Raw genomic sequence first — 1,024,493 nt, forward strand, 5'->3', positions numbered from 1 at the left:
ACAGTGGTGCGAACTCGGCTCACTGCAACCTCCGCCTCCCGGGTTCAAGCAATTCTCCTGCCTCAGCCTCCCGAATAGCTGAGACTACAGGCACATGCCACCATGCCCAGCTAATTTTTGTATTTTTAGTAGAGACAGGGTTTCACCATTTTGATTAGGATTGTTTTGATCTCTTGACCTTCTGATCTGTCCACTTCGTCCTCCCAAAGTGCTGGGATTACAGGTGTGAGCCATCACGCCTGGCCAATTGTCATCTCTTTTCACTTTTGAGCACATATGGGTACGCTGTAAAGGAAATTTTAAAATCTCAGGATCCCAGCCCCCCATCTTCTTATGCAAAAGAGAAAGTCATTGTGACACCCTTTTCCAAATGAATAGCTGTTCCTAAGATCATGTAACAGCCAGATAGATGTCTATTCAGCAAGAAAAGGCCTCAGGCATCTGGGAAGGGCTGCGCCCGGTAGATCATTCATAAGTAAATTATTTGCTGGCCTCCTATAATCAAGTACATGCCAATGTTAACTTTAGGTCTACAATCTTTTTTTTTCTTTGAGATGGAGTCTCCCTCTGTCACCGAGGCTGGAGTGTACTTGTGCAATCTGGGCTCACTGCAACCTCTGCCTCTCAGGCTCAAGCAATTCTCTTGCCTCAGCCACCCGAGTAGCTGGGATTATGGGCGTGTGCCTCCACACTGGGCTAATTTTTGTATTTTTAGTACAGATGGGGTTTTGCCATGTTGGCCAGGCTGTTTTCAAACTCCTGACCTCAGGTGATCCACCCGCCTTGGTCTCCCGAAGTGCCGGAATTACAGGTGTGAGCCACTGCACCCAGCTGAGTAAATTTCTTGATTGCACAGAATGTATGGTGATATTGGTGGACTTAAGGACATTGAATTGTTTATCAGGAATAAAGTATTATGTGTGTTTTCTGGGGTCCTGGATAATGCTGTAGCATTCAGGGTAGATTGAGTAAAAAAAATGTAGAGATGGTTTCCTAGTTACTTGTTTTTGCTTCTAATTTTCATTCATTTGCTATTTATTCTCTTCTGGCTTTGCTTGTGTATGCATATATATAAAACCATTATTATTATTATTATTTTTAGTTTCTAGTGGAAGGCTTTTATTTGGTTCTGTGAATAGTCATTTTGTTTCCTATGTATTTCTAGCAAGTTGTATTCATTCCATTGATCTAGAATTCCTAGGCTGCCTTCGTTGGGCCTGCAGGAATTAATGGAGCATACCAGCTTTTTATATTTTATATTTATTTTTTGAGACAGAGTCTCACACTGTCGCCCAGGCTGGAGTGCAATGGTACGATATCAGCTCACTGCAACCTCCACCTCAGAGGCTCAAGTGATTCTCCTGCCTCAGCCTCTGGAATAGCTGGGACTACAGGCACCCACTACCACACCTGGCTAACTTTTTGTATTTTTAGTGGAGATGGGGTTTCATCATGTTGGCCAAGCTGGTCTCAAACTCCTGATCTCAGGTGATCCATCTGCCTCGGCCTCCCAAAGTGCTGGGAGTACAGGCATGAGCCACCCCGTCCAGCGAGTATACTTTCATAAATAGAATTTGAGTCATATTTCTGTCTCTGCCTAATTTCTCCAAAATTTGTAAACTATTTGTGAATATTCTTAATTCATGACAATGTGTTTGTTGGCATACAGTCCAACAGGGTCCCCAGGGCCGATCACGGAGAGAGAGCCTACAAACTTGACATGTTGGCACTACTGTAACTGTTCAAGGGGTTCACCTTGCCCACTGCCTAGACAGAGCCGATTCATAAAGACAGGGGAATTGTAATTGACCAACATGGTGTAATCCTGTCTCTACTAAAAAAATACAAAATTAGCTGGGCATGGTGGTGGGCATCTCTAATCCCAGCTACTTGGGAGCCTGAGGCAGGAGAACCGGTTGAACTCGGGAGGCGGAGATTGCAGTGAGCCATGATCGTGCCATTGCACTTCAGCCTGGGTGACAGAAATAAAGAAAGAAAGAAAGAAGGAAGGGAGGGAAGGAGGAAGGAAGGGAAGAAAGAGAGAGAGAAAGAAAGAAAGCTGCTAACCCAAGCAGAACAAAAAATTAATTGAATACCAAAAAAATACTTTGCTAAATTTTCATGTTAAAACAGCCGATACCAAAATTGTTTAGATAAACAGTTTGGTTTTTGTTGTTGTTGTTTGTTTTTGTTTTTCGCTTTTTGCTTTTTTGAGATGGAGTCTCAATCTGTCACCCAGGCTGGAGTGCAATGGCGTGATTTTGGCTCACTGCAACCTCTGCCTCCCAGATTCAAGTGATTCTCGTACCTCAGCCTTCTGAGTAGCTGGGATTACAGGCGCCCACAACTATGCCTGGCTAATTTTTTTGAATTTTTAGTAGAGACGGGGTTTCACCATGTTGGTCAGGCTGGTCTTGAACTCCCAACCTCAGGTGATCCACCTGCCTTGGCATCCCAAAGTGCTGGGATTACAGGCATGAGCCACCACCCCTTTTTTGTTGTTTTTGAAACAGGGTCTCACTCTGTCGCCCAGGCTGGAGTGCAGTGGAGCAATCTCCCCTCACTGAAACCTCCTTCTCCTGGGTTCAAGGGATTCTCCCATCTCCTCCCAAGTAGCTGGGATTACAGGCTTCTGCCACCATGCCCAGCTAATTTTTTGTGGGCTCGCTCAGCCTAGGTATACAATTTGAATGAACTCCAAGGTCTAAGTCAAATTACCTATGATAACCCATTAGGTATCAGTGCTATGCACGTAAACTGGAGAAACAACTGATATTCAGAGCACGCAAGTCCGATGTTAACCATGGACTCATGGAGAATCAAGATGGTCACCTTGTCCTTCCTGACTCCTTAAAGTGTTTGTTATTAAAGGTTCTGCAGTTGGGCGTGGTAGCTCACACCTGTAATCCCAGCACTTTGGGAGGCCAAGGCAGGCAAATCACCTGAGGTCGGGAGTTCAATATCAGCCTCACCAACATGGAGAAACCCCATCTCTACTAAAAATACAAAAAATTATCCGGGCGTGGTGGCTCATGCCTGTAATCCCAGCTACTCGGGAGGCTGAGGCAGAAGAGTCGCTTGAACCCAGGAGGCGGAGGTTGCGGTGAGCCGAGATAGCGCCATTGCACTCCAACCTGGGCAACAAGAATGAAACTCTGTCTAAAAATGAAAAATAAAAGGCTCTGCATTCCATGACTCATCATGGAAAAGATAAAATGATCTAAATTAAATATGTATTGGTGTGCTGACTTATAAATTGCTAAAATAGTTCATAACCAATGTTTTGTTTGTCAAATTCATGTTCCTGGGAAGACAATCAAAGCTTCAGGTGCATTTGGCTACCTCATGGGCCATTTGAACATTTCAGTTGTCAATGATCATTTTCAATGCATGTTTTCTGGTTGCTTTCCCATGCAAGAGGGCTGATATTACAACAGTAGATCATTATGGTACAGTGTATTTTCACCAGGTACTGAAAGCTTTTTATGGCTCACTGACTGGGGACAATCAATTCCTTCACAATCTAGAACCTGAAGATTGGATCTTCTGAGAACATCAGAGAAAGAATGTACTTGCCATCCACAATACAGCAAAACTTCAGGACCTTGAACTTTGGGTTCATAATCTCACAAGAGGGAAGTTTTTTTGCCGGAAAAAGATGGCATCCTTGATGTGAACAGCTTTTCCCAAGATCACAGATCAAGACTTCTAGTTTTTTTTTTTGAGACAGAGTCATTTTTTTTTTTTTTTTTTTTTTGAGACATAGTCTCGGTCTTGTTGCTCAGGTTGGAGTGGAATAGCATGATCTTGGCTCACTGCAACCTCCGCCTCCTGGGTTCAAGTAATTCTCCTGACTCAGCCTCCAGAGTAGCTGGGATTACAGGCGCCCACCACCATGCCTGGCTAATTTTTTTGTATTTTTAGTGGAGACAGGGTTTCACCATGTTAGCCAGGCTGGTCTCGAACTCCTGACCTCAGGTGATCCGCCTACCTCGGCCTCCCAAAGCGCTGGGATTACAGGCATCAGTCACCGTGCCCGGCCTTGTGATAGTGTCTTACTCTGGCACCCAGGCTGGAGTGCAGTGGTGCAATCTTGGTTCACTGCAACCTTCGCCTCCCAGATTCAAGCGATTCTTGTACATCAGCCTCCCGAGCCGCTGAGACTACAGGCATGTGCCACCATGCCTCGTTAATTTTGTGTGTGTGTGTGTGTGTTTGTGTGTGATGGAGTTTTGCTCTTGTTGCCCAGGCTGGAGTGCAGTGGTGCGATCTTCGCTCACTGCAACGTCTGCCTCCCGGGTTCAAGCGATTCTCCTGCCTCGGGCTCCTGAGTAGTTGGGATTATAGGCGCTCAACACCATACCCGGGGAATTTTTTGTATTTTTAGTAGAGACGGGGTTTCATCATGTTGGCCAGGCTGGTCTCCAACTCCTGACCTCAGGTGATCCACCCGCCTCGGTGTCCCAAAGTGCTGGGATTATAGGCGTGAGCCCTGTGCCCAGCCTCAGTGTCTCTCTCTCTCTCGACTAGAGAGACTGACCAGGGACAATCAACTCTCTCCAGACTGACAGAGAGAGAGACAGAGAGAGCGAGAAAGAGACAGAGTCTGGCTCTCACCCAGGCTGGAGTGCAGTGGTGTGATCTTGGCTCACTGTAAACTCCGCCTTCCATGTTCAAGCGATTCCTGTGCCTCAGCCTCCCAAGTAGCTGGGATTATAGGTCCACACCACCACGCCCGGCTAATTTTTGTGTTTTTAGTAGAGACAGCCTCACCATGTTGGCCAGGCTGGTTTTGAACTCCTGACCTCAGGTGATCCGCCAGCCTCGGCCTTCCAAAGTGCTGGGATTACAGGCGTGAGTCACCGCGCCCGGCCAAATAAAATAAAATGTTGAAGCAAATTCAGGACTACCCCTCCTCCAAGTCTTCTGTCCCCTTTGGGCGCCCAGGTGAGCGGGGGAGGGGCTGGGGGAGTAATAACATCAAAAGAGCGCCTTTTCCTCCCTTATTCCGAGGAGACTTCCCTGGGCCTGACTCCCGGTCCTGTCCCCAGCGCCCCGCGGCCTCTCGAGCCCCTTCAGTGACCAAGATACAGAGATCAGAACGCCTTTGCGCCGCCCCAGGTGCCCGCCCCTAGCTGGCTCTGCTTGGGCCGCGAGGGAAGGTGAGGTCGGGGGCGGAGCCGGGGCGTGACAGCCGGGGTGTGTGTCCGCCGGGCTTGGTGCCTCCGGTGGCCCTGCAGCACCGTCCCACCTCTGCCACCCTCCGATGGGGCCGCTACCTGTGTGCCTGCCAATCATGCTGCTCCTGCTACTGCCGTCGCTGCTGCTGCTGCTGCTTCGACCTGGCCCCGGGTCCGGCGAGGGTGAGTGAGGAAGGGGCTTTCCCGGAACTCAGGCGTTCCGGGATTCCTCCAGCCCTTCCTAGGGATCCAGCAGCCCTGCCTCCCATCCCTCTCCAAGTTCCTAGTTGCCCTAGAGCCCCCAGCTCGCTCTTCTAATGCTCACCCACACGATGCGCCCCAGCCTTCTGCAGGGCCCCCCACTCACTCCTCCCAGGGACCCAGAACTAGCCCAGTCCTTCCCCAGGGGCACAGAGTCCTCTCCTGGCTCCCTCCCCTAACCGGCTGTGACCCTCTCCGGCAGCCCGGAAGCCTCCCGGTTGTCCTGATCTGGGGTCCGCGAACTTATCCTTCATTCCACCTGTCCCTGAGATGTGAGACACCAGAGGGTGGGAGGAGCAGGGGCAGAAAGGGCCGTCTTGGCAGTGGGAGAAGAATATATTGTGCCCCTGTACAACAAACCCCTGTGACCAAAAAAACAAACAAAACAAAACAAACAAACAAACAAAAAACAAAAAATAGAACATACTGTCCCTATCTCACTATCCATCCTTTGGGGTCACTGTAGAGAGGTCCTGTGGGTGACTGCCCATTTCTGGGGTGCACAGATACATGTACCCGCAGAGTACTATGCAGACGCCACCAGCACACAGATGCGCAGGCACAGGACCAGCCCCAGACTCACCTGGCCCTCAGGTGTGCGGCTCCCACAGGGAAAAATACTGAGATACCGCTAGGGGGACACACGCACACACAGCTCGAGACAGCACTCAGGACAATTCAGATGCACCGTGTACACAAACACACACACACACACACACACAGAGAGAGCAGCACAGACACACATATGTGCGCATAGACCCTGGGGTCACAGGATGCACAGACAACCCTGGCCCTCCCCCGAGGAGGCTGCAGCGGGCAGACAGGGCAAACAGACCCCAGCGTGACCTGCCACACCTATGTTGGCACAGAGGGAGTGTTTTGCTTGGTTATAAGCACAGTGCTCATGCCTGCCCCATGCCTAGAACCCTCCCTCTATAGGGCTGTTGCTAGGGCACTGAGATACCAGAGAGTGGTCAGGGACGGTGGCAGGGGAACCTTTGGGGACAGCTTCAGGGTACGGTGTTGGGACTGGGACATTGTCAGGGTGCTCAGACAGGGCGTGTTCCCTGGGTCTTGGTGCATTTAGAGGACAAGGGACCATTTCTGGAAGCTCACTGTGTACCAGGGCAGCTTATATCAGAGCTCAGCTCTTTTTTTTTTTTTTTTTTGAGACAGAGTCTCACTGTTGCCCAGGCTGGAGTGCAGTGGTACGATCTCGGCTCACTGCAACCTCCACCTCCCGGGTTCAAGTGATTCTCCTGCCTCAGCCTCCCAAGTAGCTGGGATTACAGGCGTGCACCACCATGCCCGGCTAATTATGTATTTTTCGTAGAAACAGCTTTCTCCATGTTGGTCAGGCTGGTCTGGAACTTCTCACTTCAGGTGATCTGCCTGCCTCGGACTCCCAAAGTGCTGGGATTACAGGCATGAGCCACCGCGCCCAGCCCCAAAAGCGTTTTACATTTTCTTCCTCTTTGATTCATCTTTGTCCTCCAACATAAATATGCTACTTTTTCCACTGATAAAAAGACAAAATGGAATTTCAATCTGGCCTGGACTTCTCAAAAAAGTCAGTGTGATGAAAACTGTTCTAGATAAAACAGAAATGAGACTGGGCATGGTGGCTCATGCCTGGAATCCCAGCGCCTTCGGAGGCCAAGGCAGGAGAATCACTTGAGGCCAGGAGTTTGTGAACAGCCTGGGCAACATAGTGAGACCCCATATCTACTAAAAATTTAAAAATTAGCTGGGCATGGTGGTGCATGCCCGTATGTCTGGAGGCTGAGGCAGGAGGATCGCTTGAGCCCAGGATTTGGAGGCTGCAGTGAACTGATTTTGCCACTGCACTCCAGTGTGGGTGACAAAGTGAGACCCTGTCTCTAAAAAAACAAAAGAGAGACAAGATGATCAGGATGAGCACAGTGGCTCATGCCTATAATCCCAGCACTTTGGGAGGCCAAACCAGGTGGATCATATGAGGTCAGGAGTTCGAGACCAGCCTGGCCAAGATGGTGAAACCCCTTTCTACTAAAAATACAAAAATTAGCTGGGTGTGGTGTCGCACGCCTGTGATCCCAGCTACTCGGGAGGCTAAGGCAGGAGAATTGCTTGAACCTGGGAGGCAGAGGTTGCTGTGAGCAAGATTACACCACTGTGCTCCAGCCTGGGCAACAAGAATGAGTCTGTGTCTCAAAAAAAAAAAAAAAAAAGATGATCAAACACAGTGCGTCAACCTCCCAGAGCTGTATAAACCCTAACCCTAACCCAGGAAGCAGGCAAGCCTGTGTGCGAGTTTCCACTCTATTGCTGGTACCACTCGGCTCTGGCAACCCCGAAGGCCACCTTCCCCTGTTGTCACTGTGTAAGGAGGAAGGAGCACTGGTTTGCAAGTCAGAAGCCTGGGTTGAAGCCTCTGCTCGGGTTCCTGCTGGCTGTGGGAATGTGGGGTTACCTTTCCCGGCTGGCCTCGTTTCCTACATGTCCAATGCAGGGGTTCCAGTCACATGCATTGGGCACCATTACATGTCCAAGCTGTGCCAGGATCTAGAAAAATGGCTGGGCTCAGGCCAAGGGGCCTTCCTGTCTGGCAGTGAAAATAAGAGGAGATACCAAGGGCCCTGAGTCTGATTCTGGAGGGGAAGTCATGAGCACAGGGCAGTGCCAGGGCCCGGGAGCTGCCACAGAGGAGCCCACCTTGGTGACAGACACCTGTAGGCGCATCCGTGATTCCCAGTGCCCAACACAGGGAACTGGACAAACGTTTCATGCACGACACTTTCTCCCCTTCTTGGCGACCTTGAGGACCTTGATTATAATAGTTAGCCTTTTTTTTTTTCTTTTTTTGAGACTCTTGCTCTGTCACCCAGGTTGGAATGCAGTGGCAAAATCTTGGCTCACTGCAACCTTCATCTCACTTCAGGTTCAAGTGACTCTCCTTCCTCAGCCTCCCTAGTAGCTGGGATTACAGGCATGAACCACTATGCTCGGCTAATTTTTGTGTTTTTACTACAGATGGGGTTTCACCATGTTGGCCAGGCTGATCTTGAACTGCTGACCTCAGGTGATCTGCCCGCCTGGGCCTCCCAAAATCTTGGGATTACAGGTGTGAGCCACTGAGCCCAGCCGGATTATAATAGCCTTTTCATGCACCAGGGGCTTTATACTCATTATCTCATTTCATTCATATGAGTTGAAGTCAGTTTATCCCCCATTTCACAGATGAGGAAACCAAGGCCCAGAGAGGTTAGGAATTTGTCCAAGGTCACACAGCTAGGAAGTAGGATTCAAACCCAGACAGCCAGGCTGTAACACCTAGGCTCTTCTCAGGCTCATGCCCTTCCCAGGGGTCTGGGAAGCCCTGACCTGCAGCCTGTCACCTTTGTTTACCCCCCAGCCTCCAGGACATTACGTGTGCACCGGCGTGGGATCCTGGAACTGGCAGGAACTGTGGGTTGTGTTGGTCCCCGAACCTCCATCGCCTATATGAAATATGGTTGCTTTTGTGGCTTGGGAGGCCATGGCCAGCCCCGCGATGCCATTGACTGGTGAGTGCATGCCTGGGACCAAGCCACAAAATCCCTCACACTCTGGGGTAGTCAAGGCTTATGAGGAAGTACCCAAAACTGAAGCTGGGGTTTGGTCCAGGGAGATCCCAGTGTGCAGTACTACTTTGCAGGCAGGCAGAGGCCTCTTGGATAACATGGCCAGTGAAGCCAGATCTTGGTACCAGCTGCCCCTTACCCTGGCCTTGAGCTGATGACGTTGCCTTAAAAACTTGGCTAGGAGTGGTGGCTCACTCCTGTAATCCCAGCACTTTGGAAGGCCGAGGTGGGCAGATCACTTGAGGTCAGGAGTTCAAGACCAGCCTGGCCAATATGGTGAAACCCCATCTGTACTAAAAATGCAAAAATTAGCTGTGTGTGGTGGCAGGCGTCTGTAATCCCAGCTACTCAGGAGACCGAGGCAGGAGAATTGCTTCAACCCAGGAGGTGGAGTTTGCAGTGAGTTGAGGTTGCACCACTGCATTCCAACCTGGGTGACAGTGCGAGACCCTGTCTCAAAAGAAAAAAATAATAAAAATATAAAGTGACCAGGTGTGGTGATTCACACCTGTAATCCCACCACTTTGGGTCGAAGCAGGAAGATCACTGGAGACCAGGAGTTTGAAACCAGCCTAGGCAACATAGTGAGACCCTGTCTCTATATTAAACACACACACACACACAAAGGAAGCCAGACTATGCACTAGGAACTGCCCTGGGAATCCCTTTGCGTTCTCACAACAATCCCATTTCACAGATGAAGAAACCAAGGCACAGAAATATTCAGTAACGTGTCCAGGTGCGGTGGCTCACGCCTGTAATCCCAGTACTTTGGGAGGCCGAGGCAGGTGGATCACGAGGTCAGGAGTTCCAGACCAGCCTGGCCAACACGGCGAAACCCTGTCTCTACTAAAACTACAAAATTAGCCAGGCATGGTGGCGCATGCCTGTAATCCCAGCTACTCGGGAGGCTGAGGCAGGAGAATCACTTGAACCCAGGAGGTGGAGGTTGCAGTGAGCCAAGATTGTGCCATTGCACTCCAGCCTGAGTTGGGATTACAGGCATGAGCCACTGAGCCTGGCCTGGTGAGCTAATTTTTAAATTTGTTATAGAGACAAGAGAGACAAGAGTCTTCTTATGTTGCCCAGGCTGGTCTTGACCCCCTGATCTCAAGTGATCCTCCCACCTTAGCCTCCCAAAGTGCTGGGATTACAGATGGGTGTCACCGCACCTGGCCTCTAAGGAGGGTTTCATTATAAACCTACCCTGAAGGGAGGGAATCCGATTTTATGAGAGGGTGTAGCCTGGTGAGGCCTGGATGACCTCCGGAGGCAGGGGCTTGTGCCTGGGCTGAGGCCTAAGGGTCAATGGGCAGACATGAAGTTGCCCCAGGCAGAGGGTACAGTGTGGGCAAAGTCAGGAAGTGGCAGGGCTTGGATCACTCCAAGAAGAGAGAGGAGTCATGTGTCACAGGAGCTCGAGACCCAGAGAGGGAGGCAGGCAGGCAGGCAGGGACCAAGCTTGGGCACAGCCAGGAAGGCAGGACAGGGCATGGTGGGGCCAATGGAATCATTACCCAAGTCGGGGATTTTCAGGGAAACAGCTTAGATAAGGCCAGGTGTACAGTAGCTCCCACCTGTAATCCCAGCATTTGAAAGGAGTTTGTGTTCCTGTAGTAGCATACTTGGGAGGTTGAGGTGGCAGTATCACTTGAGCCCGGGAGTTCAAGGCTAAAGTGAGCTGATTGAGCCATTGCACTCCAGCCTGAGCAACAGAGAGATACGCTGTCTCAAAGGAAATACAAATTAAAAAACCAGCCGGGCATGCTGGCGTGTGCCTGTAGTCTCAGCTACTTGGGACACTGAAGTGGGAGGATCGCTTGAGCCCAGGAGTTCAAGGCTGCCATGAGCTATGATTGTGCCTCTGCAGTCCAGCCTGGGCGACAGAGAAAGACCCTGTCTCTTAAAAAAAAAAAAAAAAAAAGCTTAGATAAGAGGATGCTGTGCCTCCCTGGGGGTCTTCAGTCACCCATGGTCCTGGCAAGAGGAGGGCCAGGAGAGAGCTTCACCCACCTGCTGTCCTGCCCATGTGACATCCGCAGGTGCTGCCATGGCCACGACTGTTGTTACACTCGAGCTGAGGAGGCCGGCTGCAGCCCCAAGACAGAGCGCTACTCCTGGCAGTGCGTCAATCAGAGCGTCCTGTGCGGTGAGTCCCCAGCAGCACCATGCCACCCACCCCGAGTATCCCCTGGGCATCCTGGCATAGCCAGATGACTTCCGTGCCCCTGTTGCAATAACCACTGCTTCCAAGTCTCTATAGACCACCCCTTGGGTATATCTAATGTAAGTGATATTTATTTTATTTATTTTTTGAGTCAGAGTCTCGCTCTGTCACCCAGGCTAGAGTGTGCTGATGTGATCTTGGCTCACTACAACCTCTGCCTCCTGGGTTCAAGCGATTCTCATGCCTCAGCCTCCCAAGTGGCTAGGACTACAGGCATGCACCATCACGCCCAGCTAATGTTTGTATTTTTTTCAGTAGAGGTGGGGTTTCACCAAGTTGGCCGGGCTGGTCTCAAACTCCCCACCTCGAGTGCTCTGCCCGCCTCGGCCTCCCAAAGTGCTGGGATTACAGGCATGAGCCGTGGTGTCTGGCCCTAATGTGAGTGATCTTTAACACTGAGCACTTGAAAAAGAAAACCCCGAAGAAACCTAATTATTTGATGTCTGGACGACAAGGAAGAAGATAGAAATGGCATCAGATAATAAACAGTGTAAATGTTTATCAGAAAGGGGCTGGTGGTCAGGACAAGTAGGAGGATCGCTTGAGTCCAGGAGTGCATCTCTACAAAAAAGTTAAAGGATTTTTTAACATTGGCCAGGCGTGGTGGCACACATCTGTGATCCCAGCTACTTGGGAGGCTGAGGCAGGAGGATTGCTTGAAGCCCAGGAGGTTGAGGCTGCAGTGAGCTGTGATCAAGCCACTGCACTCCAGCCTGGGTGACACAGCAAAATCCAGTCTCAAAAAATAATAATAATAATATTTTACATAACCAACCACTTCTAAAGATTAAAAAAAACCCCATGATTAAAAACCTCAGGTCCCTCAGGCAATCATACCAGATATCGAAACAAAGCAATAACATAAGGACTGCAGTATATATTTTATTTTTATATTATTTATTTATTCTTTGTTAGTTTGTTTTTGGAGTGTGGGTTTTGTTTTGTTTTTTGATTTTTTTATTTTGTTCTACTCAATTTTATTCTTATTGCTCAGGCTTGAGTGCAATGGCCTGTTCTCAGCTAACTCAACCTCCGCCTCTTGGGTTTGCGTGATGACGGTTCCACGTCATCGGCCCTCCGCCTCTTGGCTTTGGATGATGATGGGTCCACGTCATCGGCCCTCCGCCTCTTGGGTTTGCGTGATGATGGGTCCACGTCATCGGCCCTCCGCCTCTTGGGTGTGGATGATGATGGGTCCACGTCATCGGCCCTCCGCCTCTTGGGTTTGGGCGATGATGGGTCCACGTCATCGGCCCTCCGCCTCTTGGGTGTGGATGATGATGGGTCCACGTCATCGGCCCTCCGCCTCTTGGGTTCGGGCGATGATGGGTCCACGTCATCGGCCCTCGGCCTCCTGGGTTTGGGTGGTTTTTCTGCCTCAGCCTCCTGAGTAGCTAAGGGAGGTGTCTTGAGATGATCATCCGCTGAGGGTGGAGGTGAGGGTGGAGCTGAGGGTGGAGGTGAGGGTGGAGGTGAGGGTGGAGGTGAGGGTGGAGGTGAGGGTGGAGCTGAGGGTGGAGGTGAGGGTGGAGCTGAGGGTGGAGGTGAGGGTGGAGCTGAGGGTGGAGCTGAGGGTGGAGGTGAGGGTGGAGCTGAGGGTGGAGGTGAGGGTGGAGGTGAGGGTGGAGCTGAGGGTGGAGCTGAGGGTGGAGGTGAGGGTGGAAGGGGAGTGATGAGACACTCGGGAGGTGTCTTGAGATTATCATCCGCTGAGGGTGGAGGGGGATAGAGCAGACACTCGGCAGGCCTGTTGAGATTATAATCCGCTGAGGGTGGAGGTGAGGGTGGAGCTGAGGGTGGAGGTGAGGGTGGAGCTGAGGGTGGAGGTGAGGGTGGAGCTGAGGGTGGAGGTGAGGGTGGAGGTGAGGGTGGAGCTGAGGGTGGAGCTGAGGGTGGAGGTGAGGGTGGAAGGGGAGTGATGAGACACTCGGGAGGTGTCTTGAGATTATCATCCGCTGAGGGTGGAGGGGGATAGAGCAGACACTCGGCAGGCCTGTTGAGATGATAATCCGCTGAGGGTGGAGCTGAGGGTGGAGCTGAGGGTGGAAGAAGAGTGATGAGACACTCGGGAGGCGTCTTGAGATTATCATCCGCTGAGGGTGGAAGGGGATGGAGCGGACACTCGGGAGGTGTCTTGAGGCTCAGGGAGTTTTCAGTTATAGAACGTTGTTGAGTTGGAGGAGGTGGCTGGTGGCCCATCCAGTTTTTTAAAGTTTCAGCTGTGAGGTAGGGCCAGTGGGGCAATCCTGAAGAATGACGATGCTCCGCTGCCGCCATTCTGACCTGTAGGGACAAAGGAGGGAATGCTTTCACACATATCCATTTGATGGACAAAATTACCGCCACCAACACAGTCTGCACCTTCTGTTGCTGGTGATAGATTTTTGCACCTTTCCATCCTCCAGGTTTCAAAATAGCAGTATCAGTGTCATAATATCACCCTTCCACTGAGTACTGCCGACAGCTGGGGGGTAAAGAAAAGTCATTGGGACACACTGTTGTCTCCACATGCCACTGTGTCTGTCTGCAAATGTAGGCAGGCTGGGGTCCTGCCCCAGGGAAGACAGAGTCATAACAGAGTAATAAAGAAGCATGTTTGAGACACAGGAGTGTCTATGTCTATCCTCATTCCTCCCTCACAGCCATCACCAGAGCATGTTTCTTGCACCAGGTCAACAGACAGTAAGAGACAGTAAGAGAGGCGTGAAAAGCCCATTGTCCACACATGTTGCAGCTTCTTTTTGGAGAATGTTTTCCAGGCCTTTTATGTTCTGTCTCTGATTCTCAGAACTCTGCAAGGTCAGTGTGACCACCCTGCTCCAAATCTAAGAAAACAGAGGTTTCCAGAGGAAGGAGAAATTGTGCTCAGGGTCACACAGCTTGCAAGAGGCAGAGTGGAAGTTGATTCCAGCTCTGCCTGCAGGCCCCTCTCATTTCCCCTCTGTTTCCCTTCTTGACAAAGGATCTTCTTCACTCTGGAGGTGCCACCCATGAGAACAAAGAGCTCTGGAGAGATGTGCATTCCTGAAGAGCTGCAGGGGAACTGGGAGAGGGTTTTCTGACAGAACAATCTTATCTCAAGAAGTCAGTTAGGCATGGCTATAATATTTCTTTTCACTCCCAGGTAATACCAAATTGTAAGTGCACTAAAACATGAAGAATACTTTTGTCCATGGAAAAATGAGGTGGGAATTCTAAACAAAGCAAGTTTTAAAACTGTGTTTCACTTCAAGTGTACAAGTCCCATCACGTGTAATAGGACTCGGCAGCTTTTGAAGGTACAGAGGCCACACAAGAACCAGCTTAGCTGAGCATCATTTAAGGCCTTCATTTGGAATTGTCCCTGTGGGTAATAAGTTACATTCACTCTTCACTAATTTACAGTCAGGGCCCATTTGCTATTACAAATACGGGACCTCTGACACTTAGAATATTAGATCAGGGGCCCCACTGGGTGGGGATGAAAGTGTTTTTGCACAACACGGTTACCAACAGGGATGGGACTGTGATGCTTGTAGGCAGCCTTTCTCTCTGCCATCTCCCTCTGCAGGGCTTGAGCACAGAGCTGTAGGGAGAAAAATGTATCCAGGTCCGGACCTGGCAGACTATGTCCAAAAGCAAGGAAAACAAGCAAACTTACCCAGTTGCAAAGAGGCTTTCTTGCAGAAGGGGGGATCTGAAAAAGCCAACACATGAGAAATTGAATGTTGAGAGAGTCTAAGGGCCGTGGCATCATCTGCATCAGCACTGAACTATCCTGCAACTGCGGGGAGGAAGCTCCTTACTTTGCATTTGTGGTAGTCCTCTGCCCGCCGCTGCAACTCTTGCGCAGGTTGATACGTTTTCCTATGGATTACAATCACTTTCATCAGATAAAGCACCACTTTCAGGATGATTTTAAATAATCTGCCATATTTCTGTTATCCTCACAACTGTACCCTTACACAATCTATCTATACCTAGAAAACGTATTTCAGATGGCTATAAGAGTACAGTCTGAGCCGGTCACAGTGGCTGACGCCTGTAATCCCAGCACTCTGGGAGGGCGAGGCGGATGGATCACGAGGTCAGGAGATTGAGACCATTGTGGCTAATATGGTGAAACCCCTTCTCTACTAAAAATACAAAAAATTAGCCAGGCATGGTGGCAGGCACCTGTAATCCCAGCTACTCGGGAGGCTGAGGCAGGGGAATCACTTGAACCTGGGAGGCGGAGGTTGCAGTGAGCCAAGATCACATCATTGCACTCCAGCCTGGGTGACACAGCGAGACTCCATCTCAGAAAAACAAAAACAAAAACAAAAAAACTGTACAGTCTGATCCAAACTGTTGCTATATTGATTCCTCCTCTTGCTTACTGCCTGCTGACTTCTGAGATGATAGTTTCCTTCCCCATTCTCAGTATATCCCTAATTCATCCTTCACTGAGCATCTTTTCTCATAAAGCTGTATTCTCTTTGTATTAATATCCTCACCGTGTTTCACAGGGCAGAAACAGCTGGGCTTATAAACAGGCATAGTCCTTTTGAAGGATGTGGTTGATCCTACAACAACACACTTTCCTAAGGATGACAACAACTCACCCCCCCCCAGAATGGCTGGTATGAACCGAGTTTCCACACAGTCTAGCTGGCAATGGGGTCAGGAGACGTTTTGCTACTTCACATCTTTTGGTCACTGGTAAATATTAAGGTACTTTGTTTTCTGTTTTGTGAACTCTCTCTCTCTCTCACGATATGTCTTCTGACCATTTGTTTCTATTTCTGCATTTACTGGGTCTAAACATTGTACAAAGGTTAAAAACAACACTCCAATGGGCGTTTCCCAGGAGGGTGGGGTTCAGTTTCTGAACTCACTTGTAGGTGTGTATTTCTTTCGTATCCAATTTCCCATTTTCCTCTGCCTCTGATACCTACCTCTCCTTTTCTGCATGCTCACATTCTTTCATGCTTAGTTTCCTCAGATTAGAAGGGAGAGAAATGCACACACATGATCCACCAGCCCGTGTGGGATTCCCTCTGCCCTTCTGGCATCTGAAGGCTGTGATTCAAAGATCCCCCCTGCAACCTTTCCACAAATGAACCAACTGATTCTCACAACCGAAGGGAGAATTGATACCTCCCATTGAGGGACAAAAAAAAGTCACACTCTGGCCTGCTGGCAAGTCACCTGTCATTTCCAGCTCATCTTCATAGTTCCATAGTTAGTCCTATTCTTTAGTAAATATAAAGACTATTAAAAGCTTCTATGAGGTGCACTATGTGTGTTTCTGGGGTCAGTCTTGTGCTTGACACAGCGAAAGCTCATTTTAGTTCAGTGTGAAAAACCAGACCTCACCAATTCATCACAACTAACTCCATCGGAAGCAGAGGATTGCTCCTCATCTGACTCCTCCTGTGTGAGACCTGATTCTCAGTCAGAGGCTGATGCCGGAACTGAGACCATCAGCCATAGAGAGATCCTTCCAGAATATGGTGTCATTAACCCCGCAGTTCACTACTGCACTTTGCCATGATTCAGGACTGGAACTCTTGTCATCGACTTTAAAGATCCTGGTTGAGAGAAAAGGCAATCTGAATGCTGGGCGCATCTATTGAATTACAAATGATTGGAATGGCTCCTAAGTCAGGGTGTTATGTCCTGAAAATAGGTGACAATGGCAAACCATCCACCCTGGTGTTGACTGAGTTTAACAAGGTTCAGTTCACAGAGATTGAGGGCAGAAAAAGGAAACGGCCTAAAAAGGGTAAGTTTGCTGTGTTGCCCTCACACCACTTGATTCATGGTCCTGATCCTAAGGATCTCACCTGATACTTGGTTTTATAGGAAGGATGTGTAAAATTCCCAGAACGCTAGGAAACAGGGATGAAAACACTTCAAAGAGAAAGTTAATCAACTTGTTTCTGACCACAGGGCATCCTTCAGCACATGCTGTCTGGAGTGGCCTCCAACAAGGAGTGTGTGGTGAGGTGCTGAGAATGCAATGGGAGCAGGGTCCTGTCCCCACGCTAAAGAAGCTCACAGTTTAATGCAAATGAGAAGCCAGTGAGGACATCACTACTCCTGCTGTGCACTTGGGAACTAGAAACACAAAACCTGACTCTGGAGGGAAGCTAAGGAAGCATTCTACTCTTGAGTTGGCATAAGTGCATCTGAAGCTTCTGATCTCCGATGAGAACAATGGGGGACACCCAACAGAATATAAAACCCATGATTGAATACATCAAATTGCTAACATGGCAGTAAACAGACATGAGGTGAAGATGGAGAAGAAGGAAACCCAGGACGAAAGTCAGCCTCGCATTTGGAACCCATTTCCCTGAGTTTCATTGCTGAATTCCAGAAGGAACTACTGAGATGCAAAGAAGCACAGCAGCTTTTGCACACATGCATGGGATTAGATGGAAAACAAGTGGATTGAGGGTCTGCCAATGAAAGCGACCCATACTGAAGTCCACTGGCTCTGGTTGAGACCCAGAAGAGTCATGCATCAGAATAGAGGTGGACAGGAAATACCCTGGCCTTTGTAGGGACTGAGCCTGCACCGACGACCTCAATTGCAGCCTGTATGGAGGACCCCTGACCATCCCCCAGAAGTAGACTCCCATCTCTTCTGCAGCAAGATAACATGCTACTAGGCCTCAATTCATTGCTAAATATTTTGTAACAAGTATCTCACATTTAACAAAGAAAGATCAGTCATATGGCAGCAAAATACAATGTAATATGACCAAAACATGAAAGACTGTGAAAATGAATCTGGAGGTGACCCAAGCATTGAATTCAACAATCCAGGCTGGGTGTGGTGGCTCACACTGGGAGGCTGAGGTAGGCAGATCACCTGAGGTCAGGAGTTCAAGACTAGCCTGGCCAACAGGGTGAACCCCTGTCTCTACTAAAATTACAAAAATTGGGCTGGGCACGGTGGCTCATGCCTGTAATCCTAGCACATTGGGAGGCCGAGGTGTGCGGATCATGATGTCAGGAGTTCTAGACCAGCTTGGCCAATATGGTGAAACCCCGCCTCTACTAAAAATACAAAAATTATCCGGGCATGGTGGCATATGCTTGTAGTCCCAGCTACTCAAGAGGCTGAGGGATAAGAATCACTTGAACCTGGGAGGTGGAGGTTGCAGCGAGCCAAGATCATGCCACTGCACTCTAGCCTGGGTGACAGAGTGAGGCTCTGTCTCAAAAAAAAAAAAAAAAAAAAAAAAAAAAATTGGCCAAATGTGGTGGCACACACCTGTAATCCAAGCTACTCGGGAAGCTGAGGCAGAATTGCTTCAAACTGGGAGGCAGAGGTTGCAGTGAGCCAAGATTGCACCATAGCACTCCAGCCTGGGCGACAGAGCGAGACTCTATCTCAAAATTAAAAAAAAAAAAAAAAGGCTGGCTGTGGTGGCTCACGCCTCTAATCCCAGCACTTTGGGAGGCTGAGGCAGGTGGATTACCTGAGGTCAGAAGTTCGAGACCAGCGTGGACAACATGGTGAAACCCCATCTCTAGTAAAAATACAAAAATTAGCTGGGCGTGGTGGTGGGCACCTGTAATCCCAGCTACTTGGGAGGCTGAGGCAGGAGAATCGCTTGAACCCAAAAGGCAGTGAGCTGAGATTGTGCCATTGCACTACAGCCTGGGCAACAACAGCAAAGCTCCATCTCAGGAAAAAAAAAAAAAAAAAAGAGAGAGAGAAAGGAAAACCAATGCCAGTACTAGCAACTCCTCTTCCCCCGAAAAAATGACAAACAAGAATGTAGGAAGGGAAAGGAATTATACAGCTTAAACTAATGAAGCAGAAAGGACAAACTCAATTTTGAACCCACTGAATTTGCCACAAATATTGTAGAAAATATTCTCAAGGACTTTACAGTTGTCTACTTTGATTGGCACATGGTTCATACAACAGTATTTGTGTCAAGGCACATCTTACTGTTTTTTGGCGGTCTTCCTCTTTCCATTGATTTTGTCATGATGGTTGATTTTCGGTGTCACCTTCATCTTATGGATTTTATCTCTAACTTTTCTTTTCACATGTCTCCGTAGAGTAATGGCGTCTTTCCGGCCAATTTTATTTCCTGGAAAGGAAGAAACTCTTTTCTTTGTGTGCATACAAATGGACCTCAGCCCTTGGTGAGAGTGAGGAGAGGAGAAGGTGAGAAACCTGAGGGCAAGAAGCTGTTCTTTCCCTTTCCAGGGCAAACTCATTTCCACACTATGGGGACTCCAACAGAGCCATACCTTCCTGTCTACGGCGGTTGGACCTCCTGGCTCTCTGCTGTACATCTGTGGATCCATCATGTCCATTTTCAGACTGGAAGATAGTCTTCAGGAAAGACAACTAGGAAATAATAATATAAGAATGACGGCTGGGCACGGTGGCTCATGCGTATAATCCCAGTACTTTGGGAGGCCGAGGCAGGTGGATCACGGGGTCAGGAGTTCAAGACCAGCCTGGCCAAGATGGTGAAACCCCGTCTCTACTAAAAATACAAAAATTAGCCAGGCATGGCAGCGGGGCCTGTAATCCGAGCTACTCGGGAGGCTGAGGCAGAGAACCGTTTGAAGCTGGGAGGCGGAGGTTGCAGTGAGCCGAGATCACACCACTGCACTCCAGCCTGAGGGACAGAATGAGACTCTGTCACACACACACACACACACACACACACACAGACACACACACACACACACAAGAATGACATGAGGCTGGCACGGTGGCTCACTCCTGTAATCCCAGCACTTTGGGAGGCCGAGGCAGGCAGATCACCTGAGGTCGGGAGTTTGAGACCAGCCTCACCAACATGGAGAAATGCTGTCTCTGCTAAAAATACAAAATTAGCCAGGCATGGTGGTGCATGCCTGTAATCCCAGCTAGTCGGGAGGCTGAGGCAGGAGAATCACTTGAACCCAGCAGGAAAAGGTTGTGGTGAGCTGAGATTGTGCCATTGCACTCCAACCTGGGCAACAAAATTGAAACTCTGTCTCAAAAAAAAAAAAAAAAAAATAGGCCAGGTGCGGTAGCTCACGCCTGTAATCCCAGCACTTTGAGAGGCTGAGGCGGGTGAATCACAAGGTCAAGAGATGGAGACCATCCTGGGCAACATGGTGAAACCCCGTCTCTACTAAAAATACAAAACTTAGCTGAGCATGGTGGCGCACGCCTGTAGTCCCAGCTACTTGGGAGGCTGAGGCAAGAGAACTGCTTGAACTCAGGAGGCAGAGGTTGCAGTGAGCCAAGATCCCACCACTGCACTCCAGCCTGGTGACAGAGTGAGACTCCGTCTCAAAAAAAAAAAAAAATGACATGAATATACTTCACACAACGGAACTGTACACTTCAACACGGTTAGATGGTAATTATCATCTTATAAGTATTTTACCACAGGTTAACATGTTTCACAACTTGAAAAGGAAGTAATTACCTTCAGCTCTCTGAGTTCTAGAATTTGTAACATTTCACCCCCTGCTCCTTCCTGATCTGCACTGGAGCATCTTCCTTCTGTCCCTGCTCTACTCAGAGTTCATTTTGCCTTCCCTCACATCAGCTTCATTGAGGCTGGTTTGAACTTAACGCAAAACATTCTCACTAATGACTGAATTCCCACCAAGATTTCCATATTATCACAGTATGCTTTTAATCTTCGAAGATATTAAATATTTGTTCTCATCATAGCTAAAATGCAATGCAAATCCCATCTCAGATGTGGGTCAGATACCTATGAATCTCCTGAGGTAGTCATTGAAATGACTTTTTTCTTGAGACGGAGTGTCACTCTCAACCATGCTGAAGTGCAGTGGCGCTACCGTGGCTCACGGCAACCTCCACCTCCCAGATTCAAGCGATTCTTGTGCCTCGGCCTCCCAAGTAGCTGGGATTACAGGTGCCCGCTACCATGCCTGGCTAATTTTTGTCTTTTTAGTAGAGATGGGGTTTCACCATGTTGGCCCATCTGGTCTTGAACTCCTGACCTCAAGTGATCCATCTGCCTCAGCCTCCCAAAGTGCTGGGATTACAGGCATGAGCCACCACACCTGGCCTGAAATAATATCTTTCAAATTCTTTGTAGAATTTGTTTTTTCCTGATTTCTGCACATAGGATAAAAAAAAAATCATGTACTAGGATTTCAAGAGAAGCAATGGGTAATCTAAAAAGATGAAAAGAGCAACCACGTCAATCCCACAGCTACTGCTAGATTTCATAGGAAAGGTAGCTGGCCCAGTTTGGAGCTAGGAGAAATGTCAAACACATGAAGAAATGAGAAGCAAAGAAATGCCATCACGCATGAATGCTTCATGGCACCCATGATGTCCCTGCTTAGGAGGTAATGGTATAGATGACTAGATGACAAGGACAAAGATGAGAGGTGCGAAGTTGTCCAAGTCCAACAACTCAACTGAACTTTCCTAAATGGAATTGTTAAAAAGTGGTAAATTTAAAAACTTCCCCTGGCTCACGTGGTGGCTCACGCTTGTAATCCCAGCACTTTGGGAGGCTGAGGCGGGTGGATCATTTGAGGTCGGGTTTTGAGACTAGCCTGGCCAACATGGTAAAACCCCGACTCTACTAAAAATACAAAAATTAGCTGGGCATGGTGGTGGGCACCTGTAATCCCAGCTACTTGAGAGGCTGAGGCAGGGGAATCACTTGAAGCCAGGAGGTGGAGGTTGCAGTGAGCTGAGGTCACACCATTATACTCCAGCCTGGGCAACAGAGGGAGACTCGTCTTGGGGGTGAGAAAAGAGAAAAAAAAAAAAAAGCTTCCTCCAATTTATACCGAAAATTCTCTGTTCAGGACTAAGTGGCACAGAGAATGTTAAATGTGCCTAGATATCTTCATAACTCATATATTTTCTGTTTTCTACATATCTTGAAAGGCAGTGCCAAATGACGTGTAATTATCTAGGCGGTAAAACTGAAACATACTTCCTCTTCCCTTGAATATAAAAAAGCATTGTGGTATTAGTACTTTTATCTTGGATCATTGTTCAGAAGGAGGTTCAGCCCCCAGACAACCACATTTTTACTGTCATGAATGGCAAGACAAAATGTAGAGCTCAACTTCCCCAAAGGAAAAAAGGCTCAAAAGACAAATTATGGCACAACTTAGCAGCCAAATTCTTACCAAGTACAGACTTTTGACATACTGATCTCTCTCCAGTTGCAAGTGGGAACATGCACTTTGAATGATGTCATTCAAAATTACCCTGCCCAGACACACTTTTCATTGCTTCTCTTGGAGGGCAGTTCTAAGAGATTCTCTGGGGCTTTCTCTGCATCATGAGACGCAGTGCAGTTCTGCCCTTCACCTTCCGGCAGTTTGTCACCTCGTCCCTATGACCTCAGAGGAACTTTGTCTCAGGCCAATTGTTTGTTCCTTGGGCCCTTTCATTTCCCCTAAAAATCATCTGCTGCCCCTCTAAATGGCCTACATCTCCATCTATCTCCCTCTCCCCTCAGAAGAGGGTGCTCTTTAAGCATCAACCATCCAGCCCTTCTAGCCGTCTCATTTTTCAGCTGGTTCCCATGTTTATGCCTGTTCTATGTTTTTCTTTTCCTGTTAAGCTGTCTGTTCTCAGCTCATTTCTGCAGTGAATCTTCAGAGAGGAGACTGGAAGCTTTCCTTCCACCCATACGATAGAACTATAAAGCAGAAGAGTTTAGAAAGAATTTCCTATTTAAGTGACGAAACCTCATACTCCATTTGTGACAAATAGCACAAAGGTTAAAAAAACTTATTTTTGACCAAAAGCTCTGTTGACATTCTATTAAAAAAACACTGATCTATTTAATTTTCATAATGTAAATGGCAGATATTTTCATAATTCTTATGCTAATAAATCATTTCCCTGATTTTTTGGGTAAAACCACATATTCATAATGAAGTCCAGAAACGTGAATTGTTTTATATAATTTATTCTTATTTGTGATTACAAGTATACCTCTACAGAAAGTTAGTATACTCACCCAAAGGTAAACTGTCCAGAGGGTAATGACAACTTTATAACTTCTCAGAAATTCAATAATGATACCTAACCAAGGACTTCCACCAAAGTCAGTCCCACGATGATGATGGTCAGCCAGAATATTGATAACCTGGAATAATAATAGTTGAAATAATGAAAAGGTCAATGACACTGACAATATTTCACTCAGAAAGAATCATCCTTAGAAACCGTCAACCTCCTCCAAAAGGTAACCACATCCCTCAGATATCACTGTGGGATTCCACTGCTACAAAAAAGAACAGAAGTTAGAAGTCACATGTTTTTCAGATGGCTGGTAGTGTTTTTAGGCATTGCAAATGTGGGGTGTTGTCTTTCTTGGTATAAAGCAGGGATATCCAATCTTTTGACTTCCCTGCCTATATTAAAAGAAGCAAAGTTGTCTTGAGCCACACATAACATACACTAACACTAACAATAGCTGATGATCTAAAAAAAACCTCTTTTTTTTTTGAGACAGAGTTCCGCTCCACTCAGTCGCCCAGGCTGGAGTGCAGTGGTGCAATCTCGGCTCACTGCAAACTCCAGCTCCTGGGCTCAAGCCATTCTCCTCCCTCAGCCTCCCGAGTAGCTGAGATTACAGGTCTCTGCCACCATGCCCGACTAATTTTTGTATTTTTAGTAGAGATGAGGTTTCACCATGTTGGCCAGTCTGGCCTTGAACTCCTGACAGGCGATCTGCCTGCCTCGGCCTCCCAAAGTGCTGGGATTACAGGTGTGAGCCACCGTGCCCGGCCATTTTTTTGTTTTTGTTTTGGTTTGTTGTTTTTGAGATGGGGTCTCACTCTGTCACCCAGGCTGGAGTGCAGTGGTGTGCTCTCGGCTCACTGCAACCTCTGCCTCTCAGGTTCAAGTGATTCTCCTGCCTCAGCCTCCTGAGTAGCTGGGAGTACAGGTGCCTGACAGTGCACTCAGCAAATTTTTGTATTTTCTGTGGAGATGGGGTTTTGCCATGTTGGCCAGGGTGGTCTCGAACTCCTGACCTCAGGTAATCTGCCCGCCTCAGCCTCCCAAAGCGCTGGGATTACAGGCATGAGCCACTGTACCTGGCCAAAATCTCCTAACGTTTTAAGAAAGTTTACAAATTTGTGTTGAACTGCATTCAAAACTGTCCTGGGCCACATGCAGCCCGTCACTCATGGCTAAGACAAGCTAAGTATAAAGTAATTATCTTATCTTTTCTTTTCTGTTTTGAGACAAAGTTTTGCTCTGTCACCCAGGCTAGATTGCAGTGGCATGATCTCAGCTCACTGCAACCTCCGCCTCCCGGGTTCAAGCGATTCTCCTGCCTCAGCTACTGAGTAACTGGGATTACAGGTGCCTGCCACCACGCTCGGCTAATTTTTGTATTTTTAGTAGAAACAGGGTTTCACCATCTTGGCCAGGCTGGTCTCCAACTCCTGACCTCATGATCCACCTGCCTCGGCCTCCCAAAGTGCTGGGAATACAGGTGTGAGCCACTGCACCTGGCCAGTAGTTATCTTTTCTTTAAAGTTATTTACTTGTTTTTTAAATTGATGTATAGCATTGGATGCATTTATTATATATCACATGGTAAAAGAATCCCTCTAAATAATACTTCTCTCTTGGATTATATGAATCTTTGTCATTTAAATCTCAGCATAAGTAAAAAAAAAACACACAATGAAGAGATTACTTCATTCACAAATAAGTATCAAATTTTAGTGCTTAAAAATTAACAAAGTTCAGACAGCTTGTGATAACATTTCTACATGGATTCCTCAGGATTTAACTATATATTCTTGAAAACATCTCAATTTTAAATGTTTCTTTCAAGATGGTGAATTAAACAGAGATAGCCCTTCAACAGGTTGAACTCAGCATATGCTGAGTCTGAAATGGAAATGATGGAGTTAGAGAACCATACAACAACGGTAATGATTTCAGAAACATGGTGTTGAGCAGAACAAAGCAGACACAAAAGAGTACCTATGGCATGGCATGCGTCTGTATACGCGAAATTCCAGAATAAGCAAGCTAACCTATGATAAGAAAGAGACCGGCTGGGAAGAGTGAGAGTTCACTTTCTGGGGTGACATAATAGTGTAGATCTTGGCTGGGCATGGTGGTTCACGCCTGTAATCCCAACGCTTTGGGAGGCCGAGGCGGGCGGATCACCTGAGGTCGGGAGTTCAAAACCAGCCTGACCAACATGGAGAAACCCTATCTCTACTAAAAATACAAAATTAGCTGGGAGTGGTGGCACATGTCTGTAATCCCAGCCACTCGAGAGGCTGAGGCAGGAGAATCGCTCGAACCTGGGAAGCAGAGGTTGCGGTGAGCTGATATTGCCCCATTGCACTCCAGCCTGGGCAACAAGGGAGAAACTGTCTCAAAAAAATAAATAAATAAATAAAATAATGTGGATCTTGAAAGGGGGTTGGTTTATGCTGGTGTATGTACTTTCCAAAGTTAGTAAACTTACACTTAAGGTTATATATTTTGGCCAGGCGCGGTGGCCCACGCCTGTAATCCCAGCACTGGGAGGCTGAGGCAGGCGGATCACGAGGTCAAGAGATGGAGACTATCCTGGCGAACATGGTGAAACCCCGTCTCTACTAAAAATACAAAAATTAGCCAGGCGTGGTGGTCTACTAAAAATACAAAAATTAGCCAGGCATTGTAATCTGAGCTACTCAGGAGGCTGAGGCAGGACAATTGCTTGAACCCCAGAAGCGGAGGTTACAGTGAGCCGAGATCTTGCCACTGCACTCCAGCCTGGGCGACAGAGTGAGACTCTGTCTTAAAAAAAAAAAAAAAAAAAAGTCATCAAACCAGATGACACAAATCAAATGACATTTCACTTTGTTTTGGTCCATTTTGTTTGTTAGAGACAAGAGTGCAGCGGGGCCATCTCGGCTCACTGCAACGTCCAGCTCCTGGGCCCAAGCGATCCTCTCACCTCAGCCTCTCCAGTAACTGGGATAACAGGTACACACCACCAGACCCAACTAATCTCTTTTGGAATTTTTTGTAGAGATGGGGTTTCGCTATGATGCCCTGGCTAGTCTTCAACTCCTGGACTCAAGTGATCTGCCCACCTCGGCCCCCTAAAGTGCTGGGATTACAGGCCTGAGCTGTGTAATTTCATGCCGCGTGACACAGCCCAGTAAAAAGGAAGAAACCCCACGGGTCCAGCGTCTACTCACAGAGATGCACTGATGGCTGATAAATTCCAGCAGGAGCCAAAAGAGGAGCCAAAAGAGCATCCACCGCACCCGCATGTCCTGGTCCTTTCAGGGCGCCCTGAGGCGGCCAGGACAGAGGTGGAGGTGGCTTAGGGCAGGGGGGAGGGAAGGGGACGGGGACCGGGCCGGGATCTGAGTTGGGGAGGGGGAGGGGAGGGGGAGGGGAAGGGGAGGGGAAGGGGGGAAGTAAGGGAAGGGAAAGGAGGAGAAGGGGGCTGTTGGGCACCTGGAGGAGGAGGAGAAGAAGAAAGGGTCTGGGAAAGGATCCGGTTCAAATTAAGTACTCAAGCGCTGGTGGAAGGCTTAGCTACAGGTCACGGAGAAGATCAGGGAAGCAACAGGACACGCGGGGCAAGGGAGCGTGAGGCTTAGGAGCAATTAGAGGGAGACAAAAAGGTTCTGCTATCCACCAAACCTTCTTCGGTCTGGGCCCTTCCTTAGCAACCCTGGGGCTTTATACTCCCTCTCCACCAATCCCTGATGACCCCGGTGGTGCCTCACAATGGACAATGCCAAGTAGCGCCCGCATCATTCCAATGACCCCTCCCCCATCTCAGTCTCCCACACTCCTCGCAAGGACAGGTCCTCTCTGGAACCTTCACAAACCTGATTTCTGGTCCTCCCCAACCAGCTCCCTGTCCCTGCTTCTGGGCGCTCCTTCCTTCCTGAGCTCCCAGGGTTCCTCAAGGTCACTTTTGGCGACAAAACATAAAAAACAAATGATGGCAGGATGGCAGGAAGAACCTCATACCCAAGCAGAGTGCCAGGTTTTATAGCCTCCGCTCAGCCATTCATATCCTAAGCAACAAAGCATCAGCAGGATACGGAAGGTCCCGATAGTAAACCATCTCCATCACATCCATGTAGCCATCCGCCCATCAACCTGTATCTCAGGAACAAATGTACATACATTCATTTTAAGCATGCATGGTACATTTACAAAAATTAACCTGACTTATTTTGTTCCAGCAAATCTCAATATATTTGAGAGCAATCAAATCACACAGCATGTTTCTGATCATATAACTGTGCTAGAAGTCAATGATTAAAAGCTAATTCAAAATTATTATTTGCTTGGAAATTCAAAGTGCCCTTATAAGACATAAACATAAGAAAGAATCCAAAATGAAACAAGATTGCCTTTCAACTCAATGATAAGATCATAACATGGCAATAAAATGTCTCCCTCTGGCCTGGGAATTCCTCTTTGTGGCACAAGGTTGTGTGATCTCAAATCACCCCTAACCCACCTAGACATTTTAACATCCGAAACCGAGTGATGATGTCCTTATCTATATCATCTTACTGCCCATGTGTGTGGACTTTAAATTCTGAACCCAAATGAGGGGGAGAAAACCAAGTTGACTTTCATGATTGACCTCTCAGGGATGTCCAAGGAATCTGTGCATTTCAAGAAACAAAGCTCATCAGCTTCTCTCCTAAGGTGTTTGCCCACAATACCCAGAGGGCTTGGCAGCATCATGTGTGATGGGTGGGGAGCTCCAAGCAGGTGGGCAGGACCCAGGGGCCTGGTGACCAGGACAGACCCCCACTGTCCATCACCTTTCCTGGCCCTGTCCTCAGCTAAACTTCCCACAGGCCTTCTGCCCGATCACACAGAGTGTGCCCAAACTCTCTCAGGCCTCTGGCAGCTGAAAACCACTGCTTTAAATCCCTTTACCATTTACTATGACATACGGTTATTGTAAACAGGAAATATTCTATTGATGCTACAAATGGAAAGCCAATGCCTTTACCATAAATAGAAAAACAACCCTAAGAAGCAAGCAAAACAAAAGCAAAACAGGGGCTGGGTGTGGTGGCTCACACCTGTAATCCCACCACTTTGGGAGGCCGAGGTGGGCGGATCACAAGGTCAGGAGTTCCAGACCAGCCTGGCCAATATGGTGAAACCCTGTCTCTAATAAAATACAAATATTAGCCGGGTGTGGTGGTGGGCGCCTGTAGTCCCACCTACTTGGGAGGCTGAGGCAGGAGAATAGTTTGAACCCGGGAGGCAGAGTCTGCAGTGAGCCGAGATTGCACCACTGCACTCCAGCCTAGGCGACAGAGCGAGACTCTGTCTCAAAAACAGCAACAACTACAAACAAACAAAAAACAGGGTTAACAAAAGTATGGAATTCAATTCTTTTTATATGCTGCAGCCATGTTCCAGCCCTAGATTTGGCTGGGCATGGTGGCTCACGCCTGTAATCCCAGCACTTTGGGAGGCTGAGGCAGGCGGATCACGAGGTTAGGAGTTGACACGAGCCTGGCCAATATGGTGAAACCCCATCTCTACTAAGAATACAAAAATTAGCTGGGCATGGTGGCGCACACCTGTAGTCCCAGCTACTCAGAGGCTGAGGCAGAGGGATTGCTTGAACCCGGGAGACGGAGGTTACAGTGAGCCAAGATTGTGCCATTGCACTCCAGCCTGGGGGACAGAGTGAAACTCTGTCTCAAAAAAAATAAATAAATAAAATATATATATATATATATATATGTGTGTGTGTGTGTGTGTGTGTCTGTGTGTGTGTGTATCTATATAAATCTCAAAAATAAAAGATCATTTTTGAGATTATCATTTTAAAAGACAAGATAATGTTCAACTTAATGAATAATTTAATTATTACTATTGGACTTTTTGTAGACTGCACAGAGCATTCAAAACAAATGAAGGAGAATAAAAAATATGTATTACATGTTGTAAAATAAATATGATGTGGTTAATTCTTTTATTCAAAATTATAGAACATATATATGTACTATAGAATGTATTTCTTATTATGAGTCATGTTAAAAAGTAGTTTAGAAGCTGTTGATTTGAATTTCCTTTTCAAATTTTGCAGGATTTTTTTTTTTTTTTTTTGACAGAGTCTCGCTCTGTCGCACAGTCTGGAGTGCAATGGAGTGATCTCGGCCCACTAAAACCTCCACCTCCTGGATCTCAGCAATTCTCCTGTCTCAGCCTCCTGAGTAGCTGGGACTACAGGCTCACACCACCATGCCCGGCTAATTTTTGTATTTTTAGTAGGGACGAGGTTTTGCCATATTAGTCAGGCTGGTCTCGAAGTCCTGGCCTCTGGTGATCCACCAGCCTCAGCCTCCCAAAATGCTGGGATTACAGGCATGAGTCACCATGCCCAGCCTAAACTTGGCAAGATAATAAATAACCTTTTTAAGTGTCGTTGGGCACTTGTCTGGTTGTTTTTCTTTAGGTTAGCATGCCAGCAATGATTCCTTTTGAGTTTCTGACAGAAGATAGTGGTTTTCATCCAAATAAGTCAACTACTCTACCCCATCCCTAAGCCACTTGTATGGAAAGAAAAAGAGGAAGAAGCCAGTACTGAGACTGTGTAAGCTTCCCCCAGCATCACCCGCTATGAGATGTGTGGCGGCTGAGACCCGGGAACTGCTCAAGGGCACCAGGCCCCATCTGTCTGCACTCACTCACCTTCCTCAGGTACTCGCATGGGCATGTCACTGACTTTACGTGCTGCTGCAGCTCCTTGGTGAGCTGGCCCTGCTCATGGGACAGGAACTGTGGGGTCAGGACAATAGAGAGCTTCACCATTTGCAGAATGAGAACAGGGGCTCATCATGAGTGCCAACCTATTAGACAATTAAAAAAAAAAGTGTTGAATGAGTGGAAAAACAAGGTGATGTTTGAGTCTATAGTGGTCAAGGGCTTCAGAAAAGGACAGAACCAAGTTCAAATTCCTGTACTTTGAATTTCTACTTCATGCCATGCAAAATTACTTTACCCCTTTTAACCTCAGTTTTCTTCTGTGTGAAACAGGAACAATAGTTTCATTCATCATTCAGTTTCTCTCAAGGTTTCACGAGATCATACCTATAAAACATCCAAGTCATTTAAATGTATCATCATTTCGGTCATAATTAGTGGGATCCATTTCACTATTATTGGATATACAGTTCTGTGCCTGAAACCTACAAAAAAAGAAAATGTTAAGTCTAAAAAGCATTAGTGATTTCTCATTTTTATATTACTAATTATAACCCTATTTAATCACACAAGGCCTTGTCCGTGGCAGGTGCTCAATAAACACTTGTCGAATCAATGCATGTGGGCTCCGGAGCCACACTGTTTAGATTCTATTCTGCCTCCACCACTTATCAGCTGTGTGATCTGGGTAAGATAATTCACCTCTTTATGTCTGCACTTCCTTCTCCATAAACTATATATAACGAGAATCCTTAGCTCATTCGGTTGTTGTGAGGGGTGAATGATTTGGCACACAGGAGGGGCTTGTTAAACATTAGCTGTGATGATCTCCTTCCAAATCTTCATTTTCAGAGCCACAGATGAGGCCATAGTGCAACCAGGTGACCTTACAGTGTAAGTACACATGATCGCCAGCTATGCTCTATCTCCACCATAGGTCCAAGACTGGGTAGTTCCGGCCTGGAGTCTTCTGCTGCATCTGCCTTCTCAGTGTTCACCTAAGGACTTTTGTATTTTCCTCCTCACATCCCCACAGATGGGGTTCAGGCTGCCGAACACAGCTGGGTGATGCCAGGGCAGTGGCCACCTGTGCCAGCCCTGTGAGGTAGCTGGAGGATCATTGTTCCTTCCTTCTCAGGCTCTGGGCAGGTGCCAGGTCTGGGGTGACCCATGCCCTCAAGTTTCTTGCTTTGGAGGGCCACATTTTCCCTTGGCAAAGAGGGTAAAGGTCACAGGATGCCGGAGAGCTGTGACTTCTCTGTGCCCTGGGCCCAAACTATGAAGACCTGACACACTATGCTAAAAGTCCAAGGCTGGGTGCTCCCCAGAGCTTCTTGCCTCACCGCTTCTGCTGAGGGAGGAATGAATACTATGCCCTCCCAGAGCTTTGGGAGCTTGTAGCAAGCAGCCTCCCCAGCGCAAAATCTCTTGGAAACCTCTAACTGTGTCGGAAACATTAGTGCAAATGTTGCATCCTATTTCCCATATGTCCGCATGTTTTAGGAAAAAACCCTCAATTTCCTAAATATGCAAGAAAAATTGGTATTGTAGGACAATGTGACTTTTCTCTTATGTAACTCACATTCTTATATGATAATGATAAGGGTTAACATTAATTAAGCTGTCACTACGTGTTAGTCATGGTGCAGTCATTCCCACACATTATTACACTTAAACCTGCTAGCAAGCTTGCAAGGTAGTTAGTTGTTTTTCCTTTAAAAACTGAGTCTCAGAATGATGAAGCACTTTGTCCAATGTCACACAGCTAGTAAGTGTGGAGACCTTGCATCCAATCAATGCCCGTCTCATTCTAAACACCACGTTATGTGTTCTCCAGCCCATGGAGAATAATTTTAACACAGTCAATGAAATTTCTACACAACAATGTTCTTGTCTCAAGTCCAAGAATGCCTCCTACACCTCCCATAATACTGGCTTTCTGGTGAGTGAAGATGCCATTCTCATGTGTAATCAGGTGGCAAATGGAGATATGACCAAAGTAACCATTTGCCTACACTCATAACCCTGTACACACTCTTCCTGTGTCGATTCAAGTACCCCTTTTGATCACTTAGCAAATCTGACCTTTAAAAGGGTTAAGGTTTTTATATCCATATAAGTTTCTGTATTGCTTTGGAAGTCTCTGGTTAAATGAATACCCTTTTTAATAGTGACCTGTGATTCTGTTTTGATCAAGTGTTTTCAAACTTGATATCTTTGATGGGTTTCTCCAGTGTCAAAATCCTAAATCAGGTCTTTTTGGCTTAAAATTAACTTTGGGATTTTTCAGCTGCGTCCCTTCGGGAGTCTAAAGAATGTATCTCTCATCTTGTAGAGCTATTAAGTGATTCGATTTATTTGGTAGATTATATGGGCGGGCATTGTCAAATGTGGTGATACTGCATGGGAGGGCACTGTCAAGTGAGGTGACATTAGATCTCATCTCAGTTATATTTATGGGTATGTTGTTGATATACATGTTCCAAAAATTACATACATTTATACAAATTTAATGTTATGATTTGTAATTTTGATAGTTATACTAAATATTTGTTAAAGTTATATTTGTATAAACATGTTATGAATGGCTGGGCACCGTCACTCATGCCTGTAATCCCAGCACTTTCGGAGACAAAGGCAGGTGGATCACCTGAGGTTGGGAGTTCGAGACCAGCCTGACTAATAGGGTGAAACCCGTCTCCAATAAAAATACAAAAATTCGCCTTGCCTGGTGGCACATGCCTGTAGTCTCAGCTACTCGGGAGGCTGAGACAGGAAAATTGCTTGAACACAGGAGGTGGAGGATGCAGTGAGTCGAGATCATGCCACTGCACTCCCACCTGGGCAACAGAGGTAGAATCTATCTTAAAAAAAAGTTATTAATTATTTCTGAAGATTATATGAAATTTATAAAAGTCTGGTGGTCCTGATGTGATGCTGTCAGTCATGATTCTGATTACTGACTTAAAATGCTGCACATAAGTAATTAAATTTCCTTGTGAACTGGGAAGTTTCATCAGACTTTTATCATAACTATTGTTTCCATCATCCACAGTTACTGTTTTGAATTCTTCTCTAAAAATATTTGTAATTGGCAATAGTCCAAATTTTCTTTTGTTTTCTTTCCTGTTTTTGAGACACAGTCTGGCTCTGTCGCCTAAGCTGGAGTGCAGTGGTGGGATCTTGGCTCACTGCAAGCTCTGCCTCCTGGGTTCACGCCATTCTCCTGCCTCAGCCTCCCAAGTAGCTGGGACTACAGGTGCCTGCCACCACGCCCAGCTAATTTTTTGTATTTTTAGTAGAGACGGGGTTTCACTGTGTTAGCCAGGATGGTCTCAATCTCCTGACGTTGTGATCTGCCCGCCTCGGCCTCCCAAAGTGCTGGGATTACAGATGTGAGCCACCGCGCCTGGCTTAATTTTTGCATTTTTAGTAGAGAGGAGGTTTCACCATGTTGGCCAGGATGGTCTCGATCTACTGACCTTGTAATCCGCCTGCCTCAGCCTCCCAAAGTGCTGGGATTACAGGCATGAGCCACTGCAACTGCATTTTTTTTTTTTTTTTTTTTTTTTTTTTTTTTTTTTTTTTTTGAGACAGAGACTCACTCTGTCACCCAGGCTGGAGTGCAGTAGCATGATTTTGGCTCACTGCAACCTCCACCTCCTGAGTTCAAACAATTATCCTGCCTCATCCTTCCGAGTACCTGGGATTACAGGTGAGTGCCACCGTGCCCGGCTCATTTTTGTATTTTTACTAGAGACGGCGTTTCATCATGTTGGCCAGGCTGGTCTCAAATCCTGGCCTCAACTGATCCACTCTCATTGGCCTTCCAAGGTGCTGGGATTATAGGCATGAGCCACCACACCTGGCTCAGTAAGTATGTTTTTTATTATCAAAAAAGAGTAGTGTATGATTGGCAAATTCCGTGTAGAATGTATTTTATCAATGGCTTCTATTTTTATAATTTCTGAGTTAAGTACTTTTTAATGAATGCTTTTTAGTTTGGGGCAGATTCAGTTGACTAAAGCACCTCATTTCCCAGATACATGAAATAAAATATTTGGCTTCTTTTCCAATTTCACACTGATGTTATTTTGTGAAAATCAGTGCTTTAAGATAAATCTTTATACTTTAATGTAAACATGAGAAACTTGATCTAATATTTAATATTTATTCAGTTCTACGCTTTATTAACTTCTACACCAGCAGATTTAAAAATTATGTAACTATCTCAAGAAGTTTCACTTGGGTGTAATGGTTCACACTTGTAATCCCAGCACTTTGGGAGGCTGAGGTGGGAGGATTGCTTAAGGCAAGGAGTTTGAGACCAGCCTGGGCAATACGGCAAGATCCCATCTCTATTTTAAAGAAAAGTTTCACTTTGGGAGGCCAAGGTAGGCAGATCACAAGGTCAGGAGATCGAGACCATCCTGGCTAACATGGTAAAACCCCATCTCTACTAAAAATACAAAAAATTAGCCAGGCATGGTCGTGGGCACCTATAGTTCCAGCTACTCGGGAGGCTGAGGAAGAAGAATAGCGTGAACCCAGGAGGCGGAGTTTGCAGTGAGCTGAGATTGTGCCACTGCACTCCAGCCTGGGCGACAGAGCGAGACTCCGTCTCAAAAAAAAAAAAAAAGTTTCAGCAAATTCCACCTAAGAATTCCACCAGAGTTCTGTTGTCTCCAATGTCATCTTCCACAGATTTCAAGTTGTGAAGCCCTGAACTGTTAATTTATCTTGAGAATGTACATTTAAGCTTAATTTAAGACTATATACCTAAAAATTGAGCATATAATTTGTATAATTTGTTTATGTAAGTTTTTGTAAGTCATAAGTATGTAGTTTCCAAGTGTATAATTTATCTGAATGTAATAGGCATTAATATATTTTACATTATTGGGACCATAGTACAGAAATTTCTAAATGGTTTGTAAAATAACTTGTTATTTGCATTGTTGTAAAAGTAGTTAATACAATGGAAAAACTCATAATAAGAAGATACATTTTAACATCAAGAAGTTTACCCAAGGTAATTATGAATACTACCTGGCAAACTTTACAAAAGCTGTGGTATCACTTTTATGATAGAAGAATAGTGTTTGCATTTTGTGTAAAAGTACTTGGGGCTGGGCGTTGTGGCTTATGTCTATAATCCCAGTGCTTTGGAAGGCGAAGGCAGGTGGATCATCTGAGCCCAGGAGTTTGAGACCAGCCTAGGCAACATGGCAAGAGCCTGTCTCTCCAAAACCTATGAAAATTAGCCAAGCATGGTGGTGTGAGCCTGTAGTCCCAGCTACTTGGGAGACTCATGCAGGAGGATCTCTTGAGCCCAAGAGGCAGAAGATGAATAAATAAATGGATGCCACTGAATGAGATGAGGTCTCTCTTGAAGGAGAGAGAAAAAGAGATTTAAATAGTAACAATTATAATAAGGCTGGGCACGGTGGCTCACGCTTGTAATCCCAGAACTTTGGGAGGCCAAGGCAGGAGGATCGGTTGAGTTCAGGAGTTTAAGACTAGCATGGCCAACACGGTGAAACCATGTCTCTATTAAAAATACAAAATTAGCCAGACATGGTAGTGCGTTGCCTGTGGTCTCAGCTACTCAGGTGGCTGAGACAGGAGAATTGCTTGAACCTGGGAGGAATAGGTTGTAGTGAGCCAATAAATATAATAAGTATTAGAGTCCTAACAGAGGAAAGTTTCCACTGATCACCTTTTAGCTTTGAATAATGCAGAAGCATTTGCACAGTTTACTTGTAATTAAAAATCATGCATCATTCACAATTTATCAGTCTTTTTTGTTTGTACAAAAACTAATATAAGTTATTCTCTTTTGTCTGTATTGTGACTGGTTTGGTGAGAGGGAATTAGGCCACTCGAGAGTTTGTGTGTGTTTAAAGTTTTCTGGCCAGGCACGGTGGCTCATGCCTGTAATCCCAGCACATTCGGAGGCTGAGGCAGGGGTATCACCTGAGGTCAGGAGTTCTAGACCAGCCTGACCAACATGGAGAAACCCCCATCTCTACTAAAAATACAAAATTAGCTGGGCGTGGTGGTACGTGCCTGTAATCCCAGCTACTCGGGAGGCTGAGGCAGGAGAATTGCTTGAACCTGGGAGGCGGTGGTTGTGGTGAGCTGAGATTGTGCCATTGCACTCCAGCCTGGGCAATAAGAGTGAAACTCTGTCTCAAATAAATAAATAAATAAATACATAAATTATCACAGCATAAAGTAGGAGGGATATTTCATTACTGTCTAGTTAAACTGGTTAATACGGAAAGGAAGTCTGGAAATTCCAGTTTTAAAGTAAAATTTTGGACATTGTAGGATTGATTATTTGGCATACTTGTGATGTTTGTTGCTGCATTATGGTTTTGTTGGCAGGGCAGCCTTTAAGGATCTGTATATTTTCTTCTAGACTCTATATATTCCCCGTCAGTATTAGTTGCATGGTCAAACTGGCAAATTTTACCATAGGTATAAATAATAGAGAATGTGGAAGAATAGTGAATAGTGTCAGAGATAGTTAAAGGTCCATACAGAAGTAGAGAAGGTAATAAGTAATAGTGGCTTGGACTAAATATTTGTTGAATAAATTTTTTAAAAAACAGGCTACCTAAAATTTGTGTTGAAGATATAAATGAATGAAGTTTCTGCATGCTTATGTGGAGCCCTGATAAGTAAGCAACAATAAGGAAGGGTCCCCAGGTTGGGGAGAGCCCCAAGTTGAGGAGAATAATGAACAATTATTGTATGAACAATTGTTAGAGACAGCTAATCACAAACAACCTGTGGGTACAATGACCTCATTCCACATGTAGCACCCTTAAACATGACCCTATAAAACTTTCCTCCAGCCCTTGCCTCTTTGCAGGTAGCTCCTTCTCTGCTGAGCTGCCCATTGCAACATATTTTCATAATTTATCTAATAAATCTGCCTTTCTTTACCTACAACTATCTTGGTAAATAGCTTTACCACCTGCAAAACTGACCCTAGGTAGTTGCTACCCGATATGGTTTGGCTGCGCCCCCACCCAAATTTCATCTTGAATTGTAGCTCCCATCATCCCCATGTGTCGTGGGAGGGACCTGGTAGGAGGTAATCGAATCATGGGGGCAGGTTTTTCCCATACTGTTCTCGTGATAGTGAATACATCTCACTAAATCTGGTGGTTTTATAAACGGCAGTTTCCCTGCACATGCTCTCTTACCTGCTGCCATGTAAGACGTACCTTTGCTCCTTCCTTGCCTTCCACCATGATTCTGAGGCCTCCCCAGCCTTGTGGAACTGTGAGTACATTAAACCTCTTTTTCCTTATAAATTACCCAGTCTCAAGTATTTCTTCATAGCAGTATGAAAAGTAACTAATACACTACCTGAGACACCTTAGGAGATTTGTAACAGCTGTAATGCCAGGTCCACCATATTTTTAGCATAAAGCAAATGTTTACCCATGATATGACTGCACAGGCTTTCAGCTGGAGCCATAGCAACTCAAGTAGTAACCCTATCTTAGTCTGATTAAAAGTAAATATTAGTCTGGGCATGGTGGGACATGCCTGTAATCCCAGTACTTTGGGAGGCTGAGACAGAAGGATTGCTTGAGCCTAGGAGTTTGAGACCAGCCTGGGCAACATGGAAAAACACCGTCTCTACAAAAAGTACAAAAATTAGCTGAGCGTGGTGGCACACACCTGTAGTCCCAGCACCTTGGGAGGCTGAGGCAGGAGTATCTCTTGAACCCAGGAGGTGGAGGCCGCAGTGAGCAGTGATCATGTCAGAGGCATGTGAACCAGAGCAACTCCATCTTAAATAGGAGCTGGGAAAAATGAGGCTGAAACTACTGGGCTGCATTCCCTGATGGTTAAGGCATTCTAAGTCACAGGATGACATAGAAGGTCAGCACAAAATACCAGTCATAAAGACCTTGCTGATAAAACAGGTTGCAGTGAAGGAGCTGGCCAAAACCCACCAACACCAAAATAGTGACAAGAGTGACCTCCCGTCATCCTCACTGCTACACTCCTACCAGCACCATGACAGTTTACAAATGTCATGGCAACATCAAGAAGTTACCCTATACGGTCTAAAAAGAGGAGGCATGAAAAATCCACCCCTTGTTTAGCATATCATCAAGAAATAACCATAAAAATGGGTAACCAGCAGCCCTCCTGGCTGCTCTGTCTGCGGAGTAGCCATTCTTTTATTCCTTTACTTTCTTTTTCTTTTTTTTTTGAGATGGAGTCTCCCTCTGTCACCCAGGCTGGAATGCAGTGGCGTGATCTCGGCTTACTGCAAGCTTCACCTCCCGGGTTCACACCATTCTCCTGCCTCAGCCTCCAGAGTAGCTGGGACTACAGGCACCCGCCACCACACCTGGCTAATCTTTTTGTATTTTTAGTAGAGACGGGGTTTCACCGTGTTAACAAGGATGGTCTTGATCTCCTGACCTCGTGATCCACCTGTCTCAGCCTCCCAAAGTGCTGGGGTTACAGGCGTGAGCCACCGTGCCCCTCCTCCTTAACTTTTTTAATAAACTTGCTTTCACTTCACACTGCGGGATCACCCTGAATTCTTTCTTGCACAAGATCCAAGAACCCTCTCTTGGGGTCTGGATTGGGACCCCTTTCCTGTAACTATCAAGCCACTGCACTCCAGCCTGGGCAACAGAGCAAGGCCCTGTCTCAAAACAAAAAAAACTAATATGACTTAATACATTCATTTTGGAGGGCAAGACTCTCAAAATAGGCCTTTCACTGGGGGAAAATGGTAAAAATACTCCCTGGTAATTCAAGAATTGCAGACTCCTGAGATGCTGCTCATATTAGCTGAACACTTACCATTACTTCACTTTTTTCCATATATACTCAAGGAACAAGTGCTATTTAAAGTGTTTCACTCTGCTGTGCTAGGTGCAAGACTATAAAGAGGTGTGAGGATCAACACTTTTATGAAAACCAACGTCATTCTGAATGTAGTTTCAGATGCTAGTGCAAAGGAAGTTCTTGGTATACGGAAAAAGTATTCAACAATAAATTAGGCATGGTTGCTTCCATTTTCTGCCTCACATACTTTTTTTTCGTAGTTAAAGTGATACAATGTCTATGATATTTTAGATTGGCAGTTGCAAACTAGTGGTCCTCAGCGTGCTTTTTATGACACCTACAAGGTTTGAAGACTTTGATTTCATATTAAAAATCTGGGTTTCAGGCTGGGTGTGGTGTTGCACTTCTGTAATCCCAGCACTTTGGGAGGCTAAGGTGGGTGGATCACCTGAGGTCAGGAGTTCGAGACCAGCCTGGCCAACATGATGAAACTCTGTCTCTACTAAAAATACAAAAATTAGCCACGCATGGTGGCATGTGCCTGTAATCCCAGCTACTCAGGAGGCTGAGGCAGGAGAATTGCTTGAACCAGGGAGGTGGAGGTTGCAGTGAGCCAAGATCGCACCACTGCACTCAAGCTTAGGCAATAGAGCAAGACTCCATCTCAAAAAATGAATAAATAAATAAATAAAATCTGGGTTTCAGGCCAGCTGTGGTGGTGCACTCCTGCAATCCCAGCACTTTGGGAGGCTGAGATGGGCAGACAGCTTGAGCTCAGGAATTCCAGACTAGCCTGGGCAACATGGCGAAACCCCATGTCTACAAATAATACAAAAAAATTAGCTGGGTGTAGTGGAGTGTGCCTGTAATCTCAGCAACTTGGGAGGCTGAAGTGAGAGGATTGCTTGAGCCTGGGAGGTTGAGGTTACAGTGAGCCAAGATCGCACTCCTACACTCCAACCTGGGCAACAGAGTCAGAACTAGTCTTAAAAAAAAAAAAAAAAAAAAAAAAATTCTGGGTTTCTGGCATCTCAAAAAAAAAAAAAAAAAGGGAAAGGTCAGGGCAGCTACAGTCCTCTATTAAGCAATGTGCTACAGCAGGGGTCCCTAATCCCTGGGCCATGGACCTGTACTGGTCTGTGGCCTGTTAGGAACTGGGCCACAGAGCAGGAGGTGAATGGTGGGTAACAACCGAAGCTTCGTCTGTATTTCTGGCCGCTCCCCATTGTTTGCATTGCTGCCTGAGCTCTGCCTCCTGTCAGATCAGCAGCATCATTAGATTCTTACAGGAGCATGAACCCTGTTGTGAATTGCACACACGAGGGATCCAGGTTGCATATTCCTTATGAGAATCTAATTCCTGATGATTTGTGGTGGAACAGTTTCATCCCAAGACCATTAGCATCCTGTGCCCCATCCCTTGCCGCCTGTGGAAAAATTGTCTTCCACAAAGCCAGTCCCTGGTGCCAAAAATGTTGGGGACTGCTGTGCTTTAGAATGTGCCTTGAATCTGCAGCCTCTATTATATAGTTCCCTATAGACTTTGCTTCCTACCGTCTTACATTCTGCCTTATAGGCATTTGAGTTTGCAACCCTTGCTTTTGTCAGTATGCTACGCTGGTGACATTGACCAAATTGACCACACATTAATTATAAGCTTAGTTGGTGATGACCTCAATGGAATAACATGACATAAGTATTGTGACAATACTTCTTGCATGTATCTGCAGGTGGAATTGTAAACCTGGTGGTCTGAGATGGTCTAACTCGATCTTCCTATGTATCTCCTTATATTAATAGTGGTAACATTTGTGGTGGTGATTCAGCGTTTCAATGCCTCTTCTCATGGCAACAACAAACGTTTTCCGTCTGAATCAACATTAACCTAGATGTTACTGCGGATCAGAATTAGACTCTACATTTTCAACCACAGAAATATTGGGCAGTAAACATTTTTCTTAATATTGATTGCCTACATAGGTTGTGTAATTAGCATATGTTTATAGTTCTATGATTTGTGCATGGCTGCTACAGAGCTGGAGGGGGTAAAGCAACAGTGTTTTCTCAGTTGTGCGAGCAGCATTACATTATAATGAATAGGTAATATTAAACTGGGCTGATAAGAGTTGCAAAAGACTACTTTAATGTTCATATGGAACCAAAAAAGAGCCCGCATTGCCACGACAATCCTAAGCCCAAAGAACAAAGCTGGAGGCATCAAGCTACCTGACTTCAAACTATACTACAAGGCTACAGTAACCAAAACAGCATGGTACTGGTACCAAAACAGACATATAGACCAATGGAACAGAACAGAGCCCTCAGAAATAATACCACACATCTACAACTATCTGATCTTTGACAAACCTGACAAAAACAAGAAATGGGGAAAGGATTCCCTATTTAATAGATGGTGCTGGGAAAACTGGCTAGCCATATGTAGAAAGCTGAAACTGGATCCCTTCCTTACATCTTATACAAAAATTAATTCAAGATGGATTAAAGACTTAAATGTTAGACCTAAAACCATAAAAACCCTAGAAGAAAACCTAGGCAATACCATTCAGGACATAGGCATGGGCAAGGACTTCATGTCTAAAACACCAAAAGCAATGGCAACAAAAGCCAAAACTGACAAATGGGATCTAATTAAACTAAAGAGCTTCTGCACAGCAAAAGAAACTACCATCAGAGTGAACAGGCAACATACAGAATGGGAGAAAACTTTCATAATCTACCCATCTGACAAAGGGCTAATATCCAGAATCTACAAAGAACTTAAACAAATTTACAAGAAAAAATCAAACAACCCCATCAAAAAGTGGGCAAAGGATATGAACAGACACTTCCCAAAAGAAGACATTTATGCAGCCAACAGACACGTGAAAAAAATGCTCATCATCACTGGCCATCAGAGAAATGCAAATTAAAACCACAATGAGATACCATCTCATGCCAGTTAGAATGGCAATCATTAAAAAGTCAGGAAACAACAGGTGCTGGAGAGGATGTGGAGAAATAGGAACACTTTTACACTGTTGGTGGGACTGTAAACTAGTTCAACCATTGTGGAAGACAGTGTGGCGATTCCTCAAGGATCTAGAACTAGAAATACCATTTGACCCAGCCATCCTATTGCTGGGTATATACCCAAAGGATTATAAATCATGCTGCTATAAAGACACATGCACACATATGTTTATTGCGGCACTATTCACAATAGCAAAGACTTGGAACCAACCCAAATGTCCATCAATGATAGACTGGATTAAGAAAACATGGCAATTATACACCATGGAATACTATGCAGCCATAAAAACGGATGAGTTCATGTCCTTTGTAGGAACATGGATGAAGCTGGAAACCATCATTCTGAGCAAACTATCGTCAGGACAGAAAATCAAACACCGCATGTTCTCACTCATAGGTGGGAACTGAACAATGAGAACACCTGGACACAGGGCGGGGAACATCACACCCTGGGGCCTGTCATGGGGTGGGGGAAGTGGGGAGGGGTAGCATTAGGAGATATACCTGATGTCAATGACGAGTTAATGGGTGTAGCACACCAACGTGGCACATGTATACATATGTAACAAACCTGCACATTGTGCACATGTACCCTAGAACTTAAAGTGTAATAAAAATAAATAAATAAATTGGGCTGATGAATCATATTACAGTAATCCAATATTTCCCTTGTAAAGTCCCTGAGGTTTACAGAAGGAAATCTTTTCTAATAACAAAAAGAGTGAGGCATGTGCTTTGGTCTTTATTTCCTAGTTATACAATCCTGGGTAAGGAGCTCAACTTTTCTCTGCCAAAATTAAATGAGGATTAAATGAGATCATATATGTGAAGTTGTGAAAGACAGTACCTGGCACATAGCAGGATCAATCAATGTTAGTATCTCTAAAATAGAGATTGAGTCTGAAGATCCACAAAGTGGTAGAACCGATCTTAAGATTCCCAAATAATAGAATTGTGCTTTATTTGCCTAAGTAGTATGGTATTACTTATTGTATGCCCAGGGGATCTTTTTTTAAAAATAATATTTATTTATTTATTTTGAGACAGAGTCTCGCTCTGTCCCCCAAGCTGGAGTGCAGTGGCACCATTTTGGCTCACTGCAACCTCTACCTACCCGGTTCAAGCAATTCTCCTGCCTCAGCCTCCGGAGTAGCTGGGATTACAGGTGCACACCACCATGCCCGGCTGATTTTTGTATGTTTAGTAGAGACAGGGTTTTGCCATGTTGGCCAGATTGGTCTTAAACTCCTGACCTCAGGTGATCCAGCTCCCTTAGCCTGCCACAGTGCTGGGATTACAGGTGTAAGCCACCGCACCCAGACCTAATGTTTTATTTTTTGGTAGAGATGAGGTCTTACTATGTGGCCCAGGCTGGTCTTGAATTCCTGGACCTAAGTGATCCTCCCACCTTGACCTCCCAAATTGTTGGGATTACAGGCATGAGCCACCGCGCCCAGTTCCCTTCTTAAATAGTTTTAAGGGAGAGAAGAAAGAAAAAGACTGATTTTCTTCCCTTCCACTACCAAGACAGGCGAAACACACCGGAACACTTTGCTTAGCATTTCTTTTCTTTTCTTTTCTTTTCTTTTTTTGAGAAAGAGTCTCCCTGTCAGCCAGGGTGGAGTGCAGTGGGGCGATCTTGGCTCACTTCAAGCTCCACCTCCTGGGTTCAGGCCATTCTCCTGCCTCAGCCTCCCGAGTAGCTGGGACTACAGGCGCCCGCCACCACGCCCGGCTAATTTTTTGTATTTTTAGTAGAGACGGGATTTCACCGTGTTAGCCAGGATGGTCTGGATCTCCTGACCTCGTGATCCGCCCGCCTTGGCCTCCCAAAGTGCTGGTATTACAGGCATGAGCCACCGTGCCTGGCCGTCCCATCATTTTTTAAGATAAATTCACATACCATAAAACTTAGCATTTTATTTTCTCTCTCTTTTCTCTTTCTTCCTTTCTTTTTTTTTTTTTTTTTTTTTTTTTTTTTTTGCAGGCTGGAGTGCAGTGGCCCTATCGTGGCTCACTGCAACCTTGAATTCCTGGGCTCAAGAGATCCTCCCACCTCAGCCTCCCGAGTAGCAGTAGCTGAGACTATCAGTGCGCACCACCAAGCCTGAGTAATTACAATACTTTTTTCTTTTTCCTTTTCTTGATTTTCCGTAGAGATGGGGTCTTCCTATTTTGTCCAGGCTGATCTGGAACTCCTGCCCTCAAAGGATCCTCCTGTCTAATTCTCCCAAAGTGCTGGGATTACAGGCATGTGCCACCGCGCCTGGCCAAATGCACCCCCTTTTTTTAAGTGTACAATTCAATGGTTTTTAATAGATTCACAAAGTCATGGAACCATCACACCTATCTAATTTCAAAATGTTTTCTTCACTCCAAAAAATAACCCCATATGGGAGGCTGAGGCAGGCAGATCACTCGAGACCAGCCTGGCCAACATATTGAAACCCCGTCTCCACTAAAAATACAAAAATTAGTCGGGCGTGATGGCGCACGCGTGTAGTCCCAGCTGCTCGGGAGGCTGAGGCAGGAGAATCGCTTGAACCCGGGAGGCGGAGGTTGCAGTGAGCCCAGATCGCCCCACTGCACTCCAGCCTGGGCGACAGAGCGAGACTCCGTCTCAAAAATATCTAATTAATTAATAAAAATAAAATAAATAAATAAATAACCCCATGCCTTCTGCCTCTGTGGCTTTGCCTGTTCTCGGTATTTTGTGTCAATGGACCCATGCATGGGGGTGGGCCGGGCACCTTTCAAACGTTCAGCCCCCAGGACGGCCCGTGGCCTCCGGATTGGACGGCGCGAGCTGGGTGTGTGTGGGTCGCTCAATCGCTCCGGAGCTTCTGGAGGGGGCAGATGCAGGTGCGGGCTGCTGCAGTGCAGTAGCTGCTGGAGGCTGGGGAGGCCCGGACGCGGTGCAGGAAGACGCCGACCACGCGGGCTCCTCATCGCGGGCGCCCACAGCGCGGACATGGCGGGCTGGTGGCCGGCGTTGTCGCGCGCGGCCCGGCGCCACCCGTGGCCCACCAACGTGCTGCTTTACGGCTCGCTCGTCTCGGCCGGGGACGCGCTGCAACAGCGGCTGCAGGGCCGCGAGGCCAACTGGCGCCAGACGCGGCGCGTGGCCACGTTGGTGGTGACCTTCCACGCCAACTTCAACTACGTGTGGCTGGGCCTGCTGGAGCGCGCGCTCCCGGGCCGAGCGCCGCACGCCGTGCTGGCCAAGTTGCTGTGCGACCAGGTGGTCGGTGCGCCCATCGCGGTCTCGGCCTTCTATGTCGGTGAGGGGCCGGGAGGGGACCTGGGGGGTGGGACCCAGTATTGGGGGACTGGAGGCCGGGACTCGGGGATCAAGCGGCTGGAGGGAGGGCGCTGCAGGAGCCTGGGGACCCGGGCAGGAGCCGGGGCTCTGAGACCGGAGCTGCTTCAGAGGCCTGAAGGGCCAGGGCAAAGGCTAGAGGCTGGGGTGTTTGATTGCGAAAAGTTGCAGGAGGCACTGGCTGGGGAGCCGAGAAATTGGGGAGCCAGAGGTCCACCAGGTCAGGAATTTAGAGGACTAGGGTCGGGGCTCAGACTCTGGGGTTGGGTGTAGGCCAAGGCTGGAGGTAGGCAGGGCTGCGGAGGTCTTTGCCCCCTGAAAAAGGCCCACGGGAAAATAAAGGAGATCCCAGTTCAAGGCCGTAGCAGCTGCAATGACCGTGAACCAGTCGTGGGACAAGGAAGGAACCGACCTGCTGTTCAGAAAATCCACGCCTGGGGCCCCGGGGCCAACACAGGAACCAAATGCAAGGGGATCCGTGACCCTGAGGGGCAGAGCAGGTGGAATCTGAGGTTGGGCCTGGATCTTCAGCAAATTCATGCCCAGGGGCCTAGTCCTGGTTTGGTAACAAGATTTTCCCCTGGGGTCTCACGGAAAACATCAAGGGACCTTGGATCCTTGCCATGGAGGACTATATACCTGTGAGGGTTCAGGGAACCCTCTCCTTAGAAAATCCGACCCGGGCCTGGGGTGTGGGGGACAGGGGCTTGACTGTGGAAACCTTCTCTATTGCATACAATAAGAACAATGGAAATGGTACCTGAAAAATACCGGGGTTCATTCCCTTAATGAGTCACAAAGGACTCCACCAAGAGGCGGGTTTCGATCACTGGGAGTTTTACTTGGCACAAGAAAGGAAGACACTGGGCGTATTCTCCCAAGTAGTGTGTCCCCCAGAGAAAGAGACAGGAGGGTTTTATAGGGTGATGGAGAAAGGAGAGGGTGCATGATTGCATGTAGAGTAGGGGTCCCAGTGAGTCATGATGCTAGCACATAGGCTGCATAGGTTGCATAGGTGATAGTCATGAAGCTATAGCTTCTCCCGGGGTGAAGACTTTAGCATGGTAATGAGGAGAGTTAACTTGGGTTCATCTACAAGTAACCTGGGGTCACTTAGGAGCTGATTTAAACAAACAGGGTGACCTCATTCCACCCAGGGTTGGGGAAGAACAGGTTGAGGTCAGGAGGCTGTAAAACAGGCTGATCGCTCAAGTTGGTTAAATTCTTGTAATCTTTGGAGATCCCCCGTCTGCTCACAGGAGGGGCCCTGTGGCCTCTAGCATCATTGCGATTTCTATAGCCTTGAAGGGGATGGGGTAGGTAACTGGGGAGAAAATCTCTATGGGTCTTAAGCCTGACCTTGGGATTGGGGATCACAGATTTCCCCCCAAATGGGAGGGAACTTCTCCTAAGGGCTGTTGGTGCTTTCTAAACCAGGTTGAAGTCAGACAAGCCACCATCTTGAAGAAACCTACCCTGCCCCCTGTGCCTTAAGAGTTGGATTCACTTCCTTTCCCTACAGACCCCACCAGAAACACAAACCACCTGGTTGCCTGTTGTCATTGCGGCCAACTACATGGCTGATGGGGTCAGTGGGTCAGGAGAACAGACAGCCTGAGAGCTAGGGCCTCCTGTTTTATCAGAAGGTCTGTGCCTGTTCCCGGTGTGTGATTTGCAGACTAGATTTGCAAACAGCTTCCTAGCACCTGTTACAGGAACCTGGTACACTGGTGAAGGGGTAGGGGACCAGAATGCTATTTAATCCTCAAACAACTAGTGAGATTGTTCTCTTTTTCTTCTTTTTTTTTTTGAGACAGAGTCTCGCTTTATTGCCCAGTCTGGAGTGTGCAGTGGCCTAGTCTCAGCTCACTGAAACCTGCATCTCCAGGTTCAAGCAATTCTCCTGCCTCAGCCTACCAAGTAGCTGGGATTACAGATGCACACCACCATGCCCACCTAATTTTTGCATTTTTAATGGAGATGGGGTTTCACCATGTTGGCCAGGCTGGTCCCCAACTCCTGACCTCAAGTGATCTGCCCATTTGGCCTCCCAAATTGCTGGGATTACAGGTGTGAGCCCTCACACTTGAGATTGTTCTTAATACTCTCATATTACAAATGAGGAAACTGAGTCTCAAAGGGGTTCTGTGACTCACCCAAAGACAACACAATCCAGGCACTTGATGCTCTCATGGTGGGAAGTTTGACAGTTTGCCTGAAACTGAAAGATGCTGAGTTACTAACAAGACTTGAACCTATGTCCAGGCCAAGCTCTCTGATACAGATTCCTGGCCAGATTGCAGCTTTGCTTTGGTCTTCAGTTTTTCTTTTCTTTCTTTCTTTCTTTTTTTTTTTTTTTTTTTTGAAACGGAGTCTTGCTCTTGTTGCCCAGGCTGGAGTGCAATGACACAATCTCAGCTCACTGCAACCTCAGCCTCCCAGGTTCAAGCGATTCTCCTGCCTCTCCTGCCCCTCCTGAGTAGCTGGGATTACAGGTGCCCGCCACCACGCCTGGCTAATTTTTGTGTTTTTAGTAGAGACGGGGTTTCGCCAAGTTGGCCAGGCTGGTCTCGAACTCCTGACCTCAAGTGATTTGCCCACCTCGGTCTCCCAAAGTGCTGGGATTACAGGTGTGAGCCACCTCACCTGGCCGGTTTTCAGTTTTTCTGGTTCAGTTTCCCTTACCTCACATTTCAATGAAAGGGGAAGTGGAAGGGGATAGAGTGGAGGTTTGCGTAAGGCTTTACATGGAAATTGCAGGAATCAATTGATCTTTGTGCTAGGGCTACCTTGGGGAACCAGAGTCGTAACAGATTAACAACTCTGGCTTGGGAATCAGACACCTGGGTTGAACTCTGTCTGCTATTAACCTCTCTAAGCTCTTTTCCTCCTTTGTAACTCTACCCACCTTAGCGAATTGTAAGGAGGGGCACATGAAATGAGGCACATAAAGTACATAGCATTTAATTAATGCTGGGTAAGTGGAACACAGTATTACCAATATTTTGCTGGGTCATATAAGAATCGTCTGTAATTAACTAATAAAGCTCTTATATTCCCTCCCTCCTAATCGGGGATTGGAAAGAATTTTTAAAGTACTCTCAGTTTTACAACCTTCCTAAAATAGGAGAGCTTTGCCTTGCTACCTGAATTTATTGTTACTTTTTTCCTTTTCTTTTTCTGAGACAGGGTCTCACTCTATTCCCCAGGCTGAAGTGCAGTGATGTGATCACAGCTCATTGCAGCCTCGACCTCCTGGGCTCAACGATCCTCCCACCTCTGTCTCTGGAGTAGCTGGGACTACAGGCACGCACCCCTATACCTGGCTGGTTTTTAAATAGTTTTGTAGAGACAAGGTCTTGATATATTGCCCAGGCTGTGAATTTCTCTTCAGGGATATTGAAGATCAAAGTGTTTTTAGGAAGGGTGAATTGGTGTTCCACTTTCAAATTTTGAATAGGGTAATACTGATGGAAAATTTGTAGTTGCCAGAGTATTTGGGTCCACTGGCCTTTTTTTTTTTTTTTTTTTTTTTTTTTTGAGATAGAGTCTTGCTCTGTCACCCAGTCAGGAGCACAGTGGTGCAATCTCGGCTCACCTCAACCTCCAAATCCTGGGTTGTGTAGTGGTACAATCTTGGCTCACCGCAACCTCCACTTCCTGGGTTCAAGCGATCCTTCTGCCTCAGCCTCTCAAGAACCTGGAATTACAGGCATATGCCACCATGCCTGGCTAATTTTGTATTTTTAGTAGAGACAGGGTTTCTCCATGTTGGTCAGGCTGGTCTTGAACTCCCAACCTCAGGTGATCCACCAGATCAGCCTCCCAAAGTGCTGGGCATGAGCCACGCGCCCAGCCCACTAGCTTTTTTAAAAAGACAGAAATTAAAATTTCAAAATGTTCAAATGTTCAACATTTCACAAAATGTTTGGAAGGTAGAGAAAGTAACCAATAGACCCACTATTGTAACCTGATTTTGTGAATTGTTAGTTTTTGAAAAAATAATCGTTCTGCTATAATTTTTATACTCTGCTATTCTCACTTCGTATTTATCATTCCTTTAAAATTTATCTAGTTTTAGAGTGGAGATTATGTTTTCTTTTTTTTGTTTGTTTGTTTGAGACAGGGTCTTGCTGTGTTGCCCAGGCTGGAGTGCAGTGGCATGATCACAGCTCACTGCAGCCTCCACCTCCCAGGCTCAAGCGATCCTCCCATCTCAGCCTCCTGAGTAGCTATGACTACAGGCACGCTACTACACCTGGCTAATTTTTGTATTTTTTGTAGAGATGAGGTTTTGCCCTGTTGCGCAGGCTGGTCTCTTAACTCCTGGACTCAAGCAATCTGCCTGCCTCGGCCTGCCGTTACAGGCTTGAGCCACGGCGCCTGTCTATGTTCTCTTTTCACTGTTGGGTCAGAGGGTCATATTGTTGGATGATAGTGATGGTTACTTTGCATTTTGGAACGGGAAACTTAAACATGAACTGTTATACGGTACTCTACTGAATCTTTTACAATTTTTTTTGGGTTTTGCAAATAGGTATGAGCATTCTCCAAGGAAAGGATGACATATTTTTGGACCTGAAACAGAAATTCTGGAATACCTATCTGGTAAGACAGGTGTTTGAAAATGTAATCACTATATTTTTGTGTATATATGTATATATATGTGTATAAAAATATATGTTTTGTGCTTATATTTATAAAGATTAAAAAATCTTTTAATTGACACATATAAGTACATATTTTCATATACATGTGATAATTTGACACGTGTTTAATCACATCAGGATTTTTTTGTATGTGTGTGTGTGTGTATATATATATATATATTTTTTTTTTTTTTTTTTTAATTAAAAAAAACTTTTTCGAGACAGGGTCTCATTCTGGCACCCAGGCTGGAATGCAGTGGCATGGTCATGGCTCACTGCAGCCTGGACCTCCTGAGCTCAAGCGATCCTCCCACCTCAGCCTCCTGAGTAGCTGAGACTACAGGCATGTGCCACCACACCCAGCTAATTATTTTTAAATTTTTTGGTAGAGACAGAGTCTCACTATGTAGCACAGGCTGGCCTCGAACTCCTGTGCTCCAGTGATTCTCCCACCTCAACATTAAGTACATTTTTATTAAACTATTCCTAAATTAGAGCTCCAGTTTGGTTGACAGAAGGGTCCAATATTTTGACATAGAAATCTTAAAGTTATTTTGATAGATGTATGAGGAGAGGTTTTAAGAGTATCTGTACTTCTCATGAACTGGAAAGAAATAATGTCTCTGGGCCCGGTGCAGTGGCTCATGCCTGTAATCCCAACACTTGGGAGGCTGAGGCAGGCGGATCACTTGACATTAGGAGTTTGAAACCAGCCTGGCCAATATGGTGAAACCCTGTTTCTACTAAAAATACAAAAAAATAGGCACGGTGGTGCATGTCTGTAATCCCAGCTACTCAGTAGGCCGAGGCAGGAGAATCACTTGAACCTGGAGACAGGTTGCAGTGAGCCGAGATCGCACCACTGCACTCCAGCCTGGGCAACACAGCAAGACTCCATCTCAAAAAAGAGAAAAAAGAAGAAAAGAAAAGAAATAATATCTCTGAATTTTAGTCCATGTTCTCAGTGATTTCTGACTTTATTATATTAACTCTTATTAATGATCACAATTTACTTTGTAAATTTTGCAGCCAAAGGGACAACAATTTATTCTGTAAATTTGGGATTCTATTTGCAAAATAGAGATTATAGATTGTGAGTGGCTTAATGGAATCATTCCCACATTCAGAGCCAATGTTTTCAGGTGAGCATCCTGCGGAGTCCTGGTGAAAAGAACTTTAACATCACCAAGGTATTGATAGAGAAGGAGAAGGCTTCCAAGGGTTATTCCAAGGTTTGAAGCAAATCACCATTTTTACTGTTTGCTCGGCACAAATATATACAGTCCAGTCCAATACATATTTATTCATTGATTCAGTTAATATTTATTGAACAGTGTCCTTAAGGCCTGGCAAAATCAGGGATGGTTTTCATCTCTGCCCTAGAGCATGTTTGATTGCATTCATCACAAGGAGGTAAATCTTTGGGATTACAGAATGTTCACAGACTGGCCTAGGGCTTCACATGTTCTTCCTTCCCTATCAAAAGCAGTGTTGAGCCACACCCAGCTATTACCTCCACAGCTTCTAGCATCATCTGTTGGATGGTACCAGGCCCCTGAGCCAGCATTACTTGATGGCTAGAGGCAGAGGATGGAGAGGTTTGAAGTCAGAGGCTTCCCCTGAGCCTCTATACTCAGGAACAGTAACTATAAGAAGTGTGTTCAGAACTCTTGTGATTTCTCTTAGGGCAGAAATTGAGGACCCCATGGTGACAACCAAATGTGATTTTCTTCTGGTTTTGTTTTTTGTTTGTGTGTTTTGGTTTTTTTGTTTGTTTGTTTGTTTTTTGAGACGGAGTCTTGCTCCGTAGCCTAGGCTGGAGTGCAGTGGCACTCTGCAACCTTTGCCTCCCAGGTTCAAGCAATTCTCAATTCTCCTGCCTCAGCCTCCTGAGTAGCTGGAATTACAGACTTGCACCACCACATCCAGCTAATTTTTTGTATTTTTCAGTAGAGATAGGGTTTCACCATGTTGGCCAGGTTGGTCTTGAACTCCTGACCTCAGGTGATCCGCCTGCCTCAGCCTCCCAAAGTTCTGGGATTACAGGCATGAATCACCATACCCAGCCACTTCTTCTGTTTTACTTTAGAAAAAGGAACAAGTTTTTCCATTATGTTGTAAAGTCTATGGAGATATGTACATCTAACTTTTTTTTTTTTTTTTAAAGAGCAAGGACCGGAGGCAGTAGCTCATGCCTGTGATCCCAACACTTTGGGAGGTGGAGGCGGGTGGATCACAAGGTCAGGAGATTGAGACCATCCTGGCTAACATGGTGAAACCGTGTCTCCACTAAAAATACAGCAAATTAGCAGGGCATGGTGGCACAAGCCTGTAGTCCCAGCTACTTGGGAGGCTGAGGCAGGAGAATCACTTGAACCCGGGAGGCAGAGACTGTAGTGAGCTGAGATTGCACCACTGCACTCCAGCCTGGGCGACAGAGCGAGACTCCGTCTCAAAACAAAAAAACAAAACAAAAAAGCAAGAAGTAGGCAGCTCACACCTGTAATCCCAGCACTTTGGGAGGCTAAGGCAGGAGGATCACTAGGGCCCAGGAGTTTGAGACCAGCCTGCGCAACATAGTGAGACCCCATCGCTACAAAAATAAAATAAATTAGCTGGGCATAGTTGCAAGTGTCTGTGGTCCCAGCTGCTCAGGAGGCTGAGATGGGAGGATTGCAAGCCTGGGAGGTCGAGGCTGCAGTAAGCTGTGATTGCACCGCTGCACACCAGCCTGAGTGACAGAGTGAGACCATGGTTCAAAAAAAAAAAAAAAAAAAAAAAAAAAAAAAAAAGAGAGCAGGAAGTAGAATTGGGAAAGAAGCTTCAGGCAGGGATTTGTAAATGAACAAAACCACAGGAACATTTGCATACTGTTTAAAAAAAAAAAAAAACTGGTTACAATGAGTGAGTCTCATCTACCCTCAGGAGAAGAAAGAGGGCAAACCAGTAGTCTGAAGCCCAGCCCATCTGGAGATTTTTTGGGAAGATTTCCTTTAAAGAGGCAGGATGGCTCACGCCTGTAATCACAGCACTTTGGTAGGCCAAGGCAGGCGGATCACGAGGTCAACGGATCGAGCCCATCCTCGCCAACTTGATGAAATCCCCTCTCTACTAAAAATACAAAAATTAGCATGAGCCCAGGAGGTCGAGACTGCAGTAAGCTACGATTGTGCCACTGCACTCCAGCCTGGGTAACACAGTGAGACCCTGTCTCAAAATAAAAAAATAAAATAAAATAAAGATCTGAAGTTATGCACATACTGGGGGACAGGTCATTCCAGGGGCAGAAGAGCTGAGTAGAGTTGACAATGCGTAAAGCACCATGGTATGCCTAGAGGGGAGAAACCACAGGCAGTTTGGTGTTCACAGAGTATTTGTTGAGCAACTTGGAATGAGTTTGGATCCTGGAGACTGTTGAACACCCAGAGCTGAGGATCTTGAACTTCACAGTTAGGTAATGGCAGCAAAGGAAACCAAAGTGGGCGGTTATCGTGACCAAGTTCACATAAGAAATAAGGAAGCATATTGGGTGTGGTGGCTCACACCTGTAATCCTAACACTTTGGGAGGCTGAAGCAGGAGGATCTCTTGAAGTTAGGAGTTCAAGACCAGCTTGGGCAACATAGCAAGACCCTGTCTGTATTTAAAAAAATAAAACTGGCCTGGCATGGTGGCTCACGCCTGTAATCTCACCACTTTGGGAGGCCAAGGCGAGCAGATCATATGAGGTCAGGAGTTCGAGACCAGCCTGACCAACATGGTGAAACCCTGTCTCTACTAAAAATACAAAAAATTAGCCGGGTATGGTGGGGAGTGCCTGTAATCCCAGCTACTCGGGAGGCTGAGGCAGGAGAATCACTTGAACCCGGGAGACGGAGATTGTAGTGAGCTGAGATTGCACCACTGCACTCCAGCCTGGGTGACAGAGCAAGACTCCATCTCAAAAAAAACAAACAAACAAAAAAGAAATGAGGTGAGTTCAGCTTGGGAAATGTTGAATGTCAGATGCCTTTGGCCTATTCAGAGGGAGATTGCCGAAGCACAGAGGAGAGTTCATGGCAGGGTTTAATTATTTTTAGTGCTCACATGTCCCAGATTCGGCCAGTGGGAGTCCCTCCAAGCTGGTTCCTGTGTCCTGTGCATCACCCATCTTCTTTCTCCTTTACTTCTTTCTTAAGCCACTTCCTTTCTGGCATGACAGCGTGTTCCAGGATCATCTTGTACTTGCACCTGCCCTGCCCTGGCCCTAGAATCAGCCAATTCTTTGAGGCATCCTGCTTCCTTTTAGTGGGGGAATGGTTTGAGAACAAAATATACTACTACATGATACTACATTCTGACAAGAAAAAAAACACAGCCATAAGAAATAAAGCCATGGCCGGGCACAGTGGCTCCTGTAATCCTAACCCTTTGGGAGGCGGAGGTGGGAGGATTGTTTGGGGTCAGGAATTCAAGACCAACCTGGCCCACATAGTGAGGCCTCATCTGTATTAAGAAAAAAAAAAAAAAAAGAAGGAAAGCCATGTTTGGATAAGTTTAGTCTTCTGATTATTTTTGCTAAAGTTTTAATTTTTATTTATTTATTTATTTTTTTTTTTTGAGACAGAGTCTCGTTCTGTTGCCCAGGCTGGAGTGCAATGGTGCAGTCTCGGCTCACTGCAACCTCCGCCTCCCGAATTCAAGCGATTCTCCTGCCTCAGCCTCTTGAGTAGCTGAGATTACAGGTTCCTGCAATCACGTCCTGCTAATTTTTATTTTTAGTAGACAGAGGGTTTCTACATGTTGGTCAGGCTGGTCTCAAACTCACGACTTCAGGTGATCTGCCTGCCTTGGCCTCCCAAAGTGCAGGGATTACAGGGGTATATTTTATATTTAAAGCATATTTAACAATTAAGGGCCAGGCTCGGTGTCTCACGCCTGTAATCCCAGCACTTTGGGAGGCTGAGGTGGGCGGATCACCTGAGCTCGGGAATTTGAGATGCACAACAAGAGCGAAACTCCGTCTCAAAAAAAATAAATAAATATAAAATATACATTATGGCCGGGCATGGTGGCTCACGCCTGTAATCCCAGCACGTTGGGAGGCCAAGGCGGGCAGATCACCTGAGGTCAGGAGTTCGAGACCAGCCTGGCCAATATCATGAAACCTTGTCTCTACTAAAAATACAAAATTTAGCTAGGCGTGGTCGTGTGCACCTGTAATCCCAGCTACTCGGAGGCTGAGGCAGGAGAATCACTTGAACCCAGGAGGTGGAGGTTGCAGTGAGCCAAGATCGCACCATTGCACTCCAGCCTGGGCAACAAGAGCAAAACTCCGTCTCAAAAAATATATATATATACATACACATATACGTATATATGTGTATATATATGTATATATGTATATGTATACACACATGTAATATCTACTTTTAAATATAAACATAAATATTATAAAGCTTTTATTGCAATTGTTCATTTTAGAAACTTCAGAAAATATAAATTAGTAAAAAGAAGAAAATAAGTCTGTAATACCACTTTTAAGGACTATTTTGAAAACCTCTAGCTTTTTTTTGAGATAAATTTACATACCAAGACTTTTTTTAAAAAAATCTTAATGATGACTATTTCATAGGACTGTGTAGGATAAAGCTTGTGAAATGTCTATCTAACATATTTTGTAATATATGAAAATTTCAGCTAAACTTGTTCTATAGCATCACATGGTTTCAATATATTATTAGAAAATCATTCCATAAACAATGGTTTGGTATATAGTTTCAACAATTCAAGGCTGGGCACATTGGCTCACGCCTGTAATCCTACCACTTTGGGAGGCCGAGGCAGGCAAATCACCTGAGGTCAGGAGTTCAAGACCAGCCTGGCCAACATGGTAAAACCCTGTCTCTACTAAAAATACAAAAATTAGCCGAGCATGGTGTCAGGCACCTGTGATCCCAGCTACTCAGGAGGCTGAGGCAGGAGAACCGCTTGAACCTAGGAGGCAGATGTTGCAGTGAGCCAAGATCTTGCCACTGCACTCCAGACTAAGCGACAGAATGAGATTCCATCTCAAACAAAATAAATAAATAAAATAATTCAGCAGGATGAGGTGGCTCATGCCTATAACCCCAGCACTTTGGGAGGCTGCAGTGGGACTACTGCTTTTCCCTGGGAGTTCAAGACCAGCCTGGGCAACATAGAGATACCATGTCTCAGAAAAAAAAAATTAATTTAAAAAAAAAGAATTCATTGATGATTCTGTATTTACAAATATATTCCTGCATCATTTGTTCATGGTAACCAGGAAATTGCAATGCATATATACATGCTGTCATTTCCAAAGCCGCTGTCTTCCAGAATTGGTACTGATTCTAGTAGACTTTTCATTCTGGTGTTAAAAATATAATTAATAGGAATGTCTTCTACCTAATAGCTTTTTTCCCCACAACTCCCCAACCCCCTCACTCTAGAGGCCTTAAGTAGTCTAATTTAATCAGCTTAGTCTGAAATATAATACTACCTAGGCATCTTGTTGGCCTAGTATTTCTTACTCTTTTGTGGAATGAACTGTGCAATTGTTTTGTGTCGTTAAAAGGTATTCTAGGTCAGGTATAGTGGCTCACACCTGTAATCCCAGCACTTTGGGATGCGGAGGTGGGTGGATCACCTGAGGTCGGGAGTTCGAGACCAGCCTGGCTAACATGGTGAAAACCCGTTTCTACTAAAAATACAAAAATTAGCCAGGTGAGGTGGTGTGTGCCTGTAATCGCAGATACTCAGGAGGCAGAGACACGACAATTGCTTGAACCCAGGAGGCAGAGGTTGCGGTGAGCTAAGATTGCACCACTGCACTCCAGTCTGGGCAACAGAGTGAGACCCTGTCTCAAAAAATAAAAAACAAAATAAATAAATAAAAAATAAAAGGCAATCTAATAAAGTTGTTGCTTTTTTTTTTTTTTTTTCCAATTCCAGAGTGGACTGATGTACTGGCCCTTTGTACAGGTAAGTTCCGCCTACTCAGTAATATGAACTCAGGGCTTTGGTTTCCATGTGGCCCTAACGGACTCTCTCTCTGTTCCAGCTGACCAACTTCAGCCTTGTTCCTGTTCAATGGAGAACAGCTTACGCTGGAGTCTGTGGTTTTCTCTGGGCCACCTTCATCTGTTTTTCCCAGCAGAGTGGTGACGGCACATTCAAGTCAGCTTTCACCATTTTATATACAAAGGGGACCAGTGCCACAGAAGGGTCCCCGAAGAAATGAGAAGTCAAGGACTCTCTTAAAGGGACCACATTTTTTACCTAAAATGCACAGAATTGCCTGCAGACAAAATATTTGATGTGCCAATTATGCACTTCATTTTGAGGAATTACTACTATTTATAGACCCACTTTTTAAAAAATTATCAATGATTATTTTTGAATTGTATTCAGACTTTTTTCCTGTTCTAGTCTGAAATATTACTTCTCTAATATTTTGGTTAATATGAATAATAGTGGCAAAATGGCATTTTAGAATTATTAATATTTCTAATATTTTAACACAAGTTTCAGGAAACTTGGTTTTGATTGTTCACATTTCTATTCTAAAATCTCAGGTTATCTCCTGAACACTTTTGGGCAGATGAAGTTTTATACCAAAAAATAGTTCTTAGAGTGAATTTTAATTTACATAGAACTCAATCGAAATGAAGATTTAATAACCAGATTTCTTTCTCCAAAACATACACAATTTGTTGTTTTAGTAAATACCTTTTTTTTTTTTTTTTTTTTGGGGTGGAGTCTTGCTGTCTCCCCGGCTGGAGCGCAGTGGCACGATCTCGGCTCACTGCAGCCTCCATCCTCTGGGTTCAAGCAATTCTCCTGCCTCAGGCTCCTGAGTAGCTGGGATTACAGGCACGTGATACCAGGCCCAGCTGATTTTTGTATTTTTGTTCGTTTGCTTTTGTTTTTGACACAGAGTCTCGCTCTGTCGCCCAAGCTGGAGTGCAGTTGTGAGATCTCGGCTCACTGCAAGCTCCGCCTCCCGGGTTCACGCCATTCTGCGTCAGCCTCCCAAGTAGCTGGGACTACAGGCACCTGCCACGATGCCTAGCTAATTTTTTGTATTTTTAGTAGAGATGAAGTTTCACCGTGTTGGCCAGGATGGTCTTGATCTCCTGACCGCATAATCCACCCACCTCGGCCTCCCAAAGTGCTGGGATTACAGGCATGAGCCACCACAACCGACTTTTTTTTTTTTTTTTTTTTTTTGAGACAGAGACTCGCTGTGTCACCCAGGCTGGAGTGCAGTGGCATGATTTCGGCTTACTGCAACCTCTGCCTCCTGGGTTCAAACGATCCTACTGCCTCATCCTTCGGAGTAGCTGAGATTACAGGCGTGTGCCACCATGCCTGGCTCATTTTTGTATTTTTAGTAGAGAGGGCGTTTTGCCATGTTGGCTAGGCTGGTCTCTGTCCGGCCTCTGAGCTCAAGCTAAGCCATCATATCCCAGTGACCTGCACATATACATCCAGATGGCCTGAAGTTACTGAAGATCCACAGAAGTGAAAATAGCCTTAACTGATGACATTGCACCATTGTGATTTGTTACTGCCCCACCCTAACTGATCAATGTACTTTGTAATCTCTCCCACCCTTAAGAAGGTTCTTTTTAATTCTCCCCACCCTTGAGAATGTACTTTGTGAGATCCACCCCCTGCCCGCAAAACATTGCTCCAAACTCCACCACCTATCCCCAAACCTGTAAGAACTAATGATAATCCACCACTCTTTGCTGACTCCTTTTTTGGACTTAGCCCGCCTGCACCCAGGTGAAATAAACAGCCATGTTGCTCATACAAAGCCTGTTTGGTGGCCTCTTCACACGGACACGTGAGACAGTCTCCAACTCCTGGCCTCAACTGATCCACTCTCATTGGCCTCCCAAGGTGCTGGGATTATAGGCATGAGCCACCGCACCTGGCTCAGTAAGTACATTTTTTTATTATCAAAAACAGAGTAGTGTATGATTGGCGTATTCTGTGTAGAATGTATTTTATTGATGTCTTCTATTTTTATAATTTCTGAGTTAAGTACTTTTTAATGAATGCTTTTTAGTTTTGGGCAGATTCAGTTGACTAAAGCACCTCATTTCCCAGATACATGAAATAAAATACTTGGTTTCTTTTCCAATTTCACACTGATGTTATTTTGTGAAAATCAGTGCTTTAAGATAAATCTTTATACTTTAAGGTAAACATGAGAAACTTGATCTAATATTTAATATTTATTCAGTTCTACACTTTATTAACTTCTACACCAGCAGATTTAAAAATTATGTAACTATCTCAAGAAGTTTCACTTGGACGTAGTGGTTCACGCTTGTAATCCCAGCACTTTGGGAGGCTGAGGTGGGAGGATTGCTTAAGGCAAGGAGTTTGAGACCAGCCTGGGCAATACAGCAAGATCCCATCTCTATTTTAAAGAAAAGTTTCACTTTGGGAGGCCAAGGCGGTTCGATCACAAGGACAGGAGATCGAGACCATCCTGGCTAACATGGTAAAACCCCATCTCTACTAAAAATACAAAAAATTAGCCAGGCGTGGTGGTGGGCGCCTGTAGTCCCAGCTACTCGGGAGGCTGAGGCAGACGAATGGCATGAACCCGGGAGGCAGAGCTTGCAGTGAGCTGAGATTGGGCCACTGCACTCCAGCCTGGGTGACAGAGTGAGACTCCGTCTCAAAAAAAAAAAAAGTTTCAGTAAATTCCACCTAAGAATTCCACAAGAGTTCTGTCATCTCCAATGTCATGTTCCACAGATTTCAAGTTGTGAAGCCCTGAACTGTTAATTTATCCTGAGAATGTATATTTAAGCTTAATTTAAGACTATATACCTAAAAATTGAGCATATAATTTGTATAATTTGTTTATGTAAGTTTCTGTAAGTCATAAATATGTAGTTTCCAAGTGTATAATTTACCTGAATGTAAAAGGCATTAATATATTTTACATTATTGGGACCATAGTACAGAAATTTCTAAATGGTTTGTAAAATAACTTGTTATTTGCTTTGTTGTAAAAGTAGTTAATACAATGGAAAAACGGTTTCGTAATAATAAGATACATTTTAACATCAAAACGTAGGCCGGGCACAGTGGCTCACGCCTGTAATCCCAGCACTTTGGGAGGCCGAGGCGGGCAGATCACGAGGTCAGGAGATCGAGACCATCCTGGCTAACATGGTGAAACCCCATCTCTACTAAAAATACAAAAAATTAGCTGGGCATGGTGGCGGGCACCTGTAGTCCCAAGCTGCTCTGGAGGCTGAGGCAGGAGAATTGCATGAACCCGGGAGGCGGAGCTTGCAGTGAGCCGAGATCAGGCCACTGCACTCCAGCCTGGGCGACAGAGCGAGAATCTGTCTCCAAACAAACAAACAAAAAACTGTACCCAAGTTAATTATAAGTACTACCTGGTGCAAAACTTTACAGAAGCTGTGGTATCACTTTTATGATAGAAGAATAGTGTTTGCATTTTGTATAAAAGTACTTGGGGCTGGGCATGATTGCTTATGTCTATAATCCAAGTGCTTTGGGAGGCGAAGGCAGGTGGATCATCTGAGCCCAGGAGTTTGAGACCAGCCTAGGCAACATGGCAAGAGCCTGTCTCTCCAAAACCTACAAAAATTAGCCAAGCATGGTGGTGTGAGCCTGTAGTCCCAGCTACTTGGAAGACTCATGCAGGAGGATCTCTCGAGCTCAGGAGGCAGAAGATGAATAAATAAATGGATGCAACTGAATGAGATGAGGTCTCTCTTGAAGGAGAGAGCAAAAGAGATTTAAATAATAACAATTATAAGTAGGCTGGGCGCGGTGGCTCATGCTTGTAATCCCAGCACTTTGGGAGGCCAAGGCAGGTGGATCGGTTGAGGTCAGGAGTTCAAGACCGGCATGGCCAACACAGTGAAACCCCGTCTCTATTAAAAATACAAAATTAACCGGACATGGTAGTGCGTCCTGTGGTCTCAGCTACTCAGGTGGCTGAGACAGGAGAATCGTTTGAACCTGGGAGGAATAGGTTGTAGTGAGCCAATAAATATAAAAAGTATTAAAGTACTAACAGAAGAAAATTTCCACTGATCACCCTTTAGCTTTAAATAATGCAGAAGCATATGCCCAGTTTACTTGTAATTAAAAATCATGCATCATTCACAATTTATCAGTCTTTTTTGTTTGTACAAAAACTAATATAAGTTATTCTCTTTTATTTGTATTGTGATTGGTTTGGTGAGAGGGAATTAGGCCACTTGAGAGTTTGTGCGTGTTTATAATTTTCTGGCCGGGCCCAGTGGCTCATGCCTGTAATCCCAGCACTTTGGGAGGCCAAGGCGGGCGGATCACTTGAGCTCAGGAGTTTGAGACCAACTTGGGCAATGTGGTGAAACCCTATCTCTACCAAAAATACAAAAATTAGCCGGGTGTGGTGGCTTGCACCTGTCCTCCCAGCTACTTGGGGGTGCTGAAGCAGGAGGATCACTCAAGCCCAGGAGGTGGAGGTTGCAGTGAGCCGAGATCACGCCACTGCACTCCAGGAAGGGCAACAGAGCAAGACTGTGTCTATTAAAAAAAAAAGAAAGAAAAGTAAATTAACTTTGGTATTTCAGGTTGTATTTATATGGGGACTTCACATCAACTATGTTCACTACAATTGACCAAGTTAAGTGTAGACAGTCTCTTTAATAGAGAGATTATCTGGAACTGCAATTTTTTTTTTTTTTTTGAGACAGAGTTTCGCTTTGTAGCCCAGGTTGGAGTGCAGTGTCGCGATCTCGCCTCACTGCAACCTCTGTCTCCCGGATTCACGCCATTCTCCTGCCTCAGCCCGAGTAGCAGGGACTAAAGGCGCCCGCCACCATGCCCCACTAATTTTTTTTTTTTTTTGTATTTTTAGTAGAGTCAGGGTTTCACTGTGTTAGCCAGGATGATCTCAACCTCCTGACCTCGTGATCTGCCTGCCTCTGCCTCCCAGAGTGCTGGGATTACAGGTGTGAGCCACCGCGCCCAGCCTGGAACTGCAATTTCTAACTCATACACCATTGCTATAAACCTTATTTGTTTACTGTTTCTCTTCCAAGGACGGTCAGTCATCCTTTAAAATTCATTTGAAGTTATGAAAAGATAGTTTTTGTTACATGGGCAATTTACTTTTAGTACAGTAAAATGTTATGTGAATTTCTACAGAATGTTTGCTAGAATGAATTATATCTAGGATATGCTTAACAATATATTCTGGAGGCAGCTTTCATTTGAAATTAGGTTCATCTTCTGAGAGTATTAAAAAGTTAATGGGTTTTTGTGCCTGAAGATTTTGATGTTGCATTTGGCTACATTTAATCCACTTTCACCCATAAGGTTTAGCATCTAAAAAAATTAAATCACTGCTAATGCAATTAAAATGACTGAAAAAGTTTCTTTTAATACTTTCAACAGCTGATACATAAAAAGGGAAATCTGGAATTTGAAGATAAAGTATGTGCTGGAGTTGAAAGGTTAGGAACACATGAAGATCTGTGAACTGTAGCTAACCTTGTGAATAGAAGGCAGTAATTACTGAGTAACATTTTTGGTATATATCAAGTAAAAGCTTGTCTTTTCCTAGTTCTCTTCTTCTTTGTTAAGTGTATCCTTCTCTAACTACATCTTTATTCATCCTTTTCTTCCTTCCTCTTTCTTTGTCCACAACCCAACCAAACCCACTGCTCTCTCCTCTCACCCCCTGCCCGCGCCATGACCACTTGAACATTCCAGGAGGGCAGAATAATTGTAATAAGGCTAAGGGCTTATTACATTTATTACACTTAAGGACTCAACAGCCTTGCTTTAGAGAGGATGGTAGCGGAGGATCCTCTCTGGTCTCTGTGAGAAGAAAAGAGAAAGGACCATCCTACGGAGAATTTATTTTTATTTTTATCTTTTTTGAGATGGAGTCTCACTCTGTTGCTCAAGCTGCAGTGCAATGGCATGATCTTGGCTCACTGCAACCTCCACCTCCCAGGTTCAAGCGATTCTCCTGCCTCAGCCTCCCGAGTAGCTGGGACTACAGGCATGTGCCACCATACCCAGCGAATTTTTGTATTTTTAGTAGAGATGGGATTTCACCATGTTGCCCAGACTGGTCTTGAACTCCTGACCTCAAGTGATCTGCCTATCTGTCTATGATATTTTAGGTTGGCAGTTGCAAACTAATGGTCCACAGCGTGCTTTTTATGACACCTAGAAGGTTTGAAGACTTTGATTTCATAGTAAAAATCTGGGTTTCAGGCTGGGTGCGGTGGTGCATGCCTGTAATCCTAGCACTTTGGGAGGCTGAGGCAGGCGGATCACCTGAGGTCAGGAGTTCGAGACCAGCCTGGCCAATATGGTGAAACTGTCTCTACTAAAAATACAAAAATTAGCCAGGCGTGGTGGCATGTGCCTGTAATCCCAGCTACTCGGGAGGCTGAGGTGGGAGAATCGCTTGAACCAGGGAGGTGGAGGTTGCAGTGAGCCAAGATTGCGCCACTGCACTCAAGCCTTGGCAACAGAGCGAGACTCCATCTCAAAAATAAATAAATAAATAAACAAATAAATATATAAAATCTGGGTTTCAGGCCAGGTGTGGTGGTGCACTCCTGCAATCCCAGCACTTTGGGAGGCAGAGATGGGCAGACAGCTTGAGCTTAGGAATTCCAGACCAGCCTGGGCAACATGGCAAAACGCCATCTCTACAAATAACACAAAAACATTAGCTGGGTGTGGTAGAGTGCGCCTGTAATCCCAGCTACTTGGGAGGCTGAGGCGAGAGGATTGCTTGAGGCTGGGAGGTTGAGCCGCGATCACACTCACACACTTCAACCTGGGCAACAGAGCCAGACTGTCTCAAAAAAGAAAAAGAAAAAAAAAAAAAGAAAAGAAAAAAAGGAAACATCTGGGCACATGCCTGCTACAGTCCTCTATTAAGCAATGTGCCGCAGCAGTGGTCCCTAATCCCTGGGCCATGGACCTGTACTGGTCTGTGGCCTGTTAGGAACTGGGCCACAGAGCAGGAGGTGAATAGTGGGTGGACAATTGAAGCTTCATCTGTATTTCTGGCCGCTCCCCATTGCTTGCATTGCTGCCTGAGTTCTGCCTCCTCTTAGATCAGCAGCATCATTAGATTCTCATAGGAGCATAAACCCTGTTGTGAATTGCACACACAAGAGATCCAGGTTGCATATTCCTTATGAGAATCTAATTCCTGATGATTTGTGGTGGAACAGTTTCATCCCAAGACCATTACCATCCTGCGCTCCATCCCTTGCTGCCTGTGGAAAAATTGTCTTCCACAAAGCCAGTCCCTGGTGCCAAAAATGTTGGGGACTGCTGTGCTTTAGAATGTTCCTTGAATCTGCAGCCTCTATTATATAGTTCCCTATAGACTTTGCTTCCTACCATCTTACATTCTGCCTTATAGGCATTTGTGTTTGCAACCCTTGTTTTTGTTAGTATGCTACGCTGGTGACATTGACCAAATTGACCACACATTAATTATAAGCTTAGTTGGTGATGACCTCAATGGAATAACGTGACATAAGTACTGTGACAATACTTCTTGCATGTATCTGCTGGTAGAATTGTAAACCTGGTGGTCCGAGATGGTCTAATTCAATCTTCCTATGTATCTACTTATATTAATAGTGGTAGCATTTGAGGTGGTGATTCAGAGTTTCAATGCCTCTTCTCATGGCAACAACAAATGTTTTCCTTCTGAATCAGCATTAACCTAGATGTTACTGCAGATCAAAATTAGACTGTACATTTTCAACTACAGAAATATTGGGCAGTAAACATTTTTCTTAATATTGATTGCCTACATAGGTTATGTAATTAGCATATGTTTATAGTTTTGTGATTTATGTGTGGCTGCTACTGAGCCAGAGGGGGTAAAGCAACAGCGTTTTCTCAGTTGTGTGAGCAGCATTACGTTATAATGAATAGGTAATATTAAATTGGGCTGATGAATCATATTACAGTAATCCAATATTTCACTTGTAAAGTCCCTGAGGTTTACAGAAGGAAATTTTTTCTAATAACAAGAAGAGTGAGGCATGTGCTTTGGTCTTTATTTCCTAGTTATACGATCCTGGGTAAGGAGCTCAACCTTTCTCTGCCAAAATTAAATGAGGATTAAATGAGATCATATATGTGAAGGTGTGAAGGACAGTGCCTGGCACATAGTGGGATGAATCAATGTTAGTATCTCTAAAATAGAGATTGAGTCTGAAGGTTCATAAAGTGGTAGAACCGATCTTAAGATTCCCAAATGATAGAATTGTTATTTATTTGCCTAAGGAGTAGTAGATTACTTATTGTATGTCCAGGGGATCCTTTTTTTTTTTTTTTAATAATTTTTATTTCTTTAAGACAGAGTCTCACTCTGTCCCCCAAGCTGAATGCAGTGGCACCATTTTGGCTCACTGCAACCTCTATCTCCCTGGTTCAAGCAATTCTCCTGCCTCAGCCTCCTGAGTAGCTGGGATTATAGGCGCATGCTATCTTGCCTGGCTAATTTTTTTGTATTTTTAAACTAGAGACAGGGCTTCACCATGTTAGCCAGGATGGTCTCGATCTCCTGACCTTGTGATCTGCCCACCTCGGCCTCCCAAAGTGCTGGGATTACAGGTGTGAGCCACCGTGCCCAGCCCTGGTATTTTATTATTTTTTTTTGTAGAGATGAGGTCTTACTATGTGGCCCAGGCTGGTCTTACATTCCTGAACTCAAGTGATCCTCCGACCTTGACCTCCCGAAGTGTTGGGATTACAGGCATGAGCCACCGCGCCCAGTTCCCTTCTTAAATAGTTTTAAGGGAGAGAAGAAAGAAAAAGACTGATTTTCTTCCCTTCCACTACCAAGACAGGCGAAACACACCGGAACACTTTGCTTAGCATTTCTTTTCTAAAGTGACCAAAATTTGTAATAGCCACTTAAAATGTGTACTGGAATATATCCCAATTATATCCCCAGTCTATAACTCAGCTATATGCAGCTCCTTTGTCTTATTAATGCTATGAATCAGCCATAGTTTATGTTTTCATATCACCTGAGGCCATGCAATCCTCTTTTTTGGTTGTTGAAATAATTTCTATAACTATTTCACAATTTCAATTGCCAACATTAATTCAACAGTATTTAAGCTGTCTGTCCCAGACACTATGCTAGCCTTTGGAGATTTCCAAGGTGAATAAGATGAGGACCCGGCTATTTGCCTACGGTCTAGCAGACAGACCTTTTTTTTTTAATTTTTTGAGACTGAGTCTCGCTCTGTCACCCAGGCTGGAGTGCAGTGGTGCGATCTCAGCTTACTGCAAGCTCCGCCTCCCCAGTTGACGCCATTCTCCTGCCTCAGCCTACCGAGTAGCTGGGACTACAGGCGCCCACCACCACACCTGGCTAATTTTTTGTATTTTTAGTAGAGACACGGTTTCACTGTGTGGGCCAGGATGGTCTAGATCTCCTGACCTCGTGATCCGCCCGCCTTGGCCTCTCAAAGTGCTGGGATTACAGGCATGAGCCACTGTGCTTGGCCACCTTTTTTTTTTTTTTTTTTTTGATAGGAGTCTCCCTCTGTCTCCCAGCCTGGAGTGCAGTGGCGCGATCGTGGCTCACTGCAACCTCTGCCTCCAGGGTTCAAGTGATTCTCCTGCTTCAGCCTCCTGAGTAGCTGCAACTTACAGGTGCGTGTCACCACACCCAGATAATTTTTGTATTTTTAGTAGAGACAGGGTTTCGCCACGTTGTCAGGCTGGTCTTGAAATCCTGACCTCAGGTGATCTACCCGCCTCAGCCTCCCAAAGTGCTGGGATTACAGGCATGAGCCACCGCACCTGGCCAGCAGACAGACTTCTAAGCAAATTAGAGCTACCACTTTTTGTATGCTCACTAACTGTAGATAAGGGTCTATGCCAAGCCCTTTACATCATGTGGTAATTGATATGGTGTAGTTGAATGGTTTCTACCATCGATTTCCTTACCTCCCCCACTTCCCAACAGCTCCCAGTTCCTTTTTGGGGATCTTCCCAGAAGATGACTTTACTTGGCTCAAGAGGTGGAGCACATGACAGATTAAGCCAATCAGGGCGTTTCATGCCCCTTGCTACAGGGTTCAGAGACAATCATGTTATCTGCAGCTGCCCAATTAGAGTGAATCTCATAACCTTTGATGGAAAACCAAGACAAAGGCATATTCTCTCATTGTGTCATAGAGATGTTAATATAGATGTAAGGCCTAGGACTACCATAGCCATTTTTTGTTACCGTGAAAGACATGGAGACAAGAGGGTATCACTGAAAGAATCTCAGAGAAACCCTGATGATTTCATAACCTCTGATATAGCCTATGCCCAAAGCCTGCTCTGGGCTTTTCTGTTATAGGAGCTAGGAGATTCCCTTTATTTTTCAAACCACTGGGAATTAGGTTTTCTGTTACTTGAAGGAAAGCATCATAAAGGATACACAGGACCTTTTTTATAACACAGTAGATATTATTCTCATTTTATTTTTGTGTGTTTTGTTTTGTTTTTTAAGACAGAGTCTCGCCATCTCAGCTCACTGCAACCTCCACCTCCTGGGTTCAAGCGATTCTCGTGCCTCAGCCTCTTGAGTAGCTGGGACTATAGGAGCGCACCGCCATGCTGAGCTAATTTTTGTATTTTTTGTAGAGACAGGGTTTTGCCACGTTGGCCAGGCTGGTCTCGAACCCCTGGCCTCAATGGATCCACCCACCTTGGCCTCCCAAAGTGCTGGGATTATAGGTGTAAGCCACCACACTCAGCTGATTCATTTATTTTCTTTTTTTTTGCCATACAAACCAACAACTTGCAAACTCCCATTATAAACATTTCCAGAAATTTATGGGGTACAGGTGCAATTTTGTTGCATGCATAGATTTCATACTGGAGAAGTCAGAGCTTTTAGGCTGTCCATCACCTAAATGACGTGTATTGTACTGAATAAGTAACTTCTCATCATCCACCCACCTCCCACACCCTAATCCTTCTCAATCTCCATCATCTATCATTCCACACTCTACATTTCTGTGTACACATTCTTTAGCTTCCACTTATGAGTGAGAACATGCAATATTTGTCTTTCTGTGTCTGGCTGGTTTAAGATAATGGCTTCCAGTTCTGTCCATATTGCTGCAAAGGACATGGTTTCATTCTTTTAATGGTTGAATAGTATTCTATTGCGTATATGTATCACATTTTCTTTATCCACTCATCTGAAGATGGACACTTAGATTGAGTCCACATCTTTGCTATAGTGCATTCACTCTCATTGTTATAGCTGAGAAAACAAAGGTCCTTGCCCTTTGCCACTAAGCCAATACATGGCAGAGTCAGGTTGATTTCCAAACCCACACTCTTATGATCATGCTTCTAGTAACTCCAGTGCAGTTTAAGAGGTATATCAAAGATACAGTAGTGACAGCCAGGCATAGTGGCAGGCACCTGTAATCCCAGCTACTTGGAAGACAGGAGAATCACTTGCACCGGGGAGGTGGAGGTTGCAGTGAACCAAGATCGTGCCACTGCACTCCAGCCTGGTCAACGTAGCGAGACTCCATCTCAAAATAAATAAACAACTAAATAAATAAAAGGGATACAATAGTGACATAAAGGAATGATCAGCTCATTGTGTGTGTGTGTGTGTGTGTGTGTGTCTGGTGGCCATGGAGATATTCCAGGGCACCAGACATGGACAAAAGTATGAAGTGAAGGGCTCATGGTATATGCTAAATAAATGTTTCTATTTTATTTTCCTTTGCGCTTCTGAGAAATTTGCTGTGCTAGGGAATCTTAGTGAGAGGTTCCAAATATCTCTAATGGGTCCTTAAAAGTAACACAGGGGACTGAGAGTTACTTTCAAAAAGCTAGTATTTTAAAACAGGTTGTGCAGATGAATTCAGACTTTTGTTTGTTTGTTTGTTTGTTTGAGACAGTGTCTCATTCTGTTGCTCAGGCTGGAGTGAGGCAGTACAATTATAGTTCACTGTAGTCTTGACCTGCTAGGCTCAAGCAATCCTCCTACCTCAGTCTCTGGAGTAGCTGGGACTACAGGCCTCCACACCTGGATAATTTTTTTTTTTTTTTTTTTTTTTTTGTAGAGACAGAGTTTCACCATATAGCCCAGGCTGGTCTTGAACTCCTGGCCTCAGGCAGTCCTCCTGCCTCGGCCTCTGAAAGCATTGGGATTACAGGCATGAGCCACTGTGCCTGGCCCAGACAGGCCCAGACTTCTTTACCATGGATGAGATCTTTGTCAACTCAGTGTGGCTATCTCACGCTGCTTTGTCAACAAGTTCTTTTTTTTTTTTTTTTTTTTTTTTAATGAGACAGGGTCTTACTCTGTTACCAAGGCTGCAGTGCAGTGGTTCAATCTCGGCTCACTGCAACCCCTGCCTCCTGGGTTCAGGCAATTCTCCTGCCTCAGCCTCCTGAGTAGCTGGGATTATGGGTGCCCACTACCACACCCGGTGGTACATAATAATAATTTTTCTATTTTTAGTAGAGACAGGGTTTTGCCATGTTGGCCAGGATGGTCTCGAACTCCTGGCCTCAAGTGATCCGCCCTACGTGGCCATCCAAAGTGCTGGAATTACAAGTGTGAGCCACCGCGCCTGGCCACATTCTATCATTTTTATATTTGTTTAGTCCATCCTGTCTTTGATTCCACTGCCATTGCTTATTTCAGATCATTGCTGTTTCTCATGGAGACCCTTGATACTCAGAGTGTGGTCCATGGATCAGAGTCTCAACATCACCTGGGAACATGTAAGAATCTTAGATACCCACCTCAGACTCTCTGGATTAGAATGTGCATTTTAACACACTGAAATTTGACAAGCACTAATAAATTTTTTCACTAGAGTCTTCCAATGATCTCCCAACTCTAGTTTGGTTTTGTTTTTTCAGAGATAGGGTCTCTCTCTCTCTCTCTCTCACCCAGTTGAGAGTGCAGTGGTGCACTCCATAGCTCACTACAGCCTTCAGCTCCTGAGCTCAAGTGATCCTCTTGCCTCAGCCTTCTGAATAGCTAGGATTACACATGCATGCCATTACATGCAGCTACGTTTCTACTTTTTGTAGAGACAGGGTCTCACTATGTTTTCCAGGCTGGTCTCGAACTCCTGGCCTCAAGGGATCATTCCACCTTGGCCTCCCAAAGTGCTGAGATTAGAGGCATGAACCACTGCGCTGGGCCCCTGCCTCTAGTTTTTTTGTTTGTTTGTTTGTTTTGAGACAGAGTCTCACTTTATCACAAAGTCTAGAGTGCAGTGGCGCAATCTTGGCTCACTGCAAACTCTGCCTCCGGGGTTCAAGCAATTCTCCTGCCTCAGCCTCCTAAGTAGCTGTTCCAAGCATTTTGAGAGGTGGAGGTGGGCAGATCGCTTCAGCCCAGGAGTTCAAGACCAGCCTGGACAACGTGGCGAAACCCATCTCCACCAAAAATACAAAAAATTAGCTGGGTGTGGTGGTGCACCTCAGTGGTCCCAGCTATACAAGAGGCTGAGGTGGAAGGATCACTTGAACCCAGGGGCGGAGGTTGCAGTGAGCCGAGATCCTGCAACTGTGCTCCAGCCTGGGTAACAGAGCGAGACCGTGAACATTAAATAAAAATGGATTGTCTAGGGGAGAGAGAAGTTGAGACCAAAATAGTTCAATGCTAGTAGAGAGTAAGGGACAGAGTATAGGTTAATAAATTTAGATTTACCTAGGTAGTATCAGCCAGATTTGTAGGTCAAAGTACAAATTTACGGCCGGGCACCGTCCCAGCACTTTGGGAAGGTGAGGCAGGTGGATCACTTGCGGTCAGGACTTCAAGACCAGCCTGGCCAACATGGTGAAACCCTGTCTCTAGTAAAAATACAAAACGAAATTAGCCAGGTGTGGTGGCGCTGCCTGTAGTCCCGGCTACTAGGGATGCTGAGGAAGGAGAATTGCTTGAACCAAGGAGGTGGAGGTTGCAGTGAGCTGAGATCGTGCCACTGCACTCCAGCCTGGGCCACAGAGTGAGACTGTCTCAAAAACAACAACAACAAAAACAAAGTACAAATTTACTGGTTTCAATGACTAGCTCAAACAAAGGTGTCATCAGCTGTCATAGGAAATACACAAGATAGGATCTGGAGGAAGATATTAAATTTGAAGTGCTTCTGGGATATCTAGTCTAGTGGTGCTGCCCAACAGAGAGTTGTATAGACACATCTGGAAATATAAGTTCGTAAACTTTTAGCATGTCTTTACTCACTTTACTGTTTAGTTTAGGTGAACCTTTTTCCAGAGGGTAACTCCCCTGCATAGATGATGGTAAAAAACTGTAGAGACTAAGGTTGGGGTTATAAATACACAGTAAATATAGGTAGAATGCAAGGAATTTTTTTTTTTTTTTTTTTGGAGAGACACGATCTCACCAAGTTGCCCAGCCTGGCCTTGAACTCCTGGGCTCAAGCAATCTTCGTGCCTTGACCTTCCACAGTGCTGGGATTACAGGCATGGGGTACCACCTCCGGCTAGATGCAAGGATTTTATTTCCTGGATGGAGCAGCATTTTGGAGCATCCAGAAATATCAGCCCTGTATGCAAGGGGATGCTGTTGAATCAATTCCACATGAAATAGACAAGGCATACTAGCAGTTATGTTAGGATGTTATCATTTGAGCCATACACAGATCAGGGGGCACTTTAGAATTTTTCTTCTGCTTACTCAGTTCATTCATACGTTCAACAAGCATTGGCTGGGTATCTACCACGTGCCTTTCAATATTTCAGCTCTGATGATTTGAAAGTAAATAGAACACATTTCTACTTCATGGGTATCCTCATGTAAATATGTGATTTATAAATGAGTTGTATTACTCACGCACATTTCTTTTCTTTTCTTTTCTTTTTTTTTTTTTTTTTTTGAGACAGAGTCTCACTCTGTTGCCCAGGCTGCAGTGGTGTGATCTCGGCTCACTGCAACCTCTGCCTCCCAGGCTCAAGCGATTCTCATGCCTCAGCCTCCCAAGTAGCTGAGTAGCTGGGATTACAGGCACACGCCACTACGCCTTGCTAATTTTTGTATTTTTAGTAGAGATGGGATTTCACCATGTTGGCCAGGCTGATCTCAAACTCCTGGCCTCAAGTGATTTACCTGCCTCGGCCTCTCAAAGTGCTAGGATTACAAGCATAAGCCACCATACCCAGCCCTCACACACACTTCTGGTGAGTATAACTTGGCATGACACTTTTGAAGGATGGCTTGATAATATAAAATGCCTTCAAAAATGTGCATATCCTTTGATTCAGCAATTTCACATCAAGGAATTTTTCCCAAAAGAATAAGATATCTACAAAGCTTTAACTGCAAGACTGCTCCTCATATTTTGCTGATAATCTCGAGAATTTAGGAATAACCTGTTTGTCCCCAGAACCGAGGAGATTGGTTATATAAATTATTCTATAGATAGCAGGAAACCAGTGGATGATTTTCTTTTTATTTTTTTTATTTTTTTTATTTTTTCAGAGACATGTTCTTGTTCTGTAGCCCAGGCTGGAGTGCAGTGGTGTGGTGATCACAGCTCATTGTAACCTTGAACTCCTAAGATCAAGCGATCCTCCCACCTCAGCCTCCCAATGGAGGTTTTTAAGCAGGAGAGTGGCATTGGATGTGTGTGTATGTGTATCTAATTTTAGAAGTCGTGTGGAGAATGGTTTTCAGTAGGGAGAAAAAAAACCCAGAAAAGATGTTTTTTTGCCACAGTGTAGGTCAGAGATGATGCAAAATTGAGCTAACTTAGGCAGTAGGAATGAGGAGGAGAATCAGATTTGGGAGCTATTTCCAAAATAGAGTCAATAGGATTTGTTGACTGACTGTGGCAGAGAGTGTTGGGATGTTGCAGAATAAGGTACCAAGGATATACTGAGATTTCCAACTCGGATGGAGCAGGTATGGGGGCTGATATAGTGAATCTGACTTTGAATATGATCAGGTTGAGGTTATAAATCCCTCTTCATGGGCACTGCCATGGTGGTTTCTTGAAACACCTTTGAGAGGTGATGTGGGATGTGGCGAAGTGTTTAGGCTTTGAGACTGGCTGGCTGAGTTTGAATGCTGGTTCTGCCATGTGTTAGCAAGTAATTTACTTACCCAAACTCTCTGAGCTACAGCCCCTGTCTCACAGGATACTACAGCACAGAATGAAGAAGGATAAATCTGGTACAGTGCCCAGCACATAGTAACCACGCAATAAACATCAGCTTTTAAAAAACAGACAATGCGGGCTGGGCGCAGTGGCTCACGCCTGTTATCCCAGCACTTTGGGAGGCCGAGGCAGGCGGATCACAAAGTCAAGAGATCGAGACTATCCTGGCTAACTTAGTGAAACCCCGTCTCTACTAAAAATACAAAAATTAGCTGGGCATGGTGGTGCATGCCTGTAATCCCAACTACTGGGGAGGCTGAGGCAGGACAATCGCTTGAATCTGGGAGGCGGAGATTCCAGTGAGCCGAGATAACGCCACTACACTCTGATCTGGCGACAAAGCGAGAAAGCGAGACTCCCTCTCAAACAAAAAACAGTCAATGCTGCCTGTAATCCCAGTATTTTAGGAGGCTGAGGTGAGCAGACTGGGCTGAGGTTGGGAATTCAAGACCAGCCTGGCCAAAAGGTGAAACCCTATCTCTACCAATAATACGAAAAATTAGCCAGGCGTGGTGGTTCATGCCTGTAATCCCAGCTACTTGGGAGGCTGAGGCAGGAGAATCGTTTGAACCTGGGAGGCGGAGGTTGCCCTGAGCCGAGATCGTGCCATTGCACTCCAGCCTGGGGAACAGATTGAGACTCCATCAAAAAGAGAAAAGAAAACCACAAAAAAACTCAGACAATTCTATAATAGAGGGAGAATACGCATGCAACCCAGGGATTTTTCTCAGATACCCTCCCCACTCTCAAATAGCATGTGCTCTAAGCTCCTATGGTAAAACTTCATGCCCCTGCAAAACTCACACACCTGATCCCACTCCTCAAGCACTTCATGGAGAAGCAGCAGCTCCCAGCTCTATAACAGATAGGGGATTTCAGGTCCTAAGTCTTGAGAGCAAATATTTCCTCAACTTCTTTTCTCTCTCTCAAGCCTCCCTTAAGAGCAATACATACTATGCTTTCTGGAACTCTATTCTACCTTCCAAACCCATTTATATCTTTTACGATTTTTTTTTCCCCAAGATTGCTGGATATTTTCTATTTTTTTTTCTGGAGACAGTCTCGCTCTGTTGCCCAGGCTGGAGTTCAGCGGTGCGATCTCAGCTCACTGCAACCTCCACCTCCCGGGAGGAACTGCCAGACCATCTTCCAAAGAGGTTGCAACATTGTATATTCATGGTATGAGAGATCTAATTTTTCTACTCAATGTCATTTTAATGGTGTGGTTTTTTGTTTTGTTTTGTTTTGTTTTGTTTGAGACAGGATTTCACTGTCACTCAGGCTGGAGGGCAGTGATCCAGTCATAGCTCACTGCAGCCTCAACCTCCTGGGTTCAGGTAAGCCTCCCACCCCAGCCCCCTGAGTTGCTGGGACCACAGGCACATGCCACCACTCCCGGCTAATTTTTTAATTATCACTTGTATAGACGGGATCTCCCTATGTTGCCCAAGCTGGTCTTGAACTCCTGGGCTCAAGCAATCCTTTTGCCTCAATCTCCCAAAGTGTTAGTGAGAGGTGAAGCCCGCTGCATTTCCTGTATGGAGTGGGGACTTGGAGAACTTTTCTGTCTAGCTAAAGGTTTGTAAACGCACCAATCTGCACTCTGTAAAAACTCACCAGTCAGCACTCTGTGTCTAGCTAAAGGTTTGTAAACGCACCAATCTGCACTCTGTAAAAACGCACCAATCAGCAGGACATGGTCAGGGACAAATAAGGGAATAAAAGCTGGCCACCCCCAACCAGCAGCGGCAACCTGCTTGGGTCCCCTTCAACGCTGCGGACGCTTTGTTCTTTCGCTCTTCACATTAAATCTTGCTGCTGCTCAGTCTTTGTGTCTGCACCACCTTTGTGAGCAATAACACTCACTGCGAGGGTCTGTGGCTTCACTCCTGAAGTCAGCGAGACCGTGAACCCACCGGAAGGAAAAAACTCCAGACACATCTGAACATCTGAAGAAACAAACTCCGGACACACCATCTTTAAGAACTGTAACACTCACTGCGAGGGTCCACAGCTTCATTCTTTAAGTCAGAGAGACCAAGAACCCACCAGAAGGAATACATTCCAGATACATTAGGATTACAGGTCAATGTCATTTTAATAGGTTTTTGGTTTTGATTTGGAGACTTTATTTGGTAAATTCTCAAAGAGTCAGCACTCAAAATATCAGCTAACATGTTGCTTCAACCCAAGAAGGATGATGATCATGATGATACTAACTTGTACTGAGGACCTCCTATGGGCTGCCATACTTTATCTCATTTAATCATAATAGTCCTCTGGGGCTGGGTGTGGTGGTTCACGCCTATAATCCCAACGCTTTGGGAGGCCTAGTCAGGCGGATCACCTGAGGTCAGGAGTTCCAGACCAGCCTGGCCAAAATGGTGAAACCTCGTCTCTACTAAAAATACAAAAATTAGCCGGGCCTGGTGATGTGCGCCTATAATCCCAGCTACTTAGGAGGCTGAGACAGGAGAATCACTTGAACCTGGGAGGTGGAGGTTGCAGTGAGCCAAGATCACACTACTATGCTCCAGCCTGGGCAACAGAGTGAGACTCCATGTCAAAAGAAGAATAGTCCTCACCACTACACTCCAGCCTGGGCAACAGAGTGAGACTCCATGTCAAAAGAATAATAATAATAATAATAATAATAATAATAGTCCTCACCACTACACTCCAGCCTGGGCAACAGAGTGAGACTCCATGTCAAAAGAATAATAATAATAATAATAATAATAATAATAGTCCTCACCACTACACTCCAGCCTGGGCAACAGAGTGAGACTCCACATCAAAATAATAATAATAATAATAGTCCTCAGAATAGATAATAATGTCATTAGCATTTGAAAGAAAGTGAAGATTACAGAAATTAAGGGACAAACACACAGAGTCACACAGCCAGCAGGTGGCAGAGTCAGGGCTCAAACTCAGATCCTCTGGATTTCACGGCCCGCAATTTTGAAAACCATGCGATTCTCATAAGCTCAGTGTCATGGACGTTTGAAATTCTCAACATGCTGGATGAAGTATCAAATTACCAGGATGAGATTGCATTATTTTTCCTTTCAATCAACCAAAATGACAGTTATAAAAGTGTCTTGCACTGGCCCCTGCTGCCTTGGCTCTTTATAATCACCCAGGATCCCTCCAAGTCCTTGGCATTCCCAGCAAAGCCGAGGCACTGAGCCAGGACAAGCAGCCAGGGCTCGGGGGCGGGGGGGGGGGGCGGGGGTGAGGGGGTGGAGGGGAGGGTGTGGGGGGGTGTCGCTGCTTAATACTTCCATGCAGATGGTGACTTCAGCCAGTTACTGAACTTGAAGCATTATCACCCTATGCTAATGCAAACAGACAGGGTTCTGGGGACTGTGGTGGCAGGGATAGTTTGTCCTCTAGGATTGTGGAATTGTATTACACACTTTTAGAAGTGAAATTTATTCGTTTTTGAATTCTAAAACAATATGGGCTCAATATAGATGGTTGGAAAATTCATAAAATTAAAAAAAAAATATTTCCCAAATTTCAACTCTAGAAACAGCCATTGTTAATGTTCTCTTGTATTTACTGCTAGTCATTTTATTTTTCATACATTAAAACCATTATTTATTGCTGGGCGTGGTGGCTCACGCCTGTAATCCCAGCACTTTGGGAGGCTGAGGTGGGCGGATCACGAGGTCAGGAGATCAAGACCATCCTGGCTAACACGGTGAAACCCTGTCTCTACTAAAAATGCAAAAAATTACCTGGGCGTGGTGGCGGGTGCCTGTAGACCCAGCTACTCGGGAGGCTAAGGCAGGAGAATGGTGTGAACCCGAGAGGCGGAGCTTGCAGTGAGCCAATATAGCACCACTGCACTCCAGCCTAGGCGACAGAGCAAGACTCCGTCTCAAAAAAAAAAACACCACCATTATTTATTTATATTTTAGAGACAGAGACTCACTCTGTAGCCCAGGCAGGAGTGCAGTGGCATGATCATAGCTCACTCACTGCAGTCTCAACCTCCTGGGCTCAAGCAATCCTCTCACCTCAACCTCCCGAGTAGCTGGGACTATAGGTGTATGCCACAACAGCTGGCTAATTTTTTTTTTTTTTTTTTTTTTTGGTAGAGACAGGGTCTTGCTGTATTCCTCAGGCTGGTCTTGAACTCCTGGCCTCAGGCAATCCTCCTGCCTCGGCCTCCCAAAGTGCTGGGATTACAGGTGTGAGCCACTGCACCCAGCCTGATTTCTTTTCTGATTATAAAAGTAATACAGGCCGGGCTTGGTGGCTCATGCCTGTAATCCCAGCACTTTGGGAGGCCAAGGTGGGCAGATCACTTGAGGTCAAGAGTTTGAGACGAGCCTGGCCAACATGGTGAAACCTCATCTCTACTAAAAATGCAAACATTAGCTGGGTGTGGTGGTGGGCACCTACACTCCCACCTACTTAGGAGGCTGAAGTGGGAGGATTGCTTGAACCTGGCAGGTGGAGGTTACAATAAGCCGAGATCAAGATCGTGCCACTGTACTCTAGGGTGGGCAACAGAGTAAGACTCTATCTCAAATAAATAAAAGTAATACGTATACTTTGTAGAAACATTGGAGAATACAAACAAAACATTTATTATCATGACATACATAGGTAGTCACTATCAATATTTTGGTGTATGACATTTTAGTGTTTTTTCACCCTGGATGTGTATACATGTTTGTATATACGTAAACAGGTAAAATTGGAATCACAGTAGCCGGGTGTGGTAGCCCATGCCTGTAATCCCAGCTCTTTGGGAGGCAGAGGCAAGAGAATCACCTGAGGCCAGGAGGTCAAGACCCACCTGGGCAACATGGCAAAAACTACATCTCCGCTAAAAATACAAAAATTAGTTGGGCAAGGTGGTGCATACCCGTAGTCCCAGCTACTAAGGAGGCCTGGGTGGGAGGATTGCTTGAGCCCGGGAGGTGAGCAGTGAGCCGACATCACACCACAGCACGCTAGCCTGGGTGACAGAGCGAGACTCTCAAAAAAAAAAAAAAAAAAAAAGGAATCACAGTATTTTTAAATTTCTACCATTATCATTCTATAAAATATGATTGAGATTACAGTGTGCACTTGATCTTAGCCAAAAGATCCAGAACAACAGCTCACACTTTATATTACAATTTGTATTCTACTTTTCCTGATATTTTGATTAAATTGTGCTATGTTTTCCCTATGACATTTCCCTATTACATTTCTTTGTAAACATCATTTTAAATAAGTGTCCAGTGTTACATTGCAGGCATACCGTAAGTTTAGCCATTTCCCTTTTGTAAGATACTGACCCTTTTCTAATTTTTTCTACAGTTTACATAAATTGTAAAAAAAATATATTGTGTGAATGTATTTTTAGTAATTCAGATATTCCTTCGGGTAGATTTCCATGAGTTGAATTTTTAGATCCAATAGATGTATTTTTTCTTTTTTAAATTATAAAATATTTTAATGTAGAGATAATTACATGACAAAGATCCCTAAATGCACCAACCGTCTTTTAAGGGATACACACCCTTTTATTTATATATTATGTCTGTAAGATTCATCCATTTTGTTGGTAGTAATTTGTTTTTTTGTTTGTTTGTTTTTTTTTTTTTGTGAGACAGGGTTTCACTCTGTGGCCCAGGCTGGAGTGCAGTGGCATGATCACGGTTCACTGCAGCCTGAACCTCCCACGCTCAAGTGATCCTCCTGCCTCAGCCTCCTGAGTAGCTAAGACTACAGGCACACACCACCCATGCCTGGCTAATTTTTGTATTTTTTGTAGAGAAGGGATTTTGCCATGTTGCCCAGGCTGGTCTCGAACTCCTGGGTTCAAGCGATTTGCCCACCTCAGCCTCCTCAAGTGCTAGGATTACAGGTGTGAGCCATTGTGCCTGGCCAGTAGTTTGGTCTTTTTCGTTGCTGTGCAGATTCAGTTGTATGAATATAGCGTAATTTTTGTCCATTCTATTGTTGATAGACATTTGAGTTGTTTTCATTTCTTGTCATTATGAGTAAAGCTCTTAACATTGGTGGACACAAGTATGTATTTCTCTTAGGGATATATCCAGGAATAGAATTGCTGCCAGACAGAAAAAAATATATATATTTGTAGCTTTAGAGGGTATTGCCAGTCTTTTTTTATTTCTTTCTTTTTTATTTTGAGACAGTCTCACTCTGTCGCCCACGCTGGAATGCAGTGGCGCAATCTCAGTTCACTGCAATCTCCGCCTCCCCGGTTCAAGCGATTCTCCTGCCTCAGTCTCCTGAGTAGCTGGGATTACGGGCATGTGCCATCATGCCTGGCTAATTTTTGAATTTTTTTAGCACAGACGAGGTTTTGCCATGTTGGGCTGGTCTTGAACCCCTGACCTCAGGTGATCCGCCCACCTCAGCCTCCTAAAGTGCTAGGATTACAGGCGTGAGTCACCACGCCCAGCCATTATCTCTCATTTTCTAAAGTGGTAGTACCATTTTATACTCCGAACAGCAATAAATTGTAGTTACATTCTTACTAACTGCTAACTCATTTATTTACTAGCATCTGGACTAACATTTGGTATTGTCAGTCTTTTTAATTTTAGTCATTCTGGTAAGGGTGTAGTGCCCACCAGCCATCTCCAACAGATTTTAACATATATGCTTCAGATCTCTTTTAAGAAATATAAATTTAAATATTCATTAGTGAATCTAGTAAGGGATGTGTGTGCGTGTGTATATATATATATAGTATATATACACACACATATACATATACAAGAAAATAACATACATATTATATAAAATAACGTATATATACACATACTGTATATATACACACACAAATTATATATATATGTGTGTGTGTGTGTGTGTATTTTGGAGACAGGGTCTCACTCTGTCATCTAGGTTGGAGTAGAGTGGTGTGGTCTTGCCTCACTGTAGCCTTGACCTCCCAGGCCCAAGCAGTCCTCCTACCTCAGCCTCCTGAGTATCTGGAATTATAGGTGTGTGCCACCACACCTGGTTAATGTTTTAATTTTTGTAGAGATGGAAAACTGCTTTGTTGCCCAGGCTGGTCTCGAACTCCTGAGCTCAAGGATTCCTCCCACCTTAGCCTCCCAAAGTGCTGGGATTATAGGCATGAGCCACCGCACCTGGCCAAGGTCTATATTTTTCTTATTGTACTAATCTTGCAACTTTTCTGTAGATTTAAAAATTTTCAAAATACTGTAAATAGTTTAAAAATATATAAATTTTAGATATAGCTGAAACTAACTACTTACCCTTTCCCAGCCTCCCAAAGTAATTACTATCCTGAATGTAATGTTTATTGTTTTTTGTTTTTTTTTTTGAGACAGCGTCTCACTGTCACTGAGGCTGGAGTGCAGTGTCATGATCTCAGTTAACTGCAACCTCCGTCCCACGGGTTCAAGTGATTCTCCTGCCTCAACCTCCTGAGTAACTGGAATTACAGGTGTGCGCCACCAGGCCCGGCTAATTTTTTTTGTATTTTTAGTAGAGACGGGGTTTCACCATGTTGGCCAGGCTGGTCTCGAACTCCTGACCTCAGACTAACCGCCCGCCTCAGCCTCCCAAAGTGCTGGGATTACAGGCGTGAGCCACTGTGCCTGGCCTGGTACAACTAATTTTAAAAGCAGGTTGACCCTCTAGTCCAACTGGCAGATGTGCATACCCCATGCCATTGTAATTTTTTCCCCTAGAAAAACTCCTATTCAGTCGTACAGGGAAATGAGTATAAAAACATTTGCTGCTGCCATGTTTGTAATTGTGGACAATTGGGAATAATCTTTATACCTCATCAATGAAAAAATAGACCAATTATGGTTCATTCATGTAGAATACTATACAGTAGACTATGAACCAGAGTTACATGAATCAGAATTCATATTTCTCAAAAGCATAATGTGGGCCGGGCACGGTGGCTCACGCCTGTAATCCTAGCACTTTGGCAGGCTGAGGCAGGTGGATCACTTGAGCCCAGGAATTCAAGACCAGCCTGAGCAACACAGTGAAAACCTGTCTCTATCTTTTTAAAAGGAAGAAAAGCATATTGTGGAACAACAGAAAAAAGCAACTTGCAGAATTATAAAGTATGATGTCATTTGTATAAATTATAAGAAAATGTTAAATAGCGCTATTATATATAATTTGTAGAGTTATACATATATACCTGAGAACAATAAACATTACATTCATGCAGCCAGGCACAGTGGCTCATTCCTGTAGTCTCAGCACTTTGGGAGACCAAGGCGGGCAGATCACTTGAGGTCAGGAGTTCGAGACCAGCCTGGCCAACATGGTGAAACCACATCTCCATTAAAAATACAAAAAATTAGCTGGGCATGGTGGCACGCCTGTAGTCACAGCTACTCAGGAGCTTGAACCCAGGAGGTGGAGGTTTCAGTGAGCCGAGACTATGCCACTGCACTCCAGCCTGGGTGACAGAGAGAAAAAAAGTTGTACCAATTTATACTCCCACTAGCATTAGATAAAAGTTCAAATTATGCCAGGCATGGTGTCTCACATCTGTAACCCCAGCATTTTTGGACTCTGTCTCAAAAAAAAATCCACATCTTTTACAACACATGATTGTTAGATTTTTTAGTTTTTGCCTATTGGATGATATATTCTTATTTACATTTTCATTTTCCTTATTACTAAGGGGGTTGAGCAGCTTCTCACATTGGGCCTTCCTCCTCTGCCCACATGACATGACTATTCATATTCTTTCCCTGTTTCCTACTGGGAAATCATTTTCTTTTTTTCGTTTCTTTTCTTTTTTTGAGACGGAGTTTTCCTCTTGTTGCCCAGGCTGGAGTGCAATGGCATGATCTCGGATCACTGCAACCTCTGCCTCCCAGGTTCAAGCGATTCTCCTGCCTCAGCCTCCCGAGTAGCTGGAATTACAGGCCTGCGCCATCACAGCTGGCTAATTTTTGTATTTTCAGTAAAGATGGGGTTTCACCATGTTGGCCAGGCTAGTCTCGAACTCCTGGCCTCAAGTGATCCACCCACCTCGGCCTCCCAAAGTGCTGGGATTACAGGCATGAGCCATCGTGCCCAGGCACTGCCATGGTGTTTTTTGTTTGTTTGTTTGTTTGTTTTTAAAGATAAACCTCTGGGGTTTCTGGAAAGTAAAGCCCCATGCTCCAAACAGCTCTGCTATACCTGTGTGCAAAATATTTTCATCTCTCTCTCTCTCTCCCCCCAAAGTGCATGCAAACACATATGGAAATGACGTAGGCATCCACTGTCCCACTTCAAATTAAACAGACGCACACGACAGATATTCTCACAGAAAAGCAGTCAGCCAAGCCCAGAACCCATAGATCTAGGTCCACACTCACGCCTCTGCATGCTCCCCAGAAAGACGGATGCATCGCCCGCAGATAGAGACGGGCTCACCAATCCCACTCAAAACCCGCAGCCCGCTTACAGCTCGCAAGCCGCCCACAGTGCCAGCCCCATGCCAAGCATCACTAGGGGCTCTAGAATAGGCAGGGGCCTTGTTCTCACTTCCTTTGTGTTGGTTTTATTTTAGTTGTTTTGTTTGTTGTTTTTCTTAGAGTTATCACCTGCCCCTCTGTCTCCCTACCCAGCCCCCAAGCCCCCCCACCAAGCCTCCACTGCGCATGTGCCGTGCATCCCTGCCCCTTCTGGGTACCCGTAGGCGCTCCCGGGCGCTGGCGGCGGCGGAGGAGATGGAGCAGCGTCACGGGCGCCCGGCCCGTTAAAACGCTGCTGGCTGGAGCCACCTCCCTCCCTGCAGCCCGCAGCGGGAATGGAGTAAAGGGAGACCCGTCGACCTGGCCACGGGGATCAGCGATGGAATTAAAGCAATCTTTGTCCGCCCATCTGGAAGCCGAGAAGCCTCTGAGGCGCTATGGGGCGGTGGAGGAGACGGCTTGGAAAACGGAGAGACTGGGGAGAAGTGAGTACTGCGGCGGTGGGGCGGGGGGCCGGGGACAGCTGGGGATCCGTGCGCCTGAGCGGGTGGTCGCGGGAGCGCGAGGAACGCCAGCAGTGGACCCAGGGAAGCGCCCCCGCAGCGGGGCTGGCAGCGCAGGGGGATACGCAGCTCTGCGCAGCGACGCGCTCTCCCCGCGAACAAAAGGGGGGTACCCTCCGGGCTGAGCCTCACTGGGAGGGTTGGGAGATGGCCAGGCAGCTAAGGCAGGAGCCTGGGCTCGACTTAGGAGTCCCAGATCCGTCAGCTCGCAGCTGGTCCTGTGAAGTCGGGTCTCTCCCACAGCCCAGGGAGGAGGATCCTCTCTCCGCCTGGGATGCGCCAGGGCGCTGGAGACGCAGGACCGTCCTGGAAAGCGCCCACGTCCCTGGAGAGGGGGGAGTGTCTGCTGGTTTTCCGCTTGCTTTCCTACCCCCTGCGTGAGGTTTCGGAGCGCACCTGAAATTCCCAGCTTGTCCTCCCTCGCCTTCCTTGGGTCGGGGTGGGAGGCTTGGGGCGGCAAAAGGGTCAAAAGGCACACACCATTCTCTTTTCTCTCTTGACTCAGTTAAAGTCTGCTTGGGTACAACTCTAGAAGGCAGTTTCGAAATAGACCGGCTGTATTTATTTACTGGTTCTCTCTGCGGTGTTTGGATGTCAACATTTCTAAGTAAACGAAGGATTTTGTTTTTCATTAATAGGATACAATAGTTGAAACTCCTGCCCTCAAAGTGTAGAGGCAGCGTCAGGGGCTCCAGGGTCACTGGAGGTCCCTGCAAACCCAGGGGCTCCCCAAAGCCGCTGCTCTCACATGGCTTGCCCACCAGGCTGGGAAGGAGAGGTCCTTCTCAGGGACCCGGCAGCTTCCTGCCTCGGCTCTGGGTCACTGCTCCGCGCTCTGCCCCAGCACGGATCTCTGAGCGATGTAGGGCTAAAGTATTGTGAATGTGATCTTATTCTGTCCTCACCTGGTGGAAAATTGTGTGTGCGCGCTTTCTTTCTCTATACCTGTGATTATGGATTTAGAAAATCTTCCTAGAAGGGCTCAACTGTGTTCTGATTCTGACGGGTTGAAGTTGAAATCACAATCCAATGTCTTAGTGGTTCATCTGCTAGGATGGATGTCATAGCACTGCCAACCTTTTTCCTTTTCTTTTTTTTTTTCTCCCTTTTTAACCTTGATCTTTCTTTCTAGTTCATCCTTTCAAGACCCAATGACTTGGTGCTTTGGCATAACATCAGGGCGTCAGGGCTGAGGGTCTCTGTTTCTTTCTTTAATTTTTAAGTGCACATAGTGGGTGTCCATGTTTATGGAATACATGAGATATTTTGATACAGGCATACAATGTGTAATAATCACATCAGGGTAAACGGGGTATCCGAAACCTCAAGCATTTATCCTTTTTTTTTTGTTACAAACAATCCAATTACACTCCTTTTTTTAAAAAGCCCATATGTGTGACTAATTATACTCTTTTAGTTTAGCTTTTTTTTTTTTTTTTTTTTTGAGACGGAGTTTCGCTCTTGTTGCCCAGACTGGAGTGCAATGACACAATCTCGGCTCACTGCGACCTCCACTTCCTGAGTTCAAGCGATTCTCCTGCCTCAGCCTCCAGAGTAGCTGAGATTACAGGTGCTCGCCACCATGCCTGGCTAACTTTTGTATTTTTAGTAGAGATGGGGTTTCACTATGTTGGCCAGGCTGGTCCCGAACTCCTGACCTCAGGTGATCGGCCTGCCCTGGCCTCCCAAAGTGCCGGGATTACAGGTGTGAGGCACCCCACCTGCCCTCTTTTAGTTATTTTTAAATGTACAATAAATTGTTGACCGTAGTCATCGTGTTGTGCTATCAGATACTAGATCTTATTCATTCTATCTACCTATATTTTTGTACCCATTAACCATCTCTATGTCCCCCCTCCCAATACCCTCCCCAGCCTCTGGTAACCATCATTCTACTCTGTATCTCCATGAGGGTCTCTGTTTCTTACAAGCTCAAAATAATCTCAACAATGGCTGCCTTTTATTGCTAGATGACCATGTGCTGAGAACTCTAAATGCATCATTTCATTTAGTCCCCACAACAACCTCCTGCAGTACTAAGATTTATAAATTTAAATCTTGCCTAGATTTAAAAAAACATTTTAAAATAAAAATTTTAAAACAAAACATTTTAAAATAAAAAATTTAAATATAAATTTAAAATCTTGCATAGATTTAAAAAAACAAAACAAAACTGGGACTTGTTAGGTGATCTGACAGTTAAGTGGCAGAACCAGGATTTGAACCCCGGTCTGTTGGACCCCAGAGCCTGCTTTTAACATGAAGGTTTATTGCTTTCATGGTTTCAGAAAACTTCCTAAGTCTATTGAGATAGTCACAGAACATGCTCAGTGATTTTATAATTATGTGGCAGCCCTGTTGCTCTCTGAAGCTCACAGAGGCCTTAAAAAAATGCTGGGTCCACACAGAATGGAAGCTGTTCACACGAGTGCTGCTTTGAATCCTCACTCTGTGCCTTGCTGGCTATGTGACTTTAGGAGTATTGCTAAGCCTCACTCTGCCTTCATTTTCTGAAAATAGAGATTATGTCTTTATTGTGTATACTAAATACATATAGTACTCAAGGTTAAGTGCTCAATACATATTGTTCACTTCCATTCGGTTACTGCACAACATTTATAGACAGAACCTGCTTTTACTCTTTGCAAGGAATTATGTAAATATTGGTCAATTCTTCAATAATGCCCTTGTAGCTTTTTATATCTTAACATTTTATGAGAAAAAATTTGAAACATGCAGGAAAATTGCAGCAAGCACCCAATTTACAGCAGTTTCAATCCTGAAATTTTTGTACTTCTGGGTCCTATGTAGCACACTGTTAAAAGTCAGGTATAAGGCCAGGCGCAGTGGCTCACGCCTGTAATCCCAGCACTTTGGGAGGCCGAGGCGGGCGGATCACAAGGTCAGGAGATCAAGACCATCCTGGCTAACACGGTGAAACCCCATCTATACTAAAAATACAAAAAATTAGCTGGGTGTGGCAGTGGGCGCCTATTGTCCCAGCTGCCGGGGAGGCTGACGCAGGAGAATGGCGTGAACCCGGGAGGCGGAGCTTGCAGTGAGCTGAGATTGCACCACTGCACTCCAGCCTGGGTGACAGAGTGAGACTCCCTCTCAAAAAAAAAAAGTCTGGTATAAAGTCCTTCTTACCCTCTGTTTCAAACCATCAAAGACTCAGTCTTGCTTCCTAGTCAAAGGCAAGAGGAACAGCTCCTGATCTGTACTTGCGTGGATCCTCAAATCTGGTTTTCCTTTTCTTTTTTGAGATGGAGTCTCACTCTGTCCCCCAGGCTGGAGTGCAGTGGCATGATCTCAGCTCACTGCAACCTCCGCCTCCCAGGTTCAAGCCATTCTCCTGCCTCAACCTCCCAAGTAGCTGGGACTACAGGCGCCTGCCACCACGCTCAACTAATTTTTGTAGTTTTAGTAGAGAGGGGTTTTCACTATGTTGGCCAGGCTGGTCTTGAACTCCTGACCTTAGGTGATCCACCCACCTCAGCCTTCCAAAGTGCTGGGATTACAGGCATGAGCCACCACACCTGGCGAAAGCTGAAATTCTTAAAACGTGGATCCAGAGTCTAACTTTTGAAACTTGAATCTGGCAAGTTTTATTTTCTAGACTCTTTTTTTTTTTTTTTTTTTTTGAGACAGGGTCTTGCTCTGTCGCCCAGGCTGGAGTGCAGTGGCACAATCAGCTCACTGCAGCATCCGCTTCCCAGGTTCAAGCAATTCTCCCGCCTCAGCCTCCCGAGTAGCTGGGATTACAGGCATGCACCACCACGTCCGGCTAATTTTTGTATTTTTAGTAGAGATGGGGTTTCACCATGTTGGCCAGGCTGGTCTCGACCTCCTGGCCTCAAGTGATCTGCCCTCCTTGGCCTCCCAAAGTGCCGTGATTACAGGTGTGAGCTACCATGCCTGGGCCTGTTTTCTAGATGCGTGTTTGCACGCAGCGGGTGTTTGATTAAACCTTTTTTGGAACACTCTTTCAACTCTCAGGGTATCTATGGATCCATTCCATAAAGCCTGGGGCCTCCATTTATTTATTAATGAAGTGTGAAAATTAGTACTTTTGTTTCTATGGCATGACAATTGCCAAGCCAATGTTGTAACACATGAAATGCTGGAGAAAAGAAGAGGCCCCTTAAAAAGAAGGCATGCTCTGTTTAACTTCCACACATTTTTAAATATTTTATGTTAAACACTGAGTAGGTGTAAATTAAACAGAATTGAAGAGGGGAGGGAGACTGCAGAACTGGTCTTTTTTAGTTAAGATTGTGTTGACTGCTATTTTAAATTTCAACTATAGTTTTTAGATAAAAGATATGTAATGTGCTATATCAGAGTAGCAAAGAAGGAACGTTTTGAAGTTAGGCTGAATGAGTTCAAACCAGCCTTATTCAGCTGTCACTTGGTAGATTTGTGACCCTGGGAAAATTGCTCAAGGTCTCTGTGTGTCAGTTGCCTCATCTGTGAAATGGGGATAATTGTAGTAATGCGCACTTCGGACTCTTGGAAGATTAGATGAGATATGTATATAATGCATTTAGCACAGGGCCTCACATGCTGAAAGCGCTCAGTCAAGGCTGAATGGTTGTCATAGGAGGACAGAAGGGGATGGCCCCAGCAATATTTGCAGAGGTTATCCCAAGCTCACCAGTTACAGCTTTTCATTGCTTCCATTTCTTAGTAAATTCTGGTTAATGATTCTGTACATACTGCCTTCCTCATGGGAACATGTGGAGAAAGGCTTCTGCACCCTTACAAACCATCTAGTATTTTCTCCTTTGAGAAAGGTTCAAAGTAATTGCTCCCAGCCACCTTCAACAGCGTTTTTCCACTAGCAGGGAGGTTTTTTCCCCGCTCAGCTGGAAAATGTATAGTGACATTTCAGCGTGGTTAGGTATATAAAAATACTGCTTTCAACCAAGTGTAATTAATTGAGGGAGACATGCAGACAAGGCGCCTTTTGAAAAAGCGCAGAGCTTTTCAGAAACACAGTTGTCTCTGTTGTGGCCATTTCTTGATAGATTTGTATGTGTCTTAAAGGATGATCAAGATTTTGGACAGGGGAAGTGGAGGAGTTGGGGGCGGGAGAGGGGAATGCCAGGAGAGGTAATAGCATCAACTGGCTGGGTGTGGTGGCTCATGCCTGTAATCCCAGCACTTTGGGAGGCTGAGGTGGGCGGATCGCTTGAGGTCAGCAGTTCGAGGCCAGCTGTCCCAACATGGCGAAACCCTGTCTGTATTAAAAATACAAAAATTAGCCAGGCGTGGTGATGGGCGCCTATAATCCCAGCTACTAGGGAGGCTGAGGTGAGAGAATTGCTTGTACTCAGGAGGCAGAGGTTGCAGTGAGCCGAGATTGGACCGCTGCATTCCAGCCTGGGTGACAGAGCAAGACTTCATCTCAAAAAAAAAAAAAAAAAAAAAAAAAAAAAAAAAAAATCAACACAGACATAGTGCTGGAAATAAATGCTCTATGAGTAGGAGATTGGAATGAAGTAGAAAGCTCAAACTGCAATCTTTCCATAAGCCCAGGGGAGATGACTATTATTTAAAAGTTCAAAGTTGTGTACTGACTAACAAGCAGATCGTTAAACTGGCCAGCGTTTCAGGTTTCATAAACAGTGTGGAGACTGAAATAATGCAAATTGCTGGCAATCTATATAATAGATTCTTGGCGAAAGGTTTGAACTATCTTCTGTTTGGTTACATATGCTCATTTTATTATTTTATTTTGGTTTTGCATCATTTTTTTCTGATTCTAGAAGTAATACATGTACTTTATAAAAAATTTGAATTCATCTGAAATATGAAAATAAAATGTAAAAAACGACCATCATTTGCTCCCCAGATCCCATTTATTCACTCCATAAATAGGTACTGAGTGCCTTACAAGTGCCAGGCAGTGTTCTAGGGGCTGCAGGTACAGTCTTGAGATTTCTCGACAAAGTCCCTGCCCACATAAAGCTTCTATTTAGGGGAAGTTAAGACCTGGGTTGAGAGTGAAGGCGTCAAATATTACATAAAGCAAACAAGTAAGATGGTTTAGGTCATAGTAAATGTTTCATGGGCATTAATAGGGAAGGGGTACTTTTCATTTGGTGTTCAGGAAGCGCTTCTCTAAGGAGGTGACATTTTACTGTATAAATAGCAGGAATCCAGGCAGTAAACGTAAAGGCCTTGTGCTAGAGGAAGAGACAGAAGGCCAGGGTGGCTGGAACCCAGTGAGTCAGGGTGAAGGGCAGATGAATCAGAGGGAAGCCAGACTAGGTAGGGCCTTTTAGGTTGTGATTAAAACAAACCAACAAAAAGTCTGAAATTTATTCTCATTGCAGGAGAAACTGCTGAAACATTTTAATCAAGGGACTAACATGAACTGTTATGTTTTTTGAGGTTTTTTGTTTTTGAGACAGGGTCTCGCTTGTCACCCAGGATAGAGTGCTGTGGTGAGATCTCGGATCACTGCAGCTTCAACCTCCTGGGCTCAATGGATTCTCCCGCCTCAGCCTCCTGAGTAGCTGGAACTACAAGTTCACATGCCTCTAGAGCCCATTAAAAAAAAAAAATTAAGACAGAGTCTCGTTCTCTTGCCCAGGCTGGAGTGCAGTGGTGTGATCTTGGCTTGCCGCAACCTCTGCCTCCTGGGTCCGAGCGATTCTTCTGCCTCCCAAGTAGCTGGGATTACAGGTGCCCACCACCATGCCTGGTTAATTTTTGTATTTTTAGTAGAGATGGGGTTTTTCCATGTTGGTCAGGCTGGTCTCGAACTCTTGACCTCAAGTGATCCCCCTGCCTCAGCCTCCCAAAATGCTGGGATTACAGCCGTGAGCCACGATGCCCAGCAGCCCTGTTAGTTTTTGAATTTTTGGTAGAGATGGGGTTTTGCTGTGTTTCCAGGCTAGTCTTGAACTCCTGGGCTCAAAAGCAATCTGCCTGTCTCAGCCTCCCAAAGGGCTGGGACTACAGGCAAGAGCCACTGCGCTCAGCCTGGTTTTTGTTTTTAAAGGGTCATGTTGGGTACTAGATGGGGAATAAGTCCATAGCGGGGCAAGTGATGATCAATGCAAGCAGCATTTGTTATAGTCCGTGATTCCTTCCTAATCAATTTTATTTTGGAGAAGTGGTGGCAGTTTCCTTGAGTGTGAAAGGTGTGACAAGGGCCCCATGGGTTGTCCTCTGGAAGATCAAGCACCTGGTTAAGACTTAGGAGAGGGAGGCCGGGCACAGTGGCTGAAGCCTGTAATCTCAGCACTTTGGGAGACCGAGGCAGGTGGATCACCTGAGGTGAGGAGTTTGAGACCAGCCTGGGCAACATGGTGAAACCCACATCTACCAAAAATACAAAAATTAGCTGGGCGTGGTGGCGCATGCCTGTAATCCTAGCTACTCGGGAGGCTGAGGCAGGAGACTCACTTGAACCAGGGGGCAGAGCTTGCAGTGAGCTGAGGTCACACCATTGCACTCCAGCCTGGGCGACAGAGTGAGACACTGTCTCAAGAAAAAAAAAAAAAAAAAAAAAGAATTAGGAGAGGGATAGATTCTGCACTGTCTCTTGAGAGGCAACTATGTAAATTATTGCAAAACTATTATAGCAGTGATATAAATATTACAAATATGACAGTATCTAGAATGTACTTTGAACAAGCCCAATTATTCACACAGTTGAGTAATGTCTGCTCATAACTTTGCTCATAACGTTATGTTTTATTTTTGCAAGAGTTTCCTCCTGTGTTAATTGAAGAAAAAATTAATCATGCCTATTCTTGGACTGATTAGTTATTAAACACATATTAATAATAATATCCATTCAATGAGTTTTAGCTATGAACTTGAGCTTATTAAATTCTCATAACAGCCCTATGACATAAGGAGAATTATTATTCCCATTTAAACATGGGGAAACCGAGGTTTCAGGGGGTTAAGAAACTTGCTGAAAGGCATAAAGCTAGAAGGTGGTAGGGCTGGAGCCTGATTCTAAGCCCTCTCTGCCTCTGGATGTTCCTATCCACTGTCTGTTATTCTTGGTTCAGTGCTGGGTGCTGTAGAGATTAGAGATGGAATAAGACAGAATCCCAGCCTTCACTCTTAAAAGGTTTACAGATTTGGAGTGAGAGACACAGCCATAAAGAACACCACAGGGCCAGGCGTGGTTGCTCACACTTGTAATCCCAGCACTTTGGGAGGCCGAGGCTGGTGGATCACTTAACATCAGGAGTTCAAGACCAGCCTGAGCAACATGGTGAAACCCCATCTCTACCAAAAATACAAAAATTAGCCAGGCATAGTGGCATGCATCTGTAATCCCAGCTACTCTGGAGGCTGAGGCAGGAGGATCACTTGAACCGCGGAGGCGGAGGTTACAGTGAGCTGAGATTGCACCACTGGACTCCAGCCTGAGCGACAGAGCAAGACCTGAGACCCTGTCTCAAAAAAAAAACACCACAGGCTGGGCGCGGTGGCTCTCATGTGTAATCCCAGCACTTTGGTAGGCCCAGGCAGGGAGGATTACTTGAGCCCCAGAGTTTGAGACCAGCCTGGGCAATGTGGCAAAACCCTGTCTCTACCAAAAATACAAAAAATTAGCCGGACGTGGTGCTAGCTACTTGGGAGGCTGAGGTGAGAGAATCGCTTGAGCCTGGGGGGCCCGGAAGCTGTGGTGAGCCAAGATGGCACCACTGTACTCCAGCCTGGGCGACAGTGAGGCCCTATCTCAAAAAACAAACAAACAAACAAAAACAAAAACAAAAAATCCACCGCAACTTATAAAGCAGTATAATGAAACACATGCTAAATGAAAAGTACAAGTGTGGGCCAGGCGTGGCAGCTCGAGCCTGTAATCCCAGCACTTTGGGAGGCCAAGGTGGGAGGATCACCTGAGGTCAGGAGTTCGAGACCAGCCTGGCCAACATGGTGAAACCCTGTCTTTACTAAAAATACAAAAAATTAGCCAGATGTGGTGGTGCACACCTGTGATTCCAGCTACTCGGGAGCCTGAGACACGAGAATCGCTTGCACCCTGGAGGTAGAGGTTGCAGAGATTGCACCACTGCACTCTAGCCTGAACAACAGCGCGAGACTCTGTCTCCAAAAACAAAAAAAAAGAAGTGTGAAATTAGGAAAGAAATTGGCTGTGACTGGGGAGCTGCAGGCCAACAGCAAAGAGGGGTGTTTGCATTGGGCCTGAAGGCTAAACAGGGTTTCAAAAGAGGAAGAGTGTAGAGAAGGGGATTTCAGGTAAGCTGTCTGCCCCAGGCACAGAGGTGAATATTCCAAAGGCCAAGGTCCAGGCACCAGCTTTGTTTTGTTTTGTTTTGTTTTGCCTGTTTCTTTCCCCCTGGCTTAATGGATCCTGGGACTGCCTGGTTCACTTATAGGAATGAGCTTGGGGGTTGGTTGGAAGCCAGCACAGGTAAAGGCCCTCTTTTAGTACTTCACTCACAAGTTCCCCCAAAAGATAGAATCAATTCATTTCTTCACTATTCACTTGTTGTGGGCGTCTCCTGTGCACTTGTTTTAGAGGAACAGAGCTAGATGGGTCCTGACCCCACCCTTAAGAATTCCGTCCTACTGTGGTCCATTTCTTCCTCTGCTGCTTCCTAGCACTGTGATCTTGGACAATTGGCCTAACTTCCCTAAGCCTCAGTTTCTTCATCTGTAAAATGGGTATAGTGATTTCTTTAATCCCCTGAGAATTAAACAGAATAATGCCAGGAAAGCATGGTGACAAATACATGTCACTAAATGTTATTGATGGTAGCAGTGTGAAGGCTCAGCTCTGTTTTGCAGACGATATTTATTGAGAAATGCCTGCCAGGCTGGGTGGGAGGAGCTGGCCTCATAGTATGAGTACATGGTGGTCCTGCATGGAAGAGCAGATGGTTTCTAGTTTATTGGTTATAAGTGTGGGCTTTCGAGAGAGCTTTTATTTTGAGGCCTGGCTCTGCCATGTCCTGGCTCTGGACTTTGAATGAGTTATTTCACCTTTTTTTCCCCCACCTCAATCTTTTGCTATCTGTATCTGTTCTCAATGATAACCATGAGGAATTATATAAATCTGAAGAAGTTTCTCAAAGTCAGTTTTTGAGACAGGGTCTTGCTCCATTGCCCATATGGGAGTGCTGTGGCACAATCACAGCTCTTGCAAGCCTCGACCTCCTGCCTAGGCCTCCCGCCTAGGCCTCCCAAGTAGCTGGAACTACAGGTGCACACCACCACGTGCGGCTAATTTTTACAATTTTTTTGTAGAGGTGGGGTCTTGGTATGTTGCCCAGGCTGGTCTTGAACTCCTGGCCTCAAGCAGTCCTCCTGTCTTGGCCTCCCAAAGTGCTGAGATTATAGGCATGAGCCACCACGCCTGGTTATTTCACCTCTTAAGCTTTGGTTTCTGCAACTGTACAACAGTGACAGTAATAGTATCTACTTAGGATAGCTGAGAATTCCTTGAGACACAGATTGGAAATCATTCAATACAGAGGTCAGTACATGATACATGTTTAGTAAATGTTAATTATTATATTATTGGCTTTACAGCTATGGCAACAGGTACATAAAAAGGTAAACTTGATTTAATAAGGGTGTGTGAGTAAGTGGGGGCTGGGAGCAGGGTAGCTAATGGAGCAAAGAGGAGGGGCTTAGCCAACCCTGGAGCTTCTGAAAACTTTCTGGAAGAGCTGAGCCTTAATAAGAAAGAATAGAAGGAAATACATATGTGGAATCACCATTAATTGTTAGGAAAAACCAAATTGGAACCCCACTGAGATATGCAGCCACTGGAAAGGCTAAAATTAAAAGGACTGATCATACTAAGTGCTGGAGAGGATGTAGATCAACTGGCACCCTCATGCGTTGCTGGTAGGAATGTCACATGGGGGGAAATGGCTTGGTCATTTCTTAAAAATTTAAACATACACCAATCATAGGACCCAGACAGTGCACTTCTGGGTATTTACCCAACAGAAATGAGAGCAAGGGTCTCTACAAATATTTGTACACAAATGTTCATAGCAGCTTTTTTAGGAATAGCCCCAAACTGGAAACAACCCAAATATGGTATAATCATACAACAGAATGCTTCTCAACAGTAAAAAGGAATGGACTAAAGACACACTATGTAAATGGATCACAAAATCATCATGCTGAGTGAAAGAAGCAAGCAAGAAAGAAAAGAGTACATACTGTATGAGTCCGCTGACATGAAATTATTTTAAAAACGCAAACTATTGTATACAGACAGAAAGTAAGCGAGACTCTAACTCTACAAAAATAAAAATAAAAAAGTTAGCTGGGCATAGTGGCCCACGCTTGTGATCCCAGCTACTTGGGAGGCTGAGGCAGAATGGCTTGAGCCCAGGAGTTCAAGACCAGCCTGGGCAACATAGCAAGTCCTCATCTCTACAAAAAAATAAAAAAATAAACTGGCTGAGTGTGATGATGTGCACCTGTAGTCCTAGCTACCCAGGGGCTGAGGTGGGAGAATCTCTTGAGCCCAGGAGTTTGAGGCTGCAGTGAGCTATGACTGCACCACTGCACTCCAGCATGGGCAACAAAGTGAGACCTTGTCTCTAAAAAAATAAAAATAAAGAAAATGATTATAAGAAATAACATGCATGAAGTTCTTCCTATGAGCCACTGTGTGCATGTTTTACGTGCATCCTCCGCTCCTTTCAAAACGTTCTGTGAGATGAGACACAATATAGCCATCTATTGCATTTATTGTTCTATTTACAGAGGAGAAAACTGAGGCTTACAGAGGTTAAGCAATTGGCCCAATGTTAAGCAACTGGCCCTTCCACTGATAAGTGGTAGGGCTGAGATTTGAACCTAGCACAGGTTGACTTAATTCTGCTACCTTCCTAATTTCCCAGGATTAGTTGAAGCTGCCATTGATATAGATGCTTAATGTCAACTAGACATGTCTCTGTGTTTCTTAGAACTGATTCTGTTCTCTGGCTCATTAATTTCCTTTTCCATTACAAACATGCCTCTTGTAAGCTTGAGGACTACATCTCACCACTTCAAAGTGCCTTCAGTGTCAAACTGGAGTGGAAGTTGAAGACGTTCACAAAAATGGAGGAGGAAGAGCCTTTCTGTTTTGAAGACTTGTAGCTTCACAAAGAAAGGCTTTCTTTGAATGATCAAGAAGGATTTCTAGGTCAATATAGGGGCATATTACTGTAACGTTTGGCAGCAGGAGCTCTGCCTGCATTTGAATCCTGGCTTTACCACTTCATAATAGTTGCGTGATCTTGGGCTGGTTACTTAACCTCTCTGAATTTCAGTTTTCTCATCTGTAAAATGGGGATAATAACAGGATCTGCCTCAAAGGATGTATTGGTTCGTTTTCACACTGCTATAAAGATACTACCTGAGACTGAGACTGGGTGATTTGAAAAGAAAAGAGATTTGATTGACTCACAGTTCCACCTGGCCAGGGAGTCCTCAGGAAACTTACAATCATGGCGGAAGGCTCAGGAGAAGCAAGCACCTTCTTCACGAGGTGGCAGGAGAGAGTGACAGAGGGAAGCACCAGACACTTATCAAACAACCAGATCTCGTGAGAACTCACTCAGTATCATGAGAACAGTATGGGGGAAACCGCCCCCATGATCCAATTACCTCCCACCAGGTCCCTCCCTTCACACATGGGGATTACAATTCAGATTACAATTCAAGATGAGATTTGGGTGGGGACACAGCCAAACCGTATCAAAGGCTAATTAAGAAGATTCAATGAAATAATATATGAAAGCCCTTCACAGAGTCTGGTGCTCTCAGTAAATGGTGGCAATCATGTTAATAGAAGAGGATGTGAAGTGGGAATTGACCTGATAGTATCTGAATAGTTGGAGAGAAGGAAGAGAGAGAAGTTAAATTTAAGTGGGTGAACCTCAAGGAAGAATGGAGGTGATGATGAGCGTGGAGATTTCTGGAGGCGTGCATGAGCTTCGCTGCATTGGAGGAGTTGTGAGATAAAAAGGATGGTTAAGCAGGACCACTAGACTTTGGTGGATTAGAAAAGGACTGGCAATATGGGACCATTGCAGGACAAGGGATGGAGGGAAAGAAGTAGCATTTATTTATTTATTTATTTTTGAGACAGAGTCTTGCTGTTGTTGCCCAGGCTAGAGTGCAGTGGCGTGATCACAGCTCACTTCAACCTCCACCTCCTGGGTTCAAGCGATTGTCCTGCCTCAGCCTCCTGAGTAGCCGGAATTACAGGTACCCGCCACCATGCCCAGCTAATTTTTGTACTTTTAGTAGAGATGGGGTTTCACCCTGTTGGCCAAGCTGGTCTCAAACTCCTGACCTCAGGTGATCTGCCTGCCTTGGCCTGCCAACGCGCTGGGATTACAGACATGAGCCACTGCGCCTGGCCGGAAGTAGCATTTTAGGAAGGCTTGTCTGGCAATGGTGACCAACTGGATGCAAAGTCAGGGGCCCTGGGGATAAGAAGGTCAGCTAGGAGGGTTTGGAATTATCCCATGATGAGGGCTGGATGTCCAAATATCCATGGCAGGGCTGGAGTCTACAGGAGCAGTGGGTTTGAAAGAAGGGGCTGATCAGAAATCTTGAAGGGAGAAACCCATAGTAGTTATTATGTCTCAGAAGGAAGGAAGGTCTTCTAAGTGCTCTCAATGTGATAGGCAAGGAAAAACCCTGTCATTAGCCTGAGGTCTTAACCATTTGAAAATATCAGCATCCAGGCGCAGTGGCTTACGCCTGTATTTGCAGCACTTTGGGAGGCCCACGGGGGTGGGTCACTTGAGTTCAGGGATTCAAGACCAGCCTGGGCAACGTGGCGAAATCCCATCTACCAAAAATATAAAAATTAGCTGGGCATGGTGGTGCAAGCCTGTAATTCCAGCTACTCAGGAGGCTGAGGCATGAGAATCGCTTGAACCTGGGAGGCAGAGGTTGCAGTGAGCTGACATCGCACTACTGCATTCAAGCCTAGGCGACAGAGCAAGATTCTGTCTCAAAAAAAACTAAAAAAACAAAGATTTGTTCCTGATGCTGCCGTGAGATTAGCATCCTTGCCTTCTGCTTTGAGGGAAAGATGTGAGATTTTCAGATCAGATACAAAGTAACAGGAATAGGTACCATGAATGGGAACCAGCAGCCAAGTGACAGTGTTGTGATGGGTACAGGCTGGGCTAGGTACTTTACACACCTTAAATTTTTGATTCTTAGATGCCAGCATAGGTGAGGTATAACATTTCAGAGTAAGTCACGTCTTTCTGAAACAACAGAAACAAAAAAACGATAAGGCCCCATTAAATAACTGGTCCGTTTAGCACTACCTGCAATAGCAAAGATGTGGAATCAACCTAGGTGCCTATTGACAGTGGATTGGATAAAGAAAATATGGTACATATATACCGTGGAATACCACCAGCTATCAAAAAAAGTAAAACTATGGTCTTTGCAGCAACATGGATGCAGCTGGAGGCCATTATCCTAAGTGAATTAATGCGTGTTCTCACTTATAAGTAGAAGCTAAACATTGGGTACAGATGGACACAAAGATGGGAACAGCAGACACTGGGGACTACAAGAGGGAGGAAGGAGGGAGGGAAGAGTTGAAACACTACCTATTAGGTACTTTGCTCATTATCTGGCTGCTGGTTTCGCCCAGACCCCAGATCTCAGCATCATGAAATACACCCTTGTAACAAACCTGCACGTGTACCTCCTTAGTCTAAAATAAAAGTTGAATTTTTTTTCTTTTTCTTTAATTTTTTTTTTTTTTTAAGAGAGGGAGTCTCGCTCTGTCGCCCATGCTGGAGTGCAATGGTGTGATCTCAGCTCAATGCAACCTCTGCCTCCCAGGTTCAAGCGATTCTCCTGCCTCAGCCTCCTGAGTAGCTGGGACTACAGGTGCACACCAACACACCTGGCTAATTTTTGTATTTTTACTAGAGACAAGCTTTCACCATATTGGTCAGACTGGTCTCGAACTCCTGACCTCAGGTGATCCACCCATCTCGGCCTCCCAAAGTGCTGGGATTACAGGCATGAACCACTGCACCCAGCCTACTTTATTTTTAATCTCCATCTAGTATTTAGACTAGAGATGGGCAAATTTTTCTTTTTTGTTGTTTTCTTTAAAAATTTTTTTTTTTTTGGTAGAGATGGTGTCTCACTATGTTGCCCAGGCTGGTCTTGAACTCCTGGCCTCAAGTGATCTTCCTGCCTTGACCTCCCAAAGTGCTGGGATTACAGGTGTGTGTCATCACACCCAGCCCTGATATACTTTTTCTGTACAAGGCTAGATACTATTTTAGGGTGTGCAGGTCATATGGCCCCTGTTGCGACCACTCAGCTCTACCACCGTACTCCAAAGCTGTAGCCTAAAGCTGCCATAGACAGGCACCTAAATGAATGGATGTGGCTATGTTTTGTTTCAACTTGATTGGTGAGCACTGAAATTTGAATTTTATATAACTTTCCCGTGTCATAAAATATTATTATTCTTTTGATGTTTTCCCACAGCCATTTGAAAATGTAGAGGTCATCTCAAAAAAGAAAAAAAAAGGAAAAGAAAATGTAGAAGTCATCCTTAGCTCAAGGGCCATACAGAAACTGGCATTGGTCTGGGTTTGGTCTGAAGGCTCATGGATCCCTAGCCTAGACAAATAATAGGCATGTAAAAGGTATTCACATCACAGCTGGCTTTTTTTTTTTTGAAACAGAGTCTTGCTCTATTGTTCAGGCTGGAGTGCAGTGGCATGATCTTGGCTCACTGCAGCCTCCACCTCCTGGGCTCAAGCAATCCTCCTGCCTCAGCCTCCCGAGTAGCTGGGATTACAGGCACAAGCCACCATGCCTGGCTAATTGTTGTATTTTTGTAGAGATGGGGTTTTACCATGTTGTTGAGGCTGATCTCGAACTCCTGGGTTCACGGGATTCATCTGCCTCAGCCTCCCAAAGTGCTGGGATTCCAGGCATGACCCACCATGCCCGGCCATAGCTGGCTTTTGCTTGCTGTGGGAGGAGAAAGTTCTGGCTGCTTGGCTTCGATGCTATGCTTGGCTCTTCCAACCACCATTTGTGGCTTTTTGCTGCCAGAGCTTGTCATGCTGCTGCATTGCCCAAGAGAAAAAGTTTGTGAGGTTCCACGTTCCATTATATCGATGATCATTTTAGGGTTTTCACACACAAGAGACAGGATTATTGCAAGCAACAGCAATGAACTTTGGAAAACTCAGAGGTTTTCCAAGTGTGAGATTTAAAGCCTCATGCATGAAACTTTAAATTAGTTTAAGGGGGCGTAACCAGCATAAAAAAAAAATGAAATAGAAGGAAATAGGAAATAGAAAGCTGCATCTATGCTGCTAAAGTTAAGTCTTATTTCCGTGCAACCTTCGTTTGTTTGTTTTGTTTGTTCGTTTTCTGAGACAGAGTCTCCCTCTCTGGAGTGAGTCTCACCCAGGCTGGAGTACAGTGGTGTGATCTCTGCTACTGCAGTCCCTACCTTCCGTGTTCAAACGATTCTCCTGCCTCAGCCTCTTGAGTAGCTGGGACCACAGGTGCATGCCACTATGCCCAGCTAATTTTTAGTAGAGATGGGGTTTCACTGTATTGACCAAGCTGGTCTCAAACTCCTCACCTCAAGTGATCCACCCATCTCAGCCTCCCAAAGTACTGAGATTACAGGCATGAGCCACCATGCCCGGCCTATTTTGTCCAACGTTTGTTTTACTTATGCCTATGTGTGTATGTACATACTGGGTCACTCTTAGTATTTCTTTTTTTTTTTTTTTTTTGAGACAGGAGCTCACTCTGTTACCGAGGCCAGAGTGCAGTGGTGCAATCATGGCTCACTGAAGCCTTGAATTCCTGGGCTTAAGTGATTCTCCCACCTCAGTCTCCTGAGAAGCTGGGACTACAGGTGGGTGTCACCACACCCAGCTAGCTAACTAATTTTTTTTTTTTTTTTTGTAGAGACAGGGTCTTGCTTTATTGCCCAGACTGGTCTTGGACTCCTGGGCTCAAGTGAGCCTCCTGCCTCAGCCTCCCAAAGTGCTGGGATTAGAGGCATGAGCCACTGCATCTGGCTCTCTGAGTATTTCTTACTGTGATCCACAGTAAGTAAACTTATTTAAATAAGTTTGCAAAGTACAGGAACTTAAGGAAAAGGAATGTATCTGGAAATCCTTCCAGAATTTAAAACAAAAAATAGCTCTAGGCACAGTGGCTTATGCCTGAAATCCTAGCACTTTGGGAGGCTGAGGCGGGAGGATTGCTAGAGGCAAGAGTTTGAGACCAGCCTGGGCAACACAGGGAGATCCCATCTCTACAAAACAGTTCTAAAAATTATCCAGTCATGGGGCGTGCACCTGTAGTCCTAGCTACTTGAGAGGCTGAGGCAGGAGGATTGCTTGAACCTAGGAGTTTGAGGTTACAGTGAGCCATGATTGGGCCACTGCGCTCCAGCCTGGGAGACAGAGTGAGACCCTGTCTCTTAAAAAAAAAAAAGAAAGAAAGGAAGGAAGAAAGAAAGAAAGAAAAAGCTAAACAGCCAGACTTTAGAGAGAAGAGGAACCTTGCTGACTAGGAATTTCCAGATGGCAGAAAATTCCGGGTACTGTCATCTGGCTGAATCAGTCCCACTCTTTTGCATCTCTGAGCCACTGTGCCCAAGATTCAAGTACCTGGGGGAGAACACAGAGAAGATCTCTGCGTTAACCAGAGTCCATTTCTGTTGCTTGCAAATCATCCCATCTCCTGTGTGTGCAAACTCCTAAAATAAGCACTTTTAGAAGAAACACTGACTCGTACAAACTTTCCCTGTGTCCTAAGGCCTCCTGCCAGCTTTGCAACTGCTGCTCGCAGGCAAGGGAACCTCTCCAGTCTCAGGACAATGGTGGTTGGGAGAAGCTAAGCTAAGGTCAAAGCCAAACACAGCAAGAACTTAGCCTAAGTGTATCGGACCAGCTAGGATCAAGACCCAACCCTTGACTAGGAAGGAGGGCATCTTGAATGCCAGTTCCCTAAGACAGCATTTCACGGGTGAGGTGTATTCTCCCATGGCAAGACATTGGAGGTGCTATCATGAGAGAAAGAACAATGGATGCTTGCAGAGCAGAACCCGCAGATGACCACTAAGGAATGACACTGGTTTTCCTTCTCTAATAAAAATAACAACAACAACAACAACAAAAATAGCTGGGCGTGGTGGCAGGTGCCTGTAATCCCAGCTACTCGGGAGGCTGGGGCAGGAGAATCACTTGAATCCGGGAGACGGAGGTTGCAGTGAGCTGAGATCGCACCACTGCACAACTACCTGGGCAACAGCACGAGACTCTGTCTCAAAAACAACAACAACAAAGAAAAAACCAAAACACCGTTGCTTTTATTCTGATAATAAAACAGGGTTAATGCTCGAAATTTTAAAACTAAAAAAATACCAAAAGTTATAAAAGAGGGCAAATGTCATTTAAAGGAATGCTGCAGTGAGGTAGAGTCTCACACCTGTAATCTAAGGCAGAAGGCAGGAGCTTGAGCCCAGGAGTTCAAGGCCAGCTTGGCCAACACAGCAAGACCCTGTCTCTACAAAAATAAAAATAATTACCTGGGTGTGGTGGTGTGCCTCTAATTCTATTATTAGCTACTTGGGAGGCCGAGGCAGGAGGATCACTTGACTCCAGGAGTATGAGGCTGCAGTGAGCCAAGACTGTGCCACTGCACTCCAGCCTAGGCAATAGAGTGAGACCCTGTTCTAAAACTAACCGGCTGGGCGAGGTGGCTCACCTGTAATCCCAGCATTTTGGGAGGCTGAGGCGGGCAGATCACTTGAGGTCAGGAGTTCGAGACCAGCCTGGCCAACGTGGTGAAACCCTGTCTCTACTAAAAATACAAAAAATATTAGCTAGGTGTGGTGGCACGTGTCTGTACACCCAGCTACACGAGAGGCTGAGGCTGAAGAATCACTTGAACCTGGGAGGTGGAGGTTGCAATGAGTCGAGATTTCGCCACTGCACTCCAGCTTGGGTGACAGAGCTAACTCTGTCTCAAAAATAAAATAAAATAAAATAAAGCAAACTAACAGAACGCCACCAACCTCCAATAACCACGGAGAGCATCCCTTCAGATGTCCCTTCCTCCCTTCCCCTTTCCTTCCTCTCCTCCTCTTCTTCCTGTTCTGAATCATGCTTCTCAAGGAGAGACAAGTTGTACTTTGGGATCTGGTCTCTTTTCTCACACATCTCTGCTCTCTAGGGGGGCACCTCCCTCCCTATGGATATCAGAGGGAGGTTTTTTCCTTTTAGAGTTTGAATGGAGGAAGACTTCAGACAGAACTGTACACAGCACAGAGCTGCAGAGAAGTGGAAGATTAAGAGAAAATAATGTTGGACAAATTAGATGTAGCTTGTATAATCTGGAGCTACAGTCACGAGAATAGGATGTAACATAAAGTCTAATGTGATTCAGCAAACACACGTTTTCATTCCTTTTGTGCAGATGGCTCTGCTAGGTGACTTGGAAGGGAAGGAAACCGAGGCAGTGTTGCTTCCTTCGAGGAAGACAGAGTTGCTTCCTTTCCCCCCATCCACTGGGGACAGAATTTCAAAGAGATTACAGCACAGACCAGCCTGTGGCAAATGCATGAGCCAAGTGCGATGGGGACGCAGAGGCGATTAAAATGCAATCATTAGGGCTGGTCATGGTGGCTCACGCCTGTAATCCCAGCACTTTGGGAGGCCAAGGCGGGTGGATCACTTGAGGTCAGCAGTTCGAGACCAGCCTGGCCAACATGGTGAAACCCCATCTCTACTAAAATACAAAAATTAGCCGGTGTGATGGCACATGCTTTTAGTCACAGCTACTCAGGAGGCTGAGGCAGGAGAATCGCTTGAACCCAGAAGGCGGAGGTTGCAGTGAGCCAAGATTGTGCCACTGCACTCCAGCCTGGATGACAGAGTGAGACTCAGTCTAAAAAAAAAAAAAAAAAGATTGCTGTTCTATTTATGCTGTGAACATTGCTGAAAGATTGAGCAGGAAAAATGGAGATCAATGCTCAGTAAGTTCCACCTGAAAGACCTCCTTTGAACATAGCAACTGTTCACTTGGTGAAATTTGGCTATACAGGTAATGAATACTTTGTAAGAAATCACACTCTGTGGTCTCCGAGTAGCATTAACAATCTCTTGCAACAGAGAAAGCTGAAATGAAGAGGGGAAGTGTAGAAAATGTCATCTGAGGGCGCACGTGGTGGCTCATGCCTGTAATCCCAGCACTTTAGAAGGCAGAGGCAGGTGACCTGAGGTCAGGAGTTCAGCCTGGCTAACATGGCAAAACCGTCTCTACTAAAGATACAGACATTAGCCGGGCGTGGTGGCGTGCACCTATAATCCCAGCTACTCAGGAGGCTGAGGCAGGAGAATCACTTGAACCCGGGAGATGGAGGTTGCAGTGAGCCGAGATGGCGCAACTGCACTCCAGCCTGGGCAACAAATGGAGACTCTGTCTCAAAAAAAAAAAAAGAAAAGAAAAGAAAAGAAAATGTCATACCCAACAGTGTGTTGGGTATGACAACTACTAGTGTGTCCAGCCATCTTGGTTTGCCTGGGACTATCCTATTTTTAGCTCTGAAAAGTCTTTTTAAAATTTTATTTATTTATTTATTTTTGAGATGGAGTCTCGCTCTGTTGCCCAGGCTGGAGTGCAGTGGCATGATCTTGGCTCACTGCAAGCTCCGCCTCCCGGGTTCACGCCATTCTCCTGCCTCAGCCTCCCAAGCAGATGGGATTACAGGCATGTGCCGCCACACCTGGATAATTTTGTATTTTTTTAGTAGAGACAGGGTTTCTCCATGTTGGTCAGGCTGGTCTCAAACTCCCAACCTCAGGTGATCCACCAGCCTCAGCCTCCCAAAGTGCTGGGATTACAGGCATGAGCCACCGCGCCTGGCCATGTTAACTATATATTAAGATACGAAACAGCTTTCTTTCAAGGAGTGCAGCTTTAAAACAGTCTACAGTAGCAAGGCATTTAACCTGTACTCTGAAGCCAGGAAACCTTGGCCTGACTTGCCACTGTGTTCTTTGAAAGGTCCGTCGTTAATGTTTGACTATTCTTAATGACAATTTGTGGCTTATCAAGTTGACGTTTTCCTTTCTTTTCAGGCAGCTGAGACTTAAGGGAGTGAAGTAATTTGGTGGTATTCATTGCAGGGGCCACATAGATACCGTCAGTACGCTTTTAAAAATCTTTTTAAAGTAATAGATGCTCATTATAAAAATTCAAACAATACAAAAGTGTAGAAAGTAGAAAGTACTTTCTACTTTAGGAAGAAAATTTCCCACCCTCAAATTGTCATTCCGTCACAAGTTTGATGTGTATCTTCTCAGTGTTTTGTTGGACATATGTTAACACATGGATTTTAAAAAATGAATTGGATGATATGTGTACTAATCATAGTCTTCTTTTTTTATTCAAACTATATATCATGACCATCTTTCTAAGTCAGTAATACAGCATTATCTTTTCCTTGTTTTTTGTTTTTGTTTTTTGAGAGAAAGTCTAGTTCTGTCACCCAGGCTGGAGTGCAGCGGTATAATCATAGCTCACTGCAACCTCTGCCTCCCAGGTTCAAGTGATTCTCATGCCTCAGTCACAGGAGTAGCTGGGACTACAGGCACATGCCACCACACCCAGCTACTTTTTGTATTTTTTAGTAGAGACTGGGTTTTGCCATGTTATCCAGGCTGGTTTCGAACTACTGGCCTCAAGTGATCTGCTTGCCTCAGCCTCCCAAAATGCTGGGAAGACACTGCATTGGCCAAAAAAAAGTGTTTTTTTGTGTTTAATTTGGCCTATCTCTTCCTTTTCTGATCACTGCATAATTTTTCAGTGTCTGGTTATACCTTATTTTTTCTTAATTAATTTTTTATTGATGGACAGCTAGGTGATTTAACAATTTTATAAAGAATGCTGCAATAAATATCTTTTGTCATTTTTGCACATTGTCCAATTATTTCCTCTATATAAATTCACTTTTTTTTGATGCAGAATCTCACTCTTTCGCCCAGGTTGGAGTGCAATGGTGCAATCTCAGCTCACTACAACCTCCACCTCCTGGGTTCAAGCAATTCTCGTGTCTCAGCCTCCCGAGTACCTGGGATTACAGGCACGCGCCACTATGCCTGGCTAATTTTTGTATTTTTAGTAGAGACAGGGTTTCACCATGTTGGCCAGGCTGGTTTCGAACTCCTGACCTCAAGTTATCCACCCACCTTGGCCTCCCAAAATGCTGGGATTGTAGGCGTGAGGCACTGTGCCCAGCCTCCTCTATACAAATAATTAAAAGTAGAATTGCTGAGTTAAAAGCTTTCAACTAGGTTTAGAATGTGGAAGATACACAAATCTGAATTCACTTTATGGGGTGCATATTTGAGGCTAAATTAAAACTAATTAACTTGAGGAAGAAAGAAAATATCGTAATTCAAATGATACTGTGGAAGAAGTAGCAGAGTAGGAGTTAGAATACTTTGGTTCTAGAGCTTGTTCACCTCCCAGCTAACTGGTTGACCTTTGACAAGCTTCTTAACCTTTTTGCACGTCTGACTCTTGCCTCCAGTTGTATCTGGTCTCATGGATCTTCCAAATAATTGACAGAGTCATTTTCTACAATGCGAATATGACCTCTGCTTAAGTCCAGCAGGAGCTCACCATTGCCTTCGGGATGAAGCTAAAACTCGTAGCTAACCATGCAGCAGTCTGTGTTTGTAGCTTCCTCTCCCTCCACGTGCCCAGCCAGGACCTTTGATCCACCTGTTCTCACCTCCTTTCATTGCCGTCAATGCTCACAGTTTGCTAAGCCTCCAGATGTTGGTTCAGGTTGTTCCCTCCTTCTGGAATATCTGGTCCCTTCTCTGACCAGCTGACTTCTACTCATTCTTCAAGAAATAGCTTGGACTTTGTATTAGTCCATTCTCACGCTGCTATAAAGAAATACCCAAGATTGGGTAATTTATAAAGGAAAGAGGTTTAATTGACTCACAGTTCCACATGGCTGGGGAGGCCTCAGGAAACTAATAATCATGGTGGAAGAGAAAGCAAACATATCCTTCTTCACAGGGCAGTAGAAGAGAAAGAATGAGCAAGAACAGGGAAAACTGCCTTAATTAACCATCAGATCTCTTGAGAATTCACTCACTATCACGAGAACAGCATAGGGAAAACCACCTCCATGATCCAATCACTTCCCACTAGGTCTCTCCCTCAACACTTGGGGATTACAATTCAAGATGAGATTTGGGTGGGGACACAAAGCCTAACCATATCAGACTTCTTACCTTCTCAGAAGACTTTCCTGACACCTGCAGGTTGAACTGATGCCTCTTCTCTTGGCTTTTGTGAATGCAGCATATTACTTCACACATCCTCTGTAAATAGCACACACTGTATTACAACAGCTGACTTTCTTATCTGGGTCACTTCATTCTTTTGAGGGCAGAAACCATGACCTGTTCATCTTTGAATTTATAGTATCTACCACAGTGTCTGACACATACAGATGTTTGCTGAATCTTTGTGGAATAAAACAATTGATCTATAAAGTAAGTGATTGGATTCAGTAATACAAAATTGTAGCCAAGTATGGTGGCTCCCACCTGTAACCCCAGCACTTTGGGATGCTGAGATGGGTGGATTACCTGAGCTCAGGAGTTTGAGACCAGCCTGGGCAACATGGTGAAACCCCATCTCTATAAACAATACGAAAAAATTAGCTGAGTATGGTGGTGCACACCTGTAGTTCCAGCTACTTGGGGGGCTGATGCAGGAGGATTGTTTGGGCCCAGAAGGTCAAGACTGCAGTGAGCTGTGTTGGCACCACTGCACTCCAGCCTGGGCAACAAAGTGAGACTGTGTGTCCAAAAAAAAAAAAAAAAAGTAGAAGTTTATGAGAATTAAAAGTTCAAGGAAACCTCAGAACTACTAAGGAAACATCTCAAAATAATACAGTAAAAAAACCACAAACAAAGCCAGGTGCGGTGGCTCACGCCTGTAATCCCAGCACTTTGGGAGGCTGAGGCGCGTGGATCACGAGGTCAGGAGTTTGAGACCAGCCTGGCCAGCATAGTGAAACCCCATCCCTACTAAAAATACAAAAAAATTATCCGGGCGTGGTGGCGGGCGCCTATAATCCCAGCTACTCGGGAGGGTGAGGCAAGGAGAATCGCTTGAACCTGGGAGGTGGAGGTTGCAGTGAGCCAAGATCGCACCACTGCACTCCAGCCCAGGTAACAGTGTGAGACTCTGTCTCAAGAAACAAACAAACAAACAAAACACACACACACAAACAAAGGAATTAAAATGGCACACTGGAAAATAACATGAAAGAAAGCTATTAAAAAGGAACAGACTAACAAAAAAGACATGAGGGATATAAAAAACAAATAGCAAAATGTCAGGTGTAAATCCAACCACATCAATAATTACATAAATGCATATGGGTTAAATACTCCAATCAACAGGCAAAGATCGTCAGACTGGATTAAAAAAAAAAAAAAACACCAGGATCCAACTATGTGTTGTCTGTAAGAGACACACTTCAGATTCAAAGACACAAATAGGTTGAAAAGAAAAGGATGGAAAAATGTATAGCCTGCAAGCATAAGAGAGCAGGAGTGGCTATATTAATATCAGACAGAAGAAAATTTAAGACAAAAAATGTTACTAGAGACAAAGAGGGACATTTTATAGTGATAAAAACAGCAATACAACAATTATATATGTGTCCAGTAACAAGAGTAGAAGGGAATTGTAGAGTGAATTATAGAACCTTTACAGTGTGAATATTGTAACTTACAGTGTGTAAATTACAGTGTGTTTTCAGAACCATACCTTGGAACCTCTCCAGATTCTTTACCTTGTGGCCTCCTGTCCACTCCATTCTAAGGTGTTATCATACTGAAGTGCACCATAGTGATGGGGAAAAGAAATCACAGTAGCACTAACAGGAAACGTCCTGAGGGAAGAGGCACTGTCATTTTTAGGTGTAGGGAAGATGTTTAAGAGCCCGTTTTAAACATCTGAGCTTCTGGTCTTCGGAATTTTGTCAGCCCAGAGACAGTTTCTTCTCTTCTCAATTCTCTTTTCCTTTAATTGGTCTTCTTCTTGCCATACCTCATTCCTCAGTCATCCTGGTCTTGATCTCAGAAATCTCACATTCTCATTGATTTAGCATGGTTTTCTACTCTAGTGCCAGTTCTACTGTTGGATGGAAAGAACCATCTTCTGATGTGACAGGAAGCCTTAATTATTAATTTAAAATTCCCCTACCCTTCTCCAACTTCTATGGAAGTTAACTCAGGAATTATTGGAGTAGGTTGAAGATTCTCTGAGTGGGAGGATGGGTGAGATTCAAATTAGAGAAGTACTATGAGGACTAAATGACCCTACCTAAGAAAGACAGTTTCCAAACTAAAGTTATGGGAGTTGGGTACATAGGTAGGGACTCGGGAACCATCTTGGCTAGAGAAGGGTCAGAGGAAAAATACAGAGGAAATTCATGGGAGAGAGTATCAGGGTGGATATATACGGAACAGATGCACACTTCAAGGGGACATTTAGACATTTTGCTCTGGGATGAGCAAAATCACCCTCTTTTTCATCTCCCAACAAACCATTTAATAAAAAGTAAGACATTACTCATTATTGGAGCAGGATCTGTTGATTTCGTTTTTTAATTTTTTAAATTCATTTGTGTTTGATGTGATGATGTGCCAAGACCAGCCTGAAGGTGGCCAAGGGCAAAAGCAGAGGTTGTTATTTGCAGGCTATGTTGACACTAGGTAGTCAACTTCACAGCTCAACACATCCACACATATTGGCTGAACGTTAATTAGTTCTGCCTAGTTACAGGGTTTCCAAAATGGATGAGACATCCTGCCTCCCCTCAAGGAATTTGTGGGCTGGTAAAGGAGACAGACACAGTAACAGATCATTATGTAATATGCTAAGTGCTTTATTAGAGGAAAAAAGCTGGGTGCAGGCTGGGCGCAGTGGCTCACACCTGTAGTCCCAGCATTTTGGGAGGCCAAGGCGAGCACCTGAGGTCAGGAGTTTGAGACCAGCCTGGCCAATATGGTGAAGCCCCTTTTCTACTAAAAATACAAAAAATTAGCCAGGAGTGGTGGCACATGCCGGTAGTCCCAGCTACTCGGGAGGCTGAGGCAGGAGGATCGCTTGAACCCGGGAGGCAGAGGTTGCAGTGAGCCAAGATTGCGCCAGTGCACTCCAGCCTGGGTGATAGAGCAAGACTCTGTCTCAAAAAAAAAAAAAAATGCTAGGCGCATCAGGGGCTTTGAGCCTTGTGACCCAGCCTGGGAACAGGGAGAAGCACAATTCTAGGGGACATTTAGACATTTTGCTCTGGGAGGAGCAAAATCACTCCTGGCAGGAGCGACCCCTGGGCTCATTTCACCAGGTGAAAGGAACAGGCAAAGTCACATAAGTACAAAGCAGTGTGGTGCTTCCTGGGACCAAAAAGCAATTCGTTATCAATAAAACATACCTTGCGTTGGTTCCCATCTTACCGAACCTTCTTTCCTTTCTTCTTTCTTCCCTGCTTCCTTCTCACACGCCCTCCACTCACCTCTCAGAACTCATTCTATGTGATCTCTACCCAAAGCACAGTGCTAAGAGCCCGGAATAAAACGGGCAAAACCAACCTAGCCATTGTCCTCATAGAATTAATCATACAAATAAAAATATAATTTTAACCTGTGGCAAGTGCTCAGACAGAAAAAATCCAGTTAGGGCTGCCAGTAAAAATACTAGATGTGGCCGGATGTGGTAGCTCATGCCTGTAATCCCAGCAGTTTGGGAGGACAAGGCAGGTGGATTGCTTGAACCCAGGAGTTTGAGACCAGCCTGGGCAACACAGCAAACCCCATCTCTACAAAAATACAAAAACAAAACACAAAAATTAGCCAGGTGTGGTTGTGTGCACCTGTAGTACCAGCTACTTGGGAGGTTGAGGCAGGAGGATCACCTGAGCCCAGGAGGTTGAGGCTATAGTGAGCTGTGATTGGGCCACTGCACTCCAGCCTGGGTAACAGGAAGACCCTGTTTCACCAAAACAACAACAACAACAACAGCAGCAGCAACAACAAACAAAAAACTCCCCCAAACAGGTGCCCAGTTAACTTTGAGTGTCAGATAAACAACATATACTATTTTGCAGTATAAGCATGTCCCATGCAATATTTGGGACATACTTATCCTACACAAAAATTGTTTTTTCTGTGAAATTCAAAGTTAACTGGGTGTCCTGCCTTTTTTTTTTTTTTTTTTTTTTTTTTTGAGGTGGAGTGTCGCACTGTTGCTCGGGCTGGAGTGCAATGGCGCCATCTTGGCTCACTGCAACCTCCACCTCCCGGGTTTACTAGGTTCTCCAGCCTCAGCCCCCTGAGAAGATGGGATTACAGGTGCCCACCACCACGCCTGGCTAATTTTTTTGTATTTTTAGTAGGGACAGGGTTTCACTATGTTGGCCAGGCTGGTCTTGAAGTCCTGACCTCGTGATCCGCCCGCCTTGGCCTCCCAAAGTGCTGGGATTACAGGTGTGAGCCACCACACCCGGCCTGCATTTTTATTTGTAAACCTGGCAGCCTTAAGTCCAAGATCCCATGAGCTCACATGACTAGGGGACCTGAGTTAACCTGGGCTGCAATGGGAGAAGGTGATTGGAGAAAGCCTGACATCTGCAGAACAGGGAGCTGCACCTGGGAGAGGAGGCCGGCGAGGGGAGTGACCTGGAGAAGGGAACAGCCTGAGTGCAAACAGAAATTGGCCCCAACAGAGCGTAGAGCGTTCAAGAGTCTGAGAGAAGGCTCCTGAGGCTTGAGCACAGACATTTAGTTTACTGGGATATGGAGAGAGGAGAAGCAATTGGAAAATGAATAAATATATCATGCTTTTAAGGAGGCATGCTGTACAAGTAAATGTCAGGTACAGTGACTCAGGTTATTGATTTGAAAGATTAGTCAGTGGAGACGTGTGCTGGACTTAGTCCCTCTGTTGTCAAGGAAGTCCAACGCGACCAGCACTAGATCCTTCAACAATGCAGAGTCCTCCCGCAAATGAATCTGACTTTGCCTGTAAACCGCAGAGAGTTTCAAAAACTGGAAAGCATTACAGGTGGCCAGTTTGTTTCCATTTATATAAAGTGCAGCAAAAATGATCTGTCAGAGAGAGAACATAGGGATAAATTTCTTTTTTTTTTTCTTCTGGAGACAAGGTCTTGCTCTGTTGCCCAGGCTGGAGTGCAGTGGTGCGACCATGGCTCCCTGCAGCCTTGAACTCTTCATCTTACGGGATCCTCTCACCTCAGCCTCCTGAGTAGCTGGGGCCACAGGTGTGCACTAGTATGCCTGGCCAATTAAATCAATTAAATATATATATTTAATTGATTTTTTTTTTTTTTGGTAGAGGCGGGGATCTCACTATGTTACTCAGGTTGGTCTTGAACTCTTGGTCCCAAGCAATCCTCCTGCTTTGGCCTCCCAAAGCCCTGGGATTGCAGGCATAAGCTACATCACCTGGCCTGAAATACCCTCGAAGGCATCCTTTGAACCACTGTTATCACAGAAGTGTGGCCAGGTTCAGTGTGGAGAGTGAATGAGAAGCTGGGCAGGAGCCTGTGCGAGTTGGGCTTTGTGGAGACACACAGAAAGATGCCCCCCACTTTAACCACCTTCCCTTGCCTCGTCGTTTGACTGCTGAGGTCTTACTCACGCTCTGAGACTGTAGCTTTCACATGGCCTTCTCTAATATATTTTCAGTGTAGCCTTAACAATGAATCATAGTAACTTCTCACCTTACATGCTCCCCAAAAGATGTCACTTTGGGAGAACATATTCAAGGAACCCTCCCCAATCCTGACCCCCATCCCTACCCCGGCTCCTGCTGCTGTTGACACAACTGCCTTAGCTATGAGGCTGTGCCATCCATTGGAACCTGGGACTTTCCAATGTTGGGATGCCTCAGCATCATCAAGCAAAATTGGGGTTCTTTTTGTGTGTGCTTTAAAAAAAAAAAAAAAAAACCTTGAAGCATAAAACTATTACTGGAAAGGGGTCCTGATCCAGACCGCAAGAGAGGGCTCTCGGATCTTGTGCAAGAAAAAATTTGGGGCGACTCCATAGAGTAAAGTGAAAGTAGTTTATTAGAGAAGTAAAGAATCAAGGTCGGGCACGGTGGCTCATGCCTGTAATCTCAGCAGTTTGGGAGGCCGAGGCGGGCAGATCACCTGAGGTCAGGAGTTCGAGACCAGCCTGGCCAACATGGCAAAACCCCATCTCTACAAAAAATACAAAAATTAGCCAGGTGTGGTGGTGGGCGACTGTAATCTCAGCTACTCAGGAGACTGAGGCAGGAGAATCGCCTGAACCTAGGAGGCTGAGGTTGCAGTGAGCTGAGATTGGGCCACTGCACTTCAGTCTGGGCGACAGAGTGAGACTTCATCTTAAAAAAAAAAAAAAAAAAAGGATTCCAAAGAATGTCAGGTATGGTGGCTCATACCTCCCAGCACTTTGGGAGGCCAAGGCGGGAGGATTGGTTGAGGCCAGGAGTTCAAGACTACACCAACATAGAGAGACCCTGTCTCTAATTTTTTAAAAAAGAGGAAACTAAAAAAATGGCTTCTCCATAGGCAGAGCAGTCTCAAGTGCTGCTGGTTGACAATTCTTGTGGTTATGTCTTGATCGTATGGTGAACAAGAGGTGGATTATTCATGAGTTTTCCGGAAATGGCACAGGGAATTCCTGAAACTGAGAATTCCTCTTCCTTTTAGACTATATTGGGTAACTTCCAGAAGTTGCCATGGCACTTGTAAACTGTCATAGTGCTGGTGGGAGTGTCTTTTAGCATGCTAATGCATTATAATTAGTGTATAATGAGCAGTGAGGATGACCAGTGGTCACTTCTGACACCATCTTGGATTGGGCAGGTTTTGGCCAGCTTCTTTATTGCACCCTGTTTTATCAGCGGGGTCTTTGTGACCTGTATCTTGTGACCTCCTGTCTCATCCTGGGAGTAAGAATGCCTGACTTCCTGGGGATGCAGCCAAGTAGGTCTCAGCCTTATTTTACCCTTATTCAAGATGGAGTCACTCTGGTTCAAATGCCTCTGACAAAGCCAGCATAGATGAAGACCTAACACCCTTGAGCAAATGAGAGATCTGTGTGATGGAACAGTTGCGTGTCTTGATTGGGGTGGTTGGTTACCTGAATTTGTACATGTGATAAAATTGCACAGAACCACACACACACATACACACACACACCAATGAATTGGATGTAAAACTGGTGAAATCTGAATAAGGTCAGTTATGCAAAATGTCATCACTGGGGAACATTGGGTGAAGGTTTTTTAGGACCTCTCTGACATACAAACGGATATAAATCAGCAATTCTCTCCAAATAAAAAGCTAAACAACAAAACCAACCCCAAACACTGACACCTTGTATCCATCATCCAAATTTGGTCAATGCTAAGATCTTTTTTTTTTTTTTTTTTTTTGAGACTGGGTCTCAATCTGTCACCCAGGCTGGAGTGCAGTGGTATGATCTCGGCTTACTGCAAACTCTGCCTCCTGGGTTCAAGCGATTCTCATGCCTCAGCCTCCCGAGTAGCTGGGATTACAGGCACCCACCACCATTCCAGGCCAATTTTTGTATTTTTAGTAGAGACAGGGTTTCACCACGTTGGCCAGGCTGGTCTCAAACTCCTGACCTCAGGTGATCCGCCTGCCTTGGCCTCCCAAAGTGCTGGTATTACAGCTGTGACCCACCGCACCCAGCCCTAAGATCTTTGTATTAGTCCTTTTTAGAAAGATAAAACAAAACCTTAAAGATTCAGCTGGATTGGGAGGCCGAGGAGGGCGGATCACGAGGTCAGGAGATCGAGACCATCCTGGCTAACACGGTGAAACCCCGTCTCTACTAAAAAAAATACAAAAAATTAGCCGGGCGTGGTAGCGGGCGCCTGTAGTCCCAGCTACTCGGGAGGCTGAGGCAGGAGAATGGCGTGAACCCGGGAGGCGGAGCTTGCAGTGAGCCGAGATCGCGCCACTGCACTCCAGCCTGGGCGACAGAGCGAGACTCCGTCTCAAAAAAAAAAAAAAAAAAAAGATTCAGCTGGAGACTCCTACTCAGTCCTTTTTCTTTCCAGAAGTGACCCTTGTCATGGAATTAATATGTATTTATCTTTTCCACGTTTGCTTTTACTGTATTATGTGCATAGTCATAAACAGTCTGTGATATCCTGTTATACATTTCCTTTGGTAGCTTATTTTGCCACTAAACATCTTTTCAGGATTTATGCATGTTGAAACATGTAGATCAATTCTTTTAATTTTTTAACTGCTCAAAGTATTTCTAATAGGTGAATATACCACAGATTCTTCAACCAATCTTCCACTGATAATAGGTTGTTTTCCATTTTTCAGTATTACCAGACATTGCTATCATGGCCATCCAGGTATAAATGCCTTTTTGGGTCAAGAGTTTCTGCAGGGTTTTTATCTAGAATTGAAAGTGCTAAGCAGACAGTATGCACATACTAAACTTCAGTAAACATTGAGAAATGGCTATCCAACTGTGACTCTATAAATTTATGGCTGTCCCAGCAGGTGGTAATAATCACCATTTCCTTATATTTTCACCAACCAACCTGATCTTTCCAGACTGTTAAAAGTTTGCCAATCTGATGGATGTAAAATAGTATTTCATTGTTATTTTATTATTGTGTTTTCCTCATTTCCAATGAGGTTAGACATCTCTTCATAGGTTTATTAGCTGGAGTTTCGTCTTCTGTGAATCCTGAGGTCGTACCCTTTTGCCCTTTTTTTTCTATTGTGTTGTCATTGTCATAGGTCTTTTTTGTATTTTGTTCCCGATTGTTTTGTATGTTTGTGTATTATAAATTTCAGCTTGTGGCCTCTCTTTTAAAAAAAGACTTTTTATTTTGAGATTATTGTAGTTTGCACGCAGTTGTAAGAAATAATACAGAGATCTATGTATGCCTTTCACCCATTTTACCCCAATGGTGACATTTTGGACAACTAAATACAGTATCAAAGACAGGAAATTGACATTGATACAATCCATTCATTCTATTCAGATTTCACCAGATTTATGTGTGTGTGTGTGTGTGTGTGTGTGTATTTAGTTCTATACAATTTTATCATATATTTAGATTTGTGCGACTATCAACGAAGTCAAGATACAGAACAATTCCATCACAAAGGTTCCTCCTGCTACTTTTTTATAGTTACGGTTACCTTGCCCCATTCAACCCCTAGCAACAGCAATTAGTTTTCTATTTCCATAATTTTGTCATTTCAAGAATATTAAAGAAATGGAATCATGCAGTATATAACCTTTTTGAGATTGGCTTTTTCACTCACCGTAATTCTCTCAAGATCCATCCAAGTTGCTGTGTGTATCAGCCATTCATTCCTTTTCATTGCCAAGTAATATTCCATTGTATGGATGTCCCATGGTTTGTTTTACCCATTGAAGGAGTTCTGGATTATTTCCAGTTACAGGCTATTATGCTTAATGCTGCTATGAATACTCTTATGCAAATTTTTGTGTGAACATAAGTTTTCATTTCTCGGAGATAAATGCTCAGGAGTGCAGTTACTGAGTTGCTTCAAATGCATATTTAGCCTTATAAGAAATTGCCAAACTATTTTCTAGAGTGGTTGTACCATGTTACATTCCCATTGGCAATGCACAAGGGATTCAGTTTCTTCCCATCCTCACCTGCATTTGATGTTATCATTTTTTATTTTAGCTAGTCTGATAGGTGTGCAGTGACATCTTGTGGTTTTAATTTGCATTTTCTTTATATCTAATGCTGTTGCACATCTTTTTATGGGCTTATTTGTATGTCCATCTGTATAATCTCTTCAGTGAAATGCCTGTTCATGTCTTTTGTCCACTTACTAATTGGTTTATTTGGGGTTTTTCTGCTGTTGACTTTTAAGAGTTCTTTATGTATTCTAAATACAGGTCCTTGTTGGATATGTGATTTGCAAATATTTCCTCCTAGTCTGTAGCTTGTTTTTTCACTCTCTCGTCAATGAAGAGTCAAACTCTGTAAAATATTTGAAGACACTTATTCTGAGCCAAATGGGAGTGAATAATGACCTATGACACAGCCCTCAGGAGATCCTGAGAACATATGCTCAAGGTGGTTGGGCCACAGCTTGGTTTTAAACATTTTAGGGAGATACAAGGCATCAACCAATATATGTAAGATGTACATTGATTTGGTCCAGAAAGGCAGGACAACTGGAAGCAGGAACTTTCAAGTCATAGGTGGATTCAAAGATTTTCTGACTGGCAATTGATTGAAAGAGTTAAGTTATTGTCTAAAGACTGAGAATCAATAGAAAGGAATGTCTGGGTTAAGATAAGGGGTTGTGGAGACCAAGGTTTCATTCTGCAGTCAAAGCCTCTGTGTAGCAGGATTCAGAGAGAACAGATTGTAAATGTTTCCTTTCTTTTTTTTTTACTTGTTCTTTTCTTTCTTTTTTTTTTTTTTTTTTTTTTTTTTTTTTTTTTTTTTGAGGCAGGGTCTCAGTCTGTCACCAAGTCTGGAGTGCAGTGGCACGATCACAGCTCACTACAGACTTTGTCTCCTGGGCTCAAGTGATCCTCCCACCTCAACCTTCCAAGTAACTGGGACTATAGGTGTGCACCTCCCCACCTGGCTAATTTTTGTATTTTTTGTAGAGATGGGGTTTGGCTGTGTTGGCCAGACTGGTCTCAAACTCCTGGCCTCAAGTGATCCACCCACTTTTCTTCCCAAAATGCTGGGATTACAGGCATGAGCCACTACACCTGACCTGATTGTAAATGTTTCAATCAGACTTAAAGAGTCTGTTCTATTAATAATTCCAAAAGGAAGGCAGGTATAATGAGGCATGTCTGGCTCTCCCTTCCAATCATGGTCTGAATGACTTTTTCAGGTTAACTTTGACATGCCCTTGGCTGAGAGGAGGGCTCCATTCAGATGGTTGGGGGGCCTTAGAATTTTATTTTTGGTTTATACTCTTCACAGACTCTTTTGCAGAGCAAAGGTTTTTAATTTTGATGAGGTCTAATTTATCAATTTTCCCTTTTATAGATTATGCTTTGGTGTCAAATCTGGGAACTCTTTGCCCCCCTTTAGGATCTAAAGATTTTCCCTTGTTTCGTTCTGAAAGTATTATAGTTTTACATTTTACACTAAGTCTGTGAATCATTTTATTTTTTGTGTAAAGCATGATAATTAGGTAGAGATTTATTTTTTTGGCCTGTGGATATCCAATTTGTCCAGTATTGTTTGTTGAAAAGGCTTGACTTCCTCCAATAAATCATCTTCACCCTTTTTTTTTTTTTTTTTTTTTTTTTGGAGACAAATCCTTGCTCTGTTGCCCAGGCTGGAATCCGGTGGTGCAATCACAGCTCACTGCAACCTCCACCTCCTGGGTTCAAGTGATTCTTGTGTCTCAGCTAAGTAGCTGGGACTACAAGTGCGTGCCACCACACCTGGCTAACTTTTGTATTTTTTTAATAGAGACAGGGTTTCACCATGCTGGCCGGGCTGGTCTTGAACTCCTGGACTCAAGCAATCCTCCCACCTCAGCATCCCAAAGTGCTGGGATTACAGGCATGAGCCACCGCACCCACTCTTCACACCTTTGTGAAAAATAATGTGGGCACGTTTGTTTGGGGCTATTTCTGGATTCTCTGTTCTGTTCCCTCAATCTATATGTGTATTCTTCCACCAGTAACACAGTAACACAGTGTTGTTATAGTAAGCTGTAGGTATATGTAATCATTTGTGATTCCTTCCAGCTTATTCGTATTTTTCAAATTATTTTAGCTCTTACAGGTCCTATGCCTTTATATATAAAATTTAGAGTAATATCGTTTATGTCTTCAAAAATTACCTTGCAGGGGTATTGATAGGAATAGCATTAAACCTACAGGTCATTTTGAGTGTAACTGATGACTTTACTATGTGGAGTTTGCTAATGCGTGAACACAATATGTCTCCCGATTTATTGAGATATTCTTAATTCTTTCTTCAGAATTTTGTAAATTTCAGCATACGTATCCTCTACATATTTTGATAAATTTATATTTAGGTATTTCATTTTCTTTGGAGTAATTATAAATGGTAATGTGTCTTTAATTTTGGTTTCCACATGTTAATTATTAGTATATATAGATGCAGTTCATATTTGTCTCTTGACATTGGATCTTGCAAACTTCCTAAACTCTTGTATTAGCTCTAATAGTTTTTTGGTAAGTTATTGGAGGTCTACGTAGACACTTATGTCATCTGCAAATAGGGACAGTTTTATTTCTTCCTTCCTAATTTGTATGCCTTTTATTTCTTGTTTTATTGCACTGGCTAGAACTTCAGTACTATATTGAATGACAGTAGTGAGAGCAGACATTCTTGGCTTTTCCCCAATTTTAGGGAGAAAAAATTCAGGTTCTCACCATTAGGATGTTAGCTGTAGTTTTGTGTAGATACACTTTATTAAGTTGGGGATGTTCTCCCTTATTCCTACTTTCTGAGACTTTTTGTACTACATGAGTGTTGGATTTTGTCAAATGCTTTTTCTGCATCAATTGATACAATTGTGTGATTTTTTATTTTTACCTTGTTAATATAGTGGATCACACATTGATTGATTTTCGAACTAGCTTTGCATACCTGGATTGTCCCACTTAGTTGTGGTGTATAATTCTTTTCGTCCATCATTGGGTTTGATTTGCTAGTATTTTTAGTATTTTGTTGAAAATTTTTGCTCTAAGTTCATGAGGAATATATTGGTCTGTAGTTTTCCTTTTTTGTACTGTCTCTCTTTGGTTGTGGTATGACGGTAATACAAGATTCATAAAATGAGTGATGGAGTGTTCCTTTTTCTTTCTTTTTTTTTTTTTTAGACAGAGTCTTTCTCTGTCGCAAGGCTGGAGTGCAGTGGCATGATCTCAGCTCACTGCAACCTCCAACTCTCAGGTTCAAGCGATTCCCCTGCCTCAGACTCCCAGGTAGCTGGGATTACAGGCACATGCCACCACGCCCGGCTAATTTTTTGTATTTTAGTAGAGACGGGGTTTCACCATGTTGGCCAAGATGATCTCAATCTCCTGACCTCATGATCTGCCCACTTTGGCCTCCCAAAGTGCTGGGATTATAGGCATGAGCCTCCGCACCTGGCCTCTTTTTTTTTTTTTTTTTGGAGAGGGAGTCTTGCTTTGTCACTCAGGCTGCAGTGCAGTGGTGCAATCTCGGCTCACTGCAACCTCTCCCTCCCAGGTTCAAGTGATTCTCCTGCCTCAGACTCCCGAGAAACTGGAACTACAGGCGCCTGCTGCCACGCCCAGCTAATTTTTTGTATTTTAGTAGAGATGGGGTTTCACGATGTTGCCCAAGCTAGTCTTGAACTCCTGACCTCAAGTCATCCTCCTGCCTCGGCCTCCCGAAGTGCTAGGATTACAGGCGTCAGCCACTGTGCCTGGCCAAGTGTTCTCTTTTCTATTTTCCACAAAAGATTGTGTAAAATATGTATTAATTCTTTAAAGATTTGATAGAATTCTTCAATGAAGAATTGATAGAGATTCATTTTTTTTGGCCTATGGATGTCCAATTTGTCCAGCGTTGTTTGTTAAAAAGGAATAATTTGAAAGCTCACAAAAGAGAAATATCCAGGCAATTTCTGGAGATTTCTCCTGGAGATTTCTCTTTTGGGAGTTTTTAAATTATGCAGTCATTTTCCTTAATGGTTTTAGAACTATGCAGATTTTCTAATTCGTCTTGGATGAGTTTGGTAGCGTGTTGTTTTTGAGGAATTGGTCCATTTCATTAAGTTGTCAAGTTTCTGAGTAAAAAGTTGTTTGCAGTATTCCCTTGTTATCTACTCAGTGGCTATAGAATCTGTAGAGATTATCACCTGTTTCATTTCTGATATTAGTGCTTTGTGTCCTCTCTCTCACTCTCTCTCTCTGTCTGTCTCTTTTTAGAGATAGGGGTCTTGCTGCATTACCTAGGTGAGACTTGACCTCCTGGGCTCAAGAGATCCTCCTGTCTCAGCCTCCAAAGTAGCTGGAACTACAAGCATGCACTACCACGCCTGGCTAATTTTTTGTAGAGATGGGGTCTTGCTATGTTCCCCTGGCTGGTCTCGAACTTCTGGACTCAAGCAATTCTCCCACCTCAGCCTCCCAAAGTGCTAGGATTAAAGGCATGAGCCACTGCACCCAGCCCTCTTTCTTCATATAAGCATTTAGTGCTATTAATTTTACACTGAGTACAGTCTCTGTATCACATATGTTTTGATATGTTGTATTTTCATTTTCATTTGGTTCTATTCTTTAAGTTTCCTTTTAGAATTCTTCTTTGACCTAGAGATTATTTAGAAGTATGTTGTTTAATTTCCAAGTGTCAGGAGATTTTCTGTTATATTTCTGTTATTGATTTCTGGTTTTGTTCCATTATGGTCAGGGAATATAACACATAATTTTAATTCTTTTGAATTTGTTGGGGATTGTTTTTTGGCCGGGGTATGGTCTATCTTGGTAAATGCTCTGTGAACACTTGGAAAAAAATATGTATTCCACTGCTGTTGGGTGAAGTGTTCCCAACTTAAATATCAATTAAGTTGAATGTTATGCAGTTATTCTATATCCTTGCTGATTTTCTGTCTAGTAAGTCTACCAGTTGCTCACAGTGGAATGTTGAAGTGATCAATTGTAACTGTAGATTTGTGTACTTCTCCTTTCGGCTTTATGAATCTTTGTTTCATGCATCTTCAGACTCTCTGTTGTTTGGTGCATACACGGGATTGCTATGTCTTCTTGATAGGTTGACTCTTTTATCATGATGTAATGTCTCTCTGGTAATTTTCTTTGCTTTAAAGTCTACTTTATCTGGTATTAGTAGAGCCATCCTGGCTTTCTTTTGATTAACATTTGTATATCTTTTTCTATCATTTTACTTTGAATCTGCCTATATCACTATATTTGAAGTGAGTTTCTTCTAGATAACATATTGCTGGATAATGTTTTCATGTTCATTTTGCCAATCTGTCTTTAAACTGATATATTTAGACCATTTACATTTAAGGCAATTATTGATGTGTTAGGATTTAAGTCTGCCATTTTATTGTTTGTTTCTCCTGTTTTTCCTTCTCTGCTTCTCTTTTCCTACTTTCCTACAGGTTACTTGACATTTTTTAAGGATTCCATCTTTTTTTTTTTTTTTTTTTTTTTTTTTTTGACATGGTCTCGCTCTGTTGCCCAGGCTGGAGTGCAGTGGCATGATGACTTGGCTCACTGCAACCTTTACTTTCCAGGTTCAAGCAGTTCTCATGCCTCAGTCTCCCAAGTAGCTGAGATCACAGGCATGCGTCACTATGCCTAGCTAATTTTTGTATTTTCAGTAGAGATGAGGTTTCGCCATGTTGGCCAGGCTGGTCTCAAACTCCTGACCTCAGGTGATCCACCTGCCTCAGCCTCCCGAAGTGTTGGGATTACAGGCGTGAGCCACTGAGGCCAGCCAGATTCCATCTTTACAAAAAATTATTATTGATTTTTGTGGGTACATAAGTACCCAAATAAGATAAAACTAAAGTTCCAAGCCTTCTTCTGTTATCATTACCTTTCTGTTTGGAGAGTTTCCTTTAGCCTTTTTTTTTTTTTTTTTTGAGTTGGAGCTTTGCTCTTGTTGCCCAGGCTGGAGTGGAGTGCAGTGGCGCCACCTCAGCTCACTGCAACCTCAACCTCCCAGGTTCAAGTGCTTCTCATGCCTCAGCCTCCTGAGTAGCTGGGATTATAGGCTCCTGCCACCATGCCCAGCTAATTTTTGTGTTTTTAGTAGCGATGGGATTTCATTATGTTGGCCAGGCTGGTCTCGAATGCCTGACCTCAGGTGATCCACCCGCCTCAGCCTCCCAAAGTGCTGGGATTACAGGTGTGAGCCACCGTGCCTGGCCCCTTTAGCCATTCTTTAAGGGCAGGTTTACTAACAACAAATTCTCTTAGTGTTTTCTCGCCTGAGAATGTCTTTGTTTCCTCTTCATTCCTGACATCTATTTTTGCCAGATATAGAATTCACAATTCATAATTCTTTTCTTTTACTTCTTGAAAAATATTGAGTCACTTCCTTCTAGTTGCCATGGTTTCAAAGGAGAACTTGACTGTCATTTAAATTGATGTTCCCTTTCAAATAATGTTTTATGGCTGGGTGCGGTGGCTCACGCCTGTAATCCCAGCACTTTGGGAGGCCGAGGCAGACGGATCATGAGGTCAGGAGATTGAGACCATCCTGGCTAACATGGTGAAACCCCATCTCTACTGAAAATACAAAAAAATTAGCTGGGCATGGTTGGCAGATGCCTGTAGTCCCAGCTCCTCGGGAGGCTGAGGCAGGAGAATGGCGTGAACCCAGAAGGTGGAGCTTGCAGTGAGCAGAGATCATGCCACTGCACTCCAGCCTGGGCGACAGAGTGAGACTCTGTCTCAAAAAAAAAAAAAGTTTTATTTCTTTCTGAATCCATTCAAGATTTTTCTTTTTTTTTTTTTTTTGTCAGAGTTTAAGGACATGTCTTGGTATGGATTTCTTTAGTTTTATCTTATTTGGGATTTTCTCAGCTTCTTGAATCCATAGGTTATCTTTCTTCAAATTTGGGAAGTTTTCAGCTATTGATTCTTCAAATAATTTTTCAGTACCATATTCTTTCTCTTCTCCTTCTAGGAATACAAATTAATTTTTATTTATTTATTTTGAGACAGGGTCTCACTCTGTTGCCCAGGGTGGAGCTCAGTGGCACAATCATAGCCCACTGCAGCCTCAACCTCCTGGGCTCAAGTGATCTGCCTGCCTCAGCCTCCTGAATTGAGTTGCTAGAACTACAGGCATGTGCCACCACACTCTGCTAAATTTGTGTGTGTGTGTGTGCTTTTTGTAGAGACAGGGTCTCACTGTGTTGCTCTGCTGATCTTGAACTCCTGGCCTCAAACGTTCCTCCTGCCTCAGCCTCCTAAAGCACTGGGATTTCAGGCATGAGCCACTGTGCCTGGCCTTTCTCTTTTTTATTCTTATTTTTTTTGAGATGGAGTCTTGCTCTATTGCCCAGGCTGGAGTGCAATGGTATGATCTCAGCTCACTGCAACCTCTGCCTCCGGGATTCAAGCGATTCTCCTGCCTCAGCCTCCCTAGTAGCTGGGATACAGGCATGCACCACCACGTCCAGCTAATTTTTGGGTTTTAAGTAGAGATGGGGTTTCAACATGTTGGCCAGGCTGGTCTTGAACTCCTGACCTCAAGTGATCTACCCGCTTGGCCTCCCAAAGCACTGGGATTTCAGGTGTGAGCCACCGCACCCAGCCTTTCTCTTTTCTTTTTAAGCAGGTAGCCTTCCTGTTGAGCTATAGTATGAGGGGTGGTTGGGATGTATATTCACTTGGTGAAATATACCCTTGGTGCTGGGGCCACTTTCCTAGAAAATATGAGGAACAAACCTAACAGTGCTGCATTGCTTCCTGGTAGGGGGTGTATGTTTAGTTCCTTACTGGGCTCTACTGCTGCTGGGGAGTGAGAAATGATGAGTTGACTCGTACCACTTTGTTGATGCAGGGTGAGGGCAGAAACGTAGCTCCCCAATGGGTCCCACTGACACCAGCAGGTGGGGGAGTGAGGCAGGAGTACAGACTAGCCTTGCACAAAGTCAGAGGACAGTCCAAAAGACCACTCTCACTTCTGACACCAGCTGCGAGTTTGGGGGTCCCCAAAACTGTCCTCAACTTTCATGCTTTGCTAGAGGGACTCACAGAACTCCCTGAAAGCTGTTGTACTCACAGTTACAGTTTATTACAGGGAAAGAGTTCAGATTAAAATCAGGCAAGGGAAGAAGCTTGGAGGGCAGAGTACAGGTAAGTTCTGAACACAGAGATGACAGTGGAGTAATGGGCAGCTTTAATTGTCCTGGCAATAACATGTGACAAAATGAATGGAGTATGTCAACCAGGGAAGCTCACTCAAGCTTTGGTGTCACTGCTAGACCTTCCTGATACTTCTTTGGTAAAGAAATCAGAGTGCCACCTCCTTCCACTGGGTGGGGGATGGAGAATCAGCTCTCAATTTGTTCCCACCCACGCTACCCCAGCAGGGGAATCAGACTGTTACCACCTGCTTCTGCCACGTGGGAGTTGGAAAATCAACTTTAATCTCCTGTCAATGATGTGTGAAAATACACACAAAGTATTGCCAAGCAGGGAAGCTCTCCCAAGCCTTGGTGTCCAGAGTTTTTATTGGGGCTCAGTCATGTAGACCTGGTTGGCTGCCCACATTGCTGACCTCATTCTCCAGCCCCTCTGAAGGTGGAGCTGATGCCATGTGACCCAAAGCTCCCATCCTGAATCACATCACTTGACTTTCTGATGTGGCCTAAAGCCCCCCTGTGAACAAACACACTTTTATTAAGCAGGACATTCCAAAGGCTGAGAGATGACCTCCCAGGAGCTGAAGTTTAAATTCATTACTGCATATCCTACTTCGTACATCTCATTCACTTTTTTTTTTTTTTTTTTTTTTTGAGATGGAGTCTCGCTCTGTTGCCCAAGCTGGAGTGCAGTGGCGTGATCTTGGCTTATTGCAGCCTCTGCCTCCCGGGTTCAAGTGATTCTCCTGCCTCAGCCTTCTGAGTAGCTGGTGTTACTGGCGCCCACCACCATACCCGGCTAATTTTTGTAGTTTCAGTAGAGACAGGTTTTCACCATGTTGGCCAGGCTGGTCTCGAACCCCTGACCTCAGACAATTCACCCACCTCAGCCTCCCAAAGTGCTGGGATTACAGGCGTGAGCCCCCGTGCCCAGCCCACATCTCATTCACTTTTATTGCTGCCAGGTGGGTGTGGAGGTTCAGCTTCACAGTGAGCTTTGTCGACACCAGTGTAGGTGGAAAATGCAGGCCTGGCTGGCCATGACTTGTGCCACTTGTCCAATCTTGGTGATGCTGATTGGGATGGAGACTCCGGCTCTGCCGGGCTCTGCCAACACCAGGGTGAGAAGGAAAGAAGAGTCATGGTGAGTAGCCTCACCTTGCACCAGCTCATTAAGTCTGCTGAAGGGGAGGGGAGAGAGACGGGAGACCCATCACCAGACCCTGATGACATGGCTGTGGCAGGAAAATCAGGGTACCACCTTCTTCCACTGGGTGGGGGATACAGGATCAGCTTCCCACTCATTCCCATCTGTGTACCCCAGCAGGGGAATCAGAGCATCACCACCTGCTTCTGCCATGTGGAAGCTACAAGACCAGATCCCCAGTTGGCCCTGCTGAAATGACAGGGAAGGGGTTGCGGTTTTTCCATCAGTCTTTGGCTGGCAGGGCAGATATGGTTAAAAAAAATTTCTCTATAATCTCAGCATTTTGAGAGTCCAACGTGGGAGGATTGCTTGAGGCTAGTAGTTCAAGACCAGCCTAGGCAACTGTATTAGTCTGTTCTCATGCTGCTATGAAGAAATACCTGAGACTGGGTAATTATAAAGAAAAGAGGTTCAGTTGACTCTCCCTTCCACATGTCTGGGGAGGCCTCAGGAAACTTAGAATTGTGTGTGGAAGGCACCTCTTCATAGGGCGGCAGGAGAGAGAATGAGTGCAAGCAGGGGAAATGCCAGACACTTATAAAACCATCAGATCTCATGAGACTCACTCATTATCACGAGAACAGCATGGGGGAAACCACCTCCATGATTCAGTTACCTCCACCTGGTCCCGCCCTTGACACGTGGGGATTATGGGAATTACAATTCAAGGTGAGATTTGGGTGGGGACACAGAGCCAAACCATATCAGCAACATAGTGAGACCTCCTGCTCTACAAAAAATACAATAATTAGCCAGTTGTGTTGATGCACACCTGTAGTCCCAGCTGCTCAGGAGGTTGAGGCAAGAGGATTACTTGAGCCTGGGAGGTTGAGGCTGCAGTGAGCCATGATCGTGTCACTCCACTCCAGCCTAGGCAACAAAGTGAGACCATGGCTTAAAAACAAAAATGAATAAAAAATCCTGTTGCTGGTTTTCTTTCTTTTCTTTTGATTCAGGGGAACTGGCTTTTCTTAGAGCGTTTTTTTTTTTTTTTTTTCTGTGCTTGGTAGTGGTTCCAGGTCAGAGGCTTTTCCTTTACTGTGTCTGGGATGTTGGGGTATATGGAAGACAATAAGAAAACTCAGGCTGCTCACTGCCACGAGTGCCCAAAGTCCCAGGATCCAGAGGTAGTATGTCTTCTCCTTTTCACCTTTCGGAATCTCCTTATGCTTGTCTGCTGTGTTATGTCTGTGAGTTATCAGTTGTAAGAGAGAGGACCTGGGAAGAATGACACTACTGCATCTTGGCCAGAACCAGAAGTCCTGTAGCTTGACTTTCACTTTGCTTATGATACTGTATTTAGTTTTGACTTTTAATGAGTCAAATGCATTGACCTTTTCCTCTAAGGTTTGTGTGTGTTTGTCTGTGTGTGTGTCTGTTTAAGAAATCCTTCTCTACATTCAAGTCATAAAGATAGCTCAGACTTTTTCTCTAGTTTGTAATTTTTTTTAGATGGAGTCTCACTCCGTTGCCCAGGCTGGAGTGCAGTGGCACAATCTCGGCTCACTGCAACCTCTGCCTCTCCAGGGTTCAAGCGATTCTCCTGCCTCAGCCTCCCAAGTAGCTGTGATTTACAGGCACACACCACCATGCCCAGCTAATTTTTGTATTTTTAGTAGAGACAGGGTTTCACCATGTTGGCCAAGCTGGTCTCGAACTCCTGACCTCAAGTGATCCTCCCACCTCAGCCTCCCAAAGTGTTGGGATTACAGATGTGAGCCACCACGCCTGGCCTTTTTCTCTAGTTTTAAAGTGCTTTCCCCACTCCCATATTTAGGTATTTAGTCTAATTGGAATTTATTTTTGGGTGTGACAGTGATTTTCAAAGCATGATCCAAGGACCCTGGGTGACTGAGACTCTGTCAGGAGGACGATGAGGTCAAACTATTTTCCTAATGATGCCAAGATGTAATTTTTCTTTATTGTGTTGACATTCCCAATGACAGTGCCAAAGCATTGGTGGGTAACACTTTTTGCACCTTAGCACAAGAAGGCAGGGCACCCCACTCTTCTCATCTTCATATTCTTCATGGCCATGTACTCACAGTTAAACAAACATGCACCAGTTTCATTTAAGAATGTTCTTGATGAAGCAGTGAGAGTTATTATTGTTACTGACTCCTGATCCCAAGTATGTCTTTGAGCTCTTCTGGATGATGGAATGGGAAATACACGAAAATCACTTCTGCTGGATTCTGAAGCACAATGGTTGTCTCAAGGAAAAGCACTTATGCAGTGGCTGGAACTGAACTAGCTGCCTTTTGTCTTTTGTTTTTTGTTTGCGTAGAACATCATTGAAAGAAATACTGAGAAACTCTGATTTTTCAGCCTTGGGTATTTGTCAGACATTCTCTCAAAAATGAGTAAATAAGCCTGTCACTTCAAGGAAAACAACTGACAGTGTTTGTTGCTGGTGATCAAACTTGAGTTTTCGAATAAACAATTAGAATTCTGGAACACTTGTATCTGTTACCATGGGCTTGATGGTTTCCAATAGAAGACTTTTTGATGTGATTGGTGGTAATGTTAATGAATGTGATTTTGGGGATGAAATGTGTCAAATGTGGAAGATCAGTGTAAATCAGTGGACTAATGTTTTGTAAATGACCAATACATGATATTCCAAAATCATACTTGAGCAAAAGATCTTTCAAAGAGTAAGATAGACCAATGAATTCTCATGTAACAGAGTATGAATTGATACAGTTTCAGATTCCACATTGCAAGTAAACCTTAAAAATGACTACTTCTTGAGTTTGGGTGTCATAGAAAATAAGAATATTCACAATAATCTGAAAAGGCTATTAAACTACTCCTGCTTTTGCTAACCACACATTTCTGTGAGGTTAGATTTTCCTTATATACTCCAACCAAAACAATATATATTAAAACAGACCGAACATAGAAGCAGATATAAGAATCTAGCCAGACATTGAAACAATTTGCAAAAATTTAAAACAATGTCACTAAAAATTTTTTGTTTTGAAAAATAGAAGATTTTAAAATTAAATAACATGTTACCTATGTTACCATGTAATGAATTTATAGTGAATTTAAAAAATAAATTATTAAGGCCAGGTGTGGTGGCTGACACTTGTAATCCCAGCATTTTGGGAGGCTGAGGTGGGAGGATCACTTGGACCTGGGAGATTGAGAATGAAGTGAGCCATTATCATGCCACGCCACTGCACTCGAGCTTGAGCAACAGAATGAGAGCCTGTCTCAAAAATTTTTTTCTAAAATTTCTCAGTTTCAATTTATCATATAGTTTTCATATATATATATAATATATATATTTAAAAAGCTCTTTGGGTCCTCCATATTTTTTAAATGGCCAGGAAATGTTGATCTATGGCATGAAATAGAGATCTGATTTTATTAATTTTTTTTTTTGGAGATGGAGTCTCACTCAGTCACCCAGGCTGGAGTGCAGTGGCACGATCTTGGCTCACTGCAAGCTCCACCTCCTGGGTTCATGCCATTCTCCTGCCTCAGCCTCCCAAGTAGCTGGGACTACAGGCACCCGCCACTATGCCCGGCTAATTTGTTTTGTATTTTTTAGTAGAGACGGGGTTTCACCGTGTTAGCCAGGATGGTCTCAATCTCCTGACCTCGTGATCCGCCCGTCTAGGCCTCCCAAAGTGCTGGGATTACAGGCGTGCGCCACTGCACCTGGCCGATCTGATTTTATTTTCTTTTTCTCATGTGAATAACCAGTATCTCCAGTAGCTGAAGTAGTCTATCCTATCCCTACTAATTTGTAATATAACCTCTTGCCATTAGTATGTTTCCATATTCATTTGGTTGTGTGCCTAGACTCTTTTTCTATTACATATATTTATTTGTCCATCCATATGCCAATTCCACACTGTCTTTTTTTTTTTTTTTTTAGACAGAGTCTCACTCTGTCACCCCGGCTGGAGTGCAGTGGCATGATCTTGGCTCACTGTAACCTCCGTCTCTCGGGTTCAAGTGATTCTCCAGCCTCAGCCTCCCAAGTAGCTGGGACTACAGGCATGCGCCACCACACCGAGCTAATTTTTCTATTTTTAGTAGAGATGGGGTTTCACCATGTTGGCCAGGATGGTTTTGATCTCTTGACCTCAAGATCCACTGACATCGGCCTCCCAAAGTGCTGGGATTACAAGCATGAGCCACCGTGCCCGGCCAGGAATTACACTTTTAGAAATTTGTATTATACAGATATTTGCAGGAATGCATGAAGATCTATATAAAAGAATTTCATTAGAGCATTGTGTCTAATAATAAAAAATTAGAATCAGTCTAAGAGTCCATCCATAGAGAAGTGGCTAAACTATGGTAGAACCTTAGAGCAAAATATTATGTAGCTATTTGGAAAAGAATGCAGAAGATCTAATTGTATCATCATGGAATGGTCTTCAAGATATTAAGTAGAAAGTCACCAAGTGGAAAAACAAGTCACAGAATATGTAGAGCATGTTCCCATTTCTGCTAAAAAAAAAATAAATAAATAAAATACAAAAACTCGGCCGGGCACGGTGGCTTATGCCTGTAATCCCAGCACTTTGGGAGGCCGAGGCGGGTGGATCACGAGGTCAGGAGATCGAGACCATCCTGGCTAACATGGTGAAACCCCGTCTCTACTAAAAATACAAAAAAATTAGCTGGGTGTGGTGGCGGGCACCTGTAGTCCCAGCTACTCCGGAGGCTGAGGCAGGAGAATGGCGTGAACCCGGGAGGCGGAGCTTGCAGTGAGCCAAGATTGTGCCACTGCATGCCAGCCTGGGCGACAGAGTAAGACTCCATCTCAAAAAAAAAACCCACCCAGGTGCATGCCCAACTACTACCAGCGATTTGTCACCTCTGAGAAGAGGAGTGGGATTGGAAGAGAGATGTCAAGGGAACTCTTTTCTTTCCTTTTTAAAACGTACTTCTAGATTGTCTGCATTTTCTATAACAAGAATTAATTAACATATTGCTTGTGTACTTATTTTCTTTTTCTTTTCTTTTCTTTTTTTTTTTTTTTTTTTGAGATGGAGTCTCTCTCTGTCCCTCAGGCTGGAGTGCAATAATAGCATGATCTCGGGTCACTGCAACCTCCACCTCCCAGGTTCAAGCAACTCTCCTACCTTGGCCTCCCAAGTAGCTGGGATTACAGGTGCCTGCCACCATGCCCGGCAAATTTTTGTATTTTTTTTTTTTTAGTAGAGACGGGGTTTCACTACGTTGGCTAGCCTGGTCTTGAACTCCTGACCTCAAGTGATCTGCCCACCTCAGCCTCCCAAAGTGCTGGGATTACAGGCATGAGCCACCACACCTGGCCTGCTGTGTAATTCTAAATAATCATCAGGACCATGAACCTGACCATCTGTGAAAGACAGAGATGTTTCCTGGCAGGATAGGGTCCATTGCTATTGATATTGGCAAGGTGCCCGCTGCTCCTTAGCCTGCTGTAGGTACCAGATTGACCTTGAGTAGAACCAGCCTTGAGAGAAGAGGAAAGGAGAGCCAGGCCCTAATCATAGGGATCCCCAGGGGTGTAGATGATGCTAAGGCAACATCTTCTCTGTGTCTAAGAGAAAAAGAGTCTGCCCTGAGTATGAACTGACTTGTGTGCTTTGAGGTCAGTGCCCTAAACAGGAAGCCATGAGGTGAGCAGAGACACTTCCCTGCTGCCTGGGGCTGGGAGTTGGGAAGTGAGAAAACATCCTAGTGGCCACCAGAACCATCCAGTGGGTGGCTCTGAATCCTGCATTGATTTGTTGGGAGACTTTGGAGGAGGAGCCTGGTGTGGAAGGTTGAGCCTGGTGAGTTGGAGGCAGCAGCTGGTTACTTTCCATGCAGAGCAGCTTGGAGTTGAGTCACTCGACAATCCAAGGGCACCTGTAGAAGCAGCCATGACTCATGCTACCTTCAGTTTCACATCTGGAGGAGGAAATCACTGACAAAGCAAAACAAGGCGACTTCTGGGGGCTGCCGTGTAGGATTCTCCCATGTTTAAAAAAGAAAAAAAGATTGTACAGGATTTAAACATAGCATTTATTGCCTGTGTTCCTGGTTATAAAATTAACACATGTACATAATAATTGTTGTAGTTAGTTATTTTATTCAGCATTTATCCTATGTCAGGTACTGATGCTTCAAGCTTTACATGCTTTGTCTCACTTAGTGTTTCTGACCATTCAGTGGGGGAGATCTGTTATTATACCCATTTTACAGATATGGAAACTGAGTCTATACACACACACACACACGCGTAAAACACATAGAAAAAAATCACCCACAATTCTACCCGCCAAAGTCAACCAACATCCTGATGCGTGTTTTTCTAGTAACCTTTTCATATTTTTCCTATGTAGCTAATATCCAACTATTTTACTTTCCCATATCCTGCCTTTTTCACTCAGCTCTAAATTATGATCCTAGTCCCAAATCATCACATATTCTTCAATAACTTAACTAGTCCATATGGCCAAACATTGTATGTTTCCAATTTTTCCACTGTTATAAAGGTTGCTCTTGTGAGTATATATCTTAGTGGGCTAAACTCCGATTATTCCTCTAGGAAGAACATGGAATGATACATTCTTCTAAAGAAATGTTCTGTGTTTCTATGCTCTTCCCTCTACTAGGAGGCACTTGAACGGAGTGGTTGAGAGTTGTAAAAACCTATTTTTATTTATTTGTTTATTTTTGAGACAGAGTTTCTCTCTGAAGCCCAGGCTGGAGTGCAATGGCATGATCTCAGCTCACTGCAACCTCTGCCTCCTGGGTTCAAGTGATTCTCCTGCCTCAGCCTCTCAAGTAGCTGCGGTTATAGATGTCCACCACCATACCTGGCCAATTTTTGTAGTTTTATTAGAGATGAGGTTTCCCCATGTTGGCCAGGCTGGTCTCGAACTCTTGACCTCAGGTGATCCACTCGCCTCGGCCTCCCAAAGTGCTAGGATTACAGGCATGAGCCACCGTGCCTGGCCAGAAAAATCTATGTTTGAGTCCCAGCTCTCTGCTAATCTACAACTATGTAAACTTGGGCAAGTTATGTCCCCTTTCTGGCCCTTGCATACTTACCTATAAAACAAGGCTAAAGTAATATTTACTACCTCAAGGGTTGCTCTGAGGATTAACGATGTGTAATTACTGTAGGTAGAGGTATCTTAGTCCATTTCATGTTGCTGTAAAGGAATACCAGAGGTTGGGTAATTTATAAATAAAAGAGGTTTATTTGGCTCATAGTTCTGCAGGTTATACAAGAAACATGGTGCCAGCATCTGATTCTGGTGAGGGGCCCAAGAATCTTACAATCACTGTGGAAGGTGAAGGGGAACAGACATCACATGTCAAGAGAGAGGAAGAGAAAAGAGGAAGATGCCAGCTTCTTTAACAGCCAGATCTCTTGGGAATTAAGGGTGAGAACTCACTCAATCCTGCAAACATGGCATGAAGCCATTCACAAGGGATCTGCTCCCATCATCCAAACACCTCTCAACAGGCCCCACTTCCAACACTGGGGATCAAATTTTAACATGAGATTTGGAGGGAACAGATGTTCAGACCACATCAAAAGGGCTTAGCACCTTGTTATTAGGCTTAGAAAGCATCTCCCCCTTCTCCTGCCTCTTGACCACCATATCTAGCTTCAGTGACACTCCTTTTGTGAAATCTCTGATATCTGCATGGTTAAAATTATGCTTTTCCCCCAACCTCTTTTTTTTTTTTTTTTTTTTTTTTTTTTTGAGACAGAGTCTCGCTCTGCTGCCCAGGCAGGAGTGCAGTGGTACAATCTCAACTCACTGCAAACTTCGCCTCCTGGGTTCAAGCGATTCTCCTGCCTTAGCCTCCCAAATAGCTGGGACTACAGGCACACACCGCCACACCCAGCTAATTTTTGTATTTTTAGTAGAGACAGGGTTTCACCATATTGGCCAGGCTGGTCTCGAGCTCCTGCCCTCAGGTAATCTGCCCACCTTGGCCTCCCAAAGTGCTGAGATTACAGGCGTGAGCCACCGCACCTGGCCTCTTTCCCCCTTTTTAAAAAAAGAAGGCAAAATTCACATAACATAGCATTCATCATTTTAAAGTGTACCCTTCAGTGGCTTTATGTACATTCACAGTCTTGTGCAACCATCACCTCTAGATGCCAAACATTTTCATCATCTCACAGGGAAACCACTTACCCATTGACCCCTTATCCACAGTAGTCACTGTACTTCCAGGTTTCCCATATCCCATATCCAGCGTGGCTGGATCCAAAGGATCAAATGCCACCAGTAGGACTCAGTTTTTCTGCATCTACTTGTGTTGGCTTCACTCTCAGGCAGATGCTTTCCACATGGCAATCCCAGTGGCTCTAAGCTTACATTAGCCATCAGGTAGCAATCCCAACAGAGAGAGATCGTTTCATTAGAAGTTTCAATGGAAGTCATGGGACTGAGTATTATTGCCTCAACTTGGATAATTTGCCCATGGCTGAACTGATTACTATGGTGGGGGAGAGGGGAAGAGGTGGCGGTAGAATATTCTGATTGGCCAGGTTCTGGGTCGTATGTTCATTCCTCCAAATTGCAATCAGAAAATGGGTGCTGCATGGGGCAAAAAATCAGGTGTCATTCAAAGTTCACTAGGCTTAGGGAGCTGGGCTCAGAGGCCAGAGGCCTGATCTTGACCTTGTCATCACTTAGCAAATCTCCTGGCCATTCAGGCCTTCACGCTTCCTGTCTGTAAATGGGTTTATCACCACTCATTCAAGTCCTAATTATTACCAGCGCTGAGAAACCAATACTTTCTTTTTCCATCTCGCTTGTGTAATTTCTTCGGAGAAGCATTTGGATGGTCTCTGAACCATTTTTACCCTGAGAAATGGGACTTAGGAAATTATGCAGCCACATTTTATATCCATTCTGGTCATTTCAGTTATTGGTTCTGAGACACTATTTATTTCCCCGAGCACCGTCCCAAGTATAAACTGCTATTTCCATCTGTGTTACTGGAGGAAACTGGGGAAAGACATTTGTGGGTTTTTTCCCCCCAGGCCAAAAAAAAAAAAGCAAACAGACAACAACAAGAAAAACTAAAGTAGAGCCCAAAACCAATTTGTTGGTTCCCAGCTTGGCTTAGGCGCCATTCTAAGCATATTCCACTAGTCCCTCCACCTCCAAACTAGTCATTCTTGGGAGCTGACCTACTTAGTGCACAGCGAAGGAAATAAACAGAAATCCAGCAAGTCCATCATTTGAGAGGCCCATGCTGATGACTCAGAGAATATATAAAATGGCAGGTTGGCCAGGTGTAGTGGCTCATGCCTGTAATCCTAGCACTTTGGGAGACTGAGGTGGGTGGATCACCTGAGGTCAGGAGTTCAAGACCAGGCTGGCCAACATGGTGAAACCTTGTCTCTACTAAAAATACAAAAATTAGCCAGGTGTGGTGGCACAATCGCTGGAACTTGGGAGGCAGAGGCTGCAGTGAGCCGAGATCGTGCCATTATACTCCAGCCTGGGCAACACAGCAAGACTCCATCTCAAAAAAAAAAAAAAAAAAAAAGGCATGTTGTTTTGCTCTTAATCGGGTTACGTTTGAGGATTCTTTTGGTTCTAGGTGACCAAAACCCACTCGGTTCAGCCAAAAGTGGATATTGTTGAAGGATTCTAGGGTGTCTCACAGAACACAGGGCCATGGTTCCACTGGAATTCAGGAAGGGGATAGAGTCCATCGTGAATCAAGGAGGTCCCTCCCACCACCTCTACCTCTTGACTGTGTTTCTCCATGTCTCCTCTATTCTTCTATCTCATGGGAGAGTGACAGAAGTCAGGTTGAGACTGGAATCTTAATCTCAGCGCCAAAAGCTCAGGGAAGGAGCCTATTGGTCCAGCTTGGGCCAGATGTCCACACCTGATCCAATCAAATACGGAGAGGGGATGTGAGTTCCATTGTATCAACATGATCGTGTTAGTGGTCCAGAGAAAAGATACTTCTGAGGGAAAAAAAGGTATATGTTACACAGTGATATCAATTAAATTCTAAACTACAGTGAAATATTATTGTCATTTCCACTTCTTTTAAATAAATCTGAGATGGTCTAACCCCTAGCATAGTTCAGTTTCTGGGTCTAGATTACTGGGGTTTGAATCCTGGCCCCAATATTTGCTGTGTGATCTTAGGCAAATTACTTAACCTGTCTCTGTGCCTTCGTTTTGTCATCTACAAAATGGGTATAATAATATTACTTACCTGACAGTGTGGTTGGGGCCATTAAATGTGTTAATGTAAGTAAAATGCTCAGAACTCTGCCTGGTAAATAGTAAAGGTTTAACAAGTAGCTATTATTATTACTGTAAAGTTCATTTCATTATGACAGATTGTTTTTCAGATTATTCAAAATATAGAAGATGTTTAAAAGGGAATTTCTATGATAATGGGAAAATAGGGCTAAATAACCATTACTAAGATTGAATATATCATTGCTATTGCTCTTGAATTCTATAATTTGAATTCATATTATTTGAATTCCAGACGGTACTTTTGGTTTATAACCTTAAAAGCTTTAGTAAGGGTTTCTTCTAAACAGCCTTATATAAAATAATAGCAATTCTTGCCATCTTACCTAGCAAGAAAAACCAATTGTTTTATCAAGTTTGCCAGCATAAGATTGAAATTTAAAGCCTTTAATATCTTAGTTTATAAAAGACAAGTTACAGAATGTCTCTTTCCTGGATGTCTTAGAATTACAGTATCCTTTAGGGCAGGAGTCTGTGAACCTTTGCTTAAAGGACTGATGGTAAATATTTTTGTCTTTGAGGGCCATATTGTTAAAGGAAAGGAGTCCCGATCCAGACCCCAAGAGAGGATTCTTGGATATTGTGCAAGAAAGAACTCAAAGCGAATCCATAGAGTAAAATGAAAGCAAGTTTATTTATTAAGTTTCTTAAGTTATTAAGAAAGTAAAGAAATAAAAGAATGGCTACTCCACAGCCAGAACAGCAGCTTGGACTGCTCAACTCATAATGCTTAATAGTTTTCTCTAAATTATATGCTAAACAAGGGGCGAATTATTCATGAGTTTTCTGGGAAAGAGGTGGGCAATTCCCACAGCTGAGGGTTCCTCCACTTTTAAGACTATATAGGGTAACTGACATTGCCATGGCATTTATAAACAGTCCTGGTGCTGGTGGGCGGGTCTTTTAGCATGGTAATGCATTATAATTAGTGTGGAATGAGCAGTGAGGATGACCAGAGGTCCTGTGCGTTGCCCTCTTGGTTTTGGTGGCTTTTGGCCAGCTTCTTTACCGCATGCAACCTGTTTTATCGGTCAGGTCTTTGTGACCTGTATCTTGTGCCGTCCTCCTAGCTCATCCTGTGACTTAGAATGCCTAACCTCCTGGGAATGCAGCCCAGTAGGTCTCCGCCTCATTTTACCCAGCCCCTATTCAAGATGGTGTTGTTGTGCTTCAAACGCCTCTGACAGTATGGTCTCTGTCCCAGCTACTCAGCCCTGCTGTAACACAAAAGCAGTCATCAACAGGACCTAAACAAATGGGCATGGATGTGTTCTAATAAAGCTTTATTTATAGATGCTGAAATCTGAATTTTTTGCAGTTTTCATTTGATTCCACGCTGACCCCTTGCCCCCCGTCCAAATATTCACAAATGTAAAAGCCATTCTTGGCTCACAGGCTGCACAAAAAGAAGTGATGGGCTGGAGATGGCCTTGGGGCCATATTTTTCATACCCTGCTTTAGGAGACAGTGCATTAGCATTCTGACAGCAGGCAGGGGAGGTACAAGATGACTGTCTACTGCCTTTTGGGTTCTAACACGCCAGATGCATGTTGACCCCCTGCTGCTTCTCATCATGCATTTCTCTTAAAAGATATATAGTATTTGTGGGGCCGGGCGCGGTGGCTCACATCTGTAATCCCAGCACTTTGGGAGGCCGAGGCGGGCGGATCACGAGGTCAGGAGATCAAGACCGTCCTGGCTAACACAGTGAAACCCCATCTCTACTTAAAAAAAAAAAAAAAAATACAAAAATTAGCTGGGCGTGGTGGCGGGTGTCTGTGGTCCCAGGTACCCCGGAGGCTGAGGCAGGAGAATGGCGTGAACCGAGATCGCGCCACTGCACTCCAGCCTGGGCAACAGAGCGAGACTCCGTCTCAAAAAAAAAAAAACAAAGATATATAGTATTTGTGTGACTTTCTTGGTTTTGTGCAACAGAAAACTCAACCCAAACTGCATATGCAAAAAAAAAAAAAAAAAAAAAAAATGGAATGTACTAACCGGGGTTTCTACACTCTAGGGGTGGTTGAGGCAGGAGTCCAAAGTCTATCTGTTTATCCCTCAGCTTTTATCCCCTCCATGAGGGCTTTGTTCTTAGGATTCAGGGTTTCTTTTCCCCCCAGGGGGGTTCACAGCAAAGTTCTGGGTCTGACTACTTCTGGTGTGTATCTGATCCTATATCTATCTGAATCTGAACGGGAAGGGAACACAGTGAGCACCTTAGGCCACACCTGGGTAGGGTAAGCCCCATTAAATTTGCAAGTCCTGGGAGCGGTGGTGCCAGTTGGTTCCCCAAAGGAAACAGGGGTCCTATTACCTAAGAAAGGTGAATGGATACTGGGAGGCAAATCAACAAATGTCCATTGCACATGAGGACATCACACTGTGACATTTAGAATCTAAATGCCCTGAAAAAATGTATAGGGGACCTTCCAGGAACGGGAAATTGCTGTTCCTACCCCCTCTTCTTGGAGAAATTGCTGTCCTCCCATTGGCAAAATTCCCCTCGCAGGTTCCAGCTTCTTTCTCTTAGAACAGACCTTCTGGTTTGGCAAGCCCAGTCCCACATCGAGGTTTAGTTCTGGACTTCTGTGCAGGGTCATGGCACTTGCTTGATTGAAATTTTGTTTGGGGAAGCAATGACCTGAAGAGCTTACAGCCTGGGTCAACCACTCACCACTCTCAGGAAAAGCAGACAGAGCCAAACTTTCTAGCTGGGCTCAAAATAGCTATTTTCTGACGTGGGTCCTCCATGACTCATGGTGGAGTTTTCCAGGCTCGAGGGGACTGTTGACATTTACTCTGCTCCTCCCACGCCACAGAGTCTAACTTTTTCTATCTTCCCCCAAACATAACTCATTACCTCCAGTTTATCCCATGTACACTTCTTTTTCACCCCAGTTTTCTTTTATTTTCAGCGATCCATTCCAGATCCAATATCTTTTTTTTTGAGATGGAGTCTCGCTCTGTCGCTCAGGCTGCAGTGCAGTGGCTCGATCTCGGCTGGCTGCAAGCTATGCCTCCCAGGTTCACGCCATTCTCCTGCCTCAGCCTTCCGAGTAGCTGGGACTACAGGCGCCCGCCCTCATCCGGCTAATTTTTTGTATTTTTTGTAGAGACGGAGTTTCACCATATGAGCCAGGATCCTCTCGATCTCCTGACCACACGATCCGCCCACCTCGGCCTCCCCAAGTGCTGGGATTACAGGTGTAAGCCACCTGCACCGAGCCCTCCAGATCCAATATCTTTTTCCTCCATCCTTTGCCAAACCAGGACTTCAGCTTCTGGTTACTGGTGCCCACTTCAAGAGATGCCAGGCAGGGAACTCTCAGGACACATAACAGGCCTGCACTGGCATATGTATTTTTTGGAGACAGGATCTCTGTCACTCAAAATAGAGTGCAGTGGCGTGATCATGGCCCACTCCTAGGCTCAAGTGATCCTCCTACCTCAACCTTCTGAGTAGCTGGGACCACTGGCATATGCCACCACACCTAGCTAATTTTTCAAAATTTTGTAGAGATGGAGTCTTGCTATGTTGCCCAGGCTGATCTTCAACTCTTGGTCTCAAGCAACCCTCCTGCCTCAACCTCCCATAGTTTTGGGATTACAGGCATGAGCCACTGCACCCAGCCTCGGACTGCTAGTTTAGACCCCACTTTCTCGTTCAGGTGTGATCCTGGGTGCGTGTGCCCAGAGACGCCCTGGCTACCTGGGCTTCATCCACCAAACACCTGGTCATTCACCCAATTCTGTGCGAACAGCACCTTCCCAGCTGTCCCACCCTCTGCAAAGATCTGTGATGCTGGAAAGTTGTGTGTGGCCAAGTCGGAAGAAGTGAAGTTCATCTGCATAAGTGCAGTAGTGTATTTATTGATTTTTATTCTTATTTTTTATTTTTATTTATTTATTTGAGACAGGGTCTTGCTCTGTCACCCAGGCTGTGGTGCAGTGGCATGATCTCAGCTCACTGTAACCTCCACCGCCTTCTGGGCTTGAGCAATCCTCCCACCTCAGCCTCCCGAGTAGCTGGGACCACAGCCACACCCACCATGCCCGGCTATTTTGGTTTTTGTATTTTTTGTAGAGATGAGGTCTTGATATATTGCCCAGGCTGGTTTTGAACTCCTGAGCTCAAGTAATCTTCCTGCCTCGGCCTCCCAAAGTGTTGGGATTACAGGCGTGAGCCACCACGCCCAGTCCAGTAGTGCATTTACTGATAGCACTTACTGCAGCTATTTTCTTTTATTGCATTTACTGCACTCCTGCTATGTCCCAGGCTTTGCACACATTAGTAGGCGTTCGATCCTTTAACAATTCTTTGAGGCAGTAGCAGGTCTTCCTATTTCTATACTTGCTCCCTTAGTAGATCACACTCTCATGGGAAACACAGTGACTTCTTTTTTCTTTCTTTCTTTCTTTTTTTCAGACAGAGTTTCCCTCTTGTTGCCCAGTCTGGAGTGCAATGGTGAGATCTTGGCTCACTGCCTCAGCCTCCCAAGTAGCTGGGATTACCTGCCACCACGCCCAGCCTGATTGTATTTTTTTAAATTAAAATTTAAATACCATCAATAGGTTGACCACTAGGACTAAAATCCAAACTTTTCAGTGTGGCCTATAGGCCGGGCATCATGGGGCCACTTCCTGTCTCTCCATCTTGGAACACCCCTTCCCTTCCTCATTTTGCTCCACCCACATCTGCCTTTTCTCTTTCTTTTAGAGACAGGATCTCACTGTGTTGTCACCTCTCACAGCTTCTGCACTCGTGGATCCTCTTATCTGAAGCATTCTTCCCCCTCCATCTTCCCAGGCCAGCTTCTGCTGGTCATTCAGTGTCAGCTCAAATGCCACTTTCTCATAGAGGTCTTCTGTGACCCCGCTATCTGGAGGAGTCCCCAGGATCAATCACTGTCTACCCCCGTAATGGCATTTTACTCTCTTCCTAGCCCTGTCCACCTAAATGATGTTGTTTGTTTATCTTTTGGCTTGCTGTCTGTCTTCATCAGGAGGATGGATGTTTCATTTCTGCATGCCTAGCTCCTAGAATATTGCCTGGTGTGTGGCGGGCATGTTGAATAAACAAAGAGCCCCCAAATGACATAGGAGGCCATGCCATGTGCCCCAGTCCCTGCAGAGGAGCGACCATCCACCAGCAGACCCTGTGTCTTTGAAAGGAATGCCAGAGAGAGTAAAAATCAGTGCCTATGAAAAGTATCCCAACTGGCTGCACCATTGCCTAGCTTTTGTGCTCAGTGTTTTTGGTTTTGTTTTTTTGACATCATTGGCTTTTAAAGCCAGGTCAACCTTTGGACTTGAACCCTCAGGTTTTGCATCTCCCGCTGCACTGCTGGGCAGTCGACCATTCCCAAACCACCAGTTCTAGCTGAGACACACACGAGGTTCTGGATTTTTGCTCCACCAGCAGGTGATCCTCTTCATCTTCCATTGCAGGCATCTTTTTCTTTAATTATAAAAATAACACCATACTCCACTCTCAAGGAAGCACTCATAACTCCCTACCCTGTAAGTGTGGGCTGTGTATAGTGAGTTCCTTCCAAAGAGGAAGTGAAAGGAGAAACTTTACAATGGAGAAACCAGGCAGACACTCCCTCAGCCAGGGGCTCAAGGTCAGCATCAACAGTGCCAACTCATCTTGATGGGATGTACCACGGATGTGAAGTGATGAGAATGGTGGCCGGGCACCATGGCTCACACCTGTATTCCCAGCACTTTGGGAGGCTGAGGCGGGTGGATTACCTGAGGTCAGGGGTTTGAGACCAGCTTCACCAACATGGCGAAAACTTGTCTCTACTAAAAATACAAAAACTAGCCAGGCATGGTGGCACACACCTGTAGTCCCAGGTACTCGGGAGGCTAAGGCAGGAGAATCGCTTGAACCCAGGAGGCGGAGGTTGCAGTGAGCCGAGATCATGCCACTGCACTCCAGCCTGAGTGACAATATGAGATTCCATCTCAAAAGAAAAAAAAGAAAAAAAAGAAGAAAGAAAGTGATGAGAATGGTGACTTACCTCTGCAGTCTTCTCTCCAAACTCACAACTTGTCTCACCATCAGAAAAACTCAAAATTAAAGGGTATTCCACTACAAAATACCTGTGCAGTACCCCTTAAAACTGTCAAGGGCAGGCTGGGCTCATGCCTGTAATCCCAGCACTTTGGGAGGCTGAGGTGGGCAGATCACCTGAGTTCAGGAGTTCAAGACCAGCCTGACCAACATGGAGAAACCCCGTCTCCACTAAAAATACAAAATTAGCCAGGCGTGGTGGTGCATGCCTGTAATGCCACCTACTCGGGAGGCTGAGGCAGGAGAATCGCTTGAACCCAGGAGGCGGAGGTTGCAGTGAGCTGAGATCACGCCACTGCACCTGAGAAACTGTCACAGTGTAGAAGAGTCTAAGAAGACACAAGGACTGAATGTCATGCACTGTCCTCGATGGGATCCTGGAGTGGAAAAAGAACATTGGGGGAAAAACAAGGAAATCTGAACAGAGTATGCATTTTAATCTTTTTTTAAATCCCCTAAGGATTTCCAGTACTGATGCTTTGCCTTTGTGCTTGAGATCCCTGTTTAGAGCCACATCTCCCTTCTGGTGTGGATTTTCAGTCCGACATGAATGCTTCCAGATTTGCTTCCTTCCTTCTTCTGCCATGATCTGACTCTCCCTCTGACTTCACATTGAGCTGGACCCGTTCACGCCTGCACACATCCTGTTTTTCCCCTGGCTGCTCTTCCCTGCGTCCCCCACCCGCAGACCACCCCCATTCAGATGAGGATATATCCCACCCTATTTCTTGGGCTTACCTTTCTGAATGAAAATAATGTTCCTGGTGCAATTTATCTCTCCTGTCAAATTTCCAGCCTGCAGGGAATTAAATGAGGCACATGATTTTCAGGCTAAGCAGTTTTTAAAAACTGAAATATTACTTTAGACAGGCCCAATTTATTTTCCTCTGGATTCTCATCATTTTAACCCCACCAAGCACATGGTTTTAAGCAGCTCCATCTGCTCCTCTAACCATCCTTGCGTGACCTGGGCCCTTGACTGACTTCTGAATTGGTTTGTAAATTGGAAGAATTAGGGAGTCGGTTAAGATGCATGAATCATAGCTCAGGATAGATTTATAATTGTCTGTTTTCATGAACTCATTCTGAGATTGCAGGGCTGGGGGATATTTCAGAACAAATGGACCTTGAGTAACAGAATGAACCTACAGAAGTGCCGAAAAAGATTTGTTGTTTATGCAATTTTAACCGGGCAATTGTTGTTATTATAGGTTTATCAATTTCCACAATTTTAATTCCACAGCCCTAATGATTTGCTTTGAATTAGGAAGTATACTTTATTCTCTCATATGGTCCCAAAGGGCCTTAGAAAGCAATCGGAGCCCTTATGCTTGTCATTGGAAGAAATATGACAGCATGGTTTGGTGATTCATTGAAGGTCACTTTGAAGTGTTGGGGAGAGGACACTGAGTAATGTAAAATGACATTACAATTTGTTAAATAATTTGCCGGAACTCTTGTGTCATCTCTTTCAAAGTCTCACCCTGGAAATAACACACACGTAATTCAAATGCAATCTTTCTGGAAGTCCCACCTGGGAACTGCAGTCCCAATCTGTGGCAGAGTCTTGTGAATATCCTTAATGGTGATAAAACTTTGCCTTAGAGGGAGTTTGCTTTTTGGAATAACCAAAGTCATTCTGGGCCAAGGTGTTCGAATAAAGTGGTTGATCAAATGAAATTTAATGTAAAGTTATTTTAACTGCTTTTCTTGAGTAACGCATAAACTGATTTGAAAGCGACAAAGAATTTATTACTACCTCTCCTTATTCCAGAAAGGACTTAATAATCTTATTGGAGCCTTAAAAAAGATTTAAAAGGCTCAAGAAATGTTGGTAAGTTTCCTTTTTTTTCTCTTTCTTTTTTTTTTTTTTTTTTTTGAGAAGGAGTCTTGCTCTGTTGCCCAGGCTGGAGTGCAGTGGCTCGATCTCAGCTCACTGCAATTTCTGCCTCCCGGGTTTAAGTGATTCTTGTGCCTCAGCCTCCAGAGTAGCTGGGATTACAGGCATGCGCCACCACCCCTGGCTAATTTTTGTATTTTTAGTAAAGGTGGGGTTTCACCACGTTGGCCAAGCTGGTCTTGAACTCCTGACCTCAAGTGATCTGCCTACCTCAGCCTTCCAAAGTGCTGGGATTACAGGTGTGAGCCATCACGCCCGGCCTAATTTACTTTTATTATTATTATTATTATTGTTGTTGTTTGAGACGGAGTTTCGCTCTGTTGCCTGTTGCCAGGCTGGAGTGCAGTGGCGTGATCTCCACCTCCTGGGTTCAAGCGATTCTCCTGCCTCAGCCTCCCAAGTAGCTGGGACTATAGGCGTGCACCACCATGCCCAGCTAAGTTTTTTGTTTTTTATTTTTTGAGACTGAGTCTCGCTCTGTCACCCAGGCTGGAGTGCAGTGGCACGATCTTGGCTCACTACAAGCTCCGCCTCCCGGGTTCACACCATTCTCCTGCCTCAGCCTCCCAAGTAGCTGGAACTACAGGCATCTGCCACCACACCTGGCTAATTTTTTGTATTTTTTAGTAGAGGTGGGGTTTTCACCATGTTAGCCAGGATGGTTTCAATCTCCTGACCTCGTGATCTGCCCACCTCGGCCTCCCGAAGTGCTGGGATTACAGGCGTGAGCCACCGCGCCTGGCCTACTTTTATTATCTTAATATCACTCTTCTCATTTCTCTTCTCTAAGCCTAATATTAGTATTTGTGGACATTGCAGGTGGGACACAAGACCTTTGGTGCTTCTCATCTTCCAAGAGGGCACAGAATGGGATGGTGTATGAGGTGGGATATTCCCAGCCAAGGGAGTTCTGGGAGGGAGGTGAAGTTGGGGCAAAGAATTCCCATGGGCTAATGTCCTCTGTGCTTCCCCAACCCTAGTTCCAGCTGATGTGGAATTCTGAGGTTGGCTGCTTTTTCTTTTGTTGATGGTGGTGATGGTGGTGGTGGCAATGATGATGATAGTGATGTTGATGGTGGTGGTGGTGGTGGTGGTGATGGTGATGATGAAAGGGGTGGTAATGATGGTGGTGAAGGTGATGACAGTGATCGTGATGATGGTGATGGTGGGGATAGTAATGATGGTGATAATGGTGATAGTGATAATGGTGACGATGACAGTGATGTGCTAGTGATGGTGATAATGACAGTGATGGTGGTGATAGTGATAGTGGTGATGGTGATGGTAAAGATAATGGTGATAGTGGTGATGATTATGATAGTGATAGTGATTTTATGGTGAGGATAGTGACAGTGATTGTGATAACTGACATTCACCAAGTCCTCACTGTCCTTATGATGTACCAGGCACCACATTAAGAGCCTTATATGCGATCTGTCATTCAATCCTCACTGCATCCAAGGGTACCCTCTATTATTATCCCCAGTTAACAGGTAATGAAGACTGAGGATTGGGAAGTTGCATAACTCACTTACCAGCCACACAACTAGCTATTATGAAATGAACAAATATTACAAACTAAGGATTAATAGACCCACTTTACAAGGGAAATTTTTTTTTTTTTTTGAGACAGAGTCTTGCTCTGTCACCCAGCCTGGAGTGCAGTGGTGCGATCTCGGCTCACTACAAGCTCCGCCTCCCGGGTTCACGCCATTCTCCTGCCTCAGCCTCCCGAGTAGCTGGGACTACAGGCGCCCGACACCACGCCCGGCTAAGTTTTTTTATTTTTAGTAGAGACGGGGTTTCACCATGTTAGCCAGGATGGTCTTGATCTCCTGACCTCGTGATCTGCCCACCTTGGCCTCCCAAAGTGCTGGGATTACAGGCATGAGCCACTGTGCCAGGCCCACAAGGGAAATTTTTTAAAGTGGGAACTCAGAGAATTTAAATAACTTGTCCAGGGGCACAAAGCCAGGCAGGGGCAGAGCCAGGCAGGGGCAGAGCCAGCCTTTCACCATTCACCATTGCTGGCTTTGAACATGAAGCAAGGGGCCATAAGCCAAGGAATGTAGGTGGCCAAGGAATGTAGAAGCTAGAAAAGGCAAGGAAACTCATTCTTCCTTAGAGCCCCAAGAAGGACAGGCAATCCTGCTGACACTGTTACCAAAACACCAGGGGATTGGTCTAGGTCCTGCTGCTCACTGCACAGAAGGCCGATCACTGAGACAACAATTATTGCTAAGGAAGGAGGCTTTACTCAGGTGTTGCAGCCAAGGAGCCGGTAACTCAGTCTCACATCCATCTCCCTGACCAACTAAAATCAAGGGTTTATACAGCAGGGAAGAGATGTAACAATGCGTAACAAAGCAGGAACTTGGGAGGGGCAAGGAAGCAATCCCGATGAATGAGGGGTCTGGCATCTCATTGTCTGGATGCTGTAATCTGGTGAGTTTCAGTTCTTTGATACTTATTTGAGAGGCAAGGAATTCCCTTCTGAGGAAAGAACTCAGATAAAACAAACTTTAAGTTTCAAGAGTTAAGACCAGAAAGGTCAATTTCTATGTTTATCAAGAAAGAAAGAAACTGTCTATGGGACTACTGTGTTGGTTTCAACACCCTGATTTTCACGCCCATTGGGCCTCTGTCCTCCAGAACTATAATAAATGTGTGTTGTTTTAAGCCACTAAGTTTGTGTTTATTTGTAACTGAGACACAGATTGGCATTTTTTTTTCCACTGTCACCCCTCTTGCCTTGTATCATCAGTTGTTAGTATTTGTTTTAGCTGGGGAGGCAGCTGGAGCATGAAGTCAACAGGAACAATGATGATCTGCAGGGAGGAAAGCCCTAGGATGGCGGGATGATCCCCATTGTGCCCCCTCATCAGCCACAGTACTTGGCTGGCATTTGAGCAGAGTGGTTATCACAGCAGTGTTCACTCTCCTGCCCCCGGGTTCCTGTTCTTCCCTCTCTTCAAGAGCACTCAATGCATCTCTCTCCAAACCAGTGCTTCTCCACCTTTAATGTGAGTGATAATAGCTAACATTCAGCACACTGTGCTCAATGTGTGAATCCCCTCACTTAACCTCCATACCAACCCTTGAGATAGATATTATCATTATCCTTCCCATTTCAGGAAACTGAGGCATAGAGTGTTTAATGAAGAATCACCTTCTTGAAGGGCAGCTTGCTGGGTCTCCTCCAGGGAGATTTTGATTCAGTAGGTCCAGGAGAAGCCCAGGTAGATGGATTTTTTTTTTTTTAATCACACCTAGGTGAGTCTCATACCTGTGCCCTGGGAGCAAAATAAAAAAACTCTGGGTTTAGGCTGTGTGCAGTGGCTCATGCTTGTAATCCCATCAGCTTGGGGGTCTGAGATGGGAGGATCGCTTGAGGCCAGTTTAAGATCAGCCTGGGTGACATGGTGAGACTCCGTCTCTACAAAATTAAAAGGACGTGGTGGCGCACACCTGTAGTCCCACCTATTCAGGAGGCTGAAGTGGGAGGATTGCTTGAGCCCAGAAGCTTGAGGATGCAGTGAGGTATGATCACACCACTGAACTCCAGACTTGGTAATAGAGTGAGACCTTGTTTCAGATAAAAAGAGGAAAGGAAAGAAAGGAAAAAAGAAAGGAAAGGGGCAAAAGGAAAGGGGCAAAAGGAAATGGGAAGGGAAGGGAGAAAGGAAGGAAGGAAAAAAGAGGGAGAAAGGAAGGAAGGAAAAAAGAGAAAGGAAGAAAGAGGAAGGAAGGAAGGGAAGACGGAACTAAGGAAGGAAGAAAGGAGGAAAGAAAGAAAAAGGAAGGCAAAGAGAAAGGAAAGAAGGAGAAAGACTGAGTCTAAACGCGTGGTTTTCAACAAAGGGTGATTTTGTCCCCCAGGGGATACTTGCCAGTGTCTGAGGACATTTTGGGTTGGGGAGAGGATGCTGCTGGCAGCCAGTGGGCAAAGGCCAGGGATGCTGCTGCACACCCTACAGTGTTTAGCACAGCCCCCAGCACAAAGAAGCGTCCAACTCCAAATGTCAAAGCACTCACAGGCTATGGAGCAGCAGTGAGACGAAGCTCTTGCTGTAGCCTTGGCTCCTGCACTCAGAATGAGTCTTCAGATGTTCTCAGATTACACTTCCACAGGATTAGCCTGGAATTTGTCTTTCTTGTGAAAGAAAATCTTTGTCTCAAGTGTTGGGTCCTCCCAGGATTCCTCCCCAAATGGGCTATCTTAGTTTCTCCTCTACTCCTCAACAATCTCACCTCTTCACCTCCATCCTTATTTCCTATTTCACTGCAAAAGTCAAGGGCCCAGCCTGGCCAACATGGTGAAACTCTGTCTCTACCAAAAATACAAAAATTAGTCAGGCGAAGTGGCAGGCACCTGTCATCCCAGCTACTTGGGAGGCTGAGGCAGGAGAATCACTTGAACCCGGGAGGTGGAGGTTGCAGTGAGCCGAGATCGCACCACTGCACTCCAGCCTGGGAGACAGAATGAGACTCCATCTAAAAAAATTAAAAACAAACAACAAAAAAAAGTCAACGGCATCAAATGCTCTCCTCTGCTCCCTTTGTCATTTCTTTGTACTTGGACCTCTTAGATCTTGGACTTCTGTGAGGTCGCAGAGGAAGAGCATGTTTCCAGAAAGAAATTCCTACAATCAGCCAGTTCTGCATAATCTTGTGGTTCATGAGAGGGGAAGGACCACAGCTTCTCCTTGAGTCCACCTGGGAAGGGCATCTGTGGACACCTTCTCTTTGCCTCCCTTTCCTTCCTCCCAGTTCCTTCCTAGAGGGATGGTGTTTGATTTCTGAGGCCCTGGACATTTCTTCCAGCTCATCATTCAGGTTGTTCAGAGCATTTGGAAGACGAGCGTTTCTCTTGCCAACACTGACCGCCTCTTGCGGGAAGATGTCGCAGCATTATTATTTAATAACCCGTGTCTTTCTTCAGCTCATCAAAGACCTTCCAGCTCCAGATAAGGAGTCGGGGTAGGGAGTGAGGAAACAAAGGGATGAGGGTACAGGAAAATCCCAGCTGCCCCTTATCACACAATCAATATATTCAATCAATATAGTTAATAGCAATGTGCCAATGTCAGTTTCTTGGTAAAGTTAACAAATAGTGGAAATTGAGTGAGGGGGGTAGAGGGGAATTCTGTTGGCTCTTTGCAACTTATCACTGCCCATCTCCAGTTTTCTGGTGCCTTTGCTCAGATGCTGCTGTGGAGTCCCCTCCACAGAGATACCTGTGTCCTTCTCCCCACCTTCCTGGCTCCCGACAGACTACACTACCTGAGAGAGCTGATGTCAGGCATTCATTCTGCAGGGGATTCTGGGTCACAGCTGAGCCAGTCCTATTAGGATTTAGGGGGCAGCCGACCTGTGGGGCCTGCACCGCACACACTCCTTCTAAGGGTTTCCTCACAGTCCCTGCTGAAGGGGAGGGTCTCATGTGACCTGTGGCTCCACCCAGGCTGAACGTGCTGAGGCCCTGACCAAAGGCAGGGCCACCCATAGGCTGCCAGGGGCTGGAGGTGGGACGAGAGGGTCCATCAGAAGTCCTTTCATGAGAGCAGTTAAGAGGGAAGCAGAAGAGTCCTGAAATGGAGAAACACCTCAGGGAGACAGAATCTTTGAGGTAGGGGAAGGTATCAGGGAGAAAAGAAAGAAGGAGATGAATGGAGGGTCCCAGGATGGTGAACAATGACTTGGGACTTGGGAGCACTTGAAATGTGGCCATTCCAAATTGAGATCTGTTCTTCCTTTATTTAGTTTTGAGACGGAGTCTCACTCTGTCACCCAAACTGGAGTGCAGTGGCGCAATCTCGGCTCACTGCAACCTCCATCCCCCAGGTTCACGTGATCCTTGTGCCTCAGCCTCCCAAGTAGCTGGGATGACAGGCACGTGCCACCAGATGTGGCTAATTTCTGTATTTTTAGTAGAGATGGGGTTTCACTATGTTGTCCAGGCTGGTGTCGAACTCCTGACCTCAAGTGATCCACCTGCCTCGGCCTCCCAAAGTGCTGGGATTACAGGTGTGAGCCACCGTGCCTGGCCTGAATTGAGATCTATTTAAAGGGTAAAATATACATACTGGACTTAAGACTTCCATACTCCCTCCAAAAAGGATATAAAACATCTCATTCATATCTTTAACATATTGATTACATTTTGAACTGATAATCCTTTAGATCTATTGGATTAAATAAAATATGTTAGTGAAATTAATCTCGCCCATTTCTTTTTATCTTTTTTTTTATTTTTAAGAGACAGGGTCTCGTTGCTATGTTGCCTAGGTTGGACTTAAACTCCTGGGCTCAAGTGATCCCCCTGCCTCAGCCTCCAGAGTAGCTGAGACTACAGGCATGTGCCTCCGCACCCAGCTCTTTTTACTTTTTTTTTTTTTTTTTTATTGAGATGGAGTCCGTTCTGTCACCCAGGCTGGAGTGCAGTGACTCGATCTTGGCTCACTGCAACCTCCGCCTCCCAGGTTCAAGCAATTCTCAACCTTCTGAGTAGCTACGATTATAGTCACCTGCCACCATGCCCAGTTAAATTTTTTTGTTTGTTGTTCTTGTTGTTCTTGTTGAGACAGAGTCTCCCTCTGTCGCCCAGGCTGGAGTGCAGTGGCACGATCTCGGCTCACTGCAACCTCCGCCTCCCCGGTTCAAGCAATTCTCCTGCCTCAGCGTCCTGAATAGCTGGGATTACAGGCACACACCACCACACCTGGCTAATTTTTGTATTTTTAGGAAGACGGGCTTTCGCCATGTTGGCCAGGCTGGTCTTGAACTCCTGACCTCAGGTGATCCACCGCCTCGGACTCCCAAAATGCTAGGATTACAGGCGTGAGTGAGCCACCGTGCTCTGCCACGGCTAATTTTTATATTTTTAGTAGAGATGGGGTTTCACCATGTTGGCCAGGCTGGTCTTGAGCTCCTGACCTTAAGTGATATGCCCACCACCCTTGGCCTCTCAAAGTGCTGGGATTACAGGCATGTGCCTCCACACCCAGCCCTTTTTATTTTTTAGAATGTGGTTCCTGGAATGTTCAAAATTACATATGTGGCTAGTGTTCTATTTCAATTGGACCGCACTGATCTATACATTCTCTCTTTTATGACCCCCGATTTACAGATAAGGAAACTGAGGCTCAAAGAGGTTAGGGCATTTGCCGAGGCCGGCCGTTAGAAAGATGCCGGACCATCAACTCATGTCCGCTTGACGCCAGTGCCTGCGTCTTCACGTGCTGTTGGTGCGTCCTCCTGAATTACTTTTGTGTCCTTTGACACGTCAGATGTGGCTGGGAAAACAGAAACTCGCAGAAGTTAAAAAAATGTGCTTGAGGTGCCACTGGAGAATAACAATCATAGCCAGGATCTGAAGCCTGTCAGTTTCCTCAGCCGCAAATTCTTCCATGTGGGGCGACCTCACAGAGACGGGATGTATGGGACGGCAGAGTGCAAGGAAAGGTATGATCGCTCTTGGGGGCCCAGTGGCATCCTCTCCACGAGGCAGGCTGGGAGAAATCGAGCAGCCAGGAGCTTCTGGGTTAAAAGCAGTGACTTCATCTCTTTGGGAAACGGTGACTCATTAAAAGCAACGGGCGGCTTCCCATTACATTCACGTTATAGCAAGAAGGCGAGGCACTTGGTGCATCCCGTAATAGGATGCTTGGGGGTTGGAATGAGCTTCTTTCCTACATGAATGATTGATGACAACGAAGTCTAGAGTGCCACCAGGAGCCTTTGAAATGCATTCAGATATTGGCTCCCTGGTCATGGGGCGCAGATCTATTCCCTTGGGATTCAAGACTCTCTTTTGGGTCAATAGCAGCAACTGGCTTCTTGACAAAAGGCTGGAGGGGGCCCCCTCTAGATTCTCTTCTCAGGGCAGGCATGGGTCTGTTGGAGCTGCGGGGCTGTGGTCTCACCTAGAGGGGCCAAGAGATGGTCCCCATGACCATGAGTCTGTGTTCTTCAAATTTGATGGTGGCTCCAATTTTATTTTCTCCCCAGTGTTAGTCTGGCTTCTTTCAGGGAAAGGCACTGTGATGGCAGGAATAATGCTACTGACCACTCTTTGTGATGTCTAGGCACTACACCAAGCACATGATGTACACAGTTGGTCCTCTGTATCTGTGGGTTCCGCATCCTTAGATTCAACCAATTATGGATGGAAAATATTCAGGAAAAAAATCCACAAATTACCAAGAAGCAAAACTTTGAGTACTATGCTGAATCTATGTAAATGAAGTGGTGTGTAGGCATCCTATTAGGGATTATAAGTAATCTAGAGGTGATTTAAAGTCTACAGGAGGATGTGTGGGGCTTCTGTGCAAATATTCCACCCTGTTATATCCGGGTCTTGAACATCCAAGGATTTTTTTTTTTTTTTGAGACGGATTCTCGCTCTGTCGCCCAGGCTGGAGTGCAGTGGCGCGATCTCGGCTCACTGCAAACTCTGCCTCCCGGGTTCACGCCATTCTTCTGCCTCAGCCTCCCGAGTAGCTGGGACTACAGGCGCCCGACACCACGCCCGGCTAATTTTTTTTTTTTTTTTTTTTGTATTTGTAGTAGAGACGGGGTTTCACCGTGTTATCCAGGATGGTCTCGATCTCCTGACCTCGTAATCCATCCACCTCGGCCTCCCAAAGTGCTGGGATTACAGGCATGAGCCACCGCGCCCGGCCAACATCCAAGGATTTTGGTGTCCAAAGGGAGGCCTGGAACCAATCCCACACGGATATTGAGGGACAAGTATATCATCCCATTTCATCCCTACAGCAGCAACTTCATGAGGCAGGAGTTATTAGTCCCATTTTACAGAAGAGGAAACTGAGACTTAGGGAGATCAAGTAATTTGCCCAGGTCGCACAATTAGTGGTAGAGCCAGGGCTTGAAGCGACGTCTGTCTTAAGCCAATGACTCCTGCAGATTATTAGAGCAACTGTTCTCCACAACAGTGTAAGCCTCTTGCTAGAAGCTCAGGTCCACAAGGGCAGAGATTTGTGTCTGTTTTGCTCATTGCTCCTTCCCCATTGCTTAGAGCAGGGTCTGCCACGAAGCAGGTTCTCAATGCATAGTTATTAAATGTATATAAGAGCAAATATATGTTACAGAGAACTTTCTGTATGCTTGTCACTTACATGAATCATCTGTGAGATGGGTATGCTTGTTCCCCAATGTTGCAGATGAAGAAACTGAGGCGCCCAGAGTCACTGATGCATGGCTCAAGCGTGAGAGCTGGACTCTGAAACCCAAAAGCCCATGCCCAGAACCACTCCCCTCTCTTGCCCTCTTCAAGGGCTGGCCTGGCTCCCCATGGTGCCTGCACATGCCAACCCCTTTTCTTTTCTCTCTTCTTAATTTTAAATCTGTTTTGCAAATGTAACATCTGACCATTGGTAAATTGCTAAAATTTCAGTGAATATAGTTAATAACAATGCACCAATGTCAACTTCTTGGTAATGTTAACAATAGTGGAAATTTAATGAGGAGTAGAGGGGAATTCTTTATGCTCTTTGCAACTCTTCTTAAAATTTTTTTTTTTTTTTTTTTTTTTTTTAAAGATAGTGTCTCACTCTGTCACCTAGGCTGGAGTGCAGTGGCACCATCATAGCTCACTGAAGCCCTCAAACTCCTGGACCGAAGCGATCCTCCCACCTCAGCCTCCTAAGTAGCTGGGACCACAGCTGCGTGCCACCACATCTGGCTAATGTTTACATTTTATTTTTGTAGAGATGGGGTCTTGCTCTGTTGCCCAGGCTGGTCTTAAACTCATGGCTTCAAGTGATCCTCTTCCCTCCACATTTTTTAGAAATATAAAAGTATTTAAAAAAAAAGTATATTTAAGAACCCAAACAAGAGAAAAGGACATATTAGGTGAAAGTTGATTCTCCCCCAACACTGACTCCCCCTACCTGAGTCCCTCATGTCCTTCCCTAAATGCAACGGCTGTGACCCAAGTATATTCCAATGACTGAAATGAATAGCACCCCCACCCCCAGCCCTTCATTTAATTGCCTTTGTTATATGAGCTGGGTTGAAATAATCGCTCAAAATGGCTGATTCCTCTTTGGGTAGGACTTAACCCATGGCTGAGAATTGTCCTTCTAGCTTGAGTTCTCACTGAAGTTTGAATGAGAACCGTTTGTTGAGGGACCCTGAGAACCATATCTTGCCAAGTCATTTACATCCTATCCAACACGGGTATGAGGCTGACCAAAACGTCGTTTAAGACCTTTCCAACGCAAAGGACTGGAATTCTATTCTACAACAGGGGATGGGATAGGTACCCCCAGTGGTACTTTCATGCTTGTAGCATCAAACAGCAATGAATTTCCCTTCAGGAAAGCTACGTATTTTCTCCCCAATTATCAACCTTTTTGATTACCTAAAGGAGAAAGCCACAATTTGGTGCTAGCTTTGTCTTTAATGCCCCTAGTACTTGCTGATTCACCTTGTTAAGAAAGAAAATTCAAGCTTCATTCTGAACCTTAAGCAGGCTATAGTATTTAGCAAGAATTTAACAGTATTGCTTTGTTTCCTCAGGTTTATTTTCATGGCTATTTTCTAATTATGCCAAGTAAGAGTCACTTATTGTCTGTGGATGTCATGGGACATTTCCTTTAGGGAGTTTGAGTAAAAAAAGTCAATGTCGGCCAAGCGCAGTGGCTCACGCCTGTAATCCCAGCACTTTGGGAGGCCGAGGTGGGTGGATCATGAGGTCAGGAGATCGAGACCATCCTGGCTAACATGGTGAAACCCGTCTCTACTAAAAGTACAAAAAATTAGGCTGGTGTGGTGGTGGGCGCCTGTAGTCCCAGCTACTCAGGAGGCTGAGGCAGGAGAATGGCGTGAACTCAGGAGGCAGAGCTTGCAGTGAGCCAAGATCGCGCCACTGCACTCCAGCCTGGGTAACAGAGCGAGACGCCGTCTCAAAAAAAAAAAAAAAAAAAAAAAAAAAAGTGAATGTCATGACATACTGAGTGGTATATGACAGAGTACAGAATATGTAGCTGGGGTAAATTCTATGCAGTGTTGAGAGTTTTGGAAACACTGTTCTGTAGCTCTTTTGACCTTAGAGCATGGGCATTGGGATCAGATAGATCTGGGTTTGAGTTTCATTTCTACCACTCATTATAGCACTGCCCCAATTGCCCCTTAGAACTGATGTTTATGGTGTTTTTTTGTTTTGTTTTGTTTGAATAAACACAAAAATTTACCTTCCTAATCTTTTGTTTTTCTTTTTTCTTTTTTTTTTGAGACGGAGTCTTGCTCTGTCACCCAGGCTGAAGTGCCGCGGTGCGATCTCTGCTCACTACAAGCTCCGCCTCCCGGGTTCACACCATTCTCCTGCCTCAGCCTCCCAAGTAGCTGGGACTACAGGTGCCCGCCACCACGCCCGGCTAATTTTTTGTATTTTTAGTAGAGACAGGGTTTCACCGTGTTAGCCAAGATGGTCTCTATCTGACCTTGTGATCCACCTGCCTCAGCCTCCCAAAGTGCTGGGATTACAGGCATGAGCCACTGTGCCCAGCCCCCTCCTAATCTTAAAATTTTAGAAAGTTACATTCATTTTACCTGAGTTCCTTTCTCAAGAAACTGACCTCTCGGCCTTCCAGATAGTATTAAGGAATTGAAATTTAGCAGATCACTATATGTGGACAATGAGATGCCAGACTCCTCAACCATCACGATTGCCTAACCAACCACCTGCATCCTGTTGACCAGATTCTCTTCCTTACCCCTTCCTAATAATTTCCCCCAAAAAAAAAAAGAATAGGGATGTATCACAATGTAACACACGGTTGCGTTTCTTCCTTGCTACCTCTAATTTTAGTGGGTTGAGGAGATGGATTTGAGTCTCTTTCCATCTCCTCAGCTGCAGCACCCAATTAAAGCCTTCTCTGGCAATACTCATTGCCTCAGTGATTGGCTTTCTGTGCAGCGAGTAGCAGGATCTAGACAGAACCCTTGATGTTGCTGCAACAATTGAGTGAGTGAGTTTGACCAATCACTTATGACCTCTCTAAGCCTCATTTTATTAATCTAGAAAGAGAGGTTGATATGAGCTAGATCATGGCGCTCCGGTAAACACCCAAAATGAGCAAGCTCTGGGGCCAGTACTAGGCACATAAAGTTATAAAGCAGAAGTAAAGGCAGAGGTTGTGCAGGGCACCCTGAGCTTAAATTCTTACCATGACCCCTGATTGGAAAAGATGGGCTAGGAAAGGTATCTCTCTGGTCCCCAGCAGTTTAACCCTCCAAGCTTGTATTTAAACTAGAAGTTTTTGGATCACCAGCCCTCATCCTCCATCACCTCCACCACTCCTGTCCCTGGGTAGCCTTACTTTTTGTTTTGTTTTGAGATCAGTGATTAAACCTGCTGGTGCATACCAGGGCTGCCCGGGTGCTCAGCTCTTGTTTGCTGGTGCCACCGCTCAGGAAGCATGCATCTCCCTGGGGTGGCATTTGGGGATGGGAAGATGGATTTAGCTGCCTCTTCCCCCAGAAGTGACTCAGCTCCTGGAAGCTCAATGACAGCAGTGGCAGTTGGAGCCCTGGGGACGTCTGTGCCTTCATGCTTTGCTGTCTCCACACAGCAAGCAAGCTCTTGCTTGGAAGTGTGCGTGAGAGACTTGTTGTCTCTAGCCAGCTTGAAACGCTCCTCCCGTTTCTTCCCGTGATTTGTCCTCCTCGTGGAGACATTCCTTGGCAGCTGTCGGATGCCTGCCTTCTAGTTGGAAAATGTGATCAAGAAAGGAACAGTCTAGCAGGCTAATTTCTATCACACAAGTTCAGACTGGAAAGAAACTGACTGTGTGTGATATTCATTTATTCAGGTCCTGTATCAGCATTTTCCACTCTGATCTGAAGACCTCCTTCATTAAGGTCCCTGGACACAACACCCCAACCCAGGTTTATCCTAATCCTTGGAGGTGGAGGCAGGGAATTGTTTCTTAAACAACCTCCCTAGATATTCACCTTGCCCACTGATGTCTGGGAATAACTACTCCCTCTGTGTCTAAAGCAATACAGTCTACTCAGTTTTGTTATGATGATGATGGTACTTACGTAGGGAGGTAGTTCTTATAAGAATATGGTTGATTACAACAAGAGCTTTGGAGTAGGACAGATCTTGTTTTAAATCTCACCTCCATCACTTACTCCCTTTCCTGAGCCTCGACTTCCCCATCTATGAAATGGGATAACAGCACTGACCACCCAGGGCTGTTTTGAGAATCAGATAAGGTAATGCACAGGTGCTGGCATGTGATAAATGCTCGATAAATGTTAGTTATTATCGTTACTGGGTAAACCTGGCTTTCCTAACTTTTAAACTGGAGAGATTACAGTATACCACCCAGGGAAGGGGTTGGCCAACTTTTTCTATAAAGAGCCAGGTAGTGAATATTTGAGGCTTCGTGGGCCAGGGAGTCTCTGTGGCAACTACTCAGTTTTTGCAATGCAAAAGCAGCCATAAATGACATGTAAATGAATGAGCATGATCAGTGTTCCAGAACAACTCTACTTACAACGTCAAGCATGGGGCTGCGCTTGGTCCCCTGGCCATAGGGTATCAACCCCTGGCCTAAGGTATTGTGCAGACTAAATGAGATGAGACTCATTCCTGTAATCCCAGCGCTTTGGGAGGCTGAGATGGGCAGATCACTTGAGCTCAGGAGTTGGGAGACCAGCCTGGGCAACATGGCAAAACCCCATCTCTACAAATAGTACAAAAAAAGTCGCTGGGTGTGGTGGAGTGAACCTGTAATTTCAGCTACTCGGGAGGCTGAAGTGAGAGGATTGCTTGAGCCCGGGAGGTTGAGGCTGCAGTGAGCCAAGATCATGCCACTGCAATCCAGCCTGGAAGACAGAGCGAGACCCTGCCCCACCAAAAAAAAAAAAAAAAAAAAGATGAGGTTTACAATGAGCCCAACACAGTGCCTGATGCAGAGACAGCTCATGGCAAGAAAGGATTCTAACGATTTGTATCTGATTCAAGCTTTAGGCTTCGTTCCTTTCTCTTGGGGAAGAAAAACATCCTTGAGCAAGACTTTTCAACATAGGTCTTTGTTCCATTCTTTGCCCCAAATCCAAGCTAAGCACCTGGAGCCTGGCACCACCGCCTCCATCCTCCCCCGGGGATGGAGGTAAAATGCCAGTTCTTGGGATGTGATTAATTCTCTTCGTCCCACGCCTCGCCCCAGGGTATGTTGCCGTTTTCAGCATCTGTCCCATGGAAATCAGGTTGCCCATCTGAACTGTGATGAGAAAAACAAGGATACTCATATCGTGGGGTGGTTAACTACGCACTTTCGCAGGCACAAATGCATTCAGCCCTCACCAGGAGGCTGGATTACGTGGTTAAGGTCACGTGGTTGTGGAGTGGAGCGGGGATTGAGAGAGAGAGAGCACAAGCTGGGTTTGAATACTATCTCTGCAATGATCTGGCTGTGTGATGTTGAACAAGTCACTTTTCTTCTCTAAGCCTCAGAGTCATCTCAGTAAAATAGAGATTAAATGAGATAATACACAGAAAGCCTCCAGCACAGGTAACTATTGAATTCCTGTACAGAGGAGGAAAGTGACGCAAAGACATAAAGGGACTCATTCGAGGTCTTGCGGCTGATGACTAGTGTCAAATGAGGATTTCTGACACTGCCCCCGCCTAGCTGTTTTTTGCCAGACCCCACTTCCCCCATGCACTTCCCTCACCCCCTGGTGACTCCTGCTGGGACCCCTGCTGCTTCCAGCCAAGGCTGTGCTCTGTGTGCAGGATCTAAAGCCCCTGGAGAGAGTGACATTGTTGTCAGGAAGCTTGCAAGGCTGTGGCCATTCATTCTTGTGGGTTTGTGGCCTCCTGAAGTTCATGTGCATCTTAAAACATCAGAATGTGACCTTATTTGGAAATAAGGTCTTTGCAGGGGTAATTCAGATCAGGATCCAGATGAGCTCACATTAGATTAGGGTGGGCCCTAAATCTAATGAGACAGAAAAGAAGACACACAGAGCCACCCGGAGGAAGAACCTGTGAAAACAGAGGCAGAGGTTGAAGTGATGCTATTACATCCAGTGGCAAAAACCATAATTACTTTTGCACCAGCCTAATACTACAAACCAAGGAGCCACCAGGGGCTGCAAGGGCCAAGAAAAGATCCATCCCTAGAGCCTCTGGAGAGCGCGTGACCCTGCCAACACCTTGGTTTCCGACTTCTGGCTTCCCGAACTCCAAGAGATTAAATTCCTTTTGTTTTAAGCCTCCCCACTGGCCATGAATTGTTAGGGCACCACGCTTGACTCTGAGATAGGAATGAATGGGGGGTGTCGGACTTAGAACAGCTGCCTGGACCAGAGGCAGCTGTGAGGGTCAAAGAGCATGAATTTGAAGCTAGACCTGGACTCAGCTCTTTCCCTTGCCAGCGCTGAGCCTTTGTTTCTTTGCGAAAATGAGAACCTACTGAACTTGCTGGCTTATGGCGAGGATTAAAAGAGGTGATGGGCAGAGCAGGTGCGGCGGTCATAACGAGGGCAATTGCAAGCATATATTAAACGTGACGTGCCGGGGTAATTCATCCCTCACGTCTGTTTTGGGTGGTGGGCTCCCTTACAGAGGAGAAACAGAGCTGCTGAGAGGTTAACCAACTCCCCAAGGCCACACAGCCAGGGAGGGGCAGAACTGGAACTCAAACCCAGGCCATCTGATTTGGTAAGGCTGGTCTTCTAGCTTGGTAGCATCACAGCACACAGTAGCACTCAATATTAATTATCTTTTTTTTTTTTTTTAGACAGAGTCTCACTCTGTCCCTCAGGCTGTAGTGTAGTGGTATGATCTCGGCTCACTGCAGCCTCTGCCTCCCAGGTTCACGTGGTTCTCGTGCCTCAGTCTCTCAAGCAGCTGGGATTACAGGCATCTGCCAGCATGCCAGGCTAATTTTTGTATTTTTAGTAGACTGGATTTCACCGTGTTGGTCACACCGGTCTCGAACTCCTGACATCAGGTGATCCGCTCTCTTCGGCCTCTCAAAGTGCTGGAATTACAGGCGTGAGCCACCGTGCCCAGCCAATATTAATATTTCGATCCTATTCCTCCCTCCTTCCCTCCTTTCTCAAGCCTGTCCTCACTGCTTCAATCCCAGGAGTCACCACAGCATGGTGTCAGGGACAGTAGTAGGACCCGAAATTGGATTCCTGGGGCCTTGAAGCATAACCAGATGGCCCCAGGAGATCTTTAGGCAGCACATCACATGAGACATTTCCTACAAATCCTCTGCAAACAGACATCGCTCCCTCTCCCCAAGCCACAGCCTGAGGCGGCTGCTCTGACCTCTCTCCTTCCTGCTTCTCTTTGACACTCCCTCCTCTCCCTCCACTGTGTCTCCCTTTTCACCCTTCCCTGGCAGAGGCTCAGCCAGGTGGCCAGATAATCTTCGGGACCCGCCATCTTTAGAAGGCAGGGAGGAGGTGATTGTGAATCTCTCTAATTTCATGTTTTTCCCATTCACCCACCTCCACTCTCTTCCTCCCACTTATACAGTTGTTCGGTGACCCCCTCTCCAACCCAATAGCAGATTCTGCACTATTTATGTTCTGCACTTATCTATTTCATGAAATATTGGTGCTCCCTGAAAATATAAAAGAAGCACACATTGTTCTGAGATGCTGAACTCAAAGAGGAGAAAATCTTCAATAGGCTGATGACCGACAGGTCAAATTTTTTCCTCTCCCCATATAATTGCTTGGCCTTTTCCATTGCCTTTGTTACTGTTTCTCTTGAAAACTGGGAGTTGTCAGGCCAGGCACAGTGGCTCGCGCCTGTAATCCCAGCACTTTGGGAAGCCAAGGCTGGCAGATTACCTGAGGTCAGGAGTTCAAAACCAGCCTGGCCAAAATGGTGAAACCCTGTCTCTACTAAAAATACAAAAAATTAGCCAGGCGTGGTGACATGCACCTGTAGATCCACATACTTGGGAGGCTGAGGCAGGAGAATTGCTGGAGCCTGGGAGGCAGAGGTTGCAATGAGCGGAGACTGCATCACCACGCTCCAGCCTGGGCAACAGAGCAAGACTTGCTCTCAAAAAAAAAAAAAAAAAAAAAAAAAAAAAAAGGGGAATTGTCTCAGAGAGAATGAAGAGAGGCCATTCATTTCAATGTGAGAATCAACTCCGGAGAATTACCTTCTTTCTGTCTCTTTAGCAAAATAAGGTGTTTTGATTGGTGGAGGGGAAGCAGATAATTTTGGCACATGGAACGGACACATCAGGGGGTAGGTAATAGAAAGGAACTCCAATTTACTGAGAATCCAACGTCTGCTGAACAACTCAGGGCCGGGAGAGTCCCACAGGTGGACAAATGCATCAGGTGGGCTCCTAGAAGAAGGCGCTGTTCTATCTAGAGATCCAAGCAGGTAGGGACTGACTTCAGGGAAGCCTGCAAATCACAGCGCCCTAAACCCTGTGCACGTGTGCAAGGGCCAGGGCCCCAGGACATAGAAGGCAGTTGGACAGGTAGAAACAGGACAACTTTCTCTGGGCACAGTGACTCACACCTGTAAGTAATCCCAGCATTTTGGGAGGCTGAGGCAGGAGGATTACTTGAGGCCAGAAGTTCCAGACCAGTCTGGGCCACATAGCGAGACCTCATCTCTACAAAAAGAAAAAAGAAGACCTGGTGTGGTGGCTCACACCTGTAATCCCAGCATTATGGGAGGCCAAGGCAGGCTGATCACTTGAGGTCAGGAGTTCCAGACAAGCCTGGCCCACATGGTGAAACCCCAACTCTACTAAAAATACAAAAATTAGCTGGGCATGGTGGCACGAGCCTGTAGTCCAAGCTACTCAGGAGGCTGAGGCAGGAGAACTGCTTGAATCCGGGAGGCGGAGGTTGCAGTGAGCCGATATTGTGCCACTGCACTCCAGCCTGGGCAACAGAGGGATACTCCGTCTCAAAAAAAAAAAGAAAAAGGAAAAAGAGAACAACTTTCCAAATCATGGGTATAAGGTATACCAACTTTCATTATTCCTTGAGTATAAGGAAAAAGACAGACGCCCTTGTAGAACTGAGGTGTGGGGTGGGCTCCATCTGGGGGGCGGGTGTGGAAGGAATTAGCAGATACAGATGATGTGATGGTGTCTCAGGGTACACCAAAAACATCTCCTGCCCCGAGTCTCCCCCACTACCGATCAAAGGCCTTGAATAGCACATCCCTTATATCTCAGCCATTCACCCTAGAAACATAGCCCGAAGGAACCCTGTAGATGTGTGCGAAGTTTTCACTTTGAGAACGTTCTTCACTGGAACATTCTTACGGTGAAAATAATTCTTACATTTTTTTCCCCATGATTACAGTGGGGAAAAAATAGGAAACAACCTACATGTCTGTGGATTGCTTAAGTGCTTCGTGATACAGCCACAAATAGAAAACCGCCCCGCCTTCCATGCTGCTGCCGAGGAAGACCATCCAAGGACAGGCAGGAGCGCTCAAGGCATGTTGCTAGGTGAAAAGAACACATAATGAAATAGTGAGGTCCTCACTTTATATTAGAAAAATAAGAGCTACATCACAGTGGATATATGTATATGCATATAATAGTATAAATATATATTCACACGCATATATATTAACATTTTAACTGCTAACATTTTAGTGGACTTTTTCAGTCTTTATAAAGTGTGTCTGGCCAGGCGCGGTGGCTCATGCCTATAATCCTAGCACTTTGGGAGGCTGAGGCGGGTGGGTCACGAGGTCAGGAGTTCGAGATCAGCCTGGCCAACATGGTGAAACCCCATCTCAACGAAAAATACAAAAATTAGCCGGGTGTGGTGGCATAAACTTGTTATCCCAGCTACTCGGGAGACTGACGCAGGAGAATCACTCGAACCCGGGAGGTGAAGGTTGCATTGAGCCAAGATCGTGCCACTGCACTCCAGCCTGGGCAACAGGGCGAGACTCCGTCTCAAAAAAGAAAAAAAAGTGTGTCTGTGTATATTACACATATTATATATATATAAAACCACATATATTCATATATGTATATACACACACATATATATATGTATCTGTATGTATGCTCACGCTTGTAATCCCAGCACTTCAGGAGGCCAAGTTGGGAGGATCGCCTGAGGCCAGGAGTTTGAGACCAACCTTGGCAACATAGTGACACCCCCATCTCTACAAAAAATAAAAATTAAAAAATTACTAGGTGGGCCTGTAGTCCCAGCTACTTGGGAGACTGAGGCGGAAGGGTCCCTTGAGCCCGGGGTTCGAGGTGGCAGTGAGCTATGATTGCACCACTGCACCCCAGCTTGGATGACAGAGTGAGGCCTAGTCTCAAAAACAAATGAAAAAATACTTAACACTACTTGGTAGTAGTATTACTATAAGATAATTATGATAAAACTTTCTTCTGCCTAGAGTCGGCTGGTCTTAGAGGCTTACACCACAGGGCAAAGTGGTCGTGGTCAGGGGGAGCAGAGGCTCAGAATCTGGGACCAGGCAGGGGCTGACAAGGCCTTAATCAGGCTTTTGTGAGCCCACTTGTGAGCCTCCACTAGCCATCATAACAAAGTTCCCAGCCAGGCGTGGTGGCCTCACGACTGTAATCCCAGCACTTTGGGAGGTTGAGGCGGGCGGATCACTTGATGTCAGCCTGGTCAACATGGTGAAACCCCATCACTCCTAAAAATACAAAAATTAGCCGGGCCTGGTTGTGTGCACTTGTAATCCCAGCTACTTATAAGGCTGAGGTGGGAGAATCGCCTGAACCTCAGAGGCAGAGGTTGCAGTGAGCCGAGATTGAGATCACACCACTGCATTGCAGCCTGGGCAACAGAGCAGGACTGTGTCTCAAAAAACAAAAACAAGGCCGGGTGCGGTGGCTCACGCCTGTAATCCCAGCACTTTGGGAGGCCGAGGCGGGTAGATCACAAGGTCAGGAGATCGAGACCATCCTGGCTAACACGGTAAACCCCGTCTCTACTAAAAAATATACAACAAATTAGCCAGGCGAGGTGTCGGGCGCCTGTAGTCCCAGCTACTCGGGAGGCTGAGGCAGGAGAATGGCGTGAACCCGGGAATGGAGCTTGCAGTGAGCCGAGATCGCTTCACCGCACTCCAGCCTGGGCGACAGAGCCAGACTCCGTCTAAAAACAAAACAAAACAAAGCAAACGATGTAAATTCCTTTGGAAAACACATTTTCTCGTTCCCAAAGGGTGTGCTCATGAATACACATTTGCGGCACAGGCTGAAGTCTGTCCTCAAGGCGTATGATGGTCGCAGAGCAAGGCTGTGCCCTGGAACCATGTCAGGGTCTGTCCCACGGTGCAGCCTTGGGGTCCTGATGGTTGTATTTCCTGTCTCCTGCACAGATCAGCTGGACATCATCTCCATGGCGGAGACAACCATGATGCCAGAGGAGATTGAGCTGGAGATGGCAAAAATTCAGCGTCTCCGGGAAGTCTTGGTCCGCCGGGAGTCTGAGCTCAGGTTCATGTGAGTGTTTTGGGGATGTGGCCAAGGAAAGAAGTGTGTGGAGGAGAGAGGAAAACCTAATATTTGTTGATCGTCTACTGTGTGCCAGGCACTGAGATAAAGGCATTATGCACGTTTTTAAAAGCCTCATTTGATTCTCACCACCACCCAGGGAAGTGGATATTGTCATCTCCTGTTTTAAGCAAGACCCTGAAGTTGGAATTGAATTCAGGCCAATCTGACTCCAAAACCTTTGTTCTTTCTGTATCACCCACGGGGAAGAAAGAGGGAGGGGAATGCAGAGGCTGTACCCTGTGCTGGTGTCTTTCACGAGCGCACACTCTGCTCTCAGATAGGCCTGAGTTTTTTTTAAGCCTGTCAGCTTGGGCAGGTTACTTGGACTCTCTGAATTTCAGTTCCCTCATTTCTAAAATGGGGGAAAATAACAAGATGGGGTCTCTAGCAACATCAGAGTCACATGGGCTGAACGTTCGTTATCTACAGAGCACAGCATTCCTGAAGAGTTGCAGGTAGTCTTTCAAGACAAACTCTCATTTAAAAAGTTGGGCTCTGAGTGTGTGGTGGTGCACACCTGTGGTCCCAGCTACTCAGGAGGCTGAGGTGGGAGGACTGCTTGAGTCCTGGAGTTCAAGGCTGCAGTGAACTATGATCGCATCACCACACTCCATCTTGGGTGACAGAGAGAGGCCCTGTCTCTAAAAAGCACAAATTAAGGCCAGGTGCAGTGGCTCACACCTGTAATCACAGCACTTTGGGAGGCTGAGGCGGGATGATCGCTTGAACCCAGGAGTTCAAGACCAGACAGGGCAATGTAGCCAGACCCTGTCTCTACAAAAAATAAAATTAGCTGTGTGTGGCTGTGTGTGCCTTTGTCCCAGCTACTCAGGAGGATGAGGTGGGGGGATCGGTTTAGCCCAGGGGTTCAAGACTGCAGTGAACTATGATCATACCATTGCACTCCAACCTGGGAGACACAGCGAGAGCCTGTCGCTAAAAGAAAAAAATTAAAAATACAAAAAATATAAAAACATCAAATTAAAATGGAAAAGTTTTTTTAAAAATTGGGCTTTTGCCGACAAACAGTGAAAGGTTACAAGCAAAACCAAACCAAACCAGAGGTTAAGAGGCAACCTGGCTGGAAAATTCCCTGCGCTGCCTGTCAGCTCACTCACCCACCCACCCACCCTCCACTGGAAGCAGCAGGAACGTCAAATCTTTTAGGCAGGCGCTAGGCCCCTCCCCTATTCTTTCACTGATTTTTCATAACACCAAGAGGCCGAGTCTGTGATCATCCCATTTTGCAGATGAGGAGACTGAGGCTTGAAGAAATGAAACAGCCTGCCCAAGGCCTCCCAGCTAGTAAATGGGGAGTTAGGGTTCAGACTCAGCTCTTTCTGCTTTTAAAACACCTCTTCTTTATAAATTTTTAGTTACTTATTTAGTTAAAGGGTCTTGCTCTGTTGTCCAGGGTGGAATGCAGTGAGGCCGTCATAGCTCACTGCAGCCTCGAACTCCTGAAAGCCCATACTCTCACTAGGACGTTATATGACCTTCCCTCTCGCCACATAAAATGAACTGCAGTATTCACAGCTGTCATTTATCCAGCCCTTTGCATGTGCAAGACCGTGAGCTAAATGCTTCCCATGCATAATTCCTTTTCACAGACATCTCTGAGGAAGGTTCTAGAAAACACTTCCACTTCATGGCTAAGAAATATCTTCCCTTTTGTCTGGAAATAAGCTAAAATGATACGTGAGCATTCAGAAGCAATCCTTTCCTCCCTGTGTTTTAAAAGGAAGACAGAGAGGCCAGGTGTGGTGGCTCACATCTATAATCCTAGCAGTTTGAGAGGCCGAGGTGGGTAGATCACTTGAGGCCAGGAGTTTGAGACCAGCCTGGCCAACAGGGCAAAAACCCGTCTCTAGTAAAAATACAAAAAATTTAGTCACGTGTGGTGGCGTGCGCCTATAATCCCAGCTACTTGGGAGGCTGAGGCACAAGAATCATTTGAACCTGGGAGGCGGAGGCTACAGCGAGCTGAGATTATACCATTTCACTCCAGTCTGGGCAACAGAGAGAAACTATCCCAAAATAATAATAAAATAAAGGGAAGACAGAGAATATGAGTCTTGGCTTTTAAGTAATCAAGATCAAGATCCCTTTGTTTAAAAAAAAACTACAAAAATACAAAAAATTTAAAAATACAAATACAAATTAAAAATTTTAAAAATATATATTTATTTTTATTTACCTAATGGTGCTGCTGCAGGAACAATGGTTACCACTGTGCATTTACTGACCTTTACTGTGTGCGCGCGTGTGTGGATGTGGGTGTATGGATGTGTGTGTGGACATTTGTGTGGATGTGTGTGGATGTGGATGTGTGGATGTGTGTGGGGGTGTTCGTATGTGGGTGTCTGGATGTGTGTGTATATGTGTATTGTGGATGTGTGTGTGTGGATGTGTGTGTGGGTGTGTGGATGTGTGTGGATCTGTGTGTGTGGATGTGTGTGTGAGGATATGTGTGTGCATGTGTGGGTGTGTGTGTGGATGTGGGTGTGTATGTGTGCGTGTGGATGTGTGTGCATGTGTGGATGTGGGTGTGGGTGTGTGTGGATGTGGGTGTGGATGTGTGGATATGTGTGTGTGTATGGGTGTGCACATGCCTGTCACTTAGCCCAGGCTTAAGGACAAGAATAACTAGCATTTCTTAAGAGGCAGCTCTGCAGTAAGCTCTTGACTTGTGATCTCATTGAATGTCCTCATCTAGCCCATGAATCTGACCACTTAGGGACAAATGTCAACAGTAGACCCTAGGATAAATAAAATTATCTAAAGGATACAGAAGGACCTGAGTGTTGTTAGGACATAGATCAGGGATTCTGTGACATTTTCCAGGGGAGGGACCCCCTTCCAGGCCCCCAGATGTCTTGCTGGAATGGAGTCCTACAGACAGTATTGGATGGTGATGACGCTCCCCAACCAGGCTCAGCCTTGTATGGTGTGTAGCTTGCCCAGTGATGCACCTGCCTCATCAATCTCAGAGATAGACGGTGGACACTAAGGCAGCCAGGACAAAGAACACAGTATGCTCAGATCTGCACAAAGTCCTCATCCATCATCCTCAGCCCTCCAGGCCAACAGGCTTTGAGCCAAGGCCCTGCTTGAATTCACTTTCTTGGCTGTTTCTCAGAGATGGTTTTTCCCGAAGCTGTGGGGCTTATCCTGTGAGTGTGTCCTGTTCTTATCTCCATTTTGGATGGGAAGGAATGGGAGGTTACAAAATTTGCCTGATGCTGCATTAGCTAATAAGTAGCCAAGCTAGGATGCAGTCTGACTCCAGAATGTTTATTAAGTGAATCAGTGAAGGAAGGAAGGAGGGAAGGGAGTGGGAGAGAAGGGAGGGGGAGAGGGAGGGGAGAGGCGGACAGGGGAAGGGAGGGAAGGGAGGAAAGGAAAGGAGGAAGGAAGGAAGCTTTGAGTATAAACTACCAACATAATTCCTTCAAGTTTATAAACTCCATGAGGGCAGAGACCTTATCCAATTTCCTCACGTCTTCCCAGCATTTGGAACAGTGCCTGGCACTGAGTGTCATGAATATTTGTCAAATGTGCAATAAATTATTCTTTCTCACTCCATCCTTACCCCAACAATCCTTACACACACACACACACACACACACGAGACACTCTTGGCACAGAGTAGGAGAGAAAAAAATTTCAGACCCTACTGATCATTTTCAGGCTCAGGCGAGGAAGCTTTAAGTGACAGGAATGTGACAGCCCTGGGCTGAAAGACTCCCAGTGACCGTAGTGTAATAGCCGCGGTGAGATTTGTTTTGTCACACCTGCTGCGAAGTAATCACCTTAATGCCCATCAGCTGCTGCAGAGACCGTGTGAGTCAGCCCCTATTTCATGGTTGAGAATGTGTCTCACTTCCAATGCTTCTCGCAGCATTAACTCTTTTATTTTTATTTCTTGTGACAGAGTCTCGCTCTGTCGCCCAGGCTGGAGTGCAGTGGTGCGATCTTGGCTCACTGCAACCTCCGTCTCCTGGGTTCAAGCGATTCTTGTGCCTCGGCCTTCCAAGTAGCTGAGACTACAGGTGCCCACCACCATGCCCAGCTAATTTTTGTATTTTTAGTAGAGACAAGGTTTCACCATGTTGGCCAGGCTGGTCTTGAACTCCTGGCCTCAAGTGATCTGCCCTCCTTGGCCTCCTTGGGATTACAGGTGTGAGCCACTGCACCCAGCCTGCATTGACTCTTTTAAGCATGAGTCCGGGGGGGACTGCCTGCCCCAGCCCCAAAGCCCTGGCACCCTGACATTTAGATTATTTCATGGGCTTCCTTTTTCTCAGCTGATTTAACTTGTCCTTTCCCCCAAGATCCACAGCCCCTGCCTGTTCTCCCTCTTTTCCTGCCACGACAGTGAGGAAGAAGAGGAGGGAGATTTCCCTACTCCCAGGGAATGGTGAGAACTCGGGAGATGTGGGATCAGAGGTCATCATCCTGGCTCTCTGACGTCCTTGGTCTGTGACCTTGGACACATGAGGGAGCACACAGAGTTGCTGTTTTCCCGCGGGCACTGATATGCCACCCTGAGTGCTACGTCCCCTGCATGCATTCACCCCTTAATTTTAGCTTCTTGAGTCCTCGCAAGAACCCTAATAGAGTAAGTTCTATCTCTTTTATTTTATGAATGAGGAAATTGAGGTCGGAGAGGCAAAGTGACTTGTTCGAGGTCACCAGCTAGGATAAAGTAGTACCAGGATTTGAACCCAAGGTGTCTGTCTCGTGGGGGCAGAGCCCTTAACTTTAAGCTGTTCTGTTATCTTTATTCTCAATGCCAGGACCCCTTTTCTCTTTGCCTTACTCTTCTACAACGCAAGGACAAACCCCCGATTGGATGCCCCCAGTCCCACACTTGGTCTTGTCTTGTTCTGCAATCTTGAATTGTGTGTGGTGGAACTTGGACAGATTTTACTAAGTCAGGCTTTGGACTTTTCTGTACCATTGAAACTGACCCAATAGTCCCATCATAGATGTTCTTTTTTTTTTTTTTTTTTTTTGAGACAAGAGTCTCGATCTGCCGCCCAGGCTGGAGTGCAGTGGGGCACGATCTGGACTCACTACAAGCTCCACCTCCCGGGTTCACGCCATTCTCCTGCCTCAGCCTCCCGAGTAGCTGGGACTACAGGCGCCCGCCACCACGCCCGGCTAACTTTTTTTTGTATTTTTTAGTAGAGACGGGGTTTCACCGTGTTAGCCAGGATGGTCTCGATCTCCTGACCTCGTGATCCTCCCGCCTCGGCCTCCCAAAGTGCTGGGATTACAGGCATGAGCCACTGCGCCCGGCCCATAGATATTCTTTTGGATAAATACAGAAGTTGACCTTTCTGATCTTAAAGCTTGAAGCCCTCATTTGTCTTATCTGAGTTATTTCCTCAGGAAGGGACCCCCAGGCCTCTCAAAAAATATCAAAGAACTGAAACTCACCAGATTACCACATCCAGAGATGAGATACCAGACCCCTCATTCATCATGATTGCTTCCTTGCTCCTCCCGAGTTCCTGTTTTCTTCATGATTGCTTCCTTGCTCCTCCCGAGTTCCTGTTTTCTTATACATTGTTACATTTCTTCCCTGCTATGTAAACTCCTAGTTTTAGTTGGTCAGGGAGATGGATTTGAGACTGAGCTCCCATCTCCTTGGCTGCAGCACGCGATTAAAATCTTCCTTGGCAATACTCATCTTCTCAGTGATGGGCTTTCCATGCGGCGAGCAGCAGGACCTAGACCAAACCCCTGGTGTTTCAGTATCACCATTTCTCTGCACATTAACTGTTTATTTCAGAGACCAAAATGATGAGCTCCAATGCAGACAGTCAAAGTTTGTGAAGTCAATCTGCTGGGAATGTGCTGTAGAAAAAGAACCCGGTTCCCGTAAGAACTCTTAAGGCCCACAACAGTTGGCATTTATACACCCGTTATTGTGGACCTAGGCTTGTGCTAAGCCCTTCACACACATGCTCACATAACCCACATCAAATGCTTACTAACAGAAAGATGCATCAGGAACCACCCCAACCCAGGACACCCACTTGCCCTGAATCAGGCCCAGGAGGTCAAGTTCACAGACCAGCCATGAGTGAGCTCCCAGCAGGCAGGTGTGAACTCTGAGTGTGCTCCTCACTCTGAATTTCCAGTGTGTGTTCTCTTGCTGACTTCCCTTTGCTTGATCCCTGGTTTCCAATGTGCAAAATGGCATTTAGAGATCTCTTTCTTGAGGCTTGGCGATTTTATCAACTTTACTGGAACAGGGCAGTAACAAAAAACCGCCTCCGGAAAACAGGCAGCAAACATCTGGCAGATAATGCTTGAAACGCCTGTGTTTTCTCCCTTCTTGACCCTATGTTCCACCCACCTCCTAGTACCTCCCACTGCTACCCCATCTCCCTACCCATCCTGCCCCCATCTTATTGCAGGCAAGAACTCTCAGAGGCTGTCAACAACCTCAGACTCATTTTCTCACCTTCCTTCCAGCACTGAATCACATCATTAGTTTTTAATAATTCTTCTTGCAGCCCCTCTGGCTCGCTTCAGCTTTTCCACATCTAGTCTACCAACCCGCTCCTGCTGTTTATCTGGGTTTCAGATAATTGAGTATCTTTGGCCTCCACATGGGGCAGGGGTGTGGTTATCTTCCTTTTACACCCGCTTGCTGGATTTTCATAAAAAGGGATAGCGTGCCCTGCCGCTCAGCTTGCTCTGGGCAAAAGCAGGTTTTAATCAGCCAGAGACAGAACTGCAGCAGGCAGGGAAGGTAGGCGTGCGAAGGACATATTTCAAGAGCACAGCTTTTGAGTTCCCATATTTCCAGAGCCTGGGCTTGAAATCCAGTAACTTCGTTTTATTAAGAGGTACCAAGTGTGGTAAAGAGGACAGGCCCTGGGAACCTGGCAGAGATTCAAAATGGGGTAGTAGTGCATGCATTGTGTTGAAAACCACACACACACACACACACGGAAAGTGTGTGCATTGTAGATAGCAGTTCTTTTAAAACATTTTCTATGCTGGCTCGTTTTCTAGTGTTTTATTGTTTTGATTCATATATAATCCTCACTATCACCATCCAGGCAGAAAATATCACATAGCCTTTATTTTATAGATGAGGAAACGGAGGCACTGAGAGGTCAAGTCTCTTGCCCAGGGTTGTACAGTTTCCCTGAAATAGCATTCTAGGTCCAGATGAAATGGGAAAAGTTCCCTTGTCCCACACCTCGCAGGGTGTGTGGTGTCGGAGTGGCTCGCTTCTTCAGTGCCCCGCTGCTCAAACCTCTAGGGGAGCATAGAGATGGGCCAGTTGTCGGGATCTGATCCCACGGCAGTGTCTAGGGGTGGATGTTTACAACTCCTGAAGCTTCAGTGTATGTGTGTTACAGGGTGCTCTTTTAGTTTTGCTATCTATAGGCGGCTTGTGTTAACTAGCTCAATTAGACCCTCTATGTTGTCCCAAGGACAGAGGGCTTTCTGTATCCTGGGTTCTTGCCTTGGTGCACCAGAAGAATCGGATCACACCTGGACTTGGAGAATGAGAGCAAGGTTTTATTGAGTGGAGGTAGCTCTCAGCAGATGGGGGAAGCCAGAAGGGGATGGAGTGGGAAGGTTTCCCCCGGAGTCAGGCCGCCCAGCAGCCTGGGCACTCCTCCGACTGCCCAGGCCAAACTCCACTTTGTTCCGCCAGTAGATGGCCTACCAGCATCTGTCATGTGCTCTTCTGCCAGCGTGTTCCTCTTGACGTCTTCTTGACGTCCAGACGCTTGTGTCTTCTTCGCCGATCTGCAGCTCTTGATGTCCAGCAGCTTGTGTGTCACCTGCTAGGGTCTTGGGGTTTTTATAGGTACAGGATGGGGGCATGGCAGGCCAGGGTGGTCTTGGGAAATGCAACATTTGGGCAGGAAAACAAAAATGCCTGTCCTTACCTAGGACTGTGGGCACAGGCGTGGGGGTGGAGCCCTTACCAGGGACCACACCCTCCTCTACCCAGCACTTCCCTTCCTTCCTTCTGTAGCATTTAAAGCGACCACGCCCTTCCCTTCTTATCACCTCTCTTCCATATCACAGAGTCCATGGTCTCAGTCATCAAGCTGTGGGGTCTCTCAACTAGCTTTGAATTCTACTTCTTACCAACTATGTGGCCTGGAGCAAATATTTTGTCCTGTTTCAGCCTCGGCTTCCCCATCAGTACAAGGGGGACAGTGATATCTCCCTGCAGCATCATAGCAAGGGATGAAAACAGACACAGGTATGAAATTGGGTGGCCCTTCCTAGGTAGTAAGCAATTCAAAATTCCCTTCCTTCCTTTCATTGTTAACATTGTGCTTCATGGGAGAGTAGGGCATCAGGGCTGCTTATGGTTGTCTCCAGAGAATTCCCAGAAAATATTCCTCTCCCCAAGAGAAGATGGGATTCACTGTGGTTTCCTTGAGACCCTCTTGGGAGGTGCCAACTCTCTTGAGAGTGGCTCTCAACCATTAAGTGCAACTCTACCCTGGGGCCTTGATTTTATTATGATTATTATTTAAGATTTTTGTATAAACCTGCATTTTTTCCCCTTTAATGAGCTGATAATTCTGAAGTCTGTTAGGAAGAGCTTCAAGCCAAGGGCAAAATGAAGCATGTGTGTTTATGTAACTTGACACATTTCAGCCACATTCAGGAGCGCTGCGTCACTTTAGTTGCACACAGGGTTTTAAATAGCATCTTCCAGGAACAGGTCACCATTGCCGGGGCCACTGTACATATCGGATGGGAAGACATGCCCTTAATTGCAGAAGATCTAAGAAGCAATTTGTCTTGGACAAAATATACAAGAAGTTGGGGTGTAGGGGAGGGAAAGGAAGGAAGAAGAAACGGAGAGACTAAAGGGAGGAGAGAGGAGGGAGAATTTCTAAGCTAGACTTCTGAATGGAAGGACCTTCCTCCTGAATTTCCAAATGTACTGGGAGGTGGGGAGGAAGGTGGGATCTGTGTTGATTGAATGGAGAAATAAATGTTAGTCTGGGCACAGTGGCTCATACCTGTAATCCCAGCACTTTGGGAGGCTGAGGCAGGTGGATCACCTGAAATCAGGAGTTCCAGACCAGCCTGGCCAACATGGCAAAACCCCATCTCTACTAAAAATACAAAAAAATTAGCTAGGCATGGTGGTGTGCACCTGAAATCCCAGCTACTTGAGAGGCTTGAGGCACAAGAGTTGCTTTAACCTGGGAGGCAGAGGTTTCCATGAGCCAAGATTTTGCCACTGCATTCCAGCCTGGGTGACAGAATGAGACTCTGTGTCAAAGAAAATAAATAAATCAAATAAATGTTCTGTACTTGACAAGCTCTTGCTGCTACGAGTTGCCTTTCATGGTCAGAACAAGTTTCCAGAAAGAAAATACTCTCTAGAAGTTCAGTCTTCCTAGAACTGTATTACATTCTGCTCAGAGGACCACCTCTGAACCACCTAGACTCCATTGGGTTGGGAGGGAGATTACCATGTAAGACCCTGGTGATTATCAATTTTATGCATCAACTTGAGTGGGCCACAGGGTTCCCAGATGTTTGGCCAAAGATTCTTCGATGTATGTGTCTGCAAGAGCATTGGTGGATGAAATTAACATTTGAATTGGTAAACTGAGTAAAGCAGACTGCCCTCCCTAATGTAGAGGTGGGTGGGCCCCGTCCAGTCAGTTGAAGGCCTGACTACAACAGAAAGAGTGAGCAGGAGGGAACTCCTGCTGCCTGATTGCTTGGGCTGGGACATGGGTCTTTTCCGACCTTTGAACGCAAACTGAAACATCAGCTCTTCTTGGGTCTTGAGCCTGCCAGCCTTTGGACTGGAACTTAACACCGTCAGCTCTCCTGGGTCTCCAGCTGCCACCTGTAGATCTTGGGACTTCTTGGCCTCCAAAATCCCATGAGCCAATTCCTTATCATAAATCTTTTTCCAGGCCAGGTGCAGTGGTTCACGCCTGTAATTCCAGCACTTTGGGAGGCCAAGGTGGGCAGATCATTTGAGGTCAGGAGTTTTGAGACCAGCCTGGCCAATGTGGTGAATCCCTGCCTCTACTAAAAATAAAAAAATTAGCTGGCTGTGGTGGCGTGTGCTTTCAGTCCCAGCTACTCGGAAAGTCGAGGCAGGAGAATCGCTTGAACTTGGGAGGTGGAGGTTGCAGTGAGCCAAGATTATGCCAGTGCACTCCAGCCTGGGCAACAGAGTGAGATCCCATCTCAGAAAAAGAAAAAAGAAAAAAGAAAAGAATAAAGAAAAAACAAAATAAATCTCTTCAGTAGTATTGGTTCTGTTTCTCTGGAGAACCCTGACTGATAGAGCCCTTTTTATTCTCAGAAATTTTCATTTGGATAGTTTATCAGGTTAGCAAAGACCTAGCAAGTTGGATAAAATGAAAATATAGGGAAATTGGCCTTATCTCTTTGGAAAACAGTTCATTGTTACCTAGTAAAGATGAACAGGTGATTATAACCTGCAGTTTTGCTCCTGGGTCTACCCCTGGTTAGCCAGTAGCTTCATGTGGCTATTTCAGTTTAAATTAATTAAAAATTAAATAGCATGTAAAATTCAGTCTCTCGGTAGCCTGAGCCATATTTCAAGCACTCATTAGTAAATAATGGCTAGTGGCTACCCTATTGGAAAGCATACATTTGTATAGGACATTTCTGTTGTTGTAGAACATGCTATTTACCAGCACTGCCCTAGAGAAACTACACATGAGCATCAGGAGGCATGTTCCAGAATGTTCATAACTGCCTCGTTTGTGGTCTAGCTATACCACAGAATACTATACAGCAGTGAAAAATGAATGAGCAACAGGTATGAACATGAAAGCATCTCAAAAACAAGATGTTGAGCAACAGGTTTATATAAAGTGTATAAAAGTAAAAAATATAGGCCGGGCGTGGTGGCTCACGCCTGTAATCCCAGCACTTTGGGAGGCTGAGGCGGGTGGATCACAAGGTCAGGAGATTGAGACCATCCTGGCTAACACGGCGAAACCCCGTCTCTACTAAAAATACAAAAATTAGCTGGGTGTGGTGGTGTATGCCTGTAGTCCCAGCTAGTTGGGAGGCTGAGGCAGGAGAATCACTTGAACCCAGGAGGTGGAGGTTGCAGTGAGCTGAGATCCCGCCACTGCACTCCAGCCTGGGCAACAGAGCGAGACTGCATCTCAAAAAAAAAAAAAAAACTAAAAAATATAATTGTTCAGGGCTTCATATATGGGTGGTAAATGATAAAAATAAAAAGCATTACCACAAGTTTGTGATAGTGCCTACCTCTGAGGGAATGAGAAAAATATGAGGGAATGGGGCAAACGGGGCCGTCTAAAAGTCACACACAGATTTTTACTTAAGTAGGATGTTGGGAAAATAACTGCTTTATTATTCCATAAAAATAATATAATAATAATTCTATAAAGTATGAAATAATAGTAAATAATAAAAATAAAATATAATAAATCATATTATATTATATTATTGTTTATTATTATAGTATATTTTATTATATAAATTTTACTATAAAAATAAAACATTTTATGCACACTTATATGTAGTTCGCACACACACTTCTATTTTTTAAATTGTGGCAAAATATATATAATATTTACTATCTGAAACTATTTCTAAGAGTACAGTTCTGTGTCATTAAGAACATTCATACTGTGTGTAACCATCACCATCCCTCCCCAGAATTTTTTTCATCTTTTCAAACTGAAACTCTGTACCATTCAACACTCACTCCCCATTTTCCCTTTCCCCTAGCTCCTGGTAACCAGCATTCTGCTTTCTGTCTCTGATTTTGATGACTCTACATACTTCATAAAACTGGAATCAGGCCAGGCGCTGTGGCTCACGCCTGTAATCCCAGCACTTTGGGAGGCCAAGGTGGGCGGATCGCCTGAGCTCAGGAGTTCGAGACCACCCTGGGCAACATGGTGAAACTCTGTCTCTACTAAAATACCAAAAATTAGCCAGGCGTGGTGGCGCGCACCTGTAGTCCCAGCTACTCAGGAGGCTGAGGGACGAGAATCACTTGATACCTGGAGGCAGAGGTTGCAGTGAGCTGCGATTGTGCCACTGCACTCTAGCTCAGGCTACAGAGTGAGAATCCATCTCAAAAAATAAAATTAAAAAAAAAGAAGTGGAATCACACGGTATTTGTCTTTTTGGACACACATTTCTAAGGGGAAAATGCTGAGAAAGACAGGCAGGGGAAGGTACAGTATCTGATATCTCCACTTAAATGTCTCAAAGATACCTGTAACTCAATCTGTCCAAGTCAAACTCATGATCCCCCCATCTAGTCCCAATACCCACCAGCCCTAGCTCAGCAAATGGCCAAGCATCACCATCTATCCATGGAAATCTCAAATTCCAAAATTAGACATCATTCTTGACCCCTCCCAACCCTCCACCTCATATATTCAGTTCATCATCAACTGGTGTTTGTTTTACCTCCTAAAATAATGCTCAGCTGTCCATCTTTCTCCATCTCCGTGGCCACCACCCAGGTTCACATGCCCATCTCTGTCCTGCAGCCAGAGGGATTTTCTCACCATGTGAATCTGATTATAACTCTCAGATTTAAACACTGTCTTAGTCCATTCCTGTTGCTGTAACAAAATTCCTCAGACTGGGTAATTTATAAATAGAAATTTAATTCTCACAGTTCTGGAGTCTGGCTGGAAAGTCCAAGATCAAGATGCCAGCAGATTCCATACTTAGAAGGGCTCATTCTCTGCTTCCAAGATGGCGCCTTGCTTCTGTGATCTCCAGAGAGGAAGGGCACTGTCTTCTCACAAGCAGAATGGACAGAAGGGCAAAAAGGACTGAACTTGCTCTCTCGAGCACTTTTGTTAGTGCACTGATCCCACCTCCTAATGGCCCTCACCCCTTAATACTACTGCATTGGAAATTAAGTTTCAACATGAATTTTGAAGAGTCATAAACATTTACACCATAGCAAACACCTTCCAGAATTTGTTAGCATGATAAAGCCTATGAGATCTTGCTGGATCTGCTCACACCTCTTCTCCAACTTCTTTTCTTCATCCATTCCTCACCCCCAGCTCCCTCCCTTACACACACACACCACTCTCTTGGGCCTCCTTTTAGTCTCCACCTCCCCACCCCCCGATACACACACCAGGTCCCCTCCTGCTGTGGGGGCCTTTTTGTTTGTGGTGTTCCCTCTGCCTGGATCCCTCTCCTCCCACCCCCATCTCCTTCCCTGGTGCTATGATCTGAATGTTTGTATCACCCCTAAATACATGTGTCGACATCTAATTCCCAATGTAATAGTATTAAGAGGTGGGGCTTTCAGGAGGTCATTAGGTCATGAGGGCAGATCCTCATGGATGGGATTCATGCCCTTGTAAAAGAGGCCCAGGGTAGCTTGTTTCTCCCTTTCACTGTGTGAGGACACAGTGAGAACTCACTATCTATGAGGAAGAGGTCCTCACCAGACACTGAATCTGCTGACACCTTGATCTTGGACTTCCCAGCCTCTATTACCATGAAAAATAAGCGTTGTGTTTGTTTGTTTGTTTGTTTGTTCGTTTGTTTGTTTGACGGAATCTAGCTCTGTCGCCCAGGCTGGAGTGCAGTGGTGCGATCTTGGCTCACTGCAAGCTCTGCCTCCCAGGTTCACGCCATTCTCCTGCCTCAGCCTCCCGAGTAGCTGGGACTACAGGCGCCCACCACCACGCCCGGCTAACTTTTTTGTATTTATTGGTAGAGACAGGGTTTCACCGTCTTAGCCAGGATGGTCTTGATCTCCTGACCTCGTGATCCACCTGCCTCGGCCTCCCAACGTGCTGGGATTACAGGCGTGAGCCACCGCGCCCAGCCGTGTTTGTTGTTTATAAGCCACCTAGGCTAAGAAAGGGAGAATGGCAGCCCAAATGGACTAAGGCACCTGATAAACTCTGTCCCCTCCAGGACTGAGATCTAGGGCATTTCTGGAGGGACACCTTCCCAGCACTTCCCCAGTCCCTGTCCCATTACCATCCCTGCGATCCTTTCCTTAGAAGCCTTTTGTAAATTTGTGTTCATTGGTGTGAGTGTATGTTCAATATCTGACTCTCCTCCTAGATGCTGACCTCCATGAGGACAGAGGCTGAGCTATTTTCACTCCCAAAAATGTTGACGGTACCCAGCACACAGCCAAACTCAGAGTAGGCACTCTGAGTGAAGATTGATTGAATGAATTAATGAGGGCTCATCTTCCTGCTTCTCCCACGGTCACATAATCTCAAGGGTTCCCTTCCATGTGGCAGGTCTGGGTGATGAGAACTGCCTGGCTCTCTGATGGTTAGGGTGAACAGTGGGTCCATTCATAGGAAGGAACAGAGTGATAATGCAGCTAAGTGCATTATTTTCCTGTGGCTACTGTAACAAACAGCTGTAAATGTGGTCTTAAAACAACACACATTTCTTTTATCTTACAGTTCTGGAGGCTGGAAGTCTGAAATCGATTTCACTGAGCTGAAATCAGGTGTTGGCAGAGCCGTGCTCTTTCTGGAGGCTCTAGAGGAGAAGCCTCTTCCTCATTCATTCCAGCTTCTAGAACCGTATTCTTTGCATTTCTTGGCTTGTGTTTCCCTCCTCCATCTCCGAAGCCAGCAGCATGGCATAGTCCAGTCCCTCTCGATTGAGGTCATCCTGTCACCTTTGCTCTTCTGTGTCAAATCCCTCTGTTTTTCTCTTAAATGTATGCCTAGCATTCCATTATTGGAACACTAAGCATGTGGGAGTTATTTATATGCTACTTCTCAAGGTTATCACCAGGTCTGATTTTTCAAATTCAAAAAATTGCAACCTCAGGCATAAATGGGTAGGGACACTTGTGATGACATTGAGGGCCCACCTGGATAACCCAGGATGATCTCCCCATCTCAGGACCCCTTAATTTAATCACATCTGCAAATTTCCTTTTTAAACATATTTATTTTTCAGAGACGAGGTCTTGCTCTGTTGTCCAGGCTGGAGCGCAGTGACACGGTCATAGCTCATTGCTTCCTTTAATTCCTGGGCTCAAACAATCTTACTGCCTCAGCCTCCCAAGAAGCTGGGACCACAGGCACGTGCCACCACACATAGCTACTTTTTGAATTTTGTAGAGATGGTGACATAGTTCGGCTGTGTCCCCACCCAAATCTTATCCTGGATTATCCTTAATCCCATAATCCCCATATGTCATGAGAGGGACCTGGTGGAAGGTAATTCAATCGTGTGGGTGGTTACGCCATGCTGTTATCATGATAGTGAGTTCTCATGAGATCTGATGGTTTTATAAGCATCTGGCATTTCCCCTGCTGGCATTCATCCTCTCTCCTGCCGCCTGGTGAAGAGGAACCTTCTGCCATGATTGTAAGTTTCCTGAGGCTTTCCAAGCTATGTGGAACTGTGAGTCAAGTAAACCTCTTTTCTTCTTTCTTTCTTTTTTTTTTTGAGACGGAGTCTCGCACTGTCACTGGGCTGGATTGCAGTGGCTCAATCTTGGCTCACTACAACCACCACCTCCCGGGTTCAAGCAATTATCCGCCTCAGCCTCCCAAGTAACTGGGATTACAGGCACCTGCTGCCATGCCCAGCTAATTTTTTTTTTGTATTTTTAGTAGAGACGGGGTTTCACTCTATTGGCCAGGCTGGTCTCAAACTCCTGACCTCGTGATCCGCCTGCCTCCGCCTCCCAAAGTGTTGGGATTACAGGCGTGAGCCATCACGTCCAGCCTTAAACCTCTTTTCTTTACAAGTTACTCCTTCTCGGGTATTTCTTCATAGCAGCATGAGAATGGACTAATACAGTTGGGATCTCATCATCTTGCCCAGGCTGGTCTTGAACTCCTAGGTTCAAGTGATCCTCCCGCCTAGGCCTCCTAAAGTCCTAGGATTAGAAGCATGAGCCACCATGCCTGGCCCAAAATCCCTTTTGCCGTGTAAGGTAACAGATTCATAGTTTCATTAGGACATGGATATCTTCAGGGACCATTCTTCAGTCTACCACATTAAGTGACCACAGCAATTCATATAAGGGCCAAGCCCAGAGCAGGAGCCACAGCGTGGCAGCAACAATGACAGAGACGGCCCTGGTGAGGCTGGGGAAAGGGGAAGACGACACACTACATGGGGCACCCTCATAGCTTCATCCTGTGCCGGGTTCTCATCATTTTTTTGAAATCTCCCAAAAAAGAAGCTTCTTAGAAAGACAGGGCAATAGATACCAGTAAATTGCATGTACCGTGGCCTGGCGATTAAGGGTTTTTCCATTCCCTTTGCTTATTTCTGGAAAGCTGCTGATGTAAGTGGCAGCAGAGATTGAGAAGGGCTTATCCCTATCACATGATGGTCTGAATTGAATAGGATAATGCTTGGCTGAGCCTCCTTCCCACATTTTCCTTCAAATAAAATACCAACCCTTTCTTGACAGTTCTAGGACAGGATGCCCAAAGAGAAATGGGAGGGAATAAAACTGCAAGTGACTTAGCAGAGCTGCCTTGGTGTTTTGGGTCTACACAACCAGATCCCCGAGCACCCCCTTAAGGCAATATCCTGACTTACATCTTTCATGTTATGTAATTGGCTGCTATTCATTGAGCCATCAGTTACTTAGCTCTTGTTGTCTCCTGGAATTCCAGTCTATTGTGTCTGTCCTCAGTCCCCTAAACTCCTAGGGGATCTCAAGTTATATTAGATCAATCCAAGACATTCCTGGTTGGATTCTGCCAAACGTGGTAGGATCCTTGTTTTTTTTTTTTTTTTTTTTGACACAAAGTCTCACTCTGTCACCTGGGCTGGAATGCAGTGGCTTGATCTTGGCTCACTGCAACCTCTGCCTCCCGGGTTCAAGCGATTCTCCTGCCTCAGCCTCCCTAGTAGCTGGGATTACAGGCACCCGCCACTACGCCCAGCTAATTTGTATTTTTAGTAGAGACCGGGTTTCACCATATTGGCCAGGCTGGTCTTGAACTCCTGACCTCGTGATTCACCTGCCTCGGCCTCCCAAAGTGCTGGGATTACAGGCTTGAGCCACTATGCCCGGCGTTTTTTTTTTTTCCTTTCTTTCTTTTTTTTTTTTGAGACGGAGTCTCGCTCTGTCGCCCAGGCTGGAGTGCAGTGGCACGATCTCGGCTCACTGCAAGCTCTGCCTCCCAGGTTCACGCCATTCGCCTGCCTCAGCCTCCCAAGTAGCTGGGACTATAGGCACCTGCCACCATGCCCGGCTAATTTTTTGTATTTTCAGTAGAGACAGGGTTTCACTGTGTTAGCCAGGATGGTCTCAATCTCCTGACCTCGTGATCCGCCCGCCTCTGCCTCCCAAAGTGTTGGGATTACAGGCGTGAGCCACCGCGCCAGGCCAGATCCCTGTTTTTTCATTACTAGATATCCTGGTCTTGGATGGGGTTGCTTTCTGATAAATAGAGAGACCTCCTGCCTGGTAAGTGTGTTTACTTGCTCCGGATTAAATTACACCTAGATTTACATTCTACCTCTGCCATTTATAGGCTGTGCAATCTTGCACAAATATCTTACCTTCTCTGAGCCTCAGTGGCCTCATCTGTTAAATAGCCATGCATCCAATGTCTCGCAGGGTGGTCATGAGGAGTAAAAGAGATCAAGCGTATTAAGTGCTCAGTCCAGTGCCTGCTACCACGTAAGTGCTCATTAAATGTTACTTTCCTTTACCACTGGGAAGAAATTGAGTTTGGAAATGGATAGATACAGGCATAAGTGTAGACACTGGTTTCTTTGTTTGGAAGAGGAGACACAAGAGAAGGGGGACATTGGAGGGTGGAATGATGATCTTTTCCATGTCAAGGTTGTTGAAATGAGGAGAGAAGTCTCAAGGGGCACCTAAGATTTGTCTCAAAATATCTGAAGGATATCACGTGGAAGAAGAAGTTTGTTTCTTTCTTTTTTTTTTTTTTTCCTGAGACAGAGTCTCATTGTGTTGCCCAGGCTGGAGTGCAGTGGTTCAATCTTGGTTCACTGCAACCTCTGCCTCCCAGGTTCAAACAATCCTCCTGCCTCAGCCTTCTGAGTAGTTGGGACCAAGTAGCAGCCTCAGGTATGGGGGGGCTTGAGCATCTCCTCACTCCTCTCTGATTGGTCCAAATTGGCTCAGTCTGGGCCAATCAGAGTCTTTCTCCTGGGATGCGGAGAGATTAGCCCAGGTGGATGATGAGGGAGTGGCAAACCGAAGTCTATGCATAAGCAGAGAAAGCCAGTCTTTGAAGGGAAAGAGGACAGAGCGTCTGCCTCAAGAATAACAAGAGAGACAGTGTCCTTTGAAAGCAGAGAAGGAACTCAGCCATGACATTCCCTTTGCAGTCCAGATGAACTGGGTAGTCCATAAGATGTTGCACCTTGTTCAACCCTGAGCATCCCTTCTCCAGACCCTTGGAGAAATACCTCCCACCCCGTGTTGCCACCGCCTGGGGAAATCCAAAATCCAACTGTACAATGTCTGTACATTTCCAGGGGCTTCCATCCTCAAGTCTTCTCTGCTCCTAGGCTTGGTTCCTTGAGTCCTGTACCTCCAACCAACTGAATATGAAACTCAGATGCTTCACTGGTTTCCATAACAACAGAATAAAACAATGCCCTATCCTACTCCCACAGGTCATTTGAGGAGCAATACAATGAGGATCACAAAAAGGTTGTCATTGATCTCTTCACAGCAGACAGCTTAAAAACTATAACCAGTGACAATCGTCTCCTGGCTCACCATGTAACTGTCCCTGCAGCCCCAGAGGACTAGCCCCAGCCACAGCCCTGCAAAGACCTTGATTTTTTTTTTTTAATTGCAAAAAAAAAAAGAAAGAAAAAAAAAGAAAGAAAAGGCCAGGCGCGGTGGCTCACGTCTGTAATCCTAGCACTTTGGGAGGCCAAGGCGAAACCCTGTCTCTACTAAGAAATACAGAAATTAGCTGGGTGTGGAGGTACATGCCTGTAATCCCAGCTATTAGGGAGGCTGAGGCTGGAGAATCACTTGAACCCGGGAGGAAGACGTTGCAGTGAGCCGAGATTGTGCCACTACACTCCAGCCTGGGCGAGAGAGTGAGACTCTGTCTTAAAAAAAAAAGTCAATGTTCCAGTAAAGGGCATCGTGGTATCCATATGGCCATAACTAGGAGAACTAGAAATCCACATTTGACATTCCTGGTTAACAAGATCTTTTTCACCACCCTGTGCCATAAGGCAGTGGGGTGGTTTCCTTTTTCTTGGCCTTTTCCACACACAGGATCCAGTTTCATCACCTCTTTTTCTCTTCTCCTTTATCTCAGCTACCTCCATTCCAAGGAAGACACTTACTTCTCCTGTCTTATCCACAGCAGCTTTGCCCTCTTCTAAGAAGCCATGGCACCAATTTATGCTGAGCTCTTGCAAGTACCACCCCAGGTGTTTGTCAAGCCATAATTCCAAGAAAAAACCATTATCTCCCCAAGATACATATGGGTACCATCTGTCAAGATGCTAGCATTTCCCTTCATTTTCTTACACCTTTACTAAACTATATTTTTCTCAAGTGAGCTTGAATGGATTTCTGTTCCTTCTAGTCTGTGCTGCAATATTCTATTAAAAATTTAGGCTGAATGCAGTGGCTCACACCTGTAATCCCTGCACTTTGAGAGGCTGAGGTGGGAGGATCGCTTGAGCCTAGAAGTTCAAGACCAGCTTGGGCAACATAGCAAGACCCCATCTCTACAAAAAAACTAAATAATTAGCTGGGCATAGTGGTGCATGCCTGTAGCTTCAGCTATTCTAGAGGCTGAGGTGGGAGGATTGCTTGAGCCCAGGAGTCTAAGGCTGGAGTGAGCTATGCTTGTGCCACTGCACTCCAGTCTGGGCAACAGAGTGAGACTCTGTTTCAAAAAGAAGAAAGAGGGCCAGGTGCGGTGGCTCACGCCTGTAATCCCAGCACTTCGAGAGGCCAAGGTGGGCGGATCATGAGGTCAAGAGATGGAGACCATCCTGGCCAACATGGTGAAACCCCGTCTCTACTAAAAATACAAAAAAATTAGGTGGCTGCAGTGGTGTGTCCCTGTAGACCCAGCTGCTCAGGAGGCTGAGGCAGGAGAATCACTTGAACCCAGAAGGCGGAGGTTGCAGTGAGCTGAGATCGTGCCACAGTACTCCAGCCTGGCGACAGAGCAAGACTCCATCTCAAAAAGAAAAAAAAAAGGAAAGAAAAGAAAAAAGAAAGCTTAGCTACACCGAGAACTTTATTTCCCATATCCCATTTTGTATTAGTCCATTTTCACACTGGTATAAAAAAATACCAAAGACTGAGTAATTTATAAAATAGGTTTAATTGACTCACAGTTTCACACGGCTGGGGAGGCCTCAGGAAACTTACAATCATGGCAGAAGGGGAAGCAGGCACCTTCTTCACAAGGCAGCAGGAGGGAATAAGAGCCAGCAGGGGAAATGCCAGACACTTATAAAGCCCTCAGATCTCATGAGAACTCACCCTTTATCACGAGAACAGCATGGGGGAAACTGCCGCCATGATCCAATCACTTCCCTCCCTCGACACGTGGGGATTACAATTTGCAATGAGATTTTGGTGGGGACACAGAGCCAAACCATATCCTTTTCCCTGTAGGGTTGTGGGTTAAAAGTAGGCAGAAGAGGATGGTGCGGGAGATTTGGGAAGTGGAAGGAAGGTGACATCAGTGTTTACTCTTCGAAGGCTGTCCAGATGAGACAAGGAGGTGATCTGACAGAGGGGCCACAGAGGTTCCAGCTTGTCCTCACCCTCCCCTGTGTCCCTTGCAGCTTGTCTTCCTGACCGCTGGCCCTGCTGACCAACAGCAGCCCCCCCGCCTCTGGATGCTTGGCAGACGAGGCAGCAGCCCCCTAGGGACCCCTCTACCTGTTTCCCCTCTGCCACTCCATCTTAACAGCTGGACGCATCTGACTCTCATATCAGCTGTCGGTGACTTCTCTCATCCTCTCCACCCCTCCCAGACTGCCATCTCCCCAGCTCCCTGGACAATTGTAGAAGGTCTAATTCCTATAACGCATCCCTTGCCCCAGAGCACATAGTGACCCTGCTTCCCCGATTGAGCACTGACTGATATCCCTCAACAGCCTATACAGAAGCAGCCAGAAGTTGGAGGCAATGTGTCCATCTTGCACCAGGCCAACATCCCCCCATGCTTCCAGTTCTCAGCCTTGACTGCCTATTGCAATCACATGGAGAACTTGAAAGAAAATGCTGGGGCCTGGTCTTACAGCCAGAGTCTTGTCTAATTGTTCCAAGGCATAGCCTGGTCATTGAGAGTTTTAGAAGCAGGTAGGCTGATGCCCCCCTCACCTCCCACGGCACAGACATCCCCTCACTTCTTCGCTGGCTGAAATAGAAGAACCCTAGTGTCCATCAGCTGCTTATAGATGACTCATCTTCTTAATCCTTTCTTGACGAAAACTTGCTTCAGATGTTAATAAAAAGTACAAAATCTGCCCTATGTTAGTTTGACTCCTTGGCACAGCAGTGGGAGCCTCTCTCTCTCCCCTGTAGCCTAGGATCGTGATCAGAATCATAATGAAATGTGTGTTTGTGGTCTCCCGTGGCGTCAGATAATTCCGATGCCATCTGTCGTCTTCATCATCACATCCGTTATTGAAGTCCATTGATTATGCCTTTGATTGAACCTGGTGCTATATTTATCAAGAAAATTATAAGCACAGGCTTTCTGACAGTGTCCAACCAAACAGAATTTGTCATCATTCAATGACTATTGCTTTCCATTTGTTCCTGTTTTGGACTTCTAAAAACCAACACAGGGTCTCCTTTTATTTTTATTTTTTTTAAAGAAATCAAGTGAGCTGGCCAAGAGCAGAGCAGAAGATAGATTTTTCTTATTCTTAATTTTTTTTTTTTTTTGAGACAGCATCTCGCTCTGTTGCCCAGGCTGGAGTGCAGTGGCACAATCTTGGCTCACTGCAACCTTGTCTCCCAGGTTCAAGCGATTCTCCTGCCTCAGCCTCCCCAGTAGCAGGGATTACAGGTGCCCGCCACCATGCCTGGCTAATTTTTGTATTTTTAGTAGAGGCAGGGTTTCACCATGTTGGCCAGGCTGGTCTCGAACTCCTGTCCTCAAATGATCCACCCACCTCGGCCTCCCAAAGTGCTGGGATTACAGGCATGAGCCACCATGCCCGGCCGAGAAATATATATGTATTTTTAAGAGACGGGCTTTCACTCTGTTGCCCAGGCTGGAGTGCAGTGATGAATCATGGCTTACTGCAGCCTTGAACTCCTGGGCTCCAGTGATCTTCCTGCCTCAGCCAGCCCCTTGAGTAGTGGGGACTACAGGCACATGCCACCATGCCTGGCCAATTTTTTAATTTTTTTGTAGAGATGGGGTCTTGCTATGTTGCCCAGGCTGTTGTCAAACTCCTGGCCTCAAGTGATTCTCCTGCCTCAGTCTCCCAAAATGATGGGATTACAGGCATGAGCCACCGTGCCTGGCTGAAAATTCTGAAATGTCTGCCACCTATGAAAGCATTTTGGAGCTATAGTTTGACCGAAGACGAAAACTGCTCATTTAGATAATGAAGTTTAATTTAACTTTGAAAGCAACACTTTGGGAAATGCCTGAATAAACTGACATCTTGAGTTGATAGGAGGCTTCCCCACGTGGAGTTTGGTGAGCTATATCAGGTCATTAAAAAGCCCTTAGATGGGCTGGGTGCGGTGGCTCATGCCTGTAATCCCAGCACTTTGGGAGCCCAAGGTGGGTGGATCACTTAGGTCAGGAGTTCCAGACCAGCCTGGCCAACATGGCGAAACACCATCTCTTACTAAAAATACAAAAATTAACTGGGCATGGTGGTGTGCACCTGTAATCCCAGCTACTTGGGAGGCTGAGGCACCAGGATCACTTGAATCTGAGAGGCGGAGATTGCAGTGAGCCGAGATGTGCCAGTGCACTCCAGCCTGGGCGACAGAGCAAGACTCTGTCTCAAAGAAAAAAAAAAAGGCTCTTAGATTGGAAGTCAGTGCTCTCATTCCCCCTTGAAGATGGTGACTGTTTGCTACTGTTCCATGTCTTCAATGCTCATGCTGCTGCTTAGACCTGTTAGAACTGACCTTGAGTTATTCCAGAGGAAAATTCCAGCGGATCCTAGAACAATCAGAGTATGCTTCAGTCCAGAATCGCTCTGGTGATTAAATTTGGAAAGCTTGCCCAGGGCATCATTAACCGCCTGGAGGAGTGAGCCCTCTCACCATCTGTTGTCTGCCATCACTATTTGGTTTTTCTCTTTGGTCTCATTTAGAGCCAAGTTGAGAAATTTCCAGTTCCTCTCCACTTGCTGCCCGACACAGTTAACCAGAAACACAATGTGGTGAAGGGGCCCATGTTGTAGCTAAAAGAGCCCTAGACTTGGAGGCAGGAGCCTGGGTTGATATCTTGGCTGTTTGACTTTATAGCAGCGATCCCCAACCTCTTTGGCACCAAGGACTGGTTTCATGGAAGACAGTTTTTCCATGGACCAGGGATGGGGTGGGGGCATGGTTTTGAGATGATTCAAGTGCATTACATTTACTGTGCACTTTATTTCTATCATTATTACTTTGTAATCGATAATGAAATAATTATACAACTCACCATAATGTGGAATCAGTGGGAGCCCTGAGCTTGTTTTCCTGCAACAAGATGGTCCCGTCTGTGGGCGATGGGAGAGAGTGGCAGATCATCAGGCATTAGATTCCTATAAGGAGCGTGCAACCTAGATCCCTCACATGCACAGTTCACAATAGGGTTTGCACTCCTATGAGAATCTCATGCAGCCGCTGATCTGACAGGAGGGGGAGCTCAGCCGGTACTGTGAGCATGGGGAGTGGCCGTAAATGCAGATGAAGCTTCACTCACTCACCCGCCACTCACCTCCTGCTGTGCGGCCTGGCTCCTAACAGGCCAAGGACCTCTACTGGTGGTGGCTCAGGGGTTGGGAACCCCTGCTTTATCAGACTCAGTTGGTCCAGTTTTTCCCAAAGTTGGGTACGCTCTGGGATGATTTTAGGCAGCATTTAGGAAAACATTAATTAAGAATTTTTTTTTGGCCAGGCATGGTAGCTCATGCCTATAATCTCAGCGCTTTGGGAGGCCTAGGTGGGAGGATCATGAGGTCAAGAGATCAAGACCAGCCTAGCCAACATGGTGAAACCCAGCCTTTACTAAAAATACAAAAATTAGCTGGGCGTGGTGGTGCACACCTGTAGTCCCAGCTACTTGGAAGGCTGAGGCAGGAGAATCTCTTGAACCCGGGAGGTGGAGGTTGCAGTGAGCCGAGATCGTACCACTGCACTCCAGCCTGGTGACAGAGCAAGATTCCGTCTCAAAAAAAAAAAGAAAAAAGAAAAAGAATTTATTTTCAGGCAAGGCCTAGTGGCTCATGCTTGTAATCCTAGCATTTTGGAAGGCCAAAGTGGAGGATCACTTGAGCCTAGGAGTTTGAGTCCAGCCTGGGCAACATGACGAAACTCCGTCTTTACAAAAATTAGCCCAGTGTGCTGGAGTGCACCTGTAGTACCCCCAGCTACCCAGGAGGCTGAGGCGGGAGGATTGCTGGAACCCAGGCTGCAGTGAGCTGATATCACGCCACTGCACTCCAACTTGGACGACAGAGTGAGACCCTGCTGAAAAAAATATATATATGTATTATTTTCATGTCTTTTAGGAACAACATTAGGTTTGCATTTATGGTGATGTAAAAAAGAGAATCAACATAAAGAAAAGTATTAAATAGACAATAAAAGAGAACACGCCTGTAATCCCAGCACTTTGGAAGGCTGAGGTGGGGAGATCACTTGAGGCCAGGAGTTCAAGACCAGCCTGGCCAACATGGCAAAACCCCGTCTCTACTAAAAATACAAAAATTCGCGGCTCTCGGTGGCATGCACCTATAATCCAAGCTACTCAGGAGGCTGAAGCATGAGAATCACTTGAACCTGAGAGGTGGAGGTTGCAGTGAGCTGAGATTGTGCCACTGCACTCCAGCCTGGGTGACAGAGTGAGACCCTGTCTCAAATAATAATAATAATAGAGACGGCTTGAGGCATAGCAACTGTTGCCATGGTAACGTGCAAGTGACTGATGTTCAGGAAACACTGGCTTTGCTACCCTGAGCCACACTTTTCCTTCTTGCCTGCAAGGCGATAAGGATGTTGCACCTGGTGGCTGGTGTGAGGAGGTCAGGCGCAGCAAGAGGCAGCACACGTAGCAGTTACAGTCACAGACTTTGCCTGCGCCAGGGTCTGTGTCCCAGCGGAGATGCTTACCGGCTGTGTGGTCTTGAGCAAATTGCTCGACTTCTCTGTTACTCTGTGTGGTGTTTTCTGACGCCACTTCTGACACCAAATGTGTTTTTTCTGATACCAAATACGTGCCATTTTTCTACACTAAGTCTCTGATTCTTGGATGCCAACTGGGTGCCCAAGCAATTCAATTCAACTCTCACACTATGTCCTGGAGTTAGCATCAGATCCTGCAAGTTAAAAGACCCCATCCCACCAGACTGCCCCTATCTCAGATGCCAGTCGCAAGTCCGGAGCCACCCACCCTTCTGCCTGGCCAACTACAAACTTGGGGGTTCCCACGACCACCTCCTCGGGTTTGATAGTTTGCTGGAATGACTCACAGAGCTCAGGAAAGCCCTTCACTTATGTTTACTGGTTTATTACAAAGGACAGAACTCAGGAATAGCCAAATGGAAGAGAGATGCATTGGGCAAGGTGTGGAGAGGGAGCCGTGCAGAGCTTCCATGATGCCCTCTCTGGGTGCACTGCCCTCCCAGCACACCAGTGTGTCCACCAACCTAGAGGCTCCCTGGATCTCACTGTTCAAGAGCTTTTATAATTCAGTCGCCAGCCTCCTCCTCTTCCTGGCAGGTCAGCGAGTGGGACTGGAAGTTGCCCACCGAATTCTTTTTTTTTTTTTTTTTTGAGACAGGGTCTCACTCTGTCACCCAGGCTGGAGTGCAGTGGTGAGATCATAGCTCACTACAGCCTTGACCTCCTAGGAGTGAGCCTCCTGCTTCAGCCTCACAAGTAGCTGAGACTACACAGGTGGGTGCCAACATGCCTGGCTAATTTTTAATTTTTTTTTTTTTTTTTTTTTTTTTTTTGAGACGGAGTCTTGCTCTGTCACCCAGGCTGGAGTGCAGTGGCGCGATCTTGGCTCACTGCAAGCTCCACCTCCCAGGTTCATGCCATTCTCCTGCCTCAGCCTCCCGAGTAGCTGGGCCTACAGGTGCCTGCCACCATGCCCGGCTAATTTTTTTGTATTTTTAGTAGAGGTGGGGTTTCACCGTGTTAGCCAGGATGGTCTCGATCTCCTGACCTCATGATCCGCCCGCCTCGGCCTCCCAAAGTGCTGGGATTACAGGCTTGAGCCACCATACCCGGCCTAAATTTTTTTTTTTTTTTTTGGTAGAGATGGAGTCTTGCTATGTTGTGCAGGCTGGTCTCAAACTCCTGAGCTCAAGTGATCCTCCTGGCTCGGCCACCTGAGTAGCTGGGATTACAGGCATGAGCCTCTGCATCCGGCAGTGCCCCCGACCGCCCGTCTTTTTTTTTTTTTTTTTTTGAGACGGAGTCTCACTCTATAGCCTAGGCTGGAGTGCAGTGGCATGATTGCGGCTCACTGCAACCTCCGCCTCCCAGGTTCAAGCAATTATCCTGCCTCAGCCTCCCAAGTAGCTTGGACTACAGGCACGCGCCATCACACCCAGCTAATTTTTGTATTTTTAGTAGAGACGGGGGTTTCACCATATTGGCCAGGCTGGTCTTGAACTCCTGACCTCGTGATCTGCTGGCCTGGACCTCCCAAAGTGCTGTGATTACAGGCATGAGCCACCGTGCCCTGCCCACCCCTCTCCCCTGTCTTTATCACACATTTGCTCTTCTGGTGACGAGGCCCCAACCTGAAGCCATCTCTCTAGGGAACTCAGCCTGAGTGCCCTCATTAGCATACACTCAGATGTAGTACAATGGGGATTGCTATGGATAACAAAAGACAGTCCTATCGCTCAGGAAACTCCAGGGGCTTTAGGAGCTCTGTGCTGGGAACCAGGGATGAAGACCAAATAGATACTTTATTAACCACACTAGTGGCTTAATGAATTACCTCCTAGGGATTTTTTTTTTTTTTTTTTTTTTTTTTTGGTCAGGAGCAGATGAGATAAGATACATAAAAAAGATATTACAATACCTAACCACATAATAACTGTTCAGTAAATGTTAGCAGTGAAATGGGGGAGCTCCCCTGTCCCCTTTGCAGGACTTGTGACAGGGGTGTGGCTCGCTTACTTGGCTGCCACTGCATCAAACCCCTTGCAGGAGGGGGAGCATGCAGGTGAGCAGATTGGGGCTGGGGTGAGTGCTTTTGGGCTCTGGTCCCATGGCAGCGTCTAGGGATGTGTTACAATTAATACTCTTTTAGCAGTTGCTGTCCACAGATGACTAAGTGTTAACCAGTTCAGTGGAGATTCAGGGTGATAGCCTTTTACACCCTGCCCTCTTGGTACCTGGGTTCTTGTCTGGTGTCCAGGAAGAATCAGGTCACGTGGACTTGAAGGATGGTGAATACAAATTTTTTATTAAGTAGTGGAAGTGGCTCTCAGTGGAAGGGGAGCTGGAAAGGGGGTGGAGTGGGAAGGTAATCTTCCCCTGGAGTTCGGCCATCCTCAGATGATCTCCTCTCTGACTGTCCCCAGCCAAACTCCTCTCGATGTTCAGACACTTCTTCTCTTCTCTCCTTCTCTGCCACGCCACTCTGGTGCTATTCTGGTTGTGGAGCCTGGGGTTTGGGGTTCTTAAGGGCATAGGATGGGGACAGGGTGGTCCAGAGCGGTTTTGGAAAAGGCAACATTTGGGTGTGAAAACAGGAATGCCTGTTCTCATTTAGGGCTGCAGGTCCAGGCTTGAGGGTGGAGCCCTCACCTGGGACCCTGTCCTTCTGCTGCCTGTCCATATCAGCAGGATGCTACTGCTGCTGCGGATACCTGGGGAATTGCCAGGTGTGAGGTGGGCATTAGAAAAATTTCAGGCTGGGCACAGTGGCTCAATCCTATAATCCCAGCACTTTGGGAGGTCAAAGCAAGAGGACTCCTTGAGCCTAGGGGTTTGAGACCAGCCTGGGCAACATCACAAGAACTCCTCTCTACAAAAAATTTTGAAATGAGCTGGGCATGGTAGTGTGTACCCATAATCCCGGCTACTCAGGAGGCTGAGGTGGGAAGATTGCTTAAACCTGAGAGGTCAAGGCTGCAGTGAGCTATGATTGTACCACTGCATGCCAGCCTGGACCACAGAGCAAGACCCTGTCTCTAAAACACAATTAAAACAAAAATTTCAGTTGAATATGTTCCTAAGAAGCCACAAAAGAGTCTTTTGTTATGATTCTTAAATGAAAATTAACTAAAAATTTGAAATAAGGAAGAATGTCTTTTCCATGTCATACTGAGGCACTGCTTAATGACCTGCCCATGGATGATTAATTATCTTGGAGAGAGTACATGTATCTGACTTTGTTATTTATTATTTGATTAGAGCACTGACATAGTGAAATTACACGTTAACTTGTAGATTTCTGTCCAGTAGAAAAAAGACGACATTAAAGGTTATGGTTTTATTGCCCTTATAGCATGTTAACCAGATTTCTCTCGAATTTAGCAATCTTATGCTAAGGTTCTTATTAAAGATGCTGATGAGTCCACTTTTTAAATGCCCTTGGAGCGAGCTTTACCATTTTACTGGTTCCCTCATTAATGGGTTAAATAAATTTTTTGACAGGTGTTCATTCCACATTTGTATGAGTAACATTTTAAATTTTGAAAATATACTTCAGCATGATCATAATAATGCCAAGTCCCAGAGAGTTCTCTGTGCCCATAATTTAGTTCACTGGGCACATTCCCAGAGCACATTCAGTATGCAAAGCATCATGGTGGGCCCCGCAGGGAAGACTAAAATGGGTAGGACTGGTCCCTATAGTTGCAGATTTAGTAATTACTTATGGGCATAAAAGAAGTATATAAATTACTTCCTACACTGTGAGAAAGAGAAAAGCTGCCCCTGGCAGCCGGGAGCTGGCTTGACACTCACAGCTTGGCCAAAGTGTTCTCCTGTTGAATGTAAACAATTTTGCAGATTGCCGGCATCAGACAAGGCCATCCTGAGACCGTGATAGATCAAGACAAAATAACACTACTCCTGAAGGCAGATAAAGACATGAACATTGTCCCAGCCACAAAAATCACCCAATAGCCCCATTTCCTAGCTCATATGAGTGACTGCTAGTTCTCCATCAATCACAGTTTCAGTCTTACTCTGTTCTTCTCCCTTTAAAGGAAAGAATTAGGAAGACACTCTATCAGAGAATTACCTCCACTTCCTGACAACATCCAATCCAGAGTAAATGCTCACTTCCTTTAAACTGTCCCCCAAAGCACCTAACACAAGCCCAAATTTTCTTTTCTTTTCTTTTTCTTTTTTTTGAGACGGAGTCTTGCTCTATCACCCAGGCTGGAGTGCAGTGGTGCAGTCTCGGCTCACTGCAACCTCTGCCCCCCGGGTTCAAGCAATTCTCCCGCCTCAGCCTCCCGAGTAGCTGGGATTATAGGCACCCGCCACCACGCCTGACTAACTTTTGTATTTTTAGTAGAGACAGGGTTTCACCATGTTGGCCAGGCTGGTCTCGAACTCCTGACCTCAGGTGATCCACCTGCCTCGGCCTCCCAAAGTGCTAGGATTACAGGTGTGAGCCACCACACCTGGCCCCAAATTTTCTAATAAGTGCTTTCTAACACCCTCTTACTGATATCTGCCCACAGCTGATTAGGTGCAAGCTAGCCCAGTACCAATCGATAGAAGACGGTACAGACTCACTAAAGTGATATATGATGGAGAAAATTGTCCCCATCCAGACTTCCCTTAGAGAGAAGACCCAGTGTGGTTGGTGGGAACACTCTGACGCTTCTTTTGGTTAGGGTTGTTGGCCACAAGCAACAGAAATCAACTCTGCCTGACTCAACCAAAAAATGGGATTGTAGAAGGCTATGAGTGGGGATGGGGGCTCAGGAGTCGGAAGGACAGGCTTGGAAATGAGTATGGATCAAGAAAGCCCCAGAGACTGGCCACAGGACCAATCTGGCCAGGAAGCCGCCATTGCTGGACAGCACAAGTCTAATCCCTCCATCCTTTTATCTCTGTCATTTGCTCTGTGGTCAAAGTCTTGGACATGAGCTTCTGATTGGCTGAGTCTGAGGAAGTGGGGGTGCTCCCTTGTTGAACTTCTCTAATAATGACTGACACAGTGAATGCTTTCCCTAAAACTAGGGTTTGGAGGTTGAGCAGCCAAAAATTCCAACTTTTTTCCATTACAGGAGGGAGACACAACCCCACCCAAGACCATGTGTAAATAACAATAGGTAGTCTCTAAACAGCCTTCCATGGCCAGGAACGGTGGCCAAAGAAGGTCTTCTTTGACAGAGGTCAAAGAAGAGGGTGAGGGCCAGGCACAGGGGCTCACGCCTGTAATCCCAACAATTTGGAAAGCCGAGATGGGAGGATTGCTTTGAGGCCAGAAGTTTGAGACCAGACTGGGCAACATGGTGGAACCCCCTCTCTATAAAAAATATAAAAATTAGCCAAGCATGCTAGGGCACGCCTGTATTTCCAGCCACTCAGGAGGCTGAGGCAGGAGGATGTCTTGAGCCTGGGAGATTGAGGCTGTGGTGAGCCATGATCAAGCAACTGCACTCCAGCCTACATGACAGAGCAAGACCCTGTTTCCCTGTCACAAACAAACAAACAACAAACAAAAACACATACACATAAACCCCGTCGTTCTAAGCAAAGTGAGTCCTGCTATCTGCAGGATTTTGATTTTTTTCAAGAGCATTATGCTGAACTGGTATCAGAATTAAATTGCTTGGAACAATTGTTCCTGGATCAAACTGAGGGTTGGGCTGCTTATTCTAGTGACCCAATAACGAGATGCAAATAAACTGGGAAAGGAGGGAGTTTCTATTTCTGTTACCAGTTACAGGGAAGAAGCCTGGAAAATACCACCAGACCAACTCAAAATTACAAAGTTTCCCAGAGCTTACATACCTTCTAAACTATATGTCCACGTGTAAGTGTGCGTTCACCTAAAGACCTAAATAATCAGCTTCTTCTAGTCTAACTAAGGTCTGAGTCCTGAAGACCTTCCTCTGGAGCCTCAGTAAATTTACTTAATCTAAATGGGTCCAGTTGCTGGGGTGATTACCCTTATCTTATCTCCTGCTAAATCATGGAGGTTTGGGGACTTCCTTCACACTCCCAATAAACTTGTTTGTGGAGGCCTGGGGAGTTTCCTCACACCCCCAGTAAAACTTGTTTAATCCTAAACGTGTCCTGTTAAGAATTCCCTCGTTACCTCGTCATGTTTCAAGGCCCAGGAAAGGCCTGAGCAGAACTCTTGGAGGATTTCTGTTACATTCCAGCCTTTGTATAAGGGCACTGGCTCTTTTAGCTTTTTTTTTTTTTTTTGAGACAGAGTCTTGCTCTGTCACCCAGGCTGGAGTGCAGTGGTGCGATCTCTGCTCACTACAACCTCTGCCTCCTAGGTTCAAGCGATTCTCCTGCCTCAGCTTCCGAGTAGCTGGGATTACAGGCATGCGCCACCGTGCCCAGCTAATTTTTGTATTTTTTGTAGAGACATGATTTCACTATGTTGGCCAGGCTGGTCTTAAACTCCTGACATCAGGTGATTCACCCGCCTCTGCCTTCTAAAGTGCTGGGATTGTACAGGCGTGAGCCACCATGCCCAGTAGGCTCCTTCAGCTTTGTTTTTTTCTTCTTCTTCTTTTTTTTTTTTTAGTGACAGAGTTTTGCTCTTGTCGCCCAGGCTGGAGTGCAATGGCAGTATCTCGGCTCACTGCAACCTCCGCCTCCCAGGTTCAAGCGATTCTCCTGCTGCAGCCTCCCAAAGTAGCTAGGATTACAGGTGCCTGCCACCACGCCCAGCTAATTTTTTTTGTATTTTTAGGTGAGACGGGGTTTCACCATGTTGGCCAGGCTGGTCTTGAACTCCTGAACAAGGTGATGCATCCGCCTTGGGCTCCCAAAGTGCTGGGATTACAGGCATGAATCACCGCCTGCCCAGCCACTTTCAGCTTTTAATGTTTAACTTAACCACACAGTCCCTGCTGAAATAGCTGTCATGGAGGCCTATGTTAGTGAGACCTGACCTGCCACACAATGAAGGAGATGTTCTTCATTGAGATAATGTGGGTGTCCGAATCAGGATCCACAGGTCAGTGTCCCAGCTCCACCATCGACTAGCTGTGTGATTCCGATGGAGCCACTTAACCTCTCTGAGCTGTGGGATCTTCCTGTATAAAAGAGACGACCACGCAGTGCCCACCTCAAACAGTGGTTATCAGGATTGAGATGATCTGTGTAAAGCATTTAGTGCCTATGAAGCACTTCTTAGTGTATAAAGCACTTAGGGTGTAAAAGGTGCATGGTAAATTCTGTTTGTCGCCCGGGCTGGAGCGCAGTGGCATGATCTTGGTTCACTGCAACTTCTGCCTCCCAAGTTCAAGTGATTCTCCTGCCTCAGCCTCCCGAGTAGCTGGGATTACAGCTGTGCACCACCATGCCTGGCTAATTTTTGTATTTTTAGTAGAGACGGGATTTCACCAGGTTGGCCAGGCTGGTCTTGAACCCCTGATCTCAAGTGATCTGCTGGTCTTGGCCTTTCAAAGTGCTGGGATTACAGGTGTAAGCCACTGCACCTGCCCTGTGCGTGGTGAATTCCGAGCAAATGGTAGCCAAAATCATTGTCATCATCATCGCCACAGGTAACCTTTTCCCCAAATAATACTCAGCTTCTCTTCTAAGTAAACGTTGAATAAATACTTTAGAGTGTTGAAGAAGCACCCCTAAATCTGCCCACTTGTTGATTCTAGCCAGTGATGTTAAATTTTTAGGAATCTGGAGAACCAGTTGTTCAACTGTGGGTAGCTCAAAATCTGCAGCAGTGGGAGTATTTACACCGTAGAAATTGGCAAATGATTCACAGCAAGGCTTCTACCTCCCTCCCCTGCTTCCAGCCAGTTAAACATTCCCCAGCACATCACTCATTCTAGTCCTAGCCTGCCCTACTTTGGGGCATCCAACAGAGATTACTTGCATTTTCTTGGTGGTTTATCAAGCCCCAGGGTCTCGCTTGCCTACAAAGGAGACCACTAATCACTAGCATGCTGAATAAACATGAAGTTGACTTAAACATTAATTTACTTATTATCAAAAGCTTATCTGCTTCTGCTGGTGCAGTGACTCTGATGGGAATTGCCAGTGGTGATGGTAGATAGGTGATGGCTTCAGAGAAGTGTGCTCTGTGCTTTGGCAGGAGCAGGGCTAAGCTGAGACTGTGGTCCTAGTGGCCCAGTCCATGGGCTAAGCAGGAATGGGTGGGAAGAGGGCAGGGGAGGCTTCCCCGGGGCCTGCAGATTGTGTTCTTAAGATTTTTTTCCTTCAGTCCTTAGAAGCTCAGCTGAAAGGAATGACTGCGGCCGGATGTGGTGGTTCATGCCTGTAATCCCAGCACTTAGGGAGGCCAAGGTGGGCAGATCACCTGAGGTTAGGAGTTCGAGACCAGCCTGGCCAAACTGGTAAAACCCCGACTCTACTAAAAATACAAAAATTAGCTGAGCATGGTAGCTGGTGCCTGTAATCCCAGCTACTTGGGAGGCTGAGCCAGAGGAATTGCTTGAACCCAGGAGGTGGAGGTTGCAGTAAGCCAAGATCAAGATCACACCACTGCATTCCAGCCTGGGCAACAGAGCAAGCAAGATTCTATCTCAAAAAAAAAAAAAATGGAGTGATTGCTTTAAAATTCTTAAACAGGGCCGGGTGCGGTGGCTCACGCCTGTAATCCCAGCACTTTGGGAGGCAGAGGCAGGCGGATCACTAGGTCAAGAGATGGAGTCCATCCTGGCCAACGTGGTGAAACCCTGTCTCTACTAAAAATACAAATATTAGCTGGGCGTGGTGGTGGGCATCTGTAGTCCCAGCTACTCAGGAGGCTGAGGCAGGAGAATTCCTTGAACCCAGGAGGCGGAGGTTGCAGTGAGCTGAGATCACGCCACCGCACTCCATCCTGGCGACAGAGTGAGACATTGTCTAAAAAAAAAAAAAAAAAAATCCTAAACAGGAGGGGCTTAGGGCCAGCCAGTTGGTCACATGAAACAATCAGGGGACTTACCTTAGAGCTGCCTTCGCAGTAGGAAGTCCATGGTTTTTAGTGAGATTTGTGTCGTACAAATTAATTAAAATTGCATAGTTTCTATCAAGTTTTTTTCTTACACTTTCCACAAAATTGGGAAAAATGTCTATTTCCCATTTCTTTATTTCATTTTCTCTTATTGCTTCTATCCTACCTGATATTTCCCATTTCAAAAGCACCTTTTTTTTTTTTTTTTTTGAGATGCAGTCTTGCTCTGTCGCCCAGGCTGGAGTGCAGTGGTGCCATCTCGGCTCACTGCAAGCTCCACCTCCCGGGTTCACGCCATGCTCCTGCCTCAGCTTCCCGAGTAGCTGGGACTACAAGCACCTACCACCATTTTTTGTGTTTTTTAGTAGAGACGGGGTTTCACTGTGTTAGCCAGGATGGTCTCGATCTCCTGACCTCGGGATCCACGCCCCCCCTCAGCCTCCCGAAGTGCTGGGATTACAGGTGTGAGCCACCGCGCCCGGCCCAAAAGCACTTTTTAAATGTTGAGGTGGTTTGAAGGCTAATGGAAATTACGAGGTGGGACTAAAACCATTCCCTGCCATCCCCAAGAAAGCCCACTCCTTGGAACTGCCACTGGTTGAAAGCTTTTTTTTTTTTTGAGACAGAGTCTCACTCTGTCACCCAGGCCAGAGTGCAGTGGCACAATCTCAGCTCACTGCAACCTCTGCCTCCCAGGTTCAAGCGATCCTCCTACCTCAGCCCCGCAAGTTGCTGGGACTACAGGTGTCCGCCACCATGCCTGGCTAATTTTTTTTTTTTTTTTTTAAGTAGAGACAGGGTTTCACCGTATTGCCCAGGCTGATCTCAAACTCCTGAGCTCAAGTGATCTGACTGCCTCAGCCTCCCAAAGTGCTGGGATTACAGGCATGAGCCACCGCGCCCGGCCTGAAAGCATTTTAGAAGGCTCCTGACTGAAAGAACGGGATAAAGTAAGGGGGTATGGGAACAGAAGATGACAGCCTGGTATATCTGGGTGACATACGTAGGCAGTCTGTTGTAGTGGCAATTGTCAGGGCTCTGGAGTTAGACTGTCTTCTTTCAAATCTTGCAAGCTGTCTGATCTCGGGCGATTTACTTAACCTCTCTGAGACTTCTGTAAAGTGGAGAATAAGAATACCACCCTACAGATGATGAGGATTCAATGAGATTGGGCTGGATACAAATCAGCTTTTGTTGGCATCAGCTTGAGAGGAGGGATGGACTTGGGAGTGGAGAGGGTGGATTTGGGGGAGAGGACGCCGCACAGTGGCAGGAACTCGCAGCAGGTGACTGAGAGTGGAAGGCACAAGAGAGCTCAGATGCTGAGCCAGCTCAGAATAGAAACGGTATTGATAGCAGAATGCAAAGCAGTATCACTCGAATGAGGGATGTTTAATTGGATTTCTCCAGGGCTGACTCACCGCCTTTGATAGATGCGATTGCCCTCGTGGTGTCTATCATGAGACTTGAAATTTTTCCACCTGCACCTGCAGTCTTTAGGCCTTGTTTCAACAAAATGCAGTACTGTGTGTACCCTCCATGCCTGCCAGCCTTCCTTCCTTCCTTGTGTATTTACTGCAATGTGTCAGGGAGGGGGTGATGTGCTAGAACCATGAAGGAAAAAGGCAAAGTCCCTTAAAGGAGGTGCAGTCTATTGAGGCAGAAACACAAATGCCTAGATGGTTCTGGAATGCCTAGATGTCAGTGGGATAACAAGGGGGCTATGGCTGCAGGAAGGAAGAGGACCTGATGTACCTGAGGGCATCAGGAAGATTCCAGAAGGAGAAGGGATTAGTGAAGCTGCAGAGCAATTAGTTTGAGACAAAGATTTCTGAGCTGAGGGAGGAGTTGGGCAAAGGCTTGAGTGCAGGAGTTCAAGAGAACTCCTTGGGGCCAGGCTTTACACAGGGATGCACATAGGCTGTGTACCAGTCTGTTCTAACACTGCTGTAAAGATACTACCCGAGACTGGGTCATTTATAAAGGAAAGAAGTTTAATTGACTCACAGTTCTGCATGGCTGGGGAGGCCTCAGGAAACTTGCAGTCATGGCAGACGGCGAAGGGAAAGCAAGTACGTCTTACGTGGCGGCAGGAGAGAGACAGCACAAGAGAAAATGAGTGTAGGAAGTGCCACATTTAAAACCAGCAGCTCTCTTGAACTCCTGCACTCAAGCGATCCTCCTGCCTCGGCCTCCCTTAGTTCTGGGATAACAGGCAGGAGCTGCTGTGCCCACCTGGAGCTTAATCTCTGTTCACATCTTTAATTATTCTGGGCCAGCTTAGCCAAAGGCCTTAGGGGTAGGGTTAGGGACACCAAGGGCCAGTCTTCTATCCACTTCACAGCTCGCTGGGCCCTCCAAGGGAAGGACTATGTGTCTCATTCTAGGCACTGGTAAGAGTCTGGGGGAAAAAAATCAAAAATAACAAATGGACGCGGTGGCTCACACCTGTAATCCCAGCACTTTGGGAGGCCGAGGTGGGTGGATCACTTGAGGTCAGGAGTTCAAGACCAGCCTGGTCAACATGGTGAAACCCTGTCTCTACTGAAAATACAAAAATTAGCAGGGTATGGTGGTGTGCCTCTGTAATCCCAGCTACTCAGGAGGCTGAGGCACGAGGATTGCTTGAACCTGGGAGGCAGAGGTTGCAGTGAGCTGAGATTGCACCACTGCACTCCGGCCTGGGCGACAGAACGAGACTCCATCTCAAAAAAAAAAAAAAAAAAAAAAAAGAAGAAGAAGAAGAAATGAACTCACAACACTTACTGTCTCCTTCAAAGGAGCGAAGGATGTGCAGAGGGCTAAGTGCGGTCCCAGAAACTGCCAGGTAGCATCAGTGAGCACGTGCAGGAAATCTGTTGGCCAACCTTGCATGCACTGGGCACAGCCCAGTTCCCTGCCAGAGCCCAGAGAAGAAAACAAGCTCTGGTCTCAGTCGAAGCAGTGGGGTGGGAAGAGCCCTGCTGTCTCGCCACATGGCCTTGGTAGCTGGCCTATGTCTCAATGTCTCTTGAAAGTGAAAATAGATCAGGAGGGCTGACACGTAGTAGGCGCTCAAGAACTGTTTTCTGGATGAGTCAGTGAATTGGTGAACAGCATTCACCTCTCTGGGCATTGATTTCTTCATTCATGTAAGGTGAGAGCTCTTCTAGCTGCAGAAATTTCTTTAGAGCCAGGCACAGTGGCTCACCCCTGTTATCTCAGTACTTTGGGAGGCCAAGGCAGGAGAATGGCTTCAGCCCAGGAGTTTGAGACCAGCCTGAGCAACATAGTGAGACCCCCATCTCTACCAGACATTTTTTTTTGAGATGGAGTCTCACTCTGTTGCCCAGGCTGGAGTTCAGTGGTACGATCTCAGCTCACTGAAACCTCCATCTCCCAGGTTCAAGCAATTCTCCTGCCTCGGCTTCCCGAGTAACTGGGATCACAGGCATGCACCACCATGCCCGGCTAGTTTTTGTATTTTTAGTAGAGATGGAGTTTCGCCATGTTGGCTAGGCTGGTCTTGAACTCGTGACCTGAATTGATCCACCTGCCTCGGCCTCCCAAAGCGCTGTGACTACAGGCATGAGCCACCGTGCCTGGCCCAAAACATTTTTTAAAAATTACCGAGGCGTGGTGGCATGCGCCTGTAGTCCCAACTACTTGGGAGGCTGAGGCAGGAGGATTGCTCTAGCCCAGGAGGTCAAGGCTGCAGCGAGCTATGATTACACTCCTGTACTCCATCCAGCTTAGGCAAGAGAGAGGGAGACCTTGTCTCAAAAGAAGAAAAAGAAAAGAAAAGAAACTTCTTTAGTCTCTGAATACTTGCTAAGTTTCTTTCTGAAGACCAAAGTTCAGCAAAATATTTCTGTAAAGGGCCAAGTACTAAATACCTTAGGCTCTACAGAGTGTACAGTCTCTGTCGTGATTACTCACCTCTGCCACTGTCGGGAAAAACAGCCACAGACAATGCCGAAATGAATGGACATGAGTTCGTTCCAATAGCATGTTATTCACAGATGCTGAACTTTGAATTTCATATAATTTTCATTTATCATAAAATGTTATGATTTTGATTTTCCCCAAGTATTTAAAAATGAAAATTAAACTATTCTTAGTTCGTGAGTTGTACCAAAACAGGCAGTGGGCCAGATTTTGACTGTGGGCTGTAGTTTGCCAACCCCAGCTAAAGATTGAGGAGCAAACGCATCTTCCAGGAATTCCTTGGAGCGTCTTAGACAGAAGGTCAAAGGGAGAGTGCACTCTCTCCTTGGTGTGGAAATACTGATCACCATGTCTTCCAAGCTGGGTTTCATAGACACGTCTCCATGCCATGCTCTCACTCTAGAACCTAAGATGGCTCCCATGTTAAGGTTCTTTACAACGCAGACACATATGTCCCTGATATGTCCTAATTGGGCAGACTCTTCATTGTCACCTACCCTGGCACACCACACCCATTCCTAATATTTGTCTCAGCTCCCCCTTCTCTCTGAGTGCCTGGAATCTTTTCCTGACCCCTCCAAGTTGTGCCCTCCCCTGTAAGTTGCATCTCGATTTAAGCAGCCTTCTCCCAGACTATCCTGATCTCTGTCTTCCTTGAACTCCAGTCACTGGCTGGAGCTTTCACAGTCCCAGTCGAGAGCATGGGCTCAGATCAGACTGCCCGAGTTCAAGTTCCTACCACTTACTCTGTGACGCTGAACAAGTTCTTTATCCTGTCTAAGAGATAGTAATAATAGTCCTTACCTCATAGAGTTGCTGCAAGAGTTCACTGAGATGATTTGTGTAAAATGCTTAATCCAGAGCCTGACACCAATCATATGAAAGCATTCAGTAAGTACTAGCAATTATACTTCTGTATTGTTTGATGTTTTTATAGTGAGACCATATTTATGTAATATTTGTATAATTTTTTAAATAGACCAAGCTGGGTGTGGTGGTATATGCCTGTGTTCCCAGCCACTTGGGAGGCTGAAGCAGGAGGATCCCTTAAGCCCAGGAGTTCAAGTCCAGCCTGGGCAATATAGTAAGACCCTGCCTCTAAAAAAGAAAAAAAAAAAAAGGACCAAGTATTCTTTTTTTTTTAGATGGTGTCTCGCTCTGTCACCCATGCTGCAGTGCAGTGGCGTGATCTCAGCGCACTGCAAGCTCCACCTCCTAGGTTCACGCCATTCTCCTGCCTCAGCCTCCCAAGTAGCTGGGACTACAGGTGCCCGCCACCACTCCCAGCTGATTTTTTGTATTTTCAGTAGAGACAGGGTTTCACCATGTTAGCCAGGATGGTCTCGATCTCCTGACCTTGTGATCCGCCCGCCTCGGCCTCCCAAAGTGCTGGGATTACAGACTTGAGCCACCGCGCCCGGCCAGGAGCAAGTATTCTTTTAGGTCTAAAACAAAGGTAACTAAGCAATACTGGTGTTTGTTTGTTTTCAGACAGGGTCTCACTCTGTCAAGGCAGACAGCTGGAAACCCACGTCAAGAAAATTGACTATTTTCAAAAATCAATCCTTGCCTCCCAGGTTGGAGTACAGTGGTGTGATCATGGCTCACCCAGGAGCTCAACCTCCTGGGCTCAAGTGATCCTCCTACCTCAGCCTCTCTGGTAGCTGGAACCACAGGTACACACCACCAGGCACAGCTAATTTTTTAATTGTGTAGAGACAGAGTCTCGCTATGTTGCCTAGGCTAATCTCGAACTCCTGGACTCTATCGATCCTCCCATCTCAGCCTCAAAGTACTGGGATTACAGGCATGAGCCACTGTGCCTGGCCATAATTTTTTTATATCATACTTACAGAAAAGAGCAGTATTAGTAGTTGTTATTGTAAGAAAAATGAAAACTAAGGCAGTCTAGAAAGCCCTTGGAAGAGAGAAGAATAAACTGCGCTTGAGGAAGTTGACATTTGTTTGGGAACAGAGTGGGAACAAGGGTCTTGAAGAAGGTGACATTTGTTTGGGAACGAGTGTCTGACTGCAATCAAAGGAAAGGCCAGTGTGACAGGTGGATGTAAATCCATAGACCATTAAAATGGCCACAGAGAGAAAACAGACATATTGGCCTTCCAGGGTTCAACATGAGGGCATTCCCTTCCTATGTACACTGGCAGGCACCTCTCCGGTCCCTTGGTCCCCAGCAAGATGCTGAGAAATTGCTGAGGCCAGGGGCTCCCTGGACACTTATCAACACTTATCCTTACCCAGGGATAGTGTTTAAGCTCATGAATCCTACAAAAGCTGAACCAATGCACATGTTTATCATCTTGGAACCTTTTGATTTGAGGAAATTGTAATAGCACATGCTGGCCAGGCACGGTGGCTCATGCCTGTAATCCTAGCACTTTGGGAAGCTGAGGCGGGTGGATCACCTGAGGTCAGGAGTTCGAGACCAGCCTGGCCAACATAGTGAAATCCCCTCTCTACCAAAATACAAAAATTTGCTGGGCATGGTGGCAAGCGCCTGTTATCTCAGCTACTTGGGTGGCTGAGGCAGGAGAATCGCTTGAACCTGGGAGGTGAGGTTGCAGTGAGCCGAGATCCCGCCATTGCCCTCCAGCCTGGACGACAAGAGCGAAACTCCATCTCAAAAAAAAAAAAAATAGCATGTGATGGTGAGATACACATTTTGCACAGAAATGTTGGCTGAGATAGTCCAGGAGAGTCTCTGTGGGCTGACTTTTTACCTAGGGTGGAGGAGTGGATGGAAATGGCTGTTCCTACACACCCACGCTGCCTGTGCAAAACCGTGGGCTGCCTGCACCACACACACAAGCCTGTTTGATTCTCATACAACCCCAAGACAAAGGTGTAATCCCTTTTCAACAGTGACAGCACTGAGGCTGAGAGCAGCAAAGTAGGTCATAGCTAGTCAATGGGGGTACTGAGATCTGCATTGAGATCTGGCTGTGTCTAAAGTGGGTTGTATCCTCTCTGTGCTTGCAGAATGGGACTCGAGGGCTCATCTAAACCCCTCATTTTATTTATTTATTTTTATTTATTTATTTATTTATTTATTGAGACGGAGTCTCGCTCTGTTGCCAGGCTGGAGTGCAGTGGTGCAATCTCGGCTCGCTGCAACCTCCACCTCCCAGGTTCAAGTGATTCTCCTGCCTCAGCCTCCTGAGTAGCTAGGACTACAAGCACGTGCCACCACACCCAACTAATTTTTGTATTTTTAGTAGAGACAGGGTTTCACCATGTTGGCCAGGCTGGTCTCGATTTCTTGACCTCGTGATCCGCCCTCCTCGGCCTCCCAAAGTGCAGGGATTATAGGCGTGAGCCACCGTGCCTGGCCCAGACATGACATCTTTTTCTCACCTGTCTTAAGATGCCTGCAGCCTCTGTAACTTATTTTTAAAAGGAGACAATAAAGACTCTTCTTAAAAGTCAATCCTTGCCTCTGAAAACCTGCCTCTGCCTTTGTCGTGGTCTCTGCTGGGTTTCCGTTAGGCTGCAACTCAAGCTGCTGATGCCTCCGTTTCATGTCGTTTTCACAAACATTTTGTAAAGCAGCAGCTCTATTATTCCAGCAGGGCCTGATCACGTCTCCGCACCCAACGCTGATAAAAATGACCCACTTTCCCCTATCGTCCCAGCGTGAAAGGCCAAGATGCTGAATGACATGGGTTGGCTTTCTTTTCCTTCCGAACATTAATCAGGTTCTTGAAGATAACATCTCTCTCTGGAACGAGCCGGCAGCAGCAGAGTTTGATTTCCAGGTTCAGCCCTAATGGTACAGAGACCTGGACTAATGTGGCTTATTCAAAGTTCCAGCCATGCTTCTAAAGCCTGGCTTATTCGAACTTCCAGCTATGCTTTTAAAGCACTTTGCATGAACTATTCACATGTCTTCTGAACAATATGATTTAATGGCATTGGAAAATCATCATGATGTCATGCTTGCAATCAGCAGGACAGCTGTTAAGTATGTCTTGATCCAATACACATTAAAAATGCACCTATCCACACACATGTATCTGTTAAAATGTCTTCAGCTGCAAGTAACACAGCATCCGACGACTAGTGTCTTAAATCTTCGGTGACCAGCTGTCTCTGTTTGCCTGGGACTGAGAGGTTTCCAAGGATCTGGAAATTGCAGTGCAGAAACTGGGACAGCCCCAGGCAAACCAAGTCAGTTGTTCACACTACTTAAGTCATAAGGACATTTAATATTTACTTGAGGCTGGACACGGTGGCTCACACCTGTAATCCCAACACTTTCGGAGGCTGAGGCGGGTGGATCACGAGGTAAGGAGTTCAAGACCAGCCTGGCCAAGATGGTGAAACTCCATCTCTCCTAAAAATACAAAAATTAGCCAGGCGTGGTGGTGGATGCCTATAATCCCAGCTACTCGGGAAGCTGAGGCAGAGAATGGCTTGAACCTGTGAGGCGGAGGTTGCAGTGAGCCGAGATCATGCCACTGCACTCCAGCCTGGGCAACAGAGCTAGACTCCGTCTCAAAAAAAAAAAAAAATTGACTTGATAAGCAGTCCAGATGCAGGTGGCCCGAGGGTCAGTGGGGTGGCCCCAGGATGCTATCAAGGGTCTGGCTGTTTCCTCTCCTCCCCTCTGCCCTAGATAGCGAACCTGTCCCCTTCTGCCCATGTGTAGTAAGCCAATCGCTGTTATGATGGATTTGGCAAAAGAAAAGAATTTATTCACACCAACGCAGCCAAGCAAGGAGGCAGGAGAAAAGGTCTCATACTTGCCTCCCTGAAGATGGAATTTAGGGATCTTTATGGAATAAAGGAGCAGGGTGGTCTAAAGTGTGGGAAGAGGTGATTGGAGGCAAGGAAAAGTGAGGTCATTGGCAATCCGCACATACATAGCCAAGCTTCCTGGATCTTCATAGGGTGCATGTTTAGAAAATGGCAGCATTAGCATGATCTCAGGGAGTTTTGGGCCCTCTGACGTCAAAAGGTCACTTCTCCAGCATTTGCACAGGTTCAGTTGAAGGGTCATTGATCTCAACAGGTTCGAACTGGACAAGAGCTGCCCCCATAGTCCTGAAAAACAACTTTAAGCAACCATTACTGTAGTCACGTGTCGTAGCGACATATATGTAACATATGACATATATGTACCATAATGACATATAGTGACATATGTAAGGAAGCCAGTGGGGGGGGGTTAGGTATATATCATTTGGCTGCTTGACTTTTAGCTATATAAGTTTTAAGACCAGCTAGAAGTAAGTGGTTAAAAGCAAGCAAGGCAAGTTAAGTTTGGTGGGCTTCATCAGGTTCGGTTTCGCCATTCTCACATGAGTGGCTGTAGGAGCTTAGGACCAGGACAGGGGAGAACCGAAGGCCCTAATTATCCTTCCCAGAAGCCTGCCCAAGCGGAGTTTCTCTTAAGGGCTTTCTCTAAGCCCACCAAACTTAACTTGCCTTGCTTGCTTTTAACCACTTACTTCTAGCTGATCTTAAAACTTATATAGCTAAAAGTCAAGCAGCCAAATGATATTTAACTAAACCTTCCACTGGCTTCCTTATATATGTCACTATATGTCATTATGTTACATATATGTCATATGTCACCTATATGGCACTATGACACATATGTGACTATGGTAATGGTTGCTTAAAGTTGTTCTCTTACATTTCATTGGCCCAGAGTAGATGTCATAGCTACCTCCACTTGCAAGAGAGCCTGGAAAAGTGAGTGTCTAGCCAAAGCAAATGGGATTCTGTGACTGGCTTCCATCAAGGCAGGGCAGGTTGCCTCCTGGACAAATTAGAGCTCTGGGGGAAAGGGGGAGGGGAAGGTCTACAACCAATCATGCCCGCTGCAACTCATGGAGCCACATGGAGAGGAGACAACACGGTGAAATTGTCAAGAGCAGGAGCTAGGGCTGAATCTGGAAGGCCACTTACCAGTACAGAGCTTTGGGTGTGTTGCTTAACCTCCATGTACTCATCTGTAAAATGGAGCTAAAAACAATGTTTCTCTTCCTGGACTGCTGTGAGTGTCTAGAAGAGTTTATGCACAGAAAGTGCATTTACATGTAAATGCTCCGTAAATGCTGACTTCTTGTTTGCCTTAATGGCAGAACCCATCCTTCCATATTCCAGAAAAAGACTTGATTTTTAGTTACGTGAATGGACACCTAACCCTGATGGACAGCTTGGGGTCGGGGGACAAGCTTCTTTCTTGGAAGGATGTTCAAAGGACCATGAAGCTTTTGGTTTTGCCAACTGGAGTTTGTAAGTTGAAGAACAGAGCTGAGTAATTCAGGACAGGGGTGTCCAATCTTTTGTCTTCCCTGGGCCACATTGGAAGAATTGTCTTGGACCACACATAAAATACACTTATAGTGACAATAGCTGATGAGCTTAAAAAAAAAAATCACACACACAAAAAAATCTCATGTTTTAAAAAGGTTTACAAATTTGTGTTGGGCTGCCTTCAAAAGCCATCCTGGGCCTAATTTGGACAAGCTTGATTTAGGACCTGATGGTCCTCCTTTGGCGGAAGGTGTGTGGAGGAGGTAGAGAGAGAGAGAGAAGAGATGAGGCATGAGGAAAACAGAGCCATCTCATAGGGACATTGATGAAGTCCTGCAGCGTGAATCCCGTCAGCAATTCTGTAGAGCTCCACCTCGCTTGTCAATGGGTTGTGGGCTTGGATCTTTTGGGAGGATTCAATGACATGCTAAGGGCAGCCTTGGAGGTGGACAAAGGGCCAGGGCAAAGGCCCCCAGGGCAAGCCCGCCACCCTTAGGTTACATGGAGGAAAAAGATTGCTGTGAAATACACCAGAACCCTCGGAGTAGAAGTGGCCTCTGCTACACGTAGGTCAAGGTTTTGCATACTTTCATCTTCCTTCTTTGTACTTGTTTGTATTTTCCAAAATTTCTACAATGATTAGGGATCCATTCTACAATCAGATAAAAATGCCATTTACAAACTTTTATTGGCCAGGCATAGTGGCTCATGCCTGTAATCCCAGCACTTTGGGAGGCTGAGGTGGGTGGATTGCTTGAGTCCAGGAGTTTGAGACCAGCCTGGGCAACATGGCAAAACCCCTTCTCTACCAAAAATACAAAAAATTCTCCAGGTGTGGTGGTGCCTCCCTGTAGTCCCAGCTACTCTGGAGGCAGAGGAGGGAGGATGGCTTGAGCCCAGGAGGCAGAGATTGCAGTGAGCTGAGATTGTGCCACGGCATTCCAGCCTGGGTGACAGAGCCAGACTCCATCTCAAAATGAAATAAAATAAAATAAAATAAAATAAATAAATAAAAATAAAAACTTTTACAAAGAAGAGTATAAGCACTGAAAGCTATTTTTAAAAAGGTTTTACTTGTTAGCTCCATTCCTCAGAAATAGTGCTTCTTCCACATCATTTTCTCTTTCCTTTTTTCTCTGCTGCTTTTTTTTTTTTTTTTTTTTTTTTTTTTTGAGACGGAGTCTCGCTCTGTTGCCAGGCTGGAGTGCAGTGGCACGATCTCAGCTCACTGCAATCTCTGCCTCCTGGGTTCAAGTATTCTCCTGCCTCAGCTTCCTGAGTAGCTGGGATTACAGGCGCCCACTACCAACCATGCCCGGCTAATTTTTGTATTTTTAGTAGAGACAGGATTTCACCAAGTTGGCCAGGATGGTCTTGATCTCTTGACCTTGTGACCTGCCCACCTCAGCCTCCCAAACTGCTAGGATTACAAGTGTGAGCCACCACACCGGCCATTTTTTTTTTTTTTTTTTTTTTTTTTTGGAGAAGGAGTCTCACTCTGTTGCCCAGGCTGGAGTGCAGTGGCATGATCTTGACTCACTGCAACCTCTGCCTCCTGGGTTCAAGCGATTCTCCTGCTTCAGCCTCCTGAGAACTGGGGATTACAGGCATGTGCCACCACACCTGGCTAATTTTTATATTTTTAGTAGAGAAAGGGTCTCACCATGTTGGCCAGGCTGGTCTTGAACTCCTGACTTCAAGTGATCCTTCCACCTCGGCCTCCCAAAGTGCTGGGATTACAGGTGTGAGCCACCGCGCCCAGCCATTCTCTGCTTCTTTCTCACAGCTAATGATAATAATAGTAAAGGCCAAGGGTGGTGGCTCATGCCTGTAATCCCAGTGCTTTGGGAGGCTGAGATGGGAGGATCACTTGAGGCTAGGAGTTCTAGACCATCTTGGCCAACATGGCAAGATTCTGTCTCTACAAAAAATTTAAAAATTAGCTGAGTGTAGGGGCATATGCCTAAAGTCCTAGCTACTTGGAAGGCTGAGGCAGGCAAATCCTTTTACCCCTGGCGTTCGAAGCTGCAGTGAGCTATTGATTGCACTGCTGAACTCCAGCCTGGGTGATAGAGCCAGACCCTGTCTCTAAAAAATATAATAATAGTAGATAGCATTTACTGGGCATTTGACTGTGTAGGTCCCAGGCACTGTGCTTAATGCTTGACGTGCATAATAATCCCAGCAAATAGTACTGCCATTATTCCTATTTAAAACATGACGGCTAGGTGCGGTGGCTCACGCCTATCATCCCAGCACTTTGGGAAGCTGAGACAGGTGGATCACCTGAGATCAGGTGTTCGAGACCAGCCTGATCAACATGGTGAAATCTCGTCCAAAAAAAAAAAAAATTAGCTGGGCCTGGTGGTGCATGCCTGTAATCTCAGCTACTTGGAAGGCTTAGGTAGGAGAATCACTTGAACCTGGGAGGCAAAGGTTGCAATGAGCCAAGATTGCGCCATTGCACTCCAGCCTAGGCAACGAGAGCAAAACTTTTTCAAAAAAAAAAAAAAAAGATAAATAAATAATTAAAAATGAGTTAGATGAGACAGAAAAGGAAGTCACTGTACCATGGCCCTTTGAGCCAGAGTTGTTTGGTGCCAAAACTCTGCCTCCTAATCACTACCTGTCTCTCCTTTTGTCCTTTCTCCATCTTCTCCTCTCTTACCTCTCAAAAATTATCAATAATTTGATAATTCTGTGGTTAGAATCCAAGATTCCTCAACTTCAGTGTGATTGACATGGTGGCTGGCTCACTCTCTGTTGTGGGAGCTGTTCTGTGCACAGTAGGATGTTTAGCAGTGTCCCTGGTCTCTACCCACTAGATGCCAGTAGCAACCACACCCCTCCCCAACACACACTCAATTATAATAACCAAATATGTCTCCAGGCATTGCCAAATGTTCCTGGGGACCAAGATTGCCTTGATGTAGCCTGATCTCTGCAAAAGCACCTGGAGTCTCTCCAGTTGAACAATCGCTGATAGAAACTCACGGGAACAGTCTGTGCCCTCCCGGCAAGTCCACGCTCATTCGAGGCAGCTGTCACCTGCTAGGACATTCCAGGGCACGGCTTGAAAAATGCTTGGCGTGCCTCTGACAACAAGAGATGCAGGCTGAAGCAAGGCATTCCTGCCTCTTGTCCTGAAACTGGGATGCTGGCATTAGAATGGACAGCATGAGTTGTTCTTGAGTGGCAAAAGGCAAGGGGTCCTGCTGTGGTTTGTATGTCTGTCTCCTCCAAATCTCATGTTGAAATTAGTCTGTTCTCGCATTTCTATAAAGAACTACCTGAGGCCGGGCGCAGTGGCTCACACCTGTAATCCCAGCACTTGGGAAGGCTGAAGTGGGTGGATTGCTTGAGCCAAGGAGTTGGCAACCAGCTTGGGCAACATGGTGTAACTCTATTATAAAGAAACAAAAAATTTTTTTTTTGGGACGGAGACTCGCTCTGTTTCCCAGTGCAGTGGCGCAATCTTGGCTCGCTGCAACCTCCACCTCCTGGGTTCACACCATTCTCCTGCCTCAGCCTCCCGAGTAGCTGGGACTACAGGTGCCTACCACCACACACGGCTAATTTTTCGTATTTTTAGTAGAGACGGGGTTTCACCATGTGAGACAGGATGGTCTCGATCTCCTGACCTCATGATCTGCCCACCTCGGCCTCCCAAAGTGCTGGGATTACAGGTGTGAGCCACCGTGCCCAGCCAGAAAAAAAAATTTTTAAGCAGGCTACCTCAGATTGGGTAATTTATACAGAAAAGAAGTTTAATTGACTTGCAGTTCCACTGGCTGTACAGGAAGCATGGCTGGGGAGGCCTCAGGAAACTTACGATCATGATGGAAGGCGAAGGGGAAGTCTTACGTGGCTGGAGAAGGAACAAGAGAGCAAAGAGGGAGGTGCTACACACACTTAAACAACCAGATCTCGTGAGAACTCACTATCATGAGAACAGCAAGGGAGACGTCCACCCCCATGATCCAATCGCCTCCCCCCAGGCCCCTCCTCCAACACTGGGGATTATGATTTGACATGAGATGTGGGCAGGGACACAGATCCAAACTACATCATAGGCCAGTGGGAGGTGTTTGGGTCACGGGGGTGGATCCCCCATGAATAGATTAAGCTCTTCCTGGGAGATGGGGGTGAGTCTGTTCTCACTCTTTTAGTTCCTGGACAGCTGGTTGTTAAAAAAAGCCTGGCACCTCCCCCTCTCCCTTGCTTCCCCTCTTGCCCTGTGACTTCTGCACACATGAGCTCCCTTTCACCTTCTATGAATGTAGCCAGCCTGAGGCCCATGCCAAATGTCCCATCTTCCAGCCAGCAGAATCATGAGCCAAATAAACCTCTTGTCTTTATAAAGATATTATTTCCTCTTCATTAAAGAACAGCTTTTCTAAATGTTGGGGGAAATGTCCATAGTCATTACTCAATCAAAACTTGTGTTCCCATAAGCCTAAGGACCATTCTAGATTTTTTACATGTTTTTGTGTGTGTGTGTATCCATAAAATGCATACATAAATTTTTTTTTTGTTTTTAAGCATTCACCCAAACAAAAAATCACAGGTAAAGCCATATTTCTGAGATGCCATTATTCCGAGCAAAATAAGAGATAATCACTTCAAGGTAAATTGAAAATTTTCCTGAAGCCATACATTTCAAGTGAAATAAGTAATTCTAAATAGGACAATTTAAATTGGATAATTTTAAAGCGTTTATAATTGGTTTATTTGCAAAATTCCTGAAAGGAAAAATTTTATCACTGCCATCACAGCAGGTTTCCACATCCAGATGAGGAAACAAGACAAATGCTAGTGTGTTTTAACTAGCTAAACAAAACTAAGTTAAATGAACATTTAAAAATTTCCCTAGTGGGCCATTCCTTAACAAAATGTTGAAATCCCTGTTGCTACGTTGACTAAAAGATCATGTTGAATGGAATATGTAAGACTTGGCTCATAGAAACCTAATCAGATGGTTAGAGATGCTGGCAGTTTAGGACCTGCTGCCATAAATGTGTGAACAACCTTTTGTAATCTAACCTATTGACCTGCATGTTTTTTCTTTACCCCAGCTCATTCCTTACATGTAGCCTCAATCTTCAGTTTGCTTTACTGGTTCAGCAAAAGCCAGGAAGAACAACTTTGTAGTAATCAGAATGTTATCCAACTGTATATTGTTTACTTTATCGTAAATACTGGTGAACAGTGGTTAATAAATAGTTTTATATTCCTTTATGAAAAAAAAAAAAAAAGCAGTCAGCCACAGGCATTCCTTGATAGCAACACTCAACGGACTAAGACAGGGCCCCATGCTGGTATACAGATGGCACTGCTGAAAGGAGTCAGCAGCCCCGGCCCTTGATGGAGACGCTGAGGAACGAGGCAGAAAGATCAGTGGACTCAGACTTCGAAGGGTCGATTTCTAGTTCTGGTCCTGCCCCCATGAGCTGTGTGTACTCAGTTGAGCCTCTTTATCTGTTTGCGCATGAGTAAGATGAAAATATGATTTCTGTCCTCTGGTTTTTCCTAGGATAGTTGTCAGGAACAAAGTAAGATACTGGCTCCAAGCTGACCCACTACATCCCTTACCTGCTTCAGTCTTCTTTGTACCATCTGAAATACTGTATTTGGGTTTACCTTCTGTCTCTGCTAGCAAAATGTCATCTTCCTGAGGGCTTGGTCTTCTTTGCTGTTGCAAGCCTCAGAGATGACAACAATGCCCAACATAGTAGATGTTCAATAAAGACGTGCAGGCCAGGTACAGTGGCTCACACCTGTAATCCCAGCACTTTGGAAGGCCAAGGCGGGAGGATCACTTGAGGCCAGGAGTTCAAGACCAACCTGGTAAACAGCAAGACCCCATCTCTATGAAAATTTTAAAAATTAAAAAAAGTATGAGCTTGGCATGATGGCTGCACAGCTGTAGTGCCAGCTACTTCGGAGGCTGAGGTGGGAAGATCACTTGAGCCCAGGAGTTCAGGGCTGCAATGAGCTATGATTGTGCCTTGGGTGATACAGCAGGACCCTGTCTCAAAAAACAAAACAAGAACAACAAAGACAAAGACATGCAGAGTGAATGTGAACCTATGTATCACGGGGAAGCTATTTGAAGATACATCTCAACAGCTATGGAAATATCAAGCCCTTTGTACACAGTGATTCCACTTCTGAGAATCTAAACCCCAAATAATCCAGCATGGAGAAGAAGCCTTAGAGGAACTGATGTTCATCCTGCAGTGGCCAAAATTGCTCAAACCTGAAAAGCCAGCCTTAGTAATCAAGATGAGGGTGTAATTAGCACAATCCTGATGAATCTCATTTGTGAAATTGCAGACAGCCATTACAAGTATTGTTTACAGCAAGATGAGTTAATTTTTGTAGCACACACACAAAACCATAATGTGTAATGCAAAATTATAATGTGTAATGCAAAACTAGGTTGCAAAAGCAACCCAATTCCTGAGATGACAGGAGCCAGCACCCACTGTCCCCCATGGCCACACTGTTGGTAACGTCACGCATGATCTCTCTGGAGGGCAATTTGGAAATTCCTACTACAATGTAAGTGTTCATGTCACTAGACCCAGCAGTTGCATTTCTAGGAATCTATCCTAGAAATGTATTAGGAAACAACCCAGATGTCTATGAATAGGGGAATAGTTAAATAAATTATAGTTAAATAGATCACTGTATTATCAGCTGAGTGCAGTGGCTCACGCCTGTAATCCCAGCTACTAGCTACTCTGGAGGCTGAAGCCAGAGAATCACTTGAACCTGGGAGGCAGAGGTTGCGGTGAGCCAAGATCACACCACTGCACTCCAGCCTGGGTGATACAGTGAGACTGTCTAAAAAAAATAAAAATAATAATAAATTTAAAAAATAAAAATAAAATAGATGACTGTATATCAATATAATGGTATACTATGCAGCCACTAAATATGTGGAGATTTGCATATACCTATATGGAAAGATGATCAAGACTATTAAAGATTATTAAATTGAAAAAAGCAAATTGCAAAAAATTTTTGTGCAATAACAATGGTGTCATATATGATATTATAAGCATATGCATTTTTTTTTAAATCTGGAGGAGGCTGGGTGCAGTGGCTCATACCTATATCCCAGCACTTTGAGAGGCTGAGGTGGGAGGATTGCTTGAAGCCAGGAATCCAAGACCAGCCGGGCAACATAACGAGGTCCCTCTCTCTACAAAAAAACTGTTTAAAAATTAGCCTGTAGTCCCAGCTACTCCGTAGGGGCCGGGGTTGGGAGGGGTTGTGCAGAGGTGGGAGGATCCCTTGAGCCCAGGAGTTCAAGTCTGCAGTAAGCTATGATCACGCCACTGCACTCCATCCTGGGCAACAGAGCGACACTCTATCTCCAAAAATAAAAAAAAAAAAATTAAACATTTTCAAAATAAAAATAATGTTTTTAAAAAATCCAGAGGAATACATACTAAACCGTTGACAATGATTCTCTCCAAAGGACAGAGGGAGACTTTCCTCTATGTTGTGAATTTCTGCGGTGTTTAAAAAATGTAAACTTTAGCTGAAAAACAAAACTGAATATGCCATATGAACCCACTCATATAAGCAAACCAAAGTCAGGCACATGAAGACTGGAAGGAGCTCTATCGAGGTGTTATTAACAGTGACTGATGGCCAGGCACCGCGGCTTATGCCTGTAATCCCAGCACTTTGGGAGGCTGAGGTGTGCAGATCACTTGAGGCCAGGAGTTTAAGACCAGCCTGGCCAACATGGTGAAACCCTGTCTCTACTAAAAATACTACTAAAAATACAAAAAAAGTTAGCTGGGCATGGTGGCAGGCACCTATAATCCCAGTTACTTGGGAGGCTGAGGCAGGAGAATCGCTTGAACCCGGAAGGTGGAGGTTGCGGTGAGCCGAGATCATGCCACTGCACTCCAGCCTGGGCAACAGAGTGAGACTCTGTCACAAACAAACAAACAAACAAAAAACAGTGATCATTTCTAGGTGGTGGGATAATTGAGCAGTGTTTGGCTTTTTCCTTTTGAGGGAAAACCTCTACAATGAGCACGTATGGCCTCTTCAAAAGATAACCCGCCTTTAATAGCTTCTTTGTGTTAACCGGGTGATGCTCAGGGTGTAATGCTCTGCTGATGTAACCTGCTGTTGGTGGTGTCCTGTTTCCCCAGGATGGATGACATCCAGCTCTGCAAGGACATCATGGACTTGAAGCAGGAGCTGCAGAACTTGGTCGCCATCCCAGGTAACCATTTACAACTTCACCTTGTGCTAAACAGGTGCTTGGGGGCCCCCAGCCTGGCCCATCTGTACGCCTGGGTCTGGAAGACAGAGCCTCATTCTTGCAATGCAGTGCTCCCTGACTGCATGTGTCAAACACAACTTCGAGTCAGGCAGACCTGGGTTCAAGTCCTAGTGAATTCTGGTCACCTTCTTGTCCTTGGACAAGTCACTGTACTTCTCTGAGACTCAATTTCTCCTCCTCTGAAAATTGGGTAGTAATAGTAAGAGGGCCTAATTCATTGAGTATAAATATCCTAAAGAGGCTGGGCATGGTGGCTAATGCCTGTAATCCCAGCACTTTGGGAGGCTGAGGTGGGTGGCTTACTTGAGGTCAGGAGTTTGAGGCCAGCCTGGCCAACATGGCAAAACCCCATCTCTACTAAAAATACAAAAATTAGCCGGGTGTGGTGGCACACACCTGTAATCCCAGGTAACCGGCAGGCTGAGGCAGGAGAATCACTTGAGCTCGGGAGGTGGAGGTTGCAGTGAGCTGAGATTGTGCCATTGCACTCCAGCCTGGGCAACACAGCGAGACACTGTCTCAAAAAATATATAATTAAATTAAATTAAATATCATAAAAATCAGTGAGATGATGCAAACTAAGTGCTTAGCTTGATATTTGGCCTCAAGAGTCCAGTAAATATTAGCAATTATGACCATTATTATCCTACTTGGGAACAGATGAAGTGTGTACAAACTCTAACTTTGAAGTCACCCCAGATTTGGTAGTTAATAATGCCTGACTTATTTGGCATCTTCTCCAAAAAATTTTCCCCTGCCCATCAGGCTGGGTTAGTTGCCCTCTGTGGGGCTTACCCTTATCAAAATGCTAGTCCCAGGCCAGGCATGGTGGCTCACGCCTGTAATCCCAGCAGTTTAGGAGGCTGAGAGGGCAGATCACTTGAGGTCAGGAGTTTGAGAACAGCCTGGCAAACATGGTGAAACCCCATCTCTAGTAAAAATATGAAAATTAGCCAGGGGTGGTGGCGGGTGCCTGTAATTCCAGCTACTCAGGAGGCTGAGGTGGGAGAATTGCTTGAACCCAGGAGGTGGAGGTTGCAGTGAGGTGAGATCTCACCACTGCACTTCAGCCTGGGTGACAGAGCGAGACTCCGACTCAAAAAAAAGAAAGAAAGAACTGAGTAATTTATAAAGAAAATAAGTTTAATTGGCTCACAGTTCTGCAGGCTGTACCAGAAGCATGATGCTGGTGTCTGCTCAGCTGCTGGAAGGCCTCAGGAAACTTATAATCATGGCGGAAGACAAGGGAGCAGACATGTCACGTGCCCAGAGCAGGAGCAAGAGAGTGAGGTGGGAGGTGCCACGCACTTTTAAAAGACCAAATCTCATGAGAACTCACCATCACAAGGACAGTACCAAGGAGGATGGTGCTAAACCATCATGAGAAACCTCCATCATGATCCAATCACCTCTCATCAGGCCATGCCTCCAACACTGGGGATTACATTTCAATATGAGATTTGGGCGGGGACACACATCCAAACTATATCAGAATGGATGCTGCTGATTGGTTGGGGATGCAATCATAGGTGTGTGAAAAATGGTTCTCAGGGGTGCTAAGTCCACTTCTGGGTGGCAGGTCCACGTGGATCATCATTCATCAGAAATGCAAAACCTGAAAAGATATCTCAAAAGGCTGATCTTAGGTTCTGCAATAGTGATGTTATCTGCAGGAGTAATTGGGGAAGTTGCGAATCTTGCAACCTCTGGAATAATGGCTGTAGTCATTTATGTCTACACCTTAGCAGAATTCAGCCTCCTCCCATCCTTCTAACATGGGGGCCTTTTATTAGCTTTACAAAGGCAGTTTAGTTGGTGGGAAAGGTTATAATCATTTAAACTATAAACTAAATGTCTCCCAAAGCTAGCATGGCCTAAACCTGGGAATGATTAAGGGCAGTTTGGAGGTTAAAGGCAAGATGGGGGTTGGTTAGATCAGATCCCTTTCACTGTCCTAATTTTCTCACTGTTACCATTTTTGCAAAGGTGTTTTCAAATAGGCCAGATAAGCACCCACCATTACCCTTGACTTGAATGTTTTTGCCATGCTGTCAGTTCAATAACTATGTCCCAAGAGGCTGTTCTGCAGCAAGCCCTGAACCTAGGAGCCGGGCTTGCAGTGATGAACAGAGAACGGTTCTCCACTCTCAAGGAGCCCCCAAGTTAGCAGAAAGAGACTGGGCCCAGCACACAGTGGGTGCCCATAAGTGGCAGTTATTACTGAGCTGCAAGTGCAGCATGATGAGCCTTAGAGCAGCGTTTCCCAACCTTCAACTATTGACATTTGGGGTTGACAAATGTCAGTATCTTCCTTTGGCGTTGATCATTTTTTGTTGGGGGTACGGGGCTCTGTGTTGTGTCTTGTGGGATGTTGAGTTTCATCCCTGGCCTCTACCCACTACAGGCTATTAGCACAACGTACCTCTCTGCTACCCCTCAATGGTGATGTTACCTGAAAGGGATCCTGATCCAGACCCCAAAGTTCTTGGACCAAGAGCAAGAAAGAATTTAGGGCGAGTCCGTAAAGTGAAAGCAAGTTTATTAAGAAAGCAAAGGAATAAAAGAATGGCTACTCTGTAGGCAGGGTAGCAGCTTGGGCTCCTCGATTGATTGTACTTATAGCTATTTCTTGATTATATGCTAAACAAGGGGTAGATTATTCATGAGTTTTCTGGGAAAGGGGTGGGCAATTCCCACAACTGAGGGTTCCTCCCCTTTTTAGACCATGTAGGGTAACTTCCTGATGTTGCCATGACATTTGTAAACTGTCATGGCGCTGATGGGAGTACCTCTTAGCATGCTAGTACCTTATAATTAGCATATAATGAGTAGTGAGGACGACCCGATGTCACTTTCATTGCCATCTTGGCTTTGGTGGGTTTTGGCAGCCTTCTTTACTAATGCTGTTTTATCAGGAAGGTCTTTGTGACCTGTATCTTGTGCCGACCTCCTCTCTCATCTTGTGACTTAGAATGCCTAACCTCCTGGGCATGCAGCCCAGTAGGTCTCAGCCTTATTTTACCCAGCTCCTATTCAAGATGGAGTCACTGTAGTTCAAACCCTTCTGACAGTGACAACCAAAAATGTCTATAGATGTACAGATGTTGCTGAATGTACCCCAAGTGAGGTCAGGGGGGTGTGCAACATTGCCCTATGAAAGGAAAATAAAGTCCCAGGACCCCAATTCACTATACCAAAAGGAAAAGTTAAGCTTGGGAACTATGAGTCATACAAAAACCTACTTTTTTTTTTTTTTTTTTTTGAGACGGAGTCTCACTCTGTCCCCCAGGCTGGAGTGCAGTGGCGCGATCTCTGCTCACAGCAAGTTCCGCCTCCCGGGTTCATGCCTCAGCCTCAGTCTCCTGAGTAGCTGGGAGCCTGTAGGCACCTGCCACCACGCCCGGCTAATTTTTTGTATTTTTAGTAAAGGTGGGGTTTCACCGTGTTAGCCAGGATGGTCTCGATCTCCTGACCTCATGATCCACCCACCTCAGCCTCCCAAAGTGCTAGGATTACAGGTGTGAGCCACCGCACCCAGCCAAAACTGCCTTTCTTTTTTTCCTAAACAGATAGCTGCAAGATAGAAAGGCCACCTATCTTCCCAGGGGCCTCCCTCACCCTGTCAATGTAAATTAACAGCTTATCCTAACAGGTAGGGGACTAAGACAAGACTATAAATCATCGTCCCTCCGCCCACCCGGGGACAAATGCACATTTGACTTCCTCCTCTACTCCGCGTTTCCTTTATCCTATGTAAAATGCAAATTCACTGAGGGCCGGAGAATGCAATCCTCCCCTTCCTGCCCTCTCTTTCCCCTTTAAATATTGAAGTCCTTAAGATCCTCTGCAGAAAAAAGCACAGGCCAGGGATCCTATTGCTGCCTGTGTCTTTTTCCCAGGTGCCTCCTCGACTTTGGCAAAATAAACCTCCAGATTGAGACCTTCTCAGACACTTTGCAGCTTACAGCCCCCACATAAGAACGACTACTTTAGTAATTAGAGTGCAGCAATCTGGGTTTGAATTCAGCCTTAGCAGGCAGGTGAACTTCGTGAAAGTTTGCGACTTAATTTCTCTGAGCCTTGAATTCCTTGTTGGGAAAATGAGGCCAATAATACTACCCCCGCATGGTTGTTGTGAATATCCCATAAATAACAAAGGCAAGGTGTAGGAGTCTTCCACACAGTCTTGTTGTAAGGGTAGTGTGCGCAATGACAGTAGAACTGAATCCTCTAGCTTTCGTGAGCATTTACTAGGTGCTCAGCACTGTGCAGGCCCTAAGGATAAACGAGTGAATAGACTTTCCTAGTTGAAAGAGAGTGACAGCTAGTGGGTATGGGGTTTCTTTTGGGGGTGATTAAAATGTTCTAAAATGGATTGTGGTGATGGTTGCACAACTCTGCAAATACACTTGGAACAGATGAACTGCATGGTACGTGAATCATATTGCAATAAAGCTGTTACCAAAAAAAGTTAAATGTCAAACATAAAACAACGAAGGAATGAGGGAAAAGTACCAAAGTCTATTCTCCACCCACTAGAAACCCCAAAGCAATTGATCTGGCATTGTTGGCTTTGGACTCTGGCATTGTAATAGAACTCAACTTGTGATATGGTTTGGCTGTGTTCCCACCCAAATCTCATCTTGAATTGTAGCTCCTATAATCCCCATGTGTTGTGGGAGGGACCCAGTAGGAGATGATTGAATCATGGGGGACAGTTTCCCCCATACTATTCTCATGGTAGTGAAGAAGTCTCATGAGAGCTGATGGTTTTATAAGGGGTTTCCCCTTTCGCTTGATTCTCATTTTCTGTGCTGCCTGCTGCCAAGTAAGATGTGCCTTTTGCCTTCTGCCATGATTGTGAGGCCTCCCCAGCCACGTGGAACTGAGAGTCCATTAAACCTCTTTTTCTTTATAAATTACCCAGTTTCGGGTATGTTTGTATCAGCAGCGTGAAAATGGACTAATACATCTAGGGTCTACTCACCTGGCACAGTAAGACCAGCTGTCTCCCCAGAGGTTTTGCAGTGGTAAAAAGGAAGCAGTTTATTTGCAAGGCTCCAAGCCAGGAGGACTGGGCAGCTAATGCTTCAAGCCTGACCTCCTCAATGGCTTATAGGTAATGTTCTGTCCAACAGGTTCACCTTGCCCTCTGCCTAGACAAAGCTGACTTATCAAGACTGGGGAATTACAATAGAGAAAGAGTAATTCATGCAGAGCCGGATGAGGGAGACTGGAGTTTTATTATTACTCAAATCAGTGCCCCTGAGCATTCCAGGATCAGAGTTTTTAAAGATGATTTGGTGGATGGGGGTGGGGGTGCAGTGAGAATGGAGTGCTGATTGGTTGGGTCGGAGATGAAATCACAGGGAGCCGAAGCTGTCCTCTTGCACTGAGTCAGTTCCTGGGTTGGGGCCACAAGATCAGATGAGCCACTTTATCTGGGTGGTGCCCAGTGACCCATCAAGTGCAGGGTCTGCAAAATATCTCAAGCATTGATCTTGGTTTTTACAATAGTGGTGTTATCTTCAGGAGTAATCTGGGGAGGGTCAGCATCTTGTAGCCTCCAGCTGCATGATTCCTAAACCATAATTCCTAATCTTGTGGTTAATTTGTTAAGTCCACTTTCACACTGCTGTCAAGAACTGCCCAAGACTGGGTATAAAGGAAAGAGGTTTCATTGACTCACAGTTCGGCATAGCTGGGGAAGCCTCAGGAAACTTACAATCATGGTGGAAGGTGAAGGAGAAGCAAGGCACTCTCTTCACAAGGTGACAGGAAGGAGAATGAACGCAGGAGGAACTGCCCAACCCTTATAAAACCATCAGATCTCATGGGAACTCACTCACTATCACGAGAACAGCATGGGGAAACTGCCCGCGTGATTCAATCACCTCCACCTGGTCTCTCCTTTGACACGTGGGGATGATGGGGATTATAATTCAAGATGAGTTTTGGGTGGCGACACAAAGCCTAACCGTATCACCTACAAATGCAGTCTAGTTCCCAGGCAAGAAGGGAGTTTGTTTTGGGAAAAGGCTGTTATCGTCTTTGTTTTAAATGATAAAGTAAGTTCCTCCCAAAGTTAGTTCAGCCTATGCCCAGTAATGAACAAGGACAGCTTGGAGGTTAGAAGCAAGGTGGAGTTGATTAGGTCGGATCTCTTTCACTGTCTCTTATAATTTTGCAATGGCGATTTCAGTGCAGGTTTTTAAAGGCAGGGGTAAATTTCAGTCAAGCAGAAGTTACAGGCAAAATTGTAAATCAATACATTGAGATTACATATCGATTTTGGCCTAAAAGGGCTGCATACGTTGAAGCTGGGGCTCACAGGTCATAGGTAGATTGAAAGATTTTCTAATTTGCAATTGGTTAAGGAAGAGAAGCTTTGTTTAAAAATCGGGGGTCAAGGCCAGGTGCAGTGGCTCACGCGTATAATCCCAGCACCCTGGGAGGCCGGAGTGAGCAGATTGCTTGAGGCCAAGAGTTGGAGACCAGCCTGGCCAACATGGCGAGACCCCCGTCTCTACTAAAATTACAAAAATTAGCCGGGTGTGGTGGCGCCTGCCTGTACTTCCAGCTACTCGGGAGACTGAGGCAGGAGAATTGCTTGAACTCGGGAGAGGGGGGGTTGCAGTGAGCCAAGATTGTGCCACTGCATTCCAGCCTGGGCGACAAAGCAAGACTCTGCCTCAAATAAATAAATAAATAAAAATAATAAAAATCGGGGGTCAGCAGAAAAGAATGGCATCCCTGGCCCATGGGTGTGACTCCCTCCAGGCCTCTCTGGAAGACACTTAGAACAAGGAAAGATGGTCAGAATTCAGTCCTTAGTCTTCCCTTATCTGACGTCTATATGCCAGTGGATCCATTTGGTAGGGTCCTGGTTTCTGAAAAACAACTCAGACATATATGCTAAGATGTTTATCTTCAGTTTCTATAGAAAACAAAACATCTCCAGATTCTAACTTCCTTGGCTATTGTTTTAGGCTACTATTACCTTCTTACTGATAAGTTGCTTATTGACTTTTCAAGGCTAGCTAGGTGCCTAGAATTTCCTTTGAGGGAACTCAAGATTTTCCTTTATTTCCATGCTTGGGGTGGGGGTCTCCCACAGACCCCAAAAGGGAGTCCCTGTGTTACTGGTGGAAGGTGTCCAGGTTCTTGGTGTTTTGAACAAAGAATTGGACAAAATGCACACACACACAAAATAAGCGAGGAAAGAATGAAGCAACAAAAGCAGAAATTTATTGAAAATGAAAGTACACTCCATAGGGTGGGAGTGTGCCTGAGCATAGGGGCTCAGGAGCCCCAGTACAGAATTTTCTGAGGTTTAAATACCCTCTAGAGGTTTCCCGTTGGCTACTTGGTGTACACCCTATGTAAATGAAGTAGTGGCCCACAATTAGTCTGATTGGTCGCAGAAAGCTTTTGCAGTTGCTTTCTGCGACGAATCAGATATACTTTCAATTTCTCATGTGACACAAAGAAAACGAGGAGGGTTTGCAAAGGGAGTAGCCTCCAGTCCTTTTGTTACTTATGTGTGGAAAGTTAGGGTTTTTCTTTTGATTTAGTTCTAGGAAGTTGGCCCTAGGTTCCCTGCCTCCAGACCATATTCTCCTGCCTCACCTGATCCATCTCAGCATTAGTAATTTTTTTTTTTTTTTTTTTTTTTGAGACAGAGTCTTGCTCTGTCACCCAGGCTGGAGTGCAGTGGCGAGATCTGGGTTCACTGCAATCTCCGCCTCCGGGGTTCAAGTGAAGAGATTCTCCTGCCTCAGCCTCCTGAGTAGCTGGGATTACAAGTGTGCGCCACCACCAAGCCCAGCTAATTTTTGCATTTTTAGTAGAGACAGTGTTTCACCATGTTGACCAGGCTGGTCTTGAACTCCTGATCTCAGGTGATCCAGCCGCCTCAGCCTCCCAAAGTGCTGGGATTACAGGCGTGAGCCACCATGCCCAGCTGAGCATTGGTAATTTTTTTTTTTTTTTGAGACAGAGTCTCGCTCTGCTGCCCAGGCTGGAGTGCAGTGGTGCAATCTTAGCTCACTGCAACCTCCGCCTCCCAGGTTCATGCCATTCTCCTGCCTCAGCCTCCTGAGTAGCTGGGACTACAGGCGCCCGCCACCATGCCCGGCAAATTTTGTTTTTGTATTTTTAGTAGAGACTGGGTTTCACTGTGTTAGCCAGGATGGTCTCAACCTCCTGATCTCGTGATCTGCCCGCCTCGGCCTACCAAAGTGCTGGAATTACAGGTGTGAGCCACTGCGCCTAGCCGAGCATTGGCAATTTTTAAAGCTTTGCACCTGATTGTGATAAGCAGGGACGGTTAGGAACCGCCAGGCCTGTTCCCCTCTCTCATTTCACAGTTCTCCAAGGATTAGTCTGGCTGAAAGGTACAGAAACCCATCCAAGCTTATGTAAGCACAAAACAAACAATTACTGGAAGGACAGTGGAGTCTCCTGAAGCCCTAGGGCATTACATTCATTTCCCAGAGCTGCCTAACAAATTGGTGCAAACTGGATGGCTTAAGCAACAGAAATGTATTCTCTCTCGGTTGTGGATGTATTCTCTTTCGGTTCTGGAGGCCAGACATCCAAAATCGAGGTGTCAACAGGGCCTTGTTCCCTGCTAAGGCTCTAGAGGAGACTCCTTTGCCTATTCTTAGCTTCTGGTAGTGTTAGTGAAGTAGTGTTGTTGACTGGGGTAAATACCCAAGGTTCGTTGTCTCTCTCCAAGCAGATTAAGGACACAGACACTGACATACAGAGGAGTGAGTTTAGGAGTGGAGGTTTAATAGGCAAAAGAAAGAGAAAAGGGAACAGCTCTCTCTGTCTCTCTCGAGAAGTCCCCGAATGGGAATTCCGGCCTGTGGCAGAGTGCACCAAATTTTATAGACAAGCTTGAGGAGGTGGTGTCTGATTTACATAGGGCCCACAGATTGGTTGGAGCAGGTGTGACGTTTGCATAGCGCATGGGGGGGCGGGGAAGGCTGGCCACCCCACCCTAATCTTATTATGCAAATGAACTTTCCACTTGGGTGGCGTCATGTTGTCTCCTCCTTACTGTACACATGGCTGGCAAAGAGAAGGGAACGTGGAGCCGCCATTTTGAACATACCTAGACCAGGTCGTCTTTTCCTATGGGCACAGCTGCCAGCATTCACCCGTGTAAGCTTCCAGCTCCCTTGACTATGTCTACAGCTCGATTTTACTGGCTGCTCCTTGTTAGAAAAGAAAATGATTTGGGGGTTGCTTTTCATTAAAAGGAAAACCTTACCGAGGACTTCCTTACCCTATCTGCCTAAATAATTTCTTCTTCACTCCTGTATCATTAGCAGTAGCAAATCCATACGAGTCTAAGCAACTTGATACTTGCCTCCTCAGAGGAAATAATTCCACCAGCGGGCATAAGGCAGAGTGAGAGACCGAGGCAAGTTTTAGAGAAGGAGCAAAAGTTTATTAACAAGTTTTAGAGCAGGAATGAAAGGCAGTAAAGGACACTTGGAAGACGGCCAAGTGGGTGATTTGAGAGATCCAAGTGCACCGCTTGACCTTTGATTTGGGGTTTTATATGTTGGCATGTTCCAGGGTTTTATGTCTCTCCTCCCTTCATTTTTCCTTAGGGCAGGTTGTGCGCATGTGCAGTGGCCTGCCAGCGCTTGGGAGAGGCTGCAAACACAGTGTATTTACAGAAGTCATGGGCCTGATTATTTGAGATGTTTTTCCCTCACCAGTTGAGTGTTCCTAGAGGAAGGTCATATACCAGTTAGACTCCGCCATTTTGCCTCTTAATGTGCATGCTTGAGCCCAGTTGCCCAACTCCTGAGATCTCATCGGGAAGCCGCTGATAACTTCAGGTGTTTTCTATCTGTTGGGAGATGGCCTTTCCCTGGCACCAGCTGTGACCAATTATTATTTTAGAGAGACAATTTTAACAACTGCCTGACATCACCTGATGGTTGCCTGGCATTCCTTGGGGGGGAAATCCCCTCTCCTTTCTTGCTCATGGCTGCCTGGCTACCTACTCTAACAGTAACACACACAATTCTTGGCATTGCTTGCCTTCTGGTTGCACCACTTCAATCTCTGCCTCCATCTTCACGTGACCCTGTGTGTGTCTGTGTGTCTTCTCCTCTTCTCCTCTTTTTTTTTTTTTTTTTTCTAAAAGACAGGGTCTGGCTGTGTTGCCCAGGCTGGTCTAGAACTCCCAGGCTTAAGTGATCCTCCTGCTTCAGCCTCCCAAGTAGCTGGGATTACAGGCTCAGGCCACCATGCTTGGGTCTCTTTCCTCTTCTCATAAGGACACAAGTCATTGGGTTTAGGGTCCATGCTAATAAGTATGACCTCATTTTAGCTTAACTATTGTAATTACACGTGCAAAGCAACTTACAAATTACTTTGGAAATAGAGTATTTCCAAATAGAAGAGTTATAAACTGGGGAAAACTATTTCCAAATAGGGCACACATGAACTTTGGGGGTGCCTTAGTCTCTGTGGCTTGCTCTAGACCGGGGGCTTGTAAACAACATTTATTACAGTTCTGGAGGCTGGGAGGTGCAAGATCAAGGTGTTGGCAGATGCAGTGCCTGGTGACGGCCTGTTCCTTATAGATGGTACCTTCTCACTGTGCCTTTGTGTGGTGGAAGGGGCAAACAAGCTCCCTTGGGTCTCTTTTATAAGGGCACTAATTCCATTCATGAGGGTTCTACCTTCATAATCTACTCACTTCCCAAAGGCCTCATTTCTTAATACTATGACCATGGAGGTTAGGATTTCAGTGGGTGGCACCTGTAGGCAAGTGGAAGATGATGGGAAAGGTATGTGGCACACACGCACGTGAGCAGCATTGGCCAATGACTTGGAGACTTGGGCTAGTCATAGGTCTGTGAGCTGATGCAGGCCACTTGTGTGAGTAGGTGGTTTCTCCTGGGAGTTGCTGCAGCTGAGGCTGGGGAATGCCTCTATTGGCGAGTGACAGAACACGTGGATGAATGGCTTGGAGACAGAGGTTTGCAGATGCTGGGGGCCCAGCCAGTTGTTGGGTGATTCTGGCTAAGATCTAGAGAGCAGTAGAGGGCACTTGGGAATGTCAGAGTGCTGTCAATGGTTATTTGGAGAGTAAAGTCACACCACGAGCTCCTGAGTGAGCAGGGGTCCTGGTGAGTCGATGGGTGTTGGTGCGTGCTTGGAGAGGGCAGGGAGCGGCTCTGCGGTGCTGACGAGTAATTTGGGGAATCAGACCCAACCCACAAGATTTACCATGGCAGGAGCAGTGACACCATCATCCAATGCACCAATGGCTGGGAATGGGGAGCGGCTGGCAAGCCTATTGCCCTTCATGCAGTGGTGGACTCCTGGTTAATGAGAGAAACCAACTTTCTGTCCTATCCAAATATTATGTTCTCCTTACCCCTGGTTCTGCTTCCAGATCCAGAAAAAATGATCAACGTCAGTCGTGGGCAGGCAGACAAGCTGTCCCACATTTTTTATTCTGAAGGGATTTGAGCAGAAAGAGCCCAAGTGGGTTTAAGTTTTTGCCTCTTAATTTTCTCAAACCTCATCTTCAGCCCTCTCTCTTTTTTTTATTTTTTCTCTTTGGCATCCTAGCACTTGGTGTTTGGGACAGGGTTAGTGTCACTGGCATGGATGATTTTCTTCTGATAAATTGGTTTACCTTCACCAAAGGGAAAAAAACGAGTTCCCTCCCAGCACCCCTATCTGAGCCTCTCCTCACCCCCTGCCTTTGCAGAAGACCCTGGCTTTGTCATGACCATTTACTGAAGGCTCTCAGCCAAGGCCAAGCACTCCACTAAGCCATTTACTAACAATACTGCATTTCAAAATTGTATGCAATTTAGTATGCAGGATGTGCAGGTTTATTTCATAGGTAAATGTGGGCCATGGTGGCTTGCTGCACCTATCAGCCCAACACATAGGTATTAAGCCCAGCATGCATTAGCTATTTTTCCTGATGCTCTCCCTCCCCACACTCACCCTGCCCTCTCAATTTTTTTTTTTTTTTAAGAGACAGGGTCTTTCTCTGTTACCCAGGCTGGAGTGCAATGGTGCAATCATAACTCACTGCAGCCTAGAACTCCTGGGCTCAAGAGATCCTCCCACCTCAGCCTCCCAAGTAGCTGAGACTACAGGAACACTCCATCACACGTGGCTAATTTACAAAGAAAATTTTTGTAGACATAGGAGGGTCTCACTATGTTGCCCAGGCTGGTCTTGAACTCCTGGCCTCAAGTGATCCTCCTGCCTTGGTCTCCCAAAGTGCTGGGATTACAGGTGGCAGGCACTATGCCCAGCCCATTACTCCCATTTTAAGCCTCACTGTGTATTTTACAGATGAGAAAACTGAAGCTTGAAGAGGTCAAGTTGCTTCTCCAAGTTCATCCAGAGGGTGGAAGGGCAGAGTCAGGACTCCAATCAATCCTGGCCGCTCAGCTCAAGTGCTTTTTTTTTTTTTTTTTTGAGACGGCGTCTCGCTCTATCACCCAGGCTAGAGTGCAGTGGTGCGATCTGAGCTCACTGCAAGCTCCGCCTCCCGGGTTCATGCCATTCTCCTGCCTCAGCCTCCCGAGTAGCTGGGACTACAGGCACCTGCCACCACACCCGGCGAAGTTTTTGTATTTAGTAGAGACGGGGTTTCACCATGTTAGACAGGATGGTCTCGATCTCCTGACCTCGTGATCCGCCCACCTTGGCCTCCCAAAGTGCTGGGATTACAGGTGTGAGCCACCACACCCGGCCAGCTCAAGTGCTTTTAGTGGTCACCCTCTCATCTGTCTCTCTGTAGTTTTTTTTTTTTTTTTTTTCTTTTTTGAAATGAAGTCTCATTCTGTTGCCCAGGCTGGAGTGCAGTGGCGCACTCTCAGCTCACTGCAACCTCCGCCTCCCAGGTTCAAGCAATTCTCCCGCCTCCTGAGGTGGTGGCTGACAGCCTCCCGAGTAGCTGGAATTCCAGGTGTGTGCCACCACGCCTGGCTAATTTTTGTATTTTTGGTAGAGATGGGGTTGTTTCACCATGTTGACCAGGCTGGTCTGAAACTCCTGACCTCAAGTGATCCGCCCACCTCAGCCTCCCAAAATGCTCATCTGTCTCCTTGTTGATGTCTTCTTTCCAGAAAAAGAAAAAACCAAACTGCAGAAGCAGAGAGAGGATGAGCTAATCCAGAAGATCCACAAACTGGTGCAGAAGAGAGACTTCCTGGTGGACGATGCGGAGGTCGAGCGGTTAAGGTGAGTGCACTGCGGGTACCCGAGCACTGGGCTGCAGGACAGCAACCTTCTGCTTCCTTCCAGAACCCATCTTCTGCTCCTGGGACTCACAGCCTTGCCTAACAGGCATGGCCTTGACCCACAGTCTCTGGACACTGAATCCCAAGGAACCCCAGCCTTCTGGCTTGAGAATTCATTTTGTATATAAGAGAATTTCAAATCTGTGCCTCTTGAGGGAATGTTGTTCCAGGAAGTGACCAGGGAGGAGTCACATCCCATAATACATGGCAGAGCTTCCTTCACATCCTGCCACTCCTGAAGGCAATGTCTTGAAACTTCTGCTATCAGTTTCTACCGAAACTCTGCCACCTGAACTGACTTGCTCCCAACCTCTGTCCTCCCAACCTCCCAGCTTTGTTCTCCCCTTTCCCTTCCCTTTAGTGGCGCCAATGCCCTTTTCTGAGTATCAGGGTCTTCTCTTTGCATCTGCTGCCTTGACCTCGACAACCACAGCCCTGGAGCTGCAGTGTAAAAACATGTTGTAAATGTTGAAAATGTGGAAAGCTGTACATGTTGGTTCTTGATTTTTGTTTTCTTACACCAGAGCAAAGCTTTTAGGGCCTTTCACAAGGAAAAAGGCCCTTCCAACCCAGAGGGCAACTTGCTCTTTATTGTCTGTGCCCTCAGAGACCTTTCTTCAAGGGTCCTGGGACTAGCAGTTCCACTGCCCTTCTTCATGCTGCAATGGACTTCTGGTTAATGAGAGAAACCAACTTTTCCCTCCTATCCAAATATTATATTCTGTGGTCAGGTACAGTGGCTGACGCCTGTAATCCCAGCGCTTCTGGGAGGCCAAGGTGGGTGGATCACCTGAGGTCAGGAGTTCAAGACCAGCCTGGGCAACATGGTGAAACCCCGTCTCTACTAAAAATACAGAAATTAGCCGGGCGTGGTGGTGCATGCCTGTAATCCCAGCTACTTGGGAGGCTGAGGCAGGAAACAATCATTTGAACCCAGGAGGCAGAGGTTGCAGTGAGCCAAGATTGCACCAATGCACTCTAGCCTGGGTGACAGAGTGAGATTCCATCTCAAAAACAAAACAAAACAAAAAATACAGAAAACTACAACAAATATTATATTCTCCTTACCTCCGGTTCTGCTTCCAGATCTAGAAGAAATGATCAATGCCACTCTTGGGCAGGCAGACAAGCTGCCCCAACATAGTGAGACCCCCCCTATCTCTACAATTTTTTTTTTTAATTAACTAGGAGTGGTGGAGTGCTCCTGTAGTCTCAGCTACTTGGGAGGCTGAGGTGGGAGGATCTCTTGAGCCCAGGAGTTCAAGGCTTCTTGAGTTATGATTGCACCATTGCACTCCAGCCTGGGTGGCAAAGAAAGACCGTGTCTCTTCAAGGCAGTTCAGCAAGTCTGCACCCACCTACTTTATCTTGGTGATCCTTGGAAGAGCTGGGGTGACTCGCTGTCTGAGACCTGCCTCATACTTTGTGGGAGCACAGGTGAATAGGGTGGCTTCAAAATACAAGGTCAGGAGAGGTGCTGCCTCACTCACTGACCCCCCAGCAGGGTCCTGTAATGTCCCTGCCTCTGCCCTGGGGTCACATACCTACCTCTGGGTAAGCATTTACCCCATCATTGATATGTGTCTCTGGTTCAGAGCAGGTTCACCAGATACAACATATACATACTGTACACGCATAACACATGACAACATACATGCCCCATCCACAAAGCCTGTTGCTTAACCTATTGGTTTATTTCATTGGTTCCTTGATGCTTTCCTTGCTTGCTGTGTATCTTCTTTTCTTTTACCCATCTACTTTCACAGGGAGCAAGAAGAAGACAAGGAAATGGCTGATTTCCTGAGAATCAAGTTAAAACCTCTAGACAAAGTAACCAAATCTCCAGCCAGTGAGTATATACATTATTCATTCCCCTCCCCCACAAAAGAGAAAAGTATATTTCAGGCCAGGCCCACAGTGGATCACGCCTGTAATCCCAGCACTATGAGAGGCCAAGGTGGGTGGATCACTTGAGGTCAGGAGTTCGAGACCAGCCTGGTCAACATGGTGAAACCCCATATCTACCAAAAATATAAAAATTAGCTGGGCACGGTGGCACACACCTGGAATCCCAGCTACTCGAGAGGCTGAGGCAGGAGAATTGCTTGAACCCGGGAGGGTGGGGGTTGCAGTGAGCTGAGATTGGGCCACTGCACTCTAGCCTGGGTGACAGGGTAAGACTTTGTCTCAAAAAAAAAAAAAAAAAAGGCCATTTCAGAGAAGTCTGGGAGCCATAAGGGGTGCAACAAAATGCTTTCTAGAGATCAGATCTAGAGATCAGATTTCAGCATGGGATGACAGCAGGCAGGACCAGCCTCACGGGCCTGCAGGCGGTTGCCTGGGGCCTCATGCCTGACCAGCCTCACGGGCCTGCAGGCAGTTGCCTGGGGCCTCATGCCTGACCAGCCTCACGGGCCTGCAGGCAGTTGCCTGGGGCCTCATGCCTGACCAGCCTCATGGGCCTGTAGGCAGTTGCCTGGGGCCTCATGCCTAGAAGGGTGCCATGCTTGGTTTAATGTTCTCATGTTGCTGTCTAGAAATTGTTAATATGTTTGGAACATGGGGCCCTACATTTTCATATTGGATTGAACTCTGCAAACTACGTACCTGGTCCTGGTAGTTGTTCCTCCCTAATTGCAAAGTTTGGTGCATTTCATAGAAAGAATTGGGTAGCTCCTGAGGCTCAGGGAGCTCTGGCCTCTCTTAGGTCTGGAATCTCTGGAGAAGCCAGAAGCATATGTCTCAGAATATTAACCTCATCAGATCCTCAGAGCAAAGAGGGTTTTATATGAAATAAGTTTGAGAAATGCTGTTTACTTGACCCTGTATTTGGAGAGTCCCAGTGTCCATTAGGATATTAAAGTGATGATGGATCCTGCTGTCAAGAAACTGTCTTTTCTTTGTTGACCCAGCGTTTCTCAAATGTGTTTAACTGCTGTATTAGTGAGGCCTCTTTCAGTTAGAAGAAATGGATGCCTGGCTGGGCGCGGTGGCTCACGCCTGTAATGCCAGCACTTTGGGAGGCCGAGGCGGGCGGATCAGAGGTCAGGAGATCGACACCATCCTGGCTAACACGGTGAAGCCCCGTCTCTACTAAAAATACAAAAAATTAGCCGGGCGTGGTGGTGGGCGCCTGTATTCCCAGCTACTCGGGAAGCTGAGGCAGGAGAATGGCGTGAACTGGGGAGGCGGAGCTTGCAGTGAGCCGAGATCACACCACTACACTCCAGCCTGGGTGACACAGCGAGACTCCATCTCAAAAAAAAAAAAAAAAAAGAAAGAAAAGAAATGGATGCCCAATTGAAACTGGTCTAAGCAAAAAAAGGAATTTGTTGGAGAAAGAGCAACAAGAACTAGAGCCTCAAGGACTGAACACTATTACCTCCCCTCCTTTTCTTCTTTTTCTCATCTCTGCCTCTCTTTGCATGTAAGCATCATTTTTTCCTACAACACAGGCCTTCTCCATGGGACCAGAACCCTAGAACCATAGCTTAGCAACTCTGAAGCAATACCACAGGTTCTTTCCCTGGTATCGAAATACAGAAGTCTCAGGGAAATATTCTCACCCGCCTTTCTTGGATTATGTTCCCACCTCTTAGATCCATTACCATCACCAAGAGGCTGGGGGTACTGGGATTGGCCAGGAATGTATAACATGCCCACTCCTGCCGCCACAGGGACATGAGCTGTTAGAGGAAGAGGGACTTGAAATCTTGCTGGGAAGACAAAAACCAAAAGCTGCCACTGTCTATAAAACTACAAACCCAGTTTTCATTAACATCCTGTGAAAGATGGTTGGAGGGAGTAAGGAAAGAGAAGGGCAATGATCTCTTCTGCTGGCTCCTATAACCACAAGGCACGTGATCACTGCCGAAGGCCAGCATCCTCCTCAGTGGACCCTTTCATGAAAGGCAAGGTAGAAAAACTCCACTTAGCAGCATGGAGGAGGAGCAAGGAAACTTGCCTTCTCTATTGGATTATGGGTGGAAAAAAGAAATGATTCTGGCGAGAAATCAAAACACCAAGCATGCACCACATGCAAGGGGCCAACTTTACACTACTTATCTGGTACTGGAATTCCAAGTTGAAAAATAAAAACTATTGTAAAACCAGTGAAATCTCTGGGATCCTAGCAGATTTAGCAAATGCAAAACTGCTCAGTAGGGATTCTTCTGGATCCCATGGTATACAGTATTCTCACAGAAAAAAGCAACCCCCTTGAAGATGAGCCCTCAATAAAAATGAAAAACCCGGCCGGGCACAGTGGCTTATGTCTGTAATCCCAGCACTTTGGGAGGCCAAGGTGGGCAGATCATGATGTCAGGAGCTCGAGACCAGCCTGACCAATATGGTGAAACCTTGTCTCTGCTAAAAGTACAAAAATTAGCCAGGCATGGTGGCGCACACCTGTAATCCCAGCTACTCAGGAGGCTGAGGCAGGAGAATCGCTTGAACCCAGGAGGCAGAGGTTGCAGTGAGCCAAGATGACACCACTGCACTCCAGCCTGGGTGACAGAGCGAGACTCCATCTCAAGAAAAGAAAAGAAAAACCCATGAAGAACTGAATCACCATGAGGAGAATCAGTAGATGCACCAAAGAGAGTGTCCTCCCAAGAACCAAAAATAATAGAACTATTTAAAAAGGAAAATAAACTAAGTACTTTTAAATTATCAAAGAGCTAAGAGAAGGAATAAAACCCAAAATGAAATAGTAAGATGCTATGAAAAAAGAATAAGTGGACATGCAAAAAACTGGCCTTCTGAAATTTTTTTTTTAATCAATAAAGTAAAAACTCAATGGATTAAATACAGAGACACAGCTGAAGGGAGAATTTATACATTGGAAGACAGCCCTGAGAAAGTTACACAGAATGCAGCACAAAGAGAAAAAGAGATGAGAAATATGAAAGAGAAGTTATAAAACCGAGAGGATAGAGTGAGAAGGTCCAACTTACATGTGATAGGCATTCTAGGAGATAAAACAGAGAATGGGAGGTGGAGGTATCTGAAAAGACAATGTATGAGCATTTTCAAAAATTGAAAAATATGAGCCCTCAGATTGAAGTGACTTGAACAAAATTTCCCATTTATCTATTTACCAAATACTTCTTGGATGTCAGGCCCTGTGCTAGGCTTGGCAGGTACAATGATGATAACAGCTGACTAGGAGAAGGGCTGAAAGTTAGGGTTGGAAGCTGAGCATTGAGGACCATATAAAATGAGGACTATAAAATGAGGACCAGCTGAGGATCATATGAAATGTGCATCAGCTCTCCATACCACCTGAACAAGGCCTGGAACAAGACCTGGCCAGGGGTTGCAGTGGGGCTGGGCTGCAGATGGTCAGGGCTCTGCTCACCTCACCTCTCTCTCTGTGTTCCTTTCTCCCCCTCTCCCTGTGCCCACATCTTGCTGCAGGCTCCCGGGCAGAGAAGAAAGCAGAGCCCCCACCTAGCAAGCCCACGGTGGCCAAGACGGGGCTGGCACTGATCAAGGATTGTTGCGGGGCCACCCAGTGCAACATCATGTAGCCCCCACGTGGGGTGCCCTGGGCCATGGGGACCCCCCCCACCCTCTTGTCTTTATAGCCCCCATTTCACCGGGGCCCAAGAGCTCTCCAAGGCAGAAGGGGTTGAAGGCAAGCCCGTGACTGTCACCAGAGGCCATGGGCACGGCAGGCGGGCCTGGCCACCCTGTACAGAGTGTAGCAGTAGGGAGTCCCTCACCGTCGCATGGTCCTCCCCAGAGCATGCCGAACCCAGGAGTCTGTCTCACTGTTTATCCAACCACCAGGAAAAGTCCTCCCTCAAAAAAGCATATCTCCACTTCTCTCTAGCTGTATCTAACCCACCGTGTGAATGAACTGGGAGAGGGGCATGCTCTCCAGCTGTGTGTAGTCGTGACTTCTCAACAATCTAGCACCATGTCGGACACGTTCCCCATCCACCCTCCTAGCTCTGCTCTCAGAGCTAGGCACATGGGCACAGGTCCCCTCCCGTCTGTCCTCTCCCAGCAACTGTGCCCTGGAGGGCTCCACGTGGCCCCCGTGTCTCTCGGGCACCACCCATATAGCAGTCCCAGAGACCCAGAGGGCCCATTTGTAAAGATCGAGCTTGTGTGTGGTGTCGTGGTCACATCTCCCGCTTCCCCCCATCCTGTGTCTGGGCACAGTTCACATCAGGACAGCGTGCACTGTGCTCTCAGTCTGCCTCAGGTGTGTGCCTGGAGGGGGCCTGGACTGGCATGGATCCAGTGTGCAGAAGAGCCAGCAGGGAACCGGAAGCTCTGATGTCAAGGCCAGAGCAGTTGAGAATGGGACCCAGAGTAGATGCTGACCTGGGCACTCCACCATTCCGGGGCCACCAGAGAGATGCCAGCAGGATGCCACTTTGCCAGCCCGACACACGGACCTTTGTAAAGAACAGCAACAGGCGGGAGAGGCAGCGTGTGACCAGATTGTGTCCCGTCATTGGGTGGCATATGTTAACTAGCTGCCAAACAACTTCAACCCGTGTAATTCCATGTACATTTGCAACAGCCAGCCCGGTACAGCCTGTGTGACTTCTCTGTATGTGTGTGTGTGTCGTGACCGGCCTAAGTAGTTAGCATAACTCAAGATGCTGATGTGCAGTCACCCATCAGAGAAAATAAAAATGGAAACCACGTTCACGGCATTTTAAAAGTTTTTACTTTTTTTCTTGATTATGGAAGTAATCCATGTACATAGTAAATCATTTTAAAAGTACAAAAAGTATGAAGAAGTTTGTTTTTAAAAAAAAAAATTCCTCCAACTAGAGACCACTCTGATGTTTCGACGTTTTAAAAGTCTTTTTTTGTGCATTTTTTTCATCGTTGACATCATATTGTGATATCATTTATAACCAGTTTTTTCCTACTTATTATACCACCATCTTCCACATCATTAAAAGCTCTTTGTAAACATTAAACACTCTTTATAAATCATGCCAATGTCTGTTTAGTAATCCATCTTGTGGATGTACTGTAATTCATCTAATCATTTCCTCACTATTGGATGTGTAGACTGGTTCTAGGTTTTCTTATAAATAGTGTCTTGGATTAGCCAGGCATGGTAATGGGTGCCTGTAATCCCAGCTACTTGGGAGGCTAAGGCAGGAGAATCACTTGAACCCAGGAGGCAGACGTTGCAGTGAGCCGAGATTGTGCCATTGCACTCCAGCCTGGGTGACAGAGCAAGACTCCATCTCAAAAAAAAAAAAAAAAAAGCAAGACTCCATCTCAAAAAAAAAAAAAAAAAAAAGTGTCTTGGGCCAGGCGCTGAGGTGGGAGGATTGGTTGAGTCCAGGAGTTCGAGACCAGCCTGGGCAAAATGGCAAAACCCTGTCTCTACTAAAAATACAAATAGCTGGGCATATGCGGTGGCGCGGGCCTGTGATCCCAGCTACTTGGGAGGTGGGAGGATTGCTGGAGCCTGGGAGGTTCCAGCTGCAGTGAGTCATGATCACACCACTGTATTCCAGTCTGGGCAACAGAGCAAGATCGCACCCCCTGGAAAAAAAAAATAGTGTCTTGATAAACATCTAGGGGGATAAGGTTTCATCTGAATTTTTTATTTTTTCCTTAAGATAAACTCCTAGAAGTAAAATTATTGGGCCATTCATAAGTAGCATTTTCAAAATATTTGTAAATTGGCTGGGTGCGGTGGCTCGCATCTGTAATCCCAGCACTTCGGGAGGCAGAGGCAGGCTGATCACTTGAGGCCAGGAGTTTGCGACCAGCCTGGCCAATACAGAGAAACCCCATCTCTACCAAAAAATACAAAAATTAGCTGGGTGTGGTGACGTGTGCCTGTAATCCCAGCTACTCAAGAAGCTGAGGCAGGAGAAACTCTTGAACATGGGAAGCAGAGGTTACAGTGAACTGAGATTGCGCCACTGCGCTCCAGCCTGGGTGACACAGCGAGACTTCGTCTCGAAAAAAAAAAAAAAAAAATTTGTAGATCAAAAGGTCTTTGGTTGGACAGGCCCTCCCAGCAGGCTGCTAGACCCCAGTCCTCCCACTCTGCGTGTTCGCGGCTTTGGTCTGCACACCACTTCCCACCATTCTGATGCTGAAAAGGGTCCCTCGGGCTACTCAGTGCCACCACAATGGCCTCAGAGGACCCCGTGTCCTCCTTCACCAACCTAGACCAATCATGAAGCCAGACTCTTCATGTACTGGGGATGCCACAATGAATGACCTTCTACTGGGTGACGTAAAACAGTGGAACTGTCTCCTTTCACAGTCCTAAAGGCCAGAAGCCTGAAATCAACCTGTCTGCGGTGCTCTGCTCCCTCTGTGGGGAAGAATCTTCTTTTGCCTCTTGCAGCTCCTGGTGGCTCCTGGCACCTTGGCAGTTCCCTGGCTGCACCACTCCAGTCTTCACCTCTGTCTCCACGTGGCCTTCTCCGCTGTATATGTGCCTCTGTGCACCCTCTCATCTTAAAAAGACACCAGTCATTGGAGTGAGGGCCACCCGAATGCAGTATGATCTCATTTGGACCCTTTCCTTAATTACTTCTGCAAAAACCCTCTTTCCAACCAAGGTCACATTCTGAGGCTCCAGGTAGACATGCATTTGGGGAGGACCCAATTCCACCCACCACAGACCCCTCCCACTCCAATGTGCAGTGAAAACTCAAGCTGCAAAGGGCCCACCGCCCTCTTTTCCCCATAAAAAATGTGGGTCAAGGCTGGGCACTGTGGATCATGCCTGTAATCCCAGCACTTTGGGAGGCCGAGGTGGGAGGCTCACTTGAGGTCAGGAGCTCATGACCAAGTTGGCTAACATGGTGAAACCCCATGTCTACTAAAAATACAAAAATTAGCAAGTGTGGTGGCACATGCTTGTAATCCCAGCTACTCGGGAGGCTAAGGCAGGAGAATTGGTTGAAACCAGGAGGCGGAGGTTGCAAAGAGCCGAGATCGCACCATTGCACTCCAGCCTGGGCAACAGAGTGAGACTCCATCTCGGAAAAAAAAAAGGGGGGCTTGGGGGGTCTGGGGGTGGTGGCTCAAGCCTGTAATCCCAGCACTTTGGGAGGCCGAGGTGGGCAGATCACGAGTTCAGGAGATCGAGACCATCCTGGCTAACACGGTGAAACCCCATCTCTACTACAAATACAAAAAATTAGCCGGGCTTGGTGGTGGACGCCTGTAGTCCCAGCTACTCAGAAGGCTGAGGCAGGAGAATGGCGTGAACCCGGGAGGCGGAGCTTGCGGTGAGCAGAGCTTGCGGTGAGCAGAGATTGTGCCACTGCACTCCAGCCTGGGCGACAGAGCGAGACTCCACCTCAAAAAAAAAAGGGGAGAGGGGAGTGGGGGGGTCAGCGAGGTCTGACCTCAGGCCAGTTATACAGCAGTCACTCACAGATCCAGCGAATCAGAGGAGATCAAACCCTCATCAAAATCCTGCCTCTGGTACTTCCGCTAAGCTCTGGGTACACCTACTGTATGTTCCTGTAATTCCTACTGATTTTTTTAAAAAAAGAAAACATTAAAAAATCCAATTTATTTAAGCTGTCACAGAAGAGCAGAAGAAAGTATTAATAATTCCAGACGCTTCCAGATTACCAGGGCCACCTTCCAAGCTGGGAAACCTTGCAGACAGAGGGGTCCTGCACACCTAGACTTGCTCCTTTTAGAAGCCATGGAGGAGGTTGATAATGGGAATAACATTTATTGTAGCTTATCTCTATGCCTTGAGCAATGTGCTCACACTGGCTGGTTCCCTCCTCACATCAGCCTGATGAGTCAGATCCTGTTATTACTTCTCACTTTACAGATGAGGAAGTAGCAGTAAATCCATTACCCTTTTCAAGCGGAGGTTGCAAGAGGTTGCAAGCGGAGGCAGGAGAAACACTTGAAACAATGAGTCAGATCCTGTTATCACTTCTCACTTTACAGATGAGGAAGTGGCAGTAAATCCACTGCCCACGGTCCCAGGGGTTGTTAGTGACAGAGTCATCATTCATCTCCCTCCCTCCCCACCACTGTAGCCCCAGTTGTTCTTTCTCTTCCCATCGGAGGGATTTAAACACGTCTCTCCCATTTAAAAGCAAACAGGGCCGGGCATGGTGGCTCACGCCTGTAATCCCAGCACTTTGGGAGGCCGAGGCGGGCAAATCACGAGATCAGGAGATTGAGACCATCCTGGCTAACATGGTGAAACCCCATCTGTATTAAAAATACAAAAAAATTACCTGGGCATGGTGGCGGGCGCCTGTGGTCCCAGCTACTCGGGAGGCTGAGGCGGCAGAATTGCTTGAACCTGGGAGGCAGAGGTTGCAGTGAGCCAAGATTGCGCCACTGCACTCCAGTCTGGAGACAGAGCAAGACTTTGTCTCAAAACACACACACACACACACACACACACACACACACACAATACAACACAACACAACACCAAAAACAAAAACAAACAAAAAAAAAGTGTCGTCTTCCTTTTAGAGAATTTAAAAAACAGGGTGAAACCCCATGTCTACTAAAAATACAAAAATTAGCAAGTGTGGTGGCACATGCTTGTAATCCCAGCTACTCGGGAGGCTAAGGCAGGAGAATCGGTTGAAACCAGGAGGTGGAGGTTGCAAAGAGCCGAGATCGCACCATTGCACTCCAGCCTGGGCAACAGAGTGAGACTCCATCTCGGAAAAAAAAAAGGGGGGCTTGGGGGGTCCGGGCGTGGTTGACTGTGTGACTATATTATATCTATATATAATATATAGAGATATATCTCTATTATATATAATAGATATATCTATTATATATAGATATTATAGATATCTATCTATCTATCTATATATATAATATCTATATTATATTACGCCTGTAATCCCCACACTTTGGGAGGCCGAGGCAAGTGAACCACTTGAGGTCAGGAGTTTGAGACGAGCCAGAGCAACATGGCAAAACCCCGTCTCAAAAAAAATTAGCCAGGTGTGGTGGCAGCATCTGTAATCCCAGCTGTTCGGAGGCTGAGGCATGAGAATCGCTTGAACCCGGTAGAAGGAGGTTGCAGTGAGCCGAGATCGTGCCACTGCACCCCAGTCTGGGCGATAGAGCGAGACTCTGTCTCAAAAAAAAAAAAAGAAGGTATTTCCTGATTCTTGCCACACCTGCCCTTGATGCATCAGACTCTGGCTGCTGAAATACCAAGGGCGGCGACCCTGCAGCCCCAGTGTGGATTTGTCTGCACTTGCTGATACCAGAAACTGCAGGGGGCGCAGGTGGGTGGTAGGAGCGGGGGTTCCCTCAGGCCCAGGCCCTGCACCTGGGAAGCCTTTGGAGGCCATCACATGAGCTGCCTGAGGCGGATGGAAGAGACGGTGCCAAGCAGGCCCAATATGTTCCCTGCTGGCCCTGGTACTGCTCCCCTGCGGATGCTCGTGGTTGGTTCACCACCTCGTGCGGAGTGAGGAGCTGAGCAGCCCAGCCACTGAGCAGGATTTCCCTCCAAGAACGGCCCCTTCCACCCTGCAATGCCTTCTTCCTCTGCACACCAGCTCCCCCACTTCCAAGTCATTCCTTCCCGGAACGTGTGTATTCTTCTCTTCATCTTGCTAAGGAAAGTTCTGGCTCTTGGTGCTCTGGCTTGGCACCTTCTAAGCTCTCTAGCCCTTTTCCCCCCGCCCCCCCGCCCCCCCCCCAAAAAAAGGGTTCTCAGCCAGGCGTGGTGGCTCATGCCTGTAATTCCAGCACTTTGGGAGGCTGAGCCCAGAGGATCACTTGAGCTCAGGAGTTCAAAACCAGCCTGGCCAACATGGTGAAACCTCATCTCTACTAAAAATACAAAAATTTGCCAGTGTGATGGTGCACACATGTAATCCCAGCTACTCGGGAGGCTGAGACAGGACAATCGCTTGAACCTGGGAGGTGGAGGTTGCAGTGAGCTGAGATTATGCCACTGCACTCCAGCCTGGGTGACAGAGTGAGACTGTCTCAAAAAACCAAAAAACAAAACAAAACAAAAAACCACTCAGGCTTAGCCATTTTTCTGGGGTCTTCATTTCCTTATGAAGACTCTCGCAAAACTGTTATGAAGTAAAATTTGTTTGCTTTTTTCCTATTAATGTCTTTGTCAGTTTAAGGCCCAGCCAGGGACACTAGGAGAATTGAGGAACAGTTTTGCCGCCCACCCCCCCCCCACCCAAGCAATGGGGACAGCAGGTGGGTGGAGGCCGCTGAGGGCTTCTGCGCCATGACTCACCCTCTGCCCATGGAAGCAGCTAGAAAGTGAAGGTGAATCCCAAAGCGCAACGCTCCTTCTGGCAAAGGGAACAGAGAGGGAACAGATCTTCTTCAATCAGCGCAGCCCCCTCTGCTACGGACAGGTCTGCTCTCCCCCAGATAGCTGTCTTCTAGGCCCCCACCTCTGAATCACCTTCCTAGGTGGGAAAGAAACAAAGATAAATGCAAAGCCACCGTTCCAGCCCCAGTCCACACCTAACAAGACCTCCTGACGCCGCTCAAAAGGGGCACGATGGCTACTCAACTTTTTCTGCACAAATTTGCCATCGTGAAATATGTTTGGAAAGGTCTTTAGCAGCTTTTAACATTGCTGAACTTGAAAAAAATGTCATCAAGAAGCAATTTACTCAAGTCTCTTCTGGGTCCTTTTAAATTCTTGCCAGAGGGTGCTGGTGGCAGGGGTGACAGGGGGTAATGGCGGTCTCAGGGTATGGGAGGGCTTCACAACTGTATCTGTGGAATAACTCTTTTCCAAATTGGCTTATTCAAAAAGCATGCTTAGCAGTGACCAAAAACGAGACAGCAGGCACGCTGGATTTCTTTCACAAGAAGAGAGAGCCTAGGATTTAATGGAGTTTTCTAACTGGAAGGTTTTTGTGGTTACTGTATTTTCCCACATGTAATTATAAGCTGGAACAAAGGCTGGAAAACTTGGGAGGATCCTGACGACGAAGGGCCCACCATCCAGCCACCTGCTTTGGCGTGTGCTGAGTTTAAAAGGCCTCTAAGATGTAGACGGATTTACTCTCCACCTCACAATTCTATTTCCAGAAGGGGCGAGAAGTTGAGGAGACCCAAAATGAATGATGGCAGAACTGTATTGGTTTGTAATTCCTCCCCAAAGACAGACAGACAGACAAAACCACTCACTTGGGAAACTCAAAATAGATGCTCGCTTGTAAAGTTTATTGACAACTGTTTGGTCCCAACACACAAAACAGCACTTGAACCACAACAAAAGTGTTCAAACAAAGTAGACAACTAAGAAAAACATCTCTTTCCCCCAAACCCAATCCAAAACAAACAGTGCAAGATGGGAAAGGGGGTTTTGGTGATAACTTTTGTCATTTTTTTAAACAGATAAATTTAATCCGGTATATCTTTCCACCCAGAAATAAAGAATTACATTGTCTTAATGCTCAAACATCATTTTACCACATCATTTAATTAAGCCTCTGGATAAAAAAATAGATAGCAATTGGACTGGCCATTGTGGAGTACATTATGAACACAATGTGCTTCCGAAGTCTTCTCTCTCATTTTCAGACAGCAATTGTTAAGAGTCACACACACGTCCCAGACCTAAGCAGCAACTCCAGTGAATGGTACTCAGACACACTCACGGGACAGCACAGAACTTGATTCTTCTTTGTCTGTTGCCCAAAGAACCTGTTCTTTGAGTCTGTTCCAGGTGACTTGTAATGATACCTCTTACGGTTTTAAAGTCCACCACTCTTTACATGCTAGCAGAACTGAAGTCCAAGCGTGCAAACTCAGCCTTATGAAATCTTAGAATAAGGCAACTGATGTTCTCAACACCAATTATTATTACTTTGTTTAAAAGCTCCTTTAAAAAAATTGCACATTTGCATTTCACTTCCTGTAACACTATGTCTGTAGAGGAAATGCCTTCAGGAGGATTCGGAGAGTGCCATAATACTTAGAGGGTTTTTTCCATGGTGTTCTGTCTTGACTGGGGCCATGTGTTGAGAACTGGGAGTCACTGGCTTCATTTAAAAGATTTGGGGAACAAAAAATCTGACTTGTAAAAATCTCTCTATAGCCCTTATTTTGTGGCATTTTATCAAAATGCTATGAAATCAAGAGTCCATTTTCTGGCTTTCTAGAAGTTACCAAATATAAACATTTCCCCAAAAGAAACCATCTAACTAGTGGAAGACCTTACGCCAACAGGTTCTTTCTGCTCTATGAATGAATCCGCCTTTTTTGCCGGACAAATACAATCCATTGTAAATGTCAGGTTTCTCTAGAGGGGGGTGAGAGGCCACCCGTCAGCGGACACCTCAGGCACCTAGAGAGGAAGGCCATTCCACACCAGACGCCACAAAAAACCCAGAGATGCTTCCAACAGCGAGAAGTAACGAGTAAAATCAGACACGATTAAAAGATGCTGAGCTGACATACACACACATAAAGCTTCCCAGCTACCGATACCAGCTTTAAAATTACAATAACAAGGTTAAGTGGATCAACCTTGGCCTTCCTATGTGTAGGTAGAATTCCTGTCTCTTCCCAGTGGAAATCGTATTGATCCCGCTGCTGCTGAAGCACCTCCCCACTCAGCTCTGATTTGTAATTTATGCACTTGATGCATATTTTAGAAAATCAGGCTCTTTCCAATGCTGCCTCTCGACACACAATAATGTGTGTTGTAATCCAAATGCTGACTTTAAATCCATGACATCGAGACCATCTCCTTTTCCTTAACCTAACCCATATCAAACTGGAACACAGAAGGGAAGCTTCAAACATCCTCAACTTTCTAGAAAGCTCCTAAATGGAACCCCAAAGTAGAAACGTTTAAAAAAATTTGTGATGAAGCCACTTTTGTCAACTACAGACATAGTTTAAATAAAAAACAAGGCACACTTACAAGTCACATGGAAGCCAGGAACCTTCACATTCCAACCTGAAAATACACTCCCAACCCCTCGCCTACCCTTCTCCTTCAGTGTGTGAACACACAGGCTAGCGGGACAGGCTTTGCTTCAAAGACATGCCACGCACTGGGTTAATACTGTCGGAAACACCAGTAAGCAAAGGCTGAGAGACTCTATTATGCTACATGTAGGATGACACCACCGACGTGGCTCAATGGAAGCAAAACCGCTTCCTGCTAGTTGAGTTCTTAGTGCTTTCTTCTTTTGGAACACCATTGTATTTCATAATAGTTACGAAAAATTTGGTAAAATATATTAAGGATTCTTTAACAAATGCCACAAGTTCTTCAAATAATTGAAAAAAGAAAAAGGAAGAAGAAAAGAAAGACTTCAGCTCAAAGCTGTGTTCAATGGAAAAGAAAAACATGATGGAACACAGGTAAGATGAAGTCAATGGCTTCGGGGGGTTTTCATGACACAGAAAAGGATGTATTTTTGAAGCCCACTTTTGTGTGCAGAATCAGACAGTGTTTTCCCATCCTAATTCTATATTCCAAATGGGAGTTAAAGCTTGGTTATAGGTGCTAAGGAAAAGTTGGCTGCCAATTTGACTCTGTTTTTGGGTTGCTTTTTGGCCGGGCTTTCCACGGGGTCCTTGCTGAGCAGTGACTCGGAGGTTTCCGAGGAGGGGCAGGGAGGCACGGGGACAGCTGCTGAGATGCAGGACGAGCTGGAGTCAGAGGTCAGAGTTTTGCTCTTTCCTGGTATTGGAATCTCCATTTTTTCTTCTTGGTTTAAAATCATAATTTCTGTAAACACAGAAAAGCAAACAGATTCAGATCCAGGATCTGTAAGAAGTGTGGGTTTTCTCTTCCTTGCTCATATTTTCTCAAAAGATAATAATAGTAATGAAAAGCTTCTAAATGCTACATCTATGCCACAGTTTACATATGAGTTGTGTGGCCAGTGTACTTGGCACAGAAATCAAGTATCTATAAACTGCATCCCACCTCTCCCACTGGATTACAAAGTTGGAAAGATCTCTATTTTGAGCTATAAATGAATGAGCAAAGGTTAAAACTTTTTGTTTTTCCATTTTGGATTCTCTGCCCATTCATTCTGCCTGCCAGATATTAAGGACCCATAAAGCTATCCATGACTTAGAGACTTCCTGAGGCGGGAGGCCGTGGGTGGTAGGGGGTGGGGTCGGAGCATCTAGGTGTCAGGGAGCTCCTGGCCTGCTCCATTTAGAGAGGACCTATGCTCCCCATGGGTCTATTACCAGGGATAAGGAAGGACTGCGCAGAGTGAGAATTACCCTCAGAACCCAGGAAGTTGAGCACAGCCAGCTTTCCCACAGTGCTTCTGGACTGCCATTTCTGTGGCTGAGCCACATGTAATTCACCTGCTCTACACACAGGGCCATGCTGCTTGAAAGAGATGCATCATTATGCCTTAGACTCCCACTGCATAGGGCATAGGGCTCCTGCTCCCAAAGGCCCATGGAAGGTGAGAGTGGCAGAGGGGACAGCAGAGCCAGCTCCCTGCCTAGACTGACCCTCAAGAGAAGAGCGGCTGACAGAACTGCCCACAGTGTTTTAATTATTTTCCTCTCTTGTCCTGTGCATGCAGTTGAACTTGCCCAGACTGAAGGCACAAAGGCCACAACCCCACAAATGAGCTAACATCAATGTGCCACCAACCCCAGAGGGGCACTGCACAGGAGCAGGGCATGGTCTAGGTCTGACTGCACAGGCTGGTTCTATCCGCAGGCAGTTACTTCCCCATCTCCTATTTTCCAAGTCAACAGCCTCAGTTCTTTTCCTGGGCAACAGTGCTGAACGCTGCCAAGAACAACCAAGATGGTAAAAGCCAAGCCAGGAGTCCACGGGTTGTTCCTGGTGACCTGGAAAGCAGCACCAGCAGTGGGGAGGAGCTGGGTTCCAACAGATGAAGAGCATGGAGGGATCTGTACAGGGCAGATGGGCCATCCTCTCCAGAGGCCAGGAGACACCGCAGGACAAGAGGGCTTGGGTTCCAACCCCGGCTCTGCCCTTGCTAGCCCAGCAGCCCGGGGCCACTGCCTCTCTAGTGACGGCACCAGCTGTGCCTTAGTCACGCAGCCTGTGGAATAAAGCAGCTGCCTTTATTCCACGGCTCTCACCTGGAGCCGTGGTGAGAGTTAAATGTGATGGTGTCTGTCAGCCCTGAGCACAGGGTCAGTGCCAATGCCTACACTAGGCTGGGACTCAGCGTGCTCGGCTTCCTGTCTGTTATATCACTGGGCAGAGTCCGGGGCTCCAGCCACAGACACCTCCCTCCATTCACCCCTTTATAAAGCCCTTGGGCCCTCTGGACCCCCACCATGGGTGACGTGTACATCTGGTGACAGGTGTGCCTGAGAGCAGCTGAACCTTCACAAAGTCTGGGAGAGCAGAAGCCCAGGAGGCCCCACCCACCCCTGTGGACTCGCCCACAGCCCCGAGCCACCAGCCCTCCAGAGCTGCCAAATCGCCCTTGCCTGATGCTCGCCAGGCAACCTCAGGCTGTGCATCCAATTCTGCAGGAACCCAGGTGGGGAAAGAAGGTCGAATAATCAGCACAGTGTTTTCCACCTGAAAAGGGGTAGTCCCTTCCCACCTCTGTCATTTACTGTATCAGTATCTCATCGTGGTTTTGTTTTAAACCCCGAAGAAAACCCCCATGACAACATGGAGTCACCCACCAGAAGGCTCTTGAGGGCGCTCCTCAAACTGAATGAGATCAGCAGATTGGAGGATAACGGGGTCTGGTCTCAGCTGAGGGGACGGCAGGCACGAGGGGACAGGCGCACACAGGAGGTCGACGGGGGAGTCGTCGGTCAGGCGGAGAAGCTCCTGCTCTGTGTGACTGGGCCCTGGGCAAACAAGGAGGGCCGTGACACTACAGGACCTCCATGCCCACCCCCAGCACACACCCTGGGCTCACACCTGAAGTTTTCCTTCTAAGCCTTAAAGATAAGAGAGTCAAGAAGTATTTAAGGTATTAAAAAAAACAAAACAAAAACAAAAACCCAAAACCCACTAACAGGAAGATCCTGGTAATGGAACGCCTTAATAAGCTAGTTCTTCTGAAGATCCGTGTTCTTAGGAACACTGGCCCCTCAAAAGACCCAACCAGAGAAAAGGGTCCTGCAGTCAGCTTCCAAAGAGAAGGGACAGCCTGAGACGGGGTGTACGTAGTTATCAGCAAGTGGAAGCTCAGAATCCGAAGCCCTGGGCCTGGTTCCGTGGCTTCCTAGCTGCGGACTCTGGGTGAGCTGTAATACGTGACTGCCTGAGATTTCCGAGCCTCCGCTGCAGAACGGAGGTCAGCACTGCTGAAGGCTGTGGGGCAGCTTCGGCAGATGATTCCCAGGAGGGCGCTTCATAAAACGTCAAATGCTGTGTAACTCAGTTATCCTAAGGGCACGGGGGACGGTAACGTGCTATCTCGCAGCATGTTAAGACGACAAAATTCTCACCTATAACGATGAATTCAAAAGTCCTTCAGAAAAGTTAGAACTGCTATAACATTCCAAGAATTGGCCTCTATCTACTACAGAGGTGGATCTATCTGAAATCTATGTGACTCGGTGTAATTTTGGGTAATATTAATGCATTAGTATATCAAATCCTGCCTAGGGCTGTCCTGTGACAAAGACGCCTTGACCAGCCTTGAGTCAGGCACCCTGAGCCCTCTTCCGGATCAGGCCTGACCTTGGCCTTCCATGTCTGTTGCTGAACTTGCCGGCTCGCTCCAGTCTTAGCTTGAGTCAGTTTAGTGAGAATCCCCTCACCCTTCACAGCTGATCGAATTCCTTATTCCCAACCACTGATGTCTAGATCCTTGGCTGGCCTGCATGCCTACAGCAAGAATCCTCTTAGTAATTTTCCACCCACTGAGCCCTCACTCTGCTCCTAGGCTATGTATTGGGAGTTGGCTCTCTCTCCCCTGTTGCAAGTGTCATGAATATCCATTATAATAAGTGTCGGAATAATTTTTTTCTTCAACATCTGAACTGGGGTAAGATGATCATTATGGGGGTGCCAACATCCTTCAGGGACTTTAACCAGTCAACCATGCAATGCTAACAAATAAAGGTCAATTTTATCCTCTGTTACTAACTAAATACCAAAACTGCTTTGAAAAATGTGTGGCTATGTAACTTCAGCAGATTGGATGACTTGCTGGAGTCCTTTCCCTCGCTCTCCCCGACCCCAAAGCCGTTTCTCCTAGAATTTCACAAGCTCCTATGTCTCTGCTTTTCCTCTCTTACCACTGCCGTCAGCTCCAAGCTTGAGTTCCGAGGCTGTGTGCGATTCGGGCACCTCCAGGATGCGCTCGCCCTCCGAGGGCTGGTTTTCATGATTGGCAGGGGAGAGACTGAGTGAACTCAAACGACCTACAGGACAAACAGCACCCGTCAGAGAGAAATGTCAGTGAGAGAACCGTGATTTTTTAAGGGGGGAGGGGATGGGTGCTTACTTACTTTTCATGTCATTTTTTAACACTACAATTCTCTTATGACCATGTCCTTTTATCCAGACCACCTGCACACAAGACATACTACTGGTTAAGCAGCGGAAAAGGAGGGGACAGAAGCCCTAACATTCAGGAAGAGTGTGACCTACGGAGCCTGCCTTAGGCTAGAATTTAGGAGCTGAGTTACTGCCAAGAAGCATGTTTCTCTACTCTCTCCTTAGCTTTTAAAGCAACAGAAGCTGACAGAAACATACCCCTATAAAAAGCAGAGTAGTTCAAAAATCATGAGACACAGTTTCAGAAATATCCTTTATAATTCTTAAAAAGACTGTCTTCCAAACACCAGCTTTGGCATATAAATTAAGGTAGTTCTCACATGAGAGCTCTTTGCCATTTTTTTTGCAGAAACTGAACAACCACCTAAAAGAATTAAGAGCAATCTCTCAGACCCTTTAAACTAAGTTCATTATCAGCATCTTCAAGTCCTCTCCCTGATTGTGCCGCTCTCCATCTCAGCCAAGCAGAGTGGTAGTAGTGGAGCTAGGCTCCCAGGCCCCCTACATGTGCACGTCGTCGCCAGGTCACTGATCTCAGCTCCCAGGCAAGCTTTGCCTGGGTCCTTCCTACTTCCTCTATTCTACTATTTTTACTCTGGCTCAATCCCTCCATCTAACACTGACCCAGACCTCTGCAGTGGCCAGGATCCTAGCCCAGTTCCCTCCTCCATGCCTGCTTCTCTCGGCTCTACCATGGACAGCACCACTGGGGTGCTTTTCAAATGCAAACCTGGGCTCCAGCTCTCTCCAACACAGTCCTCCCTCCTTACCTGGAGGAGCCACGCCCTCCCTAACCGAGCTCTCAGCTCCCTGTTAGCCTCTCGACACTCCATGCCACTTGTCACAACCCTGCATCTGCTCATGCCATCATCCCCTTTGCCCAGAATGCTCTCTCCCCTCCTTGTCACGTGCTTCCCTCAGGCACATCCTTGAAGGTTTTGCACCAGGCTCCCCAGGCTTGGGAAGTGGGCGCTGACACGGCCCTCCTCAGCGCGCCCACTGCCCTGACCGCCCTGACTAGTTGCCTGCTTGGGGGTCTTGACTCTCCCATTAACCAACACCTTTCTAGAGTTACAGCCTGAAACTTACTCACCTGGCATATAGGGATTTAATAAAGGTTTACAGAAAGAATCAAGGAGAAATGCTAAAATCATTTACTTTAGACCAACAGTATGTTTTGAAAGGATCAATTCAAAATGCCTGCCGTTCCATTATTCTGGCAGCATTTTATTTTTCTGTTCAGGACAGTTAGCCTGTGGCTGTTCAGAAGATGCTCTCCCGGAAGCTGAGAAAAATGCCCACCTGTGGAATTGCTCCCAAGAGCTCCTCCACGCTGCTGTGGCCGTAGGTCTTGGGCTGCAGAGTTTCTCCGACATACTTGGTATAGGCCATGGAAAACTCATGAAGGAAAATCTGCTGGTAGTGGTAAGTATGAAGTAAAGACCGCACGTTCTTTGCAAACAAATACAGACTTGTGAGCTTCACACATTCTTCCATCTTATCATTAGTGAAAACCTGGTTAAAAAGAAAACGCAGCATTAGAAATATTAGTGACTGGCCTTGCCCCGTGGAAAGTGAAGGCCTCCCACTGAGGGAAAAGGCCCAGAGTTGAAGACGAAGACAAAGAAGAAAAAGAAGGCAACGAAGATGAGAAGATGAAGATGAAGAAGGAGACAAAGATGACGAAGAAGGAGACGACAAAGACAAAGAAGACAACAACAAAGAAGATGAAGACAAAGACGACGAGACAAAAATGAAGATGAAAATAAAGACGACAAAGATGAAGACAAAGAACAAGAAGACGAAGACAAGACGAAGACGACGATAAAGAAGACGAAGACGATGAATTGGACAAAGACAAAGATGAAGAAGATGAAGATGACAAGACAAAGAAGAAAGGAGGAGGAGGAAGGAAAGAAGGAGGGAGGCAGAGAGGAAAGAAGGAAGAGGAGAAAGAAAAGGAGGAGGGATTTATTCAAGGATTTCCTCCAAGAGAAGGCTATAGCCTCCAGCAAACTTCAGTTCTATTTGCAAGTCGAAGGCTGCAGCGGTCTGAAGAGACAGTGTGTGAGTAGGGAAGAAATCGGGGGAGGCAAACCGTGTTGGCAAATCACGGTACACACAGTGAACACTGGGGCCATTAAACTGCACCTCCAAACCAGTTTTCTAAGAAACACTGTGATAGAGGATGACACTAGCATTCTTTAAAAACACATCAAAAGCAACAAGAAACAAACACAAAACCCTTGTGTATGCAGGGTAAGGAAGCAGATTTCTTTACCACAAACCTTTTCAAAGTGTTTAACATGCTCTGGAATCGCCAAGAGAAAGGATATTCCCAATCTTAGCTGGACAGGGAAAGTCCCTTGTCCTGAAATATGCATTAACACCTGTCCAGAACTGGTGTTCTTAGGATAGATATTAACAGAGTTTAGAAAATGTTGGATGTATATCCTTTCATTATTTAATGATGTGTCCCACAGTTAGATGATAATGGCATATCATTCTTTTAAATTGCTGGAGCTCATTTGTTATTATTTAGGATCATTTTAAGGGACTATCTTATGTTTTTGGTATTAAATTTATTTTGGCTTCGTAAAAATAAATGGTAAGCTTTCCTTTTTTCTTTTTCAGCAGCCTAGAACAGTATTTTTTTTCTTGGGGATGGGTTCTTGCTATGTTGCCCAGGCTGGCCTCAAACTCCTGGGCTCAAGTGATTCTCTAGCCTCAGCCTTCTTAGTAGCTGGGATTATAGACGTGTACCACCTTGCCGGGCCCCAGAATGGTTTTTTAAAAGGTAGATTTATCTGTTCTTTTAGGGTTGGTTGAAATTCAATTGTTATCTCACTTGGTCCTGATGCCTTTTTCACTGGTATATTTCAGTGATCTTTTGTAGTCTCTTTTATGGTAATTGGTCTAATTTTTAACTTCTTGAGTGAATTTTGGTAACTTATTTTTTCCAGGATTTCATTTATTTACTCTAGGTTTTTATATCTGTCGCCCGAGAACTGCATGCAGTATTCTCTTAAGACTCTCTCAATCTTGGAGCGCCATTCTTGAAAGGCTGCCTGGGGGACTGGCTGGCCAACCTTCCTTTCTGCCCTCACCTTACTCATCTCTCTCTTCAAGCCACCACATAAACCATCTCATTCAGAAAGATAAAACAGTAGCGAAATCCATCCTGGAATGGGACAAACACACCCCAGAGCCGGGATCAGGAGACCAGGCTTTCATCCTAGAACGGGACAAACACACCCCAGTGCCAGGATGAGGAGACCAGGCTTTCACTGGCTTCTGCCACCCATTTAGGCAGGGCTGCTTCACTGCCTGAGGTCTCGGCGTGTTCATCCATGAAATGGTCTCTCGGGTCCCTTCCAGCTCTACACACTCTAATCTAGACCATCAGGTAATCCGGAAATGCCCAATCGGTAGTTTTCAATGATAGTTCTAAAGAGCCATTAACGTGCCTACCTCAACCAAGTATGGCAGGCTCTTCAGCAGTTCGGTCAAGGTCATGAATCCATATTCACAGGGGTTAAGGGGAGTGTTGTGGGTACTTTCGTAATGTCTCTTGAGCTCCTCAACAGAAAGATGGGTGGTTCCTTCCCAAGACATCAACAATACCAGCAACTGGGCAGTGAGAGATCGCAGAGACTTTCGGTTGATCAGCTGAATCTGTCTGCCAGATTCTATATCGGCAACCTGGGGAAAACGAGAATTCACACTTTTCAGAGCTCAAGAGAGACACCCTAGGTTATACCCAACTCAGCTCACTTCATTTTGGTTAATGAGACCAACAGATGAAAAATCTCTAATTTTTTTCTCTTACACTGAAATAAAGCAAGTGGGTTTGTTTTTAGCGTCTTTGGGACACCAGACCAACATGGAAGCAGAAACTGTCCTCCCTCTGCTGGTCCATAACTGAAAACTCTCAACAAGATAATAATGGGGGAGGAAATTGCATCATTCTCTTTATTTTTCATTCATTCTTTCCAAACCCCACTATAAGAAGGACACAGACTGGCCAGCTGATGGCCAGTGGTCCAAGCTTGTGAAGTGTGGGTTGCTGTGCTCGAAGGGGGGTAGGGATGGGGAGGCTAGACTCTAAGCAACACTCACATGGCTTCTGTGCAGACCCGACTTGCCCATATGCGTCCCCAGGGCGGGCTGGGGAGGTGAGAGAGGGCCTACTCTGATTACAAGGCAAGCTGCATTTTTCTAGTCTGCTATTACTCACCACAAAGCTGGTATTTTCATCTGACTAGTAACTGTCCACTCCTCAATTATTTCAGATTCTCAAGGAGATAAAGGGTTTAAGCGGTTAAATGCACTGAGAGGGAAACCTTACAAAAAAGACAGAGATTGTCACTTGGGGACCAAACACCATGTGAAGAAACACGCATCTGGTGACTGAGCCAGCAGGCTGTGGGTGGCGAGGGTGAGGCTGTGGCCTGAGCCTTTCCTGGCACAAAAACAGGCAGAGCTTTGGCACACGCACGGCTCCGGCACTGCTCTCACAAACCAATGCTCATCCTGACAGCTTGTTTGCCCCCTTTATCTGGTTTTCCTGCCAGGGCCAAAGGTCTCGGCAGGGCTAAGTCACCACAAGTTGGCACTCTTTGGACCATGGATTCTGAGAGGCAGAGAGAGGTGGGTGGCACTTGAGGAGCCATCCCAAGACCAGGGCATCTTTATCTGGTTCTGACATGTGCCCAGAACCAAGGCAGGAGGGAGGCTGGCAGGGTCCCACCCTACTTATCATGATTATGGGACTGTATAGATTTCCTCCTCAGAAGCGGGTTTAATCAACCAACCGATACGAGTCCAGGGGATCCCAGTCATCTTAGCCACCCAGACCCCCACCATCACTACAGCTGCTTAGGAAAGAAACCAAACCAGAGCCTGCTCCTCTGGTGCGACTTGGATCCATCCCTTGATTCTCAATCCCGGCTATGCATTAGAATTGCCTGGGGAGCTTTTAAAAACACCAATGCTCAGAGTGTGCTGGGACTAATTCTATAAGAATCTGAGAGGTAGGGTTGGAGAAGCTCCCAGGAGACCCAGTGGGCAGCCAGGGAGGCACCACGGAGCCTCTCTCAGCTCTCCCCATTCTTGCTGCTCACACTCCAGCTGCCCACCCATCACACTCACCCAGCAAAGCCCTAGGTCATGGCGTGGGGTCTTCCTAACCACCTGAGTCCACCCCTTTCATCATCCTGGGCAACTGAACACCCAGGGACCTGTCCCACACCACAGCCGTATAGCCTTTCAATGCCTTGCCTCTGTCATCTCCGACGACATCCTCCTGTGTTCAATTTCACTGCAGACACCCATCTCCAGGGTCACAGTGCAAACCCGTCATTACCCCATCCAACATAAATCATTCAAACCTCCTGAGCATCCCACTTGTAAAAGCAAGTCTGGAGCTGCTGTTGGGGTGGGAGTGCAGAAAGAGACTCTACCCGCTCAACTCCACCCCTTCTCAAACCTCAGCAGCATCACTGCCTCCTATCTGCTCCCAATTTGCCAGCCCCCTCCCTTGCTTCACTCTCCTCTTTTGTCATGCTGGCACTGACATTCTTGTCAATATTTAAATTCGCTCATCCCATGCCTTTTCCTGACGCCCATCGGTAAACTCCCACCTTGAATCCAACCACCTGCTTTCCCTGAACCGACACCTGCATAGCCACACCCCAACTGCTGCTCTCCCAGAGTCTACAGTGCCAACCTGGTGCCAACCTGCAGTAAGCTCTCGATACCCCTGCACTCCACGTGACATCCTGATCAAGCCACTCTCCACTCACCATGACAACTGTGGACCTTCTCCCCACTCCTAAGTCCTGAGCCCTGCCTCTCCTCTCTCTCTCTAAGCAGAGATCAGTCCCTCTCTCTAGTGGAAAACCACTCTTGGAAGAGGACTCCCTTCTATTCCTGATGATAAACATCAGACCTGCCCAGGCCTGCCCCCAGCCTATTGCCCTGTATACTTCCTCCTTCCTCTGTGTGCTGTTTCCTAGTCTCCCACACCTCAAGGCCCTCCTGTCTTACCCCTTCTCGCCCTTGTATGTTCATCTTCTCTCTCTAGACAGATCCACATCAATGGCTTTCAGACATGCTCAAGTTTTTCCAGGTAGGAAAACCAACAGCCCAAATCCTCCCTTGCTCCCTCAGCCCCACAGCCTCTAGCTGCTGCCACAGCCCTCCATCTTCACAAGCAGACAAACCAGGATGCTGTCCAGATGACCTGGGCCATTTTCTCACCTCTCCTCACTCCTCACCACACTCCAAGGTGGCTTCTGTCTACACAACCAACACTGCCACTGACCTGGCCAGCAGCACCGACTCTTCCCACTGAGCTAAACCTGGAAGTCAGGCAGTCCCTCTCTGACCTGCCCTCCTGCGATGCTGCTGGCCATTCCTCTGCCTTGGCTCAAGGATGTTCGGCTCTCCTGGTTGTGCTTCCTGCTCTCTCACCTCCTCCTCCAACCAATCAGTACCTAAGGAGAGCTCTGAGCCTTCCTACCTCTGCCAAGGTAAGAACTTCTTCTTAGCTGCAGTCCAATACATTAAAAAACATAGTGGGGGCTGGGTGCAGTGGCTCATGCCTGTAATCCCAGCACTCTGGGAGGCTGAGGTGGGCGGATTACCTGAGGCCAGGAGTTCGAGATCAGCCTGGCCAACACGGTGAAGCCCTGTCTCTACTAAAAATACAAAAACTAGCTGGGCGTAGTGGCGGGCGCCTGTAATCCCAGCTACCCAGGAGGCTGAGGAAGAAGAATCTCTTGAACCTGGGAGGCGGAGGTTGCAGTGAGCCAAGATCGCACCACTGCACTCTAGCCTGGGCCACAGAGCAAGACTCCAACTCCAAAAAAACCCCACAGTGGGAAGGAAAGGGAGAGTGAACCCGTTCTGGCTGTTTACGGAATTAAATGACACAGAAATGTGTGCAGCTAGTAATGGGCCTGTAACTGAGGGTGCCGTCCTTCATGCTTCCCTTTCCATTCCTTCCTCCTGGCAGTGACTTCTTCTGGTCCTGTGGGGGAGGAGGCTGAAAACTGGCAGCTGCTCTGCCTAGGACAGGAAGGGTCAAGTGCAGTCCAGGACAGCAAACAGCACGAGCTGCCCTCTCTACTACAGCTCTGCCAGTGACAAAGGCCACTCTGCACCCTCGCTTGCTCCTAAGCCTACTCCTAAGTGGGTGAGAATGTGGAGGGAGAGGACACTGTGTGATTACGGGCTCCCAAGAACGTCACAGGCAAAACTCACACTGGAAGGAGTCAAGCTCAGGCCAGCAGTGCTGAGGCAGCTGCACCTCATGACCGAACCCTGGGGTGAAGAGTGACCTCATCAGTTCACAAAGGCGTTGCTTTGGCAAGGCCATTCAGAAACACACAAGAGGAAGACCAAAACTCTCAACTTCCAAACCAAGGCTTCTATTACCTAATAAGCACTAATGACACAAAACGAGTCATAATGCTGTGACAGTTAAGTAATTCAAGGTGTAAATAAAGAAACGCTACAGCACACGCAAACGTCCTAATGAGAATTAGGTCACTGTGAGTTTTATCCCATGAGGGAAAAAAAAAAAAAAAAAAAAACCATTTACCTTCACGACATGGCAGAGTTTCTGAGTTAAAGCCGAAATGGAACTGACATCATAGTCTTGGAGACGAAATGTATAACCAAAAGTTTTAGCATATTCTGTAAGGAGATCTGTCATCATAAGGCAGTTATCTTTTTGGGACCGAAGGAGTTTAACAAACTGGGCAGCTAGAGCTTTGAACCGCTCCACCTCTGTCAGAGTAAGGATCTTTTCTTCTCCACATTCCAATACCTTTGAAAACACACGGGGGGAGGAAAGGGAAAATAAACAAATCATGGTTGTTTACAGAATAGCAAAAAAAGTATGCAACTAGTAATGAAAAAACAAGTCAGCGTTACTGAATGGGTATAAAGTTTCAGTTGTGTGAGATGAAAAAGTTCAGAAGATCGGTTGCATAACAATGTGAACGTGCTGACCACTACTGGACAGGAGATATAAAGATAGTTACGAAGGTAAGTTCTATGTTATGTGTATTGTGCCACAATAAAACAATTTTTAAAAAGCACTTCAGTAGTAAAAAAAGAAAATAAAATCGACAACAGAAATTTGGTTTAACTTAGCAACAGCGAACAGCTTAGCACTGATGTTACCTCATGTACTCAGACCTACCTTCAACATGAAGGATTTTAAAAGTATAAAAGTAATGAACAAATATTCAGTGTAAGAAATCAGCAGGTGTGGTGGCTCACGCCTGTAATCCCAGCACTCTGGGAGGCTGAGATGGGCGGATCAACTGAGGTCAGGAGCTCAAGACCAGCCTGGCCAACGTGGTGAAACACCATCTCTACTAAAAATACAAAAATTAGCTGGGCATGGTGGCGGGCACCTGTAATCCCCAGCTACTCAGGAGGTTGAGGCAAGTGAATTGCTTGAACCCGCAGGCAGAGGTTGCAGTGAGCCAAGATTGCGCCATTGCACTCCAGCCTGGGCGACAAGAAAGAAACTCCATCTCAAAAAACAAAAACAAACAAACAAAAAAAAGAAAACCTACTTAATCTTTTTTTCAATAATTACCCCCAAAACAAGTTTGAATAATCCTTTATTGAAGGAAAAAGCCATATTTATCTAAAAATACTAATGAGTCAGGAATATGGCTTCTCTGACTGGAATAGCTTAGATTTTCATCCTCTTTCGTAACTCCCTACTTCCCAGAAAAACAGGTCTGGAACGTGAAAAAGTATTTCCTATATGTTGTTCAGAAAAATACTTTATAAAATTAGAATTTCTTCACTCACTTGTAAAGTATCAGGTATGGCTTCAAAAAGTTCAAGTAGTTTGGTAAACCCATAGTACGCAAGTTTGCACTGCCGGCCAAAGTGGTGATGGTAAGAAGGGATAAATTTATTAAAGGGCATCCGGAAATGGGGTTGGTGACGCAGCAAATCAACGACATCCTTGGAGAACTGTTTTGTCCTTTCTATTTCATCCTGAGTGCGTTCTTTTAAAAAAACCAAAAAACATAAAATCACAGTTTTTTTCTACCCATTTGTGTTCAACATCCACACTAGAGTAAATCCTTTTGGGAATTTATAAACGATATCATCCTTGCCTTCCAAACACACACAACCTAAAAAAAACACATACACTCTTCCCTCTGTGCAAGTGGTTCTCAAACATGTTCCAGGGCAGAACACCAGGAAGTTATATTATTATATTATGAAATTCATATATATTCATCTTATAAGCTAGAAACAATGTCATCTTACAAGCTAGAAACAATTTTCTAGCCCCTGCCCCATATCTATTAACATGACACACACCCAGGTCCCTGTACTTAAGCAAGTACTCTAGAAATTATTCCCATGAAATCACACTTCTGAATATCCCCACTTTTTTTGTTTATTCATCTGATCTTCAGTTAAAACTTGCTAGCAGAAGAGAGAATCAGGCTTCAAAAGTTGAACAAAAATAAACAGGAGGGAAAGCTTAAGCTGAGATTGTTTCTATTAATTTTTAAGTGAGAATGGGCCCTGGAATTCTATGATTTCATGGACATCAATGTTCTGCAGGAGCACCGTTTAAGAACCAGATAATAGAAGGAGGATACGACCATACAGTCACCCCAGTCACCCCTTGGTGTTCTCAAGGGATCGGGTCCAGGACCCTGCCTGGATACCAAAATCCGCACCTACTCAAGTCTTGCGGTCTGCCCCGCGGAAACTGCAGACACGAAAAATTGGCCCCCAGTATCCATGAGTTTCGCATCCCTCAAATACTGTACTTTCTACCCGTAACTGGACCTGTGCAGTTCTGACTTCAACTATTAAAATTTGAAAGGCAAAAGAAAAAAAACATTCGAGTTGTCTTCCCTTCTCAAGTGTGCACAGTAAATAAAGTAGCTCAGAGTTCAACAGAAGAGCAAAGCCAACAGGCACGGTGACAGATTCTCAACTGGATGACTAAGGCTCACGTAGCCACAGCCAGGCTGCAGAAGGCATTTGAGCAAAGTGCTGATGATGCCCCTTTTCCCCCTTAGAGTCAATTCTAAAAAGCCAGCCTGCTTTTGTTCTTGAGAACAGCTTCACCTACTTTGAAGAACACAGAATCCAAAGAGCAGCAGTTTTCACACTGTGCTTTCTGTGGAATCTTCAGGAAGCACGGACAGGGAGGGAAAACCACATCTTCCATGCCACACTATGTTAAAATAACAGGAGATAGACAATATCCTTCCAGCAAATGTAAGTCACATACCTCTTTTGGGGATACAAATCACCATTTCATTATCTTGTTGGGACAAGCAGATGGTTGTGTCTGGAATCTCTGATACGATGTCAATCAACTCACAAACACCATATTCAGTGACATCCCAGTCCTTTGAGAAACACCTAGGTTTTAACAACGGAAGTGGATACAGAATGAGTAGTATCATCGGTAAAAGAACTACAAGTTTTCCGGCCAGGCACTGGGGCTCACGCCTGTAATCCCAGCGCTTTGGGAGGCCGAGGTGGACGGATCACGAGGTCAAGAGATCGCGACCATCCTGGCTAACATGGTGAAACCCCGTCTCTACTAAAAAATAGAAAAAATAAGCCGGATGTGGTGGCGGGCGCCTGTAGTCCCAGCTACTCTGGAGGCTGAGGCAGGACAATGGCATAAACCCGGGAGGCAGAGCTTGCAGTGAGCCAAGATCGTGCCACTGGGCGACAGAGCGAGACTCCGTCTCAAACCAAAAAAAAAAAAAAAAAAAAAAAAAAAAAACTACTACAAGTTTTCCAAAAGAATGCTTAATAGAAATACTAGATAACTATTTAGAGTTTGGCAGAAGATAAAATGTCTTAAAATATTTGCTTTCATTTCTGTTCTTTTCATCAACTCACCAGTGATAAGCCTGTGAGAATTCTCTCACAATGACCTGTTTGCTGGCCTGGGATTTGAGAAGTTTTAGTAAATCCTGAGTAAAGCGCTTCACCTGGGCCCTGTGGGTAAGGGTCAGCAGACGTTTGGAGCCCATTCCAAGAATCTGCAAAGCAAATGGTTTATTTATACACATAAGACCTCAGCAGACAGCGACTTCCTTGCTGCTGGCTCACCCTCTCGTTACTAGCCTCAGAGAATGACTCCCTTTATGTAGAATGTGTGCAATTTGAAACACATGTCGATCAACAAAATGTAGTTGGTCAAAAGGAACAAATGTCCAACCTTCTGAAACTCTTATCGTTTTTGGCCTGGCACACCTTCTCCCAAACAGTCGTTGAGTATAAAAATGAAAAGTGTAATCTTTTGGAAAGCAAAGTCGTGAGTACAGAAATGAAAACTGTATTGGTTGTCCAGACAAATTGGTCTGCAAGTTTTTCAAGCCGTTTTTAGTGAGTGGGAAGCTGTTATAACACTGTGAGTTAACTGGTAAAAGTCTTCATAGGATCCAGTGCACTCTAGCCCAGTAACTTGTCTCCAACTAGTTAAATTTAGAAGAAAGGTTAAGCCCTTGACTCTCACATAGGCACCAACATACAAATATGTGGCTATTCATGGGAGCTTCCTTGTAATCATGAACAGTTCTGGAGAAAGCTGTGCTGGGATGAAGAAGGTCTATAGAGCTTAGAGGGAAAATACTCCTCAGTCCTCCAAGGAGTTCCTCTAAAACTGGAAACTAGCAGCGTTCTGAAAAATTGAGAAGCCGCCTTTGTGTGTTATTCCTGCCCTCTGAAGGAAGTTTTTAGTGGATGTTCTGCCCAGAACTGACTTCTTAGGAATTAAACTGTTTCTTTGATGGAGGCAGCCAAAGCCATGGAGGAACATTCCTGCCTGTAAACAAGTAATCTCATGACACGCCTTACCTGCAATACATGAGGCACTGCTTCTAATAACTCAATCAGCTTGGAGTATCCGTAGTCTGACACTCGGCACTGCTTTGCAAAATGATGGTGATAGGATGGGATGAAATGACTGATGGGTATGACACAAGATGGCTGGCTTTTCAGCAAGTCAATCACTTCTCTACTGAACTGGATCAGCTGGGGGTTACCTACAGGACTCTTCGAACGCAGAAGCCAAGGGTCTAGAAGAAAAAGAACATGTATAAGACAGAAAGCACAGATTTCACCAGCTGAAAGGAGGGAAAATGGCCCTGCAGTCCCTGGCTTGAGTTCGATCATGGGGAAGCAGACAAAACCAAATACAGTAGCTGCTTTACGTCTCAGTTTCTATATTCAGGTCTCATAGTCCAAATAACTAGCTAACTAACTTATTCACGGGCTGTCAAATGCTGTCCCACTAATCCTCAAAGTTAAGCGGCCAAGGTAAAGCAGAGTCTACTATAGTGTTATTTATAGCAGAAGTCAAAGTACACAAGAAGCTCCCAGTTTAGAAACTAGTTATATTTCCAAGATCCTTCTGAAACTTGGTCATGTGGAACGTACCTTTCCACAAAGTTATAAATGGTCATCAGGTAGGTGGCCCAGAAGAGCAAAATTAATCCATAGTGGAGCTGAAAACATTACCCAGAAAACCACAGAAAGTGATAATGTTGTAAAATTAGCATGACATAAAAGGGTGTAAGGAACAGGTTTTTGCACCATCTTGACTGCTTATACCTATTAAAAAGGTATAAGTAATCAGACGGAAATCTTTATAGAAAGGTGGAGAGGCTTGCTGGTCGCGGCGGCTCATGCCTGTAATCCCAGCACTTTGGGAGGCCGAGGCGGGCGGATCACGAGGTCAGGAGATCGAGACCATCCTGGCTAACAAGGTGAAACCCCGTCTCTACTAAAAATACAAAAATAAATACAAAAAAATTAGCCGGGCGTGGTGGCAGGCACCTGTAGTCCCAGCTACTCAGGAGGCTGAGGAAGGAGAATGGCATGAACCCAGGAGGTGGAGCTTGCAGTGAGCCTAGATTGCACCACTGCACTCCAGCCTGGGCCACAGAGCGAGATTCCGTCTCAATAAATAAATAAATAAATAAATAAATAAATAAATAAAATAAAATAAAATAAAAAGTGGAGGCTTGTGGGCTCATGGCTTAGGAGAAAGGAGGAGTGGCATAATCTATGGCCCCTGAGAAGTCTAAGACAGAGGGAAAAGAAAGGAGGTGTCCCGTAAGAAACCTGAGTACACACATTCCTAAGAGCAGGCTGACTCAGAGAGAATTCCTTGGTTATCCTCACTTTTTTTCCTGTAGGGTAAGGGAGGTGGGAGAAGCAAAAGAAGTGTTGGGGACAAAGAGGAGGAAGTATGTGTGTATACACAGGAAGGCAACAAGTAAAGTGTCGTTCACGGGCAGCAGCCTTGGACATCTGCAACTCAGGACATGCCCGTAACTCAGACACTCACCCAAGTCTAGGTCCAAATACCTTGGTCTTTTAAATTTATTTTCACATTTATCAAAGTCCAAAACGTGGACCAAAATGACTTTCGAAGGTAAATCTGCATTAAGTGGTATTTCCTTCAAATACCTGAAAGTACTTTTTTTTTAAAGACAGTTTCGGCCAGGTGCGGTGGCTCACGTCTGTAATCCCAGCACTTTGGGAGGCCAAGGCAGGCGGATCACGAGGTCAGGAGATCGAGACCATCCTTGCTAACACGGTGAAACCCTGTCTCTACTAAAAATACAAAAAAAATAGCCAGGCGTGGTGGCAGGCGTCTGTAGTCCCAGCTACTCGGGAGGCTGAGGCAGGAGAATGGTATGAACCGAGGAGGCGGAGCTTGCAGTGAGCTGAGATCCCGCCACTGCACTCCAGCCTGGTGACAGAGGGTGACTCCGTCTCAAAAAAAAAAATCCTGGGCGCGGTGGCTCACACCTGTAATCCCAGCACTTTGGGAGGCTGAGGCGGGCGGTTCATGAGGTCAGGAGATCAAGACCATCCTGGCTAACAAGGTGAAACCCGTCTCTACTAAAAATACAGAAAAAAAAAAAAATTGGCCGGGCGTGGTGGCGGGTGCCTGTAGTCCCAGCTCCTCAGGAGACTGAGGCAGGGGAATGGCATGAACCCGGGAGGCGGAGCTTGCAGTGAGCCAAGATTGTGCCACTACACTCCAGCCTGGGCAACAGAGCAAGACTCCGTCTCAAAAAAAAAAGACAGAGCTTCACTCTTGTCACCCAGGCTGGAGTGCAATGGCTTGATCTTAGCTCACCACAACCTCCACCTCCTGGGTTCAAGTGATTCTCTTGCCTCAGCCTCCCGAGTAGCTGGGATTACAGGTGCCCACCATCATGCCTGATTAATTTTTCTATTTTTAGTAGAGATGGGGTTTCACCATGTTGGCCAGGCTGGTCTTGAACTCCTGACCTCAGGTGATTTACCCACCTCAGCTTCCCAGAGTGCTGGGATTACAGGTGTGAGCCAACAGGCCCAGCCCCTGAAACTATTTTTAAAAGGTCAGTCAACTGGCAAGCCAAAAGCTTCACAAAATTAGGTTGCTAAAAGGATCTGTAAATGTGAAATTTGAGTTTCAAATTTTTTACATAGCTTATGTTGGTACTTTCAAACTGGCCAGGTGTGGTGGCTCATGCCTGTAATCCCAGCATTTTGGGAGGCCATAGTGGGATGACATCTTCAGCTCAGGAGTTCAAGAGCAGCCTGGACAACACAGCAAGGCCCTATCTAAAAAACAAAGTCTAGGCCGGTTGCGGTGGCTCATGCCTGTAATCCCAGCACTTTGGGAGGCAGAGGCAAGTGGATAATGAGGTCAAGAGATCAAGACCATCCTGGCCAATATGGTGAAACCCTGTCTCTACTAAAAATACAAAAAATTAGCTGGGCGTGGTGGCTGGTGCCTGTAGTCCCAGCTACTCGGGAGGCTGAGGCAGGAGAATCACTTGAACCTGGGAGGCAGAGGTTGCAGTGAGCCAAGATCACACCACTGCACTCCAGCTAGGCGACAGAGCAAGACTCCGTCTCAAAAAAAATAAATAAATAAAAAATAAAACAAAGTCCAGTTACGCCAACCCCTCAAGCATTTTAGGAATTTTCAAAAGATCAAAGGACACATCCATGGTGTTTTCACACTTGGCAAATTGTGCTGCTGTTTAAAATAAAAGCCAATAGCCTCCTCTGGTCTCATAGTGGACAGGTGGTAGCTCCAGGACAAAATACCTGACACCTACCAGTGTTGGGAGGCGGGGGCTTGTTGTGAATCCATTTAACCACTTTGATGCCATTCTGAGCAGTGGCAATGTTTACACCTGGAACACAGGTAATGAAGTGTTCTAAGGGAACACCTCCTTGGTTTTCTTGCACTACCTCTAGATCGCCAAACTCTGCAATGTAACAATCTGGAAAGCTGAAATAGGAAAAAACAACAAAAAAAGGAAAGGTTAAATTAAAATAACAGAAAAGGAGGCGCTTGCTAAACAGAAGGCTTTGGTTTAATGTATGTGTTAATCATTTGTCTGAATGCCCACCACCAGGTTTGAAGGTTAAAATTAAGGACCCAGGGAGGCAAGCACTGAGGCACTGGCCTCTCTGATGCATTCTGATGGTATTTTCTGGGTAGTTTTCCAGGAGGGGGATTAAAAATAGGGCAACTGGGCTCCAAGTCAGTTACGCGTCTGCTTCCACATCAGCAGGGACGTGCAGGCCACTGAGTCCTGTGTTGGCCTTTGTGTTAAGTCTACTGTTGTGGCTCATGGAGTGATTAAATGAACTTCTGAAGAATACTTTTCTCTCACAAGTCTTGAAATATATGCATATTTGAAGCTGTGTACTCTCAACACTTGTGGAGATTTCGACTGCAGCACTTATGATACATCTCCCCTCTGTGGAAGAATCTGCCCTCCTCACGTTTACGTTTCTAAAATGTAGCGCAAACACACATTTTCTTGTTGAAGTACTGAGTGAATGGATCCCATTTCAGATAAACAGTCACATGCTGCTTCATGATGGGGATATGTACTAAATAATGTGTTGCTGGGTGATTCTGTCACCTGAGATCATCATCAGGTGCACTTATGCAAACCTAGATGCTGCGGCCCACTGCACACCTAGGCTGGTGCAGCCCATGGTTCCCGAGCTACACATCTGGACAGCCTGTTACTGTACTGCACACTGTGAGCAACTATAACACAATGGTATTTGTGTATCTAATCATCAAAAGGTCTAGTGAAAACATGTGATTATAATCTTATGGGACCACTGTCCTACATACAGTCCATGGTTGGCCAAAATTTCGTTCTGTGGTGCATGACTGTACTTTGACTGAAGGCTAAACACATGAGGATGAAGCATTGTAGAGTACTTATTTGTAAAAAGGTGTGGGCAGAAAGGGCAGGCTTCCTATAAAAAGCAGAACTAGGGCATTATATCGACAAAGGCTTTGAGATGGTTCACCTCAATAAAGGCACGGTGCCCTCGTGGGTCTGGAGAAGACTGTGAACCTGGGGCGCAAATGTCTTCAAAGAAAGAATCACAAAAGGAATCTTGTAAGAGTCTGGATCAAATTCATGTTCGCTGAAGAAAAGAGAACACAATTGGAAGCTGACATTCCGCAGGGGTCTAAGATGTTCACAAGGTCATCCTAACATGTTCCACAATCTTATAGAAAAGAATTACTTCTAAAGGAAAACGAACGGCACACCTGAAATCCTTATTGGAACAATGCTGTCTGCAGACAGGCTCGTGATATTCTAACTCTTCAAATATAATTGGGCTGCAATTCGTGGAGGAGCCGTCGTGTGACTGGGAAGACCCCAAGGGGCTCTGGCGGGCCTGACTGCTGGGTAGGAGACACACCAGCCGTCCGTTTCCTTGTTCACGGATTGCGACCGTGTCTGTTAATTTATATAGATCTGACACATTCAACTTGTGTCCAAACCTAAAAGCAAGAGAAGAGAGACGCTGACTTAGAAGGTTTTTCTTTGATTATACAGAAACACGCATCCTGTTTAAATAAAGAACAATAACCAAGAATGGTTCCTCCATCTCCTCAAAGGTAAAACTGGAATAATTCTACTACAAATTCATTCACTAGCAAACCAGTGATGCTTGGTACTCCTGAGTCGTCTCTGGCTCCGACCACGACAATGCTCACTTCATTTGGAAGCCACCCCCAGCCCCTGCCCAGTTTCTTTAAGTGACCTCACCGAATTCTCTTGAGTTGGAAACCTCTCTCGATGCAGCTCCCCTCACTTCCAATTCTCCGTTACTTCTCACCATCCCCATTCTCCCCTCTCAGAAGTATATGTGCTTTCCGTGACCCTCTCAACTCTCCTATGCCTCAACTGCATGATCCACACACCCTCTGACACTGGACTCCCCAGTTCTCCTCCTGACCTGTATCTTTCTTACTTGGAACTTAAAGGCACTGGCCCTGGAGGCTGGCAGATTTGAGTTCACATCCTGACTCCACTTCAACCTGTGTGACCTTAGTCAAGTTCCACGACCAATCGGGGCCTCACTTTTTCCATCTGTAAAATGGGGTGATGATAGCGCCTATGTCACAGGGTCAATGTGAGGATTAAGTGTGGTTAGGCCTGGACAGAACTTGGCTCATAGTAAGTGCTCAGTAAGTGTTCCCTGGTCTTCTCACTGTCTGACCAGTGTTTTCTTCCCAGTGTCCTACATATGCTCAGATTCCCATCTACCAAACCAGCCCCTGGTCCTCTTCCACCTCCCGGAGAGACACACTCTCCCTTGTACTCTCATTCTCAGTCTCGTACTCTCCCCTGTCCCTGTAATGGAAACATCCAGCTGCTCAGGAGCTGCTTCTGCTGTGTTTCCCCCAAGTCTCTCAGCCCCTTCCCTCCTGGATTTTAGCCACAGGACTCTGTAGTGATGACTCAAAAGTTATCAGCGGCCTCTGCCTCATCCCCACACTTCATGCATTTCCTCATGGCCTTGGATGCCCCCATTCCTGATGTGCTCTCTTGGCACACATCCTGGGTGCTCGCCCACATCCCTGGCCCTGGTGGCATTCCATCCATTCCTGCCCTCTATTTCTCCTTCCCCCTCCCAACCTTATCTGCTCTCTAGTCTGTCCCAATCGTCTTAAAGGCAAATGACTGCCCTATCTCCAGAGCCTACTTCTCTCCCAAAGAAGCCCCTCAATGTGCAGAAGACTATGTGACCTCTCCACCCAGCTACTCCAACAGCCCCTAAAACCTGAATGTCCAAAACCAAGACCAAAAACTTGCTGTACCTCCTTGCCATGCTTTATTTCCCTATTTCCAGTTTAACTGTGCAACCATCATCCCAGTCATGCAAGGCAAAACACTCAGAATCAAAATGACCTCTCCCTTTTACCTTGCTTGCTACATAAAACTAGTTACTCTGGCTGGACGTGGTGGCCCGTGCCTGTAATTCCAGCACTTTGGGAGGCCTAGGAGGGAGAATCACTTGAGGCCAGGAGTTCAAGACCACCCTGGGCAACATAGCAAAACCCCCTCATTACAAAAATTAAAAAATATTAACTGGGCAGGATGGCGGATGCCTGTGGTCCCAGCTACTGAAAAGGCTGAGATGGGAGGATCATCTGAGTCCAGGAGTCTGAGGCTGCAGTGAGCTAGGGTCGTGCCCCTGCACTACAGCCTGGGTGACAGAGGGAGACCCTGGCTCAATAAAAATTGTTTTTCATAAAAAAAATTAGTTACCCACTCTAGTTTCAATGACATTTGACATTTTGACATTTCTGTAACATCGAGTTCTGTCCCAACAGTATCTGCTCTGAATTTGAACTGATGTAGCTACTTTCCCTCTCTGCCTCCTTCTCTCCCCTGTTCCTGCCCTCTCAGACACCACTGCTACGAGAAGAGTCTTCCTGCAGCATGATTCCCATCACCACACCTTTCCCCTCCCCTCCTTCCTCCAGCACTTCAGTGGCTCCCTATTACCTGTGGGATAATGGCCAAGTTCCTTGTTCTTCCCTTCCTCTGTGTTCTCAAAGCTTTTTCTCCTCCTTTCCAATCAGTTTTCTTCACTGTCCATAAGGATTCATGAGCATTTTCTCTTCCCGCTAGACATAAGCTCCTCAAGGACAAGACCTAAGTCTTGCCCAGTTCTGCCTTCTCTGCAGTGCCTTGGTCTTGTACTCACTAGTCCCTGCTAAGCATCTACTATGGGCTGGGTGCTTAGGATACAGTATTATGGCAGAGCTAGTCCCTGCTGTCCTGGAGCTTATAGTCTAGTGCTTAAAAATGTTCATCCAATAAATACTAAAACTTGGCCAGGCGCAGTGGCTCACACCTGTAATCCTAGCACTTTGGGAGGCTAAAGTGGGCAGATCACTTGAGGTCAGGAGTTTAAGACCAGCCTGGCTAATATGGCGAAACCCTGTCTCTACTAAAAATACGAAAACTTAGCAAGGCTTGGTGGCACATGCCTGTAGTCCCAGCTACTCGGGAGGCTGAGGCATGAGAATCACCTGAACTTGTGAGGCAGAGGTTGCAGTGAGTTGAGATTGTGCCACTGCACTCTAGCCTCGGCAACAGAGCGAGACTCTGTCTCCAAAAAAATTAAAAAACAAACAAACAAACAAAAAAAACAAACTAAAGCTAGTCAATTAGGGGAAAAATAAGCACAACACTGAGGACCAAAGGTCTAACTTTGTTAAAAATAAAAGACGTTTTAAAACTGTCTGCTAAACATTCATTGACATGTAAACCTGAATGCCAGTGTCTCTGTCTCCTCTCCTCTACCAGGCTGAAGTTCCTCAAGAGTCATTACCATGGTTTTGTGCACGTAAGCCACCAATCAGTACTGACTGGATAAAGAAAAAATATACCTAACTTACTTTTTTTCATAGATATCTGTAAATTTAAACAGAGGCAGGCAACAGGCAGGGGCATCCTGAAGAACAGACATTGTTTCTGCACTGTAAAACAGAAGTTTGATTAGGGAACAGACCATTTCCTCCATATTACAAGTTATATAAACAGAGTTCATAAAATTAACCCAGTGCATATGCAAAATAAATTTACTGATTTCTGGTATGTCAGAATGTATTTTCCAGAAAAATTTAAAGAAAGGATTTTAGGGACAAGGCAATGAAAGAAGATTACGTTACACAGTAGAATTAGTATCAATCATAGGGTTTTCCACACCAGTGGAGCAGAAAAGCATGATTAATTCAGAGCAAAAGGGAGAAGAGCTTAAATATCTCCTGCCACACTGCAGTTTGTTAGATATATGTGATTGGCGTTCCCATAGATAAGGATACACAACTGAATACAACACAATCTCAACTACGGTTTTAAAAAACCAGAGGCACCAAAAAACGCTCAAAGGGAAAAAACCCAAACAAAACTAAAAGAAAATGCCAAATGCAATTGGCTTTGGGCCATAGGCCTGTGGATGGTTTTTTTTCCCCTGCTTCTTTTATGTTTCTAAACTTTCCAAATTTTCTTCAATAAGCATCATTTTTATTCTGAGAACAACAACAACAAAAAAACACGTAACTCGTAATTTAAGTAATAGTGAAGTACAAGTTAGAAAAAAGATCTCTGATCATCCAAGGAAACACTCAGGAGTGGGTCCTGTTTTGCCAGTCTCCCCGAAACAGGGAGACCCAAAGAAGTATCACATTTTACTATGAATAAAACCATCATCAGATGCTTGAGACTGAGATAGTCTTAAGGTAGACTTATGGGGCTGAGTATCTATTTGACACTAAGGATATATCTGCAAATGGAGAGCTTGAAGATTTGTAGATCTAGTCTTTACACACAAATCTACCTTCTACCTAAGATCTCAAGGTAATATTTTAGACTTTTCAGGCTTATAAACTTTTATTGTAGGGGTCTACTATTTTTAGAACCTGTTTGAACATGTTGCGTATTATTTTACTCCCAAGTGCCTGTCAAGTTTAAGCTGTATTCCACCTTTGATTAATGACTCAGACAAGAGTCAAATGGCTTGTTTCTAACTGTATCAATCTAGAATAAGCATTATTCCACATGCAATCATCACAAGGGGGGTGGGAATGTGATTGAATCTATTTTTATTATTTCTAAAATTGTTTCTGGGTCAAATGTTATTTCCTGAAATAAACAGCTTGCTTGTTTCTTACCTCAGTAAAGAGAGTGATTTGCTGGCAGCCCCGGTGGCAAGTGAGACCAGGATCTTTTTGCTGCCAATTTTGTATCTGTGGAGGCTATTCACTGCACCGATCGCATCTTGTAAGTTTTCCATTTGCACAACAGCCTTGAGTTGATAATCTGTATGGGGGCTGAGCTCAACACTCTTCACCTACAACAGAAAAAGGGAAAACTAAACGCTATGTCCGCCCAGAACCCTGTCGTCTTAAAACTGAAGGTGAACCATGAAGGAACACATTTGTCGACTGCAGCGCTTCCATGAAGGAGTATGTCTGAACTCTGCTCTTCTGCTGACCAGGACGTAAGAAAGTGAGGATAGGGTGACCTTCAGAGATGTGACACTGGCCCGGCCTGCCTGTGTGCTCTGGCACACACAGGTTTCCAAGGCAGGCTCAGAGGCCAACACATGGGAAGAGTCTTTGGGGTCTTTTCTAGACTCTACAAAACCCAGGACATGGCCATTTTTAAGAATCTACTAAAAAAGTGCATTTTTAGCAAAATTGCACCTAAAAACTGAGTCAAATATAATAAGGCATAAACAAGACCAGCCAACATTATTTTAGAATCCTACCTGTATTTCAGCAGGAAGAGCTAACTGAAATCCATCAATGTTTTACTTATCAAATTGCCTTTTTTTTTTTTCTTTCTGAGATGGAGTCTCACTCTGTCTCCCAGGCCAGAGAGCAGTGGCGTGATCTCAGCTTACTGCAACCTCTGCCTCCCGTGTTTAAGCAATTCTTCTCCTGCCTTAGCCTCCTAAGTAGCTGGGACTACAGGCGTGCACCACCACGCCCGGCTAATTTTTTTTTAGTAGAGACGGGGTTTCACTCGCCAGGCTGGTCTCAAACTCCTGACCTCGGGTGATCTGGCTGCCTTGGCCTCCCAAAGTGCTGGAATTACAGGCATGAGCCGCCATGCCTGGCCACAAATTGCCATTTCAATTTCTGCCTAAGACAAGAGCTTTTCACTGCTAGGTGTCTTGCTCTCTGGGGCTAATATTGTAAAAACTGGATTTATAGCACCACCCTGAGCAGACCAAAGGGAAAAGGAAGGAGTTCAAACTTGTGCAGTCACACTTCTATCCCGGCTGTGGTTATGTATATCAAATTAGGTCCTCTTGACTAGAGACTCCATCAGAGAGTACAACAAAGCAAGCACAAGAGGGAAAAAGTTACCTTGCCATGCCTGGCAAATGCTTCCTGCAGGAGCTGCTGCAGCTCCTTCCGGGATAATCTGTAGTCTATGTTGCTGACTTGGACATCAGCACCATTTGCAAATGGGTCTGGGCAGTCAGCTTCGCTGCTCGAATTTGCAATGTTGAAAGCAAGCGGGGATGCTCTGTTTAAAAGGTTTGGAGACATACTCCTGCTTAAAACACACATATTGACATTATTTTAAAAAACTGTTCTGTATATTTAGATTTTATCATTTAGGCTTTGTTTGAAACTATATACAGAAGCAGCTTTTCCACAACACAACCAAACCAAACATTTGGTTTTCAAATGTCTTTTTAATCTTTTTTTTTTTTTTTTTGAGACAGAGTCTCGCTCCGTCACCCAGGCTGGAGTGCAATGGCACGATCTCGGCTTACTGCAACCTCCACCTCCTGGATTCAAGCAATTCTCCTGTCTCAGCCTCCCCAGTAGCTGGGACTACAGGCATGCACCACTACACCCAGCTAATTTTTTGTATTTTTGGTAGAGATGGGGTTTTACCATGTTGGCCAGGCTGGTCTTAAACTCCTGACCTCAAGTGATCCACCTGCCTCAGCCTCCCAAAGGGCTGGGATTACAGGCGTAAGCCACTGTGCCCAGCTGTGTTTTTAATCTTAAATACACATTGATTTCAGACATTGTCAAAAGTACTATCTACTGACCCCTAATTACCGCCAACCAATTAATATATATTCTTCCTTTGGGTTAAAGCTAAAGGCAGGAATTAGAGGCAGTCCTGATGAATTAACCTTCTGCTTTGTAATTAGAGGCAGTCCTGATGAATTAACCTTCTGCTTTGTGCATTATCCTTAGGAAATCAGCCTGTGATACCAATTTAAGGCGTCTAACCTCCTCTGTGTCTCTGAAAGAGTTAAACGTTCTTGCTTACATGTTACAGTTCTTTCTGCACACAAGGAAAACTTTTATGTGGCTTTTTAGATGTGATTTTATAGATCCATAGTCACTTTCTCTTTTTTTTTTTTTTTTTTTGAGACGGAGTCTCGCTCTGTCACCCAGGCTGGAGTGCAGTCATGTGATCTGAGCTCACTGCAACCTCCACCTCCCAGGTTCATGCCATTCTCCTGCCTCAGCCTCCCAAGTAACTGGGACTGCAGGCACTCACTACCACGCCCGGCTAATTTTTTGTATTTTTAGTAGAGATGGGGTTTCACCGTGTTAGCCGGTTAGCCAGGATGGTCTTGATCTCCTAACCTCATGATCCTCCCGCCTCGGCCTCCCAAAGTGCTGGGATTACAGGCGTGAGCCACCACGCCCGGCTGATTCATAGTCACTTTCTACAGTGATCTGCCACCAACTCAGCAGAACAAACACAATGCTAAAAGGAGCTCATGGGAATGCAACACGGCCTTACGGCTTCTCTGTCTCCCAAGCATCAAGAATTCCTTGGTGTGAGAGACAGTGATAAATAATTACCATGGTTTACAGAAAACTTTACTTCCAAATAGCTTCCTATACAGAACCATATGAATCAGAACCACCAATGCACGGCTCGTTTGGGCTTTTTCCTCAACACAGCGAACATAGGGACATCTTAACATGCCCCCCAGCACTGGCCAGGGACTCTCCAACAGGCTTCTCTTTCTGACCTCTGCTTACCACAATTTCCAGATGGAGGAAGAAGAAATGGTGAAAGCATTGCCCCTAAATGTTAATGATGATTACCTGAGGAGAGGGGGACTGGCAGAAGAGTGATGGGAGACTTACTTTGTGCATTTCAGTACTATCTGAATTCTTTTCAACAAACATACTATTTCATAATCCTTCCTATTACACGTAACCACCCCCATGGGTCAAGAAGCTGGACTCACCTAGAAGACCAAGACTGAGATGCCAGCAGAGGACTGACTTGCCTGGATGCAACTAACTTGCTAAAAGCAGACGGGTAACTCACTTGGAATACAGTCTCCTCTTTATCTTTTTTCTCTACAGGAGAACTGGTAACACTTCGGGCACTGAGGTTCTCCTTTCTAACAGAAGGGGAAAATTGAAGGCAAAAGGTCATATGTCTTCCTTCACATTCAAGAAGCAGCTATGAGAAAGAGTAGTTTCACATACTTCTGACTGGTTTTGTAAACGGGTTCTGCCACCCCCGAGTTTTTCGGCGTCGACACTGCAGCACTTGAGTTACCGTGAGTGGGTACGACCAGCCTCAGGTGACCTTGCTGGTGCTCACTGTTTCTATGACCAGTTTTTGACTCCATGCGGCACAGCTCCTTCAAAGACACAAGCACAGTGGGGTTTAAATTTTAAGTACCCAAGATGTGTTAGATCCTTTACAGAAAACGATTGACTTTGAGTATCATCAAACACTGAAATCAAAAAGGGACACGCCAAAAGCAAGCGGGCACGTAAAACACAGAAACAAAGAAACCAAACCTACCATAAACTTCAGAAAGCAAGAGGTATCAAAATTACCTGTAAACTTTTAACATTTGTATTTTTTGTAGCAGATCCAGAATTTGCCTGTGACCCTTTTCCAGGCGTGGCTTTGGCACTGGAAGATTGTTCACTTGCATCTTTGATGAGGCACAATTTTGGATTCTTAAGTTTTTTGGGAGACTTCACTTTATCAGCAATTGCATTTGAACTCTTTGTTTCACAGAGTTCTCTATTTTTTGGAGTAAATGACACAATGATCCTATTACCAAAGACATCTTCGTTTTCCATTCGCTTCTGAGCGCGCTCTGCACTATCTTGGTTTATGAAGCGGAGAATTGCACTGCAGCCTGTGATACTCAGCACTTTCCCACCACAATTATCGGACAGGCGTCTGAGCCTGTTGCTGACGCTCTTGCCATCTTTATTTGCTGGTAGGTTATAAACATAGAGCAGAGTGTGGCACTGCTAATACAGAGGAAAGAAGTGTTACGTCAGGTTAATTCAAGGGCACACATTCAATTTCAAAATAAGAACAATGGGTGACCTCCAAACTTCAGTTAACAACTTTGAAGAGAAGATGACAGTGATTTAGACGGGAGAGGGTAAATTATTTAGTGTTGACAAAGTAACTGAATATTGTTTTAAAGAATATGCTTTAGCTGGGCATGGTGGTGCATGCCTACAGTCTCAGCTACTCAGGTGGGAGGATTACCTGAGCCCAGGAAGATTGAGGCTGGAGTGACTGTGCCACTGCACTCCACTCTGAGTGACAGAGTGAGACACTGTCTCAAAAAATAAAAATAAAAAAAAATATGCTAGGCAGAGATGTCTGTATACTATATGATTCCATTTCTATAAAGCATCCAGAAAATACAAATCTACAGAGACAGAAAGATTAGTAGTGCCCGGGAGTGGGGAAGGGGATTAATTATAAATTAGCATAACAGATTTACTGAGGTGACAAAAATATTCTAAAATTGTACAACTCAATTTACTAAAAATTATTGTACACTTAAAAGAGCTGAATTTTGTAATATGTAAATCATATCTCAACGAAGTTGTTTTTTAAAAGTCTATTTATTCTGCAGGTCTGCTGAATAATAACTTATAAAGTTAGAGCCAGAAGGTGAGCAGGGTCAGTCCTGGTTGGTTTTTGCATAGGAGAATGCCTGGGAATACTAGGCGCTATAGGCTTAAGTAAACAAAAATTTTTTTAAAACCCAACAATTTAGAGCCTGTTCAGCTTCAACAGCAAATTGCCAGTAGTCAGGCTGGAAGTTTTATTTGGCAGTGGGTAGTCATAATTCTTCCAGATAAGTTGAAATTTATGTATTAAGAAGTAGAACTTGGCCTGGCACAGTGGCTCACGCCTGTAATCCCAACACTCTGGGAGGCCAAGGCAGGTGGATCACCTGAGGTCAAGAGTTGGAGACCAGCCTGACCAACATGGTGAAACCCCATCTCTACTAAAAATACAAAAAAAGTTAGCTGAGCAAAGTGGCAGATGCCTGTAATCCCAGCTACTCCAGAGGCTGAGGCAGAATAATTTGCCTGAACCCAGGAGGCGGAGGTTGCAGTGAGCTGAGATGGTACCACTGTACTCCAGCCTGGGCGACAGAGCGAGATTCTGTGAAGAAAAAAAAAGAAAGAAAGAAAGAAGGAAGTAGAACTGGAGAAAAAGAAAGAAAAGAGAGAGAGAGAGAGAAAGAACGAACAAACGAACGAACGAACGAACGAACTGGCCAGGCGCGGTGGCTCATGCCTGTAATCCCAGCACTTTGGGAGGCCGAGGCGGGGGGATCACTTGAGCCCAGGAGTTCAAAACCAGCCTGAGCAACACAGTGAGACCCCATCTCTATGAAAAATTTTAAAAAATCGCCAGGCATTGTGGCTCACTCTCTAATCCCAGTACTTAGGGATGCTGGGGCAGGTGGATCACTTGAGGTCAGGAGTTCAAGACCAGCCTGGCCAACATGGTGAAACCTCGTCTACAAAAAACTAGCCAGAGGCCGGGCATGGTGGCTCACGCCTGTAATCCCAGCACTTTGCGAGGCCAAAGCGGGTGATCACCTGAGGTCAGAAGTTCAAGGCAAGCCTGGTCAACACAGTGAAACCCCCTCTCTACTAAAAATACAAAATTAGCCAGGCGTGGTGGCGGGCGCCTGTAATCCCAGCTACTTGGGAGGCTGAGGAAGGAGAATCAATTGAACCCGGCAGGTGGAGTCTGCAGTAAGCGGAGATCACGCCACTGCACTCTAGCCTGGGTGACAGAGTCTCAAAAAAAATTTTTTTTAAATAAGAATAATATTTTAAAAAGCAGATCCATTAAAGCACCAGGAGAAAACTTAAGATAATTATATAAAGGGTTAAATCCAGAAACCATAAGAGAAATCACTAACAACAGGCAAAGGATGTGAACAATTTACAGAAGAAATAAAGAGCAAACAACGATAATCATAAAAGGATATTTTGCACTGTGTTAAAGATTAAAAGTCAATTATAAGATGATGCTGTTTTTCACTTACTGGCCTGACAAACATTTAAAACAGACACTCTTATGAGTGTAAATTAGTACCACCTTCCTGGAGGAAGACATGGATCTTGCTAGTAAAGTTCTAACCCAGAACTCTTATGCCTTGGAAATTACCCTATGGTATGTCAGCCCAGGAGCCTAAAGATATAAATTACCTTGCTGAAAATGGTAAAAAACAAAACAAAACAAAACAAAACACAAAACTGGGTATAAACAAAATGTCCACTAACAGGTAGCCTGGTTAAATAAAGACCAGCCATACAAGTACTTTTCAAACCAAAGTTCTGGTTTTTAAAATGTGGCAGATTTATATTAATATATATTAACATGAAAAGACATCCAAGCTCTGACATAGTTTTTTTCCAAAAGCCACAGAACACTGTATATGTGACACATTTTTTTTTAAACATACATTTTTTAAATCTGGAGGGCAATACCAAAATATTAACAGTGGTTACTTCTGGAGGGTAGAATTGTGGGGTTTTCACTTTCCACATTTCTAAATATTGTGTTTTCTTTGTTTTTACAATGATCATACCACACTATTCTTTTCTTTCTTTTTTTTTTAGATTTTTTGAGACACAGTCTACTCTGTCACCCAGGCTGGAGTGCAGTGGTGTGATCTCGGCTTACTGCAACCTCCACTTTCAGGTTCAAGTGATTCTCCTGTCTCAGCCTCCCAAGTAGCTGGGACTACCAGTGCCCGCCACCACACCTGGCTAATTTTTGTATTTTTAGTAGAGATGGGGTTTCGCCACATCGGCCAGGCTGGTCTCGAACTCCTGACCTTAGGTGATTGGTGATCTGTCCACCTCAGCTTCCCAAAGTACTGGGATTGCAGGCATGAGCCACCTCACTCGGCCCACACCATACTTTTCTAATCAGAGGCTTTTCTTTTTATTTGAGGGGTACTGACCAATTATCAACAAAATCTACACTTTTCCTATTACACCTGGGACTCAAAACCCAGGCAGTACCAATGTATGTTTAATTTATTAAAATTAAAGGAACAGACTAAAGAACATAAAAAGAAATGTATCTTAAATTATCACTCTAGTGGATGGGAAAAAACATCCAGCAAAACTAAATGGTTTGAATTATCAAAACATTGTTTTGGTTTTTTTAACCATAAGGAATAAGAATCTCCAAAGTGGGCAAGTTCTTACCTAAAACACTACATTTACTTTTTTTTTTTTTTTTTGAAACAGAGTCTCGCTCTGTCGACCAGGCTGGAGTGCAGTGGCGCGATCTCAGCTCACTGCAACCTTCACCTCCCAGGAAAAAACACCGTATTTACATAAGGCCTTCAAAGTTAGAAAAGTGACCGTCAAACAGAAGCAGAAGGGAAGAAATGTAACTACAGCCAAGTGACTAAAAACAAATAATGACAAAGGTGAGTTAGGAAAGAGCCTCAAAAGATTAAGGTAAGGCCTGTATATGCTTACTCCCTGGGTAAGCCTCTGGTATCCACAACTCTCAACTGTCCATAGTATGAGTTTCAACTTAAGCCAGACCACAGGGGGCTTGTTGGGTATCGGGGACACAGGTGACTAGCAGGCAAGTGCCGGAATCAGGATACCCGGGGCCCACTCTCTTAACTGCTGCAATCACCAATGACACGTCTACTTTTTCTAAGAGCTGATTTCTTTCTCCCTTAAATGAAGACTTTGCATGAGATCATGTCTAACGTACTTCTGTAACTCTCAGTTATTAAATTATATGTGAAGACTTTCATTTAATGTATGGGATTGCCCGCTCTCCTGGATCACCCACACCATGGCTCCTTCTCCATTATCATTAATTCTTTCAGAGTTACACACATATTCGCCAACGGCTTAAACACAGCCCAGCACTGCAATAAACATTCTTATCCCAAGTCAAGTCTATCAGAAATGCTAGTCCTGGAAATGTGCTCACACCCTCCTCCCAGTATATGGCATAAACAGGCTACACACAGGTGGAGCAATAACCACTCCTGCTAATTGTGTCCATGCACCACAGGGAATGCACAATAGAAAGCACAGACTCAGAGGCCCGCTGAAGCTTAAGGATTAAATATCGAAAAAAATGCACAATGACTCCACTTATTTGGCGCCAACCACACAAGTATGTGAGAACCCTCGCCATATTCTCTACCCATAATACTTGGAAGCAAGAAGAATCATGACTTTTAATCTGTTATTTCTATCCACCTGACACAAAACACTGCTAGCTTTGAAGACACTGGCAAGTTGGGAAGGTAAATCTACAAGTCAATTTCATATTTTGAAATAAATAAAAGCAAACTTCATACATACCAATTATCTGTATATTTGTGAGAAGAACCGAAGGTTTCTAAGCCTTACTTCAAAATCTAACCCACCTCTTACAAAGAACAGCCCCATCTGGGCCTGGCAACCCCCTTATTATGGGCTGTCTTTCAGCCTCCACAATGTAATATTGGAAAATGGCAAAAATAACGCAAACCCACTTACTGGCATTTTTAGTGGTAACCTGGGGGGCAAGTCGGAAATGAACTCTTCAAATCTGATCAGCTCGTTAGCATGATGCAGCAGTGCTTCTGAGGCCTGGTTTTTATGGACCAAAATAATGTGGAAACCATGCCTGTGTCTCAGGTCACTAAGTTCCAATGCAAAATTGACATCAGCTGAAAGAAAAGGTACAGACCAACCCCATCCCCAAACATTAGAAACACGTGACAAAGACAGACAACTCTATTGACACCCACTGAGAAGAAAGGAAAGGCTGGACTATATTCAAAATTGCTTCCCCCGTTTCTTAGGAAAGAAACACGTTTCACAGGAAAGAAACACGTTTCACATCAGAAGAATGTAAGACAATCTTACCAAAAGAATTCCAAGACACATATGTTACTTTCAGTATTAAAAAGGAACAAATATGTTGGGGAGACTCAAATTTGAAAATTAACTTAAACTTTAAAAATTATTAATACTGAGCACAAGGTAAAAAAAAAAAAAAAAAAAAATCACATTTTTCTTTAATAAACCTGGTCCCGGCCGGGCGTGGTGGTTCACGCCTGTAATCCCAGCACTTTGGGAGGCCGAGGAGGGTGGATCACCTGAGGTCAGGAGTTTGAGACCAGCCTGACCAACTGGAGAAACCCCCATCTCTACTAAAAATACAAAATTAGCTGGGCGTGGTGGAACATGCCTGTAATCCTAGCTACTTGGGAGGCTGAGGCAGAAGAATCGCTTCAACTTGGGAGGCGGAGGTTGCAGTGAGCCGAGATTGCGCCATTGCACTCCAGCCTGGGCAACAAAAGCAAAACTCCATCTCAAAATAAATAAACAAAAAATAAAATAAAATAAAAAATAAACCTGGTCCCACAATAACTCAAGTTCCAAGGAGGAAATACAGAAATCCACCTAGACCCAATTTTTTTTCTAAACAGTTCTCAACAATAACCATAAACATGTCTCATGTACTTCAGCCTCTTTGGGGATACATTTTACTTTCACATGTTGCTGGCTTCTATGATAATTTCCCACACAGTGAGTTTAGCTGAAATTAGCAGATGTTTCTGTACTTACTTGACACAAGAACCACTGTGGCTGGAGCAGTGTGTGTATTTGCAAATCTGCGGAGACTCTGCCGCAGTTTATCATCAGCGGCATTCTTTGCAGTAGCATTGATGTGGGCAACGGTTACCTGCATTAATTTATAATAAGGGTGAATAAGCAGGAGCTGAGGCTAGAAAATTGCTACACATTCTGCCCATATTTTTTATTTTTTAAATTTTATTATACTTTAAGTTCTGGGGTACATGTGCAGAACGTGGTTTGTTACATAGGTATACATGTGCCATGGTGGTTTGCTGCACCTATCAACCCATCATCTAGGTTTTATGCCCCCACATGTATTAGGTATTTGTTCTAATGCTCTTCCTCCCCTTCCCCCAACCCCGACAGACAGACCCCAGTGTGTGTTTTTCCCCTCCCTGTGTCCATGTGTTCTCATTGTTCAACTCCCACTTATAAGGCAAGAACATGCACTGTTTGGTTTTCTGTTCCTACATTAGTTTGCTGAGAATAATGACTTCCAGCTTCATCCATGTCCCTGCAAAGGACATTATCTCATTCTTTTTTATGGCTGCATAGTGTTCCATCGTGTATATGTGCCACATTTTCTTTATCCAGTCTATCACTGATGTCTGCCCATATTTTAATAAGTAATTCTTGAGAAAAAAATTCTTATTACTATTAGGAATGGTAAAAAATTACAACAGATCTCAGTAATCTCAACATTGGTTCTTGATATGAACTGGGTCTGTGACTAACCCTGCTCTCATCTCCAATCTTCTGTTTTTGCATTTCTTTCATCCTCCTTTCAGAAAATAAGTAGAATATAGGAAGTGAAATTTGAACTCAGTTAAATTTGCTCTAATAGCTTCTGCCAACAATTTGGAGGTGGTAAAGATCAGACAAATGACTAAAATAAGATTTAAGGCTGTGTTTTATGTCAACTGTCCATGCTACCCATGCAAGCTTGTGCAATCCGCCTTTTGTTGTTGTTTTCTGTTTTGTTTTGTTTTGGGCTTTTAGCAGCTGGAAGCCATAGTTTTTAGTTTCTGTCCCTACTAATAAGCAGAAAAGAGAGATAAGGAAGGTGCTTTACTAGCCCAACCAGAAACAGAAACTGAGAATCCATGATTGTATTCTCGCCCTTGGACACCCCTGGATGGCTTTCAGGATCTGGGGCGAGGTGGTGGAGAGAGGAGGGAGGATATCCCCTAAGGGAGCTAAAATGCATTTATTTCTGTTAAAACGATCAGGCTCGCATATACGTCCCCAAAGGAAGGAAAGGTTAATTTTGAGAAAGTTGCCTCAGGCACCTGCAATACACAATAATAACTTGCTGGTTTTTGTAAAGAACATGGGTATATCATTTTAGACAAGCAATATGGACTATCAATATAATTAATTATCTAAGAGTCAAAAGACCCAAATTCTAGTTTCAGCTTAAAAGCAGACTCTGGGGGTCAGACAAATCTAGATTTAGATCCTTGCTCTTCCTGGCTGAGTAATCTTAAACAAGTTTCTTCACCTCTCAGGGCCTTAGTTTAATTTGTAAATTGTGAATTATATATTCTACGTGCCTGGTTCAAAGAGCAGTAATGAAAATCAAAGGAAATAATACATATATAACCATTATACCAGTATAGAACTAAAGTATAAATTAGGGAGCATAACTGAAAGAATGATTCAATTATTTCTAGTACTTTGGAGGTGATCTTTTGCTAATTTATTTTATTTGAAAACTTGGCACAAATGCAATATCATTAAACAAATTTTCAATCAGAATTCTAAAAAAAAAAAAAAACAAAAAAAAAACCACACACACACACACACACACACGTACAGCACTTTTAGAGGCCAAGGCACACACACGTACAGCACTTTTAGAGGCCAAGGCACACACACGTACAGCACTTTTAGAGGCCAAGGCAAGAGGACTGCTTGATCCCAGGAGTTTGAGACAAGCCTCCACCACCTAACCCTGGATCCTGAAAGCCATCCAGGGGTGTCCAAGGGACAGAATACAGTCATGGGTTCTTAGTTTCTGTTTCTGGTTGGAACATAGGGAGACCTCGTCTCTACAAAAAATAAAAAATGAGCCGAGCATGACGGCGTGCATCTGTGATCCTGGCTAGTGGGGAGGCTGAGGTGGGAGGATCACTGGGGTCCCAGGGTTTGAGGCTGCAGGGAGCCATGAATGCGTCACTGCACTCCAGCCTGGGTGACATTTAGACTCTGTCTCAAAACAAACAAACAAACAAATATCTGCTTATTCCTCTACTATAGATTAAAATTATTAAAATTTTTTTTACCTGGCAATTATTCAGCTCTTGAATAACTTCCTTGTTTTCTTTACTGATGTCACATACACAGATGAATTCTGCTTCTCTGTGGCCTTTAAAAAACTTCTCACGGATTCTTTGCACAACAGCAGTTGCTGACCGGCCAGAGGGAACGGAGCAGTTTTCAATATCCCAAAAAACTCCAATGGGGGGTAAGTTTTCTAGCACCTGTCCAGCTACTGCAACTTCTGGTGACCCTTAAGAAATGTTAACATTTTCAATTACTTGTAGTGGAAAATAAATTGCAAGTTAAAATAAGATAATAACTACCTATCATTCTCAGTGGTAGAAAAACTAAATTATGAATGAATGCCAAGTTTTAAGGCTACCAACCTCACTGGTTGACCTAATAAGCAATCAAGCTGTCAAAGTATCACTCTAAGAGATTATTTCTGTTTTTCAGGAGAAGACAAATCTAAAAGTCAAGTAACTTTAAGCCCACAATAAATCCACCTCCAAGCATGAGCCATTCTGACATTAAGCAGTGATGCTTCTCTGAACACAAGCACACTAACTGACCGGATACTGCAGCTCCAGGACCCGACTTTCAAGCTTAGCCCACACTTATCTACCTACTTGGTAGTAACCAACACTGAGGAGCTGACAAAGGGTGAAGCTGTTACTGTTGTTGATTTTGAGTTAACGCTCCATTAACATCTGATTTAATATTTTAAAAATGTTTTCAAAACGTCGCATTAACTACTTTTTAGGGAAATTATTTTAACTGAGAACTCTTTGGTTTTCAAATACTGTTTTTAATCAGCCATTAGTAAATTATTCTAAGCACTTCTAGGGAGTATACCGTCAACAAGTGCGATTTCCAACCTAAGGTGACACCAAGTCTTTTCCAGCACTTTTATTTCTCCTGATATACTACCAATTTTTCTATACACAGCTTCTGTGTATAGCCTCGGCCCAACATAAAGGGCAAATGACTTCCTGGTCCATAATAATAAAAAGATTTCTACCAAGATATGGAATTGGAGACTCACATACACAGTAGCTTTAGAACCATAAGGAATCCTTCAAAGGTGATTAAATGCAATGTTAGTATGAGATATTGAAAGCTATTTAAATATGCACATTTTATGCCATACTGTCATTTACCAAATTTTGAAGCAGCTTTGCCTAGACTGGTCGCCAATAACAACGTGGTCTCCTTCCCTGTTCCTTTGGTTCCACAGCCATTACACAGAGGGACAGCAAGAGGTGCAGGTTGAGTATTTGGAGGTGGTATATTTGGCCAGACTTTAGCCGCATCGATTATGCTATTTCTTGCTGGCTGTTTTAAATTTTTTTTAAAAAGGAGGAGGTGTCAGATACATCATTTCAGAAGCTGGAGTTATATACAACAACTGAAAATACACTCTAAGTGTTTTACCTTTCCACTTGCTAGCCTCTAATAAAAAGGACTTTCAAATAATCTTTCCAAGAACCATTAGCTATCAGTTCATAAATTCATTTCCAGAAGTGACTTGACATGATCAAGAAAGATATTCACGTGGTCAGATCTTTACATTCTGGGGCATGAGTCTGCTGCAACGAAGACCTCACACATATTTTACATAAAGGGTAGCAAAGTCTCACTTGAACACCAATGTGACTGAGGCCAAGCTTCAGGTTTCCCACATTATTGCAAAAAGACAACATGCAGTTATCTACCTTACATGAATGGACCCATGTATAAGTTGAATGTAAGTTATAAGAAATCCATCGTGCTTTAGCCTTTAAACATAGAACACGAAGGCTTTGCCAACCTCTTGTTTGCAACAAGAGGCTCTAAAAGTATAAACTACAAAAATAATGACTCTCTACTTTTTTGAATGATCTCCCATCTTACCCTTTGTTTCTTTCAGAACCAGCAAAAATTATGCTGATGGGGAGATTCCCCTATACCATGGGAGAATCTTCAACCCCATGTATAATACTTTTCAAGATAAATCCACTTCAAAAAAGTCATTCCTCAATCCTCAGCTGCACCCAACTTAAGAAATAAAAAGATACGAACCTTGTTTAGACAGTCTTCGCAGTAAAGTGAGCCCTTTAAACAAACCGGAGGTACCACATTAAGGTGCAAAGAGTTGGTGCACAAGTGAGGCGTTAGCTCCGACTGTGAAATGTGCTCTTCCAAATGCCCTGGAGCCCCGCTTGTGAAATCAGAACAGGGGAAATAGCCAGCGGAGGTGCAGCCCTGCAGACTCGGAAACTGATGCAGCTTGTGCACATTACCATGACATGACTGGAAGTGGAGTTTTCCACAACAGGGCAGGTGTTTGCAGGAAGACAGGTTACTCTCTAGACACATGCTGGGAAAGTCACTTGCAATGCCTGCCAAATTGTTCCTAGCTGAGGCATTCTGGAGTGAAGATGCAGACTGGAAAGCAAACCCTGACCCTACCTGACACGTGATTGTCCTGGTGCTTTGCGAGTCTAACAGTGCGCCCGGGTGAATCAAGCTACTGGTACCTCCGCTACCGCCACCACCACCACCAAAACGCATTGGCGAAGTGGAGGGTTCATTAGGGCAATGAGCACAGCAGCTTACTTTGGGGACAGTAGAAAGCTGTATTTTAGGCTGCTGAAGAGAACGAATATCAGGAAGTGGGACTGCTGGAAAAAGCTTAGAGCCAGCATGAAGGGGTGATGGTACATCCTTTAGTTCCACAGCAACTTTCTTGTTCTCCATGTACTCTTTCTGAGAAAAGAAAATCAGAACATAAATTAATTTTATGAGGCCCGTGGTTTTTTGGTTACTCATATCTTACTGCATGCACAAACAGAAATAGTGTTCAATTCTGTTACATCACTAAATCATAACTGAACAAAATGGAATCACAGCTAGTTAAAACCAGAAACATTCTTCAGAGAGGTCTGTAGGACGTGAACACTGGAACACACAACTAAAATTAAGACTACATTCTTCCTGAATTGAAACAGACTGGGGTGGGAGGGCCTGTTTACATCTTTAGCAGCCACCACGCCTCAGTAACTTCCTTTTGGTAATTTCCCCTTGCCTCACAGAATCTTCTGAAGACAAAATAGGTGGTATGAAAACAACCCCTCACAAACAGCATTCAATAAAGATGGCTAACACACACAGTGGTTTGAGGACAATACTTAATAGTTCTGTGGTCAGGCCATAAGGGGTTTTAGTAAGATACCCCAAAGGAAAAGAGTAAAGTTTCAAACACAGATGAGATCAGCCATCTACCCAGATGGCCCACCCATGTTGCTGATGACATTTCATAAACCCTAAGATATCATGACCTAAAGCCATAATGACAATTATATTGCAGCCAGTGAAAAGATTTAGAGAAATTAGAAAACTATCCAAGAAAAAGATCCAAGACAAATAGTTTGCCACATGACTCCAACACAGACACAGGAAGCCAATATATTACAAAGGTTCTGAGCAGAGCATCAGTGGCAGAGACCTAGGTTAGAATCTGATACTCAATAGTTGTATGACCTTGGGTAAGTTACTCAACCTACACTTTGGTTTCCTCATCCATAAACTGGGAATACAATATACCTCCTAGAGTTGCTAGGAGGATAAAATAAGATAGAGCACATAGACCACCTGGCACAGTACCTAGCCACTGAAAGGGGACTGAATTCATCAGCCTTCACAGGCTGACTGCAAGAGACATTAAGATGAAGAGGGGGCCCTGCTACAGTGACTGAGACGTGCTCACCCTTCATAGCATATGAGGGTCCATCTGACGCCTAAAATTCCACTCCTTTTGCTGTGATTCTACACTCACCTGGGAGCATAGGCTCATCTGGAAGAAATGTGAATTTTCAGCTAAACTTTCCCTAAAAGGGAGATAACAGCAACGGGCTGACCAGCCAATGAACTGCCCTCTTGGTAATTATAGTTCAGACTGAAATTAACACACTGGTATTCTGATTTATACAGATCAGGCTCATACAGGCAGGCTTATTATGAGTTGATCCCCTGAACCTACTCCATTCTGCATGCCACTGACAAAATTGAGTTTCAAGATCTGTAAAGCTGACCATGTAATTCTGAATTGTGTGACTCCATGAGGACCAGATCTACCACCCCATCCCAGGAAGCCTTGCTTTTGATGCCAACCCTCACTGTCAACTGTCTCTAAAATAAAACACTCCTAAAATGACCCAAATTACTTGATGTCTTGCAACAAAGACAACTATATAGTGAAAACCTAGAGAAAATAGAGAATTAAACTGGTTTTTAAAAAGTTATTAACACCCGGCCAGGCGCGGTGGCTCACGCCTGTAATCCTAGCACTTGGGAGGCCGAGGCGGGTGGATCACCTAAGGTCAGAAGTTCAAGACCAGCCTGGCCAACACGGTGAAACCCCATCTCTACTAAAATACAAAAATTAGCCAGGCATAATGGCGACTGCCTGTAAACCCAGCTACTAGGGAGGCTGAGACGGGAGAATCCCTTGAACTAGGGACAGTGGTTGCAGTGAACCCGGATCGTGCCACTGCACTCCAGCCTAGGCGGCTGAGCCGAAACTCCATCTCAAAAAATAAAATCAAATAAAAGTTATTAATACCCTTATATAAAATTATATTATAGTCTCACTTGAATCCCACGTACAATAGAAAATAAGAAATAGAAAGGTGGTAACATGAGTGCATGAAATGAAGTCAGGAAATGTCAAAATTGGCTGGACGCGGTGGCTCACGCCTGTAATCCCAGCACTTTGGGAGGCTGAGGCAGGAGGATCACTTGAGGTCAGGAGGTCAAGACCAGCCTGGCCAACATGGCGAAACCTCGTCTCCACTAAAAATACAAAAATTAGCCAGCCATGGCAGCACAGGCCTGTAATCCCAGCTACTGAGGAGGCTGAGGCAGGAGACCTGCTTAAACCTGGGAGGCAGAGGTTGCAATGAGCCGAGATCACACCACTGCACTCCAGCATGGGCCACAGAGCAAGACTGCACCTCAAAAAAAAAAAGAAAATGTCAAAATCACAATGAGTAAGCAAGAAGTTAGAGACATAAATGTATACTGAGAATTAAATATTCAAGAGAAATCTCGAAATAAAAAACAGGCAGTGGATAAGCTCTTCCCAACCCTTCCTAGATTATAGACTCAAAACTCAAGAGGGCTACAGTAAAATACAACATATTTTGTATTTTCCTCTGATTTTACTCCACAATGTGGATTTTTAATCTTTGTTACCTGTGACTTTAATGAGGAAGAAATCTTTCCCAAATTTTAACATTAAATATTCAAGGCATCTACTGTTACTCAAAGTGAAATAGAAGAGTTAAAAAATTGTGCTGTGCTCTCACATTATAATGTGGTATAAGAGGCAATACAGGCAAGATCTACAGAAAAATGTGGCACAGACTCTAGGATGAGAGACTGTATCCCAGACCAAATGGACCTCTCTCATCTATTTGGATGAGGAATCTGCTACATCCTTAGTCTTGCATATAGTTACCGTTTGGGGACTATGTGGCAGCGTCTGCTCAGGACGAGAAAAGCAATTAGAGAATTTCCAAAGCCATGGCTTAGCATCATTATCTTGTTGAAGCCATCCACGTGTTCTACTGCAGGAGTTCTCAGTTCCGTTTCCTTCCATCATACAGCCATGCAAAGTGATTCAACATCCTTTCATCTTTCTTTTCTTTCATTCTTCCACCCTGTTAAGAACGAGTAAGATTTCAGTGTTATTTCCTTGCATAAGTACAAACTTTACAGCATACTAAAATGTGAAACCACAGCTATATTTACAGTCCTATGGCTCTCAACAATTCAAATCTTTGTTTCAAGAGGAAGTCTCGCTCTGTCGCCCAGGCTGGCATGCAGTGGTACGATCTCAGCTCACTGCAACCTCCGTCTCCCGGGTTCAAGCGATTTTCCTGCCTCAGCCTCCAGAGTAGCTGGGACTACAGGAGCCCGTCACTATGCCTGGCTAATTTTTATATTTTTAGTAGAGATGGGGTTTCACCAAGTTGGCCAGGCTGGTCTTGAACTCCTGACCTCAAGTGATCCACCCTCCTCGGCCTCCCAAAGTGCTGGGATTACAGGTGTTAGCCACTGCGCCCGGCCAACAATTCAAATCTTAACAAACAAAATAATAATAATAAATTAAAGAAAGAAAAAAACACAAAATATCAGAACATATTACGGGTTAATAAAATTTGGTAAACTTGGTTGACTGTTTATGCTTAAAATCTAACTGCAACAACCTGATTTCTTAAAAAATCTATAATCTGCCATTCTTCATGTTTCATAGCTCTTCAAATAAAAAATGAACTCTCCATGAGTCTTGTTTCCTTTCCACACGTAACCATGCTTGAGAGAAGTAGCCATATCTTGGAAACTTGCATATTCCAGAGTGAGACTTCTCCTCACTTGGCTGGAATCAATTTTTTCTACTACAGTTTTTCTGAATTCTTTTCGGCTCTCTCTCCCTAAAGATTCTGCTCAGGAAAGTCAAAAGTTAACAGAAGAGAGCATCTAATCTGAGTAAAAGAGCCACCACCACATCCTCATTGACAATTATATGTAAGATTTTAAAATTGATTTAAGAGCAACTTCTTGCACTGGTTCCTTGATCTGAGCATGAAAAGTCCAAACTAAGTGGCCTCTGTGGACTTTGAATTTGATTTGCTACAGAACAAATCGAACCAATTTCTTAGTTTACTAATGATGAAAGTGCAATCTGATATACCACCAAAAATCTAACTGATAGAAAAATCTCAAGTCGCAGATGTGTTATATCTACGCCAGAGCAACAACACTCTTACAGGTCTTAACAATAAATGCAAGCGAGGCACCGTGGCTCAGGCCTGTAATCCCAGCACTTTGGGAGGCCAAGGTGGGTGGATTGCTTGAACCCAGGAGTTCCCAACCAGCCTGGGCAACATGGCAAAACCCCATGGCTACAAAAAATTAGCTGAGCGTGGTGGTGCATGCCTGTAGCCCCAGCTACTCAGGAGGCTATGGTGGAAGAATCACCTAAGACTGCGTAGTCAAGGCTGCAGTGAGCTGTGATTGCACCACTGCACTGCAGCCTGGGCGACGGAGTGAGACCCTGTCTCAAAAACCAACAAACAAAATTACATGAAATTAAAATGTCAGTGTCCATAAATAAAGTTTAATTGGGACACAGACACACTCATTCACTTAAATACTGCCTATGACTGCTTTTGCATTCCAATTGCAGAGTTGCAAAGAGAGTCTCTGCAAAGAGACTGTATGGCCCACAAAGCCTATATTTACTACGTGGCTCTTTTGTCAGCCTGGGCAACATAGCAAGATCACAGCTCTAAAATAAAATAAAGTTCAAAAAATTAGCATAGTGTGGCAGCATGCGCCTAGTCCCAGCTACTAGAGAGACTGAGGTAGGAGGATCTCTTGAGCCCAAGAATTTGAGGCTACAGTGAACTATATTGTGCCACTGGCCCTTCAGCGTGGGCAACAGAGTGAGATTCCATCTCTAAAAAAATTTTTGTTTTAAAGTTTCTGTTTCCTCCTATGCAAAATGTGGCTAATTTCTCCCCGCCACTGCATTACAGAGAAAAAAAAATTAGATAAATGAACCCCACTGTCTATTTTCACCACTGTATCTCTTGTGCCAACCAAAATGCTCCCTACTCTGTAAATACAAAGTAAACATTACCTACTACACACTATTGGGAGTGGTTAATTTGGAGATGGATTTAACTGCTACCACTGATAGTAAATTACGATTCTTGTCTTTCCTATTAGATACAGGTTTTATGTCCCCAAAAAGCTCCTCTCAAAATCTTAAGAATCTGTGATATTCACGGTGTTCATAACTTAAACATTCTCTCAAACTTCTTCAAAGCCAAATCCTGAAAGTGAGCTAACATTCACAGTATTATCTAGTTTATAAAGTATTTTCACTTAACATTACTTATGTCTTCATTCAGCAAATATTTACTTAGTATCTACTATGCAGCAGGCCTGTGCTTGGCACAAGGAATATAATGATGAAAAAAAACCCAGACGGTGGGATCCTCTTATATAATTTTTGCAATAATCCTGTGAAATAGACAGGGGAGAAATTAGCTACATTTTTGCAGAGAGAGAAAAAGAAACTTAATGAAGTTTTGTAGCGAGCCTGACACAAAATTAGGCTTGTTCACCCCTTTCCACTACATCAAGGTGCCTTCAATACTGCTCAATACAAGCGATTAAAAGTAAAAACTTTCAGGTGCCTGCACCCTGAAAACTTCCCAAATATCATCCACGAAGCAACTTAGGTAGCCAAAAGCAGGTTCTGTTTGACTTGAGCGACAGTCTCCTTTCTGTCACTCTCTTCAAGTCTTTTGACCAATTCAATGAGGAGAGCATAGGCTCTGTAGACTGTCTGCGTTTTGGTCTCCAATTAGACTGCGGTGCAGCTTTGGACAACTCACAACCTCTCTGAACCTCAGATCCCATCTCTAAAATGGGTGTGATAATAATAGAAACCACCTTACAAGGCCGTTGTTTGGATTACATGAGGTAATCCACGGGGAACATTTAGCAAATGTTGTTTCCTTAGCACCCAATCTAGTCTTTGACCCCACACCACCCCATCCCATTACCGTTTTCTCCCCCATAGCTCTTCTGTCCAAAACGGCCTTTTTAGCTTATTTTATTATCTTTCTCCCCCATTAGGCTATAAACTCCATGACAGCAGAGACTATGTTTTCTTATTTACTATTCCAACTCCTGTCCTTAGTACAATGCCTGGCATATTTTAATAAACTGTTGAACGAATAAAGCTTAATAAATAGGAAAACAGTTTAGGTTTCAATACACCGATATGCAAAACAGAAGAATATTTACCGCTCAGAGAAGTCCAAAAGACACAAATGCAATTGGACAGCTCTTGGTAATACCGGAAAGGTGCTTGAGAAACTCTAAAAGGTGTATCACGAGGTCGCGTTACAACTACTAGTGAGAGTGGCTGAAGCCCTAGACACTGTCAACCCTGAGACTACACCCTATGTGTTGCTAAAAGGCCGAGGGGAATGCAAAACGGCCGGGGACGGGGCAGTGTGTTGCAAAAACACCCGCCCCTTTCCTTCTCTCTTAACCTTCCAGCTGTGCACTTCACTCCTGGAGGGCCCCACCAGGGGTCAGACAGGGGCGGGCGGGGAGCCAAATGCCCTCGAAGGGGAACAGCGGCGCCAACAGTGACAGTAGTGAATGGACCCGAAAGGGAGACAAGCCAACTCTTTCGTGGGGGGCCCAACTGGCGCGTCCCAGTTAGCCAACCTCCCCTCTCCACCACCATCCCACCAGCAATAAGCGGGGAAAGAGGGGACACTGTCCTCCGTCCCGCCCCGCTGGCCTCGGAGCAGAGCCTGCCGGGGTCTGGTCGCAGGACTGTCTGCAAACTCACCTCTGCCGCCGGCTCCACCTCCGCTCACATTCCGGCCCCGCCGCCTTCCCCCCGCCCCCCCCAGGCCCTTTGTTTTGATTCCCGACTCCGCAGCTCCCGCCGCCGCCGCCAAGCGCACCCTCCACTTCCGCTTCCGCACCACACCGCCCCTGTCGCAAAACCGACGCCCTTCTCTCCTCTTCGCCCCGCCCCTTCCTCGCCCCGCCTCCGCCGCCGCGTCCTGTCCGCGCGGGGCATGCTGGGAACCCCGGGGGGGGCGGGGCCTCGCGGCCCTGCAGCCTCGTCAGGCTCAGTCCCCTCCCGATAAACCCCTAAATAGGGACTTTCCCGGGGGGTGACCCTGGCTTTTTTGGCGAAAACCCCCAGTTTAAGGAGGCCTTCCCCCTGGCTTCACGTTGTGGAGTCGAAAGGAACCTTGAAGCGGAGAATGAGCTCGTGACGTGGACCCGAGGAAAAAACCTGCCAACCAGGATTTAATAGAATTCAGCTCTTTCAGGCTTTGGAGGGAAGGCGATTTGAACGGGATTTCAATGAAAAACCCTATCCCTTCGGCTTTTTTTTTTTCCTCTCTCGGGTCTCGTCACGTGATGGTCCTACTTTATTTTTAAAAACTAAATGGCGCATATTCCCCAGCATCCTAAATCTAGTGCAACCTAGTGGCAAATGGAGAAAAAAATAACTGCCAACCCGGCTTCCTACGAGGTCCCCCGGAGTTCTCGCAAAGTTGCGACCCAGCTGGCAAAAATACAGTGTGTGCAAAGACTCAACTGGACATTGCCACCAAGAATCAAGAGATTTTGGGGGACTTTAGCAAGAAAACGTTATTTTTAAAAGCCCTGCTCCAAAGCTGGTTACAAATGAATACTGCGTTTCCAGTGACAGATTGGGCGAGCAGAAAGGAGATCTTACGGTTAGTTTCAAACACTTTGTGTTTTAGGTGGCCAGATATGCTGTGTGGTTTGCTTTAAAAAAAAAAAATAGCGCCCCACAATCTTCACGTTTCCCTGGAATAAAAAAAATTTAAGACTCAGCAAAAGGGTGATTTCTGAAACTACCAGCTGATTACTATTTTCTGTTGCAAATTAGGAAAAAAGCAAAGCACATATTGTGTAAGTTAAATCTAGACACGATTTAGGATGTGCTAGCTGCTAGCTGAATGCTACCTTAGGAGTTTATTTTTAAAGTTTGCCCAGAAACAAGTTGACTTTGCAAAAGAATCAGTAAGTCGAAATTGCCAAACGAGAATATTTTGCCCAAAAAAATCCTTACTGGGAGGTTATTTCAATAGGCAATCCCCATTACGTGGGGATTATTAACACATCCCTGTAAACATCCCTGTAGACGGGTATTGTGGAGGGCAGGATCAGACATGTAGCTGAAGAATCCTTTGTGCCTGTATTTAATTTTCCAGAAGGCAGATGGCAAGCACACATCCTCTCCCTGCGTAGGTATTTATTACTGCTGACTAAATCTTGACTGTGGGCCGGGCGCAGTGGCTCAGGCCTGTATTCCCAATACTTTGAGAGGCTACGGAGGGAGGATCTCTTGAGCCTACAAATTTGAGACTAGACTGGGAAACGGTGAAACCCTATCACTATTTAGAAAAGAAAGAAAAAGAAAAAAATCTTCATTATATCTGTGTATAGGTAGTATTTTCCAAGTGGAGATTAGAATAGATGAAAAACCCGTTTCTAGCGTTTTGGCTTTTTTCAAAGTACCAAACAAATAAGCTACTCTTCAGAGGTGTTTTTTCCCCATTTTATTTCAGTTGAGTATGTTTCAACACAAGCCATATTAACTAAAAATCTTAAGAAACAAGGTAATTGTAGGTTTCTAATTGCTTTTTTTAAAAAATAGTTTTTAGCCAGAAAACATTAAAGAATGCAGACACATTTCCTTTTTACTTTTTTTTTTTTTTTTTTTGAGACAAAGTCTTGCTTCATTGCCCAGGCTGGAGTGCAGTGGCAGGATCTTGGCTCACTGCAGCCTCCGCCTCCCGGGTTCAACCGATTCTCATGCCTCAGCCTCCTGAGTAGCTAGGATTACAGGCGCCCACCACCATGCCTGGCTAATTTTTGTGTTTTTAGTAGAGACGGGATATTGCCATGTTGGCCAGGCTGGTCTCGAACTCCTAGCCTCAAGTGATCCTCCCGCCTCGGCCTCTTTAGGATTACAGGGCTGAGCCAACGAGCCTGACCACATTTTCTTTATATGTATATTTTTCTTTTAGATTCCTTTTTACCAAGCAGACACATTTTGTTTGACTTAGCTTGGCATTCTTTCAAGTCCAAAGCTGTAACTAGTCACAACAAGTAAATGTAGTGATTGAAAATGGGCGGGGCATGGTGACTCATGTCGTAATCCCAGCACTTTGGGAGGCTGAGACAGGAGGACCCCTTGAGGCATGGTGTTTAAAACCAGCCTGAGCAACGTGGTGTGACACTTGTCTCTATTAAAAAAATTTTTTAAAACAAAATAGTCGTATTAAGTTGAAGGCTAATAAAAGTCTGAATTACAAATACTTTTAAAAGAAATGTAATTTTATTGCTGTTTTCTAAAGACTAGGAGCCTAAGCAAAGTATACCAGCCCTTAGGAGACAATTATGAGTCAAAATACATAAATTTTCTCTTAAGATATATTTTAAGTATGCATCCTCTATTAATTGTATTCCTGTTTCTTTGCTGGGAAAACTTTAGAGAGTACAAGTAACTTTCAGTTTTTCCCTTGTCCAAATTATAGTCTTCACATTTATGAAAACCGAAAGACTTTTTTGTGTGCTATTTAAGTAGCTACTTTACATGCAATTCAGCTTTTCAACTAACCAAGCTGTTACTAAAGGAGTTTCTCCCCAGAAACCAATCTTCTACGTGTATTAGGTTCAGTGGTTTGAATTAATAAATGATCATGGAAGGACCTAAGGAAGTTAAATTGAGTTATCTGCTCAGCCATATTCCAAAGCTACAAGGAAAACAAATTGAATTTAAAAAGAACAAGAAAAACATTTTAAATGTTTTTAAGGTTTTACCCAATGACAAACCTATTTCCCTAAATGTTGTTCCCAAATAGGACTTTAAGGATTATTATTTCAATGCCCTCTCTTTTTTCTTTATGGAAAATTTGGGAAATTGAGAACCAACTAGTTTAAATACCTTGATCAAAGCCATTTAGGCAACACCAGTACCTCATCAGTTTGTGCTTCGGTTTCTCTGTAAGCTGAGGTGATTAGTTCCTGTCCAGAAACCTCACAGAGTGGTTAGGGCCAAATAAAATTCCGAGGGGGACCAGGCGCAGTGGCTCACGCCTGTAATCCCAGCACTTTGGGAGGCCGAGGCAGGTGGATCACTTGAGGTCAGGAGTTCGAGACCAGCCTGGCCAAACCAACATGGTGAAACCCTGTGTCTACTAAAACTACAAAATTAGCTGGACGTGGTGGTGCACACCTGAAATCCCAGCTACTCAGGAATCTGAGGCAGGAGAATCGCTTGAATCCAGGAGGAAGAGGTTGCGGTGAGCCGAGATCGTGCCACTGCACTCCAGCCTGGGCAACAGAACGAGACTCCGTCAAAAAAAAAGGAAAAAAAAATCCAAGGGGGGTTAATACCAGCTACTTGGGAGGCTGAGGCAGGAGAATCGCTTGAACTGGAAGGTGGGGGTTACAATGAGCCGAGATCGCACCACTGCACTCTAGCCTGGGCGACAGGGTGAGATTCCATCTTAATGAATAAGTAAATAAGTAATAAAATTCCTAAGGGGAGGCTTGGTGTGGTGGCTCATGCCTGTAATCCCAGCACTTTTGGAGGCTGAGGCGGGTGGAGCACTTGAGGTCAGGAGTTCAAAACCAGCCTGGCCAACATGGTGAAACCCTGCCTCTACTAAAATAGAAAAATTAGGTGGGCATGGTGGTGAACACCTGTAATCCCAGCTAGTCGAAAGGCTGAGGCAGGAGAATCGCTTGAACCCGGGAGGCGGAGGTTGCAGTGAGCCGAGATTGCAGCACTGCACTCTAGCCTGGGCAACAGAGTGAAACTCTGTCTCAAAATAAAATAAAATTCCAAGGGGGAAGGCATCAGACATAGTAAAGTGTGAAGCAGCATGTAAATGATTCATTAATGTTTGGGAAGTTTCCTGAAAGACATTTGGTACTTTCCTTAAACCTGTTGATAGGTGGTGGGGTTCCCCTTTGTGCCTCTAAGCAGTTTTTAGGAATTAGCAAGGAGTCCAAAGTAGAATTTGAGAAAGGCTGTTGTAGGATAGCAGGAAGGCAAGATGGGGTGGGAGATCCTGTAATAGCTAAGATCTCTTTGCCTCTAGCATAGTGCTGAAGAAGGAGGGTTTAGGAGTCAGAGCCAGCTCTGAAGCCTGATTTGTTAATTACTAGTTGTAAGACCTCGGACAACTCAATTAACTTCCTGCACCTTTATTTTCTTATCTTTAACATAGATACAATTTAATGCTTTCCTGTGGTTCATCACCTGTGGTTCAGTTGCATGGTCTCCTCTCTACAGTGGCCTTCCCTGACTATAGCATCTGAAGTGACCCCTCCCAGCCCGTTGTATCAAATGGGCTTGCCTTAGTCATAGCATTTATCAGTATCTGAAATGACGTTACTTTTTCTGCTTATAGATTTAGTATGTTTCTCTCTTAACAATATAAGCCCTTTGAGGACAGGTACTTTGTCTGACTGTATTCACTGTGCTGTAAGGGTGCATTGTACAGAAGAATGCTCATAATGCCGGGTGCTGTGGTTCATGCCTATAATCCCAGCACTTTGGGAGGGAGGCTGAGGCAGGAGGATCACTTGAGCCCAGGAGTTCAAGACCAGCCTGGGCAACATAGTGAGATCCACGTCTCTACAAAAAAATGTAAAAATTAGCTGGGCGTGGTGGTACACACCTGTGGTCCTAGCTACTCCGGAGGATAAGGTGGGAGGATCACTTGAGCCTGGGAGGTCCAGGATGCAGTGAGCTTTGATTATGCCACTGCACTCCAGCCTATGTCACAGGGTGAGACTCTGTCTCAAAAAAAAAAAAAAAAGCTGGATAATAATATATATATTTTTAGTTTTTATGGGTACACTGTAGGTGTTTATATTTATGGGGTACATGAGATATTTTGATAACAGGCATGTAATGCATCATAATCACATCAGGGTAAATGGGTGTCCATGACCTCAAGCATTTATCCTTTCTTTGTGTTACAAGCACTCCAATTATACTCCTTTAGTTATTTTAAAATGTACAATACATTGTTGTGGACTGTAGTCACCCTGCTGTGCTCCCAAATACTAGATCTTATTCATTCTAACTCTATTTTTGTACCCACTAACCAGAATGTTCGGTATTTGTTAATGAACATGTTATGACAGGATGTTTTAGAAGAAAATAAAGAAAAAAAGAAATTCCAGCCAAGCATGGTGGCTTGATTTTATTTATTTATTCATTTTGAGATGAAGTCTCCCGCTGTCTCCCAGGCTGGAATGCAGTGGCGTGATCTCCACTCACCGCAACCTCTGCCTTCTGAGTTACATGGCTCACGCCTGTAATCCCAGCACTTTGGGAGACTGAGGTGTATTGCTTGAGGTCAGGAGTTCGAGACCAGCCTGGCCAACACAGTGAAACCGTGTCTCTACTAAAAATACAAAAAATTAGCTGGGCGTAATGGTGGGCGCCTGTAATCCCAGCTACTAGGGAGACTAAGACAAGAAAATCGCTTGAATCTGGGAGGCAGAGGTTGCAGTGAGCCGAGATCGCACCATTGCACTCCAGCCTGGGCAACAAGAGGGAAACTCTGTCTCGAAAAGAAAAAAATTATTTTTTAATTTTAATTTGTTAGTGAACAATTAGGGTTGCTGTGAGAATTGTGCCTGGCACACACAGCCATTTAAAAATCACGATCTTCAGGCAGTGTGTGGTGGCTCACGCCTGTAATCCCAGCACTTTGGGAGGCCGAGGTGGGTGGATCACCTGAGGACAGGGATTCGAGAGCAGCCTGGCCAACATGGTGAAACCCCGTCTCTACTAAAAATATAAAAATTAGCCGGGTGTGGTGATGCGGACCTGTAATCCCAGCTACTCAGGAGGCTGAAGCAGGAGAATTGCTTGAACTCAGAAGGCAGAGGTTGCAGTGAGTGGATATCACGTCACTGCATTCCAGCCTGGGAGACAGAGGGAGATTTCATCTCAAAATAAATAAATAAACAAAATCAAGATCATTTAACAAATACATATATTGTACTTACTAAGTTCAAATTTCTGTTCTAAACGTTTTTACAAATGCTGTTAAGTCATTTAGTCCTCTGCATAATGTCGTTTGTTTGTTTGTCTGTTCTTTAAGACGGAGTCTTGCCCTGTCGCCTAGGCTAGAGTGCAGTGATGTGATCTCGGCTCACTGCAACCGCCACCTCCCGGTTTCCCGTGATTCTCCTGCCTCAGCCTCCTGAGTAGCTGGGATTACAGGTGCGTGCCACCACATCCGGCTAATTTTTTGTATCTTTAGTAGAGACGGGGTTTCACCATGTGCCAGGCTGGTCTTGAACTCCTGACCTCGTGATCCACCCGCCTTGGCCTCCCAAAGTGCTGGGATTACAGGCGTGACCACCGCGCCAGACCCATAATGGCGTTTTATAGATGGGGAAACGGAGTCATAGAGGCTAAACAACTTTCCCAAGACCACACAGTTAGTAAGGGGCAGGACTAGGACTCAAAGCCAAGTTTATGACCAAATTCTGGTGCACTACGTTCTCCTGCTTCTGGAGAAGATAATGATGCTGAAGATTCTACTTTTGGTGTAAAGGAGTAGGAAGGGCACGGGTCACTGCTAGCTTCAGTGGGCCTGAATCTTTGTCTTTCCTTCTGATTTGGAGAAAGTGCAAGAATGGGAAAATGCAATCGAAGTGAAGGAGAGGCCGGCGTATTTTCCTGAAATGCGCGGCCCGCAAGCCCAAACCCGTTTCCCGGGTGTCCAGGCAGCGTTCTGCAGCATCTCCAATGCCCGCCAGCCCGCCGCAGCCCAGCGCCCGGCAGCCGGCGCCTCTCAAGCCCCTTCCGGCCAGGAGCCTTCGCCGCGTGGCCGCGCCGCGCCCGGCCTGGGAAAAAAGTTTCCAAACGACGCTGCTCTGCGCTGATTGGCCGAGGCGGACGCGGTACCGTAGAGCAGCAGCCAATGGGAGGCGCCGACCGCAGGCTCCGGGGCGGGGGCGGGGGCGGGGGCGGGGGCGGGGTCCGGAGGGCCGGGGCCGCACCGCCCTTGGCAGCCGCCTCTGCCGCCGCCGCCGCGTTGTCCTCGCTGCCCCTGCTCGGGTAAGTGCGGCGCTGCGCGGGGCTGGGGTCGGGGTGGCTGTCCGGGGACCTCCACCGCGGCTGAAAAGCTCCTCTGCCCCGCCCCAGGATCCCGGGACCCCGGGCCACCGCCTGACAGGGATCCCTACGCCCCTCGCTTGCGCGTCGCTTCCCGGCCGCCTGGACTCCCCCGGTCCCCGGGCTCCAAAATCCCGCCTCCCTGGAGCCTCCCGTCCTAAAAAGTTAGGCACTGAGTGCCTTGCCACTGGTGCGTTCCTCGCGCTGGCCCCTCGCCCTTGGCAACTTTGTTTCTCTTTCTGCGTTGGTCTCTCTCCCACCCCGTTGCCCTCTTCTCCTTCCGGGACTTCCTGGGTGGTTAAGCCTTGCCGGTCCCCAAACCCCGCTGCCAGGCTCCATCCTCTTTCTTCTCTTCCTTCCTCCCCATACTCCTCTCCTAGATGACCCTCGTTTCTTTTCTCTCTCCTATTCCTCCATCCTGCCACCCCCTTCTCTGCGACCCCAGACCCCTTGATTGCAGCGTTGCCCCTGCCCTCACACCCACTGTCCCGCCCCTGCAGGCCTCTTTCCAAAAACCCACCCCGCTCCCTCCCTCCGGGAACACGTTTGGGGCAGTCTGCTCTCCGCTTTGCTCCCGTCTCTGCCGCAGGACGGTTCAGGTTTCTTCTGACAGCACTTTGGGGAGGGATTGGGTAAAGGACGAAAATGCTTATTCCGCAGCTTGAGTGATGGCTGGGCTCACTGAGGACCTGAGTCTCTGAGGTCCTGGGAAACCCCGCTGTCACCTTGACACCGCTTTTGGGGAGGCGACTTTATCTTCTCCGAGCCATCTCAGGCTTTCTGCCTCCTGAGGGCCTGAGCTTCCTTGATTGCTTTGTCCGTGGTTACTACCAGGTTGTGCCTCTTAATTTCTACTTTGAGCCTCAGGCCCCTTTTAACTTTCTAAAGAAAAGGCCTTTGCAGCACGACCTAGGCAGGTTCATCATTTTTAGTTTTGTTATAGTGTATTCTAGCATAGGATGGCATTTTAGGACATGGGTCGGGTGTTTTGAAGATTAATTAGATCCCAGCTACTCCTAAAGCCTCTTGTTACCCGACCACCCCAGCCTCCATCACCTCGTTGGTATACAACCCGTTTTTTTTTGTTGTTGTTGTTGTTTTGTTTTGTTTTTGAGACAGAGTCTCACTCTCGCCCAGGTTGGAGTGCAGTGGTGCGATTTTGGCTCACTGCAACCTCCGCTTCCCGGGTTCAAGCGATTCTCCTGCCTCAGCCTTCGGAGTAGCTGGGACTACAGGCGCGTGCCACCACGCCTGGCTAATTTTTTGTATTTTTAGTAGAGATGGGGTTTCACCGTGTTAGCCAGGATGGTCTCGATTTCCTGACCTCGTGATCTGCCCCCTCGGCCTCCCACAGTGCTGGGATTACAGGCGTGAGCCACCGTGCCGGCCTACAACCCATTTTGAGCCTTTCCTCTTAGTGAGTGTTTTGTGTAGGATTAAATGCAGATGATCTGTGCCGCTGAAGTCTCAGGGGCCTTTGATTCATATATTTTATCCCATGTTGGATAACAGTTTATTAACTTGACTTATTTTTGTTTCCAAAGTGTGTTATTTATTATTTATTTATTTATTTATTTATTTATTTTGAGACGGAGTCTTGCTCTTGTCCAGGCTGGAGTGCAGTGGCATGATCTCGACTCACTGCAACCTCAGTCCTCCGGGTTCAAGTGATTCTTCTGCCTCACCCTCCTGAGTAGCTGGGATTACAGGTGCGTGCCACCATGCCCGGCTAATTCTTAGTAGAGATGGGGTTTCACCATATTGGCCAGGCTGGTCTCAAACTTCTGACCTCGTGATCTGCCCGCCTCAGCCTCCCAAAGTGTTGGGATTACAGGCATGAGCCACTGCACCTGACTCTATCATTATTATTATTTTTTATGTAGAGGCAGAATCTTGCTTTGTTGCCCAGGCTGGTCTCAAATTCCTGGGCTCAAGCAGTCCTCCTGCCTTGGCCTCCCACAGTGCTGAGATTACTTGCAGGCATGGGCCACTGCATGCAGCCCAAAGTGTGTTCTTTTGCCTTAGAATGTGTGAGCCGAGAATTGACACTCCTTTTCCTCACAAGGTAATTTCCTAACATGAGCATTCCTGTGTACAGAAAGTTTGTGCCTGCAGTTAGTACTACACGTGCACCTCGTGCAATGGATGTAGGTGCTTTTTGTCTGCCTCCTTCAGCAGTGCCCAGCACTTAGTAGGTATTCAAGAAATGTTTGAAAAGGGATGGAGGAGGCAAAACCGCAGTAGGAAAAATTCTTTCCCTGTCACTTGGTTCAGTAGAATAAAATTATCCTGGAACAATAGCTATTTTATTTTTTGTCCAAGTTTTTGTTTGTTTGTTTTTTGAGACGGGATCTCACTCTGTCGCCCAAGCTGGAACACAGTGATGCAATCACAGCTCACTGCAGTCTCGACCTCTCAGGCTCAAGCAATCCTCTTGCCTGAGCCTCCCAAGTAGCTGGGACTAAAAGCACATGCCACCATGCTTGGCTAATTTTTAAAATTTTTTGTAGAGATCGGGGTCTCACTATGTTGCCCAGGCTGGTCTCGAACTCCTGGGTTCAAGCGATCCTTCCGCCTCAGCCTCCCAACGTGCCGGGGTGGGAGAGAGCCACCGCGCCTGGCCTAAGCTTTTTAAAATCTCTAAAGCGATCTATGCTTACTGTATATATGTGTATGTAGTTTACCTTAAAGCAAGGTGTCAGGTACAAATCCACAGGGCTTGCTTTACCCCCATTCTGATGCATCCTCCAGACCCTTTTGTATTCTGTGTACAGAGAGAGGGAAATAAACAAAAATGGGCACCCATTTTTAACATATCCTGAGCTTTCTTCCATATTAGTACATACAGTTCTTAACACCTGCATCGTTTTCCATTCAGTCCTCTGTTGACATTGAGGTTTCCAGTTTTCCACATTAGTGAATGATGGTGTGCATCTTTGAACATGGGTCCTTGCCTGCCTAAGTATTTTTGTAGGTTGATCATTGTAAACTTGGAAAGCACAAAGACAGAAGCCAGGCTTGCTGACTCTTGACTGATGTTGCCCCAGTGATGTCACTCCTGCAAAATGCAAAGCCTGCGTCCTGGCTGTCGGAGCATGTGTGGACATTTGGCAGCTTCTTTCTCTTCCCTCCTGCTCTTCTGTTTGTTTTGGTTGGGAAGGATATGGAGTGGGGATGGAGAAGGGTGTTGAGTAATTATCGATGGTTTCTGTATGTTTATTGCTCCTGACTAGCAGTGCTGGGTTTCTTCTCTCAGAGGAAAGCTGAAAGAGATTGCTTTGCTTTTTTCCAGAGTTTTAAAATCAGAGGTGTGTGTCTCGAGTGTATTTTCAGACTTTTTTGTTAGCTTTAATCATGTAAAACATGCAGAAAAAAAAAAAAGCATGTGGAAACAATTTTTTTTTTTTTTTGAGACGGGGTCTCGCTCTGTCACACAGGCTGGAGTGCTGTGGGGCGATCTCGGCTCACTGCAACCACCGCCTCCCATGCTCAAGTGATCCTCCCACCTCAGCCTCCTGAGTAGCTGGGACCACAGGTGTGCATCACCACACCTGGCTAATTTTTTTGTGTTTTTGGTAGAGATGGGGTTTCACCATGTTGCCCAGGCTGGTCTCTTAACTCCTGACCTCAGGTGATCTGCCTGCCTCACCCTCCCAAAGTGCTGGGATTACAGGCGTGAGCCACCACACCCGGCCGGAAACAAATTTTTGAAGGAGGCATAGATCTCTGTTGTGCAAAATAGATACTTTTTGTACCACTGGGTCCTAGTTTGTCATTGTTCCTTGCATGATCCCATCAGATTTGTCTACAGAGCTGCTGGGGCATGATGGTGTGGTGGCGTATTAAGAACGCAGGTTAGTGGCACACAGATGAAATAAATGCATGTGGGGTGCATTTTTAAGATAGCAGGTGCAAAGTTGTATATACTGAGACCAGGCATTAACACTTGCCTATTACAGTGCCTTTTAAAACACTATGTGAGGGCCGGGTGCAATGGCTCACACCTGTAATCCCAGCACTTTGGGAGGCCTAGGTGGGCAGATCACCTGAGGTCAGGAGTTCGAGACCAGCCTGGCCAACGTGGCGAAACCCCGTCTCTCCTAAAAATACAAAAAATTAGCCAGTCGTGGTGGCATGCACCTGTAATCTGAGGTACTAGGGAGGCTGAGGTAGGAGAATCGCTTGAACCTGCGAGGCATAGGTTGCAGTGAGCTGAGATCACACCACTGCACTCCAGCCTGGGCAACAGAGAAAGAGATTCCGACTCAAAAAAAAAAAAAAAAAAAACTGGACCAAATGAAACAAGTGAATCTGATCTGCAGTCAGTCAGTTTGCAACCCCTGGGGAGCCTTGGACTTGAATGCAAAGATCCCTTGAACTTGGATCTAGTTTGCCTCTGCTGCTCACATGCACATTTAGAGATGGCCGAGGCATACGGTGTTTCTGCTTCCAAGAAACAGAGTGGTTGTCCTGTTTAGCCATCTCTTACAGTCACACAGCTTAGAGAGGATAATGTTTGCAAACAATTTTTGAAATGTCTAGCACACAGCAAACAGAAGGTCAAATTCAGTACTTAATGCTGATAAAATAAGAGAACCCTTGCAAGTCATGTCGCCTGCTTTCTGCCACAGAGAGTACTGCAATAGAACTTTCTGACGTTTTCATGTTGTTTATTTATTTATTTTTTGAGACAGAGTCTTGCTCTTGTGCCCAGGCTGGAGTGCAGTGGTACAATCTCTGCTCACTGCAACCTCTGCCTCTGGGTTCAAGCAATTCTTGGGCCTCAGCCACCCAAGTAGCTGGAATTATAGGTGCGCTCTACCACACCTGGCTAATTTTTGTGTTTCTAGTAGAGACAGGGTTTCACCATGTTGCCCAGGCTGGTCTCGAACCCCTGGGCTCAAGCAATCCACCCACCTCAGCCTCCCAAAGTGCTGGGACTACAGGCGTGCATCGTGACGCCCTGCTGATTTGTGTATTTTTAGTAGAGACGGGGTTCACCTTGTGCTGGTCTCAAACTCCTGGGCTCAAGCAATCTGCCCACCTCAGTCTGCCAAAGTGCTGGGATTACAGGCGTGAGCCATCGTGCCCGGCCTCTCTCTGACATTTTTGAATGGCAAAGGCAAAAATCTTATACTTTTAAGGATGTGGAGAAATAGGAACCCTTTTACACTGTTGGTGGGACTGTAAACTAGTTCAACCATTGTAGAAGTCAGTGTGGCGATTCCTCAGGGATCTAGAACTAGAAATAACATTTGACCCAGCCATCGCATTACTGGGTATATACCCAAAGGACTATAAATCATGCTTCTATAAAGACACATGCACACGTATGTTTATTGCGGCATTATTCACAATAGCAAAGACTTGGAACCAACCCAAATGTCCAACAATGATAGACTGGATTAAGAAAACGTGGCACATATACACCATGGAATACCATGCAGCCATAAAAAATGATGAGTTCATGTCCTTTGTAGGGACATGGATGAAATTGGAAATCATCATTCTCAGTAAACTATCGCAAGAACAAAAAACCAAACACCGCATATTCTCACTCATAGGTGGGAATTGAACAACGAGAACACATGGACACAGGAAGGGGAACATCACACTCTGGGGACTGTTGTGGGGTGGGGGGAGGGGGGAGGGATAGCATTGGGAGATATACCTAATGCTAGATGACAAGTTAGTGGGTGCAGCACACCAGCATGACGCATGTATACATATGTAACTAACCTGCATATTGTGCACATGTACCCTAAAACTTAAAGTATAATAATAATAAAGAAAAAGAAAAAAAAGATTGCTGTTTTATGATAAAGTGAAGTGCAGCTGTTACTTCTTCCTTCTTTGCTTCCAGCATCTCTCTTCCCTAAGGATTGCTTTTAAAATGTAAGAGTTTTTGGTTGAAATGCTGTTCCTGTGGTTTTTGTCTCTTGGTTGGAGTGAAAGATTTTGCAGGCTGTGATACAAATCCAGTTCTCTGCTTAATTTCTCCTCAGTCCTTGAAATCCAAAACCAGATCCCTCCCATTGGCCCGTTGTAATTAGAACCTGCCCCACAATAGACGCACCTCCTAAAGCATCTCAGATTCATTTCTTTCCTGAGGATTAAGTTTTTAAACCTTCCTGGCCAAGATAACAGTGTTTTAAGAGGCTCTTTTCTTTTATTATTATTATTATTATTACTCTTTTCTTTTTTTGAGACGGAGTCTTGCTCTGTCACCCAGGCTGGAGTGCAGTGGCAGGATCTCTGCTCACTGGAACCTCCACCTCCCGGGTTCAAGAGATTCTTCTGTTTCATCCTCCTGAGTAGATGGGATTACAGGCATGTGCCACCATGCCCAGCTAATTTTTGTATTTTTAGCAGAGATGGGGTTTTACCATGTTGGCCAGGCTGGTCTCGAACTCCTGGCTTCAAGTGATCTACCCACTGTGGCCTCCCAAAGTATCAGGATTACAGGCATGAGCCACCGCACCCTGCCAGGCTTGGGTGTTGAAGGAAGAGAAAGAAGGCAGTGTGGCTGGGACATAAGTGAATGAGAGGTGGTAGGGTAAGAAATGTGTAGAAAACTATGCAGGGGCCTGATCACATTGGATCTTGCACATCTTTTTCCAAACCTCAGGAGGAGTCATTCTGCTTTGTTGTTACTGGTTCCTCACTTCTGCACTTTATTGTATGCTGACAACCTTCCATACCATGGGACTGAGACTGCCCTCAATAGTATCACCAATGTCTTTTTTTGTTTTTTTTTTTTGAGGCAGAGTTTCACTCTTGTCGTCCAGGTTGGAGTGCAATGGCGTGATCTTGGCTCACTGCAACCTCCGCCTCCTGGGTTCAAGCGATTTTCCTGCCTCAGTCTCCCGAGTAGCTGGGGTTACAGGAGCCTGCCACCACACCTGGCTAATTTCTTGTATTTTTAGTAGAAATGGAGTTTCACCATGTTGGCCAGGCTGGTCTTGAACTCCTGACCTCAGGTGAACCACCCGCCTTCGCTTCCCAAAGTGTTGGGATTACAGGCATGAGCCAACGCACCCAGCCACCAATATCTTAATGGCCACGCAGTGCTCATTGATAGATGCCTTGGCCCTGGGCTATTGTTGCTATAGAATTGGTTTGATGAGTACATATTACATGAGATCTGGGCTCATTAGAGCTTATGGCTTGAGCAGGGACTCCTTGGCCTAGGTTTATGCTGCTCCTGGCCTTGTTAATGACTGCTGTTAACACTCTACCCCCTTTTTATTTTTTTGAGTTGGGGTCTTGTTCTGTCGCCCAGGCTGGGAGGCTGGAATGCAGTGATCTTGGCTCACTGCAGCCTCCGCTTCTCAGGCTTAAGTGATTTTTCCTGCTTCATCTTTCTGAGTAGCTGGGACTACAGGTGCGCACCGCCGTACCCGTTTGATTTTTGTTTTTGTTTTTTTAGTAGACACGGGGTTTCACCATGTTGCCCAGGCTGGTCTCAAACTCCTGACCTCAAGTGATCTGTCTGCCTCGGCCTCACAAAGGGCTGGGATTACAGGCATGAGCCATTGCGCCAGGCACCACTCTACCCTTTTGACTTTGAGCAAGTAAGGTCATTGATTCCATACATTCATTAAGATTCCTGCGTGGCAGAAATCTAACCCCAACTGGTATAACCAAGACAAGGAATTGATTATCTCATAACCTTAAATCAGGTGTGGCTGCATCTAGGTGTTCAAATGATATTGTCAGGACCCAGGCTCTCCATCCCTTGGCCCAGCTTTCCTCTGTTTTGGCTTCACTCTGAGGCAGGCTCTCCCTTGTGATAGCAAGATGACCACCGGCAGTTTCAGGCTTACCTCCGGCTTCAGGCTTACCTTACCAACCCTAGTGGAAAGAGAGTTTCATTTTTGACAGCTATGCAAAAGGTCTGGACCTGGGCCCTCACTGGCTCAGTATGGGTTAGGCCCATCCTTAAGCCAATCATTGGCTCAGCATGGGTTAGATCCGTGACTGTCACTGGCTGAGCATGGGGGTTAGGCTCACCCTATCATTGGCTCTGCGTGAATTAGGCCCACCTCTGTCACTGGCTCATCGTGGGTTAGGCCCACCCGTGAGCTGATCACTAAGGACGTGAATAGGCATATGCCTCTTCCCAGGTGTGGAGGATGATGTCAGATCCCTCTGAACTCATGAAATGAGTGGGGTATTCTCCCAAGGGAATATTGTGCTGTCACAGAAGATGGAAAAATGAATGCATGTCTGGAAAAAACAAGCAAAACTACAAATCATTAGCTTTATATGACATTTATTTATTTTTTGTTTATATGTTTTTGAAATGGAGTCTTGCTCTGTTGCCCAGGCTGGAGTGCAGTGGTGTGATCGTGGTTCACTGCAACCTCTGGCTCCCGGGTTCAAGCGATTCTCGTGCCTTAGCCTCCCGAGTAGTTGGGATGATAGGTGCCTGCCACCACACCCAGCTAATTTTTGTGTTTTTAGTGTAGACAGGATTTTACCATGTTGGCCAGGCTTGTCTTGAACTCTTGACCTCAAGTCATCTGCCTGCCTCAGCTTCCCGAAGTGTTGGGATTACAGGCATGAGCCACCACGTCTGGCCAGCTTTGTGTGACATTTCACCTTTCTGCCTTGATCAAACTTTCAGAGAATCTGCTTTCCAGAGGGATAAGTGGGTCGGGAAATAGCATGTTTTCTCTGAATGAGGGAAAGGATTGAAAAAGTAGGAGGGAGAAAGGATGTGAATATGAGTCCCAACAAATGCAGAGTTATCGGTAAGTTTTGTGCTCGAATCTAGGTACAATTGTGCATTTCCTGGTTCTGCGTGAATTAGGCCCACCTCTGTCATTGGCTCAACATGGGTGAGGCTCACTAACTTCCACCAGAAGTTAGTGGTGGTGTCTGTGTTGACACTTACATGTTTAGCCTAATGATTTCATGTTTTAACCAAAACTATAGCTTGTTGGTTATATCTTAGAAAGTGATGGTTTTTGCTCATTCTTTTGTCCCCAGGGATACACACCAGCCTCTAAGTTCTCTTGAGGGAAGGAAGGGACCTTGGACACAATCTTTTTTTTTTTTTTTTTTTTGAGAGGAAGTCTCACTCTGTCGCCCAGGCTGGAGTGCAGTGGTGCGATCTCGGCTCACTACAACCTCTGCCTTCTGGGTTCAAGTGATTCTCCTGCCTCAGCCTCCCGAGTAGTGGGGATTACAGGCGCACACCACCACGCCCGGCTAATTTTTATATTTTTAGTAGAGATGGGGTTTCACTATGTTGGCCAGGCTGGTTTCAAACTCCTGAGCTCAGGTGATTCACCTGCCTTGGCCTCCCAAAGTACTGGGATTACAGGTGTGAGCCACTGCGCCCGGCCTTGGACACAATCTTTTTTTTTTTTTTTGAGACGGAGTCTCACTCTGTCACTCAGGCTGGAGTGCAGTGGCACGATCTCAGCTCATTGCAACCTCCAACTCCTGGGTTCAAGCGATTCTCCTGCCTTAGCCGCCCGAGTAGCTGGGACTACAGGTACCTGCCACTGCGCCCGCCTAATTTTTGTATTTTTAGTAGAGATGGGGTTTCACCATATTGGCCAGGCTGGTCTCAAACTCCTGACCTTGTGATCTGCCTGCCTCGGCCTCCCAAAGTGCTGGGATTACAGATGCGAGCCACTGAGTCTGGCCTGGACACAATCTTACTTGGATTCCTCATGCCCTTTTGACAAGCTCAGAGCCTCAAATAAATTCAGAAAATAGGTGATTACATCAAACAGGCTCTATCAACAGGGAATATACAAACCATTAGCCCAACTGTTAATAGAAGTCTGCTGTCTTGCTGGGTGTGGTGGCTCACACCTAGAATCCTAGTGCTTTGGGAGTACAAGGCAGGAGGATCGCTTGAGCCCAGGAATTTGAGACCAGCCTAGGCAACATAGTAAGACCCCATCTCTTAAAAACAAAATTAGCTTGGCATAGTGGTGTATACCTGAAGTCCCAGCTAGTCAGGAGGCTGAGGCAGGAGGATCAGTGCCGCCTAGGAGTTCAAAGGTGCAGCGAGCTATGATTGTGTCACTGCACTCCAGCTGGGTTGACAGATTGAGACCCTGTCTCTTAAAAAAAAAAAAAATTGCTTCCCTCACCTCTGCTGTGAAACAGCTCAAAGTCCTGAGAGCCAAGGCCCCTACCGCCCACATCCTCTAGCTGTTGGCTAATTTATTTCATCATCTTTTAGGTAATTCTCCAGAATTCCATCTCCTTCCTCTTTTTCACCCCCTAGTTACTCCTGCACTCAGTTCTTTGTCTTTCCTCCTCCACTGTGTAGAAACTGTTCTTACTCACACCGCCAGTGACCGACTTTCGCTCAGCCTTGTGGATATTTTTCAGCCCTTATCTTCCCTGCTTCTCTGTTGCATCCTTGTGACACTGGAATGTTTCCCTTTTTTCCCTTGAAACCGCCCACTCCCAGGACAGCACAGTCTTCCTGATTCTCATCTCTCTCACTCTGTTTCTTCTCTGCCTCCTTCGGTTACCATTTCTTAAACTGCCCACCTTTCCAATATTGGCATTCTTCACTGTTCCATACACAGTCCCTAGGAGATTCTCTCATTGTCACGAGGAAAAGAGAAAAACCAGCTATAGACGCATGACTTTCAAATGGATATTGTTGACCCAATTTCAACCCTGAGTTTCAGCTGCGATATTGCATCTTGGTGTGTCATGGACATGTCAAGCTGTGAATGTCTGAGACTGGGTTTGTTATCTCTCCTTAACCCACCCACCTACCCAAGAGTTTTACTTGTTTTTTTTTTTTTTTTTTTTTTTTTTGAGTCTCGTTCTGTCCCCCAGGCTGGAGTGCAGTGGCGCCATCTCGGCTCACTGCAAGCTCCGCCTCCCGGGTTCAAGCCATTCTCCTGCCTCAGCCTCCTGACTAGCTGGGACTACAGGCACCCGCTGCCACGCCTGGATAATTTTTTGTATTTTTAATAGAGACAGTGTTTCACCATGTTAGCCAGAATGGTCTTGATCTCCTAACCTCGTGATCCGCCTGCCTTGGCCTCCCAAAGTGCTGGGATTACAGGTGTGAGCCACCGCGCCCGGCCGAGTTTTCCTTTTGATAGTCCTTTTTTTTTTTGAGACGGGATCTTGCTCTGTTGCCCAGGCTGGAGTACAGTGGCATGGTCATGGGTCACTGCAGCCTCGACCTCTCCTTGCCCCTCATCCTCTCGAGTAGCTGGAACTACAGACACACCACCATGACCAGCTAGTTTTTGTATTTTTTGTAGAGATAGGGTCTCACCAGGTTGCCCAGGCTGGTCTGGAACTCCTGGGCTCAAGCATTCCACCTGCTTTGGCCTACCAATGTGCTGGGATTACAGGTGTGAGGCACTGCACCCAGCCACCTTCTGGAAGTCTTTATCTCTGGTGATGGGGATGGTGGCGGCACCCAATTGCCTAAGGTAGAGTCCCAGAAGATGTCCTCACCTCCTTTTTCTCTCTCCCCTGCCCCGAAAAGTCATAATTCATCAAGTTCTGGTAAGTTTGCCTTCTAGATATATTTGGAGTCCGTTTCTGTTCCCTCCATCTTCATTCCTACTTTCTTTTTTTTTAGACAAGGTCTCACTCTCTTGCCCAGGCTGAAGTGCAGTACCGTAATCATAGCTTACTGCAGCCTCAAATTCCTGGACTCATGTGATCCTTCTTCCTCAGCCTCCAGAGTAGCTAGGACTATAGATGTGTTGCACCACACCAGTCTAATTTTTTAAAAAGTTTTTTTGTCAAGGTAGGGTCTTGCTGTGTTGCCCAGGCTGCTCTTGAACTCCTGGTCCCAAGTGGTCCTCTTGCCTTGGCCTCCGGTGGTGCTGGGATTATACGTGTGAGCCACTGTACCTGGCCTATTCTCACTTTCTAATTCAGGCCACGTTCCTTTCTCTTTTCTTTTTTTTTTTTTTTTGAGATGGAGTCTTGAGCTGTGACCCAGGCTTGAGTGCAGTGGCGTGATCTCGGCTCACTGCAAGCTCTGCCTCCCAGGTTCACGCTATTCTCCTGCCTCAGCCTCCCGAGTAGCTGGGACTACAGGCACCTGCCACCACGCCCAGCTAATTTTTTTGTATTTTTAGTAGAGACAGGGTTTCACCGTGTTAGACAGGATGGTCTCGATCTCCTGACCTCATGATCCGCCTGCCTCAGCCTCCCAAAGTGCTGGGATTACAGGCATGAGCCACCGTGCCTGGCTCTCTTTTCTTTTTTAAATAGGATCTCACGTCATCACCCAGGCTGTAGTGCAGTGGCACTATCTTGGCTCACTGCAACCTCTGCCTCCTGTGCTCAGGTGATCCTCCCATCTCAGCCTCCTGAGTAGCTGGGCACACAGGCATGTGCCACCACAGCTGGCTGATATTTTTCTATTTTTAGTAGAGACGGAGTTTCTCCATGTTACCCAGGCTGGTCTCAAACTCCTGGGCTCAAGCGATCTGCCTACCTTGGCCTGTCAAAGTGCTGGGATTATAGGCGTGAGCCACTGCACCTGGACTCCACCTTCCTTTCTTGCATTGCTGCAGGAGCTCCCCATCTTAGGCCTTGTCCTTCCTCTGCCTGTCCATGGCCACCAGGACCAGCTTTTTAAGCAGGAGAGCCCATCATATCACATCACTCTCTTCCTTAACTTTCTCCAATGGTTTCCCATTGCCACTAAATTTCTTAACATCTTGCAAAAGCCGTCTGTGACTTAGTCCCTTTATTTCAGTCTGTCCAGGTAGGTTCCCTTCCACTCGTCACCTTTGAACCCAGGCTTACCAGACTCCCTCTAGCTCCCCTACAAGTGCCTGGCTGTTTCTCCTCATTCCTTCTTCCCCTGCTCAATTACCATTGCCTTCCAGTTCTTTCATATTCTTTTTTTTTTTTTTTTTGAGACGGAGTCTCATTCTGTCGCCCAGTCTGGAGTGCAGCGGCACGATCTCAGCTCACTGCAACTTCCACCTCCCAGGTTCAAGCGATTCTCCCGCCTCAGTCTCCTGAGTAGCTGGGAGTATGGGTGCCTGCCACCACGCCCAGCTAATTTTTGTGTTTTTTTTTAGTAGAGACGGAGTTTCACCATATTGGCCAGGCTGGTCTCGAACTCCTGCCCTCATGATCTGCCTGCCTCAGCCTCCCAGTGTGCTGGGATTACAGGCGTGAGCCACTGCACCTGGCTCTTTCATATTCTTTCACATGCTCCTCGTGTGTCGCCTCTTCTAGGAAGCCTTCCTTGACTTTCGGGTTGAGTTTTGAACTTCTTAAATATCCTGGGCACTGATAGAAATGTATTTTCAGGTGCATACATATTTCAGAACACACCAATGTGTATACTCAAATATATGCAATTTATTGCATGTCAAAATCCTGTGCACATTTCTGTGGCTATACTAGGCACATAGTTTTATCATAATTTACATGGGGTTGGGTGCGGTGGTTCACGCCTGTAATGCCAGCACTTTGGGAGGCTGAGGTGGGTGGTTCACTTGAGGTCAGGAGTTTGAGACCAGCCTGGCCAACATGGTGAAACCCTGTCTCTACTAAAAATAAAAAAATTAGCCAGGCGTGGTGGCGCATGCCTGTAAAATCGCAGTTGCTCGGGAGGCTGAGGCACAAGAATCATTTGAACCCAGGAGGCAGAGGTTGCAGTGAGCTGAGATCACGCCACTGCACTCCAGCCTGGGTGACAGAGCAAGAGTCTGTCTCAAATAATAATTATAATTATTATTTTATGCGTAATTTCCATTCCAGCCCCCACTCCCCCACTCCCTCCACCAGACTGTGAGGCCCCTTTAGGGAAGGCAGGCATCTTGGAGACGTTTTATGTGGCTCCCTAGGTCCTTTAGTAGGTGCTCAATAAATATTTGCATAGGGATATCCATGAGCCTTGATGTTAACCCAGGGAATATAACAGGTGAGTGGATTGTGTTTTGTTTGGGTTTAGCTTCAGATTTTTGGCAGTATTTAATCATTTAACCCAGCATAAAGTTTATTTATCTATTTGTTTATTTTGACACAGCGTCTCGGTCTGTCGCCCAGGCTGGAGTGCAGTGGCGCCATCTCGGCTCACTGCAAGCTCCACCTCCTGAGTTCACACCATTCTCCTGCCTCAGCCTCCTGAGTAGCTGGGACTACAGGCGCCCGCCACCACGCCCAGCTAATTTTTCGTATTTTAGTAGAGACGGGGTTTCACCATGTTAGCTAGGGTGGTCTCGATCTCCTGACCTCGTGATCCGCCCGCCTCAGCCTCCCAAAGTGCTGGGATTATAGGCGTGAGCCACCGCGCCTGGCCAAGTTTTTTTTTTTTTTTTTTCTGTTAATGGGGATCAGCTCTTTAACCAGATGTGGGTAATCATTTTAAAACCTTCTCTCCTAGACACCATGCCACGAGGAGAGTGACCTCTTCCCCTGTTTTCACAATGGAGGACTCCGGAAAGACTTTCAGCTCCGAGGAGGAAGAAGCTAACTATTGGAAAGATCTGGCGATGACCTACAAACAGAGGTCAGTCCGAGTTCACCTGCTTTTCCTTTTTTTTTTTTTTTTTTTGAGATGGGGTCCTGCTGTGTTACCTAGGCTGAGTGCGGTGGCTGTTCCTAGGCGTGATCATACTGCACAGCCGCCTTAAACTCCTGGGCTTAAGCGATCCTCCTGGCTCAGCCTCCCAAGTAGATGGAACTATAGGTGTGCTTCACCAGGCCAGGCTTTTTTTTTTTTTTGGCAGAAACAGGGGTCTCGCTATGTTGCCCAGGCTGGTCTTGAACTCCTGGACTCAAGTGATGCACCTCTGCCTCCCAGTGTTGGGACTACAGGTGTGAGCTCTCTTTTTTCTATAAAAAGAACAGCAACCATTTATTGCAGGCCTATATGTGCCAGGCAGTGTGAAAGGCTTAACTTACACTATCTCAAAACTGCCTGTGAAAAAACTATTAGCACCCCGTTATATAGATGAAGACACTGAGCCTCAGTGAAGGCAGATAACTTGCTCACAGTCACACAGCCAATAAGTAGCAGAGCTGGAATTTGAACTCCAGACCTATGGTCCTGATTATCCTACTATGCTACTTTACATTTTGTTTTCTTATTTTCTTTTTCTTCTTTTTTTTTTTTGAGACAGAGTCTCACTCTGTTGCCCAGGCTGGAGTGCAGTGGTGCCATCTTGGCTCACTGCAGCCTCCACCTCTGGGTTGAAGCAATTCTCATGCCTCAGCTTCTCGAGTAGCTGGAATTACAGGCACCCACCACCACGCCTGGCTAATTTTTTGTGTTTTTAGCAGAGACGGGGTTTTGCCATGCTGGTCAGGCTGGTCTTGAACTCCTGGCTTCACGTGATCTGCCCGTCTCACCCTCCCAAAGTTCTGGAATTACAGGCATGAGCCACCATGCCTGGCCTTCCATCTTCTTTTCTTTTTTTTTTTTTTGAGACAGAGTTTCGCTCTTCTTGCCCAGGCTGTAGTGCAATGGCATGATCTCGGCTCACCACAAGCTCCACCTCCTGGGTTCAATCGATTCTCCTGCCTCAGCCTCCCGAGTAGCTAGGATTACAGGCACGTGCCACCATGCCCAGCTAATTTTGTATTTTTAGTAGAGACGGGGTTTCTTCATGTTGGTCAGGCAGCTCTCGAACTCCCAACCTCAGGTGATCCACTTGCCTCGGCTTCCCAAAGTGCTGGGATTACAGGCGTGAGCCACCACGCCCGGTGTCCATCTTATTTTCTAGAAGGGTTTTTATCAGTTCCTAGATGCCATATCTGGTAAGTTCTTTGGGCACAGGGAAAGAGCTTTTCCCTATGCCTAGCAAAATATATTGCTAAAGATTTTAAGATTTGAAACTCGTGTTTTGGTCAGTGCTCATATCTGGGAGGTGTGTGTGTGTGCGTTTGGTTTGGCACTGTTTTTATTTATAGTGGGTCTTTATAATTTGTACATAGAGGCCTTATTCCAGTCCCCTTAGTTTCTTTCATTTATTGAAAAATTATTTTAGGTCCAGGCACAGTGGCTCACATCTGTAATCCCAGCACTTTGGGTAGGCAGATCGCTTGAGCTCAGGAGTTTGAGACCAGCTCTAGCAACATGGCAAAACCCTGTCTGTACAAAAAATACAGAAATTAGCAGGCATGGTGGCATGTTCTTATAGTCTCAGCTACTTAGGAGCCTGAGGTGGGAGAATTGCTTGAGCCTGGGAGGTCGAGGCTGCAGTGATGCATGATCACACCTCTGCATTCCAGTCTGGGTGACAGAGCAAGACTATCTCAAATAAATAAATAAAAATTATTTTAGAGTCAGGGTCTCACTCTGTCACCCAGGCTGAATTGCACTGGCTCTTCACAAGTGTGACCTATCTCACTGCAACCCCTGGGCCCCCAGGTGATCCTTCTGCCTCAGCCTCCCAAGTAGGTGGGACTACAGGCGTGTGCCACCATGTCTGGCTGATTTTTAAACACATTTCTGTAGAGATGAGGTCTTACTATGTTGCCCTGGCTGGTCTGGAACTCCTGGCCTCAAGTAATTCTTAATGAGCCACTGTACCCAGCCCTTCCTACTTTCTTTATTCTAGTTTGACTTAAAGGTAATTCAGGCTTGATATTTTTAAAATATTCCTTGAATTTGGCCAGGTACAATGGCTAACGCCTGTAATCCCAGCACTTTGAGAGGCCGAGGCGGGCAGATCACCTCCAGTCAGGAGATCGAGACCAGCCTGGCCAACGTGGTGAAACCCCGTCACTACTAAACAAAAATTAGCTGGGTGTGGTGCTGCATGCCTGTAGTCCCAGCTACTCGGGAGACTGAGGCAGGAGAATCGCTTGAACCTGGAAAGCAGAGGTTGCAGTGAGACGAGATTGCAGCACTGCATTGCAGCCTGGGTGATAGAGCGAGACTCTGTCTTCAAAAATATTACTACGTGACGATTAACAATTTTGCTGTAGGGCAGAAAATACGCAAGAGGAACTCCGAGAATTCCAGGAGGGAAGCCGAGAATATGAAGCTGAATTGGAGACGCAGCTGCAACAAATTGAAACCAGGAACAGAGACCTCCTGTCCGAAAATAACCGCCTTCGCATGGAGCTGGAAACCATCAAGGTGAGGGGCTGAGAGGAAGTGTGCTCAGGTGTAGACAGGCGTCCAACACAGGCATGGCATGCTTAGCTGGAAGAAGGAACCCTGCAATGAGGGACTCCAGACCCCAGGCCCATGCTCATCTCTGGAAGGGCCTGTGGGGCAGACGTGATCTTTGAACTCTTTGTGCCTCTAGTGGGTGGTGCTTTTTGTTTTTTTTGGTTTTTTTTTGAGATGGAGTTTCACTCTTGTTGCCCAGGCTGGAGGGCAGTGGCGCGATCTTGGCTCACTGCAACCTCCACCTCCCAGGTTCAAGTAATTCTCCTGCCTCAGCCTCCTGAGTAGCTGGGATTATAGGCGCCTGCTACCACGCCCGGCTAATTTTTTTTTGTATTTGTAGTAGAGATGGGGTTTTATGTTGGCCAGGCTGGTCTCGAACTCCTGACCTCAGGGGATCCATGATGGGTGGAGGTTTGAGAAGCAAGTCACACACATGTTCCCATGGACTTTCTTGGTTGTGTACACCGATTTTATAGGGCACATGGCAGGGAGACTTTTTTTTTTTTTTTGAAACAGGGTCTTGCTCTGTTGCCCAGACTGGAGTACAGTGGCTGGATTACAGCTCACTGCACCCTGGACGTCTCAGGTTTAAACAGTCCTCTCACCTGGGCCGGGCGTGGTGGTGCATACCTGTAATCCCAGCACTTTGGGAAGCTGAGGTGGGCGGATCACAAGGTCAAGAGATTGAGACCATCCTGGCCAACATGATGAAACCCTGTCTCTACTAAAATTACAAATGTTAGCTGGGCGTGGTGGTGCACACCTGTAGTCCCAGCTACTTGGGAGGTTGAGGCAGGAGAATCACTTGATGGTTGGAGGTTGTAGTGAGCTGAGATTGTGCCACTGCACTCCAGCCTGGCAACAGAGCGAGACTCCGTCTCAAAAAAAAACCAAAGTCCTTCCACCTGAACCTCGGGAGTAGCTGAGACTACAGGCATGCGGCACCATGCCTGGTTAGTTTTTGTATTTTTTATAGAGACAGGGTTTCGCTGTGTTGCCCAGGCTGGTCTTGAACTCCTGGATGCGAGCAGTCCTCCTGCCTTGGCCTCCCAAATTGCTGGGATTATAGGCATGAGCCACCACCTGGCCAGGGAGACATTTTTAGGGTATGGAGGTGTTGCTAGAGTAATATCATCAGTTCCAATACTGTAGCCCTTAGCTACATGGCTGTTGAAATTTAATGAATTAAAATAAAAACTTAATTCCTCAGTCACAGTAGCCACATTTCAAGTGCTTAGGAGCCACGTGTGGCCAGTGAGTTTCCTTAGTGGACAGAGGGGCTGTAGAACATTTCCTTCATTACCAAAAGGTGTGTTGGACTGTGCCAGTTCAGAGCAGGTTTCTCGACCTGGCTGCTGTTGACATTGGAGCCTGGGTCATCCTCCGTTGGGAGGGACCGAGGTTTGCTTTGTGGGTTTTTTGTTTGTTTGTTTTGTATTTTTGAGATGGAGTCTTGCTCTGTTGCCCAGGCTGGAGTGCAGTAGCGCAATCTCGGCTCACTGCAAGCTCCGCCTCCCAGGTTCACACCATTCTCCTGCCTCAGCCTCCCGAGTAGCTAGGACTACAGGCGCCCGCCACCATGCCTGGCTAAATTTTTTGTATTTTTAGTAGAAATGGGGTTTCACCGTGTTAGCTAGGATGGTCTTGATCTCCTGACCTCAGGATCTGCCCGCCTCAGCCTCCCAAAGTGCTGGGAATACAGGTGTGAGCCACTGTGCCCGGCCTGTTTTTTTTTTGAGATGGAGTCTTGCTCTGTTGCCCAGGCTGGAGTGCAGTGGCACAATCTCACCTCACTGCAACTTCCGCCTCCCAGGTTCAAGTGATTGTCCTGTCTCAGCCTCTTGAGTAGTTGGGATTACAGGAACCCTCCACCACACCTGGCTAATTTTTTTTTTTTTTTTTTTTTTTTTTTTTGAGACAGAGTCTCACTCTGTTGCCAGGCTAGAGTGCAGTGGCGTAATCCCGGCTCACTGCAACCTCCACCTCCTGGGTTCAAGCGATTCTCCTGCCTCAGCCTCCTGAGTAGCTGAGATTACAGGCACACACCGCCATACCTGGCTAATTTTTGTATTTTTAGTAGAGATGGGGTTTCACCATGTTTTCCAGGATGGTCTTGATCTCTTGACCGTGTGATCTACCCGCCTTAGCCTCCCAAAGTGCTGGGATTACAGGTGTGAGCCACCACACCCGGCTAATTTTTTTATTTTTAGCAGGGACGAGGTTTCACCATGTTGGCCAGGCTGGTCTCGAACTCCTGACCTCAGGTGATCCGCCCGCCTCAGCCTCCCAAAGTGCTGGGATTACAAGCGTGAGTCACCCCGCCTGATCACACTGTGGGATGTTTGACAGCATCCCTGGCCTCCACCCTCTAGATGCCAGTAGCATTCCCCCCACCTCCAAGGTGGTGAAAACCAAAGCACCTCTAGACATAGCCAGGTATCTGGAGACCCAGTGCTCTGCAAGGTAAAAACCGTGCCTTCTGTACATGCTGTAGGGCTCAGCAAGGGATCACTAAGTCAACACCGTGCCCCAGAGACTGGCTCTCAGCCTTGCTGCCAGCCAGCATCACTGGGCCAGCTTCATAAACATCCGACAGGCCTGAACCCTCTCTCCCCATCCCAATCTCACCGCCTTGCTCTGAGATTCCATTTCTCAGTAAGCCTGGGTGGGGCCCTGGCATGTCTGCATAGTTTTCTTTTTCTCATTAAACTCCCAATGTACATTTTGATGAGCTGCTTCATGGAAGAGTCAAAACTGTGTGTGCCCAGGGCTAGGTATGATGGACGGTGAAAGGGGACGTGCTGGTTGCCTTCTTTGGGAAGACAAACCTAATGCCATGAAGCAGTTGGGAACGTGGACCTCAGTCACAGAACTCTGATGTGGGGGCCTTTCAAGAGAAAAAGGACTGGCTGGGTGCGGTGGCTCATGCCTGTGATCCCAGCACTTCAGGAGGCCGAGGTGGGCAGATCACCTGAGGTTGGGAGTTTGAGATCAGCCTCACCAACATGACAAAACCCTGTCTCTACTAAAAATAGAAAATTAGCTGGGTGTTGTTGTATGTGCCTGTAATCCCAGCTACTTGGGAGGCTGAGGTAGGAGAATCACTTGAACCCGGAAGGCGGAGGTTGCAGTGAGCCGAGATTGCGCCATTGCGCTCTAGCTTGGGCAACTAGAGCGAAACTCTGTCTCAAAAAAAAAAAAAAAAGGAAAAGAAAGGACTGTATGGGTTAAGGGAGGCTTTGTGGAGGGTGTTTGTAGGTGTATGTGTCGCTGACACTTGGTGCTTGGGGAGATGGGGCTGAAGGAGAGTTGATCTGTACCCATCACAGACGTGGACAAGAATGGGTGTCTGGTGGACCTTGGCAAGCCCAGCTTTACTAATGTATAGGAAAGGGTGTGGGACCAACAAATGGATTGGGGGTTTGGGGCAGGGCAGAGGAGAGGTCCCAGACACATTGAAGGTGGGCAGTGAAGCTGAAGCTTTCTGTTGGAGACCACAGAGTGCAGCTGGCCGTCTGCAGATCCATCTGCCCCATCGGTGGTGTTTGATCGCCTTCAGGGGTTTTTGTTCAGCATTTCCCCATGAACGTTTTCCAGCATATAAGGCTGAAAGAATTTCCAGTGAATACCTGTGTATCCACCACCACCTAGGCTCTACCAATAATATTTCCCCTACTTACTTGCCTTTTATTGTATATATTCCCCCATCCATCAAAATTTGTAAAGCTTCCTGTAAAAAGATGGATTTCTGGCCAGGCATGGTGGTTCATACCTGTAATCCCACCCCTTTGAGAGGCTGAGAAGGGAGAATTGCTTGAGACCAGGAGTTCAAGGCCAGCCTGGGCAACATAGCGAGACTGTGTCTCTATAAAAAATAAAAATAAAAAATTCACTGGACATGGTAGTGCATACCTGTAGTCTAAGCTACTCAAGAGGCTGAGGCAGGAGCATTGCTTGAGCCCAGGAGGTTGAGGCTGCGGTGAGCTATGATTGTACCATTGCACTCCGGCCTGGGTGACAGAGCAAAATTTAAAAAATAAAAAACCTGAGTAGTGGTTGCTTAGAACACACATTGTTGAGTTTCCCCCAATCCCCATATCCGTGACACAGAGACCTTAGTGTCATCTGCCTCTCCCTGTACTTGGCCCACTTCACCCATTTGTTAACAGCTGAACACCTGCTACACGCAATGAGCAATGATTATCGTTCTTTTTGTTGTTGTTGTTTTTGCTGTTGGAGACAGAGTCTCCACCTGTCACCCAGGCTGGAGTGCAGTGGTGCGATCTCAGCTCACTGCTACCTCTGACTTCCAGGCTTAAGTGATCCTCCCACCTCAGCCTCCCAAGTAGCTGAGATTACAGGCACCTGCCACACCATGCCTGGCTAATTTTTGTTACTTTTTGTAGAGACGGGTTCATGTGCCCAAGCTGGTCTGGGACTCCTGAGATCAAGTGATCCGCCTTCCTCGGCCTCTGAAAGCGCTGGGATTACAGGTGTGAGCCACTGCGCCTGGCTGATTATAGTTCCTAAATTGAAGGGGACTCTGGGTTGAAAACCTGGGTAGGAGGAAGATTAGTGGTATGAAATGCAGTTTGGAGAGGATAACAGGCCCTCCATGGATCCTGAGTAAAATATCAAGAGAATTACTCAGTAATTCACTGCTTCAAGACTGAGCTCTTGGGCCTGGCGTGGTGGCTGATGCCTGTAATGCCAGCACTTTGGGAGACCGAGGCGGGCGGATCATGAGGTCAAGAGATCGAGACTGTCCTCACTAACATGGTGAAACCCCGTCTCTACTAAAAATAAAAAAATTAGCTGGGCATGGTGGCGCACGCCTGTAGTCCCAGCTACTCGGGGGCTGAGGCAGGAGAATTGCTTGAACCTAGGAGGTGGAGGTTGCAGTGAGCTGAGATTGCGCCACTGTACTGCAGCCTGGCGACAGAGCAAGACTCCATCTCAAAAAAAAAAAAAAAGACTGAACCCTTGAACCTACAAGAGACTCCTTCGTTTACAACCACATGTCAGATGCAGGAGACTCAGAGCACACAGCACAGCGAAGAAACGGTACCTTGGAATAACGAGGACCCTGCCACCAGCAAGTATTTGTCAGTCACCTAAGAGACATATATTCAGCTGGGCCGGACTTCTTAACAACTGGCTTATTCATCACGGGTTGAATGAAAAAGCCTTTAAGGGACCAAACAGAGCGTCTATTGATGCCCCCATCAGCTGACAGCTTATTCGAATTAGCCCCAAATGGCAGCACAACATTTCAGCAACAGGTTTTCATGTCCGCAGGTTCCGAGGAGATCTCTCAATCGCCAGTGCAGGCGGTGGAGCCCACTCGCTGCGTCCTCCTGGAGCCTGCGTTTGAATTTAGGTTAATGACTTAAGATCCTGTTTTATTTGGAGATGTTCCCAAATAAAGGGTGTGAGGCGATGAGAGCCACGCCTGGGAACAGGGCCTGGTCTGCCTCTACTTGCTGGGTGCAGATACTTCTCTGCTTACAGCCAGGAAATGGGGAGGGTGCTGCGGGCGGCAGCGGGGATGTGGTCCGCCCTCCCCATCCTTCCAACGCTGTAAATCATCTGTTTGTTCTTTCTTTGGAGTCTTCTTGCACAATGGCTCTCGCCACGCCTCTCTGGCCTAGGCACCATTACATCACCCTGGGTGCATCCGGACTTTCTAGCAACGGCTTTGTTTACTTGATTGAGTAAAGAGAAGTTGGCCTTTTTTATTTTTAACTTTTAAATTAGACCTTGCGCCTTTCTTGTGGGAAGTGTTTTCTCTTATGTTTGTAGAATCTAGGATGGGTGTTTTGTGTTTTCGGTTTTGATTTTTTTTGAGATGGGGTCTCTGTCACCCAAGCTGGAGTGCAGGGGCACGATCTTGGCTCACTGCAACCTCCGCCTCCCGGGCTCAAGCGATTCCCCTGCCTCCCGGGTAGCTGGGACCATAGGCACTTGCCACCACACCCAGCTATTTTTTGTATTTTTGGTAGAGACGGGGGTTTCACCGTGTTGGCCAGGCTGTTCTCAAACTCCTGACCTCAAGTGATCTGCCCGCCTTGGCCTCCCAAGTAGCTGGAACTACAGCCGTGCACCACTATGCCGGGCTAATTTTTGTATTTTGGTTTCGCCATGTTGCCCCAGGCTGGTGATTTTTTTTTTTTTTTTTTAAGCGTTGGCCTGGGCTAGAGTGCAGTGGCATGATCATAGTTTACTGGAGCCTCAACCTCCTGGCCTCAAGCAGTCCTCCCACCTCAGCCTCCCCCATAGCTAGGACTGCAGGTGCATGCCACCACGCCTGGATGTTCTTAAATTTTCTGTAGAGACGGAGTCTTCCTATGTTGCCTAGGCTAATATGCCTCTGCCACCTGAAGTGCTTGGATTGCGGCATGAGGCACTGCACCTGGCTCTGGGTGTTTGGTGAAGGAAAGTAATTTGGAAGCAGAGCAGGAATAGAATCGAGAGAGCACGGGAATGGGCAGGTGATCTGGATTGAAATGGTTTAGGGCTGGTTAGCATAATTGCTTAAGGACACCTGCTCAGGAGGCTGGGGTTTGGTCTTGGCCCAGTCATTTGCTACCGGTTGACTCTGGGCTAGTTAAGTAATTGAGTCTCAGTGTTCATGTCTCTGAAGTGGAATTAAACGAGACAACATAGGAAGTGTACTTAGCCTGGAGGCCAGCACAGAATAAGCATGTAATGGATGTTATTGCTGCAGCTGGCAACAGGGAATCATTGAGAAGTGCGCTGGACTGTTCCTTTGGTAATTAACAAGATCTCTCTCTCTCTCTCTCTCCTTTTCTCTCCCTTTCCCTTCCTCCGTCTTCCCCCTCCCTTCTGTCTTAGTTTTTGTTTGTTTGTTTGTTTTGAGATGGAGTCTTGTTCGTCGCCCAGACTAGAGAACAGTGGCACAATCTCTGCTCAGTGCAACCTCCGCCTCCTGGGTTCAAGCGATTCTCCTGCCTCAGCCTCCCGAGTAGCTGGGATTATAGACAACGCACCACCACACTCGGCTAATTTTTTTTGCATTTTTGGTAGAGACGGGGTTTCACCATGTTGTCCAGGCTGGTCTCGAACTCCTGACCTCAGGTGATCCACCTGCCTCAGCCTCCCAAATTGCTGGGATTACAGGTGTGGGCCACCACTCCCGGCCTGTCTTTGTTGTTAAATAACCCAGAGATTGGAATGTTCTTTCTGTCTCCATGCTACAACGGAGAGTCCTGCATCAAAAATTCAGAATAGTTGACTGTTGTGTAAACCAGGTACATGCTGCTCTCCCATTGTTGTGGGCACAAACAACAGAAGTCATTGAGATTCCTTTTTTTTTTGTTTTTTGAGACAGCTGGGTCTCACTCTGTTGCCCAGGTTGGAGTGCAGTGATGCAATCACGGCTCACTGCAGCTTCAACCTCCCAGGCTCAAATGGTGTTCCCATCTCAGCCTCCTGAGTAACTGGGACTACAGGCAACGCCACCATGCCCTGCTAATTTTTATTTTTTGTAGAGACTGAGTGGCTCTGTGGGCCAGGCTGGTGACTCTTTGTAATACGGTGATAATGTGTGAAAGGAGGCTTGCGTTGCCCCTGTGGATGAGGCTTGGAGAGGTCCATGTGGCTTTCTTTGGCTGTGGACACCTTGGGCAGAATGATTTGTCTGAAGATTGCTGGGGGCTTCAGACAATGATTTGTCTGAAGATTGTAGGAACCAGGTTTGGGAGTGGGCAGGATTCAAGGTGCTCAAGGGGCGGGAGGTGGGAGGCACTTAGGACATAATTGAAACAGTTGTTCAGGGTGTTCGCCTGCCCGCCCCCTCCCAGTCGCCCACCAACGCCAGAGAGTTTTGCTCTTGTTGCCCAGGCTGGAGTGCAATGGCACGATCTGGGCTCACTGCAACCTCCGCCTCCCGGGTTCAAGAGATTTGCCTGCCTCAGCTTACCAAGTAGCTGGGATTATAGACGCCCGCCACCAGGCCCAGCTAATTTTTTGTATTTTTAGTAGATACGGGGTTTCGCCATGTTGCCAGGCTGGTGATTTTGGGGTTTTTTTTTTTTTTTTGCTTGTTTTTTTTAAGTGTCGTGGTCTCACTCTGTGGCCTGGGCGGGAGTGCAGCGTCGTGATCATAGCTCACTGCAGCCTCAACCTCCTGGTCTCAGGCAGTCTTCTTGCCTCACCCTCCCAAGTAGCTAGGACTACAGGTGCATGCCACCACGCCTGGCTGTTTTCACATTTTTTGTAGAGGCAGAGTCTTGCCCAGGCTGGTCGAGAACTCCTGGGCTCAAGCAATCCTGCCTCTGCCACCTGAAAGTGCTGGGATTACAGGCATGAGGCACCACACCTGGCTCTGGGTGTTTGGTGAAGGAAAGTAATTTGGAAGCAGAGCCGGAATAGAATCAAGAGAGCTCGGGAGTGGGCAGGTGATCTGGATTGAAATGGTTTGGGGCTGGTTAGCATAATTGCTTAAGGACACTTGCTCAGGAGGCTGGGATTTGATCTTGGCTCAGTCATTTGCTACCAATTGATTCTGGGCTAGTCAGGTCACTGAGCTTCAGTGTTCATGTCTCCAAAGTGGGATTAATGAGACAACCTAGGTGGTGTACTTAGCCTGGAGGTGGCACAGAATAAGTGTGTAATGGATGTTATTGCTGCAGCTGGCAACAGGGAATCATTGAGAAGTCAGCTGGACTGTTCCTTTGGTAATTAACATAGATCTCTCTCCCTTTCCTTCCCTCTCCCTCCCTTCCTCTCTCCTCTCTCTCCCTCCCCCATTTTATCCCCTCCTTTTCTCCCTCCTCCTTTTTCTTTCTTTCTTTGTTTTTCTGTTTTTTTTTTTTTTTTTTGAGACAGAGTCTCGCTGTTATTGCCCAGGCTGGAGTGCATTGGTGCAACCTCCACCTCCCGTGTTCAAGCGATTCTCCAGCGTCAGCCTTCTGAGTAGCTGGGATTATAGGCATGCACTACCACGCCTGGCTAATTTTTTTGTATTTTTAGTAGAGTCCGGATTTCACCATGTTTTCCAGGCAGGTCTCAAACTTCTGACCTCGGGCGATCCGCCCACCTCAGCCCTCCAAAGTGCTGGGATTACAGGTGTGAGCCACTGCGCCTGGCCTGTCTTTATATTTTTAAATAACCTAGAGATCAAACTGTTCCTTTTTTCTCCATGTCACAACGGGGAGTCCTGGATCAAAAATTCAGAATGGCGGACTGTTTTGAAACCAAGTTCATGCTGCCCTCCCATTGTTGTGGGCACAAACAATGGACGTCATTATGATTTCTTTCTTTTTGAGGCAGTAGGGAGTTGCCCAGGCCGGAGTGCAGTGGTGCCTTCACAGCCCACTGCAGCTTGGACCTCTCAGGCTCAAATGGTCCTCCCACCTCAGCCTCCCGAGTAGCTAGGACTACAGGCAAGAGCCACCATGCCCTGCTAGTTTTTATTTTTTGTAGAGGCCAGGTCTCACTCTGTGAGCTGGGCTGGTGACTCTCTTTGTAATACACTGATGATGTGTGTGAAGGAGGCCCATGTTGCCGTGTGGATGAGGCTTGGAGAGGTTTACGTGGCTTGCTTTGGCTGTGGACACCTTGGGTAGAATGATTTGTCTGAAGAATGATGGAGGCTATAGAAATCTCAACCCTGTTGAGAGTAGGCAAGATTCAAGGTGCTCAGGGGGCAGAGGCACTCAGTACATAATTAAAACAGTTGGTCCGTTGTGCCTCCTTTGAATGACACCTGCCTGTTCCCACCACGTTACATCACTTGCCTAAGAGTCAGCTCTGGGGAGAAGGTTCTGTTGACTGAGCCTGGCTTGTCTCCCGATTGTGGTGGGAGGGTGGGACAGAAAGCCTGGAGCCCCACCCAGGGAGTGTGGTGGGAGGAGTAGTTTCATAAAGAGAGAGGGTCAGGCCAGGTGCAGTGGCTCACACCTGTAATCCCAGCACTTTGGGAGGCCGAGGCGTGCAGATCACTTGAGGTGTCAGGAGTTCAAGACCAGCCTGGCCAACATGGTAAAACCCGGTCTCTACTAAAAATACAAAAATTAGCCAGTATTGTTGGTGGGTGGCTGTATTCCCAGCCACTTGGGAGGCTGAGGCAGGAGCATTGCTTGAACCTGGGAGGCAGAGGTTGCAGTGAGCCAGGATCTTGCCGCTGCACTCAAGCCTGGGCAACAGAGTGAGACTCGGCCTCAAAAGAAAAAAAAAAAAAAAAAAAGACATGGAGTCTTGCTGTGTTGCCCAGGCTGGAGTGGAGTGTTACAGTCATAGCTCACTGCAGCCTCTAACTCCTGGGCTCAGGCAGTCCTCCCAGTTTAGCCTCCCGAGTAGCTGTAACTCCAGGTGGATGTGTGCTACTGCGTCTAGCCTTCTCAGAAGTCTTAAGTCATTCACTCAGTGTCTGTGTTGTCCTTCAGGAGAAGTTTGAAGTGCAGCACTCTGAAGGCTACCGGCAGATCTCAGCCTTGGAGGATGACCTCGCGCAGACCAAAGCCATTAAAGACCAATTGCAGAAATACATCAGAGAGCTGGAGCAAGCAAACGACGACCTGGAAAGAGCCAAGCGGTATGGGTGGAAGGGAAAAGCATGAGTGGGAGACTCTCCTCTCTGCTTTTTGCCCACAGCAGCTGAGTACTGGGCCCTGTGCTGAGTATAGGGAACTGAGCAGTGAGCAGAACAAAGCTGGTGCCCTTCTGGATTTTAGTGCCCGGGGGGAAATGGACAATAGTCGAAGAAGTGCAATTTCATTACAGCAGCAAGGCTGGCAGCCCAGGGTGCTGTGGGGGTGTGTAATAGGATGTATTAATTTGGCTGTTGGCCTGGGAGTGTCAGGCGAGCCTTACCAGGGGAAATGCTATTTAGGCTAAGACCAGAGGAATGAGTAGCCATGATCCCAGGAGGGGTGTGAGACAAGAACATTCCAGACAGAACACCAAGCCTGTGCTAAGCCCCTAAGGTGGGAAGGAAGCTTTTTCAAAGAACAGTTTTTTGGTTTTTTTTGGAGACGGAGAGTCTCTGTCACCAGGCTGGTGTACAGTGGCGTGATTTCGGCTCACTACAACCCCTGCCTCCTGGGTTCAAGCAATTCTCATGCCTCAGGCTCCTGAGTAGCTGGAATTACAGGCACGTGCCACCACACCTGCCTGATTTTTGTATCTTTAGTAGGGATGGGGTCTTGCCATGTTGGCCAGGCTGGTCTCAAACTCCTCAGCCTCCAAAGTGCTGTGATTACAGGTGTGAGCCACTGCGCCCAGCCCAGTGATTCCTAAACTGATGTTCTGTGGTTTAGCAGAATGATAATGACTAACATTTACAGAAGAATTACTCTGAGCCAAGCAGTTTTTTTGGATAAGAACACTTGCTTTTAAAAAATTTATATATGAATTATATACAGTGAAATGCGCAGATGTGGCCGGGCACGGTGGCTCACGCCTGTAATCCCAGCACTTTTGGAGGCCGAGGCGGGCAGATCACAAGGTCAGGAGATCGAGACCATCCTGGCTAACATGGTGAAAACCCGTCTCTACTAAAAATACAAAAAATTAGCCGGGCGTGGTGGCGGGTGCCTGTAGTCCCAGCTAGTCGGGAGGCTGAGGCAGGAGAATGATGTGAACTGGGAAGGGCGGAGCGTGTAGTGAGCCGAGATTGCGCCACTGCACTCCAGCCTGGGCGACAGAGCTAGACTCTGTCTCAAAAACAAAACAAAACAAAAAAACAGAACAAAAAACAAAAAAAGCACAGATGTTTTTTCTTTTTTATTTATTTTTGGAAACAGGGTCTTGCTGCTCTGTTACCCAGGCTGGAGGGCAGTGGTGCCATCATAGTGCATTGCAGCCTCAAACTTCTGGGAGCAAGTGATCCTCCTGCCTCAGCCTCCCAAAGTTCTGGAATTACTGGCATGAGCCACTGCACCCGGCCTCCTCAAAGAGTTTTTTTTCTGCCCCATTCTTTTTCTCCTGTCCGTCTCGGACGCCATCTATACACATAACCTTTTTATATTGTCAGGCAGGTTCCTAAGGCTCTCTTCATTTTTCTTTTCCCTAATTATTTTTTTGTCTTTGTTCTTCAAATTGAATAATTTCTGTTTATCCAGTTTCAAGTTGATAGACGCCCTCTTCTCTCTCCAGTCTGCCATTAAAGCAGATGAAATATTGAATTTTCAATATATTGTATTTTTAGATGTAGGATTTGTGTTTGTTCTTTTATAATTTCTGTTCTATTGAGGTTTCTTGACATCCTTGAGCATAGTTGTAAGAGCTGCTTTGAGGTCCTTTTGTGCAGTTTTCAACATCTGGGTCACATTTTCTTTATACTCCACACGTTCAATAACTTTGGGGTTGTATTGTAGGCAGTGTGAGTGGTGTTTCCCACAGACTATTAGTTGTTTTTTGTTTTTGTTTTTGTTTTAAGACAGTCTTGCTCTGTCGCCCAGGCTGGAGTGCAGTGGTGCGATCTCTGCTCACTGCAACTTCCACCTCCCAGATTCAAGTGATTCTCCTGCCTCAACCTCCGGAGTAGCTGGGATTACAGGTGTGTGTTACCACACCCGGCTAATTTTTGTATTTTTAGTAGAGATGGGATTTCACCATGTTGGCCAATCTGGTCTCAAACTCCTGACCTGAGGTGATCTGCCTGCCTCGGTCTCCCAAAGTGCTGGGATTACGGGCTTGAGCCACCATACCCAGCCAGAGATGATGAATTCTTTTATGTTCTTGATTTATTTGGTTTTCTTAGGTGGTTTACTTGGCTGAGCTTACAGCCCAAATTCTGTCTCCCCTTTGATGGGCAGTAGCTGAAATCTCTTCGCTTTTTTTAGCCGTAACTGGGCTGCTTTGTGTCTGCTCTGTGCACGTGTGGTTTGGGGGAGGCCAGAGATGTGGGAAGATACTATATTCAGAATGTGGGGGGGCCCATGGTGATAGATTTCTATCCCTGGAGCTTTAGGCAAAAATCTTGTAAAGATGCAGACTTCACCCAGTCTTGTTCTATTTTTCTAAGCGTTGTTTTCCAGTTCCTGCCAGTGCACTCAGATCATTGTTGTAAACATTTTACTTAGGATTTATACGAGGTTTGATCTGATACAGGTTTCCTGGTCATTACCAGAAGTGGAAATTCCTTTCTTGTCAATCTGTAGGAGTTCTTTGCATATATATTTTTTGAGATGGAGTCTCGCTCTGTCTCCCGGGCTGGAGCTGGAGTTCAGTGGTGTGATCTCAGGTCACTGCAACCACTGCCTTCCTGCTTCAAGTGATTCTCCTGCCTCAGCCTCCCAAGTAGCTGGGATTACAGGCGCCCCCCACCATGCCTGGCTAATTTTTGTATTTTTAGTAGAGACGGAGTTTTGCGATGTTGGAGAGGCTGGTCTCGAACTCCTGACCTCAAGTGATCCACCTGCCTCAGATTCCCAAAGCTGGAATTACAGGCATGAACCACTGTGCCTGGCCTTTTGTATATTTTTACTACTAATCTTTTCTCCTGCATTGAAAATAATTTTTTCCATAGTAATCTTTTGGTTGTTGACTTTGTCTGTTGTATCATTTTCCATACAAATATTTCCTTTTTTCTCTTTTGAAAAAAAAATTTTTATACATATATTTTTCATTTTTAGGTCATCAGTTACATCTTTTTTTAAATACCTTCTAGGTTTGCAGATTTCACTAGGGAAGTCTCCTTGGTTCTTGATTGTTCATGTGTTTTGTTTTTTTTTTTTTTGCAATATTTTTTAATTGTTTAATTTTTTTGTATCCTTATTCCTTAGTCTGCAATGAATTTATTTTTGTATCTAGTATAAGATACAAGTTCAATTTTATTTTCTTTAGGTGGATAGCCCAGTTGTGCCAGCACTGTTAAACACTGCCTTTTTTTTTTTTTTTTTTTGAGACTGGGCCTCGCTCCATTGCCCAGAGTAGAGTGCCATGGTGCAATTACAGCTCACTGGAGCCTTGACCTCCTGGGGCAAGTGATTCTCCCACCTCAGCCTCCTGAGTAGCTGGGACTATAGGTATGTGCCACTATACCTGGCTAATTTTTGTATTTTTTGTAGATAAAGGGTTTTTCCATGTTGCCTAGGCTGGTCTCAAAGTCCTGGACTCGGTCTGTCCACCTTGGCCTCCCAAAGTGCTGGGATTATAGGCATGAGCCACCATACCCGGGCTTTGGCATATTTTAAAATTGGGTTGTTCGTTGTTTTTTTTCCCATGATTTCTAGGAGATTTTTATATATTTGTCTGTGACATGAATGGACAGTATTGGGAGTTTGACATTTGTTTCCAGCTTTGTCTGATGTATATTTTATTGTACAGAGTTACTGATTTGTTTTGTTTTGAGTCCGAGTCTTGCCCTATGGCCCAGGCTGGAGTGCAGGTGCACGATCTCGGCTAACTGCAACCTCCACCCTCCCGGGTTCAAGCTATTCTCCTGCCTCAGCCTCCCAAGTAGCTGGGATTACAGGCGCCCACTGCCACGCCTGGCTAATTTTTGTATTTTTAGCGTAGATGGGGTTTCACCATGTTGGCCAGGCTGGTATTTGATTTTTTTGTAGTCAGATTTCTTAGTCATAGTTAGAAGGGCCTTGTGCACTCCAAGGTTTATAAAGCAATTAGCCAAGTGTTTTCTTGTAGTAGTTTTGTTTTTTCTTTCTTTTCTATTTTTATTTTTGTACTAAACGTGCATTGTTTTTGTTAATACAATTTGGCCAAATGCTGAATAGTTTAATGTTAAAAATCGGATGAGGTAGAAGCCCAGTTCACCATTATAGAATCAATAAAGTTCTAGGTCACCAAAGTTTTATGTATTTATGTTTTGAGACAAGGTCTCTCTCTGTCGCCCCTGCTGGAGTGCAGTGGCACGATCACTTTAGCCTCCCCAGTAGCTGGGACTACAGTCATGTGCCACCATGACTCACTAATTTGTGTATTCTTTGTAAAGACCGGGTTTCTCCATGTTGCCTAGGCTGCAAAGCTTTATTTTAAAGACTTGAAAATGTTACAATTTTGTGCAAGTTTAATAGTTATATTTAGAACGTTTGACAGTCTTCTCCAAGAACAAGAGTTTCTCAGCACCATCAGCTGTTTGATTGCTCTCATGGTCCTTCTTCTATACTTCCCTCAAATGAAACTACTCACTTTTAACTGAGGACAGGCACTTTGTATAAGAATAACCTTGAAAAGTGTGCAGGACCTAATTGGAAGTAACTAAAAATTAAATACATGTCCTAAAGGTTACTTTGTTTCATATGAGTACTAAGATGCCAAAAAGTTTTACAAAAATTCAAATAGATTTAATCTAGTTTTACTCTTTTCATAAGTTTTTCATTTTATTTATTTTATTTATTTTTGAGACAGAGTCTTGCTCTGTAGCCCAGGCTGGAGTGCAGTGGTGCGATCTCAGCTCACTGCAGCCTCTGCCTCCCAGGTTCAAATGATTTTCCTGCCTCAGCCTCTCGAGTAGCTGGGACTACATGCATGTGCCATTATGCCCGGCTAATTTTTCTATTTTTAGTAGAAATGGGGTCTCACCATGGTCCTGACCTCAAGCAATCCACCACCTCGGCCTCCCAAAGTGCTGGGATTATAGCCGTTAGCTCTCACACCCAATCCAACTTACAAATTTTTTTTTTTAAAGAGATGGGGTCACACGGTGTTTCCCAGGCTGGTCTCAAACTCCTGGATTCAAACAATCTTCCCATCTCGGCTTGCCAAAGTGTTGGGATTACAAGCATGAGCCACTGTGCCCAGCCAATTCCATGGACTTTTAAAGCATTTTTTGGCTCAAAAAGGATATGTTCTTAGTTATCTAACCAGTATATCTCTTTATATTTACTGAAAATCTGTTTTCCTATTTACGTATTTTCAGGTTCTCAATAACTGCACATGAAATTAACAGCTTTCATGTCACAAATTATTGCAATATTGTGCTGTTATACTAAATATGGGTTTTTTTTTGTTTGTTTTTAAGACAGAGTCTAGCTCTGTTGCCCAGGCTGGAGTGCATTGGCACAATCTTGGCTCACTGCAAGCTCCACCTCCCAGGTTCACGCCATTCTCCTGCCTCAGCCTCCCGAGTACCTGGGACAACAGGCACCCGCTACCACGCCCGGCTAATTTTTTTGTATTTTTAGTAGAGATGGGGTTTCGCCATGTTAGCCAAGATGGTCTCGATCTCCTGACTTTGTGATCCACCCGCCTCAGCCTCCCAAAGTGCTGGGATTACAGGCACTAAATATGCTTTTATACATTGGTTGACAGAATTTCAACATATAAAATACATAAAGCAATTTTCACTCCAGTTACAACTAGCATGCTGACCTTTATTTCAAAGTAAATACTCACGCTAGGTGAGATAGCTCATGCCTGTAATCTGTCATCTTAGTACTTGGGGAGGCTGAGGCTTGAGTATTGCTTGAGCCCAGGAGTTTGAGGACATCCTGGGCAACATAGTGAGACTCCCGTCTCTAGAAACAAATATAAAAACTAGCCAGGTATGGTAGCTTGTGCCTGTGGTCACAACTACTCGGGAGGTTGAGGTAAGAAGGTGAAAGAATCGCTGGGCGTATTGGCTCACGCCTGTAATCCCAGCACTTTGGGAGGCCGAGGTGGGCGGATCACCTGAGGTTAGGAGTTGGAGACCAGCCTGACAAAGATGGTGAAACCCTGTCTCTACTAAAAATGCAAAAATTAGCCAGGCATGGTGGCAGGCGCCTGTAATCCCAGCTACTTGACAGACTGAGGCAGGAGAATCGCTTGTACCCGAGAGGTGGAGGTTGCAGTGAGCTGAGATTGTGCCGTTGCGCTCCAGCCTGGGCAACAGAGTGAGACTTCATCTCAAAAAAAAAAAAAAAAAAAAGGTAAAAGGATGACTTAAACCCAGGGTGTCGAGGTTGCAGGGAAATTCAGAAATGCCACTGAAGGGCCAGGCATGGTGGCCAACACCTACAATCCCAGCACTTTGGGAGGCAGAAGCAGGTGCATCACCTGAGGTCGGGAGTTCGAGACCAGTGTGGCCAACATGGTGGAATGCTGTCTCTACTAAAAATAAATTAGCAGGATGTGGTGGTGCGTGCCTGTAATCCCAGCTACTTGGGAGGCTGAGACAGAAGAATCATTTGAACCCGGGAGGCGGAGGTTGCACTCCGCCTGGGTGAGCACCATTGCACTCCAGCCTGGGTGACAAGAGTGAAACTCCATCTCAAAAAAAAAAAAAAAAAAAAAAAGTCACTGAAGCTGGTCCCCAGTTCCCTAGCATTCCAGAAGCAAAATAGATTTTGACCAAATAAGGAGTTTGTTAAAATTTCCGATTCAGTCGGAGTTTGTGTTAGGGTACAGTATGAGGTACGAATCTAATAATTTTTTCCTGGTGGGTACCCAGTGGTCCCTAAAACTAGAACTGAACCTGCCATTTTTTTACCAATGATCTGTGATGCCACCTTTATTATAAATTAAACTCTTGTCTATTTCTGGACCTTTGGTTCCTTTGTTCTTACAACCAGTAGCATACTATTCTTCATTGTTGAGGCTTTATAGTAGTGCGTTCTGACTCTCTGGTAGAGCTAGTTCCCTGATCTCTTTTACAGAGTTCCTCTGATCATTCTTGTTTCATTGTCACAGGATCTTTCAAATCAGTCCAGTTTATTCCCCCAGTAGAAACGTATTAAGACAGTGTTAAATTTATCAGTTTAACTTGTGGAGAATTAATTTCTGCGTGATAATGGGTCTTCCTCTTTATATACTCAGTATGTCTGCATTTCTGCAAGCATTCTGTACTACTCTACATATTATTATGTGAATATTTTATCTTTGATAGGTCAACCTTAGGGCTGTTTTAACTGTTTCTGGTATTGTACTCCGAAGTATTATCCCTTTGTTGTTGGTAGTAGTGTGTTTTTTGTTTTTGTTTTTCGGGACAGGGTCTGGCATTGTTACCCAGGCTGGAGTGCAGTGGCATAATCATGGCTTACTGTACCCTTGAATTCCTGGGCTCAAGCAGTCCTCCTACCTCAGCCTCCGAGTAGCTGGGACTACAGGCACGCATCATGCACGGCTAATTTTTTTACTTTTTGTAGAGACAGGGTCTCTGTATTACCCAGGCTGGTCTTGAACCCTGGGCCTCAAGCGGTCCTCGCACCTTGGCCTCCCAAAGTGCTGGGATTATAGGCATGAACCACTGTGCTTGTCCCTTTGTTGTTTTTAATCGGTACTGTGGTAACTTTATCCTATCCACTACTTCTAAAGACCCTGTGAGAGTAGGTACTTGTATGACTCCATCTAGACATAGTAGGATATATTGAATAAATGAACTGATGCAGCCATTAATCAGTGCAGTTATTAATTTGGTGATTGAAGGAACTGAGGATGAAGGAGATCAAGTTCCCCAATGATACTCAGTGAGTTCTAGGTGGAGGAGGAGCTGGGTGTTAACTCCTGGGTTCCTCTCCAAACACGTGCTTCTGACCACTGTGGGATACAGTTAGCAGGTTGTGTAAGGTCTGGGGACAGACACAGGGTCAATAATAAAAATTGCTGACATTTATAGATGTGTGCTTATGTGTAAAACATCTGTTGTGTGCTTCCTGTAGGATTTTTTTTTTTTTTTTTTTGGGGAAACATTCTTACTCTGTTGCCCAAGCTGGAGTGCAGTGGCATGATCTCGGCTCACTGCAACATTCACCTTCTGGGTTCAAGCGATTCTCCTGCCTCACCCTCCCGAGCAGCTGGGACTACATGTGTGCACCATCATGCCCGGCTAATTTTTGTATTTTTAATAGAGATGAGGTTTCACCATGTCGGCCAGGCTGGTCTTGAACTCCTGACCTCAAGTGATCCGCCCGCCTCGGCCTCCCAAAGTGCTGGGATTACAGGCGTGAGCCACCGTGTCCGGGCCTGTATGACTTCTTGCCACCCCTTCCCCACCACAATCCTGCATGAAGGTTACTATTACTATTCTTGCTTTGCATGAGAGAAAACTGAGGTGCAGAGAAGGTGGTTTTCCCAGAATTAAAACAGATTGTTTTCTTACAGCACTTGGCAGTGCCTTTACCACAGTGTCTATGCCCTTCACAAGAAGGGGTTGTGAGCAGGGCAGCTGGGCTGGTACTGGGCATTTTGAACTTCCACTGAGAGGTTAAATAAGATCTCTTCTACCTGCTTAAGTGCATCTTATGCCTGGCACAGTGCCTCATGCCTGTAATCTCAGTAACTCAGGAGGCTGAGGCGGGAGGATCGCTTGAGCCCAAGAGTTTGAGATTGCAGTGAGCTGTGATTGTACCACTGCACTTCGGCCTGAGAGACACAGCAAAACCCTGTGTCTTAAAAAATCATGTTGTTATATGTGTTTATTAGGTTATTATTATTTTGAGATGGAGTCTCACTTTGTTGTCTAGGCTGGAGTGCAGTGGTATAATCTGGGCTCACTACAACCTCTGCTTCCTGGCACTTCTCCCACCTCAGCCTCCCAAGTAGCTGGGATTACACTACAACTGGCTAATTTTTGTATTTCTAGTAGAGACAGGATTTTGCCATTTGCCCAAGCTGGCCAGGCTGGTCTTGAACTCCTGATCTCAGGTCTTCCACCTGCCTCGGCCTCCCAAAGTGCTGGGATTACAGGCATGAGCCACCTTGCCCAGTCATATTAGGTTATTTTTAATGCTGGTTGGCATTGTGAGCTTGCAAGAGAAGATGGAGCATAGTGGTCTTCTCAAACCACCAAATGCCACATGCAGTCCTGATAGGGCTTTGGCTTATTGCTGAGTGCTGTGTGGGCAGCATCTTATTTAATCCTTATGACAGCCTCGTGCACCCCATGAGCTATGATGAGTCCCATTCTGCGGGTAAAGAGCCCATGCCCCAGAAGGTTAAGGGACTCGGCCCACTCTGTGGCATCTAGGAAGTTTGGGGCTGGGACTTGTGCCCAGGTGTGTCTGACCCTTCACACCTCCTGGATCCGCGGTGCTGGAGGGATGCTGCGGTTTGTCCTCTTGGATAACTCTGCTTTTCTCTTCGCCAGCGCCACGATCATGTCTCTCGAAGACTTTGAGCAGCGCTTGAATCAGGCCATCGAAAGAAATGCCTTCCTGGAAAGTGAACTTGATGAAAAAGAGAATCTCCTGGAATCTGTTCAGAGACTGAAGGATGAAGCCAGAGGTCAGGAGGCCTTGGTGTCTTCACCAGCATGGTCCCCTCTCCCTACCTGAGCAACATCTTGTCCCACAAGCTCTCCCAGCATTATCTTTACAGGGACCCCACACCCTGCTCTGCACCCAGGTTGTCTAATCAGAGGGTGTCGGACTGCACCGGGCAGACTCTTGCCTTGGGCCCTGGCTGGAGCTGAGAACAGTCAGACATCCAGCCCTGTAAGGGCCCCTTATGGGTATTTAGAGAAATAGCTTTGGGGTTCACAGATGAAGTCCTTGTATTGGGGTTCTGCCTCTGGGCAGCAGAATTTATTTCCAGAAAGATGCTTCCTGGTCTGTAATTCACAAACACAGCAAACTACCCTGATGCTCAGTAGGAACAGAAGAGTTTTGTGGGGAGATCTGGCACAGTGGCTCACACCTGTAATCCCAGCACTTTGGGAGGCCAAGGATCTCTTGAGCCCAGGAGTTCGAGACCAGCCTGGGCAGCATAGTGGGACTCCATCTTTACAAAAACATTTAAAGATTAGCTGGGTGTGATGGCATGTGCCTGTAGTCCCAGCTACTCAGGAAGCCAAGGTGGGATGATTGCTTCAGCCCAGGAGGTGGAGTCTGCAGTGAGCTATGATGGCACCAGTGCACTTCAGCCTGGGTGACAGAGTGAGACCCTGTCTCTTAAGAAGCAAAGATGTTGTGGGGAGAAATTTCTGGTGGAATTGCCAGCTAGCCTATTATTTTTGTGACTTGATGGCAACCAATATATTTGGCTAAAACTTTGAAACCTCATCAGCATTTGCTCTTTTTCAGTTGGCACTTCCAGAGGTAGAATGTTGAAACTGTAATGAGGCATTTGGCCAGGCACAGTGGTTCACACCTGTAATCCCAGCACTTTGGGAGGCTGAGGCAGGTGGATCACCTGAGCTCAGGAGTTTGAGACCAGCCTGGACAACATAGAGAAACCCCATCTCTACTAAAAATAGAAAACATGAGGGCATGGTGGTGGTTGCCTGCAATCCCAGCTGCTCAGGAGGCTGAGGCACGAGAATTGCTTGAACCTGGGAGGTGGAGGTTGTAGTGAGCCAAAATTACACCATTGCACTCCAGCCTGGGTGACAGAGTGAGACTCTTGTCTCAAAAAAAAAAAAAAAAAAAAAAAAAAAGACATTCATTAGTGGATTGTCCAAGTTGTTTTTACCTTTTTTTTTTTTTTTTTTTTTGAGATGGCGTCTTGCTCTGTTGTCCAGGCTGGAGTGCAGTGGTGCTGTCTCTGCTCACTGCAACCTCTGCCTCCCAGGTTCAGCGATTCCCCTGCCTCAGCCTCCTGAGTAGCTGGGACTGCAGGTGTGCACCACCATGCCTGGCTAATTTTTATATTTTTAATAGAGATGGGGTTTCACCATGTTGGCCAGGCTGGTCTTGAACTCCTGACCCCAGGTGATCTGCCCGCCTCGGCCTCCCAAAGTGCTGGGATTATAGGGGTGGGTCACTGTTGCTGGCCCAATTAATTATTTATAATGTCGATTTGCTTTCTAATGTGTAACCAGTAGGTGGGGGATAAAAAGTAAAAATTCTTAAGTTTAATAAAGTAGTTGTTCCTAGATGTCCATCAGTAATGAAGTGGTTAAATGAAGTACATAGATGTATTTTGTGAAATGTTAATGGTTAAAGTGAACAGTAGATAGAAATGTTGTGGTAGAAAGATTGCCAAGGCTAGGCACAGTGGCTGATGCCTGTAATCTCAGTGCTTTGAGAGACGGATGCAAGAGGATTGCTTGAGCCTAGGAGTTCAAGATGAGCCTGGACAACATAGTGATACCCCATCTCTACAAAAATGAAAATTGTAAAAATTAGGCCTGGTGGCATATGTCTGTAGTTCCAGCTACTTAGGAGGCTGAAGTGGGAGGATGACTTGAGCCCAGGAGTTCAAGGTTACATTGAGCTATGATTGTGCCACCGCACCCCAGCCTGGGTGACTGAGTCAGACCCTGTCTCTAAAACAAAAATCATTGCCAAGACATACCACTGAAGTGGGGAGAGTAAGTCATACACAGGACAACATATTGTATGTTTCCAGTAATGCTTAATAAAAAATTTTCTTGTTTTATGCTCAGTAGATACATACATATGTATAAAGTTTATGTTTGAAAATGGAGAGAACAGCTGGGCGCAGTGGCTCACGCCTGTATTCCCAGCATTTTGGGAGGCCAAGGTGGGTGGATCACCTGAGGTCAGGAGTTAGAGTCCAGCCTGGACAACATGGTGAAACCCTGTGTCTACTAAAAATACAAAAATTAGCCAGGTGTGGTGGTGCGTGCCTGTAATCCCAGCTACTTGGGAGGCTGAGGCAGGAGAATCACTTGAACCCGGGAGGCAGATGTTGCAGTGAGCCGAGACTGTGCCACTGCGCTTAAGCCTGGGCAAGAGAGTGAAACTCCATCTCAAAAAAAAAAAAAAAATTCAGAGAACAATGGTTGAAAAGCTCTCCCACATGTTATGGTGATTATGAGTGAGGAGGAGCGTTTGGGGATAGTCTGGAAAGCATACTTTATTTATTTTTGAGACAGTCTTGCTCTGTCACACAGGCTGGAGTGCAGTGGCGTGATCTCAGCTCACTGCACTCACTGCTTGTCCCCCAGGCTCAAGCGATTGTCTTGCCTCAGCCTCCCAAGCAGCTGGGACTACAGGCGCTCACCACCACGCATGGCTAATTTTTTGTATTTTTAATAGAGACGGGGTTTTGCCATGTTGGCCTGAAAATTCCTGACCTCAAGCAATCCTCCCACCTCGACCTCTCAGAGTGCTGGGATTATAGGCTTGAGCCAGTGCAACTGGCCTTTTTTTTTTTTTTTTTTTTTTTTGAGCCAGAGGTCTCACTCTCGCCCAGGCTGAAGTGGTATGATCATGGCTTACTGCAGCCTCGACCTCCTGGATTAATGTGATTCTTACACCTCAGCCTTCCAAAGTGCTGGGATTATAGGCATGAGTCACTGCTCCCGGGCATATTTTCATTTAGTGTTCTAAATACACTGCTATGTTGGAATTGTTTTTTCAATAATAAAAGCATTAGTGTGTCACTGTCATAGCTTTTTAAAAATCTGAAACCATTTTGTTAGTCAAGAGAAACATCCTGTAGAGTTCCAAGTCTGCTAGGCAAGGTCCTGTGGGTTTCCCTTTATTTGGGGTTTCTACCTGGAGTGTTTCACCCCAGTAGGTCTTTTTTCTGACTGGTATCTACTGTTGAACCTCTCTCCCTGCACCCCACCAACCCTAAGCAAGGACTTAAATTCCCTTTTTGTTTTTTGAGACGTAGTCTTGCTCTTGTCACCCAGACTGGAGTGCGCTGGAGCAATCTCAGCTCACTGCCACCCTGGCCTCCCAGGTTCAAATGATTCTCATGTCTCATCCTCCTGAGTAGCTGAGATTACAGGTGCCTACCACCATGCTGGGCTAATTTTTGTATTTTCAATAGAGATGAGGTTTCACCATGTTGGTCAGGCTGGTCTCGAACTCCTGACCTCAGGCGATCCACCTGCCTTGGCCTCCCAAAGTGCTGGCATTATAAACATGAGCCACTGCGCCTGGCTGAGGACTTGAATTCCTGAATCCTTTTTCTGGCACAGATTTGCGGCAGGAACTGGCCGTGCAGCAGAAGCAGGAGAAACCCAGGACCCCCATGCCCAGCTCAGTGGAAGCTGAGAGGACAGACACAGCTGTGCAGGCCACGGGCTCCGTGCCGTCCACGCCCATTGCTCACCGAGGACCCAGCTCAAGTTTAAACACACCTGGTAGCTTCAGACGTGGTAAGGGGAGTGGGAATTGGAGGATTTTCTCGGTTCACAAAGCGTTTCTGGGTAAGAATCTGGGGTGGGTCCTGGGGGTGTGATGATTTGCATCAGGCTCAGAGCCTGATTTGCTCTCAGGCTTTGAGCAGAGAGTAGACTGGGATGTTCTTGGGGATGGGCATTGAGATCAGTGAGTAGTGGAGTCTGATGAAATGGAAACCCCACCCAGAGGGGGTGGCTGCCACTCTGCAGCTACGAGGATTGGCCCTTCATCTGCAGCTTTTTCCATTCTTCAAAGCCAGAAATCCTTTTTTTTGTTGGGTTTTTTTTTTTTTTTGAGACAGGATCTCACTCTGTTGCCCAGGCTGGAGTGTAGTGACGTGATCTTGGCTCACTGCAACCTCTGCATCGTGGGCTCAAGTGATTCTCCCACCTCATCCTCCGGAGTAGCTGGGACTAAAGGCACCTGGCTAACTTTTGTATTTTAGGTGGAGACACAGTCTTGCCATGTCGCCCAGGCTGGTATCAAATTCCTGGACTCAAGTGATCCGCCCACCTCGGCTGATCCCAAAGTGCTGGGATTACAGGTGTGAGCCACCGCGCCTGGTCAAAAATCCTCTTTTTGAATATAAAACCTCCCAAATTTGAAATGTCACTGACCAAATACAAAAAAGTAAAAAGCATTCTGTGGGTTTAGTAATACATCCACCGAGAGCTAGATTCAGCATAACGTGTGCTGCATGGGCAGAAAAAAAGAATCTCAGTTCTCACCCCAGCCCCTCTGCCGACAGCTTCCGATCAGGCCTTTTACAGCAGATATTAATAACAGACAGTTAAGGAGTGCTCAGTGTGTGCTGGCCAGCCTGCAGCCTTCGCCGCAGGCCCAGGATGCAGGTGCTGTCCCCGTTTGATGAAAGTGAGGCCCTGAGTTAAGCAGAGTCATGAAGCAATTGAATGGCAGATGGTTTGGGATTCAGACCCAGGCAGGCAGGCTCCAGGGCTTACCCTACCATCTACTGCCTTATCCCTTAGCTTGTCCCCTGGGCATGAAGAGACCAGTGAGACTTCTAGAATTCCGGTGCAGAGCCCTTCTGTTTAGTTTTGTTGAGATGGAGTTTCGCTCTGTTGCCCAGGCTGGAGTGCAATGGTGCGATATTGGCTCGCTGCAACCCCCTCCTCCCAGGTTCAAGTGATTCTCCTGCCTCAGCCTCCTGAGTAAGCTTGAATTACAGGTGCCCACCACCATGCCTGGCTAATCTTGTATTTTTAGTAGAGATGGGGTCTCACCATGTTGGCCGGGCTGGTCTCAAACTACTGACCTCAGGTGATCTGCCTGCCTCAGCCTCTGAAAGTGGTGGTATTACATGTATGAGTCACTGTGCCTAGCCCCAGTCTAGAGCCATTTTGCATACTTTATTTCATTGTTTTTTTTTTAGAGACACAGTCTTGGTCTGTGGCCCAGGCTGGAGTGCGGTGGTACAATCATAGCTCACTGCAGCCTCCAACTCCTGGGCTCCAGTGATCCTCCTGCCTCAGCCTCCTGAGTAGCTGGGACTAGAGGCATGCAACTCCATGCCTGGCTATGTTTCCACACTTTAATATGCATGTAGCTTACCTGGGGATCTTGATAGAATGTACCTCAGATCAAGTGGGTCTTGGGTGGGGCCTGAAATTTCTTTCTCTCTCTTTTTTTTTTTGAGACAAAGTCTTGCTCTGTCGGCCAGGCTGGAGTGCAGCGGCATTGATCTTGGCTCACTGCAGCCTCTGCCTCCTGGATTCAAGCGATTCTCATGCCTCAGCCTCCCGAGTAGCTGGGATTACAGGCAGGCACCTGTTACCATGCCCAGCTAATTTTGTATTTTTAGTAGAGACAAGATTTTGCCATGTTGGCCAGGCTGGTCTTGAACTCCTGACCTCAACTGATCGAACTGCCTCGGCCTCTGAAAGCACTGGGATTACAGGTGTGAGCTACTGTGCCTGGCCGAGAGATTCTGCATTTCTAACAGTTCTCATGTGCTGCTGGTGCATGGACCCCACTTGGAGAAGAGAGGCTCTGCAGAGCCGGACCCTTGTAAAGCTGGCTCATCCTGTCTATAGTTCTTGTATCTATCACAGATGCCATTATGTTAATTAACTATATGGATTTTCTACAATTTCAAAAGGATTTGTTTTGGGTTTGTTTAAAAAGACTAATGTGGCTGGGCACGGTGGCTCATGCCTGTAAATACCAGCCCTTTGGGCGGCCAAGGTGGGAGGATCGCTTGAAACTAGGAGTTCATGATCAGCCTGGGCAACATAGTGAGACCCTGTCTCTATTAAAAAAAAAATTTGTTAAAGGCCAGGCATGGTGGCTCACACCCGTAATCCCAGCACTTTTGGAGGCCAAGGCGGGCAGATCATTTGAGGTCAAGAGTTCGAGACCAGCCTGGACAACGTGATGAAACTCTGTCTCTACTAAAAATACAAAAATTAGCCGGGTGTGGTGGCACATGGCTGTAATCCCAGCTACTCAAGAGGCCAAGGCAGGAGAATCGCTTGAACCTGGGAGGCGGAGGTTGCAGTGAGCTGAGATCACATCACCGCATTCCAGTCCGGGTGACAGAGCAAGACTAACATGTAAAAATAAGTATTTGTTGCGGTCATCACAAGGACTTGAAAAATTGGTTGTCATACGGGCCTTGGGTGTGTGATGCGGTTAACTACGGAAAGAAATAGGGTAGCTTTTGGGATCCGAGGAAAGGCGTCAGCGTCCCTCCTGTCCCGTGGTTATGGATCTAGAGATGTTAACGCACAGACATGACTATAGGTTGGTGAGTTACATGCTCTTCCCTTTGCACACCCAGGCCTGGACGACTCCACCGGGGGGACCCCCCTCACACCTGCGGCCCGGATATCAGCCCTCAACATTGTGGGAGACCTACTGCGGAAAGTCGGGGTAAGACCACACTTTCCTGGCGTTTGGTGCCTTCCTGCCTGTCTTTCAGGATGTGTGAAGGGGGGTTGATCTAGTTCCTTCCCTCTCTTCTTTTTTTCTTTTTTTTTTAGAGACAGGGTCTTGCTCTGTTGCTCAGGCTGGAGTGTAGTGGTACGATCACAACTCACTGCAGCCTTGAAATCCTGGGTTCAAGCGATCCTCTCACCTTAGCTTCCCGAGCAGCTTGGACCACAGGTGTGCGCCACTATGCCTGGCTGATACTTTCATTTTTTTGTAGTAATGTGGGTATCGCTGTGTTGCCCAGGCTGGTCTTAAACTCCTGGCCTCAAGTGATCCTCCCAGGTTGGCCTCCCAAAGTTCTGGGATTACAGGCATGAGCCAATGCGTCCAGCCCCTTTCATAGCAGTGTGGTGAGTTTTAGGTGTGGCTGCTCCTTTAGCATCCCTGGGAATCATTAGAGCTTCCTGTGGGAGTTACTGCCAGACACTCAGAGCTCTGACTCGAAGCCCTGCTCTGAACCCTATGTATGTCTCTTTCCTTTTACCGTTTTTCCTCTAGGAAATTTGGGAAATTAGGGTGATATCTGTGTTTTTTCCTTAACTCGAAAAAACTAAGGAGCACTTGGAAACTGCCTTCTCTTTTGGCCGGGTGCTCATACCTGTAATCCCAGTGCTTTGGGAGGCCAAGGTGGGAGATTACTTGAGCTCAGGAGTCTGACACCAGCCCGGGCAACATGGTGAAACCCCCTGCCCCGACTTGGCCTCTACAAGAATGCAAAAATTAGCCAGGCCTGATGGTGTACACTGGTGGTCCCAGCTACTCAGGAGGCTGAGAGGTGGGAGGATTGCTTCAGCCTGGGAGGTTGAGGCTGAGTGAGCTGAGATTCCAACACTGCACTCCATCCTGGGTGACAGCACGACGTTGTCTCAGAAGAGAAAAAAACTGCCACCTTTTTTTTTTTTTTTTTTTTGGTTTGTTTCTTGGGGTTTAAGTGAATTTTGACACTTTGGGAGACCGAGATGGGTGGATCACCTGAAGTCAGGAATTCAAGACCAGCCTGGCCAACATGGTGAAACCCCATCTCTACTAAAAATACAAAAATTAGCCAGGAATGGTGGTGGGCACCTGTGATCCCAGCTACTTGAGAGGCTTATGCAGGAAAATTGTTTGAATCCGGGAGGCGGAGGTTGCAGTGAGCTGAGATCGCACCGCTGGGTGACAGAGTGAGACTTGGTCTCAAAAAAAAAAAAAAAAAAAAAAAATCTTGAAAGCCTAGGGCAAAGAATTTGGCCTTTCAGCTTTTATGTTAATTACAGGGAGGGATCCTTTTGTGCCTAAGTAAAAACATAGGTATTCTTTGTAGTTTATTTTTTTAAATGATGCCTAGAAGGCCACATAATTTAACTCCTACCAAGTTGTCACTGTACACAGTGTATTCATAGCTACAACTTAGTAGAAGCTTGCAACTCATTTCTTTTGTTTTTACTTCTGGTTTTTGGCTGTCTGGTTTGCTATTCTAGAAGCAGGTCTGCATTTCAGTATTTAGCCTAGTTGGAGTATAGAGAAGCCTGGGGTGCTGTCAGTGTCCTTTTGGTTTCCTCAGGGTCTGTTGTAGCCAGACTAAGTCCTTATCAAACTTCCTGCCATTCTGCAGAGGTTTAACAAGGTAAACCAAAGGGTGAAGGATTCCAGAAGTGGATTTCCTACTTCCTACAAGCGGAGTTGGATAATTGGTAGGTTACTGGTTTTGCCAGAAAGCTCCCACTTAAAAAAAATTTTTTGTAATTAAAAAAGAATTTTTTTTTTTTTTTTAAGCCAAGCATGATTGTGCATAGTCCTAGCTATTCAGGAGGCTGAGGTGGAAGGATTGCTTGAGCCTGGGAGGTCGAGGCTGCAGTGAGCCGTGATCTTTTTCCAGGCAGCTCCCAAACATTTTTAAAAATTTTTCGTAATTAAAAAAAATTTTTTGCATTAAAAATTTTTTTTATTAACTGGGCATGATTGCGGACGCCTATAATCCCAGCTGCTCAGGAGGCTGAGGTGGGAGGGATTGGTTGAGCCTGGGAGGTTGAGGCTGCAGTGAGCTGTGATCTCACCAGTGCACTCCAGCCTGGGTGACACAGCGTCTAAAAAAGTAAAAAAAAAATAAAAAATAAAAATAACTGAGATGGGATCTTACTTTGTGGCCCAGGCTGGTCTCAAACTCCTGACGTCAAGCCATCCTCCTGCCTTGGCCTTCCAGAGTGCTGGGATTATAGGTGTGAGCCATTGTGCCCAGCCAGCTCCCAAATACTTAAGGTGCTTGGTGCTGAGACTGGCATATACGTTGGATTCCTCTTGGGGTTCCACCTTGGAATTCCAGTGCACAACAGTTTGAGAACCACTGTCTGGGGTTCGTTCTTCTGTACAGGCTCTGTTAAGACAGAATAGTCCTTGCCTATAACTTGAGAGATAAAAGTGTATTTCTGTCCAGGCACTGGAGTCCAAACTCGCTTCCTGCCGGAACCTCGTGTACGATCAGTCCCCAAACCGAATAGGTGGCCCAGCCTCTGGGCGGAGCAGCAAGAACAGAGATGGCGGTGAGAGACGGCCAAGCAGCACCAGCGTGTCTTTGGGTGATAAGGGGTCAGTACCTTCTAATAAACCTCTCGCTGGCGGGGAGAACCCGCCTGCCCCAGGCAAGAGACACTCGCCCCCAGCCCACAGCCATGTGTCTTTTTAAATTATAGGATTATTTCAGCAAACCTTATCCTCTCCTCTGCTCCCTGCAGGCAGCATTAGGTGGTGTCTTGTGGCTTGAACAAAGGGCTAGAGAGAGGGTCTTGTTTTGTGAGACAGGGTCTCACTCTGTCACCTAGGCTAGAATACGATGGCAGGATCATGGCTCACCCTCTGCCTCCCAGCTCAAACGATCCTCCCACCTCAGTCCCCCGAGTAGCTGGGAGTACAGGTGCGTGTCACCGTGCTCGGCTAATTTTTTGTGTTTTTTCTAGAGACAGGGTTTTGCCATGTTGCCGAGTTTGGTCTCAAACTCTGAGCTTCAAGCGATCCTCACCCTTCATCCTCCCAAAGTGCTGCGACGACAGGTGTGGGCTACCATGCCTGGCCAAGAAGGTCATTTTTATCATTTGATTCTACAGCTGCTACTCACGGTTACACTGTGAGAATGTCCTGTATAAAGCCCTTATTTGGGCCAGGTGTGGTGACGCTCGCCTGTAATCCCAGCAGTCTGGGAGGCCAAGGCAGGTGGATCACTTGCGGTCAGGAGTTCAAAACCAGTCTGGGCAACATTGGTAAAACCCCATCTCCACCAAAAAAAATAGAAAAATGAGCCAGGCATGGTAGCATGTGCCTATAGTCCCAGCTACTCAGGAGGCTGAGGAAGGAGACTCACTTGAACCCTGGAGGCAGAGATTGCAGTGAGCCAAAATTGTGCCTCTGCACAGCAGCCTGGGTGACAGAGCAAGACTCCATATCAAAAAGTTAATTAATTAGTTAAATAAAAATAAAGCCCTTATTTGGGGAATTGAGCATCAATCATGGCTCTGCTTCCCCTGAAGTTTTTTTTTTGTTTGTTTGTTTTTTTTTTTTTTTTGAGACGTCTTGCTCTGTCGCCTAGGCTGGAGTGTAGTGGCACGATCTCAGCTCACTGCAACCTCTGCCTCCCAGGTCCAAGCAATTCTCCTGCCTCAGCCTCCTGAGTAGCTGGGATTACAGGCGTGTGCCACCATGCCCAGCTAATTTTTTGTATTTTTAGTCGAGACGGGGTTTCACTGTGTTAGGATGGTCTTGATCTCGTGACATTGTGATCCACCCACCTCGGCCTCTCAAAGTGCTGGGATTACAGGCGTGAGCCACTGCAACCAGCCCTTTTTTTTCTTTTTAAATCTGTAGAACCTTTGAGAAACTGGCACTAACTTCTAGCCCAGACTATGTTCCTGAAACCAGCCACCCGATGGGACAGTGCAGATCTGATCTCTAACAGTGTCATTAATTTTTTTGCCTAAAGAAAATCAGGGCCAGGCGCAGTGGTTCACACTTGTAATCCCAGCACTTTGGGAGGCTGAGGGCAGCGGATCAATTGAGCTCTGGAGGTTGAGGCCGCAGTGAGCCGTGTTCCCAGCCACTGCACTCCAGCCTGGGCGATGAAGCAAGACCTTGTCTCAGAAAAAAAAGGGGCAGCTTTCAGATTCAGGAATTCTGCAAGGTGTGTGACTACCATCTCTCTGGGCCCCAAGCCGTAGGAATTTGATGGGTTTGTAGCAGACACGTGACAGGAAATTAAGAATATTTTCCATGGCATGCACATAACTTTGAGACCTTTACACGTGGATTTTTAGGCCAGGTGCAGTGACGTGGCTCACACCTATAATCCCAGCACTTTGGGAGGCAGAAGTGGGTGGATCACTTGAGGCCAGGAGTTCACAAGACCAAACTGGGCAACATGGTGAAACCCTATCTATACTAAAAATACGAAAATTAGCCGGGCATGGTGGCGGATGCCTGTAGTCCCAGCTGCTTGGGTGGCTGAGGCACAAGAATCACTTGAACCCAGGAGGTGGAGGTTGCAGTGAGCCAAGATTGTACCACTGCACTCCACTCTGGGCAACAGAGTGAGACTCTTTCTCAAGAAAAAAAAAAAAATTAATTTTTGTTTTTTTTCTTTCTGCGAGACAGGGTTTTGCTGTGTCACCCAGGCTGGAGTGCAGTGGTGCGACCATAGCTCACTGCAGCCTCGTCTTCCTGGGCTCAAGCCATCTTCCTGCCTCAGCCTCCCAAGTAGCCGGGGCTACAGGTGCACACCACCACCCCTGGCTAATTTTTTTTATATTTTATAGAAACAGTCTTGCTATGTTGCCCAGACTGGTCTCAAACCTCCTGGCTTTGAGTTTGAGAATACACCTCTGAGACTGTAGTCTGCTTCTCATTGAGATTTCTAGAGGTGAGTTTTCAGATTAATTTTCCAGGCGATCTTCCCACCTTGGCCTCCCAAGTGCTGGGGGTTACAAGCGTGAGCAATCATGCCTGGCCTTTTTTTTTTTTTTTTTTTGGAGACAGGGTCTCACTCTGTCACCCAGGCTATACTGCGGTGGTGTGATCTCGGCTCACTGCAACCTCCGCCTCCTGGGCTCCAGCGATCCTCCCACCTCAGCCTACCAAGTAGCTGGGACTACACACGCAGGCCACCACACCCAGCTAATTTTTGTTTGCATTTTTCGTAGAGACAGGGTCTCACTATGTTGCGTAGGCTGTAAAACAAACAAACAATAGGTAAGAGATGGATTTTTCTAGTGGGTCTGAGACTGGGCGTTTTGTGTGAGCTTGGAATCTGAGAGCCAGGTAGCCAGTGTCCTCTTCTTCATTTCACAGGAGAGAAAATTGAGACCCTGTGAGACCCTGCTCCTGACTCTTGATGTTCACCCTTATAACTCTGTGGGCCCCGGTGCTAGCCAGTTTGTCACAGCTGTTATGTCAGCTTAATTTGGTTTGCTCTGTCTGAAGGTTGGGGAAGCGCCTGGAATTTGGGAAGTCGCCTTCACACATGTCTTCATCGCCGCTGCCGTCAGCCCAGGGGGTAGTCAAGATGTTGCTTTAGGAAAACCACGGAAGCTGAAGGTCTTGGTGTTGGTGCAGAAGTCGTTACCTTTTGTCGTCTTTTTACACTTGGTTTTTTTTTTAAGTTAGTTTGAGAAATAAGAGCAGTCACCATAGTTAGTTAGCTTTGCGGCCCAAGCCAATGACCGAGGCCATCACCTGTGCTCTGGGGTTTGTCCCTGGGAAATGTCTTTTCATCCTTGCCTGCCACCGTGTGCATTGCAAAGAGGGACAAAAGGGGCTCTCTGGGAAGGGCCCTAAGTTGTCGGTGATGAGGCTACCGTGTTGTTTTTGAGATAGAGTCTCGCTCTGTCACCCAGGCTGGAGTGTGGTGGTGTGATCTCAGCTCACTGCAACCTCCGCCTCCTGGGTTCAAATGGTTCTTGTTCCTGAGTCTTCCAGGTAGCTGGGATTACAGGCACCCACCACCACACCTGGCTGAATTTTTTGTATTTTTAATAGAGACGGGGTTTTGCCATGTTGCCCAGTGTGGTCTTGAACTCCTGGCCTCAAGTGATCCTCCCATCTCGGCCTCCCAGAATGCTGGGATTTCAAGCATGAGCCATCGTTCCCATGCCCCATTGTGTTGCACTAACCCAAGCGGAGTCCTGATTGGTCTTTTTTTTTTTTTTTTTCTTTTCTTTTTTGAGACAGAGTCATGCTCTTGCCCTGTCTTGTCTAGGCTGGAGTGTAGTGGTGCAATTTCGGCTCACTGCAGCCTCCGCCTCCTAGGTTCAAGCGATTCTCTTATCTCAGCTTCCCAAGTAGCTGGGACTACAGGAGTGTGCCACTACACCCACTAATTTTGTATTTTTAGTGAGAAACGGGGTTTCACCATGTTGGCCATGCTGGTCTTGAACTCCTGGCCTCAAGTGATCCTCCCGCCTCAGCCTCCCCGAGTGCTGGAATTACAGGCCTGAGCCACCGTGCCTGGCCCCTGATTGGTCTTGACAGGTGTTTTTAATGTCCCAAGTCTCCGTAAATGTGGGATGGAGCTTCTCTCAGAGGCTCTTCCCCCCAATTCCCAACCAGGTGGAATCGTCTTCCAGAACAAAATCTCCCAGTGCTTCGTGGTGTACTGAAATCATGTCTAAGAACAGAGAACTTAACGGTCACATGCCTTTTTAAAAACTGTGGAATAGGCCGGGCACGGTGGCTCAGGCCGGTAATCCTAAGACTTTGGGAGGCCGAGGCGGGTGGATTACCTGAGGTCAGGAGTTCAAGACCAGCCTGGCCAACATGGTGAAACCCCATCTCTACTAAAAATACAAAAAATTAGCTGGGTGCAGTGGTGCGTGCCTGTAATTCCAGCTACTCCAGATGTTGAGGCAGGAGAGTTGCTTGGACCCGGGAGGCGGAGGGTGCAGTGAGCCAAGATCGCGCTACTGTACTCCAGCCTGGGCAACAGAGTGAGACTCCGTCTCCAAAAAAAAAAAAAGGTGTCATAAACCTCTGAGACTGTAGCCTGCTTCTTAGCTTCTCATTGAGATTCCTAGAGGTGCGTTCGAGTTTTCAGAGTAATTTTCCAGACCAACCAGCGTCAGTGGGAAATCTGACCTCTTTTGGCAAACTGTGATCATTCATTTTCCTGAGTCCCCTGGTGGGGTGGGGGGAATTCTGCCTCAGGACCCTGAGGGGTCTTTGGGGCAAGATGGCCTTGGTAATGCAGCCACTAAGAACAGGACTTCATTCAAAGGCATAATGAAGTAACCAGGGTGACCATCAAGTAAAATTAAAGCACAAGATCATTGTAGGAGGCTTCCTTGTCAAAGACGTGAACGTGGGATTTCCAACGCACCACGGTGTGTCCACTCATCACTGCATGTTAGGAACCTGCTGTCTCTTTGGGACATAAGTTAAAAGAACACACTAATTTCTGGAGTGTGCCTGCAGCTTCACGGCCTTCATTTTGTTACTAAGTTATTTTCTGGAAGAACAGCAAAAATTTCAGGTTGAAAACAACTTTCCAAGTGCTACTGAAATTCCGCAGAGAATTACGCTGCGATGGTGGGTTTCTTACCCTAGAAACATCCTAACCTGTATCCACAGAAGATGTCCTTTTATTTTTTTAAAAGATCAATAAAATCAAGAGAAATGAATGTTGAACTTGTTGGGCTTCTGGTCAAAGAGGCTTTGTATGTTTATACTTTAATGTTTTCCCACAGAGTGGTGAAAAACTTTTTTTAACCAAGTTAAAAAATATGAAAAAATCTTTTTAAAAATTTCTATTCAAGCCAGGTTTTTAGAAATGTATCCGGGATGTGTTTGTGCGTCATTCAAGGCATATTAGCATCTGGTCACAAGATGGAGTCCTTTGTTTCCATGTTTCCTGTCTCCCAAATCTGTCTGATCCCATGGAGTTGGTGGTATACGGCATCGTTTGTGTTGAACAGGGCCTTTGCAGGCATGTCTGTCTAAAACACTCAAGCTGAAAGAAGGACAGGGCCTACAGCTTGTTTTTATGGCCCTTACTCTAAGAATGATTTATTATGTTTTTAAGGGTTGTTTTAAAGAAGATGAATATTCGGCAAGACCATATGTAGCCTGTAAAGGCTAAAATACTATCTGGCTGGGTGGGTGGTGGTGGTGGTGTGAGAGACAAGGTGTTACTGTTACCTAGGCTGCAGTGCAGTGGCGTGATCATAGCTCACTGCAGCCTGGAACTCCTGGCTCACATGATCCTCCTGCCTTAGCCTTCCAAGAGGTTGGGAGTACAGGTGTGCACTATCCTGCCTGGCTTACTAACAACAACAACAAAAACACCTTTTTTTATAGAGACGGGGGTCTCTCTCGGCTAGGCTGGCCTCCAACTCCTGGCCTCAAGTGATTTTCCCATCTCAGCCTCCCAAAGAGCTGGGATTCCAGGTGTGAGCCACTGTACCCAGCCACCATCTGACGTTTTGTGGAAAGTGTTTGCTGACTCATTGGACAAGACCTTGTGTTTTAACTCAAAAAATCAAGGAAATCCTGTATTTTTCTTAAGATACTGGTTTTGATGAGTCAAGATGTTCTTCCCAGTCATGTTCGAGGGCAGGGGGCAGTGGCCCTTAGACCACACATCACCCTATTTCTCTCCCCTGCCCTCCCTGCTGAGCGGCCCAGTAACTCCCTTAGACAGTCTCACTTTGCATCTCTGCTCTGCTCTCTGGCTGGCTGTGGGGTTGTAGGCAATTGATTTCACCTCTCTAGGCCTCAGTTTCTGCATTCGTGACGTTAACCCTGACTTCAGAGAATCTTTGGGACGATGAAGCAAAACCCAGCCTTCCCCAACTCCTTTTCCTCTATAGAAAACAGCTCAACAGAAAAGCCAACGACATTGTGATTTATAACCGTTTATTAGTGAAAGTGTTTTTAAGCACAGTCAGGGTGTAAACAGTGCAGCATTCCTGCTCCCCTCCGTGGGAGCAGCGTCTCCTTTTCAATTCATGTGACTACAGAAGGCACTTGGTGAACTGTGCGTGTCTGAGGTGTGGAAACCAGGAGAGGGGGAAAGAATTCTCAAAGGCCTGACGTGAGAAGTTGGAAAGGTTTGCAGGTTAGGGAATGAATTGGGAGTGGGGGCCGGCGGCACCCATTTCGGTGACTTTCTCCCCATTTCATGTAAACAGAATTGCCAGGGACCGGTTACCGTGGATATGTTTTTCTAAAAACTCAGTGTCTGCACAATCCATTGATAGAACTGGAGGATGTGTCTGTGTTTCCTGTTGGGTTTTTCTCATCTCTTACATCATACAAACTTCAATTTTTACCTTGAATACAGGGGTAGTGGGGGTGGTGGTGGTGGTGGTTGAGACAGGGTCTCTGTTGCCCAGGCTGGAGTGCAATGATGCAATTATAGCTCATTGCAGCCTCGAAGTCCTGGGCTGGAGCGTTCTTCCTGGCTCAGCCTCCCTAGTAGCTGGGACCACAGGTGTGTACCACCACGCCCAGCTTATTTTTAAATTCTTGTATAGATGAGGTTTTACTAACGTTGCCCAGGCTGGAGGGTGGTGGTTTTTATATTCCTTGTGTGAGGGGTGTCTGTGATATTTGGAATTTGAGAATGGATTTAGACAATGCTAAGTACAGTCTGCTGGGTTTTGCTTTGTTCTGGGTTGTTTTTGTTTGTTTGTTTGTTTGTTTTGGTTTTTGGTTTTCTTGCCGTGGTGCAAAACTGTAGAAAGTTGCTTATTCACTGGCCTTGGTTCCATTGAAGTCTGCGTCTCGAGTATCCGTTTCCTCCTCAGAACCATCTGCATTTTCAATAACTCTACGTCCTCCAGACCTTCTAGAAGGAACGAAAGAGGTCTCGTTTCCTCGCCTGTGGGTTGTAAGAAAACGCATTATTTAGCAAAGAAATCTTCATGGTTGGGATAGATTTTTTATAAATCTATTTTAAACTTGTAGCTATAGTCCTATTGTAATATAAATTTTTTTTATGGCAGAAAACACACACGGCACAAATAAGATGCAGATATTCAAGTTGAAGTCAACAAATCATTGCCAGTCTTAAGGCATGAGTGATTGAATTTAATCAGCTGAAATTGGTTGCAGGGGTGGGTGGAGAAGGTTTTTCAAAGCAAGACGATCTGCTTTTCAATATGTCAGGCTTGGTCATTTCAGAAGCCACAGGATTCTGGTCTGCTGTGGTCTTTGATTTAGAATAGGAAAAAAACGCCAAAAACCAAGTAGGGGATTTTGTCTTCTGACTTTATTCATAGCCCATGGGGCAGAGTTGAAGAGAGAACATACTGTTTTTCTTTTGTATCTCCTCACCCCCATTCGCCTTAGAGGTGAGTTTTCAAGATTTGAATTGGAAGAAGGTGAAATGGACAAGGGCAGCCTTGAGAGGGACACAGAGGGGCTCCCTGGTTAAAAGGCGAGACAGCACCCCCTGCTGGTGTGAATGTTCATGGACTGAGTTTTCCCCACTGCAGGGACTGCTGCATCTGTTTTGCTGATCGTGGAACATACCGCACATGGCATAAAACAGGTGCCCAATGAATACTAGAAAAGGAAATTATACGTGTTAATCCAAGGTGGATTATTTTATTAAATTGAGATGAGGTCTTGATATTGTTGCCCAGGCTGGTCTGGAACTCCTGAGCTCAAGCAATTCTCCTACCTTGGCCTCCCAAAGCGCTGGCATTACAGGCGTGGGCCACCACACCTGGCCTTCAAGGTGGATTTAAAAAAAAAATTTAAGAGTCTCTGTCACCCAGGCTGGAGTGCAGTGGCATGATCTTGGCTCACTGCCACCTCTGCCTCCTGAGTTCCAGCAGTCCTTGAGCCTCAGTATTGAGTAGCTGGGACTACATGCACGTGCACACCGCCACGCCTGGCTAATTTTTGTATTTTTAGCAGAGATGGGACCATGTGACCCAGGCTGGTCTTGAACTCCTGGCCTCAAACGATCCACCTGTCTTAGCCTCTCAAAGTGTTGGGATTACAGGTGTGTGCCAGTGCACCTGGCCTCTGAGGTGGATTTTAGCTCCAGCCAGTAGGACACCCCTGTCTCTCCTTAATGCTGCCATCTCCTCTCTGCGCTGGTTCTCTCTTGAGTTTATCACCTCGACTTCACAGGAAGGGCTGGTCACGTGAGGGGAGACTTTGGGTAGGAGGAAGAGAGTGGGCAGAAGAAGGAAAAATCAGATCTGCCTGCTGCCAGCCTTCACCGTTCAGAAGAAACACTTAACTCTTTTCAGCAACCGCAACAAATAATCATGTTGGGCTCTGGCCATCTGGCCCTGTTTGACCTGAATCGGAAGACAGGTCTTATTTTAGGACATCAAAGAAGAGAGCAGACTTTTGCTCGCCACGCAAGGGTTGGACAAGAAGCCATAAGGATGAACACAACTCAGTGACCAATTCTTTAGTCAAAAGGAACAACTCAGCTGGGCATGGTGGCTTACATCTGTAATCCCAGCACTTTGGGAGGCTGAGGCGGGCGGATCATGAGGTCAGGAGATCGAGACCATCCTGGCTAACATGGTGAAACCGTGTCTCTACTAAAAATACAAAAAATTAGCCGGGCGTGCTGGCGGGTGCCTGTAGTCCCAGCTACTCGGGAGGGAGGCTGAGGCAGGAGAATGACATGAACCCAGGAGGCGGAGCTTGCAGTGAGCCGAGATGTGGCCACTGCACTCCAGCCTAGGCGACAGGGCGAGACTCCGTCTCAAAAAAAAAAAAAAAAAAAAAAATCAAGGCCCAGAGATTCATGATCACTGAGAAGAGGAATTCCCAAATGACCCTTTTATTGACAGAGGATGGGAGAGAGCCCGGCTGGGAAAGCCCACCTGGCTATAAAGGATGGGACTTCCCACAGTGCAGCGATCAGGAATAAATACTTAAGGCTGCAGCCACTCCAAAGTAAACACTCCTAGCCCAGCTTGACAGAGAAGCTTCTGGACTTGCAGCCCTACTAGAGAACTCTCCATCCTTCTCTCTCTAGACGTGAGCCTTAAGTCTTTTTCTTTTTTAGCACTGTTTTCCAAGCGCTTGACTCAGAAGGATGCTCAAATTCAGCGCAGAGGAGCAGCAGTTTGACTGTTCCCTGTACACTCCCCACACAGCTCTCTTCGTCACAGTTTTAACTCCAGGTTCAAACCCTGATGGGTTGGCCGGTTGCTGCGACTCATGCCTGTAATCCCAGCAACTGGGGAGGCCGAGGTGGGCAGATCACTCGTGAGGTCAGTTGTTCGAGGCCATCCTGGCCAACATGGTGAAACCCCGTCTCTACTAAAAATACAAAATTAGCCGTGCGTGGTGGCGGGCGCCTGGAATCCCAGTCACTCAGGAGGCTGAGGCAGGAGAATTGCTTGAACCCAGGAGGTGAAGGCTGCAGTGAGCCAACGTTGCGCCACTGCACTCCGCCAACGTTGCGCCACTGCACTCCAGCCTGGGAAACAGCAAGACTGTCTCCAAAAAAAAAAAACAAAAAAAAAATCTGATGAGCTGGGAAGTAGTCCCTAACCTCCACATCAGTGCTCTAGGCACTCTTTTTGGCTCTTGGAAGAGTCTATTTGCTAACTGGAAAAGCTTAATGGATAAATTTGCTCCCTTGACCTAAGAAATACATTGTGCCCTGGGCCGTTGAAGCTCCTTGCTTGGCTGTCAGCCTGCAAGATACTCTGTTTTGGCTGAAGTGCTTTTCTTGGAACTGGTTTCAAATCCTAGACCAAGGTTGACACCAACTATACCTGTTACAGGAACTAAGGGACCCCCCCTAAAGGTTTTCTTAAAGGGTCTGATCCTGGAGAATCTGGAATTTTTTTTTGAAATAGAGTCTCGCTGTGTTGCCCAGGCTGGAGTGCAGTGGCGTGATCTTGGCTCACTGCAGCCTCTGCCTCCCAGGTTCAAGCGATTCTCCTGCCTCAGCCTTCCAAGTAACTGGGACTACAGACATGCCACCACTCCTGGCTAATTTTTGTATTTTTAGGAGAGACGGGGTTTTACCATGTTGGCCAGGCTGGTCCTGACCTCAAGTTATCTGCCCGCCTCGGCCTCCCAAAGTGCTGGGATTATAGGCATGACCCACTGTGCCTGGCCTAGCATTTGGATTCTTTTCGTGGACTCAGCTTATCCAAGGCCTCGGGAATCATCTTGAGTGTAAGCACCTGCTAGTTTGCAAGGACTCAGTTTCCCACTGACCAGTGGGTTCTGCACTTCAGCCCACACTGGAATTTGGCTTATCCTATGATCCCAATCAGCTGGTAGGAGAGCTGCTTGAAGTGTCCTAGAAACTCATCTGCTCCCCCACAAAACTGGCTCTTAACAAGACCTCACCTTGCGCTTTAAGTATTTTGGTAGTGACAGCAAAGCTGAGATTCTCCAAAAACGAAGATGGACACAAATGAGGGTTGGTTTGGCCTCTCCATGAGGTGAAGTCAGATCCACATGGCCTAACTTCACCTCTGAAAAGTTGGTCATGCTTGTAATCCCAGCATTTGGGGAGGCCAAGGCGCGTGGATCACCTGAAGTCAGGAGTTTGAGACCAGCCTGGCCAACATGGTGATATCCTGTCTCTAATAAAAATACAAAAATTAGCTGGGCGAGGTGGCGGGAGCCTGTAATCCCAGCTACTCAGAAGGCTGAGGTAGGAGAATCGCTTGAACCCAGGAGGTGAAGGTTGCGGTGAGCCAAGATTGCGCCATTGCACTCCAGAGCGAGACTCCGTCTCAAAAAAAAAAAAAAAAAGCAAAATCCCAGAGCAGCAGAGACCTCTTCATGCTTTCTTGGGAAGGGCCCTGTGTGCATCCCTGAGTCTTGGGTATCCATTCCCCAGTCCGTGAACATGTACATGCCCGTGAAGCCTCCAGAAAAGGCTCTGCCAGGACTGTGCTTGGCTTTGCGGTGGTCAGCTTCCACCCCGTGTGCTGAAAATGCAGTTTGTAGCTAGACATCACTCAAGCCACGTGCAGCCCCCGGCATTTGTCAGACATCGCAGTGAGCTCATTTCCTTCGCAGACAAGCCTGTGAAAGCTGAATCATGGGAGGACTGGTTGCCGCGCCGCAGTTACCGTGAACTTTGTGATCTCTGACTTGTGACCCAGACCAGCCAACTAGAAGCCAAGTACGTTCTCCAGGAATGTGCCCAGATAGTGGAACTGTCATATTCATTCAGTGCAGTGTCTTCACTGGACAAGGGAGGACAGCACTGCTGAGTACCCTAACCGCGTAAGAGTGGCTTTTGGCATGAAAGGAAGAAAAATCCAAGCCACACACACAGCCTCTGCCATCTTGTCAAGATGCAGTGATAAGGGCGCACACTGTTGGGTGTCACGTCACATGTGCTGCCCAGAGGCAGGAAGGACAGTGGGTCAAGAGATGAGGTCTATTTCTCATCCTGATCTTGGTTTCAATGAAAGCTTTGCACAAAGATATCCAAGCCTTCAGATTTTGCAAGAATCTCGTGGAAATGTGCAAGGGTTTAAAAATTGGGGGGGGCAGAGGGGCGCATTGGGCAGAAAAGAAATGGATACTGAGACAACACACAGCTGCGAAGCTGAAGGCATGATACCTGGTGCATCACTGCGAAGTTTCCTGTGGGGGGGGCCCTCTGAAACAGAGAGAGAATCCCCGGAGGTTACCATCAGCAAACAAGGAGGAGCCCGGTTAAGTATATTCTTAATTGTTAAAGACATTTGCTTCGATTTAATAATTAAAGGCACTCTTTTTTATTTTGAGATGGAGTCTCACTCTGTCACCCAGGCTGGAGTGCAGGGGTGCAATCTTGGCTCACTGCAACCTCTACGTCCTGGATTCAAGTGATCCCCTTGTCTCAGCCTCCCGAGTAGCTGGGATTACAGGCATGCCCCACGTGCTTGGCTAATTTTTGTATTTTTAGTACAGATGGGGTTGCACTATGTTGGTCAGGCTTGTCTCCAACTCCTGATGTCAATGATCTTCCTGCCTTGGCCTCCCAAGGTGCTGGGATTTGGGATTACAGGCATGAACCACCGCACCTGGCATTAAAAGCACCCTTAAGTCAACGTTGCAGTGAATCACCTGACGCCAAGAGCATTTGGTGAGGCTGGTAGATGAAAGGATAAGCAGTTTTTTGATACTCTGTCACCCAGGATGGAGTGCACTGGCATGATCTATCTCTGCTCACTGCAACATCCACCTCCCGGGTTCAAGCGATTCTCCTGCCTCAGCCTCCCGAGTAGCTGGGATTACAGGCATGCACCACCATGGCTGGCTAATTTTCATATTTTTAGTAGAGACAGAGTTTCACCATGTTGGCCATGCTGGTCTCGAACTCCTGACCTCAAGTGATCCACCCACCTCGGCCTCCCAAAGAGCTGGGATTACAGGTGTGAGCCACTGCACCCGGCTCAGTTTTTTAAATGGAAAGGAAAATGTCTGTCCTTTAGAGCTACTTTTAAGAACCTCCTATAAATCCCATGATTGCATACTGGTTCAGGGAAAAGCATTTGAGCAAGCTAGTTTGAAAAATCAGTGTTGGAACAGAAGCCAAGAAGTCCCAGGCAAGGAACCTGCAGCCGCCTGTCCCTTGGTTTATGATTACTTGCTCTTCATTAGCTTTCGGGCCTCTAGCAAGAGAGGAGAAGTGGAGGCCTTGTACAGCTCTTGCCGGAGGTAACTGGCAGTGTAGCCAGTGGTAGGTAAGTGGGTCTGGCTTTAGAGAGGGCTTGTGTCGAGATGCTTCTGGCTGATAGAACTTGGTGAAACTCGCACTGCAGTTCCTTCTTGGCTGAGGAGCCAGGCATGCTTACCAACCTCCCTCAGGGCTCTAGTGCCTGATTTTATGTTTTTGTGCACCCAAAAGATGCAGAAGGCAGGACAGACCTTCCACCTGCATTATGTGTGTATTCGTGTCGGAACTGGCAGAAATGGTCTTTTTGTTCCACTCTGCCCTTGGCTGCCCAAGAAGGCTCAAGTGTCTGGGGCAGAACCCACAGGAGGTGTCCAGTGTGTGCTAAAGAATCACTGGGCCGACTGGGCATGGTGGCTCACGCCTGTAACCCCAGCACTTTGGGAGACCGAGGCAGGTGGATCACGAGGTCAGGAGATCGAGACCATCCCAGCCAGTATGGTGAAACCTTGCCACTACTAAAAATACAAAAATTAGCCAGGTGTGGTGGCACCCACCTGTAATCTCAGCTACTTGGGAGGCTGAGGCAGGAGAATCCCTTGAACCTGGGAGGCAAAGGTTGCAGTGAGCCGAGATTGCGCCACTGCACTCCAGCCTGGCAACAGAGCTAGACTCCGTCTAAAAATAAATAATAAAAAGAAAAATCACTGGGCCTGATAAAGGGAAGCAGAGACAGCAGTGGGGTAGGGAGTCAGAGTGGCTGTATCCCCATCACTCAGCCCAGCCACTCAGGAGAGGCAGGGGGACTGGTTGCCAGCAGAGCACATCTGAGGGGTTTTTTTGTTTTTTGTTTTGTTTTGGGTTTTTTTGAGACAGAGTCTTGCTCTGAAGGCTGGAGTATAGAGGCTTGATCTTGGCTCACTGCAGCCTCCTCCTCCTGGGTTGCAAAGGAGTGTCCTGTCTCAGCCTCACGAGTAGCTGGGATTACAGGCATCTGCCACCACGCCTAGCTGATTTTTGTGTTTTTAGTAGAGATGAGGTTTCACCATGTTGGCCAGGCTGGTCTCGAACTCCTGACCTCAGGTGATCAGCCCACCTCAGCCTCCCAAAGTGCTGGGATTACAGGCGTGAGCCACCGCGCTTTGCCCCAGGAGTCTTCACAGTGAGAACAGCTCTCCTCCACTGACCCCTCAACCCTGGGAGATGCTTCCAGGCCCCTGCTGTACTTTGGGAGCCTAGGCCTGGTTTCTCTCCTATCCATGGGGGACCAACAAACGCTCACCATGCAGCGAGTGGGGCTTTTCCCTGAAGGCTTGGTGCCCTGCGCCAGCTGCTCTCTTCCCCTTCTCAGAGGGGTTTGGACTTTTCCCTGTCTCACGCAGTGGTCCCCAAACTCTAGAGGTGATTTCAGATGGCTTCCGGGCATGCCATCCGCTAACTGAACTGGGCCCTGAGAAAGTCATTTCCTTTCCAACTCTTTTTAAACAAGTCTAATTATGATGTCAGAGAGAGTCTATTTGATGCTAATGGCTGTTGTCACTCCCTTTTTAGTGGAGAAGTAGGCTTCAGGTCTTGGTGATCAAGTTGTGGCCACAATAGCTAGATATTGAACTTGATACTATTTTTATCATATTACTTTCATTGTAACCAGTTGATAGAGGTGATGCTGGTTTAAAAATATAGAGGAGGTATGTTTATTTGCCGTTATATTAATGTATGATTGATTAAAACTGTTAAAAGATCAAGTCATTGGTATTAAAGGTAGTAAGAGGCTCAGCACATGGCTGTGGTGGTATGAGAATGAAGCGGGGAAAATACCTAGGACCCGAGGGATAAAGGTTCACTCTGCCTGGTGCTGTCCTAGACACTGGAGATTTTTTTTTTGAGACCGAGTTTTGGTCTGTCACCCAGGCTGAAGTGCAGTGGTGCGATCTCGGCTCACTGTAACCTGTGTCTCCCAGGTTCAAGCGATTCTCCTGCCTCAGCCTCCCTAGTAGCTGGGATTACAGGCACGCCCCACCATACCCGGCTAATTTTTGTGTTTTTAGTAGAGATGGGGTTTCACCATGTTGGTCAGGCTGGCCTTGAACTCCTGACCTCAGGTGATCAGCCTGCGTTGGCCTCCCAAAGTGCTGGGATTAAGGGGTGAGCCACTGCACCCAGCCTGGGCAGGATTCTTTAGGGAAAGTTGACCAGATTCTCCCATAGATGGGATGTGGGGTATAAAGGAGACCAAAACGTTAAGAAGGGCCACGAGGTTTGTGATCTGAATTGTTGGCAACTTCATCATTTTAGCTGCTGAGCTGGAGAGAGGAGCCAGTTTGGGGGTGAAGAGTTTCAGTCAGGACTTGGGGTGCAGCATGTTTGGTGTGAGCTGCCTATTAGACATCCATGTGGGAACGGGAGGGTGGTCTGAGGTTCTAGGAAGAAGCTAGGGCTTCTCAGAGATGAACTGAGGAGTCATTAGATATAGATGGAATTCTAAAGCGCCAAGATTAGTTGAGACCTCTCACCTAGAGCTGGGGAGAGATGAAAAGAACTAAGGCCGTGCAGTGGCCCATGCCTGTAATCCCAGCACGTGGGGAGGCTGAGGCGGGTGGATCACAAGGTCAGGAGTTCAAGACCAGCCTGGGCAACATGGTGCAACCCCGTCTCTACTAAAAATATAAAAATAGGCCAAAAATAGCTTGAACTGGGAGGCAGAGGTTGCAGTGAGCTGAGATAGTGCTACTGCACTCCAGCCTGGGCAACAGAGCAAGACTCTGCTCAAAAGAGAACTAAGTTGATACCCTGGGGCGGTCTGGTGGCAAGCAGGTTTTGAGGTGAGGGATCAGCAGAGGAGAGGAAGAGGGACAACCCCACAGGTTGGGGGACAAGCAGGTGTGGACGGTGTCGGGGAAGTCCAGGGAAGCAAGTGAATTAGGCCAGAGGCATGATGGGCTGCGTCACGTGCTGCTGCCCTGTCAGGGGACCTCTGGCCATTAGTGTCACCCATGGGAGGCTTCTGGGAGAGTGATGGGTGGGAGCGAGGGGAACCAGCAACTCTTCACATAGTTTTTTGTTTGTTTTTTTTTTTTTTTTGAGACCAAGTCTCACTCTGTCACCCAGGCTGGACTGCAACCTCTGTCTCCCGGTTTTAAGCCATTCTTGTGCCTCAGCCTCCTGAGTAGCTGGGACTATAGGCATGCACCACCACACCTGGCTAATTTTTATATTTTTTGGTAGAGACAGGGTTTCGGCATTCACATCCAGTTTTGTAGTAAGGGTAGCAAGGTAGACATGGGGCTAAGAGGTTATTCCATTTGCTGATGGAGCAAATGAAAGAGAAAACCTTGCAAAGTAAGGATTTTTGGAGCTATGTGCTTGAGTGAACAAGAGGGTCGGGTCCAATGGAGGTGTTGGCCTCCGTTGGTGCCAGAGGGTTCAGCATAGAAATGGAAAAAAAAATAGAGGTGTACAGAGGTGCACGGAGGTAGGGTGATGAGGCAGTGGGAGCTTGTGCACGTTTCATGATCATTTCTGCTTTTGAGTTAAGCAGGAAGTAAGGTCCCCAGCTGAGAGAGAATGGGGAGGAGCGATCATAAGTTCAAAGAAAAAGTGAAAAGCAGCAGAGAGTGAGAAGAAGAGGGAGGGGTGTGAGAGGACCCCTGAGCAAGGCCTGCTCTGTGGGAAAAGGTGGAGAGTGGGTTTTGGGTTTTTTGAGACAGGGTCTCACTCTGTCCATCCAGGGTAAGTGCATTGGCTAGATCATGGCTCACTGCAGCCTTGACCTCTGGGGCTCCACTGATCCTCCCACCTCAGCCTCCTGAGTAGCTGGGATTTTAGGTTTGCGCCATCCCACCTGGCTGATTTTTGTTTGTTTGTTGTAGAGATGTGGGGTCTTGCTGCTCTTGAACTCCTGAGCTCAAAGCGATTCACCTGCCTTGGCCTCCCAAAGTGCTGGGATTATAGGTGTGAGTCCCGTGCCCAGCCAAGCTTGAGTTTCATTTGGGTTGTGCTTTCACCAAATGATTGCAGCAATGCAAGAGGGGGAACCGGATGTTGAGGATGCGCGATGGGGGTTACTAGACAGCTGGTTTGGAGCTGGGTCAGAGGCTGATGGCATTAATGGAGTGAAGACCCCGTTGGGGACAGAGCCAAAGAAAGGTGGCACCAGGCAGACAATGAGATGCCTGAGGGTCAAATTGTGAGGGCTCCTAGGAGCACTGGTTGGCCTGGTAGAAGCAGCAGGATCACCCAGAGGGTCAAGGAACCGAGAGGCTGTGTCGCCCACCTGGATGTTGAAATCATGGAGAACTGTGAGGAGTGGTGTGGGAGACAGGAAGCCCGGAGCTAAAACCTCCTGGGAGCCAATCGGGATGGATGGACAGGGTGGTGGAAGCAGCCCTTGGGAGCAGGGGGGACCCCCAAGGTACCAGAGGCATGGGAGAGAAAACAGCCCCCACTCCAGTGACAGCAGGAATTCTCAGCGGGGTGGCAGTCGTACCCTCCCATCTCTAGAGGACTTCAGGCAACATCTAGAGACATTTTTGGTTGTCACATTGCAGGGTGGTGGGGGACTACTGCAGCCGGTGGGTAGAGGCCAGAAACGTAAGCACCTGCTACTTTTCAGGGATCTTTTTCCTTCTGATGGGGAATGTCGGACAGTCCCCATACCCGAGAATAATGCAGCCCAGATGGCAGCAGTGCTGAGGGGGAGAAAGGAGGAGCAGAGCATGTCAGGAAGGAGGTGAAGTGGCGGGGGGTGGTGTTGCAGCTTCAATGGATGTCGTGAAGACTCAGTGATGCAATGAAGGAGGGGCTGGAGGAGACAGTGGGGATAGCCTCTTCCTCCTCCTCAGCCGGAGGACCGGATGGGAGACGGTCGATCGTTAAAGGATCTAGAAGGTAAGCTGCTACCAGGCAAGGCAGGGCCCGGGTCTGATCTGGGCCATCCTCAGTGCCTGGCCCACACTAAGCTTAGTGATTAAGGAGAAGCAGGAATAAACCACAGAAGGGAGTGGCGGCTGTGGGCACAAGGGGCATTTGCAGGCCGAAGGGAGCCCGAGCCCCCAGTGCTTTTCTCTGGCCTGAGAGACGGGGTCCTTCCGGGCCACGGGCTCCTCACCTGAGCTTGCTCTTGAGTGCGTTCACCTCGCGGCCCATGGCCTCGTTGCTCTCCGTGGCCTCATCCAGCTCCCGCTGCAGCTTCCTGCGGTTGGCGTTGATGCGCTGGGACTCCTCCTCTGCCTCCTCCAGCTGCCTCTTGAGCTGCTTGACCCTGGCATTGCCTTTCTCTGCCTGTCGCGGAGAGTTGGAGGGGTGGTTAGGGGAGGCCGACTGGGGGCTGGGGGCTCGGGGGAGGCTGGGTGGCGGGGGCTACCTGCTCCTTGTACTGCTCAGCCATCTTGCGCTCGTCCTCCACCTGCAGCAAGATTTCCTTCAGCTTCTTGTCTTTCTGCTTCAGCGACTTGGTGGCCGCCTGTTTCTCTCTGCAAACAGCAAGGAAAACAGGTGGTTTCAGCGGAGGGTGGCACCCCTTGCAGCTGGTGTGTCACCTGGAGGTGGCATCTTGAGTGCTTTCCTGAGCCCCATATCTGGACTCCTCTCAAGAATCAGTCAGATGGTGGAATAGTATTCAGCCATGAAAAGGAATAAAGTATCAATGCATGCCACAGCATGGATGAGCCTGGAATTCTTGCCAAGTGAAAGAAGACACATAGCAGACAACATAGTGTGTGATTCCGTTGATATCAAGTGTCCAGAATAGATAAATTCATAGAGACAGAAAGTAGATTATGGTTGCCAGGGACTGAAGGGAGTGGTTACAGGGCATGGGGTTTCTGTTTTTTTTGTGGGGAGGAGACAAGGTCTTGCTCTGTGACCCAGGTTGGAGTGCAGTGGTGCTCCAATGCCTGCTCTTCACCCTAGTTCATAGTTCACTGCAGCCTTGAACTCCTGGCTCAAGCAATCCTCCCACCTCATCCTCCCAAGTAGCTGGGACTACAGGCATACACCAGCATGCTCAGACTTTTAAAAGTTTTTCATAGAAACGGAGTCTCTGGCCAGGCATGGTGGCTCACGCCTGTAATCCCAGTACTCTGGGAGGCCGAGGCGGGCAGATCACCTGTGGTCAGGAGTTCGAGACCAGCCTGGCCAACATGGTGAAACCCCATCCCTACTAAAAAATACAATTACAAGCTGGGTACGGTGGTGTGCACCTGTAGTCCCAGCTACTTGGGAGGGTGAGGCAGGAGAATTGCTTGAAGCCAGGAGGCGGAGGTTGCAGTGAGCTGAGATCGCACCACTGCACACCAGCCTGGGAAACAGAGTGAGACTATGTCTCAAAAAATAAAAATAAAAAAGTCTTGCTATGCTGCCCAGACTGGTCTCGAACTCCTGGACTCAAGTGCTGCTCCCACCTACCTCAGCCTCCCAAAGTACCGGGATTATGGGCATGAACTACCACATATGGCCTGGGGTTTCTGTTTGAGCTGATGAAAATGTTCTCAAAATGACTGTGGTGATCGTTTTTACATGTTTGTGAATATGTGAATAGCCCTTGAATTATACACTTTAAATGGGTGCATTGCAGGGCGTGCGAATTACTGAAAAAGCTGCTAGAAGAGAATGGGTGAGAATCCTTAGAATCCAGTGGTAAGAAATGTGCTGTGATCATATGCCTCTTTCGACCCATAATTAAGAAGGCTTCCAGTGTGTGTACCGAATGGGCTGCCAGTTGGACTTTTGTTTTTTGGGGTTTTTTTTGTGTGTGTGTATGTGTGTGGAAGGGTCCCACTCTGTCACCCAGGCTGCAGTGCAGTGGCACAATCTCGGCTCACTGCAACCTCCACGTGTCACGTTGGAGTGATTCTCCTGCCTCAGTCTCCTGAGTAGCTGAGATTATAGGCATGTGCCACCACACCCGGCTAATTTTTGGTACAGACAGGGTTTCACCATGTTGGCCAGGCCGGTCTCAAACTCCTGACCTCAAGTGATCCACCTGCCTCAGCCTCCCAAATTGCTGGGATTACAGGCGTGAGCCACCACGTCCAGCCTGGTTGGATTTTTGATCTGTCAGCATGCTATCCCTGCAGAGGCTGGGAAAAGTCATATGTACTGCTGGGAAGGCAGGTTAATGTCAGGAGGACCATGGAGATGCTAAGAGCAGCTCACACTTTAGGTGCTTGCCCTAAGCCAGGCACCAGCAGGGCACTTTGCTGTGTTTACGTTCAGTTCTCACAACATACCTGCACTGTAGGCATCACAGAGCTTGCTTCTTACGAGCAAGAATTGATGCTGGAAGAGGCTGCCTGACTTCACTATGACTCCTGCTGTCCATCACCCCCCTGCAAACTGGGTTCGGAACTCCAGACCCGCATACCTGGCCTCCTGCTCGACCTGCTCCTCCAGCTGTGCAATCTTGGCCTCCAGCGCCGCAATGGTGGACTTGAACTTGGACTTGACGGCCCCCTCCATCTCGTGGAGCTTGCTCCGGAGCTCCTTGTTCTGCCGCTCGAGCTGCTGCCGGGCACTCTCATTCTTCTGGGCCGTGCTGCGCTCTGTGGCCAGCTCGTTGCTGAGCTGCTCGGCCTGGGGAGGAGAGTGAAGGCCATGAGGTGGACTCAGGGAAGCCCAAGACAGCGCACTGAGACCATGCCTCTTCCTGCCTTGTTTGGCCTCTGCACGAGTCCCTTGATCCCGGGCACCCTGTCCTCTCCTTCATCCTGTAAAACTCCACTCAAGAGCTTCTTCCAGGCCGGGCGTGGTGGCGCACGCCTGTAATCCCAGCACTTTTGGAAGCAGAGGCAGGCAGATCACTTGAGCTCAGGAGTTCGAGACCTGCCTGGCCAACATGGTGAAACCCCGTCTCTATTAAAAATACAAAAATTAGCTGGGCAGTGGTGGCACGTGCCTGTAGTCCCAGCTACTTGGGAGGTTGAAGCAGGAGAATCCCTTGAACTTGGGAGGCAGAGGTTGCAGTGAGCCAAGATTGCGCCACTGCACTCCAGCCTGGGCCACAGAGAGACCCTGTCTCCAAAAAAAAGAGGTGCTTCCACAAGTTTCATTGCCACCCAGGCTGAGCGAGTGACTTGTCCCTTGCTTTCTCTGTCCTGGAGTCGCCTGGAGAATGATGCCTGTTCACCCTACACCACAAGGGGCTGCAGGTTACTGGCTGGTCCCTAGTGCCCACCATGGAACTAGTGCTCAGTGACATCACCAAGGGCTCACTGGATAAGGTCAGAGCTTCAGCTAGGGGAAAACGCAACGAAAGAGCATCCCAAGGCCCGGACTCCAGGGATGGCCGTGAGGTACGGGGAGCCAGCCACGCCGTGGCTGGAAAATGAGACACTGCAGCGTGGAGAGGAGTATTCTGAAGACAGCAGCCTGGGCACTGGCGTAAGGGCCCTGGATCTCTACTCTCAGGCCCCACCACCCTCTTGTCCCTCAATCCAGGGCCTGCACACAGGAAGCCGCCACGCATGTGTTGACTGGTGCAGGATCCTGCTGCAGGAGAGACAGTAGGCAGCGTGACTGTGGTGTCCAGGCGGCCCTCACCTGCTGTGTGGCTTTGCGGACCCGGTCGCTCATGGCCTCCATGTTGCCCTGCTCCTCCTCCAGCTCCTCCTCCAGCTGGGCGATCCGGGCCTCCAGGCGGCGCTTCTCGTCCTGGAGTGCGTTCCTGGGGGAAGGGCGGCCATGGTGGGGGCCTCTACCCTCCCCCGCCTTAAAAGATGCCCCCTCCTTGGAGTCATGCCTCAGGGGGATTGCACTCATCATCTAATGGGTGAAACTGAGGCTTGGAGAGGATTAGAAGACTCATCTGTAGTTACACAGCCAGGAAGTGGACAGCCGGGACTCAGGCCGGGTCCGTGTCAGCAAAGCTGGGATTGGGATGGGGACCAGCACACTCCTCCCTGACTCTTCCTGGCCTCCCCTTCTCCCCCACACAGCTACTTATTGGGAATGAATGAAAGCAGCCACACCCCCAAACAGGCATGAAAGCGCTGACGGAAAACCTAACCACCATGGGTCTGTCCCCAATCTCAGAGGACGCTTCGTCAGCAGCAGCATTGAAATAGGGGTCCAGGGCCAGGCACGGTGGCTCACACCTGTAATCACAGCACTTTGGGAGGCCAAGGTAGGAGGATCACCTAAGGTCAGGAGTTCAAGACTAGCCTGGCCAACATGGTGAAACCCCACCTCTACTAAAAATATAAAAATTAGCCAGGCCTGGTGGTACACACCTGTAGTCTCAGCTACTTGGAAGGCTGAGGCAGGAGAATTGCTTGAACCTGGGAGGTGGAGGTTGCAGTGAGCCAAGATTGTGCCACTGCCCTCCAGCCTGGGTGACAGAATGAAACTCTGTCTCGAAAAAATTTAAAAAATAAAATGGGGGTCAGGGATGCGGCCTGTCCCCCCATCCTCTGCTTCAGAGCCCTCTTCCTCCATTCAGTTTCCTACCTTCCCGACAGGCTACTGGCCAGCTCCTCTGCCAGTTCCTCCTTCTCGAGGTCCGCTTGTTTGCGAGCCCTCTCAGCGGCGGCGAGGTCCTAGGTGGGAGGGAGGAAGCCTGTTATCTGCCAGGGAAAGGCCAAGCCCCACCAAGAGTCCACCCTGACTCCTCAGCCACCCTTGAAAGTACATGTTCTTCCTCTGAGCTCAGGGGAGGCCCCGTGAATACATAGAGGAGGGAAGCGTGTGTCTTTCTAGACAGGTGGACCCCAGAGGAGGACGAAATGAAATCTGGGAATGCACAGACTGGAGCTGCCAAGGGGTGCTACCGTGACACCCGCATCTGAGGCTCTCCTAGCAAGGCGAGGCTTTACCTCTTGTAGCTGCATGAGGTCTGCTTCCAAGCTCTTGGCTTTCTTCTCATTCTCTTTGGCTGTGGCAAAGATCTCATCTCTGGAGGCACGGGCGTCTTCCAGCTCTCTTTGAAAGTCCTTCATCTGAGCCTGCATGAGTCAACAGGAAGGACAAGCTCAGATGTCCTTACTCCCCCAAGTTCTGCTGCCCAATTCAGCTTTGCACACCCACCCCTTGGATTTTCTGCAGTTGACCACAAAGAAGTTCCCATTGCACGAGCATGGCTCTCAGTTCCAGGTGGCTGGTGGTGGGCTGGGAGCACCATTCTGGGTGGGCTCCACAGACCTGCCTGAGAAGCCGAGCCCCTGATGTGATCTGAGGGCAGTGGCCAAATACCTAATAATGCTGCCCTACCCAGGGCAGGAGACAGCCACCAAATCCTGAATGGTGCCAGAAAAACCCCAGCTGAACCCACACCAATGGCAGGTGCAGGCTTGCTTCCTGGAGCCTGCTCTGCTGACTTTGGTGGCCTGAGGGGAACTGTGCCCTCCCTCCACCCATGCCCCAAGCTCCTAGTGTCACCCACCTGCAGTTTGCGTAGCTGCTTGATGGCTTCCTCCCTCCCCTTGATGGCAGAGTCGGCCTGAAGCTCCAGGTCTTTCAGGTCCCCTTCCAGCTTCTTCTTCGCTGCAGCTGCCAGGGCACGTTGCTTTCGCTCGTCTTCCAGTTCCGTCTCATACTCGTGAAGCTGGGCGAGGAATAGAGATGTGTGCTGCCCCACTTGCCCCTGGGAGGTCCTTTAGCTCACCTAGGCAGCACATCACTGCACCCCTTCCCCAGCACAGCCCCCTTGTGAGGTGGGCATCTCATCCCCAGTTGCAGATGAGAAAACGGAATCACGCCGGGCGTGGGTGGCTCATGTCTGTAATCCCAGCACTTTGGGAGGCCAACAGGAGAATGGATCACTTGAGGCCAGGAGTTCAAGACCAGCCTGGCCAACATGGTGAAACCTTGTCTCCACTGGAAAAAAAAAAAAAAATTAGCTAGGTATGGTGGCATGCGCCTGTAATCCAAGCTACTCGGGAGGCTGAAGCAGGAGGTGGAGGTTGCAGTGAGCTGAGATTACGCCACTGCACTCCAGCCTGGGCGACAGAGCAAGACTCTGTTTCAAAAAAAAAAAAAAAAAAAGAAAGAAAACGAAGTTTCCACACCAACCATGAGAGTGGTGATAGGAATGAAAAAGGCCACCCGACCTCCCTCTGCTGGCCTCCCCGGCAGCACACACCTGTCTCTGCAGTTGCCTTCTCTTCTCCTCATTCTGCTCGTCCCGGGCTTGGAGATCCCTCTCGAACTGGCCCTTGAGCGCCTGCATGTTGACTTCCAGCCGCAGTTTGGCGTCCTCCGTGGCTTGCAGCTCGTCCTCCAGCTCTTCCAGTTGCGTCTTCATCTCCTCCATCTGGGTCTCCAGGGCCCGCTTGGACTTCTCCAGCTCATGGACCTGCCGGCAGAGCGGGCAGCCCCATTCTATGAGGCTCAACTTCATGAAGACGATTGAGAAACCCACCGTGAGCGGCACCTCAGGAGGTCAGGGAGGTGGCTTTGGCCTCCCACAGGATGCATGGCCGGGACTCAAGATGGCCCCTGAGAGCTCAGACCCCAGCCTTATCCTCGGACCCCCCAACTCAGACCCATCCTCGACTGCCATTCTCAGCCCCTCCCAACCCCTGCACCAGTCCAAAAACCTCCTTCCATTTCCGATGATAGTTCGCTATGAAAAAGGCCAGGAGCTAGCCTCACATGGACTGGTGAATGGCACAGAGGGTGGGCGGGCGAAACATGGACGAGAAAAACCACCCAGAGCCACTTACGTTCTTGCCCACGTCATCCTTGGAGCTGACCAGGTCTTCCATTTCGGCTTTGAGCATTTTGTTGGTCCGCTCGAGTTCCTCTTTGGCTTCCAAGGCCTCTTCAAGGGCCCGAGCCAGGGACAGGGCCTTGGTTTCCTTCTCCCTGGCTTCTGCCTCAGCTCTGTCCCTCTCATCCGCGTATTTGGAAGAGATGTTTTTCTCCTCGGCTAACAACTACAACACAAGACCCAGAGGTGACTTCTAGGCATATCCGGGGTCAGCGTCACTGAATTGTAAATACCGGGGGAAAGCCCTGTGTCCTGCTGAATGTATTGAGGTGCAGGTGTAAGCAGTGTAGGTTAGCTATGGGAGTAATTTATATAATCATCTGGCGTTCTGACTTCTACATCAACCTTATGCAGAGCCAGAAATCAGCTGACTTGTTTTTTTTGTTGGTTTGTGTGTTTGTTTGTTTTAGATGGAGTCTCACTTTGTCACCCAGGCTGGAGTGCAATGGTGCAGTCTTCATTCACTGCAACCTCCGCCTCGTGGGTTCAAGCGATTCTCCTGCCTCAGCCTCCAGAGTAGTTGGGATTACAGGTGCCCACCACCACACCTGGCTAATTTTTGTATTTTAAGTAGAGACGTGGTTTTGCCGTGTTGACCAGGCTGGTCTCAAACTCCTGACCTCAAGTGAGCCTCCTGCCTCGGCCTCCCAAAGCACGGAGATTACAGGTGTGAGCCACCACACCTGGCCAAATCCTTGTGCTTCAAAACCACTAGACCTGCCCACGTTGCTTAGAGCACACTGAGGTCAAAGTGACATTTAAAGCTGCCAGAAGCTAGTTATTAGTTTGTTTCATGGCCACAAGTAGCTATTAATATCTCACAAAAGTATCCTAAGAGCCTCAGTAGGGAAATGGTAAGCATGGGTGGCCCTGCACACATCTCTCTGCTTGGAGAAGCAACTCAGAGAACATTCCATGCTCACGTTAATCTCATCTTCAGAGAGAACAGAGCAGATTATACATTGTAACATCCAAAAGCCAAACTTCCAGTATTCAGCAAAGACAGGGACCTCTAAATGGCACAGTCAACACAAAAATCCCACACTATGTGTGCCACTGCACTACACTCTATGTGACAGGAAAATAAAAGCAACCTCAGGCCTTCAGCCAGATAACGAAGCATCGAAGATGAGCTGACAGCCCAGAGGAGAGGTAGCTGATGGGAAGAGGAGAAACTGGGATGTTATCTAGAATCCTGACACTAGGAGGCCAGTCAGGGAGGGGTAGGGAACCTGCAGGCATCTGGCATTTAGCCTCACTGTACAATCCTCATTTTATTTATTTTTGAGACAGGGTTTTCACTCTATCACTCAGGCTGGGGTGTAGTGGCGCAATCTTGGCTCACTGCAACCTCCACCCCACCCTGGGTTCAAGCGATTCTCCTGCCTCAGCTTCCAGAGTAGCAGGGATTACAGGCGTGCACCACCACGCCTGGCTAATTTTGCTATTTTTAGTAGAGACAAAGTTGCACCATGTTGGCCAGGCTGGTCTCAAACCCCTGACCTCAAGTGATCCACCTGCCTCAGCCTCCCAAAGTGTTAGGATTACAGGCGTGAGCCACCGTGCCTGGCCTCTCAAACTGATTTTTAGAATAACCCTGAGTCATTTGTAAACTAAATCATATTTACTAAATAATAATGTATCTTAAAAGTTGGTATTTAGGGGTTTGGGTCATACAGGGGTCTGCATTTATCGTACAATTAAGATTTGTGAATTTCATCACATGTAAGTTTTACCCCAACAGAAGCAAAATTGTGTTTAAAAATAAACTCTAATTAATATGCAATGTTGAGGTGTGGAAGGGGAAATGTACTGACATCTGTAATTTGCTCTGAAATGTACCCAAGAGATAAGGCATGATAGATAGAATTAGTCTTTATAAATAAATATGTGGGCCGGGCATAGTGGCTCATACCTATAATCCCAGCACTTTGGGAGGCCAAGGCAGGCAGATCATGTGAGGCCAGGAGTTGGAGACCAGCCTGGACAACATGGCAAAACCCCAACTCTACTAAAAATACAAAAATTAGCCAGACATAGTGGTGTGCTCCTATAATCCCGGCTACATGAAAGGCTGAAGCAGGAGAATCGCTTGAACCCAGAGATGGAGGTTGCAGTGAGCTGAGATCACACCACTGCACTCCAGCCTGGGTGACAGAGCTAGATCCTGTCTCAAAATAAGTATCTGATAAAGTTCATATAATACAGTGTCAATGACTGAATCCAGGTGGTGGCCTTAAAGGTGTTCACCGTACAATTCTGTCAACTTTGCTGTGTACTTGGAATTTTACAGAATGAAATCTTAGGGAAGAGTGGTATTAAAAGTAAAGAAACTGAATTACTTGGAATGCTACTCAATAGATATTCAATAAATATATTTAGTGAATAAATATGCACCTCATTCCTTCTTGAGGCTAGAAACTAAGGCATCACCATGTGTGCAGGTGACCCTCATGGTGCTGGTACCCAGAAAAGTCACAGTCATCAATGCTTCTGTGCCATCCTTGCTGTGACCTGGTAGCCTTAATGCTCCATGGTCGCCCAAGACAAGATAAGACAGCCTCCCATGGCTCCCCACAGAGTGGAGAGGGGATGCAGGCACAGGTGGGAGCCATGCGTCATACTCTGCAGAGCTGATTCCCCGACCCAGCGTCCATGGCCAGAGTGGAGGACACCCCACGCCCTCTACCTGATCAAATTTCCTCTGCTTCTTTTCCAGGTTGGACACAAGTTGCCGCTGGTTGTCCAAATCGACGACCAGGTCGTCCAGCTCCTGCTGAAGCCTGTTCTTGGTCTTTTCCAGTTTATCGTAAGCGGCCGCCTTCTCCTCGTACTGCTGGGTGAGGTTCTCGATCTCCTTCTGGAACCTCTTCTTCCCCTCTTCCAGAGCTTCCACGGTGCTGGCAAAGTCCTGCAGCTTCTTCTTCGAGTCGGAGAGCTACAAGGACAGCGTCCAGGGTAGGGTGAGAGGGGGACCATGAGTGACCCCTGTCCCTGGCCCCACAGACTCTGAGAAGCGAAGACCATGTCTCCTCGTTGGAGAAACCCAATAGCAGGGGAAGCTGGGGGGTCAAGCACCATCGCACCAACACTCCACCGCGATCTGCCTGCGGGGGATCTCAGCGCAGAGAAGTTGAGAGGACCCATGAAGGAAGCAAGGACACGGGGCAGGCACCTGGATGTTGAGAGTGGAGATGTGGCGCTCCAGGTTCTGCTTGGCCTCCATCTCCTCGTCCAGCTGGTCTTGCAGGCTGTTCCGCTCCTCCTCCAGCTGGCGCAGCTTCGTAGACACGTTGAGCTTCTGCCGGGTTTCTTCTTGAAGCAGCTCCTGCAAAAGGGATGCAAAGAGGTCCCAGGGACCTGCCCCGAGGAAGGCCACCCCCCAGGTCCCCTGGATGATGTGGCAGGACACTCACCTGGGTGTCCTGGAGCTGGGAACTGAGGGACGCCACGTCCTTGGCCAGCTTAATGGCCTTCCCCTCGGCCTCGTTAAGCATCCCTGTGACGCTCTCAACTTCATTCTAAGGGTGCCAAGAGACTGGTTAGTCAAAGCCTCTAGAAGGGGATCCTCGTTGAAAGGAGCCCTTTTTACTCAAAACACATGGGCTAGGACTTGGGGTGTTCACTGATTGAGAAAATACCCATGAGGTATGGGACTCTGATAAAAAAAAAAAAAAACCACAAAAAAACAAAACTCTGTGGCTTGAAGGGAACTCCATCACCTATGAGTTGGGACCCTGGCCCTAGACTCTGTGGTTCTAAGAACTTATTTGAGCCCCAATGGTATTGACTGGGACCTGATCCCACTAAACGGATCCTAGATCCCTGCCAAGGTTGGTAGAGACAAAGCAGCAGGTCTGAGAGTCCAGACGAGGTGCTCTGGCTGGTCCACTCTCTAAGGCTGGAGAAGGGAGACCAGGATGGTACTTGAACGTCCCAGGGATGCTGTCCCATCCCTTCCTTCCTCACTCCTATTCTTTGTCCCTTCACTGACCCTGATGGCCAAAGCCAGAGACGCAGGCCCTAAAGGTAAAAACGTCCTCTCTATTCTCTGGCTTTTACTCCCTAGTGTCTCTGCATAAGTCCCTTTGAGGGTGTTAGCCTACCCCTCCATCTCTTCCATTGACAAGGAGGATATGAATGATCTTGACACTGCTTATATGAGGGCGGCAAAAGCCCTGCTCTCAACTGCATGTGAGAAAAAAACATCTCACTTAATTCTTCCCTTGCCCCTTGGTCCCTGGCTGTGAACATGTTAAACATTTATGAAAACTTTGGCCACGTCCGCATGAGTGGAAAGGCAGGGTAAATGGCTATTCCAAGTGAAAGAAGACCAAAGACAAAAAGACCATGTCATTCATCAGCTTAAAACCCCTCAACAGCTTCACATTGCCCAGAGTAAGGATCAACATACGTGTAATAGGTTCTCAAAAGCCCTACATCATCTGGGTACAAGCTCCCCCTCCAACCCCACTCTGTACTATCTCCCCCTACCCCCAACCCCAGCTGGGCACTCCAGCTCTACTGGCTGTATGTCTCTCTCCTAATTTTTCTACTTACCACAGGGCCTTTGCACATGCTGTTCCCTCTGCCTGGTAGACTTATCCATGCTCCTTAGGGAAGCCTTTCGTGGCTCCTCCTCCCCCAGGTTAGGCCCCCTGGTTATTTACACTTAGGCATCATGTGCCTTCCCTTTGCTGCATCATTTGACATTCATTTGTGTGATTATTCATGTCTTTCTCTTCCCTTCCCTTCCCCTTACTCGGCTGGAGTCCTACTGGGGCAGCGACAGTGTCTCTTCTTCCTTGCTGTTGTATCTCAGGATTAAGCACAGTGCCTGGCATACAGCAGGTGCTCAATAAATACTTATCAAATTGGAAAAGGAAGGTTTTTTTTTCTTTTCTTTTTTTTTTTCCTGAGACAGAGTTTTGCCCTTTTAGCCCAGGCTGGAGTACAATGGTGCGGTCTCCGCACACTGCAACCTCTGCCTCCTGGGTTCAAGCTATTCTCCTGCCTCAGCCTCCCGAGTAAATGGGACTACAGATGCCCACGACCACGCCTGGCTAATTTTTGTATTTTTAGTAGAGACTTTTCACCATGTTGGCCAGACTGGTCTCAAACCCCTGACCTCAGATGATCCACCCACCTCTGTCTCCCAAAGTGCTGGGATTACAGGCATGAGCCACCGCGCCTGGCCAGAAGGTTTTTTAAATATTTAATTGAACAGGGAGATCATCGCCTCCCCTCCAGGAACGCAACTAGAGGAAAGGACTTGCCTTGCAGCAAGAGAGACCTCAGCGAGCCGGGAAGAGGCTCCTCCCCACAGAACTGCGCACCACCCAGCACTGCCCACCACACCACCGCGCCACCGCCTCACCTGCAGCTTGTGGACTTTGTCATTGAGCTCCGCCCGGGCCCGCTCCCCATCGCTGCACTTGGACTGCAGCTCCTGCACCTGAGCCTCCAGCTTCTTCTTCTTATGTTCCACCTCCTGCTTGGCCTGGCCCAGGACCCGCAGCTCCCCGGCCAGGTCTGCGTTCTCTTTCTCCAGCGTCTGCTTATTCTTGTCTAGGTTCGCCTTGGCCTGGCGAAGGAAGCAGAGGGGAGGGATAACAGGGAGGCTGTGGCCGGGAGAACGTTTCAGGCCCTGCCCTTTCCTCCCTCAGAGAGGTCCAGGAAGGCACACGACAGGGGGCACACAATCACCAGTAAGAGATTTGGGGGTTTTTTTTGGTTATTTTTTTTTTTTTGAGATGGAGTCTTAACTCCGTTACCCAGGCTGGAGTGCCGTGGCACAATCTTGGCTCACTGCAACCTCCGCCTCTCAGGTTCAAACTATTCTTCTGCCTCAGCTGCCCAAGTAGCTGGGATTACAGGCGCCCGCCACCATGCCCGACTAATTTTTGTATTTTTAGTAGAGACGAGGTTTCACCATGTTAGCCAGGCTGCTCTCGAACTCCTGACCTCAAGTGATCCACCCATCTTGGCCTCCCTAAGTGCTGGGATTACAGGCGTGAGCTGCCACACCCAGCTGATATTTTGGATTCTATTTTCCTAAAGCTCATGGGTTGCAATCTGGAATCCCACGAGCAGTATCCAACCTGCTGACATGTCCCCTTTGACCCTCTCACTACTTTTAAGAAAATGAGTTGCCAACATTTTAATAAATGTCACATAAAAATCTGGATTCCCAGCTTCTTTTTCAAAAAACTTTAATGTTTGAAGGCCTGCCATGGCAGCTCATACTTGTCATCCCCAGCACTTTGGGAAGCAGGCAGGAGGATCGCTTAAGGCCAGGAGTACAGGACCAGCCTGGGCAATGTAGTGAGACCCCCATCTCTACTAAAATAAAACATGAGCTGGGTGTGGGGGGCACACACCAGCAATCCCAGCTACTCAGGAGGCTGATGGCAGGCTTGCTTGAGCCCAGGAATTGGAGGCTGCAGTGAGCTATGATCACACCACTGCACTCCAGCCTGGGCAACAAAGTGAGACCCTGTTTCAGAAATAAGTAGCTTTGGGAGGCCAAGGCAGGTGGATCACTTGAGGTCAGGAGTTTGAGACCAGCCTGGCCAACATGGCGAAACTGCATCTCTACTAAAAATGGAAAAATTAGCCGGGCATGGTGGCGCACGCCTGTAGTCCCAGCTACTGGGGTGGCTAAGGCACAAGTATTGCTTGAACCTGGGAGGTGGAGGTTGCAGTGAACCAAGATCATGCCACTGCATTCCAGCCTGGGTAACAGAGTGAGACTCCATCTCAATCAATCAATCAATAACTAACATTCTATATGGTGACTGTGGTGGTGGTAGTTACACAATACACATTTGTTAAAATTAATGGAGCAGTAAAATGGATAAATTTTACTACATATGCCTCAGTAATCCTAAACTTAAAAACAAAAACAAAAAACCAACAACAACGAAAGATCTGGAAACAGAGGGTCTTGCTTTCCTTCAAGGCAACAATCTGCCACATCTAAGTAGCGGCTGGCTCTGCAGGTGGGGCAGTCACATTTCAGCGCCCCCGTCCTTCACAGGTGTCGTGTGATTGATTGACACTGCTACTTCTGTCCTAGTTAAGGGAAACTTATTTTATGGAACCAGCTCCTGTAGGCATGTGAGTTGCCCTACAGGAAAAAAAAAAGTGTGTTGGGGCCAGGCGCGGTGGCTCAGGCCTATAATCCCAGCACTTTGGGAGGCCTATGCAGGCAGGTCACTTGAGGTCAGGAGTTTGAGACCAGCCTGGCCAACATGGTGAAACCCCGTCTCTACTAAAAATATAAAAATTAGCCGGGCATGGTGACAGTCACCTGTAATCCCAGCTGCTGAGGAGGCTGAAGCAGGAGAATTGCCTGAACCCAGGAGGCGGGGGTTGCAGTGAGCCGAGATCCCGCCAGTGCACTCCAGCCTGGGCGACAGAGTGAGACTTTGTCTCAAAAAAAAAAGTGTGTTGGGCAAAAGTAGGACGCGGTGAGGGGCTTCTTTCCAGGTTGTAGAGAAGGGGAAAGAGAAGCGCAAGTATCCCGAGAGGACAAGACCCACCACTCAGTCTTCCCATAGTCCCTGGGAGGTGCTGGACATTGACCGGTCAGCCCTGGATGCCCGTCCTCCCTCCAAGACATGACTAAGAGCTGCCAGACCTCAGATGGGGACAGGGAGTCTCTTGGTGGTAACAAAGCAGTGAAGCGGGGACCCTAGGGGACATGGGCTCCCAGAAACCTTAGCCCAGCCTAAGACCCCAGAACTGGGGCCAAACCGCACGAGGGCCTGGGGAGCCCAGGTAGGAGCTGATGTTAAACGTTTCCCCCACAAGCACTTGGAACCAGGTCTCTACATCAGAATTCAAGTTGTTAGAGGCAAAGGCCTCTGTTTCCCCGCACCTGAGATGGGCAGAGGTTTGCACCTCTACCTGCTTTGTGTGGGTCAGTAATGGACATGCCGTCTGCTGGTGGTCTTAATAACTGCGTCTTCCCAAAGAGGCCTGGCTGGGAATGGGCTTGGCTTCTAGCTCCTGTTCACGTCTAATGAACCCCAAGCATGGGGAGGGTCAGTGATTCTGTCTGGGGCCTCACTCTTCCAACCATAATTTTTTTTTTTTTTTTTTTTGGAAACGGAGTCTCACTCTGTTGCCCAGGCTGGGGTGCAGTGGCACAATCTTGGCTCACTGCAACCTTTACCTCCTGGGTTCAAGTGATTTTCATGTCTCAGCCTCCCAAGTAGCTGGGATTACAGGCGACCACCACCACGTCCAGCTAATTTTTGTATTTTTAGTAGAGACGGGGTTTTGCCATGTTGGCCAGACTGGTCTCAAACTCCTGACCTCAGGTGATCTGCCTGCCTCGGGCTCCCAAAGTGCTGGGATTACAGGCGTGAGCCACTGCACCCAGCCTAATTTTATGTATTTTTAGTAGAGATGGGGTTTCACTATGTTGGTCAGGCTAGTCTTGAACTCCTGACTTGGTGATCCGCCCATCTCGGCCTCCCAAAGTGCTGGGATTACAAGCATGAGCCACCTCGCCCGGCCTTTGGGGGCAGTTTCTAATGGTTTAGCACCATCCCTTTGATGCTGCCCTCATGAGATCTGGTTGTTTAAAAGTGTCTGGCAGCTCCCCATTCTCTCTCTTCTGCCTGCTCTGGTCATGTAAAACATGCCTGCTTCCCCGTTGCCTTCCACCATGATGGTAAGTTTCCTGAGGCCTCCCCAGAAGCAGAAGCTGGTATGCTTTCTGTACAGCCTGCAGAACCGTGAGCCAATTAAACCTCTCTTCTTTAGAAATTACCCAATCTCAGGGTGGGTGCAGTGGCTCACACCTGTCATCTCAGCACTTTGGAAGGCCAAGGCAGGTGGATCACCTGAGGTCAGGAGTTCAAGATCAGCCTGGCCAACATGGCAAAACCCCATCTCTACTAAAAAAAAAAAAAAAAATTAGCCGGGCATGGTGGTGTGTGCCTGTAGTCCCAGCTACTTGGGAGGCTGAGGCAGGAGAATCATTTGAACCCAGGAGGTGGAGTTTGCAGTGAGTCAAGATCACGCCACTGAACTCCAGCCTGAGTGACAGAGTAAGACTCCACTGCTCAAAAAATAAACAAACAATCCAATCTTGGGTATTTCTGTAGAGCAGTGCAACAACGGACCAATACACTAGTGATAGAACCAAATGCAAATTCCCCAAAATTTTTAGGCAATGCTGCACCCACTTAATCTAGCAGAGCCAAAAGCTTCCACTGAAGGGGATGTGGAGGAGCTGCAACGCTGAGGGTAATGTAACTCAGGCTTTCAGGAAAACAATCTGGCCGAAGGTCGCAAGCTAAAAAACTTACCCTGGGGAATGAAGCACAGGCACTACCCCAAAGGAGAGAAGAGCACCCAAGATTCAGCATTCGGTACTGCTATTTACCAGCTCCCACTCCCATACACCGCAAAGAGTTCCAACAACGGGAGAGTGATTTGACCTAGTCATTCTCAAATTATGCCGGAGAGAGCTGTTCTGCCATTGAAATAAAATAATGACAAGTTTCCTCCAGTCTTTTTTTTTTACAAAAGAAAAATCGCTATGTTGCCCAGGCTGATCTGAAAGTCCTGGGCTCAAGCAATCCTCCCTCCTTGGCCTCCCAAAGTGTTAGGATTACGGGAGGCATGAGCCGCCATGCCTGGCCTTCCTCCAGTCTGCAGAGAAATTAAAGTGGATAGAATGATCCCAGTTTTAAGTTTCATTTAAATCTCCCTGAAAGTGTTGTTACACCTTTGCTTATCCCTGAAGGGCAGTATATTGATAGGCCCCACCCATCCTATAGGCCTTCAGTCCTGTAGAGGCCAGAAAGTGGGGTCTAGGACCAGACTGTTTGGGTGCAAATCATGGCTCTGTCACTTACCAGCAGTGTGACCTTGGGTAAGTCTCTTCACCTCTAGGCACCTTGGACCTCAGTTTCTTTGCTTGTAAAATGAGTTTAACAGTACACGTCTCACAGGGTGGTTGTGAAGATTAATTGACATACTGTATGAGAAGCATTTCTATTCATTCATTTTTTTTTTTCTTTTTTTGAGATGGCGGCTCACTCTGTCACCCAGACTGGAGTGCAGTGGCACGATCTGAGCTCACTGCAACCTCTTCCTCCTGGGTCCAAGTGATTGTCCTGCCTCAGCCTCCCGAGTAGCTAAGATTACAGGCACATGCCACCACACCCAGCTAATTCTCTATATTTTTGGTAGAGATGGGGTTTCACCATGCTGACCAGGCTGGTCTCGAACTCCTGAGCTCAAGTGATCTGCCCGCCTTGCCTCCCAAATTGCTGGGATTACAGACATGGTGAGCCACCGTGCCCAGCCTATTTTTATTGTTTGATTAAGGTCTCACTGTGTCGTCCAGGCTAGAGTGCAGTGGCACGACAGGGCTCACTGCAGCCTCAACCTCCTAGGCTCAAACGATCCTCCCACCTCAGCCTCCCAAATAGCTGGGACCACAGGAATGCACTACCAGGCCTGGCCAATATTTTATTTATTTTTATGTTTTGAGATGGAATCCTGCTCTGTTGCTCAGGCTGGAGTGCAATGGCATGATCTCTGCTCACTGCAACCTCTGCCTCCTGGGTTCAAGTGATTCTCCTGCCTCAGCCTCCCAAGTAGCTGGGATTACAGGCATGCACCACCGCGCCCGGCTAATTTTTTGTATTTGTAGTAGAGATAGGGTTTCGCCACGTTGGCCAGGCTGGTCTCGAACTCCTGACCTCAGGTGATCCACCCGGTTTGGCCTCCCACAGTGCTGGGATTACAGGCTTGAGCCACCACGCCTGGCCTACTTTTTTAAAATTTTAGTAGAAACAAGGTCTCACTATGTTGCCCAGGCTGGTCTCCAACTCCTGAGCTCAAGCGATCCTCCCTCCTCAGCCTCCCCAAGTACTGGGATTACAGGTGTGAGCCACCTCACCCAGCCTGTATGGGAAGCATTTTGTAAATAAATATAAGCTGCTATCATCATCATTAGAATCTTATGTAACTTGTTTTTTGTCTTTATGCAGACCCTGACCTGTAGTAATTTGAGGCTGCTGATGTCACTCTTATGTGTCATCACCAAAAAGCATCACCACTTACCCTCTTGAACTGCTCAAGCTGCTCTGTGAGCTCCTCCACCGCCTGTGCGTGTTTCTGCCTCATCTCCTGGACCTGAGCCTCATGGGACCGCGTCTCTTCATCCAGGGCCTTCTTCAGCACCGTCACCTCCTGCTCCCTCTTGGCCCTTGGTGGGAGGAACACAGTGAATGGCAGTTGGGTGGAGACAGAGGGTCATCTCAGTGCCGTGCAAAAGAATGAGAGCTCTTCCAGGACCCAGAGCTGCAATCCTCATCACCACCCCTCTCTAGCTGTGTGACCTTGGGTCATTCACCTAACATCTCTGGACCTAAAATTTCCTCAGCTGCAAAATGTGGAGCATATCACCTGCCTAGGACATCTGTAATGACTGGCAAACAAATACACAAAGTAATAGAATTGAAAGGATGTCTGTGAACTGCAAAATTTTGCTTAAATATTAATGTTGGCTCTTATTTAATGAGCAGTTACTATACGCCAGGCCCTGAGCTAAGTTTTTTATATACATCATCTAATCCTCAGAGCGACCCAAAGAGGCAGGTGTGTTATTATTTCCATTTTACAAATGAGGAAACTAAGGCTAAGAGAGGGTAAGCAGTTTTACCCATGGTGTCACAACCATTGTGTGATGGAGCCAGAATTAGAAGCTAAACCTTGACCTTGAGTCCATGGTTTTGTTTGTTTGTTTTTGAGATGGAGTTTCACTCCTGTTGCCCAGGCTGGAGTGCAACAGCGCAATCTTGGCTCCCTGCAACCTCCACCTCCCGGGTTCAAGCGATTCTCCTGCCTCGGCCTCCTAAGTAGCTGGGATTACAGGTGCCCACCACCACGCCCGGCTAATTTTATATTTTTAGTAGAGACGGGTTTCACCATGTTGGTCAGGCTGGTTTCAAACTCCTGACCTCAGGTGATCCACCCGCCTCAGCCTCCCAAAGTGCTGGGATTACAGGCATGAGCCACCATACCTGGCCCATGCACTGGGCTCTTCTGTATCAAAGGCCAGGCGGCAAGGGAGCAGAACGCTGTGCTCTATGTGCATGTGACACTGCACAAAACCCAAAGTGGGGGAAGTAAACCCCAGGGTATATGGTGTTGGCACAGCTAGCATAGCTATATGCTGTGATATATGCTATGCCAACACCACAGATTGCATCAAAATACATTTATGTGTTTACTGAATGAATCAATGACCTAGTTTCACTAGAGTCAGGATTCGTGATCTGGCAGGCAGTTTGTTATTGTTTGTTCATTTGAAGTGAATCTTCAATTGAAAACCAATCTGATCAATTTTATTTTTAAAATTTAACACAAAAGTGATACACACACATACTTGGGAATTGGAGCTTGGGGACTGACTGATACACACACAAACAGACAGGAAGGAATTTCTCAAGAATGTTAACTGGTGTGACTAAGGGTGATTTTTTTGTTTTTTGTTTTTTTTTGAGATGGAGTCTCACTCACTCTGTCACCCAGGCTGGAGTGCGATGGTGCGATCTCAGCTCACTGCAACCTCTGCCTCCCAGATTCAAGTGACTCTACTGCCTCAGCCTCCTGAGTAGCTGGGATTTACAGGCATGCGCCACCACGCCCAGGTAATTTTTGGATTTATAGTAGAGACAGGGTTTCACCATGTTGGCCAGGCTGGTCTTGAACTCCTGACCTCAAGTGATCCACCTGTCTTTGGCCTCCCAAAGTGCTGAGATTATAGGCGTGAGCCCGACCCTAAAGGTGATTTTTTTTTTATGTCTGCTTTTCTATAGTTTTCAAATTGTTCTCTGAGTATATCCAAGCTTACCAATGAGGATGGTTTTGAATGCAGCCTGACACAGAGTCATAAACTTTCTTAAAACAGTATGAGATGTTTTTTCCAATTTGTAAAATTTTTTTAGTTGATCAGCTATTATTAGTGTTAGTGTATTTTATGTGTGGCCCAAGACAAATCTTTTTCTTCCAATGTGGCCAAGGGAAGCCAAAAGATTGTACATCCCTGGTATATACTACTCTTCTGATGAGAAATAAGATGATGAGGGTCGGGTGCAGTGGCTCACACAAGTAATACCAGCAGTTTGGGAGGCGGAAGTGGGTGGATCACTTGAGGCCAGGAGTTCAAGTCCAGCCTGGGCAACATGGCAAAACTCCATCTCTACTAAAAACAAAAAATTAGCCGGGTGTGGTGGCGCATACCTGTAATCCCAGCTACTCGGGAGGCTGAGGCATGAGAATCGCTTAAATCTCAGAGGTGGAGGTTGCAGTGAGCCAAGATGGCACAACTGCACTCCAGCCTAGGCAACAAAGCCAGACTGCCTCAAAAAAAAAAAAAAAAAGAAAAAGAAAAAAGAAACAACCAACCATGCTTCTATAAGTTAAAGCAAACCGCGGCCAGGAAGGTAAATGCACAGGGGCTGATGCATGATTTGCTTTGGGTTTGTCCCCTCTTCTGCCCCCATCCCATTGGTGCAGTGGGATAGCAGGATGGTGGGATTGATGGGCCCCTCACCTGAGCTCCTGCTGAGTGGCTGTGCTGTCCAGCGTGTCTTCCAGCTCTGTCTTTAGGGCCTCCAGCTCCTCGCCGAGGTCTCGCTTCTGCTTTTCAGCCTTGTTCCTGGCGGCCCGCTCTGAGTCCAGGTCCTCCTGGAGGTCTGAGATGTGGCCCTCCAGCTCCCGGATCTTCTTCAGGGCATTGTTCTTCTGAGCAATTTCATCGTCAAGCCTTCCAGGGAGAGACCCACCAGAATGAACCCCCAGGTCCCTTGGTTTCCTCTCTTACAATGTGGCCAAAAACTTTTCTGGGACCAGACAGTTATGTTGCAGAGACATCAAACACCTTCTATCCATGTGCCCAGGTCTGCTTCTTGACATGCCAGACTATATGAGATTAACATAGGATGTGAGTGCCAAGGTCTGACATCAAAACAGGTTGTACATGTGCATGGGTGTGTGTACGTGTGTATGCACGTGTGTGCATGTGTGTGCAAGAATGCAAAGCATTGACCCCAGACTGGCAAGGTACCTGGTCACAGTAGGGACTGTGTAGATGCTTTCTCAATGTTGGACAGTTCTTCTTCCCTGGCAACTGTCTGTTCTTTCTGCATTTGCTCAGTGACTGAGTACCCGCCCCATGCACAGCATTTGGCCAGCCACTGCTTGCGGGGGATATTCAGACTGGGGCTCTGCATCTGGTGGAGGTGGTGACCAGAGATCAAGGTGGGCTGCAAGAAGCCCTGTTAAATGGCAGAATGCTGCAGGAGAGGCAAGCACTTTGATTTTACTGTACTTGTGAAAGGGCAGCAACAAGAGAGAAAGTGAAATAGTTGGGTTGGGGTGAGACTGCAGAGGGTGGATGGGCTCTGAGGGTGAGGCTAAGGAAACTGGATTTTCCCTAGTAAGCCAGTGAAGTTAGGTTTTTGTTTTGTTGTTATTATTGTTTTGAGACAGGGTCTTGCTCTGTTGCCCAGGCTGGAGTGCAGTGGCATGATCATAGCTCACTTTAGCCTCAACCTCCTGGGCTCAAGTGATCCTCCCATCTCAGCCTCCTGAGTAGCTGGGACTACAGGCACACACCACCATGCCTGGCTCATTTTTTAACTTTTTGTAGGGACAGGGTCTTGCTATGTTGCCCATGTTGGTCTCAAACTGCTGGCCTCAAGCAATCCCCCCACCTCGGCTTCCCAAAGTGCTGAGATTACAGGCGTGAGCCACTGCATCCAGCCAGCAAAGTTTTGTGAGCAGGTTCCTGCCCCAGAGAGATGCTTTCCGTTCATCACCGTAGCACTGTCAACATAGCACAAATTGGCCGACAAAAGAGCCAGGCCAGGGGATCAATCAGAAAGCTTTGAGGCTTAAATCCCAGCTCTGCCTCTTAGAAGCAATAACATTGCTCCTGTTGCGTTACCCCTAGGAGGCTCAGCTTCCTCCTCAAAGACACCGGCAGTACACCTGGCCAGGTGTCTGCAAAGGTATTGCTTGAAAAGAACTTAGCACCGAGTGAGCAGGTAAATAATCATTCATAGTGGCTGCTGCAGTATTAGCATTAGTGTAAATCCAGCTAAGAGCCAGGAAGAGGGAAAAACCAGAGGAAATGGGTGGGGGACATTTAGAAGGACTGGCAGAATCTGAAGGTTGCTGCTTGCTGTGGGTCAGCAGAAACAAAGGAGGAGACTGGTGTTCACAAAAAAGAGGGCCCTTAGAGGGAGGGGCTGGGGAAAGGAAGGTCATTCCCGCCTTAGACAGGGGTGTTTGAGATGACAGTGGAAATTGACTCATTGGGCAATCGGAAATTCAGAAGGGGGTCTAGATGAGAAAAGCCTGGATGTCAAAGAGGCAGCAGCAACACCATGGGAGTAGGTGAGATCAACTGCAAAGACATGATGTGTTTGTAGGGAAGAGAAGAAAGTCGAAGGTGAGGATCTGGGGGAGTGAACAGGGTCGGGAAGGCTTGTGGGAGGCCTGGCCTGGGAAACGAAGTTCATGCCAAGGGCCTGGGGCCACCTTGACCAAGACAGCCACTTGGAATGAGCGGATGAGCAGGGGCCCAGGGGATACATGGACACACAGCAAATGCCCCTTGCCAGCCCCGCTACCTGGCCAGGGCCGCCTGCAGCTCCTCCTCCTTCTTGGCCAGCTGCATCTTGAGCTCTGCGATCTGCGCCTGGAGGTCAGCGATCTGCTCGTGGAAGTCGCTGGCATCACCCTCCAGCTTCCGTTTCAGCTTCTCCAGCTCCTGCCGGCTCTTCTCTTCCTTCTTTAGCCGCACTGCAAAAACCAAGGTGCTCTTCAGGAAGGGGAGGCCCCAGAGAGATGCCCGGAAATGAGCCTTCCTGCCCAGGCATTTTACCCGGAGGAGATGAACACATCCCCCAATCAGTAACCTTCATAGTCACGGTCTGGACCATCATCTCCCGATGAACAGCACCTTATATTGTCATATTATTCTTATTAGTTGAGATGGAGTTTTGCTCTTGTTGCCCAGGCTGGAGTGCGATGGCGCAATCTCAGCTCACTGCAACCTCCGCCTCCCGGGTTCAAGCAATTCTTCTGCCTCAGCCTCCCGAGTAGCTGGGATTACAGGCGCCCGCCACCACGCCTGGCTAATTTTTGTATTTTGAGACAGGGTTTCACCATGTTGGCCAGGCTGGTCTCCAACTCCTGACCTCGTGATCCGCCCACCTCGGCCTCCCAAAGTGCTGGGATTACAGGCGAGAGCCACCGCACCCAGCCCTTTTATCATATTATTAGTGCGTGTGATGACTAAGGGTGATTTCGAGAGGTGGCATAGAGTTAGTTGTCACTCATGGGATGATCTGCCATCCTCAAATTTCCTTTCTGATTTTCCTGCTTTTAAAAATACCCATTCAAGCCCAGGAATAGTGGCTCATGCCTATAATCCCAGCACTTTGGGAGGCCAAGGTGGGAGGACTGCTTGGGCCCAGGAGTTTGAGACTAGACTGAGCATCATAGTGAAACCCCATCTCTACAAAATAAAAAATAAAAAAAAATTAGCTGGGTGTGGTGATGCACGCCTGTAGTCTCAGCTACTCAGGAGGCTGAGGCAGGAGGATCACTGGAGCTTAGGAGTTTCGGGCTGCAGTGAGCCATGATCGCACCATTGCACTGCAGCCTGGGCAACAGAGCAAGACCTCATCTCTAAAAAAAATAATAAAATAAAATAAAAATAAATCTCTTGGTAGCTGGTTTACCTTCCAGTTCTGAAATCATAGATTCATGCTTGTTTTTCAGCTTGGTAAGATTCTTGGCCTTTTCTTCCTCTTCTGCAAGATTTGTCGTTAAGTCACTAATCCTCTCCTCAAGGAGTTTTCGTTCCTTTTTGGGGAAAGAGAAAGAGATAGCTTTAGGATTTTTCTTTTCTCTAGAATCTATGTTTCACTTTTAGTGATTTCCATGTAAACAGTTGAAAGAAAAACCCACATTATAACAAAATACAACTAGAGTTTTAAATGGTAAAGAGAAGTCCCATAACAATTTCCAAGAACTGGCCATTTCTCATCTCGTGCCAGTTTGTCCCTCACATTGTATGGTCAGCTAAAGGTACCCTCCTTCCATTCCTGCCACTGGCCAGCTCTTCCCTGCCCCAGGGCCTTTGCACAGTGGGCCAACCAGCTGAGATGCTCTTCTACTCCCCTCTAACTGCTCCTTCATCTTTAAGTGTCTGCTTAAATGTCACCTCCTCCAGGAAGTCTTCCATGAATACCCTTCCTCTATCCCCCACTGCCGTATTCTTTTTTTTTTTTTTTTTTGAGACAGAGTCTCACTCTGTCGCCCAGGGTGGAGTGCAGTGGCGCTATCTCAGCTCACTGCAACCTCTGCCTCCCACGTTCAAGTGATTCTCCTGCCTCAGCCTCCCGAGTAGCTGGGACTACAGGCGACCACCAACACACCCAACTAATTTTTTGTATTTTTAGTAGAGATGGGGTTTTACTGTGTTGGCCAGGCTGGTCTCCAACTCCTGACCTCAGGTAATCCACTTGCCTCAGCCTCCCAAAGTGCTGGGATTGCAGGCATGAGCCACCGCACCAGGCCTGCTGCACTCTTAAAATATGGTGAACGTTTCCTTCAGAGCCCTGATCACCATGGTAAATGACGATTATTTGCCATCTCACTACTATAAACCCCACAAGGGAAGGGTCCTCCTTCACCATGCATACCTGCATCTAACACAGAGCCTGGCTCACAGTAGGGGCCAAGCTGACATCCAGCTCAAAGAACTAAAAGCAGGTCACCCTTGTGGGGCTGGTTAGTGACTACTGACTATGGTGACCAGCTTGTCCTGGTTTTCTAAGGGCTTTTCTGCTTTGAGAACTGAAAGTCCCAAATCCCCAAAATCTCCCTGATCCTGGTAAGCCTGTTGTTTTTAATGCAGAAACTTGATTCCACTTTTTTTTTTTTTTGAGACAGAGTCACTGTGTCACCCAGGCTGCAGTGCAGTGGCACGATCTCAGCTCACTGCAACCTCTACCTCCCAGGTTCAAGTGATTCTCCTGCCTCAGCCTCCCAAGTAGCTGGGATTACAGACACCGGCCACCACACCTGGCTAATCTTTGTATTTTTAGTAGAGATGGAGTTTCACCCTGTTGGCCAGGCTAGTCTCAAACTCCTGGCCTCAAGTGATCCACATACCTTGGCCTCCCAAAGTGCTCGGATTATAGGCGTGAGCCACTGCACCCGGCCCCTACTCACTTTTGACAGTTTATTGTTCTGATCATCCATGACCAGGATCTCATCCTCCAGTTTCTTGATCTTGGCCTCAGCCGTGACCTTCTCAAGTTGCAGCTTCTGCCTGGCAGCTTCCTCCTCCTCCAGCTGTTCTTCAAGGTCCTTTGTTGTGGAGGGAAAAGAGTAACAGCTTTGGTTATAACAGATTTACTCTCGTGGTGATCTGGGGACTAATGAATACAGGGGCTAGGCCTGAAGATGCCCAGAACTCTGTAGCCTCCTAAAGGGAAGAAATAAAGGCCTGGGCGCGGTGGCTCACACCTGTAATCCCAGCACTTTTGGAGGCCGAGGTGGGTGGATCACTTGAGGTCAGGAATTCAAGACCAGCCTGGCCAACATGGTGAAACCCCGTCTCTACTAAAAATACAAAAAAAAATTAGCCAGGCATGGTGGCGGGCTCCTGTAATCCCAGCTACTCGGGAGGCTGAGGCAGGAGAATCGCTTGAACCCGAGAGACAGAGGTTGCAGTGAGCTGAGATCGCACCATCGCACCCCAGCCTAGGCAAGAGAGTGAGACTCTGTCTCAAAAAAAAAAAAAAAAAAAAAGACCTGGGTAAGCTGCTCTGCTTCATGGAACCTCAACCTCCTCATCTATAAAATGAGCACAGTAGGTACCATGGTGGTTTTAAAATCTATCCACAAGTTCTTTGCTACTCCAAAAAGGTGGAGCCTAATTCTCCTCCCCTTGAGTGGGGGTTAGATTTGCTTCTAACAACAACAACAAAAATCAGGAAGAAGCGATGGAATGTAACTTCAGAGATTAGGCTATAAAAGGCATTGCAGCTTCCTTTCTCCTCTCTCAGATCACTCCTTCTGGGGGAACTCTGCTGCCATATTGGAAGGACACTCAAGCAGCCCTGAGGGGAGAGGCCTTCATGATAAGGAACTGAGGCCTCCTCCAACAGCTGTGTGAATAAGCCAAGTAGAAGTGGGTCCTCCAGCCCCAGATGAGCCTTCAGATGACTGCAGCCTCAGCCAACACCTTGACTGCAACCTCAGGCCGGACCCTCAGCCAGAACCACTCACCTAAGCCACTCTCAGATTCCTGACTATGCAATACTGTTTATTTTTAGCTGCTGAGTTTGGCATGTTTTGTTATGTAGCAATAGCTAACAAATACAATTATCCTCCATTCAGGCTTGCTGTTAGGAGAAAAGGGGTTAGCACATGCAAGGCAGGGCAATAGAACAGAGTGGGCTCACTGTGTTCAAGTCCCAATCCCAGCTGTGTGGCCTTGATCAGATGACCAACCCTCTCCAAGCCCCCGTCTCATCATCTGTCCCAGCAGGGACACATATCCCTGGATGCACCTCCACAGGCCTGTGGTGAGGGTCAAGTGATTTGCTACCCACCACGGGCTGCCCCTGTGACACCTTACCAGCATCTGTTGGGCCATCTTCTTCCTTTCAGCCTGTAGCTGCTGGCCCCTGTCTTCCTCCTCCTCCAGGCGGGCCTCCATCTCATGCAGTATCTCCTCCAGCTCCTGCTTCTTGGCCGCCAGCCGCACCCGCATCTCCTCAGCCTCTGCATACAGCTCTGTCTCTGCCTGCAGCTGTTCCTGTAGCAGGTTCTTCTCCTCGGTCAGCTGCACGCAGGTGGTGGGGAGGAGGCGGGTGAGCCCCACGGGGCCAAGTCCTGTTCCCCAGCAACCCCAGCCATGCATCCATACAGGTACCTGCGAGTGCTTCTGCTCCAGCTCCTTAAGCTCATTCTCTGCCTTCTGCTGCCGCTCTTTGGTCTTCTGCAGTTCATCCTCCTTGGCCTGCATCTCCTCCTCCTGCCGTGTCACCTGCAGCAGTGGCTTCACCTGCACACACACGGTTAGCCCATCATTTGTTTTTGTGGCAAAGGGATATGTTGTCATAATAAATTCGATCGGTGGTTCTGAGCCAGGGACAATGTTGCCCGCACCGATCCCCACTAGGGGATATTGTCTGGAGACACTGCTGATTGTCACAGCTGGGATGGGGGGTGCCTCTGGCATCCAGTGGGTAGAGGCCAGGGATGCTGCTGAACACCCTACAGTGCACAGGACAGCCCCCACAACAGAATTAGTCACCCCAAAATATCAACAGTGGCAAGATTGAGGAACTCTAAATTAGAGCACCAGAAAAGGTACAAAGTGAAAGGAAAAAGTCTCATCTTCCCCACTTTAGAACCATCCCAACAGAGAACTACTGCTGAAAAGTGATACTTCCTTCCAAGGACAAAAGGGAGAAAAAAAATCTTTCATATCCCACCCACCTCCCTATCAAAGTCATTATTAACATTGTTTACATTTCCTTCCTGGCTCTTTTTCTATGTTTAAAAAATAGACTTAAGACCATGCTGCCTAGTTGTAGAGGCTGCTTTTATTATTTAAAATTATATGATACAGACAGGAACAGTGATGCACGCCTGTAATCCCAGCATTTTCGGAGGCCGAGGCAAGTGCTTGAGCCCAGGAGTTTGGGACCAGCCTGGGCAACATCATGAGACCCCATCTCTACAAAAAAAAGTAACCAGGCATGGTGGTGTGTGCCTGTAGTCCCAGCTAGTGAGGGGGCTGAGGCAGGAAGATCGCTTGAACCCTGCAGGCTGAGGCTGCAGTGAGCCACGATTGTGCCACTGCACTCCAGCCTGGGTGACACAGTGAGACCCTGTCTCCACAAATAAAATTTTTAAAAAAATTATAAGATATTTATTACCCCATGCTGTTACATCATTCTTTCAACTTTACATAGCCATCTTTTAAGTTAATTTATTTATTTAGAGATGGTCTTGTTTTGTCACCCAGGCTGGAGTGCAGTGACACAATCATAGCTCACTGCAGCCTTGAACTCCTGGCCTCAAGCGATCCTCCCGCCCCAGCTCCAGAGTAGCTGGGACTACAGGCACATGCCACAGTGTCCAGCTAGACAGCTAGGTAGAAGTCATTTTTTTTTTTTTTTTTAGCAGACCTATTCAGTAGCCAAAGCCATCATTTTAATAGCTGAAAACATTCCATTGATAGATGAACCATTACTGAACTCATCATTCAGCTAGGACCGGACACGGAAATTCTGCTATTGTAAATAAGGCCATAATGAATGCCCTTAACTCTTGATTTTCTTTTCTCTTTTTCAGGTGGAGTCTCGCCCTGTCACCCAGGCTGGAGTGCAGTGGCACGATCTCAGCTCACTGCAACCTCTGCCTCCTCGGTTCAAGTGATTCTCCTGCCTCAATCTCCTGAGTAGCTGGGATTACAGGTGCCCACCACCACACCTGGCTAATTTTTGTATTTTCAGTAGAGATAGGGTTTCGCCATGTTGGCCAGGCTGGTTTCGAACTCGTGAACCCAGGTGATCCTCCTGCCTTGGCCACCCAAAGTGCTGGGATTACAGGCATGAGCCACCACACCCGGCTAAGACGATTTTCTTAGGATAGTTTTTCAGAAGTTGGTTCAGTGGGGATGAACATTTCCAAAAAGCAGCATCTGCTGTCCTTCCCTGGGCTGCCTCCTAACTCTTTGTTTTCAAGCCCCTGCCTGGCACAAGGAAGCCCCTGCTATGTACTCCGGCAGCTTGCTTCATGCACTTATCACAGTTTGCCATTATGTATCTGTCTCTGTGATTATCTGTTTATTGTTTACTCCCCACCAATTCGGCTAGAATATTCATGGAGGTCAGGGACCATGGTGTGTGTTCACAGCTGCACCCCCAGCACCTAGCATGTGCCTGGGATACAGCAGGCACTCAATGTCTGTTTGCTTGGTGAAAAAGCCTTGCACCAGTGGATACACTCAAGGGCATATAAGGAGAAGCCTAGTCTATTGCAACAGAGCATGTCTTTGTGCCATGGGGACAATGCAACCAGTGCCACTACAGGAACCAGTTGAGTCCTCTGGAGGCCTTGACTCTGCCAGAAATAAAAAATAATATGCTATGGCCAGATGAGGTGGCTCATGCCTGTAATCCCAGCACTTTGGGAGCCTGAAGCAGGAGGGTTGCTTGAGGTCAGGAGTTCAAGACCAGCCTGGGTAACAGAGTGAGACTCCATTTCAAAAAATACAAAAAGTAAAAAAAAAAAACCCTGCAGTATTGATACATGCAACAGTCTGGATGCTCTCTAATTCCATGTATAGAATATTTGTTTTATTTTTTTTTGAGACGGAGTCTCGCTCTGTCACCAGGCTGGAGTGCAGTACAGTGGCACGAACTCAGCTCTCTGCAACCTCTGCCTCCCAGGTTCAAGTGATTCTCTTGCCTCAGCCTCCTGAGTAGCTGTGACTACAAGCGTTTGCCACCACGCCCAGCTAATTTTTGTACGTTTAGTAGAGACAGGGTTTCACCATCTTGGCCAGGATGGTCTTGATCTCTTGACTTTGTGATCCACCCGCCTCGGCCTCCCAAAGTGCTGGGATTACAGGCGTGAGCCACCGTGCCTGGCCTTTTTTTTAAATAAAAAAAAAAAAGAAAGAAGAGACAGAGTCTCAATCTTTCACCCAGGCTGGAGTGCAGGCATGATCTTGGCTCACTGCAACCTCTGTCTCCTGAGTTCAAGAGATTCTCGTGCCTTAGCCTCCTGAGTATCTGGGATTACAGGTGCCTGCCACCAAACCCAGCTAATTTTTGTATTTTAAGTAGAGACGGGGTTTTGCCATGTTGGCCAGGCTGGTTTTGAACTCCTGACCGCAAGTGATCCACCTGCCTCGGCCTCCCAAAGTGCTGGGATTACAGGCGTGAGCCGCCGCCCCCGGCAGCATTCTTGAACCATCAAAATTACAGAACTGGAGAACAGAGTGGTTTCCATGGCTACGGAGGAAGTGGGTGTGGCTATAAATGGGCCACACGAGGGATTCCAGTGCTGATGGAAATATTAATACTTTGTGTTAACGTCCTGGCTATAGCCTATGTGCCAAAGGACAGGGCCTCCTCGGGCCAGAGAACCGCCAATGCGCAAGGTCTGAGTTCGAGCCCTCCATTCCACACCCACTTGCGACCACCTCCTGTCCCAAATGTGAAGGCTCCAGAGTGAAGAACCAGGGCTGGGGGCCCCTGGGAAGGGGGCTGGGGCAGAGCACTCACTTTGGTGAAAAGCCTCCACCACTGCCAGTTCCGCAGCTTGAGGTAGGCGGCGCAGTTCCTCTGAATCACCTTCATGGCGGTCAGCTGCTGCTGCCTCTTGGCAAAAGCCCTAGGGAGGGGGGAAGAGAAGGTGCGGGGGTCATGAAGCCTCACCCTGCTGTCAACAGAGCCCTGCCCTGCAGCATCCTGAACCTGCACAGGGACATGCCCCATTCTCCCCAGCTCAGGTTCTTCCAGAAACCCTGTGTGACACATGTGTTGTCTGGCTGCAAACAACTTAAATCATCTACAGGACAGAGCCTTTCTCAGTGGACAAGGAAGACCCAGGGCTCACAACATGCCCTGGACTTAGCTGAGATCCAAACACCACTCAGAAAACACAACTATGTGCATCATTCCTAAGGGGGCTCCCGTACTCCCCAGCTGCACTACTAGCTGTTTCTTTTTTTTCTTTTCTTTTTTTTTTTTTTGAGATAGAGTTTCGCTCTTGTTGCCCAGGCTGGAGTGCGGTGGCACGATCTCAGCTCACTGCAAACTCCACCTCCGGGGTTCAAGTGATTCTCCTGCTTCAGCCTCCTGAGTATCTTGGATTACAGGTGCCCACAACCATGCCTGGCTAATTTTTGTATTTTTAGTAGAGATGGGGTTTCCCATGTTGGCCAGGTGGGTCTCAAACTCCTGACCTCAGGTGATCCACCCACCTTGGCCTCCCAAAGTGCTGGGATTACAGGTAGGAGCCACCATGCCCAGCCTGCACCAGCTGTTTCTGACTAACTTATTTATTTATTTATTTATTTTCAGAGACAGGGTCTGGCTCTGCGGCCCAGGCTGGAGTGCAGTGGTGTGATGATGGCTCACTGCAGCCTCAAATTCCTGGGCTTAAATGATCCTCCTGCCTCAGCCTCCCAAGTAGTTGGGACTACGGGCACATGCTACCATGCCCAGCTAATTTTTAAAGTTTTTTTTGATAGAGATAGGGGTCTCGCCATGTTGCCCAGGCTGGTCTCAAACTCCTGGGCTCAAGCAATCCTCCTGCCTCAGCCTCCCAAAGTGCCTGGGATTACAGGTATCAGCTACCACACCCAGCCCTGTCAAACCTATTCTCTCCTGGGTTGTTTTAGGAATTTCACACTGTGACCCTGAACCAGCACTCTTCCCGTTTAAGGGCTATCGATAGATTGAGAAACGATAGAACAGTGAACGTAATTCTGTCTTCCCTGCTTGGCTGCCATCTTGGACATAGGAAAACTTTAAGAATAAAATTGCCCCAGTTATCCAGGAAGGACAGCAACAGGGAATTTAGTAACGAAACTTGACAAGTTAGGTCTGTTGCGGGAGGGCCAAGAGCTCCCAAAGCTGGCCTTGACCATCTTGGGTCCATGTGTCAATGAATGAACCTGACACATCAGGGTCCTACTGGTGAGGGTGTGGTCTCTGCCCAATGACAACACACACCCCAGACAGAGAGCGACTCCACCTGTCCCTGCAGTCCCTGGGGTGTGACTTTCATTAAGGAACCCGAGCCCTTCCCTGGCTCCCAGTCTTCACAGAACAGCTGGGACATCACACCCTCCAAAACCCTGTCTTATAAATCCCATTGGGACATGGGGATCTAGACACCGTCAAGTCCTCTTTCCTCAATGGTTTATCCAATTCTAACATTTCTAGGCTGGGCGCAGTGGGTCATGCCTATAATCCCAGCACTTTGGGAGGCCAAGGCAGGTGGATCACTTGAGACCAGGAATTTGAGACCAGCCTGGCCAACATGGTGAAACTTTGTCTCTAATAAAAATACAAAAATTAGGCCAGTGTGGTGGTGGGCGCCTCTAATTCCAGCCACTTGGGAGGCTCAGACACGAGAATTGCTTGAGTCCAAGAGGCAGAGGTTGCAGTGAGTTGAGACTGCGCCACTGCGCCACTGCACTCCAGCCTGGGCGACAGAGAGAGAGAGAGAGACCCTGTCTCAAAAAGAAAGAAGAAAGGAAGGAAAGAAGGGAGGGAGGGAAGGAAGGAGTGAGGGAGGGAGGTAAAAACAACAACAACAATCATTTCTGACCTGAGAACCACGCACTGTTCTAAGCTCTCGTCATGCATTATCTTAGTGACACCTCATGAACAGCTCTCTGAGGTCAAAATGATTATGCTCAGTTTCCAGCTAAAAAACTCGAAGCTCAGAGAGGTAGAGTAACTTGCCCAAGGTTCATCAGCAAAAACTGGGGCATCCAGGATGAGAACCCAGGTCTAAAACTCGTTCCCTTCCTGCACTCGTAACTGGTACATTTATTTAAAGTAGAAGCATTTCTTCCCCTTCAAGAAAAGGCTGTCACTCAGTCAATGATGCATCTTAAACAGGTGGCCTCTTAGAATCGGGGAATCAGAACAGAAAGTCCCCTGTTTGTGATTCGCGTTTGAGGTATTAGGATGCAGGAAAGCATCTTTACTTTCTGGCCAAGTAGCCACGACACATCGCCTGGAAGGCCATGATGACATCAGTGATCTTCAAATCTCGCTCCTCCTCTAGGTGGGCCAGGACCCCAGTTCGGAAGAAGATTTTGCTCTGCCCTATCCTGTATAAGTTGGGGTCAAGTTCCAGGGCTTTGATCTGCAAAAGGAAGGAAAGGAAGAGCTCCTGATTTCCACTGTGCCATTTGGCCAGTGATGACCTGGGTAAGAACGGTCCCACCAAGAGCAGCAGGTGGCTTGCGGCCAGAGGTTGGGAGGTCTCTGGTGGACTTCTGGGCTCACCATGAGAATGCAGGCCTGCTTCCCGTCCATGAAGCCTTTGGGGATGGCATTCGCCGCCAGGATCTCGTAGCTTGAAACACAGAGCAGAAGTCACCCCGCGTACCTCCAGCATCCATTCCTCTGCCCAGTCCCGCTCACCCCCTGCCCTACCTGGGCCAGACCTGGGGACTTACCGTTGGCGGAACTCCTGGAAGACGATCCGGTTGGGGAAGCCCTGCCGGCAGATGCGAATGCCTTCCAGCACCCCATTGCACCGCAGCTGCTCCAGCACCAGGAACGCATCCAGCTTGCCAGACTGCAAAGGTCAAAGAGGGAAGTGGATCCCTGGGGCCAGAAACCACGGCGCAGCAAAGCCCCAAACCTCCTACCTGGATGACCCACCTGGCCAGGCCACGAGGGTACCAACAGAAGCACCCAAGGAGGGCTTAGCTGCGGGCCGAGGGGCAAAGCAGTGCCCCCCTCTGGGTTTTCATCTCTTTGCTTTGGCAATGGCTGCCTCATGATCTCTCTGGTTCTTGGTGACACTAGCATCGCCTGGCTGGAACCTGGGGCTTCCTCCTCATCACCTCCTCTCCCTCACTTCCTGTCCATCAGCAGTTTGGTTGCTTCTACCTCCCAAATATCTCCCAACCCACCCACTTCTCTTCACCACCATTGTCTCCACTATCTTCTCCTGCCTGGACAACCACAGAAACCACCCACCTGGTCTCTCTCTCTGGTCTTGCCTCTCCCCTCAATCCCTTTGTCCTTTTTATTTTTTGAGATAGGGTCCCATTCTGTCACCCAGGCTGGAGTCCAGTGGCGCAATCATGGCTCACTGCAGCCTCAAACTCCTGGGCTCAAGTGATCCTCCCAAATCAGCCTCCCAAGTATTTGGGACCACAGGCATGTGCTACCATGCCTGGATAATTTTTAAAAATGTTTTTGTAGACATAGGGTCTTGCTATGTTGCCCAGGCTAGCCTTGAACACCTGGTCTCAAGTGATCCTCCCACCTCAACCTCCCAAAGTGTTGGGATTATAGGCATGAGCTAGCATATGCCCAGCCCCCTCATTCACTTCCTAAAATGTAAATCTGACCATGATATAGCCCTGCTTTAACACCCCCAATGGCATGCCTAGAGAGAGAAGGCCAAGCTCCAGAAAGAACACAAGGAGCACCACGATCTAGCCCCTGCCTACCCATTCAGCCTCAATCCTACCTCACACCATCTGATTCCTACCTCACGCCATCACACATTTGCAACATGAAATCACCTATTTAGCATTTTCTTTCCTTTTTTTTTTTTTTTTTTTTTTTTTTTTAGGATGGAGTCTCGCTCTGCTGCCCAGGCTGGAATGCTGTGGTGCAATCTCAGCTCACTGCAACCTCCGCCTCCGGGTTCAACAGATTTTTGTTTCTCAGCCTCCTGAGAAGCTGGGATTACAGGCGTGAGCCACACGCCTGACACTATCTAGCATTTTCTTACCTAGTTCCTTCACTTCTCACCTCCACACTCTTGCTTATCCTGGGCCCTCTGCTTATCCTAGGCCCCCTGCTTATCCTAGGCGCCACCCTGCCTTCCACGTCACCAAGTTGATGGCCAGACATTCTTAACGTTCAAGTTCACCAGAAGCTTTCTCTGAGTCCTAAGGCTGTGGGAGGAGCCCTGGCTCTTTGGTGTTCTCCTAACTGACCACATTCCATCACCATCATCAGCTGTATGTTTACCTCTCCCCATGTCTCCCATAACCTCAGCACTACTGGCATCTTGTAGGGATTCTGTGCTGGGGGTTGAGGGACCATCCTGTGCATTGTACAATGCTTAGGGCATCCCTGGCCCCTACCCACTAGATGCTGACTAACAGCCCCCTCCCTGGTTGTGACAACCAAAAATGTCTGTAGCATGTCCATATAGAGGACACAATCACCCCAAGCTGAAGATGCCTGCACCAGATTATGAGAAACCCACAGGAAAGGGCTACAGTTTTTCTAACACTGCTCCCCAGCACCCAGGACAGGGCGGAGCCCAGTGAATACTTCCTGGGATAATGAATGAATGAGTGGCTGGATGATCTGCACAGCAACTCCACGGCTGAAAAGTCTCTGGATGCATCCTCCCTTCCTCCTTTTCCTCCAGGGATGGGGAATGGGTCTGAGATTCAGATAGCCTTCCCCACATGGCAAATGGAGTCCTCAGGGTAGGTGGGGGCAGAGGGCGCCCGGGGGATGCTGTGACTGCTTGGGACAGCCCTGGCTTCTGGGAGCCCCAGGGTCTGGGCGGCGGGCCTCACCCTCTTCTCGTGGTTGGGGATGATGCAGCGCACGAAGTTGGGCGTGGTGTTGCGCAGCGTGGTCATCAGCTTGCCCAGCTGCTCCTTGTACAGCTGCCCCACTGTGCGGAACATGCCCTTCTTGGTCTTGGAGGCGCTGGGCAGCGAGCTCTCCGTCATCTTGGCCATCTGGTCCAGGCCCACGATGCGGTCCACTATGGGGCACAGCCAGGGTGGCATCAGCCTCTGGCCCACCCACCCCTAAATAGGCCAGAGGCTCAGCCCCAGCCCCACCCACCAACCTGCCCACTCCAATCTTTCCTTCCATCACCAACGCCTCTTTCGGCAGTCAGGGTTTCCAAGTATTGTCTATTGGGGAAATCCTGAGAGCACCTGAGTGGCAGAAAGAACAAATTCCCTGTGATGGAGTCATGCTGACCTAGGAGTCAAGCCTGCTCTCTCTGTCCACTCACTGACTAGCTTTGGCTTGGCACTATCCTGTGCCTCAGTCTCCCTTTCTACAAAAGGGAGGTAATAATACCGTCTACCTTCTAGGGCAGGGGTAAAAAAAAATAAGGCACAGAAGGCACTTATTCCCTGCCAGCCTCCAATCTTTCACCCACCAACAAATAGTTATTGAGGACCTTCTGTGCTCCAGGCCCTGGGGACACTGCTGTGAACAAAAAAAGACCCGGCCCCCTCACCCCGCTTATATCACAGGGAAGGAGACAGACAGAGATCACAGATGTTAAGTATGGAATATCTTGAGTAGTGAGGTGTGCGTAGAAAAATAAAAATAGGGTAAAGCGGAGAGAGAGTGAAGAGGGTGCTCTCTTAGGTAAGGAGGTGGTGGGCTCTGCTAGGTTGATATTTGAGCAGAAACCAGCAAGAAATGAGTGGGTAACCATGTAGGTATCCACGGAAGAAATATTCTGAGGCAGAAGATACAGCACACACTCCAAGACAGAAGCCTGGCACATCAGTAAGTGCTCAACAAAAAGTAGGTATTATTATTATTATTATTATTATTATTATTATTATTATCATTATTTTATTTTATTGAGACGGAGTTTCACTCTTGTTGGCTAGGCTGGAGTGCAATGGCGTGATCTCGGCTCACCACAACCTCCGCCTCCCAGGTTCCAGCAATTCTCCCGCCTCAGCCTCCCAGTAGCTGGGATTACAGGCATGCGCCACCACGCCCGGCTAATTTTTTTATATTTTTAGTAGAGACAGAGTTTCTCCATGTTGGTCAGGCTGGTCTCGAACTCCTGACCTCAGGTGATTCCCCTGCCTTGGCCTCCCAAAGTGCTGGGATTACAGGCGTGAGCCACCGCACTCGGCCATCATCATCATCATCATCATCATCATCATCATCATCACCTCCAAGGTTCTTTTTCTACCAGCCCAGCAGGTCCTGCACATGCCAAGCCCAACCCACAGGCCATGGATGGCACCATTTCTTCACCTTCTATTCAGATTCTGTGTAACAATCTTTTTTTTTTTTTTTTTTTGAGACAAGCTCTCACTCTGTCGCCCAGCTGGAGAGCAGTGGCACAATCTTGGCTCACTGCAACCTTCACCACCCAGGTTCAGGTGATTCTCCTGCCTTAGCCTCCTGAGTAGCTGGGATTACAGGCACCCACCAGCACACCCGGCTAATTTTGTTTTTATTTTTTATTTTTAGTTTTATTTTTTCAAGACAGAGTCTTGCTCTTTTGCCCAGGCTGGAGTCCAATGGCACAATCTCAGCTCACTGCAACCTGCGCCTCCCGGGTTCAAGCAATTCTCCTGCCTCAGCCTCCCGAGTAGCTGGGATTACCGGTGCGCCCACCACCACGCCCAGTTAGTTTTTGTATTTTTAGTAGAGATGGGGTTTCACCACGTTGGCCAGACTGGTCTCGAACTCTTGACCTCAACTGATCCTCCTGCCTCAGCCTCCCAAAGTGCTGAGATTACAGGTGTGAGCCACCATGCGCAGCCTCATGCTTGTCTCTCTGCTTGTCTTTGAGAGTCTCATCTCTCCCACAAGACTGTGGGTCCCACAGAGGAGGGACTACAGGCTTCATCATGTGTCCTGGGATGACACAGACCCAGGGTGCGATGCTGTTCCCTAGGCCCAGAGCCTGGCATATGGTTAGGGCACAGCTGGCCCCTCCTGGAGCCTTTTTTTGGCATGCTTAAAACAAGGGGAGACCAGTCCTGTAAGCCCCAGGCCCATGGGCCCTGTGCCAAGAATAAAACCTGCTGTGGACACTGATGGCCAGGGACAAACAGCAAACCCCCTCCCCTCATCGTCACTCCAGCAGCTCTTCACAGGGATCATCTATTCACTGGTTCTCAAAGGGAGCCGGAGTGTGGTCCCTAGACCAGCAGCATCACCTGGGATGAATGTTTTCAGGCCCGCCCCATCCCTGGCCCCAGACCTGCAGAATTAGATCTTAGGGTAGGCCCAGCCATCTGGGTTTTAAAAAGCCCTCCAAAGAGGGCCAGGTGCAGTGGCTCACACCTGTAATCCCAGCACTTTTCGAGGCTGAGGTGGGCGGATCACCTGAGGTCAGGAGTTTGAGACCAGCCTGGCCAACATGGGGGAACCCCGTCTCTACTAAAAATACAAAAATTAGCCAGGTATGGTGGTGTGTGCCTGTAATCCCAGCTACTTGGGAGGCTGAGGCAGGAAAATCACTGGAACCCAGGAGGTGGAGGCTGCAGTGAGCCAAGATTGCACCACTGCCCTCCAGCCTGGGTGACAAAGCAAGACTCTGTCCCTAAATAAATAAACAAAGCCTTCCAGGGGGTCATGATGCCTGCTTGAGTTTGAGCATCACTGGTCTAATTTAACCCTCACAATACCCCTAGTAGAGACGGCAACTATTATTGCATCTCCTGTTTTACTAATGAGGACAATGAAGCTTAATGACATCAAGTGACTCATCCAAGACCACAGAGCTAGGAGGTGGCAGAGACAAGATACAGTGAAGTCCTTCTGACTCTGGACAGGGCAGTCTAACTCCCCGTGCCTGGCATGCTGTTTCTCCTCTATTGCCTGAGCCCTGACCTCAGGACATCAATCCCCTCGGGACACGTAGGATTGAGGGGCTCAGGGACCCCCACTCAGGAAGAAATTGTTTCAACGAGACATCACCAGCCCATGCCATTGCTCTTCCTTCCCCTGCCCCCATGTAAAGGCCTCCCCTCCTGGGGCAGGTGTGAGAGTCGGGGGACTTGGGTGTTCAATTCTCCAGCTCAAAGCAGAACATGGACCCGAGCAGAGAAGGCCTTACCGTCCTTCCACAGGTCGGCCACAAACTTGTCGGAGGAGGCATTGAGCAGGGAAGTCACGTTGTCATTCAGCGGGTCCATATTCTTGGTCAGCCAGGCACTTGCATTGTAGTCCACCTGCCAAGGACACCCTGCTGGTCAGAACCCCTGGGAAACTAGAAACTTAGAAACCAAGGCCAGGACCCCAGCCCTCCCATTGTCCTTCCAGATCTTCTGAGGTCAGAGAGGAAATGACGTTTATGACCACCATGATGGGACTCCACAAACACCAATGAAGAGACCAACAGCCCAGGGACCTGTGCCCACGTAGTAGGACATCAGCCAGTGATAGCCATTGCTGGGAAAGCCTAATTTCCATTCCATATTCTCCTACTAACGCTGCTGTGGTAGCCTCCCTCCTCCTAAGCTAGCACAGTACCTGTGAGTTATACATGATTAAGAGATTTCATGACGGCAGATGCCCTCCTGCCGACATGCAAAACTCCCCCCTCATCATCTTCCCAATCATCCTGGTTTAGAAATTAAGCATGGCGGCCAAGCGTGGTGGCTCACACTGGTAATCCCAGCACTGTGGAAGGCCAAGGTGGGTGGATCATTTGAGGTCAGGCATTTGAGACCAACCTGACCAACATGGTGAAACCCCATGTCTACTAAAAATACAAAAAAAAAAAAAAAATTAGCCAGGCATGGTGGTGCACATCTGTAATCCCAGCTACTCAGGAGGCTGAGGCAGGAGAATCACTTCAGCCTGGGAGGCGGAGATTGCAGTGAGCTGAGATTGCACCACTGAACTCCAGCCTGGGTGACAGAGTGAGACTCTGTCTCAAAATAATTAAATAAATAAATTAATTAAGCATGGCATCCTCTTTTCCACTCTCTAATGAGCATAATTTGTAACTCAGAGATCCTGATATATGGATATACAGAAAAAGGACATATAGGCTTTTTACATTCCTGACTCAAACACTGACCATGCCCAAAGCCGTAATTTTTACTATGGTGAATATTAAATGAAAGGAACTGATAATACAGCCTTGCTGGGTTATCATGGGATGTGGGTTATCAGGATAATAGGTAGGCTTGATCTGAGAGAAGACTGAAAATAATAATAAAAAAAAATCCACTGATGAAGTAGGGAAAAGAAAAGTGTTGTCTCTATATGCTTAAAGGAACATATACCCCCTTGAATATAGGCTAGGAGTTGGGAAACTTTTGGTGAAGGCCCAGATAGTAGATATTTTTGGCTTGGCAAGTCATACAATGTTTTGTTTTGTTTTGTTTTGTTTTTTGGTTTTTGAGACACAGTGGTTCTCTGTTGCCCAGTCTGGAGTGCAGTGGTGCGGTCTCAGCTCACTGCAACCTCCAACTTCCTGGGTCAAGCAGTTCTCTTGCCTCAGCCTCCTGAGTAGCTGAGATTACAGGTGTGTGCCACCACGGCTGACTAATTGTTTAATTTTTTTTATTTTTAGCAGAGACGGGCTTTCGCCATGTTGGCCAGGCTGGTCTCAAACTGCTGACCTCAAGTAATCCACCTGCCTTGGTGCTGGGATTACAGGCGTGAGCCACCACACCCAGCCAAGTCATACAGTCTTTGTCGCAGCTACTCAACTCTAGCACTGCAGTATACAAAAGCAGCCAGCAATAGACATTATGTATACAAATGGGCATGGCTGTGTTCCAATAAAACTTTATTTACAATAACAAGCTGTGGGCCAGATTGGACTCTATTGCCAGCCCCTGGTAGAGAGCACTGTTTGTGCCCATGATGCAGTGGAGGTACTGAGGAGTCAATAGAATACTACAATTCTGCAAGCCAGACTAAGCTATGTCCTTCGTACATTATCCAGGACTCTTGAGAGCCACAGGGCAAGGGCCTATACAATAACAGCCAAGGCATGTTGATGATGATGATGATGATGATGATGAATACAACTATCATAGATTTCCCTGGCCAGAGCAGGCTGGCAATAGCAAACTCAAGACCGTGACATGGGAGATTTTGGTTGAAGCCAGGTGTGGATGTATTAGTCACCCCATTCCAGTTGGCCCCGCCTGTTGGGTGTAACTTGTAGCAGGAAGGATTTAGAGTTTATACAAGAAAAGCAGGCTGAGGTCAGGTACAGTGGCTCGTGCTCATAATCCCAGCACTTCAGGAAGCCGAGGCAGGGAGATCGCTTGAGCCCAGGAATTCAAGACCAGCCTGGGCAACACAGCAAGACCCCATATCTATACATAATTTAAAAATTTAGCTGGGCATCCAGGCACGGTGGCTCATGCCTGTAATCCTAGCACCTTGGGAGGCCGAGGCGGGTGGATCACCTGAGGTCAGGAGTTTGAGACCAGCCTGGCCAACATGGCGAAACCCTTCTCTACTAAAAATACAAAAATCAGCTGGGTGTGGTGGCAGGTGCCTGTAATCCCAGCTATTTGGGAGGCTGAGGCAGGAGAATCTCTTGAACCCGGAGGGAGAGAGTGCAGTTAGCAGAGATCACGCCATTGCACTCCAGCCTGGATGACAAGAGCAAAATTCCTTCTCAAAAAGGAAAAAAGATTTTAGCTGGGCATGGTGGTGTACACCTGTAGTCCCAGCTACTTGGGAGGCTGAGGCAGGAGGATCGTGTGAGCCCAGGAGGTTGAGGCTGTAGTGAGCTATGATCGCACCACTGCACTCCAGCCTGGGCGACAAAGCGAGACCCTGTCTCCAACAAAAAAAGAAAGAAAGAACTGTCTGGACATCACGGTTGGAAAACGTGAGAGTGGCTACAGCTGATGCCTTACAGATGCGTAGACAAATTACGAATAGGACTTGGTTGGGATTCGCTTAGTAGCAGATGGCTTTGCAGTTTCCAGGCAGCCCAAGGTTCTGCCACTCTCAGACTGTCTCTGCGCTGAGCAGCCACTGGGGCTCCCCTGAGACAGAGTCCCCTGGGCCCTGTGGCTGGTACCTTCCCGGCATAATGGATGATGGAGAACTCAGTCTTGTCCTTGAGCTGCTTGGGCTTCTGGAACTTGGGGTGGCTGCCCTGCTCCGTGCACAGCTTCTCCACGAAAGACTTGTCCGTGGCTTTGGGGAACCAGCATTCCTCGTCCAGCAGGGCCAGCACACCTGGAGGGTTGTTCTGTGGGAGACAAGTAGGGCTTGAATCAGAGAGAACACCCAACCTCAGGCATTCCATGAAGAGCTGGCCAACTATACACAACGCATGGGCATCCGCCGAGATCTGATACTGTATTTGCCCACATATAAAGATGAGTTTATGACCCCCATGCTTCCAAATCTACCTTCAAATTACCCTGTGCCCAATGGACCAGTAACAGGGATGGAAGGCAGAACATAATGTTTGCTGCCGCCCCCTAGTGGGCAACACGCAGGCAACATCATGAAGAGTTCATAACTCTTTTTTTTTTTTTTTTTTTGAGACAGAGTTTTGCCTTGTCGCCCAGGCAGACAGTGCAGTGGCGCGATCTCGACTCACTGCAAGCTCCGCTTCCTGGGTTCACGCCATTCTCCTGCCTCAGCCTCCCGAGTAGCTGGGACTACAGGCGCCTGCCACGGCGCCCGGCTGATTTTTTCTATTTTTAGTAGAGGCGGGGTTTCACCGTGTTAGCCAGGATAGTCTCCATCTCCTGACCTCGTGATCCGCCCGCCTCGGCCTCCCAAAGTGCTGGGATTACAGGCATGAGCCACTGCGCCCGGCCGAGTTCATAATTCTTGCAAATGAATTTGTTGCTTGACTTGAATTCACCTAGGGTTCCTGTTAGAAAAGTTTTTTTTGGAGACAGGGTCTCACTCTGTTATTCAGGCTGGAATGCAGTGGCGCAATCTCGGCTCACAGCAACCTCTGCCTCCCGGGCTCAAGCAATCCTCCCACCTCAGCCTCCCAAATATCTGGGACCACAGGCGTGCACCACCAGGCCCGGTTAATTAGTAGAAACCCTGTCTCTACTGAAAATACAAAAGTTAGGTGGGCGTGGTGGTGCACACCTGTAGTCTCAGCCACTTGGGAGGCTGAGGCGGGAGGATCACTTGAGGCAGGGAGGTGGAGGTTGCAGTGAGGCAAGATTGTGCCACTGCACTCCAGCCTGGGCAACAGAGTCAGACCATGTCATTAAAAAAAAAAAAAAAAAAAAGCAATGGCAGAGAAGGAAAGGGAAGGGAAAGAGGGTAGGGAAGAAAAAAAAGGAAGAAAAAAGAGGATGGAAGGAAGGCAGAAATTAAAGAAAATACCTTTGATATGAAAATGTGGGTTAATGGAAATTGTAAGAGTTCACAAGGATTCAGCTTACAGCCTTTCAGGACTGGGTGATGGATTGGGTGGGGGAATGCTATGTGCATGGGGAGAGTGTGGGGTCCACGTCAGCTCCACAGAGGCCACACACGTGTACAAGGTGTGACGGAGCCCCGCACGCCCACGTGCCCCTCACCGGTCGCTCGATGAGCTCGATGCAGGGCTGTAGGTCCAGCCCAAAGTCGATGAAGTTCCACTCGATGCCCTCGCGCTGGTACTCCTCCTGCTCCAGGATGAACATGGTGTGGTTGAAGAGCTGCTGCAGCTTCTCGTTGGTGTAGTTGATGCACAGCTGCTCGAAGGAGTTCACCTGAGCACATGGCGTGGGGGGGGGGCGTGAGCATCTTGGTATGAAGTCAGAAGACAAGGAGCCCCACAGAAGCTCCACCCGACAGCGCCCCCATGGTTCGCCCACATCCTGTTCTGCCATCCCAGCACCCAGACAGGGCTGAGGCCCCAAAACATGCTGCCTAGAGTCCACCAGGGCTGGTGAAGTTGCCATTCATGGCCCTCACACACCTTAAAGATGCTTATCTCCTCCATCTGCACAACCATCTATGGATGGACAAACCTCGTAAGGCACGCTACTGCATGTACAGATGTGGAAACATTTTACAGATGTGAAAACAGAGGCGCAGAGAGAAAGTGACTCGGTAGTACACTTCTTTTGGGACATCTATCAATCTTAAAACCTCCTGGCTGGGTGTGGTGCTCATGATTGTAATCCCAGCACTTAGGGAGGCCAAGGCAGGAGGATCACTTGAGGTCAGGAGTTTGCGACCAGCCTGGCAAGCATAGCGAAACCTCTCTCCACTAAAAATACAAAAATTGGCCAAGCACAGTGGCTCATACCTGTAATTCCAGCACTTTGGGAGGCTGAGGCCGGTGGATCATTTGAGATCAGGAGTTTGAGACTAGCCTGGCCAACAGGGTGAAACTCTGTCTCTACCAAAAAAAAAAAAAAAAAAAAAGTAGCCAGGCATGGTGGCACTAATCCTAGCTACTCGAGAGGCTAAGGCAGGAGAATCACTTGACCCTGGGAGGCGGAGGTTGCGGTGAGCCAAGATTGCACTACTGCACTCCGGCCTGGGCAACAGAGCGAGACTCTGTCTAAAAAAAAAAAAAAATTAGCTGGGCATAGTGGTACACTCCTGTAGTCCCAGCTACTCAGGAGGCTGAGACAAGAGAATTGCTTGAACCCAGGAGGTGGAGGCAGCAGTGAGACGAAATTGTGACACTGCATTCCAGTCTGGGCGACAGAGCAAGACTCCGTCTCGAAAAACAAAAACAAAACAAGACAAAAAAAAAAAACCTTCCCTTTCTCTGAGAACTTTCTTCAAACCCATGGGTAAGGGATCCAATATCCATGTTTCTACTACATGAGGTATTGCAAGCTCCTGCAAACAGTTCTTGGCTTGGAGGTGACCATGTAGCCCAATTCAGGTGAGTAAGTCAGTGAGACTTAATTCCAAGATTTTGGTTGGAACTGTTAGAAAAGAGATACGTGCTTTTTTTTTTTTTTTTTTTTTTTTTTACCAGGATTACTGAGAGGCAGTCTGGAGCTGTGGCAGCCATCTTGCCCCCGTGAGGGGAGAGCCTGCTTGAGAATGGAGCCAATATGGAGGAAGGCAGAGAGAGAGAGAGAACGATGGCGGGAGATCAGACCCTGCCTACGGGATCCAGCTACATGTCTGGCCTTCTCAGTTCCAGAAACCAATGCATTTCCTGTTGGATTTCTGTCTCTTATACCCTCAATGATCCACCCTTAACTAGACAGCCTCCTACCCTACAGTAGCCATCTACATGCCTTTCTCCAAAATCATGACTCCTCCAAGAAAAAGCCCATCTCAGACAACCAAGACCATGGCTCTTACGATCCCACCGAGCTGTACCTCAAAGATCTCAAATCCAGCTATATCCAGGATCCCCAGGAAGGAAGCCCCTTGCCGATGGGTCTTGTCCAGGGCTTTGTTCACGCGGGTGAGTATCCAGCGGAAAAGGCGCTCATATGTTGCCTTGGCCAAAGCCTCTACAGCAAAGTCAGCCTGCAGAGGGGAACCAGGGGAACCCGGTTATTCTCAATGGGCTCCATTTTCACATAAGCCAGGCTGGTGGCGAAGATTTTTATTCTTGGCCGGGTGCAGTGGCTCACACTGTAATCCCAGCACTTTGGGAGGCCGAGGCAGGTGGGTCACTTGAGGTCGGGAGTTCAAGACCAGCCTGGCCAACAAGGCAAAAACCCTTCTCTACTAAAAATACAAAAATTAGCCAGGCGTTGTGGTGCATGCCTGTAGTCCCAGCTGCTTGGGAGACTGAGGCAGGAGAATCGTTTGAATCTGGGAGGCAGAGGCTACAGTGAGCTGCGATGGCACCACTGCACCCCACCCTGGGCAACAGAGCAAGGCTCTGGCTCAAAAACAAAAAACAAACAAACAAACAAAACCTGACATGGGACTTTGAATATTCTAGTATTGAATAAATGAGGGATAAAGAGATGGATGGGTGGATGGATGGACAGATGAATGAATGAATGAATGAATGAATGGAATGACAGCTGGATAGGTGATGGATGGACGGACAGATGGACAGATGGCTGGGTCATGGATGGATGGACAGATGGATGAGTGAGGGATGGAGAGATGATGGGTGAGCAGATAGATGGGCAGATGAATGGATGGATGGATGGATGAACAGACAGATGAATGAGTGGGTAGAAAGATGGATGGATGGACAGATGCAGAGGCAGACCATGGGTGAATGGATTAATGAATACATGAATGAGTGAACAGGTGGATAGATGGATGAATGGATGGATGGGTGAGTGCATGGATGGATAAGTGATAAGTACATCATTACCTGTTCTTTTGTCTGAGCTTTCTGTACCACATCTCGCCCAACCTTGATACGAGGAGTGAGGATGGATCTGGTGAAATCTGTCACATTAATTCCCATGAGGTGGCAAACTTTCTGAGCAGCTGGATGGAGAAAAGAAACATCGTGAGTGCATCACAAAAGAAATAGCTTGGCAAGAAGACACATCGCATGGGATATTTGTGATCTGTGAATACACCGGGTTCTCTTGGGGAAATGGGACCTGCTGACCATGAATATAGCTTGAAGTGTCCTAAAGGCTGCTGTCATTAGTGGTCACACTCCCCAGTATTTTGCTGAGAGGCAATGATTGGGGTGGGCTGAAGCAGGCCCCAGTTGGGGGTTTAGGGTCAGGTAGTTCTAGTTTCAAGTCCCTGTCCCTTCACACTTCCAAGTCATGTGACTTTGGAAAAGCTCTTTACCCTCCCAGCGTCTTGCTTTTCTCAGCTTTAAAAAGGGTCAGCTCTTCGGTACCTTGTTGGTACCCAGGACTAAATAAGGTAAAGTATGTAAAGTCCCTGAGATAGATAGATTTATTTATTTGTTTATTTATTTATTTATTTTTGAAGACAGAGTCTCGCTCTGTCGCCCAGGCTGGAGTGCAGTGGCGCGATCTCAGCTCACTGCAACCTCCGCCTTCCGGGTTCAAGCAATTCTCCTGCCTCAGCCTCCCGAGTAGCTGGCATTATAGGTGCCTGCCACCACACCCAGCTAATTTCTTTTGTATTTTAGTTGAGATGGAGTTACACCGTGTTGCCCAGGCTGGTCTCGAAGTCCTGAACTCAGGCAATCTGCCCACCTCGGCCTCCCTAAGTGCTGGGATTACAGGCGTGAGCCACTGGCCCTTGAGATTTATTTAATAGTTACTTAGTAAGTATTAAATAGTTATTAATAGTAACATTTATTGAATAGTTACTATTCAATAAATATTTCTTTCACCCTTCTAGGATATGTGTTGCAGCATTGTTTGCAATAGCAAAATGCTAGAATCAACCTAAATGCTCTTCTTTTATTTTGAGATGCAGTCTTCCTGTCGCCCAGGCTGAAGTGCAGTGGTGTGACCACGAGCTGGTCCCTTAACATGAAAATAGCATTACATGCTGCTTTGCATGTGCAAGGCAGAGTAAATAGAGTGATTTTAGGAGTTTTTTTCCCCATCTCTTGGCAAGAGCACTTTTTCATTTCTCTTTCCCCGAGGTCTTTCCTTGGCATCCGGATTCCATTAATTTGCCAGATTTAGGGACTCTAATACATAACAAACACCTGAGAATGAAACTGCCACTGCAAAATTATAACTGAGACACTGAACAAGATCTGACCTAACCGACTCCACCTTGCTTCTAACCTCCAAGCTCCACTGAACCATTTGTGGGTGTAAGCCGAATTAACTTGGGAGGAACTTAGTTTATAGTTTATTTTTTATGTTTTTGACACAGAGTCTCACTCTGTTACCCAGGCTGGAGTGCAGTGGCACAATCTCGGCTCACTGCAATCTCCGCCTCCTGCGTTCAAGCAATTCTCCTGCCTCAGCCTCCTGAGTAGCTGGGATTACAGGCGCCTGCCACTACGCCTGGCTAATTTTTGTATTTTTAGTAGAGACGGGGTTTCACCATGTTGGCGAGGCTGGTCTTGAACTCCTGACTTCAAGTGATCCATCTGCCTGGGCCTCCCAAAATCCTAGGATTACAGGCATGAGCCACCATGCCTAGCCTCTTAGTTTATAGTTTAAAACACAAGAACCCTTTCCAAAACAAACCCCCTTCTTGCCTGGGGACTAGACTGCCTTTGTAGGAATAACAAATTAGCCTAAAGGTTAGAAATTATGGTTTAGGAGTCCTGTAACTGGAGGCTACAAGAGTCTGACCCTCCGTAAATTGCTCCTGGGGATAACATCACTATTGTAAAACCTAAGACCAGTACTTGAGATATTTTTGCGGACCCTGGCACCAGGTGGATCAGCTGACACCACCCAGATCGAGAAACTGGCTCATCTGATCTTACGGCCTCTGTCCAGGAACTGACTCAGGGCAAGAGGACAGCTTCGACTCCCTGTAATTTCATCTCTGACCCAACCAATCAGCACCCCCAACTCACTGGCCTCCCCCTAACCACATTATGCTTAAAAACTCTGACCCACGAATGCTCAAGGAGATTGATTTGAGTAATAATAAAACTCTGTTCTCCCATGCAGCCGGCTCTGCGTGAATTACTCTTACTCTATCGCAATTCCCCTGTCTTGATTAATTGGCTCTGTCTAGGCTGTGGGCAAGGTAAACCCAGTAAGCGGTTGCAACAGGTTTGATCAAGGTGGGCTCTAGGGAGCGGGAAAAAGCGACACAATATACAGCCTGGGCTGGGAAATAAGAAACCTAAGTTTTGCTCTCAGCTCAGCCACCAACAAACATAGTGGTAGCCAGGCCAGCTTCTCAAAACACAAAATACTGTTTATTTGTGGGTGGGTTTATCAGATTTAGGGGGAAAATTACAGGATGCTCAGTTAAACCTGAATTTCAGATAAACAAGAATACTCTTTTGGTATAATCACGGTCCAAATGTTACAAGGGACATAATTAAAATTTAAAAAAAGGTTTGTTGTTTACCTAAAATTGAAATTTATCTGGACATCCTGTATTTTATCTGGCACCCCTAATTCTCAGGGCAATTGAGGTCTGTCTCCCCAAGACGACCACAGATACCGTAAGAAGAGCTATTCTTGTGTCATTTCCTGCTGTATCCCAGTGGCATATTGCAGGGGCTTGAGAAATATTTCTTTAACAAAACAATTAAGTGGGGTATTTTAGAAGAGATGGTCCCTCGGGATCTTGTCTGGTCACTATTAGGGGTAGGACGTGATGACTCTTGCCTGTAATCCCAGCATTTTGGGAGGCCAAGGTGGGAGGATCACTTGAGCTCAGGAGTTCAAGATCAGCTTGGGCAACACAGCGAGACCTCGTCTCTATTAAAACTTGTAAAATTTTGTATTTAAAAAAAAAAGAGGCCGGGCGCGGTGGCTCACGCCTGTAATCCCAGCACTTTGGGAGGCCGAGGCGGGTGGATCACGAGGTCAGGAGATCGAGACCATCCTGGCTAACACGGTGAAACCCCGTCTCTACTAAAAATACAAAAAATTAGCCGGGCGTGGTAGCGGGCGCCTGTAGTCCCAGCTACTCGGGAGGCTGAGGCAGGAGAATGGCGTGAACCCGGGAGGCGGAGCTTGCAGTGAGCCGAGATCGCGCCACTGCACTCCAGCCTGGGCGACAGAGCGAGACTCCGTCTCAAAAAAAAAAAAAAAAAAAAAAAAAAAAAAAAAAAAAAAAGAACAAATAAATAAAACTATTAGGTTTGTTTTTTTTTAATCCCTGCGCTCTGATTCAATAACTTTCCACATAGGGTCTTGAGCACTGAAAAGTTTGAAAAAAGAAAAGTGAGTGATAAGAACCTAGTCCAACTGTTGTTAAAATCCCAGATACCTTCACCTTGAAAAATAACCAGTGGTTAAATGTCACCTTCCCCACCCCCCCAACCCCAAAGTCATTGGTCATCGGGAAAAAGTGGCAAGTACCTGTGTTATCTGGCATGGACGCCTGGTCTGTGTTTCTTTCCTTCTTGAAGACGATATTTCCAAGCTGCAGGACCGATGATACCACCTTCAATATGGCTGAGGTGGGGAGAGAAGGGCAGAGCAGACACAAAGGTCAATGCCAAGGTACCCTGGAGTTTTGGAGCCTAAAGCCACTGGGGACCCAGAGCCAGCTTACATCTTTCCTCTGAAGAAACTAGATTCTGAGCTCAATATTTTCATATGGTTGCTTAAAACCTTGCATTACAATGGAATACCACGCAGCAGGGATTGGCAAATTACAGCCCATGGACCAAATCTGGCCCACTGCTTGCTATTATACATAAAGTTTTAGTGGAAAACAGCTATACTCATTCATTTACATATTGTCTGTAACTATTTGCATGCTACACTGGCAGAGTTAATGAGTTGCAACAAAGATCGTCTGGCCTACAAAGGCTAAAGAATTTACTATCTGACCCTTTACAGAAAAATGTGTTAGCAACCCCTGCCACAGAACAGTGAGAATGAATGAGCTACAACTACCACAAATCAAAACTGATGTATTGGGGCCAGCATAGTGACTCATGCCTGCGACCCCAGCACTTTGGGAGGCTGAGGTGAGAGGACTGCTTGAAGCCAGGAGCTTGATACAGCCTGGGCAATGTAGGGAGATCCTGTCTCTAAAACAAAACAAAAAAAACCCTGACATATCTTCCAGACACAAATACTGAACAAAAGAGGACAGATGGAAACAAGAACATACTGTCTAAGTCCATATATAGACCGTCCATTCAAGAAGAGGCAAAACTAATCGATGCTGTTAGAAGTCAGGATAATGATTATCCTTAATTGAGGGAAGTTCTTAGAAGGTGCATGTGGGAGCTTCCATGGGGCTGGTGGCATTGTCTTATTTAAAATGGATTCTAGTTACACAGACGTGTTCAGTTTATAATAATTCTTTGCACTGCACGCTATGGCATACACAATTTTCTCCATGTAAATCATATGTCAATAAAAGGATTTTTGAAATAAAAACCCTGTGCTTCTTACATACTCTTCTGGGTGTACCAGATGCCCATGTTGGGATGAAGAAGATATACATTTGTTTCCACTTGTTGTCCAGGTGTCTCCAAACAAAAACGCTGTGTTCCCAGAATACTTGGAACCTTTCTGACTCCATACTCAGGCCATGTTACTGTTAAAATAGTTTCTATGTCTGAAATCCCCATAAGACCATGAGTTTCTGGAGAGTGGAGGGCCTGCCCTAATCATCTTTGAATTTCCAAAGCCTATTCCAAGGTCCTGATACACATGGGAGGGAGGGAGAGAGATGGATGGATGGTAGGTGGAAGGTGGATGGATGGATGAATGAATAAATGGATAGAGGATGGGTTCATGGATGAATGGATGGATGGGTGGGTAGATGAATGGGTGAATGATGGACAGATGAGTAGAGGATAGATGGATGAATAGAGGATGGATTGATGGATGAATAATTCATGGATAGAGGATAGATAGATGATGGATGGATGGATGGATAGATGGATGGATAGAGGATAGATGGATAGATGGAATGGACAGAGGATTGATGGATGGACGATGGATAGATGGATGGAGAATTAATGGATGATGGATGGAGGAATGGATAGAGCATTGATGGATGGATGATGGATGGATGAATGGATGGATGGACAGATGATGGATGGATGGATGGTAGATGCATGGATGGTAGACGGATGAATGGATGGATGATGATTAATGCAAATTCTTGGCTTAGCTTAACTCAGGTACAAATCACCCAGAGTTCTGGCTTCAAATCAGTCACTATGTTCCAGGAACAAAGCCTAGAGATCCCAGACTTCTCTGGTTCCTCAGGCCAAACCAGACATTACAAGGCCCTTCACAACAGCTATTCTCACACCATGGGGTCCCTGGCCCAGCTCAGCAAAAGGACCCAGCTGCTGACCACCCATCCATTTGCTCCCACTCACTATGGTAGAAAGCCTTCTCCCCAAAATGAATGAAGCTGCTGTTGACGGGGCTTGGAAACACACTTCCTTTTAACCATAACATCTATGAAAGAGTCTTTGTAAACTATGAAGAGTTGCACTCACAGTTTTAAAAGTGTCAATTTAAACTAAAGATTCCTGAAATGCCTGCACAGCCCAGGCAAGCCGGCCAACTCAGGGTTTCTCAATCTTGTCACTGCAGAAATTGGGGGCCAGATAATTCTCTATTGTGGGGAGCTGTCCTGGGCATCATGGGAAGTTTAGTAGCATCCCTGGCCTCTAACCACTAGATGTCAGTGGTGGTTACCCTGACAGAGTTGTGACAACCACAAATGTCACCAGATACTACTCAATGTCCCCTGGGAGGCAAACTCACCTCTGGCAGAGAACCACTGGTCTAAATGAACAAAGCCAACTAATGAGGACTGTGGGGACCCAAGGAGGCCACAAACCCATCTGAAGGGGCCAGCAGCTACTCCGTCATTGCCACAGGGGATATAAGCCAAGTGTTGCTGGAACTTCTGATTTTTCTAGATAATGGAAACCCAGAGTTTTTATGTGAAGTGTACCCATGTTTTGTGTGTGTGTGTGTGTGTGTGTGTGTGTGTGTGTGAGACTGAGTCTTGCTGTCACCCAGGTTGGAGTGCATTGGTGCAATCTCGGCTCACTGCAACCTCTGCGCTTCCCAGGTTCAGGGGAATTCTCCTGCCTCAGCCTCCAGAGTAGCTGGGATTACAGGCGTGTGCCACCACACCCGGCTAATTTTTCTATTTTTAGTAGAGATGGAGTTTCACCATGTTGGCCAGGCTGGTCTCAAACTCCTGACTTCAAGTGATCCATGTGCCTTGGCCTCCCATAGGGCTGGGATTATAGGCCACAGTGCCCGGCCTACCCATATTTAAACTTTAGGAACCAATTTCTAAAAATTTTGAAGGTTGTAGTGGCCGATCTCTCCTGTGGGCTCAGGAACCATTGGTTTGCACTTTCTGGTATAGTTAAATGTAATTCCAGAAATGATAAAAGAATGCCACCACTCCCAGGCCATAAGAGATGAAACTTGGGGCAGAATTAGCAGACAGCCAAGAAGTAAACCAGTGAGGAGACACAATACAGCAAGGGTGGTGATGGCTGGCAGCATCCTGGTGTGCTGGTGCAAAGCACGCGCTCTGCAGTTAGAGAGTCCTGAGTTCAAATCCCAGCTTTGCTTCTTATAAATCTCATTATCTCTGAATTTCCAAATCCTAGTTCCGGGTCCAGATACACATGGGGAGGGAGGGAGATGGATGGATGGCAGATGGAGGGTGAATGGATGGATGAATGTATAAATGTATAGAGGATGGGTTCATGGATGGATGGGTGGGTAGATGGATGGACAGATGGGTGATGATGGATGGATGGGTGATGGATGGATGGGTGATGGATGGATGGGTGATGGAAGGATGAGTAGAGGATAGATGGATGAATAGAGGATGGATTGATGGATGAATCATGGATGAATAGAGGATAGAGACTCTACATGAGTCTCAATAAGTCCCATGAGCCTCAGTTTCCCTATCTGCAAAACGGAGATGGAAACAGTAGTACCTACTTCGTGAAGTTTAGGTCTTGTAAGATGCTGAGCAAGGGCCTGGCCTAGTAGGTGGTAAAGAGTGGAAGCCACCTATATTAGGTTGAATGTTGGTCTTTCTAAAATATGTCCACCTGGAACCTGTGAATGTGGCCTAATTTGGGGGGTTACATTTATTTTTTTTCCTTTTTGTGGATACCGGGGTCTCACTATATTGCCCAGGCAGGTCTTGAACTCCTGGGCTCAAGCTATCCTCCCGCCTCTGCCTCCCTGAGAGCTGGGACTACAGGCGTGAACCACCGCGCCCAGCCTGAACGTGGCCTATTTTGGAAAAAATCGGTCTTTGCAGATGGAATCAAGTACAAGATCTCAAGATGAGATCATCTCGTATTAACCTGGTGGGCCTACATTTAATGTCAAGTGTCTTTATGATGGACAGAAGAGAAGACCCACAGAGTAGAATGCCACATGAAGGATGAGGCAGAGACTGGAGACAAGCCAAGGAAAAGCCAGGAACAGCCAGAGCCACCAGAAGCCAGGACAGAGGCAAGGAACAGATCTCCCTCAGTGCCTCCAGGAGGAACAACCCCTGCCAATATCTTGTCTTTTAAAAAAAAAAAAAATTTTTTTTTTTTAATTTTTAGTAGAGAAGGGGTCTTGCTATGTTGCTCAGGCTGGTCTTGAACTCCTGGCCTCAAACGATCCTCTTGCCTTGGCCTCCCAAAGTGCTGGGATTACAGGCATGAGCCATTATGCCCGGCTCCTGCCGACACCCTGATTTCAGAACCCTGGCCTCCAGAACTGGGAGAGAATAAATTCCTGTTGTTTTAAGGCATCAAGTTTGTGCTAATTTTTTACAGTGGCCTTACACCTCTCTTCTTACTGAGCAATAAGAAACAGGACTTTCCAACATCAGACATGTGTACCACCAGGGATACACAGGATGGACAATTTAGGTGATTTTATTTTTTATCTTCAAAATACATTAGAAGCAGTATAACCAGGCCAGGCATGGTGGCTCATGGCTGTAATCCCAAAGATTTGGGAGACTGAGGCAGGGGGATTGCTTGAGGCTAGGAGTTCAAGACCAACCTGGACAACATAGCAAGACCCTGTCTCTACAAAACATTAAAAAATTAGCCAGGCATGGGCCAGGTGCAGTGGCTCACACCTGTAATCCCAGCACTTTGGGAGGCTGAGGTGGGTGGATCACAAGGTCAGAAGATTGATACCAACCTGGCTAACACAGTGAAACCCTGTCTCTACTAAAAATACAAAAACAAAATTAGCCAGGCGTGGAGGTGGGCACATGTAGTCCCGGCTACTCGGAGGCTGAGGTGGAAGAATGGCATGAACCTGGGAGGTGGAGCTTGCAGTGAGCTGAGATGGTGCCACTGCACTCCAGCCTGGGTGACAGAGTGAGACTCCAACTCAAAGAAAAAAAAAAATTAGCCAGGCATGGTGGCGCATGAGGATATCTTGAGGCCAGGAGTTCAAGGCTGCCGAACCCAATGTAGTGGGGAAAATCCTGGTGTCCCCTGGTCACTTGGAGCCTCATGAAGCTCCAGCCTGAAGCCTGACCCACCCCCTTCCCCATAGGCCCCTTGATGGAGGGTTTGGAAGTAGCTCTTGGTTTATAAATGGGGTTGGTGTACATTTAGGACTAAGTTGATTCCTATGAGAGTTCGTCATTTGCACGCCATCGTCTGAATGCTTGCTCTGTGTACCATCTGCTCCATTATTTGCTTAATCATTTTCTTTAAATTTACTTCCTTCTCTTTCCTTACATTTGTTTTAATAGAAAACTTTATCTTCAGTGAAAAATCATCTTCACTTTCCATAAATAGATGGCAATTATAAATATAAATACAAGGAAAACAGTATTACCAAATTCTAGCTAGATGCTTGGGGCTGCCGAAGGTGCTGGGCCTGGAGTCTGGTCTCTGTGGTTAAAGGGGAAATTGGCAAGTGCCAATGTACATTGAGAACACTGGGGGCTGGGCATGGTGGCTCACGCCTGTAATCCCAGCACTTTGGGAGGCCAAGGTGGGCTGATTGTTTGAGCCCAGGAGTTCAAGACCAGAGAATACTGGATAACATGGTGAAGCCTTGTCTCTACCCACCCCTCCAAAAATCAAACCAAAACAAAACAAAAAACCCCAGGCCAGGTGCGGTGGCTCATGCCTGCAATCCCAGCACTTTGGGAGGCCAAGATGGGTGGATCATCTGAGGTCAGGAGTTTAAGACCAGCCTGGCCAACATGGCGAGACCCAGTATCTACTAAAAATACAAAAAAAATTAGTGGGGCATGGTGGTGGGCGCCTATAATCCCAGCTACCCGGGAGGCTGAGCCAAGAGAATTGCTTGAACCCAGGAGGCAGAGGTTGCAGTGAGCCGAGGTCGTGCCACTGCACTCCAGCCTGGGTGACAATAGCAAGCCTCCATCTCAAACAAAACAAAACAAAACCCCTAAAATCAAAAATCAGCCAGGCGTGGTAGCACATGTCTGTAGTCTCAACGACTTGAGAGGCTGAGCTGGGAGGACTGCTTGAGCCTGCAAGGCAGAGATTGCAGTGAGCTGAGACTGCGCCACCGTACTCCAGCCTAGGTGACAGAGTGGTGTGATCTCGGCTCACTGCAGCTTCGACCTCCTGGGCTCAAGCAATATTCCTGCCTCAGTCTCCCAAGTAGCTGGGACTACAGTGTGCACCACCACACCCAGTTAATTTTTTGTATTATTTGTAGAGAAGGGATCTTGCCATGTTGCCCAGGTTAGTCTCAAACTCAAGCTCAAGTGATCTGCCTGCCTTGGCCTCTCAAAGTGCTGGAATTACAGGCGTGAGCCACCATGCCCAGCAAAACAATTTAAATGGTCTCATTGTTTTCTTTCACAAGGACAGACAATGATTTAATAAACCCTCTATTAATCAAGCTATTTTAGTTTGTTCCAGTTTTTTTCTATTTTCTTTATTTTTTTGTGGAGACAGAGTCTCACTGTGTTATCCAGGCTGGTCTCGAACTCCTGGGCTCAAGCAATCCTCTTGCCTCAGTGTCTCCAAATGCTGTGATTACAGGCATGAGCCACTGTACCCAGCCTGTTCCAGTTTTTTATTATTTAAATAAAACTATACTGAACAGTGTAGTACATCAAGAAAAAAGGATTTGGTAAATTCCTGGCACACAGCAAATACTTAACCATTGTTCATTGTTATTTAAAAGCAAGATTAGAAGCAAAACTGACCCCTGTCCCAAATGAAATGAATTATTCTTGGAGGGCCTATGTCATTCAGACAAGGAGACTATCAGCACTAGATTCTGATGTGGGACCCTGGCCAAGACCCACATACACCATCCATTTGTCAACTGGCCCATACAGCCTTATTTTTCTAGACCCCAAGTTATCTTCGGAGGAGCTGCCCCTCCCCTTATGCAGCATTTCAGCAACCTCAGTGCTATTCTGGGGCTCCAAACGGGCGTAGGCGTGGGAAGGAAGGGAAACTTTCCACAGTTCTGTCCTGGTGTTCCTGAAAGAGATTAACCTTCAACACTGAGGCACATCTAACGCAGAAGGAAAATCGTTTCTGGAAACACAGTGTCCCGACCAAGAATTTCTTTCTGAGCTGTCCTGTTCTCAAGACCCAGTGTGTTTCTTGGCCATTGGTTGGATGATTTTGATCAATATCAATTGATCACCAGAGCAACCCCTCCAGGAAAAGCCTGAGTAAATCCACTGCCTCGATCACTCCCCCTCCCCTAAACCCTGCCCACATGTTCCTGATGAGGCCAACATCTCTACCTTCAGCTCCAAGAATCCATTCTTAGGGACCATAATGAAACCACCCTGCGCTTTCCACAACCCTGCCTATGCTGCATAGCTCAGGAATGTGCATATCAACCTAAGCCAACCAATCAGAGTCAATGACACTCCGTTCAGGAACTTAAGCCGGGAATCTACTCTGTTCTTTGGACATAAACCCAAAGAATATAAGGGCTGGAACCCAGCTATGTTGCTGTCAACAAACTGCATCCTATAGAGAAACAATGTAGTCGGGAGAGATAGAAGACAAGAAATTAGGTTCTAGAAAAATCTTTTGAACACCTAGATCTCACTGTACCTGAAGCTTGAATTCCTGAACTTTTTTTTTTTTTTTGAGATGGAGTCTAGCTCCATCTCCCAAGCTGGAGTGGAGTGGTGTAATTTTGGCTCACTGTAACCTCTGCCTTCTGGGTTCAAGCAATCCTCCCACCTCAGCCTCCTGAGTAGCTAGGACTACAAGTGTGCACCACCAGCCCTGGCTAATTTTTTTTTTGTATTTTTAGTAGAGACAGGGTTTCACCAAATTGACCAGGTTGGTCTCGAACTCCTGACCTAAAGTGATCCGCCCACCTTGGCCTCCCAAAGCGCTGAGATTACAGACCTGAACCACTGTGCCTAACCTCCCTGAACTTCTCAACATTCTGAGTTAGTCACTTTCCCTTTGGTTTAAGCCAGCTCGGGTTACTTGCAACTAAAAGAGTCCTAGTTATACAGCCACTTTTCTACAACACAAACAAACCACCTAGAATAAAATTCATTTTCCTCCTTTTTTTTTTTTTTTTTTAATGGAAGGTGGGGAATTCAGAGAGCAGAAATCTGTCCTGACCAGAGAAGAGTTCTTAACAGGTTCCACTGGTATCCAGGCAAGCTACCCTCCAGACTCAAGGTGTGAGGCTTACATAGCTGCTCCTCCTCGCTGAAACCCATGATCGCCATGGCCTCCACGGTTTCCTGGAACATCTCATCATCCTGCGCTGCTGGGATGGGCACAAAGCCATTGGAGAGGAAGGTGTAGTTGTTGAAGCCCTCCAAAAGCAAGTCACCTAGAAGGAGAGGAAGACAGGTCAGGGTCAATAAGACACACTTCTAATTTCAACATGAGACCGAGATCTGGTCAAGGGTCTGGGCCATCATAATTCCTTTCCCTTCATCAAGGCTTGAACCGTTTAAAGCCCTCATGCATCGTCATGTAGACAGCCTCACCAACCACTGCCAGCCTTACACAGCGGTGCAGGTTGTGCACTGCTCCAGTGACTGCAGCTGATATCCAGCCTTGGTTCTGCTTGCTAAACCACAATCCCTGGCATGAAGTTACATTTACCTGGAGGAAGGGATGCCTTTACCTCAATTGTCCAGAGGCACCCTGCCTTCAGAGACAAAGCTGTCAGAAGAGTTAGATCAACCTTTACTCTTTTTTTTTTTTTTTTTTTTTTTTTTGAGACGGAGTCTCACTCTGTCGTCCAGGCAGGAGTGCAGTGGCACGATCTCGGCTCACTGCAACCTCCGCCTCCCAGGTTCAAGCGATTCTCCTGCCTCAACCTCCTGAGTAGCTGGGATTACAGGCGCCCGCCACCATGCCCGGCTAAATTTTGTATTTTTAGTAGAGATGGGGTTTCACCATGTTGACCACACTAGACTTGAACTCCTGACCTCAGGTGATCCACCCACCTTGGCCTCTCAAAGTTCTGGGATTACAGACGTGAGCCACCGCACCTGGCCTTATTCATGTATTTATAAAATTTTTATCAAATTCAAACAGGCACATGAGTTTTAAAAATCAATTACTACCAAAGGTTTATAGTGAAAAATAGCATTCTCCTGTCACATCCCTTCTCCAACTCTACCTTACTCCATAATACCTGCTTGTATCTCTTTTAGCTGCTTTTTATCTGGCAGTTACCACTATCTCTCTGTACAATAGGCTTGCTATATATACTAGCCTATTATAATGCATATACCATTATGTATTACATATCATAGGCCAAGGGTTCCCCAACCCATAGGCCATAGACCAGTACCGGTCCATGTTAGGAACTGGGCCACACAGCAGGAGGTGAGCAGCAGGTGAGCAAGTGAAGCTTTATCCGCTATTTGCAGCTGCTGCCCATCGCTTGCATCACTGTCTGAGCTCCGCTACCCATAAGATCAGCAGCAGCATTAGATTCTCATAGGAGTGCAAACCCTATCGTGAGCTGCGCATGTGCCCTCCTTATAAGACTCTAATGCCTGATAATCTGTCACTGTCCCCCATCACCCCCCGATGGGACTGCAGGAAAACAAGCTCCCAATGATTCTACATTATGGTGACTAGTATAATTATTTCATTGTATATTACAATGTAATAATAAAGTGCACAGTAAATGTAATACACGTGAATCATCCCCACACCATCCCCCCAACCCTGCCCGCCCAGTCTGTGGAAAAATTTTCTTCCTGGAAACCAGTCCTCAGTGCCAAAAGTAACAGGTGCTTTTGGCCTATTGGAAGACCAGAGGCAAAGCACAATCGCTGTAATAGGCGATTTCTGGATATGTCAAGTTTAGATAGTATCTAGTGACTTCCTGCTATGGTAGGCAAAAATGCAGCTTTCTTATACTACCTTTCCTTTCCTCCAGCTATTTTTTTTTTTTTTTTTTTTTTTTGAGAGGGAGTTTCACCTTTGTCCAGGTTGGAGTGCAGTGGTGCGATATTGGCTGCTCACTGCAACCTCTGCCTCCCGGATTCAAGCAATTCTCCTGCCTCTCGAGTAGCTGGGATTACAGGCACCCACCACCATGCCCAGGTAATTTGTTGTATTTTTAGTAGAGATGGGGTTTCATCATGTTGGCTAGTCTAGTCTTGAACCCCTGACATCAGGTGATCCACCCGCCTTAGCATCCCAAAGTGCTGGGATTACAGGTGTGAGCCACCGTGCCCAGCCACCCCCAGCTATTTTTAGTTGAATCAATATATAAGGCTTATATCACAGGTTGGCAAATCTGGTCCCCTGTTGTTTTTGTAAATAAAGTTTTATTGAAACACAGCTGCTCTGATGTCCTTGTTTATTTCTCATGGCTGCTTTCTCACTAGGCAACAGAGTTGAGTAGTTGCAACAGAGGCCATCTGGTCCTTAAAGTCTAAAACGTTTACTACTGACCCTTTAGCAAAAACAGTTTGCCAACTCCCTTTTTATGACATTAATTAGATATTCTGTGTCAAACTGTATCCTATGATTACATTTCCTTTGTTGTTGTTCAGCTTCTCCCCCACCCCCAACTTTATAATTGCCTTTCTTTCTCCTGTACCATTTGCTTTTATTATACCCTCCAATACATCAAGGATCCTCTTCCAGATCAATCTTTAATTAGGATGGATTCGGTTATACTTTTGGAGAGACGTCAGCAAGATATTTTTCTTTCAAAATCAAGGTCTTTTATGGGTCAAGTCACTTGGAAGCTGCTTGATAAACTCGAGGTTAAATTGACCGAAGACACCAGTTAACTCAAACTTTTGGATTAACTTGAAATGCCTGATTCAAGTCACGAGGATTGAGGTCTTTGCCAAGACTTCATTATCCCGAGTTTGGATGCATTTAGCAATATTTGGTTCTTTCTAAAAGCCTAACATCTTTCCAGTTCTATCATCTAGAATACAAAGGGCCCCTGGGAATTTAGTTCTGAGCCCTATACTTGCCCATTTCTGGAAGACCAGAGGCAAAGCACAAAACTGGAACCCAAGGTACCAAACAACCAAACTGTTTTCTTGGGTGCTAAATAAAAGGAAAAGGAATGTCAACATTTTTCCCTGGCCCATTCCACAGGGTCCTGCACTATAACTGCTAATATACCATGTTTGCTGGTACATAAAAAATCCATTCAGCATTCCCCCTTTACCAAAAATTGCTCCACCTCATAGCCTATGTTCCTGAAAGCCAGCCATTAAGGAAACTTATTTTTATTGTTTGAGACAGAGTCTCACTCTATCGCCTAGGCTGGAGTGCAGTGGTGCAATCTTAGCTCACTGCAAACTCCACCTTCTAGGTTCAAGTGATTCTCCTGCCTCAGCCTCCCAAGTAGCTGGGATTACAGGCGCCAGCCACCACACCTGGCTAATTTTTGTATTTTTGGGGAGACAGGGTTTCACTATCTTGGCCAAGCTGGTCTCAAACTCCTGACCTCAGGTAATCCGCCCGCCTCTGCCTCCCAAAGTGTGGGATTACAGGCATGAGCCACTTTGCCCCACCCTGGAAATTTAAATAATGGATAATGCCACCCCCTAGTAGCTGAGGTCTACAATACACTCCGACACAGCGAAGTTCTGAGCTCACACAGATCCTTTTGGTAACTGTCTTAACCAAAATAACTAACCTGGGGCCACAAAAGAGATGGGAAGCAAAGTCTGTATTGTTCCCATAGAATTTCAGACTCAAAACTTATTACTAACATGTAGACTCTACTATGTACAGATAGTCACTGATCTATTCCTTTTTTAAGCTATGCGATTTGTATATATTTTTAAGAGTTAGTAAACAGCTGCAGGTCCAGAACTCATAACTTCCTACTGGAGTTTGGTATACAGTGTATTATATTTACATAAAAAAACTCTTCCCTACAACAGAGGTCAGCAAACTTCTGCACACTGCCTGTTTTTGTAAATAAAGTTTTATTGTAACACAGTGATGCATCTGCACTCACTGATTTATGTGTTGCCTATGTTCATTGGTTTATGTGCTGCCTGTGCTCATTGGTTTATGTACTGCCTGTGCTCATTGGTTTATATGTTGTCTGTGTTCATTGGTTTATGTGTTGCCTGAGCTCACTGGTTTATGTGTTGCCTGCACTCATTGGTTTATATATTGCCTGTGGCTGCTCTTGTATTACAATGGCAGAGTTGAATAGCTGTGACAGAAGCCACCTGGCCTGCAAAGCCTGAAGATTTACTATCTGGCCTTTTACAGAAAAAGTTTTGACCCCTGTTCTACAAAGTCACTGGCAAAACATGTATAATGAAAAATGCTTAGTCCCGCTGCCCCTGCAAATTCCTTATAAAACCAGAATGCATCTTTTATATTTGCAAGTTTTATAAATTGGCAAGTAAGGCAAATGTCTTTCTCCCTTTCCTTGAAGGCGTAGATTGTGTCTAGTTGGACTTGATGCTCTCTGGTCTAATGAGACATGAATCATTAATGATCTAATGTCTAATTGGAGTTGATGGCTACTATGTCACATAGTAGGTGCTCAGTAAATGAGAATGACTGAACACAAGCCACACTCACTCATTGGGAGGAGATGAAGAACTGCTCATATGTCACTCACAGACATGGTCCTTTCTGGCAGGATCTGAGACTGTTTTAATAGCCAATCCCTTAACCCCGGATTCTGACAAAAGGGAAGGCTCAAGCCATCCAATCACATGTCATTGCTAGTCACTTACTTCTCATCTTCTCCTTGGCTCCAGCAATCATGTAGTAAAAGATGTGGAATGTCCTCTCGTCTCTGGCTTGGCGAATTGCCCGTGATTTTTCTAGCAGATCTGGTTTGGAGGGAGTTAGGGATTCTGGGGATACTGAGGGTGTTCCTCTGGTCTTCCACCTCCATCCCTGTCACACCCAGTTCACACGGGATGACTTTCCAGTTCTGCCCCTGGGATCGGTAATGTCTAACTTTGACCATCACCCCTGTGGACAAATGGAACCGCTGGGTGCTGCCAGCAGACTTCAGATGCAAAAAGAAGGGAGGGGAATAGAGTGAAAAGAAAAAGCATAAAAAGACTCCAGGAAGATGGTAATGGTAACGAGATGTTCCCCTAACAGCCATCACCAGCAAATCTTTAAAATGAGCTGTCTTCAGACATTACAGAATACAAATAATGACACCCTCTATGATCCTATGATTTATGATTCATTCCTATGTGAAACGATTGATATAAATTGTCTCACTGAAGCCTCACAAAGTATGCTAGGAAATAAGTGCAACTATTATCGGTGTTTTCAATAAGAGGAAACTGAGGATCAGAGAAGAGAAGTCCTTTCTCAAGATCATACAGCTAGCAAGTGGCAAAGCTGTCTTCCATGCCCTCTGTTCCAAGAGTGGGGTCTGACGGGATGGAGGGGAGAGAGACTGTAAACACGCCACACTAATTAATTTCAGGAGAGCTTCTCTGTGATGCGGGGTGGCAGGAGGGAGAGCAGAGGGGAGGGCAGGTGAGGGTGGCATGGAGATCACAGGGTCCGGGGTGGTGGGAGAGGGCAGCTGGGAGGCTGGGCTACTGTACTGGGTGGATTTCCACAGCACTAAGCATGATAATCAGCAGACCTTGTCTTCTTCAAGTCCTAAGGCCAGCTAGCAGTGCCCGGGCTAACACAGCCCATGTCCGATCTGGAAAGCAGTGATTCTCAGACTTTCTCATGGTGTACATGGGTATACACATGCACACACACACACACACACACACACGCACGCACGTATGTTTGAGCCAGAGTCTCGCTCTGTCACCCAGGCTGGAGGGCAGTGTGTGATCTTGGCTCACTGCAACCTCTGCCTCCCGGGTTCAAGCGATTCTCCTGCCTCAGCCTCCTGAGTAGCTGGGACTACAGGTACATGCCACCACGCCTGGATAATTTTTGTATTTTTAGTAGAGACAGGGTTTCACTATATTGGCCAGGTGGTCTCGAACTCCTGACCTCAAGTGGTCTGCCCGCCTCGGCCTCCCAAAGTGCTGGGATTACAGGCGTGAACCACCGTGCCTGGCTGAGATGTGTGTTTCTAAAGAGCTCCCAAGTGATGCTGATGCTGCTGGTTTGGAAACATACTTTGAGAACCACTGATCTAAAAGGAAGGCTGAGGCCAGAAGGACGGGGCTATGCCTGGGGCTCGCTCTAAACATAGGAAATGAATTGCTGAGAGGTGTGTGCAGGGCTGCAGGACAAGAGGGCCCTGGCTCTGGACTTGACCGAAGCCTGACAGCCCTCCTAGCTGCAGGATGGGAATCCTGGCTGGTTTGGGCAGATTAAAGTAGAAACGTAGAAAACATTGAGTTAACGCAATAGCCACCACCTATGAGATGCTCACTTTGGGCCCAGCACTGTACCAAGGGCTGTGCATATTATTATGCATATTATTTCATTTAACCCCTGCACCAGCTCCAGAAACTAGGTACAATCACCCCCATTTTACTGAGGCAAAACTGAGGCCCAGAGAGCTTCAGTGATTTTCCCAAATCCCCACAGCTTAGACAAGTACAGTGGAGAGGAAGCTACTCCACAACCCACCCTCTTATCCAGGGCACATAACGTGGAAAAATGGGACCACTAGGTGCTGCTAGAGGACCTCAGGTGCAGAAAGAAGCTAAGTCAGCCCCCCAGGTCCTATTCATTGCCAAGCACGTGTTCCAAAGGAAGCCTGAGCCCTAGGGCCGCCTGCAAAGCTCCTGAGGCTGATCAGTCACTGAACTCTAGACCTGGTTGTTCCCCACGTCCAGAAATTTCTAACTTGGCTCCACTTCACTGCTCAGGTTCACGAAAGAGATGCTCTACTTGTTCCTTGCGATACCAGCATTCTTCTGGGTAAACTCTGTTTTCATCAATTTCCTACCTAAGAAGTGGAGCCGATCACAGACCAACTCTCTAAGAGGATGACAGGTCCAGAATTTGGCCTCGGACAATGGCTGAATAAGGGTGAAGTGAAGATCATACAATAGACACTATGTAGCCAGCCCTTACTCTGCACCTTGCATGGTGCCTAGAGCTTTATATGAGTTCATTCACTCTATTCTCACATTTCTATGAGGCAGGTACCATTCATTATCATCCCCATTTTGCTGATGAGGCACAGAGAGGTGGAGTAACCAGCCCAAGGTCACTCAACTAAGGGACAGGTCATTTGACATCACATGCAGCCTAGGCTGCTTGTTTAGGGTTCAAACCAGGGGTCCGGTCCACACATGTATAACCACTGCACCACAATGCCTGCTGTTAAGGGGAGATTTGTTCTGGAAGAAACCTAAGAGGCTGGAAAGATAGGGGTGGCTCTTGGGCTCTCCCAGCCTCTGGGCAGGAGATTGGTAGGGGGCAGGGGTACCCGTTTGGCCCAGGCTCAGGGAAAGGATACAGGTCTCAATGTTGGCTCCCACGATGTAACCCGTGACATCGAAGTTGATGCGGATGAATTTGCCCTGCCAACAGGAAAACACAGTTCAGGCTTTGCTGCCCAACTTCAGCCTTTAACCCCATGCTGTGGGCAAGCAGGAGGCAGATGGTACAGAGGATGGGAAGTGGGGCGGGGAGATTCTTGCGAACACTCAGAACCCCACAGGTCAACTTGTCAGGCGGAACCAACATCTGCTGAGCTGAAACCACCCCAGGCCTGACAGCAACAGAACGTGTAAAACATGTTCACCGATCAATTTCATTCGGCTTTTGCAATGACCGTAGTCCATCATGGCTATCCCCATTTAAAAAAACTTATTTATTTATTAGAGACAAGGCCTTGCTCTGTCACCGAGGCTGGAGTGCAGTGGTGCAATCACAGCTCACTGTAACCTTGAACTCCTGGGCTCAAGCAATCCCCTTTTCCCCATGACCTCACCCTCCCAAGCAGCTAGGACTACAGGCATGCACCACCATACCTGGCTAATTTTTAAAATTTTTTTGTAGAGATAGGATCTCACTGTGTTGTCCAGGTTGGCCTCAGACTCCTGCACTCAAGCAATCCTCCCACCTCAGCCTCCCAAAGTGCTGGGATTACAGAAGTAAACTACCACACCCAGCCCACTATCCCCATTTTAAAGCTGGGAATACTAAGGCTAAAAGAGATCAAGTGACTTGTCCAACGTGACATTGCTCCTGAGAGGTAGGGCCCTAAGCAGAAAGAAGGTTTTTCCATATTCAGGGGCTAGAGGGCTCCCTCCCCAGACCCCACCCTGCTCCAAAATATGCTGCACCCACATCATCCAACTATGGATTAAACCTTTTCTGTGGGACAGGTGAGTATGCATTGGCCACACTGCCCAAGCAGGCCCTGTGTAGGATGTCCTTTAGGCAGGAATGGCTCATGTCCCTGGCCCTAGAGGCTCAACAAGTATCTCCAAAGATGGCCCTATCTACCTGCCTCAGCTAAGCCAGGAAACCAAGGATGGAACCCAATCCTCCATCTGTTGGCATCAACCCTTTTCCTGTTTCCTCAATAGGTGAGACAGGATTTCATCCTTTTCCCCCATCATGACATAACATGGTGGGAAGTGTTGGCGTGTGTGAACACAATCCCCTAGGCTTGCTCAGTCCTTGACAAAACCTTCAAACTTTCCCCATTGGGAAACATGCAGTAGAGTGATTTGGGATGACCATATCCCAGATGGAGCCAGGGAGAGCCGGCTGGTCACAGGCAAGGCCCAGGCACCTTCTTCACTCTCCTTCCCAAGATGGCAGGGACGCCAGTGAGTGGAGGATGTTTTTAGGGATTTGTCTTGCACGTGCTTCCATTTATGACAGGCTAGAAACATTGCACAGAATTGGAACATGCAAACGCAGTGCTTCTCAGTGGAGGCAGCACATCTGCTATGGAGATTTTGGAAATCGGTGGAAGCCATTATTTGGCTTGTCACATGATGGTGGGGGCCGCTGTTAGTGAACAGTGGGGCCAAGGATATTTTGGGAGTCCTGCAATGACCTGGAGAGTCTCGGATGCCAATCCTTGTCTATATCCCTTATGACTCTTCCAATGTCTCACCTGCCACTCATGGAGGTAAAAATCTGTTTGTAATTAGCCAGGCTTAGAACCTAACCTTTATGACTTTAGATTTTTACGCTTTTTTTTTTTTTTTTTTTTTTTTTTTTTTTTTTTTTTTTTGAGACAAGAGCCTCACTCTGTCGCCCAGGCTGGAGTGCAGTGGTGTGACTTTGGCTCACTGCAACCTCCATCTCCCTGGGTTCAAGGAATTCTCCCACCTCAGCCTCCCGAGTAGCTGGGAATACAGGCGTGTGTCACCGCGCCCAGCTAATTTTTGTATTTTTAGTAGAGACAGGGTTTCACCATGTTAGCCAGGCTGGTCTCAAACTCCTGACCTCAGGTGATCTTCCCAACTCAGCCTCCCAAGGTGCTGGGTTTACAGGTGTGAGCCACTCTGTGCCTGGCCTAGATTTTTATGCTTTTAAATAAAAGCATTAACAAGTATTTAAAATGTTGTTCTAATACAAGAATATCCCATCTGTGTGACTCTAGAGAAGATTGGTCTTTGGTTCAGCGCTTCACTGAGAGTCAGTTGCCATTCTGGAAAATCCCATGCCAACATCATCAGTGCCTGAACTTGACCCTTTTCCTTGTATTTGTAGCTGTCGCCGTGGATAGACCTAAGTGTCTGTCTCTTACTGTGTCTTCTGTTGGTGTGGCCTGGCCCGAGCATTGATATGCTGAAATGCACTTTATTTATTTATTTTTGTAGAGATGGGGTTTCCCCATGTTGTCCAGGCTGGTCTCAAACTCTTGAGCTCAAGTGATCTGCCCGCCTCAGTCTCCGAAAGTACTGGGACTACAGGCATGAGCCACCTCGCCTGGCCTGAAATGCACACTTTCATTATGAATTGTCTTATGTTATTTCTTCTTCATATTCCAGTTAGGGCATTATGCTGATGTGTATTCATCTAATACGTGTAGGAGGTGATACTATCTATGATTCTAATTTCGGGCGAGGAAAGGAGACATTATGTAATTGTTTGTTACTAAAATGGGCCTTGGCGATCACAGGGTCAGGGACCACCATGTGAATTTGCTCAGCAGAGCAGAGCTTTCTGCAAAGAGTCTTTCACAGGGCCCCATCTCAGCGAGCAACAGTTCAGAGACCCCCTTCTCCTGGAATGCAGAGGCAATTTTTCCTTCATCTTTTCTCACTAAAATATCTTTCTGACCCTCCTACAGAGACAACCGCTTCTTTTGCACAATAAAACCACTGTTGTCTACCTATCATCAACCACCCACTTTCAGAGTTCCCCTGCCCTGTTGGGCTCAGGCAAAAACCTTTTGCTTTGGAGCCTGGGGGAGTGTGCATGGGAAGGTAGTACCCCCTGTCTCACTTACTCTCTGTTATTCAATTGGAAGAACCAGCTTCATGAAGGCTGGAACCATATCTGGGTACATAGTTGGCACTCAATTCATGTTTTGTTACATAAAATGGTATTGGATATAAGGGTCTAGCCCATACCAGGTGCTCAATACATAATTTTTTAAATTTTATTTTAATAATAGAGATGGGATCTCGCTTTGTTGCCCAGGCTGGTCTAGAACCCCTGGGCTCAAGTGATCCTCCCACCTCAGCCTCCCAAAGTGCTGGGATTACAGGTGTGAGCCACCGCACCAGGCCAATCAATATTTGTTGAGTGAATAGTGAATAAATTAATGAATGAATGAGAGAGTGAGAGGCAGGAGCCCTTGCAAGATTGTGAGATACAGCCCATCTCTCCAGGGTCAGATGCCCCTCCCACCTCTGCATGCAAACACTCTGCAGCCCCAGGCAGGAGATGACACCAAAGCTTTTCTGGAAAACCCATGTGGCTTTGCTACTTACGAATCGTGAGGAGTTGTCGTTCTTCACTGTTTTGGCGTTGCCGAAAGCCTCCAGAATCGGGTTTGCTTGTAGAAGCTGCTTTTCCAGCTCTCCCTAAAATTCATTCACATCTAGTTATTGGAGAAAGCAACCTGGGTCCTGGCAGTTCTACCTTGGATGGATGTTGTCACAAAACTCTGCCCTTAACCCACAGGTTCTCTCCTATCTCCTACCTCCTCTTAGACCCTGATGCTAATGTTCAGATTTACAGGAGGATTTCAGAAGAGAAGCAACAGTCTGAGCTCTCTAATAGCTAGGACATCTGCTCCCTAGGAAGGTCACTTTTTTCAAGACTAGGGCCTGCTCATCTGTGCAACATCACTGCCACTCAAAGCCACTGCCTTGCACAATGTCGGTGATGTCATTTACATCATGATGAATGGTGCCTCCCGGAGTTGTGCAGTGCACCACCTGTCCCACTGTACATGGCAGTCGTGCTGCTGTTCATGTTTAACAAGCAGCCTTCTTCAAGCTAAACCACTACAATCCTCCTTCTAATTATTTTAGTGCAATTTTTTTTAAGTTGCAATTTTTCCTTTCTCAGGACTGGTTTTCTGAAGTCTTCTACAGCAGACAAGTAAGGAATGCACAAAACCCACCAGGAATCCTCTTAGCGGACTGCGGAATAAAGCTTCAAAGCAGGTTGCCTGAGCTCCATTCATTGGGTTAAAGGAAGCTGAGACTGTACACAGCCCACCGGCCCCCTCTGCCGGGATGCCTTTGCACAAACGCGGTCACGTGATTAATCATGGCAGGAAAGGGCCAATGTGGTAAGTTAAGCTGGGAAAGCAAATGAGCTGCTCTTGGCCTAGCCTAAAACATGGCGGCTGCAGTTGGGCCCCGAGGCCTCCAGGCCCTGGATTCTGGGAGTTTTTCTCCTTGTCCTCCCTCCTGCTTTCCCTTCCTTATTTTTCCAGGCAGCAGGGCTGGGCTGGACAGGAGCCGGGAAAGTGTCTAGAGGGGACAAGGATGGGCATGGCTTCCTCCTCATTCCTCCGCATGCTAGGAAGGCATCAGGGTACCTGGTCTACAGGACACAGCAGGAAGCTGCTATTTGTTTCTGTTTTGATTTGTCCACACATCCTCCTTTTTGTAGCTCCCAGAGAAAGATGAAGCAAAAGCCTCATCCGCATACAAATCTCAGCTACAAGTGGAATCACCACAGCTGAGACTGGTGGAAATTTACAAGGAGCACCACGGGCATTTCTTTGTTGGTGGGAAGACGACTAAAGCAATCACTTTTGTTCACATAAACTTGGGGTCTCCATGCTCTCTGAAAAAGGCTCCCTTTCTAGAATGGGGATTCTGGCAGGTAAGGTTGAAAAGTCTTGGCAAGAGAGCTTTAAATGGGGGGACCTGGTTCAAACCCTCAATTTCATAGATGATGAAACCGTAGCCCCGAGAAGTTAACTGACTCGGCCAAGGTCACACAAAAGCAGATCCCAGATAAGAACTGTAATTCTCCTTCTGATCTGCAACACAGTCACCCAGGGTCTAACTAAGATGGATTGAATGATCTTTTCGGGAGCCAAGGAAGACACCTGTGGGTTTCTTCTAGGCCGGGACCCATACATCAGCCCCCCAAGCTCTGTGTTAGAGATGAGTTTACATATGCACAGGTCCAAGCAGGACCAGGTTATGCGTTGCGTAGCTGGGGCCTTACCGCGCCACCAAAGCTAGTGCATCGCGACCTCCAAGACTGTTTCTGGAGGCTTGAGTCAAGCAACCAGCATGCAAGAGACAGACACGCACTGCACACGCATGCACAGGGACACACTGGTGCACCAGGGACAGGGCTGAGGGAAGACACTTAGGGATGATGGCAGGGAGAGAAGAGGGAGGCATGCCACAGCTGTGCCATCGACTGTCCATCGAGCCAGGGAAGCTTTGGGGCCTGACAGTCCTAAAACACTCAGCCAGATGGGACAGACGTCTCTGTCTAGGTTGTTCCAGTCAAGGGTACCAGGAGTGGATGCTTTGAAGGGTGCAGGGGTTCATTCTGAACTGGAGAAATCCATTTCAGGCTGGAGCGCAACCCTGGGGACTCCAATAGGCGTCCCGTGGGTGGTAAATGCACCCCCACACCCTTCCCTGGCATCAGACACCCACAGGATGGTATTTTGGTGCATTTACTGATTTAAGTTGTGAAACTCTAGGGCCTACCCCATTTCTACCACCAGCTACGGGACTCGGTGGGTGCAACAGGATCATGCAGATCTAAGTTCACTCCGTGCCTCCCCTACACACCAGGAAAACACTCTCAGTTACTCACGTAGGCAAAAGATGGGCCTTGCTGTGGTTGAACAACACAGTATAAAACAAATGTCAGTGTTATTTCCATCACATGGACATCAGGGGCTGGAGAACATATGACTTTGATCCCCCCAAACAGCCTGGAGTCTCCCAGACAGACTGGTCAGCTCCTTTTCCTTGATACTGTTTCTTTTCTCTCTGTTTAGCTGCAGGAATACGATCACAGCTCACTGCAGTCTCAACCTACTGGGCTCAGGCAATCCTCCTGCCTCAGCCTCCCAAGTAGCTAAGACTACAGGCATGCACACCAGGCCCAGCTAATTCTCTTGATTTTTTTTTTTTTTTTTTTTTTTTGGTACAGACAGGGTCTCACTATGTCACCCAGGCTGGTCCTGAACTCCTGGGCTCAGACCATCCTCCCACCTTGGCCTCCCGAAACACAGATTACAGGCATGAGCCCCCATGCTCAGCCATTCCCTCCTTTTTCTAATTTCTTAGAGATCCAGACATTTCAAAGGTTTTCATAATTACTGGGGCCACATTAGGCTCCTTAAAACAGTATCCAGTGAGACAATTTCTGAGATGTGTTTACGCATGCAGCCAAAACTAGCAGCACATAGTAGGCCCTTGATAATGATGAGTTGTTAGAAAGTATTATCTCCTGTGTTTACTCTTTAGGGAAAGGGAAGGCAGTGGAAACTGTGTTTAAACTGCCACACAGCCTCTGGGGCCATTGTTCCCACTCACTATGGCTGGAAACCAACTTGCCAGAGACAATTCTAGGATGCTGAATCTTGAGTTTCCTGCATTTGTTTGGAGAAGGAAAGTTCTCCAAAGCCACGACCAGCGCCCATCCTAGATCTCCAAGGGCCTCCAGACAAGCCGGCCATGGTGGCTGCCCCAGAGTCCCCTCTGAGGACGCAAAGTGACATCTGGAATGGCGAACACTGGAGACACCCCATGCCGTGGTCAGATCTCCATCCTACCATCTTCCCACCCACGAACCTGCAGACGGAGGCACCGGCCAGTCCTAGCGGCCCTACCACGTGCCCCCTCCTGTGGGATAGATGGGGCAAGGCTGACACACGAGGAGGAAGAGAAGGATGGGCCCTAGAGGTGATGACTCTAGAAACCTGCTCTTCTTTTCCTCCCAAGCTCTTAGTCATACCGTGTCATCATCTGTTTATGTGAGGGATTCTTTGACAACTACATGCTCTTCCACAGGTCCGGAAGCTCAGAGAAGAGAATAACAGCATCTCTCAGACTTATCCCCAAGTCCCCACCCCAAGTGGTTCCTGGCATACAGTAGGTGCTCAATCCACAGTTACTGAATGGCATTGCACTGAAGCCCACGGGCCGAGTGATACCAGCATCTCCATCCCAGGGACAGGGGGACACGTGGAGGAATCCGGGAACCCAAAAGGTACCTTAACCCCTGGGACGTTACAGAGATTCATGAAAGGAGTGCTTCTCAATCGAGGGCAACTGTCCCACCCCAGGGAACATCTGACAATGTCTAGAGATATTTTTGGTTGTCACAACTGGAGGGAAGGGGGCTGTCGGCATCTGGCGGCTCGAGGCCAGGGATGTTGTGAAACATTCTACGAGCCACAGGGAAGCCCCTCCAAGGAAGAGTTATCTGGTCCAAAATGACATCAGTGCCACCACTGAGAAGCCCCGACGTGGAGGAAGATCTCGCTATGGAAGGAAAGGGCTTATTCTCATTTCACAAAACGGGCCCCCTTCTGGAGGGATGCTTCTAGCTGAGCCAAGAAATCACCCACACTCAACAGGCCTGCTCGCCAAAAAGACGGTCCCTCTTTGAGTCTTCAGGGGAGGGGTAGTCAGATGGGGCCTGAGTTCTTGCAACGATGTTCTGTTTGTATCTCGGTTGGGCTGCAAGCTGGAGACCGGTTGGCTAAATCATGGCCTCTCATTGGGAACTGCCACTCACCGTGATACTTGTGTCTTTCTTGCCCTTGTGGGAGGAGGCCACCACGGCCAGGTACTGAATGACCTTCTTGGTGTTTTCGGTTTTCCCGGCTCCAGACTCGCCTCTGAAAGACACGGGAACATCATCTATGCACACGTTCCACGGTGACCTTTCCGCAGTTCCATGAGCCAGGCAGGACAATAATGATCATCACCACCATTTCCCAGAGGGTGAAACAGAGGCTCCCAGAGGGGAAGTAACTTGCCCAAGGCCACATCTCTGGTAGTGAGCGGAACTGGGTCCCCAGCCTAGGTCCAATGCCCAATCTATTCCTTCCAAGAGGACATAGAAAAGAATTCAGATACAAAGAGTGAAAAGGTGGGCCGGACGTGGTGGCTCATGCCTGTGATCCCAGCACTTGGGGAGGCTGAGGTGGGAGGATCATTTGAGCTCAGGAGTGTGAGACCAGCTCAGCAACACAGAGAGACACTGCCTCTAGAAAAAGATTTAAAAATTAGCCAGGCATGATGGCACATGCCTGTAGTCCCAGCTATTTGGGAAGTTGAGGCAGGAGGATCACTCGAGTCCAGGAGTTCAAGACCAGCCTGAGCAACACAGCACAACCCTGACTCTATAAAAAATAAGAAAAATTAACCAGGCTTGGTGGTGCATGCCTGTAGTCCCAGCTACTCAGGAGGCTGAGGTGGGAGGATGGCTTGAGCCCAGGAGTTTGAGGCCACAGTGAGCCATGATCACACCACTGCACTCCAGCCTGGGTGACAGAGCAAGACCTCATCTCTAAAAAAATAGAGTGAACAAGAAAACCTTAGTTTTCTTACATAGGTCCAAACAGGTTTATTTGGAATTATCTACTTTTTTTTTTTTTTTTTTGAGATGGAGTCTCACTCTGTCCCCAGGCTGGAGTGCAGTGGCACAATTTCAGCTCACTGCAAGCTCCACCTCCCTGGTTCTCCTGCCTCAGCCTCCCAAGTAGCTGGGACTACAGGCACCCACCAGCACACCTGGCTAATTTTTTGTATTTTTAGTAGAGACGGGGTTTCACCATGTTAGCCAGGATGGTCTCGATCTCCTGACCTCGTGATCTGCCTGCAGACATCATTAGCATTGCTAGAAATGGAAAGACCAGGCACAAGGCAGCCTTCAAGAAAGGATATAAGTGCCTCTGGAGTACCAGGACCTAAAGTTTAAGAAGCTCCCTTATGGAAAGAAAAATTTACCAAAAAACCGGTTATCCCATTGGTCACTGGGCAGATGCAAGCCCCTTTATCCTCTGAGGAATCCCACTCCATGTATCAGGAAGCTAGCTGATGATCTCAGCCAAGTATCTAAGAATAAACCCAGTTGAAGTAATTCACACTAAAGTGTAAATGACTGATATGTTTAGATCAGCACGACTTGGTTTGTTGTATCAAAAAAGTATGTCCTCCTGGAATATGAAGGTAGATTTTTTTTTTTTTTTTTTTTTTTACCAAGATGGCTTTCGTGAACTAGCTGCCTGTTTTGGCCACCAGAAATCATCACAATGGAACAGCTCCATCCAGATACTGCCTCTATGTCCCACCACTCCTAGTGAAAGATAAGGACAGTGCCTTGACCAAAACTTCACTTGTTTATCATCTTCTTCTATTTTTCAGTTTACTTTTTTTTGTGTTTCTTTTCTTTGCCTTATCTCTCTTATTTTCTGAGCTCACTTAATACTCTAAAATATAAGAGAGGTTTTTTTTTTAAGTTGGAAAAAGAATTTGTTCACCCCGAGGTCAGCCCAAGTTTCTCTGTGCTGAACCAGTGCCACCAAAGCTAGTACAGTCTCTGCTCTTCTTCCTAATTAGGAAATAAAGAAATTAATTTTCTCTGCCAAGGGCCCATTAATAACTTGGCTCATGGCTTAAAAAAGAAATAGAAGAAAAGAAAAAAGAAAGAGAAAGAAAAAAAAAGTGCCCCAAATTGCTGTGCCTAATCCTACAGGTCCCACTGTCCAGAAATCAAGTGTCTGATGGCCAAGAATGATGAAACATCTTGCGGTGACTTTGTGTGGTCCCTTCCCTTCCTAGAGGCCTTCCTTCCCAATGGCCACATTATTTCACATGGCCTCAGAGGCAGTTTATGAAATGGGGACCATGAAGGCATTACCCCATTTCCCCAGAAGGGGAAACTAAGACCAGAATGTGTGTGTGTGTGTGTGTAAAAGAGGAGAACTGGCCAGGTGCAGCAGAGAACTGGCCACGTTTATAATCGCAGCTACTCAGGAGGCTGAGTTGGGAGGATGCCTTGAGGCCAGGAGTTTGAGAGAAGCCTGGGCAACATAGCAAGATCCCATCTCTTAAGACAGAGAAGAATTGGCATTTGTCATTGGGGGGATATAGGGGGAAGGGTCCCTTTGCTAATTGCTCTACATGAATTATTTCCTTTATCCTCTTCCTGCTTCCATGTTATTATAGAAGGAAGAGTCTTGCCCAGTGGGTAAGCAATTTTCCCTAGGTCACACAGCAAAGAAGGGATACAGTCAGAATGGAAAGTCAGGTCTCTGATTCTAATGCAGTCAGAATTCCTTTTACTACATTTCACCAAGTTGTTCCATGACACAGACCCAACCCTCTAGGGTCTTGCTTTCTAAGGCCAGAAGAAGGGCAGGGAAAGGGGAATTGATATTTGTTGAAGGCCTGCACAGTACTAGGCTTTGGGCTCACAGATCTTTTCATTTACTCTACCCAGCAATCTAATGAGAGAGTTATTAATTATCCCCATCACCCACCTGGGGAAACTGAGGCAAAGAGAGGTTGAAGTAAATTGCTCCAGCCCACAATTGCTCCTGCTTTCACACAGATAGGAAATGGAGGAGAAGCAGGATTTGAACGTAGGTCCACTTGACACCAGGGCCCATGTTCTGCCTCCTACCCTTTTATTTTAACAAATCAGCAAAGAGAAAAGACAGAGTGAAGTCCCAGCCCCACTCCACTGGAATTCTGCCATATATTCCAGGAGGCTTTACTTGCCCCAATCAATGAACCAAGCCACTCAGTCATTCACACCTAAGTATGAATTACTTCAATCAGGCTAACGTCAGAACTTTGCTTGACTTCATTCTAAAGTGAAGGGGTTGGATTCTGATTAAAGCAAGAGAAAGGAGAGAAATTTTTGGATGTAGGAAACCACTTGCGTAGGTGGTCATGAACCTATTCAGATCCAAGACAAGAATCAGGACAGCGGTGTGCACAAACAACACGTGTGGATCACACTCTTCATGCTGACAAACCAGTGCTCCTAGACTGCTGCTGCTCACTTCTCCTTTCCCACAACAGTTCCTTCCTTTCCACCCTGGCCTTGAACCTCTCTCACCTCCTCCCTTTTACAACAAAGACATCACCGGGTGTGGTGGCTCACGCCTGTCATCCCGGTACTTTGGGAGGCTGAGGCGGGTGGATCACTTGAGGTCAGGAGTTCAAGACCAGCCTGGCCAACATGGTGAAACCCTGTCTCTACTAAAAATACAAAAAGTAGCTGGGCATGGTGGTGGGTGCCTGTAGTCCCAGCTACTTGGGGAGCTGAGGCAGGAGAATCCCTTGAACCCAGGAGGCGGAGATTACAGTGAGCTGAGCTCATGCCACTGCACTCCAGCCTGGGCAATAGAATGAGACTCCATCTCAAAAAACAAAAACAAACAAACAAACAGACAAAAAAAACCCAAAGACATCAATGTGCCCTATCCGTGGCTATGGTCTCCCACTTTGCCTGGGATGGGGAGTGGGACATAAACTCTGGGCATCTACCCCTTCCCATGTAGCTGCTGGGCTCCACTGTATCCAAGTTCTGTTGAGAAAAATAAATTGCCCTGGGAGGTTCTGCCAAAGAAAACATCCCAAGCTCCAGGCTCGTGGGCGTCTGAAGGTTGATGTGCTTAGAGCTGGTCTAGAAACATTCATAGCTTGGCTTTTCTGACCCCTGACCTCTAGGGGTGAAGATGCCTTCCTGGTCTGAGCACCCTAAACTCCTTTCTTATTTCTTGGGGAATTTGGTACTGAGCTCCCTCTTCCTGGAGAAGGACCAGACTCATGACCACGTTATGGCCTCCTGGCCTTGTAACTACCCCAATGCCAAGTCCTTTTAATCAGTCCAGCCCCAGCAGCTGGGAAGAACCACCCAATGGCCACTTAATCCCCCAGCCAGGCTGGCTTCATGAGTGTGACCTGTACAGTCTCACAGGGACCACCCTGTGCTTAATACTCTAATACTGCCATCTGGAAATTCTTCCTAATTCTTTATAAATGCTCTGCATTTTCTTTTTTCTTTTCTTTTCTTTTTTTTTTTTTTTTTGAGACTGACTCTTGCTCTATTCCCCAGGCTGGAGTGCAGTGTGTGATGGTGGCTCACTGCAACCTCTACCTCCCAGGTTCAAGTGATTCTCCTGCCTCAACCTCCCAAGTAGCTAGAACTACAGGTGCCCGCCACTATGCCTGGGTAATTTTTATATTTTTAGTAGAGATGGGATTTCACCATGTTGGCGAGGCTGGCCTCGAACTCCTGACCTCATGTGATCTGCCCGCCTCAGCCTCCCAAAGTGCTGGGATTCCAGGTGTGAGTCACTGCACTCAGCCAGCATTTTCATTTTGCAAAATTCTACAAATTCTGCAGCTGGTCCTGGCTCCCAGGGTCGAATATTGCCAAGTCCATTGCAGCCTGTGGTTTGCCACTGGTAGGAAAGCCAAATTGTCTCTGATGAACCTCACAGCTATTCAGTCCCTGGTCTTTATGTGAATGGCAAAGCATCCTGGCATTTTGTACTGTACAACTCCTACACGTCCTGCAAAACCCCAGGCAGAAGCAACGCCTCTCTTCCCCTATAGCATCAATTGGCAGAATAGCATAATGGGCTCCAGGGCCAGGTTGCTCAAGTTCAAATCCCTACTCTGCCAGTTACCTGTGTGACCTTAGGCAAGTCATTTAGCCTGTCCATACCTCAGTTTCTTTACCCCATTATAAAATGGGTATAATAAAAACACTTACCTTGTATGATTTTTTTTTTTTTTTTGAGACAAGATCTCACTCTGTGGCCCAGGCTGGAGTGCATTGATGCAATCATAGCTCACTGCAGCTGAGAATTCCTAGGCTCAAGTGATATTCCTGCCCCAATCTCCCAGGTAGCTGGGACTGCAGGTGCACACCACCACAGCTGGCTGATTTTTAAATTTTCTGTAGAGACAGGGGTCTCGCTATGTTGCCCAAGTTGGTCTCGAACTCCTGGTCTCAAGTGATCTCTAGCCTCAGCCTCCCAAAGTGCTGGGACAACAGGCATGAGCCACCATGCCTGACCTTTTATATGATTCTTATGAGGATTAAATGAGTGAATATTTATATAAAATGCTTAGAACAATGCCTGGTATGCCAAAATGTTAGTTATTATTACTTTTGTTTTTTGAGACAGAGTTTTGCTTCTTGCTCAGGCCGGAGTGCAGTGGCACAATCTTGACTCACTGCAATCTCGAACTCCTGGGTTCAAGTGACCCTCCCACCTCAGCCTCCTGAGTAGCTGGGATGACAGGCATGTGCCACTACACCTAGCTAATTTTTTGATTTTGTGGGGTCTCGCTAAGTTGCCCAGGATAGTCTTGAACTCCAGGCCTCAGGCAATCCTCCTGCCTCGGCCTCCTAAAGTGTTGGGATTACAGGTGTGAGCCACTGTGCCCACCTATTATTACTTTTATAACCACTGCTTCCACAGAAGTTATATATTGTTTGTGTAATGATTTTCAGCATTCATCCTATCATTACAGTATAAATAATATTCACATTTTCCCACTGTTTAAGCTAGGAGTTAGCAAACTCTTTTTGTAAAAGGTCAGACAGTAAATATTTTAGACTTTGAGGGTCACGCATTCTTTGTCACATCTGCTCAGCTCTCCACTGCAGCACAAAAGCAAATACGTAAACAAGTGGGTGGGGCTGTGTTTCAATAAAACTTTATCTGGAACAGACAGACAAGGGCCTGATTTGACCCACTGGTCAAACTTTGTCCTTCCTTGGCTTGAGTCCCTTAGCACGTTCTCATCCATTTCATTTATTTATTTTATTGTTATATATATTTTTTGAGATGGGGTCTCACTGTGTCACCCAGGCTGAAGTGCAGTGGTGCAGTCTTGGCTCAGTGCCAACTTTCTGCCTCCCACGCTCAGTGAACTGAGACCCTCCTGCCTCACCCTCCTAAGTAGCTGGGACTACAGGCACATGCCATCACGCTCAGCTAATTTTTGTGTTTTTTGTAGAGATGGGGTTTGGCCATGTTGGCCAGGCTGGTCTTGAACTCCTGAGCTCAAGCGATCAGCCTGCCTTGGCCTCCCGAAGTGCTAGGATTACAGGCATGAGCCACCGTGCTCAGCCTGTCATCCATTTTAGACGAAAGTTTAAACTCCTCCCCAAGGCCTGGAAGCACCCCCCTACCTCTCTCTAATTTTATGTGAAACCACCCTCCTCTTCTTACTTTAGCCCCCTGATCACACAGCTCTATCTCCAGCCAGGCCCATGGCCTCTAACTAAACTGATTATACTGGATGGATTACATGCTAGACAAAATACAACTCAGGCCTAAAAATTACATTTATTCAGCTTTCAGTTTCCTTCCTTTCTTGTCTTCCTTCCCTTCCTTTCCTTTCTTCCTGTCTCTGGGTCTTGCTCTGTTGCCCAGGCTGAGGTGCAGTGGTGCCATCATAGCTCACTTAGCCTCTAACTCCCAAGCTCAAGTGATCCTCCCTCCCCAACCTCCTGAGTAGCTGGGACTACAGGCGTGCACCATCCCACCTAGCTAATTTTTAAATTTTTTTGTAGTAATGGGGTCTTACTGTGTTCCTCAGTTTGGTCTCAAACTTCTGGCTTCCAGCCACCCTCCCGCCTCGGCCTCTCAAGGCCCTGAGTTTCCAGGCATAAGCCACCACACCCAGCAAATTTTCAGTTTCTTTTCTTTTTTTTTTTTTTTTTGAGACAGAGTCTCGCTCTGTCACCCAGGCTGGAGTGCACTGGCACGATCTCAGCTGACTGCAAGCTCCGCCCCCCAGGTTCACGCCATTCTCCTGCCTCAGCCTCCTGAATAGCTGGGACTACAGGCACCCGCCACCATGTCCGGCTACTTTTTTTGTATTTTTTTAGTAGAGACGGGGTTTCACCGTGCTAGCCAGGATGGTCTCGAACTCCTGACCTCGTGATCCACCCGCCTCGGCCTCCTAAAGTGCTGCGATTACAGGCGTGAGCCACCGCGCCCGGCCAATTTTCAGTTTCTTTTCTTTTTTTTTTTTTTGAGACAGAGTCTCGCTCTCTCACCCAGGCTGGGGTGCACTGGCGCGATCTCAGTTCACTGCAAGCTCCGCCCCCCAGGTTCACGCCATTCTCCTGCCTCAGCCTCCTGAATAGCTGGGACTACAGGCACCCGCCACCATGTCCGGCTAATTTTTTTGTATTTTTTTTAGTGGAGACGGGGTTTCACCGTGTCAGCCAGGATGGTCTCGAACTCCTGACCTTGTGATCCACCCGCCTCGGCCTCCCAAAGTGCTGGGATTACAGGCGTGAGTCACGGTGCGCGGCCAATTTTCAGTTTCTTTTCTTTTCTTTTTTTTTTTTTTTTGAGACAGAGTCTCGCTCTCTCACCCAGGCTGGAGTGCAGTGGTGCGATCTCAGCTCCCTGCAAGCTCCGCCCCCCAGGGTCACACCATTCTCCTGCCTCAGCCTCCTGAATAGCTGGGACTACAGGCACCCGCCACCATGTCCGGCTAATTTTTTTGTATTTTTTTAGTAGAGATGGGGTTTCACCGTGTTAGCCAGGATGGTCTCGAACTCCTGACCTTGTGATCCACCCGCCTCGGCGTCCCGAAGTGCTGGGATTACAGGCGTGAGCCACCGCGCCCGGCCAATTTTCAGTTTCTTTTCTTTTCTTTTTTTTTTTTTTTTGAGACAGAATCTCGCTCTGTCACCCAGGCTGGAGTGCAGTGGTGCGATCTCAGCTCACTGCAAGCTCCGCCCCCCAGGTTCACACCATTCTCCTGCCTCAGCCTCCTCAATAGCTGGGACTACAGGCACCCGCCATCATGCCCGGCTAACTTTTTTGTATTTTTTTTAGTAGAGACGGTGTTTCACCGTGTTAGCCAGGATCGTCTCGAACTCTTGACCTCGTGATCCACCCGCCTCGGCCTCCCGAAGTGCTGGGATTACAGGCGTGAGCCACCGCGCCCGGCCAATTTTCAGTTTCTTTTCTTTTCCTTTTTTTTTTTTTTTTGAGACAGAGTCTCGCTCTGTCACCCAGGCTGTAGTGCAGTGGTGCGACCTCAGCTCACTGCAAGCTCCGACCCCCAGGTTCACGCCATTCTCCTGCCTCAGCCTCCTGAATAGCTGGGACTACAGGCACCCGCCACCATGCCCGGCTAATTTTTTTGTATTTTTTTAGTAGAGATGGGGTTTCACCGTGTTAGCCAGGATGGTCTCGAACTCCTGACCTCGTGATCCACCCGCCTCGGCCTCCCAAAGTGCTGGGATTACAGGCGTGAGTCACGGTGCGCGGCCAATTTTCAGTTTCTTTTCTTTTTTTTTTTTTTTGAGACAGAGTCTCGCTCTGTCACCCAGGCTGGAGTGCAGTGGTGCGATCTCAGCTCACTGCAAGCTCCGCCCCCCAGGTTCACGCCATTCTCCTGCCTCAGCCTCCTGAATAGCTGGGACTACAGGCCCCCGCCACCATGCCCGGCTAATTTTTTTGTATTTTTTTAGTAGAGACGGGGTTTCACCGTGTTAGCCAGGATGGTCTCGAACTCCTGACCTCGTGATCCACCCGCCTCGGCCTCCCAAAGTGCTGGGATTACAGGCGTGAGCCCCGGTGCGCGGCCAATTTTCAGTTTCTTAACTGCATAACCAAACAGTTGGCTCCAGCCTGGCTTCTCTTAAGCACCAACTACGCCTAAAAGCTCAGCCCTGCTGTCATCTTGTAGGTCCTCCAAGTCACTTTGGCTGAATTTCACAACAAGCAAAATAAAATTGAATACAGAGACTGAAGACGTTGGTGGTTCTGGGCTGACTGGATGCATTTGCAAATAAAAGTCATCGTTTTGGGATTTCCTCCCTAACAATGGCTAAGGCCTCCTTCTCCAGCACTGGCTGTGTGTGGGCAGTGTGCCAAGTCCTTGCTAACGCTGCATTCCAGGAGATGGAGATACACAATAGCCAAGTAAACAAATAATCAAGATAGTTTGTGGTGGAGATATCATTGCTACATCGGGGTGATGTGACTGAGAAGATCGAGGGGAAGGGAGGAGAGGGGAGGCTGTGGATGGGGAAGCCAGGGAGTTGCTGAGCCTTGAAAGTTATAAGAGAGCCCTGTGGGAAGGATGGAGGGAAGGGTGGGCCAGGCAGGGCAAACAGTATGGACAGAGGTCCAAGGGAGGGAAATGCTGGGCCCAGGTATGAGACAGAATGGCTCCCAGCATGGCTGGAGGGCCACAACAGAGGGGGACAGCAGGAAGTGACGAGGGAAGAGCAGATCACACTCAGTCTTCCAAGTCACAGTAAGGAATCTTGAGTTTTATTCTCATGGGTGCAGGAAACCATTTCAGGAGGGGAACGGGACTTTAGAACCAGTGTGGGGAGAATCAGAACTGCAGGATGGGCTGGGCGCAGTGGCTCATGCCTGTAATCCCAGCACTTTGGGAGGCTGACTGAGGTGGGTGGATCACCTGAGATCAGGAGTTTGAGACCAGGCTGGCCAACATGGAGAAAACCCATCTCTATTAACAATACAAAAATTAGCTGGGCATGATGGCATAATACTCAGGAAGCTGAGGCAGGAGAATTGCTTGAACCCAGGAGGCGGGGGTTGCAGTGAGCCAAGATCGCACCACTGCACTCCAGCCTGGGCAACAGAGTGAGACTCTGTCTCAACAAAAAAATCAACAACAACAACAACCAACTGCAGGATGGGCCAGGCTCAGCGGCTCATGCCTGTAATCCCAGCACTTGGGAGACCGAGGCTCCCCAGGTCACCTGAGGTCAGGAGTTCGAGACCAGCCTGACCAACATGGCAAAACCCTGTCTCTACTAAAAATACAAAGTTAGCCAGGCATGGTGGTACATGCCTGTTATCCCAGCTACTCGGGAGGCTGAGGCAGGAGAATCACTTGAACCTGGGAGGTGGAGGTTGCTGTGAGCCAAGACCACGCCATTGCACTCTAGCCTGGGCAATGAGAGCAAAACTCCATCTCAAAAACAAACAAACAAACAAACAAACTGCAAGATGGATACTGGATTGCAGGAAGGATTTTTAAAAAATAGTGAGCACTTTCACTACAATAGCAGTTGATCCTTACAAAGTGCTCACCATGGGGCAGTGGCCTGTTTCTCAGTTCTTCACATGTAGTGACTCATTTCATCCTTCCAACAACCCAATGGGGTGCTTATTGTTCCCATTTTACAGATGGGGAAACTGAGGCTCAGAGAAGTGAACTGACTTATTTCCTGGAGCATACAACTAACTAGACGATGATGGGGCCAGAATTCAAACCCAAGGGGTTAGGTTCTGGAATCCACACTTTATGACAGCATGCTAATGAATATTTATTCAATGAATAATGAGTGAATATTCTTATAATGTGTATTTATGGAAGGAAGGAAGCAAGCAAGCAACGGGAGCAGGGAGCTTAAGAGACTGCTACAGAGGCCCTGGTGAGAAGTGACGGGACCCTGAACTAGGAAGAGGCGGTGGAGTCAGAGGAATGGACAGAGATAAGAAATATTCAGCATCATACTGTCCAAGGCAGGAACCGCTATCTAAATTAACTAAAATCTTAAAAATTCAGTTCTGCAATATACTTGCCACTTTTTAAGAGCTCAATTAAGTGAACTTTTAAGTGAACTTTGTGCTCATCACAAAGTTCTTTTGGATAGCACCGTTTTAGATGAAACAGCACCTGCTGATGGCATGGGTGCTGGAAATGAGAGCAGGGTGGCCTCTTCTTCATCTTCACAGCCTCTCCATAAGCTCAGCTCAGAGAGGTCAAGTGACCCGTGCATAGCTACATAGCTACGAAGCCATCTGAAAGTCCTACTCTTTCCTGCACCTCTCTGTTACCACACTTAATTCATTCACTCAACAGAGGGCAGTTGAGCTACACTATTTTGGTTCCTGGGGAGATGACATGTGGCTCACACATGGGTTCGGCTCCTAGGGGATCAAATGCCTCTGTGGTCAGCTGAGAAACAGCCCCCACAAGAATGTCCATGGCCTATCCTCAGAATCTGTGAATATGTTTGCTTGAGATGAGGAGACTGTCTTGGATCATCTAGGTGGGGCTAATATAACCACAAAGGTACTGGGCCTTATAAGAGAGAGGTAGGGGGACCAGAGAAAGAGATTTGAAGATACCATGCTGCAGGATTTAAAGATGGAGGAAGAGACCATGAGCCAAGGAATGCAGGTGACCCCTAGAAGCCAGAAAACTAGGAAACCAAGTCGGCAGGTTGTTTTAGCATTTATATCCTCATAGCTAGGTAGCATTATATCTCTAGATCCACACTATTCATTGTCAAACATCAAATATGTACATCCTACCATGGAATATGAGAATTCAGTTCCCATCTAATCCTCTTCCCTTTCCCCACAGAGCCAAGTCCATCACAGGTAGTTATTCTGGTTAGATAAATACTCCAAACTTGCACAGCTGGGCTCCTTAGTCCAACGTGATTACTTCTCCTTCCATCCCAACTTTTGTTTTTTCCTGGAGTTTATAATTGCCTTTGTTTTATTGTTTCCAGGTTTTCTATCTATATCAACCCCAAACTTATTAATTGTTTCAATCTTCTCTCAATACAGTTCATTGCCATCCTACCATCCATCACCATCTGAAATTCTAATTACTAGTTTTTAATTGTCCTTCCAGATAATTTCATGCAAATAGGAAACATATGCACGTCCATGCAATCCTGCTCTTTTTAAAGACACACACGGTTACATTATGCATATGCTAGTTTGCCCTTGTGTTTTCCACTCAATGGTATTATCTATAAAGAGCATTCTCTCTGAGCATAAATAGATCAGCCTCACTCTTTGTAGTGGCTACCTGGAAATGCTATATTTTATTTAAATAACCTCTGTTGATTATAGCTTTAGTTGCTTCCAGACCTTCAAATATATATATATATATATAAATATATTAAATATAATACATATTATATATTATGTAAATATATATATGCACAGTCTATCCTCATTATTTATATATTCTATATTTTCAAATTCACCGACCTGCTGAAAGTTATTGGTAACCCAAAAATCAACATTCATGGCACTTTTGTAGTCATTTGTGAACATGTGCAGAGTAAGGAAAATTCGATTCCCCCAATGCACTCGTTCCCAACTCAGGTTGAACAGGGGAATGCTCTACCTTCTAGTTTCAACTCTCATACTGTAAACAAGTGTCCTTCCTGTAGTGTATTTAGTGCCACCTTTTTTTGTATTTTTGTGGCTTTTTGTTAGTTATTTTGCAGTTTAAAATGTCCCCTCAGATGTGCTCCCTTCGGCAGCACACATACAAAAATGTCCCCAGCATAGTGCTCAAGTGTTGGCTCATGTTTCCAAGCACAGTAAAGTTGTGATACCCATTATGTAATAAATACACATCAGATAAACTTCATCCAGGCATCAGCCACAGAGCTGCTGGCTGTGAGTTCAGTGTCAATGAATCAACAATATATATTAATATATGTTACTTGCATATAAATACAATAGTGAAAACTCTCTCAATGATTCTAAAATTGAGTTACTATCTTCTGCCTATGTACCTAGGTCTTCAAAGAAACAGTGATACCAATCACCAAATATGGCACTGATGTGTTTGTGGCTTGATAAATGTGAAATACCAAAGTGACAGTTTAACATCTTCCCTATCAACACAGATGGCTGTTATGCAATTAGATAAGATTCTGCATATAAAATCTTTAGTTCAAGTCCCGGCACAGAGTACATGTTCAATAAATGCTAGTTTTTTAGAAGGAGAAGAGGTATGGAACCAAATGATAGCAGGTGTCATGAAGAGTTTAAGTTTGCCTGCCTCCACAGAAGACCATATATCACAAATGTTTAGTGAGCATCTACATGGTGCCAGGTATAAAGAGAGGCACTTGGAACCATGAACAAATCAAAGATCTCTGCACTCATGGATCTTTTCTTTCATAGGGTGGATCTCGACTACAGATTAAAAAAAAAAAAAAACAGAATAAAAAGCAGTTCCACTTACGTGCATAGAATGGACTGGTCCTCCCGATCTGCAAACAGAAAGAAAAAAGAGCCGTGAATTAAAATGAGCTCTGAGCTAAGGGTCTGGACTTGGCTCCTCCCAGGGCCCTCCCATTCTAAAGCTTCTCCATGCTGGCCTCATTGGAAGTGACAACAGGTCAGCTGGGCTCATTGCCCAGGCCACAGGGCCCAAGACCAAAGCCAAAAGGGCAGCCCCAAAGTCCCAGAGGCAGTCCCAGAAAGATGCTGGAGCCTGACTGATCCAGGAGTCATTAGCATCCAGCCACATCAGCTCTAGAGGTGTCCTGGGAGGCCCACCCCACCCAGATTAGGTTAGGGACCAAATGTAGATGTTGGATCTATACAGATCGGGGTCCCACTTAGCCACTTCTCCTCTCTGTGGCCTTGGGTAAATATTCTTAAACTCCATGCCTCAGTTCCTTCATCTGTAATATAGTATTGTGCACATTTGTGTTTTTTTGTAAATCCAGCATCCATTTTCTCTTCTTCCAGAAGCATCCTGTGGTCCTTGAGGTTTTCCCCATCACCCCTGCCGTCATGTACAGTCTTAGTGGGACTGCCTCATAGGTACCTTCAACAAAGAGGTAAGAATGTGTTCCAGGCTGCATTGGTCAGACTCTCTGGCCTAAAACTCCAAGCTCAGTCAAGGACAGGGAAGCACAGCAGGTGGACAGAGCCCTGAGGCAGACTTCCTTTCTGCCCCTGGGCCCAAGCAGCCCAGTTTCTGTCATTTACCTAGCCTGATTCCTAGTGTTCCCACTGCATCTGTGAGCTCCTCCATACTCCCCTACAAATCCCTTTCCTCTACTAGATGACAGAGTCAGTCTCTCTTGTTTACCACCAGAGAAACCCAAAAGATACAGAGGTCATCAAAGAACTAGATGTGATTAAGCAGACATTACCCATCACCTTCTACTCTTAAAGAGGCCTCTGAGGTGGAGCCAGGCTCTGAAGACCCATTTCCTTCCCAAAGAGAGATCTGAGAACAGTTACCAATACGTTCAATGGTCACCTAACAATGTAGAAATCCCAGCATCATATCTGCTGGTAGACAATGCCACAGTGGCAAGCATTTCTTAAATCCACTCCCTGGCTTCAGTCCTACTAGTTCAGTGCTCAGCTCTCACAAGCTTCATTTCATCAAAAATCTCCTAGGCTTGGTTTTACATTGTATCTCTAGTACTGGCACATAGATGGTAGGTGCTGAATTATGCTTGTTAGATGGATGGATTGAGGGATGGATGAGTAGATGGATGGGAAGATGAGTGGACGGAAGGAAGGAAGGAAGGAAGGAAGGGTAGATGGGTGAATGGAAGAGTGGGTAGATGGGTAGGTAGATGGATGGGTGGGTGGATGGATGAATAGACAGATGGACGGGAGGGTGGATGGGTGGGTGGATAGGCAGATGAGTAGGTGAGTAGGTGGGTGGGTGGATGGGCAGATGGGTGGGAAAATGGATGGATAGATGAGTAGATGGATGGGAGGATGGAAGAAGAGGTGGATGGGCAAGTGAGTGGAAGGAAGGAAGAAAGGAAAGAAGGAAGGAAGAAAGGATGGGTGGATGGAAGAATGGATGGATAGGTAAATGGACGGAAGCATAAATGGATGGGAGGCTGGGTGAATAGGCAGATAGATGGCTGGATGGAAGGATGGATAGATGGATAGATAGAGAGACAGGAAGACAAATGGATGAGTGGGTGGGTGGGTAGGTGGACGAATAGATGGATGGAAAGAATGAAGGAAGGATGGATGGATAGATAAGAAAGAAAGAAGAAAGGAGGGAAGGGTGTGTAGATGGGTAGGTGGGTGGGTATATGGCTGGTTGGACGGATGGTTGGACGGAGGAGGGAAGGATGAGTGAGTGGATGAGAGAGTGGATGGATGGGTGAATGGGAGGGAGGACAGAGTGTATAGGTGGGTAAATGAGTTGGTTGGATGGATGGATGGATGGATGGATGGATGGATGGATGGATGGGAATATGAATGGGAGGATGGATGGGACTGAAGAAGGCAAGGTGAAAGAGATGACTCTTTCTTCCGTCTGTAATCTTAAGAGAGAACTGATTGGAAAGTGGGCACGTTCCTCAGATTCTATGCCCAACTCCAATCAGTTCTCTCTCTCTTCCCTCGGATTATAGATGGATGTTTGGGTGGCCTGGTTGAACAAAATCCTCAAGACAAAAGGCCTAAAGACTAGTCAGCTCTGGGGTTTCAATTCTGGTGTGTTTATATAATGGCACATTTAAAAATAGGCAGGCCAGGCGCAGTGGCTCATGCCTGTAATCTCACCACTTTGGGAGGCCAAGGAGGGTGGATCACTTGAGTTCAGGAGTTCCAGACCAGCCTGGCTAACATGGTGAAACCCCATCTCCGCTAAAAATACAAAAATTAGTTGGGTGTCATGGCACACGCTTGTAATCCCAGCTACTCAGAAGGCTGAGGCAGGAAAATTGCTTGAACTCAGGAGGCGGACGTTGCAGTGAGCCGAGATCGCGCCACTGCATGCCAGGCTGGGCAACAGAGCAAGACTCTGTTTCAAAAACAAATAAAAAATAAATACATAAATAAAATAGGCAGCCATTGAAAAGAACCAGGCAGAGCTTTATGGATGGACACAGAAAAATATCCAAAATATATTAAGCTAAAAATAAAAGATGAGGTAGCATAGTGTTATACCTTTTGTGTTTTAAAAAGACAGATATATAGGTAGGATGCAGTGGTTCACGCCTGTAATCTCAACACTTTGGGAGGCTGAGATGGGAGGATCACTTGAGGCCAGGAGTTCCAGACCAGCCTGGACAACATAGCAAGACCCAGTCTCTACAAAAAAAATTTTTTTTTAATTAGCTATGTGTGATGGACATACCCCTTGTCCCAGCTACTTGGGAGGCTGAGACAGTAGGATCCCTTGAGCCAAGGAGTTCAAGGTTGCAGTGAGCTGTGATTACACCACTGCACTCCAGCCTGGGCAATGGAGTGAGACCGTATCTCTAAAAACAGACCTGGGATGGGTGCGGTGGCTCACACTTGTAATCCCAGCACTTTGGAAGGCTGAGGCGGGCAGATCACTTGAGGTCAGGAGTTCAAGACCAGCCTGGCCAACATGGTGAAACGCTGTCTCTACTAAAAATACAAAAATTAGCCGGGCATGGTGGCATGCACCTGTAATCCAAGGTACTCCGGAGGCTGAGGCAGGAGAATCACTTCAACCCAGGAGGTGGAGGTTGCAGTGAGGTGAGATCATGCCACTACACTCCAGCCTGGGCAACAGAGCGAGACTCCAAAAACAAAACAAAACAAACAAACAAAACCAACAAACAGGCCTGAGCCTGAAGTACTGAGAAAAGGGACAGGAGGAAGACCTGCTTTCACCCATTCTACTTCTCTCCCGGTTATGTTTGTGCTATGAACACATACAATCTTTTCCTCATCCCACCAAAAATGGTCAATAGAAAAAGAGTCGGTATTGTTCTTTATGAAACCATCATGACCACACAGCTAAAAAAAGACAGAAAAGAAAGAGCCACCGCATTACGATCCCACTAACAGCTCCGATCTCCCGAGCGCTCACTGCACTGCAGGCGTATGCTGAACTTCTGTGTTGAAGTGACCCACTGAATTCTCTCAGCAGCCCCTGGGGTGGGCACTGGCATTGCCTCCATTTTACAAATAAGGAGAGTGAGGTTCAGAAGTGAGGCAACTTGCCCGAGGTCACTGGGGTGGGTTGAACTGTGACTCCCAAAAGCTATGTTCACTCAGAACCTCAGACTGCGATGTTATTGACTAATCAATTGATTGAGATGGGGTCTCACTTTGTCGCCCAGGTGGGTGTACAGTGGCGTGATCTCAGCTCACTGCAACCTCAACCTCCCAGGCTCAAGCAATCCTCCCTCTTTGGCCTCCCCTGTAGCTGGGACTATAGGCACATGCCAGCATGCCCGGCTAATTTTTGTATTTTTTGTAGAGATTGGGTCTTGCTATGTTGCCCAGGCTGGATTCACACTCTTGGGCTCAAGTGACCCACCTGCCTCAGCCTCCCAAAGTGCTGGGATTACAGGCATGAGCCACTGTATCCCACCTGTGATTTTATTTAGAATAAGGGTCTTGCAGATGTAATTAAGGGAAGGATGTTGAGATGAGGTCATCCTGGCTTGGAGTGAGACCTAAATCAATGGTGTCCCTATTTATAAGAGAAAGGAGGCCGGACGTGGTGGCTCACACCTGTAATCCCAGCACTTTGGGAGTCTGAGGTGGGTGGATCACCTGAGGTCAGGAGTTCGAGACCAGCCTGGGCAACATGGTGAAACCCATCTCTACTAAAAATACAAAAAATTAGCCAGGCATGGCGGCAGGCACCTGTAATCCCAGCTACTCGGGAGGCTAAGGCAGGAGAATCGCTTGAACCCAGGAGGTGGAGGTTGCAGTGAGTTGAGATTTTGCCACTGCACTCCAGCCTGGGCAACAGAGCAAGACCCCATCTCAAAGAAAAAAAAACAGGAAAAAAGCAATCAAACTTTAATCTCTCCATTATACTCTGGAGACAGACAGATACCCATGCCTTTAGCTTCCACCCAGGGGGAGAAATTCACTCGAGGACAGAGCAAAATGGGAAACCAGTTTAATTTTTTTTTTTTTCCTGAAATGGAGTCTCGCTCTGTCACCCAGGCTGGAGTGCAGTGGCTCGATCTTGGCTCACTGCAACCTCTGCCTCCTGGTTTCAAGCAATTCTTCCACCTTGGCCCCCCGAGTAGCTGGGACTACAGGTGCGTGCCACCACGCCTGGCTAATTTTTCTATTTTTTGTAGAGACGGGGGTTTCACCATGTTGGCCAGGCTGGTCTTGAACTCCTGACCTCAGGTGATCCGCCCGCCTCAGCCTCCCAAAGTACTAAAAAGTGATTTTTTAAAACAGGGTGAAGGATAGAAGAACCAGGTACCCTGTGATTAGAACCCAGGCAGAGAGAACCTCCTGGGACCGGCCCAGACAACCTCCACTATCTTAAGGAAAGATTTTGAGATGGACAGACAGATGGGCTGTGTTGATCCACGACTTCAGGGAGAGAGGCAGGCTTTCCTGGCAGCCTTGTGAATCCTAGGCCCAGAGCAGGAGAGATTTATAGGCTCAGATGCTCACAGGGCCCCCAGGAGAGGGAGCGGGCTCCAGGAGAAGGCCTGGGAGCTGCCAGCGCGGCTCTGAGCTGGGGGCTGCTGGGAGACCTCTGGCCTGACGTTCCCATCAGAAACACACCACTTCCAGGCGTGGGAAGCTTGCAGGGTGCTGGTTACGAGCAGAAGGACTCCATGTGGGTGCTGTCTGCCAAACCGTGTGGAGCACAGGGAACTCTGAGATCCTGGAACTTTTTATCTGATTCCTTCCCCAAGCCTGAGCTTGTGTTGGACTCAAAAGCAGTATTCTCCGCCGTAGAAAGCAGTTTCACTCCCTCCTTGCTTTGCACGAGTGATTTCTTCTGCCCAGTGCACCCACCACCACTTCTCCTCTGGCCTAATCCATTCTCTCTCTCTCTCTCTTTTTCTTCCATTGAGGTAAAATTTACACTACATAAAAAGAACCATTTTAAAGTGAATAATTCAAGCCAGGTGCGGTGGCTTATGCCTGTAATCCCAGCACTTTGGGAGGCCGACACAGCTGGATCTCCTAAAGTCGGGCATTTGAGATCAACACGGCAAAACCCCATCTCTACCAAAAATACAAAAATTAGCTGGGCGCGATGGTGCACACCTGTAATCCCAGCTACTCAGGAGGCTGAGGCAGGAGAATCGCGTGAACCAGGGAGGTGGAGTTTGCAGTGAGCTGAGATCGCGCCACTGCACTCCAGCCTGGGTGACAGAGGGAGACTCCATCTCAAAAAATAGTAATAAAAATAAAAAAATAACTAAAGTGCATAATTCAGGAGCATTTAGTACATTCACAATGTTACATAACTACCACCTTTATCTAGTTCTAAAATATTCTGTCACCCCCACAATGAAACCCTCTACCCGTTAAGCAGTCACTCCCCCATAAGCCCTTGCAACCACCAATTTGCTTTCTGTCTCTATGGTCTTACCTATTCTAGATATTTTTGCATAAATGGAATTATAACATGTGTGGCCTTTCATGTCTGACTTCTTTCACTCAGCATGTGGCTGAAGTTCATCCATGTTGTAGCAGGTCCCAGACTTTATGCCTATTTGTGGCTGAGTCATATCACATTGTATGGATAGATCATATTTTGTTTATCCATTCAACAGTTGATGGACATTTGGGTTATTTCCACCTTTTGGCTATTCTGCATAGTGCTGCTATGAACATTCCTGTACAAGTTTTAGTTTGAGTACCTTTTCAATTCTTCGGGTACATACCCTAATCTGTATTTGAAACATCGTCTTGGGAGTCAACTCTTCTATGATACCTTCTCTAACTCTGCACTTTTCTAGAGCTGAGTTGGAGACCTTTCCACTTGACCTCCTACCTGCAGGATGGCCATGGACCGTGGTGCATGTTGTACACTGCATAACTCTACGGAGAAACTATTTGCATTGGTCATTTATTGTATTGCATTGTGTATTTATTGTAATAATCTTTCAGCAGATGGAGGAAAAGTGCTTTGAGAAAACGGTGCCTTTCTCTGATATAAACGTGAGTGTCACATGGCCTAGTGGTTCCCATGGTCCACAGGTTCTCTCCATTTTAGTAATTATCATCGTGATCCTTACTTAATAAATGTCTCAAAACATTCTGGCGGAAAAAGGTACAGATGATATGGAATGATAATAGGCCATCTATCCATGATATGGCATTCAGAGTTTTTCTTGTTTTTCTTTTCCATATTGGTAAAAATTATGGACTTTATTCATAATATCCAAAAAATAGAAACAACCAAATGTTCATCAATGGGTAAATGGATAAACAAAATGTGGTCTACCCAAACAGTGGGATAGTATTCAGCCATGAAAAGAAAGGATGTTATGGCCGGGGGCCATGGCTCATGCCTGAAATTCCAGCACTTTGGGAAGCTGAGGCAGGTGGATTGCTTGAGCCCGGGAGTCTGAAACCAGCCTGGGCAACATGGTGAAACCCTATCTCTACAAAAAAAATGCAAACATTAGCTGGGCATAGTGACACAATCCCTGTGGTCTCAGCTACTCAAGAGGCTGAGGTGGGACAATGGCTTGAGCCCAGGAGGTGGAGGTTGTAGTAAGCCACGACTGCACCACGGTACTCCAGCTGGGGTGACAGAGACAGACCCTGTCTTAAAAAATATATAAATAGTATGAATCCATGATACAACGTGGATGAAACTTGACAACATTATACTAAGTCAAAGAAGCTAGCCGGCTGGGCGCGGTGGCTCACACCTGTAATCCCAGCACTTTGGGAGGCTGAGGTGGGCAGATCACAAGGTCAGGAGTTCAAGACCAGCCTGGCCAATACAGTGAAACCCCGTCTCTACTAAAAATACAAAAATTAGCCAGGTGTGGTGGCACGTGCCTATAGTCCCAGCTACTCGGGAGGCTGAGGCAGGAGAATCACTTGAACCCAGGAGGCAGAGGTTGTGGTGAGCCGAGACCACATCACTGCACTCCAGCCTGGGCGAGTACAATGAGACACTCTGTCTCAAAAAAAAAAAAAAAAAAAAAAGAAGCCAGCCACAAAAGGTCACATATGATTCCATTTATATGAAATGTCCAGAATAGGCAAATCCATAGAGACAGAAAGTAGATTTGTGAATTCGTGGCTGCCAGGAGCTGCGGGTAGGAATATGGAGTGACAAAAAAATGTGCACAAGATTTCTTTGGGGGATGATAGAAATATAAAATTATATTGCAGCAATGGCTGCATAACCATGTAAATTACGAGTGAATTTAGACAGTTATGCAGACATAGCTGCAATTTTAGGTGTGAACTGTATCCTTAAAATGAATTTATTTAAATTATACCGCATAAACCTTTTTTAAAAATGATGTTCATTTTATACCACCTCTGAATGATTATAAATCTGACTTCTTCCACTTCATGCAGCTCTATTAGGTTTCCAACAATTACAAAATTGTTCGTTTTCAATGCTTTTCCCCTGAACCAATGAGCTCCTGAAGGTCAAGGGCTGTGCCTGATCCCGGGTACAAGGAACAATGCCTGACACACAGTAGGTGCTCAGGAAATGCTTGTTATTTTGAATTGCTCTCTGGCTCAGAGAGGCAACCAAGGTAGAAGCAATGGAAAATGCATATTCACGTGTTCACATATTCATTCAACAAACGAGTCCTGAGCCAGGTACTGAAAGCACAAAAGTCAATAAGATCTGCTTTTTTTTTTTCTTTTCTTTTTTAAGAGATGAGGTGTCACTCTGATGCCCAGGCTGGAGTGCAGTAGCACGATCATAGCTAACTGCAGTCTGGAACTCCTGGGCTAACAGATCCTTCCGTCTCAGCCTCCTGAGCAGCTGGGACTACAGGTGCATGCCACTGTGCCTGGCTAATGGTTTTTTTGTTTGTTTGTTTGTTTTTTGTTTTTTGTTTTTGTTTTTCATTTTTTTTGTAGAGACAGGGCCTAGTAAGGTAATATAGTAATATTACCCAGGCTAGTCCCAAACTCCTGGCCTCAAGTGATCCTCCCGCCTTGGCCTCCCAAGTAACTGAAATCACAAGCTCAAGCCAATGCAACGGCCTTCATGACTTGCTTATCCTTGCTTTTGAGAAGTTCATGACCCAGGGTGGGAGTCAGATGGACAAAGAAATGACTGTAAGAGACGAGCAATGCTACGATGGATGTGAACCCAAGTGCTATAGACGTCAAGTTTTTTGTTTGTTTGTTTTTTCACACCACCTGAGCAAGACAGGAAGCCTTCACGGCAGAGGTGACCACTGAACAGCATTAAGAAAAATGTGAAAGAATCTCCTGGGGAGAGGTCGAGGCAGAGCATCCCAAGCAGAAGGCCTGGGACAGAAGCTCCAGAGTGGGCAGGGACACAGTACCGGGCCTTCGTGGAGTCTGGGAAGGCTGGAGCTGGGGGCGGCCGGCCATCATCAGGACCCGCCTGGGGCTGAGCTTCCCAGCCCAGATCCCTGGGGCTCATGTCACCTCACACCCCATCCTTAAACTTGCCTCTCTCCCTTCCTCCTCCCCAGACTCCCCACCCAGCCTCGGATGTGTAAGGCCCCAGGCACGTTTCCTGAGAAGATAAAGGGCTTCAGCGGTTCCTCCCCCGCTGTGGGCCTGAGGACTCCCAGGAGGTACCCAGCTCCCCACAGACCAGCTATTTCGGCCCAAGCCCAAACACAAGCTGGTGGATTCTGGCTGGGAAGCCGGAGCACTGCAGGCTGACCATAAAAGGAGAAAACCCAGCTGGGACTGAGCACACACCCAGGCTCCCTGCATCTGCCCTTCGTTCTGGTAACAGGCTGCTGGGGGATCCAGTGAGAGGTAATCAAAACCTGGGCTAGTAAAGAAGAAAGGTCTCAGTCTCCATTGCCTGTAGAAAAGTGGCTCTCTAACTAATGCCCCGCACGGAGGCAGACGCCAGAGGTTCTGGATCTTCCATGGTGTGACTGTGAACGTGGCCACTGCATGGCCCTTGACAGTGGGTCCTTGGCAGCTGACTGCTAATGCCTGTTGAACTTGTCCTGTCCATGCACCGTGTCCCTACACACTGACCGAATTACCCTTGTAACAACTGGAGTAGGTACAGTCATCATCCTCACGGGACAAGTGAGGAAACTGAGGCACAAAGTAATAGCCGGGGCAGAGCTGGGAGGTGAACCCAGCTCCAGAGCCCATGACCTAAGCCATTCTGTAAGTGAGGGCCCTTCTCTTTCTCCAGCCTTCATCTCCCCACTCTACTCTCCCGGCAGAGTTGGTTAGGATGAGATGCTGAGTAAGAAGAGATACTTTGAGAGCCTTTGCTGCAACCCAACAGGTGTTTTCCAAACCTACAGGAAGCCCTGGTATTGTAAAAGCAGAACTGGGCTGCGCATAGGAGCTCATGCCTGTAATCCCAGTGCTTTGGGAGGCTGAGGCAGAAGGATTGCTTGAGGCGAGGGGTTTGAGACTCAAAGCGAGACCCCTATCTCTATGAAAAAAATTTTTTTTTTAATTACCTGTGGACGGAGGTGTGTGCCTGTAGCCCCAGCTATTTGGAAGGCTGAGGCAGGAAAATTGCTTGAGCCTAGGAGTTTGAGGTTACAGGGAGCTATTATTGTGCCACTGCACTCTAGCTTGGGTGAAAGAGTGAAACTCTGTCTCAAAAAATATATAATAAATAAAAACATGAAAGCAGAACTGGCCAGTGAAGGGGTGTAGGAGACAGGAAAACCAACGCTCTCCCTCTTGGGCCTCCACTCCTACCTCCTACATTCTCCCCCTTCTCTCTGCTCCAGCCCCAGCAGCCTCATAGAACCTATATCAAGTTCCCTAGCCAAGCCTACACTTCACCTTCCAAAGAAGCCTCCCCTGTCCTCCCAAGGTCCCCAGGGCTACACTTCCCCACTCCCTGGACCTCCTCTACTTAGCAGCTACTTGTGGGATGATTCAATTCGTATTTACACATACGCACAGTAGGCTGTGTCTAGGGCAACACCTAATAATCAATATTGTTAGAATGACCGGGCGTGGTGGATCACATCTGTAATTCCAGCACGTTGGGAGACCGAGGCGGGAGGATTGCTTGAGGCCAGGAGTTCGAGACCAGCCTGGACAATATAATGAGACCTCATCTCTACAAAAAATCAAAAAATTAGCCAGGCGTGATGATCTGCGCCTGTGGTCCCAGCTACTTGGGAGGCTGAGAGGGGAGGATCACTTGAGCCCAGGAGTTGGAGGCTGGAGTGAGCTATGAGTGTGCCACTCCACTCCAGCCTGGGCAACAGGGCAAGGCCTTGTCTCACAAAAAAAATGCTGTTGGATAAAGAAAGGAATGGGGAGCCAGACTGCCCAGAGGCTGGGAGGACACCGAGGGAGGTGGCTGACACATGCAATTTAACAAGGAAGGTGCTGGCCAGGCACTGTGGCTCACGCCTGTAATCCCAGCACTTTGGGAGGCTGAGGTAGGTGGATTGCTTGAGCTCAGGAGTTCAAGGCCAGCCTGAACAACATAGCAAAACCTCATCTCTACAAAAAATACAAAAATTAGCCAGTTGTACTGGTGCATGCCTGTATGCAGCTACTCTGGAGGCTGAGGTGGGAGGATCACCTGAGCCTGGAGAGGCTGAGGCTCAGGTGAGCCGAGATCACACCACTACACTCCAGCCTGGGCAACAGAGTGAGACTCTGTCTCAAAAAAGCCCAAAACAAACAAGGAAGGTGTTGCCAAGTGTCAGCTGGGGCTTTTCAAGTTCACTCCCTTAAGTATGTCTCTTTTTCAATTTAATATTTACGGTTTTTGTTTTTGTTTTTGTTTTTGTTTTGAAACGGAGTTTTGCTCTTGTTGCCCAGGCTGGAGTGCAGTGGGGCAATCTCGGCTCACTGCAACCTCTACCTCCCGGGTTCAAGTGATTCTCCTGCCTCAGCCTCCCGAGTAGCTGGGATTATAGTCGCCCACCACCATGCCTGGCTAATTTTTTGTATTTTTAGTAGAGATGGGGTTTCACTACATTGGCCAGGCTGGTCTCGAACTCCTGACCTCAGATGATCTGCCTGCCTCTGCCTCCCAAAGTGCTGAGATTACAGGTGTGAATCACTGTGCCTGGCCAATATTTACTATTTTATAACAAATAATTCTCCTTTGCTGTCTCCCTTCCCTGTAATGCACCATGGGTACCAAAAATAAAAATAAAAACGTGAACTTTTCATGATTAGTCAGAGCACCAAACAGATACTCCTAGCACCTCTGTAAAGACTGAGCCAGCCAGACAGAGCCACTCATTCCCACACACAGTCCCCCATCATTCCCAACCAGGCCAGACACATAGCTGACAGCCACTGCAAAACCCACAAGAGACAGAGAAGCATTTGGCTGTACCCCTTCCTGGAGATGTGTTTGTAGCAGCACTGCCTCTGCAGAGAAACAGCTGGGAATTACTTCTTGGCTCCACCCTATCACCTCGGCCCCCAGGGCCCGTTTCCTCACCAGGGAAATCGACAAAAATCCAGACCTTTCAAGGGCATGAAGATGACTGAAAGAGACTGGATTCAGAAAGAGCTTAAAATTGTTTTACCCACAGCACATTTAAGAGCTTGGTAATTGCCGTTAATATCATCTTTATCATCATCATCATCATCATCCAAAATAGTGATCTAGGGAAGAGGTTATAGACAGCAGTGATTCTGAATCGGCAGGACAGGATATTCAACCAAGGATATTTAACCCCTTTCTGATTACAAGGTGTCATGGTCTGAATGCTCATGTCTCCCTCAAATTCATATGCTGGAATCCTTACCCCTAAAGTGATGATATTAGGAGGTGGGGCCTTTGGGAGGTGATGAGATCATGGGGGTTCAATCCTCATTGGGGGAGAGACCCAGAGAGCTAGCAGGTCCCTTCCCCCACGTGAGACACAGCGAGAAGGCAGCACTGGGCCCTCACCAGACACCAAGCTTGATCTTGGACTTCCCAGCCTCCAGAACCACAAGAAACAAATATCTGTTTAAAAGCCACCCAGTCTATGGTATTTTGATATAGCAGCCTTAACAGGCTAAGACACAAGGCCTATGCTAGTCCCTTAGCCTTCTGGGGGCCTCAGTTTCCTCTTCCGTTATATGGGGACAAGAATACTACACTATCTATACCATGCTACCTAGGAGGGAAGAGTAACATTCTGAGGGCAGCGAAGCTGGGTCCCCAGGTTTGACTCTCAGTTCTGGGGCCAAGTAGGTGTGCTGAGTTTTCCCCATCGATCAAACAGGGAGGCTGCCACCCACCCTGTGTGGTGCTAGTGAGGGCTGAGCAATGTGGGATTGATGGAGCAGTGAACCCAGGTCCTGACCTATTGCAGGGGCCCTGAGGACATCAGTGCCCTTCCTCTCTCTGCCTCTACTGGGGAGCAGCCTCAGGGGAGTTGGGTGAGCAGGAACCATCCCCCAGGGGGCTGCCAATCTCAAGCAGAAGGATACAGCCGAGTGTGGGAACTTGCAAAGTGGAGAAAGTCGTTTGGATCACTCCACCCGCAGAGTTGTCTTAAGCTTAGAGAGGACTTAGCCAAGAGCCCCAAGCTGATAAAGGCTGGCTGTTATTTCTTTTTTTAATCCCCTGAGCGTGGCCATTTGTTGCTAATGAGGTGTGGACAAAACATTACTTGTGGCTATCTTGCATAGGGCAAGTGCAGAGGCTCAGAATGGAATCTTATCTGCTTTCCTGCCCCTCCTACACCCCAGGGACCCATGGAGGGGCTCCAAAGTGGTTCTTGTCTGGAGGGCTTTAATGGCGCTTTTCTCCTATTCATCACGTTCTTTTATTGAACTCAGCTCCAGCCTCCTAAGCTTTGAGCTGTCAACACTCTGAGATGAAGACAGTAGACAGCCTTCCGTGGGATTGAGGGGGATCCCTGTGGTTGCCCGGTGTCACCGACTGACCAGCAGGGCTCCGGCTTTGGAGTCAGGATAATCCAAGTGTATATTTGGCTCTGACACTTAACAAATCTGCAGCAAGTTCTCCACTCCTCTGAGTCTGTTTTCCCAGTTGTAAAAGGGGGCTAATAATAGCTCTTGAGGCTAGCATTGGATCACCCAATAAACCTTGTAAGCATATGCTGAGGGCACAACCACACAGGCATGCACGAGAAGGAAGAACGCCATAGTTGCCATTTCATAAGCACCATGAAGATAAACATCATGGGAAAAATAGCAACTTTAGGCTGGGCACGGTGGCTCACACCCATAATCCCAGCACTTTGGGAGGTCAAGGCAGGAGGATCACTTGAGGCCAGGAATGAGAGACCAGCCTGGGCAACACAGTAAGATCTTATCTCTAAAATAAAATAAAATAAAATAAAATAAAATAAAATAAAATAAAAAAGTTTTTTCACTACGCAGAGTGGGCTCACACCTGTAATCTCAGCACTTTGAGAAGCCTAGGCAGGTGGATCACTTGAGCTCAGGAGTTCAAGACCAGCCTGGGCAACATGGTGAAATCCCGTCTCGACAAAAAATACAAAAATCAGCCGGGTGTAGTGGTGCGTGGCTGCAGTCCCAGCTACTTGGGGAGCTGAGGTGAGAAGATCACTGGAGCCTAGGAGGTCAAGCCTGCAGTGAGCCGTGTCTGTGCCACTGCACTCTAGCCTGGGTGACAAAGTGAGAACCTGTCTCAAAAATAAAAAAGACTGGGCACGGTGGCTCATGCCTGTAATCCCAGCACTTTGGAAGGCCAAGGTGGGTGGATCACCTGAGGTCAGGAGTTCAAGACCAGTCTGGTCAACACGGTGAAACACCATCTCTACTAAAAGTACAAAAATTAGCTGGGCATGGTGGCGCGCGCCTGTAATCCCAGCTACTCAGGAGGCTGAGGCAGGAGAATCACTTGAACCTGGGAGGTGGAGGTTGCAGTGAGCTGAGATCGTGCCATTGCACTCCAGCCTGGGTGACAGGGGCGAAACTCTGTCTCAAAACAAACAAACAAAAAACACTTTTTTTTTTTTTTTAATTAGCTGAGCATGGTGGTGCATCTCTGTAGTCTCAGCTACTTGGGAAGCTGAGGCAGGATTGCTGAAACCAGGAGTTTGAGGCTGCAGTGAGTTATAATCACACCATTACACTCCAGCCTGGGCAACAGAGCAAGACCCTGTCTCTAAAAAAAGCAAAAACAAAAACAATTTTGTCAGCCTTCTTTACTTTATAATTTAATTTTTTTTTGATGACATATGCCTGCACCTTAATAGTTTCAAGGGCTTAATTTTAAAATTCCTAATCTGGTCCTGTCCACCTTGTAGGTTTGTGGTAAAGATTAACTGAGAATATTTCTGTAAAGCCCTGAGCTTTATAGGAAGCATATAATAAAAATCCATGATTATTATTATCGCTTCTTTGTAAAAGAAGGCATGAGAGAATTCCCATGAGAAGATGGTAGGCTGAGTGCATGCATTTAGCTCTCTTCCTTCCTAAACCTTACTAAAATAACTGTAAAAGACTTTCCAAAAATACATGAACCAGTTTAGCCGGGCATGGTGGCTCATGCCTGGAATCCCAGCTCTTAGGAAGGCACAGGCATGAGGAAAGCTTGAGCCCAGGAGTTCAAGACCTGCCTGGAAAATATAACAAGACCCCATTCTCCACACAAAAGGAGGGGAAAAAGGCAAAAAAAAAAAAAAAAAAAAAAAAAGGGGGAAAAAGGCCGGGTGTGGTGGTTCACGCCTGTAATCCCAGCACTTTGGGAGGCTGAGGTGAGTGGATCACCTGAGGTCAGGAGTTCGAGACGAGCCTGGCCAACCCGTCTCTACTAAAAATACAGAAATTAGCTGGGCATGGTGGCATGCACCTGTAATCCCAGCTACTCAGGAGGCTGAGGCTGGAGAATCGCTTGATCCTGGGAGGTGGAGGCTGCAGTGAGCAGAGATCGTGCACTCCAGCTTGCGTGACAAGAGGGAAACTCCATCCCCCCAAAACAAACAAACAAACCAAAAACTGTAAAAATACATGAGGCAGTTTAAAAAGAACTAGAGAGGGGAGAACAGCAAAGCCATCTTGGAAGACAGAAAATGGGATAAGCGTTGAAAAGTACCAAGAAAAAGGCCAGACACCGTGGCTCACGCCTGTAATCCCAGCACTTTGGGAGGCCGAGTTGGGTGGATCACCTAAGGTCGGGAGTTCAAGACCAGCCTGACCAACATGGTTGAACCCCATCTCTATTTAAAATACAAAAATTAGCCGGGTGTGGTGGCGGATGCCTGTAATCCCAGCTACTTGGGAGGCTGAGGCAGGAGAATCACTTGAACCCGGAAGGTGGAGGTTGCAGTGAGCCGAGATCATGCCATTGCACTCCAGCCTGGACAATGAGAGTGAAACTCCATCTCAAAAAAAAAAAAAAAAAAAAGGTACCAAGAAAAAAGTCTAGGTGAGCAGTGAGGAAAGGTGAGAAACGACCTAATTTCAACACCGAATTCCCCATTTCTGCCCCAAACCTCAGAAACTGGCAATGCCAGGGGCCTCTGGAAGAAAAGATCAAGGAGGAGACAAAAACATAAGGACTGGGTCAAATATAAGGCACTGTTAGACCCCTCCCATATCTTCTGCACTCCCTGAAGCCAAGTGACTGCTCTTCTCAAACCCCACAGAAGGTGGTGAGTTTAGTCTCTGGTGAGGGTTAAACAGAGGGTCTCCGTCCTGGGGGGACACCAGGAACCATACTGAAAGAAGGAAGGTAATGTACAAATTTCACTGCACATTTTGAAACCCTCAGCTTCTTTTCAACTAGACCCTCAAAATGATCCTAGACAAATCTTTAACCTCCAGGCAGAAGATTTTTCTACAAACCTTCTCTGAAGAATCAGAGTAGCCCATGAACAAAAGACTGAAAGACGAAACAGAAGTGTCCTAATGGGGTAGCCCAGCGCTTTCATATTATAGCCAAGCACATCAGCAAGCCCATCCTATAAGCTCTGAGCTTCCATCAACAATTTGGTATCCTGTGCACTAAAGCATCCAAGATGAATGGATAGCCAAGAATCCCAAGACATCTGAAGAAATCCACTAATATGACAGACAGAAGTTAAAACAATTAGGAAAATATGTATCTTGGAGGAAATAGACTCTGCATTAAATATCCTCTGAGAAACAGGATATTGCATCCACAGAAAAAGAATATCATATGAAAGAAACATTTAAAAATAAAATAGAATTTTTGGAATTTAATAAAATATATACCAGAAATTTAAAACACAATGGAAGGGTTAGGGAAAAAAGTTGAGGTAAGTGCCCAGAAAATACCATTAAAAACATTAAAGTGATGAAAATGACAAGAGAAAGAGATTTAAATTATAGGATTGGTCTAGGAATTCCATTATGGAAATAAAAAGACTTCTAAGAAAAAGAAACAGAGAACACAGGGAGAAAGACAGCATCAAGGAAATAATTTGCAAAATTTCCCAGAATTTGTGGACACAAGTTTATAGATTAATTGGGCCACTAAGTGTCCAGGATAACAAATAAAAATGGACTCATAGCAAGTCCCATCATCCTGAATAGGGGTACAAAGACAGTCTAAAAGCTTCCAGAGAAGGAGGAAAAACAAAAACTGGTCATGTACAAAGGATCAAGAATATTCCCAGCCAGGAAGGTGAATATAATCACACACACACACACTCACAAACATACACACACACGAATCAGATTGGGTTTCATCTTCTCAAAACTGAAACTAGAAGGCAACAACACAAATGCCTTAAAAGCTCAGGCAAGAAAGTTATTTATAACTTTCTGAAAACAACTTTCTTGCCTGGAATTTTAAACCCAGCTAAACTATCCTTTAAGTGTTAGAGAAGCATCAAGCCTCTCAGATATGGAAGTTCTCAATGCCTCAAGATCACGTACATTCTTTCTTGAGAAGCTACTGGACAAAGTGCTTGATTTAAGCAGGAGAGTAAAGCAAGAAAGAGGAAGACATGAAAACTGGGAAACAAGGAATCCACTATGAAAGCATTAAGGGGAATTTCAAGGATGGTGAAAAAGATCCTATATGACAGTTACTAGCTATAGAGAAAGCCAGGGCAGATCAGAAGGCTATAGTAGAGATCACATTCAAGGAGATGATATCAATATGATAACCAATACATGTCTGGACATATTAAAAGAAGATTAACACATTTAGAAAGAGATTTGGGGGCAGAATTGGTGGTTAAGTACATGGAAAACAAGATTGGGGGAAAAAAAGGCAATTGCTAACTCCAGGAAAAAGAAAAGTCATACAGAAAGAAGAAAAATAGTCACAAAGCAGTGCAAAGCTCAGCTTCGAATAACATCTACATAATCATAATAATGTAAACTCTAGATAGCATTACATAGTCATAATAATGGAAACTCTGAACACTGAGTTTGTCAAAACTAAGATAAAATTATACTGGGACTCTTGATATAAGGCATGTGTGTTGGAATGAGGAAATAGGGGCAAATCCAGGGGGTGAATGAGCTAAATTTCATCTTTCATGGAGGAAAGTCAATAGATGATACCTAAAATTGAAAACAAAATTAAGATAGCAGCACAATGATCAAGTGTTGTTTTCAGAGATATGGTGGTAAATACCAAAAAAAAAAAAAAATCAATTAAAGGAGTTGAGAAGTAGCAGAGGATGGCTATTTTTCTTAACAAGCCTTCAAAAATTACTTGACTCTAAGCCATCTGCATGAATACTTTTAACAAAAATAAAAACCAATTTTTTAAAAAAGGAACAAGGAATTCCTACATGCGCTGATATGTAACACCCTCTGGCAAAATATAGAACTGTATATATATGGAATGCTAGTATTTGTAGGGAAATCTTAGGGAAGAAAATAGATACCTATTTGCTTATACTTGCAAAAATATCTCTAGGAGAAAACCTCATACACTAGAAACCATAATTGTCTCTTGGGAGGGAAGATAAGGGTCTAATGCACAAAGGTTGAAGGGAGAAGTTCACCTTTTGAATTTGTATGTATCATCTTTCCAAAAACAAACCACGGCCAGGCGCAGTGGCTCATGCCTGTAATCTCAGCACTTTGGGAGGTTGAGGCGGGCAGATCACCTGAGGTCAGGAGTTTGAAACCAGCCTGGCCAACATGGCAAAACCCCATCTCTACTAAAAATACAAAAATTAGCCAGGCATGGTGGTGTGTGCCTGTAGTCCCAGCTACTCGGGAGGCTGAGGCACAAGAATTGCTTGAACCCAGGAGACAGAGGTTGCAGTGAGCCGAAATCATACCACTGAGCTGAGATCGTGCTGCTGCACTCCAGCCTGGGTGGCAGGGCGAGACTCTGCCTCAAAAAAAAAAAAGGGAGGGGAGAATTTAAAAAATAAACATGACATAATTTATGCATATGCAGATATAAGATACATATTTTAAATATCAGCTTCTCTTCCCGTACCCTCAAGGGGCTTGGCTTCCATTTGGGAGGGTGCCATGTTGTGAAGTATCTCTTAGAAAGTCCCTCCCATTTTCCCAACTCCTGTGAGGCAGCAAAGGGCTGAGCTCTGGCTCTGAGCTCCCTGCCACAGTATACTAGTCAACCCCTCTAAACCAGCTCCTCCCACACTCATCATACCCATTCTCACCCCTACATTTATGCTTTTATTATTCTTGGCTAGAAAGCCATCCCTGCCCCCTTCTCTCACCTTAGCAAACCATTCTTCGAGGCTTATAAAGCCCCACCTCTCTCAAATAACCCACCCCATCCATCCTGACCCTGGTAGGTTCTTTTCTATAAATAACTCTAATAATTCATTGATTCAACAAATACTGAGCAGCTACTATGTGCCAGGCACCAGAAAATGTGCTGGAGATACAATGATGAACATGCAAGAAGGATGGAGTTTATAGGTCCTCAGGAACTTACTGTCTATGTGACACAACTGCAATGCTTCATCTTATATTCAGTGCATGTGTGTTACCCATCCCTCCTCAATCCCGCCTTTTCACACCCCATCTTTTCCATGAAGAACTCAAGGAAGAAGCCACATGTGCTAGCTTTCTCTCTCCACCTTCATGGTAAGCTTAGTGTGGATCGCAGCCCAGTGACTTAACAGAATGAGATCGTGCCATTTATCAATGGAGTCAACACACTGGGCCTACATGTTTCTTCACAAAAACCAATTTCCTACTTGGGAATGGAGAAAAAATTAAGCAGATGAACAGAATTCTTCCCAAGCTTAAATTTTTCTCCATTATTTTTGACATTCTTTTTATTTTTTATTTATTTATTTATTTTGAGATGGAGTCTCGCTTTGTTGCCCAGGCTAGAGTGCAGTGGCGTGATCTCGGCTCACTGCAAGCTCCGCCTCTTGGGTTCACACCATTCTCCTGCCTCAGCACCCCCTGAGTAGCTGGGACTACAGGCGCCTGCCACCGTGCCTGGCTAGTTTTTTTTGTATTTTTAGTAGAGACGGAGATTCACCACGTTAGCCAGGATGGTCTCGATCTCCTGATCTCATGATCCCCCCACCTCGGCCTCCCAAAGTGCTGGGATTACAGGCGTTAGCCACCGTGCCCGATTCTTTTTATTTTTGGAGTCCACCATCAATGATTTGCCAGAAAGCACCAGGTCATGCCAAAATAGACGAGGGCATAGCAGGTGTTGGTTAACATTTAAATTAAGAGTTTATCTTTTATGGATGTGCATATTCACGGTTTTCATTTTCTTTCTTTCTTTCGTGACAGGGTCTTACTCTGTTGCCAAGGCTGGAGTACCATAGCACAATCATAGCACACTGCATTCTTGAAGTCCTGGGCTCAAGCCATCCTCCTGCCTCAGCCTCCAGAGTAGCTAGGACTACAGACTCATGCACTGTGGCCAGCTAATTATTTTTTTGTAGAGGCAAGAGCTCACTATGTTGGCCAGGCTGGTCTCTAACTCCTGGCCTCAAGTGATCCTCCTGCCTCGGCCTCCCAAAGTGCTAGGACTGGAGACATGCTGCTGTGCTCAATCATGATAGTCATTTCCTATTGGAGCTTACTACATGTCAAGTGAGCATTTCTAAGTAGTTTCAAGAGAGTTGACTATGCAATTTTGTGTTAAAACCTAGAGACCATGAGGAATCAAATATATGAACACAGGGTGTCCTTGTCAATTACAACATTGCCTCACAGTTAAGAGGTGGTCTAGCGCAGGCATCTTAAACCACCGACTGGTACTGCACAGCAGGAGGTGAGTAGTGGGCTTCATCTGTATTTACAGCCACTCCCTATCACTCCAATTACTGCCTGAGCTCTGCTTCCTCTCAGATCAGAGGCGGCATTAGATTCTTATAGAACCATCAACCCTACTGTGAACTGTACATAAGAGGGATCCAGGCTGTGTGCTCCTTATGAGAATCTAATGCCTGATGATCTGTCACTGTCTCCCATCACCCCCAGATGGGACCGTCTAGTTGCAGGAAAACAAGCTCAGGGCTCCCACTGATTCTACATGATGGTGAGTTGTATAATGATTTCATTATATATGACAATGTAATCATAGAAATAAAGTGCACAATAAATGTAATGAGCTCGAATCATCCCAAACCATCTCTCCCCTGCGGTCCATGGAGAAACTGACTTCTACGAAACTGGTCCCTGGTGTCAAAAAGGTTGGGGACTGCTGGTCTAGGAAAGCAAAAGTCCCCACAACACAAAAATATTCTTCAATGACTACATGAGCGATCAAACTCCACCGAAACCTCCTTCTCTGACGATTCAGTGGCTTCACCTTGCCAATTATCGGGTATCAATATCCACCATCATGATATGAACACAAAACAAAGTGGCAGCTCTGCAAAATAAGGTGCAGTGACTGGCAAAGTCAGTGGCCTTGGAAAGGCCAAAAAAAAAGATTCAGGGGCCAAGTGTGGTGGTGCACACCTGTAATCCCACCACTTTGGGAGGCCGAGGCGGGAGGATCACCTGAGGCCAGGAGTTCAAGACTAGTCTGACCAACATGGTAAAGCCCCATCTCTACTAAAAATACAAAATTAGCCTGGTGTGATGGTGCATGCCTGTAATCCCAGCACTATGGGAGGCCGAGGCGGGCAGATCACAATGTCAGGAGATCGAGACCATCCTGGGTAACATGGTGAAACCCCATCTCTACTAAAAATACAAAATTAGCCAGGTGTGGTGGCACATGCCTATAATCCCAGTTACTTGGGAGGCTGAGGCAGTAGAATCGCTTGAACCCAGGAGGCGGAGGTTGCAGTGAGCTGAGATCACACCATTGCACTCCAACCTGGGCACCAAGAGGGAAACTCCATCCAAAAAAAAAAAAAAAAGAAAGAAAGATAAAAGAAAGAAAAAGATTCAGGGCAATTCACAGCTGAATGAACGCTAAGACCACAGGGGCTTTGAGAGACTTAAACACTAAAGAAGTAAAAGAAGCTCTTAGGAAAACTGGTGACCCATCAAATAAATCTGTAAGAATGATCCTTTTTAGCTCGGGCTGCAGAAGTCAAGCATGACATGAAGATGTCGTTTTATGCTCACATGATTTCATCCCTCACCCCAAAAAAACTTACAGAAAAAAACCCCACACCCACTCTAATTCATTTTATACTGAATCTACAAATTAGCACTTACTTGTAATTAAAATAAAATTCTTATTACATGTAAGCTGAAATTAACCTATTTTTATAATTTGCAATGTTGGTTTTCTTTTCTTTTCTTTTGAGACAAGGTCTGGCTCTCTCACCCAGGCTGGAATGCAGTGGCGTGATCTCGGCTCACTGCAACCTCCACTTCCTGGTCTCAAGCGATCCTCCCACCTCAGCCTCCCAAGAAGTGGGACTACAGGTATGTGCTACCACACCAAAGTAATTTTTGTATTTTTTGTAGAGACATGGTTTCGCCATATTGCCCAGGCTGGTCTCGAACTCATGACCTCGAGCAATCCACCCATCTGGGCTTCCCAAAGTGCCAGGATTACAGGCGTGAGCCACTGTGCCTGGCCTGCAATGTCATTTTTCAAGCTCAGTCAAATATTTTGCCCACTCTCTTTCCCTCCTCCACACACATACTATCTACAGTGAAACTTTGGTCTTTAAGTGATCTTTTTCTGGAACGAATTATCTTCAGATAGTAAACATTTCCTTCATTTCATGCCATTTAGCTCAGTTAGTGTAATGAAAGGTCACGTAACAAAATGTTAATGGTGATGAGTTTTGGATGATAGAATCATAGGTGCCAGCAAGTTCTCTTTTACTTAAATATATGTTTAAGTTTTTCTAGAATGAATATACAATATTAAAGACTTTTTCAAGTTACAAATAAATTTTTTCAGAGCACTGTAGAAATGCTTACCCATCTGTCGCTCCCCCTCCTTCTCCTTTGCTAACAGAATTTTCTTTCTTTTTGGTATTTAGATTAAAATGTGCTTAGTGGGACCTCAGCTCCAGAAAAGAACCAGGAATTGCTGGGTATGGTGGCTTATGCCTGTAATCCCAACATGTTGGGAGGCCAAGGCGGGTGGATAACTTGAAGTCAGGAGTTCAAGACCAGCCTGGCCAATATGGTGAAACCCGGTCTCGACTAAAATACAAAAATTTAGCCAGGCATGGTGGCACACACCTGTAATCCCAGCTACTCTGGAGGCTGAGGTGGGAGAATCACTTGAACTCGGGAGGCAGAGGTTGCAGTGAGCTCAGATCATGCCACTGTATTCCAGCCTGGGCAGAGTGAGACCCTGTCTCAAAAAAAAAAAAAAAAAAAAAAAAAAAAAGAACCAAGAATGGTTCAAACAAATCATAAACACTCCAATCCCCTCTGCCAGTGATTGCTGTAGGGGTTAGCATATGACCAAGTTTCTACCTGACTTAAAAAAAAAAAAGAGAGACACAGGGAAAGAACCTTACCCTCCACTTTCTTCATGCTTTTGGATATTATCACATGAAAACGTGATATCTGGAACTATGGCTACCACTTTGTGACCATGAGGAAGAAGCTGAGAAAAATCCCAAGGAAGTCAACCCTGAAATCAGCCACTAGACTTCCCGTTATGTGAGGCAATGAACTCCTACTGGTTAAGCCACTTTAGTTAGTTGTTATCTTACTTGCAACCAAAAGCACCCCAAATGATAGGAACACTGAGGTCTGTGATGCTCAGCTTCCCAAAGGTGTACACGAACCACTTTGTAAATACTCTTCCATCAAGGGACACCATAAAGAATGTGTGTGTTTGTGTGTTTAATACAAAGACAGATACCTGACTCCAGGAGCCGTCACTTTACAACCTGAGATTACAGCTCCAAGATTGCCCTTGCAAGGCTCCACCTGCTGGTCTTTGGAGGTAATGGCAGGCCCTGCCTAGAAGGGCCAAGGTTCTGGTCCTACCTGTGGAGTCTGGCTAACTGTCAGAAAGTTGGGGCACTTATACCTGAGTCCCTCTACCTTGGGGGCGGGGTCGTGGCATCTCTCAGGCACACCTGGATTCCTGCCTCAAGAACTTCCAGAATTGGGCTCCTCTCAACTCCCAACTCAGATCCCTGGGTTCCCACCTGTTGGTGCCCTTTCAGAGGGGGTGTGAGTTTTCGAGTTTCTTGTACTCTTCGCCTGACCTGGTACACTTGTTTGCATTAACTGCCTAGTCCCTCTGTTTGACTTGGGGGTGGCTATTTCAGGGGCTCCAAAGTGTTCTAAATAGAAGGTGAGAAGGCCTGGGTGCAGTGGCTCATGCCTATAATCCCAGAACTTTGGGAGGCCAAAGTGGGAGGATCACCTGAGGCCAAGAGTTTGAGACCAACCAGTATAGCAAGATCCTGTCACTTCCAAAAACAAAACAAAACAAAACAAAAACAAAACAAAAAAAACCACCTTTTTAAAATTAGCTTGACATGACAGTCCACACCTATAGTCCCAGCTACCTGGGAGGCTGAGGCAGGAGAATTGCTTGAGCCCAGGAGGCGGAGGTTGCAGGGAGCCGAGATGGCACCACTGCACTTCAGCCTGGGCGAGAAAGTGAGACCCTGTCTCAAAAATAATAAAACAATAGTAAAAATAATAACGTATAAACATGAAAGTAATAGGCACAAGTCTTAAGTTTGGAAAAACCAGCATTAACAATCTTCACAAGAAGCTACAAGATAGAGACTAACACCCCTTTTGACAAATGAGGAAACTGAGGCTGAAGAGGAAAAGATATTTACCCACAGTCCCACAGGGGTTGAGGGACAGGTAGGTGTCAACACAGACCACAATGGCTCAGCCCCAGGGCTGTTCCCCACCCTCTTTCCATCCTTTGCAGACAGCTGGCCCGACAGGGCCCTTGGGCAGCGAGCCCCGGAGCTGGAGCTGGAGCGGGCCCATGCCCGTATTTGCCCAAGCTCTTGGCTCTCCCTCACCCTCCCAGGCTGCAAACACAGATGTTCCTTTTGCTTTTTCCCTTTTTCAGCCACAGTAACTCCTGGTCCCTCGCAGTGCCTGCCAAACTCCACATTCCTGGCAAGAACTGCAGACAAGCAGGACAGGAGGGGCTCCCTGGAGCTGGCCCCGTGCAGCCCTGAGTTCACTCACCTTGAAGCATGCTCCGGTAGGCCGTGTCTGCGATGGCGTAGATGTGAGGCGGCATCTCGTGCCTCTTCTTGCCCTTGTACATGTCGACGATCTTCTCCGAGTAGATGGGCAGGTGTTTATAGGGGTTGACCACCACGCAGAAGAGGCCAGAGTACGTCTGCAGACAGAGAACCCAGCTTACTTCCAGACCACCTCCAGGGTAGACAGATCGCACAGAAGCACTCAATATTCTCATGTTAGAGATGGGGAAACTGGAGCTTGGAGTCTTAGTGGAAACCCTGGGCCTCACTGATATTCCAGGTACGTGGGAAGAGGAGAAAGGGCGAGAGTGGGTTTCCAAGCTGCCTATGTTTTATTTTGCAACTGTGGGGGGTTTTGTGTTTGTTTTGAGATGGGGTCTCACTCTGTCACCTAGGCTGGAGTGCAGTGGTGTGAACATGACTCACTGCAACCTTGACCTTTCTGGACTCAGGTGATCCTCCTACCTCAGCCTCCTGAGTAGCCAGGACTACAGGCGGGCGCCACCAGGCCTGGCTGATGTTTATATTTTCTGTAGAGACGTGGGTTTCACTGTGTTGCCCAGGCTGGTCTCAAATTCCTGGGCTCAAGCAATTCTCCCATTTCAGCCTCCCAAAGCACTGGGATTATAGGTGTGAGCCATTGCACCTGACCAAACTGTGGAGTTTTGAAGAGCTCTGGGTTCAAATCTCAGCTCCACTCCTCCGAGCTGCCACTGTACCTCCCTGGACCTCACTGGCTTAAATAACAGCCACCGTTCATTGAGCACTTACTATGTGTTGGGCACCAAACTAAGCAGTACGCAGGATCTTTTTTGGATGCTGACAATCGTATTAAATGCTCATCATTTAACAGGTGGCACAGAAAATGAACAGTGTGCTTAAGATATTAACTCAGAACATTTAATAAAGAAAGTGTTTACAGATATGTGTGCAGAATTAAAGAAACCCAACCAGTGACCGGAGCAGTTAAGTCTGAAGAGCAAGAACAGAAGAGAATGTTGTTTACTTTTTTTTTTTTTTTTTTTTGAGACAGGGTCTTGCTCTGTCGCCCAGGCTGCAGTGTAGTGGGGTGATCTTGGCTCACTACAACCTTGAGTTTCTGGGCTTAAGTGATCCTCTCGCCTCAGCCTCCCAAGTAGGTGGTACCACAGGTGTGCACAACCATGCCCAGGTAATTTTTATTTTGTTTTTTGTAGAGACAGGGTTTCACCATATTGCCCGGGCTGGTCTCGAACTCCTGAGCTGAGGTGATGCGCCAGTCTCAGCCTCCCAAAGTGCTGGGATTACAGGTGGGAGCCACCGCACCCAGCCAGTGAGGGAATGTCGTTAACTGAACATTGGAGGCATAGAAAGCCACACACCCCTAAAAAGGGGCTGTCCAGAGGGATCCGCAGTCATATAGAAACACAGCTGCCGAAACTGTGGTCCAGGAGGGAGGGAGGAAAAGGTAATAATCCTCCAAGCTCTCTCTCCTCCCACCACCCTCTGATCTCTTTCTGGGACCTCCCAATGTCCATATCTAAGAAGAAACCCCAGTGACTCAGTCTCTAGAAGATGGCAGAGGCATCTCCTCATGGCATCTTCACAACTACTCGGTAACAGTGATTTCCCCACCGCCTGTTTGACAGGAGGGCAAAGCGAGGCGTGGTGAGGTTGTCACCAGGTTACACAGCTGGAGGGAAGTTGGGAACTAGAACTCCTGTTTACCCCACAGCGCCTGCTCCTGATCATTAATACCTTCCCCATCTGCAAAACAGAGACAAACACTGACATGAGCTCTCCAAAGTGGATGAAGCTTGAAAATATGCCTAGTGAAAGAAGCCAGGCACGAAAGGTCACGTACTCTATCCTCTCATTTATGTGAAGTGTCTAGAGTAGGCAAAGCCATGGAGACAGAAAACAGACTCGTGGTTCCCAGGGGCTGGAAAGAGGCGGGAAATGAGGAGGAACTGCTCATGGGTATAAGGTTTCCTTTTGAGGCTATAAAAATGCTCTGGGGCCAAGTGTAGTGGCTCATGCCTGTAATCCCAGCACTTTGGGAGGCCAAGGTGGGAGGATTGCTTCAGGCTAAGTGTTTGAGACCAGCTCAGGCAACAACAGCCAGACCCCCTCTCTACAAAAAAAAAAAAAAAAAAAAAAAAAATAGCTGGCCATGGTGGTGATCACCTGTAGTCCCAGCTACTTGGGAGGCTGAGTCAGGAGGATTGCTTGATCCCAGGAGCTCAAGGTTATAGTGAGCTATGATTGTACCATTGCACTCTAGCCCCTGGGTGACAGAGCAAGACCCTGTCTTGAAATTGATAGCTGTACAACATTGTGAATGCACTTAATGGCACTGTTTTCTTTAAAATGTTTAAAATGGTAAATTTTATGTTATATGCACTTTACCATTTAAAAAATAGCAGTCCTCTCCTACTGGGTGAATAGGAGCATCTGAAAATAATCAGATCAGGGACGGAGGAGTCAAGGCACAAGGCGAGTCCCGCCATGCTGTACATGGTAAGGCACTATTGTCATGATTTTTCCTTACTGGATACTAGATTTTCCCATGGTTGAGGTCACAGTTCAGGAGACAGGCTCCAACCCGTCTCACAGGAACTGCTTTCCCCAAACGATAAACATCAGTACTGCCTAAGACTCTGATGGCCATAAAGCGTATCCTCTTCCCTGCAAGTGACTTAGGGAGAACCACAGATCCATCTCTCAGTTACAGCTAGGGTGAACCAAGCAACAGAGGGTTAAGTGACTTGACCGAGGTCACCAAAGAAGATCCTGGCAGCACCAAGCCCAGCCTGGCCCACCCCCAGGTATGAGCATGGTCCATTATGCTATCCAGCCTAAGCCCATCCAACAGAAACAGAAACTACTGTTCGTTCGTTCGTTCATTCATTCATTCATTCATTCATTCTGTATGTCCCAGATGCCATGCAAAAGGTGCTGGGACTACATTAGAACATTAAAAAAACACAGGATCCCAGCCCTCAAGGGGCTTTTAGTCAAGGGCTGGAGCCAATTAGAGAGTGGGAAAGTCTGGCTGGGTGTGGTGGCTCACAACTGTAATCCCAGCACTTTGGGAGGTCAAGGCAGGAAGACTGCTTGAGCCCAGAAGTCTGAGACCAGCTTGGGCAGCACAGTGAGACCCCCATCTCTATAAGAAATTTAAAAATTAGCTGGGCATGGTGGCATTTACCTGTAGTCCCAGCCACTTGGGAGGCTGAGGTGGGAGGTTTGCTTAAGCCTGGGAGGTTGAGGTTGCAGTAAGCTGTGATTGTGCCATGCACTCCAGCCTGTGTGATACGGTGAGACCTTGTCTCAAAAAAAAAAAAAAGAAAGAAAAAGAGAGAGTGGGAAGGTCCTCCCAGGGCTCAGTCCGTTCAGGGACAATGGTATGTAATGTCTGGGTGTGCTGCAGAGGAATATTCTTTGAAGGTACAGGATTGTTGGGCGCAGTGGTTCACACCTATGATCCCAGCACTTTGGGAGACCAAGGAGGGCAGTTTGCTCACACTCAGGAGTTCAAGACCAACCTAGGCAACACAGTGAGACCCTGTTTCTACCAAAAATACAAAAAGTTAGCAGGGCATGGTGGCACATGCCTGTAGTCCCAGCTACTCGGCAGGCTGAGGCAGGAGAATCACTTGAACCTAGGAGGTGGAGGGAGGTTGTAGTGAGCCAAGGTGGTGCCATTGCACTCCAGCCTGGGTGACAGAGGGAGACCCCATCTCAAAAAAAAAAAAGAAAAAAAAAAAAAGGAAAGAAACAGGATTGATGGAGACAGAGGTTCTCACCATCCCCTAAAAGGAGCATGAATGAGTCAACATATGCCTGTCTAAATAGCCATCAACCATTTACTGAGCACCTACTATATACCACATCTGTGTCAGAGGCTGGAGATAAAGAAATCAATGATAGCTCCTGCTCTTAAAGAACTTAAATCAGAGGGGGAGACAAGTACATTAAAACACGTCGTAAAAACAGAGAATGATAGCAACAAGGAAGGGAAGGCCCTAACCCACACTGGGGGTGGTCAGGGAAACCTCCAGGTGGGGAGGTATTCCCTGCACTGAGTCTTAAAGGACAACAAGGTGTTAACCAGCTCAAGACAAAGCAGGGACATGGGCAGAAAAACAGCACACGGGGTCCGTGGGGGTGAACTATAAGCAGCTTGGTATAAGCAGCTCCATTGGACCGAAATGGAGAAGCGAAGCAAGGGTGAGAGGTAAGCGGGGCCCAGGAGCAACATCCAGCCTGGTGGGGCTGGGAGTGGGGGGCTGCCTGCCTGGACACCCCTCTTCCCCATTCCATCACCCAGGACCCTCCCACCCATCCTGCAAACACCAGCTGCAAGTGCCTTGAGTCCGGGGAACCCCCTTTCTCCTCTTCAGTCCCAGCACAGGCCTTGGTATAGAATAGGTGCTAACTAAATGCTTGCTAAATGCATGCCAGGGGAATAAATTAATGATACAGCTTCCTGGGAGCAGGGACAGCCTGACTTCACCTCCATGACCTGGGGGCCTTGCACGGCGGCAGTAGGTACTCAGTGGACTGCATTGAGCCAGGCCAGGGGCCATGTCCGGTTCAATAGGTGTCCCCTGTCCCCAGGACAAGCCTCCCAAAGAGAAGCGCCCAGTCTGTGGTCACCTGAACAAAGGTCAATCAAGCCCCACCCTCCTTCAGGCCTCGACTCCGTCTCCAGCTCCTCTGGGGCCATGTCCATTGCCACGCCCCTTTTGAATGTAGGTATCATTTACAGCCCAACCTGTCCTCACTCAAGCCCTTGACCTGGAGGCAGTAAAGGGCAGCGGCTAAGGGCTCAGAACTGGGTATGGGGGTACTTTAATTTGAACCTTCACTTTGCTACTTCTGCGCTGTGTGACCCTGGGCAAGTCCCTTAACCTCTCTGAGTCTCACTTATCCTCATCTACAAAACAGGGAGGCATACGAACAAGCCCTTCATAGATGTGCTGCGAGATAATGCTCGAAAAGCATTTAGCATGGCGGCTGGTACGTAGTAGGTGCTCAATCAATGTTATTTAGTGACTCTTACTATACTCCCTTCATTTCACGAGAGGGAAAGTCTTGCCACCTTAGAGCCTTCAATATGCTGTTCTCTCCACTTGGAACACTTTTCCCCTCATCTTCCCAGCTGGTTCCCTCTCCTCTTTTAGAGCTCTGCCTAAATGTTACCTCCTGGACTGTGACCCACACACTACTGTATCTCCTGCACCCCGCACAGTGCCAGGGACAGGGTAGACGCAGTCAGCTGTAATCCCAGCACTTCGGGTGGCCAAGGAGGTCAGATCACTTGAGGTCAGGAGTTCGAGACCAGCCTGGCCAACATGGCAAAACCCCGTCTCTACTAAAAATACAAAAATTAGCCAGGCATGATGGCAGGCGCCTGTAATCCCAGCTAGTCGGGAGGCCGAGGTAGGAGAATCACTTGAACCCGGGAGGTGGAGGTTATAGTGAGCTGAGATCATGGTGCTGCACTCCAGCCTGGGCAACAGAGTGAGACTCTAAAAAAAAAAAAAGAAGGAAGGAAGGAAGGAAAGTAAGAAAGAAAGGAAGAAAGAGAGATAGAGAAAAGAAAAGAATAAAAGGAATTTTTAAAAAGAAGGAAGAGGCCGGGCATGGTGGCTCACACCTTTAATGCCAGCACTTTGGGAAATCGAGGAGGTCAGATCACTTGTGGTCAGGAGTTTGTGACCAGCCTGGCTAACATGGCAAAACCCCGTCTTTACTAAAAATACAAAAATTAGCTGGCTGTGGTGGCGCATGCCTGTAATCCCAGCTACTCAGGAGGCTGAGGCAGGAGAGTCACCTGAACCAAGGAGGCAGAGGTTATGTGAGCCGAGATCATGCCACCACACTCCAGCCTGGGTGACAAAGTGAGACTGTCTCAAAGAAAAAAAAAAAAGAAGAATAAAATGAATTTTTAAAAAGAAGGACCACACTGCCTTTTCAACTCCATCGCCAGTTTCTGAAAGAGGAATATGACTTTCATCCTCTTTGTTTGGGACATCTCTCCCAGTGCCATGCACACAACAAGCATTTAATCCATACTTCCAGGTAGATCTGAATCTCTGCTGAGTTCTGTAAAAGCTTTCTAAGCAAGCCAGGGTATGACGATGGAGTGAAGGTAAGACTGGTGCAGGCAGCCGCACATCTCACGGCAGGGCCGTGGGGCTTCAGCATCTGGCTCTTCCTCCCACATCATTCAGCTACTTCTCCTTCACCTCGACCCAGCTCAACCATAGTTGGCTGTGTTTCTGCCTCTCTGGCCCCACGAGCCCCTCTCCAGCTGGTTAAATTCAGAGGTTTCAACATCCCAGCCTCCTGTGTCCCAGCCGGCATCTCATGGGCCCTGTGCCACCAGCAAGTCCCAGCTGCAGGCCCAGGATTTCCCTCTTGTGACCGTATTAGGAAGCAGCTCCAGTTTTTCTCTGACGCTTTATATGGTCAGCCACAGAGCCCTGAGCAGGGGGTGCTCCCAGGGCCTGCAGCAGAAATGAGGAACAGGGAGGGAAGGGAGGGAAGTGGAAGGAACACTGGCTTTCAGACACACAGGGATGGCCAGGTGCAGTGGCTCACACCTGTAATCCCCGCACTTTGGGAGGCCAAGGTGGGTGGATCACCTGAGGTCAAGAGTTCGAGACCAGCCCGGCCAACACAGTGAAACCTCATCTCTACTAAAAATACAAAAATTAGCAAGGTGTGGTGGCGCGTGCCTGTAGTCCCAGCTACTCGGGAAGCTGAGGCAGGAGAACTGCTTGAACTCAGGTGGCAGAGGTTGCAGTGAGCTGAGATTGTGCCACTCCACTCCAGCCTGGGTGATACAGCGAGACTTGGTCTCAAAAAAAAAAAAAAAAAAAGACACACAGGCCTGGGCAGAGTGTTGGCTTTGCCTTATCACCTGCCTGACTTGTGCATACAGACCTACCCCTGAGCTTCCTCAGTAAAGTGATGGATAATCACGGCTTCTTTATGAAGCTGCAGTGCAATATCACAGCTTTCTAAATACCCAACCTAGAGACAGACGTGGTCCACCAAGCACGTGCTTTTGCTGCAGCCTTGCTTTTAAGAGCAAAAAGACTAGAAAAAACCTAAATACCTGTCAATAGCAGACAGGCTTAATCATTATGGTTCATCCCTATAGCAGAAGACTGTGCAGTGGCCCTCTCTCTACTACCATGGATGAATGGCCAAAATACACAGTTAGATGCAGAGATTGAGACGCACAACAGCCGGGGCCTGTGCTGCCATTTTGGAGGGGTGCAGGAGGGGCTCTCTATGTGGCTGCATGTGTATAAAACATCACTGGAGGCTGGATGGAGCAGCTCACACCTGTAATTGTAGCACTTTGGGAGGCTGAGGTGGGTGGATCACTTGAGGTCAGGAGTTCAAGACCAGTCTGGCTAACATGGCAAAAACCCATCTTTACAAAAAATACAAAAATTATCTGGGTGTGGTGATGCACACCTGTAATCCCAGCTACTCAGGAGGCTGGGGCGGGATGATCGCTTGAATCCAGAAGGCATAGGTTGCAGGAGCCGAGATCGCACCATTGCACTCCAGCCTGGGTGACAGAGTGAGACTTTATCACAAAAAAAGCAATAGGCTGGGCACAGTGGCTTAAGCCTGTAATCCCAGCACCTTGGCAGGCCGAGGCAGGTGGATCACCTGAGGTCAGGAGATCGAGACCAGCCTGGCCAACATGGCAAAACCCCCTCTCTACTAAAAATACAAAAATCAGCTGGGTGTGGTGGTGCACGCCTGTAGTCTCAGCTACTTGGGAGGCTGAGGGAGGAGAATTGCTTGAACCTGGGAGGGGGCTGTTGCAGTGAGCCAAGATCATGCCACTGCACTCCAGTCTGGGTGACAGAGTGAGACTCTATCTCGAAAAATAATATAAATAAATAAATAACATGACTGGAGGGCTACATATGTAACCAGCAACCACAGTGTCTCTAAGAAGGGGAACTGGAAGGGTGAGAAATAGGAACGAAGGGGGAAGTTCTATATTCCCTTATACACTATTTTATTTCATATTTGCATGTCTTACCTATTCAAAAACATATTTTAAGTCTGACTAGATAGTTATGAACAGACAGAAAAAACTAGAAGGTAGGGTTAAGTGGAAAAAAATCATACTGCAAAACATACAAGGAGTGACTTTTTCTTATGTTTGGTGTGTGTGTGTGTGTGTGTGTGTGTACATACATGAACCTGTGAATCATGTTTGCCTCCAGGGAAGAGGGCTGCTTTTTGTGATACATACTTTTTTTTTTTTGAGACGGAGTCCCGCTCTTTAGCCCAGGCCGGATTGCAGTGGCACAATCTCGGCTCACTGCAAGCTCCGCCTCCCAGGTTCACGCCATTCTCCTGCCTCAGCCTCCTGAGTAGCTGGGACTACAGGCGCCCGCCACCGCGCCCGGCTAATTTTTTGTATTTTTAGTAGAGACGGGGTTTCACCGTGTTAGCCAAGATGGTCTCGATCTCCTGACATTGTGATCCGCCCGCCTCGGCCTCCCAAAGTGCTGGGATTACAGGCGTGAGCCACCGCGCCCAGCCGATACATACTTATTTTTAAATATTCTCTTGAGGTCTTTGCATAGATTATCCTTGTATTACTGGAGGAGGTTCTTTGAAGCAATAATGACTTGAAAGATCAGAAGGCTGGGTGCAGTGGCTCATGCCTGTAATCCCAGCACATTGGGAGGCGGAGGTGGGAGGATCATCTGAGTTCAGGAGTTCAAGACCAACCTGGCCAACATGGTGAAACCACTTCTCTACTAAAAATACAAAAATTAGCTGGGCGTGGTGGCATGTGCCTGTAATCCCAGCTACTGGGAGGCTGAGGCAGGAGAATCGCTTGAACTCAGGAAATGGAGGTTGCAGTGAGCAAAGATCACACCACTGCTCTCCAGCCTGCGTGACAGAGCGAGACTCCACCTAAAAAAAAAAAAAAAAGATCAGAAGGGCTAATTCCTGGGGCTTGACAAAGGGCAGCTTCCAGTTACAGTGTCTTTCTACCCTCTAGGGACCAGTGCAGTGGCTGGCACCCAGGAGGCCTCTGTTCACAATCTGCTTGTTCCTTGTGTCCCCAGGTGGACACTGCTTCCAGAGTAGGCTAAGATTGCTGGGCCAGGTCTCTACGGCAGAAAAATTGTCACCTGCTAAAGTTTGGAAGGAGGGCTTCTCCTGACCCCCTGGGCATTCCAGAAGCAGAACCAGAACTGGAAAAATGTCCTTTGGGGTTCATGGGTCGGGGACTTCGGCTTGGAGTTCCAATGAGCAGGGCGGCCCATCCACCTTGGCTCTGGATCATGATTTTCCCAACCCCAGAGGTTTGGTATAGGGTGGAGGGTCCCACTGTCTACAGAGACAAAGCAGGTAAGGCATGAGTGAAGCAGGGCGTGTGTGAGTGAACAAAAGAGGTGCCACGGTCAATGGCTACCAGGGCCTGGGAGACGACAGGGAGTGGTGGGGTCTGTGGAAAAGCAGAGCATAAAACCCATCTCACAGGGACTGCTACTCGCACTCTGCATTCTGCAGTGTCAGGTCCTCTGCTTTTTCGAGCAATGCCAGAAACAGATTTCTTTTTTTGATATATTAAGTTAACTCAATTTAAAAACAAAAATCACTCCTCTGTGTTAGCAGATTGTAATCATTAGTCTAGCACCTAGTTAGGTGCTCAAGGAATCATAATAAGAGGTTCAATTCCTTCTTGCTCTGCACTTAAAGCTTGTCTACCTCAAAGCTAACAAGGCCTCTGGCACTGTCCCCTCCTGCTCCAGCCCACGACCATCACCTCCTGCTCTAAGCCTATTACCCCAAGAGTCATTTGCTACTAATCATAGGTAGTCACCCTGGCCCTGGACTCACACAGACCTTGTCTGAATCCCAGCTCTGCCCACTTTCCAGTGGTGGGACTGAGCACATCTGAGCTTCAGCATCCTCATCTTTTTTTTTTTTTTTTTTTTTTGAGATGTAGTCTCACTCTGTCACCCAGGCTGGAGTGCAGTGGCACAATATCATGCCTGTAATCCTAACACTTTGGGAGGCCGAAGGGGTGAAGATTGCTTGAGCTCAGGAGTTCCAGATCTGTTTGGGCAATACGGTGTGACCCCACCTCTACCAAAAACACAAAAAAATTAGCCGTGCATGCTGCTATGTGCCTGTAGTCCCAGCTACTAAGGAGACTGAGAGAGGATCCCTTGAGTTCCAGGAGGCAGAGGTTGCAGTGAGCTGAGATCATGCCACTATACTCCAGCATGGGCAACAGAGTAAGACCCCATCTCAAAAGAAAGAAAAAGAAAAAAGAAGAAAGAAAAAAGAAGACAAAAAGACAGACAGAGAAAGAGAGAGAGAGAGAGGGAGGGAGGGAGGGAGGGAGGGAGGCAGGAAGGCAGGAAGGCAGGAAGGAAGGAAGGAAGGAAGGAACTAACTCGAGGCAGACGAACTCAGCCAAAAGACAGTATTCAGAAGACCAAGGGACCCTTAGGACCAGGCATCAAAGCCATGCTCCCCGCCAGGTATGCCCCAAACGGTCTTCAGCAGTTTAGGTAGACTGCTGGACATTGCTGAGCCCAGAACCTGCATCTCTAAGATAAGGAGAAAAGCTCCTCTGGCTTCTATAGACTCTTCTAGATCCAAGAGCACAAGAGGTCTGCCAGAACCTTCTCAAGGGCGCATCGTTTGAGGCGAGCCTTGCAGAACGGAGGAGAAAGTTTATCTTCATCACAGAGGGCAAAGTCATGCATGCCAGACCACGGACCTGGCATCACCTCACTACCCGCCTATTAACAAGAGTCATGCATGCTGCTATTATGGGCTGGGAGAGTAAGTTACTGTGCTCCCCCACCCCAACCCCTTTCCTTCTTTATCTTCTCCGTCATGGACGACGGTTTCTATTAAGCAATTAAACTGACCAGAAAGGAACAAGAGAAGAGCGGGGCCATCATCACAAGGCTGAAAGGATTTTAATCTAATCTGTCCAGAGAAGCATAGCAGGAATTTGAAGCTTTGATTCATTTATTTTTAATCTGCTGTCAGAAGATATTTTGGGTCTCAGGACCTTCATACGCCCTTTTTTTTCTGATTTCTATTTGAGGACAGCAGGTGAGGTGAACACACAGGCCTGTCCTGAAACTCCCTAGATGGTGATGATACGTCTTAGATGGAAGATCTGGGCCCCAAAGAGTCCAATTTTCCCTCTAGCTCCCTACAGACGGGCCTCTTTAGAAATATCCAACATACTGGCTGGGCGTGGTGGTTCAGGCCTGTGATCCCAGCACTTTGGGAGGCCGAGGCAAGTGGATCACCTGAGGTCAGGAGTTGGAGACCAGCCTAGCCAACATGGTGAAACCCGTCTCTACTAAAAATACAAAAATCAGCCAGGCATGGTGGCACATCCCTGCAATCCCAGCTACTCGGGAGGCTGAAGCAGGAGAATCACTTCAACCCGGGAGCTGGAGGTTGCAATGAGCCAAGATCGCTCCACTTCACTCCAGCCTGAGCAACAAAAGTGAAATTCCATCTCAAAAAAAAAAAAAAAAGAAAGAAAGAAAGAAAAAGAAAATGTCCACCATACAAACAGCCCCAGATCAATAATTTTTCCATACAAACAGTGCCACAGACAAGAGACTTCCCCTACTTAAGAAAGTAAAGATACATTTTCAACACTGCACCTCAGCTTCCTTCCCTAAAAGGGGAAAACATTTTTAACTCAGGGGATGCTGTGTTAAATAAAATACAATGTGTCAAGGTACAGCACTTGGATTGGAGGACATATTTAATAGTTACGGCCAGGCACAGCGGCTCACACCTGTAATCCCAGCGCCGTGAAAAGTCAAGGCAGGAGATGGCTTGAGGCCAGGAGTTTGAGACCAGCCTGGGCAATATAGTGAGATCCCAGTCTCTACAGAAGTTTTTTTTTTTTTTTTTTTTTAATTAGCCAGGTGTGGTGGTGCACGCCTGTGGTCCACAGCTACTCAGGAGGCTGAGGTGAGAGGATCGCTTGAATCCAGGACTTGGAAGCTATATTGAGCTACGATGGAACCACTGCACTCCAGCCTCAAAGACAGAGTAAGCCCCCATCTCAAAAAAAAAAAAAAAAAGTTATGAGTTGCTCAGTTGCTCACTCTTACCATTTGGCTCTTTAAAAAGCCACTCTAACTCCTTCTGAAATATCTATAAGAACAGTGGAAAAATGGCCTATCCCCATGACAGATTCTATACTACCCCTTATAAGGGGTATCTTTGGGGCTTCCTAAGATATATTACACAAGTCAACACTGAGCATTTCCAAATGGAAAAAAGAGCTAGTCACTAAACTGTGTGCCCAATAGGCTTTTAAATATGTAAACAGATACCATGCTCACAAAGAGACAAAGAATGCACCGCATCTGTGGTTAAGGACTAATTTTTCTGTTTTGTGTTCACTATGCTTTCTGAACTCTCCAAGTGTTCCATAGTGAACGTGTCTTAGTTTCCTAATTAGGAAAAAAATGTGCAGGACATTTTTAGAGATGACAAGGGGCTTTTTGTAATTTTCATTTGGCAAAATGTACAGACAAGGACCAAAGGGACAGAAGGATGCCAAGTGATGGAAGAAGAACATCTTACTAGTAAAATCAAAAGTGATCATGACCACAGCAAAACCAATCTAGTAACACTTAACATTTTCAGTGCCTGCACTTAAGATGTAGCAGGAAGTGTATTAAGTGCTTTCTATTTAGAGTAACCCACTCCATGAAGCTGCTACTATTTTTTTTTTTTTTTTTTTGAAACAGACAAGGTCTTGCTCTGTCACCCAGGCTAGAGAGCAGTGGCACAATCATAGCTCACTGCAGCCTTGAACTCCTGGGCTCAAGTGATCCTCCTGCCTCAGCCTCCCTGAGTAGCTGGGATAATGAGTACGCACCACTGCACCTGGTTAATTTATTTTTGCAGAGATGGGGTCTCGTTGTGTTGCCCAGGCTGGTCTCAAACTCCTGGGCTCAAGTGAGCCACCTGCCTCAGTTTCTCAAAGTGCTGGGATTACAGGCATGAGCCACTATGCCCAGCTCCCAAGAGGCTGGCACTATTCTTGCATCCATTTTACAGAAAAGGAAACAAAGCTTCAGAGGCATGAGGTAACCTGCTCAAGGGTGAGCAGGGCCTTTCAGAGAGAAGAGATAGACATAGGCCGGGTTGGGTGACCTCTGCTCATCAGTCTGGCGACCTGTGCCCCACAACATCACACTCCAAGCCCCAATCATCTAGTCCAAGCAGTCCAACAGAACTTTCTATGATAAGGGGAACATTCTGCACTTATGCTACCCAGTACACCAGCCACTAGCCACAGGTGGCTATTGACTACTTGACCTAGAGCCAATATAACAAAAGCAATAAATTTGTTATTTTTTATTTTCTTTTACTTATGTATTTATTTAGAGATGAAGTTTTGCTCTTATTGCCCAGGCTGGAGTACAATAACGCGATCTTGGCTCACTGCAACCTCCATCTCCCGGGTTCAAGCGATTCTCCTGCCTCGGCCTCCCAAGTAGCTGGGATTACAGGCACACACCACCACGCCCAGCTAATTTTTGTATTTTTAGTAGAGACGGGGTTTTACCATGTTGGCCAGGCTGGTCTAGAACTCCTGACCTCAGCTGATCCACCCACCTTGGCCTCCCAAAGTGCTGGGATTACAGGTGTGAGCCCACGCACCCAGCTAATAAATTTTTTAATGTTTCTTTTTTTTTTTTTTTTTTTTTTTGAGATGGAGTTTCGCTCTTATTGCCCAGGCTGGAGTGCAACGGCACCATCTCGGCTCACTGCAACCTCTGCCTCCCAGGTTCAAGCAATTCTCCTACCTCAGCCTCTCAAGTAGCTGGGATTACAGATGTGCACTACCATGCCCGGCTAATTTTGGCATTTTTAGTAGAGACGGGGTTTCATCATGTTGGCCAGGCTGGTCTCGAACTCCTGACCTCAAGTGATCTACCTGCCTTGGCCTCCCAGCATGCTGGGATTACACGCATGAGTCGCCAAACCTGGTCTAATGTTTCTTTTAATTCATTTAAATCTAAATTTAGTTAGCCACGAGTGGCCAGTGGCTACCATATTGTGCCATCTCTAGTCCACTCTGTTCTGCAAGTCTACCTAAAATAGTCCTACGACCAACCTGAACATTCCCCTCTGTGACAAGGAAGGCCTCCCTAAAACCTAGCCACATCCTCGTGTCTCCTACCCACCTGGCTGCCAAGACAAGCCAGCCTTTCCAAAGTGGTTATGAGCTCTTCTTTACTTTCAAGAGGAAGGAAGGACAGAGAACGATGCCAATGAAATCTGCTGAGAGTTTATCATACGTCTTGGCACTTGGCACATGTGATGACATGGGATTGTCACACCTCCTGTCTGTAATGAGGGTGATTATTCCCATTTTACGGATAGGAAAACCGAGGCTTCGAGAGGGGAAATAACCTCTTCAAGGGCTGAGATGTGAACCCACCTTGGAATGATTCCACCTCATCTTGCAATCTCCCTCGATCAAACCTTCAGCCTCCCATTTCCTTTTTTTTTCTTGAGACAGAGTCTTCTTCTGTCACCCAGGCTGGACTGCAGTGGTACAGTCTTGGCTCACTGCACCTCCACCTCCTGGATTCAAGCAATCCCAGCCTCCCCAGTAGCTGGGATTACAGATGTGCATCACCACCCTTGGCTACTTTTTGTATTTTTAGTAGAGACGGCATTTCACCATGTTGGCCAGCGTGGTCTCGAACTTCTGACCTCAGGTGATCCGCCCACCTCGGCCTCCCAAAGTGCTGGGAGTACAGGCATGAGCCACTGTGCCCAGCCCTCCCAACACATTTCTAATGCCTACTTTCCTTATGAGGCCAGGAGTAGGTACCTGGCTGCCTGCAATACTCACATATATTAGCCCTGAGAAGTACCGCTCCCTCAGGTTGTGTAGCACGGAGGCTTCGTTGAGGCACGTCAGCTCCGCCATGTCCTCCACCTTGGAGAACTTGGGTGGGTTCATCTTCTGGATGTCATCTTTCCCAACCGTGACCTTCTTGCCGTTCTCCACCAGCTCCACAACCACCTCATCCCCCTTCTCCTCCTTAATGCTGGCTGCCTCGAAGCCCTGCTTCTCCGAGGGGACCCAGACGAGCCTCTTGGCGGCCCAGTCAGCCTGGGCCACTGGGCTGTTGATGAAGTTTTTGTCCACAAAGAGGAACTTCTCATCGTCACTGAGTTGGCCCTTCTGCGCCATGGTGCCTTGTTGGTCCCCTGTGGAATAAGGTAACAGGGTCAGAATCAGACCACAACCAAGCCCGGAAGACAGACCAACCACCCACCTTGCCCTGTCTAGGAACTCGGTCTGCAGAGACATCCCACCAAGTACAAAGACCTGCAGTATTGTGTATGTGGTCAAAGAACCGAGACCACCCAAAGGCCCTTCAGAAAGGGATGTGTGTCATCGCCTAAAATACCAAAAGTCAAACAACCCAAATGTCCACCAACATAGAGCTGGATACATAAGCCATGCTATTTCCACACTGTGAAATTCTACCCAGTGCTCAGGAGGCAGGAAGTAGGGCTGGACAAGGTGGCTCACACCTGTAAACCCAACACTGTGGGAGGCCGAGGTGGGCGAATCACTTGAGGCCAGGAGTTCAAGACCAGCCTGGCCAACATGGTGAAACCCCGTCTCTACTGAAAATACAAAAATTAGCCAGGTGTGGTGGTGTGCACCTGTAATCCCAGCCACTTGGGAGGCTCAGGCAGAATTGCTCAAACCCGGGAGGCAGAGGTTGCAGTGAGCCAAGATAGTGCCACTGCACTCCAGCCTGGGTGACAGAGCCAGACTCCATCTCAAAAAAAAAAAAAAAAAAAAAAGAAGCCGGAAGTAAGTCTACACGTGCTAATATGGGAAGATGGTCAAGTCTAACTGTGCGCTCCAAAATAAGAGTCCTCATACGATTAAACATAGAATTACCCAGATTCCTTGAGCCCAGGAGTTGGAGACCAGCCTAAGCAACATGGCAAAACCTTGTCTCTACAAAAAATACAAAAAACTAGCCAGGCATGGTAGCGCACACCTGTAGTCTCAGCTACTTGGGAGGCTGAGGTGGGAGAATCACCTGAGCCTGGGAGGTCAAGATTGCAGTGAGCCAAGATCAAGCCACCACACTCCAGCCTGGGTGACAGAGTGAGACTCTGCCTTAAAAACAAACAAACAAACAAACAAACAAACAAACAACCCAATGAATATAACTGGAAACTCAGGAAAAGGAAAGAAATTATGCAATAAAATAAATGAGTCTCAAAAGCATCATGCTCAGTGAAACAAACCAGAAAGGCCACATGCTCTATTATTCCTTCAATACGAAAAACTATTAGGCTGGTGCAAAAGTAAGTGTGGTTATTGAGATTGAAAGTAATGGCTGCCGGGCGCGGTGGCTCACACCTGTAATCTCAGCACCTTGGGAGGCTGAGGTGACTGGATCACCTGAGGTCAGGAGTTCAAGACCAGCCTGGGCAACATGGTGAGACCCCCCTCTCTACTAAAAATACAATATTAATGGAGTGTGGTGGCACACACCTGTAGTCCCAGCTACTCAGGAGGCTGAGGCAAGAGGATTGATTGCTTGAACCCAGGAGGCAGAGGTTGCAGTGAGCTGAGATCGCGCCACTGCACTCCAGCCTTGGCGACAGAGCGAGACTCTGTCTCGAAAAAAAAAAAAAAGTAATGGCAAAATAGAAAAGGCATATCTATGGTGACAGGCAATCAAGAGTTGCCAGAGGAGGCCATGCACGGTGGCTCACACCTGTAATCCCAGCACTTTGGGAGGCCAAGGCAGGGGGATCACTTGAGGTCAGGAGTTTGAAACCAGCCTGCCCAATGTGGTAAAACCCCATCTCTACTAAAAATACAAAAATTAGCCGGGCATGGTGATGCACACCTGTAATCCCAGTTACTCAAAAAGCTGAGGCAGGAGAATCACTTGAACCCGGGAGGCAGAGGCTGCAGTGAGCCCAGACTGCACCATTGCACTCCAGCCTGAGTGACAGAGTGAGACTCTGTCTCAAAAAAATTAAAAAAAAGAGTTGCCAGTGGCAAGGAAAGGAATGGATTAGTAAGAGGCACAGAAGAGGTACATAAGAGGTAAGAGGCACAACCTTTCGGGGTGATAAAAGTATTCCCTGTGGTCATGGTGGTGCTTACAAGACTGTATACATTTCTCAAAACTCATTAAGAATGTTCTATCCACTATAGGATGAGTAAAGCGAACAATAAAATATTACATCGTTTCCAAGAGCTAGAAGAAGGACATTGAATGTTCCCAACACAAAGAGATGATAAATGTCATTATATAGGAAGTAGCAAAATAAAAGTAAAGGTAAATGCTTGAGATGATGGATATGCTAATTATCCTGATCTTATCTCTCCACACATTATATGTATTAATATCAAAACATTACTAAGAGCTGGACTCAGTGGCTCACACCTGTAATCCCAGCACTGTGGGAAGCTGAGACAGGAGGATCCCTTGAGGCCAGGAGTTCAAGACCAACCTGGGCAACATAAGAAGCCCCTGTCTCTGTAAAAAAATTAAAAATTAGCCTGGCACGGTGGTGCATGCCTATGGTTCCAGCTACTCAGGAGGCTAAGGCGGGAAGACAGCTAGAGCCCAGGAGGTCAAGGCTGCAGTGAGTTGTAGTCATGCCACTGCACTCCAGCCTGGGCCACAGAGCGAGACCCTGTCTCAAAACCAACCAACCAAACAACTAAAAAAATCATTATGGACCCCATGAACATGTATGATTATTTGTCAATTAAGAAATAAATTTTTTAAGTTGAAAAAACTCACTCAAGCTGTACACTTAAAAAAACTTGAATTTGTTTTAAATCGGTGAGTTTTACTTTATATAGATTATACCTCAATAAAGCTGATTAAAATATTTGTCATAAAGTATTTGTCTTCATTTTATATGTTTGTGTGTACATTTCTAAAAGTCTAGAAAACTGCATACCAAAATATTATACTAGGGTTCTATCTGGTCAAATACGAGACAGTGTGAATATCAATAAGAAAAATAATTAAATGTCCATCACCCTAACACCCCAAAAAGGGTTGAAAGACAAATATATTTAAATGCATTTGTTCAAAATGATTTTTGTTGTTGTTGTTTGAGATGGAGTCTTGCTCTGTTGTCTATGCTGGAGTGCAGTGGTGCAATCTTGGCTCACTGCAACCTCTGCCTCTGGGTTCAAGCGATTCTCCTGCCTTAGCTTCCTGAGTAACCAGGATTACAGGCGTGCACCATCACACCCAGCTAATTTTTGTATTTTTAGTAGAGATGGGGCTTCGCCAAGTTGGCCAGGCTGGTCTCAAACTCCTGACCTCAAGTGATCCACCAGCCTCGGGCTCTCAAAGTGATGGGATTACAGGCATGAGCCACTGTGCCCAGCCCCAAATGCATTATTTTTTAAATGGGTACAGAAAGTGGGGTGGAAATGTGAAAATCTTGATTCTGCCTTTTCTATACAAATTGTTCCTTAGGGTAACTAAATTAAGAAGGGGAAGTCTCTCTTGATGGAAGATTAGGTCATTAAATGTCCTGTCTACATGGGAAGCCCATGGATGGTAGATTCACGTTATCTGTCGTTACCCAGATGTGTTTATGAGGAGAGGGACAGAGACAACACACTCTATAGGCCTGTCCGGCCCCCTGTTCCTGACTCTCTGACCATAGCTGCAGGGGCTGTCCTGGAAACACTGGCTTACAGCCCCTTCTACCTCTTGCTGCTGGGCTCCAAAGAACTGAGTTGCTGGCTAAGTGAGGACATATGGCCACCAGGATCTATGCGTGGTTGACATCCCTCCTTCAGCAGGGAATTCACAACTCTTTGAATTCACTGATAATCCCCACGCTTGGGCCCCAGATCCCACAGCGACAGAATAAAGACCCATGTCCCACTCCTGGATCCCTAGAGCTGAGCAGCCAACTCCTGAAACCCAACCTTTTGGGTGATGCAGATTTTGCAAGACAGAATGGGAGTGGCAGATATTCCAATACCTATTTTTTTCCTTTCAGGGCTGAAAATAATAATTAAAAAACTAATTTTAAGAACCTGCTGCTGGGTGCAGTGGCTCATGCCTGTAATCCCAGCACTTTGGGAGGCCAAGGCCGGTGGAACACCTGAGGTCAGGAGTTCGAGACCAGCCTGGCCAACATGTGAAACCCCATCTCTACTAAAAATACAAAAAGTTGCTGGGCGTGGTAGCATGCGCCTATAATCCCAGCTACTCGGGAGGCTGGGGCAGGAGAATCACTTGAACCCGGGAGGTGGAGGTTGCAGTGAGCCAAGATTGTGCCTCTCACCGCACTCCAGCCTGGGCAGTAAGAGCGAAACTCGGTCTCAAAAAAACAAAAAACAAACCTGGAAGTTGATTTGCTCAGAGATTTTCTGCTGGGAGACCTGATATCGTAGCTGATGAAAAAAAAGTGGCGGCTAGGTGCGGTGGCTCACACCTGTAATCCTAGCACTTTGTTGGGGCCGAGGTAGGAGGATTGCTTGAGGTCCGGAGTTCAAGACCAGCTGGCCAACATGGCGAAACCTGATCTCTACTAAAAACACAAAAATATTAGCTGGGCTTGGTGGCAGGCACCTGTAATCCTAGCTACTTGGGAGGCTGAGGCACGAGAATCGCTTGAACCCAGGAAGCAGAGGTTGCAGTGAGCTGAGATGGTGCCACTGCACTGCGGCCCAGGCAACAGAGCAAGACTTCATCCAAAAAAAAAAAAAAAAAAAGGCAGAGAAATGAGGAAATCCCATCTAAATCTGAATAATCACTTCAGATATCCAGAAAGAGAAATAAAGATCTGGTGGACAACATGTATTGTCCTAAGTTTAACAATCCTCCTTTCTGCATTTTAAAATTGTTATTGAATTTGGCTTAGCTCATAGTAAGACCAACAGTGTCCTGCCCCTGACTCCAGTTACCCTGTCTTAAAAAAGACTCCCTTCTACATGGAAGAATTCCAGCGAATACATGCAGAACAATAAAACTAGGATGTAACTGTTTATAAAGCTAATAAAATAGTGGGTCTCAAGCTGGGCACGGTGGTTCACACCTGTAATCCCAGCACTTTGAGAGGCCCAGGCGGGCGGACCACCGGAGGTCAGGAGTTTGAGGCCAGCCTGGTCAACATGGGAAAACCCTGTCTCTACTAAAAAATACAAAAATTAGCTGGGCATAGTGGCATGTGCCTGTAATTCCAGCTACTCAGGAGGCTGAGGCAGGAGAATTACTTGAACTCCAAAGGTGGAGGTTGCAATGAGCCGAGATCATGCCACTGTACTCCAGCCTGGACAACAGAGCAAGACTTTGCCAAGGAAGGAAGGAAGGAAAGAAAGAAGAAAGGAAGGAAGAGGCCGGGCACGGTGGCTCACGCCTGTAATCCCAGCACTTTGGGAGGCTGAGGCGGGCAGATCACGAAGTCAAGAGATCGAGACCATCCTGGCTAACACGGCAAAACCCTGTCTCTACTAAAAAAAAAAAAAAAAAAGAAAAAAAAAGAAAAAAAAAATTAGCCGGGCGTGGTGGCGGGCGCGTGTAGTCCCAGCTACTCGGGAGGCTGAGGCAGGAGAATGGTGTGAACCTGGGAGGCGGAGCTTGCAGTGAGTGGGTGAGTGGAGATGCGCCGCTGCACTCCAGCCTGGGCGACAGAGTGAGACTCCGTCTCAAAAAAAAAAAAAAAAAAAAAGAAAGGAAGAAAGAAAGGGTCTTGGCAAGTTGGCAAGTTCTACCAGTAATTGCTAAAACCATTAGGCCAATGGGGCTCACATTTCCTGGTGCATTAGCTTCTGAGTCAGTAGGACTGGGATGGGGCCCAAGAATATGCATTCCTAACCAGCTTCCGGGTGGTGATGATGATGCCGGTCTAGGGTCCCCACCACAAGACTGACTATATCAGATGAAGAGCTCTTGTGGAATTTTTAAGGGATGGGTCCGCCTGCCATCACCTAAATCTACTAATTAACCCTAACATCACAAAAAGAGAGAGCTGACTAGACATTATAAACATTACATGCCTGCAGATGGGCCACTACAGGAAGTGCCGTTACCACTAATGACATATTCTTGCTCAAAAGAAAAGGGGATGGAGATGGGGGATGAAGGTGATGAAGCCTCCAGATCTGACGCCTGTCTATGGAAAATGCAAGGCACAGGAGAGCATGCTAAACAATGCAGTAAACTCCCAAAGGTGAGAGACTATGCTCTGTCGCCCAGCTAGAGTGCAATGGCGGGATCTTGGCTCACTGCAACCTCCACCTCCTAGGTTCAAGTGATTCTCCTGCCTCAGCCTCCCGAGGAGCTAGGATTACAGGTGCATGCCACCACGCCTGGCTGATTTTTGTATTTTTAGTAGAGACAGGGTTTCACCATATTGTCCAGGCTGGTCTCAAACTCCTGACCTCAGGTGATCTACCCGCCTTGGCCTCTCAAAGTGCTGAGATTACAGGTGTGAGCCACCACGCTCGGCCAGTACTCTCTTTCTTTAACAAATAAAATACAAACAAAAAGGAGGGGAACCCATAGATTAAAAAATAATTGAAAGAAAAGAGGCTGGCAGTAGCCCACATGTATAATCCCATATTTTGGGAGGCCAAGGCAGGAGGATTGCTTGAGCCCAGGAGTTCGAGACCAGACTGGGCATTATAGCAAGACCCCATCCCTTAAAAAAATATCAGCCAGGCATGATGATGCGTGCTTGTAGTCCCAGCTACTAGGAGGCTGAGGCAGGAGGGTTGCTTGAGCCCAGGAGTTTGAGGCTGCAGTGAGCTATGATTACATCACTGCACTCCAGCCTGGGTGTCAGGGTGAGACCCTGTCTCGAAAAAGAGAAAGCCACAGAGAACAAGAACATTTCATAAATATAGGGCATTTTCATTAGCCTAAAAGATCTTTCTGAGCCTAAATAAAGTACAAGTTCATTGGTGCTGGCAACATTTGATTGGTTGCCTCCTCTTGAGAGGTAAGATAACCTGCAGTCATGTAAAGACACCCAGACTTTGCAATCAGATGCTAATTCAAACGTGACTCTGCCACTGCAGAATGCGTGCTTCTGGGTGACTTACGTAGATCTGAGACTCAGATTTACTGTATATTAATACTGGGGACCTAATGGGTGCCCTACAGAGCTGCCATGAGGTTTAGATGAAACTCTCTACACCAAGCTTGTCTATCCTGCAGCCCACAGGCTGCATGGGGCCCAGGATGGCTTTGAATGTGGCCCGATACAAATTCATAAACTTTCTTAAAACAGTATGATATTTTTTCGCGATTTTTTTTTTTTTTTTTTTTAGCTCATCAGCTATCATTAGTGCTAGTGTATTTTACGTGTGGCCCAAGACAATTCTTTTTCTGGGGTGGACCAGGGAAGCCAAAAGATAGGACACTCCTGATCTACACCAAGTACCTTCTGTTTCTGTACCCTTTCTCACTTCCGGTGACTCTAAGCCACTTCGCTCATTCCTAACCAATAGCATTTACTACTGTTGGTTGTTTTAATTACATTTATTTCTGGACAGCCATAGTCACAGAAGTGGCTTGATACGATGTGTCTTCTTTTAATAGTATAACCGAGGTTAGTTTAAACAGGCAGCAAAATAGGAAATGCGGCAAAATATTCAATCATTCCTTGATAATCTCTTGTTTCTTAAGGTGTCGCAGCAGATCGTGTGTGTGTGTGTGTGAGAGAGAGAGAGAGAGAGAAAGAGAGAGAGAGAGAGAAACTGGAGGATGCGTAAGAGAAATGGGAGGGTGTGAAGATGAAGTAAAAGATTGATCACAAGTAGGCCGAGTGTGATGGCTCAGGCCTATAATCCCAGAACTTTGGGAGGCTGAGGTGGGAGGATAACTTGAGGTCAGGAGTTTGAGACCAGCTTGGCCAACACTGTGAAACCCTGTCTCTACTAAAAATACAAAAATTAAAAATTAGCCAGGATTGGTGGTACGTGCCTGTAGCCCCAGCTACTTGGGAGGCTAAGTCAGGAGAATCACTTGAACCTGGGAGGTGGAGGTTGCCGTGAGCCGACATCATACCACTACACTCCAGCCTTGGCGACAGAGTCAGCCTCCATCTCAAAAAAAAAGAAGTGTCAGAGCCGGGACCCAAACCTGGGTCTCATTCTGGAGTCTATTTGGTTCTGCCTTTCACATAAGGTGGGTGGGCTTGTCAGATGCCCATAAAGGAATCAATCCTGTAAGGCACCTGGCACAGTACCTGACACATTACAAACACCCAAAATAGGACTCGAATCAGGTGAAGTAAACTACAGCTCCACACCACAAAAAAGGACATCTCACAACACATCCTTGAGCAAAAGAAGGTGGTCACAAAAAGCACAGGTTCTGTGACTATTGAACTGAGGTCCAAAACCAGGCAGAATTAATCTACGGTGATAGAACTCAGATAAGGAATGAATGAGCCTCGGGTGTGCAATGATTGCAAGGACAGAACGTGAGGGGGGCTTGTGAGGGTTGACCTCTAGATCTTCATCTGAATGCCAGCCCTATGAGTGTTCACTTTCTGAAAATTCATCAAACTGTTGGGCCAGGTGACATGGCTCACGCCTGTAATCCCAGCACTTTGAGAAGCCAAGATGGGAGGACCACTTGAGCCCAGGAGTTCGAGACCAGCCTGGCCAACACAGCAAGACCCATCTCTAAGAAAAAATGTTTTTTAATTACCTGTGTGGAAGACTGAGGTAGGAGGATAACCTGAGCCCAGGAGGCTGAGACCGGCCTGGTCAACATGGTGAAACCTTGTCTCTAGCAAAAATACAAAAATTAACCGGTTGTGATAGTGTGCACCTGCAGTCCCAGCTACTCAGGAGGCTGAGGTGGGAGGATCACTTAAGCTCAGGAGGTCAGGGATGCAGTGAGCCGTGATCATGCCACTGCACTGCAGCCTGGGTGACAGAGTGAGACCCCCATCTATAAAAAATATATCCTCTCGAAAATTCATCAAGCTGCACACTCATGGTGTGCGTCCTTTTTTGGTTGTAAAGTACACTTCATTTTCCTTCCCTCTTATCTTTCACTGTGGTAAAATACAGCTAACATTCACCACCTCGGCCACTTAAACACAGTTCGGTAGCATTAAGTATATTGATATTATTGTGCAATAATGAAGAGTTTGTGCAGATGGTAGCCAATTACATCCCAAGAGGACTAGGAGAGTGTTTCATTTGTTCTAAGCACTATGACAAGTAAAGTGGACTTCTTTTTTTTTTTTTTTTTTTTTTTCTGAGACAGGGTCTTGCTCTGTCGCCCAGGCTGGAGTGCAGTGGCATGACCTCAGCTCACGGCAACCTCCGCCTCCCAGGCTCAAGTGATCCTCCCACCCCAGCCTCCCAAATAGTTGGGACCACAGGCACCTGCCACCATGCCCAGCTATTTTCCTGTATTCTTTGTAGAGATGGGGTTTCACCATGTTGCCCAGGCTGAGGTCTTGAACTCCTGACCTCAAGTGGTCTGCCTGCCTCGGTCTCCCAAAGTGCTGGGATTGCAGGCATGAGCCGCTGCGCCCAGCCCTAAGTGGGTTCTTTCTAATTGCCATGTGGATAAGTTGCCTTAAAAGTCAGAAAAAATAGCAAAAGCTACAACAGAAAAATAAAAGGACACGCACGCCTCCATTGCCTGGGACCCTGTCTAACCTCAGACTTAAAAACACAAACAAGATCAAGTGCAAAGATTCAGTCTCTGTCCAAAAAAGGAGAGCTTGGAGCAGGCTGGATTCCCTCTGGCTTTGATGTCTCTGACAGTTACGACGTGCAAAATCTGCTTTGGTCAAAAGACAGCAAGATGGGGGATGAGAAGCTTTGACTCATGCTAGAATGGTGTTTTCCATAGCATGCCCCTTGGAACCCTAATTCCCTGAAATATCTGGGCTGGGGTGGAGCTGCGGAGGTTGAGAAGCTCTTCAAACAGTGGGGCAGTCAAGGTCAAATCCATTTGGAAGGTGCTACATATTCCCTTTCCCTCACTGAGACACAAAACACACAACAGGACACTTGAGTCTCTGGCAGATCCAGAAACCTGAAAGCTGTTTTGCTCCTATGAGCTTTGGGTCCCCAAAACAACATTTGGCCACAGATTTGCCAAATGTTTTGAGAATGTTTTCTCAAAAATTTGCAAAATTTTTGAGAAAATTCAGTGAGCCTGACAAATTAATAATACTAATACTAGTAATAATAGTTGCTAAGTCTTTTTTTTTTTTTTTTTTTTTTTGACACAGAGTCTCGCTCTGTTACCCAGGCTGGAGTGCAGCGACGCAATCTCAGCTCACTGCAACCTCCACCTTCTGGGTTCAAGTGATTCTTGTGCCTCAGCCTCCCAAGTAGCTGGGACTACAGGCATGCGCTACCATGCCTGGCTAATTTTTGTATTTTTAGTAGAGATGAGGTTTCACCATATTGGCCAGGCTGGTCTTGGACTCCAGGCCTCAAGCGATCCTCCCACCTTGGCCTCCCAAAGTGCTGGGATTACAGGCGTGAGCCACCGCAGCTGGCCACAAACTCTGCACTGTGACTCTTGGGCTGCGTCATTCTGTGTCGTGAGGGGAGCTCTTCCGTGCATTGTGGGATGTTCCACAGCATCCCTGGTCTCCGCCCACCTGATGCCAGTAGCACCCCTTCCTCCACTCATGACAATCAAAAATGTCTCCAGACACTGCTAGATGTCCCCTGGGGTGGCAAAACTGCTTCCAGTTGAGAACCACAGCTTTAGAATAAAAACAAGGGCTGTCTTGGGAAAGGCAGTTAAAGCTGAGAGCAGCTCTCACTTAGTCAAACTCAACTCGGAATACCAACTGCAGAAGGTCAGACGGGGGCAAGGTGAACACACTGGACCAGAGACGGACCGCCAGTTGGCCCAACCCCAGGGACACTCTTCATCTACCTTGATGCACCTTCCCAACCCTCCCTCCTCCACCAGCGCTCATGTTTAAGGTCCTGCATCAGCTCCAAGGGCTGAAAGGACAGCTCTGAAATTACTACCCAGAAATGCTGACCACGAAGTACAGTTCACTCATCAAGAGCTGCTCTCAATGTTTTTGGTTGGGGGAAGGGTCTCACTATATGCCCAGGGTGGAGTGCAGTGGTGCAATCACAGCTTACTGCAGGCTCAAACTCATGGGCTCAAGGGATCCTCCCACCTCAGGTGTGGGCCACTATGCCCGGCTTATTTTTTGTAGAGATGGGGGGTCTTGCTATTTTGCCTAGGCTGGTCTCAAACTCCTGATCTCAAATGATCCTCCTGCCTTGGCTTCCCAAAGCTCTAGGATGACAGGCGTGAGTCACCTCGTCCAACTTTCTCGAATGTTTGGATGAAAACAAATGACTCTGTCACCTTTGGCATTAGCGATGTTTGACACATCTGAGTGTGTCAGCCCTGTTTACAGTCCTGTCCTGACCAACAACTGCTTCATTCTTTTTTTTTTTGAGACAGGGTCTGGCTCTGTTGCCCAGGCTAGAGTGAAGTGGCGCGATCTCCGCTTTCTGCAAACTCTGCCTCCCAGGCTCAAGCCATTCTCCCACCTCAGCCTCCCAAGTAGCTGGGATCACAGGCACGCACCAGAACACCCAGCTAATTTTTTAATTCTTGCATTTTTTTTGTAGAGACAGGGGTCTCACTTTGTGGCCCAGGCTGGTCTCGAACTCCTGAGCTCAAGCGATCTGCCTGCCTCAGCCTCCCAAAGTGCTAGGATTACAAGCATGAGCCACCACGCCCAGGCTGCTTCATTTTTTGAGCACAAACAAGCTAATCATTAGCCTCTGCAAGACCTTAGGATGTCAAGTAACAAGTCTCAGCTTTGCCCCAAACCTGCTGGGTGACTCTGGACAAGTCACTTGCCCTCTCTGGGCCTTGTATTTTTCATTTAGGGAAAATAAATCAATGGTAGGCTGGCCCAGCTCTACCATTTTATGGGACCCGTCTGTGACTCCCGGTCAAAGGGCTGAAACTGGACCAACTGAGAATGTCAGGTTGCTTTAGTTTGTTTTGCTATCAGTTTCATTTTTCCCAGAAGAACTCAGGGGCAAAAGATCTTGCCCTCTCTGCTTCAGCATTAATAAAAAGTAAATTAGGCCGGGCATGGTGGCTGATGCCTGTAATCCCAGTACTTCAGGAGGCCGAGGCAGGCGGATAACCTGAGGTCAGTAGTTCAAGACCAGCCTGGCCAACATGGTGAAACCCCGTCTCTACTAAAAATACAAAAATTAGCCAGGTGTGGTGGTGGGCGCCTGTAATACCAGCTACTCAGGAGGCTGAGGAAGGAGAATCGCTTGAACCCAGGAGGTGGAGGGTGCAGTGAGCTGAGATCCCATCACTGCACTCCAGCCTGGGCGACAAGAGCAAAACTCTGTCTTGAAAATAAATAAATACATAGTAAATTAAATATCCCAGAGCCCAGAGAGTATAGGATTTGCACATCACCTCACCTGGTCAACAGCTTCCCTCAGGATTTTACTGCCAAGCCATTGGCTAAAGATTTTGGACCAGAGACACAAACCCAAATGTTTTTGGAGATCAGGTAAGTAATACAGAGTGACCCAGACCAGATGTTAGAGGATTGCTTATATTCTAAATACCATGCAGGGTTCAGCACTGTGGCTCACGCCTGTAATCTCAACACTGGGAGGCCAAGGCAGGCAGTTCGCTTGAGCTTAGGAGTTTGAGACCAGCCTGCGCAACATGGTGAAACCCCATCTCTACAGAAAATACAAAAATTAGCCAGGCATGGCAGCACATGCCGGTAGTCCCAGCTACTCGGGAGGCTGAGGTGGGAAGATCGCTTGAGCCTGGGAGGTAGAGGTTGCAGTGAGCCAAGATCATGCCACTGCACTCTAGCCTGGGTGACAGAGTGAGACTCCATCTCAAAAAGAAAACAAAGAAAAAAGGAAAATTGCTCATATTCTAAATGTCATAAAGGGCTGGATACAGTGGTTCACACCTGTAATCCAAGCACTATGGGAGGCCAAGCCAAGAGGATTGCTTGAATTAGGAGCTCTAGACTAGCCTGGGCAACACAGTGAGATCCCATCTCTATTTCAAATAAATGAATGAATGAATGCCACACAGGCAAAACAGAAGTTCTCTCAACCTGATCTGCAACACAATTCGCCAGCTGGAAGGACCTCTGTGGTGGAAATCCTCGCTCAAGGCCTGGTCCAGGTGTCGGGAGGCGTCAAATGTGTCGCAGGGAGAGGGAATGGGCACTCTAAATGCACCTGCTTGGCAGGTCCCCAGTAGTACCAAAAAGGCAGTTTAGATCTATTATTCATAACAGCCACTGTATTTATTGGGCCCCTTGTATTCATCAGGTATCAGGCCAGACAGCTTCCTATATAGACCATCTCACTGTCTCCTAAGCGCTCTGTAAGGTGGCATCACCTGCTATTGCTATTTTCCTGCTAAGATGACCGAGGTCCTGGAAGGTAAATGCAAGACCCCCACTTGTAAAATTTGGAGTCAGGAGTACAATCCAGAATCTAATCCTAGTTTTCTGCTAAGAGTAAATGGACACCCAATTAATCGTTAGTAGAAAGTCCCTTTCTTGCCCCTGACCCTACTCCACCACTTCTACCCTCCCCTCACCATTCACATCCCCCCACCTCCCAAGGGCTTGTTCCCAAGAAAGCCCAACTTCACTTTCACAGGAAGAAAAGTGAATGGTGAACCTGTCGCATTCTTATTGCCTTGTGACATCTGCCTAATCATCTGAATACCAATGGTTTCAAGTAACTCCAGAAAGAAGTTCTCTGAATGCATAACACTATTTTTTCCTCCCAACCAAGAGAACTTGGTTGGTAAGAGTTACGGTAGCCCCTGTGAAGGATGCTTCTGGAAGCGAGCAAGAACTGAGTATTTCTGGCCCTGAAAGCCCCACTGTGTTTTATATTTTACAATTCTGGCATACCACAGCTTAAAATAAATGTATAGTCTCCTATGTCAGGGGTCCCCAACCCTTGTGCTGCAGTATCAGTCAATGGCCTGTTAGGAACCAGGCCACACAGCAGGAGGGGATGGTGGGTGAGTGACCATCACTGCCTAAGCTCCGCCTCCTGTCAGATAAGCAGCATTAGATTTTCACAGAAGCACAAACCCTATTGTCAACTCCACCTGCAAGGGATCTAGGTTGTACGTTCCTTATGAGAATCTCACCAATGCCTGATGATCTGAGGTGGGACAGTTTCATCCCAAAACCATCCTCCTCACTCCACCCTGGAAAAAACTGTCTTCCACGAAACCAGCCTCTGGTGCCAAGAGGATGGGGACTGCTGTCATATGTGACTGCAACAAGTTGCAATTTGCAATGCCTTTTTTTTTTTTTTTTTTTGAGACCGAGTCTCACTCTGTTGCCCAGGCTGGAGTGCAGTGGTGTGATCTCGGCTCACTGCAACCTCTGCCTCTGAGGCTCAAGCGATTCTCGTGCCTCAGCCTCCCGAGTAGCTGGGATTACAGGTGCCCACCACCATGCCCAGATAATTTTTGTATTTTTAGTAGAGATAGGGTTTAGCAGAGACCATGTTGGCCAGGCTGGTCTTGAACTCCTGACCTCAGGTGACCCACCTGCTGCGGCCTCCCAAAGTGCTGGGATTACAGGCGTGAGCCACTGTGCCTGGTCTGCAATGTCTTTAGCTGGTCATTTGCAATATCTATTAATTTTAGACACGCATGCCCTTTAACTCAGCAAGCGCATTTCTGGGAATTTATCCTACAGATAAATTCATATAATTAGACAAAAAGTCCAAGGATGAAAGAGTGGCATTATCTATTATTCCCATTTTCCTGCTAAGCCTATCGGGGTCTTGAAAGGTAAATGCAAGGCCCTCCCTTGCAAAAGTTGGGGAACCAGGATTAGAATCCCGATCTGTTTGAAGCCTAATTTACTCAGAGATGGCATTAGCGATGTTTGACACATCTGAATATGTCAGCCCTATTCACAGTCCTGTCCTAACAACTCACTGCTTCATCCTTTGAGCACAAACAAGCTATTCATTAGCCTGTGGAAGACCCTTAGGTCTTCGAGTTACAAGTCTCAGCTCTGCCCAAAACTCGCTGGGTGATGCTAGGCAAGTCACTTGCCCTCTCTGGGCCTTGTATTTTTCAGCCTGGTACAGTAAAGTTCTATGCCCCTCACCTTTTTTTTGAGACAGAGTCTCACTCTGTTGCCCAGGCTAGAGAACAGTGATGAAATCAGGGCCCACAGCAGCCTTGAACTCCTGGGCTCATGCAATCCTCCTGCCTCAGCCTTCTGAATAACTAGGACTACAGATGCATGCCACCATGCCCAGCTCATTTTAAAAATTTTTTTGTAGAGATGGTGCCTTGCTATGTTGCCCACTCTGGTCTCAAACTCCTGACTTCAAGCCATCCCCCGACCTCAGCCTCCCAAATTGCTGGGATTACAGGTATGACCTGCCATACCTGGCCTCTATGGCCCTTTCCTAGCAACTTTGATGAGGTTGTTCCTCCTTAGCCCCTGAAACCCTGATACAAGTCACAGATGTCCGACCTCCCCTTTCAGCCACTGTGACACTGTGAGCAGCTTCTTCCTCTGTCCTTGGATCACATACAAGGTTTCTTTCAAATTCTTGCCTGTCTTTCTGTAAACTCAATCTTTCCTCCATTGTGTGGCCAGGGTTAAAAGTTGAAAGGTCAGGGGTGGAAGGAGAAGACCTAGAGAGCAAAAAGGCCATCCCTTAAAGTATGCCATCAAGACCCTAAATAAGCCAGGCGCGGTGGCTCACGCCTGTAATCTGAGAACTTTGGGAGACCAAGCCAGGCGAATCACTTGAGGTCAGCAGTTCGAGACCAGCCTGGCCAATATGGTGAAACCCCATCTCTACTAAAAATACAAAAAATTAGCCAGGCATGGTGGTGGGCGCCTATAATCCCAGCTACTCTCTACTCAGGAGGCTGAGGCTGGAGAAGTGCTTGAACCTAGGAGGCGGAGGTTGCAGTGAGCCAAGATCGCACCACTGCACTCCAGCCTGGGCGACAGAGCAAGACTCTGTCTCAAAAACAAACAAACAAAACCCTAAACAAATGTAATTGGAATTTGTAACATTCCCAATCCAGGTAAGGAATGGTAGCTTCATATATTAAAGATTCTAATCACCACTTTCAGCCCAAATAGAAACGAGGTTTATGAGATCAAAGGGAAGAAAATTAAGAGAAGCTTCTCCTTTAACGGCCACATAGTTTAGGCTTCCCGGTTCTGCCAAAGATGAGCCATGCCATACTGAGCAAACATCTTGAACTCTCTGGTTGTGTTTGCTATAAATAACCATCACTAAAGCTTACCAGGGACCAGGCACGGTGCTAAACCCTTCATACACATTAGCTCATCAAATCCTCCCATGAGGGTAATCTGTGAAACTCTGGAGTTAGAAAGACCTAGATTTGTAGAATCTTGTTTTCCTTACTGGTTAGCTGAGCTATCTTAAGCAAGTTATTCAGACTCCATATGTGTAAAATAAAGCCAGTTATAATAACAGTATCTACTCTAAAGGGTTGTTATGAAGACTTAAGATAATGTCCACAAAGGGTTTAGCATCTTGCCAGGCAAAAGTGCCCAAAACACATGAGTTATTCTCATTAGCCCCATTTCCCGGATGAGAAAGTGAGGTTTGGGGAGGTGCTGGAGATGATTTTTAAATTTGCTTATGACCTTCTATGATTCTACTGGATTGAAAATTGAACTTGGTTTTCAAGAAAAATCTACTATATATCTGCTCTTGGAATTACATGCTTGTGCCTAACGTGGAAGACCCACCTGTTTGGATTCAAGCCCTGTGGAAAGGAGACAATTCCCTCCCACCCCCCACCCAAAAAAATCAAACCTCTGAATAAGAGGGGTTAGGAAAAAAGAATCCCACTTTCCTCCCAAATCTCTTCTCTTTAGGGTTTCTCCACTAGTTCTTCAATGGGTGAGGGACATGATAGACAAATCCCCAGGGCCAGGACCAACCGGGCTGCAGTGCAAGGCTGGGTAACTGACGAGGGGGCCGGGGATGGCCTCATGGAAAACGCTTCCATAAATGGGCATGTTTGCCTCAATCTCTGCCCTCCCACGGAAAAGTAATGATAACAAATCCATAACAGATACCTTGTACGGAATAACACATCTATTTCGGACATGATAATAAAAAAAAACATGGTGTTTACAAGGCAAGCCTGGCGGCTTCTCGGAAAAGACCCAGCTAGTTCACGTTCTGGACTCTCGGCATGGCAGCCCACCTAGGGTCACTGGTTTCAGCTAGGTCACCCCCTCAATCAGGGGACAAACGGTGCCTTTTATTTTAAATGTGCAAAAAGTCAGTTTATGTTTTCTTCAAAGGACACGGTGATAAACATTTACTTTGTTGGAAGCATTTAGTCCCACCAGAAACCTGACCCCAGCAAGTTTGTGTCCATGGTAAAGAAGAAAGATAGTGGGGTCAAGGGTATGAACTTGGACTCAAACTGACCCGGGAATGGGTTCTACCACTTGCTGGCTGTGTGACACTTTACCTCTCTGAGCCTCAGCTGCCTTGTATACTAAACAGGCATCATAACGCCTGTCTTATGAAGTTGTTGCAAAGATTAAATGAGATAAATTAAGTTAAATGTTGCAACAGCATGTGGCACTGAAGTGTTCCATCAACGGTAGCTATCTCAAAGGGAAAACATCAATTTCCTTCAAACAAAATTCCCTATCTTATTTCACACCCTGCCACCTAATGACTTTCAGTTCAGCGTCAAGTTCCCTCTCTGAACAATTCTAAAATAGTATCGTTAAGTAAATCAAAGAAACAAAAAACTATGCAAAGCAGTTTATTAATAGCCTGCCTTCTTTTTGCCAAACCCCGGACAGTTCACCATTTAATCTCTCAGTTCTTCATACTGCAACTAAACACTCCCGCCTTGGGTTTCTAAATATTTTCTTTTACTTCTTGACAAGCATGGCTTTGGATGGTACCTTTTCTCAAGTGGCAAAATCCCTACCAGACCCTGTGCTGGAAGAAAACTTACAACAGGCAGTAGCCACACTTTCTCTCGTTTTACCCATTTGGTTGGGCACGAGAGTGGCGTTGACACAGGTGGCTCTGAGGGAAATTCTAGTGTAATCTTACCTAATGCACCTGCAGATCATGGAAGCAAATGGAGACTTTGGAGCCCACCTGGGTATCTGGGGGCCCTTTGGGGTCAACCTGGGTGAGTTTTTTTTTTTTTTTTTAATTTGGAGAAGAGGAAAAAGTGGGCTGTAACAAACTAGATCACAACCAGCCTTATCTCCCAGGGGTTCTCAACATAGAAGAACCTCCCCTAAACTGATTAAAAAAAAAAAAAAAAAAAAAACACTCCTTTCTGCTAAGCCTATGCCCATGTGTTTTTAACTGATTTAATGCATTATCAACACAACTGTGCAATACGGTCAAATCCCCAAGGAGCCTCACTTTGCCTGTCTGTGTGATAGCAAGTGACTTTTCAGTGAAGTTCAGCTGTACATTTTTTGGTGCCTAGAATAAAAGTGAGATGCCTTGATTGTCTGCACCGGACCTCCGAGATTTCCAAGGGAGCATATCTCCTGGATTAGCCTCTTAACAAGAATCACTCGGGACTAATTTTTTTTTTTTAAGGCAGTTTTTCTGGGGATTCTAGAGTTGGGAAATGGAGTTGGGTCCAGGCATTGATATCGTTAATAAGCACCCCCAAAATGGTACTTCTCACTGGCAATCTTGAGAAATGCTGTTTGGGGAAAGTCTAGGATAATCTAAGACGATAAGGCAGAGAGAAATCCAAATCACAACTCTGCCCCCACCATGGCCCTTACGAGGTTGACAACAGGGACCCCTAAGTGCACCCCAGCCCCTATAGAATACCCTATAGGACTTTTAACACCCCCCTCCCCTGCAATCTGCCCCCAGAAGGACAACTACTACTTACAGATCTCCAACTGGGGGGACTAGTGGAGAGGAAACTGGATGGCGAGCTCGGATCTGACGCACCTCCCAGGCCGGAGCGTCCAAATCTCCCTGCGCGTCTCGGACGCCTCTCTTTATAGACCCGGAGCTGCCCGCGGCTGGGAAAGGGGAGGAGGCCGAAGGGGTGGAGTTGGGGAGGGTCCCTCGCGGCCCCCTCGCCGCGCCCCCTGCAGGGCGCACCCCCGGCGGGAGCGCAAGGAGCTGGGGCGCTCGGGACAAGGGCGCACCGAACAGGTGCGCACCGCACAAGGGCGCACGGAACAGGTGCGCACAGGGACGGGAGTGTCACCTCCGGCCAGAGGCGGTCGCAGACGCTCCGGATCCCTAGAGAAAGGGGGTCGAGCAGGCAGTGTCTGTGCGGGATGCTTGAGAACGCCTTCCCTGAGTCGGTTCCAGCCGCACAGGCTTTAACCTCTTCCTCCCCGTGTTGGGGCTGTGGTGGATCTGACTTGACATCTCCCACCCCACTTCCCATTTTATTGGCATCGCACTGTCTGGAAAGAGGGCCGGCTGTGCAGCGTGAAGGGTAGGGAAAGGGGATTTCTTGAACTTTGCAAAGTGCAAGACAGGAGGCCCCCACCCTTGCTGGGAACCGTGCAGGAAGGGGAAGTTTTTACTTTTCCCAACTTGCCATCTCCACCTCCACCCACATCACCACGACCAAAATACAAATCAAAATTAAAAATAAGCCCACTGTGATTATTTCAGCTGTCCCCCTCCCCTGTGCGCCACTCGCCAGCTGCGTGACCTTGGGCAAGTCACTTCACTTCTCTGAGACTTGGTGTCCATAGCTACAAAATGGGGGAAGGCGGTGGCGGTAATAATTACGTAATTTACAAGATGCAAGTGTCAAGATCCAAGGAGAAAGTGGGTGTGCCCCCAGAGGCTGCGAGTTCCCTTCAACAACTTCCCTTCCCCAAGGATTCCTCGACTAAAATTGCATTCCCTGTCTCTCTCCATCACAGGCTCTCTCGCTCTGTCTCTGCCACTGTCTCTGCATGTCTGTCACTCTGATCATTGCTGTCTCTCGCTCTATCTTTTGTCTCTGTCCCTCTCGCTTCTCTAGATCTGTCGATGTATCTGTCTCTCCCTCCTGTCTCACTCTGTCTCTGGTCTCTATGTCTCTTGCTCTCCATCTCTCCCGCGTGTCTCACTCCTATCTCTGCGCTTTCTCTCTCTGTGTTCCCCAGGCTCTCCGTCTTCTCCCCGTCGCTCCCTCCCCGCTCCTGTCCACGCACGCACACACAGGCCATAAAAGGAAGTCGAGGCGGTGGGCTGGCCCCGCGCCAGGCCGGGGACCCGCGGGCAGCCCGGGCGCTCCGCTCCCCGCGCGGCACCAGCTCCTCCGAGGTTCCCGGGCCGGGCCGGGCTGGGCCGGTCCCCCTCCCCGGGCGCGGCGGGAGCGGCGGGCGGGAGACAACCCAAAAAGGGCAGGCGCGGACTCCTTCCTGCAGGAATTCCCAGCGCCGCATACCAGCTCTGGGCTGCCGGCTCCCCCTGACTAAATATGGTGCCGAGTGGCCTCCCTGCTCCCCGGCGTCGGGGGAGGGGGCCCTTCACGCAGCCACCGGCCGCCGTCGCCCCGCGGGGCTAGATGGGGACCCCTCTGCTTGGGGCAGGCCCGGAAGGGGGCAGCCCCCAGTCCCACGTGGGTTTCTGCTGCTTCAGGCCAGAGGATTTGGAGAGAGGGTTAAAGTTGGGCAGACCCCTCCTGGGTTCTGTACTTGACGCAGGCCCTTAGTCTACAATCACTCCTCTTGCAACCAGGTGGAGGGACTGGGGGCCGGGGGTACGGGGGGTGGCTTTATTAATACCCCCATGTTGCAGGTGAGAAAATTGAGTCCCTGCAGGGGTAAAGGGATTTGCCCAAGCTCTCACTGGGACAGTCATTGATTGGTGCTGGCACTGGAACCTTTCTGATGACACCATTCACTTCCAGAGAGGAGACATTAAAGGGAAATGCCCAGGCAAACTGGCCTTGAGGCCCAGGGCGTGTATCTGAGAGTAGAAGTCTGGCTTTGAATCTGCCAGTGCTGCTTTCTACCTGTTTGACCATGGGCAAGTAACTTTGCCTCTCCATGCCTCAATTTCCCTACCTGTAAGATGGGAAGAACATCAGCTACTTCCTGGCCTTTTTGTAAGCAGTCCTTGAGATGATCCATGTAAAATGAACATGGTGCACCGCTTCATGTGAGCTGCTGTTACTGGCAACAAACATGAAACCAACTAGAGTCGCACCAGGCCTCCAGGATATAAAGAGAGGCCTCTTTCCCTGCAGGCTCCCAGGCCCCTCTGGAGAGCTCTGCATCTCAGACCCTCTTGGGTCCTTCTTCATCCTTCCAACATCAAGCTTACCTGGTTTTCACCCTGGAAACTCCTGAGCCTGGCCCTCGCCCTGCAATGGGCCTAGGTCAGAGAGTCAAGAACAGCCTGCATTTAGCTGGCTGGGGAAGTGAGGGGTAAAGCTCTGCGGAAAATGATGAATGAGCTGCTCCGCACAGGCTTTTAACATCTACGCTGTAAAAGGAGTGGAAATCGTCCCTGCATCAGCACAGAAATGATGTGGAGCAGAGAAGTAACGGAAGGGGGAAAATTGAAGTCAATCATCCCCTTCCCATCCTGGAAAGGGAAGGCCATCGGAATCTAGCTTGCTGGCCTCGAAGTAAAAACTGGCATTAATACTAGAGGCATGAACACTGTATTTCCAAAGGGTTCCATTCGATTCTTTAAATAACTTGTTGGTAACTTTTAAAAGAGAATAATTATAATGTGATTAACAACTGGAGACTGTAACACTCAATTTTACTTCATTCTCTCACCTACCCCTTATATAACAACCCTTTATTAAAAATTAAAGTAGGCAGCCGGGCACGGTGGCTCTTGCCTGTAATCCCAGCACTTTGGGAGGCCAAAGTAGGCGGATCACTTGAAGTCAGAAGTTCAAGACCAGCCTAGCCAGCATGGTGAAACCCCCATTTCTACTAAAAATACAAAAATTAGCTGGGCATGGTGGTGCACACCTGTGGTCCCAGCTACTTGGGAGGCTGAGGCAGGATAATTGCTTGAACCCAGGAGGCAGAGGTTGCAGTGAGCTGAGATTGTGTCACTGCACTCCAGCCTGGGAGCCTGGATGACAGAGCAAGACTCCAACTCAAAAAAAAAAAAAAAAAAAAAAAAAAAAGCAAAACTAAAGTGGCCAAGGCCAGGCATGGTGGCTCACAACTGTAATCCTAGCACTTTGGGAGGCCAAAGCAGGAGGATTGCTTGAGCTCAGGAGTTTGAGACCAGCCTGGGCAACATAGCAAGACCCTGTCTCTACAAAAAATAAAAAGTTAGCCATGTGTGGTGGTGGGTACCTGTAATCCCAGCTCCTTGGGAGGCTGAGGTGGGAAGATCACTTGAGCCTGGGAGGCAGAGGTTGCAGTGAGCTGAGACTGTGTCACTGTACTCCAGCCTGGGTGGCAGAGTGAGACCCTGTCTTGAAAAAAAAAATTTTTTTTAAGTAGCCAGCCTGGGCAACATGGTGGGATGCAATCTCAATAAATAAATAAATAAATAGCAGCTGGGCGTAGTGTAGCCTGAAGTTCCAGCTACTAGGGAGGCTGAGGTAGGAGGATCTCTTGAGCTTGGAAGGTTGAGACTACAGTGAACTATGATTGCACCAGTGCACTCTAGCCCGGGCGACAGAGCAAGATGTTGTCTCTAAAAAATAAGGTACGTACTTTAATTCCCTCCCTACCCCCATTTTATTGTTGAGAATCTAGGTTTGGAGGGGTTAAATAACACAGCAGTGGTGGAACAGGAATTCCAACCCCAGTCTTTCTGACACAGGCCATAGTAGACAGCAGTCTGAGGTTTTAAACCCAGATCTCTTAAGCACCAACCAAGCACCTTTGGGATTGTCAGTAAACCTCTCTGAGCGCATTTTCTCAAGGAAAAACAAAGATGATCAGATTCTTTGCCTCAAGTACCTTTCTGATTGTTAAATATGACAGCACATGTGAAGGCCTTTATGAACCCTCTCAGACCTCTCTGGTACCCTCTGGAAGCAGGCAGGGGCAGTATGTTCACTTAAGAGTCATTCAATAGATATGTGTCCAATGCATGAAGTTCCGATGTTTGAATCTTCAGAAGTGCATTGTTATTATTCGATCAGATGCCTCTGTTTCATTTCTCATGGCTCAAAAGGTCAGTTCTTTTAAGATGGAGGAGGCAATAGTCTCTTTTTAAAATGTCACTTTGACTGAGTGCTGTCAAGTAATTTTCCTTGGCATATCTCTTTTTGTGACAGGCTGTTTAATGGGAGTTTCCATGAATCCATGAAACAAGATGGCCAAGGGGAAATTTCTCTCTTATAGTCTTTTTTTGCTGTTGGCTTAAAAAAGCCCCAAAGTGGCTGGGCATCCTAGCACTTTGAGAGGCTGCAGCGGAAGGATCGCTTGAGCCCAGGAGTTCAAGAACAGCCTAGGTAACATAGCAAGATCCCTGTCTCTACAAAATAATAATAATAATAATAATAATAATAATAATAATAATAATAATTAGTCGAGCACAGCAGTGTGTGCCTGTAGTCCCAACTAGAGAGTGAAGTAGGAGGATTGTTTGAGCCCCAGAGTTTGAGGCTGCAGTGAACTGTGATCGTACCAGTGCACTCCAGCCTGGGCAACAGAGCAAGACCCTGTCTCAAAAAAACAAAACAAAACAAAACCATGAAGTGTGATCCCCTCCAATTTTTAGTAACATCGAAGATTGGGTCTGAGCATGATTTACTCCTGCATGTGCCTCAAGATTTAATATTTTTTGGCCGGGCACAGTGGCTCACACCTGTAATCCCAGCACTTTGGGAGGCCAAGGTGGAGGGAACACTTGAGGTCAGGAGTTTGAGACCAGCCTGGCCAACATGGTAAAACCCTGTCACTACTAAAAATACAAAAACTAATCGGGTGTGGTTGTGCACGCCTGTAGTCCCAGCTACTTGGGAGGCTGAGACAGGAGAATCCCTTGAACCTGGGAGGTGGAGGTTGCAGTGAGCCAAGATCACACCATTGCACTCTAGCCTAGGCTAGAGAGAGAGGCTCCATCTCAAAAAAAAAAAAAGATTTAATAATTTTAAAGTGTTATCAGCCTTGATCTACTTGACTCATATAGAGTCAGGTAGATCTGGCCCAAGATCTGTGAATAAAGGAACATCGTTCCTGACCACAAGCAGGGCCATGCTCCAACTCTTGCACAAAAGCACTTTTGTTTCACTCATGGTGGCCCCCATGATGGACCTCACACTTCTCCCAATACTAGACTGCATTGCATAGTAACCTGCAATGCTCTTTCCTTCATCATCAGTTTCCAATTCTGATGCCACAATTTGGTTCATGACATTCCTAATAGATTCTCTATGTCTATCAGGAAGGGTCCTAAAACTCTCAATAAAAGTAGTTCTACAGTTTTTTAAAAATGAAACACACAGGGCACGGTTGCTCACGCCTGTAATCCCAGCACTTTGGGAGGCTGAGGCAGGTGGATCTCCTGAGGTCAGGAGTTCGAGACCAGCCTGGCCAACATGGTGAAACCCCATCTGTACTAAAAGTACAAAAATTAGCCAGGCATGGTGGCGGGCGCCTGTAATCCCAGCTACTCAGGAGGCTGAGGTGGGAGAATCGCTTGAACCTGAGAGGCAGAGGTTGCAGTGAGCCAAGATCATGCCATTGCACTCTAGCCTGGGTGACAAAAGTGAAACTCCGTCTCAATAAAAAAACAAAAACAAACAAACAAACAGAAACAAAAACAAACACGCTCTTACCATATAATCCAGAAAATTCTTCTTAGGATTTGCCCAAAAGAGTTGAAAACTTCTGTCCATACAAAACCCTGCACGCACATGAAGTTTATAACAGCTTTACTCACTATCGCCAAAACTTGGAAGCAGCCAAGATGTCCCTCAGTAGGTGAATGGATACATAACAATGGAATATTATTCAGTGCTAAAAACAAATGAGCTATCAAGGCATGAAAAGACGAAGGAAAATTACAGCTGGGCATTGTGGCTCACGCCTGTAATCCCAGCACTTTGGGAGGTCAAGGCAGATGGATCAGCTGAGGTCAGGAGTTCGAGTTCAGCCTGGCCAACATGGTGAAACCCTGTCTCTGCTAAAAACACAAAAATTAACCAGGTGTGATGGTGGACACCTGTAATCTGAGCTACTCAGGAGGCTGAAGCAGGAGAATCGCTTGAATCAGGGAGATGGAGTTTGCTGTGAGCCGAGATCGTACCACTGCACTCCAGCCTGGGTGACAGAGCGAGACTCTGTCTAAAAAAAAAAAAAAAAAAGACAGGAAGAAAACTTAAATGCTTGTTACTAAATGAAAGATGCTAATCTGAAAAGGCCACGTACTGTACGATTCCAACTATACAACATTCTGGAAGAGACAGGAATAGGTGGAGTAGAGAAGATTTTCTAGGGCAGTGACACTCCTCTGCATGAGACTAAAATGGTGAATACATGTCACTAGACACCTGTCCAAAACCATGGAATGTGCAGGCAGTCCCCAACTTATAATGGTTAAACTTAACGATTTTTCAACTTTATGAAGGTGGGAAAATGGTGCATTCAGTGAAACCGTACTTTGAATACCTACAAAACCATGTTTTTTCACTTTCAATACAGTATTCAATAAATTACATGAGATGGTCAACACTTTATTATAAAATAGGATTTGTGTTTGATAATTTTGCCCAACGGTAGGCTAATCTAAGTGACCTGAACATGTTAAGTAGGCTAGGCTAAGCTATGATGCTCGGTAGGTGAGGTGTATTAAATACATTTTGGGCTGGGCATGGTGGCTCACATCTGTAATCCCAGTACTTTGTGAGGCTAAGATGGGCAGATCACTTGGATTCAGGAGTTCGAGACCAGCCTGGGCAACATAGTGAGATCCTGTCTCTACAAAAAATACAAAAATTCACCAGGTGTGGTGGCATGTGCCTATAGTCCCAGCTATTCAGGAGACTGAGGCGAAGGATCACTTGAGCCTTGGAGGCGGAGGTTGCAGTGAGCCCAGATCGCACAACTGCACTGCAGCCTGGGTGCTAGAGTGAGACCCTATCCAATAAATAAATAAATGCATTTTGACTTATTTTCAACTTGTGATAGTTTTGAGATGTAATCCCATGAGTCAAAGAGCATCTGTACAATACCAAGAGTGAACCCTAATGTAACTATGGACTTTTTGTGATAATAATATGTCAAAATAGATCCACCCATGGGAATACATGTGCCACTCGATGCCGGATCTTGACAGTGGGAGAAGCTAGACATGCATGGGTGCAGGGGGCAGTCAGGAGCTCTGTGCTTCCAGTCCATTTAGCCATGAACCTAAAACTGCTCTAAAAAACGAGAGTCTACTTTTATAAAAGTAGTTTTGTTTTGTTTTTTTTTTCCAGAGAATAGTCTCACTCTGTTGCCCAGGCTGGAGTGCAATGGCGTGATCTCAGCTCACTGCAACCTCCGCCTCCTGGGTTCAAGCGATTCTCCTGCCTCAGCCTCCCCAGTAGCTGGGATTACAGGCACATGCCACCACGCCTGGCTAATTTTTGTATTTTTTGTAGAAATAGGGTTTTGCGATGTTTGCCAGGCTGCTCTCGAACTCCTGACCTCAGGTGATACGCCCGCCTTGGCCTCCCAAAGTGCCGGGATTACAGGCGTGAGCCACCATGCCCAGCCTAAAGGTAGCTTTTTTTTTTTATTTTTTATTTTTTGAGACGGAATTTCGCTCGTTGCCCAGGCTGGAGTGCGATGGCTCGATCTTGGCTCACTGCAACCCCCGCCTCCATGGTTCAAGTGATTCTCCTGTCTCAGCCTCCTGAGTAACCGGGATTACAGGCGCATGCCACCGCGCCTGGCTAATTTTTTAATTTTTAGTAGAGATGGGGTTTCATCATATTGGTCAGGCTGGTCTCAAACTCCTGACCTCAGGTGATCCGCCCGCTTCGGCCTCCCAAAGTGCTGGGATTACAGGCCTGAGTCACTAAGCCCGGCCAGCAGTTTTATTTCACTTTTATTTTAGTAAGATTCCTGAACACCACACAATCCTCGAATCGTGGTTGTTACCAAAAAATCAAGTACCAAGTGGCTGGGAAGCATTGTCCCAAATGCCTTTAAAGGCATATTCTCACAAATGTTCATCTTTCATGTACACTTGGCTTTAAAAGAACACATCAAATTTTACATCATCATAAAGGTATGTGAGTGATACACAAATGTGTTCTTGCACATCGTTATAAGGCTATTAGTTTGTTCTGTGCGAGCATATACGCTAAGCTTCCATTTATCTTCTTCAAAAGCCACCTCTGCTCCTGCTATGAGGTTTTAGATCACCCAAGCTGTACATTTCCTAAATCCCTCTTCAGTTCCCATTCCCATCCTGTTTTTGTGTAAATCCAAGTTTTCTCCTAAAACTTCTGCAGCATCTCTAGAAGATAAGTTCTCCCGACAATTCCAAGAAACCCACGAGTAAGGTACTTAACATAACACATTTATGAGAAGGGTTGGCTTGTCCTCTGTGCTTTTCCTTCCTTCCTATAAACATGTGCAGACGGCAGGAAAGTACCCCCGCCTCCACCCCTCGACAGCGAAGCTTCTGAAGATCCCGACGGAAGGCCTGGCAGCCATCTCCAATCATTCTTCTGTTTTTGATGTGTGGCTTTTGATGAGAGAACAGTGATATGAACACCCTTTGCACCAAAGTGACTTGCTTATTTTTTTTATTAAATGATACATTGAAAGTATAAAAAGTTGCCGCAGTACAAACAAATTACAGAATAATGCATATAAAAGCGCTATGGACTACACGTGACAATTCTGTTTAACTTCCATCTTGATGATTTTATATCAGTATCCAAAATTATATACTCCAGCATTTTTTCCGAATATAGTCTTACATGATTGCAATTCCTGAGGTAAACTAAGTGTCCACGGCCAACATCCTTGGACGAAAACCAAGTCCCCCGGGAGAATTCAGATATTTATATTCACACATACAATACAATGGAATTCATCAATGTAATCAGATGTTGCAGATTTAAAAATGGAAAATGGACTCTTGCAATACTTCTGCATCCATATATAATTTTACCAGCAGGGCCTCCCGAAATGTTGTGTAAGTATAGTTTAAATGGATTTCATTAATAAGTTTCTGCATTTAGATAAAAATTCTTGGCTAATCTGTAAGAAGTGAACACTGACTAGCATTGCCAAATAGAAAATCAAAAATTTCAACAATTTGCAAAGCAGCACAGAATTGACACCCTAAAGAGGATGCCAATTTTGCTAACTACAGCTCTTACCACTCTTCTCCATGGAAAACCTTTAAGCTAAATGTTGTCAGTGTTTAGGTGCGCAGGCAAAATTTAATTCTGAATATACCATCGAACTTTTGCCAATCAGGAGCTGTCTATCATCATAGTCAGTTGTTTTCAATGAAATGAGCCTGTGGACACTACATTAAAAATACTTCTTTAATAAATATCGAAGTAGCGTATTAGAGATAGCACATACTATTTTTCTATCCCAAGAATAAAAATTGATGTTTGATAAGAGTTTCGGAGCCCAAACAAGTAGGGGGCTGGCCCTCTTCTGGCTCATCTGTGATTGCACAACCGAGGGCCACACGGAGATTAAACAATGCCATCTTTGAAAAATCCCTTTCTGGTATTTCTCCCAAAGCCTGTCTCTTCATGCTTACTTCACATTCTTTATCTAATAAAATAAACTCTTTGTTTTATTTACAGCAAAATTATTACAGCAAATTTACTTCTCCTCTACCTTTTAATTAAATCTTCCAGTAAGCCAAAGTCTAAGGAAAGAAAAAGTACATTGTTGCCTATTGAAAAGGTAATACAAAGCCCTTTCATTTCCTTACAAACTTTAAGGGCCTTTATAATACTTCCTAAATGGCTGGGCTCAGTGGCTCACACCTGTAATCCCAGCGCTTTGGGAGGCTGGGGCACACAGATCACCTGAGGTCAGGAGTTCAAGACCAGCCTGGCCAGCATGGTGAAACCCCATCTCTACTAAAAATACAAAAACTACTCCGGTGTGGTGGCACAGGCCTGTTTTCCCAGCTACTTGGGAGGCTGAGGCAGGAGAATCACTTGAATCCGGGAGGCGGAGATTGCAGTGAGCCGAGATCGTGCCACTGCACTCCAGTCTGGGTGACAGAGCGAGACTCCATCTCAAAAAAACAAAAAATACTTCGTAAAAACAATACTTTTTTTTTCAAGTCAAATCCAATAAGCTAGATGACAAGAGTTAGCTTTTATTCACAAATGTAGTTAAACATGAGGGGTGTTTTGTAGAAACTCAAATTTCTACAAACATTAGTGGTGCATTTTGGTAACATTGGGACAATAAATAAGTTATTTAATTAATAATACAATTTTAAGACAAAAGATACCCCAAACAAAGCATTATCTGTTGACTGCCTGAGAAACATGAAGATCTTCAATGTTAGTACTTTTCTGCTCCTCCTTTCTTAGGTGGTCATCTGAAATGCACAGAAACCAATGTTAATACTTATCCCAAGTCAAAACACACAGATAGGTAGACATAGCTACAAATATCTTAGGATGTTACATATTTAATATTCTATGAGTACTTTAGATGGTTTAGGACAATGAAAAAAACCCATTATTTTTTAAACACTATTGAAGAAATCAGAGGCCAAGCATGGTGGCTCACGCCTGTAATCCCAGTACTTTGGGAGGCCGAGGTGGGTGGATCACCTGAGGTCAAGAGTTATAGACTAGTCTGGCCAACATGGTGAAACCCCGTGTCTCCTCAAAATACAAAAATTAGCCGGGTGTGGTGGCAGGCGCCTGTAATCCCAGCTACTCGGGAGGCTGAGGCAGGAGAATTGCTTGAACCCGGGAGGCAGAAGTTGCAGTGAGCCAAGATCGTGCCATTTCACTCCAGCCTGGGCAACAAGAGTGAAACTCGGTCTCAAAAAAAAAAAAAAAAAGAAAGAAATCAGAAATGTCTGGCATTAGGGACTCTAATTATTCAAAAGAGTTTCTTGACTTTTTTTTTTGAGTAGAGTACAACCTGCAGTAAACCCATGCATAAGTAGTTACAAACCTCTCTCTTACATGTAAGGAATGAAATTTGCAAGAAAGGACAAGGTGTTCAATCAGCATTTTGAGGGTTGCCAAAGCTCTTCAATTACAACACAATGAAAACCACTTCAAATAGGATCACCTGAGGTCAGGAGATAGAGACCCTGTCTCTACCAAAAATATACAAATTAGCCAGGCATGGTGGCGGGCACCTACAATCCCAGCTACTTGGGAGGCTGAGGGCAGGAGAATCGCTTGAACCCAGAAGTGGAGGTTGCAGTGAGCCGAGATCATGCCACTGCACTCCAGCCTGGGCGACAGAGCAAGACTCTGTCTCGAGAAGAAAAAAAAAGAACCTAGAGACTTAATATCCTAATGCAACAAAAATGTAATGCAAAAACTAGATTCTTGAGAATATATGAACCCCAAACACTTTCTACAACTGACAAAACATCTTTCTTGCAACAATTTTGATAATAGGAAAAAATATATACATAAATTTAGATAAGCTGCTAGAAAATGCAATTTTATCACTGGGTTTTCTAATTCTACAATGTGATTATACACACGCTTTATTAGTTCTCAGCTGCTTATTCTCAGTGCCAATACTACTTTAAGGGTCTGGAAAACAGATGGAAATCTCTCTCCCTTTATTTTAGGTAACTTTGCTGGACAGAAAAAAATTAACAATTTCCTCAGAAGGCAACAATTTTAGGTCTTCTAGAAAAGTGTTATAAAAAATGAAGTCTAGTATGCTTGATAGATGTGCAATAAAGTTAAGCTGATGACTGTCCCTATTATAAAAATCTGGTCTTTCATTTACAATAAAAATCTTCGCCAGGAATGTAGTCCCAGCTGTAGTCCCAGCTACTTGGGAGGCTGAGGTGGGAGGATCACCTGGGCCTGTGAGGTCAAGGCTGCAGAGAGCCATGATTGTGTCACTGCACTCCAGCCTGGGAGACAGAGTGAGACCCTATCTCTTAAAAACAAAAAAAAAAAAGAAAAAAAATGTGTGTGTGTGTATATATATATAAAGTTGAATAGCAAAAACTACTTTGCCTTCAAGATTACAAGCACTAACAGCAGCAGTACAAATGCACTGGCTGTCATTTCAAAGGTGGGTGTGCCTACATAAACCCTCTTCATTTTTTTTCAGCACTGAAAACTTGGATGAGAGAAGCACTTTTTCATCTTGGCATGCTTTGGACTTACTTCTTTCTTTCCTTTTTTTTTTTTTTTGAGACAGAGTCTCGCTCTGTCGCCCAGGCTGGAGTGTAGTGGTGCAATCTCGGCTCACTGCAACCTCCACCTCCTGGGTTCAAGCGATTTTCCTGCCTCGGCCTCCCGAGTAGCTGGGACTACAGGCGTACACCACCACGCCCAGCTAATTTTTGTATTTTCAGTAGAGACAGGGTTTCACCATGTTGGCTAGGCTGGTCTCGAACTCCTGACCTCAGGTGATCTGCCCACCTAGGCCTCCCAAGGTGCGGGGATTACAGGGGTGAGCTGCCGTGGCCTGGCCTGAACTTATTTTCAAGTAAAAGCCAATTTAGTTTCAGGGTTTGATATTTCTGTTGAATGAGCTTCTGTGGAGACAAGGTGCTGTGATGTAGAGAATAAGGATTTTAGTATCTTCATAACCTTTTCAATGCTGTCAAATAAGAGTTACGGAGACAGTGAGCTAGAGTTGAGGAAGTAAATGGAAAGCTTAAGTGTGTTACTGAAACATGATGCAATTCTGGCTGACAACTTTCAAGGCACTACACAAAGAGGTTGTGTCAATAAAATTTTTGATGACCAAGAAAATAATTTGCAAAATCACTGTTCTTCCCCGATTCATTCAGCAGTCATCCTCATTTCTGAGCTGTCTGCAGAGCTTTCCACAGAACAGGCACCCAAGGTGGCTTTACTGACTTGAACTCGATTCTGATGTTCCTGGCACTTTAGTGGTGTACAGGTCGTGTGTCTAGGTGTCTCTTTCGCTCCCTCCCTCCATAAATACCTTTCTCTCTTTGGTGTATGCATAATCTACCGCTTTCATCTCAGAAGAACAGAAATTGGTTAGGAAATAGTGTTCCTTATAACTTTCTTACTAGTCATGAGCCGTGAGTATTAACAAGGCTGATTATGAAACTTACAAACCAGAAAGTTATTTCTCAAGCGGTTATTTTTCTTCATGGGACTGATAGTATCAATGACTTGGGGTTGCTGTGTTAAGAAGTGTTAAGGTGTACAATATCCACTGGTGACAACTGAACTCAGAAACCCATATTGTCATATATTCTTGGTAAGTATATAGACTGATAAAGCCTTTTTGGAGGGGAATTAGACAATATCTACTACATTTTTAAATATGCATATCCTTTGAACCAACAACTCTACTTTAGGCATCCACACAAGAGAAACGTGTAGACAAAGATACAATGTTACATCACAATACTGTAATGTGTGGACAAAGATACAATGTTACATCACAATACCGTAAAAGCAAAATATTTAAAACTAAATAAGAGTGATTATAAGGTGGGAGACTAGCCTGGGCAACAGGACAAGACCCTGACTGCAAAAAATTAAAAAATAAGCGAGGTGCAGTGGTGCACCCCTATAGTCCCGGCTACTTGGGATGCTGATGTGGAAAGACTGACCCCAGGAGTTTGAGGCTACAGCGAGCTATGATTGTGCCACTGCACTCCAACCTGGATGACAGAGTAAGACCTCATCTCTAAAATTAAAAAAAGGATGATTGTAATAATACTCTGGAATATGAAACAAAGTTAAAAACGAGATCTACACGTATCAACAAGTGAAAAAAAGCAAATTGCAGGATAACGTGCACCATAACAATGTATATATATTTAAATACACAGAAATGAGTCCCGAAGGGGCTGGGCATGGCCAGATGCAGTGGCTCACGCCTGTAATCCCAGCACTTTGGGAGGCCAAGGGGGGTGGATTGCCTGAGGTCATGAGTTGGAGACCAGCCTGGCCAACACAGTGAAACATCTCTACTAAAAATACAAAAATTAGGCGGGTGTGGTAGCACATGCCTGCAGCCCCAGCTACTTGGGAGGCAGGAGAATCACTTGAACCTGGGAGGCGGAGGTTGCAGTGAGGTGAGATTGTGCCATTGCACTCCAGCCTGGGTGACGGAGTGACAGTCCATCTAAAATTTAAATAACAAAAATAAAATAAAATAAAATAAATAAAATAAAAGAAATGAGTCCCAAAGAATACCCTGCAAACTGCTAACAGGGACACCTTCTATAAAAAGGGAGAAGAATTGAGGAGTTAGGGAGAGGCAAGAAGGAAGAAAGGAAAGTTAAAGGGAACTTTTTACTATTTAAAAAATTTAGAGATTTACTCATGTACTTGCACTATTAATGTTTTATTTTGCTCGTTAAGTACTTGCCAATTAGTAGGCAGTAATGTCAGTTCCTTACCAATCCCTAAAAAGAGAATTTGGAAAACTTCTCCATAATCTATATGTGGAAAGGTATACAGGAACAGCAATCAAATGTGCTGATTCTGCTACTAATTATCTGCTACAGGCCTTAGATGAGTTACTTAACCTCTTAGTATTGGAACCTTCTTAAAGTTTTCTCAACTATGAAATAAGTAGGTGGGAATGACTTATTTTCCAACGTTCCATCCAGTTCAGCATTCTAACATATATAGAAAGATATCTCCTAGTGCAGTCAGAAACCACCTCCAAAATAGGTTATCCTGATTCACTGTTTACTTTCAGACCTCAAGAGACACCAAGCATCTAACACGGTCACTACTGGTCACAGCAGTTTAGGAAACTACAAAGGCAATCCACATTTTAGGCGTTTCCTAAAAGTTCATGTCAACATTCAAGATTTACATTTGTTCTGATAATTGGCAGCCTAAACCCCACCTTTAACTGTCCTTAAAAATTGACCAGCTCTTGGCTGGGCACGGTGGCTCAAGCCTGTAATCCCAGCACTTTGGGAGGCCAAGGTGGGCGGATCATGAGGTCAGGAGATCAAGACCATCCTGGCTAACACAGGGAAACCCTGTCTCCACTAAAGATACAAAAAATTAGCCGAGTGTGGTGATGGGTGCCTGTAGTCCCAGCTACTTGGGAGGCTGAGGCAGGGGAATGGCATGAACCCAGGAGGCAGAGCTTACAGTGAGACGAGATCACACCACTACACTCTAGCCTGGGCGACAGAGCGAGACTGTGTCTCAAAAAAAAAAAAATTGATCAGCTCTCTACCACAACTGCAAACACTGAGCTATAACCCACTCAATTCAAATGGTGAAAATGGGATCCCATTGCTGGGATAATCAAAATAAGTCAGGGCCAGGTACAGGCTCGTGCCTGTAACCCCCACACTCTGAGAGGCCGAGGTGGGAAATCACTTAAGACTGAGTTCAAGACCAGCCTAGTGAACACGGTTGAGACTTCCATGTCCACAAAAATTTAAAAATTAGCTGGGTGTGGTGCCTGAAGTCCTAGCTACTTGGGAAGCTGAGGCAAGAAGGTGAGAGGATTGCTTGAGCCTGGCAGTTCAAGGTTACGGTGAGCTATAATAGCACCACTGCACTCTAGTCAGGTGACAGAGTGACTACAAAAAATACATAAAAATTTATGTATTTTTATGTCTCAAAAAAATACATAAAAATTTAAAAGCTACCAAAAGCTCATTTAAAAAACAGGCAATCTGAAAGAAATGTGGGCGATTCTCCTAACAATCTGTAACTTGTAGGTAACTTCCACTGTAACATAAACAGTATCCTAAAAATGCAAATGACTTCTCTATCTGTATTTAGCAATCTTACCTTTTATTTTGCAGTCATGGAGAGGAAAAAAAATAATCACTTGATAAAAAGCTATTTATTCAGTATACCAAGGATCTAAGCTGCTCCAAATACTTACAATTTACATGAAAATTGGAGTTTTCAGTATTTTTTTATTTTTTTAAATTTAATTAATATAATTTTTTAATTAAAAAAATAGAGATGGGGTTTCACCATGTCACTTAGGCTAGTCTCAAACTCCTGGCCTCAAGCGATCCACCTGCCTCGGCCTCCCAAACTGCTGGGATTACAGGCATGAGCCACTGTGCCTGGCCCAGAGTTTTAAATACTTCTATAAAGAAATTACATCTAAGAATTCTGCCCAGTTATGCCTCCCACGCTTCCCTGTCCAAGATTCTTTACAAAAAGCATTCTGTTTCTTGGAGTAACATAGGCTAGCCATATTAGATATAAGCAGAATTAAACTATGACTCAAAAGCTCAGTAAAGACTCCAAAAGAAAAATATATAGGAAGAAAACATATTTGCTTACAGCTAAATAATGAATCTTGGAAAACTCACACCCATTGGCTTTCTTCTACTAGGTTGTCTGCCAAGACTTGGGTCTGAAGGCTGAAGTGAAGGCCCTTTCAGAAATGCATTCTGGATGCCATCCTTAGTTCCACGCAAGAAATGGGCTAAAATCCCATATAAAAGAGGTCTATAGCAGGAAGAAAACAAAACAAAACCAAAAGCTAATAAATCTGCATAAACGGGAAAAGCTTAAAACATTTATTCTTTAAAAGGTAACCTCTGACATCAAAAAGACCAAGTGATTCACTAGACTTTAAAAAGCTGCATGATTATCCAAAATGCAAATTGTTCATACTTTTAAATTTAAGAGTACCACTTAATTTCACGACAATTTTAAAACCCAGAGAAAACATGTTAACAACTTAAACCTCATCTACACTGAAATATCATTTCTATCAATCCACAGGAATCTATCTTTTAAACTCCAAAGTCCAGTAGAGTATTTCCCAATACCTAACCCCATCTAATACACAACAGGTATTCAATAAACACCTCTTGATTAATAAGTCCTTGCCCTGAAAAAGTCTTAGGTCCTGAGAGCCAGGTGACCTGAGTTCAAATCCTGGCTTCGCCATTTGCTAGCTGTGGGACTCTGTGTAAGATTCTTAACCTCTCCAGCCTCATAAATGTTTCTTCCTTTATAAATTAGGATAAGCACCATCCCTCCCTTATAGGGCTGTTATGCACTAAATGAGTTAATAAATGTCAAGTGTTTTTTTACTGTGCCTGGCACATATGAAATGGTATATAAATGTTAGCTCCTGTGTAGCTAACATTTATTTAGATTAATATTTATATTACCTAATATTTTAAAATCTTTATAGTTTACAGAACGTATACCTCTTCTCATCTAATCCTCATCGTGTAATGTCAAGATCATCAACCGCAATTTATAAAGGAGAAAACCACAGCCAGGAGATTTGCTAGAGATTCCCCCAGATAGTAAACAAAGTTTACACTTGAACCCCAAATCCCATATTGTTTTCCTTAGTGTGCTGCCTGGGAATTTATATTAGTACTCTTGCATCAAGGAAAGCTGTTCTGCTGACAATCAAGAGTGGTACAATGGAAATGTTTTCCTTTGTTTCCAATCTCAAGTTTGAAAACACAATTAAAAGGATTTAATCTTTATTTTTAATTTTTGTGGGTACATAGTAGGTGTATATATTTGTGGGGAGGATTTATTTTTTGAGATATGTATCTATTTACTAGCTGGTATAATGGTTTACAGTACGACACTCCCTTCCAAAGATGGAATCTCATTGCCCTCTGAGTGTGAGCTGAACTCACTTCTAACTGGCACAAAGCTGACTTCAGAGGCCACGTGGTAATGGCCCTGCAGCTTCCTCCTTGCTTTCTCTCTTGGATTGCTGCCTTTGGGAGAAGTCAGATGCCTCAGGACACTTCAGCAGCCCTGGAAAGTTACATGCAGTAAGGAATTAGAGGCCGCCTGTCAATATCATTATGAGTTTGGAAGCAGATAGTTCAGCCACATTCAAGGCTTCCGACTACAACCCTGGCTGGCATCTTGACTCCAACCTCAAGGGGGAGCCTGAGCTAGACTTACGTGACTAAGCCAATCCCAAATCCCCGAATATTCCACAAATAATCTATGTTGTTGTTTTAAGCTACCAAATTCTGGAATAATATCACACTAATTTTTCCATGCCACAGGGAAACCAGGAAAGTAAGTTTCTTTATTTAATAAGATGCCGCAACTCTTATGAAAGCGTCACCTAGTAATATAAAACAGGTCTCTTTGTTTACTTTAATCTTCCCCAAAGTGTTAACTGGTTCAAGATGATTTTTAAATGTTAAAAGTTTTATTTTTTAAATAAATATTCAAAAAAATGTACTTGTGATTAAAATTTTGGGTTGGACATGGGGGCTCAGGCCTGTAATCCCAGGACTTTGGGGGGCCAGCCTGGCCTCAAACAGGAGTTTGAGACAGCCTGAACAACATAGCGAGTCCCCTAGCTCTACAGCAATTTTATTTTAAATTAGCCACAGAAGGTAATATGCACCTGTGGTCCCAGCTACTTGGGAGGCTGAGGTGAGAGGATCGCTTGAGTGCAGAAGGGAGAGGCAACTTGCAAATTCATGGATTAAGGTTTATCTTTTAAAATAAGTTTAAAAAGATAAAGAAAAGTGCGGCCTCACAATAACTTGCCTGTAATTCTGAAATGCAAAATTCTGAAAACTGGATTCTCTTCATATATCTGGCAAAAAATCATCAGATGGCAAGGGTTGACCTAACAAGGCTATTACAGACTTTATCTTACTTTGTGTGAAAACATTAATGTGCTGGGTGTGGTGGCTCAAGCCTGTAATCCCAGCACTTTGGGAGGCCAAGGCAGGAGGATCACCTGAGGTCGGGAGTTCAAGACCAGCCTGACCAACATGGAGAAACCCCGTATCTACTAAAAATACAAAATTAGCCGGGTGTGGTGGCATGCTCCTGTAATCCCAGCTACTCAGGAGGCTGAGGCAGAAGAGTCACTTGAACCCAAGAGGCAGAGGTTGCAGTGAGCTGAGATCATGTCATTGCACTCAAAAAAAAAAAAGAGAAAGAAAATATTAATGTGATTGTGGAATACTACTTTAGGACTCCCTGGCACATACATGTAGTATTTGGTAGATGTACCATATTACTTTTTTTTTTTTTTAAAGAATTGAAGTCTCGGGCCGATGGCTCACACCTGTAATCCTAGCATTTTGGCAGGCCGAGGCAGGAGGATCATGAGGTCAGGAGATCGAGACCATCCTGGCTAACACGGTGAAACCCTGTCTCTACTAAAAATACAAAAAATTAGCCAGGCGTGGTGGCATGCGCCTATAGTCCCAGCTACTTGGGAGGCTGAGGCAGGGGAATCGCTTGAACCTGGGAGGCGGCAGTTGCCGTGAGCCGAGATCACGCCACTGCACTCCAGCCTGGACGACAGAGCGAGACTCTGTCTCGAAAAAAAAAAAAAAAAGAACTCTCGCTGTGTGGCCCACACTGGAGTGCAGCACCAAGATCATGGCTCACTGCAGCCTCAATCTCCTGGATTTAAGTAATCTTCTTGCCTCACCCTCCTAAGTAGCCAGGACTACAGGCATGTCATTTTAAAACCCGAAAGCATTTGGATTTTCAAACATGTATCTGGCCTCAGTGGTTTCAGATGCAGCACTGCAGATCTGTAAGTAAATAATATGAGTAATATGTGACTATGGCAAACTCTGTGAATGCCAATCACTGAAGCGTGAAAGACAAGGGCTTAAAGAAGTTACCTAACTTTTAAAAAATAAAGCCGTTTTAGCAACTTTTTTTTTTTTTGCTTCCTCATCCTCTCTCAAACTTACTTTTTTTTTTTTTTTTTTGAAACGGAGTCTCGCTTCTGTCGCCCAGGCTGAGTGCAGTGGCACAATCTCGGCTCACTGCAAGCTCCACCTCCCCGTTTGATGCCCATTCTCCTGCCTCGGCCTCCCAAGTAGCTGGGACTACAGGCATCCGCCACCTTGCCCGGCTAATTTTTTGTATGTTTAGCAGAGACGGGGTTTCACCGTGTTAGCCAGGATGGTCTCCATTTCCTGACCTCGTGATCCGCCTGCCTCGGCCTCCCAAAGTGCTGAGATTACAGGCGTGAGCCAATGCGCCCGGCCTTCTTTTTTAAAAAAAATATGAAACATTTCACGAATTTGCGTGTCATCCCTTTGCCGGGGCCATGCTAATCTCTGTACCGCTCCAATTTTAGTTTATGTGCTGTTAAAGTGAGCACAAACTTCTTAATACTTTCATCTGAAGTAGGTATCTCAAAAGCTACCAAGAAGCCAGTAGGAGTATAGTCATTGCTTATTTCCATCAACTGCTAAATGTAAAATGATGTCTTGTATTAAATGATGTAATAACTCACTGCTCATCCTAAGTCACGCTTAGATTCCCCCAATTATTTTTCCCACTGTTCTCAATTATACAATTTTTATACTTTTCAAAACACTTGTTACCAGGTGCAGTGGCTCATGCCTGTAATCCCAACACTTTGGAAGGCCAAGGTAGGTGGATAACTTGAGCTGAGGAATTGGAGACCAGCCTGGCTAACATGGTAAAACACCATTTCTAAAAAAAATACAAAAATTGGCCAGGCATGATGGTGCATGCCAGAGTATGCCTGTAATTCCAGCTACATGGGAGGCTGAGGTGGGAGAATCGCTTGAGCCCAGGAGTTCGAGGCTGCAGTGAGCCATGATCAAGCCGCTGCACTCTAGAGACCTGGGCAACAGAGTGAAACCCTGCCTTGAAAAAACAAACAAAAAAACCTCACAGCACTTTGGGAGGTGGAGGTGGGCAGATCACTTGAGGCCAGGAGTTCGAGACCGGCCTGGCCAACATGGTGAAACCCCATCTCTACAAACAAATATGAAAAAAAATTAGCTGGGCATGGTGGTGCACACCTGTAATCCCAGCTACTCAGGAGGCTGAGGCAGAATCAGTTGAACCCAGGAGGAGATTGCGGTGAGCTGAGATGGGGCCACTGCACTCCAGCATGGGCGACAGAGCGAGACCCTATCTCACAAAAAGGAAAAAAGAAAAAAAAAAGAAACACGGGAAGATGAGAGGAAGAGAAAGAGGAAAATGCCATAAAGGAGTTACTATCTGAACAGGGCCAACAGAAAGGAAAGATGCTCCAATAGAAGTTAAGATGCTCCAATAGAAGTTAAGAGGGAGAAAGGTGATGTAGGGCTTCTAGGATAAGGGAATGGTTTACAAGGCAAAGCAGCATAAAGTTGCAAAGTGTCTTCCAGGCACAATCAGAAATCAGGTGTGAGCAGATGCAACAACAGACGGGTAGAAAGAGGTGTAAAGTGCTACGCTAAGCAATAGGGACTTCACTATACACACAATGACAAAGGTAGTATATGATCCTGGAACATTAATTTTACACAAGGATTTGTGGGAGAGTTAGATTTAACTGGAATGTCATTTAAAACATTTATATAGTAAAGCAAACAACTTTCAGAACTTTTTTTTTTTTTTTTGAGACAGGGTCTGATTCTGTCACCTAGGCTAGAATGCAGTGGTGTGATCTTGGCTCACTGCAACCTCCGCTGCCCAGGTTAAAGCGATTCTCATGCCTGAGCCTCCCTAGCAGCTGGGACTACAGGCACACGCCACCATGCCTTGCTAATCTTTTTGTTATTTTTAGTAGAGATGGGGTTTCGCCATGTTGACCAGGCTGGTCTCAAACTCCTGACCTCAGGTGATCCGCTTGCCTCAGCCTCTGAAGTGCTGGGACTACAGGCATGAGCCACCGCGTCTGGCTAGAGATGGGGTTTCCCCATGTTGTCCAGGCTGGTCTTGAACTCCTGAGCTCAAGTGATCCATCCACTTCAGCCTTCCAAAGTGCTGGCATTACAGGCACGAGATACCTCACTTGGCCTTAAGAACTTTTAGGATGAGAAAACGTAAGGCTTCAAAGAAAGTTCTAGATTTAAAAAAAGGCTGCTTTAAGCTATGTTCTCAGGTCTCCTATGTACTTTTTTTTTTTTGGCTATACAGGGACTCCCCAGAAAAAGTTTAAGAAACACTCAAATAGAAAAAAACTAAGAAAACTAGAAAGTGGTCATCCTCCTTTTCAAGAGCATAGTTGGTGAGAGGAGGTACACAGAGGGCAAAGGACAGAGTAATAGCAACGAAAGCAGTGGGCTGATTCAGTAATCTTGGTAGAAAAAGGTATTCAAGCAGAAGCTTGGGGTTGGAAGTTCATAGTTTTTGTTTTTGTTTTTGTTTTTTTTTTTAGGAGAGGAGAGATCTGAGTACATTCCTAAGTTGGAGTGAAGGAAGAGTTAAATATGAAGAAAACAACTGACAAGGCAAAGTCTCAGAGGCCAGGCATGGGGGGCTCACACCTGCAACCCTAGCACTTTGGGAGGCCAAGGCAGGAAGATCACTTGAGGTCAGGAGTTCGAGACCAGCCTGGGCAACAAAGCGAGGCCTTGCCTCTACAAAAATAATTTGAAAATACAAATAAAAGTTGAAATTATAAATTTAAAAAAAAAAAAAAACAAAGCCTTAGAAGGACAAAGGATCAAGAAGTCAAAAGGAGCTAACTCCAGAAAGAAGATGCTTAGTCACTCTGAAGCCATGTAATTTTAGCTTCAGCAAACACAGATCTCATCTGACTTATTCACTGCTGCACACCCTGGATTTAGGACAATGCTTGACACACACTAGATCTGAATAAATACTTGAATTAAAATGAAGTAAAACCACCATGGTGCAATTATGACTCAATACAATATGTGGAAACTTCTTTAAAAAAAATTCTTACATTGTATTATCCTTTGATTCTTCAAATGCATTTAGTTCATGGATGAGAAACTGTCTGTCCAATGGAACTACAGGTTGACCAGATTCTGGGAGAAATAAATTCATGAGAACACTGAGTCTATTAAACTAAAAAGCAAATAAGATTTTGAAAAGAATCACATTTACCAGACATACACTTTTTAGATTTTGGAAGAATGATGACAACACACACCAAGACAGATCAAATTGCCTGTGATTTTATGACTTTCAAAATATCTCTTTTGTTAAATGCATGTCTTAATACAGTTTAACATAAATTCACTTTTTAAATTCCCCAGTGTTTGGTTGGAAAAATACCATTTCTATATCCAAATTATAATACTAAATTTTGGAAGTCTGTTTATCAATAACTTATTTTTGAAAAGAATATCCACTTGGTGACAATACTTATAAATAAAAATTAAAATTAACCTGAAGTGTGGGGCAGCTGGAACTTTCACACTTTGCTGGTGGGAAAGCACAATGGTACAGGCACTTTGGAAAACAGTTGAGCAGTTTTCTTATAAAGGTGAGCGTGCACTTAACCACACAACCCAGCAATCTCACTCTTAAGCTTTCTACCCAAGATTAATGAAAACTTATGTTCTCACAAAAACCTGTATGTAAATGTTTATGGCAGCTCGATTCCTAACTGCTAAAACTAGAAACAACTCAATGCCCATCAACTGGTCATAGATGAGCAAACTACCACAGCCACACAATAGAACAGTGTTCAAAGGAAAAACAAACATGGCTGAATCCTGAATGTATTACACTAAGTGAAAAAAGGCAGATTCAAAAGGCTACATCATGTACGGTTCCATCTACAGCAGGGGTCCCCAACCCCTGGGCCACAGATTAGAAACTGGGCCACACAGCAGGAGGTGAGGAGTGGGCAAGCAAGTGAGGGAAGCTTGATCTGTGTTTACAGCTGCTGCCCATCACTAGCATCACTGCCTGAGCTCTGCCTCCTGTTGGCAGAATTAGATTCTCATAGAAGCGTGAACCCTATTGTGAACTGCGCATGCGAGGGATCTGGGCTGTGCACTCCTTATGAGAATCTAAGGCCTGATGATCTCTCACTGCCTCCCATCACCCCCAGATGGGACCATCTAGTTGCAGGAAAACAGGCTTAGGGCTCCCACTGATTCTACATTATGGTGAGTTATAATTATTTCATTATATATTACAACATAATCATAGAAATAAAGTGCACAATAAATGGAGTATGCTTGAATCATCCCGAACCATCCTCCCGGGTCCATGGAAAAATTGTCTTCCACGAAACCGGTCCCTGGTGCCAAAAAGGCTGGTGATATCTTGATTGTGATCTGGTAGTAATTACACAACTGCAGGCATTTGACTAAAGTATAGAACTGTACAGTTTAAAAGGTAAATTTTATTGTATGTAAATTATATCCCAGTTTTTTAAAAAAAGCCAAACCATTTAATATGAAAACTTGACTACTGTCACTATATTTCATTCTAGTGAAGCCCAAGTCCCCGCTATTTTCATAATTTCTTCTTTTCTGGGTGTAACTGGTATCATACAGCCATCTATAACAAACAAAGGAAAGCAGAGATGCTGATATCAAAGATCCTTAAACCATAAAAATCATGAGTCTTTATGTAGTTCAGACGTATGTTTAATATTAAATAAAGGATCTGTAATGAAAAATTCTAACTTCACAAAGAATTCATTCTCTCTTGCAAAATCTACTTCCTGGCCTCGCTTCTTTGCTGAGGCATGAAGTAGTCAAAGCAGAGATGGAACCTGAAACGAGGGAATCCGATGACACACATTCAGGGTGCCTCAGACCAACCCCCAGCTGCATCCCCCACCCCACCAAGTCCAGGGGTAACCAGGATTCTGACTTATTTATATCCATCCAGTCTCTCCTCACTTTTTTGAAAGAAGACATTTAAAAAGTCAGCAGAAGATATTAAAAATATTCTCACCACTCAATAACTGTTACACTTGAAGAGCAAATTTATTTCTCAAGAAATAAAATTCAACAGATAAAGGGAATTTATCTTTATCTCCCCACCCCCAACCCCCAATATCATCCTCTGCCTCCTATCACTAGGATGAGTTTGGAGTTTCCCGCTGCTAGAGTCTGGATATTTGTCTCCGCCCAAATCTCATGTTGCAATGCACTCCCCAGTGTTGGAAGTGGGACCTGGCGGGAGTTGTTTGGGTCATGGGGGTGGATCCCTCCTGGTCTGGTGCTGTCCTTACCACAGTGAGTGGGTTCTCATGAGAACTGGTCATTTATAAGTGTGTGGCACTAACCTTTCCCACCCTTGGCCCCTGCTTTCACCATGTAACGTGCTTGCCGCAGTGAGCAAAAGCTCCCTGAGGCCTCCCAGAAGCTAAGCAGATGCCAGTGCCATGCTTGTACAGTCTGCAGAACCGTGAGCCAAGTAAACCTCTTTTCTTCAACCGGGTGCGGTGGCTCACACCTGTAATCCCAACATTTTGGGAGGCCGAGGCGGGCGGATCACGAGGTCAGGAGACTGAGACCATCCTGGCTAACGGTGAAACCCCGTCTCTACTAAAAATACAAAAAATTAGCCGGGCATGGCCTGTAGTCCCAGCTACTTGGGAGGCTGAGGCAGGAGAATCACTTGAACCCAGGAGGTAGACGTTGCAGTGAGCCGAGATCAATCCACACTCCAGCCTGGGTGACAGAGCAAGACTCTGTCTCAAAACAAACAAACAAACAAACAAACAAACAAAAAAACCTCTTTTCTTCATAAATTACCCAGTCTCAGGTGTTTATTTATAGCAATCCAAAAACAACCTAATATACCAGCCTAGTCCTTTATAAATACCATGCTTTTAGATACATACATTTGTAAATGTACCTAAGCACTACATAGTAGTAATATTTCAAAGTTTTATCTCCATTATATCTATCTATCTATCTATCTATCTACACGCACACACACACACACACAAATAGACATATATCTACATATCTATATATAGACAGGGACAGTTTTTTTTTTAAGAGACAGGAGTTGGACCAGCCTGTCCAATATGGTGAAACCCCGTCTCCACTAAAAAATACAAAAATTCGCCGGGCCTGGTAGCACACACCTGTAGTTCCAGGTACTCGGGAGGCTGAGGCAGGAGAACTGCTTGAACCCGGGAGGCGGAGGATGCAGTGAGCTGAGATCACAATAGAGTGAGACTCCGTCTCAAAAAAAAAGAAAGAAAAAAAAAGAGAGACAGGGGTTGGGTGCAGTGGCTCATGCCTGTAATCCCAGCATTTGGGGAGTGTGAGATAGGTGGATCACCTGAGCCCAGGAGTTCAATACCAGGCTGGGCAACATAGTGAGAGCTCATCTCTATAAATAATAAAAAAATTTAGCTGGGCATGGAGGCATGCACCTGTGGTCCCAGCTACTCGGGAGACTGATGCAGGAAGACTGCTTGAGCCCAGGAGGTGAAAGTTGCAATAAGCCATGATCGCACCACTGCAGTCCAGCCTTTGCAACAGAGCGAGATTCTGTCTCTGAAAAAAGAAAAAAGAGACAGGGTCTCTCTCTGTTGCCCAGACTGGAGTGCAGTGATGCGATCATGGCTCACTAAAGCCCAGAGCACATGGGCTCACATGATCACCCCCTCCCCGACCCCTGCTCAGCCTCAGCTAGGACAACAGACACGTGCCACCATGCATGGCTAATTTTAAAAACTCTTTTCCAGAGATGGGGTCTCCCTGTGTTGCCCAGGCTGGTCGCGAACTCCTGGGCTCAAGTAATCTTGCCTCGGCCTCCCAAAGCACTGAGATTACAGGTGTGAGCCACCTACCCAGCCTATTTTTTAACAAATAATATACTTAATCAGCGTATATTTTTAAAGCTTAATACACAGGAAAAAACTGGTGGCAAACAGGACAAAACGTCAACGATTGTTTATTCTCGGTTACAGGAATTATAGATGATTTTTCCAAGTATATGCCTAGTTTAAGTCATTATTTAGTTATGTATTTTCTCTTGTAAGAATCTGTTTAAGCTACAGAAAGAACCCATGTGATTTTTGTGTCCCAGTCACCCAGATGGCACTATCTGGTAAGGGAATTAGATTTCTAGGATAAACAGTTTCTGAGAATTGGGGAAAGGGGAGAAACAGATTTTATGTGATAAATAATAACCACTTACCTGCTATGAGGACAGATGCTGTATACTTATATTTGTTGAATTCTAAATACTCTCGAATTAATTCATTAATTAGAAGGTTTTCATGAGACAATGATGGTCGGGGTTCACGGTCATCATCTAGGGCATTGAAAACTTCAGCTCGGATCCTTGCTTTTAAATGCCCTAATACCCCCTTTTTTTCCAAGGTGTCCTTTAAAACTGTTCGATATAAAATATTAAGGCTTCAGTTACAGAGTAAATTTGTCATTCTTAGGCATACTTTGAAAAGAAATGTTGAAAAGGTAAATGGTACAAAAACAGCTCTCAAGCAGCTCTTAATCTAAACATTGTGACAAATTATTAAACAATTACACTACCACCAGCCATGTTTATACTAAAACATATAGTTCTCATGTTGCAGTGATTTAGTCTTAATATATTTGAGCAAATTCAAGTTTATTCCTACATCATCAGCACTGTCAGGGGCTGTAGTCTAATACATATTCTTTTTTATTTTATTTATTATTTTTTTTGAGACACAGTCTCGCTCTTTCACCCAGGCTGGAGTGCAGTGGCACGATCTCAGCTCACTGCAACCTCTGCCTCCCAGGTTCAAGCAATTCTCCTGCCTCAGCCTCCAGGGTAGTTGGGACTACAGGCACATGCCACCACGCCCAACTAATTCTTTTTTGTATTTTTGGTAGAGACGGGGTTTCACTGTGTTGGCCAGGATGGTCTCAATCTCCTGACCTCGTGATCCACTCACCTCAGCCTCCCAAAGTGTTGGGATTACAGGTGTCAGCCACCGTGCCCGGCCAATACATAATTCTTTAGTGAGGGGAAAAGGCGGGGGATAGGATTATAGTTGCTTACTGCGACCTGAACTTAAGCCCCAGTCTCTCATATATTTTCAAGAGTGTCTGCCACTGCACACAGGTTCTGCTTGTCACTAACAACCTCTGGTCTAGAAAGATGATTAAAGAAAACAACTACATTCCATAAAAGAAGTCTGTAAAAACCTTGATGGCAGGGCATGGTGGCTCATGCCTGTAACCCAGCACTTTGGGAGGCTGAGGCGGGCAGATCATGAGATCAGCAGATCGAGACCGTCCTGGCTAACAAGGTGAAATCCCCCTCTCTACTAAAAAAATACAAAAAATTAGCCGGGTGTGGTGGAACGCACCTGTAGTCCCAGCAACTTGGGAGGCTGAGGCACAAGAATTACTTGAACCTGGGAGGTGGAGGGTGCAGTGAGCTGAGATGGTGCCACTGCACTCTAGCCTGGGCGAAAGAGTGAGACTCTGTTTAAAACAACCAACCAACCAACCAAAAACAAAACACAAACCTTTGATAATCCACAACCCTTTAGGGAGTGAAAAGGTGTTGGGTTTTTCATTGTTGTTATTTTGAAACAATCTCGCTCTGTCGCCAGGTTGGAGTGCAATGGCACGATCTCGGCTCACTGCAATCTCCAGGCTCCCTGGTTCAAGCAATTCTCCTGCTTCAGCCTCCCGAATAGCTGGGATTACAGGTGTGCGACACCACGACTGGCTAATTTTTGTATTTTTAGTAGAGACAGGGTTTCACTATGTTGGCCAGGATGGTCTCCATCTCCTGACCTCGTGATCCACCCGCCTCAGCCTCCCAAAGTACTGGGATTACAGGCATGAGCCACTGCGCCCACTGGCCTCGTTGTTTTAAAGACAACTATGAGTTAATTCCTTAGAACGGTAGGATTCTGAAATTTTAAGCCTAGTTAGAAATCTAGCACGTGACTGTATCAATGCCATCTTAAGGAGTCAGGGATGTGTATGCAGAATGGAAATCTAACTTACTGATTAGCCAGGGTCACCATGACAAAGCAGTTATGATCATGGGATTTGGCTGTACATACTTAGTATAGATAATGGGGATCTTAGGACTGAATTGGCACCATCCCTTGTAGTGATCTGCAACTTTTATTTTCAAACAGTTCCTACTGGCTAAATGACAACTTCAGAGAATGAACACATCTCATCCACAGAGTCAAGAACAGAGCAAGAGCTCAGTAGGTGTCACCTAGAAGGATTATAATACATTGCTGTACACTACTGGGAAATCAGTGTAGTTTAACACTGTTCTGCACCCTGCCAAAGGCACCAAGTAAGTACACCACAATAACAAAAATCCATAAAGAGAGCCCAGGAGCTTATCCAAGTCAGTATGGACATAAGATCTTTCTAAGCTTCAATAAATAACGTCAACAATAACCCTGGATCATATGACTAAAGAGATAGAATCTTCACTGACTTTTGACCTTTCTTTCCCCTCATTTTTAAAGCATCCCTTCAACCTTCTTGCAGATAGGTTAAGTACAGTTATCACCCGATCAGAGTTTGTAACAGGCCCATAAAAGGAAGGTACAGCCTTATTGTACTCTTAGAATCATAACTGAACCCCTATTCTCTAATTCCATCTTTGGAAATTGGATGGAGAGATTTTGTCACTGGCAAGGATCCTGTCCCAATTACTCTGTATTGCACACAGGACAGCCTCAAACTGGACAGAGAAACGAGAATTAGTGACAGTGGAATGAGGAAAGCTAGCATGTCTCATCAGCACCTCAGTGGTGGATTACCAACCCATGCCTCAGTTGCCTTCTCTAAAATAATGAGCTCTACCTCTCAAAGATAGAACCAAGTAAGAAGGAAAAACGTGATCGTGCTTTAAAAAGGTAAAAGCCCATAAAATGTAAGGTAACTGGCTGGCAAACAAGTTTTCACCGGGTTTCTTTTGGAGGTCCGTAGCATTTTACCTTTCCCTCTATTATGCTTAGAACACTGGGCCATCAAAACTTCTTCGGAAAGGTCTTAACCTCGCTTATATTTCAAGAGTACCTTTTTTATTTTATTTTTTAATTTGTATTTTTTTTGAGACAAGGTCTCATTTTGTTGCCCAGGCTGGAGTGCAGTGGCAGCACTGTAGCTCATTGTCACCTCTATCTCCTGGGCTCAAGCGATCTTCCTGTTTCAGCCTGTGGGGTAGCTGGAACTACAGGCACAAGCCACTATGCCCGGCTCTCTTTTTTAATTTTTATTTTTTAAATAAAGATGGGGTCTCACTACGTTGGCCAGGCTGGTCTTAAACTTCTGGGCTCAAGCGATCCTCCCAAAGTGTTAGGATTACAGGCATGAGCCACTGTGCTTGGCCCATTCCAAGTGTACCTTTAAATCCTCTGAAAATGTATGCAATATTACATGTGATGTGTATTTCCCTGGGAACAGGATCTGTAGACTCATGTGAAGTCTGTTCTTGTGGACAGATGCATGCCTGTTCTGTTTTATGATTGTTCACCAGCCCTGTCCCCAAATACACACTTTTATACACGTCTCCTCCCTAAAATCTCTAAGAATTACTAGTTTAAACCCTGGGTTCCCTGCAAAGTGGAACTGGTTTTATTTATTGGACAGCAATCTTGCTCAGTGATTAAGACCTGGCGCTCCAGTGCGTCACAACTAGGTTCCCATGCTGTGTCTCTTTCCAGTGAAATCACTTTGAGCTATTTCACTTCTCAGTACCTCGTTTCCCAGTCTATGAAATGGGCATAGGGTTGTTACAATCAGATAACACACAGGCTGAGTTGAGTAGTGCCTGACACATGAGGCTCAATGATAACTATTATTACTATTACTTGTCTGGACATTTGCTTCAAAGTAAACAGTGTACAAATGTCATTAATGACTCACACATAACTAGCTTAGAGTATCTTTTCCTGAAAAGACAGGAGAATGGCCAGGCCAGCAAACTTTTTGCCTCTAGTTTCTTCCGATGAAAAAGGGGCCAGGCGCTCACACCTGTAATCCCAGCACTTTGAGGGGACCAAGGCAGGAGGATAGCTTGAGACCAGGAGTTCGACAGTAAGACCCCGTGTCTACGAAAAATAGAAAAATTAGCCGGGCGTGGTGAAGAGCCCCTGTATTCCCACCTGCTCTGGAAGCTGAGGTGGGAGGATAGCTGGAGTCCCGGAGTTCGAAGCTGCAGTGAGCTGTGATCGCGCTACTGCACTCCAGCCTGGGCGACAGAGAGACCCTCTCATTAAAAAAAAAAAAAAAAAAAAAAAAAAAAAAGCAGGGAGGGGAGGGCTACTTAACAGGTTGTTGTAAGGACCCAACGAGACAACCAAGCAAATTGTTTACGGCAGTGCCTAACCCAATAGGGGTTGTGGGAATTGTAGTCATCAGCCCTGAGTGCCAAGCCTGGTCCAAGTCCTCCAGCCCCCGGCAGGGTCCAAGAAGATGCGCCAGGGGCCCAAAATGCAGGCCTGTAGGCCTCTTAGATGCCTGAAGATTACGCAACTCCTCCTTTAGCTCCAAACTGGCTTAAAACTCGCCAGTGGGCAACCTCTTCCCCATAAGAGCTCCCCGCGCACGGGCCGAGACAGCAGCCAGACGCTCCCCGCAGGCCCTCACACCGAAGAATGACGCCTGTAAAAGCCAACCCATGTGTTCCGCGCGCTCTCCTCCCATCCCATCCTTTCCACAAGATGAAGGCCCGACGCTTCCCATGTGGAGGCCTCCCTGCTCGCACTCACCACCCTTCAACTCCGCCACAGTCGCCATTTTTCAACGGCCGCCAGGGCCGCGCCGCGGCCCTGCGCACGCGCAGCTCCGCCCCACTCACCCTGCGGCGTGGTCTGTAGCCAATAGGCGCACAGCTTTCGCCCCGCCTACTTCCGCCCCTCTCAGTTTATCAGCTCTGCGGTTGAGTGGGTGGTGAATGTCGACCAGAGACTCCACCAATCAGCGAGCGCTCTCGGAAGGCCCAGTTGAGTGAGACGGCAGGGAGGGCGGGGACTGAGGCAGTTGAGAGCCCTGTGGGGTGCTGCTGGCACCTTAGTGCTTAACTTTAGCCAGCTGAGTTTTTCATTGTCTCTGCAGCCTCAAGTACCAACTGCTAGTAGTTACCACCTATTAACCCTGCGGTTCTCAAACTTGAGCATGAATCCTCATCACCTCCAAGACTTGTTTAAACGGATTGTTTGCTAGTCCTCCCCATAGAGTTTCTGATTCTGTAAATCTGGGGTGAGGCCCTAGGATTTGCATTTCTATCGAGTTCCCAGGTGGTACTGGTACTGCTGGTCGGTCTGGAGATCACACCTCGAGAACCACTGTATTAAGCACTTACTGTGACGCCTTAGCGCATTATTTCCTTATGATCACGCCGTTTTTACAATGAAGGAAACAGAGTCCTCCATCGCTGAAGAGACTTAACCAAGGTCACCAGCCTGTCCTCTTCCACTCGCACTTACACAGTGCATGTAGGGAGTCCAGGAGCTTTTTATGGAACTAACTAATGAAGGAATAAGCTCCAACATCCCATGGAAGTAAAGGAAAAGGAACAGGGGAATAATGTACCCTAAACTGAGTGTGAGGTTGCATGATTCCAGTTGTAATGCCGGTGAGCTCCAAACACTTGGCTAAATAATAAACATCGATTAGACGTACACCTAAGAGTGGCCGGGCGCGGTGGCTCATGCCTGTAATCCCAGCACTTTGGGAGGCCGAGGCGGGCGGATCTCGAGGTCAGGAGATCGAGACCATCCTGGCTAACACGGTGAAACCCTGTCTCTACTAAAAATACAAAAAATTAGCCGGGCGTGGTGGCGGGCGCCTGTACTCCCAGCTACTCGGGAGGCTGAGGCAGGAGAAGGGCGTGAACCCGGGAGGTGGAGCTTGCAGTGAGCCGAGGTGGCACCACTGCACTCCAGCCTGGGCGACAGAGTGAGACTCCCGTCTCAAAAAAAAAAAAAAAAAAAAAAAAAAAAAGTACGCCTAAGAGCTGCCAGGGCACGGTGGTTTACGCCTGGAATCCCAGCACTTTGGGAGACTGAGGTAAGGAGTTCGAGAACAGCCTGGCCAGCCTGGTGAAACCCCGTCTGTACTAAAAAAAAAGTACAAAAATTAGCCGGGCGTGGTAGCAGGAGCCTGTTATCCCGGCTACTTGGGAGGCTGAGGCACAAGAATCGCTTGAACCTGGGAGGCAGAGGTTGCAGTGAGATGAGATCGCGCTACTGCACTCCAACCTGGACGACAGAGCGAGACACCGCCTCAAAAAAAAAAAAACAAAAAACAAAAAACAAAAAAAACCCACCTAAGAGCAAGGAAACCTCTTTCCGAGGAACTTCCAGCATACTTTTGGTTCCATGCCTATTGTTTTTAAAACTGATACATTGGCCAGGTGCGGTGGCTCATCCCTGTAATCCCAGCACTTTGGGAGGCTGAGGAGGGAGGATTGCTTAAGCTCGGGAGTTTGAGATCAGCCTGGGCAATGCAAGACCCCATCTCTCCAAAATAAATACAAAAAATTAGCTGGGCGCGGTGGTGCATGCCTGTAGTCCCAGTTACTCCAGAGGCTGAGGATAGAGGATTGCTTGAGCTCAGGAGTTCTAGACCAAGCTGGGCAACATGAGACGCATTTCTACAAAAAAAAAAAAAAAAATTAGTCAGATATGATGGTGCATGCCAGCTACTCGAGAGGCTGAGGAGAGAGGATCACTTGAGCCTGGACGGCTGATTGTACCACTGCACTCCACTCTGGGTGACAGAGTGAGTCCCTTTCTCAAAAAAAAAAAAAAAAAAAAAAAAAAAGAAAAAGAAAAGAAAAAGAGAGAAAGAAAAATTGATATATCACAATTATGGGGAGGGACGTGATATTTTGATACACATATACAATGTGTAATTATCAAGTCAAGGCAATTGGGATAAACATCACCTCAAACATTCTTTGTGTTGGAAGCATTACAAGTATTCTAGTTATTTTGAAATATACAATCAATAATTGTTAACTATTTTTTTAAAGGGAGGGGGAACAGCCTGGGCAGCATAGGGAGAACCTGTCTTTAAAAACGAGCAAACAAGGCCGGGTGCGGTGGTTCACGCTTGTAATCCCAGCACTTTGGGAGGCCTGAGGCGGGCAGATCACAAGGTCAGGAATTCAAGACCAGCCTGGCCAATACAGTGAAACCCCATCTCTACTAAAAATACAAAAATTAGCCGGCCGTGGTGGTAGGGGCCTGTAATCCCAGCTATTCGCGAGGCTGAGGCAGGAAAATTGCTTGAACCCAGGAGGCAGAGGTTGCAGTGAGCCAGGGGTGCAGAGGTTGCACTCCAGCCTGGGGAACAGAGTAAGACTCCGACTCAAAACAAAACAAAACAAAACAAAAGAGCAAACAGCCAGGCACGGTGGCTCACGCTTGTAATCCCAGCACTTTGGGAGGCCGAGGAGGGCAGATCACCTGAGGTCAGGAGTTTGAGACCAGCCTGGCCGACATGGTGAAACCCCATTTCTACCAAAAATACAAAAATTAGCTGGGCATGGTGGCAGGCATCTGTAATCCCAGCTACTCGGGAGGCTGAGGCAGGAGAATCATTTGAACCTGGGAGGTGGAGGTTGCAGTGAGCCAAGATCACGCCGCTGTGCTCCAGCCTGGGCGACAAGAGTGAAACTCCGTGTCAAAAAAAACCAAAACGAACAAACAAACAAAAAAAACGAGCAAACAAAACAAAAAATTAGCCTGGCATGTGTCCCTGTAGTCCGAGCTACTCAGGAGGCTGAGGCAGGAGGATTGCTTGAGCCTAGGAGGTGGAGGCTACAGTGAGCCACGACCATACCACTGCATTTCTAGCCTGGTGACAAGGGAAGATGCCTTTTCTTTCCCTTCCTTCCTTCCTTCCTTCCTTCCTTCTTTCCTTCCTTCCTTCCCTCCCTCCCTCCCTCTTTCTCTCTTTCTCTTTCTTTCTTTCTTTCTTTCTTTCTTTCTTTCTTTCTTTCTTTCTTTCTGTCTCTCTCTCTTTCCTTTTTCTCTTTTTCTTGAGACTTAAAAAAAAAGGGGGGGCCAGGCAGAGTATCTTGACCTAGAGTCTAGGATAATGCTCTTTAAACTGCTGTTTAACCAAATAGTAGGTTTTGAAATCTATTTTTTAGTAGATCCCCATGAGTACGTTTTCAGTGAAATGGAATGTAACAAATAGAAAACATAGAAGTATGGTTTTCTAGAACTTTCCTTTCAGGTACACATGTGTGCTCTGGTACCTGTTGTATTTCTTAAAGTGATCAGCCATCAGAAAAGTGTGAAAGTGATTGTAACCTAGAGGAATCTCTTCCTATTCCAAACTAGATTAATTTTTGACTGGATTAATTTTTGATTATGGGACACATATCTGTTCTGTAACCTTGAAAAGGTCCTATCTTGTTTCTCTACTCTGTAAAACCACAGTGACTGAATACCTGGCCAGCATTTCAAGAGATTTTTGGGGATTAACTAAATTCCATAGGTGGTATTTTTAAGTCCCTCAGAAAAAGCACTCCTGTGGTGTTATGATATAGGTATTGATTTTCATCTCCACGATTCCTGGCATCTAACTCCCTTTCACCTCATTATAATGTTGAGCCATTTAGCCCTCAGGAAACAGAATCTCCCTCTCTGATCTTCTCCTGTCCACCTCTGACCTGCCCCAAGCAGGACTCTAATCTGACTGTGGGTCAAAAGACCCTCATTCCAGAAAGGGTTCTGCCCGCTACCCTCAAGGAAGAAATGCTGCACAGAGAGGCCAAGAAAAGTCTGAGCAGACAGGCTTTGCTGGGTTTAGATCATGCACTTTCTGTCCAATCAGATTTCTTTATTTTATTTTTTTTTTTTTTTGAGACGGAGTCTTGCTCTGTCGCCCAGGCTGGAGTGCAGTGGTACAGTCTCCGTTCACTGCAACCTCTCCCTCCTGGGTTCAAGCGATTCTCCTGTCTCAACCACCCAAGTAGCCGGGATTACAGGTGTGCACCACCATGCCTGGCTAATTTTTTTCAGAGTTCCACTCTTGTTGCCCAGGTTGGAGTGCAATGGCACGATCTCGGTTCACCGCAACCTCTGCCTCCCGGGCTCAAGCAATTCTCCTGCCTCAGCCTCCCAAGTAGCTGGGATTACAGGCATGTACAACCACACCCAGCTAATTTTGTATTTTTAGTAGGGATGGGGTTTCTCCATGTTAGTCAGGCTGGTGTTGAACTCCCGACCTCAGGTGATCCGCCCGCCTCGGCCTCCCAAAGTGCTGGGAATACAGGCGTGAGCCACCACGCCTGGCCTGTCCAATCACATTTCTATACAGTGTTCAATCACACCTATGTAATAAAGTGTCCCATAAAAACCCAAGAGAACTGGGTTGGGAGAACTTCTGGATAGCAGAACACATGGAAGTTCTTGAAGGGTGTTGCATTCAGGGAAAGCATGGAAGCTCCACACCCCTTCCCCTATACTTTGCCCTATGTGTCACTTCATCTGTATAGACAAAATTAAGTTTCCCTGAATTCTTCGAGCCACTCCAGCAAATTAATGGAACCCAAAATGGGGGTTGTGGAAGCTCCAACTTGAAGGCGGTCCATCAGAAGTTTCAGAGGCCCAGACAGACTTGCGACTGGTGTCTGAAGGAGGGCAGTCTTGGGGACTGAGCTCTCACCCTGTGGGAAATGACAGTATTTTCAGGTCGAAGATGTCAGACTTAAATTGAAGGACACCCAGCTGGCATCAGCTGCAGAAATGATTGTTTGCTGACCAGCCGCAATGGCTCAAGTCTGTAATCCCAGCATTTTGGGAGGCAAAGGTGGGTGGATCACTTGAGGTCAAGAGTTCCACACTAGCCTGGTGACATGGTGAAACCTTGTCTCCACTAAAAATACAAAAAATAGCTGGGTGTGGTGGCATGCACCTATAATCCCAGCTACTCAAGAGGCTGAGCCAGGAGAATCGCTTGAACCTGGGAAGCAGAGGTTGCAGTGAGCAGAGATCATGCTATGGGTGACAGAGTGAGGCTAAACCTAAAAAAAAAAAATTGTATACTTGCTGGTGGGGGGATTTCCCCACACATTTCTGGGGTCCACAGAAGTATTCTGTGTTGATTATTGGTGTGTCGATGTGCGAGCAGAGCAAAAACACGGTTTGAGAAAGTTTATATCCAAAAAACTCCTGAATATGTTGATGAGGAACTCGGAGAGAGAGGCAAATAATAATGTGATTGACTGATTGGCAGTGGTAATCATACAGTAGCTAACATTCATTATACTCTCTGTATGGCAACGACTGCTCTAAAAGCTTTACATTAAGTATTCACCAACAACCCTATGAGATGGATACTTACATGCAATTGTCTCAAGTAAAATTGTATTTAAAAACATACTGGCCAGGTGTGGTGGCTCATGGCTGTCATCCCAGCACTTTGGGAGGCTGAGACAGGCGGATTGCTTGAGGCCAGGAGGAGTTCAAGACCAGCTTGGTCAACATAGTGAAACCCTGTCTCTACTAAAAATACAAAAAATTATTTGGGTGTGGCGGCACACACCTGTAATCCCAGCTACTTGGGAGGCTGTGGCATGAGAATCACTTGAACCCGGGAGGCAGAGGTTTCAGTGAGCTGAGAATGCGCCACTGCACTCCAACCTGGGCGACAGAGAAAGACTCTGTCTCACAAACAAACAAAAAACATGTACTAATGACCAGGCACAGCACTTCATGCCTGTAATCCCAGCACTTTGAGAGGCTGAAGCGACAGGATCAGTTGAAGCCAGGAGTTTGAGACCAGCCAAGCCAACAAATCAAGAACCCATGTCTTTAAAAAAAAAAAAAAAGTAGCTGGGCATGGTGGCACACACCTGTATTCCTAGCTGCTCAGGAGGCTGAGGCAGGTGGATTGCTTGAGTCCAGGAGTTCAAGGCTGTAGTGAGCTATGACTGCACCAGTGGACTCCAGCCTGGGCAGCAGAGCAAGACCCCATCTCTGAAAAAACAAATACCTTTATACATACATTAAAAACATGCACTGACATTGAGTAACACACTGAATTGCTGGGGATATGTCGAAACAGGCACTGCCATACATAATTGGTAGGTAGGCAATCAACACCACCATCCAGAAGGCAGTTTGTCAATATCTAATCAGATTTTCACACCCTTTGACTCATCAAATCTACTTCTAAGAATGTATCTTACAGATATAATCACACCTACTTACAAAGGATATAAGTATAAGAATATTCATTCACTGTTGATAGTAGAAAAAACTGTGCACACCTTTCAAAAAGGCTAAAATAAAGACTACTGACAATACTGTTGGCAAACACACATGTACTGCTGGTGGGAAGACAAAGTGGTATAGTCACTTTGGAAAGCAGTTTGGCAATTGCTTATTAAGTCATAGGTACACTTGGCCCAGTAATCCCAAAACTAGGTGTTTGCCCAAGTGAAGTAAAAACTTGTAGGCCGGGCGCGGTGGCTCACGTCGGTAATCCCAGCACTTTGGGGGGCCGAGGAGCGTGGATCATTTGAGGTCAGGAGTTTGAGATCAGCCTGAGCAACATGGTGAAACCCCGTCTCTACTAAAAATATAAAAATTAGCCAGGCATGATGGAGCATGCCTATAATCCCAGCTACCCAGGAAAATTAGCCAGGTGTGGTGGCACCTGCCTGTAATCCCAGCTACCCAGGAGGCTGAGGCAGGAGAATCACTTGAACCCGGGCAGCAGAGGTTGCAGTGAGCCGAGACCGTTTCACTGCACTCCAGCCTGGGCAACAAGGCTAAAGTCCATCTCACAAAAAAAAAAAAAAAGAACTTGTAGCCAGGCACAGTGGCTTATGCCTATAATCCCCACAGTTTATGAGGCCAAAGCGGGATGAACGCTTGAACCCAGAAGTTTGAGACCGGCCTGGGCAACATGGTGAAACCCCATCTCTACAAAAAAAAAATTACAAAAATTAGACAGGCGTGTAGGAGTGAACATGTAGTCCCAGCTACTCCAGAGGCTAAGGTGAGAAGACCTGCAGAGCCTGGGAGGTCCAGGTTGCAGTGAGTAGTGATCACACCACTGCACTCCAGTCTGGGCAACATAGTGAAACTGTGTTTCAAAAAAATAAAAAATGTCCTCTGGTGAGGACTTGGTGATTGAGGGTCAGTGTTCAATGGAGACTTACTTTTTTTTTTCTTTTTGAGACAGTCTCTGTTGCCCAGGCTGGAATGCAATAGCACCATCATAGCTCACTACAGCCTCGACCTCCAGGCTCAACTGATCCTTCAGCCTCCCGAGTAGCTGGGACCACAGGCACGTGCCGCCACGCCCAGCTATTTTTATTTTTTGTAGAGATGGGGTCTCACCATGTTGCTCAAGCTGATCTCAAATTCTTGGGCTCAAGCAATCCTCCTGCCTCGAACTCCCAAAGGGCTGGGGTTGCAGGCATAAAACACCACACCCAGCCTTACTTTTGTCCATAGACTTATTTTAATTTATTAATTAATTTATTTATTTGAGACTGAGTCTTGCTCTATTGCCCAGGCTGGAGTGCAGTGCCACAATCTGGGCTCATTGCAACCTCTGCCTCCCAGGTTCAAGCAATCCTAGTGCCTCAGCCTCCTGAGCAGCTGGGATTACAGGTGCACACCATCATGCCTGGCTAATTTTTGTATTTTTAGTAGAGACAGGGTTTCACCATGTTGGCCAGGCTGGTTTCGAACTCCTGACCTCAAGTGATCCTCCTGTCTCGGCCTCCCAAAGTGCTGGGATTACAGGTGTGAGCCACCGTGCCCAGCCTAATTTTAAATTTTAACTATGTACATGCATTACTGTGCACAACCAGCTGTGGGCAAGTACAGCCCAATAGCCCCTCCTCTTCACTGTCTTGAGTATCTCTTGCTCGTTGTTGAGGGCCCGTCTAGCGCCATGCCCCATAGGCTGCCTATAGGAGTCCTTTTGACCCTTCAGGCACCCACACAATTCTGGAAATGTGGCTGGACCAACAAATAGTGGGAGCCAGTGGTAATCCATGTGTGACATGCGAGAGGTGCACATTTTTTTCTCTCTCTCTTTTTTTTTTCCGTAGAAATATAAAATGTTTGTAGAAATGTAAAATCTTTTGTTTTTCTTTTTTTTTTTATTTTTCCAGACAGGGGTTAACTCTGTTGCCCAAGTTGGGCTGCAGTGGTGCAGTCACAGCTCACTGCAGCCTCAACATCCCAGTCTAAGGGATCCTCCCACCTCAGCCTCCTGAGTAGCTGGGACTACAGGTGTGTATCATCACACCTGGCTACTTCTTTTATTTTCTGTAGAAGCAGAGTCTCGCTATGTTGCCCAGGCTAGTCTTGAACTCCTGGTCTCAAACAAATTCTCCCACCTCAGCCTCCCAAAGTGCTGGGATTACAGGCATGAGGCACTATGCCCAGCCTGTAATCTTATTAGAACACAGCCATGCCCCCCACTTTTTTTTTTTTTTTTTTTTTTTTTTTTTTTGAGACAGGTTCTCACTCTCACCCAGGCTGGAGTGCAGTGGCATGATAAGGGGTCACTGCAGCTTCAACCTCCCCTGGCTCAGGCAATCCTCCCATCTCATCCTCCCAAGTAGCTGGGACTACTTGTGCATGCCACCATGCCCAGCTAATTTTTTGTATTTTTTGTAGAGATAGGGTTTCGCCATGTTGCTCAGACTGGTCTTGAACTCCTAGATCCAAGCATTCTGCCCACCTCAGCCTCCCAAAGTGCTGGGATTAATTACAGGCGTGAGCCACCGCATCTGGCCGCCTGCCTGTTTCTTAATGCATTGTCTATGGGCGCTTTTACACGGCAACAGAGGAATTGAGAAGCTGCAACAGAACTCACTTAAAATATTTTACCCGGCACTTGAAGAAAACATTTGTCCACTCTTGAATTCTTTTTCATACTTTTTCTGGGCCACAGGTATATTATTAACAGATTAACCATTATTTTTTTTTCAGCTATAGCCAATAATAATAAAAAAGAGCAACTCACATTGATGGTGCCCTTATTGTGTGTGTGTCGTTTCATGGCATCCTGAAGACAGCTGAGAGACAGATGTGATCATGCCTGTTTTACAGATGGAAACTGAGGTTTGGAGGGTTGAAGGTGCTTCTGAGTAAATGGCTGAGTCAGTGCAACTTGACCCCAGTTCTGCTCCACTCACCCAACGTTGCTCAGCCGTTTTTGGTTGTTTCAGTTTCACTGCAGACACTTCTCTGTTCTCCCCCTGCCCTCCTTCTCTCCCCCAAACTCTCTCTCTTCCTTCTCCTCCTTTCTCTTCTTCTGCTCCCCAATCCCCCTCCTCCTCTTTCATCTTCTTCCTCCTCCTCCCTCCTCCACCCAGCCCTCCTCCTCCTCCTCCTCAACCTCCTCCCCTTCTATCTCCTTCCCCTCCTCCTCTTTCTTCTCCCTCGCCCTCCTCTCTTCTTTTCTCTCCCCCAACCCCCTCTCTACTGGGCCTTTGCATGTGCCCATCCCCCAGCCTGGAAACTTCCTCCTGTTCTGGTTAATTTCTGCTCATTCTCCAGGTCTCAGTCTACCTTTTTGTTGTCGTTGTTGTTGTTGTTGAGACGGAGTCTCGCTCTGTTGCCCAGGCTGGAGTGCAGTGGTGCGATCTCGGCTCACCGCAAGCCCCGCCTCCCAGGTTCACGCCATTCTCCTGCCTCAGCCTCCCGAGTAGCTGGGACTACAGGTGTGCGCCACTGCACCTGGCTAATTTTTCGTATTTTTAGTAGAGATGCGGTTTCACCATGTTGGCCAGGCTGGTCTCAAACTCCTGGGCTCAAGCGATCCACTTGCCTCAGCCTCCCAAAGTGCTGGGATTACAGGCATGAGCCACCGTGCCTGGTCTCCAGGTCTGTTTAAATGTCATTTCTTCCTAAAGCTTTCCTGGCTAATTCGATTCTTCTTCTCAAATGTATCTTGGGGGGTGGAAGGTCTGAGAAGAGGGAGGGGCATAGAGATAAAGGAAGCTTCCAACAGAGGTGCATCATCAATGCCCTTCTCCCAGGTCCGAGGTCATACCCCTGGCTCGAGGGGAGGCCGCTTCCGATGCCTGGTCCATGCTGGGGTATCAAGTTCCAGCCCTCTCACCCCAGTTTGGGACAATTCTGTAGGATCGCCTCAATGGCAGAGCTTGCTGAGGGAGTAAGCTGAGGCCTTTGTAGGCCGCAAGTTTGAGACCAGCCTGAGCATCATAGTAGGACCTTGTTTCTATGAAAACATTTTTTTAAAAAATGAAACTTCCCACATGACAATTTTTTTTTTTTGAGACGGAGTCTCACTCTGTCACCCAGGCTGGAGTGCAATGGTGCGATCTCAGCTCACTGCCACTTCTGCCTCCCAGGTTCAAGTGATTCTCATCTCAGCCTCTCGAGTAGCTGAGATTACAGGTGCCCACCACCACGCCTGGCTAATTTTTATATATTTTAGTAGAGATGGGGTCTCGCCATGTTGGCCAGGCTGGTCTTGAACTCCTGACTTCAAGTGATCCGCTCATCTCTGCCTCCCAAAGTGCTGGGATTACAGCCATGAGCCACAGCGCCCGGCTTCCCCATGACAATTTTAAACATGAGAACTATGTACATGCCACAGTCTGGAACTTGGGATCTCAAATAATCTTGGATTCCTTGTTCTCAGTCCCCATACAGAAGGGAGGAGGGCTGGCCTTTGGACTCCCCCAAATCTGGGTTCGAATCCCAGCTCCACCACTGCAAGTCTGGTTGCTCTGGACCAGTTACTTAACGTTCTCTAAATGTCAGTTACATCCGTGAGATAAGCTACCTCGCGGGACTTCATTCAGTCCTTCTTCAAATATCTGTAGAATATTTGTAGGCTGAGGCCTTTGCTGGGACCGTGGAGAAGCCCAACTTCCTCCTCCCTTTCCCCCACTTCCTAGGCTTTGATCCAGCCCAGGAGCCTTGATCGAATTGATCTCTCTTTCAAGTCTTCCAGGGAGGCTGTGACTCAATCCTAGAAACCAGGGGCAGGTCCGGGCTGCCTGTGGTCTACTTGCTCCACTTCCTCAGGTGCTCAAGGGTGACTCATCACTCAGTAAGTTCAGAGCAGAGGGCATTCTCCTCAATGTGTGCCAGGAGCACAGCAGGAATGTAGGCACCCTCAGAGCTCCCCAGAATTCCCTGACCCTGGACCACACTGTGGCATTGCAGCCTATGTGGGGCTGAGGCTCTGTTTCACATTGGGTGCCCAATGGACTGCTTTACAGGACAGATGCCTTGTTATCCCGCTCTGCTCCGGTAGAACAAATATTTGTAGAAGGACCAAATGAAGTCCTGCAAGGTAGCTCATCTCACAGACGAAACTGATGTTTAGAGAACATTAAATAACTGGCCCAGAGCAACCAGACTTAAAGTGGTGGAGCTGGGATTCAAACCCAGATTTGGGGGAGTCCAAAGGCCAGCCCTCCTCCCTTCTGTATGGGGACTGAGAACACGGAATCCATGACCATTTGAGATCCCAAGTTCCAGACTGTGGCATGTACATAGTTCTCATGATTAAAATTGTCACGTGAGAAGTTTCATTAAAATTTTTTTTTTTTTGTAGAGACAAGGTCTCACTATGTTGTCCAGGCTGGTCTCAAGCTCCTGACCTCAAGCGATCCTCCTGCCTCAGCCTACCAAATTGTTGGGATTGTAGGTGTGAACCACTGCACTCTGCCCAGAGGTTTCAAAGTGGACTTTTTTTCTTTAATCGAGATGGGGTCTCGCTATGTTGCCCAGACTGGTCTCAAACTCCTGAGCTCAAGCGATCCTCCCGCCTTGGCATCCCAAACTGCTGGGCTTACAGGCATGAGCCACTGCACCTGGCCTCAAAGTGGAATGTTTTTAGTGGGGGGAAGGTGCTGGATATTACTGTCAGTCCTTTAGAGGAAGTAAAATAAATCCTCCAGGTACATTGACATTCTCAGGTCACTTTCAGAGGGATGAGCAATAAATTCATTCAATGCCTTCTTTACTAAAAGCATTAGAGATAAAGAAATTCTGGAAGTAAATCTTGCTGAAATGCATTTCGTCAGGGGAACTCAGTTGAACAAAAACTAAAGGTTGAGTTCAGAAAAGGTAAATGTCTTTTACCAAGATTTAGTTCTTTTCTTCCAGGTAGATATGCCTTTTCTTAGGATCTGGAGTGAGAGGCTGTTGGAAAATAAGGGTTGGGGAAAGCCACAGATGGAATTTTACAAATTGGAGACAGCTACTTAATAGAAACGGCATCTCATCAGACAAGTCAAGGCAACTGTTGAAAATATGACACGTCTCTCTATCAGCCATTCATGGCCCAGGACACTATGGCAACCAAATCCAAACTGCTGGTTCAAAGAGATTAGTCTGAATCCCAAAAGAATCCTAATTCTCTCCTGATTTATTAAGGAAGAAAACAACAACCGCCTTTATTTGCAATATTATTGCATTGCATGCAATCCTAGGAAAAGGTGTGGCTGTTATTTTTGAAGAAGTACTCACCCTATACTAGATACAGTATGAAACATTATTCATGCATCATTGCATTTATTCCTCACGCGATCTCAAGAGGTAGATGCTACTGTCATCCTGATTTTAAGATGAAGAAAGCAAGCCTTAGGGAGTTAAAGGGAACTGCCCAAGGTCAAACAGCTGGAAAGAGACTTGGCCAGATGCAAAAACAGTCTGATGCCCGGTTCAAGGTCCTTTAGTTTCATCTGTCCAGCAAGTAGACAGAGTATTTGATACTTGGGCTGGACTAGACAAATCTATGATGTGTAGTTGTTCTATGAACTCACAGATCCTAGCGTGAAGAGTTTTTTGTTTTGTTTTGTTTTGTTTAGATGCAGTTTCGCTCTTCTTGCCTAGGCTGGAGTGCAATGGCGTGATCTTGGCTCACTGCAACCTCCACCTTCCGGGTACAAGTGATTCTCCTGCCTCAGCCTCCTGAGTAGCTGGGACTACAGGCACCCACCACCACGCCCGGCTAATTTTTTGTATTTTTAGTAGAGATGGGGTTTCACTATGTTGGCCAGGCTGGTCTCAAACTCCTGACCTCAAGTGATCCACCCGCCTCAGCCTCTCAAAGTGGCTGGGATTACAGGCGTGAGCCACTGTGCCCGGCCTTTTTTTTTTTTTTTTTTTTTAGACAGGGTCTTGCTCTGTCGCCCAGGCTAGAGTGCAGTGGTACAATCATAGCTCACTGTAGCCTTGAATTCCTGGGCTCAAGCGATTCTCCCACCTCAACCTCCCTGAGTGGCTGGGACTACAGGTGCATACCATTACAACACCTGGCTAATTTTTTTTTATTTTTTAATGTTTTGTAGAGACAAATTCTTGTTATGTTACCCAAGGTGGTATTGAACTCCTGGCCTCAAGTGATCCTCCCACCTTGTCCTCCCAAAGTTCTGAGATTACAGGTGTGAGCCACTGTGCTTAACCAAGTGAAGACTTTTTTGGCTAGCTCAACCCTGTAATTCCAGCACTTTGGGAGGCCGAGGTGGGTGGATCACCTGAGGTCAGGAGTTCAACACCAGCACGGCCAACATGGCAAAACCCTGTCTCTACTAAAAATACAAAAATTAGCTGGGCATGGTGGTGGGCGCCTGTAGTCCGAGCTACTCAGGAGGCTGAGGCAGGAGAATTGCTGGAACCTGGGAGGCGGAGGCTGCAGTGAGCCGAGATCACACCACTGCACTCCAGCCTGGACGACAGAGCAAGACTCTGTCTCAAAAAAACCCCAAAAACAAAAAACAAAAATCAAAACAAATAAAAAGCCCAAAGGAGGACTTTTTCATGCTGATAAAGAATGTAGGATAAACCTGATACCCTCTCCAAAATCTCTTCCAATTTTCCTAACCTCTGTACCAATGAGGACTTCCTTTCCTTTCTGACTTTCGATCAATGTAACAAAAATAAAATTGAAGCAGAGAAGGGTTAAGTATGTTGCTCAAGGTCTTGCAGGTGATTTGGGTTAGAGCCAATCTTGAACTCAGCCAGGTGAGGTGGCACCTGATTCCATGACTGGACCCTCCCTGCTGCACTGTTTTGTGAGAAGATTCTTACACACATGTCCCTGATCTCCTTGAAGCTTTGATTTTCCACCTAGAGCCCCACTGCAGCATCCTGGTTATCTGTGCAAGCTCTGTTGTTACACTGAACTGGATGGTGAATCCTGGGTACCTGTGTGGCCTTGGGCAAAAAAAAAAAAAAAAAAAAAAAAAAAAAGCACCTCTCTGAGCTTCCATTTCTTTCATTCTTTCTTTCCCTTTCCCCTCTCCTCCCCTCCCCTCCCCTCCCCTTCTCTCTCTCTCTCTCTTTCTTTGTTGGAGTCTCCGTCTGTTGTGCAGGCTGGAGTGCAGTGGCGCAATCTTGGCTTGCTACAACCTCTGCCTCCTGGCTTCAAGCAATTCTCCTGCCTTGGCCCCCCTGACGAGCTGGGATTACAGGCATGCATCACCATGCCAGATAATGTTTGTATTTTTGTAGAGATGGGGTTTTGCCATGTTGGCCAGGCTGGTCTCAAACTTCTGACCTCAAGTATTACACCCATTTTGGCCTCCCAAAGTGCTGGGATTACAGGTGTGAGCCACCACACACGTTCTTGAGCCTCCATTTCTACAGCTATTAAAAGGAGGCCATAATAGTACCTAACTCCTGGGATATTATCGTGGCTAAAATGAACTAATGGGCCAGGTGCGGTGGCTCACATCTGTAATCCCAGTACTTTCGGAGGCCGAGGCGGGTGGATTACCTGAGGTCAGGAGTTTGAGATCAGCCTGGCCAACATGGCGAAAGCCCGTCTCTACTAAAAATACAAAAATTAGCCAGGTGTGGTGGCTTGCACCTGTAGTCCCAGCTACTCGGGAGTCTGGGGCAAGAGAATCGCTTGAACCCAGGAGGTGGAGGTTGCAGTGAGCTGAGATTGTGCCACTGCACTCCAGCCTGAGTGACAGAGCTAGACTCCATCTCAAAAACTAATAATAATAATAATAATAATAATAATGAGAATAATAATAATAATATAATAATAATAAGATGGGCCTGGCGCGGTGGCTCACGCCTGTAATCCCAGCACTTTACTCTACTAAATCTCTACTAAAAATACAAAAATTAGCCAAGTGTGGTGGCGGGTGCCTGTAATCCCAGCTACTTGGGAGGCTGAGGCAGGAGAATCACTTGAACCTGGGAGGCGGAGGTTGAAGTGAGCCAAGATGGCACCATTGCACTCCAGCCTGGGAAACAGGAGTGAAACTCTGTCTCAAAAAAATTAAATAAATAAATAAATAAATAAATAAAATGAACTAATGCATGAAGAGCACTTAGTTAAATTAAATAAATAAATAAAATTAAAAAAATAAAATTAATTAAATAATAAATTAATAAATAAATAAAATGAACTAATGCATGCAACAACTTAGCACAGTGCCTAGGACATAATAGGCACTCGATAAGTGGGCTGGGCATAGTGGCTCATGCCTGTAATCTGAGCACTCTGGGAGGCTGAGGTGGGCAGATCACCTGAGCTCAGGAGTTCAAGACCACCCTGGGCAACATGGCGAAACCCCATCTGTACAAAAATTACAAAAATTAGCTGACCATGGTGATACCCACCTGCAGTTCCAGCTACTTGGGAGGCTGAGGTGGGAGGATCACTTGAGCCCGGGAGACTAAGGTTGCTGTGAGCCGAGATCATGCCACTACACTCCAGCCTGGGGGACAAAGCTAGACCCTGTCACACACACACACACACAAAAGTGGCTATTTCCTCACCATTCCCCCCTTGGCAGGTCACAGCCCAGTCCACTCCACTCCTCCATGGTCTCCATTCTTGTCGCCTCGACACCAGACGGCCTGGATTAGGTGTGTAAGAACATATTTATGCTCCAGTTTTCTCTTGTCAAATTCCTCATCCTTCCTCTCCCCTTCCCAGATGTTCTCCATTCTCCGCAAATCCTCTACCTCACCTCCATCTTCCACCTGCTCTTTGGTCACTCTGTCTCCTACTCAACTAGGAAGACCCTAGGAACCCTCCACTTGGACCCTAAATCTCTTTGCATTTTAACCTTTCATTCATGAATTCATTCATTCGAAAGATATTATTGAGCATCTACTATGTACCAGGCACTAAGGATACTAGAGTAAATATAATAAACAGGATCCTGGCTGGGTGAGGTGGCTCATGCCTGTAATCTCAGCACTTTCGGAGGTAAAGGTGGGTGGATCGCTTGAGGTCAGGAGTTCGAGACCAGCCTGGCCAACATGACAAAACCCGTCTCTAGTAACAATACAAAAATTATCTGGGCATGGTGGTGGCACATGCCTGTAATCCTAGCAACTTGGGAGGCTGAGGCAGGAGAATCGCTTGAACCCAGGAAGTGGAGGTTGCAGTGAGCTGAGATCACACCACTGCACTCTAGCCTGTGCAACAGAGCAAGACTTTGTCTCAAAAAAGTAAACACGGTCTCTACTCACATAGAGCTCACTGGCCAAGAGAAAGGGCAGCAATTCATCAAATATTTAATTACAAACTCAGATAAATACTATAATGAAAAATGCAGAGATTCTGAGACAGTCAGGGGCCATAACCTAGCCTAGGTTGGTGGTTATGGAAGGCTTCCATATCAGCATGTGTTTCTTTCTTTCTTTTTCTTTTTTTTTTTGAGATGGCGTCTTGCTCTGTTGCCCAGGTTGGAGTGCAGTGGCACCGTCTCATCTCACTGCAACTTCCACCTCCCAGGTTCAAGCAATTCTCATGCCTCAGCCTCCCAAGTAGCTGAGGTTACAGGCTTGTGCCAACACACCTGGCTAATTTTTGTATTTTTAGTGGAGTGCAGTGGAACCATCTCGGCTCACTGCAACTTCTGCCTCCCAGGTTCAAGCGATTCTCATGCCTCAGCCTCCCAAGCAGCTGGGATTACAGGCATGTGCCACCACACCTGGCTAATTTTTGTGTTTTTAGTAGAGATGAGGTTTCACAAAGTTAGCCAGGTTGGACAGCACGAGTTTCTATGCAACACACTGTCCTAAAACTTAGTGGCTTAAAATAACAACAATCATTGATTTCACCCCCAAATCTGCAATTTGGGCAGGATGTGGCCTGGACAGCAAGTCTGTGTTCCACATGCCATGCTCAACATGGGGCAGCTTGACAGGGGCTGGAGGACCCACTTTTTTTTGGTTGTCTCTGAGATATAATTTACATGCCATAAATTTCACCATGTGAAACCATACAATTCAATGCTTTTTAGTATATTCACAGGATTGTACAACTATTGCTATCTAATTCCACGATATTTCCTTTTCCCTAAAAAGAAATCCTATACTTATCTGGATGTGGTGGTGCACACCTGTGGTCCCAGCTACTCGGGAGGCTGAGACAGGGGGATCAATTGAGCCCAAGAGTTCCAGGCTGCAGTGAGCTATGATCGCACCATTGCACTCCAGCCTGGGTGACAGAATGAGACCCTGTTTCTAAACAACAACGACAAGAACAACAACAACAGAACATATACCATTAGCAGTCTCTTCTATTCCCTCTTCCCCTAGTCCCTGGAAACACTCATCTATTTTCTGTCTTTATAGATCTGTCTGTTCTAGACACTTCAAATGGAATATACACTACATGGCCTATTGTGTCTGGCTTCTGTCACTGAGTACAATGTTATCAAGATTCTGGAAGACCCACTTTGTGGATGGCTCAGTCACGTGGCTGGCAATTTGGTATTTGCTGTCAGGTGGGAACTCAGCCAGGGCTGTGGGCAGGGATCCCAGTTCTTCTCTATGGGGGCCCCCTCCACGGGCTGCTTGAGCTTCCTTATGGCATGGTGGTTGGGTTCCAAGATGGAGCATCCTAAGAGAGCCAAGTGGGAGCTTTTCATATCTTTTTTTTTTTTTTTTTCAATTGAGACAAAGTCTCACTGTCACCCAGGCTGGTGTGCAGTGGCATGATCTTGGCTCACTGCCACCTCCACCTCCTGGGTTCAAGTGATTCTTGTGCCTCAGCCTCCTGAGTAGCTGGGACTACAAGTGAGCGCCACCACGCCTGGCTAATTATTGTATTTTCAGTAGAGGCTAGGTTTGCCATGTTGGCCAGGCTGGCATCTTTATTAAAAAAAAAAAGAGAGAGAGACAGGGTCTTGCTTGTTGCCCTTGGCAGGTCACAGCCCAGTCCACTCCACTCCTCCATGGTCTTGAACTCCTGGTCTCAAGTGATCCTCCTGCCTCATCTTTCCAAAATGCTGAGATTACAGGTGTGAGCCACGATGTCCGGCCAGCTTTTCACCTTTTATGACCAGTTTCAGAAGTCACACCATGTCACTTCCACAGTAGCCTCAAGCTCGTCTGGATTCAAGGGAAGGGAACACAGACCACCCTTCACAATAGGAGTGTCAAAGTCACCTTGTTTGCATTTTAACCTTTCATTAATGCATTCATTCATTCAAAAGATATTATTGGCCAGGTGCAGTGGCTCAAACCTATAATCACAGCACCTTGGGAGGCTGAGGCGGATGGATCACCTGACGTCTGGAGTTAGAGACCAGCCTGGCCAACATGGTGAAACCCCGTCTCTACTAAAAATACAAAAATTAGCTGGGTGTAGTGGCATGCGCCTGTAATCCCAGCTACTTGGGAGGCTGAGCCAGGAAAATCGCTTGAACCCGGGAAGTGGAGGTTGCAGTGAGCCGAGATTGCGTCATTGCATTCCAGCCTGGGTGACAAGAGTGAAACTCCATCTCAAAAAAAAAAAAAAAAAAAAAGTCACACCATGTCAGTTCCACAGTAGACTCAAGCTCATCTGGATTCAACGGAAGGGAACACAGGCCACCCTTCTCAATAAGAGTGTAAGATCACTTTGTTTACATTTTAACCTTTTATTCATGCATGCGTTCATTCAAAAGATATTATTGAGCATCTACTCATGAATGAATAATTGTGGCCACTTTTGGAAAATACAAGTGCTACAGCTTCCCTGAGAAGATGATGTTGGGGCTGACAGCTGAAGGATAAGCAGGTGTTACTTAGGCACAGGTATGGAAGAGCATTCAAAAAACACAGAACAACATGTTCAAAAGACCCGGGGGAACAATTAGCACACTGGAGGAACTTAAGGCGGCCTTGAGTGGCAGAGGCAGAGAGAAAGGCACTTGTCTGTTGTGTGCTTTCCGTGACTGCTGTTTCCACTCAGCCTTCATTGTCCATTTTTTCAGAAACAGTACCCTAAATTCCCTTTGGGGAACCATTGACTCACCCGCCCTCAGCCCTCTCAGTGGGGCTGGCTGCAGGGGTGGGTGTTAAGACCCACGTCTAGCCATTCAAGACAGTTCACCCAGCCTCGCCAGTCTCACTGATTGGTTCGGGTGTGGTCATGTGACACTCAGAAGGGCCAATGAAGCTCAAACCCAAGACATCTGCTGCAGCTATTGGACAAGACAGAGTGTATTGCCTTGGGGTTGCTAGGTAGGATAGAGGCAGGAGTGTTGGGTGTCACCTTTGCCTCTGCCAGAGAATAACCTGTTGAAATGACACCAACAAAGAGAAAGTAGAACGAAGTGACACAGACCATTGAGCTCCTGGACTATGACCAAAGCCAGCTCTGCCACTGGACATTTTAGATTCATGGGCCAATACATGATGGTTTAGGCTAATTTGAATTTCTGTCACCTGGAATCAAAAGTACTGTTTAAAGGCACCATCGGTGGGCGCAGTGGCTCATGCCTGTAATCCCAGCACTTTGGGAGGCCGAGGCGGGTGGATCACCCGAGGTCAGGAGTTTGAGACCACCTTGACCAAAATGGCGAAACTCCATCTGTACTAAAAATACAGAAAATAGCCGGGCATGGTGGCACGTGCCTGTAATCCCAGCTACTAGAGGGTCTGAGGCAGGAGGATGGCTTGAACCTGGGAGGCAGAGGTTGCAGTGAGCCATGATTGTGCCACTGCACTCCAGCCTGGGCAACAGAGTGAGACTCCATCTCAAAAAACAAACAAACAAATAAATAAAGACACTATGGTTAGGATTTTTCTCTTCCTGTCCCTAACTACACATTCTCCATTCCTGGTTCTTACGTACCACTTCAGAAGCCTCCAGCACTTCATCTGGCCTCTCTTCCTTCTCTCTCTCTTTCATTTCTTATTTTTTTGAGACAGAGTCTCGATCTGTCACCCAGGCTGGAGCGCAGTGGCGCAATCTTGGCTCACTGCAACCTCCACCTCCAAGGCTCAAGTGATCCTCCAGCCTCAGCCTCCTGAGTAGCTGGGATTACAGGCACACACCACCACTCCAAGCTAACTTTTTGTATTTTTAGTAGAGACTGGTTTTTGCCATGTTGCCCAGGCTGGTCCCAAACTTCTGGCCCCAAACTTGTGGCAGATCAAGTGATCCACCTACCTCGGCCTCCCAAAGTGCTGGGATTACAGGTGTGAGCCACTGCACTTAGCCTTCTCTCTTTTTTTTGTGATCAATAGATGTTTGTTTATTGAATCTTGGTCTGAATGTCATATTAAATTTGGGGTTCCAAAAAACTCTAGAAAACATTTATGAGAACTTGGGAGGTGGAGGTTGCAGTGAGCCGAGATCGCGCCACTGCACTCCAGCCTGGGTGACAGATTGACACTTCGTCTCACCAAAAAAAAAAAGAAAAAAAGAACTAAATGTCCCTGAATATAAAATGGTAGGTAAGAACAGTAATTGGCTTGTCGATCAATGATGAATCAAACAGAAAATGCATGACAGATTATGGGGAAGTTTAAAATGTCCAAATATTATGTCCCAGAAGAATTTGTCTAGATAATAGATCTTCCTCAGTCCTTTTCAGGGGATGGATGGATAGTGGACATACTTGGGCAGGTTTATTCAGGGTAAGCTGGAGGAATGTGTCAAATAGGTAGCTACCTATCTGATTTATTTTCATCCTATTTTTTCTGTTCTTAAAACAAAATAACCTCCTATTGGTTAAACTTTTTTTTTTTTTTTGGTTGCAAATCAAACTCTCTTACTGGTTTTAAAATATCAATTTCTTTTCTTTTTCTGTTTCTTTTTTTTTTGAGGCGGAGTCTCACTCTGTGACCCAGGCTGGAGTGCAATGGCATGGTCTTGGCTCACTGCCACCTCCGCCTCCCGGGTTCAAGCGATTCTCCTGCTTCAGGCTCCTGAGTAGCTGGGACTAGAGGCATGTGCCACCACACCTAGCTAATTTTTGTATTTTTAGTAGAGACAGGGTTTCACCATGTTGGCCAGGCTGGTCTCGAACTTCTGATCTTGTGATCTGCCCGCCTTGGCCTCCCAAAGTGCTGGGATTACAGGCGTGAGCCACCGTGCCTAGCCTATTTTTTTTCTTTTTCTTTTTCTTTTTTTAAGATGAAGTCACTCTCTGTTGCACAGGCTGGAGTGCAGTAGCACGATCTTGGCTCACTGCATTTTTGCCTCCTGGGTTCAAGCGATTCTCAGCCTCCTGAGTAGCTAGGACTATAGGCGCGCGCCACCATGCCTGGCTAATTTTTGTATTTTTTTACAGAGGGGGTTTCACTATGTTGGCCAGGCTGGTCTCGAACTCCTGACCTGAAGTGATCCACCCACCTTGGCCTCCCAAAGCGCTGGGACTACAGGCATGAGTCACCACGCCTGGCCAAAAAAAAGATTAATCTTAAACATAACCAGAAGTCTAGATGTTTGACAGGTTTATTTATTTATTGAGACAAGGTCTAGCTCTGTTGCCCAGGCTGGAGTGCAGTGGCGTGATCTCTTGGGTCACTGCAACCTCCACCTGTGGGTTCAAGACACCCTCCCATCTCAGCCTCCTGAGTAGCTGGGACTACCTGCCTGGCTAAGTTTTGTATTTTTAGTAGAGACCAGGTTTCACCATGTTGCCCAGGCTGGTCTTGAACTCCTGGCCTCAAGTGATCCAGCCTTGAGGAGGCCTTAGGAGGCCAGGTCTTGAACTCCTGGCCTCCTAAAGTTCTGGGATTACAGGCGTTGGCCACCATGCCTGGTCAGTTTGGCAGGTTTAAGGGTTGACTTATGCCTGTGACTGTGGCTATCTTTCTTTATATTCTCATGGCTTACCCCAGGCTGGCCACTTGTAATATATGGTCATCTTAACCAAATTAGAAAAAGGTATTCCAGTTGATGTGGTGGCTCACGCCTGTAGTCCCAGCACTTTGGGAGACCAAGGTGGGTAGGTCTCTTGAGCCCAGGAGTTTGAGATCAGCCTGGGCAACATAACAAGACCTCGTCTCTACAAAAAATACAAAAATTAGCTGGGCATGATTGTGCATGCCTGTAGTCACAGCTACTTGAGAGGCTGAGGTGGAGCCCAGAAGGCAGAGGTTGTAGTGAGCCAAGATGGGACCACTGCACCCCAGCCTGGGCAACAGAGCCAACCTGTCTTAAAAAACAAAAAACAAAAAACAAAAAACCTGACGTGGGACTTTGAATATTCTAGTATTGAATGAATGAGGAATAAAGAGATGGATGGGTGGATGGATGGACAGACAGATGAAAATACCGCGGTATTAGGAGGGGGGCTTTTTTGGAAGACTATTAGTTTAGATGAGATCATGAGGATGAGGTCTTCGTGATGGAATTAGCATCCTTACAAGAAAAGACACCAGACGGCTTGCTCTCTTGCTCTGTCTCTCCTCTTCCCTCCCTCCCTCTCTCTCTCCCTCTCTACCTCCGCTCCCCCCACCCCCCACTTCCTCCGTCATGTGAGAATGCAGAGAGAAAGCAGCTTTCTGCAAGCCAGGAGGAGGGTCCGCTGGGAGCTACATCAGCCAGATTGTGGCACTTCTCAGCCTCCAAAACTGTGAGAAATTGATTTCTGTTGCTTAAGCCATCCAGTTTATACTATTTTGTTATTGCAGCCTGATATGGTTCGGATTTGTGTCCTGACCCAAATCTTGTGTCGAATCGTAATCCCCAGTGTTGGAGGAGGGGCCTGGGGGAGGGGGATTGGATCATGGGGACAGACTTCCCCCTTGCTGTTCTCATGACAGTGAGTGAGTTCTCACAAGATCTGGTTGTTTAAAAGTGTGTAGCACTTTCCCCTTTGCTCTCTTCCTCCTACTCCAGCCATGTAGGACATGCCAGCTTCCCTTTCACCTTCTGCCATGATTGTAAGTTTCCTGAGGCTTCCTCAGCTATGCTTCCTGTACAGCCTGCAAAACTGTGAGCCAATTAAACCTCTTTTCTTTATAAATTACCCAGTCTCAGGTATTTCTTTATAACAATGCAAGAAGAGACTAATACATAGCCCAAACTAACTAAGACAAACCCACTCTGACCCATTCTGACACCCAAACTAACTAAGTCCTGGTTTGAACCCTTCACTATTGTGTCACCTTGGGGCAAGTCACCCAACTTCTCCAAATGTTTGTTTCCCACCAGGAAGATGGAAATGACAGTACCTCGCCTTCCTACCCCGCAAGCCTATCAGGAGGATCAAAAGGGACATGGCAAGCAAATACTTTCTAAACTGTAAAGTGCTGTGCAAACGCAAGACAGCATTACTCTCTTTTTATGGAGTTATTTATACTCTACCTGGTTACAGCAGAGGATTTATAAAGAGTCAGTAAGGCTCTTTATTTTGAATTTTAAGAGAGAAATAAGAATCTTTGTTATCTGTAGAGAAACAAATATAATTTCCATGGGGCACTAATATAATATAATATAATATAATATAATATAATATAATATAATATAAATATACCTTACCGAATAAACCCTTTGCTCAGACGTAGTGAAAAGGTAAATTCCCCTTCAACCTAAGGAAGTTTCAGTCGCTCACATATTCTGAATTTGCCGAACAGAAATGCGATCAGGTGCCTATTAAGTGCAGTACCCAGCACGATGTCTAGCATTGAAACATACAGTGTATACACCAGCACCTCCACCAAACCCATATCCAGCATGCAAAACATACCCTTTTCAAGTCGGAAGCACATAGATAGATTTTTTGGAGTTCAAAAGGTCTTAATGCAAACTGGCTCCAATTCCTTTTTTTTTTTTTTTAATCTTTGAAACATTGGTTAAGTCTTCTCAGAGCTATCATTTTGCACACATGGAAACTGTAGACCACCCATCCTTCAAGTGTCTTGGGGTAATGAGAGATACTGAAGGTTAAGGACCTAGCATACTACTAATAGATTTTCAACAAATGGTAGCTACTGTTATTTCTCATCATTGCAGATTTTAGAGTGCCAATGCTCAGAGCACTTCAGGTAAAACCCCTACCTTTCTTAAGGCAAAAAACAACGGCATTAACTTTTTTTAAAATTAACCTAAGTTCCCATTATGTTTAGAGAAGAGATCACAATGATAAATGCTTGCCCTGTCTCTCTTTTTTAAAAATTTACTGTTCTTACATGTGACATATACTGTGGTACTTAGTGTCACCCTACAAAGAATAAATTGAAGAAACAGAAACACGGGAGAGTCCTTGTTTGGGTTTAATTTGTATTTGACTACAATAAAATTCTATCCTGGAAGCTAGAGTCATAAAACTAAAAGTCAGGAAGGAAAAGAATGGCTAATTAAGCTCCGAAACTAAAAGCTCTTTCTTTATTGCTATTTCTTTAAGTCCTAACAATTGGTCAGGCACAGGGGCTTAGCTGTGCCATTCTAGTTAATGGTCGGTTACAAATTTCCACCATAAACTCATCTTCCTTCTAGCAACTTAAATCTCAGGCACTGGGATGTAATAAGGAGAGAAAGCTCTTAGGCCCAGGGCAATCTCTCTCTCAATCCCAATCTCCCTTCCCCCCATCCCTATCCCACCACAATAAATGCTAATAAGAGCTTTTGGTTGCATGCCCAGAAATCTAACTCTAGCTAAATTAATCAAGAAACGAATATACTGGTTTATCCAGCTGAGGTCATTTACGGAAAGGGAATGCTAAGGTTTGAATGTGTCTCCTCCAAAATTCATGTTGAAACTTAATCCTCATTGCAGTGGTATTAAGAGGTGGGGCTTTTTAGGAAGTGATTCAGTCAGGAGGGCTTGGCCCTTAAGGAATGAATTCATGCCTTATAAAGGGGTAGAGGGAACTAACTTAGGCCCTTTTGCCCTTCCACCTTCCACATATGAGGATACAGCATTCATGCCCTCCAGAGGACACAAGGCACCACCTTAGAAGCAAGGAACAGAGCCCCTTACCGACACAAAATGTGCCTGTGCCTTGATCCTGGACTCCTCAGCCTCCAGAACGGTGAGAAATAAGTTTCTGTCCTTTATAAGTTATCTAGTCTTGGCTATTTTGTTACAGCAGCAAAAACAGACTAAGACAGGAAGAGAAAAGAACCAGAGCCCCAGGGACTAGAAACAGGACTCACTGCCTCAAAGTACATGTATACTCTCTCTCTCTCTCTCTCTCTCCATTTCTCTTCACTGTTTGTCTTTGCTCAGCCTTATTCTCCATCTCTCTCCATGTGGGAGGGCAAGTAGAGGCTGGCACCTCCAGATGTATATCCTCTCTGTTCAAGAACCACAATAAATTAATCCCCAGGGAAGATTCTGATGCCTGTGCCACTCCAAGGTCCAACACTGCTGGGTGGATAGAGCCTGATGTTTGACCAGATATGTGCCACTTACCAACCATAGCAGACACTGGCAATGGCCACCCATGTCCCTTGGACCCTCCCCATCCCATACAAGCTGAAGGTATCCCTCTGCAAGCATCTGCAACTCCCCACCTGAAGGCCTTTTCTCGGCCTCGGTGAGACAGGCGAGAAGTTCAAGGATGTCAAAGTCCCTGAGAGCATCCCTTGGTCAATGTCAGATGAGTGATGAAAGATAAATATCTCAGTTTTCTCAACACTCAGGTGGGACACTTTGAGGTGTGTTCCATGCCATCAACCAAAGCCCACCAAAAGGACCAAGCCCCGGCTGCCCATAGAAGTAACTTACTCATTACCTTGCTCTATTCTGGTTTAGATTTCCTTGTCTCATTTTGCCCTGTGATGGTTAATCTTATGTGTCGACCTGACTGGGACGCTGAGTGCCCAGATAATTGGTAAAACATTATTCTGGGTGTTCCTGTGAAGGTGTTTTCAGATGAGATTAACATTTAAATGGGTAGACCGAGGAAAGCAGGTTGCACTCCAGCTGTGGGTGGTCCCCATCCAATCACCTGAAGGTCTAAATGGAACAAAAGGCCAACCCTTGCCTGAGTCAGAGAGATCTCCTCCTGCCTGAGGGCTTTCAAACTGAAACGTCAAAATTTTCCTGCCTTTAGACTCAAACTGAAACACGGCTCTTTCTGGATCTCAAGCCTGCTGGTTTTCAGACTGGAACTACACCATTGGGTCTCCTGGGTCTCCAGCTTACTGACTCATCCTGCAGATCTTAGCACTTGTCAGCCTCCATAATTGCATACACACACACACACACACACACACACACATATAAAAGTGCATATAGATACATATATGTATGTGTATGTATGTATATAAAAGTGCATATAGATACATATATGTGTATGTATACACACATACACATATATGTGTGTGTATATATGTATATGTGTGTCTGTATATATACATATACACATATATATACACACACACACATATTTTTATATATATATATATATAAAGACCATAGGGAAGTCTCTAAGCCAAAGCTGGGGACAGGGGAATCCTGTGTCTCCTGGGGAGGGGTCTGCTTTAGTGTCCCTGCCATGCTCAGTCATTAGCCAGGAGCACCTCATGGAAGGAAGCATATGGATTCCCCATATGCTTATATATGTGTGTGTGTGTGTGTGTGTATATATGTATATGCATGTGTGTGTGTGTGTGTGCTATTCTATTGGTTCTACTTCTCTAAAGAACCCTGACTAATACACTCCCATTCTCCTACTGGTGCTTCCCAGAGTCACCCTACAAATAAACCATTACATGGAAATCCTCATCACAGGATCTGCCTCCGGGAAAACCCAGCCTAAGACATCCATGACTTTCATAGGAGAAGAAAGAGCTCTAGAATTGGCAGCCTTACTGAACCATGTGGAAGAGGAAAGGAGAGCACCTAAACAAAAGGGTATTAACCAATTAAAATAACCTAAATCCACACTTGTCCAAATTGCTGAGCAAGTGGGATGGGATGAAACAACTTTCAACCAGTGTCCAAATATTGCTGTGACTCCTAGACTGGCTGGACACAAAGGCAGTGTCCACCAGCTCTAAACATCCATCTCAACTAAGATTTCTCCAGGAAGGCTAGAACTGACACCCTCTGCTTAGGTTCTCAGTGACTTCACCCAGCCAGCAAAGGAGCTCTTAGGAAGGCAGACAAGCCCTGAAGTCTGTCTGCTCAGACTCCAGCTACCTGCTCTATTCCTGCTTTATCAACCTCTAGCTTAGTCGCTCAATCTCCAGCTTTGCTCCTTCCCATTAGATTCTATGGCTGAACCTGACTTCCACAGTTCGTTTCTCAGATGAATTTAAGGCAAGGGTTGCAAACTTAAATGCACACATGGGCGGACAAGTAACACAAATGAGTGAACAGTACAAATTAGGGCAACTGGGTCTGGTGGAGACTGTGGCAAACTAGAGAGCACACACACACACTAGAGAGTGCATTTGTGGAATGGACTCCCAATGTTGCCAAACTGCCACTATTTTTTAAAGAGAAGCAGGAAATCCAGGGGTTTTTAAAGATGTAAAATACACAGTTTGTTGAATGCTGGCAACTGTTTTTTTTTTTTTTTTGAGACAAGAGTCTCACTCTGTTGCCCAGGCTGGAGTGCAGTGGCATGATCTCAGCTCACTGCAGCCTCCTCCTCCCACGTTCAAGAAATTCTCCTGCCTCAGCCTCCTAAGTAGCTGGGATTACAGGGGTGCACCACCATACCCAGCTAATTTTTGTATTTTTAGTAGAGACGAGGTTTCCCCTTGTTGGCCAGGCTGGTCTCCAGCTCCTAATCGCAAGTGATCTGCCTGCCTTGGCCTCCCAGAATGCTGGGGTTACAGGTGTGAGCCACAGCACCCAGCTCTGATTTTTTTTTAATGTAAATACTGTATGAACCCAGACAAATGTTCTGCCAGGCCAGTGCTGCATGGCTCACCACGTGCTGGCCCTGAGAATGGGCCTCATCGACCTCCCTCTACAGGGAGTGTAATTAACCAGGGCCCCAGCTGCTGCGCTGGGGAATCCATATGCTTCCTTCCATGAGGTGCTCCTGGCTAATGACTGAGCATGGCAGGGACACTAAAGCAGACCCCTCCCCGGGAGACACAGGATTCCCCTGTCCCCGGCTTTGGCTTAGGGACTTCCCTATGGCGTTCGCACCCTAACTTTTTTCTCCTCTCTCTTTTACTCAGAGTCAGACTTGCATTACTGTCTCAGGTTCTCCCAGCTTTATGTGGCACCTTCTTTGCTTTCTCTCAAGGGCATTTCCCTTAATAAAAATCACATATGTGTAATCCTGTATGGGAGTTTGTTTCTCAGAACTGGGCTGACACACCATCTTGCAAACTCTGCTTTCGGCATTCAGCTCACACTTACTTACACCCTCCAAACTCCAACTATTTAGGGCTAATTCCATTCCAGCTCCCACCCCTTGAATCCCTTCCCCCCTCCCCCCGCTTCCTCCTCCCATTCTGCTTTCCTGGAAACAGCATTTCCACTTACTTTTGAACAACGGTCCTTCCTTCACTGTTCATTCATGGAGTTTGGATAGCACCATCTTCTAAAGCTAGGGCTGAGCACATGATCAGGACTGACTAATCACCCTCTTCTACTTCCTTAGCCACAATAATTCGTTCAGAGATGGGCACCTGACTCTTACAATGCAGTGAGAGTCAGCTTCTTATGCCAGTGCTTTTGGCAAAGGTAAGTTCATTTTCCCCTGGGATTACTAAGCTGGTAGGAGGTAAGTCAGCAGCTGCTGATGGCATAAGAAAAGGGCCTGATAATGAAGCCAACATGGATGAAAAGAGAGCTGAGAAGTAGAGATCAGACAGATTTCAAAGCATATCATTTAAGCATCTGGATCCAGCCATACTTGAAGTCCAGTCTATCTGTGGGCTTTGAAGTTGCATGGAAAAATAGCAAGATGTAGCTGAGAGAGTTTTGGCTAATATACCACCTCACCTCTCATTCAGTTTCATGCAATATAACAGACATTGCCAACTAAAATTTACAAACAGCATTGATATAAAAGCTCCGCCATTTAAAAAAGGAAACTTTCTTATTCTTTCACTATGTGGCCTTGGGAAATTTCTAATCCGTTCTGAACTTCAGCTTTTTTCCCTCTCAAATGTAGCAAATACAACATAACTTGCTTGCCATGGAGGGAAATCAGATGCCCTTATCTAGGAAAGTAAAGATAGAGGTATAAAACATTGTTATTTCAAAAAAAAAAAAAAAAAAATCCAGCACATAAGTCTAGGAGCATTGAACAAGGGTCAGATTGCATGGATTCAGATTCCAGCTCCATTACTAACTGGCTGTGTGACCTTGGACAACTCAATTGACCTCTCTGGCCCTCAGTTTCCTCATCAGTAAGATGGAAACTCCAATCATATCTATTGCACGGGATAGTTGTAGAAATTAATAGATACATAAGTGCTTGGTGCAACATGTGGCACTCAAAATATGTGTGGTATGATTGTTATTGACACAATGGTTGACCCATGAATGATTGTGATGCCAACCCCCTCACAGTTGGAAATCCACCTATAACTTTTGACTGCCCCAAAACGTAGCTACTAATAGCCTATTGTTGACCAGAAGTCTTACCAATAACACAAACAATATACACATATGTTGTATTTTATATGATTATACACTGTATTCTTACAATAAAATAAGCTAGAGAAAACAATATATGATTAAGAAAATCATAAGGAAGACAAAATGTATTTATTATTCATTAAGTGGAAGTGGATCATCATAAACGTCTTCATCCTCATTGTCTTCACATTGAGGAGACTGAGGAAGAGGAGGAAGAGGAGGAATTGGTTTCGCCGTCTCAGAGGTGGCAAAAACAGAAAAAAATCCAGGTATAAGTGGACCCATGCGGTTCAAATCCATGTTGTTCAAGGGCCAACTGTATTTATATTACAATAAATGCTGTTAATGTTGTCACTGTTGACCCTTCTATTCCATTCCCAACATCACTTCCTACGCCCAGTGGAAAATTCCATCTTAAAATCCCCCAGCCCAAGCCCTCTTCAGTAGACTCAGATAGATGGCTTGTCAAGGGCATGACTTAACTTCTCCAAACACAACCAGCCCAGTTTCAACTGCCATTTGGGGAACTTTCCCAATTACCACATTTCCGCACATCAAGTATGAATTACTTTAATTGCCCCAGAAGAACGCACTGTTGAAACATTTGACTTGCCCAGAACTAATTGTCTGTCAAAAAGATATTTTGCAGCCAAGCTGATCTCTTAATTGGACATCTAATTTAACTGAAAACCTTTTTCCCTGCTTATTTTATGCTTTCTTCTCCTGTTTTTGCCAAATTCTGGATGCTGGGCACTGCTTTCAGAAATAATTTATCTTGTTATTTTCTATTATAAAAGTAATACATGTTCATTATAGAAAAACTGAAAAAAAAAATTCCAAATGAAGAAAAACAGTTGATCCTAGACTCATTGCCCAGAGAAAGACTATGAACATTTTAGCAAGTCTCCCTTCCAAGTTTTCCTAGAATAGATGTCTCTACATAGTTAATAAAAACATATATTCAATTTTTGCAGCTTTTTGTTCCACTTTACATTTTAAGTTGAACGTTTACACTTCCCATTCCAAGATCTTCAGAAACATGTTTAGAAACAGAAGAATATCCCAACAACGGTCTGTTTAACCTCTTCCCCTAATGCTGAACTATTGTTGCTTTAAAAATACATTTTCTGTGTGTGTTTCAGATGTAGTTTCCTTAGGAAAGATTCTCTATGCTGTGCAACAATTCCCCATGTGTCTCTTACATTTCTGCACATCTTGTGTCAGCTTTTGTTCTAGACCGTCTTTATAAGGATGTTTGTATAGCTAATAGCATTAGAAGATAGGGCTAATATAGTAGAAGACAGATTTATTTGCTGATTAGGATTATAATAATAATATCTCCGGACCAGGCGCAGTGGCTCATGCCTGTAATCCCACCAATTTGTGAGGCTGAGGCAGGCAGATGATCTGAGGTTGGGAGTTCGAGACCAGCCTGGCCAATATGGTGAAACCCCCGTCTCTACTACAAACACTTAAAAAATTAGCTGGGTGTGGTCGTGGGCACCTGTAATCCCAGCTACTTGGGAGACAGGTGGGAGAATTGCTTGAACCCAAGAGGCAGGGGTTGCAATGAGCTAAGATCATTCCACTGCACTCCAACATGGGTGTGACAGAGCAAGACTCTACCTCAAAAAAACAAAAAAAGAAGAAGAAGAAAAAGAAAAAGAAAGGATTATAATGACAATGTCTCCCTCCATCCAGGGTAAAGGTTGAAAAGACCAAGATTCCTAAACTTGGGGTTCCTCAGGTGTGATGCAAATCCACTGCAGGCACAGATTCTACCTGGATCCATCCGTGTATTACTCATTTCTCACACTGCTAATAAAACCATACCCAAGGCTGGGTGTGGTGTCTCACACCTGTAATCCTAACACCTTGGGAGGCCGAGGTGGGCAGATTGCCTGAGCTCAGGAGTTTGAGACCAGCCTGGGCAACATGGTGAAATCTCATCTCTACTAAAATACAAAAAATTAGCCAGGCATTGTGGTGCACACCTATAATCCTAGCTACTCAGGAGGCTGAGGTGGGAGAATCGCTTGAACCCGGGAGGTGGAGGTTGCAGTGAGCCAAGAATGTGCCACTGCACTCCAGCCTGGGTGACAGAGTGAGACTCTGTCTCAAAAAAAGAAAAAAAAAAAGGCTAGGCCTGGCTGTAATCTCAGCACTTTGGGATGCTGAGGTGGGCAGATCACCTGAGGTCAGGAGTTCAAGACCAGCCTGACCAACATGGAGAAACCCCATCTCTACTAAATATACAAAATTAGCTGGGTGTGGTGGTGCATGCCTGTAATCCCAGCTACTCAGGAGGCTGAGGCAGGACAATTGCTTGAACCTGGGAGGCAGAGGTTGGGGTGAGCTGAGATCCTGCCATTGCACTCCAGCCTGGGCGACAAGAGTGAAACTCTGTCTCAAAAAAAAACAAAAAAACAAACAAACAAAAAACATACCCTAGACTGAGTAATTTATAAAGGAAAGAGATTTAATTGACTCAGGGAGGCCTCGGGAAACTTACAATCATGGCAGAAGGGAAATCAAACATGTCCTTCTTCACATGGTGGCAGCAAGGGGAAGAATGAGCAAAAGAAGAAAAAGCCCCTTATAAAACCATCAGATTTTGTGAGAACTCATTCACTGTCATAAGAACAGCATGAAGACAACTGCCCCCATGATTAAATTACCTCCCACTGGGTCCCTTCCATGACACATGGGGATTGTGGGAACTACAATTCAAGATGAGATTTGGATGGGGACACAGCCAAACCATGTCAACCTGTGTCACCCTTGAGGGACTTGGGGGTCAAAGGGAACTGGTGCAGACATGAAGCTCAAGCTTCCTGTTGTGCCATGAAAAATAAAGTCCTTTATCTCTCAATCCAGAGTCTCATGTCTTCTGCCCACATCCATAAAACTCGCTAGCCTCCATGTAGGATAATATCTTAGACCAGCACAGTTCTTGACACTCTAGAAGTGAATTTGTTGGATCAAAAAGCATGAACAATTGCTAAAACTCTTAATATGTCTTGTCAATTAGCTCTCCAAATATGAGTCATTGCCTGAAATCTCTTTTGTCCTCAGGAAGGGATAGAGCTGCTTGACTCAGATCTCCCAGGTGGCCTTAGACCGTAATGTCTTCCTTTCGTGCAGAGCTCTTACCATCCTAAGCCACTACTCCTACCTAATATTCTATAAAAAGCTTTTTCTCCCTACCCAGTGTCTCCAATGAGCTGACTTTCTTTTCTGGATTAGTCTTTTATGTAATAAAAAGTAGACATGAGGGTCAAACAGAAAGGGAAAAAGGGGAATTTGTTTAATTTCTACCAAGTGCCAGGCATAGTACAAAGAACATTTAGATAAGGCAGAAGGCATTAATTATTTTTATCTACCCAGAACCCCCTGCCCCACCTAAGCACCCCAGCCCCTGACCTGGCCATGTGGGTGGCTATGTGACCTGAGCTGAACCAATCAGAGTCCTTCCCTGGGATTTTTTTCACATCATAACCACATGAGAAGGTCTCCCATTATGAAACAGAGAAGCTTGTTGGCAGCCATGGTTCTAGCCAAGGATGGAAAAAACAACCAAAAAAAGAAAAGAGACAAAAAAAACCCACCATGATAAAAATATATATATATAAAAATAAAAAAGATATGACAGACAGACAGACATGGGGAATGGTCTCTTTCCAGTTGCCCCTGCCACTCAACTGCTCTCCTACCTTCCTGGATTTGGTTATGAGAGTCAATAAATTATCCCCTTTTATTGCCTAAATGACTTCCAATGAGTTTCTGCTCCTTGCAACCAACATAATCTTGACAATTAATAGTAGCTAGCATTTTGCGAGTGTTTACTGTGCCATGCCCATTAATACACCTAATCCTCTCTACAATTGGGCAGGTAAGGTGCTTTCAGTAACCTCCAATGTACAAAAAGGAAAACAAGTTTGGTGAAGCGAAATGACTTGCTCACAGTCGCTGGGCTAACAAGGGGGCAGAGTCAAAGTTTAAACCCAGAGCCCATACTCTTCCCTATTGTATAACACAGACATGCTGTCTCTGTTCCCAGTGCTGGGGAATGCAGAGAACTGGGGACTGAAGGAAGAGCAGGCGTTCAGGTAAGCATTAATCAGGGGACCTTCCACAAGGGAAAAGGGAGTACTGGCCCAGTTGAAGTCCAGCCAGCACTCAGCATGGTCAAGGATGGGGTGGTGCTCTCTCCAGCCATTCAAGGTGCTGAGAAAAGAACAGAACTTTCATCTGAGGAATACAAGCCTTTTAAATTATTAGGCCCAGAGAGGCAATAGAATGAGATAGCAATCATGTCCTACATACCCCCTTTGAGCTCGGTATTCATTTCTTAAAACTGCTTGCCATTGCCACAAGTAGCTATAAATTAATCTAATAATGCCCCACTGGATGCTATAACCCACACCTTATAGCTTAACAATGTATAGCCAATCACTCGTCAATGTTATTTCTGAAAACCAGTGAGAATTCCTGACAACCAACTGTGCACCAGCCCACTCCATGTCCCCCTTTTTTGCCTTTATAAATCCACTTGTAACTGCTGCTAATTGGAGTGTATATTCAGGGAAACTTGAATCTACGCTCCCTGGCTACAGTCCTCAAGCTTGGCCCAAACAGAGTCTTTACTCATATTAATTTTGCCTCAGCTTCTTCCTTTTAGGTTGACAGTGCTACAGGCTGAATTATGTCCCCCTAAAATTCAAATTTGAATAAATGTTCAAATATGAATTTGAGGCCAGGCACAGTGGCTCATGCCTGTAATCCCAGTACTCTGGGAGGCCGAGGTGGGCAGATCATCTTAGGTCAGCAGTTTGAGACCAGCCTGGCCAACATGGCAAAACCCCATCTCTACTAAAAATACAAAAATTAGCCAGGTGTGGTGACGCATGCCTATCATCCCAGCTACTTGGGAGGCCAGGATAGGAGAATCACTTGAACCTGGGAGGTGGAAGTGGCAGTGAGCCAAGATCGCACCACTGCACTCCAGCCTAGGCGACAGAACGAGACTCTCTCTCTCTCTCTCTCTCTCTCTCTCTCTCTATATATATATATATATGAATTTGAAGCCCTTCAACCATATGGATCATATGTTGAAGCCCTAACCCCCTAGTACCTCAGACTGTCACTGTATTTGGAGATAGGGGCTTTAAATAGGTGATTAAGTTTAAACCTATTTAGCTCATTTAGCGTGAGCTCTAATCCAATCAGACTCATGTTCTTATAGGAAGAGGAGATTAGGACACACAGAGAGACACCAGGGATGGACAGGCACAGAGGAAAGACCATCTGAGGACACACCAGAATCGACCATCTGCAAGCCAAGAGGAGGTCTTTGGAGGAACCAACCCTGCTGACACCCTGATCTCAGACTTCCAGCCTCCAGAATGGTGAGAAAATTAATCTCTGTCATTTAAGCCACCCAGTCTGTAGTACTTTGTTATGGCAGCTCCAGCAAACTATGTCTACAGTAATCCATCACCACTTATGACAGGCTCTGCCACATAGTAGGTGTGTGTGCACACACCACACACAAACATGTTTAGAATATGAAATCCGTGAACCCTACTCCCACACTGATAACAGTTCAGGTACAGTTGATTTTCCCTCAGGGAATCTGGTTTGTTTTCCTAGTTTCCATCCCATCAAGACCCCTTCCCACCTGCTGGGAAATACTTGCCTGAACCCCTCGTTCCTTTCACAACACACACCTGATGGTAGGAAGAAGCTTCCAACTCTGATATTGACAGGGTGCTTGTAACCTAGCACCCTTTCTCCTACCTTGTTATGGAAAAATAAATCCTTTATCCTATTTCAACTACAGTCTTGGCAAGGGAAAAAAAAAACAACAAAGGAAACCAGCCTAGAAATGGAAACCAAAGATCATGAACAGTGCTATGCTGAGTTACAGCTAAGGGTTGGCCTTTCTGGAGCTGGCTGCCTTCAGATGGCAGGGTTCTGAGTGTGTGTGTGTGTGTGTGTGTGTGTGCCAGAAGCACAAGATGACACACCCTGTGGTGGGGTCAGGCAAGCTGATTGTGGGAAAGGTGGGAACAGAATACTTTACAACAATGTTGGAAAAATGGGTTTACATTCTCTGAGAGGAAGATACCCAAAGCTTCAAGCTCACCTCAAGGGAAAATTGAGCTAGGCTCCCATGCACTCCACTTGGATCTCACGCACATGAACACACATACAACCTTCTCCTCAATATTCACAAGAGGCCTCTTGTCTGCTTCTCCAGAGAGCGGAGGTGAATTTACCTGAAGCTAATGAGGCTTGGGCTTCAGGGTCTTTTCCTTGTACCTGTCTCTTTAAATGCTGGACTTGGGGAAGGCTTTAGGTGAGAAGGGAAAGCTGGGTTTCAATAATGAAGCACCTCTATGTTCACATTTCTGATTAATTGACTACACAGATCCCAGAAGAATGGAATGGAAATAGCTAAAGGCTCCAGAATTTTCTCTTTTTATTTTTTTGAGACAACATCTCACTCTGTTACCCCCAGGCTGGAGGCTGGAGTGTGGTGGCAAGATCATCACTCACTGCAGCCTCCAACTCCCTGGCTCAAGCGATCCTCCCACCTCGGCCTCCTGAGTAGCTGGGACTACAGGCACACACCACCACACCTGGCTAATTTTTTGAAAATTTTTTTTTTGTAGAGATGGGGGTCTTGCCATGTTGCTTAGGCTGGTCTTGAACTCCTGGACTCAAGAAATCCTCCTACCTTGGCGTCTCAAAAAGCTGGGATTACAGGCATGAGCTACCATGTCCAGGCAGCTACAGGAATATTATACTTAATTTCTCATTCCAAAATAACATTCTCTTTTGTGCCTAATTTTAAATTCATAATTTTGTATTCTTTTTCTTAAACAGAGATCCCCATATTATATAAGCTTCAGTCCCCACAAAAACTGGATCTGGTTCTGCCAAAATGATATATCCTTTATGATATTTATAGAGACGTTCTGATTATTTCTGAACATCTCAGACTTTCTGGAACCAAGACAGGTTCGATTATGAACATCTGTTGTCTAATTTTAAAGACCAAGGGGGAAGCCGGGTCCTTATGAGGGCCATAAAGGCTCCAAGCTAGATGGATATTGGGGGAGTGGGTTAGCAGAGATGTCCTAAAACAATGAATTACACTAATGGGAAGAACAAAAGGTAAGTCTAATCACAGATGTCTTGGTTTTCAAGCTAGTCAGACTTCAGATAACTGTCAAATCTTCAGCCATAAATCGAAAGTGGAGGAGAATTAAAGACCCATCCTTGTTTGCTTACAGAATTTACTTAATTTAGCCACTCTATCCTTAATTGATAGCAACAGGTTTTTTCAAAATAGCCAAAGTAATCTATGCTTTGCTACATAATAGCAAAAGTAATAGCCAACATTCATCAACACCTACTATGTTATACCCTTGACAGGGTTTCCTATTTTAGTAGTCAAAGCAATTTCATGGAGTAGCAATTACAGTTGTAATTTCACTAGTGAGAATGCAGAGTGAGGCTCAGAGAGGTTAAGGAACTTACCCAAGGTCACACAGCTAGTGAGTGGAGAGTTGGAATTTCATCTCTCTGATTTTAAAGTCTGGGCCCTTTCCTCTACTGCCTCTCTCTGAACTCAATGACACATCCTAAGTAAGTAAGGGCTTCTACACAGGATGGGTTAGACTATGCTGCAGTAACAAACAACCCCTGGATCTCAGGAACTTAAAACAAAATTTCAGGCTGGGTGTGGTGTCTCACACCTGTAATCCCAGCACATTGGGAGGCCAAGGCCAGTGGATCACTTGAGGTCAGGAGTTCGACACCAGCCTGGTCAACATGGAGAAACCCCATCTCTACTAAAAATACAAAAATTAGCCAAGCATGGTGGTGGGTACCTGTAATCCCAGCTATTTGGGAGGCTGAGGCATGAGAATCACTTGAACCTGGGAGGCAGAGGTTGCAGTGAGCCGAGATCACACCATTGCACTCCAGCCTGGGCGACAGAGCGAGACTCGGTCTCAAAAAAAAAAAAAAAAAAAAAAAAAAAATCTAGAAATAACTCCAACCTTATTTTCTTGAACACGACTCATCCTGACCCTCCAGCACTCCATTGATCTGGGCTAAATATATGGAATCCTGCAGATGAAGACACCAGCACCCAAAGCTAATGGGACACAGAAAACAGAGGCCACTCAAATAAATGTCAGCACTCCTAGTTACTGAATACTCTGTGTCTGGCAAGTTTCATCATTAGTCAGTTATTCATTCACTCAATCAACAACTACTTACTGAGTTAATATAGCAGCATGGTTATGAGCACAGACTCTGGAGCAAGAGGTCCTAGGTTCAAATCCCAGTTACCCTGCTTATCAGCTAAATGACTTCTCAGTGCCTTGGTTTCTCCATCCAGAAAAATGGGGATTATAATTAATAATTGCCTACCTCACTGGGTTAAGTGGATAAACTAAGAACAGTGGCATGCCCATATGACATGCTCTATAATTTTTATTATCACTGTGTGCCAGGCATTATTCTATATGATGGAGGATGCAGCTATGAATAGGGCAGACAAGGTGCCTGTCTTTACAGAGCTTCTATTCTAGTGAAGGAGAGAGGCTTTATTAGCGAGTAATCCTTGATCGAGCCATACCTGAAGCTAACGCCACATCCTTCAACCTTCCCATTTCCCCAGGCATTAACTTCTTTTTTCTTTTCTGCCTAGGCTAGCTTGCACTGAGTTTCTCTCCCTTGTGAACCAAAGTGTCCTGACCAGTACAGAGGTCTAAAGCCTAAGCTCTTTCCAGTCTGCCCCTTGCCCCTTTCCAGCTGAAGCACTATTCATTTGCACCCAACATCATCATTGCGTCCAGTGCCTCACCACTTGGTGAGACCCTTGAATATTCAAACCAGCGTGGAAGCAGAGAGTTAGGAACTATAAACAGTAAATTATAACAAGCATGAAATGGAAGCCTGCTGCTGATCATTCGCAAGAGAGCAGTCAAATCTGTCTTGGTGCCTACCTGTTTTATGGAAAACATGTCTATGTTTTAAAAGTGTTTTTGAAATAAAAAATAATTTACTAACTAAATTAGATTTCCACATGTTTTATCTAGTTAACCCATCCCTTATCATAAGAAACGTAACTTCTTTTTTTTTTTTTTTTTTGCGATGGAGTCTCACTCTATCACCCAGGCTGGAGTACAGTGGTGTGATCCCGGCTCACTGCCACCTCTGACTCCTGAATTCAAGTGATGCTCCTGCCTCAGCCTCTCAAGTAGCTGGGATTACAGGTGTGCGTCACCATGCCCAGCTAATTTTTATAATTTTAGTAGAGATGGGATTTCACCATGTTGACCAGGCTGTTCTTGAACTCCTGACCTCAAGTGATCCTCCTGCCCCGGCCTCCCATTCATGGTGGGATTATAGGCTTGAGCCACTGTGCCTGGCCTAGAAAGCTAACTTCTTAATTGCAAGCTACTTTCATCAATATAATGCATTTGTCTCACTCCTTAAAGGACTCCTGTCACAGTGGATTGGCAAAGAACAGGTCAGACACAAGAGGCAGTGGAGTATTAGTAAAATACACGTGGATTTGGAGTCAGACCTTCCTAGGTTTAAATGCTGGTTTTATTGCATACTAGTTGTATGCCTTCATTGGGGTTTCCCAAGAATCAGACCCTGAGACAAGACTCCAAGAGTAAGTCATCTATGTGGGAGGTAAATGAAACATGACACAGGAAATGAAACAGGTCAGGGAGGCAGCCAGTAAAGGGCATATTATAAAACAAGTTACCACTTGGGACAATAACTGGAGCTTAAACTTGCTGGAAAACTCTAGGATACAGTGTAGAACATCTCTAGCAATGTGCTGGTAGATGTTTAACAACCAACACTGCAGAAAAATATTAAAAGCCCAGATTTGTAGTGTCTGCCCATATCCATGGTGTAAATCCTCCCACCATGGCTGATTTCACACTACCTTGTCCCTGAACAAGGACTTGGGGAAAGATGCACATACCAGCTCTTGCTTCATAGTTATCTGACCTAAGGGGTGAGGGAGATGGGGTAGTTATCCACATACACCAACTCTCATCAGTTCCTGGTGGAGGGATGCTCCCAGGGCAGGTGTTGATTCCTCCAAGACTTCCAAGCCATCATACGGGTGGGCAAAGACAGTACAACCAGAAAAAGACCTCAGAAAGAGGGCCAGGCATGGTGGCTCATGCCTGTAATCCCAGCACTTTGGGAGGCCAAGACAGGTGGATCACCTGAGGTCAGGAGTTCGAGACTTAGCCTGGCCAACATCGCAAAGCCCCACATCTACTTTAAAAAAAAAAAAAAATAGCTGGGCATGGTGGTGCATGCCTGTAATTCCAGCTACTCAGGAGGCTGAGGCAGGAGAATTGCTTGAACCTGGGAGGCGGAGATTGCTGTGAGCTGAGATCACGCCACTGCACTTCAGCCTGGGCGACAGAGTGAGACTCCATCTCAAAAAAAAAAAAAAAAAGAAAAGAAAAAGAAAAAGTCCTCAGAAAGAGAATGCAACTACATTTGGATGGGTCAGTGGATGCTTAAGAGGTAAAGGGTTAGAAGATACAAGGGAAGCACTGAAAGCGTCTGTTACTCTGTGCAATTGTGAAAACGTTATTTCATTTCTCTAGGCTTCCAATATTGCATTGGTAAGATATGATTCATTGAATCTTCCAACAAATATTCATGGAGCACTTAGTATATACCCGGCAATCTTCAGGCCACAGGAAACAGAATGTTGAGTTACCATGACAAAGTCACTGTCACAGAGCCAGTGGGGAAAGCAGCCTCTAAACATGCCACCCAGTAAGTAACAAAGATCATTTCAGGAATGGTGAGGACTACGATGTTAGAGAGGGTGATGGGAGGGAGAATAATGTAGTGGAGAGGACATGAATGGGAAAATCTTTCTGAAAGGGTAACGTGTAAGGTGAGGCTCAACAGATGAGAGGAAATGTGTTGTAAAAAGATCTGGGAGCAGCATTCCAGGTGGAGGAAACCGCATGTGCAAAGGCCCAGAGGTGGGAAGGAGCTTGGCTTGTTCATGGAAAAGAATGGAAGCCAGTGTGTCTAGATCAAAATGAATCAGGCAGAAGGTAACCAGGTAACCAGGAAACAGAGTGGAGGGGCAGGCAGGAATCAGTGTCTGCAGTGTGTGCTCAGCATCATAAAGGGTTTGGGTAGTAACACAACCCTGAAGAGTTGTTAAATGAGCTCCCATGCATGTATCTGGCATTACTCATGTTATTAACCTGGGAAACTGTCATGTCTCTTACTTTTCCATTTGATCTCATGCCCATCCTCTTTGCTCACAGGAGCCAAGAAGTCCGGTATCTCACTCCACATCTGCCTTCTCGTGGTCCAACACTCTGCCAACTCAGTTAATCCAAAGATCACTTCCAAACTTCAGGCTGATGGAAACCTGAGGAGTCGGATCCATTCATAGGCAGCCCCATTTTCACCTTCCCTTGTCCCCGAGGCTGCCATTAGGTTGAAAACCAGTCTGGTACTGTCAGCATGTCTTTGTCTACAGCTATGAAAAAGTCCACATAGTTCAGTCTCTACATAGGGCACAATGATTCTCCTCTACATCTCAGCTACCAGGTACCAGCTTGTCGAACACACATGCAAACATTCAAACCCTTCTCAGGTTCTCCTCTAGGGCCTTCAGGGACTTATCCTGCATACCTGAGGTTGGGGCCATTGCAATCTATTCTTAGTCTAGTGTTAAGCCGGGTCAACAGCGGAGATGCTCGTTCTCCTTGAACTAATTTTATTTCCAGAGTTTCATTTTCCTTCCCTGCAACATTAGGCACCATTTGGGGATATTTTTATCCATCCATATGGATTTCAAAATCTCATAAAGAAGGAGCTGGGAGAAGAATGAGGAATCACTGATTTTAATGACTGTATTTGTTGATCTCTTACTCCATTCCTGGACCCATGTTGAATAACATAAATATATATGCATGTACACATGCTATACATGGTATCTAGATGCTATATGTGTTATATATAACATACATGTTATAATATATGTTAGATATGTATGTCATGCATATCATAATATATAATTATACATTGTATATTATATATTATACTATTACATATAATATAAAATTATACAATGTATAATTATATATTATACTATTACATAGTATAATATATACTTATGTTTATATAATAAAATATAATGACATGAAATATACATAATACATATATGATATATTATATAATTATATCTTATAATATATAATTATGTATATTTCATATACCGTATATTTTATCATACATAAATATATAAGTTATATATAATATATAATGTCATATATTATATAAATTATAATTATTATATATTATATAAAACATGTATTATATTATATATAATACATGGTTTATATGTTATATAACATATATAACAAATTATATATTATATAACGTGTTATATAATATAACACGTTAACGTGTTATATAATATAACACGTTAACGTGTTATATAATATAACACGTTATGTAATATACAATATGTTATTAAAATAGATATTACATAATATATTAAATAATATATGTTTTATATATTATATTATATATGTTTTTAATATATTATATAATATATGTTTTATATATATTATTTTTGTTTTTTTTGTTTTTTGGGGGTTTTCTTGAGACAGACTCTTGCTCTATTGTCCAGGCTGCAGTGCAGTGGTATGATCTTGGCTCACTGCAACCTCCGTCTCCCGGGTTCAAGCAATTCTCCTGTCTCAGCCTCCCAAGTAGCTGGGACTACAGGTGCCCACAACCAGGCCTGGCTCATTTTTGTATTTTCTTTAGAGGCAAGGTTTCACCATGTTGGCCGGACTGGTTCTCAACTCCTGACCCCAAGTGCCCCGCCCACCCCATCCTCCTAAAATGCCGGGATTACAGGCATGAGCCACTGCATCCAGCCTATATATGTTCTTTCATCATCACCACATCATCTAATTTTACAGATGAGAACACTGAGGCTTGGGGAGATATTAAATGTCTTATCCAGATTGCATGCATGTAAGTGACATAAGCACGATTTGAAACTAAGCAATCCAACATGAGAGTCCTAGGTCTAGAGCCTCTCTGACCTGCTTTCTACCTAGAAATTATGAGTTCTTTATGCAAATTGATGCACTTTTTCATCTCAGAAATCCCTTTGGTCTCTTGAAGTGGCAGCTTTTGCTGCACCCAGTTCTCACAACAACTTGCAAAGAGGATCAACACACACGACTGATCACGAGATAAAGGAAGTCTGAAGCAGTCCCCACCAAACATGCAAATTCAATGAATGAAGATCCATTTCTTGCAGCTTTCTGCTTTGTATAATAACATTTGGCTGTGATGATCTATTATGACACTAATCCTTGCACAGCCCAGAGAAGATGGGCAATAGTTTTCTGGATGTCAGTGGGACTCTGGCACAAGGGCCAGCCAATTTTGGTGAGCGCAACAGGAAATTCTTTGCAATGTCCTTGTGAATCTGAGGTTACAAAGACTGGCTCAATCTGTCACAGGAAGCATGCTGGAATGCCTTTGTCCTTCTTTCTAGTTTTTCTTTCTTTCTTTCTAATAATTCTCAGTGTGGGAGAATATTATTCTTTCTAATAATTCTCGGTGTGGGCTTACATCCTTTGCTCTGGGAAAGGTTTCTATCATTAGACCTCTCTTTTCCCCCAACCAGCCAGCTGTGAAGCGGTTCACTGCGGACCCCACCTCTGGCATGACTGTGGATCAGCAGCACCAATGCCATGAAGACTGCAGACACACTGGAGAACCAAGGCTAATTCCCTTAGCCATTGAGCCTCCGCTTTCCATCCATGAAATGACTCTCAAAATGCCAGTTTGGGCTATTGCTTGCTTCAGAGCACCTAAGAGCATCTGAACAAAAGGAATATCTTTTTCACAGATGTAAATGAGGAAAGTGAGGATTATACAGTAGAAGAAGTGCTCTATAAGGCTGCTGAAGATCACAATTTTTTTTTTTTTTTTTTGAGACAGTCTTGCTCTGTGTCCCAGGCTGGAGTGCAGTGGTGCGATCTCGGCTTACTGCAACCTCTGCCTCCCAGGTTCAAATGATTCTCCTACCTCAGCCTCCCAAGAAGCTGGGATAACAGGTGTGCGCCACCACACCTGGCTAATTTTTGTATTTTTTAGTAGAAACAGAATTTCACCATGTTGGCCAGACTTGAGGTCAGGTCTTGAACTCCTGACATCAAGTGATCCACCCGCCTTGGCCTCCCAAAGTGCTGGGATTATAGGTGTGAGCCACCGTGCCCGGCCTGAAGATCACAATTCTTATCTAACTCTGCTATTCATTGGCTGGGCCACCTTGGGCATGTCCATTAGCTTTCTGGTTCTTAGGACCCTCATGTCTAATAACAAGGTCTTTCCTAACTGCCCCACAGGGCTGTTGTGAGGACCAAATGAGATCAAGAATGCAAAAGCTCTCTGTCAACTGTGAAACACTACCAGGAGTAAAGATTCACAAGGCATGAGTTGCCACAAGGCAGTATAGCATGGTGGTTAGGAGGTTAAGCTCTTAAACCAGATTACTTGGATTCCAGTATAACCCCAGGATACTTAACTTTGTTTTGTGGTGGTGTTGTTTTGTTGGTGTTGTTGCTTGGTATTTTGTCTAACTTTTAGAAACAGGGTCTTGCTCTGTTGCCCAGGCTGGAGTGCAGTGGGCATGATCATAGTTCACTGCAGCCTTGAACTCCTGGGCTTAAGCTATCCTCCTGCCTCAGCCTGTGGAGTAGCTGGGACTACAGGTGTGCACCACCGCACCTGGCTAATTTATTTAATTTTTGTGGAGACAGGGTCTTGCTTTCTTGCCTCGGCTTGTCTCCAAATCCTGACCTCAAGCAATCCTCCCGTCTTGGCCTCCAAAAGAGCTGGGATTATAGGTGTGAGTCACTGCGCCCAGCCAATTTAAATTCTTTAAGTCTCAGTTTTTCCATTTGTAAAATGGGCATAGTAATAGTACATTTGTCACAGAGTTGGTTTGTGATAGGATAAGGTGATGCATGTTCACTAGAAATGAAGAGAGAAGGGTTATGATTCATTGAAAAGAAAGAAAAACCTAGGCTGGGTGTAGTGGCTCACACCTGTAATCCCAGCACTTTGGGAGGCTGAGGCAGGAGGATGAATTGAGGACAGAAGTTCTAGACCAGACTAGGCAACATAGTGAGACCCTGTTTCTACTAAATAAATAAATAAGCCAGGCATGGTGGCATGAACCCTGCAGTCCAAGCTACTCAGAAGGCTAAGGCAGGAGGATCACCTGAGCTCAGGAATTTGAGGCTGCAGTGAGTTATAATTGTGCCACTACACTCCAGTATGGGTGACAGACTGAGATCTTGTCTCTATAAAGAAAAAAAGAAGAAGAGGAGGTAGAAGAAGAAAGTCTGAACTACTCCCTGCAGGAAGAGTAGACAAGGTAAAGAGCCCTAGAAAAGATTCGTCCCCGTGCTTTCCTCTAGAATGAGGACTCCAGTAATTTATACCAGTGCTGGAGCACAGGCTTGACAATGGCTGGAGCTCAGCCTCCACAGTATCTGTTGTGATTGGTGCTCAAAAGCATAAAGCATAACTGGAACTAAGAAGAAACAAGACGCTCAAGGTCTCCCCTTCAGCCTTCCTTCCAAGTAACAGAATCATGATTTGATGATTTGACCCCTTCTTCTACCACCTAAATATTGAAATCTGTTTCCAATTCCCGTTACCTTAGAGAACACCATCAGATGTCCATTGTAAATCTCAGATTCATTTCTTTCCAAAAACGAATTTAACTTGCCTTCCAAATAATTTTACTCCTAATTTTTAGCTCACTTTCTCCATGAATATCATCGCCATTCACCCAGTTACCCAAACCAAGAGCCTGAACATCTTTGAGTCCTTCTCCATTACACCCTACATTCAACCAATTGCCACCTTCTCTTTTATATACCTCCTTAAGTCACGGCCTTAATTTGGGAATGATCGTTTCTCATTTGGACTTGAATTCATGGTCAAATATGGCATCCAGAGATCTAGCCATTGCATCCTAATTCAAGACCAACAACAGGAAAAATGGGCAAAGAAATATATGGTCCTCATTCTGAGAAAATGTCCATATTACTCTTCTCTTTGCATTCCTTGGCCAAAGCTAAATCACATGGCTTGGGTAGCTTCATGAGAGATTGGGAAATTAGAGGGTTTTGGTTTTGTTGTTGTTGTTTAAAGCAGAGTCTACGTCACCCTAATTAAAATCAGTGTTTCATCTTTTATCCTTCCTCAAATATTCAGTGTTAAAGTCACTAAAGGGCACCAACCAAATTAAGCATCAATGAGAGGGGATAGGACAGAGATCTGGCATGGGGTGTTGAAGCCTAGAATTGGTGCACGACCTAGTTCTAGTCACGAAAAAGCATCAGACAATCCCCAATTGAGAGCTCTTATACAACATAAATGGCCTGTATCTTCAAAAGTATCAAGGTCAAGAAAGTAACAAAGAGACTGATGAATCTGCCGGAATAAGACGTGACAATTAAATGCTATGATAATCTTGCCTTGCAAGATTATAAAGGACATTATTGGGATGGTCAGTGAAACCTGAATGGGGCCTTTGGATTAGATGGTGGTAATGTATCAATGTTATAATAATTTCCTGACTTTAATGGTCGTATTATGGGCATATAGGAGAAGGTCCTTATTGCAAGAAACACACAGTAAAGTATTGGGAAATGATTCGAGGAGAGGGAAAACTTAATTGTACTGTTCTTCCAACTATTGTCTCAGTTTGAAATTTTTCCCCCGAAAATAAGGTGTTATTTCAGAGAAGAAAAGGGAATGTAGATGTTTCAGTATGTAAATAGTAGGCTCCACCACAGATGGTATTTAAATAATCTATCAGAAGAGGTCATCCCAAGGGAGTAATATTTAAATCCAGAGCCAAAGATAGAAAGCCATCCACGTGAAGAGCAAGGAGACAAAGTTTTCAGGCAGAAGGAACATGTGAGAAGTAGCTGAACTTGTTTTCAGAGTTATAACCTTAGCAATATGGTGGAAAATAACAACTAACTAGCAATGTGGTTGAAATAAACAAACTGCTATTCCTTCAGAAACATGAGTAAGCACCACTGTGTGCAGGAACTTGCAGCAGTCAGCTAGATGCTGTAAGACGAACAACCCCAAATCCCAGAAAGAGCTTATTTCTCTGCCATGCCCGTATAGCTTGGCTGGAGCAGCTCTGCTGGAGGTTGCAGGTCTGAAGACATGCTGGGGCGGCTCTGCTCTAGATGCACCTCATTTTTCTAGGACCAGCGACCAACTAAGTCATGTTTTTCTCATAGAGAAGGCAAAAGCACAAGAAGGCAAACTCATCACACGAGAGCATTTCAAGCCTTTCATAAGGGTTATGTCCTCTCACATCCCATTAGCCAAAGAAAGTTAAGCTCAAGTCAACAGTCGAAGGGTAGGGAAGTACACTATGCCATCTCTCAGGGAAAAGGAAGTTACATAGCCTAGCTGAACATCAATGATGTAATAGGAGAGGGAACAAATATTTACTAAACAATAGTCTCATCTACCGTAAAGCTCAAATACTTCACAAAAGAGCCACCCTTAGTAATAGCTTTTATCTCATCTATTTTATGGGTGAGTGGGGAAGAAGGATGACAAAGCCCCTTTAAGAATTTTATATACCCTAGACACATTCACTTTCGGAGGTCTCACCAGAAAGCATTTGAAACAGGTTACAAATTTGCCTGTATCCTACATTAAATGGATTTTTGGCTCTAAACATTTTTTGAGAAAATTTTAAAATTCTGCTCCTGAAATTATCTGGCAATAGGTGATTTATTTAAATTTAGATTGGATGTGATTTCTTGGTAATTGTGCATATTCAGGAGGTCTAGAAAGTGAGAAATTCTAACTATCCACATTTTTCAGATGTAATGAAATCCCTAGGAATGTTAAATTTAACAATTAGTGATATTGACAAAGCAGCACAATTTGTAGGTAATTTTTTTTTTTTTAGAAGGAGTTTCACTCTTGTTGCCCAGGCTGGAGTGCAACTCCATGCCTTGTTGTCCATGCCTGGAGTGCCCAGGCATGATCTCGGCTCACTGCCACCTCCACCTCCCATGTTCAAGCAATTCTCCTGTCTCAGCCTCCTGAGTAGCTGGGATTACAGGCATGCACCACCATACCAAGCTCATTTTCATATTTTTAGTAGAGACAGGGTTTCACCATGTTGGTCAGCCTGGTCTCGAACTCCTGACCTCAGGTGATCTGCCTGCCTCAGCCTCCCAAAGTGCTGGGATTACAGTCGTGAGCCACCATGCCCAGCGTAGGTAATTTTTAAGACATTCATTAATTTCAATTTTGTCATTTTCTCTTTTGCATTTTTAAGCCAATGTGTGTGTGTGTATGTGTGTTTGTGTGGTGTTTTTTGTTTGTTTGTTTGTTTGTTTGTTTTTGGTCTCAAACATTTCTGTAGATCTTGAAAAACGTATAGGTCCCGGGAAGACCCTATGCCTAACGGATTTAAAATGCACATGTTGCCTGTAATCAAAGCTAATTATTATTGGTTGGGAAATGGATACCCTCCCACCCCAGACTCCTCAGCACAGGAAAATAAGAGCAGCTAACTCCAACAGAACCCAATTCATTTAGGAGGCTCTCTGCCTCTGCGTAAGGGTGAATGGTTTGGGATTGCTGCTCAGCAGAGCCCTTCATCTCATTCACGAAGCCATTCACACTGTATCCACTCCATTTGTAAGGCAAATAAAAATGTCATCTTCCAATCTTGGCTCATTTCATCTTATAAGAAAAGTCTCCCGTCCGATGCCTAGCCAACATTTCCCTGTTGTGATTAAAAAAACAGCAGGTAATAAAAGCTGGACTAACGATTGGTCCTCTAAGGACCAAAATATGATTGAAGAAGCAATAACTTACCCCAGTGCCCCCAAGGAAAGTTGTCTCAATAATGTAACAAAGCTATACTTAATGGCAACAGAGCACGTTTCACTGATACTACACCATAAACTGCCCGCTTTCAATTAGTTGCATATGTATTAAAGGGAGTCAACACATATTTACAGCAATCATTTCTATGTATACAAGATGCCACAAAAATGTAGCTTTCTGCTCCTTCTGGTCATTTGGCCACATAGGAATAATCACCAAGCATAGATGCAATTCTGGAAAAGTCATTAATGCTCATCTCTATGGTTGGAAGAGATTATTGGGCATCTATTTCATGCCAAGGCACTTTACATATGTAAATAATGGTGCATGCTTTGAATGAAGTCATGTTTTTGTGACCTACAATCCCCACTGGCTGCTGCAGCACCTGGCACATATTAGCCACTCAAGAAATTCTCGTTGAGTGAATAAATGAAAGATTCAATGGCTCTGAGACCCTACCTTTCAGGTTATCAGCACCATGACCCTGCTTTTGAGACCCCTACTCTCTCTCCCTTCCCTATTATCTCTTGGTGAATATTGGGGAATGGCTCACCTGAACTGCCCCACGATTTCATGCCTCTGTTTTCACCATTACCTGTCACCTTACCTGGCCACAGTCATTCCTTCCAAAGCCGCTATTCACATCTCTATCAGATGCTCTGCAGTTCTGGGGCTCCTGCCTCTTGGGACAAGGCTAGTACTGTCATACCAGGTGTGATGGTTAATATTGAGTGTCAACTTGATTGGATTGAAGGAGGCAAAGTATTGATCCTGGGTGCGTCTGTGAGGATGTTGCTAAAGGAGATTTACACTTGAGTCAGTGGACTGGGAGAGGCAGACCCACCCTCAATCTGGGTGGGTACCATCTAATCAGCTGCCAGCATGGCTAGAATAAAGCAGGCGGAAGTTGGAAAGAACAGACTTACTGAGTCTTCCGGCCTTCATCTTTCTCCTGTGCTGGATGCTTCCTGCCCCGGAACATTGGACTCCAAGTTCTTCAGCTTTTGGACTCTTTGACTTACACCAGTGGTTTGCCAGGGGCTCCCAAGCCTTTGGCCACAGAATGAAGGCTGCACTGCTGGCTTCCCTACTTTTGAGGTTTTGGGACTCAGACTGGTTTCCTTGCTCCTTAGCTTGCAGATGGCCTATTGTGGGACTTCACCTTGTGACCGTGTGAGTTAGTACCCCTTAATAAACTCCCCTTCGTATATACATCTATCCTATTAGTTCTGTCCCTCCACAGAACCCTGTGTAATACACCAGGCCAGCAGAAGGGAGACATTTGCTTTCCTGGACATTTTCTGTTCATTTTACATTTGCTCAATGAAAAAAATCAGGTTGCAATACATATATAAATAGAAAACACAGAGAGACATAAATATTTTTTAAAAAGAATCAGAAACATATGCCCCAAAATGCTAATATTATTACATCTGGGTGGTTAATATTTATTTTCTGTTTCTATTCTCTTTGTGTTTCCCCAAATTTGCTTGTTGACAGCACATGTGCATTGCTTTTGGCCAATAAATGTTTGGCTTATTTAAAGAGTTATCTTGATGATAGCCAGGTGTGGTGGCTCACACTTGTAATCCCAGAACTTTGGGATGCCAAGGTGAGCAGATCACCTGAGGTCAGGAGTTCGAGACCAGCCTGGCCAACGCGGTGAAACCCCATCTCTATTAAAAATACAAAAATCAGTCTATCTTAAAAAAAAAAAAATTAGCTGGGTGTGGTGGCACGTGCCTGTAATCCCAGCTACTCAGGAGGCTGAGACATGAGAATTGCTTGAAACTGAGTGGCGGAGGTTGCAGTGAGCCAAGATCATGCCACTGCACTCCAGCCTGAGCAACAGAGCGAGACTCTGTCTCGATTAAACACACAAACACACACACACACACAGTTATCTTGATGGCAGTTCAGGAAATTGGGAGATGAGGGCTGTTCTCCTGAAACCCTATAAGAACCCTCAGGTGGGTTATGCCACCCATTCACTAATATCCCATTTATGGGTGAAGGGAAAGGTGGAGGAGACCAACCAACCCACCAGCAGTGGCCTCAGTCTCAAATAAAACTTAGTCCCTGAGTTAGAAGCCAACTTAACCATGGAGAGGAAAGAGTTCATCAGATGGGACTAAACCTGCTCACTTCCTTCCAAGAACCACCCCAAGGGTTCATTTCCCAGGCACCAGGAGCCACCCAGCTCCAACATGCTGTTTTCTGTCTTCTGGTGACTTATCACTTGTTGTTTCTTCAAGGATAAGCCTTCGTTGTTCCAAGTAAACATCTCAAATGCACACATTCTTAAAGTAGTAAGTCATGTATCCACCTGTGCATCCAACAAATTATTATGTAGTGAACACCCATGAGGGACATGCTGCTGTGTTCAATGCTGGGGACACCACAGGGGGCCACCCACGGACTTGGTTCCTGCCATCATGGAGCTCTCGGTCCAGTGGAGGAATTAGACATGAACCAAATAAAACACAGTCATGAATGTAAAACCAGAAACTAGAGTAAGTGCTCTTGAAACTGCCTTAGCAAAATTATGACTGAGACAGTGAAAGAGATTTAACTTGATCAATTCCATCTTGCTTCTAACCTCCAAGCTGTCCTTATTCATTCTTGGGTGTAGGCTGACCTAACTTTGGGAGAAACTGAGTTCATGGTTCATAGTTTGTAGTTTAAAGCAAAGATGATAACAGCCCTTTCCCAAAGCAGACCTCCTTCTTGCCTGGGGACTAGATTGCCTTTGTTAGGACTAAAATTAGCCACAAGATTAGAAACTATGGTTTAGGAGTCAGGCGGCTGGAGGTTACAAGATTCTGACCCTCCCTAAACTGTTCCTAAGATCAGTGCTTGAGATATTTTGCAGACCCTGAGCTTGACGGGTCAGGTGGCACCACCCAGATCGATAAACTGGCTCATCTGATCTTGCGGCCCCAACCCAGGAACTGACTCAGCGCAAGAGGACAGCTTCGACTCCCTATGATTTCTTCCCTGACCAATCTGCACTCCTGGCTCACTGGCTTCAACTAACCACCCCTACCAAGCTGTTCTTAAAAACTCTGCTCCCCAAATGCTTGTGGAGACTGATTTGAGTGATAATAAAACTCCAGTCTCCCACAATGCCCCTCTGCATGAATTACTCTCTCTGTATTCCAATCCCCCTGTCTTGATAAATCAGCTCTGTCTAGGCAGCGGGCAAGGTGGACCCAATGGGCGGTTACCCTCTGTCGAGAAGGAACACAGGGAGTTGCGGAAGGCTTCCAGAGGAAGTGCCTGGGCTTTGAAGAATGAGCAGGCATTAAGTGGGCAAAAGAGCATGTGCAAGGGTACTGTGCAATGTGTCACCACCCAGGGAGAGAGGAGAAGTGGACTATGAGGCTGGGGACATAAACACGGTCCTGGCCATGGAGGGCCTTGTAAACCCCATGAAGGATGTTTGCTCTTTATCCTAATATCAACATGAAGTGATTAGAAGGTAGCAAGCCCTTGATTAACCAACAATTCTAGATCCTTCTCCAAACTTCTCTTTTAGGGAAAGGAAACCTAGAAGTCAAAACATAAGGTGGTGGGATTTCAGTTGAAAAGGTGTCCAGGGTCTGCCTCGGGTCAGTCTATCTTTGGGTCCATCACAAACACTATATTAATTGCCCCTATTAATCTTTCATTATGTGCCAGGCATTGTGATGATGTATACTTTATATCCATTGGCACATGTAAGCCTCACCACAAGATTTAGGGCCTATCATTATGCCCATTTCACAAATGAGGAAACTGAGGTTCAGAGGGGCTTGTAACATGTCCCAAATGGTGTAGCTAGTAAGTGGCAATGCCGAGGCTCAAATCCCTCCAAAGATTCTCTCTCCAAAGGTCATTTTCCCTTCCCTAAGCCATGCTGGTGCATCTGGGGTCCTGGAAACTAGGAGATGATTTTCAGAATTATAAGACTTAGGTCGTGCAAGCTTCTTAATCATCAAAGAAAGTCTGGAAAGAGAAGAAGATGTTTGCAGGAAGCTGCCAAAGAAGAGAACATTTTAGACAGAGGAACAGCATGAAGAACCGAACACACGTGGCATCCCCTAGGGGCCATGAATATAGCAGGGAGGCAACCACAGAGTTGGGAAGATCCAGAGAGAGGCGGGACAGATACAGTGGGTCCTGAAAGTATGTGAAATAAAGTCACAGTGACACGGCAATCAGGAGTGGCAAGGGAGCCACAGACACACATGATTAGACACAACAATCATGTTTTCAAGGCACAGCCCACTTAGAGATCACAGCAAGATGCTTTATCCAACCTCCGCCTGCAATCAGAGCTTGAAAAAGGTGCATTGTCGTCAATCAACTTCCCTTTGGGCAAAAGACACAGGCAAAGGAGAAGATACTTCACCCACCTTTTAATAAATGTGTCTTGAGGAGAGAGTTGGCCCACATAGTACGGTCTCCAAGATCTAAGACTCCACATGGGTAGTGGCAGGGGAGACGATGGGACCAACAGGACATTGGCTGGAATCACAAGTCACACCTTCAGTAAACCAGAGGAGTCATTTCTCTCTCCCTTATTGACTCTGGGCCCTGGAGAAATGCCACAGAAATTCACGAGAAGAGGAGCTGAAGGTAGACGGCACCTGGACATTATTTCTGCCAGCCCATTTGAGTTCATCTGGTAAAAATTTTGCATTTGGAAGTTGGCATCGTTTAATAATAACTGTCAATGTCAATGATCAATGCCATCATAATGGCACAAATACCCTTGTGGGCTTGGGGTCGGGAGGGGTACGGTGGGGACTGACTTCTTTGTCTCCTGTCCTTTCAATGGTTATAAATAATGATGATAATAATTTCTATTTTTGTAGCTTTGTGATTGCAGAGAGCTTTAGGCTTCCTGAGAGCTTTCACCTATATTACCTCAGCTGATCCCTCTACAATGTGCAGTATCTATTTTGGTCCCCTCTGGGAACCTGAGGCTTGACAAGGTCAGGAAAGGCCACACCATGGCCTGTTCCTGAAACAGGAACCACAAATGAAAATCCTTGCAGAGAGTCCAGGCAGATAACATAAGTGAAGAAAGGGAGGAATGAGAAGCAGTAGGGAATGGTGGGGTCTGTGGTGAATTGGAGTGCACGCCCCATTGAAAGACGGGGGTAGCTGCCTATCTTGTATCCACCAACTGTCTCCACATGGGAACATGGGCCCAATGCTGTCAGAGCTTCTAATAAATTAAGAGAAGCTAAAAGCCAGATGCTATGTCAGTCTCCCAATTTTTAAATGATCGCAACTGGGAGTCTTGCAACTCTGTCTCCCAGGCTGTAAGGCAGTGGCACAATCCTAGCTCACTGCAGCCTCGAACCCCTAGGCTCCAAAAATCCTCCTGCCTCAGACTACCGATTAGCTCGAACTACAGGCATGTGTCACCATGCGTGGCTAGTTTTCACAATGTTTGTAGAAATGGGGCCATCTCACTATGTTGCCCAGGCTGGTCTCAAACTCCTAGGCTCAAGCAATCCTCCCTGCTCAGCTTCCCAATTAGCTAGAACTACAGGTGTGCACCACCACACCTGGCTACAAACTCTCCTTGTCACCCCCTGTTGATAGGTCTCTTTCCTTCACAGGCTGAGACAACTCCAATTCAACTCTGAATCCCCAATACAGGACCTGCCCAGGGAACGGGGCTCAGACATTTATGCTGGGAAATACTCAGCTTTTGGGGCTCAGCCTCCTTTTCTGCAAAAAGAGTTCCCCTCCCAAGAGGAAATCCCCTAAGCCTAAGGACAGGAGGTGATGGAAAGATGGATGGACGGGCAGATAGATGGATGGAAAAAAAATGGACAGTTGGAAACAGACAAACTTGGTGGATGAGCAGAAATAAGCCTCATTCTCGCCTGACAACGGGACAGCCTGGGGGAGGGGCGGGACACACCAAGGCTCCCAGTTGACCCCCAGCAATTGGACAAGAGAGTTTATAAACCAGCATCGGGGTTTTAGGAGCACTGTAAGCTGCAGAGTGCATGGGGTCTTCAGTGGGAAGCATCTCCTTCCCCATCCCTGTTCTCTGTCCTGGGGTTGCCCATCAAGCTAATCACATGTCCACCCCTGGGGTCCCTCTGGCCTCTGCCACTCTTCACCAAAGTACAGTTAAACTCCAGGGGCAAATGATGTGTTGGGGGTGTGGCAGACAGGGATTGTGTCTCAGCAGAGAGGGCACAGCACTCACAAAATAGCTTCAATAGTTCCAGGGTCAGTAGATGCGCCCGAAGAGGAACTCCACATCGCAAGTGGCCTAAGCCTGGGGTAGGGTGAGCACTGCTCACTCCTGCCCAGAGGAGTAGCTGAGGGGGCCTAAGCTCTAGCTCTGAGCCCACCAGCCATTCCATCCACCACCCACCTGAAACTGTTCTGTTGACCCACAGCAATTGGTCCTGGTGCCAGGCACAGAACAGATGCTCAAAAGATATGGTTGATTCTGTCTGGGTGCAGTGGCTCACGCCTGTAAACTCAGCACTTTGCGAGGCTGGGATGGGAGGATGGCTGGAGGCCAGGAGTTCAAGACCAGCCTGGGCAACATAGTGAGATCCCCATCTCTATAAAAATAAAAATTAGCTGAGCATGATGGTGTGTGCCTATAGTTCCAGCTACTCGGGAGACTGAGGTGGAAGGATAGTTTGAGCCAGGAGTTCGAGGCTGCAGTGAGCTACGATCATGACACTACACTCCAGCCTGGGAGACACAGCAAGACCCTATTTAAAAAAAAAAAAAAAAGGTATGGTTAATCTGCCTTTACTGATTACAAATCAATAAATTTGTATTATCATAATAAATCTGTCTTTATTGATTACAAGGCACTTTCTCATCCCCCATCATCTAAGACAACTGCATAAAGACCGCATGAGGTATAAAGACCATTTCCTTGCCCCAGGTCACACGGAGGAAAAGAGACAGAGCCAGGATTTAAACCCCTGCCCCTGGCTTTCATTCCTTTGCTGTGTCCCTGCAGACCCGAGGCCCACCTGGGTGAAGAACAGGTGGGTGGACATTGGCAGTGTTCACCAGGGGAAGCATGCCAGGTGCAAGGAAACATGTGAGCACCTGTCCGTGCCCAGTGGGTCTCTGTTTGTCTCCCTGCATCTTCATCCAAACCAGCTTCTCACACCCCCACGGCCACCACCACTCCAGGCCTCTACCTGGGCCCTTTGATGCCCCTTCCTCATTCCTCAAGAGCCCACTGGGGTCCCTTCCCTGATGGCCTGCTGGCCTCCTGCCTCCCTCCCTGACCTCAGCCTCCTCTGATTTTCAACAGCCTGGGGTTGCAGGCTGAGCTCAGCATCTGGCAGGGGCCTGGAAGAAATGACCTCTAGAGGGCCCACACTCTCTGGGTGTCATATTTTGGGGCTATTATCACAAAATACCTTAGACTGGGTAATTTATAAATGGCAGAAATGTGTTGCTCACAGTTCTGGAGGCTGGGACGTCCCAGATCAAGGCACCTGCAGATTCAGTGCCTGGTGAGGAGGGCTCACTCTGCATCATAGGTGGTACCTTGTTGCCGTGTCCTTATATGGCAAAAGAGGCAAAGGCGCTTGCTCAAGCCCTTTTTATAAAAGGGGGCACTAATCCCATTCATGAAGGTGGATTCCTCATGAATTAGTCACTTCCTAAGGGGCCCCTCTTACTACTATCACATTGGGTATTAAGTTCCAACATATGAATTCATGGGGAACAATGACATTCAGACCATAGCACCAGATGTCTATCTGGGGAAGCCCCCAGATATTTGTCTTTTTTTTTTTTTTTTTTTCTTTTTTGGAGGCAGGGTCTGCCTCTGTCATTCAGGCTGGAGTGCAATGGCACAATCACAGCTCACTGCAGCTTTGAACTCCTGGGCTCAAGTGATCCTCCTATCTCAGCCTCCCCAGTAGCTAGGACCACAGATGTGCACTACCACATCCGACTATTTTTTTATTTTAGTTTTTTTGTAGAGACAGAGTCTCATCATGTTGCCCAGGCTGATCTCGAACTCCTGACCCCAAGCAATCCTCCCACCACCTCAGCCTCCCAAAGTGCTGGGATCACGAGTGTGAGCCATCATGCCCAGCCAGCCCCCTCATATTTGATCCAGGCATTAAGCCTCCTGGCAAGACCAGCAGCTCCCTGCACCTGAGGCAGGGCTGAGTTTCAGAAGCTGCTTTTCATTCTCAGACTATGCTGAGCCTGGTACTGTGCACACAGCACATCTGAACTTTGTTCAACATATCCCTGCACCAACCTGGCAGGACGGCCTCAGGCCAGGGAGGAACCGGGGAGATGATGTGGGATGAGAAGAGAGATCAGACAGAGGCTGTCTAGACACAGTTTCCTGGCAAAGTCACCAAGAGCCCTGCGAGCAGCTGTCCACACCTCCCTGGCACTCTCTGTATCTGTCCCGTCCCTGCCAGCTCCCCACCCAACCAGTGCTTCACCAGCTTACCCCTCAGACACTGTCCAGGTGGGAACCATTCCCCTCAACTCCCTCCAGAACAACCAGATGGCGCCTGCCAGCAGCTCTGGGAGCCAGAATCCCACCCACCTGACCCAAGGGCTCTATCTGATCTCAGCCTAACCCATGAATCAGGCCCTTTGGAGAGCCAAAGGAAAATTGGGCTTCCCTGCCAGCTGACTATGTGACAGTTCAGATGTCCCAGAGCACAGGAAAGAGGCAGAGACAGGGTCGTGAGGAGCCCTTGCTTCTCCTTCAACATCTCCCATAAACAGCTGGAGAGGGGCTCTCACAGGGTCCATGGGAAGAGACCAAGGAGGGGCATGGAGGAGAGGGGAGGGCTGAGAAGACCAAGGTGAAAAGGATGAGGAGAAGGAAGCAGATGGCAGGGACCCTCCCATCTCCCACATGGGCCCCCTTAGGTGCTACTGGCCTTGTGCAAATTTGCACACTCACATTCACACATTTCTGTCTGCTTCTCTCCAATCTTTCAGATACCTAGCACACACCCCAGCCTCTAGAATCAGGTAGTCAGTCTAGCAGAGTCTTTAGCATTTGACTTCTGGGTTTAAATCCTGGCTTTAGCACTTCCTAGCTTCACGGCCCTGTTTAGGCAGCTTATATGCCTCCCTGAGCTTCCCAGGTTTTGGGGAGGAATAAATGGCATAGCAGATGGGAAACATCTAGCACTGTCCTGCTATATCATAGACTGTGAAAGATCACTGTTTTTGTACTATTGGCCTTGCTTTGTAGTAATTATCATTAACTTTTTTTTGAGATAAGGTCTCACTCTGTCTCCCAGCCTAGTGTGATCATAGTTCACTGCCACCTCGATCTCCTGGGCTTAAGTGATCCTCCCACCTCAGCCTCCCAAGTAGCTGGGACTACAGGCACACACCACCGCACTTGGCTAATCTCTCTCCTTTTTTTTTTTTTTTTTTTTTTTTAGAGACCGGGTCTCATTATGTTGCCCAGGCTGGCCTCCCAAAGTGCTAGGATTACAGGTGTGAGCCACTGCACACGGCCTACTTTGTAATAATAACAAACAATACAGCCGCTACTTTTTGGTAGTTTCAAACCATGATCCCAGAATTTTTTGATACATCAAAAGGTAGAACTTCTGTCATCTACCGTTGAATCCAGACTGTGCGATTGCTTGACCAATAGAATATAGAAGAAACGTTATGCAACATCCAAGGCTACATCATAAAATGTGACAGAGCTTCCACTGGGTTCTCCTTGTCTTAGAGCCCAGCCACCATACGATGAGGAAGCCCAAGTAGCTGAAGAGAGGAGAGGCCCAAACAAAGGAACCAAGTCCCCTGGACCACAGCCTAGCTGAGCTCCCAGCCAACCAGAAAGCACCAGCTTAGCAACCGCTAGAGGAGCCATCTCAGAAATGAATTCTGCAGTCCCCTGGTGAGCTCCAGCTGATGCCACGTGGAGCAGGAACGAACTGTCCCCTCAACATCCTGCCCAAATTGTGGATGTGTGAGCAAAATAAATGACTGTCATGTTTTAAGCTACTACATGTTGGGTGGTTTGTTGCACAGCCATAGACAACTGGATGACAAACACATATCTGATGCTTTATCCGTCATTGCCGTGCTAAGCTGCAGGTATTTTTGTAATCTACACGTTTAGACCTTTTCCAGCTTTTAGAGCTCACACTTCCCTTCAGTACACCTGCAAGCTCCCTGAATTCATTTTCATGTAATCCTCCACTTTTTTCCTTCAGCCGGTTCATGTTAGGTTTCTCTCATAGCCCCTAAACACAGTGCTCAAATACCAATAACCTGGATCCCATCTTGCGGCTCTGCAGGAAGCTGTTTTTGCACAAGGTTCTTCCACATTTCTGGGAACCCAGGAGATGTCTACTTCAGCTACAATCTCTCCTGCTCATCCCCTGTCCCCTCGGGAGGGTCTGGCTCAGAACAGATTTCACTGTGGGACCCAAGCCAACCTGTTAGCCACTCCTACCCCAGGACGGGTGAAACACAGTCTTGCAGTAACAATACTTACTTTTGAAGGATGGAATTACAATATGGAAAAAATACAACTTCACAAGGTACACGTTCAGTTCATAGCAGCAGCCAAGACTTTGAAGGAAGAGTTCAAGTCGCCACAAAAACATAGCAGAGGGAATAGTACGGATTTTAGAGCCAGATAGTACTGGAGACTTGGAGACTGCAGGGCTGGGAGGGTCACAGACAGTCCTGAGTTCAAATCTCCACTCCACCACTCATTGCCCACGTGACCTTGAGCAAGTTATTTAACCTCTCTGAGCCTCCATTTCCTCAAAGGCAAATTGGGGATAATAAACCCAGTGTTTGTGAGGATAGATAGGATGCATATTCTGCTCGTGGTTGTGCCAACCAAGGACACATTCAGAGTAAATTCAAGACTCTTCTTGAAGAGTCACGAGCACAGTGGCCCATGGCAGTAATCCCAGCACTTTGGGAGGGTGAGGCAGGTGGATCACTTGAGGTCAGGAGCTCAAGACCAGCCTGGACAACATGTTGAAACCTTGTCTCTACTAAAAATACAATAAATTAGCAGGGCGTAGGCATGCCTGTAGTCCCAGCTACTCAGAAGTTTGAGGCAGGAGAATCCCTTGAACCTGAGAGATGGAGGTTGCAGCCACTGCAGTCCAGCCAGCCTGGATGACAGAGAGAGACTGTCTCAAAATACAAATAAAATAAAATAAAAAAAGAAGGAGACTCTTCTTACTGCAAAAACTGACCTCTGGGGGGTGGAAACAAACAAACAAATGAGCAAAAACCATTGTTCTTGCCTAGCTGTTAAAGAATATTGCGTTTTCTCATCACTTGACACAATACAGAAACATACAATGAAGAATCTGGTGGGTATTGAACTGTCAATTGCAAAATAATTATTCATCACTGCAGGTCCAGCCTGTTCTCCGGGAAGGACTGTTTGAATGTCCTGGGCCTCCAAGCCAAGCTCGCAGAGCCCAGACCGTCTCTTTGGCTAATGCTGGCTCTATCTCCTGAAGAAAATACTTTGATGCAAGGAAGAACTTTCATTATCTTTTGCCCTGGAGCACCAGTAACTGTCTACAAAGAGCAGAGCAAGGGAAGAAGGGCAGTGAGAAATTAATCTTTGAGTTTCCTCCTTGGTGATTCATCCATTTAGAAATGGGTAGATTCAGAGAAGTGTTTCTTCACCCGGTCCCTCTGTTCCCATGATCTCAAAAATGAAAAGGCAGCCAACCCTGATCACCACCCATCAGTCAGCCTCTTTTCACAAGTGGGAGGCATGGGCTGTGCTGGACCAAGTGCAAATGCAAGACATGTCTCTAACAGGCCTTCTGTAACCAGGGAAAGCTGGTGGCTTGGATGCACCCACTGCAAGGTAGAGTGTTATACTGCAGCCCCCATAACCCCGCACTTCTCCAAGTCTATGATTATTTGACTCTGGAATCTGGTGTAGCACATCTGTTCAGTTGCTCAGTCATTACTTACTGAGCACTTACAATGTGCCAGGACAGGCAGGGTATAAAGGATTCAGAATTGAACAAGGTAGTCAAGGTCGTAGGATCCCTGCCCTCAAAGAGCTTGTTTTAGTATATAGGGTTTCTCAACTTTGGCACAATTGTGGGCTGAATAATTCTTTGTTGTGGGGCTGTCCTATGTACTATAATTTTTTTTTTTTTTTTGAGACAGAGTCTCGCTCTGTCGCCCAGGCTGGAGTGCAGTGGCGCTATCTCAGCTCACTGCAACCTCTGTCTCCCGGGTTCAAGTGATTCTCCTGCCTCAGCCTCCCGAGTAGCTGGGATTACAGGCACCAACCACCACGCCTGGCTAATTTTTGTATTTTTAGTAGAAACGCGGTTTCACCGTGTTGGCCAGGGTGGTCTCGAACTCCTGACCTCAGGTGATCCACCCACCTTGGCCTCCCAAAATATTGGGATTATGGGCATGAGCCACCACGCCCGGCCCACTATAAAAATTTTAGCAGCATCCATGGCCTCTATCCACTAGATTCCAATATCACACCCTTTCTCCCAATTATGACAACCAAAAATGTCTCCAAGCATTTTCAAATTTCACCCGAGGGTCAAAATTCACCCCACCCCACTCCTACCATTCACGATTGAGAACCTCTATTCCAATGAAAGAAGCAGGCAGCTTAGTGGAAAGAGTGTGAGCTTCGGAGCCAGGTGGCCTGGGTTCTCCCTTCCACTTTATTAGCTGCGTGATCTTTGGGGAATCACTTCTCTCTCTTACGCATACGTAGATTATTTGAAAATTATGGGTAGCAATCATATTTTTACAAGGTTGTTGGGTGAGCTAAAGATCAAATGTGTAAAGAACTGTGGCAGGCTGGGCACGGTGGCTCACACGTGTAATCCCAGCACTTTAGGAGGCCAAGGCGGGTGGATCACCTGAGGTCAGGAGTTCGAGACCAGCCTGGCCAACATGGTGAAATCCCGTCTCTACTAAAAATACAAAAATCAGCCAGGTGTGGTGCCACACGCCTGTAATCCCAGCTACCCGGGAGGCTGAGGCAAGAGAATCGCTTGAACTCAGGAGGCAGAGGTTGCAGTGAGCTGAGATCACGCCACTGCACTCCAGCCTGGGTGACAGAGCGAGACACCATCTCAAAAAAACAAACAAACAAACAAAAAACAGGGGCAGACACTGTCAACACCAAAAGTCATCCTCTTGTCTTAATTCTTCTTGCTAACAGAACCCCAGTTCTTTCAAGGGTCCCTATCTCAGAAGTTGGGCTCAGTCCCTAGAGGGGGTGGGCATGCAAACCAGGTCTAGTTAATGAGCTATTTGAGGGAGGGGGCCCTCTGGGGGTAGAAGGTTAATAAAAAGTTTGGTTATTTTATTTTTATGCTTTTATTTTTTTAGAGACAGGACCTTGCTCTGTTGCCCAGGCTAGAGTACAGTGCCACAATCATAGCTCACTGCAGCCTCGAACTCCTGGGCTAAAGGAAGGTGGGGACTAGAAGATGGATAAGCACTCCACACTTGTTAGCTATCTATTATTGCTGTTAGCACTGTCATTATCAGTATTTTTTTTTTTTTTTTTGATGGAGTCTCGCTCTGTCACCCAGGCTGGAGTACAGTGGTGCACTCTCGGCTCACTGCAACCTCCGCCTCCCAGGTTCAAGCAATTCTCCTGCCTCAGCCTCCCAAGTAGCTGGGAGTACAGGCGCCTGCCACCACGCCCGACTAATTTTTGTATTTTTAGTAGAGACAGGGTTTCACCATATTGGCCAGGCTGGTCTCAAACTCCTGACCTTGTGATCCGCCCACCTCGGCCTCCCAAAGTGCTGGGATTACAGGCGTGAGCCACCACGCCCAGCCCTTTTTGTTTTTTTTCTTTTTGAAACAGGGTCTCGCTCTGTCACCCAGGCTGGAGTGCAGTGGTGCAATCTTGGCTCACTGCAACCTCCACCTCCCAGGTTCAAGCAATTCTCCTGCCTCAGCCTCTCGAGTAGCTGGGAGTACAGGCACGTGCCGCCACGCCCAGCTAATTTTTGCATTTTTAGTAGAGATGGGGTTTCTCCATGTTGGCCAGGCTGGTCTCGAACTCCTGACCTCAGGTGATCTTACCGCCTCGGCCTCCAAAAGTGCTGGAATTACAGGCGTAAGCCACCACGCACGGCCCTTTATCGGTATTATTATTATTAACTTTTACTAAGGAAAGAGGGAGGCCCTTGGCCAGGCCCTAGGATTGCTGGCCTTCCAGGGAGCGTGTTACCCAGGGAAGTGGCATAAAATTACAGAATTGGGAAGCTAAGAGGTAGCTCTAGACATCACACCTCTAACCTTTTTGATATTCTGTTGCTCCATCTACAAATGGCATTTAGAATTTTTGTTCTTAAAGAGTCACAAATCACATGCAGGAAGCTTGAAACCAGTCCTGTTACCTTCCTATGCTCTGATGCCACCTGGGAATTTGAGCTGGTGTTTCGGGTAAGAGAACAGCTTATAATCAGGCTTTTCAGGACAATGAAGACTGCCTTTCAGTGGGAAGATGAACAATCTGCCTAAGTCATAAGAATGATACAATGGACTTTGGGGACTTGGGGGGAAGAGTGGAAGGGGGTCGAGGGATAAAAGGCTACAAATATGGGGCAGCGTATAGTGCTCAGATCATGGGTGCACCAATATCTCACAAATCACCACTAAAGAACTTAGTCATGTAACCAAATACCACTTGTACCCCAATAACTTATGGGGAAAAAAATCTACCCAAAGAATAAAACTAAATCGAGACTTTAAAAGCGAGACATTAAGGAAGTTGACTCTTAGCTGACCTGGACACAGGCCTATCATGGTAAGTGCTGCAGGTGAACAAACAGCAGCAATTTGACCCTTCTTCCTTATACATCAAATTCCTTTTTTAAAAAAATTATTTTTGAGACAGAGTCTCGCTCTGTTGCCCAGGCTGGAGTGCAGTGGCACGATCTCGGCTCACTGCAACCTCTGCCTCCCGGGTTCAAGCCATTCTCCTGCCTCAGCCTCCCGAGCAGCTGGGATTATAGGCACCCACCAGCACGTCCGGCTAATTTTTGTATTTTTAGTAGAGATGGAGTTTCGCCATGTTGGCCAGGCTGGTCTTGAACTCCTGACTTCAGGTGATCCACCCACTTTGGCCTCCCAAAGTGCTGGGATTAGAGACATGAGCCACCGCGCCTGGCCCAAATTTCATTTTTTTTTTTTTAGACAGAGACAGTGTCTTGCTCTGTCACCCAGGCTGCAATCAGTGGCGTGATCATAGCTCACTGCAGCCTCAAACTCCTGGGCTCAAGAGATCCTCCTGCCTCAGCCTCCTGAGTAGCTGGGACTACAGGTACATGCCACCACGTCCGACTACCATTTTTATTTTTTGTAAAGATGGGGTCTCATTATGTTGCCCAGGCTGGCCTCAAATTCCTGGGCTCAAGCCATCCTCCCACCTCAGCCTCCCAAAGTGCTGGGATTACAGATGTGAGCCACCACACCCAGCCCAAATTCCAATTTCCTAAAGAATCTGGGGCTCTCTGTGTTTTAAGACTATTAGGCTCTCCCCAGTTTCAGGGGATGAATCTTGAGCAGTCTGATGGAGGGCTGGCAAACCATTGCCTAAACCCGGCCCACCACCTGCTTTTGTACGGCTCAGGAGCTGGAAATGGCTTTTACTTTTTTAAGTAGTTAGAAAAGATCAAAAGTGTAATAATATCTCCTAACACATAAAAATTAGATGAAATTCAAATCTCAGTCTCCATAAATAAACCCATTCACTTATTTATTATCATCTATAGCTGCTTTCACACTGCAACAGCAGAACAGAGTGGTTGCTACAGAAACTGTGTGGCCACAAGCCTGAAATATTTATTCTCTGGCTCTTCAGAGGAAAAGATCTTAGGAAGCCAGAGGTTCTCAAACTCAGTGTCCATCAGAAACCCCCGGAGGGCACGTTTAAACATAGACTATGGGCCGGGCGCAGTGGCTCACGCCTGTAATTCTAACACTTTGGGAGGCCGAGAGTTTGAGACCAGAGCATTGTTTAAGCCAAGAGTTTGAGACCAGACTGGACAACATAGCAAGACCCTGTCTCTACAAAAAATAAAAAAAATAGCTGGGTGTGGGGGTGCACACCTGTAGTCCTGGCTACATGGGAGGCTGAGGCAGGAGGATCGCTCGAGCCCAGGAGTTGGAGGCTGCAATGCGCTATGATAGTGTCACTGTACTCCTGCCTGGGCAACAGAGACCCCGATTCTAGTAAATAAATAAATAAAAACATAGATCCCACCCCAGAGTTTCTGATTTAGTAGGTCTGAGCTGGGGTCTGAGAATTTGCAGTTCTTAAAATTGCCTAGACATGGCAGATGCTGCTGGCCTGGGGATCTCACTTTAAGAACCACTGGTCTAAGGCAACCTTGGTAATTCCATTCCCCTTGCCAGCAACTGGCTTAGAAAAGGGCACGTGATACATTTCTGACCAATGAGATGAAGGAGAAGTCAGCTGGCAGCTTCTGAGAAAATGAGAAAATGATCATAAAAAGGGACAGATGGGCTGGGCGTGGTGGCTCACATCTGTAACCCTACTGCTTTGGGAGGTTGAGGCAAGAGGATCACTTGAGGCCCAGAGTTCGAGACCAGCCTGGGCAACAGAGGGGGACCTCATCTCTAGAAAAAACTCTAAAGTTAGCTGGGTATGGTAGCATGCACCTATAGTCCCAGCTACTCAGGAAACTGAAGGAGGATCACTTGAGCCTAGAAGTTCAAGGCTGCAGCGAGCTATGATTGCACCACTACACTCCAGTCTGGGTGACAGAGTGAGACCCTGTCTCAAAAACAAGCGGGGAACAAGTGGAAGAAGGCTCTCTTCTCTCTTGTCCATATTATCTGGAGACCATGATGGGGTGTGGCTGAGGGCAAGAGCCAGCTGTTAAGAATGGAATAGTGGAAAAGTGGAAGGAAACAAGGCCCACCATTCCACAATGGAGCCACTGAATCAATTAACCACATGGCCCCCTGCAGAGAAACAATAACTTCCATTAGCATCTACACCACTTCCAGTTGGGTTCTCAGTGATTTGAAGCCAAACACAACCTACCTGGCAACCCTACAACTTCACCCCTCACCACTGTTTGGACACTACCAAACTTAGGCCATGATGATTAAGGCCAGGCATGAGCTCCACCCTCCCTGCCACCCTATGAGGAATAAAGCAGATATGGGGAAGGTGAAAGGGCATGATTTAGGGATCCATAAAGCCCCAGATTGGAGCCTTAGTTCTACAACTCAATAATGGTGGGCTAGAGCTCTATGCACCCCATACTCTAGGATGGGGACTCATACCTGCATGGTTGACTAGTGCAGTCATGTCTGTGCATCTGAGCAGTTATTTTCTTCTCTGGACCATTATTAACCATCAGAGCTAGCATTTGTCCCCAGGTCCCGGGCACTGTGCAAGTCTTCACCTACATTATCCTACTACCTCATAAGATAGTTTGGATGTATGTCCCCTCCAAACCTCATGTTGAAATGTGATCCCCAATGTTGGAGGCGGGGCTTGGCGAGAGGTATTTGGGTGGTGGGAGCAGATCCCTCATGAATAGCTTGGTGCCCTCCCTGAGTAATGAGTGAGTTCTCACTCTTTTAGTTCACGGCTAGGTCTGATTGTTAAAAAAGTGTTTGGCACCCTTCCTGTCTCTCTCTCACCCCTCTTCTCACCATGTGACACACCTGCTCCCCTTTCACCCTCCACAGTGAAGAAAAGCTTCCTGAGGTCTCAACAGAAGCAGATGCTGGCATCATGCTTCTTGTACAGTCTGCAGAACCGTGAGCTAAACAAACCTCTTTTCTTATAAATTACCCACCCTCAAGTATTCCTTTATGGCAACGCAAAACGGGCTAAGACACCTCAATGGACTAATACATAACAGCCCCATAAGGTGAGTGCCACCATCTCCCCCACCTTACAGATCAGGAAACAGGGGCTCTGAAAAACTGTGGCTCACTCAAGGTCATACCGCTTGTTAAGTGCAGAGATAGGATTCCAACTCAGAGGCATCTGGCTCAAGAACCCACGTGTCTGTGTTTCAGGTTGCAATGCTGAGGTTAAACAAGAGGATGTGTGCTAGGAGCCCCAGCACACCACAGGGGCTGGGAAACATTATTGCATCGAGTTTGAGTCCAACACACGGTCTCGTTCCTCCCCCCACCACTCAGCCTAGAAAAAGGGTCGGAAGGTTGACTCCACTTTCAGAAGCTTGCCAGCTCCAGCCAGTCAGCCAGAGTGAAGCTGACAAGAGCAATGAGGGAAATACGGAAAGAGAAATCCAGATGTGGACAATGAGGCCGTGTCCCCTGAGAACTGTGGTGGCAGCGGGACTCAAAGGTCCAGGCCTGCTCAGCGTGGCTGCGGCTCGGGTTCCTGGGCCACAGGGCTGCCTTACCTGCCAGTTTCCGTGCCTGGCTGACTCCCCCCACCGCCCCTCTGGCTTCCACACCAGCCCACTGATGCCACCCCAGAGAACTCGGCTGTTGGCCTTGCTCCTCTAGAGGGCAGGTGGATGCGGTGAAACGGGCAGCGATTCCAGAGCCATCACAACTCCTGGCTGAAACCAAACATGACAGATTTACCACTGGGCAGGCTGCTCCATTTATTATTTAACGCTCGCAATAAATATTTGCATGACCCAGTGCTGGAGGGAACGCTCTGTGATAACTCACTGCATTTTCCTGCCAAACACCAGCACAGTCGGATTCCGAAGCTGCAGCAGAGAATATTTTATGCTATTCTAAAAATCCAGGTGATGGCCCCTTGTTAGAAAACCTTTTCTCATCCATTTCCATAGAGGAAAAAAGGAGCAGGGAGACCTTAGCTCCGAGAAGCAACTAGAGGAGGAAGAGGAGGAGGAGGAAGATGCTGACAGGTGACATTTACTTAGCACCTACTGAGCGCCAGGCCCTAAGCTAAGGACTTCACACTCATTCATTCAACACCTCTCTCTAGAGGGTAGGGTTGCCAGACTTAACAAGTAAAAATATACGACACCCAATTCAATTTTAAATCCAGTGAAATAAGGAATGATTTTTAAAATACAAGTTATGTATCTGATGTAATACTGGAAAATTATTCAATGTTTATCTAAGGTTCAAATTTGGGTGCAGTGGCACGCGCTTATATTCCCAGCTACTTGGAAGGCTGAGGCAGGGAAATCACTTGAACCCGGGAGGCGGAAGTTGCAGTGAGCCAAGATCATGCCACTGCACTCCAGCCTGGGCGACAGAGCGAGACTCTGTCTCAAAAAAAAAAAAAAAATAGAACAAACTGGGCTACAAAGTTTTGCCAGGCATGGTGGCTCACGCCTGTCACCCCAGCACTTTGGGAGGCCAAGGTGGGTAGATCACCTGAGATCAGGAGTTCGAGACCAACCTGGCCAACAGGGCAAAAACCCATCTCTACTAAAAATACAAACATTAGCCAGGCCTGGTGGTGCACGTCTGTAATTCCAGCTACACGGGAGGCTGAGGCATCAGAATCACTTGAACCTGGGAGGCAGAGGTTGCAGTGAGCCAAGATCATGCCACGGCACTCCAGCCTGGGGGATAGAGTGAGACTCTGTCTCAAAAAAAAAAAAAAAAAAGTAACTGGGCATCCTGTTTGTATCTGGTAACACTCCTTAAGGTTGGACTAACTATGCGAAGACACTGAATTTAAAAGGCTTTTCTTTTCATTTATTTTTTAAGAGACGTATCTGTGTAACTCAGGCTGCAGTGCAATGGCTATTCACAGGGATGATCAGGGCTCACTGCAGCCTCAAACTCCCAGGCTTAAGAGATGGTCCCACCTCAGCCTCCCAAGCAGCCGGGACTACAAGTACATGACACTGCGTCTGGTGTTCAGTGGTGCAATCATGGCTCACTGCAGCCTCGAACTCCTGGGCTCAAGCAATCCTCTTGCCTCAGCCACCAGAGTAGCTAGAACTATGGGTATACAGCACCACGCCTCGCTATTTTTTTTTTTTTTTTTTTGTAGAGATGGGGTCTCAATGTGTTGCCCAGGCTGATCTCAAACTCCTGGTCTCAAGTGATCCTCCTACATCAGTCTCCCAAAGCACTGGAATTACAGGCATGAGCCACCACGTCCAGCCTCTTTTTTTTCTTTAAGGAGGCTTATTTTTTAGTGTGGGTTAGGGAAGAGCCATGTGCGAAGTTGACTCTGGAGCAGAGATATCAAAGATGAGAAAGAGCTACCCATAACAAAAAAATGGGGAACAGGATTCCTGGCAAAGACCCCCACAAGGACCCTGGGGCTGGAAACCATGCGGGGCATTGGAGGAGTCAAGGGAGGTGACACTTTTGGAGCTGAGTAATGGAGAGGAAAGTGACAGGAGCAGACTGCACAGGGCCTTGGTCACAATGAAGGATTTGGATGCTATTCTAAGTTAAAGGGAAGGCATGGGAAAGCTTTTCAGCTGGAAGTGGCCAAACTGGGGACCGACTCTGGCTGTACGGATTTCTGAGCCTGGAGATGGCACAGAGGACCTGACATTGGCAGGAAAAGAAAAGAGGAGGAACAAGAACACGAGAAATTGCCTTAAAAGGGAGCTGGTCAGGTCTCGCCAGAAAAGTTCACGCAATAACAAACCTGCCGCCCACAACAGACATCTCCACATTTTCCCAGAGCTGTCCCCCAGCCAGGCGGCCGGAGTGAGGGGATGCCGATGGTGACAATGCTATCAATTTCCATTTTGCTTTTGCCAAATACAGAAAAGGACACTTCAAAACTTTTAAAAATAACTTCCAAACAACTCAAGGGTGAAAAAAAAGAAAGAGGTAAAAAATTACAGTCTGCCTGCTTGAGAATAGCGATAATGAAAATAAGTAATAGAAATAAGAACAGCTGCTTTTGCACACATTATGTCATCTGCTCCTTAGCACTCTATGAAGCAGGCAGAACAGGTCATGGTATCCCCATTTCATAGATAAGGAAACTGAGACCCAGAAACATAGGATACAACAGAGAGGAAATGATCAGGCGGGTGAGAAGCTATGTTTGTCTGGCCCCAAAGCCTGGGTTCCCCAAAGCCCTCTGCAGGCTGATATGAGCCTAACCCCAGCCCAGCTCCTGGCTCTCAGCCATCTCATCCTCCCAGCCCAGCTATGGGGAGCAAGATACCTCCTACCATGTCCCTTGCAGCCTTCCTCCCTCGCCTGCAGGGGCTTCCTGCCTGGAAAGCCTGTTCCTTTGCCCTTCTTCTCCAGAGGATTCACGTACCTCAGCACATGTTCGACGACAAAGTCACAGCACTGCAGGGACACCTCCCCTGGAGAGGAACACGATGGTAGAGTGGAAGGGGCACAGCTTTGCCATTAGAATGCCTGAGTTCAAATCCCAGCTCAATCACCAACTGGTTGGGTATCCTTAAGCTCTTCCAAGGAGTAGGGGATAATCCAATCCATCCCCACAGGATCCTGGTGGGGATTAAATGAGATGCTGTATGTAAAACATCAACACAGGGCCAGGTGCCATGACTCACACCTGTAACACCAGCACATTGGGAGGTGGAGGCAGGAGAATCGCTTGAAGCCAGGAGTTTGAGACTAACCTGGGCAACATAGCCAGACCCCTATCTATACAATAAAATGTCTTTTTAATTAGCTGGGTGTGATAGCCCATGCCTGTAATCCCAGCTACTTGGGAAGCTGAGACAGGAAGATTGCTTAAGCCCAGGAGTTCAAAGCTGTAGTGAGCTATGATCATGCCACTGAACTCCAGCCATGGTGACAGAACTAGACCCCAACTCTAAAAAAATAAAAAACATTTAAAAAAAAACAGCACAGTGCCTGGCATACAGTCAGCACCTAATAAGTAGTAGCTGTTTTTTGTTTTTTGTTTTTTTTTCCATCTCTGAAAAAAAAAATCAGCCATTTTTTAAAATTAGCTGAGTGTAATGGTATATCTCCGTAATCCCAGCTACTTGGGAAGCTGAAGCAGGAGGACTGCTTAACCCCAGGAGTTTGAAGCTTCAGCGAGCTATGATTGTGCCACTGAACTCCAGCCATGGTGACAGAACAAGACCCAATCCCTGAAAACAAATAAATCAATTGGCACAGTGCCTGGCATACAGTCAGCACCTAATAAGTAGTAGCTGTTAGAATAATTACAAAAGGCCAGGCGTGGTGGCTCACACCTGTAATCCCAACACTTTCAGAGGCCAAGGAGGGTGGATGGCCTGAGGTCAGGAGTTAAGACCAGCATGGCCAACACAGTGAAACCCCATCTCTGCTAAAAATACACACACACGCAAAACAAATCACTGGGCATGGTGGCACATGCCTGTAGTTAGTCTCAGCTTCTTGAGAGGCTGAGGCAAGAAAATCGCTTGAACCCAGGATGCAGAGATTGCAGTGAGCCAAGATAGTACCACTGCACTCCAGCCTGGGTGATAGAGCAAGACTTTGTCTCAAAACAAACAAACAAACAAAAACAAAAAAAACACTCAAATCATGGGATTGAGTGTTCAATCATTCAATCAATTTTTATTGAATGCCTACTACATGCTAGGTACTTAGGGATATAACAGGAAATAAGACATACGTGATTCTACCTTAATGAAACTTAGAAGAAGGAATATACTTATGGTATAGTGAAAGAAACATATTTATTAGAAATCAAACATAAAAAGCATAAAAAGTGTTGAAGAGTGCTCTAAAAGAACAGAGGTTTCTGTGAATCATCTGCTTTATTTATTTATTTATTTATTTATTTATTTTGAGACAGAGTTTTGCTCTGTCACCCAGGCTGGAGTGCAGTGGCGTGATCTCAGCTCACTGCAACCTCCGCCTCCCAGGTTCAAGCGATTCTCCTGCCTCAGCCTCCCAAGTAGCTGGGATTACGGGCACCCGCCACCATGCCTGGCTTATTTTTGTATTTTTAGTAGACACGGGATTTTACTATGTTGGCCAGGCTGGTCTTGAACTCCTGATGTCAGGTGATCTGCCTGCCTCAGCCTCCCAAAGTGCTGGGATTACAGGCGTGAGCCACTGCACCCAGCCTGGAATCATCCACTTTAGATTGAGGCATCTGAGACGTGCTCAAAGGACATTTCAGTGGAGAACCATGGGTGTGAAGGAGGGAGTCACACGGAGACTGGGAAGGGACGGACCTTTGTAGGACAGACGGCAACACGTGCAAAGCTTGTGCTGGGAGGTGAAGGGAGAACAACTCGCTGGAGGAAGCAAGGAAGGGGAGATTTAGTTAGAGCAGACAGCCAGGATCAGAGCATGCAGGGTCTGATAATTTATTTCCAAGTTATTCTGAAATCAAAGAGAAGCAGGCTTTTAAGCTAAGAATGTGGTACATCGGCTGGCATAGAATAAGAGTTCAAAAAAAGTGTAAGCTCCCTTCCCTATCCTGAAACAACCAAAGTAAATAAAAATGGCCCCTCTGTTTTGAATTATTTATTTATTTTTGCTTTCAAACTGTTTTCTTAAAAACAAAAAAAAACAAAAAAAAACTATAGAGTAGTGAGTGGGGGCGGGGGGGTAAGGGGTGGAATACTCAAAACATGTTCAAAATCAAACGAGCCAGAAACTCCTAGCTGGAAATTTTCTCTCTAGATCTCTGCAGGAATCAGTGGAACCATGAGAGACAGAGTCGAAAGCAGCAGAGCCTGGAATTATTTCTCTAAGCAACACCCAGACGCCAGGCAGGTAGTGAAATTGCTCCTGCCCCACCTCCATCCTTGCTGCCTATCTGAGAACAGAGTCTGCCAACCCCTCCTGACGAGAGACTGACCCCTCATGGCCACTGCAGGCTGGAAGCCATAAGCTTAAACCACTTCGATACCATGAAAGCAAAATGTATGGTTGGCAAAAAGCAAAAAAAAAAAACAAAAAAAAACTGGTTACTGGCGAGTGCAGAACCACAGTCTGGGTGGATGACAAATTATCCAGCATGAATCTTGGTGTGACTTAGGCCCTTCTTAGTCCTCTAAAATTCATCACATTTTGTTTATTCGTTCACTACCCACTTACAGTAGATGCCAAGAAATATATATAACAAGATTATAGATATAAATTTAAAATTAGGACTAAAGAAAGATAATCTAGAATAAGAGGTAAAAGCAGAACAGAGCAGGATGGAAGGTAGAATAAAGATATACAGGCCAGAAGGCCAGTTACTAAACTGGATTTGAGAACATGGCGCTGAGTTCCCTGGTGGCCAAGTCAAAAAGGGCAGTTGGAGATGTTCTCATGGTCCACAAAAAGAAACACATTTAACTTTGCAGAACAAGCACTGTCCTGACGTGTGACCTCAGATAAGTGATTTAACCTACTTAGACTCAGCTGCCTCATTGCCAAAAAGTTAGTGAAAACTATTGAATGTTTAGGTAAAAAGTTGTAATAAAAAACAAGAATGGGAAAGGATTCCCTATTTAAAATGGTGTTGGGAAAACTGGCTAGCCATATGCAGAAAACTGAAACTGGGCCCCTTCCTTACACCTGATACAAAAATTAACTCAAGATTGATTAAAGTCTTAAATGTTAGACCTAAAACCATAAAAACCCAAGAAGAAAACCTAGGCAATACCATTCAGGACATAGGCATGGGCAAAGGCTTCATGACTGAAACACCAAAAGCAATGGCAACAAAAGCCAAAATTGACAAATGGGATCTAATTAAACTAAAGAGCTTCTGCACAGCAAAACAAACTATCATCAGAGTGAACAGGCAACTTACAGAATGGGAGAAAAGTTTTGCAATCTATCCATCGGGCTAATATCCAGAATCCACAAGGAACTTAAACATATTTACAAGAAAAAAACAACCCCATCCAAAAGTGGCCGGAGGATATGAACAGACACTTCTCAAAAGAAGGCATTTATGTGGCCAACAAACATGTGAAGAAAAGCTCATCATCACTGGTCATTAGAGAAATGCAAATCATTGTCAGAGTGCTCAGAGAGGGCATGTTCCCTGGGTCTTGGTGGATTTAGAGGTCAAGGGACCATTTCTGGAAGCTCACAGTGTGCCAGGGCAGCTTATATCAGAGCTCCACTCTTTTTCTTTTCTTTTTTTTTTAAGACAGAGTCTCACTGTTGCCCAGGCTGGAGTGCAGTGGCACCATTTCGGCTCACTGCAACCTCCACCTCCCGGGGCCAAGAGATTCTCCTGCCTCAGCCTCCTGAGTAGCTGGGACTACAGGCATGCACCACCACCACACCTGGCTAATTTTTGTATTTTTAGTAGAGACGGGGTTTCACCATGTTAGCAAGGCTGGTCTCGAACTCCTGACCTCAGGTGATCCACCTGCCTTGGCCTCTGAAAGTGCTGAGATTACAGGCATGAGCCACTGCACTTGGCCAGATATCTGCTCTGGAAGACTCCCCAGGCTGGAGGGCACTGCCACAAGCAGACAGTATGGCGAGGGTCCCTATGGCCACCTGGCAGACAAGGTGGATTCTGGAGGGAGGTGGCCTGGGAGCAGGCTGAGGATGGGGTGAGGGTATTTGAGCAGCAGAGATGGATAGATTGCACCAGTCTGCGTGACCGGGCATAACTGGAGGGACAGTAAATGACTGTTGTGTGAGAGGATGAGGGAGGGGTGAGAGGGGCTGACTACCCCCAGGACTTGAGGTGCAGTGAGACTCCTTAGTTTTATCCAGACTCATGGGAGCCATGGAGGTTTGAGGCAGAGGCGTGGGCTGCTAGGAGAGTGAGGACTCACCATCCAGAGAGGAAGGTGAGGCTTTCAACTCTAAATGCCATTTTATTTTCGTGTGTGTTTTTTTTTTTTTTTGAGACGGAGTTTCACTCTTATTGCCCAGGCTGGAGTGTGATAGCACGAGCTCGGCTCACTGCAACCTCTGCCTCCCGGGTTCAAGCGATTCTCCTGCCTCACCCTCCCAAGTAGCTGGGATTACAGGCATGCGCCACCATGCGTGGCTAATTTTATATTTTTAGTAGAAACAGGGTTTCTCCGTGTTGGTCAGGCTGGTCTGGAACTCCTGACTTCAGGTGATCCACCCGCCTTGGCCTCCCAAAGTGCTGGGATTACAGGCATGAGCCACTGTGCCCGGCCCCAGATGTGTTTTACATTTTCTTCCTATTTGATTCATCTTTGTCGTGCAACATAAATATGCTACTTTTCCACTGATAAAAAGACAAAATGGAATTTAAAATTGGCCTGGACTTCTCAAAAAAGTCAGTGTGATGAAAACATGTTCTAGATAAAACAGAAATGAGACTGGGCATGGTGGCTCATGCCTGGAATCCCAGCGCCTTGGGAGGCCAAGGAAGGAGAATCACTTGAGGCCAGGAGTTTGTGACCAGCCTGGGCAACATAGTGAGACCGCAGATCTACTAAAAATTTAAAAATTAGCTGGGCATGGTGGTGCATGCCCATATGTCGGGAGGCTGAGGCAGGAGGATCGCTTGAGCCCAGGATCTGGAGGCTGAGGCAGGAGGATCGCTTGAGCCCAGGATTTGGAGTCTGCAGTGAGCTATGATTGTGCCACTGCACTCCAGTGTGGGTGACAGAGTGAGACCCTGTCTCTATTTAAAAAAAGAGAGATAAGATGATCAGGATGAGCGCAGTGGCTCACGCCTATAATCCCAGCACTTTGGGAGGCCAAAGCAGGTGGATCACATGAGGTCAGGAGTTTGAGACCGGCCCAGCCTAGATGGTGAAACCCCGTTTCTACTAGAAATACAAAAATCAGCTGGGTGTGGTGGGGCACGCCTGTGATCCCAGCTACTCGGGAGACTGAGGCTGGACAATTGCTTGAACCTGGGAGGCAGAAGTTGCTGTGAGCAAGATTACACCACTGTGCTCCAGCCTGGGCAACAGGAATGAGACTCTGTCTCAAAAAAAAAAAAAAAAAAAAAAAAGGGATGATCAAACACAATGCATCAACCTCCCAGAGCCGTATAAACCCTAAACCTAAACCAGGAAGCAGGCAAACCTGTGTGTGAGTTTCCACTCTATTGCTGGTACCACTCAGTTCTGGCAACCCGGAAGGCCACCTTCCCCTGTTGTTACTGTGTAAGGAGGAAGGAGCACTGGTTTGCAAGTCAGAAGCCTGGGTTGAAGCCTCTGCTTGAGTTCCTGCTGGCTGTGGGAATGTGGGGTTACCTTTCCCGGCTGGCCTCGTTTCCTACATGTCCAATGCAGGGGTTCCAGTCACATGCATTGGGCACCATTACATGTCCAAGCTGTGCCAGGATCTAGAAAAATGGCTGGGCTCAGGCCAAGGGGCCTTCCTATCTGGCAGTGAAAATAAGAGGAGATACCAAGGGCCCTGAGCCTGAGTCTGGAGGAAAAGTCATGAGCACAGGGCAGTGCCAGGGCCTGGGAGCTGCCACAGAGGAGCCCACCTTGGTGACAGACACCTGTAGGCTCATATGATGCCGAGTGCCCAATACAGGGAACTGGACAAAGGTTTCATGCACGACTCTTTTCCCTCCTTGGCTACCTTGAGGACCTTGATTATAATAGTTAGCCTTTTTTTTTCTTTCTTTTTTTGAGACTCTTGCTCTGTCGCCCAGGTTGGAATGCAGTGGCAAAATCTTGGCTCACTGCAATCTTCGCCTCTCAGGTTCAAGTGACTCTCCTTCCTCAGCCTCCCTAGTAGCTGGGATTACAGGCGTGCACCACTATGCTCGGCTAATTTTTGTATTTTTACTACAGATGGGGTTTCACCATGTTGGCCAGGCTGATCTTGAACTGCTGACCTCAGGTGATCTGCCCGCCTGGGCCTCCCAAAATCTTGGGATTACAGGTGTGAGCCACTGAGCCCAGCCGGATTATAATAGCCTTTTCATGCACCAGGGGCTTTATACTCATTATCTCATTTCATTCATATGAGTTGAAGTCAGCTTATCCCCCATTTCACAGATGAGGAAACCAAGGCCCAGAGAGGTTAGGAATTTGTCCAAGGTCACACAGCCAGGAAGTAGGACTCAAACCCAGACAGCCAGGCTGTAACACCTAGGCTCTTCTCAGGCTCATGCCCTTCCCAGGGGTCTGGGAAGCCCTGACCTGCAGCCTGTCACCTTTGTTTACCCCCCAGCCTCCAGGATATTATGTGTGCACCGGCGTGGGATCCTGGAACTGGCAGGAATTGTGGGTTGTGTTGGTCCCTGAACTCCCATCGCCTATGTGAAATATGGTTGCTTTTGTGGCTTGGGAGGCCATGGCCAGCCCCGCGATGCCATTGACTGGTGAGTGCATGCCTGGGACCAGGCTACAAAATCCCTCACACTCTGGGGTAGTCAAGGCTTATGAGGAAGTACCCAAAACTGAAGCTGGGGTTTGGTCCAGGGAGATCCCAGTGTGCAGTACTACTTTGCAGGCAGGCAGAGGCCTCTTGGATAACATGGCCAGTGAAGCCAGATCTTGGTACTAGCTGCGCCTTACCCTGGCCATGGGCTGAAAACGTTGCCTTAAAAAATTGGCCAGGAGCGGTGGCTCACTCCTGTAATCCCAGCACTTTGGGAGGCCGAGGCGGGCAAATCACTTGAGGTTAGGAGTTCAAGACCAGCCTGGCCAATATGGTGAAACCCCATCTCTACTAAAAATGCAAAAATTAGCTGTGTGTGGTGGCAGGCGTCTGTAATCTCAGCTACTCGGGAGACTGAGGCAGGAGAATTGCTTGAACCCGGGAGGCAGAGTTTGCAGTGAGTTGAGATTGCACCGCTGTATTCCAACCTGGACAACAGTGCCAAACCCTGTCTCAAAAGAAAAAAATAATAATAATATAAAGTGACCAGGTGTGTTGACTCATGCCTGTAATCTCACCACTTTGGGTCGAGGCAGGAGGATCACTGGAGCCCAGGAGTTTGAAACAAGCCTAGGCAACAGAGTGAGACCCTGTCTCTATATTAAACACACACACGCGCGCACGCACACACACATACAAAGGCAGCCAGACTATGCACTAGGAACTGCCCTGGGAATCCCTTTGTGTTCTCACAACAATCCCATCTCACATGAAGAAACCTAGGCACAGAAATATTCAGTAACGTGTCCAGGTGCGGTGGCTCACGCCTGTAATCCCAGTACTTTGGGAGGCTGAGGCAGGCAGATCACGAGGTCAGGAGTTCGAGACCATCCTGGCCAACATGGTGAAACCCCGTCTCTACTAAAAATACAAAAATTAGCTGTGTGTGGTGGCAGGTGCCTGTAATTCCAGCTACTCAGGAAGCTGAGGCAGGAGAATTGCTTGAACCCGGGAGGCAGAGGTTGCAATGAGCCGAGATCACACCACTGCACTCCAACCTGGGTGACAGAGCAAAACTCCGTCTGAAAAAAAAAAAAAAGAAATATTAAGTAACTTGTCTGAGGCCACATAGTTACCAAGACGTGGGAGCTGGGACTTGAACCCAGGCAGTCTGGCTGGATTCATGCCTGCAGCCTCTGCACTCCTGCTACTTACTGTGTGAGAAGCGTCTGTTCTGTGGAAGGTTGTGGGCTGAGATCTTTCCATGATTTCCACTCATTTACCCCCAAGGCTGTTCTTCAAGACAGGCATGACAGTTATGCCCATTTTACAGATGGGGCCCTGAGGCTCACAAGGGCACGCCACTCACCCATTTCCACAAAGCTATAGTCAGTTAGCAGAGGGCAGAATTCGGCCGCCTCTCCCCTAGCTTGAAGGCTGTGATTGACACAGAGGTTTTTTTGTTGTCGTTGCTGTTGTTTGTTCCTTTTTCTGTTTTTTGAGACAGGGTCTTGCTCTGTCATCCCGGCTGGAGTGCAGTGGTGCGATGTCAGCTCACTGCAAACTCTGCCTCCAAGATGCAAATGATTCTCGTGCCTCAGCCTCCCAAGTAGCTGGAATTACAGGTGTGCACTACCACGCCCAGCTGTTTTTTGTAGAGATGGGGTTAGTAGAGATTTGTTTAATAGAGACGGGGTTTCACCATGGTCTCTACTAAACCCTGTCTCTACTAAAAATACAAAAATTACCCAGGCGTGGTGGCACATGCCTGTAGTCCCAGCTACTCAAGAGGCTGAGGCAGGAGAATCACTTGAACCTGGGAGGTGGAGGTTGCAGTGACCCAAAATCATGCACTCTAGCCTGGGGTCTCGCTTTTGCCCAGGTTAGAGTGCAGTGGCACAATCACAGTGGCTCACTGCAGCCTCAAACTCCTGGGCTGAAGGGAATCCTCCCACCTCAGCCTCCCAAGTAGCTAGGACTATAGGCATGTGCCATCATGGCGAGTTAATTTTTTGTGTGTTTTTATTGTCTCGAGACAGAGTCTTGCTCTGTTGCTCAGGCTGGACTGCAATGGCGTGATCTTGGCTCACCGCAACCTCCACCTCCTGGGTTCAAGCAATTCTCCTACTTCAGCCTCCCGAGTAGCTGGGATTACAGGTGCGTGCCACCATGCCTGGCTAATCTTGTATTTTTAGTAGAGACAGGGTTTCGCCACGTTGGTCAGGCTGCTCTCGAACTCCTGACCTCGTGATCCACCTGCCTCGGCCTCTCAAAGTGTTGGGATTACAGGCATGAGCCACTGAGCCTGGCCTGGTGAGCTAATTTTTAAATTTGTTATAGAGACAAGAGTCTCTCTTATGTTGCCCAGGCTGGTCTCGACCCCCTGGCCTCAAGTGATCCTCCCACCTCAGCCTCCCAAAGTGCTGGGATTACAGATGGGTGTCACCGCACCTGGCCTCTGAGGAGGATTTCATTATAAACCTGCCCTGAAGGGAGGGAATCCAATTTTACGAGCGGGTGTAGCCTGGTGAGGCCTGGATGACCTCCGGAGGCAGGGGCTTGTGCCTGGGCTGAGGCCTAAGGGACAATGGGCAGACATGAAGTTGCCCCAGGCAGAGGGTACAGTGTGGGCAAAGTCAGGAAGTGGCAGGGCTTGGATCACTCCAGGAAGAGAGAGGAGTCATGTGTCGCAGGAGCTCGAGACCCAGAGAGGGAGGCAGGCAGGCAGGCAGGGACCAAGCTTGGGCACAGCCAGGAAGGCAGGACAGGGCATGGTGGGGCCAATGGAATCATTACCCAAGACGGGGATTTTCAGGGAAACAGCTTAGATAAGGCCAGGTGTACAGTAGCTCCCACCTGTAATCCCAGCATTTGGGGAGGCTGAGGTAGGAGGACTGCTTGAGCCTGGGAGTTCGAGACCAGCCTAGGCAATATAGTGAGACCCCATATCCACAAAAAATTTAAAAAAGGAGTTTGTGTTCCTGTAGTAGCAGACTTGGGAGGTTGAGGTGGCAGTATCACTTGAGCCCGGGAGTTCAAGGCTAAAGTGAGCTGATTGAGCCATTGCACTCCAGCCTGAGCAACAGAGAGATACGCTGTCTCAAAGGAAATACAAATTAAAAAACCAGCCGGGCATGCTGGCGTGTGCCTGAAGTCTCAGCTACTTGGGACACTGAAGTGGGAGGATCGCTTGAGCCCAGGAGTTCAAGGCTGCCGTGAGCTATGATTGTGCCTCTGCAGTCCAGCCTGGGCGACAGAGAAAGACCCTGTCTCTTAAAAAAAAAAAAAAAAAAAAAAAATCTTAGATAAGAGGATGCTGTGCCTCCCTGGGAGTCTTCAGTCACCCATGGTCCTGGCAAGAGAGGAGGGCCAGGAGAGAGCTTCACCCACCTGCTGTCCTGCCCATGTGACATCCGCAGGTGCTGCCATGGCCACGACTGTTGTTACACTCGAGCTGAGGAGGCCAGCTGCAGCCCCAAGACAGAGCGCTACTCCTGGCAGTGCATCAATCAGAGCGTCCTGTGCGGTGAGTCCCCAGCACCCCCATGCCACCCACCCCGAGTATCCCCTGGGCATCCTGGCATAGCCAGATGACTTCCATGCCCCTGTTGCAATAACCACTGCTTCCAACTCTCTATAGACCACCCCTTGGGCATATCTAATGTAAGTGATATTTATTTTATTTATTTTTTGAGTCAGTCTCGCTCTGTCACCCAGGCTAGAGTGTGCTGATGTGATCTCGGCTCACTACAACCTCTGCCTCCTGGGTTCAAGCGATTCTCATGCCTCAGCCTCCCAAGTGGCTGGGACTACAGGCATGCACCATCACGCCCAGCTAATTTTTGTATTTTTTTCAGTAGAGGTGGGGTTTCACCAAGTTGGCTGGGCTGGTCTCAAACTCCCCACCTCAAGTGCTCTGCCCGCCTCGGGCTCCCAAAGTGCTGGGATTACAGGCATGAGCCGTGGTGTGTGGCCCTAATGTGAGTGATCTTTAACACTGAGCACTTGGAAAAGAAAACCCTGAAGAAACCTAATTCTTTGATGTCTGGACGACAAGGAAGAAGATAGAAATGGCATCAGATAATAAACAGTGTAAATGTTTATCAGAAAGAGGCTGGTGGTCATGACAAGTAGGAGGATCGCTTGAGTCCACGAGTGCATCTCTACAAAAAAGTTAAAGGATTTTTTAACATTGGCCAGGCGTGGTGGCACACATCTGTGATCCCAGCTACTTGGGAGGCTGGGGCAGGAGGATTGCTTGAAGCCCAGGAGGTTGAGGCTGCAGTGAGCTGTGATCGAGCCACTGCACTCCAGCCTGGGAGACAGAGCAAAATCCAGCCTCAAAAAAAAAAAAACCAAATAATAATATTTTACATAACCAACCACTTCTAAAGATTAAAAAAAAACCCTACGATTAAAAACCTCAGGTCCCTCAGGCAATCATACCAGATATTGAAACAAAGCAATAACATAAGGACTGCAGTATTCATTTTATTTTTATATTATTTATTTATTCTTTGTTAGTTTCTTATCATCCGCTCAGGGTGGAAGCGGAGTTATGAGACACTCGGGAGGTGTCTTGAGATTATCATACGCTGAGGGTGGAGGGGGATAGAGCGCCCACGCGGGAGGTGTCTTGAGATTATCATCCTCTGAGGGTGGAGGTGAGGGTGGAGCTGAGGGTGGAGCTGAGGGTGGAAGAGGAGTGAGGAGACACTCGGGAGGTATCTTGAGATTATCATCCGCTGAGGGTGGAAGGGGATGCAGCGGACACTCGGGAGGTGTCTTGAGGCTCAGGGAGTTATCCGTTATACGACGTTGTTGAGTTGGAGGAGGTGGCTGGTGGCCCATCCTGTTTTTTAAAGTTTCAGCTGTGAGGTAGGGCCGGTAGGGCAATCCTGAAGAATGACGATGCTCCGCTGCCGCCATTCTGATCTGTAGGGCCAAAGGAGGGAATGTTTTCACACATATTCATTTGATGGACAAAATTACCGCCACCAACACAGTCTGCACCTTCTGTTGCTGGTGATAGATTTTTGCACCTTTCCATCCTCCAGGTTTCAGAATAGCAGTATCAGTGTCATAATATCACCCTTCCACTGAGTACTGCTGACAGCTGGGGGGTAAAGAAAAGTCATTGGGACACACTGTTGTCTCCACATGCCACTGTGTCTGTCTGCAAATGTAGGCAGGCTGCGGTCCTGCCCCAGGGAAGACAGAGTCATAACGGAGTAATACAGAAGCATGTTTGAGACACAGGAGTGTCTATGTCTATCCTCATTCCTCCCTCACAGCCGTCACCAGAGCATGTTTCTTGCACCAGGTCAACAGACAGTAAGAGACAGTAAGAGAGGCATGAAAAGCCCATTGTCCACACATGTTGTAGCTTCTTTTTGGAGAATGTTTTCCAGGCCTTTTATGTTCTGTCTCTGATTCTCAGAACTCTGCAAGGTCAGTGTGACCACCCTGCTCCAAATCTAAGAAAACAGAGGTTTCCAGAGGAAGGAGAAATTGTGCCCAGGGTCACACAGCTTGCAAGAGGCAGAGTGGAAGTTGATTCCAGCTCTGCCTGCAGGCCCCTCTCATTTCCCCTCTGTTTCCCTTCTTGACAAAGGATCTTCTTCACTCCGGAGGTGCCACCCATGAGAACAAAGAGCTCTGGAGAGATGTGGATTCCTGAAGAGCTGCAGGGGAACTGGGAGAGGGTTTTCTGACAGAACAATCTTATCTCAAGAAGTCAGTTAGGCATGGCTATAATATTTCTTTTCACTCCCAGGTAATACCAAATTGTAAGTGCACTAAAACATGAAGAATACTTTTGTCCATGGAAAAATGAGGTGGGAATTCTAAACAAAGCAAGTTTTAAAACTGTGTTTCACTTCAAGTGTACAAGTCCCATCACGTGTAATCATAGGACTCGGCAGCTTTTGAAGGTACAGAGGCCACACAAGAACCAGCTTAGCTGAGCATCATTTAAGGCCTTCATTTGGAATTGTCCCTGTGGGTAATAAGTTACATTCACTCTTCACTAATTTACAGTCAGGGCCCATTTGCTATTACAAATACGGAACCTCTGACACTTAGAATATTAGATCGGGGCCCCACTGGGTGGGGATGAAGGTGTTTTTGCACAACACGGTTACCAACAGGGATGGGACTGTGATGCTTGTAGGCAGCCTTCCTCTCTGCCATCTCCCTCTGCAGGGCTTGAGCACAGAGCCGTAGGGAGAAAAATGTATCCATGTCCTGACCTGGCAGACTATGTCCAAAAGCAAGGAAAACAAGCAAACTTACCCAGTTGCAAAGAGGCTTTCTTGCAGAAGGGGGGATCTGAAAAAGCCAACACATGAGAAATTGAATGTTGAGAGAGTCTAAGGGCCGTGGCATCATCTGCATCAGCACTGAACTATCCTGCAGCTGCGGGGAGGAAGCTCCTTACTTTGCATTTGTAGTAGTCCTCTGCCCGCCGCCGCAACACTTGCGCACGCTGAAACAGTTCCCTATGGATTACAATCACTTTCATCAGATAAAGTACCACTTTCAGGATGATTTTAAATAATCTGCCACGTTTCTGTTATCCTCAAAACTGTACCCTCACACAATCTATCTCTACCTAGAAAACTTATTTCAGATGGCTGTAAGAGTACAGTCTGAGCCGGTCACGGTGGCTGATGCCTGTAATCCCAGCACTCTGGGAGGGCGGGGCGGATGGATCACGAGGTCAGGAGATTGAGACCATCCTGGCTAATACGGTGAAACCCCGTCTCTACTAAAAATACAAAACATTAGCCGGGCGTGGTGGCAGGCACCTGTAATCCCAGCTACTCGGGAGGCTGAGGCAGGGGAATCACTTGAACCTGGGAGGCGGAGGTTGCAGTGAGCCAAGATCACGTCATTGCACTCCAGCCTGGGTGACACAGCGAGACTCCATCTCAGAAAAACAAAAACAAAAACAAAAAAACTGTACAGTCTGATCCAAACTGTTGCTATATTGATTCCTCCTCTTGCTTACTGCCTGCTGACTTCTGAGATGATAGTTTCCTTCCCCATTCTCAGTAGATCCCTAATTCATCCTTCATTGAGCATCTTTTATCGTAAAGCTGTATTCTCTTTGTATTAATATCCTTACTGTGTTTCACAGGGCAGAAACAGCTGGGCTTATAAACAGGCATAGTCCTTTTGAAGGATGTGGTTGATCCTACAACAACACACTTTCCTAAGGATGACAACAACTCACCCCACCCCTAGAATGGCTGGTATGAACCGAGTTTCCACACAGTCTAGCTGGCAATGGGGTCAGGAGATGTTTTGCTGCTTCACATCTTTTGGTCACTGCTAAATATTAAGGTACTTTGTTTTCTGTTTTGTGAACTCTCTCTCTCTCTCTCACGATATGTCTTCTGACCATTTGTTTCTATTTATGCATTTACTGGGTCTAAACATTGTACAAAGGTTAAAAACAACACTCCAATGGGCGTTTCCCAAGAGGGTGGGGTTCAGTTTCTGAACTCACTTGTAGGTGTGTATTTCTTTCATATCCAATTTCCCATTTTCCTCTGCCTCTGATAGCAGCCTCTCCTTTGCTGCATGCTCATGTTCTTTCATACTTAGCTTCCTCAGACTAGAAGGGAGAGAAATGCACACACATGATCCACCAGCCCGTGTGGGATTCCCTCTGCCCTTCTGGCATCTGAAGTCTGTGATTCAAAGATCCCCCCCTGCAACCTTCCCATAAATGAACCAACTGATTCTCACAACTGAAGGAAGAATGGACACCTCCCATTGAGGGACAAAAAAAAAATCACACTCTGGCCTGCTGGCAAGTCACCTGTCATTTCCAGCTCATCTTCATAGTTCCATAGTTAGTCCTATTCTTTAGTAAATATAAAGACTATTAAAAGCTTCTATGAGGTGCACTATGTGTGTCTCTGGGGTCAGTCTTGTGCTTGACACAGCGAAAGCTCATTTTAGTTCAGTGTGAAAAACCAGACCTCACCAATTCATCACAACTAACTCCATCGGAAGCAGAGGATTGCTCCTCATCTGACTCCTCCTGTGTGAGACCCAGAGGCTGATGCCGGAACTGAGACCATCAGCCATAGAGAGATCCTTCCAGAATATGGTGTCATTAACCCCGCAGTTCACTACTGCACTTTGCCATCATTCAGGACTGGAACTCTTGTCATCGACTTTAAAGATTCTGAAAAGGCAATCTGAATGCTGGGCGCATCTATTGAATTAGAAATGATCGGAATGGCTCCTAAGTCAGGGTGTTATGTCCTGAAAATAGGTGACAACTGCAAACCATCCACCCTGGTGTTGACTGACTTTAACAAGGTTCAGTTCACAGAGATTGAGGGCAGAAAAAGGAAACGGCCTAAAAAGGGTAAGTTAGCTGTGTTGCCCTCACACCACTTGATTCATGGTCCTGATCCTAAGGATCTCACCTGATACTTAGTTTTATAGGAAGGATGTGTAAAATTCCCAGAACGCTAGGAAACAGGGACGAAAACACTTCAAAGAGAAAGTTAATCAACTTGTTTCTGACCACAGGGCATCCTTCAGCACATGCTGTCTGGAGTGGCCTCCAACAAGGAGTGTGTGGTGAGGTGCTGAGAATACAATGGGAGCAGGGTCCTGTCCCCACGCTAAAGAAGCTCACAGTTTAATGCAAATGAGAAGCCAGTGAGGACATCACTACTCCTGCTGTGCACTTGGGAACTAGAAACACAAAACCTGACTCTGGAGGGAAGCTAAGGAAGCATTCGACTCTTGAGTTGACATAAGTGCATCTGAAGCTTCTGATCTCTGATGAGAACAATGGGGGACACCAAACAGAATATAAAACCCATGATTGAATACATCAAATTGCTAACATGGCAGTAAACAGACACGAGGTGAAGACGCAGAAGAAGGAAACCCAGGACGAAAGTCAGCCTCGCATTTGGAACCCATTTCCCTGAGTTTCATTGCTGAATTCCAGAAGGAACTACTGAGATGCAAAGAAGCAGAGCAGCTTTTGCACACATGCGTGGGGTTAGATGGAAAACAAGTGGATTGAGGGTCTGCCAATGAAAGCGACCCATACTGAAGTCCACTGGCTCTGGTTGAGACCCAGAAGAGTCATGCAACAGAATAGAGGTGGACAGGAAATACCCTGGCCTTTGTAGGGACTGAGCCTGCACCGACGACCTCAATTGCAGCCTGTATGGAGGACCCCTGACCATCCCCCAGAAGTAGACTCCCATCTCTTCTGCAGCAAGATAACATGCTACTAGGCCTCAATTCATTGCTAAATATTTTGTAACAAGTATCTCACATTTAACAAAAAAAGATCAGTCATATGGCAGCAAAATACAATGTAATATGACCAAAACATGAAAGACTGTGAAAATGAATCTGGAGGTGACCCAAGCATTGAATTCAACAATCCAGGCTGGGTGCGGTGGCTCACACTGGGAGGCTGAGGTAGGCAGATCACCTGAGGTCAGGAGTTCAAGACTAGCCTGGCCAACATGGTGAACCCCTGTCTCTACTAAAAATACAAAAATTGGGCTGGGCACGGTGGCTCACGCCTGTAATCCCAGCACATTGGGAGGCCAAGGTGTGCGGATCATGACGTCAGGAGTTCTAGACCAGCTTGGCCAATATGGTGAAACCCCGCCTCTACTAAAAATACAAAAATTATCCGGGCATGGTGGCATATGCCTGTAGTCCCAGCTACTCAAGAGGCTGAGGGATAAGAATCGTTTGAACCTGGGAGGCAGAGGTTGCAGTGAGCCAAGATCATGCCACTGCACTCTAGCCTGGGTGACAGAGTGAGACTCTGTCTCAAAAAAAAAAAAAAAAAAAAAAATTGGCCGAATGTGGTGGCACACACCTGTAATCCAAGCTACTCGGGAAGCTGAGGCAGAGTTGCTTCAAACTGGAAGGCAGAGGTTGCAGTGAGCCAAGATTGCACCATAGCACTCCAGCCTGGGCGAAAGAGCGAGACTCTATCTCAAAATTAAAAAAAAAAAAAAAGGCTGGGTGTGGTGGCTCACGCCTCTAATGCCAGCACTTTGGGAGGCTGAGGCAGGTGGATTACCTGAGGTCAGAAGTTCGAGACCAGCCTGGACAACATGGTGAAACCCCATCTCTAGGAAAAATACAAAAATTAGCTGGGCGTGGTGGTGGGCACCTGTAATCCCAGCTACTTGGGAGGCTGAGGCAGGAGAATTCCTTGAACCCAAAAGGCAGTGAGCTGAAATTGTGCCATTGCACTACAGCCTGGGCAACAAGAGCAAAGCTCCATCTCACGAAAAAAAAAAAAAGAGAGACAGAGAAAGGAAAACCAATGCCAGTACTAGCAACTCCTCTTCCCCCAAAAAAATTACAAACAAGAATGTAGGAAGGGAAAGGAATTATATATCTTAAACTAATGAAGCAGAAAGGACAAACTCAATTTTGAACCCACTGAATTTGCCACAAATATTGTAGAAAATATTCTCAAGGACTTTACAGTTGTCTACTTTGATTGGCACATGGTTCATACAACAGTATTTGTGTCAAGGCACATCTTACTGTTCTTTGGCGGTCTTCCTCTTTCCATTGATTTTGTCATGACGGTTGACTTTTGTTGTCACCTTCGTCTTATGGATTTTAGCTTGAACTTTGGTTTTCACCTGTCTCCATAAAGTAAAGATGGCTTCCAGGACAATTTTAATTCCTAGAAAGGAGAAAACTCTTTTCCTTGTGTGCATACAAATGGACCTCAGCCCTTGGTCAGAGTGAGGAGAGGAGAAGGTGAGAAACCTGAGGGCAAGAAGCTGTTCTTTCCCTTTCCAGGGCAAACTCATTTCCACACTATGGGGACTCCAACAGAGCCATACCTTCCTGTCTACGGTGGTTGGACCTCCTGGCTCTCTGCTTTACATCCGTGGATCCATCATGTCCATTTTGAGACGGCAAGATAGTCTTCAGGAAAGACACCTAGGAAATAATAATATAAGAATGACGGCTGGGCACGGTGGCTCATGCGTATAATCCCAGTACTTTGGGAGGCCGAGGCAGGTGGATCACGGGGTCAGGAGTTCAAGACCAGCCTGGCCAAGATGGTGAAACCCCGTCGCTACTAAAAATACAAAAATTAGCCGGGCATGGCAGCGGGCGCCTGTAATCCGAGCTACTCGGGAGGCTGAGGCAGAGAACCGTTTGAAGCTGGGAGGCGGAGGTTGCAGTGAGCCGAGATCACACCACTGCACTCCAGCCTGAGCGACAGAATGAGACTCTGTCACACACACACACACACAAGAATCACATTAGGCTGGCACAGTGGCTCACTCCTGTAATCCCAGCACTTTGGGAGGCCGAGGCAGGCGGATCACCTGAGGTCGGGAGTTTGAGACCAGCCTCACCAACATGGAGAAATGCTGTCTCAGCTAAAAATACAAAATTAGCCAGGCATGGTGGTGCATGCCTGTAATCCCAGCTAGTCGGGAGGCTGAGGCAGGAGAATCACTTGAACCCAGCAGGAAAAGGTTGTGGTGAGCTGAGATTGTGCCATTGCACTCCAACCTGGATAACAAAATTCAAACTCAGTCTCAAAAAAAAAAAATATATGCCAGGTGCGGTAGCTCACGCCTGTAATCCCAGCACTTTGGGAGGCCGAGGCGGGTGAATAACGAGGTCAAGAGATGGAGACCATCCTGGGCAACATGGTGAAACCCCGTCTCTACTAAAAATACAAAAATTAGCTGAGCATGGCGATGCACGCCTGTAGTCCCAGCTACTCGGGAGGCTGAGGCAGGAGAACTGCTTGAACTCAGGAGGCAGAGGTTGCAGTGAGCCAAGATCCCACCACTGCACTCCAGCCTGGTGACAGAGTGAGACTCCGTCTCAAAAAAAAAAAAAAAAAAATGACATGAATATACTTCACACAACTGAACTGCACACTTCAACACGGTTAGATAGAAATTATCATCTTGTAAGTATTTTACCACAGGTTAACATGTTTCACAACCTGAAAAGGAAGTAATTACCTTCAGCTCTCTGAGTTCTAGAATTTGTAACATTTCACCCCCTGCTCCTTCCTGATCCGCACTGGAGCATCTTTCTTCTGTCCCTGCTCTACTCAGAGTTCACTTTCCCTTCCCTCACATCAGCTTCGTTGAGGCCGGTTTGAACTTAACGCAAAACATTCTCACTAATGACTGAATTCCCACCAAGATTTCCATATTATCACAGTATGCTTTTAATCTTCGAAGATATTAAATATTTGTTCTCATCATAGCTAAAATGCAATGCAAATCCCATCTCAGATGTGGGTCAGATACCTATGAATCTCCTGAGGTAGTCATTGAAATGACTTTTTTCTTGAGACGGAGTGTCACTCAACCATGCTGAAGTGCAGTGGCGCTACCGTGGCTCATGGCAACCTCCACCTCCCAGATTCAAGCGATTCTTGTGCCACGGCCTCCCAAGTAGCTGGGATTACAGGTGCCTGCTACCATGCCTGGCTAATTTTTGTCTTTTTAGTAGAGATGGGATTTCACTATGTTGGCCCATCTGGTCTTGAACTCCTGAACTCAAGTGATCCACCTGCCTCAGCCTCCCAAAGTGCTGGGATTACAGGCATGAGCCACCACACCTGGCCTGAAATAATATCTTTCAAATTCTTTGTAGAATTTGTTTTTTCCTGATTTCTGCACATAGGATCAAAAAAAAATCATGTACTAGAATTTCGAGAGAAGCAATGGGTAATCTAAAAAGATGAAAACAGCAACCACGTCTATCCCACAGCTACTGCTAGATTTCATAGGAAAGGTAGCTGGCCCAGTTTGGAGCTAGGAGAAATGTCAAACACACGAAGAAATGAGAGGCAAAGAAATGCCATCACGCATGAATGCTTCATGGCACCCATGATGTCCCTGCTTAGGAGGTAATGGTATAGATGACTAGATGACAAGGACAAAGATGAGAGGTGCAAAGTTGTCCAAGTCCAACAGCTCAACTGAACTTTCCTAAATGGAATTGTTAAAAAGTGGTAAATTTAAAAACTTCCCCTGGCTCACGTGGTGGCTCACGCTTGTAATCCCAGCACTTTGGGAGGCTGAGGCGGGTGGATCATTTGAGGTCGGGTTTTGAGACTAGCCTGGCCAACATGGTAAAACCCCGACTCTACTAAAAATACAAAAATTAGCTGGGCATGGTGGTGGGCACCTGTAATCCCAGCTACTTGAGAGGCTGAGGCAGGGGAATCACTTGAAGCCAGGAGGTGGAGGTTGCAGTGAGCCGAGCTCACACCATTATACTCCAGCCTGGGCAACAGAGGGAGACACGTCTTGGGGGTGAGAAAAGAAAAAAAAAAAAAAAAAAAAAAGCTTCCTCCAATTTATACCAAAAATTCTCTGTTCAGGACTAAGTGGCACAGAGAATGTTAAATGTGCCTAGATATCTTCATAACTCATATATTTTCTGTTTTCTACATATCTTGAAAGGCAGTGCCAAATGACGTGTAATTATCTAGGTGGTAAAACTGAAACATACTTCCTCTTCCCTTGAATATAAAAAAGCATTGTGGTATTAGTACTTTTATCTTGGATCATTGTTCAGAAGGAGGTTCAGCCCCCAGACGACCACATTTTTACTGTCATGAATGGCAAGACAAAATGTAGAGCTCAACTTCCCCAAAGGAAAAAAGGCTCAAAAGACAAATTATGGCACAACTTAGCAGCCAAATTCTTACCAAGTACAGACTTTTGACATACTGATCTCTCTCCAGTTGCAAGTGGGAACATGCACTTTGAATGATGTCATTCAAAATTACCCTGCCCAGACACACTTTTCATTGATTCTCTTGGAGGGCAGTTCTAAGAGATTCTCTGGGGCTTTCTCTGCATCATGAGACCCAGTGCAGTTCTGCTCTTCACCTTCCGGCAGTTTGTCACCTCGTCCCTATGACCTCAGAGGAACTTTGTCTCAGGCCAACTGTTTGTTCCTTGGGCTCTTTCATTTCCCCTAAAAATCATTTGCTGCCCCTCTAAATGGCCTACATCTCCATCTATATCCCTCTCCCCTCAGAAGAGGGTGCTCTTTAAGCATCAACCATCCAGCCCTTCTAGCAGTCTCATTTTTCAGCTGGTTCCCATGTTTATGCCTGTTCTATGTTTTTCTTTTCCTGTTAAGCTGTCTGTTGTCAGCTCATTTCTGCAGTGAATCTTCAGAGAGGAGATTGGAAGCTTTCCTTCCACCCATACGATAGAACTATAAAGCAGAAGAGTTTAGAAAGACTTTCCTATTTAAGTGACGAAACCTCATACTCCATTTGTGACAAATAGCACAAAGGTTAAAAAAACTTATTTTTGACCAAAAGCTCTGTTGACATTCTATTAAACACCGACCTATTTAATTTTCATAATGTAAATGGCAGATATTTTCATATTTCTTATGCTAATAAATCATTTCCCTGATTTTTGGGGTAAAACCACATATTCATAATGAAGTCCAGAAACGTGAATTGTTTCATGTAACTTATTCTTATTTGTGATTACAAGTATACCTCTACAGAAAGTTAGTATACTCACAGAAAGGTAACTTGTGCGGAGGGAGATGGCAAATTTATAACTTCTCAGAAACACAGTAATGATAAGTAACCAAAGACTTCCACCAAAGTCAGTCCCACGATGACGAAGGTCAGCCAGAGTATTGATAACCTGGAATAATAATAGTTGAAATAATGAAAAGGTCAATGACACTGTCAATATTTCACTCAGAAAGAATCATCCTTAGAAACCGTCAACCTCCTCCAAAAGGTAACCACATCCCTCAGATATCACCGTGGGATTCCACTGCTACAAAAAAGAACAGAAGTTAGAGAAGTCTCATGTTTTTCAGATGGCTCGTAGTGTTTTTAGGCATTGCAAATGTGGGGTGTTGTCTTTCTTGGTATAAAGCAGGGATATCCAATCTTTTGACTTCCCTGCCTATATTAAAAGAAGCAAAGTTGTCTTGAGCCACACATAACATACACTGACACTAACAACAGCTGATGATCTAAAAAAAAAACCACTTTTTTTTTTTTTGAGACAGAGTTCCGCTCCACTCAGTCGCCCAGGCTGGAGTGCAGTGGTGCAATCTCAGCTCACTGCAACCTCCAGCTCCTGGGCTCAAGCCATTCTCCTCCCTCAGCCTCCCGAGCAGCTGAGATTACAGGTCTCTGCCACCACGCCCGACTAATTTTTGTATTTTTAGTAGAGATGAGGTTTCACCATGTTGGCCAGTCTGGCCTTGAACTCCCGACAGGCGATCTGCCTGCCTCGGCCTCCCAAAGTGCTGGGATTACAGGTGTGAACCACCGTGCCCGGCCATTGTTTTTGTTTTTGTTTGTTGTTTGTTTTTGAGATGGGGTCTCACTCTGTCACCCAGGCTGGAGTGCAGTGGTGTGCTCTCGGCTCACTGCAACCTCTGCCTCTCAGGTTCAAGTGATTCTCCTGCCTCAGCCTCCTGAGTAGCTGGGAGTACAGGTGCCTGACAGTGCACTCAGCAAATTTTTTAATTTTTTGTGGAGATGGGGTTTTGCCATGTTGGCCAGGGTGGTCTCGAACTCCTGACCTCAGGTAATCTGCTCGCCTCAGCCTCCCAAAGTGCTGGGATTACAGGCATGAGCCACTGTACCTGGCCAAAATCTCCTAATGTTTTAAGAAAGTTTACAAATTTGTGTTGAACTGCATTCAAAACTGTCCTGGGCCACATGCAGCCCGTCACTCATGGCTAAGACAAGCTAAGTATAAAGTAATTATCTTATCTTTTCTTTTCTTTTTGTTTTGAGACAAAGTCTTGCTCTGTCACCCAGGCTAGATTGCAGTGGCATGATCTCAGCTCACTGCAACCTCCGCCTCCCGGGTTCAAGCGATTCTCCTGCCTCAGCTACTGAGTAACTGGGATTACAGGCGCCTGCCACCACGCTCGGCTAATTTTTGTATTTTTAGTAGAAACAGGGTTTCACCATCTTGGCCAGGCTGGTCTCCAACTCCTGACCTCATGATCCACCTGCCTCGGCCTCCCAAAGTGCTGGGAATACAAGTGTGAGCCACTGCACCTGGCCAGTAGTTATCTTTTCTTTAGTTATTTACTTGTTTTTTAAATTGATGTATAACATTGGATGCATTTATTATATATCACATGGTAAAAGAATCCCTCTAAATAATACTTCTCTCTTGGATTATATGAATCTTTGTCATTTAAAGCTCAGCATAAGTTAAAAAAAAAAAAAATACAATGAAGAGATTACTTCATTCACAAATAAGTATCGAATTTTAGTGCTTAAAAATTAACAAGGTGGGCCGGGCGTGGTGGCTCAAGCCTGCAATCCCAGCACTTTGGGAAGCCGAGGTGGGTGGACCGCGAGATCAGGAGATTGAGACCATCCTAGCTAACACGGTGAAACCAATCTCTACTAAAAATACAAAAAATTAGCAGGGCATGGTGGCACCCGCCTATAGTTCCAGTTACTTGGGAGGCTGAGGCAGAAGAATCACTTGAACCTGGGAGGCAGAGGTTGCAGTAAGCCGAGATCGCACCACTGCACTTCAGCCTGGGTGACAGAGCGAGACTCTGTCTCAAAAAAAAAAAAAAAAAAAAAAAAAAAATTACCAAGGTGGAGATCATGAAAATGACATGAATAGTGTGGGATTTCTCTAAGATTGTTGACATTAATTCCATTAGACTCTTATGTGAGTGAAGACGATAACATTTCTACATCGATTCCTCAGGATTTAACTATATATTCTTGAAAACATCTCAATTTTCAATGTTTCTTTCAAGATGGTGAATTAAACAGAGATAGCCCTTCAACAGGTTGAACTCAGCATATGCTGAGTCTGAAATGGAAATGATGGAGTTAGAGAACCATACAACAATGGTCATGATTTCAGAAACATGGTGTTGAGCAGAATAAAGCAGACACAAAAGAGTACCTATGGCATGGCATGCATCTGTATACGCGAAATTCCAGAATAAGCAAGCTAACCTATGATAAGAAAGAGACTGGCTGGGAAGAGTGAGAGTTCACTTTCTGGGGTGACATAATAGTGTAGATCTTGGCTGGGCACGGTGGTTCATGCCTGTAATCCCAATGCTTTGGGAGGCCGAGGCGGGCGGATCACCTGAGGTCGGGAGTTCAAAACCAGCCTGACCAACATGGAGAAACCCTATCTCTACTAAAAATACAAAATTAGCTGGGAGTGGTGGCACATGTCTGTAATCCCAGCCACTCGGGAGGCTGAGGCAGGAGAATCGCTCGAATCTGGGAAGCAGAGGTTGCGGTGAGCTGATATTGCCCCATTGCACTCCAGCCTCGGCAACAAGGGAGAAACTGTCTCAAAAAAATAAATAAATAAATAAAATAATGTAGATCTTGAAAGGGGGTTGGTTTATGCTGGTGTATGCACTTTCCAAAGTTAGTAAACTTACACTTAAGGTTATATAGTTTGGCCAGGCACGGTGGCTCACGCCTGTAATCCCAGCACTGGGAGGCCGAGGCAGGCGGATCACGAGGTGAAGAGATGGAGACTATCCTGGCGAACATGGTGAAACCCCGTCTCTACTAAAAATACAGAAATTAGCCAGGCGTTGTAATCAGAGCTACTCAGGAGGCTGAGGCAGGACAATTGCTTGAACCCCGGAAGCGGAGGTTGCAGTGAGCCGAGATCTTGCCACTGCACTCCAGCTCTGTCTAAAAAAAAAAAAAGTCATCAAACCAGATGACACAAATCAAATGACATTTCACTTTGTTTTGGTCCGTTTTGTTTGTTAGAGACAAGAGTGCAGCGGGGCCATCTCGGCTCACTGCAACGGCCAGCTCCTGGGCCCAAGCGATCCTCCCACCTCAGCCTCTCCAGTAACTGGGATAACAGGTACGCACCACCAGGCCCAACTAATCTTTTTTGGAATTTTTTGTAGAGATGGGGTTTTGCTATGATGCCCTGGCTAGTCTTCAACTCCTGGACTCAAGTGATCTGCCCACCTCGGCCCCCTAAAGTGCTGGGATTACAGGCCTGAGCTGTGTCATTTCATGCCGCGTGACACAGCCCAGTAAAAAGGAAGAAACCCCGCGGGTCCAGCGTCTACTCACACAGGTGGACTGATGGCTGATAAATCCCAGCAGGAGCCAAAAGAGGAGCCGAAAGAGCAGCCACAGCACCCGTCCACTCACACAGGTGGACTGATGGCTGATAAATGCCAGCAGGAGCCAAAAGAGGAGCCAAAAGAGCAGCCACCGCACCCGCATGTCCTGGTCCTTTCAGGCGCCCTGAGGCGGCCAGGACAGAGGTGGAGGTGGCTTAGGGCAGGGGGGAGGGAAGGGGACGGACCGGGGGCCGGATCTGAGTTGGGGAGGGGGAGGGGAGGGGAAGGGGAGGGGAAGGGGGGAAGTAAGGGAAGGGAAAGGAGGAGAAGGGGGCTGTTGGGCACCTGGAGGAGGTGGAGGAGGAGAAGAAGAAAGGGTCTGGGAAAGGATCCGGTTCAAATTAAGTACTCAAGCGCTGGTGGAAGGCTTAGCTACAGGTCACGGAGAAGATCACGGAAGCAACAGGACACGCGGGGCAAGGGAGCGTGAGGCTTAGGAGCAATTAGAGGAAGACTAAGGTTCTGCTTTCCACCAAACCTTCTTCGGTCTGGGCCCTCCCTTAGCAACCCTGGGGCTTCATACTCCCTCTCCACCAATCCCTGATGACCCCGGTGGTGCCTCACAATGGACATTCCAAGTAGCGCCCGCATCATTCCAATGACCCCTCCCCCATCTCAGTCCCCCACGCTCCTCCCAAGGCCAGGTCCTCTCTGGAACCTTCACAAACCTGATTTCTGGTCCTCCCCAACCAGCTCCCTGTCCCTGCTTCTGGGCGCTCCTTCCTTCCTGAGCTCCCAGGGTTCCTCAAGGTCACTTTTGGCGACAAAACATAAAAAACAAATGATGGCAGGATGGCAGGAAGAACCTCATACCCAAGCAGAGTGCCAGGGTTTACAGCCTCCGCTCAGCCATTCATATCTTAAGCAACAAAACATCAGCAGGATGCGGAAGGTCCCGATAGTAAACCATCTCCATCACATCCATGTAGCCATCCGCCCATCAACCTGTATCTCAGGAACAAATGTACATACATTCATTTTAAGCAGGCATGGTACATTTACAAAAATTAACCTGACTTATTTTGTTCCAGCAAATCTCAATATGTTTGAGAGCAATCCAATCACACAGCATGTTTCTCATCATATAACTGTGCTAGAAGTCAATGATTAAAAGCTAATTCAAAATTATTATTTGCTTGGAAATTCAAAGTGCCCTTATAAGACATAAACATAAGAAAGAATCCAAAATGAAACAAGATTGCCTTTCAACTCAATGATAAGATCATAACATGGCAATAAAATGTCTCCCTCTGGCCTGGGAATTCCTCTTTGTGGCACAAGGTTGTGTGATCTCAAATCACCCCTAACCCACCTAGACATTTTAACATCCGAAACCCAGTGATGATGTCCTTATCTATATCATCTTACTGCCTGTGTGTGTGGACTTTAAATTCTGAACCCAAATGAGGGGGAGAAAACCAAGTTGACTTTCATGATTGATCTCTCAGGGATGTCCAAGGAATCTGTGCATTTCAAGAAACAAAGTTCATCAGCTTCTCTCCTAAGGTATTTGCCCACAATACCCAGAGGGCTTGGCAGCATCATGTGTGATGGGTGGGGAGCTCCAAGCAGGTGGGCAGGACCCAGGGGCCTGGTGACCAGGACAGACCCCCACTGTCCATCACCTTTCCTGGCCCTGTCCTCGGCTAAACTTCCCACAGGCCTTCTGCCCGATCACACAGAGTGTGCCCAAACTCACTCAGGCCTCTGGCAGCTGAAAACCACTGCTTTAAATCCCTTTACCATTTACTATGACATAAGGTTATTGTTAACAGAAAATATTCTATTGATGCTACAAATGGAAAGCCAATGCCTTTACCATAAATAGAAAAACAACCCTAAGAAACAAGCAAAACAAAAACAAAACAGGGGCTGGGTGTGGTGGCTCACGCCTGTAATCCCAGCACTTTGGGAGGCCGAGGTGGGCGGATCACAAGGTCAGGAGTTCCAGACCAGCCTGGCCAATATGGTGAAACCCTGTCTCTAATAAAATACAAAAATTAGCCGGGTGTGGTGGTAGGCGCCTGTAGTCCCACCTACTTGGGAGGCTGAGGCAGGAGAATAGTTTGAACCCGGGAGGCAGAGTCTGCCGTGAGCCGAGATTGCACCACTGCACTCCAGCCTAGGCGACAGAGCGAGACTCTGTCTCAAAAACAGCAACAACTGCAAACAAACAAAAAACAGGGTTAACAAAACGATGGAATTCAATTCTATTTATATGCTGCAGCCATGTTCCAGCCCTAGATTTCGCTGGGCATGGTGGCTCACGCCTGTAATCCCAGCACTTTGGGAGGCTGAGGCAGGCAGATCACGAGGTTAGGAGTTCGAGACCAGCCTGACCAACATGGTGAAACCCCGTCTCTACTAAAAATACAAAAATTAGCTGAGCATGGTGGCGCACGCCTGTAGTCCCAGCTACTCGGGAGGCTGAGGCAGGAGAACTGCTTGAACCCAGGAGGCAGAGGTTGCAGTGAGCCAAGATCCCACCACTGCACTCCAGCCTGGTGACAGAGTGAGACTCCGTCTCAAAAAAAAAGAAAAAATGACATGAATATACTTCACACAACTGAACTGCACACTTCAACACGGTTAGATGGTAATTATCATCTTGTAAGTATTTTACCACAGGTTAACATGTTTCACAACCTGAAAAGGAAGTAATTACCTTCAGCTCTCTGAGTTCTAGAATTTGTAACATTTCACCCCCTGCTCCTTCCTGATCCGCACTGGAGCATCTTTCTTCTGTCCCTGCTCTACTCAGAGTTCACTTTCCCTTCCCTCACATCAGCTTCGTTGAGGCCGGTTTGAACTTAACGCAAAACATTCTCACTAATGACTGAATTCCCACCAAGATTTCCATATTATCACAGTATGCTTTTAATCTTCGAAGACATTAAATATTTGTTCTCATCATAGCTAAAATGCAATGCAAATCCCATCTCAGATGTGGGTCAGATACCTATGAATCTCCTGAGGTAGTCATTGAAATGACTTTTTTCTTGAGACGGAGTGTCACTCAACCATGCTGAAGTGCAGTGGCGCTACCGTGGCTCATGGCAACCTCCACCTCCCAGATTCAAGCGATTCTTGTGCCTCGGCCTCCCAAGTAGCTGGGATTACAGGTGCCTGCTACCATGCCTGGCTAATTTTTGTCTTTTTAGTAGAGATGGGATTTCACTATGTTGGCCCATCTGGTCTTGAACTCCTGACCTCAAGTGATCCACCTGCCTCAGCCTCCCAAAGTGCTGGGATTACAGGCATGAGCCACCACACCTGGCCTGAAATAATATCTTTCAAATTCTTTGTAGAATTTGTTTTTTCCTGATTTCTGCACATAGGATCAAAAAAAAATCATGTACTAGGATTTCGAGAGAAGCAATGGGTAATCTAAAAAGATGAAAACAGCAACCACGTCTATCCCACAGCTACTGCTAGATTTCATAGGAAAGGTAGCTGGCCCAGTTTGGAGCTAGGAGAAATGTCAAACACACGAAGAAATGAGAGGCAAAGAAATGCCATCACGCATGAATGCTTCATGGCACCCATGATGTCCCTGCTTAGGAGGTAATGGTATAGATGACTAGATGACAAGGACAAAGATGAGAGGTGCAAAGTTGTCCAAGTCCAACAGCTCAACTGAACTTTCCTAAATGGAATTGTTAAAAAGTGGTAAATTTAAAAACTTCCCCTGGCTCACGTGGTGGCTCACGCTTGTAATCCCAGCACTTTGGGAGGCTGAGGCGGGTGGATCATTTGAGGTCGGGTTTTGAGACTAGCCTGGCCAACATGGTAAAACCCCGACTCTACTAAAAATACAAAAATTAGCTGGGCATGGTGGTGGGCACCTGTAATCCCAGCTACTTGAGAGGCTGAGGCAGGGGAATCACTTGAAGCCAGGAGGTGGAGGTTGCAGTGAGCCGAGCTCACACCATTATACTCCAGCCTGGGCAACAGAGGGAGACACGTCTTGCGACTGAGAAAAGAGAAAAAAAAAAAAAAAAAAAAAAAGCTTCCTCCAATTTATACCGAAAATTCTCTGTTCAGGACTAAGTGGCACAGAGAATGTTAAATGTGCCTAGATATCTTCGTAACTCATATATTTTCTGTTTTCTACATATCTTGAAAGGCAGTGCCAAATGACGTGTAATTACCTAGGCGGTAAAACTGAAACATACTTCCTCTTCCCTTGAATATAAAAAAGCATTGTGGTATTAGTACTTTTATCTTGGATCATTGTTCAGAAGGAGGTTCAGCCCCCAGACGACCACATTTTTACTGTCATGAATGGCAAGACAAAATGTAGAGCTCAACTTCCCCAAAGGAAAAAAGGCTCAAAAGACAAATTATGGCACAACTTAGCAGCCAAATTCTTACCAAGTACAGACTTTTGACATACTGATCTCTCTCCAGTTGCAAGTGGGAACATGCACTTTGAATGATGTCATTCAAAATTACCCTGCCCAGACACACTTTTCATTGATTCTCTTGGAGGGCAGTTCTAAGAGATTCTCTGGGGCTTTCTCTGCATCATGAGACGCAGTGCAGTTCTGCCCTTCACCTTCCGGCAGTTTGTCACCTCGTCCCTATGACCTCAGAGGAACTTTGTCTCAGGCCAACTGTTTGTTCCTTGGGCTCTTTCATTTCCCCTAAAAATCATTTGCTGCCCCTCTAAATGGCCTACATCTCCATCTATCTCCCTCTCCCCTCAGAAGAGGGTGCTCTTTAAGCATCAACCATCCAGCCCTTCTAGCAGTCTCATTTTTCAGCTGGTTCCCATGTTTATGCCTGTTCTATGTTTTTCTTTTCCTGTTAAGCTGTCTGTTGTCAGCTCATTTCTGCAGTGAATCTTCAGAGAGGAGATTGGAAGCTTTCCTTCCACCCATACGATAGAACTATAAAGCAGAAGAGTTTAGAAAGACTTTCCTATTTAAGTGACGAAACCTCATACTCCATTTGTGACAAATAGCACAAAGGTTAAAAAAACTTATTTTTGACCAAAAGCTCTGTTGACATTCTATTAAACACCGACCTATTTAATTTTCATAATGTAAATGGCAGATATTTTCATATTTCTTATGCTAATAAATCATTTCCCTGATTTTTGGGGTAAAACCACATATTCATAATGAAGTCCAGAAACGTGAATTGTTTCATATAACTTATTCTTATTTGCGATTACAAGTATACCTCTACAGAAAGTTAGTATACTCACAGAAAGGTAACTTGTGCGGAGGGAGATGGCAAATTTATAACTTCTCAGAAACACAGTAATGATAAGTAACCAAAGACTTCCACCAAAGTCAGTCCCACGATGACGAAGGTCAGCCAGAGTATTGATAACCTGGAATAATAATAGTTGAAATAATGAAAAGGTCAATGACACTGTCAATATTTCACTCAGAAAGAATCATCCTTAGAAACCGTCAACCTCCTCCAAAAGGTAACCACATCCCTCAGATATCACCGTGGGATTCCACTGCTACAAAAAAGAACAGAAGTTAGAGAAGTCTCATGTTTTTCAGATGGCTCGTAGTGTTTTTAGGCATTGCAAATGTGGGGTGTTGTCTTTCTTGGTATAAAGCAGGGATATCCAATCTTTTGACTTCCCTGCCTATATTAAAAGAAGCAAAGTTGTCTTGAGCCACACATAACATACACTGACACTAACAACAGCTGATGATCTAAAAAAAAAACCTCTTTTTTTTTTTTTGAGACAGAGTTCCGCTCCACTCAGTCGCCCAGGCTGGAGTGCAGTGGTGCAATCTCAGCTCACTGCAACCTCCAGCTCCTGGGCTCAAGCCATTCTCCTCCCTCAGCCTCCCGAGCAGCTGAGATTACAGGTCTCTGCCACCACGCCCGACTAATTTTTGTATTTTTAGTAGAGATGAGGTTTCACCATGTTGGCCAGTCTGGCCTTGAACTCCCGACAGGCGATCTGCCTGCCTCGGCCTCCCAAAGTGCTGGGATTACAGGTGTGAACCACCGTGCCCGGCCATTGTTTTTGTTTTTGTTGTTTGTTTTTGAGATGGGGTCTCACTCTGTCACCCAGGCTGGAGTGCAGTGGTGTGCTCTCGGCTCACTGCAACCTCTGCCTCTCAGGTTCAAGTGATTCTCCTGCCTCAGCCTCCTGAGTAGCTGGGAGTACAGGTGCCTGACAGTGCACTCAGCAAATTTTTTAATTTTTTGTGGAGATGGGGTTTTGCCATGTTGGCCAGGGTGGTCTCGAACTCCTGACCTCAAGTAATCTGCCCGCCTCAGCCTCCCAAAGTGCTGGGATTACAGGCATGAGCCACTGTACCTGGCCAAAATCTCCTAATGTTTTAAGAAAGTTTATAAATTTGTGCTGAACTGCATTCAAAACTGTCCTGGGCCACATGCAGCCCGTCACTCATGGCTAACACAAGCTAAGTATAAAGTAAGTATCTTATCTTTCCTTTTCTTTTTGTTTTGAGACAAAGTCTTGCTCTGTCACCCAGGCTAGATTGCAGTGGCATGATCTCAGCTCACTGCAACCTCCGCCTCCCGGGTTCAAGCGATTCTCCTGCCTCAGCTACTGAGTAACTGGGATTACAGGCGCCTGCCACCACGCTCGGCTAATTTTTGTATTTTTAGTAGAAACAGGGTTTCACCATCTTGGCCAGGCTGGTCTCCAACTCCTGACCTCATGATCCACCTGCCTCGGCCTCCCAAAGTGCTGGGAATACAAGTGTGAGCCACTGCACCTGGCCAGTAGTTATCTTTTCTTTAGTTATTTACTTGTTTTTTAAATTGATGTATAACATTGGATGCATTTATTATATATCACATGGTAAAAGAATCCCTCTAAATAATACTTCTCTCTTGGATTATATGAATCTTTGTCATTTAAAGCTCAGCATAAGTAAAAAAAAAAAAAAAAAAAAATACAATGAAGAGATTACTTCATTCACAAATAAGTATCGAATTTTAGTGCTTAAAAATTAACAAGGTGGGCCGGGCGTGGTGGCTCACGCCTGCAATCCCAGCACTTTGGGAAGCCGAGGTGGGTGGACCGCGAGATCAGGAGATTGAGACCATCCTAGCTAACACGGTGAAACCAATCTCTACTAAAAATACAAAAAATTAGCAGGGCATGGTGGCACCCGCCTATAGTTCCAGCTACTTGGGAGGCTGAGGCAGAAGAATCACTTGAACCCGGGAGGCAGAGGTTGCAGTGAGCCGAGATCGCACCACTGCACTTCAGCCTGGGTGACAGAGGGAGACTCTGTCTCAAAAAAAAAAAAAAAAATTACCAAGGTGGAGATCATGAAAATGGCATGAATAGTGTGGGATTTCTCTAAGATTGTTGACATTAATTCCATTAGACTCTTATGTGAGTGAAGACGATAACATTTCTACATCGATTCCTCAGGATTTAACTATATATTCTCGAAAACATCTCAATTTTCAATGTTTCTTTCAAGATGGTGAATTAAACAGAGATAGCCCTTCAACAGGTTGAACTCAGCATATGCTGAGTCTGAAATGGAAATGATGGAGTTAGAGAACCATACAACAATGGTCATGATTTCAGAAACATGGTGTTGAGCAGAATAAAGCAGACACAAAAGAGTACCTATGGCATGGCATGCATCTGTATACGCGAAATTCCAGAATAAGCAAGCTAACCTATGATAAGAAAGAGACTGGCTGGGAAGAGTGAGAGTTCACTTTCTGGGGTGACATAATAGTGTAGATCTTGGCTGGGCACGGTGGTTCACGCCTGTAATCCCAACGCTTTGGGAGGCCGAGGCGGGCGGATCACCTGAGGTCGGGAGTTCAAAACCAGCCTGACCAACATGGAGAAACCCTATCTCTACTAAAAATACAAAATTAGCTGGGAGTGGTGGCACATGTCTGTAATCCCAGCCACTCGGGAGGCTGAGGCAGGAGAATCGCTCGAATCTGGGAAGCAGAGGTTGCGGTGAGCTGATATTGCCCCATTGCACTCCAGCCTCGGCAACAAGGGAGAAACTGTCTCAAAAAAATAAATAAATAAATAAAATAATGTAGATCTTGAAAGGGGGTTAGTTTATGCTGGTGTATGTACTTTCCAAAGTTAGTAAACTTACACTTAAGGTTATATATTTTGGCCAGGCGCGGTGGCTCACGCCTGTAATCCCAGCACTGGAAGGCCGAGGCAGGCGGATCACGAGGTCAAGAGATGGAGACTATCCTGGCGAACATGGTGAAACCCCGTCTCTACTAAAAATACAGAAATTAGCCAGGCATTGTAATCAGAGCTACTCAGGAGGCTGAGGCAGGACAATTGCTTGAACCCCGGAAGCGGAGGTTGCAGTGAGCCAAGATCTTGCCACTGCACTCCAGCTCTGTCTAAAAAAAAAAAAAAAAAAAAAGTCATCAAACCAGATGACACAAATCAAATGACATTTCACTTTGTTTTGGTCCGTTTTGTTTGTTAGAGACAAGAGTGCAGCGGGGCCATCTCGGCTCACTGTAACGGCCAGCTCCTGGGCCCAAGCGATCCTCCCACCTCAGCCTCTCCAGTAACTGGGATAACAGGTACGCACCACCAGGCCCGACTAATCTTTTTTGGAATTTTTTGTAGAGATGGGGTTTTGCTATGATGCCCTGGCTAGCCTTCAACTCCTGGACTCAAGTGATCTGCCCACCTCGGCCCCCTAAAGTGCTGGGATTACAGGCCTGAGCTGTGTCATTTCATGCCGCGTGACACAGCCCAATAAAAAGGAAGAAACCCTGCAGGTCCAGGGTCTACTCACACAGGTGGACTGATGGCTGATAAATCCCAGCAGGAGCCAAAAGAGGAGCCGAAAGAGCAGCCACAGCACCCGTCCACTCACACAGGTGGACTGATGGCTGATAAATGCCAGCAGGAGCCAAAAGAGGAGCCAAAAGAGCAGCCACCGCACCCGCATGTCCTGGTCCTTTCAGGCGCCCTGAGGCGGCCAGGACAGAGGTGGAGGTGGCTTAGGGCAGGGGGGAGGGAAGGGGATGGGGACCGGGGCCGGATCTGAGTTGGGGAGGGGGAGGCGAGGGGGAGGGGAAAGGGAGGGGAAGGGGAGGGGAAGGGGGGAAGTAAGGGAAGGAAAGGAGGAGAAGGGGGCTGTTGGGCACCTGGAGGAGGTGGAGGAGGAGGAGGAGAAGAAGAAAGGGTCTGGGAAAGGATCCGGTTCAAATTAAGTACTCAAGCGCTGTGGAAGGCTTAGCTACAGGTCACGGAGAAGATCACGGAAGCAACAGGACACGCGGGGCAAGGGAGCGTGAGGCTTAGGAGCAATTAGAGGGAGACTAAGGTTCTGCTTTCCACCAAACCTTCTTCGGTCTGGGCCCTCCCTTAGCAACCCTGGGGCTTCATACTCCCTCTCCACCAATCCCTGATGACCCCGGTGGTGCCTCACAATGGACATTCCAAGTAGCGCCCGCATCATTCCAATGACCCCTCCCCCATCTCAGTCCCCCACGCTCCTCCCAAGGCCAGGTCCTCTCTGGAACCTTCACAAACCTGATTTCTGGTCCTCCCCAACCAGCTCCCTGTCCCTGCTTCTGGGCGCTCCTTCCTTCCTGAGCTCCCAGGGTTCCTCAAGGTCACTTTTGGGGACAAAACATAAAAAACAAATGATGGCAGGATGGCAGGAAGAATCTCATACCCAAGCAGAGTGCCAGGTTTTACAGCCTCCGCTCAGCCATTCATATCCTAAGCAACAAAGCATCAGCAGGATGCGGAAGGTCCCGATAGTAAACCATCTCCATCACATCCATGTAGCCATCCGCCCATCAACCTGTATCTCAGGAACAAATGTACATACATTCATTTTAAGCAGGCATGGTACATTTACAAAAATTAACCTGACTTATTTTGTTCCAGCAAATCTCAATATATTTGAGAGCAATCAAATCACACAGCATGTTTCTGATCATATAACTGTGCTAGAAGTCAATGATTAAAAGCTTATTCAAAATTATTATTTGCTAGGAAATTCAAAGTGCCCTTATAAGACATAAACATAAGAAAGAATCCAAAATGAAACAAGATTGCCTTTCAACTCAATGATAAGATCATAACATGGCAATAAAATGTCTCCCTCTGGCCTGGGAATTCCTCTTTGTGGCACAAGGTTGTGTGATCTCAAATCACCCCTAACCCACCTAGACATTTTAACATCCGAAACCCAGTGATGATGTCCTTATCTATATCATCTTACTGCCTGTGTGTGTGGACTTTAAATTCTGAACCCAAATGAGGGGGAGAAAACCAAGTTGACTTTCATGATTGATCTCTCAGGGATGTCCAAGGAATCTGTGCATTTCAAGAAACAAAGTTCATCAGCTTCTCTCCTAAGGTATTTGCCCACAATACCCAGAGGGCTTGGCAGCATCATGTGTGATGGGTGGGGAGCTCCAAGCAGGTGGGCAGGACCCAGGGGCCTGGTGACCAGGACAGACCCCCACTGTCCATCACCTTTCCTGGCCCTGTCCTCGGCTAAACTTCCCACAGGCCTTCTGCCCGATCACACAGAGTGTGCCCAAACTCACTCAGGCCTCTGGCAGCTGAAAACCACTGCTTTAAATCCCTTTACCATTTACTATGACATAAGGTTATTGTTAACAGGAAATATTCTATTGATGCTACAAATGGAAAGCCAATGCCTTTACCATAAATAGAAAAACAACCCTAAGAAACAAGCAAAACAAAAACAAAACAGGGGCTGGGTGTGGTGGCTCACGCCTGTAATCCCAGCACTTTGGGAGGCCGAGGTGGGCGGATCACAAGGTCAGGAGTTCCAGACCAGCCTGGCCAATATGGTGAAACCCTGTCTCTAATAAAATACAAAAATTAGCCGGGTGTGGTGGTAGGCACCTGTAGTCCCACCTACTTGGGAGGCTGAGGCAGGAGAATAGTTTGAACCCGGGAGGCAGAGTCTGCCGTGAGTCGAGAGTGCACCACTGCACTCCAGCCTAGGCGACAGAGCGAGACTCTGTCTCAAAAACAGCAACAACTACAAACAAACAAAAAACAGGGTTAACAAAACTATGGAATTCAATTCTATTTATATGCTGCAGCCATGTTCCAGCCCTAGATTTGACTGGGCATGGTGGCTCACGCCTGTAATCCCAGCACTTTGGGAGGCTGAGGCAGGCGGATCACGAGGTTAGGAGTTCGAGACCAGCCTGACCAACATGGTGAAACCCCGTCTCTACTAAAAATACAAAAATTAGCTGAGCATGGTGGCGCACGCCTGTAGTCCCAGCTACTCGGGAGGCTGAGGCAGGAGAACTGCTTGAACCCAGGAGGCAGAGGTTGCAGTGAGCCAAGATCCCACCACTGCACTCCAGCCTGGTGACAGAGTGAGACTCCGTCTCAAAAAAAAAAAAAAAAAATGACATGAATATACTTCACACAACTGAACTGCACACTTCAACACGGTTAGATGGTAATTATCATCTCGTAAGTATTTTACCACAGGTTAACATGTTTCACAACCTGAAAAGGAAGTAATTACCTTCAGCTCTCTGAGTTCTAGAATTTGTAACATTTCACCCCCTGCTCCTTCCTGATCTGCACTGGAACATCTTTCTTCTGTCCCTGCTCTACTCAGAGTTCACTTTCCCTTCCCTCACATCAGCTTTGTTGAGGCTGGTTTAAACTTAACGCAAAACATTCTCACTAATGACTGAATTCCCACCAAGATTTCCATATTATCACAGTATGCTTTTAATCTTCGAAGATATTAAATATTTGTTCTCATCATAGCTAAAATGCAATGCAAATCCCATCTCAGATGTGGGTCAGATACCTATGAATCTCCTGAGGTAGTCATTGAAATGACTTTTTTCTTGAGACGGAGTGTCACTCAACCATGCTGAAGTGCAGTGGCGCTACCTTGGCTCACGGCAACCTCCACCTCCCAGATTCAAGCGATTCTTGTGCCTCGGCCTCCCAAGTAGCTGGGATTACAGGTGCCTGCTACCATGCCTGGCTAATTTTTGTCTTTTTAGTAGAGATGGGATTTCACTATGTTGGCCCATCTGGTCTTGAACTCCTGACCTCAAGTGATCCACCTGCCTCAGCCTCCCAAAGTGCTGGGATTACAGGCATGAGCCACCACACCTGGCCTGAAATAATATCTTTCAAATTCTTTGTAGAATTTGTTTTTTCCTGATTTCTGCACATAGGATCAAAAAAAAATCATGTACTAGGATTTCGAGAGAAGCAATGGGTAATCTAAAAAGATGAAAACAGCAACCACGTCTATCCCACAGCTACTGCTAGATTTCATAGGAAAGGTAGCTGGCCCAGTTTGGAGCTAGGAGAAATGTCAAACACATGAATAAATGAGAGGCAAAGAAATGCCATCACACATGAATGCTTCATGGCACCCATGATGTCCCTGCTTAGGAGGTAATGGTATAGATGACTAGATGACAAGGACAAAGATGAGAGGTGCAAAGTTGTCCAAGTCCAACAGCTCAACTGAACTTTCCTAAATGGAATTGTTAAAAAGTGGTAAATTTAAAAACTTCCCCTGGCTCACGTGGTGACTCACGCTTGTAATCCCAGCACTTTGGGAGGCTGAGGCGGGTGGATCATTTGAGGTCGGGTTTTGAGACTAGCCTGGCCAACATGGTAAAACCCCGACTCTACTACAAATACAAAAATTAGCTGGGCATGGTGGTGGGCACCTGTAATCCCAGCTACTTGAGAGGCTGAGGCAGGGGAATCACTTGAAGCCAGGAGGTGGAGGTTGCAGTGAGCCGAGCTCACACCATTATACTCCAGCCTGGGCAACAGAGGGAGACACGTCTTGGGGGTGAGAAAAGAAAAAAAAAAAAAAAAGCTTCCTCCAATTTATACCAAAAATTCTCTGCTCAGGACTAAGTGGCATAGAGAACGTTATATGTGCCTAGACATCTTCATAACTCATATATTTTCTGTTTTCTACATATCTTGAAAGGCAGTGCCAAATGACGTGTAATTATCTAGGCGGTAAAACTGAAACATACTTCCTCTTCCCTTGAATATAAAAAAGCATTGTGGTATTAGTACTTTTATCTTGGATCATTGTTCAGAAGGAGGTTCAGCCCCCAGACGACCACATTTTTACTGTCATGAATGGCAAGACAAAATGTAGAGCTCAACTTCCCCAAAGGAAAAAAGGCTCAAAAGACAAATTATGGCACAACTTAGCAGCCAAATTCTTACCAAGTACAGACTTTCGACATACTGATCTCTCTCCAGTTGCAAGTGGGAACATGCACTTTGAATGATGTCATTCAAAATTACCCTGCCCAGACACACTTTTCATTGATTCTCTTGGAGGGCAGTTCTAAGAGATTCTCTGGGGCTTTCTCTGCATCATGAGACGCAGTGCAGTTCTGCCCTTCACCTTCCGGCAGTTTGTCACCTCGTCCCTATGACCTCAGAGGAACTTTGTCTCAGGCCAACTGTTTGTTCCTTGGGCTCTTTCATTTCCCCTAAAAATCATTTGCTGCCCCTCTAAATGGCCTACATCTCCATCTATCTCCCTCTCCCCTCAGAAGAGGGTGCTCTTTAAGCATCAACCATCCAGCCCTTCTAGCAGTCTCATTTTTCAGCTGGTTCCCATGTTTATGCCTGTTCTATGTTTTTCTTTTCCTGTTAAGCTGTCTGTTCTCAGCTCATTTCTGCAGTGAATCTTCAGAGAGGAGATTGGAAGCTTTCCTTCCACCCATACGATAGAACTATAAAGCAGAAGAGTTTAGAAAGACTTTCCTATTTAAGTGACGAAACCTCATACTCCATCTGTGACAAATAGCACAAAGGTTAAAAAAACTTATTTTTGACCAAAAGCTCTGTTGACATTCTATTAAACAAACACCGACCTATTTAATTTTCATAATGTAAATGGCAGGTATTTTCATAATTCTTATGCTAATAAATCATTTCCCTGATTTTTGGGGTAAAACCACATATTCATAATGAAGTCCAGAAACGTGAATTGTTTCATATAATTTATTCTTATTTGTGATTACAAGTATACCTCTACAGAAAGTTAGTATACTCACAGAAAGGTAACTTGTGCAGAGGGAGATGGCAAATTTATAACTTCTCAGAAACACAGTAATGATAAGTAACCAAAGACTTCCACCAAAGTCAGTCCCACGATGACGAAGGTCAGCCAGAGTATTGATAACCTGGAATAATAATAGTTGAAATAATGAAAAGGTCAATGACACTGACAATATTTCACTCAGAAAGAATCATCCTTAGAAACCGTCAACCTCCTCCAAAAGGTAACCACATCCCTCAGATATCACCGTGGGATTCCACTGCTACAAAAAAGAACAGAAGTTAGAAGTCACATGTTTTTCAGATGGCTGGTAGTGTTTTTAGGCATTGCAAATGTGGGGTGTTGTCTTTCTTGGTATAAAGCAGGGATATCCAATCTTTTGACTTCCCTGCCTATATTAAAAGAAGCAAAGTTGTCTTGAGCCACACATAACATACACTAACACTAACAATAGCTGATGATCTAAAAAAAAACCTCTTTTTTTTTTTTTTGAGACAGAGTTCCGCTCCACTCAGTCGCCCAGGCTGGAGTGCAGTGGTGCAATCTCGGCTCACTGCAACCTCCAGCTCCTGGGCTCAAGCCATTCTCCTCCCTCAGCCTCCCGAGCAGCTGAGATTACAGGTCTCTGCCACCATGCCCGACTAATTTTTGTATTTTTAGTAGAGATGAGGTTTCCATGTTGGCCAGTCTGGCCTTGAACTCCCGACAGGCGATCTGCCTGCCTCGGCCTCCCAAAGTGCTGGGATTACAGGTGTGAGCCACCGTGCCCGGCCATTTTTTTTTTGTTTTTGTTTTTGTTTGTTGTTTGTTTCTGAGATGGGGTCTCACTCTGTCACCCAGGCTGGAGTGCAGTGGTGTGCTCTCGGCTCACTGCAACCTCTGCCTCTCAGGTTCAAGTGATTCTCCTGCCTCAGCCTCCTGAGTAGCTGGGAGTACAGGTGCCTGACAGTGCACTCAGCAAATTTTTTTATTTTTTGTGGAGATGGGGTTTTGCCATGTTGGCCAGGGTGGTCTCGAACTCCTGACCTCAGGTAATCTGCTCGCCTCAGCCTCCCAAAGTGCTGGGATTACAGGCATGAGCCACTGTACCTGGCCAAAATCTCCTAATGTTTTAAGAAAGTTTACAAATTTGTGTTGAACTGCATTCAAAACTGTCCTGGGCCACATGCAGCCCGTCACTCATGGCTAACACAAGCTAAGTATAAAGTAATTATCTTTTCTTTTCTTTTCTTTTTGTTTTGAGACAAAGTCTTGCTCTGTCACCCAGGCTAGATTGCAGTGGCATGATCTCAGCTCACTGCAACCTCCGCCTCCCGGGTTCAAGCGATTCTCCTGCCTCAGCTACTGAGTAACTGGGATTACAGGCGCCTGCCACCACGCTCGGCTAATTTTTGTATTTTTAGTAGAAACAGGGTTTCACCATCTTGGCCAGGCTGGTCTCCAACTCCTGACCTCATGATCCACCTGCCTTGGCCTCCCAAAGTGCTGGGAATACAGGTGTGAGCCACTACACCTGGCCAGTAGTTATCTTTTCTTTAGTTATTTACTTGTTTTTTAAATTGATGTATAACATTGGATGCATTTATTATATATCACATGGTAAAAGAATCCCTCTAAATAATACTTCTCTCTTGGATTATATGAATCTTTGTCATTTAAAGCTCAGCATAAGTAAAAAAAAAAAAAAATACAATGAAGAGATTACTTCATTCACAAATAAGTATCGAATTTTAGTGCTTAAAAATTAACAAGGTGGGCCGGGCGTGGTGGCTCAAGCCTGCAATCCCAGCACTTTGGGAAGCTGAGGTGGGTGGACCGCGAGATCAGGAGATTGAGACCATCCTAGCTAACACGGTGAAACCAATCTCTACTAAAAATACAAAAAATTAGCAGGGCATGGTGGCACGCGCCTATAGTTCCAGCTACTTGGGAGGCTGAGGCAGAAGAATCACTTGAACCCGGGAGGCAGAGGTTGCAGTGAGCCAAGATCGCACCACTGCACTTCAGCCTGGGTGACAGAACGAGACTCCATCTCAAAAAAAAAAAAAAAATTACCAAGGTGGAGATCATGAAAATGGCATGAATAGTGTGGGATTTCTCTAAGATTGTTGATATTAATTCCATTAGACTCTTATGTGAGTGAAGACGAAGACTTCCCCTGAGTAAGTTCAGACAGCTTGTGATAACATTTCTACATCGATTCCTCAGGATTTAACTATATATTCTCGAAAACATCTCAATTTTCAATGTTTCTTTCAAGATGGTGAATTAAACAGAGATAGCCCTTCAACAGGTTGAACTCAGCATATGCTGAGTCTGAAATGGAAATGATGGAGTTAGAGAACCATACAACAATGGTCATGATTTCAGAAACATGGTGTTGAGCAGAATAAAGCAGACACAAAAGAGTACCTATGGCATGGCATGCATCTGTATACGCGAAATTCCAGAATAAGCAAGCTAACCTATGATAAGAAAGAGACTGGCTGGGAAGAGTGAGAGTTCACTTTCTGGGGTGACATAATAGTGTAGATCTTGGCTGGGCACGGTGGTTCACGCCTGTAATCCCAACGCTTTGGGAGGCCGAGGCGGGCGGATCACCTGAGGTCGGGAGTTCAAAACCAGCCTGACCAACATGGAGAAACCCTATCTCTACTAAAAATACAAAATTAGCTGGGAGTGGTGGCACATGTCTGTAATCCCAGCCACTCGGGAGGCTGAGGCAGGAGAATCGCTCGAATCTGGGAAGCAGAGGTTGCGGTGAGCTGATATTGCCCCATTGCACTCCAGCCTCGGCAACAAGGGAGAAACTGTCTCAAAAAAATAAATAAATAAATAAAATAATGTAGATCTTGAAAGGGGGTTAGTTTATGCTGGTGTATGTACTTTCCAAAGTTAGTAAACTTACACTTAAGGTTATATATTTTGGCCAGGCGCGGTGGCTCACGCCTGTAATCCCAGCACTGGGAGGCCGAGGCAGGCGGATCACGAGGTCAAGAGATGGAGACTATCCTGGCGAACATGGTGAAAGCCCGTCTCTACTAAAAATACAGAAATTAGCCAGGCGTTGTAATCAGAGCTACTCAGGAGGCTGGGGCAGGACAATTGCTTGAACCCCGGAAGCGGAGGTTGCAGTGAGCCAAGATCTTGCCACTGCACTCCAGCTCTGTCTAAAAAAAAAAAAAAAAAAAAAGTCATCAAACCAGATGACACAAATCAAATGACATTTCACTTTGTTTTGGTCCATTTTGTTTGTTAGAGACAAGAGTGCAGCGGGGCCATCTCGGCTCACTGCAACGGCCAGCTCCTGGGCCCAAGCGATCCTCTCACCTCAGCCTCTCCAGTAACTGGGATAACAGGTACGCACCACCAGGCCCAACTAATCTTTTTTGGAATTTTTTGTAGAGATGGGGTTTTGCTATGATGCCCTGGCTAGTCTTCAACTCCTGGACTCAAGTGATCTGCCCATCTCGGCCCCCTGAGGTGCTGGGATTACAGGCCTGAGCTGTGTCATTTCATGCCGCATGACACAGCCCAGTAGAAAGGAAGAAACCCCGAGGGTCCAGCGTCTACTCACACAGGTGGACTGATGGCTGATAAATCCCAGCAGGAGCCAAAAGAGGAGCCGAAAGAGCAGCCACAGCACCCGTCCACTCACACAGGTGGACTGATGGCTGATAAATGCCAGCAGGAGCCAAAAGAGGAGCCAAAAGAGCAGCCACCGCACCCGCATGTCCTGGTCCTTTCAGGCGCCCTGAGGCGGCCAGGACAGAGGTGGAGGTGGCTTAGGGCAGGGGGGAGGGAAGGGGATGGGGACCGGGGGAGGGAAGGGGATGGGGACCGGGGCCGGATCTGAGTTGGGGAGGCGGAGGGGAGGGGGAGGGGGAGGGGACAGGAGGGGGAGGGGGAGGGGAAGGGGAGGGGAAGTGGGGAAGGAAGGGAAGGGAAAGGAGGAGAAGGGGGCTGTTGGGCACCTGGAGGAGGTGGAGGAGGAGGAGGAGGAGAAGAAAGGGTCTGGGAAAGGATCCGGTTCAAATTAAGTTCTCAAGCGCTGGTGGAAGGCTTAGCTACAGGTCACGGAGAAGATCACGGAAGCAACAGGACACGCGGGGCAAGGGAGCGTGAGGCTTAGGAGCAATTAGAGGGAGACTAAGGTTCTGCTTTCCACCAAACCTTCTTCGGTCTGGGCCCTCCCTTAGCAACCCTGGGGCTTCATACTCCCTCTCCACCAATCCCTGATGACCCCGGTGGTGCCTCACAATGGACATTCCAAGTAGCGCCCGCATCATTCCAATGACCCCTCCCCCATCTCAGTCCCCCACGCTCCTCCCAAGGCCAGGTCCTCTCTGGAACCTTCACAAACCTGATTTCTGGTCCTCCCCAACCAGCTCCCTGTCCCTGCTTCTGGGCGCTCCTTCCTTCCTGAGCTCCCAGGGTTCCTCAAGGTCACTTTTGGCGACAAAACATAAAAAACAAATGATGGCAGGATGGCAGGAAGAACCTCATACCCAAGCAGAGTGCCAGGTTTTACAGCCTCCGCTCAGCCATTCATATCCTAAGCAACAAAACATCAGCAGGATGCGGAAGGTCCCGATAGTAAACCATCTCCATCACATCCGTGTAGCCATCCGCCCATCAACCTGTATCTCAGGAACAAATGTACATACATTCATTTTAAGCATGCATGGTACATTTACAAAAATTAACCTGACTTATTTTGTTCCAGCAAATCTCAATATATTTGAGAGCAATCAAATCACACAGCATGTTTCTGATCATATAACTGTGCTAGAAGTCAATGATTAAAAGCTTATTCAAAATTATTATTTGCTTGGAAATTCAAAGTGCCCTTATAAGACATAAACATAAGAAAGAATCCAAAATGAAACAAGATTGCCTTTCAACTCAATGATAAGATCATAACATGGCAATAAAATGTCTCCCTCTGGCCTGGGAATTCCTCTTTGTGGCACAAGGTTGTGTGATCTCAAATCACCCCTAACCCACCTAGACATTTTAACATCCGAAACCCAGTGATGATGTCCTTATCTATATCATCTTACTGCCTGTGTGTGTGGACTTTAAATTCTGAACCCAAATGAGGGGGAGAAAACCAAGTTGACTTTCATGATTGATCTCTCAGGGATGTCCAAGGAATCTGTGCATTTCAAGAAACAAAGTTCATCAGCTTCTCTCCTAAGGTATTTGCCCACAATACCCAGAGGGCTTGGCAGCATCATGTGTGATGGGTGGGGAGCTCCAAGCAGGTGGGCAGGACCCAGGGGCCTGGTGACCAGGACAGACCCCCACTGTCCATCACCTTTCCTGGCCCTGTCCTCGGCTAAACTTCCCACAGGCCTTCTGCCCGATCACACAGAGTGTGCCCAAACTCACTCAGGCCTCTGGCAGCTGAAAACCACTGCTTTAAATCCCTTTACCATTTACTATGACATAAGGTTATTGTTAACAGGAAATATTCTATTGATGCTACAAATGGAAAGCCAATGCCTTTACCATAAATAGAAAAACAACCCTAAGAAACAAGCAAAACAAAAACAAAACAGGGGCTGGGTGTGGTGGCTCACGCCTGTAATCCCAGCACTTTGGGAGGCCGAGGTGGGCGGATCACAAGGTCAGGAGTTCCAGATCAGCCTGGCCAATATGGTGAAACCCTGTCTCTAATAAAATACAAAAATTAGCCGGGTGTGGTGGTGGGCGCCTGTAGTCCTACCTACTTGGGAGGCTGAGGCAGGAGAATAGTTTGAACCCGGGAGGCAGAGTCTGCCGTGAGCCGAGATTGCACCACTGCACTCCAGCCTAGGCGACAGAGCGAGACTCTGTCTCAAAAACAGCAACAACTACAAACAAACAAAAAACAGGGTTAACAAAACTATGGAATTCAATTCTATTTATATGCTGCAGCCATGTTCCAGCCCTAGATTTGGCTGGGCATGGTGGCTCACGCCTGTAATCCCAGCACTTTGGGAGGCTGAGGCAGGCGGATCACGAGGTTAGGAGTTCGAGACCAGCCTGACCAACATGGTGAAACCCCGTCTCTACTAAAAATACAAAAATTAGCCAGGCATGGTGGCACACGCCTGTAATCCCAGCTACTCAGGAGGCTGAGGCGGGACAATCCCTTGAACCCGGGAGGCGGAGGTTGTAGTGAGCCGAGATCGTACCATTGCACTCAAGCCTGGGTGACAGAATGGAATGAGACTCTCTCAAAAAAAAAAAAAAAAAAAAAGCCCTAGATTTCGGTTGTGTTGGTTGTAAAAGGAGAGACCCAGTAAGTGGGGGTTGTGCCGCAGATTGCTACCCACAATGGACGAGTCACTGAGCAGGTCCGGCCAACTGGGCGTTCCCTCGCTAGAGGGCCAGCACACCAGACTGCAGGTGGCGCGGGTCAGCAAGGTACCAGGGGATGTGTCACACACACACCCCACCCCCGTCTAGTCACGCACGGACACCCTGGGCTTCTGAGCAAACCTGCTCCCAGGTGGTGTGACCACATGGAGCCACAGACACCCAGCAAGGACACGCAGCCCTCACACCCCCGGCATCCCAGACACAGTGACCTGCACCAGGGCTCGAGGTTTCTCTAGGGAACCCACCTCTTAGAATCATCCAGAAACAAGTCACTCTTCATCTGTCCAGCAAAGGCCTGCTAAGAGGTGCACAGTGTCTTGAGTCCAAGCTGCGCCAAGGTGGCAAGACCCCCAGCCCAGCCCAGGACCCCCAGTAGAGACCTCACCTCAGCGTGGAGGCCTGAGAACGTGAGGAAGGAGCTGTCCAGCATGGACGAGTCCAGGCAGCTGTCAATGTCCAGCACCTGCTGCCCGGCAGGTGTGGGGCTCGGGCTCCCAGCCACCTGCAGGACGAGGGCAGTGGTCAGCGGGCGGCAGCTCAGACCTGCTCAGGACAGGGATGAGAAGCCACCTCCTCAGCAGACAGGGCAGAGCCCGGTGCCATCTGACAGAATGTTCTAGAATGCTGGATATATGGGACATCTGCACCATCCGTGATGGCAGCCGCTCGCGACGTGTGCCACTGAACACTTGACAGCAGACTGGTACAGCTAAGGAACAGAGTTTTGCATTTCTTTTTTTTTTCTTTTAGATGGAGTCTCGCTCTGTCACCCAGGCTGGAGTGCACTGGCACAATCTCAGCTCACTGCAACCTCCACCTCCCGCGTTCAGGCGATTGTCCTGGCTCAGCCTCCTGAGTAGCTGGGATTACAGGTGCCTGCCACGATGCCCAGCTAATTTTTTGTATTTTTAGTAGAGACGGGATTTCACTGTGTTGGCCAGGCTGGTCTTGGAACTCCTGACCTCAAGTGATCTGCCCGCCTCGGCCTCCCAAAGTGCTGGGATTACAGGTGTGAGCCACCACGCCCGGCCATCGTTCCATTTTAATTAACTTAAATACGAGCAGCCACGGTTCCTGCCACGGACTAGGGAGCAACCCCTCCTGGTCGTGGCTTATGCGCCTTCTCTGTGTGCTGCTGGGGTTAGTTTGCATGTAACCTCTTGAGGACCCCACATGTGTATTCCTAAGGGGTGCGGCCTACCGTTTCCGTATGAATGGGAAGAATTCCCACCTGCTGTATTCTTGGAAAGAGGCTGTGAAGGATTGATGTTAATTCTTCCTTAACTGCTTAGAAAAATTCTATCGTGAATGCTCTGAGCCTGGGCTTTTCTTTGTGGGATTTTTTTTTTTTTTTTTTTTGGAGACAGAGTCTTGCTCCGTTGCCCAGGATGGAGTGCAGTGGCGCAATCTCGGCTCACTGCAAGCTCTGCCTCCTGGGTTCATGCCATTCTCCTGCCTCAGCCTCTCGAGTAGCTGGGACTACAGGCGCCCGCCACCATGCCCAGCTAAGTTTTTGTATTTGTAGTAGAGACGGGGTTTCATTGTGTTGGCCAGGCTGGTCTCGAACTCCTGACCTCAAGTGATCTGCCCGCCTCGGCCTCCCAAAGTGTTGGGATTACAGGCGTGAGCCACTGTGCCTGGCCCTTTTCAATGTTTTACATAGATGGGGTCTTGCTATGTTGCCCAGGCTGGTCTCAAACTCCTGGACTCAGATCCGCCCACCTCGGCCTCCTGAAGTGTTGGGATTACAGGCGTGAGCCACCACACCCGGCCCGGCCACTGGGAGGTTTCTAAGGGACTAACTCGGCCTCTTCACTTGCTATAGACGTACTGAAGATTTTCTTCTGGAGTGCATTTCGGAAGCGCGCACAGCTGCGTGCTTGCTTCTTCAGAGTTATCTGGCGTGCTGCTGTGCAGTTGTCCGTGGCGTCTGCTTAGCAAAGTGCCCTCGTTCTTTCACGATTCTGGCTTCTGAGTCTTCTCTCTTTCTCCCTGGTCAGTCTAGCTAAAGCTGCTCAAGTGTGTTGACCCTTCCCGAGCAGCCTTTGGTGGACGCCTTTCCCTCTGGCTGCAGCACTGGAAAGTGGCGGCCCTGGGCATGGTGCCGAGGCCCAGGCTCCATTCCCACTACTCCCGGGTCCCCAGCCCCAGCCCACCTTGCTCCGGGACATCCAGAAGAGAAAGAGGATGGCCAGGTAGACGGGATAGACAACCACGCTGGACACCAGGCCAGCAGCGACTGTGTCGACGCTCAGCGGGCTCAGCCTGGACACACGCCCCGTCCTGTGTGGAGGAGAGGAGGCCACACAGGTGAGGCTGAGGGGCAGGAAGGGCTGGGCAGGAAGAGGCTGTCCCGACCCCTACGGCACCCACCTGTAGGCAGAGTCACCAACAGCCCCGTACCACACGGCGTTGGCACCCAGGAAGAGGCAGATGAGGAGAACGCAGCAGGTGGCCCTCTGGATGCGAGTCAAACAGCTACGAGGCAGCCGGTCCCATATGGAGAGCCAGATGTGCTTGTCAAAGAAGCTGCGCTGCAGCTCAGCCACCAGCAGGCGCCGGAAGCGCAACAGGGCTGCGTCGCCTAGAAGGCAGGGAGGGCCGCACTGCAGGAGGCCACGGGGCAGGACCACCCTGCCCAACCTCCCACGGAGTGGGAACATGGAACGAGGCCTTACTCGCGGCCAGCATCTCCTTCTCCACCAGGCCCCCGTTGGCCTCCGTCTCCACCGAAAGCCAGTCATTGACCAGGAAGAAGGTGCTGCGTGCCGTCTGCAGGTCCCTGACGATGATGTGCTGCAGGAACCAGGCAGGGCTGAGCCCTGCAGAGGCGCGGGAGGGAGGTCAGGCTCGCAGGGCACCCCAATGCGGGGGCAGAGGGGCAGAGCTTGGCAGGGTCCGCACAGACCTTTGTTGTCATGCCACACTCGGATCTTCCACACGCTACCCAGGCTGTGCGGGGTGGCCATCCGGAAGATGTCCAGGCTGTTGCGGTGGAAGGCTCTGTCGCCGTCCAGGTGCCAGTGGCTGCTCCGGCTGTCCACCCCATACAGCATGATGCCCACGTGGGCCGTGGTACCTGGAGGGCAAGAGGGAGGGGCGGGAGGCTCGGTCTGCTGCCCAACACGTGTGGCATCCCAGGCAAGTCATCTCAGCTTTGGCCTCCGCGCACTCAAGGAGCCACACAGGCAGTCCCGGCTTTGCACGGCTCTGCCATACACGAGGAGCTGCGGTTACTGCAATTTGTCCAATAAACAGCAGGACCTCAAGGACATGATTAAGTTACATGGAAAGAACTGTAACTTGTGACATGCAAACATGGCTGCACATGCCTCAGTCCACACCACAACCAGTGACCCGCACTGCACACCTGTCCACGCCTCAGTCACGCCACAACTGGTGACCCGCACCACACACCCGTCCCTCAGTTCATGCACAGACTGCAAAGCGTGAAGCTGTGTCACCTCCTCTCCCAGTGACAGACCCAGATGACAGTATTTTTTCTTTTTTTTTTTTTTTGAGATGGAGTCTTGCTGTGTCACCCAGGCTGGAGTGCAGTGGCACAATCTCAGCTCACTGCAAGCTCCGACTCCCGGGTTCACGCCATTCTCCTACCTCAGTCTCCCGAGGAGCTGGGACTACAGGCGCCTACCACCACGCCAGGCTAATTTTTTTGTATTTTTTAGTAGAGACAGGGTTTCACCATTAGCCAGGATGGTCTCGATCTCCTGACCCCGTGATTTGCCTGCCTCGGCCTCCCAAAGTGCTCGGATTACAGGTGTGAGCCACCGCGCCCAGCCGACAGTTTTTAAAAGTAGGTAATCAAAAGAAAGAACTGGGAAATGAAGATGAAAGCAGCGCGGAAATAAAAAATGGGAACACGGCCAGGTGTGGTGGCTCACACCTGTCATCCCAGCACTCTGGCAGGCCGAGGCAGGCGGATCACCTGAGGTCAGGAGTTCGCCTGGCCGACATGGTGAAAAATTAACTGGGTGTGGTGGCGTGCACCTGTACTCCCAGCTACTCAGGAGAATCGCTTAAGGGGAATGGCTTAAACCCAGGAGCTGGAAGTTGCTGTGAGCCAAGATCACGCCATTGCACTCCAGCCTGGGCAACAGAGCGAGACTCCGTCTCCAAAAAAAGAAAAACGAAAACAAAAAGGGAATGCCAGAAGGGCAATTCCAATGAAAGGAAAATGGAGGTATTGAAGAAACAGCCACGGGGAGGGTGCTGGCGCCTCCGTCTGAGAGACGAGCTATGCAGTCAGGATCACGGGTGGATGCACGGTCTCCCACAGTGGTAGCGATGCTCACGTCACTTGTGGGGCCACGCTACTGTGCAGAACGTGGGCTGCCCACCCTGACTGACTGGCACCTACTTCCAGCTGGGAGCTGTCCTAGTCCTCAGGGACAGTGAGTGCTCACAAGGTCGTTCCCAGGATGAACACACGAGCCCTTCACACAGCACTGCAAAAACTGCCTTGTTCTGACGCCTGCGACGAGACTCACTCCCAGAGGGTGCAACCAGCACAGCCAGTGAGAGCAGGGGAGGCCCTGCCACCCCGCTGCGCCCCTCACCTGAGCCCCGGCCCCAGCCTGTCTTGACGAGGATCTCGTACTTGAAGCGGCCCCGCTGCCCACAGAAGGGGATGGCGCGGCCCCGGCTGGCATCCAACTGGTCCAGCTTGTGCAGGATGGCGGCCATGACCATGTAGGTCACCAGGCACACAGCACATGTCAGCATGACGATGTAGTTTACATCCGCTGTCGGCTCCTGTGAGGACACAGCCGCCAGGCCCAGGAGGTCACGTGCAAACTGTGCCTTCTCAGGATAGAGCCGAGCCCACCCAGGCCCTCCTCAACTCTGCAGAGGCTCCCAGGAGCACAGGGTCACTCACAGGAAAGACAAAGCGGACATGGCTTGGGGGCACGAAGAGGCTGGCGCCGAAGGCGGTGAGGTGGCGGGTGAGGCAGACGGCCTGGCGGGGCGAGGTCTCCTCCAGGGGCAGCAGCCCCTCTGTCCTCCACACCATGTCCTCCTCGCTGAAGTACTGGCACAGGGACGTGTATAGGCCCACGGACACCTCCAGCGCCGACCAGCGGAAGTGGCTGGAGAGGTTCAGATGGTAACTCCCCGCTGGGTCTCTGCTCCTGGGCAGGGAAGGGGCAGTGGACGTGAGCCCAGGCTCCGCCAGGTTGGATGTCAGAGTCCCCCCATACCCGGTCCAGTCCCCTCGCTGCCTGCCGTCCCCATAGGGCCAGTAACCCGGGCAATGCTGACCCATGATGCCCTGCCCTGCCCTGCCAGGCCGGCCCGCAGAGCTCACCCCGGGGAAATGAAGAAGGTGTAGGGCCGGTGGTCGGCACCCTGGAGTGACTCTGGGCGGATCCTCCTGCTAGCCGACCAGTTGTGCTCATTGGGCCGGGGCTCCGAGTGCAGACAGACTGCCAGGTAGGGCTCGGATTCCTCAGACAGGTAGCGGCCTGGGGCAGAACGCGCAGGTCACACACCTGCCGGGAAGCTCAACCACCCGGGGGACACCCACGATGGCCCTCCTGAGCCCACCCTCTGCCACAGGCCTGAAAGGCCATAGGAGCCTCTGCACCAGAGCTGGCACCTGCTTCTCCGTGGCCCCCAGCTCCTCTCCGGCCAGGCCCCCAGCAGCCCATGAAACAGAAAGCAAATTTCACCAGAGACACCCATGGAAGCCCTACGAGAAAGGCCTTCCCCCCAAGAACAAGGCCAGGGAGCCGCGTGTGCCCCACCCACTGCACGCACCGTCCAGCAGCGTATAGTTGAGCTGCAGATGCAGCACGGCCGCAGGGTTGTTGCTGTCCAGGGTGACCACAGCACCGACGGAGGCCTGGGGCTGGACCACAAAGGAGTTGGCGGAGCTGCGGTGGCCCCAGGCAGCCCAGTCCGAGTTGTTGGGCACCTTCATGGTGATGGCGCGCTCTGAGGCCAGCCGCTCGATGGGGATCTGGGCGCCGGCCCGTGTCTGGAACGCCATCGAGGCCATCTTGGTGGAGACGGTGTAGTTGCTGATATAGCCAAAGGGAAAGGGATTGGAGTCCACCAGAAAGATGAGCTGCACCACGTCACTGAGGTTGGCCAGGGCCCTGCTGAAAGCCTAGGGGATGGAGAAGTGGCAGCCAGACCCTGGGGCGCCGCCATAGCACAGCAGGCTCCGTGGGTCCGAGCGCTTGCCCTGGGCCACGATCTCCTCGCCCGCCAGCGTCAGGTGCTCCTCGTTGAGCACGCGGGAGCGCGTGAGGATGCGCATGAGGGCAGAGGTCAGGTTGTAGGCCTGGGACGCCACCATCCGCGATGGTGACTCGGCTCCCAGCTCTGAGGGCTGTGGTGCCCGCACGTCTGAGCTGGCCAGGTGGATGAGGTCTCCTGCAGACAGGCGTGAGGTCAGTGCAGAGACAGGGAGGCAGAGGGAGGGTGGGGGCAGGCAAAAAGGGGGAGCCGGAGGGTGGGGGCTGAGAGAAAGGGGGAACCTGAGGGGGCAGAGAGCGAGGCGCAGGCAGAAGGAAGGGGGAAGCTGGAGAGAGAGTGGTGGAGGGGGAAGGGGATGGGGATGAGGATGAAGATGAGGGGGATGATGGGGAGAGGGAGGAAAAAGGAAGGAAAAGGGTAGAGAAAAGAGAAAGGGGAGAAGAAGAGGAGCAGGGGGAAAGGGAGGGGAAGGGGGATAAGGGAGGGGAAGGAGAATAAGGGGGATAAGAAAGATGAGGGGAATGGACAAAAGGACGGGGAGGATGGGGGGGAAATGGAGAAAAGGGGAGAGAGATGGAGAAAGGGATGGTAATAGGGAAGGGGGAGGGGGAGGAGAATGGGAATTGGGGGAGGGGGATAAGGATGGGAATTGGGGGAGGGAAGGGGGACAAAGATGGGATGGGGCAAAGGTGAGGCGGTTGTGGGGAGGAGGGAGGCAGAGGAAAGGGCGGCATGGGGTGGACGGGCCACGTGGGGCAGACGGGTGGCATGGGGCACAGGCCGCGGCACCTGTGATGCTGAGGATGCTGTCTCCGATGGCGGTGGGCGTCACGGTGCCCGCGGTGGTCTCTGCCTGCAGGATGCGCATCATGGCCTCCAGCTTGTGCAGCGTCTGCTTCAGGCACGAGCGGCATACGAGCTCCCTGCTGGGCCCCTGTGTGGAGCCAGCAGTGTCCAGTCCCGCTCCTGGCCCCACTCCTTGCACACGCCCTCCTCTCTACACAGGTCCTCACCTGGCTCACACCCCCAGCCCTGCAGCTGGAGAGCCCACTTGACTGGACCCCCACAGCCTCCTCACTAAGCATTTTCTGTGGCTCTGCATGACCCAGGGCCTCCACCTGGGGACCACGTGATGCAGCGCACGGACCACACAAGGCACCTCTTCACAAGAGAGGAGGAGGAGGGGAGAGGGGAGAGAGGAGAGGGGAGTGGAGAAAAGGGGGGAGAGGAGAGGGAAGGGGAGAGAAGGGGGAGAGGAGAGGGAAGGGGAGAGAAGGGGGAGAGGAGAGGGAAGGGGGAGAGGAGAGGGGAGGGGAGAGAAGGGGGGAGAGGAGAGGGGAGGAGAGAGAAGGGGGAGAGGAGAGGGGAGGGGAGAGAACGGGGAGAGGAGAGGGGAGGGGAGAGAAGGGGGAGAGGAGAGGGGAGGGGAGAGAAGGGGTGAGGGGAGAGAAGGGGAGGGGGAGGGGAGAGAAGGGAGGGGAGAGAAGGGGGAGGGGGAGGGGAGAGAAGGGGAGAGGGGGGAAGGGAGAGAAGGGGGGAGGGGGGAGGGGAGGGGAGAAAAGGGGGGAGAGGGGAGGGGAGAGAAGGGGGAGGGGAGAGAAGGGGGAGAGAAGGGGAGAGGGGAGGGGAGGGGAGAGAAGGGGGAGAGAGGGGAGGGGAGAGAAGGGGGAGAGAGGGGAGGGGAGAGAAGGGGGGAGAGGGGAAGGGAGAGAAGGGGGAGAAAGGAGAGGGAAGAGGAGGGGAGGGGAAGAGGGGAAAGAGGGGACGGATGAGGAGGGGAGGGGAAGAGGAAAGGGGAAGAGGGGAGGGAAGAGGAGGAGAGGGGAAGAGGGGAGGGAAGAGGAGGGGAGGGGAAGAGAAGGGGAGGGGAAGAGGAGAGGGAGAAGTATTTCTGGAGAAGACACAGCACTCCAGGCAGAGGGGAGAATATGTGCAAAGGCCCCGAAGAGGGAGTGAGCTTGGTGTGGGACTGCAGAGGACCACTGTGGCTGGGGCCCGGCGAGTGAGGGGACAGTGGGAGGAGATAAAAAAGGGGTTAAGAAGTGTCAAAAAAAAAAAAAAAAAAAGGATCTTATTACGAGAGAGCTGGAAATCCACTCCACTGCTGGAAGGGAAAGGTTTCCTAAATATCTATCACTTATTATGAACCGGATATTAATCGATCTCCTATAACAAACCGACCTGTCGAGTTTTTGTAATTAAGCAGTTAGGGGAGTAAGCTGGCACATGAAACACCAGTTCCAATTCTTCCAGTTTCTCTACAGAGAAACTAAGACCTGACGATGACATCTGCCGCTGCTCGACATCAAAACATTATAGAAATTCACGAAGGGATCTACAGAGGTGCTCCCGAAACCCATTTTACACTGCCTTTCAGGCCACAGAGACCACAGTCAACAAGAAGCTAAGATCCTGTTTACAGCTTCTTCCCCTGTGCTGGAACAAATACACCAGAGAAGGTGGGGCACAATGGCTCACGCCTGTAATCCTAGCACTCTGCGAGGCCAACGCGGGTGGATCCCCTGAGGTCAGGAGTTTTAAGACCAGTCTGGCCAACATGGTGGAACTCTGTCTCTAACAAAAATAAAAAAAAAAAAAAAAAAAAAAAAATTAGCTGGGCATGGTGGCACGCACCTCTAGTCCCAGCTACTCGGGAGGCTGAGGCAGGAGAATCTCTTGAACCCGGGAGGCGGAGGTTTCAGTGAGCCGAGATTGCGCCACTGCACTCCAGCCTGGGCAACAGAGCAAGACTCCATCTCAAAAAAAAAAAAAAAAAAAAAAAATTTATATATATATATCAGAGAAACTCACTTGGCAGTACAGAGCGGTGTACACCAAGGACACTTTGATACCTAAGAGGGTTCACTTAAGCCCTGCCATAACCCTGAGAAGTAGGTATTAAGATCTCAATTTTCGGTGAAAACTGAGGCTGAGAAGCAGCAAATGAATTTACCCAAAGCTATTATTCCTAATAATATAAAGCCAGTGTGCTCTGCACTGTACCAAAGGCCACCCCGAATCACCAGTCAGATTTAACGTACGGCCAGGACAAGGAAACCTCCTAAATACAGGGGTCCTTCCACTGAGAGAGTATAAATGCTTCCTGATTATGCGTTGCGTAACAGGTGGGCGAGTGGAGAGGCAGAAAAGGAAATCTGACTTGCCTACGTTTACAATATGCCTGGGATGTTAGTCTTTCTTGACATCCACAAGGCGAGCGTTTTTCCAAATAAGAGACTCCATAAGCCGTACATACCAGAGTGATGGCGTGAGACAGGGAACATCTCAGCATGTAGCCCGTCTGCCTGAACTCAACTGCAGACACGTCATCCTCCAGCACTTCCACCTCCAGGCTCTTGTTCTTCCAGCACCAATCCTCATGCATGATGCTTACTGCAAAAGCAAACACCAAAAACGGACACGTGGGCGTGGAGCACACCACCTCCCTGCACGCCACCAGAAACAATGATCATGAATTAACTAATTTTAAAAAGCAGGTGTGTATGTAGACATAAAGATAGAAATATACACATACATATATTTATAACTAGCAGTATTTGGAATAAATTACTGCAAAAGAAAACCTGGAGTCGAGCGTGGTGGCTCACGCCTATAATCCCAGCACTCTGGGAGGCCGAGGCAGTTGGATGGCTTGAAGCCAGGAGTTCAAGACCAGTCTGACCAACATAGCAAAACCCCATCTCTACTAAAAATACAAAAGTTATCCAGGCATGGTGGTGCATGCCTGTAATCCCAGCTACTCGGGAAGCTGAGGCAAGAGAATCTCCTGCACCCAGAAGGCGGAGAGGTTGCAGTGAGCCAAGGTCGCGCCACCACACTCCGGCCTGGGCGACAGAGCGAGGCTAAATTTCAAAAAAAAAGAAAGAAAAACTCGAACCAATGTCCATTACATCAAGAAAGAAATCTAATGGGGCCTGTAAGATCAGGCTGCAAGTAAGGTATTCAGGGATCCACAAACTTTTTCTGCAACTCTTTTCAGTTTTGCAGGCCACATGCTTTGTCAGCCTCAACCACTCGACTTGGCCACTGTTACACACGAGCAGCCATAGAGAATCCATAAACAAATGGGCAAGGCTGTATTCTAAGGAAACTATGCTTATAAAAAAGGCAGTTTTTGTAGTCTGCCAAGCCCTGCCATAACAGAAAATATTAATATAATTCCAGAAAAGCAGTCTGTTTTATAAGCTATCCACTGCCAGCAGCCCCAAGCTGATTTCTGAAAAAGCAGAAATACAGGCAAGAAGTGGCTTCTTAAGAAGGGCAAGGAAAAGGGAAGTAACCTTTGTGGGCACCAGCTACTTAGCTGGCTCTCTGCACAACGGGCTTTATAAACTTTACTTCTTTTAGTCTTATATTCTGCAGAAAGGTTCTATTACGTCTATTTTACAGATGGGAAAACTGAGTTTCGGGGAGGTCAAGTACCTTGCCATGGCCAGTACTCAGCACCAGTACTGCTAAGTTAGTAGAACACATCAGTGGAACTATTTCACACTCCTTTTTCTGGCCTTTAGAAATAAAATGCCATACGTCGGGGCACCCTCCCTTAACAGAAGCAGCCAGTGGGCTGTGCAGACAAGGTGGCGGTCAGCTCAGGGCCTGGACTCCTCCATGCTTGTCCAACGCTAAATAATGCCGTCAAGGTCACGAGGCAAAGATGACTTAAAGCAAGGAAAGGTACATGGTCGTGATACAATTTGAGACCTGAGTTTTAGAAAGTTTACAAAGACAAGAAGTGTGTGAGGGCCACAGGATGTTGCATTCCAATTCTTACTTTTGTATTTTCCAGGGAGCACGTTGTCAAAGGTGAAAGTCATGGCGTTGACCTTGCCGGAGAGCTGGAGGCTCCGCTTCTCACCCTGGCGGCTCAGGGACTGTAGAGTCACCAGCAAGTCACCGCAGGTGTCTGCAGGGAAAAGAAGGGAGGGCCCCATGTGACCCCTTATAAGGCTTCAGCACAGGTTCGAATCCTAACCCTATGTAATAGCTTCTTGCTACTGCTGAGCTCCTAAGAGGCAGTGGCCGGAGGCGGACGGGGTGCTTCGTTCAAGCTAACATGCACCCACTTGACTCCAAGAAGCCTCCCTCGCACGCAGGTGATCAGTAGCAAACAACAAAGGCAAAAGGAAAAGTTTCCCAAATCCCACTCCTACCGGCTGACTTCTTTGAAACTATGTGTTCTTACTTTCCAGTGATATCTTACCCAAACAAGAGACTTTCCCAGAAACTGATGCCAAGAACTGTACAAAGGCCACATCCATCACGGGCCTGTCGGTCAGAGTAAGAGGAAATGTCTGGGGTTTCAACGTCAGCCCTGCTCTGGTTTCTGCCTCAGGAACCATCACCTGTGGAAACGTGGATGGAACGTTAGAGGCTGCATTCGGGGAGATCTTCCCCCTGACCTACAGGGGGACCAAGGCTAAAGAGATTTTGAAGGCCAAAGGTTCGTTTCCAGGCCGATTTTACAATCACAACAAATCCACGAATAACTTGTGTGAAGTAAGCACAGTTCTACCCAGATGAAAAATTAGCCTCAACAGACCCATGTGTATGAACAAAAGTCTATCTGGCCTAATTCCCCACAGGCACGCAACGCAGACACGCCTCACTTACATACTAGAAACCATACTACATCCCAGTCACTTTTCCCGGCTTCGGATCACTTGTAGCATAAGCTCTGAACCTGTCAACACTATGTGGATGACACTTTGGTGGAATTAAGTCATTTTCTTCCTCCTATTGTTCTGTGTGCCTTTCATGGGCTAAGAGGAGGAACAGGTGAAGGTAGCAGCGGTCAACTCTTTCATCCCTAGTAAAGATGACACTGCCCTTCCTTGGAGAAGTCCATCATGCTTCCGAAAGGGCTTCCAAAGACTTGTCAATGTGGACGTCTTCGCAAGAAGCCAGCTACCATCTAATAAAGGCAGCTGTCAACCCACACACCACACTGTTCTGTGGAAGCAGGGAGAACGCAATCTCCTACCCTGTTTCCCACAGAGGGAGGGACCCCACTTTGCCCTAGAGGAGAGCAGAGTCTAACAGGGAACCTTCTCGGCCCTCTCCCTTTGTGTTATTTGCTCTTCCACAGGGAGGAAGGGCAGTTGCTGATTTGATGGGTGAGAGCCCACGGAAACAGTCTCTCCCCAAGGGCAGGGCCACTGCACTGAAAGGCATGGTGGGCTGACCTCTGCTCTGTCCTGTCTCTTGCTTGCTTGGGCCAGCTGTGGCTTGGGCCTTCACCATGGTGATGAGACCACAGGCCAGACCGTCTCCCCGTTCTCGGCCTGCTTGAATGGATAAGTCGCGTGGTCCCTGCCTAGCCATCTTGAAGTCAAGGCAAAGCAGGAAATGGGAAGCTCCATTTTGGCCTGGGGTCCCAGAAGCCACGCACTATGGCCATTTTTGAGCTGCCATTAGTAGAGTTCATTTTTGGTGTCCTCTTGGACTCATCGACATTCTACAGCAGCCAGAAGCCTGAAGGTAGAGGAGTGACTGGCAGCCTGATACTAATAAACATCAAGACTGGAAAAAAGAGAGGCAGATGGCATCATTTTTTAGCTGGATGCCTATCTGACTCTCCTCTACTGGTGCAGGATTGTAAAGACTTAGAAACAAGAAGTTGGAAACTGGAATGCTCCTTCTCTAACCCCATTCAACCTAATAACCCTTCTAAAAATCACTGCTTTTTCTCAAAACATTTTAAATTTAAAACAATGCAACACACCTGCACTTTGTAAGTCCCTGGTTTTGCTTTAAAACAAAATGATCCATGAGCATCTGTCTCCACGGTGACCAAAGACTTGTCCTTGTCTTGAGATGACAGGACAACTTTGTATTTATTCATCTGCTTGATGGTGTCGGGGAAGCGAATGATTGATATCTGACCACAGACACTGAACCTGCAAAGAGAAGACCATTCATTCCAGCACGAGGACTCAATTATAACAGGAAAGGCTCTTATCGACCAAAAAAGATGCTGCCCTCTCCCAGCCCTTGTTCCTGAGAATAGTCTAATCTTAATGAAGAGACAGAATGCAGTCCAGATGATTCTGGTTTTAAAAAGCAACCTTCATTCTGGTTTTAAAAAGCAACCTTCAGAAGCAAGACTGGGCATCTTTCTACAGAACAGGGGCCCGTAGTGGGGCTGTTTGTGTGTTCTGGGTGACATCTGGCAATCCCCCACCGCAGAGGCAATTTTAAGAAAACCTGCAGATAATAAAAACGTTTCCGGTAATTGGATCGTTGACAGCGGAGCGGCCTTGGACTGAGAATGTGGGCTAGCCCTTAAAAGCAAGAGCTCTAAGCTGCCTAAGAAACTGTGGCATTACCAGGCCATCAAATAAGTCAGGATTATCAAAGACGTCTTCCTTGCTTGTGATTATATATAATACATGGATGAAAGCAAACTGGGAGATTGGAACAGAAAAGGTAATTAAGTTAAAAAATGCAAAGCTAAAATTGAACTCCTTGGGAGGTAGGAGCCACAAATGTAACTTATAACTGAAAAGCCCTATTAAGGTAATGATTCAGATTTGAGATTCTAAATAAGGAGTAAGGTGTTGCAAGGCATCCCTCGAATAACACATGAGAGGCCCCCCTACAACGACCATCATCCTTGGAGTGCTGGTCTTCATTTCTGAAGCAGCTGGTGTGTTAAAGTGTAATAGTACATCCCAGCTGGGGGTCACAGTTGTCTTTTCAACTGTTCCTTTTAAAGAATCTTCAAGAATCATTTTAGATAAAAATTAGTCACTTTTGACATAAAGATAATCAAGAATGTTGGATTCTGACAATTAGGGGTACATTAAATGTTGGAACCACCACTCCGCCTCAAATAAAAAAACAGTGGAAAACACAAGGAAATGGTGGAAGATTGTGTATGTGAAATCTAGGAATCATGAAAAACACAGCCATTTCTTCAGAGTGAAGGGACTGCCCAGCCATATGAGCTCACTATCTCCAGCATGGGTCAGCAAACTACCACCCAAGGACCAAGTCAGAGCCCCCCTCCCGTTTGTGATGAACTGCAAGCCGAGAAAAAGAATTGTACACTCTTAAGTGGTTAAAGTTAAAAAAAAAAAAAAAAAAAAGAAAGATAATGTTTCACATGTAAAAATTACATGAAATGCAAACTGTGGTGTCCAAAAATGTAGTTGTGTTGCGCTCTGCCCATTCATTTACAAATTGTCTATCTCAGCTGTGGTCCTAGAGACCGTATGGCTCACGCAGCCTAAAATAGTTATTCTCTGGCTCTCCACAGAGAAAGTGTCCCAATCCCTGACCTAGCATATGCATTTTGGTTCTCACATTCCCCTACTGTGAACTTTCAGAATAAAAGGATGGGAAGCGAACACTGACACAATCATTCCCAAGGACCTGTCATATTCTCTTGATTTGTGTACCTGTCAGGGGACACATCACCTTGTCTATTTCCTATCAAATCTCTTTGCCTCCTTAAGTTGTAAATATTTGAACCATAAGATCTGTTTTAGCCCATATTCTTATTAAAAAGAAGTGCCTATTCTCCCTAAACCTCAAATCTATACTGGCTTAGTTTGGAAAAATAAACCAAAAGGGTGGTAGAAAAAGGTTCCGTTATACTGAAGCCCTTAAAAATTGATTTGTATCAATAAATTCTTTCAACAGGGTTTAAATACATATATGGACAGAAACAGGTAATATTGGTGGATATTGAGAGAAATCTATTTTCACAGTCATTTGGACAGAAGCCAAAGAGTTTGTTTTTACAATAAATTGAGTAATTTTTTTATTTTACTTTAAAGGAAGACTAGGCACCATGGCTCAGCCTGTAATCCCAGCACTTTGGGAAGCCGAGGCAGGTGGGTCACTTGAGGTCAGGAGTTCGAGACCAGCCTAGCCAACACGGCAAAACCACATCTCTACTAAAAAATATAAAAATTAGCCTGTAATCCCAGCTACTCAGGAGGCTGGGGCAGGAGAATCACTTGAACCCGAGAGGCGGAGGCTGCAGTGAGCCGAGATGGCGCCACTGTACTCCAGCCTGGGCAACGGAGTAAGACCCTGTCTCAAAAAAAATAAAAAGGAAAAGAAATAGTAAGAAGTATCAGTGTGCTAAAAAGGCAAATGTACTACGTCGGCCAATTAAAAAAAGAGATTTTCCAAAAATGTTCAACAAATGCTATTTTTCTTTCTTTGACTCAAATACTCTACTTTAAAGGAGAAAATAAATATATTTCCTCCATCTCTGTGAACAGCGCCTCCTCCATCTACCCAGTGGCTCAAATAAGAAACCTGTAACCTCAACAGCACAGGCCTGTGGGTGTGTTCTCCATGTGACCTACCAAATCAATCTACTCCTCGCTCCCTCGCCTGCCAGCCGCCTGGGCCCGGCCACTACCATATCTCCTCCAGACAACCACCACTGCCTCATATCTGGCCCCTCCATTCACACCATGGCTTTCCTCCAATCCATTCTCCACACAGCAGCCAGGAAGAAAAACAAACTTTTTAAAGTACCATGATCCCTATCACTCCCTTGCCAACTGATAACTCTTTTTTTTTTTTTTGAGACGGAATCTCACCCTGTTGGCCAGGCTGGAGTGCAATGGTGCAATCTCAGCTCACTGCAACCCCTGCCTCCCGGGTTCAAGCGATTCTCCTGCCTCAGCCTCCTGAGTTGCTGGGATTATAGGCGCGCATCACCATGCCCTGCCAACCTTTTGTATCTTTAGTACAGACCGGGTTTCACCATGCTGGCCAGGCTGGGCTTGAACTCCTGACCTCATGATCCGCCCACCTCAGCCTCCCAAAGTGCTGAGACCATAGGCGTGAGCCACCGTGCCCGGCCAACCAACAGACAACTCCTAACGGGTTTCCACTGCATTAGGGAGCAAAGCCCAATCCCAAAGCAAGGCTACAAGGCCCCAGAGCTCCCTGACCTCACCCACCTCCTCCAGCTGCGCAGACTGCCTTTCAGGTCCTTCCTATCCTATGCAGGCCTCTGAGCATGCTGCTTCTCTACTAGGGAAGATTTTCTTTAGCTAACTTTTAGTCTCTACTAAGGTCTCTGCAACCCAGAGAGCCTTGCAGAGCTCCCACTCTAAATTAGCTCTTCTTGCAGCACCCTGATCTCTTCCCTGCACGACACTTGCCATAATTTAGCAGCATAAATGTATTTGTCTTTTTTGTCTTTTTTTAAAATCTTGTTATCTTTTAATTTTTATCTCTTTATTTATTTATTTTTAGACCAGGTTATGAAACTAGCTACTTTTTGCATTTTTGGTAGAGATGGTGTTTTGCCAAGTTGCCCAGGCTGGTCTCAAACTCCTGGGCTCAAGCGATCCGCCCACCTCCGCCTCCCAAGGTGCTGGGATGGATTACAGGTGTGAGGCATTAAGCCTGGCCACAGATGTATTTGTCTTCAGTCTGTCTCCCTGGTAGGGTGAAAGCCCCATCTCTGGAACACTAGTTTGATTAATTATTAGGTACGAAGCATTTTTCAGTGCCTCATCTAGAGTAATTGCACAAAGTGTTTATGGAAGGTGGGAAAGACTTCAATCCAAGAATTACTTTCTGAGGGTAATTTGCTTCCCTGTCTTCCATTCACCACTGGACTCCTTGACCTCGACCTCCATCTGTCTACAGAAAAGAGTCACTGTGGCCTCCTCAGTGATCAAGCCAGGGGACTGTGTTCACCAGGGCTCAGCTCCCTGCACCTCCCTGTTGGGCACTACCTCCTACCCCAAACTTACTTTCTTAGCTCCTATGACCTCATGCTCCCTAGGTCCCCCCTGGGCCACCTGGCACTCTGTTTTTGGCCTACTGTTCTTCTAATTCTACCTGCACATACATATTTGAGGTCCTGGCTGCCACCTGCAGCCGAATCTTCAGGATTGACCATCCATCCAAGCGCCTATTGAAGAGCTCCACCTAGTGGTCCTACAGACCAATGTGGCCAAATCTGAACCCTCATCACCTAACTGGCTTCTCTTTCTGTCCCCAGCCATCACACCTCTCAAGCTGGGCACCCTAAATATCTCACCAGTCTGTCCCTGACTTCCCTACGAGGCAAGCCCTTGTCGTCTCTGCTTTCAGACCTCCTGTGCCCAAGTCCTGTCCCCTTCAAAGCCACTCTACTCCATGCCATTGTTTTCAGAATGCCCTATTGAAAACAATGATCAAAGCTTGTTAAATTAATGCTCAAAACCACTCACGGCCCGTTGGCCCCAGTGGGAGAAAGCCCCTACGCCCCGGTGGGGTGTGAGGAGGTGCTATGGGGTTGGCCTCATCATCACCTTCACCTGCCAGTATATTCTGCTCCAGTAGCACCCAGCTTTACACCCGCAGCCACCTCATGCTGCTGTGAGACTGCCTGACTTTGCTCATGCCGCGCTTCTCCCAAGCAGACCCTGCACTCTCCTTCTAAGCTACTGTTTTGTGAGCACCTGTTATGTCTAAAGCTGTTCTGCAGGTTACATGCAGGTGGATCTGGGATCTGACTCCAAAGCCCAAGTTCTTGGCACTACACAATCTTGCTTCAGATGATGGTAAAACCACATGAATTCAACCACAAGATGTCCCTGCCTGTACTTATTGTATAATGAGTAACTACAAGCAGGAAGAACTACACCAATGACCTGAAGCATCTTCCAATAAGCTTTCTCAACCAACAATATCATCTTCCAAAAATCCTCAAAGATTAAGCAAAGAGGGGTCCTGTGAAAGATCGTGAAAGTCAGACATGAAAGATTTTTTAATTTCACAAGCCCATTTTAATTTGAAGCAAGGGACTTTTCATTAAGCATCCGACATGTCAGTACCTTCAGTTTGTAAGATTTAGAACTAATCTTTCTTGGCCGGGTGCAGTGTCTCACACCTATAATCCCAGCACTTTGGGAGGCCAAAGCAGGCAGACAGCCTGAGGTTAGGAGTTTTGAGACTAGCCTGGCCAACATAGAGTGAAACCCTGTCTCTACTAAAAAATACAAAAATTAGCTGGGTGTGGTGGGGCACGCCTGTAGTCCCAGCTACTTGGGAAGCTGAGGCAGGAGAATCACTTGAACCTGGGAGGCAGAGGTTGCAGTGAGTCGAGATGGCACCACTGCACTACAGCCTGGGCAACAGGGCAAGACTCTGTCTCTCAAAAAAAAAAAAAAAAGTACTAGTCTTTCTTAAGTTCTTAAGCTCGGCAAGACACACAGATCACAGGTCATTTTGTTCTACACTGGCTGCCAGCATATTTACTGGCGCTTCCAAATCCACACGATAAGCTTACCCCGTTGCAATAATGTCAGCCAGCTGAGGTGTGTTCGGTGCAATTTTGATGGTGACCGTTTCAAAGTAGAGGTGCTCTTTCTGAGCATGGATGGTGTATGTCCCTGTGGTTATGTTCTCAAGGCGGAATGAGCCATCAGCTTTTGTTTTAACTGTAAAACAAAAACACACAAACAGAAGATAAGCCAAAAACAACAGTGTATCCTTACATGTACACCAGAATACTTGAGACCAAAAGCTGCCATGTTCTCATATAGTCATCAGTTCCTCTCCATTTCTCTCTGTGATCCAAAAACAGCGCTGGCCATCAGCCTGGGGCTGCTGTGTCAGCCCACCTTTGATTTGGTTATTCAGGGTGACTACTGCTTCTGGAACACCATCTCCTTCGGGTCCGTTCAAGACCCTCCCGGTGACGGAGAATCCCATGACGTGGAACACGGGCTAGAAAACAAAGAACAAGAAGAAGGTGCTCGAAGGTGCTCCTGTGCCAGAGCCACAAAGCCTCCTTCTGCTGCGCCGGCCACCACCTACCATGTCTACTCCTGCCGCCCACCTCCCAACACTCAGTGCCCCGGTCCTGTGTGCCAGCCGGGCTCCCTCTCACTTTACCCACATCTGTCTTCTCTGTTGTGTTCCCAACACACTGCTGAGTGTCAAACAACAGAAAAGTCTAGAGACTTAATTCCCTCGTTAAAAGGTCACTGACTCAAGCTTCTAGAAGCCCCCCACCCTTACCCCTGTGCCATCTCCTCCCCTCCAGATGCCCCCATTTTGGTGACCCACGTCTTCCTCCAGTCTCCCATGCACACCCCGGCATCACTTCGGATGCCCCGCCCCGCTCCTCCAGCATCGATCAGTCCTGTGGATTCCACCTCTGCAAGGTCTCACGTGCCCCCTCCTGTCTTTCCACCACGACCTGAACACAGGTCCTTATGAAATCCACCTAGGCCAGGCGCAGTGGTTCACGCCTGTAATCCCAGCACTTTGGGAGGCCGAGGCAGGCAGATCACTTGAGGTCAGGAGTCCAAGACCAGCCTGGCCAACATGGTGAAGCCCTGTCTCCACTAAAAATACAAAAATTAGCCAGATGTGGTGGCAGGCGCCTGTAATCCCAGCTACTCGGGAGGCTGAGGCAGGAGAATCGCTTCAACTCGGGATGCGGAGGTTGCAGTGAGCCAAGATAGTGCCAGCCTGTGTGAAGCAGCAAGACTCTGTCTCAAAGAAAAAAAAAGAAAAAAAAAAAAAAAGAAATCCACCTAGACCACCCTCCTCCACCACCATCACTGGCTCACACGTGGTCCCATGCTCCATGTGTCTGTGTCTGTGCCCCACTCGCCTGTGAGCAGCACACCTGTGCTTTCTCTGCAGTTACTGAGTTCCAGCCCTGATCTGTGTATCCCCAAGGTCACCACTGCTAACCTATTTTAATATCTTCATCAAACTTACCAGTATCTGAAATGTCCTCGTTCGATTTCTTAGTTGTCTCCCTCCCACTAGCATGTTACCTCATGGAGACAGGGACTTTTTCTGTCTTAGTCACCTGGTACACAGCAGGCACTCAATAACTGACTCCTGAATGAATGAATGTGTGCACACACGTGTGCAACAGCATTTGAGATGAAGCTTTAAATAATTAAATGACTTCCTTTTTATGCAGGTAGCCCTTCTTTTTTATTTTTTTTTTCAGCAAATGGTTTCTTAGTGATGGTCTCACATGACAGGTAGTCCTTCTTGATCTTTCCAAAAAGACATGTTTCATTCCATGCATTACCTACTTATTAATTCACATATGTACTCAACAAATATTTTTGCTGGGCACCTACTATGTGCCAGGCACTAAATCACATGTTAGGAAAACAGTAAAGAATAAGACACGGTACCTGACCTCAGGGAACTTACAGGGCCCCATTCCCTGAAATTCCATTCATCATTTTCAAAATATGTATTTGGCTGTAATCTGGGAATAGCTGTCTCTGCTCACCTGCCCCCATCCTTCTCTGCAAGCTACGAGAAGCAAAGTAAAGGCTTCATCTTCTTACCCTTCTCTTTCCCCTCCAGTGTACAGCAGAACGGTCAAACACTCCACTGAATCTTAAAATGCAGAGTCTGCACCCCACTGTGCATATGACCTAAAAGTCCGCTTCTGCCAGTTTAAGCGATTTTAACACAGTACTTTCAAATGTAATATTAAAAGAAAATGATTAAAATATAATTGCTTCGATAACTCTAACATTGGGTGGTCCACTTAGGAGAGGCTGTTATTTTCTTTTGGGATTTGTTCTAGCTAGCCAATTTTCTACAGTAACCATTTTCTACTTCTGTAATTAAAGGAGACGTAAGTGAGATGAAAAATACATTTGCCATTTATGTGAGGGTCTAGGCAGTTTATCAAGCCATGTATCACACTGCCCATTCCTACCATCACGGTCCAAGCTCTGTCAGTTCTCACCTGGTTTATGGCCATGGCATCCCAACTGGTCTCCCACTTCCACCCTGACACCCTGCAAACTCTCCTCAACGCAGCTGCCAGAAGGATCACGCCACTCCTCTGCTAGGAACCTTCCAGTGGCACCAATTCTCACCCAGAGTTATAGGCAAAGTGGCCCACCAAGCCCTGCACAATCTGCCCTGTCACCTCCCTGACCCTCTTTCCGCCTCCTCCTTCCTTGCTCATTCCCTCCACTCCAGCCACCCTAGCCTCCTTGGGATGCCCCAAACCCTTCAGCACACTCCTGCCTCAGGACCTTTGCACGTGCTGTTCCCTCAGTCTTACACACTCTTCCTGCAGGAGTGAAGTATGGTTCTCTTGTTCTTTCCCTTCAGGTTGTTGCTCAAATGTCACCTTCACAGGGAGGACTTCCCAAAAACACCCTATGTACAACTGCAACCCCTGTCTCCACCCTGATACTGTACGACCTCCTTTCTTCCTTTATTTTTCTAGAGAACACTTATCACCTTCTACTGTACTTTCTAACTTATACATCTATACATGTATTGACCCTTCCTGTCATTAGAACATGAGGTCTAGCCAGGTGCGATGGCTCACACCTGTAATCCCAACACTTTGGGAAGCTGAGGCAGGCAGATCACTTGAACCCAGGAGTTAGAGAACAGCCTGGGCAACATGGTGAAACCCCATCTCTAACAAAAATACAAAAATTAGCTGGGCATGGTGGCACGCGCCTGTGGTCCCAGCTACTCAACAGGCTGAGGTGGGAGAATCACTTGAGCCCTGGAGGCAATGGCTGCAGTGAGACGAGATCGTACCACTGCACTCCAGCTTGAGCCACACAGTGAGACCCTATCTTAAAAAAAAAAAAAAAAAAAAAGAGGTCCACAGGGACAAGCATTTTTGCCTCTTTTGGTCACTGCTGTATCCCCAGTCCTAGATGGTGCCTGAAACGTATGTCACTGGCAATCAATAAATATATTTCACTGAATGAGTAGATTTAACTAGGAATCCAGCTCTTTACGATAAGGACACCATGTATAAGAATATAATACCAGATGGCATTTTTTCCAACAGCCCTTCCAGATAAAATAATTGATTTTTTTTTAAAACATGTTTGCAATACCTGTGCCTAGGGATGGGAACTCAAACACCTGTCCCTCCAGAAGACAGAAAAGCCTTACCTCGATTTTCAAGCTGTCATGCTCCACTGTGAAGTCAAGTCTGGAAGGCGCCACATCAAAGGTAATCCTCTCCCCTCGATAGAACGGAATCTGGAAGGAAGAGTCAATTAATCACTAAGAACCACTAACATGATCAATCAGCAATATTAATAATCGATCTAGCAGCCCACAAATGACAAGGGGTTCAGACAGACCAAGAGAAACATTCATCATAACTGTTGCAGATTCGAAAAGAGGAAGCCTTGCCCTTTTTGCAGCTATTACAAAGGGGTGAGTGTCTCATCTTAAGTAAGTTATTGCTTAACAGCGTGTTCAGAGAACTGCAGGCCAACCATCTTTTCCTTTAACACCCGAACAGCATTGGCTTTTACTGTGTCATGAGAGTCCCAGACATAAACAGAACGGAAATCTGCTTCACTCACCACAGTGTAGCCCCCACTTGGCAAGGAATAGAAAGAGAACGAGCCATCTTCTCTGGAGACCGTGTAGCACAAATACACCAGACTCTCGTCTTGGGGCTGGAACCCAGGCACTGGTGAGACATTGCAGCCCAGGACATCCTATGCCAGGGGGTAAAAAAGACAAAACTTCCTTTTCCATTTACATCTTCTGAATACCATCAATTAGCCACATTATAGGAAAATTTTTTTAAGTTTCATGTCAATATATGTATTTCTGAAATCTAAGACACATTAATACAGAAAAAAGGAACAAAAATCTTGACATTCAAGTTGCAAAGTTAAAAACTGGCACAGTCTTCCCGGGAAAGATGACATGACTGTCCTTCCTTATGATGGGTCACCATTCTCCAAATAAGGAAACGGAGGCTCAGGAAGGTAATGTGACCGGCCCAGGGTCGCACAGCTAGGAAGAGGAATTTGTTTAAACCTGAGATTTGTTTAAACCCAGGTCTGATTTCAAAGCCTGTGTACTTTCCATCACATACCACTGCCTCCCAGTGTAGATGTGCAATGTCTTGTGAGTCAACAGAGACACATGATATTCTTGAATTTTTTTTTTTTTTTTTTTGAGACAGTCTCACTCTGTCACCCAGGCTGGAGTGCAGTGGCGTGATCTCGGCTCACTGCAACCTCCACCTCCTGGGTTCAAGCGATTCTACTGCCTCAGCCTCCCACGCAGCCGGGACTACAGGCACGTGCCAACATGCCCGGCTAATGTTTTTGTATTTTTAGTAGAGACGGGGTTTCATAATGTTGGCCAGGCTGGTCTAAAACTCCTGAGCTCAAGTGATCCACCCACCTTGGCCTCCCTAAGTACTGGGATTGCAGGCATGAGCTACCACACCTGGCCTGAGACAGACGATATTCTTAAGTGTTAAAATTATAAATCAACTCAGACCTGCATTTCTTACAACAGTACGTTCTGGGCTATACTCCCCCACCCTCCTACCCCTCACACCATCTCTTTTGTTCTTTTCTTTGCTTACCTCTTTAGTTACTAAAGAAGAAAAGAGAAGAAACTTCACCCCTTTCATGGGCTCCCCATCACTTCGGACAGAGCCAGACACATTGTAGCCAGCAACTATGAGGGGACTGGCCGCATTGGCATTGGAGTTGGTTACACGCACTGTGGTGCTTGTCTGTAACAGAAAAAGATTTTAACCTGTAAAAAAATAAACACTTGCAAAGTGCCTAACAACAGGAGGACACGCTGAAGCTAAAATATTAACTGGGAAACGTAATCTATAAAATTGCTTATTCAGTATGATCACTTCTTTTTTTGAGACGGAGTCTCAGTATGTCGCACAGGCTTGAGTGCAATGGCGCAACCTCGGCTCACTGCAACCTCTGCCTCCTGGGTTCAAGAGATTCTCCTGCCTCAGCCTCCCAAGTAGCGGGGATTACAAGCGCTCGCCACCACACCCGGCTAATTTTTGTATTTTTAGTAGAGACAGGGTTTCACCATGTTCGCCAGGCTGGTCTCGAACTCCTGACCTCAGGTGATCCACCCGCCTCAGCCTCCCAAAGTGCTGGGATTACAGGTGTGAGCCACCGTGTCTGGCTTATCATTATTTTTTAATGCCCAAAATGAAGTGAAAGGAAATGTGGCAAAATGTAAACAATAATGATTTTGTCTATATGGTGCTATTTTACTTGTATACTTTTCCAGCTTCCAAAATTTGTTTCCACTGCTTTATATTCCTCTTTATGTTCCAATTTTTTTAATGAGCATATTTTGCCTTTTTTTCTATTTTTAATGATATATAGTGTTAACTGAAGATCAGCCTAAAGCTGCCTCCTTACATATTTTAAGTTTGGCCTAAAGGTTTCTCTGTACGTGTTGCCAAGTCTCAGCCAATTCAAGCAGCCACCCTTCAACTACTCACAGGCAGCCAACTGTTCAAACCATGTGCAAATAAGACAAACGTCCAGCTGTAACCAATCCAACTGTTTCTGTACCTCACTTCCACTTTCTGTCCGTCACTTTCTTTTTCTGTCCATAAACCCTTTCCAATCATGCAACAGTGCCACAGTCGCTGTAAACCTATTCTGGCTCAGGGGGCTGCCCAATTGACAAATTGTTCTATGCTCAATTAAACTCTGTTTAATTTGCCTTAAGTTGTTCTTTTCACAATATGTGTATATTTTTAAACATTTTTGTTAAGGTACAATAAACACAGAGAAAAGTGTACAGATTCTAAGCACACAGCACAGGGCTTGTCACAAATTGGGCACTGGTTACCCAACAGAATAGCACCAGCAAGCCAGAAGTGCCCTCACACTTGCTTCCGGTCACTAACACCCCAGGAGGATAAACATTATCCTGACTTCTAACAACATGCTTTACTTGAAAATCCCAATCTCATATTAATAAACTCAGATTCTTCTATGCAGACAATTAACATACAATGTAAACCTTAAAATCTCTTCTATTTATAAATGTGTAAGCTCTTTCATTTCGAATAAATTTTTTTTTTTTTTTTTTTGAGATGGAGTCTCACTCTGTCACCCAAGCTGAAGTGCAGTGGTGCAATCTTGGCTCACTGCTACCTCCACCTCCCAGGTTCAAGCGATTCTCCTGCCTCAGCCTCCCGAGTAGCTGGGATTACAGGTGTATGCCACCATTCCTGGCTAATTTTTTTCTATTTTTAGTAGAGATGCGGTTTCACCATGTTGGCCAGGTTGGTCTCGAGCTCCTGACCTCATGTGATCCACCCACCTCAGCCTCCCAAAATGCTGGAATTACAGCATGAGCAACTGCACCCAGCCTCAAATAAAATATTTTTAAATGTTGCTGCAGAAGAGAAAAACCCCCAAAACCAAAAGTCATAAACAGTAAGAAGAGACATCTAGGTGTGAAACTATCATCAATTATAAGTGCGTAAAACCTACAGAGTAAAAATAATAATAAAACATATAGAGTAGAAGCTGAAATACTGATTCCAATGCTTCTTTAGCAAAAATGAGATACAGCTTCAATACTAACACACAAGCTAACATGTCAAGATGTCCCTTAAGTCTTATTTTAATTTGGTCTTTCACGGCTATTACAGAACCTCACCTACTAGGTGGAGTTCCTTTTTTGATCTTTGACTATAAACTATTTCAGTCAAACAAAAAAAGATATGCTAAAGAACACTTACATACCTTCTAACCAGCTAAACAAATTTTAAAAAATACAATTCAAGATGCTGGCATACCCCAAAGTCCCCCTCCTCCCTCTTTCTCTAGAAGTCAGTATCATTTTGAACAGTGTCTGCTATTCCCATACATGTCTTCATAATTTTTCTACATAAGACCGTATCCTCCCTGTCCCTACTAAAAATACAAAAATTAACTGGGCATGGTGGCAGGTGCCTGTAACCCCAGCTACTCAGGAGGCTGAGGCAGGAGAATCACTTGAACCCAAGAGGCGGAGGTTGCAATGAGCTGAGATCGCGCCATTGCACTCCAGCCTGGGCAACAAGAGCAAGACTTCATCTCAAAAAAAAAGACTGTATCCTTAGCTAGGGGCAGTGGCACATGCCTGCAGTTCCAGATCCCTGGGAGGCCAAGGTGGAAGGATCGCTTAAGGCCAGGAACCAGAGGCCGCAATGAGCCATGAATATGTCACTGTACTCTAGCCTGGGCAACAGAGCAAGACCCTCTTGCAAAAAAAAAAAAAAGACTGTATCTGGCTGAGTGCACTGGTTTCTACCTGTAATCCCACCACTTTGAGAGCCCGGGGCTGGTGGATCATTTGAGGCTAGGAGTTCGAGACCAGCCTCGCCAACATGGCAAAATCCCATATATACTAAAAATACAAAAATTAGCTGGGCGTGGTGGCACATCCCTGTAATTCAGCTGCTCAGGAGACTGAAGCCGGAGACTCGCTTGGACACAGAAGGCCAAGGTTGCAATAAGCCAAGATCACGCCACTGCACTCCAGTCTTGACAACAGAGCGAGACTCCGTCTTTAAAAAAAAAAAAAAAAAAAAAGACTGTATCCATAAATGATTATCACAAGTATTTAAAATCATATTTCCTTCAACTCTGTTTTTAAATGTAGTTACATTAATATATGTAGCTCTGGTTCATTCATTACTGCTGACATACAGCAGCCTATTGTATGATGGAACCTCAATCCATTCTTCTCTTAAAAGGCATTTATGTTGTTTACAATATTTTGCTATTACAAACAAAGCTGCAATAAACATTCTCATACATTCTCCTTGGTCACGCGTACCACAGTTTCTAGAATGTTTAGTATATTTACAGATTTCTGTTTCAGGCTGAAAAAAGAACAACAAATCAATCTCGTCAGGGCCTTCTGTTGTTGATTTAGTTTAAAATAGCTATAGTTAATAAAACAGATCTATTTCACAGCAGGAAGACAACACTGTCACCTAAAACTGAAACTAACACAAGCAACATCTGCTACAGTGAGGAGTTACACCTTATAAATAACTACCAAACTAAACAACAGCACCATTGGTTCTTCATCTGGTCCTGGAGAAACCATAAATTCTTTTCATATCCTAAATTGAAAAGCCCTACATCTGTCCCAAGACCAGCATATTATTGGCATGGCTATAGACGTAGCTGTCACACTCACCTCTTTCAACGCCCAGGTTGGATGAGTTGCGAGGATTTCATAATCTCCAGGCAGAACTTTAAAAAATGCAAACCTAAGACATAAAAAATAACCATTTAACTTTCTCCAAACAACCCAAGTATTTCTAATTCTATGACGAATGTTGGCAGCACAAGAAAACAATGTTGGAATTATCGCAAACTTCCATTAGCTTGTTAAATGAGCATGAATGAAATTCAATCCTTCACTGTACAAATCTGCATAAAAGAGCGCTTATTGAGCACTTACTGTGTGCCAAGAGGGGTGCTCCATGTGCTGATCGGAAAGAGGAGTGCTTACGTCTCCCTTAATCTCAAGGATTTCTGGCATAAAACCAATCCTTGTAGCACAGCAGGGACCAGTCGCAGAACATTCGACTGGGTTTGACAGAGGTGACAGGCATGACAAGGAGAAGGGGACAGAAGTGTCCAAGGAAACACATGGGAAGGGAGAAGTGGGGTGAAAAAGAACAGAACAGATGCACAGGCTGAGGGGGACGCTGACCCAAGATGATGCAAATGACACAGGGCAGGGTAAACTATCACAAGCTTTGAATCCCAGAAAAAAGGCTTTAGAGAAACACAGGTAAGTCATTCTGGGTTTTTGCACAAAGCAACTGAGATAAGAAACCAGCAGCTGATGAAAATTACTCTACTAGCCATAGACAGACTAACACCAGAGTGAGCCGAGCTAAAGCTGGAAATGCTGCTGCCAGTATACTAACATGTTTATCCCTTCAAATTTGTAAGGCAACTGACAAATGAGGAGGCTAAGCCCAGTGAAATGAACTAGAAAATGCTTTTGATTTCTTCTGTGGTATTTTATTGTATCAAATCTTGTCTGCAATAACTGGATAGGGCTTGGAAATCACATTACTACAAGTATTGGTAAGATGGAGCTTCTATTTCATTTTCATAATAGCCCAGTGCTACATGTTTCATTGTTTCAGTTAGTGCAGATGAAAGGTATTCAGAAGGCTCAAGACACTATTTTTTTCTAGTAAGGTCAACACCAAATTACTAGCCCAGAAAAAAAATTACAGCTCCATATTCCTGCTACACACCAGGGCTGGAGAGGCACCAGTCAAGCAGAAGTAAATGTTATTTCAAAAATGAAAACTAGTTTCAACAATAATAACTTTAAAATTGAATAACTTACTGACAGACTCATTATAAACTTCTATTTTGCAATTTACTCAGTTTGTATGTTAACGGAGTTAGTAATGATTTGAACGCTTTTGGAATTATCAGTTTGAACTATTCTGGTATTAATCTTGGCATATCTGTTAACATTTACAACTCAACTATATACATCCATTAAATAAATGCTTTAAATCTGACTCAGCAAGGTCAGCTAGGCATCTGTTCCAACTACAAAGCAGTTTTGCTATAATAATGATAATGATTTTTTCTAATCATAACTGAGCTAACCTATTTGAGCTAATATGCCAGGCAGCTTGAAGTAATAATATTAATTTCATCTTTCCAGTACCTTAGGAGATAGGTTCCACAATTATCTTCATTTACAAAAGAGGAAACTGAGGCACAGAGGGGTTAAGGAACTTGCCCTAGGTCAACCAGCCAGCAAATGGGGGAGCTGGGATTCAAGCCCAGGCTGGCAGGCTCCACAGCCAGGCTGAGCTGCTAAATGAAGACCCACTAAGCCCCAGGCCTTGAAGCAGGTGCTTTATGGGTATTAACTCTTTTTTTGTTTGTTTCAGACAGGGTCTTGCTCTGCTGCCGAGGCTGGAGCACAGTGGCACATGATCACGGCTCCCTGCAGCCTCAACCTTCCAGGCTCAAGCAATCCTCCCGCCTCAGCCTCCCGAGTAGCTGCGACCACAGGAGCATGCCACCACACCCAGCTAATTGTTTTCCCCCGTGGGACTCTACTTGATATAATTTTTAAAATTATTTGTGGAGATTGAGTCTCCCTATGTTGTCCAGGCTGGTCTCGAACTCCTGAACTCAAGTGATCCTCCCATCCTGGCCTCCCGAAGTGCTGGCATTATAGGCGCAAGCCAATATGCCTGGCCAGTATGAACTCATATTTAATCATCCCATCAGTGCTAGGCAAGATGGGTCAAATGGATTCCATTTCACATGTGGGGAACTCAGCACTCTGAGGGGCATGAACTCACCCAAAGTTAAGAGGCTGAATCAGGATCTGAACCCAGAACTCCCTGAATCCTAACTCCCAAACCCAGCTCCATGACCCCTGTCAGAGCCCGGCTCTAAGGCAACACTAAGAGACAGGACGCTACTCACTTTCCGCCAGGCCGTGTAACTGTGGACTGGATCTTTGCTTCGGTCCCAGTGTTTCTCAGAGACACCTGAACTCCCGCAGGACCCAGGGGCTGCCCTTTGCTGAGGACCTGCATGGAGAAGAAAGTTAGGGCCCACCCAGCAAAGCACCCTCCTCTCAAAGCACTGGCAGCCCTGCTTACAACTCCCAGGTGGAGCCAGGAACCCTCTTTGGGTCAAGAATCCCATTGAAAAGATGATATAAATCATGGATATGTTTCCTGGGGATGAGGTAGGAGAGGGAACAGTAACAGTAAAATAAGACTCTATTTCAATGAATCTAAGACATCATCAGTTATAGATTCACCATTATTGGTCTGGGTGGGTGTGGTGGCTCACGCCTGTAATCCCAGCACTTTGGGAGGCTGAGGCAGGCAGACCACTTGAGGTCAGGAGTTTGAGACCAGCCTGGCCAACATGGTGAAACCCTCTCTCTACTAAAAATACAAAAATTAGCTGAACGTCACGGCACATGCTTGTAATCCCAGCTACTCCTGAGGCTGAGGCAGGAGAATCACTTGAACCCAGGAGGCAGAGGTTGCAGTAAGCTGCAATCGTGCCACTGCACTCCAGCCTGGGTGACAGAGGGAGACTCCATCTCAAAAAAAAAAAAAAAAAAAAAGTAAATATACATAAAAATAAAAATATAAAAATTAGCTGGGTCAGGTGGCACACACCTGTAATCCCAGCTACTGGGGAGGCTGAGGCAGGAGAATTGCTCAAACCCAGGAGGTGGAGGTTGTGGTGAGAGAGACTGTGCTACTGCACTCCACCTTAGGCCACAGAGCGAGACTCTGTCTCAAAAAAATAAATAAATAAAAATAAAAATAAAAAAAGATTCACCATTATTTTGCAAACCATCGATAAAGAAAAAACTACCCAAGATCCCCATCTCTAACAAGAAGCCCACACATACAGCTGGGATGGCAGGGCCTCCCCCTCACCGCAAAGGTAGAGGAGAAAGAAGCCCATCATGAAGAGAAGGACAGGAAGGAAGGAAGCACATCTCAACCTCAGGCACAGGGCGGGTGGAGGAAAAATGACTCTCCCCTGAGAATCTGAATCGCGGGAGCTGGAGCACACACCCGTTAGGACTCTAAATTCACACCACCATGGCGGTCCAAAAAAATCTCAGAACTTAAATGATGGGAATCCTCCTAGGTAAGTGTCAGAAGCAGATGCACGCTCTCTCTGGGAGAAGCTGACTTCAATTCACCCACAGGGACAGCAAGATGCCACAAGGCTTAGAGAGTGCGTCCTTCCAATTCGGCATCCCTGTAAAAGGCCATCCCTGACATAAACACTAACAGCGGCTGGGTGCACAGCGTACACCTCTAATCCCAGCACTATGGGAGGTGGAGGCAGGCAGATCACCTGAGGTCAGGAGTTTGAGACCAGCCTGGCCAACACAGCAAAAGCCCATCTCTACTGAAAATACAAAAATTAGCCAGGCATGGTGGCACACACTTGTAATCCTAGCTACTCGGGAGGGTGAAGGAGCGGGAGGGTGAGGCAGGAGAATCACTTGAACCTGGGAGGTGGAGGCTGCAGTGAGTCAAGATTGCACCACTGCACTCCAGCCTGGGCAATAGAGCAAGACCCTGTCTCAAAATAAAAAATAAAAAAATAAAAACACCAACAGCCTATGCTCTGGGAGCAGAGGGGATGACCAGCAACCTCAATCTCACTCCTAAATACACCTGCTGCGTTCTACACAGGATGAAGTACAGAGTTCACAGGCTCCCTTGCCACTTATCCATGGGTCCCCTGTGGGATCAAAGTCCCCAGGTTAAAGTATCCTGCATTTTTTTAAAAAAGGATTTAGTATACATTATAGAGTGAACAGGAAAAATAATCAAGTTCCAAAGACAAACCTTGCCATTCACAGAGAACCCAGTGAAGACAAAGTTGATGTCTCCGCCCTTTGTGCAGATGTCACTGACTCCATCCACATGGAGTTCCACGGTCGTCGGCTCTGAGGAACGAAGCAGGGGAGGAAACGGGGGCACAAGACACAAAGGCAAGCTTAGTTTTGGGGTACAGTGAACCTAAGTAGAACGTATTTTTATTATTCAGATTTCATTTTACTTTTGAACACTTAATACACTCGTGTGTTTCCAAATCCAAAGGTACAAAAAAGTATTCTGGGAAAAGTCTCCCTCTCACCCCTATCCCCCTAGCCTCCTGGTTTCCTGCCCCAGAGGGAATTCGTGTTTAGAGTATAAAATAATTTTACAATGCCTTTCAGCTAAGTTATATCTCAGAGTTCCAGTGAAAATTCAGTGAGCACCAAATAATTTTATTTCCTGAATGCTCATCACCGACCAGGCACTGAGCTGAGTGCCTTTAATCCTCACAATTATCTTAAGAGACAGGCAGTAATAGCTGCAATTTACTGAGGGGTAAATTAAGGCACAGAAAGGTTAAAGGAGCTCCCAAGATCACAGAGCTTCTGAGTGACAGAGCCCCAATTCGACCCTAAAAGTCTGGCTCTGGATCTGTTCTCTGACCAAGGACATGAGCTCAGCCATGTTAAACCAGGAACACAAACTCCAGGGCCACAGGGGCCTCATGGGTTCGAAGTAAGCGGAGCATCCTCAGGGGGACTGTGGCAAATTGAAAGGAGACAACTGCCACTCAAGTCTGCCAACCACTACCATGCTTTGCCAGAGCTTCCAACTTCTCCGAAAAACTGGAAATCTGGATTTTATATACCATCTCTTGATTTTTCAATATCAGCAATTAACTCCATTTTTTAACTGAAGAGTTCATCATAATAGGGGTTAAGGTTGAGTTTTTGAAAGGTTAGGAAGAATATGGAGTAATGAGTAGAGGAAAAAATGGAAAACCATGAGATGAGATTTTCAGTTAAGATGAATTACACACGTGCTTGCACGCGTACATGCATGCGCGCCCACACACACACACACAAAGACTCCAATAAAAAATGGGCAAAAGACTTGAACAGGAATCTTACAAAAATAGCTAGCCCATGGCAAATAAACATAAACATATGAAAAAGTGTGCAACCTCATTGGCCATCAGTGGAATGTAAATCAAGGCCACAGTGAGATAATACCACACCCCTACCAGAAGGGCTAAAATTAAAAAAAACTGACGATACCAAGTGTAGGTTAGGATGTGGAGCAATGGAAACCCTTGTACACTGCTGGGAGAACACAAACTGGTGCATCCACTTTGGATGTTTGCAAACACCTAAAGCTGAGCATGTATCAGCTCTATGGCTCAGCAACTTTACTCCTGTGATATACTCAGCAAAAATGCAGACACACATGTATCAAAATATACATACAAGAATGTTCACAGGAGCACTACTCTTAGTGGCCAAAATCGGTAAGCAACTCAAATGGCCATCAACAGTAGAAGAGATCACTGATACAAAATATGAATATAAAATATAAATATAGGCCAGGCGTGGTGGCTCTTGCCTATAATCCCAACACTTTGGGAGGCCAAAGCGGGCAGATCACTTCAGGTCAGGAGTTCGAGACCAGCCTGGGTCAACATGATGAAACCCCATCTCTACTAAAAATACAAAAATTAGCTGGGTGTGGTGGTGCACACCTGTAATCTCATCTACTGAGGAGGCTGAGGCACAAGAATTGCTTGAACCCGGGCAGAAGTTGCAGTGAACCGAGATCACACTCCAGCCTGGGCAGCAGAGCGAGACTCAGTCTCAAAAAAAAGAAAAAAAGAAAATAAAATATTAATATTTTATAAAATATAAATAATTTTATATTTATGCATCAGAATTCTGAACAGCAAAGAGAATGAACTAAAGCTACAAATGATACAGATAAAGTTCATAATGTTGAGTGAAAGAAACCAGATATTAAAAAGTTCCCTGCATGATAGCATTTGTATAAAGTTCAAAACGACCAAATGGATCTCTCATTTGTAGAAGGTCAGGGTGGTGGTCACCTGGAGGGTGGGGTGGGATGGCTAATGAGCACCCAGGATGGGGACTTCTGGGGTGCTGGTGAAGTGCTATCTTGTCATCTGGACGGTGGATACATGGGTGTGTTCACTTAGTGAAAATTCATCCAAGGCACTTTTCTGAAAGCATAATTCAATTAAAAAGCTTATCAACAGCACCAGTTGGGGGTAGGGTGGGGGGTGGCAAACACAACACTCCTCCAGGCCACCAATCTGGACTTCTGCTTTGGCCATGAGCAGGGCTACATTCCTCTCCAGCTTTCTGGAACGTACCAGCCAGGCACCCCCCGCCCTATCCCTGACTACAAACTGATAAAAGAGCTGCTCTCACAGAGCCAAATTAGCTGTCAGCTGCCTGGGCCTCATTTTAGCCTTGGTGATGGCAGGTGCTAAATTCTTCCTTGTCTAATGCACGAGCAAGCCTGATATCAACAACGGTGATCCCTACTCCTCTCCCCAAGCCATGGACTGGGGTCACCCACACCTGCTCTACTGAAACATCAAGAGTCTCTCCTCTTCAAAAATGTAAACTACATCAAAACAGACCCTCTCTTCTGATCTCAACCCCATCCCCAACTCCCCAGCTATGCCTGAAGCCAGTTATATGAGGAAAGTTTGGAGCTTTTATTGGGATGTGTGCAGAAGGGCTGTTTTCGAATACTGAGTACTTGCTAATTACGTGCCAGCCACTATGAACACTCAGTATTGGTTTATTAATCCTCCAAGTACCCAGTGGGGCAGGGACTATAACTACCCTTGCTCGACAGTGAGGAGCCAGGCTGACACGGGGGAAGTAACTTGCCCAAAGGTATTTAACTGGTAAGGTTTAAGGCTGACAGTCTTCTCATCTCATGGGACATAAATCTGGATTTTTATGACAAATCTCACAATCTTTAAATGTTTCAATTAATTCCATAAAAAATTAAAAAACTGAGGGGGCTAAAAAAGAAGCCATCCTGGGACGGGAACCAAGTCCCCACTCTTGATTTCTATACTGTTCTACGGCCACGTAATGAGTGAAACTGCAAGGGAGGAGTTTCCAGAAAGGTAGAAGAAAAGATGTCTATTTTTCAAAGGTGACAGAAAGTCTTAAGGTAGATTAAGGTAAATCCGAACGAAACCAGAATGATGGGGGCAAGGAGGGGAGGAATACAAACCCTCTTCCATACTGGAAATGATCCTTAATATTTTAATAGTTTATGCACTCTGCTAGCCTAAATTAATATTCAGCATATCATCTAATCTTTTACAAAGAATGTCTAGTGATTCAGTTAACTTACCAAAACTCCACCCCAGAGGAGGCTCAATCTTCAGAATGAAATCCCCCTAAAAGGAAAAAAAGAAAATGTAATTTCAAGAAATGAGAATTGTGACTCTGGCTTAATTTAGTTTAGTGTTATCATTTAATCTGAAATTTTTTTACACCGGAAATGAAATTCTAAGAGTAAGCCTTGTTCTTCTACATGGTACTGAGCACTGATTCTCTTCAGAAGCTACAAGCTGAAGCTGAACACCAGAAGTTTTCATCTAAACAATCAGAAGACAGTGCTGAAGCCCATTCATGAGTTCTAAAGACACTAGGTTCAGCCACTCACTGTCTTTTAATACTAAACATACTATAATTCTATTAATTGAGTCTCCCATTAAGCCCTCACGTGCCTACAGTTGCACAAGTTAGCATGTATCTTCAGGAACTAAAGTCACCTCTTAAAACTAGATTTGGCCAGGCACAGTACCTCACACCTATAATCCCAACACTGTGGGAGGCCAAGGCAGGAGGGTCACTTGAGGCCAGGAGTTCAAGACCAGCCTAAGCAACATAGCAAGACCCCATCTGTACAAAAAATGTTCTTAAAAAATTAGCTGGGTGTGGTGGCAGGTGCCTACAGTCTTAGCTACTTAGGTGGAAGAGGCAGGAGGATCACTTGAGCCCAGGAGGTCAGTGCTGCAGTGAACCATAATTGTGCCACTGCACTCCAGCATGGGCAGCGGAGGGAGATCCTGTCTCTAAACAATACATTAACTCATTAATTCAATAAATAAAACTACATTTTACTTATCAACCCTGGTTTCTTTGTTTTTGTTTTTGTTTTTTTTGAGATGGAGCTTTGCTCTGTTGCCCAGGCTGGAGTGAAGTGGTGCGATCTTGGCTCACTGCAACCTCCCTCTCCTAGGTTCAAGCGATTCTCCTGCCTCAGCCTCCCAAGTAGCTGGGACTACAGGCATCCACATGACGCTCGGCTAATTTTTTTGTATTTTAGTAGAGATGGGGTTGCACCATGTTGCCCAGGCTGGTCTCACACTCCTGAGCTCAGGCGATCCACCTGCCTCAACCTCCCAAAGAGCTAGGATTACAGGCATGAGCTACCACATCCAGCCTCCTGGTTTCTTGAGACTGATACTGATACTATTTAAAAATTAATTAAATAGATTTCAGGACAGACCCAGCTAGTCCATCTCTAGAAATCAATCCTATGCATTCTGGATGAAGAGTTAAGTTCAAGAATATTTCCTGGTGTGTTATGTTAAAATTACTACTATTTTAAAATTGGGGAAAGTCTATATGTCCAAGTAGTTAAATAAATTACAGTTTGGGTTTGACTCTGACACACTATGCAGCGATTAAAAAGAAGTCAGTAGGCCGAGCATGGTGGCTCATGCCTGTAATCCCAGCACTCTGGGAGGCTGAGGTGGGCGGATCACCTGAGGTCAGGAGTTCAAAACCAGCCTGGCCAACATGGTGAAACACCATCTCTACTAAAAATACAAAAAAAATTAGCTGGGCATGGTGGTGGGTGCCTGTAATCCCAGCTACCTGGGAGGCTGAAGCAGAAGAATCACTGGAACCCAGGAGGCAGAGGTTGCAGTGAGCCGAGATCGCGCCACTGCACTCCAGCCTGGCTGACAGAGTGAGACTCTGTCTCAAAAAAAAAAAAAAAAGTCAGTAGATCTATCTATGCTAATGTTGAAAGCACGCAAGAGGAAAAAACCAAATGTCCCTCTGGTATTGAAAGCATTAACACAGGGGAAAAAATGAAACTGCAGAATAAATCCTATTGTTTGATTTCATTTGTATTAAAAAATGCATCAAAATCAAAACTATGTATATTGACTATTTTTGCAACTTCCTATGAATCTGTATTTCCAAATAAAAGGTTTATATGTGGGAGGATGGGATTGTATAGAGGTGTTTGTGGATACATATCTATGTGCATGTGTGCTTGTGTGTATTTGCATATATACATATGCATGTGTACCCGTGGATATCTGAATAACTATAAATAGAAAGCAATCTGTTAGGATGCACATCAAAATTTTATAAGAGGGCCAGAAACACTGGCTCACACCTGTAATCCCAGCACTTTGGGAGGCTGAGGCACGTGGTTCACTTGAGGTCAGGAGTTCGAGACCAGCCTGGCCAACATGGCAAAACCCCGTCACTACTAAAAACACAAAACATTAGCTGGGTGTAGTGGCAGGTGCCTGTAATCCCAGCTATTCGGGAGGCCGAGGAAGGAAAATGGCTTGAACCTAGCGGGTGGAGGTTGGAGTGAGCCAAGATCACGCCACTGCACTCCAGCCTGGGCGACCCAGCGAGACTCCATCTCAAAAGAAGGAAAAAAAAAAAAAAAAAAAAAAAAAAAAAAAAACCTTTATCAGATTATCAGAGGTTATCACTACAGAGGGAGGTAAAATTGGAGGGAAAAGGGTACAAATTTATTTCACATACTTCTAAAGACCTTGACTTTTTTTTTCACAAAGTTCATGCATTCATGTATTACTTATACAATTGTTTTAACAATACTTTAAGCTGCCTGCAAGTAACAGGTTCCATGAAATCAGAGTTTCTCAGCCCTGGCACTACTGACATCTGGGCTGTCGTAGGCAGCACTGTAGCGCATTTAGCTCCACGTCTGGCCACTACTCACTGGGTGACTGTAGCGCACAGCCACAGATGTCACAACAAAAACGTCTCTAGACATTGCCAAATGGCCCTAAACACAGAGAGAGCCACTGTATTCATCAAGGCAGTTTGTAAGTTGTCTCCCTCCAAATGTGGCTAGGATTACCATATTCCACTAATAATTTACAAAACAGATGAGCATTTGCTAGTGTAGGAAAGGGCATGGTTAGTGCAGCCTGGTGAGGCACACTAGTGACTTCCCATCATAAGTGACAAGCAGTCCCTCTTACCTTATCATACAAAGGGATCATAAAGTAACCATTATTAGGGGCACAGTCTGTCTGGTATTTCAAAGTCCCATGCTTGGTGTACAGCTTTATCTGGAAAGGAAGGAAGGAAAACAGAAATCATAACATTGCCTTTGGGAATTAACTACACATGTTACACTTGAATGCACTCAGTCAGTATACATTCACTGAGGACCTATTATATACCAGCTTTTAACACGGGGCATTACTGGGGACAGAGGGAAATCAACAAACTCTCTCCCAAATCATGTGACTCAATGTTTTTCAGATTAGAAACCACCTACAGCCTATTACAATGCCTTATTTTTCAATGCTTTTCTGTGTATTTTAGTGGCTGTCTCTAGGTAGCTCGTGTAAGTTTCTGGGTCTAAAACAAATTTGCAAACTTTGCCATTAGTAAGGTGCTTATTAACATGCAAATTCCTGGCTGGGCACGGTGGCTCATGCCAGTACTCCCAGCACTTCAGGAGGCTGAGGTGGGCAGATCACTTAAGGTCAGGAATTTGAGACCAGCCTGGCCAACAAGGTGAAACCCTGTCCCTACTAAAAATACAAAAAAAGTTACCCAGGCATGGTGGCAGGCACCGGTAGTCCCAGGTACTTGGGAGGCTGAGGCAGGAAAATTGTTTGAACTCAGGAGGTGGAGGTTGCAGTGAGCCAAGATCATGCCACAGCACTCCAGCCTGGGAGACAGAGCAAGACTCCGTCTCAATAATAATAATAATAAAATAAAATAAAGTAAAATAAATTGCAAATTCCTGGGGCCCACCTCTATTTCTCAACTAAAGGTCTGGAATGAGGGCCAGAAATCTTCCTTACTAACTCTGAATAATTTCAAATACTTGGAGCAACATTCATCTAGAAACTTAATTTTCTCATTACTTTCATTCTCCGAAGAAAAAGAGACTAAAAAGACATTTAATATCTGTCCTCTCTTCAAGGACTCTCTAAAACTCTTACATTCTGAGCATTACCAGACACGAAGTGTTAACCCAGTAAGATGCCCAAATGCCATCTGAGTCTTCCACGTGTTGCGTGGCCTTGGGCAAGCTCGTGTTCCGTTTCTTCAGGTGTAGACACAGAGCCACTCCTTTTCATGTGGTTGTACAGATTCACATCAACGCATATTAAGCACCTACTATAGAATATGGATTCAAAGAAAAATCAGTTTGCGGCCAGGCATGGTGGCTCATGCCTGCAATCCCAGCACTTTGGGAGGCCAAAGAAGGAGGATCACTTGAGCCCAGGAGACCAGCCTGGACAACACAGCCACACCTCATCCCTACTAGAAAAAAAATTAGCTAGGCATGATGGCACGTGCCTGTAGCCTCAGCTACTCAGGAGGCCGAGGCAGGAGGATTGCTTGAGGCCAGGAGTCAGAGGCTTTGGTGAGCTATGATGGTGCCACTGTACTCCAGCCTGAGCAACAGTGTGAGACCCTGCCTCAAAATAAAACAAAATAAAATAAGTAAAATGGAAAAAGCAGTTTGTATTACTATTTAATATCTCTCTCTGAAGAAAAAGGCAACACAGTGTAATACGTAGGGAACATACCGGGCTCAAGGAAAATTTCCTAAATGTACCTGCACAGCTCAACCACTCTGAGGCTCAGTTTCCATGTCGGTAAAAGGAAGCAGTTGGGTCTCATGCACCTAAAAGCCTCACCTCCAAAATGTTAATGCTCTATGACCATGAAACAAACCATGACTCGAGCTGCAATGAAACAGTCGAATCTTACCAGCTAAGAAGATGTACAAAGTGACTAACTCATAAAATGAACATTTGAACATTTGGGAAAGGACTCGTGTGAAATAAGGTTAAGCCTGTATGTAAAGTTCTCAGAGGTCAGTGACCACAGCTTCATTCCCCAGTGCCTGAGACAGTGTCTTGCTTACTCTAGGTACTCAGTGAATTTGCTACAGGTGACAAAGAGATTCAGATGCATGCATTTAAGGCAGGGACTGGAAATTCACCAGCCTAGACCGGTTAGGGAGGCAACATCAAGGGGCATTCATCCAAAAGGATTCAGATCACTACAAAACCCAAGCCAAGTGTGGCAGCCTAAAGATCGGCTGGTTTTCCAGAGAAATAAAGAACCCAGTTTTTAATGTGAAACCTGCTGATTGTTAAAGTATTAGCAACCAGTATAATTTTTTTTTTTAACAGTAAGGTCCCTGTTAGAAAACAAAATGTCAGTCTCATGAGAGTATGGAGTTTTGTCTGTTCTGTTCACTGTACTGCTATATCCACACTGGGGACAAGGCTTCAGTATGTGCCGGGGCTCAGTAAATAGTTGTTGACTCAATGAACACGATGTAAAAACACTCAGGATGGGACAAAGCTAGAGAAGAATGGCGGCAGTTGCATAGGAACACAAAAAAACACAATCAAGAAATAACCGTGAAATATCATGATTATTTCTACATCTTTCATAAAGTACAATCAGGACACAGGATGGCAATGTAATCTACGTCAAGATGGCCAGTATGAAATGTCTGATTTCAGAACCTGAATTACTTACGAAAGAACGAGTGTCCCACACCATCTGGACAGGCAGCTCTTGGGCTTAAGGAACACACTTCGAAATGGGTCACAAAACCTGTCCTCTGCTCTTAAGGTCACTATTAGTATGAGGGTGAGGGTGGAGGGGGGTGCCTGTCTTTTCCTTCCTTCCAGAACCCCTGGAAACTACAAGTTGCAAGAGGCCTTACCGGCCTCTTGCATTTCAGCTTCTGAAATGCCCTGTGCCGTCTACAGCCATACCACCCTGAACGTGTCCTGTCCCCAGTGCAGACCTAGGAGGTGGCATAGGCACCCAGAAACATGTACCCAGGAAATCCTAGGAGCCTTGCCGCTGCCAGTGGGTAGATTCATTCAATGCCTGACCTCTGACCTCTTCAGACTGAAAAAGCAGCAAACAAGGGGGCCTTGAAGAAGATCACGGATCCGCTTGTTTAAGAAATGTATCTGCTGGGTTCCACTCTTTCTCTCCCAACACCATCCTATAGGTACAAAAACTGAAACCTAGAGCAAGGGCAGGTCGCAGAGCTGGTGGGGTGTGGAACTGACTCCCTCCCCCTCCCCCAATCCTCAGCAGCCCGCTTTGCAGAACACAGAGCTTCACCCTTCACTGCCAGCCCTGGAACAGCTCAAAGGTGCTTTCAGACGATCTTTGGGGTCTTATTCCCCAATCCCTCTCTTTGGCATTTCCCAGCCTCTTCCTTCGTTTTCTCCTAAATTACCTCCGAGGCACCCGCTCTTTTCCTCTTCCTTGTCCTACCCCACCATAAATCCCCTCCCAAAAATGAGGCCCAGGCCTTGCTCTGGTCCCCTCCATCTACCGGGACAAATGACATTCTGCCCCTACCTCCATCCATCCCTTTCCTCTTTACGGGAACCTTTCTGGGTCATAATCCCACCGGGCTGATAAACATTTAACAGGACTTTACAACTTAATTAAAAAAAAAACACAGACACACACACAAAAAAACCTTCAGCACAAATCTCTAGGGTAATTCCATTAACTACTCATTAAGGCAATCAGGGCAGCTGGCAACTCTCCATTTTCAGAAGTGGAGGGGAGCCGGAGAAATAAAAAATAGCTTTCCGGCCCCAGGGTTGCCAATACTGATCTACTCTTTAAAATCATGCCGCGGGGTTTGGAGGAGCAGTGGATTAGAACTTCGGGGGGTTCTGGGATGTGGAGTTTGGGGGATAAGACATGTGGTCTCTAGGTTCTGGAATGTGGGTTTGGGGAAATCTGAGTTTCAGGGGGTCTGATTCGAGGAGATCTCAGGTCTAAGTTTTAAAGAAATGGAGTCTGGGCTCCAGGGAATTTAGGGTCTGGGTTTTGAGGATCTGGGGTCTGTGTTCCGGGGATCTGGAGTCCGGGTTTTGAAGAACCTGAGGTCTGGCACCCCCTCAGTCCTTAGACGACCCCATGATAAGAACCTCCGCTCCAGCGCGACCGGGGAGGGGCTGCAGGGAGCCCGCGGACAGCATAGCCTCGGAAGAGGTAAGGGCTCCAAGGACTCCACACCGCCCGGTGTCAGAGACGAGGCCAGCGCGGCCCAGAGAGGCTGAACCACCGGCCCGGCGCTCACCTCGATGAGCGAGTAGTTGACCTCCACGTCCGACCTGACGAAGCGACCGCAGCCCACCACGATGTCCTCCGAGCCGTGCGCCGGCCCCACGCCGCTCAGCAGCAGCACCACCGCGGCGGTGACCACCGCGGGCCCCAGCGGCCCCGCGCCCTGGCCCACCGGCATGGCCCGACCTCCCCCAGCTAGACCAACCGCCGGCAGCCGGGTCCCGCCCCTCACACTGCACGCTGCAGGCTCCTTCCTCCTCCTAGGCCGGCTGACAGCCCAGGCCCCGCCCCGCCCCGCCCCGCCCCGCCCCGCCCCGCCGCCGCCGCCGCCGCCGCCGCCAGCCGCCGCCGCGCACGCGCGCTTCGACCCCACGTTCACAGCCCCAAAGGAGAGAACTAAGGCGCATGCTCGGCAAGGAAACGAGACCATCTCTGCCCTCTAGAGGCCTGGAGGACTCCGCGCAACATCTTGCTGGTGCAACTCAAGGTGCATGCCTACAGGGAGAAGCTCCAAAGATGAATTCTACTTTAGAATTCACCATCACAGCTGGAAAGGACGGGAGATTTTGTTGGTGGAATTATCTAACAACTTTCTCAAACCTTTCTGACCCATATATTTCGCAGGTAAAATATATAATCTCACAAAAAGCTTTGGGGCCGGGTGTGTGGCTCACGCCTGTAATCCCAGCACTTTGGGAGGCTGAGGTGGGTGGATCGCTTGAGCCCAGGAGTTCGAGACCAGCCTGGGCAATATGGCGAAACCCCATCTCTACACACACACACACACACACACACACGCACACACACACACACACGAAAAACGCTTTAGGAATTTGTGTAAGCTGGTGTATTTTTCCATGATAAATGATCGATACTTTTTTAAGCGAAACGTGTTAATGTTAGCATATTAAAGAAAGTATGTAGGATTTATTTTAATCCTAGCTCTAATAACATATGCCTAGAAACAAATTATGATGAGTTTTCTTCCCCTAAGGAAGAAGTGCATGCAGTCAGTATACTTTGAATTAGCTCTGCAAGATGAAACATGATTTGCCTGAAAACAAGCTCAAATCCAGCATATTTTGTCCCGAGTGAATTCATATGTACACTGAATTTAACTACCAGTCACCACATCAAAATACACACCAAAGAGGCCGGGCACAGTGGCTCACGCCTGTAATCCCAGCACTTTGGGAGGCCGAGGCTGGCAGATCATGAGGTCACGAGATCGAGACCATCCTGGCTAATACGGTGAAACCCCGTCTCTACTAAAAATATAAAAAATTAGCCGGGCGTGGTGGCGGGCGCCTGTCGTACCAGGTACTCGGGAGGCTGAGGCAGGAGAATGGCGTGAACCTGGGAGGCGGAGCTTGCAGTGAGCCGAGATCGCACCCCTGCACTCCAGCCTGGGTGACAGAACAAGACTGTGTCTCAAAATAAAATAAAATAAAATAAAAACACCAAAAAATTGCTTTTCTAACCTAATATTAGGATTTCCTCCATTTTGTCCCAAAAAAAAAAAGCTAGTGCTTTATTTTGATAGGTTTATTTTGTTTCTAAATGACAAAGTAAGACTGAATTTCCCGCTGCAATTTGCCATTGTGGCTAAAACTTAAGCAATAAACAACTAAGAAGCACAGGTTCAAACTATACAGTAGTCAAACCTTCATGGGGGCAAGGAGGGAATGAAGGAAATGACACATTGACCTCAGGGTCATAATCATGAGTGCATCTGATTTCAGTTTCTCGTGCTGCCTTTTCACTCAAATACAGTAGACTCTCAACTATTCAGTGATAATGAGAAACCATTTAAATAATTCGTCTATTTATTGGGGTTTGTTATTTATAAGCACAATTGAAATAGATGCCTTTTATGCAAATCACCAGAGGATTGAAAACCACCAATTAGAAAGTGTTGGCCTATGGAAACCTCTCATCTTACAGAATGGGAAACTGAGGCCCAGAGAAGAAAAGGAAGTTGTCTAAGACTCGGCATGCAGCCATAGGTTTTCCCGGAGCTAGAGAGCAGGAATTGGGCCCAGAAGCTGTGGCATACTACTGAAATACGAAGATGTTGGGAGTCCGAGGTGGGCAGATCATTTGAGGTCAGGAGTTCGAGACCAACTTGGCCAACATGGCGAAACCCTGTCTCTACTAAAAATACAAAAATTAGCTAGGTGTGGTGGTGCATGCCTCTAATCCCAGCTACTCAGGAGGCTGAGGCAGGAGAATCACTTGAACCAGGGAGCCACAGGTTGCAGTGAGCTGAGGTCTTGCCACTGCACTCCAGCCTGGGTGACAGAGTGAGACTCCATCTCAAAAAAAAAAAAAAAAAAGCAGGAAGTGCGATCCCCAAGTTTTGTTCTGGACTCACCCCAATTGATTTCTGCTGTGTTCTTCTTGACTTTCTGACTATGTCCCTCAAATTCATCTTCAAATATAGAAAGAAATGAAGCACCAGGACTGTGACAATGCCAATTCATGGGGGTGGGACTGGGGAGTGGCTTGCAGAGAGAGGGATTTAGCTTCCCCATAATTTCCATCAGTTTCCACCAAAACCAACTCAGATAAGCAGACATGATTTACATGGAAACAGTAGACCTGCCACACTGAGCTTCATGACAAATCCTTGGGTTCTTTCTGTCCCGAAGCTTCCAGAAGACTCAGGCAGGGGGACAGCTGAAGGGGGCAGGGGAGGTGGTGCTCCCTGGGCCCAAGACTGGATTTAGAGTGGTACAAAAAGATCGGGGAAAACACGCTGTGTGGTCCCTGCAGAAGGCAAGAGTAGAAGATGAGGACAGGACCCCGAGAATTAGCAAGGCAGCATGGAGAGTGCAGAGGATTTTAATTCTTCTCCCAAACTGAGCACCTGTGCTTGTCTGTCTAAAAGAGCTGAATATTTCATTCCTATCTTGAAATGAGTACTTGCTCACTGCAACAACAAAGAAATTGGAAAAGAAAACTAGGATTCCCCAAAATCACTGTGTTACCACATTTCCATCTTTTTATCGATGCATTTATGCTAGTATGACATTGAGTCATTTCTAAGAAGTGGTGGCTGGGTCTTTGACACTTTGCTTTAAGACCCAAGAGAGAGCTGGGCATGGTGGCTCACACCTGTAATGGCAGCACTTTGGGAGGCCTAGGCAAGAGGATGGCTTGAGGCCAGGAGTTCCAAAGCAGCTTGGGCAACAAAGTGAGACCAGTCTTCACAAAAAATTTAAAAATTAGCCAGGTTTGGTGGTGTGTGCGTGTAGTCCCAGATACTCCGGAGAGGCTGAGGTGGAAGGTTGCTTGAGCTCAGGAGGTCAAGGCTGCAGTGAGCCATGATGGCACTACTGCACTCCAGCCTGGGTGACAGAGCAAGACCCTGACTCAAAAAAAAAAAAAAAAAAAAAGAGACGGAGAGAGAAAAAGACTCAAGAGAGGAAGGTAAATGCCTTGGCCTTCTTCTCCATGTTCCCTAATTTAGGCATATCCTTTTCTTTTTTGCTTTAAAAAAACCAAAGCCTATTTTATATTATAATCTCTTTTATTCAATCATCATTTAGCAACCACCTTTTCATATTCATATATGTCTTCAATGGCATTTTGTTTGTTTGTTTTGAGACAGAGTCTCACTCTGTCACCCAGGCTGGAGTGCAGTGGCACAATCTTGGCTCACTGCAACCTTCGCCTCCCAGGTTCAAGCGATTCTCCTGCCTCAACCTCCTGAGAAGCTGAAACTACAGGCACGCACCAAAACACCCAGCTAATTTTTGTATTTTTAGTAGAAACGGGGTTTCACTATGTTTGCCAGGCTGGTCACAAACTCCTGACCTCAAGTGATCCGCCCTCATCAGCCTCCCAAAGTGCTGGGATTACAGGCGTGAGCCACCGTGCCCGGCTGCAATGGCATTTTAAACCACTGGTTAGTAACCCATGGCCTCACTTATAACAGTAATAATAAAAGCTAAGTCTTCTGAGCATTTAATGTATATCTGGCAGTGTGCTAAACGCTTGCATAATCTCACTAAATTCTCCCCACCACTCCACGGGTAGACAGTGTCCATTCCAGCAGTGAGGGGACTGTGACGTGGTCTCCATCCTATCTCCCTCGGATATTATGAAAAATATCACAGAGTGTACACCCACTGTGATATTAGGAGAAAGCTCTCCCTTGGGTATTAGAATAATATCACAGGGTGCACACTCACTGTGATATCAGGAGTAAAATCACCCTCAAATATAATGAATAATATCACAGGGTGTACACTCACTGTGATATTAGGAGTAAGATCTCCCTTGGATACTATGAATAATATCACACAGTGCACACCCACTGTGACGCGGTACACCCACTGAGATATTAGGAATAATATCTCCCATGGATATTAGGAATAATATCTCCCTCAGATATTATCACACCCACTTCCATATTGGAAGTAATATCTCCCTCGGATGTTATGAATAATATAGAAGGGTGTACACTCACTGTGATATGGAGAGTAATACTTGCCTCAGATATTACAAATAACATCATAGGGTATAAAACCACTGTGATATTGGGAGTAATATCTCCCTTGGATATTATAAATAATATCCTAGGGTTTACAAACATGGTGTACACCCACTATGATATTAGGAGTAATATCTCCCTAAAATATTACAGCGTGTACACACAGGGTGTACACCCACTGTGACATTAAAAGTAATATATCTGTAAAATATGAGTACACCCACTATGATATTAGGAGTAGTATCTCCCTAAAATATTACAAATAATATCCCCCCAGTATATAACAGATAATATCATAAGGTGTACACCCACTGTGATATTAGTTATAATAATATCTTCTTGGGATATAAGGAATAACATCACAGGGTGTACACCCACTGTGATATTAGGGGTAATAATATCTACTTAGCACATAATGAATAATATGAGAGGGTGTACACCCACTGTGATATCAGAGGAAGTAATATCTCCTCAAGGTGTACACCCACTGTGAAATTAGTAGTAATATCTCCATAAAATATTATGAATAATATTACAGTGTACACACAAGGTGTACACCCACTGTGATATTAAGGGTAATAATATCTCCAGAAAATTTGACACACCCTGTGATATTAGCAGTAATAACATCTCACCAGGATATAATAAATAATATCACAGGGTGTACACCCACAGTGATATTAGATGTAATAATATCTTCCCATGATGTAATGAATAATATGACAGGGCGTACACCCACTGTGATACTAGGGGTAATAATATCTCCCCAGGATATAACGAATAATATCACAGGGTGTACACCAACTGTGATATTAGGGGTAATAACATCTTCCATGAATATAACGAAGAATATCACAGGGTGTACAACCACTGTGATAATACGAACAATATGTCTCCAGGATAAAACAAATAATATCACAGGGTGTACTCCCACTGTGATATTAGCAGTAATGTTTCCCTCGGATATTGCAAATAATATCACAGGGTGTACATCCACTGTGATATCGAGAGTAATATCTCCCTCGAATATTATGAATAATACCACAGGGTGTAAACCCACTGTGATACTGGGAGTAATATCTCCCTCGGATATTATGAATCATATCACAGTGGGTGTACGGGGTGTACAGGGTGTACACCCACTGTGATATTGGCAGTAATATCTCTCTCAGATATTATGAATAATATCACAGTGTTTACAAACATGCTGTACACCCACAACGATATTAGGAGTAATATCTCCCTAAATTATTACAAATAATATCATAGGGTGTACAAACATGGTGTACACTGACTGTGATATTAGGAGTAATATCTCCCTAAAATATTATGAATAATATCACAGGGTGTACACACATGCTGTACAACCTCTGTGATATTAGAAGTAATATCTCCCTAAAATATTATGAATAACATCACAGGGTGTAAACACAGGGATACAGCCACTGTGAAATTAGGAGTAATATCACCCCAAGATGTAATCAATACTGTCCCAGTGGGTACACACGCTGTGATATTATGGGTAATAATATCTCCAGAAAATTTGACGAATAATATCACAGGGTGTACACCCACTGTGATATTAGGGGTAGTAACATCTCTCAAGGATATAACGAATAATATGACAGGGTGTACATCCACTGTGATATTATGGGTAACAATATCTCCCTAGGATGTAACGAATAATATCACAGGGTGTACACCCACTGTGATAATAGGAATAATAATATTTCTCAAGGATATAACAAATAATATGACAGGGTGTACATCCACTGTGATATTGTGGGTAACAATATCTCCCTAGGATGTAACGAATAATATCACAGGGTGTACACCCACTGTGATAATAGGAATAATAATATTTCTCAAGGATATAACAAATAATATGACAGGGTGTACATCCACTGTGATATTATGGGTAACAATATCTCCCTAGGATGTAACGATTAATATCACAGGGTGTACACCCACTGTGATAATAGGAATAATAATATTTCTCAAGGATATAACAAATAATATGACAGGGTGTACATCCACTGTGATATTATGGGTAATACTATCTCCCCACTACATAATGAATAATATCACAGAGTGTACACCACTGTGATATTAGGGGTAATAACACCTTCCCCAAATATAATGAATACTGTCACAGGGTGTTCACCCATTGTGATATGAGACATAATAATATCTCCCCAGGATATAACAAATAATATCACAGGGTGTACACCCACTGTGATATTAGAGGAAATAATATCTTCCCAGGATATAATGAATAATATCACAGGGTGTACACCCACTGTGATATTAGAGGAAATAATATCTCCCCAAAATATAATGAATAATATTACAGAATGTTCACCCACTGTGATATTAGGAACAATAATACTTCCCCAGGATATAACCAATAATATCACAGGGTGTACACCCACTGTGCTATTAGGACTAATAATATCTCCCCAGGATATTACAAATAATATTACAGGATGTACACCCACTGTGACAATACGGGTAATATCTCCCAGGATATTATGAATAATATCACAGGGTATACACTTACTGTGATATTAGGAGTAATAATATCTCCCCAGGATATAATGAATAGTATCACAAGGTGTACAGCCACTGCGATACTAGGAGTAATATAGTAGTATCTCCCCAGGATATAACAAATAATATCACAAGGTTTACATGCACTGTGATATTAAAGGAAATAATATCTCTTCAGGATATAATGAATAATATCACAAAGTATACACCCACTGTGATATTAGGGGTAATATTATATCTCCAAGATATAGTGAATAATATCACAGGGGGTACACCCACAGTATATTAGGGGTAATAGTATATCCCCAGAATATAACGAATAATATCACAGGGTGTACGCCCACGGTGACAATATGGATAATATCTTCCAGGATGTTACGAATAGTATCAAAGAGTATACACCCACTGTGATATTAGGGGCAATATCTCCACAGAATATTACAAATAATATCAAAAGATGTACACGCACTGTGACATTAGGGGTAATATCACCCAAAAATATTACAAATAATATCACAGCATGTACACAATGGTGTACGTTCATTGTGATATTATGATATCCATAGGGTATTACAAATAATATCACAGGGTGTACCCCCACTGTGATATTAGGAGTCATATCTTTCTGGGAGGTCACAGTGTGTACACGCATGGTGTAAATTCACTGGGATATTAGGAGTAATATCGCCCTAGAATATTTCGAATCATATCACAGGGTGTACACCCACTGTGATATTAAAAGGAATATCTTTCTAGAACATTACAAATAGCATCACAAGGTGTACACCCACTATGAGATTAGGAGTAACATCTCCCTAGAATATTATGAATAATATCACAGTGTGTACAGGCACTGTGATTTTAGGAGTACTGCCTTCTTAAGATATTATGAATAATATCATAGGGTATACACCCACTGTGAAATTAAAAGCAATAGCTCCCTACGATATTATGAATAATATCACGCAGTGTACACTCAAGGTGATATTAGGAGTAGTATCTCCCTAGGAAATTACGAATATTATCACAGAGTGTACACCCACTGTGATATTAAAAGTATTATCTTTGTAGGATATTATGAATAATATTACAGGGTGTACTCCCTCCGTGATATTAGGAGTTATATCTCCCTAGGATATTACAAATCATATCACAGGGTGTACACCCGCTGTGGTATTAGGTGTAGTATCTCCCTAGGATATAACAAATAATATCACAGGGTATACACCTACGGTTATATCAGGAGTTATATCTTCATAGAATATTATGAATAATATCACAGGGTGTACACCCTCTGTGATATTAAAAGTAATATCTTTCTAGGATAGTATGAATAATATCACAGGGTGTACTCTCACTGTGATATTAGCGGTAATAACTCCCTAGGATATCACGAATTCTATGACAGAGTGTACACCCACCATGAGATACGGAGTAATATATCTCTAGCATATTCTGAATAATATCACAGGTTGTACACCTACTGTGATATTAGGAGTAAAATCTCCCTCGGATATTACAAATAATATCACAGTGTGTACTCCCACTGTGATATTAGGAGTACAATCTCCTTCGGATATTACAAATAATATCACAGGATGTACACCCACTGTGATATTAGGAGTAATATCTCCCTTGGGTATTTCTAATAACACCACAGCGTTTACACACATGGTGTTCACCCACTGGGATGTTAGGATAATATCTCCCTTGGATAGTACCAATCGTATCAGAGGCTGTACACACGTGGTGTTCACCCAGCGTGATATTAGGAATGATATCTCCCTCGGATATTAGGAACAGTCTCTCCCTGGGACTTAGCAGAATGTAGCCCCCCAGTGTTAAATAAGCGACCACAGCAAGAGGTAGAGACGCAGGGACTGAAATGAAGACAAACATCTGACAAGTTTAAAACACGTATTTAAAATAGAATTTGTAAAATGCTTAATCTGCCGACTCAGGAGCCCGCGGTGCAGGGTGGGGTGGGAGTTGGCAGGTGACCGCTACACCTGCAGAGTGAGACTGCAGGGCTGCCGCCCTCCCTCCTATGCCCTTCTGTTCAGACACCCGAGGGGCCCATGTGCACTCCTGGGATCATACGACCAGAAAACAGGACCCTAGAGGTTTCTTGAGTTTCTGCTTACCAGGGCGGCTGGGTATAGCCCTGCCAGCCCATTGCATAATCTTCTAAGTTCTCCCCACCACCCTCCATTCCAGCAGCGAGGTGCCTGTGACGCGGTCTCCATCCTCTCGGCCTCGACCCGGTGGTCCCCGCGATTGGACGCTTAGGCGGTCACCAGGCCTCCTTGTTACTAACGTGTGCACACCTTTCAGTTCTCTCATCAGGATGAACTCCTGGAAATTGCTGGGTCCAAAGTGTTTGGGAAGTTTGGAGTGATTCTTGTTGCAGGGGGAAGAGGGAACTATGGAGGTGTCACTGAACTTTCAGGGGTTCCGGGACCCCCCAACCCGGTGCCCGTCCCAGCTCCCCGAGCGCCTCTCTTCCCCCCTCCCCCACCTCGCCTGTTTTCACCTCCCGTGGCCTCACTCCCGCCGCGCAGCTGGACCTTGCCCGGGGCCTCCCGATCCCGGAGCTCGAATCCCAGCCGGACCAGCCCAGCCCGACCAGCCCAGCCCCGCCTCTTCCCTGGCAGGATCGCGGCCGAGCAGTCTGCCCAGAGACTTAGCGACAGACAGACGCTGGGACCCACGACGACAGAAGGCGCCGATGGCCGCGCCTGCTGAGCCCTGCGCGGGGCAGGGGGTGAGTGCCCCCCATCGCGCCCCACTCTCCTTTTCCAGGCTTGGTTTGGCTGCAGAGCTCTCGGGCTGCGATACTGGGGAGAGGAGAGACCCCCAAATTCCTGGACCCGGGAAGCGAGGAGACTTACTCCGGCCCCCTCACTGCAGCGGGTTGGATTTCTTTCACCAAGCCAGCAGCCGAGAGCCCAGCTCTATTTAAGGGGCCACCAGACCTCCCAGCTACTAGGGGCTTTGACCCTTCTTTGCAGAAAGCTAGTGGGTCCCCCAAGCCCTCCTACCCCCGGAGAGCCCTTACCTCTCTGGTTTCTTTTTCCATTGCTCTTAGCAAAGGACTCCAGGGAGTGGAGTTCATGGAGTGGGGGTGGGGGTTGCAAACTGCCAGCATTTCGAGGGCCAGGGAGTTCAAGCAATAAACTGGCAATGAACTGAGGGCTTTCTCTGTGCCTAGCCTTGTGCCCAACCTTGTGCCATGCTGCTATGAACTTTGCTGCTATTAATCCATTTAATACAACTCATAGAGGTAGAGTCTCGTTATCCCCCTTTTGCAGGGAAGGAAACTGAGATACAGAGAGGTTAAAGTTTGCACAGCCGGTGAGTTGTGAAACCAGGAGGAGTAAAAAGACAGCGGAGAGAGAATTGAAGAGGCCACGTCCACTCAACTTCAAATTTCTTCTAGGGTTAGATAGGACCAGCAGACCTGCTGAGATGAAAATAACAGATCAAGCTGGGCCGGTGGCTCTTGCCTGTAATCCCAGTACCTAGGAGGCTGAGGCAGGAGGATTGCTTGAGGCCAGGAGTTCGAGACCAGCATAGAGAGACCCCCATCTCTACAAAACATAAAAAAAAAATTAGCCAGGCCTGGTGAGGCAGCTTATGCCTGTAATCCCAGCACTCTGGGAGGCCGAGGTGGGAGGATTGCTTGAGCCCAGGAAATTTGAAGCTTTGTTGAGCTTTGATTGTGCCACTTCAGCCTGGGCAACAGAGTGAGACCCTGTCTCTAAAACATAAATTAATTAATAATAAAAAATAAAAATAAATCATACATCAAGACCACCAGTCGAACGAGGTTTGGGGTCAGATAAGCCTGGGTCAGAGTCAGCTTTGCCACTTCCCATTTGTGTGTCCCTGGGGGAGGCAGTTCTCCGATTGGTGCCTCAGTCTGCTGGTTTCTGAAATGGAGACAGTACTGTCTGCGTCCTGGAGTTGTTATAAGGATTAACTGACAGTCCATGCCTAGCAATGATTATGGAGCCCAGGTCTCCTAGACCACATGGCCCAGTTCCCTGGTTTCAAATCCCAGCCCTTCCACTCCTCAGCTGGGTAAAGTCAGCAAAGTTACTCAACCTCTCTGGTCCTCAGCTTCTTCATCTGCAAATCAATATAATTGCAACTACCTAGGGTTAATGTCAGGATGAAAGGAATTGAGAATTAGTAGGTATTCCAAAGAGTACTTGGCACATTTTTGTGTAAATGTTAAAGATCCAAAAAGTTGCCTGGCCCCCCGGGCAGGTGAGCTGGGGACCCCTGCCTTGTACCATCCTAAGGGTCCTCTTTGTGTTCCCTCAGGTCTGGAACCAGACAGAGCCTGAACCTGCCGCCACCAGCCTGCTGAGCCTGTGCTTCCTGAGAACAGCAGGGGTCTGGGTGCCCCCCATGTACCTCTGGGTCCTTGGTCCCATCTACCTCCTCTTCATCCACCACCATGGCCGGGGCTACCTCCGGATGTCCCCACTCTTCAAAGCCAAGATGGTAGCTGCCATCCCTGGGAGCCTGGAACCAGGCAATGGTGGGGGGAGGCAGGGGACAGGCTGGAACCTGGTGAAGTCTTAAAGTAGACTCCTCCTATCGGGGTGTAGAAGGGAATCTGTTAATCAAACAGAGCAATATTAGAAAGGCTACAGAGGTCAATTCAGTGGAACACGGTTCTCCCAAACAGATTTTGTAATTCCGAAAATCCACGCACGCGCAAACATACGCATACACTCCCATGTTCCTGGACAGTTTATAGCTACCATAACCTGGCATTTTCCAAAACATACCATGTAGACTCTTGGATACACAAGGTAATTTTAGGGCCACATTAGGATGAACCTTTTAAAAAGTTATGCATTTATTTTTATGTTCCCCCACTGGCTGTATTATAGGACAATTTTTATACGTGATATGTATTTACCTTAGTGTGTTAAATAAACACTGGCATTCCAAGTGTGAGCCTTTCTGCTCACCCATCCTCTTCTACTCCATTCTTGTAGGCTTCCAAAGAATGTTCTTCAGAGTTCATTCATTCTTCTGCCATTGTATTAATTTTTACATTATCACCCACCACCAACCCAGGGGTTGGCAAACTTAAAGAGCCAAGCGGTACACAGTATTTGAGACTTTGTGAGCCAGGTAATCTTCCTTCTGAACACTGAACTCTGCCATTCCAGAATGAACGCAATAGTCATAACCATAGACAATAGTCATGACTGTGTTATTTTTTGTTTTTGTTTTTTTTTTTGAGATGCAGTTTTGCTCTTGTTACCCAGGCTGGAGTGCAATGGTGCCATCTCGGCTCACTGCAACCTCCGCCTCCTGGGTTCAAGTGATTCTCCTGCCTCAGCTTCCCGAGTAGCTGGGATTACAGGTGCCCACCCCCACACCTCACTATTTTTTTGTATTTTTAGTAGAAACAGGGTTTCGCCATGTTGGCCAGGCTGGTCTCCAACTCCTGACCTCAGGTGATCTGCCTGCCTCGGCCTGCCAAAGTGCTGGGATTACAGGTGTGAGCCACCGCCCCCGGTCAACTGTGTTTCACTAAAACTTTATTTGTAGTCACTGAAATTTGGATTTCATGTAATTTTCACCTGTCATGACATATGCTTTTTATTTTTCTTTGGTGATTGATAGTTTGCCAACTTCTGCTTTAAACTGAGGTTCTTTGAGCAGTTCCTCCAACGTAACCTAGCTCTGGCCTTCCCTCTGGTGTGTCCACGTTCTCTCATTTTCTTCCTTTATTTTATTCAATAGAGAAACCAAAATATATTAGAGAGACCCTAGAGACTTACTGGCCCAACAGAGAGTTGCTCCTTGATTTCATAGCAGGGATTGAAAAATGACTTGGAGAAAGGATAGTTTTTTACCTGGTGAGTACATTTCATTTCCTGCTGTTTCTTCACACCCAAAGTCATCTCATATGTGCACAATTGGAGCACTTCCTGCATTTTGGAAAACACTCGGTTGGCTCAAGCCCTTGCTGTGCATTATTTATATGACAGTTACAGGTCAGGAGTGATCTGCAATGCCCTTTACACATTGTTCACATTGGCACGTTGCTAGCTGGTGACCCTGGTATACTCAGTATCAGCCAGGATGTTGCAGAACCAGCTCCCAGTTGGACATGGGGCCGCCTACCAGTTTGCTGTGACCTCTCTTATTGCCCCCCAAGCTTATCTAAGCCTGTATCCTCAGGTGCTTGGATTCGCCCTCATAGTCCTGTGTACCTCCAGCGTGGCTGTCACTCTTTGGAAAATCCAACAGGGAACGCCTGAGGCCCCAGAATTCCTCATTCATCCTACCGTGTGGCTCACCACGATGGTAATGATGCCTTCAGTCTGGAGCCCGGCTTCCTCCCAGCTGCTGCTTTGCCTGCGACAGTGGAGAACAAGGGGAAGAGAAGAGGCTCCCCTCGGCCTCCCACCCTCCCCTAAGGGGCCTCCCTGACTTTCCCGTCCAGAGCTTCACAGTGTTCCTGATTGGTCTCAATCTCCTGACCTAGTGATTCGCCTGCCTCGGCCTCCCAAAGTGCTGGGATTACAGGTGTGAGCCACTGTGCCAGGCCCCTTTCATTCTTAAATTGGCCTCATGGTCCAGGGTGGCTGCTGGAGCTCCAGCCATTATATCTATATTTCAGTCAGCGAGATCAAGGAAGGGAAGTAGGGCAAGGGAGCATATGGGTGCTGAATCAGCACTACTCCCTTATCTGCAGGCACACATTCTAAGACCCCCCCAATGGATGCCTTAAACTGCAGATAGTATTGAATCCTACATATCCTGTTTTTTTCTGTACATACATACCTATGATAAAGTTTAATTTATAAATTTGGCATAATAGATTAATAGCAGTAATTTATAATAATAAAATAGAACAATTATAACAATATGCCAGTATCACTGCTTCTCCACATTAGAGGTGTTATTTTTATTACTTTTTTTTTTTGAGACAGAGTTAGCTGTGTCCTTCAGGCTGGAGTGCAGTGATGGAATCTCGGCTCACTGCAACATCTGCCTCCCGGGTTCAAGTGATTCTCTTGCCTCAGCCTCCCAAGTAGCTGGGATTACAGGCATGCGCCACACCCAGCTAGTTTTTGTGTTTTTAGTAGAGACGAGGTTTCACCATGTTGGCCAGGCTAGTCTCAAACTCTTGACGTCAAGTGATCCGCCCGCCTCAGCCTGCCAAAGTGCTGGGATTACAGGCATTGACCCACTGAGCCCAGCCAGGGGCATTATTGAGTAAATTCGGATTACTTACCCATAAGCACTGCAGTACAGTGGCAGTCAGTCTGATAACCAATATGGCTATTAAGTGACTAAACTGACAGGGAGGGTCTGCAGCATGGACCTGCTGGACAAAGGGATGATTCACACCGTGGATGGGATTGGGGGGGATTTCATCACACTACTCAGAAGGGTGCACAATTTAAAACTTACACATTATTTTTGGACCACAGTTGACCATGGATAACCGAAACCATGTGTGTTAGTTTGTCCTCATACTGCTATGAAGAAATACCCAATACTGGGTAATTTATTAAGGAAAGAGGTTTAATTGACTCACAGTTCCGCATGGCTGAGGAGGCCCTGGCAGAAGGAGAAGCAAACATGTCCTTCTTCACATGGCAGTAGGAAGAAGAATGAGAGCACCACGAAGTTGGGGAGCCCCCTTATAAAACCATCAGATCTTGTGAGAACTAACTCACTATCATGAGGGTTGAGGGAAACTGCCCCCATGATTCAGTTATCTCCACCTGGTCCCTCCCATGACACATGGGGATTAAGGGAACTACAATTCAAGATGAGATTTGGGTGGGGACACAGCCAAACCATATAACCATGGAAAGTGCAACCTTGGATTAGAGGGACACCTGTACATCTAATTGTCCAGAACTTAGTCATGGGACCACCTCTATTCACAAGGGACCCTGGAAAGTGCCGTGTTTCAGCTGGGCACATTGCACTTCCCAGCAAAAACTTTTAGTTGGGCCTAGGCACGGTGGCTCACGCCTGTAATCCTAGCCCTTTGGGAGGCCGAGGCGGGTGGATCACCTGAAGTCAGGAGTTCGAGAGCAGCCTGACCAATATAGTGAAACCCCGCCTCTACTAAAAATACAAAAATTAGCCAGGTGTGGTGGCATGTGCCTATAGTCCCAGCTACTCTGAAGGCTGAGACAGGAGAATTGCTTGAACCTGGGAGGTGGAGGTTGCAGTGAGCCAAGATTGCATCATTGCAATCCAGCCTGGGCAACAGAGTGATACTCTGTCTAAAAAAAAATAGAGAAGTTTCTGTTGGGAACAGAGAAGTTGTGTAGGCAGTCAGTCGTCTCTGCTGCATCCCTTCTGCAGAAACAGTTATATGTTCTTTGTTCTTTGAACACATGTGGTTTCTTAGGATATCGCAGGATAGATCATGTTTTCAATTGACAGGTGGAGCATCTTGCTAAGTAGGAGAGCTGAGAGTGCAACCTCAAGTCTGTCCAATTCCAAAACTGCCGTTACCCCTAAAGGATTAACCGCAGCACAATTGCCAGTAGGGATGGGTTGTTTAGATGGGAGCATTCCAGCTGCAAAGCAAAACAAGGGTAAGAAACCATGAGGCTCACCATATCTCAAACCACGCTGCACAGCTGTTCAGGTGGCATCCAGGGGTCCTTGGTTCAATCATGCGGCCCCTGCGCCCCACCACACTGTGGCCCAATGATTGATGAGAATGAACAGTGATGGAATCAGAGAGAGTAGGTCCAGTTCCTGGAGTCTTGTTATATCCTCTTGAAATTGGTGCCAGCTCTTTTTTTTTTTTTTTTTTTTTTTTTTTTTTTTGCATTTACCAAATATGTTATCTGTGTTCATATGCCAGCTGGAAAATTTCCTGAAAGACCCAAAAAGAACAAAATAGGCCAAATGCAGTGTTGAAGGCAACTTAAATGTCTGGCAACTTAAATTTTGGTCAAGTGCCCATTTCGTGAGGACGAAAGACAGGCACCATTTTTTTAAGGGTTGGTGGGATGATCACCACTGTTTGAGGCCTTATATTCAAGGATTACAATGTTCAGAGGAGAAAATAGAACGAATTCCAGGATCTCTGCCAGAGCGCCAGGAAGAACTTCCTCGGAAAGATTTAACAAAACTTTCCTCGTATCTCATTAGCCTGATTTGAGTTACATTTCCTTTCTTTTCTTTCTTTTTTCTTTTTTTCTTTTCCTTTCTTTCTTTCTTTCTCTCTTTCTTTCTTTCTCTCTCTCTTTCTTTTTTCTTTCCTTCCTTCTTTTTTTTTTCTTTTTTCTGAGACAGGGTCTAGCTTTGTCGTTCAGGCTGGAGTGCAGTGGCACGATCTTGGCTCACTGCAACCTCTGCCTCTGGGTTCAAGCAATTCTCCCTGCCTCAGCCTCCTAAGTAGCTGGGATTACAGGCACCCATCACCACGCCTGGCTGATTTTTGTATTTTTTAGTAGAGATGGGGTTTTACCATTTTGGCCAGGCTGGTCTTGAACCCCTGACGTTAGGTGATCCGCCTACCTCGGCCTCCGAAAGTGTTGGGATTACAGGCGTGAGCCACCACGCCCGGCCTTCTTTCTTTTTTTGAGGTAAGATTCACAAAACATTTTTTAAAATCACCCTTTGGGGCCAGGCATGGTGGTGTGTGCCTGTAGTTCCAGCCACTAGGGAGGCTGAGGCAGGAGGATCACTTGGGCCCAGGAGGCTGAAGTGCGCTATGATCACTGTACTTCAGCGTGGGTGACAGAGTGATACCCTGTCTCAAAAAAAAAAAAAAAAAATTCACCATTTAAAGTGAATAGTTCACTGTTTTTTGTCACATTCACAATGTTCCACAGCTATCATCACTATCTAGAACATTTTTACCACAGCAAAACAAAAGACAAAAAACAAAAAGCAAAAACAAAAAACAAAAAAACATAACCATTAAGCAAACATTCTCCATTCCGCCCCTCCTCCTAGGCCCTGAGAACCACAATCTACTTCCTGTCTCTCCGGCTTTGCTTATTCCGTGTGTTTCATCCCATATAAATATATTCATACAATATGTGGTCTTTTGTGTCTGTGTCTGTTTCCTTCCTCTCCCTTTCTTTCTTGCTTTCTTTTTTCTTTCTTTCCTTCCTTCTTTCTTTCTTTTCTTTCTTTCTTTCTTTCTTTCTTCTTTCTTTTCTTTCTTCCTTTCTTTTTCTTTTTCTTTCTTCTTTTCTTTCATATCATGGCTCACTACAGCCTTGACCTCCCAGGTTGAAGAGATCCTGCCACCTCAGCCTCCCAAGTAGCTGGGACTACAGGTGTGCACCAGCACCCCTGGCTAATTTTTGTATTTTTTTGTGGAAACGTGCTGTTGCCATGGTGCCTGGGCTGGTCTGGAACTCCTGAGCTCAAGCAATCTGCCCAACTCGGCCTCCCAAAGTGCTAGGATTACCGGTATGAGCCACTGCGCCTGACTGGGGTTCTTTTTTGTAGCATGATGTTTTCAAGGTTCATCCCAGTTGTAGCATGCATCAGTATTTTCTTCCTTTTCATGTCTGAATGATATTCCATTGCATAGATAAACTAAATATTATTTATGCAGTCGTTAATTGATGGGCATTTTATTTGTTTCCACTTTATGGACCGTTACGAATAGTGCTGCTATGAGCATTTGTGTGCCAGTTAATGTTTGAACACCTGTATACTAGTATACACCCAGGCATTAAATTGCTGGGTCATATTGTAATTCTATGTTCAACTTTTTGAGGAACTGCCAAACTGTTTTCCATAGAGGCTGTACCATTTTACATTCCTAGCAGCAATGTACAAGGCTTCCAGTTTCTCCATATCCCCATCAGGCTTGTAATTTTCCTTTTTTTTTTTTTTTTTTTTTTTGACACAGAGTCTCACTCTGTCGCCCAGGCTGGAGTGCAGTGGCATGATCTCGGCTCATTGCAACCTCTGCCCCCCGGGTTCAAGCGATTCTCCTGCCTCAGCCTCCTGAGTAGCTGGGATTACAGGGGCCTGCCACTGTGCCTGGATGATTTTTTTGTATTTGTAGTAGAGATGGGGTTTCACCATCTTGGCCAGGCTTGTCTTGAACTCCTGACCTCGTGAGCCATGGCGCCTGGCTGTAATTTTCCATTTTTAAAAATTATAACCATTCTATTGTATGTGAAGTGGCATCTCTTTGTGGTTTTTATTTGCATTTCCCTAATAACGAATGATGTTGAGCATCTGTTCACGTGCTTGTTGGCCATTTGTATATCTTCTTTGGAGAAATGTCTTCAAATCCGGGGCCCATTTTTAAAAACTGGGTGCTTTGCTTTTTTTGTTGTTGAGTTGTAAAGTTCTTTACATATTCCGGATAGTAGAGCCTTATCAAATATGTGATTGACAAATATTTTCTCTCATTCTGTGAACTGCCTTTTCTCTCCTTCGATACTGTTCTTTGATGCATAAAAGGTTTTAATTTTGATGAAGTCTAGTTTCTCAACCTTGCTGTTGTTACTTGTGTTTTTGGTGTCATATTTAAGAAACCATTGCCAAGCCAAAGATAATGAAGATTTCCCTCTAGGCTCTCTTTTAAGTATTTTATAGTTTTAACTTTTATAATTTAGATGTTAATATTATGGCATGAGTTCAAAGTCCAATTTCATTCTTTTGCATGTGGATATCTCATGGTCCCAGGGTCATTTGTTGAAGAGACTGTTCTATGAAATTATGTCTTTTAGGCTGGGCACGGTGGCTCATGCCTATAATCCTAGCACTTTGGGAGGCCAAGGTGGGTGGATCACCAGAAGTCAGGAGTTCAAGGCCAGCCTGGCCAACATGGCGAGACCCTGTCTCTACTAAAAGTGTAAAAATTAGCCAGGCATGGTGGTGTGCACCTGTAGTCCCAGCTACTTGGGAGGCCGAGACAGGAGAATTGCTTGAACCCGGGAGGTGGAGGTTGCGTGAGCCGAGATTATGCCACTGCACTCCAGCCTGGATGACAGAACAAGACTCCATCTCAAATAAAAGAAAAAAAATATGTCTTTTTCAGCAACTTGGATGGAGCTGGAGGCCATTAATCTAAGTGAAGTAACTCAGGAATGGAAAACCAAATATTGTATGTTCTCACTTATAAGTAGGAGGTAAGCTTTGAGTACCCAAAGGCATACAGAGTGATATAAAGGACTTCGGAGTCTCAGAAGGGGGAGGATGAGAGGAGGGTATGGATGAAAACTACATGTTGGGTACATGTGTAACTACTTGGGTGATGATGGGTACATTAAAATCTCAAAATTTACCGCTATATAATTCATCTATGTAACCCAAACCCACTTGTACCCCAAAATCTATTGAAATTTAAAAAAAAAAGAGAGAGGGAAACTGTTCTTTCGCCTATTGAATGGCCTTGGCACGCTTGTCAAAAGCCAATTCACTGGCTGGGCATGGTGGCTCACACCTGTAATCCCAGCACTTTGAGAGGCCGAGGTGGGTGGATCACCTGAGGTCAGGAGTTCAAGATCAGACTGGCCAACATGGTGAAAGCCCATCTGTACTAACAATACAAAACTTAGCCAGGCGTGGTGGTGGGTGCCTGTAGTCCCAGCTACTCAAGAGGCTGAGGCAGGAGAATTGCTTGAATCCAGGAGGTGGAGGTTGCAGTGAGCCAAGAATTCGACACTGCACTCCAGCCTGGGTGACAGAGCAAGACTCCATCTTGAAAACAAACAAACGAACAAACAACAACAAAAAGCTAACTGACCACACTGGGTACAGTGGGTCACGCCTGTAATCCCAGCACTTTGGGAGGTCAAGGTGAGAGGAATGCTTGAGCCCAGGAGTTTGAGACCAGCTTCAGCAACATGGCGAGACTTCATCTCTACTAAAAACAAAAAACATTAGCCAGGTGTTGTGGCACGTGCCTATACTCCCAGCTACTAGCTATGTGGGAGGCTGAGGTGGGAGGATTGCTTGAGCCCAGGAGGTAGTGGTTACAATGAACTGTGATTGCGCCACTGCACTCCAGCCAGGGCAACAGAGCAAAATCCTGTCTCAAAATAAAAAATCAATTGACTATAGATGTATGGGTCATTTCCAGACTTTCAATTCTATTCCACTAATCTATATGCCTATCCTCATACCAGTATCACACCTTTTGAGTATTGTGGCTTTGTAGTAAATTCTGAAATCACCAAGTGTGAGTCTTCCAACTCTGCTCATTTTTCAAGATTGGCCCTTGGGTGCAATACCATGTGAATATTAGGTTTGAATTTTCCAGGTCTGCAAACAAGGACATTGGGATTTTCATAGGGATTATATCAAGTCCATAGATCACTTTGGGATAGTATTATCATCTTAACAATATTAAGTCTTCTAATTCATAAACACGTGTATTAGTCTGTTTTCGTGCTACTGATAAAGACATACCCAAGACTGGGGAGTTTACAAAAGAAAGCGGTTTAATGGTCTTACAGTTCCACGTGGCTAGGGAGGCCTCACAATCATGGTGGAAGGCGAAAGGCATTTTTTACATGGCGGTGGCAAGAGAGAGAATGAGAGCCAAGTGAAACAGGTTTCTCCTTATAAAACCATCAGATCTTGTCAGACTTATTCACTACCACAAGAACAGTACGGGAAAAACTGCTCCTATGATTCAATTATCTCCCACCGGGTCTCTTCCACAACACGTGGGAATCACGGCAGTACAATTCAAGATGAGATTTGGGTGGGGACAAAGAGCCAAACCATATCAACATGTGACGTCGTCTTTCTGTTTATTTAGGTCTTCGTAATTGCTTTCAGCCACGTTTTGTAGTTTTCAGGGCACTAGTGTTACTCCTACTTGGTTAAATTTATTTATTTTTATTCTATTGGAAGGGAAATTGTTTTCTTAATTTTACTTTCTGATTGTTTATTGCTAGTTTATGGAAATGTGGCTGATGTTTATGCGTTGATCTTCTTCTTTTTTTTTTTTTTGAGATGGAGTCTTGCTCTGTCGCCCAGGCTGGAGTGCAGTGGCATGCTCTTGGCTCACAGCAAACTCTGCCTCCCGGGTTCAAGTGATTCTCCTGCCTCAGCCTCCCAAGTAGCTGGGACTACAGGTGCCCCCACCACGCCCAGCTAATTTTTGTATTTTTTACTAGAGACGGGCTTTCACCATGTTGGCCAGGCTGGTCTAGAACTCATGACCTCAAGTGATCCACCCACCTCGGCCTCCCAAGGTGCTGGGATTACAGGCGTGAGCAACCACACCCAGCTGCAAACTACCTTTTCAATGACAGTTGTCTCCTAATTTGTTGGCCTCAGCATAGGTAGATAATAATAAAACCTACATTTTAAAACATTAAAGGGCAATGTTCAGCCAGGCACAGTGGCTCACACTTGTAATTTCAGCACTTTGGGAAGCTGAGGTGGACAGATCACCTGAGGTGAGGAGTTCGAGACCAGCCTGGCCAAAATGGTGAAACCCTGTGTCTACTAAAAATACAAAAATTACCTGGGCATGGTGGCCCACACCTGTAGTCCCAGCTACTTGGGAGGCTGAGGCAGGAGAATTGCTTGAACCCAGGAGGCAGAGGCCACAGTGAGCTGAGATCGTGCCACTGCATTCTAGCTTGGGTGACAGAGAGAGAAGCGGTCTCCAAAAATAAATAAATAAAAATAGATGTGTCATTTCCAAGATGGCCAAATAGGAACAGCTCCGGTCTGTACCTCCCAGTGAGATCAACACAGAAGACAGGTGATTTCTGCATTTCCAACTGAGGTAACTGGTTCATCTCATTGGGACTGGTTGGACAGTGGGTGCAGCCCACAGAAGGTGAGCTGAAGCAGGGCGGGGTGTCACCTCTCCCAGGAAGTGCAAGCGTTCAGGGGATTTCCCTTTCCTAGGCAAGGGAAGCCGTGACAGACTGCACCTGGAGGAACGGTACACTTCCATCCAAATACTGTGCTTTTCCCACGGTTTTAGCAACTGGCAGACCAGGAGATTCCCTCCCATTCCTGGCTCAGCAGGTTGCACGCCCACAGAGCCTTGGTCACTGCTAGCGAAGCAGTCCAAGATCAACCTGTGATGCTGCAGCCTGGTCAGCAACTATCATCAGACTGAACAGGCAACCTACAGATTGGGAGAAAACTTTTGCAATCTGCCTATCTGACAAAGGGCTAGTATTCAGAATCTACAAAGAACTTAAACAAATTTACAAGAAAAAACAAACAACCCCATCAAAAAGTGGGCAAAGGATATGAACAGACACTTCTCAAAAGAAGACATTTATGCAGCCAACAGACACATGAAAAAATACTCATCACTGGTCATCAGAGAAATGCAAATCAAAACCACAATGAGATACCATCTCACGCCAGTTCGAACGGCGATCATTAAAAAGTGAGGAAATGACAGATGCTGGAGAGGGTGTGGAGAAATAGGAATGCTTTTACACTGTTGGTGGGAGTGTAAATTAGTTCAAACAATCTGCTCAATAGCCACACACTGTGTGGCTATTCCTCAAGGATCTAGAACCAGAAATACCATTTGACCCAGCAATCCCTTCACTGGGTATATACCCAAAGGATTATAAATCATGCTACTATGAAGACACATGCACACATATGTTTATTGTGGCACTCTTCACAATAGCAAAGACTTGGAGCCACCCAAATCTCCATTAATGATAGACTGGATTAAGAGAATGTGGCACATCTACACCACGGAATACTATGCAGCCATAAAAAAGGATGAGTTCATGTCCTTTGCAAGGACATGGATGCAGCTGGAAACCATCATTCTTAGCAAACTATGACAAGGTCAGAAAACCAACCACCACATGTTTCACTCATAGGTGGGAACTGAACAATGAAAACACATGGACACAGGGCAGGGAACTTCACACACTGGGGCCTGTTGGGGGTAGTGGGGGCGGGAGGGAGAGCATTAGGACAAATACCTAATGTAAATGTCGAGGTGATGGGTGCAGCAAACCAACATAGCACATGTATACCTATGTTACAAACCTGCACGTCGTGCACATGTGTCGTAGAACTTAAAGTATAATAAAAAAAGAAAAAAAATCCATTCATATATCAGTAAAAATAGATCAGTCAATCAATAAAACATTAAAGTGCAATGTCGACAAGAGGTGGTAAAAGCAGGCATTCTTGTGTTGTTCCTCGTCTTTGTGGGGAAATCTTTAAATTTGTAAGCCTTTCACTGTTGCATATGGTGTGAGTCTCTTCCTTTCTTTCTTTCTCCTTCCTTCCTTCCTTCCTTCCTTCCTTCTTTCCTTCCTTCCTTCCTTCTTTCTCTCTTTCTTTCTCTCTTCCTTCTTTTTCTTTCTTTCTATACATAGAAACAGCGGGCCGGGCACGCTGGCTCAGCCTGTAATCCCAGCACTTTGGGAGGCCGAGGCAGGCGGATCACGAGGTCAAGGAGATAGAGACCATCCTGGTTAACACAGTGAAGCCCCATCTCTACTAAAATACAAAAAAAAAATTAGCCGGGCGTGGTGGCGGGCGCCTGTAGTCCCAGATACTCGGGAGGCTGAGGCAGGAGAATGGCCTGAACCCAGGAGGCGGAGCTTGCAGTGAGAGGAGATCATGCCACTGCACTCCAGCCTGAGTGACAGAGCGAGACTCCGTCTCAAAAAATAAATATAAATAAATAAATAAATAAATAGAGCCAGCGTCTCACTATGTTGCCCAGGCTGGTCTCAAACTTCTAGGCTCAAGCAATCTTCCCAAAGTACTGGGGTTACAGGAGTGAGTCACCATACCTGGCCTGGTGTAAGTTTTTTATATATGCCCTTTATCCTGTTGAAGAAGTTCTCTTCTGGTCTTTATTATTTCAGTATTCTTTGTTGTTGTTGTTGTTGTTGTTGTTGTTTTGTTTTGTTTTTAAATCCTGAAAAGGTGTTGGGTTTTGTCAAAGGCTGTTTTCTACATTATCCCTTAATTCTATTAATGTCGTGAATAACATTTATTTATTTATTTATTTATTTATTTATTTTGAGATGGAGTCTCACTCAGTCTCCCAGGCTGGAGTGCAGTGGCATGATCTCGGCTCACTGCAACCTCCATCTCCTGGGTTCAAGCAATTTTCCTACTTCAGCCTCCCTAACACCTGGCATTAAAGGCGTGTGTCACCACGCCCAGCTAATTTATTTTTATTTTTTGTATTTTTACTAGAGATGGGGTTTCACCGTGTTGGCCAGGCTGATCTTGAACTCTTTACCTCAAATGTTCCACCTGCCTCGGCCTGCCAAAAGTGCTGGAAATACAGGCGTGAACCACTGTGCCTGGCTGAGTTTTTTCTTTTTTGAGACAGGGTCTCACTTTGTCACCCAGGGTGGGGTGCAGTGGCGCAAACATGGTTCACCGCAGCCTCAACCTCCCCAGCTCAAGCGATTCTCTCACCTCAGCATGCCAAGTAGCTGGGACTACAGCTGTGAGCCACCGCGCCCTGCCCTGATTTTCTTATAATGAATCACCCTTACATTCTTGGGATAAGTCTCATCTGTTAACACATATGTATAATATGTTTCTATGCTGCTGGATTTGATTTGCTAGTATTTTCTTTAGGATTTCTGCATCTATATTTATAAGGGACATTGGTCTATAGTTTTCTTTTCCTGTAATGTCATTGTGTGGCTTTGGTATCAGGGTAATGCTGGCCTCATAGAATGGGTCAGAAATGCTGCCTCCTCTTCTAGTTTTGGGAAGATTTTAATAAGAATTGGCCTTAATTATTCAAATACCTGGTAGAATTCACCAATGGAGCCATCGGGTCCTGAGCTTTTCCTTACAGAACTTTAAAAAATTGTTACCAATTCCATCTCTTTCCTTGTTATAGATCTATTCTGACTTCCTAGTTTTTCTTGGGTTAGTCTTGGTAATTTGTGTGTTTCTAGAAATTTGTACATTTCATCCAGGTGTATTCAATTAATTGACATGTCATTGTTTATAGCATTCTCTTATAATCTTTTATTTTTGTAAGGGTTGTAGTAATCTTTGGTTCCTGATTTTAGTGGTTTGGGTCATCTCCATTCTTCTTTTGGGGGGATCAGTATTTCCAAAAGTTTAGCAATTTTGCTGATTTGTAAAAGAACCAGTTTTTGGTTTTGTTGACTCTATTGCTTTTATAGAATACTATATTTTATTTATCTTCACGGTAATTTTTATTGTTTTTTTGCTGCTGCTTGCTTTCGGCATAGTTTGATCTTTTTCTAATCCTATAAGGTGGAAGAATGTATTATTTATTTGAGATCTGTCTTTATTTTTTTGCTTGAGACAAGGTCTTGCTCTGTTGTCCAAGCTGGAGTGTAGTGGTGCAATCATGGCTCACTGTAGCCTCAAACTCCTGGGCTCAAGTGATCCTCCTGCCTCAGCCTCCCAAGTAGCTGAGATCACAGGCATGTGCCACGATGCCTGGCTAGATTTTTTATTTGTATTTTTCATACAGATAGGATCTCGCTATATTACTGAGGCTGGTCTCAAACTCCTGGCCTCAAGTGTTCATTTTTTTTTTTTTTTTGAGATGGAGTTTCACTCTTGTTGCCTAGGCTGGAGTGCAATGGCACGATCTCAGCTCACCACAACCTTTGCCTCACGGGTTCGAGTGATCCACCTGCCTCAGCCTCCTAAGTAGCAAGGACTACAGGCATGTGCCACCATGCCCAGCTAATTTTGTCTTTTTAGTGGAGATGGGGTTTCTCCATGTTGGCCAGGCTGGTCTTGAACTCCTGACCTCAGGTGATCCACCCGCCTCAGCCTCCCAAAGTGCTGGGATTACAAGCGTGAGCCACCGTGCCCGCCCTCTTTCATTTTTGATGTAGGTGTTTACAGCTATAAATTTCCCTCTGAGCATTGTCTTTGCTGCATCTCATAAGTTTTGGTAAGTTGTACTGCTTTTTCATTCATCTCAAAATATTTAAAATTTTTTTTATGATGTCTTATTTTACTCATTGTTTATGTTAATTTCTACATAATCGTATATTTGTGAATCTAAAAATTTTCTTTCTCTTGTTGATTTCTAGTTTTATTCCATTGTGGTTGAAGAAATTACCTTTTTATTTTTTTTTTGCAGGGTCTCACTCTGTCGCCCAGGCTGGAGTGCAATGGCGTGATCTCAGCTCACTGCAACCTTCGCCTCCCAGGTTCAACCAATTCTCCTGCCTCAGTCTCCCAAGTAGCTGGGATTATAGACAGCCGCCACCACACCCAGCTACTTTTTGTATTTTTAGTAGAGATGGGGTTTCACCATGTTGGCCAAGCTGGTCTCAAACCCCTGACCTCAGGTGATCCGCCTGCCTCGGCCTCCCAAAGTGCTGGGATTACAGGCGTGAGCCACCGCACCCGGCCAAAAGTACTTTGTATGATTTCAACTTTTTTTTTTTTTTGAGACAGGGTCTCTCTCTGTCGCTCAGTCTGGAGTACAGTGGCGTGATAGTGGCTCGCTGCAACCTCCACCTCCTGGGTTCAAGCAATCCTCCTGCCTCAGCCTCCTGAGTAGCTGGAATTACAGGTGCCCACAACCATGCCCAGCAAATTATTGTACTTCTAGTAGAGATGGGGTTTCACTATGTTGGCCAGGGTGGTCTCGAACTCCCGACCTCAAGGGACCCACCTGCCTTGGCCTCCCAAAGTGTTGGGATTACAGGTGTGAGCCACCGCGCCCAGCCGATAACTCAAAAATTTTCAAGAGGCAAAGACTTATTTTTTAACAGATGGGAGATTCAGTGTTTTAAACAAGACCCAATAAAGACAGTATGAGGCTAACTGAATCTGTCTCTCCTGCAAAGAAAAATTTTTTTACTATTTTTTTTTAATATTACATGAAAATTTTGTTTAAAAAACTAAATTTTACCTTTGTATGTAAAATTGTTCCTTTAGTAGTTTTAATGACATATATTATAATGTTAACTCTTAGGCAGTCTCTGCCTCTCGGGTTCAAGCAATTCTCTTGCCTCAGCCTCCCGAGTACCTCAGACTACAGGTGTGCACCACCATGCATGCCCAGCTAATTTTTGTATTTTTTGTAGAGACAGGGTTTTGCCATGTTGGCCAGGCTGGTCTCAAACTGCTGACCTCAGGTGATCTGTCCGCCTTGGCCTCCCAAAATGCTGGGATTACAGGTGTGACCCACTGCACCCAGCCATTACTAACTTTTATTTTTAATGAAAAACTAAGGAGGTAGGCAATTTTAATTATGTACCAGGTACAGAGTCTAGGACAGTAATAATATATGTCAATAATATATGATGCTTTTTAGGATAGGCAGGGGACATGGTTAATTCTACACATCCCCAGGCCTTATCTACAATCTAAGGGCTTTAAAATAGACAAGTCCAACAATTATTTAAAATATTATAGAAGGGCCAGGCATGGTGGCTCATGCTTGTAGTTCTAGCACTTTGGGAGCAGAGGCTGGTGGATGCCTTGAGCCTAGGAGTTAAAGACCAGCCTGGCCAACATGGTAAAACCCGATCTCCACTAAAAATACAAAAATGAGCCAGACATGGTGGTACGTGCTTATAGTCCCAACTACTTGGAAGGCTGAGGTGGAAGGATCACCTGAGCCCAGGGAGGTTGAGGCTGCAGTGAGCATGCCACTGTACTCCAGCCTGGGCAACAGAGTGAGTCCCAGTCTAAGAAAAAAATTTATAAAAGTAGTTTAGGACCTGAAAGTTCTTAGTAAAGACAATACCAGACTTGTCTAATTTACACCAAATGTTCACATTCTGAAGATGTTTTTATTTTACTAATAATTGAAAAACTGTCTTTATTTACTAAAGATTATTAAAGTCATGTGAACTAAAAGATATTTAAAGTTTTTATTTTTTGATAAAATATTCAATTTAAGTGGTTAAGTCAACTGATTAGAGCTTTCGAAAATATATTTCAGTAGCGAAATATTATGTATTCATGGCACATATAAACATAGACATAACAGAAGTAGATCTTATAGACTTGTAAGACTTTCTGTCAATTTTAAAATTTTTATTAATTTTAATTTATTAGAGACAAGGTCTCACTCTGTCACCCAGACTGGAATGCAATAGTATAATCATAGCTCACTGTAGCCTCAAATTCCTGGGCTTAACTGATCCTCTCGCTTCAGCCTCCTGAGTTGCTGGGACTACAGGCATGCACCACCATGCCCAGCTAATTTAAAAAATTTTTTATAGAGATGGTGTCTCACTTTGTTGCCCAGGCAGGACTCGAACTCCTGGCCTCAAGTGATCCTCATACCTCAGCCTCCCAAAGTGTTGGAATTACAGGCTTAAGCCACCACATCTGGCTGGTTTTAATTATTAAACAATAACAAAAAAATTCATTTTCTAAAAAAAAAAGAGTACTGTGGCCTCTATACAAAAATAAAGAAAAACAATTTAGCATAGTGAAAACAAGATAGAGTCAATCATATTAAATTTGTATTTTTGAGACAGAGTCTCACTCTGTTGCCCAGGCTTGAGTGCAGTGGCTTGATCTCAGCTCACTGCAGCCCCTGCCCCCCGGTTCAAGCAATTCTAGTGCCTCAGCCTCCAGAGTAGCAGGGACTACAGGCGTGCACGACCATGCTTGGCTTATTTTTCTATCTTTAGTAGAGACAAGGTTTCACCATGTTGGCCAGGTTGGTCTTGAACCCCTGACCTCAAGTGATCCGCCCGCCTCAGCCTCCCAAAGTGTTGAGATTACAGGCGTGAGCCACCGCGCCCAGCCAATTATGTTAAATTACCCTTATTACTGTGATTTTTATAAAAGTGGTTTCAAGCATATAAAGAATGTTCGTTATTACTATTATGTATTATTTTCTTTATCATGATATTTCAGACAAAAGGAACTGCTTAGGACAGCTTGAATATGTCCCATAGTTACAGCCTGCAAGCCTTTTTCTTTGCTGTGCCATGTGCCTAAGACACCATCCTTTGTTTGTGTGTGTCAAAACCCCGCTAGTCTGTCCTCTAATCTCAACACCAATGTCCTGGGTGCCAATAAAGGCTTTCCTCACCTCCAAATTGAGACTTTATTGACCTCTCTTGGGGTGCTTATACTGGCTTTGGGATGAAATCTATTTTTTCTCCTCTCCCCTTGAAGAAGCACGTCTCTTTGCTTAAGGGAACGTAGAAGCCACAGCAGATCCTAGCCGATATCTGTTACCCTGAAGAAGAGGTCAGGGCCCAGGCACGGTGGCTCATGCCTGTAGTCCCAGCATTTGGGGTGGTCGAGGTGGGCGGATCGCTTGAGCCCAGGAGTTCGAGCCCAGCTTGGGCAATATGGCAAGACACCACCCCCCGACTCTACAAAAAATACAAAAATTAGCCAGGCGTGGTGGTGAGTGCCTGTAGTACCAGCTACTTGAAAGGCTGAGTTGGGAGAATCAGCTGAGCCCAGGAAGTTGAGGCTGCAGTGAGCCGTGATCGCACCACTGCACTCCAGCCTGTGCAACGTGGCAAAACCAGAGTGGGGCCTTGTCTCATTTTAAAAAGTAATAAGAGACCGAGCACAGGAACTCAGGCCTGTAATCCCAGCACTTTGGGAGGCTGAGGCGGCCAGATCACTTGAGGCCAGAGAGTTGGAGACCAGCCTGGCCAACATGGGAAAACCCTGTCTCTACTAAAAATACAGAAATTAGCCGGGTGTGGTGGCAGGCACCTGTAATTGCAGCTACTGGGAGGCTGAGGCAGGAGAATCGCTTGAATCTGGGAGGCGGAGGTTGCAATGAGCAGAGATCGAGTCACTTGCACTCCAGCCTGGGCCGCAGAGCAAGACCCTGTCTCAAAATAAATAAATAAATAAATAAATAAATAAATAAATAAATAAATAATTTAATAAATAAGAAGAAAGGGTCAGGGCCATTTTTAAAAGGCACTAGATAAGGCCTGGTTGCAATCAGGGAGCGCGGGCAACTGATTTCTTTGAAGCCTCCTCTTGTTCTGTTTCTGTGACATTGACAGGGACCAGCTCCCATGGTTCAGGAGCTGCTGAGGGTTAACATCCTGTCCCAGGAGGGATCTGACCACACCAATGGCTTTATCGTTGCCTAATTGGGGAGGCCCTGTGGGGGATGTTTCAAGGACTGAGAGTGCAGAGGAGCCTCCCACATGCAGTTACACTGATGGAAACACAATGGGTGGATTGCCACAGGGGCCGGCAGGCTCGCTGGTAAACAGGATGCACAGGTGGAAACCTTCCCCGCTGACCAGATACTTTGTTTCCTTTCTGGGGAGGCACATAAAACAGTTACCATAACCCAAACCCTGCAAACTGCAATGGTCTTAGACATCTTCCTTAGGTAAGCGCTTTGAGAGCTCCTGTTCATTTCAGGACTAAAATGAACAATAATAGCGACCGTCCTTCAGAGCCTGCTGGATGCCAGGCACCTCACCAGTGTCTTCCAGTGCTGGGTGCAGTGATTCACACCTGTAATCCCAGCACTTTGGGAGGCTGAGGTGGGTGGATCGCTTGAGCTCAGGAGATCAAGACCAGCCTGGGCAACATAGTGAGAACTCTGCCTCTAGAACAAAGAAAAAGGAAAAAGTAACTCCTGGTGAATTTCCAACTTAGAACAAGAGTGGGAGGTGTCCTATGCATGATCTTTAATGCTTTGCTCAAATATCACCTTCTCCGTGAGGCCTACCCTGACCACTCTGCTTAAAATTGCAACCCTCCTTCACCTCCACCCCACATCGCAAGTTCTCGTCACTGCCTTTCTCACCTGCTACACACTCCATGATTTACTTATTAAGTATGTTTGTTAGGCCGTGTGCAGTGGCTCATGCCTATAATCCCAGCACTTTGGGAGGCTGAAGCAGGTGGATCACCTGAGGTCAGGAGTTCAAGACCAGCCTGGCCAACGTGGCGAAACCCCATCTTTACAAAAATACAAAAAAGTTAGCCAGGTGTGGTGGTGCGTGCCTGTAGTCCCAGCTACTCGGGAGGCTGAGGCAGGGGAATTGCTTGAACCTGGGAGGGAAGGTTGTAGTGAGCTGAGATTGCACCATCGTACTCCAGCCTGGGCGGTAGAGCAAGACTCCGTTTCAAAAAAAAAAAAAAAGTATTGCTAAGTCAAAAAGTATAAACAGTTTAAATTTTTTTTTTTTTGAGACAAAGTCTTGCTCTGTTCCCCACGCTAGAGTGCAATGGCACGGTTTCGGCTCACTGCAACCTCTGCCTCCTGGGTTCAAGCGATTCTCCTGCCTCAGCCTCCCGAGTAGCTGGGATTACAGGCATATACCACCATGCCCAGCTAACTTTTTGTATTTTTAGTATAGATAGGGTTTCACCATATTGGCCAGGCTGGTCTCGAACTTCTGACCTCATGATCCGCCCGCCTTGGCCTCCCAAAGTGCTGGGACTACAGGCAAGAACCACCGTGCCCTGCCTGAAGAGTTGAAATTTTTTTTTTTTTTAAACAGTTTCACTCTGTCGCCCAGGCTGGAATGCAATGGCACATTCTCAGCCCAGTACAACCTCCGCCTCCCAGGTTGTAGCCATTCTCCTGCCTCAGCCTCCCAAGTAGCTGGGATTATAGGCACCCACCACCATGCCTGGCTACATTTTGTAGTTGTTTTTTTTTTTTTCTTTTTGAGACGGAGTTTTGCTCTTGCTTCCCAGGCTGTAGTACAATGGCGCCATCTCTGCTCACCACAACCTCTGCTTCCCAGATTCAGGTAATCCTCCTGCCTCAGCCTCCCGAATAGCTGGGATTACAGGTATGTGCCACCACGCCCAGCTAATTTTGTATTTTTAGTAGAGACGGGGTTTCTCCATGTTGGTCAGGTTGGTCTCGAACAACCGACCTCAGGTGATCTGCCCGCCTCAGCCTCCCAAAGTGCTGGAATTACAGGTGTGAGCCACCACGCCTGGCTCTACTTTTTGTAGTTTTTAGTAGAGACAGAGTTTCACCATGTTGGTCAGGCTGGTCTCGAACTCCTGACCTTAGTTGATCTGCCCGCCTCAGCCTCCCAAAGTACCGGGATCACAGGTGTGAGCCACTGCGCCCGGCCCAAACAGTCTAAATTTTAATAAATACTGCCAAATAACACTTTCAAAGGAGTATCCATTCATACTCCCACCAATGGTACATAAAAAGGCTCAATAACAATTGGTAAAATTGGTTTGGTGGGGAATTCAACTCTACACTGCTGAGCTGCTGCTATTTGCAACCATAGTTTTTTTGTTTGTTTGTTTTGTTTTCTGAGACAGAGTCTTGCTTTGTCACCCAGACTGGAGTGCAATGGCACTATCCAGGCTCACTGCAACCCTTGCCTCCCGGCTTTAAGTGATCCTCCTGCCTCAGCTTCCCGACTAGCTGGGATTACAGGAGTACGCCACCATGCTCAGCTAATTTTGTATTTTTAGTAGAGACGGGGTTTCACCATGTTGGCCAGGATGGTCTCGAATTCCCGACCTCAGGTGATCTGCCCGCCTTGGCTTCCCAAAGTGCTGGGATTACAGGCGTGAGCCACCGTGCTGGGCCCTGCAAACATAGAATCTTAGAGTTGAAAGGGACATAAAAATTCATCAAATTCTTGTCCAACTCCCCTCCCAAGGCAGCAATCCCCTGCAATACAGCCTTGTTTACAATGCTCTTGTCTGTGACTGGGGTCAAACTCCACATCTTTGATCTTAAGAATAAACCACCACTGACAGTGGGCTTATCACATCCAGTAAGTTTGTTATATCACTGGGCCAAAATCTACTTTCCTGGTGGGGCCCGGTGGCTCACGCCTGTGATCCCAGGACTTTGGGAGGCTGAGTAGGGTGGATCACCTAAGGTCAGGAGCCAGAGACCAGCCTGGCCAACATTGCGAAACCCCATCTCTACTATAAATAAAAAAACTAGCTGGGTGTCGTAGTGCCTGCCTGTAGTCCCAGCTACTCGGGAGGCTGAGGCAGGAGAATCACTTGAACCCAGGAGGTGGAGGTTGCAGTGAGTGGCGATCACTGCACTGCACTCCAGTCTGGGTAACAGAGCGAGACACACACACACGCACACGCGTGCACACACACACACACACCCCCTACCTTTCCTGCAACACACCCCACCTATCCTAGCTCAGCCCTGGGAAGTAACACAAAAGAGCTAATCCTTTTCCACATGACAGCCCTTAAAATATGTGAAGACTGTATCACATTTCCCCAGAGCCTTCTTTTTTGTGGGGTACAACTTCCCAGTTGTGACCAAACACGTCCCTTCCATAGGAAAGTGCTGACTGGAGTCTCTTCAGCTGAGTGGCCCAGCATAAGAGCTTTAGAGTCACTAGGCTTGGGTTCAAGTCCGTGTTCCCACCCCTTCCAGCCACCTGACCTGGGCTAAATCACTTCTCAGACTTTAGTTTCCTCCCTTGGATAAACTGCATAGCAATAGTACCCATGTCATAGGGTTGCTGGTTTGGCCACATTATGATTTTTTTCTTTTTTTTTTTTCTTTTTGAGACAGAGTTTTGCTCTTACTGCCCAGGCTGGAGTACAGTGGCACAGTCTTGGTTCACTACAACCTCCGCCTCCTGGGTTCAACTGATTTTTCCTGCTTCAGCCTCCCGATTAGCTGGGATTACAGGCACCCGCCACCATGCCCAGCTAATTTTTTGTATTTTTAGTAGAGTCGGGGTTTCACCATGTTGGCCAGGCTGGTCTCGAACTCCTGACCTCAGGTGGTCCACCTGTCTTGGTCTCCCAAAGTGCTGGGATTACAAGTGTGAGCCACTGCTGGCCTTTTTTTTTTTTTTTTTTTTTTTGAGACAGAGTCTTACTCTGTCACCCAGGCTGAAGTGCAGTGGCATGATCTTGGCTCACTGCAACCTCCGCTTCCCAGGTTAAAGTGATTCTCCTGCCTCAGCCTCCTGGTAGCTGGGACTACAGGCACCCGGCACCACACTCAGTCACATGGATTTTTTTGGTGGGTTCCTTCCTCCATAAGAAAAAAGTGTTTTAAATCATATTTTATGACCGTGTTAGTATAAGGATGAATATAACAAGGCCTGGTGCAGTGGCTCATGCCTGAAATCCCAGCACTTTGGGAGGCCAAGGTGGGTGAATTACTTCATCCCAAGAGTTCAAGAACAGCCTGGGCAACATGGCAAGATCCTTTCTCTACAAAAAATAAAAAAAATAAAAATTAGCCAGAAGTGGTGGCATGTACCTGTGGTCCCAGCTCCTCGGGAGGCTGAGGTGGGAAGACTGCCTGAGCCCAGGGGGTCAAGGCTGCAGTGAACCATGATTGTGCCACTGCACTCCAGCCTGGGCACCAGAGCTCCTGCTCAAAAATACCAAAAACTGAAAACTAAAGATAATATATATATGTAATAAAGGCAGGGTTATGTTTATTTTTTCTTCTGATTTTAAAAGAAGTAAAACATTTTCATGGGGCCCTAAAAGTATTGTGGGCCTTGGGCACCATGCCTTCTGTAAGTTCATAGGCCCTGGCTGCTGGAAGGAGTAAAAAAGAGAAAACATGCCAAATATGTAAAGTGCTTAGCACAGCCCTGGGCCTGGCTCTTTGTAACTTAATAAATGGTGATCAAAAATTAAAAAGGGCAATGCAGGCCGGGTGCAGTGGCTCACGCTTGTAATCCCAGCACTTTGGGAGGCCAGGCGTGCGGATCACGAGGTCAGGAGTTTGAGACCAGCCTGGCCAACATGGTGAAACCCTGTCTGTACTAAAAAACACAAAATTAACCAGGCATGGTGGCACACACCTGTAATCCCAGCTCCTCGGGAGGCTGAGGCAGGAGAATTGCTTGAACCTGGGAGGTGGAGGTTGCAGTGAGCCGAGATCACACCATTGCATTCCAGCCTGGGCAACAAGAGTGAAACTCCGTCTCAAAAAAAAAAAAAAAAAAAAAAAAAAGTTGGGGGTGTAGTGCAGAGAACAGAGTGTAACCCTGGAGAACTCTGCAGAGCTTTCCTTTTTTTTTTTTTTTTTTGAGACGGAGTCTCGCTCTGTCGCCTAGGCTAGCACAATCTTGACTCACTGAAACCTCTGCCTCCCAGGTTCAAGTGATTCTCCTGCCTCAGCCTCCTGAGTAGCTGGCATTACAGGTGCATGCCACCACGCCTAGCTAATTTTTTGTATTTTTAGTAGAGACATGGTTTCACCATATTGGCCAGGCTGGTCTTGAACTCCTGACCTCAGTTGATCTGCCCACCTTGACCTCCCAAAGTGGTGGGATTACAGGCATGGGCCACCACACCTGGCCTGCAGAACTTTCTTTATTGGCATGCATTGGGACTTGCAGACTCAGCTTCAGCTGCATGTAAGGAACACAGTTCCTGGGTCCATGTTTTCTCACTGTGTTCACAGAGTCTTGCAAGAGATTCTGCAAAAAGACACGCAGTCTATGGCATTTATCTTGAGACGAGAGAAAGTATACATGTAAGGACATGTGCGTGAAGAATTCTGGAAGGATAAAGAAGATATTAATTTATAGCCATTACCTATTGAGAAGGAGGGATTGGGAATATTGTGAATAGGTCCAGAAGTGGGAGAGAGACTTTCCACTGCATGCCTACTTATAGTTTTGATGTATAAACAATGATAATAGAGTGCTGATTCAAAAATGTTAATAATTTCTTTTTTTTTCTTTTTTTTTTTTTTTTTGTGATGGAGTCTGACTCTATCACCCAGGCTGGAGTGCAGTGGCGCAATCTCAGCTCACTTCAACATCTGCCTCCCGGGTTCAAGCGGTTCTCCTGCCTCCACCTCCTGAGTAGCTGGAATAACACTTGTGCACCACCACACCCAGCTAATATTTGTATTTTCAGTAGAGACAGGGTTTCGCCATGTTGGCCAGGCTGGTCTCGAACTCCTGACCTTCAGTGATCTGCCAACCTCGGCCTCCCAAAGTGCTGGGATTACAGGCTTGAGCCACTGCACCTGGCTCAAAAATCTTAGTAATTTTTTTGACTGTCCTAATTGTTTATTAGGTATGAGTTTTACAAACTTTACTTATATTAGTGGTAACAGTGGAGATTGAGAGTATTGCGCCTTCTCCAAGCTGCCCGGCAAGAACCACCAATAGTGTGGTGGAACTTACGGCCCTTTCCAAGGCCATGGCTCTTTTGGCCTGCACATGCCAGCCCACGCATCTCCTTGTGCTTGTGGACTGGTTTGGTGATCCACTGGGTGTCAGGATTTCTTCCGATAGCTTTATGGAATGGATCAATGAGGATAACCTCAAAAAATTTGTGTGTGGAATCTTCACCCATCCAGTAAGAATTCAGGACTCTTAGAGCCCCACAGTGGCATCCAACTCACTCCTCTGCAATCAACTGTAGGCTTCAGTTAATACCATGATGGACAGGCTTGCCGTAAGTTGCACCCTTAGGAACTGAGCATTTTCGGCCGTCACGGAGAATACGAATCCCGTATATAACATAACCTTGCTTGATCTTGTAGCCCAGTTGGTGCACTTTATCGGGCCGGGTGGGGCGGGGAGCCCTGTGGAGAGCAGAGAGCTGGCGGTACTGCCAGCAGCGGACCCTCAGAAGAAAGCTCATGACATCAGACTGCTTCTTCCTCCACAGCTCGTGGATGTACTTGTATGCACCCGTCTTGGCTTACCTGATTGCTGCCGCCAGACAGAAGGGCCAAAAATCTTAATAATTTTTATTTTGAAAAATATATGCATGTGGTTAGAGAAAACTTCAAACAGTCCAAAAGGGTGAAAAGCAACTCTCCCTCTTGTACCCAGGGAGGACCTGGTAAGATATAACATCTCATACAGGACTTACAGAACCTCTATAAAAACTATTAAAAAATTTTGTTGAGAGACAGTAAAGAAGACCTAAATAAATGGAGAGATATACCTGTTCGTTGATTGGAAGAGCCTAGATTTGAAGGCGCCAACTCTTGTATTGATTCATAGATCAGATTTAATCCCAATGAAAAGCTCAGCCTTTTTTTTTTTTTTTTTTTTTTTTGTAGAACTTGACAATCTGATTCCAAAACTGATAGGGGAATAAAAGGGAGTCAAAGTACCCAAGACACTCTTGGGAGGAAAAAACAAAACCAAAAATGAACTGTGGGCTGGGCGCAGTGGCTCATGCCTGTAATCCCAACACTTTGGGAGGCCGAGGCAGGTGGATCATCTGAGATCAGGAGTTTGAGACCAGCCTGGCCAACATGGTGAAACCCCGTCTCTAATAAAAATACAAAAATTAGCTGGGCATGGTGGTGGGTGCCTGTAGTCCCAGCTACTTGGGAGACTGAGGGAAGAGAATCGCTTGAACCCAGGAGGCAATGGTTGCAGTGAGTCGAGATTGTGCCACTGCACTCCAGCCTGGCAACAGAGCGAGACTCCATCTCAAAGAAAAAAAAAAAGCTAGACATGAAGTTAGGGAGAGGAAGACAAACCAGAACCCACATTCCTTTTTGACGCTGTTGTTTACTTTTCCATTATAGCCATTCTAGCACAATTAGAGTAATATCTTATTGTGGTCTGTTGAAATACTTTAGAGGAAGTTACACAGATCATGATAGATTACTTTAAATGCCATGCCATATATCTCTAAAAATACACGTTTATGTATTAGAAGACTCAATATTGTTAAGATGGCGATACTACTCCAAAGTGATCTATAGACTTGATGTAATCTCTATGAAAATCCCAATGTCCTTGTTTGCAGACCTGGAAAATTCAAACCTAAAATTCACATGGTATTGCACCCAACAGCCAATCTTGAAAAATGAGCAGAGTTGGAAGACTCACACTTGGTGACTTCAGAATTTACTACAAAGCAACAATAATCGAAAAGTTTGGTATTGGTAGGAAGATAGGCATATAGATTAGTGAAACAGAATTGAGAGTCTGGAAATAACCCATACATCTATGGTCAATTGTTTTGTTTTGTTTTGTTTTTTTGACAGAGTGTCACTCTGTCACCCAGGCTGGAGTGCAAAATTGTCACACCTGTAAGTTCCGAAATTTTTTCTCTTATTATTTCATCTACAGTTTTTTTTCCCTGTGTTTTGTCAGTTTTATTTTTCTGAAATGCTTATTATTTAGATGTGGGATCTTTTTGTGTGACCTTCTAATGTTCTCCATTTTCTCTGATCTCTGCAAGATTTCAGCAATTTTTTCTTCTTTCCTTTTCTTTTTTTACTTCTTACTTTCTTAATTTCTGAGAACTCCTTTTTGTTCCCTGAATGTTTCTTTTAAAAGATATACTCGTTGGGTGCAGTGGCTTACACCCGTAATACCAGCACTTTGGGAAGCCAATAGGAGGATCGTTTGAAGCCAGGAATTTCAGAGAAGAATTCTGCAATCTCATTGAAGGTTGTGGTAGTCATACCTGACCCTGTGAATAATTCTAACCAAGACTGGGCATGGTAGCTTATGCCTGTAACCCCAGCACTTTGGGATGCTGAGGCAGGTGGATCACCTGAAGTCAGGAGTTTGAGACCAGCCTGGTCAACATGGCGAAACCCCATTTCTACTAAAAATACAAAAATTAGCTGGGCATGGCAGTGCATGCCTGTAATCCCAGCTACTTGGGAGGCTGAGGGAGGAGAATCGCTTGAACCCGGAGCCGAGATCATGCCATTGCACTCCAGTCTGGGCAACAAAAGGGAAATTCCATCTCAAAAATAAAATAAAATAAAAATAAAAAAATTCTAACCAATGAGGTATGATTGAAAATGACACACGTCTTTGCCAATCATACTTCATTGGTTAGAATTATTATTATTATTTGAGACAGAGTCTCACTCTGTTGCCCAGGCTGGAGTGCAGTGTTATGATCTCGGCTCACTGCAGCCTCTGCCTCCCTGGATCAAGAGATTCTTCTGTCTCAGCCTCCCAAGTAGCTGGGATTACAGGCATGCACCATCATGCCCAGTTAATTTTTTATACTTTTAGTAGAAATGGGGCTTCACTATGTTGGCCAGGCTTGTCTTGGACTCCTCATCTCAGTTATCCACCTGCCTTGGCCTCCCAAAGTGCTGGGATTACAGGCGTGAGCCAACATGCCTGGCCTGGTTAGAATTATTCAGAGAATAATTGAACAATTATTCTGTGAACAACCTGTAAACGAACAACCTGAAAATTAAACTAAGGAAAGAAAATTAAGACAATCCACTTGCAATAGCACCAAAAACAATAAAAATGCTTGGTAATAAATTTAACAAAAGATGTTCAAAATTTGTACACTGAAAGCCATGAAACATTGCTGAAAGACATTAAGGAAGACCTAAACAAATAGAAAAACGTCCCATGTTCATGGATTAGAAGACTCAATATTGTTAAGATGTCAATACTACCCAAAGCAATCAACAGATTTAATGCAATTTCAATGGTCTTTTCTGCAGAAGTGGAAAGGCTGATTCTCCAATTCATATGGAATTGTAAAAGACTCCAAATAGCCACAACATTCTTGAAAAAGAAGGACAAAGTTGGAGGACTCATATTTGTTGATTTTAAAGCTTACTACAAAGCTACAGTAATCAAAACAGTGTGGTATTAGCTTAAGAACAGACATATAAACCAATGAAATAGAATTGAGAGTTCACAAATAAACCTATACAATTATGGTCAATTGATTTTTGACAGGTGTGCTAAGACAATTCAATGGGAGAAAGAATAGCCTTTTAAAAAAATTGTCCTAGGACCACTGGATAAACATGTACAAAAGGATGAAGTTGGACCCTAACCTTGCAATTACCTTAAAAATTATTATAAATATAAGAACTAAAACTATAAAACTCTTAGAAGAAAACACAAGGATGAATTTTCATGATCTTGGACTTGGCAATGAATTCTTAGATATGACACCAAAAGTACAAGCCAAAAAAGAAAAATAGACAAATTAGACTTCATCAAATTAAAAACTTTTGTGCATTGAAGGATATTATTAAGAAAGTAAAAAGACAATGTACAGAATGGGAGAAAATATGTGCACACCATGTATCTGATAAAAGTCTATGTTTTAATGTAATTAAAACATGAACAAAGTTAATTTGTGCAGCAGCAGTAAAAAAGGGAAACAAATATGAACAAAGGACTTGAATAGACATTCCTAGAAGATTCGTAAATCACCAACAGGCACATAAAAAGATGTTCAACATCATTAGTCTTTAGAGAAACACAGACAAAAACCACAGTGAGGTCTCAATTCACACACACTAGGACAGCTACAGTTTTTTTTTTAAGTGTGTGTACTGGGGGGTGCAGCTGGGAACAGTGACTCATGCCAGCACTCTGGGATGCCAAGGCAGGAGGATCACTTAAGTCCGGGAGTTTGAGACCAGCCTGGGCGACATAGCAAGACTGCCATCTCTCCAAAACATTAAAAAATTAGCTGGGAGTGGTGGCACACCCCTGTGGTTCTAGCTACTTGGGAAACTGAGTCGGGAGGATTGAACCCAGGAGTTGAGGTTGTAGTGAGCTATGATCATGCCACTGCATTCTAGCCAGAGCAATAGGGTGAGATCCTATCTCTAAATTACATAAATAAATAAATATGCAGAAAATAACAAATGCTGGCAGGAATGTGGAGATATTGGAACCCTCATGCATTGCTGGTGGAAATGCAAAATGGTTCAGCTGCTGAGAAAAACTGTTTAATGATTTTTCAAAAAGTTAAACACAGAATTACCATATATCTCAGCAATTCTACTCCTAGAATATTCACAAAATAAATGAAAACATGCACTCACATAGATGCACATACACACATGTCGACAGAGGCACTATTCACCGCGCCGGACCCAAAACATGTATTTTCTTAGGAACACCAGATAGCACTTCAGTGCTATGCTTGGGGGCCATTTCAAACAGCAAAATCAATAATAAATACCATAGAAATGTGAAACCTATGGCACACAAATGCTGCAAAAAGGACATTTGTGGCCTGGCGCAGTGGCTCACGCCTGTAATCTCAGCACATTGGGAGGCCGAGGTGGGTGGATCACCTGAGGTCAAGAGTTCAAGACCAGCCTGACCAATATGATGAAACCCCGTCACTACAAAAAATACAAAAAATAGCTGGGCGTGGTGGTGGGCACGTGTAATCCTAGCCACTCGGGAGGCTGAGATGGGAGGATTGCTCAAACCCAGGAGGCAGAGGCTGCAGTGAGCTGAGATCAAGCCACTGCACTCCAACCTGGAAGACAGAGTGAGACTCCATCTCAAAAAAAGAAAAAAAAAAAAGGACATTTACAATAGGACAGCTGAAACAAGAAGTCAGGGTGTGGCCTCATTCAACCTCAGATAGGAACATGTGTGTTGAGCAACTCAAATTTTCTTCTTTTTTATTTGAGACGCAGCCTTGCTTTGTCACCCAGGCCCAGGCTGTCCCAGGCCCAGGCAGTGATGTGAGCTCGGCTCACTGCAACCTCTCTGCCTCCTGGGTTCAAGTGATTCTCCTGCTTCAGCCTCCTGAGTAGCTGGGATTACAGGCGCCCACCACTATGCCTAACTAATTTTTGTATTTTTAGTAGAGACTGGGTTTTGCCATTTTGGCCAGGCTGGTCTCGAACTCCTGATCTCAAGTGATCCGCCAGCCTCAGCCTCCCAAAGTGCTGGGGTTACAGGCGTGAGCCACCGCACCCAACCCTTTTTTATTTTTATTTTCATTTTTTTGAGACAGGGTTTTGCTCTGTCACCCAGACTGGAGTGCAGTGACGCCACTGTGGCTCACTGCAGCGTCAACTTCCCGGGCTCAAGTGATCCTCCCAGCTTCCAAAGTAGCTGGGACCAAAGGTGTGCACCACCACAGCCGGCTAATTTTTTTGGTCTATTTTTGGTAGAGACGGGGTTTTGCCATGTTGCTCAGGCTGGTCTCCAACTGCTGAGCTCAAGTAATCCACCCACCTCAGCCTCTCAAAGTGCTGGCATTCCAGGTGTGAGCCATCACGACCAGCCAGGGATCTCACCATTCTTAAGGGCCTCTCATTGAATTCTCCTGTTGATAGTTGCATTGATTTCTCACTCCTTCTTCTACTCTGTCTCTTGCTACATCTGGACTCTCTCTGATTCATTTTCTCAAAGACATTCATCTAGAATGTCTAATTTTTGTGGTTGGGATCAATACAGTTCACTTGCTTTATGGGGTGGGAGGAGTGTAACTTGTCTTTAAACTGAATTCTAAGCAGTTTTCACTTTTAACTCACTACAGTCTCCATGCTATATTCTGAATGTTTATATGCCCCAAAATTCATATGTTGAAATCCTAACCCCCAAGGTGATGGTATTAGGAGGTGAGCCTTTGAGAGATGATTAGGTCTTGACAGTGGAGTTCTCATGACTGGGATTAGTGCCCTTATAAAAGGGACCCCAGGCTGGATGTGGTGGCTCACGCTTGTAATGGTTCAGCTACCAAGGCCCCCGAAGTGATGAGATCGCTTGAGCCCAGCGGTTTGAGACCAGCCTGGGCAACATAGTGAGACGCCATCTCCATTTAAAATTAAAATAATAATAAATAAAAAGGACCCCAGAGAGATCCCCTGCCACTTATCATAGGAAGGCACAGTGAAAAGACAGCTATCTAGAAGAGCAGGTCCTCTCCAGACACTTGAATCTACCAGCACTTTGATCTTGGACTTCGGTACCATGTTACAACAGCTATACATTGTGCTACTGATATTCCATATATAATTGACATTTTCAGGGTTTTTTTTTTTGTTTTGTCTTGTTTTCTTGGTTTTTTTTTTTTGAGACAAAGTCTCGCTCTGTTGCCCAGGCTGGAGTGCAGTGGCACGATCTTGGCTCACTGCAACCTCCGCCTCCCGGGTTCAAGTGATTATCCTGCCTCGGCCTGTTGAGTAGCTGGGACTACAGGCATGCAGCACCACGCACAGCTAATTTTTGTATTTTTAGTAGAGATGGGGTTTTGCCATTTTGGCCAGGCTGGTCTCGAACGCCTGACCTCAAGTGATCTGCCCACCTTGGCCTCCCAAAGTGTTGGGATTACAGGAGTGAGCCACCACTGCACCTGGTCTCTTTTCTATTCGTTTTGTTTTTTTGTTTTTTGTTTAAATAAAGACAGGGGTCTCCTTATGTTGCCCAGGCTGGTCTGGAACTCCTGACCTCAAGTGATCTGCCTCCCTCACCCTCCCAACGTGCTGGGATTACAGGCACGAGGCACTGAAACTGGCAGAATTTGAAGGTGAGGATTTGGGCTGGGCAGGGAAAGTCCACGCAGAGCAGAGCTATGAGGAAGACTGAAGCCCAAGCCCAAGGTCTCCCATGACAGTTAGGCCTTTTTTGGTAAAAGATCTGAAAGTCTGAATTTGGGGATCCTGTAAATAAAACGTTCATGGGTAGGGCTGAATCCAGGATGCAAATGAAGCCATCATGAGTCTGTTTTTCTCCCTTTCTTGACTTCTGCTTGCCCTTTTTTGGCCCCAGCCTCAGGCTTCATGTAGCAGGGACACGATGGATGTCATTCAGGTACCTGGGTCCCCTCAGACTTCCAGTGAGAGGAGTCAGAAGCAAGACTCTCCTTCCCCATATTCTTTTTTTTTTTTTTTAAAGACGAAGTCTCACTCTGTTGCCCTAGGCTGGAGTGCATTGACACCATCTGGGCTTGCTGCAACCTCTGCCTCCTGGGTTCAAGCGATTCTCATGCTTCAGCCTCCCGAGTAGCTGGGATTACAGGCATGCACTAGCACGTCCCGCTAATTTTTGTATTTTTAATAGAGACGGGGTTTCATCATGTTGGCCAGGCTGGTCTGGAGCTCCTGACCTCAGGTGATCTGCTCGCCTTGGCCTCCCAAAGTGCTGGGATTACAGGCATGAGCCACCGCACCTGGCTTCTTTCCCCAGATTCTTAGCCCAAATTACATTGTGACTCTTGGGCTGTGACTAGGTCACATGCTCTCTTTGAACCAATCACTGTGTCCAGATGAATGCAATGCACTCATTGTCTAAGGCTGGGAACACATTTTGGGCACAGGGAATGGCCTTTCAAAACTGTACATCAAATCATGTCCCTTTCCAGTCTGACGTCCTCTCCAGCAATGATTCTCAACCAGGTCGAGTTTGCCCTCCCAGGGGACATTTGGCAACGTAGGGAGGCATTTTTGGTTGTCACAACGTCAGGGTGTGTGTGCAGGTACATTCCTGGCATTTGGTGGGTAGGGGCCAGGAATGAGGCTAAAACATCCTGCAATGGGTCAGGTATGTTGGCTCAAACCTGTAATTCCGGAGCTTTGGGAAGCCGTGGCAGGAGGATTGCTTGAGCCCAGGAGTTTGACACCAGCCTGGGCAAAATGACAAAACACCATATCTACAAAGAAAAATACAAAAATTAGCTAGGCATGGTGGCACGTGCCTGTGGTCCCAGCTACTAGGAAGGTTGAGGCAAGAAGATCCCTTGATCCCAGGAGTATGAGGCTGTCGTGAGCTCTGATCATGCCATGCCACTCCAGCCTGGGTGACAGAGGGAAACCCTGTCTCAGAGAAACAAACAAACAAACAGGCCAAGCATGGTGGCTCACACCTGTAATCGCAGCACTTTGGGAGCCTGAGGCAGGCAGATCGCTTGAGCCAGGAGGATTGCTTGAGCCCTGGAGTTCGAGGCTGCAGTGAGCTATGATCACACCACTGCACTCTGCACTCCAGCATGAACAACAGAGCAAGACCTTCTCCAGAAAAAAATAAAACCCCTCAAAACCAGATAAAGATATCTGCAAAGATAACAGGAAATAATATTTCTCCCAAGGACACTGCAGCTGTAAAGTGCCATGGTGACTTCCTACTGTGAACCACTGCTTTCTGACTTGCTGAGAAACTTTGTTCCAGGAAATCATAGATAATTTGCAGTTTGAAAATATATCAGTGCAGGCCGGGTGCAGTGGCTCACGCCTGTAATCCCAGCACTTTGGGAGGCCAAGGCAGGTGGATCACCTGAGGTCAGGAGTTCGAGACCAGCCTGACCAACATGGTGAAACCCCATCTCTACTAAAAACACTAAATTAGCCAGGCATGGTGGCGGATGCCTGTAATTGCAGCTACTTGGGAGGCTGAGGCAGAACTGCTTGACCCTGGGAGGTAGAGGTTGCAGTGAACTGAGATCGTGCCGTTGTACTTCAGTCTGGGCGACAAGACCAAAACTCTGTCTCAAAAAAAAGAAAAAGAAAAAAGAAAAGGAAAGAAAATATGTCAGTACAAATGAAATTTTTTCTTCTTGCTTGGAGGATCTGGGCAGTTGGATACCCAGGCACAGCAATTCAGATAAGGGTTCCCTGAACAAAGTGGTCCACATTTACTAAACTTTAGAAGTTAATTTTTGCCTTTGTTTGATGAAGCAACCCATAGCTGCTCAGTTGCTCTGGTGTCCCTCTCCCTCCATTTTTTTTTTTTTTTTTGAGACAGGGTCTCACTCTGTTGCCCAGGCTGCAGTGCAGTGGTGCAATCACAGCTCAGTAGAACCTCTACCTCCTGGGCTCAAGCAATCCTCCCACCTCAGCCTCCCGAGCAGCTGGGAATACAGGCATGTACCACCATGCTTGGCTAATTTTTGTATTGTTTGTGGAGATGGGGTTTTGCCATGTTGCCCCAGCTGGTCTTGAACTCCTAGCTTCAAGTGATCCCCCAGCCTCGGCCTCCCAAAGTGCTGGGATTATAGGCGTGAGCCACCATCCAGCCTTTCCTTGTTTTCAGTAAATGAATAAACCTGACTTTCTCACTAAAGGTTAGTCCCTGGTGGCCAGGCTGGTCTCGAACTCCTGGGCTCAAGCAATCCTCCCACCTCGGCCTCTCAAAGTGCTGGGATTATATGTGTGAGCCATCACGCTCAGCCTCATTTATGTATTATGGCTGCCTTTGCACTCCCATGATAGATGTGAGAAATGGTGGCAGAGACTGCAGGGCCTGCAAAGCCTAAAAAATGTACAATCTGGCTCTTTACAGAAAAACTTTGCTGACCCCTGGTCTAAATGTTCTGAGTCCATAAGTGAGCAAAACATAGCTAAATCCCTCCATCATGGAGCTGAAATTCTAGTGGGAAAAAGAAAAAGATTTACATACTTACAAGACACCATAAATACATCTAGTATATGACTAGTATATGACTTGTATATAACTTAGGGTAATTAAATGGTAAGAAAAGAAGTGGCCGGGCATGGTGGCTCACACCTGTAATCCCAGCACTTTGGGGGGCCGAGGTGGGCGGGTCACCTGAGGCCAGGAGTTCAAGACCAGCCTGGCCAACATGGCAAAACCCTATCTCTACTAAAAATACAAAAATTAGCTGGGCGTGGTGGTGCCAACCTGTAATCCCAGCTGCTTGGGAAGCTAAGGCGGGAGGAAGCACCATGCCCGGCCTGCTTCCACTTTTTGGCTACTGTGAATAATGCTGTTGTGAACATGGGTGTACAAATATCTGTTCGAACCCCTGCTTTCATTACTTCTTTTTTTTTTTTTTTTGAGATGGAGTTTCACTCTTGATGCCCAGGCTGGAGTGCAATGGTGCAATCTCGGCTCACCACACCCTCTGCCTCCTGGGTTCAAGCAATTCTCCTGCCTCAGCCTCCTGAGTATCTGGGATTACAGGCACGCGCCACTGTGCCCGGCTAATTTTATATTTTTAGTAGAGAGAGGATTTCTCCTTGTTGGTCAGGTTGGTCTCGAACTCATGACTTCAGGTAATGCACCTGCTTCGGGATCCCAAAGTGCTGGGATTACAGACGTGAGCCACTGCGCCCGGCCTCACTTATTTTGGTTATATACCTAGAAGTAGAATTGTTGTATTTTTTTCCAGCAGGATTTTATACCAAGGACAAAGGGAGGCCATGGGAAGCTGCATGCAGGGTGCTTTACTAGGTCCCCTGGGGCTGCTGTGAGGCGTTCTGATTGTAGTGGGGAAAGAAAGGAAGTGGGGAGACCAAGGAGGAGGTAGGTACAGAAGTTCAGGTCACAGGTAGCAGCAGCTTCAAGGTCCCAATCTGGGCCAGGCGCTCACGCCTGTAATCCTAGCACTTTGGGAGGCCAAGGCGGGCCGATCACTTGAGGTCAGGAGTTCAAGACCAGCCTGGCCAACATGGTGAAACCTCGTCTCTACCAAAAATACAAAAATTGGCTGGGCGTGGTGGTGTGTGCCTGTAGTCCCAGCTACTTAAGAGACTGAGGCAGGAGAATCGCTTGAACCTGGGAGATGCAGGTTGCGGCGAGCCAAGATCCTGCCACTGCACTCCAGCCTGGGCGACAGAGCGAGACTCTATCTTAAAAAAAAATAAAAATAAAATTAAAAAAATGCTCTCAGTCTGGCTGGGGAGGCCATATGGAGCAAATAAATAAATGAATGATTACAAATAGTGAAAAGTACTCCTAAATAAACGAACAAGAACAGAGCGCTGTGATTACAGGAAATAAAAAGAGGAACTCTGGCATTCTCTGTGCTACCTATCAGTTTAGTGATGCTTGAAATCCAAAATTCAAATCTTGCATTTTAATCATGAATCACTTTGCTGCCAGTTGAGTGGGTTTGATGCAGGGCCGAGTCTGTCGGTCTAAGGGTTTGTTACATTGTGAGAGCCCCTAATGGGGAGGAAGGGGTTTAGAAAGAAGGCAAAGGGGGTGGTGTGAGCCTGTGGCTGAAAGAGTTGCACAGAGAGGCTTGGTGGTTAGGAGCAGAGCTGAGCCTTATCTCTGCCACATCCCAGCTGCTGGATCTGCAACAAATTACTTCTTCCCTCTAAACCCAGTTTCCGCTTTTGGAAAATGGTAGACTAATTTGTTTGGTCTATAATTACTTCCTTCTTTGTTTTGGTCACTCCTGTGTCTACAGCACCTAAAACAGTATCCAGCACACAGGAGACTCGCAATAAATTTCTTTCTTGCTTTTCTTTCTTTCCTTTTCTTTCCCTCCTTCCCACCCTCCCTTCTTTCTTTCTCGCTGTCTTTCTCGCTCTTTCTCTTTCTTTCTTTCTCTCTCTTTTCTTTCTTTCTCTCTCTCTCTCTCTCTTTCTTTCCTTTCTTGATGGAGTCTCACTCTGTCTCTGAGACTGGAGTGCAGTGGCGCCATCTCGGCTCACCTCAACCTCTGCCTCCTGGGTTCAAGTGATTCTCCTGCCTCCACCTCCTGAGTAGCTTGGATTACAGGCATGCGCCACCATGCCTGGCTAATTTTTGTATTTTTAGTAGAGACGGTGTTTCACCATATTGGTCAGGCTGGTCTTGAACTCCTGACCTCAGGTGATCCACCCGCTTCGGCCTCCCAGAGTGTTGGGATTACAGGCGTGAGCCACCGTGCCCGACTCACGTTTATTTATTTTCTATTTTAAAAATTTTAATTGAGGCTGCGCACAGTGGCTCACGCCTGTAATCCCAGCGCTTTGGGAGGCTAAGGCAGGAGGGTCGCCTGTGGCCAGGAGTTCAAGACCAACTTGGGTAACGTAGTGAGATCCCATTTTACATAAATATTATAAAAAATGTTAGTCAGGCGTGGTGGTGTCCCCCATAGTCACAGCTACTTGGGGGGCTAAGGCAGGAAGATTGCTTGAGTCCAAGAGTTTGAGGCTACAGTGAGCACCACTGCTCTCTAGCCTGAGCAACAGAGCAAGAGCAAGATCATAGCTCAAAAAATTTTTTTTAATTGAGTTTAACTTTCATAGAGCAAAGTACAGCAACTTTAAATGTCCTCTTGATGAAGTTTTTTTTTTTTTTTGAGACGGAGTCTCACTCTGTTGCCCAGGCTGGAGTGCCGTGGCACGATCTCGGCTCACTGCAATCTCTGCCTCCTGGGTTCAAGTGATTCTCCTGCTGCAGCCTCCAGAGTAGCTGGCATTACAGGCGTGCACCAGGACACCTAATTTATGTATTTTTAGTAGAGATGTGGGTCTGCCATGTTGGCCAGGCTGGTCTTGAACTCCTGACCTCAAGTGATCCACCCACCTTGGCTTCCCAAAGTGATGGGTGGGATTACAGGCATGAGCCACTGCACCTAGCCAAGCTCAATGAATTTTAAAATATAAATGTGTGTGTACGTGTGTGTGTGTGTGTGTATATATATATTTAAAACCACATAACTACCACCAAATCAAGTTATAGAACATTTCCATCTCCCTAGGACATTTCTTCCTATCTTGACTTTGATCAACATATGTTATTATTATTATTATTATTCAGAGACAGGGTGTACCTCTGTTGCCCAGGCTGGAGTGCAGTGTTGCAATCGTACACAATTCACCGCAGTCTGGAACTCTGGGGCTCAAGCAATTCTCCTATCTCAGTTTCCTGAGTAGCTAGGACCACAGGTGTGTGCCAATATGCCCAGCTAATCTTTAAAATTGTTTTGTTGAGGCAGGCATGGTGGCTCACGCCTGTAACCCCAGCACTTTGGGAGGCCGAGGCAGGTGGATAACAAGGTCAGGAGTTTGAGACCAGCCTGGCCAACATGGTGAAACGCCGTCTCTACTAAAGATACAAAAAAATTAGCCAGGTGCGGTGGCACGCACCTGTAATCCCAGCTACTTGGGAAACTGGGGCAGGAGAATCACTTGAACCCAGAAGGCAGAGGTTGCAGTGAGCTGAGATCATGCCTCCGCACTCCAACCTGGGCAAAAGGGAGAGAGTCTGTCTCAAAAAATAAAAAAAAAAAAGAAATTTGTTTTGTAGAAATGAGGTCTCACTATGTTGCCCAGGCTGGTCTCAAACTTCTGGCCTGAAGCAATCCTCCTGCCTGGGCCTCCCAGATTGCTGGTATTACAGACATGAGCCACAGTGCCTGGCTCTTGAATAATGTATATTAGTTTTGCCTATTGTTGAACATCGTGTAAATGAGATCATGGCAAATATGCTCTTTTGTGTCTGGCTTGTTTTGCTCCTTGTTGTGTTTTGTGGGATTCATACATATTGTTGCTATTATGAACATTTTTTGTAGATGTGTTTTGGTGGATGTAAGCTCACCTTTCTTTTGGAGGCGAGTGGAATTTCTGTGTCACTATGTAATTGTATGTTTCACTTTAGCACGAATTGTTAGTTTTCTTTCTTTTTTGGAGATGGAGTCTCACTCTGTCACCTAGGCTGGAGTGAAGTGGTGCCATCTTGGCTCAGAGCAACCTGTGCCTCCTGGGTTCAAGTGAGTGTTGTGCCTCAGCTCCCCAAGTAGCTGGGACTATAGGCATGTGCCACAACGCCCAGCTAATTTTATTTTATTTTATTTTACTTTTGAGACAGAGTCTCACTCTGTCGCCCAGGCTGGAGCGCGGTGGCGCGATCTTAGCTCACTGCAACCTGCGCCTCCCAGGTTCAAGTAATTCTCCTGCCTTAGCCTCCCGAGTAGCTCGGATTACAGGCATGTGCCACCATGCCTGGCTAATTTTTTTGTATTTTTAACAGAGATGGGGTTTCCTCATGTCAGCCAGGCTGGTCTTGAACTCCTGAGCTCAGGCAATCCACCCACCTTGGCCCACCTTTTTGTATTTTTTGTAGAGATGGGGTTTCACCATGTTGCTCAGGCTGGTCTCAATCTCCTGAGCTCAAGAGATCCACCTGCCTCGGCCACCCAAAGTGCTGGGATTACAGGCATGAGCCACTGCACCCAGCCAAATTGTTAGTTTTCCAAAGTAGTTAAGCCAGTTTATATACCTCCCAACAGAGCATGCCTTTTCCAGTTAATCCACGTCTTTGCACTCGGAATTTTCAGTCTTTGTTTCCAGTCACTCTGGTGGGTGTATGATGGTATTTCACTGGGGTTTTATTTGCATTTCCCTGATGACTAATGAAGTTGAGCACGTTTTCATGTGCTTGCTCAATAAATATTTGTTGAAAGGATGAATAAAGAGTGAATGAATAAAACATGGAAAGAAATCCAACTCTGTCTTGTGCCCTGCCTAAAACCCACCAGTGGTTCCCACTGACCCTCCTTTGGCCGACAGGTACCTGCCTGCCCTGGCTCCTTCTGGCTCCTTCTGACCCCACCTGCTCCGGATGGATTTCTTTTGCTTCTTCTCTGGGTTCCTGCCATCCAGGCTGTCTTCAGTTTCCTCCAAGGACCCTCCCTGCTTCATAACTTTGCTATAAACTGTTTTCTTCTGCCCAGAACACAACCCAGGCCCAAGGAACCCAGACGCGTTCCTTGTATCTCAGTTTGAAAGCCTCTTCCTCCAGGAAGCCTTCTCTGACTTCCACCCCCCAGCAAGGGTGGTATAAATTGCTAACTTAGGCCCACTTTTGCCCACTTTTTTTGTTTGTGTTTTTGAGATGGAGTCACACTTTGTCGTCCAGGCTGGAGTGCAGTGGGGCCATCTCAGCTCACTGCAACCTCCATCTCCTGGGTTCAAGTGATTCTCCTGCCTTAGCTTCCTGAATAGCTGGGATTACAGGCACCCACCACCATGTCCAGCTAATTTTTGTATTTTTATATTTATTTATTTATTTATTTGAGATAGAGTATTGCTGTGTCGCCCAGGCTGGAGTGCAGTGGCATGATCTTGGCTTACTGCAACCTCCGCCTCCCAGGTTCAAGTGATTCTCCTGCCTCAGCCTCCCGAGTAGCTGAGCCTGCAGGTGCCTGCCACCACACCCAGCTAATTTTTGTATTTTTAGTAGAGATGGGGTTTTACCATTGGTCAGACTGGTCTTGAACTCCTGACCTTAAGTGATCTGCCTGCCTTGGCCTCCCAAAGTGCTGGGATTACAGGCGTGAGCCACCATGCCCGGCCACCACTTTTTTTTTCTAGCTGTGACCATAGTTGTACATATCTCCCCTTCCCTGGCTTTTTTTTTTGTTTTTTTTCCTGAGACAGGATCTCGCTGTGTTACCCAGGCTGCAGTGCAGCGGTGCAATCATAGCTCACTGTAGCCTTGAACTCCTGGGCCAAATGAGCCTCCCACCTCGGCCTCCCAAAGCACTGAGATTACATGCGTGAGTCACTACTTCTGGCCTGTAAATACCCTTTCAAAAATGTAATATTTGATTAACATCTGCCATCTTACCATAAGAAACACTTTAAAAAATCCCAATCCAAAAAAATTCCAATCCTTTAAGCTATATAAGAGTAGCAATTTTATCTTGTTCCTAGCAAGACATCTGGCATATAGTAAATGCTCAATAAATATTTGTTGACAGTATAAAGGTCAAGCAACAGCATAACTGGCATTATTACATGAAAGTAATTATCCCTTAGAAACTCATTCACCCTTGGGGGGCCCGGGCCAATAAAAAAATCACAGAAAACAATCCTATCTACCTTCCTCCTTCCTCCTTCCCTCGCTAGGTCCTTTGATTGGGGGGAGGTCTCAAATGCACACACTGTTTCTGTTTTATTTGGTGCAGCTGTTGTGCGCATGTGTTATGGAAACCCACATCAGGCAGGAGATTAAGGAGGAGAGGAGAAAAGAAAGGCATCGCTGGTATCACAGTGAAATTTACACTCTGCGGCCTCGCCCTAGCTCCTCTGTCTCTACCTGTCTGCCTATGAAACAGTTCAAAAGTAATATGGCGCAATGGATGCTATTATAGACTTCCCACCTCCCTGGCTAGACTTCTTGGGTTCAAAGTTTGGCTTAATCACTTACCATCTAAATAATCCCTGACAATTTACTGTCTTTCTGGGCCTTAGTGGCCTCATCTGCAAAATGGGGATAATACTACTTCTTACCTCATGGGGTTGTGAGGATTGCACAAGTTAATTTGTGTAAATTGCTAAGAACACAGCCTTAGGAAGCCTTGTCACTGTGAATGCATATTAATTTTTTTATTATTATTTTTTGAGACAGAGTCTTGCTCTGTTGCCCAGGCTGGAGTGCAGTGGTGTGATCTAAGCTCATTTCAACCTCCGCCTCCCAGGTTCAAGTGATTCTCCTGTTTCAGCTTCTCAAGTAGCTGGGACTACAGGTGCCCGCCACCATGCCCGGCTAATTTTTGTGTTTTTAGTAGAGACAGGGTTTTGCTATGTTGGCTAGGCTGGTCTTGAACTCCTGACCTTATGTGATCGGCCCGCCTGGGCTTCCCAAAGTGCTTGATTACAAGCATGAGCCACCATGCCTGGCCTATGATTATCATGTCTCCAGGCTTCAGTTTCCTTACCTCTGAGGTGAGGATCAATAACCTGGTTATTTCTAAGTGATGCTTAAAGAGGTTGGGAAGAAGCAAAGGCGCTCTGCACACAGGTGAGGTCAACAGCTGTTAGTGATGGAGACTGGCGCCGTCTGGGTCATCAGTGCTCTGGAATCAGGCTGCTCACGGGTTTGAATCTCACTTCCACTTTCACTCCTTATTAACTGTGTGACCTCGGGCAAGTCACTTCGCCTCTCTGAACCTCAGTTTCCCCATCTGTAAAAGGTAGGTGAATAACAGTATTCACCTCCTTCTGTGTGACTCAGCTTTGGAGTCAGCGGACCGGGTTCAAATCCCAGCCCTGCAAGTGATTAGCCAGGTGACGCTGGGCAGAGGGAATCACTCAACCTCTCTGCACCTGGGTTTCTTCCTTCATGAAAGTGGAGACTTTACAGGATGAAATGAGGGCACAGTTAAGGCGCCCGGTACACTCCAGGCAGGTAGGGGGCTCCGTTCACGTTATTTTCCCCTGGTGACGGATACTGTCCTTAAACAGGATTTGAAAAGTGGTCGCAGGGTGTGTGGCCCCAAAGATCCCAGGCGCTTCCGGAAGGCGAGCCAACGCTCCCCAGGCCCGTCCGCGAGCGGGTGGGCCTAGGCCTTGGAGGATCTGGGGTGGGGGTGGCGCGGGGTCCAGGCCCGGGGCGCCGAGAGGTGGCTGGTCCGGCTGCCCACGCCAAGACGCGCGAGGTGAGCGGGCGCCGGGGCGGGGCGGGGTGGGGCGGGGCCGCCGCATCCCCGTGACGCGCGGGCCAACCAGGCGGCGTTGCGGCCCCGGCTCCCTGCGCCGCCGCCGCCGCCGCCAGAGCTAGCGCCAGCAGCCGGGCCCGATCACCCGCCGCCCGGTGCCCGCCGCCGCCCGCGCCAGCAACCGGGCCCGATCACCCGCCGCCCGGTGCCCGCCGCCGCCCGCGCCACCGGCATGGCGCTCCGGGGCTTCTGCAGCGCCGATGGCTCCGACCCGCTCTGGGTACGTGCCGGGGGCCGCGTGAGGCCGGCGGGACGGAGGGAGGCCGGCGGGGAGGGAAAGCACCGGGCCCGCAGCCGCCCGGGGCACCCCGCTCCCCGCTCTGCTGCCGGCCTGGGGGGCCCGGGACCCTCACATCGCCCGCGGCCCAGCCCCTTTCGGGGGTGCAAGGCATGGGGGAAACTTGGGTGACTCAGTGTCTGCGGAGCAGAGCGTGGGGGGCCGCGTGCCCAGCCCTGGGGTTTTGGAGGGTCGGGTCGGGTCAGAGCCGCCGTGAGGAGGCGTTCCTGTTTTGGGGTTCCCGTCTGTAAAAACAACCTTCCAGGGAAGGGGACGCTAGAGATGGGGGGCGGGAAGAGGGGTGTCTCCCTGCTTCTGTTTTCCCATCTTTTTTGTGGTTAGGGTCCCCCCTTTTCACGAAAAATACTCCGTGACCAACGGGGTGAGCTGGGGAGGGGCTTAGATTGTAGAAAGGGACTTTCATTGTCTCCCCAAAGTTGTCGTACAAGCCACATTACTCTTCTGTGGTTACCTAGCTTTGTTTTTTTTTGTTCTTTCTACTTAAATACTGCGGGGGAAGTTTGGGGGAACCAGGGAAGAAGGGGGATGTTCACCCTTGATGTGCCCTACCTGACCCTCGGCTCGGGGTAGACTTGGGGTGCAGCTGAGGACGCCCAGGACCCTGGTAGCTGTGGTCCTGCCCTCCCTTCCCTGCAACACGTGGAGCTCCTCTCTGGGGATGCCCCTTAGATTTAACCCCGGCAAGTTTTCTTCTGTAACGTGGCCTGCGGAGCCTGACTGGGTGTCTGGAGTCCACTTGCTGTGGTTTAAGCCCCAGTCTTTTGGGCTTCAGCTTCTCCGTAATGCGATTTGCCTCTTTGTTCCAGGAAGGAAGGCACTTCTGTCTCGTGCTGTCTTGATTGTTGGTGAACGCAGTAGGCAAATCTGGACACGACTGTTTCTCTCTCCTCTTTTGTTTAGGAATCAGGAGAAACAGCCTTGGTTCTTAGGAGCTGGTGATCAGCTTCCAAAAATACTTTCTTGTCCTGTTTTGCCGGCCTTTCCTCGAGGGTTGCATTTGGAGTGTTGAAAAGTCATCCTCCAGGGCCCCATTGGAGGGTTTGGTTTTGTTTGTTTGTTTTTTTAGTAGGGTATCATTGTGTTTAATAACCTACCACACTTTGATATGTCTCCCATTTTAAGCCAGTGGGGTTGGAGAGTGACCCCAGGGGTGGAAATAGAACACAGACTTTGCCTTGAGGGTCTGGGGGTGATTGGAGCCTCTTTGCAGATGGACTTTCTTTAGCAGGGGAAAACCTGTGGCTTCCTTGTTGCCAGGTGTAGTAACAGCAAGATTATTTTTTGCAAAGATTCACATGGTGATCTGGGTTCGTGTTGCTGTGAATTCCAGAATATTCTCTTGTTTATTTTCTTCTCCTGAATTGAGGAGGGGGCAAAACAGGGTGAACATCCATGAGGTTTTGTATCAGGACGTATTTTATTGATGGCAATTGGTAGTTGATGGCTAATGAGTATGTTTGGGGGGCGCTTTGTTTATCTTAAGAAACTCATTCACGAAGTCCAGTTGTAATATTTTTTTAAATTTTAATTTTCTTTTTTATTTTTATTTTTTCTTTCGTTAAGGACTTTCTGCCACAGAAATTGCCAGGTGGTTGGGTTTTGCTTGGGGGTAATTGTAGGTGATCTCTGCCTCTGGTAGGTACCCCATCCCCGTGTTTGACCTTGCGTATTTCTGCTGTCTGGATTCCAAGACTTGTGGGAGGTGCCCTGGAACCAGAATTTGAGAGGAGGCAACTGGGGCCTGAGTGGGAAAATTGAAATATAATTAACTGAAAGCTAGAAAGTAGGTAGTTGTTGCTTTTTTCTTTTCTTTTTTTTTTCTTTTTCTTTTTTGAGACAGAGTCTTGCTCTGTCACCCAGGCTGGAGTGCAGTGGCACGATCTCAGCTTACCGCAATCTCTGCCTCCCCGGCTCAAGTGGTCCTCCTAACTCAGCCTCCCAAGTACCTGGGACTATAGGCGTGTGCCACCACGCCCAGCTAATTTTTGTATTTTTTATAGAGACAGATTCGCACTATATTGCCCAGGCTGGTCTCATACTCCTGGACTCAAGCGATCCTCCTGCCTTGGCCTCCAAAAGTGTTGAGATTACAGGCATGGGCCTCTGTGCCCAGCTGTTTTTGTGTTTTTCAAGGTAGTGTGTCCGAGGCCAGGAGCGACTGGCCTCCCAGGCAGTCAGATAACTGTGTGACCTTGAGCAAGCCACTTTCCCTCTGTGTGCCTCACTTTCCTCGTCTCTAAAATTGGACAGGAGCCAAAAATGTGGCAGCCTTCTTGGGTTGTTGCGAAGGGTCAGTGAGTTAATCTTGTAAGTGGCTCAGCTTGTGCCCTGCACGGAGATAAACAGTGGTTAGTATTAAATATTATTTTTTCCAAAGATGAAGTTGTGTGTTTTAAGCTCCTTGTTCTTCCTTTGGATTCCCCTTTTCTTCAGCTGGTGGAGATGGGATTGGGCTGTGAAAATGCAGTGAGGCACTCGTGCCTGGCTCCTGTTGTGACCAAGGTCATGTGCTTAGAAGTCAAGGTTAGTGGGCCTCGCGTGACTCTGTCAGAGCTTTGTTTCTGGGCTACTGTCTGCCTCTGAGCCGCAGGAAATGTCCAGAAAACCCAGAAGATGGAAATGGCCCATGATAAGTGTTCTGTTGACCTTTACTCAGACAGATGCTCTGGGAAGAGAAAAGGAGAACTTTGCTATCAAAACGGAAAATAGGGCCTGAGGACAGGTCACAGCAGCCCTTGGCTTTCTTTTCTCATGGGGGTGGGACTGGTAGGAGGCGCTGCTTTGTGGTTGATATTGGAATGATGGTTGGAAAAATGGGCCTGGGACTTTTTGTGAGTTCATCAAAAAAAAAAAAAAAAAAAAAAAAAAAAAAAAGAAGCAGGCCTGGTGCAGTGGCTCACGCCTGTAATCGCAGCACTTTGGGAGGCTGAGGCAGGCGGATTGCTTGAGGTCAGGAGTTCGAGACCAGCCTAGGCAACATGGATTGACCCCGTCTCTACTAATAATACCAAAAAAAAAAACAAAAAAAACAAACAGCCGGGCATGGTGGTGTGGCACCTGTGGTCCCAGCTACTAGGGAGGCTGAGGCACTAGAATCACTTGAAGGCTGTGGGGGTGGAGGTTGCAATGAGCTGAGATCATGGTCACTGCACTCCAGTCTGGGCCACAGACTGAGACCCTGTCTCAAAAAAAAGAGGGCCAGGTGTAGTAGCTCATGCCTGTAATCCCAGCACTTTGGGAGGCCAAGGCAGGCGGATCACCTGAGGTCAGGGGTTCAAGACCAGCCTGACAAACATGGCAAAACCCCATCTCTACTAAAAATACAAAAATTAGCTGGGCCTGGTGATTCACGCCTGTAATTCCAGCTACTTGGGAGGCTGAGGCAGGAGAATTGCTTGAACCTGGGAAGAGGTTGCAGTGAGCTGAGATCACATCACTGCACTCCAACCTGGGTGACAGAGAGACTGTCTCAAAAGAAAAAAAAAAAATTGTGTTTCAGGCCCTGTGTGGAAAAATTGGAAATTATGGAAAAGCAGAGAAAACTTGGTATTAAGCAGTATAGTGTGGTGGCTCAGAGCAAATTCGCCTCTGCTGCTGAGGCAGGTTACTTCATCTCTCCGTGCCTCAGTTTCCCTATGTGGGATAACGTAGTACCTAGTGAATAGTGGTGACTTGAGGAATAAGTGAGTTAATCCTTAGCAAGGACTTAAAATGTTGCTGCTTGGCACACAGCGCTCAGTAAAGATGAGTGGTCGTTGCCACCTGGAATTCTCCAGTTAATTTTTGCTGTTGCACCAACTGCCACTGGAGAAGACCAGAAGGAAGCTGCAGCTGTGTGTCACCGTCGATGGAGTGAGCTGGTCCCAGGGTTGATGTGCACCTCTGAGATGCTCTGTGGCATCCACCAACTCAGTAACCCCCTGAATATCTGACTTAGCCGCCAAGGAAGAATATCTTAGAAGCTATTAGGAATTCCTCTTGGGGCTAGGTCTGGGCCTTGGAGTCAGTCTGATCCCTGGTTTAATTCTTCCCCTTGGCTCAACAGCAGTCTACGACGAGCCAATTTTTTCCCCTCCTCCAAGTGTGGCTTTGGTTTTCAAATCCATCCCTTAGCCTTCTCCTACTTCCTCTGTTTTCCCCTCCCCACCCTTTTTTTTTTTTTTTTTGAGATGGTGTCTTGCTGTGTCGCCCAGGCTAGGGTTCAGTGGTGTGATCTCGGTTCACTACAACCTCTGCCTGCTGCGTTCACATGATTCCCCTCCTGAGTAGCTGGGATTACAGGCGCACAGCCACCGTGCCTGGCTAAGTTTTGTATTTTTACAAAACTTTACAAAACCCCCGTAGAGACGGGGTTTCATCATGTTGGCCAGGCTGGTCTTGAACTCCTGACCTCAAGTGGTCAACCTGCCTCAGCCTCCCAAAGTGTTGGGGATTACAAGCGTGAGCCACCGCGCTCAGCCTGTTTTCCCCCTTTTTGGCTGTCCCTCCTTCCAGACCCTTCCTCTCTCCCTTCCTTACGGAGTGTTAGAGTGGAAAGGGATGTCAGATCTTGGGGGGCCATCCTCTCCACCCACCCCATTTCGTGGATGTGGACACTGAGGTCCAGGATGGTGACATGACAGGGTGCAAGGTGGCAAGGTGAATGGCTTTGGGAGGAGATGAGGGTGACCCGGGAGAGGCCTGGGCAGGAGTGGACTCAGGGTTCCTGGTCCAAATGGGTTCGTGATTCAGGCCAATCAGGAGCGGATTCAGGGTTCCTTGGCCAAATGGAGCCACTGCAGCCACCAGGGGCCTTGCAGAAGGCAGCTGCAGCCGGTCCCTTTGGCCAAGACTCTCCTGAAGGGTCGTGTTCTCTTTCTCTGAGGACAAGCTCCGTTTGTGATAGCCTGGAGGGGGTGCCTCGCCTTTGGGACCTGGTGGTAGATGGGGGGGAAAAAAACCTTTTCTGTTTGTGGACACAACTTTTAGGAACTGATGTCTCTATGTGGGTGTCTCCCACTGACCATGTTCCTAAAGAACGTGAGCTTCCTCTTCCCATGTCAGTCTCCAGCTTTGACTTCTCTTTTTCTCCTCCCATTCCTATCACATCTGTCAGCAAATCGTGTTGCCCGTTGCCTCAAACGGGCTGCTTTTCATGGCTTCCCCGACTTCCACTCTGGCTCGAGTCATCGTTGGCCAATTTCTGGATGTGAACAGTCACCTCAGTCCAGGCGCCGTGGCTCATGCCTGTAATCCTGTCACCCAGGCTGGAGTGCAGTAGTGGAATCTCGGCTCACTGCAACCTCTGCCTCCCGGGTTCCAGTGATTCTGCTGCCTCAGCTTCCCGAGTAGCTGGGATTGCAGGCCCGCACTGCCACACACGGCTTATTTTTGTATTTTTAGTAGAGATGGGGTTTCTCCATATTGGCCAGGCTGGTCTTGAATTCCTGAACTCAAGTGGATCACTTGAGTTCCTCAGCCTCCCAAAGTACTGGGATTATAGGCATGAGCCACCATGCCTGGCCTGTTGCCTTTTTAAAATTGTGCTTCCTCACACCTGGTCTGCTTCTCGCATGGATGGAACCCACTTTGGCATCTGTTGGTATCTGAGTTGGCATCTCCTGCTTTGCAGGCCAACCTTGAAGTTAGCATCTGATTGGTATGTTGGCTTCAGATTTTCATGGTGAAGTAAGGCCTAGCTTTGATGATCAGCTCTTAGTGTGGTCAGTACAACTCCAGCTCGTGAAAACTCGCCCAAACATTTTGCCAAAATTAATTAATGGCCAGACATCCTGAGGCAAGCTTCCCCCAGCTTAGCAAGAAAACTGGGATAGGGCAGCATCCCTGTGGGTGGAGTGGTGCTGCGGACCTGCACTTACCTCTTAGAGGCTGAATGGTTGAACGGGGCCCTTTGAGGAAGCTGTATTTTGCGGGTGGGGACATGGAGCACAGTTGCTCAGTGTAGGCCCTGTTGACATGTAGGCCACATCATTCTTTGTGGCCTGGTTGCTGTTCTGTGCAGCGTAGTCTTAGCCCCAAACCTGGCCTCTACCCCCTAGTAGATGCTGGTAGCACCTCCTCTTGTTGTGACAACCGAAAATGCCTCTAGATGTTTCCCTATGTTCCCTGGGGTGTGAAATCACACAGCCACTGGTGTGGAGGAATATGGGGGAGAAACATGGAGCAAGACCTTCCTCCTCATCCTGCGTTTCCCTAGGAGGTTGTGGGTTGTTGAAATTCTAGTGTAATTGGCTTACTGGGGTTGCCTTGGAGAAGCTTAATGAGACGTTAAGGAGGTTAAACTCCAATTAGCTAGAGAAGAAACTTGCCGCAGTTTCTTTTTTACTGAGGGCTGTGTCTTTTTACCTTTTTCCATTTTCCCAGTTGGAGTTGTGATAGTTCATTCTCCCCTGGGAAAACAAAAATGGCTTTCTTTTTCTTTTTCTTTCTTTTTTCTTTTGAGACAGGGTCTCCCTCTGTCACCCAGGCTGGAGTGCAGTGGCACAATCATAGCTCACTGCAGCCTCGACCTCCTGGGCTGAAGCTATCTTCCCACCTTAGCCTCCCAGGTAGCTGGGACCAGAGGTGCACACCACCATACCCGGCTAATTTTTGTATTTTTTGTAGAGTCAGGGTCTCACCATATTGCCCAGGCTTGTCTCAAACTCCTGGGCTCAAGCGATCCTCCTGCCTCGGCCTCCCAAAGTGCTGGGATTACAGGCGTGAGCCACCATGCCTAGCCGAAAATGGCTTTCTTGAGAGATCAGCTTTGAAGCGCTACTCCTTCATTTTAAAGTGCCCCAGGAGAAGTGGACGATTACAAAGTTGAGATTCCACTTAAGTGTCCCCTTAGTTTAACTGTGGGATTCATCTCCTGGGGAGGTTGCCAGGTTCTGGAAAGTGGGTGTTAATGACCAGGGAGGGTGCCCCTAGGCTAGCATCCTGTAACCCTCAGGAATTGAGATTTTTATGGAGGTTTTCTCTTCCTCTCTGTGAGTTTTCTCTCTGAGAAACCTGTCTAGGGAGGGAGGCTCTAGGCTAGCATCCTGTAACCCTCAAGTAGTAATTGAGATTTTTATGGAGCTTTTATCTTCCTCTCTGTGAGTTTTCTCTCTGAGGAACCTCAGTCTACCTTTTACTGGCCTCCTAGGTAATACTTGTTTGGAGAATATGTGTGATGTCTAAGTCTTCCCAGTACAAGAAATTTGTGTGGTGTTTGATTGATTGATGGATGGAGTCTTGTTCTGTCGCCCTAGCTGATTGTACCACTGCACTGCAGTCTCGACCTCCCAGGCCAAGTGACCCTCCCAACTCACCCTCCCAAGTAGCTGGGACTACAGGCATGCACCAGCACACCCGGCTAATTTTTGTATTTTTTTTTTGTAGAGATGGGGTTTCACTATGTTGCCCAGTTTGGTCTTGAACTCTTGAGCTCAAGCAGTCTCCCAGAGTGCTGGGATTACAGGTGTGAGCCACCACACCCAGCCTTATGTGGTCTTTGATACCCCTGGGTTCATTGTGTTGTTCTTCCCACACTGGTTTTCATTCATTCATTTATTCAGTCATTATTAATTGAGCAGCTACTATGTGCTGCTGCTGCTCTAGGCACTGAGGATACAACAGTGAACAGGACAGACCAGGCCCATGTTCTCATGGGGTTTACACTGAGGGTGACGGAAATGATTTCAGATGCTGGCAAATGCTGCAAAGACTTGAACCGGGAAAAACTGGGTGAGGTGCAAACTACTACGGAGGGATGTCCACAGAAGGCCTTTCGGAGGCGGTGAGGTTTGACCTCAGAGCTCAGTGGCAAAGCTGGCCATGCAAGGATGTGTGGGGGAAGGGAGTCCCAGAGTGGGAAGAGAATGTGCATAGGCCTTGAGGAAGATCATGGTGTGGTTAAAGTATTGAGGAGTTTAACTCAAAGGAACTGCAGAGCCCATCTAATAAAAATCTCGCCTGGAGCATTCAGCAAAATGCATAAAGCACTAACACAATGGCTTGTGGTCCTGGAATTTCCAGGGAAGGCACTTACAAGCTTGAGAAGGCACTTACCAGCTCAGCAAGGAAGTAGAGCAATGCATGGTCCCTGGCAGAAGCAAGAACCTTCTGATCTGTTTATGTTTGAATGAATCTCAGGTTTTGTTTGTTTGTTTGTTTGTTTTTTTAAATAGATGGGGGTCTTGCCATGCTGCTTAGGCTGGTCTCGAACTCCTGGGCTCAAGCAATCCACCCACCTTGGCCCTTCCATGTGCTGGGATTACAGGCATGAGGCACTACGCCCTGCTGAATCTCAGGTCTTAAAAATTCAGTTTCTATTGTTTTATGAGTCTCTTCTCTTTCTCAGAACCTTCACTGAAACGTTTGTGATCAAGACTAACTTGGGTTTCCCCACTCCCCACTTGCCTTTGATTCTCCGCCAAAGGCTTGTTCGTAAGATGATGAGGTACTTTTTTCCTGTGGTTAAGAGGACTTTCTATAGGTTGCTAGAAAACTCTTCTTTTAAAACAAGATGTTGTTGAATTGATCTGGCTGATTGCAGGAGGAAGATCTTGTACTGCAACTTTGTTGATGATGCTAATACTTTAAGGTGAATATTCTAGAAGAATATAAAGGGAAAAGTAAAAGTTTTAGTATGTTCCCACCCTGCCCTTTGTTCCCAGAAGTAGCCGTTATTGATGATGGTTGTTGATGATAGTTTCTTGGGTGTTTTTCGAGAAAAGTTTCAAGTATGTGCAAATGTATATGCAAGAACGTGTTCGTTTGTGTGTATATGTTTACATATTCATTTTTTCCCTCCCTAGTTGGGTATTTTAAATATTGTTTTGTCTCTTGTTCTCTTCACTTAACCAGTGTTGATTTTCTTGCCATTTTAAGCCCATGCAAATTGAAAGTAAAAGCCAATCAAATCCACTTTTTTTTGTTTTTTAACAAGCCACGCATTTGCCTGTTAAATGGCTGAGCCATGTATTCACCCAGTCCCCTCTTGGTGTCTATCAAGGTCATTCCCAGTTCCTGGTTTCTTGCTGTGATAAGCAGTGCTGCATTGAAGGCACATGTATGCAAATATATGTAAATGATTCAGCAGAATAAATTTTCCCACAGGAAATTGCTAGGTTGACAGTACGTGCATTTTGAAATTTGATAGTTAATTGTCAGGTTACTGCAGCAGTTTATACTCCCACTAATGGGCCCACCAGCACTTATTAAGCACCTGTTGTTTTCCTGCCATATCAGAAAAATTGAGCAAGCTGGGAAGTGATCAGGCCCATGTTGCTTGGCTGTGTGTGAGAGGGCTTTGCCCAGTTAAGTTAAACCTTACATTCCAGAGGTCAGGAGATCAAAGCAGAAGTGTGCTTTGGTTTTGTTCAGTTTTTTAAAAGATGTGTTTAAATTTTAAACATTTTTGGACTTACTTTAAAAATTGCTTTTAAATCAATAATTTAACAATGTGTGAAAACATTACTGATAATCTCACCATGCTAATGTCACTCTGATTTTTACACCTAAACTAATTTAATTGCAGAGTTTTCTGATCACAAGTGACATGTGTTCCATATGACAGAACAAACAATACAAAGATATTTAAGTAAAGCCTGAACATGGTACTGATATTAGTTTGTTCATGCTGCTATGAAAAAATACCTGAGACTGGGTAGTTTATAAAGGAAAGAGGTTTAATTGACTCACAGTTCTGCATGGCTGGGGAGGCCTCAGGAAACTTAAAATGATGGTGGAAAGGAAAGCAAACATGTCCTTCTTCACATGGTGGCAGGAGACAGAAGTGCAGAGTAAAGAGGAGAAAAGCCCGTATAAAACCATCAGATCTTCTGAGGACTCACTATCAGGAGAACAGCATGGGGGAACCGCTCCCATGATCTAATCACCTCCCGTGAGGTCCCTCCACCAACACGTGGGGATTACAATTAAGATGACAATTCAAGATGAGATTTGTGCGGGGACACAGAGCCGTGCCATATCATTCTGCCCCTGGCCCCTCCCAAATCTCATCTTTCTCATATTTCAAAACACAATTATGCCTTCCCAACAGTTCCCCAAAGTCTTAACTCATTTCAGCATTAACTCAAAAGTCTATGTCCAAAATCTCATCTGAGACAAAATCTAGTCTCTTCCACCTATGAGCCTGTAAAATCAAAAGAAGTTAGTTACTTCCTAGATACAATGGGGGTACAGGCATTGGGTAAATACACCCGTTTGAAATGGGAGAAATTGGCCAAAACAAAGGGGCTGCAGGCCCCATGCAAGTCTGAAATCCAATAGGCCAGTCATAAAACTTTCAAGTTCCTTAATTATCTCCTTTGACTCCATGTCTCACATCCAGGTCACACTGTTGCAAGAGGTGGGCTTCCACGGCCTTGGGCAGCTCTGCCCCTGTGGCTTTGCAGGGTATAGTCCCGCTCCTGGCTGCTTTCACAGGTTGGCGTTGAGTGTCTCCGTCTTTTCCAGGCACACGATGTAGCTGCAGGTGGATCTACCATTCTGGGTTCTGGATGGTGGCCCTTTTCTCACAGCTCCATTAGGCAGTACCCCAGTGGGGACTCTGTGTGGGGGCTCTGACCCCATATTTCCCTTCTTTACTGCATTAGTAGAGGTTCTCCATAAAAGCTCCACCCCTGCAGCAAACTTCTGGCTGGACATCCAGGCATTTGCATACATCCTCTGAAATCTAGGTGGAGGTTTCCAAACCTCAATACTTTAGTTCTATGTACCCACAGGCTCAATACCACATGGAAGCTGCCGAGGCTTGGGGCTTGCACCCTCTGAAGGCACAGCCTGAGCTGTGTACCTTGGCCCCTCTTAGCCATGGCTGGAGTGGCTGGGCACCAAGTCCTAAGGCTGCACACATCAGGGGTGCCCTGGACCCAGCCCAGGAAACCGTTTTTCCCTCCTAGGCCTGTGATGGGAGGGGCTGCTGTGAAGGTTTGTGATATGCCCTGGAGACATTTTCCCCATTGTCTTGGAATTGGGCTCCTTGTTACTTTTGCAAGTTTCTGCAGCCGGCTTGAATTTCTCTTCAGAAAATGGGTTTTTCTTTTCACATTGTCAGACTGCAAATTTCCACACTTTTTTTTTTTTGAGATGGAGTCTCGCTCTGTTGCCCAGGCTAGAGTGCAATGGCATGATCTCGGCTCATTGCAACCTCTGCCTCCTGGGTTCAAGCAATTCTCCTGCCTCAGCCTCCCGAGTAGCTGGGATTACAGGCACCCACCATCATGCCTGGCTAATGTTTGTATTTTTGTAGAGACAGGATTTCACCATGTTGGCTAGACTGGTCTCGAATTCCTGACCTCAAGTGATCTGCCCACCTTGGCCTCCCAAAGTGCTGGGATTACAGACGTGAGCCACTGCGCCTGGCCAATTTCCACACTTTTATGCTCTGCTTCCTCTTGAATGCTTTGCTGCTTAGTAATTTCTTCCCCTAGATGCCCAAAATCTTCTCTCTCAAGTTCAAAGTTCACAGATCTCTAGGGCAGGGTCAAAATGCTGCCAGTCTCTTTGCTAAAGCATAGCAAGGATCAGGAGAACAGCATGGGGGAACCGTCCCCATGATCTAATCACTTCCCATGATGTTCCTTCCCTAATATGTGGGAATTCCAATTCAGATTACAATTCAAGATGGGATTTAGGTGGGGACACAGAGCCAGACCATATCAGTAATCTCTTGGGCTAACCAATAACCAATGTATTCTTGTATTTTTTCTTTGAAATTTTATAAATATTTATAAATTTAAATAACATTTAAATCAAAATGGATTATGTTGTAATCATTACTCTGCCAGGTTTTTTTTCTTTTTTTTAATTTTTAAATTTATTTTTTGTAGAGACAGGATCTCCCTATGTTACCCAGGCTGGTTTTGAACCCCTGGACTGAATCGATCCTCTGGCTTTGGCCTCCCAAAGTGCTGGGATCAAAGTTTGTTAATTTGATAGCTAAAATATATTTTCATCTGCATTTCAATTACAATTAGAAGCTATGCATCCTGCAACATATTTTCCAGCAATTTGTGTATTTTCAGTGTGTCTTTCTGAGTCCTTTTTGGGTATGCCTGGACTAGTTTGTCTTTTTCCTGTTAGTTTGTAAGGGCTCTTGTTATCATGGGACCTTTCCTCTTTGTCCATCACGTGTATTGTATAAATATTTTGTTACAGGCTATTGTTTTCCTATTGGCATATTGACATTTGAGTCTTGTTCTTACTAGTATGTAGTTTTGCAAGGTTGCATTTGTAGCTTGCATACTATTTTGTCTCCTATGTTTTTATTTACTGTAATAAGTATTTTCCCATGTACCCACGTAACCTTTTTAATTAAACCTATAAATGTCCAATCGATAGTTCCCTGTGTTGGTGGGCTATAATCACATAATTATTATCTGTGGTTTGACATTTGGGTTTTCTTTCTCCTTTTTTTTTTTATTATTATTTTTGAGACGGAGTCTTGTTCTGTCGCCCAGGCTGAAGTGCAGTGGTGCGACCTTGGCTCACTGCAAGCTCCGCCTCCCAGGTTCACGCCATTCTCCTGCCTCAGCCTCCCGAGTAGCTGGGACTACAGGCGCCTGCCACCACGCCTGGCTAATTTTTCTGTGTTTTTAGTAGAGACAGAGTTTCACCATGTTAGCCAGGATGGTCTTGATCTCCTGACCTTGTGATCTGCCCACTTCGGCCTCCCAAAGTGCTGGGATTACAGGCATGACCCACTGCGCCCAGCCTCTTTCTCCCTTTTTAATTTTTTTGAGACAGCATCTTATACCATCACCCAGGCTGGAGTGCATTGCGCAATCTTGGCTCCCTGTGACCTCTGCCTCCTGGATTCAGGTGATTCTCCTGCCTCAGCCGCTGGAGTAGCTGGGATTATACACGTGTACCATGATGCCTGATTAATTTTTGTATTTTCGGTAGAGATGGGGTTTCACCATGTTGGCCAGGCTGGTCTCGAACTCCTGACCTCAGGTGATCTGCCTCCCAACGTGCTGGGATTACAGGCGAGAGCCACCATACCCGGTCATTTTTATTTTTCTTTTAAAGAAAACACTGTCCTGAATACCACATGGGTAGAGTGCGTATTGGCTTATTTCCTTAGATGATGTTCTCAGGAGTGGAATGAATAACATGTGAAAAGGCTTCACTCTAGCCATTGTCTTATTTTCTAAAAGTGGGCTGGCCCAGCTCACCATTCTAGCAGGGTCTAAGGTTACTTACTGCTGTGGTTATTATTCAGAGTGGACAATGGTGCATATTAATGTCAGGCACAGCAGGGCACGGTGGCTCACGACTGTAATCCTAGCACTTTGGGAGGCCGAGGTGGGCGGATCACGAGGTCAGGAGTTGGAGACCAGCATGACCAACATGGTGAAACCCCGTCTCTACTAAAAATACAAAAATTAGCTGGGTGTGGTGGCAGGCACCTGTAATCTCAGCTACTCGGGAGGCTGAGGCGGGAGAATTGCTTGAACCCAGGAGGTGGAGGTGGCAGTGAACTGAGATTGTGCCACTGCACTCCAGCCTGGGTGACAGAGAGAGACTTTATCTTAAAAAAAAAAAAAAAAAAAAGTCAGGCTTTTCTAGGGTTCCTCCATCAGCCTTGTAAGGCTGGAGACCCGTGGCCAGGAAGAAAATTGGAGCTGTCTGGCACTGGGAAGGGTAACCCAGTAGTTATGATTAAGTTGGCTTATCTGCGAGCCCTTTGATAAGGCTTCACTAATTTACTAACCCAGGATCGCATGTTAGATCAGGATCTCTCTGAGTGCTGCAATTGTAGTTTGCTTTTCTCTCTCTCTCTCTTTTTTTTTTTTTTAAGAGACGGAGACTCACTCTGTTGCCCAGGCTGGAGTGCAGTGGTATGATCATGGCTCACTGCAGCCTTGAACTCCTGGCCTCAAGCGATCTTCCTGCCTTAGCCTCCTGAGTGTCTTGGATTATAGATGCTTGTCAACATGCCCAGCTAATTTTTAATTTTTTTAGAGATGAGGTCTTGCCCTGTCACCCAGGCTGGAGTGCAGTGGCATGAACATAGCCCACTGCAGCCTTAAACTTCTGGCCTCAAGCAGTTCTCCTGCCTCAGCCTTCCAAAGTGCTGGGATTACAGGTGGGCACCACTGTGCCTGGCCTGCAGTGGTTTAATAGGGCTCTTTCATCTTTAACTTTGGTCCCCTGCCCCCTGAGATCCGTGGAGTGAGCCGTTTGACGCTTGGTACTTGGGACAAAGCTGGCCTATGTCCAGTTCTCTGCATACTTGGTAGGGGAGTGTTTGGAGAAAAGGCTCACCTCTGAGTCACACCCTCTATATTCTCCAAAGGGCCATGGGGATGGGGTGGAGGAGGCTGGGGTGAAGAGATGTTGTAGCTCCAGAGAAAGCCAGGGAGGTGTATGCTGGGTGAAGAGGCCAAGTTCAGGAGCCTAGGTTTGAAAATCAGTATAGACGATTCAGGTTAATTCACCCTGTTGTTATAGAGCATCTGTCTGTAGGGTGGCCAGGTCTGGGTGAGTCTCTTGGACAAGATGGGTATCAGGTTTCAGCTCTGAAATTGGACTGATATGTGGGGAGATTCATTCTGCAGTTTTATTTGTAGTTTAGGTTTAAGAAAACTTGGACTGGGCACTGTTGCTGTCGTCTGATCCCAGCACTTTGTGATGCTGAAGTGGGAGGATCACTTGAGCCCAGGAGTTTGAGACCAGCCTGGGCAACAGAAAGACCCCATCTCTACAAAATAATAATAATAATAATAATTATTATTATTATTAGCTGGGCATGATGGCACATGCCTGTAGTCCCAGCTACTCAGGAGGCTGAGGCGGGAGGATTGCTTGATCCTGGGAGGTTGAGCTGCGGTGAGCTATGATTGCACCACTGAACTCCAGCCTGGACAACAGCATGACACTGTCTCCAAAAAAATAAAAAAAAAGAAAACTTGTTTAACTACCTAAATCATAGCATTTGTGTGAAGCCAGACGATCACAACTCTGAGAACTGCTGACATATACATATTTTGGAAGTTCCAGGTTTTCTGTTACTATAAACATGGTAGAGATTGAATTTCTTAAAGGGACTTCTTTTCTCCTACTCTTTCTCTTGTCTGATGTTATAAGGGGTACAGTACAGAATGAAAACAGTGCAGAAATGAGTGAAACATGAAAATCCCTTCTAGAGGTAATTTTTTATTATTATTTTTTTGAGGCAGAGTCTTGCTCCGTCGCCCAGTCTGGAGTACAGTGATCTCGGCTCACGGCAACCTCCACCTCCCAAGTTCAAGTGATTCTCCTGCCTCAGCCTCCCGAGTAGCTGGGGTTATAGGTGTGTACCATGCACCACCATGCCCGGCTAATTTTTGTATTTTTAGTAGAGACAGGGTTTGCTGTGTTAGCCTGGCTGGTCTCGAATTCCTGACCTCAGGTGATCCGCCCACCTCGGCCTCCCAAAGTCCTGGGATTACCGGGGTGAGCCACCATGGCCGGCCTCTTCTAGAGACAATCTTATTGGCAAGTTGATGTTTTTAATTTTCAACCTCTCTTCTCCACAGATCCTAAAGATACAGTAATTTTTTTTTTGAGACACATTCTTGCTGTATTACCGAGGCTGGAGTGCAGGTGGCGTGATCTCTGCTCACTGCAGCCTCCACCTGCCGAGTAGCTAGGACTGCAGGCATGCACCACTATCTAGCTAATTTTTGTATTTTTAGTAGGGATGGGGTTTTACCATTTTGGCCAGGCTGGTCTCAAACTCATGACCTCAAGTGATCCACCTGCCGCAGCCTCCAAAAGTGCCGGGATTACAGGTCTAAGCCACCGTGCCCAGCCATAAATACATGGTATTTTTTAAGAACAAAAACGGGATTCTAGAAAAACATATATATGTGTATTTTGAGACAGGATCTCCTCTGTTGCTCAGGGTGGAGTGCAGGGGCAGGATCATGGCCCACTGCAGCCATGACCTCTCAAGCTCAAGCAATCCTCCCACCTTAGCCTCTGGAGTAGCTGGGACCACAGGTGCCCACCACCATGCCCAGCTAATATTTTTTCTTTTTGTTTTGTATTGAAAACAGTCAGCCAGGTGTGGTGGCTCACACCTGTAATCTCAGTACGTTGAGAGGCTGAGGTGGGCAGATCACTTGAGGTCAGTAGTTCAAGGCCAGGCTGTCCAACATGGTGAAACTCCATCTCTACTAAAAATACAAAAATTAACTGTGGTGGCGCTTGCCTATAATCCCAGCTACTGGGAAGGGGGAGGCATAAGGATCACTTGAACCTGGGAGGAGGAGGTTGTAGAGAGCCAAGATGATGGCACTGCACTCCAGCCTGGGCAACAGAGCAAGACTCTGTCTCAGAAAAACAAAACAAAACATATAGTCTTTATTTTTTTGTTTGCGTGGGCTGGTGCATCTTGATTATGATGCATTTTTGTTAACTGATATTTAATTGCAGATGAAATGTAACATGGATCTGAGTAATTGCTGATAATTGTTTCCTCTTTAGGCAGCTGGTCATAGTCTTTTTTTTTTTTTCTTTTTTTTTCTTTTTAAGAGAGTTTCTGTCTTGTTGCCCAGACTGGAGCGCAGTAGCGTGATCTCGGCTCACTGCAACCTCCTTCGCCAGGGTTCGAGTGATTCTCCTGCCTCAGCCCCCCGAGTAGCTGGGATTACAGGCATGTGCCACCATGCCTGGCTACTTTTTGTATTTTTAGTAGAGACGGGTTTTGCCATGTTGGCCAGGCTGGTCTCAAACTCCTGACCTCAGGTGATCCCCCTGCCTCTGCCTCCCAAAGTGCTGAGATTACAGGCTTGAGCCACTGCTCCCAGCCCATAGTCTTTTTTTTTTTTTTAAAACCTCTGTGTACAGGTGGGTCCTGGGGAAATTCGAGGCAAGACTTGGGTGAGTGGGTATCTTAGACCCTCTTAGGAGCTCTTTGCAGGAGGTAGAATCTCCGAGGGTCAGTGCCCATGAATGGGTCCCATGGCCTGACTGGTCCCATTCAGGTGACAGTCTCTGAGGGTCCTGCATAGCCCTTGCCTGGGCTCCATGCTGGGAATCGAGCGGTGTACAGAGCATGGTTCCCTGCCTTCCTTGAGCCCCAGTCTTGTTGGGGAAATGGCCAAATAAATGAATAATCATCAGGAAGTGCTATGAAGGGGAGCTGCGTGGTGCCCGGTGAGTGCAATAGCGGGGTTTCATCTGGTTGGAGAGAAAAAAGGAGACTCCTTAAGTGGGGAACCCGTTTGATGATACAGGTTTGGCTATGTGTGTCGAAGACTCCAAATATAGTGGGTTAAGATACAAGCTCATTTCTCTCTCATGTAAAAATCCCAGCTGGTGTGGCAGCTCTGTCCCCAAAATAATCAGGGTCCCAGGCCCCTCCCATCTTGTTGCTCTGCTGTCCTCATCTGCATAGATCAAGATGATGCATCTCCATGTCCACATGGCAGCCAGTAGGAAAGCATAGTAAGGGCACAACCTGGAGGTTGCCCACGTCTCTTCTCGTCACATCCCATTGGCTTGTACCTAGTCATGTGGTGCCTCTAGCTGCAAAGGAGGCTGGGAAATGTAGTTTCCTTTCTAAGCAGGATGTACCCAGCTGAAGATGTTACTCAGGGATGAGGGAGAGTTGATACTGGAGCACAGCTAGCAGTTTCTGCTGTATAGGCAAAAGCAGAAGGTAAGAATGTTCTGGGCAGTGGGAAATGCATGTGCAGAAGCACTGGCTTAATGAGGAAGGCCACTGTGGCTGGAGCTCAAAGAGTAGGGAAGAGAAAAAGAACCAGAAGGAGGCTGAGAATTGGGCCTGTAGGACTTGGATCCTGTGGGAAGCCTTGGCGGCTTTCTTTCCCCCCTCCTTGCTTAGGCATTAGCTCTAAGACAGGGATATTTACAACACAAATATTTCTTTAAAATTATATATATATTTTAATTTGTACAGATGAGGTTTCCCTGTGTTGTCCAGGTTGGTTTCACACCCCTGGGCTCAAGCCATCTTCTTGCCTCCACCTCCCAAAGTGTTGGGATTACAGGTGTGAGCCATTATACCTGGCCTTCAACTCAGTCCCTAAAGACAACTCCTTCTCAAGTGTTGGAAAGAACCAATGACTAATCACTTCTAGTCTGCCTTATCCCCATCTTGCTTGTGTGACTTTGGTAAGAGTTTGTTTGTTTATTTAAAGGAGCAGAGAGTTTAATAGGCAAGAAGGGGCAAGAAAGAAGGGAGAAGAAGATCCCCTGTATAGAGACAGAGGGAGGAGGGCTCCAAAGCTGAGAGAGGGAACCCCAGCTGCCACAGATAGCAGCTAGGTACATGTACAGAGGCTGGAAGAGGCAGTGTCTGATTTGCATAGGCCTCAGGGGATTGGTTTGACTAGGCATGTCTTTCACGTAGCGCATGAAAAAGCTGGCCCTCCCACCTAGCCTTTTAATATGCAAATGCAGGGTACCATGATGTTCTGCACACTTGGGGATGCGTGGTGGTGGCCATGTTGCTAGGAACATGTGGGGAGGGGGCAAGAAGGCTGTGGGAATCGCCATGTTTGGGTGGACCCAGTTTCTAATGGCTTGTATTTGCATATCAAAGGTTGCTGGCCTGGCTCTGAGACCGGGGCTTTACAAGAAACTTTTCCGGAGTTGCTTTAAAAACCAAACATTTCCCAAGGACCCCTTTTCCTCTCTATTTGCCTAAAATAATTGCTTAACTCCTACATTACCCCCTGTGGAGATGCCACATTAACTGCTGTTAGGGGGTTTTGGGCGACGACTTCTGGCTACTTCCTGGTGAAAAGGGGCGTCGAATGGGGAACAGCAGCTAGGGCTCCTCCTGGGGTGGATCTAAGGGTCCTCGGAAGAATGGCATGTCCATGTGTGCTTCAGGTTACAGCACCATTTTGAGTTTGATTGCTTCAGTCTGATGAAATAGTTTCCTTTCCTGGCCAACACACCAAAATGATACGGCTCCGATGAGTGGAGGAACACCAGGGTTCTTGGTCCTCATGCCGGTTTAGATAAAATGACACAGACACACGTGGAGTGGTTTTAAGGAGTGGAGAGTTTAATAGGCAAGAAGGAAGGGAGAAGGAAGAAGGTCCCCTGTACAGAGACAGAGGGTGGGGGGCTCCAAAGCTGAGAGACGGAACCTCCAAGAGTTGATTTTATAAATAAAATAACATGCGTTGAGGTCACTCTGTGTTGTGTGGTATGCCCAGCCCTCTCTGCACATAACTTGTTTCAGGCCCACAGTCATGCTGGGTGGTTGCTGTAATGACTTTTTATTTTAAATGAGGAATCTGTGACACAGTTAAACATGCCCAGGATCATGTCACTAGCAAGGAGTGGACACAGTATTCAAACCCAGCAGGTTGACTCAAAGCCTGCCCTTTCCCCAGCTGTTTTGCCCCTCAGTCATTTGAGTCTAGTCTTCAGGATTTTGACATCTATCTCTTACCTTGTATCTGTTAGGATTGCATCTGGCTTCAAGAAACAGCCCTACTTCAGCAGCCTAAGCAGAAAGGTATTTATTTGTTTATTTTTTACATGTCAGGAATTCCAGTACCTCTTGGGGTTGCTGGCATTGGATTAGTGATGCAGGGTTGTTAGGACTGACATCTCTGCTGTTTTCATTGTCTTTTCCTCAAGGCCCCTAAATGGCTGCTACAGCCCTAGCCAATGTATCTGAGTTCAAGGTAGGAAGAGGGAAGGATTGCACCAGCCTCATGGGTTCCTTTCTATTCAGGAAAGTCCAAGCCTTCTTCAAAGGCTCTTCTGTCCACATTGCAGACTTCTGGTCATGTCTCCTTGGCTGAAACTGGATTACATGACCACCTCTAGCTGCAAGGGAGGCAGGAAAAATGAGCATTTGGTTTTATGCTTCTCTAGGAGGAAACAGCAAGGGAGAAACTTTTGAGTAAGCCAGCCAATATTGTCCAACATGTACTTATTTTTTAACTTTTTTTTTTTTTTTGAGACAAGGTCTGGCTGGCTCTGTTGCCCAGGCTAGAGTGTGGTGGCACAATCTCAGCTCGCTGCAACCTCTACCTCCTATGCTGAAGCTATCCTCCCACCTTAGCCTCCAGAGTAGCTGGGACTACCACATGCACCACCATACCTGGCTAATTTTTATATCTGTAGAGATGGGGTCTCACCATGTTGTCCAGGCTGCTCTTGAACTTGTGAGTTCAAGCCATCTGCCCACCTCAGCCTCCCAAAGTGCTGGGATGACAGGCATGAGCCATTGTACTCAGCTAATGTTTTTCTTTCAATCAATTCACTTTTTAATCCTTAACAAAGTTATCGCAAAAGGAAGTTTCTTATCACTTTAGAATGTCTTTGAAGTCACAGGTTGGTTATATTTATGTGCTTACTTTAATAGCTATTAAAGTAAATATAGCACTACTAAGAAAAAAAGATATTCTTTAAATCGCCTATTATCAGTGGTTCTTAACTCTGGATGATTTTGTCTCCAGGGGACATTTGGCAATGTCTGGAAACATTTTTGGCTGTCGCGATGGGGCAGGGAGTGCACGCCTAGAGTCTAGTGGGTAGAGGCCAGGGGGTGTGCTAAATATCCTGCAATACAGGATGGGCTCCATAATGAAAAATCCTCTGGTCCCAAATGTCAATAGTACTGCAGTTGAGAAACCCTGGCATGGACGCAATCCACCTGCTGCCAGGAGTTATATACAAGCCATGTTAGGGTAATGCTGCAATATGTCCATCGTGATTGTGTTTTCTCCTAGGCGACTGTCAGCAACACCGTAGCCTGCTTGTTGGTTTTCAAGGTCCATTCTCAGGATACTATCAGATCTCCAGCAATCGTGTGATACAGTTTAAAATGTTCGTGTGAGCTGGACGTGGTGACTCATGCCTGTAATCCCAGCACTTTGGGAGGCCAAGGCTGGAGAATGGCTTGAGCCCAGGAGTTTGAAACCAGCCTGGGCAACATAGCGAGACCCAGTCTCTACACAAAATTAAAAAAAAAAAAATTAGCCAGGTATGATGGTGCATGGCCATGGTCACAGCTACTCAGGAGGCAGAGGTGGGATGATCACCTGGGCCTGGGAGGTTGAGGCTGTGGTGAGCCACGATTGCACCACCGTATTCCAGCTTGGGCGACAGAGCGAGACCCTGTCTCAAAAAAAAGAATGTGCATATGAATTCAAGATATGTCCCTTATGGAGACTGGTGAGGACACAGCTTATTGACCCTGAAGCTGAAGTGGTTGAAATGATAGCCCTCTTGCCGGGCAAATCCTATGTGAGTGCTTCTAAAAGAACACTGTGCCTTGCAGAGAGTATTCCTGGGACCTGGCAGGAATCAGGGCCTCTTGGTGACCACATGCTTTGGAAAGGGCTGTGCTTTGGCAAGTGGGAGATTTTATTATTTATTTTCTCCTGTCTGCCTCTGTTTGGCAAAAACAAACCTGGCCTGGGCATGGGCCTTGTGGAGACAAGAAGGCAGCTTGAGATTATCAGAGATCAGGCTGCTGGTGGGTTTGCCTGAGCTGGCCTGGTCAGGTAGCTTGACAATGATGCTCACCCCCCATTAAAGTTAATTGAGCTGTTACAGAGTGGGAGTGGGGAGTGGGGGGTGTGATGACTGCCTGTCTCCTTGAGTTGGCGTGGCTAAGAAGTAAGGGAATTTTTTAACTTTTCCTTCTTAATTCTGGAAACTTAGAAAAAAGCCTCTCACCATCCCTTAATCATTCAGTTAGAGAGACCAGGCTGTTGATATGGACATGCTGCGTTTCATGGAATCTTTAGAGGCCAGCATTTGTGACATACATCCCAGTTTCAGAGATGTTAGATATAAAAACATAGCCAGCAGTGTTTATAGGATGGGCTAATCGAGAGACACAGACAAATATCAAAGATAGCAAAATAGGAAGAAAGAGTCTTAGAATCAATGCAGTATAATAATAGCTTCTAGTTTCTTTCTGTTTTTCTTTTTTTTGATACAGAGTCTCACTCTGTCGCCCAGGTTGGACTGCGGTGGCATGATCTCAGCTCACTGTAGCCTCCGTCTCCTGGGTTCAAGTGATCCTCCCATCTCAGCCTCCAAGTCACTGGGATTACAAGTTGTTTGCCACCATGCCCAGCTAATTTTTGTATTTTTAATAGAGACAGGGTTTCACCATGTTGGCCAGGTTGGTCTCGAATGCCTGACCTCAAGTGATCCCCCCCCCCCCGCCTTGGCTTCCCAATGTACTGGGATGACAGGTGTGAGCCACCATGCCCAGCCTCCCCCTCACTCTTAAGCACAGCTCTTCGGCAGTCAGAGATGTTGCCTGCTGTATTTCTTGTTCTGCTTTTACACATGGTTTAAAAATCCTCGCCCAAGAATGTAAGCCCCATGGCCAGTGCTACCTGCCACCTTTAGGGGTGGCCTCTCCTGGGGTGCAGGAGGTTGCACAGTTCGTTTTGTGACAGCAGGGTCATTTTTTAATCGGATCATCTGCCCCAGTTTGCTTGGCTGTTAGGTGCTTGGGAGTTCTCCTGGTTTTTTGCTGTTGTGAAATGGCCCAGCTTGTACACATTGTTCCTTTTCTTGCTGGAGTTATTTCCTTTAGACTCCTGTCCATAAAGTAGGATTGTTGGGTGAAAGTGGGGTATGCGTGGTTAGGCTTTTCTCTGCCTGCTTTCTGGGTTGCTCTTCAGATAGATTTAATCACCTTTTATTTGTGTTTTGTGGTGGTTTTTTTTTTTGTTTTTTTGTTTTGTTTTGTTTTGAGACTGAGTTTTGGTCTTGTTGCGCAGGCTGGAGTGCAATGGTGGGATCTCGGCTCACAGCAACCTCTGCCTCCTGGGTTCAAACGATTCTCCTTCCTCAGCTTCCTTAGTAGCTGGGAATACAGGCATGCGCCACCATCTCCGGCTAATTTTGAATTTTTATTACAGACGGGGTTTCTCCATGTTGGTCAAGCTGGTCTGGAACTCCCAACCTCAGGTGATCTGCCCGCCTCAGCCTCCCAAGGTGCTGGGATTACAGGCGTGAGCCACCACACCTGGCCACCTTTTATTTGTTGAATGAGTATTTAATAAGCGTGTCCTATATGCATCAGGAGAATTAAATGGACATGGTCTTGCTTTGGGGGAAATGACAGGTAGGAGAGAAAGAGACACTTAGAACTCAACAGAGGCCAGGCGCGGTGGCTTACGCCTGTTATCCCAGCACTTTGGGAGGCTGAGGTGGGCGGATCACCTGAGATCAGGAGTTCGAGACCAGCCTGGCCAAAATGGTGAAATCCCATCTCTACTAAAATATAAAATCAATCAGGCGTGGTGATGGCACATGCCTGTGATCCCAGCTACTCGGGAGGCTGAGGCAGGAGAATTGCTTGAACCCGGGAGGCAGACATTGCAGTGAGCCGAGATTGCACTACTGCACTCCAGCCTGGGCAGCAAGAGCAAAACTCTGTCTCAAAAAAAAGAAAAGAAAAAACTCAACAGAGAAAAGGCGAATCATTAAGGCTTCTTTGGCACTTCCTAAGTGCCAGGGACTGTTGTTAATGCCTTTGAAGTGCTAATAATGACTTAATGGTGACAAGTTCCCTGTGAAGCAGGGACTGTGATTGTTTCTACCTTATGGGTGGGGAAAGGAGGCAGAGAGAGGTGAAGTCACCCAGCTAGTAAATGACAGGACTAGACTGAAACCCAGGCTGTCTGTCTCCAGGGCCTGGCCGGTACCTCATGCTCCATCTTGCCCCATAAACACCCTGGGGTGGGCCAGAGAGGAGTCTTTTCCAACAGGCTGTGCCAGATGACTTTGGCTAATCTTGGAGGCTGGATGATTAGTCAGTCTACTAAGGGGGCTTCAGCATTTTGGCACGTGGCTTTATGAGCTGTTTACTCCAACAGTGATGATGACAATAGTCATAGTAGTGATAATACTATGGTAGAAGTAACTGCAGCAAACTCAACCCCTAACGAGTATTCTGTCTTCCCAACATTGTGTGCAATAGCCGTGAGAGATGGGTGTTATTCTTTTAATCTGACACACGGGAACTGAAAGCCAGAGAGATTGGGTGGCTTCCCCCAGGCCACACAGCCTGGAAGTAGTAGGACAGGGACTCGAGCCCAGATCTGCTGCCCCAAAGCCTGTGCCCTTGACCACCAAGTCATGGTCACTCCTTTCAACCCTGCCTGCCCCTGGGCCATCTGTGTTGTGATGCTGGCTGGCCAGGATGGGGAGTGAGGATTTCGGTTTGGCATAGGGCAGGGAGATGGGTGAGGCAGGACACTCCTTGAGATGGAAGGCTCTGGGGTGGGGGGAGAGGGAGTGGTGGAGACTGGGGTGTCTCCGAAGGAGTGTTTGAAGATGACGGTGGTTTTTCCAGTTTCCTGTTCTTAGCTATATTCAAGAAAAGGGTAAGCCAGAAAATTTCCCTCTGAGTTTCACAACTTCTGGGAGCTTTTGCAAAGTCTGGGTGATGCAGCATTTTCCTGGTTTGAATCCTAAGTGAAGTTTCATTTTCCTTCACTTAACTCATTCTGGCTCTGGCCTGTCTTCCCAGCTGTATTGGCCATCTGGTCCTCTTCTGGCTCTTTGTCCCATTTATTATTATTTATTTTTATTTTTAATAGAGATGGGGTCTCACTGTGTTGCCGTCTGTTCTGGAACTCCTGGACCCAAGTGATCCTCCTACCTCGGTCTCCCAAAATACTGGGATTATAGGCATGAGCCTCTGTGGCCAGCTTATACCCCCTAAGCTTGTGACTATCTTCTATGTGTGTCCCTCTTGGAGTGAGGTTCCCTCCTGTCTCCATGTTGGCAAATCTTAGCACCTTGGCCCTTCGAGATGGAGGTCTGTGTTGCCTAGGCTGGTCCTGAACTCCTGGTCTCAAGTGATCCTCCCATCTTGGCCTTCCAGAGTGCTGGGATTACAGGTGTGAGCCACTGTGTCCAGCCAACCCTTCTTAGATTTTACTTACTTCAAGAAGCCTGCTTTGACCTCTCAAGTGGAAATAACAACTTCCAGGAATAGAGTGATCACTGGGCATCCATCTGTTGTCACATGAATGATTTTATCCATATTAAGGAGGCAGTACATGCAGCAGTGAGCTAACCTGCCTGTGTTGAAGTTTTCTTCTTTTTACAGGCTGTACAACCTTGGGCAAGTTGCTTTACTTCTCTGTGCCTTAGTCTCTTCCTCAGCAAAATGGAAAAAATACTACCCATTTCAAATGGGGTGAAAATGAAATAATATATAAGTCTCGTCTTCACAATGTCTCTGATGAAAAGCAGGTACTGGTTGCACATGGTGCTCATGCCTGTAATCCCAGCACTTTGGGAGGCCAAGCAGGGAGGATTGCTTGAGGCCAGGAGCTTGAGACCAGCCTGGGGAACATGGCCAGATCACGTCTCTTAAAAAAAATTTAGCTAGGTTTGGTGGCATGCACTTGTGGTTCTAAGTAGTTTGGAGCAGGTGAGGTGGGAGGATCTCCTGAGCTCAGGAGGTTGAGGCTGCAGTGAGCTGTGATTGCACACGACTGCTTTCCAGCCTGGGCAACAGAGTGAAACCCCATCTCAAACAAACAAACAAACAAATAAACAAAAAACAGGTATTGTCCTTGCTGTATGAATGAGGAAAGTGAGTTTTCCTTTTTGCTTTGTGAAACTCTTTTCTGGATATTTCTTGCCTTTTATGTGTATCTCTTTGGTGGTACTCTGTGCTTTTAAAATCTTTTGTAATGGCCATTTATGGACAAATCGTATCTTATATTCAAGATTCTAAGCTTTCTGAGGGCAGGATATAAATGTGGTTGTTTCTGGTTCAAGTCCTGATACAAGCAAAGCTCAGTAATTTTTTTAAATGAATGGGTGGGCCGGTGGTTGGGTCTTCAGAGTCACTAAATACTGGTGGCAGGAGTGGGACCACATAGAAAAAAATATTAAGGCAGTGGATCTCAATGGGGAGTGATCTGCCTCTCAGAGGACGTTCAGTGATGTCTAGAGACATTTTTGTTGTCACAGTTTGGGATGGGGGTGCAGTTGGTGTCTATTGGGTTGGGATCAGGAATGCTATAAACATCCTGTGATACATGGGACAGACGTATCCAGCCTAAAATGTCAGTAGTGTTGAGGGTGAGAAACCCTGGGCTTATTAAGGCAACAAGCAACATATTAATAGCAACAGGAAAAAACATGCATTTAAATTTTTTTTGGCCAGGCGTGGTGGCTCACATCCGTAGTCCCAGCACTTCGGGAGGCCGAGGTGGGCGGATCATGAGGTCAAGACATCGAGACCATCCTGGTGAACATGGTGAAACCCCATCTCTACTAAAAATACAAAAATTAGTTGGGTGTGGTGGTGTGTGCCTGTAGTCCCAGCTACTTGGGAGGCTGAGGCAGGAAAATCACTTTAACCTGGGAGGTGGAGGTTGCAGTGAGCTGAGATTGCACTACTGCACTCCAGCCTGGAGACAGAGCAAGACTCTGTCTCAAACAAACAAACAAACAAACAAAAAAATTTTTTTTTTCACAAATGCGAAGTAGTCTAGATGAGATACGCTCTTCCTGAGATGATAAAGTGAGGTCTAAGTGTATTTATTAATTCTTTTGAGGAGGGTGTTAGGTGCTAAAGGCAGCATGTGTAAGGTGAAAATTGCGTATAGCCAAAATGACCCTGGGGCTTATTCTCTCTCTCTCTCTCTCTCTCTTTTTAAATAAACAGCTTTGTTGAGATATAATTCACATACCATATGATGCACCTATAAAGTGTGCAACTCAGTTTAGTACATTCAGAATTGTGCATGTCTCCTGTCTCCAGGTAGGCAAATCTTAGCACCTCGGCCCTTCTTAGATTTTATTTTTTAGAGATGGGGGTCTCACTATGTTGCCCAGGCTGGTCTTGAACTTCTTGGCCTTCCTCCCATCTTGGCCTTCCAGAGTGACTATATTCAATATTCAAAGTGACTGTAGTCAACATTAGATATTTTTATCACCCTACTTACTTGTTTTTATTTAAGACCTGGTGTGGTGTGTGCCTGGCTTTGTGATCACAAATGCTAGTTACACTGAATTGACATTTTGCTGAGACTCGTTCTGAGGTCCATTCATAGATGCCCTAGGTACTTCCTGATTACTTGCCACACCCCAGGAATTCTGCACAGTGAGTGGGGAGTGACATTTTGAGGGACAGCATCAGTACATTCACTGCGCTAAAGAAACAGTCTGGGGAGAGTGAGACATCGAAAAAATAACATATAAAATAAACATCTGATGGAGACATAGGAAGATGCCAACCTTCAACAATGTTTGACTTGGAGCAGGGGTTGGCATGCTTTTTCTGTGAAGGGTTAGGTCGTACATATTTTAGGTCTCTCAGGCCCAGGGGCAAATAGTCTTTCTTATAATATGTATTTAAAAATTGGCCAGGCATGGTGGCTTCTGCCTGTAATCTCAGCACTTTGAGAGGCCAAGGTGGGAAGATTGCTTGAGCCCAGGAGTTCGAGACCAGCCTCAGCAACAAAGTGAGACTCTTGTTTGTATTAGTGTGTTCTCATGCTGCTATAAAGAACTGCCCAACACTAGGTAGTTTATAAGGGAAAGAGGTTTAATTGACTCACAATTCCACAGGGCTGGGGAGACCTCAGGAAACTTACACTCACAGCAGAAAGGGAAGCAAACATGTCCTCCTTCACATGGTGGCAGGAAGGAGAAGTGCTGAGCAAAAGGGGAAAAGCCGTTTATCAAACCATCAGATCTTGTGAGAACTCACTGTAATGAGAACAGCATGGAGGTAACTGCCCCCATGATTGAATTGTCTCTCACCGGGTTCCTCCCACAACACATGGGGATTATGAGAACTACAATTCAAGATAAGATTTGGGTGGGGATACAGCTGAACCATATAATTCCATGGCCAAATGATATCGTTCTGCCCCTCCCAAATCTCATGTCCTCACATTTCAAAACACAATCATGCCTTTCCAAGTGTCACCCAGAGTCTTAGCTCATTCCAGCATTAACCCAAAAGTCCAATTCCAAAGTCTCATCTGAGACAAGGCAAGTCCCTTCTGCCTATTAGCCTGTAAAACTGAAAGCAAGTTAGTTACTTCCTAGATACAATAGGAGTACAAGCATTGGGTAAATACACCCATTCCAAATGGGAAAATTTGGCCAAAATGAAGGGGCTACAGGCCCCATGCAAGTCTGAAATCCAGTGGGGCAGTCATTTCTTAAAGCTCTGAAATGATCTCCTTTGACTCCATGTCTCACATCCAGGTCATGCTTATGTGAGAGGTGGGCTCTAGCTATGGCCTTGGGCAGCTCTGCCCCTGTGGCTTTGCAGGGTACAGCCCCCATCAAGGGGCTTTCACGGGTTTGTGTTGTGAGTCTGCGGCTTTTCCAGGTGCACGGTGCAAGCTGTCCATGGATCTACCATTCTGGAGTCTGGAGGATGGTGGCCCTCTTCTCACAGCTCCACTAGGCAGTGTCCTAGTGGGGACTGTATGGGGGCTCTGGCCCCACATTTGCCTTCTGCACTGCCCTAGCAGAGGTTCTCCATGAGGGCTCCACTGCTGCAGCAAACTTCTGCCTGGTCACCCAGGCATTTCCATGCATCCTCTGAAATCTAGGTGGAGGTTCCCAAACCTTGATTCTTGACTTTTGTCCACAGGCTCAATACCACATGGAATCTCCTTAAGGCTTTTGGGGCTTGCACCCTCTGATGGCACAGCCCGAGCAGCATTTTGGCCCCTTTTAGCCACGGTTGAAGCAACTGGAACAAAGTGTACCAACTCCCTAGGCAGCACACAGCAGGGGGGCCCTGGGCCCGGCCTATGGAATCATTTTTTCCTCCTAGACCTCTAGGCCTGTGATGGGAGGGGCTACTGCAAAGGTCTCTGACATGCCCTGGAGACATTTTCCCCATTGTCTTGGTGATTAACATTTGGTTCCATTTTACTTATGCAAATTTCTGCAGCAGGCTTGAATTTTTCCCCAGAAAATGGGTTTTTCTTTTCTGTCACATCATCACCCTTCCAGTGTTTCAAACTTTTATGCTCTGCTTCCTCTTAAACACTTTGTTGCTTAGAAATTTCTTCTGACAATCATCTAAATCATCTCTCTCAACTTCTAAGTTCCACAGATCTTTAGGGCAAAGGCAAAATGCTGCCACTCTTTTTGCTTAAGCATAGCAAGAGTCACCTTTGCTCCATTTCCCAAGAAGTTCCTCATCTCCATCTGAGACCACCTCAGCCTGGACTTCATTGTCCATATCACTATCAGCATTTTGGTTAAAGTCATTCAATAAGTCCCTAGGAAGTTCCAAACTTTCTTACATCTTCCTATACTCTTCTGAGCCCTCCAAACTGTTCCAGCCTCTGCCTGATACTCAGTTCCAAAGTTGCTTCCACATTTTTGGGTATCTTTACAGTAGCACCCCACTCCCAGTACCAATTTACTGTATTAGTTTGTTCTCACGCTGCTATAAAGAACTGCCCAAGACTGGGTAGTTTATAAAGGGAAGAGATTTAATTGGCCCACAGTTCTTCAGGGCTGGGGAGGCCTCAGGAAGCTTGTAATCATGGTAGAAGGGGAAGCAAACACGTCCTTCTTCACATGGTGGCAGGAAGGAGAAGTGCTGAGCAAAAGTGCTGCTTTTGCTGAGAAGTGTTGAGCAAAATCAGATCTTGTGAGAATTCACTGTCACAAGAACAGCATGGAGGTAACCACCCCCATGATTCAGTTACCTCCCACTGGGCTTCTTCCATGACATGTGAGGATTATGGGAACTACAGTTCAACATGAGATTTGGGTGGGGACACAGCCAAGCCATATCACTGTCTCTACCAAAAAAAAAAAAAAAAAAGCCGGGTGTGGTGGCTCATGCCTGTATCCCAGCTACTCATGAGGCTGAGATGGGAGGATTGCTTAAGTCCAGGAGGTTGAGACTGCAGTCAGCTATGACCACACCACTGCACTCCAGTCTGGGCAACAGAGTGAGATGCTGTCAAAAAAAAAAAAAAAAAAAAAAGGAAATCCATTCTTAGCCTGTGTGCTGTACAAAAGCAGGCAGCAGGCTGAATTTGGCCCACAGGCTGTGGTTCGCCAACTCATGACCTATACAAATGGCAATTCATATGGTTCATCCTCGCAATAACTGTACGTGGTGTATTAGATACTATATAGCATGTTCATATCAAATGTCATATAATGTATAAGGTAACATATACAGTATAAAATAGTGTCTGAGAAATATTTGATGAAAAAATCTTGTAAGTACTTAGCAGGCACAGTACAAAGTACCATGAAGTTGTTAAATGGGGGATCAGGGTGTTTGAGAAAGGGGTGGGGAGATAGGTGGGCCTCCCTCAAGAAGGAATGTTTCAACTGAGAGCTGAAGGATGCCCCTGCATTGCATGTCAGGGCAGTGATGGGGAGAAAGACTCCAGGTAGAGGGAACCCACTCTGCAAAGGCCCTGAGTCATGAAGGGATCCCTGGAACAGTGAGTTGCGGCTGAACCCACAGCTGCAGTTGTGGGGATTGTGATCCATCCTGAGAGCTCTGAGAACCTGGAATAGTTTTCAGCACAGTGTGACGGGACTGGGGCTGTGTTTTGAAGATATCCCCTGTCTGCAGTTGGGAGGGGAGTCAGGAAACCTATTTGGAGGCTGGGGTTTTCACCCAGGTCATGCAGATAAGATTTATTAGGTGTGGAATGAACTGAGCAAATCACATGTCTTCTAATGGTACACCACACTTTTTTTTTTTTTTTTTTTGGTTTTGCGACAGTCTTGCTCTGTCTCCCAGGCTGGAGAGCAGTGGCATGGTCATGGCTCACTGCAGCCTTGACTTCCCAGGTTCAAGCAATCCTCCTATCTCAGCTTCCGGAGTAGCTGGGACTACAGGTGCCCACTACCATGCCTGGCTAATTTTGGTATTTTTATTGGAGACGGGGTTTCATCATGTTGGCCAGGCTCCTCTCTAACTTCTGACCTCAAGTGATTCGCCTGCCTCAGCCTCCCAAAGTACTGGGATTACAGGTACAAGCCACCGCGCCTGGCCTTTAGTGATATTTTAAAGACTAAATTCCCTTAGAGATGCCTGGGTCTGCATTTATTGCTACTGTTCTGTTTCTCACTGTGTGTCTTGAGGTCATCAAAAGTAACCTGGGCTTTTTCCCTTGTTTTCTGCCTCCTCTAGGCTTATGAGCCATTAAGCAAAGCCGGATTGGTGTGTGGGTCAGGCTCTTCATGTTTTCTTTAGCTTAATAAGCAGTTTCTAAGGGAACTCATTGTGTCATTGTTTAGAATAGCAAAAGATGGGCAGCCTCCCAAGTGGCAATCAGTAGGGGCTGGGTGAATATAGTGGGTTCCACCCCTTCCGTGGTAGGGTGGGATGCTTGCAGAAGGACATAAGACGAGGAAGCCCTTTGTGCACAGATGTGCGGCAGCCTCCAAGGTCCAGTTTTTAAGTGAAAACGTGGAGATCCACTTGGTATATTTGGTATGTTACCTCTGTGTAAAAAAGCAGACAAGTAAGAATTACGTAGTTGTATTTGCTGTATTTGTAAGAAATTGCAGAGGGATAAATGAGAAACTAAAAGAGGCAATTGCATTTGGGCAGAGTAACTTTTTATTGTTTACCTTGATATATACTTTTTTTTTTTTTTTTGAGATAGAGTCTCGCCCTGTCAACAGGCTGGAGTGCAGTGGCGTGATCGTGGCTCACTGCATCCTCCGCTTGCCAGGTTCAAGCGATTCTCCTGCCTCAGCCTTCTGAGTAGCTGAGATTACAGGTGTGTGTGCCACCAAGCTCAGCTAATTTTTGGTATCTTTAGTAGAGATTGGGTTTCACCACGTTGGCTGGGCTGGTCTCGAACCCCTGACCTCGTGATCTGCCCACCTTGGCCTCCCAAAGTGCTGAGATTACAGGCTTGAGCCACCGCGCCCGGCCTATATGTGTATTATATAAACATGTACACGCATGCATACATACACATATATATTTTTTAAAAATTGAGTCATGGCCAGGTGCAGTGTGGGTCACACCTGTAATCCCAGCACTTTGGCAGGCGAAGGTGGGAGGATTGCCTGAGCTCAGGAGTTTAAGACCAGCCTGGGCAACATGGAGAAACCCCTTCTCTACAAAAATCACAAAAATTGGCCGGGCGTGGTGGCATACACCTGTGGTCCCAGCTGCCTGGAAGGCTGAGGTGGGAAGATTGCTTGAGCCTGGTAGGTAGAGGCCGCAGTGAGCCATGATCATGCCACTGCACTCCAGCCCGGGTGACAGAGTGAGACTCTGTCTTAAAGCAAAAACAAAGAGTCGTATATTTCCTATTAAGGTGAAATTTAAAAAATAAATTCCTATATTCCATCATCCCCAGCTTCTGCCATTCTAAAGCATTTTCCTAAGCAGCTCCACTGTGGATGTAGCGGGTATTTCAGAAAGGCATTAGAAATGCCCTGGGAGGGCAGAACCCGGGGCTTCACTGGAGGTGCTGTTGGGCTCGGTCTGATGTCAAGGCAGGGGCATGGCAAGGGTATTGAGACGTGAACAAGCATCACTCAGCAAGGTGACATGTGTTCATGCCTTGATACCCTTGTTTCCCCACCAGCTCTATTTTTGTTGCCTGCTCTATTGGTTTCTTTTTCTTTTTTTTTTCTTTTGAGACTGAGTTTTGCTTTTGTTGCCCAGGCTGGAGTGCAATGGCACCATCTCGGCTCACTGCAACTTCCGCCTCCTGGGTTCAAGTGATTCTCCTGCCCCAGCCTCCCGAGTAGCTGGGACTACAGGTGTGCACCACTATGCCCAGCTAATTTTTATATTTTTAGTAGAGATGGGGTTTCTGCATGTTGGTCAGGCTGGTCTCGAACTCCTGACCTCAGGTGATCCTCCTGCTTTGGGCTCCCAAAGTGCTGGGATTACAGGTGTGAGCCACTGTGCACAGTCTCTATTGGTTTCTTATTGCTGGTATTGCCATCAACTTGGTGACTGAGAACAACACACATCACTCTAGTTCTCGGGAGTCAGAAGTCCAAAATGCACGGCTGGTGTTCTTTCCGGAAGCTCGCAGGGAGAATCCATGGCCTGGCCCTGTCCAGCATCAAGAGGCCACCTGTATTCCTCAATTCGTGGTTTCATGTCCCTCCACCCCTGCTTGTGTTGTCAAATCTCCTTTACTTTTTTATTTATTTTTGAGACGGAATCTCAGCTCACTGTAGTCTCTGCCTCCCAGATTCAAGTGATTCTCCTGCCTCAGCTTCCCGAGTAGCTGGGATTACAGGTGCATGTCACCACGCCTGGCTAATTTTTGTATTTTTAGTAGAGACGGGGTTTCACTATGTTGGACAGGCTGGTCTTGAACTCCTGACCCCGGGTAATCTACCCGCCTCAGCCTCCCAAAGTGGTGGGATTATAGGCATGAGCCACCACGCCCTGCCTCAAATCTCCTTTTCTGACTCAGATATTCCCACCGTCCTCTTGTCCCTTATAATTCCCTGTGATTACATTGGGCCCACCTGGATCATCTAGGACAGGGGTCCCCAACTCCTGGGCCATGAACCAGTAGCGAGCGGTCTGTGGCCTGTTAGGAACTGAGTCATGCAACAGGAGCTGAGTGGTGGGCAAGCCAGCATTACCACCTGAATTCCACCTCCTGTCAGATCAGTGGCTGCATTGGATTCTCACAGGAGCGTGAACCCTAACGTGAACCGTGCAGGCGAGGGACCTAGGCTGTGTGCTCCTTATGAGAATCTAATGCCTGATGATCCGAGGGGGAACAGTTTCATCCTGAAAGCCACCCCCTCCATCCCTGGCAAAACTGTTTTCCATGAAATCCATCCCTGGTGCCAAAAAGCGTGGGGACCTCTGATCTGGGACATTCTCCCCATTCCAAAGTCCTTAATGATACCTGCAGAGTCCCTTTTGCCATGAAAGGTAAGAGACTCAGGTTCTGGGGATGGGGATGTAGGCATCTTTACGGGCTGTTCTGTGTACTGCACCTGTTCATCTTAGTTCCAGGCACTTAGTAGGGGCTCAGTACATCTTTGTTGAATAACACAATCAATCATTTGGTTAGGCTAGAGAATGTGGAAGGAGGCCGGGTGCAGTGGCTCATGCCTGTAATCCTAAGGCTGAGGCAGGTGGATCACTTGAGCTCAGGAGTTTGAGACCAGCCTGGACAACGTGGCGAAACCCCATCTCTCCTAAAAATACAAAAATTACCTGGGTGTGATAGTGTGTGTCTGTAGTCACAGCTACTCAGGAGGCTGAGGCGGGAGGATCACTTGAGCCCAGAAGGTGGAGGTTTCAGTGAGCTGAGATCATGGCACTGCAGTCCAGTCTGGGCAACAAAACGAGACCCTGTGTCAGAAAAAGAGAGAATGTGGAGGGATATTATAGCAAGAAGTGGATCTGGAAGTTTTACTAGTAGTGGTATTTATTGAGCACCTACTGTGTGCTCTGGCTCATGTTTAACAAAGTGCTTGTTTGCATAATGTTAGTATTCCCATTTTACAGATGCGGAAACTGAGGTTTGGTTGCTGGCCTAGTATTACAGGGTGAGGAGCTGAAGCCCCATCTGCCTGACGAGGGGTGTGTTGGGGATGTGGACTAGAAGCTTGCTCAGGGAGGGATTCTGTTCAAACAGGGCTGCTTAGCTTTGGCACTGTTGACATTTGGGGCCAGATATTTCCCGTCATGGGGGCTGTCCTGTGCATTGTGGCCATTAAGCAGTATCCCTGGCCTCTGTCCACAAAGTGCCAGTAGCACTACCCTCTTCCTAAGTTGTGAAAACCCAGGATGTTTCCAAATGTTGTCACATGTCCCCTGAGTGACAAACTTGCCCCCACTTGAGAACCATGGTGTTGAAACATAGATCACGGCACATCAACTCCATGCTCCTCAGGTCACCCTGCGTGAAAGTCAAAATCCCTGCGGTGGCCTGTGCGTCCCGCACTGTCTGTCTCCTCCCTGCCTTCTGCCTTCCTCGATGTCTTCACTGCTTGTTATTCTTCAGACCTGTTGGCCTCTCTGTAGTTTCTCAGAAATGCCAGGCCTGGTCTGACCTCAGGACCTTTGCACTGGCTGGTTTCTCTGCTTGGTGTGCCCTTCCTCCAGATGGCCATTTGGTTTACTCCCCTGTTTCCTTCCATCCTGTATTTGTTTATTTATTTTTAATTGAGATGGAGTCTCGCTCTGTCACCCAGGCTGGGGTGCAGTGGTGTGATCGCGGCTCACTGCAACCTCCACCACCCAGGTTCAAGGGATTCTCGTGCCTCAGCCTCCTGAGTAGCTGGGATTACAGGCATGCACTACCGTGCTATGTTGGCCAGGCTGGTCTTGAACTCCTGGCCTCAGCTGATCCACTTGTCTTGGCCTCCCAAAGTGCTGGGATTATAGGCGTGAGCCACTGTGCCTGGCTCAATCCTGTATTTAAATACCCGTCCTCAGCAAGGCTTGGCCTCTTCTCTGAGTCCTTTTCATCACACATGTCTTCATATCCTCTCCTTTCTAAACCATCTGTCTCTTCTCTTTAGGCTGTCAGCTCCAGGAGGGCCGGCCCTTGGTCCCCATTGTTCACTGCTGGGCCCTCAGCCCTAGGAACCGTGCTCTGTAAATGGATGAATGCTGTCTGTCCTGTTACTGCAATGTCCCCAGACGTATCCCTATGCCCAGCACATGCTTGACCCCTCACAAGACCCTGGAACATGACTAAGGGATTTATTTGGTGAAGCATGAGAGTCTGATAAGAGGAGAGGAAGTGGCTGGGGAGCAACCTTGCAAAGATAGCCAGGGTTGGATGGAGAAAACGAGGGTGAGTGTCAGCTTCATAGGACGGGCCTTCCACGAGAGGCCTCGTGGTGCTTTGGAGAGTTGGCGTGAAAGCAGGTTGGAACAAGATGCTTGCTGCTGACATTTGGGCACTGATGGGCAGCCTGACCTCTCCTTTCTTTTCAGTGCTTAACAGCACCGAAGCACTGTTAAGACAGGATTCTTAGGACTGGGCACAGTGGCTCATCCAGCACTTTGGGAGCCCTAGGTGGGAGGATCATTTGAGCCCCAGGAATTTGAGGCCAGACTGGCCAACATAGCAAGACCCCATCTCTGGAAAGAAATACAAAAATTAACCAGGCTTGGTGGTGTGTACCTCTAGTCCCAGCTACTTGAGAGGCTGAGGCGGGAGGATCACTTGAGCCTGGGAGTTCAAAGCTGTAATGAGCTATAATCACGCCATTACACTCCAGCCGAGGAGACAGAGCAAGACTCTGTCTCAAAAAGAAAAAAAAAAAAAGAATTAGTTTTGCATGTAACTGTGTTCAGTTCTGTGTCTTGGACGTGAGGATTTGTGGTACCCGCCTGGATACAGCAAGGATGGCCGTGCCCCTGCCTTCCTGGGTGATGGGGATAAGTCTGGAAATTGCCCCTGTGATGTTACTGGGCTTTATTCTTAGCTCTGCTGAGTTAGGGGGCAGGGTGGGGTGCAGCCCAGCCAGCAGCATGCCAGGGCGCATCACCGCCCACGCGATGCTGGCTCCAGCCACCTTCCTCTCACCCCATGCCCCTGCCAGCCATGCTTGCCTCCTGCTGTGTCGGGGCTGGGAGACTTTAGCCTTTCTCCAGATCTTTTCAGGACTGCGGTGGGGAAATGAAGGCCACATGCTGTCTCTCTAAACAGGATTAATGTTCAGAAGCCCAGCGGGTGCCCTGACCTAACCACGGGCCTCTTGCACTCCTTTTCTCAGCTTCCCTTGGCTTCTGAGCTACCCCTCTGCAGCCTAGTTGTTGTGAGTGATGCTCCAGTGAACACGGGAGTGCAGATAACTCTTCAGGGCCCAAGTGTGGCTGAGATTAGGAGATCACTGCTGTCGTCTCTAGTTCAGCAGTGCTAGTGCCTCCTGGCATTTAGCGTCCAGCTCAAGGGAGTGGAATTTGCGTGTCTCAGGGTCTAGGGCCACCTGTGCCTCTAAATCGCAGGGAAGCTTTGTGTGTGTGTGTGGGGGGGGGGGGGGTGCGCGGGGCTATGGGTATGTGGTGGGGTGAATCTTGCTTCTCTTCTTTCCCTTTTCTTAATTTTCCATTGGCAAAACAGAGCGCCACTCCAGACCCCTTTCATTCTTGCAATATACATGAAAAGTACAGGGCTTGTTCTGCAAGAGAAGAGTAGCCCCAGCGAGCTCAGGGTTGAGTGAAGTTCCGCAAGGACAGCACCTCTCGGCTCTTCTGGGGGCTTCAGGACAGAGCTCGGTGTCGCCAAGCAGGACCCCCACTGCGGGCAGAGCTGCAGGGCCATCAACATTCATTAGGTGGATCAGTGAATGTAGACTCTGCGGTGTCACAAAGCAGCACCTGGTACTCACTGTGCCCATCTCGGGATGGAATCTAAGTCAGACATCCTTGCATCCCCACTTATGGGCTGTTCCTTCACCTTGCTGGTCCTCACCTTTCTCCTAGGGTTACAGGGAGAAGTAAATGTGCTAAGGCCATACACGCCGACTCAGCAGTGGCCTTGAACCATGCTTCTCTGTCACCCCTTTCGTTGCCTTGACAATGGCTGCAGCCTCCTTGCCCATCTCCCCTAGGATCTTCTCCTAGGGTCTCTTAATACAGGGGTCCCCAATCCCCAGAGCACGGACTGGCACCAGTTCATACATGCCCTGTTAGGAACCAGGCCACAGGCCACACAGGAGGTGAGCGGCAGGCGAGCGTGCGAGACTTCATCTGTATTTATAGCCGCTCCCCATCTTTTGCATCACCGCCTGAGCTCTGCCTCCTGTCAGATCACCTGTGGCATTAGATTCTCATAGGAGCGCGAACCCTGCTGTGAACCGTGTGTGCGAGGGATCCAGGCTGTGTGCTTCTTTTGAGAATCCAATGCCTGATGATCTGTCACTGTCTCCCATCACCCCTGAGATGGGACCATCTAGTTGCAGGAAAACAAACTCAGGGCTCCCACTGATTCTACATAATGGTGAGTTGTATAATTATTTCATTATATATTACAATGTAATCATAGAAATAAAGTACACAATAAATGTAATGCACTCGAATCATCCCCTACCGTGTCTGTGAAAAATCGTCTTCCACAAAACCCATCCTTGCTGCCAAAAAGGGGATGGCTGTCTTTTTTTCTTTTGAGATGGATTCTTGCTCTGTTGCCCAGGCTGGAGTGCAGTGGCACAATCTCGGCTCACTGCAGCCTCCGCCTCCCAGGTTCCAGCGATTCTCCTGCCTCAGCCTCCTGGTTAGCTGGGATTATAGGCACATGGCACCATGCCCGGCTAATTTTTGTATTTTTAGTAGAGACGGGGTTTTACCATGTTGGCCAGGCTGCTCTCAAACTCCTAACCTCGGGTGATCCTCCTGCCTTGGCCTCCCAAAGTGCTGGGATTACAGGCGTGAGCCACTATGCCTGGCCAGGGACGACCGTCTTAATATGTGAATTAGGCGATGCCATGCCCCTGCTTAATGCACTCCCAGGGCCTCCTGTGAGAATTAGAACAAAAAATCCATGCTCTGTACCATGGCTCCAAGATTACCTATGTGGTGGCCTTTGGTGACTTCTCCCGCCCAATCTTGGGTCCTGGCTCATTGCTGCAGTCATATCCTCCCCCCATCCCACCCCACTGTGGCCTTTGCCTGTGCCATCTTTCTGCCTGGTATGTGCTTCCCAAGATCTTTGCACAGCCAGCTCTTCCTGACCCTTCCAGTCTGCTGGGATGTCATCTGCCCAGACCACCACTCTGGTGCTTCCTGTCCTGACACCCCTGCTCTTTCCTTCACAGCAGGTACTGCTCTTTGTCATTATGTTCTTATCTGTGAGCTTTCATCTTTGATGGACTATGAGTCTTAAGAGGACAGAGATATCGTTTCTGATTTTCCCCCATGCCTGTGACTAGCCCAGGTCTAGGCATATAGTAGGTGCTCAATAAACAGTCATCGAATGATAGATTGAATGAATGAATGCATGACAGGAACCCTGCACTTGTGTGTGTTAATCAGTCTCTTGGCTGCCGGGAACACCAGCTCCTGCAACCTGGCACTTGGGTCACCTGATTGAACCCTCCTGATAACTCTCTAAACTTTGTAATAGGTGGGTTCTAGAATTAGTTCCATTTCACAGATGAAGAAATCAAGGCCTGGTGAGGTGAACTGACTTGCTTTAGGGCAGCGGGGATGATTTTCGCCTCTCTGGAGATACTTGGCAATGTCTAGAGACAGTTTTGATTGTCATAACTTGAGGAGGTGGGGAGTGCTACTATCATCTAGTGGCAGAGGCCAGCGACGCCACTCAGTATCTTACAATGCACAGGATGGCCCCCCACAACCAAGAATTATTTGGGCTCAAATACCAGCGGTTCTGAGGTTGAAGAAGGCCCTGCTTGAGGGCACACATCTGTAAGTGGTGGAGACGGGAACCTAGACCCCGAACCTTGTTTTGTTAACCACTACCCTGCACTGCTCACATGCGGGGGTGGGTGGGTGGGAGGAGTTGTAGAATGTTTCCATGTCTGAGTCAAAATCTTGCTTCTCTGCTCTGGGGAGATGAATTTGGAATCTGTGAGGCCTGAGGCCATTCACTTGATCTCCGGCCCTGGAGATCTTGCCTCCAAGCGATCTCAGGCTCCAACTGTCTGCCATGTACCTTGCAAACACCTTAGAATTCTGGCCGGGCATGGTGGCTCACATCTCTAATCCTGGCACTCTGGGAGGCCGAGGTGGGCAGACTGTTTGAGTTCAAGACCAGCCTGGGCAACATGGTAAAACCCTGAATCTACAAAAGATACAAAAATTAGCCAGGCATGGTGATGCGTGCCAGGTAGTCCCAGCTACTTGGGAGGCTGAGGCAGGAGGATTGCTGGAGCCCAGGAGATCGAGGCTGCAGTGAGCTTTGATGGTGCCGGTGTACTCAAGCCTGGGCAACAGAGTGAGACCCTGTCTCAAAAAACAAAAGCAGCCTACCAAACAAACCAAAAGGCCTTAGAGTTCAAGCACGTGGTTTAGAGGTGGTGGATCTCAGTGTCAGACTCTCAGTGGGTTCAAATCCTGGCCCTGTTTCTTCTAGGTTGACGAGCCCAAGCAATTTACATAAACTCTCTGGACCTCAGAGCCCTTGCCAGGAAAGGGGAGAGTTTTAATAGTCCTGACTTTGTAGGGCTGTTGGAAAGCTTAAATGGACTGTGCTTGGGAAGCACTTAATCACTGTGCCTGGCGTGGTCACTCTGGCTATTATTATTGGCACCCAATAAATACATGCTTTCTCTTTGTTTCCAACTCAGCATTTAGAAATGTCCTACCCTTCAATTCCTGCTGCTATTTATTTATTTGAAGTGCGAACTAGCTTTCTTATTATTTTAGAAATCATGCAGAGGAGAAAATTCAAACAGTACGAAAGATAATAAAACAAAAAATAGTAGTTGCCTTCCTCTCCCTGGTTTCAGGCCTACCCCCTGCAGATTAATTAGCTTTTTTTCTTTCTTTTTTTCTTTTCTTTTTTTTGCGATATGAAGTCTTGCTCTGTTGCCCAGGCTGGAGTGCAGTGGTGTGATGTTGACTCACTGCAACCTCCGCCTCCTGGGTTCAAGCAATTCTCCTGCCTCAGCCTCCCTAGTAGCTGGGATTAGGGCAGATCATGAGGTCAGAAATGTGACAACAGCCTGGCCAACATGGTGAAACCCCGTCTGTACTAAAAATGCAAAAATTAGCCAGGCGTGGTAGCGGGCGCCTGTAATCCCAGCTGCTTGCGAGGCTGAGGCAGGAGAATTGCTTGAACTCAGGAGGTGGAAGTTGCAGTGAGCCGAGACCATACCATTGCACTCCAGCCTGGGCAACAAGAGCGAAACTCCGTCTCAAAAAACAAACAAAACATCAAATTCCTGACTGTGTATGCTGCTTGCAGGTTATATATGACCAGGCTTGGTTCTGTATCTGTAAAATGGGTTACGTTATAGTACCTGAGTCCTAGAGTTGTGTGTGAGGATGAAATGTAATGTGAAACACTTAGAGTGGTGCTTGGCTGATGGAACTAATGAATCTTCCCTCTTACTCTTTCTATAGACAGAAGAAGGCGGCACAGGTTTCTTCATTGCTTTTCGCCCTTTGCTGAAATGTCATCTTGGCCCAGAGGCCCTTTCTGTCTACCTGATAAAGAACTAGCACCTGCCCACCCACCATTATGCTTCACCCACTTTCTTCTTCTTCAAGCCATTCGCTCCCGTTGGGCATACATAGAGTTGTTTTTTTAGCTGTTGGTAGTTTTGGCCTCTTTCCATACAGTGAAACTGTGTGAGATTGGAGACTTTATTTTACTTCCACATGACCTTGGCCCATGATAGTAGTCCCTGGTAAATGTCCACTGAGCAATAGGAACCTGACTGTTGCAAGTTACTTATTTATTTATTTTTGAGACAGGGTCTCAATCTTTCACCTAGGCTGGAGTTCGGTGGTGCAGTCATAGCTCACTGCAGCCTCGAACTCCTGGGCTCAAGGGATCCTCCTTCGTCAGCCTCTTGAGTAGCTGGGACTAAAGGCAAACGTCATCACATCTGGCTACTTTTAAATTTTTTAATTTGTAGAAGGTGGGGAGTCTCACTCCATTGCCACCTCTGGTCTCGAACTCCTGGGCTCAAGCGATCCTCCTGCCTCGGTCCCCCAAAGTGTTGGGATTACAGGTGTGCACCATCACGCCCAGCTAAGTTTTTTTTTTTTTTTTTTTTTTGAGATGCAGTCTCACTCTTTTGTCCAGGCTGGAGTGCAGTGGCATGATCTCGGCTCACCACAACCTCCACCTCCTGGGTTCAAGCGATTCTCCTGTCTCAGCCTCCTGAGTAGCTGGGACTACAGGCGCACGCCACCATGCCCGGCTAATTTTTGTACATTTAGTAGAGAGAGGGTTTCACTATGTTGGCCAGGCTGGTCTCGAACTCCTGACCTCATGATCCGCCCGCCTCAGCCTCCCAAAGTGCTGGGATTACAGGCGTGAACCCCTCCACCCGGCCAGCTAAGTTTTTAAATTTTTTTGTAGAGATACAGTCTCACTGTGTTGCCCAAGCTGATCTGAAATTCCTGGCCTCAAACTATTCTCCTGCCTCTGCCTCCTCAAATGCTGGGAAATATAGTTATGAGCCACTGCACCCAGCTGGTTGTGAGTTATTGAGATGGTTGAATTGGGAGTGGATGCTCAGGCCTCAGTGGAACTTGTGGTACACAGTAGGTCCTCATTACCTCCCATCAGTGGCAGTTGAGATTCATAATCACTTTTTCTGCCTGTTGTCTGCCCCATCCTCTCTGTGGCCTTCCCTCCTGTCTTGGACTTGGCTGGCTGGGTCCCTGGCAGGGCTGCATGCGTTATCCCTGCAGGCCTGCTTGCCTTATCCCTGCAGGCCCTGGTGGAGCATCCGTCCAGAACCTGTGCCATCCAGATGGGAGTAGTAAGGGTGTAAGGCAAAGTTAGTGAGCTGCCTGGTGCACGAGGACTTCCATGATAATCAGGGCTGAACCAGGAAGGCAGGTCAAGGCCAGGGTCATGTACAGAAAGGAGGTCAGCATCAGGATCTTGTATGGGAAGACTTAGATCAATGCCTAGTGCCTTAGTCATCATCATTCAGCCCAGAAAACATGACGCTATGCAACAGGAATTTTATGAACACACAAAGGTCAGGGGCCACTCGGACTTGGACGGGGTCCCCAACTCCTTGAGTGTCAGGGCTGAGGGCATGGAGACACAACTTGATCAAGCTGGTGAAGTGTCCAGCAAGAAGAAGCCTCTGTTGGAGGGAGCCAGGAGCTGGGGAGGACATGCGCTTTCTCTTTTTTTTTTTTTTTTGAGACGGAGTCTCGCTCTATCGCCCAGGCTGGAGTGCAGTGGTGCAATCTCGGCTCACTGCAACCTCTGCCTCCTGGGTTCAAGCGATTCTCCTGCCTCAGCCTCTCACGTAGCTGGGACTCAGGCCTGTGCCACCACGCCTGGTGAATTTTTTTTGTATTTTTAGTAGAGACGGGGTTTCACCATGTTAGCCAGGATGGTCTTGATCTCCTGACCTCGTGATCCACCTGCCTTGGCCTCCGAAAGTGCTAGGATTATAGGCGTGAGCCACCGTGCCCAGCCGACTTGCACTTTCTCTGTAAAGATTTCTGTGGGCCAGGTTCCCCAAAGGGCAGGGCCTGGGCCAGTACAGTGACGGTGACCGTGTTCAGGACTCATCTCTTGTGGGTGAATTGTGTGTCTGGAGAGTTGGGTCCTTCTGATTCTGCTCAGAGCGTGGTGGGCCTGGCTGGATTTCCCTAGATTAGGAAGCAGCCTTGGGTAGCTGTGATTCTTTGAGTTGGGAACAGCAAGTGGCCTGCAGACTGCCAGGGAATCGTCCCTTCCTTGAGCCTTTAGGTATTGCCCATTATTCACCGTTTTCCCCAGAAGCCTCCAGTAGTGAGAGTTGCACTTCTTACCTCTTGGAGTTGTTAAAGTAAAGAAGGACACATTAGGGTCCCTGCCAGTAAGGAACACCCAGGAGGCCTCGATACTACTTCTTTTTTTTTTTTTTTTTCTGAGACAGAGTCTCGCTCTGTCATCCAGGCTGGAGGACAATGACCTGATCTCTGCTCACTGCAACCTCCACCTCCTGGGTTCAAGTGATTCTTGTACCTCAGCTGCCCGACTAGCTGGGATTACAGGCATTTGCCACCTGGCCGGCTAATGTTTTTGTATTTTTTTTTTAGTAGAGATGGGGTTTCACTATGTTGGCCAGGCTGGTCTTGAACTCCTGGCCTCAAGTGATCTGCCCTCCTCAGCCTCCCAAAGTGCTGGGATTTCAGGTGTTACCCACTGCGCCCAGCCCCGATACTTTGTTTCTTTGAGACAGTCTCTTACTCTGTCACCCAGGCTGGAGTGCAGTGGGACGATCAAAGCTCACTGCAGCCTCAAGCCCCTAGGCTCCAAAGATCCTCCCACTTCAGCCTTCTGAGTAGGTGGGACTACAGGTCTGCACTACCACACCTGGATAATTTTTAAATTTTTTTTGTGAAGACAGGGTCTTTGTTGCCCAGGCTTTTCTTGAACTCCTGAGCTCAAGCAATCCTCCCGCCTCAGCCTCCCAAAGTGCTGGGTTTACAGGCGTGAGCCACTGTGCCCGGTCCTCAGATGATCTTAGCTTTGTGACCTATGCTGTTGGCCGCTGTAGGGGCTGTGATGGAGGTGATGTGGGGGTGGATGGCAGGGGTGACCCGTGTTGGCTGCTTTCTGTAACAGTCATAGTTCATGGTCAGAGTCAGATTTCCTCTCGTCATGCCTTCCTTCCCTTCCTTCCGCTCCCTCCCACAGCCGCCCTTTGGGTCTGGGCTGGCCATCTGGCTCTGAGCAGGAAGCTAGCGTGTGCTCTTCAATTTGCTTTCTGCAGGGGAAACACCTTCCTTTGCTCAGCGTTTCCTGACCTCTCCTTCCCTGGAGTTCCGGTGTCCTTAAATGCTCTCTAGTTTCTTCTGTAGCTTACTTTCTTGCTTGAAAGGACAACTTTTCTTTGTCCTTTAAACTTCTTATCTCTGGGCAATACAGTAGTGGTGGCAGTGGTGATTATTATCAACTATTAGTATCTGCTACTACGGTTTATTGTCTCTAGACTGTATCAGCACCTGTCACACATTGTCCCATTGAATCCTCTCCAGAACTCTTCCAAATGATGTGTTTTCCTGACTTCTAAAAAAATTAAATTTTTATTTTTTTTGAGATGGAGTCTCGCTCTGTCTCCCAGACTGGAGTGCAGTGCTGCGATCTCGGCTCACTGCAAGCTCTGCCTTCCGGGTTCATGCCATTCTCCTGCCTCAACCTCCCAAGTAGCTGGGACTACAGGTGCCCGCCACCACACCCGGCTAATTTGTTTTTTAATATTTTTAGTAGAGACAGGGTTTCACCGTGTTAGCCAGGATGGTCTCCATCTCCTAACCTCATGATTCTCCCACCTTGGCCTCCCGAAGTGCTGGGATTACAGGCGTGAGCCACTGTGCCCAGCCAAAAAATTTTTTTTAAAGAAATGGGGTCTCGCTGGGTGCGATGGCTCACGCCTGTAGTCCTAGCACTTTGGGAGGCTGAGGTGGGTGGATCACCTGAGGTTGGGAGTTCCAGGACAGCCTGACCAACATGGAGAAACCCCATCTCTACTAAGAATACAAGATTAGCCAGGCGTGGTGGCAGGCGCCTATAGCCCCAGCTACTCGGGAAGCTGAGGCAGGAGAATCGTTTGAACCCGGGAGGCAGAGGTTGCGGTGAGCTGAAATCTCTCCATTGCACTCCAGCCTGGGTAACAAGAGTGAAACTCCGTCTCAAAAGAAAAAAAAAAATAGAAAAAGAAAAAAAAAGAAATGGGGTCTCACTGTGTTGCCCAGGCTGGTCTAGAATTCCTGGGCTCCAGCTGTCCTCCCATTTCGGTCTCCCAAGTTGCTGGGATTAAATGTGTGAGCCTCTGTGCCCGGCCTCTTTCTTTCTTTCTTTCTCTCTCTCTTTCTTTCTTTCTTTCTTTCTTTCAGCCTGAGTCTCACTTTGTCGCCAGGCTGGAGTGCAGTGGCACGATCTGGGCTCACTGCAACCTCCGCTTCCCAGGTTCAAGTGATTCTTCTGCCTCAGCCTCCCGAGTAGCTGGGACTACAGGTGCATGCCACCATGCCTGGCTAATTTTTGTATTTTTACTACAGACGGAGTTTTACCATATTAGCCAGGATGGTCTTGAACTCCTGATCTCATGATCTGCCCGCCTCGGTCTCCCAAAGTATTGGGATTACAGGTGTGAGCCACCGCTCCTGGCCTTCCTTTTTTTTGAAGCAGGTTCTCACTCTGTTGCCCAGGTTGGAGTGCAATGGTGTGATTATGTCTCACTGCAGTGTCTACCTTCCAAGGCTCAGGTGATCTCCTGCTTCAGCCCACTGAGTAGCTGGGATTATAGGCGAGTTCACCATGCCTGGCTAATTTTTGTGTTTTTAGTAGAGACGGGTTTCGCCATGTTGTACAGGCTGGTTTTGAACTCTTGGGCTCAAGCGATCCACCCGTGTTGGCCTCCCAAAGTGCCGGGATTACAGGCGTGAGCCACCGTGTCCAGCTTTTCTGACTCTTTTTACTTATCGGGAGACTGAAGCTTGGAGAAATTAAGTGACTTGCCCAAGTTCACATGGGGTTAAGGCCTGAATTTGAATCTACATCTGCTCAATTAGGAAGTGAGTGGTCATAGCTAGTCTCTACCTGGATGGATTGTTGTTTAATTGTTAAATTTTTTCAAAATAATTTTAAATTATTTTATTAAAAAAGAGGGTATCGCCGGGCGCGGTGGCTCACGCCTGTAATCCCAGCACTTTGGGAGGCCGAGGCGGGCGGATCACGAGGTCAGGAGATCGAGACCATCCTGGCTAACACGGTGAAACCCTGTCTCTACTAAAAATACAAAAAATTAGCCGGGCGTGGTAGCGGGCGCCTGTAGTCCCAGCTACTCGGGAGGCTGAGGCAGGAGAATGGTATGAACCCGGGAGGCGGAGCTTGCAGTGAGCCGAGATCGCGCCACTGCACTCCAGCCTGGGCGACAGAGCGAGACTCCGTCTCAAAAAAAAAAAAAAAAAAGAGGGTATCATTATGTTTCCCAGGCTGGTCTTGAACTCCTGGGCTCAAGTGATCCTCCTGCCTTGGCCTCCCAAAATGCTGAGGTTACAAGTGCAAACTACTGTGCCTAGCCAGATTATTACTTAACAACCAAAACAACAGTAACAAAACCAAAACAAAGGAGGAAATTGACGGTGGACAAGTAAGAAGATCATTGCAAAGGTTGAGGGCAGGTGGTTTGGGGAGTGTGGAGGAAGCTTTTTAAATGAGGTACCTGAGTTGGATTTTGAAGGATGAATAGGAGTTTGTTAGGACAGAAAGACATTAGAGAGAGAGGATCTAGCAAGAGGTGACTGAAGAAACCATTTATTTGACCAGCAGTTGGGGAATGCCTTGAAGGCAGGAACCACAGCCTTTCAGAATCTCCAGTGCCTGCAACAGTGTCTAGAACATTATCTGACAACAAGCTTGGTAAATACTTCTTTAAGTAAATGCCTGAGTAAGGCACATTTGGGGAACAGGGCGGAAGAAATTGTAGGAGAAGTAGATGGAACTTGAATGTAGAAGGAAGGCCTCATGGATCACTGCAAGGGTTGGTTATTTTTTTTATTTTTTATGTTTTGAGATGGAGTCTCGCTTTGTCGCCCAGGCTGGAGTGCAGTGGCGCGATCTCGGCTCACTGGTAAGCTCTGCCTCCCGGGTGCACGCCATTCTCCTGCCTCAGCCTCTCCAAGTAGCTGGGACTACAGGCGCCCACCACCACGCCCGGCTAATTTTTTGTATTTTTAGTAGAGACGGGGTTTCACTGTGGTCTCGATCTGCTGACCTCGTGATCCACCCGCCTCGGCCTCCCAAAGTGCTGGGATTACAAGCGTGAGCCACCGCGCCCAGCCAGGGTTGGTTCTTAAAAGCCAATAGGGAGCCATGGGAAGTTGTTTCCCAGCAGAAGAGAGAAGGCCGTTAGATCTGCCCTATTTATTAATGCAAATATCTAAGTCTATGAATCTTCCTCTGAGCAGGAAAACGTGATTGCTTTTAAATCCATATGGAAAGACCCTCAGTTTTACTCATGATAAAGAGAAAAGGAACTTAAACTACAGAGAGATATTTTTCACTTCAGATTGGCAGAGGTCGGAAACTTGTTATCTGCTGTGCTTTGTGAAGTAATTGTCTTTGTACCTTATCAGCTGGAGTATGAATTGATGTTCCCTATTTGGAGGGCAGTGTCTGTCTAAATGTTACTGTAGGCACCCTTTGACCTGGCAGGTTCCTTTTTTGAAAGTTTATATATATGTGAGACAGAGTCTCATTATGTTGCCCAGGGTGGTTTCAAACTCCTGGGCTCATGGGATCCTCCCACCTGGGCCTCCCAAAATGCTGGAGTTACAGATGGGAGCCACCACACCTGGCAGAGAAAGTGATCTTATCAACACTCTTGCTAGAGTGTGAAATAAGGCTCCTACCAAGCTGTTTATTCAATGCTGCATTGTTTGTAAGAGCAACACCAATGCCAAGTCCCCAGGAGACCGATGGAAGTCAAGTTCATCCCTACAATAGAATACAAAGCAGCCGTAACAAAGAGTGAGGAAACTGTTTATGTATACGGCGGGATGATCTTTAAAATCTGTGATTAAGAGAAAAAAGCAAAGTACAGAACATTATGTAATGTATTCTTCCTTCCATTTGATAACAGAAGATATATATTTACTTTATTTTTGTATAAAATATTTTCTGAAAGAAGACATAAGCAACCCATGATCATTGCCTCTAGAGAGAGGAACTGAGGGGAGGGCCACAGGGAATGGAATGAGAAGACTTGTCCCTTTTACCTCTTTGTTCAAAAGAAATATCAAGAATAAAACACATCTATGTTACTGATAAAGATAGTTTCCAAAGGCTGTGTGCAGTGGTTCACACCTGTGATCCCAGCACTTTGCGTGGCCAAGGCGAGTGGATCACTTGAGCTCAGGACTTTGAGACCAGCCTGAGCAACATGGCAAAACCCCATTTCTACTAAAAATACAAAATTAGCTGGGCATGGTGGTGTGTGCCTGTGGTCCTAGCTGCTCAGGAGGCTGAGGTGGGAGGATTGCTGGAGCCTGAGAGGTTGAGGCTGCAGTGAGCTATGATTGCACCACTGCATTCCAGCCTGGGCAACAGAGTGAGACCTTGTCTCAAAAAAAAAAAAAAAAAAAAGTTCAGTTTTTAATATTAGCTAAGTAAAAAAAGCAAGGTATAGAATGGAGTATCGTAGTGCCTTTTGCGGCAACAAAATAGGTCGTATTTGGAATATATCTGGAAGAATGTAAGATGTTAGCAATGGTAGCTTGCCTGTAGGGTAGGAATGGGGGGCTGTTAATTTGGGGAGAAAGACATATTTTTCACCGTATACCTTTTTGAGTAATTTGAAAGAGTTTTAGCACACAAATATATTACCTATTAAAAATAATTACAAAGAGAGGGAGACATGGGTGGATGCATGGATGGATAGTTGGTTGGGTAGATGGATACATAGACAGGTGGATGGATTGGTTGGTGGATGGATGGATGAACTGTTGGGTGGGTAGATGGATTGATGGGTGAATGAATTGGTAGGTGGGTAGGGTGGATGGATGAATTGGTAGGTGGGTAGGGTGGATGGATGAATTGGTGGATGGGTAGGTGGATGGATGAATGAACTGGTGGGTTGGTGGATGGGTGGATGAATTGGTAGGTGGGTGGATGGATGGATTGATGGGTGAATGAATTGGTAGGTGGGTAGGGCAGATGGGTGAATTGGTAGATGGGTAGGTGGATGTATAAATGAATTGGTGGGTGGGTGGATGGATGGATGAACTGGTGGGTGGGTGGATGGATGGATGGGTGAATGAATTGGTAGGTGGGTAGGGTGGATGGGTGAATTGGTGAATGGGTAGGTGGATGGATGAATGAATTGGTGGGTGGGTGGATGGGTGGATGAATTGGTAGGTGGGTAGCTGAATGGATGAATTGGTGTTGGGGGGTGGATGGATGAATTGGTGAGTGGGTAGGTGGGTGGATGGATGCATTGGTGGGTGGGTGGATGGATGAATTGGTGGATGGGTGGATGGATGGATGGATGGATGGGTTCATGGTTGGGTGATAAATATATCCATGGGTATACATATGGATGTGTACATAGATAATTCTGTGGCTATGATGGGGAGGACTGGCTGTGGTGGGGAACACTGACTGTGGTGGGGAGCACTGGCTGTAGCGGGGACGACTCAGTAGGACAAGGAGAGGCTGGAGGCAGTGAAGACTTAGGAAGCAATTGCAATAGTCCTGGCAAGGAATAATTTGGGGCTAGGATCAGGTCAATTAAATGTTTAACATTGGAACTATGTCTCTTGTATACATAACTGCATATGTCAAGTCTTGGTATCGTTTTCTTTCTAGCAGGGCGCACATTCCTTTGGAATGAGCTTTTACTGGCAATGCTCAGAAGCTGTTCTGTATATAATGACCACCAACAGTTTAATCCTTTTTTCAGCCATCACCTCAGGAATTAACAGTAGTATGAAATCAATTAAAATAATCAGTCTTTGAGATGTCATGCCTTCTCCACGATCAACTTCTTCTTTACAAGGCTGTGTTCCAAATACGCCAGGCCAAAAAGACGTGAACTTTGTCCTTTTTAGGGTTTGTGTCTTGGTGTTTCCTAGCTAAATCTCTTTGTATGTGTTGGCCTTGTAAGGTTTACTTTTTTTTTTTTTTTTGACATGGAGACTGTGTTGCCCAGGCTGGAGTACAGTGGTGCAGTCTCAGCTCACTGCAACCTTTGCCTCCCGGTTTCAGGTGATTCTCCTGCCTGAGCCTCCCTACTAGCTGGGATTACAGATGTGCACTACCCTGCCCGGCTAATTTTTATGTTTTTAGTAAAATATAAAAATTATGTTTTTATGGGGGGGGTCTTGCCATGTTGGCCGGGCTTGTCTCAGACTCCTGACTGCCTGCCTAGGCCTCCCAAAGTGCTGGGATTACAGGCATGAGCCACCGCGCCCAACCTAATAACTAGATCTCTTTAATTATTGGAACATGTATATTTTGATCAGACTGACACTTTTTTTTAAAGTGAAGTGATCTTATTTCCCTCATTTCTCATTTTTAACTTTTTTTTTTTTTTTTGATATGGCTTTAAAGCTGTGTGGAGCTGTAAGGGTCTGGGTTCCTTGACATTCCATGGGGGTCTCAGGTGATCGTGGGAGGGCTGTTGGAATCAGAGCTATTTGGAGGGTGCATAGGCCGGTAGGATAGGAAGGCTGTGGGAGAAGTGGGCTTTTTGGGGACCGCAGCCAAATGGACAGCTGGGCCTAATCTAAAGACTGGCCCCTCCCAGCTCCTACCGATGGTCATGTAACAGGAATGGGGCCCAGCACCACCAGATTTTCTGATTTTTTTTTTTTGAGACACAGTCTTGTTCTGTTGCCAGGCTGGAGTGCAGTGGCATGATATTGGCTCACTGCAACCTCTGCCTCCCAGGTTCAAGTGATTCCCCTGCCTCAGCCTCCCAAGTAGCTGAGACTACAGGCATGCGCCACCATGCCTGGCTAGTTTTTTGTACTTTAGTAGAGATGAGGTTTTACCATGTTGGCCAGGATGGTCTTGATCTCCTGACCTCGTGATCCTCCTGCCTCGGCCTCCCAAAGTGCTGGGATGACAGGCGTGAACCACTGCGCCCAGAAGATTTTCTGATTTTTAATGTTATGCCAGAGACCGGGCGTGGTGGCTCACGCCTGTAATTCCAACACTTTGGGAGACTGAGGTTGGCAGATCACCTGAGGTTTAGGACTTCGAGACTAGACTGGCCAATATGGCAAAACCTTGTCTCTACTAAAAATTCAAAAAAATTAGCCAAGCGGGGTGACCGCAGTCCCAGCTACTTAGGAGGTTGAGGCAGGAGAATCACTTGAACCCGGGAAGCAGAGATTGCAGTGAGCCGAGATCGCTTGAACCCGAGAAGCAGAGATTGCAGTGAGCTGAGATCATGCCACTGCATTCCAGTCTGGGTGACAAAGAAAGACTCTGTCAAGAAAAATAAATAAATAAAAATAAAAAGCCGGAAATCAAATTTTAAATGTTGGGATCTAATCTAATTTTTTTAAAAACAAAAAGTATGCCTAAAACAACGGCAATAACAACAAGCCATCTATGGGCCAAACTGTGGGTGGGGAAACCTATTTTGTACTTCTTATTTTATCCGATTGAATTGTGGTGGAGATAGGAAATTGAGACCCCAAAAAGGGTAGTAAGTTTTCCCAAAGTTGTTTAGTCAGTTGCCAGATTATGGCTTGAATTAAATTTAAATTCTTCAGCTGGGCATGGTGGTGCACACCTGTAGTATAGCTGCTTGGGAGGCAGAGGTGGGAGAACTGCTTGAGCCCAAAAGTTCAAGGCACAGGAAGCTGTGATCTTACCACCACACTTCAGCCTGGGCAACAGAGCAAGACCTCATTTCAAAAAAAGAAAAAAAAAAAAAGAAAAATTTAAATTCTTCATTTACAGAACAGCTGATGGTGGAGGTTTATTCTTGGGCAGGTACCTCTGATCTATTTATGTATGTATCTGTGAATTTGTCTATTTGGCATGGCTCTTTAACAAAATACAGGCTTTTTTTTTAAGTAAAAGTAGTTGAAACAAAATTTGTTTCCAAGGCTGGACAGCTCAGTGGCAAAATGCAGACTTGAACAACATTGCCTGAGTTTGAATTCAGCTCCAGAGCTTACCAGCTGTGTGATACTGGACACAGTATTTAATCCTTCTGTGCCTGAGTTTCACATCTGAAAAAGGAGATGATAAAAATAATTACAGAATGAAAGGAGATAATACACATGAGGTACTTAGAATAAAGCCTGGCACACAGAACTGCAGTTTGGTTATCCGTGGTGGTGGTGGTGATGGTGATGGCGGCGGCGGCGGTGGTGGTGGTGGTGGTGATGGTGGTGGTGGTGGTGGTGGTGGTGGTGGTGGCGGCGGCGGCGGTAGCGGCGGTGATGGTGGCGATGGTGATGATGATGGTGGTGATGGTGATGGCGGTGATGGTGTCGGCAGTGATATTGGTGGTGGTGATGGTCATAGCGGGGAAGGTGATGATGATGAATGAAGATGGTTAGAAAGTCCTCAGTTCACAAGGTCAGAGTGATCCAGATGACACAGGGCTCTTCGGTTATAAGAGAATATCCTTCAAGGTTCCTTTAAATGGCTCTCTCCATCTTTCATACTACAGTGGGACTTGCCACAGGTTCTGGGGACTGTTAATGTGAGATGAGATGCTACATACCTTTTTGTTGTTGGTGGGTTTTTTTGTGTGTATGCACTGTTGTGTGTGTGTGTGTGTGTGTGTGTGTGTGTGTGTGTGTGTGAGAGAGATAGGGTCTTGCTCTGTTGCCCAGGGTGTAGTACAGTGGCATGATCTCAGCTCGTTGCAACTTCCGCCTTCCAGGCTCAGGCAGTCCTCCCACTTCAGCCTCCTGAGTGGCTGGGAATACAGGCACGCTCCATGCTCAGCCACTTTTTGTGTTTTTCATAGAGGCAGCATCTCACTATCTTGCCTAGGCTGGTCTCGAACTCCCGGCCTAAAGTGGTCTGCCCACTTGGCCTCCCAAAGTGCTGGGATTACAGGCATGAACCACTGCACCTGACCTGTATGCTCCTGTTAAGAGAGCTTTATTTTTATTTATTTATTTCGAGACAGGGTCTCTGTTGTTCAGGTGGGAGTGCAGAAGACACCACGTACCTTTATCCCTTGTTCCTCATTTCTTAGTCTTTCTGGCTACTGATCTTTTGAGTTTGCGTGTTCATCCTGAGAGGTCCTTGGATATATAGGAGCCTTGTCTGTTTCTTCAAACCCCGTGGCAGCTGGTTTCATGCTCCAGGCGAGCTCCTGTCCTCTGGGGTGTGTCCTGCTGACCCCTCGCCTGTGTTTGTGTTCGCAGGACTGGAATGTCACGTGGAATACCAGCAACCCCGACTTCACCAAGTGCTTTCAGAACACGGTCCTCGTGTGGGTGCCTTGTTTTTACCTCTGGGCCTGTTTCCCCTTCTACTTCCTCTATCTCTCCCGACATGACCGAGGCTACATTCAGATGACACCTCTCAACAAAACCAAAACTGTAAGTCACTGGGGGGTTTCGCTGTGGGGGGTGGGAAGGTGCACCTGGACGGGGAGTGGTGGTTGGTGATAACTGACATTTCTCTTCTACTTAGTTGACCCTAAGTTCCTTCTTCTAGAAGGCAGAAGAATAATGTGGGAGGTGAAAACTGGAGCTCTGGAGACAAACATGGGTACAAATCTTTGCTCTGCTGCTTAGTATTTGGCCTCGAGCAAATTTAACCTCCCCAAGCCTCAGTTTCCCTGTTTATGCAATAGGAATGATAGGCTTGTTCTCAAGGCATTCCTGGGAGATTATCAGCTCTTCCCCTCTTACTGAGGCGATCTCCTTTTTATTTAATTAAATATATTTATATAGATTTTTTCTGGCCAATTTTTAATTTATTTTTTGTAGAGAGGGGGGACTTGCTGTGTTGCCCAGGCTGGTCTTGAACACCTGGCCTCAAGCAGTCCTCCTGCCTTGGTCTCCCAAAGTACTGGGATGCTCAGTGTGAACCACCACGCCTGGCCCCTAATTTTTTTTTTAAGTTGGCTTTTATTTTGAAATAATTTAAAGCTACAGGAAAATTGCAATAATGGGCCAGGCGTGGTGGCTCACGCCTGTAATCCCAGCACTTTGGGAGGCCAAGGTGGGCAGGTCAGGAGTTTGAGACCAGCCTGACCAACATGGTGAACCCTGTCTCTACTAAAAATACAAAAATGAGCTGGGTGTGGTGGCATGTGCCTGTAATCTTAGCAACTTGGGAGGCTGAGGTGGGAGGATCCCTTGAACCCAGGAGGCAGAGGTTGCAGCGAACTGAGATAGTGCCACTGCACTCTAGCCTGTGCAACAGAGCGAGACTCCTTCTCAAAAAAAAAAAAAAAAAAAAAAAAGTTGCGATAATGATACCAGGAACTGCTGCCTGATTTTCTCTATCCATCACTCATAGTCACTGTTTCCTGTTTTTTTTTTTTTTTTTTTTTTTGTTTTGACACAAGGTCTTGCTCTTTTGCCCAGGCTGGAGTGCAATGGTATGATCACAGTATACTGCAACCTTGAACTCCTGGCTCAAGCCATCCTCCTGCCTCAGCTTTTTGAGTAGCTGGTGGCTGGGACTGCAGGCATACACCACCATGCCTGGCTAATTTAAAACAATTTTTTGTAGAGACAGGGTCTCGCCTTGTTGCCCAGGCTGTTGTCAAACTCCTGGCTTCCAGTGATCCTCCTGCCTCGGCCTCCCAAAGTGCTGGTATTACAGGCATGAATCTGGCCTGTATTCACTGATTTTTTAATCTTTTGCTACATTTGTTTTATCATGAGCTTTTGTTCTCTCTCTCTGTATGCATGCTATAATTTATTTTTTCTGAATCATTTGAGAATGGATGCACCTTGAAACGTATCCCACCGGTAGAGGACCCTCAGTAAATACTGGTTGAATGAATGGTTGTCGTGGAGGGCTTTCTTGTGCAGTGCGCCGGAGTTGCAGCTAGAGATGAGCTGTGAGCTGAGCTCTTGAGTGTTCAGGCACCGGGGAGCATGGTGACCAGACAAAGAGTCCTGTTGGAGGTAGTGGGGCGTAGCAGGCTGATTACAGACCATCACGTGCCGGCCTGGATGCCAGCTCACCCTACCGAGGACTTGTCCTTATTCCAGTGGATATGTGCCATGTCCTAGGACTGTGGCTGATCATTTGAAGGCTGGCTGGTTCCCCTATCCCTGGGGCTGAGCTGTTTGTGCAGGCTCTGGGGGAGGTTCCAGGGCTGTCTGTTGTAGGATATGTATGTGCTTCTCTTCCAGGCCTTGGGATTTTTGCTGTGGATCGTCTGCTGGGCAGACCTCTTCTACTCTTTCTGGGAAAGAAGTCGGGGCATATTCCTGGCCCCAGTGTTTCTGGTCAGCCCAACTCTCTTGGGCATCACCATGGTAAGTAGGAGCTGGCTGTGACCCCTGGGCCATCTGCTGGGCTCAGTGGAGACCAAAAGTAATAACTCATAAGACTAGAATCATACTTTTTTAAGGCAATGATCAGCTGGAGCTGGGATATAAATTAAATGTAGCCTTTTTTTTTTTTTTTTTTTTTTTTTTTAAGAGATGAGATCTCGCTTTCATCCAGGCTGGAGTGCTGTGGTACCATCATAGTTCACTGCAGCCTCAAACTTCTGGCCTCAAGCAATCCTCCTACCTCAGACTTCTGAGTAGTTGGGACTACAGGTGTGTGTCACCACGCCCAGCTTATTTTTGGCTAATTTTAAAATTTTCTGTAGAAATGGGATCTCACTGTGTTGTCTAGGCTGGTCTTAGACTCCTGGCCTCAAGTGATCCTTCCAGAGCACTGGCATTATAAGCATGAGCCACTGTTCCCAGCCCCAGCTGCAGTCTTTGGATGGGGCATGTGTTGTCCAGTTTGCCACAGTCCCCACCATGCCCTATTGTCTTCCCTGCCACTGATTCTGAGTGGCAGATGCCCCCTTTTGTTGCGTTTGCCACACTTTGCTCTTGCATTGGCTACTTTGGTCACTTACATACTAACTGCCTGGGGTCTAATTGCCTTGAGTTTTCACTATCTGGCATAGGGGGTGGGTTGCTAAGCTAAATAGGCAACTGCTCTGTCCCGGGGGATACACAACTTAGTGAGTGACAGAGACAAGGAAACAACTTTATTAATTACAGCTGATGTGTATTGAGCACTTACTATGTATGTACCTGGCAGTATTCTTGGTGTTTCACATGTCTTGAAATTCATTGAATTTTCACAACAACCCTGTGAGATGGGTCCTGCTTTGTTCCCATCTTACAGGTGAGGAAACAAGGCACAGAGAGGTTAAGTGTCCTGCTCAAGATCACACCACTAATGTGCAGCTGAGTCGGGTGGGACCCCAGATGCCATGTTTTTAGCCCCTGCAACCTGCAGCTTCTGAGCCCTGATCAGAGAGTTCTCGGAGAGTGTAGCCCTTGAGTATTGTAAAAAGAGGAGGGAGGCTGGGCATCGTGGCTCATGCCTGTAATCCCAGCACTTTGGGAGGCTGAGGCGGGAGAATCACTTGAGGTCAGGAATTTGAGACCAGTATAGCCAACATGGCAAAACCCTGTCTCTACTAAAAATAAAAAAATTAGCCGGCGTGGTGGCACACGCTTGTAGTCCTAGCTACTCAAGAGGCTGAAGCAGGAGAATTGCTTGAACCCGGGAAGTGGAGGCTGCAGTAAGCCGAGATCACACCACTGTGCTCCAGTCTGGGGGACAGAGCGAGACCTCATCTCAAAAAAGAAAAAAAAAAAAAAAAAAAAAAAAAGGAGAGAACAAGTTTAAGGTAGGACATTCTGAGCAGGGTGAGCAGTGTGTCCAGGGAGGGGTGGAAGGTTAAGGGGAGTATGCAGGCAGGGAGGACAAGGTGTTCGGTGAAGGAACACGGTGTGAAGGTTGGGGGGATAGAGTGGATGTGACAGAGGGGTCAGGAAAGACAATGCGGAGCCAGGTTGCCAAGGACCATGAATCTTTATTTTTCTAAATTAATTTTTCATTTTTTAAATTTTAGAGTCAGAGTCATACTCTGTTTCCCAGGCTGGACTTCACTGGCGTGAGATCACAGCTTACTGCAGGCTTGAACTCCTGGGCTCAAATGATCCTTCTGCCTTAGCCTCCCAAGTAGCTGGGAGTGTAGACATGCACCAACATGCCCATCTAAATTTATTTTTTATTTATTTATTTTTTTATTTCTCCCCCCGAGATGGAGTTTCGCTTTGTTGCCCAGGCTGAAATGTAATGGCGTGATCTTGAGTTGCCGCAACCTCCACCTCCTGGATTCAAGCGATTCTCCTGCCTCAGCCTCCCGAGAAGCTGGGATTACAGGCATGCGCCACCACGCCCAGCTGATTTTGTATTTTTAGTAGATATGGGATTTCACCATGTTGGCCAGGCTGGTCTCGAACTCCGGACCTCAGGTGATCCACCCACCTAGGCCCCCCAAAGTGCTGGGATTACAGGCATGAGCCACCACCCCCGGCCAGTTTGTTACTTTTGTAGAGACAGGGTCTCCCTATGTTGCCCAAGCTGGCCTCAAACTCCTTGTCTCAAGTGATCCTCCTGCCTGGGCCTCCTAAAGTGCTAGGATTATAGGTGTGAGCTACCATGCCCTGCCCAGACCATGATTCTATATAGCACACATATGTGCTGTCCACTCTCTGCCAAGACCTGTCCTAATCCCTTTATTTATTAACCCTTTTACGTTGTAAATAAGATAAGCAAACTGTGGTACAGAGAGGAGAAGGACTGGCCCAAGGTCACCTGGTCAGTAAGTGGTAGGGCCAGCTTCCAGTCTAGGCCCCAGCGTGTAGCCTGGCACCTGCTTTACGCCTGGCTCTCCTGCTGGGTTTGATTCCCCTTTGTGTCCTCAGAGCCTGGCCCTGTGCCTGGCATGCAGTAAGCGTTCCATAAATGCATGGAGGGAATGAGAGAGTAAAGGGCTTTGCTTTGTCCTGAATTCGGGTCTTGGGCTCTGCGTTCTGGCAGTGGGGTATTAGAGTGGATTTTTTTTTTTTTTTTTTTTTCAGTTTCACTATAATAGAGACAGGGTCTTTCCATGTTGCCCAGGCTAGTCTTAAACTCCCGAGCCCAAGTGATCCCCCTGCCTTGGCCTCCTGAAGTGGTGGGATTGCAGGCATGAGCCACCATACGTGGTCAGCTGTTTCTGACTTGAGTAGGTCATCCTCCCTTAACACTCCTTGTTCCTGGTCTTTTTTTTTTTCCTTTGAGGCAGAGTTTCGCTCTTTTTTCCCAGGCGCGATGGCGTGATCTTGGCTCACTGCAACCTCTGCCTCCCGGGTTCAAGTGATTCTCCTGCCTCAGCTTCCCCAATAACTGGGATTACAGGCACGCGCCACCACACCTGGCTAATTTTTGTATTTTTAGTAGAGACGGGGTTTCACCATGTTGGCCAGGCTGGTCTCAAACTCCTGGCCTCAGGTGATCCACGTGCCTCGGCCTCCCAAAGTGCTGGTATTACAGGCATGAGCCACTGTGCCTGGCCGTTCCTGGTCTTTTGATCATTCATTTATGCCTCTGTCACCGTGGGGGAAACGGGGGTGATAGTCTGAGGGTTGGGGCTTTTGACTCCTCAGGGGACTCTGAGCTGGGCTGGCCAAGAGGTGAACTGGCCTATGAGATCCTCAGCCTCTCTTTATCCACCTGAGATCTCTGGGATGGAATGGAGGACCAGCTCAGCTGTGAATGGCGTCAGAAACATTCTGACTATATCCCAGGGAACCAGGATATGCAGGCACTGGGAATATGGGACAGGATGCAGCCAGCACGTTTTTTTTTTTTTTTTCTTTGAGATAGCGTCTCACTCTGTCGCCCAGGCTGGAATGCAGTGGCGTGATCTCAGCTCAGTGTAGCCTCCGCCTCCCAGGTTCAAGTGATTCTCCTGCCTCAGCTTCCCAGCTAGCTGTGACTAAAGGCGCACGCCACCACGCCTGGCTAATTTTTGTATTTTTAGAAGAGATAGGGTTTCACCATGTTGGCCAGGCTGGTCTCAAACTCCTGACCTGCCCGCCTTGGCCTCCCAAAGTGCTGGGATTACAGGCATGAGCCACTGCGCCCGGCTGATTTTTTTTTTTTTTTATCCCTACTCTGTATCAAGCGTTGGAGACACAACCATATAGTCTAGCTGTGCAGACAGACATTAAACAAATGATTCCTCAAAAGGCACAAAGTGTTTAAATGTCTGCAGAGTGCTGTGTGAGGGTGAAGATAGGGGAGCTTGGTTTGGTCTGGGGCATAGCCAGGCTTCTCCGAGGGAGGGATGGTGGAGCTGAAGCCTGAGAATGAGCAAGTTGTTAAAAAGCTTAAGGGGCTGAGGGCAGAGGACCAGCTGGGGAGAAAAGCACATGTAAAGTCCTGGGGGTCACAGGGAAAACTTGAGAGTTGTGTGTGGCTGGAGCAGAGATGGCCGAGGCGGAGAGCAGGGGCGATGGGGCAGAGGCTGACCCCGGGAACACTGAGCATCAGGGCAAGTGGGTTTTGTTTTCTGTACTGGGTACTCTGCCTGTTCTTTAAAATAAAGTTTTATTGGCATGAAGTCATGTCCATTCATTTACATCTTGTCTATGGCCACTTTCACACTGTCGTGGCAAAGCTGAGTAGTTTTGATATAGTCTATGGCCCATGAAGTCCAAAATATTTATTACGTGGTCCATTAAGAAATAGTGTGGCTGGGAGCAGTGGCTCACACCTGTAATCCCAGCACCTTGGGAGGCCAAGGCAAGTGGATCACCTGAGGTCAGGAGTTTGAGACCAGCCTGGCCAACGTGGTGAAACCCTGTCTTTACTAAAAATACAAAAATTAGCTGGGCATGGTGGCGGGCACCTGTAGTCCCAGCTACTTGGGAAGCTGAGGCAGGAGAATCACTTGAACCTGGGAGGCGGAGGTTGCAAGTGAGCTGAGATTGTGCCACTGTGCTCCAGCCTGGGCGACAAGAGTGAAACTCTGTCTCAAAAAAAAACCCAACAACTCCTGTCTTGTGCTTCTCTCCTCAGCTGCTTGCTACCTTTTTAATTCAGCTGGAGAGGAGGAAGGGAGTTCAGTCTTCAGGGATCATGCTCACTTTCTGGCTGGTAGCCCTAGTGTGTGCCCTCGCCATCCTGAGATCCAAAATTATGACAGCCTTAAAAGAGGTAAGTGGCAGTCTCCTTCCTCATCTTCCTTCAGTGGACCCGGGGGGAGAGATGCTGGGTCCCTCTGGCTTGTGTAGAAGTCATGCGTTGCCATGGGAACCAGGGGATGGGTACCACATGCAGCTAGCTTCTCCCTCGGTGACTTCCCTACCCCACCAAATCCTCACTAAGTCAGCCCCAGCCTTTTTTCTAGCACCTCCTTTCCCCAGGGCCTGATTTGTCTGTGTTGCTCCAAGGGGCTCCCATGGGACCTCCAAGGGCAGGAGCTGTGGGCCGATGCCAGGCTGGCCCCATCAGCAGGAAACAGCAAGACAGGCGGCTCCAAATTTTGCCAGGCTGGGATGGAGCCGAGCCGGGAAAGGTGTTTGCAGAGTGACTGTTCCCCTGGGGGACCCTAGGCTTGTCCTCACGTTACCTTTGTCCCATCAGTTGCTGCTCTGGCTGGGGAAGTTGTTTACATTGGCTGCCGTGTGCTGCTGCTAGGAATTTTGAGGAGTGTGCACTTTTTTTTTTTGCTGTTGTTGTTGAGGCGGAGTCTCGCTCTGTCGCCAGGCTGGAGTGCAGTGGCACGATCCATGCTCACTGTAACTTCTACCTCCTATGTTCAAGCGATTCTCCTGCCTCAGCCTCCCGAGTAGCTGGGACCACAGGCACGCGCCACCATGCCCAGCTAATTTTTGTATTTTTAGTAGAGACGGGGTTTCACCATGTTGGCCAGGATGGTCTCGATCACTTGACCTCGTGATCCACCTGCCTCGGCCTCCCAAAGTGTTGGGATTGCAGGTGTGAGCCACCACGCCTGACCTGGAGTGTGTGCTTTTGGAATAACCTGCTGTTCCTGCCATCTTGGAGCTAATCAGAGACTGGCATGAGGCAAAGGAAGGAAAAGAAGCTGAACATTTGACTATTGGTTGCCTACATATTATTATGAGTGATAGCAGCTGATGCTGATTGAGTTCATGTTTTCAAAGTGCCTTGCAGGGGACTGTGTATGTGTCACGAATAATGTGCCTGACCTCTTGCAGTGACTTGGACAGAATTTCTCAGCCTCAGCACTAATCGATATTTTGGACTGGAGACTCTTTGGTTGTAGGGGCTGTCCTGTGCTTTGTAGACATTTAGGGGCGTCCCTGGCTTCCCCTGACTGGGTGCCATAACACTCCCAAGTTACGACAAAGATGATGTCCCCAGACACTGCCAGATGTTTCCTGGGAGGCAGAATCACCCCTGGTTAAGAACCACTGGTGGTTTATAGGTGGGGAATCTGAGGCACAGAAAGGTTAAATAAGTTGACAAGATCCCACAGCCAGTGTGAGAGAGCCAGGCCTTGATACAGCTCTGTTTCACTCCCAAGCCCTGTCTTCCTCCCATCAGGCAGCGGTGAGCAGTGAGACTACCCGTGATGGAGCCGGCTTTCTGCCATTACGTCCCGGGGGGAGCTGGGAGCCCCTGGGGAGCCTGCGATGTCCCTGTGGCTGAGTGGGTTTCTGCCACCTGCTCTCAGAATGTGATCTTCTTTGTTTTTTTTTTTTTTGGTTTTTTTTTTTTTTGAGATGGAGTTTTGCTCTGTCACACAGGCTGGAATGCAGTGGCGTGATCTCGGCTCACTGCAGCCTCCGCCTCCTGGGTTCAAGTGATTCTCCTGTCTCAGCCTCCCGAGTAGCTGGGATTACAGTTGCCCGCCACCACGTCTGGCCAATTTTTGTATTTTTAGTAGAGACGGGGTTTCACCATGTTGACCAGGATGGTCTCCAACTCTTGACCTCAGGTGTTCCGCCTGTCTCGGCCTCCAGAAGTGCTAGGATTACAGGTGTGAGCCACCACACCCAGCCCCAGAATGTGATCTTTTTCTTCCTTCCTTCCCCACCATGCAGGATGCCCAGGTGGACCTGTTTCGTGACATCACTTTCTACGTCTACTTTTCCCTCTTACTCATTCAGCTCGTCTTGTCCTGTTTCTCAGATCGCTCACCCCTGTTCTCGGAAACCATCCACGACCCTGTAAGTGTGATCACAGACAAGTGTGTGTGCGTGTGTGTGTGTGAGAGAGATGCGTGACACAGTACCAGCTAACATTTCTTAGATCCATCCAGGATCTCGTTCCAGCCTCCCTCAACCCCTGATACAGGGAATATCATCCCACCTACTTTACAGATGGAAAAACTGAGGCTTAGATGTGGCTGGGGGAGCTGAAGGAGAGAATCTGCTTTGTCGTTGATGAACTGCTGTCTTGCAGGCCTGTAGGTTTCTCACTTGGCATGGTGATTTTGGAAAATGTGGGCAGATAATTACAAATCAGGTATTTTTTATGAATTCTAGCTGTCCAGATGTTCTGGAAAAGTAAAGTTCTGACAGATTAGGCCTATAATCCTACAGGGCAGAGCTGAGGAGTTGCTGGAGTCCCCGGCACTCCCTATTGTATTATACTGGCATGCTTTCCTCACTTGTGGCAAATGCCTGGCCCCTGAGTGATTTGAGTTTGAGACCCTTGGTCTATTTTGTCAGTTTCAGAGAAATTCTGTAAATATGGAAACTTATCAGTGAGGAGTGTAGAGATGGTCACCGTTTCTGCTAGTAGAACAAAAGGGAACACTTTATTAATTTCCCTGAATTCTTTTCTTCTTTTTTTTGAGACAGGGTTTTGCTCTGTTGCCTAGGCTGGAGTGCAGTGGTGTGATCTCGGCTCACTGTAGTCTTGACCTCCTGGGCTCAAGCAATCTTCCTACCTCAGCTTTCTGAGTAGCTGGAATTACAGGCACACACCACCATGCCTGGCTAATTTTTTTTTCTTTCTTCAACTTTTATTTTAAGTTCCAGGGTATAGGTACAGGATGTGCAAGTTCGTTACATGGGTAGATGTGTGCCATGGTGATTTGCTGCACAGATCAACCCATCATCTAGGAATCAAGCCCAGGATCCATTAGCTGTTCCTCCTGATGTTCTCCCTACACCTGCTCCCCAACTTGGCTTACTTTTAATTAATTAATAATTAAAGATGGGGAGATGGTCTCAAACCCCTGGGTTCAAGCGATCCTCTTGCCTTGGCCTCTCAAAGTGCTGGGATTACAGGTGTGAGTCACCACGCCTGGCCTATTCTTTATTTTTTTAAATAGAGATGGGATCTTGCTGTGTTGCCCAGGCTCATGTGCAGCTTTTGATAAGAGAGATCTGGGAAGGCCTGCCCAGAAAACTGCATGTGAGCGGAGACCTAGAGGGGTGAGGTAGTGGGTGGAGCAAACACCTAGAGGAAGAGTGTTCCAGGCAGAGGGGAACAAGTACAAGGGCCCTGGGGTGGGGAGGTGTGGAGAGAACAGCAAGAAAAGCCAGCACAGCAGGAGAAGGCTAAGAGACAGTGGGTGCCTGAGAGGTGGGACAGCCCCCTTGTGAGCCAGATGAGCTGTTTGGGTTTTATTGTGAGTATGGCAGGGAAGCCTTGGAGCACCTATTTGATGCTGATTCATGGCTAGTCAGCTGGTAATGGGCAAATTGCAGTGGGAGAACTTTTCACCTCTGTGGTTCTGTTGGGTTTGGCCTAAACCTCTGTGAGGGGCAGAGGCTCACCTTGTGGGTGACGAAAGGGCTTGGTGGGCATCAGTATGGAGGAGGAGGTTGATGATAACTAAGAGATTTTAGAAACCTATGTCCCAGGCCGGGCGTGGTGGCTCACACCTGTAATCCCAGCACTTTGGGAAGCTGAGGCAGGCAGATCAGTTGAGTTCAGGAGTTCGAGACCAGCCCAGCCAACATGGTGAAATGCCATCTCTGCTAAAAATACAAAAATTAGCCAGGCATGGTGGTGCATGCTTGTAATCCCAGCTAGTCGGGAGGCTGAGGCAGGAGAATCTCTTGACCCTGGGAGGCGGAGGTTGCAGTGAGCAGAGATCACACCACTGCACTCCAACCTGGGTGACAGAATGAGACTCTGTCTCAAAAAAAGAAAAAAATGCATGTCCCAGTGTATGTTCTGAGGAGTCCCGTGTTGGTATTTCCTTGCCCAAAGAGGAGCTGGGTTGGAGAAATGAGCAAGTGCACACGTCTGTGTATGTATTCCTGTGCATCTGTGTGTACGTGTGCATATGCATGCATGTGCATGCTTGTGTGTCTCGGTAGTCATAGGCATGTATATGCGTGTATGTGCTTATATGTGAATGTGTGCTTGTGAGTGTGTTTATGTTCATGTATGTGTGTGTTTGAATATGTGTGTGTGTGTCTTTGTGTTGTGCGTGCTTGCATATGTATAAAGTTCACAAAGGCAATGGTGACTCATGCCTGTAATCCCAGCACTTTGAAAGGCCAAGGCTAGAGAATCGCTTGAGCCCAGGGGTCACCCCATTTTGGATCCCTGGCTGGCGCCTGACACAGAAGAGAGGGGCTCATGAGTCAGTGGCTGTTGTATGTATTGCGTATCAGTGTGTGTAAGTGTGTGGCAGCCGAGTGTCCCTGTTTGTCAAATGTTGGGCTATTCTTTTTTGTCTTTTGTTTGTTTGTTTTTTTTTTTTAGACAGATTCTTGCTCTTGTTGCCCAGGCTAGAGTGCAGTGGCATGATCTCGGCCCACTGCAACCCCGCCTCCTGGGTTCAAGCGATTCTTCTGCTTCAGCCTCCTGAGTAGCTGGGATTACAGGCACCCATCACCATGCTCGACTAATTTTTGCATTTTTAGTAGAGACGGGGCTTCACCATCTTGGCCCGGCTGGTCTTGAACTCCTGACCTCAAGTGATCCACCCGCCTTGGCCTCCCAAAGTGTTGGGATTACAGGTGTGAGCCACCGTGTCTGGCCGAGCCATTCTTTAGAACTGGGATTTATACAAAACAAGTCACACCTCAACTGGGTGGCTGCAGACCTTGGATTGCTCAGGGTAAACAGAGTCTGGTTAGGGCTGTCTGGCTGGCGTGGGGATCACCCGACCCATCAAGCTTCCTCTGGGAGCCTGGGAAGAGCTCTCTTGCCATGGATGGTTCTGGAAGCTTTTTGAAGGAGGGACTTTCTTGATTTCTGATCTCCCTTGGGAATCTGGATAAATTACCTTTCACTTCTCCCCTGGGCGTGTGTGTACCAGGGTGACTCACAGAGCTGACTTGGACCTTTTTTTGTGCTTTCTGCATTCCTGGCAACCTGGGCCTGGGATTTGCTCTGCCACCCTGGGTGACATGAAGCTTTCAGCTCTGGCGGCTAAAAGGCTGCACTGTTGTGGGGCTGGGACACCCTGACTCTTCTCGCCAGTCATTGTTTTCTGTTTCTGTCTCATCTCCCCCAGCTCGGCTCCTCCTGTGTCACTGCTGGTCTTCCAAGATGGTGGAAGACACTGTGGTTTGTCTCTTTGGAGTCTCACTCTGTTGCCAAGGCTGTAGTGCAGTGGCATGATCTTGGCTCTGCAGCCTCCGCCTCCCAGGTTCAAGCAATTCTCCTGCCTCAGCCTCCTGAGTAACTGGGACTACAGGCGCACACCACCATGCCTGGCTAGTTTTTGTATTTTTAGTAGAGATGGAGTTTCACCGTGTTGGCCAGGATGGTCTCGATCTCCTGACTTCAAGTGATCCGCCCACTTTGGCCTCCCAAAGTGCTGGGATTACAGGCTTGAGCCACCGTGCCCGGCTGTGGTCTGCCTCTTGTGCAGTGAGATCCAGCAGGGTGTCAAATGTGGGTGTGCAGGCTGCTGCATTTCTGACATTTGTGCACCTGTCCAGGAGAGAACACTTTGATTGGCTGACACTCTCTGTCCAGGAAGCCTGAACTTCCCTTTGGGTTCCTGTTCAGGAACCCCATGGGGTTGCCATTTACCTTTTTGCAGATTAGAGTTTAGACCAGGAGTTAGCCAGTAGCCCATGGGCCGAATCTGGCCTGCTGCCTGTTTTTGTAAATAAAGTTTTATTGGAACACAGCCACTCGCATTCATCACATAGTGTCTACAGGTGTCTGGAGCTGCAGCAGTGGAGTTGTGTAGTTGCTACAGAGACTGTAGCACCCACAAAGTCTAAGATACCTACCATCTGACCCTTTACAGAAGAAGTTTGTCCACCCCTGGTCTAAGCATTTCTTTAGCTCCGATGACTTTTTAGCTTCCTTTTTTGTCCCCTTTCCATTTTCAGGCATTCTTTCTTCCTATGCAAGGCAAGGACGGGAATCGACATTTATTAGATGCTTGCTGTGTACTGGCTAGCACTATGCTAAGTTCTTTATATGCATGTCTCACTTGACTCTCACAGCAGTCCTGGTGAACTTAGTACTATTTTTCTCATTTTACAGACAAACAATCGCAGACATAAGTGCCTTGCTTGACCTGAGTAGTAGAGCAGAGATTCGAACTCACGACTGGCTGTTGTGCACAATCATGTCACTTCTCTTGGTTGTAACTGCTGAATGGGAGGGTCTTGGCTAAATAATGGCTTTGTGTTAGGCTAGAGGCTTCACGTGGCGGTATCCACCTTGTAACCTCAGTGCCTAAGACACAGCCAGGCACACGGTGGGCCTGTAGTGGTAATTTATTGTTGTGTTATATGGGGAGGTGCTCAGTACATGTGGCACATACATTATGTCTTGCATAAGGGTGAAGTGTGCATGAGGCCTCACAGGACATCAGATTAAGCTGCTTCTCTGCCTTCATCCTGTTCAAGTATTACCAGCAAGAAAGAGGAAGGGGACTGATGTATGCACAGATGTTCTGAAGGCTGGGCATGGTGTCAAGAGCCTTATTTTTTTTTTTAAATGTTGCATTTTGGGGGGTTAAATATATGTAACCTAAGATTTGCCATTTTAACCATTTTAAGTGTGCAATTCAGTGATGCTAAGTGCTTTTAAAAATCTTGTTCAAGGCCAGGTGTGGTGGCTTACACCTATAAACCCAGCACTTTGGGAGGCCGAGGCAGGTAGATCACCCGAGATCAGGAGTTTGAGACCAGCCTGACCAACATGGTGAAATCCCATCTCTACTAAAAATACAAAAATTAGCTGGGCATGGTGTTGAGCACCTGTGATCCCTGCTATTTAGGAGGCAGAGGCGGGAGAATTGCTTGTACCCAGGAGGTGGAGGTTGCAGTGAGCTGAGATGGCTCCAGTCTGGGCAACAGACTGAGACCCTGTCTCAAACAAACAACGAACAAACAAACAAACAAACAAACAAAATAACCACATAACTACCTAGCAACATAGCCTAGCAATTGAGATGGGGGCAAGGAAGGGTAGGAACCAGGTCCTGTGAGAATCAGCTAGACTTGTGGCTTTGGGCTCGGTGCTCTTCCTTTGGGGACCTCAGCAGCCCTTTCTTGAAAATGGGTTGCAACTCGATTTGTTGTTGGCTTCACCTCCTCTCTCTGTCCCAGACCTGAGCCCTGTGATCTGGGGAGGAGGACAACGGGACAACCTGTTTGCTTGTCTTCCCATCACTCTCAGGGATTGAATCACAGTGGAGCCAGGAAGATGGGGAGAGTCCAGGCTTGCTGCTCTCCCATCCTCAGAGCAGCAGCAGGCCATCCATCACCTGTCGCCTGTCCTCAGAGTGATCAGCCAAGGCCTGGGGCGGCTGGGGTCAGGTCAGGCGGGGCCTGGGTGGGAGCTGGCAGGGCTGGCTCCTCCAGGCCACTTCGTGCTGAGTCACTGAGTCGGCCAATCCTCCCCAGCTGGCCCTGCTCCCACTCCATGACTCAGATGTCTATTCCAGCCCCGGCTGCTTGGTGGGGCTCCTCCCATCTGTCCTTCTGGCTCTGGGGCTGCCGAGGCTTTTGGGAGCCTGGGCAGGGCTGACCAAGACTGCCAGAGCTCCGGCCGGTCCCCAGTCTCCTGCCTTTTTTCTCATTGGCACTGAGTCTGTGGTTTAGGTTTGGGGGAGGAGGGTCTTGTAGATAAAGGGATCAAGGCCAAAGGAGATCATTTATTAGGTCCCAGCTGAAAGCAGAGGTCCTTGGACCAGTTGGAACGCTCGACATCCCCCGGAAGCTTGCTAGAAATGCTGGGTCTCAGGCCTCATCCCAGACCTACCAAGTCAAACTCATTTTAACAAGATCTCCAGGTGGTTCAGGGTTGCAAATCACTGGTTTGGAACATTCAGTGAAAGCTACTCAGCTCATTTGCAGTAAGAGGTATTTTTAGTCCTGTCTGTATAATATGTAATATTTTTCCCCCAGCATTTTACTATGAACATTTTTAAACCTACAGAAAAGTTGAAAGAATTCTACAGTGAGCAGTCATATAGTTGGTACCTAGAGCCACAGTTAACATTTTGCTAAACTTGCTTTGTCACATATCTGTCTGTCTAACCAGATAGCTAATCAGCCAGCCAACTGGCTACTTTTGTTTTGTTTTTTGTTTTTGAGATAGGGTCTCACTCTGTCTCGCAGACTAGAGTGCAGTGGTGCGATCATGGCTCACTGCAGCCTCCAACTCCTGGGCTCCAATGATCTTCCCACTTCTGCCTCCCAAGTAGCTTGGGCCCTACAGGTGCACACTACTGTGTTTGGCTAATTTTTTAATTTTTTGTAGGCATGAGGGCTCCTTATGTTGCCCAGTCTGGTCTTGAACTCCTGGCCTCAAGCCATCCTCCCACCTCAGCCTCCTAAAGTACTGGGATTACAGGCCTGAGCCACTGAACCTAGTTTTTTTGATATCTGAAACTTCCTTCAAAATATATTAGTATTCTTTCATGCACCCACTTCCAAGTAAATCATTAGCTAGAGTTTAAGATCTGTTTACAGTTCTGAGTTTTTTGCTTAAAATTTACATACAGTGAAATTGCTGATCTCAAGTTAGCATTTGATGAATCTTGGTAAAGGAATACTTTAAACCCCTGTCAAGATACAGAACACTGCAAGGACGCCAGGAAGTTCCCTTGTGCCCCTTCATGATCAGTCTCTGTCCCCACCCACCAAGGCCTGATCTTGGACCGTTGATTAAAGCGTTGAAACTCCATTTTCTTTCCACTTCTCCATCATGCTTTCAGTCATTTAATAATCAGGTGTTGTGCCAGGGGCTGAGCTAGAAAGAAACAGACCTTGACCACTGCCCTGGAGGAGAGATGGAAGGTGGGTGGCAGGCAGTTGAACCAACAACTGCAGGATGGACAGTGGCGGCTCTGAGGGAGGGAAGTGCTGGGAGTTGTGGGGGCTGGGAGAGTGGTCCCTGACTCAGCCTGGGGCTCCAGGGCTAGCATCCAGGGAGGAGAGGGGATGCTCAAGTCTAAGGAATGCGAGGCTCTGGCCAGGTGAATATGGTTGGAGGTGGTGGGGTGGGAGGGTGCTCCTGGTAGAGCAACTGGCATGTGCAAAGGTCCAGTTGAGGGAGCTTGTGGGTGGTGTTGGGAATCACTTGGAATTCGGCTTGGCTAGGCTGGGTGCAGTGGCTCCTGCCTGTAATCCCAGCGCTTTGGGAGGCCGAGGCAGGCAGATCACCTGAGACTAGGAGCTCAAGACCAGCCTGGCCAACGTGGTAAAACCCCATCTCTACTGAACATAAAAAAATTAGCTGGGTGTGGTGGTGCATGCCTGTAATCCCAGCTACTCGGGAGGCTCGGGCAGGAGAATTGCTTGAACCCGGGAGGCGGAGGTTGCAGTGCGCCAAGATCGCGCCACTGTACTCCAGTCTGGGCGACAGAGCAAGACTCCGTCTCAAAAGAAAGAAAGAAAAAAAGAATTCTGCTTGGCTAGATTGGAAGGGCTAGGATGTAAGTGAAAAGAGAGGCAAGAGTCAGGGAGCATCAGAGATCAAGGGTGCAATTATGTGTCACAATAAGGACTTGGAATTTTTTTTTGTTTGTTTTGAGTTGGAGTTTCACTCTGTCACCAAGGTTGGAGTGCGGTGGTGCCATCTCAGCTCACCGTGCCCTCCACCTCCGGGGCTCAAGCGATCCTCCCACCTCAGCCTCACAAGTAGCTGGGACCATAGTTGCGTGCCACCACGCCCAAGTAACTTTTTCTGTTTTTGGTGGAGATGAGGTTTCTGTATGTTACTCAGGCTGGTCTTGAACTCCTGAGCTCAAGTGATGCCCTGCCTTGGCCTCCCAAAATGCTAGGATTACAGGGATGGGTGAACCACCACATCCAGCCAGGACTTGGAATTTTAACCCTACTGTGGTGGGAGCTGAGGAAAGGTTTTTCACCAGTGGAATGACACACTCAGGTTGGACAGGTTGTGGAAGATCCTCAGGCTCAAAGGAAGAGGATACATTGGACATGGGGGTGAGGTCGGTGGCACTTAAAAAGCCTTTGCAGGCACCCAGGCAGGTAGAGAGGGAGGCTGAGCCAGGATATTCCCCTGTGCCCACTACAGCATCAAAAACCAGAAAAAGGGCCAGGTGCGTGGCTCACACCTGTAGTCCTGGCATTTTGGGAGGCTTAGGGGGGAAGATTTCTTGAGACCAATCTGGTCAACATAGTGAGACCCCATCTCTTGAAACAAAAAAACAAAGAAAACAGACAAGTTGATGGGCAGAGGGCATGGGAAAAGATTCCGGGGTGTGCTCCAGTAGAGGAAACGGAGGTCCTGGGCAGGGAGGCATTTTGCACAGTTGGTAAGCAACAGGGCAAACAAATCACCAGTGTTTACATTATACTGACAGATCTCTTACTGCTGGACATTTAGGCTCTGTCTAATAATAAGGATAACAACTGGGTGCACTGTATTATTTATTTAGTCCTCACAGTAGGGCAGGATGATCAGTCTCCCCACTTGACAGATGAAGACACTGAGGGTCAGAGTGGTGATGTGTCAGGAACCCTCCCACTGGGTTCTCACGCTTGAAACACAGATTGCTGGTCCCCACCCACACAGTTTCTGATGCAGTAGATCTGGGTGGGGCCCGAGCATCTGCGGTTCCCAACAAGTTCCCAGGTGCCACCGATGCTGGTGACGGAGCTGCGTTTGAGGATCACTGCTCTAAACATTATTGCCGCTGCACGCATTGCCTCCTGCTGGGTGCAGGGGTTGTGGGGGGCACTTTGGCAGTGCAGAGCGGAGGTAACCAGCAGAAAACCCATTAGAACTAAAAGCCGAGAGTGTTTCTGACAAACAGGTCAACATACTGAAAGACCCAGACAAGGTCCTTAAACTACCCTGCGCTCCAAGAATCAGTGCCTGGGGCTGCCGTACCTAATTGGTTCAAACCACAGGGTTTCTGGCCAGCTCATCTGGTACCAAACGTAGATGTCAATATGGTGGATGCCAAAGAACACATCACTCTGTTTGGATGAATCAGGCTTTTCCTCCCTCTGCCTTCAGCCAGGACTTCTCTGAATTGTTTTCATTTCAAATGAAGGAGGGACCAGTTCACAAGCTGCTTTCATGCTATCTGGGACAGGAGTTGCTGTATTTCAGTGTCTGAGGCTGGGAAACCCCCTGGAGGTGGCTCTGTCTTTTGTACCTAGTGTGTGATGTCAAAAGATTCTCCTTGGTTTGGGTTAAATGAGATGCTCCCTGGATTACAATCCAGTGCACCATGATTTTTTTTCCTCCTTTTTTATTGTCAATCCTTGACCTACTTCAGAAGTTAGTTGTCTTTGTTGTCAAGTAAGGCCTTCCACATCAGATAGAGGCTATTTCCAGGCCGGGCGCAGTGGCTCATGCCTGTAATCCCAGCACTTTGGGAGGCCGAGGTGGGTGGATCACTTGAGGTCAGGAGTTCGAGACCAGCCTGGCCAACATGATAAAACCCCCGTCTGTACTACAAATGCAAAAATTAGCCAGGCATGGTGGCGTGCACCATGTAATCCCCGCTATGTGGCAGGATGAGGCAGGAGAACCGTTTCAATTTGGGAAGCGGAGGCTGCAGTGAGCTGAGAACACACCATTGCGCTCCAGCCTGGGCGATGAGAGTGAAACCGTCTCAAAAAAAAAAAAAAAAGGCTATTTCCCTTTTTTTTTTTTTCTTTGCCAGTGTAGGGGGGACCCTGTGTTGGCCTCCCTATCGGTAACTTGAGATAATCTGAAAATCTGTGTTTAGATCCATAGAAGAGAGGCGGCCTGAGGAGAAGAATTTGACAAAGCTCTTTGAGTGTGCAAATTAGAAACGGCAATGGCTGGGCGCGGTGGGTCATGCCTGTAATCCCAGCGCTTTGTGAGGCCGAGGTAGGCGGATCAGTTGAGGTCAGGAGTTCGAGACCAGCCTAGCCAACATGGTGAAACCCCATCTCTATCAAAAAATCCAAAAATTAGCCGGGTGTGGTGGCAGGTGCCTATAATCCCAGCTACTCAGGAGGCTGAGGCAGGAGAATTGCTTGAACCTGGGAGGTGGAGGTTGCAGTGAGCCGAGATCGGGCCACTGCACTCCAGCCTGGGCGACAGAGTGAGACTCAGTCTCAAAACACAAAAAACAAAAAACTGTGCAGTGTTGTGTCTGTCAGTGTCCTTGTTGCATTTGCAGGGCAGGTTTTCTACCAGTGACTGGGGACTTAGTTTTACTGGGCTGAGGGAAGGTTAGGATTTGAGGGTCTTGTTAAGCTGGATATGGGCTGCATTTCAGGCCTCCCCTGGCTGTCTCTATCCTGCATGTTGATGCCAAGGCTGAAGAAGACTGGATTTGCAGGCAAAAGACTGTCATTTGAGGCCTGATTTCACCCCTTAATCACTGTGTCTTAGTATGTTGTGGGGGTTGAGGAAGGCAGAGGTTAGCCAACCTTTTCTGGAAAGGGCTGGCTGATAAATACTTTAGGCTTTGCATCCCATACACTGTCTGTGGCAACCCCTAACTCTGCTGTGTAGCTCAAAAGCTGCCATATTCATTTGTAATACATAAATGAATGGGTGTGACTGTTCCAATGAAACTTTATTTATAAATAGCTGGTCTGTGGGCCATAGATGCTTCTGATATATAAAGCATCTGGTATAGTCGTGTATTGTGAACCCACTGGGTTTTTTCCCCAGTGGGAAAACACTTGAGCTTTATTGATGTATATTGACAAATAAAAATGGTATATAGGTTGGGCACGGTGGTTCATACCTATAATCCCAGGACTTTGGGAGGCCGAGGCAGGTGGATCACTTGAGCTCAGGAGTTCGAGACTAGCTCAAGCAATAGAGTGAAATCCTGTCTCTACAAAAAATACAAAAATTAGCCGGGTGTTGTGGTGTGCGTCTGTAGTCCCAGCTACCTGGGGGGCTGAGGTGGGAGGATTACTTGAACCTGGGAGGTCGAGGCTGCAAACAGCTATGATTACACTACCGTGCTCCAGCCGGGATGACAGAGCTCAAAAATATATTTAAGGTGTACAGTTTTATGTTTCCATATACCAGAGGCTACTGTCACTGCTTCTATTATTATTATTACTACTACTACTACTCATATTACCCTTTCTTTGGCTGTTACTCTGTGCCAGGTACTATTCTAAGTACTTACCATGTTTGATCTCATTTAATCTTCACCACCAAGGAACTGACCCAAGGTCCCACAGCTAGGAAATGGCAAGCTGGGATTGAGCCATGCCAGCTAGCCCCGTGCTATGCACTGCTTCACACAGAAGCTGCCCCTCCACCCCTGCCGCCTTCTTTTTCCTTTGTTCCTTTGTTATCAGCTGGCCGTTTCCAGAAAAGGTTGGTTAACCTCTGCCTACCTCAACCCTCAGTGATTAAGGGGTGATATCAGGCCTCAAATGACTGACCTTTTTCCTTTGTTGCAGCTCTCACTGATTGTAATTCTGATTGTAATTATATATTTGTTTGCACCGTGGTTTACTTACTGTCCATCTTCCCCAGGGCGGGAGGCTGAATGGGGCAGGGGTCTCGCTGTCTCGTTTGCAGCTCCGTCCGCGGCACTTCACCCACATCCTGGCCTATAAGCAAGTCCTGCCCATATATTTGACCAATAAATAAATGAATCATTGGCAGCCATGCCCCACCCCTTCCTCCTCTCTCTGCCAGCCAGCACCTCGGTCTTTCACAGTGGGTAGGGCTTGGGCTGCAGATGAAATGGATTTGCAATTCCCTGATAACCCACCCACCGACTGTGGGAGTGGGCAGGAAGGTGTCAGCTCTTCCGGATGAAAAACCAGCCTGCAATGCAGTGTTTTTACCCAGCCTACAAAGCAAACACCACTACCTCCACGCCTTAGGTTGGAGAAATTCCTCTTTACGACACAGTCCCATGGGCCTCATATCATTTGTCCCTCCTGGCAGTCCCGGGGGATAGGTCGAGCAAGCAGTAGGACAAACGACTCCCATTTTCCAGGTGTAAAAACTGAGGCTTGGAGGTGAAGGGACTTGCCCAAGGTCATTAGCTAGACTATAGCAGGGCTGGGATTAGAACCCGGGTCTGTCCGGGTCCACGGTCTGATCTGAACTCGGCTTCAGTTGGTCTGGAATGCACCGGCTGCATCTGATGATCTTATTAAAGATCTGTGGCTGTCAGGGTCCTCCCCCTCGAGGTGCTGATTTAGTTGGTCTGGGGTGGGGCCCTAGGCACTTGGCAATTAACAAACTCCTTAGGTGATTCCAGTGGACAGGCAGGGCTGGGAACTTCATTACCCCTCCCAGCCCCAGAGCGGAGCCTGATCCTTAGCCCTGGCTGTGTATTTGAATCACTGGAGGAGCTTTTTATTTAGCCTTTTATGATGGAAACATAAAGTAGACAGCATAGGATAATGAACTACCATGAGCTCTTTTTCTTTTCTTTTTATTTATTTTTGAGACAGGGTCTCACTATTACCCAGGCTAGAGTGCGATGGCACAATCTCAGCTTGCTGCAACCTCTGCCTCCCGGGTTCAAGCCATTCTCGTGCCTCAGCCTCTTGAGTAGCTGGGACTACAGGCACGTGCCACCATGTCCGGCCAATTTTTATATTTTTTGTAGAGACAGGGTCTTGCCATGTTGCCCAGACTGGTCTCGAACTCCTGAACTCAAAGCAGTTCTCCCGCCTCAGCCTCCCAAAGTGTTGGGGTTACAAGTGTAAGCCACTGCGCCCAGCTGCCATGAGCTCTTTACCATGCATTGCATAGGTGAACGTTTTAATATGTATCTCCGAAGGACATGGATTTGTTTATTTTTAATGACTTTTTATTTCGCAATAGTTTGGCTCACAAAAAGTTGCAAAAATAACAGAGTTCCTGATGTTCATTGCTCAACTTTCTCTAATGATAACATCTGAAAGATAAGAATTTTAAAACTAACTGTTGGGCTGCATGTGATGGCTCATGCCTGCAATTCCAGCACTTTGGGAAGCTGAGGCAGGAGGATCACTTAAGCCCAGGAGTTTGAGACCAGCCTGATCAATATAGCTAGACCTTGTCTTGACAAAAAACATGTATATGTGACTGTAATACTAACTTTAATAATAATTAATTATTATCAAATATTCCAGTAATCCATTGTGTTTGCACAATGGCTCATTCTTCTATGATATCATTCTTTATGTTTTAGCTGGGATTTTTTTATGGAAAAGAGTTTCCCCTTCATTTCTTTGATCACTGATCACTCTGTAGTGATCGAATAAATGACTGTTTACCTCAGGGAAGCCTTGTCCAACCCTGGTGAACCAAATGAGTACATTTGGGAAAGGTGGAGAAAATACTTGTTTCTTTCCGCTTTTTCTGTGTTCAAACAATGACCTGGTTCACTGACAACATCAGATGTTTCTCTTTATTTCCAGCATCAATATGAAACTTGTGTATATAAACGTAAGGCCAGGCGCAGTGGCTCAAGCCTGTAATCCCACCACTTTGGGAAGCCACGGTGGGCAGATCACTTGAGTCAGGAGTTCGAGACCAGCCTGTTCACCAACATGGTGAAACCCCATCTCTACTAAAGATACAAACATTAGCCCAGTGTGGTGGCTGACGCTTGTAATCCCAGCTACTTGGGAGGCCGAGGCAGGAGGATCACTTGAACCCAGGAGGCGGAGTTTGCAGTGAACCAAGATCACGCCACTGGACTCCAGCCTGGGCGACAGAGCGAGACTCCATCTCAAAAAACAAAACAAAACAAAACAAAAACCTTGCTTGGTATGTTTCAGCCTGTTGTACTTATTCTCCTTGTCAAAGCTCAAATTGTCCCTCTTTTAGCCTGCAGCGGCCACTTCTGCTTGGCTCTTGAGCCTTTTAACAATCCTGTTCATGCTTAGTTTCCTTGTTGTCCCGTGTGACAAGATGTTCTTGGCCTACCTTGCATATTTCCTGCCCAGCCACTTTTCCAAGAAAAATCTGGAAGTTTAAAATAAAAACAAAGCTTCAATGCCCCAGTCACACCCAGAACCAGCTTAATCAGATTCCCTGGTGCGGTTAGGGCCCGGATACAGTATTTTTTTTTAATTTTATTTTTATTTTGTTTGAGACAGGGTCCCTAGGCTGGAGTGCAGTGGCACGATCTCAGCTTACTGCAACCTCCGCCTCATGGATTCAAGCAATTCTGCCTCAGCCTCCCGAGTAGCTGAGCTTGCAGGCACCCACCACCACATCCAGCTAATTTTTTGTATTTTTGGTAGAGACAAGGTTTCATCATGTTGCCTAGGCTGGTCTCGAACTTCTGACCACAAGTGATCTGCCCGCCGTGGCCTCCCAAAGTACTGGGATTACAGGCATGAGCCACCACACCCAGCCAGGATAGAGTATTTTTTAAAAAGCACGCCCAGCCTTGAATGGAAAACCACTGGACGAGAGTATGCCACCTTATCGGGCTCTATAAATGCCTTATATCTGCACAAGGCTGGAACTTTGAGTGGAGTCCTTGGCTAAAGCTTTCATTACTGCATGGTGACCTCTCTTCCCTCTGCTGCTAAAGCTTGTGTTTCAGAATTTAGACCCGGATGCATCCATGTTGAAAGCCAGGCTTTGTCTGTCATCCCAGGAGCTGTGTGTCGGTCCCTTTCCTTGCCTGCATGTTGTTGACTTGGGGCTCATCTTCATTTCTCTGGGAAATAAGTTCTTTGATAGCTTGCTTAGAATCTCTCAGTACTTCCCATTGCCCTTAGAATGAAGACCAAAATGTGTGGCCTGCAGTGTAGACTGTGCACAGCCTCCAGTGGAGACTGCTCAGGCCCCTTCTTGGTTCCTGGAGTCTACCATGCTTTCTTCTACCACCGGGCCTTTGCACACACTGCTGTCTGTTGGGAATGCGTTGCCTTTCCTTGTTACTTAGTTCTGCTCTACTCACCCTTCAGGTGCCAGCTTGACTGTCTTCCTCGGGGGAGCCTTCTCTGACCTTCGTACGCCAGATCAGCCCCCATGCACTTACTTTGTCTCATTGGTAATATTTCTCTCCCTTCAGGACACACATCAAGGCCCAGAAGTTGTAGTTTTGCATTTGTTCATGTGATCATTTGATGCATGTCTCTCTCTGGAGCCTGACTCTTTGGGGCTCACATCCTGACTCCATCGCTTTTAGCTGTGGGACCTTGAACAAATCTTTTCATCTCTGGTCCCCAGTTTTTAAATTAAATTAAATTTTATTTTATTTTTATTTTGAGACACTCTTGCTCTGTTGCCAGGCTGTAGTGCAGTCGTTCGATCATGGCTCACTGCAACCTCCGCCTCCCGGGTTCAAGCGATTCTTTTGCCTCAGCCTCCCAAGTAGCTGGAACTACAGGCGCCCGCCACCACATCCAGCTAATTTTTGTATTTTTAGGAGAGACAGGGTTTCATCATGTTGGCTAGGATTGTCTCGATCTCTTGACCTCATGATCTGCCTGCCTCGGCCTCCGAAAGTGCTGGGATTACAGGCCCAGTTTCTTTTAACTGCAAAACAAGGATGATATAATACTTTTATTTATCTCGTGAGGTGAGGATGAAGATTAAATAAGGTAGTTTGTGTAAAGCACTTAGAAAAGAGCTAGCTACTAATAGTAGAGAATCTTGGCAGGTATTACTGACGATTACTGCAGTAGACCACAAGCTCCATACAGGCAGGGGTCATTTCTGTTTGGTTAGATTTGTATGCAGGGTGCTTGGCACAAGGGTTGTGCTCAGGAAATACTTGTTGGATGAACGAATGAATGAAGTGGAGATAATAGTAATACCATGTTTATAGAATTCCATGAGGATATAAAATAATGCAAGTATATAAGCTCTTGGTAGAGTGTCTAGCACATAGTAGGTGGTCAATAAATATTCAGTGACTGAATGAGTAAAGTGGGGACAATAGTAATACTCGCTCATGAGGTTGTCGTGGGGATATAAGGCAACCCTGTAGTACCTTGTAGAATGCCTAGCACATAGTAGGTGCTCAGAAAATATTTATTGAATGAATGAGTGAAGTAGGGATGACGTTAACACCAGCTCCTAGGGTTGTTGCGGGGATAGAAGACAAGGCAGGTCTATAGCATGTTGTATTGTGGTTGCACATGGTAGACACTCCGTTGATTGAAACTGGAAGAGCTGCCATGAGTTTCTTTCTCCTGGGGATTAGGAGAGGGTCCTTTTGGGGTGCAGAATCATGTGGAGCTGACGCTAGTCCTCTGGAAGGAAGAGTGAGCAGCTGACTACTTGCTAAGCTCTGACCTGGATGAAAAGTCAAATCGTTCCTTTCCCTCTTCCTCCCAAACCTGTGCTTTCTTTCCACTAGAATCCCTGCCCAGAGTCCAGCGCTTCCTTCCTGTCGAGGATCACCTTCTGGTGGATCACAGGGTAAGGCCAGGCCCCCCAGACCTCAGGGAGGTGGTGGGGAGTGAATGAATGAATGAATGAATGAACATGCTCAGCTCCCCCTCCCCAACTTCTCCCTCCTTTGCTCTTCTGCAGAGTTGTCTTGAATCTGCCTGTGCTGGCCATGTGGTCTCAGAGACACCAACTCTGTCCGGCAGTTCCGTGAACTTGAATGTGATAAACACATGAGCCGTGAGCAGCTGACACCTCTGCAGAAGGCTTTGCCTGGGACAGCCATATGCTGGACTGCTCTTGCTTTAGCTTCAGATTTGGGTTTTTTTTAACATATTAGGTATAGTTATTATCGACATTGTCCCCCTCCTGTTCCCCACGCCTTAGAAAAATAATACTGTCTCACCACAGGAAGTGTGGGTTAAAAAACCACATGTGCAGATCAGCAGTGTAGGAGACATCTAGAGGTAACCAGTGTCACCATTTTAGTATGCCTTCTTCTGGTCGTCTTTCTTTTTTTTGAGACGGAGTCTTACTCTGTCAGTCTCAGCTCACTACAAGTCTCCGCCTCCCAGGTTCAAGCGATTCTCCTGCCTCAGCCTCCCAGGTAGCTGGGATTACAGGCTTGCGCCACCATGCCCGGCTACTTTTTGTATTTTTAGTAGAGACAGAGTTTTGCCATGTTGGCCAGGCTTGTCTTGAAACTCCTGACCTCAGGTGATCCACCTACATTGACTTCCCAAAGGGCTGGGATTACAGGTGTGAGCCACCATGCCCAGCTACCTTCTGGTCCTCTTTTTGTATATCTTTTTCTGCCCATTGTTAACATCTTAGTGGGGATTGTTTGAAGAATCTTTTTTTGCCCCTAATAAGGATCATCTTTTTTTTTTTTTTTTTTGAGACAGGCTTTCACTCTGTCGCTGAGGCTGGAGTGCAGCGGCACACTTGTAGCTCACTGCAGTCCCAATCTACTGGGCTTAGGTGATGCTCCTGCCTCAGCCTCCTGAGTAGCTGGGGCTACAGGCACACTCCCCCATGCCCAGCAGATTTTTGTACTTTCTGTAGAGATGGGGTTTCATCATGTTGCCCAGGCTGGTCTCCAGCTTCTGAGCTCAAGTGATTCTCCCGCCTCAGCCTCCAGAGTGCTGGGATTACAGGCGTGAACCACCATGCCCGGTCTCATCCTTGTCTTAATGACAAACATCGTTTTAAAAAATTAGATGTTTTAAATAGTTTCTTGAAGTTACTATTAAAAAGCATCACTGGGACAGTTGATGTAATTTGTTCATGACTACAGGACCCCGGATGCATGCTAATAACATTCATTCTTGTTTTGGAAAATTGTGCTCTAGTTACATAAGAGCATGTCCTGGATTGGAAGGGAATACCTCCAGTTTTTCTGGGGTAAAGGCATGTAGAGGCTGTATGTTAACTTTTTTTTTGAGATGGAGTCTTGCTCTGTCGTCCAGGATGGAGTGCAGTGGCAGGATCTCAGCTCTCTGCAACCTCTGCCTCCTGGGTTCAAGAGATTCTCCTGTCTCAGCCTCCTGAGTAGCTGGGATTACAGGGACCTGCCACCACATCCAGCTAATTTTTGTATTTTTAGTAGAGATGGAGTTTCACTGTGTTGTCCAGGCTGGTCTCAAACTCCTGACTTCAGGTGATCCACCCACGTCAGCCTCCCAAGGTGCTGAGATTACATGTGTGAGCCACCATGCCAGGCCTTTAACTGTTTAAGTGGTTCAGAAAAAGATGATGTGTTTGCGTGTGTGTGTGTGTGTGTGTGTGTGTGTGCATGTCAATGGATAGAGACAGAGAATGATACTGCAAACGTGGCAACGTGTTAACAATGGTGAGTTGAGTGAATTCTTAGTATGATTTGAGTAATTTTTCTATAAGTTTGAAATTATTTTAGAACAAAACATGAAAGTATTTTACCTTTTATTATAAAAGTGTTTAGTCTGCTGGGCACGGTGGCTCATGCCTGTAATGTTAGCACTTTCAGAGGCCAAGGTGGGTGGATCACCTGAGGTCAGGAGTTCGAGACCAGCCTGGCCTACATGGTGAAACCCTGTCTCCACTAACAATACAAAAATTAGCCGGGCAGCACACGCCTGCAATCCCAGCTACTTGGGAGGGTGAGGCAGGAGAATTGCTAGAATACAGGAGGCAGAGGTTGCAGTGCGCTGAGATGGCGCCATTACACTCCAGACTGGATGGAGTGACATAGAAAGATTAATATAATAAAACTCAATAATCTCATCACCCAGATTTCATGCTTACTAATGCTTTGTCATGTCAGCCTTTTTATTTTTTAATTTTTTCCTTCAGCCTATTTTTTTTTTTCTTTTTATAGGGTCTGACTCTGTTGCCCAGGCTGGAGTGCAGTGACACAATGACGGCTCTTTGCAACCTCCACCTCCTGGCCTTGAGCAATCCTGCCACCTCAGCCTCCCGAGTAGCTGGGACTACAGGTGCGAGCCATCATGACTGGCTAATTTTTTTATTTTTACTTTTCGTAGAGATAGTCTCCCTATGTTGCCCAGGCTGGTCTTGAACTCCAGGGCTCACAAAATCCTCCCACCTCGGCCTCCCAGAGTGCTAGGATTATAGACATGAGCTACTGTGCCTGGCCCATATCAGCCTTTTTAATTTAAAATTTTAAAAAGTTGGCAGGGCACGGTGGCTTATGCCTATAATTCCAAGATTTCGGGAGGCCAAGGTGGGAGGGTTGCTTGAGCCTGGAGGTTCAAGACCACCTTGGGCAACATAGGGAGACTCTTGTCTCTACAAAAATAAGAAATAAAAAAAAATTAGCCAGTCATAATGGCTTACACCCAAAGTCCCAGCTACTCGGGAGGCTGAGATGGGAGAACCACTCTAGACCGGGAGCTGGAGGCTGCAGGGAGCTGCGATCGCACCACTGTACTCCATCCTGGGTGACACAGCGAGACCCTCTCTCCAAATAAATAAATGAATGAATGAATAATAAAAAATAAAAAAGAGCTATCCTGATACTTCGCTCCTAAATCATCTTTTTTCCCTAAGTCTTTTGTATGTACCACTAAAAAAAAAAAAAAAAAAAAAAAAAGCCATTTTTCCTGCGTGACCCAACAGAATGAGCTGTAATTAGCTTGTAATATGTGCAAATGTCCATCCGCATTCTGACTTCCCAAGCTGCATGGCTGCCTTCATTTGCAGCGGGCAGCTGTGCTGCAGAGGGGAGCGGCATCAGCAGGCGTGTGGAGTGAGTGAGCCCCGTCCTCCTCTCATTGACTCTCATTGCCTAACCCCCTTGTGTCTTGGCCCCAGGTTGATTGTCCGGGGCTACCGCCAGCCCCTGGAGGGCAGTGACCTCTGGTCCTTAAACAAGGAGGACACGTCGGAACAAGTCGTGCCTGTTTTGGTAAAGAACTGGAAGAAGGAATGCGCCAAGACTAGGAAGTAAGTGTGAGTTTCCTTGTCCTCCAGGATGCCCCGGTCACCTCCTTTCCACTACTGTGGCCTGAATCCAGGATGGGGCCCTGGCAGTGCTGCCTGTTACTAGCTTTGTGGTTCTGGGCAAGATGCCTCACTTCTCCTCCTGGCCTCAGTTTGCTTTTCTGCCAAATGGGGTAGGATCTCACATGTCATTAAAGCAACTGGGCAGAGAAAAGAAGAAAGAAGCTGGGTGCGGTGGCTCTCATGTCTAATCCCAGCACTTTGGGAGGCCAAGGCAGGCGGATCACTTAGTCGGGAGTTTGAGACCAGCCTGGCCAACATGGTGAAACCCTGTCTCTACTAAAAATACAAAAATTAGCTAAGCATGGTGGCAGGCGCCTGTACTCCTAGCTACTCAGGAGGCTGAGGCAGGAGAATCACTTGAACCCAGGAGGCAGAGGTTGCAGTGAGCTGAGATTGCGCCACTGCATACTAGCCTGGGAGACAGAGTGAGACTCCGTCTCAAAAAAAAAAAGAAGAGAAATGTTGTCCAAACAGGCAGTTGATGCTGTTTGCCATGGCGCGTGACTATCCCTCCTTGAGTCAGTCTCACTTTTTTCTGTCTCTTTCTGAGCATCTGGCATCCTGCATGTTCTTGCTGTTTGAATGTTCTGTCCAACATGCCCAGCTGACCATGTAAGTCTGTTTAGCCAAAGAAGCCCCATTTGAGGGTGATTTTGGCTGTACTGGATTTTAGGCTCTACCCGCTATGTAAGGCGTGCCCCACTACACCATCTGTGTCATTCTTTCGGGAATCAGGCCAGGGCCTCCCCTGCACATACCTTAACTCATCAAATCTGAGACGCCATTAGTTGCACGATGCGTTATTATTCTATGTAACAGTAAGAAAGAAAAGCAGCTGCCAGTTAAACAAGGACATAAGACTTGTCTCGAGCCCGGACGAGCTGGAACATGAAATTGCGGGTGACATGGGGGCAGTGGATTGCGGCCATGGGGGTAGTAGAATGGCTGTTTTTGTTCCTGTTGCCTCTTCCGGGGTAAGTTTACTACGATAAACTGTGATGGGGCCAGTGTGGTGCATTGGATTCCCCACAGAGCCATTGGCCTTACAGGGAAAAACCCCAGACCAGGGTTCTGTCCCTCATTCTGTTCCGGGGATGCCCAGGATACAGGCCTTCAGTCAGACCCAGATGGTGGGTGGGAATCTGGACATCCATGTGCCAGCCACTAGGACATCGGCAGAGGACCTCGTGACTCCGGTCGGAGGCTGTTTGGGTGGTCCAGGTGATGGGAGAAATTGTCTCGTGGGAGGCAGATAGAGCTTGGGCCTCTGTGACTGAGCATTGTAAGGAAATGGCCCATGTCCATGACCCAGTTGAAGGTTTTTGGCAGGCAAAGGTGGGGTCCGTGTTTATTACAGTTCTTCATGGAGACAGAACTAGTAGGATGGATGGATGATATATAGATAGATAGATGGATGGATGATTGATAGATGATAGATGATAGGTAGATGACAGACGGATAGATAGTTGGTGAATGTATACATGGTAGGTAGATGGATAGATGATAGATAGATGAATGACTGATAGATGATGGATGGATGGATGGATGGAGGATAAGAGGGGATCTACTAGGGAAACTGGATCATGTGATTATGGAGGCTGAAAAGTCCCACCCTAGGTCATCTGCAACCTGGAGAACCCAGGAAGCTGGTAGCATGGCTCAGGCCAAGTCAAAAAGTCTCAGACCCAGGGAAACTGATGATGGAATTCTCAGTCCATAGTCAAAGGCCTGAGAACCTGGAGTCATTGGGTAAGTCCCAGAGTCCAGAGGCCAGAAATCCTGGAGTTCTGATGTTCAAGGGTGGGAGAGGATGACATCCCGGCTGCAGAAGAGAGAGCGCCTGCATTTGCCATTACTCTGACTTTTTGTTGTGTCCGGACCCTCTGCTGATTGGGCGGTGCCACCCACATGGGGTGAGGATGGATCTTCCTTAGTCAGTCCACTCATTCAAATGCCAGTCTCATCTGGAAACACCCTCACAGACACACCCAGAAATAACACTTTAACAGCAATCTGGGTATCCCTTAACCCAGTCAACTTGACCCCTAACATCGCCCATCTCATCTGGATTCCTTCAGCCTCACCTGCAGCATCCCCCCTGCTAAGCAGGCCACATTTGTAGTGTGGGCTTCAGCATTCCTCATCATCCACGCCTCTGCTGATCACCTGGCTCGGCTTCCTCTCATGGAAGATGGATGCCCACCGTTGTGTCCCCTGGAGCTTGTCAGGGGAGCAGGTTGCTGGAGACACCATGGGAGAGGCCAATATCACAGCCGTGCGAGGAGGACAGAGTTTGAATCCAGAAGCTCCTCCACTGGCCTGGCTCTTAATCCACTGAGCAGATGAAACTGACTGCTGCTTCTGTGCTTAGCGATGTTTAGTCCCTGAGGGTTCAGAGAGTGGAACAAAAGAGACACAGTCTAGTTGGGTGCCATCGACATTCTATACGGGAGACAGGACGTTGGTTGTGAAACATGCATTGACAAGAAGCTTTGGAGAATGATAGTGTTGGGGTGAGATAAAAATGAGGAAATGAGGGTGAGAGTAACTGAGGAAGCTTGTGTGTGTGTGTGTGTGTGTGTGTGTGTGTGTGTGTGTGTGTGCTTTTTCTTTTTTTTTTTTGAGATGGAGTCTCACTCTGTTACCCAGGGTGGAATACAGTAGTGTGATCTCGGCTCACTGCAGCCGAGTAGCTGGGATTACAGGAATGTACCACCACGCCCGGCTAATTGTGTATTTTTAGTAGAGATGGGGTTTCTCCATGTTGGTCAGGCTAGTCTCAAAGTCCTGACCTCAGGTGATCTACCTGCCTCGGCCTCCCAAAGTGCTGGGATTACAGGTGTGAGCTGCTGCGCCTGGCCTTTTAAATTTATTTTATTTTATTTTATTTTATTTTATTATTATTTAAGTTTTAGGGTACATGTGCACAATGTGCAGGTTAGTTACATATGTATAGGACAGGTCTCACTGTGTTGCCCAGGCTGGTCTCCAACTCTTGGCTTCAAGCAGTCCTCCTGCCTCAGCCTCCCAAATAGCTGGGATTACAGGTGTGAGCCACCACACCCAGCTGAGTTCTGGTTCATAACAACCCAGGCTGCCCTGGGGAAGGTGGATATTTAGGGACAAGCGTGAAGGCAGGGCGACCAGGGTGGGAACCTCAAGGGCTGTCCATGAAGTCCCTTCATGCCTCACTGGGAGCCTCCATTTTATTTATTTATTTATTTTTTGAGACAGGGTGTCACTCTTTTGTCCAGGCTGGAGTGCAGTGGCACGATCTCGGCTCACTGCAACCTCCATCTCCTAGGCTGGAGTGATCCTCCCACCTCAGCCTCCCTAGCAGCTGGGACTAACAGGCACGTGCCACCACACCTGACTAACATATATTTTTTTTTTGTAAAGATGATATCTCGCCATGTTGCCCAGGCTGTTCTCAAGCTCCTGAGCTCAAGCAGTCCACCTACCTTGGCCTCCCAAAGTGCTGGGATTACAGGCGTGAGCCACTGTGGCTGACTGGAGCCTCCATTTTTCACCCAGAGCATTTTCTGAGAATTCAGTGAGATATATGTCATGATAAGCTGTGCCCTAGCCCTGAGTACATGCTGGGCAGGTTTTAATTGTACAAGTTTTATTTATTCATCTGTACACTTTGATCTTGCCAGGGAGGATGTGGTGAGAACTGGGTCTTGGGGCTTGAAAGCGGGCCACCTGAGAAGGGTCTGGCTCTGTGAGTACCTTGGTGTTTAGAGATCCTCAGCGTGGAGCCAGGGGATCATTTACTTGGGACATTGGTAGACGGATCGCTTGCTTTATTCCCAGAGGCATAAGCCAGATCTGGCACCTGTAACCCCTGTGAACCTGGAGAGAGTGAGAAGGAAAACCCTGTCCTAGGCTGGAATTTCCTGGTGTGGCCCCTTACACTCAGATCCCTTTTGTTAACCAGAGAAAGGAATGCAGCCCATGCAGCTCTGGGCTGCTGGGTGTCCTAGGCTCGGGGATCAGGTGATGGACGCCAGGGCTGGGGGCTCTGCATGGCTTCCTGGATCCTTTTACCACCTCTCTTCACCCCTGAGTGACTCCTTCTCAAAAGTCAGGTGTGGCTGGGCATGGTGGCTCATGCCTGTCATTGCAGTACTTTGGGAGGCTGAGGCGGGAGGCTCACCTGAGTTCATGAGTTCGAGACCAGCCTGGCCAACATGGTGAATCCCTGTCTCTGCTAAAAATACAAAAATTAGCCGGGTGTGGTGGCGCTCACCTGTAAGCCAGCTACAGGGGGGCTGAAGCATGAGAATTGCTTGAATTGTTTGGATTGAAAAACCCAGTGCTTCATTGGTTTGTGTGTAGTGGTTTTATGTTCTCTTTTGTGTATGGCCACTCAGAGCTTAGGGCCATTTTGGACTGTGGTTTCTGCTGGCATGAATGTGAAATGCTTCTGTGACTCTGGAAGAGTTTGGCAGTTTTTTTTTTTTTTTAAGTTAGAGTGAACATACCACCAGTCACCCCCTTCCCAGGCATCCAGCCAACAGAGCTGAGAACATATGTTCATAAAAGGCTGGTACAGGAATGTTCTTAGCTACTTTGTGATAACCCAAACTGGAGGTAAGCCAGACATCTATTAGCAAGTGAACAGACAGATGCACCAGTTATGTACATCTGCACAACTGAATACTAAGTGATGTACAAGAACGAACTATTGGCCGGGCACAGTGGCTCATGCCCATAATCTCAGCACTTTGGGGGCCCAAGGCAGACAGATCACTTGAGGTCAGGAGTTCAAGACCAGCTTGGCTAACATGGTGAAACCCTGTCTCTACTAAAAACATAAAAATTAGCTGGGTGTGGTAGCGCACACCTGTAATCCCAGCTACTCGGGAGGCTGAGGCAGGAGAATTGCTTGAACGCAGGAGGCGGAGGTTGCAGGGAGTCGGGATCGCACCATTGCACTCCAGCCTGTGTGATGGAGCAAGACTCCATCTCAAAAAAAAAAAAAAAAAATCCCTATAAGATAAAGACTACTTTTTTGGTGACCGCTTTATTGAGATATTCATACACCGCACAATTCATGTATGCAGAACATACAATTCACTGATTTTTAGTGTGTTCACAGAGTTGTGCAGTCATCGTCACAGTCAATTTTATTTATTTGCTTTTTAAGACAGAGTCTTGCTGTGGCGCTGAGGCTGGAGTGCAGTGGCACAACCTCGGCTCATTGCAACCCCCTCCTCCTCCTGAGTTCAAGCGATTCTCCTTTCTCACCCTCCCAAGTAGCTGGGATTACAGGCAACCGCCACCATGCCTGGCTAATTTTTTATATTTTTAGTAGAGACAAGGTTTTGCCATGTTGGTCAGGCTGTTCTCAAACTCCTGACCTCAAGTGATCCACCCGCCTCGACCTCCCGAAGTGCTGGCATTACAGGCATGAACCACTGCACCCAGTCAAAAAAAATTTTTTTTTTTAGAAATAGGGTCTTGCTATGTTGCTCTGGCTGGCTGGACTGTTTTTTTTTTTTTTTTTGCATTGATGTATATATGCCTATCCCTTTACCTGTCTTGATGATTGTTGTTCTTTTTTTTGTTTTTTTTTTTTCTTTTTGAGACCGAGTCTTTTTGCCCAGGCTGGAGTGCAACGGTGTGGTCTCAGCTCACCACAACCTCCGCCTCCCGGGTTTAAGCGATTCTCCTGCCTCAGCCTCCCAAGTAGCTGGGATTATAGGTATGTGCCACCATGCCGGGCTGATTTTGTATTTTTAGTAGAGATGAGGTTTCTCCATGTTTGGTCAGGCTGGTCTTGAACCTGCCGACCTCAGTGATCTGCCCACCTCGGCCTCCCATAGTGCTGGGATTACAGGCGTGAGCCACTGTGCCCAGCCTATTGTTGTTCTTTCTTTTTGAGATGGAGTTTTGCTCTGTCACCCAGGCTGGAGTGCAATGGCCTGATCTCCACTCACAGCAACCTCCACCTCCCAGGTTCAAGTAATTCTCCTGCCTCAGCCTCCCAAGTAGCTGGGATTACAGGCACCTGCCATCATGCCCGGCTAATTTTTGTATTTTTAGTAGAGATGGGGTTTCACTATGTTGGTCAGGCTGGTCTCAAACTCCTGACCCCAAGTGATCCAGCCACCTTGGCCTCCCAAAGTGCTGGGATTACAGGTGTGAACCACCACTCCTGGCCATGATTGTTATTTTGTATTGTTTTGAAATCAGGAAGTGTGAATCCTCCAACTTGATTCTTATTTTTCATGATTGTTTTGACTGTTCTGGATCCTTGAGTTTCCATGTGAATTTTAGAGTTAGCTCATAATTTCTACCTGGCAGCCAGCTGGGCTTTTGATGGGGATTGCCTTGACTATAGATCAGTTTGGAGCCATCACTTTTCTAAGTCTTTAACTTATTCAACTCGTTTAATCTTACCTACCTTGGAGGTAGGTCCTACTTTTATCCTCATTTCACAGAGGAGGAAACTGAGGCCCAGAGAGCTTAAGGACCTTGCCTGAAGTCACGCAGCTGGCCAGTGGCCAAGCCAGACCTTGAGCCGGTGGCTGTGGAGCCCGTGGCTCTGGAGCCCGTGTTTGTAACCACTGTGCTGAGCTGCCTCTCTCCCTGGGCTTGTTGTCTTTGACTCTGCCTTCCCTGAAGGGTGACATTCCCTGGCCATGTCCCTGTGGTAGGGGGCTGCATCTCTGGCAGACCCCACAACGGCTTCACCTCCTTGTGTTCCAGGCAGCCGGTGAAGGTCGTGTACTCCTCCAAGGATCCTGCCCAGCCGAAAGAGAGTTCCAAGGTGGATGCGAATGAGGAGGTGGAGGCTTTGATTGTCAAGTCCCCACAGAAGGAGTGGAACCCCTCTCTGTTTAAGGTGTTATACAAGACCTTTGGGCCCTACTTCCTCATGAGCTTCTTCTTTAAGGCCATCCACGACCTGATGATGTTTTCCGGGCCGCAGATCTTAAAGTAAGACCCCTTCCCTCCCAGGTGGGCTCCATTTTCCCTCCTTGGATTTGATCTTTCAGTTGCATCAGTCATAACCCTGGGGTCATGCTGTGTCCTGAAGTGGGCTCATAGCCAGATGTCTCCATTTTTACTTTAGCTTTTTTGAAAAAAATAGAGACAGGGTCTTGCTTTGTTGGTCAGGCTGGTCTCGAGCTCCTGACTTCAAGCGATCCTCCTGCCTCGGCCTCCCAAAGTGCTGGGATTGCAGATGTGAGCCATGGTCACTGCCTAGCTTTACTTTATGCTTTACTTAATTACCATATTAGTGAAGACCACATCGTTTGCAAGTAACAGAAACCCACTAGGCTCCCCTGAAACCCAAATGGGGAGAATATGGCATTGTCTTGGGAAATCAAGAGCAAGGAAATGCCAGCAGATCTCATGAAAAAACTGCAACCAGGGTTGGGCGCAGTGGCTCATGCCTATAATCCCAGCACTTTGAGAGGCTGAGGTGGGAAGATCACCTGAGGTCAGGAGGTCAAGACCAGCCTGGCCAGCATGGTAAAACCATCTGCTAAAAATACAAAAATTAGCCAGGCGTGGTGGTGCACGCCTGTAATCCCAGCTACTCAGGAGGCTGAGGCATAAAAATTGCTTGAACCCAGGAGGCAGAGGTTACAGCAAGCTGATTGCATCACTGAACTCAAGCCTTGGCAACAGAGCAAGACTTTGTCTCAAAAAAAAAAAAAAAAAAAAAAGAATAAAAAAAACAACAACAAAAACTGCAACCAGGAACTGGGGAGTCAGAAAGGAAGTTGCCTCTCTCCTACCTGGCTCTCTGCTGCTCTGTGACTCAGGGGCTACACATCCCTTCTCTTTTCCTCCCTACCTCTTTACCTCGTGTTCCCTATGCAATTCCTTTGGGTGACTTGCTGGTGATGAGATATAGCTAGAGCAATTAGTGCACAACCCCAAGGCAGAGGCCTCTTTTATGAGCAGTTTGGGCCACCTGCACAGCCAGATCACCACTGTGGACTTGTTTTTCCATCTATGAAATTGAAGTGATAGTGTCTAGCTCATCTGGCTCAGGAGAAAGTTGCAGTGCCAACACTGAAGCTCTTTTCCCTGCCCCCACGTGTCACAAGTCATTCCAGGCCCTCTCTTTGCTCCTTTGCAGGTTGCTCATCAAGTTCGTGAACGACACGAAGGCCCCAGACTGGCAGGGCTACTTCTACACCGTGCTGCTGTTTGTCACTGCCTGCCTGCAGACCCTCGTGCTGCACCAGTACTTCCACATCTGCTTCGTCAGTGGCATGAGAATCAAGACCGCTGTCATTGGGGCTGTCTATCGGAAGGTAGGGGGCGCTGTGCCATTGGCATGTGGCCTGACTTCCACATCCCCTCCTGCAGCCCTGGGTTACTCTGGGGCCAGCGTGGGGATTTCCAGCCCAGCTTCTGGAGCAGTAGGATGAGGGTAGCTTCCGTGACCTTAGGTGGCAGGGACAGTACGCATCAGGCATTGTACGTTAGGAAAGCTGACTTCAAGGGTGGGCGTGTAGATGTCTTTGTGTATCAGCTGTGAGTAATTGAGTTTCTTAGATGGATCAGTGGCCCTTGTTGTGGGGAAATCCAAGTTTGGATCCTCATTCTGCTGTTAACATTCTGTGTTTCAGCTTGTTGTCACTCTTTTTTTTTTCATTTTTTTGAGACCAGGTCTCACTCTCTCCCCCAGACTGGAGTGCAGTGGCATGATCTTGGCTCACTGCAACTTCCGCCTCCTGAGTTCAAGCGATTCTTCTGCCTCAGCCTCCTGAGTAGCGGGGACTACAGGCGCCTGCCACCACGACCGGCTAATTTTTGTATTATTAGTAGAGACAGGGTTTCGCCATGTTGGCCAGGCTGATCTTGAACTGCTGACCTCAGGTGATCCGCCTGCCTCAGCCTCCCAAAGTGCTGGGATTACAGGCATGAGCCACCGCGCCCAGCCTGTTGTCACTCTTAATTTGAACTGAGCAGGTGGCACATTCCTTGCATGATAAGAGTATGTAGCAGGCATTTGTGTACATCCAATTTCAAAGGACCTAAATTACCTTCTTGATCCCTATAATTTTTTTTTTTTTTTTTTTGTCTCGAGGTCAAGGAAACTGCTTGGCTCCTAGGTTAGGAAGAGACAGTCTTGCAGGTACTTGATGAACTAGAGGAGTGATTCTCAGGCCCGTCTGTGAATTAGACTCACCTGGGGAGCTTAAACTGATGCAGGCCAGGCACTGTAGCTTATGCCTGGAATCCCAGCAGTTTGGGAAACCAAGGTGGGGGAATCACTGGAGGCTGGAAGTTCAATACCAGCCTGGTCAATATAGCAAGACCCTGGCTCTGCAGAAAATTTAAAAAAATTAGCCAGGTATGGTGGTGCGTACCTGTAGTCCCGTCTACTCAGGAGATTGAGTTAAAAGAATCACTTCAGCCCCGGAGTTGGAGGCTGCAGTGAGTCCTGATAGCATCCCTGCATTCCGGCCTGTGTGACAGAATGAGACCCTGTCTGAAAAAACAAAAAAACTTCCTGACTCCTAGGTTGCACCAGACCAGTGAAATTGCGATTGCTGTGGTTGCACCCAGGTGTCATTGTTTTTATTTTTTATTTATTTTTATTTTTTGAGATAGGGTCTCGCTCTGTCACCCAGGCTAGAGTGCAGTGGCATGATCTTGGCTCACTGCAGCCTCCACCTCCTGGGCTCAAACCATCCTGCCACCTCAGCCCACCACGTAGCTGGGCCCAGAGGCATGCATCACCACGCCTGCTAATGTCTTAGTGTTTTTAAAACTCACCAGGTGATAGTGTGCAATCATGTTTGAGGGCTAGGGAGATTTTCCCCCACCAGGGCATGTTTGGCAATATCTGGGGGCATTTTTGGTTGTCCCAACTGGGGGCGAGGGCATGTAGTGGGTCGAAGCCAGGGATTGCTGCTAAAACTCCTACAGTGCGCAGGACAGCCCCCCAAAGAATTATCTGGCTCCAGATGTCAAGAATGCCAAGGATTAGAGACCCTGGCCCAGACCCTCAGTCCTTCAGTGGGATCTGGGACCAGTAGCATTGGCACAGCCTGGAAGTGTAGAAATGCAGAATCCCAGGCCACACCCCAGACTTGCAGAATCCGAAACAACTCCCCCCACCCCCCACCACTCCCCCCAAAAAAACCCGGCCGCATGTGTGCACATTAAAGCATGCGAAGCCCTGGTTTCGAGGACACCTAGGGTCCCTTGCCAACTGATGAGTTCAAGGTCGGGAGGCACTGAGCACCGTGGATAAGAATGTGGGCTTTGAGATGACACAGGCGTCCTGGGCAGACAGATAGGTCGGGAGGGGAGGAGGAGAGATCTGCGGCATTTCTGCCCCTGAGAGTCTCCTTCCTCTCCGTGGGTCTGGAGGGAGAGTCAGGCCTCTTCACCTGCCACACTCACCCACCTTCCCTCTCCTTTGTCCCCCAGGCCCTGGTGATCACCAATTCAGCCAGAAAATCCTCCACGGTCGGGGAAATTGTCAACCTCATGTCTGTGGACGCTCAGAGGTTCATGGACTTGGCCACGTACATTAACATGATCTGGTCAGCCCCCCTGCAAGTCATCCTTGCTCTCTACCTCCTGTGGCTGGTGTGTGTTTGACGCCATTTCCCTTTGCATGCAGGGAGGGACTTCTACGTGTGGGCAGTGGGCTGAGGGAGTGGGTGTTGATGATAATGGCATGTAGAGCTCCCTGGCAGTTCCGGCTGTCGTTCATATTTTATTTTCCAGCCTGTTAACCAATTCCTCAGTATTTTGTTCCTTTCCTGAATTGTCAGGTTGATGTTCTCCTTGGTGGCATGGCGTTTTCATTTTCTCTTTTCCTACCCTACAATGGACACATCATATTTCTCCCCTTGAATCCTCCCAAACGCTAACCAGACTCACTTATTCATTAGTCCCTAATTATGGTGGTCAAAATTCTCTCAATTGCAAGGGATATAAATCTGTCTTAAAGTAGCCTAAGTGGCCGGTTGCAGAGGCTCACGCCTGTAATCCCAGCACTTTGGGAGGCCGAGGCGGGCAGATCACCTGAGATCAGGAGTTCGAGACCAGCCTCAACGTGGAGAAACCCCGTCTCTACTAAAAATACAAAATGAGCTGGGCGTGGTGGTGCATGCCTGTAATGCCAGCTACCTGGGAGGCTGAGACAGGAGAATTGCTTGAACCTGGAAGGCAGAGGTTGCGGTGAGCCGAGATTGGGCCATTGCACTCCAGCCTGGGCAACAAGAGTGAAACTCCAATTCAAAAAAAAAAAAAAAAAGTAGCCTAAGTAAATAAAGGGAACTTTGGGGGGCTTGCATGTATCTCAGAAATCTGGGGACTAGCTTCAGGTGTGGATTGATCCAGGAGATCAAGCAATGTTGTCAGTACTCAGTTTCACCCACTGCCCTGTTGTCCTCTGAGTTAACATCATTCTCAGTGGTACTTCCCTACATGGCTCCGTAGCTTTGGGCTGATAACATCCTGACAGATAAAGGTGCCAGAGAAAAGACAAGCAGCATTTCTCTGCACAGCCAGAGTCAGTCTCAGAGAGCACTCTGATTGGCCTGGCTTGGTCCTATTCACACATGTGAACCAATCACTGTGGCCCAGGAAGCAGAGTTCTCTCATTGGCCAGCCTGGGTCACATGTCCTCTCCCATGGCAGAAGTGATGTGATTGACAGCCCTTCCATGTGGAGAGGGAGAGTTCCCAAAATAAAATGATAAGCAAAGAGGCTCATAGCACAACACATGCCTTGTGCTTTGCTACCTTTGGATCTTTGCCATGTACCTTTCCTTCCTTCTTCCTAATTGATGAAAGCCTGCTCATCCCCCAAGGCTGTAACAAACACTACTTCCATTGATTTACCCTCCCCTCTCAATTAGATGGACTTCTTCTTTTGAATTTTGAGTCCCAATAACTTTAGTATAGGAACTCATCTAATAATACTTTCTGAAATAGTTTTTTTTGTTTTGTTTTTGTTTTGACATGGAGCCGGGCTCTGTTGCCCAGGCTGGAGTGCGGTGTGCCATCTTGGCTCGCTGCAACCTCTGCCGCCCAGTTTCAAGCAATTGTCCTACCTCAGTCTCCCGAGTAGCTGGGACTACAGGCTTACGCCACCACGCCCACTAAATGTTTTTTTGTGTGTTTTTAGTAGAGACAGTGTTTGACCATGTTGGCTAGGCTGATCTTGAGCTCCTGGCCTCAGGTGATCTACCCTCTGTGGTCTCCCAAAGTGTTGGAATTACAGGCGTGAGCCACCGTGCCCAGCCCACTCCCTGAAATAGTTTTTTTTTTTTTTTTGCATGCTCAGTGTACTGCCTCCTCTTTGAAGGGTAACATGTTAGCTACTTGCAGACGTATAGCAGCTGACTTTTGTGTCTTCCGTGGGTACAACCCCAGCAGGGCCTGATGCATAATGGGCACAGCTCAAATTATTATCTGTTATTGAAAGAGAAGGGCTGGACGAAATGGCTCATGCCTGTGATCTGAACACTTTGGGAGGCCAAGGTGGGTGGATCATCTGAGGCCAGGAGAGCAGCCTGGCCAACATGGCAAAACCCCGTCTCTACTAAAAATATAAACATTAGTCGGGCATGGTGGTGTATGCCTATAATCTCAACTGCTTGGGTGGCCGAGGCAGGAGAATGGCCTGAATCCGGGAGGGGGAGGTTGTATTGAGCTGAGTTTGCACCACTGCATACCAGCTTGGGCAACAGAGCGAGACTCTGTCTCAAAAAAAAGAAAAAGGAAGAAGAAAAAATTACTGGTTTATTTGGCTGTAGTTTTTTTTTTTTTTTTTTTTTTTTGTACATTTGTAGAGCAGAAGGTGAGTAAAGTGTTTCTAATAATAAAACTCAGAAAAAACACCAGAATTTAGTTATCTAATAGGCTGGGTACAGATATAGGTGGCATGCGCCTGTAATCCCTGCACTTTGGGAGGCTGAGGTGGAAGGATTGCTTGAAGCCAGGAGTTTGAGACCAGCCTGGGCAACATAGTGAGACCCTGTCTCTACAAAAAAAAAAAAAAAAAAAATTAGCTGGGCGTGGTGGTGCCTACCTGTGGTCCCAGCTACCGTGGAGGCTGAGGCAGGAGGATTGCTTGAGCCTAGGAGTGCAGAGGCTGCAGTGAGCTAGGATCACACCACTGCACTCCTACCTGGGTGACAAGGCAAGACCCTGTCTCTAGAAGAAAAAAAAAATCTAAATAAAGTGTCTTTTCAAGCAGGTGTCTTGGGGAGTCCACTTTTGTAAAAGTGCTACTATGGGAAAAATATTTTTGGAACATTTGTTCTAGAACTGCCTTCAGGATTGGTTTATGAACCGTTAAGAAAATTGTCTAACATCACGTTTTGTTTTAGATGGTAGTTGCTTGAGCTCAGCACTGTTGACACTTGGGGCCAGACAGTTCTTTGTTGTGGGGGCTGTCTTTTTTTTTGTTCTTGTTATTGTTTTTTTTGTTTTTTTAAGGGACAGAGTCTTGCTCTGTTGCCCAGGCTGGAGTGCAGTGGTGTGATCATAGCTCACTGCAGCCTTAAATTCTTGGCCTCAAGCAATCTTCCCACTTTGTCATCTCATCTAGCTGGGGACTACAGGTGCACGCCACCATGCCTGGCTAAGTTATTTATTTTTTTGTAGAAATGGGGGTCTTGCTGTGTTGCCCAGGCTGGTCTCGAACTTCCACCCTCAAGGTATCTTACCACTTTGGCCTCCCAAAGTGATGGGATTACAGGTGTCAGTCACTGCACCTGGCCACAAGGCTATAAGTTAATACAGCAAAATTAGCAAGGAATGAAGGCACACATGGGGCGGTGTTCAAGAGCAGCCAGGTGCAGGCTTCCGGGAGTCCCCAGCAGAGTCACAGGTTCACTAATTCTCTGGCAACCATGATGATTATGTGTGTGAAATGTTGCCAACCAGGGAAGCTTGGTAGGAGCTCAGTTCCTGGGTTTGTATTAGGGGCAGGTCACATAAGCAGCCTTTGCTTGGCACATACCAAAAGTCTAGACTCCCAGAGGGAAAGCGGTGTTCAGCATAAACCATATTGTTTGTACAAACAGTTGAGGCACATTGAGCTACTCTACCCAATTCTGTTACTGGTGGAAACTCTGTAAGTATGCAGACACTAGCCAAGGGCTAAACTTGTAAGCAGCCTTCAAGCAGGAAAAGCAGTCAGGTGGTCGTGTTCACACTTTTCTGCTTACTACCTTATTACCTTTCTAAAAATCTAAGCTGGGTGTGATGGCTCGCGCCTGTAATCCCAGCTACTTGGGAGGCAGAGGTGGGAAGGTCGCTTGAGCCCATGAGTTTGAGACCAGCTTAGGCAACATAGTGAGACCTTGTCTCTACAAAAAATCAAAAAAATAGCTGGGTATGGTGGTGTGACTGTAGTCACAGCTACTTGGGAGGCTGAGTTGGGAGGGTCACTTGAGCCCAGGAGATCGAGAGCAGTTTGAGTAACATAGTGAGACCTTGTCCTTACAAAAAACCAAAAAAATTAGCTGGGCATGGTGATGTGACTAGTCACAGCTACTTGGGAGGCTGAATTGGGAGGATCGCTGGAGCCCAGGAGTTGGAGACCAGCCTGGGCAATGTAGCAAGACCTAATGCTTACCTGTAGTCCCAGCTACTTTGGAGGCTGAAGTAGGAGGATCACTGATGCAAATAGCCACTGTACTGCAGCCTGGGCAACATAGTGAGACCTCATCTCCTAAAAAAAAAAAAATTAGAAGCCTGAAGTTGCAATTTGCAAAACTCATGTGGCCCCAAGGGCTTGGGAGAAAGGAGCATGGACCTGCTTATTCTTCAAGGGATTGGGAGGACCTGGAGAGATGGTCAGGAATGAAACCACAGGCTCTTAACACCCTATTGTGGGGTAAAAGTAACACACCTTGCCCTGAACTTGGTCAGCAGCGTCCACGTGGGATGAATCAGCTGGGGAAGCTGTTACGGGCCCTGTTTTCTTCTGTCTGGTGAGTGATGAAGAGTCTCCTTTCCTTCCTTAGAACCTGGGCCCTTCCGTCCTGGCTGGAGTGGCGGTGATGGTCCTCATGGTGCCCATCAATGCTGTGATGGCGATGAAGACCAAGACTTACCAGGTAAGGCATGTGTCTCTGCGGGCCCCCAAGCCGGGCCCTAGGCAGGGGCCTCTCCATGAGAATTTTAGTCCAGTTCCTTCTGCTCTGTCCCTGGGGTTCTCAGCCTTGCCTGCCAGTTGGAGTCACTTGGGGAGCCTTAACAAATGCTGATGCCCCGGCCGCATATCTGGGATTCTGATTCACTTATTGTGGGTGGGGTCTGGACATCAAGACGTTTTAAAGCTTCCCAGGTCATTATATTGGGCAGCCAAGATTGAGAGCTCCTGACACATGGTTAGACCTTGTAGGCCGGTGACTGGAATCAGAAGGTCTGTGAGCCTCCGAGAAAGTCCTTGTTTCCCATGGTCTTGTTTATTATGTGTATGTGTGACTCAGCTTTCAAGAGTTGAGTACAAATTACCCCCTACTTTTTTCCCCCTTATTAGCTCTTACCTTATAGGATACATGCTGTTAATCTCTTTATTTAAATTAAAGTAATTAATTTCTAAAATGGGGCCTTGCTGTGTTGCCCAGGCTGGTCTCAAACTCCTGCGCTTAAGTGATCCTGTTGCCTCAGCCTCTCAAAGTGTTGGGATTACAGGTGTGAGCCACCATGCCCGGCTTTCAGCTTTTTATTTTTGGAGATATTTTGTATTTTAAAAAGTTTGAATACCCAAGTAATACAGTGAGGTTTCTTATTATAAAAAAGTTCAAATCAAGCCGGGCTCACCCCTGTAATTTCAGCATTTTAGGAGGCCAAGGTGGGTGGATCGCCTGAGCTTAGGAGTTCAAGACCAGCCTGGGAAACATGATGAAACCTGTCTCTACCAAAAATGGAAAAGTTAGCTGCGTGTGGTGATGCGTGCCTGTAGTCCCAGCTACTTGGGAGGCTGAAGCATGAGGATCACCTGAACCCAGGAGGTCGAAGGTGTAGTGAGCCATGATTGTGCCACTGCACAACAGAGTGAGACCCTGCCTCAAAAAAAAAAAAAAAAGTTTAAATCGTACAAAAGTACGTAAATTAAAAGGGGATACCCCCTTCCCTACTCTCTCAACCACTGCAAATATATAGAAGCAAATCCTTCTACAACTTTCTACGTATGTATATACAGACCTGATTAATGGTATAGTTTGGTTTGTTTTTATATATGTGGGTTTTTTTGTTTGTTTGTTGAGATGGAGTCTCACTTTGTTGCCCAGGCTAGAGTGCAGTGGTACGATCTTGGCTCACTGCAACCTCTGCCTCCCGGGTTCAAGCAGTTCTCCTGCCTCAGCCTCCCGAGCAGCTGGGATGACAGGTGCCCACCACCACACCCAGCTAATCTTTGTATTTTTAGTAGAGATGAGGCTTCACCACATTGGCCAGGCTGGTCTTGAACTCCTGACCTCAGATGATCCACCCGCCTCGGCCTCCCAAATTGCTGGGATTACAGGCATGAGCCACCATGCCTGGCCATTATATATGTTTTGTGTGTGTGATATTATTACCATATCTGTTTTTACCTAAATGGGCCCACGTGGCAGCATGATTTTTGTCTGTTAGCGCCCTGCTTTGGGGACCTCTCTGTGCTGTGCCGTATAGCTTCAATTCATTCTCCCGACTCGGTGCCTTTTGGTCTATAACGGAGATGGTGTGGTTTATTTCTTTGCTCTTCTGTTGATGGATATTTATGGTGTGCTGTGGAATTTCAAATGGGAGCACTAGGCTGCACTGGCGATACCACAGGGAGATGAGTTTCAGGACGTGGGCCTGTTGGAAGGAGAGGCCTCACATGGAGGGGTTGGGTGGGATGGGTGAGGCAGGGGCTTTAGGATTGAGTCACCCTTCAGTCTCTTGATGTGTAGGATGCCCTGAGTGGCCCGACTCAACCCATTTCAGTCCCTGGCCTCCAGATCATGTAGCTTACATTCTTCCCGTCTGTGACCCGGGGATGACTGTAGCACTAAACGATAGAGTTCTTGTGATTGTTAAGTGTCTGAACACATGTAAAATGCTTAGAAAAGTTGCTGCTATACACAAAATCCTGGGTGGTAGTAAAAGTATTTAACAACTGCACTGCGCAAGTATCCACTATTTGGAACCAGTGCTAGCCAGTACAGAAACATTTCACTATTTTAACAACCATGGGCCAGGCACAGGGGCTCATGTCTGTAATCCCAGCTCTTTGGGAGGCTGAGGCAGGAGGATGGCTTGTGGCCAGGAGTGCAAGACCAGCCTGAGCAACATAGCAAGGTGCCATCTCTACAAAAAATACAAAAATGACCCGGGTGTGGTGGCATGTGCCTGTGGTCCCAGATACTAAGGAGGCTGAGGTGGGAGGATCGCTTGAGCCCAGGAATTCAAGGCTGCAGTGAGCTATGATCATGCCACTGCACTCCAGCCTGGATGCCAGAGTGAGATGATGTTTCCAAAAAGAAAACTGGGCTGACAAGAAATAAGAAAACAGGCTGGGTGCGGTGGCTTACGCCTGTAATCCCAGCACTCTGGTAGGCCGAGGTCGGTGGATCACTTGAAGTCAGGAGTTCGAAACCAGCCTGGCCAACATGGTGAAGCCCCGTCTTTACTAAAAATAGAAAAATTAGCCAGGCGTGGTGGCAGGCGTTTATAGTCCCAGCTACTCAGGAGGCTGATGTAGGAGAATCTCTTTAACCCGGGAGGCAGAGGTTGCAGTGAGCCGAGATCGTGCTACTGCACTCCAGCCTGGGCAACAGAGCGAGACTCTGTCACAAAAAAAAAAAAGAAAAAATAAGAAAACAGAGAAGAAAAACACCACCACCATGTCTCCTGTGTTTGGGTCAGCAGAGTAGGGACTGAATCCCTTCTTTTCTGTACACCTGAAGGGTTTTTCTTGCCTCTGTTCCTGGATTCTAAATTCAGTATGTTTCTCCAATGTCTAACCTAACATGATTTGAAGGTTTTTTTTTTTTTCTTGATAGTGGGGTCCTTTGGTGTGGTCTTGGGGCTCAAGACTAGGGCTAGTAGGGATTACAGGGTCAGCTCTCCCACCCTCAGGAGGCTCATTTTTAATAGACGGTGAAGTTGAGGCCCAGTGCGGTGGCTCATACCTGTAATCCCAGCACAGGAGTTTGAGACCAGCCTGGGCAGCATGGTGAAACCCCATCTCTATTGAAAAGAAAAAAAAAAATCAATATAAAAAACATTTACATGTCAAAGTATATAATAAAGTTTATGAAAAAAATAGCTGGTGATGTTGAGTGATGGGCTGATCCCAGGGTCGCCCCAGATGTGTTGACTGCCCTTCTCTTCCAAGGTGGCCCACATGAAGAGCAAAGACAATCGGATCAAGCTGATGAATGAAATTCTCAGTGGGATCAAAGTGCTAAAGCTTTATGCCTGGGAGCTGGCATTCAAGGACAAGGTGCTGGCCATCAGGCAGGAGGAGCTGAAGGTGCTGAAGAAGTCTGCCTACCTGTCAGCCGTGGGCACCTTCACCTGGGTCTGCACGCCCTTCCTGGTGAGTGAAGCCACATTTTTCCTGGTCCTCATTGTTTGATGTTTTATTTTGTCTGCGTACCTGAATATTTTTAAAAGGTCACTATGTTGCCCAGGTGCAGTGGCTCATGCTTGGTAATCCCAGCACTCTGGGAGGCCAAAGCAGGTGGATCACCTGAGGTCAGGAGTTCAAGACCAGCCTGGCCAACATGGTGAAACCCAGTCTCTACTAAAAATACAAAAAAATAAGCCGGGTGTGGTGGCGCATGCCTGTAGTCCCAGCTACTCGGGAGGCTGAGGCAAGAGAATTACTTCAACCTGGGAGGCGACGGTTGGAGTGGGCCAAGATCACGCCAGTGCACTCCAGCCTGGGCGACAGAGCAAGACCTTGTCTCAAAAACAAACAAACAAACAAAAAAGTCACTATGTCAGCAAGGCCTTCCCTGAACACTTGGTTTAAACATTTGCCATCTTCTCCATTCTCCTTTATTTTATTCACACTTAGCAGCTTCTAGCCAACCAGTGTAGGAACCGTTCGTTATCTATTTACTGTGATATAAGGAGCTTGTGCCAGAATGTAAACCAGTGCCCCCTGCTTCCTGCATTAAGATAGGCTTGCAAGACAAAAAGTGCGAGCTGAGTCGAACGGCATGCTTGGTGCCATAGTTGATCTACATTATGGTGCTGCCTCCTTATTTTCTCACCAACTGGTCACAAAGTGTGGATTGTCAGTGTCTCATGGGCCACATGTCAAGTGGCATGGTCTAAACACACTCTAAAATTTACTTATTTTGGGCTGGGTGTGGTGGCTTGTGCCTGTAATCCCAGCCCTTTGGGAGTCCAAGGTGGGTAGATCACTTGAGGCCAGGAGCTCGAGACCAGCCTGGCCAACCTGGTGAAACCCTGTTTCTGCTAAAAAAAAAAAAAAAAAAAAAAAAAAAAAAAAAAAAAAATTAGCTGGGCACGGTGGTGCATGCCTAGATTCCCAGCTACTCAGGAGGCCGAGACATGAGAATCCCTTGAACCTGGGAGGCTGAGGTTGCAGTGAGCTGAGATCGAGCCACGGCACTCCAGCCTGGGCAACAGAGCAAGACCCTGTCTCAAAAAAGTAAAAAAAAAAAAAAAAAAAAAAAAAACATAAATAAAATAAAATGTACTTATTTTATTGTCTGCTTTTCCCCCACTAGGATGTCAGCTCCAGATGGGCATTTTTGTCTTTTCTATTGACTGCTGTATCCTCAGTATATAAAACAGTGCATAGCAGGTGCTGAACAAATATTTGTCATCCATTGTAAAAAACAAAAAACAAAAAACAGAAAGATATAAAATGAAAAGTATATTGTCCTCTCTTCTATCAGTTCCTCTCTTCCAAAGTGACAGTTTCGTGTATGCTTTTAGAGAAAAATGGACAAGCATATAGGTATTTAAAAATACTTTGACAGATTTAAATGGAATCATACTGTACGTAGTGTTCTCTTTTCTTTGGTTAACAATATATAGTCTTGGTTCGTTCATTCTGGTCTACTTCATTTTAGTTTTTTTGGGGGTTTTGTTTTGTTTTGAAATGGGGTCTCGCTCCATCCCCCAGGCTGGAGTACTGTGGTGCGATCATAGCTCACTGCAGCCTTGAACTCCTGGGCCCAAGCAATCCTCCTGCTTTAGTTTCCTAAGTAGCTGGGACTCCAGGTGCACTGCTACCACTCCCAGCTTGTTTCATTTGCGTTCGTGATGGATGCTTGTCTGACGTGTGGATGCGCCCTGCTGGAATTACCCTTTCTCCCATTCCTTGCAAAAACAGGTTGTTCCCTATTTTTTTGCTATTATGATCCATGCTACACTGAAAGTTCTGGTACCTGTCCTGGGGTATGGTGATGGGTCTATCCCTGCCTAGCTGGCTTTGAAAAGTTTAAAGACAACAGTGCAACTTACCATCTTGCAAAGTTGGCAGCAAATCAGGAGACCATACAGAGATGGACTTTGGAAATTCCCTTTTTAAGCACAGTTAAAAACAGTTAATGGTGAAGGATGACTTCAGATCATGCCCCATGTTTGTTTTTTCTTTCTGTCTTTTTATTAACTGTGTCATTCTTTTTGTAATGTTGTGCTCATTACAACTATTCCTTCTTGGTCAGGTTGGCAAATTATATGTTTTTCTGGCAAGTTTCTGTGAAGCAGAGTTAAACATGTTTATGAATATGAACTTTTCTGTTAAACTACCACCTGCTTCATCTTAGCTGAGTTTCAGGTGGAATGTCTAAGGAAGCTCCAGCCGTTTCAGCATTTGCGAAAGCGTGTTCATGCTGCCACTGAATTTTCTTAGTCTTGCCTTACATCTCTCAGGGTCTGGAACTGCAGGAGAGATGGTGTTCAAATTCAAGCCTGCATCAGAATCACCTGGAGAGCTTGTTATTATATTTTATTATTTATTTATTTATTGAGATGAAGTCCCAGTCTGTCACCCAGGCTGGATTGCTGTGGCACGATCTTGGCTCACTGCAATCTCTGCCTCCCAGGTTCAAGCGATTCTTCCACCTCAGCCTCCGAGTAGCTGGGATTACAGGCATGCAGCAACCATGCTCAGCTAATTTTTAAAATATCTTTAGTAGAGATGGTGTTTCACCATGTTGGCCAGGCTGGTCTCGAACTCCTGACCTCAGGCGATCCGCCCGCCTTGGCCTCCCAAAGTGTTGGGATTACAGGCATGAAGCACAGTGCTGGCTGCTAGCTTGTTACTATAAAACTCAGCTTTCGGGGCCCCACCCAAATTTTCAGTTTTAGTAGGTCTGGTTGGGGCCTGAGTATTTGCTTTCCTAACATATCCCTAGGTGCTGCTGCTTCTGGTTCAGGTCGACATGTAGAGACACCGGAGTGGATCCTCACTGCCTAAAGTCTGGTCCGTGGACCAGCAGCCGTGGCATCACCTGGTGCTTGTTAACGGTGCAGAATTTCAGGCCTCAGCCCAGATCCACTGACACGGAATCTGAGTTGTAACTAGTCCTCTAGGTGGTGTGTATGCACATTAAATTTCGAGAGAGACTGGCAGAAAGTAGGAGTAAAGAAACTTTTTCTGTAAATACTTTCGGAATTCCGGGCCATATAGTCTCTGTCACAAATACCAGTCTCTTCCAGCGTAGTGCAAAAACAGCCTTAGATAATATGGAAATCGATGGGTGTGGCTGTGTTCCTGTAAAAAAGTATTTAGAGACACCAAAATTTGAATTTTATAGAATTTGCATGTGTCATGTAATATTCTTTTGATTTTTTTAACTTTTAAAAAACATGAAATCTGGCTGGGCGCAGGGGCTCATGCCTGTAATCTCAGCACTTTGGGAGGCCGAGGCGGGCGGGTTGCTTGAGGCTAGCAGATTGAGACCAGCCTAGCCAACGTGGTGAAACCCCGTCTATACTAAAAATACAAAAATTAGCTGGAAGTGGTGGTGCGCACCTGTGGTCATAGCTCCTCGGGAGGCTGAGGCAGGAGGATCGCTTCAACCCAGGAGGCAGAAGTTGCAGTGAGCCAAGATCATGCCACACACTCCTGGCTGGGCAACAGAGTGAGACCCTTTCCTGCCGCTGCCCCCCCACCCCCTCCCAGCCCCCCACAAAAAAAAATTAGCCAGGTGTGGTGGAGCATGCTGGTCATCCAAGCTTTTTGGGAGGCTGAGGTACGGGAATCGTTTGAACCCGGGAGGCGGAGATCGCAGTGAGCTGAGGTCACGCCACTGCACTCTAAGCCTGGGCAACAGAACAAGACTCTGTCAAAAAAAAAAATAAAAAAAATGAAATCATTGCTGAGCTCATGGGCCGTATGTAAACAGGTGTGGGCCAAATGTGGACCTGAGCCATCCTTGGCCAGCCCCTGGCTTAGAGGACTGGAATGTTCTTCTGAGAATCAGGACACCTGCCACATTCTACTGCCAGCTCACAGTGTGACCCCAAAGCTGGTCATCTCACCTCGCTGGCTCTAGATTTTGTCACATGGAAAATGAAGGGGTTAGATTCCAAGCATGTCAAATACTGGGCCCTGTCCTCCTTCCTCATGCCCACAGCAGACACCCACAGTCACTCATGGGGTTCTTTCCCACTGAGTTATGTTCAAGCAGTCCTCCAGGTGACTGGTGCCAGTGGCCTAGAGTTGAGCAAGAAATGACATCTTGTTGCCCTTCTGTAACTCCATGTTCCCTAAGATCACTTCCAGCTCCAATGCCCCTGCATTCTGCCTTGTACATTGCATTCTTCTTACACTCCAATACCTTGACTTTACCGGGGTGCATTGATGAACTCTCTCTTTTTTTGTTTTTTTTTGGGACTGAGTCTCGCTCTGTCACCCAGGCTGAAGTGCAGTGGTGCCATCTCAGCTCACTGCAACCTCCATCTCCCAGTTCAAGCAATTCTCCTGCCTCAGCCCCCCCTGACTAGCTGGGATTACAAACATGCACCACCATGCCTTGTTAATTTTAATATTTTTAGTACAGGTGGGTTTTTGTCATGTTCGCCAGGCTGGTCTCAAACTCCTGACCTCAAGTGATCTACCTGCCTTGGCCTCCCAACGTGCTGGGATTACAGGCGTGAGCCACTGCGCCTAGACTCTCCTTTTTTTTTGAGAAGGAGTCTTGCTCTCTCGCCAGGCTGGAGTGCATTGGCACGATCTCAGCTCACTGCAGTCTCCGCCTCTTGGGTTCAAGCGATTCTCCTGCCTCAGCCTCCTGAGTAGCTGGGATTACAGGCGCCTACTACCATGCCCAGCTAAGTTTTGTATTTTTAGTAGAGACGGGGTTTCACCAGGGTTCAAGCAGTTCTCCTGCCTCAGCGTCCGAGTAGCTGGGATTACAGGCGCACGCCACCATGCCAAGCCAATTTTTTGTATTTTTAGTAGAGATGGGGTTTAGCCATGTTGGCCAGGCTGGTCTCAAACTCCTGGCCTCTAGTGGTCCACCCACCTCGGCCTCCTAAAGTGCTGGGATTACAGGTGTGAGCCGCCATGCCCGGTGGGTCTTACTTTATAAAGTAGGAAGTAATGTATTTGCATATGGTGAAACATAATTAAAGCTGCACCAGATGGTATTCATACAGCCGGACTTCGCACGTGGCCACCTCAGCCTGCTGACATTCGCCAACAGGTCATCCTTTGTCCCTGTGTTGTAGGGCCTGGACTGCACATTGCAGGATGTTTCCCAGCATCTGTAGCCTCTACCTGCCAGATGCTAAGTTGTACCTCTCCCTCTTCTTCCCAGTGGTGACAATAGAAAATGGCTCCAGGCATTGCGAAGTGTCCCCTTGGGGGACAGAATTCTCCCAGTTGAGAACCACAGTCCATAGTGAAAGGCCCAAGCCCTTCCTCCTAACACCAGTCACCTTGCTTCCCTCTCTCCATGTTTCTTGTGTGTTTTTCCAGAGTCCACGTCTGTATCACTGTAATGGTGGATACATGTCATACATGTAGTTATGGTTACTTGATTCTGTTTACTTTACTTTTATACAAGTGATAGTAAGAGTCATACATAAATACATACAAAATGGCTTTTTTTTTCTTTTTTTCTTTTTTTTTTTTTTGAGATGGGGTCTCACACTGCCGCCCAAGCTGGAGTGCAGTGACATGATCTTGGCTCACTGCAACCTCTGCCTCCCAGGCTCAAGTAATCCTCCAACCTCAGCCTCCCAGGCAGCTGGGACTACAAGCATGCACCACTATGCCCAGCTAATTTCTGTAATTTTTGCAGAGACAGGGTCTCACTTTGTTGCCCAGGATGTTTTCAAACTCCTGAGCTCGAGCAATCCGCCTGCCTCTGTCTCCCACAGTGCTGGGATTGTAGGTATGAGCCACTGCACCTGGCCTTGATGGCATTTTGAAAGGTCTTGTCTTAGAGGAAAAGATACAAGCCAGAGGGCGCTGGTGATGAGGTTTGGTCTGTGCCTTGTGTCCCGCTTAGGAAGGGATGGGCAGCGTGTTCTCACAGCTTTTTGCTCTGCACATTGGATTCGTTGGCAAAACCCACAGTTTCCAGGCTGTCACCAAACTTTGCTTATCACTTCCTGCCCTGTTCCCCATTAGGAAACCACAGCAGAAGATGCTTAAGAGCAGGACTGGCTTTTCTTCTCTTTTTTCTTTCTTTCTTTCTTTTTTAAAGAGACAGGGTCTTGTTTTGCTGCCCAGGCTGGAGTACAGTGGCTTGATCACGGCTCACTGCAACCTCCAACTCCTGAGCTAAAGCGATCCTCCTGCTTCAGCCTCTGGAGTAGCTGGGATTACAGATGTGAAATACTGAACCCGGCTACCGGCTTTACTTAACCTTTTCTTGACCTTTCTTGCCATTTAGTTTCCCGGAGTTTCCAGAGACAGAGTTTGTTGAGCTGTTTGGCAAGAAACAGATGGGCCTGGGTGTCAGCTGGGGAGACCTTGTCCTGGCCGAGGCATCGAAGCCTCTGACTACATTAGGATAAAATATGTGGCCTTCAGTTCCCCTGGAAGGTGCCTGAGTGTTTTTTCCACTGGTGTGCATTCCTGTGCTTCAAAGACGATGAGGTGTTTACCCAGCGGTAGGTGTGATGGAACACAGAGGCCGGAGAAGGCCAGGGATGCCATCCAGGGACTGATGGGACTGTTTTTCTGGAATGGCAAACCTGGCATTTACCACGTCCACCTAATGCACTTTCCTAAAATAGCATCGCCAGGCAGCCGTCAATATTTAACATTTTCTGTCTTGGATGATTTGTGAGCTTCTTGCCTTCTGTTTACCCTGAATCTCCCTTTGTTAGAATAGTTCATCATTCTCTGTGGTAATGATCTGTCCTGTAGTTCTCTGCTGATCATATCCTAGGGCCCATGGAGACACGGCCACGACCATGTCATTTTATTTATTTATATATTTATACATTTCTGTATTTTTGAGACGGAGTCTCATTCTGCCGCCCAGGCTGGAGTGCAATGGCACAATCTCAGCTCACTGCAACCTCCACCTCCCGGGTTCAGCTGATTCTCCTGCCTCAGCCTCCCGAAAAGCTGGGATTACAGGTGTGCGCCACCACACCCGGCTAATTTTTTGTCTTTTTAGTAGAGATGGGGTTTCACCATGTTGGCCAGGCCGGTCTCAAACTCCTGACCTCAAGTGATCCGCCCACCTCGGCCTCCCAAAGTGCTGGGATTGCAGGTGTGAGCTACGACGCCCAGTCAGACCTTGTCATTTTGTGCTTGTACCAGCAAAGCATAGGGACCTTGTCAAATAGTTCATGCTGTGTAAATGTATGTAGGTAAATGAATAAATACATGAATGACTGAGAGGTTGAAATAAATCATATTAATTAGGAACTGTCTTGCAAATAACAGAAACCTAGCTTAAATCAACTAGAGTACGAGAAGAGGGGGATTTTTGAGTCACAAAACTAAAAAGTCTAGAAAAAGACTTTTAAGCATGAATGGGGTTCCAGGCATGAATGGGGTTCCAGGCATGGCTGGATCTAGGAGTTCCCAAGATAATGTTGGGAATAACAACGTCTCTGACTCTCAGCTCTGCTTTCTTGATGGTGGTTTCTTTATTAGCTGGCAGTTTCCTGATCATCCTGTCACCTCAGCAACCCCTGTGAACAGAGAGTCTTACTCTTTTCCCCTAATATTTCCTGCAAAGCTATGGGATTGAGTCTCATTGGTTGTGGTCGATCACATGCTTCTTCCTGAGCCAGTCACTGAGGCCAGGGAGGTAGGATGCTTGGGTCAGCCAGGGCTAGGTCATGTCTTTCAGGGCTTGGGGCCAAGGTAGGGGGTGAGGGAGGAGGTTCATCTGTGGCTGAAGCTCATAGGTTGACACTGGAAGAAGTTCAGTTCCCCCAGAGAAAATTGCATGTTGCCATAAACAGAGTAATAGATGCCAGGTAGGCAGTAAGAGCAGATAACTGCACACAGGGCATCAGGATTTTTAGGGGGTGGGCTGTTCCATTCATTGGTTTTCCACGTTTCTCAGAAAAGGCACCTAGGGGACAGGTGCTCCTCACTGTGTATGAAGGACTTTTGCACCCTTGACCCTCGCCTATTACAAGGTGAACTCCAGCCTCCTGCTGCCTGGAGCCCCAGTCATTGTGCCCGTCCTACCAGCCTCTTCGGATTTCCAAACACTGCCTGTAGGGAACCTGTTAAAGCCTGTCCTTCCACTAGACTGTGTGTCTCAGGGTTGCCAAGCCCACCTCAGTCCCCAGCGCATGATGGATGCTCAGTTAATACCCGAGGGGTGGATGGCTAGATGACCTCCTCCTTCTGGAGAAGCCAGGACCATGGACCTGAAAGGGGCCGCATGATGTTGTCCTGTCCCCTCTCTGTGTGTGCCCTGTGCTGCCAGCAGCCGGCATTGATTGGTGCTTGGCTCACCAAGGGGGCTGGTACGTTTTGGTGGTGAGATGCCTGAGGCCTGGTTTGCTTCACTGCTGAAGAGACACCTGTGATGTGCTCTTCTGCCCTCAGGCAAATTCACCTACCCTGTCCCCACCCATTTATCCACTCCCACCCATCCATCATCTACCCAGCAGACATTCACTGAGCCTCCCTAGTAGCTAGGACTACAGGTGCATGCCACTATGCTTGACTTATTTATTAATATTATTATTGTTTTGAGACGGAGTCTTGCTATGTTACACACGCTGGAGTGCAATGGTGCAATCTTGGCTCACTGCAACCTCCACCTCCCGGGTTAAAGTGATTCTCCTACTTCAGCCTCCCTAGTAGCTGGGACTACAGGCATGTGCCACCACACCCGGCTAATTTTTGTATTTTTAGTAGAGACAGGGTTTTGCCCTGTCAGACAGGCTGGTCTTGAACTCCTGACTTCAGGAGATCCACCTGCCTTGGCCTCCCAACATGCTGGGATTACAGGCATGAGCCATTGAGCCCAACCACCTGGCTTATTTTTTAAAAAATTTTGTAGAGACACAGCCTTGCTTTTTTGCCCTGGCTCAGCTCGAACTTCTGGCCTCAAGTGATCCTCCCTCCTCGGCCTTGCAAAGCATTTGGATTACAGGCATGGGCTACCATGCCGATCGAAATTTATTTTTTTAATGGAGGTATAATTCACCATTTAAAAGTGTGCAATTCAGTGGTTTTTTTGTGTGATGTGTGGTGGTGTGATGCTCACCCAGTGGGTTTTTGTGTAGGTGGTGTGAAGGTCACCCAGTGGGCTTTTGTGTAGGTGGTGTGATGCTCACCCAGTGGGTTTTTTGTATAAATGATAATGACAGTCACCACTAATTCCAGGACGTTTTCATTACCCCAAAAGGAAACCCTGTACCTGTTACCAGTTGCTCCCCAAATCTTCCATTCCATCCCAGGCAACCAGTAATCTGCTTTCTGTCTGTCTCTGTTTATCTACTGTGGACATTTCATATAAATGGAATCAAACAACAGGTGGCCTTTTCTGACTGTTTCTTTTTTTTTGAGACGAAGTTTCTCCCTTGTTGCCCACCTGAAGCGCAATGGCATGACCTTGCCTCACTACAACGTTTGCCTCCTAGGTTCAAGCGATTCTCCTGCCTCAGCCTACTGAGTAGCTGGGATTATAGGCATGCACCACCACTCCTGGCTAATTGTGTATTTTTAGTAGAGACGGAGTTTCTCCATGTTGGTCAGGCTGGTCTGGAACTCCCGACCTCAGGTGATCCGCCTGCCTCAGCCTCCCAAAGTGCTGGGATTTCAGGTGTGAGCCACCCCGCCTGGCCATCTGACTGGTTTCTTAGCGTGATGTTTTCAAGGTTTATCCATGTTTTAGCATGTATAAGAATTTCACTCCTTTTTATGGTTGAGAAGTCTATCATGTAGATACATGTAGACCCTTTTGAATAAAGAATATCTCTGTAAAGTAAAGGCTCACACCTGTAATCCCAGCATTTTGGGAGACCGAGGCAGACGGATCACTTGAGGCCAGGAGCTCAAGACCAGCCTGACCAACATGGCAAAACCCCATCTCTACTAAGAAAAATAGAAAAAAATTATCCGGGCATGGTGGCGGGCACCTATAATCCCAGCTACTTGGAGACTGAGGCATGAGAATCGTTTGACCCTGGGAGGCAGAGGTTGCGGTGAACTGCGATCGCACCACTGCACTCCATCTTGTGCAAAAGAATGAGACTGTCTCAAAAAAAAAAAAAAAAAAAAAGTATCTTTAGGTAAGATGCCAGTGTTGCGTTACCGCTTAGAAGATGGGAGCCAGGATGGGTGCAGTGGCTCATGCCTGTAATCCCAGCACTTTAGGTGGCCGAGGCAGGCAGATGGCCTGAGCCCACGTGTTCGAGAACAGCCTAGGAAGCATAGGGAGACCCTGTCCCTACAAAAATAAAAAAATTAGCCGGGCATGGTGGTATGCGCCTATAGTCCTAGCTGCTCGGGAGGCTGAGGTGGGAGGAATGCTTGGGCCCGGGAGGTGGAGGCTGTGGCGAGCCATGATTGCACCACTGCACCCAGGGATCATGTGTCCCTGTCGTTTTGAGCACCTTGCCTCCCTCTTGACATCGGAGCCTGGAAAATTTCTGTGCCATGGCTCAGCGTCATCTGTCTTGTTAATGTCAGAGCCAGAACACGAACCAGCTCTGGCTTCCTGTGGGACCGGGCTCTCGCTTGTGTGACCATGTTAATAGATTCCTTGGAAGAATGATCTAAGGAATTTGGACCAAATCTTCTAACAAGAAATAAAAACAGCTGCCATCTGTTGAGTTTTACTGTGCTTGGGCCCTGTGCAAATAAGCACCCTACATAAGTGCCAACAGCCCTTAAAAGCCTATCATGACTTCCATTTTATAGATGAGAAAATAGGGGCTCGCCTGGAGAGGTGAAATAACTCAACCAGGGTCCCACAGCGGAAATATGGCAAAGTGTATGGTTTTTATTTTTAAGCTGTATGACCTTCCAGGAAGTGACAATGAAATGGCAGTGCTGAGACCCTGAAAATACATGGGCCGATGGCCAGATGGCAGGGCTATTTGGGTAAAGTGGGAGAGGCAGCTCCCTTGAATGGTGAGAGGGAGGAGTCAGGTGGCCCCCTGGATGGAAGATGGTTTCAGGCAGAGGAAACGGCAGGGGCAAAGGCCTGGCTTGGGGATTGTGCTTGGTGCTTTTGAGGAATACTAAGAATGCCCCTCTAGGACATCGCTGAGAAAGTTGATGGGAGAGGCCGGCTCTTTGGGCTCCCGGTCGTTGATTTATCCAGTTCATTCCCGGAGTGTTTAGTGAGCACCTGCCATGTGCCAGATACTGCCCCAGGTTTTTCCACGAGCTCCAGCAGCTGGTCAGTTGTGGCCACCTGGGGAGGGCCCAAGCGCGTCTCCAGGGCCTGTCACTGCTCCTAGGATGATGACTCTCACTCAGGGCACAGCAGTCAGCACTGGGCGTTCTGCTTGCAGGTGGCCCTGTGCACGTTTGCCGTCTACGTGACCATTGACGAGAACAACATCCTGGATGCCCAGACAGCCTTCGTGTCTTTGGCCTTGTTCAACATCCTCCGGTTTCCCCTGAACATTCTCCCCATGGTCATCAGCAGCATCGTGCAGGTACAGGGGGAAGCTGGGGCGACTTCCGAGAGGGGGCCTTGGGGTTCTAGGCCACAAAAGCATGGAAGTGCCCCCGAGCGCAGCCTCTAGATCACACTCCCGGTCGGGCTCCATGAGGCCTGGACAAAGGCTGCCATGCTTTCGTCTGGTCATGCCTGAAAGAAAGAAAACGCATTTGACTTCTTGACAGAGAACTCGCACTTGAGTATATGAATCAAGTTTAATGCAGCAGGGCTTTCCCATGCTCTGGAAGAATCTTTCCGAAATACTCTGTTCTCTTCAGCCTATTCCTCCGCCATTCCTATCCTTTTTTTCAAAAATGTAGCTCTTGTCTGACTTGATTGATTTTACAACCCACTGATAGGTCTTGACCACCCACGCTTTGAGAAACCCCAACCTTACAGCCGGGCGCAGTGGCTCATGCCTGTAATCCCACCACTTTGGGAGGCTGAGGCGGGTAGATTACCTGAGGTCAAGAGTTCGAGACCAGCCTGGCCAACATAGTGCAACCTCATCTCTACTAAAAATACAAAAATTAGCCAGGTGTGGTGGCGGGTCCCTGTAATCCCAGCTACTCGGAAGGCTGAGGCAGGAGAATTGCTTGAGCCCAGGAGGAAGAGGTTGCAGTGAGCCAAGATCGTGCCATTGCATTCCAGTCTGGGTGACACAGCAAAAACTCCGTCTCAAAATTAAAAAAAAAAAAAAAAAGAAAAACCCCAACCTTACGGCCGGGCATGATGGCACATGCCTGTAATCCCAGCACTTTGGGAGGCCAAGGCAGGTGGATCTCTTAAGCCCAGGAGTTTGAGACTAGCCTGGGCAATATGGTAAAACCCTGTATGTAAAAAAATAAATAAATAAATAAAATAAATAAATAAACATATATATATATATATATATATATATATATATATATATATATATATATATTTGAAAATTAACCAGGCATGGTGGTGTGCCCCTGTACTCCCAGCTACTCAGAAGGCTGGGGTGGGAGGATCAGCTGAGTTTGGGAAGTTGAGGCTGCAGTGAGTCATAGTCACACCACTACACTCCAGCCTGGGTGAAGGGAGTAAGACCCTGTTTTTTTTGTTTTTTGTTTTTATTTTTTAGAAACAATATAGACCCTGTAGAATCTCTAAAATTCCTGCCATTGACTGTGTAAGGAGGGGTGGCTTTCTGTTTTGTCACACTTGGGCACTACTGGAAGCTCCTGTCACTTTTCTGCACTATTTTCACATTCTTTTTCCGAGCATTGCGAACATCCCTTTTGAAAACTCCATTTTAACTACATAGGCAAATCAACCTTAAAATTTGGTAGTACAAGGCTGATTGCAGGCTTTGTCAAAAACAAAAAAATCCATTTTATTATGAAAAATGTCAAGTGTACACAGAAGTAGAATAGCTTAAAGCTTGTAAACTGGCATTAAAAGAAAAAGAAAAAGAAAAAAAAAGCCAAGCATGATGGCTCACACCTTCAATCCCAGCATTTTGGGAGACCAAGGCAGACAGATCAGCTGAGGTCAGGAGTTCGAGACCAGCCTGGCCAACATGGGGAAACCTTGTCTCTACTAAAAATACAAAAATTAGCCAGATGTGTTGGTTGGTGCCTGTAATCCCAGCTAATCTGGAGGCTGAGACACGAGAATCTCTTGAACCCGGGAGGTGGAGGTTGCCGAGGTTGCAGTGAGCCGAGATTGTGCCACTGCACTCCAGCCTGGGCGACTGAGTGAGACTCAGTCTCTAAGAAAGGAAATAATACAACATGAACCCCGTGTACACATCACTCAGATTCAACATCGGCATTTTTTGGCTGGGTGCAGTGGCTCACGCCTGTAATCCCAGCACTGTGGGAGGCTGAGGTGGTAGGATTGCTTCAGTCCAGGAGTTCAAAATCAGCCTGGGCAATGAGACCCTTACTCTACAAAAAATAACAAAATGGGTGTGGGGTGCACACCTGCAGTGACTACATGGGAGGCTGAGGCAGAAGGATCGCTTGAGCCTAGGAGTTTGAGGCTGCAGTGAGTTATGTTTGCACCACTGCACTCCAGCCTGGGCAACAGAGCAAGACTCTGTCTCAAATAAAGAAACCAAGGCTGGGTGCAGTGGCTCATGCCTGTAATCCCAGCACTTTGGGAGGCTGAGGTGGGCGGATCACGAGGTCAGGAGATCGAGACCATCCTGGCTAACACGGTGAAACCCTGTCTCTGCTAAAAATATAAAAAAAATTAGCCAGGTGTGGTGGCAGGTGCCTGTAGTCCCAGCTACTCGGGAGGCTGAGGCAGGAGAATGTTGTGAACCCGGGAGGTGGAGCTTGCAGTGAGCCGAGATTGCGCCACTGCACTCCAGCCTGGGTGACAGAGCGAGACTCCATCTCAAAAACGAACAAAAAAAACCCAAAACATTTTGCCACAGTTGATTTATCTCATTCTTTTTCAGTATCCCTCCCTTGTCCCTCTTTCCCTTCATTTGTTTTTAATGCTAAACTCTGCTATCTATCCCTTCATTCTTTCCTTTCTTTGCCAAATAATTTTAAAGCAAATCTCAGACCCCTTACATTCTACCCACAAATATTTCAGCATGCATTTCTTCCTACATAATGTAATACCATCATCATGTCTAAGCAAACTAACAATAAGTTTTTACAATAATACTCAGCCCATATCCAAGTTTTCTGGAATATCTCAGAAATGCCTGTCCCTTTGGGCTGTTTGAATTGGCTCTGTTGCATTTGCTGTTACGTTTCCAGAGTCCCTTTTCCACCAGGCCTCTGCCCTTTTCTTCTTTTATTTTTATTTTTATTTATTTATTTTTTGAAATGGAGCCTCACTCTGTCGCCCAGGCTGGAGTGCAGTGGCATGATCTTGGCTCACTGCGACCTCTGCCTTCCCAGGTTCAAGTGATTCTTCTGCCTCAGCCTCCTGAGTAGCTGGGATTGCAGGTGCGTGCCACCACGCCAGGCTAATTTTATGTTTTTTTTTTTTTTTTTTTTAGCTGAGGCGGGGTTTCACCATGTTGGCCAGGCTGGTCTCAAACTCCTGACCTCAAGTGATCTGCCTGCCTCGGCCTCCCAAAGTGCTGGGATTACAGGTTTGAGCTACCATGCCCAGCCATTCGCCCATTTTTTCTGAAATACCTTTTGTGGGCTTTTAAAACAAAGCAGAACCAAAACCTGTTTCTTTTTTTGTTTTGTTTTGTTTTGTTCAATTCTAAAGTATACACTGGTTCTAAGAAATGTGGGACCTTCAGAAGTAAGGGAGGGTATGTGCCCCTCCACACCCGGGGAAACCCTTGAAAGTTAACCTTGGTTGGTTTTGCAAAAATGCTTTTTAAAAATAACTCTGCCCTGCCATTGCTCTCTGTATAGGCGAGTGTCTCCCTCAAACGCCTGAGGATCTTTCTCTCCCATGAGGAGCTGGAACCTGACAGCATCGAGCGACGGCCTGTCAAAGACGGTATGTGTGTGTTCGGTCCTGGCTTCTGGAAGTGGCCGCCTTCCCATCTCCCACTGGGTCCTCCCTAGTTGCATTTCTTTCCCTTGGCTGCCCTCAGGTTTGACTCTGCCCAGCCGCTTGTCTGCGAGACCCCGGGGGACAAGGGTTCTGCAGAGCCTGCAGAAGGGAAGAGAAGCGTGGCCTCCTGGGGCTTCTGTCCTGTCTCACACTTCCCAGGAGGGTGAACTTGCACTTGCATTTTTGTTTTCTTGCTGAGGGGCAGCAGCTGCTTGAGGCTTCCCCCTGGGAGTCACTTTCCAAGGCTTTGACCTTGATTCTATTCTGGGCTAAATGAGAACTCTGGAGGCTGGCCAGCCTCCATCACCCACAAGCTGTGTAGACTTAGGTCTGAGCCTCAGTTTTATCTAGATAAGGGAAACAAAAGTACCTTTCTTTGGCTGAGTGTTACTTGGATTTTTTTTTTTTTTTTTTTTGAGACAGGATCTCATTCCATTTCCCAGGCTGGAGTGCAGTGGCGCAGTCACAGCTGTCACTGCAGCCTTGATTTCGCGGGCTCAGGTGATCCTCTGACCTTAGCCTCCCAAGTAGCTGGAACTACAGGCACACACAGCACCATACTTGGATAATATTTTGGTATGTTTTGTAGAGACAGGGTTTCACCATGTTGTCCAGGCCGGTCTCGAACTCCTCAGCTCAAGCAATCCACCTGCCTTAGCCTCCCAAAGTGCTGGGCTTATAGGCATGAGCCACTTCTCCTGGCGTTTTTTTTTTTTTTCCAATATTAAATTTTTTTATTTGGAGAGACAAGGTCTTGCTTTGTTCCTCAAGTTGGTCTTGAACTCCTGGGCTCAATGATCCCTCTGCCTCAGCCTCCCAAAGTGCTGGGATGACAGATGTGAGCCACTGCACCTGGCCATGCATTTTTATTGGCAGGTTTGTTTGTTTTGTAGCTTGTTAATTTATCGTTTCCTAGCCCATCCCCCTGAGCCAGGGATGTTGTTTGTAACCATCTCTCTAGGCACTTAATAATAAATATTAGGCCGGGCACAGTGGCTCACGCCTGTAATCCCAGCACTTTGGGGAGCTGAGGCAGGTGGATCACTTGAGGTCAGGAGTTCGAGATCAGCCTGGCCAACATGGTGAAACCCCGTCTCTACTGAAAATACAAAAATTAGCTGGACATGGTGTTGGGCACCTGTAATCCCAACTACTCAGGAGGCTGAGGCAGGAGAATCACTTGAACCCAGGAGGCGGAGGTTGCAGCGAGCCAAGATTGCGCCACTGCACTCCAGCCAGGGCAAAGAGTGAGACTTCATCTCAAAAAAAAAAAAAATAATAATAATAATAAATATTAATGGCACTAAGTGCAGTGACACGTTCACTTATAAAGCCTCTGTCATGCAGATTCCGTTCCAAGGATGTCAGTGTCCCAACTTGTCCATTACTCACCATGGTACCCCTGGAGGAGGGTGATGGAAGCCCCCATTTTCCAGATGAAGAAACTGGTCTCTGAAACTTGCCTGAGATTGCACAGCTGATCAAAAGAAGAACCAGCATTCACACCCACAGCCCATCGGTAGAGTCCATGCTCTTCCTGGCCATAGGGTGTTGCCTCACTGAGATTTACTGAGTACCTACTATGTGCCAAGCATTGTGAGAAGTGCTCTGTGTGCACTGCCTCATAGACACCCCATCACAGCCCTCTGAAGTTGATTGCATGATTGTCAGCCTTCTTTTACAGAAGAAAAAGTGAGGCACAGGCTGGGTGCAGTGGCTCGTACCTATAATCCTAGTACTTTGGGAGGCCAAGGCTGGAGGATTGCTTGAGGCCAGGAGTTTGAGACCACGTTGGGTAATGTAGTGAGACCTCGTCTCTACAAAAATTAAAAAATTCACCAGGCATGGTGGTGCACCTGTAGTCCTAGTTACTTGAGAGGCTGAGGCAGGAGGATTGGCTGAGCCCGGGAGTTCAAGGCTATCGTGAGCTATGATCATGCCACTGTACTCCAGCCTGGGTGTCAGAGTGAGACCCTGTCTCAAAAAACAAACAAAGGCACAGAGAAGTTAACTAACTTGCCTGTGGCTACCCAGGTACGAAGTGGTAGCCCCAGGATTCAAACCCATACAGACTGGCTCCAGAGTCCAATGTCAGAAGATTGAATGTGTGTAAACGTCGGTTATACCGCTTGAGCTTTGTCTGGCACCTCACAGGCGCTCAGGTATCTTTAGTGGCACCTAAACGTTTGACATGTTTGACACAGCACCTGGTGCACAGAAGATGATAAACAGATCCTGGGAGTTGTCACGTCTCTGGTCTGAGCGAGATGGTCTCTGCATCTTCAGCTCAGCCCCCTGGTGTGGGGTTTTTTATCCTGGGCGCTACTGACATCTGGAGACACATTGTTCTTTGTGTTTGGGGACTGTCCTGTGCACTGTGGGATGTTGAGCAGCAACCCTGGACTCTACCCATTAGATACAGTAGTATCCACCCCAATTTTGGCAACCAAAAATGGCTCCAGACATTGCCAGATGTGCCTTGAGGGACACAGTTGCCTCCAGTTGAGAACCATGGCCCAAGTGGATGCTGGACTCTTCCTCCCAACACCCCTGGGCTGTGGTCATCTGGTTTCTGCTGTCCCAGTGTCCCACATCTCCTCACATCATAAGGCAATGATTCCATCTACTCTGGGGTCAAATTTCTCTGCTAAACACAGGCTGAAATTTGAGGTGGCCGGCGGTGGGCCGGGGGTGGTTTCTTGCTACTGAAGTTGTTCACAGCTCAATGCAAGCATCAGGAAACCCCTAGGCCCCTGGGTGCCGCCCGCACCCCAGCCCCTCCTTCCTGCCCTAATAGTGGCCTCCTAGGTGGTTGGACTTCCTGGAATGTTTAGCACGCTCTAGCCAGTGGGGGCCCCCTTGGCTGCTCCCAGCTCCCAAGCTAACCGTTCTCTGCAACCTCTCTCTCTCCAGTGGCTTTTCTTAAATTCCTTAAATAGCAACTCCCAGTTTCCTCATTCCACGTCCACTCTTAGAAGAGCTGAGGGAGAAAGTTAATCTAGGTTAACCAGCACCTTCCTCTCTCTGTAGGTTTTTTGTTTTTTTGATGCATGGAGGAAGTTATTTCTTCATTTGACAACTTAAACAAAAAATACTCCTGTATTATCTCCAGATGGTCTTAAGGTGGCTTATAATTCAGAGAGCTGCTTTTCTGTTTTTTCTTTTTCTTTTTCTTTTTTTTTTGAGACAGAGTTTCACTCTGTTGCCCAGGCTGGAGTGCAATGGCACGATCTTGGCTCTCTGCGACCTCTGCCTTGGTTTCAAGCGATTCTCATGTCTCAGACTCCCGAGTAGCTGGGACCACAGGCATGCGCTACCACACCTGGCTAATGTTTGTATTTTTAGTAGAGATGGGGTTTCACCACGTTGGCCAGGCTGGTCTCGAACTCCTGACATCAGGTGATCTGCCCGCCTCGGTCTCCCAAAGTGTTGGGATTACAGGCATGAGCCCCTGCGACTGGCCTGCTTTTGTTTTAAGTGAGAGACATGAAGTAAAAGGAAAATAACAGGAAGAAGAGTAAAAGAAGACAGAGGTGCTAGGAGCTTTAGAAGTGTGGAGCTGGCCGGGCATGGTGTCTCATGCCTGTAATCCCGGCACTTTGGAAGGCCGAGGCAAGCAGATCACTTGAGGCCAAGAGTTCGAGACCAGGCTGAGCAACATGTCAAGACCCCATCTCTACAAAAAATACAAAAAAAAATTAGCTGAGTGTGATGGTGCACATCCTGTAGTCCCAGTTGCTCAGGAGGCTGAAGTGGGAGAATCGCCTGCGCCTGGGAGATGGAGGTTGCGGTGAGCCGAGATCGCACCACTGTGCTCCAGCCTGGGTGCAAAAGCCAGATCCTGTCTCAGAAGAAGACAGAAACACGGAACCAGTTAACGTGGCCTTTGTCTCCAACACTCTCCCCTTCCCTGTGCCCTCGTACCACACTTCCTGTTCCGTATCCTCTTTTTTTGAGTTTATCGTGATGGATGTTTTAGAAAGATCCATCTGCTGTGATGTGCTGTGTGTAGAGTGGTGTGGCTGGGGGAGGAAGACAGAGGACATGGGGAGAAGGGTGAACCACCTCCCTTTGAACCTCAAGGAGGGCCCAGCGGTCTGATGCTGGCCACCCCAGTGGAGAGAGGTTTGCATGTGGACGCCAGCTGTTTCCCACTGACCTTGGCCACTGCTCGGCCCTCCCAGCTGGAGCTGCCCCGAACCTGCCTGAGAAGGGCCAGGGCATCGAGAGCATTGAGTAATTCTCATGCGGCCCCCGCCTCTGCAGTCATCTCCCGAGATGATCGTCCAGATGGCGCAACCCCATCTTACAAGGACGAAGCTTCTTGCAGTTTCCTTCTGCTTTCTGGGTCTGGGGCTGCCTCCAAAACTGCAGGTTGAGTTTCTTCTTTTAGAACCCGTGGCTGATGTCACCAGATAATAATGCCTAGCGCCATTCGTGCCAAGCTTCTGGGGTTGAACCATTCAAGCAGAGAAAGAGAGCGTTCTGTTCATGTGGAGTCGCACAGCTCAGCCTGTCCCTGACATGTCTTTGTGCTTTGTAGGCGGGGGCACGAACAGCATCACCGTGAGGAATGCCACATTCACCTGGGCCAGGAGCGACCCTCCCACACTGAATGGGTAAGCCGGGACGTGGACACACGTGATGGCGTGGAGAGAGCCACAGGGCTTTTGTCAAACGTGGATTCGAATTCCCACCGTGCTCCCTCTCTGTGACCTTGAACAACTCACTTTGCCTTTCTAAGACTTAGCTTACCCATCTGGACAATGGGTGCAGATACACCTGCTTAGGCTGTCGTGAGAAGCAGACACAGATGCCTAGCACAGAGGGTTCCCTGTGATTGTAAGTTACAGCAGCCTTGGACAGCTAGACTTAGACAATACAGGAGATTCTTGGCTTGCATAACTGGGAAGTTCTACTTTCAGGTGCGGTGTGATCCAGGGACTCTGCCATCGGAACTTTCTTCATATTTTCTTTGTTTCACTTTCTCCTGGTCTGCTTTATCCTCACACATCCTCTCCCCTTGTGATGGTAAATGGTCCCAACAGCTCCCACTGTGTATCCCACTGTTAGGAGAACTGCCTGCTTCTTATTGACCCAGATTGGGTCCTGTGCCCTCTGTGAGGCAATCGCTATGCCTTCAGACACTGAGTGTGCTGATTGGCCAGTCTCAGTCAGAGGCTGTGATGCTGCTGAACTCCAGTGCCCCTCAGCTGCCCAGCTCACCCTTTCTTGCCAGCTTTCTATCTGGCACCCCACACCCTACAGTCCTTACCTTTCCAAAGCACATGATGTCTAGGAAATTGACCTTATCCCCAGGCAACTTGTCAAGCACCTCTCATTTTTTTCTGACCAGAGGCCTTGAACAACAGCTTTTTAGGCCCCCTTAAGGAATCCGCAAAACACAGGGGTGATGGGACCCTTTTAGAGGTTTAGCTCATGCCTGGGTAGCCAAATCACTGCTGTATTTTATCATGAAGGAGAGATACTCTCCAGAGAAAAGGATCTGTAGAAAGCCTGCATTGAAAATTCATGGGGGTACTGCATGCCTAGGAAGTTCTTCCTTATGTCTAACTTAAATCCTGCCTGCTTCAATTGTAGCTGTTCTGTCTTGTTGAGCTCCACAACTAATCTGTATCTGTGTCCCTTTCCTGACCCAGTGGTTTTCCTGTTCAGTTACCTTCCCCCCATGAGCCCCCAGAAACTTTCTCTAACCCTTTTCTCTCATCAGCCTGTAAGAATATTTCAGTCTCACATGGACAGTGGCAGGTACTGTCTCACTGGGCTTCCTGCCCACTCAGGCCCCATAATCCTTTCCCCTCCCAGCACAGGAACAAAAAGCCTGATGAGTGTCACCATGCAGCAGTGTCATAAGAATGAAACAATCAGTGACAGCAACGACTATCAGCATTTCCACTAATACTCTGAAATCAGAAAGGTGGCAGTTAAAAAGCACAGAATCCCAGCACTTTGGGGGGCCAAGGTGGGCACATCACCTGAAGTCCGAAGTCTGAGACCAGCCTGGCCTACATGGTGAAACCCTGTCACTACTAAAAATAAAAAAATTAGCTGGGCATGGTGGTGCATGCCTGTAATCCCAGCACTTTGGGAGGCTGAGGCGGGCAGATCACTGGAGGTCAGCAGTTCGAGACCAGCCTGGCCAACGTGGGGAAACCCCATCTGTACTAAAAATACAAAAATTAGCTGGATGTGGTGGCACTCACCTGTAATCCCAGCTACTTGGGAGGCTGAGGCACAAGAATCATTTGAACCTGGGAGGCACAGGTTTCAGTGAGCCAAGATTGAGCCATTGTACTCCAGCCTGGGCCACAGAGTGAGACTCTTGTCTCAAAAAAATAAATAAATACTTAAGTAACTAAATACAGATAAATAAAAAATAAAAGCACATTCCGTATAAGTGAGTCCAGCAAAGGTTTGGATGTGCCCTCCCTTCCCTGGGAGGATGGAAACCCTGCTCTGGAGGTGCCGTCGGCAGTGGGAGTGGCCTGTGGTTGACCTGCCCCATTGACAGCCGGTCTTGCTGGGAGAATGCTGAGCTTATTTTATTTTGCTTTCTGCTGTTCGTTAAAGGATGATTTCAATAGAGACATCTTCCTGAAATTCAACTCAGATTTATTCATATGCGTTTCCCTCTTCAACCCTTTGGTGGCTCCCGGCTGGCAGAGTTCAGGTGTCGTAGCACAGCGTCCTTCCAGGACATATTTCAAGGTGCTCCCAGGTCTGGCCACTACCTACCTCAGTGCCATCGCATCCCTGGTTACACCCTGTGCCTTCACCCCTTTACACCTTTCTCCGGCTCTCCCCATGTTTCTGTGTGTGGGACACGCCTGCTTTTCTGTCAGAGTTTTTTGGTTTATTTATTTTCTGAGACAGAGTCTCAACGCTCTTGCCCAGACCGGAGTGCAGTGGCACGATCTCAGCTCACTGTAACCTCCGTCTCTTGGGTTCAAGTGATTCTTGTGGCTCAGCCTCCTGAGTAGCTGGGACCACAGGCCCTGCCGCCGCGCCTGGCTAATTTTTATATTTTTAGTGGAAACGGGGTTTCACCATGTTGGCCAGGCTGGTCTCGAGCTCCTGACCTCGTGATCCGCCTGCGTTGGCCTCCCAAAGTGCTGGGATTACCAGCACTGGCATGAGCTACCGTGCCCGGCCCCAGTTTGTCTTGAGGTGTCCTCTCCTTTCAGACCTTGCGTCGTGCCCCCAGTGAAGTTTTTGCCTCTCCGAGGGGCAAAAACTGTTCCAGAAGCCCACTGTGACAGGATCCCTCAGGTTACTCCCTGCCTCTCTTCTCTAAGGGACACCTGTCACCTGCCTCCCACCTGGAGGCCCCCTGAGACGGGTCACTGAACTGAACTCAGCAGTAGAAATGGGAGGAATGTTGAGGCCTTCAGTGTTTAGTATAGTCTTGCCTTCTGTCTGTCTTTCTCTTTCTCTACTTGGGGTAAATTGAGGCTCGGTGGCCATGGGCATTAGCCCGGCAGGCCTCATTCAGCGTGGCTGAGCCAGGTGTGTTGTGTCGTTTCAGCATCACCTTCTCCATCCCCGAAGGTGCTTTGGTGGCCGTGGTGGGCCAGGTGGGCTGCGGAAAGTCGTCCCTGCTCTCAGCCCTCTTGGCTGAGATGGACAAAGTGGAGGGGCACGTGGCTATCAAGGTAGGATGAGGACCAGCGGGGAGGGGCAGTGGGGAAGCTGGTGGTCTGAGGAAAAGCTCAGAAATGTTGGTGTTTCTTTTGACTGTCCCTGTGCCAGAAGCGAAAGCAGCAACGTCTCTTTTCCTCCTCCTCCTGTATCTTTCCACTGTCTCTTTCTCTCTCGTTCTTTCTGTTCTGTTCCGTGCTGTCCTAGAAGGCAGGATTTTGGTATCATTTATTTCCATCTGTCTCCCAGCACTTAAAATAGTGCCCAGTATATAGTAGGCACTTAATAAATATTTATTTTGTTATCTCCTTATTAAGCTGTATTTTATTATTATTGTTATCATTATTATTTTTTTTTTGAGACAGGGTCAGGCTCTGTCCCGCAGGCTGGAGTGAAGTGGCGTGATCTCGGCTCACTGCAGCCTCTGCCTCCTGGGTCCAAGCGATTCTCCCTCAGCCTCCCCAGTAGCTAGGATTACAGGCATGTGCCACCATGCCCAGCTAATTTTTATATATTTTTAGTAGAGACGGTGTTTTACCATGTTGGCCAGGCTGGTCTCAAACTCCTGACCTCAAGTGATCTGCACACCTCTGTCTCCCAAAGTGCTGGGATTACAGGTGTGAGCCACTGCATTTGGCCACTTCATAAATACTTAGTAGACACATGAAGACTCCCTGGTACGCAGCCTGTGTCTCCTTCCCTTGCGTCTCTGCCTGTCACTGAGTGTCTCTTGGTCTGTTTGGGTCTTTTTGGATTGTTCTTTATCTTTATGGATCTGGATCTCTGAGTATCTGTTCTTATAAATGTAACAAAACAAAAATGTTTATGTGGTTGGAATATTTCTTTAGAACATTTTTTAAAGGGAACAGTTTAAATTTTTAGTGTTGAATTCTTAATATGGAGACTGCAGTTTTACTGCTTTTAAATACACAGTGTACTTTGAAGTAAGTTGAAATTCCCCAGGAGTGAGCTTAAGAGGCTCCTTTACAAATAATCCCCACTGGAAATCAACAGCCTTTGTTTGCATTTAGTTCACTCCCCATGAAGGCCTTTTCCTAGTGTAACAATATGTCCCTGGAAGTTTTGCTACCAGCATTTCCAGGAGTGTGGTCTGCAGCCAGCTCATCTTGCAGGACATTTGGGCGATAAAGAACCCCAGGCTCAAACAAGCGTGGGAAATAATGCATACTCCAGCCCCCTCCCTCTTGGAGACTTATAGTAAACATTAGCAAATTAAAGGCTCTGACAAGTCCTGCAAGGAGAAAAAATCTATTAACTGTTTAACCTTATGTGTCCCAGGTGTACTTGTCCGCACCTCTTTAGTGTCTGTGCGACTGCACATTTGTCTCTTGGAATCTGCCTTTGGGAATGTCAAGTTTATGACGTTGTTTGTTGTTGGGGGTTTTTTTTGAGACAGAGTTTTTTTTTGTTGCCCAGGCTGGAGTGCAGTCGTGTGGTCTTGACTCACTGCAACCTCTGCCTCCTGGGTTCAACCGATTCTCCTGTCTCAGCCTCTTGAGTAGCTGGGATTATAGGCACCCACCATTACTGCACCCGGCTAATTTTTGTATTTTCCATAAAGAAGGGATTTTACCATGTTGACCTGGGTAGTCTAGAACTCCTAACCTCAGGTGATCTCCCCATCTCGGCTTCCCAAAGTGCTGGGATTACAGGCGTGAGCCACCGCTCCTGGCCTAGTTTATGACATTGTTTTTATTTCAGAGCAAAACCCTTTCTTTGATTATACAATGCCTTTAGAAAGTATACATTGTGGTTGGGTCCAAATTAATGACCTTTAACTGTTGTTTTAAGAAATGTTTTATCATTACTTTCAAGTTCCTGCCATAAAATAAGATGAATGAACCATGAGAGCTAGATTAATGGAAGAAAATTCCAAATCCCGATGGGATCCACATTGCTTTCTGTTTCCTTAACCCCAGCTTTCTGCTATCCTGGCACTATTAGCATTTCAGGCCAGATGATTATTTATTATTGGTTGTTTTGCCTAGGTAAGGGGAGTGCTAGAAATGTATATAAAATATTTATCTTTTCCCAAATGTTTTAGTCGGTGTGGTTTGTGTATATTATGTCTGAATTTTCTGTGGGTTCTATGGTAAGGCACCACTGTTGACATTTTGGCTTTTTAAAAGTTAGGATATTCAAGTCAGCAGGTTAATTATTTGAGAATTTAGAGTAAGAATGAGGGTACCTGGGACCTGCTGTCAGCTTTGCCCTCTCTAGAATTCCCTTATTCAAGAATCTTCTGGCTGGGCGCAGTGGCTCACATCTGTAATCCCAGCAGTTTGGGAGGCTGAGGCAGGTTGATCACCTGAGGTCAGGAGTTTGAGACCAGCCTCACCAGCATGGCGAAACCCCGTCTCTACTAAAAATACAAAAATTAGTGGGCCTGGTGGTGTGCGCCCTTTAGTCCCAGCTACTCAGGAGGCTGAGGAAGGAGAATCCCTTGAGCCCGGAGGCAGAGATTGCAGTGAGCTGAGATCTTGCCACTGTATTCCAGCCTGAGCGACAGCAAGGCTTCGTTTCAAAAAAAAAAATCTTCAGGGGCTCCCCTTGCCCTTCTGATGAAGCCCATGCTCCCCACCACGTATAGGCCCCCTTGCTGTCCCTGGTGTGTTTTCTGCCAGTCGTTCCCTCACAGGATTGATCGATGTTCCTGTCACACTGGCCTTTCTGTTCCTTGAACGTGCCAAGTACTTTTCACTTCCAGGCCTTCGCATGTGCTGTTCCCTCGGACTTGAATGCTCTTCCCTCTTCTCCTCGTGAAACTGACTCATTCTTCACTTTTTGGTTCTTGTCTAAACATATGTTTGAGCTGAGCATGATGGCTCATGCCTATAATCCCAGCACTTCAGGAGGCCAAGGCAGGAGGATTGCTTGAGGCCAGGAGTTTGAGACCAGGCTTAGCAACATGGCAAGATTTTGTTTCTACAAACATAATAAATATATAGAGAATTAACTACCTCAGCATTTTCATTAGCAAAATACACAAAACAAATATCCTTACTCTAGCCTTTATTCTCATGCTGTTTGTGATACCTGACATATGGAAATAAAAATAAGCCTTTGAAATGGTTGCTTTGATATAGGAGTCTTTGCTTCAATTTTTAGCAAGGATATTTCCTCAAAGATCCTTCCCGGATGTCCCAAACTAGGTCAGTCTTTTAATTTTTTTGAGACAGGATCTTGCTCTGTGGTCCAGGCTGGAGTGCAGTGGCACGGTGCAATCTCAGCTCGTGGTACCTCCATTTCCTGGGCTCAGGTGATCCTCCCACCTCAGCCTCCCAAGTAGCTGGGACTACAGATGCACAGCGCCATGCCTGGCTAATTTTTCTATTTTTTTTAGAGATGGGATTTCTCTATGTTGCCCAGGCTGGCTTTGAACTCCTGACCTCAAGCAGTCTGCCTGCCTCGGCCTCCCAAAGTGCTGGGATTACAGGCATGAGCCACTGCGCCTAGTCAAGTTAGACTCTTAAAAAGTGTCATATATCTTTTTATCTTCGTGTCCACCGTAACTGTAATCAAGTAGTTTTCCGTCACGTGAGGGACTTCCACTCTTTGGAAGCAGGGGTTTTGATCACCGCTGTAGGCATTGATTAATAGCTAGCTACTAAGTAAATAACTGTAATCTTATCCACGAGGATATCAACTCTTTGACTCCTGATATTGGAGTCAGTGATTCACCTGCTGTGGGTTCTGATCCCAGCCCTGGCATCTGTTGTCCTTTGTGAGTCAGTTTCCCTCTTGCCAAAGCAATAGTTGTGATGAAAATGACTTGTGAAGTGAGGCCCTCCTAGCAGGCGGGTGGGCCAGCTGTTGTCTCGTTGATCAGATCTGTCTGTGTGTCTGTCTCACCTAGTTCTCCATTTGCAACTTAGGGCTCCGTGGCCTATGTGCCACAGCAGGCCTGGATTCAGAATGATTCTCTCCGAGAAAACATCCTTTTTGGATGTCAGCTGGAGGAACCATATTACAGGTCCGTGATACAGGCCTGTGCCCTCCTCCCAGACCTGGAAATCCTGCCCAGCGGGGATCGGACAGAGATTGGCGAGAAGGTCAGTATAGGTTGGATGTTGGCCCCTGAATCAGTCAGCTGTTGCTGCGTAACAAATGCTCTCACAATCTCAGTGGTCTGTGAGTCTGCTGCTATCAGCTGACCCGGCAGGGCTCAGCTGGGCGGCTCTGCTGCACGCTGCAGGGCAGCTGAACTTGGGTCCAGGCTGTGGGTGTGGCTCCGGTCTCCCTTACAGAGCTTTTGCTGGGGACCGGGGTGAGGGGTCCACAGCTTTCCAAAGGGGGGCTCTTCTCATGGTGGCAGCAGAGGCCCAAGATAGGCCCCCCAAAAAGCATGCAATGTCCCTTAAAGTACACTGTCCCTTCTACTCACAAAGCAAGTCACTTGGCCAAGCTCAAAGGCAAGGGACCAAGAAGGAAGTACATTCTACCTTTGTGGTCACATGACTGCAGAGTCACATGACAGAGAGCATGCTGTTGGGAGGAGGGGAGTTGATGATTCAGATGTTCACAGTCCCTGTCAAGATAGCCATAATACTGAAAATAGCACAATAGCTAACACTTACTGAGCATTTTCTCTTTCTTTTCTTTCTTTCTTTTTATTTATTTATTTATTTTTGAGATGGAGTCTTGCTCTCTTGCCCAGGCTGGAGTGCAGTGGCACGATCTCAGCTCACTGCAACCTCTGCCTTCCGGGTTCAGGTGATTCTCCTGCCTCAGCTTCCTGAGGGGCTGGAATTACAGGTGCATATCACCACACTCGGCTAATTTTTGTATTTTTAGTCGAGGTAGGGTTTCACCATGTTGGCCAGGTTGGTGTCTAACTCCCGACCTCAAGTGATCGGCTGGCCTCAGCCTCTCAAAGTTCTTTTTTTTTTTTTTTTGAAATGGAGTCTCTCTCTGTCACCCAGGCTAGAGTGTAGTGGCACACTCTTGGCTCATTGCAACCTCCGCCTCCTGAGTTCAAGGGATTCTCCTCCCTCAGCCTCTTGAGTAGCTGGGACTGCAGGCCCCTGCCACCATGCACGGCTAATTTCCGTATTTTTAGTAGAGATGGGATTTCGCTGCGTTGGCCATGCTGATCCTGAACTCCTGGCCTCAGGTGATCTGCCCACCTCTGCCTCTCACAATGCTGGGATTACAGATGTTAACCACCTCGCCCGGCCTATAACTTGAGTATTTTCTGTATGCTGGGAACTATGCTAAACATTTTACACGTAATTCTTCCTCACAGCAAGCCCATGGGTGGAATTTGTTGTTATACCTAGGTAATCATTGAAGAAAAGGAGGCACAGAGAGGCCAAGTGACTTACCTGAGGCCACACAGCCACAGAGCTGCAGAGAACATGGTTCCTGTGTCCATGTTGTTACCTGCTCATTTTGTCATCTCTAAAAGGGCCATTCTCTGCCTCTCACCACTGCAGACCCTCCCTCCTGCTGTGCTCCATCCCCCAGGTTTTCCTGCTGCTTCTCAGCAACCCCCAGCCCCTGCCCACCTCCACACCTTGGTCTGAGCCTTCCAGGCCTGGGGTGCCTCCCCTGCTGCTTGCCTGGCCACTTTGCTCTGGCACCCCATGGTGGTCGTGTGGTGTGTCCCCTCTTGGAAGACCAAGAGTGCAAAGCACTGGCCCATTTCTGTTTTTAGTTAACAAGCCAGGGGCTCCGTCGGCTTTCTTACGTGGTGAATGATGTTTAAAAATTGAGATACGTCTGCAGCTCCTTGGAAATAAAAAACAAATTATTGGCCGGGCGCGGTAGCTCACGCCTATAATCCCAGCACTTTGGGAGACCAAGGTGGGAGGATTGCCTGAGGTCAGGAGTTCGAGGCCAGCCTGGGCAACATGGTGAAAACCCATCTCTACTAAAAATACAAAAAGTTGCCAGGCATGGTGCCGTGCACCTGTGGTCCCAGCCACTTAGGGGGCTGAGGTGAGAGGATTGCTTGAACCTGGGAAGCGGAGATTACAGTGAGCCGAGATTGTGCCACTGCACTCCAGCCTGGGCGACAGAGTGAGATTCTGTCTCCAAAAACAAAAAGAAGGCACGTGGCTGCCAGGACCCCACCTCAGTGCATGGGAGTCAGGGCAGGCATCTCAGGAGGGGCTAGGCAGTAACCTGTGATTTCCAGCCAAACAGGGAAACGACGTTGGCTTATCTGTCATGGTGGGAGCTGGCGCTGCTGCTGGTCCATGCATTGTCCTTCCTCCTGGTGACTGGGATGTGGGCTGGATTTCAGTGTCCCCAGGCCGGAGCCTTGCTTCACCTATATGTGGCTTTGCCGGACAGTAACAGATCCAGAGTAAGCTGGCAAACACGGCAGCTGTCACCAACAGCAGCAGTAACAATAATATGACCACGTCCACCAACGCCTTCCATGAGACTAAGAGATCAGGGCCTTCCCACTGGTCAACATGATTTGGTGCCGTCAGCCACCCTTCGCTGAGCACTCGCTGTGCGCCAGGTGCCCTGCTCAGCACCTCACGGGAGATTCAGGTTTTCTCTTTTGCCCAGTTGACAGGTGGGGCTAAACCCTGTGCCTGTGATCCCTTCCTTGGTGGTGGTGGAGCTGGGGCCTGGCTCCAGGTTTGTGCAGGCGTGACCTCATGCCTTCAGCATCACACTTAAAGAAGAGGAGGTGGGTGCAGCTCTGCAGGGCCTTCACCCGGGACCTGCTGTGTCCTGAGCAGGCTCTATGCCTTTCTTTCTTTCTTGTTTAAAGAGACAGGGTCTCATTCTGTTGCCCAGGCTGGAGTGCAGTGGCCCAGCCATAGCTCATTGCAGCCTCGAACTCCTGGGCTCAAGCCATCTTCCCACTCAGCCTCCTGAATAGCTGGAACTACAGGCACACATCAGCAGGCTTGGCTAATTTTTTCTTTTCTTTTTTTTTTTTTTGTAGAGACAGGGTCTCCCTATATTGCTCAGGCTGGTCTCAAACCCCTGGCCTCAAGCAGTCCTTCCACCTTGGCCTCCCAAAGTTCTGGGATCACACCACACTCGGCCTGCTTCTACGTATCGTGAGTCTCAAGATTTCCCAGGAAACCCACTCCTGTGTATGTCTCTCCCCAGGGCGTGAACCTGTCTGGGGGCCAGAAGCAGCGCGTGAGCCTGGCCCGGGCCGTGTACTCCAACGCTGACATTTACCTCTTCGATGATCCCCTCTCAGCAGTGGATGCCCATGTGGGAAAACACATCTTTGAAAATGTGATTGGCCCCAAGGGGATGCTGAAGAACAAGGTGCCTGCTGGCGGGGCGGGGCTTGGTGTTGGGCCGTCTCGCCCTTTGGTTAAGTCAGAACATGTCCCCTTTAGGAGTCCTTGACTTTCTCTGGCTTTCTTTGTTTTTAATTGGACTTTAAAGAACACATTTCTCATGCTTGTCTTGGAAGCCTTCCTAAGATAGCCGTCTTGTACTTGTCTTTATAGGGGTAAGTCCTCCACGCAGAGTTAAATTCGTTGCCTTTGCATGGCCAAGGGAGGCCTCTCTTCCTGATTAAGTCACAGGGCTGGCTTCTTAGCGGGGAATCCCACCCCAAGACATTGCCTGTGACCTAGCAGGCTGCGTTTTCTTACTTGCAGAGGTGTCTGTGGGTAGAGGGGTCGGAAAATTGCCACAACACCTTAACGTGATAGGAAATAGTTCCTGTGTTCTTTTTATAGGGCAGTTGTGATAATGGGTACACACTGGCTCTTTTTTTTCTCCCCCTGATTTTATTTTTTTGAGGTGGAGTTTCGCTATTGTTGCCCAGGCTGGAGTGCAGTGGCATGATCTCAGCTCACTGCAACCTCCGTGTCCCGGATTCAAGCACTTCTCATGCTTTGGCCTCCCAAGTAGCTGGGATTACAGGTGCCCACCACCACGCCTGGCTAACTTTTTGTATTTTTAGTAGAGTCGAGGTTTCACCATGTTGGTCAGGCTGGTCTCGAACATCTGACCTCAAGTGATCTGCCTGCCTGGGTCTCCTGCAGTGCTGGGATTACAGGCGTGAGCCACCACACCCGGCTGTTTCCCCTAATTTTAAAACTAACACATCCCCATGGGGGGCATATAGATTAAGAAAAACATGAAAAAGAAAAATGGAAGCAGTTACACACATTCCACTGGTTAGAGGTTTTGTATTTTTTTCAAGTCTTTTTGCTCTGTGTGTAAACTTTTTAAATAGGGTTATCTTGTTACACGTATATATACAGGAAACATCGTGCTACATGACCTCTTGTAGTTGTTCCCATACATACCACTAACATTCTGTGTAAACATATTTTAAAATAGTACAAAACATTTTTGAAAATTACTAATACATGCCCATTGTAACAAAATTGAAAAGTATAAGAATATGTATATATTCTTATAATATATGTGTGTGTGTGTGTGTGTGTGTGTGTGTGTGTGTGTGTGTGTGTGCATGTATATAAAGTAAATAAAGCTGGGCACGGTGAGTAATCCCAACATTTTTGGAGGCCTAGACCAGTGGATCACCTGAGGTCAGGAGTTCGAGACTAGCCTGGCCAACATGGTGAAACCCCATCTCTACTAAAAATACAAAAATCAGCAGAGTGTGGTGGTGCATGGCTGTAATCCCAGCTACTCGGGAAGCTGAGGCCGGAGAATGTCTTGAACCCGGGACGTGGAGGTTGCAGTGAGCTGAGATTGCGTCACTGCACTCTAGCCTGGGTAACAGAGCGAGACTCCGTCTCAGAAAATATATATAAATAAAGTAAATAAAATAGTCCCTCTTCATCCTGCATCCCTAATCTTTAATTCTTCTCTTAGAGAGCAAGGGTTAGCAAATCTGGCCCACTGCCTGCTTTTTATATGGCTCTTGAGCTAAGAATGATGTGTGTATTTTTAAATAGAAGAAATCTAAACAGGAAGAATATTTTATGACATTTGAAAATCGTATTAAATTTAGATATCAGTGTCCATAAATAAAACTTTATTGGAACATGGCCAGTGTGTTTTTTTTCTTTTTTCTTTTTTTTTCTGGAGACATGGTTTTCTTCTGTTGTCCAGGCTGGAGTGCAGTGCCACTGTCATGGCATGGTAGCCTCCAGCTCCTCGGCTGAATCAATCCTCCTGCCTTCTGAGTAGCTCCTGGGACCACAGGCATGCAGCACCATGCCTGGCTAATTTATTTTTATTTTTATTTTGTGGAGACAGGTCTCACTATGTTTCCCAGGCTGGTTTCAAACTTTTGGCCTCAAGGAATCCTCCCGTTTTGGCCTCCCAAAGTGCTGGGATTACAGGTGTGAGGGACCGCACGTGTCCTGTTCTTTAAAGCATCATCTACAGATACTTCAACTCGGCAGGGCTGAGTTGGTGCCATGGCAACTGTAAGATCCATAAAGCTGAAAAGATTGACCGTTAGCTGTTTAAGGAAACGTATGCTGACTTCTATTAATAGTTTGATGAATGTCTTCCCAGACTTTCAGATTTGCAGATAAAATGTATGCATGTGCATATTTTGTAGTGGTTTTGGGGGTGGCTGACAGTGGGAGTTGTTTTAGAAAAAAATTAAGCCAGAGCTGGGCACAGTAGCGCATGCCTGTAGTCCCAGCACTTTTGTAAGCCAAGGGTGAATGGATCGCTTCAGTTCAGGAGTTCACGATGAGCCTGGACAACATGATGAGACCCCTGTCTTGACAAAAAAATACAAAAATTATCTGGGCATGGTGGCACGTATCTGTAGTCCCAGCTACTTGGGAGGCTGAGGCAGGAGAATCGCTTGAACCCAGGAAGCATAGGTTGCAGTGAGCTGAGGTCGCACCACTGCACTCCAGCCTGGGTGACAGAGCAAGACCCTATCTCCAAAAAAAAAAAAAAAAAAAAAAAAGAAAAGAAAAAAATTAAGCCATTGGGCTGGGCGCAGCGGCTCACACCTGTAATCCTAAAACTTTTGGGAGGCCGAGATAGGCAGATTGCCTGAGGTCAGGAGCTTGAGACCAGCCTGGGCAACATGGTGAAACGCCATCTCTACTAAAATACAACAACAAAAAAATCAGCCAGGTGTGGTGGCGGGCGCATGTAATCCCAGCTACGCGGGAGGGAGGCTGAGGCACGGGAATTGCTTGAACCTGGGAGGCGGAGGTTGCAGTGAGCCGAGACTGTGCCACTGCACTCCAGCCTGGACAACAAAGTGAAACTCTGTCTGAAAAAAAGAAAAAAAAAAAAAAGCCATTGCATACAAACTGTTTTGCTGTGGCACCATCCTTTTATTCCTTTACACACTTGTACGGTTCCCTCCCTACCTCTTGTCATTCAGGTTTTTGTTAAAAAATAACCTTCCCCATTACCTTTGTTAAAATTGCAAAACCCGCACACTTGGTACACCCGTTCCCCTTTTTGCTGTGTTTTCGCCATTCAGCAAGCACTATTCTACTAGTGTTCATTTCTCCTGAGGCCCTGGAATCTGGGGCAGGGGTCTTTGTTTCCTTCCCCTTCCCCAGCTTTTAGCTCAGCACCTGAGGCGTGGCAGGCCCTTTGCACATGCATGTTACAGGACCGTGTGCACAGGTTCAGCTGCTCCTGGATGCTGTTATCGCAGGTGCATGTCCCACCTTCAGACCTGAGTTTTGCCCGCCAGGTGTTCGTCGGCTCATTCCTCCTTTAGTCTTCACTCTGCCAAGCTAGGCAGTCTCACACATGTGCACTGACGTGGCCGGGTGTCCCCTTTGCCCACAGACGCGGATCTTGGTCACGCACGGCATGAGCTACTTGCCGCAGGTGGACGTCATCATCGTCATGAGTGGCGGCAAGATCTCTGAGATGGGCTCCTACCAGGAGCTGCTGGCCCGAGACGGCGCCTTCGCTGAGTTCCTGCGTACCTATGCCAGCACAGAGCAGGAGCAGGACGCAGAGAACGGTAGGGGCAGCCCCAGGGTTCCACCCGCTCAGGGTGTCTGGCACCTTGGAGGGCCACATTGGCCTCTTTGAGGTTGCCACCAGCCACTTGGGGAAGGCGACTCATCAGGGCATGAGGGTGGGAGCTGGATGGAGCCCCCTAAAGAAGCAATGTGGAAAACCACCTTGGTCCCTGCAGCGCTGAATTGGGAGAGAGTCTCGGTGCTTTATGGCCATGGGACGGGAGCACCAGGCTTCAGCTCAGCTGACCTCAGGGCAGGGTCTGGCGCCTTCCTGGAACATGACCTTGGACCTGATGAGTTTCAGGGTCCTTATGGCAAAAATGGGAACGATGGTAATTAAAGTCCTGGCTCTCGGGGCTGAGAGAAACTGAGGACATACGTGACACAAGAGATGTGAGGGTTGTGAGGTGAAGCACGGAGTTAAACTGGCAGGCTCGGATTGGTGACGTCTGGGTTCAATCGCCGGCCGCTCATCTCCCCAGCTGTGTGACCTCAGGCCTGCCCTTCAGACCCATCTGAGCTTCACTTTCCTCCCTCATAAAGCAGTTCAGCAGGGCCAGACGTGGTGGTTCCCAACACTTGTAATCCCAACACATAGAGAGGCTGAGGTGGGAGGATCGCTCCAGCTCAGGAGTTTGAGACCATCCTCGGTAGCCTGGCGAAACCTCATCTCTACAAAAAATACAAAAAATTTGCCAGGCACCGTGGCTCACGCCTGTAATCCCAGCACTTTGGGAGGCCGTGGTGGGTGGATCCCTTGAGGCCAGGAGGAGTTCAGGACCAGCCTGGCCAACATACTGAAACCCCAACTCTACAAAAAAAAAAAAAAAAAAAAAAAAAAAAAAAAAAAAAAAAAAAAAAAAAAAAACAATTCAGATGCTATTAAGTGCTTTGGAGGGGAAACAAAAAAGACAATGCCATGGGCTGAGGAGTGATGGGTGTCATTGTGGCAACTCAGGCAGGGGATAGGGAAACCCTCTCTGGGGAGGTTGCATTGGCATGGGAAGGAGCCAGCAGGGAGAAGATCTGGGAACAGTGTTGTGGGCAGAGGGAACAGCCAGTGCAAAGGCCTCAGGACCAGCATGAGCTCAATTTGTTTACAAAACAAAAAGGGTGGTGTGGCCAGACCATGGTGTGCCAGGACGTGGGGGGCAGGAGAAGAGGTCAGCACAGTGATTGTCCTGCAGGGCCTTCCAGGTGGGTTTTGGTCTAACTGCCCTGGGAAGCCACTGAGTGTCAGAGAGGCAAAGTGACCAGCCGCAGGATACACAGCAGCTGCTGGCAGGGTTGGTTCTCAAGTTGGTCTCTGAGTTTCTCATCCTTTGCCTGGGGTGGGAGCTCCTTCTCTGCAGAGGTCCTAGTGGTCTCTAATAAGCGCTTTCTTGAGATGTAATTCACACACGTAGGCTGGGCGCAGTGGCTCACGCCTGTAATCCCAGCACTGTGGGAGGCTGACACAGGTGGATCACCTGAGGTCAGGAGTTCGAGACCAGCCTGGCCAACATGATGAAACCCTGTCTCTACTAAAAATACAAAAATTATCCTGGCATGGTGGCGCACACCTATAGGCCCAGCTACTGGGGAGGCTGAGGCAGGAGAATAGTTTGAACCTGGGAGGCGGAGGTTGCAGTGAACCGAGATCGTGCCACTACACTCCAGCTTGAGCAACAGAGCAAGACTTAGTCTCAAAAAAACAAAACAAAACAAAACAAAAATTCATACAACATACAATTAACCCACTTAAATCACACAATCCAACCATCACCACAGTCAAGTTTAGAACTTTTTTAAATTACCACCAAAGGAAACCCCAATCCATCAGCCATGACTCCCTATTTTCCCCAGCACCTCCCAAGCCCTAGGCAACCACTAATCTTTCTGTCTCTCTAGATTTGCTTATTCTGGACATTTCATATAAATGGCATCACAATAGGTGGAATGTTGTGACTGGCGGCTTTTACACTTAGCGTGATGTTTTCAAGGTTCATCTGTGTTGCAGCTTCATTTCCTTTTATTGCGGAATAGTATGCCATTGTGCAGATAGACCATACTGTGTTGGTCTGTTCACTGGTTGATGGACATTCAGGTTTTTTCCACTTTCTGACTCTTGTGAATACTGCTGTCATGAGCCCTGGTGGTTTTAAAGGAAAAGTTGGTGGCCAGGTGTGGTGGTTTGTGCCTGTAATCCCACCACTTTGGGAGGCCAAGGCGGGTGGATCACTTGAGGTTAGGAGTTCAAGACCATCCTGGGCAGCATGGTGAAACCTCGTCTCTACTAAAAGTACAAACATTAGCTGGGATGGTGGTGCACACCTGTAGTCCCGGCTATTCGGGAGGCTGAGGTGGGGGAATCGCTTGAGCCTGGGAGTCAGGCTGCTGTGAGCCAAAATCATGCCACTGCACTCCATCTGGCCTGGGTGACAGAGCAAGACCATGTCTCAAAAAACAGTTGGATTTTTGTTTCTTGCCAGTGCATGATAGCTGACATTCCCTTCAGCTTTTAAATTATTTGATTAGACTGAATTTCTGCATGTTCATTCCCTTGTGGTTGGGAAGTTCTACCTTGAGTCTAGCCTGTTTCTTCTTGCTGCAGAATCCCCCTTTGTCTATCTCTCAGCCCGAGCAATGCATTGTGGCAACTTCTTGGTGACTTTTTCACTGACCTGCTTGGCAGGCTACTTTTAGGTGACAATACCCTTTGTGCTCTCTAAATCAAAATGTGTGGGTTTAGCTGAATCTTTTGCCCAGCGTGAGGTCTGTCTCTCTACCCTTCCGTCCAGGTGAGCAAAAAATGTCCTTAAACTCTCTTGGCCCCAGATAGGTTCCACACCCCCACTTTCTTTCCCAGCTGCTAGAGTATCCAAGCAGTGTATACAGAATATGGAAGGCTGCCAGATGCTTTGTGATTTTTGTACACATCAGCACTTAATTTGGTGATGCAAATGCCGCCCACCACCCTGGCACCTCGTGCGTTCATTTTCCCAGTTTGACCTCCCCACCTCCTGCCTTTGAGGTTACATAGAAGTCCTTGGCAGTGGGTCTTACATCAAACTGGGGCACCCCCCTCTCTCACCACCCACGCTTTTCCATTGCTCTGGAGGGGCCCTGGCTATAAAGTCTTGACATCAGGGTCTGGTCTTGCCCAGCCTTCGCCAACTCGAAGCGCCAATGACCTTGGGTTTGTTTAAACCACATTTTTGGCTCTTCCTAAAGGGGAACTTTTTTCCTTGTTGGATTAATCAGCTCTTTTTTTTAGAACACCCAGGCTGAAGGGGTGCAGGTGTTGGTATTTGGTTTGGGAGAATCCTTGAGGGGGGATGGGCAGGAACCAGGCTTGTGAATGGGGCCATACCGACCTCTCTCCCGGGATATTCAGTTTACTGATTTCTAAGAAATATATCTTTTTTACTGTTTGTCTCCCTCTCTCCTTTTTTTTTTTTTTTTTTTTTAACTTTTAATGGCATTCCTTTTATTCCTAATTTATTCCCATGCCATAAGCTTTTGTTTCTTCAGTTTCTTCTGGGATATATTTTTCTTCTGTGCAGCCTCCCCTTCCGGTTTAGGAACAGTTTGTTCCCTTTCAGGCAGGATCATCTGGATGTGGCAGAGTGAGCTCACGTATGGGTTAATCCGACCGACCCTGAGCTCTGTAGGTCCGGCGACGCAACTTAGGTGCTTTGTTCAGTTGGATATGCTCAAGGACCAGAGAATCTGCATCTGAACCCTTAAGTTTAGTGTGACTCTGTATTTTTAAGCATGTGCAGCAGAAATTCAGTGCTCTTTTTGGGCTGCCGACCTTGTGACCAGCCCCACTTCTTGGCCTGGGTACATCTACCAACTCCACCATTATAATGTCAGAATGGTACATGTTGTTTCTGTAAAGTGGCATCTTTCTGATACTTTGTGGCCTTTTGTATGTGCATACCTTTGATGGCCTGGGCGCTTTCAGGAGTGTTCTTTTTCTTTTTCTTTTTTTTTTTTTTTGAGACGGAGTCTTGCTCTGTCGCCCAGGCTGGAGTGCAGTGGCGCGATCTTGGCTCACTGCAAGCTCTGCCACCCGGGTTCACGCCATTCTCCTGCCTCAGCCTCCCGAGTAGCTGGGACTACAGGCGCCTGCCACCACGCCCGGCTAATTTTTTTTGTATTTTTAGTAGAAACGGGGTTTCACCGTGTTAGTCAGGATGGTCTCGATCTCTTGACGTCATGATCCGCCCGCCTCGGCCTCCCAAAGTGCTGGGATTACAGGCGTGAGCCACTGCGCCTGGCGTTTTTTTTTTTTTTATACAGAGTCTCACTCTGTTGCCCAGGCTGGAGTGTAGTGGCACGATCTTGGCTCACTGCAGCCTCCACCTCCCGGGTTCAAGAAATTCTTGTGCCTCAGCCTCTCAAGTAGCTGGAGTTACAGGCATGTGCCACCACGCCCGGCTAATTTTTGCATTTTTAGTAGAGATGGAGTTTCACCATGCTGACCAGGCTGGTCTCAAACTCCTGGCCTCAAGGGATCCTCCTGCCTCAGCCTCCCAAAGTGTTGGGATAACAGGCATGAGCCACCATGCCCGGCCTCACAAATGTTCTTAAGGTGAACACAAAGATTTGAACCTCTTGATCTGCATGATTCTGTGGTGTTTTCTGGATAAAGTGAATAGTGAACCATTTTCACAGATTGCCTCAAGCCCCTTAGGGGAGCACATTTTTAAGGGATTTTAAAAAATGGCTCATTAACCTTCATACCTGGAAGGTAAAACACATCTTCATGACTCTGGTTTCTTTCTTAGGAACTTAATACCTAGAGCAGTGGTTTTCCATCAGGGGCAAATTGCCCCCACCCTGGGGACAGTTGGCAATGTTTGGAGACATGTTTGGATGTCAAAACTGGAGTGGGGTTTGCCCCTGGCAGGCAACCAGGGTAGAGGCCAGCGATGTCGCTAAACATCCTACAGCACTGAAGACGAATTCCCCCTTACCCTGACCCCCGTGACAGGGAATCCCCTTGCCAGGGACATCCAAAGCACCATGAGCAAGAAACCCTGTGTGCTCCGACTTCACACTGCTGAATTCTTCCCTTGTCCTCTTGGGAGAAGGATCTTTATTCCAACAATGTGGCCATTTTTCTCTTTTAAAAAATTTTATTTATATATTTTTATGTTTTTTTATAGAGATGGGATATCTCTGTGTTGCCCAGGCTGGTCTCGAACTCCTGGGCTCAAGCGATCCTCCCACCTTGACCTCCCAAAATGCAAATGCTGGGATTATAAGCATGAGTCGCGGCACCTGGCCTGTGGCCATTTTTCAAAACCTTGCTTGAACCATCTGTTAACCTCATGGCAAATATTTTTCCCTCTTAAGTATTTACCGAGTTTTTCTTAATGATTATAAAAGCAATATGTGCTCATCGTAGACATTTGCAAACTACAAAAGAGTACAAAGAATCAGGAAAAAAGGTGGCTCATATCTGTAATGCCAGGACTTTGGGAGGCCAAGGTAGGCGGATCACCTGAGGTCAGGAGTTCGAGACCAGCCTCGCCAACATGGTGAAACCCCATCTCTACTAAAAATACAGAAATGTCAGGAGGCTGAGGCAGGAGAATAGCGTGAATCCGGGGGGCAGAGCTTGCAGTGAGCCAAGATTGTGCCACTGCACTCTAGCCTGGGTAACAGAGCGAGACTGTCTCAAAAAAAACAAAAAACAAAACAAAAAACTCCTGAAAAAGAACATCTTTCTGCCCTCACTGCCCAGAAGGAGAGCTGTTGTTAGCTTTGGCATCTTTTTCACCTGTCCTTCCTTCCTAGGCCTTTTCCCTTGACAAGATTGAGAGCATATCTTAGAGTTTTCTCATCTCCTGCCACCTTTTGATTTCTTTTCTTAACAATGGGCCATAAGCACCTCCCCAAGTTACACAAATTAGTTGTCAGCACAGAGCAGCTGCCGAGAGAGTTCATCAGACAGACCCCCACATTCCTTCTGGCTGTCCTCAGAGGCCGGATTTCTTCCTCTTTTGAGGATGAAGAGCTTTCTCTGCCGAGGCTAGGGGAGGAGGTCAGTGAGGCAGCCAGTGAATGCCGTTTTTGGTCAAAAATGAGGCATTGACTATAAAGCTGTGAGTTGAATTCTTCCCTCCGGGGAGGCTGGCCTGCTGGACCTTGCCCAAGCAGAGTTCCAGAACCTTCTTGAGTAAAGGCAGTGTTGGTGGAATAAACAGTGAGAGGGCTGGCAGCGGAATACACAGACCCGGGGCAGCACTTAACGTGGGTCAAGGGTAGAAACAGCACCTGGCTTGACAGCATCCAAAATCCAACACCTGGTGGTTGCGTGAACTCAGTGACAGTCACTGAATTACAAGTTTCGTGTGTTTGCTTTAAAAAAAAAGAAAGAATTCTTGCTACTTTAGAGCATTCTCCACCCTGGCCCCCAGCCTTCATTTCCCTCTTCTTCCCTGCTGTGATTTCTTTGTGGCACTTATTGCTGCCTGGAGTAAATTATGGATCTACTTGTTCGTTTATTGTTGATCTCTTCCTTTGGAATTTAAGATCTGAGGGTTTTGTTTGTTTGTTTTGTTATGTTTGTTTTGGGAGTCTCACGCTGTTGCCCAGGCTGGAGTGCAATGGTGCAATCTCGGCTCACTGCAACCTGCACCTCCTGGGTCCAAGTGATTCTCCTGCCGCAACCTCCCAAGTAGCTGGGATTATGGATGCCTGCCACCACGCCCGGCTAATTTTTGTATTTTTAGTAGAGACGGCGTTGTGCCACATTGGTCAGGCTGGTCTTGAACTCCGGACCTCAAGTGATCCACCCGCCTCAGCCTCCCAAAGTGCTGGGATTACAGGCATGAGCCATCGTGCCCGGCTGCTCTGAGGGCTTTTTGGTTGTCTCTCCATCCCAAGGACTAAGAAAAGAGCCTGACACATAGTAGACACTCAGTAAATGTGTTAAGTGAGTGGATGAATCGCGCCTTGGCTGTTCAAGGCATGTCCTGCATAAGCAGTGGGTAGGCCGGAGGGCTTTGGATGTTTACACTGCAGATAAATACCTCAGACTAGGAGTGGATTTCACCCCCTCTCAGGTCTGCTTTAGAAAGCAGCTTTGTCAGTCCTGCCTATGAGAGGGGCCCCTCTGGCAATGGGAAGTCAGCTCTGCTTCTTGACTTGACTATACACTTGTCAGTCTGCCCATCTGTCTGTCGGGTATGTACAGAGTGCCTGCTGTGTGCCACAAGGCCACCTGGTACGTGAGCCTCTGTGTGGAATGGTGCCCCCCACGTTGAGTTGTGCAGTGTGCATCCTGTGTAACTGCACTTGGCCACCTGCTGTGCCAGGTGCTGGTAATACAGTGATGGATATGACCCACTTCATGCCCTTGAGAGCTCACAGTCTGATGGGAGAGACAAACGCCAAACAATTAAGGGTATCATAGTGCTAAATGCAGTGATGGAGGGCTGCTTGAGGGCCTGGGAAATCACAGAGAAGGAGCCCCCATCCCAGCCTAGGAGGGTCCAGGGTGATATCTGGGCTAAGTCACCTTTTCTTCTCCTCTTGGGCACATGTGCATCTGGCTCTGTGTGGGGCCAGCCCCTCTCAGGAGCAGTGTCTGTCCTCAAAGGGGCTGGAGCTGATGCCCATGCCACCTCCCAGTGTCATGCCTGGCCTGCCTACTGTAATACTTTATTTCTTTTCCTCTCCTGCGTAAAAACAAGCCTGAAGACTGAAGGTTGGTCTGCATTATTTGTTTAGCTCTATTTATGGTTAAACACAGTTATGACTTTGGCCAGGCATGGTGGCTCACGCCTGTAATCCTAGCACTTTGGGAGGCCAAGGCAGGTGTATCACCTGAGGTCAGGAGTTTGAGACCAGCCTGGCCAACATGGCAAAACCCCGTCTCTACTAAAAATACAAAAATTAGCCAGGTGTGGTGGCGGGCACCTGTAATCCCAGCTATTTGGGAGGCTGAGGCTGGAGAATTGCTTGAACCTGGGTGGCGGAGGTTGCGGTGAGCTAAGATCACGCCACTTCCCTCCAGCCTGGGCTAAAGAGTGAAACTCTGTCACAAACAAACAAACAAAAACCCAACACAGTTATGACTTTGGAGAAGGGGGTTGGTCTTGGGCAGTGTGTTTGTCCCGGATCCACCCAGCACGTGTGGGATGGGGAAACTGACACACAAATGGAGCAGACCCTTCAGCCATTCTTGCCTCTCCCCCTTTAGAAAAGACAGTCCCTTCACTCCTTTATTTAGATAGGGGCTTAGGGCGGGAGTTTCGCTTTGCTTCTTAACAATATCTTGGGTCTTCTGAATTCCCAGGCAGCACAGTGATGGACGAGGAGGAAGCAGGTCAGTACTGCCCGGGTTGGATTTGGCTTGGCTCATAGAATGAGGCCAGAGATGGGCCGAGACTGTCGCTGCATGTCTGGGGAGGTGCCGTCAGATGTCTGTGTTTTCACCCCTCCGGTTGTTCATTGGTTCATTTAGCACACATTTACTGGGTACCTACTGTGTGTCTGGCTTTGAGGCTGGCACTGGGGGATACAGCCTGAGTCCCCAGATACCTTTATTGTCACTGATGACCTTGGGTAAGCTCTACTGTTTCATGCATCACGTTACCGTGACCAGCATGCCTTGAGGGGACCATGCTTATGAAGTGCCTGGCACACAGTAGATGGACAATAAATGGCAACAGTTTGATTGTGAGCTGCCACGCATAGATCCTGGGGCACAGTCAAGACACACATGGGCCCAGACAATGCAGGGTGATCAGCGCCTGTTGGGGAACTGCAGCAGGTGGTGGTGGGGACCCTGAAGAGGGATGTCGCCTAGTGGAATTCCAGTGGCCAGACTGGACCCATCCCTCCTGCCTTCTGCAGTGTGTGGCTTAGGGTCCCAGCCAAGGGCTTTTTTTGTAAGCAGCAGAAGCTGAATCTGGCCACCTTAAACAAACAGAGGGTGTTTCCTGGAAGGATACCAGGTAAACTCATGAATCAAAGGCAGAACTGAGCAAGTAGGACTCAGGAAATGGGAACTCTGGGAGACTAGACTCTTTGAGGACAGGTGAACTTGAACTGTCTTTGGTCCTTGTAGACCACTGATGACGGTTCAAATCCTGGGAGAGGGGCTTTTATGGGGCGACCTCAGACAGTGCCCACCTTGGCTGGGGGAATCTGAGGCACCCTGATTGACAGGCCCACCAAGGCTGTAGGAAGAGGGAGAGCTGATCCCTTCAAAAAGCCAACAGGGGGCCAGGCACAGTGGCTCACTCCTGTAATCCCAGCACTCTGGGAGGCCGAGGTGGGTGGACACCTGAGGTCAGGGGTTTGAGACCAGCCTGGCCAACATGGTGAAACCCCGTCTCTACTAGAAATACAAAAGAATTAGCCAGGCACAGTGGTGCATGCCTGTAATCCCAGCATCCTGGGAGGCTGAGGTGGGAGGATCGATTGAACCCAAGAGGCAGAGGTTGCAGTGATCCAAGATGGCACCACTGCAATCCAGCCTGGGCGACAGAGAAGACCTTGTCTCAAGACAAGGAAAAAAAAAAAATGCTGAGAGGATGGTGGACTAACCGATGTTCAGATTCCTCCTCTTAGGCGCTTGGTCCTCCTCCATGCAGAGTGGAATTTTCCAGCTGCCCAGTTCGACCTGTGGGCTAATTGGTGGGTTGAGAGGGTAAGACAGCCTTAGCGAGCACTGCATGCCTGCAGAAGCTCCCAAGTGACCATGGTGGCTGCGCTCAGTGAGGAACAGGAGAAGTGAGGGCTGAGGCTTATAGGAGGGTGGCCTGAGGCTGCTGGTAGGAGATGGGGGGCTCTCTGCGGCATGCAGCCTCCAGATGGGGGTCCCTGGGAGTGTTCTGGAACATTCTCATCCCTGCACAGAGAAAGATGGTTAAGGGCATGGCTGGTTCCCAGTGTCACACATGTGTGTGAGGACAGGCTGCATGGGAAGTCCTGCTTGGTATCATTCTTCCTTCCTGGGTGATGTGGCTATTTGTGTTTTGTTTGTTTTTTAATTTAGTGTTTAGTTAGTTTAGACAAAACAAAACAGATGCTGACATTAAAGGGAATGTTTAAAGCAGAGTTTCTCAGTTCCTGGCTGTGCCTAGAATTCTCTGTAGAACCTGTTTAAAAATGTATTTAGTAATAAGCAACACGGGGGTCGCCATCACTGAACACTTGCTGTGCCAGACACTGCATGCACTCTCGTTTCACCCTCTCGCAAATGAAGGTTGGGTCTGCTGTTCCTGTTTTGCAGATGTGGAAGATGAGGCTCAGACAGATTTATCATTTCCCCAAGGGGCACAGCCAGGAAGTGAGAGAACACTTCCCACATATCACAGTTCCTGGAGCGTGCTCTAATCGAGACTCACAGCAGGGACTGGGCTGGACACGAGGGCACCTGCTCAGTTTTTAATTTTAATTTTTTGGTTTTTTTTCTTTTATTCGTGTTTTTTAGATTTTATTTTTATTTTTATTTTATTTTATTTTTGAAACAGAGTCTCGCTCTGTCACCCAGGCTGGAGTGTGGTAGCATGATTTCAGCTCACTGCAACCTCCGCCTCCCGGGTTCAAGCGATTCTAGAGCCTCAGCCTCCCGAATAGGTGGGATTACAGGCATGCACCACCACGCCCAGCTAATTTTTGTATTTTTAGAAGAGAGTTGGGGTTTTTCCATGTTGGCCAGGCTGGTCTTGAACTCCTGGTCTCAAGCGATCTGCCTGCCTCGGCCTCGAAAGTGCTGGGGATTACAGGTGTGAGCCACCGTGCCCGACAGCCACCTGCTCATTTATAAAGCCCCCCGTGACTCATTTACAACCAAGACTGAGAATTCCTGGCATGGAGTGCCTCTCTGCGTCCAGGAATGATCTGCAGCCCCCTCTTCCCTTCCAGGTGTGTCTGTGTCTCCCTGTGGCTGTTTCTGCAAGATTTTGCATTTTTGAGCTCTGCTTTTATTTGTGTCATCACCCGAGCATGTTCCCAGGGTCACCCTGACCATGCTGCTGGCTGCATATTTATCCCTTTTGTATCTTCTGTCCTGGGTCCTCTCCCACCTTCTCTGGGGTCAGCCCTGTGGTGCCTTACATTGTGCTGCTTTCTCTCCTGGCACCAAAGAATGAGGCAGTCAGTGCAGAGTGGGGGCAGTAGTCATCATCATCACTGAGTTATTGTGAACCGGGAAAGAGATATGATCTGTTTTGACATGACACACGGTGCCCGAGTGCACTTGATAAATGTTGGCTGTCATTGTCATTGTTGATGTTCCGGTGATTATTGTTGATGCTGGGTGGATTCTTCCTGGGATCAGGGCAGATATCCAGCTGCTGTGTCCCTTGGTGTCCTTATCAGTGTCCTTCCTAATTCTGCAACCAAGGCATCTGCCAGGGCTGGGGTCTCATCTGAAGACTCAATCAGGGAAGGGTCCACTTTGAAGCTCACCTGGTTGTTGGCAGAACTTGGTTCCCCAGTTGTTCAAATGTTGAAATACTTTATTACTGTGGAAACAGCCACTGCCCCAGGTACCTTTTACCCTGAACTCTTGGGACCACTCTGTGGTCTAGGAACTGAAGGGTTAACTCCTGGCACTACAGGGGTCTCCGGGCCTCTGCCTGTTGGCTGATGGCCTTGTCAAATTGGTTATCTATTTTGAATATCACTTCTTCTTTCAATGCTTGGGAATCACGGGGCTATGCCCTTTCCCTCATGCGTTTCCTTGCATCCTGGTCCTAGGAAGTGAGCTTAACACAGCAGGGCTACTGTTTTCTGGGCTGGGTTTTACCCATTGCTGCTGGCACAGGATGCTGGCTCAGGCCCAGTGCCCTCAGTGGATGGAGCCCTCTGCACAGTTGCAAAGCACTGTCCCTACCCCAAGGGACTGAGCTCCAGATACCACCTGCCCCACAACCAGACAGCCTGTTCATGGCCTCTGCAGAGCAGATCTCCTACTTTCTGATCATCCTGGCGGCCAGGTGCTCTGCGGTCTCCTCACTGAAGTGGCCGTTTTTTGTTGCCCTTGGTTTTAGCATCTGCCTCATAACCCCACTTGCCCCCTTTGTCTCTCTTCTGCCAGGGGTCACAGGCGTCAGCGGTCCAGGGAAGGAAGCAAAGCAAATGGAGAATGGCATGCTGGTGACGGACAGTGCAGGGAAGCAACTGCAGAGGTAAGGGCGGGGAGGGAGGCCCCAACCTGAGGACCCTGCCCTGCCAGTGGGAGGACAAGAGGAGGGACAAAAAAAGGCCTCAGCCCCCTGAGGTCCTGGAAGGCCTGGGCTTTTACCTTCCCTCCCAAATCCTCCAAGGACCTTGCTTTTCAGAGTACAGAGGCCCAAAGAAGGAATGTGGCACTCTTTTTGCCAGGTGGCACAACACACACAGGCCTCATGATTTAACCATCTGTCCACGCTTCTGACACTCGTGCTCCCTACATGGTGTGGGTCTTTGCTCAGGTCTCTTGGCGGGGCCTGGATTCAGGCTTTGTGAAGCAGCATTCGATTTAAAACTGTCTCAAGGCCAGGTGTGGTGGCTCATGCTTGTAATCTCAGCACTTTGGGAAGTTGAGGCAGGAGGATCGCTTGAGGCCAGGAGTTTGAGACCACAGTGGGTAACATAGCAAGACTTCATCTCTACAAAAAAGGAAGTATGCTCGTGTTTGATTATAGAGGGCTTCCTTAGATCCCTGGGGATTTATAGCGTATGCAGTATATTAACCATCCTAGCTTTTAAAAAACTGGCTAAGTGGGCCAGGCAGGGTGGCTCACGCCTATAATCCCAGCACTTTGGGAGGCTGAGGCGGGCGGATCACCTGAGGACAGGAGTTGAAGACCAGCCTGGCCAACATGATGAAACCCTGTCTCTACTAAAGATACAAAAATTAGCCAGGCATGGTGGCAGGCACCTGTAGTCCCAGCTACTCGGGAGACTGAGGCACGAGAATCGCTTGAACCCAGGAGGTGGAGGTTGCAGTGAGCCGAGATTGCGCCATGGCACTCCAGCCTGGGTGACAGAGTGAGACTCCATCTCAAAAAACAAAAACAAAACAAAAAAACAACAGAAAACAGCAAAACAACAACAAAAATTGACAAAGTCAGAGCCTAAACGTACCTGACCGCGGAGATCTGAGAAAGGATCGTGGACCTGCAGTTGCTATAGGGGTCAGGAGAGAGCAAAGACGATGCGGCCTAGCACTGTGCCTGGAACAGACAAACACTTGGTAGGTGTCGCTTTTGCCATGGTTATCATCCGGACATGGTTATCGTCCGGAATTGGTGGGTTCTTGGTCTCACTGACTTCAAGACTGAAGCCGCGGACCCTCGCGGTGAGTGTTACAGTTCTTAAATATGGCATGTCTGGGGTTTGTTCCTTCTCGTGTTCGGATGTGTTCGGAGTTTATTCCTTCTGGTGGGTTCGTGGTCTCGCTGGCCTCAGGAGTGAAGCTGCAGACCTTCGCGGTGAGTGTTACAGCTCTTAAGGTGGCGCGTCTGGAGTCGTTCGTTCCTCCCGCTGGGTTTGTGCTCTCGCTGGCTTCAGGAGTGAAGCTGTAGACCTTCATGGTGAGTGTTACAGCTCACAAAGGCAATGTGGACCCAAACAGTGAGCAGCAGAAAGATTTATCGCAAAGAGTGAAACAATAAAGCTTCCACAGTGTGGAAGGGGACCCCAGCAGGTGGCCACTGCTGGCTCTGGCAGCCTGCTTTTATTCTCTTATCTGGTCCCACATCCTGCTGATTGGTCCATTTTACAGAGAGCCGATTGGTCTGTTTTTACAGAGAGTTGATTGGTCCGTTTTGACAGGGTGCTGATTGGTGCGTTTACAGTCCCCAAGCTAGATACAAAAGTTCTCCACATCCCCACTAGATTAGCTAGATATAGAGTGTTGATTGGTGCATTCACAAACCCTGAGCTAGACACAGGGTGCTGATTGGTGTTTACAAACCTTGAGCTAGATACAGAGTGCTGATTGGTGTATTTACAATCCCTTAGCTAGACATAAAGGTCCTCCAAGTCCGCACCAGACTCAGGAGCTCAGCTGGCTTCACCAGGTGGATGCCGCACTGGGGCTGCAGGTGGAGCTGCCTGCCAGTCCTGCGCCGTGCGCCCTCACTCCTCAGCCCTTGGGTGGTGGAAGGGACTGGGCGCCATGGAGCAGGGGGCGGCACTCGTCCGGGAGACTTGGGCCGCGCAGGAGCCCATAGCGGGGAGGTGGGGAGGCTCAGGCATGGTGGGCTGCAGGTCCCGAGCCCTGCCCCGCGGGGAGGCAGCTAAGGCCTGTTGAGAAATCAAGTGCAGCAGGTGCTGGCCCAGGTGCTAAGCCCCTCACTACCCAGGCTGGCGGGGCTGGCCGGCCGCTCTGAGTGCGGGGTCCACTGAGCCGACGCCCACCCGGAACTAGCGCTGGCCCGCAAGTGCCCTGTGCAGCCCCGGTTCCCGCCTGTTCCTCTCCCTCCACACCTCCCCGCAAGCTGAGGGAGCCGGCTCTGGCCTTGGCCAGCCCAGAAAGGGGCTCCCACAGTGCAGCGGCGGGCTGAAGGGCCCCTCAAGCGCTGCCAGAGTGGGTGCCAAGGCCGAGGAGGCACAGAGAGCGAGCGAGGGCTGCGAGGGCTGCCAGCACGCTGTCACTTCTCAATCTTACACAGCCTAAATTCTAGTGGGAGACTCCAGACAGTGCATGAGTGTAGAAGGATGTAAGATTTTCCATCGAGGTGTGTGGATGTGTGAAGTCCTAGGTCATGAAGCAGGAAGCCCCAGCTCCCCATCTGAATTCTAGATTCCATCCAGAGTTGGTTCCGATTGCTTCCTCTGCCACTCCCTGAAAACTCACTCTTCCTTTCGGATTTGAGGGCCACTTCCACCTCACTAGGCCTTAACTAAAGACCTTTGCACAGATCTCATGGGTAAGGAAAGTTTACCCAATCCCAGGCGCTAATTCAAAGAGGGGAGGTGGTGGAGGTTTATTTGGCCTTCAGGAAGTGTTTTCAGGGGACACAGTTCTGGGGGTGCAGGGATGACTCACATGGGGCTCCTGACCTCAGTTAGCTTATAATCTTTGTGCAGGAGATAAGTAGGTAGAGGAAAGTATAGAAATTTCCACGGCGGTGAGCCACAGCTGTGTTTTGCATGGCCTGCATAATTCCATAATTTCTTTTCTTTCTTTTTTTTTTTTTTTTTCTGACATGAGTCTCCCTCTGTCGCCCAGGCTGGAGTGCAGTGTGCAGCGTGCAGTGGCGCGATGTCAGCCACTGAACAGAAAACTGTGGGCAACGCAATCTGTGATCCTCTCTGGGGGTCTGCATAAAGCTGATGACCACTGATGTGCGAAAAGTGCTTTTTTTTTTTTTTTGAGACGGGGTCTTACTCAGTCGCTGAGGCTGGAGTGCGGTGGTGCAATCATGGCTCACTGCAATTTCTGCCTCTGGGATTCAAGCCATTCTCCTGCCTCAACCTCCCAAGTAGTTGGGACTGCAGGTGCACGGTACCACGCCTGGCTAATTTTTGTATTTTTAGTAGAGACGGGGTTTCACCATGTTGGCCAGGCTAGTCTTGAACTCCTGGCCTCAAGTGATCCGCCCACCTCGGCCTCCCAAAGTGCTGGGATTACAGGTGTGAGCCACCGCGCCCGGCCAAATAGTACTTTCTGAGTAACACGCTTGCATGAAGGAGCAGTCAGGGCAAGATCCCACCCCAGTGCCCACCACATTTGTAAAACAAGAAAATCGAACTAGCTGGGTACTTTGCCCTATGTTTTTCATCATGTGTTACATTTTGAATCTTTTTCATGTTTGAAAAATGATCTACGATGTGCCCTTTCTGTTTTATCTTTTATTGGCTTTTTTTTTTTTTGAGATGAATTCTAATTGATCTCAAAAAAAAAAAAAAAAAAAAGCACGCACTTTTTATATACCAGTTGTCATGGGCTTTTTGCAGGCCCCCAGAGATCATCACAGATTGCGTTTCCCATAGGTCTCATTCCTGCCTGAGACACTGCCTTTCTCTGGGTACCTATAACCCTGGAGAGTGACATGGTGGGGTGTGCCGTACATATTCATACATATGTTTACACGTGTGCATGTGGAAACACTCCGTCTCTTATGCCATGGTTCAGACCCACAATAGCAGTCCCAGCAGGGAGCCCTCCGACCCTGCCCAAGGCATCTGTGCGGTTGACACCCTTGTGCTTTGCTTCTCCAGACAGCTCAGCAGCTCCTCCTCCTATAGCGGGGACATCAGCAGGCACCACAACAGCACCGCAGAACTGCAGAAAGCTGAGGCCAAGAAGGAGGAGACCTGGAAGCTGATGGAGGCTGACAAGGCGCAGACAGGGCAGGTGAGATTCGCTCCTTAAGTGATGATAGTGGCTGGAGTTTATAGAGCGCCCACTGTGCACTGGGCACTGTGCAAAGTGCCTTGTCTATGTTAACTCACCTGTCCATCACAACACACCTGTGAAGATACTATTTACAGCACCAGAAACTGAGGCCAGAGAGGCTAAGTGACTTACTCAAGGTCACCCCTGGTCAGTGGCAGAACTGGGATTTGAACCCTGGCCAACTCCAGGGTTAGTACTTGTAGTCTCTGCTCTATTGACTGCCTGAGCAGCTCAGGGGCGTCTCATTCGCTAGAGGTGAGCTGGATGCTTTAAATCAGGGCTTCCTGCAGCGTGGGGTTCAGTTGTGCATGAGATGGTGTCCGGTTGTGCACAGACACATTAAATGACAGAGGAATGTTTGTTTCATTTCTTTTTTTAATTTTTATTTTTTTGAGACAGAGTCTCACTCTGTCACCAAGGCGGGAGTGCAGTGGTGCGATCTCGGCTCACTACAACCTCCGCCTCCTGGGTTCAAGCAGTTTTCCTGCCTCAGCCTCCTGAGTAGCTGGGATTACAGAAACTTGCTACCTCGCCCAGCTAATTCTTGTATTTTTGGTAGAGACAGGGTTTCACCATGTTGGCCAGGCTGGTCTTGAACTCCTGACCTCAGGTGATCCACCCACCTTGGCCTCCCAAAATGCTGGGATTACAGGCGTGAGCACCGCGCCCGGCCTGTTTTTCATCTCTCATTTGGTCCTAATGATTACGTCCCTGAGAAAGTCCCAGTTGGGCCCTACCCTGCCTTCTCAACCTAACAACCACTATCCTCTCTTTGTAACAAGGAGACCGGGTTTTGAGCTCCTGTTTTATTGTTTTTAAAGATCGTCTATTTTGGGCAAGTGTTAGTAATTCTCCATTTATGGTGGTGATCCAAAGTTTATTTTTAAAAATAAATGTGGTTTTTTTTGTTTTTTGTTTTTTAAAGGGAATGGAATTTTTAAAGTAGGTAAACAATAAGCATGCAGATAAAGAAAAACAAATAAAAACATGAAAGGTGGTAGCCGGGGAGTGGGGCTGGGGCACTTTCTCTTAGATCTGCCCGGATGTGTCCAGAGCTTCCAAGGACTGTCTGTTCCTGGCTTCTTCCTTAACTTGTCATCAGAGTCAGGACCGTAACAAGGGGCAGAGGTGACTCTGGTGTCCTCTCTCGCCTTACCCTTAGTGACCCTCCAGGAAGCCAGAGAAGTTACCCCAAATCGCAGGACATGGGAAGGAAGGGCCAGAGATGCCAGGCCCATTTAATCCTCATTTAACTCCAATTTTATATTCAAGGAACATCAAAGCCAGGGGGCTTGTTACTTGTCAAAGTTGGACCAAGAGTGGAGCCAGGCACAACACGCTTATCGTTTCTTTGTGTCTTTTTTTTTTTTTTTGAGACGAAGTCCTGCTGTGTTGCCCAGGCTGTAGTGCCATGGCGCTCACCGCAACCTCCGCCTCCCGGGTTCAAGCAATTTATCTGCCTCAGCCTCCCGAGTAGCTGGGACTACAGGCCTGCGCCACCATGCCTAGCTAATTTTTGTATTTTTGGTAGAGATGGCGTTTCACTATGTTGGCCAGGCTGGTCTCAAACTCCTGACCTTGTGATCTGCCTGCCTCAGCCTCCCAAAGAGCTGGTGCTGGGATTATAGGCATGAGGCACTGCGCCCGGCCTTTTTTTTTTTTTAAATTTGTTTTCTTTTTTTTTTTTTCTGAGACAAGGTCTGACTCTGTCACCCAGGATGGAGTGCAGTCGCACAATCATGGCTAACTGCAGCCTCCACCTCCCAGATTCAAGTGATTCTCCCACCTCAGCCTTCCAAGTAGCTGTGACTACATGTGTGCACCACCACGCTTGACTAATTTTTTTAATTTTTTTGTTGAGATGAGGTTTCACCCTGTTGCCCAGACTGGTCTTAAACTCCTGGGCTCAAGTGACTGGCCCGCCTCCCAAAGTACTGGGATTACAGATGTGAGCCACCACACCTGGCCACACACTTGTCATTTCTGACCCCTGAGCCCACCACATTCCACTACTCATGAGAAAGAGGTTCCTGAACGCTGCAGGCTAATTTCAGGGACAGCAGGCAACTTGGCCGCATGACAAAGCCAAGTGGTGAAATAAACACATTCTTAATTATGACCTGTCTCCTCACCCACATATTTCATTTTCCAGAATGGAGACTTGAAAACTCAAAAGGAAGCAATCAGTTACACATCAGACCTGTTATCTTTCATCTGTTACCTTTCAGCTAGACCGTAGGGTCAGATGATAAATTTTGTTTTTTTTTCTGGTGAGGGGCAGAGCCTCACTGTGTCGCTCAGGCTGGAGTGCAGTGGTATGACCAACGCTCACTGCAGCCTTAAGCTTCTGGGTTCAAGAGATCCTCCTTGCTCAGCTTCCTGAGTAGCTGGGACTATAGGTGTGGACCACCACACCTAGCTAATTTTAAAATTTTTTGTAGAGACAGGGTCTTACTGTGTTTCCCAGGCTGGTCTCAAACTCCTGGGCTCAAGTGATTGTCCTGCCTTGGCCTCCCAAAGTGCTGGCATTATAGGTGTGAGCCACCGCACCCAGTCCAGATGATTTTTATGACCCAAAATTCAGCATGAAAAGCTTGAAATGACAATGAGCACAGACACGGGTAAAGATCCCTGGAATTTCTTGAAACCAAGTCAGGTGGTTTAGGTGGGGGCTGGCCTAAAGCAGATTGCCCTGTCTCTCATGTCAGGCAGCTAGACACATTTGTTTAGCCCCATGCTGGGCTCCACAGGGAATATACGAGGGAAAGAAACTCCAAACTTCACCTCCTGGAGCGAACTGGGCACTGGGAAGATGGGTGAGATGGTATTCTGTGCTCAGAGTGAAAAAGAGTTGGAGGAGGCTGGCCCAATTGTGGTGTTGAGGTGACATTTGGCCTTGGTTGCCAGGCAACATGTCACACGTTGCTTAAAACTCATTGGTGGCTTCTACTTTCTGTCAGTCTTGGCTAAAAGTTGGAATCCTGACCCGAGTCTCCCATGCCATGTGTGGTCTGACTGCGACCGGTTTTTCTAGCCTCTTGTTCCTTGCTGCCCCATGATCTCCTGGCTCCAGCCACCAGTGCCTTCTCTCAGTTCCCCAGATGCACTGTGTTCCCTCCTACCTCAGGGCCTTTGCACATGCTGGTTCTGCCACCTTTTTTCCATTTTCAGCTGGTTTAACTCCTTTTTTTTTTTTTTTTTTTTCCCCCTGGAGGCAGTGTCTCCGTCTGTCACCCAGGCTGGTGTGCAGTAAGTTTGGCTTGGTGCAACCTCCACCTCCCGGCTTCAAGCGACTCTTGTGCCTCAGCCTACAGGCATGTGCCCCGACGCCTGACTAATTTTTGTATTTTTTGTAGAGGTGAGATTTCATCATGTTGGCCAGGCTGGTCTCGGATTCCTGACCTCAGGTGATCCACTTGCTGCCGCCCCTCAAAGTGCTGGGATTACAGGTGTGTGAGCCACGATGCCCAGCACTCTTTATTTTTTTTTATTTTTTAGAGACAGTCCCACTCTGTCACCCAGGCTGGAGTGCAGTGGCGCATTCTCGGCTCACTATAACCTCCGCCTCCTGGGTTCAAGCGATTCTCTTGCCTCAGCCTCCCGAGTAGCTGAGATGACATGTGTCTACCACCATGCCCAGCTAATTTTTGTATTTTAGTAGGGAAGGGGTTTCGCCATGTTGGTCAGGCTGGTCTCAAACTCCTGACCTCAGGTAATCCACCCGCCTCGGCCTACCGACGTGCTGGGATCACAGGCATGAGCCTCTGTGCCCAGCCTTGGTTTAACTCTTTAATGTCACTTCCTCGAAGAAAACCTCCCCCAATACCTCTCTAGACTGCATTAGGTCAGGATGTCCGATTTTATACTCACGTGGAATTGGGCACCGTTTACAGCCCTTCTCTGTGATGATGCATTTATCTGGGATGACTTTATGGGAGCCTATCTCACTACGCGACTGGAAGCTCCATGCATGAGGGCAGAGACCCTGAGTTTGTCTCTTTTTTTTGAGACGGAGTCTCACTCCGTCGCCCAGGCTGGAGTGCAGTGGGGCAATCTTGGCTCACTGCTTCTACCTCTGCCTTCTGGGTTTGAGGAATTCTCCTGCCTCAGCCTTCCAATTAGCTGGGATTACAGGTGCCGACCACACACCCGGCTAACTTTATATTTTTAATAGAGGCGGGATTTTGCCATATTGGCCAGGCTGGTCTCGAACTCTCTACCTCAGTTGATCTGCCCGCCTCAGCCTCCCAAAATGTTGGGATTACAGGTGTGAGCCACGGCGCCTGGCCCTCGACTTTGTTTACTGCTGACTTTGTTGAATAGCTAAAGGGGAGGGGTGTTCTACGTAGGAGCAAAGGCAGGCAGCTGGGTGGCGCAGTGCTGGTGAAGCCCCCGACCTTGTGGGGCTGGGGCTGGGTGCGTGCATGTGCTAAGCTGCCTTATCTCCTGTGATCTCCAGGTCAAGCTTTCCGTGTACTGGGACTACATGAAGGCCATCGGACTCTTCATCTCCTTTCTCAGCATCTTCCTTTTCATGTGTAACCATGTGTCCGCGCTGGCTTCCAACTATTGGCTCAGCCTCTGGACTGATGACCCCATCGTCAACGGGACTCAGGAGCACACGAAAGTCCGGCTGAGCGTCTATGGAGCCCTGGGCATTTCACAAGGTTGGTGCCACTGTCTCCCACCCCGCCTGATTTGGGCCCCTGTTGTGGCTTTGTCTAATTATAGAAATGGATCCTTAGAGTCCTCAGCGTTTTGTGGGACCCCAAACCAAGCCAAACCCAGAAAAATAGTAGCTGTCAGCTAGTAGACACTCAGATATTTGTAGAGTGGGTGTTTGAATGCTTTGTTCATATGGGCCTTGGTGGTAGACGGGAGGAGTGCTCCAGTGTGCCCATTTTACAGATGAGGACAGTTGAGAACAGAGGCCTCTGGAAGCACTGAGGGTTGGGAGGACCCCCTTGACCATGTTTGCTTTGTCACGGTGACAGAGCTTCCATGAGGTCTCATTTGCGGACTTTTGCCTGCTGACTGAGGGCGGAAATTGGCTTATACTAGTAATTCCCAATTATGGGCAGTGTTGTCCCTCAGGGATGTTTGACAATATCTGGAGATGCTTTTGGTTGTCAAAAGATTGAGAAACCCTGCTGTTGGCCAGGCATGGTGGCTCACACCTGTAATCCCACACTTTGGGAGGCTGAAGTCAAAGGATTGCTTGAGGCCAGATGTTCGAGACCAGCCTGGGCAACGTAGTGAGACCCTGTTTCTAGAAAAAATAGATAAACAAAATAAACTACAGGTCACGTGGTGGTATGCGCTTGTGGTCTCAGCGACTTGGGCAGCTGAGGTCACAAGATTGCTTGAGCCCAGGGGTTTGAGCCTACAGTTAGACCTATGATTGCACCACTGCCCTCCAGCCTGGGTGACAGAGCAAGACCCTGTCTCAAAAAATAAAACAAACAAACAAAAAACCCTGCTCTATACTGTTCTGTGTGGTCCTATGGGAGTCCTCAAATGCAGCAGCGTTGATAATAACAGCTGGCATTTACTGAGCATTTACTTGGTGCTTGGATTTGTTCTAAACACTTCCACGTGTTTTAACTTACTGTATCCTTGCAGCAGTCCTGTGAGGTAGGAGTTAATATTTCCCTCATTTTGGAGATACAGAAATTGAGGCCCAGAGAGGTTGAGTCAGTTGCCAAAAGTCACACAGCTAATACATGGCAGCATTGGCATTGAACAAGGCGGACTGGCTCAGGAGCTCACGCTGTTATCCACTGTGCTATGCAGTATGAGAGCCATGTTTGCAAATACACATGTATGGTCCGTATGATATATACACAGTAAATGGATGGTCTTGACACATTTGAGCACTTCTGTATGCCAGGCACACTGCCAGGTGGGGACTTCACATTCGACAGTGCTCCGAGGTCAGCGTCATTGTCCCATTTTACAGATGAGGAAACTGAGAGATTCAGTGACCAGTAAGAGGTCCCATAGCTGGTAAGTGGCAGAGATGGGATTTGGCAACATTGACTCCAGAGCCTGTTGCTTGAGCCCCTGCCTATTGGGTGTCTTCCCGATTAAAGAGGCCGAGATTGAAGCCTCTCTGTTCCTAGGAAGCTGCTGCTCTGGAACACACAGTGCCCTCCTGTGGATTGTTTGAGAGACCACCAATGTCTCAGGATCTCCAGGAGGTGGCTTTGGGAAAACCCACCGGTAGCAGAGCACACATGGATTCCCTGAGTCTCTCAATCCCTCCCCTCCCCTTTCCTTGCCATTAGGGGAAAGGACTGTGGCCTACAAATTATAATTGAGGGAAGGTAGAGGACAGAGAGGGTGTGGTATTATCTGAACTCACACAGCAACAACGTCTGTTCCAGAGCTGTGCTGTCTGGTGTGGTAGTCACAAGACACAGGTGGCTATTTTAATTTCAACTGTTAAAATTAAATAAACGTTGGGCGCAGTAGCTCACGCCTGTAACCCCAACACTTTGAGAGGCCAAGGCGGGTGGATTGCTTAGTCCAGGGGTTCAAGACCAGCCTGGGCAACATGGCAAAACCCTGTTTCTACAAAAAATACAAAAATTCGCTGGGCGTGGTGGCGCATGCCTGTAATCCCTGCTACTCAGGAGGCTGAGGTGGGAGGATTGCTTGAGCCCAGGAGGTCGAGGCTGCAGTGAGCCGTGATCACAGCCCTGTACTCCATCCTGGGTGACAGGATGAGAGAGACCCCATCTCAAAAGAAAAATAAAATTAAAGATTTATTTGATTAGACTAGACACGTTTCAAGTGCTCAGTAGCCATCATTTCAGAAAATTATCTCAGCACTGTTCTAAAACAGCTATCCCCAGCCTTTTTGGCACCAGGGACTGGTTTCATGGAAATGGTGGGTGGTGATTTCGGGATGAAACTGTTCCACCTTAGATCATCAGGCATTAGTTAGATTATCAGAAGAAGCGCACGGTCTAGGTCCCTTGCATGCATGGTTCACAATAGGGTTCGCACTGCTCGGAGGATCTAATGCCACCACTGAGCTCACAGGAGGCAGAGCTCAGGCGCTGATGCTCCGGAGGTGACCACCACTCACCTCCTGCCGTGGGGCCTGGTTCCTAACCGGTCATGAACTGCTGCCAATCTGTGGCCCCGGGGTTGGGGACCCCTGGTCTAGAAGAATATGGCATGTGGATTAAGAGCAGGCTGTCTGGATTAAAATCCCAGTTCTGCTTCTGCTAGGCACAGTATACTAAGGGCAAAGGCGTTCACCTATCTGGACTTCAGTTTTCTTATCTGTAAATTGGGTAGTAATAGAAGTTATTCAGAGTCATCATAAAAATTAGTTACATGTAAAACCCAGCACAGTGCTTAGCACATAGGAAGTACCCTGTGAATAATAGCTGCCATTATCATCATCATCATTATTACTATTTTTTTTTTTGAGGCGGAGTCTCATTCTGTCGCCCATGTTGGAGTGGAGTGGACGCAGTCTTGGCTCACTGCAACCTCCACCTCCCGGATTCAAGCGATTCCCTTGCCTCAGCCTCCCGAGTAGCTGGGATCATAGGCGCCAACCACCACGCCTGGCTAATTTTTGTATTTTTAGGAGAGACGGAGTTTCACTGTGTTGGCCAGGCTGGTCTCGATCTCCTGACCTCAAGTGATCCACCCACCTCGGCCTCCCAAAGTGCTGGGATTACAGGTGTGAGCCACCATGCCTGGCTCATCATTATTATTATTATTAGAAGTTGGGAGTCCAGGCCTGCCTCGTCCACATGGCCACTCCTCCCTGCAGTGCCTGGTCAGCTCCCTCTCTGCATTGTGGAGTTTTAACTCCGAGTGTCTGCAGGGATCGCCGTGTTTGGCTACTCCATGGCCGTGTCCATCGGGGGGATCTTGGCTTCCCGCTGTCTGCACGTGGACCTGCTGCACAGCATCCTGCGGTCACCCATGAGCTTCTTTGAGCGGACCCCCAGTGGGAACCTGGTGAACCGCTTCTCCAAGGAGCTGGACACAGTGGACTCCATGATCCCGGAGGTCATCAAGATGTTCATGGGCTCCCTGTTCAACGTCATTGGTGCCTGCATCGTTATCCTGCTGGCCACGCCCATCGCCGCCATCATCATCCCGCCCCTCGGCCTCATCTACTTCTTCGTCCAGGTAAGGGGTGAGGTCTTAGTGTTCGGGACAAGCCCTACTGTGCATTATATACCAGTGTTACCTAAAGCCTCGTTTTATCTTACCATGTCCCCAGTGTGGTGCTTTTGAAGCATGTAGATTTGTTTTTGTCAGTTTCGAATACCTAAATTGTTTTTTTGCTCACAATAACAAAATGCACTTTTTTGTGGAATGCACTTTTTTCCTAAGTTTTACTTTTCCACCTGTCAATTCAAAAAGGAAACAAAACCTCTCACTATAAAGACAACTTCATTATTAAAATTGCTTTTTTTTTTTTGAGACAGAGTCTCGCTCTGTCACCCAGGCTGGAGTGCCGTGGCACAATCTTGGCTTACTGCAACCTCCACCTCCCAGTTCAAGTGATTCCCCTGCCTCAGCCTCCTGAGTTAACAGGTGCGCACCACCACGGCCGGCTAATTTTTGTATTTTTAATAGAGACGGGGTTTCACCAATGTTGGCCAGGCTGGTCTCAAACTCCTGAGCTCAGGTGATCCGCCCACCTCGACCTCCCCAAGTGTTGGGATTACAGGTGTGAGCCACTGCGTCCAGCCTAAAATTTCTTCAAGTATAAAATTCTTTAGTTCTTAAGCCTCCTGCAGGAGGCAGGAACTAAAGAAAAAACATGAATAATAGCAGCCTAAATAAGATAGACGTTTTCTTTTTCTCTGTCATAATAGAAACTTAGAGGTAGGCTGTTCAGGGCTGGTATTGCAGCTTCATGAGTTTAATATCCCAGATACCTGCTTTTATTTAAAAATTTAAAAAATCTTACCATATTTATACAAGCCTTTCATTCTTTCTTTTTTTTTTTTTTTTTTGACATGGAGTCTCGCTCTGTCTCCCAGGCTGGAGTGCAGTGGTGTGATCTCGGCTCACTGCAAGCTCCACCTCTCGGGTTCACACCATTCTCCTGCCTCAGCCTCCCGAGTAGCTGGGACTACAGGCGCCCGCCACTACGCCTGGCTAATTTTTTTTTGTATTTTCAGTAGAGACGAGGTTTCACCGTGTTAGCCAGGATGGTCTCAATCTCCTGACCTCGTGATTCGCCTGCCTCAGCCTCCCAAAGTGCTGGGATTACAGGCGTGAGCCACTGTGCCAGGCCCCTTTCATTCTTAAGTTGGCCTCCTGGTCAAAGGTGGCTGCTGGAGCTCCAGCCATTATATCTATATTTCAGTCAGCGAGATCAAGGAAGGGAAGTAGGGCAAGGGAGCATATGGGTGCTGAATCAGCACTACTCCCTTATCTGCAGGCACACATTCTAAGACCCCCCCAATGGATGCCTTAAACTGCAGATAGTATTGAATCCTACATATCCTGTTTTTTTCTGTACATACATACCTATGATAAAGTTTAATTTATAAATTTGGCATAATAGATTAATAGCAGTAATTTATAATAATAAAATAGAACAATTATAACAATATGCCAGTATCACTACTTCTCCACATTAGAGGCGTTATTTTTATTACTTTTTTTTTTTTGAGACAGAGTTTAGCTGTGTCCCTCAGGCTGGAGTGCAGTGATGGAATCTCGGCTCACTGCAACATCTGCCTCCCGGGTTCAAGTGATTCTCTTGCCTCAGCCTCCCAAGTAGCTGGGATTACAGGCATGCGCCACACCCAGCTAGTTTTTGTATTTTTAGTAGAGACGAGGTTTCACCATGTTGGCCAGGCTAGTCTCAAACTCTTGACGTCAAGTGATCCGCCCGCCTCAGCCTGCCAAAGTGCTGGGATTACAGGCATTGACCCACTGAGCCCAGCCAGGGGCATTATTGAGTAAATTCGGATTACTTACCCATAAGCACTGCAGTACAGTGGCAGTCAGTCTGATAACCAATATGGCTATTAAGTGACTAAACTGACAGGGAGGGTCTGCAGCATGGACCTGCTGGACAAAGGGATGATTCACACCGCGGATGGGACTGGGGGGGATTTCATCACACTACTCAGAAGGGTGCACAATTTAAAACTTACAGATTATTTTTGGACCACAGTTGACCATGGATAACCGAAACCATGTGTGTTAGTTTGTCCTCATACTGCTATGAAGAAATACCCAATACTGGGTAATTTATTAAGGAAAGAGGTTTAATTGACTCACAGTTCCGCATGGCTGAGGAGGCCCTGGCAGAAGGAGAAGCAAACATGTCCTTCTTCACATGGCAGTAGGAAGAAGAATGAGAGCACCACGAAGTCGGGGAGCCCCCTTATAAAACCATCAGATCTTGTGAGAACTAACTCACTATCATGAGGGTTGGGGGAAACTGCCCCCACGATTCAGTTATCTCCACCTGGTCCCTCCCATGACACATGAGGATTAAGAGAACTACAATTCAAGATGAGATTTGGGTGGGGACACAGCCAAACCATATAACCATGGAAAGTGCAACCTTGGATTAGAGGGACACCTGTACATCTAATTGTCCAGAACTTAGTCATGGGACCACCTCTATTCACAAGGGACCCTGGAAAGTGCCGTGTTTCAGCTGGGCACATTGCACTTCCCAGCAAAAACTTTTAGTTGGGCCTAGGCACGGTGGCTCACGCCTGTAATCCTAGCCCTTTGGGAGGCCGAGGCGGGTGGATCACCTGAAGTCAGGAGTTCGAGAGCAGCCTGACCAATATGGTGAAACCCCGCCTCTACTAAAAATACAAAAATTAGCCAGGTGTGGTGGCATGTGCCTATAGTCCCAGCTACTCTGAAGGCTGAGACAGGAGAATTGCTTGAACCTGGGAGGTGGAGGTTGCAGTGAGCCAAGATTGCATCATTGCAATCCAGCCTGGGCAACAGAGTGATACTCTGTCTAAAAAAAAAATAGAGAAGTTTCTGTTGGGAAAGGAGAGATTGTGTAGGCAGTCAGTCGTCTCTGCTGCATCCCTTCTGCAGAAACGGTTATATGTTCTTTGAACACATGTGGTTTCTTAGGATATCGCAGGATAGATCATGTTTTCAATTGACAGGTGGAGCATCTTGCTAAGTGGGAGAGCTGAGAGTGCAACTTCAAGTCTGTCCAATTCCAAAACTGCCGTTACCCCTAAAGGATTAACCGCAGCACAATTGCCAGTAGGGATGGGTTGTTTAGATGGGAGTATTCCAGCTGCAAAGCAAAACAAGAGTAAGAAACCATGAAGCTCACCATATCTCAAACCATGCTGCACAGCTGTTCAGGTGGCGTCCAGGGGGCCTTGGTTTAATCATGCGGCCCCTGCGCCCCACCACACTGTGGCCCAATGATTGATGAGAATGAACAGTGATGGAATCAGAGAGAGTAGGTCCAGTTCCTGGAGTCTGGTTACATCCTCTTGAAATTGGTGCCAGCTTTTTTTTTTTTTTTTTTTTTTTTTTTTTTGCATTTACAAAATATGTTATCTGTGTTCATACACCAGCTGGAAAATTTCCTGAAAGACCCAAAAAGAACAAAACAGGCCAAATGCAGTGTTGAAGGCAACTTAAATGTCTGCCAATAGCAGGACCTTAGGTACACCGTGGAGCCATGTGGCTTTGAGCAGGGATAATTAGAAGACTCAGCTGTTGGAGCACCCAGGATTTTTATTTTTCATCAACAAAGGAAACGATTTCAGCAAAGGACCAAGTTCTAGGTGCACTGTCGTTATCACTGAGATGAAATGCATAATGTGTGTGGGCAGGACTGGAAGGGAGGCAGATACATGAAAACATCGTCTTTTTAAGGATTGAGATTATAGAATAGTAAATTTTTTAATGGCTTTTTGGCTAAATTTACATTTATCCTCTCACTAGGCAGTCTCATTCCTAAGTGTATATTTTAAAAACAAAAAAGAGCAAAGGCAGTGCTTAGAATGTTCTCAGCATCTTGATTCATAATCGCCCAAACTGGAAACAGCTCAAATGTCCATTAACAGGACCGTGGAGAAATAAATTGTGATATAATTATACAATTTATGGTTGAGTAGTAAAAAGCAATGAAATGCTAATACACAACAATTTGGGTTTATCTCACAGATGTTATAGTGATCAAAAGAAGCCAGACGAAAAAGAGTAGGTACTGTGAGATTTCATTTATATGAAGTTCAGTCAGGTGCAGTGGCTCATGCCTTTAATCCCAGCCCTTTGGGAGGCCTAGACAGGAGGATTGCTTGGGCCCAGGAGTTCGAGACCAGCCTGAGCAACATGGGAAAACCTGGTCTCTACAGAAAATACAAAAATTAGCTGGGTGTGGTGGCGTGCACCTGTAGTCCCACGTGCTTGGGAGGCTGAGATGGAAGGGTCACTTGAGCCTCGGAGGTGGAGGTTGCAGTGAGCTGACATTGTGCCACTGCACTTCAGCCTTGGTGACAGGGCGAGTTGTCTCAAAAAAACATCAGATCGGCAGGGCAGGTGGATCGCTTGAGGTCAGGAGTTTGAGACCAGCCTGGCCAACATGGTGAAACCCCATCTCTACTAAAAATACAAAAATTAGCCAGGCACGGTGGTGGGCGCCTGCAATTCCAGCTACTTAGGAGGCTAAGGCAGGAGAATTGCTTAAACCTGGGAGGCAGAGGTTGCAATGAGCCGAGATTGTGCCACTGCACTCCAGCCAGGGTGACAGAGCGAGACTCTGTCTTAAAAAATAAAATAAGATCATTCCTGAACAAATATTCATCTCAGTTAGATTTTTCCAGTAAGTAAGGTTCAGAGGCAGTGGCAAGTGGAGGAAAGTGAACAGGTAACACACTTGAGAGCGATTTGCATCTGGATTGTTCAGAAAGCAAGCTGGTAAGAGAGGAAGGAGATGTGGTCCAGGGTAAGATGGGGCAGATCACCTGGGCCTTCAGCCATGCAGAGGGGTCTGGATTTCATGGGAGGCGGTGGGAACAGCTGGAGAAGAAATTATATCTGATCCACATTCCAGGAATTGGCAGAACAGCTATTCTGAGACTGCGTGGGGTTGTGCAGTGCCTGGGTTCACTTACAGAGCTTCTGGGGCCCCAGAAGACTCTCCATCTGTGGGTTGCAATTAACGCCCGTGCCGCCACCCAGAAAGAAGCTGCCAACCACAGAGGCCTTGTAAAAGCCACCTGCTGCTATTGATGCTTTTTATTGGACTCTGCCCCAAAGCAGCCCAGTACACCTGGCCCAGGGCAGGATGCAGGGAGGCTGAGTTCCTAGCAACCCTTTGTTAGTTTTCCCAGCTCTCCTGTCGATAAGCAATTGTAGGCACCTTGTGGAATCAGGAACCCCGGGCTCACCAGTTCCTTTTGCGTAGATGAGAAAAAACCTAGGCTAGGAGAGCGCAGTGTCCTCACATGGCTGGTGCAGCCTCTGATCCACAGCTCCACAAAGCTTGCAGAAGGTGGTTGGCTTTTGTTCTGAATCTAACAAGACTTATCGGGAGGCTCTTGGTGCCTGGCACTGGCTGAATGCCCAGGTTGGGGGAGGCAGAGCAGATGAAGCATCTGCCCGCGAGGGTGGGTGGAGCTGCTTGTGAAACGTATCATCGTAGCCCGGGAGCTGGGACACTGAAGCCCGGAGAAGGTGCTCATGGAGGATGGGAAGGGCTTCCCGAGGAAGTGACATCTGTGCTCCCATCTGCTGGGTGATGAGGAATGGCCTGGACGGGATGGGCATGGTGGTGGAGGCAGGCGGCCTGTGTGCAGGGAAGGAAGGGGAGAGTTACAGGACGAGATGAGTTGAGGGAAGAAGCATGGTTGGCAACTCTTAACAGCGCTGGGAGGCCATTGAAGGAGGGGGGTGACGAGATTGACCCTATCCTCATGGGCATCTCAGCTGGGCTGAGTGTGCTGGAACAGGCCATTGCATGGACACAGTCACTCCTGAGGGGATGTGATCAACAGGCGGAATTCTGTCACTTAATGATAACAATAGTCACCAGCTAACTGAATGCTTACTGTTAGGTCAAACTGTATGAAACTGCTAATACTCATTTCTTATCTATAGAAACAGCCATTTCCTGTGGTTCAACCTAGTATTACCAGGCGCTGTGCTTAGTGACATCATGCATATCTATATGATTTATGAAATAATGTGTCCACGCAAATACATATCACATATAAGACTGTAACTCTTACATGTCACCCTCACAATGACCCCGTGAAGCAAGCCTTGTTTTGTTTTGTTTGTTTTCTTAATAATTTTTTATTTTTGTAGAGATGGCATTTTGCCATGTGCCTGGGCTGGTCTCAGACTCCTGGCCTCAAGTGATCTCCCGCCTCTGCCTCCTGAAGTGCGGGTATTACAAGCATGAGCCACCCCACCCGGCCGAGCAAGCCGTGTTGTTCCCATTTTACAGATAAGGAAACTGAGGCTTACAGAAGTAAAGTGTTAGTCGTGTTTATATTGCCAGTCAGTAGTTGAGTCACGATTTGAACTGAGGTCTCGTTGACCTCAAAGCCTGTGCCGAAAACCACACTGCTGGTTCCAGAAAACCCTAGAGGTGAAAGGCTTCAGAGAGGCAGTACAGGGTAGAGGTTAGCACTTTGCAGCCCAGATGGCCTGGGTTTGAATCCCAGTTCTGCCCCTTGCTAGCCATGTGACCTTGGGGAGGAGATTAACTAGCTTCTTTGTGCCTTAGTTTAGCCATCACATACAGGAACGAGCACCTCAGGTTTTTTGTGAGGATTGAATGAACTGATGTTTGTAAAACTGCTTAGAACGATGCCTGGGGCTGTGGGCTTTGTATAAGCGTGAGCTATTATTGTCACTGTCCTTGTCATTGGTGGTGCTATTCCTGTGGTTCACCAGGTGAGTGGGCACCCCTGTGAGGGCAGCCCGGCTCTAACATTTTGCCTCCTGGAGGTATCGGTTACGTCTAGATGTTCTCCAGCACAGCCCTGCCCTGGGAGGATGGCAGGAGGGAACCTTCATCACCTCCCCGCGTCTGTTCTCTACCCCAGAGGTTCTACGTGGCTTCCTCCCGGCAGCTGAAGCGCCTCGAGTCGGTCAGCCGCTCCCCGGTCTATTCCCATTTCAACGAGACCTTGCTGGGGGTCAGCGTCATTCGAGCCTTCGAGGAGCAGGAGCGCTTCATCCACCAGAGTGACCTGAAGGTGGACGAGAACCAGAAGGCCTATTACCCCAGCATCGTGGCCAACAGGTGGGCATGGTGGGCCTGCAGGAGGGGGTGGAAGAGGCCGCCTTAGCACCTTGTCTCTTTGCCTCGATCTTTTCCTCACACCTTGAGCTGGGTATAAAGCCAAACCCCGGCCTTGCAGAAAGGATGGAGAGGCTTGATGAGCACGGAGGACAGATGAATCATTAAGAGCAGACAGCGGCACTGTAGACATGCAGTGCCCGCGGCATTTAAGCGCAGGGACACAGCTCTTCTGGAGTCAGAAAGCCCTGCAAGTGCTTCCCGTTAACTGTCATCCTAGTGATGCAAGACTGCCAGCGACCGACTCTGCTATTGAGTATCTTCATACCGCTGTTCCCATCTGGGGGTGATCATGCACCCCTGGGTGATGTGTATCAGAAGCAATTTACTAATACTAAGCTAAACCATATGAGATTGTCATCTTGTGGGCCAGATGTCATGGCTCACGCCTGTAATCCCAGTACTTTGGGAGGCTGAGGCAGGAGGATCCATTGAGGCCAGAGATTCCAGGCCAGCCTGGGCAACATAGCAAGACCCCCATCTCTCTTAAAAAAAAAAAAAAAAAAGTAGCCCATCATGGTGGTGTGTGCCTGTAGTCCTAGCTTCTCGAGAGGCTGAGGCTGGAGGATCGTTTCAGCCCAGGAGTTCAAAGTTGCATTGAGCTATGATTACACCACTGCACTCCAGCCTGGGTGACAGAGTGAGACCCTGTCTCTGGAAAAACAAAAAAAGGAGATGGGGGTGGGAGATTGACATCTTGTGGATCACAGATAATAGCATCAATCCAAAAGAGGCAGACGTTTGCTAATTATTTGCTGAATTTAGAGAAGTGTCCCTCTCACCCATTTGCATCCTTATAGACTTTTCTGAAAAAGTGACAGCACCCCAGAGGTGTCCCATAACCATTAGCCCGTCTTACACACTCTAATCCCATAGCGTAAGTCTGGGTGGGCTAACCCTGAATGATTAGAGACCTTGACTTCCCTTCAGAATTTTTAGGGAGTTTGTCACAATCTGGCTGTGTCTGTTGGAGTAGTGAGGATCAGTCACTTGGTTCATAAGGGCTGCAATGGAGAAAAGATCAACACCCCATCTTCCTAGAATGCTTTATATTTTAGAACATTAAAATAATAGTTCTAGTGCTATATGATATCATACGAAGCCTAGCTTTAAACAAATAAGATGGCCAGGCACGGTGGCTCACATCTGTAATCCCAGCACTTTGGGATGCCAAAGTGGGTGGATCACCTGAGGTCAGGAGTTCAAGACCAGCCTGGTCAACATGGCAAAATCCCATCTATATTAAAAATACAAAAAAATTAGCCGGGCATGATGGTGGGTGCCTGTACTTGGGAGGCTGAGGCAGGAGAATCACTTGAACCCAAGAGGCAGAGGTTGCAGTGAGCCAAGACCGCACCATTGCACTCCAGCCTGGGCAACGAGAGCGAAACTCTTATCTGAAGAAATAATAGAAGATAAGAGAAGAATAAAATAAAATAAGTAAAATAAAATAGTTCTGATGGTACATGATACCATACTAAACCTAGCTTTAAACAAATAAGATGACCAGGCACATTGGTTGACACCTGTAATCCCAGCACTTTGGGTGGCCAAGGCAGGAGGGTCACTTGAGCCCAGCAGTTGGAGACCAGCCTGGGCACTCTAGGGAGACCCTGTCTCTAAAAACAAAACAAAAAACCAAAAATTTGCCAGGTGTGGTGGCATGGGCCTGTAGTCGCAGCTACTCAAGCTGAGGCAGGAGGATCACTGGAACTTGGAAGGTTGAGGCTGCAGTGAGCTGTGATCATGTCATCCACACTCCAGCCTGGATGGCAGAGTAAGACCCCATCTCAAAAAAACAAAATGACAGAAAACATGATTTCTGTTTCTATTTTAAAGGGTAAAATAGTATATTTTAACACTTTGAAATGAAGAGTCTGGGTTTGGGAACATTACAATGATGTGTACTCGTACTAGTTACGCACTCCCCTCCCAGATCTGTCTCGTAACAAGAGACTGTTATTTTCTACTTGTTTTTAGCCAAAAGGCCGAGAAACGATGGTTATTTTAAATCCCTAGTGTCTCTTATAGTTGATGTCTTCTTAGTATTTAGGAATTTCCAGGACATCTATTTGTTGTTGTTAATGCACTATATGTGTGTGTGTGTGTATGTATGTGTGTGTGTGCGTGTGTGTGTATATATATATATATGTGTGATTATAGGAGTGACCCACTACGCCCGGCCTATGTGTATGTATTTTAAAGGCTTCAATGAGAAAAAAGTTGGTTCTTAAAAAGGCAAGCTTCAGATTCCAGGGAAGATTGCCTCTGGAGAGCTCTGTTTTAATCCTTGGGTTTGCCAGATTAATGAGGATTTACTGGCCTCGTGCCTTCGGCCCTCCCTACCCTGCGCCCATTGTGCACGTTTTGAAAAAGCAGTGCCAGGAAGGACTCTCTCTGGAACTATTGCGGAGTTACTTGAGTTAGCAAAGAATCCCCTTCCTCCCCCAAGAGCTGTAAGCCAAGTCTCTGTAGAGCTGACTCCATGCCTGTTTGTCTGCCTGTGTGTCTTGGTGCAGGTGGCTGGCCGTGCGGCTGGAGTGTGTGGGCAACTGCATCGTTCTGTTTGCTGCCCTGTTTGCGGTGATCTCCAGGCACAGCCTCAGCGCTGGCTTGGTGGGCCTCTCAGTGTCTTACTCATTGCAGGTAAGAGGGGATGCTCATGGCTGGATTATTAAAGTCTGTTAATGGGGGAGCCAGTTGTCCTTGGCTTTGGATTCCAGCTCCAACAGGAATGGGGGAGAGGAACTTGAGAGGTATGGAGTTTGAGGAACAGGTACAGTGCTACAGTGCCTGGTGACCAACTAGAGCAGGAGACGGATTTGACATGTGGCCAGGATTTTCCCCATCAGTCACACAGATTCCTTAGTGGCCCAAGAGGATACTTCCAGGTATGAGGGGAATGCTTTTAAAGCTATGAATTTCCCTCTAAGAACTGCTTTAGCTGCATCTCACAAATGATGATACATTGTGTTTTCATATTGTCACCTGGCTAAAAATATTTTCCAGTTTCTTATTATGTGGCCCATGAGTTATTTTGGAAATGTGTGTGCTTAGGAGATGGCAATGTGGCAGGCCTGGGTGATGGCTTATACCTGGGGTTGCTAATTTCGGTACCTTTCTTACCTGAATGTTTCATAATTCATAACCTTTTATTTTTATTTATTTATTTTTTTGGAGACGGAATCTCACTCTGTCACCCAGGCTGGAATGCGGTGGTGGGATCTCGGCTCACTGCAACCTCTGCCTCCTGGGTTCAAGTGATTCTTCTGCCTCAGCCTCACAAATAGCTGGGTTTACAGGTGTGCGTCACCACACCTGGCTAGTTTTTGTATTTTTAGTAGTGACTGATGGGGTTTCGCCACATCGGCCAGGCTGGTCTCAAACCCCTGACCTCAGGTGATCTGACCGCCTCAGCCTCCCATAATTCATACTTGTTGAAAATAATTTGTTTCCTATTATCTCAGTGGAAAAAAAAAAAAAAGAAAAAGGAAAGTCAAGTACGCCTGCTTACTCTAGAAATGCCACGTGACTCTTCCACTCACAGGTCACCACGTACTTGAACTGGCTGGTTCGGATGTCATCTGAAATGGAAACCAACATCGTGGCCGTGGAGAGGCTCAAGGAGTACTCAGAGACTGAGAAGGAGGTAGGCAAGGGCCCCTGGCTGGACCTCTTGGTCTTTGGTGTAGCTTTACCCCAAGGAGATCTCTGGACCCTATCCTGTGCACCTCTGCCTCTGAGCTGGATACCTCACCAGGTAGAAGTGCATCTTATGCTTGTCCAGTCTTTTTGCAGCACTTATTTAGAGCCCGGTTTTAGGGTGAAAATAGTTTACTGGCTTTACCCAAGATCTGGGGTATCCATATACGAGACTGTGGGATGCTGTCAGGGCATTCAGAAGGTATTCACATTGTGAAGAAGTTTCCCCCTCTAATTCTCTTTCATAACTTTTGACGGTATCACAGAGAAAGTCTTAGTCTGGGGCTAGCAGGTCTTTAACACCTTAGCAATTGAGATGATCTCCGTTCAACAGACAGATAAACAGCAGCCCTCACACTTGGAGTCTTCAACAGGACGGCTTCTGTCTATCAGAAATAACCTTCTGTTATTTGTTATGAATTTGGTTTTTTTGTGTGTGAGGTGGAGTCTCACTGTCACCCAGGCTGGAGTGCAGTGGCACAATCTCGGCTCACTGCAACCTCCTCCTCCCAGGTTCAAGTAATTCTCCTGCCTCAGCCTCCCAAATAGTTGGGATTACAGGTGCCTGTCATCATGCCTGGCTAATTTTTGTATTTTTAGTAGAGATGGGGGTTTCACTAAGTTGGCCAGTCTGGTCTCAAACTCTTGACCTCAGGTGATCCGCCTGCCTCAGCCTCCCAAAGTGCTGGGATTACAGGCGTGAGCCACTGCGCCTGGCCTGTTATGTATTTGTATAGGGGATTCCTGTTAAGGAAAATACTACTACTTTTCCTTTTGTGATTGTAATAAATTTTCCTCTTAAGTAAGTTGAGAAATTAAGTCTAAGTGACTTGATTAAGGATATTAAAACAACAAGAGAATGAGTACATGCATACTACACGAATGATGTAGCTGGGAACTGACCAAAGTTTGGGAAACCCTGCGGTTGTTGAACCCCAGTCCCCTTTTTATAGATGGAGAAAAAGGGAACCTGGGGAGGGACGACAGCTGATCCAAGGTCCCACGTGGCTTGGTAGAACAGCTGGGACTAGGACCCGTGCCTCCAGTCTTTGATGTTGCGTTGCCCTTAATAACTGCCTTCTTAGGCCCTGAACACCAGCACGAGTAGGAACAGCAGTGATAATAGATAATCACAATAATGCCTGGCGACACCCCCACCCTACATTAATGATAACAGGGACACACGTAGTGCCTTGTAGAATGTCAGGCCCAGACTTAAACGTTTAATACAGAGTAATGCACTCAGTCTTTACCCCGCTCTATGACTGATTTTTGAGACACGGTCTCACTCTTGCCCGGGCTGGAGTGTAGTGCGATCTCATTCACTGCCTCCCAGGCTCAAGTGAGTCTCCTACCTCTGCCTCCTGAGTGTCCGGGACCACGGGCATATGCCATCACACCCGACTGATTTTTGTATTTTTAGTAGAGACGGGATTTTGCCATGTTGCCCAGACTCATCTCGATCTCCTGAGCTCTAGTGATCTGCCTGCCTTGGCCTCCCAAAGTGCTGGGATTACAAGCGGGAGCCACCATGCCCCCAGCCCAGCCCTATAATTTAGATGCTACTATTACCCCCATTTTACAGGTGAGGAAACTGAGACAAAAAGCTGAAGTTACTTGCCCAAGATCACATGGCTGGTACATGGCAGACCTAGGCGTTGAGCCTGTGCCTCCTCAGAGACCCTATCCAGTGCCATGGGAGTCATGCTACCCGGCCTCCTGAGGAGAGATGCCCCTTGGGAGTGAGACCAAGGCCTCTGTAAGGTCTGTCCCCCTGAGGAATTCACAGAGGTGACCTCCGCCCACTCCTTTAACATTCTGACTGGGTGAACCAGGTCCCATGTCACGGGTGAGCATTGTAAGAATGGCGTGAGTGCCCCCGTGAGGAACCAAGGGTGTATTACACCGGCAGCTTCCAACTTGACACTGAATTTAATTCATTTACAAGGTATTTCATTAGGTTTTTTTTTTTTTTTTTAGATGGAATTTGGCTTTTTTTTGCCCAGGCTGGAATGCAGTGGCACGATCTCAGCTCACTGCAACCTCCACCTCCTGGGTTCAAGTGATTCTCCTGCCTCAGCCTCCCAATTAGCTGGGATTACAAGTACCCACCACCCCGCCCAGCTAACTTATTTCATTAGTTTTTATAATAGCCTCATTGACATGTGAATTTCACATGCCATGCAATTCACCCAGTTAAAGCGTTCAGTTAGATTGAATTCAGTTTTTTTTTGTTTGTTTGTTTGAGACTTAAGTCTCGCTCCAGCCTGGAGTGCAGTGGCATGATCTCAGCTCACTGCAACCTCCTTCTCCTGGGTTCAAGCGATTCCCAGCCTCCTGAGTAGCTGGGATTACAGGCGATTTTTGTATTTTTAGTAGAGAAGGGATTTCACCACGTTGGCCCGGCTGGTCTCGAACTCCTGACCTCGTGATCCACCCGCCTCAGCCTCCCAAAGTGCTGGGATCACAGGAGTGAGCCACCACACCCGGCCTGAGTTCAGTTTTTAAAAGCATTTTACTTTTGACTGACTTTTATATTTTTAGAAGGATCGTGTTTGACAAACCCAAGAGAAAGTAATTGTCCTCATTAGTCCTACCCCTATTCTGCATTTGCATGTATTTTTATATATAAAGTTCCACATACTTCTCTCCATTCCGCTCACTGTGTTGTTATAGCATCTCCCCTTCAATTATGTACATATATTATAAAATAGAGATACGCTTGTTGTTTTAAAAAAGAAAAAATCAATACAGGGCTGGACACAGTGGCCCACGCCTGCAATCCCAGCACTTTGAGAGGCCAAGGTGGGTGGATCACTTGAAGCCAGGAGTTCGAGACCAGCCTGGCCAACGGTGAATCCCGTCTCTACTAAAAATACAAAAATTAGCTGGGCATGGTGGCAGGTGCCTATAATTCCAGCTACTTGGGAGGCTGAGGTGGGAGGATCGCTGGAACCCGGGAGGTGGAGGTTGCAGTGAGCTGAAGTCACATCACTGCACTCCAGCCTGGGTGACAGAGTGAGACTCTGTCTCGAAAAACAAAAAAACAAAAAAAGAAGTTTATGGTGGAGAAAGACAGTTTGTTCCTGTTCGCCCCGTTCCTCTCCTCTCCAGGGAGAGGCCCCATTAGCATTCGGGTGAATTTCCCCCAGAACTTTCCTGTGCGGATTCCCACTTACCCCAACACGTTTGTTTGCTTGTTTCTTTTTCTATTAACATAAGTGGGATCTACCTGTTATCCTGTGACACCTTTTCTTTAACCATGAGGCACCTTTGCATCTGTGTATAGTAACAGTCACTGCCTCTAAGGGCTGCTGTGAGGCTCAGATGAGATTATGGGTCTCAAGTGCTGAGCAGAGCAACTTGCCTTAGTTGCATTGTAAGCGCTCAATAATAATACTTATTTTTTGGCCGGGCACGCCCGTAATGCCAGCACTTTGGGAGGCCAAGGCAGATGGATCACTTGAGCCCAGGAGTTTGAGACGATCCTGGGCAACATGGTGAGACATCGTCTCTACAAAATAAAAAATACTTTTTGTTGTTGGCGGTGGTGGTGTTCTTTTTTTTTTTTTTTTTTTGAGACAGAGGAGTCTTGCTGTGTCACGCAGGCTGGAGTGTAGTGGTTTTATCTTGGCTCACTGCAACCTCTGCCTCCCAGATTCTAGTGATCCTCGTGTCTCAGCCTCCCAAGTAGCTGAGATTACAGGCTCCCACCATCAGGCCCAGCTAATTTTTGTATTTTTAGTAGAGCCAGGGTTTCACCATGTTGGTCAGGCTGGTCTCAAACTCCTGACCTCAAGTGTTCTGCCCGCCTCGGCCTCCCTAAGTGCTGGGATTACAGGTGTGAGCCACTGCGCCGGCAACGCTGTGATTTTATAGCACGTCCACAAAAGGGCTGCATATCTTGCCTAAAAGTTGCCCGGCGTTTTCTTGTTATGTGCCGTCTGCAGTGCCCCTGAGCTTGGCCATGTGCTCTGCAGCCTGGTTCAGCACCTGTGTGTGCCCTGGACGGGGAGGTGCATTCCCCGAGGCTAAAACCAGTGAACCTGGCCCAGGCCATATCCAGCTGTGGGCCTCAGGAAATGCTGAACTGAACTGCTTTTCAAAAGGAGGGTTGTGTGTCCCTGGGCAAGTTACCGCCCCTCTCTGTGTCTCAGTCTCCTTGTGTGTAAACTGGGGATAATGAAAGGACCCCCCACATGGGATTGCTGTGAGGATTGGATGAGATACTGCGATACAGATGCTGCTTTTTTATCCTTGCCTTCCTGCCGGGGTGGGCAGCCAGGGTAACTCACTTTTATTGTCGTGTCTGTCCAGAGAAGACCACTCATTTCATTGACTCCATTTATAAATATTTATTTAAATTTTTTTTTATCAAAAAGTAAGTTTTATTGGCATCTAAAAACAAAATTCACCCAACATTGAAACATACTTCAATATTTATGTTATTGTTTTCTTGTTTCTTTTTTACTCACTGCAGTGTGAGGAACAAATCACATTTACTTTGGAGAAACAGAGACCATAGTGTAGATTTTACAAAATCACTTTTTAAACTCTCTGTATTGCGCTCTTCAAATACCTAGAGCCAGTCTGTGCATAAAATGGCACACTGTTGTCTAAACCTTAAAATTCTGCACAGCCTAAAGATATGGATAAGATATACCTCCACTTGCTCTTTTGAAATACATCTATTACCTGATCCAGCCTAATGATAGTTACCTAAAAAATTCTTTGTTCCATAGGAAGTCTCTGACAAGCTGTTATACATTTCCTTGACGTTAAAAGAATCTGGGGGCAACATTTATATTTTATCAGAAAAACTTTTTAAAAGTTTACCTATCATGTTCATGTTAAGAACAATGTCTGTGGCGGGCATGGTGGCTCACGCCTGTAATCCCAGCACTTTGGGAGGTAGAGGTGGGCGGATCATGAGGTCAGGAGTTAGAGACCAGCCTGGCCAACATGGTGAAACCACATCTCTACTAAAAATACAAAAGTTAGCTGGGTGTGGTGGCGGGTGTCTGTAATCCCAGCTACTCAGGAGGCTGAGGCAGGAGAGTCGCTTGAACCTGGGAGGCAGAGGTTGCAGTGAGCTGAGATCATGCCATTGCACTCCAGCCTGGGCGACAGAGTGAGACTCCATCTCAAAAGAAAAAGAACATTGTCTATACAAATCAGTTGTACAATTATTTTAAAAGAATGGTGAGCATGAACGTCACGTTAATTCTGGCAGACAAAAATGAACAACTATGATCCATTGAGCCATTATCTATTACACAGAGATGACAGCTTTACAGAAGGTATCTCTGACCTACTGAGGGATGATCATGTCCTCTCAGTTTCTGTGCCTTCTACCACTAGTTCACTTTCTATATCAGCAGCTGTGTCACTCTTCTTGTTTATGTTCATAAATGTGTGTTGAACACCTACTGTGTGCTCTGAGCCCTGGGATACAGCAGTGAACAATTAGAGCTTGTCCTCATTGAGTGGTTGGTGCAGTGGGTGTGGGAGACAGAATACACTCAAGCATGCGAGCCCCAAGAGGGCTGGGGACAGGCAGTGCCCTGAAGGAGAAGGCAGTGCGGGAGGGGACAGAGGGACACAGGGCTGAGAGGGTGTTCTGTATCGACCAGAGATCCACAGGATGCAAGGGGGTCATTTGGGGAATAACATTCCAGGAAGGGCAACCCCCCAGTGCTGAGGCCTGGGAGGCCACCTTGGGCAGCAGAGTGAGTGAGAGGGGAGGTCAGGGGAGTCACAGCTTTACCGGATGGACTGGGAATTCCTTACTCTCTCCCTTCACTGCGATCGAAGGCGCCCTGGCAAATCCAGGAGACAGCTCCGCCCAGCAGCTGGCCCCAGGTGGGCCGAGTGGAATTCCGGAACTACTGCCTGCGCTACCGAGAGGACCTGGACTTCGTTCTCAGGCACATCAATGTCACGATCAATGGGGGAGAAAAGGTGGGTACACATCGCCCCATTCCCTCACCCATTCCCGGTCGGGCACAGGGTGCCATCGGGCAGGTGAACCTAGCTGCAGCGTCTCCCCAGTCACTCACGGCTCCACACCTTTGCTTGAATGGCTTTTCGGGGGGCTGGGAGTGGACTGTGGCAGTAAAAGCTGTTCAGAGCGCATACAGCTTGCAGAAGTGAAGGCTTTTGGGTGAACTGACAGCCCGAAGACCAAATGAGCCCCACAGATTTGTTTTGGAAGATTTTTTGTTGTTGTTGAGAGAGGGTCTTGCTCTGTTACCCAGGCTAGAGTGCAGTGGTGTGATCTCAGCCCACTGCAGCGGCAGCCTCCCAAGTGGGGGGACTACACATGGTTGGGAGTACAGGTGTGTGCCACTGCACCTGGCTAATTTTTGTATTTTTTGTAGAGATGGGGGTCCTACTATGTTGTCCAGGCTGATCTGGAACTCTTGAGCTCAACCGGTCTGCCCGCCTCAGCTTCCCAAAGTGCTGGGATTACAGGAATCAGCCACCATTCCTGGCCCCTGGAAGAAGTTCTTTTTTTGTTTTTTGGTTTTTTTTTTTTTTTTTTTTTTGAGATGGAGTCTTACTCTGTTGCCAAAGCCAGAGTGCAGGGGCCCGATCTCAGCTCACTGCAACTTCTGCCTCCTGGGTTCAAGTGATTCTCCTGCCTTAGCCTCCCGAGTAGCTGGGACTACAGGCATGCGCCACCATGCCTAGCTAATTTTTGTATTATTAGTAGAGATGGGGTTTTGCCATGTTGGCCAGGGTGGTCTTGAACTCCTGACCTCAACTGATCCACCCGCCTCAGCCTCCCCAAGTGCTGGGATTACAGGTATGAGCCACTGCACCTGGCCTGGAAGAAATTTGAATAAGTTGCAAATACTGAAAAATCTGGAAGACTTAATATAAAAATTTATTTTCTGCTTTTTTTGGAAGATCAGAACATCTGGCAACATCAGGTCAATCCTCCCCCGCCTGGCTCTTTCTAGTCAACCTGTGAGCCTCCTGGTTCACGCCAGTCCCTCCCTGTCCCATTCAGTGCCTAGTTGGCCCCTCCAAAACATTAGAATTTGTGATCTCTAGAATAAGGTGTCACCATCCCTTCTAGGGGGTGGCTCAAGGGAAGTGAGAAATTGTCAGAATTTTGGAACCTTCTCTTGGTTCCAAGCTGTTCTTGGAAGAGGTTCCTTGACCTGAGTGATACCCTTAGACTATCCTCTGGAATTGGTCTGACAGTCTTCCTGGCCATTTGCTGGGGGACAAGGCTGCTTTCGCCTCTGAACGTATGGACTTATTGAACTGTTCCTACGTCCCTCCCACAAAGCTCAGAACATTCTGTTCCCAGCAGATAATTTCTCTCTGAGTTACAGAGAAGAGCAGAGTGGGTGATGTTCTTGCTGTCTTTTTTTGTTTTTGGTTTTGGTTTTGTTTTGTTTTGTTTTGAGACAGGGTCTCACTCTGTCACCCAGGCTGGAGTCCAGTGGTGCTGTTTCGGCTCACTGCAACCTCCGTCCCCTGGGTTCAGGTGATTCTCCTGCCTCCGTCTCCCGAGCATCTGGGACTACAGGTGCATGCCACCACTCCCAGCTGATTTTTGTAGTTTTAGTAGAGATGGGGTTTTACCTTGTTGGCCAGGCTGGTCTCGAACTCCTGACCTTCTCTGATCCACCCTCCTCGGCCTCCCAAAGTGCTGGGACTACAGGCATGAGCCACCGTGCCCCAGCCCTTGTTGAGTCTTTATGGCTTATCTCACGTCATGAGAATTTTTGCACGCATGCTGCTCTGTGACACCCCTGTAGGAGGGAAGAGGGAGCCCATTTCTCAAGAGCCAGGCAGGAAGGGGAGAATTGGAGGTCAGGAACGTCATCCTTTGGCCATTAGCTAGAGAACCTAGTTTCTTCAAGAGAGGATGCATGGAGACCAGGTCATAGCAAAGGGCCGGAAGATCTGCCTGAATCTTTCAGATATTTCAACAACTCATGATGGGAAACTCACCATCAAAGGTGTGAAAAACAGTGGGGAAATGAGGAAATGCCTGATTATTACTTAATAGTTTCTTGAGTCTAAACAAATAGGGCTTTGTTGGAAATTCCTTCTGCCTCTTCTGTATCTCTTTTGAGGTCGCTAGTAACTTATAAAAAGCCGAGTCATTCCTTTCGGGATCCTGGCAAAGGGAAGAGAGTCCTTCTTGACCTTCGGCCGAAACACCCTTAAAGGAGTGTCTCTGGGCAGCGGGCGAGAGAGAGGGCTGTGGAGTTGGGTCGACCAGATGACTGATGCCTGAGGTGGGGCCGAGATGAGGGCACTTTGGGGCAGGGAGAAGTCCGGATGCCAGCATTCCCACCACACCTGGGCCCTTCTGTCCTGCAGGTCGGCATCGTGGGGCGGACGGGAGCTGGGAAGTCGTCCCTGACCCTGGGCTTATTTCGGATCAACGAGTCTGCCGAAGGAGAGATCATCATCGATGGCATCAACATCGCCAAGATCGGCCTGCACGACCTCCGCTTCAAGATCACCATCATCCCCCAGGTGGGGTCTGGGTGTGGCCCAGGGGGTGAGCCAGAGCTGGCAAGCCCTATGATTGCACTGACAGTGGTGTATGTATATTTTTGGGGAAACATACATTTGGCCCTACTTCATCGTTCTTTTTTTTTTTTTTTTTTTTTTCCTGAAACAGGGTCTCGCTCTGTTGCCCAGAGTGGAGTGCGCTGGCGCAATCTCAGCTCACTGCAACCTCCGTCTCCCAGGCTCAAGCGATTCTCCCACCCCAGCCTCCTGAGGAGCTGGGACTACAGGCACATGCCACCACACCCAGCTAAATTTGTTTTGTACTTCTTTGTGGAGATGGGGTTCCACTATGTTGCCCAGGCTGCCCTTGAACTCCTGGGCTCAAACAATCCACCCACCTTGGCCTCCGAAAGTGCTGGGATTACAGGCGTGAGCCACCGTGGCTGGCCTTCATTGTTTTTATTGAAGTTAGGCTGTGCTGCTGCTTCCCTGAATTTCCTCTTAGTATATGATTAACAACGTGGGAATTAACTGACTATCAGTCCCGACTTCCTGTCCCCGGGAGGGGTAGTTTCGGAGCATCTAGAAAAATCCAAAAAGACACCGTCTTCTCTCTCTGCTGCCAGAGTCAGACTGAGCATCTCTAACCCTTCCAAGAGCTAGACAAGAAATTTCAATTTTAATTTCTTTTTAATTTTCGATTCACGGGGTGCACCTGCAGGCTTGTTACATGGGTATATTGTGTGATGCTGATGCTTCGGCTTCTATGGATCTCATCACCCAACTATTGAACAAAGTACCCGAGAGAGAGTTTCTCAACCATTACCCTCCTCCATCTGTCCCCACTTACAGAGGCTCCAGTGTCTATCATTTCCATCTTTACAACCATGAGTACCCAGAGTTTAGCTCCCACTTACAAGTGAGAACACACAGTATTTGGTGAGAAATAAGGATTTTCTTTTTCTTTCTTTTTTCTTTTTTCAACTGAGACGGAGTCTCACTCTGTCACCCAATGCAGCGGCACGATCTCAGCTTACTGCAACCTGCACCTCCTGGGTTCAAGCGATTCTTCTGCCTCAGCTTCCCAAGTAGCTGGGATTATAGGCACGCACCACCACGTGTGGCTAGTTTTTGTATTTTTAGTAGAAACGGGGTTTCACCATGTTACCCAGGCTGGTCTCAAACTCCTGACCTCGAGTGATCTGCCGGCCTCGGCCTCCCATAGTGCTGGGATTACAGGGGTGAGCCAACATGCTTGGCTGAAATAAGGATTTTCTAGACCAATCCCCGCAGGTGGATTCCTTAATATGTTGCCTTTTAGTGTAATCTTCCCTAAAGTGTCTTAGAAGATTCTCTTCTGTGGTTGGATGACGGGAGAATCCACGGGACTTTACTGTTAGGAATCACCTGTGCTGTGTCTCATTTCTCGAGGTTCTCAACCCACTTGCATATTGAAGGCTCCAGGAAGTTGTATGGAAAGGAAATCTGTTGTATTCTGCCAAACTCAGACTTTCCAGACATTTTATTTTTCCATTATTAAGGCAATTTTTTTTTTTTTGGAGATAGAGTCTTGCTCTGGAGTGCGGTGGCACAATCTTGGCTCACTGTAACTTCCGTCTCCCGGGTTCAAGTGATTCTCCTGCCTCAGTCTCCTGAGTAGCTGGGACTACAGGTATGCACCACCATGCCCAGCTAATTTTTGTATTTTTACTAGAGACAGGGTTTCGCCATGTTGGCCAGGCTGGTCTCGAACTCCTGACCTCAAGTGATCCACTCGCCTCGGCCTGCCAAAGTGCTGGGATTACAGGCGTGAACCACCGTACCTGGCCTTTTCCTCCATTATTAACATCTCCAGAAATAGTGATTCCAAGGAGCTCTGATACCCCACCTTCAACAGTCCTGGCCAGAAGTCCTTAGGTCGCCTCCATCCATGTCAGCGTGACACAGGTGTCACATGCCGTCCACTCTCTTCTCTCTGAACAGGACCCTGTTTTGTTTTCGGGTTCCCTCCGAATGAACCTGGACCCATTCAGCCAGTACTCGGATGAAGAAGTCTGGACGTCCCTGGAGCTGGCCCACCTGAAGGACTTCGTGTCAGCCCTTCCTGACAAGCTGGACCACGAGTGTGCGGAAGGCGGGGAGAACCTCAGGTAGGCGGGGGTGAACAAGGAGACACCGGATAAGGTGTCCTAGGCGCCATCTCGGTAGGGGTGTTTGAAGATTCTGTCCAGATCTGTGTCACCTGGATTTGAGTCCCAGATGACCATTTGTCCCTTCACCTCTTGGAGCCTCAGTTTCTGTATCTGTAAAATGGGTCTCAATCCAGGCTCTTTGTACCATGAGGTAGAATAACCAGGATGACCAGTACATTTCCTTTTATACACACCAGCTCCATTCAGTTGATAGTGGCTGTCAGTTGTTAAGCTGTGGAAAGTCTTCTATACCAGTTGGTCACTAGCACTGCTCTGAGCCCCCAAGTCCCCACGCACTACCCCAGCTGTCTTGGTCTCTACCAGGATCCTGGAGCTCTGTCCATGACCCAGCAACTAAAGCATTAATGCCTGGCACACCAGCGGAACCTCTGGGGTCCCGCTTTGGTGGTGGTTGTTAGTGCCTGGTTCTGGTTCTGTTATCCATCTCCATGATAACCAACCATAAAGCCTCAGGCATGTTCAACCATAAAGCAACGATCATTGCTGCCATACGAGGGTAGTCAGCCAGGTGGCTCTGCTGATCTCGGCTGGGCTCACATGCATGTCTGGGAGTCAGCTGGCTGTTGGCTGATCTCGGGGTCAGCTGGCTTTTGGCCTCAGGTGGGGCAAGAAGGGTATGTTCCGTGCATCCCTCATTCTCCAGCAGACCAGCTTGGGCATGTTGTCATGGCGATGGCAGGGGCACAAGAGCGTGCAAGCCCCTATTGCATCTAACAGTATTCTTTTGGCCGTCCTTACTTTTGCTGGTGTCCCATTGGCCAAAGCAAGGAACATGTCTGATTCCAGAGCCACCTCTCATGGCCCCACAGTTGGATAGGGGTGCATGGATATGAGGCCTTTTTTTTTTTTTTTTTTTTTTTTTTTTTTTTTTGAGACGGAGGGTCTCGCTCTATCACCCAGGCTGGAGTGCAGTGGCGCAATCTCATCTGCAACCTCCGCCCCCGGGCTCAAGCAATTGTTCTGCCTCTGCCTCCCAAGTAGCTGGGATGACAGGTGCCTGTCACCATACCCAGTTAATTTTTGCATTTTTAGTAGAGATGGGGTATCACCACATTGTCCAGGCTAGTCTCAAACTCCTGGCCTCAAGTGATCCGCCCGCCTTAGCCTCACAAGGTGCTGGGATACTAGGTGTGAGCCACTGTGCCCGGCTCTTTTTTTTTTTTTTTTTAAGAGACAGTGTCTCACTTTGTTGCCTAGGCTGGAGTACAGTGGATTGATCTCGGACTCTAACTCCTGGACTCAAGCAATCCTGCCTCAGCCTCCCAGTAACTGGGACTACAGGAGCATACCACCACACCCAGCTAATTTGTTTATTTTTGTTTTTGGAGAGATGGGGGTCTTGCTTTTTTGCCCAGGCTGGTCTCAAATTCCTGGCTTCAAGCTATCGTCCCACCTCAGCCTCCCAAAGTGCTCAGATTGTAGGTGTGAGCCGCTGTTTTGAGAATGATTCTGAACCTGCATCTTGCTGAATAGGAGATGTGCTCTGATTGATTAGTGATGTCTGCTGCAGACAGATGTTGGGAGTGGACATGCTTTCCTGGTCAAGCAACATGGAGTGTCTCCTTTCGCTTCTCCCAGCCTGGGCCTAGGTTCAGGGTCAGGGGTGGTTTGACCCAACACTATCTCCTGGTCTTTTTCTTCTGGTCAAGTGTTGGGCAGCGCCAGCTTGTGTGCCTAGCCCGGGCCCTGCTGAGGAAGACGAAGATCCTTGTGTTGGATGAGGCCACGGCAGCCGTGGACCTGGAAACGGACGACCTCATCCAGTCCACCATCCGGACACAGTTCGAGGACTGCACCGTCCTCACCATTGCCCACCGGCTCAACACCATCATGGACTACACAAGGTGAAGCCCCTGGCACAGTGGCCTCTAGGCTTTGGGAGTTTGCCTTACTCACTGGCTCACTCATTAATTCATTAATTCATTAATTCATTCAACACTGTCCTTATCCCTAGTGACAGCCCCAGTGGGTGGATCCTCTCTTCATCCTGGATGGTACCAGCTATTTCTTTTTTTTTTTTTTTGAGACAGAGTCTCGCTCCATCTCTGCAGTGCAGTGGTGCGATCTCGGCTCACTGCAACCTCTGCCTCTGGGGTTCAAGCATTTCTCCTGCCTCAGCCTCCCGAATAGCTGGAACTAGAGGAATGTGCCACCACGCCCATCTAACTTTTATATTTTTAGTAGTGACAAGGTTCTGCCATGTTGGCCAGGCTGGTTTCGAACTCCTGACCTCAGGCGATCTGCCCGCCTCCGCCTCCCAAATTGCTGGGATTACAGGCATGAACCGCTGTGCCCAGTGGTACCAGGTATTTCTAATATCATCTAGTCATTCATTCACGTCAGCGCACCTGCGGTGTTCTCAGACCCTGGGGACTCTGTAGGCTGCTGTCAGACAAAGTCCCTGCCTCCAGGACCAAGTAGCTTATTAGATGGAGGAGACAAAAAATATACAGAGCAACAAACCAACAGGATTCCAGAGGGCAGCAGGTGCTGGGAAGGACACTTGGCCAAGGAGACGGGATAGCGAGTGCCGGGCAGGGCCATTGTTTCCATTGAACACTGCAGGCCCAGTGCGTGGGGCCCACAAAAAGGTTTTATTTTTTTAAAAAAATCAGAAGCAGGCCAGGTGCGGTGGCTCACGGCTGTAATCCCAGCACTTTGGGAGGCCGAGGCAGGCAGATCACTTGAGGTCGGTAGTTTGAGACCAGCTTGGCCAACATGGTGAGACCTTGTCACCATTAAAAATACAAAAAGTAGCCAAGTGTGGTGGTGCGTGCCCGTAATCCCAGGTACTTGGGAGGCTGAGGAAGGAGAATTGCTTGAACCTGGGAGGTGGAGGTTGCAGTGAGCTGAGATTGTGCCACTGCAGTCCAGCCTGGGCAACAGAGTGAGACTCCATCTCAAAAAAAAAAAAAAAAAAAAAAAAAAAAGAATATAATCCAACCTGGATTTTACTTATACTAACACGGTCATAAAATAGAATTTCTAGCATTTTGTGTGGAGAAAGCCACCTCCGTAGGCATCAGTGCCGGGGACCACAAAAGTCAGAATGCGGCCGTAGTGCCAGGGTCTTGGGGGGTTTTGAGTTTTGTGTGGGTCATCTCTGAAGAGGTGACATTTTAGCTGAGACCTGAACAATGAAAAGGAGTCAGCCTTGAGAAGATCTGGGACAGCGATCTGCAACCTTGTTCTTAAGGGCTGGGGTAGTTTCAGCTTTGTGGGCCACATGGCCTCTCAGCCACTTGACTCCAGTGTTGCCGTGTGAAAGCAGTCATAGATAGTGCACAAATGAATGAGCATGGCTATGTTCCAATAAAACTTTATTCATAAAAACAGGCAAGGGGTCAGATTTGGCCTGCAGGCCACAGTTTGCCAACCTTGGATCTAAAGGAAGAACATTCTAGGCAGCCGGTACAGCCAAATGTAAAAATGAATGCACTTAATGAATTTGAAGGCTAGCATGAGGAGGCCATGTACCTAGAGGTTGGAATTGAGTGGACAGGGGCAGGAGATGAGGCCAGAAAGGTAGGCAGGGGCTGGATCTTAGAGCACCATGTAACCACGGTGAGAAGCTTGGAACTTACTCTAAGAGCCCTATAAAGCCATTGGAAGGTTTTAAGCAGGGAAGTGACATCAGTTTCTATTTTATTTTATATATTTATTTTTGAGACAGGGTCTCACCCTGTCGCCCAGGCTGGAGTGCAGTGGTGGGATCACAGCTCACTGCGGCCTCAAGTGATCCTCCTGCCCCAGCCTTCCAAAGTGCTGGGATTACAGGCGTGAGTCTCTGCACCCAGCTGACATGATGTTTCTAGTTCACTGAGTACCACCTACTAAGTGGCAGATGCTGAGTTGGTGCTTTTGAAATATAGGACATAGAAGTGAGGACAGAAGTGGGCAGTGTCAAATCTTACAGGACCTAAAATATTAGGGGTCAGCCAACTATGGCCCACAGGCCACAGATCTGGCCCCCTGTGTGTTTTTATGAATAAAGTTTTATTGGCACACGGCCACATCTGTTCATTTTCCTGTTGTCTCTGGCAGCTTTCACACTATAAATACAGCAGAGATGCGTAGTTGTAACAGAAAGCATATGGCCTGCAGAGCCTGAAGTATTTACTGTCTGGCCTTTTTCAGAAAAATGTTGCCAATCGTTATTGTAGACTATGGTAAGATCTTTTTATTTTACTCTGAATGTAATGGAGCAGTGAATGTGAACAGTCAACACTGTTAATACCATTCACACCATGATTGATGTGGGGTAGATATTAAGGAGGTGGCCTCATGGGAATCTGACATTGACTAGAAATAGGGATTGAGGGTGAGCAACCAGCTGGAAGGTACTGCACCAGTCCTAGCAAAAAGTGTTAGGGGCCTGACCCGAAGCAGTGACTTGCCCAGGTCAGTTGTCCCAGGGGCACGAGGTGCTCACCCCTCCCCTTCCCCTCATGTCTGTATCCCCTCTCCCTCAGGGTGATCGTCTTGGACAAAGGAGAAATCCAGGAGTACGGCGCCCCATCGGACCTCCTGCAGCAGAGAGGTCTTTTCTACAGCATGGCCAAAGACGCCGGCTTGGTGTGAGCCCCAGAGCTGGCATATCTGGTCAGAACTGCAGGGCCTACATGCCAGCGCCCAGGGAGGAGTCAGTACCCCTGGTAAACCAAGCCTCCCACACTGAAACCAAAACATAAAAACCAAACCCAGACAACCAAAACATATTCAAAGCAGCAGCCACCGCCATCCGGTCCCCTGCCTGGAACTGGCTGTGAAGACACAGGAGAGACAGAGATGCGAACCACCCAAAACATGCACGCCCCGCCCCTGGTGCCCTGAGACACACACACAGCCTCATGCCCCCGGGAATGCAAGTGGTTTCCTGGTGCTTCCCACGGAGGAGTTTTGGCAGCCAGACTTCTGGAGGAATTGGTTGTATAGAAGATCCTAGTGACCAAATTCAGCCTACTGCCTCGGATCTCTCCAGCCGAAGTCTGTGGACTGCAAGTCTTTGAGATGCTTCTGGCTCCCATCACCTCTAACATCCTTGTCTGGGTCCACCAGGAACACTTCATTTCCTTGGGGCTGCGGTTTTGTGGTTGAGGGGCCTGGAGAAAATCATTTTCTCCCCTTGGCAGTGTCCCAGGGCCCTGGATGGTCCTCTTACCAACATCTGGTCTTCCAGGCACTCAAAAGCTGGGAACCAGCATCTCAGCGCCAGCTCTACCAGTTCTCGTTTCGGGCCAGAGGCAGCCTCTGCACTCCCACGCCTGTCCTCCTGGAAGGGACCTGGTTGGACTAATGGCTAACCTGGACCTGGAACTGTAGGGCCAGGGGATTGTCTCAGGGCCGATGTTCCACCTGGGGCTTCCCTCCCCACCCACCCCCACTCCAGGCTTTCCCTTGCTTTTTTCTTTTGTTCAACATTGTAAGAACAATCAATGCTGTTATCACTGTTCCCACCATGATTGATGTGGGGTAAATATTAAGGAGATGGCCTCATGGGAATTTGACCTTCACTAGAAATAGAGACTGAGAGTGAGCAACCAGCTGGAAGGTACTATGCTAGTCCTAGCAGAAAAACGTGTTAGGGGCCTGGCCCAAAGCAGTGTTGGTTGCTTACAGTGTTGATTGATTTTGTTCTTTTTTCTTACCGCCTCTTTTCTTTCCCTCTCATGGTACCTGCTCATGGTTATGAAGCTTTCAAAGTAAAGAACACGAAATACCTCCCAAGTATTACCAGTGGGTACCAAAAAAATGTCCCCTTGAGTCTTTTCCTTGTTTTTAGATGTTAATTCTCTCCCTTGGCATCCGGTTAGCCCCCCAGGGGGGGCAGCATTGTGGAGAACTTGATATTTAGTTACTGATGCTCTTCCAGGACATGAAAAGAACCCATCTTTGAATATCAATGATTTTTTTTTTTTTTTAAGTACTGTTCCGGGGAGAAAAACAGTCTCAAAACTTGAACTTCTTGGGAAGAGAAGTGTTGGGCTGAGAAGTAACATTCCCAGGAAATAGTGAGAAGCTCGCCCTGTGTTTGACCGTGTTGGTCTCTGTGTTCCTGGAAGAAAACGGAGAAGCAGCATCTTTTAAAGCCTGTTCTTTAAGGTGTCTCGTTAGAGCCCAAAGTGGAATCCGGAAAGCAGCCAGAGCTGAGGCTGCCCCAAGACTCAGACTTGCTAAGAATTACGCCGCCGACGTCAAACCCAGAGAGCATCTTTCTTTTAGGCGAAAATGCATATATTTATTTTTTGTAAGTTATACCATTCTTTCACATTAGATAAACCAAGTTTTGGGGGATCCTTTTGTAATGACTTACACTGGAAATGCGAACATTTGCAGTAAAAAAAAAATATATATATATATCTATATATTTTATTTCTTTCTAAAGAATGGTTCCCTTTCCTTTGGGGCCTCGGCGAGGGTTCCAGCCATGTCCTCTGCAGGGTCAGGATGTGGCATCTTCCTGTTTCTGTTCTTTCCTTTTGACAACAAGTCGCCTCTAGTGGGAGCTGTTGCCAGAAAGGGCAAGTCGTAGAGATCACTAGTCAGATGGGGTTTAGTGGGAAGGCGGGACAGCCGCAAGGTGGATGGAGCCCAGGTTTTGGGGTCAGACAGACCCTGGCTTGAGTCCTGCTCTTGTCATTTGCTGTTCTTGTGACCTTGGGGAAGTCACTCAGCCTCTGTGCCTCACTTGCTTTGTCTGTACAATGAGGCTGATCGTACTTACCCTGTGAGCAGTGATGTGTGAGGTACTCGTAGCCTCGGTCAGGTTCTAAGACACAGGTGAGGCAGAAATCACATGTGGCCAGAACGATCCTTGAAAATCCTGCCTTCCCCCTGCCCCCATTTTTTTTTTTTTTTTTTTTTTTTTGCTAGAGGCAGGGTCTCACTCTGTTGCCCAGGCTGGGGTGCAGTGGCACGATCATAGCTCACTGCAGCCTCAAACTCCTGGGCTTATGCAATCTTCCTGCCTCAGCCTCCTGGGTAGCTGGGACTACAGGCATGTGCCCAGCTAATTTTTTAAAATTTTTATAGAGTCAGGGTCTTGCTATGTTACCCAGGTTGTTCTTAAACTCCTGGGCTCTGGGGATCCTCCTGCCTGAGCCTCCCAAAGTGCTAGGGTTCAGGCACCTGGCCTGAAAATCCCTTTATGTTAGTCCAGAGAGGCGAGGCTGCGCTGCAGTAACAAATTCGCCGTAAAATCTTGGGAAATGATCGCAAGGCTTTATTTCTTGCTCACGCAGTTCTTGGTGAGGGTCAGCTGCCTCTCTAGGGTAGGTGACTTCCGTGTGACAAGTGATCCAGGCTGTCCTGGTTTTGTGACATGGCCTCCCAAGGGTTGGCCTCCAGGTCCCCACAGTGGGAGAAGGGAGAGTGGACGACTCTCAGTCACTCTTCTGTGTCTGAAACCAGAACTGACGCAGTCAATCCCACTCACAGCCCATTGGCCACAATGAGTCACATGGCCCCAACCCAACCATTGCGGGAGCTGGGAAATGGAGCAGTGCCTGTGGAAGAGAAGGATTTCTCCCTTTCCTAACTGATGTGGTTCTGGAGTTTTGGATAGCGGAGTAGTCAGACTAGTGTGTTTGGTTTCTAACTTCGAACTGGGTGAGTCTGGGCAGTAAGGAATGTCTGTATTTGGGGAGCACACCGTTTCTGCCACACCTAAAACCATGCACCAAGTACATGTGCAGATAGAACGTTCTAGCACTGCCATTGTTCCCTCAAGCTTTCCTGTCCCCTGATTGAAATTGTTGGCTTGCACTAGGGACTGTGGTGTACAAAGGTGCTCAGGGAAGAGCCGGCGAGGTGGTAACCATTAGAATGAGTAGTAGTGTCTGGGTGCAGTGACTCATGCCCCATTGAAACTGTTGGCTTGCATTAGGGACTGCAGAGTATGAAGGTGCCTAGTGAAAAGCCAGTAAGGTCATAACCATTAGAATAGGTAGTATCAGCCAGCCGGGCATGGTGGCTCGTGCCTGAATGATGTCATTGGCTTGCATTAGGAACCACAGAGTATGAAGGTGCCCAGTGAAAAACTGGTGATGTTGTGACTATTAGAATTAGCAGTATTGGCTAGACAAGGTGGCTCATGCCTGTAATCGCAGCACTTTGAGAGGCTGAGACAGGAGGACTGCTTGAGCTGAAGAGTTCAAAACCAGCCTAGGCAACATAGTGGAACTCTTTCTATATAAAAACTTTTTTTTTGTTAAATTAGAAGTAGTTGAGGCTGGGTGCAGTGGCTGATGCCTGTAATCCCAGGACTTTGGGACGCTGAGGTGGGTGGATTGCCTGAGGTCAGGAGTTCAAGACCAGCCTGATCAACATGGTGAAACCCCATCTCTACTAAAAACACAAAAATTAGTTGGGCATGGTGGCACATGCCTGTAGTCCCAGCTACTGGGGAGGCTGACAGGAGAATTGCTTGAATGTGGGAGATAAAGGTTGCAGTGGGCTGAAATCAAGCCATTGCACTCCAGCCTGGGCAACAGAGCAAGTCGAGACTCCATTTTGAAAGAGTAGTAGTTGGATCTACCAGCAGGAATCTTAATATGGATGTGAGATGTGTTTAGATCTCAAAGCCTGACCCTGAGTATTAAAATCCCAGGTCAGATCCTAAGCAGTCCCAGAGAGCTCACCTGGTGTGCATCTGTGCCAGTGTCTTGGGGTGGGGCAGCTGCATGCTCAGGTGGAATCCGGGGCTGAGTTCAAGTTTAATCCACTTTATGAAGAGGAGGCAGAGTGAGGCATAACTCCTCATCCAGGGGAGTGGAAGTACTGTGGAAGGAAGCTCTGTTTTGTACCTACTACGTGCTGGCCCTGGGCTCACTGTGCAGAACTCTCCACATTGGAAAGGATCCCCCAGACGAGAGTGGCGTAAGGAGGGGGCTGGTGCTTTCCAGTGTTGAACTGTTCATCTGTCCTCACACCCGCCATCGGGTCCTACAGCAAATTTGTTTGATTTTCTGCAAAACACCCAGAATCTATCCACTCCCCATCCTCCCATTGCCACCACGCTGGTCCCAGCCACCCCACTTTCTCCCTGCATCCCTACAACAGCTTCCCCAGTGGTCTCGAGGCTTTTGCCCCCAGCCACCCACACACACATCAGTGTCCTCAACCTGGTGGCTGTCGTGACCTTATGAAAACACGCACTGGCCGGGTGCGGTGGTTCACGCCTGCCATCCCAGCACTTTGGGAGGCTGAGGCAGGCAGATCACCTGAGGTCAGGAGTTTGAGACCAGCCTGGCCAACATGGTGAAATCCTGCCTCTACTAAAAATACAAAAATTAGCCAGGTGTGGTGGCGAGTGCCTGTAATTCCAGCTACTTGGGAGGCTGAGGCATAAGAATTGCTTGAACTGGGAGGTGGAGGTTGCAGTGAGCCAAGATCGCGCCACTGCACTCCAGCCTGGGTGACAGAGTGAGTGACTGATGGTGAGGACACGGGCTCTGAAGCCAGACTGCTTGGGCAGAGATGCCACTCATTCTGTTTGTTTTCTCATCTGTCAAAAGGGCCTGATGGTAGTACCTTCCTCATCAAAACGTTCCAGTAAGGGGCCCAGTGAGGTGGCTTCCTCCTCTGGTCCACTGAATGAGTGCGTGGCGGGCATTTAAAGCAGTGTCAGGTATACGTAGTTACGTGTTTGCAGTGGCGAGGTGGACTGTTGAGTTTTAAAGAGTACTGGGCGCAGGCACTGACCAGAGAGGAAGTCTGCAGCCTTGCTGGATGAAATTCGTGTTCCACCCACCAGCCAGACCCTGCTGGCAGCAGCCCATGGCGGGGGTATTAATGGCCTGGGCATCCCCTCTGGCGTGTCTCCAGACTGCCGTGGTGTGGGCCCAACAGCAGTCTCGTTAGCAGGCTGGCAGGTGCCGGTTCCCACGTGCTGGCCGCCTGTGGCCCACCCTCTGCTCCCTGGCACACAGCCTAGGAAAGAGAGTCTGGTGGCCCTGGGTCATCCCCAGCTGAGTTTGCCAAATGCCCACATGGCAGCCCCTGCCTAGGGTCACTCTGCAAGGCAGGTGGCTCAGCTCCAGGCAGAGAAAAGACAGGCTGCATCTGCCGCCCTTCCTTTCTCTAAAGGACAAACGTGCCCTGTGCAATGACTTTGGTATTACACCCAGAAACAGATCCCCACTCTGTCCTTACTGACTGGGTCAACTTGGCAAGTTCTGTCAACCCCTTGAGCCTCAGTTTCCTCACCTGTGAAATGGAGCTGGGAATAGGTACTTGTGGGTCCACAGCTTTGCAGGCATGACTAGGGGCAGGTCAAGAATGCGGACTCCCTGCCCCACTTTGAAGGTCATAGAAGCTGCAGTTAGAAGTTTACTCCAGGCCAAAAGGGGCATCACAAAACCTGTGAGGATGGGCCATCAGAAAGTCCCATGACCTGACGGGCGGAGCAGGCCCTGTGTCCTTAAGAAAAGGTGGAGTCCTTGCCCCGCCACCCCTGACACCAGCAAAGCCACTGCTCAAGTATCTGTGGATGATGGATGGCAGCGGGGCAGGTTAGACCGGGGATTCTCAACCAAGTAGGTCTTTTTGTTTTGTGTTTTTTCAAACAGTCTTGCTCTGTCACCCAGCTTGGAGTGCAGTGGTGTGATCTTGGCTCATTGCAACCTTCTCTGCCCGGGTTCGGGCGATTCTCCTGCCTCAGCCTTCAGAGTAGCTGGGATTATAGGCAACCCGCTACCACACCCGGCTAATTTTTATACGTCTGGTAGAGCCAGGGGTTCACCTTGTTGTCCAGGCTGGTCTCGAACTCCTGACCTCAAGTGATTCACCTGCCTCCGCCTCCCAAAGCACTGGGATTACAGGCATGAGCCACTGCACCTAGCCCAACCAGGTGGCTTTGACCCCTTGGGGGATGAATGGCAGTGTCACAAGTCTGGTGGTGGTAGAGGGAGGATGTTATTGGCATCTAGTGAAGAAGAGGCCAGGGGCGCTGCCGAACATCCTACGATGTGCAGGACATGTCCCCACAGCACAGAACTATCTGGCCCCACATGTCAATAAGGTTCAGAAAGCCTGGGGGATTGCCTTCTCTGCTTCTACGAACACATATCCATGTATTATGTTGTTCTTGCGGCAATGCCACGAGGTCAGTGAGACTCCCTGACTAGCATACATAATGTTAGGATCTAGGGAGTTGTCTAATGTCTCACGCTGCCCTTCCCAGCGATCTATGTGTGGCCTTAAGCTTGGCTACTTTAGACTTAGTCCCTCTTTTCCGGTGCCTGCAGCTGGTTTGGTGAGTCCAGTATTAATATACTGACCGCTGTCAGAAAGAGGAGTGAGGAGGCTAGGCATGATGGTTCACACCTGTAATCCCAGCACTTTTGGAGGCCGAGGTGGGCAGATCACCTGAGGTCAGGAGTTCAAGACCAACCTGGCCAACATGGTGAAACCCCGTCTCTAGTAAAAATACAAAAATAATTAGCCAGGTGTGGTGGTGGGTGCCTGTAATCCCAGCTACCCAGCAGGCTGTAGCAGGAGAATCACTTGAACCTGGGAGGCAGAGGTTGCAGTGAGCCGAGATCTTGCCACTGCACTTTAGCCTAGGTGACAGAGTAAGACTCTGTCTCAAAAAACAAAAAAAGAAATGTGTGAGGAATGCAACAAGCTGTGCATTGACCACCCTTGGTTACAGCAAGTTCTCCACGCTCAGCCGGGTCCAGCCTTTGGCTGTCAGCAGCATCTGGAGCGGAACTGTGAACAGAAACACTCCAGGTGTTCCGACGGGTGCTGGGGCGCCCCCAGGAAGCTGGAATTTGGTTTTTAGCAACCACATATAGGAAATGAATCCGCCAGGCACAGTATCTCATGCCTGTAATCCCAGCACTTTGGGAAGCTAAGGCCAGCGGATCACCTGAGGTCAGGAGTTTGAGACCAGCCTGGCCAACGTGGTGAAACCGCGTCTCTACTAAAAATACAAAAATTAGCTGAGCGTGGTGGTGGGCGCCTGTAATCCCAGCTGCTCCAGAGGCTGAGGTGGGAAAATCGCTTGAGCCCGGGAGGTGGAGGTTGCAGTGAGTCAAGATTGCGCCCCTGCACTCCGGCTTGGGTGACAGAGTGAGACTTTGTCTCGGATTAAAAAACAAAAAAACAAACAAAAAAAAAAACCAAGTCCTTGGGCAAATTCTCCCATTGAGGGCTGTGAAGTCTTGGCTCCTCTGTTGTTTGTTTTGGAAACCGAACTTGCATATTTGACTTTCTCATGCGTGGAGAGGACCCATGCTTGGCATGGGGGGGCACCTGGTTTTTGTGTCCTTGGAGCTCATCTCTGGTGGGGGAGGAGGAGCAGCGGGAGATGCGAGGGCTGTAGTTCTCAGTCCTGGCCGCACATTGGAATCCTATGGGGGAGCTTTAAAATTATGTACCAAACTCGGCCAGGCGCGGTAGCTCACGCCTGTTATCCCAACACTTTGGGAGGCCGAGGAGGGTGGATCACATGAGGCCAGGAGTTCAAGACCAGCCTGGCCAATATGCTGAAACCTCGTATCTACTAAAAATTACACAAGTTAGCCAGGCATGGTGGCACACGCCTGTAATCCCAGCTGCACGGGAGGCTGAGGCAGGAGAATTGCTTGAACCCAGGATGTGGAGGTTGCAGTGAGCCGAGATTGTGCCACTGCGCTCCAGCCTGAGCAACAGAGTGAGACTGTCTGTCTCAAGAAAAAAAAAAAAAAAAAAAAATACACACACACAAACTGGAGAACAGAGCATGGTCACTGGGGGCAGGAGCGAGAGTGATGGGTGTGGTCGGAAAATGGTGGTGGCTATTCCATATCCTCACCCTGGTGTGGATTCATGAGCCTACATGTGTGATAAAACTGCATGGGACAAAATACATACACACACAGGAGTACAGGTAAAACAGGAAATCGAGCAAGATTGTTGTGTCAATGTCAATACCCTGGCTGTGATGCTCTATACTAGAGTTTTGCAAGATGTTACCATTGGGAGAAATGGGGTAGCAAGTACACGAATCTCTCTATATTATTGTTTCTTTAACTGCATGTGAGTCTGGGATTATCCCAAAATAAAAGTGTTACTTTGTAAAAAGTACACACAGCATGGCAGTTTCCAGCCTCAGGGATTCTGATTTAAGGGTCTAGCGGGGAGCCTGGGCATGTGCTTGAGGCCCCCAGCTGAGTCCAGAGTACAGCGGGACTGAGAGTCGCTGTTGACATTGGCTGCAGGGTGGACAGGGCGAGATGGGCCCTGCCCGGGCAGACCTGTGTATTGCTAGGTCCTTCCGGTTCTGATGCTCTGTGATAATCGGCCACTTTCTCTGCCATTTTCCTCCCAGAGAGCAAACACGGGTCTAGACTCAACATCGTGTGGAGCTATCGATGACCACGGGTCACTTCCATCTCCAGCACTGCAGGCTCCGTGGGCTGGTCCGACTGGGGTATGGTTGAGGGTCCTGGCTCAGACGAGGCCTGACTCCTGGGCCAGTCTGTAAAACAGGCCCTTCTGGGCCAGCAGCTGGGCCGGGCTGCCGCTCTCTGCCACCTGCCCCTTGTCCATGACCAGAACCCTGTGGGGGAGAGGGACACAGAGAGGCTCTTTGGACACCAGCCCAGGCTCTCGGCAGCTGTGAGAGCCCAGTGTGTCTGCACTGAGGTTTTCTCCATAGAAGTCCTGCTTTCCGTGCGGCTCCCTGGCCCTCACAGCTGGGTTGGAAGCGTGTGCTGGGCGCATGTCCTTGGGCAGCTTTCCCACTTGGCATGTGTTCCCGGGCATTCCTCCCGCTCTGGCCCCATTCAGGACCCTTCCAGCTCTAACCCGAAGCCCAGTGGCCCAGGACTGCCTCCGCCTCCTTCCCCCACCACTGCAGGGCTGCTGTGAGGTCAGGCCGGGGCGGGGGCCTTACCGGGCACAGTCCATCACGGAGCGCAGGCGGTGGGCAATGAGCAGCACAGTGCACTGTGCAAACCAGCTCCCGAGCATGGCCTGCATCTGCAGCTCCGTGCCAGGGTCCACGGCAGCAGTAGCCTCGTCCAGGATGAGGATCTGGGTCTTCCGGAGAAGGGCACGTGCCAGACACAGGAGCTGTTTCTGGCCCACGCTGGGAACAATTGGGACAATTAGGTGAGATGTGCGTTTGTCGGCACATGGTGATGTGTGGGTATGCCCAGAAACAGGTCCCTGAAACAGTGCAGGAGTGAGGTGCCTGTGTTCAGGCATCCCCACACATGGGGTCTGGGGTCTGGGGTCTGCAGAGCTGATAGGAAGCCTGTTCCTGCCATCTTTGAGCAGGCTGACTGTAGGCAGGTAATTCAAACCCTTTGTGCCTCAGTTTCCCCACCTGTGAAATTGCTATTTTCTTTTTTCTGTTTATGGCTCTTTTTCTTTTTTTCTTCTTTGTTTTTCTTTTTTTTTTCGAGATGGAATCTTGCTCTGCCACCCAGGCTGGCATGCAATGGCGCAATCTCAGCTCGCTGCAACCTCCGCCTCCCAGTTCAAGCAATTTTCCTGCCTCAGCCTCCCAGGTAGCTGGAATTGCAGTCATGCGCCACCATGCCTGGCTTTTGTATTTTTAAAGTAGAGATGGGGTTTCACCATGTTGGTCCGACTTGTTTCAAACTCTCAGGTGATCCACCTACCTCAGCCTCCCAAAGTGCTGGGATTACAGGTGTGAGCCACTGCGCCCCGGTAGTTCTATTTCTAGTTTTTTGAGAAATCATCATGCTATTTTCCATAGCGACTATACTAATTTATATTTCCCCCAACAGCGAAAGCACAGCTTTCACTTCAGTCATGTCCTTGCAAACAAACCTACAATGACTCACTGCTGCTTCAAGAATCAAATCTACAGTCTTCCTAAGACATTCAAGGCTGGTGTCATGTGGGCCTTAAATACAGATGTGTACAACACCTGGGTGGGATTGCAGGCGTGATCCACCGTGCCTGGCCTGTTTATGGCTATTTCCAGTTCTATTTCTAGTTTCCACCTTGTGCCAAACACATTCTAAGTGCTTGTATATATTCACTCAATCCTCATAATGTCCACCAAGGTAGATATTATTGTTCTCCTCTTTTGAGAGAAGAAGACACAGATACAGAGAAGCTCAGTGGCTTGACCAAGGTCTCAAGGCTAGTGGTGGGTCCATAATTTGAACCCAAGTCCTCTGACCTCAGAGTCTGTGCTCCTAATGGATCTGTCCTCACTGAATTGTGACGACATGGCACATCAAAGTGTGTGGGTGGCGGGGCACGGCGGCTCACACCTGTAATCCCAGCACTTTGGGAGGCTGAGATGGGCAGATCACGAGATCAGGAGATCGAGACCATCCTGGCTAACATGGTGAAACCCTGTATGTACTAAAAATACAAAAAATTAGCCGGCTGTGGTGGCGGGCGCTTGTAGTCCCAGGTACTCAGGAGGCTGAGGCAGAAGAATGGTGTGAACCTGGGAGGCAGAGCTTGCAGTGAGCCGAGATCGTGCCACTGCACTCCAGCCTGGGCGACAGAGCAAGACTCTGTCTCAAAAAAAAAAAAAAAAAAAAAAAAAAAAAAGTGTGTGGGCTTGTCACAGAGTAAGCCCTTGGCATGGAGTAGCACCCTTCGTGGAGGGTGGAGGAGTTGAGATTCCAGGTTGTGAGCCCAGTGAGCCCCTGACCCAGGTGGGAACTGGCCCCTGGGGCCCCAGCATGGCTGTCTTGCACAGTAAGCCCTTCCATGAAACAGCATCCTTTTACATGATCAGAACCTGTTATGGTCATGCAGGCATTAGAGTGCCGGGTTCTTGTCCCAACCTCACTACTTTTAAGCTCTGTGACCCCAGGCAAGCCCCAGGCCTCCAATTCCAACTCTGTGAAATGATGTTATCAGGAGTGTGACTCAGGACTAAAATGAGTATTTACTCTTTGCTCTATGCCTGCCACTGTTTCAACAACTTTGTGCATATAATTCAATCCTTGCAAGGTAGGTAGGTGCTATTACTCCCGCCTTACAGATGAGGAAACTGAGGCACAGAAGATAAGTTGCCTAAGATCCTACAGCTAGTAAGTGGCGGGGCGGGGGTGGGGGTGTGGGGTGGGGGACCTGGATTTGAGCCCAGGCAGTCTGTCACCTGTGTATACTCTTACCCACCAAGCAACGCTGCCTCTCTAGTGCTGGAAATTATTGCCTACCACAAGCCCTTCAGACACCCTCAGGGTCAGAGGGGTTTATAAATCCAGAACACCTTAGGTTTTTGTTTTTTTTTTTTTTGAGACGGAGTCTCACTCTGTCACCCAGGCTGGAGTGCAGTGGCACAATCTCGGCTCACTGAAACCTCTGCCTCCCGGGTTCAAGCGATTCTCCTGTCTCAGTGTCTTAGCCTCCTACGTAAGTGGGATTACAGGCGCCTGCCGCCACACCCAGCTAATTTTTGTATTTTTAGTAGAGACGGGGCTTCACCATATTGGTCAGACTGGTCTTGAACTCCTGACCTCAGGTGATCCACCCGCCTCGGCCTCCCATAGTGCTAGGATTACAGGCATGAGCCACCACGCCCAGCCACTTTGTTTTTTTTAAAGGCATATACCTATACACCTATGTTCATAGTGGCATTATTCAAAACGGCCAAGAGGTGGAAACAGCCTGGGTATCTACTGGAAGATAAATGGATAAGCAAAATGTGGTCTATCCATGTAGTGGAAAATTATTCGGCCTTAAAAAGGTAGAGAATCTGACACATGCTACGATGTGGATGACCCTTGAAGACATCATGCTGTGTGAAATAAGCCGGTCACGAAAGGACAGATCCTATGATTCTGCTTCTATGAAGTGTCTAGAGTAGTCACACTCAGAGAGACAGAAAGGAGAATGCTGGTGGCTGGGCGCTGGGGGAGGGGGACACGGAGAGTTAGGGTTTCATGGGTACAGAGTTGTAGTTTTGTTGTGTAACAGTGTGAATGTACCTAACACTACAGAAGCTATACACTGAAAAATGGGTGAGATGGGCCCGGTGTGGCTGCTCACACCTGTAATCCCAGCACTTTGGGAGGCCTACGCAAGTTCGACTGTAGCCTGGGCAACATGGTGAAACCCTGTCTCTACAAAAAATAAAAAGATGAGCTGGCTGTGGTGGCTCACACCTGTAACCCCAGCTACTCGGGAGGCTGAGATGGGAGGAATGCTTGAGCCTGGGAGGTGGAGGTTGCAGTGAGCCTTAACCTCACCACTGCACTCTAGCCTGAATGACAGAGCCAGACCCTGTCTCCAAAAAAAAAAAAAAAAAAGGTTGAGATAGTAAATTTTATGTGTACCTTTCCACACAACTTTTTGTTGTTGAGACGAAGCCCAGGCTGGAGTGCAGTGGTGCAATATTGGCTCACTGCAACCTTCGCCTCCCTGGCTCAAGCGTTCTTCCCACCTCAGCCTCCCAAGTAACTAGGACTACAGGTGCATGCCACCATACCTGGCTAATACTGTTGTCCATAGAGATAGGGTCTTGCTATGTTGCCCAGACTAGTCTCGAACTCCTGGACTCAAGCAATCCTCCTCTCTCAGCCTCCTGAAGTGCTGGGATTACAGGCATGAGCCACTGTGCCCAGTCCACACTTGACATTTACCAAAAAAAATAAAAAATCCTATATTACTTATAGTCCCAGTGAGTGGTGAGGTTACCACCCAATATCAAACAGTATTTTCATAGCAAAATAAATACTGAGCAAGAGCAATAAAGGCTATCAGTAGCCCTGTGTCAGTTGAGGTTGGGTTTTGCCACCAAGTAAATATAGAAGACTAACTGCTAATTTAGGGGGGAAAACCTTGGTATTCAGAGACTGCTTGGAATTGCAGATAAGAGACGTGGTTATTAATGTAACAGAGTGATAATCCTATCGGGGGAGGCATTTCCTGAAGGCCCTTGGGGAGGGCATGGCCATCCCCTCCTCTCCCACCTGCAGGTCCCAGCCATGGTGGGACGGCCATACCTTAGGTCCTCGCCTCGGTCAGCACACTTGTACTGCAGCTGGCCGGGCAGGCTGGCCACCAAGGCTTTGAGCTGCACCGTCTCCAGGGCTGCCCAGATAGCCTCGTCTGAGTGCTCCTGCAGCAGGTCGAGGTTCATCCGCAGAGAGCCAGGGAACAGGATGGGGTCCTGGCGGGGAGGGGTGGTGGGTCAGAGCCGGGTCCCACCATGCCTCCCATCTTTGCCCACCCCCTCCACCAGCCTCACCTGGGGGATGATGCTGATCCTGGAGCGCAGTGTGTGCAGCCCCACGTGGGCAATGGGGACCCCGTCGATCCAGATCCCACCCTCAGCTGCCTCCTGGAGCCGCAGCAGCCCACTGGCCAGGGAGGACTTCCCTGCCCCGGTCCTGCCAACGATGCCCACCTGCCCGGGGTTGGGAGGAAAGGCCTGCTCTGACCAGAGGGTTTGTGGGCATTTATTGGGGAGATCTTTCTGCTGTACCCGAGATCTGTCTATCCATCCCTCATTGTGTAAAGGTCCACCTTCCATCTCTCTTTCCATCTGTCTACCTTTCTATATATCCACCCATCAATCCATCCAGTCTTCCATCTGTGTTCTTCTCTATCTTTCCCTTATCCTGATCTCTCTCTCCCATCTTTCTCCCCACCCTTCCTTTAGTTCCTCCATCTTTCCTCATCCTTCTATTTACACCTCTCCATCATCTCTCATCCTTTTTTTTAACCCCATCCCATCCGTCTGTCCGTCCATCCATCCCTTATCCTTTTTTCCACCCCATCCTGCCATCCATCCATCCATCATCCATCCTCAATCCCATCCCTCCATCTCTCTTCCACCCCATTCCATTCATCCATCCATTCATCTCTCCATCTTTCGTTTCTTCTTCCCTATTCATCCATCAATTCACTAATCCTTTCATTCATTTTTTCTCCCATCCATCCATCCAGTCCATCTTTCCCTCATCCATCCTTCCATTCATCCTCCATCTTATCCATGTGTCCATTCTGTTATCCATCTCCCATTCTGTTATCCACCCTCCATCCTTATCTCTCTTGCTACTATTGCATCCTCAGTGTCTGACACATGGTGTGGGTTCAACATTATTTGTTTAATTAATGATGGAAACATGTGGGTCACCCCACTGTACGCCAAGTACCTGTTTAGGCACCGGAAGTATAGAAATTAAAGAGTCCTTGCTCCAGTGTGCCCACCATCCGGTCTAGGAAACAGTGCAATTGAGTAAATGTAATACAGTGTGATGAACAATGCTTTATTTATTTATTTATTTTTGAGATAAAGTCTTGCTCTATCGCCCAGGCTGGAGTGCAGTGGTGCGATCTCAGCTCACTGCAACCTCCACCTCCCAGGTTCAAGCAATTCTCCTGCCTCAGCCTCCCTAGTAGCTGGGACTACAGGTGCCTGTCACCACGCTCGGCTAATTTTTGTATTTTTAGTAGACACGGCATTTCACCATGTTGGCCAGGCTGGTCTCAAACTTCTGGCCTCAAGTGATCTGCCCACCTTGGCCTCCTAAAGTGCTGGGATTACAGGTATAAGCCACAGCACCCAGCCAACAATGCTGTTTATTATCAAGGTCTGGACCTCTGGCAATTAAGGGAAGCAAGGCAGTGCTGCTCATGCTGCCTGGGATTTGACAGAGGTAATAAGAGAAGACCTCATGGAGGAACGGATACTTGCATGGAAGCTTGAAGGATCAATAGGAGTTCAAGGAAGGGGAACACTCCAGGTAAACCACACCAAGTGGGTTTCCAAAACTAGAAGCTCACGGAGCTCACAGCACCATGTGCCCCCCTGGCCGAGAGGCAGCTGCTCCACAATGTTGGCTAAGCCCTGGCAGAGCAATGAATGAGAGGCGGAGGTGGGCAGGGCCTGGGTTGGGTAGAGCCTTGAATGCCAAGCTCAGGAATTCACACTTTACCCCAAGGGAAGCTGGAACTAGTAGAAGGTTTTGAGCAGGGGAATGACATGCAGTGTCATTCATGCTGATAAAGGTCACAGGATGGCTGGGCATGGTGGTTCATGCCTGTAGTCCCAGCACTTTGGGAGGCCGAGGGGGGTGATTGAGGTCAGAAGTTTGATAGCAGCCTGGCCAAACCCTGGTGAAACCCTGTCTCTACTAAAAATACAAAAATTAGCCGGGTGTGGTGGCGGGTGCCTGTAATCCCAGCTACTCCGGAGGCTGAGGCAGGAGAATCACTTGAATCTGGGAGGCGGAGGTTGCAGTGATCTAAGGTCACACCACTGCACTCCAGCCTGGGCAACAGAGTGAGACTCTGTCTCAAAAAAAAAAAAAAAAAAAAAAAATCACAGGAGAGCAGATTGGAGCTGGTGAGACAGGATCCACTGCTTATTAGGGGACAAGGAGAGGACAGGGAGGAAGCCTCTGTCGGTTCAGAGGGAGGGAGGAAAGGGATTCAGTGAAGGGGCCTGATGAGGCATCTGTAAAATGGGATAGTACTAGCACTTCACTTATGGGGTTGTTGTGAGAGTGAAAATGGAAATAATAAAAGCATTAGTAAACATTTCTGGAGCACCTTCTAGGAGCTAAGCATGTTCTATGTATTAACTCAAACTTCACAACAACTCAGAGATCAGTATTACCAGTCCCAATTTACAGATGGGAAAACTGTGACTGAGCTATGAAGTGCTTTTCCCAGCGTCTCCCAGCTGAAAGCAAATATCCCATTTGTGCAAACTGGAAAATGTACCTGGAGCATTGAACACACTGCCCAGCACATATTGGGTGCTGGGTTAATGTTAAAGGAAGAAGGAAGTCACAGAGTTGCTTCCTCATCTGGGGACACCAAGGTGGATGAGGAAGTCACCAGATGGAAGCAGGTTTGGGGAAGGTGAGGAGTTCATTTTAGGGGGTAATGGGTCTGAAAGCTAGGGGACCTGAGGTGGGGACATTGTGGAGGTAGCTGGTGCCCAGGGTTTAGGGCCTTGCCCCTGGAGTCCTTTGGCCTAAACTCCATGAAGAAGACATTGTGAGAGAACCACTCACCTTCTCTCCTGCGTGGATCTTGAAGGACACGCCCTGCACAGCCAGCGGGAGCTCAGGTCGGTATCTTAGCCCGAAGTCCCGGAACTCGATCTGCCCGCCATGAGGCCAGGGGGGCTGAGCTGCACATGTGGGCAGCCTCCAGGAAGCCTGGAGCAGGAGGGGAAACTGAGTCAGAGGAGCCTTCCTCTAAGACTTCACACAAGATGGCCCACCTCTCTCAGCTTCAGTTTTCTCTTCTGCAAAATGGACGTATTTATTGCTGTTTTACAGGGTTGTTATGGAAATTCAACAAGAGAGGGCATGGACTATGTCAATGCTAAAAACAGATGGTGGTGGCTACTTTTAGTCTATTTTATTGTTATTATTAGCCACTGTTCATTATAAAATAATCTCTTTTTCTATAGTGGGAGCAGACATTTCTCTTTGTCTTTGTGAAAGGACATGACTGTGCAGTGGGAAGACCAATATTGCCCTTGCTATTCCCGTGACCTTGAACAGATCATTCTACCCCCTTGAGTCTTGGTTTTCCAATCTGGGAAATAGGGCTAATAAGAGCAGTGGACATGTATTGAGTGTTTGCAATGGACCAGACACTCTATTAAATCATTTCTTTGCAGGATCTCATTTGATCCTCCCAGTAAACTCAACGCTGTTATGTTACTGTTACATTAGTGCTATGCTGCTGTTCTTATCCTTTCTTCCACCCAATCCCATCCATCCATTCATCCATCCATCTCTTATCCTTTTTCCACCCCATCCCACCCACCCATCCATCCATCCATCCATCCATCCATCCATCTCCAATCCCATCCCTCCATCTCTCATTCTTCCATCCCATTCCATCCATTCATCTGTCCATCTCTCACCATTTCTTCTACCCTATTCATCAACTAATTAATTCTTCCTTGTTCTGTTACTGTAATGTTACTGTTATGTTGCTAACACATTATATCATGTTGCTGTTCTGTTACCGTTGTGTTGCTATGTTGCTGTTCTGTCCTTATAATGCTACTGTTATGTTGCTGGAATTTTGCCATCATGTTACTATAATGTTGCTGTTTTCTTACTGTTACATTGCCATGTTGCTATTCCGTTACTATAATTTCAGTTATTTTGCTGGAATGTTGCCATCATGTTACTATAATGTTGCTGTTTTGTTACTGTTACATTGTTATGTTGCTACTCTGTTACTCTGTTACAGTCGTGTTGCTGGGATGTTGCTGTCATGTTATGATGTTGCTGTTGTGTTACTATTGCATTGCTATGTTGCTGTTTTGTTTCTATCATGTTACTAAAATGTTGCTATTATGTTACTGTTACATTGCTATGTTGTGGTTGTATTGCTGGAATGTTGCCATCATGTTACTATAATGTCTCTATTATGTGACTATTACACTGCTATGTTGCTATTCTGGTACTGCAATATTGTGGTTATGTTGCTGTTACATTACTGTTACATTGCTGTTGCATTACTCTCATGTTCTGGAATATTGCCATTGTGTTGCTGTTGCCATTATGTTACTATCATGTTGCAGCTATGTTGCTGTTGCAATGCTGTTCCTCGTGGTTCCCTGCACTCCCATGGGTGACCTGCTTTCCTCAAGCTCAGAAGCAAAGGAACCAAGATTTGGCCTGGCTCCAAACCTTATCCTCCTAACCACTGCTGCCACCCTCTCTGTGACTCTGACCTATAGTGGTGGGGGTTGAGTGAGGGGAGAAGAGGGTATAAACTCCAAAGCCTGTAGCAGATGTCAACAGGGACCCATTGCCCCCCCCCCCACAATATGTCCTTGCTGGGACCCCCTCCCCACCTCCTGCCATCACCTCCTTGGGCGTCCAGGCATAGTCCTGCATCCGCTCCACTGACACGATGCTGTTCTCTAGGTCTGTCCAGTTGCGAACAACCCACTGCAGTGTCTGGGTCACCTGGTGCAAGAAAGCCTCTCTGGCTGGGTTTGGCAAGGCCACTTGAGGGCTTGCAACAGCCCCCCTGGTTTCCCAACCTTTTCTGGGAGGCCAGACCCAGGGGAGTAAAGAGGGGAGGCAGGAATGGGACAGTCTGAGGACCTGGGCCCAGGGGATTGGGATTTGGATACAACCAACAGGTCCCTCTCTTCCTTCAGTAGAATCAGAGCATGCAGAGCAAAAAGAAGCCCTCAGACATCAGCTTGTACAAACCAGCTTGATGCAGGTGAGTAGACAGGATCAGAGAGGGTGTGTGGCCCTCCCAAGGACACCCAGCAGGACCCAGGCCCACTGATTCCATTCTGACAGCTTTCTCGCAGCGACTGGGTGGCCACCAATTTCCCATGACACTTAGAACCACTCCAAGCTCCTCCCTATGAGCCATTAGCAGCTCTAGCCCTGCCATCCCATCCCCAACCTTGTCTCCCAGCACCCCTGCCTTCACCCACCCTCTCCAGCCACACCCGTCTTCTTGCTGTTCCTCTAACACACCAGGGATGAACCTTCAACTCCCAGGCCTTTTCTTCCTGCTGTTAACCTCACTTCCTCCTAAGTCACCTCCTCAGAGAGGCCTTTCTGGATGCAGTAGGAAAGTGCCCTCACTGCCACCCAACATGCTCCAGCCTCTTACTTCATCCTTAAGCTTAGCAGCCTTGACTGTAAAATGGGGATAATAACAGTGCTTCTCTGATGGGGTTGTGGGCCGTATTAAGTGAGTTAATATTTATAAAATTCTTGTGCACAGTGGCTCATGCCTATAATCCCAGCTTTTTGGAAGTCTAAGCAGGAAGATTGTTTGAACCCAGGAATTGAAGGCTGCAGTGAGCTGTGATCACACCACTGCACTCCAGTCTGGGCGAAAGAGTGAGACCTTGTCTCAAAACAAAACAGCTGGGCATGGTGGCTCACACCTATAATCTCAGCATTTTGGGAGGCTGGGGCAGGCAGACCACTTGAACCTAGAGTTTGAGACCAGGTTGGGCAACATGGCAAAACTGTTTCTAGCAAAAAAAAAAAAAAAAAAAAAAAAAAAAAAATTAGCCAGGCATGGTGGTGCATGCTTGTAGTCCCAGCTAATTGGGAAAGTGAGGTGGGAGAATCCCTTGAGCCTGGAGATGGAGGCTGAAGTGAGCCAAGATCATGCCACTGCACTCAAGCCTAGGCAACAAAATGAGATCCTGTCTCAAACAGCAACAACAACAAACCAAAACGAACAAAAACGTATAAAGCTCTTAGACTAATGCCTCCTCCATAACAAATGCTTATGAATGTATATATATATATATTTTTTCATAGATGTCATGAACTGACATTACATACTGTTAATAGTTAACAAAAATTAGCCAGGCATAGTGGCTCACGCCTGTAATTCCAGCAACTTGGGAGGCTGAGGCATAAGAATCGCTTGAACCCAGGAGGCAGAGTTCGCAGTGAGCCGAGATTGCACCACTGCACTCCAGCCTGAGTAAAAGAGAGAGACTCTGTCTTCAAAGCAAAACAAAAGTTAACAATGCACTAGAAATGTCCTCCAGAGGATATGCTTTGTCTCAACTAGTCTTTATAACATCAGAAGTAGTGGGATTTCTGGCCTGTTTTTCCAAGGAGCACACTGACACTCCACAAGGAAAGACTCTTGCCCAAGGTTGCAAGTTCACCTCAGCTGAGTCTGGCTCTTGTAGAACTGCATGTCCCTCCTTGGTGGAGGGACTCCACACACCATGGTGGTTTGGACACAGGGTCTTCAAAGGTCCCACTAGCAGGGGTCCGACAGTCTCTGCCTCTGTCTGTCCCTCAAGCCCAGTTTGGGGATGTGGGGAGTACCTGGAGGGCAGCAGAGACAGAGAAGCCCACGAGGCCAGCACTGAGGTGGGCTTTGCTCAGCACAGCACACGTGGCAGCTGCAAACACCAGGCCATTCCCCAGGAGCTCCACATTGGCCGCAAGCCACCTGCAAAGGGAAGCGACAGCAGGGTGAGTGGTTACTCTCATCTGCAGGGAGATGCTTCTCTGGGCACAAGGACTGGTCATCACACCAGCTTTGTACACACAGGGGTCCCAGCAATGGCCTCCACATGCAACCCAGGCTCAGGGAGTAGAGGAAGATGACACCGTCCTGTCTCAACTAAGCCCACTTTAGGGTCTGGGGTACACTTGGTGTTCTGAAGAGCTTCCCTGTGTGGCTGCTTTTCTGTCCCTGGAATTTGCCAAGCCATGTCCACCTGCCATTCCCCTGGCCTGAACCGTGGCCTCCATGGTTTGGCTCTGTGTCCCCACCCAAATCTCATCTCGAATTGTAATCCCCACATGTGGAGGGAGGGATCTGGTGGGAGGTGACTGGATCATGGGGGCAGTTTTCCCCATATTGTTCTCGAGATAGTGAGTTCTCACAAGATCATATGGCGTAAAAGGATGCAGCAGTTCCCACCTCATGCTCTCCCTCTCCTGCTGCCATGTAAGACGTGCCTTGCTTCCCTTTCCACCATGATTGTAAGTTTCCTGAGGCCTCCCCAGCCACGTGGAACTGAGTCAATTAAACCTTCCTTTCTTTATAAATTACCCAGTCTCAGGTAGTTCTTTTTAGCAGTGTGAAGATGGACTAATACACAGCCCCAGCTGGCTGGGGACCTGAGATGAAAGGAAAAAGGACTTCACATGTATTGAGCACCTAGTGTGTACTTGACCCTCTCCACACTCTGGTACCAGACTGCTTGGATTCAAATCCTGGCTCTGCCAGCATTAGCTGTGAGATCCTGGACAAGTTTCCAAACCTCACTGTGCCTAGGATTTATCATCTATAGAACAGTTTCTTCCTGGTGAAGCTGTTAGCAGAATTAAATAAATTAATCTACATAGATTGCTCAGAACAGTGCCAGGCATGCAGTAAGCATGTTACAGGTCTTACCTATGAGTGTCTGTATTTAATCCTCATATCCACTCCATGAGCACGATCCCAGTTTGACAAATGAGGCTCAGAGAGGTTATGTAACTTGCCTGAAATCAACCAGCTGGTAAGTGGCAGAGCTGGGATTTGAACCTGTGTCTATTTGTGCTTAAAGCTTGTGTTCTTGTTCTTGCTTAGTACCTAAAGATGGCTGAGGATGCTTATATGGCTGCTTTATCACCAAGGCAAAAGAGGTTGATCCAGTTGCCTGGCAACAGAAGCTTCTTCCTGTACCCCCCGCCCACCTGCTGTTGAGAATCTCTCGGTCATGTTCCATCTGCCCACGGTGAGAACCGATAGACTGCCTGTGGGATCTAGCCTCAACTATGTCCCTGACTCTCTGGGTGACCTCTCTACCATACAATATGACCTCAGGTCTCACCCTCTAAGGATATGGATGAATTGCAAGGTCTTCTCTGCCCTGGCTCTTCCTACCTGTCAGCCACCAGTCGCGGGAAACTGATCCTCTGGCTTTCATCTACGCGAGCATTGTTCTGAGCCACAAAGGGGGCCTGGGTTCGGAATGCCCGGACCACTGTGCTGCCCTGGAACGTCTCAGCCATGTGGGAGCAGACAGACGAGTAGCTGGCTGACTCCAAGCGTCTCAGCTGGCATGAGCTAACCACATACAGGCTCTGAGAAGGATGGATGGGAGAGGGGAGAGGAGAAGCCACAGACATAGAGAGGTAGTTTCCAGAAGCACAGAGAGCCCCAAGTACAGGATTCCAGACCAGGATCTGTTAACAGCTTACTGTGTGACCTTGGGCTAGTTGCTTGCCCTCTCTGGGTTCTCATTTCCTTGCAGAATCAGAGTTCTATGGTTTTTTTGAAAATCACCTGGGGAGCTTCAAAAACCTCTAATGCCCCACCCCAGAATGACTGAATCGGAATCTCTGGAAATGTCACCTTGACTTTGGTGCTGTTTAAATAGCCTTCCAGATGATTCTAAGGGACAGCCAGGGTTGAGAAACCACCAATTTAGTTTAAGTGTCTCACTTCCCAGCACTGAGGCCGACTACTTCATTTAGGGCTGGTCATTGGGAGAACAAAACTGTAAGGGGCAATGAAGGCAGTTGGCCAAGTCAGTTTCACTCATGTAACCCAAGGGTTACATGCCAGGTGATGTGCAGAAAATATTCGTTATTTGGTTTGCAGCTGCAGGTTGGGTGCAGCTGGCAGACAGGCAGGCAGGGAGGAACTGAATTTGCTGAACACCCAACTGTATGTGCCAGGCTTTTCACACAGTGTCTCATTCATTGCAGAGTGAGCATTCGCGTCATTCATCAGTTAGTGGTGAGAACATCCAAGGCTCGGGGGATTCAGCAGCTGTCCTGAGTGCCACAGTAAGTGATAGAGCCTGGATTTAAACCCATCTTTGCTTGACTCTAAAGCTTGAGACAGAAACAGCCCATCCTCGGAGTCAAGTGAACTTAGAGAAGACCTAGGACATTTGTCGGGGACAGTGGTAGCCATGGGTTTTGTTGTTTGTTTTTTGAGATGGAGTCTCACTCTGTCACCCAGGCTGGAGTGCAGTGGTGCAATCTCAGCTCGCTGCAACCTCTGCCTCCCGGGCTCAAGCAATCCTCCCGCCTCATCCTCCCAAGAAGCTGGGATTACAAGCATGCGCCACCACACTGGCTAAATTTTTGTATTTTTAGTAGACGGAGTTTCACCATGTTGACCAGGCTGGTCTCGAACTCCTGACCTCAAGTGATCTGCCCACCTCAGCCTCCCAAAGTGCTGTGATTAGATGTGTGAGCCACCATGCCTAGCCCTAGCCATGGTTTTTATCTGACTACCATGTTTTCTACTTCTGGTTTCCTGTGGGAAAGGGCTGGGTTGGGGTGCTGTCAATCATGGGACCTGATCAGAGAGGTGGTCACATGATGCAGCCTAGTGTATCAGAATCTACTATCCATTCAGTTACTGTGACGAGTTCAGAGATGGACACATGATCCACAAAGGGCCAATCAGAACCTTCCCTGGGATTAATATATGACTACTGAGCTGAAGAAACGTTTTTTGCATGTTGAGTTGCTAAGGTGAGATGATATGATAGCTAGTGGCCATCAGACCTGCCCTGGAAAGACAGCGTGTACAAAATTAGACCAGAGGTAAGCCAGTGGTTCCTAAACATTTGTGTACATCAGAATTACTTGGAGGGTTAATTAAAACCTAGATTCATGGGCCGACCCACATAGTATCTGAGGCAGTAGTCCTGGGCTGGGACCTAAGAATGTACATTGCTAACTAGTCCCCAGGTGATACTACTGCTGGTCCTGGGGCCACACTTTGAGAAGCACTGAGTGAAGATATGGAGAGAGTCACTGTGTCCTGATGACAACTGGGCCCATGCCCCCGAGGAAATATAAGCCATTAAATTCTATTCTTTTGGTTAAGCTAATTTTAGTTGGTCGCTGGTCCCAGCAATTGAAAGAATCTAGCTTAATATAATAGCCTTTGAGAACTTGCAATGCCTTTTTGGCTTCCAGATAATTGGAGAGGAAGAAATTACAGCAGGATAAAAACATTACGCGTGAAAGGCTCTGGCCCTTAATATTTAACTGTGCCGTGAGGCACAGTGGCTCATGCCCTGTAATCCCAGAACTTTGGGAGGCCAAGGTGGGAGGATCACTTGGGGCCCGGAATTCGAGACCAGCCTGGTCAACACAGGAAGACACTTGTCCTACAAAAATAAATTTAAAAATTAGCCAGTCATGGTGGCACGTGCCTGTAGTCCCAGCTACTTGAGAGGCTGAGGTAGGAGGATCACTTGAGCCCAGGAGTTCAAGGCTGCAGGGAGCTATGATCATCTATTGCACTTCAGCCTTGGCAGGAGAGCAAGATTCTGTCTCTCTAAAAAAAAGAACTTTGATGTGAACATTTAGAGACAGACACGAGTGGAGATACCAGAAACACTGTAGTGTCCCTGTCCCTGGGAATTCTAGGAACAGCCCCTAGATGTCCAGCTGGGTGAAACCTCATATATGGAGTCTTCCCCAGAGACAGGGGACTGGCTGAGTTGACCTCAGCTGGTCCCAGAAGCCTCCCTGACCTCTCCGTACCTGAAACCCAGCGTAGAGGAGAAACAGTGGCAGGATGGCCACAATGGCCAGTGGGGTAGCCACTGCCACCACCAGGCTGACCTCCAGGAGTCCAAAGGCATACATCAGCAGGGACCGGAGTTTGTCTGGAATATCCACATCAACCGTGTCTGTCTCCTTGGAGAAGCGGTTTAGCAGGTTGCCAATGGGTGTCCGCTCAAAGAAGCTGATGGGAGATCGCACCACATCCCACAGGAGCCTCTGGAAGAGCAACCTGGATGCCCGGACCCCACCTAGGAGCACCGCAGCCATGGAGGCAAACAGCCCAATGGCTGGGGAGGGAGAGGAGGTAAGAGCATGAAGGCTGGAGACCCTCAGGAGCGGCCCATAGGGCCTTGCGCAGGTCTCTCCCGCCACCCTATGGTGGACATCTTATGGCTTGGCCATCCTGATTATTATATTTTTTTGAGACAGGGTCTCACTCTGTCACCCATGTTGAAGTACAGTAGCATGATGATGGCTCACTGCAGCCTTGACCTCCTGCACTCAAGCGATCCTCCCGCCTCACCCTCCGAGTAGCTGGGACCACAGGTGTACGCCACCATGCTGGCTAATTTGGCGTATTTTTTGTAGAAATGGGATCTTGCTATGCTGTCCAGGCTGGTCTCGAACTCCTGGGATCAAGTGATCTGCCTGCCTTGGCCTCCCAAAGTGCTGAGATTACAGGCATGAGCCGCTGCACCTGTACCCTGCTTGTTTCTTGATGTAATGGGTTGAAGAGTGTCCCCCCAAATTCATTTGGGATGGGTCCTAAATTCAGTGACTGCCATTTATATAAGAATACTAGAGGATACTCAGAGACACAGCAGGAGATATGAAGATGGCGACACAGATGGGAGGGTGTATCTACAAGCCAAGGAATGCCAGCGACTGCCGGCGACCACCAGAAACCAGGAGAGAAGCCTGGGGCGTATTCTCCATCAGAACCTCCACAAGGGGCCGGGCACAGTGGCTCATGCCTGTAATCCCAGCACTTTGGGAGGCCAAGGCGGGTGGATCACCTGAGGTCAGGAGTTCGAGACCAGCCTGAGCAACACGGTGAAACCCTACTAAACCCTACTCTCTATTAAAAATACAAAAATTAGCTGGGCGTGGTGGCGGGCACCTGTAGTCCTAGCTACTCAGGAGGCTGAGTCAGGAGAAACACTGGAACCCAGGAGGCAGAGGTTGCAGTGAGCCATAAGCCGAGATCGTGCTACTGCACTCCAGACTGGTTGACAGAGCAAGACTCCGTCTCAGAAAAAATAAACAAACAAAAAAACCCCAAAAAAACCTCCACAAAGAGTTAACACTGCTGACACCTTGATTTTAGACTTTAGGCCTCAGAACTGTGACAGAACAAATTTCAATTGTGCTGGGCTCCCAAGTTGTGGCAATTTGTTTGGCAGTAGCCCTGTGAGAGAAATGTACATCCTTCCTCCCAGTGCTAATCTGTATGCCTGGGGTGGGGCTAACTTCTCCTCTGGGGTGGGGCAAATTCACCCATGGCCAATCCAAACCACTGCAGTTGGTTCAGGGATGAACACATAACCCAAGTCAGGCCAATGACAGGGAGACCTGGGACTTCACTAGAACTTTTGGAAAAGTGGTACTTGGTTGTTGGAGGTAGCCAAGCTGGAGCTGTGGAATATCATCTTACTGCCAGGGGGAGCAGCTAAGCTGGACAGGAAGCTGTCACAGAGGAGGGAAATAAAGCGATTTCTTGTTTGGACCCCTAAATCCAGCCATACCTGAAGCCAGAAATCTATGGATACTGGTCCCAAGAGCCAATCAATTCTCTTGTTGCTTAAACACTTTGAAATGGAGCTGAATTTGTTTATTTTCAGACGGAGTCCTGCTCTGTCACCCGGGCTGGAGTGCAGTGGTGCAATCTCTGCTCACTGCAAACTCCACCTCCCAGGTTCAAGCGATTCTCCTTCCTCAGCCTCCCAAGTAGCTGGGATTACAAACACTGACACCACGCCTGGCTAATTTTTGTATTTTTAGTAGAGACGGGGTTTTACCATTTTCGCCAGGCTGATCTTGAACTCCTGACCTCAAGTGATCCACCCGCCTCGGCCTCCCAAAGTGCTGGGATTACAGGCATGAGCCACCGTATCTGGCCTGGAGCTGAATTTTTTATTCTTTGTATTCGAGAGTCATAACCAATTTCTCTCTCTCAGCTCCCATCTCTCCATCTTTAGGGGAGAGTAAGACTTGCCCTTAGCTATCAAATGAGAGATGGAAGTGGAAGGATTTTGAAAGGGCTATTTGCCACCCAAATGAGGATTTGGGTTAATTCCAGGGCTCGGCTGACTCTGAGAATCCCTAATTTCCTCTTGGTTAAGTAACCATTCGCCTTGAGTATTCCACTGTACATGCAGTTGTGGTGAGTACGTGTACAGGTTCTTAGGACTAGAAGAGTCCTCAAGTTCAGGCCTGGCGCCCCCTATTTTACAGGGGAGGTCACAGGCTCACAGCATTTTGGTGATGTGGCCAATGTCACCCAGTGAATGAGGACGAATCACCATGAAAACGAGGCAACTGTCCTTTAAAGATGAAGCCAGGCCGGGCGTGGTGGCTCATGCCTGTGATCCCAACACTTTGGGAGGTTGAGGCGGAGGATTGCCTGAGCCCGGGAGTTTGAGACCAGCCTGGGCAACATGGCGAAACCCTGTCTCTATCAAAAACAAAAATTAGCCGGCATGGTGGCATGTGCATGTAGTCCCAGCTACTCGGGAGGCTGAGGTGGGAGGATTGCTTGAGCCCAGGAGGCAGAGGTTGCAGTGAGCCGAGTTCGTGCCACTGCATTCCAGCCTGGGTGACAAAGCCAGACCCAGTCTATATATATGTGTGTGTGTGTGTGTGTGTGTGTGTAAATAAGAAGCCAAACTCACATGTGCACTCCTGTTACTCCCTTCAGCCAGGCCACGTATTAAAAGGAGAAGAACCAGGGGTTGGGGACAGGGTGGGCGAGGCAGGAGAAGGGTGGGTGTGGTTGCAAAAGGGCAACATGAGAGCGCCTCGTGGTGAGGGGGTTGTTCAGTATCTCAACTGTCAACCATCGTGATGGATGCGAGAGACAGAACAGGGGATACAACTGCACAGAGGCAAACATGCGCACACCCACGTGCAAGCAAAACTGGGGAAATCACAATGAGATCCATAGGGCCGGGTGCGGGGGGCTCACACCTATAATCCCAACACTCTGGGAGGCCGAGGCGGGCAGATCATTTGAGGTCAGGAGTTCGAGACCAGCTTGGCCAACATGGTGAAACCCCATCTCTACTAAAAATACAAAAATTAACCAGGCTGCACACTTGTAATCCTAGCTTCCAGCTACTCAGGAAACTGAGGTAGGAGAACTGCTTGAACCTCGGAGATGGGGGTTGCAGTGAGCCGAGACGGCAGCACTGCACTCCAGCCCGGGCAACAGAGCAAGACTCTGTTTCAAAATAAATAAATAAATAAATAATTGAGATCCATGGATTGATGGGTGTCAGGATCCTTTGTGTGATACTTTACTATCAGTTTGCAAAATATCACCAATGGGAGAAACTGGGCAGACTGTTCAAGGTAGCTGGCTGCCTTATTTCCTAGAACTGCATGTGAATCTACAATTATTTCAAGAAGTCTTTCCATTTTTGACAAGGAGAAGAAGGAGTGATAGCGGTGATGCATTTGTTAGGGAGGGTCTGGCTCTGTCTGGAGGTTTGGGGGCAGGCACTGAAAGCCACCAGCAGGCAGGCCTTGCAGACACCTTCCGCTAGTGGGGAGGGACTGGGAGAGGTTCTGAAGCTTCCAGAAAAGGAGGGATGTGCCCTGTCCTCCCCGTTCCCTCCAGCCTCATCTTAAGGACACAGATCTTTGCCTGGACCCCAGACGTTTTGCACACTGTTCCAGGGGGACAGGGTGACCCAGGGAGGGGTGGGGCAAAGGAGCCCTGAGCACCCCTCGGTGGAGCTGGGAGGAGGGGGATGAGGAGGGCAGGTGAGGCGTACCTTGGAGACAGCCGAGGAGCCCGAAGATCCCGCCACGCAGGGCTGCCTGCGTCTGCTGCCCACCTACTGCAGGGTCGTCCGCCCACAGGCTCAGCCAGTAGCCCCGGCAGAAGGAGGCCACTTGCTGGCAGAGGAAGAGGAAGAGTGCGTAGAGGCAGAGGGGGGTGCCCACGGCACGCAGGTAGGCCAGGTGCACTGTGGCCTTCACCTGTAGCACACATGAGGGAGAGGGAGGCAGAGAGAGCCCCCAGCGGGAGGGGTGAGTTGAGGCAAGGCCAGGCGAGGCTCCCAGAAAACATGCCCATGGCAGATGGAACCACCACGCAGACCTCACCGGTTCTCCCGCCGTGCCTCCCACCAGGAGCACCATTTCCCCGACAGGCCTCAGCCAGCCTTAGAACCCCCATCTCCTATACAATCCCCAGGGAGCTAGTATTAATATTTTTTATTTTCTTTTTTTTTTTTTTGAGGACAGGGTCTTGCTTTGTCGCCCATGTCACCCAGGCTGGAGTACACTGGCATGATCATGACTCACTGCAGCCTTGAACTCCTAGGCTCAAGTAATCCCCCCGCCTCAGCCTCCCGAGTAGTCAGGACTATAGGTTTGTACCACCATGTTTTGTTAATTTTCATAGTTTTAAAGAGATGGAGTCTCGCTATGTTGTCCAGGCTAGTCTCAGACTCCTGGCCTCAAGCGATCCTCCCTCCTCGGCCTTCCAAAGTGCTTGGATTACAGGTGTGAGCCACCACACCCAGCTAGAAGGGTTTTCTTGAACACCCACCATAGGTCAGGCATGTGTCTCTCCTTATAACAACCTCCATTTCACAGATAAGGAAACTGAGGCACAGAGAGGTTCAGCCACTGGCTTAAGGTCCTGCTTCTACAAATCTGAAGTTCTCTGCACAGCTGCAGCCAGACGGGACTGTTGAAAACATTAATCTAATTATATCTTGTCGTTGGCCTGTCTATGGCTGTCTCTTGCTCTTAGAAGAAATCCCAGCCAGGAGAGGTGGCTCATACCTGTAAGCACTTTGGGAGGCCAAGGCGGGTGTGTCACCTGAGCTCAGGAGTTTGAGACCAGCCTGGACCAACGTAGTGAAACCCCATCTCTACTAAAAATACAAAAATTAGCCAGGTGTGGTGGCAGGCACCTGTAGTCCCAGCTACTCGAGAGGCTAAGGCAAGAGAATCGTTTGAAGCCAGGGGGTGGAGGTTGCAGTGAGCTGAGATTGCACCATTACACTCTTCTCTGGGCGACAAGAGCGAAACTCTGTCTCAAAAAAAAAAAAGAAAGAAAGAAAGAACGAAAGAAAGAAATTCCAAGCTTTTTATCTCGCCCCCACTCACTGCCCGCCAGCCTCATGGGACCCCTTTCTCTGGCACCCTAAGCTACTTCCCACCTCGGAGCCATTGCACCTGCTGCTCTGTCTGCCTGGAGCGCTCTTTCTCCTGCCCTTTGTATGATTGGTTCCTTCACACTTTCTTTGGGGAAGCTCAAATGTCACTTCTCAGAGCATCCTGTCCATACCAACCATGGTATGGTTTCTCAGTGTTCTCCATTTCATCATTCTTTCTTTTAAGAGGCAGGGTCTCACTCTGTCACCCAGGCTGGATTGCAGTGACGTGATCATAGCTCACTGCAGCCTCGAACTCCTGGCCTCAAGCAATCCTCCTGCCTCAGTCTCTGAAAGTGTTGGGATTACAGGCATGAGCCACTGCGCCTGATCATTCTTATTTTCTTTATAGCACTTATTGTTATTGGACATAGCTTACTTATTAGCATAATTATTTACTCTCCATCTATCCTCACTAGTGTCTAATCTCTACCAGACTTAGCCTGGCACATAGTGGGTATTGTGTACATGTTTGCTGGATGGTCGAGAGGGTAGGTGGGTTAATAAATGAGCGGGTGGGTAGGTAGGTAGGTGTGTGAATGAGTGGATGAATGGATGGAAAGATCAATGAATGGATGAACAGCTGAACAGACAGATGCATAGGTGAGGGAATGGTTGGATGTATTGTTAGGTGGGATGGATGGATGGGTAAGTGAATGGGATGGATAAATGAGTAGGTGGGTGAGTGGATGGGTTGGAGAGATAAATGAGTGGGTGGGATGGATGGATAAATGAGTGGGTGGGATGGATAAATGAGTTGGTGGGAGGGATGGATAAATGAGTAGGTGGGATGGATGGATAAATGAATGGGTGGGTGGGTGGGATGGATAAATGAGTGGTTGGATGGGTGAGATGGATAAATGAGTGGGTGGGATGGATAAATGAGGGGGTGGGATGGATGGATAAATGAGTGGGTGGGATGGATAAATGAGGGGGTGGGATGGATGGATAAATGAGTGGGTGGGATGGATAAATGAGGGGGTGGGATGGATGGATAAATGAGTGGGTGGGATGGATAAATGAGGGGGTGGGATGGATAAATGAGTGGGTGGGATGGATAAATGAGGGGGTGGGATGGATAAATGAGTGGGTAGGATGGATAAATGGGTGGGTGGGATGGATGGATAAATGGGTGGATGGGATGGATAAATCAGTGGGTAGGTGAATGGATGGGATGGATAAAGGAGTGGGTGGGATGGATAGGTGGGTGGGTGGATGAGCATCTAGGTGGATGATGGAACGGGTAAGTAGGTGGGTGGAGATACATAGCAGTATAGAAGATGAGAAACAGTGTAAGCTTCAGACTCAGACTGGCCTAGATTTGAGTCCCAGATTTGAGTCCCAGGTTGTGTCCCAGGCTAGCTATGAAAACGCAAACAAGTCTCTTAACTCTTTAAGACTTCGGTTTCTTGGCTGGGCACAGTGGCTCACACCTGTAACCCCAGCACTTTGGGAGGCAGAGGCCAGAGGATCACTTGAGCCCAGGAGTTCCAGACCAACCTGGGCAACATGGCAAAACCCATCTCTACTGAAAATACAAACATTAGCTGGGCATGGTGGCACACGCCTGTAGTCCCAGCTACTTGAGAGACTGAGGTAGGAGGATTGCTTGAGCCCAGGAGGTCGAGGCTGCAGTGAGCTATGATTACATCACTGCGGTCCAGCCTGGGTGAGTGAGCGAGCCACTTTCTCAGAATCAAAATAAAATAAATTTTAAAAGAATTCAGTTTCTTTATGTCTGAAATAGAGCTATCATATCTATTTTTTAGGGTGGTTGTGAGGATTAAGAAAATGAACATCTAGAATGCTACTGGCACATAGTAGGTGCTCAAGAAAGGTGAGTATCACTGCCAAGTGCTACATTTGGTGGGAGGACTTGGGCCCCTGGAGGTGGCAGCGGTGGGTGGGGAGGGGTGGGTGAAGCTGGTGGTTACCCTGCCGTATTGGATGCTGTCCTTTCCTGCTGGCCATCCTGCCCTGTCAGGGTCATCCAGAGGAACCTCTGTCTGGGCTTCTGAAGTGGTACGGTCCTTCTCAGGGACTGACTTGATGGACCTGTCATTTAGAGGAAATGAAGACAAAGTCAGTGTCTCTCCCAATGGTGGGGTGTATGTGCCTAACCCTCAGGCCCACTGACAGCCACTGAGCTCTGGGTACACTCTGTACTCATTCATTCATTCATTCATCTAACAGAATACTGACCAGATATCACACTTCCCTTCTTCCCATGTGGTACCCAGCTAAATGCCATCTATTACCCCAGGGTCAAGCAAGCCCATTCTTCTGATGCCATTTCACAGGATGAACTTAACTTGCCGACCATTGGAACTCTGTTCTCAGAATTTTCTTTTTTTTTTTTTTTTGAGTTGGGGTCTTGCTACATTGCCCAGGTTGGTCTCAAACTCCTGAGCTCAAGCAATCCACCTGCCTCAGCCTCCCAAAGTGCTGGGATTACGGGCATGAGCCGCCACACCCAGCCTGTTCTCAGAATTTTTATTTTGGCTTAAGCTTTCTTGCAATTGTTTTGCTCCTACTGTATACCATCAGATTTGTCAGTCCAACTGGCAGAATATAAATTATGCACAATTCAGATGCTAAAGACTCTTTGAATGTTTTATCTGTGGATGAGTGGGCTGACTTAACCTCTGTGCCTCAGTTTCCTCAGCTGTAAAAATAGGAATATTATCTATCTATCCATCCATCCATTTATCCATTCATCTACATACCTGTATATCTACATATACATGTCTACCTACCTTCTATTAAATTAAGGTTAGCCCAAAGCTGCCTCCTTACACATTTTAAGTTTGGCCTAAAGGTTTTCCCTGTACATAGTGAACTGTAACCTAATTGGACTCAAACAGACTGCAACCTACTCCTGTGTCAATCACTGAGTTTCAGCCAATCAAAGGCAACCAACTGTTCAAACCATGTTCCAATAAAGCAAACGCTGAGCTGTAACCAATCCAGCTGTTTCTGTACCTCACTTCTGTTTCCTGTCCTTCACCTTCCTTTTTCTGTCTGTTAATCTTTGACCCCGTGGCTGTACCAGAGCCTCTCTGGATGTATTCTGGTTCAGGGACTGCCCAATGTGCGGATCATTCTTTGCTTAGTTAACCTCTGTTAGCCAGGTGCAGTGGCTCACGCGTGTAATCCTGGCACTTTGGGAGGCTGAGGCAGGTGGAACACCTGAGGTCAGGAGTTTGAGACCATCCTGGACAACATGGCAAAACCCTGTCTCTACTAAAAATACAAAAATTAGCCAGGCCTGGTCACATGTGTCTGTAGTCCCAGCTACTCAAGAGACTGAGGCATGAGAATCGCTTGAACCTGGGAGACGGGGATTGCAGTGAGCCGAGATTGTGCCATTGCACTCCAGCCTGGGCGACAGAGCAAGATTCTATCTCAACCCCCCCCGCCAACAAAAACAAAAAACCTCAGACACATTAAATTTGCTAGAGGTTAATTTGGCACAGTCTCGGCTCACTGCAACCTCCGCCTCCGAGGTTCAAGCGATTCTCGTGCCTCAGCCTCTCGAGTAGCTGGGACTACAGGCACATGCCACCACGCCAGCTTTTTTTTTTAAATTTACTTATTTTTTATTTTTAGTAGAGACGGGTTCACCATGTTGGCCAGGCTGGTCTCGAACTCCTGACCTCTAGTGATCCACCCGCTTCAGCTTCCCAAAGTGCTGGGATTATAGGTGTAAGCCTTAATCCCAGCCTTAATGTGTCTACTGGTTTTCTTTTAACATGATTACCTATCCATCTGATCTTACTTCAGATTCTTGTGCGCTGTGAAGGTGGTGGGATTTCTCAGTGTGTGTGTGATTGAGAAGTGCCCTCAGGGTGGCTAGCTGGGATGGGGGTCAGCCCCAGTGGTCCCCGGGGACTGAGTCCCCTCAAGATCGCTGCCGCCCACCACCCCTGTATAGCAGGCACTTAAGCTCAGGCCATCTGGTATCAGTGGCCTGTTGTTCTGCTTCCCAAGACCCTTCTCATTAAGAGGGGAGAGTATCAGGCAGCAGGTCCTTCTGCTGCAGACAGCTCCACAGTGAGCCCAGCTGTGTCCTGGCTGGCTGGAGGGAGCTGAGAAAAGAGGGGACCGGAGGCCTCCTCCTGGCCCCTTGCCCAGCGTCAAGTGATGCTGTGCATACAGACCCAAGCCCTGTGCATAGCCAGCCTGTCAAAGCATAAGTGGCCGGGCCTGGCATGGTGGTTTACAGCTATGGGGAGGAACCAGTCCTGCCCTACTGCAGCATTCAGACAACTCCAGCAAGCTGGCCTCGGCCCACTTGAAGACATCCATCAATTGGAAGGCATATTGTTCATTCCATGAACTGGCCTTATGGGGGCCTAATCATCTTGGCTAACTGGACCAATTTTGGTAAATTATCCCTCAGCAGGGCACCATGGGGGAACTTCAGCAGGTTCTCTATCCATAATGGTTTTGGTTGCCCACCTAACTGCCCGAGATGCGGGTGGTCCCTTCAGCTACTTCAGCTTCAGCCTGTGCCCTTCTGAGTGTGGCGCCATGGTGGACTCACCTCTCGCGTCTAAGCTCGGGCCTCCTGCCTGCAGAGGTGCCTCTGGGGTCCTTGGTGCTGGTCCCAGGTTCTGTTTCTGCAAGGTCAAGAGAGTCCTGTCACACAACACGGCCCAGATACCCACTTTGACACCCACTGACTATGTGGCCTTAACCGCTCTGACCATCCATTTCCCCTGATCTGGCTCCTGCCACGTCTCCAGCAACCTCTCTCAACACCCCAATCTGAGTTCTTCCAGGAACATCTTTCAGGCATTCACTCACTCATTCATTTCTTCAATCAGTGATAACTGAGCACCTACTATGAACTTGAGGTTGGAAAAACAGCATTTAACACTGTACAAAGTCAAGTTACCTCTGTTTCCCCCAACAGCCTTGCTCAAGCAGTTCCTTGTGTCTGGAATGCTCTTTTCTGGCTAACTCTCACCTACCCTCAGGTACCATCTCCCCTAGGAAGGACACCTCCCCACCACTATCCCCCAGGTGTGGCCAGTAACTGAAAGCAAATCTGTAGTAGTTTAACCACAGACCTGTAAGCAACAAATAACTGCTACTGTAAGCTGCTAAGATTTGGGGGGCTATTTGTTACACAGCATCATCACAGCAAAAGCTGACCAATACAAACAGGCAAGTTCTATCTTCAAGCTTCAGGACTGTGACATTGTGAATCAACACTTAAGGTTTTAACCAGGGTGGGCCAGTGCTAAGCAGATGTTCTCAGAAGAAGCAAAGCCTGAGATTGAGAGAGACCTGGATGTGAATCCTTGCTTTGTCATGAAAGGATAGTATAGAGTGTAGCGATTAAAAAACACATTCTCTGGAATCAAGTTGCTTGGGTTCAAATCCCAGTGCTGCCACTTACAAGCCATGTAACCTGGGACTAGTTCCTTAACTTCTGGGCCTCAGTTTCCTCATCTGTGAAATGGAAATGATTCTAGTACCAGCCTCACAGGGGCATTATGTTGATTAAATGAGCTAACCTCTGTGATGTGCTGTTAGTTGCTACTTTTCAGTCATTGTGGGTGAGCTTGGCTTGGCAACTTTACTTCCAGAACCTTGCCATGTATCCAGCACACTGTTTTTTTGGATTATTAGAAACCCTAGCTAGCATGGTGTAGCTTTCTAGGCATCAGAGTCCTTCTTGGGCTGTCTCCATAGCAACTCCAAGCATAGACTCTGGAGCTGGACATACTCAAGTTCTAATCTTGTGACCTTGGGCAAGTGATTTAACTCTCTTTGCCTCAGTTTGCTCATCTGTAAAATGACAGCAATAACTTCACATGCCGCTGGGGGTACTGTGAGAATCAAATGAAATAGTGTATTTTTTACAGAAGCACTTAGCACAGCCCCTGGCTCATAGATGGTGTTATTGGCTATTCTCGGAGAAAGGTGACCTATTAAGAGAGCTGTCTGCTTCCAGGCCTAGGCCTGCAGACAGGGTGTGACCAGAGCACTCCATTCATGCCAGTAGGACCCTTTGAGCCTTTTCCCCCAAGGGTGGCAGGAGCCAGGCATGGAGAATCAGCAAAGCCCACCTAGTACCTCCTTCTCCTGTATCTCCTGGCTGTCTGGCTTGATCCAGAAGACACATGAGGGCCCCCTTCCTCTGCAGAAGCTCCTGGTAGGAACCCATCTCTGCGATGGCCCCATTTGCCAGCACTATGATCCAATCAGCCTGGGGCAGGATGTGGAGTGCGTGCGTCACGAGAATCCGTGTCTGGGCAGGGAAGGGGTAGAAGTTACACACATGTGGCCGGGTGCAGTGGCTCATGCCTGTAATCCCAACACTTTGGGAAGCCAAAGCATGTGGATCACTTGAGGCCAGAAGTTCGAGACCAGCCTGGCTGACACGGCTAAGCCCTGTCTCTACTAAAAATACAAAAATTAGCCGGGCGTGGTGGCGGGCACCTGTAGTCCCAGCTACTTGGGAGGCTGAGGCAGGAGAATGGCGTGAACCCGGGAGCCGGAGCTTCCAGTGAGCAGAGATCACACCACTGCCCTCCAGACTGAAAGGCAGAGCGAGACTCCATCTCAAAAAAAAAAAAAAAAAAAGAAAAAAGTTACACACATGTGCTTGGCCAGCCTCCTGAGCTGGGGGTTGGGGTGGGGGTATTGTCCCTGGACTCAGAGTGGGGACAGCTCCCCTTCTTGTGCTCCTGCCGCCTTTCTTGTAAACAGCATATCCAAATAGAGAAACAGAGGGGACTCCCTTAGCCTGTGTCTCAAAACAAGAAGACAAGGAGTACATCTGACCCTGGCCAATCATCCAAGGCAAAGCTGTAGTAGTTAAATCACAGATCCATAAGGAAGAAACACCTGCTGTTGTAAGCTGCTGGGATCTGGGGCTTGTTTGTTACATAGCATTGTCACAGCAAAAGCTGACCAATACAAAGAGGAAATTGGACTCAAGTGGAAGGGGGAGGTGAGATAAACTTGGGTTAGGACTGGATGCTAAGTGCTTCCTCTGCCTTTGCCCTGTACTGTCTGACACATGTTCCCAAACTTACTGTTCCCTGGAGTAGCCCACCAGGCCCAATGACCTGGTTGAAGACATGCTGGCCAACGTGGGCATCCAGGGCCGCCAGGGGGTCATCCAGCAGGTACACAGCTGCCTTTCTGTATACAGCCCGGGCCAGGCTCAGCCGCTGCTTCTGGCCTCCGGAGAGATTCATGCCCTGTGGCCACAAAAGGAACAGTGGCCTGAGTCAGCATCTACAGGGTGAAACTGGGGTGCCCAGGCTGCGGCAGGTCAGGGCACACCTGCCCATCAGGGTGAGGTACAGCTCAACATGCCTATTCCCTGGGGACAGGCCCAGCTTCCAAGGCACTCGCTCTCGAGCCAACAATGCCTCCATCCTTACCCGACCTCACTTCTCCACTTCCCAAGCACGCTTCCTGGAGGAGTTACCTACACTTCCCAATCCACTCTGTCTCCTCCTGCTCACTCTCTGTATCCCTTTGAGTCCAACTCCTGTTTCCCTTTCTCCATTGAGACCACCATCCATTTCCCTATTCCCTCATCCAGTGGCAGCTTTTCAGTCCTACTTTTTTATTTTAATTTTAATTGTTTTCTTTTAGTTTTTATTGATATGTAATAGTTGTAACTATTTGAGGGGCACAAGTGGTATTTCGATACCTGTAGGGCAGTGGTCCCCAGCCTTTTTTGCACCAGGGACCAGTTTTGTAGAAGACAATTTTTCCATGGACCTGGGGGCAGGGGGATGGTTTCAGGATGATTCAAGCACATTATGTTTATTGTGCACTTCTAATATTATTATTACTGTTGTTGTTGTTGTTATTATTGAGATGGAGTTTTGCTCTTGTCACCCAGGCTGGAGTGCAATGGCGTGATCTTGACTCACTGCAACCTCTGCCTCCTGGGTTCAAGCAATTCTCCTGCCTCAGCCTCCTGACTAGCTGGAATTACAGGCACCCACTACCACGCCTGGCTAGTTTCTGTATTTTTAGTAGAGATGGGGTTTCACTATGTTGGCCAGGCTGGTCTCGAACTCTTGCCCTTAGGTTATCCACCCACCTTGGCCTCCCAAAGTGCTGGGATTGCAGGCGTGAGCCACTGCGCCCGGCCTACTTGTATCATTATTACATTGTAATATATAATGACTCACCATCATGCAGTATCAGTGGGAGCCCTGAGCTTGTTTTCCTGAAACTAGATAGTCCCTTCTGGGGATGATGGGAGGCAGTGACAGATCATCAGGCATTAGATTCTCATAAGATCCCTCACATGTGCAGTTTACAGTAGGGTTTGTGCTCCTAGGAGAATCTGATGCTGCCACTGATCTGACAGGAGGTGGAGCTCAGGCGGTGATGGGAACAATAAGGAATGGCTGTAAATACAGATGAAACCTCACTCGCCTGCCCTCTGCCCACCTCCTGCTGTGCTGCCTGCCCAGTTCCTAACAGGCCACAGACTGGTGCTGATCCATGGCCCAGGGGTTGGGGACCCCTGCTGTAGACAATATGTAATGATCAAATCAGGGTAACTGAGATAGTCATCACCTCAAATATTTATCTTTTGTATTGGGAACACAACAATCCTTCTCTTCTAGCTATCTTGAAATATACAAGTAAATGATCATTAACTATAATTTCCCTTGTGCACTATTGATTACTTTAACTTATTCCTTCTATCTAGGCCTTCTTGTCTTTCATTCATTCTTTTAAAACTTATTTTTATTTATTTTTGAGATGGAGTTCCACTCTGTCACCCAGGCTGGAGTGCAATGGCTTGATCTCGGCTCACTGCAACCTCTGCCTACTGGGTTCAAGCGATTCTCCTGCCTCAGCCTCCCAAGTAGCTGGGATTACAGTTACGTCACCATGCCTGGCTAATTTTTGTATTTTTAGTAGAGATGGGGCTTCACCATGTTGGCCAGGCTGGTCTCAAACTCCTGACCTCAAGCAACCCTCCCGCCTTGGCTTCCCAAAGTGCTGGGATTACAGGCATGAGCCACCGTACCCAGCCATTCATTCATTCTTACATTCAGTCATTCCACTAATAACTACTGCCTCGTTATCATAAACCAGGCATGGTTCTAGGCTCTGGGGAAACAGCAATGAGCAAAACAAAGTTGCTGCTCTCTTAATGGATCCATCATTCTCATGAAGGGGACAGAGACAGGCAATCCATAAACAAGTAACGCAGACAGCACATCAGGTGGAAAGTGCTATGAAGAATAAATAGTAAAGCAGGGGGAGCCAGGTGCAGGGGCTCACGCCTGTAATCCCAGCACTTTGGGAGGCGGAGCTGGGTGGATCACTTGAGGTTAGCAGTTTGAGACCAGCCTGGCCAACATGGTGAAACCCCATCTCTACTAAAAGTACAAAAAAAAATTATCCAGTTGTGGTGGCACATGGCTGTAATTCTAGCTACTCATGAGGCTGAGGTGGGAGGATTGCTTGAACTACTCATGAGGCTGAGGTGGGAGGAATGCTTGAACTCAGGAGGTGGAGGTTACAGTGAGCCAAGATTGTGCCACTGCACTCCAGCCTGGGCAACAGAGCGAGACTCCGTCTCAGAAAAAGAAAAAAAAAAAAGAGAAAAAGCAGGTGCAGGTGTAGGGTGCACTAACATTAGCAGGGTGGCTGTGGTGGTAGATAAGGTGGTCAGGAAAGGCCTCTCTGTGAAGGTGATAGAAGTGAGGGATGAGCCCTGGGGACTCCTGGGGAGAGCTTTCCAGCAGAGGGAACAGCAGTGCAAAGGCCCTGGGGCCAGAGTGTGCTGTGGGGGATCAGGGAATATCACAGAGACTAAGGTGGCTGCAGTAAAGCTGAGAGATGATGATGGGAGATGGGGCTAATGGATACCAGAGCCAGGTCACAGGGACCTTGCCAGGGATTGTCATGACTTGGGCTTTGTCTCTGAGGTAAATGGGGAGATCACCTGAGGTCCGGAGTTTGAGACCAGCCTGGCCAACATGGTGAAACCCTGCCTCTACTAAAAATATAAAAATTAGCCAGGTGTGGTGGTATGTGCCTGTAATTCCAGCTACTCAGGAGGCTGAGGTATGAGAATTGCTTGAACGTGGGAGGCGGAGGTTGCAGTGAGCCGAGATTGCATCACTGCATGCCAGCCTGTGCAACAGAGCAAGACTCTGTCTCCAAAACAAAACAAAAAACAAAACCACAAGTGGTGGGCTGGATTTGGCTTGGGGTCACAGTTTGCCAACCCCTGCCCAATCCATAGCTCCAGATGCATATATCCTGTTTCTTGGACATCTCTGTCCAGACCCCTTGGTGAGGCCCAGAGAGGGGAAGCAATTACACCAACATTACTCAGCAAGGCAGGGCAGAGTAAGACAGGAGTCTAGGTCTTCTCACTCTCAGTTGTCAGAGAGCTCCTCACTGCCAATCCCTGCCACAACTCTCTGCCTCTCTCTTTGTGTCTATTTCTGCTTATCAATTAGTGATTACGTATTGAGCACCTAGCATGTGCTTGACGCTGAGCTGAGCCCTTTTTCTCCGCTACTTCCCTAACCATTCCTCTCATTTCTCCATCATACTGCCCATGATGAGTCGGGGACCCAAATGACTCCCAACTGCAATGTCTCCCTGTCCCAAAAAGACCCCCAAACTCTCACCTGCTCCCCAATTGAAGTGTGGACTCCCTCAGGGAAGCTGTCCACATCTGGCTGCAGGGCACAGGCTTCTAGAACTCTCTCCAGCCAGGGTGGGTCCAGCTCCTGCCCGAAGCACACATTCTCTACCACAGAGGTGTTCTGCACCCAGGCCTCCTGGGGCACGTAGGCCACAGCACCCTAAAACACAACTTACTTTGGTCACAGGAGGATGATGGGGACAGAGGTGGGATAGGTTTTGAGGAGCAGTGGGAGCTGGGCTCTCAGTGGTGGGTGAGAGGTGGAGAGAATGAGTGAAAGTGAACTTGGCTGGGATGGGGAGGGTGGGAAGGCAGCGAGGAAGTGGGGCTTTCAGGATGGGGACATCCTAGCAGACAGGCTGGGGGTGGCCTCACCTCGATGCTCACGAACCCCTCCACCTTTGACAGCTCCCCAAGGAGGGCGGACAGCAGGGAGGACTTCCCTGCCCCCACTGGACCGACAACAGCCAGCAGACAGCCCTGGGGCACCGTGAGGTTTATTCTGGACACGCAAGAGGGGAGACATGACCTTGGTTAGGGTTCAGCCCGCCTCTGTGAGGAAGGATGAGCCCCAGATGGAGCTGAGCTTTCCTGCTCTGGGAGTCTCCAAGAGGACCTGTGGGGCTGTTCTTTTTCCCAGTCCTTGTCTAGCTATTTGAGGAACTATCCTGTGCACATCTGTGCATGTACACATGCACACAAAGCGTGCACACATGCATGCACATTTGCACACTCATACAAGCATGCTAGCATGCACAGCAACACAATGTGGGCACGCATCCACACACACACAAGTGCATGCACATACCCAATCAATCCATGCTCACACGCATACATGTGTGCACACATGCACACCACGCACACGCACACACACAGAGTTGACTATAGCCTGAGGGTTTCACCAGCCTGGCCTCCTGCCTTGGCTCTTGCGATAAATAGGCTCTTTCCTCCCTCCCTCCCCCTACTCTTGGTCCCGCCCCACTCCTGTCCGCGTCCCACAGCCCATCCTCCACCCAGTGACCAGAGGGATCTGTTAAAACCCAAGTCAGATCATGACACTTCCCAGCTAAACCCGCCAGCACTCCCATTTCACTCAGGGTCAGAGCTAAAGTCCTGACCATCAGGAATGACATCTCCCGCCTCCTTCCGCTCTGTGCCTCAGCTGCTCGGCCCTGGCCTTGCTGACCTCCTTGCTGTTTCTTGAACACAAAAGGCCAGTGGTTCTCACCTGGGGGTGACTGCATCCCCCAGGAGTCATTTGGCAAGACCTAGAGATATTTTTGGATGTCACAACCAGTAGGGGGTGCTGTTGGCATCTAGTGGGTAGAGATTGGGTCTGCTAGACATCCCACAATGCACACGACAGCCCCCAACAAAGAAGTTTCAGCCCAAAATATGAACCGTGCTGAGGTTGAGAAACCCAGGTCCAGGCACTCTCCTGCCCCAGGACCTTTGCTGATGCCATTCCCACCGCCTAGAAGGTTCTTCTCCCAGGCCGGGCACGGTGGCTCATGCCTGTAATCCTAGTCCTTTGGGAACTGAGGCAGGTGGATCTCTTGAGGTCAGGAGTTGGAGACCAGCCTGACGAACATGGTAAAACCCATCTCTACTAAAAATACAAAAATTAGCTGGGTGTGGTAGCATGCACCTGTAATCCCAGCTACTCGGGAGGCTGAGGCAGGAGAATTGCTTGAATCCGGAAGGTGGAGGTTGCAGTGAGCCGAGATCATGCCATTGCACTCCAGCCTGCGTGACAGAGCAAGACTCCGTTTCAAAAAAAAAAAAAAAAAGACAGCTCTTCTCCCAGACACTCCTTCCTTATGATCTCGGCTTGAATGCAAAGCCTTCCCTCGCTAGACATGCCATCGTACTCTGTTCCCTTGCTCTGGTTTTCTGTTTGGGCCTCACCTCTATCAGCATGTCACCCCAAGAGAGCAGGGCCCTTGTCTGTTTCCTTCGCCCTATCCCCAATACCTAGAACAGAGCGTGGCCCATACCTAGTGCTCTATCGATGAAGTGAGTGAATGACAACCAATACAAATACTACCTGGGGCATATTCCTTCTCTTCTTAGGGAGTTTCAGGGCTGTCTGAGATTTTTGGCCACAAAGACCAAGCGATAGAGTTGGAGACTATAGATGATCATGACCTCGGACTGATACAGGAGGCACAGAAGTGAGCACAGCTGATAGGGCTGAACCTTGGGGCTCCTCTCAGCCAGCCCTCCCTTGGCATCGTCTTGGCCAGCCTGGGAGCACAGGGGTGTCTCCCCCTAATGGGGGAGGCTCAGATGCCCTGGTCCCCATCTGCAGGAGATACTGGTCTGTGCTGTGCAGGTCCCCACCTTCAGGAGGTAGAGATGTATCCTGAGAACCTCCCCGGCAGAGCCCCAGCCCAGCCTAAACCACCCTCCAGTCCCAGGCTGGAAACCTACACCACCTCTCAGGTGGGAGGCAGCAGGAGCCCCACGCATCTTCTCCCTAAAAACATGAGGCTGGTTACTACGGGTGTTCTGTACCTGTGGAGGCAGGGAGGGCTTTCCTGGGACCAGGCGAAGGTGGCACTGTGTATGGTGATGCAATCCTTCCCGGCAGCTGCAGGGCACAAGAGGCCATTTACAGGAGACCCCTGACCTGGCCGGCCTCTGCATCGGAGAGGCCCCCAGGCACCATCCGCCGCCCCGCCAGGGGCAGAGGCTGCAGGAAGAAATCTCTCCCACTGAACAAATTGCCCTGCTACTCACTGGCTTGTGGGTGACCCCGCAGGGTTCTTGTTCTGTCCGTGTCCCATGGCTACATAATCCAGGGGGAGGCAAACTGTGGCCCAGAGACCAAATCCTGCCTGCTGCCTTTTCTTATAAATAAAGTTTTATTGGAACACGGCCACATCCATTCATTTCTATATTTCATGCTTTGAGCAGTTGTGACAGAGACTGTGTGGCCCACAGGCCTAAAATATGCACAATCTGGTCATTTATGGAAAAAGTTAGTGAATTTCTGAAATAAATTATCATCAAATCCCAGCCTTCCCAGAGTGAAGGGGGTGTTATTAATTTCACTGTGGCCGGCACAGTGTCTCATGCCTGTAATCTCAGCACTTTAGGAAGCAGAGGTGGTAGGATCACTTGAGGTCAGGAGTTTGAGACCAGCCTGGCCAACATGGCAAAACCCTGCCTCTACCAAAAAATACAAAAATTAGCCAGGCGTGGTGGTGGGCGCCTGTAATCACAGCTACTCGAGAGGCTAAGGCAGGAGAATTGCTTGAACCCAGGAGGCGGAGGTTGCAGTGAACCAAGATTGCACCACTGCACTCCAGCCTGGATGACGGAGTAAGACTGTGTCTCAAAAATAATACTAATTATTATTATTATTATTTCACTGTGATAACAAGCGTAATTAGATTAGTGGTTCTTGATCCTTAAGACGTAGTTAGAATCGCCTGAAAGATTTTCTAAAAATCAAAGCTCTCATGGCTTAGCCCAGATCAACTAAATTCATCCTCACAATTAGCTGCTATAATGATTAACATGCCCATTTTGGAGATGGGAACACGGAGGCTCAGAGAGATGATCTACTTGTCAGGATCACCCAGCTAGTCAGTGCTGGGGCTGGGATTTGGACCTGGGCAGTTGAATGCCACAGGCTCAGCTTCTTACCACTATGTGGGTGTTTTCCAGGTACACAGTTTGCCCAGATTCTTCGTTGCAACAAGGGAGAGGGTGTCTTGGCCCGTGGCGTAAAAGAAGGATGGGGTGGAGGGGGAAGCCCAGGTAACTTGAGCTTGGTAAGTCTCATCGTGCAATGGTGCTTGAAATGTTGCTATTTTCCAGCTTGATCAAAATGCTGTCATGCTTATTACCTGGGACTTTCTGCATGAGGACAAGGACCTGGTCTGTTAGAGCAGGAGTCCTCAACCCCCAGGCCACAGACTGGTACCAGTCTGCAGCCTCTTAGGAACTGGGCCATACAGCAGGAGGTGAGCGCAGGGCAGGTGAGCAGAGTGTCATCTGTGTTTACAGCCATTCCCCATCACTCCCATCACCGCCTGAGCTCCACCTCCTGCCAAATCAGCAGCAGCAATAGATTCTCATAGGAGCATGAACACTTGTGAACTGTGCATGTGAGGAATCTGGGTTGCGTGTTCCTTATAAGAATCTAATGCCTGATGATCTCTGTCTCCCATCACCCGCTTTGGGGCCATCTAGTTGACGGAAAGCAAGCTCAGGGCTCCCACTGGTTCTACGTTATGGTGAGTTGTATAATTATTTCATTATATGGTACAATGTAATAATAATAAAGGGCACAATAAATGGAATGTGTTTGAATCATCCCAAAACCACGCGCCTCGCCCCGGTCCGTGGGAAAACTGTCTTCCACAAAACCAGTCCCTGGTGCCAAAAAGCTTGGGGACCACTGTGTTAGAGTGTTCCCTGTTGTACACCCAGGATGGTACAAAGTGGGCGCTCAGTGAGTGGTCGCTGAATGGCTAGCAGAAAGAAGAGCAGCACGGTGCCAGTTTCCAAGTGACACGCAGATGGCGTGATCTGCACGTGTCATCCATTGCCCGCAGCCCCCATCTCCCCCCAGTGCTGATGCTGGCTTGCCATTTTGGGCCGGGGTGGCCCCCACATCCCCACATCCCTCCCACACCCCTCCTGCCAGACTCAGCACTCACTGCTTCCAGAGGAACTTGAGTCTACAGCACCAGGGTCAACTTCTTCCAGGCAGAGGAAGGTGACCAGACGGTCAAAGGACACCCGGGCCTAGGAAAACCGAAGCCGCAGGTCACCCAGCAAGAAGAGCAAAGAACTCGGGTTTTGGGTGTCGGTGTCTCAAGATGTGTGGCAACAGCTTCCTGTCTACCAAGCTCTGTGCATAGGAGGCGTGAGGACAAAGCTTTCTAGTTCATGGGAAACGATGCAACCCAAGTGGTGACCTTGATGGTGGTGATCTCCCACCTCTGCGATCCTACAAATCAGTGACACCGAAGCAAGCCAGCTGCCATTCTGCAGACAAGATCTGGGAAGAGGATGGTGGCTTTTCCAATAAGGTTATCAAGCCATTATGTGGAACAATTTCAAATGTTGTCCACCTGGGGGCGCTCTCTCCCAGTCACAAACCCATCTTTGGGGAAGAAAGAGACCAGTCGTTAAAATAGAGATTAGGCCAGGTGCAGCGGCTCATGCCGGTAATCCCAGCACTTTGGGAAGCCAAGTGCAGGAGGATCACTTGAGGCCAGGAGTTGGAGACCTGGGGAACATAGCAAGACTCTTTGTTTCTACAAAAAATTAAAAAAATTAGCCGGATGTGGTGGCCCATGCCTGTAGTCCCAGCTACTCAGGAGGCTGGGAGGTAGAAGCATCACTTGAGTCCAGGAGTTTGAGCATGCAGTGAGCTGAGATCGTGCCACTGCACTCCAGCCTGGGTGACAGAGTGAGACACTGTCTCAATAAATAAATAAAATAAATAAATAAATAAATAAATAAGGCGGCCAGGCGCGGTGGCTCATGCCTGTAATCCTAGCACTTTGGGAGGCTGAGGCGGGCTTATTACATGAGGTCGGGAGTTCAAGACCAGCCTGGCCTGGCCAACATGGTGAAACCCTGTCTCTACTAAAAACACAATAAATAAATAAATAAGACTGGGTGCAGTGGCTCATGTCTGTAATCAGCACTTTGGGAGGCCAAGGTGGGCAGATCACCTGAGGTCAGCGGTTCAAGACCTGCCTGGCCAACATGGTGAAATCTCATCTCTACTAAAAATACAAAAAAAAAAAAAAAAAAAAATTAGCTGGCCATGGTTGTGCATGCCTGTGGTCCCAGCTACTTGGCAGGCTGGGGCAGGAGAATCACTTGAATCTGCGAGGTAGATCTTGCAGTGAGCCGAGATTGCGCCACTGCACTCCAGCCTGGGTGACAGAGTGAGACTCCATCTCAAATAAATAAATAAATAAAAATAAAAAATAAAAAACATGGAGATGGCTCAGGTATGCCGCCGTTTCTTGTTTTCATCATGCTGAAAGGACTAGAGATAGCAAAGGAAGAGAAACAAAATCGCTTTGTATAAAAAAGGGAACTGACATGATTGCTTGTATGTGGAATTGCTGGGCAGATGGACAAGTATGCATGTCCTGAGGGTGTGTGTGGAAAGGTCTGCACATTGCCCTCCAAAGGCTGACCCCTTCCAGATGTATTTGCTGTACTCTCTGCCCGCCTCTGTTCTTGCCCCTACCTGCCCCTTTTCCAGCTCCACACCATCCCTCTCCCTCCCACTCTGTCTTCCCTCTCCTCTGCAAATGGCAGGGGTAGGGAAGCTGGAGCCAGGTGTAGCCCACGCACTCTCCCAGGATGGCTCCAGCCCTTGCACCCACCTCACCTGGACGAGGGAGTGGATGGAGAAGGGCAGGAAAGCCTGGGCCTTGTTGAGGATGTTGAGAACTGTGAGAGTCACAAAGGCTTTCTCTGCATCCATAGCATTCTCGGCCACCAGAGTGTGGACAGCAAACACCACCAGTGCGACCTGGGGGGTGGGGGGGACACATGGGGCAACAGTGAGACACGCAAGCATGGATAGGGCAGCCTGGGCAAGCTGTGGTGCCTACACGGTCCATGTGGCCCACCCGCCATGTCCGCATGTGCTTCCCTCCGTAGATCCCACTCCCAGTCCTGCTAACACATGTCCTCTCCGCAGTCATAAGCTACATAAGGCTCTCTCTAAAGACACAGCGCATTGCTAATGGTGATGAGTGCGCAGCCCCACGGCTCTAGGCGTCACTAGAACCTAGGGGAGAACCTAATGCCTCTAGGTCAGGCATCGGGGGACAGCAGAGTTTTTGATCTTGGTAGCCCTGTTGTTCCAGACGTGGTGGAACTTGTGATTCTAGAGTCCCTTGGAAGATGACTCTAAAGTTGCAGGCAGGAGCAGCACTTGAGGGCTCTAGGTGTTGGTGCCATTTGTGGTGCTTTTTTTTTCTTTGAGATGAAGTCTTGCTCTGTCGCCCAGGCTGGAGTACAGTGGCATGATCTCGGCTCACTGCAACCTCTGCCTCCTGGGTTCAAGTGATTCTCCTGCCTCAGACTCCCAAGTAGCTGGGATTACAGGCGCCCGCCACTGCAACTAGCTAATTTTTGTATTTTTAGTAGAGACAGGGTTTCGCCATGTTGGCCAGGCTGGTCTTGAATTCCTGACCTCAGGTGATCCACCCACCTCGGCCTCCCAAAGTATTGGGACGACAGGCATGAGCCACCACACCCAGCCTATGTATCCAATTTTTTAAAACTGTGGTTTAGGAAGGTTGTTCTGACAGCAATATGAAATAAATTACAGAATGGCAGGACAAGGATCACGTCCAGTGACAGGGTGGCTATGGACATCTGCTGGCCAGGATCAGGGAAGTCACTCTGACCCAGGATTCTACCTCTGCCACCCCCCTGCATCTGTACCCTCCTCCCCACATCGGTAGAAGCCTGGAACTCTCTCTGAGAGTTCAGCAGACTTTATCAGCCACTGCCACCTTTGCTAGAATAATATGATTAATTAGTTCTTGTAGAAGACAGCAGGGACCCAGAGAGAACAGGATCCAGAATGAGTGGGTTTTGATGGACAGGGTGGTAGGATCTGGGGGGCTCCACCTACCTCACCCTGCCCCCACCCCCGCACTCCTTCCTCAGTGCTGCTCAGCATAGAGACTAGAGTGACGTCACCAGAAATGTAGACACTTGGAAGGACACCAGCGACACAGAGAAGAGGAGGCCGGAGGTCCGCAAGGCGCCCAGCTCCTGGCCTCGGATGCCCAGGACTCTTTCCAGAAAGGCTCCCTCCCAGCCATGGAACTTGATGGTCTTCGAGTTCCTGAGGATAGAGCTGGTGAGCCGTGCCCGTGAGTCCTTCTGCCTCATTTGCTCCTCCTGGGATCGGAGGGAAGAAGAGAGATGAAGACAGGGACAGTTGAGAATTCTTCCCTGCACCCTGACAGCCACCCTTCAGCAAATCCCATTCATCTCACCAAACTGCGTCCCAAACCTGTCTGCCTCTCAGCATCTCTGACCCTCACTCCTGGTCCAACCACCATCATCCTGTACCTGGACTTCTGCAGGAGTGCCCCTGGGACAGTGTGCCCCACGGAGGAAGCCTCTGATGCCTGGAGAACAGAGGCAGCCTGAGCCCACCTGGGTATGGCACCATCAGGAAGGCTACCTGGAGGTGGTTGATGCCTGAGCTACGTCTTTTTTTTTTTTTTTTTACCTTTTACATTTTTTGTGGAGTTGGGGTCTCGCTATGTCGCCCAGGTTGGCCTCGAGCTCCTGGGCTCAAGTGATCCTCTGCCCTCAGCCTCCTAAAATGCTGGGATTACAGCCTGAGCTAAATCTTAAATGACCAGGAAGTGGGTGCTGAGCAGGCAGAGGATGGGGGGATGGAGCTGGAGAAGAGGGAGGGGAGGGGCTTGAGATGGGGGTGGGGGGTGGGGGCTGGGGGGTAGGGGGGTGGCGGGGGCAGCTAAAACCCAGGCACAGGGAATAGCATGACTCAGAGGACACTCAGTGTGACCAGAGGAGCATGTGGGCAGGGTCACTTGGCACTTTAAAGTCAGGCAGAGGAATTCAGGGTCTCCTGTGCTTCACCATGGGGCTGGGGGCATCATCAGAGGGGCAGCTGCCTGGAGAAGGTTTTACTTTTTGAGACCGAGTCTTGCTCTGTCGCCCAGGCTGGAGTGCAGTGGTGCGGTCTCGGCTCACTGTAACCTCCGCCTCCTGGGTTCAAGCGATTCTCCTGCCTGAGCCTCCCGAGTAGCTGGGATTGCAGGCGCCCGCCACCATGCCTGGCTAAATTTTGTATTTTTTGTGGAGGCAGGGTTATGCCATGTTGGCCAGGCTGGTTTTGAACTCCTGACCTCAGGTGATCTGCCCGCCTCGGCCTCCCAAAGTGCTGGGATTACAGGTGTCAGCCACTGTGCCCGGCCTAGAATGTTTTAGAGGAGGCCACACAGGAGGCCGGAGAAACAGCCCAGGTGACAGATGGACACTGGGACAGCTGGGCCAAGAGAGGAAATAAGCTCCTTCCCTCCATCCCCCATCCCTCCCTCCCTCTTTCCCGCCTTTTCTTTCCTTCCTTCCCTATCTCCTTTCTTCCTCTTTCCTTCGCTTTCTTCCTTCCCTCTTTCCTTTTCTTTCCTTCCCTCCCTCCCCGCTTGCTTTCTTCTCTCCCTCATTCCTTCTCTTCCTCCCTCAATTCTTTCCTTCCCTCCTTCCCTCTGTCCTTCTTCCCTTTTCTTGTCTTTCCTTCCCTCCCTCCTTTTCTCTCCTTCCCCTCCCTCCTTCCTCTCCTCCTTTCCTTCTTCCCTTCCTCTCTCCTTCCCTTCTTCCCTCCCTCCTTTCTTCCATAGTTCACAAACACTTACTGAGAACCTTCTGCCTGCCAAGCACTAACTAGATGCCGAGTTGGCCACAGTCAGTGGCCTGTGCTGTTGCAAACTTCCAGTTAAGGAGAACAAGGCAATCAACCCCTGTCGGGTGCTTCCTGCAGGGCCCTGTAGGATGTGGGAAGTGCTGTGGGGGGAAAAAAGCAAAAACAAACCCAGGGCAGGCAAAGGAGAGGCTGCTGCTGGGAGGAGAGGGATGGACGTGCTGTTTCCTTGCTGGAGGGTGGTGAGGGAAGCCGCCCTGACTACAGGGAGGCGACGGAGGGTCTTCGGGAGTGAGGGTGATCCAGGCGGAGGGAACAGCTAAAGCGAAGGCCTGCGGGGATGTGTGAGATCGGGCAGGTTTGAGGATGGGAGATGTGCGGGGAAAGGCAGGGAAGGAGGGGAGACGGGTAGAAGGTGAGGTTGGAAGCAATGAGGCCAGCTCAGGGCGGGCCTGGTGGGCCACTGTGGGGTCTTTGGCTCAGTCTGAGGAAAATGGGGCCGCTGTGGGTCTGAGTAGAGGAGGGGTACAACGTATTTGGTTTGCATAGGTCTCCTCTGGCTGGGAGTGGAGAGAGGCTGAGGGCAGAAGCGGGGAGTGAGCCAGGGGCTTGCTGCTGTGACCTGGGTTACAGATCATGGGGTTTGGAGAGCCTGTGCTGGGAAGGGTGACATTTTGGATGCATTTTGAAGGTGATGCCAAGCAAATCTGCTGACAGATGGGATGTGAGAGAAAAAGGCATTGAACTGACCCAGGGCCTGTGGCCTGAACACTGGAGGGACGGAGCCACTGTCCATTGAGACGGTAGCGGGAGGGGGTGCAGGTCTGAGTGATGGGCAGCTCACAGACGACAAGAACAAAGCCAGACCCGTGGGCTCGCACTCAGCTCTCCCCTCCCCATCTCCCACACCAGGACCTGTGGCTTCCTCCCTACTTCCTGCCTGGTCCGTCCCTTTCCCAAAAGCCAAACCTGATGGTGGTTCCTTTTCTTGGTGATGAAGAAATTCAGAGGGAGGAGGCTCAGGAAGACAGCGATGGCAGTGAGGGCGGAGGGCCCCAGGAGCTGGGGACAGAAGGGGCAGGATGTCAGGAGATCCCGAGGAGCCCAGCTCTCAGAGGCACGTGAACCAGAGCAACTCCATCTTGAATAGGGGCTGGGTAAAATGAGGCTGAGACCTACTGGGCTGCATTCCCAGATGGTTAAGGTATCGTAAGTCACAGGATGAGATAGGAGGTCGGCACAAGATACAGGTCACAAAGACCTTCCTGATAAAACAGGTTGCAGTAAAGAAGGCGGCCAAATCCCACCAAAACCAAGATGGCTACGAGAGTGACCTGCCGTCATCCTCACTGCTACACTCCACCAGCGCCATGACAGTTTACAAATGCCATGGCAACATCAGGAAGTTACCCTATATGGTCTAAGAAGGAAAGGCATGAATAATCCACCCCTTGTTTAGCATATCATCAAGAAATAACCATAAAAATGGGCAACCAGCAGCCCTCTGGGTTGCTCTCTCTATGGAGTAGCCATTCTTTTAGATCTTTACTTTACTAAAAAACTTGCTTTTGGCCGGGCACGGTGGATCATGCCTGTAATCCCAGCACTTTGGGAGGCCGGAGGCGGGCGGATCACCTGAGGTCAGGAGTTCGAGACCAGCCTGGCCAACATAGTGAAACACAGTCTCTACTAAAAATATAAAAACTAGCCAGGTGTGGTGGTGGGCACCTGTGATCCCAGCTACTCGAGAGGCTGAGGCAGGAGAATAGCTTGAACCTGGGAGGCGGAGCTTACAGTGAGCCACGATCGCACCACTGCACTCCAGCCTGGGCGGCAGAGTGAGACTCCATCTCAAAAAAAAAACAAACACTTGCTTTCACTTTATGGACTCGCCCTGAATTCTTTCTTGCATGACATCCAAGAACCCTCTCTTGGGATCTGGATCAGGACCCCTTTTCTGTAACACAGCTGCAGATCCTGAAGGTGGTCAGACTTGGGTCCTAAAATGGGGATGTCAGGGAATCTGATAAGGGCAGCCACCAGGTCCCAGGGATCTGTGCTCATGGGGTCTGCTGTGTCAGGAGATGCCTGCTGAAGGTAGGGTCCTTCAATGTCAGGGAGGGAAACAGCCCTCTTACACAATAGGGAGAGAGTTATATTCAAGACAGATTGTGCACACACACGAGTGGGACTGGGGGGTGTTCCCAGCCACAACAGTAAAGTTGAGACCTATGGAATCAGGACCTGGTTCAAATCCTGACCCTGAGAGTTTTGGGTGTGGCCTTGGGGCAAGTCACCTCCCTCAGGTGCAATTCTCTTGTCTGCAAAATGGGAATAGAGTTGTTCTCATTTGGCATTTTCTCTTATTGCGTTTAATTATTTTCCTAATCTTCATTTCATCCCTCGCAAGGGTTGTCAGATTTAGTAAATCATCATACAGAATGCCCAGTTACATTTGAAGATAAAGAGTGAATAAGGTTTTAGTCTAAGTCTCGTGAAATATTTGGGACATACACTGAGAAATTCTTCCGTTTGTCTGAAACTCACACTTCACTGAATGTCCTGTGTTTCTCTGGCAACCCTGCTCCCCCACCAACGTGGTGATTTTGGGATAGTTATCTTCCCCCTCTCAGCTTTGGTTTCTAGATCTGGAAAATGTGGAAGTAGGGGGTAGAATAAATGATTTTTAAGTTGCTGTGACTTTCTGAGATTTCTGCACAGGTTATTTGGACCCGTTCTCTTGACAAGCCCCACCCCAACTCCAGTCTGTGTGCCTCAGTTTCCCGTCTCAGTCCTTAGGAACACTATGTTTATTTATTTATTTATGTATTTATTTTGAGATGGATTCTTGTTCTGTGACCCAGGCTGGAGTGGAGTCTCATGATCTTGGCTCACTGCAACCTCTGCTTCCCAAGCGATTCTCCTGTCTCAGCCTCCTGAGTAGCTGGGATTACAGGCGTGTGTCACTCGGCTAATTTTTGTATTTTTAGTAGAGATGGGGTTTCACCACGTTGCCCAGGCTGGTCTCGAACTCCTGGCCTCAAGTGATCCACCCACCTCAGCCTCCCAAAGTGCTGATATTACAGGTTTGAGCCACCCCACCTGGCCTGGGAACACTATTTTCTAACCTTGGGCCAGTTTGTTTCATTTATGCGGCAATGGCGCTACCTAGTGGCTCAATGGAGAAGTGCGCAGAGGGTAAACACCAGCCCACAGCAGGGCTTAGAAAAACACTCAAGGAATGTGAGCAGAAGATGAACATCTCTGTCTGGGGGAAAAATGGTATCATTAAACTGTAGCAACCTCAGTGTCCACTCCTCCTTCACCAAGGCCTCACGGTGATGTTAGGAACTGTCTACCAAGAGGCAGGAAAAGTACACAAGCGAAGTAACATGGTGCATTATCTATGGATACCTTGTTGGTCTCATCTAATTTTTTTTTTTTTTTTTTTTTTTTTTTTTTTAGGAGTCTCACTCTGTCGTCCAGGCTGCGGTGCAGTGATGTGATCTCAGCTCACTGCAACCTCCACCTCCCGGGTTCAAGTGATTCTCCTGCCTCAGCCTCTCTAGTAGCTGGGATTACAGGCACATGCCACCATGCCCGGCTAATTTTTATATTTTCAGTAGAGACAGGGTTTTGCCATGTTGGCCAGGCTGGTCTTGAACTCCTGACCTCAAGTGTTCTGCCGGCCTTGACCTCCCAAAGTGCTGGGATTACAGGCGTGAGCCACCGTGCCCCGCCTGGTCTCATCTGATTTTTAGCAACGGTGGGGTCAACCTGATCAATTGCCCTGAATTTTCCCATGTTCTTCCTCTCTCCCTCTCTTTCTTCCTAATGATGACATTTATGTACTGCACATCAAGCTCTGTCTGAGTGCCTTATGTTGTAATTGCTAAGCACCTGCCTATTGTTTGCAAGGCCCTGGAATACAAGGTGAAGACACTGGAAAAAGTCCTGGCCCCTAGCCCTAGCAAAAACAATCATATGCATGAGCATTCGAGTTTTTTTTGGAATATTCAGCAATTACAATCAAAATGCCATTAACAGTTTTTACAAGGCCAGGCACAGTGGCTCATGCCCGTAATCCCAGCACTTTGGGAGGCTGAGGTGGGCAGATCACCTGAGGTCAGGAGTTCAGGACCAGCCCAGCCAACATGGTGAAACCCAGTCTCTACTAAAAATACAAAAATCAGCCAGATGTCGTGGTGCACGCCTGTAATCCCAGCTACTCAGGAGGCTGAGGCTGGAGAATTGCTTGAACCTGGGAGGTGGAGGTTGCAGTGAGCCGAAGTTGTGCCATTGCACCAAAGCCTGGGCAACACAGTGAGACTCTGTCTCGAAAAAAAAAAAAAATCAAAAGGATACTATTTCATGACATATGAAAATGATATGCACTTCAAATGTCAGCATCCATAAATAGAGTTTTATTGGAGGAATACCATGCCTGTTTGCTTAGTATGGTCTACAGCCACTTCTGCACTCCAAGGGCAGAGATGAATATTTGCAGGAGAGATGGTGTGGCCTCCAGTGTAAAAAGCATCTACTGTCTTATCCTTTATGGAAAAGTAACTAATGATAATATTACAAATACCTACAGGGTGCAGTTGTGTGCCCAGCACCCTTTTAAGTGCTTTCTACATATAGGCTGGTTTAATGCCTCAGCCCCTCTGGGGCAGGAGTGCTACTGTTAATTATGATCCTCACGTTGGAGACAAGAACAGGAGGCACAGAGAGAGTAGGTTCCTTGCACACGGATTCACAACTGGTAAGTGGTCAGAAGCAGGATTTGAGCCTAGGCAGTTCCCGATACAGAGTCTAATTTTATTTTTATTTTTATTTATTTTTTGGAGACAGAGTCTCACTCTGTCACCCAGGCTGGAGTGCAGTGGCATTATCTCAGCTCACTGCAACTTCCACCTCCAAGTCTCAAGCGATTCTCCTGCCTCAGCCTCCTGAGTGGATGGGGTTATAGGCACCCACCACTATGCCCGGCTAATTTTTGTATCTTTCAGCAGAGACGGGGTTGGCCAGGCTGGTCTGGAACTCCTGGCCTCAAGTGATCCACCCATCTCAGCCCCCCAAATTGCTGAGATTATAGGCATGAACCACTGTGCCTGGCCCAGAGTCTGATTTTAATTTAAAAAAAGAAAATCCTATACCACAACGTTAAAGGAATGAAGTTGGAAAGTAAATGTTTTGTTTGTTTTGTTTGGTTGTTTCCTGATGGCTACTTTGTGTTTTTTGAACACTAAGTAGCAATTTTTCCCCCTAAAATGTTCTCCTCTTGTGTTTTGTGGACAGTGGCTATGGTGGTGCCCCAGGGTTACTGGTAACTTCAAAACATGGTTAACTTGCCTACTGGGTACCCTAATAGCACATGGGGAAGTATCAACGTCATCGTCATCATCATCATCATCTTTCTACAGAGGAAACTGAGGCCCAGAGAGGGTGAACTTCCTGCCCAAGGTCAAGTGAAGGTCATCCTTATTGAGGGCTTTTCCCATCATGTCAGACAATAGTAGGCAAATTGAGACAGGATTGGAGGAGGAGGAGAAGGAGGAGATGGGGGTGGAAGGGGAGGAGAAAAAGGAGGAGAGGAAGAAGAAAGGGAAGAGAAGGAGAGGGAAGAGGAGAGGGAAGAGGAGAGGGAAGAGGAGAGGGAAGAGGAGAGGGAAGAGGAGAGGGAAGAGGAGAGGGAAGAGGAGAGGGAAGAGGAGAGGGAAGAGGAGAGGGAAGAGGAGAGGGAAGAGAGGGAGGACGGTAGAGGAGAAGAGGGGAGAAGGGAAGAAGTGGGAGGGAAGATGACAGGGAGCAGAAAGGAAGAAGAAGGTGGAGCAGGAGAGAGGAAGAGGAGGAGGAGGGGGAAGGAGGAAAAGGAAGGGGTGCAGGAAGAGGAGGGGGTGCGTGGGCAGAAGGTGGGAGAGATGCAGGAGGAGGGAGGGTGCAGGGAGGGGTGCAAGAGGAGGGGGGCCGGAGGAGGAGGCTGGGGCAGGGGGAGAGGGGAGGAAGCCTTATAAGCTTCTACACCAGGAATGGAATCCAGGGTGATGAAGGCAGAACAAGGGTAAAACCTTTCATGTGCCTCTCTGACACCAACCCGGTTCTCCCACAGCCTCAGACTTGCCCTAACCCTGGGGTCACAGTGGACCTCTTCCAGCCTCTTGAATGCTAAGTCAGGAGGGGGAAGGGTGGGAGAGGGGAGGAGGAGGGGGAGAAGGAGGGGTGGGGGACTCCATTCAAATCCCGTCTTCCTCCTGTCGCATACCTGCCAGAGATAGACGAAGCAGACCACGATCCAGACGAGAGGCAGCCACAGCCCGTTGAGGTAGAGGACGCTCTCGGTCAGCCGCTGCACGTCCACGGACACCAGGTTGACCACATCACCCACCGCACTGGCCTTTCTGGAGCCACTGGACAGAGCCAGGACCTGGCGGGTGGGCAGAAGGAGAGAAGTAAAGTGGGGAGGCCGGGGCAGAGGGATGCCCCAGGTGGCTTCTCCACCCAGTGAGCCCCACTTCACGCGTCTGCGAGGTGGGTGAGTAAAGTCTCTTAGGCCAACCTCTCAGGGCTCTTTGAGGATCCACGGAGATGACAAAAATGAAAATCCTCCAAGATCCCTAAAGCACGGGAGGCATAATAATGAATAACATGCACGAAAACACCAGATTAACACAGATAACGGTGGTCATCTGCCCAGTGCTCACCATGTCGCAGGCACTGTGCTAAATGAACAGCCTTATCCTTCCCCGGGGTGCTCACAGCCATGAATGGTACCAAGCAGGCACTACCATATTCATTCCCTCTAATGCCAGGCCAGGTGCAGTGGCCTCTGCCTGTAATCCCACCACTCTGGGAGGCTGAGGTGGGAGGATTGCTTGATCCCAGGAGTTCGAAACCAGCCCGGGCGACATAGTAAGACCCAAGCTCTACAAAATACTTTAAAAAATTAGCCAGGGGGCCGGGTGCGGTGCCTCATGCCTGTAATCCCAGCACTTTGGGAGGCCGAGGTGGACAGATCACCTGAGGTCAGGAGGTGGAGACCAGCCTGGCCAACATGGTGAAACCCTGTCTCTACCAAAAATACAAAAATTAGCCGGGCATGGTGGCAGGCACCTGTAATCCCAGCTACTTGGGAGGCTGAGGCAAGAGAATCGCTTAAACCCAGGAGGCAGAGGTTGCAGTGAGCCCAGATCAAGCCATTGCATTCCAGTCTGGGCAACAAGAGCAAAATCCATTTCGGGGGGAAAAAAAAGAAAAAATTAGCCAGGCATGGTTGTGGTGCGCCTGTGGTCCTAGCTAGCTACTGGGGAGGCTGAGGAGGGAGGATTAATTGAGTACGGGAGGTTGAGGCTGCAGTGAGCCATGTTGGTGCCACTGCACTCTAGCCTGGGCAACAGAGCAAGACCCTGTCTTTAAAAAAAATTCTATGGATAAATTGCTCTCTATTATTCTCTCACCAAGGAAAATACCACTTCCAGTTAAATTAAGACATGTAAGAGACATCTCGATTTTGGAAGTATTAGAGTGAAAAAAAAATGTGAGACTAGAATCAATGAAATGAACATTTACTAACCCCATTCTATGGCTAAAGAAACCGAGGCAGAGAGAAGTTGAGCACCTTGCCCAAAGTCACAGCCCTTGTAAGCACCTACACAAGGAATGGAATCCAGGGTGACGAAGGCATGACAAGGGTGAGACCTTTCACGTGCTTCTGTGACACCAACCTGGTTCTCTGGCAGCCTCACATCTGCCTTAACCCTGGGGTCACAGTGGACCTCTTCCAGCCTGTTGAATGCTAAATTCCACATGCAGCCCTCCCTTTGTGACTGCGTGAGGGAGTGAAGAAGTGATCCAGGAATGACTGGACATAGAAATTCTCCACTTAGCAAGTCTTTGAAGAGTGCCCACTGTGTGACTCACACTGAGCTGGGAACTGAAAATACAGCTGTGAACAACAGAGATGAGGCTTGCTCCCCCGGGACTGGAGTTTGAGGTGGGGAACAAGGCTCTATAATAAAGATTTATATAACTGGCCAGGCACAGTGGCTCACACCTGTAATCCCAGCACTTTGGGAGGCTGAGGCGGGTGGATTGCTTGAGGCCGGGAGTTCGAGATCAGCCTGGCCAATATGGCAAAACCCCATCTCTAGTAAAAATACAAAAATTAACTGGGCATGCTGGTGGGCGCCTGTAATCCCAGCTACTTGGGAGGGTGAGGCAGGACAATTGCTTGAACCCAGGAGGCAGAGGTTGCAGTGAGCCAAGATTGCACCACTGCACTACAGCCTGGGTGACAGAGTGAGACTCTGTCTCAAAAAAATAAGACAAAACAAAAATATTTCTATAACTCATGCTTTAATGGCAGTTATGATGAGTAACATAAAAAAGTAGCCCAGGCTGAGCGTGTTGGCTCATGTCTGTAATCCCAGCACTTTGGGAGGCTGAGGTGGGTGGATCACCTGAGGTCAGGAGTTCGATACCAGCTTGGCCAACATGGTGAAACCCTGTCTACTAAAAATACAAAATTAGCCGGGCATGGTGGCGCACACCTGTAATCCCAGCTACTCAGGAAGCTGAGACAGGAGAATCACTTGAACCCAGGGGGCGGAGGTTGTAGTGAGCCGAGACTGTGCCACTGCACTCCAGCCTGGGCAACAAGAGCGAAACTCTGTCAGAAAAAAAAAAAAAAAAAAGCCCAGAGGTTAGAGAGGAGGGATCTGATCTCATCAGGAGATCAAAGAAGGCCTCCTGGCGGGTGGGTGGGGAATAGGAAGATCAATGCCTGCTCACCAGGCGGGCTTCCTCTTAGGCTCAAGGAAATGTGGACTCTTAAGACAGGATAGGGCACACCCAGCTCTGGCATGCTCAGGGGAACAGGAGCCTGGGACGCAGCACTCTGGCAGGACAGCATCAAGAGCTGCCCTCTTGGCCACCTAGGAGCTGTCCCCTCTGTCCCCTCCTCCCCTAGGTGACAGCTCAGGTGTCAGGGAATGACACTTACATGGGACGGGACCTGCCCTGGCTCAGATGCTCCATACCCCACAGGAGCCAATAGCTCTTGGGGCAGCAGTCCAGGGACTTAGCTTCCAGAGTCCTGGGAAGGGACAAGAGCCACTGCACAGAGAGAAGTCTAAAGCTATGGCCTCCAACCAGGTATTCACAGTCAATGGACAGAACTTCCAGCCCAGATGCAATTTGGGTTTTTTTGTTTTGTTTTTTTTTTCTTCTGAGACGAGGTCTCGCTCTGTTACCCAGGCTGCGCTGCAGTGGCATGATCTCAGTTCACTGCAACCTCCACCTCCCGGGTTCAAGCGATTCTCCTGTCTCAGCTTCCCGAGTAGCTGGAATTACAGGCACGCGCCACCATGCCTGGCTAATTTTTGTATTTTTAGTAGAGATGGGGTTTCGCCATGTTGGCCAGGCTGGTCTTGAACTCCTGACCTCAAGTGATCCTCCTGTCTCAGCCTCCCAAATTGCTGGAATTACAGGCGTGCACCACTGTGCCCAGCCTAGGGGTCATTTTTACCTCAAGCAGTATTGTCTGGGAACACAGCTGACAGGCCACCTTATCAGAAGGTTAATCCTTTATCCTCAAGGGGGAATGAGTGGAAGTTAAAATTAGGCTCAAAAATTAAAATTAGATTAGAGGGAGTGGAAACGGTGTCTAGGCAGTGAGAATAACTGCAAAGGCCCCAGGGTGGGTGGGTGCCTGGAGTGTTTGCGGAACTGAAAGGAGACCTGTGTGGCTGGAGGAGAGTGAGCATGGGAGGAGGTGACGGGATGAGGTCAGAGACACCCTAGGGACAGATCACACAAGACCTTACAGGAATAACTAAGGAGCTGAGACAGATCACTTGAGGCTAGGAGTTCGAGACCAGCCTGACCAACATGGCAAAACCTTGTCTCTACCAAAAATATAAAAATTAGCTGGGCGTGGTGACACGTGTCTATAGTCCCAGTTACTCAGGAGGCTGAGGCAGGAGAATCACTTGAACCCGGGAGGCGGAGGCTGCAGTGAGCCGAGATCGCACCACTGCACTCCAGCCTGGGTGACAGAGCAAGACTCCGTCTCAAGAAAATAAATACATATAATACAGAGAAATAACTAAGGAAGTGAGAATGTATGGTGAGTGACTCTAATAAGCAAGGACTGAATGCGTTCTCAGCTGCTGATAACATTACTGCCTGCTCAGTGATACTGCTTTTCCTGGCTGGGAAGACCTGCTCTTGTCCCCCAGGGCTCACCTTTCTGTACACCAGGCCAGTGATCGCCGACCGCAGCCTCATCTGCAGCACCTTGAGCCTGTACATGTTCTGCTGCTCAAACAGCGTTTGCAGGCAGGCCGAGAGGAACATCAGCACGGCGAGGAGGTAGCCCTTCCAGGCTGGAGGCTTGGGATCACCAATAAACTCCAGGAAAAGGCTTGCAGGGGAAGGAGGGAGAAGGTACAGCTGGTGAGAGGAGGTGCCTAAGGGTGTTGCCTTTGCCCAAACCAGTCCAGATGTGGAGGATCAGTCGGCCCAAACTAGTCCAGGTGTGGAGGATCAGTCAGTGTGTTTTTTTTTGCAATAATGGTCTCCATTATTTCCCCCACTGTCCATACTCCTTTTCAATCTGACTGCAGCTCCTCAAGATCAAGAGGTGGAGTTTTTGTTCCCACTTGTTATAGGCTAAATTGTGTCCTCACAAACTTTATATGTTGAAGCCCCGACCCCCCAGTACCTCTGAATGTGACTGTATTTGGAAATAGGGTCTTTAAAGAGGCAATGAAGTTAAAAATGAGGTCATTAGGCTGGGCCCTAATCCAATCTGACTGGGGTCCTTTTAAGAAGAGGAAATGTAGACACACAAGGAGACACCAGGGGGCGCAAACAGAGGAAAGACCATATGGGGACACAGGGAGGAGGTGGCCAACTGCAAGCCAAGGACAGAGGCCTCAGATGGAACCACCTTGCAGATACTAATCTCGAACTTCCAGCTTCGAGAATCATGATAAAATACATTTCTGTTGTTCAAGCCACTCAGTCTCAGTCTGTGATGCTTTGTTATGTCAGCTGAGCAGACACCACTTGAATCTGGGCTGGCTACAAAACCGGCTTTGGCCAACAGAGTACAGTGGAGGTAAAGCCATGCTGGCTCTGAGCCTAGGCCTCAAGAGAAAATGTGGTTTTTGGTCTATTTCTTAGAACCCTCCCAAGCACCCACATGAACAAGTCTGAGCTAGCCTTTTGGAGGATGGGGACCCACATGGAGCAGAGACAGCCATCCCAGTCTCAGATACACAACTGCAGGCACATGAGAAAACCCAGCCAAGAAAAGAACCACCCAGCTGAGCCCAGCCCACATTACTGACCCACATTACCATGAACTAAATAAAAGAATGTTTGTCATTTTAAGCCACTCACTTTTGGGGCATTTTACAGCAAAAACTAATTGATGCAGTCAAATAAGAGCTTGCTTATTTGCCCTTCTGGGGGTCAGTCACTTTCTCATTAATCCATTTCCCTTCCTCAGTATCCTTCTCACCCACCATCCAGTGTCCCGAGCACCAGATGTATAGGCAGAGGCAGGAGAGCTGAAGCCCCCTGGCCCTGGAAGGATGCCACTAAGAGACCACCCACCTTAGCAGGGCACTTGAGGTCTGGGACTCACCTGAGCAGCTTGGGGACAGTGAACCTGAAGACATCACTGATGATGAGGCTGAGGGTCCCCAGGAGGAAGGTAGAATGGAACACCTGCCAGATGGCCTTCAGCAGTGGGCGCCACTGGCTCCCTTCTTGCCGTAGGAAGGGCTCGGTCTCTGGAGCCTCCATGCCACTGCCGCCTTTCCTTTTAAATGCTATTGCCTTGTTGTGCCTGAGGGGAAGGGAGAAATTAGCTCTGGGTCCCATTTTATACTCTCAGCCGCCAGCGGCAGGGCCAGGCATTAAAGGGTTGTTTTCCCAACAGTGGAGATGGGTGGGTGTGGATCTAGCCTGGCTCCCTCACCTGTTCCTCCTTATCACCCTGAGTACCCACTTAAGAGACAATCATGGGAGTTGGGGGGCAGGGCAGGAGGGCACTCTGAGGCCTCTTAGATGGCCATGGGAAAGCACACCTGTTGAGCACCTACTATGTGCCAGGCACTCCCCAGTCATCCTAAGACCCCCTGAGAAGCCAGGTGTTGTTCCCATTTCACAGATGAGAAAACTGGGGCTCAGAGAAGCGAACTTGCCCAAGGGCACACAGCTGAGAAGTAAAAGAACTGGAATTTGATTCCAGTTCTCTGTCTCCAGAGCCCATGCACTTTTCTTTTATCTTTTTTTTTTTTTTTTGAGACGAAGTCTTGCTCTGTCGCCCAGGCTGGAGTGCAGTGGTGTGATCTCGGCTCACTGCAACCTCCACCTCCCAGTTCAAGTGATTCTCCCACCTCAGCCTCTCGAGTAGCTGGGATTACAGGCAAGTGGCACCATACCCAGCTAATTTTTGTATTTTCAGTAGAGAAGGGGTTATGCCATGTTGGCCAGGTTGGTTTTGAACTCCTGACCTGAGGTGATCTGCTCACCTCGGCCTCCCAAAGTGCTGGGATTACAGATGTGAGCCACCACACCTGGACTCTCATGTACTTTTCAACCTATCGTGTTGTCAACCTGGAGGAAGAACAGCACCCCGTCCCCAACACACACAATCAGCCAGCCCTTAGGTGGTTTTGAACTGGTGGAGAATCACGGCTGATGGGCATGGGGCCTGGTGCTCTAGCTCTGGGTGAAAGTGCAGACAGAAGCTCAGGCTGCCTCAAACTAATAAGATCCCCAGCCTTTGGCTATAACCAGGGACCACAGAGAAAAGCTAAGGTGAGGGAGGGAGAGGAGGAGATGGGGGAGGCCCGAGGGCCCCTGTGAGGCAGGTCAGAAGCCCTGGGCCAGAAAGGAGAGGCTGGGGCGATGCAGCTGCTGACAGTCCGGTTGCTGTGTGGTCCTGGGCGGGGACACTGCTCCTCTCTCTGTGTGTGAGAGGATGGGTGTGGTCCCCTGCTGAGTCCCCTGTGGCTCTGACAACCTATAAGGTTATCAGTAATTTCTTTTTCTTTTTTTTTTTTTTTTTTTTGAGACGGAGTTTCGCTCTTGTCGCCCAGGCTGGAGTGCAGTGTAGCAATCTCGGCTCACCGCAACCTCCGCCTCCTGGGTTCAAGCAATTCTCCTGCCTCAGCCTCCCAAGTAGCTGGGATTATAGGCACACACCACCATGCCTGGCTAATTTTTGTATTTTTGGTAGAGACAGGGTTTCACAGCGTTAGCCAGGCTGGTCTTAAACTCCTGACCTCAGGTGATCCACCTGCCTCGGCCTCCCAAAGTGCTGGGATTACAGGTGTGAGCCACCATGCCTGGCCACTTATCAGTAATTTCAATCCCCATTACAGATCTGTGACCCGGGGCCACGTGCTGGGATCAGCTCTTTACACGAAGGAGCTCACTGACTCCCCTGGATCCCCTTGCCAGGTGAGCATTATTAGGTTCTCCATTTTACAGAAGGGGAAGCTGAGGCTCTGAGAGATGGCGACAGCCACCCGAGGTCACACAGCAAGGGCAGAGCAGGGATTTGAGCCTAGATCTTGATTTATGGTTCGTAGAGGGTTTCTTGTGCACTAAGGACCCCCAACCTCACCATAATAAAATAATAATAAAAAAAGAAGCATAAGAAAAAACCTCTGGTGAGCTCAGGTGGCCAGACCCTTCAAGGCCAAGGTCTCTGTCCCACATTATTGGTCTGATCTGGTGTTTGGTTTGGCATCTATGGAGGGTTGTGGTTCAGCTCTGTTACTGAGTGGGTGTGGCCTGCTGCTCACAACTATTTTGGCATTTGGATCTCAAAGCCAAGAAGATGCCCCTTCCATACAGAGAGCATCCCTGCCCACCCTTTCCTGTTTGATCCTGCCATTTAATTCATTGCCTTCGCAGCCATGCCCATGGCTCCAACCCTCTCTTTGTCTCGTTAGAACCCCAGGTGGGTAGACTTTGCCTGTGTTTTCCACCGAGATGTCCCTAGTATAGAGTCCAGCTCCTGCACACAGTGGGAGCTCAATAAACACTTGTCAAATGAATGGGAAAAACAGATGGAGTGATGTGTGCAAAGGGCCTAATAAGAGTGCCCCCCGCACATACTGTTATAAAAATTTATAGAAGGAAGGAAGGAGCTTGGCTGGGTGGACAGAACTTGGCTTTGGAGCCAGGAGACTGTGGTTCCAATGCCTGCTCTGTCTCCTCTCCTCTGAGCCTTAGTGTTTCCATCTGCAAAATGGGATCGGGGAAGAGTTGACTGGCAAGTTTTCTTTCTGGCTGAGGTTTTGCTCAGTTCTATTTGAGCTGTTTGCCCCAGAGAGTCAGTGTGTTCAGCCTGCAGGCTCCATAGCAAGTGTTTTCCTCTCCTGCAGGTCTCACCTCCCATCAAGGAAGATGTCCAGATTGCTGTCTGACGTCTGGTCTCTGGACTGAAGGCCATTTAGTGCAGATCTCACAAATGATGGTGGGGCAAGGCAGGGGGTATGCATGAGTGGCATGGGCAAGGTGTGAGTTGGGGGATACAAAAGGGAGTGGTGGAGGCCGGGCACGGTGGCTCACACCTGTAATCCCAGCACTTTGGGAGGCCAAGGCGGGCGAATCACCTGAGGTCAGGAGTTCAGGGCCAGTCTGATAGCCTGAGCAACATGGAGAAACCCCGCCTCTAATAAAAAATACAAAAATTAGTGAAGCCGACTTGACCAGCAGGTGGCTGTTGTGTGGCCTCTCAGGAGGACGCCCTCTCCCTTCCCCCAGTGGTTGCAAAATACTTCAGAAAGAAAACCAAAGTTCTCTGTGGGTGCAGTCGGTTGTTTCAGAAGCTGACGGAGCCTGGTCTTTGTATAACCCCATCTTTCCCCTTTCTTTCTGTCAACTGTTTATGGGAGGATTCTCAAACTGTTCTGGAGAATGTTTCTACCCTTTAGTTCTAGTGTTGGGTGACCTGTAATTTTCATGTTGGCTGGGGATGCCAGGAGTTGGCAGAGGCTCCTTCCAGAGCCCCTGTGGACTGGATTCTGCCACTTCCGTAAAATCATTTAAAAGTAGAGGGTGAGTCAGGTGCAGTAGCTCACATCTGTAATCCCAGCACCTTGAGAGGCCAAGGCAGGCAGATCCCCTGAGGTCAGGAGTTCAAGATCACCCTGGCCAACATGGTGAGACCCTGTCTCTAATAAAAAAATTTAAAAGTCAGCTAGATGTGGTGGCACACGCCTGTGGTCCCAGCTACTCAGAAGGCTGAGGCAGGAGAATTGCTTGAACCCAGGAGGTGGAGGTTGCAGTGAGCTGAGATCATACCACAACCCAGTGAAGGGGGTCCAGCAAGCCACGCCTGGGGTGAGAGAGAACTGATGTTTTGGTTCTCTCACACTACTTATTCTGTTTGGAAAAACACATGCCCTTCCTTTGTGGGAACAGCCCCTACCCACTTCTGTGGCTCTGAAGGGACCACCAGTCATGGCACCAGCCCCCTGGGCATGGGATTGGCCCCTGACAGGCACATGACTTGAGCCAGGCCAATTAGAGGCCTTCCTTGGGATTTACTATATGGACGTTAGGAGAGAGATGCTCTCTTATTCTGCTGGAGTTTGCTGGACTTGCATGGGAAGGGATAGGCCTTATGGAGAGACCAACACATAGATAATAGTTGGGATGGGAGATGAAAGGAGAGAATCCTGACATCATTTGAGTCCCCTGATCCAGCAACACCTGAGGCTAGATCCTCTTAGCTGTGTGAGCCTATAGTATCAGTCTCTCTCTCCTCTGTCTCTCTTAATGTGTGGGATTCAGCCATCTGCAACAACTACCACAAAATCCCAGAGTATGCAGTGAACTTCCCACAGAGCTAACTTCCTTTTTTGTTCTGTCTCCTGAAACACCAAGGTCCGGTGAGGTTAAGCAACGTGCCCAAGGTCATCACTATTTGAAGGCAGGGCAGCATTTAACCCAATTTTATCTAATCCTATGCAGGCTCATTTATCTAGACCAGAGTTTCTCAAATGAGGTATCCCAGGCTCTAAGGGCTGCAGAGAAGTTCCCAGAGATGCCACTGAGGGCAGGAGTGGACAGAGTGGATAACTCCAAAGATCTTAACACCCTCTGGATGACTAACAGTGCTTGAGCACTTCCCATTTGCAAGACATTTGCAAATTCTTTTCCATAAATCATCTTTTTTTTTCATCCCCATAAGCTATGAGCTGGGGCTAATGACATCCCCACTGAATAGATGAGAAAACTGAGGCCCGGGAAAGGAATTGCTCAGGTTATATAGTAAGTGAGCAGCTGCTTGTGTGTTGAGTCACCTCCCAACCCTCCACCCCGGCCTTAAAATACCTCTTCTGTTTGCTGCCTGTCATTCTGCCATTTCCCCATTTGTAGGAATCTGTTCCCCGTTTGTAGGAACCTGTGATGCGTTCTGGGAGGAACCATATCTTAAGCCTGATACTACTTAGTGGGATCAGCTGGAAGGCAAGGTGGGGAGGCGGCAGTGCAGCAAGAGTAGCGTTGGGGGCTGGACTGGGGGTCAAATGATGAGGTTTTTTTTGTTTTTGTTTTTGTTTTTGTCTTGTTTGTTTTTTTTTTTTTTTTTGATACGGAGTCTGGCCCTGTCACTCAGGCTGGAGTGCAATGGTGACATCTCCACTCACTGCAACCTCTGCCTCCTGGGTTCAAATGATTCTCCTGCCTCAAGCCTCCTGAGTAGCTGGGATTATAGGTGCCTACCACCATGCCCAGCTAATTTTTGTATTTTTAGCAGAGATGGGGTTTCACTATGTTGGCCAGATTGGTCTTGAACTCCTGACCTTGTGATCTGCCTGCCTCGGCCTCCCACAATGCCGGGATTACAGGCGTAGCCACCACACCCGGCCAATGACGAGCTTTTCTGAAGGAGCATCAGGTGAGTTCTTGACCTCCACCCACTTACCTCCGGGCTGCACTGCGGTTCCTCATCCACTCCTTTTCAAGCCGGGAAACAAGTTCTTCTGAGGAATTTTCTCTCCCAAGCGACCAGAGGTCTTTTGGTCTCAGTGGCCTCCTGTATCCCCTCCAGACCAGGCTGCAAAAGAGGGGCACCAGGGAAAGCTTTTCCTGCCATTCACCCCTGCAGGATCCTGGCCAGGTGAGTAGCTGTGTGACCCTGGGTAAGTCACTTAACCTCTCTGTACCTCTACTGGCCCCTGGATAAAAAGAAAGCAATTCACTAACCCCACCTAATGTCTGCAGGGCATTTCTCGTTTCACAAAGATTGTCTCATTAATTCTTACATGAACCCATAAGGTAGGTTATTATTGTTTGTTTGAGATGGAGTCTTGTTCTGTCTCCCAGGCTGGAGTGCAGTGGTGCAATCTCGGCTCACTGCAACCTCCACCTCCCAGGTTCAAGCGATTCTCCCACCTCAGCCTCCTGAGTAGCTGGGATTACAGGCACCCACCACCATACCCGGCTAATTTTTGTATTTTTTGTAGAGATGGAGTTTCACCATGTTGGCCAGGCTGGTCTCGAACTCCTGACCTCAGGCGATCCACCTGCCTCAGCCTCCCAAAGTGCTGGGATTACAGGCATGAGCCACCACACCCAGCCTGTAAATTGATAGTTTATAATTGTATAAATGTATGAGTATATTATTATAGATCTATTTTACAGATGGGGAAGGAAATAGAAGTGCAGAGAGATTCAGTGGCTAAACCAAGGGATAGCCCTTGGCAAGGGAAACAGACATTTCCCTGGAAATCAGAAGTCCGTTGACCAAAACTATCATTGTAGAAGAAGCTTGAACTCCTCCCTCAGCTTTTTTTTTTTAATTATTATTTTTTTTTGAGACGGAGTCTCACTCTGTTGCCTAGGCTGGAGTGCACTGACGTGATCTGGGCTCACTGCAACCTCCGCCTCCCTGGCTCAAGCGATTCTCACGCCTCAGCCTTCTGAGTAGTTGAAATTACAAGCCACCATCACACCTGGCTAATTTTTGTGTTTTTTAGATGGTGTATCACCATGCTGGCCAGGCTGGTCTCGACCTACTGGCCTCAAGCAATCCTCCCACCTCAGCCTCCCAAAGTGCTAGGACTACAGGCGTAAGCCACCACCCCTGGCTAATTTTTTTGTTTATAGTAGAGATGGGATTTCGCCATGTTGGCCAGGCTGGTCTCGAACTCCCAGCCTCAAGTGATCTGTCAGGGTTGGCCTTCCAAAGTGTTGGGATTATGGGTGTGAGCCACTGCGCCTGGCCTCAGGTCTCTTTAATCTTTCTGATGACACCAGCCAGAAGGTCTTGCCTGGTTCTGGTCTCTGACTCTTCTCTAAGCCTTACCAAGTTCCCTTTTCTTTTTTATTTTTATTCTTTTAATTTTTTTGCGATGGAATCTCACTCTGTTGCTCAGGCTGGAGTGCACTGGTGTGATCTCGGCTCACCGCAACCTCCACCTCCTGGGTTCAAGTGATTCTCCTGCCTCAGCCTCCTGAGTGTCTGGGATTGCAGGCTCCCACCACCACACCTGGCTAATTTTTATATTTTTAGTAGAGATGGGGTTTCACCATGTTGGTCAGGCTGGTCTCGAACTCCTGACCTCACGTGATCCACCTGCCTCAGCCTCCCAAGGTGTTGGGATTATAGGCGTGAGCCACTGCGCCAGGCCACCAAGTTCCCTTTTCTAATGCAGAGCCAACTTGGGGAAGCAACCGTTCTGACATAGAAATTATTAACGTGGCTTGATTTTCCCTGAAATTATTTTTGGAGTTCTCCTATATGGCAAGTGATGCTATAGATTTTTCCTATTTTAGCAGTGATAGAGAGTTTCTTTTTAAAAACAGTTTATTCGAGTAAAAAAAGTGACTCAATTTAGTTTTTGCCCCAATAGGACAAAAAAGCATCAAGAGTGGTCCATAAATGCTTAAGTTTGGGAAGCAGGGGCTGGACCCCCCAGTAGAGCTGTTTAGAAAACCTCTAAGCTCTTTCTACCAGTTCCACACATTCAAAGCCTGATATTTTTCATTTATTTAATAGCCATTTAGGCCGGGTGCGGTGGCTTATGCCTGTAATCCCAGCACTTTGGAAGGTCGAGGGGGGTAGATCACTTGAGGTCAGGAGTTTGAGACCAGCCTGGCCAACATGGTGAAACCCGGTCTCTACAAAAAACTACAAAAATTAGCTGGGCATGATGGCAGGCGCCTGTAATCCCAGCTACTTGGGAGGCTGAGGCAGGAGAATTGCTTGAACCTGGGAGGTGGAGGTTGCAGTCAGCTGAGATTGTGCCATTGCACTGCAGCCTGGGCAACAAGAGTGAAACTCTGTCTCAAAAAAAAAAGAGAGAAAATGAATAGCCCAGGCACAGTGGGTCACACCTGTAATCCCAGCACTTTGGGAAGCCGAGGCGGGCAGATCACCTGAGGTCGGGAGTTTGAGATCAGCCTGACCAACATGGAGAAACACTGTCTCTACTAAAAATACAAAATTAGCCGAGCATAGTGGTGCATGCCTGTAATCTCAGCTACTCGGGAGGCTGAGGCAGGAGAATCGCTTGAACCCAGGAGGCGGAGGTTGCAGTGAGCCAAGATAGTGCCATTGTACTCCAGCCTGGGCAACAAGAGTGGAACTCCATCTCAAAAGAAAAAAAAAAATTACCACTTAAACTCATTATTTGCCAGGCCCTGTTCTAAGTGCTTTACAGATCTGATCTTATTTAAGCTTCACAACCCTGTGAGCTAAGTGCTACTATCAATCCCATTTTGAAGAAGTGGAGACTGAGGCACAGAGAGGTTAAGTAACTGTCCAAAGCAACACAGCTAGGAAGTGGTAGGGCCAGGATTCAAATCCATATGTCAGGTGCTACTGAGGTCTGAATGCCATGTGGTTAGGAGAGAGCACATGCTCAAGTGTCTTGTGAGCTGGCCCTGGAGAAGCAGCTGTTTTCTCAGTCTGCCTGGAACCCTCTAGAAAGTAGACACTTGCTCCTTTATCTCCTCACCCCTGGGGCTTAGCACATAGTAGGTGCCTATTAAATGTTGGTGGAATGACTGAAATCAAGTATTGGAGACAATTCTATTACTATTAAGCACCTGCTGTGTGCAAGCACTAAGCACTTTCCGTCTCATGCAGGTTAAGTCATTCCCATTTTACAGAGGGAAAACTGAGACTCTGGAGGTTTGCGACATGGCCTGCTAACAGGCAGAGCCGGGATTCAAATCAAGATCTCACTCCAGTGAGTGAATGGGAACAGGATGCAGATGGTAGACACTGAACACGAAGAAGAAAGCACTGAGGCTGGGATGGAGAAAGACTTGCTGGCCTTTGGAAGCACAGGGGAAGGGCCATGGCTGGGAATCAGAGCAGCAAATGCAGGCGGGTGAGGCACCACCCCAACCCTTCCGTTCGACTTTACTTACCCAGAAACCCACCAGAACGTGGCTTTGGAGGGGAAGGCTGCCCCAGTCTCTGGACAGGGGTTCTGCAACAGACAAAAATGGAGAAGGGAAGTATGTGGCAAGGGTAGGAAGACAGGATGAACTGTGTATTTTTTTTTTTTTTCCAGACAGGGTTTCGCTCTGTTGCCCAGGCCAGAGTACAGTGGTGTGATCTTGGCTCACTACTACCTCTGCCTCCTGGGTTCAAGCGATTCTCCTGCCTCAGCCTTCCAAAGAGCTGGGATGACAGGTGTGCGCCACTACACACAGCTAATTTTTTGTGTTTTTAGTAGAGACAGGGTTTCACCATGTTGGCCAGGCTGGTCTCAAACTCCTAACCTCAAGTGATCTGCCTATCTCGGCCTCCCAAAGTGCTGGGATTACAGGCGTGAGCCACTACACCCAGCCCTGATGGTGTATTTAGTACTGAAAGTAAACATCGAGGTGCCCTGTCTCCTTGCCAGGGGTATACACCAGTGAGCTTGGTGCTTCCCAGCAGGCAGCGTAAAAAGAGGTTGGGCCACAGGCCTGACAATGTCCACAAGGTAAGAAATAACAGTGGCTCAGAAGAACAACTATGATTATACTGAAACCAAAACCTTGCTTTGCTTCTCAAAAGGAAGGACACTGCATAACGAAGAAATTAGATCCTTGACAATGTCCCTCGGCAAATGTTGTGAAGACAGACCTGTCGTGCGATTTTTGTCAGGTGCTCCAGGAAGATTACAACAGTCTGTACTCTTTACCAATAAGGCGTGAAGGTGCCCATTTCACCACGTTTTTGCCATCACAACTTATTAATTTTTAAATTTTGTTGCTACTCTGGTAGGTACAAAAAAGATTCCTATGATAGTTTTAACTATTCTCAAGCCTTCGAGCAATTTTTTTTTTTTTTTTTTTGAATACAGGGTCTTGCTCTGTCACCCAGGCTGGAGTGCAATGGTGCAATCATAGCTCACTGCAGCCTTTATCTCTTGGATTCAAGCAATCCTCCTGCTTTAGTCTCCACAGAGCTACTCTGTAGTGGGACTACAGGCATGCACCACCACACTAGGCTATTTTTAAAAACCTTTTTGTAGAGATGGGGTCTCACTACATTGCCTAGTCTGATCTAGAACACCTGGGCACAAACAATCCTCCTTCCTCGGTCTCCCAAAGTGTTGAGATTACAGGCATGATCCACTGCATCTGGCCCCATTTGAACATCTGTTTATATGATGTCAGATCAGTCTCTTCCACAAAAGAATTGTTTCTTGATTTCACAGACTGCTTCACTGTTACCTATTATAAATCTCTCAATCTCTCATGAGCATCTTCTATGGAGCACTTACCCCAAGGGTAATTTTCTTTTTCCTTCTTTTTTTTTTGGTGGAGTTCCGCTCTTGTTGCCCAGGCTGGAGTGCAAATGCACAGTCTCGGCTCCCTGCAACCTCCACATCCCAGATTCAAGCAATTCTCCTGCCTCAGCCTCCCGAGTAGCTGGGATTACAGGCGTGCACCACCATGCCTGGCTAATTTTTGTAATTTTAGAAGAGATGAGGCTTTACCATGTTGGCCAGGCTGGCTTTGAACTCTCGACCTCAAGCGATCCACCTGCCTTGGCCTCCCAAAGTGTTGGGATTACAGGCATGAGCCACTGTGACCATCCAATTTTCAACATATTTGTTTAATTTTGTGACCAGTGTCTGGTTCCCCTGCTTGACCAGTAGCTACGTGAGAACAGAAACTCTATCTGCTTGTTCACCATAGATCCTTATGCCCTTGCTAGGGCATAGCGGGGGGTTGGCAAACTATGACCAAATCTGGTCCACTGCCTGTTTCTGCAAATAGTGTTATTGCAACACAGCCATGCAATTTGTTGACATATTCTGCTTTTGCGTTCAATGGCAGAGTTGAGTAATTGCCACTGAGATCACTGTATGGCTCACAGAGTCCAAAATATTTTCTCTTGGCCCATATAGAAAAAGTCTGCCAACTGTGGCATCGAGTAGAAATGCGATACACTTTTTGCTGAATGGCTAAATGAATAAAAAAATTAAAGACTTTTGGTCACCTGGGGGAGACTGAGACCTCAAAGTGGAACAGGAATGAGGTTGGAACTTGGTGACTTACAGACTGCTGGGGGTCTTCAGGGAAGAAGGGGGGTTGATCCGCCAGGCAGGACAGCACAAACTGTGCCACCACCAGAGACAGGCATAGGTAGGTGGACAGGTGGCGGACAGGGTCACTCTGGAAGCCCTGTGGGAGGGAAAGCAGAAGATAAGGAATGGAGACAGAGGAGGGTGCTCAGAGGAGAGAAAAGGTTTCTGATCTTGGGTCAGTGCCCACTCTGGGGACCAGGGCAAGAGTATTTGAAAGCCAGAGCCCTGGCTTTCCTAGCGGTTCTAATTTTCTTCTTCTTTTTTTTTTTTTAAAGACAAAGTCTCACTTGGTCGCCCAGGCTGAAGTGCAGTGGCATGATCTCGGCTCCCTGCAACCTCTGCCTCCTGGGTTCAAGTGATTCTCCTGCTTCTGCCTCCTTAGTAGTTGGGATTACAGGTGCCCACCACCATGCCTGGCTAATTTTTTAAAAATATTTTTAGTAGAGATGGGGTTTTGCCATGTTGGCCAGGCTGACCTCAAACTGCTGACCTAAAGTGATCTGCCTGCCTTGGCCTCCCAAAGTGTTGGGATTACAGGCATGAGCCACCACGCCCAGCAGGTCCTAATTTTCAAATACCCAATTTATAATATTCTGTCTATACTCTATACAAATGGTGGGCCAGGGCTGTGTCTGGGTTTTGTCCTTAGCCACGTGATGATTGGCCACAGCTGCTGGGACAATGAGATGAAGAAACAATTTACCTTCTTCTTTGTGCCACAAAAGAAATCCTTTCTCCATTCCACCCTCTACCCCAATCTTCAACCCTGCTCCCCCTTGGCCAGGGTTCTCTGGTTTGCAGAGATGAGAGCTGGTTTTATTGAGCACTGACCCTGCCCTGGGCACATGTGGCATTCTTGCCATACACAGTCTCATCAGCTGGAGTTTACTTGCTTCCTTTGACTCATGGGGAAACCAAGGCTCAGAGAAGTGACAGCACCTTGTTCAAGGACACGCAGATGATCTGGTCCAAATTGTGATGCTCCTGCTGCCACACCATAATGATTTTTGCACCTTCTGCCCTGTCATCTGGTCAGAAACACCCTAATTTTCTTTCTTTTTTTAATTTAAAACATTTTTTATTTTTTAATTTTAGGTGTGTGTGTGTGTGTGTGTGTGTGTGTGTGTATGTATACTTTTTTTTTTTGAGACGGAGTCTTGCTTTGTCACCCAGGCTGATGTGCAGTGGCATGATCTTAGCTCACTGCACCCTCTGCCTCCTGGGTTCAAGCGATTCTCCTGCCTCAGTCTCCTGAGTAGCTGGGATTACAGGCATGTGCCACGACCCCTGGCTAATTTTTGTATTTTTAGTAGAGATGGAGTTTTACCACGTAGGCCAGGCTGGTCTTGAACTCCTGACCTCAGGTGATCCGCCTGCCTTGGCCTCCCAAAGTGCTGGGATTACAGGCATGAGCCACCGCGCCCGGCCTGATATATATATTTCTGGATGACGTGAGATATTTTGATACAGGCATGCAATGCATAATAATCACATCAAGGTAAATGAGGTCTCCATCCCCGCAATCATTTATCCTTTCTGTTACAAATGATCCATTCTACTCTTGTAGTTATTTTATTTTTTAGTTTATTATTGAGTTGGAGTCTCACTCTGTTGCCCAGGCTGGAGTGCAGTGGCTTGATTTTGGCTCACTGCAACCTCCGTCTCCTGGACTCAAGTGATTCTCCTGCCTTAGCCTCCTGAGTATCTGAGATTACAGATGTGTGCCAGCACGCCTGGCTACTTTTTTTGTATTTTTAGTAGAGACAGGGTTTCACCATGTTGCCCACGCTGGTCTTGAACTCCTGACCTCAGATGATCCTCCTGCCTTGGCCTCCCAAAGTGCTGGAATTACAGGTGTGAGCCACTGTGTCCAGCCCCTTTTAGTTATTTTAAAATGTACAATTAAATTATTATTGACTATAGTCACCCTGTTGTGCTATCAAATAGATATTATTCTTTCTGTTTTTTTGTACCCATTAACCATCCCCATTTCCCCCACCCACTGTCCTTCCTAGCCTCTAGTAACCTTCCATCTACTCTATATGTTCATGAGTTACATTGTTTTAATTTTTAGCTTTCACAAATAAGTGAGAATATGTAAAGTTTGTCTTTCTGTGCCTAGCTTATTTCACTTAACATCCATGTTGTTGAAAATGACAGTACCTCATTCTTTTTTATGGCTGCATAGTACTTCATTGTGTATATATACCACATTTTCTTTATCAATTCATCTCTTGATGGACACTTAGGTTGCTTCCACATCTTGTTTATTGTGAACAGTGCTGTAATAATCATGGGAGTGCAGAGATCTCTTCCATGTACTGATTTTCTTTCTTCCTAAATTTTTTGCTTGTGTTCAGGCGTGTGATTTGTGCAGAACTGACTCTACTCCGAGGCTGGGTGGGTGAACGAGGCCTGCCCAACGAATACGTTCTGGTCTTTTGGCTACCATGGCAGGGTTAGGAATGCACATAGCACCCCATGCTGGGTACTTGAGAGCTGGAACCATCGAGAGATTCTGCTGGCTTTGCTACATGCTAGAATGTAAGTGTGAAGGTATTGGTGGCTCTTCTTGCCACTCCATTGGAGAATCAAGCTAACATGGCAGAGCCAAGAGGCAGAAGTGGAGATCTGGTGATGGTACCTGGTCCCAGGCCTGGATCAGTCATGCCTCGGAGATCCCGTGGGTATGAGCTAATAAATGCATGAGCTAATGAACCCCCTTGACTTACCCTTTTCATTAAGCTAGTGTGAACTGAGGTTTTATGGCTTTAAACCAGAGCCCTAGTTTTAAATCATGATTCCTCTACTGGATTTTATACTCTTCTAGTTTTGGGGCTTTTTTTGTTTATTTGTTTTTTGGCAGATAGCAGACAATTGGATATTCCAATGACAATATGGCCCATCTTCCCTAAACTCCCACTGTTTTCCCCACTGTTTCTCTCAGAAAGTTTGTTCTGAATTTGCCTGAGATGAACTCGGGCTCTGCACTCCCAAGCTTTGTGGCCCTGAGGCCGTCATTCCCTTCTCCTAGCCTTAGTCTCCCTCATCTTTAAAATGGGACGGCTAGAATTCATCATTGGCTGGGGCACATTGGCTCAAGCCTGTAATCCCAGCACTTTGGGAGGCTGAGGCGGGTGAGTCACTTGAGGTCAGGCATTTGAGATGAGCCTGGCCAACATATTGAAACCTTGTCTCTACTAAAAATACAAAAATTGGCTGGGCATGGTGGCACATGCCTGTAATCCCAGCTACTTGGGAGGCTGAGGTATGGGAATCGATTGAACCCGGGAGGTGGAGGTTGTAGTGAGCCAAGATCGTGCCACTGCACTCCAGCCTGGGCAATAGAGCAAGACTCTGTCTCAGAATGAACAAACAAAAAATAAAAACTCTGTCCTTAAGGACAGGGTGATGCTTCTCTACCTTCTCCTTTAGGGGCAGGATGGAGTAACCACTGGACTGAAGAAATGATCTGTGAGTCCAGACGTGGTGGCTCATGCCTCTAATCCCAGCATTTTAGGAGGCTGAGGTCAGAGAATTGCTCGAGCCCAGGAGTTCAAGATCAGCCTGGGCAACAAAGCATGATGTTGTCTCCACAAAAATAAAATAATGAAGTAAAATATCTGAAACCTGCTGCAGCCTGTTCATTGGTGTTAAGATAACTCCCTCTCCCAGAAGCCTTGGCTAAGCACACTGTCGAGGCCAGTCCTTCTCAATAGGTGGGGGACTTTGTCCTCCTCACCCCCAGGGACACTTGGTAATATCTGGAGACATTTTGGGTTACTGCAATTGGATGGTATGCTACTGGCACCTATGGGCAGAAGCCAGGGATGCTGTTTCACACCCTGCAGCAAACAAGACAGCCCTGTCCACCCAACAAAGAATTGTCTGGCCACAACGTTACTAAAGCCGAGGCTGAGGGAAGCTGGTCTAGGCTACATGTTTTTCTCTTTACAGAGAAAATGACCCATCATGTCTCCTAATAGAGAAACGCTGCTTCCGGCCCAATGACAAGAGCTCATGCCTGTAATCCCGACACTTTGGGAGGCCAAGGCGGGTGGATCACTTGAGGCCAGGAGCTTGAGACCAGCCTGGCCAACATGGTGAAACCTCGTCTCTACTAAAAATACAAAAATTTTTAGTAGAAGTTTAGAAGAAATTTTTAGTAGAAATTTAGTAGAAATTTAGAATAAGCCAGGTGTAGTGGCACACACCTGTAATCCCAGCTACACAGGAAGCAGAGGCAGGAGAATTGCTTGAACCCGAGAGGCAGAAATTGCAGTGAGCTGATATCATGCCACTTCATTCCAGTCTGGGCGACAGAGCAAGCCTCTCAAAAAAAAAAAAAAAAAAAAGCTACTTCCCAGATTGGGCAACAGAAATACGAGTGGTGTGCAGAATGAGTGTGTAAATATAGGTGCATAGGAACATGGGGAGGGTGAATCCATGACATGAGGGGAGGTGTGCACGGAGGGGTATGTGCCCAGGTTGTGTGTGTGTGCATGCATGCATGTACTTGTGCGATGTATGAATCAGTGCCTATAAGTGTGTGCATCGTGTGCAAGTGGCACGTGTGATGTGGGCGTGTAAGACAGCAAATTGTGTTGATAAGAAATGTATGCGATGATGGGTACTGACAGGTGCGGGAGTGGATTTTGTGTCTCTAGAGTGTAAGTGACTGGCTTGTGTGTGTCACTGTATAGAGAATAAGTTGTATGTGGAAACAGGAGGAGAAAGGAAGGGACCCAAGGCATGAGCCACCATTTTGGTTTCCCAGGGTGGCCCACGCCCCGACTTACCGCTCCGGAGGCCTGCTGGGCAGCGTTGGTAGCTGGCAAGACAAAGCAGAGAAGCCAGTAACCAAACAGCACTCCAGATGACTGGACTCCCTTTTTCCTCTCGGTGTGAATCAGGAACACTGCGAAGCTCTGGACGGGAAAGTCAGGGAGGCCCCTTAGGGGAGGGTGGGAGGCTGAGGGGAGCCTCTTCTCTTCCCCTTGTTCTCCACTGTGGCAGGCAAAGCAGCAGCTGGGAGGAAGCCGGGCTCCAGACTGAAGGCATCATTACCATCGTGGTGAGCCACACGGTAGGATGAATGAGGAATTCTGGGGCCTCAGGCGTTCCCTGTTGGATTTTCCAAAGAGCGACAGCCACGCTGGACGTACACAGGACTATGAGGGTGAATCCAAGCACCTGAGGATACAGGCTTAGATAAGCTTGGGGGGCAATAAGGGAGGTCACAGCAAACTGGTAGGCGGCCCCATGTCCAACTGGGAGCTGGTTTTGCAACATCCTGGCTGATACTGAGTATACCAGGGTCACCAGCTAGCAACGTGCCAATGTGAACAATGTGTAAAGGGCATTGCAGATCACTCCTGACCTGTAACTGTCATATAAATAATGCACAGCAAGGGCTTGAGCCAACCGAGTGTTTTCCAAAATGCAGGAAGTGCTCCAGTCGTGCACATATGAGATGACTTTGGGTATGGAGAAACAGCAGGAAATGAAATGTACTCACCAGGTAAAAAACTATCCTTTCTCCAAGTCATTTTTCAATCCCTGCTATGAAATCAAGGAGCAACTCTCTGTTGGGCCAGTAAGTCTCTAGGGTCTCTCTAATATATTTTGGTTTCTCTATTGAATAAAAGAAAGGAAGAAAATGAGAGAACGTGGACACACGAGAGGGAAGGCCAGAGCTAGGTTACGTTGGAGGAACTGCTCAAAGAACCTCAGTTTAAAGCAGAAGTTGGCAAACTATCAATCATCAAAGAAAAATAAAAAGCATATGTCATGACAGGTGAAAATTACATGAAATCCAAATTTCAGTGACTACAAATAAAGTTTTATTGAAACACAGTTGGCCGGGGGTGGTGGCTCACACCTGTAATCCCAGCACTTTGGCAGGCCGAGGCAGGCAGATCACCTGAGGTCAGGAGTTGGAGACCAGCCTGGCCAACATGGCGAAACCCTGTTTCTACTAAAAATACAAAAAAATAGCGAGGTGTGGGGGTGGGCACCTGTAATCCCAGCTACTCGGGAAGCTGAGGCAGGAGAATCACTTGAACCCAGGAGGCGGAGGTTGCAGTGAGCCGAGATGGCACCATTGCACTCCAGCCTGGGTAGCAAGAGCAAAACTGCATCTCAAAAACAAAAACAAAAACAAAAAATAACACAGTCATGACTATTGTCTATGGTTATGACTATTGCGTTCATTCTGGAATGGCAGAGTTCAGTGTTCAGAAGGAAGATTACCTGGCTCACAAAGTCTCAAATACTGTGTACCGCTTGGCTCTTTAAGTTTGCCAACCCCTGGGTTGGTGGTGAGTGATAATGTAAAAATTAATACAATGGCAGAAGAATGAATGAACTCTGAAGAACATTCTTTGGAACCCTACAAGAATGGAGTAGAAGAGGATGGATGAGCAGAAAGGCTCACACTTGGAATGCCAGTGTTTATTTAACACACTAAGGTAAATACATATCACATATAAAAATTGTCCTATAATACAGCCAGTGGGGGAACATAAAAATAAATGCATAACTTTTTAAAAGGTTCATCCTAATGTGGCCCTAAAATTACCTTGTGTATCCAAGAGTCTACATGGTATGTTTTGGAAAATGCCAGGTTATGGTAGCTATAAACTGTCCAGGAACATGGGAGTGTATGCGTATGTTTGCGCATGCGTGGATTTTCGGAATTACAAAATCTGTTTGGGAGAACCGTGTTCCACTGAATTGACCTCTGTAGCCTTTCTAATATTGCTCTGTTTGATTAACAGATTCCCTTCTACACCCCGATAGGAGGAGTCTACTTTAAGACTTCACCAGGTTCCAGCCTGTCCCCTGCCTCCCCCCACCATTGCCTGGTTCCAGGCTCCCAGGGATGGCAGCTACCATCTTGGCTTTGAAGAGTGGGGACATCCGGAGGTAGCCCCGGCCATGGTGGTGGATGAAGAGGAGGTAGATGGGACCAAGGACCCAGAGGTACATGGGGGGCACCCAGACCCCTGCTGTTCTCAGGAAGCACAGGCTCAGCAGGCTGGTGGCGGCAGGTTCAGGCTCTGTCTGGTTCCAGACCTGAGGGAACACAAAGAGGACCCTTAGGATGGTACAAGGCAGGGGTCCCCAGCTCACCTGCCCGGGGGGCCAGGCAACTTTTTGGATCTTTAACATTTACACAAAAATGTGCCAAGTACTCTTTGGAATACCTACTAATTCTCAATTCCTTTCATCCTGACATTAACCCTAGGTAGTTGCAATTATATTGATTTGCAGATGAAGAAGCTGAGGACCAGAGAGGTTGAGTAACTTTGCTGACTTTACCCAGCTGAGGAGTGGAAGGGCTGGGATTTGAAACCAGGGAACTGGGCCATGTGGTCTAGGAGACCTGGGCTCCATAATCATTGCTAGGCATGGACTGTCAGTTAATCCTTATAACAACTCCAGGACGCAGACAGTACTGTCTCCATTTCAGAAACCAGCAGACTGAGGCACCAATCGGAGAACTGCCTCCCCCAGGGACACACAAATGGGAAGTGGCAAAGCTGACTCTGACCCAGGCTTATCTGACCCCAAACCTCGTTCGACTGGTGGTCTTGATATATGATTTATTTTTATTTTTTATTATTAATTAATTTATGTTTTAGAGACAGGGTCTCACTCTGTTGCCCAGGCTGAAGTGGCACAATCAAAGCTCAACAAAGCTTCGAATTTCCTGGGCTCAAGCAATCCTCCCACCTCGGCCTCCCAGAGTGCTGGGATTACAGGCATAAGCTGCCTCACCAGGCCTGGCTAATTTTTTTTTTATGTTTTGTAGAGATGGGGGTCTCTCTATGCTGGTCTCGAACTCCTGGCCTCAAGCAATCCTCCTGCCTCAGCCTCCTAGGTACTGGGATTACAGGCAAGAGCCACCGGCCCAGCTTGATCTGTTATTTTCATCTCAGCAGGTCTGCTGGTCCTATCTAACCCTAGAAGAAATTTGAAGTTGAGTGGACGTGGCCTCTTCAATTCTCTCTCCGCTATCTTTTTACTCCTCCTGGTTTCACAACTCACCGGCTGTGCAAACTTTAACCTCTCTGTATCTCAGTTTCCTTCCCTGCAAAAGGGGGATAACGAGACTCTACCTCTATGAGTTGTATTAAATGGATTAATAGCAGCAAAGTTCATAGCAGCATGGCACAAGGTTGGGCACAAGGCTAGGCACAGAGAAAGCCCTCAGTTCATTGCCAGTTTATTGCTTGAACTCCCTGGCCCTCGAAATGCTGGCAGTTTGCAACCCCCACCCCCACTCCATGAACTCCACTCCCTGGAGTCCTTTGCTAAGAGCAATGGAAAAAGAAACCAGAGAGGTAAGGGCTCTCCGGGGGTAGGAGGGCTTGGGGGACCCACTAGCTTTCTGCAAAGAAGGGTCAAAGCCCCTAGTAGCTGGGAGGTCTGGTGGCCCCTTAAATAGAGCTGGGCTCTCGGCTGCTGGCTTGGTGAAAGAAATCCAACCCGCTGCAGTGAGGGGGCCGGAGTAAGTCTCCTCGCTTCCCGGGTCCAGGAATTTGGGGGTCTCTCCTCTCCCCAGTATCGCAGCCCGAGAGCTCTGCAGCCAAACCAAGCCTGGAAAAGGAGAGTGGGGCGCGATGGGGGGCACTCACCCCCTGCCCCGCGCAGGGCTCAGCAGGCGCGGCCATCGGCGCCTTCTGTCGTCGTGGGTCCCAGCGTCTGTCTGTCGCTAAGTCTCTGGGCAGACTGCTCGGCCGCGATCCTGCCAGGGAAGAGGCGGGGCTGGGCTGGTCGGGCTGGGCTGGTCCGGCTGGGATTCGAGCTCCGGGATCGGGAGGCCCCGGGCAAGGTCCAGCTGCGCGGCGGGAGTGAGGCCACGGGAGGTGAAAACAGGCGAGGTGGGGGAGGGGGGAAGAGAGGCGCTCGGGGAGCTGGGACGGGCACCGGGTTGGGGGGTCCCGGAACCCCTGAAAGTTCAGTGACACCTCCATAGTTCCCTCTTCCCCCTGCAACAAGAATCACTCCAAACTTCCCAAGCACTTTGGACCCAGCAATTTCCAGGAGTTCATCCTGATGAGAGAACTGAAAGGTGTGCACACGTTAGTAACAAGGAGGCCTGGTGACCGCCTAAGCGTCCAATCGCGGGGACCACCGGGTCGAGGCCGAGAGGATGGAGACCGCGTCACAGGCACCTCGCTGCTGGAATGGAGGGTGGTGGGGAGAACTTAGAAGATTATGCAATGGGCTGGCAGGGCTATACCCAGCCGCCCTGGTAAGCAGAAACTCAAGAAACCTCTAGGGTCCTGTTTTCTGGTCGTATGATCCCAGGAGTGCACATGGGCCCCTCGGGTGTCTGAACAGAAGGGCATAGGAGGGAGGGCCGCAGCCCTGCAGTCTCACTCTGCAGGTGTAGCAGTCACCTGCCAACTCCCACCCCACCCTGCACCGCGGGCTCCTGAGTCGGCAGATTAAGCATTTTACAAATTCTATTTTAAATACGTGTTTTAAACTTGTCAGATGTTTGTCTTCATTTCAGTCCCTGCGTCTCTACCTCTTGCTGTGGTCGCTTATTTAACACTGGGGGGCTACGTTCTGCTAAGTCCCAGGGAGAGACTGTTCCTAATATCCGAGGGAGATATCATTCCTAATATCACGCTGGGTGAACACCACGTGTGTACAGCCTCTGATACGATTGGTACTATCCAAGGGAGATATTATCCTAACATCCCAGTGGGTGAACACCATGTGTGTAAACGCTGTGGTGTTATTAGAAATACCCAAGGGAGATATTACTCCTAATATCACAGTGGGTGTACATCCTGTGATATTATTTGTAATATCCGAAGGAGATTGTACTCCTAATATCACAGTGGGAGTACACACTGTGATATTATTTGTAATATCCGAGGGAGATTTTACTCCTAATATCACAGTAGGTGTACAACCTGTGATATTATTCAGAATATGCTAGAGATATATTACTCCGTATCTCATGGTGGGTGTACACTCTGTCATAGAATTCGTGATATCCTAGGGAGTTATTACCGCTAATATCACAGTGAGAGTACACCCTGTGATATTATTCATACTATCCTAGAAAGATATTACTTTTAATATCACAGAGGGTGTACACCCTGTGATATTATTCATAATATTCTATGAAGATATAACTCCTGATATAACCGTAGGTGTATACCCTGTGATATTATTTGTTATATCCTAGGGAGATACTACACCTAATACCACAGCGGGTGTACACCCTGTGATATGATTTGTAATATCCTAGGGAGATATAACTCCTAATATCACGGAGGGAGTACACCCTGTAATATTATTCATAATATCCTACAAAGATAATACTTTTAATATCACAGTGGGTGTACACTCTGTGATAATATTCGTAATTTCCTAGGGAGATACTACTCCTAATATCACCTTGAGTGTACACTGCGTGATATTATTCATAATATCGTAGGGAGCTATTGCTTTTAATTTCACAGTGGGTGTATACCCTATGATATTATTCATAATATCTTAAGAAGGCAGTACTCCTAAAATCACAGTGCCTGTACACACTGTGATATTATTCATAATATTCTAGGGAGATGTTACTCCTAATCTCATAGTGGGTGTACACCTTGTGATGCTATTTGTAATGTTCTAGAAAGATATTCCTTTTAATATCACAGTGGGTGTACACCCTGTGATATGATTCGAAATATTCTAGGGCGATATTACTCCTAATATCCCAGTGAATTTACACCATGCGTGTACACGCTGTGACCTCCCAGAAAGATATGACTCCTAATATCACAGTGGGGGTACACCCTGTGATATTATTTGTAATACCCTATGGATATCATAATATCACAATGAACGTACACCATTGTGTACATGCTGTGATATTATTTGTAATATTTTTGGGTGATATTACCCCTAATGTCACAGTGCGTGTACATCTTTTGATATTATTTGTAATATTCTGTGGAGATATTGCCCCTAATATCACAGTGGGTGTATACTCTTTGATACTATTCGTAACATCCTGGAAGATATTATCCATATTGTCACGGTGGGCGTACACCCTGTGATATTATTCGTTATATTCTGGGGATATACTATTACCCCTAATATACTGTGGGTGTACCCCCTGTGATATTATTCACTATATCTTGGAGATATAATATTACCCCTAATATCACAGTGGGTGTATACTTTGTGATATTATTCATTATATCCTGAAGAGATATTATTTCCTTTAATATCACAGTGCATGTAAACCTTGTGATATTATTTGTTATATCCTGGGGAGATACTACTATATTACTCCTAGTATCGCAGTGGCTGTACACCTTGTGATACTATTCATTATATCCTGGGGAGATATTATTACTCCTAATATCACAGTAAGTGTATACCCTGTGATATTATTCATAATATCCTGGGAGATATTACCCGTATTGTCACAGTGGGTGTACATCCTGTAATATTATTTGTAATATCCTGGGGAGATATTATTAGTCCTAATAGCACAGTGGGTGTACACCCTGTGATATTATTGGTTATATCCTGGGGAAGTATTATTGTTCCTAATATCACAGTGGGTGAACATTCTGTAATATTATTCATTATATTTTGGGGAGATATTATTTCCTCTAATATCACAGTGGGTGTACACCCTGTGATATTATTTCCTCTAATATCACAGTGGGTGTACACCCTGTGATATTATTCATTATATCCTGGGAAGATATTATTTCCTCTAATATCACAGTGGGTGTACACCCTGTGATATTATTTGTTATATCCTGGGGAGATATTATTATGTCTCATATCACAATGGGTGAACACCCTGTGATAGTATTCGTTATATTTGGGGAAGGTGTTATTACCCCTAATATCACAGTGGTGTACACTCTGTGATATTATTCATTATGTAGTGGGGAGATAGTATTACCCATAATATCACAGTGGATGTACACCCTGTCATATTATTTGTTATATCCTTGAGAAATATTATTATTCCTATTATCACAGTGGGTGTACACCCTGTGATATTATTCGTTACATCCTAGGGAGATATTGTTACCCATAATATCACAGTGGATGTACACCCTGTCATATTATTCGTTATATCCTTGAGAGATGTTACTACCCCTAATATCACAGTGGGTGTACACCCTGTGATATTATTCATCAAATTTTCTGGAGATATTATTACCCATAATATCACAGCGTGTGTACCCACTGGGACAGTATTGATTATATCTTGGGGTGATATTACTCCTAATTTCACAGTGGCTGTATCCCTGTGTTTACACCCTGTGATGTTATTCATAATATTTTAGGGAGATATTACTCCTAATATCACAGTCAGTGTACACCATGTTTGTACACCCTATGATATTATTTGTAATAATTTAGGGAGATATTACTCCTAATATCGTTGTGGGTGTACAGCATGTTTGTAAACACTGTGATATTATTCATAATATCTGAGAGAGATATTACTGCCAATATCACAGTGGGTGTACACCCTGTACACCGTGTGATACGATTCATAATATCCGAGGGAGATATTACCCCCAGTATCACAATGGGTTTACACCCTGTGGTATTATTCATAATATTCGAGGGAGATATTACTCTCGATATCACAGTGGATGTACACCCTGTGATATTATTTGCAATATCCGAGGGAAACATTACTGCTAATATCACAGTGGGAGTACACCCTGTGATATTATTTGTTTTATCCTGGAGACATATTATTCCTATTATCACAGTGGTTGTACACCCTGTGATATTCTTCGTTATATTCATGGAAGATGTTATTACCCCTAATATCACAGTTGGTGTACACCCTGTGATATTATTCATTATATCCTGGGGAGATATTATTACCCCTAGTATCACAGTGGGTGTACGCCCTGTCATATTATTCATTACATCATGGGAAGATATTATTACATCTAATATCACTGTGGGTGTACACCCTGTGATATTATTTATTATATCCTGGTGAGATGTTATTACTGCTAATATCACAGGGTGTGTCAAATTTTCTGGAGATATTATTACCCTTAATATCACATTGGGTGTACACCCTGTGTGTACACTCTGTAATATTATTTGTAATATTTTAGGGAGATATTACTACTAATATCACAGTGGGTGTACACCCTGAGGAGATATTACTTCCTCTGATATCACAGTGGGTGTACACCCTCTCATATTATTCATTATGTGCTAAGTAGATATTATTACCCCTAATATCACAGTGGGTGTACACCCTGTGATGTTATTCCTTATATCCCAAGAAGATATTATTATAACTAATATCACAGTGGGTGTACACCCTGTGATGTTATTCCATCTGTTATATACTGGGGGGATATTATTTGTAATATTTTAGGGAGATACTACTCCTAATATCATAGTGGGTGTACTCATATTTTACAGATATATTACTTTTAATATCACAGTGGGTGTACACCCTGTGTGTACACCCTGTAATATTATTAGTAATATTTTAGGGAGATATTACTCCTAATATCATAGTGGGTGTACACCATGTTTGTAAACCCTAGGATATTATTCATAATATCCGAGGGTGATATTACTCCCAATATCACAGTGGGTTTACACCCTATGATATTATTTGTAATATCTGAGGCAGGAATTACTCTCCATATCACAGTGAGTGTACACCCTTCTATATTATTCATTAACATCCGAGGGAGATATTACTTCCAATATCAAAGTGGGTGTGATAATATCTGAGGGAGATATTATTCCTAATATCCGTGGGAGATATTATTCCTAATATCTCAGTGGGTGTACCGCGTCACAGTGGGTGTGCACTGTGTGATATTATTCATAGTATCCAAGGGAGATCTTACTCCTAATATCACAGTGAGTGTACACCCTGTGATATTATTCATTATATTTGAGGGTGATTTTACTCCTGATATCACAGTGAGTGTACACCCTGTGATATTATTCTAATACCCAAGGGAGAGCTTTCTCCTAATATCACAGTGGGTGTACACTCTGTGATACTTTTCATAATATCCGAGGGAGATAGGATGGAGACCACGTCACAGTCCCCTCACTGCTGGAATGGACACTGTCTACCCGTGGAGTGGTGGGGAGAACTTAGTGAGATTATGCAAGCGTTTAGCACACTGCCAGATATACATTAAATGCTCAGAAGACTTAGCTTTTATTATTACTGTTATAAGTGAGGCCATGGGTTACTAACCAGTGGTTTAAAATGCCATTGCAGCCGGGCACGGTGGCTCACGCCTGTAATCCCAGCACTTTGGGAGGCTGATGAGGGCGGATCACTTGAGGTCAGGAGTTTGTGACCAGCCTGGCAAACATAGTGAAACCCCGTTTCTACTAAAAATACAAAAATTAGCTGGGTGTTTTGGTGCGTGCCTGTAGTTTCAGCTTCTCAGGAGGTTGAGGCAGGAGAATCGCTTGAACCTGGGAGGCGAAGGTTGCAGTGAGCCAAGATTGTGCCACTGCACTCCAGCCTGGGTGACAGAGCGAGACTCTGTCTCAGAACAAACAAACAAAATGCCATTGAAGACATATATGAATATGAAAAGGTGGTTGCTAAATGAGGATTGAATAAAAGAGATTATAATATAAAATAGGCTTTGGTTTTTTTAAAGCAAAAAAGAAAAGGATATGCCTAAATTAGGGAACATGGAGAAGAAGGCCAAGGCATTTACCTTCCTCTCTTGAGTCTTTTTCTCTCTCCGTCTCTCTTTTTTTTTTTTTTTTTTTTGAGTCAGGGTCTTGCTCTGTCACCCAGGCTGGAGTGCAATAGTGCCATCATGGCTCACTGCAGCCTTGACCTCCTGAGCTCAAGCAACCTTCCACCTCAGCCTCTCTGGAGTATCTGGGACTACAGGCACACACCACCAAGCCTGGCTAATTTTAAAATTTTTTTGTGGAGACTTGTCTCACTTTGTTGCCCAAGCTGCTTTGGAACTCCTGGCCTCAAGCCATCCTCTTGCCTAGGCCTCCCAAAGTGCTGCCATTACAGGTGTGAGCCACCATGCCCAGCTCTCTCTTGGGTCTTAAAGCAAAGTGTCAAAGACCCAGCCACCACTTCTTAGAAATGACTCGATGTCGTACTAGCATAAATGCATCGATAAAAAGATGGAAATGTGGTAACACAGTGATCTTGGGGAATCCTAGTTTTCTTTTCCAATTTCTTTGTTGTTGCAGTGAGCAAGTACTTGTTTCAAGATAGGAATGAAATATTCGGCTCTTTTAGACAGACAAGCACAGGTGCTCAGTTTGGGAGAAGAATTAAAATCCTCTGCACTCTCCATGCTGCCTTGCTAATTCTCGGGGTCCTGTCCTCATCTTCTACTCTTGCCTTCTGCAGGGACCCCACAGCGTGTTTTCCCCGATCTTTTTGTATCAC

The 1,024,493-nt window shown here is 46.9% G+C and overlaps 15 protein-coding genes, 2 long non-coding RNA genes, 2 other non-coding genes and 1 pseudogene across 132 annotated transcripts; 8 read left to right on the forward strand and 12 right to left on the reverse strand.

The window, feature by feature from the left end:
• The first annotated feature begins 5,177 nt into the window (after positions 1–5,177).
• On the forward strand, positions 5,178–9,063 carry LOC112205830 (group 10 secretory phospholipase A2-like). The gene is made up of 2 exons (XM_054668942.2): positions 5,178–5,363; positions 8,836–9,063. The coding sequence occupies exons 1-2, from the start codon at positions 5,267–5,269 to the stop codon at positions 8,988–8,990; spliced, it is 252 nt and encodes an 83-aa protein (XP_054524917.1). The 5' UTR covers positions 5,178–5,266; the 3' UTR covers positions 8,991–9,063.
• A 3,073-nt stretch (positions 9,064–12,136) lies between these two features.
• Positions 12,137–26,910, reverse strand: LOC112205833 (nuclear pore complex-interacting protein family member B12-like). Of its 3 annotated transcripts, none has more exons than XM_063796750.1 (8): positions 26,710–26,910; positions 26,445–26,541; positions 23,237–23,365; positions 19,512–19,611; positions 19,204–19,348; positions 15,056–15,116; positions 14,911–14,946; positions 12,137–13,553 (listed from the first exon to the last, which is right to left on the reverse strand). In XM_063796750.1, exons 2-8 carry the CDS (start codon positions 26,517–26,519, stop codon positions 12,291–12,293), a joined length of 1,809 nt encoding a protein of 602 aa, XP_063652820.1. In that variant the 5' UTR covers positions 26,520–26,541; positions 26,710–26,910; the 3' UTR covers positions 12,137–12,290. The 3 variants fall into 3 exon arrangements, with proteins under 3 accessions (XP_063652820.1, XP_063652821.1, XP_063652819.1); XM_063796751.1 differs by lacking the exon at positions 26,710–26,910 and having other exon boundaries at positions 12,137–13,048; positions 13,307–13,553; positions 26,445–26,612; XM_063796749.1 differs by lacking the exon at positions 26,710–26,910 and having other exon boundaries at positions 26,445–26,612.
• Positions 26,911–44,541: 17,631 nt separating this feature from the next.
• On the forward strand, positions 44,542–58,012 carry MPV17L (MPV17 mitochondrial inner membrane protein like). 3 transcript variants are annotated; one of them, XM_024349432.3, is made up of 4 exons: positions 44,552–45,095; positions 49,671–49,741; positions 56,736–56,765; positions 56,845–58,012. In XM_024349432.3, the coding sequence occupies exons 1-4, from the start codon at positions 44,786–44,788 to the stop codon at positions 57,022–57,024; spliced, it is 591 nt and encodes a 196-aa protein (XP_024205200.1). In that variant the 5' UTR covers positions 44,552–44,785; the 3' UTR covers positions 57,025–58,012. The 3 variants fall into 3 exon arrangements, with proteins under 3 accessions (XP_063652834.1, XP_024205201.2, XP_024205200.1); XM_063796764.1 differs by lacking the exons at positions 56,736–56,765; positions 56,845–58,012 and adding an exon at positions 51,950–52,038 and having other exon boundaries at positions 44,542–45,095; XM_024349433.3 differs by lacking the exon at positions 49,671–49,741 and having other exon boundaries at positions 44,543–45,095.
• Positions 58,013–58,246: 234 nt separating this feature from the next.
• BMERB1 (bMERB domain containing 1) lies at positions 58,247–236,773 on the forward strand. 3 transcript variants are annotated; one of them, XM_063796170.1, is made up of 8 exons: positions 58,247–58,730; positions 69,514–69,593; positions 82,573–82,937; positions 163,795–163,918; positions 216,651–216,724; positions 229,918–230,032; positions 231,858–231,940; positions 235,510–236,773. In XM_063796170.1, exons 3-8 carry the CDS (start codon positions 82,832–82,834, stop codon positions 235,620–235,622), a joined length of 615 nt encoding a protein of 204 aa, XP_063652240.1. In that variant the 5' UTR covers positions 58,247–58,730; positions 69,514–69,593; positions 82,573–82,831; the 3' UTR covers positions 235,623–236,773.
• A 1,662-nt stretch (positions 236,774–238,435) lies between these two features.
• Positions 238,436–242,400, reverse strand: LOC134808740 (uncharacterized). Its single transcript, XR_010152301.1, has 3 exons — positions 242,315–242,400; positions 240,312–240,379; positions 238,436–238,550 (listed from the first exon to the last, which is right to left on the reverse strand). It is a non-coding gene; the product is annotated as an uncharacterized LOC134808740 (long non-coding RNA).
• Positions 242,401–243,240: 840 nt separating this feature from the next.
• Positions 243,241–292,184, reverse strand: MARF1 (meiosis regulator and mRNA stability factor 1). Of its 19 annotated transcripts, none has more exons than XM_063796713.1 (27): positions 292,003–292,184; positions 288,079–288,280; positions 284,640–285,326; positions 283,739–283,913; positions 282,602–282,828; positions 280,305–280,422; positions 279,228–279,400; positions 274,257–274,682; positions 273,897–274,054; positions 273,650–273,808; positions 271,782–271,944; positions 270,579–270,757; positions 269,304–269,384; positions 266,154–266,390; positions 265,907–266,026; positions 264,685–264,860; positions 261,416–261,636; positions 260,456–260,598; positions 259,830–259,963; positions 258,374–258,576; positions 257,142–257,369; positions 253,007–253,237; positions 250,838–251,050; positions 249,487–249,547; positions 249,274–249,399; positions 247,702–247,872; positions 243,241–245,785 (listed from the first exon to the last, which is right to left on the reverse strand). In XM_063796713.1, exons 2-27 carry the CDS (start codon positions 288,220–288,222, stop codon positions 245,541–245,543), a joined length of 5,199 nt encoding a protein of 1,732 aa, XP_063652783.1. In that variant the 5' UTR covers positions 288,223–288,280; positions 292,003–292,184; the 3' UTR covers positions 243,241–245,540. The 19 variants fall into 19 exon arrangements, 16 of the variants coding, with proteins under 16 accessions (XP_063652783.1, XP_054524859.1, XP_009428634.1 ...); XM_054668884.2 differs by having other exon boundaries at positions 271,782–271,971; XM_009430359.4 differs by having other exon boundaries at positions 271,782–271,974.
• A 35-nt stretch (positions 292,185–292,219) lies between these two features.
• NDE1 (nudE neurodevelopment protein 1) lies at positions 292,220–364,035 on the forward strand. Of its 20 annotated transcripts, none has more exons than XR_010152296.1 (11): positions 299,213–299,301; positions 300,948–301,067; positions 313,721–313,846; positions 316,270–316,423; positions 326,869–327,017; positions 336,453–336,589; positions 340,200–340,379; positions 343,205–343,296; positions 345,770–345,921; positions 348,799–349,293; positions 350,203–350,990. XR_010152296.1 is itself a non-coding variant. In XM_063796756.1 (10 exons), exons 3-10 carry the CDS (start codon positions 313,764–313,766, stop codon positions 348,890–348,892), a joined length of 1,041 nt encoding a protein of 346 aa, XP_063652826.1. In that variant the 5' UTR covers positions 299,219–299,301; positions 300,948–301,067; positions 313,721–313,763; the 3' UTR covers positions 348,893–350,990. The 20 variants fall into 20 exon arrangements, 13 of the variants coding, with proteins under 13 accessions (XP_054524905.1, XP_054524903.1, XP_054524904.1 ...); XR_010152297.1 differs by having other exon boundaries at positions 299,220–299,301; positions 300,970–301,067; XR_010152294.1 differs by lacking the exons at positions 299,213–299,301; positions 300,948–301,067 and adding an exon at positions 292,220–292,912.
• On the forward strand, positions 292,280–292,357 carry MIR484 (microRNA mir-484). The gene has a single exon (NR_035812.1). It is a non-coding gene; the product is annotated as a microRNA mir-484 (primary transcript).
• Positions 352,208–508,936, reverse strand: MYH11 (myosin heavy chain 11). 5 transcript variants are annotated; one of them, XR_010152284.1, is made up of 44 exons: positions 508,559–508,936; positions 489,475–489,836; positions 474,538–474,694; positions 449,426–449,453; positions 436,173–436,275; positions 434,238–434,258; positions 431,927–432,019; positions 428,479–428,542; positions 425,804–425,902; positions 421,291–421,434; positions 412,999–413,094; positions 409,422–409,540; positions 408,458–408,610; positions 406,702–406,875; positions 405,222–405,395; positions 402,279–402,393; positions 399,016–399,209; positions 396,916–397,037; positions 396,743–396,812; positions 396,439–396,599; positions 393,998–394,106; positions 390,628–390,759; positions 390,331–390,537; positions 388,917–389,054; positions 387,419–387,542; positions 386,303–386,474; positions 384,220–384,432; positions 381,723–381,867; positions 376,009–376,215; positions 374,048–374,152; positions 373,807–373,959; positions 373,321–373,569; positions 370,585–370,797; positions 370,002–370,214; positions 369,303–369,464; positions 368,737–368,865; positions 368,372–368,460; positions 367,466–367,589; positions 366,291–366,499; positions 364,290–364,398; positions 364,035–364,207; positions 359,485–359,605; positions 357,890–357,928; positions 352,965–353,191 (listed from the first exon to the last, which is right to left on the reverse strand). XR_010152284.1 is itself a non-coding variant. In XM_055078624.2 (43 exons), the coding sequence occupies exons 2-42, from the start codon at positions 489,817–489,819 to the stop codon at positions 357,898–357,900; spliced, it is 5,838 nt and encodes a 1,945-aa protein (XP_054934599.1). In that variant the 5' UTR covers positions 489,820–489,836; positions 508,559–508,936; the 3' UTR covers positions 352,208–353,191; positions 357,890–357,897. The 5 variants fall into 5 exon arrangements, 4 of the variants coding, with proteins under 4 accessions (XP_054934599.1, XP_054934600.1, XP_054934596.1 ...); XM_055078624.2 differs by lacking the exon at positions 359,485–359,605 and having other exon boundaries at positions 352,208–353,191; XM_055078625.2 differs by lacking the exons at positions 359,485–359,605; positions 434,238–434,258 and having other exon boundaries at positions 352,208–353,191.
• Positions 508,937–517,337: 8,401 nt separating this feature from the next.
• Positions 517,338–540,666, reverse strand: CEP20 (centrosomal protein 20). 5 transcript variants are annotated; one of them, XM_054668934.2, is made up of 6 exons: positions 540,102–540,193; positions 535,553–535,750; positions 534,489–534,560; positions 531,369–531,453; positions 525,051–525,187; positions 517,338–519,135 (listed from the first exon to the last, which is right to left on the reverse strand). In XM_054668934.2, the coding sequence occupies exons 1-6, from the start codon at positions 540,127–540,129 to the stop codon at positions 519,059–519,061; spliced, it is 597 nt and encodes a 198-aa protein (XP_054524909.1). In that variant the 5' UTR covers positions 540,130–540,193; the 3' UTR covers positions 517,338–519,058. The 5 variants fall into 5 exon arrangements, with proteins under 5 accessions (XP_054524909.1, XP_016784994.3, XP_054524911.1 ...); XM_016929505.4 differs by lacking the exon at positions 534,489–534,560 and having other exon boundaries at positions 540,102–540,666; XM_054668936.2 differs by lacking the exon at positions 525,051–525,187.
• On the reverse strand, positions 528,715–528,818 carry LOC112206003 (U6 spliceosomal RNA). Its single transcript, XR_002940129.1, has one exon. It is a non-coding gene; the product is annotated as a U6 spliceosomal RNA (small nuclear RNA).
• An 81,083-nt stretch (positions 540,667–621,749) lies between the features above and the next one.
• On the reverse strand, positions 621,750–658,426 carry LOC112205831 (nuclear pore complex-interacting protein family member A5). Its single transcript, XM_063796755.1, has 12 exons — positions 658,216–658,426; positions 657,999–658,125; positions 649,469–649,597; positions 645,073–645,204; positions 640,638–640,766; positions 631,825–631,953; positions 628,132–628,231; positions 627,824–627,968; positions 624,774–624,881; positions 623,700–623,760; positions 623,555–623,590; positions 621,750–622,195 (listed from the first exon to the last, which is right to left on the reverse strand). Exons 4-12 carry the CDS (start codon positions 645,133–645,135, stop codon positions 621,800–621,802), a joined length of 1,167 nt encoding a protein of 388 aa, XP_063652825.1. The 5' UTR covers positions 645,136–645,204; positions 649,469–649,597; positions 657,999–658,125; positions 658,216–658,426; the 3' UTR covers positions 621,750–621,799.
• LOC112207897 (polycystin-1-like) lies at positions 647,842–661,945 on the reverse strand. Its single transcript, XM_063797577.1, has 10 exons — positions 661,621–661,945; positions 661,169–661,325; positions 660,740–660,992; positions 660,420–660,615; positions 658,751–658,921; positions 658,427–658,664; positions 658,216–658,320; positions 657,999–658,125; positions 656,228–656,344; positions 647,842–647,907 (listed from the first exon to the last, which is right to left on the reverse strand). Exons 1-10 carry the CDS (start codon positions 661,859–661,861, stop codon positions 647,842–647,844), a joined length of 1,671 nt encoding a protein of 556 aa, XP_063653647.1. The 5' UTR covers positions 661,862–661,945.
• On the reverse strand, positions 661,943–697,850 carry LOC107973146 (BOS complex subunit NOMO3-like). 2 transcript variants are annotated; one of them, XM_054668899.2, is made up of 17 exons: positions 697,619–697,850; positions 693,498–693,587; positions 690,584–690,629; positions 687,221–687,321; positions 685,311–685,417; positions 683,026–683,098; positions 679,418–679,570; positions 678,393–678,530; positions 677,971–678,060; positions 674,673–674,778; positions 674,339–674,489; positions 668,807–668,981; positions 667,286–667,427; positions 666,857–666,988; positions 665,321–665,457; positions 662,854–662,998; positions 661,943–662,241 (listed from the first exon to the last, which is right to left on the reverse strand). In XM_054668899.2, exons 1-17 carry the CDS (start codon positions 697,781–697,783, stop codon positions 661,973–661,975), a joined length of 2,220 nt encoding a protein of 739 aa, XP_054524874.1. In that variant the 5' UTR covers positions 697,784–697,850; the 3' UTR covers positions 661,943–661,972. The 2 variants fall into 2 exon arrangements, with proteins under 2 accessions (XP_054524874.1, XP_054524875.1); XM_054668900.2 differs by lacking the exon at positions 697,619–697,850 and adding an exon at positions 694,081–694,197.
• A 9,219-nt stretch (positions 697,851–707,069) lies between these two features.
• Positions 707,070–709,627, forward strand: LOC112204142 (uncharacterized). The gene is made up of 2 exons (XM_024349438.3): positions 707,070–707,417; positions 708,983–709,627. Exons 1-2 carry the CDS (start codon positions 707,079–707,081, stop codon positions 709,244–709,246), a joined length of 603 nt encoding a protein of 200 aa, XP_024205206.2. The 5' UTR covers positions 707,070–707,078; the 3' UTR covers positions 709,247–709,627.
• A 23,916-nt stretch (positions 709,628–733,543) lies between these two features.
• Positions 733,544–748,577, reverse strand: LOC104004456 (large ribosomal subunit protein eL15-like). Its single transcript, XM_054669686.2, is given in 2 exon segments — positions 733,544–734,184; positions 748,412–748,577. Coding segments are annotated over 2 exon segments (771 nt in total). The 3' UTR covers positions 733,544–733,579.
• A 2,595-nt stretch (positions 748,578–751,172) lies between these two features.
• Positions 751,173–938,435, forward strand: ABCC1 (ATP binding cassette subfamily C member 1). 29 transcript variants are annotated; one of them, XM_054668955.2, is made up of 32 exons: positions 751,195–751,318; positions 805,117–805,293; positions 807,070–807,195; positions 811,805–811,942; positions 813,817–813,942; positions 830,412–830,473; positions 833,756–833,887; positions 840,665–840,895; positions 842,052–842,229; positions 844,361–844,522; positions 848,922–849,014; positions 852,266–852,469; positions 863,821–863,967; positions 867,335–867,422; positions 872,023–872,098; positions 875,026–875,152; positions 879,035–879,211; positions 882,237–882,404; positions 885,846–886,026; positions 894,324–894,353; positions 898,080–898,170; positions 902,195–902,330; positions 906,832–907,039; positions 910,222–910,532; positions 917,423–917,622; positions 920,199–920,325; positions 921,227–921,328; positions 927,196–927,342; positions 929,728–929,886; positions 931,849–932,015; positions 933,728–933,922; positions 936,551–938,435. In XM_054668955.2, the coding sequence occupies exons 2-32, from the start codon at positions 805,267–805,269 to the stop codon at positions 936,657–936,659; spliced, it is 4,425 nt and encodes a 1,474-aa protein (XP_054524930.1). In that variant the 5' UTR covers positions 751,195–751,318; positions 805,117–805,266; the 3' UTR covers positions 936,660–938,435. The 29 variants fall into 29 exon arrangements, with proteins under 29 accessions (XP_063652844.1, XP_054524930.1, XP_016784996.1 ...); XM_016929506.4 differs by lacking the exon at positions 751,195–751,318 and adding an exon at positions 751,388–751,598; XM_016929507.4 differs by lacking the exons at positions 751,195–751,318; positions 894,324–894,353 and adding an exon at positions 751,383–751,598.
• On the reverse strand, positions 889,508–889,959 carry LOC107968800 (large ribosomal subunit protein uL22-like; annotated as a pseudogene).
• Positions 938,436–944,947: 6,512 nt separating the features above from the next.
• On the reverse strand, positions 944,948–1,018,045 carry LOC742522 (ATP-binding cassette sub-family C member 6). Of its 8 annotated transcripts, none has more exons than XM_054668953.2 (31): positions 1,017,700–1,018,042; positions 1,015,915–1,016,134; positions 1,014,125–1,014,273; positions 1,013,857–1,013,985; positions 1,009,029–1,009,154; positions 1,006,899–1,006,960; positions 1,003,444–1,003,575; positions 998,137–998,340; positions 996,729–996,906; positions 992,749–992,910; positions 987,453–987,545; positions 984,785–984,988; positions 983,457–983,600; positions 981,757–981,844; positions 979,601–979,676; positions 977,459–977,585; positions 977,067–977,243; positions 973,473–973,640; positions 972,508–972,682; positions 970,967–971,042; positions 968,355–968,475; positions 965,026–965,233; positions 961,007–961,317; positions 958,377–958,576; positions 956,822–956,948; positions 954,860–954,961; positions 953,036–953,182; positions 950,257–950,415; positions 950,012–950,178; positions 945,961–946,155; positions 944,948–945,624 (listed from the first exon to the last, which is right to left on the reverse strand). In XM_054668953.2, the coding sequence occupies exons 1-31, from the start codon at positions 1,018,036–1,018,038 to the stop codon at positions 945,516–945,518; spliced, it is 4,875 nt and encodes a 1,624-aa protein (XP_054524928.1). In that variant the 5' UTR covers positions 1,018,039–1,018,042; the 3' UTR covers positions 944,948–945,515. The 8 variants fall into 8 exon arrangements, 6 of the variants coding, with proteins under 6 accessions (XP_054524928.1, XP_054524923.1, XP_054524925.1 ...); XM_054668948.2 differs by having other exon boundaries at positions 1,014,125–1,014,250; positions 1,015,952–1,016,134; positions 1,017,700–1,018,041; XM_054668950.2 differs by lacking the exon at positions 973,473–973,640 and having other exon boundaries at positions 1,014,125–1,014,250; positions 1,015,952–1,016,134.
• LOC112207782 (uncharacterized) lies at positions 967,598–1,018,563 on the forward strand. 27 transcript variants are annotated; one of them, XR_008539947.2, is made up of 8 exons: positions 967,600–968,257; positions 980,759–981,330; positions 989,949–994,476; positions 999,884–999,962; positions 1,000,895–1,001,003; positions 1,003,276–1,003,416; positions 1,003,570–1,003,638; positions 1,006,612–1,018,563. It is a non-coding gene; the product is annotated as an uncharacterized LOC112207782 (long non-coding RNA). The 27 variants fall into 27 exon arrangements; XR_008539946.2 differs by having other exon boundaries at positions 967,599–968,257; positions 1,003,273–1,003,638; XR_008539945.2 differs by having other exon boundaries at positions 967,599–968,257; positions 1,003,276–1,003,638.
• The last annotated feature ends 5,930 nt before the right edge of the window (positions 1,018,564–1,024,493 follow it).

The sequence above is a fragment of the Pan troglodytes genome, chromosome 18 (genome assembly GCF_028858775.2).
Source record: "Pan troglodytes isolate AG18354 chromosome 18, NHGRI_mPanTro3-v2.0_pri, whole genome shotgun sequence".
NCBI lineage: Eukaryota > Metazoa > Chordata > Mammalia > Primates > Hominidae > Pan > Pan troglodytes.

What these genes read in the sequence shown, in the direction of transcription:
- LOC112205830 (XM_054668942.2), top strand. Translation starts at nt 5,267, where the DNA reads ATGGGGCCGCTACCTGTGTGCCTGCCAATCATGCTGCTCCTGCTACTG. An exon ending in TGGCCCCGGGTCCGGCGAGG is followed by an intron (nt 5,364 to 8,835) that starts GTGAGTGAGGAA and finishes TTTACCCCCCAG; the next exon opens with CCTCCAGGACATTACGTGTG.
- LOC112205833 (XM_063796750.1), bottom strand. Translation starts at nt 26,519, where the DNA reads ATGCGGGTGCGGTGGATGCTCTTTTGGCTCCTCTTTTGGCTCCTGCTG. An exon ending in TCTGGACAGTTTACCTTTGG is followed by an intron (nt 19,612 to 23,236) that starts GTGAGTATACTA and finishes ATTATTTCCTAG; the next exon opens with TTGTCTTTCCTGAAGACTAT. An exon ending in GAAAGCCTCTTTGCAACTGG is followed by an intron (nt 13,554 to 14,910) that starts GTAAGTTTGCTT and finishes TTGTCCCTACAG; the next exon opens with GTCAGAATGGCGGCAGCGGA.
- MPV17L (XM_024349433.3), top strand. Translation starts at nt 44,546, where the DNA reads ATGGGGGTGGGCCGGGCACCTTTCAAACGTTCAGCCCCCAGGACGGCC. An exon ending in GGTCTCGGCCTTCTATGTCG is followed by an intron (nt 45,096 to 56,735) that starts GTGAGGGGCCGG and finishes TTCCAATTCCAG; the next exon opens with AGTGGACTGATGTACTGGCC. An exon ending in TGTACTGGCCCTTTGTACAG is followed by an intron (nt 56,766 to 56,844) that starts GTAAGTTCCGCC and finishes TCTCTGTTCCAG; the next exon opens with CTGACCAACTTCAGCCTTGT.
- BMERB1 (XM_063796170.1), top strand. Translation starts at nt 82,832, where the DNA reads ATGGAATTAAAGCAATCTTTGTCCGCCCATCTGGAAGCCGAGAAGCCT. An exon ending in GAACTTGGTCGCCATCCCAG is followed by an intron (nt 216,725 to 229,917) that starts GTAACCATTTAC and finishes TCTTCTTTCCAG; the next exon opens with AAAAAGAAAAAACCAAACTG. An exon ending in AGTAACCAAATCTCCAGCCA is followed by an intron (nt 231,941 to 235,509) that starts GTGAGTATATAC and finishes ATCTTGCTGCAG; the next exon opens with GCTCCCGGGCAGAGAAGAAA.
- MARF1 (XM_009430358.4), bottom strand. Translation starts at nt 288,222, where the DNA reads ATGATGGAAGGAAACGGAACTGAGAACTCCTGCAGTAGAACACGTGGA. An exon ending in TGCCACATAGTCCCCAAACG is followed by an intron (nt 285,327 to 288,078) that starts GTAACTATATGC and finishes TTCTTTTCTCAG; the next exon opens with AAAGAGTACATGGAGAACAA. An exon ending in GCTTGGAGCTGACGGCAGTG is followed by an intron (nt 247,873 to 249,273) that starts GTAAGAGAGGAA and finishes TTGTTTGCCCAG; the next exon opens with GGCCCAGTCACACAGAGCAG.
- NDE1 (XM_054668928.2), top strand. Translation starts at nt 292,860, where the DNA reads ATGAATACTGCGTTTCCAGTGACAGATTGGGCGAGCAGAAAGGAGATC. An exon ending in GCGATGACCTACAAACAGAG is followed by an intron (nt 313,847 to 316,269) that starts GTCAGTCCGAGT and finishes ATTTTGCTGTAG; the next exon opens with GGCAGAAAATACGCAAGAGG. An exon ending in TGGAGCTGGAAACCATCAAG is followed by an intron (nt 316,424 to 326,868) that starts GTGAGGGGCTGA and finishes GTTGTCCTTCAG; the next exon opens with GAGAAGTTTGAAGTGCAGCA.
- MYH11 (XM_055078621.2), bottom strand. Translation starts at nt 489,819, where the DNA reads ATGGCGCAGAAGGGCCAACTCAGTGACGATGAGAAGTTCCTCTTTGTG. An exon ending in GGTGGAGGCTTTTCACCAAA is followed by an intron (nt 390,760 to 393,997) that starts GTGAGTGCTCTG and finishes GTGTGTGTGCAG; the next exon opens with GTGAAGCCACTGCTGCAGGT. An exon ending in CTGCAGGCGGCCCTGGCCAG is followed by an intron (nt 384,433 to 386,302) that starts GTAGCGGGGCTG and finishes TCTCCCTGGAAG; the next exon opens with GCTTGACGATGAAATTGCTC.
- CEP20 (XM_054668934.2), bottom strand. Translation starts at nt 540,129, where the DNA reads ATGGCGACTGTGGCGGAGTTGAAGGGTG. An exon ending in TGTGGCGGAGTTGAAGGGTG is followed by an intron (nt 535,751 to 540,101) that starts GTGAGTGCGAGC and finishes TATATCGAACAG; the next exon opens with TTTTAAAGGACACCTTGGAA. An exon ending in CCGAGTACCTGGAACTACAG is followed by an intron (nt 531,454 to 534,488) that starts GTGTGTGCTACC and finishes TATTTCTCCCAG; the next exon opens with AATCTGGTCAACCTGTAGTT.
- LOC112205831 (XM_063796755.1), bottom strand. Translation starts at nt 645,135, where the DNA reads ATGCTTTGTTGCTTAGGATATGAATGGCTGAGCGGAGGCTGTAAAACC. An exon ending in CAACCACCGTAGACAGGAAG is followed by an intron (nt 627,969 to 628,131) that starts GTATGGCTCTGT and finishes TCTCCTTTCTAG; the next exon opens with GAATTAAAATTGTCCTGGAA. An exon ending in AAAGAAATACACACCTACAA is followed by an intron (nt 623,761 to 624,773) that starts GTGAGTTCAGAA and finishes TGTAATCCATAG; the next exon opens with GGAACTGTTTCAGCGTGCGC.
- LOC112207897 (XM_063797577.1), bottom strand. Translation starts at nt 661,861, where the DNA reads ATGGCCTCGATGGCGTTCCAGACACGGGCCGGCGCCCAGATCCCCATC. An exon ending in CAACTATACGCTGCTGGACG is followed by an intron (nt 661,326 to 661,620) that starts GTGCGTGCAGTG and finishes GTTCTGCCCCAG; the next exon opens with GCCGCTACCTGTCTGAGGAA. An exon ending in AGGCTGGGGCCGGGGCTCAG is followed by an intron (nt 658,922 to 660,419) that starts GTGAGGGGCGCA and finishes CTTGCCCTCCAG; the next exon opens with GTACCACGGCCCACGTGGGC.
- LOC107973146 (XM_054668899.2), bottom strand. Translation starts at nt 697,783, where the DNA reads ATGCCGGTGGGCCAGGGCGCGGGGCCGCTGGGGCCCGCGGTGGTCACC. An exon ending in TGATCCCTTTGTATGATAAG is followed by an intron (nt 690,630 to 693,497) that starts GTAAGAGGGACT and finishes TTTTCCTTTTAG; the next exon opens with GGGGATTTCATTCTGAAGAT. An exon ending in ATGACAGCTTGAAAATCGAG is followed by an intron (nt 674,779 to 677,970) that starts GTAAGGCTTTTC and finishes TTTGTTTTCTAG; the next exon opens with CCCGTGTTCCACGTCATGGG.
- LOC112204142 (XM_024349438.3), top strand. Translation starts at nt 707,079, where the DNA reads ATGGAGGTGTCACTGAACTTTCAGGGGTTCCGGGACCCCCCAACCCGG. An exon ending in AGCCCTGCGCGGGGCAGGGG is followed by an intron (nt 707,418 to 708,982) that starts GTGAGTGCCCCC and finishes GTGTTCCCTCAG; the next exon opens with GTCTGGAACCAGACAGAGCC.
- ABCC1 (XM_016929506.4), top strand. Translation starts at nt 751,551, where the DNA reads ATGGCGCTCCGGGGCTTCTGCAGCGCCGATGGCTCCGACCCGCTCTGG. An exon ending in ACCTTCTGGTGGATCACAGG is followed by an intron (nt 830,474 to 833,755) that starts GTAAGGCCAGGC and finishes TCTTGGCCCCAG; the next exon opens with GTTGATTGTCCGGGGCTACC. An exon ending in GGACAGAGATTGGCGAGAAG is followed by an intron (nt 879,212 to 882,236) that starts GTCAGTATAGGT and finishes GTCTCTCCCCAG; the next exon opens with GGCGTGAACCTGTCTGGGGG.
- LOC742522 (XM_054668953.2), bottom strand. Translation starts at nt 1,018,038, where the DNA reads ATGGAGGTGTCACTGAACTTTCAGGGGTTCCGGGACCCCCCAACCCGG. An exon ending in CTCAAGTTCCTCTGGAAGCA is followed by an intron (nt 979,677 to 981,756) that starts GTGAGTGCTGAG and finishes TGTGCCCTGCAG; the next exon opens with CTGCCGGGAAGGATTGCATC. An exon ending in ACAGCATCCAATACGGCAGG is followed by an intron (nt 965,234 to 968,354) that starts GTAACCACCAGC and finishes TGTGTGCTACAG; the next exon opens with GTGAAGGCCACAGTGCACCT.